The 1,153,433-nt window shown below is 43.0% G+C and overlaps 1 protein-coding gene and 2 pseudogenes across 1 annotated transcript; all 3 read right to left on the reverse strand.

Moving 5' to 3' along the window:
- Positions 1 to 70,252: 70,252 nt before the first annotated feature.
- On the reverse strand, positions 70,253 to 928,231 carry LOC126474337 (kazrin). Its single transcript, XM_050101804.1, has 21 exons — positions 928,205 to 928,231; positions 927,779 to 927,809; positions 429,844 to 429,983; positions 372,504 to 372,849; positions 308,708 to 308,907; positions 308,554 to 308,614; positions 294,857 to 294,984; positions 267,722 to 267,901; positions 240,985 to 241,007; positions 240,689 to 240,921; positions 216,092 to 216,181; positions 202,204 to 202,294; positions 190,471 to 190,634; positions 189,223 to 189,416; positions 169,800 to 169,988; positions 158,252 to 158,410; positions 148,839 to 148,962; positions 138,735 to 138,879; positions 127,427 to 127,628; positions 105,844 to 105,870; positions 70,253 to 71,903 (listed from the first exon to the last, which is right to left on the reverse strand). The coding sequence occupies exons 1-21, from the start codon at positions 928,229 to 928,231 to the stop codon at positions 71,604 to 71,606; spliced, it is 3,054 nt and encodes a 1,017-aa protein (XP_049957761.1). The 3' UTR covers positions 70,253 to 71,603.
- Positions 314,828 to 314,945, reverse strand: LOC126475888 (5S ribosomal RNA; annotated as a pseudogene).
- A 134,780-nt stretch (positions 928,232 to 1,063,011) lies between the features above and the next one.
- Positions 1,063,012 to 1,063,129, reverse strand: LOC126476127 (5S ribosomal RNA; annotated as a pseudogene).
- Between the last annotated feature and the right edge of the window lie 90,304 nt (positions 1,063,130 to 1,153,433).

Consider the following 1,153,433-nt stretch of genomic DNA (forward strand, 5'->3'; position numbering starts at 1 on the left):
ACTAATCTGTGATCATCTGTAGTTTGTCTCTCAATGATGCCTGCTTTGTGAAGTGAGGGTGCATATGGATTTGAAGTTATTGGCTGTATTCATTGTTGAGAAGGGGTGTGAGCTGAACGATATGTATTCCAATGGCTGGTGTTATATCGTTGTAGAGAGCCCATACTTGTTTTGATGTTGTGTTGAGGAGTGAAATGGGTTGCTCTCATCTATAGTTGTTGGCTTATGTTGAAAGGTCTCTGTTGGATTCCTTTCATGTTAATTTCTTAAATCTGTTGTCACCTACAGCAAAAATTCCTCTTCTAAATTTACTGTGGTGTTTCTGACTCTATCTGGGAGGAGACTGAGCAGTGGAACGCGTACTTTTACACATAAACAAGAACGATCTGTCACACTACTACATTTTAAAACACAGTTTATATGTAATTCATGTCACACAGTCTCATATGGAACCTACATGCGCTTTTTTATGTAGTGTATATGATAAGATACTGTCATCCCCCTTCCCTTCTGTGTGAAAGGATGAATGAGCAAATGTATTTCTAGTTGCATGCTTGATGGTAGCAGACAAGCCTGTCTGCTAGAGAACAGTAGGACCAACGTTGGAACAGGTAGCTACGCTTTCTAAAAGCAAAGAGGTTTCTATTCTTAGTATGGTCCTATCCGTCGCTTGTCATGTTGGTATAGGAAGCTGCCTCTCTGGTCACTTCCGTTTGTATCTGTGAAGCACCCTCGGTAGGGGCCCAGAGCAGTCTGTCCATGGCGAGCGCCTGAAGTGGTAAGATCTCTGGGTAAGCGCGTCTCTGCTAAGTCCGTAGGACAATGGATTTCTTAAGTTCAGCCTAACTGAAAATTTAATCACCTTTATTTCAGGTTTAGATCCAAAATGTCTTATGTGATCTTAAATTGCAATGCAGTGTAATTCGAGTGTGAAGTTCAGAATATCTTCCAGTAGTTGCTTTGTCACTACTTTGTGAGTAAAGTGGAACCACGTGTTGATGAGCTGTAACTCTAAGATCATCAGTCTTAAATGCGAATGTGCGTGAGATTGTAACGTCTTGTCTTCACAATATTTTTCAATATAGCAACTTTTATTTATGTTCAACCCATGTGGGGTGTACTTTGTGCTTATACAATTGTTTGACCCATCAGGTTAATAGTAAGACAATAGTAACCAGTTCGAGGTTTTTCTTTTGTAAATTGCGTTTCCATGTAATTTATTTTAATTATCAAAATTATCATGGAGTTACACTCTTTGTGTAAACCAAGTTGACCACGTGAAGCATGTGGTGTAATCATCAAAGTAGCCCTCAGCTATTCTTTTAGGGAAGATTTCACAGAGAGTTAGTTTGAATTTAGTAGACCAGTGTGTGGTAATTTCATGAGGGACAGGATTGCGCTATGAACGTAACTTCTTTGGGTGAAAATTGAATCGGTTGGTTGTGGTTAATTTCCTCTTGCATATGTTTCAACGTTCTTCGTGTGTTATTTTATGAATGCAGTGTTGTATGCAGTCTCCCAATCTTGGCTCCATATTTGATGTGTTCCATAAGATTACAAACTCACATTTTCACAATCCTAAATAAGGCACCAGTTTAATTATGAATCAAGTTAATATGCTGAAATTTTAACATAACAATGATCAATGTTAAAATAAATGTCCAAATATAAACTGATTTATTTCTTTTTATTTAAATTCTCTTTATATATAGATATATATCACCAGTTGTCGTAAGATGACTATTAAAAGATTATAATTAATGTTAGTCTGGTTGGGAATTTGGTAAGCTAGACTGGATACCTGGTGAAACAGTTGCACTGTAATGCAAGGTTAACTTCCCCAGATAGCTCACATCTTTTAACCTGCTTTTATGTCTTGAATATCAGCACCACTTTCAGAACAACTTAAAGCATCAACATTAAAATGTTCATTTCCTGGTGTGCACCACTTGATGTTGCCAAATATCCCTCATACCCAGGAAATTCCATATTTTCACTTAATTTGGACGAAAATCCTAGGTTGTGTATTTATCAAGAAATACCTTGTTTTTTCAGAATTTCCGCCATTAATTCTTTTAAATTAGGTGATGGTTGCTTTGATCCTCCTTGTCACTTTCTTTCCTTTGTTTTCCTTCCCCCTCCTATCGATGAATTTAGGCTCGACAAAATGACTTTTGTTTAGTGTTGTGTCAGTCCCATACATTTCAATGTGTGATGAGGTATTCTTCTTTTACTATCGCTCAATCGCTGCAGTTGTCCTCTGAGAGGACAATGTGTACCAGTTAGGCACTAAAATATTTTTAAAGAATTAAAGATGAGTGATGCTGTTGAATATAGCGAAGAAAAATATCACCAAGAAAGAATATAAAATCGTTATGTGTGTATTTCACTAATTGGGAGGCAATGTACTCGTGGATTCCACATGTAAAGAATAATCGTGATAAAGCACATTGTTCTTTCAGCAATAGGGATTTTAGTATTGCACATGGCGGCAACACAGGCTGTCTTCAACATTAGAAAACGTTCTTTAAGTAGTATGAATTATAGGCTTATCGTCATTATTTATTTTGTGTTATTCATTTTGCAATGCAGGAAATGCAGCACTGACATTAGCTGTTATTATGTCTTAGAAGGTCACAAGAGAGGGAAAGGAAAGTCAAGCAGACATACAAGACATCTAACGTCTTCAGCGGCGCATCACAAAAAAATTATGCAGCACGACTGCAGGAGAACTGGCATTTATGTATCACAATGTACAACCTAACATTGGGTATAATAGCATGGATTGCAACGTGAAATTAGCTAAGGAAGTGTACAGTAACTCGTGTATGTCAAAATATATGCAATGTGGTCGTCCAAAAGCTGAAAGTCCCGTGAAAAATGTTTTGACCTCCAAAAGTGTGTCCGAACTTATTGAAATTTTGAAAGACCAACCTAAGTAGAGCTTGTTTTCCTTTATTTGTACTTACATGACTAACCACAAAAACAGAAAAATGCTACCAGTAGTCTTACGCTACTTTGATCCAGATGTTGGAATACAACATAAACTTTTAGACTTTATAGAATAAAGTGATCAAAGGGCCATAGGCATTAACAACATGCTGAAAATTTCCTTGTGTCTCATTGCTTAGATGTTTCCAATTGTAATGTGGACTGCATGGATAATGCAAATGTAAACTTTGGAAAGCACAGTTCAGTTATGAAACTGATAAATGATGATAACAGAAATATTTTAAAGGCTCATTGTTCGAATCATGTTTTACATAACTGTGTAAAACATGCACGTGATACTTCAAACACTGATGTAGAAATTGTAGATTTAAAATTGTATGATCATTTTTGCATTTCTGCAAAGACAAGGGATTCTCCTAAATCATGTTTTTGAATATATAGAAATGGAATGGAGTGAAACACTCAGGCATGTTCCTACCAGCTGATACACTGACTCCTGTTGTTGGAAGAATAATTAAAAACTGTGATCCCATAAGAAGTTATTTTAAAAGTGTTGTCTTTATACTACAAAAATTTCAATCACTCTAATGATCCAGAAAAGGAAGTCATATTACAGTCATACCTATGGTTTTTTCCTTGTATTGGTCATGTAACAATGGAATACTCAAAGAAACTAGAATGTGCTGACATAAGTATAATTTAGTGTTTTGAAACAGTCAAATTGTAATTCGTAAAATCAATCAAAGAACAGCTGACAAATTTTCGTAGTGCTACAAACAAAAGTTAAATGAATTGTTTTGTTACAGGGCAGTTATTGAGACATGATTTAAAGATTTCTATTCCATTTTGCATGAATATCCAAATCAATTTCAAATTTGATGAAAATTTTTTAATAAAATCTTGGATACCATTTACTTTAGTGTATGAAGAAATTTAAGCACATTCAGAAACTTCTGGAATTTCTTCAGATCGAAGTTGATGAAGATGCTTTGTATGAGAAACTTGCCAATTCCTATGACATTTTAAAAATGTCATCTATCAGGAAGTAAGTATTTGTAAAAAATGGGTTTCCGTTTTCACTCCTTCAAAAACTAGAAATGACAGTTTGCTTAATATTTTGTAGGTATTTGGACTTGTTTTCAGTGTGCCCGGAACAAATGCAGATACAGAAAGAGTTTGTTCTGATAATGAATAGTAAAAGTAGTGACACACCAAACAAGAGTAGCGTAGTGCTAATAACAGCAGAAGTTCAGGTTAGTGTAAATTATGAATATAATTTAAACGAATTTCTCTCTTTTGTAGAGAGTGACACACTTTTAGAGAATGATGCATGATCTGTTGCAAAATACCAGAAAGCTGTCAATAATTAAAAGATAAGGTATTAAATCACTGTAAGTGTGATGTGTCAAGTATAGAACATCTGTTCTGGTGTGTTTTTTCCTTTCTTTTTTATATTTGCAGGAATGTGTGAAATTGGTGTTGTTAATGTAGTAATATAATTTTTTAATATACAATAATAATACAATATTGAGAGAGGACAAGTTACTCTCTCACCTATTTTTCATATTGGGAAAATTATTAAAGATTTTATTACAACCTGATGCACCTTGAGCGAGACTCTAGAAAGTTAATGGCCTCAGCAGACATTGATGGAGCCTGGTAGGGCGCTAACAGCATGAGGTATTTTTGTGGTCCTTAGCTCATAGAAACGGCATGTTAGGAGTTGGAAGCAATTGGCAGCTAGCCCATCTCTCAGTAAATCTTGCCAGACAGGCCCACAGCCGTACAGGGCAGACAGAGCAGCCTCTTGTCGAGACAGGTCTCCAGCAGAACAATGCCGCGATATGGGCATTGCAGCCAGCCAAAGCCTGGGCTAGGGGTGACAGACTGAAGGAAGGCATCTATACAGTGGAGTCGTAAACCAGGCATTGTGCGCAGAGCCACGCATAATAAAAATTCACAAGTTTTTGTGTTCATCGATACTGCAAATAGGCCTGTGACCCACTTCCACCGGCCGTCTTGGTTGTATAAGAAACTCAGCCATCTGAGAAACGTTTAGAGAAAGAATATTTATTACACCCCATAGCTGGGACTAACAAGCTCCAAGACACAGGCGATTTACACCTCATACCTAGAGAGAATATTTATTACACCTCATAGCTAGGACTAACAAGCTCCAAGACACAGGCGATTTATATAAAGATCTTTAAGATTGAATGTGTTCACTTGTTGCCATGGGAAGTGACGCGACTTCGGAGAAAATCATCTTCAACCACCACAAAAACTTAAAAAAGCCAATAACTGGCGGTTTCATTTTTTCTCAAGGGATGCAGGTTTCTTAACTCTTGCCCTGGTTCGACAGGAGTTTGTGCTGTTGTGTGGGAGGGGAGATTTAGCGCTTCTGGAGCCCTATGATTGGCTCAAGATGGCGTGAAGGCGATATCGTTCGTGCACTTTGTGGGAAAACGGATTTTTTTTTCTAAAGAAGTGCGAAGTAATCGGGCGCTGGACTTTGGTCTGGTAGGAGACTCCTAGTCGGTGCTCTGGCATGTGTGGTTGGGCTTGGTACCTGTCCTGAGACTGGATTTACTTGCAAGTAGTTTAGACTTGGGAGCCTGTGGCGAAGTTCAAACTGTACCAACAGTGTAACTTCAAATATCTTGGACTACTAGTTTGCCGAGGGCACACTTATTCGTTTTTGGTTTATCAGTCTTGATCCTCCCCCCCATGAACCATGGATCTTGCCATTGGTGGGGAGGCTTGCGTGCCTCAGCGATACAGATAGCTGTACCGTAGGTGCAACCACAATGGAGGGGTGTCTGTTGAGAGGCCAGACAAACGTGTGGTTCCTGAAGAGGGGCAGCAGCCTTTTCAGTATTTGCAAGGGCAACAGTCTGGATGATTGACTGATCTGGCCTTGTAACAATAACCAAAACGGCCTTGCTGTGCTGGTACTGCGAACGGCTGAAAGCAAGGGGAAACTACAGCCGTAATTTTTCCCCTGGGCATGCAACTTTACTGTATGATTAAATGATGATGGCGTCCTCTTGGGTAAAATATTCCAGAGGTAAAATAGTCCCCCATTCGGATCTCCGGGTGGGGACTACTCAAGAGGATGTCGTTATCAGGAGAAAGAAAACTGGCGTTCTACGGATCGGAGCGTGGAATGTCAGATCCCTTAATCAGGCAGGTAGGTTAGAAAATTTAAAAACGGAAATGGATAGGTTAAAGTTAGATATAGTGGGAATTAGTGAAGTTCGGTGGCAGGAGGAACAAGACTTCTGGTCAGGTGACTACAGGGTTATAAATACAAATCAAACAGGGGTAATGCAGGAGTAGGTTTAATAATGAATAGGAAAATAGGAATGCAGGTAAGCTACTACAGACAGCATAGTGAACGCATTATTGTGGTCAAGATAGATACAAAGCCCACACCTACTACAGTAGTACAAGTTTATATGCCAACTAGCTCTGCAGATGACGAAGAAATTGAAGAAATGTATGATGAAATAAAAGAAATTATTCAGATAGTGAAGGGAGATGAAAATTTAATAGTTATGGGTGACTGGAATTCGAGTGTAGGAAAAGGGAGAGAAGGAAACGTAGTAGCTGAATATGGATTGGGGCTAAGAAATGAAAGAGGAAGCCGCCTGGTAGAATTTTGCACAGAGCACAACATAATCATAGCTAACACTTGGTTTAAGAACCATGAAAGAAGGTTGTATACATGGAAGAACCCTGGAGATACTAAAAGGTATCAGATAGATTATATAATGGTAAGACAGAGATTTAGGAACCAGGTTTTAAATTGTAAGACATTTCCAGGGGCAGATGTGAACTCTGACCACAATCTATTGGTTATGACCTGTAGATTAAAACTGAAGAAACTGCAAAAGGGTGGGAATTTAAGGAGATGGGACCCGGATAAACTGAAAGAACCAGAGGTTGTACAGAGTTTCAGGGAGAGCGTAAGGGAACAATTGACAGGAATGGGGGAAAGAAATACAGTAGAAGAAGAATTTGTAGCTTTGAGGGATGAAGTAGTGAAGGCAACAGAGGATCAAGTAGATAAAAATACGAGGACTAGTAGAAATCCTTGGGTAACAGAAGAAATATTGAATTTAATTGATGGAAGGAGAAAATATAAAAAAGCAGTAAATGAAGCAGGCAAAAAGGAATACAAACGTCTCAAAAATGAGATCGACAGGAAGTGCAAAATGGCTAAGCAGGGATGGCTAAAGGACAAATGTAAGGATGTAGAGGCTTATCTCACTAGGGGTAAGATAGATACTGCCTACAGGAAAATTAAAGAGACCCTTGGATATAAGAGAACGACTTGTATGAATATCAAGAGCTCAGATGGAAATCCAGTTCTAAGCAAAGAAGGGAAAGCAGAAAGGTGGAAGGAGTATATAGAGGGTCTATACAAGGGCGATGTACTTGCGGACAATATTATGGAAATGGAAGAGGATGTAGATGAAGATGAAATGGGAGATACGATACTGCGTGAAGAGTTTGACAGAGCACTGAAAGACATGAGTCGAAACAAGGACCTGGGAGTAGACAACATTCCACTGGAACTACTGACGGCCTTGGGAGAGCCAGTCCTGACAAAACTCTACCATCTGGTGAGCAAGATGTATGAAACAGGCGAAATACCCTCAGACTTCAAGAAGAATATAATAATTCCAATCCCAAAGAAAGCAGGTGTTGACAGATGTGAAAATTACCGAACAATCAGTTTAATAAGCCACAGCTGCAAAATACTAACACGAATTCTTTACAGACGAATGGAAAAACTAGTAGAAGCCGACCTCGGGGAAGATCAGTTTGGATTCCGTAGAAACACTGGAACATGTGAGGCAATACTGACCTTACGACTTATCTTAGAAGAAAGATTAAGGAAAGGCAAACCTACGTTTCTAGCATTTGTAGACTTAGATAAAGCTTTTGACAATGTTGACTGGAATACTCTCTTTCAAACTCTAAAGGTGGCAGGGGTAAAATACAGGGAGCGGCAGGCTATTTACAATTTGTACAGAAACCAGATGGTAGTTATAAGAGTCGAGGGACATGAAAGGGAAGCTGTGGTTGGGAAGGGAGTAAGACAGGGTTGTAGCCTCTCCCCGATGTTATTCAATCTGTATATTGAGCAAGCAGTAAAGGAAACAAAAGAAAAATTCGGAGTAGGTATTAAAATCCATGGAGAAGAAATAAAAACTTTGAGGTTCGCCGATGACATTGTGATTCTGTTAGAGACAGCAAAGGACTTGGAAGAGCAGTTGAATGGAATGGACAGTGTCTTGAAAGGAGGATATAAGATGAACATCAACAAAAGCAAAACGAGGATAATGGAATGTAGTCGAATTAAGCTGGGTGATGCTGAGGGAATTAGATTAGGAAATGAGACACTTAAAGTAGTAAAGGAGTTTTGCTATTTGGGGAGCAAAATAACTGATGATGGTCGAAGTAGAGAGGATATAAAATGTAGACTGGAAATGGCAAGGAAATCGTTTCTGAAGAAGAGAAATTTGTTAACATCGAATATAGATTTAAGTGTCAGGAAGTCATTTCTGAAAGTATTTGTATGGAGTGTAGCTATGTATGGAAGTGAAACATGGACGATAAATAGTTTGGACAAGAAGAGAATAGAAGCTTCCGAAATGTGGTGCTACAGAAGAATGCTGAAGATTAGATGGGTAGACCACATAACTAATGAGGAAGTACTGAATAGGATTGGGGAGAAGAGAAGTTTGTGGCGCAACTTGACCAGAAGAAGGGATCGGTTGGTAGGACATGTTCTGAGGCATCAAGGAATCACCAATTTAGTATTGGAGGGCAGTGTGGAGGGTAAAAATCGTAGAGGGGGACCAAGAGATGAATACACTAAGCAGATTCAGAAGGATGTAGGTTGCAGTAGGTACTGGGAGATGAAGAGGCTTGCACAGGATAGAGTAGCATGGAGAGCTGCATCAAACCAGTCTCAGGACTGAAGACCACAACAACAACAACAGTCTTGATGGTAGTATCCTTGTGCGCTCTGTCATATAAGTGAGCCAAATTGGTCCTTGGTACAACCAGCAAACAGGTGTATCACACAATGAAATCTACCATGATTTCATGGCTCTGGTAGAGAGTAAATTGTGATCCGTCTGCCTGATTGCTAGACTATGAGATTTTTGTACTTCTTTCATGGCCGCGATTGATTCACAGGTGCTGCCTCACGTCTCACCTCCGCCGCACCCATCTCGCCAGCTCCAAGTTACATCGTTGCATGAAGCAAACAGGGTAATGTACTGCTGCTCTGGCATTGTCAGGGCGTACAGATCTCAATCGCCACTTGCTCTAAGCTGCACCTATGTAGTGAAAGCACACTAGATCTAATCAATCACAGTCTGCTCAGTGCAAATCAATTCAGATTGTGTTATCCACATTTTTAGGGCCAGAGTACTTGATTCACTTCTGCCATCCATGATCCTTGACCATTGTACGCTTAAACCAACTGTTTGTTATTTACAGTATTGAATCAGTAACTTGTTTAGCATAATTTAGATCGGTCTTTGTTTTGGAAAAATAAATGTAGTTGGTAAACTAAATTTTGCATACATTCTCAATCATTTCACATAACAGCCCCACAGGGTTAACTTTCATTGTGGCGTCTCATGCCAGGATTTCGGATTCGTGGCACCTTCTGTGAGTTCTGGAACAATGATCATACGGCCCCAAAGTACCGTTATCCAAGATGGCGGTGATGACGTCACCCCATATAGTGGCGATGATGCTATCTAATATGGAGGCAATGACGTCAATCAAGATGGCGGATTTTGGCGGGAAGTTTGAATTTTGGTGGGAAAGTGCCATGCCCCCCTCCCCCAGAAAAATGGCGCGACATTCAAATTCCAGCAGGATAAGGCACCACACCCCGGTTATCTCTACTAAGCAAAGAAAATGATGAGAGAAACGGGCTTGTCTTCATTATTTAACCAATTTCAAGAAGATGTGTTCGATACTGGGTCTGGACTCCAACTGGCTTAGTTCATATCAGTGCGACCAGAGGACACTCTCCTGATGTCAGATCATGACGCAAGTACCATTATACAAGATGGCGGCACCAAGTGTGCTCACCACAAGCTCCATAGAGCAACTGACTTAGTTGATATTGTGGCCACCAGAGGGTGCTACCATGACGTCGGGTGATGACACAAGATCGTTTGTTCTCTCTCTTGCGCGCGTTATAATCGGACACGCGCCACGTCAGCAGCCCGCGATCGAGTGGCCACTGACGCCACAGCCTCTAGCCTAGACCTTTATACTCACGCCAGACACAGTCTTCTCTAAATAATCTAACTAAAGTAACACCCACATCCCGCATCTAACGTATTAATTAGCTAAGTACTTAATTCTATTTCAATTTTAGTCATATTCAATAAGTGAATTTACAATTTCAATATTCAATGATCAAATGAGAAGTTCCACATCTTCCCACTATGAGCGCAGTGTTCATTCATGACCCATGACCTAGCACCCCCCCGCCCCCCAAATGCTGCACTCCTATTGGCTACTGCATTAGTCATGTGATTCGACTTCATAGCACCTAATCTTTGTTGATCCATTATGGACTGTTGGACAACTGCTGACATGCATTTCTTGATGCAATTATTTACCAAGAGCAATATGTATTGTAGAAGATTATTTTATGAACTTCGTATATGCTGCCAGTTTCGGCATTACATTGATGTCATCTTCAGGCCCCACACATCATAGTCCTAAAATCGCTATACACAGAAGGAGAAATATAACTGGATTCGTGAATCAAATGGCTGTGCAACAGCTCTTGGTGGCCAGGTGACACAGACTGTGCATTTATCCGCGACACAGGCGTGCATATACACAGACATACAGAAAACAAAGCAATCGCTCTCTGAATGTGGAAGTGGCTGGATACAGTCAAGTACAGTGCTATATTACACTTCCCGATCAGTGCATTTGGGCTGGGTGTTGTTCAGCTGTGCTATATTTACAATTAAATTTAGAACACAGAACGGGACGTTATGTCATTATCGCATGGATAGATCTGACCTAAAGTCGACAGAATTGCGAAAAATGACGAGGGAATAGGTATAAATTCACCTAATATACACCAAAATGCAGGGAAATTGAGGAAGTACTTTGCGTATGTTCTGATTCATGCTGAACAATTTGTAGATGGGATCAAGTATGCGGCAACGAGAGGAATCCGGGAAACGTTGACATCAAAAGGAAGGGAATCAGGGAGGGAGTCAATTTTTTCCTTTGAGGCAGTATTATACTGTATGTCTTTTGAGGTACCAGTGATACACGTGAGTTGACTACTCTATTTGGTGCTTTTAGGAGGCCAGAGAACTATTCACCTCTACACTTACTTGCATCCGCACTAAAGGATAACCAAGAGTGGATGGGTTGATCGATTGAGATACAGCTGTAACAGGGTACGATTTAATGGTTGACTGATTCATTAAAGAGAAGGAGATACTGCTGGAGGTCAACTTTTTTCCAGTTTTCTGTCTGGATGTATCGGTACGTGACATAGCCTGTGTTGTACTCGTATACAGCCACATGTTCCGTATGTGGTTTAAAGCATTGTCTACTTGCAATCGTTAACTTTAAACTTGTCGGTCATCAGAGGACTTCCATCTCATGTGTGATGAAACTTGACACAGTCCTCTAAACGAACTTTGATTTATGTGATCCCCCCTGTCGCATCTTGGGTGTAAAATCTTGACTTCAAGTTAGTGATAGGAGCTTGTGAGGCGCTGCAATCTCGTGTGCACAATTGCCAAACAGGTGTGGTGCTTACAAAGTTAGTGACGGAATGACTTGTAATTTTCACATGTAGGACACTGCAGCTATGCGTTTATCTGTTTCCATGTAGGATGTATCCCCCGCTGCTAACGATCATTTTATATAGACCTTATGGAGGAATGGTATAATTTCTGAAACATGGTCGGATGTGAACAGTGGGTGCTATACGTCTCTGCAAAGCTGTATTGAGCTCGTATAACGCAGAACGAGCGTTTTACGGAAGTAGTTTGTTTTTCGATTTACGATTCGATAAGACAGTTCATTGTAGAGAAACCAGGAAGAAGGATGTATGTCCGGCGCTTGAAATATCTTTCTCACAATGCAACATTAACAATGCTACAGTCCATACGACTGATAGGTCGGAAACGTAGGCGATCTAACATTATAGACCCGTTTTAAGTGAAGAACGTTGTTGCCTTAGGAGTGTGTGTGTTTATGTTCTCTCTCTTACCAGTACCTTCCAGGTACCGATCCTAGACTCTAGAACAATACTTTAGAGTTGATAGTTTGGATGATTTAGGTAAAAATGCGTCGAACTCCATCCGTCTGGAACTTCATTGCGTATAAAAATGAATACTTCCTTGTTCTTCTTAACTGTCTGCTATTTCATTACGGCACTTTGAAATCTGTTACTATACATCGATAAGGAGTGCAAGTGCGAGTACATGGTCCCATCTCGAGAAAACTGGTGCACTTGGACGGGTTAGGTTTCGGAAAGCTCGATTCATTCACGAGACGTGGAGTGTTGCGGTCTTCTTCTTCTGATCGGTTGCAGATTAATTCGGTAACGGTGCTGCATGGCAGCTTGGTCAATGACACTGTGAGGGTGATCTTTCACTCTCTAATTTGCCCTAAGACAGGAAGAATGCTATGTGACTTCCACGCACAGAGAGTTGGATCGTAAATTAAGTACTATGCTCGAGGTCTTAGAAATATGTAGAGCGCTGTCTGGTGTATATTGATTATTTATGTGTTCGAGAATTAACAGTGAATGGACGTACTTAGCAGTGATCTATCGATGTTCGCAATGATACTCGCAAAGTAGAGAAGGGATGGTTTCGCTATGATACTGAAATTAGGGAAGCATGCTGTCACATGATTGGCTGGTGTTGGAGTAAAACTGGTAAAATTGTTCGCCCTATCAACTTGTTGCTTAGTATTACACTACATAGGTGGTGTCTTTTCCATCCCATCCGCGCATTGGTGTGCTATTGGTTACGACATAATGATTGACTGACAAGTTTTATTTATTTATTGTTCCGTGGGCCCAAATTAAGGAGAAGTCTCCATGGTCATGGAACGAGTCAATGCATGAAATTATAACACGATAGTAGAAACAGATACAATGAATACAAGAAACGTATTCAGGCGACAATTCGTAAGTTTAAATAAAGAAAATCAACAAAGTGACACTGGAATTTGCTTAATTTTTCAGCTCTTCCAGGAGCTCCTCGACAGAATAGAAGGAGTGAGCCATGAGGAAACTCTACAGTTTAGACTTAAAAGCGTTTGGGCTACTGCTAAGATTTTTGAGTTCTTGTGTTAGCTTATTGAAATTGGATGCAGCAGAATAGTGCACTCCTTTCTGCACAAGAATCAAGGAAGTGCATTCCACATGCAGATTTGATTTCTGCCTAGTATTAACTGAGTGAAAGCTGCTAACTCTTGGGAATAAGCTAATATTGCTAACAACAAACGACATTAAAGAAAATATATACTGTGAGGGCAATGTCAGAATTCCCAGATTTTTGAACAGGGGACGACAAGAGGTTCTCGAACTTACACCACATATAGCTCGAACAGCTTTTTTGAGCCTAAAATACCCTTTTTGAATCAGAAGATTACCCCAAAAAATAATACCATATGACATAAGTGTATGAAAATATGCGAAGCAGACTACTTTTCGTGTTGAACTGTCACTTATTTCAGATACTGTTCTAATGGTAAATAAAGCAGCATTTAGTTTCTGAACAAGATCCTGAACATGGGCTTTCCACAACAGCTTACTACTTGTCCGAGCGCCTAGGAACTTGAACTGTTCCGTCTCGCTTATAATATGCCCATCTGTCTGATCAAAGTATCAGTTCTTGTTGAATTGAAAGTTAGAAACTGTAAAAACTGAGTCTTACTGTGATTTAGCATCAAATTATTTTCCACAAGCCACGAACGTATTTCATGAACTACTTTATTTGATAATGTTTCAATATTACACACAAGGTCCTTCACTACCAAGCTGGTGTCATCAGCAAACAGAAATATTTTTGAATCACCTGTAATACTAGAAGGCATATCATTTATATAAATATGAAAGAGCAGTGGCCCCAGCACCGATCCTTGGGGAACGCCCCACTTAACAGTGCCCCATTTGGGACTGAACATCACTACCACTCTCAATATTGCGGAGAATTACCTTCTGATTTCTGTTCTTAAAGTAAGAGGCGAACCAATTGGAAGCTACTCCCCTTACTCCATAATGGTCCAACTTCTGCAGTAATATCTTGTGGTCAACACAGTCAAAAGCCTTCGTTAAATCAAAGAAAACACCTAGCGTTCGCAACCTTTTATTTAATCCGTCCAAAACCTCACAGAGAAAAGAGAATATAGCATTTTCAGTTGTTAAACCAATTCTAAAACCAAACTGTACATTTGACAGCAAATTATGTGAATTTAAATGCTCCAGTAACTTTGTATAAACAACCTTCTCGATAACTGTAGCAAACACCGATGGCATAGAAACAGGACTATAATTGTCAACATTATCCCTGTCTCTCTTTTTATAAAGTGGCTTCACTACTGAGTACTTTAATTGGTCAGGAAACCGACCACTCCTAAAGGAAAAATTACAGATGTGGCTAAGTACTGGGCTAACATACATAGAACAATATTTCAGTATTCTGCTAGATACCCCGTCATATCCATGAGAGTTCTTGGTCTTTAGTGATTTAATTGGCTGGCTCTGAGCACTATGGGACTTAACATCTGTGGTCATCAGTCCCCTAGAACTTAGAACTACTTAAACCTAACTAACCTAAGGGCATCACACACATCCATGCCCGAGGCAGGATTCGAACCTTAGACCGTAGCGGTCACGCGGGTCCAGACTGAAGCGCCTTTAACCGCACGGCCACACCGGCCGGCGATTTAATTATTAACTCAATCTCCCTCTTGTCAGTATCATGGAGGAGCATTTCAGGTAACAGTCTCGGAACACTTTTTTTCTACGAGCACTGTATGATTCCCTGTTGGGACTAGGTTTCTATTTAGTTCACCTGCTATATTCAGAAAGTGATTATTAAATACAGTACATATATGCGACTTATCTGTAACACGGACGTTCCCACTACGCACTGATTCTTGTTTGAGCTGGGGAATGAGTTTTGTGGATGGGTGACAGCTTCTGGGGGTTGCTAGCAGTGAACCAGTGATCGTGTACATGAGTGTAAAATGAGGAATGCAGAGCCATAATCTATTCCATCATTGTGACAGATGAGTTTAAACGTAGATATCGTCAATAGCTTTCGGACATCAGTTTGGAAATTCCAAACAAAGCAGCCAAAGTTTTCTAGTTTCCTTATGTTTGTCTTTTATTTAAAATAATCCACCGTGTGTCACGTGCTATCGTAGTTACAGTAAGAAAATGATTTACACAGTGTCATGTCTAGTTTTCTGTGAGAGGCCGTCGATCAGAGCGTCTTAATGTCAGTTTAGAACCTGACACAGGCATCGAAGATGTGGAAGAAAAAATGAAATCTTTGTTGTTGTACAAAAGCGTGTTAGAAAACAGTGTTTGAAGCGACTAAATAGGACCAGAGGGGGCATCTCATACGATCATTGGTCTAGAGTATAGGTGAACAAACTTAAAAGTGGTCTCTGCAGTGCCAATATAATTAACAGGATCATGTCATAGGGACAACAGTAGTAGCAGTAGCAGTTTGATGCGAGGGTCTGGGTACACCGTTAGGAATGTTTGGATGACTGCATGCTACGCTATTATTGGGAAGTTTTGTGAAATGTCTTTCTCCGCACTGGAGGATCACCGCAGCTATACATCATTGCACGCTCATCGGTCCATAGGTGACTTGTAAATAGGATGAGCTTTTATAGTTCGTAATTTTTCTATGTTTGCTGGGTAGAGAATAATGATGATATGACGTTTGGCTGATTGATTTGAATGGACGCGGATCTGTAGTACTTGTATCTACACTCCTGGAAATTGAAATAAGAACACCGTGAATTCATTGTCCCAGGAAGGGGAAACTTTATTGACACATTCCTGGGGTCAGATACATCACACGATCACATTGACAGAACCACAGGCACATAGACACAGGCAACAGAGCATGCACAATGTCGGCACTACTACAGTGTATATCCACCTTTCGCAGCAATGCAGGCTGCTATTCTCCCATGGAGACGATCGTAGAGATGCTGGATGTAGTCCTGTGGAACGGCTTGCCATGCCATTTCCACCTGGCGCCTCAACTGGACCAGCGTTCGTGCTGGACGTGCAGACCGCGTGAGATGACGCTTCATCCAGTCCCAAACATGCTCAATGGGGGACAGATCCGGAGATCTTGCTGGCCAAGGTAGTTGACTTACACCTTCTAGAGCACGTTGGGTGGCACGGGATACATGCGGACATGCATTGTCCTGTTGGAACAGCAAGTTCCCTTGCCGGTCTAGGAATGGTAGAACGATGGGTTCGATGACGGTTTGGATGTACCATGCACTATTCAGTGTCCCCTCGACGATCACCAGTGGTGTACGGCCAGTGTAGGAGATCGCTCCCCACACCATGATGCCGGGTGTTGGCCCTGTGTGCCTCGGTCGTATGCAGTCCTGATTGTGGCGCTCACCTGCACGGTGCCAAACACGCATACGACCATCATTGGCACCAAGGCAGAAGCGACTCTCATCGCTGAAGACGACACGTCTCCATTCGTCCCTCCATTCACTCCTGTCGCGACACCACTGGAGGCGGGCTGCACGATGTTGGGGCGTGAGCGAAAGACGGCCTAACGGTGTGCGGGACCGTAGCCCAGCTTCATGGAGACGGTTGCGAATGGTCCTCGCCGATACCCCAGGAGCAACAGTGTCCCTAATTTGCTGGGAAGTGGCGGTGCGGTCCCCTACGGCACTGCGTAGGATCCTACGGTCTTGGCGTGCATCCGTGCGTCGCTGCGGTCCTGTCCCAGGTCGACGGGCACGTGCACCTTCCGCCGACCACTGGCGACAACATCGATGTACTGTGGAGACCTCACGCCCCACGTGTTGAGCAATTCGGCGGTACGTCCACCCGGCCTCCCGCATGCCCACTATACGCCCTCGCTCAAAGTCCGTCAACTGCACATACGGTTCACGTCCACGCTGTCGCGGCATGCTACCAGTGTTAAAGACTGCGATGGAGCTCCGTATGCCACGGCAAACTGGCTGACACTGACGGCGGCGGTGCACAAATGCTGCGCAGCTAGCGCCATTCGACGGCCAACACCGCGGTTCCTGGTGTGTCCGCTGTGCCGTGCGTGTGATCATTGCTTGTACAGCCCTCTCGCAGTGTCCGGAGCAAGTATGGTGGGTCTGACACACCGGTGTCAATGTGTTCTTTTTTCCATTTCCAGGAGTGTAGTTTGGGGACATAAGACATTGCGCGCATTTCCGTCGAATGGTCAAAACACGCTCCTGTTGCAGTAAATGTGGCCGTTCTATTCTTACATGGAGTGCTGAATGTGTTGTATATGTCTTTCTCCAACTTCTGCTCAGTTCCGACTTAAACTGGAGCGATCACATGCGCGAAGCTGTAGAAATGGGTGTGGCTGCAAGATGTGTATGGTGCGACTAAAAAGATCTTTTAATTTTACTGTAGCAGATAGGTTCCAGGAAAGTGACTCGTTTAGAGATATGAGAGTGCCTGAAATATGATTCATTTGTGGCTGTGTGCATATTGAAGTATGTGCTTGAATGGAAAGATCTTATTCGAAATGATGGACACAATTTCTAACATACAGCATAGCACTAGAGATCGGAGAAGCTAGTATACATGTTTCTTCTTACGACCTCAATCAGCACATCATCTACTACTACTGTTTGTATTGCTTCTCAATGAGTCATGGCCTATAACTTAGTGGATGTATCGTGGAACCTCTGATATGGTCTCGACTCAGAATGCGCTGCAAATAATAAAGAATTATCTAGTTGGGGTTGGTGTGAGGGAGTCGCAAATACCGCTTATATGCCACGTTCCTTAGCCGAATCACTTTCAAAGTTCATTGCTTTTATCCCGAGGTTGTAAAAAAATGGTTCAAATGGTTCTGAGCACTATGGGACTCAACTGCTGAGGTCATTAGTCCCCTAGAACTTAGAACTAGTTAAACCTAACTAACCTAATGACATCACAAACATCCATGCCCGAGGCAGGATTCGAACCTGCGACCGTAGCGGTCCCGCGGTTCCAGGCTGCAGCACCTTTAACCGCACGGCCATTTCGGCCGGCCCCGAGGTTGTACCGTGGGCTTACATTTTGCTGTGATCACGGTCACGGTATTTGTCCCGAAAAAAGAAAACTACCTCATTCAGAGGTAATGTCGTACGACCATTTGTAAAGTGGGTATAGCTTTTAACATGGATACTTGTGTGCACCTGTAGAACAAAGAGCGCTTGTGAGAGTAACATGCAGTAGTTGTTGGGATGGGATTTTTTCTTTAATATCTTGTCGATTACGTCTCTCTTTCTATGACACTGTGGTAGGACTCGCAAGAAGAACCTAAGGGACATGCATGCTGACTAGATTAGATTAGATTTACTTTCATTCCAATTGATCTGTAGTGAGGAGGTCCTCCAGGATGTGGAACATGTCAGAAAAACAACAATACATGACAAATATTTGCAACTAAAAACAAATAAGCTAATGTACCATTCCACAGGTCCCAAGTGGAATGATCGTCATTTTTAATGAAAACTATATGGGAGTCATTTTACAAATACTAATGCACTGAATTTAAAATAAAAAAGTTTTTTATTTATTTATAAGTTAATAAACATGTAACTGATCGTTGATTCTGGGTCAGTATTATTTTGTATCGTAGGCAATGATTTATTGACGAACTTTTATACTTAGTAGTAGCAGTGACTGCGTGATATGTACGTATTTGAGAATTAGGTTTAAAAAAGTATGTGTTTGTGGAAAGAAGATGACTATTCCCTCTATCAGGGAAGGCATGGATTTGACTTGGAGTACTGTGATAGCAAAGGGAATAGTATGTCCACTCGTAAGGCAGGTACAGATATTTCAATTTCCAGAGCCACCGCCTTCGGTAGTGTGTATTTACTTTGCCCATTGTCGAATGACGTTCATTTGAGATCGTGATTGTAAGATTGGCAACTTTCGTGATCAAGTGGAAATTTGAGAAGATTGTGTATGGAGTTGCGTTTGCGCTGGACCGTTATTCTCTTCCATGTAAATTGTTCGGTTGTGGTATGTGCATCTGGCATATGGAAGATACGTTTCCGTATTCTCTAGACACGGGAAAGACTTTAGTTGGCTTGTAAATTATATGGATGATTTGGAGTATGTTAGATCAGCGAGATCGATATTCACGGGCGGAAATATGATTTTTCATGTGTTTGTTTCTAGTTGGTCAGTGGTCTAGAGCACGCTCCACGTACCTGAAGTTTCGTGTTTATAGGGAAATGATTTCGAGTCTATACGTCGGGATTTATGTTGCGTTAGTGATCGGTAGGACGCCGCCTAGTGCTTGATATGGAGAAGTATAGCGAAAATGGTATAATATTATGTCGAAAATACGCGTGTTCTTGTAATCGCTGAGTCTGGAGACGTGCATACTCGTAGAAAAGCGAGCAGGCAAGGAAGCAGTGACAGTAACGCGTTTGTGTCGAGGGGAAACGATCGCGAATTTGTAGAACAGTTCTGAGAGCGACTTCGGCCCGCTGTTGTAAAAGGGGTGATTTTGTATGGTGGGGGATATGAACTGTATGTTTACTAGATCGACACGGTACTCGGTGATATATTGCTGCGATGGTGATCAGTTTCACGCTCCAATATTCTTGCAAGTCTGGTATGTATTTGATGATCTGTAGACAATTTTGAGAGGTTTAGTTGCTAGTGCGAAATGGTGATCAGTGTAAAGTAGTTTATTACCGCTGAATGTCGCGTTTGTAGAAAGAAAGAAAAGGCTGACGGTGCTTCCCTAGGACTGGGGAGCATCATAACATATAGCCGGTGTGAGTGTAGGCGTATGATAAATTTTTTGGGTGCTGTGCAGATATAAAAGATAATTACACTGTTTGTCTAAAATGTGTATATATTGTATTGTAAAGTTAGTGTGGCTTACATTGTGTAAAATATGTATATATTGCATTGTAAAGATAGTATGGTTTATGTTACGGCATGACTAGAGAGTATGACTGTGTGTCCTATCGTGAGGGACGTATAGATTGAGCAGACTGATAACGACGAGGGTATGAGATAGAGTTTTTAAGTGGAAAATTATATGTGCTATAGATACTGAACCACAGTCGTCAAGAGGAGAGATTACCAATGCATTGACTGGTGTCAGACTGTAGCAGCAATCATAATATTTAGTTGTAGTTACATGGTAAATATCCTACCGGCTTGCAATATTCTTGTGAGTCTGGTATGTATTTGATAATGTGGAGAGAATTTTGTGCGTTTAACTGTCAATGCAATTTAGCGATCTGTGTAAAATAACCGCTGGAAGCCCGAGAAGGAATATGTGGATGGCGCTTCGATACCCGCAGCATAAGTAATTCGCCGTGTAAATTCGATACGAGCCAAACAGAATGCTCAGTTCATTCACATCGTTTGTGCTTGGATATAGGACTCTCTACATAGTGGAGGGAATGTTTGCGTATGTTGAAATCTAGAAGGGTAAGACGTTAGGAGCGCTGGGAAGACTGCATTCGGCGTTATTTCTGTAAACAGGTTCTGTTAGGGTAAGAATTTCCGTGCATACACGCTGAGGCATGAAGAAAGCGAGCGTTAGCTATTTCTGGGACTGTATACAATTCCCGAGAGGTCGACTTGGCTCTTATTTTTTTACAGAGCGATGTGACGTAAGAATAACATTGGGATCGTTGTTAGATGAGTTTGTAATTATGGGCGTGCACTTGGCGGTGTTGCGTCAGTCACGTTAGGTAGTTAAATGGTTAAACGCGTGTGTCATGTCAAGCTAGGAGCAATGAGCTTAGTGCTATTCTGTTCAAATGGCTCTGAGCACTACGGGACATAACTGCTGAGGTCATCAGTCCCCTAGAACTTAGAACTACGCAAACCTAACCAACCTAAGGACATCACATACGTCCATGCCCGAGGCAGGATTCGAACCTGCGACCGTAGCGGTCGCGCGGCTCCAGGCTGAAGCGCCTTGAACCGCTCGGCCAATCCGACCGGCTGCTATTCTGTCATCAGCAGTAAAGACAAGTGGTGCATGGAAATGTCTCGCATATGAGACTGATGTGATCGCGCCTTGGACTACTGAGAAGTCGGTATAACGGAGACTGCGTAGAATCAACTTTCACATGCGTTTGGTTGCAGTGGCTCGCGGGTGCGACGGAGCGCGCATCTCTGGCTGGTAGCGCCAGGAGCTGTGTCTAGGTGAACATGTATTTGGATAGGATTTTCTCAGAAATGAAGTATGAAACGGATGTGGTCGCCTCATGCTTGCGGGACCCGAGCGGGGGTCTGTGCGTGGTTTGACTGCTGACGGCCGCGTCACTTCGCGCTCCTGTGGGCAGGGTGTGGCAGAGGGTGCTTGCACATATTGTTTGCATTATTTTGTAAGCAGGTCTGTAGGCTGTGATGTGCGTTATTTGGACAGTTTATTGTACTTAGCTTGTCTACACATCACTGTGCTGTATTATTTAGGAGCGGTTTGCATGTCTGTACTGAAATTATTTCGGAAAATTAGGAGTTGTTTGCGTGTCTACATACTGTGTATTGTGACGCCAAGCACCTTAGAGCGAGTCTTTTGTATGAGTGTGATAAATATAGCCAATAGCTAAATAAAATGTTTGAAAACAAGTAGAGTGCACTCCTTCCTTACTCTATGCAGCAGCCCAACGCAGCCTGAGTCATATTCACACCATTTTCCCCTCCAGACCACGATCTTGGATTACATCACACCAGGGATGACAGCACCATCTGGTGGTAGTAGTGTGTACTGGGTCAGCTGGAGTCTAGATCTCGTGGTGGAGACACTGGCTGCAAAATAAAGACTTGTGTTCAGATCTGTTTTCCCGCCATTTCACCCTACCATCTTGGATGACGTCATACGCTGTGCTCGTTAGTACACTCTAGTGCACGTTAGCCCACCAACATGGGTCGGTAAGGGGACGTGGTGCTGAGTTGAGAATCATGGTGGAGACTTTAACTATTTGATTCCATGTCCAGGTGGGTGTGGCATTAGCGCAAATTGATTTCAAGTCCTAGGTTCTATGACTTTCTTGATGCAATAATTTACCAACAGCTGTATGTATTGTAGAAATTTATTTTATGAACTTCTTATATGCTACCAGTTTCGGCATTACATTGATGCCATCTTCAGGCCGCACACGTCATAGTCGTAAAATCGCTATACACAGAAGGAGCCATATAACTGGATCCGTGATTCAAATCGCTATGCAACAGCTCTTGGCGACACAGCCTACATCATGCTGCCCAGTCGTCTGCTAGTGCAGGCGGCACAACTCAAGCCAGCTCAGACAGCGGGACGCCCCCATGTGCCGACAGCAACCCTCTAGCGGCCAACGACTCGCCAGGCCGCTAGTCAAGGGACAAGCAAGTTGCGTGGCACCACAGTTGAAACGCGTGCCGAGCCTAACTGACTCAGTAGAGTGTGCCAGCAGGCACGTTCCGATGTAGAGGTGAACAGCAAGAGCAGGGCCATTCCGTGTCCCGCTAACACTAAATGGATTTCTATACCAGGGGGCAGGATGCACGTCAAATGCAATGCTGTCACGCTAGTCGCTGACAGCTAACTGCTGTCTGACCAGGATGATGCCGAGGGTCTAGCTGCTGTCCAGAAGCTGCCAGAGATGCCAGTTGCTGCCCAGTTGCCAGATGCTGCCTTGAGACGAGAGGAAACGCCAGAGACGTCTGCCGCCACTTCTGCCACGACCCGCACTGAGTGAGAGGCCAGCCCACTCTGATGCAAATTGCTGTTCTTCAGTCCTACCAGTCACAGTTTGAGCGAGTCCATAAGTGCCATGTTTTCAATTCGTGTGACATTTTCAGTTGTAAAATTTGTCTCCCCAGGGACCCTTGTGGAAGGAGTGATAGGATTTTATATAGTCCCCCCAGCGTTACCTTTCAATATGATTATTTACTACTTGTTATTGTATATGAGTAGTCAACTTTAGGTCTGTTGTTTTTTGCATTTGTCCCTTATTTTCACTTCTGTTGTACACTATTATCCCTTATCTCCAATTTAAAGGATCGACAGCCCTAGTGCCACCAGTCCTTTGTAGTGCAGGAAATTCGTCAGCGTTATTTACCTGGCACTGCATATCAGGTATATTGTTCAGAAGAATATGTCCTACTGAACAGTATGCAGTAGTGGGTAGCTATATGAATTTAACTTCGTGTTTGCTTCATTATACGTTGTTGTAGGTAGCTACTTTTGTATTTGTTTCCTTCTGATGTATTCATAGCATCTGTGGCTAGGTGATTTTCTTGGCAATAAATACATACAATCGATGGAGATGTGCAAGTATGTGATGTCTGGTGTTCAGCGCATCTTTCGCACCTCGTTTTTCCTCTGCATTGATTGCTAATATGACCATAGCCTAGGGATTTGAAATATTGTCTCATAGTAGGAACATAGTGTTGTACAGAACATCTCGCCCCATGAATATATAAAAATTCTGGCAACGATTGAGCATCAGTTGTTAATACACAACTCACACATTTCTAGAGCACTTACATTTCATTTTGCATGACTCGTTTTGAAAATCTTCGAACCTTTGTAACTTTAAATTCACTAACAATAACATCCAGTATTTCCTCTTCTTATTGATAGGACATTGTACCCAATTACGTCTTGATTGTTCACTGAGTGAATGGGAATATACACATCCCAATTATTTTCTTTGAAAACCTTCTCCTGTTTTTAATTGGTTTGCTGTCTCACTTTCCGCAAGGTCTTTTTTGACAGCAAACAGCAGACACTTCCACGATATCAAATTTCATAATGGTTACTTTTGTATAAATTTGTTTACCCACAGCCATTTGATGGAGTTCGCAAATATTTTATCGTGACTTTCGATGTAAGCTATGTGTGGTCCCATATCTGTCTTCTGTATCTGTTCTGGGATGTTCGTTGTTCTGTAGAAATTAGTTGCGTTCTCTCCTGTGTGATCTCTTTGGTGTTTACTACCCAGCTGACGCTTGTTGTTGGTTGTACAGGTTTTCTTGTCTTCGTCTCTTCAAGAGTCTTTGCTGTAATTTTCACTTGCCATTCTTCCCTGTTCTTTTATTCATTGGCCTCTCATCATTAGCAGAGTCCATCTCAGATCTCCCTTCTAAAGTACTCATTATCGTAGAGGTTGTCTTACCCGAGCTGTGAGTAGTATCTGATGCTGTGTGTTTATCCACCTTCATCTTTTCCATCTCCACCTGCCTTTTTCTCGATGCTGCGGTCTTTCAGTACCCATCTAAAGGTCTTCCTGCATTGCCTGTACCACATGGCGGCAGTCGCCTAAGTTTCAAGATTTTCCGTCAAATCTCGATATTCGCCTACTCTATAACCCCCGCTAGCCATAGCGGTGTATCCACTACGGACCTTTGTAGGTTAAAAAATAATTTTTGCACTAACTTCTAAATATTATGTGTACTTAAAGTTTTCTGGTTGCTCCGGCGTGAGAGCTACCGGACATTGTACACTAGACAGGAACGAAATTTTTTATTCTTCGCTTAATAACAGGATGTGAATATTCCTATTCATTAATATTACTGCGCTGTACGTTAATAAAAGACAGTGCTATGTGCAAAAGCATATAACTGAATTTAATTTTTATCCTATAAATGTTGGCAGTAGAACTTGTTGCATTTTGTTTTTAAATGAGGTTCATGAAACGATCTGTAAATGTGCATAGTTTACTAATGTGAAGAGCTACAGGTGTTATACAAAATTTATTTTGTTACGTATTAAATGAGACTCCGTTTCTAAACTTTCTTCATGCCCACGTATACAACCGACTACTTTGATACTGTTAGTCCGCTATAAGTTGACGATTCAGAAAGCGACTGCCGGGAACAGCCTGGCCCCCCGCACTGCAGCTGCTGAGGAGCGAGGAGTTATGAGGAAAAAGCAGCATCGGCTGTTGGTACCCGTGCTGCCATCATTACCCGTGTTTTGTGCTTAATATGAAACAGAAGGCGGTACTCACGGAAATACTGTCCACTTAAATGACGCTTGCATCGGACTGAAAAACACCTAATTTGTTGACATATTCATACACCAGAGTTTAACCTACAACTTACGTATTACTTATCAAAAATAATAAAAAATGAAAGTAGACGACTGTAAAACTTACGACAGTATGAACCGAAAGTTAAAAACTGATTTTTGTAAATTGTGTCAGTTAGACCCTCAGTCAGAGAAGACCTGCGTTCCTGTTGCACGTGAAGGCGAGAGCATCGTTTGTTTGTGAATTATATTTAAGAGTACGGTGAGCTGACACACCTCATAAGAAGCGACTTATTTTAAATATCTTCAGTGTTCTTTAGCTTCAATTCATATATTTCGTGCGTGTTTATTTCTTTATCAGTCACAGTTCCGCCCTTTATTAACTCTGTAGTGCATAGAACCGCTGTTTGCATCGCACCAGGCATCTTTTTGTGCTTCAAAAGCCACTTTTGATAGTTATCCCCCAATGACAGCTCTCTTAGCAGCGGTGCATTAGAATTCTGTGAGTTGACGCAGCTTCTCATAAAAAGCGACTTACTTTACATTTCATCAGTATTTTTTAGCTCCAGCTGCTATATTTCGTGTATGTCTTTGTATTTATCAGGCCGTCTTTAGTATGGGTAGGTACTGTAAAAACTGTGTTCAGATGCTAGCTGAGTTGGTGACCCATCGCTCACAGCTCCAGGTGATGATGGCTTTGGTCACGAAGCTTGAGGATGTTGCCAGTAGGATTACTGTTGGGGGCCGGAGAGGACGTCCAGCATGACCCTTGTGTCCTCTGATCAATACACTACTGTGGTCGTTACGGGTACCACCCTCTCTGAGGTTGATTCCCCGCCTGTGGTGTAGTGGGAGGCCATTCCAAGGTGTGGCCGGCAGCAAAAGACATTCCGAAAGGCTAATGGGAGGACTTCCCAGTTCATCTGACGTAAAGGTTTCAGGTGCTATCTGTGGCTGACAAAGTCCCTGATCCAGATGAAGTTGCTCGACCTGTTCCAGAGGAATCCTCTCGGCCTGCAACGTCTGGACATTCACAGTGGGTGGAGTTACTGGTAATTTGGTGCTCCAACGTTAGTTGCATAATGGGTCCCCTTAGGGATATGGCTGATAAGGAGGGGAATAAATCCAATGTGCACTCTGTGTGCATATTGGGAGGAATCATTCCAGATGTGGAACAAGTGCTTTTGGATGCCATGAAAAGCACAGGATGACACCAATTGCAGGTGGTGGCTCGTGTGGGTGGCTTTCGATCAGAAGAGTTTTTCTCTGGTTGGGTGCGGCTAGCTGAAGTAGTGAAGACTGCTAGTCTTTCTTGCAAGATGAAGGCAGAGCTCACCGTCTGTCGTATCATTGACAGAACTGACTGTGGTCCTCTGATACAGAGCCAATTGGAGGGTCTGAATACGAGGCTCAGATGGTGCTGCGACTGTGTAAGTTGCAGATTCCTTAACTTGAGCCATAAGGTGATGGGTTTCTGGGTTCTGCTAATAGCACATTAAAACAAAGACGTTTTCCGCTGCAGCAGGACCTTCTCATGAAATTTCAATCGCCAACTTTCTACTCAGAGTGTGAAAATATTTTGTTAGCGTCCACCTACACAAGGGGAAATTATCATCATCATAAAACAAGAGAAATCAGAGTTCACAAGGACAGATTTAAGTGTTCGTTTTTCCCATCCATTGTCCGAGAGAGAAACGATAGAGAAATAACTTCAAGGTGGTTCAGTGAAACCTCTGTCAGGCACTTAACTGAGAACTGCAGAGTAATCATGTAGAAGTAGATGTTTACAAATTGCATTTATTAAGCAAAGCTCAGCAGTAAAATTTACTGAGTTTAATTGACTATACCTGAATGGCTTATTTGAGTGGTGTCGGATATGTCTGAAAGAACAGACACCACTCAAACACATGCATTTATGTAAGAGCGGGACTGCTCCTTGACGTTTGTTTCAGTGTAGATGCAATTGTATCTACATCACACTCCGCAAGCCACCTAATGGTGTCTGGCGGAGGGTATTTTTGTATCACTAACTGAGCCCTACAACCTTGTTCCACTTGCGTATAGGAAGAGTGATTGTCGGTAAGTCTGTTGTTTTTTTTTTTTGAGTCATCAGTCTTCTAACTGGTTTGATACGGCCTATGGCCTGCCATGAGTTTCTCTCCTGTGCCACCCTCTTCATCTCAGAGTAGCATTTGCAACCTACATCCTCAATTATCTTCTGGGTGTATTCCAATCCTCTACAGTTTTTGCCCTCTACAGCTCCCGCTAATACCATGGAAGTCATTCCCTGATGTCCTACCATCCTGCCCCTTCTCTTTGTCAGTGGTTTCCACATAATATTTTTCTCTCTGATTCTGCACAGAACCTCCTCATTCCTTACCTTATCAGTCCAACTAATTTTCAAAATTCGACCTTAACATCACATCTCAAATGCTTTGATTCCCTTCTGTTCTGGTTTTCCTGCAGTCCATGTTTCACTACCACACAATGCTGTGTTCCAAAAGTACATTATCAGAACTTTTCATCCTCAAATTAAGGGCTATATTTGATACTAGTAGACTTTTCTTTTCCTGGAATGACCCTTTTGCCAATGCTAGTCTGCTTTTGGCGTCCTCGATGCTCTGTCCATCGTTGGTTATTTTGCTGCCTAGGTAGCAGAATTCCTTACCTTCATCTAGTTTGTGACCATCAATCCTGATGTTAAGTTTTTCCCTGTTCTCATTTCTGCTTCTCTCGATTCTGCTTTTCGATCTACTCTCAGTCCATATTGTGTGCTCATTAGGCTGTTCATTCCATTCATGTAATTCTTCTTCACTTTCATTCAGGGTCGCAATATCATCAGCGAATCGTATCATTGATATCCTTTCACCTTCAATTTTAATGCCCCTCTTGAACCTTTCTTTTATTTCCATCATTGTTTCTTCAATGTACAGATTGAACAGTAGGGGCGAAAGAATACAGTAGTGGGACAAGGGGGGTGCCACCCCACACTCCATTTTGGCCAGATGTATCCAATATGGCGGCGATGACGTCATCCAAGATGGCGGCGATGACGTCATCCAATATGGCGGCATGTAGACTTGGCAACAGCGCATGACGTCATCCAAGATGGCGGATTTTGGTGGGAAGTTTGAATTTTGGTGGGGAGAAGGTCAATTGGGCTACCTCCATTAACCTAACCCTCCTAAAAACAATTGGCAGCAAATTCAAATTCCAGAAGGATAATGCGTCACACCACGAAAATGGCCAGAAGAACGTCAATTGTGCTACCTCCACTAACCTAACCCCCCACCCTGTGGAAAATAGCGGGAAGTTCAAATTCCAACCGAATAACACACGACATCTCTCTTATTTCTACTAAGCAAAGAAAATTGCAGGAAAATAGCTCACTTGGCCTATCTCCACTAACCTAAGTTACCCGACCACCACCTCTTCCTACGAACTGGCACCAACTTTTAATTTTTGCCGGAAACAAAATTCAATTTCCTTATGTCTACTAAGCTAACAAAAATGGCGCGAAACAAAATACACTTTACTAACCTCAGTCACCATACTGCCACCACCTTCTAAGGATTTGTGGGAAAAGGACTTGGACATAAGACTTTATTTAAACAATGCCATGCAGGTGTGTTCACCACAAGGTCAGTACTCCAACTGACTTAGTATACATCGTCCCCAACAGAGGGCGCTCTTATCTGTGACGTAATCCAAGATGGCGACACCCAGTGTATTCACCATGATGCCTGACTCCAACTGACTTAGTACGTATCGTCGCCACCAGACAGCGCCATCGTGACGTCATCTAAGATGGCGACCGTGACGTCAATCAAGATGGCTGCACCCAGTGTATCCACCATGTGGTGTAAGATTGTATACTTGGCCTACCTCCACTAACCTAACCCCATCCCCAAGAAAAATGGCGGGAAGTTCAAATTCCAGCACGATAATTGCGGAAAAACCGGACTTGTCTTTCTTATTATTTATACAATATCATGCAGGTTTCTTCGCCACGAGGTCTGAAGTCCAACTGGCTTAGTACACATAGCCACCAGCAGAGGACATCAGTCAAGATGTTGGATTTTGGCGCGAAGATAGGCCAATTGGGATACATCCACTAACCTAACCCTCCATAAAAAAAATTGGTCACAAGTTCGAATTCCAACAAAATAATCGGTCACACCTACAAAAAAATGGTCTGAAATAGGCCAATTGGGTCACACCCACTAACCTAAGTCCACTTTATCTTATGAATTCTCAGAAGTTTGAATTTTGGCCGTTAGTTATGTTTTAGCTGCTAAGCTATGAAAATCGCGTCAAATAAAGTATACTTGTTATGACCTAAGTCACCTCCTGTCGATTGGCGGGAAAGGACTGAAGTCTTCATTTCAAGCAGTACGGTCATCACTTATGCTCCAACAGACTTAGTACACATCTTTGAGATGGCAACACCCAGTGCACTCGCCACTAGGTCCAGACTCTAACTGACTTGGTTCAACTCGTCGCCGGCAGAGGAGGCTACCCCTGGCGCCACTGATCAGCGGTAGCCCGCTCGCGTGCCACTGGTCCAGCGACCGCTCACGTCACAGCCCTTGGTCGGACGGTGCCAAAGTTGTTTTGCTGGACAGTGGAATCTGCCCTGACGTCACACAACCGCCGGTCCGTCACGTGGCTTGCTCGACAAAGAACGCTATCGCTAAGTTAACTGATCACGAAGTCCCATTATTCAACCCAAATGGCCCGATTACCTAATCCAAGACCGTTGTGAACACACACACGCGGCGCATGTGTGAGCCGTCGCTCGCGCCAAATTATCTACCTCCGCAAGTCGATCTAACACAAAGTTCCCAACTCAAATCCCTATCTAGAAAAAAAAATAACAACTCATACAGGTAAGAAAACGTGTTCACTATACTTTCAACTATCTAGTTTCAACTACTTTTCAATGTTCAGACCGCCACCTCTTCCCAGGAACCGGCGCTGAGTTTGAATTCTGCCAGTAAAGAAAGGTCACTTGCGCTTTTGCTGCGAACCTAAGAAAATTGAGGCAAAGAAAGCACACTTGTACTAACCTCAGCCATCCGACCACCACCTCTTCCTAGAAACCGGCACCGAGTTTGAATTCTGCCAATAAAGAAAGGTCACTTGCGCTTCCGCCACCAACCTAAGAAAATTGTTGCAAACAAAGCTCACCATCACTAACCTAAGCCTCCAGGACGCAACCTCTTCCTAGGGATTTCTGGTAAAAGGACTCAGCCTATACTAGGCCCATGGATGGTGGAACGAATGTACTTTATTTAGGGATGGAGTATATGTATCACAGAACACACGCACTGACACGACCCACAGCATACAGACCTGCAAACCACTCCTACATAACTCATTTATAATGCTCTACACACACGCTTGCTAATTGTAAACCGTCGAAAATAACGCACTGCACAGCCTACAGACATGCGAACCGCTCGTAAATAATGCAAAACATTTACATCCATAAAGCCAAACAGTTCCTAATTTTCCCAAATAATTTCAGTGCAGACCTGCAAACTGCTCCTAAATAATACAGCACAATTATGTGTAGACACGCTAAGTACTCGTAAACTAGTCAAATAGCGCATATGAAGGCCTACAGACCCGCTCCTGAAATAATGCATCAACATATGCAAGCACAGTCCACAGCCCCCAAAAAATTTTCAAATGTGTGTGAAATCCTATGGGACTTAACTGCTAAGGTCATCAGTCCCTAAGCTTACACACTACTTAACCTAAATTATCCTAAGGACAAACACACACACCCATGCCCGAGGGAGGACTCGAACCTCCGCCGGGACCAGCCGCACAGTCCATGACTGCAGCGCCCTAGACCGCTCGACTAAACCCGCGCGGCCACAGCCCCCCCCCCCCCTCCCCCCTGCCCATTGAGTACACAGAAGGTAGCGATAAGTGATGCATACCTCAGATGTCAAACCGCGCACAGCCCCTGCTCGGCTTCCGCAAGCATGAGGTGGCGACACCTTCCATTCATATGTAACACCTGAGAAATTCCTATCCAAATACTTGTTCACCTACACACACGTGCCGATGTGATCGGGCGGGAGCGCAACCGCGAGCTGCAACCGAATGCATGCCAAAGTTGTATGTAGGCGCCGTTAATGACGCGGCGTTTGTTTACACAGCGCGCACTCCAAGTTCGTCGTTCCTCGCTACGCTCACTCTAACTGCGGTCCAGCAAAGACGCTGCAGAATTCCATTCCACAATAGCAGAACCTGCTTTCCTCCCTTAGCGATTCTAATGGACCACAAGTGTCGATTGACTGACGCTTTACTGCACGCGCCACAACCCCCGCGAAGTGAGGCAGCCACAGCTAGGGTCCCGCGCGTGTCGTCGAACACCGGTGAAAGTTGCATTCCAAGCATCGCTCACGCCAGTCTCATTTTCCAGTTATCTCCAGGAGCCACTTGTCTTTACCATTGAAGGCAGGGCGTGTTGACACACACACACACGTTTAACCATACTTAACTATCAAGCACGGCTCTCGCCTCGCCGCGAAACGTCTGCGTGACGACTCACCATCTAAAACGTTCTCAACATTATTCTTACCTCACTTTTTTTTGGTCAACAGTCTACTGACTGGTTTGGTGTGGCCCGCCACGAATTCCTTTCCTGTGCTAACCTCTTCATATCAGAGTAGCACTTGCAACCTATGTCCTCAATTATTTGCTTGACGTATTCCAATCTCTGTCTTCCTCTACAGTTTTTGCACTCTACCACTCCGTCTAGTACCATGGAAGTCATTCTCTCATGTCTTAGCAAATGTCCTATCATCCTGTCCCATCTCCTTATCAGTGTTTTCCACATATTCCTTTCCTCTCCGATTCTGCGTAGAACCTCCTCATTCCTTACCTTATCAGTCCACCTAATTTTCAACATTCGTCTATAGCACCACATCTCAAATGCTTCGATTATCTTCTGTTCCGATTTTCCCACAGTCCATGTTTCACTACCGTACAATGCTGTACTCTAGACGTACATCCTCAGAACTTTCTTCCTCAAATTAAGGCCGGTATTTGATATTAGTAGACTTCTCTTGGCCAGAAATGCCTTTTTTGCCATAGCGAGTCTGCTTTTGATGTCCTCCCTGCTCCGTCCGTCATTGGTTATTTTACTGCCTAGGTAGCAGAATTCCTTAACTTCATTGACTTCGTGACCATCAATCCTAATGTTAAGTTTCTCGCTGTTCTCATTTCTAATACTTCTCATTACTTTCGTCTTTCTCCGATTTACTCTCAAACCATACTGTGTACTCATTAGACTGTTCATTCCGTTCAGCAGATCATTTAATTCTTCTTCACTTTCACTCAGGACAGCAATGTCATCAGCGAATCGTATCATTGATATCCTTTCACCTTGTATTTTAATTCCACTCCTGAACCTTTCTTTTATTTCCATCATTGCTTCCTCGATGTACAGATTGAAGAGTAGGGGCGAAAGGCTACAGCCTTGTCTTACACCCTTCTTAATACGAGCACTTCGTTCTTGATCGTCCACTCTTATTATTCCCTCTTTGTTGTTGTACATGTTGTATATGACCCGTCTCTCCCTATAGCTTACCCCTACTTTTTTCAGAATCTCGAACAGCTTGCACCATTTTATATTGTCAAACGCTTTTTCCAGGTCGACAAATCCAATGAAAGTGTCTTGATTTTTCTTTAGCCTTATTTCCATTATTAGCCGCAACGTCAGAATTGCCTCTCTCGTCCCTTTACTTTTCCTAAAGCCAAACTGATCGTCACCTGGCGCATTCTCAATTTTCTTTTCCATTCTTTTGTATATTATTCTTGCAAGCAGCTTCGATGCATGAGCTGTTACACTGATTGTACGATAATTCTCGCACTTGTCAGCTCTTGCCGTCTTCGGAATTGCGTGGATGATGCTTTTCCGAAAGTCAGATGGTATATCGCCAGACTCATATATTCTACACACCAACGTGAATAGTCGTTTTGTTGCCACTTCCCCCAATGATTTTAGGAATTCTGATGGAATGTTATCTATCCCTTCTGCCTTATTTGACCGTAAGTCCTCCAAAGCTCTTTTAAATTCCGATTCTAATACTGGATCCACTATCTCTTCTAAATCGACTCCTGTTTCTTCTTCTATCACATCAGACAAATCTTCACCCTCATAGAGGCTTTCAATGTATTCTTTCCACCTATCTGCTCTTTCCTCTGCATTTAACAGTGGAATTCCCGTTTCACTCTTAATGTTACCACCATTGCTTTTAATGTCACCAAAGGTTGTTTTGACTTTCTCTTACATCACATCGCTCTTTAAAAAAATAACACCCAGGTCAACCTCTCGGAAATTGTATAATGCCCCATAAATAGTTAACGCTCACTTTCTAGATGTCTCAGGTTGTGTGCACGGAAATTCTTCCATAACAGAACCTGTTTACCAAAATATCGCCTAATCCAGTCTTCCTCCCGGACATAACGTGATAGCCTTCCTCCTCGCAACATACGCAAATGTTCTCATCGCTCCTATATCCCACCACAGTCAAAATGGCTCTGAGCACTATGCGACTTAACTTCTGAGGTCATCAGTCGCCTAGAACTTAGAACTAATTAAACCTAACTAACGTAAGGACATCACACACATCCATGCCCGAGGCAGGATTCGAACCTGCGGCAGTAGCGGTCGCTCGGCTCCAGACTGTAGCGCCACCACAATCAATCGAGCATTCTCATTAGCTCTTATCGAATTTATCAGTCGAATTACTAGCGCCGTCGCTATCGAAACACCATCCACCTTTTCCTTCTGGGGCTCTCTCTAGTTGATCTGCAAAGATTGCTAAATTACACGGACAGTTCCCTCAATCTATACACCGCCAACCTGTTCTTTATTTCTACAGACGCTACACTCAGAGGAAATAAACTATTTTCGTCTACATCTAAATCTACATTTATACTCCGCAAGCCACCCAACGGTGTGTGGCGGAGGGCACTTTACGTGCCACTGTCATTACCTCCCTTTCCTGTTCCAGTCGCGTATGGTTCGCGGGAAGAACGACTGTCTGAAAGCCTCCGTGCGCGCTCTAATCTCTCTAATTTTGCATTCGTGATCTCCTCGGGAGGTATAAGTTGTGGGAAGCAATATATTCGATACCTCATGCAGAAACGCACCCTCTCGAAACCTGGCTAGCAAGCTACACCGCGATGCAGAGCGCCTCTCTTGCAGAGTCTGCCACTTGAGTTTGTTAAACATCTCCGTAAAGCTATCACGGTTACCAAATAACCCTGCGACGAAACGCGCCGCTCTTCTTTGGATCTTCTCTACCTCATCCGTCAACCCGATCTGGTACGGATCTCACACTGATGAGCAACACTCAAGTATAGGTCGAACGAGTGTTTTGTAAGCTACCTCCTTTGTTGATGGACTACATTTTCTAAGAACTCTCCCAATGAATCTCAACCCGGTACCCGCCTTACCAACAATTAATTTTATATGATCATTCCACTTCAAATCATTCCGCGCGCATACTCCCAGATATTTTACAGAAGTAACTGCTACCAGTGTTTGTTCCGCTATCATATAATCATACAATAAAGGATCCTTCTTTCTATGTATTCGCAATACATTACATTTGTCTACGTTAAGGGTCAGTTGCCACTCCTTGCATCAAGTGCCTATCCGCTGCAGATCTTCCTGCATCTCGCTACAATTTTCTAATGCTGCAACTTCTCTGTACACTGCAGCATCATCCGCGAAAAGCCGCATGGAACTTCCGACACTCTCTACTAGGTCATTTATATATATTGTGAAAAGCAGTGGTCCCATAACACTCCCCTGTGGCACGCCAGAGGTTACTTTAACGTCTGTAGACATCTCTCCATTGATAACAACATGCTGTGTTCTGTTTGCTAAAAACTCTTCAATCCAGCCACACAGCTGGTCTGATATTCCGTAGACTCCTACTTTGTTTATCAGGCGACAGTGCGGAACTGTATCGAACGCCTTCTGGAAGTCAAGAAAAATAGCATCTACCTGGGAGCCTGTATCTAATATTTTCTGGGTCTCATGAACAAATAAAGCGAGTTGGGTCTCACACGATCGCTGTTTCCGGAGTCCATGTTGATTCCTACATAGTAGATTCTGGGTTTCCAAAAACGACATGATACTCGAGCAATAAACATGTTCTAAAATTCTACAACAGATCGACGTCAGAGATATAGGTCTATAGTTTTGCGCATCTGCGCGACGACCCTTCTTGAAGACTGGGACTACCTGTGCTCTTTTCCAATCATTTGGAACCTTCCGTTCCTCTAGAGACTTGCGGTACACGGCTGTTAGAAGGGGGGCAAGTTCTTTCGCGTACTCTGTGTAGAATCGAATTGGTATCCCGTCAGGTCCAGTGGACTTTCCTCTGTTGAGTGATTCCAGTTGCTTTTCTATTCCTTGGACACTTATTTCGATGTCAGCCATTTTTTCGTTTGTGCGAGGATTTAGAGAAGGAACTGCAGTGCGGTCTTCCTCTGTGAAACAGCTTTGGAAAAAGGTGTTTAGTATTTCAGCTTTACGCGTGTCATCCTCTGTTTCAATGCCATCATCATCCCGGAGTGTCTGGATATGCTGTTTCGAGCCACTTACTGATTTAACGTAAGACCAGAACTTCCTAAGATTTTCTGTCAAGTCGGTACATAGAATTTTACTTTCGAATTCACTGAACGCTTCACGCATAGCCCTCCTTACGCTAACTTTGAAATCGTTTAGCTTCTGTTTGTCTGAGAGGTTTTGGCTGCGTTTAAACTTTGAGTGCAGCTCTCTTTGCTTTCGCAGTAGTTTCCTAACTTTGTTGTTGTACCACGGTGGGTTTTTCCCGTCGCTCACAGTTTTACTCGGCACGTACCTGTCTAAAACGCATTTTACGATTGCCTTGAACTTTTTCCATAAACACTCAACATTGTCAGTGTCGGAACAGAAATTTTCGTTTTGATCTGTTAGGTAGTCTGAAATCTGCCTTCTATTACTCTTGCTAAACAGATAAACCTTCCTCCCTTTTTTTTATATTCCTATTAACTTCCATATTCAGGGATGCTGCAACGGCCTTATGATCACTGATTCCCTGTTCTGCACATACAGAGTCGAAAAGTTCGGGTCTGTTTGTTGTCAGTAGGTCCAAGATGTTATCTCCACGAGTCGGTTCTCTGTTTTGCACTGATCACCATTTTTCACAGACAACTAAACATCGCAAAGTTGTGTACAGGTCATCAAATACAAACGATACTCGCAAGAATATTGGACTGTCAAACCGATCTCCAACCAGGGAATATATCACCGAGTACCGTCAATTTTCACTGTACTTCTCGATATCACGAACACCGCGCTAGCCTCCTGATCGCTAACGTAAAATAATGCACAACATATACACTGTAAATTATTTCTCCACAAACACCCAACTTTAGCGATGTGCAGCGTGCTGTAAACCATTGACTAACTAGAAACAAGTAGAGTAAACTGATATTCGCACTCTCGAATACCGAAGTTGGTCATCTAATAGATTCGAGATGATAAATATTTTCTACAAACCATGGTCTTTCCCACGTCTAGAGAACAGGCAAACGTGTGTCCAACACACCACAATCGATCTTCCCTCAACTAAACAAAGACACCAAATGTCCAGAAGCAGTCGACCGAACAATTTACATGGGGAGGGGGAATAACGCTCCACTGCAAGCGCAACATCTTCTCAAAGTTACACTTGATCACGAAAGCTGCCCAGCACGTAATAAGTATTAGTTCGCTATTCATTCGTCTAGAAGATGGTAAAGTTAACTCTAATACATTCCTACACTCCAACAGGCCTCTGCATTCGGTAGACTGCCACCATTAACAGGGGAACACGAATCAATACCACCACAGACTTTGCATACACGGACACATTCCAGGCTGGCCGAGGTGGCCGAGCGGTTCTAGGCGCTACAGTCTGGAACCGCGCGACCGCTACGGTCGCTGGTTCGAATCCTGCCTCGGGCGTGGATGTGTGTGCTGTCCTTAGGTTAGTTAGGTTTAAGTAGTTCTAAGTTCTAGGGGACTGATGACCTCAGAAGTTAAGTCCCATAGTGCTCAGAGCCATTTGAACACATTCCAGAAAACCCCTCACACGTATCTTCTATCATTATACTTACAACTAAATCTTACGATCGCGGTCTCAACTGAAGTGTATTCAGCAATGATCAAAGTATTGGAAATACACCCTGCTGTCAGCAATGGCTCTGGAAATAGAAATATGACTACCATTCTTGTGACTTGACATATTCTTCCCTTCGCTATCACAGTACCCAAAGTCAAATCCATACCCTTCCTACAACAGCACATAGACATTATTGTTACATCCTCAATAACTGGATGCATATGACCCCAAATAATACTGACCGAAAACCAACGATGCGTGTGTATGTCTCTTACGTTCATCCTGCAAGTCATACCACCGTGTCATGGACGTAATCGAGCACATGTTAAACAAAAAATCTCGATCCCAACAACTACTGCATGTTACTCTCACAACCGCTCCTCGTTCTACAGATATCCACTAGTATAGATGTTAAAAGGTATACACTTGCTTTATAAATATAAGTACGACGTTACTTCTGAATGAGGTCATTTTTTGTCGAGACAAATACCGAGCCGGTAATCGTAGGAATGTGTATTATCAGACCAACACGTAGCCCACTATGCAATCTCGTGACAAAATCGGTGAATTTTGAAAGTCATTCGGCTAAGGAACGCGGTATGTGACCGGTATTTGCAACCCCCCTCACGCCGCTAGATATTTATCCAGAATGTGTAACGTATTCTGTCTCGATACCATGTCAGAGGTTCCGTTATATGTCCACTGAGTTAAAGGCGATGACTGATTGAGAAGGATCACAACGACAAGTGAATCATATCTCGAAACGAGTCAACTTTCTCGAACCTATTTGCTACAGTAAAAATCCAACATAGTTTTAGTTAGTCCCTACACATCTTGCAACTGCTTCCATTTCTACAGCTTTGCGCATGTGATCAACCATTTTAAGTCCGAACTGAGCAGAAGTCGGACAAAGCCATATCCACCACCTTCTGCAACCCGTCTAGAAACAGAGCGAACTGAATTACTGTGACAGGACCATGTTTTGACCATTCGGCGGAAATGCGCGCATTGTGATGCGTTCCCAAACTACATACAAGTATTACAGATCCACATACAATCAAATCTATAAGCCCAACATGCTATCGTCCTTATTCTCTACCCACCAGCAGAGAAAAATTGACAACTATAGAAGCTCAAATAACTTCATCCGATATAGAACTCACATAGACACCATAACTCGCGCGATGACGCAAAGCTGCGTTGGAGGTCCAGCGCGGAGAGAGAGAGAGAGAGAGACACAGGGAGAGAGAGAGAGAGAGAGAGAGAGAGAGAGAGGGAGGGAGGGAGGGAGAGGGAGATAGAGAGAGAGATTTCGCAATGCTTCCCAGAATCGCACAGCGTGCAGCCCTCCAAGCATTCCTAACGGCATACTTCGCCCCTCACTGAATTTACCCCTAAAACTGCTACTGCTCCCTGCCTCGAACAAACCTATTAAATACACACTTATTCATACACTACAGAGGGTAGTTTAAGTTTAATCACCTCTACTCTAGGAGAATGATCGTACCCCGCGTACTGTACTGTAAACCACAAGAAACGCCCACTGTGGCCCTGTTTAGTTGTTTGAAACACTGTTTTCTAACGCGGTATGTACACTGCTAAACATTTCTTTTTTCTGCCACGACTTCGACCTCTATGTCAGATTCTAAACTGGCATTAAGACGCTCTGATCCACGACCTCTCACAGAAAACTAGACATCACACTATATAAATCATATTCATACCGCGCATAGCACAACACTGAATCATTTTTAAATAAAACCCACTGACAACATAAGGTAACTAGATGAGTTTGGCAGCGTTGTGGAGAGTTTCCAAACTACCGTGTGAAAGTCTTTCATGACCTCTACATTTAAGTTCATATGTCGCCGTGACGGAACAGATGATGGCTCGGCGTTCCATTTCGAGTTATTCGTAATTTTGCACTCATGTACGCGATCGCTGTTTAGATGCCAGCAACCCACAGAAGATGTCTCCCACCCACAAAACTTCTCCCCCAACTCAAACAAGCTATTTCACTCAATCATTATGTGGTAACCGGTGCGCGCATGTGATGGAAAAGACACCTTTGATGTACTGTAATATTAAGAAACAGACGTGATAGTGCGAAGAATTTTACACTAAGTTCAGCACCGGCCATTGATGTGACATCATGGCCCCCAATTTCGGTATCACAGCTAAACCGCCCCTTTCACATCACTTTGCGTGTATGATTGAGAATGTGGGTAGATTACTGTGTAGTACGTGCATTCATTGTTAATTCTCGAACACATACATGATAAAAGTACATCAGACAACGCTCTACGTATTTGTAACACTTCGAGCATAGTGTTTAATTGAAGATCTATCTCTCAGCGTATGGGAATCACAGAGCATTCTCCCTGACTTAGGGTAAAAGACCAGCCTCACACAGTCGTTGATCAACACACCCTGCAGCACCGTTAGAGAATTAATCTCCAAGCGATCAGAAGAAGAGCGCTACACTCCACGTCTCGTGAATGAATATAGCTCTCCAAGTCCCAACCCGTACAAGTGCACGAGATTTCTCGAGATGTTACCATGTCGAGGAGCTTAGCACTCCTTATCGGTGTATAGTAACAGATTTCAAAGTGCCGTAATGTAATAGCATACAGTTAAGAAGAACAAGAAAAGACTTATTTTTATACGTGATGCAGTTCGAGACGAATTGAGTTGGACACATTGTTACCTAAATCAACGAAGCTATCAACTCTAAATTATTGTTCTAGAGTCTAGGATCTGTACTTGGAAGGTATTGGTAAGATAAAGAATAAACACACACTCTCCTAAGACTAAAACGTTCTGCACTTAAAAGCTAGCTATAATGTTAGATCGAAAACTCCCCCCCCCCCCCCCATCAGAGATACATCCTTCTTCACGGTTTCTCTATGTTGAACTATCTTATCGAATGGTAAAAATTTGCTTTGCATGATACAAACGCAATATAGCTTTGCGGAGACGTATAGTGTCCACTGTTAACATCCGATCACGGTTCAGAAATTATACCATGCCTGCATAAGGTCTACATAAAATGATACTCACTATCCGGGATACACCCTACAAGGAAACAGATAAACGCAAAGTAGCAGCGTACGAGATGTGAAAATTACAAGTAATTCTGTCACTAACTCTGTAAACAGCACGTCAGTCGGACAAATGCGTACACCGGGATTGCAGCGCATCACAAGCTCTTACCGCTAAGTTAGTTATGACCCTGAATTCCCGATTTTACACCAAAGATGCCACAGGGGTGATCGCATAAATGAAAGCTCCTTTAGAGGAGTGTGTCAAGTTTCTTCACACATGAGATGGAAGTCCTCTGATGACCGACAGGTTTACGGTTAACGATCGCAAGTAGACAGTGCTTTAAAATACATATAGAACACGTAGCAGCTCTATACGAGTAGAATGCAGGCTATGTCTCGTGACTGTTGCATCCGGAATCATTGGTACCTCAATAGACATACAGTATAATGCAGCCTCAATGGGAAAAAATTGACTGCCCCCCTTATTCCCTTTGTTTCAATGTCCACGTTTTCCAGGATTCCTCCTGTTGCAGCATACTTGGTCCGATATACAAATTTTCGGTGTGAAACAGAAGATAGAAAAGTACTTCCTCAAGTTCACCGCATTAAGGTTCTATATTCAGTCGATATATACCTATTTCCTGGTCACTTTTCGCAGTTCTATCGATTTGAGGTCAGATCTATATATGTGATCATGACATAACATCTCGTTCAGTGTTCTAAAATTGATTGTAAATGTAGCACAGATGGCAGCACCTAGCCCAAATGCATTGATCAGGTTGTGTAATATAGAACTGCAGTCTGCACTCGACTGTATCCAGTCACCTCCACATCCTGAGAGCGTTTGTTCTGCTTTCTGTATGTTCTTTTGACATTCCCTTATAATTGAAGGGATATCAGTACCTAAGGTTTGTTATTTGCATTCAGCTATTTGTTACTCATTGGATTGCATTAAAAAAATAGGAAGCGAATGCTCGTGGATGAATGCTTACTAACTGGTAATGGTACCCCTACATGTGTATCACTGACATCAATCAGAAGTACGAAAATGGCAGGCGAAATCCAGGTTGTTGTTTATGTTTTCCTTTATGCATCCTCAGAGCAGGTTCGGATATTTATGGTACCTCTCCACTTTCCTCTGTCTTCCATCGTTTGTCTACTAAAACTGTTTTGTTTCAGTCCGCATTCCTCCTCCTTATACTGGTCTCAATGTACTGACTCGATTACTTCCAGTGCAAGAAGAAGGTATGTCGACCAGAACAAAACAGTTGTAGTGGAAGAATATTGGAAATACAGGGGAAATTGCTGTAGTATCATAGAAGTGCAAACATGGACTGATCATGGGTAAAGGAAAACGAAGACGACTGGCTATTGTTATTAACCATCCTGGCATTCACCTCCACGATTTCCATACTTATGTTTCACTCCAGTGATTCACACGTTCCATACATAGACGTTTTAAAATTACATTGTATTTAATACAAATACAGTCCATGAACTGACTTTAGCATATTATGTGATTACTCTGTCATTTTCAAATAGTAAGATCATCTTTGGTAGCCTAATGCATATGAACTGATGCCTCATGCTTATTATTATTGTTATTAGTTAACAATGGCGCTGTTAAATAAAATTTACATAATAATGGTGATTACATTGTATACTTATTTCTTTCTATCTGTTTACTTCCACTTCAATGTTTGTTTTGCTATTGGAGCTTTAATGACAACTAGCAAATTTACTGGTACTCCCTCTACCATAATTTCCTACACAATAAATAGCTACACCAAAGCTGAACTTAGTCGCAACAGAATTAAAATATGAACACAAAATTCAATCCATAGACAGTAGTTAAATAAAAAAAGAGGTATTTGTAAGAGATCTGTACATAAAACTAAATTTATCAGGGACATGTGACAAGAGCAAAAACGTTACCATAAGATGATGGAAGTTATCTTTAAATAAATAAAATGTATCTGAAGTACTCTGTTTCTGGTTGTAAGAATGCACTGTGATAATAAATGAACTGTTGTAATGAAACTTGTACTGTCATAATGTGAAAGACAAGCTGCGCAATAATAACAATTAATTGTCATAATGAAATTGGATGTCTATCATATTGTAAAAGCTAGCAATCTGAGTGCAAAAATTTAGAACAGTATAAACTGCCTGAATAAGTAACTTGGACATGAAACCTCCACGTAATTGGCTTTGCAAAATTTGATCACAAAAACTGTCTCTGAGTAACGTAAGTTGGCCATGATAGAATAAATAAAACAATCAAAATATTTCCTCTTTACCTCTAATCTGCACAAATCTGGATAATGCATTGCAGTACTGCTCTGTCTTGCCTGCCGCTATGCTAAAGCTATGAATTAGTGTATTTACAGAGAACCTTGAGAGGTGCAATGAGTTCTCTGTTAATTGCAAATCCATCATACTTGTTTGGATCATCCATTAAAAAGATTGTAAGAGAAAGGTTGGTAAGAAAATGAAATATGCACTTAAATGACAACACTGTGTTTTTTTTGTACATTGAGAACAAGTGCTCAAGGCAGATTTTAAATTTAATGAACTTCTCAACATCCAAAAAATACACTTTCCTATCTCTCAAATACAACAGCTTTCAGTACAATAGCCAAGTTAGTTCGATAGCACAGCAATAGTGAAAACAATATCATTATTGTATTTACCTGACATTCCATTAGATTTCTTCCTTCACAAATCAGTTTCATGATCATGTTGCTTGCAGAAAAGATAAATTTTAATTTGCATCATAAAACTGCTATAGTTTCATCACTAACACTGCTTAAAATTATCAGCTTAATTCTAACACAGTTGAACTTCGATTCCACTCGCTACAACGAGTTAAAATTTCATAGAGTGGCTGAGATACTAGTTACAGCGCTCCTAGCAGCAACCAACGCTAACTCGGCCGCCATGTTCTCCTTAGTCAAAACATTAGGAAAGCGTTACTGTTGTTTGTGTTGGAAGCGTGTCAGCTGTTGTGATATTACTGCAATATTTAACTTTTCTAGTTGACTTTTTTGTTACAAAATATAAAGTCAACATGCCTGCAGTGTGTTCAGCGTTCAACTGCACAAATCGCAGCGATAAAACAACAAATATTTCATATTATAAGTAAGTATATTAGTACCGAAATACGACACACGTTTTTTAATGTTTATTAAAGAGTCATTTGCATTGGAACTGTAATTATGCTTAAGACAAATGCAGGAAGTAATTTATTTATCGTTGATTACAGATTTCCTTTAAAAGATAAGGAAATTACAAAAAGATGGGTTATAAATATGAAGCGAGAAAACTGGTTTCCTACTACAGCCAGTTACCTCTGTTCAGCTCATTTTGAAGAGAAATATATGTACCACACAAATGTCCAGAGGCGCCTTTTGTCAAAACCAGTACCTACTATCTTTAACTTTCCACCACATTTACAAAAGCAAGATAAAGTATTACGACCACAACCCAGAAAGCGATCTTTCGACAATTTGCAAGATTGTGCTATTACAGTGACATCATTAGCACAAAGTAAGTCAATAATTTAATTTTACTCTGTGTTCTTATTACTTTGAATTACATACTTTCTATTATAATCTTATGGTGTAACTCTGTTATAAACTTATGATGTAATTACATTCTTTCAGTGTCTGTCGGACCAACATCTGTTTCTGCTGACCACAATTACTGTCTACCAAGCCCTAAGAAGTTGAAAACACAATATAACAGAGTACAAGCAGAGAATGTGCGACTAAAGAAGCGGATAAAGCAAATGAAGCAACTTAGTGTACGACACAAAAGAAGAATAGTGCAGTTACAGACTTTTGTTGCTGGTTTGAGAAGAAGGCTATGTAGTTCAGTTTCTGATATGTTAAACAGTGAACATGTAGTTGGTTTGTTGAAGGAGCTATTGGAACTTCAGTGCAGTGCTAAAGTATGCCATTATTCTCAGCAAATAAGGAAATTTGCCCTGACCCTACACTTTTATTCTGCCAAGGCATACAGCTACTTACGAAAATTTGTGAAATTACCCCACCCAAGAACGCTTCGACTTTGTTATTGAATTACTATGCTTGTGTTAACTACTTGTAACACATATTTCAAATAAATTCTCTTTCACAGTGTACTGGTTTTTGAGGCTTTACTGTTTACTTTGAAATAGCGACAAAAATATCGCATTTCTGCGCCCGTTACTGTTTCTAATAGTTAACCACAGCATGTTTAGAAGTTTCGCCATAATATTCTGGTGGTACCTGCTCTAATTGCACTAATTTATCGGTAACAAGTAACGTTAAAGTGGATGGACAGACTTATTTGAGTTGTCTTGTAGTGTTATCTACATCGAAAAGTTTAGCCATATTTCGACGAAAACATCCCTTTTTGCTGTCAGTGTGCACTGAAATCACTGCTGTCTATTGCTTGTTTTAGAAAAAATAAAGCTAGTATGGGCTATTTCAAGTAAGTCAAACGCAGTTACAAGGGGGCGGGACACAGCAGACGAATGCCTTGACTAAAGAAAACATGGCGGCCAGAACTCCAATTTGCTTCAAACATGGCGGACCTATAGCCACTCTATGAAATTTTAACTCGTTGACTCGCTATCAGAGCTAAACGTTGTCTGCCCCCACTGCGCCCTCGTTCAGCTCAAAGATGTTAGCTTAACTCCTGTGATATGGCTTACAACATCGCTGCTCGCTCACAATCGATTCAGATACCAAAAATTCGCATATCAAAATTATACATGACACCTAGCAACAAACCTAATTATTGATAACTCCAATGATTACGACATTAAATCATTCTGTAGCTTATGTGGCACAATTAAAAGATTTTTTTGGAAAAAAATGTGACAGTCCCAGAAGTCCTTTATGATGCAGTGTGTTGGAAGAAAAACTAAGAATCCAGGAGCAGAAATGGGGTTTTTAACCTCCAGCATTTGAATACACAACAGATAACTGCAGCCACAATGAAGATACAATTCTCACATAGGGTGCAACTGCAATACTGAAATTGAACATCAGATAAATAAATTATACAGGAAGAGAGGGCAACAGCAGAAATAAAAAGCAGTGCATAGTGAAGCATTGTACACAAAGACTGCAGTAGGATGGAAATATTAATTTATACGTCCATGAAGGCAAAATAGCCTCAACTTCTTTTAGAGTATTTGCTGCACGGTGCAGCAGCGTCTTAGATAAATAAATACAAAAATAATACTAACCCTCAATGTTGCTTGTCATGATTGTTTATATCATTATCACATCATTTTGGCAATTTATACATATTGATTTCTCCAAAGCAAATGTGCATTTGTGCATTTGTTGGAAGATACCTAGTGGTGTTTACTGGATCCTCAGTCACGAAGAAATGGAAAATCTATTAACGCCAGCAAAAGCTCTTATTTCTCATGTTGCGATAATTCATTAATAATCAGTTGATGGTTCCACTTCCTTGGTATGGTGGTGTGGAAAACATCACCGAAACGGCATCTGGACAATCAGGTGAAGTTGATCACAAGTTTCCCAGGTATTAGTTCGACGTCCTGGCTCTTCACCATCATGTCTGGCGTCTTAGTTACGAATGAGGCATCCAACAATCATTCCTTTGCGTTAGAATTGAATGCCTTATCACAAAGAAACGAGCCTTAATTGCAAATTTGTCCTCTCCCACATGTTTACATCTGATCAAACCCAGCCAGGGGATAACAATATTGCAATTAAAGAGGAGAGTACATATTGGTTACGTTCATATAGTTATAATGCAGAGAAAAATCTTTTGGATTCTTTACTTGTAATAGCCACATGGTAGATCCTTGTTGCACTTGCTGCATGTCTTTGCTGGCTGCTCACCTGTCAAATGATACTCGCCTTCTGATGATCACAGTCACAGTAAATTTCTGCTTCAGATAATCGTTCGAATGAAGGAAAGTTGAATTCAAGAAAGAAAACAAAAAGTTATACATATGCTATGTTCTTCGACATGAAAGAGGTGAAACGTACCGCGTCCTTTCAGTTCCGTTCAATATACAAAAACTGCTGAATAAACATCGTGTCTTAAGAAACACCCAACCGAGCGAGGTGGCGCAGTGGTTAGCACACTGGACTCGCATTCGGAAGGACGATGGCTCAATCCCGTCTCCAGTCATCCTGATTTAGGTTTTCCGTGATTTCCCTAAATCGTTTCAGGCAAATGCCGGGATGGTTGAAAGGACATGTCCGATTTCCTTCCCCATCCTTCCCTAACCCGAGCTTGCGCTCCGTCTCTAATGATCTCGTTGTCGACGAGACGTTAAACACCACTAACGTAACCTTAAGAAACACTACTTACTTTGCATGTTTTTCACAATGAAAGTAAAACATTTCTATGACCCTACGTACAATACTATATGAAACTACAGAAAAAATAAAGCCATAAAACAGACAAAAAGTGTGTATTTGTTCACAGGGGGATTTTAAAAAACTGTGTATCAGTTCACAGTGAGATTATTTAAAACATGAGGGTAATTAAATACGATTTGTGATTTTGCATTTAGCAGGTAAACAAAATCTTGCTACCATCACAGCTGACCATATACTGATATCAAATTATGGTTATCTGAACAGAAGCCTATTAAAACTGGACAAATACTTCGACAAAAAGTAGAATCTATCAAACTAAACAAGATCTTCCTACCATCACAGCTGACCATATACTGATATCAAATTATGGTTATCTGAACAGAAGCCTATTAAAACTGGACAAATACTTCGACAAAAAGTAAAATCTATCAAACTAATTATCAGCTGAAATACACAATCAAATATTTCAGTAGTGTGTGGTTATTATCTAATGCAATTTAATGGTAAACTGTTTCCACATGATAATATTCTTATCGGGTGTGCAGCCAGATCATACCGTCGTCTAGACACAATATTTGAGCAGTCCACCTGGCCGCCATCTTCAGGTGAGAGTGCTGATACACGATCTCACCGGAACTGACTTCTCAGCGTTTTTTTTTTTCTTTATTGTCATTTTAATACCTTATAGAGGTAGGCCGGCAGCGGCAAAACTACGCCGCTCTTCAGCCACAGATATACATCTAGTACACATCAAGACATAGAAAAACAAAACAAAACGATGGATAAAAAACAGTAGACACACAAAGTAAAATACATGGAGCCATTCACAGGCGTAGTGAATTAAAAAACTTTCAGCACTGGTACACGAACATAGATGACAGAAATGACACACATGAATGATGGAGCACTGATGGTGAAACACTAAGGTACTAATACGATGGCACATAAAAAACAGATGGCGATGATATCCCGCGCCTGAATGTTCACTGTTCATGTACGAATCCAGGGACCTGCCAAAGGGGAAAAGGTAGGGGAGGAGGGAGAGGGGGAGGGTGTAGATGCCAGTTGCAGAGGAGTGGGGAGGGGTAGGAAAGAAGGTAGGGGGGTAAGGGAAGCCCAGGGGGGGAGAGGAGGGAGGTAGGAAGAGAGGAAGCGAGAGAGGGTGCCCTTGGGAAAAACACAGAGGGTGGAAGGAGAGGATCAAAGTTGGTACGAGGGGAAGATGGAGGGGATGAGGGCACCATCAGGGAGGAGGAGTTGACAGAAGCCACCTTGGGCAAGGGAATGAATAGTGGAGAGATGGAGAGCGGTTGGAATGTCGGAATACAGGCAAGGCAGCAGACGGGGGTGGGAAAGGATGGGAGAGGCAAGAGGGGGAAAGGGATCAAGTTTGTGGGAGGTGTAGACGATCTGTATCCATTCAAGGAAAAGGAGGAGGTGCAGGAATGGAATGAGGTCATACAGGATCCATGTGAGGGACAGAAGGCGGATGTGCTAGGCGAGGCGGAGTGCATGGCGTTCCAGGATTTGAAGGGATTTGTAAAAGATAGGAGGGGGCAGAGAACCAGGCGGGATGGGCATAGCAGAGGATAGGGTGGATGAGGGATTTATAGGTGTGGAGGATGGTGAAGGGGTCCTGACCTCATGTGTGGCCAGAAAGGAGCTTGAGGAGACGGAAATCGAGATATCGCTATCCTTGGCTTGGATTGTCCGGAGATGGGGGATCCAGGAGAAGTGATGGTCAAGAGTGACGCCAAGGTACTTGAGGGTGGGGGTGAGGTTGACAGGACGGCCATATATGATGATACAGAAGTCGAGGAGATGGAAGGAAGGGGTGGTTTTGCCAACAATGATTGTCTGGGTCTTTTAAGGATTGACCTTGAGCAACTTCTCAGCGCAAGTGGCGGCCCCTATATAGGTCCACAACGCGTGCGCGAGAAGGTGCCATAGCCGCCCTCTAGCGCAAGTAAACATACAGCTCCCCAGTGGTGGAACAGGCGAAATCGAGATGTTGTTGTTGTTGTTGTGGTCTTCAGTCCTGAGACTGGTTTGATGCAGCTCTCCATGCTACTCTATTCTGTGCAAGTTTCTTCATCTTCTAGTACCTACTGCAACCTACATCCTTCTGAATCTGCTTAGTGTATTCATCTCTTGGTCTCCCCCTACGATTTTTACCCTCCACGCTGCCCTCCAATACTAAATTGGTGATCCCTTGATGCCTCAGAACATGTCCTACCAACCGATCCCTTCTTCTGGTCAAGCTGTGCCACAAACTTCTCTTCTCCACAATCCTATTCATTACTTCCTCATTAGTCATGTGATCTACCCATCTAATCTTCAGCATTCTTCTGTAGCACCACATTTCGAAAGCTTCTATTCTCTTCTTGTCCAAACTATTTACCGTCCATGTTTCACTTCCATACGTGGCTACACTCCATACAAATACTTTCAGAAATGACTTCCTGACACTTAAATCTATACTCGATGTTAACAAATTTCTCTTCTTCAGAAACGCTTTCCTTGCCATTGCCAGTCTACATTTTATATCCTCTCTACTTCGACCATCATCAGTTATTTTGCTCCCCAAATAGCAAAACTCCTTTACTACTTTAAGTGTCTCATTTCCTAATCTAATACCCTCAACATCACCCGACTTAATTCGGCTACATTCCATTATTCTCGTTTTGCTTTTGTTGATGTTCATCTTATATCCTCCCTTCAAGACACCATCCATTCCGTTCAACTGCTCTTCCAGGTCCTTTGCTGTCTCTGACAGAATTACTATGTCATCGACGAACCTCAAAGTTTTTATTTCTTCTCCATGGATTTTAATACCTACTCCGAGTTTTTCTTTTGTTTCCTTTACTGCTTGCTCAATATACAGATTGAATAACATCGGGGAGAGGCTACAACCCTGTCTTACTCCCTTCCCAACCACTGCTTCCCTTTCATGTCCCTCGACTCTTATGACTGCCATCTGGTTTCTGTACAAATTGTAAATAGCCTTTCGCTCCCTGTATTTTACCCCTGCCACCTTTAGAATTTGAAAGAGAGTTTTCCAGTCAACATTGTCAAAAGCTTTCTCTAAGTCTACAAATGCTAGAAACGTAGGTTTGCCTTTCCTTAATCATTTTTCTAAGATAAGTTGTAAGGTCAGTATTGCTTCATGTGTTACAGTATTTCTACGAAATCCAAACTGATCTTCCCCGAGGTCGGCTTCTACTAGTTTCTCCATTTGTCTATAAAGAATTCGTGTTAATGTTTTGCAGCTGTGGCTTATTAAACTGATTGTTCGGTAATTTTCACATCTGTCAACACCTGATTTCTTTGGGATTGGAATTATTATATTCTTCTTGAAGTCTGAGGGTATTTCGCCTGTTTCATACACTTTGCTCAACAGATGGTAGAGTTTTCTTAGGCCTGGCTCTCCCAAAGCCGTCAGTAGTTCCAATGGAATGTTGTCTACTCCGAGGGCCTTGTTTCGACTCAGGTCTCTTCACACAGTATCGTATCTCCCATTTCATCTTCATCTACATCCTCTTCCATTTCCATAATATTGTCCTCAAGTACATCGCCCTTGTATAGACCCACTATATACTCCTTCCACCTTTCTCCTTTCCCTTCTTTGCTTAGAACTGGGTTTCCATCTGAGCTCTTGATGTTCATACAAGTGGTTCTCTTATCTCCATAGGTCTCTTTAATTTTCCTGTAGGCAGTATCTATCTTACCCCTAGTGAGATAAGCCTCTACATCCTTACATTTGTCCTCTAGCCATCCCTGCTTAGCCATTTTGCACTTCCTTTCGATCTCATTTTTGAGACGTTTGTATTCCTTTTTGCCTGCTTCACTTACTGCATTTTTATATTTTCTCCTTTCATCAGTTAAATTCAATATTTCTTCTGTTACCCAAGGATTTCTACTAGCCCTCGTCATTTTACCTACTTGATCGTCTGCTGCCTTCACTACTTCATCCCTCAAAGCTACCCATTCTTCTTCTACTGTATTTCTTTCCCCCATTCCTTTCAATTGTTCCCTTATGCTCTCCCTGAAACTCTGTACAACCTCTGGTTCTTTCAGTTTATCCAGGTCCCATCTCCTTAAATTCCCACCTTTTTGCAGTTTCTTCAGTTTTAATCTACAGGTCATAACCAATAGATTGTGGTCAGAGTCCACATCTGCCCCTGGAAATGTCTTACAATTTAAAACCTGGTTCCTAAATCTCTGTCTTACCATTATATAATCTATCTGATACCTTTTAGTATCTCCAGTATTCTTCTATAATGATTCTTAAACCAAGTGTTAGCTATGATTAAGTTGTGCTCTGTGCAAAATTCTACCAGGCGGCTTCCTCTTTCATTTCTTTGCCCCAATCCATATTCACCTACGTTTACTTCTCTCCCTTTTCCTACACTCGAATTCCAGTCACCCATGACTATTAAATTTTCGTTTCCCTTCACTATCTGAATAATTTCTTTTATTTCATCATACATTTCTTCAATTTCTTCGTCATCTGCAGAGCTAGTTGGCATATAAACTTGTACTACTGTAGTAGGTGTGGGCTTCGTATCTATCTTGGCCACAATAATGCGTTCACTATGCTGTTTGTAGTAGCTTACTCGCATTCCTATTTTCCTATTCATTATTCAACCTACTCCTGCATTACCCCTATTTGACTTTGTGTTTATAACCCTGTAGTCACCTGACCAGAAGTCTTGTTCCTCCTGCCACCGAACGTCACTAATTCCCACTATATCTAACTTTAACCTATCCATTTCCCTGTTTAAATTTTCTAACCTACCTGCCCGATTAAGGGATCTGACATTCCACTCTCCGATCCGTAGAACGCCAGTTTTCTTTCTCCTGATAATGACATCCTCTTGAGTAGACCCCGCCCGGAGATCCGAATGGGGGACTATTTTACCTCCGGAATATTTTAACCAAGAGGATGCCATCATCATTTAATCATACAGTAAAGCTGCATGCCCTCGGAAAAAATTACGGCCGTAGTTTCCCTTTGCTTTCAGCCGTTCGCAGTACCAGCACAGCAAGGCCGTTTTGATTATTGTTACAAGGCCAGATCAGTCAATCATCCAGACTGTTGCCCTTGCAACTACTGAAAAGGCTGCTGCCCGTCTTCAGGAACCACACGTTTGTCTGGCCTCTCAGCAGATACCCCTCCGTTGTGGTTGTACCTATGGTACGGCTATCTGTACCGCTGAGGCACGCAAGCCTCCCCACCAACGGCAAGGTCCATGGTTCAAGGGGGGGGGGGGGGGGAATCGAGATATTGCTATCAAAAATTAAAAATTATTCTGACGATCGAAAACACAGACCATTGTTTTTTAATGTCTGATAACACCGGGTTCCAAGTCTTACAAGATAATCAGATAATCGAATCTCTGCGGATTCTTTTGAAACACAGTCCCAATAGCAAGATGCAGGGGCAACCAATTGTGTCTCGTCATACTGCATTCTATGTTCCTTGGTGAGACAGTGCTCCGCCACTGCAGATTTCTCAGGCTGAAGCAACCGTGTGTGCCGCTGGTGCTCAACAAATCGGTCCTGAATGGTCCGGATTGTCTGACCAATATAAGCCTTCCCACAGTGGCAAGGGATCTTGTACACCCCAGCTTCCTCAAACCCAAGGCATCCTTATCTGCGCCAGGTACCCAGTGTTATCAGACATTAAAAAACAACGTTCTGTGTTTCTATCGTCGGAATAATTTTTAATTTTTGATAGCGATATCTCGATTTCGCCTGTTCTACCACTGGGGCGCTGTAGGTTTACGTGCGCTAGAGGGCAGTTACGGCACCTTCTTGCGCACGCATTGTGGGCCTTCTGCGGCCTAAATAGGGGCCGCGGCTTGCGCTGAGAAGTCAGTTCTGGCGAGATCGTGTACCAGCACTCTCACCTGAAGATGGCGGCCAGGTGGACCGCTGAAATATTGTCTCAAGATGACGTTATGATCCGGCTGCATACCTGAGAAGAATATTATCAATTATTACGCTGGAAAGCCTTTGTTTTCATATGAACAAAAGTTTGCAAAAAATATTATTTTGTTATCAGTTTGAACTTTACAACAGCTATTCTTCCAACAAAAATATAAGGTTGTTCCAAATTTCATGTTCAGTACAGGAGATCGACCTTAGTGGCCCCCATAAACAGATCAGCTGATACACAAAAAAAATCTTTGCATTTCACTGAATTAGCAGATCATTATGTCGTGCTGTTGAGGCTAATGTGCAGTACTTATAATCTGTGAAGCAAAATGCTACTTTCGTTCAAAGCACTTCTGAATCATAATAGTGACACGTTTGCTCTGAGGCAGAGGGAAGACCGAAGTAGCATGGGCGCTTGTTGTCAGGTGAATTTGCTTATCATTTTCGATATACGGAGCCAGCAGTAAGATGAATATTAGGTATCCACATTCGCTGAACATAATTCCATACGTATATGTTCCATGCACACACTTAAAATCACAATAAAACCACTTTTATTCAGCAAAACTAACACATCTACTTCCCTGACTACCACAAAAACCTTGTCGCTGCACACACAACCACAACTCCAAAGAGAACTGAGTACACATGTGCTGATTCGCCTAATGTCATATGTCCAAGACGTCAATCGGAAAGTAGTTACATTAACACGGCGGTTTGACTTTCGGAAAATATAGCAGGCATGTTGATATCCATAAATTAATAGCGATGTGTTTGCGTTGTTTATCATTTAGTGACATAAACTTCCACTAGATAGTTCAACCCAGTCCTGAGAGAATCGTTTGAACATTATGATAGTTGAAACATAAATGACAAAGAAGTTTTTTCGTAACTTTAAAGTATAAATTAACACTATTTGCATTTTGTCGTAAATATTGCTGCTCATCCTCGTCAAAAATGGTTCAAATGGCTCTGAGCATTATGGGACTTAACATCTGAGGTCATCAGTCCCCTATAACTTAGAACTACTTAAACCTAACTAACCTTGTATCATATCCATGTCTGAGGCAGGATTCCAACCTGCGAACGTAGCAGTCGTGCGGTTCCAGATTGCGGGCCAGAACCGCTCGACCACCGCGGCCGGCTCATCCTCGTCCCTTGCCAAATATTTCACTCCCCTGTCAAGTGGGAAGCGTCTACAATAGCCGATGAGTGAGTTAAGTGAGCTATCGATTACCAAAATATTTCATAGAAATCGCTGTAATTGCCGACTGCAATGAGTTAGAAGCTTCTATTTTGTACAAAACGTAGGGACAACATACCTTAATATGTGACATAAATTTTTCACTCGATAGCTCCACCCAGTCATAGAATTCGTGCTACGTAATGGTCGAACAATACGATGGTCGATATACAAACGAAAAAGACCCTTTTTTGTAACATTTTACTACAAAATTAACACTTTTGCGTTTTGTTGTAAATATTGCTATTAATTCTCGTCTCTCTCCAAATTTTACGCTCCTAGATTAAGAGGGAAACGCCTAAAATACCCGATAAGTGAGTTATGGATTACCAAAATGTGTAATAGAAATAGCTGTAATTGTCGATTGCAATGACTTAGAAGTTTCTATTTTGTTCACAACGGAGGGACCAGACACCTTAGTATGTGCCATAAATTTCCACTCGATAGTTCCACCCAGTCTTCACAGAATTCGTGCTATGTAACGGTCGAACTTTACGATAGTCGATATACAAATGACCAAGAAGCTCTTTCGTAACATTTTACTAGCTATTAATCCTCGTCTCCCTCCAAATATTGTGCTTCTTGAGTAAGTGAGAAGCACCTACAATCCCCGATAAGTGAGTTATCGATTACCAAAATATGTAATAGAAATCGCTGTAATTGTCAATTGCAATGACTTAGAAGCTTCTATTTTGTACACAACAAAGGGATCAGACACCTTAGTACGTGACAGAAACAAGTTTTCTGCTTGTAAAATCCAAACAAAGCAAGTTTTCTTCAAACAGTTGAAACTTACATTAGCCCGAGGTTCGACACACCGGTGGTCCGAATTTGAACTATCAGTATCGTACAAGTCATTGAGTTATTTAAGGCTGACTGTTTTTGCACTTAAAATCCGAATGATACACTTGCAAATGGTGCCATTAGCTGAGCATTAATTTCAGCCCAATTAAAATCTTATGCAAAAGTATTCATCGATTCGCACAATTTTCCTGAGCGTCAACTCCGGATCATAGTTGAAACCTTACTTAATATACTGTAACATAACTCCTGTAAGTGAGATGTTCGACTGACTTTACGAATGTCCGCTAGTCTGGGGTAAACCAAAAACTTTTTGTTCTTACCTCAAGTAAAAACTGAGCAGCAAGACGCCACAAATCAAGATTTTTGAGCGCAGCCTTTCCATACTTTCACGCTGTAACGATTGCAGATCGACCTTTTTCCAATCCATTGCAGTTTTTAGTTTACGACTGAATACCTCAGACAGTGCTGTGAAGCTCACTTATCCAGCATCCCTGCGAATGTATTCAGACCTGTTCTGTACTTGGCAAACAGGTATGTAATTCTAGGAATGTGCCGACTGTGCTGCAAGCATTACAAATTAGCTATCCTTTTATCTGTCCATGATGGCCTCTAGTTGATGACGATACGTAACTCAGAGTAGACAACCGACATATTGGCATCCTGAACAGTGTGTTGTTATCGTTTGAACAACCACCATAATACCTGTGTGTTTTTGTGAAATATGGCGACCGTGACAGGAGAACTACTTGCAGGGCCCCCTCTTCCCTACCTGTGACAGCTTGTGGCCTGTGTCTCACTATATATACAGTCGGGTGTTCCAGAATCCCTATGTGAGTAGTAGTAGTAGTAGTTGTTGTAATATCCCTACAATAAACGCAGTGTCCGTCAGGCAAGCGTAGGTGAGTCGTTATCCATGGCGCATGCTGCACCTCTGGGACCAGACCAGCCTGCGGGGGTCCCCAGCACATGCCGATCACGCACACGGCCCTTGCAGGTTAACGACCAGACAGGAGGCGGAGGCCAGGAGGCCCACAGTGTTTTTGCAGGGACGCCAGCTCCAAGGTTCGCGTCTTTAGCGTACGTGGCATTCAAAGTCCCCTTTTTTGCAGAATGGTGGGCACTATGAGGTACACCTGATCTCTACATCCCGCACCTGTTCCTGCATCCCCAAAACCTCAGAATGGTCACTGCGCGGGCGAAACTGACGCCGTGATACAAGGAGTCAGGAGTGACTATGTAATACGCTAATGAGAAAATTTCCTACACTTAAGGGGCCGGATCAGCATAGCGGTCATATATCGACATAACTTTGGGGGAAACGCCCAGAAGATCGCAGAGGTTGCCGTATGGAAGACGAGAAGCTAAAATATTTGTAATCCTATTGTGCATAGCAGCGATCAAAATGAACAGTAAGAGCATTTTTATTCGTAAGTGGTGACTGGTTTCGACCCGATGTGGATCATTTTCGGACAACACTCGAGTGATGACTTGTTGGGACGATGGCACGAAGGTTGAACTGTGGATACCATCCACTGATCGACCACAGCAGTAGGGACGGGAAAAATCAACCGGTTAAAATCAGTACCGGTGTTTTAGTGCTGAATTACCGAAATATTTCGAGATTTGTTTTGTCCCTGGTATAACAGGCGGTTTTTTATTTTTTGCTAAAACCGAGCTAAACAAACCATAATATCAATTAGCCATAGTAGCATGCTAAAATTTTTCGTTTTTGAGTAAACCTTTTTTTAGAAAAGAGTAATTTTTATTCATAAAATTTCCACTGGTTTGAAATATTGCGTTATTGTGCAAAATAAGTACTCAGTGCTATTTCAATAACAATGCCTACAGAAACGACCAACAAACACATAGCACAAGAACTGGTACAGCATTACTGAGGTAGTAATGTCCCTGCTGCCACGTGACGTGGTTTAAGGTGAAGTGTTGCGAGACTTGCCCCTACCTGGTCTTCGCGGTAGTTTCTCGCTGTCGCCGCCAGACTCATGTTGTATTGCAGAATAGCACCAACCCTACTCTGGAAATATTTTTACATTGTGACGTAGCTATGCAAGATTAAGACTTGTCTGTCACATCTACAAAATAATAAAAGAGGAAGAAAGTATGGTAATAGTAATGAATTTAAAACTTAATAACAATTCATTTGTAGTACACAATAAAAACAGAAAGTACTTGATATGTTGTGTGTGTCTACATAATATCCCTTTACTGCTTATTGACCGTGAAAACGGGCAAATTAACACGAAGAAAAGAGTTCGTCAACATCAGTTTTCACCCTTCAGCACTGATTATTCGTATTGCCCAAATAGTATAGTCCATAATTACGACTTGATTATTGAGCAGAGTTTCAAAAAATTAGAATCAATGGCAGAATACGTGTGATTTTTTTTTTGTAGTATTCAACCATTTTTCACTTTCCAAGAGAAGCAGCAAACGGTGGGTGGACTATCTTTTCTTTTATGTAGTTGTGTAATCTGATATTCTAATTCTCTGTATCTTGAAACAGAGCAAACATTTTTCCATTTTAGTTCAATTTCTACATTTACCGTACCGTGTGAGCTGCTAAAACTCAGAAACAAGTCCCAGTACGATCAGGGAAGTTGTATAGCGTAGTAGCCATCTACCCCCCCCCCCTTCCCCCTTTTCATGAAGAACGTTCCCGTTTATACCTGAAGGGAGTGCTTTTGAAGATACAAGGGCTGCGAACTTTCGCCTCTAGAAATTTATACAACATTGCAGAACATTCGACAGCATTCCATAACATTCCAGAATTTTCCGGAAAGTTCCACAATGACCCGGGATGTTCTGGAATGTTCGGAAATAGTCCACAATGATTCGAGATGTTCTGGAACGTTCGGGAATAGTCTGAAACATTCGGAAAGATTTCAGAATATTCGGGAACATCCCGCAGCATCCCAGATCATTGTCAAACATTCCCTAAAACTCTTGAATTTTGTGAAATGTTCAACGACATTCTGGACCATTCGAAGCCATTTTGGTATGTTCTGGGATTCGCCACTGGTGGTGCTACTCGTTGGATACATTAACTGAATACAAACCGAAAATAAAGTGTGAAAAGTCTGTAAAGTGTACTTAGGGTATTTGTTAGTAAAAAGTTGATTTGGTTTATATTTTAGTCAATGACCAAATGTAAATCAGGAGGAGATCTTTCCAGTTTTGAAGTTAAACGGCGAAAACAAAAAGAACAGCGAAAAAACGAAACAGACGAAGAATGTAGAGCATGTTTAAGTTCCCAACAGATGATTAGTGAGTAGCGTGAGATGCAGAGAAACCGAAGAACAACGAAATGAACAGGCTGAAGAATCAACAATTGCGACAGAGTCTTACAAATGACTGTGAACTCAAGCCGGCCATGAAAATATCACACTCGAGAAGCACAGACGAGAACAAGTAAACAGTACGACGTAACAAATAAAGCATTCCAGTACTACCCGACGAAAGAATATAACAAACACAAACACATCGTAACCGGAAAAATGGATAACCTCTGCCAATTTTGCAACGCGAAAAAATTCAGTAGAAAAACACTAGGATTCTATTGCATGAATGGAACATTTCGGTTACCGCCACTGGAAGCGTCTCCGCAGGAATATTTGCATAACTAGGCCTGGGAGAATCTAAACACTTTCCTCAAAATATAAAAGTGTACAACACCTGCCTCCAAATTACTTCTTTCGGTGTCACTTCGATCAGCACTAACATAGGTGAAATTGATTCTGTTTCCATCTAAGGATAAATTTATCACAACCACTACCCAACGAAGATCATAAATTTCTGCAAGTATGTTCAACGCCGTCCGAGATGTACAGAGGATCTTACACAAATACAATCAACTGATTCACATATTCAAAACAGCCCTAGACCGAATGATTTCTGGTGACTATAAACTTATAATTCCAGCCGACATAATACCATCTGGAGAAGAAGAAGATGATGATTTATTGTGGAAGGCGCTAAACAGCTAGGTCTTCAGCGCCTTGCATTAATGTTATACTGAAGAAGATTTTCATAATCTATGGAAGGAGATCAACAAACTGGAAAACTACGTTTGGTCCCACCACAGGAAACGTAAAGCAACACCAGGAAGGCGAGGTTCAGAAAAGCCCGTAATAAAACCCCAGCGAGACACAGCGGGATAACTAAACGAAATCATGGAGAAAATACCCGTAAAGATGCTGTTAAGAAAGGAACAAATAGGGGTGGCTGGCTGACGACTTAGAAATAATACGTTACCCAGCCACTCTGTGACACATTAAGATTGCAAACCAAGTACACTCCTGGAAATGGAAAAAAGAACACATTGACACCGGTGTGTCAGACCCACCATACTTGCTCCTGACACTGCGAGAGGGCTGTACAAGCAATGATCACACGCACGGCACAGCGGACACACCAGGAACCGCGGTGTTGGCCGTCGAATGGCGCTAGCTGCGCAGCATTTGTGCACCGCCGCCGTCAGTGTCAGCCAGTTTGCCGTGGCATACGGAGCTCCATCGCAGTCTTTAACACTGGTAGCATGCCGCGGCAGTGTGGACGTGAACCGTATGTGCAGTTGACGGACTTTGAGCGAGGGCGTATAGTGGGCATGCGGGAGGCCGGGTGGACGTACCGCCGAATTGCTCAACACGTGGGGCGTGAGATCTCCACAGTACATCGATGTTGTCGCCAGTGGTCGGCGGAAGGTGCACGTGCCCGTCGACCTGGGACCGGACCGCAGCGACGCACGGATGCACGCCAAGACCGTAGGATCCTACGCAGTGCCGTAGGGGATCACACCGCCACTTCCCAGCAAATTAGGGACACTGTTGCTCCTGGGGTATCGGCGAGGACCATTCGCAACCGTCTCCATGAAGCTGGGCTACGGTCCCGCACACCGTTAGGCCGTCTTCCGCTCACGCCCCAACATCGTGCAGCCCGCCTCCAGTGGTGTCGCGACAGGCGTGAATGGAGGGACGAATGGAGACGTGTCATCTTCAGCGATGAGAGTCGCTTCTGCCTTGGTGCCAATGGTGGTCGTATGTGTGTTTGGCGTCGTGCAGGTGAGCGCCACAATCAGGACTGCATACGACCGAGGCACACAGGGCCAACACCTGGCATCATGGTGTGGGGAGCGATCTCCTACACTGGCCGTACACCACTGGTGATCGTCGAGGGGACACTGAATAGTGCACGGTACATCCAAACCGTCATCGAACCCATCGTTCTACCATTCCTAGACCGGCAAGGGAACTTGCTGTTCCAACAGGACAATGCACGTCCGCATGTATCCCGTGCCACCCAACGTGCTCTAGAAGGTGTAAGTCAACTACCCTGGCCAGCAAGATCTCCGGATCTGTCCCCCATTGAGCATGTTTGGGACTGGATGAAGCGTCGTCTCACGCGGTCTGCACGTCCAGCACGAACGCTGGTCCAGTTGAGGCGCCAGGTGGAAATGGCATGGCAAGCCGTTCCACAGGACTACATCCAGCATCTCTACGATCGTCTCCATGGGAGAATAGCAGCCTGCATTGCTGCGAAAGGTGGATATACACTGTATTAGTGCCGACATTGTGCATGCTCTGTTGCCTGTGTCTATGTGCCTGTGGTTCTGTCAGTGTGATCATGTGATGTATCTGACCCCAGGAATGTGTCAATAAAGTTTCCCCTTCCTGGGACAATGAATTCACGGTGTTCTTATTTCAATTTCCAGGAGTGTATTTTGGGAAGAACTCCGGACACCGCACAACATTTTAAGACACGAACAACACTCGCCTCGTTATCAGCTAAAATAGAGGGAAGATTCTGTTGGAGACCCAGTTCAACCCTCAGGTCGTCATATAGAACACACTCGGTTAAAAGATGTCGTACTGACAGCTGTGTCCCGCATCTCTAACATACTGGGGGCTCCTCTCGATGTAAGAGGAAGCCTTGTGTCAGTGGGCAATGTCCCACTTTAAGCCAAGTAAGGGCAGGAGGAGGAAGGGAGCAAGTCTCCTTAGCAGCAGCATCAGCGAGTTCGTTTCCCTGGATGCCTATGTGCCCTGGAACCCAGCAAAAAATGATTTCCTTGTTTTGCCTGTGCAAGAGAAGGAGAGCGTCCTGCACTTGTTGCACCATCCGATCTGCTGGGTACATCTGTCCAACAACGAGAAGGGCACTTTGAGAATCAGAGCAGATGATAAATTTTTTGTCACGGCGCCGTCTCATCTGCTCCATTGCCCTCAGGATAGCAAACAATTCCGCGTAATAAACTGAAAACTGCTCTGGGAGCCCTATCCTGAGGACAGTATCGGGGAACACGACAGAAAAACCGAAAACATCTCCCTGCTTAGAACCATCCGTGTAGACGGTAATAAAATCTGGGTGGCTATGTAAAATTTCACTAAATTTAATTCTAAAACCATGGTCTGGGGTACAATGCTTCTTGTAAGCAGTCAGTTCTAAAAGCAATCTAGGCCTTGGTCGTAGCCAAGGGATACCCTACTCCATCCCTGGCTTTTGACCTTAATGCCCCCCCACCTGTAATAGTTCAAGGCTCTCCCTTGCACGGATCCCAAATGGCCATGTTGCTTGTGGTCGATGATCGAACTGCCGTTCCAGTGGCGGCTGAACAACGTAACTGGATGCTGGCGACGTAGGAACGGACGAAAACCTATTTTCTTGGAGTATCACGAGAAAAAGACATCGAATAGACAGCGGAGGCTCACCAGCCTCTGCACACAAACTAACAGCAGGGCTCGTGCGATAGCCCCCTGTTGACAGCCTAGTACCAGTTTAAGGTGTGAAGGCCTTGCTGACCCATAAATCTGGCATCTGTATTCAAGCCAGGGTCGCACGAAGGCCTTATAAAGTTGGAGCAGACGTGCTTTGTCGGCTCCCCTAGACCTGTGACTAACACATTTAAGGATGTTTAAGGCCTTGAGACATTTCAGTTTCAGTTCTTTAAGGTGTGGCAACCATGTTAACTTCTCATCAAAGATAAGACCCAGATACTTCACCTTTTCCTTAAAAGTGAGATTGGTGTCCCCCAGTTTTAAAACAGACAAATTAAACAATGTTAGCACTGAATAGGGGATCATGGAGGAATTTTATAAGGGGGGCTACAATGATGATTAAACAGAGAGTGGGAAGGATTGAAAGCAACACAAGCTGTTTTCTCTAATGAGAATTTAAAAACTGTGGTGCGAGACCATTCCTCCAACCGTTTGACCGTCAGTTGCAATTGCCGAGTAGCCGTGGCAAGGCTGGAGGATGCACAGAAGATGGAGAAGTCGTCTACAAATAAGGAACATAGTACTGGACGTCGCACTGTGGTTGAAATATTATTGATTGCGATGGCGAAAGCCGTGCCAATTAAAACGCTCCCCTGAGCGACACCATTCTCCTGCCAAATGGATCCATCAGCAAGACATTACTTTAGGTCGACGTCCCTATCTATTACGCGTGGAACTAGAAAAATCTTTTAATGACGAAAACAAGTGAATCATCCAGGAATCATGGACAATGGCGCACTAGGCAGTGTAAACGCCGCACATCCGAACATAAACTATACTGGAACAATAGTAATCTTATCCTCATCATACATAGGAAGTCCGAGACACATGCAAAAATACACTCAAGACGCCATGACTTACATAAGAAAATATGGATGACATGACCTCTCCATAACATTCAGAGGCGACTCGTTGTGGCAGAAATCAAAGAATAATTAAGATGCGAACAAGCCCCCAGGCATCGACAGGACATAATAGCCCGAGTCTTCTGGCAAAAACAAATGAGATTTGTTGAAGTCATCGAAAATATAATATCTTTGGAACCGTTAGATACTGAATGTACACTATCGAATGGTAAACACGAGAAATGCCTCGCTCACACAGTCTCATATGGCTACATGACAAAATTTGTCCCACGGATATGGGCAAAATCATCCAAGCTGAATTTCCCAATCCACAAGAAGATCCATAACCGTAAGATATAGCAGCGAAAAACATTATTCACGGACCATGCGAGCCATTAAATCCAAATTCTTCATCTATGAGTGATGGAAAATGTAAAAAATAAATAAAATAAAATAAAATGAAAAACCGAAACCATACTTGGACGACATACAAACTGGAGTTCATGGCTATCCCCAATACAGAAAACGATTATCCAAAAACGGTGGTTTCACAGCAAAAATACGAATACTAGACAGCGACGAACTGGAAATAGATAATCAGTGGGTAGTACCATATAACACACTACTTTCCAAAATGTTCCAAGAGCACAAACATATAATACAGCAGTTCCGTGAAATCCTTCAAATAAAAGTATGTTAATAAAGGCAGTGACTTGGCAGGATTTCAAATAGCCAAAGATAGCGAACAACAATACGAGATCCTCATGTACAAAATAGGAAGACACAACAGTAACGATGCAAGATGGCAGATTTTCGGTTCTTCCATACACGAAAGTGAACCAGCTGTGCAACATCTAGCAGTACATTTGGAGAATGGACAGAGAGTTTACTTCACGAAAGACACCTCCAGAAAAATTGAAGTAGCGCCAGCTTAGAACATAACATTAACAGCTTTTTACCAACAGTGCCAAACGGAGCCATCAGCAATACATTACTTTATGTCCACGTCCCTACCTATTATGTGTGGAACAAGAAAAATCTTTCAATGACGAAAATAATTAGAAGATCATCCAGGAATCATGGACACTGGCGCACTAGGCAATGTAAACGCCGCACATCCGAACAATGCCGAATGTTTCTTTCTCCGGATGTTGCTACACAAAATATGGGGGCGAACATGTTTCGCACATATGAAGACTCTTGACGGTTACGTGCATTCACTCACCCCAAAATGTAACCCATCGAATCCAAAGCAACTATGGGACTCCTTCAAAGAGAGTATGAGTGACAACCAGATCTTAGTACAAAGGGATGTAAGCACCACGAAAAGATGCCATTAGTGTGCTAAAGTTTGAAATTACAAAGGAAAAAAGCTACATCATCAACGAACTACTTCAACAAAATACTCATCAGTGACAATGAATGGGAAATTTACAACGTTATCATGGGCTGGATAGACAACAACACTGGCGGAATTATTTACTTTGACGCACCAGATGGCACCGAGAGGCGTTTCTGGTGAGATACGTGCTAAACAACACATCGCGCTTGCACTGGCATCATCCGGCACTGCATCCACGCTTATGGAAGGTGGACGAACTGCCCATTCCACCCTACAACTACCGTTGAATACAGCAAAAGAACAAATCCCGGTATGTAAAATCACAAGTGCACTTGGACGGAGTGAATTTCTAAAGCAGGCTGAAATTATCTTCTGCGACGATAAAAAATCACAGGCAGCCATGGACAGGACATTATGGGACTTGTGAGGAAACTTTGAAATGATGGGACCAGCTCTGTACATACTCTCAGGAGAGTTTCGACAAACACTTCCAGTTATGCCCAAGTCAACACCATCAGATGAAATGAATGCATGCTTACAAATTCACATATCTGGCCACACATACAAACATTGTGACTAACAAAAAATATGAGAGCTGAACTATTGAAAGACGAAACAACAGCACATTTTGTTCAACAACTTTTATAAATAGGCGAAGGCACATATCCCACTGACCACAGCAGATGAAATGAATGCATGCTTAAAAAATCACATATCTGGCCACACATACAAACTTTGTGACTAACAAAAAATATGAGAGTTGAACTATTGAAAGATGAAACAACAGCACATTTTGTTCAACAACTTTTACAAATAGGTGAAGGCACATATCCCACTGATCAGACGACCAACTTCATTAAACTCAACAGTGATTTCTGCAACATAGCCACTGCTGAAAACGAACTCTCGACCAAATTTATCCAAACATTGTTTGCAAAATTGCCAAAATTGCCTTTCCAAATAGCCAGTGTGAATTGTCACACTGGCTATTTGGAAAGGCAATTTTGGCAATTAAAAATAATATTGTTGACGATATCATCTTTAACATTCAAAAGAAAATTCCTGGGGAAGAGCGAATAGCTATACAAATCGATCGACGTGATGGTAAACGTTGAAGAAAGTGAGAACTGCCCTATGGAATTTCTAAACTCTTTGCAAGTACCAGAAAAGCCATTACACAGCGTTCGACTTAAAACTGGATCCCTGATCGTACTGCTCAGAACACGTAAATCACCAAAACTATGTAATGGAACATGGATGATAGTCAAACAGCTACTGAGTACATCATCGATACTGAACTTATGACTGTACAAAGGACACAAGTACAAAGTACACAAGTACAAAGGACACAAACTAATTATCCCCAGAATACCACTGATCTCTATTGAACTGCCATTCGAATTTAAGAGACTGCAATTTCCAATCAAATTAGCCTACAGTTTTACAACTAACAAAGCGCAAGGAAAAACTTTAAAAATTGTGACATCAACCTCAAAGACACCTGCTTCTCTCATGGTGAACTATACGTAGCTTTCTCTCGACTACGTAATTCGAAAAATTAGTACTTATATACCCCCAATAACAAAATGAAAAAATGTTGTTTATAGAAAAGTATAATAAAACTTTTTACCTCTTATACTTTAACATGTATTTTAAATAGTTAGAATATGTTTTTGATAAAATATTTTTACCTCCAATACTTTAAAGTTTATACTTTTATTTCAACTACCACAGAATATAACATCAACTCGCTGATCGAAGTCGGGTACCCCCCACAAGTACGAATAAAAAACCGAAAATTTTGAATGGTTTTGACAGTCAGATTAAACTGGCGTGGGAAGAAAACGATATAACCGAAAACCGGTATATTAAGGGATAACCGCCAGCCTGCCCAGCAGTTGACACGATTCGGTGGTATCCACAGTTTCTGCTATGGCCATCGTCTCCACACATCATCACTTGAGTGTGGTCCGAAGATGATCCAAGTCGGCTAGGAACTAACCAAGAGATTATTCTCATTGTGTAATTTTAAGCTCTATTTCTATACTTGCAAGAAATAATAACTTAAAATGGGTCCACCTTCTTGCAAGAAAGCAATTATTTTTTTCAGCCCCAAACATGTTTCACCACACTTGAGGCATCTTCAGTGAATTTTTTTTTGTATGTATGCATACAGATTTTATGACGTTAGAAATATGTTGACACCAGATTTTGTTATAAATTACATTCGTAGTTTACAGTTTTTTACGTTACGTGTACCCTGTGGCTACCAACAGAAATCAGCCAGAGGTCTAAATAAATGTAGCATGGCATCTGCAACACAGAGGTGTTAGGGCAACATCGAGCCACTGTACACTTATTTATGAAAATTTAGTTTAAAGTTAGTATTAAGTTCTTTCTTCCAGGGAACGATGCATCGACACGTCCTAAAGTGAAGAAAGATAAATACTTGCGGAGTGTTAGGTACCATATTAACATAAGAAAGAGCCGCACCGCAAGTAAATATAGTTGTAAGTTTATGATATGTATGAACGTGATAGTGTGAAAATATGTGTAGAAGAATACAGTTGCAGTACGTCGCATATCACGATGCTGAACTAGGGTGGAGCACCACCAAATAATCAGGGGATAGAAACCTAACTACTGTGAGCGTCGACTACTCATGAAAGCGTCAAACATCTGATTTACATTGGAATTTTTATACACGTTTGCTACTTATACAAAACCCTATTTTACGCTCATACATAACATATAGTATTGATCAATCAATCGATGTATACCTCAGAATATGAAATGGTTAACCTTTATACAATGAACATAACAAGTAAATATTGACGTGCACTTTAAACAGTGAATTAGTATTCGATACGAGTGGTATGGACAGGTTTACATTATGTTTGTAAACAACTATTTTTGTTCTGGGGATCACAATTAAGTCCAGTAAAGAGCCGTAACTGAGCACCTAAATGCCTTTCCGTGAAATTTTCTTAACACTGTAGTGTGTAGATCCTTCCTGGAGAAATCTAGAGAGGTGAGATCCCGCGTAGTTATTTAAACAGAGCGTAGACTATGTTGCATCGACTATTGTTTACTTCTTTAATTCTTTTAAATTGATAAATATGCTCCGACAAGAAGTCTCTGTGAATTAGAATGAAATGCGTGTCAATTTATGCCATAAAGGGAAAACAAATCTATTACCGGTATTGTATGAATGTTACGTAAGGCAAAAGGAGCACTCATATAATTGGAATTGAATTTCTCCGCTCAGGGACTGGGTGTTGCGTGGTCCTAATCTTCATCATTTCATCCCCATCGACGAGGAAGTCGCCGGAGTGGCGTCAAATCGAAAGACTTGCTCCAGGCGAACGGTCTTCCCGACGGGAGGCCTACGTCACACGACGTTTTTTATTGGAACTGAACAACGTAACGAAATTATAATTTGATACAATGTACTAAAACAAAATGATAATCAGACTGTAGTGTATGTAAGTAGCGAAAATGGCATATCAGCAGATGAATAGGATAAGTTTATTTTCGTAGTTATAATTTTTCTTTTTTTGTTATGTGTATATTACGTGGAAAGGACACTATAAAAGCTTTGTGTAATGCAATGGTATGAAAGACGCTCAAAAACAAAGCTCAAAAACATACGAAACCTGCCTGCAAAGTGTTAAGTGTGCGTGTGAGATATGTGGGTTTACGCGTTATGAATTAAAAAATGACAATACTTCGTGTAACATTAATTTTCTGTGCTTGACAACATTGTAAAAACATGAATTTTCTGTGCTCGACAACGTGATAGAAGCGGCAAGAAACTTACATTGTTGGCGGATGTTGGATGTACGGCTGCCATCCCCACAGTGCGAGCGACGGGTTGAAATACATTCCTCGGGCCGCTGATATGGAAACCAGTTGTCACCACCTCGAAGATTTCACAAAAGATCTTGCCGCTGAATACGGGCTTCACGAGTTTGTGCAGTAGGGATTATGTGGACGCACGATACGGGCATTCTGACTTTGTGTTAAACATGTCAAAGTGAGCAGAGACAGCAACGGAAGCCGAGCTGCGCGTGCATGCTTCGCAAGCTAAACAGTGGGCGGATACTGACTGACAGTAATGAGACTATGCACTTACAACAAGCACTTTGCTATGAAGGAAACTTATGTATGTATGTGTTGGAGGGAGTTGACATGCCTGTATAAATTGGTAATCATATAGGATAACTCCAATGGCAGAAAAATAAAGGCTATGCCCATACCGCCCAGGGTTATCAACGTATAAAAAAAGGTAGCATATTATTGTTATTTCCTTCTTTTCTTTTCTCCATCGTTCTTCTGGTATTGTTCAGAAGTGTGCATTCCAATTGTGCAATAGAAAATATTAAAGAAAGGTATCAAGATATCAAAGTTTATTCGTACATTCACGGCGATGATACCCATGTACCGGTATTCATCTCTCCGCGACGTGCCGAGAATCCTGTAGCAAGAGCATCAAAGCCGACAAGAATAATTTGCGTGAGCAGGAGAGGGGTGATCTGGAACCAGTATCGTCCTTCCAAGCTCTATGCACAATGGCTGTAACAAGGAAAAGAAGTACGCAAATTTAAATTTGAATAAATGTATTGAATATTGAAGGTCTGTTTATATTAGTGCCAGTTAAAGTTCACTCAGGAAACGTGTGTACCCTCCAATTTTTTTCAATCATTCTTTCAAAATTTTAGTTTTAATTATTTAAGCAACAAATTTATATTGAGCTTTCCAATATATATATTACATTTTATATTCACCCCACCCTCCCCCGCCCTTATTCAAGCAACAATATTGGGTTGAAATCTGAATCCAAAATTATTTTTAGATTTAGCGAAAGTACTTATTTTTGAGACTAGGATTTGTTTGTTACTCATGGTAGTTAATACTGGTGCGAAAGGGCACATTAAAAACTCTTGAGGATACGATTATTGAAATCAAACAGTATTGCTGCAAATTTATGAAATTACCTTACCTATGCATTGTTCGGAGGGTGCATTAGTAATGAGTGTGGAAGTAATTTTATGTCAGAAAATCTAGTTACTTCCACAGGGAAGAAAGTGGGATTGGTTGGGGAAGTTGAGGAGGGAGTGGCAAATCACAGACTTCTGGTTGAGAGAGAGCCACCTGTTGTGAGGATGAGGGGGAAGAAAATGAAATCAGACTAAGTGACTTGCCCCTCCTTCCTGGATACTGCAGGTTGGTATTAGCTAGCTGTTCTGTCTCCTTGTAATTTTAGGCATGCCATTTACTCATTAAATTGTGGTATGCTTTTATTGGTGTGCACACATATTAGACTGTCCTGTATACATTTCCTTCCAAAAACGAAATTTAAAGAATTGGGACAGAAGCAATTTCTTTGGGAAGATGATTTGTCAGCAAAGCTGATACCTTAATTGTAGACACATGTGGTCTTACCTCCTCCATCCCCCCTCTCCCCACTGAAAAAGGGGCAATCCAGAGAAACTTGAGAATAACGAGGGTCCTGCACTATGATAAACTTACAATGTGTTGCCCATGACGTAACCACTCTGTTATTCGGCATTCGTATTTTGCAGTTATCACTCATTTTGAAACATCTCTATGTTGATGTAATAGGGACTGAAATCTAACAATAAGATAAAGGGATTTTGTCATATATTTATTCATTTTAATACTTTAATATACACATTATAAATTACATAATCAGATACAGGTTAATAACACTTCAGTTTATTCACACAACTGGTTCTCAGCTACTCAGAACCACAGTCAGCAACATTCACTTGTCTCCCTCTTCATTCAATATAATTTTACTCAGCTTTTTCTGTGCTCTGTAAAGAAATATTGTTGATATTTCTTACTGAAAGCAAAACTTCATTATACATCACCATTGGTGCTCCTCTATCTGCTTCTCTGCTTTCAGAAGTTGTTATCAGATCTAAGTAATTTTCAGCTGCTATTACTCATAGCATCAACAATATATTTTGAAGCAATTTATGATAAGCTGTTTTTTGTTTTTTTTTAAATTTTTTTTACTGCATACCCATTTTTCAATATTTTTGTCTTGCAATATGTAAGAATATGATGTCTTATATTTATGATATGTGACACAGAGCAAATGCAAATACATTCCAGCATTGTTTGTTGCAAAATAAACTCTTTCACCCATACAAAATCGAGTACGTCCTATCTCCTTTATTAGAACACATCGGATATTAAAGTTGATAAATATCAGGAGCATGTGTAGTACATAATGCACTATTAATGTGAGATATATTGACTGGAGTATTTCTCTGCATTATTTTATTGTGATAGATCTGCTGTTTTATTTGAGTGAAACTATAAATGAACCCATTTTCTAAATGTTTTAAGGTCCTTGTACTATAAGAAATAAACAAACAAATTTTTGATTATGTGGACAAGTTGTTTGTGAGGAACCATTGAAATTAAAGGTGTGGATGTATCCAAAATGGGAATACATTTTTATTTTCATTGCAGCACTATTGCTTCAATATTAACGAGTGGTACCCGTCTTTTTTGTAGAGTCGGTCAGGTATAGCAAAAACTATGTTGTTTTCTTCTCTAACAGTTGATTAAAGCTGCACTCTCAATTCTGACGTCTGAATATTTGATATGCAAGACAGTATCATATATAAAGGAGAATGACATCACATACACTCTACAATAAAATAGCTGATATCACAGTTGGTATTTACACACTGAACCCCAATAGATACTTGAAATAGTCAGTATCCAGCAAGATTTATAACTGTATGCTTTTAATTATCAGTACAATGTGGGAAGAGTTTCCTTTGTGTTCCCTTTGGCACACAGTTGCCATGCTCATGTATAATTAAGAAAAAGGGAGGGAAAAAAACAACAGTTGGACATGTTTAATTCATCTGCCCACTGCATATGAACTAAAGGAGGTTGACACAGATGTTAATTATTCACATTTATGTTTTACATGAATTGAGGACCAATTCACTTTTTCTACTTTAACTTAGATTAATGTCTGATGACGCGAGTGTACCATCAGTAAAAAAATTATTCATTTCTGAAAAATGTGATTTATCTCATCTGAAAAATATACTGTTTAAGGGCTTCTCAGTATGGTCATTCATTCTTGTGGGTTGTCATTAATTGAGACCTGCCCCAAAAGAAATTGTGATGAGTATTAATTAACCTAAGGCTGACACATTATAAAGGAAAAATGGTGTTTTCTAGTAACATTCCAGTAAAGATATTTTATCCAGCAATTTTATAACAGAAGCAGAAGCAAATAATTAATTAAAAGAAATTGTCTCTATTTCATAGTTGTGTTCGTTGTTATAAATACACCCAAAAGATACAACTTTTAATGTATTTTGCCTGATGTACCTTCATGAGAATGTGTGCTAAGGGTTCCATAGGAAATTCTTACTACAGCATAGTTGTCAATGTTTTTTTAGGCAGCCTTCTACATTTTTAATAGAAAATTACCTGCTTAGTTAGATATATTTAATCTCATGGTGTTTACATTTTGCACATAGTTATTTAAACATTCAGGGACTTAACAGATTTGGTGAAAATTCCATTCTTGTAACAGTACTGACATTTAATACTTATACCTTGGTCCACTCATGTATCGGATATGCCTCATTTTTGTTTTGTTTGTCAACGAATAATTTTGTTCAATACGAAGACTCTGAGGCATCTGGAAAAAGATTTAAGAATATTGTTTCCGATATACAACAATTTTGCATCATATTCCACTTGATTGTCTTGGGAACATTTGAAATTAAAACAGATGACATACTCTGATCTTTAACTTCATACAGGTGTTACTGTTACTGTATCAATATCTCCTATGGACTTTACTCTACGGTGATGGTGGCGCTTTTTCAATGTGCCAGATGATGCTATTGCTGGTCTCTGTGGTGAAGCACTGTTATTGGCATCTGTCTGCTGTGGTGATGGCACTCTGCAGTTGAAACTGATAACTGAGGAGCTGTTCTCTGATGAGGATGATGGTGATGCTATCCCATTACTATTGCCTGTAAAGTCACGACTGTCTCTTTTGCTGCTGTTGTCCTGACGCATCTTCAGTCCCAAAGCACGACTTAAAGACCCCTGTGTTAGGAAGATAAAAGTTTTAAATTGTGAAAATTTACCTTTAAGCGAAGTGAGAGGACATTAATCATTACTAAAATACATTAAGCAAATTCTTAATTAAGATCATTAACAAATGGCAAGGAAAAAGCCTTCAATATTTTGAGCTCAATAATCGAACTATATTTGCTCCTAAAATAAGTATGTCATATTTCTGGAGTGGAATATCCATGATCTCAGACTCTAAGAATGAGAATGTTTTCTCTTCTTTGCTGCATTTGTGCCTGTTACTCTACATGAAACAACCTTATGCATAAATTTTCATACCTGCGAGCTCCTCCATGATGAAAACTATGAAGAAAATTGCAGGAAGAGGTTTAAAAGGCTGCTCTAATTTTTCTGTTTTTAAAATGTTGATTAAACTCATAAATATAATTTTTCATTGTACATTATGATCACTAACATTAAACAATGAACTACTGCAGTTAAAGAAAAAGTGTAGTTATAATATAAAGTAAAATTTTACAGTTTTTTTAAAACAGTGTATGTGTATTATGGGAAAAAATGATGTTTGATTCTTCATGACTTCATAACAAGTGTGTGACACCATTTGTCCTGGAACTTCCACAGTTTTTAAGACTGTGACAAAAAATAGAGCTGTTGAAGGGACAATTCTAGATTTATGTCTACATTTATAATCCACAAACAACATTGTGGTGTGTGGTAGTGGGTACTTTGTGTACTACTGTCACCCCCCCCCCCCCCCCTGTCCCCTCCACCTCCCACCCCCTTTCTTCTTTCAGTTGTGAATGGAGTGGGGAAGAATGTCTTTCATAGGCCTCTGTATGATCCTGAAAACTTTAATTTTACCTTCTTGGTCTTTTTGAGGGCGGAAGCAATATGTTGGTTGAGTCTTCTATGAATGTAAGCCTTTGGAATCTTTAACAGTAAATGGCTTCCTGATGCACAATCCACTTCTTTCTGTGTGTATCCATTATATTTTTGTGTTTACTAAACAAACCAGTGAAGAGTCATTAACTTCTAGTAGAGTTGGTGGTGGATAAGTTAACAAAGTGCAGCAGACTAATTCCCACCCTGAGCATAGAGGAACTTTATTTTAAGGGCAGCCATCTTAGTTTCCACTTGACTCTTGAGTAGTGCACTTTGAATATTGATATGACTATCTCCAACCTACATCAAGCTATGGGTGACAGCCTCAAAGCACTGTAGGTCTAGGGAAAGTACTTAAAAGTCTGGTATATCAGGCTGTGAGAAATATCATTAAAATTATTTTAGAAAAGGCTTCATTTGTTGAGTAACAATTACACTAATGTGCTGTTTCTCGTTGCAGGAGAACCACTGCCACTAATGCTGCCCATTTTTCTATTCTTGAATAAGGTCAGAATTTAACTTTAGTGACATAATGTTGGCAACCGCTACTTTTTGTGACTTGTGAAAAGTGTTTATTTGACAGTTGGCAGAATTCTCCCAGAGAAACTCAAATATTAGGGTATTAGATATCTTGTTTTTATCTGTATCCTCTCAAAATACAGTGTTTCACATTAAGAAATCTATGGAGTGTACACGGTGGAATAATTATTACATGTGTACCAGAGGAATTGATATTGCATCTGTTTTGTTTTATTATATAGGAGGGTGAGTCATGCAAGGGGTAACACTTCTTTTATTTCATGAACGGTTCCAGATATCGAAATGAGTTTTTTGGCAAATGATAGTATACTAAGGGGCACATGGTTTTGCTATGTAATAAAGATTCTCACTCTTGTATTGAGCAAGATATTGAAGCAGATATCATTTTTTAAATAGAATGATATACTTTTTGATATATTCTACACTCTTGTTAAACCAGCCATTCCTAGCACATATGGGTGCCGGATTAGCAGAAGTGCCAGATTGTTGAGAGTGTCTAAAATTTAGTATAAACACATAGGGATTGTACTTTATCAAATCAAAAGATACGTTCATTATTACTTAAAACTTAGTCCTTGGGTGTATACATGCATATTAGTATCACTCAATATTCGCTATTAAACATGTCCCAAAGTTTTAATTGTCACCATGATGATACACAATGGTAGTATGCTTTATGACACAACGGCTTTTCAAGCATTTCATAGGTCCTGCCATGTTTTTGATTGTTGCTTAATGTACTCCAGGAAGATGTCTCCAACTTCAGCACAAACAGTTTAAAATATCCTTGTTCTCTTCTCCTATGTCCTCTTCTTTATCAGTTTCATCAGAACTTTCCTGTGAGCTTATGATTACCTCTTTTCTGCTGAAGTTTGGTCATAGATAATTGCTCGTGCAACCTTGTTGCCAGCAACAGTGGTTTTCTGTGAAGAACCTCAGTTCAGTTTATATCTAATTTCGAGTTTCTGCTTGAGGTCTAGCAAAATGTGTTTCCCTTTAGAAACCATGATAATGATCAGCAATGAAAGCCACAATTTCAAGGTGTACCTGAATGTTGAACATTATAATTAACTAACAACATTGCTGCAGATGAAATTTCATTATTGTAGACATCATTTCAGGTTGAACAACTAGAAGCTGGAAGTGTGCTGGATTACTGAGAGGCTGGACTACTGAGGGCCGTATTAGCGAGAGTTTAGTGTACTTTTTTCAGTAGCATCCAAAATGCTTCAGATGACAAGTACAGTGGTCTATGCTTGTTAACTTTGAGGTAGCAACTGTTCAAAAAGGAATGTGAGAAATATCCTAAAATTGAGAGGCAATCGGCTGTTGCATGTAAATGCTCTCTTGCAGGGCTACTTCATTATATCAAGCCTTTCAACTGTTTATGAGGGTCTTTCAATAAGTAATGCCCCACATTTTTTTCTCAGAACATATTTATTGTTCAGAGTCAGAATTTGGTGACAACATACATCAACATGTCTTGGTCATGTCCTACTTTTCTACATATTCCCCATCTTGTTCTATGGCCATATGCCAATGTTGTGAAGAGCATGTATTCCCTGCTGGTAAAAGCTCTTGTCCTGTAGACGTAGCCATGTTTTCCTGGCATGACTGACACTCTTGGTATCTTCAAAGTATGTTCTCTGTAGAAAATCGTTAAAGTGTCCCAAAGAGATGGAAGTCCTAGGGTGCCAGGTCTGGACTGTAGGGTGGATGAGGCAATGATGTCCAACCCAATTTGGCCATGTGTTCCCTGTTCCTCAGACTTGTGTGTGGATGTGTATTATCATGTTGGAGCAAGATATCTGCAGGATTCTTGCCTGATCAAATAAGTCGGAAATGGTTCTTGAGTTTATTCAGAGTCTTCACGTATGCCTCTGAACTGGGGTTGACCCTCTTGGCATCACATTTATCAGAATCCCAGAAGACTGTCACTATGACTTTTATGACAGAGGGGGATGACTTGAATTTCTTCTTTTGTGGTGAATGAGGATGATGCCACACCATTTTTGTTTTCAGCACAAAGTGGTGCACCCAGCTTTCATCCCCCGTAATGATCCATGACAGAAAGGCCTCTCCATTGGTCTCAAAATGCTCCAACAATTCGGATGAAATGGCCATTCTTTGAATCTTGTTGTCTGCTGTGAGCATTCGTGGAACCCATCCAGGGCACCTCTTTGAATATCCCAGAGTCTTAATTGTTGCAGACTCACTTTCAATGCTGACCGACAACTGTAGAGCCCATTGTTAAGTTGTGATGCACTGGTCGGCATGAACAATGGCATCCACATGATTCAACACGTCTGGAGCAGTGGCTGTGACAGGACATCCCGAGCATGGCTAGCTATGGAGCTCTGTTTCTGCATTTCCTGAGGCTGTAACTTTCTTTACCCATCACTCAACTATACTCCTATCAACTTCATCATTGCCATACACTGCACACAAACATTTATGGATCTTCACCACAGTTTCTTTTTCTGCACACAAGAATTCAATTAAAGCACGCTGCCTGTAACATGAGTCATATGTAGATGCCATTTTCACACTGTACTACGTACTACGGCTCTGCCATCTGCCAGAATGGTTTGAAACTTTACCGGTGCACAGAACAAACATCAAATGTGAAGTACCAACAAGGATGTTTGTCTATTATATTAATGGTTTTTTAAGAAAATGTGGGGCATTACTTATTGAATGAACCTTGTACTTGTCTGCTCTGCTGAACTAGCAGGAACCATGTTGTTTATTGGCAGGTAATTTCTGCTTCAGCATTCCTCACTTGCAGGCTTGCACACCAATGAGGAGAAGTTAGACATACCACTTTTGTATGGTGAATGTCAAAGAAATAGTATCAAAATGGTACGGCAGTTGAGGAATGTCCATCCTGACAGTCACTGTCTGTTGTGGCAAGCTCCTGCAAGAATTATTGGGCCACTAGTGTGAACAGGTGGCAGCAACGTCAAACACAGGATGAGGATGATGCCTGCAACTGACAGAACACATGAAGACACTATTCTGACTAGGACACTTACCAGTTCAGAATTTGGCATGAGACAAATTGGCAAGGAATGTGGAATCAGCAAGACAAGTGTTGTTCGCATCCTCCAACTACAAAAGTCTATCCAATTCATGTCATTTATCAGGCACTCTGAGGACATAATTTCAAATTTCATGAAGAATTTTGACAGTTTGCTCTGCAACACCTGGGAGATGACACTATGCTTTTCAAACATGTGCTCTTTACTGACAAAGTAGTGTTTACAAATCACAGTAATGTAAATTTACTTAACAAGCACTATTAGGCACCTGGAAATCCACTCTGGCTTCATCAGGTACAACTTCATGCTAGTTGACCATAAATGTACTGTGCAGCATCATAGAAAATTCCATTGTGGGACCTTACATCATAGGGATGTAAAATGGAAATTCATAGGCACACTTTCATACGAAGAATCTACCTGTTCTTCTAGAAGAGATACGACTGAATAAGCAATTGCGTATGTGGTCCAACAAGATGGCTGCCCAGCTCAGTGTTCCTGTGTCAAAACACAAATACTGAATGAAAAGTGTCTGACTACTGGGTAGGATGGTATGTTGCAATACAGTGGCTGAATGCATTTTTTGTGAGCCTGTTTACTACCACTTATGACTGTTTGAATCTCCTCTACAGCGTGAAATCTTTTGCATTTTAGCTTGAGTTTCATTATTGGACATAAGGAACAACTGTCATTTTGTTTTTGCCAGAAACTCCTGGGTGATCAATGCAGTTTGTAATCTTGCATTGTCATGATGGAGGAACCAATTGCCTGTCCCACTTTCATTAAACGAAATTCTCTGCTGCACCCCACAAGACAGCACCATGACATAGCATACATCCCAGACCTTCTGCCTACGATCTTTCAGCACTGTATTCTGAAGAGCAGCAACATTTTCAGAATTAATACTGGTTGACAGCTGTTCTGAATAAGGATCATCATCAGATGATTCTCTATTATCCTGGAAATGTTCAAAACAGCTGTAAGATTGGTTGTAACCTAAGGTATCCTCACCAAATGCTTGCTTTCAACATGTCATGTTTGCCTAGTGGTTTTTCTGAGTCTGAAACAAAAGCTTATGCATAGACATTGTTCCCAAACACCCACCATATCAGTGTTGCAAGACACACAGCACACAAGAATGAGGAAATGTGTGTAAAAATTAAACACAACCACCTAGCTCAAAGTCGCTTGGGCTAACCCTCAAAGGTTGTGTGCAGTAGCACCTTGCGGCATTTCATTGTACTACCTAGACTTCTCTAGCTACAAATGAGTTCCAGAAACTTCTGGGTAGCACCTTGTGAAATGTGTGTTATGGCATGTGTGACTCTCCCTTTATAAATAATCTGCCATCACATATCTAAGAAGCTGAGATAGTTCTCTTTGGCTAATTATAAAATTATTATAATCAAGCCTATTGGAGAAACTTCAACACTTGAGAATGTGCAGCAAATTTTCTTGAACATTATTATCTGGTTCTATGTTAATGGACTGTCACTGAGCTTAGGTAAATACACAAACAAACAATTCTGATAAACTCACAGCCTGACCACACTATTAGAAACAATGAAATGAAGTAGAGAATGCTAAATTGTTGCATGTTGGTAAGAACCTGAAATGGAAATCACACCTAATAGATCTTTTTAAACATAAAGATTCTTCAACTTTTGCATCATGAATAATAATAGTCTTCGGAGATGGAAGTGTAAAAAAGAGTATTCCATTTGTAGAGTAACTGATATATTAAACATCATAATGGGAGATTACAATTAGAGTCCAATTAACATGCAAATAACTAACCAATATCATCACAGTTTTCATCTGGCTTGACGCTGTGCTCTTTTTTGTTAATGCTTATGCTCCACTTTTTGTCTCTACATATCAGTTGCATCCAATATACTGTGTACTATATATCCAGTTTTTATCATTCTTATCATTTATCTCTCTCTGCTGTTTCCTCCACTACCAGATTAACCACTACAGGATTTTACCATGCCAGCCTGATAGATTTATTTTATAGATTTTGTTCATTACCTATTTCATCCAACACATCTTCATTTTACATGTCATCTCTCCACATCATTTTTAATTTCTTTCAAAAACTTTCAATTTTTGGAACTGTAGACAAAGCAAAACTGTTTGCTCAAGCAGAACTCAAACTTGAAATCTTGCCTTTTGTGGGCAAGCCTCTTAATGACTGAGCTATTCAGGCATGACTCATATACAGTCTCAGTTCTATCATACATGTCTTCTACTTTCTAACACATAAGCTGTTCTGGATTTCTTGATGATGTAGCTCTCCTGGAAGGAAGGACACCATGGAGAAGTGGCTTAATCATAGACTAGGCCAATAGTTTTCAAACTTTATGGGTTCACAGCTCCCTTGACCTAAAAGTAAACATCCATGGCTCCCTGTGCACATGACATCTGACTCAAAATTGTGGGGTAAATAAATTTAAATTTTTTTTAAAAATGAAGAAGAGTAGTTATTTCATTATTAATTGTTGACATAATATATTTTATTCAACTTTTAATGTTGTTGCGTCTTACTCTTGCAATGAAATCAATGAGAAGGATGAGCCTGCTTCTCCATCATCATTTCTATCATTTCTCAGTCTTGGCAAAAGATTGGAAATTGTGATTCGCATCTCTTTCCCCACATTCATTTGTTATCTATATTTCATGTTGATGACTGTCTTTGCTGAAAACCCTACCTCACATAAGTAGGATATTACATAAAGTATCAGCATTTGTAGGGCTTTGTCACCTGCTTTCAGGTAATCCTGCTTCACAAAGCTCCAAAATTCAAGCAGTTATGAGGAAACAAACTTTGATTTCAATGTGGAGTCTGAAAAAAGATCAATAAATTGCTCTTGATCTTCTTAATGGAATCTGAGTATTGAAAGGGTCTTTTGTCCAGTTGTGTTGATCAGCTTGTTCTGGAAAGTATTTTAGAAAGTAATCACAGAGCTCAGTTGAATGATCTACAGACACAGACTCCACTTCTTTACTCAGCTGAAAGTTTTTTTGACAATTGCAGAGTTTTTAATAAATATCATAAAGATATGGCAGTTTCAAAACATTGTCACTGTCTACAGACTTCTGCGAACTCAAAATGTTTCTCTTGAACAAGGTACGAGTGTAGTTAATTCCTTAGTTCATACACGCTTTTCAAGACTTTCTCATCTGGAAGCCAGCAACATTGTATTGTAGTAAATTACAGAAATGTGTTCAGTCACCATATCAATGCATATTTGTTGAAAACATCTTGACTGAAGTGGCAGACTTTTAATGAAATTTATCACATTGTCCACTGATTCAAGGATAGGGCTCAACATTTTGGTGACAGTGCTTCTCAATAAATAAAATAGTGTGTCGAAGTAGCATGAGGAGCCTCTTTAAGGATCAAAGCTTGCAGTCTGGAATAAAAGCTAGCGATACTGTGATCTCCATCTGCACACACACTTGTACCATTTTCCCAATTAACGTTGTTTTCTTCCATAAAAGAGTGTAGTATTTCAAAAAGATCTGTTACTTTTGTTCCAAGAGTTACTTTCCTGCAGAAAAGATCTTAAAGAAATTTGTTGTCATGTATAAACCACACATAATAGATCAGATGTGCAGCAATGTGGTTGTCTGGAGCTTCATCCAATTGGGTAGCAAAATCACCACTACCTTTGAGTTTTTCAACCAATTGATAACTGATGTCATCAGGCATATCGACTATTCAGCAGCTAACAGTGTTGTCTGCCAAAGGTCCTACTGACCAGTTACTTGGCAGATGACTCACGTATCATAATAAATATCATGTCCAGAGCAGCTGGTAAAGTAAGCTGTGAGGTGTCTTGTTTTTAGCTACAGGAAGGCAACTTTGTAAGATGCAGGAGAAGCCTTTGTAGGAATCATAACTTGTTTAGTGAAAGTTTTTGTTGTCGTATCATTTCTTATAACTTGTGGGAAAAGAATTCTTATGGTTTGTTTACTAAACTACCATGATTTGTATCCAAATGTTATTTCATTTTATTATGAAGCATGCTTTCAGTAGCTAGGACTTTGAAACAAATGGCACACTGTAGTTGTTCTTCATTTCCAACAGTAGTACACAGAAACTGAAATTCAAGAAACTGTTGTCATGCTTCTGGCATTTTTGTCTATTTATATCTTTAGAACTGCATGATACATGTGAAATACTGCATTTTGCAATTACACTTAAAAATTTTACAATTCTGACAGAAAAACATAAATCACAAAAGACAAGATAATAATTAAAAAGATCTGCATTCAACAAAACTAATCACCTGACAAATAATTACTGAATAAAAATAAATGCATCACATAGAACAATTTGGCTACCATCTATAATGCTGTCATAGTAACAACACTTACTTGCCAGTCCTCTAGATATTTATTGTTAGCACAGATGTTGTTCCTTTATCCAGAAAAACATGTAAACAAAACTATTATTTTCACAAAACAAGTGTGACGCCCTTACTGTAATGCTGTGACACTCCTGGGACCCATGATGTCCAATTTGAAAAACTCCTGGTCTAGACTTTATTTCTAGAATGTATCTTTCACTTTGCAGAGTATCCACTGATATGGAAAACCGTGCCACACTAGGCACTAATTAAGGACCTGGGCCAAAGTCACATTCTAGCTCACAGTTTTAATCTGTCAGATTGTTTCATAACCACACACACTTTGCTGCAGAAAGAAAGAGTCACAGAGAAAGAAGCCATTCACTATGGCATTGTTGTATTACACTTTCTCAGACTTCTTGCCATGTCAGTTCAGGGTAAAACCTCAAGCTTTTGATGATTTCCACTATCATCTCCGTCAGGAGCAACTGACTGTCAAAATTGTTACTGTGGTGGCCTCATATAGCCCAAGAAGGCTTCTTCTGATTGGTGGGGCATTATGTCTTGCTGTCACAGATGATGCCAACATTTGCATTGCTGGCATCACCACTCCCTCCAGAACGTAAACATTGCAATGAATATCAATGGCTCTCCTCTGCATCAAGAGCTCAAGTCTATGCACTGATAAGATTATATCCATCATCACGGTTGAAGGTTTTCCCACACATTCTTATTTTTACAAGCTCTTTAATTATAGAGGCCCAGTAAGTGGGAGCCTGGGACAAACCTTTTGTTTTGTCAAACAGTTTTTTATGTTAGTTTGTGAGGCTGTGCCAAGCAACTGTAGATTTCTCCAGTTCTCAATTTTTAATATGCACTGATGTTCTGCACAAGCTAGGTACTAAAATGGGATCCATCTCTGTCATATAGCAGAAAAAAATGGTGGAGCTCCTGAAGAATTCTGGTCTATCAGAGGATGCATTAAAAATTCTAGAGCACTATCTCCTAGACCTCCCAGGCTGTACAGTTTACCTTAAGTCTATAAGGAAGATATTCAGTTGAGGCCAATTGTTAGCGCCATTGGTTGTCCTACCTACAGGGTGGCCAATATTTAAGTAAGCTGATGGCTTTGATAGTTGGTTGCAGTGAACATCACATCAAAAACTCCAAGATGTTCATTGAGAAAATTAAACAGATTATAGTTGGCCCAAATGATATTTTATTCAGCCTGAATGTGACCTCACTATTTACAAAAATTCCTGTGGAGGGCACATTGAAACTGTTGACAGAGCACTTTCCTCCTGAAATAATAAAGTTGTTCTGATGTGATGATGACTGCCTACTTCTTGTACAGTGGTAAATTTTATGAAATGATGGATGGAATGGCTATGGGTTCTCTGTTGTCTCCAGCAATGGCCAGCTTTTTTATGGACCATTTTGAGGAACATGCATTAAATTCAGCTCCCTTTCATCCATCTTCATTCTATTATTATGTGTAAGACACATTTATGATCTGGCCACATGGTGTTAAAGGGCTTGAGCACTTCCAGAAACATATGAGCAGCATCACCAAAACATCTAGTTCACTGTCAAGACAGAGAAAGAGGGAAGGGTGCCATTTTCAGATGTTCTGGAAGATGACACATACAGATTGGTATCTTAATGTCCAGAGTTTTCACCATCCAGTCCAGAAGGGAGCAACTTTAAATACACTGGTACACAGAAAAAAACTGTTTCTGATGAAGACCACTTGGATTCCAAAATTAATCATCTGAAATATATGTTCGGAAAGAGTGGCTGTGTGTCACATGATATCAAGTTACTATTTTCTGACTGCCTAAGAAGGTAAAGGAGTTTCTGTGTCCTGTTAAGGACAGTCTCGGCCTCAGATTCCTGAGATTTACATCCCATGTGAGTGTAGAAGCAATTACATTGGTCAGTTCATTTCTGACCACTGTGTAGAATATGAGCGGCATATTAAAAATCAAGAACATGAGAAATCTTGCAGTTGCTGAGCACAGTATCACAAGCAAACATAAAATACTGTTTGATAAAACAAAAGTTTTGTCTCAGGTGCCCACATACTGTGACTCAGAATGTATGAGAAAATCTTCAACTGTGATGTCAGATAAAATCTTAGCAGTGCATGGGAGTAAGCTCTCAATGCAGAGAAGAGCCATAGATACTCATCACAAAGTTTTCGCTGCGGCAGGAGAGGTGGCACCACCAGTGCAGATGATACTGACACCATCAGCGACAGCATGACATACCGTAACTACCAACCAATGAGAAGCCGTGTTTGGGCTATATAGGGTGAGTCACAAGGTTTTCCCCAGTTGCTGGAGGTTATTCCTTAGGTTATTTGGAACAAAAAATGTAGATACATTAATGTGATCAGCTCCATAATTAAGGAACTACAACAGAGTTCCAAAACATGACACAGTGTATGGAGCACTGCTCTTGTGTTCACAGGACTCACAATCAGTCTTAGGTAGACAAGTGCAACGAGTGGTACGTTTGCACAACATCCACATTGTTGATACTGCAGTTACTGTTTAATGTTACTGTCTCCTGTGTACAATACACTTTGCGATGCCATACAAGTTTTCATCGGAAGAGTATGGAGAGATGGTGTATATTTTCGGCTTCTGTTATGGTAATGCAAAAGTTGCTGTTGCCGAATATCACACTTGGTATCCTGATCATAGGATTCCCAGTGCCAAAACATTTAGTGGAACATATTGGACGTTGCTAGAATCTGGTACTCTTTCCAGGATTTGTATTCACTCTGAAAGACATTGTGACATTCAAGAAAAGGAAAACATTTTTAATTCAGTAGAGCACAGTCCCCATTCAAGTGCAGGACGCCTAGCTACCCGATTGAACGTTACACGATGTAAGGTATGTAGGATTCTTCTTGAGAATGGACTGTATCCTTTTCATGTGCAGAAGGTTCACCATTTAGAGCCACATGATTGTGCCAACTGTTTGCATTTTTGTAACTGGTTAAATGTAAATCGGCAACTCTATTGCTTCATAATGTTCAGTGAGGAGGCAACCTTCACAAGAGATGGCATTGACAACATGCATAACATGTATGTCTGGGCAGACAAAAATTCCTATGCCATGGTAGTATCTCAATTTCAAAGCAAATTCAGTGTCAATGTCTGGTGTGATGTTGTGTGTGACCAGTTACTGGGGCCATTTATTCTTCTGGGAAATTTAAATGGTCAGATGTATAGTAACTTTTTACGAGAAGACCTACTGTATCTTCTTGAAGATGTTCCTCTGGAATCATGATGCTACATGTACATCCAACTTGATAGGGCACCTGCACACTTCCACCATGTGGTAACAGCTTATCTTACTCTGCAATTCCCACTTCGATGGATAGGTCTTGGGGGCCTATCAACTGGCCTACCAGATCCCCTGATTTAACACCCCTAGATAGCTGCATCTTGGGGTGTATGAAAGACAGTGTATGAAGTTAAGGTGGAAACACGAGAAGAATTGATACAATGCATTTTCGATGCCGCAATGTCAATAAGGAATGAGCATGTGAAATTACGAAATGCTACTCGTGCGGTTCACTCCCATATGAAACCTCTCCCTTCAAATGCAGGGAGGAAATTTTGAACACTTCCCTTAAATCCACTGAGAATGCAAGAGACTGTTACAAAATTGTTTAAATTAATTATTATGTGCATTTTTGATAGTGAAATCATACAATAAAAGTTTTTTCTGCCATTTTCCTGAGTTTTTTTAGTTACTGTAGCTCCTTAATTATGGATCTGATCCCATTACTTTATTTTCATTTTTTGTTCCAAATAACCTAAGGAATACTCTGCAAAAACTGGGGGAAAACCTCATGACTCACCATGTATAAGGTCACCACAGCAGCAGTTTTTACAGTCAGTTGCTCCTGAAGAAGACAATAGTGGACATCATTGAAAGCTTGAGAGGTATTACCTTGAATTGATACAGCAAGAAGCCCGAGAATGTTTTATACAGCAAGGGTCATGACCAACCACAATTATCAGATTCAGCCCACATGTGAACTACAGAAAACTTTTCAGTGGAATGTACTGTTCATAAATTTTAATCTAGGAGAGAATGACGTACTGTCTTTGGAGACAAAGTGACCGAGTGACTATGTTCTATTATTTTTTATATTTTTTCTTAGTATGAAATTGCAGAATGTCCATGGAATTGTATGTGACTTGAGGAACATGTTTTCTGTAACTACTTGAAAACAATCATAACATCAGAACTTTTCTTCTGTCATTCTTTTCCCTAGCCAACAATCCATGAAGATTTTCTCATATTTATTCTCCTCTCTGCCTGCAATCAAACTGACTGATTGTGTGAATTACACAGAAGAACTCTCTGTCCTAGGAATCTGTAGTGTTCATACTTTACAGCATGATTTAAGGGATCACATATGTGCTAAACCACACAGACTATTTGGATCCTCCCATCCAGCACAGGTTCCCTGAATTCTTTAGATGTGAAGAGAGAATAGTAGGTCAAAATTTGTATTTTAGTTACAGAATGATAGAACTGAGTTAGTGTGAAACAAGGGTAATTTTCCTCTCCAACATGTACTCTCATCCTACCATCCTCTTGGACTTCACTTTTCGTATATAGAACTTGTTAGAATATTATTATTATTATTAACCAATTTATATTCAACTTCATTTACTGTTTCTCATTTTTTCTCTCCTTTTTTTCCCTGTCTGTAACCATTCTGGCACCTGTTATATATTGTTTTGTAAAAGTTTATGGAGTAATAACTACATTACCACCAAACCAGAAAACAGGTGCCGGAACTGTTAGAGATAGGATAATAGGGTACACATTATGTAGTAATAATAAATAATAACACGGTAACATACTCAACATCTCTCATATTTTCTTTCTTTTTTCATCTTATTTCTAGTCCTTAAATGTCACTCCAAATAATTCCTCACTAGATTAAAACTTTTAATTCTGATTGTGGAGGGTATGCCAGAATTTATACAAATGGTTAAGGATCTTAAAGTGAGTACTTTGGGTTACGGAACTAAAGATTGGTGGAAAGGCATCAGGACCAGATATGGCACCTGTGAGATTCTTCAAAGATTACGCAAAAGAAATTGCTCAGCTTCTAGCAGAAGTTCATCTTAGATCAATGGAACAAAGAAAGGTACCTAGTGAGTGGCAAAAAGTGCAGGTCATTTCCATTTTTCAGAAGGACCATAGGCCAGATGCAAGTAATTATAGGTCTATATTATTGACATCAATCTGTTGTAGAATTATGGAACATATCTTTCGGAAAATGAAAATCTCTTCTATAAAAAACAACATAGATTCCACAGAATCAAATTCAGCTCACTCTGTTCCTTCAAGAGATCCATACCATTGTAGAATACAGGGTCAGGTTGCTCCCATGTTCCTTGACCTCAGCAAGGCATTTGACATTGCCATTTAGTGACAAAAAATATGAGCTTACCATGTATCAGAACAGATTTGCAGCTGGAGTAAAGGCTTCCATGCAGACAGACCTCAACATGTCACTTTTAATGAACAAAATGGACAGATACAAATGCAATTTCCAGAGAACTCCATGAAAGTGTGATAACACTGGTACTGTTTATTAAATATTTAAATGTACAAGTAGGATGCATCAGAAGCTCTTTAAGACTGTTCCCAGATGATATGGTTGTCTATTAGGAAGTAGCAACATTGGAAGACAGTATCAATATGCAGAATGACCTGCAGAGGATTGATGAATGATGCAGGCTCTGGCAGTTGACCTTGAATGTAAAAAAAAAAGTATTGTGCATACATAGGAAAAGAAATCCACTACTACACAACTGCACTATTGATGACAGATTGCTGAAAACAGTATCTGCTGTAAATTATGTAGGAATAACTATTCAGAGTGACTCTAAGTAGAATGATCACGTAAAGCAAACAGTGGAAAAGTATATGCCAGGCTGAGATTCATAGGAAGAATCTTAAGAAAATGTAACTCATTCATGAAGGCCCTTGTTCAACTGATTCTTGAACACTATTCATCTGTCTGGAATCCTTAACAGAAAGGAGTGGCATTCTGACCAGAGATACTGGAGTTGGCACTCATGTGTGCATATATATGTATGACTGGTGTGTGTCTCTCTTTTACTGATGGAGGCTGTGGCCAAAAGCTTTATGTAAATGTCTTTTAATTGTACCTGTCTGCAACTTGATGTGTCTTCTTTACAGCAAAGTAGCAATCTGCCTTTTACTACATTGATGGACTGATAGAAGAGGTAGGGAAGGTCCAATGAAGACTGCTGTATTTCATCATGGGATCATTTAGTCAGCACAAGAGCATTGCAGAAATGTTCAGCAGATGTTACAAGAGAGGCATTGTGCATCATGGAGAGGTTTACTATTGAAATTTCAAGAGAGCACTTTCCAAGAAGAGTCAGACAACATATTACCTTCTGCCACATACATATTGCGAAATGATGAGAATAAGAAAATTTGATAAATTAGAGCTAATACAGAGGGTTACTGACAGTCTTCTTCCCATGCATCATTTGTGAGTGGAAAAGGGAAGGGGACACCAATTAGTGGTACCAGAAGTACCCTCCACCACACACCGTTAGGTGGCTTGCAGAATATGACATACATGTCTATGATGTGGCAGTCAGTTAAGATAATCAGTTAGAGACACCTGTCACTTGGGTTTGGAGGCCAACCTCAGTTTGTAATGGTAGCAGACACCTGTCACTTGGGTTTGGAGGCCAACCTCAGTTTGTAATGGTAGCCAGTGGCAGTAGTGAAGACTTCTAGCATCACTTGTGGGGTGCAAGTGTAGCTTGCAGTTTGCGGTATTGTACCCAGAAACCCAGAATTGATTGGGATCCCTTAGTCTGAAGCTGAGTGGGATGAGTCAGCTAGAGGCTCTGTTGATTCTGTTCCAGTCTTGACTACAAATTTCTGAACCTGCATTATGGGATGGAGAACTGTAGGACTCCCCTTGATAGGTCAGGGGTGCATTACACAGAGGCATCAGAGTTCTTACAAAGTACCCTTTTTTTGCGATAGTTTCAGGTTTTCTGATGAAGACTCCCAGCCAGTACACAGAAAGTGGAATCAGATTATATACACAATAAATACATTTTGAATGCCAAAATTGTAACATTAAATTGCTGAAGCAAAATCTCTGAATTTATCGCTGTCCAGGAAAGCTGTCTCACTCAAACTGGAATAGAGACTTGGATGAAACCTAAAGTATAAAGCTCTGAAATATTTAATGAGGCATGGAGTGTGTGTCAAAAAGATAGGTTAGACACCATAGGAAGGAGAGGGTTTATTGCAATTGATAAAAGTATTGGGTCTATTGAGGTTGAAGTTGAGTCTGACTGTGAAGTTATCTGGATCTGAATAATAACTGGCTTAGAACTGTCTTGAGCAGCTAGTCTGACAACCCACATGCAACTGAAATATTTTAGACCTTGTAGCTACTGATCTTATCAGTAATGTAAGTATAGAGCCTGGTATTAGTGACAATGATGTTATCATTGCAATAGTGTTTACCAAAGTTAATGAAAAAGTTAATAAATCCATCAAGAAGGCTGGAAGAGTTTTTATGCTAGGAAAGCATACACAATGAATGGAGTTAATTTGGTTCCAATATGATGATCATAGAGGAATGATGGGCAAAGTTGAAACTGATTATAAATTGCACTCTGGAGAAGTACGTGCCAAGTAAGTGTATGAAGGACAGGAAAGATCCACCTTATTGTAATAACAAAATTGGGAAAATGTTGAGGAAGCAAAGATTGTTGCACTGTTGGTTAAAAAGAGGACACAGGAATGTTGATGAGAGAAAGTTAGTAGAAATTTTTGTGTCCACAAAAACATCACAAAGTGGAAAGCAGGCAACAACTTCAACTGTCATACTGTAGTAAAGATCTTGCTGAGAACTTGAGAAAATTTGGGTCCTACATAACATCACTATGGGGGTCAAAGGCTTCTGTTCAGTGACTTGTTGAGCAGTTAGGCATGGCAAGAGAAGACAGTAAAAGGAATGCTGAAGTTTTAAATTTTATGCTTAAAAAATAATCCACACACAAGAATTGAACAGACATACCATTGTTTGACCATCGCACAGAGATCATAATAATAGGCATCTTTGGAATTCAGAAGCAAATGAAAGAATTGAAAACAAATAAGATGCCAGAGCCAGATGAAATTCCAATTCAGTTTTGCAGAGAATACTCTTCAGCATTGGTCCATTACTTAGCTGGCATTTATTGTGAATCTTTCACTCAGTGCAAAGTCTGAAGTGACTGGAAAAAGCACAGGTGACTCCTGTATATAAGAAGAGATGATTGCTGTATACAAGGAGGGTAACAAAAATGGACTCACAAAATTACAGACCAGTATCCATGACACTAGTCTGCTGTAGAATTTTTAAGCATATTCTAAGTTCAAATATAATAAATTTCCTTGAGACAGGGAAGCTTCTCTCCACAAATCAGTATGGCTTTAGAAAGAATTGCTCATGCGAAACTCAGCTTGCCCTTTTCTCACACAATTCCCTGCAAACTATGGATAAAGGACAACAGGCAGTTTCTTATTCCTTGATTTATGGAAAGAATTTGACACAGTGCAGACTGTTAGCAAAGGTCCAAGCACATGGGATAGGTACCCAGATGGGTGAGTGGCTTGAAGACTTCTTAAGTAATAGAACCCAGTTCATTGTTATGGACAGTGAGTGTTTATCAGAGACAAGGGTATGATCAGGAGTGTCCCGGGGATGTGTAATAGGACTATTCTTATTCTCTACATACATAAACGATCTGAGGGACAGGGTAAGCAGCAATCTGCAACTGTTTGCTGATGATACTATGGTGTTACAGTGCATTAATGCTTGTTCCACACACACACACACACACACACACACACACACACACACACACACACACACACACACACATACATTTTTTTCAGTGCTGGGCCATCAACAAGTGTCAGTTCGTGAAACAATCAACGAAACATCATCAATATGGGCTTTTGGAGCTGAAGGCTCACTCATGTACCCTGGATGACTGCATGACACAAAGCTTTACACCAGACCTGGTACCATCAGCACCGACATTGGACTGTTGAGGACCGGAAACATGTTGCCTGGTCGGATGAGTCTCGTTTCAAATTGTATCGAGCTGATGGCTGTGTATGGGTATGGGGACAACCTCATGAATCCATGGACCCTGCATGTCAGCAGGGGACAGTTCAAGCTGGTGGAGGCTCTGTAATGGTGTGTGTGTGTGTGTGTGTGTGGGGGGGGGGGGGGGTGCAATTGGAGTAGTATGGGACCTCTGATGTTCTGATGTGTCTAGATATGGCTGTGACAGATGATATGTATGTAAGCATCCTTTCTGATCATCTGCATCCATTCATGTTCATTGTGCATTTCGACGGACTTGGGCAATTACAGCAGGACAATGCGACATCCCGCACATTCATAATTGCTACAGAGTGGCTCCAGCAGCGCTCTTATGAGTTTAAACACTTTTGATGGCCACCAAACTCCCCAGACATGAACATTTTTGAGCATATCTGGGATGCCTTGCAATGTGCTGTTCAGAAGAGATCTCCACCCCCCTCGTATTCTTTCTGATTTATGGACAGTCCTGCAGGTTTCATGGTGTCCATTCCCTCCAGTACTACTTCAGACATCAGTCAAGTCCATGCTACATTGTGTTGCAGCATGTCTGCATGCTCACGGTGGGCCCTACACTGTATTAAGCATATTAAGCAGGTGTACCAGTTTCTTTGGCTCTTCAGTGTATGATGCTATAAGAAAGCAGTGAATGAAAGTAGGCATAGTAGGCTAGTTTACTGATATGTTTATCACCAAAATTTGCAATAACCCTAATAGCATAAGTAGCTGAATCTAACTGTTTCAGCATATCATCAATGTGTTTCTCCAAATTCAAATTCTCAACAATGTGCACTCCCAGAAATTGTGAATATTATGCCTTAGCAACAGACTTTCATTCAAAATCTATATTTATCAGTGGTGTACAGGAAGGTGTTGCACTGAGTGACAGTAGGAGGAGACAAGATGACCTAAACAATTTCTAGTTGATGTGATGAATAACAACTTGCTCTAAAGTAGAAAAATGTAAATTAATGTGAATGAGTAGGAGAAACAATCTTTTTATGTTCAAATACAGTATTTGTGGTGTGCTGCTTGACACAGTCATGTTGATTAAATATCTAGGTATAACATTGCAAAGCAATACGAAATGGAACAAACCTGCAAGGATTGTAGAGGTGAAGGCGAATAGTTGATGTTGGTTTATTGGGAGAATTTTAGGAAAGTGTAGCTGATGTATGATGAAGACCATATATGGGACATTACAGCAACCCTTTTTTGAGTACTGCTCGAGTGTGTCAGATCCCTGCCAGGTTAGATTAAAGAAGGGCATTTAGGAAAGTGTAGCTGATGTATGATGAAGACCATATATGGAACATTACAGCAACCCTTTTTTGAGTACTGCTCGAGTGTGTGAGATCCCTGCCAGGTTGGATTAAAGAAGGGCATTAAAGTAATTCTGAGCCATGCTGCTAGATTCATTACCACCAAGTATGGTTAATAAGCTAGCATTATGAAGATGCCGTGTGAACTGAAACAGGTATTCCTAGAAGGAAGACAAGTTCTTTCTGTGAAACAGTATTGTGAAAATTTAGAGAACTGACATTTGTGACTGACTACAGAACTATTATATTGCCACTAACAAACTTGTGTGTAAGGACTGGGGACAAAAGATATGAGAAATTAGGGTTTGCATGGAGGCATATCCATTTGTTTTTACCTTGCTCCATTTGCATGTGGAACAGGATACAGAATAGGTATTGTGAAGTTGGCATAAGACGATCTCTGACAACTAACAGTGCTGTTGCCAGCTATCTACTGTGAAGTGCGAATGGCTGCAAGCTGAAACAATAGCCATCTATAGAGCTATAACAACACTGAAGTGTTGCCATCGAGGCGTTTACAAAATCATGTTATGTGATTGGTTGAGGTAGGTGGGTGACGCTGCCTTGCCCAGTTCACTACAACTGCTGACTCTACTATAGTAGAGTAAAGTCTCTACTGTGCACCAAACGGTGGTTGCGCAGAATATGTGTGTAGATATAGATGTAGACATGACTCCAAGGAAAGAAACAGTTCTTCCATCAAGACTGGCATAGTCTTCACTTTAACCATCTAGACTGAGTGTCAGGTCATAAGTGAAACGTTCATATCACACACTACACACAAAACATGATCTGAAAATGCAATGAAAAACAATTTTTGACACAAATGTATTGTGAATTTTCTTAAATTAGGTTGATGTGCATCTCTTAGCCTGTGATCACATGTGTGAAAACTTGTGCTGTAATATGCAAAAATTAAAAATAACTCAAGAATTGCTCAGATAAAAATAAAAAAAAACTGAAGTGCTTTGCACCAAAATGGAGTTCAAGGAAGCTTGAATACTGAAATACTAACTAAAGTGTAAAGGAATGCATTTAAAATGTGTTTTTTGTCAAGTCATTCACAGTTACCATTATGGTCAATGACATATGGCTTTTGACAGGTAAACAGATTAAAAATGTCTAGAGAGACACAAGAGGAAATTTATTGGCTTGGATCTTGGATCTAAGAGAAAACAACACACAGTCAGTACATACATTTTATGAGGAACTAGTAAATTTGAAAGAAATGATGTATAGGTGAAGAACAATTTCTTAAAAATGATCTTCAATATAACTTCAGTAAGAAATTAGATGTTAAAAAAGTCAGGGGACAATCATGAATCCATGCGTACCATAGCTTCACTTACAAGCTAAAATATACAAAGAAAATAAAATGATCAGGCTATTTGTCAATAATGTTAACTGCTGTACAAACAAAATTAATCAATAATTTAATAAGAAGAGGATTTTATTTCTCATACTTCTTACAATACAAAAAATAGTGCTATTTTTGCCCATGAATAAAAGGGTATAAAAATTCTGCACATCTGTTTTCAGTTTATATCAAATATGTACTAGTATCCCTATTACAAAAGATGCCTATGTGTAGTAGTTCTAAGCTGCACATTGATCTGGAAATGGCTATTTAACGTGATTGAAACTTGTAATCCAAAAATGTAAACTTGACTGTCTCTAAATGTGAAGATTACTTTCACAAATATAGCTGTCATTGTTATCACCATTGGGATAAAAGGTCCTGCCTCCCAAAAGAAAACTTTGTCAAAAGTAGATTAATGGACACTACTAGATGAAATGAAGTGAAATGTTCGTAGGGAATATTTGTCAGGGAGCTCCTTTTCAGGGAGCTGGCCACCTGGTGGGTCTTTCTATTTGATGTCACTTCAGCGACTTGTGTGCTGATGGTAATGACATAATGATGAGGCCAACACAACACTCAGTCCCCAAGCAAAGAAAATCTTTGATCTGGCTGGGAATTGAACTGGGGTCCTTGCATGGCATTCAGCCACATTGACTGCTCAGCTGTGGAGCCAGACACTATTAGATGATAGGACAAAAAATGGAAGGCAGTACACTTGCAAAAGTCTCACTCACATTAAATGTGGTTAATAAGCTGATCCATTGTTGCTTATTTGAAACTGGGTTAAGTCAGTGTAGTGGTAATGAACTGGAATGATGTTTGATAAACAAAGTCCAAATTCTGTTCTGAGTATTTTGATTTAGATTTGTTTTACCTTTGTTATTTGATTTATGTGAATGAACAGCCTATGATAGCAGTATTAAAGCCAGTTTTTCTTGTCTCTTTGTCAAAACTGAGCCGATGTTCCACTCTCCATTTGAAACAACAATACTTCTAAAGTAAATTATAAGGAGAAAATAAATTTCTTATAAGGAAAATAGTAATATTTGACATATATTATCATAAGGAGGCACTCTTTTGCAAATGGACACAGCAAGTTAGTGTATGTTATCATAAGCTTTTGTGTTTGACACTATAGATCAAGTGCTGAGATGATCAAAAGTTTCTTACGATATTTGCTTTTCATCTAGATGCAACATAAGCAGCAGCAAATATCAAAATCATTGTGGTAAAGAATAGGTATAGTTGAGAGTCTAGGCTCTTGACACCAACAGATATATTAATCATAAAGCTAAGTTCTGCCTGCTTTGCACAGTGTGAATTGTAAAGAAGCTTTCACTCACTCCTATCCCTTGGCACAATCTTCTGGGAAAATGCAGTTAAAGTCAAAAAAGTATTTATTCTATTAAAATGTGCCATAGGGATATGATGTGAAGTTGATAACCTAATATTTTGCAGAAGTTCTGTCAGGAAACTTGCAGTTCTTACTCTTACATGCGAATGTACTTACTCCCAAATGAAAGGAGTAAATTTTGAATGAACTCTGCAGTTAGAGTACGATAAGTAAAGATAATTTATATGTAAATTATGTGCCACTGTCTACAGTTAAAATTTGTATAACAGTTCGCTGCTAGACTTCATGAAGAAAATTGAAAATCCTCAGACACACAAAAACAAAGTGAATGATTACTTACCTTACTAACTATTCCCTTTCTAACTTATCAGAATATTTGGACTCAGTGATCTAAATTTTCTGTTAACAATAATCTTCATATTACACATGTATTTAACTTTCCAAATGAATAGACATCCAATAGTGTTTGTGAAAACAGTAAAGGTACATAAATGATTAGTGTGAAGAAGTAGATAAAATCAGTGACCAAGTGGAGTAAGAGGCGGGGCAGTCGTTTCTTTTCCAAGGTGGTTACTTTTCTCCTTCAATTCACTGTTATTATTAAGCACAAATATCATTAGGAAGTAAATATATTGGTCTATAAGTGTAAGCACTTGTATTCCCCAGAGTCCCAGAAGCAGCTTCTGTAAGGTGTTTGGTTATCAACATGGCATAATATTCTTATGCAATACTTGTACAGAATGAATATTTTTGGACGTTATGTACATTTTCCCAGAAAATTATACTGAAGGATGGTTTTACGTGAAAGTACACTAGCAATCCTGTCTGCAGCTCAGCACAGTGCAGACAGAAATAAGCCTTTTCTTAAAGTATACACTTGTTGGTGTTGGTGCCTGGAAATACAACTAAATCTATTCAACAGTCTTGTTTTAGCATGCATCCAATTTAGACATTGTTAAAAGTATGACAGTCTATTTAACACTGCCTAACTCTGCCAGGAGCTGGAGCAGGATTGCTTCCCTACTTCCACAAACGAAGCAGTATGTGGGTTTTGCAAATGTGGTCTTAAACTGAAAATGTGGAAAATGGTCTTAAACTCCTTTACCTTTTCAGTATGAATATATACAAGTAATACCATAATTGTCCATGTAAGTAGATTAGCAGTAATCATAATTTGTTGTTAGTGGACATTACAGAAATTGCCTATTAATTTATAACTTGTCTCACCATCCTTGAAGGCCATCCTTCAAGATAACATTTATGAAGTGCAATGTGTGAATGAATAAATTGTACCATTAGTAGAACTATTCTTGAATGAGCAATGCCTGAAGTTCATGAAATAAGCCAAAGCTTCACCCGTTAATCAGGACTGACAAAATGCAGTGAAACAGTATGAGTAAATGTAAAAATAAGAAATGGGCTCTGTAATTTTCTTTTATGACAACAACATCTGGTACCAAAGACTTTGATATAGGTATGAGTTATTTATTAAAAGACTATTGGCATAATTTTCTTGAGAAAAATTTCAACATCAAAAAACTTTATGAAAAATTCTATGCTTAAGCTGTCCTCTTTAAGGCACTCTAATACAGGAGTTATGAATGGTTTTTGGCAAGACATATGTGATAGAGACTAATTAAAAAATATAGTGCACAAAATTGAGCTGTAACACAAAGGTATATAAGAATAAAATTCATCTAGCACATCTCATAAACATCACTGACAGAAGTACATACATAAACCAACCCCTCTCCAGCACACACTCCCGATAAGGGATATTTTTGTAACTGATGTTGGTACGCAACAGATGACAACAACAAATTTACATTAAGTGTCCATAAATATTTGAGCTCTGTTGTATTTCTTAAGAAAACCAAAAAAGAAAAGATATGGAACAACAAAAACTTTAAGTAATAAAACCTGTTTCATCTCTCTCTGTGAAGGTAGACTTCTGAAACCAAATCTATCTAAAACAGCTCCAGTTTAAAAATACATAAGCAATTTGATGTCTGGAATACAGCAGTTTCTATGGTAGAGGAGTCTTTGAAAGAAGTTTATGAATATGCTAAAGTTATCAGTGCCAGTACCGTAGTCTAAGTGCCAACACACCGTAATGGATCAATCACATGCCACATGCCATTTGTGTTAGTTATCAAACAAACTACACTTGCTCCCTTTGCGCTGCAGCTAGTTTCTACCGATGTAACAGTCACTACATTCAGTCATGAGGGAGTAGCAATCAAAATGCAGAGAAAATAAAATACTAATATATTACAAAGGATGTTTATAAGTATTTTGGCAAGTTTCTGTGTGAGATCATATTTTTCAAGATATGAATTCAATTTAAAAAGGAAAATGAGACACTGTTGCTTACAGTAACAACAAATTATACCAGGATCGAAAACATGAATAATTTTTTCTTTGTGATTGCTGTTACTCATAACAAACAATATACTGTGAAGTAAGTGCCAGATACTTCTGTTTATGCTGATCTCAATATTATTTGATATATTCTTACAATATGTGTATATTAATTTGTGTCATAATGAAAAAAATTACTTTGCTTTTTTCTAACCTGTAACCACTGAAAAATTATATTTTAGAATGATAAACTTTGGAATCTGTCGTGTGATTTTTTGCTGCTCTAATAAGATATATATATCCAGAAAAGGTATCAGTTCCATCTCTGTCATCATATTTTGACTCTGAAGTTTGTTCAACTTTCTTTAAGAGAATGTCTCTCATTTATAGTGGTGCTACAACAGAATGTTATAACATATGACAGAAAAGTGTGGAAATGAGGGTGCACTGATATTTTTAAATGGATATCGACCTAAGAATTCTAAATGTGGAACAATTTGAATTTGTGTTTATGCATTATTTTATTAGTTGTGTGAATATTTTGAATGAAATATTTTGTATGTCACTGAGGAACTATGACAAGATAAACAATTCAGAGAAAATTACCATCTTCATAGGGAGGGATCTGAAAAGGTAAATAAGGACATACAGGTTTTGAAGTGTTTCATTTTTTCTCGGTATGGGGAAAAACTGTAGGGAGGACACACATCTTGCTATGACTGTAGGTTGTATGAAGCTCCTGACAACTGAAAGCATATGTCAGTGGTGTAAAGTAGATCTCTGGAACATGGAAAATAAGAGACAGAACTGGGCAGAAAAAGAGCGTCTGAGGGATGAGACAAAAAAGAGAAACAAATACATAAAAAGTTTGAAAAAAGCTGGGGGACTGGGGGAGCATAATTTTTTGTCAATACAGAAAATGTGAAGAGAAATAAGAAGGAGAGAAAATGGTTACATGAAAGAAAATAAAGAAAAAATAAAGTAAGAAATATAAAGTGGCAGCAGTAAATGAGAAGTAAACACTATATTCAGTGAACTTCACTGTATATTAGTCAATGTATCTAACATTACCTATTTTTGTACCTCGTATTTGGGAAGCAGTGAGTAGGTCATATGGATGCCAGTTACTTGTACAGAGAAAGATAAAATTGATATTAATAAGCACCTGTCATAGCACATATCTTTGGATTATATTCCTCTGATCAGATTGAATCTTTGTCCTTTAATAATATATTATTAAGTATGGAATTCGCAATTTGCAAGAACTGATAAATGAGAAGGTATTAGGTTGGATTTAGTGTGCTGTTAACATTTAACATTTTCAGTTAACAATGAGGACTAATCTTGAGAAATTACTGGTAATCCTTCTGGATTTTAGTCACAGAACAGTCATGGCTCTGTTGTAATAGAATGTACCACACAACCTCTGGGTTATTGTTGTGATTTATGACAATAGTAGTGATACACCAAGGCCACTGTTTGTGGGGATGGCTTAAGAGCGAAGTCTACAAGCACAGAGTGGACACAAAGGACGAACTTCTCACTCATATTTTACAAGCAAGTCCTCAAGTGAAGGACCTTATGAATGAGCTGCTCAGATCAGCAACACAGCAGCTGTCTAAAAGAACTGCAAAATGGACTGCAGTTGACTGTGGGCTTTTTTAACTTCATTTGTGAGGAAATGTGTGAAAGTAAATAAAACGTTAGATCACAATGTTTCATTTACTAACACCTGCATTTGTTCTGTTTCATATTGTTTTCATTAGTTTTCTCAGAAACTGTTAAGAACAGGACATATGTTGATATGACATTCAGAATTGCTAATACTAACATCCCTCAAAGAATGTACCTTTCCTCCAACTCAACCTGTATATTTATTGGGTGATAAAATGAGAATTTTCTTGTTTTTCAACTTCACTTTATTTGACTGTCTGTACTTACATCTCTCTCATTTTTCTGATTCATCCCTCTCTAAATCTCTTATATATTCCCCATATCTGAATTCTTTTTCCCAAAAAAATGTAAATTTAAGGATAAGACAGGTTCTTGACTATTGTCATGTATGAAGGACAAAATTTTGCCATTATTCACAGTTGTCTATTGATAAAGCAATGTAACCAACAGTTTTGTTAAGCTACATGAAAAAATGAAATGTTGTCAAGGGCACATGGATTCAAGAGTACAAAAGGAAGAAAGTTTAACAGAAATGATACTCAGTGATAGGTGTACCAAATGAGTAACGTGAACTCTTTTCTGAGCTGAGGTATAATACATTGTTAGAAGTTTCGAGCCATGTACTAAATGTGAATACTTATTGCACAACAAACTAATACAATTTCTACTGATGGAAAAATGTGCCTTTAAAATATATCATTAATATTCTGCAACCATTATAATAACTTTTTTTTCCAAAAACCAAACAATGGAAACTCCAGGATGGAATAACACCACTGGGCACCTGCTCATCATTGTCGATCCCACCTTGCTCTATACTACTATTCCCAATATCCATGGCCTTGCAACTATTGAACACTACTGTTCCCAATTCCCAACTGACTCAAAATCTACAACCTCCTCACAGTCATCATGACCAACTACATCCTCATCCACAATTACATCTCCTTTGAAGACACCGCCCACATGGCACCATCCTATGCCAGCCTATTCATGGGCCATCTGGAAGACTCCTTCCTGATCACCCAGAATCCCAAACCCTTCACCTGGTCCAGATTACAGTCATGACATCATCATGATATGGACCAAGAGGGAGGACACCTTAACCACATTCCTCTGTAAACCTCAACATCTTCTCCCCCGATTATATTTATCTAGTTTTCGTTAACCTAACAACTACCATCCTTGATGTTGACATCCACCTCAAGGATGGCTACATCAGTACCTCTGACCACATCAGATCTACCAACCACCAACAATACCTCCACTTCAGACTTGCCACCCATTCCATACCAGAAGTCCCTTCCATACAGCCTTGCCACCTGTGGTTCTCCAATCTGTAGTGTTGAGCAGTCCCTCTCCAAATATTCCTATGCTCTCATGGAGGCCTTTACAGACTGAAATTACCTTGTTCAGAAAGAGATCTCCTATGCCTTGTCTATCCACTCACATCCCACCTCCCACACACCTACTGTCCAGCAACAAAGGTGCACCCCTCTCATTACTAAGTACTACCCAGGACTGGTTGAATCACATTCTCTGCCAGGGTTTTGACTCTTTCTCTTTGTAACCTGAAAGAAGGAATATCCTACTCACAATCCTCCTCATCCTCACACAGTAATGTTCTGCCACTCACCAAACCTATGTTGTATCCTTGTCCATCCTTGCCCCCAGCCCCTTACCTCATGGGTCACATCCCTGCAATAGATCTTGATGCAAGATCTGTCTCATACATCCTCCTACTACCATCTACACCAGTCCTGTCACAGGCCTCTCTTACCCCATCAGAGGCAGGGCTAACTGTGAAACCAGCCATGTGATCTGCAAACTAAGCTACAACCACTGTGCTTTTTTCTATGTGGGCAGACTACTAACAAACTGTCTGTCTGCATGAATGGCCACTGTTAAACTTTGTCCAAGAGATAGTTGTACCACCCATTTTATGCTAGATGGATTGTTCCTACTGACACTAACTTCGCTGAATTGTGCAAGTGGAAACTCGTGCTACAACGTATCCTTTGTTCCTGTAACTCCCTGGGCCTCAACCTGTGCTAGTCCATGCTTCCACCTACCTATCTATCCACTTCCCTGCTCCCACACCACCCCTGCACAGGCCTTCTATTCTGCCTATGCATTATAGTTTTATGCCCTTCTTTCTCTATCTCCTTTCCCCTCTATATTTCCTGACCCACCCCCTCCTCCCAGCACAGTTTCCCGACTCTGTACCTAGGTGCCCTATCTCATGTCCCCACCATATCCCTGTATGCTCTCCCATGCATCACGTATCTTCTCCCACTCCAGACTGCTGCTCACATCAGATGCAGCAACAGTCTACAGGCAGCCCACAGCAGCCAGAGACAGTGGCCATGTGTCTGTGAGTTGTGCTTATGTGAATTTATGTGTGTTTTATGTTTCCAAAGAAGGACATTTTTTGTCCAAAAGCTTACATATTTAACAGCCTTTTCACTGTGCCTGTCTGCAAGTCAGTGCCTCCTGTATATTGTTATTTTCCAAAAACACATTCAATAAAATTAAATAGATAAAAACAATGTATAATATCATAAATGTACAGGCAAACAAATGAACTAGTAAAATATCTGTCCATAACTGCATTCAGTATCAAAATAACTACATTATTTTTCAGATGTATATATCTATGGTCATACCACTATAATTATTAAAGAATGGCCTCTCACACTGTAATTTTGTCACTATTGTACCTGTTGTAACAATTTGTCCTTTTTCTCTCTAATTTTTGTATACAATATTTAAGGCTTCAAAATTAGTAAATCAAGTTGTTCATTGTGCAATATTTCTAATGTTGCTCTTTGTTTTACATCATGTTCAAATGAATTTACCAAAACATATTTTCTTCCAAATGAAGATTGATGACTACACCATAAATTCCATATGGAAATTACAGAAAATGTTAATAGATTATGAAACGCGAAGCAACATAGGACATTTATCAGTCTCAAATGTTCTTGCAACGAAAAATATTTACTAAAGAAAGAGTTTACAGGAGATGGAAAGCTTGGGAGTTGAGAATGTAAGTAAGGGTAGGAAAAGATAATTCTGAGGGAAAGTTGCAGTGTATTTGTGCTGGGAAGCAGTAGGGGGATTCTCACCTAATAGATTGTTTCATGAATACCTAAAAAGTTATGCTTTTGTTTATCTGTATTATGAAACAAAAGCATGTGTATCATTTTTTGAGATCTGTAGAATAAATTACTTTAAATGTTACAACACATTTTAGAGTGTAATATAACAGCACAGAGGCTCTTCTGTCAAGAAGCCACACGAATTTCATCAAAAGATATGAATGAAAACTGTCTTTTCCTCTATTTGTTTTTTCATAGATGCACAAAATACTAGGTAATTATAAAGTCCATGAACTATTTTAAAACATCAGTATAGGCAAATGGCTAAATATAATGCAACACATGGTACAGTATGTGCAACACAAACTTACAAAGCTTTTTTTAGAACATGCTACTGTCAGGTTAATTTGGAAAACTGCCAGCAAGGGTCCCATCAATCATAGTTGCTGCAAGTGACTTCTAACCAGACAGAGAAAGCATGTTGGGTGCTAGAATTTGCCTGTTGCCAGTAAGTAGTGAGTGTGCAAAGAGCTTTTTGTGGCAAATATCACAAGGCACCACCAGTTTACAACAGCATAGTGAAGTAGTACAAGAAATTGTTGTTTGTGTGATGCAAAATGTTCAGGTTGGTTGATGGTGCCAGAGCAGACGGTGCAGTATGTGATGTTGCAAACTCCACATGAAGTCTACTTAATGAGATATGCAGAACTGAACATCTCTCAGCTGACGGCATGGAAAATTCTTTGTAGGCCATTAAAGGTGAAGCCGTACAAAGTGCAGCTTGTGCAAGGCATAAGCCCTGATGACAGATTGCAGTGTCTCAGTTTCTTGAAAATGAAGTCTTTGCAAGCAAATTAATTTTCAATGAAAATATCACTTTACATCTTTTCTGAAAGTTCAACTTACATGACATGCACACAAACACACACACACACACACACACACACACACACACCCACAACCACACACATGCACACACATGGGCAACAGAAAATCCACATATAAATGTTGAACATTTCTGGGGTTCCAAGATAGTTAACGTGTTCTGTGCTGCATCCGATAAGACAGTCTGTGGATCTTTCTTCACTGAGAAACTGTCAATATATCACTTATATCACAAGCTGCAATATGGCTCATGCCATAACCTGAAACTGATAGCAGTGATTTCATCTTTCACAGTGACCCTCCATATTTGAGATTATCAAAATGAGATGTTGCCACATCACCGGATAGGCCACGGTGCATCTGCTGTCCTGACACTGCTCGAGTGAACACTACAGTTGCCAGACTTGATGCCTTTGGCATTTTTCTTGTGGGGTTACATCAAGGGTAGCATTTATGTTCCACCACACCACCAAACCATGAAAACTTGCAATACCACATTGCAGCAGCTGTTATTGTTTCTGTCACTGCTGATATGGTGTGTCAGATATTGGCACAATTGGTCTACCAATTAGATACATGCCATGAGATGAATGCTGCTTACACAGAACATTTGAGAAGATGATATGCAAAGATGAACATGTATGTCCAATAAATGCAGTTTTCCACAATCAACATAAAACTAATTTCAGGCATATATATCAACAGAAATAAGATATTGCAATGTAAATGCCTTTACTTTTGTTCCAAAAGACAGTTAATATCTGTAAATCAAATCTACAATGAAAAAATTACTTTCAAAAGTACATTTAAATATGGATGTGTTCTTATTTGCATGAACCATTTGGACATTTTTGGCTTTGAATGATTCTCAAAAGCAAATACTTTATTTTTGCAAAATAATTTACATCTCACTGTATAATGCTTGTGGTACTATATCATATTACAATTTAGTATTTGAAACCATCGAAAAAATTATAAATTGGCAGCTGAAACATTGATATTCAGTTTTTTAAAAGAAAGTTCTGATTTTATTGTTGCTTCACAATTATTTTAAATATTTTATATCACCATAACATACTATAGTGATGTAACACTGACGGTACCTATTACTAGAACTTTTCTTTGAGGTAGCTGTTACACTTAGGCATATAAACCAGAAGCACCTCGTAAGTAATCACAAGCAATTTCCTCCACCTCTTTGTTGAACAACATGGGTATATCATCAGTGAACAGTGTATGCAAACTTAGGTCATCTTGGTTTTGCTAGACTTCTCCAAAAGCAGTTTACAATAAACCCTTAACGACTTTTTTATTGTCATCTGTGTTTCATGTTTAAGAAAAGAGTTTCATAATGGCCCATTCACATTTCTGAAGAGACTTCTGCTCTTGTACATCACTTTGGGATCTGTACAATGCAGCTGCTTCCATATCAATCAGAGCATTTCCCATATTTTCATACTTCTACATTGATCAGCCAGAATATGATGACCAGCTACCTTGTAGCCAGTATGCCCACCTAAGGCATGGATAACAGAGGCGACGCATAGTGTTATGGAAGTAATGAGGTCTTGGGAGTTTTCTGGAGGGAGTTGGCACCATATCTGCACACTCACAAATCATCTATTTCCCGTAAATTCTAGGGGTGGGGGGTGGGGGTGGGGGGGGGGGGCCATGAGCACTGACACCATCTTCGGTCACATCCCAGATCTGTTCAATTGTGTTCAGATCTGGTGAGTGGGAGGGGGGCGGGGGGGGGGGGGGGGGGGGGATGGCAGCGCATCATCAATTGGAACTCGCCACTGTGTTCCTTGAACCACTCCATCACATTCCTGGCCTTGTATCATGGTGAATTATGTTGTTGAAAAATGCCACTGCCATTGGGAAACATGATAGTGATAAAGGGCTGCATGTGGTCTGCAATCAGTGTGCGATATTTCTTGACCATCATGGTGTTTTACACAATCTTCACTGGATCCATAGATGCCTACATGAATGTTCTCCAGAGCCTAATGGAGCCACTGTCAGCTTGTCTCTGACCCTCCATTCACGTGTCACGGAGCTGTTCCCCTGGAAGACAACAGATTCGCACCTTCCTGTAGGCATTATGAAAAAGGTATCAGGATTCATCAGATCATGCAACACTCTGCCACTGTGCCAAGTCCAGTGCTGATGGTCATGTGCCCATTTCAGTCATAGTTGCCAGTGTCATGGTGTTAACATTGGAACATGTGTGGGTCATCGGTTACAGAGGTCCACCTTTTGAGTGTTCGGTGCACTATGTACTCAAAACTTGTACTCTGCCCAGCACTGAAGTCTGATGTTAGTTCCACCACAGTTTGCTGCCTCTCCTGTTTTACCAGTCTGCTCAGCCCATCTGGCATGTGGCATGGCTGCCCAACCCCATAACGTCTGGACATGGTTTCACCATGTATTGAAGACACTCACCACAGCATTCCTCAGACACCTGATAAGTCATGCAGTTTCTGAAATGCTCATGCCAAGTCTCTGGGCCATCACAATCTGCCTTCAGTCAAAGTCAGATAAATCAGGCTTCTTCCCGATTCTATACATGGACAGCACACTCCCTGGTGCTACATGCACCATGCATGTGTGTGAGTAGCAGTCATTCCTTGCCAGGTGAAGCTACTATTGCCTGGATGGATTTATATCAATAGTAGGTCAATGGTTACAATGTTCTGGCTTATCAGTGTATATGGAAATTCATTATATTTCAGATGTGTGATCTAAATTTTATAGGCCTTTAGATAGGGATTTCATGTCTATCACTCTCCAATCTTCACAAAGTCTTCTTGCTTCACCCATGCTCTATGAAAAATGCAGTCAGCAGGTAAGTAACCGTGTCCTCATAATAATAATTATTATTGTTAGAACTGTGGGATATTGCTACGAGGGAGCACAGAAACACAAACTCATGCTAACAGTTGCTCTGTGTGGGAACATCTAGCCATGAATGGAATGAAAATTAAGTGATTGGAATCAGCATCTCCTTGTGGCCTTAATGGACTAGTTCTTCTCTGCACAACATGTACGTGTGGACGGTTCATGTTTGCTCTGGACCATCTGTTTTCATAGGCTTATATGTTGCCAGCTGTCTGATTCCACTTAAATTGTGTGATGTATTTAGATTCTGCTTATCCTGTATGTGCTGTTCCATTCCTTATCTCATTTTCTTAAAAATTGTGGACATGTTGGACATTGTGTGTCACATTCTCATTTACAAACATCATGACTGGAAACTTTGAGAGTTTGCACTTTCATATAATATCTTATTTGTCATGTTATTCTTGGCTGTTTATATGTACCAATTTTTTGAAATGTTTTATGAACTTTATAACTGCCCTGTACCTGTGGCAATAATGCAATAGGCAGTTAAACAGCAGTGCACTGAGAATTTCTTCATCCACAAATTAATGGCATCATCATTATGGGTATATTCTTTTTTAAATAATTTCCTTCTCATTCTTGGTAAAATAATGTGGATCTACCTTCTGTAACTAATTTAATGTCTTTGTGTGAAACTAAATATATTTTCAGTAATTTGTGTTTGACATCTTCAAAAAGCAGACATATTTGGTTTCAACAACTAAATAAATTCTGCCCTAAAAGATTCAGTTGAGAAAAATATGTACACCACAAGTGAGGGTACTGACACATATATAAACAGCATTACTTTACTTTCCTATTCTACACAGAATTAAGATTTTCTTTGCAGAAGACTGAAATGTTTATTCTGCCATGAAATGATCTGCAAGTGTGCAAATTAAACAGATCAGAAAATGTAGCAAAAATGTTTCATTAACTCTTATATGTTGCCTACAACCTACATTAAAATAAAAATGAAATTTAATGCCAACCTTTTTCAAATACAGGAGACTGTAGGTCTGATGTAAGTGTTCAGAATTTTGATCAGTATATTAAAATTCCAGTGGTTTGATGAACAAGTGGAAGGCAGCAAAAAATATAAAATAGTTATTAGATTCATAGACAGACGTTGTAAATTAGACACTAATTGTGAAAAGACAATGTACACATGTATGTCATGCACGGCATGTGTGTTAGTTACTGTAAAGTGCACACACTTGATGACATGCAACACACACACACACACACACACACACACACACACACACACACACACACTTGCATGATTTATAGGCATAAAACAATTCATAGTAGGTAACTGTAATAAAGAAGATTGTAGAAAATGGCAGCATTTCATGGCATCACAGTTAACTGCACAAATAAGTGTGAAGTTAGGAGAGCCAGTATGTGTATAAAAATCTAAAAAGCTAAGAACTGATGCTGCAGTAACACCAAACACTGATGACACTATATCAAAGGGTTTGCATAAAAGAGATATAGAACATATACTGCCAAGATACTTAGGTATTTGTGTGTTTTATTCATGCAGTAGGTGAAAAATAGGTTCATTTAACCACATTTTCTTCTGATTTCTTCAACTGCAAACCACTGTAAAGTACACAACTGAGGGTCCTTTCATTGCACCACTTATTAATGTCTAGTCCCATTCAATCTCTAGTTGAGTAGATTGACTATTTACTACCTCTGTGTGAGTTGGTATTTATTAAATTACTAGCTGACAAACCCAGCATTGCCCAGGTATTAATTTTATCAATTTTCTATTAGAAATGAAACCTTAAAAGTGCTCCTGCAGTAGACTCAGTGTGAGATCATCCTGTGATCCTGGACAGTTTCTGTATACTGGGCACAGCTGTTTTGAGTCTATAACAACTGTTTTGCATGTCTACAAATCAATTCTGTACACACCTCTGTAGATGGCTATTGTTTTTGCCTACATCAGTCTGTGCTTCACAGTTGAAAATTGTCAAAAGCACTGCCAGGTGTCAGGTATTTCCTTAAGTGGACTCAACTGTAGGAGTATTTTGTAGTAAAGAATATATCTATAAAAACTTCATGCATGATGTGGCATTTTTTCCACACTTCTCAGTGTTTATGATGTCATATCTCTTGAACTAAGTGTCATACAATGAGATGTTTGTGTTGGTACATTTAGCAGCATATGTGTATACTGTCTGCAAAATATGTTACAATTAGAGTTAGTAGCAAAGAAGTAATAAATTGAAATGTCATGTATGATTCGGCAGTTTTCTAAGTGTGTCAGTGTTTATGATATCATATATCCTAATCTATGCATGGTACCATGATATGATTTTGTAGGAGCAGTTTATGGCATATGTGGATACTGTCTGCAAAATTTATTATAAACAGAGTGATTAGTTAGAAGTACTAAATTTAAATGTCATGCATGATGCAGCAGTTTTCTATGCATCTCATTGTTTATGACATAATATCTCCCAAATTATAATAAGTAGGTAGTTCTTACAATCTCAGAAATTGTTTCCTGGCTGTAAGGGATAAGTGTACCAAGTTTGATTGAAAAGAGTCCAGCAGTTTAGGAGGAATGTGGACCGAACCCCCGCCCCCCCCCCCCCCCCCCCCCCCCCCCACACGCACACATCCATTATTATAATATGTATGGATATTCTGAGGTCACCATGAGAGCACATATGTATGTGCTGATGAGTGTTAATATATTACACCATGCAAACCATTCATTGAATTTTCTCAGCACTTTTTACAAAATACATAGAGTTTTTCTTCTGGTGATTGCCTACTTAGATTCTGCAACCTTTCTGTAACTCTCCTGTGAAGCAAATGAGATAATGGCTATCAACACCTCTTTATACAAGATCCAGTCACATTAGTCTGACCACTGTTTATGTTCAATGTCAACATGCTATGGCCACTCAGATGGCAGGTAGCTGAGGAGGGTATATAAAGCATGTTGGGGGACACAGAAAACAGTGCAGTTGTAGTCATAATGTGGAAATGGAGTGATTTATCGGACATCTAAAAGGGCATGATCATTGGCTTTAGTGCCAAGGGTGGTAGTGTTTGTTAAACAGCTGAGTTTATAAACTGTTCCCATGCTGCTGTGGTTAAAGTATACCATGCTTGACAAAATAGCAGTATCCAAAACTGGCGCAGAAGCAACTGTGGTGAACCACAGGCCAAAGATGGAAGGTGTGGATGATAGCTGTGGAGATGTACTTGGTGAATAGATGTGCAACTGTTGAGTAACTGACCACCCAGATTAACAAGGAGCTATGAACAGTGACTCCTCAATGACCATTCAGCAAATGTTGCTGCCTATGGGCCTTTGCAGCAGATGCCGGGTTGATCTACCCATGCTGATTACTATTCATCAGTGAAAAAGGCTGAAATTTGCGTGCCAGTACTGCAACGGGGTGTCCACTGAATGATGACAGGTGACCTTTTCACATGAATCCCATTTTATGCTCTGTAGAACAGATAGCCATTGATGCATGTGGCCCTGCAACAGTCATCATAATGGTCCAGGTAGGAAGACAAAGCATTATTGTTGGGAAATGTATCTTTTGCATTCCCTGGATGATCTCATCATTCTGTAAGACACAATGTATAAACACAAGTACACATCTATCTTTGGGACCATGTAGACCTCTATATACAATCTGTTTTTTCCTTGGCACAATGGCACCTACCAGCAGGACACTGCAACATGTCACACAGCTCATAATGTACATGCATGGTTTGAAGAGCACCAGTGTGAGTTTAATTTATTGCCCTGGCCACCAAACCCCTCAGATTTAAAGCTAATCAGAATTATGTGGAACCACCTAGAGAGAGCTGTTCACACTATGGCTCTTCAACCAAAAAAAATATAGCACTGCTCATCACAGCAATAGAGTCATCATGGCTGTACATCCCTGTCAGTACCATCTGTAGCCTCACTGACTTTCTTCCTGCAAGTCTGTGCTGCGAAAGGTGGGTATGAAGTTGCATTGATATGACTGGGCCATGTATATAATCATTGGCTCCCCTTAGTCTAACTTTATGTGGGTCCTTACAGTTAAACAGTATTCCTTTAGGTATCAAAAAGCAAAAATATTCTCAACGAGAAGGTTGGTTTGAACATCACTGTGTTTTGCTGGTCAGGTCCTCTTGGATATGGTACTATGCCGTCACCTTCATTTGACTTCTGAACTGTTTTTCCTAGACTAGTAAGGAGGGGTGGGGAGGGGGTCATAATTTGAGACAGGCTGCAAACCATGGTATAAGTTTGCCTTTTTCACATGCACATGAACTTAATTGACACATAAGTGACAGAAAACTCCTGGAACTGACTGATAGAATGTGAGCCCCGAATCTTTGGATTTGTAGGATCACACATAACCATTCAACTAGAAAATCATATTATACATGTATAATATTAATAATATTGTTCAATCAATTGCAGTTACCAGTATATTACAATAAAATGCTGTTTGCCACATCCAGGGACTTAGAACTGACTGACTATAAAGGATTCATTACGATGTAGTTGGATACTAATTTTGTGTTGTGCGCCATTTACGATTTCTCTACACTTATACCTATTTGTGTCAGGCTGTTAATTATCATGATGACTTTAATTCTTATACTGTGAAATGATGTCAGTACCAGTTCATACTGTGCATGAAGAAATGCACTAATGAGCCAAAACATTATGACTGCTCCCCACTACAAGACTGAATGCCACTCAGTGGTATTGCAGGCATATGATGCAGTAAGGAAAGTCATCAGTGGAGCAGAGGCAAATGGGGAATCATTTTAGTGATGATATGGGCCCCAAATAGGAAATGCCAGTTGCCTAAGTGTCTTTGACAAAGAGCAGATTGTTGTAGCATGGTGCCTGGGAATGAGCTTCTGGGAAAAAGTGAATCTGCTCAGCTGATTGCATACTATTGTTGACAAAATCTATGGTAAGTTGTTGAAGGGTGATGAAGTCAAGAGCAGGTGACATGGTATTGACATCAGTGCCTTATCAAATAACATGGAGATTATAGACTTGACTTCTCTGTAAAGCAGGAGGAGTACAGTGCTAAAGAAGGGACAAATATTTTTGAGCACACTGTTCAGTGCACATTGTTGAACATGGGACCATGCAGCAGGCAAACCGTACGTGCTCCAATGTGTGACCAATGTCATCGTCAGTTGCTACTGCAATGAACACATGATTGTTGAGATTGTAGTCTGGATCAATGGAAACATTTTGCCTGGTCAGCTAAATCATGTTTCTTGTTAACCAGGTTGATTGTTGTATCCAGATATGCCATCATCTGGCTGAAACACATACTGTGCCATGGACAGAGGCTGGTGGGGGCATTATTATGCTTTGGGGGACATTCACCTGGGTTTCCACAAGGCTTGTGGTTGTAATTAAAGGCTCCATGAGAGCTATGGACTATGTGATTGTTGACAACCTGTGTTTCTTTATGGTTGTTGTCTTCCTTGAGGACCATGTGATCTTCCAAGAGAAAACTGTCCAAGCCACAAAGCAAGAATCATGCTTCAGTGCTTTGAGGAGCATGATAGTCAACTCATGTTGCTGTCTTTGCTGACAGATTTGTCTGATCTGAACCTGATGGAAAACATCTGGTATGCTATCGAATGTCAGTTCCATGCCCACAAATCACTGGCCTCTAATTTATGGGCATTGCATGACCAGTATGTAAACATCTGGTGTTGCATACAACCAGAAAACTATGAAGGGCTTATTGAATACATGCCACACAGAATTGCTGCTGTATTGCACTCCACTGATGGAATGAGATGCTATTATTAAACAGGTGGTCATAATTTTTTGATTCATCATTGTATACAAATCTGCTACACATTACAGAAGTAAACCTTCACCCAGTTATCACAAGAAATGATGTCTAAGTTGAAAGAAACATTTGGATTCCTTTGAAAAATATGGTAAAAATAGAAAATGACACAAGAAACAAAGAAATGGATTGCTGTCAATTCAATTAACGCTGGGGCACAATGCTGGTGGTCATATCCGCATGGACTATACGATCTTCAACTGCTGTTCAAAAATGTAAAACTTAAATTAGTTGTATTCATAAGTGTATGCCACATGTAGCCCTGAACACACTACTGTACCATCTGTAATCAAAGTGTTTCTTTCAGATGTGTTGCTGCAGAAGAATTGAAAATTAGGTGGACTAATAAGATAAGGGATGAGGAGGTTCTCCACAGAATTGGTGAAGAAAGGAACATATATATCTTTTACTTATAGAAAAGAAAATTTCAAGGAAAACAAAATGTAATTTCTTAGAGAGGACTTCTTCTGCAGAAAACATTTAGGGCTGTTTATTTTCTTTCTGTATAATCTGTGTAAAATTGTATGCTATTAAGATAGCAGCATTTAAAATTTATTGTATACATCTATTGTCAAGTATTGAAGTCATAGTAATCTTCTACATTCAGAGAGCAAAGATAATACAATGGATTATGTTTTCTGTTGCATAGTATGTCATAAAAAGTGTGTGTGTGTGTGTGTGTGTGTGTGTGTGTGTGTGTGTGTGTGTGTAACACACTTGGAACGCCATTGACAGCCTTAGGAGTGTGGTTGGTGTGTGAAAGAGGTGAGATGAAAAATAATAAAAATTAGTTACATCGGTTTCAGAGCCACAGTTTTTGAGATTGGGGGTTGATTAGTGACACGTCCAATGATATTTAACCCATTTGGGAGCAGATGTGGCAGTAAGAAGGGCGAGATGTAAAGCATAACTGTGGAGCACATTGGGAAATATCAGCCAAACTTACACCACAAATGAGTTATTATCTACTGAAAAATACTGAGGAGGTAAGGTACCCTGAAAAAGAATTACAGGATCTGCTGAATAGAATGAACAGTCTAATGAGAACAGGATATGGATTGAGAGTAAACCAGGAAAAGACTAAAGTAATGAGAAGCAGCAGAAATGAGAATAGTAGGAAACTTAACATTGCAATTGATGACTATGAAGTAGATGAACTTAAGAAATTCTGTTACCTTGGAAGCAAAACAACCCATGATGGATGAAACAAGGAGGATACAAAAAGCAGACCAGCAGAAGCAAAGTGGGCATTACTGTCAAGAGATGTCTACTAATATCAAACACAGGCCTTAGGCTGAGAATATACATTTGGAGCACAGCGTTGTATGGCAGTGAATCATGGACAGTGGGGAAACCAGAACAGAAGAGAATCAAAGAGTTTCTTTCAGATGTGTTGCTACAGAAGAATGTTGAAAATTAGGTGGACTAATAAGATAAGGGATGAGGAGGTTCTCCACAGATTTGGTGAAGAAAGGAACATGTGGAAAACACTGATAAGAAGAAACAGAGTTATGTGACATGTTTTAAGACATCAGGGAATAGCCTTCACGATACTAGAGGGAGCTGTTGAAGGGCAAAAACTGTAGTGGAAGGGAAGACAGGGATTGTAATACGTCCAACAAACAATTGAGGATGTATGATGCTAGTGCTTCTCTGAGATGAAGAGGTTGGTACAGGAAAGGAATTCATGGGGGAGTTGCATCAAACCAGTGAGAAGACTGAAGATGAGGCATTTCACCATCATAATAACAGCATTACTTCTCCCAAAGATGTTCATAACATCAGTCATGGAATACTCTCAGCAACCCAATTTTTGGGGGATGAGGATGGAATGTGGTGATGTGTATGTATAACTCTCAGAGACTTAATGTCTGAAGAATACACTGAAGGGGTAAGGAACCATTAGGGTAGGAAGGAGAAGACAGGTAAGAATAATTGAAAAGGATTAATTTCACTGCAGAGCTACAGTTTTCAATGTTGTTAGGCTGAGAGATATTTCTAAAGATATTTCACACATAGCTGTTTGGTGGATGTGAGGAGGGAGTGACATGTAAAACGTAAGTGTGTAATGTTTGGAGTAATTTCAACCAAATTTGTTACACAATTCACCTTCCATACAGAAAAAAGCAATGATAGTATGACATGCCCAATATCTGTAGGTATGGAGAGGGGAAGGTGGTGACAGAAATAATTGAAAATGATATTACACTCCTGGAAATGGAAAAAAGAACACATTGACACCGGTGTGTCAGACCCACCATACTTGCTCTGGACACTGCGAGAGGGCTGTACAAGCAATGATCACACGCACAGCACAGCGGACACACCAGGAACCGCGGTGTTGGCCGTCGAATGGCGCTAGCTGCGCAGCATTTGTGCACCGCCGCCGTCAGTGTCAGCCAGTTTGCCGTGGCATACGGAGCTCCATCGCAGTCTTTAACACTGGTAGCATGCCGCGACAGCGTAGATGTGAACCATATGTGCAGTTGACGGACTTTGAGCAAGGGCGTATAGTGGGCATGCGGGAGGCCTGGTGGACGTACCGCCAAATTGCTCAACACGTGGGGCGTGAGGTCTCCACAGTACATCGATGTTGTCGCCAGTGGTCAGCGGAAGGTGCACGTGCCCGTCGACCTGGGACCGGACTGCAGCGACGCACGGATGCACGCCAAGACCGTAGGATCCTACGCAGTGCCGTAGGGGACTGCACCGCCACTTCCCAGCAAATTAGGGACACTGTTGCTCCTGGGGTATCGGCGAGGACCATTCGCAACCGTCTCCATGAAGCTGGGCTACGGTCCCGCACACCGTTAGGCCGTCTTCCGCTCACGCCCCAACATCGTGCAGCCCGCCTCCAGTGGTGTCGCGACAGGCATGAATGGAGGGACAAATGGAGACATGTCATCTTCAGCGATGAGAGTCGCTTCTGCCTTGGTGCCAATGATGGTCGTATGTGTGTTTGGTGCCGTGCAGGTGAGCGCCACAATCAGGACTGCATACGACCGAGGCACACAGGGCCAACACCCGGCATCATGGTGTGGGGAGCGATCTCCTACACTGGCCGTACACCACTGGTGATCATCGAGGGGACACTGAATAGTGCACGGTACATCCAAACCGTCATCGAACCCATCGTTCTACCATTCCTAGACCGGCAAGGGAACTTGCTGTTCCAACAGGACAATGCACGTCCGCATGTATCCCGTGCCACCCAACGTGCTCTAGAAGGTGTAAGTCAACCACCCTGGCCAGCAAGATCTCCGGATCTGTCCCCCATTGAGCATGTTTGGGACTGGATGAAGCGTCGTCTCACGCGGTCTGCACATTCAGCACGAACGCTGGTCCAACTGAGGCGCCAGGTGGAAATGGCATGGCAAGCCGTTCCACAGGACTACATCCAGCATCTCTACGATCGTCTCCATGGGAGAATAGCAGCCTGCATTGCTGCGGAAGGTGGATATACACTGTACTAGTGCCGACATTGTGCATGCTCTGTTGCCTGTGTCTATGTGCCTGTGGTTCTGTCAGTGTGATCATGTGATGTATCTGACCCCAGGAATGTGTCAATAAAGTTTCCCCTTCCTGGGACAATGAATTCACGGTGTTCTTATTTCAATTTCCAGGAGTGTAGTTTTATACCCAAAGGCCTTCAGGGTTGCTGGCTGATTGGTGACAATCATGATGACATTTCACCTCTAGTGGCAAAGTAGGGGTAGCAAATCAGGGACTTAAAGAGAAATAACTGGCCAACACTGAGCAATCAGCTAGTTTCAATATATTCTTATTCATTATTTGACACACATTTCAGATTTAATTCTGAATAAAATAACAAAAACTGAAAAATAAAAAAGTTTAAAAGATTCAGTTTAATTGGGATCTGAAACTTCTATATTTGTATTCACCACTTTTTTGTTATGCTACAGTTATATTTACCACTGTTGGTAAATTTTTGGCATGTGATAGGCAAGCTATAACTGTAAGCAGGAAATAAACAGCAGTAAGAAGAATACCACATTCTAATATCTTTCTTTTGATTTAAATCTTAAGCACAAAGTAAAGTTGATGTGTCTAGAACTTCTGGAGTTTCAGATCTTTTATTGCATAAATTTGCTTATGGTCAGATGGATACCAAGCTGAAATAGAATCATTACATGCATAAATTAATCAGGAAGCTCATTTTGGCATGTTTTATGCTGATAACCATTTCCCACTGCACTAGCTTATTTTGCATTGTTCTCTTACAGAATTATCTCCAGAATCAATATGGCTGAATAAATTATTTACTTTTCAAAAGTGAGTGGTAAAAAAAGTTGTGTAAAATAGGTAATTGCACACCATGCAGAGTTATCTTCAAATGTTTTGGAATTCTTACACTCATTTCCCAGTACATTTATCCAGTACCAGTCTAACTGCAGCTTATATTGAGTTCATACACACACACTCACACACACACACACACACACACACACACACACACACACACACACACACACATATACAGAGAGAGAGAGAGAGAGAACACTGTTAACTCTCCCAGCACTTAGGAATAACAGTGTAATGGAAGTGTGTATGTGGTGTGTGGTGGCAGTATTGGTGGTGGTGGTGGTGGTGTGTGTGTGAGTGTGTGTGTGTGTGTGAGAGAGAGAGAGAGAGAGCGAGAGAGAGAGAGAGAGAGAGAGAGAGAGTTTAGGATTGTGTACAAGAGCTAAGTAGTTTATCACATTTCTGTGTGTCTGTTCTCTGCTCATTGCTCCCATTTGACAAGAAGTAATACATCTTTGTACTGAAGGTGGGCTACTCCCCATCTTGTTTCTGAGTGATCAGCTCCTTTTTTCAACCTTTCCCAATTGATCCCTGTTTTCCCCATGAGAAAGGGACTATTGGTTACTAACACTAGATAATAATTTTTTGTTCCAAATGTAGCTTTTCAGTGACATATTTCATTGTTTGCTTCGGTTAGAGGAAAATGTCTCTTATTATAAAATGATATGTGCATAAACTAACTATTCTGCAGAAAGAGCACATCCCAATGAGACAATAAAAATTACTCAAGTGAATTTGTGTGTGTCAGTTATTATGCTTTTTTGTGAGTCCTTTTAAGATGTCAAACACAACTGTGCAATGGTTAAAACACTGGCTCACCTATATCTTTTACGTACTTAAAATAGCTATGTTTTCAAAAAGTATTACTGTAGCTTTTTTGTTGTTGATAATATGGTTTATTTTTTGAAAGTTCATTAGCAAAGTGTACTCAACACATATGTTCAGTCCTCAGTGTCACTATGTGCACTCTAATGAATGCACATTTCTGATCTGCACATCCAGTAATGTCTGTAGGCAATAAATTATGGTCATAGAGTGCCCAAAATGGAGCCTTGGTGTTAAGTTTTTGAGAAGCATTAAAAATTTGCTCATTGATATATTTTGAGGTTCCAGTCACAAATTTTAACTTTTAATCAGTTTTCTTACTTTTTTCCGTGTAACTTAAGAAAGGTATATTTTTCAAGTAAAATCAGTCTGTATTAAATTGATTTGAGAATACAGTCACAAATTTGAACTTTCAATCAGTTTTTTTACATTTTTACGTGTAACTTAAGAAAGGTTAATTTTTCAAATAACATCATTCTGTATTAAATCGAGTGAGGCTAAACACCCAAAAAAATTGCAAAGCAAACCTCTGCATTCTGGCCCAGATTGACTAATTACAACCAACTGAACTCTATGTCATCCTCAGCCGATGGTGTCATTTGGATGTGGTATGAGGCGTATGGGGTCAGCACATTGCCCTCCCAGTCACTGTCAGTTTTTTTGACCTGGGAGCCACTACTTATTAATCGTGTAGCCCCTCAATTGGCCTTGTGAGGCTGAGTGCACCCCATTCCAATCCTTCCTCCAAGGAAAAGTCCCTGGGAGTACAAGGAATTGAACCCAGGTCATGTGCATTGTTGTCAGGTATCCTGACCACTGTGCTATGGAGGTGGACCAAGAAAGTTGGACCCTAATAATTTTCTTTTCTTGCTGTTACCTTGTGTACTTTCCTTTTGAGTGTTTTCAGTCATTTCCTTCATTTCTATCTCAGCATTCATATCCTAAGCCCATTATTGGACCTGCAGGTGGAGTCCTGTTATTTGAATCTGCCTTCTTTCCCCCACCACCATAGCTTATGTGCCCTACATCACTTCTACATTGCCTTGTCATATTCTTTTGTTCAGTGCTTTTGTGAATTAGTTGTCTTGAAAACAAGATAATTATTTCAGATCAAACTATTCATCAGGTGACATTTGTGGGAAATGATGCAGGACTACCTGTGGTGAAGGTATGGGACCTTCATAATATTTATCCATCTTCAGAAGCCCTTATTCCTTCCATTTCTGATTTCTTGTGGCATAACAGTAAAAATAAAGACATATGGGTATTCCAGTATGGAATGTGTTAACAGCGGAAAGTACCAAAAAAATCCTCTATTAAATAATTTTCAGAGGTTATTAGCCATTCACAACTGTTCCTTCCAGTAGCTATGACTTCACCATCACAGCTTTGTTGTGTGCAGTGGGGAAGACTGAAAAACTGCGTAAAAAATGTGCATGGAAAATGACAGTATTATGAAAAGGGAAAGCAGAAAGGTGGAAGGAGTATATAGAGGGTCTATACAAGGGCGATGTTCTTGAGGACAATATTATAGAAATGGAAGAGAATGTAGGTGAAGATGAAATAGGAGATACGATACTGTGTGAAGAGTTTGACAGTGCACTGAAAGACCAAAGTCGAAACAAGGCCCCGGGAGTAGACAACATTCCATTAGAACTACTGACAGCCTTGAGAGAGCCAGACCTAACAAAACTCTACCATCTAGTGAGCAAGATGTGTGAGACAGGCGAAATACCCCCCTCAGACTTCAAGAAGAATATAATAAATTCCAATCCCAAAGAAAGCAGATGTTGACAGATGTGCAAATTACTGAACTATCAGGTTAATCAGCCACAGCTGCAAAATACTAACACAAATTCTTTACAAATGAATGTAAAAACTGGTAGAAGCCGACCTCAGGGAAGATCAGTTTGGATTCCATAGAAATGTTGGAACACGTGAGGCAATACTGACCCTATGATTTATTTTAGAAAATAGATAAAGGAAAGGCAAACCTACATTTCTATCATTTGTCGACATAGAGAAAGCTTTTGACAATGTTGATTGGAATACTCTCTTTGAAATTCTGAAGGTGTCAGGGTTCAAATACAGGGAGCGAAAGACTATTTACAATTTGTACAGAAACCAGATGGCAGTTATAAGAGTTGAGGGGCACGAAAGGGAAGCAGTGGTTGGGAAGGGAGTGAGACAGGATTGTAGCCTATCCCAGATGTTATTCAATCTGTATATTGAGCAAGCAGTAAAGGAAAGAAAAGAAAAATTCGGAGTAGGAATTAAAATCCATGGAGAAGAAATAAAAACTTTGAGGTTCACCGATGACATTGTAATTCTGTCAGAGACAGCAAAGGACCTGGAAGACCAGCTGAATGGAATGGACAGTGTCTTGAAAGGAGGATAAAGATGAACATTAACAAAAGCAAAATGAGGATAATGGAGTGTAGTTGAATTAAATCGGGTATTGCTGTGGGAATTAGATTAGGAAATGAGATGCTTAAAGTAGTAAATGAGTTTTTCTATTTGGGGAGCAAAATAACTGATGATGGTCGAAGTAAGGAGGATAGAAAATGTAGACTGGTAATGGCAAGGAAAGCATTTCTGAAGAAGCAAAATTTGTTAACATTGAGTATAGATTTAAGTGTCAGGAAGTCGTTTCTGAAAGTATTTGTATGGAGTGTAGCTATGTATGGAAGTGAAATGCGGATGACAAATAGTTTGGACAAGAAGAGAATAGAAGCTTTCAAAATGTGGTGCTACAGAAGAATATTGAAGATTGCATGGGTATTGAATAGAATTGGAGAGAAGAGAAATTTGTGGCACAACTTGACTAGAAGAAGGGATCGGTTGGTAGGGCATATTCTGAGGCATCAGGGGATCACCAATTTAGTATTGGATGGCAGTGTGGAGGGTAAAAATCGTAGAGGGAGACCAAGAGATGAATACACTAAACAGATTCAGTAGGATGTAGGCTGCAGTAGGTACTGGGAGATGAAGAACCTTGCAAACGATAGAATAGTATGGAGAGCTGCATGAAACCAGTCTCTGGACTGAAGACCACAACAACAACAACAATGACAACAATATGACAAGGATAGTTGCTACTCACTATACAGTGGAGAAGTTGAGTTGTAGACGGGCACAACAAGAAGACTGATAAACAAGTAAGCTTTCAGCCAGAATGCCTTCTTCTGAATTAGACAACATACATACACATTCATGCAAAAATAACTCACAAACACACACACACACACACACACACACACACACACACACACACACACACACACAACCACTGTCTCTGACAGCCAAGGCCAGGCCAGGTAGAGTGTAAGGCCGAGGCCAAATCTGGTGGCCTTGTAGCTGGAGACAGTGGTCATGCGTGTGAGTTGCATTGTATGAAGGCATGTGTGTGTATGTTGTCTAATTCAGAAGAAGGCATTTTGGCCAAAAGCTTATTTGTTGTGCCTGTCTGCAATTCAACATCTCCACTATATGGTGAGTAGCAACTTTTCACGTTACTGTGCGTGGTAAAATTTGATACACCATAGCATCGAAGGGTTGAAGGCAAGTCGACATTCTGACTGCCAATTTTCTAATGTTGTCATAAGACTTTTTGGATTCAATTTCCCAATGACTCATAAGAATAATAGGTTTTGTAAAAAAAGGGAGTTGCCTGAAGGAACTGCTGTGCACAGTTTATACATATATACAGGCAACCATGACACTTTTGAGGAAGAGATCCCCGAGCAGCTCAAACCTTCCAGAATAAAGACTACTTTGATAGAAATATTTAGCCCCTGAAGTTCTAGCCATCTACTGCTCATAACAAGTAATATTAATAACATTTTATATGCACACATTTCATTGAATACTTTATGTCTACAACTTTTCAAATTCTTCATTATCATTCAGCAGTTACTCAAAGAATTTTTAATAATTTTCAGAGAAACTAATGAACAGTCCTATTGACTTCATTGCATACATTAGAGAAGAAATGATAAATAAGTTCGACAGTGGAAAGCAGTGATTCATTGACATAAGCATTTGCTATAAAACTGCACAGTAGTCCGAAAAGTTATTATGATCAAAATTGCAGGGAATTTATTCTCATTTAATGATGTTACTAAAAAAATGCATTGTTTCTATGTTACATGCTAAAAAGGTAGAAAGATTTGTATCAGTACAAAAAAAGGAAAGGAAAAAAAAGGCAAGTTTTCAGTACTTCTCTAAAGCTTTCCGGGTTGTATCTCCATATTCCTGGATGACAAAGAGTATATGCACTTATTATTAACTGATACTGCTTGAATAATTATGACAAATCCCATTTCTGGAGATAACAGAATTGATGTACTTTTCATTTAGGACTAAAATGCTGACAGTTTTATCTCTATATCTATGTCCAGTAATGGAACTAAGAGACTTAATTTTTCTGGGACAACTAACAAACGCATGGTAAACATGAAACTTCCTGGCAAATTAAAACTATGTGCCATGCTGAGATTCGAACTTGAGGCCTTGCCTTTTGTGGGCAGTGCTGGTACCAACTGATATTTACAGACACAGCTCATGACATGCTCACACAGCTTCACTTCCAACAGTACATTTCTCCTACCTTACAAACTTCATGAAGTTCTCCAGCATGCCTTGTGACAGAAATTTGGCTACATGCCTTGTGAGACTAGCCCTTCTAGAAGGAAGGATAATACAGTGAACTGGATTAGCCACAAACTATGGTATTGTTTCCATAATGTATTTTTCACTCTTTAGTCTGTAGTGGAGTGTATGTTGTTTTGAAACTTCCTGATAGATGTTTACTGTGAGCCAGACCAGGAGAGGGAATGATTCATTACGGAAACAATCCCCTAGACTGTGGCTAAGCAATTTCTTCACAATATCCTTTCTTACAGGAGTACTAGTTCTGCAAGCTATGCAGGAGAACTGCTGTGGAGTTTGGAAGTAGACGAGAAATATTGGCTAAAGTAAAGTTGAGTGGGTGGGTTATGAGTTACGTCTGGATGTCTCAGTCATAAGAGTATTGTTCGCAAATGTTTAGTCTCAGCCTGGCAGCAGTTTCAATCTGCCAGGTTTCAAAACAGAGTACACTCTGCTTTAGAGTGGGAAGACATTCTGAAATACACTAAATATTTTAAAACAGCCTGTAAATTGCTTTTCTTACCACTGAAATCATTAATTACTTCCTGTACAAGTATTCTTCAGTAAAAATATAAATTGTCCTTTCAGTTATCTTATTTACAAAACTCACATTAAAGATGAAGCGATAAGGAATAAATATATACAGAAAAGGCAGTGAAGAGCGAAAAGCTTGATAACTTTTATGTTCCCACACAACAGAGATGTAGTTTACACTTCTTATCTTCCTGCCTCTTCTTTGAAATGAATAGTGGTCTGTCATGTCAGTAATTGTTTACAAGAATTTCCTTATTTTCAGATTAGTGAAAACGAATGTGTATTACATATTTGTGTTTCTACATGCATAAATTTTCTGCTCTGAAGTAGGTTGGAAACATGAAAACATTAATCATTGTTTTATACATTGATTTCTCCTCAAGGTGGGCAGTGACCTGTTCTCTCAGTGATTATTTACAGACTGAGATGATCTTCCCATTATTGTAATTACCTATTAAGCTCTCTAACACAATCATTGTGTAATCAGTTGTGTAATAAAACCCAAATAATTATTTTTAAATATATTTTTATATTCTCTTTGAATGACTCTTAATTACATACCAATATTTACAGAAAGTAGGTCACATTCTATATATTTAACAGTGGAAAATAATAAGTTAATGGTAGAATTCTTTTCTGTCCATCATTATATCTTTAAGACATATCCATAATTCCCACTGGAAGCAGGGTGCATAAACCAGTAATAATTTCTTCTCTGCTTTATATGATCAGACAAGTGGCACATCTTACTTGTGATTTTCGTATGTTACATATACACTGAACAAGACTTTCAGAAAATGTTGTATATATATCTGAATCTTCAGATTTGCCTATTTTAGGTGGGAATTAGGGATACACTATTCTAATGGTGACAAAACATGTAATCATTACAATGGGATGAGTTAGAAAGATTATCATAAAACGTGGTTCATGCCTCTCTGTTTTTGTGACAAATTATTTACAAAATATTTGTGTATTTATTGTTTATGAGTCCTGATGTTTGTCTGCTGGAAAATAAGAAACTGATAATATCACCTCAACTGTATGACACTGCAGGTATCAATAGCAGTACCCTGAGACAGATTTAATAAAACTGCTGGCAATGCACAGACACCTAACTACAGCAATAGAAGATTGAGAGAATCAAGAGGTAGGTCACCCAGTTCAGTACATTTAGAGTAAATCTGTCATTAAAGTGCTCTAGGTTTGTGTGGATTTAAAAAAAGTAATAGTTCATATAATTTTGTGTCTGTTACATTCAGTTATTTTTTCATAGTTTGCAGTTACATTTTTTGAAAACAGCATTTATCATTGAAACTATAAATCTTGTGAAATATTTGTATGTGAATGAACAGTTTTGTTGTACACATTGTTACTGTATGTTTGTGTGATTGTGGGAAAGTCTCGAAAAGCATCCACACAGTAGTGAATATTTCCCATGGGCATATATTTTAGGCAATTCATAGCACATTTCTCTTGTTACACAGTTTTATTTCTGTGAGGCACTTTGCAATAGCTTTTATTACTATCACTGGCTTGAAGACAATGTAAAAGGTAATGCTGTCTTGTACTTCATATTTAATACTGTCAGTAAAAGAAAAACCAAGGGAAGTTACAACCGTAAAACAAAAGAAACAGCAGTTAATATGTTTCACTGATTAATATGTTAACTCTGATGCCTTAAATACATATATTATATATTTCAAAGTTGAACTTTTTAGGTATGGTTGTTGGGACAACATCTGAATAATAAGCAATTTACTGAGTATGAACAAGTGCTTGATTGGGGTATTGGCCAAGTGAATTTGATATAATATGTGTAATCTCATCTGATGTGAAGTAAGAGAATATCAGACCAATACGTATGTAGAGAAGTTCCAGGTAACAAGAAAAATTTATATAAATTGTGGGTGAGAGATTAAAGGGAAGAGAAGGAAAAAAGTGATACGCTACATTTGAATAGAGGAACTTGAATTCAGTTGAGACCTGATGGATGAAATCCAATGAAGAAAAGACAAGGACTGGTAATTCTCATGTTAGGTTTCTCTATGTGCACGTGAATAAAATCAATTTATCATGCAATCATTAGTAGTCTGTAATAAGACCATTATTAGTCAGTAATATATACTGGTACTTATTTATATGTATACTATTTTGTTTTACACACTAGACACTATGATTTCAGATTAAGAAGTCCCAGTGGGAACTGTTTCTAACTGGAGAGGTTGTAAACACGTAAAACAAAATAATATAGATATAATATATGTATATTTTAGACCACTGATGACGCTTTTCAAAAATTAATGCAAAATATTTATAGAAAGATAAAACTGGTTTTATTCAGTTACACACAGATGGACCTAATGTGAAAATTTTCAGTATGATAGTATGTGTAACTGAGGACCAGAGATCAGTAAAAGATAAAAATATAAGAGAAGTCAGTAAGTGAAAATTAGTGAAGAAAGAAGACATGAGTAAGAACACTGACAAAGATATTTTACAGAAGTAATAGGCAGGCTCCTAGCTGAAATTGAAATCATGAGATACCAGATTCAAAATGGAGAATGAAATCTTCAAACTGATATTGACTGGTACCTAATGGGAAAGTAAATCTTTGATTTCTTATAGATCTGCCTCCAGCATCTTGGTTGTCCACAAGCATCCCTTAACCACATGACCAACATTATTGGTGTAGACTCATTTCTACATCAAGTTTGATAACACTAAAACTTTTCTGTACCAAACATAAAACTGATTCTGCTACATACACTGAGAATAAATAGACAGCAGGAGACTGATATGCTGCATTGATTGGGGAATAAATGTAATGAAGATATGACTTGGAAGTTGAAAATCCAGCAAAGAGAACAGTGAAGGTTGAGAATAATTCTGTTAATTAATGACGTGATTTTTCTGGGGTCATCTCTAATGTCAGCACTTATTGCATTCTTGATTTCGTTGAATGATACCTATCTATAGATGAGAATGGCAAGTATTGGTAGGCTTTTAGATGTGTCTGAGCTGAGTGAGTACTCAGTGAAATTGGCTTGTCATGACACACAGGTGAATCAATGGGCAACCAAATAACAAGGGCGACATTTTGGAAGACTAGAAGATATACTACGAGAAAAATAAAAAAAAAAAAAAAAACTTATCCAGAGAGACTTTTCCAAAATGCAGCTACAGATGAAAATGAAGTTATCCAAATAGTATAAAACTTATATAAGGCCTCTTTCCATTTGTGACAGCTGTTGCAAATCTGTTCTAGTGCAGGTTTAAATGTGCACATGCTTAAGCATGCGCATTCCCTCCCTCCCCCCCTCCCCCCGTCCCACACAACAACACTTACACACACACATTAATGCATGCACACACACAAACATGTATACTACACAGTTCTCAGTACTTCCTCAAACCACTGTATTCAATTACCTAACATATTTTATGTGTTACTCTGTTTTCATTCATGTTTTCTTTCTCCTATGGCCCTTCCCTATTAAAATATCTACTGTTCCTTGTTGTTTTTCACAATATTCCCTCCTTATCATCTTTGCTTTTAAAATTAGTACTATGTCGTTGTTATTCATGTTTGCTATATTGCTACTTTATTTTCCCAATTACAGGACCGTAACATGTTTTTCATAGCTCCCCTTTATGTAACAATCCTTCTTAAAGCCTGGTGTATGGGTAATACATTATCTTTCAAATCATTTTGAAGAAATAAATTATTGGATTATCTCCAGTCTCAATATGCTGCCCACAATATACATTTTGTTGAGTGTAGCCTTCCACCTACTTTTATATGTGAGAACAATCTCATCTCACTCAGAATAGTACTAATTTTAGACCATGGATGGTCCTTCAAAGGAAAGTGGTGTTGCTTTTCAAGCAAGCATATTTTGATAGAGACACATGACAAAATACTGTTGGACTACTGACAAGGTGATTTGTTCAAATACGAGCACAACATATGTTACTTATCAGCATGAATGTGAAACATAGTGAGATGTGCCAACCATGCAATAAATTAAGAAAGATGGTGAAAAACATTTGAATAAGAAAATGAGGCAATAATATTAACATATACCCACAAAATATGAAACTGAATAATGGATGTCAATGAACTGCAAGAGCCAATGAACTGGTATAAACAATTCAGAAGAATCTGATTATCTAATTACGTAATAAATAATAAAGTAAGTCACAAAAGAAAAAGTGCAGGTGAAAATATTCTCAGTAAGCTCATGGATAGTAACTTCAACATTACTTCAGATTTTAAAGTTGTTGATAGTCTCATGATGACAAAACCGACTCTTTTGATGTTGCTGAAAGAGGGACCTATAATCACTGTACTGTATTGTATTTCATGAAAAGGTTGTTTATGTGGGCTTTTCGAAAGCCTTGCAGAAAGAACTATCAATTTTCAAACCACCAGAAAGAAATACCAGTTTTCAAAACAGAAGCAGGAGTGATTTTTTTATCTCACAAAAGACATACCAGGTGTACAACATCTTTCATTGTTATTTTTAGAAGTTTTTTTGTGGGTAATATGTGTGCATTTGTTACAAGAGAAAGAAAGATGATAGTTGTGATGTTTTCAGCTCTTACAGCAAATAAATTATTTTATTACATATGTTGTACTCAGTAATGTGGAGCGAGCAATGTAAGAGCTGATATAACAGAAATGGGCCACAGCAATATATTTCTGTTTCATTTCCTAGGCCACAGGCAAGCAGCACACTCCTAATAAATGTACAATGAGAATGGTAAGAGCCAGACACCATAGCATCTGTGGCACATAGCTGTAAGTTTGTTTTACTGCTGCAGGACTTTATAATGTAGAGAAATAGCCTGCAGAAGGTTATGTGCTATGGACAAACACTGGTAGCACCACCCTCAATGTAGATATGCAGTTTCCCTAAATGCCTGTAGTGTGAAAACCTAATATGTCCCTCAACAAGCCCATTCCTGAGCCTCTCCCACTCTTTCCCAATTCAGGCTGATGATCTATTTCTAATGACTTTGACATTGATGAGATATTAAACTGTAACTATACTTCCTCACTTTGATTGATGACTTTGATGTTGAAGAGACATTAAACCAAAACTTTACTTCTTTTCATTTATTGGTGTAAAAGGAAGTCAAAAAGTTTTCCATCAAATCATAGTATGTGGTTGTCATTTTAAAGGATTTTGTGATAAGTCTTTTCACTTGGCAGTTTTTTTCAGCACCATATATTATATTTTATCAAAATTTTGTTTTCACTTGTCATTAAATGTTCAGGTAATAAAAAATATAGCTGTTACATACTCTAATTCCATGGATACATACTTTACAGCACACAGTTCATTATTTACACGTTTTAAATTGCCTAATTCTTGCATGCTCTTTTGGTGTAAATAACATTATTATTATTATTATTATTATTATTATTATTATTATTATTAATATTCTATTACTGTGCTTCTTCTGGCCTCTAGCTTTTGCTACATTTACATTGATCCTAACTATTGGAAGTACATCCACTTTTGTCACATCTCTTTACTGAAATAAGACTTAAAATGGCATAGCGGAACAGAACATGTACATAATTGTTGACATTATGATGCAAAATATTGACAACCAAATTTACGAAACAATTAACCAAAACAATGTCAAATAAGGAAGCAAGTAAGCCATGCATCACACAACAAAAGTAACAGCAGCATCTTGCAGAAATGAAGGAGTGTGAGGACCTTTCTTTTGTAATAACAGTAGTTGTCAGTGTGTGATTTTGTTCATTCCTAAAGTTTAATCCTATTCCAAGTCAGTAGTTTACTAAATGAGACTGTATTTTTACAAAGTCATGTGTTGATATGTGTTGATGAAATCTTCTGTGAATGGAAAATGTTATTATTGATATCAGGGGTTCCCAAAGAGTGAACAGCAGTTAACAACTGTCATTTTTAGAAATAACCTGTGTGAATCAAGTTAAAAATTATATAAACATAAAGGCAATTTACTTGTATTATTAAAATATGTTTTCTCAACCATTATTCTAAAATATATAACAATCCAAAAGGGATGTGTTTTGTAGAGTTTGCATTTTTTATCTTTCTTAAATATTAGGGTACGAACAACATACACTTTCTGAACCAAGTACAGCACCAGGTATTTATGTTATTTTTGTCATTCACACCACTGCTTTCATAGTTTTCCTCTGTAGAGAGCAGTATTTTGGGAAACCCTGATTTATTGGGGGTGAATGGAAAACATCAAGATGAGTGTGGGGCTGCACAACTTAAAACTTAAAAGACCAGCCATTTTTACATATCTGGTCTTATTTCAGTAGTTTAAAAGCAAGATGTGGGATATAGTTCTGTTTGAGGCTTACTCTGAGACTAGAACGCCTGCGTTCCTTCTCTTGCTCAGGTGCGGGCCCAGGACCAGGGCGTTCAGTAGCTGGGGATGAACGCTCTGCCAGCCCACCTGCGTAAGAGCGAGAGAAGCTCCGCCCCAGACTTCCCCCACCGACCAACTTCTCAGCACGCCTACGCTCCGACTTGCTTACGCGCACAAAGTGCTCAAAAGCAGCTCTGAGACATGGATAAACAGAAAAAATGGTTGTAAATTAACTAATACTTTTGTCATTTAAAAATTAATGAAGAGAACAGTAATACATATCTACCTAAACCCTGTTTATATGGGAATTGAAACTGATCTATCATTACGCCAAACAAATGTTTCACATTGGAAATAAAATGTTAGGTCTCATACAGTACCAAGTGTGGCCTGAGAATACTGTTAATAGTGTGTCAGGCCAGTGTTTCCTAATGTTTTACCATCAAGTCAGATTACATCAAAGAAGGTATTTCATGATACCTGATAATGTGTTTAGTGATTACATTAGACTGTAAGCATTGAAATTCATTCTGTGCAAGAAGTGAACATATGAATAGTTTCATGAAATATATGCAAGGTTATTATAACCCACAAAATTGCTATTATGCTGATAATAAATTTAACTTATGAATCTTTTTCTGTTTGTCCAGAGGATAGTTTCTTACATTTCTTCTATTTCTGAAATATGTGTGCATTAACACAGGAGGCTTTGTTTTCCATGTACATATGCAGCCACACTTGCTAACTATTCAAAAACAAAAAATAAAGCACCAGATAAGGATAATTTAAACTGAAATTTTGGAGAGAGTGGTAAAGAAGCTTGATTTACTGAAATAATAGGAAGTAGTGAAAGAATTCATAAATAATTCAAGATTTCAAAGCAGGGGTTGATTCTTCTGAGATTCCTTCTCCAGTTTCACAGCAATTAACATTACTCTAAAATTTTAGAGCTTTCATTGCTGCTTGTATATTTTCAGTGTATTCCTAATTATCTGTGTGCAGATTCTCCAATTTGTGGATTATGTGTGCATAAAAAAAGACATGCAATGTTTTTCTCTGGATAATAGCAATAAATGACACACCATGTGACAATAAGTGCCATTTCCATTATTTAAATGGCTGCCACATCACAACAGAATAACATTTCCATTGTTATTGGCCAGCCTAGCCTGCTCCATGTACATCGAAAACAAACTCAGTTTTTTGATGTCAATTGGCATGTTAAGTGTGAATGAAGCAAGTTAAAAGAAATTTGTAATGCAGAAGCAAACAACACATGTCAACGAATTATAATCAACTGAAAGATTAGAGAAGGGGGAAACTGCTGCAAAACTAAGTGCTGATTATGTTACTGGAATGCAGACTGTTCAGGACACTAAAAAGAATAAGCAGAAAATAAAGATTTTAACAGAAAGTGTGATTCTAGTACTGGACCACCTGCACAAAAAAGCATGAAGAGATCTACATTTGATGAATTATGCTGCTCTTTTACAATGGCGCAGCCAAAAATGAACAGAAGACATCATTGTTTCAGGTGCAATGTATGCCTAAAAAGTTCAATTTTTTCATGGAACTCTAGGGTTGGAGGGAGAATCTTGGTCTGAGATGCTAGAGTTGAGAGTTGTGTGTGCGTGACGTGTGCTTGCTTATGTGTGTATATTGTGTGTGTGTCTCTTTACTGACAAAGACTGTGGCCGAAAGCTACATGAGAGTGTCTTTTAATCTTGCCTGTCTGCAACCTGATCTGTCTTCTTTGCTATAAGTAGCAATCTATCTTTTCCTACATTGATGGTATTCCTACCTGGAGTTTCCATTGTTTAATCTAATTTCAGATGGTTTTCATCACCTATATGAAATATGAAGGTATGGTACATGGTATCAATTACACTTAAAGATTGAGAAAGCCTATCATTGAAACCATGAATTAGTGTACACAACTCAACCAAGCTAATATTGTGCAACTAAGTCCATTGTTCAAGCTAACATTATGCAACTAAGTACATTGTTCCTAAAAGGAGTACAGTCACTTTGTAGGAGGTGGTTACTGGGGTGACCAGACATTCACAGATGTTCAGTCTGTGACTAAAATAAACAAGACACACTAAGACTAACCTATAATCCAAGCATAATCACTTTGGTATTAGAGCTTTTAGACACTCCATTCATGTAAAGTTCAAAAAATGCATGGTGCCACAACATACATAAGTGGCATAGTGATTGACAGTTTTGACTACATGACACTGTTTACACCTTTCATTTAAACATTGTGTAGATTCTTTAGATTAGGTTCTTCTGGTGAATGCTGAAGGTAAGACAAATGCTGCATAATTAGTTCTTGAACCTGTGTTTCTGGGGGGGGGGGGGGGGGGGTCAGTTACAAGTACCTTATTAATTACATTTGTCCTTCAAAGAGCATTGTCTTTTCCTTATAGATTGAGAACAAGAGAGTAAATTTGATGGATGTGCATATAACAGCTGGAGGAGATGAATAGTGTTTAACTATTTGAATGACTTCTAAATGCCCAGCCAGATCATCACGAAACAACCCACAACAATATTTGCTGTATCCCAGTGCAAGAGCTATTTAATTCCCCATTGACTTTATACTTCTGGGGGAAAACTAAAATGGAAATTTTCAAAACCTTTTGCAAGAGCCCTCAGCTGTAGAATTGTATCAGTTGAGCATTACCAATAATTAGATGAAATGGCATTGTTATGATTGAACCCTGGAGAACAGAGTGTTGCTCTACATCAAACATTTTGAAGATGCCCTTAACACATGAGGATTAAAACTGTTGAATGCAGTGTTTCAGAAGAACCAGATATTGAATTTAGATTCTTTCAGGAGAGATCTCAGATCTTCAGTGAAATTCCTGGCTTGAACCCTACCAAAGAAACTTGTGGAACTATTTCAGACATCATCTTAAAAGGAACTATAGGCCTCCAATAAACTTCTGCTAGCAAAAGGAGAAGATGGTCACTGAATAACTTTAGGTTAGTCTGGACTACATTAAAACAGTTTTCAGGTACATGTCAGGTCAAACTGCTGACATAATAAACATGAGAAAATATGCCTGCTGTGAGGTACATTCTGCACACTGGACAGCAGAGACCTGGATATATGTGTAGCATTGATCTTGCTACAGAAAGAAATCAAATCTTTGTGTAGTAGAATAATTGGTAAAGAAGTGGTATAAAGGCTTCATAATGATGTTACCATCTGTAGGATGTTCCATCCTTCTCTTTCCCATGTACCATCCAACACATGCCCAATGTTCACCAAAGGTGTTTCATTATAGTGCTGCTATCTTACAAGAGATATTTCTCTAATAGGTAACTTATGAAAAAAGTGTAACACACTAGCAGACATGTAGTAGATCTAATGTTGTCATGAGGAAGTTTAGCTGCAAATAAATGCACGGAAAACAGCTATGTGTATTAAATTCATACTAAGGCACCAAAACATACAATATTGTGAGTGGACTTACAAAATAAATAACTGACAGATGGTATACTTTTACTGGTATGTAATTATCCTTTTGCATGAGAAAATATTCTTCCAATGTGGATATTCTAGGAATTATACACTTTAATGATTGAAAACCATGATTGTCCAGCACTAAAGGTAGCTCCTATTATTTGTTCATGGCTTTGTGTTAATGTTGCCTGAAAATACTGAGAGAATAATTTCACCTTTAAACAATTTGAGTTTTCTGTTTTCAGGTTACATTTATGGTGCATTCCTACATGGACAATCAATGACCATTGCACACCATCATACATGTAGCAGTCCCATCAACAACACATACATACAACTGGCAAAAAAACTTCTAGAGATTAGAAGTTGGAAAACTGCTAAAACTTATAAGAAAAAGAATGTTTCAGTACTTTTTGAATTAAGTTATTCTTTCTTAAACTGATGTTTCTATGTAATATTTGGATTTTATAAAGTCAAGGAAAAGATATGGACATCAGAAGTGTTAGTTCTCATTGTCAGTAAAGGACATAAAATACTTGTTTCCCAATGTTTGGTGTGAGCAGCCTTACACTGTGTTACATTATGTCACATTGGCAGAAAATTTTCCAGGATGTTGTTATAGAAAAAAAAAATGCTTTTTGTTCCTGCAGTAATACATTATTTTGAGCAATCCAGCTAATTTATGTATCACAAAAGAAATTATATCAACTGCAAATGTAATAGTAGTAGTTGCAGAACATGGAAACATTGTATCCTTTTTTGTTATTTTTTATTGTACATTGTTAGATAATTTTCAACCCAAATGTTAACAACCCATTATTATTTTTGGGAAACTATAATGCAAAAAGTTAACTAGTAAATAAACCTAAGCAAACTGTGTGCATGTGTTCTAAATCCTTATTTTAGGAGAGGTTTGTTTTGAATTAATGAAACCAGTTCATTGTATTTCTCAAGCTTATTATGTAAACGCAAGTTCTCAGGAAATGGATCTTGTGTCCTTTTATTATTTGGACACTATAGATACTGTAATTACATTTGATAGGGATTATGTCAACAATGAGTTGACAGAAAAATTTAAAATGTATGCAGACATTGGGTCAATAAATAACGTGTGGCTCCTAGTGTGTTAACAAGCCTTTCAATCTGGCTCCACTTTCTGACTGCATGTTAATTTTGCCACTTTTATCAAGCAGTTTATCATTTGGACTACATTTATTGAGTGTACTCCATTCTATATCTTCCCCCCACAGAAAAATTGGAGTTGGTCACTTCTAGTTAAATCCAGGCCCATCACATCAGTTAACTGGCATGCTAACTCCTAGGCTACAGAGGTGTCTGTGGACACAGGATTGAATACAGCTACTGTATTCAGCTTTGGCAGTGGTTGATTATATGCCTGGTATGTGATGCTGTACCATGTTGAATGATAAAGATAAATGATGAGCTGTATGAAACACATGATGTGTCAGCTGTAATGATCTTTAGTTGCTACTTACACTTGTCATTTATGTTTGGTTAAATTACAGATTTCATAAACAGAACATGTTAACTACATTAATGAGTCCATAGGCTACAAACTGTAAATCATTTAAATGAAAAAAAAAGAACCAAAGAAAAGAAGCATTAGCCACAATGACATTGCTGAATTAGTTGCTGCAGTGTGAGCTAATACAATTTTCCAAAGACGTATCAGTTTCATTATTTTAAATGAGTTTTTATGTAAAGTAAATTACGAACTTCAAGACTATTTTAACCATATTCTTTCTAAGTCATCCCACAGTACATTAAAATGTGATACATGTTGTGTCAATCCTAGTGAAAGAAAATAAGTCTTTCAGGCCTTAAAAAATGGTCATACATTACTATATATCTGCTCACAACCATGAATATGTTATTGGTCTCTACAGAGAACAGCATTTAATATGAGTCAAAATTAGAAATTGTTTTGAACACAGGTTGAAACATTTCCTGCAATTTTATTTTTACTTGATACTTAATTTTGTTCACTAAAATTCTTTTCTCCTTAGCTTTTCAGTGAGTACTGAATGAAAATCAGAACTGCATCTTCAAAGCATCTCTTCAGTTAAGTAATGAGAATGTTAAAATTTCACACACACAATTTCTGTATAGCATCCTCCAGAATATAATATAAACAATCTGTATAATGAAATTTTAAGGTTTCCTTCAATATTGATTCTCTACTCTCTTCCATAATAAATGAGAAAGAAAAATAGAACTCCCTAATGAAAATCAATTAACAGTGTGTTCAACAGCAAAAATATTTAGTACCTAATGATTCTCTGTGCAATCTTGCCAAAATTAGTGCTCCTGCTTACAACTATTAAAAAAATATATATTGGTGCATACTTCAGTTAAGCTGTGACTCTGATTTATTTTAATGAATGATTGTGATATAGCAGATATTTACAAATGACTTCATATTAACAATAAATCCATTTATATTAATAAATTTGGTATCTTAAAAGAGATTTCAGCAGTTAAGCACCACAATGTAGAGGATATATATTGATAATCTCTCATTTCCAGTTCCATTTCTTCAAGAATAAAATAACAGCTTATTTCTGATTTAACATACTTCCTTGATAGAGAATATCTGTAGGCAGGAATGCATAGGCAATGTTTGCTTGCCAGCATTTTTGAGTGGTTATAGCAAGAAGCTACTTACCATAGAAAACAATTTCACAGTACCAACAGTTCACAAATTCTTTTCTCTATGCATTTTACAGGTTTAGCCTGAACTTCCTTGTGGGACATATTCCGACTAACACAAGATAACAGATAGGATAGGAATTGTTTATATGTGTGTCCATTCAGATTATGGTGATAAAATGCAAAGAAGTGTATTTATATCTGCTAATTTACTAAATTTTAAATCTGAGTTTGAGTAAAATATTACTGGTTTGCTTCTTCTGTAACTTATAGTATAATAAAATTTCTGACAGTGACTGTATTTATGCCTGTGTGCTCATTTGAATATGTGATTTTTTTCTTGAAAATGAGGAATACTCAAAATTGAAGTCACAAAAATAGATTTCCATGACAGATGTAAGAGGTAACTATCATATTTAATAATTACATGAAGAGTATGGAGCCATCCCACATCTATGAGGGCTGTTACAAGAGCACCCAACCTCATATTTTATTCTTTAAGCCAACAGTGGTATTAGGGCATGTGCACTCTAAGTTTGTACACATACTTAGTGCGTGTGCCTGATTTTTTCATTGTATAGACACCAATCACTGGCTAGCTCTTGACAAGTGAACACATGTAAATTGAAGTAATCAGGTTTTATGTTGTGGATAAAATTACAGAAAAAGTGGACGAACATTATTACTTCAAATTTTGTTTTAAGCTTAACAGTTATCAGGTTAAAATAATCTGCAATATCTGACAAGTGATTGGGGACAAAGCAATGGGTACCACACAGATAAAGGACTGGTACAACTGCTTCAAAGATGACCACTCATCAGTAAAGAGTGAAGCACAATTAGGTATGCCCTCAATGACCACAAATGAGGTTATTGTTGATCACTTGAGGTCCCTGGTGAAGCAGGATAGACGAATCATAATCATAGAACTTGTAGACAAGGTTAAAATTGGTACTGGAGCCATTTGTTCAATTTTAATGAAAGATTTGGACCTCAGGAGTATCTCAGAAAAATTTGTGCCAAAATTAGTAACAACTCAGCAGAAGCAACTTCATTCAGAGATTGCACAGGATAAGCTGGATTCTGTGAACATCAATCCCAACTTTCTTAAACAATGATCACTGGTGATGAATTCTGGGTTTATGGGTATGGCCCAGAAACAAAGTTCCAGTCAACACAATGGGAGCATCCGTCATCTCTGAGACTCAAAAAGGCGAGGCAGGTTGGCAGCAACGTGAAAGTCATGCTGACTATCTATTCAAATCCAGTGATGTGGTCCATCATAAGTATGCCCCAGAAGGTACTAATGTCAATAAGGAGTACTGCCAAGAAGTTCTGAGTCACCTCCACGAGGCAGTGAAATGCAAATGGCTGCAGTTTGTACCTTCACCGCGATAATGCAGCTGCTCATCATTCTCAACTAATTCTTAGTTTATTGGCCAAACACAAAATGGGATCTGGTTTGTCAGCCTCCCTATTCCCCTGGCCTATCATTGAGTAACCTCTGGCTTTTCCATAAAGTGAAAAAGACACTGAAAGGGACCAGATTTCAGAACAGGGAAGGTATTGTGCAGAATCTGATGGAGAAGCAGTGTACCATACCAAAAGAGGCTTTCCAAAAGAGGCTTTGCAGCAATGCTATCAGCAGTGGCAGTAGCATTAGGAGAGGTGTACAGAAACTGAAGGGGGCTACTTTGAAGGTGACTAGAGTAAAACAATTGTATTTGAATAAAGATGATTTTATAAATAAAAGTTGGATACTTTTTGTATAGCCCTCTTAATTGCATTATTGTCTCAGCTGCTGTATAACAAAATGATATTTGTAACTAAAATGGCAGATATTAATTTTCCATTATGATAAGAAACTTTAATAAAGTTGTAATGTAGTTGTGATTGTAGAGAGGTTTGGCAGCAGGAAATTAATGACAATGTTCTTAGCAACAGCATGAATCAATATGTGTATCTCCTTCTTGGATTCAAACAGAAATCAGCAGTTTGTAGACCACTGTAAAAATATGATTTGGCTAATTGGTGAAACATTCAGTTGACAGTAAGGTATCAGAGTGGTGCAGACCCCATGAAGCAATGGGTTGCATTTGTCATCATGGTGCAGTAAGACTTGGTTGTTGTTCTATAATGATATGGACTGTATTGTTGTGGTGTATTTCCAGTTCTCCTAAAAACAGAACAGTTTTTATTGGAGAAAATGCTGAGTAATGCAGCTGGATGACTATGTACATCATTTCTGAACTTTGTTTAGTTATAACGAAAAATGTTAAATAATTACTATTCCAAAAGAGAAATGTAGGGAATTATTCTGCAAATAATTTTAAATATATAACTAAATTATGTGTAGTGATTAGTAGTTAGTGCAGAAATTGAGTCAGAGCCTAGATGATTGGGGCTTCTCATCATTCACTGCAAATTCATTATTGGTCGAAGAAAGCTGTCAGTTTTGGACAATAAAGTTCCAAGAGAAGTGTGTGAATTAATTATTAGAAAGAAATTAAAAAGCTTGTGCTGAAATTTTGAAGGCCACCTAAAGGTAATTATTAATTAATACAGCTTGTTATACTGTTTGGTAATAAAAGAAAGTCTGTGGCTTTCAACCCGCGAATGAGCTTCTGACCTCGTTGGAGTAGAGGGCAGCCTTTTGTCCACTGTGGCACTAGGAGAGGAAAGGTGGCGAGCCTATCAACCCAGCTTTCTTTTACCCTTGGGGATGCTCTACCTGCTACACCACCATTGCCAGGAGTATTTGGTACTCATACAAATGACACAAGGCAGGATGAAAGCATCATATTTTTTCTAAGCACATGATAGCTGGGGAATATCAATAGGTATGCAAAGAAGGAAAACAACAGAGGAAGTAACAAAAGTAATCCAGGAAATTAATGGACACACAGGATCTCCAGTTGCATGACACGGGGTGAATGCTTTCAGTTTCATGATTAAATGTGTGGATTTTTATTTGTGTGTAAGGCATCACAGGATGTTGCTCTGAGGTTTAATATAAATAAATTAAACAAAAGGAAAAAGTGGATGGAAAATGTTCCCAACAATTTAGTTCTAATTGAATTTGTGTACTTGTGGTAAAGTGAAAACACAGTTATTCTAGTTAAAAATCTTAAGTTATGACAACAACAAGTACATACATTAAACACCTTTCAACAGTTGTCAGAATCAGGTACTAACTGTAAGCATTAAGGAGAACAATTTTTATACACACATTTAAATTTTTACATAATTCTTTCAGACTATTCCACATGTTTAAAAATGTATAGCTACTTGTCTAGTTACAGATTTAAATTATTTTACTTAAACAGTTCATGCTATTTCAAGATAAACACCCACAAATTTGATCAATTAAAACAGATTACATATTCGTTGCTGCTACCTTAAAGCATTCTTTGATGCTCCATAGAACACAATGTTATTTGTTTTCTCATATTATGTTCTGTCACGGCCACATACAAATGATTAATAACATCTCTTTATCAAAAGCATCAGTTATTGATATTTTCAGCATTTCTCATTAGAATATATTAAACTGACTCTTTTGGTATATTGTATCAAGATCATAAATTATATTAACAGTTCATAATCAGAGCTAGATGCTGAAAAAATTAAATTGTTTGTTGTTGCAGCAATGTACTGTCTGGTAGCTATCAACTAGCATATCACTTTCCAAACTGTGACAGCAAAACTCTTGTTTGCATTGAAATTGTGATAAATACTGATGTAATTCTTGAGTTTTGTAACTTATGTGGTGAGGCCTTATATTTATAGATTGCACTTAAATTTTGACTTCTCTGCATGTGGTATATACATATTTTCTCACTATCACAGATAATCCATTGTTCTAAAGAAAATGCTTCTTTTTTTCTTCTCTCTTTCCATTTGCTTTTTAGTTTCTTCATTTTTTTATAGGATGATGCATGATCAAAGAAAGGAATGGAACATTTTTATGCAATATTTACAATAGATGCAACTGAAACTTTTTGTCACATGTTATGTTAATGTGATGTGGTTCAATAAATTTTAAGTTTGACTTAATAAACCATGCTGCAAAGATGAGGTTGGCTGTAAAATGATTTTATTATGATGTTTACTTAGGAATGTTGTATAAATTCCATTAACTAGAGCTAAAGAAAATTTGTAACGTTGTAATGCCAAACATGCTAGGTGGATATAAGCACTGTTTTATAGCATTAATGTAATATATTTTGTTTGTTTGTAGGACTGATGTTACAGCACCCAATAACATGAATTTTTAGGGAAACAATTACGTTCAAAAAACAAGTTACTGTAAAATATTGATTCTCATTAACCACGTTTCTGCACTGAATTAATCCAATGGTTGCTTCTAACTATAATTAGGACTGCAGTTACATTTTTGCCAAATGTAATTTTTGTGATGAACAATGAAAAGGTATGTCATGGTTGTTGATATTATCTGAAGTACAAATTTACAACATTTTGGTAGGATAATATATTGCAGTGAATTTTGTGCTGCTACTTGGAGAATGAATCCGCAATTCCAACTAAAGCTACATTGATCCTTGCTTATCTCTGGAAAAGTAAGAAATTCAAATTAAAACCTTAACATGCATAAGCACCATTAATTAGTATAAGGAAATTAATTAATGTAATGGTATTATGTATAACTGTCAGATGAAAGATTTTCTTCACAATGACAGTAACCTGTCTTAAAATGCACTTTTACTGTCAAAATGCAGTTAATTGCATCCTACAGAGTTCAACAGTAGTACTTTACATACAATAGTGAAACAATATTGAAATTGGTCACTAGAAACTAAAGCATGAATGTGAAAAAAACCTGAGTATGGAAAATCACATTTTATCATCATAATGGGTTGTCCCTGTTTTGCACTTATTACGACTATTGGCACATTTTTCACAACAAATAGCCATAGTTCTCTAACTGATGCAAATAATATGAAAAGTCTGAAATCAGAATAAGTATGCTAATAATGATTTATTTGTGAAACCTAAGAGACATTATTTGGTTGTTATGTGTGTCTGGTACTCTGATTATGCACAATCAGTTTATCTTGTGACCTGCTTGACATTGTTGACAGCTCTGGCCACTTCAGCCTGGTATTCTTCCATCTGGCAGAAGATGACATACCTGGCAGGCAGTACTAATGCCTCCAGCTCCGTGCTGAGGTGTCGCCGTATGATGTTCTTTGAAGGAGGTATGCCTAAGGCTGTTGCCATTGTGTCACCATTGAATGAAGGCTCAAGGACAACTAAGGCTCCATGGACACCACTATCTGCAAATTTCAGAAACTAAGATTACTCATTATGTACTTGATGATTATTGTTGTTATACAGTTAGTGATTCTCTCTTTGAATCAGTCACTTCAACAAAATTTAATTTGCTTATGAACACACATATCATAATTATGTGGTACATGGCAGTATTACATGAGCTACTTAAACATGGTACAAATTTAGATATAGTTAGATGTTATGACTCTGCATGTGAAACATGAAGGAATCTCTGACTACATAGACTTTCTGGCATAATAATAATATATAAGATTCTTCTCAGTGTTACTCTGGGAGGGCTTATAAAGGCCAGACCATTCAGGCAGATCGTGACTTGTGTGTGAACACCAAACTAGTTACAACCATCTGCATAAATCCACAATGGTGTAACATTGCTTGACTGGGGGATGTGGTATGAAATATGAGGAAAGACAAATAATTGCTGCCACATTCCATATTGTCATTGAGTACTTAGAGCAGCAACGTAAATCACGTTGATGGGTAATAATAATCTTATTAACAGTGACTAGGGTTCCATTATAAGCAAGATGCAAAACCCTCCATTAATCTGCTTCATAACACAATACTCTTGGGCATGCCTGCTAAAAGATTGCTGCAGCCATCTTTGGCAATGGTAAATCATTCCTGTCAGTGATTGCCATATGGTGGTATCACTGCCAACGTTTGACATAAGCACCAAGTATGTTGTACTACCTATGCAATGTTGCTGTCTGGCACTAACATCGTTATGGTAAACCTTATCGAGAGTGTTTCATGTGAATATGATGCCTAGTAGGCCACTTAAATGTTAAGTTGATTTTTATGTCAGGCAGCAAGACTGATAAATATACCATTGAAGAATCTGTTATTTAATTAAATATACAGTTGAAATTTTGCTTGTAGTATATATGCTAGCTACCCCTGGCCATAAATTAGAATATGATGCTTTGTACTTCTTTTTCAGTTGTTTGTGAAATATTTTTGGTTTCTGGTATACAAGCAAAGAAATTTGTAGTACCATAATTCATTCCTTCGATCCCAATGACAGGAAATTCTGTTGACCATCACCCTCCTTTACATAACTTATTATGAGCTATCTTAAAAAAGAACCTAAAATGTTATAATAGCTGAAATGCACAGCAAAAGGTGACTCCTGTATTTTTTTTATATCCTTACCATATGGAAAAGTAAAGGCACCCAAGAGACGGTATTTACAGAAACCCATTAAGCTCGGATTTGTACTGTTATGCCAACAGTAGTCAATAAGCTGTGTGGAGGTATCTTTGCATTACTTAATAAGTGACACTTGCAGTATCTGGATGTCACCACAATCCACTGTGCGGTTACATCAGATTAAGAGAGTCTAGTAGATGAAACTAGTAACTGAAAGACAACAGTCAAAATAAATTTGTGTGATAACCTGCAGATACAGAACACCCTTCAACAGATAGAACTTCTATGATCAAGGAATGAGGGAGGAAGGCACAAAGCAACAGTGTATCTTCTATATGCTGGACATGTTTGAAGGCTAAATGACAGAGTTCTGGGGTATTATGGCAGATGTGGCATCACAAACAATGGTGTCATGCAGAACTTGCGAACTCATTAAGTTAGTTGTGGGTGAGCCATACAGTGAAAGACAAAACTAACATGTCCATCGCCCTTCTTCTCCTAGGGCTGAATAGTTGCGGGAGTTATCAAAATCTGGCTGGATAACCCCATGGACAAAGAGAATGTATTATAAAATATTGAAGCTTGAGATCCTCTAGCAACATGTTAGGGTAATTTTTCATCTGAACAATGAGTCATATTTTATACTGATTTTTACATCTGTGAAATCATTATTTGCCTAGCAATGGATGGGCACATCAGTATGAAGACTTTAGAGTTATCTAACACAACACTGTGTGATGTGTTTAAAATTACTTAAGCTTATGAAGTTACAGTTTCAACATAAGTTTTGTCTGATGATTTTGTAAGTGTATAATATCTTTCAGATTGTCAACATTGTGTTTGTCAGGTAACTGATGACACTCAGTAAATGTCATCATTGATTAACAGAGCATCCAGCCATCCACTATTCTAGTGGTGCATGGTGCAGTAGTTGTATGGAATTGGGATTCACTCTTCTCGTCATTAGTAGATGTGCACAGAAAAAAAGATATTTAGGTACCTGTCATTTCATCCCAGAGCAACAACAGCCCAAGTAAATATTTTCGCCACATTGTTGCTTTCTCTCCCCCCCCCCCCCCCCCCCCCCCCTCCTGGAAAGCCAGGTCAAATAAATAGTATCCAGACTGTGATGCCAGGCGCCAATGACCATTCTGTGATGCCAGCTGTTTTGTCTGCAGTAAGCCCAGACACTAGGCGAGTGTTTGCTGCAAACAGAAATCAACAAAGTGGGCCATTGCGTCCCTGCATGCCACCTATTCAGTGCCTGTCACCACACAGGCCCCTGCTGCAACTCACAGTAATGCTCAACACCAGTGGAGCAGCAGTTGATTTCCAGATGCACACTGGAGCAGTTGTATCTGTAATAAATCTGGATCCATAACTGCAGAAAATTTCAGTTTGCAGTGGTGATATACAGCAACCATTTGACCCCACTGCAGGCTCATTAATGGCTTCAGTTAAGTATAAGAATGCTGCTAAACAAATTACATTTTTAGCAGTAAATTCCTATATGGCATCTGACTTTATTGGTCTGGATGCATTCACATTTTTTGGTTTCCAGACTGGAGGCCAAGCTAATTTAATCTCTAATGCAATCCCATTCATTGTATGCACACTTTTTCACTCTGTCTTAGGTGATGCTGTGAATTTTGAAGTGCACATTTTGTTAAGTCAATCAGTGAAATCCTGCCTCTTTTAAAGCAGTACTTATGTTCTGTAGAACATGTCCAGTACCCTTTGCTATGTGCGAACATGTTAGTGCAGAACAATACAGGCTGGAAAGTATAGGAGGTCATTTCATCTTTATCTTCAAGTAAATGGGCAGCGTCATTGGTAGGTGATAAGAGAACAAATAGGGCAGTTACACTACATGGTTATTTCAAAGTTGCAGTAAATTCTCAAATACCAGTAGATCTGTATCCAGTTCCTAGATCAAAGCAGTTGCTAGCAGTCATTTGTTTTCAAAAACTAATCTGACTTATGCCACTTGCCTGTTGACGAGGAAGCAAAACAGACTGTAATCATTAATACATCTTTTGGTATGTTGAAATACATCAGATTACTGTTCAGAGTAGCAACTGCTCCTGTGATTTATGATAGTTATGTCAAACACTTAATTCAAGGAATCCCTAATCATGCAAAATATTTGAATGAAATCAGGGGCAATGAAAAAGTTTTCATACAAAGGCTGTACAGTCCAGAATCAGTATGCTAATCAGGTAAAATCACCATGAGCATTAAGGCAGTCATCCCACCAGCACACCAGGTTGAAGATAACCCTTCAGTAAAACACTGTGACCTGCTGTGTGAAGAAGTCCATAACTCCATGATGCACATCGTAGTCTGCAGGAACTGTCAACCCTTCAAGGCCTTTTTTAGAAACCAAAGGCACGATAATCACAAGGGGAGAGATCAGGACTATAGGATAGGTGCTTGAGTGTGTACCACTTGAGTTGGCATAACTTATGCATTATGACATTTGTGATATGGAGTGTGTGTTCTCACTGTTTTCATTCCACAACATTGGTTGCCAACAGGCATTGTGCCCAATACAAATTCTTCATTCTCTGACATATGCCTACCACTATTTGTTGTTGAGCAACCAAGAAAAGAATGACAGCACATTGTTCAACGACAGCATATTGTTCCTGCTTGGACACATTTGGTAATAATGTTGCCATAGTTCACATATCTGCTTTTACCGTGTGCTCATTGGAAAGACATGAATGCCACACTCATCTTTTGCCTGCATGTTGATGCTTATATATCCACATCAGAGGCACTCTACGTTGCATATATGCTGTAGCAATGCCCTCAAACAGAAACCTTTTGACCACCCTCTATAAAATTTATATAAATACAAGTGAGCAGCATGTTCAACACTTGCAAGTTGTGAAACTCTTGGCAGATTAAAACTGTGTGTTGGATGAGGACTCAAACTGGGACCTTTGCCTTTCACAGGCAAGTGCTCTACCAACTGAGTTACTCAAGCACAACTCAAGACCCACCTCACAACTTTAATCCTGCCAGTACCTCATCTTCTACCTTACAAACTTTACAGAACTTCTTCCACATACCTTGTGAGACTAGCACTCCTGGAAGACAGGAGTGTTATTTGAGTGGCTGCAAATGCATGGACTGTGTTGCCAGCTCCACAAGTGTCAATGTTTTCTTCATGAATAATAAATTCCACTGCAGTTAATTTCCAAGTTCCTTTATTCATATGAAAGCATGTGCACTATCCAGATTTCTGGACACTAATACTATTTTCATGTGTAACAGTTATTGAAGTTTTGATAGGACACTAATCAAAATATATAAACAAAGAAGGGCTGTTAAGGTTATAAACCAACCATATGACATACCTCAAGTATGCATGACAAAACATACAAGTCATGTGGAAACATTAACAAATTTATCCAGTAGCAGGAGAGAGCATGTGCAGGTGAGGCATGAAAAATGTAGGATCAACCAGTGAGACTCGAGACAAATAGCCTGACCAACAAAACAGAACTAAATCCATAAATATACACTTACAGACAAAAATAACATAATTTGATGACCTACTACAAACGACCAGAGAAGTGGCATGTACTTAAGAAAGGGAACATAAAGGCAAAAATGCTGTTACAAGCAACCAAAATGCCAATTGCTGATATGCACAAAGGCACTTACCATATTAGAGCTCTGGCAGCTGCATCTCAAGTACACCCAGCATGACTCATATTACTGACAGACATGCAGAGCACAAAGTGCCCCAGTATACGCATGCCATTGAGTGGCCATGGCATGAACTAGAACCAAAAGAAAGGGAAGAATACTGAGGGAATTCAATTACTGATGTCCATACCTCATTCCAACACTATCTCACAAACCAATCCAGAACAGATACGTCTCTGGCCATTTGCAGTAGGTCAGGTTATATTATTTTTGGATATGAGAGCATATTTACAGATTTAGTCCCATTTTCTTGGACAGGCCTTGTTTGTCTTGAGTCTCACCAGCTGATTACGCCTTTTCCATGTCTCACCTGTGCAGGCTCTCACATACTACTGGATAGAATTGTTAATGTTCCCATGTGACTTGTATGTTTTGTCATACGGAATTAAGCTACGGCTCATGGTTAGTTTACAGCCTTAAAAGACTTTTTATGTTCATTTATTTCATTTAGTGTCCTGCCTAGGCTTTATTAATTGTTATAATAGCATCAAAATATAGGATTAGTGACATCAAAACTGGGTAGTGTAAATGACGTTATCCAATTAAAGGAAATTGGAAATTATGAATGCAGTGGATTTTATGCATCATGAACAATCCAATAAACAGTTGTGTATGTTGTGGATGTTCCACTAAGAATATATTACATAGATGTTTCTAACTGAGTATTAAGTACCTCAGTCATATCTTTAGCAAAAAGGTGCTTAAACCCACTGAGGATCATATAGGGATTATAGATAAGCTACCAACCCACAAACCTACAAGATTTGCTGTTGTTCTATGGTGAAGTAATTTATTACAAGTTCATTCCACAGACTGCCCTCATTTTGCACCTGTTCAACCAACTGCATAAAACGGCGATGAAATTTGTCTGACCAGAAGCATGGCATAAAGTGTTCTTTAGTTCAAGAAGTTTCTTTGAACGGCTCCCTGTATGACTACTTTTACTTCAGGTAAACGTCTTATTCTGATGAAGGATGCTTCAGATTTTGATATCAATGTCTTACTACTGTGTAAGTGTTGTCCCAGCATCAGCACTGCCTTTGAGTACACAATCTAGAAACTGTCATATCTGCACTGACAATCAGTTGCCCCACCACCTTGTGTTAATCCCTGGCCCTGTCCAGAGCACCCTTGGCAAAAAGTTCACATTGATCTCACTAGACCATTCCAGGGGACAGTGTGGCTGCTTGTTGTCTATGTCCTTTCTAATTTCCCATACATGAAATGGATGCCTAATCAAACAATGCTGGCTACTGTCTGTGCTCTGTCTATGATCTTTCCAGTCATTGCCATAGAGGCAGTGTCCAACAACATCTTCTCTGCCAATGGCCATCAGTTAATAGATTCTGCATTTCAGTTATTCTGTCAGTGCAACATTGTTGAGCATATTACCACTGCTCCATTCTAGCCAGTGTCAAATTCAGAAGAGAAGTGGCTGTTCAGAACATTCAAACCACAGAGGTGCAAAATAATGGTAATGGCCATTTCCATGGAAGCACTCACCAACTTTCTTCCCACATAGTGTCCTCACCCATCAAGAAAGACAGCCTGGCCAAAATACTGTACATGTGCAGGTCGCATACATTATCTGATTTGCTGTGCCTGCTCTTTCAGCAGCCAGAGCCCAAGCTGGACTGAAAGTGTCATTGTCAACTATAGGAGGAGACAGATATCTGAAATCAAGGCTGGGTATGAAAAGATAGTTCAGCATCAAAACCAAATCCTCTTGCAGCAGTCCACAATTCTCCCCCCCCCCTCCCTCCCCCTCCCTCCAAAAATCCCCAAACAGTCATAACTAGCCCCACTCTCTCATCCACCTCAAAGTATGACCTCTGCTCCTGCCCATGATTCTGGCAATGTAGTTGGGTCAAAGAAATTCGGCAGCAGGAGCTGTTGGGAGTGGAATCATTGTCATCCACCATCATTTCTTGCACCATTCACCATCACATGTGATCCCCTTCGTCAATCGGACACAGTAACAAAGATCAGTCTTCAAAGCAGTGAGCACTTCCACCCATAGAACACATTCCTCTTCAGGGAAGCACATGCAGCATAGTGGGTGTGTATGATCAGAAAATATCCCTGCTACTCATCCCAGAATGGACCAAGATGCAGCAGGTGCATTGGTAGGGGTCTCAGCACCTTTTTCTATGCTTCCTTGATGGACTAGGTACTAGCCTGGTCACTTTCAGCCTTACATGCTGATTCAAGAGATCTGAAGCTGACAGATTGCCTACAAAGCCACAACTGGCAGGTAGATACAGTACCTTGTGCAGACAGTGCAAACCATAAATACAATGTGTGCTCTCTCTGGAAGAGTTTGGTTCTTAAATGTGCAGACAAGATTACATACTGGCAATTGTTTATTAGCATTTGAAGCATTCAGGCTACACTATTTGCTACAGCGATCAATTATTGCTTGTGGTACATTTTCCCTTTTCTGGTGTCTGGTATTCACTCTGGAGTGATCTTGTACACTTGCTGTGTTTTGGAAACTGTTTTCTAACTGCCATACTATGTGAAATTAGTTATTATTGACCACTTGGAACCACCATTTGTTCCACGGGTCAGTGCTTGCCAAGTGATACAAAACTTTTACTACCTATGCGAGTAGGATAGTAAAGACCTTAAGCTTGTATCACTAAAAACATAATACAAAGTGAGGTTTCATCACAGCAACGTTAAGATGACATGTGCAGAGACAACCTATCACACCATCTATGTGGTTGTAACAGGGGTACCAACAAGACTATACGTTTGGAGTAGACAAAAGTTCTCAAAATGTCTCTTGTAAGTGGCAACAACTGTTATTGTAATATTTTGAGTAACCAAGGTCCTTAAATTGGTAAATATCCAAAAAGAATATGTGTGCTTCTAGCACAAAGTCATTAATGAAGTCATCAGTAGCTTTTAAGAGCACAAGATTTTACAGCCAGAATTCATTTTGAGGCTGCCTGAAACTGTTGTTGGAACATCAGTAGTTTTATCCATAATAGTGTGGCCACATACTCAGAAGAATTTTGTTGAAAAAAATAATCAGAAGTAATTTAGGACTGAAAGTTCTCTCCATTAATCAAAAACTTCATTGCTACCACATATTTTTTGATTGTTCTTGCAAGATTATCAAGGTGTGAAATAACTCAAAGGAAAGACATGAGTATTGCCTTCTTGCAGAAAATTAATAACAAGAGTACACAAAGTGAGAGACTGGGGAGGAACTTAAACAGTACCTCAGCACCCAGCTTGTTTTTAAAAAGTCATTTGATGCTGAATATTATTTAGTAAAATACACATGGAGACCTTAGTGATTTGCGGTTTATGGGCATTAGGCCAAGATTAGACACTTAGACTTTGACGAGCTCTTTAGAATTGGGAGACAAACCATTAATCCTAATGCCTATAAAACAAAAATCACCATGGTTTTAAATACCAGCCATGAAATCTTGAATTGTATAAACAGATAGAGACTGTCTCAAGATGTATCCCTTTATCTCCTTTAAGTTATGGTACCTAATATATTTGTTCTTGTTTTAATATAAATTGTGTATGGATTCTTCCAGGTAAAATTTCCTACATTTTCAATCACTGAGATAATGTTGGTCAAATCACAGACATGGCAGATTCATTAGTGTAGTGAAGTATAAGGGGCATTCAAATGAAACCCAGTCACTAGTGTAAAGTAACGGTAACGATTTTACTAACTGAAAAATGAAGTTATACACAGTACATATACTCAAAAATAGTCACCAAAACTGTTGGCAAATTTATCCTATTGTGACACTAGCTGGTCCATTCCATCCTTGAAAAACCTAGTAGGCTGCTGTCAGATTCAGACCTGGACCCAGTCACACCCTGCGTCATCCATTGCGAATTGATGTCTGTGAATAGCTTGTTTTAGAGATCCAAACACATGAAAGTCACACAGTGAAAGGTCAGGACTGTACAGTGGATGTTCCAGCATTTCCCACCAATACTGCTGCAACGTTGTCTTCATCGCATTGGTCGTGTGTGGGTAGGCATCATCATGCAGGAGGATAACGTCTTTGGACAACATGCCTCGGCGTTTCAACTTGATGGCTCATCTATGATCCTGTAAAGTGGCTTGATAATGCTGGGCATTGATGGTGGTTCCCCATTCCAGGAACTTGACAAGTAGTGGGCCCACGTGTTCAAAACAGAAGGACATCATGACCTTAGCAGAACTGATGTGCAGAGCCTTTGATTTCTTTGGAGGTAGTGAAGTCACATGTATCACAATGGTGACACTGTCTTTCATCTCTTATGACAATACAAGACAGAAAGCCATATTCCTCCTCATGATAATGCTGCAGATAACTCAAAGACACTGCCATTTGAGTATTGCACTGTTCGGCAGTCAATTGGTGGGGAACACACTGCACACAGATTTTTCGAAAGTTCAAGTGTTGATGCATTATGGTGTGGGCAGCGCCCACACTAATACCCAGTAACTAATGGATCTTGTCCATATTGATTCTGTGGTTGTCCAATACTAAAGCATTCACTTCTGAAACCATTTCCGGTGTGATGGCAAGATGAGCATGTCCAGGATGAGCATTGTCTTCCAGTGACTTACGCCCCTCAAGGAATTGTTTGTGCCTTTCCACAACACTTGACGGTACACAGCCTTCATCCATCAATGCATTTCATGGCCTCCAACTCCATCCGCAGCCAAAAATCGAATCACTCCTCGTTGCTCCTACTTACTTGCCTGCACATTTGGTAGTGGACGATAACTTGTGTGACCACCTTCTCTTTGGTGTGAAACCACACTGGTGCTATGCAACATCAGATGGTGCACATGCATCAGTCTCTCTATCAGTAGATGGCACAACCATACCCGCAGTTACATGGTGCCACCTTACATGTAATGCAAAGGAAAATGCACTGACCAGGTTTCATTTGAATGAACTTCATAATACTGCACTACCTGATGTTACTTCCATCTGGACCACATATTATTCTCAGAGTATTTACTTTCTCTCATATTTCTTAACTTTCCTTTAAAAAAATCTGCATTTTAAATTAGAAATGAATTTCAGTGTCTCACCCTTTAAGTTCTCTGCATATTCACTGAGATCAATATTTCTTGCCCATCTAATGAATCTTTGATTTGTCCAGACAAGAGGATCTGCATCAATTGTTTCACATTGATGTCTCCGGACTGCAAGTGCCTTTAACAATATGAAATAAAATGTAATGATGACTTATTCTAGAGAAGACAGCATGAGAGACATTAAGATGAATTTAAAAATAAAATACATGAATGAAATGGGTACAAAACCTTGTGTAACACCTAACAAATGTAAAAGAAACAATTTATTGAAAATAATGTGAGCACATATACATTACAAGAAAGTTCCTTTTAAAAATAAAATTCATGAATGAAATAGGTACACAACCTTGTGTAACGCCTAAAAATGTAAAAGAAACAATTTATTAAAAAGAACGTGAGCACTTATATATTACAAGAAAGTACCTGTAAACTTCTGATTGTTTAAGGGACCAAACTCCCATGTATAAAACAGTTTCAAGCTTATGATTATTTTACAAACGAGTTAATGTGTTAAATATTTGATGTGAAGCATGTCAAGTGGAAAAAAAAGTTTAAGAAAGTTGAAATTGCATTTAAATTTGGTTGTAAGTTGCTATGTGCTTCCATTATCAAATAGTGGATTAGTATATTCTGGGTAATTTGCATCCCATTTTAAGCAAAATCTAGTTTTTCATAAATCATCATGTCTCATGATTCATGTGTTGTTCAATGATATAATTTTGCAGGTACATTCACTGCTACATGTGGACACAGTTTGCAAAATTTGTTGGGAATACAATTAGTAGAAAAGGAGGAATAAATTAAAACATCAAGCATGGTGTGCAGTTTTGCTGCATAAACAGCGAAAATGTAGTAAGGGTTTAACTTTTCTCTTGCAAGCAGTAAAGGAAACAAAAGAAAAGTTCAGAGCGGGTATTAAAATCCATGGAGAAGAAATAAAAACTTTGAGGTTCGCCAATGACATTGTAATTCTGTCAGAGACAGCAAAGGACTTGGAAGAGCAGTTGAACAGAAGGGACAGTGTCTTGAAAGGAGGATATAAGATGAACATCAACAAAAGCAAAACGAGGTTAATGGAATGTAGTCGAATTAAGTCGGGTGATGCTGAGGGAATTAGATTAGGAAATGAGACACTTAAAGTAGTAAAGGAGTTTTGCTATTTGGGGAGCAAAATAACTGATGATGGTTGAAGTAGAGAGGATATAAAATGTAGACTGGCAATGGCAAGGAAAGCGTTTCTGAAGAAGAAAAATTTGTTAACATCGACTATAGATTTAAATGTCAGGAAGTCGTTTCTGAAAGTATTTGTATGGAGTGTAGCCATGTATGGAAGTGAAACGTGGACAATAAATAGTTTAGACAAGAAGAGAATAGAAGCTTTCAAAATGTGGTGCTACAGAAGAATGTTGAAGATTAGATGGGTAGATCACATAACTAATGAGGAGGTATTGAATAGAATTGGGGAGAAGAGGAGCTTGTGGCACAACTTGACTAGAAGAAGGGATCGGTTGGTAGGGCATGCTCTGAGACATCGAGGGATCGCCAATTTAGTATTGGAGGGCAGCGTGGAGGGTAAAAATCGAAGAGGGAGACCAGGAGACGAATACACTAAGCAGATTCAGAAGGATGTAGGCTGCAGTAGGTACTGGGAGATGAAGAAGCTTGCTCAGGATAGAGTAGCATGGAGAGCTGCATCAAACCAGTCTCAGGACTGAAGACCACAACATAACAACAATTTTGTGGGTGGTGTTAGTATGAAAAAGTTCTGTAAAAGTGTGAAATTATGTGTAAAGTTCGTTGTAAGTCAATAGGTGCTCTCATCCTCAAATACTGGATGAGTATAGTCTGGATATTTGCACACGGTGAGCATGCTGCCTCAAGACATACACACAAGTTATAACTCTAATGTGTCATATTGTGTTGAATTTTCCACTTAAGATTATACCATTTAATGAGCAGATTATGTCAACAAGTTAAATTTTTAAACTAGATTGCTATTTATCTGAAATACTGAAAATCAGTTTTTGTACCCATTAAAGGTGCAACTGGGTGTGGGTTCTATGGCTCGGCATAAGTCACTTGGTAATATAGATGAAATATTGATCATTAAAATTATGTACTAATTAATATCATTGTCAGATTTATCTGTAATATGCTTCAGTGGCCGTATACATTTCTGTTACACAGATTATACATACAATCATTTAATCACTCACTGTAACCAATATCCGTCTTTTACTGGAAAACTGTGCTGTCTCCTAGAATTAGGAATATAAATGCAAAATATAGACATAAAAACACATCACCTTAGTAAGAAACTTAACAATGGAGATAACTGATACTGAATAGTTTGCTTAGTTAAAATGGTAGCTTGAATCTTAAATTAAGAATGATAAAAATTAGTCATAATGTAACAGCCATTCAAAACATGATAGAAATATATTATTTCCAATGATAATAAATTGACCTGACATCTATTAAGATGTATGCATTGAAATTGGCATCAGTGACCAGGCAGCAGCTGCAGGAACAGTGATTACCAAAAAACATAGGGTGACTAAAACAAGCAGAAGGATTTACATGTGTTCAGTAAAATATATAAAGAAACATAGTACCATATCTTGAAGAAGAAGTCAAAACCTTTAGCTGTGGGCATGTGCAAGTAGAAGATCTGTTGCTTAAGTTTATAAAAATAGTCAACCAAGTACTGGATAGATATGTATATAGTGCAGGGACGACCACAACATGCCAAACTTCACCCATCCAACATGTGCAGGCCACAGCCTGGTATGTCACTCGGCTTTGCTTGGTTCTTCTCAGAAGTACCCAGAACAGTGTGACATTTCATTTAGCATTGCAGTGCAGCATTTTGCAGTTAGCACAACTCTCTCAGTTTGGCAGAATCATGGTGCCAGTGTTTGTTCATTGTGTGAAGGTGTTCACAGGTCCAGATGGATGTTTGCAAAAAGAGGTAGTCTAGTGACCTGTCACCACTGTTCTTTAAAATGAATGGGGTCACAGAAGAGATGGATGAGAATTCTCAGTTCACAAAAGTGATGGGTACCACTTATTTGCTATGAATTGACTTTATAGTACCATGCTGAAAGAATTTAAACTTTTGGATGACAATGAAAGAGCAAAAAATTACAAAGATCAACAGACAGAATTTGTTGTTCTGTACATCAAGTAGAACTCTGAGCTAAATATGCAGGCATGGAGCACTTGAAGAAATTGGTGGTATGAATAGTAAAATTTCTGTACTCATACCCATTGTTCCATTTTTATTTGCAACAGCTTTCAGTGGAAATGAACAAAGAATATAGAGACTTAATATGTTTCTACAAAGTACATTGGTAAGTCAAGCAATATGCTTGAAACAATTTTTCAATTTAAATCTCACTATTCTTGGATTTATGAAGGAAAAACGAGTGCAGCAATGAAGATTAGAACATCTGGAGTGAACTGCAGACTTCCACATTTTAAATTGACTTGACTGCACACTGCCCACAATAAGACACTGCAAGGTGATGATTTTCTTATTTGATGGTGATGCATTTAAAAAGAAACTCATGTTACAGATGGGACACATTCTAATAAACACAATCCAGTTCCCTAAGCTCACTGTCATTAAAGAAAAGTGCAAGTCTTTGAAGAATTATTGTGGCCTTGCAAGGGGGGTTGGGTTGTCTACATCTACATCAACATTTATACTCTGCAAGCCACCCAATGGTGAGTGGCGGAGGGCACTTTATGTGCCACTGTCATTACCTCCCTTTCCTGTTTCAGTCGCGTATGGTTCGTGGGAAGAACGACTGTCTGAAAGCCTCCGTGCGCACTCTAATCTCTCTAATTTTACATTCGTGATCTCCTCGGGAGGTATAAGTAGGGGGAAGCAATATATTCGATACCTCATCCAGAAATGCACCCTCTCGAAACCTGGACAGCAAGCTACACCGCGATGAAGAGCGCCTCTCTTGCAGAGTCTGCCACTTGAGTTTGTTAAACATCTCCGTAACGCTATCACGGTTGCCAAATAACCTTGTGACGAAACGTGCCACTCTTCTTTGGATCTTCTCTATCTCCTCCATCAACCCGATCTGGTACGGATCCCACACTGATGAGCAATACTCAAGTATAGGTCGAACGAGTGTTTTGCAAGCCACCTCCTTTGTTGATGGACTACATTTTCTAAGGACTCTCCCAATGTATCTCAACCTGGTACCCGCCTTACCAACAATTAATTTTATATGATCATTCCACTTCAAATCGTTCTGCACGCATAGTCCCAGATATTTTACAGAAGTAACTGCTACCAGTGTTTGTTCCGCTAGCATATAATCATACAATAAAGGATCCTTCTTTCTCTATATTCGCAATACATTACATTTGTCTATGTTAAGGGTCAGTTGCCACTCCCTGCACCAAGTGCCTATCTGCTGCAGATCTTCCTGCATTTCGCTACAATTTTCTAATGCTACAACTTCTCTGTATACTACAGCATCATCTGCGAAAAGCTGCATGGAACTTCCGACACTATCTACTAGGTCATTTATATATATTGTCATTTATATATTGTCATTTATATATATTGTTCGGAAGAAGAGACCAAACAGCGAGGTCATCGTTCTCATCGGATTAGGGAAGGACGGGGAAGGAAGTTGGCTGTGCCCTTTCAAAGGAACCATCCCGGAATTTGCGTGGAGCAATTTAGGGAAATCACGGAAAACCTAAATCAGGATGGCCGGATGCGGGATTGAACCGTCGTCCTCCCGAATACGAGTCCAGTGTGCTAACCACTGCGCCACCGCGCTCGGTGGGCCTTGCAAGAGTTACAATGATAGTTTTATAAAGATTTTGAGGACACTGTCAATCTTAGATCTGTTTTTGAGCTATTTTCAAGACCATTTACTGTTTCATTTGAAAGCATCCCTGTGCATGTGCAAATGTAAATGATTGACCAGCAAGGTAATTCCAGTTTTAATTACAAATAATTTTAAGTTAAAACTGTTGAGGATATCTACATTGCTTTTCCCAGGTCGATTTTTCGTCTCCATAATGAGGTTGTAAAACTGCTACAATATTTTGATCAACATATTTGTGTGAAAGAAATTTTTTTGATTATGAAACTAAATAAGTAATGATTACATCGCAGCTTGAGTGCAAATCTCTGTGAAATTGGATGTGTCTGTCTATGTGCCAACAGTTTGTACCAGATAAAAATTATATTATGTTTTCGGCAAACCAAAAATAATTAATTAATGCTGAAAACTTGTTTTGTTTGTGATCTATGTTGTTGAAAAATGTAACATATAAAACCAAGTTGCATGTAGTACAACTGTACTGCCATTTAAAAGTGGCGCTTTCACTGTTTTCCCACCTTAGACAGTGTGGCATGGTGGTGGGGAAAATGTTAATCTGGAATGAGTGCTTTGGCACTCAGCCCTGCACATGGCCTGCGAGCCAAGGTCTCGAACATCCCTGAATTAGAGATTGGATGGACACATTATACAATCACTGAAAAGAAACTTCTAAAGAAACAGCAACTATAGCACAAAAGGTGTAAAACAAAAAATAGAGCTATTGATAGAGAGATGCTAAACAAAACATGTTTAACTGTTAGAAGGACATTGCATGAAAGCTTACAGTGACTACACTGACAGAATGGTACTGAAAGCTTTCTCATACAACCTAAAGAAATTCCGGTCATGCGTAAAGACTGTGAGTGACATCACATTTTGTGTCCAGACACTCATGAGTAACACAGTAGCAGAAATGAGTATAGCAAAGCAGAAGAAAAAGTGCTAACTCCAGTTTCAAACATTTCTTTACAAAGGAAGATACAGGAGTTCATCCTCAGTTTAATTCTTGCACAACTGCTAAGATGAGTGATATACATATTAGTGTTGGCAGTGTTGAGAAACAGCTGAAATTACTAAAAATAAACAAGTTTTCAGGGCCCGGTGTAATACCTATTAGATTCTATACAGGTTCCAGGGCCCTGTGTAATCCTTATTAGATTCTATACAGAATTTGTGACTGAGTTAGCAGCTCTTTTTACCAATATATACCATAGCTCTAACAGACAAAAAATTGTGCCCAGTAACTACAAAAGGCACAGTCACACCTGTCTACCAGAGGACTAGCAGAGGTGATCCACAAAACTGTTTTCCAATCTGACTGATATCCAGCCATTGCTAAAGATTAGAACATATTCCTAGTCAGATGCAATGAAATGTCTCAAACACAAAGCCCTCTTCCACTCTAGCCAGCATGGATTCCAAGTACATCATTCATGTTTTGAATCACTTTTTCACTTGACATGCTGAAAGCCATGGAGCAAGGCAGTCATGCGGGTGCAGTATTTATTGGCTTCCAGTGTTTAAATCAGTACCACAGCAATGCATATGAATGAAAATACAATCATATATTTCATTTCAAATGAAATTTTAGATTGGATTGAAGATTTCTTGGTAGGGAGAATGCAGCATGTTAGCACTGACAAATGTAGAAGTAACTTCAGGCATGCCCAAAGAAAATGCATTGAGACCCTTGCTGTTCATAATGTATGAGATATTAGTGACCCATCAGACAGTGTTAATAGTACCATCAAACTTTTTTACAGATAATGCAGTCATTTATAATAAATGCTGTCTGAGAAGAAGCTGCACAAATGTGCAGGGAGATTTTGGTAATATTTCATAGTGGTGTATAGACTGGTGGCTTGCTTTAAATATTCAGAGATGAACAAGTGTGCATATCACAAAATGCAAAATTGCAATGCCATATAACCACAATATCAATGTGTTACAATTGGAATCAGCCAACTCATACAAGTACCTAAGTGTGACAGTATGTGAGAATATGAAATGAAATAACAGTGTAAGGTCAATAATAGGTAAAGCAGGTAGTAGACTTCAGTCTAGCACTTTGAAAATGGAGTCAGTCTGCAAAGGAGGACTGCTTACAAAACACTTGTCTGATCCATCTTTAAACATTGCTTATGTGGGTGGGAGCCATACCAAATAGTTTGTTACAGGAGATATTGAACATATACAAAGAGGGAAACACAAATGTTGACAGGAGTATTTGAAGCACATAAAAGTGTCACAGAACTGTCGAAAAACTTGAAAAGTCATACACTTAAAGATAGATGCAACTATCCCATAAAAGCCTACTTACAAAGGTTCAAGAACAAGTATTGAGGAATCTAAGAATGTACTCTGCATGCTGTGTATTGCTCCCACAGGTGCCTTGAAGACAAGAATAGACTAATTACAGCAAGCAGAGAGGCATTTAAGAATCAGTCATCTCATGCTCCACATGTGAATGGAGTGTGTACTATGGGAATCACTTTCTACCATACACTTCCCAGTGGTCTGGATGTAGATGTAGATCAACTCTGTGACATTAGTGTTAAAAATTCTTTAAATGAATGCAAAAGTCACACACTAACAGTCTTCTGAATGTTTGCTCTCAGCTTTTCCAGTGGCAAGGGATGTACCTCAGGAAGCACATGTTAAACATTTTCATTGCACTCTGCTTTTTTTCCTTTCTCTATGCACTCCACTAATAAAATTTTCAGTGGTTGTTCAGGAATGTCTTCTGAGTATTTTGTTACCAGAGGTCCATGGTCTCCAAAAGCTCATTGCACAATAATAAAGTACTTATATTTACTTGATTTCTAACCCCAGTTACCTCTGTTTCTGTGAAAATATCTTCACAACAGTGAATATGCCTGTAATATGCAAAAACTAGAACTTCCAAAACAAAACAAAAGTAATGCAAGACCCTTCAACAGATGCAGAAATACCATGATGTAGTTGCTGTCACTCTGCTAACAGCTCAGCCTTGTGTCATTTAGCTGCTCTTCCACTGCATTCAGTGAATCTGTAGATGAAGTGGATATTGTCTATCCCTTTATCAGTAAACCTATCCATACTGCATTGTGTCTCATTGTTAACACAGAACTAACACTGCTAGAAAAGCAAACCCATGTGAGAACTGAGCAGCACTGATTGCAAGATTGAGAACAAAGACTAAGCAGCAGGTATGAATGGAACAAGACATACAATGCACACTGTTCACATTTGCATTGTGGCTTGGAACCGTTGGGCCTTCATGGCCTGTCCGTGCGGAGTTCAGTTCAGATATTTTCAGTGAAATAGAGTACAAAGATAAATGTGAATAAGAAATCAAACAAAACACAGTTATTCTGTAATGAGCAACCAGAGATCAAGAGTCCCTTATAACAAAATACCCCAAACATGTTCCTGAAAAGCAAACGAAAATCTTCCAACAGGGTTTCGGTTCACCTTGTATATATGAAAACAGAAATAAAATACAAACTTTTCGAATATGTGCTCTAAAGAAAACAAAAGCCATCTATCCAAATGAAATGGATAAGAAATATGATATAAAAGTCTTTAGTGTGTAGTAATTCCTTGAAAATGTCTTGATCACTAAATACTGAATTTGTGATGCTTTCTGAGTAAGCATCATCAGATAAAATATGCTTAGGAAAGACTATACAAGTGAGCAGTACAAGAAAAATGTAGACTCTCATGCACTATTGCCATTAGGGAAAAAAGTTCTGGCAGAATGTAATAATTTAGGAGTAGAGGAGACAACTCATTTGACAGTACAAGTTTTGAATAACATCTCATTTTTCAAGCCACATCAGTTCGAATAGAGTTGTCAACTTTTGATGGCTATCTCCGCCACTGGTGTCAGGAGTAAAATCCAGTGACTGTCAGTGGTTTTTACTCCTGACAATGACGGTGGAGGTAGCCATCAAAAGCTTGAGTATTTTATTTGAATTGGCACAGCTCAAAAACAGCAGATTTTATCGGTCATGTCGTCACAAAAGACTCCAAGGACAGTAGACACGTTAAGTCATTGACAGGTGCACAAGAAAAATGAAAACTTTGTTAGCTATCAGATGAATCCTTTGGTGAGTTAGAGTAGACATGCGCATACATACCTGTGCTCACCTGCCCCCCCCCCCCCCTCCCCTGCACACACACACACACACACACACACATATACGCACACCAGTTACATTGTGCCACGTGTGTGTGTGTGTGTGTGTGTGTGTGTGTGGAAGGGGGGGGGGGGGGGGGTGTAGTGGTGTGCATGTGATGTGCGCAACCTCCTCATAATATTCGTCCAAAAGCTAACAAAGTTTTCAATCTTTTTTGTGTGTCTGTTGATGACTCAATTCTTCTTACTATTTGAGAGTGGTCTCCTTTCCTCCTAAGTTATTTATGAAATGTATAGTAGTAGCAGAATAGTGTTTCAGTTAGGAATATCTAAATTTCAGGTGCAATGAATGACAACCAGACATAAAATGCTGTTTTTATTTTTAATTATGTATTTGCAATTAGAATATTAACATATCATCATTTTACCTGTCTGTCATATTTCATCATTCTTAAAAGGTGAATTCCATGGACAATAGAGGCTTGGTGAAATTTCCTTGTTACACCAAGAAATTTCTCCAGCTCCTTCTTGCTGAGGTGATCCAGCATCCTTGCATCCACCATGTTTGTTGCAAAATTCTCTGAATACTGGTAAATAATACATAAAATGTGACTTGATATTTCACCTCACAAATATGTACTAATAATTTATAAGAATAATAATGAAATGAGAAATAAAAATATTTGTTTGCTTACTACATTAGAGAGATTAATATTAAAACTTAAGTTAAAAATTGATGGAAAATCAAGTTATAGTGGATAATAACAATGTCATAAGTAAATATATGAAGGAAAGTCTAATGTGAGTGCCTAAAAAATTTATATTTTAAAATATTTCAAAGACAGGCACTACTTGTAAGAAATAATTTTTTCCTAAAACATAAAGGAAAGGCAAGATACAGTTGTTATAGATATCTGCAAGTGAAGTTTCAATATCTACTATTGACCCTCCAATTTCTTTTATACACTCTCAAAGGAACAATTAAACAGAATAACGGACAAGAGGGAAAGAGTAAACAGGTTCTGTATTGAAACTTCCTGGCTGATTAAAACTGTGTGCCCGACCGAGACTCGAACTCGGGACCTTTGCCTTTCGCAGGCAAGTGCTCTACCAACTGAGCTACCGAAGCACGACTCACGCCCGGTACTCACAGCTTTACTTCTGCCAGTACCTCGTCTTCTACCTTCCAAACTTTACAGAAGCTCTCCTGCGAGGAGAGCTTCTGTTAAGTTTGGAAGGTAGAAGACGAGGTACTGGCAGAAGTAAAGCTGTGAGTACCGGGCGTGAGTCGTGCTTCGGTAGCTCAGTTGGTAGAGCACTTGCCCGCGAAAGGCAAAGGTCCCGAGTTCGAGTCTCGGTCGGGCACACAGTTTTAATCTGCCAGGAAGTTTCATATCAGCGCACACTCCGCTGCAGAGTGAAAATCTCATTCAGGTTCTGTATTGAGAGGAAAGGGAAAAATTCATTGTGTTTTGACTGTGCCAATTGCTGATGTAATATAATGACTGAATGGTAGTGTAAAAAAGATGCATGAAAATGAATTAATGTAAAAACTAACAAACAGGAAATTAGAAAAAGTGAAAAGAAAGTAAATGTGATAATCTAATAATGGAAGTAGTAATTCTGATGGAAACGTTTCTGTTGGCAGTAGTAGTGGCAACTTTGAGGACAACAATTGAAATATCTGAAATGTGTTTTTCAAGCATTCAAGATTTTCACTTTTCAAGTGTGATGGTAAGTGACTAATATTCCCTTTTTACCAGTTACAAAACTTCTGTTTATCTCTTAAAGAATGAAATGTTCTGCTGTCACCTTTATTAATTGACAGAGAATTTACTACTAGATGGTACACCAGTAACACTGTTCTCAACAGAGTTTGAATAGAATCTTGGCTCTGTGGAAATAACAGGACAGATGAGAGCATAAAGTCGCAGTGAAATGAGAGAAAATGCTTATAAAATTCCATAGATGAAAGAGGAAAACAAAGAAAATGATAGATGTGCCTTTCCTATTGCCGTAGCCAGTATTTAATTCAAGGGAGGGAAGTCATGTGAACCATCTATCTGTAAATCATGTGAACTTTGTTCTGAATATTATCATATTTTAACTGTTTGTGTATCATATTTTTTTTTTAGGTAGAGACAGGGAACCAGCCCAGCATTTGCCTAAACAAATGTGGAAAACTTGTTCCCAAACAAGACATTCATTGCATACTGTTGACATTTGCATTGTTGCTCAGATATTTTTAGTGAAATAGAGATGCAAAGATAAATGTAGGTAAGAAATCAAACAAAGCTCAGTTATTACATAATGAGAAATCGTAGATCAAGAGTCAGTTATACTGAAATACCCAGAAAATATCCCTGAACAACAAACAGAAATTTTACAGTGGGGTTTGAGTTCACTTAAAACCCACACTCAGTGTGGGTGGTGTACTAGACCAATGGTCATTAATCTATTGTGCAAATTCAGTTTGGTATTGTCTCACTTCCATACATTTAAAGCTAGCATTCTGTGCATTATGCTATATGAGTCGGTCAAAATGATAAATAAACTAATAACAACCAGGGTGGCAGTTCTTCTGGAAAACTGGAATTATCATGGAATTACATTTTACCTGGAAAAATCAGGGAAATCTCAAGGAATTTCATAAAATCGCAGGGAATACTGCATTTTTAACCTAGCATTCAACTTAAAATTTATTGAGTTTTATAAACCACAAATTTTAAAGTACTTAATGTTTCAAAGTGTGTTGATTATATGAGTATTATACCATTTAAATTATTGATGTTTAAAAACTGCAGTTAAACTACTGCTTAAGGCTGGTATTTAGCACAACTGAAAGGAAGGAAAAGTCATTATTGTGGTATGCTGCCCCCAACCCCTCCTGCTCATTGTTAATTTATCAGCTTCTTCTTGGCACCATCTTCCTCCTCACACTTGGAATTCTCAGAGATTTTTTTTTTCTGAGTTTGAGTAGCCCCCCTGGCACCTTTTGAGAACATAAAAATTCAAATGTGTACAGTGGAAAAGAGAGGAAAAGAAACAGGGAAATGAGGCAACAGAAAGAGACTGAAAGGGTTGGGGAGACTGGGGATTGAAATGTGAACTTGAAATAACAATACCTGAGAAAGACAGAATAAGAGATGGATTATAAACTAATGGCTGGTGTGAAAAAATCATTGAAAGAAGGGCCCTACCAAGAGAAGACCTCACTATATTCTGAGAACCTATTACTAATGCCATCATAACCATAAAATGAGGTGCTACTGTGTGATATACCCAATGTGGAAGACATGTGAGGGAGTGGAGGAATGGGGGAAAAGAAACAGGTCAGAAAATAGAAGATATAGAAAACAAAAAATTGAGTGGAGAAAATGAGTAGCTACTGAAAATAAAAGCTGGGTGAAAGAAGTTAACACAAAATAAGGACAGGTGGGTGGGGAGAACTAAGAGCATGTTGCAGTGCCAGTTTCCAGCTGCATAGTTCTGAGAAAATGTTGTCATTGGGGGGAGAATAGAGATGGCGTGTGTGATGAAATGGGCATCTAGGTCAGATCTGTCATGTTGTAGCCACACTGTGCAACAAGATGTTGTGTGTTGCCAGCATACATCCTCTATCTACGCCCATTCACTCTAACTAGTAACTTGATGGTAGTCATACCAATGTCATACCAATGTGGTAGGCTGAAAACTGTGTACATCAGGTACTTGACATGTGTCATTTCAGAGTTGGCTCTCCCGTTGATGGTATACATTTTATCAGTTATGGGACTGGTATAGGTGGTGGTAGGAGGGTACATACATCAAGTTTTCAGTGGTGCTGGTCAGAGGGATATGAGCCATAAGGTTGGAAATGGATGCAGAAGAAGCGTAGGGTCCGTAAAGATTTTTTTTTTTCTTTTTTTTTCTTTCTTTCTAGGTGTGGTGGGCAAAATGTCAGACACAATCGACCTCATTTCATGGCACGATTTTAGAAAGTAATAGCCTTGTTGAAGTAGCTGATTAATACAGTTAAGAGTGACTGAATGACAAGACTTGGACTCCTAAGTACTTTTTTGGAGAGATGAGCAGTACCAGGATTGGTTTGAAGGCCTCAGCAATCTATTTGTGGACTAGGCTGATGGAGTAATTATGTCCAGTGAAGGCTGATTTGATAATGGTGGTGTATTGCTGTAAAGTGTCTGCATGTGAACAGATATGTTTGTCTCAAACGCTAAGGCTGTATGGAAGGGAATGTTTGACATGGAAAGGGTGGCAGCTGTCAAAATGTAAGTACTGTTGCTTGTTAGTAGGTGTAATGTGAACACAAGTATACAGCTGACCTTTGGTGAGAATGAAGTCAACATCAAGGAAAGTGGCATGAGATTCAGAATAGGACCATGTGAAATTTAATTGCAAAAATGTATTTAGAGATTGCAAAAATTTTAACAGGTTATCCTCACTAAGAGTCCAAATGGCAAAGATGTCATCAGAGTATCTAAACCAAACCTTGGGCTGGGATACTGGAAAAGTCCTCTTCAAGTGACCCCATGAAAAGGTTGGCATAGGAAGGAGCTATCTTGCTTTCCATGACTGTGCCTCAGATCTGTTTGCTTTATCTACTCTTCAAAGGTAGAGTAATTGTTTCCAAGTATAAAGTTGATAAAGGCAAGCAGAAAGGACATCATAGGTTTTGGTGCTGGTTGATGTAATGTTCTACAACAGACAGACTATATCCATGGGGAATGTTGGTGTAGAATGAGGTGGTGTCAATAATGATAAGGAAGATATGTGATGGGAGTGAGATGGGCACAGATTTCAGACAAACTATGAAATGGTTGGTGTTTTTGATACAGGAGGTGAGTCTTTTTACCATAGTTCACAGGTAATGCAGATATATGTTCAGTGGGTGGTTTGAAACCAGCAACTATGGAATGGCCAGGTTGACTGGGTTTGTGGAGCTTAGGAAGAAGGTAAAAAAGGGGAAGTGCATGATTTGGGTGGAGTAAGAAGTTGAGTGGATTGAGATGCTAGTCCTTGTGAGGAGCTTGAGATTTTAAGGAGGTACTGTAGGTCAGTTTGTATCAGAGTATATTGATGCAGATGCTCTATGTGGAAGTATCAGAAAGCTGGCATAGTCTCTCACTTACATACTCCCATTGGTCAAGCATCACAGTGGTAGATCCCTTGTTTGCCGGGAGAATAATAATGGAGTCATCAGCTTTTAGGAAAGGAAGATTTTTGCTTGCAGTGTTGGCTCCATTACTGTTTATGAGTTTGCATGTAACTCTTTGTTTACGGTTCACCAGGCACTGCAGGGCCTTCTCCCAATCGTCTTTCACTGATTTATTTGCAAATTTGATAGTACTTTTTTTTCTTTCCTTCTTGCCACTTATCTTCCTTCTCAGTGATTCTTTCACATTTTTGTGTGTTTGTCTTTCACTAAACTCTGCTGATCAACTGTAAATTGCAACATCTTGCATTATTTTCTCACCCAAATGCAGTAGTTTCCATTTTCTCAAACAATTTTCTCTTTCTATTTGCTCTGTTTTTAAGCTTTTTTTCGGTGTACATGTCTTTTCCATTAACTTTCCCAATGATAATTTACTATTGTAATTCTTTTTCTATCATAACTTTTTCCTATCATATAGCCCACTTTTCTTGCAAGAAGTACCGCCCCCCCCCCTCCCCCCATAACCTCTTGTTAACCCTTGCCCTCAAAATTTTGGTGTGAATGTTTCTATATTGTTCTGATCTTTATCGATGCTTGTCTTCCTTTTTTCTCACATCCTCCCTCCTGCCTTCTTCTTCTTTTTTGCCACTCCCATCATCTCTAATACACCAAACTCTCCTCTGTTGCCTCAATGAACCCATCACATATCATATCCAGTCCTTTGAAAAATGTTTTTGCACTGCCCAGACTAAGATTCCACATTCTGGTTCTTGAAATTTGCACATCCCTGGGAGCTATCCCTAAAGGCCTTACATTGAAAGTCCTTATTTCTGGATGTAATCCCTCTCTGCACCAGCCCCTTTTACAGTTTCAAATACAGTCATCTCTTGCATGTACCAGCTAATCTGCAAGTTACATGCCTTATGTGCCTATTTCCAATCCAACAGACATATCTCCTTCTACAAAACCTGCAGTTATCTGCCCCTCATGATTCCTTGGATGGTATCATCCATCAAGCCAGCTTTGTACTGCAACAACAAGTGAGACTTCACTTCAAAAAGCTGTCCTACCTTCTCCTAAACTATCTCCTGTCTCTCTCCAACTCCCTACACAGTCACACCATTAATCACCATTCCTGTCCTACAAACCAGTCTTGGCCAACCTTCTTAACATTTCCTACTCTTTGCCGCTGCCTCCCACGGCAATGGTAACTCATGATTAGAAGAACCAGCCACAATAGTACAGTATTTTCAACTTCTAATCTAAGGCCCTTGAATTGTCTGTATTATTCAAGAGTTCCACTTGCAGCCATAAACCTGCATTTATTCATGCTGCATTGGTTAAGGACATACTTTCTTTCAGACATAATGTCACCTGGAAATATCACTTAAAACCCAATCTCAAAGCATTTTCAACAGCAAATCTGACATTGAACTCTGCCTTGACTGTTCTGACCATGATTCCAACTTGATGCACCACCATTACCTGCAAATCACCCCTTACAAGCATTCCAAGAATGCCTAAAATCCAGCATTGCCCCACAACCCTTTCTCAGGTCCCTACAACGCAATCAAAACCTGTCCTCTGCAAAACTATAGGCTCTTCATTCCATAAAAACTGATAACTCCATTATTATCCTCCTGTCAGGCAAGAGATCTACCACTGTGGTACATCAACAATGGGAGTATGTAAGAAAGGACCTACGCCAACTGTTTGACACATCTACATATAGCATCTGCCATCAAGGTACCATCCCTGTGATACAAACTGACTTACGGCACCTCCTTAAAACCATAGCCCCCCTCCCCCCAAGGACTAACAACTCGACCAACAGAACTTCTTACCCCAACCAGGTCATGCACTTCCACGTTTTACATTGTTCCTAAGCTCTACAAACCCAGTCTCCTAGCCATCCCTTAACTGCTGGCTTCAAAGCACCCACTGAATGTATTTCTACCTTAGTTGATCAACATCTATAACCTGTAGTACAAAGACTCCCCTCTACATTAAAAACACTAACCAGTTCCTAGTTAGTCTGAAATCTGTGCCTGTCTCACTCTCACCACATACACTGCTTGCAATTATTGATACCACCTCCCTCTGTACCAATATTCCCCATGTATATATCTGTCTGCTGTTAAAAATTACCTCAACCAGCATGCAACCCATGACATCCTTCCTGCTCACCTTTATCAACTTTATACTTATGAACCACTACTTTACCTTTGAGGAGCAGACATACAAACAAATCTGGGGCACAACCATGGAACATAAGATGGCTCCTTCCCATGGCAATCTTTTCCTGGGTCACATGGATGCCAGCCCAAGGTTTGGTTAAGATACATTAATGTCATGTTTGCCATATGGACTCATAGTGAGGCTAACCTGTTAAAATTTTAGCAGTCTCTAACTAAATTCTCTAAATTAAATTTCACATGGTCCTCTTCCAAATCCCATTTACTTCCCTTGATGTTGACATCATCCTCACCAAGTGTCAGCTACACACTTGTGTTCACATTAAATCTACCAACAAGCAACAGTACTTAAATTTTGACAGTTGCCATCCTTTTCATGTCAAACGTTTCCTCCACTGCAGCCTCGGCATTCAAGGCAAATGTATCTGTTCAGATGCAGACACTTTACAGCAGTACACCACCATTCTCAACTCAGCCATCATTGCACATAATTATTCCATCAGCTCAGTTCATAAGGGTAAAAAAACCACCCCTCTTGTCACTCAGTCACTCTTCTCTTAACTGTATTAATCAGGAACTTCGACAAGGCTATGAGCTCCTAAAAAGAGACCCATTCCGTCTGACATGTTACCCACCATACCTAGAATAGTTTTTTATGGAGGGGGGCCTCCACCCAATTTACACAATATTCTGTTCAGACCCTATGCTTCTTCTGCACCCATTTTCCTATCTTATGGCTCCTATCCCTGTGACCATCCCAGCTGCAAGACTTGCCGTGTATACCACCCTACCACCACCTAGACCAGCCCTGTAACCAACAAAACACATACTACCAAAGTGAGAGCCACCTGTGAGATGTTGTTATGTAAACAATGTTTGGCCTTTCACATTGGTATGACTACCACCAAGTTATCAGCTAGGACGAATGGGCTTAGACAGAGGAGGTATTCCGGCAACACACAAGATCTTGTAGCAGAGCATGCTCTATGAAAGACAGTCTTGACCTTGGTGCCCGTTTCCACACACATGTCATCTGGATTCCCCCCCCCCCCCCCCCCCCCCCCCCACCCTCTGCTGACAGCATTTCCTCAGAACTATGCAGGTGGAATTACAACAGTACTTGATTCTCACCACCCACCTGGTCTTAATTTACCTTAATTTCTTTGGTCTCAGCAATTATTTTCAATATCCATTCCTTTTCTTCCCTGACTTTTAGTTTTCTAGATCTTCTATTCAATGACCTGTCTATTTTCCCCCACTCCTTCCCTCCCTCACATGTCTACCACGTAAAATGCACTTAGTTTCCTGCTCTTATTAACTCTTGCACAATGTTTTGTCAGTAATCTCTACCTTGCTTTTAGCCTGTCTTCCACCTTTAAGCTCTCAGATTTTCAAATCTTTTCCAGTGCAGTTCCCAACAATCAGTCTTTTATTCCCATCCCATATGGTCTCCCATGACTTTTTTGTAACTCTTTCTACTTTCTAAACCTTGCCAGTCCTTTTCCTTGATCCCTCTTCTTCCCCCTTCAGCCCTTCTGATGGAGGAAGGAGCTACTGGCTTTGAAAGCTTGCACATTTCCTTAAGTTTTACATGTGTTTCCTCCTGTGACTGCTTGGTACGTAGATTTTTTATCCATCCAATTATATTATGTTTTCATGTACAGTATTTTTAAAACTTGATTGTTTTCATTGATATATTGTTATTGTTTATTATATTCTGAGCACAAGATGTCATAACTCTAGGTGAAGGCTGTCTTTCCTCCTTTTTTCTGTCAAGTTCCCACAGACAGGGGAAAAATTTGAAACAATTGAACAGGTAAAATTAACTAGGTTTTCATTTTCTACACTTCACTGACCTCATGTAATATCTGATCATTGTTATCACTGTAAATTAAGGCCATATGTTCTGAATTAACCTCTATTTGTGAATCTGATGTCCAGTATTTTTCTTCTACAACCTAACAGAGTACATCTTTTTGTCATGATTTGATAAAGCAAATATTGTTTGTATTACAATTACTGACTAAAAGCAGTTGGATCCAAAAGCAAGTTTTGAGTTGCTGTTACTTGATTATGATCTTTCCTGTGAAAATTTGACCACAGCTTCACCTCATCACATTTAGGTACTATTTGACAGAAAATAGACATATGAATCTACAAAAACCATAATGATTCTTTATTTAAATTTTTCATAACATTACAGACTGAAATTTACTCTAGTTATATTTTCAGTGGATTTGATATTTTACACACACACACCTTCTGTATCAAAATGCTCTCTCTGTCACACAGATTCTGCAGTCACATATCATTCTGCTGGTGGTGTTAAGTATGATCAACGATGAACATTTGTGACAAGTTAAAATTCTGTGCTGGACTGGGACTAGTCACTAGTTCATTTACATATTTTTTTAAAACTCCACAGAGGCACTTCCACATTACTGCAGGACTAGCATCTCTGGGAGAAAGGATGTATCGAAGAGTTTGAGTTGCAGGGAGAGGTCCCCAGAGGTGGGATTGACTTTTTGGATCCATAGCGGCTCATGGTCTTGTGGTAGAGTTCTTGCTTCCCACGCACGGGGTCCCAGGTTCGATTCCCGGCAGGGTCAGGGATTTTTCCTGCCTCGTGATGACTGGGTGTTGTTGTGTCGTCTTCATCATCATCATTCATCCACATTATGGTCGGAGGAAGGCAATGGCAAACCATCTCTGCTAGGACCTTGCCTAGTAGGGCAGTGTGGGTCTCGCACATCATCCCCTATGCTCCTCGGAGTATGGGATCTCATCATCATCATCATACACAGTTATGTGGGTTAAGATCCAAGGTATGATGCACTGCAGCCATTCACCCTGAAGGGGTTTCATTTCGGTGTAAATGGTGACAAAATTTTGCATGATGCTCAGTAGCATTAAAAAGGTTGTAATATCCAGAACTGTTGTGTGGTGTAATGGATATGGTAAGGATTTCACATGCAGGAGGTTGTGGGTTTTAATTTCATCATGAGCATTAATTTTTATTGAAATGACTTTGATCATAATTTTTATTCAATTAATTGATTTAAATGTAATTTTTTATTTCTATTCCTTTGTCACATCATTTTAATCATATCAGCTTCTTCATTTGCTCTCATTTTTCTTCCTATAACTCTTTTTCTACTTGAAATCTTTTTTCATGTGTTTTTGTTTAATTTTATGTATTAATTTTGGTATAATTTCTTTTGTTTTTATTATTGTATTTTTTTTGTCGAGATTATTACATTCATTATATCTATTCTTCATATTGCTTGAATTTTGTTTGATATATAAACCCATCCGTTGTTTAAATCTTCATCTGTGTTATTTTGTCCATAGTGCATTACGAATTTAGGCTACATTTTAAATGCTTCGATGATGATTACCATGAAAAAAATGCACATCTTGTAATAGAAAATGCATTTTTCGCCCCCCTTTATATTCAAAATAAATATATTATTTTGTTTTTGTTTTTTAACTGTTGGAGCAGAATGTTCAAATAATAGATTGTTATAACAGATAAATGTAATTAAATTCAGATTCACAAAAATTCTGAGTGGAGGAAGAATGATACAAAGAAAAAATGAAACACATTAAAAAGTTCATATGATGATTAAAATGATGTGACAAAGGAATATAAATAAAAAATTACATTTAAACCAAGTAACTGAATAACAATAATGATCAAAGTAATTTTGATAAAGATTTAAAAATAAAAAAATTCATGTACTTGACAAGGTTTGGAACCCACAACCTCTTGTATGTGAAGCTCTGACCCTACCCATTACACAACACAACCAGTCCACAGAGTACAACTTTTTAATGCTACTGAGCATCATGCAAAATTCTGAAATTTATTTTTGTCAATTACTCCAAACAAGGGCCCACCGGAGTGAATGGCTGCAGGGTGTGATGCTTGGGATCTTAACACACATCACCATATATTTGGTTTCAAAAAGTCAGTCTCACCACTGGGTACCTCTCTTTGTTGGTCACAGTGTTGAGCTGTTACTAAGAAGATCTGTTTTTGCTCTCTATCAGAGAATACACCATAGAGAACATCTATCTCAATTTAAAATAATGGACTGTGCCAGAACTCAAACCTGAATGCAATGTCCAGTGGAGAATATTCTCTACAAAGATGTAACAATACATCATTTGTAAAATTACAGTGAGACAGAATGGGCTTTCATTACTTATCTTCAGAACATAAAATTTGCTTCCTGAAGTAAGTAACTGTCAATCAATCTGTCTTCTTGATGTTTTACAGTTTTCTCAAATTAAAAATCTCCTCTTGATACAAAATAATTTCTTTTGTTCTAGTAATGACAAAATAATGATTCAGATAATGAGAAACAAATAATACTTTCAGTTTTGTCCCTCTCCTTTCTTTTCTTTTCTTTTTCTCTCTTTCTTTCCACTTTTTAATTAGGCACACAAGAGCGCTTCAACAGCTGTATGAGTAAATTTTTACTAACAATAAAATAAAACAATTTGAGTGAATCAATTTAATACATTACCCCACGAATCCTATTTACTTCCCATTACTCGTCTCTTGTTTCCTCTGTTTTACTTTAACTCTCATCTTCTCTCATGTAGGTATTTTATGCTTACCTGAGCAAGACCAAGGTCTGGTAGCCACTCACTGGACACCCATGTGTGTCCTAGCTGTGCTATACATGGGTATCGCACAAGTGCAGGGTGCCTATGCTCTTCAATAGCCAGGCGAAGCTTTTTTCGGTGCATAGGATGAGTTATTCCTAGCCCCAGTTCTAGCTCAACATCGCTAAGTTCAAGAAGCACCTGAAATTTGTGTTTTTTCATTAGATAATTTGGTTTTCATTAGAGTTAATTTAAAGTTTTATAAATTTTTGGATGTATCATAATACTAAACTCAAATGTATATAGCTAGCGAGAAGATACAGTATCAACGTTATGATAATGATTAAAATTTGTTCTACTGTATTCATTTATGTATTAATTCAACGATTTCCATGATGTGTTTCATAATCCCACCATGAAGGAGAATGAGTCTTAAGGGATGTGGAAGGAGTCAAGTTATACACTAACAGGTACAAGCAGATACTCAAGGCTATTTCTGTGAAAGATTTGGACTTTTTTCAATATACATCTATCATTAGCAAACATTACAGTTTTCTAAGGTGCTCTTTTTTGGTGAATGATTTGTGCAGGTAAGGAACTGGATTGGACCAAGTATTGAACCACACAGGATACCACATTCAAAGAGACTCTCCGTTTCCTGCTTTAGCGATATGACTCTATTCATGCAAGGCAAATATCTTTATACTACAGGGCTTCAGTTTCCCTGTTAAATTTTTATCTTCACACATTCAAATTCGTTGAAAAGCTCAAAGAAAATGTCATTTGGATAATTTTTCTTGTTTTTGATATTGTATGTTATGAGGGTCGGATGAAACGAAATGCCTCCACCTCTGAAACTTGGGTTTTGGTGAGAATATTTTAATAAACCAAATGCACAAATAATCCTTAGAATTTGCTCTTAAATTAATGATGTTCTTTTCCACATATGCACCAGACAATTGGATGCTCTCTGCCATTAACAAACAAGTTCTCTGAAGCTGTCAGGGAAATGTAGACACACAGCCTCCAGCAGTTCGCAAACTTTATCTAATATTCATAGTGATGTCCCCACAGATTGTTTTTCATTACTGGTAACAGATGGTAGACCAACAGCACCAAATCTAGACTGTATGGAGGATGCTATATGGCTGTGAACTTCATTTTGTGCTGTGGCACTATATGAAGTGTGTAGTCTGGTACAGTCATGCTGCTGGAAGATATTTCCCTTTTTCTTTCAGTTCCTTGTTATTCATCATATCAAAGTTTGAGATGTTGTGATGTAACACTGAACTGATTGGTGTTCCATGTTTTGCTTGTTCAGCTCAGTGGCCATGTCACATGACATCCAACTCTTCCTTTGTCATGCAAGTCAGACATTCCTGCACCATCAACTTTATTCTTACTGGACCAAAGATGGGCAGTGCTCTAGATCAACACAGTCACCATAAAGATAAATGGTTAGCATTATGTGATGAATTTCCTTCTGCTGCCAAAAATTTTTGACTGACCTTCCATTATTTTCTCTGTAATAACACAACTGTTCACTGCTAAAGCTTCCTGTCAATTGGAACTATAGAAGAGAATCTACAGAATAGTTCAGTGCCTCCTGCAAATCATTGATACCACCTTTTGATGAGTTACAAAAGTGGAGGCATTACTTTTCTTTCAATATGGTTTGTGCATGTAGTGTTCCAAAGCTTTCAAGTACTTGGAGAAAGGAAGACATGAATGTTAAGAAGATGCAATACGATTTTATTCTTCCAGAACTTCCTTGACTATCAATATGACTTTATTTATACACAGCTACTTATGATAATACTAGCTTATTTTGATTGACATAGTCAAGCAAGCAAACTAATATGACTTGATAGTATTTACTGGGGTGATAGTGTTCTCAAAAGTAGTTGTGAATGTAGAAAGTCATATTCTAGCTTCTTGGTAGTTATGTCTTCTTTTTTCAAGATCATATATTGCTTTCCATGTAGAGTAAACTTTTTGTTAGAAGCTATCTTCTCACAAATGTTGGAGAACATGGAGGAAAGGGGTGGGTTGCTTATTTCTACTTTCAGACAAGGATGTATTAATACTGCAGAGTTCAATTTCTCAGAAAATACATCCTGACTCATTGACTTATTTCTTAGGTAACTCAAAGAGGACACTATCAAGTCAGCACAAGATTTCAGCACTTTGAGTAGAATACCATTATAGTCAGACAAGGTACTGCTCATCAGCAAACTAATGATTTTTTTGGTCTTTTTAACTGGGGAGTTGGCAAAATTGATTCCTGCTGGTGTGTTATGAATCCATCCACCCACTCTGGTGCCCTATATCTGGCCAGTGCCAGGCCAGGACTGGTGTGATACTTCTCCAATTGTGTGGACAACCTTATCTGTATAGAAGCTATTATTATGCCTCCCAAATGCATAACAGAGCTACTGCCAGCTCCCCTCCCCAGGCAGGAATTTGTGTACACCCTCTGTCTGCATACAGTGTATGATTAAATTGCATGGTCGAAAGTGACATTGTTTTTCAATGTTTGAGCATTGTGTAACTGAGGCTGAGTCTGGGAACCAGTGCAGTATTTACCTAAGTGGATGTGGCAAACGAGCTAAAATCAAGGGCACAACTGGCCATCATACTGGTTCCCATTGTTAATTCATAAGGCAGATTCGATCTGGGGCCTCGCTGTGTCCTGCAAACAGGGCTTTTAATGTGCCTGGCTATCCGGACAGGTTGTAGTATGCAATGCCTGTCTAAGTAAGCCTAAAGAATCTGCTTTTGATTATCCATTTTTTTGGTCCTTGTGTTTGCAGCTACTGTCAGGAAGAATTCATTGACTTTAGGGGCAAATGATTAAACCTAACATCAAATGTCTCACAATAATGTCACCAAAGAGTTGATTATCATTTACCTTGTCAAGTGTATCTTTTTCATGCTTAATAAGGCTCCACTTTGCCTTTGCTTTTTCCCTTGTAATTTTGTAATTTTTGTGCTTGGTTCATTGTTTCTTTTTTTTCTTTTTTGGTGACATGGGGAATAATTTGTCATCACTGGTTTTAGTGCACCTTTAAATCTTGATTAGAGCTAGGTTTCTTCATTAAATAATTTTCTCTGTTTCTGGCAGAAGATACTTTGATTACATCTGGTAGTCACCCTTTTCCTCAGCTTCTACCATATTTGCCTGTGACTATTATAAAGAAAATTAGGTTTTTAGAGCTGTAGGTTAGTTTTAGAAAAGAATTAAACTTCTCAAATGCTGCAAATTTTGTTCTCATTGTTCATCCAGTAAATTCTTTCTGAACAGTGTGACTGCATTTGCAATTCTTTGAAACTAGTGAAGCCCTACTGAGAGGGATGCTTTATTGTTGTTATTTTATTGTTGTCTGAATAGAACTTGCATTATAGCCAATATGTTTTGATCAAGAAATTACTGATCCCTGAAAGAAATGAAAACAGGAAAGGCTTCTGGTTTTGATGGAATAATTCATAGTTTCTGCTTAACTGGGTGAAATATGCAGTAATGCAGCTCTAAAGGTGTATCACTGATATAATGCAATTGGCAAACATAACCCACATCCTAAGATAGCAAAAATAGTTATCGACTTAAATCAGGTAAATCCACTAACATATCCTACTGCCTGATCACCCTACTAAACAAACAAAACCGTACAGACCAGGTACGCTAGCACTTTGCATCTACAAAGAGCCTTCCGGAAGCATCTAAAGATAACTGCTATGTTTATTTTTTGACACTGTCTCAAGGCAGAGTTTATTTGGCAACTTTTTTTTGTATCATACCCTGCCAAAAAATAGATCACCTACTGAATAAGGTGCTTAGCAACAGACTGTTGGAAGTTGTCATAAGTAATAGAAGGAGCAAACAAATATACTTAATCAATGGGCTCCCACAAGGATCCACTCTGACATCACTTCTTTATATCTGCATATCACCAACATAACTGAGATAGAGTCTGTAAAATTTGGGTACTATGTCTGGGAAATAGCTACCCAACGTAAGTGCATGGAAACAGAAGAGGAAGTATTGTCGAAGGATTTAAGAACTCCTGCGTGATACTTTTGTGAATGAAGACTTTAACCTTGAACAACTAAAACAGAATCATATGTTTCTCCTTAAACAATGGCTTGCCCCATCACAGATTACAGCACATTTTGAGAACAACACTCTTCCTTACAGTTAAATTTCAATACTGCAGAATATAGAGCACCACTGTGGCTCAGTATTGCTCATCTAAAGAAGGCCAACATGGAATTGAACCATTCAGTGTGACTGATACCCGGAACAGTAAGGCATCATGGTCTTGGCTCCTTATGCTCTGCTGCATTTACTCGGTCCAAATATGGTGGAATCATGCTCTTGTCAGAAAATACTCTGCTTGGAAAAAGTGCAACATCCTCATGGCTTGTTTTCAGTGACACCTGGGTATAATACGTGTGTGCTGAGGGACTGTAGTGTGATTGATCATTTGTCACAGTCATTGGTGATCAAATGGCTCTCAGGAGCTCTGTTTATGCATCTTCTGTTTTGGCTTTGCAAATAGTAACTGTGCTGAGTTTAGAGGTGAACAGTATTTGCAACATTGATTCTAGGGTACAATTAAGTCCCACCGATGATTACAAACTCCTGTTGAATTGTTGAAAGACTTGAGCCATTTGAATGGGATCGCATTGTTGGTCTGTGGGAAGCTGGATGGATGTAATGGTGGATTCCGTGCATGTCAAGTACAAGGTATTGGTGATGTGTTGCTGCTTCCAACAGTGGTCTGTGGAACCTTCTCACACCTGTCAACCATGTAATGTTTGTATGCATAGAATGGATGCACACTATAATAAAACTGGTTATGGTGAGATGAATATCCTAACAGATCTTGGATCATATGAAATGACCAACTCATAGGCCGGCCAGAGTGGCCGAGCGGTTCTAGGCGCTACAGTCTGGAACCACGCGATCGCTACGGTCGCAGGTTCGAATCCTGCCTCGGGCATGGATGTGTGTGATATCCTTAGGTTAGTTTGGTTTAAGTAGTTCTAAGTTCTAGGGGACTGATGACCTGAGAAGTTAAGTCCCATAGTGCTCAGAGCCATTTGACCATTTTTGACCAACTCCTAAGTTGAAGATTCAAAACCCAGAAATTCACTACCATACAGATATATGAAAATGTATAAATGTGAACATATATAAACACTTAATGTAATTACAATGATGATTATGGACTTCTTAAAAAGAGAAGCAATGATAAACAATTACTTTTACTTTATTTTTTAAATGTATGTTTCAGAGTTGGTTTTGCACAAATAGATTGATATGTGATAGTATTTTCTTTGCTAAATGTTGTTAGAGGTAAATCTTTGTCTTTATGTAGTTAGTAGTATGAGTTTGAAGCATGAGGATGGAGTACAAGTTATGTGTGTTGTGTTAGCATCATGGATGATGTTGATTTGTATTGTAAAGTGAAATGACTGAAAATATATGTGTTCAACACCAGAAAGTCCACCAGTGTTCATGTTATTTAACAAAATAAAGCTGAGAATCCTCTAGAACAGTATAAAAAGTTATATTTCAGAATGTCTATGAGCCTACAACTTACAACAAAGAAGAAGAATAAAAGATCAGTATTACGAAAACTGTTTGTTCAGCTTCTACCATTGCTACCTCTCACTGCAGTGTGTCACTAACTCAGCATGCAAAGTGCTGTGGAAATGTGACCAGCTGCCTAAATTATTAACTTACTTCAAAATTAATAAGTCAACATTGGGCTACAACAGGGTGGTTATGGTTATAATGCCCAGATCAACACATTGTGCAAGCAGTGGTGACCGACAGAACATCATCCAGGGATGAAATCCAGGCACATGTTGCATCTGCTGTGTCGTCACATACCACTTGCAGCAGGATTTAGATCATGTGTGTCTCTGATCAGGCTACAATTGGCACCACAACACTGCCAAGCATGGCTACTCTGGTATTGCAAAAGAGTCGGGAGGAGAATAAAAAGAGACTCTGTTATTTTCAAAGATGAGAGTACGTTCTGTCTGTATGTGAGCAATGGATGTACATGGGTATGGCGCAGACCTTGTGAGCTGCCTATTCCGGAATGCATTCCCCCACAACACAAAGGCTGCATCCCATGCTTCATTGTGTGGGGGCCATCTGTTGCAACTCTTGGTCACATTTGGTGTCACTTGAAGTGTAAAGCAGCCAGTGCCTGATACACATTACATAGGCTGTTATACACATGCTATTTCAATACACTATGCTGATTCAGAAGGATGTAGGCTGCAGTAGGTACTGGGAGATGAAGAAGCTTGCACAGGATAAAGTAGCGTGGAGAGCTGCATCAAACCAGTCTCAGGACTGAAGACCACAACAACAACATTGCCATTTCTTTCACGGGAAGATGACGTGAATTTTCAGCAGAGCAAAGCACATCTACATAAGGCTGCTGTGATGCAACATTCTCTTTGTGGTGTACAACAACTGCCATGGCCAGCAAGATTATCAGATCTCTTGACAATGGAACACATCTAGAACATGGTGAAGCAAAAACTTACTTGTTCTTGGGACTGCCAGAATCATTTCCGAATTGCAATAAAAGGTGCAAGATGCTTTGGACAGTGCAGAATGTCATTTGGCATCTTTATGATCATTTGTATCTGAGAATACGTGACTGTTTTGCAGCCATATGGGGCTTCACTACATATTGATGAGATTGTTTGGGCAGTGATGTGTGTTTCATTTGATCAAAATTTGTTATCATATACTCCTACAGTGGTGAATTACTTATCATGTCACTTGTCAATAAACTGACCTTGCCCTTGAGTGTTTTGCATTTTTGTCAAGCAGTGTGTATTTAAATATAAAGTAAGCCTTTACTCCTAGTTCACCAGATATATAAAGATGTGGATGATATGAGCTGTGCGAACAGGAGCCATGTTGTCTAGGAACACAGCAGCACCACTAGGGGACAAGCATTGTACCATGTACAGATCTAATCAGTCAAAATAGTCACATAATCCTTTGTAGTAATGTGACCATGCAAAGTAACCAAGGGGCCCATGGAATACCACAGTATGGGTGTCCAAATCATCAACAAACAGCCGCCATGTTTCACTCTTTGAAAAAAGACTCATCTAACCAAATAACTTCCTTCTGTTGCTTCATAGTCTAGGTTTTATGACTTTGGCACCATGTTTCTCTGTTACAGGCATGTGCATCAATGATGAGTGGTTTTGGAATTCAAGTTTGCCCTACAGTTTCCAGATTATGGAGCTCCCTTCACATTGTCTTGATGTTGACGGGGTTTGTTCATGTGACATTCAGTCCTGCAGTGATTTTTGCAGCCATCATCCACATTTTTTTCCATCTCAATTCTGTTCAGAGACTGTTGTCACAATCACTCAATGCACACTTTTGTCCACATTGTAACTTAGTGGATGACATTTTTTCAGTTTCCAGTATGCAGTATAAATCTTCAATACTGTGCATCTTGAAATATAGAACACTTCAGCTACCATGGTTATGGAAGCCTCCACCATATATGCACCTTAGCTTTGCCCACATTCAAATTCACTTAACTCCAACTTCAACTACAGAGAACACTGTTCTGATCATGACTGACAATTTCAACATATTGAGGACATTGTACAGGTGCCATTAATGTCAGATACAATAGCACAACCTGTAGGCTTGGCTAGTATCTGCTTTCATGTTCACACAATCATTTCACATGGTGTTTCCATATTTTTGTCGAATCCCTGTTATCATGCATCTTCATTATTCAGGTGTTAATAGTCAGTATGCTGATTACAGGAGTATATATAGGTTTGCTTAAAACCATGTTGATGAAGAATAACTAATAACTGGAAACGTTGCTGTAGCTTTTAATAGTAGATTTTGACAACCTGGAAATATTAACATATCCGTTAGAAATCTATGACACCAGACTTTACAGCAACATGTTTCAATTTTCCTGAAAGTAATTAATGTGACAGATAATAAGTATTAAAGCCCAGGAAAATCCAAAACTAATTTTGCTTTTTATATCATTATACCTGTCTGATTCCCAGGTTTATGACAGTACTTTTGTTGCCCTAAATTTTCTGGACTGAATACCACCCTTCATTATCCAACTAAGCCATTAATTAAGCACTTGCATAATTTATCATCATTTCAAACTTGCTAACTATACTCATAATTAGGTAAGTCACAACACAGGCATACAAACTTTTTTTTTTCCTTCATTAAGTAACCATTTGTTAGGTAAACCAAGTCATTGTTGGAACACATACCTTATTTACTAGTGTTCATTTTAACATATCCATTTCATAAACCGATAGGTATCTCCTGAGATCATGAAATATTCATATGCAAGGTTATAGTACCTCTCCCCTCCCACGAATCCTGTCTGCCACCAGCATCTATAAGGCTAACCTTTCTGTGTTGGTTCTGTGATCATGTAGTAAAGTTGGTGTCTAGAAGGTAGTTCTTTAACAGTCTGATGCAAGTTTGTGCTTGTTTGGATCAGCTTGTATATTGAAGGATATAAAAGTCTGTCAGACGTAGTATTTGGGAACAATTAATATTGTTTCTCTCACTGACAACATGTCTGCGTGAAATAACTGTACAAACTTCGTTGTTTGTTGTGAGCAAAGACTGTGTTTAGCAGATTGCTCTTTGTAAATGTTTCTGTTCCATGCCACACTAAATGTTTATGGTGACTTTCATACAGTGCTCAACTTTCTTTCCCTACAAATTGTGAATTATGAGGTGAGTTTCACGATAAATGTAAACTGTGATCATCCAACAGATCAATTTAAAGTTAATAAACATGTGATAAAGTGAAACTGAAAAAACAGTGGCATTGTGTAAATTGTGTATAACATCATTCAGTATTCCAGAAGTTTTCAGTGTGGAGACTACAAACTTATGCACAACCAAGATGAATAAGAAGATGAGTCTTGAAAAAGTTTATTACTGTTTCAAGACAGATAAAAAATGAGAATGATGATTAGTTTCTCCACTAATAATTTCACCGTGAAAATCATTTATGCCTAACTTTTCCACGTTATAAAATTTTACTATTAAATTCATCAATATTTTGTAATATTATTTTTTTCATGAAGAAGATGACTCTACCACTCACACATGTTCCATAAATTCCTTCATAAAGGACAACCTTCAGGGATGTCGAATGAGTCAAGCTATACATTAACAGAAAGCTAAGGTACTATCGCTGATAATTATGGGCATTATGTCTAGATTATGAAAGAAGCCACTGTTCCTCTTCTTATATACTCATCTGCTCTTTGCAATTAATACTTCAAATGAAGAATTTATGTAACTTAGCACAGACCACTATCAGTTTGCAGAACTGGCCAAGTTAAGATCTGTTTAATACATACAGTAGAGTTATGTGGAATTTACACCAAGAGTCCAGATATTCTGATCAAGAACTGTGAAAAGATAAACATAATATTCTCCTCTGGGACAGCACACCAAGATGTACGAACAGTTTCCTGTATTCACACCTCAACTTCACAAGCTTGATGAGCATGTGTTCACTGCACTGAAAATAAGTAACATTTTATTTACAGGTAAGATTTTTCAGTTCAGTTTGACAACTACCTTAGAAAAGTCTTTATACATTCTTCACAAATAAAAAGGGAATTGACAAATACTGTTGTTTTACATCAAATTTTCAGTACAGAGTCTCATGCCAGTAGTGCATGTGATAACACATTGAATAAAAAGTATGTCACCTGATCAAATTGCTGACACATTGATTAAAACATTGAACTAATATTCAGGAGAAATTTGGTTCAGGTCTCCTCTTGTAAGTATCTTTCCTAAAGCACTTTAAATGAATTCTTGGATTATTCTTCCAGCCTTGCCCAAGTGCGCTAGTACCCTTATATCCAATGACCCAAGTAGCAACAGATCTGAGGAGTAACATGAAAATTGATCAAAAATGGAATAATATTTACAAAAATTGCATCATCAAGAAGTAAACTGATATGAATACTGTATCACAGATTAGGTTCATGACAATATAAAATTATTATGACAGACCTGCCTGTACGCAAACTCTGTTAATACAGTATGGAGAGAAGCCCCAATGTACTACACTCGGAGCGTCTTAACTTTGTGGCATGAATGTTTCTGGAGACTCTCTCTATGCATCGTTTGTATAGAAGTCCTGAGATCATTAAATGTTGTAACTGGGCAACCACAATGAATAATTACTGACCAACCATATTCAAAACATTTTTGATGAACAAGATGTATGGTGAGTTTGTCTGGCATTGCCTTGCTATAAAGTAAAGGCATGTTGACTGACTCACTGAAAGGGCAGTACTTAGGCTCTAAAATTTGACAGATAGGATGGTTGTAGCTTAGACTGCTCTCAGTATGCAGGAGTAAAACAATGAAAAAAAGGAAGGAAGATTAATGTTTAACATTCTGTTGACAATTAGGTCCTTAGAGATGGAGCACAAGCTTGTATTAGGGAAAGATGGGGAAGGAACCTGGGAACCTGGCTGTGCCCTTTCAGAGGAACTGTCCTGGCATTTGCATCACATGATTTGGGGAAATCTTGGAAAATTTAAATCAGGATGGCTGGATGCAGATTTGAACCATCATCTGCTTAAATGCAAGTCCAGTGTGCTAACCATTGCACCACCTCTCTCTGTCGTAGGAGTAGAGATTGTATGTTGTGTGTCATGCCACCTGAAAGCATCAGATTTCATATATGTCTAATGTACCGCTCAACATGGAGGTTACCAAATTTTGACTACAACAGTAGTGTAGCCATCACTATAGGATAAGCTGAAGAGGGACTCATTTGAAAATCCTTCACTTCAAAAAGCAGAGCATCAAAAACACTGTTCGTGTCCACTTTTCAGTCACAAATAATTTTAGTTTCTGGTGCGTGTAATGCATTGCAGTGGTGTGTGTACCACCAATCCATTCCACAACAAACACCATACAACTGTTGATAAAGACATGTCTGTACCTCTTGTCATGTTCCAGCATCAAGCCAACACTGTGGACGACACTTTGCCATCAGTTATTGCAATACAGAGAAGGTGCTGGTAACTATGTGCTATGGTCTCATTATGTGTACCAGTACCTATCTGCTGTTGCATATGATGCTTTATTTTTTCATTGGATCCATGTACAAATCACTGTATCTGTACCTAATCATTCATTACCTAATCACTCATTACATTTACATACTTAAAGGACAGCTGTTGTGTGATATAAAAATATACTTAAGCAGTGTTGTGTATATGAGGACTTGCCGTTTAGGGAGGACAAAACTAAAGCATTATGAAAAACAGACTATGCATTTAATATAACAAGCAGGGATGTATATAGGCTATATTAATTTCATTGTATTATTATTAACTTCATTTTGTATTATTTTGTTTTGTACTTTTTTACATATATATTGTTTGTGTCTCATTTCTTTGAAATGGCTTACATGTACCCTTGACAACATCAATACAATATTTATTGTCAACAGATGGATAAATAAAATAAATAAATAAATAATAAACTGTTGCAGTGCTAAGCTTCCCATAGGGCAAACTACTACAGAATTACAAATCCATTTCTCACTGACAGATTATTGTGTCCTGTTTGAATTTTCCCACTTGCTGATATGCCCTTTGAGTTCAGTAGTACATAATGTCACTTGCTTTTATGTTTCTGTATTACTTGATATCCATTCTTTATCTAAGCTTTGTATAACACAAACTTTTACAGTCATGTAAGATAATCTACTGTTGGGCATGTGTGTACAGCTTCTTGGAATTTAGTTACCTGTTTCCAGAATGTATCTTTCTCTTTGCAATGGAGTGTGCCCTATTTTGAAACTTCCTGGCAGTTTAAAAGTGTGTGTTGGAGGGGGGACTCAAACTCAGAAACTTGCTTTTGGGGTAATTTGCTTACTGGTTGCACCATCCAGGCACAGACAACTGCTGTTATGCTGTGCATATATCTTGCAAGTTGAATTCATTAGAGCCATTATTTTCGAGAATTGCAATTTACACAAATATTAGTATGCTAAGTTAGGCCATTCCAGGAAAACTGAAATATAGACTGAACAATTATTTTATTGTGCTTCAGTACTAGTATGTTGTTTTGTATGTGCTTGATACGTTAGTACACAATTTCTATGTCACTTCTTATTCGTTTCAGAGCTTACTCTTGTGAATATATGAGCTAGAATAATAAATTCTGATAAACACTTCTTTGTCAAGCATAGAGAAGCAGCAATATACCTTTAGAAAGATTCTACAATTGATTCCTAGTGCCAATGTGGCACCTACAAGTCATGTATTCTCACTAGCTGTAAGTACTGTGCATGATATAGGTGGAACAATTTGATGAATAAAATAATCACTCACAAGATAAATGAATCACTAAGCACTGGATTTCTATATCTACATCTTGCTCCACAAGCCACCTGATGGTATGTGGTGGAGGGTACTTGTCGTACTACTGTCTGATTCCCCTTTATCTGTTCCATTCCCAAATGGCATGTGGGAAGAATGATTGTTGGTAGCTCTCCACATTACCTCTAATTTCTTCAACTTTCTCTTTGTTGTCATTTTGTGAGACAAATCTGGAAGCAAGTTATACATTGTCCTACTCTTTCTGGAACATACTCTCTTGGAATTTCAGCAGCAAACCTCTATGAGGTGGACAAAGTCTCTCTTGTAGCATTTGCCATTGGAGTTTGTGTCCACAACACTCTTGTACTGACTAAATGATCCCGAGATGAAACGTATTGCTCTTTACTGGATCTTGTCTGTCTCCACTATCAGTATGATACAGTAAGGGTCCCAGACTAAGCAATACTTAAGTATTGGTTGAACGAGATTTTCTGTTAGCCCATCTTCCATGGATGAATTACATTTCTCTAAGATTCCAAATTTCATTAAGATTCTCCCTATGAATGTCAGTCTCACATCTGCTTTTCCTACAATTTGTATTATGTGGTCATCCCACTTAGATTCACTCCTAGTTACACTGAAGTGCCAAAGAAACTGGTATAGGCATGTATATTCAAATACAGAGATATGTAAACAGACAAATATAGCACTGCAGTTGGCATCTTGTATATAGGACAACAAGTGTCTGGCGCAATTGTTAGATCAGTTGCTCCTGCTACAATGGCAGGTTATCAAAATTTAAGTGAATCTGAATGTGGTGTTATAGTCAGTGCATGAGCAATGGGACACAGCATCTCCAAGATAGTGATGAAGTGGGGATTTTCCTATACAACCATTTTACGAGTATACTGTGAATATCAGGAATCCAGTAAAACATCAAATCAAACAGCTGGAAAAAGATCCTGCAAGAACGGGACCAATGATGACTGAAGAAAATCATCCAATGTGACAGAAGAGCAACCCTTCTGCAAGTTGCTGCAGATTTCAATGCTGGGCCATGAACAATTGTCAGTGTGCAAACCTTTCAATGAAACATCACTGATATGGGCTTTTGGACCTGTCAACACCAACATTGGTCTGTCGATGACTGGAAACATGTTGCCTGGTTGGACGAGTCTTGTTTCAAATTGTATTGAGTGGATGGACGTGTACGGGATGGAGACAACCTCATGAATCCATGGACCCTGCATGTCAGCAGGGGACTGTTCAAGCTGGCAGAGGCTCTGTATTGGTGTGGAGTGTGTGCAGTTGGAGGAGATATGAGATTCCGATATATCTAGATATGACTCTGACTGGTGACATGTAGGTAAGCTTCCTGTCTGATCACCTGCATCCATGGTGTTTTCTGATGGACTTCCAGCACTACTTCAGACATTGGTCGAGCCTGTGCCACTTTGTGTTGCGGCACTTCTGTGTACTCGAGAGGCCCCTACACGATATTAGGCAGGTGTGCCAGTTTCTTTGGCTCTTCATTGTATTTTGCGATAGTTCCTGTTTCCAGCAATTTGCCACTTATAGTGTGCAGTAGTGGATTTCTTTTTCTATGTTTGTGCAATGTGTCACTTATTTACATTCAAGGCCTACTGCAAGTCCAAGCACCATTCATGGGTCTTGTGCAGGTCCTCGTCCTATGGCCTTCTGACATTGCTGCCTTCTTATAGGCATCTGCACCATCTGCAAGCAGCCTTCCAATGTTATCTACTAGATCATTTATGTATATATTGTAAACAATAATGGTGCTATCACATTTCCTGTGTTTTCTTGGAATTACCTATAATCTGTTGATTGCGTAGCATTAAGAGTGATTTGCTGAGTTGGTCTGCAAGGAAGCCTTGAATCCTGTCACAAAAACATGGTCCGATGACCAGTAAGCTATATTTTTTCTCACTGAATGACAGTGTGATTGTATCAGATGCCATTCTGAAGTCAAGGAACATAGCATCAGTCTGAACACAGTTGTCTGGGCTGCTGTGAGTCTCGTGGAGGAACAGAGCAAGCTGAGTTTGACAAGATCTCTGTTTTCAGAATCCATATTGATTTCTATAGAGGGATTTTCATTCTGCAAAGATATCGTAATATGTGAGCATAAAATGTGCTAAATAATTCTGCGACAGATTGTCTCAGTGATACAGGCATAGAATTATGTGCATCTGCCCTATGATACTTTCTGAAAATGAGAATCACCTGTGTTTTTTTTCCGGTCACTATGAATCCTTCATTGTCCCAGCAACTTATGAAAAAACTGCTGCTGGAAGGAGAGCAAGTTCTTTTGCATAATCTCTGTAGAACCTTACAGGTATCTCATCTGGTCCAGATGGTTTTCCACTACTAAACAGTTTTAATTGCTTTTCTACTCCACAACAACTTATCTCAGTATCTGCAATTTCAGTGGTCATGATAAGTGAAGGGAGGGACTGTTATTACTGTCTTCTGTAGTGATCACATAAACAAACTGTCCACACCTGTCGCTTAGATATCAAGTTCACATCCATCATCTGTATGCACACATACTGCATGAGAATGCACATGAGTATGTATTTGTGTGCACACATATATGTATGCTCACACACACACACACACACACACACACACACACACACACACACATACACACACTCCTCTCTCTCTCTCACACACACACACACACACACATGTTCTTGTGTCCTAATACTGCACCTCAATGGGGATGTGTAATGTTTTCACATGGAGCAGGAAGGTAAGATGGAAACTGAAGAGTAGGACAAACAGAAACCATTAAAAAAGCACTGTGAAGGCAGGTGAAGTACTCAGATTAAAAGAAAAGATGCTAGGAAGATAGAGAGATATCCAAATTGGGTTTATAAAATAACTAATGTATGCAACAAGGAAAAGCATAAAGTTAGTGAGGGAACTGGGGGAATGGCTTGGGAATGTAGGCATGAGTAGGTACTGTGAAGGAATTTCAGTTTACTGAATAGCAGCAAGGGTTAGCGGAAATGAAGGCAGCGAGACTGTGTGACTGAAGGGAATAGGAAACACTTATGTGTAGCATGCTCTTCAGTCAGGTGATTAAGTTCACCTTTTGTAGTGGTGGCTTTTCATATCGGTGGAGAGTCTCCCTACCTTGTGACTTTGCTATTTAGGTCTATATATACTATCTGTGACCACTATTAGACCCAACTGGACTGCAGCACTGCGAGAGAGGATGACTGTATCTATACTGTATGAGTATGCTCTGATGGAATTCACAAGTTTACTAACTGAGTTAGTCATTGACCCTTGATTATGTGCTTATTTGCCACTTGATGCCTTTTCTACACCTAGACCTACACCTACTCTGCAAGCCAACTCGTCAAGTATTTGAAGGATGCTTCTCATACCACTATTATTTCCTCTCTTTCCCATTTCTTTTGTATGTGCAGGGAAGCAATATGTTGGTTATCTCTTTTTCGAATGTGTGATTTCAGAATAAACAGTAAACCCCTCTTACCATACACAATTTTGTAGCATTTGGAACTGGAGTTTGATGAGTATCTCCATAATGTTCCCATATTTACTAAACAAACCCATGACAAAATATGCCATTCTTATCAGTGTCTCCTTTATTACTAATCCTACCTGATAAAGGTCCCAGAATGATGAAGAATACTTAAGAATCAGTTGAATGAGTGTTTTATAAGTGACTTACATTTTGTAAGTGAATTACATTTTATATGGATTCTTCCAACGAATCTCAGCCTGGCATCAACTTTTCCTACAATAGTTTCAACACTTTGGGGATGAGTGAAGTAGCTCCTACATTGTGTGGATAATACTCCAGAAAGATAAGCAGCATAGGACCTACAGTGACCACTTCTCAGCTTTGTAAATATATTGTCTTGCATCTGTCATCAGTAAAAAGGTACTGTATGATGCTTGTACTACAAAAAAAAAAAAAAAAAACACACAGATAGCAGCACCTATTCCTCACATTGGCAGGAAAGGAATACAGACAACAGTGTGTGTTTTTTGCTTTGCGATGTTTACATTTCCCTTGTTGCCACACGTTACACCTCACAAGGTCACATGCAGTGACCAGCTAATGGATTACTATCCTTCTGAACAGAGACAAATGAAGTGACAGAAGAAAAATTTTTTCACATTTTTATGATGGTGTTTGTAAATTCATGTGTTTTTCTAAATACACTGTTTATGTCTAAATGCAAACATCTTGTTGAATTTGTTACTATTGGCAGCAGTTTTGGTGAACAAAGATGTCCTGGTTGTATCAACTTCCACTCAAAATAGTTCACTAGTAAAGAGACTCAGTGGAAGCTTTTTCCTAAATTTGTTGCAGCACAGAAATATCAAGATGGCTTCAGAGGAGATTTAAGGTTTGTGTAAAATGAGTCAAGACAAGATCTAGGAAAGTGGCAAGAAAAGATATTAGGTACTGTTGTGAAGAATGTGACTTTGCTGTTCCAAAATGTTGGGAAATTTTTCATATTAAGGCCAATATAACTATGTGATTTTCAGTAAAAAACTACATTTTGAAACTGTTTTATTTCCGTACCAACAGCTTATAACTGTATCTCAATTTAGGAAATGGAAAATGAAAAACACATTTTTTGTTATTGTGAAAGCAACACATTTTCAATATAAAACAATGGTCACTGTTTTAAGTCTATTTTTCTTTTCAGTAGTTCATAGAAAAAAAGCTGACAAGGTTCTTTATATTAGAATTTTCTACACAAAATTCAGAAAATCTATGAAAAAGCACAGTACTGATATCACCCAATTGAATTAACCCTAGCTGCCCAGTCCTTGAAGTGTTAAAGAGATTGTTTCTACTTTAAGTCAGTCCAGATGGTTGTTCCAGATTTTACACTTGTTACTAATTTCAGTGATTTATTGCCAATTGTGTAATTAAAGAGCAACAGGTATTTCTGCCTATTTATGTACAATGCATTACATTTATTTATGCTGAGAGTCAACAGCTGGTCCTTGTCCCAAACATAGACATTCTTCGTGTCTTTCTGTTATTTCACTACTGTTTTCTGCCAGAGCTATTCTTCTACGCATAACACCATCACCTATGAACAGTCTCACAGAGCTTCTGACATGTCCACAAGATTATTTACACAGATTGTAAATACTAATGGCCTTCCAGAAAGAATTTCCACACTGCAGCAGAGTGTACACTGGTTTGAAACTTCCTGGCAGACTAAAACTGTGTACTGGACAGAGGCTCAAATGTGAGACCTTTGCCTTTTGTGCGCAAGTGCTCTACTGACTGAGCTATCCAAGCACAACTCATGATGCACCCTCACAGCTTTACTTCTGCCAATACTCATCTCATACCTTCAAAACTTCACAGAAGTTCTCCTGTGTAACATGTGGGTTAACACTTCTGGAAGAAAGGATATTGTGGAGATGTGGCTTAGCCACAGCCTGTGAGATTGTTTCTAGAGTGAACACAGTTTAAATCTTCCAGAAAGTTTCAAATCAGCACACACTCCACTGAAGAGTGATTATTCATTCTGGAAAAAATTCCCTATGCTTTGTCTAATCCGTGTCTCCCACAAAATCCTTTCTTCCAGTTTTGTTAGTTGCACAATGTGTGCAGCAGAACTTTGGTGAAGTTTTGAGGGTAGCGATGAGCTACTGGCAGAAGTAAAACTGTGAGAGTGGGTCATGAATTGTGTTTGGACAGCTCAGTCTGTAAACACCCGTGAAAGACAGAAGTCCCTGGTTCAAGTCCCATTCACAGTCTGGCTCACCTCAAGGAGCAGCACTATTATTACCATTAACTGATGTCCTTGAAGGATAAAATAAACGGGAAACAATGGTGTGATGAATTTTCTTGGGTGATGTTGGGCATACACACTTCCCTGGGTGACACTGGGCATATGCATTTCCTTCAAAGAGGACTTGCAGGCATCTGTATCAGAAGTCTTGTATAGTGAACAATTGCATCTCACAGCAGAATTTGTTGACTGACCAAATGTGTCAGAGCTACTGAAATTAGTCAGCAGAGTATGAAAACACATCACACATCACTACCAAAACTAAAGAGGATAGATTGCCACGCGGGATTAGCTGAGCGGTCTAAGGCGCTGCAGTCATGGACTGTGCGGCTGGTCGCGGCGGAGGTTCGAGTCCTCCCTCGGGCATGGGTGTGTGTGTGTTTCTCCTTAGGACAATTTAGGTTCAGTAGTGTGTAAGCTTAGGGACTCATGACCTTAGCAGTTAAGTCTCATAAGATTTCACACACATTTGAACACATACAAGCATAACAAAAGTTCTCGTGAATAAGGCACTCACATTTTGTGACTATGTGATTTAAGAGATGACACTATATGACTGGTACCCACAAAAAGTTCTTCAAAGGGGAGACAACACAGTTGTCATTGTACTGCCTGATGAGCCTAGTCCTCAATGATGATCCACTCACACACATGCCAGACACTGTGGCAAATATGCCAGAGGAGCTTGAACCCTCTTCATTGCACCACATTGAACAACAGACTCTGCCTTCAGCTGTGTCTACACCCCCAAGCTTGGATGATGAACAACACCCCTGTTTTAGCTGCCCATGCAGTCAGTGAGGCACATACAGGATTGTATTTTGGACTGAGTGAAGGCAAAATGCTTCCCTCTCAATTGTACTCCATACTAAAGAGAGGGGGGGGGGGGGGGGGGGGGAAGGTTAGGGGGCAATAGTCTCTGTGGGGCCTGCAGACTGTGAAGCAATCAAAAAAATTACAAAGTACAACCTGTTCACTAGGTCACCTCTCTGACATTCATATGAGGAGGGTTAACACAGACATTCTTTGCTTCGAGCAGTCTGGCTCTGACTATTGAAGAGTAAATATGTGCTTTTAGTTTGTGCAGTGTTATTAGCAATAATGTGTCTTTTGTCAAGCAACATTTCAGGTTTGAATACTTCTATTAACTTTCCTGCAGTGACAACTACATATGTATCTGTGTGAAAACATACCTTGCCACTCTTAACATTCTCTGCACATCGAGGACCGTACTGTGGCATACCGAGAGCAATTTCAAGCCATGCTAATACTGTAGGTGCTCGCCACCTTTCCATTGGGATGGAGGCAGCTTCTCTCAACAATCTCAGTTTTTCTGCATACCCTTCCTCTGTTAATGGTGACCAACTGCGGTATGCATCTGATGCCTCTGTAGAATTAAAATGAAAAATGGAATGATTATCACAGTCATGAATTTTCAGTTTTATATCCATGCCTTAAAAAAACAATCATGATAAATGAAACTCCATGTTTCCAGCATATTTTTCTGTGGATAGCATCTGAAACAAACAAATCCTAATGAGTCACAGCATTTGGTCTCTGATCTCATTTATATATACCTATTTCTATTTTAAATGCTTCAGTTATTATTTAAGAAACATAGATCTTCTTTAAAATGCACAAAAAAGTTTTCAATGGATGTATATGTAATGGTACAACAAGAATTTATGAAATAGCATCATAAATTTCTTTTATGTGAATCTTTGTAATTCCTTGTTGTCTCTAACTAGAACTTACATGTTTAAGCTGTTTGGTAACATTGGTTTGTAGGGCAACTAAAAACAAGGCACAGTATTATTGTCTTCTATGTAAGTATATTTTATTTCACTTGCAACTTGTGCTACTGAAAATTTGTAGTGTGAGAAGCTGTCGCATGACGAAGTTTTTGTAAAATGAAAAATTTGTAATCTATGAAGACAATTCTTGTATTGTCTCTCAGTGTAAATCTGAATATAAAAGATTAAAACACAAGGATTTTGAGTGAGAAATGTTCAAAACGTATGTTGAAGATAAGCCTTCTACAGAAAAATTGCAGTTTGAAAATTCCATTTCAAAACCAAAATTGTTTCATTGACAAATATTTGGAGTTTTCTGCATTCCATTTTCTCCCTGATAAATCTAATTAAATTTTGTAACTACCATTTCAAGTTCAAATACATGAAACCATTAATGAGGATATTGATGAAACACACTGAAAGTCATTAGACATGGTATGTATGATGAGAATAGCTTCATGTTACATATTAGCTGACATATTTACTTATAAGCTACTCCAGTCTCTGATAAGGGCATCACACTGCAATAAGTAAATTATAAGTGAATCAAGAAACATTTTAAATAATTGTTTCATCTCATAATAATGGATTGGAAAACAACAAAACAGTGAAATTCATGTAAATCTGAGTGCGTACCCTGTCACTTACCCTCCTGACTTGGGCTGGCTGCCTTACGATGTCGACTTCGAGCAAAAACTCTGGATATGCTGCCCCATGTTCCACCTCTACTACCACCACTTCTACTCACAGGAGCCACATTTTTTGGTCTTCGAGGCTCCAATTCCATAGGATTGCTGAGCTGCTCAACTGACCTAAGAATCACAATAACAAGTTAGTATCATACAGTTCCTTTGAGAGTTGAAAGTAAACCAACACTTTGAGATCATTTGAAATACACAATGAATGGCAGAATTTCGGTAGCTGCAATAAACTATGAAAAATACAGTAATTTTATTAAAATGTGAAAGACAATAATTTTATTTTGTGGATTAAGTATTCAGGTTAATAGTTTCAGAAAAAATATAGTGTTCAGATATGAGAAAAAGTGGACTAGTCGCTCACATGCCATTGAAGTGAAACTTTCAAAGTCAAAAGAAAAAAGGAAATACCTATAGTTTAGGACAGACATAATAGTATTCCACTGAGAAAGTATAGTTAGTGAAGAAAGAGGTACGAAGTCATAGAAATAATTTTTTAGTGTATAGAAAATAAATATTTAACTAATAATATGATTTATTTTAATTAAGTTAATTGTAGATCCTTGGGGAAACATTATAATGATTGCTCTTGAAAGTGCAGATTTTCACCTGTGGTATATAAATTTTTTACTTCACATTACATAGGCGTCAGGTTGCAAAACAGTTTTCTTGCATTACTATTTTAAAGACGTTATTTATGTATTCTAGTGTACTGTGAAACAAAGAATCTACAACCACCAAAAAGATTACATGGTAACTGAAAATGCAGTGTCTTACAGTAAACATCAAAGAAATCAAATGGCATTGTGAGACATTGATGGGGTGGCTTTAACTTAAGATTGCAGATGTTATATATGATTTTACATTACAATATGTTGATATAAAATTAGTACATATGTAATAAACACATACACTGATGAGCTAAAACATTATAATCACCTGCTTAATAGCTTGTTTGTCCATCTTTGGAATGAAATACATCACTGATTCTGTGTATCAAGGATCCAACAGTTTGTTGGTAGGTTTGTGGAGGTATGTGGCATTAGATGTCTATGCACAGGTCCTGTAATTCACATAAATAATGGACCGCTGATTTGGGCATGCGATGTGGTGCCTGAGAGTGACCCAGATAGGTTCCATAGGATTTACATCAGGCGAATTTGGATGCCAAGACATTAACATTGGCTCCTCAGATCGCTGTAACACAGTTCTGGCTTGAGATACAGACATTTATACTGCTGAAAGATGACATCGCTGCTGTGAAAGACACCAAGCATGAAGGGATGCAGGTGGTGTCTGCTCCGCTTACATACTTTTGTTACCATGTCACTTGCCCACAACGCTACCAGGTGGCATCCAGTGTTGCAGTGGGCAGTGGTCATAATGTTTTTTTGGCTCATCAGTTTACATTGCTCATCATTGTTCCAAGACTGGTTTTATTCCTGGTGTATGAGCAATGCCAGCACAGTAACTGTGGTGGTAGCTTGAACTAACAATTGTAAACAACTAATGTGCATTTGACTAGTCAGCTTGAGCATGCTATATTAAGCAGTGGAATTGCCAAATAGTTTGTTGATGCAGTTGCAACACAAATCACAATGGAGCAACACCTCTCAATCAAAGACGTTCTCCAGCATGTTTTGAAGTAGAGAAAAGTGTGTGCAAAGTTTGTTCTGCATATGTGGACTCTCAAACAAAAACAACAACAAGTAGACACCTGCCATAACTTGACTGATGGGCAAGATGTGATCAATTCTTTATTAGAAAAAATTATCATAGGTAATGAGACTTGGTGTTATCAATACAAACCTACCATAAAACAACAAAATTGCAGAAATTCTCATGAAGAGATTGCACTAGTTGAACAACATCCCAAAAAAGGCCTTTCCAGACAGTCTCACAAGGTTGTATGTGTGTTCTACTCAAGTTGGGAATGGGGGGAGGGGGTGCTTACACCCAAGCTTTAAAACCTTCACCTTAATTTTTCTGTATTTTTGTTATTAATTCAGGTTTGGGACTTTTTGTTCTGAAACTACATACACTGAAGCAATAAAGAAACTGGTATAGGCATATGTATTCAAATACAGATACTTTAACAGGCAGAATATGGTGCTCTGGTCGGCAGTGCCTGTACAAGACAACAAGTGTCTGGTGCAGTTGTCAGATCAGTTACTGCTGCTACAATGGCAGGTTACCTAGATTTAAATGTGTTTGAACATGGTGTTGTAGTCAACACATTAGTGATGGGACACAGCATCTCCGAGGTAGCGATGAAGTTGGTATTTTCCTGTATGACTGTTTCACGAGTGTACTGTGAATATTGCAATCCGATAAAACATCAAATCTCCAACATTGCTCCCTACAAGAACAGGACCAATTGTGACTGAAGAGAATCACCCAATGTGACAGAAGTGCAACCCTTCTGCAAATTGCTGCAGATTTCAATGCTGGGCTATCGACAAGTGTCAGTGTGTGAATCATTCAATGAAACATCATTGATATGAGCTTTCAGAGCCAAAGGTCCACTTGTGTATCCTTGATGACTGCATGACACAAAGCCTGGGCCCATCAACATTGACTTAGGACTGTTGAGGACTGGAAATATGTTGCCTTGTCAGACGAGTCTCATTTCAAATTGTATCGAGTAGATGTACATGTACGGGTATGGGGACAAACTCATGAACCAATGGACCCTGCATTTCAGCAGGGTCTGCTCAAGCTGGTGGAGGCTCTGTATTGGTGTGGGGTGTATGCAGTTGGAGTGATATGGGAACCCTGATAGATCTAGATATGACTCTGACAGGTTACACATATATAAGCATCCTGTCTGATCACCTGCATCCGTTGTGTTTTTTCTGATGGGCTTGGGCAATTTCAGCACGACAATGTGACATCCCACACATCCAGAATTGCTACGGAGTTACTCCAGGAACAGTCTTCTGAATTTAAACACATCTGCTGGCCACCAAACACCCCAGACATGAACGTTGTTGAGCACGTCTGGGATACCTTGCAACATGCTGTTCAGAAGAGATTTTCACCCCGTTACACTCATACAGATTTATGGATAGCCCTGCAGGATTCATGGTTTCAGTTCCCTCCAGCACTACTTCAAACATTGGTCAAGTTCATGGCACATCATGTGACACTTCTACATGCTCAAGGGGGCACTACATGATATTAGGCAGGTGTATCAGTTTCTTTGTCTCTTCAGTTTATTTAATTGGTAATTTGAGTTAGATTTTATACATTCACTGTCTCTTTTTGTCATTTATTTTCTTTGTTATATATTGTAAGATCTGTATATATGTTCAGATACCATTTAATTTCTCTGTTTTGTCATATTTTCTTTATGCCTTAGTACACATAAAATGTGCACAACATCTTTCAAACACTACTACTAGAGTCCTAGGTCATGTTAAATAAGAAGTTGTGAAACATGTACCAAAAAGGGATATCTGCCACATAGTGTGTTGACTGCAGAAAATTATAAAGTTTTTACAGTACCCAAGAAATATTCCAGTAATGGTGCCAGATTTATATTTGCAACTGCATCTGCATCTATACTCTGCAAACCGCTAGGAAGTGCATGGAAAAGGCGGATCCAAGTGAACCAGTTATTAGGACTTTTTCTCATATCATTCACATATGGAACATGGTAAGAAAGGCTGTATGAATGCTTCTGTGTGCACTGCAATTACTCTAATCTTGTCATCACAATCCTCATGTAGTGATAATTAATCAGGGAGTTGTAGTATATTCATACAATCATCATTTGAACCCAGTTTTTGAAATTTTGTAAGTAGCCTTTTTCAGAATAGTTTACGTCTATATTCAACAGTCTGCCATTTCAGTCCCTTCGGCATCTCTGTGACACTTGCCCATAATTCAGACAAACTTGTGACCATTTTTGCTGCCCTTCTCTGTATATGTTAATATCCCCTGCTAGTCCTCTTTTGTACAGGTCCCACACAGTTGAGCAATATTCTACGATGGATTGCACAAGTCATTTGTAAGTCAATCTCATTTCTAGATTGATTGCATTTTCTTAGACTTCTGCCAATAAACTGAAGTCTACCACCTGCCTTACTCATGATTGAGCCTACATCATTATTCCACTTCATATCCCTACAAAATGTTGCACCCAGGTATTTATATGAGTTGACTGATTCCAGTAGCGATTCAGTGATATTATAATAATACGGTACTTCTTTTTTTTGTTTTGCGAAGTGCACAGTTTTACTGTTGTGACAGTGCCATGACATTTAACAGTGCTGCCATGACAGTACGCGCAAACGGCGATAGAGGCGCTCCGCAACTCGGCTGAGCGCGGGAGCGCCACCTAGCTACGAACGGCACCGGCCGCTTGTCACGGCACGGCAGTCGAATAAGAGATACTGAGTTGTTATCATGTAACCAGCTATTGTTTCTAAGTGAGTGTATTTGAATACCCATGCAATTATTGGTGATTAAAGGTTATAACACTTTTTGGCGACGAGGTCGGATATTTTCACTGCGTTGTGAATTTGTGTGTTTGCGACGGGGCAGACATGGAACAGCTTATGCAAGTGCTCATTGAACAACAAACACAGCTGACAGCTGCTATTCAGGCACAAAAAACACAGTTGACGGCTGCTATTCAGGCGTTGTCAACGTCGCTTACTCATTGTCTGTCTTCCTCTTCTCCGCCTCCATTCCCTCCCTACGACGAGGCCGCTGAAGACTGGGAGGATTATGAGAAGTGTTTGCGGCAACACTTCTCGGTTTTCGGCATTGTCGACACTCCTATGTGTAAGTCATTATTTCTATCTTGGATTTCCCCACGGATCTATCAGCTGCTATCTCAGTTAGCCCCTCTGCAGGAACCTGCCTCTCTGTCCTTCCAAGAAATGTGTGACTTATTGTCTAACTATTACCGAAAAAACACCCACGTCATTGTCACCCATGTGGCGTTCTACTGGTGTCCAGCCCCATCAGTCTTACCGGGCTTGGGCGGCGGAACTACACCGTCTGAGTAGGAAATGTCAGTTTGTCACGGACACTCATCATGAGTCTTATGCTGATTCAATAGTTAGGGATGCTATTCTATGGCTTGCTCCTGATAAAGAAGTTTGGCAATGTGCCCTACAAATGCCAAACCCGTCGTTGTCAGAAGTTCTAAGCATCGCTGAATCCTTTGAAGTGTCTCACGCTGCTGGCACACAAATAGACACGTGGTGTGATGTAGGTGCTGTACAGACAACTTTTGACACGGACAATTTGCCTGTTTCACAGGAGAATGAAGATGTGGCAGCAGTTCACTCGCATAAACAACGTCGCGTTGGGCCGCAACGCTCGCAGCGAAAACAGCAACCACAGAAGCAGGTTCGTTCCACACTTCCTTCTTGTCCATGTTGTTTCGTACAGCATGACAGGGCCGCATGTCCAAAATGTTGGGCCACATGTAATTCATGTAGGAAAAAAGGCCACATGGCTTCTGTGTGTCAGTCCCCTAAAGTTCCTGTCGACAAGAACGAGGCATCGAACATGGATGTTAACTGTGTGCTTTCTCAAACAAATAAGTTGTTTGTTACTGTTCGTGTTCTGGATAAAGACATTCGCATGCAAGTGGACACTGGCTCTGCAGTGACTCTCATTAATTCTTGCACATATTTGGAGTTGGGGTCCCCTCCCTTGTCTCCAGTTACGCGAAATCTGAGAACTTATAATAAACAGAAAATTCCTATCATTGGCCAGTTTGATGCTTCCACTGCCTACAAGTCTGTTGTTAGGCCCCTCACATTTTATGTGGTGGATCATGCGGGCACTGAAAACCTGTTCAGTTATAACATCTTGGATTGTCGGGTGTTCTGCCGGATATCAGCGTCGTACTTGCACGATATTTCGGTCACAAAGCTCGTGACCTTCATCAGGTGTGACCTGAGACTGCTCCTCGAGTGGACCTGGTCCAGTATTTATGCCTATGGCCTTCCCCCTCCACCAACGGCTGCAGGCGCTTCCTCTGTGGTCCGCGCCTATTCCTTGCGACCTGCTGGAGCATTGCGTTGTTCGGTTATGATGCTTTCCAGTTGTTCGGGTTCTCCATTGATGATGATGTGCACCTCATATCTGAGGATATTCCATATCAACAGCTGGATGGATTGTGTTCTGAATTTTCGTCCGTGTTCTCTGCTGGTCTGGGTCGTGCCAAGGATTTTGAAGCCCACATTACTCTTAAACCTACAGCTCACCCTAAGTTTTTCTGGGCACGCCCTATTCCGGTGGCATTGCGTGCACCTGTCAAGGCTGAGATAGACAGGTTAACAGCTTCAGGGATTCTCCTTCCTGTTACCTCCAGCGGATGGGCATTGCCAATCGTGGTGGTTTCTAAACCAAACGGGAGTCTGCGATTGTGTGGTGATTTTAAAGCCACTGTCAACGCTCAGAACCTCATTGACACTTATCCTCTTCCCCGTCCTGAGGAGTTATTTACCAAGCTCACTGGGGGCCAATTCTTTTCCAAACTTAACTTATCGGAGGCGTACCATCAGTTGCCATTGGATGCTTCTTCCAAGGAATTTCTCATCAACAACACTCCTTGTGGGTTGTATCAGTACCAGCGGTTACCATTGGCATCGCTAGCGCGTCGGCCATTTTTCAGCGGTTTTTGGAACAGCTCACGGCTTCCGTTCCCAGCTGCATAAACTATCTGGATGATATTGTTGTCACGGGGGCCTCCACTGAGGAGCACCTTCGCAATTTGCGTTTTCTGTTCCGGGTTTTGCATTCGGCTGGGTTGAGGTGCAATCTGGACAAGTCACAGTTCTTCCAACCCTCCATTGTGTATCTTGGTTTCCACTTGTCCCGTGAGGGTATACATCCTCTACGTCAGCACGTTGCGGCCATTAACGCTCTACCCCGGCCGTCTATGGTAAAAGAACTTCAGGCGTTTCTAGGCAAGATTGCTTATTATCACAAATTCATTCGATCCGCGGCGGCGGTAGCTCATCCTCTGCATCAGCTGTTACGTAAAAACGTCCCTTTCTGTTGGTCCGATGAGTGTGAGCAGGCTTTTGTCCGCCTGAAGGCTCATTTGCAGTTGGCGCCTTGTCTTGCCACATTCCGTCCGGGTCAGCACTTGGTTCTGGCGACTGACGCGTCACAGTATGGCCTAGGGGCTGTTCTCACCCATCGGTATGAGGATGGGTTGGAATGACCCATCGCCTATGCTTCCAAGACTCTCAACGATGCGCAACGGCATTACTCTCAAATCGAAAAAGAGACGCTCGCTATCATTTATTCTCTAAAAAAGATCAGCGTTTTTTTGTATGGTTCTAAGTTTCACCTCATCACCAACCACAAGCCACTGGTCTCTCTGTTCAGCCCATCGGCATCACTTCCGGATAAGGCAGCTCACCGCCTGCAGCGTTGGGCCTTATACTTGTCTCGTTTTCACTATGAGATTCACTATCGCCCCATGGCCCAGCACGTCAACGCTGACGCATTGTCGCGATTACCGATGGGCTCCGACCCGGTTTTCGATCGTGATTAACTACTCTGTTTCCACACTGATGAGGAAGAACATTGTGAGGTCGAGGGTTTTCCACTTACAGGTTCGCAGGTCATGTCGGCTACTGCGCAGGACCCGGTCCTGTGTCAGGTGATCAGTTTTGTTCAACGGGGTTGGCCGGACAGGACCAAGGGCCGGGCATCGGATCCCCTTCGCAACTACCATGCCTTGTGCCTTCGTCTGTCTGTTCGTGACGGTGTTGTTCTTCTGGCCACGGATGGTGCATCTCCAAGGGTCGTGGTGCCAGCCTCTCTTCACAAAGATGTTCTCAAACTGTTGCATGAAGGCCACTGGAGTATTTCTCGGACTAAGTCCCTGGCCCGCAGGCAGGGTTATTGGCCCGGTATTGATTCGGGCATCGCCCACATGGTTGCTGCGTGTGGTCAGTGTGCTCAACAACTGGCTGCACCTCGTACAATGCCCTCTCCGTGGCCTGATCCGGCGCAGCCATGGGAATGGGTACACGCTGACTTTGCCGACCCCTTCCTTGGTACTTATTGGCTACTGTTGATTGACGCCTTCTCGAAGTTTCTGTTTGTTGTTCGATATCCATCGCCCACCACTGCAGCGACGATGCTGACTTTGTCCAAAATCTTTGCGCTAGAAGGTCTTCCATCTACAATCGTCACGGACAATGGCCCTCAATTCTCTTCACAGGCCTTCCGTGATTTTTGTACTGGACAAGGGATTCATCATGTTACAGCACTGCCCTTCCATCCGCAATTGAACGGGGAGGTCGAGCGCCTTGTCCGCACTTTCAAAAGCCAGATGAAAAAATTCCTTAGTGATTTTTCCACAGATGATGCTCTGGTGCAATTTCTGAGTTCGTATCGCTTCACGCCTCTGGGTGATCGCAGCCCTGCTGAACCCTTGCATGGCCGCCAACTGCGCACTCTACTGCACCTGCTTCACCCTGTCAGGCCTTGTGCTGTGTCCCCTAGTGCGGGAAAATACTCGGTGGTCGCCGACGTGTGGGCACGAGGGTATGGATCTCGCCCTAAATGGATTCCAGGGGTGGTCAAGGCTCTTTGTGGCCGCCGGCTTTGTGAAATACGTATGGACGACGGCATGGTTGTTCGCCATTACGACCAGCTGCGCCCACGAGTGGTGGCCACGCCGGGGCCAGCGCCCCTTCCTTCGCCTCCACCAGCCTGAGAAGCCAGTCCTGTTGCTGCTGCCGATCTACCGTATGTGTTGATGCAGCCGACGTCGCTACCGCTTCCGAGTATGCCAGAACTGGCCCCAGTCGTGACGCCGCCTTCTCCGGGACCCATCTTGCTAGAGCACATCCCCAGGTCCACGACACCTATGGATGTTTTCCCCCATCATCTCGTCCAGGAGGCACGTTCCACGCGCAAGCTTCCGTCCTGGCCATTTTCGACCATACTCTCGTGTTTCTCCGCGGGATCTTCTCGGGGCTTCCCAAGAGGCCATGGATGTCTCCGCACTGTCCATGTCTCCAAGGAAGTGAGTGTTTTTTCTTCAAGGGGGGAAAAGTGTTGTGACAGTGCCACGACATTTAACAGTGCCGCCACGACAGTACGTGCAACGACGATAGAGGCGCTCCGCAACTCGGCTGAGAGCGGGGGTGCCACCTAGCTACGAACGGCGCTGGCCGCATGTCACGGCACGGCTGTCGAATAAGAGATACTGAGTTGTTATCATGTAACCAGCTATTGTTTCTAAGTGAGTGTGTTTGAATATCCACGCAATTACTGGTGATTAAAGGTTATAACATTTACATTTTTGAAAATTTAAAGCAAATTGCCAATATTTGCAGTACTTTTAAATTTCATCAAGATCTAACAGAATTTTTGTACAGCTTCTTTCAGACAATACTTCATTATAGATGACTGCACCATATGCAGAACATCTGAGGTTGCTGTTAATATTTGTCAACAATGTCATTAATAAACAACATGAACAGCAAGGGTCCCAGTGCTGATGACTCTCCATCAGAGATGACATACTGTGTACTGCCTACTAAGAAATCTTCAATCCTGTAAAAAATTTCACTTGATAACTACATGATCATAATTTTGATAGTAAGTGTAGATGTGGTACTGAGTCAAATGCTTTTTAGAAATTGAGAAATAGTGCATCTATCTGATTGCCTAGACCCATGGCTTTCAGTATGTCAAGTAAGATAAGTGTGAATTGGGTTTCATATGATCTTTGTTTTTGAAATCCGTGCTGACTGACTTGGAGAAGGTCATTTTATTGAAGGTATTTCATTATGTTTGAACTCAAAATATGTTCTAAAACAGTACAACAAATGGATGTATTACTTCTGCTACACTTCTTGCAGACAGATGTGACCTGTGCTTTCTTCTGACTACTATGGATATTTTTGTATGGGGGATCTATGACAGATGACTGAAGTGGGCAATTTTGAGTGAATCAGTCCCAGTATTGACTGATGAGAGGGTGATATAACAACTCTAATATCTCTAAACATGACCAAAATTTGGGAACTATTTTCCAGGAAACCTTGAGATATTTGCCTGTTGGTAGTAATGTGCCACACAGGGAGATGCAGGATGACAGCAGGCATGATTGTTATGAGAAAACTGGTAGCTTTTGTGGATGGTATGATGAGAGTTGGCAGAAATGAAGGATGAGAGGAAAATACTGCTGGTAAGGTTCTTAGTCAAAAATTTCGGTCAGTTAATATGATGATATGTGACCTTTTCTTTTAACTAGATGTGTAGAATCTGAAAGACTTGATTAATTATTATTGAATTTAATTTATTTTATTAAAATTATTGCTATTGTGGGATGGATTGTATCTCATTATATAGTTAATTTGAAATACAGTTTTCAAATTCAGTTTATGAAACTAACTCACATTTCCATCTAATATTTTCTCTGTCAGTTGTGTTAATATATTTAGGTGTTGTATTAACCTCCAGTGAATTCATGGTAATTACAGAAGTCTGTTTTTATTGAAAGCTTATTTGACTTATTATTGCAGTGGACATACCTATAAGATATGCTAGCTATATTGTATAGAAGTGCAAGATATAGACATACATGGAAAGCCAAAAACTTGTTTACATGCCATACCTATGCTATGATTATGATGTCATATGAGAAAATTGCAAGTTGGTTTTCATATGATCTATGTTTTTGAAATCCATGATAGTTGACTTGGAGGAGGTCATTCTTTTGAAGGTACCTCATTATGTTTGAACTCAAAATATGTTCTATGATTCTACAACAAACTGGAAAGATACTACTACCTGTTAACAGCCATACAAAGAGAGGCAGAAACTGTTTGCTTCAGTAATTATGGGACTTCCAACTCCAACAAATTCAATATAAAGATGCCTGCTATCTGCAAGATGATAATGCTTGAAAAGTAACATTCTGTAATCAGTAATCAGTTATAGGGGTGGTGCATTCAAAGTCACACTAGTTCCACATGTCTTAATTTTTGTGTAATTATGGTGTTGTTTCACTGTTATCATTGATTTTATATAGCAAGCAGTGTATACGAAGATTTTACAGTATGTTTTTTGTATTTGTTAATTTAGATTTTCCTTTCCTTGTAGATTTCATGAGAGGGGCAACAGCAACCAAAACCAATTATAATTTCAAATATAATTATGATTGGGACTGATTGACAAACATTATAATGAATTAGCTGTTAGCAACTCATGTGGTTCTGTTCATAATTTTTTAAGTGTTAAGTGCATACTGTTAGATGTTACTAGAAATGTAGAACATGCTCATATTTGGAGAAATGTTGGAAAGAATTAGCAGAGGCATTACTGTTGAATTGCTGTAGAGATTTGCAGAAAGCAATCAGTTTCAAAAAGCCTTAAAACTTGTGTTCATCTGCTTCTGCCAGCTCAGTCAGGTTGTGTTTTTCATTCCAGTCCTCCTGAAATCTCTCTCTCTCTCTCTTTCTCTCTGAGCCACCATGCAATTCTCAATTCTGTGTGTTTTTATTTTACATATGAAGTAGACTGTGAATACAGCATCTTAAATTAACACAGTAATAGAAACCACATAAACTGTTTTTTTTTTTAATCAGAATGCATTTATGAATGTAAGCTTTAGAGAAAAGCATAACATATGAAATTAGAAGCAGACCAATAATTTAGACAATATAAATAATGTTAAATTCACCTTGAGAGAACACTGTTGTCAATGGACTTCGAAAAGGCATTTGCGTTCAGTGGTGACAAGGAAGGACTGCAGTCCTTTGGTGTTGTAGCAGCTGGAAAATTTATTGAAAGCCCATAATTACTAATCATACATTTAATTGTAAGTAGAGACTAATATGTTAAGACTTACTCCAAAAGACATATTATAACATCAATGTTGTATGTTCATTAAATACATTTCTTTTGCTTTCCATGATGAGATCACAGTATTTCAAGGATATTGAAATTTTCAAAGGTTGATGTATCATTATGTTATGCATAGATAAATTATGAATTACTTCTTGTCCGTGAACCAGTCTAATGTTTTCAAAAAGTTGCCATTAAATGAGAATCACTTTAAACCTTTTGAGGGTGATTAGTCTCTGGTCTGTTGTCATATTTCCAAGATGGTCAAAAGACAGAAACATTGTATCAAACATATTGTTGCAGATTTCAGAAGTTAGCAGTTATTGGAAAGGTAGAAAAACTTGTAGTATCATAACAGATTGTTACATTGCGGGGTATTCAGCCAGCCAATCACAATCATGAATTTCAATGATTTAAAAGTAATTTGAGTGACTAACACAGTTACATGTGGATATATTCCTCCTTTCATTTACACAGTAAAATTAATTCAAAATGAAAGTTTTTTTTTTTTTAAAAAAACAGTACTGTAAAGTTGTAGATGTATGGGAGTTGCCAGAAGAACATCTGTGAATGCACAGTGAAATGCAGCATTATTCTGTGGTGAGGAGTGCATGGACAATCTGCTTTACTCTTTGATTTTTAGTAGTATTCTTTGTATTGACTTAGATTTTTCAGTTGATTGGTGTTCAAGCTTTAGGAAATAGAAAGTTATTGCCTGACTACTACACTGTATCTCTTTAACAGATGGAGATAAGCTGTAGTTGGCTAAAGATGGAATACAAAGACTGAAAGAAGTGAAGATATTCACTAAATTTGGCTGATTTGTTGAATGACAGACAGGTGCATAAACTTGACTGAAATTGTCATCAAGCTTTTAGACAATATCTGTTCTGAGAAGTAACAACTTGGGAAAAAATGGACTACTTTGCACCAAGACTGCAGCTCAACTAGTGTGAGGACAGAGTAGGTGAGACAAACAAAGGAAAGGGGTGGAGAAGAAAGGACTGGAGAGAAGAGAAGGAGAAGAGAAGATGATGTATGGGAGGGAAGGGAGACAATGGATGAGGATAAGAAGAACAAGGTAAGAGAAAAGGAATGCAGAACTAGATAACCTGTCCTGATGCGGGCAGGGAAGTTTTTGTAACAATCCAAGTGGTGGAATTGGTTAGAAAAGGGGGAGAAAGATAGCAAAGAGGAAAGGGGACTGCAGAGAGAACAGTGCAGGTGTACATTATTGAAGTGAAGATAAAGGCATGGAAAAAAGAGTTGAGGTGGCTATGGGAAGGGCTGGCAGAGATCATGGCCAGATAAGACATGGGATCAGAGGACATGCTGTAAGGGAAATTCCAATCCATGCGGAATTGAGAGGAGCTGATATTGGGAAGGTGGGTGGGGGGGTGTCCTGTTGGCATGAGTTACAAGGCAGTCACTGAAGTCAAGTGTGTTATGCTCAGTAGCATGCTCTGCCACAGGGGAATAAACTTTTCTCTTGGTCACAGTTTGGCAGTGGCCATTCATATTGGTGGATGATTAGTCAGTGTCATACCTGGATTAAAGTCTTTTCACACATTTATGTGGGCATGATCTCCAACCAGCTGTCCACTTAAATGTATGATTACTACCAAACTGTGTCCAAGAGCAAACCTGACCACTCAGTGATGGTGGCAGAGCATAGAACTGAGCACAACATACTTCACAAACAGTACCATGTGGATCCTCACACCACAGTCTATCCAAACAATCTCTTCTCTGAACTGCATACATGGGAATTATTATTACAAGACATCTTCTGATCCCACACTATCCTGGCCTCACTTCTACAGTTCCTGTCCATCAATGACCTTCACTCCTGTCTCTATGCCTCCCACATTTAACCATTAGTCTACAAAATACTACGTGATCTAACTCTTTCTCCAGTCTTATTAGAAACTGAAATACATCATACTGATGCACCTCAATAATATGTATTCTATAGTTCATGGTGAACTGGCTTTTTTCTTTTTGGACCATCCTCAGACATTTCTCCATGCTGTTCCCTAAGCCTTTTAATTCACTACACCACATTGTGTACCAAATTCAGCTTCCCTTCTCCACCATCCCTTTCCACCCCTCCAAACCTCTCTTTCCCTCTCTTCCTCCTTGTTCATCTCATCCACTCCACCCAGCACAGCCCTTCATGCCATTTGGGCTGCTATGATAAGCCAGTGTACCTGTTTGTGAATATGTGTGTGAGTTTTTTATTGGTCTGTTAACTCTGATGAAGGACACCACCAGAAAGTTCAGTGAAAATGTAAACCATGTTTATGTGTCTTTTGATTGCTCACCACCTCAAATACAGTATATTATCAAAAATAGAAAATGTTACACTATAATCGTCTTGATTGAATGCTACCAGTCTGACACTCCAATATTTCCACGACTGTTGTTTGAAATTTAATCTTTATACAACCTTATTCTCAGTTCAGGAAAGAGTTATTCCAACAGATGAAGAAAAGTATGGGCAATGGCTATTGGGTGCACCTGATGTTAATGGAAATTTTCAGAGGTAGATTGCAACACCATGCTCAGAGGGCATACATGTGCAATGTACTGCCATCTTTCAGACTTCAAGAAAGGCAGAATCTTTGGCATGAAGATTCAGGAGCATCATACTAACCGACTGCACACACTACTGGTTGTTGTTCAATGACTATAGAATGAGAGGTGACTAGATGGACCACAAGAGCAGTGTCCTTCCAGAAGGACTACACCACAAGAAGATTGTATGACTGTTCAACTGGCTCTGATGAATAGAGGACTGCCAACAGTTGAAATCCAGGCAGATATTAGGGACAGTGCTGTGATGAACTGCTGGGAACAGATTATAGAAGCTGGATTAGTATATGGAGCTGGCAAGTGTCATTTATTGCTGACACCTTACCACAGACAACAGAGATTTGCATGGTGTGGAGCCAGAATTAATTGGCACATTGAGTGGAATTCAGCAATGAATCATGCATCTGTTTGTAACAGTCAGATTGATGTCAATGCTGTGGTGAGACATCACAGGCAGTAATGATTCTAACCTTTTAAACAGATGCCTACAAGATATGTGACTATGAACACCACACATTATTCTAACTACTTTCTTTTGAGCAGTGAATACCTTTTGCCTAAGTGTTGAGTTGCCCCAGAATATTATTCCGTGTGACATCAGAGAGTGGAAGTATGCAAAGTATGTTAGCATACTAATTTCTACACTCTCAAAATTGGCAATTATTCTGATTGCAAAAGTTGCTGAACCTAGTTGCTTTAGGAGATCCAAAATATGAATTTTCCAATTAAGATTCTCATCTATATGTACACCCAAAAACTTAGTATGCTCTACCCTGGCTACTGATTTCTTTTGATGTGTTATGTTTATTGAAGGAATTATACTTTTTGCAGCAAAAAATTGGATGTACTGTGTTTTTTCAAAGTTCAGAGTAAGCTCAGTCACAGAAAACCAATTAATAATTTTTCCAAAGACCTTATTTGTATCATTTTCTATTGGACTTTCTTTTATTGGATTAATAATTATGCTTGTATTATCAGCAAACAGTGTCAGTTCAGCATCTTGTTTCACATAAGAAGGGAGGTCATTCACATATATCAAGAACAAGAGGGGACCCATGATCGAACCTTGTGGAACACCTAATGTCATTTCACCCCAGTTAGATGAAGTGGCAAACTCCTTTGAATCACTTGAAGCATATAAAGAGACTTTTTTCTTCCTGTTCTGTAGATATGACTTAAACCACTCATATGCTGTTCCATTTATACCATAGAATTGTAATTTCTCGAACATAATCTCATGGTTCACACAATCAAATGCTTTGTTAAGTCACAGAATATTCCTACTGGTGACATTTTACTATTTAAAGACTTTATTATGTGGACAGTGAAATTGTGTATTGCTGTCTCAGTAGAACAGCATTTCTGAAATCCGAACTGTGATTTACTAAGTATCCGATTACTGTTGAGATGGCTAACCGCTCTTGAGTACATTACTTTTTCAAAGATTTTTGAAAATGCTATAAGCAATCTTTGGTTTCCTCCTTTTTGTAGAGATGCCTGACAATGGCATATTTTAATCTGTCTGGAAAAATACCCGGAGTCAGTGATGCATTACATATGTGACTCAAAACATTTATTTTTCAAAGACTTAATAATTTTCCTTATTTCACAAGAGGATGTTAGATGAAACTTAATCTGACTAACGTTTTTCAAAACTGACTCTTCCATGTACTGCCTGGCCTTTTCTTCTGAACTATTCTCACCAATTTTTTCTCCTACACTTAAGAAGTGATTGTTAAATACATTGGCTACCTGTGTACAGTTGGTTAAGATGGTATCATTCTCTTTAACAGTAATACTACCTACCCCAGTGGTTACGTTTCCTGTCTCCCTTCTAACAACATTCCATATTGATTTGATTAAATCATGGGGGACTGGAATGCAGTTGTAGGGAGTGGAGTAGAAGAAAAGGTAACAAGAGAATATGGGCTTGGGGCAAGGAATGAGAGAGGAGAAAGACTACTTGAGTTCTGTAATAAATTTCAGCTAGTAATAGCAGATACTCTGGTCAAGAATCACAAGAGGAGGAGGTATACTTGGAAAAGGCCTGGTGATATGGGAAGATTTCAGTTAGAGAACATGATGGTCAGACAGAGATTCCGAATCAGTTACTAGATCGTAAGGCATACTCAGGAGTGGATATAGACTCAGATCACAATGTAGTAGTGATGAAGAGTAGGCTGAAATGTAAGAAGTCAGGAAGAATCAATATACAAAGAAGTGGGATATGGAAGTACTAAGGAAGACGAGATATGCTTGAAGTTCTCTAAGGCTATAGATACATCAATAAGGAATAGCTCAGTAGGCAGTGCAATTGAAGAGGAATGGACTTCCATATAAAGGGCAATTACAGAAGTTGGAAAGAAAAACATAAGTACAAAGAAGGTAACTGAAAAGAAACCATAGCTAAGAGAAGAAAAACTTCAGCTGATCGATGAAAGGAATAAGTACAAAACTGTTCCGGGAAACTCAGGAATACAAAAATACAAGTTGCTGAGGAATGAAATAAATAGGAAGTGCAGGGAAGCTAAGATGAAAAGGCTGCATGAAAAATGTGAAGCCATCAAAAAAGAAATGATTGTTGGAAGGACAGACTTAGCATATACGTTAGTCAAAACAACCTTTGGTGACATTAAAAGCAAGGGTGGTAACATTAAGAGTGCAATGGGAATTCCACTGCTAAATGCAGAGGAGAAAGTGGATAGGGGGAAAGAATACATCGAAAGACTCTGTGAGGGGAAGATTTGTCTGATGTGATAGAGGAGGGAACAAGAGTCAATTTAGAAGAGATAGGGGATCCAGTATTAGAATCAGAATTTAAAAGAGCTTTGGAGGACTTACGGTCAAATAAGGCAGAAGGGATAGACAACATTCCATCAGAATTTCTAAAATCATTGGTGGAAGTGGCAACAAAATGACTATTCACATTGGTGTGTAGAATGTATGAGTCTGGCAACATACCATCTGACTTTTGGAAAATATCATCCACACGACTCCAAAGAGTGAAAGAGAAGGCAAATGCGAGAATTATCGCACAATTGGCTTAACAGCTCATGCATCTAAGTTGATGACAAGAATGATATACAGAAGAATAGAAAAGAAAACTGAGGATGTACTAGATGATGATCAGTTTGGCCTCAGAAAATGTAAAGGCATGAGTGAGGCAATTCTGACGTTGTGGGTGATAATGGAAGCAAGACTGAAGAAAAATTAAGACCCATTCACAGGATCTGTCAATCTGGAAAAAGCATTTGACATTGTACAGTGGTGCAAGATGTTGGAAATTCTGAGAAAAATAGAGTTAAGCTATAGAGAGAGACGGATAATCTACAGTATGTACAAGAGCCAAGAGGGAATAATAACAGTGGACCACTAAGAATGATGTGCTCGGATTAAAAAGGGTGTAAGACAAGGATGTAGCCTTTTGCCCCTACGGTTCAATCTGTACATCAAAGAAGCAATGATGAAAATAAAAGAAAGGTTCAGGAGTGGAATTAAAAGGATATCAATGATTTGATTCACTGATGACATGCTGTCCTGTGTGAAAGTGAAGAAGAATTACATGATCTGCTGAATGGAATGAACAATCTAACGAGTACAGAATATGGATTGAGAGTAAATCTGAGAAGGACAAAAGTAATGAGAAATAGCAGAAATGAGAACAGTGAGAAGCTTAACATCAGCACTGATGTCACAAAATAGGTGAAGTTAAGGAATTCTGCAACCTAGGCAGTAAAATAACCAATGATGGAGAGAGCGAGGAGGACATCAAAAGCAGACTAGCAGTGGCAAAAAGGTCATTCCTGGCAAAGAGAAGTCTACTAGTGTCAAACATTTGAGGAAGAAATTTCTGAAAATTTATGTTTGGTGTACAGCATTGTATGGTAGTGAAACAATGACTGTGGGAAAACCAGAACAGAAGAAAATTGAAGCATTTAAGATGTGGTGCTACAGATGGATGTTGAAAATTAGGTGGACTGACAAGGTAAGGAATGAGGAGGTTCTGTGCAGAATCAGAGAGGAAAGGAATACATGGAAAACACTGATAAGGACGAGGGACATGATGACAGGACATCTGTTAAAACATGAGGGAATGACTTCAATGGTACTAGAGGGAGCTGTAGAGGGCAAAAATTGTAGAGGAAGACAGAGATTGGAATACATCCAGTAAGTTATTGAGGATGTAGGGTGCAAGTGGTACTCTGAGATGAAGAGGTTAGCACAGGAAAGGAATTTATGGTGGGCTGCATCAAACCAGTCAGAAGACTGATGACCCAAAACAACTCTCAGGCATGTCTAATATCTGGGCAGTTCCCCATGCAATGCATGTTTGCACATGACTGCTCGACTCCTTCTGCAATGTAGTGACCACATCTTTGACAGACATCAGATCATCTGCTTTCCTCTCTGCCACACCACACTTTAAAAGAACCTGTCTTTTCAAATTTTGTTAAATTTTCTCCAGATCCTTATTAGACATCAGACAAATGTCTTTTTTCTTATCCTTGAGTGACTAGAACTTCTGCAGGACTACTGGTGCACAGTCACTGTTCTGTAAAAGAGCTTAAGCAACAGTACACGATACTTCACGACTTCATTGAGACTGTCATGTTGGATCTCGGATGCAAATTGAGGACAGCTGTATAATGCAAAATTGTTGGAGTGCATTTTCTGATGATTACAGCACCATCTATTGGTCAAATTTTCATTAATTTTTTTTCTTTTTGAGTTCTATGATGTTTCCGTGACACTAATTGTTCCATAAAAACCTACTTATAGAGTTTAAAGGATCAGTACTAAATGAAGAGCATGGAAGTATTAGGTTGGTGCATAAGTTAGTAGTGTTTTTGTCTTGTATGTTAGTATTCTGGTTGCTATTGGTTTATTTATTGATTGTCACTTTTTATTTGTAGTTCACTGTTGCTATCTGAGTTTACATATTGTCATTTTATCATTTGGAGATTGTGAGTGGAGTTGTGGTTGCTAGGAAATGGAGTGCCAAGTGGAGAAGTCAGAATAATTCTAACATAGTCTTCTGTTTTGAGTTCAATAGAAGGGTGACAGCTGCAGAGGCAGCCAGAAATATTTATGCCATATATTGAGTTAATGCCACTGGACAGAGCAGGGAGGATTGTTGTGACATTAGTGACTCTCCATGTTCAGGAAGACATTTGGGGTTTCATGAAGATCATTTAAATGCATTAATCCACAATGATCCACATCTGCGTATGTGCATACTGATGGATGTGATGAACTGTTATCATTCCATGATTGTGCAACATTTGCTTGTAGTGGGGAAGGTTCAAAAATTGGGTGTATGGGTAACGTATGCTCTGGCCAAAATCACAAAAAGCAGTGGGTGGCCATTTGAGCATCTCTGCTAGCTCATCGTCAATTGTCTCATAAAAAACACCAACCATTCCTATCCTATGTCATCAATGTGACAAGAAATGATGTCTTTATTCTGACATAAGGAAAGAAAGGAACGGCTGAGCCCAAACAAAGCAGCAACTCCTTGTACAAAGACCTGCACATATCCACAAAAGATAATATTATGCATCTGATGGAACAACAACAGTGTGCTGTATTACGAATTGCTTCTCCAAGGTGTAACCATCACTGCTAACATTTATTGTCAACAGCTGAGATATATTGCAGATGCAATGCAAGAGTGACCAGGACTGTGTGAAGTGATGCTACTGCACAATAATGCCAGCCCACGTTCTGCTAGAGTGACAAAAAAAACACTATACCAGAGTTGGGTTTGGAAGCTATTCCTCGTGCACCTTATTCATCTGATCTTGCATCCTCAGATTTTCACCTTTTCTGCTCTGTATCAAACAGCCTTGAAGGAACTTCCTTTTTGGATACAAGTGCGCTCTGTACATGGCTTGAAGAGTTCTTCACCTCAAAACGACATGATTTCTGCAGTCATTGAATCAAAAAGTTACCCCATCCTTGGCAACTGTTGTAAATAGTGAAGGAGACTATATTATTCATGACAGAAGTCTCTGTTATGTTTATTACATTTACAGAAAAATGCTACAAACTTATGCATCAACCTAATATACTGCAGTCCATTGTATGTCACTTCCATAGGAGCTATTAAGACAATTTTAGACCAGTTTCATGACACACAGAGGAATTTAAACATTTGTTCTTTCTGCGCTCCGTAAGTGAATGGAACTGATAGAAACCCTAATATGAGGTACAATGGTAAGTCCCTTTACCATGTACATCGCAGCTGTTTGCAGTGTCCCTTATGCTATCCTACAGTGTACAGTATATGGTGTTTGATGGCAAACAACATGTACATCATATGTACACCGCAACTTACAACTGTGTTTTGATTTTTTTAACCCTCAGACAGGCATGCTGTTTTTCATAACATGAGTGGGTGCATGGTGTACTTTGTTTATGTTACCACAGTTAACAAGTAAGAGCAAAATCACAGTTTAATCTTAATTTTATTAAACAATGACTAAATAAATTTATATGAAATGAGCTAAATCACTGTTTAGTTACAATAACTAAACTTTCATAACAAAAAATAAAATAAACTTTCATTGTATCAATCTGTTGCTGCGGACAAGTGTTACCTGACAGCAATGACTCTCTCAAATCATTAAACTCCATTAAGCAGGGTAGTTGCATTGTATCCCAACCATCTGCTTATTTGATTATTAATTATTTTGTAGACAAAAGCTTCATTGTGGGATTGTGCTGCTAGCTCATAATCTGGATCATTTCCTTGCATGGATTGTCAATTTTTTTCTCACCCAACTCGCTGTTTATTTTATTTTACTGTTACTCACTTGGATGTATGACAACACAGTTTATCACCATGTTAGCGGAAGTAATAATGAAGGAATAGGTATGGGCTGATAGCTGTAAAACAACAATGGAGCAGTACAAGACAATGTTAATTGTTCTTCTGCTTGTGTTTCTACAAAAGTGCACCTACTTGAAAGTTAAATATGTGTATTATAAAATTACGAAATTTCATAGACTATGTCAGTTACACAGGTACATATAAAAATGCTTATAATGTTAAATGGCATGTGTGTAAATGGCTTGCCATAGTTAGTATCACTGTTTCATTTGGCCAAATGATGATAATACTATCAGAACTAGTCACTCGTTAAAATCACACTACAGCTTTCTAGCAGTCATTTTGTACTTCTTCAGTTAATATTACTATGATGAGTGAATGTAGGACGGTATTGCTACTTACAGTATTGTTTGATTGGATGGATGGTTCTTTATTGGACTCTTTTTTATCATACAGCACAAATCGTGTAATTGATGTTGGAGGATTGATAATGTTGGCAGTGACCATACACAACATAGTACCAGTTCAGAACTACATAGTCCAGATGCCAACATAAAGTAATGCTTAATATCTAGTGGTAAGACCTTTTTCATGTATGTAGTCCTCCTCCTACTAGCTATAATATGTGCTATCATACTGCTGCCGATATCATCTGGTTATCCAGTAAGCTTTTTCCAGTCTCCAAAGTGTTGAAGCTGCTGATGAGGTAAAGATAACAATCTGAAGAGTTCCAACATCTTTTAAATAATTTACTTATTTTGGCTTTGTTTTGCCATTAATTTAATTATCTGATATGTTACTATTAATATTGCTACGACAACTGCTACTCTTAACTGCTCTGATTACTTCTGGGTTTCTGGCAAATACTGTTGAAGTTTAACATTAATTACTTCCTTGCCATATCAGTGCAGAGAAGCAATAACAAAAAGATAGCCTAAATCATTTTCAACCATGTTGCAGCATGATTTCATGTATGAAAATTGTTCAATGAAACATTATCTTCATATGATCACATTGTTACGAACAGATGATAATGCAGTTAATATTATACAAAATGAGCTAAATGAAAATTAAATTTCGCAGAAAAAATTTTTGTGACCATAAATTTTGTACTCAGTGAGCTGATGAAAAAATATTGTAAATAATTTTAACATACTAACAGTAGACAAAAAGCAAGAGGCTTAGAATTTCTGCATATTCAAAACAAAATTTAAAATATATGATATTAGTCACTTCTAGAATTTATTTGACTGTCTAGATTCAAGAACTGTAAACTCCTGCATTAAAAAACACTAGTAAATGAATGACAACTACAGAAACACTGAGGAATCAGCAACTTTTTTCCCAAAGTAAAGACTTTCCTGCTAATTTTATTATGTTTTTTTTTTTTTTTTTTCACTGTGTATGACAGTTCAGTGATAGTTAATCGTTAATACAGGGTATTAAATTAGTTTCAGAAAGGTGCTAAGTTTTGAATTTTAACCTTGAATTGGTCCACACTCCAGAAGTACCTTTTTCAAAGTGTAATCTACAGAATATTACAAGAATAACTGGGCCATTGAATTAATATGTCTGGTGTTCCTACTTGTTGGCCTTTTTTGGAATTGTATGTAATTGTGATGTATCTTCTTCCTACTTAACATTTTTTTTTTGAAAAATTATTATGTTAACACTTATGCAACAGTAAATATAAAAGTTTTGAAAGTAAAAACTGTTCAACAGAAGCTTGTGAGCAATTAAGTTAATTCATTTTAGCAGCACTTAAAAAGCTTCATCTTGTAGGTGAAAGTCTACTAAAGATTGGGGGGCAAGGCTTTACCTAGTCTTTATCTGCCTGTGACAGTATTTCATGTTCAAAGATATTACTATAAACATTAGGGTAATCAAATCAAAACAATTTTTTTTTCAGAATTCTATTAAGCTAAACATGCATTTGTTACTGTACCAGCCAACCAAACTTATCATTCAAATGTTCTGAAGTTGGAAGATCTAGTAAAGAAGTGAGTAGCATTCAGTCTTGGATGCATCTAAGCAGATTATAAGCTTGCACTGCTTACTGCACATTATAGTTAAAGAAAATTTATTTTCACTCTCGTAGTAAAATTACGTGCTAGTTCCAGGGTATCTATTAAAAGAATTGGGTATAGTCTGAACTAAATTATTCTGAGAAAATGGTCAATTGTGCCAAAATTTAATGGATGGTTAATCAGTGCTAAAATTAGAATTCTGGATTTCTAGCTAGGAAGCAGCAATATCTTAATAATTACTATTTATAAAAAGGTGTGTGAATTAAAGATATGGGACTACAGATATGTGCAAGATACAGTGTAAATGATTACAAGCATTTTCTATCAGTTTTGGAAAACAAGTACAACACAAATGTTTCATGATGCATTGGCTTATTATTGACCAGTAACTTTAGCTCAATTTTTTGCATTTTTTTACTGCTATAAGCAAGTGTTGTATGACTGCATCATTTTCATGAAGCTAGTACATGGCTCAAGTACATGATACCAGATAAATGAGTAGGATTATGATGTATAATACTAACCACTATGGTTTATCAGTGTTTAGAAAACAAGTGGCTAAATTCATTGAGGGAGTTAGCAATCTATATCATCCTCAGACAGTAACTTAACTACATTAGTTTGCATTTGCAGCAGTGTCCATGCCCTTATGAGGAGTGATAACTGGGGCACAGAAAGACTTGTCATTTACTGCATAAATATCTGTTTAAGTCAGATCTCAATAATATTACAATAGATATGTGAGTGAAGGGATGCTGAGCTAGTGACATCTTGGAAGTACATTTGTGAGACAACCTTTACTAAGCTAATCAGGAACACAAATAACATAAAAGACAGCTCATAAAAATTTGTTATCAGTACTGCCAAAAGTGCAGGAATCTATGGATAAATATATTTCCATACCTAAGACATAAACTATGTCAGTGTTATGATACCAATGCACACAACAGATAGTTATGGCCAGCAATAACAACTAATAGTAAAACCAATACAAAATTCACGAATTTTAAAAGACGTATATAGTTCTTTTTCTGTTTTTGATATCTTCCCTCATAAGACTTATTTTAGAGGGAATACACATTTCTGAAATAATAAAACTATTAGATGGAGAAATCATTTAGTACCAAGACAAGTTATGGAACAATGTAGGTAGGAAAAGACTTTTCCACTCATGTGACAGAATGTTGATTATAAATATGTTCAGTGCAATACTTCATGCAAGTGAAATCTCGTAAGAGAAATAAAATGAGAAATCTTTTTGAAGTGTCAGCTGCTACAGCCATACAATTTTTGTATTGGTAGTGATGATATTGCCTGGAAACAAACATGACCTTTCATCGTCACTGAGTTAAATGTTGGGTTGACAACATGTATAAAATTCACAATTAGATACCACAGAAGTAAGCAGTTGTAAATCCTGTATGCAGAAAGAAGCACTGTACTCAAGAAAAGGAATGCATATCAAATTTTAGTTTAGTAACTTTAATACTTTTGGCATTATGTGAACAAAGTCATGAAGGTTGTTATGAATATCACACTGATGTTCTTAGCATGATTGTATTATAACTAGAATGCCTTCTTCTAACAGGCCTGTGCCATCTGGCACAACTCAGAAGTTCGAAACACGGTGCTTCTTTGCATCTGATTTTTATTTTTCTCACATACACTAAGCATTTTCAGAGGTGACAACTTCAGTAGGTATTAGATAAAAATCTTAAAGTGGATTAGGTACTGAAGGCCAAAATTTTGAATTTGTTTCTCAAACTTTTACCAATCCTACACGAATAACAATATATGGTGAATTACTAAGACTCTAAAATAATTTTGTTGTTGGAGTTTTCAAGGGTTTTTTTACTTAGTTTAATTTTGTTTGGTGGAGTACTCTTTGGTAACAAACAAAAGTTAATGTAAATAAAAGCATTAAAGAAAGAATGTCTACTCAAGGAATTAATTTCTTCTGATGACTGGTATTCAGTCACTTATTATGCATTTGCTTTTAATAGTGAATTTTATGTTGGTGTATATGAACTCATTAAGCAAGAGGCAAAAATGTTTAAAGAACCTCTGTTGTTACTTGGATGGAATGCATTAGATTTTTGAATGAATGTATGTTCATGATTTAGCATGTGTTGAGACATATTTTTGACCATGGTTCAGACGCAAATGGAACTGCGAACTTAGAAAATTAATAAAAGGTCTATTCAATGAAAAAAATAATTGTGTTTTTGATTGGGAAAAACATTTTGTATTGTGAAAATAACTCCACTTACATTGACAGGTATGTGGAGTAGCTATGTAGGATATTAAAGATACTGAGTCCGTATCAACATTGCTTCCTTCCACGGTGATTGTGGGTGTTCCTGGAACCAAAAACTCCTGTTCAACCAGTCCCAATAGTTAAAATGAATTGTATTGTTGTGTTGTAAAAACAGGAATATTCTGTTTGTGTGTTATGTTAATGAAAGTTTCAGTCAATAGAAAATTTCATATCTAAACCAGTGCTTGTTACTTAACATCAATCAGTCAACATTTTCAACAATTGTGTGTCCAGATAATCTATTGTTATTACTTTCAGTGTTTTTACTTTAACTGCTTCATGCATGTGTTTGAAAGAACATCAAGCACCTTTGTACTCTGTATGTTGTCCGTATACAGTCTACCTCTCAATTTTATCTTAATATAGTAAGAATATAATTTACTCTACGGACATTATAAATCAATAAAAAATTGTCACCAGGATCTGAAACCCCAGCCTCATAGTGCTTTTTAATTCTGTAGGAGAATTTCACTTAATACTGTAGGTCAATTGATTATAATACATTATTTTTATCATCTGCATGAAGCACTACTTATGTTTGACTGGAATTTTGGGTAGTTGTTATTTACAACATGTAATGACTCCAGAAGTTTTACTATTTGGCAAAACAACTGCAGATTAAATAAACTGTTTGGGACAAATAAGTATTCATGAGGCAATGATGCTTCTATGTCAGCTCTCCTAATCAGCTTCTGTCTCTAACAAATGGTAGGTCTCATGCATTAGACTAAAATTCAGCATCTAAAATTATAACTATTTTGTTTAGCTGATTAAGGATTGTGTCTGCATATAATTAATCCAAACAGAGCAGAAGAAGCATTTGTGCTAAGTGCATCCCATCATGCAATTAACTGAGTAGTGAAGATGAAGATTCTTACACAGGTGCCATTCATATGACAGAAAGGCTGTATGCAGCAAATATAGAATACTACCCACTGCAACTTGTTTCATGTAATGTTTGTATATGTTATAAAAATATGCATAATATGTTAGGGATAATATTCAGGGGATATACAGTAAGATGCTATTGTGTCACCATGGAAATTCATGGTTAAAATAGTGTTTCAACATATTTGTTTTCTATTTCCTGTGGTTGTGTAAGTTTAACACTCCAATATGAAAACACTAATTTCATGATTTTAACCATTCTACTCAAGGAATATATTCTAATTTGGTTAAAAATGACTATTAATATCACCTCAAAATTGTTACAAGTAACATTCTATATCAATTCCACACTATTGATGAAAGCTGTTACAAAACTGTCTTGTTGCATGCTCAATAACTTGTTCTTCATAATTTTCAAAATAATCTGAAATAATAATGATAATTATTAACTACAATTTGGAAAAAGTGAAACACTGAGACCAAGAGATGTCTTCACAATGAACTTTATTCCACCGATATGATTAGCATTACAGACCTGTACATGCACTTTGACTGTGGAAATTCAGTATGGAGAAGCACCGACAAATGATGAAGTCAGAGCCACTAGATGTCATGCATGGAATCAAAGAGCACCTGAATATGCTGTTGGAGAATTCTCTGCATGCAGCTAGTAGATGCATCCACAAAGCATAAACTGTAGTTTGCAGGAGGACCTGGACAAACAAGCAGCTGACTGACCACATCCCAGACATGTTATGGAAACAAGCAGGCCTGGGAAGCAGTGGTACCTGCCACTCTTCAAAGAAGCCTTGTACATTCCTTGCCAAATGTGGCTGGGCATTGTCCCGCTGAAATGTGGAATGTGGAATGGCCTGCAGGAAGGGCAGTGCCTCAGGCTGTAAAACGTCCCTATGTAGCAGTAGTTGTTCAGATTGCCCTGAAGATGTAGAAGGCAAGACTTTATGATACAGGCAAAGGTGACCCAAACCATCACACTTGGCATTTGTCCACTATGCTGCTCAGCAATACAGTCTGCTTGATTGAATTCACCAAGGTTATGTAGAATGCGTATGCAGCCATCACTGTAGGAGAAGTAGAAGTAGGCTCATCCAAAAATAGCACATTTTGCCACTCAGCACACAAATGTTGGCATTCACATGCCCATTGCATTTTGTGTTGTTGGTGGGTTCTGATCAATGGGAACCAAAGCAATGGCATGAATGCCACAATCCCAGCCGGTGTCAAACCATCAATGCAGACATGTCTGCACCTGGTGGAGTGCTCCAACATCACACCAACACTGTGGACAAAGCTGTTCTGTCTGTTGTAATCAAATGGACAAGATGGTGGTCATCTTGCACTGTGGTCACATTGTGTAATTCAGTACCCTATCAGTGATGTGTACGGTTCTCTTCTCTCCATTGGTTCCACATCTGCCTCACTATTGAAACAGCATGCTCTGTACAAGCTGCAAAGTCATGGAATGACAGACCCATGCCCGGAGATGAATTATTCTGCCCCATTCGAATGCACTCAGATGCCAACATTCCACCCTGTGATGCTGGTGAAACATAGTGGCACTTGGTTACATGTTTCCACTTTATAAGATGGCTCTGCACTTAATGAGTATTGTGTAACACTGACCTGTCTTGTCACATAAAAGAAGGTGCTGTCACACCTATATGCATGCCACCTCTCTGCCATTTAAATCACTTATTATGGTTCTGCTATTCTACGCTTCCTCTTATAGTGGCACGTTGCAGACCACTTATTTTAACTGTTTCACTTTTTACAAACAGTAGTATATTATTGCAGCCTTCTAAAAATGAATCAGTAGCACACAGAGAGAAAAAAAGCTTGCATATGAATATAAATATCAGTTAATTAGTACCGTGAAATTGCTCTTCAACATTTCTCTAGCACATAATGTATACACTACAAACATTGTGATCAATAAAAAAGAGAGCCATGTAGAGGTATGAATTATTTATAATGTGTACATGTGAACTCATAAAACTATATTTCACTGTTTATCTCTGGGCCTTGTCACAAGCTCTAATTAAAAGCTAAGTCCTCTTCTGCTGTTTGGTGCTTTAATTCAAAAGACAAGACTCTTAATTTTTTTCTAGAAATTATATATTATCATATGCAATGTAGTTCTGACAAAGACCAGTATTCATATTCTGAAAATCTGAGGCACTCTCATATTATGACAGCACATTGGGCTAGGAACTGTGTCATACCTGCAAATATGTAACTCTCAATTGTTACAGATCAATCTGATGAGTTTTAGTGACCATATGTACTTACAATATTCTGAAAGCTGATTTGTTAAATTTGTTTTATTCCAATTTCAAATTTAAGTCACTTTTAATCAGTGTATGTTAGCATGTTGGCACTAACAACTGAAAAATCCTTTTACTGTGAAAGCTGTGTTGGTTAAGCTGCCTCACCCCTCCCCTGAACACATTATTTGATTATGTCTGCATCTGAACTATTTATTGTGAGGAGTGTGGAGAATTTATCTCTCTCAAAGGAGCACAGTTTCCTGAGGTTTCCCTCCCTCTCTCTCTCCTCTTCAAAGATTCAATGTTTCCAATGAAACTGTCCAATCACAAGGGCAATAAGCAATGGAAGCGGTTGCTGTAATTTTATCTGTACCGAACTGAGAGTATTCTGGAAGCAAAACACTTGCTGCAAAGATGCAGGTGAGCTTTAATGTGTCTAGATAATTCAATGATAACAGCACAATTCTTTCATCATTCCAGGCTCAGGTGCCAAACTGATGCAGGTACTAAGAAGTAGTCTTCAGTGAGGCCATGCAAAAGACAAGACTATGTTGTAATCACATTATTACATTATTCTCTATTGATTAGAGCCAACACAGGCAAAGGATTTAATCTTATTTCAGTAAATTGTAGTTTATTATTGGGTAAGAAACTTAATACACATAGTCACTTCTTAATGAAACCAGAAATAAATAATACTAAAAATCAAGGACCTGAACTGTTAATATGGCTTAAACAACAACCATAGCAGAAAAAAATGACTTAAAAGAAAGGCATTGGTAGTGAACAACTTGATCAAGTCACATGAAGATTATATAAAACTACTGAACAATCAGAATATGAGGTTTACGAGAGACAAACAATGGCCGTGTATAGGTAAGCAGCTAAAGCTTGAGTAATGCTGAGAACTTGATGGAGTATGGAAATATTTTGTAGCCACTCAGGCATTTGCTGCCAGTTTAAGTACACAGGAGAAAAGGTTTATAAGCAGAAGATGTGGTTAGAAAATGAATGTTAGTCGAATGTTTCCAAGTTCTTTTCACTTGGAAAATGACATGGTTAATAGAGAAAAAGATATGAATGGAGAGATTAAATTCATGAGTAAATCAGAGTCATTTTCAGATTATCTATTCCGGAGTTAGTGGGGCAGGTAATTTGTATGTGATCTTTAAGTTAGTGATGCAGGAAATAGTGGAAGATATAAGCATGTAGTTGTGCCTGGGCTTGAAGTATTCATGCCACAGGCTAATAGTGGCAGTTGTATTGTTCAGCACTTATTTTTATTGGATAAATGTGAGCCTATATGCATCTAAAGAAATATTCATCTTAATTTCTGGTATGTGAGGGTTGGGTGTCCTGGTTCATTGATGGTATCTTCATGATCTGATCTCAGACCACATCCTTCAGAAGGGCTATGGTCATCTATCATCACATCCTGAAATGAGGGACATCCTACCCAAGGTCTTTCCCACCCCTCCTAAAGTTGTGTCACATTGCCCACCCAACCTCCACAATGTTCTAGTCCATCCTTATGCCACTCCCAGTCCCAGCCCCTTGCTACCGTATTTACTCGAATCTAAGCCGCACTTTTTTCCGGTTTTTGTAATCCAAAAAACCACCTGCAGCTTAGAATCGAGTGCAACGCGGAAGTTCTGAAAAATGTTGGTAGGTGCAGCCACAACTAACTTCAGTCGTCGAATATATGTAGCGCTTCGCAGGCACAAAGATAAATACTGGCACCAAAACCTCTGCGTCAGTAAATAAATTTAAAAAAAGGCGGAAGACGAGCTTTTTTTCTCCGCCCTGAGTTACGACCACTGCATTTTCATACATTATCCAACGAAGTAAATACAGATTCTGTATTGTTCATCTTCGAATGTAACAGCATTTCAATGCACTACGAAAATCCGACTGGCAAGACCAACGAGTTAAAATTTAACTCGTTGGGCAAGACTGTTTGGGATGTTTCCCAATATGGCCAACTCTGCGTTCTGAATTTTGCCTACCTGTGAGAAGAGATGGTTGCTAATAGGAACTTTTATGAATTGTGAATCACATGCAGTATTCTCTCCACCATAATTAAATAATACGAATATAAACATTTTGCCATGTATTCTTTCGTGTTTGCTGCTACCTCATTTAAATCCCGGCTGCCTAATAAACTACGAAACTAGAGTGAGACAACAGCAAACGCGGAAGAATATACATATCATGTCTTGTTTATATTCGTATTATTCTTATGCCGAATAGTGATACAGTCAGAAATGAAGCACGGCAATTGATTAGATTTTTAAATCTAAGATGACTAATTTCTGTACAGAATGTAATGTACTAAAGAGGCATCTGCAAAGATTTTCAAACGGAGAAAAATTTTCGCTAAACTCTCGTTCAGAACATCTTCTATCATACGCAGTCTATTATTTGGTTCTTGTTGATCATTATCAAAGAAAGCAGTCTCTTGCCATTGTTTCGCTAATGAGACGATTTCTCCCTTTTTTTTTAAATTGTAAGCGGCGGTAGCGCGCACAAAAGCAAGCCATGCCGCGAGCGGCGACAGGCCGTAAACACTCACTATCAGAATGCAACAAACAATGCATGACACAGTACAGTAATGCATTTTCAGCTTTGAGTAACGTAAACACCTATAACAAAGAGAACGGCACTTATCAGATCAAAGAAAAATAAGCAATCAATTCAAACCAGACGACGCACGTGAAAAAGGAAGGGTACCCGTATAAATACGGACGAAGCGCCTGACGCATAGCAACGGCTACCTGGTAAAGTTTAACTGCTAAGCTTACGACTCGAACCAAACTACTATAGCTGTATCGTCATTCATTCGACCTAAACTGTGTCTCATATTACAATGGACCAACTTTGTTTCGATTTAGAGGTGCGGCCTAAAACTTTTCTCTCCCCTTGAATTTCGAGTCTCAGATTTCAGGTGCGGCTTAGATTCGGGAAATTTTTTTTCCCTCGATTTCGAGTCTCATTTTTCAGGTGCGGCTTAGATTCGAGTGCGGCTTAAATTCGAGTAAATACGGTACAGGTATCCTTGTGGAACACCCAAGTGTGAGGCCTACCCAATCCACCCACCCAGCACTTCCTATTTCAATCCTGTCACAGGCCTATCCTACCTCATCAGAGGTAGGGCCACCTGTGAAGGCAGCCATGTCATATATCAGATCTGCTGAAACATTGCTCATCTGTTTGTATTGGTATGACTACCAACCAGCTGTCCACCAGGGTGAATGGCCTTTGCCAAACTGTGGCCAAAAGCAAAGTGGACCATCCTATAGCACAATATTCAGCAGAACATAGCACACTTGATTTCATTGGCTGCTTCATAACCCAAACCATCTGGAGCCTTCCCTCCATCATAATCTTTTCTGACCTGCTTGGATGGGAGTTATCTTTACAACACATTCTCCATGTCCAAAATCATCCAAGTCTCAACTTATGGTAACCTACTGTCCCCACACCCTTTACCCAACTTTTCCACCCCCTCTATACTGTTATTTCCCCCCAGTTTGCGTCCCCTCACCCTCATTGTGTGCTACCCTCTGCTGAAACACCCCTTTGGTCTTTCCCCCTTCTCTGATTGTCTCTTTTCCACTTCCTGTTTCCCACATATCCCCTCCCTCCCACACAGCCTCCTGAAGCTGTGCCTGTCAAGCTTGTCTGAACAACTTTTCCACCCCCTCTATACTGTTATTTCCCCCCAGTTTGCGTCCCCTCACCCTCATTGTGTGCTACCCTCTGCTGAAACACCCCTTTGGTCTTTCCCCCTTCTCTGATTGTCTCTTTTCCACTTCCTGTTTCCCACATATCCCCTCCCTCCCACACAGCCTCCTGAAGCTGTGCCTGTCAAGCTTGTCTGAACACCTCAAATCCCTGCAATCTCCACCAGGCAGTGCTGATTCCTGTTCCCCCACGCACTGTGTATTGTGTACGGTGTATTGAACTAGGGACCTAGAAATAACAGAGAGGCTTCATCCCACCATAGCCCTCAGTGGTTAACAACCCGGCAACAGGCCACAGCAGTCTACCTGCCACCCCACACCGAACCCAGGTTTATTGTGCAGTTCAGCCTTCAGTGGACCCCCTCCAGAACGTCTCATACCAGATGAGTGTACCCCAAATGTTTGTGTGGTAGAGTAATTATGGTGTATGCATATGTGGAGACAGTATCTGTTCAGCAATCACCGACAGTTTAACTGAGGCAGAATAAGGGAACCAGCCCACATTTGCCGAGGAAGATGGAAAACCACTTAAATGCCCATCCACAGGCTGGCTGGCACACCAGTCCTCGACACTAATCCGCCAGATTGATTTGTGCTGGGGACCAGCACACCTTCCCGCTCGAGAAGTAGTGCGTTAGACCACGCAGCTAGCTGGGTGGGCTCCCCCACCCATAATCTGCTATCCTTCCCCCTTCCTTTCCCCATTCTGGGTTGTTGCTCCCACTCAATAGCGTTCAGTTGCTGTCTGGCTGGAACAGCTGTAGATAGCAGTCATGTTTGTGTGAGATATACTTTTTTTATGTGAATCTGCGTGTGTTTTTCTTTTCTGAAAAAGGCTTTCATCAAAAGCTTATATGAACACTCTTTTATTGTACCTGCCTGCAACTCAACATGTTATCTTCACGATAAACATCAATCTGTTCGACTCATAATATTGTTCAGTTGTACATACTTTTAACTGTGTAGTGAGGTGTACTCTCCTACTTCAAGAGCTCATTCTCATAAGAGTGTCTACATGTTCATGTGAACATGTTTTTTGAGTGTACATTTATAACTTCCTTGTTTGGCATTGCCTTCCAAGTAAATGAACACTACTAGAGAATGACACAAGCTGTAACAAAGCTTCCATCGCTTTGTGCTCTTATAGCAATGGTTGTAAAGTATATGCTGCCCAACATTTCTTGGTAGACATGCTGACACTCGCCTTTCCTGCCAAGCTTTAAAATGTGACCCATCATGAAAATAAATAGCAGAAGCCTAGTTTTGATATTGTGGAAGAAAATGTACATCTCAGACTTTATCTTCTGTTTCACTGTGAACTGTACTGTATAATAAATTCCTTTACAAGTATGGCCAAATAAGAGTACAGGCTTTAGTCTTGATCTGGTGCTGACTTGTAATCTGACAGGAAGCTATGTTAGGGCTTAAACACCATGAATGAGTGAAATATTCAATCTGGAAGCTGGCTTTGGATTATAGCCAAACTTTTACCCACCATATTCCATAGGCTCAAAAAGATATGTGGAGTTCCAAAACTATGAGAGATTGACAGATTAAAGCTCACACATGCCTGCCTGAAAATGATTCAAACATTAGTCCACAAAGAGTGGACACTAACTACATGCAGATGATGTAATGGATTTGTATACATCCTCAGAAGGTGGAAAACTAATTTATGCAGGTAGTGCCACTGGCCCAGACACACCCCATGGGAAATTGTCACATGTGTTAGCTATGTAACCCAGTATTAATCTTGAACAATAGCCATTACCATGAATCAGCTGTTTGCTACTCTTCGGTTTGACTTCATTGGTTGTCTTCAAAGTGCTAGTGGGTTACTATGACTGGGTCTGCAAGGGACTTCTTTTATTGTAACCTGCTACAGACTGTCTGGCTTTCTACTTATGACAATAGTGAACTTATTTCATGAACTTGATTTGGAGAATTCTTTGTAACTATTGGTGGTTTGTTTATAAAAACCTTGTAGAACATCATTTCTGGGCCACACTTGTGCATTTGCCCTATCTCTGTTACCTACACTACAAGGCCATCATGTGGTAGCTGGGGGAAAGAGGTTTTTGTAGGCCTCAAGTTGATGAGCCAGTTTTTCACTAATTATCCTACATGGGTAATGACCTGTGTGTGTGTGTGTGTGTGAGGCCGGTACAAGGTTGAGGGTTTTACCCATGATGAATGACGTTTTCCAACACCTTTTGTAGAGAAAATTCAAGAATCCTTGATAGGAAGCAGTGCTCTACAGAAGTGCTACAAGCAGGTGCAGGAAATGACCAATAAAATGCCTCCATTCTGTTGCAGATTCTGATTGGCTGGAAGGCCTAAACATTAAATAATTTTATGGAACAATGTGGAGCTAATGAAATTGGAAGTCAGCAGACATCCCTCTTGGGAGTAGGTGACATTGTACTTGCTCTGAGATGGAGGTATTGTTCTAAAGTGTACGTCTAAAGTCAGTAGTTGGTAATTCTGAGTAGTCAACCAAGTTATTTTTTCACGATGGGAAGTCTACAAGCTTTTGAAAATGTGTTCCAGTGAGCCAATGAAATAGGCATTGTCTGTTTTTCTAGGCAAATGTTGCCATTTAGTGTGTGTGCAGATGCATGGTCGGCAGTGCCCTTACATCAGGTTGTTGAGCCAGTAGCTAACTGGGCAGTGATGTTTCCATGGATGAGACAGACTTGTCGAGTTTTAAGAGCAGCCACTAAATTCAATTGTTATATGCAAATTTAAGTGTGGTGTTTTTGTGTGACTTTTCTTATTGACTTTAAACAGTACTCCCATTTTGTTATCGTGAAGATTATTGGCAGAAGTTGCTCAGAGCCAGTTGAAGACAGTGTACATATTAAAGTCCAGTGATTTGATCCTGGAATCTTTCCAAAAGTGTTGGGATTACTACAGAGCTTTGACTATTGATACTGAAGTAGTGAGGAGTTCAACTATGTCTCACGGGTCAGAGCAAGAATGGCAACCCATATTTAGATCAATTTTATTTGGATAGCAGTGCAGAGTAATAATCCAGTTTCACAAATAAACATTTGTAATTAACCGTAGCACCACTAAACTTGGATCTGTCACATGGATGTCTAAAGGGGGGGGGGGGGGGGCGGCGGAGGCAAAAATTGCCCTCACATTCTTTGCACATTTTAACATTTTTTTGTTTGTTTGTTTGTTTTGTTTTGATTATTTAATGAACTAGGAATTTCTTTACTAGGTTGCAACACACTTTCCAAAGTTATCAGGAACATTATAACATATACAAATACAATAAATTAAGTAATTAATATGAGAAATACTATAATATTTTTGTCATGAAACTAACACTTTCATATACATCAGACTTACATTAAGAAATCATAAAAGAACATACAATAGCAAACCACAAATAAGAAAACAGAAAATCAAAGTCAGAAATTAGAACTGAGTTTTTCCTTCCTACTCACTTTCAATTTCACAACCTTTGCATATTATTATTTTTGCAGAATGAGTGGAACACACATAGACTACTTGGAACACCTGCAACAAACTTAGACACTTTTGTCATCTTGTCTTTTTCCTTTTTAGATTTTTTACTCTTCAAACAGATGTGATGTCTTCCTCCTGAATAAAACTCAACAGATTGAACAGTTGCAGAAATGCTGGGCAGCGTTTTCCTTAGAACACTTTCAATTGCAGAGATGACAGGCTTTTGTAAACCAATGATATTCTTTGCTCTCTCTTCCACATCTGGCCTAATGAGCTGTTGACCTAATTCTAGCAGATACAGCCTTCTTACATTATGCTTCTTCTTATTCCAGTTTGGGTTATTTATGATGAAAATTGTTCCAGCATTGAGACAGGCAATATCTATCAAGGTGAAAAAGAGAGATAATGACCACCTTCTCGTCCCTTGTTTTACTGAATGATGTCGTGTCATTTGATCAATCCTGTCCATGCCCCCTTTAGTCTCATTGTAGTAGAGATTGATGTTTGTCTGTTTTTTCTCTGTCGACTCAACCACCTTGTTATCATTGTGTTGTGCAGAAAGAAGTATGAGATTCTTAGTAGGCTTCAGTTTGGAGATGTATGAAACCAAGGTAACTGATGCATTGCCTGTTTTCGGATCTGTGAATAAGAACTTAGAGGAAACTAGCTCTTGACCCTATTTCTTCATTAGCTGTTCTGGTATGTGTTTTCTGTTACTCTTTGATTTTACCACCAAAGTTAACTTGTCATCATTGTAAAGCTCCTTGGCTAGGTCTAAGGATGTATAATAATGATCTGTTATTATATTTCTTCCACTTCCTGTCAGTGGATTCACTAGGCATCTAACAACTGGCTTTGTACTCTGTTCCTCGACAGGTTGTTCATCCTTCCCTTCATTTCTAGAACATACCGGGTGTGTGCATCTAATATCCTAATCAATATAATGGAAGGAAACATTCCACGTGGGAAAAATTATATATAAAAACAAAGATGAGGTGACTTACCGAACGAAAGCGCTGGCAGGTCGATAGACACACAAACAAACACAAACATACACACAAAATTCTAGCTTTCGCAACAAATGGTTGCTTCGTCAGGAAAGAGGGAAGGAGAGGGAAAGACGAAAGGAAGTGGGTTTTAAGGGAGAGGGTAAGGAGTCATTCCAATCCCGGGAGCGGAAAGACTTACCTTAGGGGGAAAAAAGGACAGGTATACACTCGCACACACGCACATATCCATCCACACATACAGACACAAGCAGACTGGGTCTTTAAATATGTCTGCTTGTGTCTGTATGTGTGGATGGATATGTGCGTGTGTGCGAGTGTATACCTGTCCTTTTTTCCCCCTAAGGTAAGTCTTTCCGCTCCCGGGATTGGAATGACTCCTTACCCTCTCCCTTAAAACCCACTTCCTTTCGTCTTTCCCTCTCCTTCCCTCTTTCCTGACGAAGCAACCATTTGTTGCGAAAGCTAGAATTTTGTGTGTATGTTTGTGTTTGTTTGTGTGTCTATCGACCTGCCAGCGCTTTTGTTCGGTAAGTCACCTCATCTTTGTTTTTATATATAATATCCTAATCAATATGCCATACTTCCCAGGATTGTCTTTCATAAAGACAAAGGGACATCTTCCTCAAAATAGGGAGAGCATTTCATCAATCTATAGATCTGCATTTGGTATGCAGTATTTCACAAACATTTCATCAATTTTGTCAAAAACTTCAGAAAGGGGGCAAAACTTATCCTGCTTTCATCTTTTGGTTCTTGTTTCTTTATCATCAAATCTAATCAGGGGCAGAAATTGTCCACATCGAATACAACTCATTGTAGCTATGTAGCTATTCTTTCCCAGTACGTCTGCAGCTCGTGGTCGTGCGGTAGCGTTCTCGCTTCCCACGCCCGGGTTCCCGGGTTCGATTCCCGGCAGCGTCAGGGATTTTCTTTGCCTCGTGATGACTGGGTGTTGTGTGCTGTCCTTAGGTTAGTTAGGTTTAAGTAGTTCTAAGTTCTAGGGGACTGATGACCATAGATGTTAAGTCCCATACTGCTCAGAGCCATTTGAACCATTTTTTTCCCCAGTACTTTCCCCCATAAGTCCTCAAGAGGCAGTCTAGTGTTTTATTTGTGCCCATGAGTATCAGAATACCAATGAAGGCATACATTTCTTCAATGGTTGTAAGTTTTAAGTTCTTATTATGAGCTTCTTGGTTTGTATAGTCCACGATAATCTTCATTATTTCAAGAGTTATAAACTTTTTGAAATATTTTAACACACTAGAGGTCAAGCCTTCACTATATTTTGTACTGACCTGCATACTTGGCTTGGAGGTGCAGTAATATATTCCCTACCACTTTTTGCTGTAACAGTAATGCTGGAAGCAGTTGCATGCTGTTCATCAGGGGATTAACTCTGTGAACTTGACTCATTTTCAATTGCTGTGTCACTATGGTATGTCACAACCGTATCATCTTCTTCTGGATCACTTTCATCACCTTCACTTGCTTCATTTATTATAGCTGACACCTCTTCATATGTGAGAAACCTCTGATGCTGATGAGACGTTTTATTAGAACTGCGAGTAATGTACAACTGCTCAAACAACAAAAGAGATTTATTTCAAAATAACAATGGCAACACGATACAGCAATACCAACAGTCCGAAACTGCATTTCTTTCTGACATATTGTGATATATTTTAATGAGAAAAGTTGTCTCACCAATGTCTAAGGGGGTGGGGGAGGGGGAAACTGCCCGCACTTAAATTAAATATAATAGGCAGGTTTAAATAGTTCACAAAATTATAAAACCATGAGAGCACATACTCTTAGATATTTTTTTACAACTACCTAAATTCTTACTTTTTCACTCCAACAAATAGATATATTACACAAATAAAACAAATACTGTGAGCAATTGGTGCTAGGGTTAAATCTGTAGAGCAGTACATTGCATAATTCATCTTTCATGCTGCACATCACCAAGAGAGCACGGATTCTAGTCACAGTCAAGGTTGTGGGACTTGGTGTGATCCAACGAAAGCTTCGAGACATGTTTCAATCTGGCTGCCACACCTACGTGTACCTAAACTGTGGTGAAATAAAGGCTGTCTCACAGTTTCTGGATAAAGTATGCTTGGATAATTCAGTTGGTGAGACTCTTTATTGCATAAAGCAAATGCCTGAGTGGCAGCCTATTCCAATAAATGATTTTAATTTATGAGGAAGTTTCAGTTCCAGGTCTTCCCCATAATTTACATGCATACAGGCACCACATGTTAGCTCCAAAGCCCCCATATAAAGAGGTTACCAAACCTTAAGGATCAAAATTATTCAGATGGTGGGGAATACTGTACTGTGTTCTTTGAGATACTGAGCTCATGGCTGAAAATGAATATTTAGTTTATTTATTGACATAAATGGGCTACAGCTTGTAACAACAACTTAAACTCATAACAACTGTTCAAAATAAGGACTATTGTTTGACTTCATTGGTTACACACACTGGTATTCCACCAATACTCACTACTATATCTTCATTGAAGTATGCATTTCACATAATTAATCTTCTCCAACATGATCCAACACCATATCCTCAAATAATACTGAAAGAGCAATTCTTTCTTGAGGTCTTTGGCCAACTCTGTGTGGTCTAAATGAAACGATCCACTGTAAGTCTTAATTCATAACAGAGTATTTCTTCCACTTTGGATGTCTCATGTTGTGAAACTTTTGTATGTAGATTACATCAGGCTTGCTATGCATTACACCCTATTGCATCATATAAATGGAAGTCAGCAAGTTCTGGTTATGAGTAATGATTCATATTTGACAAGCCATGTACTGCAAACACTTGTGGACACATTAGAGACAAGTGTGTGTTTCTTTAGGCAGTGCTACTGACATTGATGAGGAAGGTAGATTTTTGCTATGAAAAAAAAAAAAAAAACAATTTACAAATATGTGCCTCAAAATGCTTTTTAAGACATAAAGCTGCCTGAAATAAAGCTTTTCTTATCAAAAAATGCCACTCAGTTTCAGATCATTTACCCCAAGTATCATTTCCACGCTAAAGGTTTAGAACACACTTTAGAGTAGTTTTCATTGAACTATTCCAGTTGACATCAGTCTTGTTGGACAATGAGGTTTGTGGTGGATGCAAAAATGACTTTATATAATGGCTTTGTCTGAATAATGAAATAGTGCTATGCAGTGTATCAGTTGGCTCTCACACTTTGTAATAGCAGACTTTCATGCAGTCCATTAATGGTACATGTATCTTTGCTACTCCTTGGTGTAGAGGCAAAGAACATAATGCAATGTTCACCTTATAATAAATATGGTACCTCTTAGCCCAAAAACTGTAGATCATTCCCTACTGCATTCTGGGACATGTCTCTGTAGGTGAGGTAGCAAATATACTAGTATATGATGGCATTCAACTTTGACATACTTCGTTTGAATGTTGATTGTGGAAGAAATTTTCACTGTGATAATTTGGCTAGCAAGGGGTGAGAAGTGAGGATGTAAGGTTCCTGGTCTCCAAACTTCACGCCCATATCCTGGATTAAACTGTAAACCTCTCCACTGTATCTCTAGGAGTGAGGGCAGGGGATGATGATTTGTCTTTTAGACATGGGCTCCCCTCTTGGTACTGAACAATAACATTCTGCCACACTGGCTGGCCCTTTGACAGATTAAAATATCCCTTTATTTTGCGTTGATTACAGCACAGCCTTTAATTGTGAAGTTCAGCCAACCCCCTACGTTTTAACATTGTGTGATTTGATGAATGTTAGGAGTGTAACCTCATACAGCCATTTTGATGAGTTGAACTATGTGAACATTTGAAATTGGCTCCACAGTTGAAACTGTGTAGTAAAGGACACAACACAAAGGGAAGCTTTACTTTATCCAGTGACATCCACCATTGCAGAATGTTATTATTCAGACAGCACATAGTAGCTGTGGACCAAGTTACAGTTAAAGTATTCTTTGGTGTTATTTGACAGAAGTAGGCTTTATACTAGCCCTGGATATCATCTTCACCCTTTTCCGACCATCAATAACACATAATTACACCCTAAAAATAATTACACCATAAAGACACTGATTAACAGTTACCTCCCCATTAACCAGATGCACTTGTCAACTTTCACACGACATGAAGGAATGGTGCCATTGTGTGTAATGAAGAAAAAGTTTTCAGATCAAGCAGTTCAACAGTCTCAGAGGCAACAGTGCTATAGGTTCTTTCTCCTGCAACATGAATAAAGTGCTTTCTTTACCCATTATAAGTGAATGATTGGATATGGACAATTTGTCAAACACCTTACATACCAGTTTAACTTAATATACATTCCAAAAATTGAGGATGAGTTTGGCTTTAGAAAAAATAAAGGCATTGAACTGGCATTTCTCACAATGTGTGTGGTAGTGGAGGTAAGATTTATGAAAAATTATAACATTTTCATCAGATATGTTGACACAGAAAAATTGTTCAACAACGTAAAATGGTGCAAGATGTTTAAAATTCACCACTCTGCAAAACCGAAGGATGAAATAGATAATTATAAATATATAAGCAATTATTAGTATAAATAATTATAAATATAAGTAATAACAAATATATTAACTTCTTGGTGGAAATGAATGGAAGTGTGGGAGCATGTTGCCAGAGGTCTCCCATGCATGCATCATTGTGACTATAGCTCACAAATTGAGCTGGCCCTGCAGTCCGAGACAGTTAAAAGCATGGGAGAAGACACAGAGTATGTGTGTGTGTGTGTGTGTGTGTGTGTGCCAATCAGAGAACAGTTGTGCTGCACTGTGGTGGTGTTTGTCATTAGAACATGGTTGAGAGACAACACAAGGGGAATAATCATCGGGAAACTGTGAGGAGGGTGAAGTGTGATGAGTGTACCCCATGAATTTGGTATTACTAAGTATCATTGTTTCATGTGCATGGGGTGTGTTTTGAAACACAGGCACTGCTGCCTGAATGAGAGGAAGTGGTTGATCACAGTCAACTTCAGCAGAAGATGACTGCTACACTGTACAGTGGGCAAGAAGGGGCCCCACATGAAACAGCAGGTGCAATTGCAATCACATTTAACAGGACTGTGAAGCATACAATCTCACACTCTATAGTGACATGGCAATTGCATGGGGGTGGTCTCTCACCCAATGAATAGTATATTGTGTCCTGTTGAAAACCACATGTGGGTAGCATCATCTGTGATGGTGCCAAGAGCATAGGAACCGGACAAATGAGGAGTTGGGTCACATGCTTTTCTCACAGAAGAGCAAATTCAGCCTGAGTAGTGATTTTGGACATACTTCCATACATCAAGAGGTGGGAACATGTAATGCATCCAGGAATACTGTTGATGGTCTAGGTGTTATGGTGTTGGGAAGTGTAGTATTACATGGGTGCACTGACCTCTGAATCATTGAATGTGGTACACTCATTGTTAACATTATTGTGATACTGTACTCCTTCCCCAGGTGCATCTTTTCTAGTCTGATTTCGGCGTTTATTTCATTTTTGTGGATGAAAATGCACAAATGCATCAAACTGAATAGGGGGAGGAGCTCTTCGAACAGGAGGATATTTGGTGAATGGACTGGCCTGACGATTCCCCTGACTTGAATACCATCGAGCATTTGTGGATGTGGTGGGGAGATGTATTGCGGAACATCCACATGCACTGCTGACAATTGAGCAGTTGTCAATGGTGCTGGTGGAGGAATGGAACAGCCTACCACAAAAACTCCTTACCAACCTTGTGGCCACTGTGGGAGCACATTGCAAAGCATGCATTGCTGTCCGTGATGATCACACACCCTATTAAGAACCACGTCCCACACTTTGACTTCACTGCAACTATTGTCTTTGAATAAAAGTGTTTGTTTCTGATTGTTGCATTGTGCATTTCTTTCAGCTATCTTCTGTGCTATACTGTAGCAGTTCTTTCTATGTATGGTCCAAGTTTTTTTGGATATGTTACCTGGCAGTGGAATATCATGTCAAAGTCACTGTTTTCCTTATGTTTTGCACAACAGTGTATGTATAAGCTGTAGGGAAAAGATAGATAGTATACAGTATACAGTATACATAAGAACATACAAAGAACAGCAAGAATGGAAGATCAAGTTAGCTGTAGGCCAACTTGGATATATAAGACAAGGAGTCGGCCTTCATGCCTTACTGTTCAATCTTCACATTGAAGGAGCAGTGAAGGAAAATAAGGGTCAAGAGTGAGATTAAAATTCAGGGTGAAAGGATATCGATGATAAGTTTCTCTGGTGGCACTGCTGTCGTCTATGAAAGGGAAGAAGAATTACAGGACCTGTTTGATGGAATGTACAGTCTAATGAGCACAGAATATGGTTTTCAAGTAAACCAGAGAAAGAATGTATTGACGGGAAGAAGATGTGAGATTAGTGATAAATGTAATATCAGATTTGAGGAGCATGTAATAGACAAAGTAATGGAACTAGTTCAACTGCATTTTCTGACTACGTCTGCATTATGAAATTGGTCTGATATTCCACATGACTGCGTATTTTATTCGTGAATTTTTTGTTGCCTAACCAAACACTATTGGTGCAGCTTTAATAGGCTTGGTTTTAAAATGAACTTGGAAGTGTGCTGGGTTTAAAATATAAAATTAAATAGCATTCCTTTCTCTTTCTCTCACTGGCTGCTGGATTCATGCTTGTATCAATAACTGTGTTGTGTGCAATGTCCATGTTGGTATTCAGTGTTAGTTCACAGTGTACGTGTATACTGGGTTCAAGTTGTGCCAAGGTGAAGAATTTAAAAATTATTAGGCATGGAATTCTGTTTCTAAGATGTTTTAGTTTTTCTCGGACATATTCCATAAGTCAGCTAATTTCAAAGCATGTTTTTGCTCGTGCAAGTATACCTAACTTGGTAGTGTCAGGAACAGGAGCCTAACCTTGGGAACTGTTATGTTTCAGACTGATAAGAAACGAAGAAGTTCTCTGCAGAAGTGCTGAGGAAATGAATATGAGGGTTGGAACTCCAATAGTGGCAACTATTTGTTTACAGCTCATACAAAATAGATATATGTTTCAAAGTTTAACTGACCTTCAAAATAGTCACCAGCATTGTGTATAACCTGTTACCAGCGATGTGGAAGTCGTAGGATGCTCTTAGCAGTGCCAGTTGTGTTGACAGTTCAAGTGGTGTGGTCTATTGCCTGACGAATATGTAGCAGTTCAGAAGCAAATGCTGTGAAGTGTTTCCTTCAGTTTAGAAAGCGAGTTGAACTTACGAGGGCTTAAGTCAGGGGAGTGCAGTAGGTGGTATAGCACTTAGCAGCCCCATCAGTCAAACAGATCAGTAACAGCTTGCACTGTATGTTCTTGAGCATTGTCCTGCAAAATGATGGTCAGGTCCTGCAGAAAATGTCATCACTTCTGTCTCTATGCTGTTCATTTTTGAAACACAACCTACGACCAGCTTAGAGGCAGAATGTCAGTAAAACTTTGAAACACGTATCTATTTTGTACAAACTGTAATTAAATAGCTGCCACTATTAAAGTCCCAACCCTCGTATGTGGGAAACAAGTCACGAGAAAAGGGTATAGGACCATGGCACTTGTGTAATATTCATCAAGGAGTAATCTTCTGTGGTACTACAGAGACCCATAGAGGGCAAAAACAGTAGAAGCAGACAGAGATCATGATACATCCGACAAAGAACGGAGGACTTGGATTGAAAGTGCTACGCTGGCATGAGGAGACTGGCACAGAAGAGGATGTTGTGGTGCGGTAAACCAATGACACAAAAAAAATTATATAAAGACAAAGATGATGAGACTTACCAAACAAAAGCGCTGGCAGGTCGATAGACACAAAAACAAACACAAACATACACGCAAAATTCTCAACCAATGGTTGCTTCGTCAGAAAAGAATGCAGGTAAAATCTGCTTTCATCGCTGAAAACCACGGCGCACCATTCCGTCTCCCAAGTGATCCCCCAACAGCACAGTAAAACTATGCACGTCAATGCTGTGGCGTGATTGGAAGATGGACTAGAGGTGGGCGTGCCCATAGCCCTGCTGCTAACAACCAGTTCATGACAGTTCATGTTGACATATCTACTTGCAAGCTCTTTTATTTTTGCTGTGGTATTTGTAAGGTCTGAACCTGGCGAGTATCTGTGCTGCGCGGATGGCCACAGTCACGTCTACAGGGTGAGAATGTTCATGTCACCACCGTTACACAGCTTACACAGCACATCGAACTTGTGTGGCAGTTCTCCATCATCAGATCAAAATCGACGTCATCTTTCCAGGTGTACTACATATTTGCCTTTACAAATGTCTGCTTGTGTCTGTGTATGTGTGGATGGATATGTGTGTGTGTGTGTGTGTGTGTGTGTGTGTGTGTGTGTGTGTGTGTGCGAGTGTATACCCGTCCTTTTTTCCCCCTAAGGTAAGTCTTTCCGCTCCCAGGATTGGGATGACTCCTTACCCTCTCCCTTAAAACCCACATCCTTTCGTCTTTCCCTCTTTCCTGATGAAGCAACCGTTGGTTCCGAAAGCAGAATTTTGCGTGTATGTTTGTGTGTCTATCGACCTGCCAGCGCTTTTGTTTGGTAAGTCTCATCATCTTTGTTTTTAGATATATTTTTCCCACGTGGAATGTTTCCCTCTATTATATATATATATATATATATATATATATATATATATATATATATATATATATATATATATATATATATAGTACACCTGGAAAGATGACGTCGATTTTGATCTGATGATGCCATGTGCTACCTGGGGAACAGTAGATGCATTGATAACGGTTTCAGAATTGTCTGCCAGCTGATGGCGTAGAGGCATAGCTACCATGGCGCCATCTGTCTCTACCCTTTGGTAGGAAATGCTCATAGCCAGAATTCACAGAGTGGTGCAAATGCGTGAAGAAAGCAGGCAACCACGCCACAGAGACAATCACGTGCTTCCTACCAACTGAGCAGGCCTGAAAGGGGTCACATTCTGGACTTACGTGTGGCATGATGGTCATTTTGGAGAACTCCCACACAAGTTCGATGTGCTGCGTAAGCTGTGTAACGGTGGTGACATGAACATTCTCACCCTGTAGACGTGACTGTGGCCATCCGCGCAGCACAGATACTCGCCAGGTTCATAGTGTTGTAACTACAGGAGTTGCAGACCTTACAAATACCACAGCAAAAATAAAAGAGCTTGCAAGTAGATATGTCAACATGAACTGTCATGAACTGGTTGTTAGCAGCAGGGCTATGGGCACGCCCACTTCTAGTCCATCTTCCAATCACGCCACAGCATTGACGTGCATAGTTTTACTGTACTGTCGGGGGATCACTTGGGAGACGGAATGGTGCGCCGTGGTTTTCAGCGATGAAAGCAGATTTTACCTGCATGTGAGTGAATTCGTCCGAGACACAGTGGCCCCATCCCGTGCCTTACGGGTCGGAATGCAATGAGTTACAACTCTCGTTCACCTTTGGTGTTTCTGGAGGGGAGGCTAACCAGCACTCAGTACGTGCAGAATGTTGTTAGATCCATTCTTTTGCCATTGTTGCAACAGAAAGGCGGTGTGTTGTTCCAACAGGATAATGCTCGCCCACACACTCAACTTGTTCTACAATACATGCAGCAACTTCTTCGGGCAGCACAATCTCCGGAATTGTCTACAACTGAGCACGTCCGGGATAAGATGGGACGAGAAGTGAGTTATGCAACTCATCAACTGACAACTTTTACAGAACTACATGAATAGGTCCAACAGGTGTGGCATAAGGTATTCCAGGCAGTATTCGCCATTGTACAATTGACTAGATGCCACCTGTACACATACTAATACGGATGTGCAGCAACTTCTTCGGGCAGCCTAATCTCCGGAATTGTCTACAACTGAGTACGTCCGGGATAAGATGGGACGAGAAGTGATTTATGCAACTCATCAACCGACAACTTTTACAGAACCACATGAATAGGTCCAACATGTGTGGCATAAGGTATTCCAGGCAGTATTTGCCATTGTACAATTGACTAGATGCCACCCGTACACACACTAATATGGATGGTTCAGCATGGGTCAATCAATACCTGATACCTCAGAACGGCTTCTGCTATTGATCTGTAAATGTAATCATTTCATGTGCTCAGTATGCATCGTTGCAACAACAAATCTTGAGTGAATTGGAAAGCTCTAAGTGGGTGTACTATTTTTTTCTGGCAGTATAATAATATAATAATTACCAAACTATCAGTTTAATAAGTCATAGCTGCAAAATACCAACGCGAATTCTTTACAGACAAATGGAAAAACTGGTAGAAGCCGACCTCGGGGAAGATCAGTTTGGATTCCGTAGAAATGTCGGAACACGTGAGGCAATACTGACCCTACAAGTTATCTTGGAAGAAAGATTAAGGAAAGGCAAACCTACGTTTCTAGCATTTGTAGACTTAGAGAAAGCTTTTGACAATGTTGACTGGAATACTCTTTTTCAAATTCTGAAGGTGGCAGGGGTAAAATACAGGGAGCGAAAGGCTATTTACAATTTGTACAGAAAGCAGATGGCAGTTATAAGAGTTGAGGGACATGAAAGGTGTGGTGTCACTGCCAGACACCACACTTGCTAGGTGGTAGCCTTTCAATCGGCCGCGGTCCGTTAGTATACGTCGGACCCGGGTGTCGCCACTATCAGTGATTGTAGACCGAGCGCCGCCACACGGCGGGTCTAGAGACACTTCCTAGCACTCGCCACAGTTGTACAGCCGACTTTGCTAGCGATGGTTCACTGACAAATTACGCTCTCATTTGCGAGACGATAGCATAGCCTTCAGCTACGTCATTTGCTACGACCTAGCAAGGCGCCATTACCAGTTACTATTGATGCTGTAAAACATGTACCGTCAAGAGCGATGTTTACCAATTATGGATTAAAGTTAAGTATTCCAAAAGCTACGTACGTTTTTTACTAGCCTCATTTCCGTGTCCTGTTCCAGACCTCACGCCAGCCTGCGTGAGCTTAAACGCGTGCCTTTCGGCTTCCTCCTAGTGGATTGTCTGTCTTGCCAGTCCACAAGAAAAGGGAAGCAGTGGTTGGGAAGGGAGTGAGGCAGGGTTGTAGCCTCTCCCCGATGCTGTTCAATCTGTATATTGAGCAAGCAGTAAAGGAAACAAAAGAAAAGTTTGGAGTAGGTATTAAAAACCATGGAGAAGAAATAAAAGCTTTGAGGTTCGCCGATGACATTGTAATTCTGTCAGAGACGGGCAAAGGACTTGGAAGAGCAGTTGAACGGAATGGACAGTGTCTTGAAAGGAGGGTATAAGATGAACATCAACAAAAGCAAAACATGGATAATGGAATGTAGTCGAATTAAATCGGGTGATGCTGACAAGGGAACCTCCCCATCGCACCCCCCTCAGATTTAGTTATCAGTTGGCACAGTGGATAGGGCTTGAAAAACTGAACACAGACCAATCGAGAAAACAGGAAGAAGTTGTGTGGAACTATGAAAAAATAAGCAAAGTATACAAACTGAGTAGTCCATGCGTAAGATAGGCAACATCAAGGATAGTGCGAGCTCAGGACCGCCGTGGTCCTGTGGTTAGAGTCAGCAGTTGCCGAACGAGAAGTCCTGGGTTCAAGTCTTCCCTCGAGTGTAAAGTTTTTTTTTTTCAGACAATTATTATCTGTCCATCCATCCGATGCGATCACTTTTTTGGGAGTGATTATCACATCCACAAGAAAACCTAAATCGGGCAAGGTGGAAGAATCTTTTTACCCATTCGCCAAGTGTACAAGTTAGGTGGGTCGACAACATATTCCTGTGATGTGACGCACATGCTGTCACCAGTGTCGTATAGAATATATCAGACGTGTTTTCCTGTGGAGGAATCGGTTGACCTATGACCTTGCGATCAAATGTTTTCGGTTCCCATTGGAGAGGTACGTCCTTTCGTCTACTAATCGCACGGTTTTGCGGTGCGATCGCAAAACACAGACACTAAACTTATTGCAGTGAACAGAGACGACAATGAACGAATGGACAGATCATAACTTTGCGAAAATAAAAAAAATTAAACTTTCCACTCGAGGGAAGACTTGAACCAAGCACGTCTCGTTCCAAAGTTGCTCACGCTAACCACGGGACCACGGCGCTCCTGGGCTCACATTATCCTTGATGTTGCCTATCTTGCGCATGGACTACTCAGTTAGCATATTTTGCTTATTTTTATCATAGTTCCACACAACTTCTTTCTGTTTTCTCGATTGATCTGTGTTCAGTTTTTCAAGGCCTATCCACTGTGCCAACTTATAACTAAATCTGAGGGGGTGCGATGGGGAGGTTCCCTTGTGAGGGAATTAGATTAGGAAATGAGACACTGAAAGTAGTAAAGGAGTTTTGCTATTTGCGGAGCAAAATAACTGATGATGGTCGAAGTAGAGAGGATATAAAATGTAGACTGGTAATGGCAAAGAAAGCGTTTCGGAAGATGAGAAATTTGTTAACATCGAGTATAGATGTAAGTGTCAGGAAGTCGTTTCTGAAAGTATTTGTATGGAGTGTAGCCATGTATGGAAGTGAAACATGGACGATAAATAGTTTAGACAAGAAGAGAATAGAAGCTTTCGAAATGTGGTGCTACAGAAGAATGCTGAAGATTAGATGGGTAGATCGCATAACTAATGAGGAGGTATTGAATAGAATTGGGGAGAAGAGGAGTTTGTGGCAGAAGAGGAGTTTGACCAGAAGAGGGGATCGGTTGGTAGGACATGTTCTGAGGCATCAAGTGATCACCAATTTAGTGCTGGAGGGCAGCGTGGAGGGTAAAATCGTAGAGGGAGACCCAGAGATGAATACACTAAGCAGATTCAGAAGGATGTAGGCTGCAGTAGGTGCTGGGAGATGAAGAAGCTTGCGCAGGATAGAGTAGCACGGATAGCTGCATCAGACCAGTCTCAGGACTGAAGACCACAACAGTATAATAATAAAGGGACCACGCGGCCTACGTCAACTACGCATTGTAATCGTCTCAACTAGAAACTGGCTGTAACAGTGTGGCTGAACACTGGTCGTGTGATTCTGTGAGAGTGCGGGGAAATGCCATGCGTACTGACCGTCGGTGGTGGAGTCGGACAGGTTGCCGCCGCCCGAGGTGGCGCCGCCCGACTCGCGGTCGGAGCTGCCGCGCACGCCCGAGTCCGCGCTGCAGCTGCCGCGGTCTCCGGGCAGCAGGCCCAGCCCCGCGGTGGGCGTGGCCAGGCCGCCGTTGGCGCGCGACGCCGACAGCGACATGGAGGCCAGGCTCTCCTGGTCGGACAGGCAGCCGCCGCCGCCGCCGCTGCCCCCGCTGCCGCCCCCGCTGCCCGGCCCGCCGCCGCCGCCCGCCAGCACCACGGCGCCGCCGCCCTGCACGGCCGCCAGCTGCCGACGAGCCTGCGGTCGTCACACCAGTCCACTCATCGTGTTCCGTAGATCCAATCAGTGAAGTGAGTGCCTGCTCTGGATATACCGGGTGATCAAAAAGTCAGTATAAATTTGAAAATTTAACAAACCACGGAATAATGTAGATAGAGAGGTACAAATTGACACACATGCTTGGAATGACATGGGGTTTTATTAGAATCACCTCATATTGCTAGACGCGTGAAAGATCTCTTGCGCGCGTCGTTTGGTGATGATCGTGTGCTCAATCGCCACTTTCGCCATGCTTGGCCTCCCAGGTCTCCAGACCTCAGTCCGTGCGATTATTGGCTTTTGGGTTACCTGAAGTCGCAAGTGTATCGTGACCGACCGACATCTCTAGGGATGGAACTTCCTGGCAGATTAACACTGTGTGCCGGACCGAGACTCGAACTCGGGACCTTTGCCTTTCGCGGGAAAGTGCTCTACCAACTGAGCTACCCAAGCACGACTCACGCCCCGTCCTCACAGCCTTACTTCTCCCAGTATCTCGTCTCCCACCTTACAAACTTTACAGAAGCTCTCCTGCGGACCCTGCAGAACTAGCACTCCTGAAAGAAAGGATATTGCGGAGACGTGGCTTAGCCACAGCCTGGGGGATGTTTCCAGAATGGGATTTTCACTCTGCAGCAGAGTGTGCGTTGATATGAAACTTCCTGGCAGATTAAAACTGTGTGCCGGACCGAGACTCGAACGCGGGACCTTTGCCTTTCGCGGGCAAGTGCTCTACCATCTGAGATACCCAATCACGACTCACGCCCCGTCCTCACAGCTTTACATCCCTCAGGCTGTGGCTAAGCTATGTCACGCAATATCCTTTCTTTCAGGAGTGCTAGTTCTGCAGGGTTCGCAGGAGAGCTTCTGTAAAGTTCGGAAGGTGGGAGACGAGGTACTGGCAGAAGTAAAGCTGTGAGGACGGGGCGTGAGTCGTGATTGGGTTGCTTAGATCGTAGAGCACTTGCCCGCGAAAGGCAAAGGTCCCGAGTTCGAGTCTCGATCCGGCACATAGTTTAAATCTGCCAGGAAGTTTCATATCAGCGAACACTCCACTGCAGAGTGAAAATCTCATTCTGGATCTCTAGGGATGCTGAAAGACAACACCCGACGCCAATGCCTCACCATAACTCCGAACATGCTTTACAGTGCTGTTCACAACATTACTCCTCGACTACAGTTATTGTTGAGGAATGATGGTGGACATATTGAGCATTTCCTGTAAATAACATCATCTTTGCTTTGTCTTACTTTGTTATGCTAATTATTGCTATTCTGATCTGTGGGACATTTTTTGAACGTTTGTATTTTTTTGTTTCTAGATGATGTTCTTTGCAGGAAATGCTAAACATGTCCACCATCATTCCTCAACAATAACTGTAGTCGAGGAATAATGTTGTGAACAGCACTGTAAAGCATGTCCGGAGTTATGGTGAGGCATTGGCGTCGGGTGCTGTCTTTCAGCATCTCTAAAGATGTCGGTCGATCACGATACACTTGCGACTTCAGGTAACCACAAAGCCAATAATTGCACGGACTTCGGTCTGGGGACCTCGGAGGCCAAGCATGACGAAAGTGTCGGCTGAGCACACGATCATCACCAAACGACGCGCGCAAGAGATCTTTCACCCTTCTAGTAATATGGGGTGGAGCGCCATCCTGCATTTACATCGTACGTTCCAGCAGATGTTTATCAGCCAGGCTGGGGATGATTCGATTCTGTAACATATCGGCGTGCCTCTCACCCGTCACGGTAGCAGTTTTGCTGTCCTGCGCCATCTGTGGGACATTTTTTGAACGTTTGTATTTTTTTGTTTCTAATAAAACTCTTTGTCATTCCAAGCATGAGTGTCAATTTGTACCTCTCTATCTACATTATTCAGCGATTTATTCAGTTTTCAAATTTATACTGACTTTTTGATCATCCGGTGTAAAAAGTACGCTGTTGGCCACTACAATTGCTACACCAGAAGCGATAGCAAGTAACGAAATTTTACTTATTGTGAATTTGTAGTACAGTAGAAAGTACGTACGATTGTAAGTGATTTGGTGCGAACTTTAGCACACAGCTTCCACCTCTGGCACCAAGAACGCCTCGTAACCGGCTGGACATCAGCTTGAACTGAGCTCGGATGACAGGTATGAGGCGTGGCAATTGATAACAAAATCAAAACAATTTGGAATATTATTACAAGTGAGACAGGGCAACCAAGAGTACAGGATGACGGCATCACCATCAGAGTGAATGGAAACTTGATAAACAACAAGCTGGAAGTCGAAAACATTTTGAGTAATCATTTTTTAAATGTTGTAGAGAAAATAGGATCTAAATGTTCACTGCAAGAAGCAAGGCAGTTAACGGAAGAGGCCTTACCCACACCATTTGACACAATTGAAATTCCACCCACCTCTCCTTCTGAAATTAGGAAGATAATAAACTCTCTCAAGAATAAAAGCTCACATGGAATTGATGGCAATTCCAGCAGGATAATAAAAGCTTGTTCCCAAGAAATAAGTGGGATTCTTAGCCACATATGTAATAGCTCTCTGAAGCAGGGTATTTTCTCAGATAGACTGAAGTATGCCATTGTTAAACCACTGCATAAAAAAGGGGATACGTCTGATGTCAACAACTACCGCCCAATCTCTCTTGTGACTGCCTTATCCAAAATACCTGAAAAAGTAATGCATTGTAGAGTAGCTTCACACCTTAGTAAAAATAAAGTTTTAACGAAATGTCAGTTTGGTTTCCAGAATGGTTTTTCAACGGAAAATGCTATATATACTTTCACTAATGAAATATTAAATGCTCTGAGTAACCGGAAGTCACCCGTTGGGATTTTTTGTGATCTATCAAAGGCTTTTGATTGTGTAAATCATGGAATACTTCTAGATAAGCTCAAGTACTGTGGTATGAATGGGACAGTGCTCAAATGGTTTAAATCATACCTAACTGGAAGAGTGCAGAAAGTTGAAATAAGCAGTTCACATAATATGCAAAAAAAACTGGTGATTTCTCAAACTGGGGAACAATCAAGAATGGGGTGCCGCAAGGTTCGGTCTTGGGTCCTCTGCTGTTCTTAATATATATTAATGACTTGCCATTCTATATTCATGAAGATGCAAAGCTGGTACTTTTTGCCGATGTACGAGTATAGCTACCACACCCAACAGACAAGAATTAACTGATGAAATTGTAAACAATGTTTTTCAGAAAATCATTAAGCGGTTCTCTGCAAATGGGCTCTCATTAAACTTTGAAAAAACACAGTATTTACAGTTCCACACAGTAAATGGAATGACACCCTTAATAAATATAGACTTCGATCAGAAATCGGTAGCTAAGGTAGAATATTCAAAATTTCTAGGTGTATGCATTGATGAGTGGTTGAACTGGAAAAAACACACTGAGGATCTGCTGAAACGTTTGAGTTCAGCTACTTATGCTATTAGGGTCATTGCAAATTTTGGCGATATACATCTGAGTAAATTAGCTTACCACACCTATTTTCATTCTCTGCTTTCGTATGGCATCATAGTGTGGGGTAACTCATCATTGAGTAAAAGAGTGTTCATTGCACAAAAGCGTGTAATGAGAATAATTGCTGGAGCTCATCCAAGGTCATCCTGCAGACACTTATTTAAAGAGCTAGAGATCTTCACTGTAGCCTCAATATATATATATATATAATCACTTATGAAATTTGTTATTAACAATCCGAACGAATTCAAAAGTAATAGCAGTGTACATGGCTACAACACTAGAAGAAAGGATGATCTTCACTACTCAAGGTTAAATCTAACTTTGGCTCAGAAGGGGGTAAATTATGCTGCTACAAAAGTCTTTGATCACTTACCTAATAGCATCAAAAGTCTGACAGATAGCCATACAGCATTTAAAAGGATATTAAAAGAATTTCTTAATGGCAACTCCTTCTACTCATTAGATGAATTTTTGGATATAGTAAGTGAGTAATTTCCTCAAAATCACAAAAAATTAAAAATATTAAGTGTCATGTAATATTTTGTGTAATGTAATATCTTGTATAGACACCTTTTATTAACCTGACACGTTCCACATCATTACGAAGTGTCGTATTCATGATCTATGGAACAAGTACTAATCTAATTTAAATAAAGGGACTGATACTGTAACACAATAAGTACGCATGCATCGAAAATGAACGACCAATAGCTGTGAAGCGTGATGCCTTGTCAGTCGAATTCGGCTTCTGTAATATTCGTAGACAAATCAGTGTGGCCGTGGCCTTCATTTGTGTAAGTTCCTTTTTTTTTCTTTGCTGGTAAATTGGTAAGTGTAATAACAGAGCAACGAACTGTCTTGAAGTTTCACATGAAACTTGGAAAAACTGCTACTGAAACCTGTCTTTTCTAAAGGAAGTGTATGTTGAAGACTGTTTATCACATACGTCACTTTTTCAGTGGCTCTACACTACTGGCCATTAAAATTGCTACACCAAGAAGAAATGCAATGATAAACGGCTATTCATTGGACAAATATATTATACTAGAACTGACATGTGATTACATTTTCACGCAATTTGGGTGTATAGCTCCCGAGAAATCAATATCTAGAACAACCTCCTCTGGCCGTAATAACGGCCTTGATACGCCTGGGCATTGAGTCAAACAGAGCTTGGATGGCGTGTACAGGTACAGCTGCCCATGGAGCTTCAACACGATAGCACATTCATCAAGATTAGTGACTGGCGTATTGTGACGAGCCAGTTGCTCGGCCACCATTGACCAGACGTTTTCAATTGGTGAGAGATCTGGAGAATGTGCTGGCCAGGGCAGTAGTCGAACCAATGGCGCTCCATACCATCACGTCGGGTGATACGCCAGTATGGCGATGACGAGTACACGCTTCTAATGTGCGTTCACCGCGATGTCGCCAAACACGGATGTTACTATCATGATGCTGTAAACAGAACCTAGATTTATCCGGAAAAATGACGTTTTGCCATTCGTGCACTCAGGTTCGTCGTTGAGTACACCATCGCAGGCGCTCCTGTCTGTGATGCAGCCATGGTCTCCGAGCTGATAGTCCATGCTGCTGCAAACGTCGTCGAACTATTCGTGCAGATGGTTGTTGTCTTGCAAACGTCCCCATCTGTTGACTCAGGGATCGAGACGTGGCTGCACGAACCGTTACAGCCATGCGGATAAGATGCCTGTCATCTCGACTGCTAGTGATACGAGGCCGTTGGGATCCAGCACGGCGTTTCGTATTACCCTCCTGAACCCACCGATTCCATATTGTGCTAACAGTCATTGGATCTCGACCAACGCGAGCAGTAATGTCGCGATACGATAAACCGCAATCGCGATAGGCTATAATCCGACCTTTATCAAAGTCGGTAACGTGATGGTACGCATTTCTCCTTCTTACACGAGACATCACAGCAACGTTTCACCAGGCAACGCCGGTCAACTGCTGTTTGTATATGAGAAATCGGTTGGAAACTTTCCTCATGTCAGCACGTTGTAGGTATCGCCACCGGCGCCAACCTTGTGTGAATGCTCTGAAAAGCTAATCACTTGCATATCACAGCATCCTCTTCCTGTCAGTTAAATTTCGCGTCTGCAGCACGTCAGCTTCGTGGTGTAGCAATTTTAAAGGCCAGTAGTGTAGCATTACGTTTTCCAGATGGCCGAGAAGATGCTGAAGATGACTCACGCCCAGGAAGCCCTTTAACATCAAAAACGGATGAAAATATCGAAAATGTAGGTAATCTGATTCGATCTGATCGTCGGTTGAGTATTCGATCGCTGTAAGAACTGACGAAGAATTTGTAAGGAAAATTTTTCGTAAGCAGTTTAACATGAGAAAAGTGTGTGTGAAACTGGTGCCGAAAATTCTCACGATCGAACAGAAAGAAAATGTTTGTATTGGTTCTTTGAATACCATTGAAAATGATACTAATTTCTTGGAAATAGTGATAAAATGTGACAAATCTTGGGTTTTCACTTACGACAGGGAAATTAAGCACAAATCCAACTTTACCGAGAGCGAAAAAAAAAACTCGAATGAACAAATCAAGAGTCAAAGTTGTGCTGAGTGCTTTTTTTGATATTCAAGGAACTGCGTTTCTTCACTAGGTTCCTGAAGGTCAAACTATTAGCCATCACTGATACCTTGAGGTTCGTTGCTCAGCTCCGTGAGAAAACAACAAAAAGGAAAAAAAAAGTAAACACGACCCGAACTGTGGGAAAACGATTCATGGTCTCTGCATCAAGACAACGAACCGGCTCACATCGCATTGTCTTTTAAGAGGCTTTTAGCGAAGTACAGCATCCCAGTGTTAGAACACCCACCTTATTCCCCTGACCTAGCACTATATGAGTTTTATTTATTCCCTAATGTGAAATCTGCATTAAAAGGAAACAAATTACAGTCCGTTGAAGCAGTGGAAGGAAAAGGGGCACGCATCGTCAAGGAGCACGCAGATGAAGATTTTCAGCACTCTTTCTATCAATGGAAAATTCAAATGGAGCCTTGTAGGGACAGAGGCGGGGAATATATTGAGAGTGACAATCACTAAATGTGTATGTTTTTTTAAAATAAAATCCTTTACAGCCTAAGTCCCATTATTTTACAGCCACTTCCCATATGCTGCTTCAGTTCAATGCCAGAATTTATCAATCGAAGTGGCTGGCGAGTGGTGGCTAGGCTGTCTCTAGGCAATCCGTGTCCAGAGTTTTTAAGTGGGTGAGAGATCTGCAGAATGAGCTCAGCAAGGCAACAGTTACGACAGGACAGCACAGGCAATGTATGGACTTGGGTTATCTTGTTGAAAGACAACGTCATGAGGACTTAGAAGTTAAGGTACAGCCACTGGCCTTAGCATGTCAGTAGTGTAATAATGCCTGCTGTCCAATTTATGGAATATGTGAACCAAAGATGGTCGTGATGTGTACCCCATGGCACCCAGTACCATCATGCTAGGTGCTGGGGCTGTAAGACAATGACAAAAGTAACCTGGCTACGTTCATTCTTTTCGAATCCTCCACATGTCCATTGTGACTGAGTGCGTAGAGTTGGTGTTCGTCTGAAAAGACGACGTGTTGCCGAGTATTGGCGTTGGGAGCACCAATGTCTGCGCGCCTCTCTATGTTGCCACGTCAAGGGAAGTTGGCACAATAGGCCATGTTGACTGTCAGTGGTGCTCCAAACTTCGACGCAGTATCCATGTGAAATGATAATTAAATCAAGACCCTAAGCTGTCGACAGGCGTTAATATACATCAATGGGGACAGTCGAAAATGTGTGCCCCGACCCGGGTTGTCTTGCTTACTTGGCAGACGCTCTATCCATCTGAGCCGCCGAGGGTACTGAGGATAGTGCGACTGCAGGGATTTATCCCTTGCACGCTCCCCGTGTGACCCACATTCCAAACTTAATGACCACACACTACATTCTTAGTGCCCCTGCCCACTACACTCATTACTCGCGGAAGACAATCTTACCTAGTCCCGTAAGCGTTCGGGCAATGTGTGTGCATCCAGCACAGAAGAAGAAGGTCAATGGGCGGTTAGCCTTAACTATAGGAAGATGGTATCTGTTCTTTTGGGCTCTTATGGGACTCGGTAAGATTGTCTTCCGCGAATAATGAGTGTAGTGAGCAGGGGCACTACGAATGTAGTGTGTGGACATTAAGTTGGGAATGTGGGTCTCAGGGGGAGCGTGCAAGGGATAAATCCCTGCAGTCGCACTACCTTCTGTGCCCTCGGTGGCTCAGATGGATAGAGCGTCTGCCATGTAAGCAGGAGATCCCAGGTTCGAGTCCCGGTCGAGGCGCACATTTTCAACGGTCCCCATTGATATATCAACGCCTGTCCGAAAGAACAGATACCATCTTCACACAGTATCCATTGGTACAACTGTCTTGCTGTAAACTGGCCCATTTCAGTTTACGTGGCTGTACAATTCTGCATGGCTGAGCGAATAATATTTCTGTTCTCTAGGGCGCCAATAGCGACGGGCACTGAGGTCCTGTATGGCGTCCAGTAGGGCCCTCCTTAACTAATCGACTGCATTTTATCACGACTGTCGTGGGATACCCCCAAATGCGAGCAATGGCGCGAAACGATAAACCACAGTTTCGACAGCCCACGATCCTGTCACTGTCGAATTCCGACACATACTGCTTCTTACACAAGGCATCACACGATCTTCTCGCATAGCCAACATGTAAATGTGATTTCCGAATGAGAAATGCACTCCATTATCTTTCCTTTATACAAAATGTGGATGGCATTACACCTCGCTTCTTAGTTCGGCTGTTCTGAAACGCTAACCATTTGCATATCGAATCATATAATACATTCCATCCCAGTTTTACGTATGTTGCGTGCCACCTTCTTGGTGTTGCAATTTTAACGGCCAGCATTGTAGAATGAATAATTAAGAGAGATGCATGTGTTGCTCGACAAAGCGAACCGTAGACCCGGACGTAGGTGCAGTTCAAAGTATTATGCGGCAATAGATCAGAACTCTTAGAAGATGCAACAAATACGCTAAAGAAACTGCCTACACTACGCTTGTCTGTCCTCTTTTGAAGTATTGCTGCGCGGTGTGGGATGCGCATCAGATAGGACTGAAGGAGGACATCGAAAATGTTCAAAGAATGGAAGCTACTTTTGTATTATTGCGAAATAGGCGAGTGGGTGCAGCGGATATGATAGGCAAACTCGGGTGGCTATCATTAAAACAAAGGCGTTTTTCGTTGCGACAGGATCCTCTCCTCCGAATGCGAAAATATTTTGTTGGCGCCCACCTAAATAGCGAGCTGGGTGAGTGAGAATAATACAGAGATGGCACCAGAGTCGATGGCCTTTTTGCCTCATGCAATAAGCATTTCCAACAAGACTAGTCATGTTTGGCCGAAGCATGATGTGAAATGTGCTTTTCGACCACCATCTAAGATTAGGACTCTTTTAGGATCCGAAAAGGATGAACTTAGTTTGCGTAATGCGGGTGTTTTTCGTATTCCTTGCAGTTGTAGCATGTCATATATTGATCAGATCATCCAGGCAAATCTGCTATTGTAGAACACTGCCTTGGCACCAGTGATCCTATGGACTGTAATGTTTCAATGGTGAAGCCATGGTTGATGTGAGCGGACACAGTTACATGGTCGAGAAGCAATTAGACGCATGTATGTATGTGTGTGTGTGTGTGTGCGTGTGTGTGCGAAAACCGCTGGCCGCGGTAGCCGAGCGGTTCTAGGCGCCACAGTCCAGAACCGCGCGACTGCTACGGTCGCAGATTCGAATCCTGCCTCGGGCCTGGATGTGTGTGATGTCCTTAGGTTAGTTAGATTTAAGTAGTTCTAAGTTCTAGGGGACTGATGACCTCATATATTAAGTCCCATAGTGCTCAGAGCCATTTGAACCATTTTTGTGTGTGAACCTATTCCGAGATCACTCTGGCAAAGGCCTATCTCGTAAAGCAACCATGCTTGAATGGGAGAAACATGCTTTTGTTTCCGGCTGTTTCGAAGGCAGACGTAAGAAAACGCCAGAGGAAACGTATGCCGCTGTCGCTCAGATACTTGGCAGTCGCCAATGAAATCCATTCGTAGAAGAGCAGCTGAACGACAAGTACTACAGACAACAATGCACAAGAACATTAAAAAGATTTGAAAATGAAAGAACCGACGTTGGCGAATTAATTATCTGACAACGACGTGGAGGAGTGAGATGTCGCCGGCCATGCTTTATAGGCAGAACTTCCAAATACCGTTTCTCGCTCCTGAACCGTACCGAGGTAATCCTGGGGCCCTGGCAGACTGCCAAAGCTGCCCCTTCCTACTGCAAAATTGCCTTCCTGCAATTTTATCTACGTAGATTCAGCAACTTATATAATTTTTGTAAGTAGGCAGTTTACTCTACAGAATCTATGCAAGGAGTAAAGGAGACAAGGTATTTTGCAATCGCTCTCAGACTGTTGACGTGCTAAGGCCTCCGAAATGGGAGCTTAGGTAAACAAACCACCACAGACAAGCAGCAGAGTGCACACTGCGTGCTATCTGTGGCACTGCTTCCTTTGTTACATGACACACACAGCACTCCACAGTGAATGGTAGAGTGCAGTACTGTCTTGCATTCCGTTGTTCCATACTGTACGTAGCTATTAGTCTGTGTGGCTATCGTAAAACTGGAATGAACATTGGCATTCATGCAACTGCAGAGTACACTGAAATACTTCTTGTGTACGGGGAAGCCCAAGGGAATACAAGGAAGGCACGTCAGCCGTGTGAAGAACGTTACCCCAACAGGTGTCTCCATCCCACATAATGTTTGCAAGACTTGAGAGGCTTACGTCTTAACAGTCACCACACTGGACAACCACAGTTTGAGGAAGCTATATGTCAGCGTTCTGCTGAGCAGCCTTCTACGAGCGCCTGAGCAGCAGCACACGCCATGAGGGTGTATGGCATATTCTGCACGATGAGCACCTTCATCCATACAGACTCCAGAAGGCTCATGCAAAGCCTGAGGATGAGTTTCCTCGTCATGTCATCTTTTGCCAACGGCTGCTTTAACAAAGTAGGCAGGATCCTTTCTTCTTACAACGTATCCTGTTTTGTGATGAGTTCACATTTACCTGGGATGGCACGTTCAACATCAGAAAACAACCATCTTTGGACGGAAGAAAATCCTCACTCGCTGCATATCCGAGGCCACCAAATGTTCAATTGTGGTGGATTCCTAAGGGACCAAACTGCTCGGATCAGCTGTCCCTAGACTTACACACTACTTAAACTAACTTATGCTAAGAACAACACACACACCCATGCCCGAGGGAGTACCTCTGGCGGGAGGGGTCACTCAGTCCTTGACATGACCCGAGGCCACCAACATCACTTTGCTGTTAGTGTGTGGGCAGGTCTCATTGATGACACATTATACATTGGTGTCCAAAATTAGAACAACAAACGGAAATTTTACGAGGTTCCGTTTATTTTGCCACAAAACAGTGCAAATAGGTGATAGTAAAGTAGAAACAATGTAAAGAATACAGAACGTAAACAACTCCTACAAAAATTTTCTTCGTTTTTTTCTTATTTAACGGATTTGCACACGCATTCTGACAACTGGTTAATGTGCTCAGTATGGGATGTGACCACCCCTGGCAGCAATACAGGCTTGACAACGACTGGGCATGCTGTAAATGTCATCAGCCTCATGTTGAGGCACTAGCGCCCATTCTTCCTGCAGACTGCTTGCAGTCCTGGAGAGTGGTCGGTTGATGCAAGCCATCTCCCTAGTACATCACAGACATGCTCTATGGGATTCAAATCAGGAGTGCGAGCAGCCCACGTCATGCGTGCAATATCTTCCATGTTCAAGAAAACATCAACTAAACATGCTCTATGAGGTCGAGCATCATCGTCCATCAGTATGAAATCTGGGCCCACAGCACCTCGCAACAACCGCAGAAGATGTCCCAATCTTTCGTCAGATACCTGCCGATTCACTTGCACAATTTCATGAAGAGGAGTTCGAATGGCAAACATAACCTTGCTCATACCGTTAGGGATCCTCCTCGATATCGGTGTCTTTCCACAATGTTTGGGCCCAGAAATTGTGTTCCACGTTTTCTCCAGAAGCGAATCCATTGAGAATCACTCTCTAGACTAAATCGGGACTCACCTGTGAAAACAACATTGGCTCACTCTTCGACCGTCCAGGAGGCATGTTGATGACTCCTCTCTAGACGTTCCCTTCTGTGAAGGTGCCTCAGAGGTAGACATACAGCATGTCTCTGACAGTAAAGGCCCGTCTCTCAAAGCCTCCTTCACACCGTTTGTCTCGATACAATACGTCCAGTGGATGCTGCGAGTTCACATTCCAGTTGTTGTGCAGTACTAAGGCGGTACTGTCGTGTCCTTACAGCCAAATAACGGTCCTCTCTTCTGAAGTCACAAGTGGTTGGCCCTGCCCTGGTCGTTGGGATACAGTTTCAGTCTGTATAAACTGTCACCACTTCCGAGAAACAACAGAACGATTTACATTAAGCCATTGGGCCAAATCAGTTTGCGACTGTCCTGCTTCCTTTCTTTCTATGGCCCTCCACCACAGAGAGTGTGGCAGGTATCTTCTCTGTGCCATACTGCACCGTCTGTGACTGTGTACACAGTGATTGTGGATGTGGGGCTACCTGGCAAACACTACCTCATTTTCATAGGTGCCGTGACGTCATCATTGGCATGGTTGCCTGTTGACCAGAATGGCATCTTCCATGTTGAACACGATTGCACGGACATTTGGTTGACAGATGATATGATTATATCGCGAATTTGACACGGGGCAGGGAAATAGCGGTTTGTTGATTTAATTTTGGACACCAGTGTAGTTCCATAGCCTCAGCCCATGCATGCTGATTGTCCCACTTACCGTGTATGTTTGTGCGAGGTCTTACCCAGACTGTTGGTCGAGGTGCCTTTGGACATACATTGTCACATATGCTTCCAGCAAGATGGCGCTCCAGCACACTTCAACAATGTGGTACGCAGACACTTGAATGACAGCTTAGCAACAGATGGATTGGGTCAATAGCCTGGCCCTCCCGCTCACCATACCTGACACAACTGGATTTTAATTACTCAGGCTACACGAAAAATTTCTTGTACAAGATGCCCGCGAAGTCATCACAAAATCTTGAAGCACGAATACAAGTAGCACTGGAGTCATCTGTTACGTGTCTGGAATCTTTCCAAGGATTCGGCAAAACATCCTCAGTTGATACACAAAATGTATCAAAGCTGGTGGCAGCACCTTCTGCACATGAATTCAACTGGTGTTTGCTGACAGTAATGTACAGGGTGTTTGAAAAAGAACTCCCTAGTTTTAATGTGTCCTAGAATCTGTACAAAGTGACATACACTACTCTAGTTTGTGGTGCTTGATTCATAAACTCTCCAAGTTTGGCTCCCCTGCAGTTGGCAGGTCTGCTTGACCTTGAGACGGCACCAGTGCAGTGCAGAGCAAGTCAGCAACAATGTGTACTCCGCGTATCAATGGAACAGTTAATCGGCATAACTGCAGAATTTGGGGGACAGAGCATCCACATGAAGTTATTCAGCATTAACGTGGCTCTCCCAAAGTTAATGTCTGGTGCGGTTTGATGGAAGATCGAGGGATTGGTCTTTTCATTTCTGTAGAAAAAACAATACACGGGGACCTTTACTGTGACATGTTGACAGAGTACGTCTTTTCCAAAATGGACGATATTAAGGCGGAAAAGGGGCTTGTGTTTTTCCAACAAGATGGCGCCCCAGCTCATAACAGTAACCATGTACATGCGGCTCTTGACACTTGCTTTCCAGGAAGGTGGATAGGCAGGGCTGGCCCAATACCTTGGCCACCACGAAGCCCAGACTTAATCCTACTGGACTTTTTCTTTTGGGGCCACATAAAAAAATGTTGTGTACAGTGAAAAGATCAGAGACGTCAATCATTTACGGGAAAGAATCGTGGCGGCAGTTGGGACAGTTACACCCGAAATGTTGGTGAATACGTTATGGGAAGTGGAATATCGTGCAGGGCAACAAATGGATCTCACGTTGACGTCTACTAATATTAAACAAATCTTTCATGATATGTACTCATTGATGTAATTTTTCATTAATTATCCCATTAAATTTACACTTAAAACAAGGGAGTTGCCGGCCGAGCGGTTCTAGGCGCTCCAGTCTGGAACCGCGCGACCGCTACGGTCGCAGGTTCGAATCCTGCCTCGGACATGGGTGTGTGTGATGTCCTTAGATTAGTTAGGTTTAGGTAGTTCTAAGTTCTAGGGGACTGATGACCTCAGAAGTTAAGTCCCATAGTGCTCAGAGCCATTTGAACCATTTGAACAAGGGAGTTCTTTTTCAAACACTTGTCTCTTTTACTACTTGCCTAGCTTATGTGGTCCATACTGCTTACGTTCTTCTCCAAATTTCAGAGACACTAGCATGCAAACAAAGTGTTTCCGAAGATAAGCTGATTACCACAACACGCTCACATGGTATTCATCTGCCAATCACCTCGCCTTGTAACATACCTTTAGATGCACTCTGTATACGTTGGCCGTTACTAGGGTGACCAGATACAATTCTTTAAAAAGGAGGACAAGCAGCTTCAAAAAGGAGGACAAAGGAAGGAAAAAAGAGAATACATCAAACGGGTCAACTGCAGATGAGGATACCATCCGTCAGCTTTGGACAAGTCACGTGACTGCCGGGAATTATCGGTAAATCTAGTAGTTAATTGTTACTGATGGTCAGGTGGTGGTTAACTGAGAAATATAAAAAAATTTAAAAACATTGGTTATGGTGACAGTGTGGCGTCAATTGTTTTGTTATGTCAACAACACGGAATTGTTTACAAAGCGAAAAACCTAAGACCATTCACCTTCCTTTATTCGACGCACCACTTCCAACATCTACAATTCAAGCAGCAGCTGACAACATGTAAACTGCACTTTTATCTTCCGAATACAAATAAATTGAACGACTATGAAACAATGAAATAAAACCATGACAGTTAATCTGTTGAGTTATTTCTTACCTTCATTGGCCACTGAGACGTACGTTCCAGCTCCACATATCTTACACTCCGCTTCAAATTCATTTCTCCCTTGCTTAAAGCCGGATATTTGCAGGAAAGGACATCAGAAAATGTACACTTTCGTTTAGGCATACCCAAATATTTTACGTGACTGACTCGGTTAAAAATTACACTCACAAATGACACGTGCACTACATGTAGCCAAGCCAATACAAAGCGGAGATACGAAACGAAAATTTTAAATAATCGATATTTGCATTCGCTTATAGGTAGATCAACGGTAACATCGACGATCCTGGTGCCACCTATTAACACCGCCTTCGTGCGTGTTTATCATGAACGCTGTGCCAATAGTTAAAGTATTTAAGAAAAGAGCAATAGAACGGGACGATTGTAAATTTAACTGTATTCCGCTCAACTTTGCAAAAAAGCCGGACACTGTAAAAATCCGCCCGGACCCCGGACAAAGAGCTAAAAAGGGGGACGTGTCCGGATTAATCCGCACGTCTGGTCACCCTAGCCGTTACCCCCTCCACCACTCCGCTCCTTCCATGGTCCATGCAGTCGCTGCAGACTGTTGGATTATGCAGCTGTAGTATGGGGCAATTCAGCCACCACAAGCGTCGCTAGACTGCAGACAATGAAGAATGGGCCCTCCATCTCCCGCCAGACTTCGGCAACGCTGCGCTAGCCGTAGGGTAACCACGTGGTCTGCGGCGCCTTGCACGGTTCGCGCAGCTCCCCCTCCCCCCCCCCCCCTTCCTGTCGGGGCCTCGAGTCCACCCTCGGGCATGGGTGTGTGTGTTAGCGTACATTAGTTTAAGTTAGATTAAGTAGTATGTAAACCTATGAACCGGTGACCTCAGCAGTTTAGTCCCATAGGAACAGAGCACAAAAAAAAAAAGCGTTACGCTATACCGTTTTGCCAGAGTTCCGAAATTGCGGAAATACTTCAACAAAGCGGCCAACACTCTGTACTATAAGACGCGACAATCAGGAAGCGCAAAAACCTGAGCACCCGGCACCCGACATCACTGGCTGCCAACGAGAAACATGTCCTATATCTTGCTCGCGTAAAAAACCACAATCTGTACATTGAAAACATGTGTACGTCATATAAAATTACCATGCAACGGCCCATCATTATGAAGATGTATGTTTTTTATATATTCCGGTGAGTTTCGGGGGGGGGGGGGGAGATATATATTCATGATTAAGGGGCTTGCGAAAATATCATTGTATAAGTGCATTGAAAGCACTTCGATTTCCGGCTGATAGTATTCATGTTAAAGGAGTAAAAAAATTTTGTGGGGTCTTTTGGGGGGGGGGGGGGTATTTTATGTTCATGTCTTCATTGCAAGTGCATCCAAAGCACAACCAACTCCACTGGAAATCAGAGTCAGAACATATTTTTGTAGGTTTTGGGGGATATTGAGTTAATTTCACTGTGCTTTCATAAGTGGGAATAAAAAAACCGTATATGTACACTGCAGCGGCAAAGAAACTGGTATAGGCATGCGTATTCAAATTCAGAGATATGTAAATACACATGTCAAAAAAAGTTTTGCAACACCTCGGTTTCGAGAGTTCCGGAACCTGTACAGAAAATTGGAATAGAGATCAACATAAACATCATTTACGCCCTTTTTATTGCTCATGAAAACCACTCTTTGCATGTTGTACCGCTATACAGTGAGACCTTCAGAGGTAGTAGTCCAGATTGTTGTACACATCAGTACCTCTAATACCCAGTAGCACGTCCTCCTGCATTGATGTGTGCCTGTATTCGTTGTGGCATACTATCTGCAAGTTCATCAAGGCATTGTTGGTCCAGATTGTCACACTCCTGAACGACGATTCGGCGTAGATCTCTCAGAGTGGTTGGTGGGTCACATCGTACATAAACAGCCCTTTTCAATCTATCCCAGGCATGTTCGGAAGGGTTCATTTCTGGAGAACATGCTGGCCACACTAGTCGAGCGATGTCGTTGTCCTGAAGGAAGTCATTCACATGATGTGCACGATGGGGGCGTGAATTGTCGTCCATGAAGACGAATGCCTCGCCAATAAGCTGCTGATATGGTTGCACTATCGGTCGGAGGATGGCATACACGTATCATACTGTCGTTACGGCACCGTCTACGACCACCAGCGGCGTACGTCGGCCCCACATAATGCCACCCCAAAACATCAGGGAAATTCCACCTTGCTGCACTCGCTGGACTGTGTGTCTGAGGTGTACAGCCTGACCGAGTTGCCTCCAAAAACGCCTCCAACGATTGTCTGATTGAAGGCATATGTGACACTCAACGGTGAAGAGAACGTGATGCCAATCCTGAAAGGTCCATTCAGCATGTTGTTGGGCCCATCTGTACTGCGTTGCATGGTGACGCGGTAGCAAAGATGGACCACGCCATGGACGTCGGGAGTGAAGTGGCGCGTCATGCAGCATATTGCGCACAGTTTGAGTCGTAACACGACGCCCTGTGGCTGCACTTAAAGCATTGTTCAACGTGGTGGCGTTGCTGTCAGGGTTCCTCCGAGCCATAATCCATAGGTAGCGGTCATCCACTGCAGTAATAGTCCTTGGACGGTTTGAGCGAGGCATGTCATCGATAGTTCCTGTCTCTCTGTATCTCCTCCATGTTCGAACAACATCTCTTTCGTTCACTCCGAGATGCCCGGACACTTCCCTTGTTGAGAGCCCTTTTTGTCACAAAGTAACAATGCGGACGCGATCGAACCGCGGTATTGACCGTCTAGGCATGATTGAACTACAGACAACACGAGCCGTGTACCTCCTTCCTGGTGGAATGACTGGAACTGATCGGCTGTCGGACCCCCTCTGTCTAATAGGCGCTGCTCATGTATGGTAGTTTACATCTTTGACAGGTTTAGTTACATCTCTGAACAGTCAAAGGGACTGTGTCTGTGATACAAAATCCACAGTCGACGTCTATATTCAGGAGTTTTTGGAACCAGGGTGATGCAAAACTTTTTTTGATGTGTGTGGGTAGAATACGGCGCTGCGGTCGGCAACGCCTATAAAAAACAACACGTGTCTCGCACAGTTGTTAGATCGGTTACTGCTGCTGCAGTGGCAGGTTATCAAATTTAAGTGTGTCTGAACGTGGCGTTATAGTCGGTGCACGAGCGATGGGACACAACATCCCAGGTAGCGATGAAGTGGGGATTTTTTCGTACGACCATTTCACGAATGTACCCTGAATATTAGGAATCCTGTAAATCATCAAATCCCCGACATCACTGAGGCCGGAAAAAGATCCTGCAAGAACGGGACCAACGACGATTGAAGAGAATCGTTCAACGCGGCAGAATTGCAACAATTCCGCAAATTGCTGCAGATTTCAATGGTGGGCCATCACCAAGTGTCAGCGTGCGAACCATTCAGTGATACATCATAGGTATGGGCTTTTGGAGCCGAAGGCCCAGTCGTACACCCTTGATAACTGCACGACCCAAAGCCTAGGCCCGTCAACACCGACTTAGGACTGTTGATGGTTCAAATGGCTCTGAGCACTATGGGACTTAATTTCTGAGGTCATCAGTCCCTAGACTTAGAACTACTTAAACCTAACTAACCTAAGGACATCACACACATCCATGCCCGAGGCAGGATTCGAACCTGCGACCGTAGCGGTCGCGTGGTTCCAGACTTTAGCGCCTAGAACCGCTCGGCCACCTGGCCGGCTAGGACTGTTGATGACTGAAAACATGTTGCCTGGTCGGACGAGTCTCGTTTCAAATTGTATCGAGCGGATGGACGTGTACGGGTATGGAGACAACCTCATGAATCCGTAGACCCTGCAAGTCTGCAGGGGACTATTGAAGCTGGTGGAGGCTCTGTAACGGTGTGGGGCGTGTGCACTTGTAGTGATATGGAACTCCTGATACGTCTAGATACGACTCTGACAGGTGAGACGTACGTAAGCATCCTGTCTGATCAACTGCATCCATTCATGTCCATTGTGCATTGCGACGGACTTGGGCAATTCCAGCAGGATAGTGTGACACCCCACACGTCCAGAATTGCTACAGAATGGCTCCAGGAACACTCTTCTACCTTGCAACGTGCTGTTCAGAAGAGATCTTGACCCCCTCATACAGATTTATGCACAGCCCTGCGGGATTCATGGTTTCAATTCCCTCCAGCTCTGCTTCACACATTAGCCAAATCCACGCCATATCGTGCTGCGTCAGTTCTACGTGCTCGCGGGGGTTCTACACGGTATTAGGCAGGTGTACCAGTTTCTTCGGCTCTTCAGTGTATACACGTCACAGAATGTTATGTCATTGCGGACAAGTGACTAACCATAACGCCGAAGTTCGATGTTGTAATGGCGTCATCGATGTTCATAAATCGCTCATAGGGGAAACCTAAGACCCCCCCCCCCGCCCCCCCTCCCCCCCCCCGTACGCTGTCGATTTTTCTGTTTACGTTAACAGCAAAGAAGGCGACAACTAACAAGGAAGCAAGCAGTTTCATCAGGCTGGCCCCGAGTCACATCCCCAAGTGCCGAAAGCTCCACAAAGTTAGTCTACACGGTATTAGGTAGGTGTACCAGTTTCTTCGGCTCTTCAGTGTATATGTGTCACAGAATGTTATGTCACTGCCGAAGTTCGATGTTATAATGACGTCATCAGTATTCATAAATCGCTCATAGGGGAAACCTAACGCCCCCCCCCCCTCCCTCGGTGCGCTGTCGTATTTTTCAGTTTATGTCAACAGCAAAGAAGACGACAACTAACGAGGAAGCAAGTAGTTCACCAAGCGAGCCCAGAGTCACATCCCCAAGTGCTGAAAACTCCACAAAGTCAGGGTGTAAAAAGCCCAACAACTGTGCTGCAAGAGGGTGGTGGCGGAGGTGGAGATGGTGCTGGTGGAGATGAAGGCACTCGACCGCGAACTGTGGCCGCCAGTGTCGGCGCTGGTGCTGTTGAGTGTGGAGGGCGATAGCGCGGGCAGTGGGGAGGCACGGTTCTCAGCTGGGTGCTGCTACCGCCACCAGTCACCGAGCGTCCGACAGAGACGCGACTGGAGTGATGGATGGTGTAATGCCACTTCCTCAGACGAGAAACAAAAATCAAAAATTACCTCTCAATACCCCAAAGATTTCCCTTCAAGTCCAAAATTCCCAGAAAAGTGAATAAGCGAACGAAGTTCCATTTATCACTATTATTAGGACAATAACAAGTAATTAAATCAGGAATCTAAGACTTGACAATTTAAGAATCTACGAAAGAAAGATTAAATTTCAGTAAAATTAAAATCAAAATCATAATAAATCGCAAAATTAGCATAAATTAACATTCGCAAAGTAGAACCAACGATCCCAAAGAATACTCCGTGTGAGTACTCTTTGGGAATCGTGAGTAATGACTAAGTATAATTCAATGCATTGTCACTACGTTACGAGAGTTATCCGAAGCAGGTCATATATTTGAATGCTAGTTCATGTAGGCGCGCTTAGATTGTTTTTGAGATTGAATAATTGCGATCTATTATGACGCAGCAATACGATCTTCTGACTTCAAATATCACGGCATTAGAATTCGAACGGAGGACTTTTACCTACTAGAATAAAGAGAACTTTTAACTAGATAATTGAACTAAACATTACTTAGACAGTCATTTAGGCAACGAACACTGATAGACAGTTTTCATTCATAATAGCCAGTGGTTTATGGAACTTCAGTGATAGGTACGAATCATATAATTTAAATCCCCCCAACTCCTGGGAAAGTTTTCTTCTCAAGGCTCGGTTAGGAAGTGACTGATATTGTGCAATAAAACACCCTCTCGTGCCAAGTCGTGCATTTGTGATTTAAAATTCAAACAAATTATTGACATGAAACTCTCGAGTAATAATTACGCGCAGCGATAATATTTGACTGTAGCGCTCGGCGCTTGTGTAGAATCTTTGACTCAAATAACAAGCCCACTGTTACGATTTCTTAGATACTTGAAATTACGACCAGCTTGTAGGGAATTTGTTGTGGATGTGACTGTATTGGTTTTATAATTAATATTTCATCATTAATCAGTTAAACATCGATTACGAACGATTAATTACGATTTTTGGTGAAGTAAATATCTTATGGAAGCCTTTATATTTTATGAAGTAACAGCTTTTTCATGAGATGAGAAAACATTTTATTTTCCAAGCACAGATCAAAAGCTAACAAGAATAAACAACTCGTCACCAAGCCGACTACGGCAAAGATAAATATCTATCAGCTGCAGCTTTCACCCGCAGTGGATAAATGACGTCGCCACATCAGCCCCCCTCCTTTTGAAACCGGGTGCACCAGGTATGTGGGGAAACTTGCTCTTGATTTTTCTGCCAGCTCTCGTGAAAACATCTGGTGCAGGCAATGGCTGCTCCTGTTCTGCACTTGCTGCTTCGTTGTCCTCTTCTGAAACCGAGAGATCGGCGAGACTCTCTGCTGTTTCTTTGGCCTTCACGTTTGAAGTGATTTTGCAGACCGAGGAAGGAGTGTACCCTCTTCGGTGTAAGCAGGTTTAAGCCGCTCAATTGAGACTGTCTCTTCTTTACCATCCTTATCGATTTTGAAGCTGTGGCTTCCTCTTGTGATTACCCTGTATGGTCCGGAGTAAGGCGAAACAAGCGGCGGGCGCACCGTATCATCCCTAAGCCACACGTGGGACGTTGCTTGCAGGTCTTTATGTACAAACACTCTCTGGTCTCCATGTCTGACAGGGTTAGTGGGTTTGATGTTTCTCATTATAACGCTGAGTTGTCTCGCGAATTGCGTGCATAGCTCAGGGGCGAACGGCTGTGTAGATGCTGGAACGATAAATTCTCCAGGAACCCTCAATTGCTCGCCATAAACCAATTCTGCGGAAGAGCATTGTAAGTCCTCCTTCACGGCCGTTCTCAATCCGAGTAGGACCAGCGGTAGTGCTTCAGGCCATGATGTGGAATTACACATTAATGCAGCTTTGAGCGTGCGGTGTAGTCGTTCCACCATTCCATTACTAGATGGATGATAGCTTGTGGTGCGTAGGTGGTTGCACCCGCACAGTAGTAAAAGTTCACTGAAAAGTTGGCTTTCAAACTGCCTTCCGCGATCTGTTGTTATGTTTTGCGGAACGCCAAACCTGGAGAACCATGATTGCAACAGTGCTTTTGCAACCCACTCCGCAGAAATGTCTTATATTACAACTACTTCTAGCCACCTGGTAAAACGATCAATGATTGTGAGCAAATAGCGTTGTTCTGAAGAGCATGATAGCGGGCCTACAATGTCCACATGTATATGTGAAAATCTTGCAGATGGCGTCGGGAAGTCAGCAATAGGTGCAAAGACATGTCTGCTGATTTTATTACGCTGGCATGTTAGGCATGCACGCGCCCATGCACGACAATCTTTTTGTATTCCAGGCCACACTACTTTGGAGGAAACTAATTTGGCTGTAGCTCGTACTCCTGGATGTGATAGGTTATGTAGTGCACTATAAATCTCGCGACGATATTTTTCTGATGTGTAAGGTCGCTCCTTTCCTTTTGCTACATCACACCAAATTCCGTCTGGAACATTTGGGACAGACACACGTCTGAGCTGCAGCGCAGTTCTCTGTTCCTCTATTAGACGGCGCAAGAAAGGATCTTCTCGTTGTTTAGACGCTAACTCGGTCCAACGAATTGAATTTAAACTGGCACAATTCCTAGACAGGCAATCTGCGACCAGGTTGTCTTTTCCTGATATGTGACGCACGTCAGTTGTGAACTGTGCAATGTACTCGACTTGCCTGCACTGACGTGGTGTATTGAGCTCTGTGTCTCGTTGAAATATAGCTACTAACGGCTTGTGATCGGTAAAAATTGCAAAGTGCCTCCCTGCGACAGACGTGCGAAAATGCTTTATGGCTAAGTAAATAGCAAGCAACTCACGGTCAACAGAACTCCATTTTTGCTGCTGTCGAGTCAGGTTTTTAGAGAAAAATGCGAGCGGCTGTCATCTGTCATCAACTTCTTGCTGTAGCGCTGCACCCACTGCTGTTTGGCTCGCATCAACCATGAGCGCTAAAGGAGCACTCAATCTTGGATGTCCCAGTAGTGTTGCACGAGAAAGACATTTCTTTAAGTCATGGAAAGCTGCTTCAGCATCTGGACTCCACGGAATTTTATGATTTCCTGTTGTATTTTTAACTGCAAATAACGTTGTGAGTGGCTCTTGGGCAGCAGCTAATTTAGGTAAGTGACGTCTGTAATAGTTGGGCATGCCTAAAAATCTGCGCAGTCCTTTGTAAGTTGTGGGAAGGGGCATCTGTTGTACTGCTTCAACCCGCTCAGGCAAAGGTGACAGGCCTGCTGCTGAAACCAAATATCTCAGGAACTTAACCTGGCGTTTTCCAAACGTGCACTTTGTTTCGTTAATAATTATGTCATACTCTGTCAGACGGCGGAAAAGCTGCCGCAGATGTTCGACATGCTGATATACAGAACCAGAGAATACTAAAATGTCGTCCATATAACAAAATACGAATAGTAATTCTCGAAGCACCTCATGCATGAATCTTTGCCATGTTTGGGCGTTTCTGAGGCCAAATGGGATAAAATTGTACTCAAGCAAACCGAATAGTGTGATAACTGCTGTTTTTTTAATGTCAGATGGAGCCATGGGAATCTGGGAAAATGCTTTGGCGCAATCAATCACACTAAATACACTCCTGGAAATTGAAATAAGAACACCGTGAATTCATTGTCCCAGGAAGGGGAAACTTCATTGACACATTCCTGAGGTCAGATACATCACGTGATCACACTGACAGAACCACAGGCACATAGACACAGGCAACAGAGCATGCACAATGTCGGCACTAGTACAGTGTATATCCACCTTTCGCAGCAATGCAGGCTGCTATTCTCCCATGGAGACGATCGTAGAGATGCTGGATGTAGTCCTGTGGAACGACTTGCCATGCCATTTCCACCTGGCGCCTCAGTTGGACCAGCGTTCGTGCTGGACGTGCAGACTGCGTGAGACGACGCTTCATCCAGTCCCAAACATGCTCAATGGGGGACAGATCCGGAGATCTTGCTGGCCAGGGTAGTTGACTTACACCTTCTAGAGCACGTTGGGTGGCACGGGATACATGCGGACGTGCATTGTCCTGTTGGAACAGCAAGTTCCCTTGCCGGTCTAGGAATGGTAGAACGATGGGTTCGATGACGGTTTGGATGTACCGTGCACTATTCAGTGTCCCCTCGACGATCACCAGTGGTGTACGGCCAGTGTAGGAGATCGCTCCCCACACCATGATGCCGGGTGTTGGCCCTGTGTGCCTCGGTCGTATGCAGTCCTGATTGTGGCGCTCACCTGCACGGCGCCAAACATGCATGCGACCATTATTGGCACCAAGGCAGAAGCGACTCTCATCTCTGAAGACGACACGTCTCCATTCGTCCCTCCATTCACGCCTGTCGCGACACCACTGGAGGCGGGCTGCACGATGTTGGGGCGTGAGCGGAATACGGCCTAACGGTGTGCGGGACCGTAGCCCAGCTTCATGGAGACGGTTGCGAATGGTCCTCGCCGATACCCCAGGAGCAACAGTGTCCCTAATTTGCTGGGAAGTGGCGGTGCGGTCCCCTACGGCACTGCGTAGGATCCTACGGTCTTGGCGTGCATCCGTGCGTCGCTGCGGTCCGGTCCCAGGTCGACGGGCACGTGCACCTTCCGCCGACCACTGGCGACAACATCGATGTACTGTGGAGACCTCACGCCCCACGTGTTGAGCAATTCGGTGGTACGTCCACCCGGCCTCCCGCATGCCCACTATACGCCCTCGCTCAAAGTCCGTCAACTGCACATACGGTTCACGTCCACGCCGTCGCGGCATGCTACCAGTGTTAAAGACTGCGCTGGAGCTCCGTATGCCACGGCAAACTTGCTGACACTGACGGCGGCGGTGCACAAATGCTGCGCAGCTAGCGCCATTCGACGGCCAACACCGCGGTTCCTGGTGTGTCCGCTGTGCCGTGCGTGTGATCATTGCTTGTACAGCCCTCTCGCAGTGTCCGGAGCAAGAATGGTGGGTCTGACACATCGGTGTCAATGTGTTCTTTTTTCCATTTCCAGGAGTGTATTTTGGCATTGCTAATCGTACTGTTAAAATCAGTCACATTGGGTACTGGGTAGCGGTCGGGAATTGTGCGGGCATCGAGCGCCCTGTAGTCTCCACATACTCTCCATGAATTGTCTTTTTTACGGACCATGTGAATTGGAGATGCCCATGAACTATCAGACCTACTTACAATACCTGTTTTTAGAAGTCTGTTGAACTCAGCTCGCGCCGCGAACAGCTTCTCTGGAGGCAGACGCCGCAGGCGGAAGGCAACGGGTTGACCTTGTGTCGTGCTGATGTGGTGTTGAGTATTGTGTCTGCATTTCCTGGTTGCGTTGACGGGTTCGGTAAGTGCTGGAAAGTCTTGAAGCAGTTTACAGTGCTCTGATATTGCCTACAGTATACGAATCGTTACGACTGTCGGGTGTCTTCTTGCGTGACGCACACGTGTGCGCCCCGCTTAGTTGCGGGTACGAAATCGTATCACAATATCCCGAAGCGGATGACGCGGTAGAGGAGCCGCAAATCTTCGTGCGGAAAGACACGGGCACATCACACTGCACTTGAACCGACGCGGAAGACGCAGTAGGCAATATCAGATCACTGTCGGAGGAATCACTTTCTCGTAAACTGCTTCAAGACTTTCCAGCACTTACCGAACCCGTCAACGCAACCAGGAAATGCAGACACAATACTCAACACCACATCAGCTGTATGCATAGCCAGTTGCTGTATGGTAAGTTCGGTCGATGAGCACTGCTGTTGGGAAGTATTATTGCATGTTCCTGGCTCACTGACGTCAGATTCCGTCACACTACACGTTCTTGGGCCTCTGTCCTGGCTGTAGTTGAATTCGGAACACGCAGAAACTTCGGTTAAGGTGTTTGCGATGGTGTCTGCCTTTTTTGCTAAGACTTGCAATGATAAGTCTGTTTCTGCTGCAATGACGGCACGGATGTTGGCGGGAAGTTTACGAAGCCATATTAGACGTAAAGACTCTTCAGGTAGGAGTTCCGGGCCGGCTAATGTACGTAAGGCTTTGAGTACTTGTGACGGAGTCTTGTCGTCCAAATCTTCGTATGCGCAAATTTTTTGTAGTCGCAAATCTGGTGACAACGTATAATGCTGTATGAGAGCTTCCTTTAGCACAAAGTAATTTTGTTGCGACAAGGTTTCTTCTACTTGCTCTATCACTTCTAAATTTAGATGTGAAACCACTATATTAAATTTGTCAATGTTGTTAGACACCCCACGCTGCCGAAATATGCATTCAGTCTGCGTAAACCAAAGCTGGGGGCGCGTCGGCCAGAACGCGGAAAGCTTAACATTTCCGTGTCGCGCGTAGGTACTCCCATCTTTTGCGTTAACATCTGTCGTTCCGTTTTGTGGCGAATCAAAGGGCGTGGGCCGCGATCCTTGGTCGAACAGACTGTAGTCTTCAATCTTGATTCCACTGCCCCATGCTTTTGTCTCTGAATTCATTATTCTCGTCGGTATATATATTTTCTTTATGCTTCTGCTACGATTTTTCGGGGTTACCACTATGAGAGCCTTTATATTTTATGAAGTAACAGCTTTTTCATGAGATGAGAAAACATTTTATTTTCCAAGCACAGATAAAAAACTAACAAGAATAAACAACTCGTCACCAAGCCGACTACGGCAAAGATAAATATCTATCAGCTGCAGCTTTCACCCGCTGTTTTTGGCGCAGTGGATAAATGACGTCGCCACAATCTCACGCACGTCGACATTTCCGTTCAGCACTGTTATTTTGTGTAACGTCGTCTTCGTAACTTGATAACGATCTCAACACTCTACCGACTGTCGCCGAGTTTTAGCCGAGGCTAAGTACAAATCAAACCAAATCATCAAGAAGAAGAGGCGTTATAAGGGGTAACAGCCAACGCACGTAGGACGCAGACAAGAGCAGAGCAGATGTCACCAGAAAGTACGGATCTGCCAGCCGGAGTGTGGCGGTGCAGCGAGTACGTACCTCTAGCAGCTGGTCCTGCAGCTGCTGGATGTGCTGCTCCTTGGCGTCGAGCTGCGCGGCCAGGGCGAGGCTGCGCTCTGCCTCGTCGCGGGCGTGCCGCAGCAGGCTCCATCGCTCGCGCTCGCGCTCCTCGCGCTCCGTCGACAGCTGCTGCAGTGACGCCTCGCTCTCCCTCATCCGCTGCACACAAGAGGAGCACAGGGGTAGCCGGGCCGTGCCACGGGCACTGCGTCTACAGCAGCCTTCTCACTCGTCCACCCGCAGCTCCTCGCCCGAGACACTTTCCTACACGCTCGTGTCAAAATTACGAATCTTCCTTTGTGATATTTGCATATGTACCCTTAAGCCGTCAGCACACTGACAGTGCTGTCGAACGTTAAGCCGTCGGCACACGGACCGTGCATTCGAAAGTTGAGCGTTGAGCGCGCCGAGTTACTGACGTCATAGCGTGGAATAGCACCTTCGGGAGCCTTTCCGAACGTGCAGAGCAATATCTGGCATGTCAGATATTCTGACAAGGGAACCTCCCCATCGCACCCCCCTCAGATTTAGTTATAAGTTGGCACAGTGGATAGGCCTTGAAAAACTGAACACAGATCAATCGACAAAACAGGAAGAAGTTGTGTGGAACTATGAAAAAAATAAGCAAAATATACAAACTGAGTAGTCCATGTGCAACATAAGCAACATTATGGATGGGTTTTAGCGCATTTGCGCCGTGGTTACGTGGTTAGTGTGAGCGCCTTCGGAACGAGAGGTCCTTGGTTCAATTCTTCCCTCAACTAAAAATTTTAATTCTCTATTTTCGTAAAGTTATGATCTGTCCGTTCGTTCATTGACGTCTCTGTTCACTGTAACAAGTTCAGTGTCTGTGTTTTGCGACCGCACCGCAAAACCGTGCGATTAGTAGACGAAAGGACGTGCCTCTCCAATGGGAACCGAAAACATTCGATCGCAAGGTCATAGGTCAACCGATTCCTCCACAGGAAAACACGTCTGATATATTCTATACGACACTGGTGACGGCATGTGCTTCATATGACAGGAATATGTTGTCGACCCACGTAACTTGTACACTTGGCGAATGGGTAAAAAGATTCTTCTACCTTGCCCGATTTAGGTTTTCTTGTGGATGTGATAATCACTCCCAAAAAAGTGATAAAAACATAAGAGTTTGTCACATAAACTGCAACAAATGAATGCAACAGTTTCACAGTCGCAGTTTTCCCCGTGCTCTGTCAAAACATATGTTTTTAACGTTTTCAAATTTTTCCGTGTGTAGACCGTCAAATCCTGCATATGTGCAAGCAAATCTGAACATGTCCTGGAATTTTGGAGAGCGAAGTTGATTATGTGTGAGTGCCTGAACTTTGATAATTATCTGAAAACAAAAAATTAAACTTTTCGCTCGAGGGTAGACTTGAACCAAGGACCTCTCGTTCCGTAGGTGCTCACGCTAACCACTGGACCACGGCGCTCCTGAGCTCACATTATTCTTGATATTGCTATCTTGCGCATAGACTACTCAGTTTGTATATTTTGCTTTTTTTTCGTAGTTCCACACAACTTCTTCCTGTCTTCTCGATTGATCTGTGTTCAGTTTTTCGAGGCCTATCCACTGTGCGAACTTATAACTAAATCTGAGGGGGGTGCGATGGGGAGGTTCCCTTGTGAGCATGCGTCTGAGCGTTGACCAATGAGATGGCACAAAGCCACCTACGTCACATGCACGCCGTCTCCCTTCAGTACAGAGTTGTGAGACGCCATATTGGCATTCAAAATGGTTCAAATGTCTCTGAGCACTATGAGACTTAACTTCTGAGGTCATCAGTCGCCTAGAACTTAGAACTAATTAAACCTAACTAACCTAAGGACATCACACACATCCATGCCCGAGGCAGGATTCGAAGCTGCGACCGTAGCGGTCCCTCAGCTCCAGACTGTAGCGCCTAGAACGGCAAGGCCACTCTGGCCAGCTATTGGCATTCATTTCAAGCCTATATGTTTATATGGCATTTCTGAGCACCAGCAAACTGAGAATCACTGGAAAACCCGTTGTTAACTGTGTGATTCGTTCCAATAAAATAATGAGAAACATCATATTCGTGGCAAAAGAATAATTGTAACTTGCGTATTATGGGAGTAGGCTATTTGAAGGCAGCGACACACTGAAGATCCACTCAACACGCATTGTTATTGGTACAATTTGTGACAGTTAAATATCAATTAATAACATAATTATCTACGATTAACCTTTTTAGCAGGGGTTAACACAATATGTCTACACGTATAGCGCGCATAGTTGGATTGCCGGCATGGTAGCTCAGCGTGTTTGGTTAGAGGGTTAGTTGCCCTCTGTAAAAAAAAAAAAAAAAAAAAAAAAAAAAAAAAAACTGAATGAATGGATCAATAACGAACTTCAACGGCCGTCAGGGGACGGCCGCCACGAACAACTGCAACGAACTATAACAAAAAAAAAAAAAAAAAGGAGATTAGCGTAATGGGTAGCGTCACTGTTCACCAATTACTGCGTCATTGGCCGGTGATTCGCGTCCAAACACTACCAAATTCTTTTTTCCTAACTCTCGCGTTTTATTAGGTTCTGATACTTTATTATTAGTTTAATATAAGCATATACTATATTATTTGATGTTATGTAAATATAAGTTCACCTTTTTTTGAAGGCTGACTTTGTTGGATTGGCTTAATCTACAGGACAGCTTGCGCTACTTGTACAAAGATAGTTTGCTCCTCTTTCTTTTACGCCGCGTAATTCACATGTTGCAAAGATTCTGCTACTCTGTAGGAACAGTGATCAAGTAAGACTGACCTTGGGGTTTTACTAAAATGCGAGAATGATGAAATAATGTTTATCTTATGCGGAGAAGTATTTCAAATTTGTAATGCATTGTTTGTAATGGAACTTTTATATGCCTGTGTCCTTATTAGTTGGACATGGTACTTTCATTTTCGTGGACGATGGAGAAATGTGCGTTTTAATAGAATTTTACGCGCACTCGTTGAGTAAACAGTGTAATTTACGAACTAAAAACACCCCTCAACTGCCGTTGAAGTGCGTTGCGATCGCGTATACCACGTTGGGGCCCACGTACCGTATGCACAAGTCGCATCGTTCCTGAGCGTTCAGCAGCACGTTGAACTTGGCACGTACAACGTTAACGTTCGACAGCACGGTCCGTGTGCCGACGGCTTTAACGTTGAGCGTGCCAAGTTCAACGTGCTGCTGAACGCTCAGGAACGATGCGACTTGTGCATACGGTACGTGGGCCCCAACGTGGTATACGCGATCGCAACGCACTTCAACGGCAGTTGAGGGGTGTTTTTAGTTCGTAAATTACACTGTTTACTCAACGGGCGCGCGTAAAATTCCTACGTTAGCTCTATTAAAACGCACATTTCCTCCATCTTCCACTAAAAGGAAAGTACCATGTCCAATCAATAAGAACACAGGCTTATAAAAGTTCCATTCCAAACAGTGCGGTACACATTTGGAATACTTCTCCGCGTAAGATAAACATTGTTTCATCATTCCCACATTTTAGTAAAACCCCAAGGTTAGTCTTACTTGGTCACTGTTCCTACCCAGTAGCAGAATCTTTGCAACATGTGAATTACGAAGCGTAAAAGAAAAAGGAGCAAAATATCTTTATACAAGTAGCGCAAGCTGTCCTGTAAATTAAGCCAATCGAACGAAGTCACCCCTCAAAAAAGGTGAACTTATATTTACATAACATCAAATATTATAGCATGTACTTATATTAAACTAATAATGATGTATCAGAACCTAATAAAAACGCGAATGTTAGGAAAAAAAATTTGGTAGAGTTTGGACGCGAATCACCACCCAATGACGCAGTGATTGGTGAACAGCGACGCTACACATTACCCTAATCCAACTATGCGCGCCATACGTCTAGACATATTACATTAACCATTGCTAAAAAGGTTAATCGTAGATAATTATGTTATTAATTGAAATTTAGCTATCATAAATTGTACCAAGAACAATGCGTTTTGGGTGGATCTTCAATGTGTCGCTGCCTTCAAATTGCCTACTCTCATTATACGCAAGTTACAATAATTCTTTTGCCAAGAATATGATGTTTCTCATTATTTTATTGGAACGAATTACACAGTTAACAACGGGTTTTCCAGTGATTCTCAATTTGATGGTGCTCAGAAACGGCATATATACATATAGGCTTGAAATGAATGCCTCACAACTCTGTACTGAAGGGAGACGGCGTGGGTGTGACGTAAATGGCGTTGTGACATCTCATTGATCAACGCTCAGACGCACGCTCAGAATATCTGACATGCCAGATATTGCTCTGCACGTTCGGAAAGATTCCCGAACGTACTATTCCACGCTATGACGTCAGAAAGTCGGCACGCTCAACGCTCGACGTTCGGATGCACGGTCCGTGTGCCGACGGCTTTACGTGTTAGCAACCTGTGAGCATATTCATTACTACACTAAAATCTGTGAAGATTACAACACCAAAATAGCACATATGATTGACATTATCCTGTATACGATAATGTGCTACGAGTAGTCATTAAGTTTTAATCATCAGTTCAGAAAAATTAGACTACGTAATGAACTTTTTGTCTTTTTCCTGTTTCATATGTGCACCCCTCGTGCACGAGGATGGTCCGTAACTATACGTAATTCTCTGAAAGTTATTATTTCCGCTCTCCCACCGCCCACTTTCTTCCCAATTGCCAAAAAAACAGTCGCTGAAAAATTTCGTATCAATCTAACAATACAATGAAGGCTTTCACGACCGGATGTTTCAGCTGCTGAGAATTCTTCCGGGTTGTGTGGTGGTGGCCCATGGAACTCTTCAATCCCGGACGTTCCGTCCAATGCTACGTTGGACATCTTCGGAGGTGTTCCTGGTTGTGCTGAGATGCGATGGAAGAACACGGTTTCTCTACCCTTCATCAAAAAAGTGACGGATCAAATCGGCAACATTCTAAGGAAACATGACGTTCGGCCGATTTTCAGACCAACTAAGAAAATAGGCCAAGCACTTCGTTCCGTTGTTGGATAAACGTCCCCCTCTGTCTGCAAGTGGTGTATATAAGATTCCGTGTACGTGTGGCAAGGTCTACATTGGAACCATAAAGAGATGTGTGAATACACAGTTGAAGGAACATAAAAGTCTTTGCCGACTAGGGAAACCAGACAAATCAGCCGTGGCGGAAAATGCTCTTCAATCAAGTGATCACGTAGTGAAATTTTCGGAAACTGAAGTTTTATGTACTATGACGATCTATTATCCACGGCTATATAGAGAAGCCATCGAAATATATAAACATGGGGGTAATTTCAACAGTACAGAAGAAGCCATGAAACTCAGTGATATATGGACGATGGCGCTATAGAATCGATGAGAAGTTTTTATCTTTGATGTACTATGATCGATAGTTAAAAAAATATCTTTGACAGGGTTTATCTCTGCTATCACGTGAAATCCAGACCACGCCCACTTTGCACGGTATTTAGCCCGCTCTTCGACGTCCGACTCGCCAGTCAGTACGACTCAGCACAACCAGGAGCATTTCCGAAGATGTCCAACGTAGCCTTTGACGAAACGTCAGGGATTGAAGAGTTCCATGGACCACGGCCATACAACCCGGAAGAATTCTCAGCAGCTCAGTCTAACAAATTCTTGGTGACTCTCAAACGCCTCGAAGGTGAACGTAACATGTGCAACACCTATGTCCATTAAAACACATCGTATTCTTTCTTATCTCCACTGTATACTTGCTTTCGTGAGAGTAATGCGTGATACATTTAAGTAAACCCAACAATTGTTTAATACCATTTTTACTCATATTACTAAAAAGTTCATTCGAGGAATTCAAAACACAAAGTGAAAAAAAAAATTTTTTTTGTTGAACAGTTGAATAAACGATCAGTTTATTTCCCATAATGCCCACATTTTCAATTTGAGAAGCTATTTTAGTTACATTCCTCATTTTACAACATTCATTTTTGTAGAATCAAAAAATAACTTGATTGAATTGACACTGAATATTATTTATTGCGAAGAGAAGTTTTAGTAATAGCTGGGTGCCCGGCCGACTGGCCGTGCGGTTTAACGCACTGCTTCCCGATCGGGAAGGCGTACCGGTCCCCGGCACGAATCCGCCCGGCGGATCATGCACACTAGTACCGCGAATCATCCACAATAGCACTAAAAGGAATCCATGACATTTCGGTTACACGATAAATCACACGAATCTAAATGTTGCCACTTCAGCTAAATATCTAGAACATATTGCCGGCATACTGGCAGTGTAGCAGCGACGAATACAATACTGAAAAAGTTTGGCAAAAAATGGTTCAAATGGCTCTGAGCACTATGGGACTTAACTTCTATGGTTATCAGTCCCCTAGAACTTAGAACTACTTAAACCGAACTAACCTAAGGACATCACACACATCCATGCCCGAGGCAGACCGTAGCAGTCTCGCGGTTCCGGACTGAGCGCCTAGAACCGCGAGACAACCGCGGCCGGCGCGAAAAAGTTTGGTTTAGTCCATAGTCGCAGTTCATTTAGTCTGCCTAGCGGCTGAAGGTGTCGGTACACATTACCATGCTCAAGCCATACCCTACCACGCAGTTGTCACGTTCGCTTCGCAAACAGGTGACTCAAATACAAATATTTGACACACCTTCGCGGAAAGCGAACGTAACGACTGCGCGCCAGGGGATGGTCTGAGTGACCATGGTACTGTGTGACCGCCCGCTTAGCTGCGCGGTCTAACGTGCCGCTTCCCGAGGAGGAAGGTGTGCGGGTCCCCGGCACAAATCCGCCCGGCGGATTAGTGTCGAGGTCCGGTGTGCCGGCCAGCCTGTGGATGGTTTTTAAGGCGGTTTTTCATTTGCCTCGGCGAATACGGGCTGGTTGCCCTTACTCCGCCTCAGTTAAACTATGTCGGCGATTGCTGTGCAAACACTGTCTCCACGTACGTGTACACCATAATTACTCTACCACGCAAACATTGGGGTTACACTCGTCTAGTATGAGACGTTCCGGTGGCGTCCGCACAATAACCTTAGGTGGTTCGGTGTGGGGCGGCGGTGGGGTGAGCAGACTGCTGTCTCCTGCTGTGGGGTTGTGTACGACTGACGGCGGGGACGGAGCCTCTCCGTCGTTTCTACGTTCCCGGTTCAATATATACATAGATACAATAGCTGCTTAATTTCTACGATGTCCAGCAAAAATTTGCAAAACAAATCGATTCTCAGTCCTCCTGATAATTTATCAATTGACTCATGGGTAAGAAGCTGCCTTCTGAATAATTCATAGAATGTGCCCCCAACGCCGGCCGTTGCTGCCGAGCGGTTCTAGGCGCTTCAGTTCGGAACCGCGCTGCTGCTACGGTCGCAGGTTCGAATCCTGCCTCGGGCATGGATGTGTGTGATGTCCTTAGGTTAGTTAGGTTTAAGTAGTTCTAAGTATGATGACCACAGATGTTAAGTCCCATAGTGCTCAGAGCCATTTGAACGATTTTTTTGTGCCCGAAACGTTTAATTAAGGCTAAAATACATTAAGAATAAATTTTCTCTGTGTGAATATGTCTGTAAACTAGGGAGAAAAGGTCATGATTTAATATGAGGGATGCATTTTTTGCTGTTCCGATAAAGAAGTTTCCAGAGAAATGTCTATATATTGATCTGTAAAGCAAGTTGAAAGGCAGTCGCCGTAATTTGTTTTGGACTACATAAAAGCAGTAGCTGTGAGCTCTCTCTCTCTCTATCGTTTGTTTTCGATGGTTGTTTCACATAATGTTCAAATGGGTCAAATGGCTCTAAGCACTATGGGATTTAACATCTGAAGTCGTCAGTCTCCTAGACTTAGAACTACTTAAACCTAACTAACCTAAGACATCACACACAGCCTTGCCCGAGGCAGGATTCGAACCTGCGACTGTAGCAGCAGCTCGGTTCTGGACTGAAGCACCTAGAACCGCTTGGCCACAGTGACCGGCTTACAAAATGTAAGTGTCGCTCTCGTATCCATAACTTTTGGTTAAATAATTACGCTAATTTAATTTCAAGAGCCGTGTTTGAATTAAGAACCTACTTTCCTCTTCCATAATGTCACATCTAAATTTATTATCTTGCATTTTAGAACTTTTTCTCGCTGCAGCGAAGGAGAGTTGCTGATGAATTGTTTGGTGGCCACAGCCGAACCCTATTAGTGTTCCATTGGCATTTACTTTATCAAACTTTTATTTCAGCGTCCCTGAGATATCTGTTACCGATCTTTTCTGTCAGTATCCGGGCAAGGTAATGACGCAAACTGCATAATTTTGAGATCGGTCACTGGCCTTTAAACAATGTTGTCGGTCAACGTTCTCGTTGGTCTGATGGGAATCTGATGCTGGATGGTGGAATGCAATTACATGACAAACTAAAAAAAATGCTGTGCACCATTTTACCATTTTCAGAAGCTTTGCCACCAGCAAAAATGATAAATGTAATACTATTTTATTATTTTTTGAAATATTAGTAATATTATAATGTTAATGTGCCTTAACTACCTGAGACTGTTGCTGTGAGCCTGAATGAGTTTCAGACCTCTTTCTGCATCATTCACTACAACCATCTCCTCAAGTTTTTACGTTACACATTTTGTAATGAGAGTCATCTCTCCACTTTGAAGAGCGCGGGGAAAATTGTTAATTATCGGAAATTTTGCTTAGAAAGTTTTCGGAAGATCTGTTACAAATGATGAAAGGTCAACATTCCTATAAAAGAAAGACCATTTTTGTGTATAACGTACGTTTTACCTTGGTATTTTGTATACTCTTTTTCAACTTTTGTAATTTCGAGACAGCTTTAGCTATATTTGCCTTAACCTTTGTTGGAACATTGTCATCAAACGGAGTTTTCTCATTTTGAGATTACTGAAAGGGGATCTGTTTTAATTGTTAGAAACCATTCAACAGCCAAGATTGCACAAAATATTTCTTTATTTAAGACAACCGGTTTCACCAGACTTTGCTGTCTCTTCCCGTCTTACACTTTTTAGTGTAAAACATGTTAATATTTTGTTGTAAAACATGTTCATTTTTCGCTGAACCTCACGCACAAGAAGTCAAGTGGATAAAAACCAGTACACTATAAAAAAAAACGTGCTGGTTTTTATCCACTTGATGTCTTGTGAGTCTGGTTCAGCGTAAAATGAACATGTTTTGCAACAAAAAGTTTAAGAACTGAAGATGGCAGCAAAATCTATTGAAACCGGTTGTCTTAAATAAAGAAATATTCTATGCAATCTTGGCTGTTGATATGGTTTTTAACAATTATTATCAAACAAAAGTAAAAAAAAAGTAAAATCGTTGTTTCTGCAACCATGTACCAGAGGTGTCTGCAAATTCATTTTCAGCAGCTGTATCTACATCTACATGTACATCCATACTCTGCAAGCCACCTGACGGTGTGTGGCGGAGGGTACCTTGAGTACCTCTATCGGTTCTCCCTTCTATTCCAGTCTCATATTCTTCGTGGAAAGAAGGATTGTCGGTATGCCTCTGTGTGGGTTCCAATCTCTCTGATTTTATCCTCATGGTCTCTTCGCGAGATATATGTAGGAGGGAGCAATATACTGCTTGACTCCTCGGTGAAGGTATGTTCTCGAAACTTCAACAAAAGCCCGTACCGCTACTGAGCGTCTCTCCTGCAGAGTCTTCCACTGGAGTTTATCTGTCATCTCCGTAACGCTTTCGCGATTACTAAATGATCCTGTAACGAAGCGCGCTGCTCTCCGTTGGATCTTCTCTATCTCTTCTATCAACCCTACCTGGTACGGATCCCACACTGCTGAGCAGTATTCAAGCAGTGGACGAACAAGCGTACTGTAACCTACTTCCTTTGTTTTCGGGTTGCATTTCCTTAGGATTCTTCCAATGAATCTCAGTGTGGCATCTGCTTTACCGACGGTCAACTTTATATGATCATTCCATTTTAAATCACTCATAATGCGTACTCCCAGATAATTTATGGAATTAACTGCTTCCAGTTGCTGACCTGCTATATTGTAGCTAAATGATAAGCGATCTTTCTTTCTATGTATTCGAAGCACATTACACTTGTCTACATTGAGATTCAATTGCCATTCCCTGCACCATGCGTCAATTCGCTGCAGATCCTCCTGCATTTCAGTACAATTTTCCATTGCTACAACCTCACGGTATACCACAGCATCATCCGCAAAAAGCCTCAGTGAACTTCCGATGTCATCCGCAAGGTCATTTATGTATCTTGTGAATAGCAACGGTCCTACGACACTCCCCTGCGGCACATCTGAAATCACTCTTACTTCGGAAGACTTCTCTCCATTGATAATGACATGCTGCGTTCTGTCACCTAGGAACTCTTCAATCCAATCACACAATTGGTCTGGTAGTCCATATGCTCTTACTTTGTTCATTAAACGACTGTGGGGAACTGTATCGAACGCCTTGCGGAAGTCAAGAAACACAGCATCTACCTCGGAACCCGTGTCTATGGCCCTCTGAGTCTCGTGGACGAATAGCGCGAGCTGGGTTTCGCACTATCGTCTTTTTCGAAACCCATGCTGATTCCTACAGAGTAGATTTCTAGTCTCCAGAAAAGCCATTATACTCTAACTGATTACTGGATGAATATCCTAATAACTTATTAGTTGACTCATGAATAGGAAATCCTGGTAAGGTGCCCTAAGTGCTTCTGTTGACACGCGCGCAAGAAAAATACATTTTCTTGTTATTTAGTTGTATCAGATAAGTGAAATTGATTTTGAAACATGTATAACTCGCATGGGTATATGGACTTTGCCATCCACCTGGGACGTGAAAAGACATCTCATTCTTTGGAATGCCGCGAAGAAACGTTATCTCTATCTCCAGCAGTTTTCGAAAATCATCTCGCGTTTGTTTCTGTGCAGAAGGTTGGTTTTCAAGAAATCTGAGAGTAATATACCGTACATCATTCTACCGATCATTCACTGCTACCGGCCATGTAAGCGTTCTTGTCGAGTTTCAACTAAGTTACTCTAAATTTCTTGAAGAATTCCGTGTTGGGGGCAGAAGTTGCCGACATAAGTTAATTGAAATAGGTCGGCAACACCAATTCAAAAATGAGATGCCGGCAGTGGGGATATAACAGGTCAAGATTGAACAACTTTTCTAGATTGTTACAGTTGCCATTTACTCCACCTGTATCGCTCGCTGTCGTATCACAACAAAGTGCCCGAATTTTGTAAGCTATACCCCACTTCTCTAACGCCTGATGAATAGCCATGGCTTGATCTTCTCCAGAAGATTTTGGGATTTCTGGGACTCCCATCATTGTTCCTTGCCTTGAGATGTCACTAATACTCTCATATACATTTTCAGCACCTTTGAGCGCTGCGAGCAACTTTCCATCCGACTACAACACTAATTCTTGACAATCATTTATGTCAAACTTGTGCTCAAAATCTGCATGTTTCGCTTCTATAAATTTTTAATGAGACGTTGAAAAGAAGTTCGATTTACAGTTTCATGCCCGAATGCTTCCACAGAAGCTATTAATATGTAAACCCCATTTCTATCACAGATCTCGCATCTGTCAATACCTTCAGAGTGACAGGGATTAAAAAAATTGCAGTGAACCTCTAGTTTTTGTTACTGTTCAGTTTTTACTCTTAGTGATATTTGCTGAATGACAGAGAAATTTTCGCTGTCGACACTACTATCACTTCTTTGACTTCTTGATATTCAATGATATTTATTATATATGTGGAGTAAATATTATTATATATTAGGATTAAAGTCTTAAAATAGGGTTTTTAAAATAAGTAGACTTGTATTTATGCGTTATATGTGAGATTGTTTTGTTTTTCTATATAATTTATTTTGATTAAGGTTCATTAATACATTTGAAACAAAACGAGTTTAAATCACTACTTGTACCCACAGTCAATTCTACTCTTAAAGTTAAGTCGATCATCTCCGTTCCTTTAAGTACAAAATGATCATTATCGCGGCAGCGGGCCTTGTTTGTCTCGAAAGTTCGCGGCAGGGCAAAACAAACGATTTTTCTTTGTTCAACCTCGCTGGTCTTCTGATATTACGCCACTTGACTTCGAAGAGGACTACTGGCACATACCGAGTGGCTGTAATTAAAGTGCACCTACTCACAGCAGTGCAGAATGGGCTGTAATTATCGTATGGCAGCGAAACTTGGTAGATATGCTAACGCGTTAATGCGGAACCAATTTACGTTGGAAAAAAAAGTTCCAGTTTTGGCCACCAGTTCCGCACTGTCGCCTGATAAACAAAATAAGAGCCTACGGAATATCAGACCAGTTGTGTGGCTGGATTGAAGAGTTTTTAGCAAACAGAACACAGCATGTTGTTATCAATGGAGAGACTTCTACAAACGTTAAAGTAACCTCTGGCGTGCCACAGGGGAGTGTTATGGGACCATTGCTTTTCACAATATATATAAATGACCTAGTAGATAGTGTCGGAAGTTCCATGCGGCTTTTCGCGGATGATGCTGTAGTATACAGAGAAGTTGCAGCATTAGAAAATTGTAGCGAAATGCAGGAAGGTTTGCAACGGATAGGCACTTGGTGCAGGGAGTGGCAACTGACCCTTAACATAGACAAATGTAATGAATTGCGAATACATAGAAAGAAGGATCCTTTATTGTATGATTATATGATAGCGGAACAAACACTGGTAGCAGTTACTTCTGTAAAATATCTGGGAGTGTGCGTGCTGAACGATTTGAAGTGGAATGATCATATAAAATTAATTGTTGGTAAGGCGGGTACCAGGTTGTGATTCATTGGGAGAGTCCTTAGAAAATGTAGTCCATCAACAAAGGAGGTGGCTTACAAAACACTCGTTCGACCTATACTTGAGTATTGCTCATCAGTGTGGGATCCGTATCAGATCGGGTTGACGGAGGAGTTAGAGAAGATCCAAAGAAGAGCGGCGCGTTTCGTCACAGGGTTATTTGGTAAGCGTGATAGCGTTACGGAGATGTTTAGCAAACTCAAGTGGCAGACTCTTCAAGAGAGGCGCTCTGCATCGCGGTGTAGCTTGCTGTCCAGGTTTCGAGAGGGTGCGTTTCTGGATGAGGTATCGAATATATTGCTTCCCCCTACTTATACCTCCCGAGGAGATCACGAATGTAAAATTAGAGAGATTCGAGAGTGCACGGAGGCTTTCAGACAGTCGTTCTTCCCGCGAACCCTACGCGACTGGAACAGAAAACGGAGGTAATGACAGTGGCACTTAAAGTGCCCTCCGCCACACACCGTTGGGTGGCATGCGGAGTATAAATGTAGATGTAGATGTAGATGTAGAATCCGGCGCTGTGAATGCAAGAAAGGTTATAAAATCCCATATATGTGGAAATTAAATGTCGCAGTTTAAGTTACGTAACAAACGGTACTAAAAGCGCCACAAAGTTTCCCACTGTTACGGTGTCTTTAACCTCAACACAGTGTGCGCCCATGGTCACTCTGGTATTGGCTCAGTTTATAACATGAGTGATAGGGCGACGCCGCTCGTCACCATCCTCCAGTCGCTATGGATGACATCGCTTGCGGTCGGCAGCTACTGTACAAGCAGAACAAGTCAGTCCTCGACTTTACTCTGTGTACACGTAAACAGGTACACTTACTTGTACAGGACGTTTTCAGTTTTTTTCTAGTACGTATTGGTACAGAATTAATTTGAAAATGGTTCCCAGCCGTGGTTCTAATAAAAATTCTCGGGATGATTGGCTTGGTTATAAAGCAAATGAATGAACAGAAAATCCTCCATAAATACACTGACGGAAACAAATCGTAACATCAAAAAATAATTAATGTACAGTAATGAAATTTTGGGATTATATTTGTCTAGGTAACATATTTAAGTGATTAACATTGCAGGATCACAGGTTAATGTAAGCGCGAGGTAAGCTACTGCAAATCTGAAATGCTGGTACATTAATAACCGGTGTAACCGCCAGAATGTTGAACGCAAACATGAAAACGTGCATGTATTGTGTTACACAGGTGCCGGATGTCAGTTTGTGGGACGGACTTCCATGCCTGTTGTACTTGGTCGGTCAATGTAGGAACAGTTAATTTTGGTTGTGGATGACGTGGGAGTTATCGTCCAATGATGTCCCGTACGTGAGACAGATCTGTCGCTCGAGCAGGTCAAGACAACACGTCGACACTCTGTTGAGCATGTTGGATTGCAACAGCGGTATGTGGGCGAGCGTTGTCCTGTTGGAAAACATCCCCTGGTATGCTGTTCATGAATGGCAGCACAACAGGTCGAATCACCGGACTGGAGAACAATTCTGCAGCCAGGCTGCGTGGGATAACCACGATAGTGCTCCTACTGTCATACGAAATCGCACCCCAGACCATAACTCTAGACGTAGGTCCAGCGTGTCTAGCACGCAGACAGGATGGTTACAGGCCCTCAACTGGCCTCCAACTTTTCTACACACGGTCATCACTGGCGCCGAGCAGAACCAGCTTTCATCATAGAACACAACAGACTTCCATCCTGCTCTACACTGAGCTCTCGCTTGAGACCACAGAGTCGCAAATGGCGCTACCAACTCAGTTTTTCGTTAATGGTTGCAGACACAGAATCATTGTTACGGTAGTCTACGGAAACCAGTGTATAGATGTTGGCCGCTGACGGGATCGTGTATACTATTAGAGTTCACGTCCTCAGTGCCAGTTAAGTCGTGAAGATGGCCAACTGTATCACCGAAACTGGTAGCTATATAATAAATAACATCGAAAGGACGACTCCAGGTGTTCCATCTAATTATAATATCCGTTTATATCGCGCAACACCTTCTTGATCTTGCGATCTTTTCCCCGCCAGTGTATTTTCAACTGGGACTCCTCCTCTCGTAGTAGAATCTCTCCTGGTATTTGACTGCGAGGACCATAACAGTGGCTTAGAGCTCAAGAAGTTCACCCTACATTTAGGAACAGAAAATGAATTGTAAAACCCCGAAAGCCTAAGCCCTACCAAATCCTCAGAGCACTACTTAAGCCTTTTACTCCAAACTTCTACTTTACTGGTGCAGATTCTACAGTTTCGTACAGTGTTTCGTGTTTATCATAATGGGTACCATCAATATCACAGACTAGAAAGCTTTTTTTATCATCACCAACTTGCAATCGTTCTTTATAATAATTAAAAATATGTAAATACTTAAAACATTTTAGTATTTCAAATCTACCCTTGAATATTTTATAAATATATTTTTATAAATTTTTATAAATGCCAAAATCAGACATGCCCGCTCTGTCGTATGCGGCATATCAAAACCTGCTGCACTGTGGAAAAAGCTGCGCAGTTTCGGTATAGGGAAGCGAAGATCTGACGCTGTTTATCAAGCGTCTGCAGAAGAATTAAACGATTTCTTCTCAACAGCCGTAAACTGCCACGCAGCGAAAAATTACCAGCCCCAAGATATCAATCTATCGAGAGACAAGTTTTTCCTAAAACATGTCACTACCGGCACAGTACACAAGGCAATTATGAGAATCTCTTCCGAGGCAGTAGGAAATGATGGAGTGAGCATTGGCATGATTAAGACCGTCGTAAACACTATTACTCCAGTTATCACAGACATCTTCAACCTGTCTCTTGACAGTAGTACATATCCAACTGAGTGGAAGCAAAGCTTAATTCAACCTATACCCAAGACTGACAACCCTAAGTCGCCAGGTGACTACAGGCCGATCAGCATACTTCCTGCAATATCTAAAGCCCTAGAACACATCGTCCATGAACAGCTGACGGATTACCTCAAAACTCATAACATCCACGACAAATATCAGTCAGGCTTTCGAAAGCACCATAGTACAGCAACTGCATTAATCAAAGTAACTGATGACATTAAACATGCTATGGACAGACGTGAAGCTACCATCCTAACACTGCTTGACTTTAGCAAGGCTTTTGATACAGTTGACTTTGATATATTACTAATTAAAATGAAGCAGCTGAATTTCTCAAACAGCGCAATACACTGGTTCGACAGCTACCTCAAAAACAGAAGTCAACAAGTCATTTGTGGGTCGGAAAAGTCATCATGGAAAAACGTGCGCTCTGGAGTTCCCCAAGGCTCCGTCCTTGGTCCATTACTCTTCTCACTGTACATTAATGATATTTCTTCGGTGATTCACTCCTGCAACTACCATCTATATGCCGACGACATCCAACTGTACATAAGTGCAAGCCCCAAGAACATTGCTGACGCAGTAGCGAGTATGAACGCAGATCTTTGCTCTGTTTCTCGATGGGCACAGAACCTAGGTCTGAAACTAAACCCCAAGAAATCCCAGGTCATACTTATATCTCATCCAAAGTTAATCAGTCGGTACTTTCGCGAAACAGTCCCTCAAATACTCCTCAATGGTACCCAACTACCATACCAAAAAACAGTAAAAGACCTTGGAATAATCTTGGATGAACACCTAAACTGGGAAGAACAAACAGTCACAGCTTGCCGGAAATCGCTCTCCTCCCTACATGCAATTCAAAAATTTAGAAAAATATTTCCAACCCATGTTAAACAAAAATTAGTCCAAACACTATTCTTGCCTAACCTTTACTACTGTGATGTAGTTCAACATGGCACAAATAATGAAAATTCGAGATGCCTCGAGCTAGTGATGAATGCTTGTGTTAGATACGTATGCAACATACGGTTGTATGATCATATCAGTCCTTCATACTCCCAGCTTGGTTGGATACGCCCACATAAGGCACGCGATCTCCACACGGTGTGCTTACTTCATCGATTTCTTAGCCACTGGTGCCCCCAATACTTATCTTCTCACATTAAACACCTATCATCATTCCACAACCGCAATACCAGATCGGATACGTCTAGCATCTTGGCTGTACCTTTACATAACACAAAATCTTTCTCCGTGTCATTCTCCATCTCAGCCATACGACTATGGAACGCGCTCCCCTGTGATCTGCGTCTTATCCAAAACCACTCAACATTCAAGAGGGAACTTAAGACTTACATATTAGGGACGGTATAGCCACCATTGTTGTGCCCCCCCCTCATCTTTTTCTTTCTCCTCTCCATCATAGCTTCGAATTTTACCATTCTATTTCTCTTCCTCTAACCTATCTACCTCTTCTATATCTCTTTCACCCCATTCCATCGTCTTATGTCTCTGCTTGATGAGAATAACTCACAAGCTGCAAGAATATAACGAGAAAATTCCCAAGTAGCAATAGGACTGACACTCATAAAAGAAAAACATGTTTACTTTCATATACATAGTCATTATTATTATTATTATCATTATTATTATTATTTTTATTATTCTTGATTGTTATAATTATTTTTTGATTGTTATAATTATCATTGTACTACTTTTATAATCTCTATTTTTTTTTCTTTAACATTAATATTGTATAACATGTTATATGTCCTAATTTTCTGTAGACACTGAAATTTGTTGAATCTGAGTATGCCTGGTTAGGTGTAAGAGAGGGCCTGAAGGCCCTAATCTTGCCAGGTAAAATAAATGCATAAATAAATAAATAAATAAATGATCGTGGCAGAAAGCAGCAATTCATCACTGCCACACTGAAGACTAACGAAAAGAAAAATGTGAGTTCCAAGTTGAAGAAATATGATCTCTCACATTGTTACAATGGCCCTGAAATTTAGGTGGAACTTCAACTTTAGTCGGTCATGTAAGTTGCAAACTTTTAACGTCTCTAACGTGCTGCGAGCTTCTGTTATCACTACTCAGTCGACGTTATTCGTCGGTGTGTTAGCTATTTAAGAAAACACTTGCTAATGATCATATGCCAAAATCAGACGGTAGTGCGTGTCAAGAGGCCGATGAAATAAAGAAACATTGACCCTAAAATTCGAAACAAGGGTACTAAAATATTTTAAACCTTCAATAAATCTTAATATTACTACAGTACATCGGGCAACATAATAAATGTTCGACCGTATCTAAATGACAACAGATGTTAAAATGCATGCGTGCACATGCATATGGAGAGACATGTTATGAAATGCAATGTCGCACCAAACACTCTAATCTAAAGCATACAGGGTCTTACAAACTTGAGGGTGAAAATTATAGGAATTTCAGAGGATTTTTAACTGAGTATCTGGAGATAAGACAGTAATGGGCGGAAATGAATACTGGTATTTCCAGCGTTAAGAGGTCTTGAATGAGGCAACGCTACTTTGACAAACAGTACCCAGTCCTTCGTGATGTGAACACAGCGGAGTTTACCACTTCCTGAATGGTTCACCGGCGTTGCGTTTGATGGTGTTGCGTAAATCGTCCAATACTTCCACGAGACAGCTGCTCGTCATTTTCAGGTGATACTGACGAATTGCTATTTTGGTTCGCCAAAGTAAGTCGAGGTAAGAACATGCTTAAAAGGTTGTTAAGATGCCCCCTTCCAGCTTAGATACTGTGGGGTGTAGTGAATCCACAAGGGGCACTCGCGTGGACAAAGAGACCACTTCATAACTCATTAGTACGTCTGCTGGTTTGATTCGCAGGTTCTTCAGTTGCCTCATAAAATCTTCTGAATTCCGAATATGGTATTCACATTTCAGTACCAAGGGGCTCAAAATAGAAACTAGATGTTTTGTTCGGTGTTACACTGGGGCTCCTATAGTGCTCAAAATGGGGCACAACCGAACTCCTTCTTTGTGTATCTTTGGAAATCGTGGTGGAACTGGCATTTGTACTCTTTAAGTCAGGAAACTGGCTGGGTTTAAAGAGGAAAGATGTCTTCCTTTGTGGTGCATCCGTTGGATCCTTCTAGAGGTGACGATACGCTGAGTCTTGCAGTAAACCCATCAGCAGGTAAAATTACTATTACTGTGTCCTCTGTTAAGGATCGGATCGCTTTTCTTTCTTCATTGGTGACGTTCAGCTTGGACGCGGGTGTCGTAGATACGGTCCTGCATTTCTCTCACTTATTTTTCCAGCAGTCTCACTGGGTGGTTTCATCCTTCCCAACTGCACTGATAAAATCATTGGTGGACAAAGTCTTTGGAGTGACCGCAGAATATAGGGTGTCCCAGAGGGAACGGTCACTATTCTGGGATATGACAGGAAGGATTATTCACAGCAAAACAATCAAGTAAACATAGGCTGTAAAAAAAAAATGGCTCTGAGCACTATGGGACTAAACTGCTGTGGTCATAAGTCCCCTAGAACTTAGAACTACTTAAACCTAACTAACCTAAGGACATCACACACATCCATGCCCGAGGCAGGATTCGAACCTGCGACCGTAGCGGTAGTGCGGTTCCAGACTGTAGCGACTTTAACCGCTCGGCCACTCCATAGGCTGTAATATGCATACCTTAAGACCTATCAACTCTTCTTCATCTTAGAAACTGTGAAACACATGTCTTCGATTGAACAAGTGTTCATAGCTCTTAAGGTACCTATACATTTCAGGGTCCATGTTTACTAGACTTTCTTGCTTCGAATTGTCGTTCCTCTCATATCCCTGAATATTGACCATTCCTCCTGGGACACCCTATGTAGTCCCTTGTCCAACACTTACGTCGCAGCGTCACTCAGTGGTCTGGATGCGAAAATTAAACACAGTGCGTCTACGTAGTTAGGTTCTTGTGATGATCGACATGTAAAGCAATAGAACTTGGAAATTTGTCGTCAAGATGCCCGTGAAAATCACAATTCGTAGAATACAGAGCAGCATAGATCGTCCTATCGTAAAAATCACGTGCAAACAGTATTTAGCGCAGTACTGCAGTGCTTAGCCGCCTGAAGTTTGTATTGTTCACGGATGACGCCTCTTTCAACTGTGGTGGTGTTTTCAGATACTTCAACAGCTACACCGTGAGTGATGGAAATCATGCCTGTCTCAGATACCAGCAATGTTCCTGTATTAGTGTAAACAGGCTGTCTCAGAAATGTTGCGACAAGCTTCTAAATGTGGTAGTGGGTCTCTTGAGGAACAAGTTGAGGATAGGAACCCATGTCCTTAAACGTCAACCAACGACAGCGTAGTAGTTATAGGTGCCGGTGCCTGCCATTAGGCCCTTGGGCGGCAAACTTGACTTTTTACGCTGACGGATCGTAGGCGGAACGTCTCGCAATGTTGTTTATTATTCAGTGATCGCCGACGGAGAAGGTGGAGTTAGTTGCTGCGTAGACAGGCCTTGTTTCCTATGAATGCGATGCTCCATTGTCACTGTAGAAAACAAGTTGCGGAAATATGTTTCCACGTGTACTTTATTATCCTCCTTACATTGAAAATCATTGGAAATTTTAGACTGTTCCAGGAGAAAAATAAACTACAGAGGAACACTGTTTCTGAAACCGTCATCCACCAAGGCAACAGAGCAAACAGAGCATTGCTTTAATAGGAGACAACCCCTTTCTATGCAGCAGCTTCTTCACTGGCCGTTGCGGAAATCAGTCATGGTCACTGAATAACAAATAACATTGCGAGGCGCTCCGCTTACAGTGTTCAGCATACATAGTCACATTTGCTGCCATAGGGGTGGCTTAGTGGTAGGCGCAGGCGCCTATAACTTTGACACTCTGTAGGGTCATTGAATGAAGTTTTCCGACATGGGTCCTAGCCTCTATTTGATCTTCAAGACACCCTCTACAACCCCTCTAAGTTTTTTGTAACATTTCTGGGAGACTATGTATATTAGAATTTTACCAGATACTAATAGTGTCTTATTTGCTGCCACCATACATGAATAGTGTATGTTCATTCGAGATGTGCTGCCACTGCCTTCCTGCTTCGACAATAATGTCTGTGAACATCTGATCAACAGATATCCTCATTGTTGAACTGGGAACTGCTACTCCATGCCCAATGCAATCGCCAGATCTCACTGCGATGCATTTTTTCTAGCGGGGGTTCATGAATTCGTTTATATATGGAACCCCTGTAGAAACTAAAGAGAAACTCACTATTGCCGAAATACTCGTTCAGAGAGATTGCATTGAATTTAATCATCTTTGGACGATCTGTTGCACTGCTGCTCTATAGGTCTACAGATGATCAGATATAGCCCCAAGCTAGTCATTAACAATAATAAACGTGCGACTGAGGTGGTGAAATAAAGGATGCATTTGAATAGAAACTAGTTTGTAGGGTCCAAGTCAGCTGTCATTGCACAACAGAAAACAAGGATATTTGAGAGAATGCAGAAAAATTTTATCTGTCGTTGCAATTTATGCGTTGAGACTGGCGATCGTTACTTTGAGTCCAAAATGCTGTTTTAAGTTGGTAATTATTCTGGTAAATAACAATTGTAAATATTTATTTTCGTTACTTTCTTATTTCCAAGTGTGGGGATTAGAACGACATACCTTTGACTGTAGTGGCTAGGAACGTTCTGTGTCTTTCTGCTTCAGTCAGTCGAATGTTGCCAGTATGAAGATTGTTGCCTTAGAGCAATAGAGCAATGCATTAGTACCAATTTTTGTTACGAACTGAGAAAACTGTTGACAGAAACACATGAAATATTCCTGCGAGTGTGTGGAACAGAAGCCTCGAAACTAAAATGTGTTTACGACTGGTTCAAACGCTCTTGAAACGGCAACTATTGACGATGGGCCAGCCGGTGTGGCTGTGCGGTTCTAAGCGCTTCAGTTTGGAACCGCGTGACCGCTACGGTCGCAGGTTCGAATCCTGCCTCGGGCATGGATGTGTGTGATGTCCTTAGGTTAGTTAGGTTTAAGTAGTTCTAAGTTCTAGGGGACTGATGACCTGAGAAGTTAAGTCCCATAGTGCTCAGAGCCATTTTTTTTATTGACGATGTTTCTCGTTCGATCCGGTCGTTAGACATCACTGAAGTACAAGTGACGCAGTCGCAGAGACAGATGGAGACTAGCAAGGACAATGTGAATGCCAAGATTCAGAAAGATTTGCGTAAGTGAAAGACCCTGTTTTGTGCTGGGCAAGAGACAGAAACTGCTCAAGTATTTTTTTTTACTTTAAAATTTTTTGGCTTTTGGCACGTGTCCATACAACCATCTCAAATGGGAAAGAAGACACGACAATGTGTTTGGATGATTCAGATCATTCGTTAGGGTCAAGCCGTGCCTGGAACTAAGTTACATAGGCTCACACTTGTCATATGACGAAATGTAGGTAATTTTCGTATCAGTTATGACGGTACGAAGATGAGGAGAACACGACACCCAGTCCCGAGCGACCTGGTTGGGAATCGAGCCTGACCCCTTCAGTTAGCAGTCTGTCACGCACGTCCTGTAGCTGCTGAGGCGGACATTGCTCAACTTTTCACTGACACGTGTAACTCCCAAACACTTTTCCTGCAAACCGTCATAACAGCCCATGGGATTTGGTGCGAAGAGCAGAATTGGCATCGACAGTCGCTGTGCTCAGTTGAGTGTACCACATTTCGACGAACATCCAAAGTCGTTTGACATCATCTCTTCGATTGATTAATGTAGAGATGATCCATCACTGGTCGCATATGCTTGGCGTATAAGTGCAGACTCTAACGAGGATCGATAGCTACCTTTCTGAATCAAGGAGGATTATGACAGGATTTACCAGTGGCCTTTGCATTCAGATCGCTGAACCACGCCTAGAGAGGATACAATACGATTGAGCAATAGCTCCTAAGCCATAATGTGGACAGTGGAACAGTACCGACCTTATGTGTACGGAAGAAAATTTATAGGTGTACTGACTGCAGACCACTGAAATGTTTGGCGCTTATAAGTGATCTTCAAGATCAATGTTCAAATTTAAACTGGAAGAATACGACTTTGAGATTATATGCGAAGAGGGATTGCAAAATACAGCAGCAGATGGATTGTCATGCATGCCGGATCATCCAGCTGCAGTCATTAGGAATATGGAAGATGCTGACGAGGAAGAACAAGACGATCAGCAGCCAGTGATTATTAAAGAATAGAAACGGGCTATTCTGAAAATGTTTCGCTAATAGATGGACGCCAAGGAATCAGCACCACTTATGACTTTCTTATAAGGCGTAGACCATGGAGATGTGTGAATAAAGACAAAGAGCAAATAGTTGTGAAGAAGAACAAGATTTGCGTTTATCCATTATGCAGCTCAATGCAGCCCTACTGTGAATAAACTTGTTGTAGCTGGGATCCACAGCCATAATTTTTTTTTAAAGACATCATCTTTACGCCAGTGACTGTTTTAAGTTTTTATTACACTATTTCAGTTTCGGCCTTAGGCCATTATCAAGTGCTGAGATTATGGCTTTAAGCCATGTGAACGTAATGTAAGCTGACACATTTGTATGTCGTCGTCAATACTGTTAAATACACTCGTGACGTCACTAGTGTATTTAACAGTACTGACAACGACATACAAATGTGTCAGCTTACATCACGTTGACAGGGCTTGAAGCCATAATATCAGCACTTGATAATGGCCTAAGGCCGAAATTGCAATACGAGGTGCGGCTAGAAAAAAACCGGACTGATGCTGGAAAAAACATTTATTTACAATTATTTACAATTTCATGTTATCTCCTTCAATGTACTCTCCTCCTCGGTCTCTACACCGCTCCATACGAATTTTCCACTGTTCATAGCAATGCTGCAGATCATTTTCGGTAAGTCCATACATTACTTCCGTCGCTTTTTCTTTTACTGCTTCAACAGTCTCAAATCTAGTTCCTTTCAAAGCTGACTTGACTTTAGGGAAAAGAAAAAAGTCACAGGGGGCCAAATCAGGTGAGTAGGGTGGATGATCTAAGATGGGAATGTTGTGTTTTGCCAAAAACGTCTTCACTGACAACGCACTGTGAGCTGGGGCATTGTCTTGGTGAAGGATCCATGACTTTTTTCTCCACAAATCGTTCCGTTTTCTCCGTACTCGCTCACGTAGGGTAGCCAGGATGCTAATGTAGTAATGCTGATTCACTGTTTGTCCCTCTGGTACCCAATCAATGTGCACAATCCCTTTGATGTAAAAAAAAAAACAATCATCATTGCCTTGAATTTCGATTTTGACATTCGTGCTTTTTTTGTCGTGGAGAACCAGGAGTTTTCCAATGCATCGATTGGCGTTTAGTTTCGGGATCGTAAGTAAAAAACCACGATTCATCGCAAGTAATAACATTTTGTAAGAAGGTGGGATCACTTTCAATGTTTTCCAGGATGTCAGAACAAATCATTCTTCGGCGTTCCTTCTGTTCAATTGTGAGACACTTTGGAACCATTTTTGAACACACTTTGTTCATGTTGAAACTTTCATGAAAAGTCTGCCTAACACTTTCCTTGTCAACTCCTGTTAACTCAGACACTGCTCTGATTGTTAAACGGCGATCTTGTCGAACAAGTTTACCGATTTTTTCAATGTTTGCATCAGTTTTTGCTGACAATGGTCATCCAGTGCGAGTGTCATCACTGGTGTCTTCGCGGCCATCTTTAAATCGTTTAAACCACTCAAACACTTGTGTTCGCGATAAACAATCATCGCCGTACACTTGTTGTAACATTACAAACGTTTCACTTGCAGATTTTCCTAGTTTGAAACAAAATTTGATGTTAACACGCTGTTCTTTCTGTACACTCAACATTTTCCGACGCACAGACAAAAATTCAACTACTTAAAACAGACGCCACGGGCAGACTGAGTGCAGGAGGCAGATGAAACTCGAGCAGTAGGCGGAGCGAGAGTCACGTGACAGGCCACGCGACTTTCAGCCTTATTGCATTCGTTTTATTGCTTCACCAGTACTAGTCCGTTTTTTTTCTAGCCACACCTCGTAGTGTAATAAAATCTTATAACAGTCACTGGGGTAAAGATGATGTCCTTCAGCCCTACTGTGTTCGCTGCGGTTGCGTCTAACATGTACGCGGTCATCACCGTAGGACAAGCTGAACAGGACTCGTGTGGGGCGTTACTTGTTGGCACTCGGCACGCAAGTGGCGGCATTCAAGTGTATATTGCAGTCAGTGGTGTATGTGGTTTATGGTCAGTGGAAGCCGGTGCAATGGCATGCGTGCTACCAGTACAGCCCTCAACAGACGACGTCGAACCGTCGACGCATATCTTCCACACGTGTTGCAGTGTTTCAGCGTTGAACGAACAGTGTGGACCAAGTTGTTCTATCGGTTACAGCCACGTGGACGAGATGTCGGGCTTCTTGCTCTGCGTTCACATCTCGTAGTTCAGTACCCCCTCTTCTGGATCACTTGTTCCATACACGCATCACTGACGTTGCAGCTTCCTCTGTTTTTGCTGTATTGTCACAGCAGCAAAAACCCGTTTCCCGGAGACCAACCAATCTACCCGAGCTCAGTCACATGGTAATGATGCGTCCTTTGACGTCGTCGAAGATACTGGCACTTGCTTGAACGTTTCCATTTCATTTGGCGACTCCACACCAGCTGCGCCTAACATAACACTGATGTGTTTGGTCACACAGAAGAGGGCACTGCTTGTCTCAAGTATGTGGGATGATTCTGCACCCATAATCATTTGCTATGGTTTCACTATTCTGCATACCCTCCGATTTTGGAGTGATTCAGAACATTCCTTCTGGGTGTCGCTGCATACACAAATAGTAGCGTAGTTCCTCGAAATCAGTTACATTGCATTTGAAGCTATTTTGACTATTTTTCGACCGTGACTGACTCAAGAAATATGTAGAGGTGTTTTTTAAAATTACCGCTACCAGTCACAAACTTTGTCAACTATTGTATTACTTATTTATTTAACGACTTGTTTCGAGGGTTCTACCTCATCTTCAGGCTAAATGACATCACAAAAACAACTTTACAATAAGGTCATACAGATGTTACATAGTCTTTTCGTAAATGCCGTGGTCATCCTGTGGAAGAAGAGAAAACTTAGTAAGAGGCGATGTCACTTTGGAAGCTGGACCGATGTTTGCACGAAAATGTTTTGTAACGGTCACTCACTTTGTTCTTCTGCGGTGGCAGTCTCGTTGTGATGTGTTGCGGTGTTTCCATTTCCGTGGCTCTCTTTGTAACTGTTCACAAATTGTCACTAACATAGCAGTAACTTGGAAACACGATCACAAACAGTTGTCCACTGCACTACAAAACTGTTTATGATCGTGTTTCCAAGTTACTGCTATGTTAGTGACAATTTGTGAACAGCGACCAAGAGAGCCACGGAAACGGAAACACCGCAACGTATCACAACGAGACTGCCACTCCAGAAGAACAAAGCGAGTGACCTTTACAAAACATTTTCTTGCAAACATCAGTCCAGCTTCCAAAGTGACATCGCCTCTTACTAAGTTTTCTCTTCTTCCACAGGATGACCACGGCATTTACGAAAAGACTATGTAACATCAGTATGACCTTATGGTAAAGTTGTTTTTGTAATGTTATTTAGCCTGAAGATGAGGTATAACCCTCGAAATATGTCGCTAAATAAATAAGTAATACAATATTTGACAAAGTTTGTGACTGGTAGCGGTAATTTTTTTTAAAAAAGAAAACTTTTACATAGTTACATTGCGTGTTGCCTTTTTTATGAAAAACATCATATTCATTATTTGACCATACACGAATCGTCATGTTAATGCCGCTTGCTTGGTATGTCAGGATACAAAATGAAAGTATCATGTAGGTTACCAAGAATTGTATACAAAGTCAAACGGAAAAAGCTTTACCATTTAAACAGTCTTGATAAATGATTGTCATACGACGGACTCGATAGTTCGTTGCCTCATACAGTTACTCAAACTTTTAAAACTCATAGCCGAGTTCTAGTCTCCTTCATGAAATGGAACATTCGTGCAACACATAAGAACGTCATAACTGATATGGCAGTAGGACTAATGTAGTGTCATCGACCATCCGAAGACGTTGTACTGTCTGCAAAGCGATATCGCTCTCTACGTGATACGTGCCTGAGTCGGTCTAGTGAGGTGGGCGGTGCACAGAGCTGGTTTGTGAATACCAAGCGTGACGGAGCTAGAAGGGGACATTCGTACTGCGATGGCAGAGGGAGCGGGGGTGACCGAGAGTGCGGCGGGGCTGGCTGTGGTGCGGGGCACATGCCGACAGCGTGCTTCGCCACGCCCACCTTCTTACCTGTTCGTAATTCCTGATGAAATCGCGCAGCTCCTTCTCCTTGTCTTCCAACGTCCCGTACAGCTGCTTCATCTGGTTCAACAGGTCGAATTTCTCGGCTTTTAACCTCTTCCGGTCGGCCTTCAAAGCTGAAACATTCAAAGAAATCGCTCAGCCAGGTGACAAGCAATTGTACTATATTTAATTCTGAATCTACACAGATCACACGATGAGATTCGTGAAGGGCAGCGAAGGAAATTGGCCTTATGATTGCCTACAGTGATTTAGGGAAACCATGGGAGATATGGATTTGGATGGCTGGATGAGGATTTGATTCACTACAGCATGGAAAGCGAATCCAGCGTCTTGCCACTATGCGACCTCAAAGGCATAAGTCTGTCAAAATTTAAAGCCCAGCGCCACAGAACCGTACAGGAGCCTAACAAAACGGCGCAGCCCGTTTATAAAGTGGAGATAAAAGCCTGCGGCGATGTGAACATCCGGGGAGCCGACAATAATAACTACTTTCTGGTTAAACATAAAGAAAGGTGTCGATATACAGATTTTCGTGTGCTTTTGTACACTACTGGCCATTAAAATTGCTACACCAAGAAGAAATGCAGATGATAAGCGGCTATTCATTGGACAAATATATTATACTAAAACTGACATGTGATTACATTTTCACTCAATTTGTGTGCATAGATCCTGAGAAATCAGTACCCAGAACAACTACCTCTAGCCGTAATAACGGCCTTGATACGCCTGGGCATTGAGTCAAACAGAGCTTGGATGGCGTGTACAGGTACAGCTGCCCATGCAGCTTCAACACGATACCACAGTTCATCAAGAGTAGTGACTGGCGCATTGTGACGAGCCAGTTGCTCGGCCACCATTGATCAGACGTTTTAAATTGGTGAGAGATCTGGAGAATGTGCTGCCCGGGGCAGCAGTCGAACATTTTCTGTATCCAGAAAGGTCCGTAAAGGACCTGCAACATGTGGTCGTGCATTATCCTGCTGAAATGTAGGGTTTCACAGGGATCGAATGAAGGGTAGAGCCACGGGTCGTAACGCATCTGAAATGTAGCGTCCACTGTTCAAAGTGCCGTCAGTGCGACCAAGAGATGACCGAGACGTGTAACCAATGGCACACCATACCATCACGCCGGGTGATACGCCAGTATGGCGATGACGCCAGTATGGCGATGACGAATACACGCTTCCAATGTGCGACCACCATGATCCTGTAAACGGAACCTGGATTCATCCGAAAAAAATGACGATTTGCCATTCGTGCACCCAGTTTCGTCGTTGAGTGCACCATCGCAAGCGCTCCTGCCTGCGATGCAGCGTCAATGGTAACCGCATCCATGGTCTCCGAGCTGATAGTCCATGTTGCTGCAAACGTCGTCGAACTGTTCGTGCAGATGGTTGTTGTCTTGCAAACGTCCCCATCTGTTGACTCAGGGATCAAGACGTGGCTGCACGATCCGTTACAGCCATCCGGATAAGATGCCTGTCATCTCGACTGCTAGTCATACGAGGCTGTTGGGATCCAGCACGGCGTTCCGTATTACCCTCCTGAACCCACCGATTCCATATTCTACTAACATTGTATCTCGACCAACGCGAGCAGCAATGTCGCGATACGATAAACCGCAATCACGATGGGCTACAATCCGACCTTTATCGAAGTCATACGTGATGGAACGCATATCTCCTCCTTACACGAGGCATCACAACAACGTTTCACCATGCAAGGCCGGCCAACTGCTGTTTGTGTATGAGAAATCGGTTGGAAATTTTCCTCACGTCAGCACGTTGTAGGTGTCGCAACCGGCGCCACCTTGCTTGAAAAGATAGTCATTTGCATATCACAGCATCTTCTTCCTGTCAGTTAAATTTCGCGTCTGTAGCACATCATCTTCGCAGTGTAGCAATTTTAATGGCCAGTAGTGTATTACAAGCGACAAGCCGTGTGTCCTTCCGAAAGGGCCCCCGGGTCATTTTCTCTGATGTTTCGACACATATTTACAATTTTTGAAATGTGTAGCTGTCGTCAGCGCAGACAAACACTGCTGGTCACGTCTTTCATGCGAAGCCCAGTGTCCACATCAATTTTAAAGAGGATTTTACATGATCATTCGCTAGAGCGGTCCCAGATTAGCCTCGTGCGATATTTGTTTTATCGATATGTTTTAACAGGGACAGTAAAACACGAAGAATAACCAGTACCCCGGCCGGGGCTGTGCGGCAGTGCTGCATTCCAATACCAGGGCGGTGCTGTTGCTGCTACAGTATTGATTATTATTCGTGTTTTACTGTCCTTATTAGTACATTTTGATACAACGAATATTAATCAGGCTAATTTGGTATCGTTCTACCGAATTGGAAGGTAAAATTCCGCTTTAAAAATAATTTTGTTTGTCATTGGAAACAAACCAACATTTTCCGTCTACAACGTGCGTCCCTTGAAAGTCATGATGAGCAATATTTGTTTGCGATGACTTCAGCTACACATTGAAAAAACGAAATCGTAAATATTTGAGAAAACACCAGGGAAAATACGACTGACGTCTCTTAGGAAGGACGCCTTGTATAATGTTGTTGTTGTTGTGGTCTTCAGTCCTGAGACTGGTTTGATGCAGCTCTCCATGCTACTCTATCCTGTGCAAGCTTTTTCATCTCCCAGTACCTACTGCAACCTACATCCTTCTCAATCTGCTTAGTGTATTCATCTCTTGGTCTCCCTCTACGATTTTTACCCTCCACGCTGCCCTCCAATACTAAATTGGTGATCCCTTGATGCCTCAGAACATGTCCTACCAACCGATCCCTTCTTCTGGTCAAGTTGTGCCACAAACTCCTCTTCTCCCCAATCCTATTCAATACTTCCTCATTAGTTATGTGATCTACCCATCTAATCTACAGCATTCTTCTGTAGCACCACATTTCGAAAGCTTCTATTCTCTTCTTGTCCAAACTATTTATCGTCCATGTTTCACTTCCATACATGGCTACACTCCATACGAATACTTTCAGAAATGACTTCCTGACACTTAAATCTATACTGGATGTTGACAAATTTCTCTTCTTCAGAAACGCTTTCCTTGCCATTGCCAGCCTACATTTTATATCCTCTCTACTTCGACCATCATCAGTTATTTTGCTCCCCAAATAGCAAAACTCCTTTACTACTTTAAGTGCCTCATTTCCTAATCTAATTCCCTCAGCATCACCCGACTTAATTAGACTACATTCCATTATCCTTGTTTTGCTTTTGTTGATGTTCATCTTATATCCTCCTTTCAAGACACTGTCCATTCCATTCAACTGCTCTTCCAAGTCCTTTGCTGTCTCTGACAGAATTACAATGTCATCGGCGAACCTCAAAGTTTTTATTTCTTCTCCATGAATTTTAATACCTACTCCTAATTTTTCTTTTGTTTCATTTACTACTTGCTCAATATACAGATTGAACAACATCGGGGAGAGGCTACAACCCTGTCTTACTCCCTTCCCAACCACTGCTTCCCTTTCATGTCCCTCGACTCTTATAACTGCCATCTGGTTTCTGTACAAATTGTAAATAGCCTTTCGCTCCCTGTATTTTACCCCTGCCACCTTTAGAATTTGAAAGAGAGTATTCCAGTCAACATTGTCAAAAGCTTTCTCTAAGTCTACAAATGCTAGAAACGTAGGTTTGCCTTTCCTTAATCTTACTTCTAAGATAAGTCGTAAGGTCAGTATTGCCTCACGTGTTCCAGTGTTTCTACGGAATCCAAACTGATCTTCTCCGAGGTTGGCTTCTACTAGTTTTTCCATTCGTCTGTAAAGAATTCGTGTTAGTATTTTGCAGCTGTGACTTATTAAGCTGATAGTTCGGTAATTTTCACATCTGTCAACACCTGCTTTCTTTGGGATTGGAATTATTATATTCTTCTTAAAGTCTGAGGGTATTTCGCCTGTTTCATACATCTTGCTCACCAGATGGTAGAGTTTTGTCAGGACTGGCTCTCCCACGGCCGTCAGTAGTTCCAATGGAATATTGTCTACTCCGGGGGCCTTGTTTCGACTCAGGTCTTTCAGTGCTCTGTCAAACTCTTCACGCAGTATCATATCTCCCATTTCATCTTCATCTACATCCTCTTCCATTTCCATAATATTGTCCTCAAGTACATCGCCCTTGTATAGATCCTCTATATACTCCTTCCACCTTTCTGCTTTCCCTTCTTTGCTTAGAACTGGGTTTCCATCTGAGCTCTTGATATTCATACAAGTCGTTCTCTTATCTCCAAAGGTCTCTTTAATTTTCCTGTAGGCGGTATCTATCTTACCCCTAGTGAGATAGGCCTCTACATCCTTACATTTGTCCTCTAGCCATCCCTGCTTAGCCATTTTGCACTTCCTGTCGATCTCATTTTTGAGACGTTTGTATTCCTTTTTGCCTGTTTCACTTACTGCATTTTTATATTTTCTCCTTTCATCAATTAAATTCAATATTTCTTCTGTTACCCAAGGATTTCTACTAGCCCTCGTCTTTTTACCTACTTGATCCTCTGCTGCCTTCACTACTTCATCCCTCAAAGCTACCCATTCTTCTTCTACTGTATTTATTTCCCCCATTCCTGTCAATTGCTCCCTTATGCTCTCCCTGAATCTCTGTACAACCTCTGGTTCTTTTAGTTTATCCAGGTCCCATCTCCTTAAATTCCCACCTTTTTGCAGTTTCTTCAGTTTTAATCTACAGGTCATAACCAATAGATTGTGGTCAGAGTCCACATCTGCCCCTGGAAACGTCTTACAATTTAAAACCTGGTTCCTAAATCTCTGTCTTACCATTATATAATCTATCTGATACCTTTTAGTATCTCCAGGGTTCTTCCATGTATACAACCTTCTTTCATGATTCTTAAACCAAGTGTTAGTTATGATTATGTTGTGCTCTGTGCAAAATTCGACCAGGCGGCTTCCTCTTTCATTTCTGTCCCCCAATCCATATTCACCTACTATGTTTCCTTCTCTCCCTTTTCCTACACTCGAATTCCAGTCACCCATGACTATTAAATTTTCGTCTCCCTTCACAATCTGAATAATTTCTTTTATTTCATCATACATTTCTTCAATTTCTTCGTCATCTGCAGAGCTAGTTGGCATATAAACTTGTACTACTGTAGTAGGCGTGGGCTTCGTATCTATCTTGGCCACAATAATGCGTTCACTATGCTGTTTGTAGTAGCTTACCCGCATTCCTATTTTCCTATTCATTATTAAACCTACTCCTGCATTACCCCTATTTGATTTTGTGTTTATAACCCTGTAGTCACCTGACCAGAAGTCTTGTTCCTCCTGCCATCGAACTTCACTAATTCCCACTATATCTAACTTCAACCTATCCATTTCCCTTTTTAAATTTTCTAACCTACCTGCCCGATTAAGGGATCGGACATTCCACGCTCCGATCCGTAGAACGCCAGTTTTCTTTCTCCTGATAACGACATCCTCTTGAGTAGTCCCCGCCCGGAGATCCGAATGGGGGACTATTTTACCTCCGGAATATTTTACCCAAGAGGACGCCATCATCATGTAATCATACAGTAAAGCTGCATGCCCTCGGGAAAAATTACGGCTGTAGTTTCCCCTTGCTTTCAGCCGTTCGCAGTACCAGCACAGCAAGGCCGTTTTGGTTATTGTTACAAGGCCAGATCAGTCAATCATCCAGACTGTTGCCCTTGCAACTACTGAAAAGGCTGCTGCCCCTCTTCAGGAACCACACGTTTGTCTGGCCTCTCAACAGATACCCCTCCGTTGTGGTTGCACCTACGGTACGGCTATCTGTATCGCTGAGGCACGCAAGCCTCCCCACCAACGGCAAGGTCCATGGTTCATGGGGGGGGCCTTGTATAATAATGATTTTTATTGTTTGAGTTATTATTATTATTACCAAACCGAGGAGGAATACCGTTAAATATCGAAATATTTTTGTATAATTTTTTCTAAACAGTGGGAAGTCAAATGAAGTAGCATTACAAATTGTCGCCACATTATGCATTCTGTTAAATGTAGCCATGTTAGTTCAAAAATGGTTCAAATGGCTGTGAGCACTATGGGACTTAACATCTGAGCTCATCAGTCCCCTAGAACTTAGAACTACTTAAACCGAACTAACCTAAGGACATCACACATATCCATGCCCGAGGCAGGATTCGAACCTGCGGCCGTAGCAGCAACCCGGTTCCGGACTGAAGCGCCTAGAACCGTTCGGCCACAACGGCCGGCAGCCATGTTAGTTGTACGTTGATTCAGCATAGTGTTAAATCATATTATTGTGTTACAGCTCTCAGTGTAATAAGTGCTGTATTTCATATTTATAAGTATTTTTAAGAGAAACGTTGATGGCACCACTGATCCAATAGAGAACATCGTTGTATATCGTATGTGATACACCAACAGGAATGAGACCATGAAGCGAGCTTCCTTCGTAGCAGCTTTCAGCAATGACGAAAGTAGCCCCTTAATATAAACGAAACACGAGTGCCTCAGAAGCACGAGTAAGGCAGCTGCTGATACGATGGAAGCAGCATGCACGTGTAATTGTGCGAAAAATCAAGAAAGATCGCTATGTCACCATCTTTAACCCTTGCAGAAGTCAGTAACTCGTCTACTGTTTCTAGGATAGTCTGCATTCAAGTACTTTAGTGGTATTCCTTCCCGAAACGGTAATAGTAATAACTTACAAGAATAATAGTCATTATTATGGATCGCTTGTAATGCGAAAACAGTCGAAAATCTTGAAGTTGACACTGCAGTTTAACCAGAAGGTAGTAATTTTTTCCGGTATTCGCAGATCCATTGGCGGATATCGGCATCGCCACAGGTTTTATCCGCAAAGTAGAAATTACTGCGGATATTCATAAAGCACGAGTAACTATGGAGTGAGCATATAGCCAACACAAAACCAAAATAGCTACGTGACGCTGGTATAGTATAATTGATCTGTTTTCACGTATTTGTTTATTACTGATCGCAATGATGTTAAATTACTGTTGCTACAAACATAAATCGAAATTCATTAAAAGAGGAAACGGTAGTTTCGATACCTAAGTACCACAAAGGTATGACTATAACTATCAAACTATGAAGAAGCGTTTTATGTATTGATTAATATCGAGCTACAGCGCTAAAGGTAAAGTCTGTGGCGCAAGCCTGTGACCTGACTGTAGGAAGAGTGGAGCAGCCCTTCTATTCGCCACGGTGCCAGGAGGGGGAGGGGTAGCCCCCCTTCCCCCGGCAACCTTTTGACAGCAGGCTGAGTGGACCAGCCAGGGACTGGAACGAACAAAAGTACCTGCTGCAACCGGGATTAAACCCGGGACCATCGGGGCCAGAGTCGGGTGCTCTACCCGCTAGACCACCACAGCCGATACAATGAAATGAAGGTATAAAATCTTTTGAGATGATTTTTTTTGACTGTATCGCCATGTATCTATGAGATAAGCGCTAGATAAACTGATTAGTGCGGGAGTGTGCTGGTAGTCAGTCAGTTTAATGTACAGACATTTCGCGCAATGTTCACACACATAAATCATTTTTGTATGGCAGTCTGAGTAATTTCCTTTGTATTATTCAGTTATCGAAACCATTGTTTTTATTTTACGCTAGTAAAGTTCTGATAACGTGGTGAATGATTATGCGCCATCAATGTTTTAGTTTCCCTAACGCTCAAAAAGCTTAAAAAGATTATACCAAAAGGTGAAAAAGGAAGTATTTAGTTCCCAAAAATATTTTTAAGTGTGATAAATCACTAATTTGCTGCTTGTCATGGCTTCAAATTCTAAGTTTATCCCGTCGCTTTCAAATTGATGCGCAAGGAAACCATCGCACGACTGCAGCAGCATAATTAAAAGCGAGGTTCGGCTATCGATTCTTCTTTCGATACAAAAAAGCCGCCGCCCGGGATTAGCCGAGCGGTCCGACGCGCTGCACTCATGGACTGTGCGGCTGGTCCCGGTGGAGGTTCGAGTCCTCCCTCGGGCATGGATGTGTGTGTAAGCTTGGGGACTGACGACCTTAGCAGTTAAGTCCCATAAGATTTCACACAGATTTGAACATTTGAACAAAAAAGCCGTTATCTGAGCTGTGACACTTGTCGCAAACAAGCGAAATGCCCTTGCTTTAATGTCTTCAAAGCTTGAAGCCAAGTTCACTCCAGACGTTGGGTGTAAACGATTAAGTTGGTTACGGGGTGTGAATAGAAAATCCAAAATCCAGTGTGCACCATTTATGTAACGGCGTTCAAAATCTGCTCGGTGGTAACGGGCAACCCTTTCACCGTGCCATGGTGGCTTTAGTGATGGAGTCTGATTACCAGACTTGTCAAACACCTTTGTCAAGGCGAAGTGTGGACACACCCCATTTTGACGGGACAGTAATAGGTGTCCGCATACTTTTGATCAGACAGTGTATGTTGGCGACAGAAGTTCCGTTCTGCGCATCTGAATGCTCACTCCGTAAATATTCCTATATCTTGCGGTTATCCGCTTTCACGCAGTCCACTTTCTTCAGTCACAACAAAATATTAATGTGGTGTCACCGCCAGACACCACACTTGCTAGGTGGTAGCCTTTAAATCGGCCGCGGTCCATTAGTCTACGCCGGACCCGCGTGTCGCCACTGTCAGTAATTGCAGACCGAGCGCCACCACACGGCAGGTCTAGAGAGACGTACTGGCACTCGCCCCAGTGGTACAGCCGACGTTCATAGCAATGGTTCACTGACAAATACGCTCTCATTTGCCAAGACGATAGTTAGCATAGCCTTCAGCTACATTTGCTACGACCTAGCAAGGCGCCGTATTCAATTGATAATTAATATTATGAAGCATGTACCGTAACGAGCGATGTTCTACAATTGTGGATTAAAGTTAAGTATTATATCAACTACGTACTTTATTGCAATTCTCAAGATATTGTCCTGTTCCAGACCTCACGCCAGTCAGCGTGTAATTAAACGCGTGCATTTCGGCCTCCTCTAGAAACACAGTGTTGGCTCTTCTGCCAACACTACAATTAGTCCTTTCCCGACGGAAAACGGATGCACCTGATTGCCTCCGTACTGCGGGCGTCTATGAAATGACTTGTGGCTGCGGTAGAGTGTATATAGCTGAAACCCCGAAATGAGAAGGACTGTTAAGGAATGTATGAAGGAACACGAACGCCACAAGCGGCTAAAACCTAAGTATAAATTCGGCGATAGCGGAACATCACGAGAACTGAGGCCTTGACATCGATTTCAATAACGTACGTGAGCTGGATAGGGAAACCAACTTTGTACAAGAAAAACCCGAGAAGCGACTGAAATTTCTACGAACACATGTAACTTCAATAGAGAGGAAGGCTATACAGGCTTCCGGCATCGTGACTCCCCTCCATCACGAAAGTGAATACAAGGCCGCGACGTGCGAGCAATACAAACAACGACCTGTAAGCCACAATATTTTGGAGAAACGTTCCCCCTCTCTAGCTCTGCCCGTTTCGCTTCTAGCGGGAAAAATCCCTTTCTAACCAACGACATTGGTCCACCAATGATAGTCACAAGAGTTTTAGGCGATAGCCCCCTTTTTCGGCTTTATCGCGAAAATACTTCTACCCAAGAGTTGTAAATTCAACCAACATTGAATTCAGTCATACAGAAATGACACTACTAAATAAGGCAGTAAAATCTGATAAAGGTTCCACAGCAGTTATTATGTTTAAGAATGATTATATACACAAAACACTCGAATTCTTTGCAAACAACCACATACTGGAAGTCCAAGGTGACCCCACACCAAAGTTTCAAGCTAAAATAAGAAACTGCCTCAATAACAGTAACTTCCTTTTAACTAAGAATGAAGTACGAGACCTTATTCTGATGAACCCAACAGCCCCCAAACTCTGAGCACAACCAAAAGTCCATAAAACCAACACACCTATCAGGCCTATTGTGAACTCAATTAATAGCCCAGCCTATAAATTAATGAGAGAACTAAATGACATACTTTTAGAAAAATACACATTTGAAAAATCATATGCCATAAAGAACAGCTATGAACTTATTCACAGTTTGAAAGATTTGACGGTACCACCTCAAGCCAAGTTTCTATCCCTAGATATTGATAACCTTTACAGCAGTATACCTGTAGATGAAACAGTTGAGATAATAAGAATGAACCTATTGAGAAACAAGACAATGAGCAAACCAGAAATCATAGAACTTGTAGATGTACTCAATCTAGTGCTCTCACATAATTACTTCTCTTTTAACAATAAAATTTACAAGCAGGACCAAGGATTAGCAATGGGAAGCCCTCTCAGTGGCCTATTAGCTGAAATATTTATCAACCATATAGAAAATAAAATTCTAACACTAAATGAGAACATCACAAGCAATGTTAAATTCTATAAGAGATATGTAGATGATGAAAGGGTCCTGTAGCCACCTTTCATTAGTCCGGTAGCCCATTTTCATTACCATTTCTCTTTCTTTTCCTTGTTTCTCTATTCTCTTTACTCTCATAGTAGTGTGATTGAATGAATGTGGTTGTGTGTCACGTTGCTAGACGGTGGCGTAGTCTGCTGCAGAAAGTCTGCGATAGTCGTACAGATTCAGCAGCAGTTGCACAGAATAGCCAACTCTCGTAGTGGTCAAGTCGGCAAAGAGGTTTCCGCTACTTGTGAGAAATCCACCTGCGTTAGGTTGGTGGCGGAAATGGCATCTTGGGGTTTTCCGGTCCACGCGGAGCGTGGAAGAGGCTGGAGAAGCGGGAGGCAGTCTGCCGCCGGTACGGGAAGCGTCCACAGCTGTGCTCCAGTCGAAGAAGGGTGAGTTAGACTGACCGCGTGGCGCGTTGTTACTTGGCGAGGGGAGAGCTGTTAGCCTTTGGTCTCGCTTTTCAAATCTGGAAGATTGCTTTGCCTTGTCACAGCAAGGAATGCAAAACTTTGGCAGATTTTTCTTTTAGCAAATTTCTGTAGCAGACTTGGATCCGCCGGAAGAGCGCCACACAAAGGTGTCGATAAGAAGTGAGCACTCGCTTCTGTATGAATGTCTGTTTGCCTTCAGCTGTGCCTGTATAAGCTTTCACCTTTCTAAATATTTAGAGCCTTGCCTTCTCGTAAATTTTCCTTACTTTCCGTGTCTTTCGTCCTTGGGGAGCCAACCACGTGGTAGAACATTATAGTTGTTGGGCTACCGGCATCACTAACTGTCCGATCGCATGTTTGTTTTAGAAAATGTTAACATGATTGTATGATGTGATATTGTTGGAATTTGGCACTATACCTAGAAATTGTGCCTCCACAAACCACGTGTTATCAGGAATCGTGTACATGCCTCACATCCTTAGTTTAGGAATAAATGATTTTATCTACAATTTTCTCTTGTGTTCCGAGATTACGTTTTTGCGCCTAAGCCACTCACCTCGTAGCTTTCCCATTAGCACATCCAATGCGTTTCCTTATGCACAGGTCCAGTGATTAGTCTCCTCTTGTATTTTATAACAAATGCTTTAGATTAAGTCATATTTTCAGGCGTGTTGCTGGGAGCTGATCTTATGCAGTGTTCATGCATTTTCTATTTTATTTTAAATGTTTGATTGTCGTGAGCAGCGCACGGGCAATACTATTAATTACATCGTATCCGCTGTGAGCGACCTCACAACGTATGCATTTTTGTGAGTTTTTGGTCTGTGATCAAATTAATTTATTTTCCGACTCGACCAAATCTTTGATTAGTTGTATGGTTTGAGTCGGTGGCGACCCTATTCTTCTCACGTTGATTTCATAAGCAATAAGTATTTCCATTCCCAATAATAGGGAATAACCCGTAGTAACGTGGTTAGTTACAATGACACCCTCATTCTATTTGATGGCACAGAGGATGAAGTGACAAACCTTTTTAACAAATTCAATAGCCTACATAAAAATATTCAATTCACCCTTGAACAGGAAGAAGACAACACCATACCTTTTCTTGACATAAAAATATCAATACAGAACCAAAAGGTAACTTTCAATGTTTACAGAAAACCTACTGGCACTGACACCAGTATACCAAAGTCCTCAACACATCCCTCCTCCCACAAAAAAGCTGCTTATAGATCAATGCTGTACAGAGCACACAAATTTCCACTTCAACATACAGAACTCCAACCAGAAACAGAAACCATAACATATACTGCAATAAACAATGGATATGACCATTCTCTAATTAATAACATGTCACACCAGACAAAAAATAAACTGAACAAACAACATCAAACTACACTCACAACTGACAGTGCCCCAGCAGTAAAATATGTAAAAATGCCATATCTTGGAATAGTGTCTGACAAATTAGCAAGACTATTCAAAAACACAGAAGTAAAAAGTAGATTCAGCACCAACGACAACCTAAGTAGGAAGCTTATTCACAATATTAAACCACCAGATACAAGGCTTGATGCACCTTGCATTTACAAAATTACCTGCAGCCAATGTAATAAATATTATATCGTACAAACAGCAGAAACTTCAGAACCCGATTTAAAGAACATTTAGACTGCTACAGGCTTGATAAATGTAACAAATCAGCAGTAGCAACTCACATTAAAGGCACAGGCCACCCTTTGAAAATCGAAGACAACCTAGAAATTTTACACAAAATAGGAAAAAGTAAAAGAATGCATATCATGGAAGAAATGGAAATTTTCATACATAACACAAACCGTGGAGATAACATTCTTAATGAAATAACCGTATTCAAAAACGCAAAATTCTTCAACAGTCGTAAGCCAGTTCTAACTCAATAGATTCAAGAAATGTCAATGTAAATAATTGGCTAGAACCAAGAATATCTATACGAAACCTCGATAATCGATACAGACTCACATGCTACAGTCCGCCATCTTGTGTTGAGTGTATAACATCGAAGCAATTTGTGCAGTGACAATCAGTGACAAAATATAATGTGCAATAGTGTAACGTCAATCAACAGCTCCGCCATTACACCAGTGATGCAAGTGAAGCAGCAAGATGATGTAACTGTAAGTGATCAACTGTCATATAAAAGCCTTTCACACTATTTTAGTAACACATAACTGATGCAAATCTATCTGCATCCGATACAGGCTGTGATATACATAGTCAACAACAAAGAAGAAAACCAGCAGAAGACATCACTGATTTTGATTTCTAGCAATACACTGCCCCCCTCCTTCCCCCCAAATGCCACACCAGTAGCTACAGTAAAAAACAATGGACAAAGTGTTCTAGATTAATCTAGTTTAAGACTATTTTTAAGTAACATTTCTCTATGTATGTATGTATGTATAAACGCCGGAAGATGAACAGAACATGTTTGAAACGTGTTGCATTATGTTAGATTAAGCATAAAATAAAAAGTGACTGATAGCAGAAACTTGAAGCAAATAATTAATACTTCTTTTACTATCCAATGACGATGGCCTACCAACTGTAGCCGCAATTTCTTTTTTTTTTAATAATTTTTTTACCCAGTAATCCCACTTCTCTAGCACAAGCGCGAAAAAATTACTCTTTAAAAGGAGACACTGGTCTCTGACAGCACTCAGTCTAGAGTCACACAAGAGCCTGAAGAAGATCCCAGAAGAGGGGTGGAAACGTCGACCGTTTGAAGAAATGCGACGCTGCATAACAACACGGAAGATTTTAACAGTACCTGCGAGCGCCTCGCGAGCGTGCCGCAGCTCCATGTCGAGCGCCTGGACGCGCAGTGACTCCTCGGCTCCGGTGCCGCCGCCAGCTGGCGCGGCCGCCCCCGCCGCCCCCTCGGCGCCGGTCGCCGCCCCTGCAGCCGCCGCGCTGCTGGCCGCCCCCGCCCCCGCGCCCGCACCCGCGGCCGTCAGGTCCCTGGAGGCGACCAGCATGCGCAGCTCGGCCACCTCGCACTTGAGACGCTCGTTCTCGAGCCGCAGCCGCATGGCGGCTGCCGGGTTGTTGACGGCGTCGCGCTCCGAGCAGGCGCCAGACTTGCCCTTGGCCCGAGAGCCGCCTCCCGGCACTGCGTCCGCGTCTGCAAAGCGGGAGCGACCACTCTCTGTAAAGGGCCTGCAAACACGCTACGAGGCAAATCAAACTCACTGTCACTGCCAAATAGAGGGATATTCAAAAGGAAGCTCGTCGGTCTCAATTATATGTAACCAACCACAATCTTCAGATTCTACCTCGGCTGTTACAAGTATTTGCTTTATTGAAAACCCACAGTTGGCTAATTTCAGCCTTACACTTCATTTGCAAGTGCTATCTACTATGAAAGCAGCACAAAGATATACCAGGTTTATGACTGGCTTACCGACATAAAAAAATATATTCTACACTAAAGCGTCAAAGAAACTGGTATAGACATGCGTATTCAAATACAGAGATGTGTAAACAGGCAGAATATGACGCTGCTGTCGGCAACGCCTATGTAAGACAACAAGTGTCTGGAGGAGTTGTTAGATCGGTTACTACTGCTACGATGGCAGGTTATCAAGATTCGAGTTTGAACGTGGTGTTACAGTCGGTGCACGAGACATGGGACACACCATCTCCGAGGCAGTGATGAAGTAGCGATTTTCCCATACGACCATTTCACGGGTGTGCATTGAATATCAGGAACCCGGTAAACCATAAAATATCCGACGTCGCTGCGGCCGGAAAAAGATCGTGCAAGAACGGGAGCAACGACGACCGAAGAGAATCGTTCACTGAGACAGAAGTGCAACCCTTCTGCAAATTGCTGCAGATTTCAATGGTGAGCATCAACAAGTGTCACCGTGCGAACCAGTCAACGAACCATTATCGATATGGGCTTTCGGAAGTGTAGGCCCCTCTCGTGTACCATTGATGACTGCATGATACAAAGCTTAACGCTTCGCCTGGGTCCGTCAACATAGACATTAGACTGTTGATGCCTGGAAACATGCTGCCTGGTCGGACGAATCTCATCTCAAATTGTATCGAGCGGATGGACGTGTACGGGTATGGAAAAAACCTCATGAACCCATGGACCCTGTATGTCAGCAGGGGACTGTTCAAGCTGTTGGAGGTTCTGTAATGGTGTGGGGCATGTGCAGTTGGAGCGATCTGGGACCCCTGATGTGTCTAGATACGACTCTGATAGCACACTACTATCTGATCACCTGCATCCATTCATGTCCATTGTGCATTCCGACGGACTTGGGCAATTCCAGCAGGACAATGCAATACTCCACACGTCCAGAGTAACTACAGAGTAGCTCCAAGAACACTATTCTTTCTGAGTTTAAACATTTCCGCTGGCCACCAAACTCTCCAGACATGAATATTCTTTGGCATATCTGGGATCCCTTGCAACGTGCTGTTCAAAAGAGATGTTCAGCCCTTCATACTCTTACGGCGCGCGGGATTAGCCGAACGGTCTAAGGCGCAGCAGTCATGGTCTGTGCGGCTGATCCTGGCGGAGGTTCGAGTCCTCCCACGGGCATGGGTGTGTGTGTTTGTCCTTAGGATAATTTAGGTTAAGTAGTGTGTCAGCTTAGGGACTGATGACCTTAGCAGTTGAGTGCCATAAGATTTCACACACATTTTGCCGGCCGGGGTGGCCGAGTGGTTCTAGGTGCTACAGTCTGGAACCGAGCGACCGCTACGGTCGCAGGCTCGAATCCTGCCTCGGGCATGGATGTGTTTGATGTCCTTAGGTTAGTTAGGTTTAAGTAGTTCTAAATTCTAGGGGACTGATGACCTCAGAAGTTAAGTCCCATAGTGCTCAGAGCCCTTTTACGAATTTACGGACAGCGCTGCAGGATTCATGGTATCAATTCCCTCCAGCAATACTTCAGACAGTAGTCGAGTCTATGCCACGTCTTGTTGCGGCACTTCTGCGTGCTCGCGGAGGCGCTACACGATATTAGGCAGGTGCTCCAGTTTCTTCTCTTCAGTGTAAGAGGGAAAAAGTATGCAACACGAAGCAATTATCCAATTGAGTAGGAAATCTGTAGATGTGACGTACATGTACAGACAAACAAGTGATTAAAATTTCAGAAAAATTGAATGATTTGTTTAAGAAAGTTAAAGTAAATCCGTGTGGCATGAATGGCTGGGAGATACAATCTGTAGATGTGACGTACATGTACAGACAAACAAGTGATTAAAATTTCAGAAAAATTGAATGATTTGTTTAAGAAAGTTAAAGTAAAGCCGTGTGGCATGAATGGCTGGGAGATACCGAAGGGCAGGTTCAGCTTCCTAATTGGAAAGGTTTTCCCTATTCTTCGCGCCCGCATGCAAAGAGTTAGAACTGCGTGCTTTAGTGTACCTGTTATGTGTAGGTGACTGTAATGGGTGAGTGTGCGTAGTGCAGTGTCATGATCTTTTGAAGACGGTGAGAGAAGGAGAGAGTGAAACCTTGTCCCGGCACATAGCTTCCTCCTCTCGAAGAGCTCCAAGTGAGCCACCGAACCTAACGTCCCATCAACAGTTGCACATCCCCTCACTTCCTGAGACAGTGCGGTGGGGTTTGGAACTGAATCTAGAACATTGACGCCAAGACTGCTGATCAGAAGCTTTACGCCACCATCTCTTCTCCCCTTGCCGGCCAAACATCGACAATGAAAATTTTCTCCCCCACCCGGATTCGAACCGGCTTACCTGCGGGTCGAAAGCCACCGCACCGGCTTGTGGTAACGAACTCGGCCACAGAGGTTCATATTAATTCGACAGAAAGAACTTCACGAACTGAGCAAGTCAGTAACGTTTGGATCCACTAGTGGCCCTTATCGAAGCAGTTGTTCAGCCTGACATTGATTGATGGAATTGTTGTAAGTCATCTTGAGAGATATCGTGACAAATTATGTACAATGGGCGTTAGATCTGCAAAATTTCGAACTGCATGGAGGGCCCTGTTCATAATACTCCAAACGTTCTCTGCGGGGGAAAAATCCGGCGACGTTGCTGGCCAACGTAGATTCGGCAAGGATGAAGACAAGCAGTAGAAACTTGCGCCGCGTGTGAGCAGGCATTATCTCGCTGAAATATAAACCCAGAATAGCTTGCCATGAAGAGCAACAAAATGAAGCGTACAATATCGCCGACGTACCGCTGTGCTGTAAGGGTGCCACAGATGACAACCAAAGAGGTTCTGCTACGAAATGGAACGGCACCCCAGACCTTCACTATTGGTTTTCGGGCCGTGGAACTGGAGACAGTCAGGAAGGTATCCACCGCTGTCTGGGGCGCCTCCAGACACATCTACTCTGATCATCAGGGCTCATTTAACGAGACTCACTACTACAGACAATTCTGCTCCAGTAAATGAGATTCCAGATCGAAGACGTGTCTGGAGACGCCCCGGAGAGCTGACTGTCAGCCGCCATACGACCCAACAACCGAGAGTAATGGACTGGGGTGTCATTGTATTTCATAGTGAAGACTGGTGGTCAGAAACTTAGGCCACCATCTCTTCTCCTCTTGCTCTCTGATTGTCATCCGCAGCATCCTTACAATACAACGGTATGTCGACGATATTCTACGCCCCATTATCTTTTTGTCCTTCTTGGCAATGCATTCTGCGCTTGCCATTTTCCTCAAAAGAGGAAAGGCCGCTGGACCTGATGGGATACCAGTTACATTTTACACAGAGTACGCGAAGGAACTTGCCTCTCCCCTCCCCCCCCCCCCCCTTCTTGCAGCGGTGTACTGTAGGTCTCTAGAAGAGCGCTGCGTTCCAAAAGATTGGAAAAGGGTACAGGTCATCCCCGTTTTCAAGAAGGGACGTCGAACAGATGTGCAGAACTATAGACCTATATCTCTAACGTCGGTCAATTGTAGAATTTTGGAACACGTGTTATGTTCGAGTATAATGACTTTTCTGGAGACTAGAAATCTTCTCTGTACGAATCAGCATGGGTTTCGAAAAAGACGATCGTGTGAAATCCAGTTCGTGCTATTCGTCCACGAGACTCAGAGGGCCATAGACAAGGGTTCCCAGGTAGATGCCGTGTTTCCTGACTTCCGCAAGGCGTTTGATACAGTTCCCCACGGTTGTTTAATGGACAGTGTAAGAGCATACGGACTATCAGACCAATTGTGTGATTGGATTGAAGAGTTCCTAGACAACAGAACGCAGCATGTCATTCTCAAGGGAGAGAAGTCTTCCGAAGTAAGAGTGGTTTCACGTGTGCCGCAGGGGAGTGTCGTAGGACCGTTGCTATTCACAATATATATAAATGACCTTGTGGATAACATCGGAAGTTCATTGAGGGTTTTTGCGGACGATGCCGTAGTATATCGAGAGGTTGTAACAACGGAAAATTGTACTGAAATGCAGGAGGATCTGCAACGAATTGACGCATGGTGCAGGGAATGGCAACTGAATCTCAATGTAGACAAGTGTAATGTGGTGCGAATACATAGAAAGAAAGATCCTTTATCATTTAGCTGCAATATAGCAGGTCAGCAACTGGAAGTAGTTAATTCCATAAATTATCTGGGAGTAGGAATTAGGAGTGATTTAAAATGGAATGACCATATAATATTAATCGTTGGTAAAGCACATGCCAGACTGAGATTCATTGGAAGGATCCTAAAGAAATGCAGTCCGAATACAAAGGAAGTAGGTTACAGTACACTTGTTCGCCCACTGCTTGAATACTGCTCACTGGTGTGGGACCGTACCAGATAGGGTTGATAGAAGAGATAGAGAAGATCCGACGGAGAGCAACGCGCTTCGTTACAGGATCATTTAGTAATCGCGAAAGCGTTACGGAGATCATAGATAAGCTCCAGTGGAAGACTCTGCAAGAGAGACGCTCAGTAGCTCGGTATGGGATTTTGTTGAAGTTTCGAGAACATACCTTCACCGAGGAGTCAAGCAGTTTATTGCTCCCTCCTACGTAGATCTCGCGAAGAGACCATGAGGATAAAATCAGAGAGATTAGAGACCACACAGAGGCATACCGACAATCTTTCTTTCCACGAACAACACGAGACTGGAATAGAAGGGAGAACCGATAGAGGTACTCATGGTACCCTGCGGAGTATGGATGTAGATGTAGATGTAGATGTAGAAGGCAATGCCCGCCTGCACACGGCGATAGTTTCTACTGCTTGTCTTCGTGCTTACCAAAAGCTACCTTGGCTAGCAAAGTCACCGGATCTTTCCCCAATTGAGAACGTTTAGAGCATTACGGGCTGGACGTTCCAACCAGCTCCGCGATTTCGACAATGTAACGCGTCAGTTGGTTGGATATACCTCAGAAGGATATCCAATAACACTATCATTCAGTGCAAAGCCGAATAATTGCTTGCATAAGGGCCAGAGGTGGATCAGAGCGTCATTGACTTGCTCCATTTCTGAAGTTCTTTCTCTTGAATAAATCGTCCAAATTTCCTGAAACTTTTATCATTTGTTTGTCTCTACATGTACGTCACATCTACCGATTTCTGTCCCATTCGCAAAAGTCCTTTGTTGCGTGTGGTATTCTTTTTTTTTCCTTGTCTTGGAGTGTATTTTGGCCCGTAATAAATGGTGAATGGTCTTGGTCGCAAACTAATTAATTACGTGATTCAATACATCGTCATCAAACACAGCTGTTCATTGTATAGTGAAGGAACAGAATATAGAAAACGATGCATGCATTTTTTATGCTTCTTTATTATACAGTGTTTCCTTTTTTTTAGGACAGCTATGTCTGATGATGACGTATCGAAACACGTCAATAAATTAATTTGTGACCATCTTTCACCATTCACTGTGTGCTGATTGTGATTGGTCATCTGCCTTATAAAGCACTCCGTCTTCATGCCAGAAGTGGCCCACCGTGTCATCCTCAGATGAGGGTGCGGATAGGAAGGGCGTGTGGTCAGCACACCGCTCTCCCGGTCGTTATGATGGTTTTCTTTGGACGGAGCCACTACGATTCGGTCGAGTAGCTTCTCAATTGGCATCACGAGGCTGTGTGCACCTCGAACCGTGGCAACAGCGCATGGCGGCCCGGATGGTCACCCATCCAAGTGCCGGCCACGCCCGACAGCGTTTAACTTCGGTGATCTGACGGGAACCGGTGTATCCACTGTGGCAAGGCCGTTGCCCCATCTGTCTTATAGATGGAGGTATTTCATTGTCTAGTGAAGGAAAAAACAAAACGAAGGACAGCCTAAAATATGGACTGACAGATGCGATCGATGTTTTAGCCTGCTATACATCTTTTGGTCGATGCACCATCTCACATTTTTTGCCGGTAGTAGCACTTTTTTATGTATGTCGACCTTAGGTGTATGAAGCTAGATTTTAAACTGATTGTCATTTCATTGTATATTGCCTCGTTTTTACACATCGTCAACATTTGCTATAGCAAACGACTTTTATCACTTTTTAAATAAATACGCTTTCATATTTGTCGTTTGTTACGTTAATTTTATATTTATATATCATTTAGCTGGACCATGTATCACAATAACTGTTAAGACTTTGAACGCAAGCTATCTTCAGCCGCAAAATGTAGCTTTCCAGCTGTTGTAAATCTTATCTCATTTATTTGTTGTTATGTATGTATTTATAACCACTTTTTTATAATCTTATTCTTTTGTATTTTCTGGTACATATTTTTCAATTATTTTACGTCCAAAAGCAATGAAGAATTCCTATCTCATTTCCCTCAACCTTACTTGACTCTGCAGACGCAGTTGCTGCTTTGGCACACGGTTCAGACTAAGCTTATTTGTTACAAATTCGGGCACCTAATATGTCTATAGTTACAAAGACATTTGCGCATACTTCTCTGAGACACGTACGTCGATATCTGAACACACGGAGAGAACAACTGGCAGGTGGTTTTCAACAACGAAACCGAGCACATTCAGTTACTTATAAAGTGGCAATAGTTTCGAGGATAGCTATCATTGCATTCAGTTAACATTCTGCTTTTAAATTTGACGCTTGCACATTATGTGGTCGGTCTCAGAACTGCTGCGAAAGCTCGCGCCAGTATTCCGGTAGTAGCTCGCACGGCCAGGTGTTGCAATCAGTCTTACGCCTATAATGTATATGGATGAACCCAAGAAGTTCTGCCATACGCTACTAGGTGGCAAGGGCGTCGTTTCACTGCGGCAGGGGATTTTAATGTATCGTAGTTCAGCAAATTTGCACAAAATATTTATAAATTATACAAACAAACCTTCCTCGTGAATCAGTCTAGTAATAATGAAAGCCGTATCAAAATCCCTATAGTAGTTCCTGAGATTAGCCTGGGAATACAGATAGAAACTGGGGCAGGGTACTTTAATTTCTGTATCTACAGCCAGAAAGCAGAAGATTTGTAGATAGGTGATACATAAATAGAAGACAGATTCTGTGGTTTATAACGCTTGATCTACAAAAAGTGGTCCACAAAACTACCATCCAACCTCACTGACATTCATCTCTTATAGAATGATAGGACATATTCTGAGCTGAAGAGGTATTTTACTCTGTCCATCACTGATGATGTTTTCCCAAAAGTATGAAATTCCGTTGTATTTTATTGCCTGAAAGACAGACTTCCTCGGCTGTATTTTATTGATGTTGATTATTCATACAACAAAAGTATTCGATTTCAGAATACACATTTCATCGTCAGGAAGTAGAGGAAGTTCAGAATTTAACATGTTTTGACATGTTTCGACCTTACCAACAGATCAAAACAGATCAAAAGGAAAGAAATACGCGTCAACTTATTGTGAGCCTAAACACAAACTTTGTAGCGTAGAACTTGGCAACGCGATTAATAAATACCAAAATAAAATCTGAAAAACAGATACTCCTTATCACACTGGATTTATGTTACACTGGATCAACTTCCAGCCCAAGCGTCGTGACAACTGACTGAGGAGGCAGGCAAATGCGGATTGACGTACCAGTTGAATATTAAACTTAAAAGCTTCACTCATAAGATGAAACGACATAAAAATACATTTAATGATTTAAATGACTCCACAGTCCTATCCATACACATAATAATAATAATAATAATAATAATAATAATAATAAGCGACTTGTATGTCCTAATCTATCCACATATCCACCAGCAAATTGGGATCTACAGTTTAAAGCGGAATCCGAACCACGTGTCCATTTCTCACATTGTTGAGAGATGACGGTTAGATTGAACGCAGACTGGCGGTTTTCGTGGTCGGACCAGGATTCGATTCCTCAAACCCTCGGTTTCCAGACACGCGCTTTATCACTGGACCACCAGGCTCGACACTACGTAAATACCAAGTGTGAATACATTGCACTGATTCAGTACGGCCCTCTTTGCACAAATGTGAAACGTAAAATACAAAAATAAAAAAAAAAAAAAATTAACAGATACAATCAGACGATGAAAAGTTCAAAAGTGAGCGAAGGCAACCATGGTGATGTATCATTACGTAATCATACTTGTTGTTTGTATTATGTATAGGAAGAATGACTGTTCGAGTCTTTTAAATTACTTAACACGTTCTAATGTCGTTTTATCGTATTACTAAGGCTATTATGTTTAATTTTCAGCTGGTTTGTCAATCAGCATTTGACTGTAGTGTCACGTAGTGGTTATTTGTTATCAGTACCTCAGTGAGCCATCATGAGACTCAGTCTGACATTTGATTGCTGTAATGTACAGTTCAGTTGTTGACATGACATTGTTTCTGTGTTTCATATGATATTTTCAAAAGTATTAATCGTGATGAAATGTTCTATGCTGACCACTTTGTGTATCAGTTAAAATGAATTGCTCCTTGCATGTTTCCCTTTCCTGTATTTAGATGTTTAGATCACATCATCACAGCAACAACAACAACAAGGCCGATGACGACGACAATGGCTGTATCTATGGCCGAAATGCGTCATAAGGAACGATGAACACACTGAGATCGAAACGAATTCATCTACATCTACATCTCCCTTCCTTGAAAAACAATACAGAATATGTGATGTGCGCACGGTGGTTTAATATCGTTTGCAATGGGTGATTTTCTGTCGAAGATGGAGCATTACTCCTTGCAGCAACTTGCAGGCATACATTTAAAATGTGCTGTAGCATGATTTTTACGTGACGGAATTTGAAGAACCCGTATTCTAGATTGCAGTAGATCGCTCATGACACTATTAAACTTAAAATTTACTTTATAAATCGTATTAATATCAAAACAACTGGAACTGCAGAACAACATGTTTATGGAACAATAATTATCATCAATGTGACAGAAGAGAGGTTCAATGAGAACTTTAGGAGACGGCCACGACAGAATACTTAAAGTACTCAGCTTACATGCACTATATACGTAATTTTACTGCTAGAAATAGACGTTAATTAGGAATGATGTCTTGAACAGGGTAAAAGAGTAAGGTTTGGCTACGCAATTATTTCTCTCTCTCTTTTTTTTTTTTAACAAAATAGCTGACCTTAAGATCTCACCGTTAAAATTCTGGGCAACCTTCTAAGATTTGCAGATCGTTCAAAATGTTAAATGTTACGTAAATATTGTTTCCCCTGGAAGTATAGTACCGTCGTCACATGTGCCGGAATCGGTGTTGCAAGGTAAGCTGGTATAACTTCGAATTAAACGTTCGTATTTTACGCATGGTGTTGCAACGATTTCCGCAAAGCGCCTCGGTGGGTAGCGGTCAAATTCACTGACGCAGCAGTGCAGCCCGTCCAGGCGAACGGCAGAATCATCCTGCGTAAAATTGGAAATTAGACCAGTGTACTTTGTACCAGTGTTCCCAGAGTATTTGAGGTCTTCAGAAAGACGTTCAGGCGGAATCCAGTGTATATTTATCAGCCTTAACTCTGCAGACCGAAGACGCTTACAGACTGTTGGTGCTCCGGGAAAGCGTGAAAACTGGCATTAAATCCGTTGGTCGGCCAAGTGAAAAATGACACAGAGCGTCCAGGTTCTAGAACGCGATATTTTGTCTCCTGCTTGTGGAAATAAGATTTTTCTTCCATGTGGCCAAACCTGTATGGATATTACCAGGAGAAGCGTAGGTAATCGACTGAAGGAATATAAACTACGAAACTTGTCGGTGGGATAAAATTAATTAATTGTACTGGCGTACTGTCTTCACCAACGCACAGCATCTGATTCCATATTGCAGGGTACTACCATTCACTGACTGGTTTGTACAGTATCGTTATAAAAAGGGAGTCCTTTCTTTTGTTTCATAATGCAGAGTGTTAACAACACACATAAACTTCTATTTTCCGTTGGTTCATGGGCATTTAAGTACCAACTTGAAAATGCTGCATGGAAGGAGGGTATCTAGTTTCACGTCTGGGTTTCTCAAATAGCCTTGCGGAAGAAATCTTTTGGATATATAAAATTAAATAGATGAGAGATTAATGCGGTCCGTGGTAGAGTATTTTGAGACTTATCGTTTTCATTACAAAACCTGTTACAAAAACGTAAGCACGCCGCTCTCGGCAACCTCTCAGCTTCACCAGCTCTAGAAAAAGACAAATAACGTGTGCCTCTCACTTCTTTCATTTATTTTAAGACAGATGAAAATTAGGAGGTAGCAGAGGCACAATTGCTCAAGCGAGCGCCTACTCGATAGCAAAAACAGAACGAGAAGGCGCAGTTTTAAGCACACTGGACTCGCATTCGGGAGGACGACGATTCGAATCCACCTACATCATTATGTAAATGTTCCGTGATTTTCCTAAATCGCTCCAGACAAATGCAGGGATGGTTCTTCTGAAACAATGCGGCCGGTTTCCTTCCCCATTCTTGAAACAATATGAACTTGTGCTCCGCCACCGATAACCTCGATGTCGACGGGACGTCAAACCCTAATCTATATCTACATGACAGTTCTGTAATTCATACTTAAGTTCCTGTCCGAGGATTCTTCGAACCACCTTTAAGCTATTTCTGTACCTTTCCATTCTCCAACAGCGCACGGGAAAATGTACACTAAAATCATTCCATACTATTCTAATTCCTCTTATTTTATTATGATGATCATTTCTTCCTATACCGGTTGGCGACAATATTTTGCATTCAGAGGAGAAACCTGGTGCCCGAAATTTCGTGAAAAGATCTCGCCGTAACGAAAAACGCCTTTGTTCTAATGATTGCCACCCCAACTCGTTTATAATATTCGCGACACTCTCTCCCCTACTTCGACAGAATACAAAACGAGCTGCCATTCTTTGACTTTTTCGATGTCCTCCCTCAATTATATCTGATAAGGATCTCATCCTGCGCAACAGTATCCTAGCAGAAGACTGACAACGGTAGGCAGTAGATCTGTAAGCGTTCCTCCAATAAACGCAGTCTTCTCTTTGCCTATGTAAGCGTACTGACACGTTCCATGACCTTGGAGATTTGCTCCTCAATTTGGTTCTAAGAACCTGACGTGTAAATAAATAAATAAATAAATATTTTTGACTGTGTGCTACTGTTTTAGCAATAGTTTATCTTAGCATTTAAGACTCTTCGGATTGATGTAAGCAAATGATTGTGGAAGTATTAAGTTGTGATGTACTTGTTACTGTGCTCTGCGTGTTAGACGACGAAATTACCGACAATAACGTCAGTAAATGAACTAAGTACATGCTTATCACACAATGTAAATACTATAACATATTTATCTTCCCGAACAGGCGTCTTTTTCGACACATAACCTCACAGTCACACACAGCCATTGAACCTAATAAAACTTCATATTAATTACAAAGTAAAAAAAAACTGTAAATGTATCTGATGATTGCAGCATGCTGCTGACTTGCGCCCTGCGAGTAACAAACAAGTGACTGTTGCAGTATATATTATTATCTTAAAACCTTACAATTCAGACGCAGCCCTCAAATAACTTTCATATAACATTGATAAATTTAAGTTTATTTATTTTGCCTTGTGGCTACAGGTTTCGGTACACAGTGCCATTGACCGTGGGAGGTGCCGCCGTGGTTAGCACACTGGACTCGCATTCAGGAGGACGACGGTTCAATCCCGCGTCCGGCCATCCTGATTTAGGTTTTCCGTGATTTCCCTAAATCGCTCCAGGGAAATGCCGGGATGGTTCGTTCGAAAGGGCACGGTCGACTTCCTTCCCCGTCCTTCCCTAACCCGATGCGAGCAATGATCTCGCTCTTTGGTCTCCTCCCCGAAACAACCCCAACACAGTGCCATTGGGTATTGTGTATCGTGTATTAAACCGGGGAGTTAGAAACGACGGAGAGGATTCGTCCCGCCGTAGCCCTCAGTGGTTCACAACCCCACAACAGGCCACAGCAGTCCACCCACCCCACCACCGCCCCACACCGAACCCAGGGTCATAGTGCTGTTCGGCCCCCAGTAGACCACCCCCGGAAACGTCTCATACCAGACGAGTGTAACCCCAAATGTTTGCGTGAGAGAGGAATTGTGGTGTACGCGTACGTGAAGGCAGTGTTTGTGCAGCAACTGCCGACATAGTGTAACTGAGGCGGAATAAGGGGAAACAGCTTGCATTCGCCGAGGTAGATGGAAAACCGCTTGAAAAACCATCCACAGGCTGGCCGGCACACCGGACCTTCACACTATTCCGCCGGGCTGATTCGTGCCGGTGACCCGCACGCTTTCCTGCTCGGGAGGCAGCGCGATAGGCCGCGTGGCTAGCCGGGCGGTCACACAGTACCATGGTCACTCAGACCATCCCCTGGCGCGCAGTCGTTACGTTCGCTTTCCGCGAAGGTGTGGCAAATACTTGTATTTGAGTCACCTGTTTGCGAAGCGATCGTGACAACTGCGTGGCAGGGTATGGCTTGAGCATGGTACTGTGTACCGAAACATTCAGTCGCTAGGCAGAATAAATAAACTGCGACTATAGACTAAAACAAACTTTTTCAGTATTGTATTCGTCACTGCTACACTGACAGTATGCCGGCAATATGTTCTAGGTATTTAGCTGAAGTGGCAACCTTTAGATTCGTGTGATTTCAAATGGTTCAAATGGCTCTGAGCACTATGGGACTTAACTTCTGAGGTCATCAGTCCCCTAGAACTCAGAACTACTTAAACCTAACTAACCTAAGGACATCATACACATCCATTCCCGAGGAGGGATTCGAAGCTGTGACCGTAGCGGTCGCGCGGTTCCAGACTGTAGCGCCTAGAACAGCTCGGCCATCCCGGCCGGCTCGTGTGATTTATTGTGTAACCGAAATGTCATGGATTCCTTTTCGTACTAGTGTGGATGACTTCACACTTTTCTTTAATTAGAGTCAACAGATACTTTTCGAGCCATGCAGGTGTCTTACCTAAATCGTTTTGCAATTTGTTTATCTTCTGATGGCTTTACCAGATTGTAAACCATAGCATCATCTACAAACAATCTTGTATGACTCTACAGATTACCTCCCAAATCATTTATGTAAATCACCGACAGCAGAGGGGCTATAACAATTTCTTAGGGAACGCCAGTTAACACTTCAGTGTCACCCGATGACTTTCTGTTGATTATTACGTACTGATAAGAAGTCACGAGTACAATCACAAAACTGAAACTTTACTCCATACACTAGCAATTTGATTAGAAGTTTGTTGTGCAGAACGGTCTCAAACGCCTGGAAATTTAGAAATGTAGAATCAGTTTGAGATCTCCTGTTGATAACTCTTATTTCCTTTGTTGAGTAGTGACCTGTGCAACATCGCTAAAGACGTGGCAAGAAAAAAAATTTTTTTTTTTTTTGTTTCTATAACATCTAAGATCACAATTTTGAATAAAAATACAGCATCAAACCAGTGTAGAGAAGGCAGTATATATTGAGAAAGCTATAACGTTATTGTCCACAGCTAGTGGTCTCACGGTAGCGTTCTCGCTTCCCGAGCACGGGGTCCCGGCTTCGATTCCCGGCGGGGTCAGGGATTTTCACCTGCCTCGAGATGACTGGGTGTTGTTGTGTCGTCCTTATCATCATTATTCACCCTCATTACGGTCGGAGGAAGGCAATGGCAAACCACCTTCGCTAGGACCTAGTACGGCGGTCCGGGTCTCCCGCATCGTCACCTATGCTCTGTCAAGGAGTATGGGACCCCATCATCATCATAACGTTACTACACAACATCATCCGTAATCTCATCAATACCGGCCTGTGTGGCCGAGCGGTTCTGGGCGCTTCAGTCAGGAACCGAGCGACTGCTCCGGTCGCAGGTTCGAATCCTGCCTCGGGCATGAATGTGTGTGATGTCCTTAGGTTAGTTAGGTTTAAGTAGTTCTAAGTTCTAGGGGACTGATGACCTCAGATGTTAAGTCCCATAGTGCTCAGAGCCATTTGAAACATTTGGATCTCATCAATAAATGAGGTTGAAATCGCAATTTTCCAGGGTGTGCGGGAATGTTCCAAAAGCTGCACAAGACAATTTACAGATAGATATAATACTTCATCGCAATCAGCCACACAAGTCAGGGAAAACTTTAAATTTTGTTTTGAACAGAATCCTATGCAACGAATGTAAAATAAGCTGCTTAATAAATATATACTTAAAGTGTCAATTATTCTGACTTGATATTAAACAACTACTATAATTTTTATTTCTCTTGTCCCATTTTCAATGGCTCTGAGCACTATGGGACTTAACATCTATGGTCATCAGTCTCCTAGAACTTAGAACTACTTAAACCTAACTAACCTAAGGACAGCACACAACACCCAGCCATCACGAGGCAGAGAAAATCCCTGACCCCGCCGGGAATCGAACCCGGTAACCCGGGCGTGGGAAGCGAGAACGCTACCGCACGACCACGAGATGCGGGCCTCTCTTGTCCCACAAAACATAAAAACTTCAGACTTTGTAAGTTGAAACACAAACGGCAAACCGCGTCCAAAATATCAAACCAATTGACCGCGTCCGCATCACCGTGTGCTCACGTACGACAGGTCAACCGCTGGCGAGTGTTTGATATTTTCCCTTGGTCGCAGCAGTTCGCTGACGTGGGAAGCCACGGGGAACAAGAGATATGCGAGTCTTGCAACGAACTTGTGACGTCACGTTAGTTGCCTTGCCCGCCGACATATATCGCTAACGCTTGGCTCCTTCCAGCCCACGCGGAAAATTAATATCTCATTAAAAAAGTACCAACTAAAGGTCTTAGCTTTGTCATGTGCTATCGAGAGCTTGCTTATATTTAAACGCGCACCTAATAATTATTGAACTCGTCTGAAATGATAACTCGCTTCCCGCAGAGACGGCCGCTGGAAGTCGTTATGACCCGTAGTGTGCGTGCTGGACATAGTAGAAAAATTCATTTACAATCTTACGAAACGGTGTTCTTTTTACATTCTTTCCGTTGCTGATTAGTAATTCGACGTTGGAATGACAAGATTCAAAAAGGTGGATTCAATATGGCGGATCAAAAATTGTAAATTTAGCGTGTTCCAGTAAAACTTGGGTTATAAAGTATTGTGAGATCGATAATAACGAATTAGAAGTCGAAACTGGCATACTGAAATGTTTTATTCGATATTTTATATTTTTCAATCGAAATCATAGTCACAGTCATTATTGCTTTTCTAAGGGTCGCTGTCGGGTTGTCGGTTGTCCACTGGGATTTGCTTCGAAAATCAGATCTTTTACCTTAGGTGGAATCTTTTTTCTTCAATAGTCATTTTCTGGACTCTAGAGTTGAATGAATCCGAAGATGCCAGATGCCGATGGAAGGCGTCACTTTCTCTCGGGAATACTTGTGTGTAAAATCTTCTTGACTACCCTGGATATCCTTATTCCAATCTTCCTACGCATCTTCAGACAGCCGACCAATCGGGAACGGAGCAGCTTCGGTTATGGCATACGTGCATAAAAACTACATAGAGTAGTGTCGGCATTGGGCATTATTTCAGGATATTGTGTCCATTGATGTGTTTTAATTCTAGAGTTTTCTGTACAAAATTGGAATATTTCTGCAGCATTTCGCAAAAAAACGATATTACTAGTGAAAAATTTATTTTTGTAAAAAGGATTATTTGCCAATTTGCGAAAAAATAATGATCACAATTCCGAATAGGTCCTCAAGAATTCTACAGAGAACGAAATTGACATTTTTTTGTGCAGATGATAGTTTATAAGATAAATGCAGTAATGAGGGACCGAGTTTTACCGTGTTGTACTGCAGCACGGCACAAAAATGACCGCCCTTCAAAAACGTGCAGATGTGTGCACGCAAACACATTTGAACTCGTTAACTGTACTATTAAGGTAGTAGGAGAGCCATTTACAAAAGTGGAGCCACGCAGAGGAAATTTTTTAGCCAACAATTTCAGATAATATCAGTAGTAGCTTAACGTCATTACATGGGTTAAAAATATCAAAGATACGTTCTAGAGTGCTAACCATCTTATTGTATCCTGAAAATCAGGCAGCATTGCTGTCATATATTAAACAGGCCATACAAACAATGTGTCTTGTCCGATTTACTGTTTACCGTCAACTGTCACAACACGCGTCACGTCGACTTGAGACTGAAATGATACTGCCGTATTAGACAAGGACGCACCAGTCCAATCTACACGAGGTTTCGCTGGACCAATGTCGGAATGCGCACCTATTTTGTTAGCATTTTGTCCAGGTTTTCAAGCGAGTTGTCCCACTGAGCGCCAGTGTGATTTCGCGGGACGCTGCGGAAGCTCCAAGGCGCAGACGAAAGGAACGTTTCATTATTATTGTAGTTTATATGTTATCATTATTATTTTTATTTGCCCGCCCGGTTGGCCGTGCGGTTGGCCTTCCGGGCGGGAAGGAGCGCCTGGTCCCCGGCACGAATCCGCCAGGCGGATTTGTGTCGAGGTCCGGTGAACCGGCCAGTCTGTGGATAGTTTTTAGGCGGTTTTCCTTCTGCCTCGGCGAATGCGGGCTGATTCCCCATATTCCGCCTCAGTTACACTATGTCGGCGATTGCTGCGCAAACAAGTTCTCCACGTACGCGTGCACCACCATTACTTTACCACGCAAACATAGCGGTTACTCTCGTCTGGTGTGAGACGTTCCCTTGGGGGTCCACAGGGGGCCGAACCGCACTATGACCCTGGGTTCGGTGTGGGGCGGCGGAGGGGTGAAGTGGACTGCGGTGGTCGTCGTGGGGTTGTGGACCACTGCGGCTGCGGCTGCGGCGGGGACGGAGCCTCTCCGTCGTTTCTAGGTCCCCGGTTAACATACAATACAATACAATTATTTTTATTTAATTAAAATGTAATGCAGACAGATTTGTCCGCGGAATCTCCTGGTATGATGTAAGAGAGTCCTAATCTGACAGACTGAATAAATTAGTTATTTAAAAATGTCGCTGGCCACGGTAGCCCCCATAGAACTGCTCTTACCAAAGCTGTATGCACGGTTGTTGTAGCGATGAATGCGCATATCTTCTTGTGTATTCTTCCTTTCGGCGCGACAGTCACAAAGAAGCGTTTGTATCCGGCGGGAAAACGTCTGTCTCCAGTTGACAGGAGCTGGTGCGGTGACAGCCCTCAGCGCTGCAACTTGACCGGCGCTGCAGTCTCTCTGAGGAGTGCCACGTACCGGTGCTGGGACAGGTGAGTCGTACACAGCAGGGTGGTGGGCCGTCTCCGCAGAGAAAGGCCGCTGACAAAAGGCGGGCCGCAGAGGAGGAGAGGAGAGTAGAGAAGACGGATTGAAAACAAATTGCTCCGTGGGAGCTGCAGGAGGAGGAGGAGGAGGGGATAATGAAGAGGGGACAATGCGAGCCGCGTTAACCTGCCAGCTGCCGGAGCGCAAATGACGCTCGCCCGGGGCGCCGTCGTCCGCCCTTCCTTCAGTATTCCTCACCCCTCACCTCCTCTCCCTCCGATACCTCGTTTATGCATGAGCTCTTTCGTCTTATTCGTCGTCCCTGCTAGCTCTCTGTTGCCACAAACTCGCTATTCACCTGTTCCCTGAAATGAGAAGCTCGGTAACGAGATGTTTTAATTAAACGGGTTCCTCCAGCGTCTCAATTCGCAAGACACGGCGACTTTACCCGCAACTCACAGTTCTCGCCGTAAGGTGTTTTTACTTCTAGAAACGACCTAGCTCCTCGTGCCAGATACACATGTGCGGCTAGAGCTCTTACGGGGGCACCGAGCCGTGCTCCGGCTCGTGTTTGTGCCGTTGACAGGTTGGCGTCGTGTATTCGGATTGTGACCTCTCGTTTCCTTAGTCCGTTCACTGGCGCCACTACGTTTGCTCGCTTTGTCTGTCCGTGAGTGGCAGCAGCGAGTACTGTCGTACTATCTTTGGAGCGACCTCTAGTATTTCCGGGTCGTCATGTGTCAGAGTGTGTGTGTGGTGGGGGGGGGGGGGAGGGGGGGAGGCGGAGCAGCAGTGAGGTCAACCAACACCGACTCAAAGGAAGGCTTCGGCGCTTGTTCGTGACGTCACGTCAGCTAGGCACGGCGAACGCCAGGTCTGTTGCAGGCAGAAACGCCTGGGCGTGCTTATCACTATAAATTTCTTATTTTTGGACAAAATGTTTGGTATTGTTTTGGATTCTGCAGTTTTATTTAGATGAAAGATCTTCTTATTATCGTAAAGCTACAAATGAAGATCATAGTTCTGTACTACTGAATCCTGTCGAAACAAACGTAGATCAATATGAGAAGACGCTTTCCCCATTGCAAGCTTCGGAAATTTTACATTCAAGTAACTATATTCACTTGATCCATTTTGTTATCGAAACTTACCCCAACCCCCTTACAATAAACTCGTTTCTTTTATTTATTTATTTTCGTTTGACATCGTCACTGGAAATGTGAACTAATCTACACGTGTAAATGTCCAACTGTTGCCAGTCATTAGATGACAGTCGTTTTCAACGAAAGGAATTCTAAACAGGAAACAAAATAGCTTTATACATCGTAAATACTCCTGAGCTTAAACTTTTTTAAACATACACATTAGAAAAGATAAATATTCCCCTCTTTCAACTGAAAGGAGAAACTTTATAAGATAAAAAAATTTTATTTGATAAAACAAGTATCTCTCTTTTGTCTCTTCTTCTGTCCCCCACCCCCTCCCCCTCCACCAACGTGTACAATCGCAAGATATTTCATTAACATTCAGTGCTCCTCACCCCACAGTCAATCAAGATACCTAAAGAAGAGCACCAATATGTTCACAGTTTCTTGTAAAAGCAACCCAGTACAAACGTAACTTCCTCAGATTTACAAATAAGGTAAAGAAGCACGAATTCTGTTGCTGCTGGACCATGAAGTTGTTTTTGTATGTCAATCCTTAAAACAGGTGGAAATTTAAGTTCAGGAGTACACTATGTGTTAACAAGTAATGAATTGCACAATTAATTGATTGCAGAAATCTCTCAGAACAATGTGTGTTGGTCAACTACCGCCAATAGTTTCACATTTTCCTGTGTCAGGGAGGGAGACTCCACCATTATGAGTACGCCTGCAACAGACCTGGCGTTCTTCGTGCCTAGCTGACGTGACGTCACGAACAAACGCCGAGGCCTTCCTTTGAGTCGGTGTTGGGTCAACACAGCCAATACTTGCCCAACCGCTGGCAACGTACATGCGCTGCCAGACAGAAGGATGTGGTCGTGAGAGTGTACGACCACGCCAAGAACCGGATTCAGCGAGCTTAAGTTGAATGGAACGTTATATTCGAGTAGTGCAACTTTCACTTGCATGTGTGTCCGTCCGTCGAAGTGACCTCATGCCATAAAAAAAAAAAAAAAAATGGTTCAAATGTCTCTGAGCTCTATGGGACTTAACTTCTGAGGTCATCAGTCCCCTAGAACTTAGACCTAACTAACCTAAGGACATCACACCCACCCATGCCCGAGGCAGGTTTCAAACCTACGACTGTAGCGGTCGCGCGGTTCTAGACTGTACGCGCCTAGAACCGCTCGGCCACTCCGGCCGGCACCTCATGCCATCAAGCTGTCATTTGGCGGTTTTATACCCCGACGTTTCTCTTGCCTAACTTGATTGGCAACGATTGATGGTCGTTCGTCTCAGTGGACGACGTGTATCTGGTCTTTCGACCGTTTCTGTGTTCTTAGCGTTCATGTCTAAGTGCAATTCGTCTTGTTGCTGTACAGTGACTGTTTTAGCATTGTTTGAGTTGTTTGTGGAATTGTCTTTTGCGGTTCCATGTGCATCTAGTCAGATTTTGATTAGACAGTTTGGTCTTGACCCTGTCTACGTACTAGGATTTGATGGAGCCAACTTGTGTAATTAAATGCTTGTCATTTGACGATGTTAACTGTTATTCTATCGTGGTATTGGTTATCGCATCTTAAGTGGATTTTCCGAGGGTGCTGGTCGGCGTTTCAGCTGTCCCTAGTTTGAGTTGCCATCCTGTTAAGAGAGCTGCCTGTCTCACCGCTTATGCAGCTGTAGTGACTTTTCTCAGGTCGACACTTGGAGCACCGTCTGTAGATCACTCCTTTTTTTTATTTGGTCTGATTGTGTAAAGTATTTAAAAACAAAATTTTGTTTAAATTATTCCTATTGCTTGTGGCCTTCAGCCGACATATAATTTGAATTCTTCTTAATAAGGCCTTCAGTTTGTGTTACAGTCAATTTTTTCAAATGATTGTTTTAAAAAAAATATTTCCTTAAATAAAGTGTATGTGTTTACTGTGCAACCAACGGTAACTGATTAGGCCCCGTTCACACCTTTTCCTGCTTTCCGTAAGTCCCACGTTTCAGGCACATTATTGGTTTACGTGTCGGGTCAATCAGACACCTACTGTAAGCTTAAAATGTTCTCACCTATACATTTAAAGTTCGAATATAATTGCAAATTACTCAACTTTACTACAACTGCCTTCCACATATAGATTTTGTTGCTAGCGTGAAGGAAATGATTCATCAAGGAAGGTCACATACGTGAGAGATCTCACAACAGTCAAAAGGAACACGTTATGCCGCAGTATAGCCGAATATTCCGCGAGAAACCAGATTCTCCCAAATCAAGCTATCTAGACCTCATAGCAGTACTACAACGCGCATCCGGCTGCGCCACAGTTGTTACCCTTCAAATCTTTACAGGATGAAAGTTCGGACATCTCCATACTGCGAAGATCACCCAACTGAAATTGTAAACCTCAGCCTACGATGTTCAAGCTATGACAGACAACGCCGCAAGTTTCTTAAGGCCTTCATCAGAGCAGGAATTCCTCGACTTACATCTGTGACGGACCTGTTTCGACAGCTGACCTCAATGGACTATGTCAGTGTTGCCCAGTTTCTGTAAGTCAGTTATAAGTCGGACTCAAAGGTTCGAGCGTAAGAAGTTGTGATGTATGGACTGTGTTGTGTGCGTGAATGTACAAAAAATGGTTCAAATGGCTCTGAGCACTATGGGACTTAACATCCATGGTCATCAGTCCCCTAGAACTTAGAACTACTTAAACCTAAGGACATCACACAACACCCAGTCATCACGAGGCAGAGAAAATCCCTCGTGAATTTACAGACTGTACCATGGAGTTTACCTGGAATTAATGTAATTTCTAATGTGTATGCTGTATATGTGATATTGTTTACCAAAACTGTAGGTACTCACTTCTCTGGCTAAATGGATAATTCCAAAGACCAGTAAATTATAAATAAAAAGTACTCAAAAAAACGTATATTTCATTTATTTATGAGGTTCCGTGGAACCATGCGAGGCAAAATTGCTTGTTCATGGAACAAGTTTTCAGACCACTGATTAAAAAAAAACTGCAAACAAAATAAAGCAAAGAAATAAAAAAACACAAAAATTGAGGCAATGTATGAATAAACAGCACGTTTCAGAAAAAAATTTTGAACGACTAAGACAAACTTCTGTACAATGTAGACATAGTAGTATCCCGCCTGGAAATACTTCGAATTACGTTTGAACACTTCTGAGTTTACAACTCAGTTTTTTTCGGTCCTGCTGGAAACCTATTAAAAACGAAACCTGCTGAATACTGCACATCTTAATTTTCCCGTGCTTAGGAAATTGTTATACAGGTGCACATCGTTCTCCGGTAAGCGATCACTGAACAGATGTATTTTCTTCTGTGTGAGTCAATATTGTCAACAACAAAACCCATGATGGAATATACATTGTGATTCCGTGATGATGCTACAGAGTTTCAGGGATGGTGGAGGAAGGTAAATGTATCAATTTGAGGGAAAGGACCCTTGTCCAAAAACGACCGAGTTGCAAGTTATAAACGGAAATCGTTCTGATATCTCTGACAGTGGAATACATATATCGGTACTGTAAAATAATGAGCGTATGGCATTAGTGGCTGGGAGACCTCTCGCGGGGCGGTTCGGCCGCCGCTCCACAACTTCTTTAACGCCACTACTTCGACTTGCGAGTGAATGAGGATGAAATGATGATCAAAGACACACAACACCCAGTCATCTCGAGGCAGAGAAAATCCCTGACCCCCGCCGGGAATCGAACCCGGGACGCTACCGCAAGACCACGAGCAGCGTACATCGGTACTGTTATTGTTAAGATTGCAGGGAAGGTAACTTTTGCATGTGGTAATATGAACCAAAACAAGAAAAAAGTGTCTAGTAAACATAGGCACCAAATTGCATACCTTCAAAGCTACGAACACTCGTTCATCTTCCGTACTGCCAAACACATTTCTTATACTGCAAGCTTTCTGATTTCCATATTTTTGAAGGAGGTAGTATGGATCAAAATGAGACAAAAATGTGCAATAAATACAGGCTCCAAAATGCATACTTTAAGAGCTGTGGGCACACGTTCAGCAGAAGAGGTGTGTTTCACAGTAGCGAAGATAAACGAGTGCCCATAGTTCTTGAGGCATGGATTTTAGAGCCCGCGTTTGCTAGATTTTTTTTGCATGTTTTGGCCCCAAACGTTGCCTATCCTACAACCTTAGCAACGACAGTAACAGTACATTTATTCCATTGACAGAGGTATCAGAACGAACTTCGCTTATAACTCTCGACTCCGTCGTTATCCGACTGGGATCCCTTACCTCAAATCGATACATTTACTTTCCTCCATCATCACTGAAACTTTGTAACATCATCACGGAATCACCCAGTACATAGTTGCATGACAGAGTTCAGAGACACCTGAACTAACTCCCTACGCGAGCTTCGCGTGCTGACCCTAGAGTACAGCTGGACTGCCATTTACTGCCATACTGCAATGGTTTAGACATAAGCACAAGATATTTTTACTTGTCTCGTGCTGGACCTTACGAAATGTTCATTGTAGGCAGAACATTTGCAAAATTACACTACAGTCCCGGTTTCAAAATGGTTCAAACGGCTCTGAGCACTATGGGACTTAACATCTGTGGTCATAAGTCCCCTAGAACTTAGACCTAATCAAACTTAACTAACCTAAGGACATCACACACATTCATGCCCGAGGCAGGATTCGAACTTGCGACCGTAGTGGTCACGCGGTTCCAGACTGAAGCGCCTAGAACCGCACGGTCACACAAGCCGGCTGTCCCAGTTTCACCACAGTTGTTAAATGCTGCATATGTGAATTGGTGACTTCTCGTTCTGTTTTAAATTAATTCTTCAGATTTTTCACCAACTGCGACGTAGTATTACGTATATTAAGAGTTGACTGTAAATTCACCATAAAAGGTTCCGACCTATTCTCTTCATATATTTCCTTTTAATAATTTTATATGGCTAACTGTATTCGTCTTTTAATGTATCACAATTGGTTTCTATGACAGTTGTCAATATTTAAAAGTCTGCTACATGTATTTTACCTAATGTGTTTTTATCAGATTATGTTTTTGCCTTAATGATGACTACATCTAAGCCCACAGTAGCGACATTTGGGGAGGATGTAGGTAAACAGGTTTCTGGTAGCTACCGTACTTCAGTAGCCAGTTGCAATAATGACTGTGTGGACGATGTGGCCTATTGTACACCTTATTTTAGATCTATGTGACGATGCTGTGCTGATTATATTTGTATGTTTTGACGATGCCGTTATGGCCTTATCACCTTAGGACATAATGTAAAAAAGGTACGTTTTACCGTATTTTATCTGTACATTTCCCTGGTTGTATGATAGTATATTGTGATACGTATTGCTGTATTATGTTGAAAGACACACTGCTCACTAGGTGTATATATTTGTATATTGTAGTTCTGAGGATGGTCATTACGGACTGAAACCGGTCATCGTCTAAAGAATTAATATTGTGATCAAAGACTGGATTAAAAAACATTCCTCAGATTTTCCATGGTTTTTTATGTGTTTATTTGTTTTAGTCGCAAGATGTTAATTCTAACCACATAAGTCATCTTTACATAAGTCATCTTTAACACCAGATCCGAACTCTGGATTGCGTGATGGACAAATAGTGGACCTTGCGCCAGCTATACTAATGTCTTTGGACATTAGAGCTGATATAGCGGCAGACTGGAATATCTACGGCGGATGGCCGGCAGCGAGAGGCCAAGGCAGTTGGCGGAGAAGGGAAATTTCGTCTGCGCGGGCCAACTGAGGGCAGTTGGAGTTGGATCGGAGGCACTGTGCGAGTGTAAGCAGCTGAGGAGGCGCCCGACCGCGGGCGCAAGACCGTGACAGGCGGTGTTTATACAAGCGCCGATGTCGGCAGCCGAGACTGGGAAGTGCGTGGTCTGTTGTGGCTCTCAAGGCCTGTTGAGCGGACGCACCGTGGATTTGTTCACGACTGCACAATCTGGTGAATGACAGATCTGTGGATTTAGAAGGTCTCTACTGATTCAGCGTTCTGTTAACCACGTGTCATTATTGTGTACTGAGCCGTAGTAAATTTAGCTTTGAAAAGCGCACCGCAGCGCGTAGCGTGAAGCAGTCGCCCTCCGTTTTCTGGCGGTGGTGCCGTTGTCGCAATTGCAGGCCTCGGTGTCTCCCTCTAGCGGGGAAGGGGAGAAGTGGGCTGTTCGCGTGGGTTTAAGAAGTGGCTGTATGGTCTCTCGTGGAGAGTTGGCAGCCGGGGCATGAAAAGCGATTTCTCTGCCGGTGCTAGAGGGACAGCACGCAAACCGCGGCATCAACGTAAGCGACGCGAACAGCGGCTCCGTGGTATGGGGCATTAACTGCTCGTCGCGAAAGGAATCTTCCTGAGCGTGGGTCTGCGAGGGCCTAATCTGCAGTTCGGCCGTATGCTGTCGACCGGCGAGGAGGTTCTGAAAATCGGCGCGCCTTCCTGCGTCCGTTGAAACGGCTGGCAGCGGTCGGCTCGGCAGAGCATCTGGAGGTGATGCGTTGGTTCAGTCGTGGGAGTCGTAACGCACCAGAGTGTTGATTGTTATCAGATTTTATGAAGTTTAACTGAATTCAGTTTACGTATTCTTGTTAATTACACCAGCCGTATATTTTGGGGGTTTTCCGCCATTCATTCTCGTCTGCCCACCCGCGGGAAGGTGGTAATATTAGAAAGGGTGGTTCGTTTGTCCCCGTTTGAGGACGAAAGGGGGGGGGGGGGGAATTAGAGTAAATCTGTGGTTCGGAATGCTTCTTTCCCCTCCCAGCTTGCCTGTGGTTTTATTCGACTGTTAGCCTCTGCCATGTCTGTGAAAGTTTAAGGCACCAATGACTGTACTGTTTAAAATGCAAGGTACAAAGACCTGATCCATTCTCTCGCCTGCCGTAACTAGTATTACTAGACTCACGTGTAAAAGGTACTCTAAGAAAGAAGAAAAATTCCTTTTGCCTCGTGGTAACAACTAGTCAATTGCATAACGAATTCCTGCTCATCTGGAAGCTGTAACCTATGTAAATTTGTGTTTATGTATATTTGGCTATAATCAAGCAAGGTTAATATACGCCGCAGTGGATTTTTTTTATATTGTCTCTAGTCAGCAAAAACTGTTGTTTTTTCCAATTCAACACCTTTTAAGGCTTTTGCTCTGTAACACCACAGCTCTAATGCTGTACGCATTTATTTTGCTTTTGTTTCATTTAATATTACATCGTTAAGCTTCTGTAAATGTGTTTCATTGAATAGATAACACAAAATTGTATACTCCTTTCTTTGTAGAAACTTTGATGTCATGATTTGATTCTATGCAATGTAGTATATCTGTCATTTACATTTTTTGTACCATTTGGAGAGAACAAAACTTACTCTATATAATTGTAATTTCTGTGTGGATAAATTTTTGTAGAAATACTAATATGTGCAAATGTTCTGTTTTATTTAAAATGTTTGTTTGTTGTTCTGTAAACTGCTGATCCTCACTTAGGGTTCTTAGTTATTCTGTATGTAAAAGCTGTTGTGGTTCCCCTCGGGAATGGAACTGTGTAGCGCGCGCAAATTGTGATTGGCCTAGGTAGAAAAGGTGGAACAGGAGTCAGTCGGGGACGAGCTACGAGTCGGGGACGAGCTACCAAACTGGGCACTGCCATGTAAAAGTGGTATACTGTGCTGGTTCCGAGAGAGGCTTTTTCTGCCACTGCCCAATGCCTCGGATGGATGGATAAATAGCTGGAACGACTCTGGAATTGGTATTCATCATCACCACCAAGAAAGGCCAGAGTTCAGCAATTCTGCCTGCAAATCCGCCTGCCAACTTGCAGTTGCCACCACATTGCGCAATCACTGTAAAGGAGTACTATAATGATGTACAGTGAAGGATCAGCTTATTGAATGTGTTAGTGTGCACAAATATAAGGTAACTTATAACTGAGTTTATGTGCCTACCTTGATTTTTTTCCCTATCACAACACCTCTCAGGTTCCTCTCCACTTGAACTATGATTACCGAGTGTCCTATTTTGTGGAAAAAATGAGAGCCTCAAAGTTAGACAGTTAATTACATAATGTTGTTTGATCTTTGATGAGAAGGGAATATTCAGATTTACTGTGGATTTAGTGAAATTGTGGGTGGCAGTAAATGTAGTTTTGTGAAGTTTCAAAGTCACCTATTTAATCATTTACATGAAAGTAGAAGACTGTGACAATAAAGACAATTTGCTGTTTCTTTTACAAATTAAAGTTCTTAAAATTGAGGTTTATAAAGTTTTGCTTAGTTAATGATCATAGTGCTACCTGTAGTATATTTTAAAAGGTGAGTCAGTTTCTTGCAAATTTGTCAACATCGTGTTTCACTGCAGTAAAAGTGGAAAACTGCAATAGTAGAAAATTATATGTTCATGATTGCTAAGTGTTTGTCTCTCATGTGTATTGGAAGTGCATATTAATAGTATAACAGGATCCACAGTTCGTCTATTGCGCTAATGCTAGGTAACAAGTAACGGAAAGACCACTAATTATGAAAACCACAATTTCTTTATTCAAATGATAGTGAGAAGCAACCTGTTAGTGGATTCCAATTAACTTTCATTTTAAATAGTAAAGTATTTAACTGAGAGAGACTTGACCTATATTCAATTAATGATTCAGCAGTGAATAGTAATAATAACGTTATAAAGACCATTCAGTTTGTGTAACCCCTGAAAGTAATAGTGTGTTTCAGTATCTGTTATAATTTTGCAAATAGTTTGTGCTGCTCTAACTGTTAGTTTCAATCTTAACGTAAACATATGTATGTGTCAAAGTTCACTGCACTCGTGTGTGACAAAGTATAGGTTGTGTTTATCCATTAAAGTTACTAATAACTATTTTCTTGAACGAGAATGTTAATCATCCTCTTGCCGAGTTAGGCTGGCGACCGTTTTCTTTATCAGTTAAACAGTGCAGATAGGCAAAATTTTGTTTGTTACTGTTCAAATATTTACGTAATTTTGACTTTCATTTCCGATAAGCCACCTCCGTTAGGTACAACACGGTCAACATAACAAAATTCCTCTCAGAGGGTAACACTGCTCTGTTGCTTTATACCATAATTGCTTTAACAAGATAGTTTTATTTCACAACCTGCCTACTACTTTAAGGTTGTGGTACAGCAGTAGCAGACAGGAGTGTTATAACTCAACGTGCTTATGTTTTATACAGGTTATTAGTGTGTTTTCTTGCCATGCAAAAGTTTGCCATTTTATTACGGGTAGAAATTGTTGCCTTGAAAGGAGAATGTTGTAAAAGTTCGCAAGTCCTACCTTGCGAGCGTGTGTGTTTGCAGTAAGTTAACTGGCAGAAATTTGTAAAATTTGTTTTTTATATGTTTTGGAAATGTTAATGTTATTAACTTAAACTGGTAGTTGGCCGTTACTGTGAGTAAGGTGTTACGTGAGTCAAAATTACTTCTGATATTTCTCTGCTCCAGGTAACCAGTGTTGTGATCCTCGCTTCGTATTGTTCAGCTTAAATAGTGTAAATATATATAACTCACTGATTGATTGTTTACCTACTTATATTAAGGGGCGTTAGGCTGTTAGTGTAAGTGACTACTACGTACTGCTACCTGTCTATTGCAATGATTGCTTGAAGTGACATTCCCAGACCTTTTTAGATTTACATTACGTAAGTTAATTCAAGATTTGTCTTAACGATGGTTATTTGACCTGGAAGTTCTTTCATCCGGTTCTGAAACAGGCCGCTGGCCGTTATGACAGTTAACTGTTACTTGTGGGACTTATCCAGAAGTTGATTACCTATAACTGAATTACTTGAGGTATTTTACTTTATTACCGTGATGCTTTTGATGCGAGCCATGGGGCCGCGGCAGCAGCGATATAGCTGCGTTATGCCGATTGGTTTTTTTATACTAGCTTGTATATGAGCCGGCCGCGGTGGTCTCGCGGTTCTAGGCGCGCAGTCCGGAACCGTGCGACTGCTACGTCGCAGGCTCGAATCCTGCCTCGGGCATGGATGTGTGTGATGTCCTTAGGTTAGTTAGGTTTAAGTAGTTCTAAGTTCTAGGGGACTGATGACCACAGCAGTTGAGTCCCATAGTGCTCAGAGCCATTTGAACCATTTTTGTATATGAATATCATTAATTGTCATGGTATTGTATTTAAAACCTGTTGCATGTCGATCAACATAGAGACAGAGTTGTATGACAGTGAATGATGGAGAAAGATTGTTTCTTGAAACTGTCGTTAACACTGTAATTAACCTTTTGTCCAATGAGTTATATAATAATTGCTTCCAAGTTTTGAATGTTGATACAGGCTGTATAGTAACTGTTTTTATTTTCCGTCTTGATTAATTCTGTATTGTTTTGGGTCAAATGTACTTTAGTTGCCCCAGTTGTTGCTCAGATGTACTGGACAATTCCAGCAGCACAATGCGACACCCCACACGTCCAGAATTGCTACAGAGTAGCTCCAGGAACACTCTTCTCAGTTTAAACACTTGCGCCTGCCACCAAACTCTCCAGAGATGAACATTATTGAGCATATCTGGGAGGCCCTGCAACGTGCTGTTCAAAGAGATCTCCACCCCTCGTACTCTTACGGATTTATGAACAGCCCTGCAGGATTCATGGTGTCAGTTCCCTCCAGCACTACTTCAGACATTAGCTGAGTCCATGCCATATCGTGTTGCGGCACTTCTGCGTGCTCGTGATGGCCCTACACGATATTAGGGAGGTGTACCAGTTTCTTTCGCTCTTCAGTGTATATGAAATAAAATCGTCATAACTTCTCAATGATTTGCGTTAGGTCGTTCAAACTGCACGATTGACTACGGGTCATGATGGGAATTAATATGCGTCTGTATGGTTTGGTTTAGCAGCGAAGGCCACTTTCATTTGGGTGGGTTCTTCAATAAGCAAAATTGGCCCATTTGGTGGACTGAGAATCCTCATTTCGCGTTCGAGAGGTCTCTTCACTCTCAACAGGTCTGTCTGCGGTGATACGTCCAGTCATGGAATAATCGGTGTAATATTCCTTGATGGCTCGGTATCTACCGAACGATACGTGAAGGATTTGGAAGATGATTTCATCCCATTATCTAAAGTGACCCTGATTTCGACGAGATTCATGCAAGACGGAACTTGATCCCTTCGAAGCGGGAGAGGGTCTGATATCCTGGAGGAGCACTTTACTGACCGCGTTCTGGCTCTGGGGTACACAGAGATCAATGACACGGGCCTCAATTGGCCGCCATATTCTCCGGATCCGAACACATGCGACTCCTTCTTGTGGGGGCTATATTAAAGACAAGGTGTACAGCAATAACCCTAGAACCATTGCTGAGCTGAAAACACCCATTCAGGGGGTCATCGACAGCATCGATGTTCCGACACTTCAGCGGGTCATGCAGAATGTCGCTAATCGTCTGCGCCATATCATGATGGCAGGCATATCGAACATGTCGTAACCTAAATCCGAGTATCTATAGTGACGTTTACATATTGAATAAAGTGCGTGCACGCCGTAATTTGTAACTAATGTACGTTTTTTTCGTACAGTTCATTGTCACCCTGTATTTAGATGATCTAAAGAATTAAAATTTAGCGAAACTAGTCGTCTATAGACGTAATTATTGCGATCTGGGCAAATAAAACTTCTCTAATCAGAAGATTGTGTTTTTCCTTATTTCTGCCTTTTTAAAGTAATTTTCCATATTCACTTTGTAGTGCTTTGCGTTTTATTTTCTGTGCGCGATGGAAATTTTCTGCACGGAACTCAATGGAGTTCCCTTGCAATACCGTCTATGGGTGTTTTTTTTTTCTCCCTCTACAATATGAATGTGCAATCAATACTCGCTTAATGATCGCAGTCAAACTGACACCGATCGTCGAAAGCTATAGTCTTAATTTGATATGCAAGATGTTTTCTTCTCTTATGTCAGTTCTGAGTGCTACATGCTACGTCTACACTCTGCGAATCACTGAAGCTTGTTGCAGGATGCACCTTTTATTCTACCATATTTAATGGTTTCTTCCCGTTCCATTTAGGGTTGGGGTTAAAAAGGCAGGCATCCGCTCTTCAGCTGTTAGCTGGCCTGAAACTGTGCCTTGTTGGTAGACTCGAACTCGATTTGAGTAAAGGAGGTTGTCAGAGGTAAGCCGGTTATGTTATACTGAAGCCGTGCATGGACCACACACACACACACACACACACACACACACACACAGAGAGAGAGAGAGAGAGAGAGAGAGAGAGAGAGAGAGAGAGAGAGGGGAGGGGGGCGGAAGCGACGGCCTCCACTTGTGGATAATTAGGCACGAGCAGAACCCCGCGTCCAACTATGAGAACACCGCCTCCCCGCCCACCAAAAGTTCCCTCTCAGGGCTGACCCGGAAAAGGCTGTTTGTAAACTAATTAGGCCGTCTCTCCATTTGATGTGCGCTATAGTGGGTGCCCAGCGCTGGTACGTAAAGAAGCTGACAGCTTTGACCGAAAATTTTCCCATTTTCTGCCTTATCCGAACAAACCTAATGACTTTTCCTTTGATGGGCGTATATAAAAGCTATTGGCTCCCCCGTTTTGAATATTCTTCCATTAAAAAATATTCATCATATACATTAAAGCTCCAAGAAGGTAATTCCCTCTACTTTATTGAACTTGTTGTTATTAGGATAGGGACAGAATTAGTCTGAAGAAGCACACTGTGTTTTGTACAAGTGGGATGTGATGCGGACAGCATCATTAGCAACCTGGCCCGTATAGTCCTCTCGTTCTTCGTGTCAGTACTTTCTACAAGTGAAGAGGCGTGACCTCTAGAATAAGCTTCTTTGGCGCTACAGTTGTACTGGTTGTACTGGCTCTCAGCAGTTGTATCAAGTTAATCAGTTCGATTGACAAACTAATTTTCAAGAGAGAAAATCCGATGTATTCCGTAGAATTGACGGGGCCCCAGAAATCGATATCAAGCTAAAGCGGCCGATAATCAAGGGCAGCTATGTCTTTTTTTGTCTAGAATTAATGCACACTGAGTAGTATAATATAATAAATAATGGAATAGATGATAATAAAATGTTGAAATGCGTGGCTTTTTAAAATGTATTGAATTAATGAGATTAATTTTTCGGCATGAATGACAAGCACAATAAGCTGAGCTATGCTTGGAAATAAGTTCGTATTAGTTAATATCATTTTGGAGGGCGAAGTAGTTTCTTTCTCCGCTGTAGAATTGTGCTTACCGTTCTTTATAATGCTACGTTTGGTCGCCGTGTTCACCTTTGAAGTCTTGACCGTGTTCCCATGAAGCTTATCGGATCTTCGAAATTTTCCAAAGTACACAGGTGGGCTTCAGTTCTTGTAATTATAGTCTTATTTGAAATAACAACTCACACGACCTTTCTGTTAATAAAACAATACTGTATTTTTCTAAACGGTGCACATATGAAATACATACTCCTCACTTATTCATAGCGACCCCAAAATGGCGGTCTACAATTAATCGCTTAAAATGGCGTGCTTCTCACTCGTTCACTAGCTGAGCGCGAATCCTTCCTTCCTCCTCCTGGTACAAAAAAAACTCCTCTCTTTTTTAACAACTGAAAATTAAAAATACCTGACGGTAGGCATAGGTTCTATGATGGGCTACCGCTTCATCTTTCTAATTTGCCTTTAAAGAAGACGAAAACATAAAAGAAATGCAATAGGTTTATCACAGTAGTTATTATCTAAATCCATTTCTTTCTTTTTCTTTATTGCTGTAACGTATAATTGTGATTGTCTTGCTATACGTGTACGAGGGGATGTCAAAAAGTAAGTTACAAATGTCGCCTCAAGCTAAGACCGTTGTATAACAAGAGTGGCACATTATCAGAAGAGAGAGCATGTTCTGAGTTTGCTGCAGATATAGTTCTGTTGCGATATGGATTGCAGGTGTATCACCGTGTAAGACTGAAATGGTGGCACGGCAACTGAAAATGTACTACAGAGTTGAAGTACGAGGAACATTACGAGTCTTCGAGACAAAACGTCTACATTGCTCACAGATTCACCGCGAAATTCTGGTTGTATATGAATCAAATCCAACGTCCAGCTACAGTACATGGCGCCGACAATTTCACCAAGGCCGCACAGACCTCGGAGATACTGATCGGCAAGAAAGGCTATCGACACTGACGACAGACTACCTTGTCTTGACAGTCGAACTGATTCGCAGAAGTCGCAGATTTTCCGTCGATGAGGACGTTCACTCGGTGGTTCTCGAATAGCTCCGCGACTGAGGAGCGGATTTCTATCGTGGAGGAACTGAAAGACTAGTAGAGCGTTCCCACTGTTGTTTACAGAGACTTGGTGACAATGTCGAAAAATAGTGTCGCGAGTCGGTGTCACTTTGAAGCGTAGCGCAGGATTCAATAAACGTTACTTGGTCTCCCATAATAATGTGTAATTAACATTTAGAAGTCCCCTCGTATGTAATGGATGTACAGGAGTTGGACAAAGATATGTAAACTAAGTTTGTACTTGCGTTCCAAACACCGAACGAGATGGACTTTTATTAGGAAGGACGGCGGTTCGAATACTCGTCCGTCCACCCAGTTTGCCATAATTCCCGCACATCACTTAAAGCAAATGCTCGGACGATACCTTTAAACCGGGTTCCCGGGTTCGATTCCCGGCGGGGTCAGGGATTTTCTCTGCCTCGTGATGACTGGGTGTTGTGTCCTGTCCTTAGGTTAGTTAGGTTTAAGTAGTTCTAAGTTCTAGGGGACTGATGACCAGGGATGTTAAGTCCCATAGTGCTCAGAGCCATTTGAACCATTTGATACCTTTAAAAAGAGCACAACCGATTTTCCTTCCCAACATCATCCATTTCTGCATCGTCTCTGATGACTTCGTTATCGACGATACGTTTAGTCCTAATCTTCCTTTTTTCATTACAGACTGCTTTTATTTTCCTATCTAATATAATATTGGTATAAATGCGTAACCGGGCAGCGCCAGCAAAACAGGAATAAACGGTGGTAGAGTTTCACTAGCATGTCGACTGTTAAACGATCTAGCCAAATACACACTGAAGAGGCAAAGACGCTGGTACACCTGCCTAATATCGTGTAGGGCCCCCATGAGCACGCAGAAGTGCCGCAACACGACGTGGCGTGGACTCGACTAATGTCTGAAGTAGTGCTGGACGGAACTGACAAAATGAATCCTGCAGGGCTGTCCATAAATCCATAAGAGTACGAGAGGTTGGAGATCGTTTCTGAACAGGACGTTGCAAGGCATCCCATATGTGCTTAATAATGTTCATGTCTGTGGAACTTGGTGCCCAGCGCAAGTATTTACAATCAGAATAGTGGTCCTGAAGCCACTCTGTTACAATTCAGGATGTGTGGCGTGTCGCATTGTCCTGCTGTAATTGCCCAAGTCAGTCGGAATGCACAATGGACATGAATGGATGCAGGTGATCAGACTGGATGCTTATGTACGTGTCTCCTGTCAGAGTCGTATGTAGAGGTATCAGGGGTCCCACACCACTCCAATGCACATGCCCCACACCATGCCCCTCAGCCAGCTTGAACAGTCCTCTGCCGACATGCAAGGTCCGTGGATTCATGAGGTTGTCTCCATACCCGTACACGTCCATCCGCTCGATACAATGTGAAACGAGACTTGTTCGATCAGGCAACATGTTTCCAGACATCAACAGTCCAAAGTCGGTGTTGACAGACCCAGGAGAGACGTAAAGCTCTGTATTGTGCAGTCATCAACGGTATACGAGTGGGCCTTCGGCTCCGAAGGCCCATGTCGATGATGTTTTGTTGAATGATTCGCACGCTCACACTTGTTGCTGACCCAGCATTGAAATCTGCAGCAATCAGCGGAAGGGTTGCACTTCTGTCACGCTGAACGATTCTCTTCAGTCGTCGTTGGTCCCATTCTTGGAGGATCTTTTTCCGGCCTCAGCGATGTCGGAGATTTGATGTTTTACCGAATTCCTGATATTCGCGGTACACTCGTGAAGTGGACGTACGGGAAAAATCCCTACTTCATCGCTACCTGGAGTTACTGTGTCCCATCGCTCTTGCACTGGCTGTAACATCACGTTTAAACTCACTTAAATCTTGATAACCTGTCATTGTAGCAGCAGTAGCCTATCTAGCAACTGCGCCAGACAGTTGTTGTCTTATACAGGCAATGACGAGTCCAGCGAAGTATTATCCGTGTTTACATATCTCTGTATATGAATACGCATGCCTATACCAGCTTTTTTGGCGTTTCAGTGTAGAAGAACAATGTACGGATACTGACATTGCCCAGTGATTCCAGTGGTGTCTATAACTTATAAATAAAGTTCATGGCACAACCAACTAATATAAGCGTAGGCTTCCACACCCCTTCGTGTTCCCGGTGTGGACCTCGACATGATGTAATATGTCCCAATGCACCGACCAGAATTGCGTGTGGAACGCAATATACGCGCAAAGCAAGCGCATGCCAGCAGATTCATTAGCGGATGCACACCGAATAATTCCCGCGGCAGCTGCCGCACGACGGCTCGTAATATTTTCTCGGAATTGACCACATTTAAAATGCAATGCGGGTAAATTAATTTTCCTTTAATGAAAAAATGCACACCACGAAATGTTCATCTCCTGGGTTGACGCAAAAGGTTCTGCATTTTCGTTTCCGTTGCTAATAAATAACATGGTTATGGCTATAAAACTGCCTACGAGTGTGAGCCACAGTTGCTGGAAGAAGACAAGAAGGCCGAAACGATGGATCGGAAGATTCTACAAGGATGTCGAAATACAAGAATTTTTAAGTGATTCTTCAGTTTCTCCCGGCGTATTTGTTGCTCGAACAGTCCACGGGTATACCGCCGGTTCATAGGGTCCAACGGGCACAATATTTCGGCGATCAGACATGTCGCCATCGTCATCGCACCTGAATTTTTAAGATCGCATTTTCGAAGCTTCCCCTTGTCAGTTTTTTCTTAAAACTAGGCTGAATAATATCACCTACGAACCAGTTATAAGATTATTGGTTCCTGGAAACTGTTGGATAGTGACTTCTAATATTCTTTAACTACAAGGGCCAACTAAAAAAATTTTTATTACTCTTGTCAGAAAACAGTTTAATCACATGTTGTTTTGGGCACTCAATGTATGTCTGACAGGTTCTTTTGCTTTTTATGTTTTTTGTTTTCTTAATATCCGGGCCACTTATATCAGATTGTCAGTTCGCTACAAATTAAAAAATTGGGAAATCACGTGTAAACGAAATTAAAAGCACGGGAATTTAAGTTTTTAATATGAAAAATGGCTTTATTCTTGCTTCTCTTCTTCTTGAAGCACCTAAATAGCTTTTTCTCCTCTGAATTGCTTGTTGGACGTCTCGGTCAAGTGAGCAAGAGTGGTCTCCTGTCACACGGGTATTCCAGTCTGATACCGTCTCTACATCACCCTGATGTCTTGATGAAAGCGTTCGCCTTGTTTCTCATTGGCACCGCTCAAATTTCCATGGATAAATGCAACGCGAATGTTCAAAAAGTGAATCTCAGTTCCTGTTGGCTACTACAGAAATATAATGTGGCTTCCTTTTTGGTGTCTATGGACTTAGTACGACCTCAGTGAGTGATACCCTAGCGCCTCTCTCACTCAGACATTTTTATCTCAACGTTGGAATCGAACATCGTTTTTCGATGGTCAGGTCCCACAAACACGCCCTATTACACTTCCGACAAATAACGAAACGTCCCGCAGAGATACTCGAAAGAGTCTTCTTCTTTGGGTAAGACTGTCAGAAACTGTTTCATTAGGATCAACATAACGTGTAGAGGCGATAATACACACATCAAAAAAAGTTTTGCATCACCTCGGTTCCGAGAGTTCCGGAACCAGTACACAAAATTGAAATAGAGATCAACATAAATATCATTTCCGCCCTTTTTATTGCTCATGAAAACCACACATTGCATTTTGGACCGCTATACAGCGAGACCTTCGCAGGTGGTGGTCCAGACTGCTGTACACATCGATACTTCTAATAACCAGTAGTGCGTCCTCCTGCATTGATGCGTGGCTGTATTCATCATGGCAAACTATTCACAAGTTCATCAAGGCACTGTTGGTCCAGATTGTCCAACTCCTCAATCGCGATTCGGAGTAGATACCTAAGAGTGGTTGGTGGGTCACGTCGTCCATAAACAGCCCTTCTCAATCCATCCCAGGCATGTTCGATAGGGTTCATGTCTGGAGAGCATGCTGGCCACTCTAGCCGAGCTATGTCGCTGTCCTGAAGGATGTCATGCACAAGATGTGCACAATGGGGACGCGAATTATCATCCATGAACACGAGTGCTTCTCCAATATGCTGCCGACATGGTTGTACTATCGGTCGGAGGACGGCATACACGTATCGTACTCCGTTACGGCGCCTTCCATGACCACCAGCGGCGTACGTCGGCCCCAAATAATGTCACCCCAAAACATCAGGGAACCTCCACCTTGCTGCACTCGCTGGACAGTGTGTCTAAGGCGTTCCGCCTGACCTGTTGCCTCCAAATATGTCTCCGACGATTGTCTGGTTGAAGACATATGCGACACTCATCGGTGAAGAGAACGTGAAGCCAACCTGAGCGGTCCATTCGGCATGTTGTTGGGCCCATCTCTACGGCGCTACATGGTGACGTGGTTGCAAAGATGGACCTCGCCATGGACGTCGAGAGTGAAGTTGCTCATCATGCACCTTATTGTGCACAATTTGAGTCTTAACACTACATCCTGTGGCTGCACGAAAAGCATTATTCAACATGGTGGATTTGGTATCAGGGTTCTTCCCAGCTATAATCTGTAGGTAGCGGTCATCCACTACAGTAGTAGATCTCCTCCATGTTCGAACAACATCGCTTTGGTTCACTGCGAGACGCCTGGACACTTCCCTTGTTGAGAGCCCTTCCTAGCACAAAGTAACAATGCGGACGCGATCGAAACTAGGTACCGACCGTCTAGAAAAGCTTGAAGTACAGACAACACGAGCTGTGTACGTCCTTTCTGGTGGAATGACTGGAACTGATCGGCTGCCGGACCCACTTCGTCTAATAGGCGCTGCTTAAACATGGTTGTTTACATCTTTCGGCGGGTTTAGTGAGATCTCTGAAGAGTCAAAGGGACTGTGTCTGTGATACAATATTCACAGTCAACGTCTATCTTTAGGAGTTCGGGGAACCGGGGTAATGCAAACCTTTTTTTTTATGTGTAGATGTTTTTGCTGATCTATGATGATCTTGTGGAACAGGAGAAGAATGGCTAAAATCAAATGGCTCTCAGCACTATGGGACTTAACATCTGAGGTCATCAGTCCCTTAGAACTTAGAACTACTTAAACCCAACTAACATAAGGACATCACGCACATCCATGCCCGAGGCAGGATTCGAACCTGCAACCGTAGCAGTCGCGCGGTTCCGGACTGAAGCGCCTAGAACCGATCGGTCACCGCGGCCGGCGAACAGGAGAAGAGTGAAAGAGCTTATGATAATAGTTACCATAGATTCGAACCAGAACCACCTCAGCCATCGAAATTATTATTAATCGAAATACTGTATGAAATTACCCGTCCATTCAAACAAGTTTGGTGACTTGTTTTATTCCTGCCGTACAAGCGGCATCAGCGCAGTAACTACGGTGGCAGCTTGAACTAATAACTGTACGCAACAGATGTGCATTCGACCAGTCAGTTGTGAGGAGGCAGCGTTAAGTAGTGGACGTGCGACAGTAGTTTGTCAACTCTGTTGTTTCACGAATCGCAAATGAGCAACATCTCTAAATCAAGTGGTCAACACGTTCTCCAGATTAAATGGCTCTCAGCACTATGGGACTTAACATCTGAGGTCATCAGTCCCTTAGAACTACTTAAACCTAACGAACCTAAAGACATCACACACATCCATGCCCGAGACAGGATTCGAACCTGCGATCGTAGTGGTCGCGTGGTTCCAGTCTGAAGCGCCTAGAACCGCTCGGCCACTCCGGCCGGCGTTCTCCAGATTATTTTTAAGAAGAGAAGAGAGCGTGAAAAATTTGTCCCGCACACCATGACTCCAGACTTGATTGAAATGCAACCCGGACGATTGATTCGTGAAAAGAAAGTCATACGGATGACTATGTCGTCCATACGAACCTACCATAAAACGATAAAGTGCAGAAACTCACACGAAGGGCCAACGCCGTGACGACACAAGCGACATTCAGGCCAATGTGACGCACATGTTCGACAATATGCCAAAAAAGGACTTTTCTTACTGGTTCAAATGGCTATACGAACGTTCTATGCGTTATACTGAACTAGGGGAGACGTGAAGTGGTATCTCCTTTCGTTGTATGTTAAATCTTAGCTTTTCTTTTGTCAGGTGCTATAATGAAGTAAGTATCATTGTTTTTAGTACACCAGGAGAGTTCACTAAACAAAAGCACGGTGAGTCGTTGGGCGAGGCATCTGTCATCATTGAAACAAGGTCGCGCAAACCTTCCTCGTCCACCTTATGGCCCGGATCTCGCAATTTCCAATTTCCATCTGTTTGGTCTTATGAAGGATGCATTCTGCAGCAAGGATGATGGGAAGGTTATTGATACAGCGAGACGTTGGCTCCGACATCGACCAGTGGAGTCGTACCATGCGGACAAAGAGGACCTCCAGTAAGGTGCCGTAAGGCCGTCACATTGAACGGAGATTATGTTGAAAGTTAGGGTTCTGTAGCAAAAAGAGTGGAGAATAGTATTACGTATTGGAATATTGTCAAAACCAAATTGATTTCAGAAGAAAGTGTTGCATTATTATTGAAGTCCCCTCGTTCTTTTTCTAACGGCATTCGAAACTTGTTGATGTAACGCTTGGTAATTTTTGTGTACAAACTTTTCGCAAACGTATTTGAGCACCTGGCTAAAAAGTGAAGGGGGTCGGAATTGGTCACAGTGAACTGGTGGTTTTATGCGTGGCTCCGTCGCTGTACGAAACCTTTTCAGTGGATTACTTGTTTCCACGAAAACTTCTCTTAGATATGTGTATGTACAGACAATTGAAATAGTTTCGCAAAGTGTCACACATGAAAAGCATATGATTCCATTTACAAAAATCATATCTGGTCAATATGTACGTCTGTGAATTGGAGCCGAGAGATAATATGTTCTTAGTGCATATAACGACGGAGCCTGCCATGAGAGCCTCACTTCTAGATGTTGCCTCGTCTTGCCTTGCCTTTCAATTTGAGTACATTTCTCGTATGCTTTTGCGAAGAGTTTGGATGGTAAGGTTAACAAGCGTTGTATCACTATAACCGACTTTAAAAGACCTTTTGAATGTTTATAAAAAAGGTATATAGTTCTACACAAAAAAACATATTACTTCAGTACCTTGAAGGGAGGGACCGATGGCCTTTGTAGTCTGGTCCCTTCCATCCCGCCACAAACCAACCAACCAACCTTGACGGATGTAAGCGTTAACCATGCAATAAAATTAGATGTTTCGCCACGTGCTATCATTCCCCGAAAGCCTAAAAAAATGGTTCAAATGGCTCTAAGCAGTATGGGACTTAACATGTGAGGTCATCAGTCCCCTAGACTTAGAAACTAGGTAAACCTAACTAACCTAAGGACATCACACACATCCATGCCCGAGGCAGGATTCGAACCTGCGACCGTAGCAGGCGCGCGGTTCCAGACTGAAGCGCCTAGAACCGCCCGAAAGCCTCATGTTTATATTTTCAACTGTTTACGAAATAAATGGGGTATTGCGTTAACACGACTCACCGTGTGTATTCCTAAAATCTGGAAAGCATGCATATTAAAAAATATTGTTGATTGTAAACACAACGTAGGAGATAATTCATAGTCATTAAAACGTGTTTTTTTATCGTTGTGTATCGGCACGGGATTGCAAGAATGGCAACAAATAGATGTTTTTGGCGCTAACAACCTTGTCGATGAGCGCCCCTAAACCACAAACACACTAATGGTTAGGATGGACGATATTTTGAATACTCACGCTATGCCGCCGTGCAGGATTACTCATGGTATGCCACTGTGCGGTACATGTCGGATAAGAGTGCTTTACTTTTGGACGGAATTTACGATGGAGACACGTCAGCACGTAATGGAACAGACGTACCGCAGTGGCAGCCTGGTTAGTGCCCAGAGGGCTCCCCGTCCTCCTGAGACAGCTTCCCACCCTGCGCTGTGCCCTGGTCTCTTTGAGGAGGACGCGGCGCCTCTCCCTGGGGCTATTCGTAATTACTCAATTAGCGTCGGCAGTCTCCGTATCCCTCTCAGCACTGCTGCTGCTGCTGCTGCGTCAGCAAAAGCACTGCAGCGAGGGGCGCCGACTCTAGTCTGGCTGAGAACGTAATGCAGTTCCCTCTAATTCCCTCACAGACCCTCCAAAGAGAAAGGTCCGTGCTTGACACATCCTTGGACGCTCTCCTTCGTACCTACATTTACATCTGCACCTGTATTTTGCAAGCAACTGCACTGTGCGTACTTCAGGGTAAATAGTGCATGAACATCTCCCACGCTTCCACCGCTCGCAGATGGTACGCAGAAACAAAAACTCTGTCGCTAACACTCTGTATGGGCCAAATTCCTCTAATTGCAGCATCGTGACTCGGTCCGAAACATGAACTCGGCAGTGCGCCATCTCTTCCAACGTTGAGTTAAAAATGCCTGAGTGAGAGGGGCGTTAGGGCATCTCTCACTGAGGTCGTCACGAAGTCCTTAGACACCAAAAAGGGAGCCACATTATATGTATGTATTTCTGTATTAGCCAAAAAGAAGTCAGATTCACTTTTTTGAACATTGACGTTGCGTTTTTCCATGAAAATTTGAGCGTGATAATGAGAAACAAGGCGAACGCTTTCATCAAGACATAAGGGTGATGTAGAGACGGTATCAGGCTGCAACACCCGTATGACAGGAGATCACTCTTGCTCACTTGATCGAGATGTCCAACAAGCAACTCAGAGTAGAAAAAGTTATTTAGGTGCTTCACGAAGGAAATGTAAGCCAATGGACACGCAATTCCTATGCACTTAAGGAATCTTTCCATATGTATACTTCAATAAAGCAATTTTTCATATTGAAAAATTAAAGTCCCGTGCTTTTAATTTCGTTTACATGTGATTTCCCAATTTTTTAATTTGTGGCAAACTGACATTCTGACAAAAGTGGCCCAGATATTAAGAAAACAAAAAACGTAAAAAGCAAAAGAACCTGTCAGATATACATTGAGTGCCCAAAACAAAATGTGATTAAACTGTTTTCTAACAAAAGTAATAAAAGAATTTTTTTAGTTGGCCCTTGTAGTTAATAAATATTAGAAGTCATTAGCCTACTTCAGGAATCAATAACATTATAACCGGTTCGTAGGTGGCATTATTCAGCCTACTTTTAAGAAAAAACTGACAATGAGAAGTTTCGAAAATGCGATCTTAAAAATTCACTTATTTCGACATTCTTGTAGAATCTTCCGATCCATCGTTTCGGCCTTCTTCCAGCAACTGTGGCGCACTCTCGTAGGTTCGAAAATTGAAAGTCAGTGTTTCCCGCGGTTATCGCTATAGCTGTTGATGACTTACTATGGGCTAAACGGCGGAAAGGGGCTGGCGTGTTGTTTGCATTTATGTTTGCACGCACCTTTGGCGTCCTCGTAGTTTGGTGACCTGTGACAAAGCCGCCGACAACCTACAGCAATACTCAATATTAAAATTTTTGAGGCGTTTGGTTATCGCAACTGACTCTCTGACTACCCTTTTACACTGATACGATGCTATAAGGTGAATATCAGCAAAACCAGATCGTGGCCGCACGATTCAACAAGTTGAGCTACGACCGAATGGTTGGCTTGCTTGTAGGGCGTCACGGGCGGCAGCGAAAATGTTCGTTCTTATGTTTCGAAAATACGTTCGCAATTCAGGTTGTCCCTGTCCCTACCCTACCAGGGATCAAGGAGTCACAGTTCGTGTTACGCAGCAACCACACAAATATTGTACTATTGGCCCTGTCAAAGTTTATTACCTCCGTATTTCTTGTGTTTGAACAGAGACTGTCTAAAACCAAAATGACTGATCCTTCAGCTAAGAATTCAAAAACCTCGATGTTGAGCGCCCATAAGCCCCCCCCCCCCCCTCCCAAGAATTCAAAAAGCAACCAAACTGTTTCATCCATAGATTACATCACAATGCATCTACCCTAACTGATGAAACCTTGCACAAGCCAGGAGGAGCTACGTTCTTTAGGTTCACTTTTTTTCTTCTTCCAAGGAAAGCCGAACATTTGGAGAGGAGAGGGGTGGGGTGAAGGAGGACGGTATCTGTTGACTAGAAGCTGCTATGCAAAGGACAACAGAACTCAGTTTCCCTCATGCTCCCGATGAAACATTTATAATTTTGAAAGATACAACCGCCATTTGACCGTACAACAGATTTTATTCCACAATCTAGATTTCGGCCTTAGGCCATTAGCAAGTGTAAAAAGTATCAGAATTCATTATACTTGAGTAGAATGTTAAGTTATCTTCAAATTATGTATTTTCGGTTATATAAACCAACTGAGACAAAAATAAATGCGAGAACATTTGTGTAACAGGCTAATTTACAGGCAGTTAGCGTGACTTATTCCATCACACTGGACTCGCATTCGGGAGGACTACGGTTCAAACCGAAGTCCGGCCATCCTGATTTAGGTTTGTGTGATTTCCCTAAATCGTTTCAAGGAAATTCCGGGATGGTTCCTTTGAAAGGGCACCGCCGACTTCCTTCCCCATCCTTCCCTGATCCGAAGGGACCGATGACCTTGCTGTTTGGTCCCCTCCCCAAATCAACCAAACAAAAATGTTTCAAATGGCTCTGAGCACTATGGGACTTAACAGCTGCGGTCATCAGTCCCCTAGAACTTAGAACTACTTAAACCTAACTAACCTAAGGACATCACACACATCCATGCAAGAGGCAGGATTCGAACCTGCGACCGTAGGAGTCGCGCGGTTCCGGACTGAGCGCCTAGAACCGCGAGACCACCGCGGCCGGCTTAACCAAACATCTTATTCACTTGATATGATTATGGAATAAAATAGATGAACAAATCACCTACATTGAGTCTAAACAGCACTAAACAGCAGTGATACAAACAGTGTCTGTGGCTGTTGGACAGTCAAATTGCGGTTATATTTTTCAAAAAGTTTTATACGAGTGTTGCTCTCCACAACAAAGTGAAACTATCGTTCACATTGTGTTCTGTGAAGATTTTGGCTATCGGAAGTTCTCTGATTTGTGACTGACAACAGATTCCTCTTCGAAAATAAAGCCAATTACTTTCGGCGATTGCAGTGGTTTGCTTTTATAAGGCGAATAGGGAAGACAGTTCGTTATACGAGTGGACTTCAAAACGTAAGTTCTACATTATTACGGCAAGCTAGGCATCTTTTATTAACCACTACGCTACACTTCAAAGAGAGACAGATACATGACACGGATGGTCACTAAGTCGCTATAAACAACGGTCGGAACGTTCTAGCGAATTGCAGTTCCTTGATGGTAGAAATCCGCTAGTTGGGCACGGTGCCATTCGAGAACCGCTGTTAGAACGTTGTCATAGTTTGTAATCTAACCCCCCCCCTTCCCACACACACACACACACACACACATATTCCTCGGTTACCGGAACATTGTACTCTGTGGTCGATGTAGTGGGTTTCCTTCACAATCAGTATCATTCACATCTGAGTGGCCTTGGTCTAATTGTTGGCACCATTTCATTACGACTCGAGGTCGCGTTTGGTCCATATACTGCCATCATTTCAAGGTGAACCTCTGTGCAGTTTAGATGTTATGCCCACACGAATCGTACCGTCCCAAGCACATCAGCTTTGCTGTAAGTTTCCAATGCCACACCATTTCACTGGCACACTGTGATGCATCTTACCCGTAACTTGAGTCAGCAGGAAACCTGGAACATGTACCCTCTCTGCTGACAATGTGCCACTCTTGTTGAGCGATTTATTAGCTTGAAATCACATGTTTAACTCACTTTCTGAAGTAATGACGTAGTTAGTGGAAGCCATCTGCTTCAAGTCATTCCAAGTAATGTCATAAAGCTCTTTTTCGTATCAGTCCAGTAATTAATCCGCGCTGGTGGAACTTTGATAGACCTGCGATAAAATGATGTTGAAGGTATACTTCGGATTTATTCTGGATTTATAAAATCACTGGGGGAAGTGGCTACCAAAGTAGAATCTATGAGACCGGAAACATACCACCGAACTTCCGGAAAAATGTTATTTAAGGAATCCCGAAGATAGCAAGGGCAATTAAATGCGAGAACAATCGCGCAATCAGCTTAACAGTCTATGCTTCAAAATTACTGACAACAATAATATACAGAATAATGGGAAAGAAAATTGAGGATCTGTGAGATGACGATCGGTTTGGTCTTAGGAAAGGTAAAGTCTGCATAGAGGGTGTTCTGACGACTTAACAGATCCAGAGTTACTTACATAGGATTTGCAGACTAGGAAAAGTGTTTTAACAGATCCCAAGTTACTTAGAGAGGATTTGCAGACTAGGAAAAGTGTTCGACACTGCAAAAATGTTGCAAGATGTTTAATATTCTCAGAAAAACGGATATAAACTACAGACAAAGACGAGTAATGTGAAATGTGTTCAGGAACCAATAGGGAACAGAAGGAGTATAGGACGAGGAAAAAAGAATCGGGTGAAAGACAGAGATGCAGTCTTTATCCCCTACGCTCAACCTGTACATAGAAGAAACAGTAACAACAAAGAGGAGGCAGTAGTGGGATTAAAATTCATTGTGAAAGGATGTCAAAGATGAGATTAGCTGATGACATTGCAATCTTCAGCCGAAGTGCGGAAGGATTACTGAACATGTTGACCAAAATGGTCTAACAATTACAGAATGTGAAGAGTATCAGAAAAGAGATCAGCACAAAACTTAAAATCAAAACTGGGGACCACGAGGGAAAACACACTTGTCAGGTGAAGCAAGGAGGCTTTAACAGCAGACTCCCCAAAGCTAAGAGGTCGTTCCTCTCTAAAAGAAACTACTAGTATCAAACAAAGGAAAAAAATTATGGAAGTGAATCATGGCCAGTGGAAAACCAGAAAAGAAAATAATCCAGCGGTTGAGATGTCGTGTTGTAGAAAGATGATAAGAAATGAGGAAATTCTCTGCTGAATCGACGAGGAAATAATAGAAAACACCGACCAGAAGAAGGAAAAGGGTAATAGGTCATGTATCAAGATATCAGGAAATAACTTGGGAGTGTTGAAATCTTTTTCTTGTGCCTTTGGCGCAAGTTCGGCGATGGCGGATTTGGGATGGTTAGTTTAAGGGACAGCCGAATTTCCTTCCTGCCGTGTTCCCTGGGACGGAATATTTATACTCCAACTGTCTGCATGTAGTGTTATTCACGTGAAACTGTGCGAAAGTTCTCTAAATGTTTGTGAATCGTGTAACTGTACTGAGGCACGACTAAAGTATCAGCCCGGTATTCACCTAGTGGGATGCAGTAACTGCCCAAAAATTAGCACACCGACCTCGTCGTCAATGTGCTGGTCGGATTCTGCATCTTCATCTACATCTACGTGATTACTCTGCTATTCACAATAAAGTGCCTTCAAGCTGCCTCTACCGTTACACTCTCGAACGTGAAGTTCACATTAGTTACGGCCCGCCATCCATGTGGAACACGTGTTGGTCTCACCGCGGACTTCTAGGCTGAGCAACACACAACTGATTTCATCAGAGTGTACGGGCCTAAAGATGGCGTTGACGCAACGTCGAAACTAGTAGCGAAGTAAATATAAAATCTTAAGTACAGCTGGAAGAATTTCATTTTTAATAAAAATACTTTCGGAACGTCCCTGGGTAATTTGATTGCTACAGGGCTTTTAACCCTTTAACTGCTCTGGACGTGTTAACGCGCGCCTTTGTACCTGCCCCTGTGTGCTCTGGACGTATTTAAGCGCGCCACCGGTCCTTCTACCTCGTACAGGCCGGCCGTTGTGGACGAGCGATTCTAGGCGCTTCAGTCTCGAACTGCGCGACCGCTACGGTCGCAGGTTCGAATCCTGCCTCGGGCAGGATCCATTTTAGAGCCATTGCTTTTTCTTGTGTACATTAATGACCTCTCATCAGTTACACTGCCAGAACCAGAGTACGTTTTGTCTGCAGATGACACAAGTATTGCAATAAATAGTATGTCGAGTGTAGTTCTAGAAAGATCTGCTAATGATATTTTCATGGATATTAATAAATGATTTAAAGCCAACTCACTGACATTAAACTTCGAAAAGACTCACTATATGCAATTCAGAACCTGCAAGATGTTTGCACCCAGCATATGCATAAAGTATGAAGAAGAGGAGATAGAAGAGGTTGGCAGTCTTAAATTCCTGGGATTACAACTTGATAATAAATTCAGTTGGGAGGAGCACACCACAAAATTCAGAAACGCCTTAAAAATCTGTATTTGGAATTCGAGTGTTAGCAGACATAGGCGACATAAAAATGAAAAAGCTTGCATACTTTGCCTACTTTCATTCCATAATGTCATATGGTATAATATTTTGGGGTAACTCTCTCTTCAAGTCAAACAAAAGTTTTCAGAGTCGAAAAGATTGTAATACGCATTATTTGTGGAGTAAATTCACGGACGTCCTGTGGAAACCTCTTCAAAGAACTGGGTATACTAGCTACTGCCTCCCAGTATATTTACTCCTTAATGAAATTTGTCCTAAATAACATTTCTCTTTTTCCAACAAACAGCTCAGTTCATACATACAATACCAGGAACAAAAATGATCTGCACAAGGACTTAAAAGCACTTACTTTAGTTTAAAAAGGGGTCCACTACTCAGGAACACTCATCTTCAATAATTTGCCAGCAAACATAAAAAATTTAGTTACAAACAAAGATCAGTTTAAAAGGAGCCTGAAAGACTTACAAGTGGCCAACTCCTTCTACTCCATTGACGAATTTTTTTAATAGAAACAAATGATGTATTGTATATATTCATACTATTAGTATTGTTATTTCAGTTTTTTTTAAAAAAATTGACATGTTCCACATCCACGAGGATCTCCTCAGCACGGATCTATGGAACGAAAAACTAATCTAATCTGATCATGGATGTGTGTGATGTCCTTTGGTTAGTTAGGTTTAAGTAGTTCTGAGTTCTAGGGGACTGATGACCTCAGATGTTAAGTCCCATGGCGCTCAGAGCCATTTGAAACATTTGAACCATTTGAACCTCGTACTCTGAACGTGTTTACGCGCGCCGCTTTAGTGGCACCTGTGTGCTGCTGACCTGGGAAAACCCATTAGCGCAGGTACCAGGATTAGGCGGCCTCAAGGGCGCGCTCGACCCTGCTAGATGGATGCACGGCTGCAGCAGCCAGAGGATTAATTATCGTCTTAAGAGGTGTGCGATGCTCGCGCGTCAGAGCAAGGCTGACGGTTCTTTTCTTTACCCGTGTGGCATTGGGGAGAATTAATCGGGGTTCGCCACGAAACGTTTCCGATTAAGTCTGCGGAGCAGTACGTCACGTGCTGCGTCTCGCGCTCCGCACACAGCCACGAGGGCGCGCATTCAGACGTGGTGAGAGCGCCACGTGGTGCGGCGCTGCGGAAGCTTCTACGACGGCCGAAAGGAACATTTCAGAGTTTCAGTTCGTAGGCAGACGCCGTCATAAGAAGCTGCTCGGCGTGTTCCTAACAAAAAGGTCAGCTTCCGGCAAGGGCGCGACCGCGCTTGCAGCAGAGCAGGCCGGCGCCCAGGGCACGAAGGCGACCTGCAGGGCCGCGCTCGTGGCCGGCAGCGGCACACGCCGCTGTCGTCATCCGCTGAGGGAAATACGGCGGCGCGGGGGCGTTCGCCGGCCGGGATCGTGACGACGGCCTGCCCTAAATTTCCCGCTGCAGACGTTCCATCCTCCGCTGGGGGCCGTAAACTGACGACGGCGTCATAAATACGGCAGCCAGACGCCACGCAGAGCTGATTCGCTCGCGTGCGCCTCGGCAAGGGGGCAAACCGCGCTCGTAGTAGATACCTGCTCCAGTCTCACTGCCGGGTAGAGGTGGTTGACGCTGGACGCCAACGGAGCGGAACAGAAGATGACCTCAAATTACGGTGGGTTCACAGTAAACAGAAGACCGACATGGGGTCACTTGGCTTAGCCCGGGACCAAACGGTGAAAGTGAAGATATGAGATACCATCTGTGATAGAAGATTCGGCATGTACCAACAGAGCCGGCCGGAGTGGCCGAGGGGTTCTAGCCGCTACAGTCTGCAACGCGCGACCGCTACGGTCGCAGGCTCGAATCCTGCCTCGGGCATGCATGTGTGTGATGTCCTTAGGTTAGTTAGGTTTAAGTAGTTCTAAGTTCTAGGGGACTGATGACCTCAGAGCCATTTGAACCATTTAGCCATTTGTACCAACAGAGGCAAGAAACTAGCAGTGACAGATTTTATTAATGCCGAAGCAATGGTTATATCGTAAATTTCCACACAGCTGAGAATTGAAAGAATAGTAAGTGTCATCCGAATATATATATGGTGTCTTTCTTTCGGACATGCTCGGAAGAACAGACACCACAAACAAACACACATACACACGCACACACACACACACACACACACACAGACACACACACACACACACACACACACACACACATACATACGAGGGTTGACTGAAAAGTAATGCCTCCGCCTTCGTAGCTCTTCAACAGTTGGCAGCATTGGTACGCGGCAGGTACTGGCTTGTTCCGTAGCATCTTCTCTATAGATCCAGTTGTCGGGAAGCCTTAGCATTGAACGGTTGTATTGTTACAATGTAAAGTATGCAACCCTGCGTAGACGATCGGTCAATGTGATTTATGCAACGTGCAGTCATTGAATTCTTGACAGTAGAAGGTGTCACCCTAAAGGAGATTCATCAGAGAATGAAAGCAGTTTATGGTGATTGTGGTGATGTGAGTACGTCGTTGGGCGAGTAAAATTAAAGATGTCGAGGCGGGAACATCTGACCTGCATGACAAACAGAGAGATGGAAGTCCTGTGACAGCAACCACCGAGTTTCACAAATGCCCGGGACTATATATACACTCCTGGAAATTGAAATAAGAACACCGTGAATTCATTGTCCCAGGAAGGGGAAACTTTATTGACACATTCCTGGGGTCAGATACATCACATGATCACACTGACAGAACCACAGGCACATAGACACAGGCAACAGAGCATGCACAATGTCGGCACTAGTGCAGTGTATATCCACCTTTCGCAGCAATGCAGGCTGCTATTCTCCCATGGAGACGATCGTAGAGATGCTGGATGTAGTCCTGTGGAACGGCTTGCCATGCCATTTCCACCTGGCGCCTCAGTTGGACCAGCGTTCGTGCTGGACGTGCAGACCGCGTGAGACGACGCTTCATCCAGTCCCAAACATGCTCAATGGGGGACAGATCCGGAGATCTTGCTGGCCAGGGTAGTTGACTTACACCTTCTAGAGCACGTTGGGTGGCACGGGATACATGCGGACGTGCATTGTCCTGTTGGAACAGCAAGTTCCCTTGCCGGTCTAGGAATGGTAGAACGATGGGTTCGATGACGGTTTGGATGTACCGTGCACTATTCAGTGTCCCCTCGACGATCACCAGTGGTGTACGGCCAGTGTAGGAGATCGCTCCCCACACCATGATGCTGGGTGTTGGCCCTGTGTGCCTCGGTCGTATGCAGTCCTGATTGTGGCGCTCACCTGCACGGCGCCAAACACGCATACGACCATCATTGGCACCAAGGCAGAAGCGACTCTCATCGCTGAAGACGACACGTCTCCATTCGTCCCTCCATTCACGCCTGTCGCGACACCACTGGAGGCGGGCTGCACGATGTTGGGGCGTGAGCGGAAGACGGCCTAACGGTGTGCGGGACCGTAGCCCAGCTTCATGGAGACGGTTGCGAATGGTCCTCGCCGATACCCCAGGAGCAACAGTGTCCCTAATTTGCTGGGAAGTGGCAGTGCGGTCCCCTACGGCACTGCGTAGGATCCTACGGTCTTGGCGTGCATCCGTGCGTCGCTGCGGTCCGGTCCCAGGTCGACGGGCACGTGCACCTTCCGCCGACCACTGGCGACAACATCGATGTACTGTGGAGACCTCACGCCCCACGTGTTGAGCAATTCGGCGGTACGTCCACCCGGCCTCCCGCATGCCCACTATATGCCCTCGCTCAAAGTCCGTCAACTGCACATACGGTTCACGTCCACGCTGTCGCGGCATGCTACCAGTGTTAAAGACTGCGATGGAGCTCCGTATGCCACGGCAAACTGGCTGACACTGACGGCGGCGGTGCACAAATGCTGCGCAGCTAGCGCCATTCGACGGCCAACACGGCGGTTCCTGGTGTGTCCGCTGTGCCGTGCGTGTGATCATTGCTTGTACAGCCCTCTCGCAGTGCCCGGAGCAAGTATGGTGGGTCTGACACATCGGTGTCAATGTGTTCTTTTTTCCATTTCCAGGAGTGTATATAGGTGAGCACAAAGTCTTGTCCTGATTATAAAAATTTATAACAGAATACCCGTTTGACATAATAAGTTACATTTGATGCCGTTACATAGGTTAGCGTTACTAGTTTTTTTAAATACACTTACGTTAGTAAACCTCAACGTGTGCTCCCTTGGTAGCTCGGAGAATGTAGAGGCGGTATTGCAGTTCCCGCCAGGTGTTTAGTATTATGTGTTGTGTCACAGTACCCACAGCAGCTTGTATCCTATCCTTCAGTTCGTCGACGTCAGCAACTGGTGTGCCGAAGACTCTGTCCTTGATATAGCCTCAGAAAAAAATGTCAAGGGGCGTAATATCTGGAGAGCGGGGTGACCAAGGTGTTGGACCGTTCCTTCCAATCCACCGATCCGGACATTACTCCCCTCTCCTGACATTACGCCCCTTGACTTTTTTTTCTGGGGCTATATCAAGGACGAGTCTTCGTCACACCAGTTGCTGACGTCGACGAACTAAAGACTAGGATACAAGCTGCTGTGGGTACTGTGACAGAACACATGTTACGAAAAACCTGGCAGGAACTGGAATACCGCCTGGACAGGGAGCACACGTTGAGGTTTACTAACGTAAGTGGTCTTAAAAAAAAAACTAGTAGCACTAACCTATGTAACGGCATCAAATGTAAATTATTGTGTCAGATGGTTATTCTGTAATAAATTATTATAATCAGGGCAAGACTTTGTGCTCACCCATATATATATATATATATATATATATATATATATATATATATATATATATATATAAATATATAAGACGAGACGGCCAATGATCTCTTCAGTGCAGATGTAAACCAGGCTCGAACTAGTACGGGAATCGGCGAAATGCCGGGAATAATGAGGATAAAGGGCAAGAAGTGCTACATTAGAGATATGTGGGTAAATTGAGAATTTGGGTCTGACGGAAGGTGTGCTAGGGTAGTGACCTGATCACTGTGTCTGATGGCTCAGTGCTCAGAGCATCAGTCTAGTAAGCAGGAGACTCGTGTTCGAATCTAGGTACGGCACAAATTTTCGACTTTCCTCATTGATTTCAATCAGTGCCCGCTTGCAGCCAATGTCTGTAACGTGTTGGCAGATGCTTTCCCGGTGGACGTCTTGTAGAAATAGTTCTCGTGAGAGACATCGGACATCGTTGTGAAAACTCCACACTATTTCATCGGCGCAACCGACCACAGATGATCGCGCGTACCTGCGCGGTATAAGGGGGGGGGGGGGGGAGGGGGGGGCACTATATGTGAATGTGAGACATGTAGACAGATTGAGGAAAGTTCTAGCTGGTACCTGAGATGTCTTCGGATGACAGTTCAAACACTGCTTATGGACAGCAGGGATGGGGGTTTTGTCGGCGTGTAACACACAGCTGTGTATCTGTGAAAGTAAGTTTCGTAGTAGCGTCCAAACAGTTGTGCGGGAAACTCAGATCTCTATCATGTAGTGGCGACATGACATACAGCTTTGCAGGTTCCTGTTTCTTTCATGGCCTCAGGATTATAAAATGCTTGGAATGACAATACGCGTGACTGCACAGGTTGTTGTAACAACCCCTGTCTAAATGTGCCCATTTCATCCTGAGCGTCTTATTTATACGCGTATCTTATCCGACTTGAAGAGCTGGCCTCGTTCGAACGAGACAAATGACATAAGTTAATTAACATATCACACTGGCGTAACAAAATGATATGTGTAACAGAAAGCTCGAAGCGCAGTGGTGTACACATCGACAAACTGCCGATACCGTAAGGCAAGTCAGCGATCAATCGACAAAGCAGCACCACATCAAAAGCTCCGTTGTTCGACGTCGGTTGAGCTCGTCCTGCACTTATCAGTGACTAATAATTATTGTGCTGTAGTACATTTCATCACTGTTGTAGCAGCAGTGTTTGAAGGGCCGAGCAAATTGTCCTTCTATTTGCACATCCAAGACGAAGAGCTAAAAAATCCTTACGAACTTGAAGAAACAGGATTTCGTACGAGTGTGGAATTTCGAGCATTTGGAAGGGTTAAGGAGGTATAAGTGTATCCGCTACAATATCATCAGAGATTGAGGTCTATCTCAGGTGGATAAAAATCAGCCGCAGGAACCGTCCCGGAATTTACCTTATCTGAGGCGCCAACGAAACATGTATCCGGATGGTCGAGACGGGAAGTGAACCACTCTTCTGTGTCATAACCATTGTTTTGAAATAACTCTCCGTTTCCAATTGAAGTAAAATTAAAATTGCATTGTATTGTATGGAACTGGGGATCTAGAAACGACGGAGAGGCTTCGTCCCTGCCATAGCCCCCAGTGGTACACGACTCCACAACGGGCTACAGCAGTCCACTCACCCCACCGCCGCCCCACACCGAACCCAGGGTTATTGTGCGGTTCGGCCAGCAGTGGAACCCCCCGGGAACGTCTCACACCAGGTAAGTGTAACCCCAATGTTTGACTGGTAGAGTAAGTATGATGTAGTACGTGGGGACAGGGTTTGCGCAGCAATCGCCGACACAGTGTAACTGAGGTGGAATAAGGGGAACCAGCCCGCATTCGCTGAGGCAGGTGGAAAAACGCCTTAAAAAAGATTCACAGACTGGCCGGCATACCGGACCTCGACACTAATCCGCCGGGCGGATTCTTACCGGGGACCGGCACGCCAGCCGGCCGGGTTGGCCGAGCGGTTCTAGGCGCTGCAGTCTGGAACCGCGCGACCCCTACGGTCGCAAGTTCGAATCCTGCCTCGGGCATGGATGTGTGTCTTGTCTTTAGGTTAGTTAGGTTTAAGTAGTTGTAAGTTCTAGGGGCTGATGGCCTCAGAAGTTAAGTCCCATAGTGCTCAGAGCCATTTGAACCGGCACGCCTTCCCACGCGGAAAGCAGTGCGTTAGACCGCACGGCTAACTGGGCTGGCTCAAAAAAAAAGTCGTCAACAAACCTACTGAGCGGGAAGCATTCAGTCTCTGCTTTTTGTGATGCAGCGTGGATGCTCAACATTTCGTCGTCTGCTCGTGGTTTCGCCGTCGTTCAGTAACTTTTCATAGATGCTAACGACAGTAGCTTGCGAACGGAAGAATATCTTCACCGCTCCCGAGATGGTCGTTCCCAGGCGCCGGGCTATAACAATCTGCCCTTTGTCGAAGTCGCTTATGTCACTGAGTTTCTGCATTTGCGGCACGTGTAGTCGCTAGAATGATCCGTCATTCCCGCATCGCCATCATGTGGCATTCACTGTCGAGTGAGGCAGTGGTCATAATCTTCTGGTTCATTTAAACCATTTTCAGACATTTTTGTAAATGTAATGTAGCTCCCATCCCGCCAGTTACTGACCTGAGCTATTTGGGAGTCATGTTTAAGGAGAGTGTGCGCGGCCAAGTGTCGACGCTACTACCGATCGTACGTGTGATGGCACGCCAGAACCTGCTCCGGGCCTTCAACCAGCTGCCATGTGTGCAATACCTGAACAGCATGTTGTTCTCAATGCAGAGACATCTACAGACGTTAAAGTAACCTCTGGCGTGCCACAGGGGAGTGTTATGGGACCACTGCTTTTCACAATATATATAAATGACCTAGTAGATAGTGTCGGAAGTTCCATGCGGCTTTTCGCGGATGATGCTGTAGTACACAGAGAAGTTGCTGCATTAGAAAATTGCAGCGAAATGCAGGAAGATCTGCAGCGGATAGGCACTTGGTGCAGGGAGTGTCAACTGACCCTTAACATAGATAAATGTAGAGTATTGCGAATACATAGAAAGAAGGATCCTTTATTGTATGATTATATGATAGCGGAACAAACACTGGTAGCAGTTACTTCTGTCAAATATCTGGGAGTATGCGTACCGAACGATTTGAAATGGAGTGATCATATAAAATTAATTGTTGGTAACGCGGGTGTCAGGTTGAGATTCATTGGGAGAGTCCTCAGAAAATGTAGTACATCAACAAAGGAGGTGGCTTACAAAACACTCGTTCGACCTATACTTGAGTATTGCTCATCAGTGTGGGATCCGTAGCATGTCGGGTTGACGTAGGAGATAGAGAAGATCCAAATGAAACTGCGCGTTTCGTCACAGCGTTATTTGGCAAGCGTGGTAGCGTTACGGAGATGTTTAGCAAACTCAAAGGGCAGACTCTGCAAGAGAGGCGCTCTGCATCGCGGTGTAGCTTGCTGTCCAGGTTTCGAGAGGGTGCGTTTCTGGATGAGGTATCGAATATATTGCTTCCCCCTACTTATACCTCCCGAGGAGATCACGAATGTAAAATTAAAGAGATTCGAGCGCGCACGGAGGCTTTCCGGCAGTCGTTCTTCCCACGAACCATACGCGAGTGGAACAGGAAAGGGAGGTAATGACAGTGGCACATAAAGTGCCCTCCGCCACACACCGTTGGGTGGCTTGCGGAGTATAAATGTAACTGTAGATGTAGATGAAGCTCTACGTGGCGTCAGAATTCAAATCACGTGGCACATGTCCTCCTTCTATCGGCAGTGATACTTCGCAGACTTTAGGCGGCGTTCGGTTATTACCTGCTCAGAGGACACGTATTTCAAGTACGTTACGACAGTCTCACTCTCCCCCTGTGCCACGGAGGGCTCGGACCGATTAACGTACGGGCACGGGCAGCTGCCCTCTATTGAGCAGCTTGTGGAAACGATTATTGCAGTCACCATGCCTTCCTCTGTGGTCGTTTGTTGGACGTCCTGATGCCGGTCTCTCACGTCCCACCTGTATCGGTGACGATGTCGCGACACATCTCTCCCATGTAACGAAATTTATTCTCGAATGCGGCTGTCTTATGTCAGATCTCTCCGCAATACACCCGCCGAAAGACTTTTATACCACCCTTCCGTGGGCGGTTGTGCGTAAGGTGCTGGAATCAAAGCACCCATTGTTGACTGGTCCGCAGCTCATGGTCTTGCGGTAGCGTTCTCGCTTCCCGCGCACAGTGTTCCGGGTTCGATTCCCGGCGGGGTCAGGGATTTTCCGTACTTCGAGATGACTGGGTGTTGCTGTGTCGTGTTCATCATCGTCATTCATCCCCCTTACGGTCTGAGGAAGGCAATGGCAAACCACTTCCGCTAGGACCTTGCCTAGTAGGGCGGTACGGGTCTCCCGCATAGTCCCCTACGCTACTCGGAGTATGGGACCCCATCATTATTGTTCGTTGGCCGCGAGTGTGTAAAACGATACACCACCACTTTCTGCCAGCCACCGTGCACGCGACGTGGTATCGAGTTGCCAATAAAAAATATGCGACGAGGTACCGGCTCCACGCTATCGGATTAACAGACTAGACTCCCACCTTTGTCCTGACTGTCGCCTCCTGGACACCGATGAACATTTCTTCACGTGCCTGCCGTCATCCGGTGGCTGGCGACTGACGTAGAAGATCTTAGCTTATTACCTGCGTGTCACACTTGACGTGATTGGATCTTGCACGCTCCTGTGTCCGGATGACTCTTACTCTGTCCCCGCAAAATATCATGCGCTTACATGGATGAAGATTTGGAAATGAATAACGCGAGAAAATCTCTTAAGCTGAGGAAAGCTGCCGGTCTAGACAGAACATTCCCTGAATTCATCAGACACCTGGGCCCCTCTGCCCGTGCATGGCTTAGACAATTCTGCTGTGACATCATGAACACCAGCCGGGATCCCTATCAGTTCAAGATAGCCAAAATCCTCGCAATCTTAAAACCAAGAAAGCCAAAGGATGACCCAGCTAGCTATCGGCCAATAGCCCTATTGAGCGTTTGATACAAGCTATTAGAAAGACTGCTGTACAACAGAATATATGACTCCATAGTTAGACTAATTCCCGCAGACCAGGCAGGATTTAGGAACAAACGGAGCTACTGAGAACAAGTACTTGCCTTAACCTCATACATTGAATCAGGCTTTCAAAGGGCCCAAAAAAACCTGTGTGGCTTTTGTGGACCTCTCGGCCGCCTATGATACCATCTGACTCGACGGAGTTACACTCAAGCTGAAAAAAGCGATGCCTTGCCGCAACACAACTAAGCTTCCGGAAAACATGTTGAAAAATCGCTACTTCAGAGTGAACGTAGGTCAATCTACGAGTAAATCCTACGCAATAAACAATGGGCTCCCACAGGGATCAGTGTTGGCTCCCCTTCTCTTCAACCTATACACGAGTGACATGCCAGCAACTAAATGGCAAAAATTCTGCTATGCAGATGACATTGCAATAGCCTCTAAGAGCAAGACATTTGAAGAGGGGGAAGCTACTCTGTCAACGGACCTTCAACTTCTTAACCAGTAATAACGAAATGGAGGCTCTGCCCAAATCCAAATAAAACTGAGGTAAGTGTATTCCACCTGAACAATCATGAGGCAAGACGAGAGTTACAAGTAACATTCTGCAATGAGCGATTGACGCACAACAGCCATCCAAAATATCTAGGAATCACTCTTGACCGGTCACTAACCTATAAAAAACACCTAGAAATAACCAGTCAAAAGATAAAAAATCGAAATAACATATTAAGAAAGCTGACTGGAACCTCCTGGGGAGCTCAAGCTAGCACCCTACGCACCGCAGCACAATGTCTTGTTTACTCGGTGGCGGAATACTGCGCCCCAGTCTGGTACAAGAGCAGACACACGAAAAAAATTGATGTCCAGCTTAATACCACCATTAGGATTGTCTCAGGAGCTCTGCAATCAACTCCACTCCCCTGGCTTCATGCCCTTTGCAATATAGCTCCTCCCTCCCTCAGAAGGCAATAAGCAGCTATCCGAGAACAGAAAATTTACCTATCCGAAAAATATTAGACCATATACCAGCTACCCGCCTAAAATCCAGGAAACCTATATGGGAAGACGAAGTCCTCAAATTCCCAGAAAGGTACTACATAGCAAGGGAATGGAGGCAATACTGGTCGCTGAATAATCACCATCCTCTCATCACTGATTTTGATCCTTCGATACCGGTGGAAGGAATGCAAATGCCCAGAAGAACTTGGTGCAGACTTAATCGTGTGAGGGCTAACCACGGCAGGACTAACCACAAATGGAAACTCACTGATGACCCACGATGCGACTGTGGTGCAGAAGAACAAACAACCCCTCACCAGGTCTTCGAATGCCCTACGAGGAGGTATGAAGGAGAATGGAGGGATATCATGAATGCCACTCCACGTGCTGTTCAGTGGGTGACCTGCTTAGATGTGGACTTGTAATAGCTGCATATTGTTGTTTGCAATCAATCATTCAATAATATATTCTAAATTCGTTTATTACATTCATTAATAGTATGGGTGCGATTTTACTCTGTAGATGCCAAACACTAAATAAATAAATAAGTGAATGACCACCAACTACGTCTTCAGCAAAGGGGATGGTACCTGTAAAACGTTCACAACGCCTCGAACGTACACCGGCGTACCGTACACACTTCGCGAAGTACGACTTTCATGCAGGATGGCGCTCCATTCTGTATTGATACAGCTGTGAAAGACCTCTTGCGGACATCGTTTGGTGTGGATCGCTTGCTGAGCCACCACATCCATCATGTTCAGCCTCCCAGGTCCCCACGCCTCAATTCGTGTCTTTTTTGGCCGTAGTTTTACCTATCTACTGCGATGTCCGATCTTATTAAAATTGCTAAAAGACTACATAGGATGGTCGTTTCTCACCACACCTACCGATATGCTGCACACTGCTGTTCACATCATTGTGCCTTGGCTACAGGTAATTTTGATGAATTACGGCGGACATGTTGAGCATTTGTTACAAAAAATGGTTTTTGCTAAAAATCAGTTGTTATGCTAATTATTGCTTTCGTATCATATGAAGCGTCATTTGTTGGTCATTTTGTGCACTTTGTTTGGTTTCAATAAAACCCCATGTCATTGCAAATATGTCTGTCAATTTTTTCCTTTCTACCTACACTATTCCGTGAAGCACTGAATTTTCGAATGTTAACGGACTCTTGGGTCCCCCGTATATTAAATGCTCTCACGTCTTCAATGCACTAATACTTTCAATACAATGTCGGTCAAATTTCCTGTTCGTGTACATGATATCAGTAACTGCTCTATCAGTAATTCGTTAATGCTGGTATTCTATATGCAATAGCTGAAGTGCGTTTCTTCGTTACGATACACGCTTCGTTCTATTCATAAAATGGTTCAAATGGCTCTGAGCACTATGGGACTTAACAGCTGAGGTCATCAGTCCCCTAGAACTTAAAACTACTTAAACCTAATTAACCTAAGGACATCACACACATCTATGCCCGAGGCAGGATTCGAACCTGCGACCGTAGCTGTCGCGCGGTTCCAGACTGTAGCGCCTACAACAGTTCGGCCACTCCGCCCGACCGTTCTATTCAGTCGAAACATCGAAAATGGTAGGATTTCTTGCTATTAATGTAGAAATGATGTTTGTATTCACGTTTGATTTAAATTTTGCCCTCTGGCGATGAGTTAGTAAACAAAAAAATTAAAGAAACTGTTAGACAATAACAGACTACGAATGATACACAATGTAACCGTAGGTTTCTGCAGCCGTTGTCACCGACAATTCTTCAGGGTATGTTATCACATGGTCAATGTTTAAAATTCTCGAATGTTTCAGCCAGTACTGTAAATGGCTTTCCTCAGGACACTGTACTGACTGCACAACAAAACATCCTGACGAACCCCATTTGAAACAGTGTAGAAGTTTATACATTGACCATGCCGTCACGTACCCTGAAGAATAGTACTGACAATAGCATATAAGGCTGACAATAGTCTTTTGGTAAGGTTATATTTTCCCGTTGCCAGTAATATAGTTCACTGAAATATGCGGAACATAAGGGACGAAGAGCCAGGGCTGTTTCCCATCTCCCTGCCTCACCCTTCGCAGGTACTGTCCTCATCTGCCTACATCCTTTCTACTCCGATACGGGTGTGTAAGCAGCGACGTGTGGAGTTCGTGTCTTTCGACGTGCGTGGAGTAAATGGGGAAACATGAACCATGGTGACGTTTTCAACAAATGCATTCAAACGTGACCAATGTGCAGTTATTCTTTTCATAATTTTTTCATAATGCGGGGCCACAGTCATAGTATATTTCTTTACAGTCAATACCGCCATTAGACTGTTGTTTATTTATAGTGTTACATTTGCACTTACACAATCATGATTTCGGCTTCAAAGTTCCATTATCAAGTGTTTTAAGTGTTATAAATTGACTAAGATGGCATACTGTCGTATTGTGCCATCAAGTGTTTTAAGTGGTATAAATTGCCTAATATGGCATACTGTCGTATTGTATTTTAATACGACAGTACGCCATCTTAGGCAATTTATAACACCTAAAACACTTGATAATGGCACTTTGAAGCCGAAATCATGATTGTGTAAGTGTAAATGTAACACTATAAATAAACAGTCTAATGGCGGTACTGACTTTAAAGAGGTGTTATTCTTTTCTCGGTTGGCGAAGGACAAACACCGGTAGACAACTATCGGAGAGTAGAGAATGTCTATGGGTCAGGATTCCTATCGAAAACCACTGTTGTCGAATTGTGCGCCAGGGAGTGCTGCTTCTTCATGATATCTCACGAAATTTCATCACATTTTCACTTACTGTTGGCTGCATTTGTTGCTATCGGTACATTTTTCTTCACAAGTAAGAGAGATTCTTTGATGAATTTTGCACAGCATACAAACCATACTTACAGGTGTATGAAACTCAAGCGTTTTCCAAATCTGCTAAAACTGTGGTAAAAATTGAGTTAATTAACTACAAAATTTGATTTTTTTCTAAACATAAAGTTTAAAACGTAACATTCATTTTTTCATAAATTAAATATATTATAGAGTTTCAGACACCTGTAAGTATGGTTTGCATGCTGTGCAAAATTCATCGAACAGTCTCTCCTACTTATGAAGAAGAGTGTACCTATAGCAACAAATGCAGCCAATAGTAAGAGAAAAAATGATGAAATTTCACATGTAAAAAAAATTATTTTGTTATGTTTTTGAACTTCCGCTGCTACGAGTGTGAATCCTGAATCCTTCCTGGTCATGCTGACAAAGTTTTATGAATTTACTTGTAAAAGTATAGACAGTGGAAATTAAAATGTCCTGTGGTGCCTCTCCTGCTCCAAGTCGGCCCGTTTGACGTCCTACCCCCCTTAAAAATTTTGAGGGATTTCTAGAAGAATGTGTCTTAATTGAAACCGTTTTGTAAAATTGCAGTACAATTCAGCCTTAGTGGCGTATATCAGTTTTGATGGGGAAATAAATGAGTTATTATTGATCAAACTGTCTATAACCTTTTAAAGTTGTTTGGTAATATCCCGCCCGGGAGGGGCGGTTTCAATCTATGTGGAAATAGTAATTTATTCCCTGGTTATTTGATGTAAAGTTAATTTGAAATGATTTACTTGGCCCGAGTGGCGGTTTTTTTAAATGTTTGCAAAGAGATTAATTCGCTTGTGGTTTCATATAACAAGCAGTTTGTAAAATTGGTGTGAGTGGCGGGTTTTTAAGTGTTTTTAAAGAGATTAAATCATTTGTGGTTTTATATGACAAGCAGTTTGTAAAGTTTGCCTGAATGGCGTTTCTTAAAGAAATTATTATCTGATTTGTGATTGTAATTCTCTTAATGATTTATCTACACTACTGGCCATTAGAATTGTTACACCAAGAAGAAATGCCGATGATAAACGGGTATTCATTGGACAAATATATTATACTAGAACTGACATGTGATTACATTTTCACGCAATTTGGGTGCATAGATCCTGAGAAATTAGTACCCAGAACAACCACCTCTGGCTGTAATAACGGCCTTGATACGCCTGGGCATTGATTCAAACAAAGCTTGGATGCCGTGTACAGGCACAGCTGCCCATGCGGCTTCAACACGATACCACAGTTCGTCAAGAATAGTGACGGGCGTATTGTGACGAGCCAGTTGTTCGGCCACCATTGACCAGACGTTTTCAATTGGTGAGAGATATGGAGAATGTGCTGGCCAGGGCAGCAGTCGAACATTTTCTGTATCCATAATGGCCCGTACAGGGCCTCCAACATACGGTCGTGCAGTATCCTGCTGAAATGTAGGGTTTGGCAGGGATCGAATGAATGGTAGAGCCACGGGTCGTAACACATCTGAAATGTAACGTCCACTGTTCAAAGTACCGTCAATGCGAACAATAGGTGACCGAGACGAGTAACCAATGGCAGCCCATACCATCACGCAGGGTGATACGCCAGTATGGCGATGACGAATACACGCTTCCAATGTGCGTTCACCGCGATGTCGCCAAACACGCATGCGACCATCAGAAACTGGATTCATCCAAAAAAAAAAAGACGTTTTACCATTCGTGCACCCAGGTTCGTCGTTGAGTACACCATCGCAGGCGCTCCTGTCGGTTCTGCAACGTCAAGGGTAACTGCAGCCATGGTCTCCGAGCTGATAGTCGATGCTGCTGCAAACGTCGTCGAACTGTTCGTGTAGATGGTTGTTATCTTACAAACGTCCCCATCTGTTGATTCAGGGATCGAGACGTGGCTGCACGATCCGCTACAGCCATGCAGATAAGATGCCTGCCATCTCGACTGCTAGTGATATGAGACCATTGGGATCCACCACTGCGTTCCGTATTACCCTTCTGAACCCACCGATTCCATATTCTGCTAACAGTCATTGGATCTCGACCAACGCGAGCAATAATGTCGCGATACGATAAACCGCAATCGCGATAGGCTACAATCCGACCTTTATCAAAGTCGGAAACGTGATGGTACGCATTTCTCCTCCTTACACGAGGCATCACAACAACGTTTCACCAGGCAACGCCGGTCAACTACTGTTTGTGCATGAGAAATCGGTTGGAAACTTTCCTCATGTCAGGACGTTATAGGTGTCGCCAACGGCGCTAACCTTGTGTGAATGCTCTGAAAAGCTAATCATTTGCATATCAGGGCATCTTCTTCCTGTCGGTTAAATTTCGCGTCTGCAGCACGTCATCTTCGCGGTGTAGCAATTTTAATGGCCAGTAGTGTATGATGCAAATAAATATGTTGAAATGAAATGGTCACTGTATGGGTCAAGTCCATCCACTGCCTTTATATTAGAGATTAAGGAAATTGCGGTTCAAAACAGAAATAACGGTCCATTTTTACTACTTTTCGGCTTCCTGCTTGCCACTCTGCAACTATGTGCCTATGTGCAGGAAGCTACGTCTAGTTATTGTTCGAGCAACGCTCGGTACTCTATGGAGCTCTGCGGTATACCAGGTAATCTCGAAGTCGTTCGAATGCGAGTATCGTTGGGCGAGACGTAACTGCAAGTATGCTGGTAAGCGGCCGTACCTGACGCGGCGGTGGCGGCAGCAGAAGTCACGGCTGTAGAGGCGGACACCGCCCCGACGCCGACGCCGCCAGTCGCGGAGGCGTCTCCGGCGGCGGAGGCGGCTCCGGCGATGGGCGAGGGCGGCCGGATGCCGGCGGGCTCTTCGGCCGTTGTCGGCTTGTCCTCGGCGGCGCTCGGGTCGGCGCCGGCGCCCACGGCCACCTTGGCCAGGTGCTCGTCCAGGCGTCGCGACGCGTCGTGCAGCTCGCCGCGCACCGCAGCCACCTCCTCGTGGGCCACCGCCAGGTCGCCGTCGATGCGCGCCGCCAGCTGCTTGTTCTCCTCCACCATCCTGCGGAACTTTGCCTGCGAAAACACGCAGACCGATCCCTCGTCATTCTTCTGTAGCGTACGGCGCAACACTACATTATACGTGGTATCTCAAACCTTTTGGATCAAACTGAAACAGGTAATAGTGGATCCCGTAATATTTCTGACCTACTCAGCCATCATATTAGGCTCCAAGAAATTGTTCCCAGAGCAGTGGAGATGCAAGACGTACCAGGTGATCAAAAAGTCAGTATAAATTTGAAAACTGAATAAATCACGGAATAATGTAGATAGAGAGGTACAAATTGACACACATGCTTGGAATTACATGGGGTTTTATAAGAACCAAAATATACAAAAGTTCAAAACATGTTCGACAGATGGCGCTTCATGTGATCAGAATAGCAATAATTATCATAACAAAGTAAGACAAAACAGAGATGATGTTCTCTACAGGAAATGCTCCATATGTCCACCATCATTCCTCAACAATAGCTGGAGTCGAGGAATAATGTTGTGAACAGCACTGTGAAGCATGTCCGGAGTTATGGTGAGGCATTGGCTTCGGATGTTTTCTTTCAGCATCCCTAGACATCCAGAATGAGATTTTCACTCTGCAGCGGAGTGTACGCTGATATAAAACTTCCTGGCAGATTAAAACTGTGTGCCGGACCGAGACTCGAACTCGGGACCTTTGCCTTTCGCGGCCAAGTACTCTACTATCTAATCTACCCAATCACGACTCACGCCCCGTCCTCACAGCTTTACTTCTGCCAGTACCTCGTCTCCCACCTTCCAAACTTTACAGAAGCTCTCCTGCGAACCCTGCAGAACTAGCACTCCTGAAAGAAAGGCTATTGCGGTAACATGGCTTAGCCACAGCCTGAGGGATGTAAAGCTGTGAGGACAGGGCGTGAGTCGTGATTGGGTAGCTCAGATGGTACAGCACTTGCCCGCGAAAGGCAAAGGTCGCGAGCTCGAGTCTCGGTCCGGCACACAGTTTTAATCTGCCAGGAAGTTTCATATCAGCGCACACTCCGATGCAGAGTGAAAATCTCATTCTGGAAACATCCCCCAGGCTGTGGCTAAGCCATGTCTCCGCAATATCCTTTCTTACAGGAGTGCTAGTTCTGTAGGGTTCGCAGGAGAGCTTCTGTAAAGTTTGGAAGGTGGGAGACGAGATACTGGCAGAAGTAAGGCTGTGAGGACGGGGCGTGAGTCGTGCTTGGGTAGCTCAGTTGGTAGAGCACTTGCCCGCGAAAGGCAAAGGTCCCGAGCTTGAATCTCGGTCCGGCACACAGTTTTAATCTGCCAGGAAGTTTCATCCCTAGAGATGTCGGTCGATCACGATACACTTGCGACTTCAGGTAGCCCAAAAGCCAATAGTCGCACGGACTGAGGTCTGGAGACCTGGGAGGCCAAGCATGACGAAAGTGGCGGCTGAGCACACGATCATCACCAAACGACGCGCGCAAGAGATCTTTCACGCGTCTAGCAATATGAGGTGGTTCTAATAAAACCCCATGTCATTCCAAGCATGTGTGTCAATTTTTACCTCTCTATCTACATTATTCCGTGGTTTATTAAATTTTCAAATTTATACTGACTTTTTGATCACCCGGTAAATAGACGACGAAATGTGGTGGGAGGTACCTGTGGCAGATGTCAGATTCGGTACCATTCGCGTGAAAAAGACCGCCTGCACAATGCTAGTGCTCTGTGATTGGCTGAAGCTACTCATTGGAATGACTTCACTTTTTAATACAAATCTCTCTTAACAGCTCACTATCAATCAGTCATTTTAGAATTATTAAAAGCAATTTAAATCAAAAACAAAAAACTGACGAAATAGCAGACGAAGCACTTCGGAAGCTTTCGGGTCACGCCTTTTCTGGTATGGCTCGCGAAGTGTTTCGGGCTGTTCGTCACTCTGGATTAGGCAGTCGAGATGTACAGTCATGTTGTCTGTGGCAGGATGTGTTTGCCAGTATTCAGTATTAAACGATTCACTCCGGTAGTCATGAGGCACAGACACGTGCCACAAATAGTGTAAAGATATATTTTCGTAAACATTGTGTTTGATCATGTACTTTGCTGTATCAGAAGGTATCGTATTAAGATCATGTAGTCTTCTCGTGTGGCTATATTAAAATACGCGTGTGGCATCCCAAAGAAGTGATACATTATTTCAGAACAGAACCTCACTAAAAGTCAGTTTTAGCCTCAAGATGCAGAACCTGTGTGCTGTTTTCTGCGCTGGGGACATCAACCTGAAGACTGCAGGTTAGTGAACTATAACAGAACCTTCGTATTCCACACAGTGCAGTGGAAACAACTAGACACCTCACGTGTACTGTATGCACAGTACAAATGTGCTCAGTGGCACGTCATCTGCAGTAATGCAGAGGAGGTAAAGGAGGATGATCGTTCTTAACACCAACAATCATTCATTCTTCCTTTCTTGCCGTAATCCGCCACTGATTATATTGACATAGGGAACCAGTAGCCGGAAATGCATATTTATTGTGTTATGGACATACACAGGTACACGTCATAACACGAAGGTAGCTCATTGTATTTATTTACAGCTACGACCGCCAGTCTCATTGTACGTATTGCAACGACACTTGTTGTTCTGCCACATTCTGTTAAAGATCCCAGGTGGTTCAAAATGGCTCTGAGCACTATGGGACTTAACATCTGAGGTCATCAGTCTACATCTACATCTACATTTATACTCCGCAAGCCACCCAACGGTGTGTGGCGGAGGGCACTTTACGTGCCACTGTCATTACCTGCCTTTCCTGTTCCAGTCGCGTATGGTTCGCGGGAAGAACGACTGTCTGAAAGCCTCCGTGCGCGCTCTAATCTCTCTAATTTTACATTCGTGATCTCCTCGGGAGGTATAAGTAGGGGGAAGCAATATATTCGATACCTCATCCAGAAATGCACCCTCTCGAAACCTGGCGAACAAGCTACACCGCGATGCAGAGCGCCTCTCTTGAAGAGTCTGCCACTTGAGTTTATTAAACATCTCCGTAACGCTATCACGGTTACCAAATAACCCTGAGACGAAACGCGCCACTCTTCTTTGGATCTTCTCTATCTCCTCCGTCGACCCGATCTGGTACGGATCCCACACTGATGAGCAATACTCAAGTATAGGTCGAACGAGAGTTTTGTAAGCCACCTCCTTTGTTGATGGACTACATTTTCTAAGGACTCTCCCAATGAATCTCAACCTGGTACCCGCCTTACCAACAATTAACTTTATATGATCATTCCACTTCAAATCGTTCCGCACGCATACTCCCAGATATTTTACAGAAGTAACTGCTACCAGTGTTTGTTCCGCTATCATATAATCATACAATAAAGGATCCTTCTTTCTATGTATTCGCAATACATTACATTTGTCTATGTTAAGGGTCAGTTGCCACTCCCTGCACCAAGTGCCTATCCGCTGCAGATCTTCCTGCATTTCGCTACAATTTTCTAATGCTGCAACTTCTCTGTATACTACAGCATCATCCGCGAAAAGCCGCATGGAACTTCCGACACTATCTACTAGGTCATTTATATATATTGTGAAAAGCAATGGTCCCATAACACTCCCCTGTGGCACGCCAGAGGTTACTTTAACGTCTGTAGACGTCTCTCCATTGATAACAACATGCTGTGTTCTGTTTGCTAAAAACTCTTCAATCCAGCCACACAGCTGGTCTGATATTCCGTAGGCTCTTACTTTGTTTATCAGGCGACAGTGCGGAACTGTATCGAACGCCTTCCGGAAGTCAAGAAAAATAGCATCTACCTGGGAGCCTGTATCTAATATTTTCTGGGTCTCATGAACAAATAAGGCGAGTTGGGTCTCACACGATCGCTGTTTCCGGAATCCATGTTGATTCCTACATAGTAGATTCTGGGTTTCCAGAAATGACATGATACGCGAGCAAAAAACATGTTCTAAAATTCTACAAGAGATCGACGTAAGAGATATAGGTCTATAGTTTTGCGCATCTGCTCGACGACCCTTCTTGAAGACTGGGACTATCTGTGCTCTTTTCCAATCATTTGGAACCCTCCGTTCCTCTAGAGACTTGCGGTACACGGCTGTTAGAAGGGGGGCAAGTTCTTTCGCGTACTCTGTGTAGAATCGAATTGGTATCCCGTCAGGTCCAGTGGACTTTCCTCTATTGAGTGATTCCAGTTGCTTTTCTATTCCTTGGACACTTATTTCGATGTCAGCCATTTTTTCGTTTGTGCGAGGATTTAGAGAAGGAACTGCAGTGCGGTCTTCCTCTGTGAAACAGCTTTGGAAAAAGGTGTTTAGTATTTCAGCTTTACGCGTGTCATCCTCTGTTTCAATGCCATCATCATCCCGTAGTGTCTGGATATGCTGTTTCGAGCCACTTACTGATTTAACGTAAGACCAGAACTTCCTAGGATTTTCTGTCAAGTCGGTACATAGAATTTCACTTTCGAATTCAATGAACGCTTCACGCATAGCCCTCCTTACGCTAACTTTGACATCGTTTAGCTTCTGTTTGTCTGAGAGGTTTTGGCTGCGTTTAAACTTGGAGTGGAGCTCTCTTTGCTTTCGCAGTAGTTTCCTAACTTTGTTGTTGTACCACGGTGGGTTTTTCCCGTCCCTCACAGTTTTACTCGGCACGTACCTGTCTAAAATGCATTTTACGATTGCCTTGAATTTTTTCCATAAACACTCAACATTGTCAGTGTCGGAACAGAAATTTTCGTTTTGATCTGTTAGGTAGTCTGAAATCTGCCTTCTATTACTCTTGCTAAACAGATAAACCTTCCTCCTGCGTGAGCTTAAACGCGTGCCTTTCGGCTTCCTCTCATAGTGACTTGGCTGTCTTGCCAAGTCACAACAAAAAGAGCTTTGGATGACTTACCGTCAAATAAGGCAGAAGGGATAGATAACATTGCATCAGAATTTCTAAAATCATTGGGGGAAGTGGCAACAAAACGACTATTCACGTTGGTGTGTAGAATATATGAGTCTGGCGATATACCATCTGACTTTCGGAAAAGCATCATCCACACAATTCCGAAGACGGCAACAGCTGACAAGTGCGAAAATTATCGCACAATCAGCTTAACAGCTCATGCATCGAAGCTGCTTACAAGAATAATATACAGAAGAATGGAAAAGAAAATTGAGAATGCGCTAGGTGACGATCAGTTTGCCTTTAGGAAAAGTAAAGGGACGAGAGAGGCAATTCTGACGTTACGGCTAGTAATGGAAGCAAGGCTAAAGAAAAATCAAGACACTTTCATAGGATTTGTCGACCAGGAAAAAGCGTTCGACAATATAAAGTGGTGCACGCTGTTCGAGATTCTGAAAAAAGTAGGGGTAAGCTATAGGGAGAGACGGGTCATATACAATATGTACAACAACCAAGAGGGAATAATAAGAGTGGACGATCAAGGACGAAGTGCTCGTATTAAGAAGGGTGTAAGACAAGGCTGTAGCCTTTCGCCCCTACTCTTCAACCTGTACATCGAGGAAGCAATGATGGAAATAAAAGAAAGGTCCAGGAGTGGAATTAAAATACAAGGTGAAAGGTTATCAATGATACGATTCGCTGATGACATTGCTATCCTGAGTGAAAGTGAAGAAGAATTAAATGATCTGCTGAACGGAATGAACAGTCTAATGAGTACACAGTATGGTATGAGAGTAAATCGGAGAAAGACGAAGGTAATGAGAAGTAGTAGAAATGAGAACAGCGAGAAACTTAACATCAGGATTGATGGTCACGAAGTCAAAGAAGTTAAGGAATTCTGCTACCTAGACAGTAAAATAACCAATGACGGACGGAGCAAGGAGGACATCAAAAGCAGACTCGCTGTGGCAAAAAAGGCATTTCTGGCCAAGAGAAGTCTACTAATATCAAATACCGGCCTTAATTTGAGGAAGAAATTTCTGAGGATGTACGCCTGGAGTACAGCATTGTATGGTAGTGAAACATGGACTGTCGGAAAACCGGAACAGAAGAGAATCGAAGCATTTGAGATGTGGTGCTATAGACGAATGTTGAAAATTAGGTGGAGTGATAAGGTAAGGAATGAGGAGGTTCTACGCAGAATCGGAGAGGAAAGGAATATGTGGAAAACACTGATAAGGAGAAGGGACAGGATGATAGGACATCTGCTAAGACATGAGGGAATGACTTCATGGTACTAGAGGGAGCTGTAGAGGGCAAAAACTGTAGAGGAAGACAGAGATTGGAATACGTCAAGCAAATAATTGAGGACGTAGGTTGCAAGTGCTATTCTGAGATGAAGAGGTTAGCACAGGAAAGGAATTCGTGGCGGACCGCATCAAACCAGTCAGTAGACTGATGACAAAAAAAAAACAAAAACAAAAAAAGGGATAATCGTGATGCTGATAGTGCGTTAAAACGATAATGCTCTTGATGTAGTTGGTATGATGGGCACGACTATGAGGTCTTGCGTGACACCAAGTAGCGACTAAAAGTCGTTGAGAGAGGAGGAGGAAAGAGAAAGGATGATGTGAGAGCTGGGAAGAGCGGTATATCTCAAGACGGATTTCACCTTCAGGTTGTGGGAGTTTGTTGAAATTCTAGGAGACGAGGCGTGAACTTGCATGGAAAGTGGGTTATCGATTTAGTGCCACAGCAGGATAGCTGGATTGGGGATTACTAGGTAGGATGTTGGGTGCCGCCGCAGGGTTTGATGGTTAATGTTGTTGTGACCCCGAGTCGCAACCCCTGTCACGTAGACTAGCCTTCAGCCAAGGCAGGTGACCGGTACTACATATACGCCAGGCGAAACTATTACGTTAGTTTTCGATTCGATGGCTTGGCTGGAAGTGTGTGTAATTCAGCGGGGAGTCCGACAGCGCTATCCAACAGCCGCGGATGTTCCTCAGCAGTAGCCACGACAGCTCCAGCCCCACCGTTCATCTGACCGAAGAAGAACAACGCTCTTCAACAGTGTTTACAACAGGATATCGACTGTACTGTATTGTGTAATTGGACTTAGCCATTGACTTTACTGTTACCGATCTTGAAGTTGAGTATTAGCGTTTTTTTTAATAAAAGTGCGTCTTTGGAACCGTGAACTGTAATAATTGTTTCAGTGGTTGTATTTTTTAGAGTGCGTGCATGGTGTGATGTTGGGAGTAGATCCCCAGTTACACTGACATCAGTGACACCTCAGTGGCTGTCCGGATACATAGCAGAAACTGACGACGAGAATATCAGACCTCTACGGGCAAGCCCAGCCCTAAGTTTTGGTGATTATGAGATTCAGACTTGGTCCAATTAAAACAACTTGTAGTGACAACTTAGTGGTTTTGGACGCGATGGCTGAACAATTTTCATGTGTTGTCTTTCCTTTGAATCTTCTCTCTAACCTGTCACAAAGTACACTGTCTAATCTCTTGTTTCCAGTAATCCTAGATAAGAAATAATCTGTGTGCAATACAGCTTCAAATGACGCAAATAGCTGACCTTATGGTACAAATATTGCACCTTTTCTCAGTCTATTTGTCACTTGCAGGCAAAGCGGCTGCAAAGACAGAACAAGAGGTTCCACCGGCAAGAGAAAGACATGTGGACACCGCCGGTGCTCCATCCGTTTGATTGGATGAAGAAAAAATGAGCAAATTACATCGCCTGGATGGAGGAACGCTTCACGGGGCACAGAACAACAGGTAATGTCATGCAGAGAACCTTTTTGCTATCTAAAGTTGGAGCTAGCGTTTATGGTTTATTTAATTTTTGCAAATCCTCCATACTGATGTGGATGCAGGACTGTGGCTTATTGTCGTGCATTTAAACTGCACACATCGATTAAGTAGAATCAACGGTATCCAGTTCAATTACAGTACCTATTCTATATGCGCCATTGTTTGGTTCTCTCCAATCGTTTTTCACACAGGCGGCCTGAATGTGAGGCTAATGAAGCTTCGAAACTGGTTACTTAAATAATAATTTTTTTTAGGAAGAATTACAGCTTCTTGTATCCTTTTTCTAAGATTTATGGTTTAGAGATGTAGTTGTTTCCAGACAAGGATCCAAGTGCATTAGGTTATACGCAGCTTATAGACAAATTGTCTGAATATTCTGAAAGTCAAACTATCGTTGCAACAGCACGATACAAGTTCTACAGACCTTATAAAGAAACCCGATTAGACTTTCACGGTGACGGTCAGCATGTTTCAAGGTGCAAGCAGAGACTGTAAATTCGAATGTCAATATCGTGAACGTAATCTTTCATATGCTTATACAGTAGTAAGGGGCATGCTCATAGTCCATGCTCCTGACGCAAGCTTACTGAAGAACCTCATTAGATTAAACAACCTCACTCTCTAAGAACTTTCATCCGTCATTCAGGTATTTGAGCAGAAGAAACAGAATGGACTCTCGATCAGTTTCCAGTAAACTCCAGTGGCAGAACTACAAAACCAAACCACCGCTATGAAAAGTTGGTAAGCTCATTTAATAAATTTCAGGGTGTGCTAACAAGCTACAATGATCAACCGATCCTAATAAACGGCCGTCGTATACTAACTGCTTAGTATAAGCACAAAGTGGTGCAAGCAACGCTGCTTAAGACAAAGTTTCCACTTACTGCCAATATGATGGGACGATCATTTTGACCAGTTAGAGTTCACCGTCCAGGACGCAGGCAATCAAATACACATAAATGGAGTGTACACAACTCTTTTAAAGAGTACAGTCAAGCTTTTTGTGGCGCTTCATGAAGCTCTAAAGATTATCAGGTGCATATCAGCTCCAAATCTCATACAATTCCAAAATTTTGCAAGGCTAGACCCGTCCCTTACGAGTTGTGTGCAAGGTCAAGCAAGAATTGGATACCAGAATGAGATTTTCACTCTGCAGCGGAGTGTGCGCTGATATGAAACTTCCTGGCAGATCAAAACTGCGTGCCGGACCGAGACTCGAACTTGGGACCTTTGCCTTTCGCGGGCAAGTGCTCTACATCTGAGCTACCCAAGCACGACTCACGCCCCGTCCTCACAGCATTACATCTGCCAGTACCTCGTCTCCTACCTTCCAAACTTAAAAGAAGCTCTCCTGCGAACCTTTCAGAACTAGCACTCCTGAAAGAAAGGATATTGCGGAGACATGGCTTAGCCACAGCCTGGGGGATGTTTCCAGAATGAGATTTTCACTCTGCAGCGGAGTGTGCGCTGATGTGAAACATTCTATATAGCAAGTTCTTCTACAAAACTGAAGCCAAACATTTAAAAATTTCAAACACTGAAATTTAAAAACTATCAGTTATCGAAGTTCCAAGCTGGAACATAACGAAACACACTCTTCTGCAAAATACCCGAACACTTATTAGCTACCCTTATATGATTATTGTACACAAATGTTTATTCATTGCAGTGCAGAAATTAATCCCTCCCTTGTGCAGCTGCCTCACTCTCAATTCTCTGAATGGTACCCGCTAAAAGTTCACATTGAAGATGTCTTTCTCTGCAAATTTTGTTTACTGGTGGAGCTTCGTTACAACCTATGGGCAAATCAATCATCATAACATGCAGAAGTGATCACCTGAAACGCCACGCCGATTAGAGAAGTGGATAAACAGCGACTTTGGTCTATACAACGTGTGCTGCGGGCTTTTTAAGAAGCGCCTCATTGGTCCACATTTTATTGATGGGACTCTAAATGATCACAGGTATCTACAAGTCTTAAGACATATGCTGCCTCTTTTACTGGAAAACATCCCACTGGCTATCCTTCTGGTACCAACATGACGGATGTCGGCTCCCGTTTCGCGCAAATAATTACAGACCATCTGAACAGAACGGAGATCGTTGATTTGGCTGTTTGCGAAACACAAAATGGCCGACACGCTCAATGTATTTCACACCTTTGGGCTTTTATCTGTGGGGAGAATTAAAGGAGAATTTAAATAAGCAGCCTACAAGGAAACACCGACGATTCCAGAGGACATGAAGTGCTGTATAACTGGTATCTGTGGTGCAATAACTCAGCGTGAAATTCAACACGCAGCACTGTCTGTCAGGAATCGCTTTACGCTCGAGATAAAGATTTTAGATCCTTGATATGAGTTTGCTCACATTTGGTACTGTAGGAACGTCGTTTGTGTGACCTCTTCTGCTAATGGCGGGAATGTAATTGGCGGCGCTGATCTTGTTGTTGCTTGATCAAGTTCCGCACATATTGAGTTGTTAACGTCCTCTTCGTATGTCCTTTCCAACGACACAGACTAAGTATATAGTTCCTTTAAGAAAAAACGCGGTGTCATAGTTCAGCAGCTATAAACCATAAAAATTACTTGCGTACGTCAGAAAATTCTCCACAATGTTGGCTTTAAATCAGCGAAAACTTACCTCTGTGTACTATCTTGTTGTAATTAAAGTGCAGATAGTCATAGAAGCCCAGTGTGGGAGTTATCATATGGTAGCAAAACTTGGTAGATATTCTAATGCGTTAATGCGGAACCGATTTACGCCGAAAAAAATTATTTCCAATGTTGGCCACCGGGTACAAATCTGGCGTTGTGAATGCAAGAAAATCGTATAAAAATGTTTCCACATGTAACGGATTAAGTACGGGATCAAACAAGTGAGAAAGGCATAACGTCGATATTATTATTAACCGTCGATTACACAATTTGTTCTGTATGAACACTGGAGACGTCGGCGGGATGTTGCATCCGTAAAACGACGTGATCAACAACTGCTAGCACCAGTTCCGGTGGAATCCGAGAACCGAGTTCTTGTATGCTGGCCTTCAAATCAGCTACAAACCGAACGTGTAAGTGGTGAATGCATTCTTATAGATATCCCCAGAGCCAAAATTCACATGGATCTTGCCGGCCATGCTTCTGAAAAACCTCTAGAGATAACTCGTTCGGTCAAGGTTGCATTAAGTACAATACTGGCCATTAAAATTGCTACACCAAGAAGAAATGCAGATGATCAACTGGTATTCATTGTACAAATATATTATACTAGAACTGACATGTGACTACATTTTCACGCAATTTGGGTGCATAGATCCTGAGAAATCAGTACCCAGAACAACCACCTCTGCCCGTAATAACGGCCTAGATACGCCTGGGCATTGAGTTAAATAGAGCTTGGATGGCGTGTACAGGTACAGCTGCCTACAGTTCATCAAGAGTAGTGACTGGCGTATTGTGACGAGCCAGTTGCTCGGCCACCATTGACCAGACGTTTTCAATTGGTGAGGGATCTGGAGAATGTGCTGGCCAGGGCACAAGTCGAACATTTTCTGTATCCAGAAAGGCCCGTACAGGAGCTGCAACATGCACTAGTGCATTATCTTGCTGAAATGCAGAGTTTCTCAGGGATCGAATGAAGGGTAGAGCCACGGGTCGTAACACATCTGAAATGTAACGTCCACTGTTCAAAGTGCCGTCAATGCGAACAAGAGGTGACCGAGACGTGTAACCAATGGCATACCATACCATCACGCAGGGTGATACGCCAGTATGGCGATGACGAATACACGCTACCAATGTGCGTTCACCGCGATGTCGCCAAACACGGATGCGACCATCATGATGCTGTACACAAAACCTGGATTCATCCGAAAAAATGACGTTTTTCCATTCGTGCACCCAGGTTCGACGTTGAGTACACCATCGCAGGCCCTCCTGTCTGTGATGCAGCGTCAAGGGTAACCGCAGCCATGGTTTCCGAGCCGATAGTCCATGCTGCTGCAAACGTCGTCGAACTGTTTGTGCAGGTGGTTGTTGTCTTGCAAACGTCCCCATCTGTTGACTCAGGTATCGAGACGTGGCTGCACGAACCGTTACAGCCATGTGGATAAGATGCCTGTCATCTCGACTGCTAGTGATACGAGGCCGTTTGGATCCAGCACGGCGTTCCGTAATACCCTCCTGAACCCACCGATTCCATATTCTGCTAACAGTCATTGGATCTCGACCAACGCGAACAGCAATGTCGCGATACGATAAACCGCAATCGCGATAGGCTACAATGCGACCTTTATCAAAGTCGGAAACGTGATTGTACGCATTTCTCCTCCTTACACGAGGCATCACAACAACGTTTCACCAGGCAACGCCGGTGAAGTGCTATTTGTGTATGTGAAATTGGTTGCAAACTTTCCTCATGTCAGCACGTTGTAGGTGTCGCCACCGGCGCCAACCTTGTGTGAATGCTCTCAAAAGCTAATCATTTGCATATCAGGGCATCTTCTTCCTGTCGGTTAAATTTCGGTCTGCAGCATGTCATCTTCGCGGTGTAGCAATTTTAATGGCCAGTAGTGTGTATCTCTCACGAGGTGAGCTACATGAGGTGTTGCTCTATCTTGCATGAAATCAATGGTTTCCATACAGTTGCGCTCTTCCAAACCAGGAATCTCATGTTGTACAAGGAGGTCTCGATAATGTGCAGACGTGTCGGTACACCTGACAGGCACTACGGGTGTATTCTCTTCAAAGAGGAACGGACCGAGAATAAAGGTGCTTGTGAATCCACATCACACACTCACATACTGCGAGTGAAATGGCTCTTTGTGCACAATACGCGGTTTAACAATATCCAAAATCCGGCAGTGCTGTGTATTCACTGTACTGTGTAGTGCAAAATGTGCCACATCAGTTGCCTGCCCACTTGTCATTAATTTCGATTCGTGCCAGAAATCGAAGAGAAAATTCAGAACGTTCCTGCGGATCATGAGATTTGAGTTGCTGCACCGATCGGCGGGTACCAGTGTAAAATAGACCGAAATACTTTCCATAGTGTTGATCATGGAACGGACAGTTTTCGTGACACTGCTTTAGCACGACCCGGGGCACGTGTAACATGGTCAGTTAGGGCAACAGCAACCTCATCAATAACTACCACCGGTATAGGGCGCCTTCCTCTTCGAGATGCCACTCCAAACTCTGCCGCGTTTTCTAATTTCATTATTATCTATTTAAACCGTTTAATGGCATCGGGCCTCTAATGAAACCTTTCAGTCGGCGATACATACCGTGCACAGTACCAGATTTGCAACTGGTGGCAAAATTGAATCTATATTTTTTCGAAAGTATATCGGTTCCACATTAAAGCATTAGCAAGTTTCGCTGCTGTAAGATAATTACAGCGCATACTGGACCTCCTTGAGTAGCTGGACTTTCTTTATCACCACCCGGTATTTACTGCCTATGGATATATTCTGCTTGGTATTAGTTATACTCCACTCAAAAACACACAAGTTTCTAAGAGTGCTTCTACTGCCATAGAAGCCATCATCTTCCGAAAATCCTCACTCCACTGCCACATTCTACACTGGGTGACTTCCCATCATCCCTTCACTGACGTACCAGTAAGGTCGGGTACAATAAGAACAGTGTTATGAAATACAGTACAATCAAAACATCTTTGCAAAGAAATTTTGACTTCAAGCGTGCTTACTTCAGCCAGTGCACACAGATAGCCGATAACATGTGATAACTAAATGTGAACTTTAAGCGAACCTGCTGGCATTATACGATACAACGCTCCGGTAAATGCAAACGACTCGGAACCAAATATTTGCACTAACTTCTTCAGGTTCGGCCACACAGGACCGATAATTTTAGAGAATGACATCGTTTCACAAACCTTTCATTCCAAATGAGTACTTTAGTCGGCACTATTGCATGGTTTCGAGCGTGTGGTCACTCTCAATCCTAACCATTTGCACATCCAAGAACCTCGTTCACTTCGTACTAGTCTGTCATTTGCTGAATGCGGTCTTCATGGCGTTGTAATTTTAATGAACAGCAGTGTATACCTAACTGTATGCAGTTCCACAGCACGTATACACATGCGGTACAATTCCGAACACGTGTGTATGTATGGTTCGTGGATACGTATTCCGAGGTCGTGTCCATTGACGTCCGTGCGATGTGTTATTGTGCATGGCATGCAATTTATGCCTTATACTGCTTACAAGGATTATGTATCAAAATCTGCTGTATACTTTAGAATAAGAGCGCCCTCGTAGGGATCTGATGGTGCTGAACAAAATTCAGTTTTAAAATAAATCCCGGTGGAAACGATGTAATTTTTACAAAATTTATAATTACGATAATAATTCGTGGCGTTAGACCTGAAGATGATCGGCACCGCAGACTGAAACTCGTAGTCGGTAGTAAAAGTTGTGATCCAGACAGTGTCTGTTTATTTATGATAACAAAAGAGAATTCGGTTCCTACACATGGTGACAATTATGAGAAACGTTGTTTGGTTAAGACAAACTAAGATTTTCACAAGATGAACTTGTAACTGAGGAAGACTAGCTGCAAATATTAAGGAGATTGTAAATGTATTTGAAATTTAAAAAAAGTATGTTGATGGATCACAATCAATGGTAATACCTTACAAAATAAAAATATTTTACTTGTTTCCTCCATGCTAAGGTCCACAGTCCTCAAACCCTGAAAATGGCGATGTGGTTGAAATTGGGAAACAGCGGAGAATAAAATACAGTGCATAAACATAGTCTCTACCGAACAGTAACTTCTCGTAAAACTATTTTATTATTCTAATAGCATTTAATTGGAATTTGCAAGCAAACGCTGAAATTTTTGGTATTCTTCAAAACTGTAATGTTGACTGTTTACTGTGTAAAAGGAGGCCTACATAATTTCGCTCTGTATGACGCTTGGAAGTATTTTATTTTTGTTTTTACTACATTAATCGCTTATCTGTCAAGCTACCTGATTTTGGAGAGGCATCTCTTTGTACGAGGTGCACTCAAGTTCTAAGGCCTCCGATTTTTTTTCTAATTAACTACTCACCCAAAATCGATGAAACTGGCGTTACTTCTCGACGTAATCGCCCTGCAGACGTACACATTTTTCACAACGCTGACGCCATGATTCCATGGCAGCGGCGAAGGCTTCTTTAGGAGTCTGTTTTGCCCACTGGAAAATCGCTGAGGCAATAGCAGCACGGCTGGTGAATGTGCGGCCACAGAGAGTGTCTTTCATTGTTGGAAAAAGCCAGAAGACACTAGGAGCCAGGTCAGGTGAGTAGGGAGCATGAGGAATCACTTCAAAGTTGTTATCACAAAGAAACTGTTGCGTAACGTTAGCTCGATGTGCGGGTGCATTGTCTTGGTGAAACAGCCCACGCGCAGCACTTCCCGGACGTTTTTGTTGCAGTGCAGGAAGGAATTTGTTCTTCAAAACATTTTCGTAGGATGCACCTGTTACCGTAGTGCCCTTTGGAACGCAATGGGTAAGGATTACGCCCTCGCTGTCCCAGAACATGGACATCATCATTTTTTCAGCACTGGCGGTTACCCGAAATTTTTTTGGTGGCGGTGAATCTGTGTGAATCTGTGTGCTTCCATTGAGCTGACTGGCGCTTTGTTTCTGGATTGAAAAATGGCATCCACGTCTCATCCATTGTCACAACCGACGAAAAGAAAGTCCCATTCGTGCTGTCATTGCGCGTCAACATTGCTTGGCAACATGCCACACGGGCAGCCGTGTGGTCATCAGTCAGCATTCGTGGCACCACCTGGATGACACTTTTCGCATTTTCATGTCGTCATGCAGGATTGTGTGCACAGAACCCACAGAAATGCCAATTCTGGAGGCGATCTGTTCAACAGTCATTCGGCGATCCCCCAAAACAACTCTCTCCACTTTCTCGATCATGTCGTCAGACCGGCTTGTGCGAGCCCGAGGTTGTTTCGGTTTGTTGTCACACAATGTTCTGCCTTCATTAAATTGTCGCACCCATGAACGCACTTTCGACACATCCATAACTCCATCACCACATGTCTCCTTACTGTCGATGAATTTCAGTTGGTTTCACACCACGCAAATTCAGAAAACGAATGATTGCACGCTGTTCAAGTAAGGAAAACGTCGCCATTTTAAGCATTTAAAACAGTTCTCATTCTCGCCGCTGGCAGTAAAATTCCATCTGCCATATGGTGTTGCCATCTCTGGGACGTATTGACAATGAACGCGGCCTCATTTTAAAACAATGCGCATGTTTCTATCTCTTTCCAGTCCGGAGAAAAAAATTCGGAGGCCTTAGAACTTGAATGCACCTCGTATATGGATACCTCTGAAACTGCTCCAATAGAAAGCAGCTGTTTTTTAAATATCGACCGGAGATACGCAGCGCTTAGTGTTGGTTACCTTGCTGTTTACAATGTGTCTGTCGCTTAGCTTTGTTTCGTACGAAAATATGTGACTTTCGTGTGGAATAGTGTCTTTCTAAGGGCTTTGGTTCAGTTTGACAGACTATAAGCATGCCTAGAAGAGCAAGACTCTTTTAAGAAACGTAAGTTTGTATAGAAAAAAATAAGTTTTACAGGGCCAGTCCATTTCGTCGACTGTTCACATTAGACAAAAATTGTTGTGTCCAGTTAACCCTGTAAAATTTTGTCTACAGAAATGATTTGAAGATGGCTATTTAATTTCGCTGAAAATGGTAATCATTGTGTATTTTTTACGATCTGGGCGAACAATCTTCTGTAATAAGGACAACTGTATTTAGCTTCTGAGATAGCCTCCAATACAGCAGACAATGTCAGTTAATCATCATGAACGGAAGTTTAGTGGTAACCAGAATTCTAGAAACGTTAAATCATGTGGTTCTCATGAGAAAGATGCATTTGCAGGGTAGAAAGGAATGATCAGAATGAGACATAAGACAACAAGAGAGACACGCCTCCTACTAGGACACGTAAAACAAAATTAAGTCAACAGTTTAAAGAAATCACTGGAGAACACACTGGCAAATAGTACTTCACGTGTAGGCCGTGTCTGTGTTGGTATGAGCATTATCTACACTCAGAATCCCAATGAATAATTCAGGACTATTATTCGGACACGGGAGAGGTTAAATACTCTGAAATGGGGAGTCAGTGATTCTGTGTTATTACTTAATGCTGCAAACGTGGGAAGAACGAGTGCTAAGACATATGAACATCAATGCTGGCTAACATACTGTAGAGAGATTGCAACTTTTTCACACATTAAGACTTGGCAAGTCACAGTGTTCAGCCGAGTTCAACACGAAAGAAGCAAGGTCAGCACGAAGGAAGATGCTTTTAGAGAAAGAGGGGACAACGAAGAAGATTCTGATTATGCTGCTGGGTGCTTTTGAGCCTTCTTTTAGAAATATGAGTAAATATTTGTCATTTTCAGCTTTTAACTAGGTTATTTCAAAATGGTCTTTTTTACAATTAACGTTCCTGTATCTGCAAAATTATGCGTGCTAGTCGCCTGCAATTTTGTGAGCCGCTTTATTATCCTTTCTTCCAGGAGTGCTAGTCCTACAAGTTCCACAGGAGAACCTCTGTGAATTTTTGAAGGTAGGAGACAAGGAAGGTACTGGCGGAAGTAAAGCTGTGAGGAGGGGTCGTGAATTGTGCTTGGTTAGCTCAGTCGGTAGAGTACTTGTCCGTGAAAAGCAAAGGTCCGGAGTCTGGGTCCGGCACACAGTGTTAATCTGTCAGGAAATTTTGTTGCTTTATTATAATTTATTATGCCTATGAAGCTGAATTATGGCAGTGGTTTGAATGGGTATGAAGTTATGTGTTTGCATGTACAACCATTTAATGTAAACTGTTGCATATTTTAATAAATTAATGTCGTTGGTTCATTGAATTTCTTTAAGTCTGCTTCAGTCAAAGTAAATAACACGGATGTATGTGAAATGTGTGTGAAATCTTATGGGACTTAACTGCTAAGATCATCAGTCCCTAAGCTTACACACTACTTAACCTAAATTATCCTGAGGACAAACACACACACCCATGACCGAGGGAGGACTCGAGCCTCCGTCAGGACCACGACTTCAGGGCCTTGGACCACTCGGCTAATCCCGCGCGGCTCACACGGATGTATTAGCTGTAAAAATGTTAGCGCGTTTTCCTCATTGGTTCCAAAGACAAAGATACATACAGCTAGCTTATTTAACACTGGAAGCATAAACCTTGCAAATTCCCCTTAAAAGCGTTTGTATAGCGAATGACTCGAAACAGAGCGTCGGTTGTGAGGCATCCTGTGTAAGCACAAAAATATTCTTTCTTTGCGGAGTGTGTCTTAGTTTAGTTGTCGACATTTAGCTTTCCGAAGTCTTTTCACTGACGCAGAAAGCACCTTTGAGAAGCGCACAAACTTTCCGGGAACAACCCGTTTGTTTTAGAAATTACGGCGGAATGAGTGCACGCGCGATTTATTCCCTCATTTATTCCCCCCGCGCCCCACAAACGCTAGCTCTGGAATCTGTCCCGCGTTCCTGTGTCGAGGGCGACGGAAGAGAGCGGAAAGGATGGAACAAGGTGGATGGTGGAGGGAAGAGGAAGCGGCAGTCAGAGAGAAAGGGGGAGTTGGGAGGGGCGATCGGCGCTCTCGCTCATTATCCCCGCCCAGCCCAGGATGGGCGGCCGTCCCATTGTGGGCGCCAGCGCTTTGTTCGGCTCGCCGCTGGCGAGCGTTCTCTCCGCAGATGTGGAACAGGACAGCCCCCTGCCGCCGCCGCCGCAGCAGCAGCAGCAAAATTAGCAATTTTTAATTTGGCTAATGGCCGCGCGACCAGCAAAGGCGGCAGCCCAGCCGGCCCTTGCAGGGAGGCAGGTAGAGAGGAAGAGGGGCCCTTTTGCGCCTCAGAGTGGTCCTCGTGCAGCGGCAGGGCTGACACCTGATGCGCCGGCAGACGCGCGGACACGCTAATTAGAGGCGAACCACGTAAACGGCACACTGCCGCCATCAATAGGACAACCGCTGCCACTCTTAAGTTTGCGGGCGCGATGCTAAAAATACCACACAATAAACTCCCGAGAGCTCCAGCGAATGCAGCAATAAGTGACTGGGCACAATAATTGCCCGAGTTCTGTTTATTCCCATCTTCTATTAGTCCATCTTCACCACCCCCTCTCTCTCTGCTCGTCTCCCCCATCCCTCACTCTCTGCCCATCTCATCTACATCTACATTTATACTCCGCAAGCCACCCAACGGTGTGTGGCGGAGGGCACTTTACGTGCCACTGTCATTACCTCCCTTTCCTGTTCCACTCGCGCATGGTTCGCGGGAAGAACGACTGCCGGAAAGCCTCTCTAATTTTACATTCGTGATCTCCTCGGGAGGTATAAGTAGGGGGAGGCAATATATTCCATACCTCATCCAGAAACGCACCCTCTCGAAACCTGCACAGCAAGCTACACCGCGATGCACAGCGCCTCTCTTGAAGAGTCTGCCACTTGAGTTTGCTAAACATCTCCGTAACGCTATTTCGCTTACCAAATAACCCTGTGACGAAACGCGCCGCTCTTCTTTAGATCTTCTCTATCTCCTCTGTCGACCCGATCTGGTACGGATCCCACACTGATGAGCAATACTCAAGTATAGGCCGAACGAGTGTTTTGTAAGCCACCTCCTTTGTTGATGGACTACATTTTCTAAGGACTCTCCCAATGAATCTCAACCTGACTCCCGCCTTACCAACAACTAATTTTATACGATTATTCCACTTCAAATCGTTCGGTACGCATACTCCCAGATATTTGACAGAAGTAACTGCTACCAGTGTTTGTTCCGCTATCATATAATCATACAATAAAGGAACCTTCTTTCTATGTATTCGCAATACTCTACATTTATCTATGTTAAGGGTCAGTTGCCACTTCCTGCACCAAGTACCTATCCGCTGCAGATCTTCCTGCATTTCGCTGCAATTTTCTTATGCTGCAACTTCTCTGTATACTACAGCATCATCCGCGAAAAGCCGCATAGAACTTCTGACACTTTCTACTAAGTCATTTATGTATATGGTGAAAAGCAATGCTCCCATAACACTCCCCTGTGGTACGCCAGAGGTTACTTTAACGTCTGTAGACGGTACTCTCCATTGAGAACAACATGCTGTGTTCTGTTTGTTAGAAACTCTTCAATCCAGCCACACAACTGGTCTGGTATTCCGTAGGCTCTTACTTTGTTTATCAGGCGACAGTGCGGAACTGCATCGAACGCCTTCCGGAAGTCAAGGAAAATGGCATCTACCTGAGAGCCTTTATCTAATATTTTCTGAGTCTCATGAACAAATAAAGCGAGTGGGGGCTCACACGATCGCTGTTTCCGGAATCCATGTTGATTCCTACTGAGTATATTCTGGGTTTTCAGAAATGACATGATACGCAAGCAAAAAACATGTTCTAAAATTCTACAACAGATCGATGTCAGACCCTCTTCCTGTTCATCTCCTTCCCTTTCTTCTCTGTGTCCATCTCCTCCTCCTCCAACTCACTGCCTATCTATTCCTCCTCTTTTCTCTGTCCACCTCCTCCTCTTTCTTTTCTTTGCCCGTCTCTTCTCTCACCTTTCTCTGTCTATTTCCCACTCCCCACTCTGTCCATATTCTCCTATCTGTGCCTACCTCCTTCTCACCCTCGCTGTCTATCTCCTCATCCTCTCTTCCCTCTCCACATTATACGCTCATCTCGGTAGGAGGCTGGTGGTTCTTACCTACACACTATTTCTTGTCGTATTGTATGTAATGTGTGTACAGAACTTGATAAAAATCTTTCCAGTGGTTTAGGATGGGCTATTTACCTGTGATTTTGCCCACATACACACAAGTCAAATATATGTCACACACATTTAACAAATCTCGCGCGTATTTGTACACAATTTTCACCTGTATGTCCAGCGAATTTTACCCAGATATTTCATTTTCACACAGCCCAGTGTTTATGACGTCGTGTCTGTTGAACGATTTCCTGTAGTCACAGAATTTTGTATATTTGCTTACTGTCTAAGAACTCCGTAGAGTGCTGCGTGCACAACGACCATGCACGTGAAATTAGAGTTATTGCGATCGTTTCTTAGCTTTGGTTACTGATACCAGTGTCTGAATCAGTGTCTATGAGTTTAATTTGTGCACTGCAGCACTGAAGATGATCACTATGTGATTGAAAATCGATTTTGCTGTCGCCGGCCATGATGGCCTATCGGTTCTAGGCACTTCAGTCTGGAACCGCACGACCACTACGGTCACAGGTTCGAATCCTGCCTCGGGCATGGATGTGTGTGATGTCCTTAGGTTGGTTAGGTTTAAGTAGTTCTAAGTTCTAGGGGACTGATGAGCTCAGATGTTAAGTCCCATAGTGCTCAGAGCCATTTGAACCATTCGATTTTGCTGTCAATAAACCATTAAAATTACGGCCAACGCTGACCTTCCTTCTAAATTAGTAGTGTTCGAATAGTCTTTCAATAATAATAGAGTGAGTTGTCATCTATAAACATAAATGTGACTTCTTGTTCCACGCCACGCAAACATCACCGAAATTCAGAATCCAGGCCTAATCTCGGTTCGCTTCGTAAGCCTGGAGTCAGACGCTAGATGCAAAGTGCCACGGAGTACTATGGATCCCAACTAAATGCATGAATGCTGTCAGATTCATTAATACTTCTGCTTGCGATCCGTCCGCATAAAAACTCACGTTTTCTACCGTACGGATGGCTTAGGGACCGGCGCTGGTTCCTGTACTTGGACGATTCGTAGCGCCTTTGGATGACATTTACAGACACGGGTTTTTATCCTCAGTTTGTTTGTCAAAGACACACTCTAAAACCACTCTAAGTCTCTCGCCATCGATTTCATACACCCCGTGTATAGGAGACGTCACTTTTACAAGTGCAATTTAAACTACAACAATACAGAATTTATAAACTCTCTTTACGACTTTTTGTGCAGCTATCGCACTGTCGGTTCTTGTCGACGTAAATCTTCATAAATTTGTCCGTAATAAGGAGGTAGTGCTTTGTTTCAAAGCCGCCTTCGAAAGCAGAGACCGTTAATTGCACAACGGGAAAGTTAATTTAATTAAGCGCTCGCAGAGAGGTATTATGTGATGACGTTAAACGTGAAGTACAGAGCTGGCAAATTAATTCAGAGCCGACGTCGTATGCGGAAAGGCACAGCTGCTTCCGAGGCCAGCCAGCTTACTGCGTTACCGCTGCTTTTCTCTGAGTTTATTGCCGTTTCTTCGGCGGTGTCATAAATTCATAATCCGTGCCTTGCGTAGCCAGTTGCACAGCACCGTGAAAAGCATTTTCGAATATTGTCGGTGCTCCCCTGCTGGTGCTAAATTGTGAAAGAAGTGGATGAGTAATATCCAGTTTCTGAAATTCATTATCGTTTGCAGTAAAGCAGTTGTTCATCAATTTAACACAAAATATGGGAAGTCTTTAATATTAATTTATTATTTCACAGTTGTTACTACTGCCCCAGATATAGCTAGTGCCTCAGTTTGTGATTGTTTTTACGGTAGCTGTTGTCTGCAACAACTAAAAATCAGGGGAGATTTTGTGTCCCCTCTTAAGCAAGTTCGTTCCGCAAATGTTCTTACAATTTTGTTTTTCGAGTTTATAGAAAGCTTTTAGACCTTCTATATTAATTTCAACACCGCAGCTTTCTTCAGATATAATTTCTGAACACACATAAAAATTACAATTTCATATCAGTTGTATTTGCTGACATAAATAAACACGTAAGTTGGCCAAATGGTGAATGAAGCTATATATTGTGTGTAAAGATACGAAGTGCTACTGGATGTAGAATCTAGTAAAAGCTTGTTAATTGTAAATTAGACGTTAGTGTTCAACTAGGAAAACTTGATGGCTATAGATTTTTTTCCTCCAAAGGACACCTCACGCATTAAACTTGCAGTCAATATTGTCGTATTACGATGAATACATACTTGAAAGTAAAAAAAAAAAGAATGAACAGTGGGGGTTGAACCAAGTGAATGAATGCGGCTGTTCTTGGATGGTCAACTCGCTGAGCTTGAAGTATTCCAAAGTGTTTGGTCGACGATGTGTAGCAGCTGTATATAAAGTCCATGGAAATTAGGAAAGTCTTACATTCGTTCTGGTAATTCGTTAGACACCATGAAAAGAGAAAGGAAAAAAAATTGCTAACTGCAGACTTAACCTGCTGCTTCGGTGTTAGTGGACTATGGAAACGTGTAGGAGAGGAAACCTACACTTAAATAATCAATAGCGCCTTGTGAGATGACGGACGCCGCAGTGCGGAGCGACTCTGGGCACATGTGGACATGCTAGCGTATGGATGTGTCAAACTGTAACACATGACGGATGAGCCTCCGCTATTGGCGGAACTACCTATTAGGACATAATCGGCAGCTGTCAGAAAGACGGCAGGTAAAGTGAATGGTTACTGCGTCTTGTTTTCCACGGGCGCATGACCGTTGCAAGGCCGCGTGCAGAGTGACGGCGTTGCCACAATACAAAAACCCAAAGAACACAAATAATTTCACAGCCGGCCCATGAGCAACACGTCTTAGAGATCAGAAGAAATACCTACAGAACTTGAATAGCACTATCGAAAGCAAGTACAAATTTTTTTGTTTATAAACGCCGCATAATTTGAATAATGAACCTGGAATGTTGATTCCGATGATTCAAAACGCATTTAAGTAGAAAATAATTTGGAAAACGGTACGTACAGAGGCAGTACATCTACGTCTAGGTCACACTCAGCAAACCACCTAATGGTGTGTGGCGGAGAGTGCTTTCGGTACCACCATCTGATCGGGCTCTTTATTGGCTCTAATTCCTCGAATTTTCTCCTCGTGATCAATATGCGAGATGTATGTGGGGGGAAGTAATATGTTGTCCGACTCCTCCTTAAAAGTGCCGTCCCGAAATTTCAATAGCAAATCTCTCCGTGAAGCACAACGTCTATCTTGTAACGTCTGCCAGTGGAGTTTGTTCAGGATCTCCGTACCGCGCTCTCGCCAGCTAAACGATCCCGTGACGAAACGCGCCGCTCTTCGTTGTATCTTCTCTATCTCCTCTATCAGCCCTACCTGATAGGTATCCCAGATAAATGAACAATGCTCAAGAATCGGGCGAAGAAGCACCTTATAAGACAATTCTTTCGTGGATGAGTTACATTTCCGATGAATCTGAGTCTGGTGTCTGCTTTTCTCTCTATCTGTTTCATATGGTCGTTCCACTTAAGGTCGCTCTGGATAGTTATGGCTAGATATTTTATGGCAGACTCTGTCTCCAGCTGTTTGTCATCAATAGTGTAGCTGTACCGTAGCGAATTTCTTTTCCTATGTATACGCAATATGTTACATTTATTTACGTTCAGGCTCAACTGCCAGAGTCTGCACGTCGTTCTACAAATTCTTACTATCTTCTGGCGTTGCTACTTTGGTATAGACAACTACCTCATCTGCGAATAGCCTTTAAAAACATCTGACACTTTCTACTAGATCATTTAGACATATTGTGAACAGCAGCGGTCCTATCACACTTCCCTGTGGTACTCCGGATATTACCTTTACATCTGTCGATTTAGTTCCGTTACGAGCGACGTGTTGAGTTCTGTCTACAAGAAAGTATTGAATCCAGTCGCAGGTCTGCTCCGATACTCCGTAAGCTCGTACTTTTTTCATTAAACGGCAATGCGAGCCTTACTGAAATCAAGGAGCACGGCATCAGCCTGAACGCCGTTGTCCACTGCGCTGTGAATCTCATGGAGGAACAGAGCGAGCTGAGTATGCGTTAATAACTCAGAAAAATTGTATGTATAAGTATGGATCTTCTTAGGTACAAGTAGTTAATCGTGAATAATGCTTAATTTTGACTACTCCATAATGGGATGCTAACAATTCACAACCCAAGTACCATGCAGAACAATCAATGCTACCATATAAACACTGGTGGAATTGTGGTAGCGCTAACTTTAATATAGTTATTATTCACTGAAAAGTCCGCGCTAACTCACGAGAGACGCCGTAGCTTAGCGGTTCCAGGTGCTTCAGTCCGGAACCGCGCTGCTGCTACGATCGCAGGTTCGAATCCTGCCTCGGGCATGGACGTGAGTGATGTCCTTAGTTTAGTTAGGTTTACGTAGTCTAGGGGACTGATGACCTCAGACGTTAAGTCCCATAGTGCTTAGAGCCATTTGAATTTTTCAAGAGAGACATTATTCAAGATGCCCCATAAAAAGCAAGCCACCTGGTATATTTAACCAAGCACATAAGCACGAGTAGTGTGGAATATTTGTATATATAGAGTTAGGAATAATTCATACCAGTATAATAAATACGTCTAAAACAATGAACCGATTTCGATGAAATTTGGTGTGGAGATAGCTTGAACCCTGAGGAAGAATGTAGGCTACTTTAGAAAATAAAATAAAAAATAAATAAAAAAGCGTTGTGCCTTAAGAGGGTGAAGTAGGGAATGGAACTTCTTCTTTTACAGTGAACATAAACCATGTCAAAATATTATTAAATTCGGTGCAAAATGCACATGTTGCTTAATGTATAGCTACATCAACGGCACATTGCATAGATGTGTGTTCCTCACCAGCACCACTACGAATGCCGCCACATCATGCATTTGGGCAGTTTGGGGGAAGGAGGAGAAGGGGGCGGGACACACATCATGAGCTTTGCTTACCGGAACAGTCAGACGCATGAGGGCAGCTGACGTTACTGCGCGTACAACAGCTTGCTAGTTCACCATTACTCATCATAAGAAAAATACGGACATGCAAGTGCAGCCGCAACTAGTGTGTATATCAGTACATTTTTGTAAGTATAGCATCGACGTATGTACGAGGTAAGACTATGGGGATTTAAGGATGGAGACAGTATTGGCCTGGGCCGGCCGAAGTGGCCGTGCGGTTAAAGGCGCTGCAGTCTGGAACCGCAAGACCGCTACGGTCGCAGGTTCGAATCCTGCCTCGGGCATGGTTGTTTGTGATGTCCTTAGGTTAGTTAGGTTTAACTAGTTCTAAGTTCTAGGGGACTGATGACCTCAGCAGTTGAGTCCCATAGGGCTCAGAGCCATTTGAACCATTTTTGAGTATTGGCCTGGGCGAGTTGATCGTACAAGCTCGTCGAGAGAAGACCTGTACGGATGTGTGACATGCCAGTCACCATCAAGCGCTTGACATTCATCGTGCAAGATGTCTATGAACATGTAAAATATGCGCACGATATGGTGGATGTAGGAATGCTGTCCACAATATTTTTTCGGACTTTGAATAGCGGCGTAGTGTTCAGGACTTGCTGAATTCTTGATCGAGTTCGTGGATCAATTTTTTGTTGCATTCGCAGCAGATAAGCACGTGTAAAAAAAAAAAAAAATTCTTTACCAGGCAGTAACCAAATTTTGTTAAGGACATTTTTACTTCGCCAATCATACCCTGCCTGCAAATTAATCAATTATCAAGACGTTGGTCGAGCAGTAATGCAGTAATGTGGCATGTTTGTACACTACTGGCCATTAAAATTGCTATACCTACCAAGATATTCAGATGATAAACGGATATTCATAGGACACATATATTATCCTAGAACTGACATGTGATTACATTTTCACGCAATTTGGGTGGATAGATCCTGAGAAATCAGTACCCAGTACAATCACCTCTGGCCGTAATAATGGCCTTGATACGCCTGGGCATTGAGTCAAACAGAGCTTGGATGGCGTGTACATGTACAGCTGCCCATGCAGCTTCAACACGATACCACAGTTCATCAAGAGTAGTGACTGGCGTATTGTGACGAGCCAGTTGCTAGGCCACCATTGACCAGACTTTTCAGTTGGTGAGAGATCTGGAGAATGTGCTGGCCAGGGCAGCAGTCGCACATTTTCTGTATCCAGAAAGGCCCGTACAGGACCTGCAACATGCGGTCGTGCATTATCCTGCTGAAATGTAGGGTTTCACCGTGATCGAATGAAGGGTACAGCCACGGGTCGTAACACATCTGAAATGTAACGTCCATTGTTCAAAGTGCCGTCAATGCGAACAAGAGGTGACCGAGACGTGTAACCAATGGCACCCATACCATCACGCCGGGTGATACGCCAGTATGGGGATAACGAATGCACGCTTCCAATGTGCGTTCACCGCGATGTCACCAAACACGGATGCGACCATCATTATGCTATAAACAGAACCTGGATTCACCCGAAAAAATGACGTTTTTCCATTCGTGCACACAGGTTTGTCGTTGAGTACACCATCGCAAGCGCTCCTGTCTGTGATTCAGCGTCAAGGGTATCCGCAGCCATGGTCTCCGAGCTGATAGTCCATGCTGCTGCAAACGTCGTCGAACTGTTCGTGAAGATGGTTGTTGTCTCGCAAACGTCCCCATCTGTTGACTCAGGGATCGAGACGTGGCTGCACGATCCGTAACAGCCATGCGGATAAGATGCCTGTCATCTCGACTGCTAGTGATACGAGGCCGTTGGGACCCAGCACGGCGTTCCGTATTACCCTCCTGAACCCACCGATTCCATATTCTGCTAATAGTCATTGGATCTCGACCAACGCGAGCAGCAATGTCGCGATTCGATAAACCGCAATCGTGATAGGCTACAATCTAAGTTGGAAACGTGATGGTACGCATTTCTCCTCCTTACACGAGGCAGCACAACAACGTTTCACCAGGCAACGCCGGTCAACTGCTGTTTGTGTATGAGAAATCGGTTGGAAACTTTCCTCATGTCAGCACGTTCTAGGTGTCGCCACCGGCACCAGCGTTGTGTAAATGCTCTGAAATGCTAATTATTTGCATATCGCAGCAACTTCTTCCTGTCGGTTAAATTTCGCGTCGGTAGCACCTCATCTTCGTGGTGTAGCAACTTTAATGGCCAGTAGTGTAGTATGTCCCTACACGCTTTATGTAGCATTTTTACTGAATTGTGTGTACATGGTGAAGAATGAGTTACCACCATTCTGTTTATTCGTGTAGTACATCCAGTTCTTTCGCGCCTGTGCTTCGCATGATTACGCTACCATCTGTACTGACTTTCTGAATGTCAGTTTATTGTGCTGTCTGTGCAATAAGATATGTTTAGATACTTTTAGGCTTTTACAGTGCCCTGGTCGCTGCTGTTCTCCAAAGCTAACTTCCGGATGGAACAAGGGCACCGTGCTTCTGCCAAGATCAGTTGCTTTTTGACTGCAGAACGAATTGCTGCAAACCAGAATCCTCAATGGCGGCTTCCCGCTTACGACAGTTTTCATTTTTTCCTAACTGATCATATGTGACAAGATACAATTTTTTATGAACCCACCAGGACACTCCTAACGCATCCACTCAAATCTTCGATGTGCTACTGTCTCCTGTTCAGTTCTCCCAAGTTCCGCGTTATCGTGTTACGAACTATCTGGAGTTTTGTTTTCTGAAATGAAAGAAACATATGGTGTGTTCAAATGGTCAAATGTGTGTGAATTCCTAAGCGACCAAACTACTGAGGTCATCGGTCCCTAGACTTACACACTACTTAAACAAACTTATGCTAAAAACAACCACACACCCATGCCCGAGGGATGACTCGAACCTCCAGCAGGAATGTTCGCGCCGTCCGTGACATTGCGCCTCAAACCGAGTTGCCAATCCGCCCAGTTCATATGGTGTGGTTTTAATGTCTTCAAAATCAACGGGAAAATCGGTGTAAAAACTTTTACTTTAAAGAAATGGGATGGTTTTTTATTTGTTATGAGAGTGGCATAATACCCAAAAATTACAACGTAAATTAGCGGTTTCAACCAGACTACCTTCACTACGATGACAATATGGTTTCGTCACCATATTGCCTGAATGATTTGTTACTTTCACTGTATTCACTTAATACGGACAGTGGTGTCTGGAACTTGCAATGCTAGCGAACAAACAAATCATTCTCTGATACGACAGAAATGTCATTTTCCTAAAAGCGGGTATAAGGTCGGATCTTTTTATCTGAGTGGATTACTCAGAGAACGGAATAACTCCCGCCTGGAATAAAAGATAAATGAATTAAAAGAAATAGTTACACATAATTTAATCAAAGCAGCTTCGTTTTCGTATTCATATTCTTCGGATAAAGCTCAAATTATATCAGAATATAAGGTTCTGGATAAATGAGGGCCATGGAAACTAAAGAAATGATGAGGGGTTGCAGTTTCAAACAGCTGACGACTAAGCGCAGTTTATTCCTGGCTTATCTGGCAGTGCAGTATAACTTAAGTCTAAAAAATAATTTTGCTAAGCGGATTAAATATCTGCGAAGAAATATTTTATTCATAAAATTTACGTAATTTAATTTGACTTGTAGAAAAAAAAAACTATGAATCACTGATGAAGGGCTGGGGCAGCTGCTTCAATGTCTGGCGGCTGTCTGACTACAGAGAATTCATTAATTTTGCGTGTGCCAGAGAGCCAGAGGGAACGCTTTGATTTGTTCGGATTGACTTTGCTGGAAGCAACAGTGCTGCAGTCACTTTACCTAGCACAGAAAAATATTTGGAGGACCGCGTAAACATTGGTCGATCATTTCCGCCTGGGTGAAACTGTGCCGATTAGCAAGATCAAAATGAAACATCTTTAGTTACAATTTCCATTTACTATTTCATCAGATGACAATATTATAATTTGTTCTGTTTAATAGAAGAAACAACAGGCTCATCATAAAATATAACCTTTCATAACTGAAAAGTTTAGTAATTAATGATAATGTTATTAATAATAACTAATATAATAGTACAAACCTAAATTCACTTGGAGTTAGACTTTAAATTGTTGTAACAGTGTACAGGTAGAGCTGATCTCACTTCTATCATAAAACAGAGATTTATGTGAAGATGAGATAAACAAAAATTTAGAAGATGTAGAGTCAACTCACGGAAACCTCTTTTAAGATTAGTGCTCATGCCATCTTTTTCGACGTATACTGACAAATCTAAACGTTATGACCACCTGCTTAATAGCTTGTTGCTCCTCCTTTGTAAAGCATTACAGCACCGCTTCAACGTATCATCGATTCTATAGGTCGTTGGTAGATTTGTGAAGATATCTGGCTCCAGATACCACCCTGAGTTAAAAGAACAGTTGGCCGGAAAGCGATTCAGCTCCGACGACGAGGTGAAAGAAGAGGTTCATAACTTTTTGAACAGCATGGCGGCGAGCTGGTATGACATGGGCATACAAAAACTGCCACACCGTCTACAAAAATGCATCGACAGAAATAGTGATTATTTCGAAAAATAGCTAAATGTTCAAGCTGTAAACTGATGTAAACCATTGTAGAAATAAACAGGTCTGTGTACTTATAAAAAAAATAGGAGACCTTAATTTTGGGATTACCCTCGTAATTAGTGCTATCCAAGATGAACATAATGACTATGAAACTAGCAGTTAGGCAAAAGTCATTACACCAAAGAAGACTGCAACGTCCCTCGCAGGACGAAGGAAATTTTATGGTAATATAAAGGCCCTTAAGCAACCCTAACCCGTGTCGTCAGCTTCGCCTTCAAACCCGTTACTGAAACATGTGCGCTTTTGACCACATTTACTATTAACATGAAGCAAGACTCATAGAAGAAATATGCTCGCTATAAAGCCCGTTTCAATGCTACATAAATCTACAACAAGCTGGACCAATGTGCCCAAAGTATGTTTTTGAATGTGATTTAATAGAAACTTTACACAAGTGACGGAAAAGCAGCCTGTTTATCAACGTTATTTTCATGTTTAAACCACGCAATGTGTAGCACGAAGTACTGGTCAGCGGTCTAGTCTGTGTTATTGTAATCAGCGTAAATTACATCCATGACACTGGTTAACTAAATATCGAGTCCGTAAAGGCCAAAAGAGACAATGAAATATTCTGATGTAGTATCAACCTCAACATAAACATGTAGGTACGTAGTAAGTGCACTACCTATGTACTAGATGTTTAGTTTGACTCTGATACTACATCAGAATATTTTATGATCTGAAGATAGCAGTAGACGAAACCGATAACAGTGAAGTGTAAAAGTTCGTGTTAACAAGACGGACCTATAAAATAAAGTGCCAAAATACGATCGCAGACTCATTTTCAGACTTTATGCCTTCAGTTATAAAACTATAACAAGATTTTTAATCTGCTGTCTGATGTGCATTTGACCATATTTTGCCGGCCGGGGTGGCCGAGCGGTTCTACACCAGTCTGGAACCGCGCGACCGCTACGGTCGAAGGTTCGAATCCTGCCTCGGGCATGGGTGTGTCTGATGTCCTTAGATTAGTTAGGTTTACGTAGTTCTAAGTTTTAGGGGACTGATGACCTCAGAAGTTAAGTCCCAAAGTGCTCAGAGCCATTTGAACCATTTTTTTGATAATATTTTAGATAACACTCTGCTAACTGAAGCGAGAGTCGAAATTTGTTTTCCGATCAGAAACATAGCTTTACGAAACTCTGATAGCTACTGCAGAAACATCATAAAGCTCTCTCAGAGTGTGTCGACTTGCACTAAGTGAATTTTTTATACTTGTCTACATATTATGTTCCTTCGTCGTTCATATATTACATTACTGTGACCCGATTAATTTAAGAAAATCTGAAAATTGTCGATACTATTTTAATAAGTAGCTGTCTTGTTCAGTATTCTGGAGTTTTTGAACTTTCCATGAGATGAAAAATGGAAATAGAAGGAATTCCGCCGTCAATTTTATACGCATCTTCATATTTCAAGTTAAAGAGAGGTTACATCAAAGATAAAAACCCAACTGGCGCGGTATATAATTCTCTTGCAAGAAGGGAAGAGAAAAAGAAGAAAATTAAAAATCTTGTTTCCGAACTCGAAATTAAACTTCACAAACAGTTGTGTTAATTAGAACCCGTCGTGTTATCAGGAGCACTGAGGTGGAAGTAATTTTCCCGTCAGTGGAAGGTAACTCACAAAGATACACGGACTTCAAAGGAAACGAGAGCCAATATGATACCGAAAAACACATTAGCTGACGTATGTGGCACCAATTTTGTTCCTGTTATGTTCAGGGGGAAATAATACAGGTAAAGAGTTCCTCCCAGCGGAGCTTGTTATTATCGGAGGATTTCAAGAAACAGTATCACTGAGTTAACCCACGTGTTCAATATTTACTTTATGTTTCATGTATTTTGTCCGTCCTCTTCGAGAGGAGTAAAACTGAATTTTGCCTCCTTAAATACACAGTGGGCCCAATGCAATTGGCCAGTGACAATCATGTCATGAAGGGGTGAGATTATCATGGGCTAAATCCTGCACATAACTGTGGAGGACTAGGAGTGTATTGTATACAAGTCTCTTCGTCTCTGCAAAACCAATGCAACCAACATCCACTTCAAACTGCTTACTGCGGTCAAGTGTTGGTCTCTTTCTCTCTCTCCCTCCCTCTCTCTCTCTCCTCTTACCTCTACTGGCAAATTAACTATTCGACGATGCCTCAAGTTGTATCCTACCAAACTATCTTTTAATCAAGTTGTTCCACAAAAATTTTTTCACCCAGATTCGATTCACGTTTTCTTTACTTATACGATCTCATACATTTTTTCTCCCAGATCCGTTTCACAACGTTTTCTTTGCTTTTCTTTCTTAAGTTTTTTTCTCTACCACTATATTTAAAAAGCTCCTGTTATCTTCTTCTCTATAAAGAGTGAATACAAAAGGACTTTAAAACTTTGGAATGATATAGAAACGTATTAACTTTCCTCAAGTTTCACATAAAAGTGTCAAGTGTCATTTTGGTTCGATTCGACTACCGTATGTGATGCTGCAAACGCCCCACCGGAATCATTTTCTTCCTACAGCCGTTGCAAAAAATCGGACTTAACTTGTGCAACGACAGCGTTGATTCGATTTTTCAGGTCGGTTATATTGCTTGGTAAGGTAGGAACATACACACGGTCTTTATTGAAACCGCAGAGAAATAAATCCAGTGGTATCAAAGTCTGGGGATCGAGATGGCCATGCGCCCCACCGACCTGCGAAGAGATTATCGAGCAAACTTGGAAGCTGCGTGATGAAATGAGGTGCTGCACCGTCTTGCTAGTAATCACCCATCCCATCTCGGTCAGCTTCATCGATACGTGTAATCAAAAACTTTTCAATCTTGTCCAGATACACAACACCAGGGATAGTTCTGTCCATGAAGAAGAAAGGCCGTATACTTTCAGTTTTCTAAGAGAATAAAACACAACAACTTTGGTCTCTGTATGTCCATCTTTTGAGCGATGGTCGCGGGACTCGGCTGTTCGACTGAGAATGTCAAATTAAACACCTTTCAGCAGTCAATTTTCAACCTTATTTTATTAGGCAACCAATTTCGGCACTTTATTACGCCATATTCAGACCCCTGACCGACGTGTTGGAATAATCTACCTCACTTGTGGTCGAAGCAGGAACCAGCAATACTGGTATAGGAGGTATCTACTTGCTGCAGTGACACGTCGGTCAGGGACTCAATTCGAATCGGGAGTTATCACTGAAGACAACCCCGCGCCATCCAGTGAGATTCCAAGCCGAAGACGAGTCTGGAGACGTCCCAGACAGCGGTGGGATAACAAACTGGGTATCGTCCAATATACCGCCCGACAACCAGGAGCGATGGTTTGGGGTGCCGCTTCTTTTCATAGCAGGACACTGTTGGTTGTCATCCGCGGCAGCAAGATAATACCAGCCCCAACCCGGCGAGAGTTTCTACTGCTTGTTTTCGTCCTTACCAAAGCCTACCTTGACCAGCAAGGTCGCCAGATCTCTCCTCAATTGGGAGATTTTTGTGCATTATGGGCAACGCCTTCTGACTGACTCGGAATTTTGAAGATCTAACGCACCAAATGGACAGACTTTGGTCCGATATCCGATGCTAAACCAAATAACTGGTTGCATTAGGGCCAGAGTTGGGGCAGAGCATCGTTGACATGCTGAATTTGTGAAGCTCTTTATGTTTAGTGAATCAGTGAATTTCTCTGAAACGTAATCATTTGTTTGTCTGTATATGAACATACATCACATCTACCGATTTCTTCATCAACTGTCGATAATTCCTTCGTCGTGCGTCTTTTTTTGGCTTAGAGTCTATTACCTAGGACCTATAAACGTTTCTCACTGTTTTGTGTCATAACTCAGTTAAGCCTTCTTGTGTTAAACTAATTCGAAAGAAATAAGTCTTCCGAATGCATTAGCCTTTGAGGCAACGTGTGCCTTTGCTATCGATGCCACATTTACCCATTTTAATACTCCGCTGTGTTCGGTTTTTTACCCGTATTGCTTGGATCTCCTCTGCTCTTGTGGTTCATATATTTTGCAACCAATTTCCAATTCCCAGTGACTGCATCAGTGAACTGCTCGAATTCTTACAGGAAATTTAAGAGTTTTTAACATTATGCGGCCCTGTCAGCAACTGTGATAATTGAACATGTAACACGTCAGCCTCAGTTGCCAATAGAAACCAATCTTTACTCAGGTTCCAGCCAAAATAATTTGGCCTTCTTCAGAAGCTAGTGACACTTGGCATGCAATAGTTCAGTATCACTGGCTTATGAAGGAGGCTAAATTATTTTGGCTGAAAACTGGGTAAAGATTGGCTTCTATTGGCAACTGAGGGTGACGAGTTACATGTTCTTACAGGAAATTACGCTGGGATGGTGAAAACGATAGATCTAGAATATGAAAGGAATGTACTATTATCAGGCAGTATACACAGTGTTCAGAAACTGTCTGAAAAGCTTTTAAGGGTGTTACAGGGTAGGCTGTGCTGAGAAATATTTGTTAAAAAAATTCGGTGCATTTGACCGTTTCCGAGTCAATTAGCATTGAAGTTAGCCAATTACACTGTAGAGCGCGTAGATTCACGCAGCCCGCTAGGGACGTTATCACCAAACGAGTTCTTCCATTGGTTTACTAAACTCGAACAAGAGTGCGATACAAAAATTGGACATGGAACGATTGGAAGGATCGAAACCGAACGAAAGGCTGAGCAGTCTCGTGCGCTGTCATCTACGCTGTAAGAACAACTGACACAAATTGTAGCTGGGCGGTCACTAGAATTTGCGCCCGCAATGGATTCTTTGGCAAACTTCAGTGTTAACTGACGCGGAAACGGCGCAAAGTATCGAATTCTTTTCTTAACAAATATTTCTCAGCACACCCTACCCTGCAACATTCTCGTAAGCTTTTAGGACCGTTTCTGACCACCCTGTATTGGCAATTTATAACACGGAAGCCAGTAGCAACAGTTGGTGACGACGCGAATGCATGGTAACACTTCATTCATATCAATGACGTGCCCTCCCGTTAGCTGGCAGACCGTTCATCGCGTCTTCACTTCGTTTACGAACCTAGGCTGGGACTTCGCCAGTACACAGTCTCTTATTAGACGCGACATTCTGCACACTCTGTCCAACATAATTTTTAATCTTGTTCCAAATTCCTATGGCGGAATTCAGTACAGATCTAGTCTCTTCTTTTTAAATCCGAAGCTTACTCACAACTCTGCTTCCCACGTTTTAAATACAGCCCCTATAAAACCTCCATAACAGCTACCTTTATAGCCTTCCCGAGAGTTCCACATCAGGGTCCCATCAAATTCTCCTTCAACTTCTCTACTTTCTACCAGGAGTGACTAATTCTCAAGATGGCAAATTTCCATGCCTTGCTGCCTATACTTCAGCTAATGACCTGCATCAGCGGCCTGCCTCACAACAACGTAAAGTAAAAATAAAAGAAAAGCTCTAACTACTGTGGTGTGGGCTCATTGAGGCGTAGACGTAGACCTAATTGTTCTGCATAGACTTTTCGTATGAAGTTATCTGTGCGCTGCAGACACGAATTAAGACAGCGTTCAGCTCTCAAACCTCGCTCTCCGTCTCGTGGAACTTCCAGTGGCGTCAGGTCAAACGCTTGGCAAAATCGCTAAGACGTTTGTCAGAATGGTTACTGAAACTTGGGCAGTTCGACATGAGTTCTATTTTATGGAAAGCGGATATCTTTCTTACTTCATTTCATCCAAAGAAGAACCCATTAAAATGTTTTTCTTCCTGTCGCCAGTTCTCTCTAAGACGGAGAAAACAACTTTCGGATACCTTCATTCTTTAATGTAACCTTACAAGGTTTCTTAAGATTACAGCGTCTGACATAATTTACTGACTTGTGATGCCGTAGCAGCGTCACACCAGAGCGGTTTTAACAGGCAATTAAAACGTCAAATAAACGCGGAGTTTTAAAGAAGTACATATTTTATAATACAATGCAGGCTTTCGTGGTCGGTATTTTCTTATGTTGTGATTTTTTTCTTTTATGGGCGTTTGGCCTTGATCCAAGGCATATCTCTCTGCTTAACGTTCGTCTTGCAAAGCTACAGCACAGACTTTCACGGCCGATATTTGCCTGTTTGGTGATGTTTCTTTTCTGGCATTTGGCCGTGGTCCGAGGTATATTTCTCTGCATAACGTTCACCTTCCAAATCTGGAGACATCATAAGTCGCTTTAACGACTCATAGAGCATATACAGTCTCCTGAAAGCTGAACTGTTTATACATGTCCACACACTACACAAAGGAAGCGGATACTCGGGTAGCATTGTGGAGAGCACATGGTTCTCTGTTCACCAGGCTACACACAGAGAGCGATTTCAGACCGTGTAAAAATAAGACACACCGACTGTCAAAATTTAGCAGTAAATTTTCGAAGTATTCCTAACAAAGTTCCTGAATGTACTGCCCTCCAGGAAAGATGTCACGCTCAAACTATTACCGGAACCGAGATGTGGCTGAAAGCTCTGAAATATTTAGCGAGGTATGGAACGTTTATCGAAAAGACAGATTAGACGTTATAGGAGGGGGAGAGTCCATCGCCGTCAGCAAAAATGTTGTGGGCATAGAGGTCGAAATTCAATTTAACTGTGAAGTTATCTGGAGGCGAGTAACAGGCCTACGTAAACTCAAGTTAATCATCAGATTCCGCTGTAACAGTTGCAGAATCATGCTCAGTATCGCGGAAATACTCCAGATCATGCAATATTAGTTGCAGACAACTTTAAACTACCGAATACACACTGGGACGTCGATGGATTCATTGCGGGTGGTACAGACGAGTGGTAGTATGAGAGGGTTTTGAGCACTTTTTCCGAAAAATGTCTCGAGCAGCTAGTTCGTAAACCCACACTCAACGGTAGTGTTTTAGACCTTGTAGCCTTAAAAAGGCTCGATCTGATTGACAGTGGGAGAGTAGAGACGGGCTTTAGTGATAAACATGCCATCATAACGATCACAAAGCTAATAATTGGAGCCTATTTTTGCTAGAAAGAGTAGATAGTAAATTGTTAGCATCCCATTTAGACAATGAATAGACATCATTTAGCTCCATTATGATGGATGTAGAGGAATTGTGGACAAAATTTAAACTAATTGTAAATCGCGCTCTTGAGAAGTATATATCGAGTAAGTTGCTTAATGAAGGAAAATACAAATCTTGGTTTAATAAAATTCGTAAAATTTCGTGGATACAGAGATTGTAGCACTCTTACTTTAAAAAAGATCGCACAAATGTCGATAGGTAAAAATTACTACAAGTTCGTACGTCTATGAAAATATCGATGCGTGGAATATACAACAACTTCCGTCGTCATACCTTAGCGAAGGATACAGCCGAGGACTCGAAAAAATTCTGATCCTACGTAAAATTACTCAGTGGTTCGTAGGTACCTGTTCAGCTACTCGTCGGTACTCGGCAATAGAAGACACCAGAAAGAAAGCCGATGTTTTAAATTTCGGGTTTAAGAAATCATTCACGCAGGAGGATTGTACAGACATAGTATAGAATTGATCGTCGCACAAGATTCCCGTATGGCGGACGTGGAAAGAGGCATCCCTGGTGTAGACAATTAGATGGAGGAGCTAAAGACAAGTAAGTCGCGAGGTCCGACTGGAATCCCGTTTCGGTTTTACAACGAGTTCTCCACGGCACTTGCCCCTTACGTAGCTTGTGTTCATCGCTAATCTCTCGCCTAGCGCGAAGGAAAAACGCAGGTGACAGCTGTTTGTAAGAAAGGTAAAAGAACGAACCCGCAAAATTACAGACCAAAGACCTTAACACGCTCTGAGTTCGAACATAATAAATTTCCTTGAGACGGATAAGGTTGTGTCCACTAGTTAGCACTGATCTGGGAAACATCCCGAAACTCAGCTTGGCCTTTTCTCACGTGATATCCTGCAAATCATGGATGAAGGATAACAGGCAGGTTCCATATTCCTAAATTTCCTGTAAGCGCTCGACACTGTGTCCCAATAAAGGCTATCACGAAGGCCCGAGCATACGTATTAGGTTCTTAGATATGCGAGTGATCTAGTGCTCTAAGACAAGTAATAAAACCCAGTACCTTATCCTCGACAGCGACTGTTCATCAGAGACAAGAGTACCGTCAGGGGTGCTGCAGGGAAGTATGTTAAGAGAGCTGTTATTTCCTATACAAAAAAATGATCTGGTGGACAGGATAAGCAACAGTATGTGGCTGTTTGCTGATGATGCATTGTGTACGGGAAGGTGTCGAAGTTGATTGACTGTAAGAAGATACAAGATGATTTCGACAGAATTTCTAGTTGGCTTGATGAATGGTGGTTTGTCCAAAATGAAGAAAATGATGACGTTTGGTTTGTGGGGCGCTCAAATGCGCGATCATCAGCGCCCGTAGAAAGTCCCAATTTTTCACAGTCCAATTTTGCCACTGTCACGAATGATGATGATGAAATGATGAGGACAACACAAAAACCCAGTCCCCGGGCAGAGAAAATCCCCAACCCGGCCGGGAATCGAACCCGGTACCCCGTGTTTCAGGGGCAGCAACGCTAGCCACTAGACCACGGACTGCGTATATGAAGGAAATATGTAAGTTAATGCAGATGAGTAGAAAAAAACAATCGTGTTATGTCCGAGTAGTGTGGTGTCTGACGCAGTCACGTCGATTAAATATCTTTGCGTAACGTTGCAAAGCAGTATGAAAATGAACAAGCGTGTAAGGTCGGTAGTAGGGAAGGCGATTGGCAGACTTCGCTTTATTGGGAGGATTTTAGAAAAGTTTAGCTCATCCATGAAGGAGACCGCGTAAAGACCGAGTACTGCTCGAGTGTTTGGGATCGACACAGGTCGGATTAAATTAAGACATTGAAGCAATGTAGAAGGATGTTGCTAGATTTGTTACCGGTGGGTTCGATCAACACGAAAGTATTACGAAGATGCTTCGTGAACTCAGATGGGCATTCCTGGCGCGAGGACAATGTTCTTCTCGAGATACAATACTGACAAGGGAACCTCCCCATCGCACCCCCCTCAGATTTAGTTATAAGTTGGCTCAGTGGATAGGCCTTGAAAAACTGAACACAGATCAATCGAGCAAATAGGAAGAAGTTGTGTGGAACTATGAAAAAAATAAGCAAAATATACAAACTGAGTAGTCCATGCGCAAGATAGGCAACATCAAGGACGGTGTGAGCTTAGGAGCGCCGTGGTCACATGGTTAGCGTGAGCGGCTGCGGAGCGAAAGGTCCTTGGTTCAAGTCTTCCCTGGAGTGAAAAGTTTACTTTCTTTATTTTCGCAAAATTATGATCTGTCCGTTCGTTCATTGACGTCTGTTCACTGTAATACGTTTAGTGTGCGTGTTTTGCGACCACACCGCAAAACCGTGCGATTAGTAGACGAAAGAACGTGCCTCTCCAATGGGAACCGAAAACATTTGATCGCAAGGTCATAAGTCAACCGATTCCTCCACAGGAAAACACGTCTGATATATTCTATACGACACTGGTGACGGCATGTGCGTCACATGACAGGTGTATGTTGTCGACCCACCTAACTTGTACCCTTGGCGAATGGGTAAAAAAATTCTTCTACCTTGTCCGATTTAGGTTTTCTTGTGGATGTGATAATCACTCCCAAAAAAAGTGATGAAAACATGAGTTTGTCACATAAACTGCAACAAATGAATGCAACAGTTTCACAGTCACACAGTTTTCCCTGTGCTCTGGCAAAACATATGTTTTTAACGTTTTCAAATTTTTCCGTGTATAGACCGTCAAATCCTGCATACGTCCAAGCAAATCTGAACATGTCCTGGAATTTTGGAGAGCGAAGTTGATTATGTGTGAGTGCCTGAACTTTGATAATTGACACACGATCAGGTAAACAATACTGCTCTGTGTACCTGTGCAGCTTCGCAAAATAATTGTCTGAAAATAAAAAGTTAAAATTTTCATGCGAGGGAAGACTTGAACGAAGGACCTCTCGTTTCGCAGCTGCTCACGCTAACCACGGGACCACGGCGCTCCGGAGCTCACATTCTCCTTGATGTTGCCTATATTTTTTTTCATACTTCCACACAACTTCCTCCTGTTTTCTCGAGTGATCTGTGTTCAGTTTTTCAAGGTCTATCCACTGTGCCAACTTATAACTAAATCTGAGGGGGATGCGATGGGGAGGTTCCCTTGTGAGAAAATTTGGAGAATTGGCGTCGGATCTTGATTGTAGGAGGATTCACCTGCCTCCAACGTACACTTTTCTAAGAACCAAGAAGATAAGAGAAATTAGGACTCGTTCAGAGGAACATAGTCTAAGGTACCCTCCGCCATGCACCATACCGTAGCTTGCGAACTATGTATGTACGAGGGCGTGCTGAAAAGTTATGCTGCCGAGTTTTTTATGTGAAAACTCCTAAAGCTTTTTAAATAAAACAAATTTTATTAAGATTCTACATCATTATTCTTCAAATCTACATATTTATTTCTCAACATAGCCATCCTGGCGACGAACACATGTCTCCGAGCGAGATGTCAGTTTGTTGATACCGTCTCTGTAGAATTTCTGTTGATAAAGTCACAACCACATCTCTGCTTGCACCACTTCATCGTTATCAAAGTGAAGTTCTCGAAGGTGTTCTCTCAGTTTTGCAAACAGATGAAACTCGTGTGGGACCAAGTCGGGACTATATGGAGGATGATCGATAACAGTGAAACCAAGGCGTCGGATTGTTGGAGATGTCGCAGCGCGAAGGAGATGGAGTTTCATGTGTGGATGAAATCCTCGATTTCGAAACACGATTACAGCACCCTGTTTCTCGTGTGCCGACGTAGTTAGGTTGCACACCGCGTTACACGCTACAATTCGGAGCCCTGTAGGGCAGAAGTTGCAGCTTGCGACAGCGAAGCAGGAAACTTCACTGAGTAATATGGATGACACGTAAAACCTATATCAATATTGAAAACAGAATAAAAAAATTCGAAGGCGTTACTTTTCAGCACCCCTCGAAGATGTAGAACGATCGGTTCGTGACGTTATCAGACCGCTACCTAATATCGCTGTGTCGTACGGACATGGAGCTTGTAGTGGGGAAGAGTTGGCTCTGTATGCGTTATTCAGCACAAAGGCCCATAACTTGTATAATTTCAGTTCTACACCATTTCTGTTAACGTTGTTTTTGTGCTTTTATATTTCTATGGCCCCTCTGTACATCCTAGCGTAGTAATAATGGGATGTTCATAAAACCATAGTATCGAAGAAACGTTTTTGATGATTCCCTGAGCCCAGCGCATGATCTGTTACTGCCAATTTATCACTGTCCCACAGACGACAATTATTGTTCTTGTGTACCTTAAAGCGTGTCTTAATGTCTTTTTTATAGTTCCTATGTACACTTGATTACATGTGCAAGGGTACAAAGTCAACAGAAAGTCCACTCACACGGATAGATATCTCCAAAAATATTCCAATTACCATGTGAAGCAGAAAAGAAGATTGATAAAAACATTGGCAAACCGCGATAAAAGAGTCTGTTAGCACATTACTTGGAGGACGAGTTCGAATATTTACGAACTGCTTTCAGAAAGAAAAGTCTACTCTGACAAAGATATAAAAGGGAGACTAGATCCTAAATGTCTTGGGTCTCTAGTGAAAAGAAACCAACCGAAAGAAAAGTTTTCCTACTGTTCGTAAAAACAATCACCGATCAACCATATAAGCAGAGTACGCAGAAGATGCGGCATTGGCACAGCTTCTAACACCTTCACGCCGGCGTTGAGAATTGTGTTTGCCTCTGTGGAATGGCCCGCTTATTCATGCTTTTCTTCATTTGGCGGCGCTGCTTTTCTGTTTCTCGCCATGGGGCGGTGGTCGTAGTGAAACGACTAGGCTACTGCTTTAATGTACGAGCTTTTTATTTTAGAAGACCATACTTTTAAAACAAGAACATACTTTTAAAAACAACGAGAGATCACATAAAATAATACAGTAAATAAATAATTAATAATAAAATATTACAATAATTAATCACAAATTTTGTGAGATCTCATTTGCTCAGAAGGCTCTGTCATTAAAAAGGAGGGGGGGGGGGGGGGGGAGGGAATTGTATTCAAAGCTGTTCGTTGCGCCTGGCTGATAGGTAACACATCATACGTTATTGTTGTGCTGGTAGCGTAACTGGTAGGGTCGAGCGTGAGCTACCGGCAGTACACACACAGTCCAATCGGAGGACCTAGTGAGAGCCACCGGTGATGGTACACGCCCGCGTGCACGCGGTAACAACTAAATCAAGAAGAAAGGTGCGCGAATACTTGAACACTGCAAACTACGGGTTGTGGACCTTTTTGGGAAATAAAACAAACGGCGTCAACTCTTCCCCACTACGAACTCCATAATGTACGAGTACGTCGGCGTGACTCTGCGATCCTAGGCTGTATAATGGCGTCAGATACCGGTCGTTGCATGGATACTTATAAACAGTTCGGTTTTCTGAGTCGTTATAGGCTCTGACGACGTCTGGACCCTTAGAAGACGAACGTTAGGCAGAGAACTATGTCTTCGACCAAGGCATAATGCCCGCAAAATAAAAATCAGTGAATGCAAATTTATTTTTTAAAAAAATTGTTGTACTACCAATTGAGAGCACGACAAAATTTTTTAACATCCCTATTACAGCATTATGGTGGCTGTACTTGTCATTGAAGGGCATAATATGGAACTGTCGTGGCCACCGTGTCAGTCATTTTAGGTGAATAACAGTAGCGTAACAACAAAGTAAAGCTATCACTGTAATAAGAATTTTTGTACTTGTCTGTGTAATCTATCGTTGTGGACCACCGTGAAATACAAACTAATCACTATAAAAAGAATATGGAATTTAAAAGCAGAAATGAAATAAATTGTTCAATTTTCAATTGTATCATCAATTCAACAATTATATAGTAAAACTGTACAGAAATAAATGAAACTTTGAATCCTTCATTATAAGTTTTTAATTTGTAAATGATTTTGTTGTGGATTAATTAACATAAACTTTCTTCTGGTGGGGACCGAACCGCAGGTTCAGCCTAAGGATCTTGTGTTCTTGTGGTCATCACTCTGATGAATGTTTCGATGCCTCTCTCCACGCTGGTCTGTATTGCATACCCATTGCAGCCCACGCGGTTCTAGGCGCTCAGTCCGGAACCGCGCGACTGCTACGGTCGTAGGTTCGAATCCTCCCTCGGGCATGGATGTGTGTGATGTCCTTAGGTTAGTTAGGTTTAAGTAGTTCTAAGTTCTAGGGGACTGATGACCACAGATGTTAAGTCCCATAGTGCTCAGAGCCATTTTTGCAGCCCACGTTCATTTCAACCAGTTTACTATAAGACGCTCTAGGTCTCCACTTTTGGAATTTTCTCCCCAAATACTTCCATCCACTAACAAATTTTCAAGTCCATGATGTCTCAGGATGTGTTATGAACCGATGACACTTTTAGTTAATTGGTGCCATAAATTTATTTCCTCCACAATTTCTTAGAGTACTTCCTCGTTAGCTGTGCGATCTACCCATCTAATTTTCAGCATTCTTTTATAGCATAGCATTTCAAATGCTGCAATGCTATTTTTTTCTGAACTGTTTCTGGACCATATTTCGCTTCCGTACAAGTTTATATTTTAGACAAATATCTTCAGAAAAGATTTCCTGACGCATTTATATTTATATTAACAAAGTTCGTTTTCCCAGAAGCGATTTTCTTGCTACTGCAAGTCTTCATTTTAAATCCTCTTTACTTCGGCCATAGTCAGTTATTTTGCTGTCTAAATAGCAAAACCCATCTATTAGCTTTAGTGTCTTATTTCCTTATCTAATTCCAAAAGCAACGCCTGATTTAATTCAAATACATTTAATTACACTCGTTTTCCATCTGTTGATGTTCATCTTATAGCCTGTTTTCAAGATACAGCCCATTCCAATCAACTGCTCTTTCAAGTCTTTTGCAGTCTATGACATAATTACAATGTTATTTGCAAACTTCAAAATGTTTATTTCTTCTCCTTGAACTTTACTTCGCTTTCCAAATTTATCTATTTCTCCTTTATCGATTTCTCAGCGGACAGAGAAATAAGATCAGTGAGAGGCAACAACACTGCCTCACTCCATTGTCAGCCGCCTCCTGCTTTATTTATTTATTTATTGTTCTGTGGGACCAAATTAAGGAGAAGTCTCCATGGTCATGGAACGAGTCAATACATGAAATTATAACACGATAGTAGAAACAGATAAAATGAAACATAAAAAAAACATATTCAGCCGTCAAGTCGTAAGTTTAAATAAAGAAAATCAACAATGTAACACTGGAATTTGCTTAATTTTTTAGCTCCTCCAGGAGCTCCTCGACAGAATAGAAGGATTGAGCCATGAGGAAACTCTTCAGTTTAGACTTAAAAGAGTTTGGGCTACTGCTAAGATTTTTGAGTTCTTATGGTAGCTTATTGAAAATGGATGCAGCAGAATACTGCACTCCTTTCTGCACAAGAGTCAAGGAAGTGAATTCCACATGCAGATTGGATTTCTGCCTAGTACGAGGGCAGTTCAATAAGTAATGAAACACATTTTTTTTCTCGGCCAATTTTGGCTGAAAAAACCGGAAATCTCTTGTGGAATATTTTCAAACATTCCCGCTTCGTCCCGTATAGTTTCATTGACTTCCGACAGGTGGCAGCGCTGTACGAAGCTGTTAAAATGGCGTCTGTAACGGATGTGCGTTGCAAACAACGGGCAGTGATCGAGTTTCTTTTGGCGGAAAACCAGGGCATCTCAGATATTCATAGGCGCTTGGAGAATGTCTACGGTGATCTGGCAGTGGACAAAAGCACGGTTGTCGTTGGGCAAAGCGTGTGTCATCATCGCCGCAAGGTCAAGCAAGACTGTCTGATCTCCCAAGTGCGGGCCGGCCGTGCACAGCTGAGACTCCTGCAATGGCGGAGCGTGCGAACACACTCGTTCGAGATGATCGACGGATCACCATCAAACAAGTCAGTGCTCAACTTGACATCTCTGTTGGTAGTGCTGTCACAATTGTTCACCAGTTGGGATATTCAAAGGTTTGTTCCCACTGGGTCCCTCGTTGTCTAACCGAACACCATAAAGAGCAAAGGAGAACCATCTGTGCGGAACTGCTTGCTCGTCATGTGGCTGAGGGTGACAATTTCTTGTCAAAGATTGTTACAGGCGATGAAACATGGGTTCATCACTTCAAACCCGAAACAAAACGGCGATCAATGGAGTGGCGCCACACCCACTCCCCTACCAAGAAAAAGTTTAAAGGCATACCCTCAGCCGGTAAGGTCATGGTTACAGTCTTCTGGGACGCTGAAGGGGTTATTCTGTTCGATGTCCTTCCCCATGGTCAAACGATCAACTCTGAAGTGTATCGTGCTACTCTTCAGAAATTGAAGAAACGATTTCAGCGTGTTCGTAGGCACAAAAATCTGAACGAAGTTCTCCTTCTTCATGACAACGCAAGACCTCACACAAGTCTTCGCACCCGAGAGGAGCTCACAAAACTTCAGTGGACTGTTCTTCCTCATGCACCCTACAGCCCCGATCTCGCACCGTCGGATTTCCATATGTTTGGCCCAATGAAGGACGCAATCCGTGGGGGGCACTACGCGGATGATGAAGAAGTTATTGATGCCGTACGACGTTGGCTCTGACATCGACCAGTGGAATGGTACCGTGCAGGCATACAGGCCCTCATTTCAAGGTGGCGTAAGGCCGTAGCATTGAATGGAGATTACGTTGAAAAATAGTGTTGTGTAGCTAAAAGATTGGGGAATAACCTGGTGTATTTCAATGCTGAATAAAACAACCCCTGTTTCAGAAAAAAATGGGTTGCATTACTTATTGAACTGCCCTCGTATTAACTGAGCGAAAGCTGCTAATTCTTGGGAATAGGCTAATATTGCTAACAACAAACGGCATTAAAGAAAATATATACTGTGAGGGCAATGTCAGAATTCCCAGACTATTGAATAGGCGTCGACAAGAGGTTCTCGAACTTACACTACATATAGCTCGAACAGCCCGTTTTTGAGCCAAAAATACCCTTTTTGAATCAGAAGAATTGCCCCAAAAAATAATACCATACGACATATATGCGAAGTTGACTACTTTTCGTGTGGAAGTGTCACTTGTTTCAGATACTGTTCTAATGGTAAATAAAGCAGCATTTAGTTTCTGAACAAGATCCTGGACATGGGCTTTCCACAACAGCTTATTACCTATCCGAACGCCTAGGAACTTGAACTGTTCCGTCCCGCTTCTAATATGCCCATTATGTCTGATCAAAATATAGGTTCTTGTTGAATTGTGAGTTAGAAACTGTAAAAACTGAGTCTTTTTGTGATTTAGCATCAAATTATTTTCCACAACCCACGAACTTATTTCATGAACTACATTATTTGATACTGTTTCAATATTACACAAAAGATCCTTCACTACCAAGCTGGTGTCATCAGCAAACAGAAATATTTTTGAATCACCTGTAGTACTAGAAGGCATATCATTTATATAAATAAGAAACAGCAGTGGCCCCAGTACCGACCCTTGGGGAATGCCCCACTTAACAGTGCCCCATTGGGACTGCACATCACTACCACTCTCAATATTACGGAGAATTACCTTCTGCTTTCTGTTCTTAAAGTAAGAGGCGAACCAGTTGTAAGCAACTCCCCTTACTCCATAATGGTCCAACCTCTGCAGTAATATTTTGTGGTCAACACAGTCAAAAGCCTTCGTTAAATCAAAGAAAACACCTAACGTTCGCAACCTTTTACTTAATCCGTCCAAAACCTCACAGAGAAAAGATAATATAACATATTCAGTTGTTAAACCATTTCTAAAACCAAACTGAACATTTGACAGCAAATTATGTGAATTTAAATGCTCCAGTAACCTTGTATATACAACCTTCTCGATAACGTTAGCAAACACCGATGGCATAGAAATAGGTCTAAAATTGTCGACATTATCCCTGTCTCCCTTTTTATAAAGTGGCTTCACTACCGAGTACTTGAATCGGTCAGGAAACCCACCACTCCTAAAGGAAAAGTTACAGATATGGCTAAGTACTGGGCTAACACACATAGAACAATACTTTAGTATTCTGCTAGATACCCCGTCATATCCATGAGAGTTCTTGGTCTTTAGTGATTTAATTATTAACTCAATCTCCCTCTTGTCAGTATCATGGAGGAGCATTTCAGGTAACAGTCTCGGAACACTTTTTTCTAAGAGCGCTATATGATTCCCTGTTGGGACTAGGTTTCTATTTAGTTCACCTGCTATATTCAGAAAGTGATTATTAAATACTGTACAAATATGCGACTTATCAGTAACACGGACATTCACACTACGCGCTGATTCTATAACCTCGACCTGTCTCTGCAGACCAGCCACTTCCTTTACGACTGACCATATGGTTTTAATTTTATCTTGAGACTTAGCTATTCTATCTGCATACCACATACTTTTTGCCTTCCTAATAACATTTTTAAGCACCTTGCAATACTGTTTGTAATGGGCTGCTGCATTTAGATTTTGACTGTTTCTAACGTTTTGATATAATTGACACTTTGTTCTACAAGATATTCTTATCCCTCTAGTCAGCCACCCAGGCTGCCTGTTTGTGCTAGTACTCTGTTTTGAACGTTCTAACGGAAAGCAACTTTCAAAGAGCACGAGAAAAGTCTTTATATTTGTCGTCTACTGTATCAGCGCTATAAACATCTTGCCACTCTTGTTCCTTGATAAGGTTTACAAAGGTCTCTACAGCAACTGGATCAGCTTTACTAAACAGCTGATGACTATATTTAACACGTGTTGCAGCACAAAAATCTTTTAGAGTTAAAATTTGTGCATCATGATCTGAAAGGCCATTCACCTTTTTGCTAACAGAATGCCCTTCTAATAATGAGGAATGAACAAAAATGTTGTCTATGGTTGTTCTACTGTTCCCTTGCACTCTCGTTGGAAAGAATACGGTTTGCATAAGATTATATGAATTAAGGAGGTCTACCAGCATCCTCTTCCTTGCACAATCACTTATACAATTAATATTGAAGTCACCACATATAACTAACTTTTTGTAATTCCTATAAAGTGAACCAAGAACCTCCTCTGGTTTTAGCAAAAATGTTGTGAAATCGGAGTCTGGGGATCTATAAATAACAACAGTTAGAAGTTAAGCTCCATAAAATTAACCACACCTGCACAACATTCAAACACCTTTTCAGTGCAGTACTTTGAAACATCAATTGACTCAAATGGGATACCGTTTTTCACATACATGGCTACTCCCCCACACCGCAAAGAGCTCCTAGAAAAGCTGCCGGCCAACCTGTATCCTGGTAAAGGAAGCCTCTGAATTACCTCCTTATTTAAGAAGATTTCAGATATACCAATAATTTCAGAGTCAACATCTATAAGCAGTTCACTAACTTTATCTCTAATACCTTGTATATTTTGATTAAATACACTCCTGGAAATTGAAATAAGAACACCGTGAATTCATTGTCCCAGGAAGGGGAAACTTTATTGACACATTCCTGGGGTCAGATACATCACATGTTCACACTGACAGAACCACAGGCACATAGACACAGGCAACAGAGCATGCACAATGTCAGCACTAGTACAGTGTACATCCACCTTTCGCAGCAATGCAGGCTGCTATTCTCCCATGGAGACGATCGTAGAGATGCTGGATGTAGTCCTGTGGAACGGCTTGCCATGCCATTTCCACCTGGCGCCTCAGTTGGACCAGCGTTCGTGCTGGACGTGCAGACCGCGTGAGACGACGCTTCATCCAGTCCCAAACATGCTCAATGGGGGACAGATCCGGAGATCTTGCTGGCCAGAGTAGTTGACTTACACCTTCTAGAGCACGTTGGGTGGCACGGGATACATGCGGACGTGCATTGTCCTGTTGGAACAGCAAGTTCCCTTGTCGGTCTAGGAATGGTAGAACGATGGGTTCGATGACGGTTTGGATGTACCGTGCACTATTCAGTGTCCCCTCGACGATCACCAGTGGTGTATGGCCAGTGTAGGAGATCACTCCCCACACCATGATGCCGGGTGTTGGCCCTGTGTGCCTCGGTCGTATGCAGTCCTGATTGTGGCGCTCACCTGCACGGCGCCAAACACGCATACGACCATCATTGGCACCAAGGCAGAAGCGACTCTCATCGCTGAAGACGACACGTCTCCATACGTCCCTCCATTCACGCCTGTCGCGACACCACTGGAGGCGGGCTGCACGATGTTGGGGCGTGAGCGGAAGACGGCCTAACGGTGTGCGGGACCGTAGCCCAGCTTCATGGAGACGGTTGCGAATGGTCCTCACCGATACCCCAGGAGCAACAGTGTCCCTAATTTGCTGGGAAGTGGCGGTGCGGTCCCCTACGGCACTGCGTAGGATCCTACGGTCTTGGCGTGCATCCGTGCGTCGCTGCGGTCCGGTCCCAGGTCGACGGGCACGTGCACCTTCCGCCGACCACTGGCGACAACATCGATGTACTGTGGAGACCTCACGCCCCACGTGTTGAGCAATTTGGCGGTACGTCCACCCGGCCTCCCGCATGCCCACTATACGCCCTCGCTCAAAGTCCGTCAACTGCACATACGGTTCACGTCCACGCTGTCGCGGCATGCTACCAGTGTTAAAGACTGCGATGGAGCTCCGTATGCCACGGCAAACTGGCTGACACTGACAGCGGCGGTGCACAAATGCTGCGCAGCTAGCGCCATTCGACGGCCAACACCGCGGTTCCTGGTGTGTCCGCTGTGCCGTGCGTGTGATCATTGCTTGTACAGCCCTCTCGCAGTGTCCGGAGCAAGTATGGTGGGTCTGACACACCGGTGTCAATGTGTTCTTTTTTCCATTTCCAGGAGTGTATACTAATTCCCTCATTACTCGGATACCTAAGCTTTGTCAAAAGTGGTTCCTTTGTTAGAGAGAATTCCCTTAAGCAGGAATACCTATCAGCTGAATTCAATCTAAAAAAGGTGCAGCTCTAACACCCACTACTGCAGGAATTTTCCCATGAGTGATCCCACCAACCCCACCTATGCTGTCACCTATAAGCTTTGCCCATACCTGTTGAGGTGCTTTTAATGTCCTTAACTCTTAACGGTAGTTTGGTTGCTGTGCAAGCTGCAGAACTTTTGCCCCCTGTGTTTTATCCCTGTTGTCTTCAGAAAGTGTGTATTCCAGTCGACAATGGTTTCTTTAAATCTAAAAATACTGTAAATGTAGGTTTGCCTTGCTTTAACCTATCTTCTAACATACGTATTAGGTTCAGTACCGCATCGCGAATTTCTACGTATCTCCGAAACTTGTCTTTCCGAAGTTGTCTTCAACTAGTTTTTCCACTCATCTGTCAATAAGCAATATTTTGCAACTATGAATTAAACTGGTGGTTCAGTAACATTCAAACCTGTCAGCATTCGCCTGTTTTGAAACTGGAATTTTTATATTCTTCTTGATGACTACAGGTACTTCGCCCGCCCGGCTAGGCGTGCGGTCTAACGCACTGCTTCCCGAGCGGGAAGGCGTGCCTTTCACCGGCACAAATCCGCCCGGCGGATTAGCGTCGACGTCCGGTGTGCCGGCCAGTCTGTGGATGGTTTTTAAGGCGGTTTTCCATCTGCCTAGGCGAATGCAGGCTGGTTCCCCTTATTCCGCCTCAGTTACACTATGTCGGCGATTACTGCGCAAACACTGTCTCCACGTACGCGTGCACCATAATTACTCTACCATGCGAAGATTGGGGTGACACTCGTCTGGGGTGAGACGTTCCCAAAGACTGCACAATAACCCTGGGTTTGGTGTGGGGCGGTGGTGGGGTGAGTGGACTGCTGTAGCCTGTTGTGTAATTGTATACCACTGAGGGCTACGGCGAGGATGAAGCCTCTCCGTCGTTTCTAGGTCCCCAGCTCAATACATACGTACATACATAGGTACTTCGCCTGTCTCATGCTCCATGCATATCAGGTACAATAGTTTTGTACTGACTGGCTCTTCCAAAGACTCAATAATTCTAGGAGAATATCTTCTTCTCCAGTGCCCTCGTTTGCACTTTTAGGCATTTTAGTGTCCTGTCAAATTCTTCTCACAGTATCATATCTCCCATCGCATCTTCATCTGCTACCTGTCCTGTCCCCGTAACATTGTCCTCTAGTTTGTTTTCCTGAAAATAATTAGGTAAATTTTGAAAAATATAGTGTAGAGTTAATAGATCCACAACACCGCTGGCAAGATGCTCCCAGTAATAAAATGAAAAAAGCTAAAAAAATCGGTTCACTTATGATGAGAGTAACTGATAACACAAGGAAATGTTTTTCATTTATTTTATCTATTTCACCCACAGAAACAACAGTGTAATTTTTGCATAAAATAATTTTGGGTATTGGGCCGCGCCAGTGTAACTACTACGACAGCTAAGTTGCCGAAGTTTCGGCCGACATGCAGCAGTCCCCTTCAGGGCTGTTAATTTTTGACTATACTTGCTGCAATCACATCGATGTTTATGTTAGAAGCGCTGCTGTTATTGTTGTCCACTCCACTCATTTGCTAGGAGTGAGAAGCAAGTGGTTCAGTTGCGATTGACTGTCATCTCCTTCCCCGCCCCTCTCCCCCTCCGCCGCTTCACACACCCAACACAAGACATGCCGCAGGCGTTTCGCACCTGGCGTCGCGGGACAATAGGAACACCATAACGGGAAATAGCCGGCGGCAGGCTTCGCCACTTGCCAGCTGCTAGCGAACCAGACAATGGCTGATTCCTAATGACTGCACCTACACGGTTAAACGATCGTCGCCGGGCGCAGCGGCCCATTCAGTGGAGACAAACCGAAGAAAACCTAGCGAAAAGTTAAACGAATCGTTGCGATGAAACTAGCCGCGCCACAGGTCTACGACCTGCGTAAAGAAGGCACTAAGTCTCATGCAACCATAAGTGTGGTATAACTTTCCAAATGTAGCTCTGGTGCAATATGAACGGTAAATGGAAAAGTCAGCAGGGTGAGAGGGGAGTGTGAAGGTGTTTAGGATTGATCGTAGGCTTTTTATCCGTTGATTAGAAAGCTTTGTGACAGACGTTTTGGCGAGTCGAGTGGCAGGGGACAGGCGTCACCCAACCACAGTTCCTCCCACATCTCTAAGTGCTGGATGTGTTGCCTGTTTTGTGGATAAGCGTATGACTTTATCAGGGTCTAAGCTAGTCTACTGCAAATAAGTTTACAGCCTATCTCGCTGGCTTCTGTTGGAACACGATCTGAATGATGTTACTTGCTTTCCGAGGCTACAACTGAGTAAAGCTGAAGTTATCTTCAAGATATTAAAATCTAAAAACTTGCGAAATTGAGGACTGAATAAAAATCTAAAAACTTGCGAAATTGAGGACTGACTGGTAAAAATGATAGTTGACTGTAGATCTTCATAAATATATAGTAGTACAAATATGTAAGTTGAAGACTCAGAAATAAAGAAATGTTATGGTTATGAGCATAACGATACTAGATCCTTAGATGTTACACAATAGCAATAGAACAGGAAGCTAACATTTGATCAAAACTTTATTACAACACATTAAATGTATTTCTTGGAGCCCACAGAGAAGAGTGTCTAGAATATGAAAATAATTCAAGGACATTTGTTTCATTTAAACTCAGTATTACAAATGACTTAAGAAGATGAAACATGATAGTATTACACGGCTAATATTTGTTATATTACAACCTAATAAAATTTATCTGATCATAATTTTCAACGGATTTGCAGAATTACTGTACAGAACGCTTTGAAATTCAGTTTTAAGCCCCACCACAATATGTCTTGGCTGGTTGTTGAATTCATGTGTACTCTTGTATGCTGTCCTTTCTTTAGTATTGTTGACCCACTGAAGGCTTTGTGGAAGTAGTTCCTCGTTGTAATATTTTACTAGGTGCTTCAACTACCACTGCCTTTGGGTCTTACGAAACCCGCAACGCCTCCAAATACCACGTGCCAGATTTTCATATTCTCTCGCTTTTAACACACATACTATTAGTCCTATAGAAAAAATAAAGAGGTCCTTTTTGTAGTAAATTTAATGTCGTTAAATTCGTTACTGGAATACGTTTTCGCTGGAGGCCGTAGTTTCCGAATTATTCAAGAAAAACGTACGGAAATGACCTCCAAATGCGTTTTTTTTAAATAACTCGACAGCGAATCGTATCCCAGTACAGAGTTTAACTACATTACATTTCCTACAAAAAGATCCAGCTCAGTTTTTCTGTAGGACCAATAGCATGTACATTGTGAGTGAGGGGATATGACAATCTCGCGCTTGGTTTCTAAAGACTTTGCGAGTTGCAGCTGAGCCACCCTATACACATATTTTGCACTAATCGGGAAGGATTGGTAACAATAAAGAATAATACTGAATTTGAGTATTGTGAAACAGTTTGTTGCCAAAATACGAAGTTTCTTTGAAGATTGTCTAGAGGTGTTCTAGAACAAACACCAGACATTGTTGTCATACCAAGCATCTGTCTTCCGAAAACATGATTGCTGTTAGCTGGGTTTACACAAAAAAAATTTTCCATAACTCATTAGATATTCTAAACAGGCAGAGTGAACTAGTTCCTTTTTAATTTTTAAGTCACCAATAACAATAACCACGATTATTGCAAATGTAGCTGAACTAAGGATCCTCGTTACGTCTATGGTGTGGGTGTTCCAATTCAGGTTGTGATCCAGCTGTAGCCCCAAAAATTGAAACCATCTACTTCTCGTGTTTCATTAACTGAGTCGACCTGTAGATTCTATGAGAAGCGCTGAATTCTACATACTGACTCTAATCGTAATTTAATAACAATGGATTTGCCTTGAATCATATTCAGTTGCTGCCTTTCCAGGAAGAGGATTGTTGCTATGTTTTATATCTCTGTTTATGTCGTCTGCAAGAACTGTGGGTGATAACGTACTACCGCAGTGGCTATCATCGCATGGACAAAGTATGGATTTATTTTCCTTTGATTACTGCTCATTTTCGGCTATGAAGATATTTTCAAATTTATGAACAGTATAACCTGTCGCAAAGGATACACACAGGTTAAATCTCAAGATCTGAGAGCTGGCCCTGTAGCTTCACGACCAGTATCCTATCCGTTGAGCCACGATGGTGAACCAAACCCAGGTAGAATTCGCGCGGCAGATTAATAACTGTGGCGTGGTGCACGGGACAGCTTGAGTGTGGTTTTTAGGAGATTCCCCACGCTCATTTTGGCAAATGCTGGTCTTGTCTCCAAAATGCTCTTCAGCGAATATGATACACAAACAGATAAAAATGCAGCATCACTCAAACCACACAAGATTCGCAGGCAGATGGAACTAAACGACCTCTGTCCCATAGGTTAGATTTACGGCTGTGGCATCGGGAAGGGCATGTAGCGAGAGCTGCAAGGGCCGGCCCGATCCGCCTGTGGTGTGCGAGGAAAGAGGTGAAAAAACTTCGCACAGCTTGGTGGAAGTTGCCGAAGATCGCCGACGCTATCTCGGCTAGTGACACAGCCGCTTGCGCGGAAATGACGCGGATTCGCGTAGCTGCGATGTCGCAGTGTGGGTACGCCTCCTGGTACTTTGTCTCTTAGTTAACCGCCATGTTTTCTTAGCCGCGTGGAAGTGAACCACCCTCCCACCACGCTTCTGTTAGCTCGGACTCGCTGAGTGCTCGCTGGTCTGAAAGCGGGTGAGACCGAACCGCGTGCATAGCGAGTGGTAGAGAACACGTGTTCGCCACGTGGGTGCAGTGTTCCATATCCGGCAACATAGTGAAATAATGAAAAATAAAATTCGCCAAGTCCAGAAAAACGGATCCAACACCAGACGGGTTAAAAGCTAGGGAAATGAGGGAGATTTCAAGAATTCAACAAATGACAAACTGGTGACCTGTACATTCACACACTTCTAAGGGGTGTTTTAGATCGGTGGTGTAAAGATACACTTGATGTTATTTAACTGATAATTTTGGCTTCTAGTCAACCCTCTTCATTTTCATCACAGTATGTTTTGATGAATTCTGTGGTTCTAAATGACGTATGACCGTTATTAGAGTTCCGTCCCTCAATCGGTAAAGATGAAACCCTTACAGGATCACTGTTGTTGGCTGTCATTCAGTCTGTCCGAGTGTCTTCCGATTGTTCAAAACCATTTTTCTCAGGAACTGGTATCCGTATAAAGTTGAAATTTTATGTCCCTCGCCGATGTAAAAAAGTGAAGCAAACAAAAGATACGGCCATTTTGTCACATATTGTGATACTCGAAAACTCACTCATAAAAACCTATAGGGTACTTCCCATTGGTCCACAATCGTGAAATTTGGCAAGAAGAAAGGTTTCTCTGTACAAATAAAGGGAAAAACTGAAAATGTTAATTTGTAATTATACCACAGAAAAATTTCTTGACATTTGCTATCCGACTGTCTGTCTTTTCCCCCGTCTGTTAACATCCTTCTTGAATGAGATTTTCACTCTGCAGCGGAGTGTGCGCTGATATGAAACTTCCTGGCATATTAAAACTGTGTGCCGGACCGAGACTCGACCTCGGGACCTTTGCCTTTCGCGGGCAAGTGCTCTACCAACTGATCTACCCAAGCACGACTCAGGCCCCGTCGTCACAGTTTTACTTCTTGCCAGTACGTCGTCTCCTACCTTCCAAACTTTACAGAAGCTCTCCTGCGAACCTTACAGAACTAGGACTCCTGAAAGAAAGGATATTAAGGAGACATGGCTTAGCCATAGCCAGGGGGATGTTTCCAGAATGAGATTTTCACTCTGCAGAGGAGTGTGGGCTGATATGAAACTTCCTGGCATATTAGAACTGTGTGCCGGACCGAGACTCGAACTCGGGACCTTTGCCTTTCGCGGGCAAGTGCTCTACCAAACTTAGCTACCCAAGCAGGAGAGCTTCTGTACAGTTTGGAAGGTAGGAGACGAGATACTGGCAGAAGTAAAGCTGTGAGGACGGGGCGAGAGTCGTGCTTGGGTAGCTTAGTTGGTAGAGCACTTGCCCGTGAAAGGCAAAAGTCCCGAGTTCGAGTCTCGGTCCGGTACACAGTTTTAATCTGCCAGGAAGATTTTTAAGTTACTTGTTTTGCGTAATATCCCACTGCGCAACTGTTTTTGCAACAAGTGAGACGCAGCAGCACATTAATACGCGCAGAGGCACCGTGCCAGCACTTAATCCGACGCCGTCGCATTCCCCGCTGCTCGATTTTGGCGAAGACTGCGTACGCTGTCGTAAATGTGGAGCCAAGTGCTCTACCAACCTCTTTCTCAGGAATAGGTAGACGTATAAAGTTGACATTTATGTCACATACTGAGGTCTATAAGCCTTTTCTGGTGTGGAAGTGTTAAGCTTCTAAATGTCAGTGTAATCAAAAGACTTCAAACTTGAAATTAAAATATCCTCGAAAGTCTTGGAATCCATGGGACCAATATCTTGCCGGTATCATTGTCGATGACAGCTAAAATCATCGAGATCCTGAAATGGACGTACTGTCTGTATATATGATTAAGTTTGTAAGGAACCCTCAGTGCCCGAATCCAGCTCACAGATGGTCAATTTTTTGTTAGATTATTCAAAAATTTGAAAATACGAGTAGCTCCACGGGCGACTCTGAGCAGTAATGAAAGCACAATAACGCAATATTTAAATCAATGTCAATGCGGTGGAGTCTGTTGCAATAATATCTGGAAAAAAGATATTGACAATGCAAACAGTTGTGAATCGGAAACAAAAGAGGATACAAAATAGATCCCTTTGGTACATCACGCCTGTAGTGCGTATTGCTATGAGACAGACAGTAGAGAGCGGTGGTGTGCTGACCTGAGCGTCAACCAGGAGGCGCCGCATTACAGCCATGGAGGAGTGGAGGCCGTGCGGCTCGCCATGGTGCGTCGCGGGCAGGAGGTCCGGGCCGAACGAGATGGCCAACTGCCGCTGCAGCGAGTCCAGCGCCTGGATAGCTGCAACACGCCCAACACGCCTTTCTGTCAACACCTCACAGAGCCGAGGACACTATTTCACAGTTGTCCATTCTAAAGCACTCGTTACTAAAACATCTGAAAAACACAAAAGATGGCTCTGATAGAGAATACTTAAATTAAATTTTGTGTGTGGTCTGCATTTCACTATCACACCAACACTTTTTAGCTGGGATTGGTGGTGGTGGTGGTGGTTAGTGTTTAACGTCCCGTCGACAACGAGGTCATTAGAGACGGAGCGCAAGCTCGGGTTAGGGAACGATTGGGAAGGAAATCGGCCGTGCCCTTTCAAAGGAACCATCCCGGCGTTTGCCTGAAACGATTTAGGAAAATCACGGAAAACCTAAATCAGGATGGACGGAGAGGGGATTAAACCGTCGTCCTCCCTAATGCGAGTCCAGTGTGCTAACCACTGCGCCACCTCGCTCGGTAACTGGGATTGGAAGCAGCTGCAAAAACACCAAGTTTGTCTGAAGAATCTCTGCAGGATGCTCTAGAACAAACATTAGATGTTGATGTCGTACCAAGCATGTGTCTCCTGAAAACATAATTCCTATAAGATAACTCATAAATGAATCCAAATGCTGGCCGGAGTGGCCGAGCGGTTCTAGGCGCTACAGTCTGGAACCGCGCTACCATTACGGTCGCAGGTTCGAATCCTGCCTCGGGCATGGACATGTGTGATGTCCTTTGGTTAGTTAGGTTTAAGTAGTTCTAAGTTCTAGGGGACGACCTCAGATGTTAAGTCCCTTAGGGCTCAGAGGCATTTGAACAATTTTTTGAATCCAAATACAAGAATCGAATTAAATTTTGGATTTTATACGGCTATTGTCATAGAATACTATGTTTTGCGTTTCGTGAAATGCAACATTTTGCATTTCTGCACATTTAAAGCATACTGACGATCTTTGCATCATTTTCAAATCCTATTAAAACCTGGCAAAAGGTATCTGTAGAATTTTTCCGCTAGTACATCACTGCAGACAAGTGCATCACCAAAACCTTTTAGGTAGCTAATAATATTATCTATTAGGTCATTACTACGCAAAGGACACAGTACACCTCCCTGGGTCCCGCATGAGCTAACTTTCACACCCGTGATGACCCTCCATCTCAGATTACGTGCTGCCTCCTCCATATCCACAAATCCCCGACTCAGTCAAATGGTTCAAATGGCTCTGATCACTATGGGGCTTAACATCTGAGGTCATCAGTCACCTAGAACTTAGAACTACTTAAACCTAACTAACCTCAGGACATCATACACATCCATGCCCAAGGCAGGATTCGAACCTGCGACCGTAGCGGTCGCGCGGTTCCAGACTGAAGCGCCTAGAACCGCTCGGCCACACCGGCCGGCCCCGACCCAGTCACAAATTTCATTCGATACCAGACATGATCACACTTTCGTCAATAATTTTCGGTTTTTTGAACTCAGCCTTCTGCAAAATACAATGTATTTCTTTTTCTATTTAAACAAACATGTTTCGACACCTGTGTGTTATCCTCTGTGGGTCTCGATTTATTTCTGGAACCACATTACTTGTGGAAGTGGATTTCTGCAGGTCGGCTTGTTTTTATACCTGTTATATTTAGACAGCAAGTCATATTTTTCGTCCAATTGTGCATATTTAGTATGTCTTCTTCTTATATGGTACTTATAAACACTGTTGTCCACATCTTTTCATACTTCACTGCTACCTGTGTTCACATGATTTTTACACAAAAACGAGATCTGAGGAAAAAATAATATGTCACCATACTCAAAGAGAAACGCTCATGTAGCCTCAGGTCTCCGTTTTGTCTAAAATCGTGTGGAAACAGATGGGAGTGAAGTATAAAAAGGAATGGACAACAGTGTTTGTAAATACAATAGAAGAAGAGTATGCACCAACGATGTACAACTTTACGAAAACATGACTTGCAGTACAACAATAAAAGACATAAAAATCCACTTACATAAATAGCGTAATTTCACTAATAAATCGAGACCCATAGGAGAAGAGACATAGGTATCGAAATAGTTAGTAAGTGGAAAAAGAAATACATTGCCATTTTCGGAAGGCGAATTTCAAACAACCGAACCTACAAACGAAAGTTCAAGCATATCGAAGATAATTTGTGCCTGGGCGGCCGGGCTGCTGTGAAGGGGCTGTAGTTATTGAGCGAATGCAAATTGCTTAAACCAGTAAACTCTGGCTTGTAAAAGCTCGTCTATTGCGGGGAAAATCCGACTAATTAGCGAAATTGAAGTAAATGCAAAAGTCATTCCGAACAATCCCCGAAGATTTAACGAAGTTAGCAAAACTGAATAAACAGAACGTAATTGCCAGCACAAAGTGAAACTGCAGAGTGTGAGCAGCGAATACGGAGATTAGCAATGGGGTTGTGATGTCGAGTGGCAAATAATTCTGTTATGTCTGCTCTCAGGAGAGGCGAATGACAAAGGACGTTTTCCAACGAACCATTTCGTATCAGAATCCTTCATGGTTTTACAGTAGCGCCGAATAAAAGCTCACAGGGCACAGGAGCACACTTGCCACTTTGGAGTGTTGTAGATGCGGAGAATTGGTACCGGTCGGCCACGTCACACCCCACCTCTGACGTCTGCTTATTTTAAATTTATCAGTCATCAAGTGCTGAGTTCCCTTCTCCATCTTCATGACGAGCGTGCTGTACACATTCCCACCTTCCAACGATTGCAGCCTTTGTAACGGAACAGCATTATATTTACATTTCCACAGCTTTTTGTCAGTATTTAATGTAACTTCTTAATGATTATTTCAATGTGAATATGGGGGGAGAGATATTCTAAGATGATTGTTAAAGTGTGATCAGCGAGTGAATACTTTATTTCGGTGTTATATACTCATGTATTTAAAAAAAGTCATTTTTGTGAAGTCGGGTCTCTTCCTGAGAAAACAATAATTCATTATAATACGTAAAAATGGCTTAGTACCAAGAGAAAATACACTTTAAAATGGGAATCATTTCCCGACACGCGTCATGTAAAATATGCGTACAAGAAAATCGTAACTTGTAGAACAAAAGTTATTTATGTATTATTTTATGCTTGTGGGCCAAAGTGGTGAGTGAAAATTTGTACAAAGGCCGGGAATCGAACCCGGGTCGCCTACTTAGTGTGCAGATGCGTTAGGCACTAAGTCCCCTTGGCACAGCGGTTCACAAAACAGTACGGATTACCTTCGAAAGACTTCCTCCACAACCCAAATCCTCACACAGTCAGCTTTAAATTCCCCCTGACACACAAACAGAACTGCCGAGCTTCTCCATGTTCTGGAATAGTACCTCCGCATCGAACGTAAATGGGGGAACAAGCCTGAAACACAAGTGAAAATTTTCGACCGCCGTTTCAGTCTGTATAACTGAAATCATATCTGTATGAGACTAGTAAAGTCTCTGAAATTGTGTCATTTCAGTTGTATCACTACTTGCACTTGGGTTTCATGGTGGATACCCCATTTACGTTCGATGCTGAGTGCTATTCCAGAATATGGATAGCTTCGGCAATTGGGTTCGTATGTAAGGGGGAATTTAAAGTAGGCTGGGGGTGACAATGAGAAACTGGATCGAGAAGGGAGACGTGCCAGCGTAATCTGTACAGTTGTGTGAAAACGCTGTGACAAGGTGGCTTAGTGGCTTAGTGGCTAACGTACTTGCCTAATTAGCAGGAGACTTGGGTTCAATTCCCGTGCTTGAAACAGGTTTTCACTCCCTGTTTCAGTCTATATACATAAAATCCTATCTATATGAGACCAGTAAAATCCACTAAAAATGTGTCATTTTATCTACAAACCCATTGTTTTCACTATCGGAGGCTTTCAAAAAACCATTTGTAATGGACTAAATCAGAGTGGTATTTAGTTAATGAGACGGAGAACTGTGAACTGCCAAGACTTTACCCTTGCCCTTTTCCTTTGTGGGATACCTTCCCAACAGCAGAAATGCGCTGTAGAGCGGCCCAGACACAACGACGATACAGCGTTAGCAGGTAGCGTGGTAGTTACCGTTTCGGGGATGCCCTTTCTTTTTTTGGAAGGACGAGTATGACAGGCCGACTGAAGTGGGAGAAGCAGCCAGCTAGTAGTGGTTGAGAGAGGCAATCTATGGGTGCGCTGATCTTTAATATTTTGTGCTAACATCGGTGCAGAGGAAGGCGGTAAACGGCACTTCTGCATTAATTTCGGATTAATACAATAATAGTTAATTCTCAGAAGTGTTACCTTCTTATTTCAAAAACCTTATATTTTGTTTGCTATAACCTATTTTAAAATTATTATGTGTTAAGTGCAAAAGTAATCGCATTTAATGCTATGTTTGTGTGGTTCATTTACGTAAGAAAGTGGAGATACGCATCTTTGATGGTACGGATTGTAACGCTACTTGATGAAATTCATTTGTTTGGTGTCTCAAAACTAAATGAAATTCAATCTGGCATGAAAAACCAGTTTCATTATACTCGAAAAATTTCGCTAAGTTATTGTTGAAGAAAGAAGTAAAAAATCTCGTGAGTTTCAAAAAATGGTTCAAATGGTTCTGAGCACTATGGGACTTAACATCTGAGGTCATCAGTCCGCTAGAACTTAGAACTAATTAAAATCTAACCAACCCAACCTAAGGACATCACAAACATCCATGGCCGAGGCAGGATTCGAACCTGCGACCGTAGCAGTCGCGCGGTTGCGGACTGAAGCGCCGAGAACCGCTCTTCCACAGCGGCCGGCTCGTGAGTTTCATTCTGGTATTAAAAGCTGCAATTACATTCATTCAAAGATAAATTCACTGACTGTTTCAAGTTTGATGACAGAGTTATTTTGAAAATTCATTCCTTCAGGAACAGTGACTGGTATTAGGCAGCAAAATTACAAGAGATTTCTTTTTTTTTTTCGTCTTTTTCAGGCTCCGATCGGTCGCGAAATTAAAAGTACAGTGAAAATTCGAGGGAGCTTTGCGCAGATGTGATGTGCAGTGTCTCTACTATGCCCATCGATAGCATCGCGTTACACTTTTCAGTTTTGAAGGCACGGAGAGCGCGTAAAGATGCCTACAACAGTAGTATCTCCCGGCAAGTGTGAAGTGTGAGGTGTCATTCGATTATTTCACGCAGAAGGGTTCCGCCGGATTTCATGCAGCCTACGTGGAAAATTTTGAAAATTTGTAACAATTTCCTATGGGACCAAAGTGCTGAGGTCATCGGTCCCTGGGCTTAAACATTTCTTAATCTAATTTACGCTAAGGACAACACACACCCATGCCCGAGGGAGGACTCGAACCGTGGCAAGACGCTCAAGACCGCGCGGCCCACCCCACCTGAAGTATCTGTTATGCATGACAGCAAAGTGCAGCAGTGGTGCAGAAACTTTCATGCAGAACGTATTGACGTTCATAAAGCAGGCAGCCAAGGAAAGAACAGAGTGTCAATCGATGATATTGCTCAGCGAGTGGATCAGGCCATTTGAGAAAACTGTCCGTTCACAATTTCAATTTTTCTCTGCCTCGTGATGACTGGGTGTTGTGTGATGTCCTTAGGTTAGTTAGGTTTAAGTAGTTCTAAGTTCTAGGGGACTGATGACCATAGATGTTAAGTCCCATAGTGCTCAGAGCCATTTGAACCATTTGAACCACAATTTCAATGTTGAGTGATTCGTTTCCCGAGCATTTTTTCACAGACAACGAACTGCAAACCAGTGTAGATAATTGGCCGAAAGCAAAAGTGGTTGCTTTGCTTTCTATGACGGACGTGTTGGAAAGTTAGTACCATGCTATTACAAATGTATAAATAATTCAAAAGCCCAGATGGCTTGAATACTGTTTACTGGAGTTAACAGTATTCAAGCGTTCTTGGCTTCTGAATTATTTCTACAACAGTGTTATCGCCCCACAACGCACTATGTGTTCACTGAAAAGAAATGTTTAAGTCGGAGCGGCGACAATGAAGAGAAGTAACTGGAAGGTGTAGCTCAATGTTGTGGATAAAACATTCTTGATTTTCATTGTGGTTTCCATTTCGCGACTGATCGGATCTCGGGGAAAAAAAACAGCCCTAGTAGTTATTTTAAGAAGGAAAGTTCTCAAGGTGAGTTTGTTCTGGCTCAATTGTAAATATTGGCACTATGTTTGTAATATTAATACGTGAGCATCGAAAATTAAAGCACCGATTTGTAAATTGAATCATATAAGGAAGGCAATGAAACTTATATAATTCGAAAGGTAGTTTACCGTAGATTACACAAAAGGAGGTCAAGTGTGGACGTAGCTACTACGAGAAGTAAATGGAACTAGGCACACATACAAACATGAGAAAAAGTTTTCTTTGTCTCTCACACTGCTGCCAGCTTCTACCCCACGTAAGAATCAGGTGCAGTGGTAGAAATGACTCACGAAAGCAGCAACGTTTCCTGAAATCGTATTCTAGGGTCGTTCATGTTTAAATGTTGCAGATTGTTCACTTGCAGTAACACACACATATCGGGCAGCTACAATCCCACAACTGCTAGGTCGCTGATGTTGTCAGCAATGGAAAACAAAACGTCATAATAAGGAAGCGTTCGGGGGCAACACAGATTGTACAAAACGATGTTTATTGGCGTCGTGTTCGCTTACTTTTGATAAGGGTACACGGAACTAATTTGTATTCACTTGCCGTCTTTACCAAAAACCTGAAATAAGTTTCTAATTTTAAATTTCTTCATTTTAAATAGTTAGGATTTCCCTTATTGTACGGAAACTACGCCTCGAAGAAGAACGCTAACGGGTTGGACTGAGAGACACAATATCTGCGAAGGAAAAGTAATGAGAGTATGTTGACATTGGCAATCAGGATTCTATTGTTACGTTAAGAGATATATTGAAATGTGCACTGAACGTAACTACAAAAAATTTTGTGCGTTATTACAGCGCTTGATGAATAGAGGGGAGATTTTTTATTGCAAAAATTTCACATTAGATGTTACTTTACGTGTTACAACGGCATTCGCAATGTGTTGTCATAAGGGAAAAGTTAATTAGCTGCCGTCAATATAAATTTTATTTTTCAACGCACTGTACCAAGGACTCGCTTCAAATGATAGAACAATCAAAGAAGTATCTGAATAATACTTGAAGCTACAATTCAGCATACACACAATTGGTCGAATTTCGACCACAGGCAATACGACAAACAATAATCACAAAAAAAATGACTCTGAGCACTATGGGACTTAACTTCTGAGGTCATCAGTCCCCTAGAACTTAGAACTACTTAAACCTAACTAACCTACGAACATCACACACATCCATGCCCGAGGCAGGATTCGAACCTGCGACCGTAGCGTTCGCGCGATTCCAGACTGAAGCGCATAGAACCGCTCGGCCACTCCGGCCGGCACATTAATTATGAAAACGATAGTTGAAGGTAAGGTGTGAAGTCAAGTGTTGAATATTGTTTCTGGATAGAACGACCACCTAGATTTTTATTAATGGCTTCAGAATAAGTACGATAGTGTAAGCAGTTCTCAAAGTGTACATTTCATTATTCTTTCCGACACCGTCCTTAGATGTTAAGAAAGCCATTCAAGGTTGCAGCAAGGTCAAGCCCTTATGAGGAACGACCAGCCACACGAAATAAAAGATGGTAAAAATAGTCTATAGTTTGGAATAGAGCAAAATCATGTAGGGGCGTTATACCATGATCACACAGCTATGCGCATGCTTTCCTGGTTTGACTAACACTCAGGCGCTCTGTCGAAACTCAATTGGCCCTCTAAATCACTTGATATGAATGGCTAGAAAGTATTTGGTACAATGTCGAACAGTGTGTGGAACGTAGCATTGACGCTATTTGGCGGCTTTATGTGATCTGATCATCAATATGTAGCTTCAGCAGGATATGGTATATCTAAAAAAAAACTCGTGGATTGTATTCCTTGCCGAATTGGGGTCATTATCTGGTGCATAGGCGGTATTAGTGCAGTGTCTGTTACCGGTCACCAATTCTTTATCCGGTTGCTTACATATCAGCCCCAACAGCCGTTCAGCAGTGTTTTCATTGATTTAGAAGCATCACGGTACTCGCACAACAGCAACCAGTAAAGCTATTCCGCCGAGACAAACTGGCAGGCCGGGACACGACAGTTCCCCGAGGACTTGTTGGCTCAGCGATGCTCCCAGGGGAGGGGCGGGGGTAGGGGTAGGGGCAGGGGTAGGTGGAGGAGGAGGGGTCGCATCTTGCTTCTGGCTTCTCGCTGGACTTCCCGCAGGCATAGGCGGTCCAGCGATCGACAATTAACGCTCGAGTACTAACGGAAAGATTTTACATGTTTCAGAAAATAAATGTCAACGTTCTTCATATGAATAATAATTTATTCGTGCGCAAGCCCATACTATCGTGCCAATGTTTGAGCGTTACACAGACTCTCAAACTAGCGTGCTGCCAGCAACAGTATTGAAAAACTAGTAAGGCCGCTTAAAGTGAAGAAGCATCAAACCTTTAGGACAGTGGTCGTCAAACGTTTTTGCTCAATTTCCAGTACCGTCAATGTGGCGTGGCACCTCGGGTCGCACATGTACCAATCTTATTATTAATTAGTTGATTCTGGTCACGCGTTGCTTGTGGCTCACTTTGGTGAAATGGAAATGAAAAAAAAGAGGGAGCACACATTTTAATGCGTAGCCTATGGGAATCTGATAAACGTCCGAAACTTCTTCTCCCCCCTGTCACTGTCCATCACCTCCTTGCCCTCTCTATCTTCTCCTCCCCCTTTCTCTCCATCTCCTCCTGTCCCCTCTCCCCGTCTATCTCTTCCTTTCCACTTTCTACTTCATTTTGGCCCCACCCTTCTGTCGATCTCCTCTTGCCCTCCTCTCTCTGACCCTGAGCTTTGTTTATTCTTATTGCAAATTGAGATGCCGTAGTAGTGTTCTAATCATAAAGTGATAAGTCATAAATTCGACTTTTCTGTTTGCTAACCACTTTTCACTATTATATATTTTATAAATGTGTTATACAGTCTTAATTACGTTAACATCATAGTATTTGCCGCCCACAACCACCCACTTCCACCCTCCGCGACTGAAGCACCATAGTGCACAATGCGAGACTTTAGGCTTCCATGTATAGACGCCATTGGTCTGCAGTGAATTGTTTCGGCTAGAAAGTGAAATATATGGGCGCGATTGTATGCATGTTGGTGTGTACGTGGCAGCTGAGGCAAATGTGTCGACACTGTTCTCAAATTTACGCGAGCAGTTTTTCCTTCCTTATTTTTTCCTGCGGTTATTATAAACAATATTGAGACGGGATGGGCAGACATCACACCACGCAATTTTTGTCGGCAATGACGTTAGCATTAAATTTTTTACCACCCAAAACCACCGACTGCCACCCACCGCGCCAAAACACCATAGTCCACAATGCGAGATTTAAGATTACTCTCATGAATGAACACAAAGGTCTGCAGTGAATAGTCTTGGCTACAAAGTAAAGTATACGGACACACGTCCCACATAACTTAGTATTTATGAGCCTCCAGTAGCCTACTCATGGTGAACGCGCGATACCTTGGCCGCCGATCCCCAGATCGTTATAAGTCGGCACCATTCGGAACACTCGAGTCGAGTGTTTTCGTTTTCAGACTGCGACCATCTGCAGTGACCCCACAGTTGACACGATCAGCACCTGATGAAGGGATAATGTTCATGTAAACAGAGGATTTGTTGGTTGATAACAGTAACTGTTCTTATATTTAAACATATTATGCTGTATAACAGCCGGCCGGTATGGCCGAGCGGCTATAGGCCCTGCAGCCTGGAACTGCACGACCGCTACGGTCGCAGGTTCGAATCCTGCCTCGGGCATGGCTGTGTGTGATGTCCTTAGGTTAGTTAGGTGAAAAGGTTTCCGACAGTATTATGAGCGCGCGGTGGGTATTAACAGACTTTGAACGCGGAATCGTAGCTGGAACTAGACGCATGGAACATTCCGTTCCGGAAATCTTTAGGGAATCCAATATTCCAAGATCTACAGTGTCAAGAGGGTGACGAGAATACCAAATTTCAGGCATTACCTCTCACTGTGGAAAACGCAGAGACTTATGGCCTCTATTTGACAATCGTGAGCAGCGGCGTTTGAGCAAAGTTATCGAAGCTGACAATCATCACTGCGTGAAATAACCACAGATAGCGGACGTACGACGAACGTATCAGTTATGACGATGCAACGAAATTTGGCGTCAATGGACTACGGCAGCAGAAGACCAAACATGGTCCAAATGGATCTGAGCACTATGGGACTTAACATCTGAGGTCATCAGTCCCCTAGAACTACTTAAACGTAACTAACCTAAGGACATCACACGCATCCATGCCCGAGGCAAGATTTGAACCTGCGACCGTAGCAGTCGCACGGTTCCGGACTGAAGCGCCGAGAACCGCTAGGCCACAGCGGCCGGTAGCAGAAGACCGAGGCGAGTGTCTATGCCAACAGCACGACCATATCAGTTGGATCTTAGACGACTGGGAAACCCAGATCTGGTCAGATGAGTCATGATTTCAGTTGGTAAGAGCTGTCGGTGGTGTTCGAGTGTGACACAGACCCCACTAAGCCATTGACCTAAGATGCCAACAGGGCACTGTGCAAGCTGTTTACAGCCATTCTTGTTCATCATGGCCGGCCAGTGTGGCCAAGCGGTTCTAGGCGCTCCAGTCTGGAACCGCGCGACCGCTACGGTCGCAGGTTCGAATCCTGCCTCGGGTATGGATGTGTGTGATGTCCTTAGGTTAGTTAGGTTTAAGTAGTTGTAAGTTCTAGGGGACTGATGACCTCAGATGTTAAGTCCCATAGTGCTCAGAGCCATTTGAACCATTTTTGTTCATCATGTTCCCAAACAATGATGAAATTTTTATGGATGACAATGGATCATGTTACCGGGTAACAGTAGCTCGCGAGTAGTTCGAAGAACATTCTGGAAAATTCGAGCTCATCATTTGGCCACTCAGATCGCATGACATGAATCCTATCCAATAGTTATGGGATATAATCAAGAGGTCAGTGCGTGCACAAAATCCTGAACCAGCAATCCTTTCACTATTATGGAAGGCTGTAGAGGCAGCAGGTTCAAAAGTGGTTCAAATGCCTCTGAGCACTATGGGACTTAATATCTCAGGTCATCAGTCCCCTAGAACTTAGAACTACTTAAACCTAACTAACCTAATGACATCACAAACATCCATGCCCGAGGCAGGATTCGAAGCTGCGACCCCAGAGGTCGCGCGGTTCCAGACTGAAGCGCCTAGAACCGCTCGGCCACACCGGCCGGCAGAGGCAGCAGGACTGAGTATTTCTGCAGGGGAGATCCAACGACTTGTTGAGTTCACGCACGCCACGTCGAGTTTCTGCGCTATGGCGGGAAAAACGAGGTCCTACACGATATTAGGAGGCATCCCACGTGTTTTGTCACCTCAGTGCGTATCTCGCGTACAGATCATCAGGAGTGGATTATAGAGGTTAGGAAGCTTACTGACATGAACAGAGTCTTGGAAAAATTTATGTAGATGTAGCCGTTCGAATGAGAGGGCTGTATGATTTTACTTTTATTATTTTTTTTACGGAATGAGTAACTGGAGTGTGCTTTATAGCGAGAGTCATGAGACAGCAATTCCGCACTGCTTGGTGGCAAACGGAGGCAGTGAGTGAGTGTGCGAGGACGATCGGAGAGCACGTGGGAGCGCCGCCGCCTATCGACCTGTGGCGGCAGAAACGGGGCAGCCAGCCAGCCGGCCTTATCTCCCTTTTGTGTTGCCGCAGCCGCTGCCGCTGCTGCTGTTGTTTGTCGTCGGTAGTTTGTCGCGACGCGCGCCGCAGCGCTTTATCAGGACAGGTAGCGCGGGCGGCTGCTCTGCGGTTGCAGGCGCGGAGCTTTGTCAGAGGCGGGCGGCTTTTGCTGTCGGGTCTCACCTGTAATTTTGGCGAGCGTTCTGTGTGTGCCAATTACGTCGCGTCTCTTCGTCCTTTCTATCCACAGAAACGTACAGATATCGTAGCTGCTTTGCTAATGCATTCTGCATATGCTCATGTAGGCCGTTACGTTACCAGGCTGACATTTTATCGTAACACAACTAAATGCTACGTTCGTATTAGTAATACTGGAGTGTATCTCATCGATTGTCGCGCAGTGTTAAGGGACATTCCACCTAATTCATCCTAATTTCAGCGGAATCTTTTCAGTTTTTACAATTTTTTTCTTTTTTTTTAAGTTTTGCCTTACTCCGGGATAAATTAAGTGTTACATGACAAATATGGGGACTATTCAGAAAGTAACTTACGTATTAGAACAAAAAAAGAAAAGATTCCTAAAAAGCACAGTGTTCAGGTATTTTCCAACATAATCACTGTATGTAAAAGGCAATGTCCCGACTGACTGATTTTTCGATATTCCGTCCCTAAGGGCGTGAAATAAGAGAGGAAAGATTTTTTGTAAAATGTCGCTTTTAAGGCAATTTTGAAGCTAGATTTACCAAAATTGATATTTGATTTCTCGGTCAGAATCAAAGAAACACGTTTCACATTCTTAGAAATCTAACCCCTATGAGGGTGAAATAGTGGGTGAAGGTTTATTTAAAAAATAAATCATTATTAAAGAACTTCCGAAGTATTTTTAAAGCTACGTCTATGAAAATTGCCATTTGACTTTTCAACTACAAATAAAAAATACAGGTTTCAGTGTTTTTTGGAAATTCAACCCCTAACCCCCGGTCAAATAGGAGATGAAATTTTTATGAAATATTTTATAATAAATATTTTTGGATGTGTGAAAATTTGAATTTGGCTTCTCTGTTACAAATAAGAAAACACGTATTTCATTGTTTTTGGAAATTCCACCCCTAAGGCAGTGAAATAGGGGGTGAAATATGTTATGAAAATATTACATTGCGAAAGAATTTTTAAATCTAAAACTGTCAAACGTGATATTTGACTTTTCAGTTGGAAATGAGAAAATACTTGCTTCACTGTTTTTGGAAATTAAACTCGCAACGGGGTGTAATAGGGTCAGTCTGATTTACGGACTCAGCATCGTCCAAACCGCTATTGATAGAAACTTGAAATTTGGAAAGGGTGTGGATCTTAGACTGTAGGCATAGTTTAACAACGGACTGTTCGAAATTCCACTCCTAAGGAGGTGAAATAAGGGATGAAAAGCTTTTTTAAAATATGTTGCTATTAAGGTAATTTTGAAGCTAAAACTACGAAAATTAGTATTTGGTTTCTCAGTTAGAAACAATAAAGCACCCCTATGGGGTGAAATAGTGGCTGAAATTTTATTGTGAAAATAAATAATTATTAAAGAACTACTACAGCATGTTTGAAGTTACATCTATGAAAACTGGTATTTGACTTCTCTGTTAGGAAAAAATACGTGTTTCAGTGTTTTTTGAAATTCAAGCGTGTGTGTGTGTGTGTGTGTGTGTGTGTGTGTGTGTGTGTGTGTGTGTGTGTGTGTGTGTGTGTTTGGAGCTCGCGGGCGCTCCGCGCCGCTTGGAAATTCAACCTCCTAAGAGGGTGAAATAGGGGATGAAAAATGTTACGAAGTTATTTCATTATGAAAGCATTTTCAAAGCTAAAGCTATGAAAATTTGTAATTGGCTTCTCTGTTAGAAATAAAACAAAAGCACTTGTTGAGAGGCTTTTGGAAACTGAACCCCTAAGGGAGTTGACATAAGAGCTGAAAATTATTAAGAAAATATTTGGTTATGTTAAAAAAAAGTTTAAAACGAAATCTTTGAAAACTGGTATTTCAGTTCTCGGTTAGATGTAAAGAAATATGTGTTAGGGAATGAAAGTTTCTTTAGAAATATACCACAAGAACGCAAAAGGCGTTTGACACCTGCTAGCAGTGACGCCTTTTGGTCAGAAGTACATTCGGGAAAGACCATGCTTCTAAGGCCTTAATTGGAAGTTTTTGAAGGTGTTGCACTTTGTGAACAAATCAAAGGTTCAGCTAAAGGAAACAAAAGATCTGTGCAGACCATACAATCTAAGCGAGCGAAGCAGCCGGCGCTAAGCTAGTCTCCGTGTAAATTACGGCATTTATCACAACGCTCTACCAGCCTGTTAATTTCATCGTCATGAAATATTGCCGCTTGAGACTTCAACTGTGGACGGACGCTGTCTTGCGGACCGAGTCTTCGCACGTGACAGAAAGTGGAAACCGCTCGGAACAAGGTCTGGATACCACGGTGGATGACCAAAATACCCCCAAGCGGCATGGACCTTAGTGCCAGCTGCTTATCGCACGGTCAGCTTTACGTGACTTTCCAGTTTTAGTGTAGCAAACCAGCTCCTCGTTCATGTCCCCGATCATCTACATCTATGTCTACATGGATACTCTGCAAATCACATTTAAGTGCCTGGCAGGGGGTTCATCGAACCACCTTCACAATTCTCTATTATTTCAATCTCGTATACCGCGCGGAAAGAATGATCACCTACATCTTTCCTAAAGAGCTCTGATTTCCCTTATTTTATCCCTCCCCTATGTAGGTCGGTGCCAACAAAATATTTTCGCATTCGGAGGAGAAAGTTGGTGATTGGCATTTCGTGAGAAGATTCCGTCGGAACGAAACACGCCTTTCTTTTAATGATTTCCAGCCCAAGGCCTGTATCATCTCTGTGACACTCCCATATTTCGCGACAATAAAAACGTGCTGCCTTTCTTTGAACTTTTTCGATGTACTCCGTCAGTCCTATCTGGTAAGGATTCCACACCGTGCAGCAGTATTCTAAAAGAGGACGGACAAGCGTAGTGTACGCAGTCTCCTTAGTAGGTCTGTTAATTTTCTAAGTGTCCTGCCAATAAGACGCAGCCTTTGGTTAGCCTTCCCCACAACATTTTCTATGAGTTCTCTCCGGTTTAAGTTGTTCCTGATTGTAATACCTAGGTATTTAGGTGAATTTACAGCTTTTGGATTAGACTGATTTATCGTGTAACTGAAGTTTCACGAGTTCCTTTTAGCACTCATGTAGATGACTTCACACTTTTCGTTATTTAGGGTCAACTGCCACTTTTCGCACCATTCAGATATCTTTTCTAAATCGTCTTGCAATTTGTTTTGATCTTCTGATGACTTTATTAGTTGATAAACGACAGCGTCATCTGCAAAAAACCGAAGACGGCTGCTCAGATTGTCTCACAAATCGTTTATATAGATAAGGAACAGCAAAGGGCCTATAACACTACCTTGGGGAACGCCTGAAATCACTTCTGTTTTACTCGATGACTTTCCGTCAATTACTACGAACTGGGACATCTATGACAGGAAATCGCAAATCCAGTCACATAACTGAGACCATATTCCATGAGCATGCAATTTAACTAGGAGCAGCTTGTGTGGTACAGTGTCAAAAGCCTTCCGGAAATCCAGAAACACTGAATCGATCTAAAATCCATTGTCAATAGCACTCAGCACTTCAAGCGAATAAAGAGATAGTTGTGTTATACAGGAACGATGTTTTCTAAACCCATGTTGACTGTGTGTCAGTAGGCCGTTTCCTTTGAGGTAATTCATAATGTTCGAACACATCATACTACTAAAAATGATGCAACGGCTTTATAAGTCAAAAATAAATTCCATGCGTACAAAGTGTCAGGCACAGCTATAAATAAATTCCGGGGGAACGCTAGGTATCTCGGTTAGTGATAAATAAAATCTCAAGTGGTGCGATTTAGGCAACTCTCCTCTAATGCAATGAGAGGCGGACGTAAGAGAAAAGGTATCGACTGGACTGCGCTCTGCTCTGTTGTGGTCGTGGTCCTGGAATTGAGAGTGGCCCCATCTGGTCTGCGTCCAATATCGGCGCACGGTCACCATTGAAACGAAATTAAACTAATGCTCCGTGGTCTCTGTGGCGCCCCCGATTCCCCTTATTAACGCAGCCTGCAGCCAGCGCTTAACCGCATGCCTCATCGCAGTTGCCACGTATTGCTAAAGCGACGGGCGGCTATCATCTTTTCTTTTTCACCGCCCTCATTCTGTGCACGTTATTACGTTGTCGAAGGGAATTTGCGCGCTGACTGCTGCAGAGTGCTCGTGGGAATTTTATATTCAGCAATGGCGGTGGAGAGTCGTCGACTATGAATACCTGCGAGATGTAGTATCCATTTCGACGTCCTTAATTTAATCTATTGAAATTTCATAGCGAATTTATATCTCTATAATTAATATCGTGAGTCATGATGACAAATATGTTATATCGGTAGTACGAATCCATGTCCCAGCGCTTGTTTTAAATTCATTATTCGGAGAGTCGTTTGGACGAACTGGAGAGAGTGGTGCTAATTCTGCATACTACTTCTGGAATTACTATTTCACTGAATCGAAGACTGTCAGATGTTGGATCGTTGACTCAATACTCGAGATTTTAAAAACATAAAAATCACACCGTCAAGTTACGACAGTAAAGCAAAAGTAAAAAAATTAATCCTTATGTTTTCAATGTTCAATTAATTCATCTCTATTGAAGCTAAAATCCTCCAGATTGTAAGGCCACGTCATGTTCAATTTCTTCTAACAAGGGGACCATGCGGACTTTCCCTCACCTATTTGATACATACTGACATAGTGTGTAGGGCAGGAGTGCCATTTCAGTATATATAACCAGTAAGAGGCTATTCTCAACCGTTTTCAAGAAAACCGAGTTTGAAAATTTTAGGCATGGTCACACTCTTTGTATGGTCGCTAATATTTACAGAGTCCACAGTCGAAGCGCTTAGTTTCATAAGCACGTGGTCTCCGGTGCCGCTAACGTTTTTCATTGCTACGTAATTCTAACAAGACCTTTATTATGACTGTGTAAATTAGCAATATTCAAAGAGACACAATTTTTACCCGGGAAAAAGGAGAACAATTTTTTCCTAATGAAATTAGAAATAAAAAAGAATACACGAAAACTTTCAATCAAATAAGTACAATCATTTAATTTATATTAATGTGTGTACATTTGTGACAAGCATAACGGGAACCCTATGTAAAATTGCGCAAATCAAGATCATACTGATCGCAGAAATACAGAAAACAATAATTCTTGCCACATGCACCATATGCAATGAACATCATAAGCTGTTATAATAGGCACCAACTTCTAAAACTTCACTGAAATATCCGATTTTCCCGGGGTAAAGATTAAGAAAATAATGAATGATTCATTAGATATTGATAATCTGCACAGTGTAAAGATTAAGAAAACAATAAATGATTCATTAGATGTTGATAATCTGCACAGTTGTAATAAACCTGCTTATAGAATTGTCAATAAAAAAGTACCAGCAGCGAGATTCGATTCAGAGATATCCCACGTAAGCAACTAAGCACTTAATCGGTCGGCTGCGGAGTGCCTAAATACTAGCAACAGTACAAAGTATATAAGAATGCCTAAAATTTTCAAACACTATTTTCTCGAAAACGTTTGAGAATTGCGGCTTCTTGTTTGTATACAGGGAGTGACGGATATAAGTGCAAATATTTTTGTATATGGTTTCTTAATAGGTGGAGACATCAGTGTGTTTGTTGTTTCTTCTCTGTGTCGAACAGTCTTTCCACAAACACGTCACAAGCTTTACTACCTGATGTTTTCTGAATGGTCTTAACTGCATCGTTAAGAGGACTATACCCTTCAGAATAGACTTGTACCCATTACACCATGTATATTGAAGTCCAGGTCGTGCCATACACAGCTTGTCAATATGAATCAAATCTATGAGGAGAAGTTCGTACAGTCTCCTCGAAAGCGATAGACGTTTCGACCGCTCGGAAATGTCACATTCACTTATAAAAGGGACCTCCCGCACTGATTCTGAAGAAGTGGGATTAGTGGGTAAAATTATTGCAGCTATTATTGGTGAGCCATTGTCACTGTACAGAAGGGGAAACAGATAGAGCAAGGCGGGGCGGGGAGGGTGAGAATTTTTTTGAAAGTAACACAGGGAGATTTTGGCATCACGAGTGCAGAATTAGGACGTTCTGCTTCAATTCTATTAAGTATCACTTCACCTTATCAAGTTCTCACAGGTGAACCATTAGTATTTTAACCCATGACAACTTTTCAGAATAAATGTCACTTGGTTTTATGGTAAGGTAGCGACTTCGGCCTTAACGGCATAAATGGTTGATGATAGCAGCATGTGGTATACGCACTCCCACTGTAAATGGTTCTAAATTGAAATATAATATGGTTGTCAACATTATAAGATGACACATAACATGTGTAAGTTAAAAAGTATGATTGTATCAGTGTTTGCCCATAACTATGAGTAATCGTAATTTTATGTACAGTTCAACATGAACATAGTACCCCTAGTGTGATCTCATGACCAGTAGAGGTCTGATGACTTGTAAAACAGTCCGTGAGTAATGCTGTTGTTTTGTGTATGTAATTTTTAAAAATGATTTTAATGTGAGTGCAACCGAATATGGGGATGGTAGTCCCGAAACTGATAATGCATTAAAGAGATTGAAAGCAACGGCTGCAGCTAGAGGCTAACATGTTTATAATTTTAACTCAACACACTACAGCGTTCCCGCTCTCCGTAACCATGGAAAGCTTAAATATTTATCAAAATATTATTGTCGTAGCTCAGAGGTGGCTTACTGGTCGTTGTTTGTATTCCCCGCTCACGGTGCCTGCGTGTTTACATCCTTGATGGAGGGAAGCAACGAAGCTGGAAGTCTATAGTCGTCTTCTCTGTTGAAGTTACATTCGTTCTTGGAAATCCCAAACCGCTTCTCGTAATTTCCTGCTATGCATGTTTATTTCCTTGGCCAGCATACATACAATGCTGAAGGCAATGTTTTGGCCGCGGTTATCTTAACGTTCTGTTATTGCGGATTTTAAGCTTCGTTATAACCGCGTACGGGCTTCGTGCTCGCTAAAAGTTCTTTTACTGGCCTTTCCCGGTCCCCTATGTACACTACCAAAATCACATTTCACCTCATAGACTCCCACAGTGTGGAGGTAATGAGGTGCTTCCGTTTTGCGTCGGAAAAATTTTATTTTGTTCGGGCTGAAAAAAAAAAGACCGAACAACATGCGTTAAGTAATGCACCACTAAAACCTTATTTGAAAAGGTTTAGAGCCACTTACGGATGTGAGAACCTATTCCGAATGCTTGAAACTTTGTTAATAGTCTTCGTCGGCCGGTGTGGCCGAGCGGTTTTCGGCGCTACAGTCTGGAAGCGCGCGACCGCTCCGGTCGCAGGTTCGAATCCTGCCTAGGGCATGGATGTGTGTGATGTCCTTAGGTTAGTTAGGTTGAAGTAGTTCTAGGTTCTAGGGGACTGATGACCTCAGATGTTAAGTCCCATAGTGCTCAGAGCCATTTGAACCATTTAATAGTCTTCAGTGTGGCACTGCGTCTAACGCATTCCGGATATCTAAGAATGTTGAATCCGCCTGTTGCATTTCATCCATAGTTCGCGAGAAAAGGATGAGCGGAGTTTCGCGATGCTTTATAAACTCGTACTGATTTTTGGACAGAAGTTTTTATCTCTCAAGGAAGTTTACTGTATTCGAACACAGAATATGTTCAAGAATCATGCAGCAAACCGACGTTAAGGACATTACTTTGCATTTTTCCGGGTCCGTCCTTTTATCCCTTTTATATACGGAAGTCACTTTTTTTTCTAGTCGCTTGGGTTTTCTCACCGGGCGATAAGTTAGCGATAAATGCAAGATAAGTATGGGGCCAATGCCGAAGACTGTTCTCTGTAAAACTGATTTGGATTCCATCAGGACCTGGCGACTTAATTATTTTCCACTCTTCCAACGCCAGGGACGCCTACTTCTATGTTCTCCGGACGGGAGTTTGCGCTGCAGTCAAACGGTGGTATGTCGTACGATCCTCCTAGGTGAATGACTTTTTTAAACTTTAGCTTTCCTTTTGCTATATTCTACTGCCACATCACCCTGGTTTGCGACTGACTGACTGGAAGCCTTCGATCCGCTTAGCGATTTTATGTAGAATCCGAATTTTCTAGGATTCTCGGCGGGAGCTTCGCGAACATGTCCAAAAGGTTTCGCGATTGCGATAATAAAACACACAGAACAGTTAAGACACTGTTTTTCATGCTTCAGGTGTTCCCTCTTCATTACAACACACAGAACGTTCACACAACCATGTGAAACCATCAGAAAAATCCTTCTTTGGGATGTTGTCCGACTCGTGCGTCACATTGGCTTGACTGTCCCTTATGTCGTCAAAATGCTGACCCTTAATGCTAATTTCTGCACTTTGTCATTTTGTGGTAGATTCGTATTGATAACATCAGTTCTCGTCACTCATGACGATCGTTACCAGAAAAGAATTGTCCGCGTTTTGCATTTCAGTCAAGTCGCGGGAGACATCCGCGCTTCGTTGTCTCTGTTCGGGAGTGGATGTCTACGTTACAAACTTGGCACAACGTCTAAAACATTTAGAGATGTTGCTCCATTACAATTTGTGACCCGACATTGCTGACACACTAAGGCCGTACGTCCACTACTTCACACTGCCCATTCACAACTGATTGGTCGAATGCGCTTATAACCCAGCAATAAAAATCAGTCTCGTCACTTTGTGGACGGACGGTTGTATGACAGCGGAACTAGTTGTATGCTTCGCACATCGATCTTTTTACAGTCGCGAGAATTTCTGTAACTTTTTTCATTTTGACATTTCGTCGATATTATTTGAACCGAGATAGCAACTCTATCTGTTTTCTCAGTATTTTCAGAATTTTGGTACTAGACTGCGGCGAGTCCTTTCGGGCCTTAATCCTTTTACTCGGCACATAGTTCAGAGGACGAAATACACTCGGTTCAGACTTTGCCGTTAGTTTCTGTACGAGCATCATGCAAGCACTACAAGACATATACTAAGTACGATGCTAACACATCTGCTTTTTGCAGCATGCACGTTATAACTTGGAAATGAAACGCGTGAAACTGAAATAACAGTGAGTAGTATTTTTTCCATTGGGAACCACAAAACCATCATTCAGATTACAGAAAAAGGAAGTAATTTCCAAGGTACGCTTATGGAAGAGCATGATATAATTAAAAAATACTGAAATTGGAGTGCATTGCAGATTAAATGTGACTTTACAGATGCATTGGTATAATTTAGTTTCTACACACGTAACCACATAGTAACCATGTTATACAAATTTATTCATCGTTGAGCCGTGCGCGGCTCGTGTTCATCCCGTTTACTGTTCGTCATCGTGTCTTACGGTACTGCCGCCTCGTTTCCTTATTCCATTTACTGGCGTCACTAACTTCCTGCCTTACCTGCCCGTGAGTGGCAGCAGCAGCGCTTATTGATAAGTGCACTCTCGTACCATCTCTGTAGCGGCCGATAGTATTTCCGAGTCGTGGTGTGTCGGGAGGTGATAGAAGCAAGCACCATTTCAGTCGGGACGCAGCAGCAGTGAAGTCGGGGACGGAGCGCCGGTGAAGCGCGGACAGCCAGTAGACGCACGACCGCTGGCGTCACACATGCATTGTCTGACGGAAGGAGATTTGAGCGGGGACGACCTTTCGTTGGTTGTTCGGTCGGTCGTCTCATCGGGCGACGTGTAAGCAGTTCTCTGACCGCTTCTGGGCCCCTTCAATTGGTCATCCAGACCGACCGACAACCTCTTAATCGGAAGGCAACCCAACCAAAGGCCGGCCGACAAACCAACCAACCAAATCAGTTCTGCTCCAACCGACGAGCGAAACGACAAGATGTCAATAGCTCAACGTGGGCCGGTTCCTTGCCTGTGCAGAGATGGCTGAGTGTTCCCTCTGCATGTTTGGGTCCTCGCCAGTGTCCCAGGTCGTCGTGTGTCCGAGTTGCGGACGGACCAGCAGGGCAGTCGGTCTGTTGGCGCAGAGCTGCAAGGAGGTCCCCGTCGCGCGACGCCAGGCCGGAGCCGCTGGAGGCGTGCACGAGCGGTAGCGGTTGTGAGGCGATTCTTGCGAGGGTTACGAAGTTCGTCGCCCACCGATCTTGGACTCTAAAGTTGAGTGCGCACTTAGCCTGCTATCAAGCCTCAACTGATATCATTTCTCTTCGTTTGATCCTGGTGGTTGCTTTTACGAGATTCCCATGAACAACAACGTGTGTGCATTCAAGTCGGCTAGAACTGTAAAATGTATGTGAAATCTTATGGGACTTAACTGCTAAGGTCATCAGACCCTAAGCTTACACACAACCTAAATTATCCTAAGGACAAACGCACATACCCATGACCGAGGGAGGACTCGAACCTCCGCCGGGACGAGCCGCACAGTCCATGACTGCAGCGCTTTAGACCGCTCGGCTAATCCCGCGCGGCCAGCTACAACTGCCGCCGTTTTCTTGGATGGGGTTTAACTTAACTGAATTCACTCCTTCATTAGTGCAGTGCACCATGGGATCTTCACCTTGTGACCGTTAACGTTCCGGTTACCTGCCCTGGGTGTTGACGTAGTTTTTGGCACTGTACTCGTATTTTCCTCGTCGTGTTGTTGCTGTCCAGCACGGCGTGTAGTTCGACAGCTGAGGTGTGTTAGTAGTTTTCGGCGTTTTTTCTGACTTGGCTGGATTGGGCACCAGTATCCAGAACGTTGAGCTGGCGTTTATTCTGATTCGGCTGGATTGGGCACCAGGATCCAGAACGTTGAACTATTGACATCTTGTTGTCGTTTTGCTCGTCGGTTGGACCAGAACTGATTTGGTTGGTTGGTTTGTCGGCTGGCCTTCGGTTGGGTTGCCTACCGATTAAGAGGTTGTCTGTCTGGCTGCCTGTCTCACCTAAACGTGCGTTAGTGTTATTTCCCAGGCCGACCCTTGGAACATTCTGAGCGCCGCTCCTTGTGTTTTACATAGTGATTGCCTTTCAGTCTTAAGTACTCCGTGTGGCCTTCCGCCGACTTTTAGCTTATTAAAATTTTAAGTTTTTTTTCTTTTTAGGCTTTAAGTTGTGAAACTGTTTTCTCCACTGTGTGTGGCCTTCAGCCGAGTTTTAAACTCTCTTAAACTGAAAATTTAAAATCTTGCTCTTTCCATTAAGTCAAAACACTGTAATTTTTTTCTAATTATGAGGTCTTCAGCTGAGTTTGCATGAAATGTTTCAAGCTATGGCCCTCAGCCTTTTCAAATTGAAAGCTCTTTGTTCCTAGGACTTAAGCTGTGAAATTGTTTGACATGGTGTGTTGCTTTCAGCTGGGTATTAATCTCTTTTAAATTAAAATTTCAAAATTTTGGTCTTGCCCTTCGGTCATAAGATTGGCATTCTTTAGTATGTGGCCTTCATCAGAGTATGCATAAAATGTTTTAAGCTAAGGCCCTCAGCCTGTTAAATTGAAAGCCCTTCTTCCTAGGCTTTAAGTTGTTAAATTATTTGGTTGACATGTGGCCTTCAGCCAGGTTTCAACCTGTTTAGAGTTAACATTGCAAATGTTTGTTTTGGCCTTAAGCAGTAACACTGCTCTTGCTTAATGTGTGGCCTTCAGCCTATTTTTACTGAACTAAAAAAAGTTTTTTTGAAAGAAATGAAACTTCCAGAAGAACTCCTGGCCCTCAATTCCTTGCTTAGACCTTGGGCCCTGGATTTTCTTGTGTGGCTTTCAGCCGATTTAAATTAAATCAGCAAAGCTTTTTCGTTAAAACCTTGAGTTTTTAATTCTTGCTTATGTTATGGTGTGTTTTAACTAATAATATTTATATGTTGAGTGTAACTAACAGCAATTTATTTTGGCCCCTTTCCACAAATTTAAGCTCACCTGTTCTGTCCTACTAGTCCAGGGATTTCAATCGTAGTTCAGTGTGTAAAATTACCAGAGGGAATGACCGAGTGAAATCAAACAAGCGACTGATCAGTTCTCATAAGACATAAATGTGTGACAGAGGTGATGTTAAACAACAGGACTGCATGTGAGTCGGAGTGCAAGTGAAGCGACATATCTACAAAAGCTCCCCTGTTTTCTGCGAGAGTGCTCATTGCCTCACAGTTAGAAAAAGCGTGCTGTCCGCAACGCCCACGACATTTGTATGTGTTCCGGTAATTAAGAGAGTTTTCAACAATATACACAAAATATCTTATGCAGGGAATTATTTATTGTTATTATATTTTATTAATTAGAATTAACGCACAGCAGAAAAGCGAATATTATGAAATTCTATTTGACGAGATTTAAAAAGAATAAATGTTAATTTTATTGGGTACATTTAAAAATAGATATGTATATATCTTTTATTAATGAACTACTTTTTTTATTAGTAGTCCAAACATTCGTGCAGATGATTATGGTCATAAGCAGGTGGATGCTACAAACAGTGCACATGTGCAGTGGACATTTAAAATTCATGCCCTGAAATTGTGCTTACGAGGAACGTTACAGTCTCTACGCCACCGTAGTGCATTACACCGATCCTGTTTATTTGCACGTCACGCCTAACGTTTTCATCTTGCATTACTTTAAGAGCTGACAACTGCCACAAATAATCCTTCCCCGTCAATAAATAAGACCTGAAATTGTTGCACAGTTCTTATTTCAACGTGATGAGCCGGTGTTTCTAAGGAAAGAAAGAAAGAGGGAGAGGAGTTGCGTATGGCACTGTCGACTGAGAACTCCTGATTGCCTGACTGGCAAGAAATCAATAAACCACAAGTTCTTTAAAGAATGGAACTTCCATATACAGGGCTATTACAAATGATTGAAGCGTTTTCATAAATTCACTGTAGCTCCATTCATTGACATATGGTCGCGACACACTACAGATACGTAGTTTTGTTCGGCTGAAGCCGCACTTCAGGTTTCTGCCGCCAGAGCGCTAGAGCGCAGTGAGACAAAATGGCTACTGGAGCCGAGAAAGAGTATGTCGTACTTGAAATGCACTAACATCAGTCAGTCATAACAGTGCAACGACACTTCAGGACGAAGTTCAACAAAGATCCACCAACTGCTAACTCCATTCGGCGATGGTATGCGCAGTTTAAAGCTTCTGGATACCTCTGTAAGGGGAAATCAACGGGTCGGCCTGCAGTGAGCGAAGAAACGGTTGAACACGTGCGGGCAAGTTTCACGCGTAGCCCGCGGAAGTCGACGAATAAAGCAAGCAAGGAACTAAACGTACCACAGCCGATGGTTTGGAAAATCTTACGGAAAAGGCTAAAGCAGAAGCCTTACCGTTTACAATTGCTACAAGCCCTGACACCCGATGACAAAGTAAAACGTTTTTAATTTTCGGCGCGGTTGCAACAGCTCATGGAAGAGGATGCGTTGAGTGCGAAACTTGTTTTCAGTGATGAAGCAACATTTTTTCTTAATGGTGAAGTGAACAGACACAATGTGCGAATCTGGGCGGTAGAGAATCCTCACGCATTCGTGCAGAAAATTCGCAATTCACCAAAAGTTAACGTGTTTTGTGCAATCTGACGGTTTAAAGTTTACAGCCCCTTTTTCTTCTGCGAAAAAAACGTTACAGGACACGTGTATCTGGACATGCTGGAAAATTGGCTCATGCCACAACTGGAGACCGACAGCGCCGACTTCATCTTTCAACAGGATGGTGCTCCACCGCACTTCCATCATGATGTTTGGCATTTCTTAAACAGGAGATTGGAAAACCGATGGATCGGTCGTGGTGGAGATCATGATCAGCAATTCATGTCATGGCGTCCATGCTCTCCCGACTTAACCCCATGCGATTTCTTTCTGTGGGGTTATGTGAAAGATTCAGAGTTTAAACCTCCTCTACCAACGTGCCAGAACTGCGAGCTCGCATCAACGATGCTTTCGAACTCATTGATGGGGACATGCTGCGCTGAGTGTGGGAGGAACTTGATTATCGGCTTGATGTCTGCCGAATCACTAGAGGAGCACATATCAAACATTTGTGAATGCCTAAAAAAACTTTTTGAGTTTTTGTATGTGTGTGCAAAGCATTGTGAAAATATCTCAAATAATAAAGCTATTGTAGAGCTGTAAAATCGCTTCAGTCATTTGTAATAACCCTGTATAATACAGCTTCAAGCGTCTGATTGCTTTGAAAATGAGTTAATGTGTTAAATATTTGATCTTAAGCGTGTAAGTGAGAAACAGTGTAGAAAAGATTTGAAATTGTGCTTAGAGATTGTTGGAGATCCTTAAGTGCTCTGATTATGAAACTAATGTTGCTAATTAGCGCTCCATTTTAAGCAAAATGTAGTTTCCACGTATCTCAATGTTTACTTCGTCATATCTCCTGAAGTATGTGACGCACAATGACATAATTTTGCAGGCACTTTTAGTGCGAATAGATTCGGTAGTAAAGAAGCAATAAATCAGAACGTCATGCCTGACGATGGAGTTTTACTGTACGAACAGCGAAAATTTAGTAACGATGAACTTTTTCCTTTCATCATTTGGTGGTGGGAGGGTGGTGGTGTCAGCGAGAAAGTTTCGTAAAGATTTAAAATTTTATGTAAAGTGTGATAGAAGTCTCCAAGTGCTGTCATTCTCAAATACTGGATGAATAGAGCCTGGGTATTCGCGCGCCGTCAGTTGCGCTGTCTCAAGACTGACACACAGTTTCTAACTGCAGCTCTTGTCTTATTGTGTTAAACTTGTAACAGAAGGTTCATCATCATCTTCGTTTCCCCTCTATCCAACATCTGGTCGGGTTGGGGAATCAATGGTACTTCGCCACTTTACTCGGTCTTTCCACCATTATTCTTCCTCAATCTGGTTCCATATCAGGTTTCTCCTCCTTAAACTCATCTTTCTTGTATCAATCCAACTCGTTCTCGGTCTTCGTCTTGGCCTCTTGCCCTCAAAATAACTCCATCGTTCTTATTGGCATTCTTCCCTCTTCCATCCTCTTCACATGCCCAAACCATTTTAATCTATTCTTTTCAATTTTCTCAGTCAACTTCGCCACTCCAATTTCTTTCCTAACGCATTCATTTTTCTCTCTGTCTCTCCACGTCTTCCCTAGCATACTTCTCAGAAACCTCATTTCATTGGATTGTATCCTACTCTCCTCTCTTGCAGTCACTGTCCAAGTCTCTGAGCCGGCCGCGGTGGTCTAGCGGTTTTAGGCGCTCAGTCCGGAACCGCGGGACTGCTACGGTCGCAGGTTCAAATCTTGCCTCGGGCATGGATGTGTGTGATGTCCTTAGGTTAGTTAGGTTTAAGTAGTTCTAAGTTCTAGGGGACTGATTACCACAGACCATAGTGCTCAGAGCCATTTGAACCAAGTCTCTGAGCCGTAAATTAGTATGGGTGTAAAGTAAGTCTTGTATAGCACCAGCTTGCACCTCATTGGCACTTCCCTTCCCCACACCAAGCGTCTCAAACACTGGTAAAATGTACTAATCTGTTGTATTCTTTTGCTAATTTCTGTCTCCAAACGAGCATTTCCCATTAATACACTACCCAAATATTTAAAGTTGTCCAATATTTAAATATCCCGTCCCTTAATATGAATTTGTCCCTTGACCTCTCTATCCCCTCTGGTTACCACCATGGTCTTGCTTTTCTCCACACTAAATTTCATTCCATATTTCTCGACATTATCCCAGTGTGAGTATGTAGCTTAATGTCCGCATCCCCTCACTCCGTCAGCCACGACTGGGAGCGTTAGTGATTCATACCACAATAATGGTGGATAGCGTAAGTCTTAAGAACTGTAAGCACTACATCCCATCCCATCTTCTTGCTGGTTCGATTCCGGTGGCGGGACTTCCATCTACTTCCGCAACGAGTGCCATTATACTAGCACGTGTTACTGACGTCGACCTCGAAGACGGGAACGTATTCAGTAATTTTCTGTAAGGATATTTAGAGTATTTTCTGTAGTATGAGTCTTTTTATTTTTTTAAAAGAACCTCGTGTTATCTGGAAACTGGAAGGCAAGAATCGTGACTTTTGGTGCTCCACTTTCGTGTTGTGTTTTATTATATCTGTTACTCTGAGCTGAGGAGGTGGGCTCTTCTTGAGACTTTGACGCAGGTGAGGAAGTTGTCGCAGGGTGCATCAAACCAGTCAGAGGGCTGACGGAAAAGAATCCGGATAAGTGCGAGTAGGATTTACGCACCGATTGTTCCGTACAGACTTACAGGGTGTTTCAAAAATGAGCGGTATATTTGAAACGGCAATACAAACTAAACGAGCAGCGATAGAAATACACCGTTTGTTGCAATATGCTTGGGACAACAGTACATTTTCAGGCAGACAAACTTTCGAAATTACAGTAGTTACAATTTTCAACAACAGATGGCGCTGCGGTCTGGCAAACTCTATAGTACGATATTTTCCACATATCCACCATGCGTAGCAATAATATGGCGTAGTCTCTGAATGAAATCACCCGAAACCTTTGACAACGTGCCTGGCGGAATGGCTTCACATGCAGATGAGAGGTACTGCTTCAGCTGTTCAATTGTTTCTGGATTCTGGCGGTACACCTGGTATTTCAAGTGTCCCCACAGAAATTAGTCACAGGGGTTCATGCCTGGCGAATAGGGAGGCCAATCCACGCCGCCTCCTGTATGTTTCGGATAGCCCAAAGCAATCACACGATCATCGAAATATTCATTCAGGAAATTAAAGACGTCGGCCGTGCGATGTGGCCGGGCACCATCTTGCATAAACCACGAGGTGTTCGCAGTGTCGTCTAAGGCAGTTTGTACCGCCACAAATTCACGAAGAATGTCCAGATAGCGTGATGCAGTAATCGTTTCGGATCTGAAAAATGGGCCAATGATTCCTTTGGAAGAAATGGCGGCCCAGACCAGTACTTTTTGAGGATGCAGGGACGATGGGACTGCAACATGGGGCTTTTCGGTTCCCCATATGCGCCAGTTCTGTTTATTGACGAAGCCGTCCAGGTAAAAATAAGCTTCGTCAGTAAACCAAATGCTGCCCACATGCATATCGCCGTCATCAATCCTGTGCACTATATCGTTAGCGAATGTCTCTCGTGCAGCAATGGTAGCGGCGCTGAGTGGTTGCCGCGTTTGAATTTTGTATGGATAGAGGTGTAAACTCTGGCGCATGAGACGATACGTAGACATTGGCGTCATTTGGACCGCAGCAACACGGCGAACGGAAACCTGAGGCCGCTGTTGGATCACCTGCTGCACTAGCTGCGCATTGTCCTCTGTGGTTGCCGTACGCGGTCGCCCTACCTTTCCAGCACGTTCATCCGTCACGTTCCCAGTCCGTTGAAATTTTTCAAACAGACCCTTTATTGTATCGCTTTTCGGTCCTTTGGTTACATTAAACCTCCGTTGAAAACTTCGTCTTGTTGCAACAACACTGTGTTCTAGGCGGTGGAATTCCAACACCAGAAAAATCCTCTGTTTTAAGGAATAAACCATGTTGTCCACAGCACACTTGCACGTTGTGAACAGCACATGCTTACAGCAGAAAGACGATGTACAGAATGGCGCACCCACAGACTGCGTTGTCTTCTATATCTTTCACATCACTTGCAGCGCAATCTGTTGTTGAAAATTGTAACTACTGTAATTTCGAAAGTTTGTCCGCTTGAAAATGTACTGTTGTCCCAAGCATATTGCAACAAACGGTGTATTTCTATCGCTGCTCGTTTAGTTTTTATTGCCGTTTCAAATATACCAGTCATTTTTGAAACACCCTATATATATATATATATATATATATATATATATATATATATATATATATATATATATACTAGCTGTTATCCGCTGCTTCGCTCGCATATCAGTAGTTTTGTTGTGATGAGCGATGGTAAGTAGCTAGTAATTTTACGACATATCTGTGTGTACAGTGGTGTGTATAAAAAATATATGCAGTGCCGATATGAGAGTACATAATGATGGTGTTTCTGTTATTTTGATTTAAGTCGAATCAGAAAGCATGTATAATATTTTCTAATTACGTTTTAAAATGCCTCGATTCATTATCGGCTCACCTAGTGCTGGTTGTGAGATTTTGCCACCATAGTGACACGTACCAACCGTTTCTCCGTTTCTATTTTAATGCGTTATGCTGCCTACATTTTTATCCGTCCCCCTACATGCCTAATTTATGATTAACATAGTCAATTAATAGATGATAATCAAGCTCAGCCCCACAAAAAGCCTAGCACGTTCTACATGTAAAGCTACGGTTCTCTCGTTGCCGTGCAGCCTTTAAATGACGGCGTTGATGTGAATCTTCAAGTTTCTTGAAAGCTGTAAGAGACACGTGACGTTCAGCGTCTAAAATGCGACGGGCTTGTGACTGTTCTAATGGCCCTGCATCTCTTAGGGCTGCTTGATGTTCTGCATCCAAGTTCCGGTGGACATGAGACTGCTATGGGGCTTGTTGGATTCGAGTAACTTTCGCAGCTTGAGTTATCGTGGGAAACAAACAAACACTGTCCGAAGAGTCCTTGAAGGCCCAAAGGTACTGACCGACCGCCGTGTCATCCTTACCCCTTTGGCGTCACCAGATGCTGATACGGAGAGTCACGAGGTGAGCACACCGCTCTTCCGGCCATTGTCAGTTTTCGTGGCCGATGCCGCTACTTCTGAATCAAGTAGCTCCTCGGAATCATAGGAGCTGAGTGCAACCTGCTTACCAACAGCACTCCGCAGATCCGGACAGTGCGATCCATCCTAGTGGTAGCAAAGCCCGACAGGGCTTAACTTCGGTGATCTGACGGGAACCGGAGTTACCACTGTGGTGAGGCCGTTGGTACGAGTTCTCTTGGAATTGTACCCTAAACAGACTTGCGTTTGCGAGGTTTTTAGTAGTAATGAGAAGAGTGCTCCACCTACCATCTTCGAAGGATGTCATGGGTCTGATGATGGTCATGTGATATGACCGAAACCGGTCACCTATGTCCATGTAGCATACGTGGTGCGATCAAGACTGAATTTTAAAAAGAAAAATTTTTTAAAAATTTTTTGATCGCTGGTCCAAAAATGTTTATCAAAATTTTTAATATGGTTCTCCGGCTTCCCGTCCGTTTTTGTCGTTGTATCCCCATCAGAACTCTGCGGCTATGCCAGGTGGTGTAGAAACTCCTTATCGTAAACACCGCGAACAATAACATTGGATTCGCCCTGTCACGGAATGATCTGAAGACACTAAGAGTTGCCGACTATCGTGCCAGTGTCGTCTGCATGCTAGTCGCGTATGCCACACTTGATAATGTTAATAATATTCAAAAAGATAAAACTTCTTAAAGTAGCCTATGGTCTTCCTCAGGCTTCAAGCTATTTGCAGCCCAAATACCATCGAAATCAGTTCAGTATTAGAGTTGTGAAAACGTAACAGAGTGAGTTACTTTCGCAATTAAGATTCAGAAGGATGTAGGTTGCAGTAGGTACTTGGAGATGAAAAAGCTTGCACAGGATAGAGTAGCATGGAGAGCTGCATCAAACCAGTCTCAGGACTGAAGACCACAACAACAACAACAACAACAATACTGTTATTAGAATGGAAGTATGGATTAAACATGTCGAAAGTTGAATAAACATTGTATTGATTACGTTGAATCGTATTACATAGGACACATCAACAAATAAAAGCATTTTCACAAATATGATGAAGTTCAAAAGTCAAAGAGTAAGTAGCTTTTTCAAAGAGTAATTATTTTTTCTTATTTCGGGTTATATTCTTCAAATTAATAACGATGTTGCACTACAGACTTTCTAGAGTAGCCTCAGTGTTCAGTCTGTCTACATACTAAATTTTATCAAAATCGGTTCAGCGATTTAGTCGTGAAAGCGTAACAGTCAGAATTGCTTCCGCATTTATAATGTTAGTGTGGAAATATGGTTAATTCATCCATCCACAGACTTTGAATTTCGAAGATTTTTGCCTGTTATAGGTATCGATACTGGATATGTGACATAAATGACCGTATCTTTTAACTACATTGACTTAGATGCTTCAGTTTTTTACACTGTCAAGGGACCGTAGAGTTTAGCAAGTGCACACGTTTCAATTTTATACATCTACCCCAGAGAATAAGGGGTCTTAACAGAAGGACGGACATACAGACACAGTCGGATAACAAACGAAAAAATTTTTTTTGTCGAGTGATATAATTACAAAGTAACAGTTTCCGGTTTTTTCCGCTGATTGTGCTGTGATACCTTGCTTCTTGCCATACTGCATGTATTTGACATAAATTTCAATACGATACACCTACACGTTCCTGAGAAACAGGTTTTTTGACAGTCGGACAGACAGGCAAGAAAGTGATCTACAAGGATTCTGTTTATACCTTTTGAGGTATGGAACCCTAAAAATGGCTACATGCGCCACCCGATTGGAACAAACGTCTTTGTTTGTTAATATCGATAATGAGCTTATTTAGTACAAATGTGCCAGATACCTTGCAAAAACTGAACTTAAAGCTAGCCAGAAAGAAGATCCACGAGTTGCTTATGCAGAAGTTAGGCGCATGACTCATGCACTATTACAGTTGATTTCAGAAAGTTAAATTACAGAATCATGTGGAACATCTCCCAAGTGGAATGTTCCGAAAAGGAACTGAAGTTAAGAAAAAAAAAGGTTTAAGACCTCATGTCATTCTTAAATTTTTGTGCTACTGTACAAATAAATAATATAGAAATTACACTGCGAGTCGTGTGTCGGACAACAGGCCACCTATTCCTTTGATTTATTACACAATTAAACAGAAAAGCTTAATTATCAAGTAGTATCCAGGCAAAAGAAAGCAAGGAAAGTATACGATTTGTGAAGAAGTGACCACACATTTTATGTAAGTCCTCCCATTTCCGCATAGCAGGACCGGTTTTGAGAGCAACTAGCACTGTGTAGCCAGTTCAGAACACACACAGAAAAATGAACTGTGTACAAGCACGTGAAACGGTTAGAAGATTGTTACGATCTGAAAAAGACTAGTAGATTATCAGCGCCTAGCGCAAGAACTGACAAATGAGCCATATCGTTAATATAATGTAATGTAAAACGTGAAACTAGCCGAAAATATTGAACATCTGTTGGCTACATGACCATCAATCGGCCATTGATTTCAGTCAAAATCATGAAGAGTCCTTAGAACCCTGTGTGGATCAATTTGACGTGGAAGAACACGGATATCAGATACCAGACTGAGATTTAAGGGATGAATACTAAGAAAATTTCATTCGGCCATAAGCTGTCTTAAGCCCTTACGAACTGACCCTCTAACAATTTCTGTGTGTTGTTTGGCATAGTGAAAACACAACGAAGGCGGGGTGGAGAAGAAGTGATGGGGATTCGAATAAGAGCTGATCCATTTGTGACGGAGATTATTAGCCGTCAAGAGATCTTAAAAATTCTTAATAATGTACAATGAGAAACACAAAACGAAGGACTCGTATTACGTGGTAGACATTCTCTCATGTCCCTATACACATCAACTGCTACTATAAACAATTCACATAATGACTAAGATAGTAAAATTGGAGCTATACGTTTTGCACAGATGGATGCTAAGTATCATTCTTCTCGTGAGCAATAGCGAATGGAACAGGAGCGGGAAAATGCACTGTGTATCCTCTACTAGACGCAGTACGGTACCACTCACAGCAGTGACGCATGTGTAGATATGACAAATGTAAACAATATATAGTTCAAGAAACTAAAAAGAGCTATTTCAAGTTCAAAATGTTTTTTATTATAATGAAACTAGGAATGCGGGAATAGAGTTGCGTGTGGTGTGTACAGTTATTTTTTGTTGCACTACGCTAGAAAGTTTTTGTGCCCGCCAACCTTATTTGTTTTCCATTTTCGCAATTTTCCTTTTAGTACATTTCTTTCTTCCTCTAAAAAATTAAGATGCCATGATATAAAAAATGTAATCTGTAATGGAAAAACTTAAAAGAAACATATTGTGGAATCCGCACTGAAGTGATCTTCCTTCTGACAGTTATCTTCCTGCTTAAAAAAAAAAAAAAACTGTTTCAGAGCGGGGGAGAAACAAGCTCGGCTTACGTGATATCGCGTTTTGGACAGAAGGGAATGCGCACGAAGGAAACGCAATTGCTATTAGCACCTTAAAGTAACAACGAAGATAATAAGACAAATGCGGTTTATTTACAGAAAGGAAAGATATAAATGTATTTCATGTGAGAACCTGAAGGTAAGTATTAATCTAGAAGCTTAGATTAAGACGTAGAAGCCTGTTCCGCGATACTTCTTTTTGGTTCAATAAATGGTTCAAATGGCTCTGAGCACTATGCGGCTTAATTTCTGAGGTCATCAGTCGCCTAGAACTTAGAAGTAATTAAACCTAACTAACCTAAGGACATCACACACATCCATGCCCGAGGCAGGATTCGAACCTGCGACAGTAGCGGTCGCTCGGCTCCAGACTGTAGCTCCTAGAACCGCACGGCCACTCCGGCCGGCTTCTTTTTGGCAGCCAACAGCTATGTCATCACAATTAATGCCGCTTAAAATCTCATATTCAATTTGAAATACAGATAATATGTTCCTTACATTGCAGTAAATAGGATATAATTTTTAATTCGTTTTAAATCAGAAAACGACCTCCCCGGCGAATAATTATACTGCCGGTGATAGATGCATTCTGAGCCCAGCCGTAATGTTTTCATATAATTTGATCGGTTATTTTTCTTGCCCGAAAAGCAAAAGTTTTTCTGTCGAGGTTCTATTTCATCTTTGCTCATAGCATGTTCCAAGTGGAGTGCAAGGGTTGTACATTCGCTTTCTCTGTACATTTCCTGGGTAACCTGAACCTTTTTAGTTGTTGTCTACGTTCATCCACATCAAACTTTGTAAGCTTAGCCAATTTGCATACTCCAAAACTTTTAGGGTTGGCAATATCTTCCCTTTCACATTCAGCAATTCGTGTCCTATTTTGCGCAACACTTATCTACCTAACGCTGCTCATCGAGCTGGATCGACTACGTTAAAAAAAAAGCATTATCTAACAAGGGCAGAGATGGCAACAGACAACCAAGGCATGATAAACTTGTACGCGAGTCAATGAGAAATAATTACACACTGGTTTTAGAAGGTTATGTAGAAGGGAAAAGTAAGCGAGGAAGGAAGAGATTCCAGATACTGGATGACATGATGGACGGTACAACATACAGCAGCCTTAAGAAGGAAGCAATGGATCGCAGAAAATGGAGAGGCAAAGGACCTGCTAATATAGCAGATAACTGATGATGATGATGATGAGTGTGATAAATGCGATTGCAGGTTTTCTCGGCGTATTACAGCCAAGGATGATGGGTACGAAACTCACCGAAACGTTGCGACAAGACGACGCCACCCCTCGGCCGATCACCCGATAAAAAGAGTTCATCAACTATACAGCAGTTGCAACAAGCAACATAAATAATCGCCCTCCCAAATGCAACTATAGCGACTGTACTTATGACTGCTGGTTTGCTTTCCACGTTTCCAAATTACATACAGGTTTTGTTGTGATGGCATCTACAGAAAACACGCCTCTCAAGGTCTCTAGGCGGCCCCTTTCCGCTCGGCGCCCTAAATCCGGTCAGGTCTATTTTCCCTAATCGAAAATGCTGCAATGATCACAATTCTACATATGTAAGTCTGCAGGCTTTCGTGGCCGTTGTCACTGAAGTTAAAATCCTCTGGGTTATTAGGCCACGTTATGTTTCTTCTAAAATGTTTGACACACAATTTTAGAAGAAACATGACGCGGCCTAATAACCCAGAAGATTTTAACTTTAGTCACAATTCTACATAATCGCATAGTTCTCCAGCCCTTACACTTTTGAAGAAACACAAGATTTCTGAGGTGTCTTTTGGTGCTTGTTACTTTTGGAAAGAAACAAGAAATTTCGGTGGGAATCCGCTTGCTGTAGAGCAGTGTGCTACGCCGTGTTGCCTCGCCACAGGCGCGAGGCAGTGAGCGGGTTTATCCCAGGTACAGGCACGCCTGACGCGGAGACCGCAGCTGCGTTTGCGACACGCATTACCAATTGAGCCGGCCGCGGGCTTAACTGCGCCATTTGTCTGCCGGCCGCTTCCATCACCGCCCGCGCGATATGATCCCCACGGCCCCCCTTTCTGCTCGTCCGCTGACAACCGCGTTTCCACCGACTGCACGTTGTACGTCACACAACGGCCGCGAGTAGACACGGCGCATAAACGTAACACGCTTCTGGCAATTCACCGGCTTTGTATTCTTCGGTAGATTTCTGTCACAATGAAAAGTGTGTTTTCCAGGTTGTCGTGTTGCTGTTTGAGTTCAGAACTGAGCCAGCCGCAGGCTAGTTTAATAAAATACCCGCAACAGGTTTTTCTCTGCGACAAAGAGAAATTTATTTCGAAGCTGGAACAGTCTTTAAATGACGCCAACCGTAACAGTTGAATAAGTTTCTGGTAACCTACAAAAAGAGGCTGTCCTCTGTCAACAAAAATGGAACAGATTTTAATCAGACTGGGGCACTATAAACTGAGGATGTACCACAGGGTTCCTCTCTGGGGCCACTGCTTTTGTCAATGTATATCTATAATTTTCCTCTAAAGGTGGCAGATGACTCAACATTTTTGTTTCCATATGACAACTCGTGTCAAAAATGTGGAATGACTGAGGAAATGAGATTTTAACTCGTACCTTACAGAAAAATTATTTCAACTTGAATTAATAAATAAATGATTACTAGAAAAATGTATTTTTAATGTACCGCGTTTTTATCTAGGACTAAGAAGTATAGTATCTCCTAGCGCCCTACGTGCTCCTAACGCCACACAGATAATCCCGAAAATATGTGCTTGTGAATTTTTAATAGCTATGCAAATACTTGCAAGAAAAACCGTGGCACATGCAATACATAATTGATGTATCAATAGTTAATCTCCTTACTATTTCACTCTTACTAACTGATGCAAGAATAGTTCGTCCCCATACTATTTTCCATTGAATGCTCACCACTTTTTTCGTTTTAAGTGTTACAAGTATTTTCATAGCTATTAAAAATTCGCAACTGCCTGTATGGAGTTGGGAGTCTGTATGGAGTTAGTAGAAATTGTAATATACTTGTCAGTCCGATTTAAAAACGTGATGTATTAAAAATTCATTTCTATTTAAAAAATTATTTTCTGCTTTTTAGTTTTCTATTTGTGAAATTTTTCGATCGCTTTCAAACAACCTGATGAGAATACAACGAAGAGGTGTGGTAAATTTTAGATTTATTTAAGTTTTTCTTTGTATGACTCAACCAATATATTGCTTCCTCTCACGTATATCTCGCGAAAAGATCTTGAAGGTAAAAATGAGACACATTTGAGCTCACGCGGAGGCTTACGAGGAATAGTTCTTCCGGCGAACTATTCGCAACTGAAACAGGAAAGGGGTCAAATGGCAGTGGCACGCAAATTACACTCCCCCACAAGACTTGAAAGTGAGTTAAAACCGCATTGTCATCCAGTGTCATGTTTAAAGTATAGGGTGTCTGGCATATCGGGAAGCTGGTTTAATATCATTTACAAAATTCGTACCGTGCAGACAGTGACTTAATAAAAACGTGGTAAACAAGCGAAAGCGAACTTTTTACAAGTAGGTTGGAAATTAAATAGTGGCAACACTGCTGTGGAGACACTGTGCCATGGAATCTACTATTGTCGCTGATAGAACACGTTGTTGACATACCTACCCTACCTCCGAGCAAATGGACTCGGCCGTCCCACGTCACCGGCGTGCGCATAATCGAGGGAAACACAGTCACTTGTGAGCGAGCAGTCTAACGTAACGGTGTCACTATGTTTTCGAAACAGGAACAACAGAGTTGGATCAAGATCGAACGTGCCAGAGGTCGTTCAGCACGACAGTGTCATTAAGGTCTTCAAGAGCTTTGCGAAGGAAGCGGCGACACTTTCTGCGCAACCCACTCATCATTTTGCACGACAATGAGAGGGCGCATACAGCGAAAGCTGTGGCTGCTCTGTTCCGTCGATGGGACTGAGAAGTACTGTAACGTACACCATACTCCTCGGACTTAAGTCCTTGTGACATTGATTTGATTCTGAAGATGAAGGAACCACTTCGTGGCATTCGCTTCAGAACTGTTCCAGAGATTCGACAGACAGTAGACAGCTCCATTCGCACCATCAAGAGGACAGGCTCTGCTGACGGTATACTACGCCTTCCACATCGCTGGCAACGAGTTCTACAAAACGCTGGGTACTACTTTGAAGGACAGTAACACTTGCAAACATGTAACTCTTTTGTATTGGTTGCGAATAAATAGTTGCCACTATTTAAGTTCCAACCCTCGTATTATTAGGAATGAAGATAGATGAAAACCTCTCTTGGAAGTACGACATTCAAAGTCTTGTGAGAAACAAAATGCTGCTACCTTGACTATATGAATAATCTCCATTGTCTCTGATACTGGAACCGAAAAGCTTGATTATGTTGAATGGTTTAACATACATTTTGGGGCAGCTCTGTACATTCACAAGTAATGTTCTCACGTCAGTCCAGAAAAGGACAGTGGGAACAATTTGCGGCGTCAGTGCGTAAACTAAAAGCGTTTCGGAATTCTAACTCTGCCGTCTCTGTATATATGTTCCGTCATCGCATTTGTAATGAATAATATGCCTTCGTTCAATAGCAACCTGTCACATTCTCTCAGTGAACACAGGGTCCTAAACGATTTGCACTCGGGTATCACTTCTTTAATAACACTACAGAATGCTGTGCACTATTTTGTAAGTCTCATTTTCAACAGAATTTCAGCAGAACCGAAAAATCTAGAGCGTAATCCTTAAATGTTGAACTCTTACGTTAAAAGATTTATTTGCAGAACAGTCAATGCATTCTGTGGCTGATTCCCTCGGAATAGAGTTTTTCTTCACAACACGTTATTTATTTTTGAATTTTTGTAGTCTCCTTTAACGGCCGGCCGGAGTGGCCGAGCGGTTCTAGGCGCTACAGTCTGGAACCGCACGACCGCTACGGTCGCAGGTTCGAGTCCTGCCTCGGGCATGGATGTTTGTGATGTCCTTAGGTTAGTTAGGTTTAAGTAGTTCTAATTTCTAGGGGACTGATGACCACAGCAATTAAGTCCCACAGTGCTCAGAGCCATTTGAACCATTCCTGTAACGGTTTTTATTTTCTTACTACGTATCTGTGAATTACGTAGTAACTCTTATCATGCACAAAAATCTTTGCCTCAAATGATGCCACTAGCCCTGAAGATAAAACACATTATACTGATGAAACCGAAGTATCCAGAATGAAATTTGTGCTCTGCGTCACAACGGACTATATAATTAAACATCCTGTTAATTTTAACTGTCTCGAATACGCATTTAGTTTATATGGCACGGACAGTTTTACTATGCGAGAAAGATTCGTGTTAAGGTTTTTGTGCCTTGCAATGCTCTAGCTTTTACACTGATATACGTTGAGTAACGTATTTAATTAGTTAATTAATTAAAATGTGCACTGCTACACAGAAACTACAACTAAAATTACAAAAATGAAGTTACGTGCGCCAACTACCTGGAGTGGAACTGCACACGTATCAGGACCACTTCTTTTTTTTTTTTTTTTTTTACATTAGACGCAGCTGGGAAAGCGTGAATGTCATATTTTGTTTCAGCCGACAGATTTAATTGAAAAGCTTCTATTTTATTTTGATGCGCCGGACGTGAGTTTTCTTTTCTGAAGCTCTTTCTCTCAGAGCATCAGTTACACCAAGTGCCACAAAATTATTGGTTGTGTACACGATATTCCAGTCTCTATGTAACGCCGGAAATGCATATCCTCCTATTTCCATCTACTGTACTATAAATTTTTTCCTTATTTTGTTAGCTGAAGATATGACGTTTCTGTGTCTTTGTATATTGTAATTGTTTTACTATTTGTATATATATATATATATATATATATATATATATATATATATATATATATATGCATTTATGTCGATGTATAATTGGTTTGTTTTGTAAATATTATTTGTATTTTTACGCTGGGTCTGGCCTAGGGAAAACTAAGCTATCGAACGATTACATCGATAGGTCGTGTGGAGGACCAAAGTGTTTAGGATCTTTGGTAGGGTTATCTCTGCCGCGCGGAGCGCGGGCAGAACAGAGTCTGGCTGGGGTAGGGCGGTGGAGCAGGTGTGTTGTGTGACGCGCTTTCGGGGTTTGGCAGCATGTAATTGCGCTCGACTTGCTATGATAGTTTCTGACACGGTGTCGCGGAGGGGAAGCATTGGCTGGCGCACATCAAGAGCCCGTTTCGCCTGGTGACAGTGTCGAGAAGAAGGCGCGCGAAATCCAGCTTGTGCAACAGCGACAGCCGACAATGAGTGACTGTCGCCACCTCCTCGACCGACGACTTCAAACCTTCAATCAACCAACAAGGAAGACTGGAAGCACGTAAAGTTTTATAACTGTATGGCAGACCTCAGCTTTTCAAACTGTTTCAAAATTACAGCAACGTAGCATGAACCTTTGTTGCTCATTGTCCCAATTGCATTACCAAGCAGCGTCCCTTCCTTTTCCGGAATGAACCCGAGTGTCGTTGAAATTCAAACGCCAGCATTAAAGTATTATCATTCTATTTCACTGCTTTAATTTGAAAGTTCAGTTAAAGTATTCATAGCTGGCTACAATATTTAGATTACACAAGCTCAAATTAAGAGTGCGAGTTTTGTTACCATATTTTAGCTTACCTGTGACTGCAGCTCAGCTTGGTACGTACTAAATTTTACTATTGTTGATTGTTCAAATCATTTAATTCAAGTTCAAAGTTAAATCTCTTATTTCTAAATTGCGTAGATTCAAGTAGCTTTTGAAATGATTGTTGAGGTAGCCCAAGACTAACCTTATTTTATTGAATTTCGTAGTGCTTCAGAAACAAAGTTCAATATTAATTTCAGTCACTAAATTAACTTTCAATTTTCCGGTTTTATTAATTCTTTTGCTAAATTAAGTCAGAGTGTAGCGAAATTTATTGCTTCTGACAAACATTCAGTTTTCACACAACACATGTCAACCTTCAGCTTTTAGTACTAATTACATGTGCACTGACCTTTCTTTTTCAGTTATTATAGTAGTTGTCCATGGGACTGGCGACCGTAATTCTCCCCAAATCTCAAATATCTAATCAACGCCAATTAATTGTTAACGTAACGACCGCACATTTACTTTCTTTATTAACTTCACCCCTTTTCAAAATTAATTTCCACCAATTTCATTTGCATTTTTCCTTTCATTTAGATGTAACCCTTTCCTCCCTCTTTACCGACAGATTAACTTCGGTGACAATTGCTTTTCCCAAATTTCCATTAGGTGCACGCGGTTTAATTTTTCACTGTCATTAAGGTCGATAAGTGAGGGGCAGGTTACATCTATTATGCCCCACAGTTTTTTCTCTCTGCTGCTGTCTCTGGTATCATGAAAGTTATTCGCTGACGACCTGTCACATTTCCCTCTTTCAGGGTTTCCCGTACATTGCTTTCCTCGCTCATTCTGTGGAGGACCACCAACTTTATTTATCTTATCAGTCCATTTAAATTTCAGTATGTCTTCATTACAGTTCAAATGCTTCAATTCTCTTCTTTTCCTTCCGTCTCACAGTCCGTGTTTCAATAATGTCGTCCCGGCATGCGTTCTCAAAAATGTCTTTCTCAGTTCGCAACAACTTAATTTTTGATTAATAATCAGCACTGGCGGCGAAAGACTTCCGGCATAAGAAGTCACCGTCATTCTGCCAACGGCCTTGTCAAAAGATGGGGGAGGAGCGAACAGCACTTCAGGCCATTCAATCGTCCCTGGGGTGGGGAACTGCCACTAAAAGGGGAAGAATCAGCAATGATCAGCGACATGAGGATGCAGAAGACAATGGAAGCCACTACGTTAAAAACACATAAGTAAATGGTGGCCTATAATTGAAAAAGTTTGATGATGATCACTCCACTGGTAAAAGACACCGGAATAGTCCCCATTCCGATCTCCGGGAGGGAACTGCCAAGAGGGAGGTGACCATGAGAAAAAGACTGAATAATCAACTATAACCAAGGATAAGTTCTACGAGTAGGGGCGTGCAATATCAGAAGCTTGAACGTGGTAAGAAAGCTAGAAAATAAATAAAAAAGTAAAAAATACTACCTACTTCGTAGGATGTTTGGTTAGTTATTTAGCTAGCCAGATGATTTGTTTGGTAACTAAAAGTTGTCTGGTCTCATGACCACGAAACAAACAAAACTTATCCAAATCTGCAGAAAAAAATTAATATTTTGGTCAACATTTGTAAAACTCTAATTCCTCTCTCTCAAACCCCACCGTATGGGGAGAGAGGGAGAGTTTTAGTATTAGCGAATCAAAATTTACGAAGCAAATAAGTATTTTTTATTTATCCGTAACCATTTTCCACGCAAAAATAAGAACATAGATTTTCTTGAATTACAGCGTCAACTACCAAGAATCAAAACAGATGTTTAAGACAAAATGTGTGTAGTTTTTTATGTAGAAACTGATTCCGCAATAAGGATGGGGGTTACCATTTGAAATTTTAAAGTTGCCTCCCGCCCCACCGCAAGGGGGCTTTGGTGGCGGGCTAATTTTAGCACCAGCAGATGTCCCCCCTCGAAAATAATCAACTTTGGATTCTACACATTTTTTCGTGTAAAGCTTACTTTTCGAGTTATTCTGGTTTGTCAACTTAAAATTTACACGCTGTATAAGGACTCTAAACGCTGGAAATATTTTCTGCAACTCGTCATACTAGCGTCTTGTATGAGTTGCTTTGAAGATAGACTGCACTGTTCCAGAACGCTCCCAGCAAATCTAAGACTTCCATTCGCCGTTCTCCTACAGATTGTTGCGTTTGTCCCATTTCACATCGCATCATAAGATTAGACCTAAATATTGTAACTCTGTGACGAGCTCCAATCGTTGACAACTAATGTCGTAATTGGTTTAAATGGTTCAAATGGCTCTGAGCACTATGGGACTTAACATCTATGGTCATCAGTCCCCTAGAACTTAGAACTACTTAAACCTAAGTAACCTAAAGACAGCACACAACACCCAGTCATCACGAGGCAGAGAAAATCCCTTACCCCGACGGGAATCGAACCCGGGAACCCGGGCGCGGGAAGCGAGAACGCTACCGCACGACCACGAGCTGCGGACTGTCGCAATTGGATTCTACCAGGCTCTCCCTCTTTATTATGAGCATTACCTTATATTTACCCACGATTAGCTGTCATTCTTTTCGCCAAGTGGAAATATCACAAAACTACTTCTGCATTTGCTTCCAACTACGATAATTTTCCTGATAAATTATTGGTCAGTCCCTTGAAATCGGACAGGTGCCTTGTAGCGCTGTACACAGTGTATTACGGCTGTCGAGGTTTCAAATGGTCGTTCACCGTTAACCTAAGTCACAGAAGCGGCGTCACGGTATCAGCGCAGTAATATGGGTCGGCGTGGACACGAGGCGCCGCACGGGATTAGCCGAGCGGTCTTAGGGCGCTGCAGTCACGGACTGTGTGGCTGGTCCCGGCAGAGGTTCGAATCCTCCCTCGGGCATGGGTGTGTGTGTTTGTCCTTAGGATAATTTAGGTTAAGTAGTGTGTAAGCTTAGGGACTGATGACCTTAGCAGTTAAGCCCCGTAAGATTTCACACACATGAGCATTTTTGGAGGCGAGGCAGAATGGCAGAAATGAGCTATTGTGTTTGAACTTGTCCATTACCACACCGGTTTGTTGGTATATCAAAACGGGCTGCCCAACGTGTCTGCAAGGAGCGGTGGACCACTCGTAGCCTTGTAAGACGGTGTGAGACCAGTGGTCGTAAAAAGTTCCTAACCAATTGCGACCGGAGGCTAGCATCACGGCTTGTCAGTGGCGGTTGGTTTCAAGCCCGATAGGAATTGCGTCCATGTTTGCAGGTCTGAACTTTGCAAAACTTCAAGCAGCCAAGATCACTAATAAAATATTGATTTAGATGACAAGTTTTGGTAAAACTATGTTACCATCATCGTACCTCAAGGTCAGCATCAACCATTACTCCAACGGAGTACACCCTTCATTGGGCCAAAAAAATGGAAGTCGGAAGGCGCGACATCCGGACTGTCGGATGAATTAGGAAGAACTGTCCAAAGAAGCTTTGAGAGTTCCTCTCAGGTGTGCAGATTCGTGTGAGGCCTTGCGTTGTCACGGAAGAGGAGGACTTGGTTTGCATTTGTGTGACGAGAACACGCTGAAATCGTTTCTTCAATTTCCTGAGGGTAGCAAAATACATTTCAGAGTTGATCGTTTCAACCATTAAGGAGGACATCAAACAGAAGAATCCCTTTAGAGTTCCGGAAGACGACCACCATGACTTCACCGGCTGAGAGTGCAGCTTTCAACTTACTCTTCGAAGGAGAGATGGTGTGGAGCCACTCCTTGGATTGGTCGAAGTGATGAAACTATGTTTCTGCGCCTGTGACGCTATTCGATAAAAATTGTCACTATCAGCCTCATAACGTGCAAGCAATTACGCACAGATGGTCCTTCGTTGGTCTTTATGGTCTTCTGTTAGGCCTCGAGGAACTCAGCGGGCATACAACTCTGAGTACTCCAACTGGTGGACAAGTGTGTCAGCGCTACCAACAGAGATGTCCAACTGAACAGCGAGGTGTTTGATTGTGATTTGCCGGTCACCTCGAAGGAGAGTGACCGCACGTTCCAGCATTGCAGGAGTCGTAACTGTGGGCAGCCGGCCTGCACACGGGAGATGGGCAGGTTTGTACGACTATGCTGAGATGATGACAGAAGCCTCGCCAACGACTCGCCGTGCTTATGTTTACTGCCATGTCTCCGTACACATTCTGCAAGCGACTATAAATATCTGCGATGTTCTGGTTATCCGACAAAAGAAACTCAATTACAGCTGTCTGCCTGGAAACGCAATTTTGAAGCCTACCTATAGAGCCGCCACTTATCGGAGCGTCATGAAACTATGAGGGGTGAAGCGGGAATATTCCACGATGTCCCACAACAAATTCCGCGGTTTTTAAACCGCAGCTGGCCGAGAAGAAAAAATTTTTTGCATTACTTACTGAACGCCTTTCGTATGATGTTCTGGGGGTGTTCTTCGTAGCATGAATTGTGCCAACGCATCCACCAGCATGTTTATTATAACATTATCTTTGGCCAAGTGTTGTCCTTTCTCATTAAAGGTTTGCTGTGGGCTCTCCCGTCTTCCAAGATGACTGCTTCGTGTTCACGGGCTGCTTGCAAATGTTAGGGATACGGTAAACGTTCAGGCAGCTTACCGCACTTCGACCGGCCCGCTAAATCCTCCTATCGTAATACCACAGAAAATGTGTGGATGTATTTTAACCCTAGCAATCAAAATTCGCGTTACACGGTAGCTCAATAGCATGTACTGGTTTCCCGCACAATCTTAATCAGCCTCTCGGCCGATCGTCTGTAGGAGATCCATATCGCGTCCTCTACTGATCGCTACGCTGAGCCCGTATATTGGTGCGGCTTGTGCAGGCTATAGGAGGTGAGTCGAGTGGGTACCGGCAGTGGCGAGTACGGCAGAGCAGTCGTGTCTTGTGAAGTGGAGGCAGCTGTTTTGGAAGCCACTAGACAGTGTGGTTGGACGCTGGGGCTTTAAGCAGTTTTGTCGATGTGACGAATTGTGCGCAGGAATGCTTAAGAATGTACAGTTCAGTTGTGGCAGTTGCTGAACAAATCTGGTGAACGTTGTGTGTTCAGCAGCAGTGAGCTATAAGGTACTCTATTATTGTGATAGCACTCTGCTTTCTCTTGGTATGAACTGCAATGGAATTTGAACTAACTAAGACGATGTTGACTGAAGTTATATTCTTTCCTAGGTTAATGATCGTCTTATTGTATCGGTCTGCACTGCAAACTATATTTTGGCGTTTACTTCAACACCTCCACTTCAATATGCCATAAAAGTGAGTCCGGTATCGTGGTTATACTGTATCGTATCTTCAAAGTGAGCAGCAAGTATGTCATTTGACTTTAGCTACTGTTTGCCTTCCTTGAACTAAGTCTAACAAGAACCTGTAATTGACTGGATGTAAGCTATCGGGTTATTTGGCACCCAAGGAAGGCTTACTTTACTAGAAAGTTTTAGCGTAGTTGCTGTATGTTTGATTTAAGAAATTATCAGCTTAAGTTGGTTTACTTGGCAAGTCATTAATACGTTTAGTCACGTAAGCCACATTTTTCACTAGTTGCTTCCTGTGACGGTTAACACGATTGTCGTGTGTGATTAACAAGAGTTCTTATGCAGGTTCCATCTAATGTTAATCTGCCTTGTCTTGTTAAGACGCAGACTAAGTGACTGACGGCCTGGGCGTTGTTCTGAATCTGTTTAAACTGAATAATGTGGAGCCCACGTTTGAGATGCGAAGACGTGTCAGGCTCTACCCTAGTTCTAAAGGATTTTGGGACCTTTCGGATTCAGTAAAAATACTTTTTAATAATTTTCATTTTTTCTTAGAGACAAAAATAATAATTTCCAGTGAAATTACTTTTGTTGCCAGTCGGCCAAGCTGTTGTGTTTATACTGATATTGTATCCAAAATAACTTTTGGCTTCACTGAAGAATTCTTAATGCATGTGAGTGTAGAAAATACAAATTAAGATTTTGTTATGTTATTGGAAAATAAACATATTGTTTCGAGGGTGGGTTAGCTTTGTGCAGGGGTAACAGGGACCTTGATGACAACGAGGAACATACGCTACGTTTATCATACCTGAAGAAGCCTGTAAACTCTGTTCCTCGTCGAACTGAGCTCATTGTCAAGTCTGGGCCGCGCGGGATTAGCCGAGCAGTCTAGGGCGCTGCAGTCATGGACTGTGCGGCTGGTCCTGGCGCAGGTTCGAGTCCTCCCTCGGGCATGGGTGTGTGTGTTTGTCCTTAGGATAATTTAGGTTAAGAAGTGCGTAAGCTTAGGGACTGATGACCTTAGCAGTTAAGTCCCATAAGATTTCAAAAACATTTGAACATTTTATTGTCAAGTCTGTGGGCGGTGGTGTTGCACGATTTTAGCACGATGTCTCCTAGAGCGGGGGAAGGGGGAGGAGGGCGTGTAATTAACCCGTCAGCTTATTTTCTGTAGTCAATTTCCTTCCCTTTGCATCTATGCGTGCTAGATAATTCGCTAGATAAGAGAATTTCCGGACATATGGATGCAGGGCATTCATTTTTTGTCGGGTATTCTTCCATTTAGGCAACGTCTGATTCGTATCGTTCATACTCACTGATAAATCACTTTATTGTGTGATACACCTGGCACTTGGCATTCTGGAAGCTGTGATTCTAGTTGTTATTCGGGTATTATTATTTATATTACTAAGTGACTAACCCCGAACCCGCCGCCAGTTGCAGGTAGCCCATCAACAGCTTTCTGGGGCAACAAAAATTTGAATTTCAATGTTTCGCGTGATTATTTCCCGAATTTGAAATTTAAAAAAAAATGCCGGTATCTACTTATTAAGTGTTATACTTGTTTGTTAAAAGTTTAACACAAGAAGACAAGTATTACTATTACTGTTAGATATATATATATGTTTATTGGTTGGGTGGGTTGTTTGGGGGAGGAGACCAGACAGCGAGGTCATCAGTCTCATCGGATTAGGGAAGGACGGGAAAGGAAGTCGACCGTGCCCTTTCAAAGGAACCATCCCGGCATTTGCCTGGAGCGATTTAGGGAAATCACGGAAAACCTAAATCAGGATGGCCAGACGCGGGATTGAACCGTCGTCCTCCCGAATGCGAACCCAGTGCTATGTGTTTGTCTTGAAGGAAGGAAGGAAGATTGGGTTTAACGTCCAGTCGACGTCGAAGTCATTAGAGACGGAGCACAAGCTAGTATGGTATCAAGGACGGGGAAGGAAATCGGCCGAGCCCTTGCAAAGAAACCATCCCAGCATTTTCCTGGACCTATTTAAGGACATCAGGGAAAACCTAAATCTGGATGGTCGGACACAGGTTTGAACCGTCGTCCTCCCGAATGCGAGTCCAGTGTTTGTCTTGAGGTAGTGTAACCGACGGCGCGCAAATAGTCGGGTTTTACTCTGATCAGCCAGAACATTACGACCACCTACCTAGCGGTCGGTGTGTCCACTTTTGGCGCGGATAACAACGGCGACGCGTCGTGGCATCGAAGCAATGAGCCCTTGTTAGGTCGCTAGAGGGAGCTGAAACCACATTTGCAAACACGAGTCACATAATTCCCATAAATTTCAAAGAGGGGGAGTTGTGAGCTCTGAGGCCATGTTCAGTCACATCCCAGATGTGTTCGATCGAATTCAGATCTGGCGAGTTGAGAGGGGTAGGGGGAGGGGGAGGAGGCAGCACATCAATTGGACCTCGCCAATGTGTTCCTCGACACACTAGACCACATTCCAGGCCTTGTGACATGACGCACTATCTTGCTAAAAAATGCCACTGCCGTCAGGAAACATCATCGCCATAAAGTGGTGTACGTGGTCTGCAACCAGTATACGATACTCCTTGGCCACCAAGGTGCCTTTCATGAGCTCCACTGGATCCATGGTGGACATATTCTCCAGAGTATAATAGAACCATTGTCTCCACCATGCAGTACAGGTGCCAAGGAGCTCTTTCCCTGGAAGACGACGTATTCGCGCTCTCCCTTCGCCATGATGAAGAAGGTATCGGGATTCATCAGACTACGCAACGCTCTGTCACTGCTCCAACGTCCAGTGCCGATGGTCACGTGCCAATTCCAGTCATAGTTGCCGATGTCATGGTGTTAACATTGGCACATGCATGGGTCGTCGGCTGCAGGGGCCCATCGTTGGCAGTGTCCGGTGCAGACATTCTTGTACTCTGCCCAGCATTAAAGTCTGATTTTAGTTCCACCACAATTGGCCGCCTGTCCTGTTTTACCAGTCTGCCCTGCCTATGATGCCCGTCTCTAATGAGTGGTGGCCCCCAATTCCACGAAATCTGGACGTGGTTTCACCTTGGTTTCGCCATGTGTTGAAGACACTCACCATAGTGCTCCTCCAACACTCGATAAGTCTTGCAGTTTCCGGAATGCTCTTGCCGAGCCTCCGGGCCATCACAATCTGCCTTCGGTGAAACTAAGATAGATCCCGAGCTCTCCCCAATCTACACACAGACAGCACGCTAACTGATACTACATGCACCGTGCGTGTGTCTGACTAGCAGTCATTCCTCGCCAGGTGACACTGCTGTCAGCTGGACGTGCTTATATCGATACTACGAGTAGCTCTGTGGTCGTGATCTTCTGGGTGGTCAGTGTATTATACGCTATTTGAGACTAGGAGCACACAACGACTTTCAGAAACTTTTACACATGATTTAAAACCTTTGTGTAAGCGTCTCGAATGAAAAACATCCCACAGTTGCACTAAATTATGTTTATTTTAAACCTTGACCATGGTTTTTGCTATAATAATACAGCCCTCTTCAGAAGTCCTAAAAATGATCAAAATAACATCAAGACCATTGATACAATCTACACATAAACTTCAAAATAACGTATTTGATAACATATTATTTACATACACACTAATAAATGAAAATGGCCGTGCGGTTCTAGGCGCTGCAGTCTGGCACCGCGAGACCGCTACGGTCGCAGGTTCGAATCCTGCCTCGGGCATGGATGTGTGTGATGTTCTTAGGTTAGTTAGGATTAACTAGTTCTAAGTTCTAGGGGACTAATGACCTCAGAAGTTGAGTCCCATAGTACTCAGAGCCATTTGAACCATTTGAATAAATGAAAATGTCTTAGCCCAGCGGCTGCGTCAAGACGAATAAAAAACTTCAAAAGACATAAGTCTGTTTTATTGGTCTTGACGGAGCCGCTGGGCTAAGACGTTTTAATTTATTAGTGTGTATGTAAGTAATATGTTATCGCTTACGTAATTTTGAAGTTTATGTGTAGATTGTATCACTGGTCTAGATGTTATTTTGATCATTTTTTAGGACTTCTGAAGAAGGCTATATTATTATAGCATAAACCATGGTCAAGGTTTAAAATAAACTTCATTTAATGCTACTGTGGGCTGTTTTTCATTCGAGACAATTTGGTAACGGTTGCTGTTGTCGCTGCCATGATGAAAATAATGAGTTTGTGAAAGCTTCACTCACTGACAACCCTTCACAAAATTATGAAAGACAAAAAAAAAAAAAAAAAAAAATTAATAAATAAATAAATTATTACTTACTAGATTTTTGCTGTTCATATTGTAAAACTTCAGCTTCAGATATGACGTCTCAATTTATTTTTTCTTAACTAAAGAGTGTATTTGGAACAGAGTTTGCAGACAACATGCACATGTACCACTGAATGTACTCGAAAAATTATGTCATTGTAATGCACATACTTCAGGAGATATGACGTCATAACACTGAGATGCGAGTAAAACTAGCTTTTGGTTAAAATGGAGCGAAAATTAGCCAGACAATATGCATCCAGTGTCTCACACAACTGACTTAAGTATCAAATTTTAAACATTGTTTCAAACTTCTTCTAAACTTTTTCTCGCCTACTTGCTGCATGTCAAACACACTAACGGAAAAAATTCACAACGCCGAAAAACAATTAGAGTAACGACATTTCGGGAATACGTTTGTCTAGGTAACATATTTAACTGATTAACACTGCAAGATCACAGGTTAATATAAGCGCGAGATAAGCCATTCTCGTGACCACCGCTGCCAGCAGCCATGTAAAGTTCTCGTATTCCTGCCAAATCTTTCTGCGAATATAGCAGAAAGATTTGCCAGCTTCTCTTTCAAACTCAGTGGGGTGCTGGCAGCGGCATCTTTGTCGCCTTACAGGCATTCTTGACTAACATCAGCTCACAGCGTCCAGTTTCAAAGATGAGAAACGCTCACGTCTGTTACAGCGTGTATTTAAAGCAAACCTGATTTGCATCCTCATAGAGGCGCTACTAACTCCACTCTTATGCGACTGGCGTGAAATATGAGTAGACATCATCTTTCAGAAGTAGAAGCACAGCTACCAACGTTCGTTTATGTCGCACAAGTCCTTCATGGTGTTGCAAATTTTTTCCCGTCAATGTATCTAACACGTGAACCTTTTTCTAAACTAAGCAAACGTTTGAAACAGTTTATACGTGCGAGTTAGATTCCTTAAGGAATCGGGGGTTTGCTACACTACTGGCCATTAAAATTGCTACACCAAGAAGAAATGCAGATTATTAACGGGTATTCATTGGAAAAATATATTATACTAGAACTGACATGTGATTACGTTTTCACGCAATTTGGGTGCATAGATCCTGAGAAATCAGTACCCAGAACAACCACCCTTGATACACCTGGGCATTGAGTCAAACACAGCTTGGATGGCGTGTACAGGTACAGCTGCCCACAGTTCATCAAGAGTAGTGACTGGCGTATTGTGACGAGCAAGTTGCTCGGCACCATTGACCAGACGTTTTCAATTGGTGAGAGATCTGGAGAATGTGCTGGCCAAGGCAGCAGTCGAACATTTTCTGTATCCAGAAAGGTCCGTACAGGACCTACAACATGCGGTCGTGCATTATCCTTCTGAAATGTAGGGTTTCGCAGGGATCGAATGAAGGGTAGAGCCACGTGTCGTAACACATCTGAAATGTAACGTCCACTGTTCAAAGTGCCGTCAATGCGAACAAGAGGTGACCGAGACGTGTAACCAGTGGCACCGCACACCGTCACACCAGGTGATACGCCAGTATGGCGATGACGAATACACGCTTCCAATGTGCGTTCACTGCGATGTCGCCAAACACTGACGCGACCATCATGATGCTGTAAACAGAACCTAGATTCATCCGAAAAAAGGCGTTTTGCCGTTCGTGCACCCAGGTTTGTCGTTGAGTACACCATCGCAGGCGCTCCTGTCTGTGATGCAGCGTCAAGGGTAACCGCAGCCATGGTCTCCGAGCTGATAGTCCATGCTGCTGCAAACGTCGTCGAACTGTTCGTGCTGATGGTTGTTGTCGTGCAAACATCCCCATCTGTTGACTCAGGGATCGAGACGTCGCTGCACGATCCGTTACAGCCATGCGGATAAGATGCCTGTTATCTCGACTGCTAGTGATACAAGGCCGTTGGTTTCCAGCACGGCGTTCCGTATTACCCTCCTGAACCCACCGATTCCATATTCTGCTAACAGTCATTGGATCTCGACCAACGCGAGCAGCAATGTCGCGATACGATAAACCGCAATCGCGATAGGCTACTACCCGACCTTTATCAAAGTCGGAAACGTGATGGTACGCATTACTCCTCCTTACACGAGGCATCACAACAACGTTTCACCAGGCAACGCCGGTCAACTGCTGTTTGTGTGTGAGAAATCGGTTGGAAAATTTCCTCATGTCAGCACGTTGTAGGTGTCACCACCGGCGCCAACCTTGTGTGAATGCTCTGAAAAGCTAATCATCTGTCGGTTAAATTTCGCGTCTGTAGCACGTCATCTTCGTGGTGTAGCAATTTTAATGGCCAGTAGTGTAGTTATTGCTGTTTAGTTTCTGTGCTGGCATGACGACCAGTGGTAATCAGTAACATGCCTCCTAACAACCGAAAACGCAATTTCTCTGCAACTCTAGCCATTTGGCATGCTTGTTGTGTCAGAGAAAGACAGCGGCCCTACAGTTTTCCCAAATCGGAGCGAAACATTGCCCGCGGTGCATCACGGAGGCAGGGGACGCGTTTATTATTCTGTTTTCCAGGCGGGCCGCTCGTGTGAGGGGCTGAATACCTGTCCAGCAGCTGTCAGCGCCGTCCGCTGCAGATTGCTCGGCAGCGGCAAACGGACTGCGTAATGAGCGAGCCGACACGTCGCGCCGCTCCGCTAACAGCGACTCACTGTAAACCACGCAGAAGCCCGCCGCCGCCCACGAATGACACTTTGGGCTAAAGGATCAGCTGGCCCAGATGTAGCGTAACTCTCTTTCGCAAGCGGCCCATCTGCTTCTCTCTCATTCACTGTAGTGCAGGAGGACTTACTTGGTTGAACAAACACACCCACCCACCCACACCCACCCACCCACACACACACACACACACACACACACACACACACACATATATATATATATATATACATACATACATATATATATATATATATATATATATATATATATATATATATATATATATATATATATATATATATATATACTACTGGCCATTAAAATTGCTACATCACGAAGATGAGGTGCTACCGACGCGAAATTTGACCGACAGGACGAAGATGCTGTGATATGCAAAAAATTAGCTTTTCAGAGCATTCACACAAGGTTGGCGCCAGTGGCGACACCTACAACGTGCTGACATGAGGAAAGTTTCCAACCGATTTCTCATACACAAACAGCAGTTGACCGCCGTTGCCTGGTGAAACGTTATTGTGATGCGTCGTGTAAGGAGGAGAAATGCGTACCATCATGTTTCCGACTTTGATAAAGGTCGGATTGTAGCCTATCGCGATTGCGGTTTATGGTATCGCGACATTGCTGCTCGCGTTGGTCGAGATCCAATAACTGTTAGCGGAATATGGAATCGGTGGGTTCAGGAGGGTAATACGGAACGCCCTGCTGGATCCCAACGGCCTCGCATCACTAGCAGTCGAGATGACAGGCATCTTATCCGCATGGCTGTAAGGGATCGTGCAGCCACGTCTCGATTCCTGAGTCAACAGATGGAGACGTTTGCAAGACAACAACCATTTGCACGAACAGTTCGACGACGTTCGCAGCAGCATGGACTATCAGCTCGGACACCATGGTTACGGTTACCCTTGACGGTGCATCACAGACAGGAGCGCCTGTGATGGTGTACTAAACGACGAACCTGAATGCACGAATGATAAAACGTCATTTTTTCGGATGAATCTAGGTTCTGTTTACAGCATCATGATGGTTGCATCCATGTTTGGCGACATCGCGGTGAACGCAGACTGGACGCGTGTATTCGTCATCGCCATAGTGGCGTATCACCCGGCGTGATGGTATGGGGGTGCCATTGGTTACACGTCTCGGTCACCTCTTGTTCGCTTTGACGGCACTTTGAACAGTGGACGTTACATTTCAGATGTGTTACGACCCGTGGCTCTCCCTTCATTCGATCCCTGCGAAAACCTACCTTTTAGCAGGATAATGCACGACCGCATGTTGCAGGTCCTGTACGGGGCTTTCTGGATACAGAAAATGTTCGACTGCTGCCCTGGCCAGCACATTCTCCGGATCTCTCACCAATTGGAAATGTCTGGTCAATGGTGGCCGAGCAACTGGCTCGTCACAATACGCCAGTCACTACTGTTGATGAACTGTGGTATCGTGTTGAAGCTGCATGGGGAGCTGTACCTGTACATGCCATCCAAGCTCTGTTTGACTCAATGCCCAGGCATATCAAGGCCGTTATTACGGCGAGTGGTGGTTGTTCTGGGGGCTGATTTCTCAGGATCTATGCAGCCGAATTGCGTTAAAATGTAATCACATGTCAGTTCTAGTATAATATATTTGTCCAATGGATACCCGTTCATCATCTGCATTTCTCTTGTTGTTGCAAATTTAATGGCCCCGTTGTCGGCTTCTAAAGTGGATCACAGAGAACACCAGAACGAGGAAACTAAACTAACAAAACGTTCCTGAAAAAGCCTCTCTCTCTCTCTCTAATACAGAATGACTCCGGAAAACAGTTTTTTTTTTTTTTGTACTTCCATATTTAAACTGGATGAAGGGGGGACACAGCTGGTATACTATTTTTTATTAAAAACGAAATTCTTCCAGCTGTACTTAAGATTTTTTATTTACTTCGCTACTAGTTTCGACGTTGCGTCACTACAATTTTCAAGCCCGTACACTACGACGAAATCAGTTGTGTGTGGCTCAGACTAGAAGTCCGCGGTGAGACCGACACGTGCTCCACATGGATGACGGGCAGTAACTAGTGTCAAACACTAGTTACACACAACTGATTTCATCAAAGTGTACGAGCCTGAAGATGGCGTTGACGCAACGTCGAAACTAGTAGCGGAGTAAATAAAAAATTTTAAATACAGCTGGAGGAATTTCATTTTTAAATAAAAAAAGATATTATTTGATTGGCTGCACTCTGTACTGCGAGAGAAGAGCTTAGACGGTTAAGGTGGCCTTGGCACAAGTGCTATCGCGTCCACGATATCAGATCATGAGATTTTATTTACGTTCCGTGCCAACACCTCAATGTTGCTGCAGTTCTGGGCGACCCCTGCTTTCCGGCAGTGGTTCCGCGTTCTTCATTCAGGTTTGTATGTGTAAGTGTGCATTCCATTAATTCTGTGAGTTTCTTGCCGTTGTGTGGGAAATGGCTCTGTGCAGTGCAGAGAAGAGGACTTTTGTAAAATCAGCCACACTGAAATCTCAAGCATGCAAATTTATATAACTTATACACAGATTACGTGTCCACTTTGGAAGGGGAAAGGACATTGGTGGGCCTTTGAAACAAGTGAGTGAAGTGACTGACAGGGTGGCAGAAGCATTGAACATCTCTACAACGAAAATGATGAGAGCTAGAGATGATAAAGAGGATGATAATTCAGCTGGGAGCCTTGTGACTGTGACGTCTGGGAAGTCAAGGAAGAGATCGTGTCGTATGGCTAAAACAGACAACTTTGACGAAAGTGCTATCAGGCAACGCATATACGCGTACCAGCAGGAATGAGTACCCGATACTTAAAAAGTTAAATGTAAATGTCGTGTGACTAGGGCCTCCCGTCGCATAGACCGTTCGCCGGGTGAAAGTCTTTCGATCTGACTCCACTTCGGCGACTTGCGCATCGATGGGGATGAAATGATGATGATCAGGACAACACAACACCCAGTCCCTGAGCGGAGAAAATCTCCGACTCAGGCGGGAATGGAGCCCGGGGCCTTAGGATTTACACTCTGTCGCTCTGACCACTCAGCTAACGGGGGCGGGTCTTACAAAGTTGATGGCGCCACTGTCGAACTGCGGTGTGTTCACAAGCAGAAAGACAAGTCTCTCCATTTTTCTTTTAAGAGGTTCTGGTGGAAAAAGTTTTCAGGAAGAAGTTACTAACGGTACGGCAAGACATTGTGGCATGGAGATGTTTCCTTTAGGGGTCGCTATCAGTGAATCCTGAGAATGTAATACGGGTTGACGATACATGGATCAGCGTGCGTCATGCACGATCCATCGCGTGGACAGACGACACGCGCCATAGAACTATGATCGTGCCAATTGGTAAGGGAGAGCGACTAATTATTGTTCGTGCCGGCTCTATCAACGATTTTGTGCCAGGATGATATTTCAGTAAAAAAAGGACTGTCGATTACCACCAGGAAATGAAAGCAGATACATTTAAAGACTGATCCGTTATTCGTTTCCTACAAAATGTCAGTTGTGGTAGTGTTTTTGTTATAGACAACGCGCCGTACCATTCTGCACGATTAAATAAGTCATCATCGGCTGCTGCAGGGAGAGATGAAATAGTCAGCTGACAGAAAGATAATAAAATAGGCTTTGAACAGAATATGCGAAAAGAGGAGGTTCCGGAATTACTGAAACGATATAAGCCACAGGTGACGCAGTATATAACTGCAGCGTTAGAAACGACCCACTGCCATAAAGTTATACGACTTCCGTCGTACCACTGGTATTACAACGCCATCGAAATTGTATGGGCTCAAATAAAAGCGGGTGTTGCTGAGCAAAATAAAATCTTTAAAGTTGGGAGACACAGAGAGGCTGGTAAATGAGACTGTCGCACGAATAACGCCAGAAAATTGGAAGAACGTTGTGAACCGTGTATGGGAAGAGACTAGAAGGTCGAACGTAGAAGAAGGCATAAGGGAAGAATCCACACAAAATACTTTAATTCTTTTATGTGACTATGAGGACAGCAGCAGCGAAGATACCCAGGGCTGTGTGGTTGTGACAAAAGATGACCAATCAGATGACGATGGTGTTGGACTTTACGTTCTTCCGGAAGAAAAATAAAGGCAACGTCTTCTTTCGATATTTTACATGTAACATTTCTGTATTTTGTTGTACCCTGTTCACGTCGAAAATATACACTACTGGCGATTAAAATTGCTACACCACGAAGATGACGTGCTACAGACGCGAAATTTAACAGACAGGAAGAAGATGCTGTGATAGGCAAAAGATTAGCTTTTCAGAGCATTCACACAAGGTTGGCGCCGGTTTCCAACCGATTTCTCATACACAAACAGCAGTTGACCGCCGTTTCCTGGTGAAACGTTATTGTGATGCCTCGTGTAAGGAGGAGAAATGCGTACCATCACGTTTCCGACTTAGATAAAAGTCGGATTGTAGCCTATCGCGATTGCGGTTTATCGTATCGAGACATTGCTGCTCGCGTTGGTCGAGATCCAATGACTGTTAGCAGAATATGGAATCGGTGGGCTCAGGAGGGTAACACGGGCCGCCGTGCTGGATCCCAACGGCCTCGTATCACTAGCAGTCGACATGACAGGCATCTTATCCGCATGGCTGTAACGAATCGTGCAGCCACGTCTCGATCCCTTAGTCAACAGATGGGGACGTTTGCAAGACAACGACTATCTGCACGAACAGTTCGACGACGTTTGCAGCAGCATGGACTATCAGCTCCGACACCATGGCTGCGGTTACCCTTGACGCTGCATCACAGACAGGAGCGCCTGCGATGGTGTACTCAACGAAGAACCTGGGTGCACGAACGGCAAAACGCCATTTTTTCGGATGAATCTAGGTTCTGTTTACAGCATCATGATGGTCGCGTCAGTGTTTGGCGACATAGCGGTGAACGCGCATTGGAAGCGTATATTCGTCATCGCCATACTGACGTATCATCCGGCGTGATGGCATTGGGTGCCATTGGTTACACGTCTCGTTCACCTCTTGTTCGCATTGACGACACTTTGAACAGTGGACGTTACATTTCAGATGTGTTACGACCCGTGGCTCTACCTTCATTCGATCCCTGCGAAACCCTACATTTCAGCAGGATAATGCACGACCGCATGTTGCAGGTCCTGTACGGGCCATTCTGGATACAGAAAATGTTCGACTGCTGCCCTGGCACAGCACATTCTCTAGATCTCTCACCAATTGAAAATGTCTGTTCAATGGTGGCCGAGCAACTGCCTTGTTACAATACGCCAGTCACTACTGTTGATGAACTGTGGTATCGTATTGAAGCTGCATGGGCAGCTGTACCTGTACACGCCATCCAGGCTCTGTTTGACTCAATGCCCAGGCGTATCAAGGCCGTTACTACGGCGAGAGGTGGTTGTTCTGGGTATTGATTTCTCAGGATCTATGCACCCAAATTGCGTGAAAATGTAATCACATGTCAGTTCTAGTATAATATATTTTTCCAATGAATACCCGTTTATCACCGGCATTTCTTCTTGGTGTAACAATTTTAATGGCCAGTAGTGTATTTATATGAGTTTGTGTAGGAGGCAAGCACTGTTAGCGCACGAGAAAAAAAAAAAAAAAACATCGCTCAGTAGAATGTTGCCAACAAGATTGCTGCAATGAATCGTGCGGTATTGTTAGGCTCCGTAGCCCCTGTCTCCCGCGGGGTCGAAGGGTGAAGGGGGAAGGTCTGTCAGCCTTCTCGCGACCCCGCCGGTCGCTGCCCCACTGCACTTCAATACTGCAAATGCGCTGCCGGCTCTTCTCTATCCGAACGAGTTTAGTACATCACTGTCAGTGGTACGTAGAGTTGTAAAAGTAGCGACTAAATTTTATATGTGTGTGTTCGGTATTGTCGAGAGTCGTACTCGCTCCAAAATGTGCGTTACTCGTTACTTTCGCTACTTAATGTAATTACTTATAAAACCTGTAAAACATGACTAAACCACTGAGCAACGATCGTGCTGCTGTTTGTTGACAAACAGGCCCGGATGTACGGTGACTGCGGAGGAGGTGGGGGGTGTGGAGCAAACCGGGGCATCTGCCCCGGGCGGCAATTTCAGGGAGCGCCAATTTCATATTATGGAAGAAAGAAAAGCTTGTTTCACAAATCGCCAAGCATCCTGCGTACGTTGCTCTATCGAGTATACAGGGTTATTACAAATGATTGAAGCGATTTCACAGCTCTACAATAACTTTATTATTTGAGATATTTTCACAATGCTTTGCACACACATACAAAAACTCAAAAAGTTTTTTTAGGCATTCACAAATGTTCGATATGTGCCCCTTTAGTGATTCGGCAGACATCAAGCCTATAATCAAGTTCCTCCCACACTCGGCGCAGCATGTCCCCATCAATGAGTTCGAAAGCATCGTTGATGCGAGCTCGCAGTTCTGGCACGTTTCTTGGTAGAGGAGGTTTAAACACTGAATCTTTCACATAACCCCACAGAAAGAAATCGCATGGGGTTAAGACGGGAGAGCGTGGAGGCCATGACATGAATTGCTGATCATGATCTCCACCACGACCGATCCATCGGTTTTCCAATCTCCTGTTTAAGAAATGCCGAACATCATGATGGAAGTGCGGTGGAGCACCATTCTGTTGAAAGATGAAGTCGGCACTGTCGGTCTCCAGTTGTGGCATGAGCCAATTTTCCAGCATGTCCAGATACACGTGTCCTGTAACGTTTTTTTCGCAGAAGAAAAAGGGGCCATAAACTGTAAACCGTGAGATTGCACAAAACACGTTAACTTTTGGTGAATTGCGAATTTGCTGCACGAATGCGTGAGGATTCTCTACCGCCCAGATTCGCACATTGTGTCTGTTCACTTCGCCATTAAGAAATAAATCTTGCTTCATCACTGAAAACAAGTTTCGTAGTGAACGCATCCTCTTCCATGAGCTGTTGCAACCGCGCCGAAAATTCAAAGCGTTTGACTTTGTCATCGGGTGTCAGGGCTTGTAGCAATTGTAAACGGTAAGGCTTCTGCTTTAGCCTTTTCCGTAAGATTTTCCAAACCGTCGGCTGTGGTACGTTTAGCTCCCTGCTTGCTTTATTCGTCGACTTCCGCGGGCTACGCGTGAAACTTGCCCGCACGCGTTCGACCGTTTCTTCGCTCACTGCAGGCCGACCCGTTGATTTCCCCTTACAGAGGCATCCAGAAGCTTTAAACTGCGCATACCATCGCCGAATGGAGTTAGCAGTTGGTGGATCTTTGTTGAACTTCGTCCTGAAGTGTCATTGCACTGTTATGACTGACTGATGTGAGTGCATTTCAAGCACGACATGCGCTTTCTCGGCTCCTGTCGCCATTTTGTCTCACTGCGCTCTCGAGCGCTCTGGCGGCAGAAACCTGAAGTGCGGCTTCATCCGAACAAAACTTTATGAGTTTTTCTACGTATCTGTAGTGTGTCGTGACCATATGTCAATGAATGGAGCTACAGTGAATTTATGAAATCGCTTCAATCATTTGTAATAGCCCTGTACTTATGATTCTGAAACGTATCGCAGTTGGTTTCTGAACATGTTCTAAGTTGATTTCTCAACGAAGCAGAAGTTGATTTTTGAATGTGTGCATAATGTGCGTAATGTCTCTGTCAGTGCAATTCTCGTCGCATCTACAAATTAAAAAAAAAAAAAAAACTTTCCCACCGACAAAAGAAGACGGGGCTATATTGTAAGTAGGCTGTTTAGGTTTTTATGTTGCTAACGTCACGTAGCGCTCTGTATGAAAATCACTGACTGTGCTGTGTGCAGTCTGTGGATGGTTTGCATTGTTGGAATGTTTACCATTGTAGTGTTGGGCAGTTGGATGTGAACAGCGCGTAGCGCTGCGGAGTTGGAGGTGAGCCGCCAGCAGTGGTGGATATGGGGGGGAGAAATGGAAGAATTTTGAGAGCGGACGATCTGGACGTGTGTGCATCAGAAAGAGAGTAAATTTGTAATATTGGATATCATGAACTGATATATATATATATATATATATATATATATATATATATATATATATATATACACTCCTGGAAATTGAAATAAGAACACCGTGAATTCATTGTCCCAGGAAGGGGAAACTTTATTGACACATTCCTGGGGTCAGATAAATCACATGATCACACTGACAGAACCACAGGCACATAGACACAGGCAACAGAGCATGCACAATGTCGGCACTAGTACAGTGTATATCCACCTTTCGCAGCAATGCAGGCTGCTATTCTCCCATGGAGACGATCGTAGAGATGCTGGATGTACTCCTGTGGAACGGCTTGCCATGCCATTTCCACCTGGCGCCTCAGTTGGACCAACGTTCGTGCTGGACGTGCAGACCGCGTGAGACGACGCTTCATCCAGTCCCAAACATGCTCAATGGGGGACAGATCCGGAGATCTTGCTGGCCAAGGTAGTTGACTTACACCTTCTAGCGCACGTTGGGTGGCACGGGATACATGCGGACGTGCATTGTCCTGTTGGAACAGCAAGTTCCCTTGCCGGTCTAGGAATGGTAGAACGATGGGTTCGATGACGGTTTGGATGTACCGTGCACTATTCAGTGTCCCCTCGACGATCACCAGAGGTGTACGGCCAGTGTAGGAGATCGCTCCCCACACCATGATGCCGGGTGTTGGCCCTGTGTGCCTCGGTCGTATGCAGTCCTGATTGTGGCGCTCACCTGCACGGCGCCAAACACGCATACGACCATCATTGGCACCAAGGCAGAAGCGACTCTCATCGCTGAAGACGACACGTCTCCATTCGTCCCTCCATTCACGCCTGTCGCGACACCACTGGAGGCGGGCTGCACGATGTTGGGGCGTGAGCGGAAGACGGCCTAACGGTGTGCGGGACCGTAGCCCAGATTCATGGAGACGGTTGCGAATGGTCCTCGCCGATACCCCAGGAGCAACAGTGTCCCTAATTTGCTGGGAAGTGGCGGTGCGGTCCCCTACGGCACTGTATAGGATCCTACGGTCTTGGCGTGCATCCGTGCGTCGCTGCGGTCCGGTCCCAGGTCGACGGGCACGTGCACCTTCCGCCGACCACTGGCGACAACATCGATGTACTGTGGAGACCTCACGCCCCACGTGTTGAGCAATTCGGCGGTACGTCCACCCGGCCTCCCGCATGCCCACTATACGCCCTCGCTCAAAGTCCGTCAACTGCACATACGGTTCACGTCCACGCTGTCGCGGCATGCTACCAGTGTTAAAGACTGCGATGGAGCTCCGTATGCCACGGCAAACTGGCTGACACTGACGGCGGCGGTGCACAAATGCTGCGCAGCTAGCGCCATTCGACGGCCAACACCGCGGTTCCTGGTGTGTCCTCTGTGCCGTGCGTGTGATCATTGCTTGTACAGCCCTCTCGCAGTGTCCGGAGCAAGTATGGTGGGTCTGACACACCGGTGTCAATGTGTTCTTTTTTCCATTTCCAGGAGTATATATATATATATATATATATATATATATATATATATATATATATGATGACTTTGGAACATTATTAAAGTAAATACATTGTTTGTTCTCTATCAAAATCTTTCATTTGCTGACTATGCCTCTCAGTAGTTAGTCCCTTCAGTAGTTAGAATCTTTTATTTAGCTGGCAGTAGTGGCGCTCGCTGTATTGCAGTAGTTCGAGTAACGAAGATTTTTGTGAGGTAAGTGATTCATGAAAGGTATAGGTTATCGTTAGTCAGGGCCATTCTTTTGTAGAGATTTTTGAAAGTCAGATTGCGTTGCGCTAAAAATATTGTTTGTCAGTTTAGTGTTGATCAGAATAGGTAAAGAGCGAAATGTCTGAGTACGTTCAGTTCTGCTCAGCTGTTTGAAAATCAAATAAAGCAAGAGGTTTATCAGCACAGTCATTCATAAATTTTTCTAAGGGGACGTTTCAATATGAGCTGAGCCTAACGGGTGAATGCCAATCGCTGTTCGTTTATGTGGTTGACTGGGTGTACGAATGATCAGCATTGTTATAATTATTAGCGAAATCCATAGATTCAGATTACTAGAGTGGAAATAAACGACTAACAGGAATAACAGGTAAGGAAGATGATATATTACTTCTCGGCATATCCAAGAAGACATAAATTTATTGCCAGATCGCTACACTAACAGTAGTACAGTGCCCATTTAGGAGCCGCTTCAAGTTCTACTCTCGGAGTAGCGCGGAAAACGTAATAGCGATCAGCCGGAGAATAAACTTGAGATGACTGTATCTGTGATCCTGGCTGGGTTAGTGAAGTTAATTAGAGTATAAGTTTTGACAATGGCCGGAATAGTTACAGAATTAGTGATGACAAATTTGTTTGTTAGAACTAGGAACGAGAAGAAACAGGGACATCATACAAAGTATATGGAAGAATATGATGATTCCGAATTTATACAAAAATTTCGTAGTGATACTTTTCGATCTCATGCTTGAGAAATTGGAGCATATGAATGAAATGTGAAACTATGTCCTAACATAAGACTTTCTGCCTGTAGTGGGCATAATAGGCGTATGATATTGGTACTTTTTAAATTATGTTCTGTCGTGTAGTTTATTTAAATGGGGTACATAAAACTGACCATTCGAGCCAAAACAGTCTCGCTTATTTGGCGCGTGTTACAATTCGTGCAATATTAGGAAGGCCTGTTTCGTCTTATCTAGCAGACAGTGACAGAACGGACGTAATCAAATCGAGAAACCCCACCAGTCTTGGGTACTATCCGTATTAACAGCTTTCTCGGTATTGGACAACAACATTTTGATTTTTCATGTAGCAAAATTTTTGACGAACTTTGATGAGATTTAGAGTCTATCGCAGAAAGGAAAGCCGCAGCAAGATAGAGAAAAAACATTCTGAGACCTAAGGACTGAAGAAATGTGTACTGTCTTACTTTTCTCTTGCCTTTACTGGTTTTATGTTTCCTATAATGGAATAAAGTCGAATTAAGTCGGGTGATGCTGCAGGCATTAGATTAGGAAATGAGACGCTTAAAGTAGTAAATGAGTTTTGCTATTTGGGGAGCAAAATAACTTGTGACTGTAGAGAGGATATAAAACGTTGACTGGCAATGGCAAGGAAAGCTTTTCTGAAAAAGAGAAATTTTTTTAACATCGAGAATTGACTTAAGTGTCGGGAAGTCGTTTCTGAAAGTATTTGTATGGAGTGTAGCCATGTATGGAGGTGAAACATGAACGATAAATAGTTTAGACAAGAAGAGAATAGAAGGGTTCGAAATGTGGTGCTACAGAAGAATGCGGAAGATTAGATGGGTAGATCACATCAGGAGCTATTGAATAGAATTGGGGAGAAGAGGAGTTTGTGGCACAACTTGACTAGAAGAAGGAATCGGTTGGTAGGGCATATTCTGAGGCATCAAGCGATCATCAATTTAGTATTGGAGGGCAGCGTGGAGGGTAAATATCGCAGAGGGAGACCAAGAGATGAATACACTAAACAGATTCAGAAGGATGTAGGTTGCAGTAGGTACTGGGAGATGAAGAACCTTGCACAGGATAGAGTAGCATTGACAGCTGCATCAAATCAGTGTCTGGACTGAAGACCACAACAACAACAATATATTTAATTTTATGTCATACAAGAGAGAAAATTATTAGCTAATAGGCAATAATAGTGCAAATTTTTAGAATAGTTCTTATTCTGTCTGTTACAAATAATCCCACCCAGTATTAATTGTGAGTTTTTTTTTTTTAAAGGGGGAGTATTACGTCAGACCGGCCGACTGGGAGCTGGAGAGGCACTACAGGACATTTTGCTTTCCACTGTCCTGAATATAGGTTTGATGGCTTCCATTACAAAACATACACATGTGAATCCCGCAAAGCGAAATACAGTGACGTGCGATGGAAGAATGCTGTGTGAAGAGGCGTAGCAATGCACTTCGGCACACTACGTACATAGGTCAACTGAAGTATGGGATACAAACTTTACAAGCGTTGCTTATTTCGTCTCCGCTACTACTAGCATCCTATTCTTCAGTTTATACTAAGACCGAATACCATGTCTTATATTTCGTCGAACATATATGTTCTATATATCACACTCTTCACAAAGATGTGCTTTATAAAATGAACATATTTTTGAAAAAACGGTTTTTTCGTTGTATCGAAAACGCTCGAGTGGGGGAGGGGCGGGGGGTTTGCGCCACTATCAAGCTTTTGCCCCGGTTCGGAAATATCATAGACCTGGAGATGTTGACAAATGAATGGCGCGACAGAAGACGGAGTGGGAATAGCAGATATCGGCCAAAGGGTTATTTTGAGGTATCAGATAGCACGGTTGAAATTGGCTTTCGATGTCAGAATTGATTTCATAGTTCTGGAGGTAAAGTGCCGTACGGAGTGGCTCTGTATTATAGCTTGTGGGCGATGGAAAGAGTGCTCTTTCTATTCATAGTGCACGAACCTGCCATAGATGTTGCAGCTCTAATGGAAATAAACTGTCATAGATAGATTAGTGTTTCGTTAGGATATGCGTTTTTCAAATCTGTTGAGGTCTCTTCTGTAACTGAATGTGACTGTCGTCAGAAATCACACTTTGGTTTGTTTCTTGGCTCTTCTGTGGAAAAATTTTACATTGATTTCATCCGTTCCAAGATGATTAAGCTACACAATTAGAAAATATATCAAATTACCGTTGAGGTCAACTCGTACGAGGCGTAAAATGGAACCTATCTCTCCACTCACCTCTGATTTCAGTCCAGTCATCGAAATGATCACTTTGTAAAAACCGTGGGTAGGACGAACTATGCGATGTTGGAGACCTACAGCTCCCGTACAAGTCAGTCACGGCATGTATTGCACGCGTGAAACATTTCTGGGAGTAAGGAATTGGTAGCTTACGAATACAGCCAGCTATGCGCAAGTACGACGCCAAATGCATGCGGAAAAATACCTTGGCGACCGACAAAATGTATTCGTTACACTGTACCACCGACGACTTACTCCTCCGAGAATAAGAAATTGAAGGAATCTGGAAACCAACGAATCGTCACGAAGCGTGTGGAGAAGAAGACAGGCCAAAAATGGAGCATTTCTGTTACTCTACTTATCATAACGAATTCGAGGAATACGAAAACTACCGACTCTGTCCGAGTCGGGCACGAGGTGCGTGCCGGGAAGAAAACATGTGAGTGACGAACTGTTTCGGTCAGTAATGAATCGGTACTTCGAGTCCCGTGGAATATTCGTTACTCTGTAATTAATAAGCACGAAATGCATCTGACCTACGGGTGGTACGTAAGCGGCGCATATGGTCATTCAGTTTGGGGTTCTTAACCATTTCAGTAGCAATGCAACAGTGCGTCACAGAGCATCGCCTGTTCGTCTACGATACCTTTGCTATAAATGTTGACTCTGTCGTTAACACGGGGCGGATATCTCGTCGGTATTTTAATCACACAACTCCAAGTCCCGGTACGATCCTACGATGGGTTAGTCTTCAGAACAACAGGAAATCTTGTTAAGACGAAGCCGCCAGATCGTGATATAATAAGCGGGGACACATGAAAACACAGAAAATGTACGAAAGGCACTCATTAGGTGCGTACGACGATCGGCACATCAAAATACACACTGTCTATATGAGCCTCGGGTATACGAGAAAAATGTTTCGCATACCCGCCAACTTTCGGTACGAATGACCAAAACCACGGCTCAAGATCTCGAGACAAGTCGTATGACTCTTTCCCGTGACTTTGCAAAGCTGTAAGAACGGAGATGAAGTCGCAAGAGCTACCCAAAACGTTCAATCGTAGAACCAGGGGAAGGCAACCACTCGCCTGTAGCGGACTGGTGCGTGATCGACAGAAACACGTGAAAGAAAGCAGTTAATCTGCCATTTATTTCCGTTATAACACTTCGAGCGTAAATTTTCATCATCTTATGTTCAACTTCAACTTGTAAAGTCTCGCCGCGCGAATAAATACCGTACCAAAATTCCCTGTTCTCGGGCGGCATTTAAATTCCAGTAATTTTTACATTTTCTCCACTTTTCTGTTTCCCCATGCTTTTAAACAATGATTTTGCCACCTTGCATTACATAAATGTCGCATCGGCAAATAGTACAACATACAAACGACGGACTTTTCGACGCTCGATAATGTATGGAAACTTCCGTTTATAGTTTCAAGAAACCAGCGAACAAAAAACCGAATAAAGGTGCTACGAATATGACGAATAAGATGCACGTGAAATAATCGCTTACACAAAAATGAAGCCTTTCAGGGATTCAGATAACAAAATAACACTCATCAACTCTAGATAATTATACCGATTACTAAAGCGTTGAATAATAAGCGACTTCATTTAAGCACAATGAAAACACAAAAACACAAGTTCTAACTGAGTACAATACTGAGCAACTGAGCAATACGATTATATATCTACAAAATCCACGGGAATGAGGCGAATAACAATGTATATGCAGGTCACATACAACTTGCTGAGTTCTATAAACCTCCATACTTACATCAATTAAAACGACTAATGAGCGAAGGACTTCTGACCATTGGCCAAACAAACTGAAGTGGTGCGTTTTCTAAACAAATGTATTATGATGGACGATTATTAGCTAAAAATCTGGGGAAATAATGGAATAATTGGGAAGCGGAAGATAAGGGTGGAAAATCGGGAATCTCTCGCCTAAATCGGGAGAGTTGGAATGCGTGGTTACGTTTGGATTTAAAATTCCATCCTCGTAACACATCGTTGATTCGGCAGATCAAAGACAGGGACATCGAAGGACAAGAAGACTTCGCTCTGAGTGTACAAGCGATCTTGGAAGATCCAAGTTAGATATCGTTTATGATTGATAAGGCACAGTGTCACTTAAATGGGCCAGTTAACGAACATAGCTATCGTTTTTTGGCCCCTGAAAAGCCTTGCGCAGTTTATGAAAGGCTTTTTCAGTTCCCACGTTCAGTGTATGGTGTGGAGTAGCTACTGTTCGTGGAACCGAGTCTTAACGTTTTGAGGATGACGCAGTAACATTGACCACAGTGACCTCCGAAGGTTACGTACATTTGCTGAACATGTTATTTGTGCCACAACTGCGGAGACTATGGACAAACATAAAGAGTATTTTCTACAGAATTCTGCAAATTCGCACACTGCAAACGCATCCATGGCAGATGCGGGGAATGCTTTCCCTGGACGCTCATTTCTCGTTTCGGTGAGATGCCGTGGCTACCACGGTCACGAGATATCCGCTTGTAAATTTTTTGTATTTGAAAGAGCGTGTCTATACTAAAAAAAAATTAGCGTAGATGAAAGCTTCCACGGATTGATCAACGCCTTCTGCCAGAGTTGAAAATTGTATTCGAGAGAATATTTGCCACCTGCATTCCGTGATTATTCGTAAGTGTCCATGTAAATCAAATAGCTGATGTTAACCTTTGATTTTGTATAAAAAAATTTATTATTCTTAAAAATTTAGATGCTATTGTTCATCTGAAAGCCGTCTTTTTCCCGTAGGTCTCCCTGTATAAAAGCATGCTATGACTGGTTGATAGTGTTATTTCTTCTTGTGTGAAGTGTCTTATGACAAGTTTCGAGTGGACGCTCTCAGTGGACGCTCTCCGCTTTCTTGTGTCCTATGTTTATTCCTTAATCTGCTGCTATCTTCGTTCATTTTTGTCATCCAGCATTCCAACTCCTCTTCTTCATCTCCTTCTTCCCTGCAATCTTTCTTTCAGTGAGTTTTCGTTTCAGGCAATTTCTTCGCGTTATACCTCCGAGCCAAGATTTTTTCTTTCGTCTCTATTTTTCGTAATGTCCAGTTTTAGCATTTTTCCCCACAACAACATTTTAAAACTATCCAAGTATACTTGGACAATTTGAAAAAACTATCAATATATTTTTCCTATTTCTTTTTGACTGTTCACTATTCACAGTCTTACAATAATACATTCCACACAAAACATTTGGCGAATCTTACTCCTAATAATGTCAGAATTCTTTTGGCTCTCACGAGCCAGTTCACTTGTTCAAAAACTCTTTCATCCATGAGTATTCAACTTTATTCCCTCTACACAGCCTCCATTTTTCGTCACCGAACTGCCTAAATACCGTACTTAAAACATTTTATTTCTACAAAGGTTGTTCCTTCCAACGATGTTTTGACGGAAGTTTGCTGGTTCTCACCACGCTGGGCTTACCTGTATTCATCTTCATACCATCCTCTTTTTCCCACTTTAACCTTTCCAACATAAATTGTACTTCTACCCTCGTTTTCCCCAACAGTACTTGACCATAAACATACTTAGTTGTCTTAACCCTTTCTTCTCCTACTATTGGTCCCCTTACTTCTCCTAGTGTTTTGTTAGTTTATAAGCACAAACATTGAAAAGTGTTGACGACAAACAACATTTTCTAACACCTGTTCAGATAACTCTCTCATCTTGTTTCCTCATCGCCAATCCTTACTACCACCTTCTACTATTGTGTTAGAGTTCCTTTATAAATCTTCTGCCTTGCAGGCTACATCAGCATCTTTTAAGGTATTCAGGAGAATACTCTAGTCCACTTTGTCAAGCATCTTTTCCCAAACAAAAAGTTAGAACATAATCCTGCTAGCTTCCAGCATTCTTTGTCCTATCTTCCGCAAATACTCAGTAGCACCTCGTATTCCTTGTCCGACCCTGAATCAAAACTCATCCTCCCTCACGTTTTACTCAATTTTTGTTCCCAATTTTTCCGAGTAAATCGGTATACGCGATCTTTTAAATGTGAGATATTAGAATCCCAATGAACGAATCGGACATACATAGTAGTATTATGAAAGATAAACACTATATTTAGTCCCAGATTAAATAACAATTGCAACGGCAGGTTAGAGACAACAGCATTATTCAGTGGAGATATCGGTGAATAGAAGTGTAGTGCAGTCTTTCTCTCTTTGCCAGTATTGGAACCCCCTCTTCATGCGGCTTTACGGCCATTGACCCCCCCCCCCCCCGCGCTATCCATTTACGGCTCTATTGGCAGCCGCGTCTGTCGCAACGGATTGTCAGTAATCCAACTGTCTGGCTCGCACGCCCAGAACAGGTGTTCAGCCGTCCTGCGGGCGTACTTACGCTCATTGCTTGCACGACAGTGAATGATGGCCGTCTCGCTAATCTGGGAGCGATAGGCGACGCGTGCAGCGCACAAACACTGTCTGCTCGATCTCTGCTATATATGTTTTGTATTCCGAAAGGTAATAAAGGATACCTAAGGCAGACTTGTTTCCATTTTAATTTTAAAGAAATTGAGACATATTCTATGCTTGTGCGATAAAGTTATACAATTTATCATTTCAGGATCAATAGTATTTACTCTACCTCAAGAACAAGTTCTTTATCAAAGAGACCTGCCATTAAAAATTCTACAGACACGGCGCTGTTTTTGTCATGTCAGCAGTGTCTGTATTCTTGTTTGGCTCTTTATGTTTTGTTTTCTAAGTCTTCAGCGTTTCAACTGGTTTGACTCTGTCCTTCACCTTTTCCTGCCTTGTGCAACATCCTCTATAATCTGTTTTGCATTTTGTAGCCTTTACCTGAAGCTACAAATTTTCATTCTCTGCTGCTCTTTCCATCACCAATCCTGGATGCTGTAGTATGTTTTCTTATAAGACGCTCTCACGTTCTTTCCTGGTCTATTTTTTTAGAACTAGTTCTATTTTATATTTTGTGCCAACTCAATGTTTAAGTTCGTTCGATATCACCACACTTGAAATGTTACCAATTGCGTATTTTTCTGATTTCCTATGTGCCGGCGGCCGTTGGTGACCGAGCGGTTCTAGGCGCTCCAGTCCGGAACCGCGCGACTGCTACGGTCGCAGGTTCGAATCCTGCCTCGGGCATGGATGTGTGTGATGTCCTTAGGTCAGTTAGGTTTAAGTAGTTCTAAGTTATAGGGGACTGATGACCTCAGATGTTAAGTCCCATAGTGCTCAGAGCCATTTGAACCAGCCTATGTGCCACTTTTCGCCTCTACACAATGCTGTAATAATCCACACGTACTATTTCAGGAAATTCTTTCTCATTTTCGTAGGAATATCTGACACCAGAGGAGCCGTTGAATTAAAAAAAATCTTTGTGCCGATTTACTTTCATCTAATATTTATCTTGCTTCAGCCGTCCTACGTACTGTTGGTTCCTAGATACGAGAACTCTTTCAGTTGTTTTACCTTGCCTCTTCATATGTTTGATGTGAGGTAAGTCGCTGCTCTCTTTTGTGTTACGCGGTGAAAAAAAGTCTTGGTTACAGAATTAGATTTATTGTTTTATTTGTTCATGACGCGCTTTTCACCTAATACACGTCATCTTCAGATTGACCAGTACATTGTTTTTAAGCGGGTTTTTGGATGCCACGGTTAGGGTTCGGCAAAAATAGACTGCCCTCGTCGTATATAGCAAAATAAATCGAAGCAAATATGTGCTTAGCTAAAAGCGTAATACAAGATAACCTTGCAGGTCTGCGTAGCATAGACCAGAGGATGCATGGTGGGATTAGACATGTACATAGTCCGTCATATGGTAAATACGCTAGACGCACAGTTTTTCGTTCTCCGGTCTTATAAAAAAATGGTTCAAATGGCTCTGAGCACTATGGGCCTTAACTTCTGAGGTCATCAGTCCCCTAGAACTTAGAACTACTTAAACCTAACTAACCTAAGGACATCACGCACATCCATGACAGAGGCAGGATTCGAACCTGCGACCGTAGCGGTCACGCGGCTCCAGACTGTAGCGCCTAGAGCCGCTCGGCCACTCCGGCTGGCTCCGGTCTTATACACTGACCTGCAATGTTATCAGGTGTTATGCTTCCACCATATGACACGAGCACTTACTTACTTCGATTTATTTTGCTATATATGCCGAGGGCACTCTATGTTTGCCGATTCCGTAATCGTGGCACCAAAAAACCCACTTACCAGCACAATTATGAAGGTGTCTTGTATTAGGTGAAACGCGCCTCATGAATAAATAAAGCAATAAAATCAATTAAGCAACCAAGACTGTTGTTTTCACCACATTCTGCGTACTGGTTGCTGTACCTCACCACATCCTTTACCATTTTACTACTCTTCATCAGCATCGTATCTGAACAGAATCATGTTTACAGTATTGCAGTGCCTGTGTTATTCTGAATACAACGCATGCATGAATGTCCTAAAGAACAGGCACAGCGGAGACTATAGTCATTATGAAATACATTAAATGTATTCGGCATTGCGAATATGGACAACCAACAGCTGTAGAATGGGACGACGACAATGAAAATTTGTGCCGGACCGAGTACAAGCTGCAGACGCATAGTTGAGGACGTATGGCAGTTTGGGTCTGACTATGAGTCGGCACAGATAACCTAATGGTAAGGTGACCGCTTGCAATAAGCTGGAAATCCGGTTTCGAGTCCGACTCTGGCACATTCACTGTCGTCATTCCATCCCGCAACTGATGGTTGTCCATATTCGCAATTGCGAATACGTTTAGTGTAGAATCATATTTAAGTACCACTAAGAGCACCCTCCCGGCTAGCCGCGCGGTCTAAACGCGCTGTTTCCCGAGCAGCAAGGCGTGCCGGTTCCCGACACGAATCCTTCCGGTCGATTAGTGTCGAGGTCCAGTGTGCCGGCCATCCCATGGATGATTTTTTTAAGGCGGTTTTCCATCTACCTCGGCGAATGCGGGCTGGTTCCCCTTATTCCGCCTCAGTTACACTATGTGGGCGATTGCTGCGCAAACACTGTCTCCATGTACGCGTACACCATAATTACCCTACTACCCAAACATTCGGAGTTACACTCGTCTGGTATGAGACGTTCCCCGGGTGTGTGTGTGGGGGGGGGGGGGGGAGGGGGGGGGGGAAGGGGGGGAAGGCGGGGGGGGCGGGTGGCGATGGAGGGCGGGGGCGGTGTCCACTGGGGGCCGAACCGCACGATAACCCTGGGTTCGGTGTGGGGGCGGCCGTGGGGTGGGTGGACTGCTATGGCCTGTTGTGGGGTTGTTAACCACTGAGGTCTACGGCGGGACGAAGCTCTTCGTCGTTTCTAGGTCCCCGGTTTCAATACACAATACCACTAAGAGCTACTGAAAAAATTAAATGTAATTTTCGACGCTTCCTGAGTCCCAGCAGGTAGAGCGTGGCACCAGCCTTTCTCAGCTGTTGGAAGGAGACTTATTTTTTGGGTTCGGATAGTGAATGAAGACGGTCTTCAGTCAGGCCTGTCACTCAAAAACACCCCAGGACGTGGTCGCCTCAGCGCCATTCTCTCTGTTCGGACATCACCGATTGCACTTTCGGAAAACTCCAACGGTTACCGTATTCAACTCCAGTGATTTGCCGTCTGGGGTCTCGTTATTGTTTTCTATTCATTACTTTGGACAAAGACACGTAATGATGCTCGTGATTAGCGCCACAGTTTTAACGCTGCGCAGACAACTCTTTCGGGCAAGAGCGTTGTAGCAGCCTGCTTAATGCCATGAGCCAACTTCATCTTTGATATCGTCATGTGGTGAGAAGAGATCGCAGCCATCCCCCTTTGTCGCCTCAGCCGCACTCCCGTGGATGCAGTGATATCTCTGATCTCTCGTTTACTTCGAAAGCTTCCCACAGGCAACAGGGAAAAGTGCCCATATTACGGGTGGCTGTCTAATGGCCGGTAGCTGAAAATCTCTCTTGCTTGATGCTGCACTCCGTAGCTCGTTCCGACAGCCGGTAGCGGAGTCATTCTGATACGTCATTGTTAGTGGCGGTGTAGTTAACGTTTCGTTGCCCACATCTATTTTTGCATTGTGGTCAAGATAAACATTTTCTACTGAGTTCAGTTGGAAGTCCCTCCTCAAGATAGGTAAGACGTACTTTAAAAGTATTTAATATAGGACAGTAAGCACGCTCTTTTTTATCTGCCGTGACGTCCACAATTCACTTAAAGGTCAGGTTGTGCCTAAATAGAAGTAAGGGGCGGTCCCTAATAGTGGATAGTAATAAGTCGCACTATTTTGGGTACCGGAAATTTGGCGTCAGGTTATACAAACAGATATTCCTAACGTTATTCCAGATACCACCTTTCTGATGTTTGAGAGACAAGACAATGGGCCGTTGATGGATTGGGCGTACTACAGAGCCGCAACAATGGAGGTGACTGCAAATGGTTTCAGAAAACGTGGGACCTGTACTTGTCATCTCCTAGTTACTTCATCTATGGGTTTCTCTCCTCAGCAATCTGCAACAAATGTGGATAAGGCATCAGAACCTACAGCAAGGCCATTGCGGAATGCAGTTAATGGAATGCAAGTAATAGTGGTTTCTACTTTTGAAATCAGCCCACCTTCTGTACTTTCAAGACCAAACCCAAGACCAAGAGCAAGTAAAGCATTAATGTTGACGTTATCTCCTTTTAAAAAGGCCATGTAGTAACCCCTGGCTAAAGGGAAACGGAAAGCCAGTACCAACACTACAGGGAAGACACCGCCTTCAACAAAACCAGCTCCAGAAGCTTCAGTCGATGCATCTCATAGACCTTCAACAGATGAGTCTAAAAAAAGAAGCTCTTCAAAATAAACAACCAGAATCATGAAACAGCAGGATCATGGAGAGGAAGCCTGATTCAAGCGTTGATGAATCCATGTTGGAAGACTCATCATACGAATATGAAGAGGATGAGGAGTGCATTTCCTCCGACCAACTGTGGTCAACTGATACCTCTAAAGAGACCAGGATTAAGTGCGTCGATTGCTTTGGTTGGTGTTATGAGCTTTGCGCAGTTGTCGGCGATGATACTTGGAACGTTTTTAAGTGTGACTTCTATATCAAAAAACACAAAAGTGAATATTTTTTTGTAATGGCGAAACGTCTGCAGAGAAACCGTTACGCGACACTCTCCACTTTTCAAACAAACATTCTGTACGAATAAAGGATAGTCACTAACTGATTAAATTTTAGTGTTTATTTACAGCCCGTAATTAGGAAACTCGAATATCCGAACTTTTAATTCTTTGTACTGCTATTATGGAAAGAAAATATGCTGAAGATTTTTTTCCCAAGGATAGTATTTATATGCTGTATTCTCCAATACTTTAGAGACTCCTAATTTACTGATAATTTTAAATTTAAAAACATTACCCGATAATAAAGAACTTTCCCCTGCGTGGAGTGTAGAGGATAAATTTAACATCTAGAGTAATGGTACGTGTCCACCACTATGTAAGCGCTACTTGTTTCATAATTTACTAACAACGCTTGTTTCCCTTCAACTGTCAGTGTTTTGCTAATTTTTGTCTGCAGTAAAACATTGGCTGCAACCTTACGGGAGAGTTTTGAACCAGGAAGATAGTGTAACTAGAAACACACGATATTTTCTAGTCAGTGGTTCAGTCTAGTGACTGACTTTAGAATCAATTGTGGGAATGCGCACTATAAACCACCATAAGTAGTTTCAGGTGTTTAATACGGTCTTTGTTGTTGTGAACCACGAAGTTGTTTTTTTGTGCAGCGTCTGTAAATAGAGTATTGCGTGATCTACAAATTTAAAAGATGTATAATATATTAGCTCTACAACTTTATTTCCACTGTTTCTTTTTTCGAAGTTCGAGGCTTTATTGTGGGAAAACTATAAAAAAGTTTACTGTAAGTACTGGCCATCGCTTGCCACTACTTTCTCCCATCTTTTGGGCAGCATACGAATCCCGCGGCGGAAGAACTGGGCCTCTTTTGAGGAAATTCATGAATCGATCCAATTTTGCACTTGTTCATACGAACGGAAATGATGGTCATCCAGTCCGTGTCATTGATCGAAAAAGATGGTAGTCACAGGGATCAGTGTCTGGAGTACAAGGGGGGTGGTGTAAGACTTTCCGTTCCAACGTTTCCAAGTATGTTTCGACGGGTTTTGCAACATGGGGCTGCAAAACCACCTTTTCACGTCTGCCGCTATATTGTGGCCGTTTGTCTTTCAGTGCCAGGCTCAAAAACATCAATTGTTTTCGATAATGATCTCCTGTGATTGTTTCCGTCCGTTTCAGCAACTTCAAAAACCTTCTCTCTTCCACCGCCATGCCGATGTTCTACGCCAAAATCATTGTTATTGAAGAGCTAAAACCATTCTCTGCACGTTATTTCACTATTACCTACCTTGATTTCCATTTTGGGATCGACTAAAATAGTTACTTCAAGGTTTTTTTGTATTTTACATTCATTTTCCCAGTCTTTATGTCAATCAGGTAACCCAGAAATAAATGTAAGTAGAAGAAAAATATTTTGGTTTCTGTATCAATCAGGTAACCCAAAAATAATCGTAGGCTGAAGAAAAATAATTCGGCAGGTAATGGGTCAATAGTCGTCTCACAATATGTCTTAGCCAATATTTTATGGATCTCAATCGCAGATTTTTTAACGTTAAAGGAGAAAATTAAAACTTCTCGCATATGACGAGAGTAGGGCTCGTAAGCTGAAATATTCAATCGAGAATAACTTTATGATGTAATCACAAATTGACAAACACTTTGAAGGGATTATGTTACAAATGCCTAAGCTTATTGTATGACACTTAAGACCTTCACCAGCACCACCACTTGCTGCTACTGCCATCTATTGCAAAACGGTGGAAGTAAAGTTGTGCTAAAGCTATTTGGAGGATATTGCTAATTTTCAGTTACAGAGTTTTATGATGAGTAAAATAACGTATTTTTTTAAAAAAACTAGTTATGTAACGTGTGGACAGTTAAGTCATATTACGGTCGTGCAACATCTTGTACCTTGAAGTATAAGAAAATCTTATGAGTTACGTTTCTCTAACGTCTTAACAATTTGCCCCTTCTTAAAAATGGAAATTTGCGTTAGTTGCCGATAGCTTGTATTTCAATATGTATGATATGTCACTTGTAACCGGTTTTTGATAAATGTATCTTCTTATTCTGATATCACTTAGGTATTATTGGTTAGTAATAAATAATGTAACATATAGACTACTACATACAGCGTTGCCAAGATTTTCTCCAGTGCAACACTGTTAAATTTGAAAAGAATATTTGTACCTCTGCACATAAGCATGTTATACCCTGGAACATTTATTTACATTTGGATAAACCTTACTTGCCGCGCGGGATTAGCCGAGCGGTCTAAGGCGCTGCACTCATGGACTGTGCGGCTGGTCCCGGCGGAGGTTGAAGTCCTCCCTCGGGCATGGGTGTGTGTGTGTTTGTCCTTAGGATAATTTAGGTTAAGTAGTGTGTAAGCTTAGATTCAAATGGTTCAAATGGCTCTGAGCACTATGGGACTTAACACCTGAGGTCATCAGTCCGCTAGGACTTAGAACTACTTAAACCTAACTAACCTAAAGACATCACACACATCCATACCCGAGGCAGGATTCGAACCTGCGACCGTAGCAGTAACGCGGTTCCCGACTGAAGCGCCTAGAACCGCTCGTCCACGGCGGCCGGCTGGAAGCTTAGGGACTGATGACCTTAGCAGTTGTCCCATAAGATTTCACATACATTTGAACATTTTTTAAACCTATGTAGCTGACGAATGATTTTTATTTTGGTTGAAAGAATACGCACCACAGTTGCTGAACAACAGCTATGAACAAAAGCTTAATTAATCAGTTCAGAAGCGCTTGTAAATAAAGCTGAAACCGATTGTCTTACGCGGTCAAGATGGGGATCCCTCATTTTGTACAAGATGGCAGCCAGTCAAGGAATATTTAGGGAATTGGTTTACAAAAATTATTTCAAAGCCCTCAGTCAAGTCTTTACAAGTTTACTCCCACAGTAACTGGGCTGTGCCTACGTCGCCGAAGGTGCCTATCTTTCAGACCCAAGGAAGTTCCGTCCGGTTAAAGCTGCTGCCAAGAGGCGCATTAGCGCTCTGTTGAAGTTGCTTGCGGACTCACGCCATCGTTTCACCCAGTAGCGTGCATGGGAGGCAGGTCACGTGTTAGCCGTTGGAGGATTTTGCAGGGCAGAACACAAGTTCCTTCTCTCTCTTGGGATCGAGACCTCGAGTAGAATAGACGTGTTTTTTGGGAGGCAGAGCGTCTGGTTCTTCGCCCCGCTATCGGCCACAACATGAACCGCCACCTCTCCCATTGCCCACTTTCTTAACTGTTCGACCTCCTAGACTGGCCAATTCATGTCAATTTATTACCGTAGGCGCGCCCCGTGTATCCCGTACACTGAAGTATATTCTGTTTATTTGACTAATTTCCTATTCTATCATTTAACGTCCGCCCTGGATACACACATGCTAAGTTCTGGCCACTCGACCACCTGTACACTGGCGTCAGAAGCGGGATGCAACAACTTTTGTCTTCTCGTACCTATATAGTTTAAATGGAGTGGCAATCTATCAAAATGGCTCTGAGCACTATGGGACTTAACATCTGAGGTCATCAGTCCCCTATATTAGAACTACTTAAACCTAACTAACCTAAGGACATCACACACATTGATGCCCGAGGCAGGATTTGAACCTGCGACCGTAGCGGTCGTGCGGTTCCAGACTGAAGCGCCTAGAACCGCTAGGCCACTGCGTCCGGCTCGGCAATCTATCATGCGAAAAGCTATCAAACAGTTGTACTTTTTCACTCAGTGTCTCTGGAAGGAAAATTAGCACAAACCTTTCCTTTCAGTAAATAAGTTTTATTTATTTTTGTTGTATGACATGTGCTACAACCTTGATAGCATTGTCGCTGTGAATGTATGGAGCTAAATGTTAATCTAACCTAGGCTGTGTAAGTCAATTGACAGGTCGGGAATGGTCAAGGCGTGGCACCTCCAAGAGGACCTGTCCAGTAAAGCACTACGATTATCGAGTCACCCTTCGGTTGATGACTGCTTTACGGAAAGAATGTATCCTGGAAGTGTGAACGTACCTTTTTGTTACACTCTGTATAAATATCAAAGTTTAAAGTTTTCGGTTAGGTGTCTGACTTGAGACCGCATGACGTCGACATCATGCCACTGGTGACTGCTGTTGCATTCCGGTGACTTTATATCAAAAATTTGCGCGGAGGCGCAAGGAACAGTGCGATGGCACTCTGTCTAGTTTAGCGCCTGCGTTAAATATTGCTCCACAGGAGGCGTGTACGCACTTGCGTAACTGCAATGTTGCATGCACACCCTCTGTCGAATTGTGGGTTCTTGTAAAAATACTGGACATCTCATTAGGCATAAATTTTTTTCTTTCTTAACGTATTGAAGAATTTCCAGTTTTTCGCATTGTAGTGGATAGTTTCTTCTGTATCATTTAAATGGGAAAAGGCCAGTAAGAATTCGGATTGCTCGCAGTGTAATAGTGCACTTGTGTTGGACGGGCCCAGGCTGGTGGGAGCTCGTTTGCGGCGCAGTTCTAGGCGCCCTCACACCCGGTGAGGAGCTCGTCCGGCAGGAACTGCCGCCGTGCAGTGCTGCCAACCACAGGAGATCGATGGAGGCCGGCCGGACGTGGGACGTGAGACACCGCCGCTGCGGCTGCCCTGATTAATGGCCAGAGACAGCGGCTATGGGTTCACGGGAGTGGGGTTGGGGGTAGGGGGATGGGGTAGCAAGGGCTCGTCACCGCAGGTGGGTGGGCGTCGGCCGCTGCTGTGGTGTGCTAAGACGCCGCCAACGGGCTGCTAATGCTTGAACGTGACTCCAGACTGCCCCCGTAACAGACACAGTGACCTAACTGCCACAATCTTACGATGAAGTTTCTTAAACGATTTATACAGGGTGTCCACAATGAGACGCCAACATTTTAATATCCTATATCTTTCTCATTTCAGGTGGTGGACCTGTGAATCCTGAAGGGGCAGACACAGCAACTCAACAAGTTTGTGGTGTGCAAATTTGATACACCAAGTGACCGTAGCGGAGCTGCAATCAATTTTTTTAGCAAAATGGAGGATATGAAGGAGCGTGCTCAAGTGGTCTGGTGGTAGGCAGAGACAAAATCGGCGACCCAAGTGCAAAGAAACTTTCGTCGAGTTTACAACAAAGCGCCCCCGTCGTTCAAGAAGTGGAGTGATCAGTTTTTGGCTACTGGGAGTGTTGCGGAAGGGCATGGTGGTGGTAAACCTGGGATCAGCGAACATCATGTGGAACAAGTGCAGCGGTCATTCGAACAAAGTCCACAGAAGTCAGTGCGACAGGCAGCACGAGTTCGTATGAAAGTTCAACAGTGCACAAAGTGCTTCATCAGCGATTACGTTTGTACGCATATAAAGTGCAGGTTGTGCAAGAAAAGAAGCCTGATGATCGACCAAAGCGAGAAGAATTTGCATGTGTCATGTTAGATCGCATTGCCGCGGACGAGACATTTTTATCACGCGTGATGTTTACTGACGAGGCAACCTTTCACGTGTCAGGAGCTGTCAATCGTCACAATGTGCGCATCTAGGGGTCCGAAAATCCACGTGCACCTAGGGAACACATGCGCGACAGTCCGAAAGTTAATGTGTTGTGTGGTTTGATGATAAATCGCATTGTTGGGCCGTTTTTCTTTCAGGAGCCGACTGTGAATGGAGCCATCTACCTGGACATGTTGGAACAATTTGCCGTGCCATAGATAACAGACCTGCAGCCAAATGTGATGTTTCAACAGGACTGTGCACCACCCAATTGAAGCCATGATGTCCGAAAAATTTTATATGACACATTCCCGCAACAATGGATTGGCCGTGGAGGTCCAATTCCTTGGCCGCCACTTTCGCCCGACATAACACTCCTCGATTTTTTCTTGTGGGGTTATGTGAAAGACCGGGTCTACGCTACACCAGTAAAGTACCTGCAAGACTTGAAACAGCGCACAACAATTGTCATCAACTCTGTCACAGAACAGATGCTCCGCAACACATGGCACAAAATCGATTATAGACTTGATATTCTTCGCGCTACCCGTGGCGCCCATGTTCCAGTGTACTGAACCGTCCACCTGTGTATGAAAACTTGATGAGCTGATGTATGATTTCCATGTATTTGTTCGTCAATAAATTGTGTTTCCTCTCAGATTTTATGAGTTGAAATGCTGGAGTCTCATTGTGGACACCCTGTATTTCTTTAACGTCATCAGTTCTGGTATTCGTTTGATGCTGAATTACACAGTAGAAGACAGGAAAAGGACGCACGACGACGGGGTTATCCGAATGGGACGGAAATCAGTAGATGTTATGTACATGAACAGATAAACAAATGATTACGATTTCAGAAAAAATGGATGATTTATTCGAGAGAAAATGCTTCACACACTGAGAAAGTCAATAAAGCTGTGGTGTACCTCAGGCCCTTATGCAAGCAGTTATTACGCTTGTCATTTGTTGACGGAGTTGTTAGGAATCCTGGTTGGAGGCCTCTGCCCATAACGCTCCAAACGTTCTCAATTGGGGAGAGATCCGGCGGCACTGGTGACCGAGGTGGGATCTGAGAAGCATGAAGAAAAACGAAAAACACTCGTCGTGAGAGGACGGGGATCATCACCATTACAGTTCAGCAATATGTCGACGACATTCTACGTCCAGTTTGGTTGCCCTTCATGGCAAGCCATCCTGGGCTTACATTTCAGCAAATGCATGGCCGCGGACTGCGATAGTTACTGCTGTTTGTCTTCGTGCTTGCGAAACACAGCCTTGGCCACCAAGGTTGCCGGATCTCTTCCCACTTGACAATGTACGGGGCGTTATGGGCAAAGCCCTTGGACCAGCTCGCTATTTGGACAACCTAAGCGCCCCGTTGGACCGTATTTGGCACGATATCCCTCAGGAGGGCATCCAACAACTCTATCAATCAGTTCCAGGCCAAATAACTGCTTGCATAAGGGCCAGAGGTGAATGAACGTGTTATTGTTGTGCTCAATTTGTGCCGGCCGGTGTGGCCGCGCGGTTCTAGGCGCTTCAGTCTGGAACCGCGCGACCGCTACGGTCGCAGGTACGAATCCTGCCTCGGGCGTGGATGTGTGTGATGTCCTTAGGTTAGTTAGGTTTAAGTAGTTCTAGGTCTAGGGGACTGATGACCTCAGATGTTAAGTCTCATAGTGCTCAGAACCATTTGAAATTTTTTTTGCTCTATTTGTGAAGCTCTTTTTCTTGAATGGATCATCTAATTATTCTGAAATTGTAATCATTTGTTTGCCTGTACATGTACATCACAACTACCGATTTCCGTCCCATTCGGTTAATTGATTCGTGGTGCTTCCTTAGAGTGTATCTTCTCTGTTTAGGACCCGCGTCATTTCGAGTAAGATTCTCGAGGTTTCGGCAACTACTACGATGCCAGTCATCAAGTTTTACTCATCACTAAAGAATCGGGCTGGGACTACGAACCTTGATGAAGGTGTAGGTGCTAGTCCTGCTATACATATTCACCCTTGAGAGCGACACATTTTTCCCACCGAGCGAGGTGGCGTAGTGGTTAGCCCACTGGACTCGCATTCGGGAGTACGACGGTTCAAATCCGCGTCTGGCCATCATGGTTTAAGTTATCCATGATTTCCCTAAATCTGAAGTGCGTGTCAAACTTCACTCCCCATGGTATCTATCACATACTAGTTTCTGTACGTTCCATTCACGCATGAAGCGCAGAAATGTCTAAATGCCCCCGTGCGCGCTGCAGTAGGAACCTTGTCTTTTCTGTCCCTATAAGAACGATCCGTAGGGAGTTGTACTATATTCCTGTAATCTTAATTAAAAAATAATTCTTGAAACTTCGGAAGGAGGCTTACACGGATTGGTTGACTATGTTAAATCGTCTACCTCTTCAAATCTTTCAGCATTTCCCCAAATTTCTCCTCCGGGTCAAGCAAACCTGTGACCATTCCTGCCACCCTTCTTCGCATACGATCCAAAAATCTTTGTGTTATCGGCCCACAAACTAAAGTAATATTCTAGAATGGATCGCAGTAGATCGTTGTGATGAGTTTGTTTTGTGTTCCCAGTATACTACCAATGAAATGAAGTCTGCGACCTGAATTACTTGCAACTGAGTATTTTATTTCGCATCCCTACATATTGCTACCCCCAGGTGTTTGTATGAATTAACTGATTATAATTACTGTTTTATATTGTAGTCGTGAGGCACCATTTTTCTGCCTTTGTAAAGTTCACAATTTCATGTTTCTGAACACTTAAAGCCAAATTCAAATGGCTCCAGGTACTATGGGACCTAACATCTGAAGTCATCGGTCCCCTAGACCTAAAACTACTTAAACCTAACTAACCTAAGGATATCACACACATCCATGCTCGAGGCAGGATTCGAAACTGCGACCGTAGCAGCAGCGCGGTTCCGGACTGAAGCGCCTAGAACCGCTCGGCCACAGCGGCCGGCCTAAAGCCAAATTACAATATTTACGTCTAACTCTTATCAAGATCTGACAAGATATTTTTGTAGCTTCTGTCAGAGGGTACTTCATTATAGATAAGTGTATCGTCTGTAAGAAAACTAATGTTCTGTTAATATTGCCTGCAAGGTCACAGCATATGGGATTAGTTACAGCATAAGACTTCTAATCTGTATCAATTTTTTCAACAGATGATGTCACTACTTTGGTTAATTAGTCTACTGAGGATGGCTTCCTCTGGCGAGTGTATTACAATAGTGATGATGCATGCATTTTCCTCACATTCGATAAGAAAGTATTAAATCTGGTTTAGAAATAAAACGGCGCTTTCAGAAAAATGCCATACACAAGTGCTATATACTGTACAACAAAGCATTAAATGAGAATAAAATGGCTCACTTTAAGGGAATATTGTACTACTGTGATTTAAAATTACAATATTTGTTAAATTACTTTATTTTATGTTGTTAGAACAAATGTGTGGGAATGGCGCTTATTCTGAATTTCTGTATGAAGATTATATCTCACGTGGCAGCTTTCCATAGTGTGCTACTCCCTCTGCTGGAGCACTGCTTGTTACTTACAGCGCTTGAAACATCGTGAGGAGGGATACTCACCTGCAACGAAAGAAAATATTTCAGTTTTATTGTACAGATCTTTGATAACACAATAAAACCAATATAATACATTATTTGTCAGTACACTTCTTACATCTTTAAGATATTCTGATCGCGCTGGGTACAGATATATCATTTAGATAATAAAACAACGGGTTGTTTTGAACGCAAAAGAGCCCTACTAGACACGCTCATGTTGGAGTAGGTGCGCCACCGCCTGCCGCCGACCTCTGAACTGACTCACCCAGCCAGTTATAGGGGAGCTACAGTTAGATGTCGACTCCGAATCATGGTTCAGCTTAACATTTTCCACACACACAAAATTTCTCCAGAGGTGTAAGAATCGGTAAGTGAGAGGAACAGTTCTATTCCTACCGAGGATTGACACCCAGCTCTTAGGATCTGTAGAGGGACATTTACCCATTCAGACACCGAGCCACAAAGATTATAGAACTAGACTACAAACAACTAGTACTAGAAATTACACACAGTTATTATAAAACTTTTCAATTCCGTGGATGAACGCCTCCAGATTTTAATACTGAGGCAGCCATACACGGCAACGAAGTTGACGCGTTACACTTTAACTAGGTGTTAAGGTAGAGTTCCTTCTTCTTGTGCATAAGTTTGTAGCGTTTTTGTTTTGCATATTGGTTTTCCGGTTGTTATTCATTTATTTATTGACTGTCTTTTTTTATTTATAGTTCACTGCTGCTATTTGAGTTTACATACTGTAATATTAAATGAAAGAGGCCTTTGGAGAAAAGAGCTCAGATGGAAATCCAGTTCTAAGCAAAGAAGGGAAAACAAAAAGGTGGAAGGAATATGTAGAGGGTCTATACAAGGGCGATGTTCTTGAGGACAATATTATGGAAATGGAAGAGGATATAGATGAAGAAGAAATGGGAGATATGATACTGCGTGAAGAGCTTGACAGAGCACTGAAAGACCTAAGTCGAAACAAGGCCCCGGGAGTAGACAACATTCCATTAGAACTACTGACAGATTTGGGAGAGCCAGGCCTAACAATCTCTACCATCTAGTGAGCAAGATGTATGAGACAGGCGAAATACCCTCAGACTTCAAGAAGAATGTAATAATTTCAATCCGAAAGAAAGCAGGTGTTGACAGATGTGATAATTACTGAACTATTAATTTATTTGCCACGGCTGCAAAATACTAACACGAATTCTTTACAGACGAATGGAAAAACTGGTAGAAGCCGACCTCGAGGAAGATCAGTTTGGATTCCATAGAAATGTTGTAACACGTGAGGCGATGTTGACCCTACGACTTATCTTAGAAAAAGGAAAGGCAAACCTACTTTTCTAGCATTTGTAGACTTAGAGAAAGCTGTGGACAATATTGACTGGAATACTCTCTTTCAAAAGCTGAAGGTGGCAGCGGTAAAATACAGGGAGGTAAAGGCTATTTACAATTTGTACAGAAACCAGATGGCAGTTATAAGAGTCGAGGGGCGTGAAAGGGAAGCAGTGGTTGGGAAGGGAGTGAGACAGGGTTGTAGCCTATCCCCGGTGTTAATCCATCTGTATATTGAGTAAGCGGTAAAGGAAACAAAAGAAAAATTTGGAGTAGGAATTAAAATCCATGGAGAAAACTTTGAGGTTCACCGATCGTAATTCTGTCAGAGACAGTTAAGGAATTGGAAGTGCAGTTGAACGGAATGAACAGTGTCTTGAAAGGAGGATATGAGATTAACATCAACAAAAGCAAAACGAGGATAATGGAATGTAGTCGACTTAAGTCTGGTGATGCTGAGGGGATTAGATTAGGAAATGAGACGCTTAAAGTAGTAAATGAGTTTTGCTATTTGGGAGGCAAAATAACTGATGATGGTCGAAGTAGAGAGGATATAAAATGTAGACTGGGAATGGCAAGGGAAGCGTTTCTGAAGAAGAGGAATTTGTTAACATCGAGTATAGATTTAAATGTCAGGAAGTCGTTTCTGAAAGTATTTTTATGGAGTGTAGCCATGTATGGAAGTGAAACGTGGACGATAAATACTTTGGATAAGAAGGGAATAGAAGCTTTCGAAATGTAGATATAACTAATGAGGAGGTATTGAATAGAATTGGAGAGAACAGAAATTTCTGGCACAGCTTGACTAGAAGAAGGGATCGGTTGGTAGGGCATATTCTGAGGAATCAAGGGATCACCAATTTAGTACTGGAGGGCAGTGTGGAGGGTAGAAATCGTAGAGGGAGACCAAGAGATGAATACACTAAGCAGATTCAGAAGGATCTAGGTTGCAGTAAGTACTGGGAGATGAAGAAGCTTGCACAGGATAGAGTAGCATGGAGAGATGCATCAAATCAGTCTCAGGACTGAAGACCACAACAACAACAACATTGTCATTTAGTGAGTGAAGCTGTGGACGCTAGGAAATGGAGGGCCAAGTGGAGAAATCGAAACATTTCCGACGTATTCTTCTGTTTCAGTTCAATAGAGGGGTGGCAGCATCGGAGGCAGCCAGAAAAATTTGCGGCGTGTATGAGGATAATCCCAAGCAAGTAAATGGTTTTCTTGTTTTAAGGAGGATCGTTTTGACGTTAGTGACTCCACGTTCAGGAAGACCTTCAGGGTTTGACGAAGATCGTTTAAGCGAATTAATCCACAATGATTCACATCAGTGTACCCAATAATTGGCAGATGTGATGAATTGCGATCATTCCACCATCGTGCGACGTTTGCATACAATGGGGAGGGTTCAAAAATCAGGTGTGTGGGTACCACATGCTCTGAGCCATAAAAACACAAAAATCCACCGCTGGCCGTATGTGCATCACTGATTCATCATCGTCGGTTGGCTCGTGAACAGCACCGACCATTCCTATGCCGTTTTGTTACTGGTGGCGAGAAATGATATCTTTATACTAACATAAGGAAAAGAACAGCAGCAACTCCCGTACAGAGGCCTGTGCGCATTCACAAGAGAGATTGTTATGCATCTGGTGGTACAGTTGTAAGTCGGCTGTTTAGGTTTTTATGATGGTAAAGCCACGTAGCGCTCTGTATGAAAATCACTGACTGTGCTGTGTGAAGTCTGTGGCTGGTTGGCATTGTTGGAATAGTCGCTATTGTAGTGTTGGGCAGTTGGATGTGAACAGCGCGTAGCGTTGCGAGTTGGAGGTGAGCCCCCAGCAGTGGTGGATGTGGGGAGAGAAATGGCGGAGTTTTGAGAGCGGATGATCTGGACGTGTGTCCATCAGAGACAGTAAATTTGTAAGACTGGATGTCATGAACTGATATATATATATATATATATTATGACTTTTGAACACTATTAAGGTAAATACATTGTTTGTTCCTTATCAAAATCTTTCATTTGCTAACTACGCCTATCAGTAGTTAGTCCCTTCAGTAGTTAGAATCTTTTATTTAACTGGCAGTAATGGCGCTCGCTGTATTGCAGTAGTTCGAGTAACGAAGATTTTTGTGAGGTAAGTGGTTCATGAAAGGTATAGGTTATTATCAGGGCCACTCTTTTGTAGGGATTATTGAAAGTCAGATTGCGTTGCGCTAAAAGTATTGTGTGTCAGTTTAGTGTTTATCAGAATAAGTAAAGAGAGGAATGACTGAGTACGTTCAGTTCTGCTCAGCTGTTTGAAAATCAAATAATGTAAGGGATTTATCAGCACAGTAATTCATTAATTTTTAAAAGGGGACGTTTTACAGTGACAGTGTGGTGTTCTACGAATTGCTTCCCCGAGGTGTAATCCTTACTGCCGGCGTTCAACAACTGAGACGTCATGAAGACACAGTCCAAGAACAATGACCAGGAAGACTAGTGAAGTGTAGGGGAGTTGTGTTGGAAAGTCATTCCGCACTCACATTTGTCACCTGGTCTTACGCCCTCAGATTTTCACCTTTCTCGCTCTCTATCGAACAATCTTCAAGGAACTTCCTTTCCATATTGAGAAACGCTCTTAACAAGGTTTGACGAGTTATTCGCCACAAAATCGTGTGATTTCTACAGCCGCGCAACCGAGAAGTTGCCCAGCGTTCGCAGACAGTTGTAAATAGTGAAGGAGAATATATTACTGATGACTACAGTCTCTTTTATGTGTATCTGTTGTGTTTATTAATATTATGGGAGAACGCTACAAACTTTAGCACCAACCTAATATTTTTCATTTTTGTTCCACGTTTTTGCAATTCTGAAGATGGCAGATAACGACCGATACAGGAAATCGCCCATATAAAATTGTGAAAGTATTAACCTTATTTGTGGATGCTTTTACAGTTTCTCTTGTAAGAGCATTTTCTGGAAACGCATCGTATGATTTGTGATGTTATCACAAATTTTATATGGTTGAGCCTAGTATTATTATTTTACGAGGATAGCCTTTGTCGCCGGCTGGTAGTCCTTCGTTCATAAGAGGTGCTCGCAAGTTGCTTTTTTTTGTTAGTCTGTCTTTTCAGCTTTATTTCCACTCTGATACTTTCGTTTCTTACTTCATGTCTAACATGTATTCCACCTGTTATTCTTGGGAACTTCATTTTCTCCGTATTAATAGCTTTCTTCGCCTTTCTGTTAGGAATTCAATTATCACAATCATACGAAAGCGTAGGCACTGTCATCTCTTTATCAATTTTCATTTATGTGTTATTTCCTGTTTCCTTTTTTGAATAGATAGTGCCACACATTCATTGAAAAACTGTAGTTCAGTCTCCTGTCCTGCAACTAAGACCTGATCATTAGTAAATAAAATTGTATTTAATACTCAGTTGAAAAGTGTTTCACATTGATTACTTTTTTTGCAGATACTTTAAAGTAGAAGTTAAAGACAGAGTATTTAATATCCAGCTGCTGCCGCACATCTTTTCTTGTACCACAACCGGCTTCAGATCTGCTTTGTCATGTGGTGTCTGAAGAATATGCACTAGCGAAATGTAGTCCAGCCATCTAAAAAATATACTATCTATGTCCTTGGCGTAAAATAAAATAGTAACGTAACACATGCAATGTGGAATAAGCCAATTGAAACAGATAAGTGCATTAATTACTTTTTTATTAAACCTTCAGGAACCGTTTTGATGGTTTTCACCGTCATACTCAAGTGAATAATGTGTTACACTGAAAACCACAGAAACGCTTCGTGGAGGATTAATAAAGGAGTGACACATATGTCGGTTTTAATTTGCTTGTTTCATAGACAGTCGGAGATTCCATCAAACAACACTACATAGAGAAAATAATGCCATACCCAATACTATTTAAGAACGCCATCAGCATACTTGGTTTAAAATAAAAATATTCGTTTTCAGATACCGTTTCATGATGCAATGTAAAATTTATTTACCTTCCAGACGTGTTTAGATTTTTTAATGAAACAATCTTCACTGGATTTTTTTTTGGAATAACAGTTCTATTTTTACACGTGATACACATAGATTCGAAATCTGCGATTCCTTACAACTGGTCATAGGTTAGAAGGTGCAGTTACCTGTTTAAAAAATCGGCTCATATTTACGTAGAAATATTTTTTTCGTGCTTTATAAAAGGCTAAACACATCTAAAATGCAAATAAATTTAATATTAGTGTAAGAATTTGAATTTAAAAAACAAATATTTATGTACTTGCTGCGAAAAGTTGTCACAGAAATAAATGTGTTACGGAGACATAACATGCAATGACAAAAACCAGTCTCCTGTCTTTCAATGTGTCTCCTGGCACACAAAAATTAGTCAGCAAACATTATGTTGCATTTCAGTATAGTACACTCACCGCGCTATTTTAAACCTTAAACTCTTTTATGAGAAACAAACTAGTAAAACCGAAAAATCATTAATGCCAAATGCACTGTAGGCGGTTGGAAATGCGAAATGTATAAGAAATTATGCATACATTTTTAAGCAATGGTTACAATTAACGTAGTGTAAGCTTACCTTATTTCTACTACATTTCGCTCATTTATTTTCTTCGAACACGACTTGAAAATGAACTCACATGTCCGAAACCGGCTGTGGTACAATATAACATACACAGCAATGGCGCAAATTCACATTCTGTACTTAAATCAGCGACGGCCGTTATCAAGAAATGACCGAAATTTTGGACATATTAAAGAGGCTCGGTGAAAACGGACAACCTTGTCTCACTCTCGTGTTTACTGACTCCATCCAGGAATGTCTTCTTTCCGCGGTAGTGTACATATAAGCGGGGTAGAGAAATACAACCTGATGGTAAGATCATAGCAGGGTATGGAAAAATCGAGTCGAGCAAATGTTTCCACATATTCATAGGTCGGAAATGGAACTAAGGCCACAAAACTACCAATCAGACATGGTTGCGCGGAAATTTGTAGAGAAAGCAAACGTGTCTGTATTAGAGACCAGAAACGGAGCGAGTACGAGTCTGATGTTCGGGATGCATATTTCACAAATCAAGGCGCCACAGTTACAACAGTGTCAGGGCTTTCTTCTTTCCTATAAGTATGACGGTTGTGAGAACTGTGGGCTGCGGTCGCTTCATACTCGTTGGCTCATTCTCTCCTACTTAAGCATGGAGGAGTGTAAGGCTATTCGTGACCTATTGTTACTATATTGTGTGGTGGTCGTGCTCCGATGTACTTGTTGCCGTTTCGTGTACCTCATCGGAGTCACCATGGAGGAATCTCTAGCAATTGATGTGAAAAAGAAGTGATTTGAGAAAAAAGAGGTTTTAAAAGTAATTTATGTTTTACTCTTGTCTTTGTTTGCACTCATTGATCTACTATATCTGTAGAAACAAAGTTCATTCATGCTCTTCGCACATTTTCCAAAATTAAAACCTGTGACACTACCACTTCTAGTATCTTACTACAGTACTGTTTCTGTTATATAGCCCAATAATTAGACAGGTCAATGGTATTACGGTAATTTTAGCGTAGTTGGTTTGACAGGTAAGCTTTACCCAAGAAACATCGCAGTAAATTCGCGTCTTAACGAAACCAACCACGGTTAGGAATTTTAAGTTTACCTAGCTGTGACTGTTCAGCTGTGTCCACTGTATTCAACTTCCTTTCACTTGTGCCTTTATCCCGCTGTTTTGCAGGGTTGGCGTTGTTAGGAACAGATTTGGCAAGGTTAATGTTAAAGGGTGGCCAGATGCCCTTCCTGCCGCCACCCTGAACCCCCCCCCCCCAGGGCCGGAATTAATGTATCCCAGCTGCCTGCGTCTAGTGTGATCCATGGAATAGTGTAAACGTGTTCAGATGTCTGCAAGTCGTGTAACTGAGGCGAGAAGTGGGAACCAGGCTGGTATTCACCTATACAGATGTGGAAAACCGCCTAAAAACCACATCCAGGCTGGCAGGCACACTGGCCCTCGTCGTTAAGCCGCTGGGAGGATTCGATCAGGGGCCAGCGAGCCTACCCGAGTCCAAGAAGCACCGCATTATCGCTCTCGGCTAACCTGGCGGGTTGTTCACTATATTCAGACAATGTATTCAATCAGAAATTGTGCTCCTTAGCATAACAAAGATTAGCTGGGGCGAGTTAGTTTAAAAGTACACACTTCTGGTCGCTCGTCCCTGATTGGCTAACGTTTTATGGCAGTAGCTCCACAACTGGGTGTTTTCGACCTGTTGTCATTTGGAAAATTTTTCTCGATTCGAAATCCGCTAACCCGCTATGAGTGAGCCGTGAGTGCGTGAGAATCATCACCTACCGCTCATTAAACTTTTCTGTATTTCGTATCATAGTACCGGGTTCGCCAGCGTTCTACAAGAGTCAGCGTAGCCGCGGCGCTGAACGGATATTACATCACGCGCTGTCCTCCGGCCCTCAACGTTCTCTTGCTGGTGCACGTGGTAACTGGGGTTAGTCGCTGAACATGCAGGTCTGGTGCGCCGTGTTGTCAATGTGTGATAGTTCATTGTCAAGTTTGAAGATTACTGCTTCCCTTTGCCTTCGTGGTCGCGGGTTCGTGCCTTCAGAGTCAGTAAGTTTCTTGTTTCTACTGCTGTGGTTTGTGGATACTGAGCTACCAGCATTTACTATACAACCAAGGCCGGAATAATAAGAAAAAGGTGAGCAACTTCTGTAACATGTAACTAAAGTAATGGTTGTGATTCGCGAAAACCCCTGTAAGTTGAATGAGGCTTTGTGATATTTAATTTGGATTCTCAAACGCTGGCTGGCTTTGATTAGTGACCGTCGTATTGGTCTTAGTCCTCAATATGGATCAACAGTCCGAGTTGCCACAATATGCTCTAGTTATTTTTAGGCCTACTTGCAAAAAACAGTACCTTGCCAAGCTGAAGTTTTTTCAGTTTGTGCCATCACGGCTGGCCATTGCAACCACTCGCCCATTTGGTTGGATAATGAGTATCAGATAGCTTTCGTTCATTCCTTCTTCAAACAAACGTTTCGGAAACGTATTGGAATGATATTTCATTAAAAAGTATTTTAAAGGAAAAGGATGGTAACTAAGAGTAAAGATACTATAAGAAAATAAAGCTCAAAGTCGTAGCTTCTTTATGTTATAAGTCCGAAACATTCATTATACTCTCTCTCTGTGTCCAGATCTGTTCTTTAAGAACTAATCCCTTCGATGTGATGTGGAATTGTGAATTGGAAGATGAAACAATACATGATTATTAGTAAAAGTGTGTTTTACCCGATTTATTCCAAAAAGTACGAGCGGGTGGAGATCTCTTCTGAACAGCACACTGCAAGGCATCCCAGATATGCTCAATTATGCTCTTATCTGGGGAGTTTGGTGGGCAGCGGAAGTGTTTAAATTCAGAAGGCTGTTCCTGCAGCCACTCTGTAGCAATTATGGCAATTATGGACGTGTGCGGTATCGCATTTTCCTGCTGGAATTGCCCGTCAGAATACGCAATGGATATGAATCGATGCAGGTGATCAGACAGGACGCTTACGTACGTGTCAGCTGTCAGAGTCTCATATCCAGACATGTCAGGGGTCTCATATCATTCCAACTGCACACGCCCCACACCATCACAGAGCCTCCACCAGCTTTAACAGTCCCCTGCTGACATGCAGGGTCCATGGATTCATGAGGTTGTCTCCATACCCGTACATGTGCATCCGCTCGATAAAATGTGAAACGAGACTCGTCCGAACAGGCAACGTGTTTCCTGTCATCAACAGTCCAATGTCGCTGTTGACGGGCCCAGGCGAGGCGTAAAGCTTCGTATCGTGCACTCATTAAGGGTACACGAGTGGACCTTCGCTTCGAAAACCCATATGGATGATGTTTCTTTGAATGGTTCGCTAGCTGACAGTTTTTGATGGCCCAGCATTGAAATCTGCAACAATTTGCGGAAAGGTTGCACTTCTGTCACGTTGAACGATTCTCTTCAGTCGTCGTTGGTCCCGTTCTTGTAGGATCTTTTTCCGGTCGCAGCTATGTCAGGGGATTTGATGTTTTACCGGATTCCTGATATTCACGTACACTCGTGAAATGGTCGGACGGGAAAATCCCCACTTCACCGCTGCCTCGGAGGTGCTGCGTCCCATCGCTCGTGCGCCGACTGTAACACCACGTTTAAATTTACTTAACTCTTGATAATCAGCCATTGCAGCTGCAGTAACCGATCTAACAACTGTGCCAGACACTTGTCGTGTTATATAGGCGTTGCCGATTGCAACGCCGTATTCTGCCTATTTACACATCTCTGTATTTGAACACGCATGCCTGTACCAGTTTCTTTGGCTATTCAATGTACTCGATATTTGCTCTGTGAAATTTTAACGTAGCGAACAATACGCTAACCGGTAGTCAATTGTTTGAGTGATTTTAGAAGGGAATAACAGTTAGAATCTCTGGTTTCTCCGCCAATCAAACTGGGACAAACATTATTACATTTCACACGATCGTTAATTTGCCTTCGATGGATATGCGAGGGAGATATTCAATCCAGAACCTTATTGATCCAGCTCGAAATAAAGCGCTCAGTTTTAGTGTAAGCTTGGATAATCGTCGATACAGCTTGTTGTGTAGCGCTGTACATCGTGAATTTTTGCACGATTCGCACGCACTTTAAAGAATCTTTTTTTTTACGCTACACCCAAAGTGAAAAGTGACGACAAAGTAGGCTGTCTACTTGTATCGGGTTTTTCCACCAAGTATACAGAGATCAGTGCGTCCACAAATACTATAGCAAACTCGCCATCTTCAGCAAGGAAGCAAGAACTTCATACTGAAATTTCACCACCATACTACTATAACGGCAAGAAAAAGCAGAATCCGGAAGACTATTAAATTTTTTAAAAATTTTGGTTCTTCTTTTAAAGCTCACGCATAAAACAATTATGAAAAGTTAATCTCTTAAGGTGTTTTGTTCTCTTTAAGTATTCATCTGTTAAACTGACACAATTATTTCTCCTGCGTCGAAATATTAAAACTTGTACTGTTTACAATTAAAGACTGAAAGGGCCGCATGTGATCTTTTGGCGTGTGGTTTGTAATGTACGAGGGCTATCCACTAAGTACATTACGTTTTGGAATTAAAAATAAATAAAGTATTGGAATTTTTTTTATTATATACAGATGAAAGCCACACTTAAATACTACTTTTCTAAATAGTTGCCATTTAAATTAAGGCACTTATCGTAGCGATGGACGAGCTTGGAAATTCCTTCGTCGTAAAATTCGGCCGCCTGCGCCTTCAACCACGTGGTTAATCAGTAACCCGGTAGAAATACGATTTTTGTGGATTTCCTGGAAAGAGGCACTACAATAAACTCTCAAAGGTATTGCCAAACTCTGCACAACCTCAGAAGAGCGCAGGGGAAAGTTGGGCTCAAAGACCTTGCTGATTCACGACAACGCCCGGGCCCACACGGCAAATGCCACTCGCGAAGTTCTCCAATCTTTTAAGTGGGAGTTGTTTCCTTATCCGCCGTACAGCCCCGACCTGGCACCGAGCGACTTCCACTTATTCCCAGCAATGAAGAAGTGGTTGGCTATGCAGCGTTTTGATGACGACGCACAGCTTCAAGAAGAGGTAACCACGTCGTTGAAGTCACAGGCGGCCGAATTTTACGACGAAGGAATTTCCAAGCTCGTCCATCGCTACGATAAGTGCCTTAATTTAAATGGCAACTATGTAGAAAAGTAGTATTGAAGTGTGGCTTTCATCTGTATATAATAAAAAAATTTTCTAATACTTTATTTATTTTTAATTCCAAAACGTAATGTACACTCCTGGAAATTGAAATAAGAACACCGTGAATTCATTGTCCCAGGAAGGGGAAACTTTATTGACACATTCCTGGGGTCAGATACATCACATGATCACACTGACAGAACCACAGGCACATAGACACAGGCAACAGAGCATGCACAATGTCGGCACAAGTACAGTGTATATCCACCTTTCGCAGCAATGCAGGCTGCTATTCTCCCATGGAGACGATCGTAGAGATGCTGGATGTAGTCCTGTGGAACGGCTTGCCATGCCATTTCCACCTGGCGCCTCAGTTGGACCAGCGTTCGTGCTGGACGTGCAGACCGCGTGAGACGACGCTTCATCCAGTCCCAAACATGCTCAATGGGGGACAGATCCGGAGATCTTGCTGGCCAGGGTAGTTGACTTACACCTTCTAGAGCACGTTGGGTGGCACGGGATACATGCGGACGCCCATTGTCCTGTTGGAACAGCAAGTTCCCTTGCCGGTCTAGGAATGGTAGAACGATGGGTTCGATGACGGTTTGGATGTACCGTGCACTATTCAGTGTCCCCTCGACGATCACCAGTGGTGTACGGCCAGTGTAGGAGATCGCTCCCCACACCATGATGCCGGGTGTTGGCCCTGTGTGCCTCGGTCGTATGCAGTCCTGATTGTGGCGCTCACCTGCACGGCGCCAAACACGCATACGACCATCATTGGCACCAAGGCAGAAGCGACTCTCATCGCTGAAGACGACACGTCTCCATTCGTCCCTCCATTCACGCCTGTCGTGACACCACTGGAGGCGGGCTGCACGATGTTGGGGCGTGAGCGGAAGACGGCCTAACGGTGTGCGGGACCGTAGCCCAGCTTCATGGAGACGGTTGCGAATGGTCCTCGCCGATACCCCAGGAGCAACAGTGTCCCTAATTTGCTGGGAAGTGGCGGTGCGGTCCCCTACGGCACTGCGTAGGATCCTACGGTCTTGGCGTGCATCCGTGCGTCGCGGCGGTCCGGTCCCAGGTCGACGGGCACGTGCACCTTCCGCCGACCACTGGCGACAACATCGATGTACTGTGGAGACCTCACACCCCACGTGTTGAGCAATTCGGCGGTACGTCCACCCGGCCTCCCGCATGCCCACTATACGCCCTCGCTCAAAGTCCGTCAACTGCACATACGGTTCACGTCCACGCTGTCGCGGCATGCTACCAGTGTTAAAGACTGCGATGGAGCTCCGTATGCCACGGCAAACTGGCTGACACTGACGGCGGCGGTGCACAAATGCTGCGCAGCTAGCGCCATTCGACGGCCAACACCGCGGTTCCTGGTGTGTCCGCTGTGCCGTGCGTGTGATCATTGCTTGTACAGCCCTCTCGCAGTGTCCGGAGCAAGTATGGTGGGTCTGACACACCGGTGTCAATGTGTTCTTTTTTCCATTTCCAGGAGTGTACTTTGTGGATAGCCCTCGTATTTCCGTTGTTGCCGATTTGTGGCTATGTGGTTTTAAATTTTACCTTGTTTGTGTTGCTGAATACCTACTCTCTGGTGAATGAAGGCTGCGAGCTATGTCTGGGCTAAGCACAAGCTGGTCAACGCCTAATTACTAATGAAATGAATTTGTTTACAACCGCTACGGTCGCAGGTTCGAATCCTGCCTCGGGCATGGATGTGTGTGTTGTCCTTAGGTTAGCTAGGTTTAAGTAGTTCTAAGTTCTAGGGGACTGATGACCTCAGCAGTTTAAGTCTCAGAGTGCTCAGAGCCATTTGAACCAATTTGTTTACAGCCCGTTGAATTGTGCTTTAAAACTGTTATTGTTTGCATTGTATAATTGTGTCAATATTCAGCCACTGTTTATGCTCAAAAGTATAAAATTTTCTTTAAATATTTAGCGGAATTACTTGAAGGGTCACTTTTCTTGTTTGATTCATTCTGTGGTGACTGCAAAACGCCTGATATGGATTCTTCATTTTAAGTTAACATTGCTTAAATGCCCCTGAGGCGAAAAAAAGTTGTGCAAAAATCTTTTTTCTTTATGGGTGTGTTTGGTCCAGCATCTTACTATGCTATGTGCATTTCACTGAGCTTATTATGAGGTGGTAGCCACGCGGTCTAAGGGCGCCTTGCTACGGTTCGCGCGGCTGCCCCCGTCGGTGGTTCGTGTCCTCCCGCTGGCGTGGGTGCGTGTTTTCCTTACCGTAAGCTGGTTTAAGTTAGATTAAGTAGTGAGTAAGCCTAGATGACTGCAGCAGTTTGGTCCCATAGGAACATACCACAAAAAAAAAGTAATGAGGTTGTTGTTCTCCGACCTGTAAGTTCCTTATGACATGTATGTGCTACGTGTGTAGCGAATTGCCTCGATTGGACGAAGTAACGTCCCGTCGCATTCAAAATGAAGCTCATGCTAGTCGGACAAGTGCGGATATTTTTGACTGGCGGTTATAGTAATTGCGACACACACATACATACACACACACACACACACCGAGTACCCGTAGTCAGTCGGAGTTTCAGGGAACGCCCGGATTTTCCGGAGAGGGAGTGAGGACGAATGGCGGGCAGTGAAAGGCGCGCGCACCCGGAACACTCCCTGCATTTCCCCGGGGAGCCAGCTACTCATTTCTCTCCGCGCCCGTTATCCCAAAGTTCTCCTCCTCGCGAAATGAAGCCGCTGACGCAATATCTCTGAGCAAGCGTGCAGAGTGAATTTATAAAACAAACACTGTGTGGTCCCGTATCCCGAGAACCACAGCGTCTGTTACGGACCTCCGAAGCGAGAGCAGTTGCACCCAATCCAGCCCTCCCCACGCGGCCCCGCCGCCACGCTGCTTATCCCTCTCTACTCTTTTTCTCTCTTTACTTTCCGTTCCCTGCCTTTCGTTTCCCCTATCTTCCGAACCTGCTCTCTCTCTCTCTCGTTCTCTCTCTCTCCTGCTCACCCATCGGCCGTACTCTACCTGATGCAGCCGGGAAAAGAGATTGCCTGTCGTTCGACGAGAACGGTGGCCACCTGCCTCCGCCAGCCGTGCCTCGAGCGCCCCTGGATTCGCATTAAGAGGATCACAAATCCCCGTCGCCCTACCCTCTGTTCCGGTAATCGCGTCAGTTTCTGGGCGTCCCATCCATCGACAGGGAAGCAACTTCCACTGTACATCGAGATCCCCCAACTCGTACTGGCGGCGGCATTTGAGATGTGGCAGTTTCTTTGTGGAGGAGCAAAGATTTTTCATAAGGGGTCGAGGAAAGCGGGCGCTTGGGTGGGTTCTTTCTCAGCATCCCTTAAATAAACTCCCCGTCGGCGCCTGCTTCGAGATAGATGAAATAAGTCACTGCCGACGTGTAAAGGGGGTGGGGGGTCAGAGGAGTGAGGAAGGTGTTCGCGACACGTATAAAGGCAGCACCGGAGCGCAGCTGGCGGCTGTTGCCCAGCGATTATTATCTGCCGGAGGGGGTCGAAATTAATGTGGCAACAACTGCGCGACAGTAATTCATTGCCGAGTGGCTGCTGACAAGTGTTTCCTTGGCGGTACAGGGACTTATTCGGGAGGGAGGGGAGAGGAAGAGGAAGCACATCTGTACAGCGGAATAAGACGGAGTGAAACTGTCTTACGAAAAGGCGTGTTCTCCAACAAATAAGCTCTCCTGATTAAGCGACATTCGTATGTATAACAGCGACCAGAGAGTCCTCCAACGCTAACGAAATTTCGGAGGTTATTGTCGGATATTTTCTTAGCATTTTGGCACAAAAGACCCACGGAATTCGGCGTCAAGGTGCAGACTAGTAATACACTACTGGCGATTAAAATTGCTACACCACGAAGATGACGTGCTACAGACGCGAAATTTAACCGGCAGGAAGAAGATGCTGTGATATGCAAATGCATAGCTTTTCAGAGCATTCACACAAGGCTGGCGCGGGTGGCGACACCTACAACGTGCTGACATGAGGAAAGTTTCCAACCGATTTCTCATACACAAACAGCAGTCGACCGGCGTTGCCTGGTGAAACGTTGTTGTGATGCCTCGTGTAAGGAGGACAAATGCATACCATCAGATTGTAGCCTATAGCGATTGCGGTTTATCGTATCGCGACATTGCTGCTCGCGTTGGTCGAGATCCAATTACTGTTAGCAGAATATGGAAACGGTGGGTTCAGAAGGGTAATACGGAACGCCATGCTGCACCCCAACGGCCTCGTATCACTAGCAGTCGAGATGACAGGCATCTTGTCCGCATGGCTGTAACGGAACGTGCAGCCACGTCTCGATCCCTGAGTTAACAGAGGGGGACGTTTGGAAGACAACAACCATCTGCACGAGCAGTTCGACGACGTTTGCAGCAGCATGGACCATCAGCTCGGAGACCATGGCTGCGGTTACCCTTGACGCTGCATCACAGACAGGAGCCCCTGCGATGGTCTACTCAACAACGAACCTGGGTGCACGAATGGCCAAACGTCTTTTTTTCCGATGAATCCAGGTTCTGTTTACAGCATCATCATGGTCGCATTCGCGTTTGGCGACATCGCGGTGAACGCACATTGGAAGCATGTATTCGTCATCGCCATACTGGCGTATCACTCGGCGTGATTGTATGGCGGTGTCATTGGTTACTCGTCTCGGTCATCTCTTGTTCGCACTGACTGCACTTTGAACAGTGGACGTTACATTTCAGATGTGTTACGACCCGTGGCTCTATCCTTCATTCGATCCTTGCGAAAACCTACATTTCAGCAGGATAATGCACGACCGCATGTTGCAGGTCCTGTACGGGCCTTTCTGGATACAGAAAATGTTCGACTGCTGCCCTGGCCAGCACATTCTCCAGATCTCTCACCAATTGAAAACGTCTGGTCAATGGTGGCTGAGCAGCTGGCTCGTCACAATACGCCAGTCACTACTGTTGATGAACTGTGGTATCGTGTTGAAGCTGCATGGGCAGCTGTACCTGTACACGCCATCCAGGCTCTGTTTGACTCAATGCCCAGGCGTATCAAGGCCGTTATTACCGCCAGAGGTGGTTGTTCAGGGTACTGATTTCTCAGGATCTATGCACCCAAATTGTGGGAAAATGTAATACCCGTTTATCATGTGCATTTCTTCTTGGTGTAGCAATTTTAATGGCCAGTAGTGTACAATCATGATTTATGCGATTTGTTTCCCCAGTCACCTATGTTTCACAAGAGTGAAAAAGCCTGTCATAATAGGTACTTATTACCAGATGCGAAAGATCTGTGATGTGGTTGCCGCCGCTACCGGAGCAGCTCAGTATAGCATCGTTGTCCCGTTCTTACACTGCATTCGGGAGGACGACGGTTCAATCTCGTCTCCAGCCATCCTGATTTAGGTTTTCTGTGATTTCCCTAAATCGTTTCAGGCAAATGCCGGGATGGTTCCTTTGAAAGGGCACGACCGATTTCCTTCCCAATCCTTCCCTAACCCGAGCTTGCGCTCCGTCTCTAATGATCTCGTTGTCGACGGGACGTTAAACACTAAGCTAACCCTAATCTTACACTGCACTCAGTGAACTCGTGCACGAAGGAAACATCGCCAACTCTTCAGCAATAAAACGCGTTGTGCTCGAAATAAAGGAAAATGCTGACTGTCAGTAGCAAAATTTAATTTACAAAAAAAACAAAACCATTATTTTTGCAGCCCCGGGCTTTCACTAGCCGTTTCTAATGGAACACGTTTGCTTTGAAACACGGTGCTCACTGTATACCGATGACATCAGCATTGTTGTGCAGATATTCCCAGTGCAATATGGATAAAAATATTCGTGGATGTAAGAAATCAAAAGAACAGCAGTTACTCAGTAACCACAGGAGACCATGGATCCCTCATAGTAAAATTCTGAGAAAATATCCCTGGACAACTTCCGGAATTTTGTCCGTGAAGTTCAGGTTTACCCGTCTAAGAGAATAATTACTTAAACCAAAACATTTTTAGATACTACGTTTTTAAATCGAACTAAAAGTATAAAATAATTTGCCCCAGAATCCATAGAGATTCCTAACCCCATACAGATAAATCTGAATTTCTAATAGCCCTGAAAATACTTTTAAGATTTAAAACGAAAAAGGGGCGCGGGCAACACATAATAGTAAGGAATCGATTCATTCGTGTATCACTTATGTTCTACATGCGCCCCATTTTCACGTTTTAAATCATACAAGTATTTCCATAGCTATTAGAAATTCACAGTCATAAATTTTCAGCGTCATCTGTGTGGGTTTAGGATTCTGTACGAGGCTAGGAGAAAGCATTTTAGACTTTGTAGTCCGTTTTAAAAACGTGGTATATTAAAAATTCATTATTGTTAAATAAGTACTTTCTGCCTTTTAGCCTTGTCTGTGTGAAATTTTTCAGTAGATTTAAAATGCTTTGATAAGATTTCACCAGTGACATATGGTAAGTTTAACGTTTATTTCAGTTTCTCTTCGCCTGACTCGTCCAATATATTGCTCCCTCCTACGTATGCATTGCGAAAAGACCGTGAAACTAAAAATTAAAGAGAGATTGGAGCTCACACGGAGGCTTACCGGCGATCATTGTTCCTGCGAAGCATTTGCGACTGGAACAGGAACGCGGGGAAATGGTGGTGGCTCACAAAATACTCTCCACCACGCACCAAGCAACATGCCGAGTTCATATTGCAGTGTCATCCCGTTCTGAGCTACTTTTAAAATCTGAAGTCTCTAGCTCATCGGGAAGTTAGTTTAAATTCTATTGCGAGATTTGTACCGAACAGACAGGCAAGAAAGCGACCTAATAAAAACGTGGTAAAAATGCTAATGTATATGACATATTTTAGAAAAACCAATGATGGAATCAACACTCATATGCAAAGCAAAGTTGTCAGTGTGTTAATTTTAGTTAGCGACCGTTGATTTCAAATTGGCAGCGAAGCTTTTTGTGACGTGACAGCAATATGGGATGCACAAGAAATACTTCCCGACACACTGAAGAAGCTATTCTGCTAGAAATTTGTAGGTAATCATGTAGAACTTACTAGTATATTTTCTAATATGGAATTAGAGTGACCTCTGGCAAGAGCACAGTCCATCCAGTTTCGCAGAATCTGTGCAACTTTTATTATGATTATGCATGTAATGGCCCCGGCTGGTTGCTCCAGCTCCCTGTCCATCACGCACTCTGCAGCGTTCAACTGACACACGCTTGACTTCCCATCGTAATACGGTGGCAACACAGCCATGTAATGATTTGTTATTGTAAATAAATCTGCCTCTGGATCAGTATTTCGCCATCGCCCACGCCTCGGTACGCCGGCACAATCACTCGATGGGTGACCTGCAATCTTACTGAAAACCAGGGCTTCTGCAGTGTTGCGTCAACGGGACTCTTTGACACCTGGGTCGTCTGCTCGGCATTCTTTGCACCACTTTGAAGCCTTATCAAGATCTGACTGAATATATGTGCAGCTTTTTTGAAGATAGTGCTTTATTGTAGACTAAGATAGTGCTTTATTATAGGCTAGCTAAGCGGCCACTGCTTCGCTCGCATCATTATGCACAGATTTTTTCTTTTTTGTTTTCCCTTAATCGAATTTTGATGTTGTTCACAAATTGCAACATCTTCTAAGCTTTGCACGCTAATTAAGGCCATGAAGCACGGTCTTTACTGGATTCACTTTGGACCACAAAACGATTCTGGCAGCTAGAGCTGGAGGTCTTTCTTAACCCTGCCTTTTGAGTTCTTGTGCAGATATTTCTATAGAAACTTTCATCCCCTGTTTTACCCCATTAGGAGGTGAATTTTCAAAGTCACTAAAACACGTATTTTATATATCCAAACGAGACGTCAAATACCAGTTTTCATAGTTGTAGGTCTAAAAATGCTTTAGTTATTCTTTAATAGTGATTTGTTTTCAAAACAACTTTCACCACCCATTTCACTCCCATAGGTGTTAAATTTTCAACAATACTGAATCACGTATTTCTCTATTTCTGACCAAGAAACTAAATACCAATTTTCGTCGTCCTGGTTTAAAATTTCCATATTTTCAGAAATCCTGGAATTTCGAAGAATCCCTTATTAAACGATGCCTACAGCGTAAGTTCAACATCCTCTCCAAATTTCAAGCTTCTGTCCCTAGCGGTCTGGACTGAGCAGTGATGAGTTTGCCAATTAGGCCATTGCCTTTTATTTACAGGGAAAACGTCTGTTATTACTAATTTTGTCTCCCGGGAAAATAGTGTACAATATGAACAACAAAGGTCCTTGATACACAGCATTCAGGACGTCGTATGAGAAATCGCGTGTCGGGTTTCACGTTACCAAAGTTTTCTGAAACCATGTTGGCTGGCTGGTACTTCGGTTGTATTACAGCGGATAGGGGGAGGACGATGAATGTTAAAGTTACGAGGGGCATTCAATAAGTAAGAAAACTAATTTTTTTCTGAAAGCAGGTTGGTTTTATTCAGGATTCCAGTACATCATGTTATTTCCAACTCTTTTGGCTACAAAACCGTGTTTTTTCAACATAATCTCCGCTCAATGCAAGGGCCTTAGACTACCTTATTGGAGTGGCCTGTATGCCCCCATGGTGCCAACGTCTTGCTGCGTCAAAAAGCTGCCTGTTATTCACGTACTACGAGGGTCACTCCAAAAGAAATGAACACTATTTTTTTTTAAATCCATCTTTTATTCTACATGTTTGAAAGTTGTACAGTCTGTAGATACATGCTTTAGGAACAATATTTTCATTTCTCCACATAATTTCCAACCTTCTCAACTGCCTTACGCCACCTTGGAACCAGTGCCTGTATACCCGCACGGTAAAATTCTGGGCCAACCTGCTGGAGCCACTGTTCGGCAGCGTGCACAAGGGAGTCATCATCTTCAAATCTTGTTCCACAAAGAGAGTCTTTCAGTTTCCCAAAGAAATGATAGTCACATGGAGCCAGGTCAGGACGGTATGGCGGGTGTTTCAGTGTTGTCCATTCGAGTTTTGTGATCGCTTCCATGGTTTTTTGACTGACATGTGGCCGTGCATCGTCGTGCAACAGAAAAACATCCTGCTTTTGCCGATGTGGTGGAACACGACTCAGTCGAGCTTGAAGTTTGTTCAGTGTCGTCATATGTGCGTCAGAATTTATGGTTCCACTTGGCATGATGTCAACAAGCAAGAGTACTTCGGAATCGAAAAACACCGTAGCCATAACTTTCCAGCAGAAGGTGTGGTTTTGAATTTTTTTTCTCCGGTGAATTTGCATGATGCCACTCCATTGATTGCCCTTTCGTCTCTGGTGAAAAATGTCGAGCCATATTTCATCACCTGTCACAATTCTCCCAAGAAATTCATCTCCATCATTCTCGTACTGTTCCAAAAGTTCGCTACATACCGTTTTTCTTGTTTCTTTGTGAGCCACTGTCAACATCCTGGGAACCCACCTGGCACAAACCTTTTTTAACGCCAACACTTTCAGTATTCTGCTAACACTTCCTTCCCCTATCCCAACGTAGCGTGACAATTGGTTCACTGTGATGCATCTGTCAGCAGTCACCAATTCGTTAACTCTCTGCACATTGTCTGGAGTGTGTGCAGTACGAGGTCTGCCGGTGCGAGGACAATCCTCAATATTGCCATTCCCGCTTTCATCACGTAACCTGCTTGCCCACCGACTAACTATACTGCGATGGACAGCAGCATCTCCATACACCTTTTTCAACCTCTTGTGGATATTTCCCACTGTCTCGTTTTCAGAGCACAGGACTTCTATGACAGGACGTTGCTTCTGACGTACGTCAAGTGTAACAGCCATCTTAAAGACATGATGTGACAGCGCCACTCACGGGAACAGGTTGAACTAAGGATGTATCTACACACTGTAAAACTTTCACAATGAAAACTGTATTTTTACAAAAATAGTGTGCATTTCTTTTGGAGTGACCCTCGTATTTCTCGAGGAATTCATATTTCGTTGGGCTTAACAGATGGAAGTCGGAAGGTGCGACATCCGTGCTGTTGAGTTGGTGAAGAAGAACAGTCCAATGCAGCTTTGTGAGGTCCTGTATGGTGCTCAGACTTGGGTGAGGCCTTGTGGTGCCATGGAGAAGAATTTCGTTTGCATTATGGTAGTGACGAACACGCTGATGCAGTTTCTTAATTTTTTGAGGATAGCACAATACACTTCAGACTTGGTCGTTGCATCACAGGCCGGAGGTGGTGGGGAGGGGGGGGGGTGGGGGGCGGGGACACATCAAACAGAAAACCCCTTCACAGTCTCAGAAGACCGTCCTATGCCCTTACCACAACTGAGTGTTTGGATATAAATTTTTTCTTTGTAGGAGAGGTGATGTGACGCCGTTTTGTTTCCGATTCGAGGGGATGTGACGATGTTCGACAAAAAATTGTCACGATTAGCCTCGTAACGTTCAAAAGATTCCGCACAGATGGTCCTACATTGCTCTTCATGTTCTTCTGTTAGACGGTGATGAACCCAGCAGGCACATACCTTTGAGTAGCTGGAGGCAGGAACCACTCTATGATAATTACCGGACAATATGTGCGATACTATGACCAGCGCAAGTAGCTCGCGAGTAGCCCAGGGCTTGACGGAAGAGAGTCCAGTAGGACTGCGATTGATGTCTCTGCTGTAGAGGGACTTGGCCTCAGGAGGGCGGGAGGGGAGTGGTTGGTCTGCCGCGGGCTGCGAGTTGTTACAGACCCGCATTTGCATGCAAAGTGGTCCAGCGGAGGTCCTCGCCTGAAGCGGCGCACAGTGTCTCAGTAAGACGCGATCCCGGCGGCGCCGGGAAATTCCATTAGCGTCGCATGCAATATTCATGGCGGCGTGCCACGTGTACACACATTAGCGTCCACTCGTCACCCGCGGTCGGCGCGACGCGTAAACTGACGTACCGCATCGTGCCGTAGCGTGCCGCGTGTGTGTGTGTATGTGTGTGTGTGTGTGTGTGTGTGTGTGTCAACCTCCGCTGTCCGCTCTGGGGTAGTCCCCATATCACACGTTGTTTGGGGAGGCAGCGGCTCCCAACGCTATCGGTCGGCACACTCGCTCGTGACTCCCTCAGCTGCCAGACGAGAAAACCAGCATATTTCGATCGCCTGCAGACGTGTGCATATGTTCCACATGCAAGGTGTTCCCGTGATGACGAGAAAAACTCAGGGATGATGGAAAAGAAAAGAAGATTAAAAGCTCAATCGTTGATGTGTTCATTTTCGACGGAGCACAAGGTCAGATCGGGTAAGGATGGGGAAAGAAAGCAGCTCTATCCTTTAAACCTTCTGTGATTTCAAGACGTAACTACTGTGTGCTCACAATGTGCCTTACCCTGTTTGGTTTGTTTGCGCACATGCTGCCAACGTAACGAAGTATACGCTGAAGACCAACGTCTATTAATTTCTGTAATATTAAATCTGTGTGTGTGTGTGTGTGTGTGTGTGTGTGTGTGTGTGTGTGTGTATGTATGAGAGAGAGAGAGAGAGAGTATATAAGCATGTTTTTTTTTTGTGCAGTGGGGGTGTTGGTGATTATTCTGTGCAGGTTGTAGAATTCTTGAATGTGAATGTAATAGCTGTTAGAGAATGGCTGAAAACGCTAAGAACTGTAAGCAATCACTTATTTACACAAAAAAAACGAGACTTGAACTGTTTTCAACGAGTAGCACCAACGGCAGCAGCTCAGCATCGTCGTCGGCTACACTCTTCGTCGTCGTCACAGCTACAAAATCCTAAGACCCTTAACTGACAAAGTATAACTAATATTGTACAGGCATTTCTCAGTGGCACCTCTTACACAAACTTAAATGACTAACGTTTTTGAATAATAACCTGTAGTAGTTAAAACTTGTATTGCACCTGTATTGTTACTGTCCTCAGACATTATCACCAAGCAAGGTCCTTTTTCTTTTCCGTGGAATCACCGAGTCTCGTAAAAATATGAAAATTGATTAACAATTTATTGCGTTTTGTTTGTTTACTAATGACCAGTTTCAGCCTAAATTTTGCAGCCTCAGTAACTGTTCATCCTTATATTACATAACAGAGGCTTAACTAATTTGCAATTTTGATTGTTAACTTCACTCATTTAAAGTAGCGTAAAATTCATTGGCAAAACTAATAACCAAAGATACAGCACAAATTAAGAGGCTGGAATTTCATTTATTCTGTATAAAACTTAGCGAGTGACTTCTACTGGCTTGGTATGTATTTTATTGTTCGCATGTTAAAAGTAAATCAGTTGCTCATTTACTTAATGAATCACTTCAATCTTTCACCAATTAAAAGTAAATTGTTTGCCTTTTTCCAAATTTTGCATTACGTCATGCTCAGGTTACTGAAAGACGTTTCTTACGTAACAAAGTTCAGTTACAGTCAGTCGTTTGTTTAACCAGCAACTTCATTTAACTTTACATTCAAACTTTAGTATTTCAGATTAAGTAATTGCAAACTCAGTGCTTTCTGATTCATTTATTTTCTCATGAACTGTCGTGTTGTGGAAAAGCGTGATAACTTTCTCTTGCCATGCCAGTGATTATTTGCTTAATTTCCTTTGCCATTATCTTTCTCAGGATTCTAGACATTCATTACCCTAGTGGGCTGGCTCCCTTCTAATTATCCTTTTCTTCCAATCAGTATTTTTTGTATTAAATATTACGTACCCTTTTCCCCCTGTGTGGTTCGTTAGTGATTGCACTATATTCCGCCCATCTCAAAATTATCAGTGTTTGGATTAGGTTTAGAACAGATTATTCCTTCAGAAAGGTATGTTGTACACTTTCCTCCCACTAACCGGAATTATTTTCCTTTGGTAGCGATAGCCGTAGTCATCGTAAAATTTCGTTAGGCACACGTGATCACGGTCGTATATATCACAGTCCAATAGGCCGATTAGGAAAGAGGAGGTTACAAACTATTAATCGTGTGTGACTGACAGTGGTCAAATGACCCTAGAATGGAGGCTCACAGCGAAACTTTTTCTGCATAAACTACTCCTCGACGACAATCCACAGACTGACGAACCTAAATACAAGCAGTTACTAGCACAGCTGGAAACACAATACATGACGGACACCGTTGTTCACCATTTCGCACTAGAGGTAGTTGCTTCACACATTAAGAGGCTAAAGAGAAGGAAGAATCCCGGTCCTGATGGAATTTATTCAGAAGTGCTACAGCAGGTCGCTCCAAAAATCACCCCATACCTGACGACACGTCTTAACGACATGCTCTCGCTGGGACAAGTGACTGCAGCCTGGAAAGTGGCAAACACAGTTATCATTAAAAAATCCCTGGCCCAAATCTCATCGACCGATCTGATTTTTAAGTTTTCAGGTACACAGGGCGCTCAGGGGCATTAGTCCATATCTATTTGGATTTAAATACAATCGATAGATGGCGCGTTTCATCAGACTATTCGAATAGTGAACAGAACAGAAACGAAATAAGCAATAACAGTACTAACAGTTATGGTAGGGGCATGTTTACATGCCTTCCAAATCTGCAGCTCCTGGTGGCTCTTCTTCACTATTGTAAGAACAGGGTCGTCAAGTGCCGAGCGGGGAATCACAATCTGATAAAAAAATATTACTACTAAGCGATATCCGCAGGGGTCGATTAGCGAACCCATTTTGTCGAACACTCCATCTGAACCCCTCCTCACAGTAATGGAAGGGGATGAACGCACAGAAGAAGTGTTACAAATGCTGACTGCCTCCTCGTTGTTATAGCGGCCAACTCGAGAGAGCAACTTGCACCAGTATTTCAAACCACGAACAATAGCTGTACCACAAATAAACTCACCACTGCGAATAATAAAACCCTCTACATTATGCTGAAAGGAGTGATGTGGGTAACTGAAGTCACATTGGAACCAAAGTTCACCACAATTATGACCAACGCCACTGTGGACGGGTCATGCGAAGGCTAGGTTGTCACACACCATCTTACCCATATTTCATCTCTTCTTTTGGCGTCTCAGCGATGGAGGTCAGAAATACGACGCCCAGAGTTGAAAACACGCGGTTTTCTTATGGGTGGCCGTGGAAAATATTTCGAACGCACTGCCGCTCGGAATCGATACGAAATGGCCTTAGGTGGTGGCCTAATGGGCGACAATGAAACCACCCCTTCCCTTGGGGCGTTGTTTTCCATATATTTCGCGGTCGAAAACAACAATTCGCAGTGCGATGAACAACAGGACAACTCTGTTAAGAAAGTTCGACACTCCTGACACCCCTCGGACGATTCAAGCCTTTCCTGAAGACATCGTGGACCAAGAGCCACATTGAACGTGATCGCACACCTATTAGGGCAGAGCCACTAGGGACAGTTAAAAACCATTCGACGAAATTTGAACGCGATCCGAAACAGGAAATTGCGTTTATAATTTTACGGCCTTCCTGTTTCGCGGCATCCTGCGGGGTGATCACAGAGGGGTGCGACACTGACGCATGCGTGAATAAAATGACAAAGTGTCTCCCATAAACCACTCAGTTCAGCACCATACTTGGTGCCATCTCTCACTTTTGTTGAGCACCTTAAAAAATCTACCTGTCCAGACAGAACCTATGACGAGAGTCCTAGGCGCCTGCAGGCAGGCTGTGCAAGCTGTCCATGAGCCGGCTAGGAAGCCATCTGGAAGCGGATGGGTGTCGAAGAGGTTGCCAGTCTGCAGGTGCCTATCACTTCGTCTCAGGTTGTCTCTATCTTCAGGTACATTTTAAACTACTCAACAAAGGCGAGAATGACACCAAAGGTCTTCCAAACTGTATGTTCGTGTGGGAAGGGGTGGGGGGGGGGGGAGGGGGACACTTTGTCATTTTATTCACGTGTCAATGTCACAGCCCTCTGTGACCACGCCAAAGGAGGGGGCGTGACATGTCCACAGCGGTGTTGAACTGGGAGAAATCTGGTGCCGCTCTTAAGTTGTTAACCCTCACATGAGTTTTTGAGCTCTAGCCTTTCTTTTGAAAGTGTCAACACCTTACTGAAATTTCACCGAGCCCACAGGGAGCCATGCTTTTGTACCATTACAGAAGTAGGTTGTAGGGACCTTTGAACTAAATGTCAAACCTGTGCGTTGCAATTAAAGACAATTAGGGAGCAGTCAGATGGAAAAAGCCCAAAGCGAAACGTGGTTACGAGATACTTGGGTATATTCCTAGATCAGAAATTAAACTTTAATCAACACATCGAAACAGCTACAGAAAGAACTTGCAAGTTACTGCACAAGCTTGTGAGGATCAACACAGTGAACTACAGACTACCCACGACTACACTACTGGCCATTAAAATTCATACACCACGAAGTTGACGTTCTACAGACGCGAAATTTAACCGACAGGAAGAAGATGCTGTGATATGGAAATGATTAGCTTTTCAGGGCATTCACACAAGATTAGCGCCGGTGGTGACACCTACAACGTGCTGACATGAGGAAAGTTTCCAACCGATTTCTCATACACAAACAGCAGTTGTCCGGCGTTGCCTGGTGAAACGCAAGGAGGAGGAATGTGTACCATCACGTTTCCGACTTTGATAGAGGGCGGATTTTAGCCTATCGCGATTGCGATTTATCGTATCGCGACATTGCTGCTCGCGTTGGTCGAGATCCAATTACTGTTAGCAGAATATGGAATCGGTGGGTTCAGGAGGGAAATACGGAACGCCGTGCTGGATCCCAACGGCCTCGTATCACTAGCAGTCGAGATGACAGGCATCTAATCCGCATGGCTGTAACGGATCGTACAGCCACGTCTCGATCCCTGGGTCGACAGATAGGGACGTTTGCAAGGCAACAACCATCTGCACGAACAGTTCGACAACGTTTGCAGCAGCATGGACTATCAGCTCGGAGACCATGGCTGCGGTTACCCTTGACGCTGCATCACAGACAGGAGCGCCTGCGATGGTGTACTCAACGACGAACCTGGGTGCGCTAATGGCAAAACGTCATTTTTTCGGGTGAATCCAGGTTCTGTTTACAGCATCATGATGGTCGCAACCGTGTTTGACGACAGCGCGGTGAACGCACATTGGAAGCGTGTATTCGCCATCGCCATACTAGCATATCACCCGGCGTGATTGTATGGGGTGCCATTGGTTACACCTGTCGGTCACCTCTTGTTCGCATTGACGACACTTTGAACAGTGGACGTTACATTTCAGATGTGTTACGACCCGTGGCTCTACCCTTCATTCGATCCCTGCGAAACCCTACATTTCAGCAGGATAGCGCACTACCGCATGTTGCAAGTCCTGTACGTACCTTTCTGGATATAGAAAATGTTCGACTGCTGTCCTGGCCAGCACATTCTCCAGATCTCTCACCAATTCAAAACATCTGGTCAATGGTGGTCGAGCAACTGGCTCGTCACAATACGCCAGTCACTACTGTTGATGACCTGTGGTATCGCTTCGAAGCTGCATGGGCAGCTGTACCTGTACACGCCATTCAAGCTCTGTTTTACTCAATGCCCAGGCGTATCAAGGCCGTTATTACCGCCAGAGGTGGTTGTTCTGGGTACTGATTTCTCAGGATCTGTGCACCCAAATTGCGTGAAAATGTAATCACATGTCAGTTCTAGGATATCCGTTTATCATCTGTATTTCTTCTTGCTGTAGCAGTTTTAAATTTACAGTAGTATATAATACGAATATACCACTGCACTCCCTTAGAGTCAACAATATGTTATCCTGCCAGCGTGCGGTTGCCTCGGCTCTGCATCGCAGCTGAGGTCATGGTGGTAGGGCGCGGACAGAAGAGTGGGCTCTTGCGATTATCGGGGCCTTTCGGCATGACGTTCGTGGAGTCACTATGCGCGGTTCTCAGGATGTACCCGATAAGCAGAACTATTAAGCATCGCACAGCAACATACTGGCTGAAAACTGGCAGGTCAGACGAAGTCAGAGACCTCTTAGTGGAGGAAACACAGACCTTGAGAGAGCTCAAAACCTAGACAGTGAGTTCATAGCAAATGGAGTGGGACATCTGTGAAAAGGTCCGTAGGATAAATGCGGACTTCCCCACATCAGGAAACGTGTGGGTGCATTGTTCATTGCTTAACCAGTCATGGACCCTACTCCACTAATTTGCTGCCTCTAAATCGCGGTCAGGAAGTTGTAAGCCAGTCTTTACGCTGAGTGGTTGAGAGATTTGGGATTTTCAATACAAGCCGTCACATTAAAAAAAAACACCTTCACCCGCCTATGTTTCAAATTTTATTTTACGCGACCAGTTTCGCCGTTTCACTATGCTATCTTCAGGCCGCCTTACCGACGTGTAGCAAGAATCCAGCTTCATTTGCATACGAAATAGAGGCCAGCAATCACTAACTGGTATCTGCAGAGAAATGTTTTAACAATGCGATCCCTTCGGTCATCAACTGCAGGTGCACTGCAGTTGCCTCGGCGCCGGTTTGGGATAGCGCCATTTTGCCATGCACAGTGTACTTTAACCACATGATCCGCCAGGGTAGCCGAGAGCGCTAACGCGCTGCATCCTGGACTCGGGTAGGCGCGCCGGTCCCGGGTCGAATCCGCCCGGCGGTTTAACAACGAAGGGCCGGTGTGCCAGCCAGACTGGATGTGGTTTTTAGGCGGTTTTCTACATCCCTCTAGATGAATACCGGGCTGGTCCCGATGTTCCGCCTCAGTTACACGACTCGCAGACATGTGCAGCACATTCGCCCTATTCCATGGCTTACATTAGAGGCAGACAGCTGGGGTACAATAATTCCTTCCCGGGTGGTACGGGGTGGCGGCAGGAAGGGCATCCGGTCACCCCTTAAACTTAACATGCCACATCCAATTAACCATGGCCGACCCTGCGTAACTGCGGGACAAGGATCAGATAAGGAAAGAAGAAAGAAATAAAGTGTACTTTAACCACATCGGCACGCGAACAGTTTGAAAACTTAATAGTTTCAGAAATTCTTCAACCGTCAGTCCGAAAGACAAAGATCATGGCCTTTTGGACGTCAAATAATCAGTCAGTTTCCGCATTACGACATCGAGTGCACTGTTTTTTTTCCCCCCCGTCCCTCTTACACACTTTTTAACCCTCTGTCTGCACTTAGTCATCAGTCTTCTGACTGGTTAAATGCGGCCTGCCACGAATCCCTGTAGCTCTTGAAACCTATCTCCTCAATTATTCTCTGAATGTATTCCAATTTCTGTCTTCTTCTGCAGTTTTTACCCCCTACAGCTCCCTCTAATACCCTGGAAGTCATTCCCTGTTGTCTTAAAAGATGTCTTACGATCCTGTCCCTTCTTCTTGTCAGTGTTTTCCATATATTCCTTCCCTCACCTATTCTATTGAGAATCTCCTCATTCCTTACCATATCAGTGCACCCAATTTTCAACATTCTTCTGTAACACCATATCTCAACTGCTCCGATTGTCTTCTTTTCTGGACTTCCCGTAAACCAAGTTTCCTACCATACAGTGCTGTGTTCCAAACGTACATTCACAGAAATTTTTCCCTCAAATTAAGACCTACGTTTGATGCTAGTGGATTTCTCTTGGCAAGGAATGATCTTTTTGTCAGTGCTAGTCTGCTTTTTATGTCCTTCCTGCTCCGTCCGTCATGGGCTATTTTTGTGCCTAGGTAGCAGAATTCCATAACTTCATCTACTTCGTGATCACCAATCTTGATGTTAAGTTTCTTGCTGCTCTCATTCCTGCTAATTCTCATCTCCTTTCGTCTTTCTTCGATTTGATCTCAATTTATAATCTGTACTCATTAGACTGTTTATTCCATTCACCTTCACTGAGGACAGAAATGACATCAGGCAATCTTGTCACTGATATCCTTTCACCTAAAATTTTAATTCCCCTTTTGGACCTTTCTTTTATTGCCTTCATTGCTTCTTCGATGTCTAGATTGAACAGTAGGGGCGAAAGACTACATCAATATCTTAAATCATTTTTATTCTGAGCATTTCGGCCGGCCGCTGTGGTCGAGCGGTTCTAGGCGCTTCAGTCCGGAACCGCGCTGCTGCTACTGTCGCAGGTTCGAATCCTACCTCGGGCATGGATGTGTGTGATGTCCTTAGGTTAGTTAGGTTTAAGTAGTTCTAAGTTATAGGGGACTGATGACCTCGGATGTTCCATAGTGCTCAGAGCCATTTGAACCATTTGATCTGATCATTTCGTTCTTAGTCTTCCAGTCATTATAATTCCCTCTCCTTGTTCGTACTGTATACTACCATTTTGCACCATTTTACACTGTCGAATACTTTTCACAGGTCGACAAAGCCTATGAACGTTTATTGATTTTTGTTCGCTCATGTTTCCATTATAAACCACAACGTCAGAATTGCCCCTCTGGTGTCTTTACCTTTCCTAAAGCCAAACTGATCGTCATCTAACATACATCAATTTTCTATTCCATTCATCTGTATATTATTTTAGTCAATAACGTAGACACATGAGCTGTTAAGCTGATTGCGCGGTAATTCTCGAATTCGTCGGCTCTTGCAATCTTCGGAATTGTGTAGATGAAGTTATTCCGAAAGTCAGATGGTATACCGCCAGACTCACACATTCTACACACCAATGTGAAATTCACTTCGTTGCCACTTCACCCAAAGAGTTTAGAAACTTTGATGGAACGTTATCGCCTGCTTTATTCGATCTTAAGTCTTCCATAGCTCCTTTAAACTCTGATTCTAATACTGGATCCTCTGTCTCTTCTGTATCGACTACTGTTTTTTCTCCTGTCACGTCATCAGGTAGATCCCCCCGTCATCACAGAAGTCTGCAAGTACTCTTTTTCACCTTCTCGCTCTCTTCTCTGCGTTTAACAGTGGACTTATCATTGCACCCTTAATGCTACCACCTTTGGTTTTAATTTCACCGACGGTTGTTTTGACTTTCCTATACGCTGAATCATTCCTTCCGACAACCATTTCTTTTTCGATTTCTTCACATTTTTCCTGCAGCCTTCTCTCTTTAGCTTACCCGTACTTCCTATTTATTTCATTCCTCAGTGACTTCTATGCCTGTATTCCTGAATTTCAAAGAACATTTTTGTAGGCTATGTTCAGACTTCAAGAAGAATATAATAATTCCAATCGCAAAGAAAGCAGATGTTGACAGATGTGAAAATTACCGAACTATCAGTTTAATAAGTCACGGCTGCAAAATACTAACGCGAATTCTTTACAGACGAATGGAAAAACTAGTAGAAGCCGACCTCGGGGAAGACCAGTTTGGATTACGTAGAAATATTGGAACACGTGAGGCAATACTGACCCTACGACTTATCTTAGAAGCTAGATTAAGGAAAGGCAAACCTACGTTTCTGGCGTTTGTAGACTTAGAGAAAGCTTTTGACAATGTTGACTGGAATACTCTCTTTCAAATTCTGAAGGTGTGGCAGGGGTAAAATATAGGGAGCGAAAGGCTATTTACAATTTGTACAGAAACCAGATGGCAGTTACAAGAGTCTAGAGACATGAAAGGGAAGCAGTGGTTGGGAAGGGAGCGAGACAGGGTTGTAGCCTATCCCCGGTGTTAATCCATCAGTATATTGAGTAAGCGGTAAAGGAAACAAAAGAAAAATTCGGAGTAGGTATTAAAATCCATGGAGAAGAAATAAAAACTTTGAGGTTCGCCGATGACATTGTAATTCTGTGCCGGCCGCGGTGGCCGTGCGGTTCTAGGCGCTTCAGTCCGGAACAGCGCGACTGCTACGGTCGCAGGTTCGAATCCTGCCTCGGGCATGGATGTGTGTGATGTCCTTAGGTTAGTTAGGTTTAAGTAGTTCTAAGTTCTAGGGGACTGATGACCTCGGATGTTCCATAGTGCTCAGAGCCATTTGAATCATTTTTGTAATTCTGTCAGACAGCAAAGGACTTGGAAGAGCAGTTGAACGGAATGGACAGTGTCTTGAAAGGAGGATATAAGATGAACATCAACAAAAGCAAAACGAGGACAATGGAATGTAGTTGAATTAAGTCGGGTGATGCTGAGGGAATTAGATTAGGAAATGAGCCACTTAAAGTAGTAAAGGAGTTTTGCTATTTGGGGAGCAAAATAACTGATGATGGTCGAAGTAGGAAGGATATAAATGTAGACTGGCAATGGCAAGAAAAGCGTTTCTGAAGAAGAGAAATTTGTCAACATCGAATATAGATTTAAACGTCAGGAAGTCGTTTCTGAAAGTATCATCAATTTTCTATTCCGTTGCTCGCGCTATTCGTTCACGAGACACAGAGGGCCATAGACACGGGTTCACAGGTAGATGCCGTGTTCCTTGACTTCCGCAAGGCGTTCGATACAGTTCCCCACAGTCGTTTAATGAACAAAGTAAGAGCATTTGGACTATCAGACCAATTGTGTGGTTGGATTGAAGAGTTCCTGGATAACATAACGCAGCATGTCATTCTCAATGGAGAGAAGTTTTCCGATTTAAGAGTGATTTCAGGTGTGCCGCAGGGGAGTGTCGTAGGACCGTTGCTATTCGCATTATATATAAATGACCTTGTGGATAACATCGGAAGTTCACTGAGGCTTTTTGCGAATGATGCTGTGGTAAATCGAGAGGTTGTAACAATGGTAAATTGTACTGAAATGCAGGAGGATCTGCAGCGAATTGGCGCATGGTGCAGGGAATGGCAATTGAATCTCAATGTAGACAAGTGTAATGTACTGCGAATTCATAGAAAGATAGATCCCTTAGCATTTAGCTACAAAATAGCAGGTCAGCAACTGGAAGCAGTTAATTCCATAAATTATCTGGGAGTACGTATTAGGAGTGATTTAAAATGGAATGATCATATAAAGTTGATCGTTGGTAAAGCAGATGCCAGACTGAGAAATGCAATCCGAAAACAAAGGAAGTAGGTTACAGTACGCTTGTTCGCCCACTGCTTGAATACTGCTCAGCAGTGTGGGATCCGTACCAGATAGGTTTGATAGAAGAGATAGAGAAGATCCAACGGAGAGCAGCGCGCTTCGTTACAGGATCATTTAGTAAACGCGAAAGCGTTACGGAGATGATAGAAAAACTCCAGTGGAAGACTCTGCAGGAGAGACACTCAGTAGCTCGGTACGGGCTTTTGTTAAAGTTTCGAGAACATACCTTCACCGAGGAGTCAAGCAGTATATCGCTCCCTTCTACGTATATCTCGCGAATAGACCGTGAGGATAAAATCAGAGAGATTAGAGCCCAGACAGAAGCATACCGATAATCTTTGTTTCCACGAACAATACGAGACTGGAATAGAAGGGAGAACCGATAGAGGTACTCAAGGTACCCTGCGCCACACACCGTCAGGTGGCTTGCGGAGTATGGATGTAGAGGTAGATGTAAATGTATTTGTATGGAGTGTAGCCATGTATGGAAGTGAAACATGGACGATAGATAGTTTGGGCAAGAAGAGAATAGAAGCTTTCGAAATGTGGTGCTACAGAAGAATGCTGAAGATTAGATGGGTAGATCACATAACTAACGAGGAGGTATTGAATAGAATTGGGGAGAAGAAGAGTTTGTGGCACAACTTGACTAGAAGAAGGGATCGGTTGGTAGGACACGTTCTGAAGCATCAAGGGATCACCAATTTAGTACTGAAGGGCAGCGTGGAGGGTAAAAATCGTAGAGGGAGACCAAGAGATGAAAACACTAAGCAGATTCAGAAGGATGTAGGCTGCAGTAGGTACTGGGAGATGAAGAAGCTTGCACAGGATAGAGTAGCATGGAGAGCTGCATCAAACCAGTCTCAGGACTGAAGACCACAACGTGCTCAAATTAACTGGAGCGTGTAGCTTGGCGACATTGATAGCGTCTCCGTTCCGGGATGAGACCTGTTAGGACGCCGCTCGTTATAAGGAAGCAGGTGGTAGCGCATTAACACGAGAAGGCTGCTAGCCGAGGGCGGGACTTAATACGCCTGCGCCCTCCGAGGCAGGCAGCGCACGTAGCGCCGGCCACAGCCGCGAGCGCCCCGTGCTTAGCACGCAGGGGCAGGCACGAGCAGAGGCACCGGCGGGCCGGCTAATTAACGTTGCCCCGCCGTGAGCGCGAGCCGGGTTTTAATCAAGTCCCGCCAGCTAACGGGCTTGTCACCGGAGCCGCGCGCCGCGCGCCGCGCGCCGCAATCAAACCCGCCGTGTGGGAGTCCGGCGCAGCGCTGTGCGACGCTGAGGTACACGCATGAGACGTAACGTTAGTGACAGCCCCGGACGGTGCACAAGTCCCGCCCAATCACCACCCTCCACACCAATCCATACCCTAAGCTCCGCGCATGGTCTGCCGCATGTTCCAACATCAAAGTTGTTAGTATCACAGATATGCCAGTCAGAACGAGGGAGAAAATCAGTAGTTAGTACGAAATACAGTTTTTCCGGTACCATTGTGAAAAGAATTGGAAATATGTTCATTGAATATGTGAGAGCACAACACTGCTAGTATGAACAACCGTGGTAAAACAAAAAACGACGAACAAAAACACGACAGCGACGTGGACTACCAAAGATCATATTGATGCGCACTTGGTGTGGTGGGGGGGTAGGTGTGGAAGGGGGTAAATGGGCGGGGCTTGTGCAAAAGTCCGGGGCTGTCGCTAATGTTTCCTACGCAACGTAACGTTAGCGACAGCCCCGGACGGTGCACAAGTCCCACCCAATCACCCCCCTCCACACCAATCCATACCCTAAGCTCCGCGCATGGTCTGCCGCATGTTCCAACATCAAAGTTGTTCGTATCATACATATGCCAGTCAGAACAAGGGAGAAAATCAGTAGTTAGTACGAAATACAGTTTTTCCGGTACCATTGTGAAAAGAATTGGAAATATGTTCATTGAATATGCGAGTTGAAAAATCATCAATAAGAATGAAAAATAAAAATGGCATCCACACTGTCTTTTTTATTTCATGAGCTTTCACCTGCACTATAACAAAAAATCTGATATTTGTTAACTGCAGTGAGCGCAAATTTCCGTCACCTCGCGTACTGGAAGAAATTCTGTTGGGAAATATGAATTGATAGTATCGCCAAGGATGCTGTGCATTATCTCGATTGTCTAAAGTCAATCTTGTGCAGAAACAAGGCAAACTCGATGTCTTGGTTTGTTTCTGATTACCTCATTAAGACTAAAGAATATAAGAGTGGGATAATGTAGAAATGCGTAATGCAAGCAGTCAGATATTTATACAGTGACATGCTTCATTAATATTTGCCTGTGTAATGGATGAGTTTTTACTTGTGAACTCTTATGACTGCTTGCTTATAGCAGACACGAGATTACTTTGAGTTCTTCTTCAGTGTTTCAGAGCTTTAGAGCTGCCTATTGTTAAACATATGTACATAATTTCGTCAGTGTCATTCCAACACATCTTATCGTACTTTAATGTCTGTTAGATATCATATCTATGTTTCATTTTGACAGTATTACACAAACTGCTAAGAAGTACTAAGAGCACAACACTGCTAGTATGAACAACCGCGGTAAAACAAAAAACGACGAACAAAAACACGACAGCGACGTGGACTACCAAAGATCATACTGATGCGCTCTTGGTTGGTGTGGAGGGGGGTAGGTGTGTGTGTGGGGGGGGGGGGGGTAAATGGGCGGCGCTTGTGCAAATGTCCGGGGCTGTCGCTAACGTTTCCTACGCATGAGCCGGGGGAGGGGGGGGGGGGGGGGGGAGCTGCGGAGCACGCGACGAGTGCGTAGCCTTTGAAGCCCTACCGCAGGCGCGGGGTTCGCTGTTTCTACAGCGTCGTTCCCCTAGTCTGCGTCCAAATTTCCTTCCTTGCACCCTCATCCAAAAATACTACTCACGCATTTCATATGTTCATAATATGAAGCAGTATGTAATCTACACACAAACTCCGCAAGCCACCGTAAGCTGCGTGGCAGAGGGTACCCTGTACCACAACTTGTAGTTTCCCCTCCTGTTCCACTCGCAAATAGAGCGAGGGAAAAACGACTGTCTGTATGCCTCCCTCTGAGCCCTAATTTCTCGTGTCGTATCTTCGTCGTCCTTACACGCGATGTATTGTAAGTAGGCTGTTTAGGTTCTTATATTGGTAACGCCACCGCCACGTAGCGCTCTGTATGAAAATCACTGGCTGTGCTGCATGCAGTCTGTGGCTGGTTTGCATTGTTGTTGGCTATTGTAGTGTTGGGCAGTTGGCTGTTAACAGCGCGTAGCGTTGCACAGTTGGAGGTGAGCCGCCAGCAGTGGTGGATGTGGGGAGAGAGATGGCGGGATTTTGAGAGCGGATGATCTGGACGTGTGTCCATCAGAAATAGTACATTTGTGAGAATGGATGCCATGAACTGCTATATATACACTCCTGGAAATGGAAAAAAGAACACATTGACACCGGTGTGTCAGACCCACCATACTTGCTCCGGACACTGCGAGAGGGCTGTACAAGCAATGATCACACGCACGGCACAGCGGACACACCAGGAACCGCGGTGTTGGCCGTCGAATGGCGCTAGCTGCGCAGCATTTGTGCACCGCCGCCGTCAGTGTCGGCCAGTTTGCCGTGGCATACGGAGCTCCATCGCAGTCTTTAACACTGGTAGCATGCCGCGACAGCGTGGACGTGAACCGTATGTGCAGTTGACGGACTTTGAGCGAGGGCGTATAGTGGGCATGCGGGAGGCCGGGTGGACGTACCGCCGAATTGCTCAACACGTGGGGCGTGAGGTCTCCACAGTACATCGATGTTGTCGCCAGTGGTCGGCGGAAGGTGCACGTGCCCGTCGACCTGGGATCGGACCGCAGCGACGCGCGGATGCACGCCAAGACCGTAGGATCCTACGCAGTGCCGTAGGGGACCGCACCGCCACTTCCCAGCAAATTAGGGACACTGTTGCTCCTGGGGTATCGGCGAGGACCATTCGCAACCGTCTCCATGAAGCTGGGCTACGGTCCCGCACACCGTTAGGCCGTCTTCCGCTCACGCCCCAACATCGTGCAGCCCGCCTCCAGTGGTGTCGCGACAGGCGTGAATGGAGGGACGAATGGAGACGTGTCGTCTTTAGCGATGAGAGGCGCTTCTGCCTTGGTGCCAATGATGGTCGTATGCGTGTTTGGCGCCGTGCAGGTGAGCGCCACAATCAGGACTGCATACGACCGAGGCACACAGGGCCAACACCCGGCATCATGGTGTGGGGAGCGATCTCCTACACTGGCCGTACACCACTGGTGATCGTCGAGGGGACACTGAATAGTGCACGGTACATCCAAACCGTCATCGAACCCATCGTTCTACCATTCCTAGACCGGCAAGGGAACTTGCTGTTCCAACACGACAATGCACGTCCGCATGTATCCCGTGCCACCCAACGTGCTCTAGAAGGGGTAAGTCAACTACCCTGGCCAGCAAGATCTCCGGATCTGTCCCCCATTGAGCATGTTTGGGACTGGATGAAGCGTCGTCTCACGCGGTCTGCACGTCCAGCACGAACGCTGGTCCAACTGAGGCGCCAGGTGGAAATGGCATGGCAAACCGTTCCACAGGACTACATCGAGCATCTCTACGATCGTCTCCATGGGAGAATAGCAGCCTGCATTGCTGCGAAAGGTGGATATACACTGTACTAGTGCCGACATTGTGCATGCTCTGTTGCCTGTGTCTATGTGCCTGTGGTTCTGTCAGTGTGATCATGTGATGTATCTGACCCCAGGAATGTGTCAATAAAGTTTCCCCTTCCTGGGACAATGAATTCACGGTGTTCTTATTTAAATTTCCAGGAGTGTATTATGACTTTTGAACACTATTAAGGTATATATACATTGTTTGTTCTCCATCAAAATCTTTCATTTGCTAACTATGCCTATCAGTAGTTAGTGCCTTCAGTAGTTTGAATCTTTTATTTAGCTGGCGGTATTGGCGCTCGCTGTATTGCAGTAGTTCGAGTAACGAAGAGTTTTGTGAGGTAAGTGATTCATGAAAGGTATAGGTTATTGTTAGTCAGAGCCATTCTTTTGTAGGGATAATTGAAAGTCAGATTACGTTGCGCTAAAAAGTATTGTGTGTCAGTTTAGTGTTGATCAGAATAGGTAAAGAGCGAAATGTCTGAGTACGTTCAGTTTTGCTCAGCTGTTTGAAAATTAACTAATGTAAGAGATTCATCAGTACAGTAATTCAATAATTTTTCTAAGGGGACGTTTCAGTGTGTTGGCGGCAGCAGAATCGTCTGGCAGTCAGCTTCAAATGCCGGTTCTCTAAATTTTCTAAATAATGTTTCTCGAAAAGAATGTCGCCTTCCTTCCAGGAATTTCTCCCACTGACCTGTATGACCTCCTCAGTGTCATGGGCTGTTAGACCATCACGATTTAATACGCTGTATGACTCTTGAGTATCTGATCAAACTATGCAGACACCTATAAGTGGGCATTAAAATGGGGTGTTTTTGTACTTTCAACATTGCAGCCCAGCCAGCAATCGTGATAATTTAATATAAAGGGTGTTACAAAAAGGTAAGACCTCACACACTAATGAAGAAAAGATGTTATGTGGACATGTGTCCGGAAACGCTTAATTTCCATGTTAGAGCTCATTTTAGTTTCGTCAGTATGTACTGTAGTTCCTCGATTCACCGCCAGTTGTCCCAATTGAAGGACGCAATTGTGCAATCACGTCATCAACACAGATTTTCTGTGAACGTTTGGGCAGGCATTGTTGGTGACGTCTTGATTGGGCTCCATGTTCTTCCACCTACGCTCAATGGAGCACGTTACCATGATTTCATACGGGATACTCTACCTGTGCTGCTAGAACATGTGCCTTTACAATTACGACACAACATGTGGCTCATGCACGATGGAGCTCCTGCACATTTCAGTCGAAGTGTTCGTACGCTTCTCAACAATAGATTCGGTGACCGATGGATTGGTAGAGGCGCACCATTTCCATCTCCTCGACGCTCTCCTGACCTCAACCCTCTTGACTTTCATTTATGGGGGCATTTGAAAGCTCTTGTCTACGCAACCCCGGTACGACATGTAGAGACTCTTCGTGCTCGTATTGTGGACGGCTGTGATACAATACGCTATTCTCCAGGGCTGCATCAGCGCATCAGGGATTCCATGCCACGGAGCGTGGATGCATGTATCCTCGCTAAAAGAGGACATTTTTAACATTTCCTGTAACAAAGTGTTTGAAGTCACGCTGGTACGTTCTGTTGCTGTGTGTTTCCATTCCATGATTAATGTGAGTTGAAGAGAAGTAATAAAATGAGCTCTAACATGGAAAGTAAGCGTTTCCGGACACATGTCCACATAACATATTTTATTTCTTTGTGTGTGAGGAATGTTTCCTGAAAGTTTGGCCGTAACTTTTTGTAACACCCTGTATAAGAAACTATAAGCCGCTATTGCGGTAATGAAACCAACCTTTACCTAGGTTTCAAACCAAATAACCCACCTTTCTTCAGAAGATATACCTGAATCTGTAAATTGGCTAAGAGGGCATGGTCTAGAAATAAAACTAAAACAGTCTGAATACGCGTAGTCACATTTTAAAAATGCGGTAAATAAGTACTTAGTCAACACCAATACTTAATTACAATGAAATTAAAAATCTTAGCTGCTTACAGGCGTTGACATACTTCAACGGGGCCAGATGAAAACGAGTGCCCCGACCGGGACTCGAACCCGGGATCTCCTGCCTACATGGCAGACGCTCTATCCATCTTTTTTTATCATCATCATTTTATTCGGTATTGTACGTTGCGTTTGGTCTGGGCGGATGTCACAACACATCCGTTCAAGGTGATCGGGGATTCCTTTACGCAGGTTTTTATTGCAGAGGGCGAGCAGCCCTCTCACCGTACACGCTGAGCTACCGTGCCGGCTTCATTTCGTTCGCTGTATCTGCTCGGGGCGGACATCGCAAGACACACGTTTCAGTTTGTCGTTGATCCATTAACTCAGTTTATTTATTACAGAGGGCAGCTAACCCCCTGACCGAACACGCTGAGTTACCGTGCCGGCGTCCTTCTGACCCACCGAGGACACAGAGCATAGCGCGACCGCAGGCATTCATCTCTGGCACGGCTCCCGCGAAACCCACTTTCTCGACGTATTGTCTCGCACTACGTTCGTAGTGCCACCGCCCATTGTACTCATTACTCGCGGCGCGTTGCCGATTCCTGTAAGAGTTCGGGCACTGTTTGTGCATTCGCACAGAAGAAGGAGATGGTCAAGTGGCCGGTGAACCTTAACTATATATCTACTAAGATGGTATCTGTTCTTTCGGACATGTCAGAAAGAACAGATACCATCTTAGTATATATATCAAGACTTAAGCTCTGGCGTGCGCCTCGTCTCCATGGACGCCGTGCGGTGGGTCCCGGGAGTTCACGTCCATGGAGACGAGGCGCACGTCAGAGCTTAAAGCCGTCGGCACACAGACCGTGCTGTCGATCGTTTGAGCGTGAAAAGTAAAACGTACTGCTTAACGCTCAGGAACGATGCGACTTGTGCATACGGTACGTGGGCCCCAACGTGGTATACGCGATCACAACGCACTCCAACGGCAGTTGAGGGATGTTTTTAGTTCGTAAAACGTCTGCTACGGAGGCCCATAATCAGCAACGGTCGGAGACGTTGTTGACAGCCCCGCGGTTCATATGAGCGGTCAGTTATTCAACAATTGCACTTCTCTTCGCGCGTACACATCTCGGCAGCTATCGTTTACCCCTGTCTTATACGAACGGTGGTGGAGCACAGTTGCCTCGCTGTCCGTTATGGATAGCGCCGTTTTGCCCTTTACGGTCTTCTTTAACCACAGCCGCACGCGAACAAGTCACAGACTTAGCCGTTTCGGAATTCCTTTTCCCATTGGCCCCAAAGCCAATCAATGATCATGCCCTTTTGGACGTCAGTTAAATCACTCCTTTTCCGCATTATGACAACGACTTCAGTGTATTCCGAGTCCCCCTGGCACGCTTTATATACCCTCCATTGTTAGTGCTGCCAACTGTCGTCTATGACTAGTTATTGCACGTTGATGTCGAACGTAGGCGGTGGTCGGATTAATGCGACTGAACCTTGTATCTCGGGTACGCAGCCATGCAGATTTCATCTCTTCCGCTTATACTTCGTCCGTATATCTTCCGTGTATCGTCAATGTGAGCCAAAAGAGCCACAGCTAACTCTGAAGATAGCCAGAATATATACTGCCGAAACATCAGCAAAAGATAGAATCTATAAAATGCACACCCGAAATTACATCACTGGCCATCAAAATGCTACACCAATAAGAAATGCAGATTATAAACGGGTATTCATTGGACAGATATATTATACTAGAACTGACATGTGATTATATTTTCACGTAATTTGGGTGCATAGATCCTGAGAAATCAGTACCCAGAACAACCGCCTCTGGCCGTAATAACGGACCTGATACGCCTGGGCATTGAGTCAAACAGAGCTTGGATGGCGTGTACAGGTACAGCTGCCCATGCAGCTTCGATACGGTACCACAGTTCGTCAAGAGTAGTGACTGCCGTATTGTGACGAGCCAGTTGCTCGGTCACCATTGACCAGACGTTTTCAACTGATGAGAGATTTGGAGAATGGCCAGGGCAGCAGTCAAGCATTTTCTCTATCCAGAAAGGCCCGTACAGGACCTGCAACATGCGGTCGTGCAGTGGAGCTGAGCAATAGTTTGTTGTGGAGGCCCAGAGCTCACTGAGGTAGTATGGTAAAGATAATAAAGAAGATAGGCGGCTGGGATTTTTTTCTTTGATCTCATTTCCTTTCCTCAGTGTAATGAACCCGTTGAGGACGAATGTAGTAGCGTTATCCCACAGCTATTCATCACTACTGTTCGAAACTTTAAGATTACTAAGATGCAAGTGATGTTATCAAACATTCTGTTACTGATGTGGTGATATTGGTTAGAAATGTGAACCTCGTGGGGTTGATGTGCTGTGTGATGGTGTTGGTGGTTCTGTGGGTTCGTTAGAAGACGGTTTCTAGAATCTTTATGATCAGCTTCAGGTATACAGGTAAATGTATTGTTATTAGTGAGTATGAGGAGGAGAGTGGAAATTGGATATATGTGGGAAGCTGGTTTTCCGGGTGGTGTACGCTGGAGAATGGAAGCCAGTTGCTCGGTCACCATTGACCAGACGTTTTCAACTGATGAGAGATTTGGAGAATGGCCAGGGCAGCAGTCAAGCATTTTCTCTATCCAGAAAGGCCCGTACAGGACCTGCAACATGCGGTCGTGCAGTATCCTGCTGAAATATAGGGTCTCGCAGGGACCGAATGAAGGGTAGAGCCACGGGTCGTAACACATCTGAAATGTAACGTCCACTGTTCAAAGTGCCATCAATGCGAACAAGAGGTGACCGAGTCGCGTAACCAATGGCACCCCATACCATCACGCCGGGTGATACGCCAGTATGGCGATGACGAATAGACGCTTCCAATGCGCGTTCACCGCTATGTCGCCAAACACGGATGCGACCATCATGATGCCGTAAACAGAACCTGGATTCATCCAAAAAAATAGCGTTTTGCCATTCGTGGACCAAGGTTCGGCGCTGAGTACACCATCGCAGGCGCTCCTGTCTGTGATGCAGCGTCAAGGGTAACCGCAGCCATGGTCTCCGATCTGATAGTCCATGCTGCTGCAAACGTCGTCGAATTGCTCGTGCAGATGGTTGTTGTCTTGCAAACGTCCCCATCTGTCGACTCAGGGATCGAGACGCGGCTGCACGATGCGTTACAGCCATGCGGATAAGATGCCTGTCATCTCGACTGCTAGTGATATGAGGCCGTTGGGATCCAGCAGGGCGTTCCGTATTACCCTCCTGAACCCACCGATTCCATATTCTGCTAACAGTCAATGTATGTCGACCAAAGCGAGCAGCAATGTCGCGATACGATAAAACGCGAACGCGATAGGCTACAATCCGACCTTTATCAAAGTCGGAAACGTGATGGTACGCATTTCTCCTCCTTAGACGAGGCATCACAACAACGTCTCACCAGGCAGAGCCGGTCATCTGCTGTTTGTGCATGAGAAATCGGTTGGAAACTTTCCTCATGTCAGCACGTTGTATGTGTCACCACCGGCGCCAACATTGTGTGAATGCTCTGAAAAGCTAATCATTTGCATATCACAGCATCTTCTTCCTGTCGGTTAACTGTCGCGTCTGTAGCACGTCATCTTCGTGGTGTAGCAATTTTAATGACCAGTAGTGTAAATGGATGAATGACGCTTGACCAGCCTGCAAGAGAGATCGCAATGTTTTGCTAAGCGTTACGTAAACTGGTGAGGGGTTTCAAAATGATGACTTTGACACTCGCTCTGTGCACTAAATGTAGGACAGCTGTTTGTGCTGACTTACACGGAGACGCTCTGTTTGTTGTTAAGCTAGAGTAGGAAGACAGTAACACAATGACTAAGGAATGCTGGCAGAGTCCTTTGCCGAAGCAGGAACGGCGTCCCTCAGGACGGGGGAGGGCAGCACTCTTTGGTAAATGTGCTGTCCTCGGCAGTTGCCGTCCTCTGCGAGACGTTGTAGCCCTCGGGCGGGCAGCTGTAACTTGAGCATGTTTTGCTCCCAGCGGGGACGAAAAGTTCTCCCCTTCTGCTTCGCTGGTCGATGTCGCTACGCCGACGACACACACTCGCCCATCTGACGACTCGACTTGAGTACCGTCACGGGAGCAGCCACCTCAAATTGCCACCACTAGCTTCGGAAAACTGTCCAAAAGGAACATGAGGAAAAAAATTACAACTGCTCCTTAAGCACAGAGGGCAAAATCTACTTTAATATCACATAGTTATCCGCCATTCAGTCCAACTGATGGAAGATTACACGAACAAAGTTAGAAAAATACATTATCTCTAAATACGAATGTTTTTCGATCTTCTTATATCCCCTAGCGTTCACTTCGTCAAGTGCAGGGTCTACCTGTTCAAAATTCGGCAAATTATTATTTGTATCATTTAACTTGTGCCCGGTTGCCTTTCGTGTCGCTATGCGCTCGTGTGAACAGTGATGCGTGTGTTACCGTATTTTAACTATTTCGGTGAGGCGGAATATGGGTGGCAGCCCAGAATTTAAGTAAACGAGTATGGGAAACCACCTAAAAACGACACTGAGAGTGGCCGGGGTACCAGCCCACGGTCGTCACTACCACCCCCCCCCCCTCCCCCACGCAGATTCAGCCCAAGTCACTTGCTCGGTACGCTATACGAGCAAATTTATTATCATTAAATACCAATAGTATTAATGAAATCGTATACCGTTACCAGGAGGGAGGTGTTGAGCGTCGGATGCATGTTTCTACACTCCTGGAAATGGAAAAAAGAACACATTGACACCGGTGTGTCAGACCCACCATACTTGCTCCGGACACTGCGAGAGGGCTGTACAAGCAATGATCACACGCACGGCACATCGGACACACCAGGAACCGCGGTGTTGGCCGTCGAATGGCGCTAGCTGCGCAGCATTTGTGCACCGCCGCCGTCAGTGTCAGCCAGTTTGCCGTGGCATACGGAGCTCCATCGCAGTCTTTAACACTGGTAGCATGCCGCGACAGCGTGGACGTGAACCGTATGTGCAGTTGACGGACTTTGAGCGAGGGCGTATAGTGGGCATGCGGGAGGCGGGTGCACGTACCGCCGAATTGCTCAACACGTGGGGCGTGAGGTCTCCACAGTACATCGATGTTGTCGCCAGTGGTCGGCGGAAGGTGCACGTGCCCGTCGACCTGGGACCGGACCGCAGCGACGCACAGATGCACGCCAAGACCGTAGGATCCTACGCAGTGCCGTAGGGGACCGCACCGCCACTTCCCAGCAAATTAGGGACACTGTTGCTCCTGGGGTATCGGCGAGGACCATTCGCAACCGTCTCCATGAAGCTGGGCTACGGTCCCGCACACCGTTAGGCCGTCTTCCGCTCACGCCCCAACATCGTGCAGCCCGCCTCCAGTGGTGTCGCGACAGGCGTGAATGGAGGGACGAATGGAGACGTGTCGTCTTCAGCGATGAGAGTCGCTTCTGCCTTGGTGCAATGATGGTCGTATGCGTGTTTGGCGCCGTGCAGGTGAGCGCCACAATCAGGACTGCATACGACCGAGGCACACAGGGCCAACACCCGGCATCATGGTGTGGGGAGCGATCTCCTACACTGGCCGTACACCACTGGTGATCGTCGAGGGGACACTGAATAGTGCACGGTACATCCAAACCGTCATCGAACCCATCGTTCTACCATTCCTAGACCGGCAAGGGAACTTGCTGTTCCAACAGGACAATGCACGTCCGCATGTATCCCGTGCCACCCAACATGCTCTAGAAGGTGTAAGTCAACTACCCTGGCCAGCAAGATCTCCGGATCTGTCCCCCATTGAGCATGTTTGGGACTGGATGAAGCGTCGTCTCACGCGGTCTGCACGTCCAGCACGAACGCTGGCCCAACTGAGGCGCCAGGTGGAAATTGCATGGCAAGCCGTTCCACAGGACTACATCCAGCATCTCTACGATCGTCTCCATGGGAGAATAGCAGCCTGCATTGCTGCGAAAGGTGGATATACACTGTACTAGTGCCGACATTGTGCATGCTCTGTTGCCTGTGTCTATGTGCCTGTGGGTCTGTCAGTGTGATCATGTGATGTATCTGACCCCAGGAATGTGTCAATAAAGTTTCCCCTTCCTGGGACAATGAATTCACGGTGTTCTTATTTCAATTTCCAGGAATGTATTTGAAGCCATTTCGGCGACTTGCGTGTCTTTGTGATGGAGATGAGATGAAATGATTTGGACAATAGAAACGTCCAGTTTCCGAGAAGAGAAAATTTCCGATGATAGGAATATGCAGGAACTTAATGTAACGCATGATGAAAAATATTTTTTTGAATAAGAAGCTTCTCATTTTGCATATATCCAGTTTCATTTCTATTTGTGGAGATATTAAGGAATGAGCCCCTGAAGTTATCGATTAGGTTTGCTATTTACGCTGTATGGTAATTAATGACGTCCAACAGAAAGAGGGTGTGAACAGCATGCCGACAATACAAATAAAAATATTTAAAAAAGAGGTATTTGCTAACTGGAAAAGTAACTTACGTGATAAGAAAGTTTTTTCTGAGCGAGTTTGCACGGAAACGTGGATGATAACCAGTTAGGGCAAGAAGCGAATGGAGGCTTTTGAAATATGGTGATACAGAAGAATACGTAACATGAGATATTTTCAATCCAATAGGGAAGAAAATAGATTTACGGCACAATTTGACTTCAAATGGGATCAACTGGGAGAATATATCCTGAACCACGAAGAAATCGTCAAGTTGGTAATGAAGGGGGAAGGGTAAAAATTGTACACTTATACCAACAGATGAATACCGTAAGATAATTCAAATAGATTTAGACTGCAGAAGTTACGTAGTGATGAAGTGGCTTGCGTAGAATATACTAGAGTTGCTTCAAACCAGCCTCTGGAATGAAGACCACAACAACAGAACCTTCTCAAAATCGATAACTCTGAGACTTCGTCAACGACGCGAGTTATCTACTCTTAAAGAAATTTGTCATACAGGTAGCTGGTAACAAGTGATACGTTTGATATACTGACAAGCGTCAAAGGCATTAAAGCTTTTATAGGGCTAAAGATTCAGAGTCCAGGAAAATCACACCTACCATATCTTTAACAGTGAATAATTATATTTTCCGATTAGTCACCATCCATAACAAAATTATGCTTTCCAGAGGTCCATAAGCAATTATGTATCGTGTTGCACAAAGTGGTACACATTACATTGACAACAATCACACTGACTGATTTCTTATTCTTCCACCGACAGTCAGTAACAGTTACTGTTCTTCCACTGCTGTAAGGTGCTACATGCAACAATAGCTTTCTTCACAATAAATGTATAATATACAGCTGAGATAGTTTTCATAATTCATTAACAAACATCAAGTGTGTACTCGTTAATGATAAGTATAGCTTCAATCTTACCATCGGCTAACTGCATTAATATTTTCTTCTAGTTTAACGGCTTTAGATGTATGAATTGTTTGAACAACTTACGGACAGTTGTAATTACAAAATTAAAGCGTCTTGGTTGGCCACAAATTGTGTGTCTTTTAAACAATGAAGATACTATTTATTATTTAAAAAATGGTTCAAATGGCTCTGAGCACTATGGGACTCAACATCTGAGGTCATCAGTCCCCTAGAACTTAGAACTACTTAAACCTAACTAACCTAAGGACATCACACACATCCATGCCCGAGGCATTTATTATTTACTTGCACTAAGACCCCATTTCTCACTTCTGTCTTTTTCTAAATGTCACACCGTCATCATAATACTATCAACCGAAATAAAAATAATAAATTAGAAGTAATGTGTTTACTTATTACAGTTTGCGTGAAGACAGTCTAGTGGAAGTCGTAAAGTAACATATGGCTCACTCGGTTGACATCCACTGTCTGAACAATATAATTTTGTATGTGTTCATATTTGTCATCATATAAATCGGCTTGTAAAAGCAACTAGGAAATACTGACACGTAAAAGTCAGTTAAGTAATAAAATATTTTTTACATCACATCAACCGAAAACCGGAACGAAGGCAATATTTCCCACAGATCAACCACTTGGCGTGCAACAGTATAATATGGGTTTCCTGTTGTACTATTTTTCTTTAGCATTCCTTCCCAAAAAAATTCCGTTGGTGGTAATAAACGGAACTTTGTGAATACATCAGCGGGGAGCATTTGGTGCGTTATAATCAGCTTTTCTGCGGCTTGCTTCGCCGACGTTAATCAGATTTTCCGGGAGCTTATTTGAATAGCGATAATCAGCTTTAATAGTGCTAATGAAAGACCGCGGGAGGCGGTACGCACGAAAAAGTCTTGAAATACAGTATGGGAGCAGCTCGCGTACTGGCAGCGGAGTAGCGTCCTGCATTACGCAATGGATGCACGCAACTTTTTAACTTCTCCTTCCGCGCTTTTAAGGGCTGGTGCTGCTTCTCTACAACAGCAAAAGTTGCTGGTGACACGAAGGAGAATTTTCTATGTAGAAAGTGCCTCGTGATTATGTTTATTCCTCTTATAGCACCGTCGTCGTGTATTGTTAAAGGAAGAGGCGTTTTTATTTTTTTATTTTAATTTTTAAATAGATGATGTACATAATAATGAAGTAAGGATGGGGCCGCCTTTTTGCAAGTACACAAGTGTCGTTTTTCTGAAATACTCAAACACGTTTCACTGCAGTTGTAGCATACTCAGTCGACTTCTTATTTTCCTTACATTTTACATTGTGTATGCTCTGTTGCTGCAACAGAAATCAGCTACAGTCTAACTTAATGCACCATGTTATCGTTGCCGCAGTTCGCTTGTCATGAGCTGTGGCTGGTTTTTATGTGTGTGCCAAACGTGTTTACGTGCTGTTGGACTCACGTTTCCTCGTGTTCATTTGCGAATTCTGCGTCTTGTTATATTGCTGCGGCTTTGGCACACGTTTCACTGCACAATTTACGTTTATGAGCCAAAGACAATCTACGCATAACACTTCAGCAGTCGATATATGCCCACAAGGCATTATTTGGTGCGTTTTGGGCGCTCGAAATAAATGGGCATTATTTTTTCGAAGACATATAAATGTAGTGATGATGAACAGTGTACGTTATCACAGCATAATGTGAGTTTTGTTGGCCCCAGTTGGAGCGATTAGACCTCCAAAACCAGCAGTTCCTCTCATACTGCACGTCGATCACGCGCATTGTTGTAGGAGAAGTTTCTGTATCTTGTAATTTCGAGCAGTGGACCTATAAATTTGTAACCAATGATTAAATAATGCCGTGTGACTATTTATTGTAGGGTTACCTGCGGAACACGTTTATGCGATCTAACCCAGCATGATTCCTGAGTTCTTGGACTAAACTGGGCGCGTTACTGCGGAAATCGATCCATAAATGTGAGAAAATATCGCCAAATTTTGTAAAGAAACGGTAAGAGTTTATCAACAAAGTTTTTCACATTGTCTACTGATGAGTTTGCACCAAAAATATTGTCGTTACTAGTACCTACAGAGTTTTATTCAAAAACTGAATAGCGCATTTTTATTGGGACACGTTTTAGTTAACGAGAAACACTGAAGACCAAATGTACTCCCCCCCCCCTTTTTTTATTCCCCAACCAGTTTTAGCCGTTAGAATTTGTCATCAATAATTCTGGCTATTGTGACATGTCTTTTGAGCCTTTGGTATACGAGGAAATATGTTCAGTTACTCACATGTGTGCCACAACACAATATTTCCATCTCTGCGAAGACAAAACAATGGACAGCAACATTTTTTGGAATGACTGGTGTCGAGTATTAATTAACGGAGCCTAAAGAATACTGATTCCCTTCGCTACAACTTCGACTATTTGAACAATGAAAGCAAACACAAGGAAGTAAATAAATTTGGAACACTATTAACAACGCGCGTTGGCTGATATCAAACTGGATATAAGGATTTCCATGTATCGGCAACAGAGGTGGCCAATAAACACAAACAGACATCGACAAAAAGATAACACATAACATGTTCCATAAGGTGGGCATGTCATTTTGTTTTTGTAAGTTATCGATGTGCACCTCAAAGAGAGAGCAGGTTATGTTACTGTTAAACAATCTCCGGTCTTGTTGCGGCAGAGTCTTTTGATACATTGCTAGCAGAAGTGTGGTAGGTGATGAACGTATTCACTAGTGCTGTGCTAACTTGTGATTGTATCTGTTAGATAAGGAAAACTTATGGTACAGGACAATATTTACTGAAAAGCGAAAAGAATAGAAATTTTGAATATGTCACTTTTTCCAAGAAAAAGAAAGACCACTCCACATCCCTGAGTCTTGCATTAACATATAAACTGATTAAGCTGTTTGGTTTTTATAGAAATTCTCTATTAACATCTATCTATCCATCTTTATCCGTATCCTGATCCAGCTATTGCCGGGTCTGGGTGCTGACGAGTCCTCTCGATTTGGCTCTTCCTCCACTTGCTGCCAGGTCACACCTCTCCTTTCCACAGATATTCTCACTCCAGTTTTCCACCATGTTCTTGGGCGCCCTCTAAGTATTTTTCCATCCCTCTTTAGTTCTCCTATAATTTTGGGGACTATCTGCCCCGCATCCTCTTAACATGCCCGTTCCATCTTAATCTCTTTTTTTCGGTTTCTTCTTCCATACTTTCTTCTTTAAGGTCCTTTATAATACCTACTTTCCTTACTCTGTCCATTCTTCTTTTTCCCTTAACTGCTCTGAGAAATTTCATTTCCCCTGCTTGCAGTCTGCTCCAGCCCCTTTCTGTCATTGTCCATGTTTCTGCTCCATAGGTGACGATAGGGAAGTAATAACTCTTATACATAAGGAGTTTTGCTTTTTCTGAAACTTCCTTATTCCAAATCAGGTGTTTTATTGTTTGGTAGAAATTGCCTCCTTTCTGTAACCTCCTATTAATTTCGTTGGTTATTCTTCGATCACTAGATATTTCGCTCCCTCAATAAGTGAAACTGTCTACCACTTTGAGGGGTTCTCGATTCAAAATAATATTACCACTGATCCCTTTGTTTCTTCCAAATACCATTACTTCACTCTTATTTTTATTTATTTTTAATCCATACCTTTTCAGTATTTCCTTCCACGTATCAAGTTGTAACTGTACAACTACCTCTTTATCGTCCCGTGTTACTATATCATCTGCAAAAATCGTCTTTCTGTCTTTTTCTTTTACTACATCTTTAACTGCCCTATTCATTCCCTCCATCACAACATTAAAAAGTGCAGGAGATAGAATAATTCCTTGTTTAAGTTCTTATCTTATTTCGAAGTATTCAGAGTTCTCCAATGGCGTTCTAATTCTACAATTGCGTCCTATGTACATTGTATTTATTAGATTAATGTATTTATCTTCAATACCTATCTTCTTCATTTCTTCCCAGAGTATTTCCCTGTTAACTGAGTCATATACCTTTTCTATGTCTATAAAAACCATTATCACCTTTTGTTATACTCCCAACTTTTTTCCATAAGTTGACGGATAGAAAATATCAGGTCGATCGTCCTTCTTCCTTACCTAAACCTATGCTGTTCTTCACTCAGCTCCTTTTCTGTCTTCTCACTTATTCGATTTTTTTTGTTGTTGTTGGATTATTTGGGGGGGGGGGGGGGGGGGGAAGAGACCAAACAGCGAGGTCATTGGTCTCAGCGGGTTAGGGAAGGATGGGGGAAGGACGGCGGCCGTGCCCTTTCAAAGGAACCATCCCAGCATTTGCCTGGAGCGATTTAGGGAAATCACGGAAAACCTAAATCAGGATGGCCGGATGCGGGATTGAACCGTCGTCCTCCCGAATGCAAGTCCAGTGTGCTACCACTGTGCCACCTCGCTCGGTTTATTCGATTTAGTAAAATTATTTAAAAAATCTTGGCTGTATGGCTCATAAGGGTTATTCCTCTGTAGCTTTTACAAAGTCTTTTACTGTACGTTTTGAAGATGGGAACAATGTCTCCTCTTCTCCAATCGTCAGGTACTGTACTATTTCTCCACACACTTGAGAGTACTCTATACAGCCACAGCATTCCCACTGGACCTGCTGCTCTTATCATGTCCACTGATACTTCATCAGGTCCTGGGGCTTTCCACCCATTCATCTTCTTCACAGCTATTTCCATTTCTTCCCGTGTAATTTGTCCTAATTCTGCTTCCAACTTCTCTCAATTTCCTCGTGTACAAGCTTCTCAGCGTTTAACAGTTTCTTAAAATGTTCTCTCCAGAGATCTTTTATATTCCCTGTAACTTGAATCACAATACCATACTCTGTTTCCATCTTTACTGGTACTTCAGGAGCCTTCCTTATATTTTTCTTCATTTTATAGAACATTTTCTTACTGCTCTTCACATCTTCTTTAAGTTTTTTTGTAAACTCTTCCTAAACATTTTTCTTTGCTGTTTCCACTATTTCTTTGCACTTCTTCTTTTCCTCTCTATATATTTTATGGTCCTCGTCATTTTTAGTTTTCACCACTTTCTCCATGCTCCATCTTTTCTTCTAACTGCTTGGACTGTGGTATCATCCCACCAACTTGTCTCTCTTACTTTTTCCTTTCCAGATGTTCTACCACATTCTTTCTGTGCATCTTCGACTTAAGAGTTTTTGAATAAACTTCATTCTTTTTCCACATCGCAGAAAACTTCTTTTGCAAATTATTGTGTGATTAATTCTTTATACTTCTCAGCACTTTCACTCTCCTTCAGTTTCCAGTCCCGTATCCTCATCACTTTCTTCTGTTTTCTATTTTTCACACACTGATTCATTTTCCATTGTTCCACCAGTAATCTATGGTCTTCATCTGCACTCACACTTGGAATTACCTTCACATTTGTTACTTTCTCACCGCATTCCCTATCTACTAGAATATAATCAATTACCTTCATCGTTCTTCCATCCCAACTGTATCTGGCGATAACATGACATTCTCTCATCATAAACCAGGTGTTTGCTATTTTCATTCCATACTTCTGGCACAAATCCAGCAGTCTTTCCCCTACTTTATTTCCGCCTCCATATACAAAACATCCCAATACTTGCTCAAATCCGTTTCTGTCTTTGCCTATCTGTGTATTAAAATCTCCCATCACTATATTAGTACTCTCTATACGGTTCTATAACTCTTTTTCAAAGTCCATCATCTCTTCTTCGCTACATCCCACTTGAGGCGCATGAATCTGGATAATTTTTAGTGTTTCTTTTTGGAATCTCAGGTTTAAGATTATGATTCTGTCTGATATATATCTCACACTTTCAATACAGCTTTGTACATTCTTATTCACCATCACTGCCACACCATTTCTTCCAAACCTGTTATTCCCACTCCAGTACAGTTTCCATCCTTCTCTCAAATTCTTCTCGCCTTTTCCCTTCCACTTCGTTTCGCTTTGTCCCAAAATATCTTTCTCTCTGTTAGTGCATCCGTAATTTCTTCCATTTTTCCATTCTATTAACATTATACCCTTTTAAAATCATTGTTCATTTTTTTAAGCGTAGTACTGTTCAGGCCAATGTTACGTGTGAAGATCAAGCGAGGTTTTACTCAACCTTTTTGAATACATACTTCATTCTAAAATCGTTGTCTTGGAGTATCATTTCATAGGAATAGTTACTCTCCCCATTCCACTGTTTAAATAAGGTTTATCTTTACACATTGCAACATTGTACTATGTGGTATGCAGCAGTTTGTATATGGTTTGAAAATTTTATTTAAAACTAGGAATCTACCTTAGCCGCTGCCTGTTTGCTGTTTACCGTTGTGCTTTCGACAAATCTGCAGCAATGTTGTCAAATCGCGAGGTAAGTTAAAATTTTGATTAGGTCCAGATAATTGTTTTACGTCAGCTGCGCATTTAATGTAAAGACAAGTTGTTACAGTTCAATTCAAATTAGATTCTGTTTAGGCAAAGGTTAGCATACAAGTTAACATTGGATAACAGTTGGTGGGTACATAGTTGCAGTAATACGTACACCTTTTACAGAGTGAGAGGTAAATCTGAGCTAAATTTCATACAGAAGCACATAGTATAGAACTTACGAGTTCATTTAAAATATGTACACTTAATAATTGAGACATACTTTGAAGTGCTGTAGGTCCTTGTGTGGTGTTGAATTATATAGAATAAGATTGAGTTTCTTGAGAGAAACAGTGCTAATACACTCACTCTCTGAATGTTAGTAATGCTTAGTAGCGTCATGCTACGTCGATGTAATGTCCCTCCCTACTTTCTTCCTTACTAGTGTTGATGGAATGTGAAAGTTCACTGAATCTGAGCGGAAGGTCTGAGTGTGGCTGCTCAAAAAGATGCGCTGGCTAATCAGAGTGCAGGCAGTGAGGTCATGAGAATTCAGCGTCCGCTGGTACTGTGAATGCGTGCCCCCCCCCCCCCCCCCCACCTTACCACCTTCCTCCACCCGCCCTTCACGCCAATGGGAGCGCGCTGTGGGGAGATTTAAATGTCCCATCTTCCGCGAAGCTGCGAGCGGTGCGCGGTACAATGAGCGCGGACGCCGAAGATACTGCCGATACCGCAGAAACAGTCAGCACCCTCCATCTCTCATTACTAGTTATTTCCCGGTTTAGTAAAGAAAACCTATGTAACAAGTGAGTTCTGTTTGTTTGAACGATAACTAAAGTTGAAAACTTCTCTCAATTTTGTAACAACGTGCACCAGCTGACGCTGGTGGTAGGAACCGTCCACATTATTCAACGGAAACTGCAAATTAGAGTTTAGGTCTACAACTTTGCTTCCGCCGTTTTTTCTCGAAGTTCAGGCTTTATTGTGAAAAACTTACAAAAAATTATTATTCATAGTACTGCCCATCGCTGGCCCCTACATTCTTCCATCTTTCGGATATCATACGTATCCCTTGGCGGAAGAACTGGGAGTATTTTGTGGGGATCCATGAATCGATTCAATTTTGCACTTGTCCATACGATCGGAAGTGTTGGTCAGCCAGACTGTGTGCCACTGATAGAAAAAGATGGTAGTCAGAGAGAGGAATGCATGGAGAATACGGCGTGAGGGATAGGACTTCTCATTTCAACGTTTCCATGTGTATTATGACGGGTTTTGCGACATGGGATCGAGCACTGACCTGCTGCAAAATTACCTTTACGTATCTATTGCTGTATTGTGACCGTTTGTGTTTCAGTGTTGGACTCGGACGCGTCAATTGCTTTCGATAATGATGTCCCGTGACTCTCCTTTTTTATTATTTTTAATTTTTATTTTTTTTGAAGACAAAATCCAGTTGAAAGGTGTCGACGTCATTTTCCGGTACTTTCAGATCACCAAATGTCCATTCCTGTATTTCAAAGGCCGTTGGCCGTCTCGCTACTCTGTCGAATATGCATTGAATACTGTTCGACCGGTTCGACATATTAACCGCAAAAATATCAACGCTGGAAAAACCAAGAACAAACGACCACGAAACGCGACTCGCTACAGTGCACAACGGACCGCTCCGACCGCGGGGTGCTTCTATAGCCAAAAGGCCGAGAAGCGATAAGGGAAAAACCGCAGTGGAAGGGCGTAAATGCTTGCGGAGTGTGCGCTCCACATGTGGGAGTGACACACGGTGGTTCGGGCCGATATGGCAACGGGCGACCGTCGAAAACATCGCAAAAGCAAGTGCCAGAAGGAACGACAATTCACGAGAGCATTCGTCAACAGCCCAGTACTACCCTCCATGTCGAAGAGTAAACTGCGACTCCCATTTGAACGCCGCTAGCTGCCAGGGCAGTGGAGAAGAAATCGTGGTGTGTAAGCAGCTAACTACTGGGCACATCGACAACTACGACAAGTTTTGCTACCAGCGGAATATCTGATCACTGCAGAATATCAACCCATTTCAGGCTGTTTTAATTAATTTTAGGTGGGCCGATCCCGGCGGTACTGCCCTCCACTTTCTTCCACTAATAGTTCCCTCGCCATTGGTCTTACCCAGCATTTTAAGAGCCACGGCCGCAGATTTCTTCATCTTAAAGCACAAAATTAAAACTTCCCGCAAGTGGTGAGAAATGGGAACGTAAGTTGACGTACTTAATCGAGAATAACCTTATGATCCATTCACAAATCGATTAATATTTTTATGGCATTATGTTTAGATGCCTATGACCTATGACCAACCACCTGAACCCCACTTGCCGCTACTACCGCCTATTGCAAAACGGCGGAAGCAAAGTTGTAGACCTAATACATAAAAAAATCGGGTCTAGTATCTTTTGTTCTTAAAGAAAAACTGACTAAATATAATTAGGGCGTGCGCAAAAGTAATGCCTTCGAATTTTTATGCAAAAACTCATAAAGTAGTTTAAATAAAACAAACGTTATTAACATTCTACATCTTTATCCTTAATGTTTAAATGTTTGCAACCCTTTGGCGCTAGAGGGCTCTGAACTGTAACGCGCAACATGGCAGTGTGTAACGGACTTCGACCATAGATACTGGTAGACTGGCCTTGCTGTGCAGAAGCTATAGGTCTGGTGTGGCTACAACCACGTGACTGTTGGCAAAACGTGGCGGGATTTCAAATCAGCGGTCTGCCATCCTATGTTTGTATCGTATTTCCCCACATTTCTCAACTGACTGCCAAACGCTTGCAACAAAAATTACTTTTTTATTTGAAATTATGCCAGAACTACATTTGACCTTGAAAGGTGGCTACACTGTGCCACTGCGCCAGAGACTGCGCCAAAGAGTACTATTAAGCCGCCTCCACAGTGCTTGTTGAGAGTTCGTAGCAGTCAGTGCGTGTTAAGAGCTCATGGCAGTCAGTGCTTGTGAAGAGATCGTAGCAGTCAGTGCTAGTAGAGAGCTCGTAGGTTGTAGTAAAGAGTGTTGTTCCATGTCTTATGCAGTTATTTGATGGGAGAGATAGCAGATGTTATTGTAATAAGTGCATTTCGTCAATATATATGAAGGTAAAACTTACAATGTTCTTTTATTGGTTGTGTATCTGAAATAATGTGTCACTACAGGTTCAGTCAACAAAGCATCTGGCTTGTGTTCTTGGATTAGAGTGTAATTGTGATTTTCTTGAGTGATTATAGTTTTTCTAAATTTCTTTTGTCACGTCAGTATAGTTGGTATTTAAAAATTCTTGTCTTGTTGGAAAAGAACCGTGCCAGATGTGGGCGTTGAGTCACACTCCCACATACAGAACAGTTACTCTTGTGCTTGGATTTTGTAGGTTTTATAGTTGCTGGGGACTTAATTAATTAATTGTGTTTACGAAAATCTATTTACATTGTTTGTTGCAGTCAGATAGCGTAATAATACTAGTCAGGGCCAACCGTTTACGAGACACTGCGTAATCGGACAGACATACTAAAATTAAAAGTATTTTCAAATTATTTAATTAAGCCCCCATGCACGTGGCGACCGCTGCTTCGGATCGTCCCTTGGATTCTTCGGATTGTGAAAATTGTAGACTGTAGTATTGTTGTAGTGATTTGTAGTTTATTAATTGTAGTCTATTTTGCATGTGTAGATTTGGTAATTGGCATTCTTCTAATGGTATTTTTCAAAATTTAATTTTTATTGCCTTGTACACGCGTTTGACAAATTAGTGCAATTATTTCAATTGTTCGATTGATCGTGTCTGAGGGAGACATTTCATGTGAATAGTATTGTTGGAGATAAGGAGGCATTGTGTGTAATTTTCGAACAGTGACGAATTTTTCATATTTTGTAAATGATTACGCGGTCAATGAAACAGGCAAAAATGATGAATAGTCAGAATAACGAAATTGTTAACATGGCGAACTCGCCAACAGAGGAAAACAGTGTCATGAGTAATGTAGTGGAAAACAATTTAATAAGCAAGGAAAATAGTCCGGTAACAGTTCAAAATGTTTCTCAATCAGAAAATTCACAGATTACGAGATTAACGACAGAAGAGATAAAGCAGTTGATGAGTGTAATATTAAATTGTCAATCTGAATTAAAAACAGAGATAGGAACAATTATAACCGAGTTGAAAGCAGTGAGATCACAGTTAGGATCTGAATTAAAAACAGAGATAGGGACAATTAAAACACAGATGGGAACAATGGAAACTCGGTTAGGCTCTGAAATTAGAACTGAGATGGAAGCAATGACAACACGGTTATGCTCACGAATAGGGACATGTTTCAAAAATACGAATGACGAATCAAATAATGAAATTAGAGAAGAAGTACAACCGATTTTGAAGGCTCACAATAATAGTTTAATTTCAACAGAAATCAGACAAGAGGAACAGGACAGAGAACGGGAAGAAAAAGATCGCGTGATAGTACAGAATTTTTCAGAGTTAAATTTACAACGTGCAAACGATAAGGAAGAAATAATTGAAGGAACCGAGGAATCCGTACCAAATGACAGAATAAATAACTTAACGCAACAGTGTGAACAGTTAACTACTAAATGTGACAACACCGAAACCCGAGTCGCCGTACCAAATGACAGAATAAATAACTTAACGCAACAGTGTGAACAGTTAACTACTAAATGTGACAACACCGAAACCCGAGTCGCGACATTTACAGAAGACATAAATAGACAGAAAGAACAATTAAGTGACTCATCGGAAAGAGTTGAGATGATCTCAGATAAATTGACAAGTGTTAGTTTAGCAGTAGGGTATGAAGAAAATAATTTGTTTCATTTACGGGATGCAACAAGAGAGCGCCAGACGCGCGAACTTTACAGTAATCGACATTCGGACCGGGACAGACGCGGTAGGTCTTTGTCGCCACGAGGCGAAAACTTTGATTATAAACACTTTTTGACTGTTCGGAAATTTAAGATATTTCGCAATTCGAAGAACGACATACATCCATGTGGATGGTTAGATCAAATTATGTACGCACTTCCGCCAGATGTGCCACAAAGTCACAAACTGGAAATTATGTGCAGCTATTAAAGTCCTCAGGGGATTCACTACTCTAAGTGAATATGTGCCGTAGCGAGCATAGGGCCCCGAGCTGTAGTGGTGCTATTTCCCTTTTAGTTTTCTGTACCGCTGCCTACTCTTTTACTATTCTTTGCATCTGTCAAACCAGCTCTTCGACTATCAATCTATCTAGTGAGTAAGTAAACAATAACCGGATTTGACTAATTTACCCAAAAGTGATTTCGGAAATTACCGTTTGGACTTACTGTATCTTCTGCAGCATTCATTCGTAGCTTAAACGAAATTTTACCGGTTTATCTTCGTGACAATATTACTTCATATGTTGACGACATTCTTATTGCTAAACGTTCTTGGAGTGAGCACAACAAAATTTTGGATTCATTATTACGTATTTTTGCACAAGTTGGCATGACAGTGAACTTGGAAAAATCTGAATTTGGTCGTTCTCAGGTGAAATTTCTCGGTCACATTATTTCTACAGAAGGTATTCTCCCTGATCCAGAAAAATTAGACGCTATTCGTAATTATGCTGTTCCTACCACAAAACGTGAGGTTCGTAGTTTTCAAAATTTTTGTGGAATGATATACTTTTAAAAAATTTTTGTGGAATGACATACTTTGGAGAACTAACAGCTAGATGTAAACATGCGGAGAGTACAAGGATACCGCGCTGTGTTTTGGCGGCGGCACATACTCAAAGCAACAGTCAAGTCTGCGCGCCGCACAAGGCCGTCGTTGACCGCGAACAATAGCTTCCTACGTCACGCGCCTACAGCTGATCGAGCGCTCAGTGCGAATGCACTGACAGACGTAAACAAATACTCAGTCTAATTCCTCCGACTAAATTCAGTATAAAGCTATAGTGACTTGATGAATTGTGTTATTAACATTCAGTATTTTTCAGGATACGGTTGTATAAAATATTTAAGAACTACAGGTAAATTCTGTGTGTCTCCGACGTTAAGACGACTTGCTATCGAGAAAATTTCAGAAAGAATGTAATTTCCAAGAAGAAACTAATAAACTGAAAAGGTAACTATTAATTGAGTTCATTTTTCAGGTAACATATTTCCACTTAGGTACGTACTTTAGACGTAATTTGCTGCTCGCGATTACGTGATTCATACTTTGTGCTAATTTTATGTTCTATGGATTTACTTGTGAAGCGACGTGCTTGTATACATTTACTGATTTTGACAATTATTGATTAATGAACTGGGTTGTAACTTGTATATATTATGCATCGCTTGGCTGCTATGCTTTTTCACTGATGTCATATTTTTTTTTTAATTATGTGCCTGCTGTGCTTATTTATTTAAATTATAATTGTAACCTGATTTATTGCGCTGACTGTGATTATGTATGTAAGTTATACTTTGTGATTTATCTGCTTGCGCCTCCATGTTTACTTATTAAGATTACATATGAACATTTATTTGCTTATGCTGATATGATGCTAATGACCTGTTTATTATGTTAGATGACATATGTTTGCTGCTATGCGCGTGGATTGCATATTTACACGTTTCTGTTTTGTTGCCATAACTGCTCTTTAATTTGGTGTATAGAAATGCTGATATACTGTGTACGAACATAGAGTTTAGGTCACACTACTGTATTAATTATAGATTGTTCGCTTGGCAGAGCCTCGTTGTAGGAATTGTGCTGCATCCACTTGTTGACATTCTGTTCTCTACTGGTATATTTACTCGCTATTGCTTGTTTTGCTTACGCTCAGTGCCTTATATTTTTAAGATAAGAAAATGAACTGCTATAATTCGACGAACGACATTAGTACAATAAAACTTCATAGAAGTCACATGAGCTGAGGTTTTATGGAAGCTGTATACATTTATGCTAATAGGAAGGAGGCTAACGACATGACATACCAAAAATAAGTTTAGACCATTAACAATTATTACACTGTATTTTTCGTGAGCAATTGAAATAGGAAGTGACACTTGACACAAAAAATACTCCACATGTTTGCTTCTGCTATGATTCTTGAAGTGGTGTACACACTGTGAAATATTATGATCATTCACACTCCGTAATCGTACTTAATTACTGAGAGTTATTCGAACTAAGTCTGTTAGAGGTCATGTATGCATTTCTTTGTTTATAATTCATAATGAGTAGAAAATTTGGGTCAGATGGATTACACAGAGGTTGTGTGTGGACACTGTGTCTTCGGATTGTATGGGATGCTGAATTGAAGTTGCATTAGGATTTATCTGTACTTGTTCGAGGAGACTGACTAGAGGAAAGAGTTGTTATGAAAGTGAAATGATATTGGTGCTGAGGTTTATATTTATCGACGTATTATTGAGGTATAGAGATTATATGAAGTTGATGATTATTGGAGTTTTTGTGGACAAGAGGTAAGGTAAATGATATTGATGATAAGAGTTATATGTATCGACGTATTGAAGAAGTATTAGTGACGTATTGAGATTATGTGAAGCTGATGATTATTGGAGTTTTGGTGTATAAGAGGTAAAGTAAGTGAGGAGCATATTTTTTTTGTTGGTCTTATGGAACAAGGAGGATGAAGATAGCAGTCTAGAACACTAAAATAGAAGGAAGATAGTCTATACACACACTTTGTTAAATCACTAAGCAGTATATACTTTTTTTTTGGAGAGAGGAAGTAATTTGCATATCTTGGCTCACTGACAGTTGTTCAACAACAGTACATTTTGATCTGGCTTGGCAAACATTGGTCTTGACATGATGACTATGACGTTGACTAACTATTATTGACTGTTATACATTGCTGCCAGTACTACTTGATACACATGATGAACATTAAATTTTGACAGAATTGCATTTACACAATTAACACTATTCAATTACACAGTAGTACTTAATGTGGATGAAAGATGAATGAGTGTGTTTTGTGTGTTTTCCTTTCCTAATCCTACCCACCTATCTCCTAAATATTATTTTATTTGTTGGTAGTGGCTTGCACTGACACCCATAAATATTATAGGTTTACTGGTATTTGTGTATTGTAATAGTTAATAGGACAATTATCTGATATCATTTGTGTGTTTGTTATGATTTGTATGTTACTGTAAAAGCATTTGTATGTGCATTCAAACTATTGTTCATGCCTGAACTGTCTGATTAGTGAAGATAAATATTCTGAACTGTTACCTGCACTTTTCAACATGATGTGTGACATTTGGTCGTGTTTAATTTCTGCTGATGAACTGTGTGATCAGTGATTGTAAAAAAAAAAAAAAAAATTATGGACTGTTACCTGTACCTTTTCTACATGATTGGTGCCACTAGGACATGTTTAATTTCTGCTCATAAACTCTGATAAACAGTGTGATCAGTGCTAGTGAATTTTTTGGAACTGCTTCTGCTGAGAGATGTGACTTTTTGCTGTCGGCACCTACTCAACGTTGCTGGGTGCCACTGATGGACTGCTTCTACTGAAAAGATGTCCCCTGTTGCTGTGTGCACCTGATCAACATTGCTGATGCCACTAATGGACTGTTTCTACTGAAATGGTGTCACTTGTTGGTGTTTGCACCTGCTCAACATTGCTGGGTGCAACTGATGAACTGTTTCTACTGAAATGAAGTCACTTGTTGCTGTCTGCACCTGCTCAACATTGCTGGGTGCAACTGCTGGACTGCTCCTACTGAAATGATGTCACTTGTTGGTGTCTGCACCTGCTCTCAACATTGCTGGGTGCAACTGATGAACTGTTTCTACTGAAATGAAGTCACTTGTTGCTGTCTGCACCTGCTCAACATTGCTGGGTGCAACTGCTGGACTGCTTCTACTGAAATGATGTCACTTGTTGGTGTCTGTACCTGCTCTCAACATTGCTGGGTGCAACTGATGGACTGCTCCTACTGAAATGATATCACTTGTTGGTGTCTGCACCTGCTTAACATTGCTGGGTGCAACTGATGGATTGCTTCTACTGAACTAATGTGACTTGTTGCTGGGTGTACCTGCTAAACTTTACTGGGTGCAACTAATGGACTGCTTCTACTGAAAAGATGTCACCTGTTGGTTTCTTCTTTTTGTATAAACTAATCATTGAAAGCATTTTATGTGAACATTTGTATAAACTGATTTTTTGTATATTGTGTAAACTATTATGTAAAGTCACATGTATGAAAAGAAGTTGTATTGCTTACTGTATTTCATATGTTAGGTTAGTAAAAGGTCAGTGCAAAGCCAAAATTTTTAACTAATTATGTGATATTTAGGTATTAATATTATCTTTTATTTTTGTCTGTATTTTTGTGGACGAATTTGGTGGTATTTTCACCACCAATGCTGGCAAAAATACCATCAAATTCTGGCCTGTGGAGGAGGGGCATATGAAAGGTGGCTACACTGTGCCACTGCGCCAGAGACTGCGCCAAAGAGTACTATTAAGCCGCCTCCACAGTGCTTGTTGAGAGTTCGTAGCAGTCAGTGCTTGTGAAGAGATCGTAGCAGTCAGTGCTAGTAGAGAGCTCGTAGGTTGTAGTAAAGAGTGTTGTTCCATGTCTTATGCAGTTATTTGATGGGAGAGATAGCAGATGTTATTGTAATGAGTGCATTTCGTCAATATATATGAAGGTAAAACTTACAATGTTCTTTTATTGGTTGTGTATCTGAAATAATGTGTCACTACAGGTTCAGTCAACAAAGCATCTGGCTTGTGTTCTTGGATTAGAGTGTAATTGTGATTTTCTTGAGTGATTATAGTTTTTCTAAATTTCTTTTGTCACGTCAGTATAGTTGGTATTTAAAAATTCTTGTCTTGTTGGAAAAGAACCGTGCCAGATGTGGGCGTTGAGTCACACTCCCACATACAGAACAGTTACTCTTGTGCTTGGATTTTGTAGGTTTTATAGTTGCTGGGGACTTAATTAATTAATTGTGTTTACGAAAATCTACTTACATTGTTTGTTGCAGTCAGATAGCGTAATAATACTAGTCAGGGCCAACCGTTTACGAGACACTGCGTAATCGGACAGACATACTAAAATTAAAAGTATTTTCAAATTATTTAATTAAGCCCCCATGCAACCTGTATTTGTTCATACTACCATTTATATAACCTAACAACTACATCGAACGCCACTCTGGTGGACAGCGGGACGAAATTACTATAAACTATCAATTAAAGTAAAACGTCGTTAAAATTCTTTTAAACAGTAAGAGTGGGCTCGTGTCAAAACTTTAAACATTGGATTCGCCGCGTTTTGAGCTCTAGTGACTTATAAAAGAAAATGGGACATGGGAATTATGTCAACTATAGGTGCCAAAATTGTCGACTTTAGGAACAGGTCCATTTTAGAGTATCAATTTTAGGTGCACTTCAAGGATTCAGTTCCCACTATTTTTGCAAAAATTTAAACTATCAGTTTAAAATAAAACGTAACGTGCTACAGTTCTATTCTAATACAATATTTTACTAACTCGCAGTTATCACACACATTCTAACAACATTCAGACTTACAGGCATTGGAAGCACAGATTTCAGAAGACGAGGCATCATCTAACGAACGCTTTCTACTGTGTGATTTACGGAGCTTAGACCTCTTCGATTTCATATTCTCCGGGAAATCAAAAAGTGTCGGGATAGCATCACTACTTAGCCAATTCCCTCCAGTCTTAGTCCTATAAAAACATCAGGATTAAAATTGACAGACACTGTAAATATAAATTATAAATATACATTGTAAATAATAACTAACCTATCAAAATACTTCTCCTCGAAGTGCTTTGAGCAAAGGCGCGTATGTGCAGATGGCTTAAAGTTGTTCCGTTTCAGGGCCTGTATCCAAAGCTGCCTGCGGTTTTCATCCTAAGGGAAACTATGAGTAGGAACGAGAAACAGTTATACTTACTTCTGTAACCGAATTATCAGAGATACTTTCCAAAATCTAATATGAATCTGACTTTACAGGCATCACTTTCAACACTTTAAGTTACATGGTACTCTATTTCAAGTGTAAAAAACATATAAAAGTCACTTCAGCAGATTTCAATAAACGCATCTGCATTATCATAGAAACACTTACATGTGAAATGTAATGCCATTACCCCCGACAAAACGCTGAGTACAGCCATAAGCGCAACACGAAACAACCATGTTTTGCCAACATTCACGTGACTTCAGCCCAGAGATGTTGGAGCCACGAAAATGACGTCAGGGCCAGTCTATTATATTTATGGTCGAAGGTAACGAAACTATGTCGGTACGTGGGAAACAGAGTGCTGCTATAGAGTTCCGAATTAGAAGAATTCTTCCACACATGGTACACCCTTTGCTTCAGCACGAAAATGCCAGACCATACACGAGCGTTGCCACATCTCTAACAATGAGCCACCTTCGGTTCACTGTCGTCGATCATTCTACCTACAGTTCCGACTTGGCCCCATACGATTTTCATCTGTTTACAGTAATTAAAGAATATCTTTGACGACTTTACTGTGGCAATGGTGAAGCGATGCAAGGAGAGGTTAGGTTGTGGATCCGTCAACAAAGTCAATCTTTGTACGGTGAGAGTATCAACAAACTGGTCTCTCATTGGGAGAAGTGTGTTGATGGCCAGAGTGATTATACTGAGAAATATAAATATGAAGACATGAAGAATAAAGATGGGGAATGTTAACAACGCTAGTTTTATTTAAACACTTTAAAGAATTATCACATAAAAAGTTCGGAGGGATTACTATTCAATAACTGTTCGTCATCATGATTAATAATTTCACAAATCTTGGGAGTCGTTAAGGTACAGAGAATGACATATGAAACGAGACGTCCAAACTTCATAAATGCTATGGTTTTCAATAGGATTTTACACAATCCTCGCAAAATGATTTCTTGCAATATGCTTCGTAAGCGAAGCAGCTAACTACTGGCAATTTTATGTAGTGCTACACTGTATTTGTGCGGGAACATCTTTGATTACTATTTCCTAGTACCCTCACAGATAGCAGTGCGCGTCAAGGCGCCGCTTCCAGGACGGAGAGGCGGACCGATGCTGGTTATGATCCGCGCGGCGGACTAACGATAGGGTGCGGTGCGTCGCCCAGACTGGATGTGGTTTCCCACATATCATTAGGTGCATAGCGAGCTAGTAACCACGCCCTGTCTCAGACACAAGCTATGCATTTTGAAGGCTTTTTAACTCTTATTCGTAAAAAAAAAAAAAGGTTCAAATGGCTCTAAGCACTATGGGACTTAACAACTGAGGTAATCAGTCCCCTACACTTAGAACTACTTAAACCTAACTAACCTAAGGACATCACACAAATCCATGCCCGAGGCAGGATTCGAACCTGCGACCGTAGCAGCAGCGCGGTTCCGGAATGAAGCGCCTAGAACCGCTCGGTCACAGAGGCCAGCTTTGTTCGTACAATTACTTTAGGCCCAAACGTATAGGATACCGTAAACTGATTTCGTCCTTTGGAGGGGAGGATGAAAGTTGGGCAGGGGATTGAAACTGATGACCTCAGAATTTTGCTCTTCTTAAACCCATAATGAGTAGCATTATTTCTTCATACAAAAAAATTTACATGTTTTCATTGCCAGTCATGACGGTAAAGATGAAGACACAAGTTGTCTTTCTGGTTCCCATTCGATGTAGAAACGTTTTGGCACGACACTCGAAACTGAAGTTGTCTTTTAATCAACTATTTCGCTGGCCGACGCTGGATGAAAAATTAACCTTTTTGTAATGGCATCTACGAACTTTCTGACGCCCACTGCGCACCATTTGCATTTATATTGTTCCTCAGATGTGAGGTTTTAAAATGAATAGCTACGCACTAATTTCGCGAATGAGCGGACGATAGGTGTGTCGTGTATGCACGTGGATGAAATATCAGAATGTCAGTACTCGAAGCAAAATCGAACGACGCTACAAAATGGGAATTTTTATTTTTAAAGAAAATGAGACTCGCCATAACAGCAGAGACAGTACAGAGGGTAGTTAAGATGCCTGGAATTTCATTATTCACACATTCTTTCATTTAAGAGTTCATATTCGTCTTCTTCCTATATTTCCTACTAAAAGTTTAGTCTTTTGAGGATAAGGGAAAAGAGCTAGATAGTGAATAAACTTGTTGTAGCTGGGATTCACAGTCATAAAAAATTTTTTGAAGGACATCACTTTCCGCCAGTGACTGTTATAAGTTTTTATTACACTATTGCAATTTCGGCCTTAGGCCATTATCAAGTGTTGATATTATAGCTTTAAGCCTTGTCAATTTAATGTAAGCTGACACATTTGTATGTCTTTTTTTTTTCTTTATGGAATTTCGATTCCCCCCGAAGGGGGCAGTCTGGCAGCAGCTTAGTACGCCGCTCTTCAGCCTACAGACTTTGTTTTAAAAAGATGAAGATAATAAATAGTAAAAACAGGCGATAAAATCGGAGACATAATGGTAACATGGTAAAAAAATTGTCGAACTTAAAACATAGAACAAAGGGATGATGATGCTAATAAAATCCATATGAAGCAGACAGGTATAATAATAGACAGACAATTAAAAAACACGGCGACAGTCTGGTTTCTGTTCGCAAAAGACATAAAATTCACACCCAGCGACAACATGGATTCTGTTTGCAACACTTTGGAAAGACGAAACAACACTGAACATTCACTTGGACACTGCACTATAAAGTTGGCAAATATGACATACCACAGCCGAGAGCAGGTGGTGGGAAACTGGACAGATGATGGGAAAATAAAAGCGGGGGAAGAAGAGGAAAAACGAAGGGGGGAGGGGGGAAAGAAGCTGATGGAGGATGAGGACCCATAAGAGGGGTAGGGAGTGCTGGGCAGATGCGACAGGGAGTGGGGAACGCAGAGGAGGAGAATACAAAAGGACTCGGGGGGAAGGGGTGGTAGGGAGAGGTTAGGCGAGAAGAAAAACAGGATGGAAGGGTGGGGGAGGGAAGAGGGAGGCCAGGGAAAAGGACGGAGGAAAGGAGGGGGTGAGGATCAGAGCTGATAGGAGGGATAAATGTAGGGAGAGAGGGCATCATCTGGGAGGGGGAGTTGATGGAAGACACCTTGGGAAGGGAGATGAAGGGTGTAGAGATGGAGGGTAAGGGGGACACAACAGTGAAGGCGTGGCAGGGGGTGGGGATGGGAGAGGAGCAACTAGGGGGTGAGGGGTTTGTATGTCTTTTTTTTCCTTTATGGTAATTTTGCACCTTATACAAGGTGGGCTGGCAGCAGCAATTTTACGTCACTCTTCAGCCTCAGACAGTACAAATGGAGATGAACAATGAAGATACATAAGTAACAAAACATAATGTTGGTCAAAATTACAGTAGACACAGGAATTAAGAAACATGAAGCCATTCAAATGTGAAGAAAACAAAAGACCATCAGCACTGTGCACGAACACTGATGATGGTGAAGATACACGTGAACGAAGGAGCGTGGGCGGCGAAAAACACTAAAGCGCAAACACGACGGCACACACAAAAAACTGATGGCGACGATCTCTGGCGTGCTAATGTTCACGAGGTGTGTGTGAGTCCGGAGACCTGCCGAAAGAGGAGAAGAGGCTGGGGGAGAAGGGAGATGAGATAGTTTAGATGCTAGGGGCAGAGGAGATGGGGGTGGAAAGAAGGTATGGGGGGGAGGGGAAGCCCAAGGGGAGGAGGGGGGAGGAATGGAGGAGGGAGAGAAGGGAGGGAGGGTGCCCTGAGGAAAAAACACAGGAAGTAGAAGAGGAGGATCTAAGTTGATAGGAGGGGTAGATGGCATCATCAGGCAGGGGGAGCTGGTGGAAGCCACCTTGGGAGAGGGTAAGGAGTGTGGAGAGATGGAGAGCAGGTGGGATGTGGGCATACAGGCGCGGCAGCGGACAGGGGTGGGAGAGGATTTGTATGTTATTATCAAGACTGTTAAATACACTCGTGACGTTGTTACACAGTGCAACCACACGTATTCAAACATCGTAAAAGAACATAATCTGTAAGTGCACATGTTCGTTAAACCATACCAGCACTTGAAAATGGCCTAAGGCCGAAATTGCAATAGTTTAATAAAAACTTATAACAGTCAATGGCGGAAAGATGATGTCCCTCAAAGAGCTAGATGGTTTTAATAATCCAGCATGTCTTCGCTACTTGGTGTTTGTGCTCATGAATTTGTGCTCTTCTGATATTGTATCCCACCTACATATTTTGTATCGCATCTGTTCTCGCAGTTTCTGCCCTCGCAACCGAGTCAACATCACTCAGTCTTGACTCATTTTGTAAATCTTGGGTAGAAAGAAAAATTTTTATGGCACCGTTGTCTATCGGTTGATGCGTTCAAAACATTTCAGACCAAATTAAGTGATGCAGAATACTACGTCTACGTCTACGTCTACGTGATTACTCTGCTATTCACAACAAAATGCCTGGCAGAGGGTTCAATGAACCACCTTCAAGCTGTCTGTCCACTCTCGAACGGCACGCAGGAAAAACGAGCTCTTAAATTATTCTGTGCGAGCCCTGATTTCTCTTATTTTATCATGATGATCATTTCTTCCTATGCAGGTGGGTGGCAACAGAATGTTTTCGCAATCGGAGGAGAAAAATGGTGATTGAAATTTCATGAGAAGATCCCGTCGCAACGAAAAACGCCTTTGTTTTAATGATTGCCACTCCAATTCACGTATCACGTCTGTGACACTATCTCCCCTATTTCGCGATAATACAAAACGAGCTGCCCTTCTTTATACTTTCCCGATGTCATTCGTCAATCCCACCTGATGTGGATCCCACACGGTACAGCAATACTCCAGAATATGGCGGACAAGCGTGGTGTAAGCAGTCTCTTTAGTAGACCTGTTGCACCTTCTAAGTATTCTGCCAATGAATCGCAGTCTTTGGTTTGCTCTACCAAAAATATTATCTATGTGATCGTTCCAATTTAGGTTATTTGTAATTGTAATCCCTAAGTATTTAGTTGAATTTACAACCTTCAGATTTGTGTGACTTATGGCGTAATCGAAATTTAGCTGATTTCTTTTAGTACTCAAGTGAATAACTTCACATTTTTCCTTATTCAGGGTCAATTGCCACTTTTCGCACCATACAGATATCTTATCTAAATCATTTTGCAAGTCGTTTTGATCATCTGATGACTTAACAACACGGTAAATGACAGCATCATTTGCAAAGGTCTAAGACGGCTACTCAGATTGTCACCTAGACTAGCACTAGTAATCGATCATTTTCAATACAGCACACGCTGTTTTAACTAGACCAATCGCGAACTCGACCGCCAGTAATACACTGTCGGAAAAAATAATACACGTGGAAGGACGACATTGATTTTGATCCGATGACTGCATATTCCACCAGAAGGCTCAGAGTGGTGCAAACGTGTGAAGCAAGCAGGCAACCACGCCACGGAGATGCACTCGTGCTTCCTACAGCTAACTGAGCGACTTTGAAAGGGGTCAAATTGTGGCCTTCCGAGTGGCGGGATGGTTCTTTGGGAGAATTGCCACACGAGCTGGAGGTTCTGCGTCAGTTCTAGAACGATGCAGTGGAATTATGGGTACGCATACCTCTAGCCCGCCTTTCACTCACGCCACAGCATCGACGTGCACAGTTCGGCTGGTGCCATCAGAGGTCACTTGGAAGATGGATGGCGCGCCATGGTGTTCAGTGATGAAAGCGGGTTCTCCCTGCATGCGAGTGACGGTTGTTTGCCCTTACCACATAGAACTGGTGAGCACTGTCTCGTACAGTGCATTTTTCCAAGACGCACTGGCCCCTTCCAAGGCCTTAGGGTCTTGGTGCGATAAGCTACAATGCTTGTCCACCTTTGGTGTTTCTTCTTTGTTGATCCAATATGGACTGTGTAACAACGGCTGGCATGTATTTCTTGATGCAATAGTTTACCATCAGCCGTATGTATTGTAGAAAATTATTTTATGAACTTCTTATATGCTACCAGTTTTAGCATTACATTGATGCCATCTTCAGGCCCCTGTACAATGAGTAGAACAAATGTGCCATTATAAAAATATAGAGCATACGTTAACAGTTGACAGGTATCATGTTAACTATGTAAGTGGCTCAAAAGGACATATTTTATATCATTAGAACTATATGTAACCTTAGGGCAATATGCTTCTGCCTATGTCATACTGTTGTTAATAGTTTCACTGTTTTACTCGATTATAGCATAATAGACGAACATATGTATACGTTATTATTCATAAATCCGTACCAAACAATTGTAGTAGGCCATGCATCACAACAATCAAATGTACTGCATATAATCATATCTCCAGTTCAAGAGCTTGGATGGCGTGTACATATACAGCTGCCCATGCAGTTTCAACATGATACCACAGTTGATCAAGAGTAGTGACTGGCGTATTGTGACGAGCCAGTTGCTCTGCCACCATTGACCAGACTTTTTCAATTGGTGAGAGATCTAGAGAATGTGCTGGCCAGGGCACCAGTCCAACATTTTCTGTATCCAGAAAGGCCCGTACAGGACCTGCAACATGCGGTCGTGCATTATCCTGCTGAAATGTAGGGTTTCGCAGGGATCGAATGAAGGGTAGTGCCACGTGTCGTAACACATCTGAAATGTAACGTTCATGTTCAAAGTGCGGTCAATGCGAACTAGAGGTGACCGAGACGTATAACCAATTGCACCCCATCACTCCGGGTAATACGCCAGTATGGCGATGACGAATACACGTTTCCAATGTGTGTTCATCGCGATGTCGCCAAACACGGATGTGCCATCATGATGCTGCAAACAGAACCTGGATTCATCCGAAAAAAATGTTTTGCCATTCGTGCACCCAGGTTCGCCGTTCAGTACACCATCGCAGGCGCTCCTGTCTGTGATACAGCGTCAAGGGTAACCGCAGCCATGGTCTCCGAACTGATAGTCCATGCTGCTACAAACGTCGTCGAACTGTTCGTGCACATGGTTGTTGTCTTGCAAACGTCCCCATCTGTTGACTCAGGGATCGAGACGTGGCTGCACGATCCGTTACAGCCATGCGGATAAGATGCCTGTCATCTCGACTGCAAGTGATAGGAGGTCGTTGGGATCCAGCACGGCGTTCCGTATTACCCTCCTCAACCCACCGATTCCATATTCTGTTAACAGTTATTGGATCTCGACCAACGCGAGCAGCAATGTCGCGATACGATAACCGCAATCGCGATAGGCTACAATCCGACCTTTATCAAAGTCGGAAACGTGATGGTACGCATTTCTCCTCCTTACACGACGCATCACAATAACGTTTCACCAGGCAACGCCGGTCAACTGCTGTTTGTGTATGAGAAATCGGTTGGAAACTTTCCTCCTGTCAGCACGTTGTAGGTATTGCCACCGGCGCCACCCTTCTGTGAATGCTCTGAAAAGCTAATTATTTGCGTATCACAGCATCTTCTTCCTGTCGGTTAAATTTCGCGTCTATAGCACGTCATCTTCGTGGTGTAGCAATTTTAATGGCCAGTAGTGTGGTTTCATAATCTTCTGTTTCCCACCAGGAGCTAAAATATTGTTACCTCATCATAATGGGTAACAACACCCGTACCAAACTCCGCAATATACTTGCTCATATCTACCATAGTTATTATGTTCATTCGGGTGTGAGATCCTTTTTACACTACTGGCCATTAGAACTTGAGCATCAGGAAGCAGAGGCAGTAACGAAATATTCCTTGTTGTGCGAATACAATACAGAGCAGGAAGAACATCTGATTAGATTTGTAGGTGATCTCTGAGTAAAGAGGGTGTAAAGTTTGCTACACAGACCTGCCACCTCTGGCAACAACAATGGTTCTAACGCGGCTATAGTCGAGGCAGGTCAGAACATGACGGGAACCTTATGGTGTTGCATTCGTAAATCCATCACAACAATATCACAGGAGCCGGTCGAACTGTTGTAGTAATATATACCACCACCCGTTTTTTGAACACTTTATTTAGGCTGCTACGGGGTGTTCAAAAAGTCTCTCCGCAGTGCCGTATGATTGTCAGCCGCGAGTGCCGTATGCTGCAGTGAATATACCGAAATGAAAGTGGAATACAAGTTATTAATTTATTGAATATTCATTTTACTTATAAATTTTACATTAAATGTTGAAAGTGTCCTCCCCTGTTGTTGAATACACAATTCAATCCGTCTTATCATATTTCCAAAGTCAAGCTTTAACATTACTTCTGTAACAGAAGCAGTGAAAGTGGATATTGCAGTTTTCAATTCATCGATGGATTTTGGACAATTTTTATAGTCAGTTCCCTAGAAGAAAAAGTCAGGTGGCGTTAGGTCAGGCGATCGTCGAGGGTAAAGTCCCTGTGAAATTATGCGATTACCGAAAACATTAGCAAGCAGTGACATTGAAACACGATTTGTATGCGCGGTTGCACCGTCTTGTAGAAAATAACCGTTCAGTATTTCACTTAACGCAAGTTCTCCTGTGAATGGGTACAGAATATCACTGCAGTATCATTGTGCGTTTATTGTTTCATTGAAAAACCCAGGCAGGCGAACAATCATACGGCTCGCGCGGCTAACAATCACACGGCACTGCGGACAGACTTTTTGAACACCCCATAGTTTCAATGCCAGCAGAAGACACTACAGAGGCATCGGAACTCGTAGCCTAATGAAAGTGTTCTAAAATAACGGTTGATGTTGTATATTTCTACAATGTGCATTCTCTTGTTGAAAGGTAATGTCAGGAAAAACTGGATAGAGCACAGACACTAGCCTTAAGACGTCAGAAACATGGCACCTATCATCGAAATTACTGGTATGTGAACTACAGCTGACGGTCTTGTGTATCTTGTGGCAACTCATACCACAACGAGAGGCTCAGGGTTCGTCTATGATGGCGTGGGGCCAATATTGTGTCCAGTGTTGTACTAGGGTGCGTTACTGTCCGTACATCCCTCTGCTGACACGCAAGAGAAGTCAGAACAATTGTTGCCATGCTTACAGACGTCATCGACTTTCCGAGTGAATACTTGTCGGACTGCAAACAAGCACATTTCCTGACTCAAGGCAAATGACAGTGCTGTGCGATCCTGCACGGCCTAAAGAGCAATGTCCTCTCGGGCGCTAGTCGTGTAGGGCCATGGAGATCCTGCATGACATTATGGCCCTCGTAAACCTATCGAATCCAGACCTGCAGGACAGTCGTGGACCCAACCAACCGAGCCCCGTGCGGTCCTGCACGGCCTAAAGAGCAATGTCCTCTCGAGCGCTAGTCGTGTAGGGCCATGGAGATCCTGCGTGACATTATGGCCCTCCTAAACATTTCGAATCCAAACCTGCAGGACAGTCGTGGATCCGACCAACCGAGCCCCGACAAATTTCGACTCTTGTTGGTATACACTGAGGTGAACAAAGTCATGGGATTCCTCGTAATATCGTGTCGGATTTGCTTTCGCCTGGCGTAGTGGAGCAGTTCGACGGGGCATGGACCCAACAAGTCGTTGGAAAGTCCCCTGTAGAAACATACAGCCATGCTGCTTCTATAACCCCCCACAATTGCGAACGTGTTTCCAGTGGAGGATTTTGTGCACGAAGTGACCTCTCGATTATGTCCCATACATGTTTGATGAGATATACATCGGGCGATGTAGGTGGCCAAATCATTTGAGCGAACTGTCCAGAATGTTCTTAGAACAAATCGCGAACAATTGTGGCCCAGTGACATGCCGCATTGTAATCCAAAAAAAAATTCCATCGTTATTTGAGAACTTGAATGGCAGCAAATAATCTCCAAGTCACCGAACGTAACCATTTCCAATCAATGATAGAGGTTCAGTTGGACCGAGGACCCAGTTCATGTCATGTAAACATAGCCCACCATCATGGAGCCACCATCAGCTTGCACAGTGCTTTGGTGACAACTTTGGTCCGTGACTTCGCGGGACCTGTGCCACATTCGAACTCTACCATCAGCTCTCACCTACTGAACTCTACATCTACATCTACATTTACATCTACATATATACTCCACTAGCCACCAAGCGGTGTGTGGCGCGTGCACAATTTGCGCCAAATTCATATTTCACCCCCCCCTGTTCCACTCGCGGATTGCGCGAGGAAAAACGACTGCCTGAACGCCTCAGTACGGGCTCTAATTTCACTTATCTTTGAGTGGTGATCATTAAGCGATTTGAAAGTTGGTGGTAATAATATCTGCTCTACATCCTCGGCGAAGATCTGATTTCGAAATTTCGTGATCAGCCCCTTCCGTTTAGTGTGTCGTCTATCTGAAAGTGTGTCCCACTTCAAACTTTCTATGAGATTTGTAACGCTCTCGTGATGTTTAAATGTACCAGTCACGAATCTTGCCGTTCTTCTTTGGACTTTCTCAGTCTCTTGAATCAGACCCAAATGGTAAGGGTCCCGTACAAACCAACAATACTCTAAGACTGGACGAACTAACGTATTGTAAGTAATTTCCTTTGTTGAATGACTGCATCGCTTCAGGATTCTACCAATAAACCGCAATCTAGAGTTCGCCTTGCCCGTTACTTGTGTAATCTGATCATTCCATTTCAGATCATTACGAATAGTCACACCCAGATACTTGACAGATGTAACCGCTTCCAAAGACTGGGCATTTATTTTGTACCCGTACGTTAATGGCGATTTTCACCTTATTATACGCAGTAGGTTACACTTACTAGTACTGAGAGATAGCTGCCAGTCATTACAACATGCATTTATTTTCCGCAAATCCCGTTGATATGTTCACAACTTTCGTGTGATACTACTTTCCTGGAGACTACAGCATCATCGGCAAACAGTCTAATGCCGCTGTCAGTACTATCAGCAGATCGTTTATGTAAATCGTAAAAAGCCGCGGACCTATTACGCTGCCCTGGAGCACGCCTGAAGTTACGCTTGTTTCTGTTGAAGTCACCCCATTCAGGACGACATACTGCTCTCCGTCTGTTAGAAAACTTTCTGTCCAACCGCATTTGTTATCGGATAGACCGCAAGCGCGCACTTTTTGGATCAAGCGACAGTGCGTATCTGACTCGAACGCCTTTCGAAAGTCGAGAAATATGGCATCAACCTGGGAGAGGGTATCTAGAGCCTGTTGTATAATATGCACAAAGAGGGCCGGCTGTGTCTCTCATGACCGCTGTTTCCTGAAACTGTGCTGGTTTCTGCAGATGAGCTTCTCAGAGTCTAAAAATGGCTCTGAGCACTATGGGACTTAACATCTGTGGTCATCAGTCCCCTAGAACTTAGAACTACTTAAACCTAACTAACCTAAGGACATCACACACATCCATGCCCGAGGCAGGATTCGAACCTGCGACCGTAGCGGTCACGCGGTTCCAGACTAAAGCGCCTAGAACCGCACGGCCACACCGGCCGGCTCTCAGAGTCTAGAAAGGTCATTATGTCTGAACGCAAAATATGTTCGACAATTCTACAATAAATCGATGTCAGTGAAATTGGTCGGTAATTATGTGCATCCGATTTTCTCCCCTTTTTATAGATTGCTACGATCTGGGCCTTCTTCCAGTCCCGTAGAACTTCCAGCTGTTCCAATGGTCTCTGATATATGATGTATAAGAATGGTGCTATACTTGTAGCATAGTCAACAATCTTACAGGGATACCGTCTGGGCCAGATGCCTTCCTGGCGTCTGAGGATCTTAACTGTTTTACGATCCCAGATACACTAAACACTCGAGACTCATCTGGCCAGGCCACGGTTTTCCAGTAGTCTAGGGTCCAACCGATACGGTCACGAGCCCATGAGAGACGATATGGGCGATGTCGTTCTGTTAGCAAAGACAATCGCATCGGTCTTCTGCTGCTATAGCCCATTAAAGCCACATTTCACCGCACTGTCCTAATGGATACGTTCGTCATACGTCCCACAATATTACTACGCTTATCTCACGCAGTGTCGCTTGTCTGTTAACACTGACAACCCTAAGCAAACGCCCTGCTCTCGGTTGGAGAGTGAATGGCGTCTGCCACTGCTCTGAACACGGTGTGAGGTGATGCCTGAAATTTTATATTCTTGGCACATTCTTCCTAAGGATTTCCAAAATAGAATGTCCCATGCGTCTAGCTGCAACTACCATTCCGCGTTCAGAGTCTGTTATTCCCTTCATGCGGCCATAATCACGTTGGAAACCTTTCCACATGAATCACCTGAGAACAAACGACATCTCCGCCAATCCCTGCCCTTTTGTAACTGGCGAACGAGATACTACCGCCATCTGCATATGTGAATATTGCTGTCCCATTACTTTAGTCATCTCAGTTTGTTTCTCCTTTTTAGACGAGATATGACACGATCTTCTCACCAGAAATAGTATTCAAATGAGATTTTAGAGTGAGAAACCTGCTACGTAGTCTTCCTTAGGTATTCAGAACGTAGATGGCGTTAGTCATCCTTCCTTTGTGCGGTTGCTATGCTATGCTAATAATTTGCAGATAATTCCAATATGGCAGTATCTTGAAAGGAGGGTATAAGATGAACATCAACAAAAGCAAAACAAGGATAATGGAATGTACTCGAATTAAGTCGGGTGATGCTGAGGGAATTAGATTAGGAAATGAGACACTTAAAGTAGTAAAGGAGTTTTGCTGTTGGGGTGCAAAATAACTGATGATGGTTCAAGTAGAGAGGATATAAAATGTAGACTGGCAATGGCAAGGAAAGCGTTCCTGAAGAGAGAAATTTGTTAACATCGAGTGTTGATTTAAGTGTCGGGAAGTCGTTTCTGAAAGTATTTGTATGGAGTGTAGCCATGTATGGAAGTGAAACATGGACGATAAATAGTTCGGACAAGAAGAGAATAGAAGCTTTCGAAATGTGGTGCCACAGAAGATGGGTAGATCACATAACTAATGAGGAGGTATTGAATAGAAATGGGGAGAAGAGGAGTTTGTGGCACAACTTGACTAGAAGAAGGGATCGGTTGGTAGGGCATGTTCTGAGGCATCAGGGGATCACCAATTTAGTACTGGAGGGCAGCGTGGAGGTTAAAATTCGTAGCGGGAGACCAAGAGATGAATACACTAAGCAGTTTCAGAAGGATGTAGGCTGCAGTAGGTACTGGGAGATGAAAAAGCTTGCACATGATAGAGTGGAGAGCTGCATCAGACCAGTCTCAGGACTGAAGACCACAACAACAACAACACCAATATGGCTTTTGTTGCATGTCGTGTTTATGATCGTGCAATTTTAAAGACCAGTAGTGCGTTAAGCCGGTGCAATAGGGCCAGCAAGCAGCCTGCCTCGAGTAGTGTCGGACTTTTACGACTTCAGGCGGCCCGCTGCCATATTTTGCGCGGCTGCTTCCGCTGTGTCGCCCGGCTGACTTTCTTATCGCGAAGTGTCGCGACAGCCACACACCGACTCGGCGCCTTCAGGCACTTCAGAACTTCGCCCGGCCTCTCGCTGATGTCTTATTCAGGCCGCCGTCCCATGGAAGAGTTCGCCAAGGGAAGTTACATGGCGTAGTTCACGCTGACGAATGGTTTTACTTTAGAAAACTAGAAATTTTCTCATGGGAGAAACATTTGAAATTAGGAAACTGCAGACGTTCACTGTCGGTAATTGTATACTTGTTAGTCTTTGTTTCGTGGGCATTAGGCTGTTGTCCAAAACAATTTTACGGCCTCTCTGTAGATCCAAATCATTCACTGTACACAAACAACTATAAAAAAAGGACTGTGATTAGAAAAGTTTTACGTCTTATTGCTAAATAAAGCAAATAGCTCCATCTCCTCCAATCTACAATCACCATAATACCCGTCGTCATGACACCACAGTTTTTAGGAACTCGTCTGATGACGTCACGACTCGACCGTTGCACGGCTTCGTGTAAACAGACCGTCTTTCGGACCTTGTTGTGGTCTGAAACTACTATCTGAGTCTTTACAGCCTCTAATGATGTCTCCAGGGTTGGTAGACGAAACGCCACACAAATAAACATGTCCCACATCACGGCCTAGTCCCCGTGTAGTAAAAATCAACAAGGACAGGAAACAACTGTCTCTTTCTCATATGGGAGTGGTTGAGTTGTGCAGGAGCAATTGTTGCATAACTATTTAAGACAACGATCCAGTTGCCAGTGGTGTTGTTTTATTCGCACGTTTCTATTCATTTTTGTCTAGTGCTAGTCTTCTTTTGATGTCCTCCTTGCTTCATCCGTCACTTTCAAATGTACTAAAGGGTTTCAATCGAAGACCTCATGGTCGCTTAATAAAATGTGTTAGTTCGGATAAATGCATTGTTGTTAGCTAGCGGCGATATAATTAAGTACAAACTAGTTTCTACTGTGCGCTCGGTCATATTTTCGCAGATATGTTGGAGGAAATCTTGTTTTGTCTAGGCGACAAATAATAAGCGCTATGAAGCTGCGTGGAGGTGCACTTGAGAGCAAACGACACACGTACGTTACTTGACAACTTGAGTGTTCCATACCAACCATCGGCTTTGAGCCGTGACATCATTCGTTACAAAGCTGAAGTTTTTAAGTGTCCATAGATATCTCTGGATGCCCTAATAAGGAACAAAAATTGTGATTGCAACTTACGTAAACTCTGAATTTTTTTTTTTTTTGAGTCATTAATCTTCTGACTGGGTTGATGTTGCCCGCCGCTACTTTCCCCTGTGCCAACCTCTTCACTTCAGAGTAGCACTTGCAACCTAAGTCCTCAATTATTTCCTGGACGTACTTCAGTTTGTGTCCTCCTCTACAGTTTCCACTCTCCACAGCTCCCTCGAGCACCAGATAGCGAGATAGCTTTATCCATTTCCAATCGTCCTGTCTCTTCTTCGTCAGTATTTTGCATACGCTGCATTCTTCGCCAATTCTTTGTAGAATCTCTTCTCTACTTACCTTATCAGTTCACCTATTTTTCAACATTCTTCTGTTGCACCACATCTCAAATGCTTCGACCTTCTTCTTTTCCGGTTTTCCCACAGTTGATGTTACACTATCATACAGTGCTGTGCTCCAAACGTACGTTTTCAGGAACTTCTTCCTCAAATTAAGGCCTACGTTTGATATTAGCAAATTTCACTTGGCGAAGAATGGCATTGTCATATCTGTTGTTGGCAAGGGGAAAAGCCGCTATTCTGTCTTCCATGCTCATCTTGATTTATTCTGGTGGAAGAGTGTTCCCCAGGGTAATTGTATATTCCAGGGGCTTATGGAGGTTATAGGGAAAACGTGTAGGCCGCTAGTGGTAAGTTAAACGGAAGTGGGTATTCTCTTTTTTTCTTTTTGGAGGGAAAGGGGGAGATTTGTCTTTTATTTATTTCATTCCACCGTACATCATTTTTTAAATTTGAATTTATGTTTTTATTATTACTGTATTTTAAAATAGTTGTTAAATTTCGATATTTTATTATGTTTGACCGTTTTTTCTATGTCCTTCGGTTTTATTAATGTTCGTGATCCTCGATTTATCTTTTATAGCAACTTTTGTGTCTGGTAACTTTGTTTCTTTGTTTTTGTTGCTTAAGTTTTTGGTTTTCTTTATTGGTATCGGTCCTTTAAGTTCACGTATACAGCTGAACCGATGCTTCGGATACCAGTCACAACTGCTTTGCTATGTCTATGTTTTGAATGTTTGAAACTATTTCTACCGTGTTTTTATCGTTGTTCCATTTTGTATATTTTACTACGTGATTTTGAGGATGTTATTTCAGATCTTAGTTTGCCTCGCAAAAAAACGCCATTTTCTCGAAGCAGTCACATTAGCTTCAATATTTATTGTTAAGAATTTGTTCGATTCCGTATTTTATGTTTATATTTTTGCGCCATGGAAACGTGTAATGTTGTTGCTCGCCGTTTTGAAATAATGTTTGTGTAGCATCTTGTGGGTTCATGTGAAGTCATTGGTCAAAGTCGACAGGTGGTGTCGACGCTCTTGTTTATCACATTCTAAAATAATTGCAGCATTTGTACCTGTTGCTCGAAAGCTAATTTTTATGATATCTGATACTTTTAGTAATATTTCATACCATCTCTACCAATGAAAGCAACATGAAATCTATTCTGTTGACGTCACATATGTTGTTGTGGCAAACAAATAAGCAAGTTTAATGAAGAAGTACCTATTATATTTATCATTATTACGTAGCACTTTATGTATGGATGGAAGGTTACAATTTAAGCCGTCACATCTTTCCATAATCAACGATTCGTTATGCACACATCTAGAAACACAATGCAATTCCATCACAGAATGCCACTGGAAATTAATATTAAAGGCTTTAAAAATAACTATGTATACAGATTTGTAGGATTATTGTTTTGGTTCGTGACGCAGATGTCAAAGGCGCACCGCTTCCTCACTAGGGGTCCTTGAAGGGTTTAACGCTTGACCGCTCTTATGCCAACTTTCACGGTTGTTTTGACTGCTTCGTACACAACAGATTGACGTTGGAATCTGATTTGCGACACAACTACATTTTTCTCACGGTGAAGGAAAATTCACATTACTGCTAGCAGAGTCCAAGTTCCTGCATTATCATTGTTTGTTTGTTGTGTTTACATGAAAGTTTCTACTGATGTTTACAGGTTCTTAATGGATGATTACAATCTAACATCTAATCAATGAGGACGTGCAATCTAAGAGTCGAGCAGGAAGTGACTGGACGATTTAAGGAAGGAGATTACCGAATCATGTCACATTTCAGAATTGATGGCTGCCTTAGTGAAACAGAATGCCTTCATCAGAACAACGGGAAACTGGTAGCTATCACAGACTGCGAACTGCTGTTTGAGAACGCTGTGTTGCAGCGAATTGAAGATAATCTCAAGACCAGCCAACGGACCAAATCTACATCTACATCTACATCTATACTCCGCGAGCCACCTTACGGTGTGTGGCGGAGGGTACTTATTGTACCACTATCTGATCCCCCCTTCCCTGTTCCATTCACGAATTGTGCGTGGAAAGAACGACTGCTTGTAAGTCTCCGTATTTGCTCTAATTTCTCGGATCTTTTCGTTGTGATCATTACGCGAGATATATGTGGGCGGTAGTAATATGTTGCCCATCTCTTCCCGGAATGTGCTCTCTCGTAATTTCGATAATAAACCTCTCCGTATTGCGTAACGCCTTTCTTGAAGTGTCCGCCACTGGAGCTTGTTCAGCATCTCCGTAACGCTCTCGCGCTGACTAAATGTCCCCATGACGAATCGCGCTGCTTTTCGCTGGATCATGTCTATCTCTTCAGTCTCTTCAACGTCAGTGATTGGAAGTCTTGAACGACAGTAGCATGCACCCGTTCAAGTATCAGACTGTACAAGACAACAGCTGATGACATTCCGCAGCGCATGGAATTCTGCCAAAAGTACATCAAATTGCAAACATCATTCTCAAACACGTGTTTTATTTACTGACGAGGCTGCCTTCACGAGGGAGGAAATATTCAACAGCCACTGCAGCCACGTTTAGGAGTTGGAAAGACCTAAACAGCTCGTTTATTCCACCATTAACAGAGATGTGGGGCTGGTATTGTTCATGACCATCTCAATGGGCCGCATCTTCTGCCTAAAACGTTCGTTCGAGTAAACTACCGTATCCTATTCTCTGTGAAGAAACCAGGTATGTTAGAAACGGTCAGGCAACGATTATGGTTCAGCATGACTGGGCCCCGTTGGTGTTAGCGGACATTTAATCAATGTTTTCTCAAATTTGTTCGAGTTGGCCGGGCGGGCCAATACTGTCGCCACCATGTTTTCCTGACCTCACTCCTATGAATTTCTTTTTGTGGTGGGAGCTGAAGTTTTTGGTACATGAGACACCGATAGATTCTCCAGAAGAATTGGTTACTTGTTTGGCTGAAGCTGCAGCTATTATTCTTGATTCTCCTGGTTGTTTTGAGCGTGTTAGGTAATCATTAATGTAAACTGGCAACATTTTCAGCATCTATCTCGAACACAATATTCATCATAAGCCAATGTGAGCACTTTCTCTGATCATAGTTAGCGTCAAATCATTTTTAGACCCGATCAGTGGCTCACCTTACTGCCGCAACAGTTAAGAAAAAGACTACCCGACAAACTTTATAAACTAATTATACATACAAAAAAATTGTAAAGTAATATTATTTCACATTTCGCTAAGTTCTAAGATAGGAATAATATGTGTTTTATCATTTTTCAAATAATCTGTTATACATTGGCTTTGTTTCGAAATTTGTTTCTTTAATTTTATTTCCATTTGAAGTAACCAACATTAAAAACGGTTACTTATAAACTTTCAAAATCAGTTCAAGAAAAGATAGCCGGCCGCTGCAGCCGACTGATTCTAGGAGCTTCAGTCAGGAACCGCGCTGCTGCTGCGGTCGCAGGGTCGAATCCTGCCTCCGGCATGGATGTGTGTGATATCCTTAGGTTAGTTAGGTTTAAATAGTTCTAAGTCCAGGGGACTGATGACCTCAAATGTTAAGTCCCATAGTGCTTAGAGTCATTTGAATCAAGAAAAGATAATAGGTAAGTAATTCATTTGTTACGTAAAGTACTTTTTTTGTTGTATATACAATCTTTATCCTTGTTAGTTTGTAGTTCGAAGTCGTATGACGTTGGTAAAAGTGAGATGTAGTTGTTGGCGCATAGTGCCATATCGTGCAGTTCAAATTTCATTTTATATTTGGAAGTTAATTCAAATGATTACGTGAGTTAAAATTTCTGAGAGTAATTACGCATTGATGCTTTGTTTCATTTATGTCAACCTGTTTTGAAAAGGTGGCATACTTTTTTAATTTGCAAAACTATTGTGACTAACTATAAAGAAGAAATTGTAAATTAGAAGATAATATGCAAACATAGAAATTACTATATGTGAAGTGAAGGTAATGAATCAACAGGTAAAGGCATTTTAATGACATGATGTTCTTATACGGTAGTCAAAATCTGGGTCTAGTACTTAAACGTAAATTATTCTTTCAGCGTACCGCATTTTCGTACCTTCTTTCTCACTCGTTGTGGCTGCACTATACTAGCGTTGTCATTGCTAGAAAAAGTGCACATGACTTCAATAATAATCAAAGACGTTTCTCAAATTGGAACATTTAATTGTTTCGTGCATTGATAGAGGGGAGGGTCGTAACATGCACCAGTGGCATTTTTGTCACGTAAGAGCGTTTTTATCTCCTTAACACTCAGTAATATTATATACGTAGTTTTTTACATCTTATAAACATCTCAAATTATTGCGGAAATTCCGAGTAGGAAGCTAAGTGATACAAAAAGTAACTAGCAAAACTATTTAACAAATTCATTCACAAACGAAATGTTTGCCCTTATGTTTATTTCACAAGGCAGGAGAATGACAGCACAGACTCTTATGAAAGGCATCAATAGGCCTAAATTACAGCTTTGCGTAGGGGTCGCACATTTTGAGAAAGGTAATGACTCAGCGTAAAACCAACAGTCGTCGACAACCAGGGCACTGATTTAGCTTGAGCAGAACATGCACATCGCTGCTACGGCTTCTATTGGACTTTTCCGCAAGATAGAAATTCAAGGCTAAAGAGGAGTCACACAAGGAGATTAGACATCACGAAAACTGTTCTCAGCACTCCTAGAACAAGTTTTCAGAGCCTTAAACAAATCGAAGAAGGAATATGTGTTAGTCAACAATTAATGAACAGTCTGGTTCCAGTTGCTGGCATGTTCTTTATTCCATTATTGGTTTCAGCTTTAGCGCCCGCTGCTTCTTTCTCATAGATTGTTTGTCTATACAGATTTTTTTTGTTTTTCTTTAATCGAATTTTTATGTTGTTCGCAAATTGCTACACTTTCTAATCTATTCACGCAAATTACGGCCGTATGAGTATCATTATTCCGAACGTACTTCGACCAAAAAACGATTGTGATAGCTGAAGTCCAAGTATTTTGTTAATAATGCATTTTGCGATCTTGTGGTGATATTTCCATAGAAACTTTTATTTCGTAACCCATTTCTGTATATCTTACGAGAAGTGAAATACCAATTTCATATATTTAGCTTCACAAACTTTTTAATATAATGAAAGATTTTCTTAAACATTTTCATGGCCGCCCGGTGTAGCGGAGCTGTTCTAGGCGCTTAAGTCTGGACCGCTACGGTCGCAGGTTCGAATCCTGCCTAGGGCGTGGCTGTATTTGATGTCCTTAGGTTAGTTAGGTATAAGTAGTTCTAAATTCTAGGGGACTGATAACCTCAGATGTTAAGTCCCATAGTGCTCATAGCCATTTGAATCATTTTTTAAAAACATTTTCATCCCCTATTTCACTCCCTTAGGGGTTAGAATTTCAAAAAGTTTGAAACACGTGTTTTCTTGTTTCCAACTGAGAAGTCAATACCTAGTTTCATATATGTAGCTTTAAATTGCTTTAGTAGTAATTTAATAATGATGTATTTTCACTCACTGTTTTATCCTCTTAGTGGCTGAATTTTCAAAGAAGCTGAAATACATCGTTCTTTATTTATGACCGAGAAACCAAATACCAACTTTCGTAGTTATAACTTCATTACCACCTTAATAGTGACATATTTTCAAAAACCTTTCATCTCCCGTTTCAGCTCTTAGAGATTTCGAAAAATCCCTTCTTAAACGACGTCTAAGTCCTCTTCAAATTTCAAGTTTCTATCCTTAGCAGTTTAGACTGGGCGATGATGAGTCACACTGCCAGGGCATTGCATTCGTCACTTCCGTCTCCAGATACACGTCGTATATGTTTGACGCTTGAAAATTTCTCTAGAACCATTCAGTTTCAGTTTATATTTAAGATATTTTCGAATGGATTTGAAAGTACGAAAGCCGAAACCGGCCGTGTAATAAAGGACATGTTAGCAGTTGGAGCTACTGTTCATTAATTTGGTACATCATTCCCGCGCAACAGCACTCTCGAAAGATAGAGAAACAAATTAATGGATTACATGTCTGTTCATTAATTTGGTACACCGTTCCCGCGCAACAGCACTGTCGAAAGATAAACAAATTAATAGATTACATGTAAACTACCTCTATTTGTTGATGATATGCGTTGTTACCCTATGCTGCAACAAGAAATTAAAGAACTTAATAGAGCAAATTTGAATGTATGTTTTATAACAATTAAAATTAGACTGCAATATTTTACAATAAACTTATCGAGAGTAAAATTGTTCCCGTTAACAATGAAGTCATAGAACCAGCTACAAGTTGCGATTTTTTGGGAAGATGAAGACAGTGACTTGATGTACAGCAAAAGACGGAAGCAATGGAGTAGAAGTGGCCTAGAGTAGGTCTGATAAACTAAATAACGTTTTCGAAATAAAGCTTCATAATGTCAACATGGAGATTATTATGCACAAATTGTCCATATGCGTGAAATATCTTTAATTTAAAAAGGCAACTTTCGGGAAGTTATCCCATTATGAAATTCTAAAAACAATGACGACATGAATCGCAATTTAGCATTATTTCACATACCAACGTACATATAATGGACATCTATTCCTGTTGCCCATGGTGCAAACCGGCTCAGTTAAAAAGGTACAAGTTGGAAAAATGCATTATCAGATGAATAAAAAATTCCCCATTTTACATGTAACATGGTATAACGATCTTAATAACTGGTGGCGCTTAAGTCTGATACATGCGTATTTACTGATCGATGACTAAAGACTGTAACACAAGAAGTAAAGCTTCGTAACTGAAAAGAAAAGACACATGGGAATCAAGATTTGTAATTTTAATACTAATGTTAATAACTGCTGGCAGCTCAGTCAGCATTGAGGCATAATAGGAATTACTAGGAGATAAGGGAAAAAGAATGTAGTCTAATTAAGTCGGGTGATGCTGAGGGAATTAGATTAGGAAATGAGGCACTTAAAGTAGTAAAGGAGTTTTGCTATTTGGGGAGCAAAATAACTGATGATGGTCGAAGCAGAGAGGATATAAAATGTAGGCTGGCAATGGCAAGGAAAGCGTTTCTGAAGAAGAGAAATTTGTTAACATCCAGTATTGATTTAAGTGTCAGAAAGTCATTTCTGAAAGTATTCGTATGGAGTGTAGCCATGTATGGAAGTGAAACATGGACGATAAATAGTTTGGACAAGAAGAGAATAGAAGCTTTCGAAATGTGGTGCTACAGAAGAATGCTGAAGATTAGATGGGTAGATCACATAACTAATGAGGAAGTATTGAATAGGATTGGGGAGAAGAGAAGTTTGTGGCACAACTTGACCAGAAGAAGGGATCGGTTGGTAGGACATGTTCTGAGGCATCAAGGGATCACCAATTTAGTATTGGAGGGCAGCGTGGAGGGTAAAAATCGTAGAGGGAGACCAAGAGATGAATACACTAAGCAGATTCAGAAGGATGTAGGTTGCAGTAGGTACTGGGAGATGAAAAAGCTTGCACAGGATAGAGTAGCATGGAGAGCTGCATCAAACCAGTCTCAGGACTGAAGACCACAACAACAACAAGGGAAAAAGGAACCTTGAAACACACTGAAGTGGAGAAGGCAATGATGTGACGCCAAGCAAAATGCAATGGAGATGGACGGGACATGCAGCGAGGCTAATGGAAGTTCTTCTCTCGATGCGGAGACTAAGAAAACGGAGATGATGATCTAACGAAGATGGACTGATACATAAGAAAACATGCAAGAGCTGTATGGCTGTGTGTAGGTAAAGAACGTAGTGCTTGGAAAAGTGTTCATCTTCCAGCCGTGGAATGTAAATTGATTGGTGATTAGGGATTTATGTGAAAATTTTAGTAACTTCTGCTACTACATTTTTCAGCAGAAGCTGTTGAATGCCTCTGCGCATTTGTGTAACTGCTTGATTGGAAAGATATCGCAAGCGACTAAGATTACCTTTTTGACTGGTTACAATAACGATAGTTAGGGTTCGGTATATCTTTGACAAATTTCGAAGTAAAATGCAAATAATATGAAACGCTCCTTCAACATGTCAGAAAATGTGCATTGATTTCAGGCGGTCCTACAACTTCCTTTAATAGTATTCGTACGTATGCTGTCTTTACGACTGCTACTTTCGTGATCGCAAGACACATTCGGAGAGTTTATATAAAATCTTTCAATTCGATTTCAAAATAAATTACTGCTTACATGGCAAAGAATGTGCGCAAGAATACGCCTGAAATGAATTTTACCGAGGGCGGCAGAGCTTTTTTTAAATTTATTTAACTTCTCATATTCTGGCGTTGTGGAGCTCAGCTCTTTCCAGCTAAATCCGAGCGAAATGGGAGTGGGGCAGCCGTGTTCTCAATTGGAAATATTTGCGAGGGGATCACCGGTTCCAGCGCTTGCCTTACAATCAAGGCAAACATCCCGAAAACCTCTGTCAGAACAGCGGGGAATGGAGCAAGTTTTAATTTCTCTCTGGGACAATATGTCCTTGAAAAATTCTATTACTTGCCCCACATGTACAGTTTGCCTGCAGTCCTTGTATAATTTAATACTTTTCATTCGTTGTCTACAAGACTAATGACACACTAGGCGATTTCTTCCGTTCGATGTAATTCGCGCGGTAATAGTTGGCGAAGGTTGTCACACCTGAAACGATTACAATGGTGACATCGTGGCAGATGAATTCGCTTCAGAATGAAAACTGCACGTCACACTGGCGAAAAAGTCTATTGCTTTAGCAATTGTGTTGAAACCAGTTTATTACATATCTTGCAAGTTGATTCTCATCGTGACCCTCAAATATTCAGCAAATACACATAAAACATATCGCGTCAACAGCTGCACCATCCGTTACAGTGATAAATGCAATATTGGCTCTGTGAGTCTAAGTATCTGATGTGTACACACAAATTTGTGTTTTCCTCTCTGCATAAAAGTTGAACAACTTGTTTGGTTCCCGATGTATTCCAAGAAGTTCAGTCATTTAATCATCTGTCTGTCTCAATCCACTGAGTCGATAGATCATGTGCATGTGTGAAACCAGACATGCGTCTACATTTTCAGTTTGGTTGTTCAATCATATACACGTTACTTAGTTGTTTGCATTGTGAGCTTGCAAGTTTTGAAATTACATATTGCATCTTTCTTTGATTTACTGTGGTGTAAGCTACTAAGCTGATGTAATGCGGCATGGCTGCTGAAAGCAAAGAACGGTAAGTGAGGCATTCTCGGGAAAATTTTAGAACTTCAAATTTCATTTGAAACACCACAAAATTAAAGAGGAAGAGTAACCAAATCAAGTGAGCCGCATATCTGCAAACTACTGGCCAACAGTACACTCACACAAGACACTGATTCTGTTCCAACCCCTACCATGCCTCTATTATCAGCAAAACAGTAAAAACTTTAACTTGTGGTGGTTCAACAACAGCTCTTCCACGTAAATGCATCGCGTGGCCGTGCATCAAGTGCCATTGATATTCAGCCGTCCACTCAACAGTCATTCGGAGAAATCAAAATGCTAGTCGTGCCAGAGTGTACCGAAACAAACTTTTTAGGACTCACTACAACAGATTAATACTGTAGCTGACTTTTATAAATTTTATTCTATCGCCGTGAGAGGGTGGATCACTCAATGAAAGACCACATAACAGTTTCTTCATTTCATTCGTAAACAAAGTGTGGCAAACGTGCAGTTTTTTAAAGAGTGAACCTATTCTTGAACTGATGATTATTTTTAATATATAAATTGATATCACTGTAAATATTTCTTAGGGACAACATTAAACTAAGCTACTAAGTAAAGCTTTAAAAATATGATTATTTTCCGATTTTGAATTTAGAACTATTTTGTCCAATACCTGCTTTAACATATGCCGAGAGTAATTTACCAGCTCTATAAATTCTCTTTAATTTAAAAGCAATTAAAATGCTTAAAATTTATAAGCATGAAACAATTTACAAACACCAGCTTTCAATAATAGCAAACCTAACGGCATTTTTCAAATAGAATGTTCCTTTCTGATATATCGTAAACTTGATATGCAGTATCTAAAACATCGATATTTTACCTCTAATATTTTGCAGGATCTATATCACTCACATAGTTTATCGAAATTTTGAGATAAGTTTGTCATTCTTACCCGAAACTAGAATCTTGTTTAGTTGTTCGATGAGCTTGATGATGGATAGTATTTCATATTCTGTCCCCAAATTCGTCGGAGGTCTTCGTTATCGCACACACATTTGTGAAAAGTCACGGAGAGCCTGATATCTTAAGGAATTTTGTGAGGTGTGTGTACACAGTATACTACTTTCTTCCTGAAAAAAAAACCATTCCACTGTTTTTGACCCAGAAGAAGACCATGAACTGTTGGCTGAGTGGTTATTATGTTGTGGTTTTATCACTTTTTAAAAATTTATACAATTTTCAGTGATCAGTGCGAGAATATTTTGATGAAAAGCGTCCTATGACTACGTTGAAGTTACTATGACGCTCGCAAAGCCACGCAGAAAATTTTTGTCTTTGCTGTACAACAAGAAATGAAACTTCCTAGATCAAGTATGTCTCATACTATGCAATTTCACCATATATGTCGCTCGCTGTTTAGCACAACATGTCTGTCTTACGGTTTTTGTTATTTGTAGTGTTTGTAGTACGGAACTGTTAGGATAGAATATGCGATTAGTTTTCGCTTCTGCTGTGTCTTGCATCGACATTTTTCTACCTCTCCTTGATTTCCTGCATGTGTAGAACTGCAGAAAAATTAGATTTAAGTTGAAGCCATTTAAATTTATACCATAATAGCGAACCCGGCAATCCTTCGCAAATGCTAAATATTTATTGGAATTGGGTATGTCCTAATCTGAGTTATCCCTGGGAATTGTGTCAGGACGCAAATTTAGGCTCCTCGTTGCGACTTTGTCCACTTTGAAAGCATGGAACTCGAAATTACAGTAAGTCATACAGAATATGAGTGAAAAAACCCTTTGTTTTCATTTTCGATTTGTATTGTCTTGCAGATTTTTAAAATTTTTTGTACACTTACAAAGCTTCAGAATATAAAACATTTTTCATTTTTTGCATACAGTGCTAAGTGTATGAACAGGTTTTCTGAACTACCTGTTAGTGAAATGGCAACATGAAACCGACCATGCGAAAAACTTGCCTAATAAATTGTTTAAATACCCTGCTATCGTAGTTAAACCCGACTGTTCGGAAGAAAACAAAACAGCATCTTTTCATAGCTCATGTGTATACTAGTCTTGTTTAAACATATATAGTCTATATTTTGATAGTACATAGTACAGTTTTAGTTTTTGTGATACTGTGTGGTAAGACTTGGTGAAAGGGCACATACAATCGATCACGGTAAAGACACTATTATCATAAATGAATTAAAAAGTGTTTGAATGTCGGGCTTTGAGCCTTTTTTATTGTTTTGCAAACGAAACCTTGATTTGCTTGAAGTGAAAGTGACTATTGTTATACGGTGTATGAGAGAGACCTCTCCAGCTATTGTATCTGTGTGAGTAGTAGCTACAATGACATTATTTTTCTCAGTTTTAATATAAGCTTCAAGCACTTGTTCAATAGAGAAGATATGTTTCACAGCAGCGGAGATGAACATAGCTCCTCAGCTATGCATTTTAGAGGTCATGTTTGCTGGACTTTTTTCTTCGTTTTGGGCCATACTATAACCTCTGAAAGTTGCATACACTACATTCTTAGCAACAACAATAGCGGTAGATGTATTCCACTGTCAGAGGTATCGGAACAATATTCGCTGCAACTTTCGACTCGTTCGTTTCCGAATCAGGGGTCGTTACCTCATATTGATACATTTATCCATCTCTATCTCCCTAGAATGTTTGTAACATCATCACGGAATTATTCCGTGTATACATACATTTACAGACGCCGGCGCCTATAACGTCGGATAACGTTTCCGAACACACGTTCCCATTCAAAGTATTATGTACTTACTCCCCTCTACAAGTCCTAGAAGTTTGTAACTAGAATTTCCGGAGACCCCACCCTGTATAACTTACGTCTGTCCGAATGTTTATTAGAGTTTAGTGTAAAACTTTGAAGTAAATCGGTGACGAACTTTTTGAGATTTGTGGAAACAACATTTACCCTTTATACGTATATATTAATGTAGATCTATTGTGTGGTTTGCTTTCTATGTCTACCTCGTTCTGCTCGTCAGACTCACAGAACCTGTTGTACTTGTTAGAGCCAACTTCGTGAAATTTTTTAAATTTTTTCTTTTTCATGGACTGCATAAATTTAAAGTACTGCTGGGCCAGACTTTTGGTTCTTTGGTCGCGAAAATGCGTGGTCAGATATAAACTAAATGATATTATAGTTTACTGAGATGGCCGGCATACCAGATACGACTAACAGATGACACACCCTAGAACAGTGGCAGTAAACCTGGTCCCTACCGTCCACTAGTGGGCGTTCCAGCTTTTGTGGTGGGTGGTAGTACGTAGGCTTTTTAAAAACATTTTAATTGGGTTTTTATAAAATTTTGATATAACGTGTTTGTAATTAATTATTGTTTTATGGTTTTACTCGCTGTAACATTGCGTTATGAATTTTATAAAGTAAAATTACTTCTCCACCTTATCAGTTACCATTACTGTGCAACCGGTGGGCGGTTAGAAAACGTTATTACTAACAGAAACGAAAGTGGACGGTAGAGAAAAAAGATTGACAATCCCAGTCCTAGAACATTTCGGGAAAAATAAATATGTTACTTGTGGTTGGGCCATTGACATCTGTTTACGCAGTAAGTCTTATCACAAAGCATGCTATACCTGTTCATTGGGAAGGCTCCAATACCCACAAAATTTCCAGATTCAACGTCTACGGTGTCTCTTAGAAGATGCAGCGAGAGCAGCTGGCAGCCAAAACTTACCTGAAACAAAAGAAAATTCGTCAAATTCAAGTATGATCCAGTAGTATACAAATAACGCTTCACTTTCAATCAGTAAAGGAATTGTAGCTAGCAGAGCTACCTCGAAAGTTAGAAAAAAACTGGTCGTTGATACATGACAAGCGGTCCTGAGGAAGCTATGTATTAGCCTACTTCAACGTATGTCTGTTGGTGAGGTTATAACGAAGTATACCCAAGAAAACAGGATTTTTTTTTATTTTTGGTCTGATAGACGTAGTGATAAATATCAACCTGTTCGAAAAATCCTTCCCTATCCACATTTGCTATGCGTAAAACTTACGTCTGTGGCGGAGAGTACCTTGAGTACCTCTATCGGTTCTCCCTTCAAGTATGATGCCGATAGAACGTGTGGGACCGGCTATAGCATCAGCTCCGTATCAGTGGTACTCTACAAGATATCATGGACGAGTTACAAATGTGGACCAGCTTGTCTCAGTAGAATACGCAACGGCTTTAAAACACCCTTCCCAACATGCAGGCAAGAGAGGGTGCTACGTCTTACTGAGAAGTGGGCTCATACAGCCAAGTTCTTTGTAAACTTGACTCAATGCTGTAATCACTGAAATAATATCACATACTCTCACAACCCGCGAAGCTTCATTTCGTTTCTTTTCCGCTTCTGAGTGCTTCTCCTCTTTTGTGCGGCAGTGTACGCTAAATGCACATCTACAAATTCTTGTAACGAATCATGTTCCCCCTTCGACATCCAGACATGAACCATAACCATTGACAAACTGCCCCATGGCCGACCGGAGTGGCCGAGCGGTTCTAGGCGCTACAGTCTGGAACGGGGCGACGGCTACCGTCGTAGGTTCGAATCCTACCTCGGGAATCGATGTGTGTGTTGTCCTTAGGTTAGTTAGGTTTAAGCAGTTCTAAATTCTATGGGACTGATGACCTCAGAAGTTAAGTCCCACAGTGCTCAGAGCCATTTGAACCATTTGAAACTGCCCCATGTACACATCACAAACCATTGTGTATTGTTTTTTAAAGTAGCGCTGCTACATTTGAGAAAACTACTCGTGGATTATTTTCCGTCCACCACACAACACACGATGGCTCGTAGAATACTGATTCAGGTGTAAAACAAAACGGAAGTCTTAGTGAGCAAATGCGAAATCACTGTATTACTTCAGGACTCAGCAGAAAAAAAGAGGCTAGCCGCATTATACAACAAAACTTAAAACTTGGTCTGAAAAAAAGTTAGATTTGTGTCTGAACGAGATATCTTAAATTGATTTCGGGCTGTCACAGTAATCGGATTTCGAAACTTGAGCGCAACCATTGACTTAGTTAGATGACATCTTCTAAACGACGACGAAGCTGCAGACAGACATGTACTGCCATATAAAATGTGTAAAAGTAAGTGGTGTAATCAGCCTGCTAGAGTGATCTTTATACGCAAGGGAGTAAAAGATTAATGGTTGTCTCCTACCAAGTTCCTTTTTATAATATTAAATTGACGGATAAAAGCGCCTAACAGTTTCAGGACTCTTTAGCAACTGATTATCTTCAGAGTACTGGCGTCAAAGTAGCATGCTAAAACATCTTGTTTCTTTAGCAGGAACGGACTGATAATGAACCTAGAGCTCGATCGGATAGGCATACGAATTACTACATGCTGAATCTGTATATAGTATTATAGATCCCAAGAAAGACAGGAAAATCACACATTCTGATGGGGACGAATCGTTATCCATTCTCTCCATGAACTGCCATCAGTACTGCTTAAAAATCACAGTTCGGTTTAACTGCGTGCCATGTTGATTTCTCAAATGTGTGACTTCTCGATATTTTGATTTTCTGGTTTACTAAATAACGAGTTTTGTGAAAAACAATAAAGTCACAATAAAGTCACAAGTGCGAAAGACTTGCCAGACTTCTTCATTGCGTTGACACGGAAGTGATATACAAGGTGTCCATATTGACTCATAGATGAGGTGTTTTTGGCGACACTTCAGTCGCTCCTGTAAGTTATGTTGCTACGTGCTTTTAAACTTGTATGGATAACAATATACGCTGTATTTACAATGTCACACTTTTTAATCAACCAGGGGATAGAAGAAAGAAATTGAGCAGGTAGTGCAATCACTGTTACGTCGTTGCCACTGCGTCACTGAAGTTAACAAGCAAGCATGAGGGCTCAGGGAGAGGATTCTCTGCAGCTGTTGAGAAGGGTGTGGAGTGGGAGTGCCACGACGGGGTGGGGGGGGGGGGGCAGGAAGAGGGGAGGCAGGAGAGGGGGACCGGCCAGCGTGCTGTTCCTTTTGCATGGGGTCGATAGTTGCGGCCACGAACCAAGGACGCTCGGCTCGAGAGGACTCCTTGCGTGAGCAGGCGGCTCGCGCTAACCGCGGAGAGGATCGATGCTGGGATTGCGCCGTACTGTAATAAACGAATTTTCTGAGTGGGAAGTTAAGACAACTACATCACAATCACGGGTACATATTCGCTTAGCATTTCTAAACATTTTCTCTAATTTCACTTAATTGTATCTTCACTGATCCAGTCTGTCAGAAGATTTTGTCCAGGGTTGTTGAAATGACAAGTGGCTTAACAGTATGTTGCTTTTATCTATTTCTTCATTCATTTATATTTTCTTGACACACATTGACAACACTTTTTATGTATACATTGTGCATTTTTCTTGAGCTAGACAAAGAAAATAATGGAACAGAGAACATTATGTACCAAACTCAACCGCTTCTAGAGCCACTTTTACACTAACTTATCCAACTCTGAAACAACTCTGATGAACTTGGTGCCTGAAGAACATTACAAATTACGAGTCCAGTTTCAAGTACATTCTGCAATAACATATAATCCCATCTGGCATTAATATGGCTGTCTCAGTTGAAATTGTTTTCAAAATCAATTTATATAATGTTTTCTTTAAATAATTATTAACGTAAAAATGGTTATAAACAATGATTCCAAATTTAGATAATATGAAAAATAGTAGCAGGTTGTTATTTTATGCGATAGATTTCACTATCGATAGTAAAATTAGGAAATAATATAAATGAAGACAAAAATTTTGTTTTCAGGAAAACTGAAGCATAACAATATTAAACTTCCCGGCAGATTAAAACTGTGTGCCCGACCGAGACTCGAACTCGGGACGTTTGCCTTTCGCGGGCAAGTGCTCTACCATCTGAGCTACCGAAGCACGACTCACGCCCGGTCCTCACAGCTTTACTTCTGCCAGTATCTCGTCTCCTACCTTCCAAACTTTACAGAAGCTCTCCTGCGAACCTTGCAGAACCTTTGGAAGGTAGGAGACGAGATACTGGCAGAAGTAAAGCTGTGAGGAGCGGGCGTGAGTCGTGCTTCGGTAGCTCAGATGGTAGAGCACTTGCCCGTGAAAGGCAAAGGTCCCGGGTTCGAGTCTCGGTCGGGCACACAGTTTTAATCTGCCAGGAAGTTTCATATCAGCGCACACTCCGCTGCAGAGTGAAAATCTCATTCTGCATAACAATATTATTTTTACTGTAGATGCGTTTCTAGATCATTTACGTTGAAAATTGTGCTTACTAATTTTCATGGTACAAAACTTATATTACGAAATGAATGGATATGAATAATAAGAATATGTTAACAGAAAAACTGTTTTTTGGGAATCAGCTATTTCAGAGATATCTACAGATAAGGAATATATAATTTAAGTAACAAAACTGAACGAAGCAGGGGCACAACTTGTGCGAAATGGAATATTTCGGTTAATCTGCTAAAGTTCCAGTGAGGCAAGGTTCATTAAAATTTACACCCATTTTGGTAGTGTGAGCCACGGTTTCCGAGTGACTGCATTCCTGCAGTCGTGCTGCTACCACATACCCGGTGAGAGAAACTGCTGTGGAAGTGTTCGGAAATCATAAGTAGGAACATCAGTGACAATGAATATTTGAGTAAGGCATGAAGCCAGGCTCCTTACCTCACACTGTCAGATTATATCTGAATGGTTTACACTGATCAATCGATGCCACTGCATGTTCATTGAACTCAGCCCAAGTGCAAGGTAAGACGAACACAAGTATATCCTGTAGCGGCGACAACAGTCTGCTGTGGAATTTTGTAACACGTTGCTGTCTTGCGTATTATGACCGTCCTAGAGACGAAAAACATCCTTTGTAGCAATCAACATTGATTCCGGAAGCAGCGATCGCTTGAAAACCAGCTCGCTCTGTTCGTCAACGAGACAAAAAGGGTTGCAAATAAAAGCTCTAATTTCATACCATCCTTGCCTTCCGGAAAGGTTTCGATACTTCACAATATCGCCTAACGATCAAAACAGATGGGTATTGAAGATTTGATCAGCTGTGTCACTGGACTGGAACGTTCCTTCCAAATAGAAGACAGTATGTCGTTCTTAACGGAGAGGAATCTTCAGAGGTGAGAGTAACTTTATGCATATCCCAAGGAAGTGTTATATGACCATTATTGTTCACGATTTATACAGAGTGTAACAAGTAAAGTGCAGACATTTTGATAGGTGGTAGCTTAATACGACCACACATTAGTGTGTTGGTTGTTTTTTCTGTGCATCTAACATTCTTCCCGCAAACACGTCACATAATTTGCTACCTGAAGTTTTCCGAACTGTCGTAACTTCACCACTAAGTGGAATACGACTGTCAGCACAGACTACCCGTTTTGCGCCCACGCGTCCACACTTCAACAGCTCACCTGGTGCGCAGGGGAATATAAATTGTAATAGGGTGGTGGTAAGTTCTTATGGGACCAAACTGCTGAGGTCATTGGTCCCTAGGCTTACACATTACGTAATATAACTTAAACTAACTTACGCTAAGGACAACACACACACACACACACACCCATGTTTGAGGGATGTCTCAGACCTCCGATGCCTGTAATAGGGAAAAAATGAACTGTAATAGCTAGCCCTTGCCACATATACTTGGAGGTGCTAACCAACCGAAAAGCATACGATTTGTAATAGCTACAATTGTTAGTTTGCAAATGACGTAAATTCTGATGTAATATTGTTCTGTGCATCGTCCTCAGTAACCAATAAAATTATCTGCACTTCTACCCCTAACACGCTTTATATGTGACCTAGTAGATGCTGTTCGTAGATGATGCTATTTTGTGTATGCAAATGTGAACGCTAGAAAATTGTAGCGAAATGTAAGAAGACCTGCAAAGGTTCGAAGCTCGATGAAACGATTGGTGTTTTACCCTCGAAATAAATAAAAATTGCGCACTGCACATAAATAGGTGAAAATATCCGATAATCCACGATTGCCGAATGGTCAGTGGAAGCAGTCACATCTATTACAAATTTGGGAGTATGCGTACGGAGCGATTTAAATTTGAATGGCCACATAAAACAGATTGTAGGTAAGGCAGCCATTCATTGGAAGAACCCTCAGGAAGTTTAGTTCGCTCACGGAAGAGGTAGCTTAGGGAACCTTAAGTTAGCCTGTTACTCAAGTATCGGTCGCCAGTCTGGGATCCCTAGCATAATGAACTGATCGAGTACATTCAAAGAAGATCGGCTCGTTTCGTTACGGTTTCATTCAGTTTCAATGGCAGACGCTTCCGGAGAGGCGTTTGCATCACGATGTGGTTCACTATTAAAATTCCGTCATTCGCTGCTGCTACGTATATCTCGCGCAAAGACCATGAACGTCAAAGTAGAAGAGATTCGAGTTCGTTAGACGGTTTACCAACGATGTTTCTTCCCACGGACCCTTGACGGCTGGAACAGGAAACTGAGGGAGTGAGAACAGTACATGATGTATCGTCCACCACACACCATAAGGTGAATTGCATTGTAGATGTAGTTGTAGTGCAGGACGTAAAACTGTGACGACGGATCACGAATCGTTCCTGCAAGTTTTCTGGTTCTATTCCCGGGCCAACAAACAGAGTTAATCTGCCGGAGACCAATGTGAATGGTTCATCCTGGCGTTTTTGAGCTACAATCGACCTTCGGTGTAAATAGGTGTCGCAGATCGGAAAGCCTCTGTGACGAAGTGAAAAATACTCCGTTTTAGAAGTGATGTCGCTATGAGGGGCGTGCTGACCGCGGAACGTCGAGGTGTGTGCGCTCACGTGTCAGCGCCTGACCTGCGCCAGCTCCGAGCCTCAGCGGCGCGGCGCGGAGCGTAGCACGGCCTCAATAATGCAGGAGGGGTGCGTTTTCATTAGGGGCGGGCGCCCCCTCGTGTTTAATTCAGGGGCCGCCGCATTCCGCCCTGCAGCCCGCCAAGCCCAAGCCCCGAGGGCTGAGGAACATTCGCGTCTCCAGGTACCGGTCGTCGCCGCTTCACCATGGAACAAATTTCTGACAAAGACACGTAATTTCTGAACACAACCAGACCTGCGGTGCCGCCATATCAACAGCAGAGTGTAACTATTTTCAAGTTCTTGAAGTTTCTTTAACTCCCCAAGTGTTTTGACTGGGCTGGAATCTTTCGGCCTAAGCACATGGCTGTTTTTTTTTTTTTATATGGTCAGCAAGATCTCTTCCCTCCATCCCCAAGATGTGGGATACTCTTCTTCAGGCCCCTCTGTTAGGAAGGAGATTGAGGACCTGTTGCCGGCCGGTGTGGCCAAGCGGTTCTAGGCGCTTCAGTCTGGAACCGCGCGACCGCTACGGTCGCAGGTTCGAATCCAGTCTCGGGCATGGGTGTGTGTGATGTCCTTAGGTTAGTTAGGTTTAATTAGTTCTAAGTTCTAGGGGACTGATGACCTCCGATGTTAAGTCCCATAGTGCTCAGAGCCAGAAATTACTGGACGATGACAGATTTTTTGCACGCGTTTTATTTTGCGACGAAGCCTCATTCACCAACAGCGGTAACGTAAAGCGGCATAATATGCACTATTGGGAAATGGAAAATCCACGATGGCTGCGACAAGTGGAACATCAGTGACCTTGTCGGGTTAATGTATGGTGCGGCATTATGGGAGGAAGGAGAATTGGCCCCCATTTTATCGACGGCAATCTAAATGGAGCAATGTATGCTGATTTCCCACGTAATGTTCTACCTATGTAACTACAAGATGTTTCACTGCATGACGGAAGGCGATGTACTTCCAACATGATGGATGTCCGGTACATAGCTCGCGTGCGGCTGAAGCGGTATTGAATAGCGTATTTCATGACAGGTAGATTGGTCGTCGAAGCCCCATACCATGACCTGCACGTTCACCGGATCTGACGTTCCCGGATTTCTTTCTGTGGGGAAAGTTGAAGGATATTTGCTATCGGGATCCACCGACAACGCCTGACAACATGCGTCAGCGTATTGTCAATGCATGTGCGAACATTACGGAAGGTGAACTACTCGCTGTTGAGAGGAATGTCGTTACACGTATTGCCAAATGCATTGAAGTTGACGGACATAATTTTGAGCATTTATTGCAGTAATATGGCATTTACAGGTAATCACGCTGTAACAGCATGCGTTCTCAGAAATGATATGTTCACAAAGGTACATGTATCACATTGGAACAACCGAAATAAAATGCTCAAACGTACCTACGTTCTGTATTTTAATTTAAAAAACCTACCTGTTACCAACTGTTCGTCTAAAATTGTGAGCCATATGTTTGTGACTATTACAGCGCCATCTATCACAAAGCGAAAAATGTGGTCCAACTAAAATATTCATATTTCTTTACGTACTACACGAATATGTAATAAAAATGGTGGTTCCTATTTTAAAAAACGCAGTTTATATCCATTTGACCTATAGCAGCGCCATCTAGCGGGCCAAACATAGCGCCATCTGGTTTCCCCCTTCAAGCTAGACAAGTTTCGCCCTTTGTAGTTTTTTTTTCGTTTGACACTTATTTCTTGAGATATTTGGCCCGGTCACGATCAACGGACCACCCTGTATAATTTGTCGACCTAGAAAAAGCGATCGAGAGTGTGAAAAGGTACAAAATGATCGAAATTCTTTGAAAAATAGGAGATTGCTATAGGGAAAGACGATACAATATGTACAACAAGCAAGAGGGCACAATAAGATTAGAAGACCGAGAACTGTGGTATCATATATCGATATCACCCTACCGGCGTCTCAAAGTTGGCAACAGAATTATAGGTTTCCGTCAGGCGCCGATAGCGGTGGTGCAGCATCCGGCATACCCAAGGCGCACGCTCGCTGATCAACGCCTCCAGCGGCTCCTTACCACGAGCGCCTTCTGCCGCTTCGATATAGGACGACTGGCGGCAGCCTCACGGCCCCCTCACACTTGGAACCACTTGGCTACGTAACGCTATGCAGACTCCATCTACACTCATGCTCATAAATTAAGGATAATGCTGATACATGGTGAAACAACGCTCTGGTGGGTGGTTTGCAGGTTTAAATCACCTCGGGGTATGACCATGCAATGCGTTTGACCTGCGGTCGTCGCACGGTGGCGCTGGCAGCAGTCCACATACGCAGAGGTGTGATGGTGCATGTCAGAGTATGGCGGAGCGAGTAAGTGTGCAGACTTTTCAGACGTGGTAATGGTGACTGTGTGTTGAAAATGGCTCAAAGAACACATATTGATGACGTTATGAGGGGTAGAATACTAGAGCGACTGGAGGCTGGTCAAACACAGCAAGTCGTAGCACGGGCCCTCCGTGTGCCACAAAGTGTGATCTCAAGATTATGGCAACGATTCCAGCAGCCAGGAAACGTGTCCAGGCGCTACAGTACGGGCCGTCCACAGTGTACAACACCACAAGAAGACCGATATCTCACCATCAGTGCCCGCAGACGGTCACGGAGTACTGCAGGTATCCTTGCTCGGGACATTACCACAGCCACTGGAACAGTTGTCTCCAGACACACAGTCTACAGACGACTGAACAGACATGGTTTATTCGCCAGGAGACCTGTAAGGTGCATTCCACTGACCCATGGTCACAGGAGAGCCCGTAAAGCCTGGGGTCAAGAACACAGTACATGGTCATTGAAACAATGGTCCCAGGTTATGTTCACGGACGAGTCCAAGTACAGTCTGAACAGCGATTCTCACCGGCTTTTCATCTGGCGTGAACCAGGAACCAGATACCAACCCCTTAATATCCTTGAAAGGGACCTGTATGGAGGTCGCGGTTTGATGGTGTGGGGTGGGATTATGACTGGTGCACGTACACCCCTGCATGTCTATGCAGAGGAACTGTAACAGGTCAGGTGAATCGGGACGTCATTTTGCACCAGTATGTCCACCTTTTCAGGGGTGCAGTACGTCCCACCGTCCTCCTGATGGGTGATGACGCACGGCCCCATCTAGCTGCCATCGTAGAGAAGTACCTTGAAACAGAAGGTATCAGACGAATGGAGTGGCCTGCCTGTTCTCCAGATCTAAACCCCATCAAGCACGTGTGGGACGCTCTCGGTCGACGTATCACTGCATGTCTTCACACCCCTAGGACACTTCAGGAGCTCCGACAGGCACTGGTCTAAGAATGGGAGACTGTACCCCAGCAGCTGCTCGACCACCTGATCCAGAGTATGGCAACCCGTTGTGCGGCCTGTGTACGTGTGCGTACTGATCATATCCAATATTGATATCGGAGTACATGCGCAGGAAACAGTGGCGTTTTGTAGCACAAGTGTTCCGGGACGGTTTTCTCAACTTATCACCAATACCGTGGACTTGCAGATCTGTGTCGTGTGTGTTCTCTATGTGCCTATGCTATTAACGCCAGTTTTGTCTAGTGCCACGTTGTGTGGCACCACATTCTGCAATTATCTTTAATTTATGAGCATGAGTGTAGTTGCGGCTCCATCGTCCGTGCCTTATCACACAGAGCCTCATCCTTGTTGTTGCTGTATTAGCTGGAATTTATTTCATGCTGCATTATCTATAATTAGTCTTCGTATGCCTGGTGAACTACAAGTTAGGTAAACCTCCTGTTTTCTGTGTTAATTTGTTTGCTAATCATTTCTGTACCTGACCATCTTTCCTACGACGACACTTGGCGCACAGATCTGTAGGCCACCTCTAATTACCATTGTCTACCACGTCGTACAGAACAAGAATGAAGTGCTCGTATTTAAAAGGAGGGTTAGACAGAGATGTCATTTTTCGCTCATACTGTTCAATCTATAAATAAAAGAACCATTAACGGAAATAAAGAAAGTTTTAGGAGTGCGATTGAAACATAAGGTGAAAGTATATCAATGACAACATTCGCTGATGACATTACTGTCCTCAGTGAAGGTGAAGAATTACAGAACCTGTTGAGTGGAATGAACAGCCTAATGACTAGAGAATACGAACTGAGAGTAAATCGAAGAGAGACTAAAGTAGAAAGAAGTAGCAGAAATGAGAATTGGCAGATACCTAACATCAAAATCGGTAATCACGAACTAGACGACGTTACGGAATTATACCACCTTGGATGCAAAATAATTCACGACAAATAAACGAAGGAAGACATAAAAAAAAGCAGTCTAGCACTGGAAAAGTGGGCTTCCCTGGGGAAAGAAGCCTACTGTTATCAACCATAGGACTTAATTCGAGGAAGAAATTTCTGAAAATGTACGTTTGGAGCACAGTATTGTTTGGCAGTGAATTACGGACTGTGAGAAAACCGCAACAGAAGAGAATCGAAACGTCGGCGTTGTGGTGCTACAGACGAATGTTAAAAATTAGATGGACTGATAACGAATGAAGAAGTTCTCCGCAGGATCGGCGAAAACGTGTGAAAACTACTGACAGGAAGAATGGACAGGATGATAGGAATGTTTTAAGACAGCAGGGAATAACCTCCATGGTTTTAGAGGAAGCTGTAGAGGATATAAAGTGTAGGGGAGGGTCCGGATGAGAATACGTCCAGCAAATAATGGATATGTAGGTTGCAAGTGCTACTCCCAGATGCAGAGACTGGCACAGCAGAGGAATTAGTGGCGAAGACGCATCAATCCAGTCACAAGACTGATGACGCAAAAAAGGCTGCGGGCTGTAACTACAAGAAATAGCGTCGAGCTGCAAAGTACCTTTAGGTCTGTGACTTCGTAATCTGCTTGGAGCGTGTGAAGCCAATACATCAATTACGCAAAACGTACCTTTTTTCCTTCGGTCTGTTGGCTACACAACGATCTCTAAGTGTTCCATGGGCTCCATAGGTTTTCACACGGTAAGGCTACATTTATTTCAAACCTTATTATTGATTTTGAAATAAATATGTTGTCCTTGATGTAGGAAGACAGCTGAATTAGTGGGCGACGATTGATAATATTTGATTAACAGTTGTACACATTGCGTTTGGTGGGTTGCATATAGCTAACAAGCAAACAAACTGTGATTTATGTATTCTGTTATTACTCTGTCACATACAGAGTAAGGATTACTTTGTTCGTATGTTAGTTAGGGATAACTGGGAAGTGACTTTGGGTAGAATTTCTATTTGGTGTGATGAATGGCCGGCCGGAGTGGCCGTGCGGTTCTGGGCGCTACAATCTGGAGCCGACCGACCGCTACGTTCGCAGGTTCGAATCCTGCCTCGGGCATGGATGTGTATGATGTCCTTAGGTTGGTTAGGTTTAATTAGTTCTGAGTTCTAGGCGACTGATGACCTCAGCAGTTAAGTCGCATAGTGCTCAGAGCCATTTGAACCATTTTGTGATAAATGATTGCATGTTTTTAATGTGGAAAAACGTAAGTTAATGCAGATGAGTAGCAAAAGCGATTATGTAATGTTCGAATACACTATTAATGGTGTGCTGCTTCACACAGTCACGTCAATTGCTCAGAAAGTGTAGCTAGAATGAAATTATCACTCTGCAACGGAGTGAGCGCTGATGTGAAACTTACTGCCAGATTAAAACTGTGTGCGGGACCGAGACTCGAACTCTGGACCTTTGCCTTTCACAGGAAATGCTCTACCCAACCACTACTGACGATCCGTATTCATAGCTTTACTTCCACCAGTATATCATCTCCTACCTTCCAAACTTCACAGAAGCTCTCCTCCAAAACTTGCGAGACTACTACTCCTGGGCGAAAGGATATTGTGAAGACATGGCTTAGGCACAACCTGGGAAATGTTTCCAGAACACTGTGCAGCTGAGTGTGTGCTGACCATGGAAGTCATTCCCTCATGTCTTAGCAGATGTTCTATCATCCTGTCCCTTCTCCTTATCAGTGTTTTCCACATATTCCTTTCCTCTCCGATTCTGCGTAGAACCTCCTCATTCCTTACCTTATCAGTCCACCTAATTTTCAACATTCGTCTATAGCACCACATCTCAAATGCTTCGATTCTCTTCTGTTCCGGTTTTCCCACAGTCCATGTTTCACTACCATACAATGCTGTACTCCAGACGTACATCCTCAGAAATTTCTTTCTCAAATTAAGGCCAGTATTTGATATTAGTAGACTTCTCTTGGCCAGAAATGCCTTTTTTGCCATAGCGAGTCTGCTTTTGATGTCCTCCTTGCTCCGTCCGTCATTGGTTATTTTACTGCCTAGGTAGCAGAATTCCTTAACTTCATTGACTTCGTGACCATCAATCCTGATGTTAAGTTTCTCGCTGTTCTCATTTCTACTACTTCTCATTACCTTCGTCTTTCTCCGATTTACTCTCAAACCATACTTTGTACTCATTAGACTGTTCATTCCGTTCAGCAGATCATTTAATTCTTCTTCACTTTCACTCAGGATAGCAATGTCATCAGCGAATCGTATCATTGATATCATTTCACCTTGTATTTTAATTCCACTCCTGAACCTTTCTTTGATTTCCATCATCGCTTCCTCGATGTACAGATTGAAGAGTAGGGGCGAAAGGCTACAGCCTTGTCTTACACCCATCTTAATACGAGCACTTCGTTCTTGATCGTCCACTCTTATTACTCCCTCTTGGTTGTTGTACATGTTGTATATGACCCGTCTCTCCCTATAGCTTACCCCTACTTCTTTTCAGAATCTCGACAGCTTGCACCATTTTATATTGTCGAACGCTTTTTCCAGGTCGACAAATACTATGAAAGTGTCTTGATTTTTCTTTAGCCTTGCTTCCATTATTAGCCGTAACGTGACAATTGACTCTCTCGTCCCTTTACTTTTCCTAAAGGCAAACTGATCGTCACCTAGCGCATTCTCAATTTTCTTTTCCATTCTTCTGTATATTATTCTTGTAAGCAGCTTCGATGCATGAGCTGTTAAGCTGATTGTGCGATAATTCTCGCACTTGTCAGCTCTTGCCGTCTTCGGAATTGTGTGGATGATGGTTATCCGAAAGTCAGATGGTATATCGCCAGACTCATATGTGCTACACACGAACGTGAATAGTCGTTTTGTAGCCACTTCACCCAATGATTTTAGAAATTCAGATGGAATGTTATCCATCCCTTCTGCCTTATTTGACGGTAAGTCCTCCAAAGCTCTTTTAAATTCCGATTCTAATACTGGATCCCCTATCTCTTCTAAATCGACTCCTGTTTCTTCTTCTATCACATCAGACAAATCTTCACCCTCATAGAGGCTTTCAATATATTGTTTCGGCCTATCTGCTCTCTCCTCTGCGTTTAACAGTGGAATTCCCGTTGCACTCTTAATGTTACCACCGTTGCTTTTAACGTCACCAAAGGTTGTTTTGTCTTTCCTGTATGCTGAGTCTGTTCTTCCGACAATCATATCTTTTTCGATGTCTTCACATTTTTCCTGCAGCCATTTCGTCTTAGCTTCCCTGCACTTCCTATTTATTTCATTCCTCAGCGACTTGTATTTCTGTATTCCTGATTTTCCCGGAACATGCTTGTACTTCCTCCTTTCATCAATCAACTGAAGTATTTCTTCTGTTACCCATGGTTTCTTCGCGGCTACCTTCTTTGTACCTATGTTTTCCTTCCCAACTTCTGTGATGGCCCTTTTTAGAGATGTCCATTCCTCTTCAACTGTACTGCCTACTGCGCTATTCCTTACTGTTGTATCTATAGCGTTAGAGAACTTCAAACGTATCTCGTCATTCCTTAGTACTTCCGTATCCCACTTCTTTGCGTATTGATTCTTCCTGACTAATGTCTTGAACTTCAACGTACTCTTCATCACTACTATATTGTGATCTGAGTCTATATCTGCTCCTGAGTACGCCTTACAATCCAGTATCTGATTTTGGAATCTCTGTCTGACCATGATGTAAACTAATTGAAATCTTCCCGTATCTCCCGGCCTTTTCCAAGTATACCTCCTCCTCTTGTGATTCTTGAACAGGGTATTCGCTATTACTAGCTGAAACTTGTTACATAACTCAATTAGTCTTTCTCCTCTTTCATTCCTTGTCCCAAGCCCATTTTCTCCTGTAACCTTTTCTTCTATTCCTTCCCCTACAACTGCATTCCAGTCGCCCATGACTATTAGATTTTCGTCCCCCTTTACATACTGCATTACCCTTTCAATATCCTCATACACTTTCTCTATCTGTTCATCTTCAGCTTGCAATGTCGGCATGTATACCTGAACTATCGTTGTCGGTGTTGGTCTGCTGTCGATTCTGATTAGAACCACCCGGTCACTGAACTGTTCACAGTAACACACCCTCTGCCCTACCTTCATATTCATAACGAATCCTATTCCTGTTATACCATTTTCTGCTGCTGTTGATATTACCCGATACTCATATGACCAGAAATCCTTGTCTTCCTTCCACTTCACTTCACTGACCCCTACTATATCTAGAGTGAGATTTTCTAGTTTCCCTACCACGTTCAAGCTTCTGACATTCCACGCCCCGACTCGTAGAACGTTATCCTTTCGTAGATTATTCAATCTTTTTCTCATGGTAACCTCCCCCTTGGCAGTCGCCTCCCGGAGATCCGAATGGGGGACTATTCCGGAATCTTTTGCCAATGGAGAGATCATCATGACACTTCTTCAATTACAGGCCACATGTCCTGTGGATACACGTTACGTGTCTTTAATGCAATGGTTTCCATTGCCTTCTGCATCCTCATGTCGTTGATCATTGCTGATTCTTCCGCCTTTAGTGGCAATTTCCCACCCCTAGGACAAGAGAGTGCCCTGAACCTCTATCCTCTCCTCCGCCCTCTTTGACAAGGCCGTTGGCAGAATGAGGCTGACTTCTTATGCTGGAAGTCTTCGGCCGCCAATGCTGATTATTTATCAAATTTAGGCAGTGGCGGGGATCGAACCCGGGACCGAAGACGTTTTGATTATGAATCAAAGACGCTACCCCTACACCATGGGTACTGTGTACAGAATACTTATTCCAGCCAATTCGAGTACTGCTCGGGCGTTTAGGATTCCCACTTGGTCGATCGAAGTAATTCAGAGGCAGTATTGCTAAATTTATTACCGGTGAGTTCGATCAGCACGCGATTAATACGGAAATGCTACGTTATCTCAAATGGGAGCTCCTGGAGGAAAGATGGCATTCTTCTCGAGAAGCACCATTGAAAAATACACACATCAAAAAAGTTTTGCATCACCCCGGTTCCCAGAACTACTGAAGATAGACTTTGACAGTGCATATTGTATCACAGACACAGTCCCTTCGACTGTTCAGAGATGTCACTATACTCGCCCAAAAGTGTAAACAACCATGTATGAGCAGCGCCTATTAGACGTAGGGGGTCCCACAGCCGATCAGTTCCAGCCATTCGACCAGGAACGAGGTAGACGGCTCGTGTTGTTTGTAGTCCAGCTACGCCTAGACGGTCAATACCGGGTTTCGATAGCGTCGATATTGTTACTTTGTGCCAGGAAGGGCTCTAAACAAGGGAAATGTCCAGGCGTCTCGGAGTGAACCAAAGCGATGTTGTTCGGACATGGAGGAGATACAGAGAGACAGGAACTGCCTCGCTCAGGCCGCCCAAGGGCTACTACTGCACTGGATGACCGCTACCTACGGATTATGGCTCGGAGGGAACCTGACAGCAACGCCACCATTTTGAATAAAGCTTTACGTGCAGCCACAGGACGTCGTGTTACGACTCAAACTGTGCGCAATAGGCTGCATGACGCACAACTTCACTCCCGACGTCCATGGCGAGGTTTATCTTTGCAACCACAACACCATGCAGCGCGGTACAGATGGGCCCAACAACATGGCGAATGGACCGCTCAGGATTGGCATCACGTTCTCTTCAGAGATGAGTGTTGCTTATGCCTTCAGCCAGACAATCGTCGGAGTCGTGTTTGGAGGCGATCCGCTCAGGCTGAACGCCTTAGACACACTGTCCAGCGAGTGAAGCAAGGTGAGAGTTCCCTGGTGTTTTGGGTTGGCATTATGTGGGGCCGACGTACGCCGCTGGTGGTCATGGAAGGCGCCGTAACGGCTGTACGATACGTGAATGCCATCCTCCGACCGGTAGTGCAAACATATCGGCAGCATATTGGCGAGGTATTCATCTTCATGGACGACAATTCGCGCCCTCATCGTGCACATCTTATGGATGACTTCCTTCAGAATGACGACATCGCTCGACTAGAGTGGCCAGTATGTTCTGTACCTGGGATAAATTTAAAAGAGCTGTTTATGGACGATGTGACCCACCAACGACGCTGAGAGATCTACACCGAATCGCCGTTGAGGAGTGGGACAATCTGGACCAACAGCGCCTTGATGAACTTGCGGATAGTATGACACGACGAATACAGACATGCATCAATAAAATACGACGTGCCACTGGGTATTAGAGGTATCGGTGTGTACAGCAATCTGGACTACCACGTCCGAAGGTCTATGGTTGTACAGCATGCAATGTGTGGTTTCCATGAGCAATAAAAAAGGCGGAAATGATGTTTATGTTGATCTCCATTCCAATTTTCTGTACAGGTTCGGGAACTCTCGGAACTGAGGTGATGCAAAACTTTTTTTTGATGTGTGTGTTAACAGTTAATGAAAAGCACCTGTAAAGGGTGAAGAAAAATTCGCGCACTCGGACTTCGCAACGCGATTCCTCACATATTAGCAATGGAAAAATGTCTCTCACAAAATGTTGTGCTGCGCATATTTCCGGCAGTAAATGGACGTTAAAAACTGGCAGCCTGGCAACACTACTGTTGTGGACTGGCAAGACAGCCAATCCACAGTGACGGGTAACCGAAAGGCCCGCGCTTATACTCACGCAGGCTGGCGTGAGGTCTGAAACAGGATACGTAATGAATGCTATAAAGAAAAGTACGTAGCTGCTGGAATACTTAACTTTAATCCACAATTGGTGAACATTGGTCTTGTTGATACAGTATATGCGTCATTAGATACATAGCAAAGGATAATTGGCGCCTTGCTAGGTCGTAGCAATTAACTTAGCTGAAGGCTATGCTAACTATCGTCTCGGCAATTGAGAGCGTAATTCTCAGTGAACCATGGCTAGCAACGTCGGCTGTACAACTGGGGCGAGTGCTAGTAAGTCTCTCTAGACCTGCCGTGTGGCGGCGCTCGGTCTGCAATCACTGATAGTGGCGACACGCGGGTCCGACGTATACTAGCGGACCGCGGCCGATTTAAAAGCTACCACCTAGCAAGTGTGGTGTCTGGCGGTGACACCACAACTACAATCACATGTACTGTAACTACCTCTTTTAGCATTTAGCAGCAGTTCTGTGTAGTTCGTGCAGTGGACAGCGTTTTGCGTTAGGATGCAGGAGATCGATAGTTCGATTCTCGGCCGAGGTGTGTGTGTTTTTATTTGCTGGATGTAGTCTGCGCGGCATTTGGCATCTTAATCGTCAAAAAGCTATTTGCAGTGGGTCTTCTAAAAAAACATTTGCCCTTTCGTACTACGAATGCAGAAATGGAAGTTCAATCGTTTTCATTGGTCAGCTTTTAGAGAAGTCTTTTGCACGTCGTGGACGCGAATTGTATCACATCACTGCAGCTACTAGATTCCAAACCTATTTTCTTTGTGTGCCGGCCGGGGTGGCCGAGCGGTTTTAGGCGCTACAGTCTGCAACCGCGTGACCGCTACGGTCGCAGGTTCGAATCCTGCCTCGGGCATGGATGTATGTGCTGTCCTTAGGTTAGTTAGGTTTAAGTAGTTCTAAGTTGTAAGGGACTGATGACCTCAGAAGTTAAGTCCCATAGTGCTCAGAGCCAGAGCCTTTTTCTGTGTACCATCCTTCAATGGTCCCATCGATTAGTACCAGTTATTGTGCTTGCCACGTTCAGGTCCATTACATTTCGTCAAGGCCTTACGTCACCAGTAGGGCTAGCAACATGCTTTGCAAATAATTTCTAAGCTAGGTTACCATTTGTATGTATTATCACCATGGAACGATTAATTATGCCTTTCAACATTGAATCTGATCAGCGCATAGTGATTAGTATCTGCTTGTGTTACTATGATATTTTGTTTTTTGTTACTATGATATTTTGTTTTTTAACCCAGTTAAAAAAACCAAATTGTGTTTTGCTAAAGCCGGACCCTCTCCAAAAACATACGCATTGTTAAAGCAAACATGGAAGAAAAGAGCTTCAACCCCAAGATGATCATTATGTGATTACAGTGTTGCCAGACTGACAATCTTTAACGTCTATTTACTGCCGGAAATATGCGCAGGACGAAATTTTGTGACAGACATTTTTGTTGTGGTAGTCTGTGAGGAATCGCACTGCAAAGTCAGTGTGCGCGAATTTTTATTCACTCTGTGTATACTCTATATTGTGCAATACAGGCATCTCGCTTAATAGTATTGACAGCGTATGGTGGCTTCTAGGAAATGGTTTCACCATTCAGAAGTATTTTATTCGGTTTAATTGTATGGAACGAGGCCTTTCAGGATGGGCTGGGCTGCTGCATTTCTCCGTAATATTCCCCTTTCCTTCGTTTTGATTTGTGATGTCGCTTTTCGCATTGCCTTGTTGCTCGTCTATTTAACGTAGTACACTCCTGGAAATTGAAATAAGAACACCGTGAATTCATTGTCCCAGGAAGGGGAAACTTTATTGACACATTCCTGGGGTCAGATACATCACATGATCACACTGACAGAACCACAGGCACATAGACACAGGCAACAGAGCATGCACAATGTCGGCACTAGTACAGTGTATATCCACCTTTCGCAGCAATGCAGGCTGCTATTCTCCCATGGAGACGATCGTAGAGATGCTGGATGTAGTCCTGTGGAACGGCTTGCCATGCCATTTCCACCTGGCGCCTCAGTTGGACCAGCGTTCGTGCTGGACGTGCAGACCGCGTGAGACGACGCTTCATCCAGTCCCAAACATGCTCAATGGGGGACAGATCCGGAGATCTTGCTGGCCAGGGTAGTTGACTTACTCCTTCTAGAGCACGTTGGGTGGCACGGGATACATGCGGACGTGCATTGTCCTGTTGGAACAGCAAGTTCCCTTGCCGATCTAGGAATGGTAGAACGATGGGTTCGATGACGGTTTGGATGTACCGTGCACTATTCAGTGTCCCCTCGACGATCACCAGTGGTGTACGGCCAGTGTAGGAGATCGCTCCCCACACCATGATGCCGGGTGTTGGCCCTGTGTGCCTCGGTCGTATGCAGTCCTGATTGTGGCGCTCACCTGCACGGCGCCAGACACGCATACGACCATCATTGGCACCAAGGCAGAAGCGACTCTCATCGCTGAAGACGACACGTCTCCATTCGTCCCTCCGTTCACGCCTGTCGCGACACCACTGGAGGCGGGCTGCACGATGTTGGGGCGTGAGCGGAATACTGCCTAACGGTGTGCGGGACCGTAGCCCAGCTTCATGGAGACGGTTGTGAATGGTCCTCGCCGATACCCCAGGAGCAACAGTGTCCCTAATTTGCTGGGAAGTGGCGGTGCGGTCCCCTACGGCACTGCGTAGGATCCTACGGTCTTGGCGTGCATCCGTGCGTCGCTGCGGTCCGGTCCCAGGTCGACGGGCACGTGCACCTTCCGCCGACCACTGGCGACAACATCGATGTACTGTGGAGACCTCAAGCCCCACGTGTTGAGCAATTCGGCGGTACGTCCACCCGGCCTCCCGCATGCCCACTATACGCCCTCGCTCAAAGTCCGTCAACTGCACATACGGTTCACGTCCACGCTGTCGCGGCATGCGATGGAGCTCCGTATGCCACGGCAAACTGGCTGACACTGACGGCGGCGGTGCACAAATGCTGCGCAGCTAGCGCCATTCGACGGCCAACACCGCGGTTCCTGGTGTGTCCGCTGTGCCGTGCGTGTGATCATTGCTTGTACAGCCCTCTCGCAGTGTCCGGAGCAAGTATGGTGGGTCTGACACACCGGTGTCAATGTGTTCTTTTTTCCATTTCCAGGAGTGTATTTATGTGTGATGGTTTAACTGTTTTCAAGAGTGCTAGATTGTATGATTAGTTTCGCCAAATCAAGGCGTTGAACATTTCTGCAGTTTCCTCCAAGCATACTCTCTTTGGAGTGGATAGCATAAATTCCAGGCTAGTCACGATACAACTAAACTGTATTTTCTTCCCCGTAGTAATCAACGATATGTTGTGCAGACGAATGGTATCTTCATCCTGGATGAAGCTCCGGAAATCACAGCACTTAGCGTTGTTGGAGCTGCAGAGACATCGTATGTTGAAGCTGCAGGTGTGGCCCGCGACCACACTCGTATGTCCGCCGCTGTTGACACGTTGCGTGCAGCGGCGGTGCGGCTGCGCCCACGCGCAGGTCTCGGCAGGCCGGCTCCTTTGCTGTGCAAAAGACTCTCGCTGGCGGGCAGTCGCGCACTGAATCAACTTCGCCTTCTGCTGGCGGCCGCCGGGCTACACACAAGCCGGCCGGTGTGGTCGTGCGGTTCTAGGCGCTTCAGTCTGCAACCGCGTGACCGCTACGGTCGCAGGTTCGAATCCTGCCTCGGGCATGGATGTGTGTGTTGTCCTTAGGTTAGTTAGGTTGAAGTAGTTCTAAGTTATAGGGGACTGATGACCACAGATGTTAAGTCCCATAGTCCTCAGAGCCATTTGAACGATTGTGAGCTACACACACACACACACTCCCTACCTTCTAAGAACCCCTCTTCCCCTCCCCCCCCCCTCCCCCCTTCCCGGCTATGTGAAGCTTACCGCTCGCTCCATTAATTCCCCATCGAACATAACGTCTAGCACTGAACTGGGCGTCGAAGAGTTGTTTCGTTAAGAAGATTTTCTTACCATGTAGTCCTCACGCCACGGCACGAATACTGACGAGTGGATAATACTAGCCTTCGTACTATTCCATCCATCGTGATTGTTACCGTAAATTAGTAAAAAAAGTAAAGTATTTTGAAAATCACCGCATGGACATGCCCAGCGAAGGGACAAGAACGTGTGTGAATAATTTAGATACCAAGATAAATTACTGTTTCAAATGTGATAATGAAATAAGAGTAAGTAAATGTATGTAAAAAAGTTTGTAAGTTGCCACCAGAGAGAGAGAGACAGAAGTGCTATGACAAAAATGTTTGCGTCAAGACAGTAGTTTGTTAGTATACAGGGTGGTCCATCGATAATGACCGGGCCAAATATCTCACGAAATAAGCAACAAATAAAAAACTGCAAAGAACGAAACTAGTCTAGCTTAAAGGGGGAAACCAGATGGCGCTATGGTTGGCCCGCTAGATGGCGCTGCCATTGGTTCAAATGTGTGTGAAATCTTATGGGACTTAACTGCTAAGGTCATCAGTCCCTAAGCTTACACACTACTTAACCTAAATTATACTAAGGACAAACACACACACCCATGCCAGAGGGAGGACTTAACCTCCGCCGGGACCAGCCGCACACTCCATGACTACAGCGCCTAAGACCGCTCGGCTAATCCCGCGCGGCTGCCATAGGTCAAACGGATATCAACTGCGATTTTTTTAAAATAGGAAGCCACATTTTTTATTACATATTCCTGTATTGCGTAAAGAAATATGAATGTTTTAGTTGAACTACTTTTTTCGCTTTGTTATAGGTGGTGCTGTAATGGTCACATACGTGTAACTACGTGGCACTACGTAACACTCCGCCAGTGAGGACGCTATTTGCTTCGTGATACAATACCTGTGTTAAAATGGACCGTTTACCAATTGCGGAAAAGGTCGATATCGTGTTGATGTATGGCTATTGTGATCAAAATGGCCAACGGGCGTGTGCTATGTATGCTGCTCGGTATCCTGGCAGACATCATCCAAGTGTCCGGACCGTTCGCCGGATAGTTACGTTATTTAGGGGAACAGGAAGTGTTCAGCCGCGTGTGAAACGTCAACCACGACTTGCAACAAATGATGATGCTCAAGTAGGTGTTTTAGCTGTTGTCGCGGCTAATCCGCACATCAGTAGCAGGCAAATTGCGTGAGAATCGGGAATCTCAAAAACGTTGGTGTTGAGAATGCTAGATCAACATCGATTGCACCCGTACCATATTTCTAAGCACCACGAATTGCATGGCGACGACTTTGAACGTCGTGTACAGTTCTGTCACTGGGCACAAGAGAAATTACGTGACGGTAACAGATTTCTAGCACGCGTTCTATTTAGCGACGATGCGTCATTCACCGATAGCGGTACCGTAAACCGGCATAATATGCACTATTGGTCAACGGAAAATCCACGATGTCTGCAACAAGTGGAACATCAGCGACCTTGGCGGGTTAGTGCATGGTGCGGCATTATGGGAGGAAGGATAATTGGCCCCTATTTTATCGATGGCAATCTAAATGGTGCAATGTATGCTCATTTCCTACGTAATCTTCTACCGATGTTACTACAAGATGTTTCACTGCATGACAGAATGGCGATGTACTTCCAACATGATGGATGTCCGGTACATAGCTCGCGTGCGGTTGAAGCGGTATTGAATAGCATATTTCATGACAGGTGGATTGGTCGTCGAAGCACCATACCATGGCCCGCACTTTCACCGGATCTGACGTCCCCGGATTTCTACTGTGGGGAAAGTTGAAGGGTATTTGCTATCGTGATCCGCCGACAACGCCTGACAACATACGTCAGCGTATTGTCAATGCATGTGCGAATATTACGGAAGGCGAACTACTCGCTGTTTTGAGGAATGTCTTACACGTATTGCCAAATGCATTGAAGTTGACGGACATAATTTTGAGCATTTACTGCATTAATGTGGTATTTACAGGTAATCACGCTGTAACAGCATGCGTTCTCAGAAATGATAAGTTCACAAAGGTACATGTATCACACTGGAAGAATGGAAATAAAATGTTCAAACTGTACCTACGTTCTGTTTTTTAATTTAAAAAACCTACCTGTTACCAACTGTCTGTCTAAAATTGTGAGCCATATGTTTGTGACTATTACAGCGCCATCTGTCACAAAGCGAAAAACATGGTCCAACTAAAACATTCATATTTCTTTACGTACTACACGAATATGTAATAAAAAATGGGGGTTCCTATTTAAAAAAAAACGCAGTTGATACACGTTTGACCTGTGGCAGCGCCATCTAGCGGACCAACCACAGCGCCATCTGGTTTCCCCCTACAAGCTACACGAGATTCGTTCTTTGTAGTTTTTTCGTTTGATGCTTATTTCGTGAGCTAATTTGCCCGGTCACGATCAATGGATCACGCTGTATAGTAAGGAGATGTGATACGTTTATTTTTAATTACTTTCTTTGCTTCATTTGCTTTCCTTGCTGTGCTGCCTTGCTGTTCGACCTGTTTACAGATCAATGTTCAGATTTTTAGTAATAGCGAATTTTAATAGTGATTACCTTGCTGATGCTATGGCGCTGGAAAGCAAAATCCCACAGCTGTTTGTTATTTATGAATGATGAGCCAGCCGATGAACAAAAATTATCAAAGGTGTGTAACTTGTGATGGATGAAAATATATGTTTAACTGTTTTACCTACTTTCACTTCAGTAGCGAATAGAAAAAACTTTCACAGTGATCGATAGAAACTGACTTCCATAACTAACGGCCAAAAATTTTAGATGAGAGGCAATCAGTTATTTATTAATAATAACGGAATGGACTTAACTATTTTTCAAAGTAATTCGAAGTGCTAAATTATTTTGTTATTGTTTATATGAAGGACTAAATTTCAAAGTGAGATAGCGTAGTAATCAGCGTTAATGTTCAGACTGTTGTTGAATCAAAGTTGGAGTTCTTACTGTGGTGCTCTTGAAGAAACTCTGTTGTCTGATTCGAAGGAGGTAACGAAACATTTTCTACGTGTAAAGGTTAACGGAATCTCGTTATATCTAGGGTTATTGAATGAGTAACTATTTTACCATTCCATCATCGTAATTGTTACCAGAAGCAGCAATAATTTTCCCTTTCGTAGTACTGATTTATAGGCAAATACGAAACCCAAACGCAGGCTACGTCGTCTTAATATTCATAAGATTGAGGGAGACGGCGAAGTGGCCACAAAACTTTTACTTAGTTGTGCATCTATTGTGAATCGTTAATGTCGAGATGACACTCTGCCCAGCCTAGGGAAATTACTTAGCCCGGCACAGTCTGTCTGAGACGAACCTTTCTTTGTGTCGTGAGGCAATAGATATGAGTATTACGAGGAGCCGAACACATCAATTACTGCGCCAGAAGACCAGTACCGGCATTTCTGATCTGAACGCTAACCAACGGCGAATAAAACAGTGCAGCGACGAAGCCGCGCTATTTCAATATTCGCTGGACAAACAAGCCCCTTTTTTTTCTTTTGCCCTGTGGCGTGGGAACTGGCGCACGCGGAGCAGTGCTCCCGTGTTTGCTTAAACACGGGCCCGAACGATCTGAATTCTGCAATAGGGAGCGCGAGAGGGTGCGGGAAAAAGAACGGCTGCCTCTGCGAGAGAGTAAACAGTTGTTACGAAACGCTCGCCTGATTGTGAGCGACAATCAAACTAGTTAATAAGCAACAGACATGTTACTCACAGGCGCTCGAATTTCTGAACGCATATTGTTTTTTTAAAATTGTCTCACTGTAACAGCCGTCCACACTCTTTTTTGTGCGTATTTATGTATGCAGTGACGTTTACGCAAGTTCCTCATTTATCGATATGTGTGTTGCCAGAAAGTGAAACTTTGAAAGGGTCCTGTAGCCATCTTTCATTAGTCCGGTAGCCCATTTTCACTAGCGTTTCTCTTCTTTTTCCTTGTTTCTCTTTTCTCGTAACTCTCGTAGTGGTGTGATTGAATGAATGTGGTTGTGTGTCACGTTGCTAGAAGGTGGCGTAGACTGATGCAGAAAGTCTGCGATAGTCGTACAGATTCAGCAGCAGTTGTACAGAATAGCCAACTCTCGTAGTGGTCAAGTAGGCAAAGAGGTTTTGCGCTACTTGTGAGAAATCCACCTGCGTTAGGTTGGTGGCGGAAATGGCATCTTTGGGATTTGCGAGCCACGCGGAGCGTGGAAGAGGCTGGAGAAGAAAGAGGGAGGCAGTCTACCGCCGGTACGGGAAGCGCCCACAACTGTGCTTCAGTCGAAGAAGGGTGAGTTAGACTGACCGCGTGGCGCGTTGTTACTTGGCGAGAGGAGAGCTGTTAGCTTTTGGTCTCGCTTTTCAAATCTAAAAGTTTGCTTTGCCTTGTCGCAGCAAGGAATGCAAAACTTTGGCAGATTTTTCTTTTAGTCAATTTCTATAGCAGCCTTGCATCCGCCGGAAGAGCGCCACACAAAGGTGTCGATAACAAGTGAGCATTCGCTTCTGTATGAATGTCTGTTTGCCTTCAGCTGTACCTGTATAAGCTTTTATTTTTCTAAATAATAATATACTTTGCTTTCTCGTAAATTTTCCTTGCTTTATGTATCTTTCGTCCTTGGGGAGCCAACCAAGTGGTTGAACATTAGAGTTTGTTGGGCTACCGGCATCACTAACTGTCCGATCTCACGTTTCTTTTAAAGAATGTTAACTGTTCATGATTGTGTGATGTGATATTGTTGCAACTTGGCCACGATACCTAGAAATTGTGTCTCCACAAACCACGTGGGCACGCGGGTGTACTGCGAAACAGCAGTTGTATGAATGATTCACACCAATGATTTTAGGTGTAGATTATAACGGTGAATATATCGATGCTTTTGTTTAATGTTTTAGGAATTAATGTTATCAGGAATTGTGTACATGCCTCACATCCATATCTTAGGAATAAATGATTTTATCCACAATTTTCTCTTGTATTCCGAGGTTACGTTTTAGCACCTAATCCACTCACCTCGTAGCTTTCCCGTTAGCAAATCCAACGCGTTTCCTTACGCACAGGTCCAGTGACTAATTTCCCCTTTTATTTTAAAACAAATGCTTTAGATTAAGTCTTATTTTCAGGTGTGTTGCTGGGAGCTGATCTTATGCAGCGTTCATGCATTTTCTACTTTATTTTAAAGGTTTGATTCGCGTCAACTGTGCACGGGCAATAGTATTAATTACATCACATTCCCTATGAGCGACATCACAACGTATGCATTTTTATGACTTTTTGGTCTGTGATCAAATTAATTTATTTTCCGACTCGGCCAAATCTTTGATTAGTTGTGTGGTTAGAGTCGGTGGCGACCCTAATCTTAACGTAATAACCCGTAGAAACAGGTCATTTACAACTTTCTCCCTACACTTAAAGTGAGTCTTACGCACAACGTATCTAAATGCAGTTGAGCGCGGGAGTTTGTGTCTTAGTAGGAGTCGTGGGCGGACGTTAAGGTATTTGTGCCAAAATTATTTGCTGTTACGGGTAAAAGATTTAATTTCATGTTTTACGCCAAGGTTTGTGTGGTGGGCGTACTGTAAGACCTTCAGTACACACACCATCAGATTATTTGACTTGTCGCTCTAACGAAGTAGGCGAGTGTCAGCAATATGTCTCGTGGTCTTATCGTGGCGTGTTTATCTTCTGCCGTTAGGTCAGGCGATAGAAATGCCACTTGCTCGCTTAGAGTAGCAGATTGACGGTGACCAACTTTAAACAGAACTTGATTAATTTTCACACACATTTATTAAAATAATAACAAGCATAAAAATTACTTAACTTGGTTCTGGACGCTATTTACAATTAACAATCTGAAGTTCTTTTGGTATTGGTACGTTAATCTTATTCTCACATATACCTCTGATACTTGACAAAAGTGTCTATACATTTATCTTCATGGCTATATACAGGAATATGTTAATCGTATTAGGCGCAGTCTGAAACTTGACTATAGACTGGTACAGACATAGGTAGAACTCGTACAGACTGGTACAGACTAATGCAGACTGGTGCAGACAAATGCAGACTGACTAATCGGAGGTCTGTACACTCGTTATAATACCTCGCGCGTTCATGTATCACTGCGCGAGTGTGATCCGCGAGGAGAAAAGGTTCTATGTTAGCAGCAATCTCATTGGCTGCGTTACATATTAATACACAGATGGGCGGAAGCAGAATTTGGTCCGTCTCTATGGCAGCGCCATCTCGTAGTGCGGAGACGGACGAGCTCTGCGCCTGCGCTGTTGTGCTAAGCGGGGCGCGCTCTAGTGGGGAAGTTGTGTACGCGCTGACTACACACAACTATGTACACAACAGTTTGTAAACTTGTTCTCCAAGATGGAAGAGGACGATTGTAATAGATAGTTTAACGCATACAGAAATAAGCATCTTCTTAATTAGTAAAGAAGAGCATTGCCCATGTATATTGTGGAGTCAACCACTGAATATCACACGAGGCAGGCCCACCAGTGTTAAGGGGAGTGTGCAGTAACAGCAGAATAAGGCATTCAGAAGAGCGCAGTAGTTTCGAACGTGGACTAATTGTTGGATGCCCCCTAAAATTCGAAGGGACAACCCCAGCTAACCCAAGACCGAGCAGACCTCATGTACAATGGACAGGACCGTCGAGCAATGTGAAGGATGGTTGTACAAATCGAATGAAAGCAGTGGAAGGAATCACCAATGGGTTCCAAAGTGTCGCCAGCAGTCCAGCTAGTACAATGGTGTTAAGAAAATTGGGGTACATGGATCGAGTGGCTCCTCAAGTCGACCGCGGTGGCCGAGCGGTTCTTGGCGCTCCAGTCCGGAACCGCGCGACTGCAACGGTCGCTGGTTCGAATCCTGCCTCGGGCATGGATGTGTGTGATGTCTTTAGGTTAGTTAGGTTTAATTAGTTCTCAGTTCTAGGGGACTGATCACCTCAGATGTTGAGTCCCATAGTGCTCAGAGCCATTTGAACCATCTGATTTGAGCTCCTCACAAACCATGCTAGGCAACGCTTGTGGTGATGTAGAGAGCGACGCCATTGGACAGTGGATGAATGGAAAGTGATTTAGATTGATGGCACAGTCCGATATGAGCCGTGACTTCCTGCGATGCTCTTAGAAGGATAGTTTCTCTGTTGAAGTTACGCGCTTTGCGGCGTCCTGGTTGGCTAGCGCCATATATTTAGGACGGCCGCGGCTCCTGAGGATAGACTCTGTGGGAGGCAGTGAGGGAGACTCGATCGGGGCAGTGACGAACACTCGGTCGGCGGCAGTGACAGAGGGAAGACAGCGCACGGAGCATCGCGAGTAGTCAGTCGGCGCTTGGTGTACTGCAAAGACGCACGGCGTTGACATTCCGGCGCCTGGGTCTGGCGGCGAGCGTAACTGGGTTGCGGAAGCAGTCACCGGTCAACAAAGGCCCTGTTTAAGAGTCCTTTTTATATCGAATCCTGATGATGAGGATGATGTTTGGTTTATGGGGCGCTCAACTGCGAGCTTATCAGCGTCCGTACAAAGTCCTAACCTTTGCTAAGTCCAAACTCGCCAATTTCATGAATGATGATGAGATGATAAGGACGACAGCAATACCCAGTCATCTCGAGGCAGGTGAAAATCCCTGACCCCACCGGGAACCGAATCCTGAGGAGAGCGTGGGAGCTTACCCTGGCGTGCATGTTAACGGCGAGCTCCTGGACTAACTTTAAATGGTGAGCCATTTTGTGGTGGAACTTTCTAATGTGATTGCTCCCTGTGGCCACTTGGATTTCCGCTAATCATTCCTTAAACCACTTGGACGTGGGTCCCGAACACTTGGTATTGCAAGTCCATGTAACTGCGCTGTGGTCATTGCCCTTGAATTACAAGTGTGGCCAATATTCGGCGATTCCTTTTCTTATTATTATTGTTAATATGTTAAGTGGTTAGTTCTATAAATCAAGGTTTATTCCCCGTATAAAACTTCAGTCGCATATTTAAATTTGAATTGCAAACTTCTTTGTTGTGAACTATCATAGTAACAATTTTGCGCCGTCAAACGGTGCTTTGGTATTTAAGGTTGTGTGCGGATTGTCATTATCACCTTCAGCTGGTTGTGGTTTATAAATTTATCAAGTGAAATTTCACTTCATCCTAAATCGTTTAATGAACTATTGCTTCAATAAATAACTGTGGTTGTCACACTACAACGTGTAACATTTCTTCCTGTATTAGGTGCTACCCAGTGCTTGGTTGTTGGTTTTAGTATTTTAGTGAACTGTGTATTAATACTGGGTTTATGAGTTCTAGAAGCCGTTATTGGGGTGCGCAGGCCCTCCTGCCTGTTGTTGTCACTTCAGCTCTCGAACACGGAATTCTGACGCTCGGCCGATGTGAACGCCAAACCCCCAGAATGTGGTGATTGCTGTGTAGATCTTTCAGGCTATCATAACATCATATTGCCGAATGTTTTCCGTAATAGTTAATTCACGTAATTATGGGATTTTGCTATTTGAGTATTTTTTGAAACCTGATAGCTTTTACAAATTGTTATTTTTCATATTCACAAGGCCTGATAACTAACTTAATTTCACAACTAATGAGCTCAGATCTGCAGTTATGTTAAAGTTATATTTGTGTAAAGTAATTTTTATTAATTTAAAGCCGCGCGGGACTAGCCGAGCGGTCTTAGGCGCTGCGGTCGTGGACTGTACGGCTGGTCCCGGCGGAGGTTCGAGTCCTCCCTCGGGCATGGGTGTGGTGTTTGTCCTTAGGATAATTTAGGTTAAGTAGTGTGCAAGCTTAGGGACTGATGGCCTTCGCAGTTAAGTCCAATAAGATTTCACACACACACACGCATTAATTTAAAGTTGAGACCGTAATTTTTGAATTATTCTCATTGCTTTCATACAACTGAATAATCGGTGTAGATCATCGCAATTTGCAAATGCTATTAAACATTGTGTTGTTACCAGTGCTCTGTTTTAATTATCGTGGTGAAAATAAATTTTAGTATCCTCAAATGGGGTCAGCATTCCACTCCAGCAGCCCATGTGCCCTGTTTACCAACCCTATACCTTACCACGATCGAAGGGTTCAAGTTTGGCAAATAGCTCGGTAAAGTCACCTGCCTTCATGTGTAGCACCAGCAGTGAAGTAGCTGATGTTACGGTATAGGGGTGTTTTTCGTGATTATGGTATGATCCCCTATTTGCTCTTAAAAAACGCTTCATGCGGAAATACGAGGATTAGAACTTAAATAGTGGCAACTATTTATTCACAACCGATACAAAAGAGTTATATGTCTTTCAAAGTAGTCACCAGCGTTGTGCAGAACCCGTTGCCAGCGATGTGGAAGGCGTAGTATACCGTTAGCAGAGTCTGTTCAGTTGGTGGTGCGAATGGAGCGGTCTACTGCCTGTCGAATCTCTGGAACAGATCTCAAGCGAGTGCCACGAAGTGGTTCCTTCATCTCCGGAATCAAATGAAAGTAACAAGGACTTAAGTCGTATTACTGTTCGTTTTTGTAGCATCACCTGCGACCAGCTTTGCGAAAGAAGAGGCGGTACTTTCTGCTCAACCCACCCATTATTTCGCTCGACAATGCGTGGGCGCATACAGCGCAAGCTGTGGCTGCTCTGTTCCGTCGATGGGACTGAGAAGTACTGTAACATACACCATACTCCTCGGACTTAAGTCCTTGTTTCGTCTTACGAAGGTGCAGGCCGAAGAAGTAAGAAGACAAGATGTGTCGAGAGTTCTTTTTTTTTGGTCATCAGTCTACTGACTGGTTTGATGCGGCCCGCCACAAATTCCTTTCCTGTGCTAACCTCTTCATCTCAGAGTAGCACTTGCAACCTACGTCCTCAATTATTTGCTTGACGTATTCCAATCTCTGTCTTCCTCTACAGTTTTTGCCCTCTACAGCTCCCTCTAGTACCATGGAAGTCATTCCCTCATGTCTTAGCAGATGTCCTATCATCCTGTCCCTTCTCCTTATCAGTGATTTCCTCATATTCCTTTCCTCTCCGATTCTGTGTAGAACCTCCTCATTCCTTACCTTATCAGTCCACCTAATTTTCAAAATTCGTCTATAGCACCACATCTCAAATGCTTCGATTCTCTTCTGTTCCGGTTTTCCCACAGTCCATGTTTCACTACCATACAATGCTGTACTCCAGACGTACATCCTCACAAATTTCTTCCTCAAATTAAGGCCGATATTTGGTATTAGTAGACTTCTCTTGACCAGAAATGCCTTTTTTGCCATAGCGAGTCTGCTTTTGATGTCCTCCTTGCTCCGTCATTGGTTATTTTACTGCCTAGGTAGCAGAATTCTTTAACTTCATTGACTTCGTGACCATCAATCCTGATGTTAAGTTTCTCGCTGTTCTCATTTCTACTACTTCTCATTACCTTCGTCTTTCTCCGATTTACTCTCAAACATACTGTGTACTCATTAGACTGTTCATTCCGTTCAGCAGATCATTTAATTCTTCTTCACTTTCACTCAGGATAGCAATGTCATCAGCGAATCGTATCATTGATATCCTTTCAAATTGTATTTTAATTCCACTCCCGAACCTTTCTTTTATTTCCATCATTGCTTCCTCGATGTACAGATTGAAGAGTAGGGGCGTAAGGCTACAGCCTTGTCTCACACCCTTCTTAATACGACCACTTCGTTCTTGATCGTCCACTCTTATTATTCCCTCTTGGTTGTTGCACATATTGTATATGACCCGTCTCTCCCTATAGCTTACCCCTACTTTTTTCAGAATCTCGAACAGCTTGCACCATTTTTATTGTCGAACGCTTTTTCCAGAACGACAAATCCTATGAAAGTGTCTTGATTTTTCTTTAGCCTTGCTTCCATTACTAGCCGTAACGTCAGAATTGCCTCTCTCGTCCCTTTACTTTTCCTAAAGCCAAAATGATCGTCACCTAGCGCATTCTCAATTTTCTTTTCCATTCTTCTGTATATTATTCTTGTAAGCAGCTTCGATGCATGAGCTGTTAAGCTGATTGTGCGATAATTCTCGCACTTGTCAGCTCTTGCCGTCTTCGGAATTGTGTGGATGATGTTTTTCCGAAAGTCAGATGGTATATCGCTAGACTCATATATTCTACACACCAACGTGAATAGTCGGTTTGTTGCCACTTCCCCCAATGATTTTAGAAATTCAGATGGAATGTTATCTATCCCTTCTGCCTTATTTGACGGTAAGTCCTCCAAAGCTCTTTTAAATTCCGATTCTAATATTGGATTCCCTATCTCTTCTACATCGACTCCTGTTTCTTCTTCTATCACATCAGACAAATCTTCAATCTCATAGAGGCTTTCAATGTATTATTTCCACCTATCTGCTCTCTCCTCTGCATTTAACAGTGGAATTCCCGGTGCACTCTTAATGTTACCACCGTTGCTTTTAATGTCACCAAAGGTTGTTTTGACTTTCCTGTATGCTGTGTCTGTCCTTCCGACAATCATATCTTTTTCGATGTCTTCACATTTTTCCTGCAGCTATTTCGTCTTAGCTTCCCTGCACTTCCTATTTATTTCATTCCTCAGCGACTTGTATTTCTGTATTCCTGATTTTCCCGGAACATGTTTGTACTTCCTCCTTTCATCAATAAACTGAAGTATTTCTTCTGTTACCCATGCTTTCTTCGCAGCTACCTTCTTTGTACCTATGTTTCCCTTCCCAACTTCTGTGATGGCCCTTTTTAGAGATGTCCATTCCTCTTCAACTGTACTGCCTACTGCGCTATTCCTTATTGCTGTATCTATAGCGTTAGAGAACTTCAAACGTATCTCGTCATTCCTTAGTACTTCCATATCCCACTTCTTTGCGTATTGATTCTTCCTGACTAATGTCTTAAACTTCAACCTACTCTTCATCACTACTATATTGTGATCTGAGTCTATATCTGCTCCTGGGTACGCCTTACAATCCAGTATCTGATTTCGGAATCTCTGTCTGACCATGATGTAATCTAATTGAAATCTTCCCGTATCTCCCGGCCTTTTCCAAGTATACCTTATCCTCTTGTGATTCTTGAACAGGGTATTCGCTATTACTAGCTGAAACTTGTTACAGAACTCAATTAGTCTTTCTCCTCTTTCATTCCTTGTCCCAAGCCCATATTCTCCTGTAACCTTTTCTTCTACTCCTTTCCCTACAACTGCATTCCAGTTGCCCATGACTATTAGATTTTCGTCCCCCTTTACATACTGCATTATCCCTTCAATATCCTCATACACTTTCTCTATCTGTTCATCTTCATCTTGCGACGTCGGCATGTATACCTGAACTATCGTTACGGTGTTGGTATGCTGTCGATTCTGATTAGAACAACCCGGTCACTGAACTGTTCACAGTAACACACCCTCTGCCCTACCTTCATATTCATAACGAATCCTACACCTGTTATACCATTTTCTGCTGCTGTTGATATTACCCGATACTCATCTGACCTTCCCGGGTTCGATTCCCGGCGGGGTCGGGGATTTTCTCTGCCTCGTGATGGCTGGGTGTTGTGTGCTGTCCTTAGGTTAGTTAGGTTTAAGTAGTTTTAAGTTCTAGGGGACTGATGACCATAGATGTTAAGTCCCATAGTGCTGAGAGCCATTTGAACCATTTGAACTCATCTGACCAGAAATACTTGTCTTCCTTCCACTTCACTTCACTGACCCCTACTATATCTAGATTGAGATTTTCTAGTTTCCCTACCACGTTCAAGCTTCTGACATTCCACGCCCCGACTTGTAGAACGTTATCCCTTCGTAGATTATTCAATCTTTTTCTCATGGCAACCTCCCCCTTGGCAGTCCCCTCCCGGAGATTCGAATGGGGGACTATTCCGGAGTCTTTTGCCAATGGAGAGATCATCATGACACTTCTTCAATTACAGGCCACATGTCCTGTGGATACACGTTACGTGTCTTTAATGCAATGGTTTCCATTGCCTTCTGCATCCTCATGTCGTTGATCATTGCTGATTCTTCCGCCTTTAGGGGCAATTTCCCACCCCTAGGACAAGAGAGTGCCCTGAACCTCTATCCGCTCCTCCGCTCTCTTTGACAAGGCCGTTGGCAGAGTGAGGCTGACTTCTTATGCCGGAAGTCTTCGGCCGCCAATGCTGATTATTTATCAAAATTTAGGCAATGGCGAAGATCGAACCCGGGACCGAAGACGTTATGATTATGAATCGAAGACGCTACCCCTTTTTTTTTTTTTTTTTTTTTTTGCGCTGACCACTTTTTTTTTTTTTTTTTTATAGTTTAGACGCTACCCCCTTTTTGGACCACTTTTTTCCCTTAAAAAGCCCCTTAGGAAAATGGAACTAAAAAATAAATATTTAAAAAATAAAAAATAAAAAAACTAAGTGCCACCGCCACTTGTCATCCTATAACAAAAAAAATCTGATCCACTTCAGGCGTTGGCTCCTGAGTAAACCCACCCCAGAGAGCTGCCTATATACCAGGGGAAGTATGGGAATCAAGGTTAGGGCTATTCGTTGCCACTTTTTCTTTTTTCTTATATATGATTACATTTAGGGAGCGTGTACAAATGAGAATTCTAGTAACTAAGTGTTACAAGTAAGTGTTACAACAACAAAGGTGGCATAAAAGAGTAATCAAAAAAATAAAAATATAAACCACCGATGGAATTCTAACTAAAAGGTTCTTCAATAATGTAACTGGTTCCACTTGGAGCCTTGCCATCGTTATCTGAAATCTCCAATAGCGCCTTTGAAGGGCATCTGCAACGGAGGCATTCTGCTTCGCTAGTGCCGCAAGGAAAACAGTATCCTTGCAGCAGCTTGTCTCTTCCTTTGGTCATGGCTGACAAGACAGAACGTTGAGCCGTTAGTGTGATGCGGCACAGCACATTAACCACAGCCTGGCACTCCCCAGCTGAGTGGGGGGTTAACGAAAGCGCTGCGTAAATAATTTGCGAAGAGCGTACGGTATTTCGGTGTGCGTTCGAGGGCATTGTGAGCATTTTGTAGGAACCACCAGTAATCAAGCTGCTCTTTCTCTCCGTCGCTAAAGATGTAGGCGACGGTAAGTCCTTTGAACCATGTAAGCGCATGATATTTTGCAGCCGGAAAGTAAGTTTCATCGGGACAGAGTAGGGTCTGCGGGTCAATCATATCAGGTGGGACCCGGAGGTAACAAGCCAGTATCTTCTGTGTTAGTCGCCAAACTCCGGACGATGATGCGCAAGTAAAACGATGTTCATCGGTATCCAAAAGGTGACAATCTGGACAATAAGGGGAGTCTGCCAGTCCAATAGTGTGAAGTCGCTGGCGTGTGGCATATTTTTTGTTGGCGATCTGATACCACTTCGAACGCACCGTGGATGACAGAAAGTGGTGGTGTATCGTTTTCCACACTCTTGGCCAGTGAACCGTAGGGTACTTGTTTTCCACCACGTTATGGTGAACAGCCCGCAGAAGGTTGGTATAAAAATCTTTCGCCTTCGGTGGACGTGTGGCGGAGAGATTCAAGCTGACATAGCTGTAATCAAGAATGAAGGTCGACACATGGGAGAGCTGTGGTGCGACGTGCGCAACCGACACCGGCGGGACGTTGGAGGCTGGCATCAGAACCTGTAGTAAACGACCCGTGAGAGAGGCATATTGACTTTTCCATCGTTTCCTCATGTTGCTCATGTAAAGGGCAGCTGCTCTCGCCCTAACGTTGACCAGTCCCAGACCTCCTTTGTGCACTGGGAGGGTAAGAGTGTCGTATCGTACTTTAAAGATATGACCTGCGGAAACGTAGTAACTGAAGGCCGCCTGAAGCCGGCGACCTATCTGCAGCGGTAGTGGGAGGACCTGTGCCACGTGGTTGAGTTTGGAGGCTACGTGGAGGTTCAAGTATTCAACACGTTGTAGCTGATTCAAGTCCCGGAGCAGGTTCTGTCGCACCATTGCGCGTATGATCTGTAATAACCGTCGGTAGTTTGCTGCAGCTGTTTTACGTACATCTTTCTTGAACGTGATGCCCAAATATCGCAGATCAGAAACTGGTGGGAGGGGAGCGAGGGCTTCCGGTCCGAGACCACGCCCAATGTCCAACGCCGCTGACTTGTTGATGTTCAGAAGACTGCCTGCGGCCTGTCCGTATCGCTCAATCCAGGTTAGTACACTTTGAACTTCGTCATTGGAACGAACCAGCAGTAGCAGGTCGTCAGCGTATGTCCTATAGCGAAAGGTGACGTCCCGCAGCGTGATACCAGATAGGCGGTGGTTAAGGCCCCCTAGGAGTGGCTCGAGTGCGATTGCATAAAGGTAGGTAGAAAGGGGACAACCCTGTCGTAGAGACCTCTTAATGGGTACTGGTCCTACCGTCCTTCCATTGACCTGGACGTGTGAGCTGGCTGCGGTCCAAAGACGCCGTAGGGTGTCGATGAGGCCCGGGGGGAATCCCATACAGTCCATCACTCGTAGGAGGAAGTTTTGGTGCACTCTATCAAAGGCGCGGTTGAAATCGACGGAGACGATCGCCGCTCTCAGACGGCACGCAGAAGCGATCGCTATTAAGTCCCTGCAGTCACCGGTGGCCATGTGTATGTTGGCTTCTCCCCCCTGCGACGTCTGTTCTGGAGCGAGGATCATCGGCAAAGTCGTCTTAATACGGCTCGCCATAATCCTGGTGAAAATCTTGTAATCGGCGTTCAACATTGTAAGCGGCCGATAGTCGTTAATCGATAGCCCTCCACCTGGCTTGTGTATTGGTATGAGGAGACCTTCTACAAACGCTGGCGGCACAACACAGTCTGGAGACATAAGTTCGCGGAACATTATAACCCAGCGAGGCATCATGATGTCACGGAAAGTCCGGTAGAATTCGATGGGCAATCCATCAGGTCCAGGAGATTTATTGGCCGCACCTTTGTCCACGGCGTCTTCGACTTCTTCGAGTGAGATTTCCTCTGTTAGTGCATTCACGGTAGCCTCGTCGATAGTACGTGTTATCTGCTGTAACACTTCAGTAGTGGCCTCGTCAATGACGGTTCTTTCCTTGTAAAGATGACGAAAATGATCCTCCACCGCCTTTACTATGGTTGCTTGGGTCGTACATAAGCGACCGTCGTGTGTCCTGAGTTGTGTGATTAAATGTTGACGTTGTCGGCGCTTATCCGCCACAACGTGGTGCATAGTGGGTTCCTCTGCAACCGTTCGGTCGTGCCGTCGCGAGCGGACTACTGCACCTTCTAGTCGACGCTTCGTCAATGATAGTATGTGAGCCTTGATTCTGCTTTGGTCATGTTGTCTCTCCGGGGAAGGGGGTAAGGCGTCGAGGTCCCTGAGTGCCGCGTAGTAAAAATCGAGGGTCCGTCGATGCCACGCAGTCACGTCCTTGCCATAACGCATAAGTGTCCTACGGATTGCTGGTTTGGCACAGAGGAGCCACCACTCCAGGGTCGAGGTGTATCGTGGGTGGCGGCGTTCACAGTCAGTCCACGTTGCTGCAACTTGCCGACGGCAATCCTGGTCCTGGAGATGAGTTATGTTGAGCTTCCAAAATCCATTGCTGCGCCAGACTTGTTGGGGGCGCAGGTGTATAGTGCAGATATAGGCACTGTGATCGGAATAGGCTTGAGGCCATAATTCGGCGTCCACCACACCTTGTGTGAGATCTTGTGACACATATATGCGGTCAAGTCGGCTGGCCGAATGACTGGTAAGATGAGTGTGGCCAGAGCGGTTACCGTGGACTTTTTCCCACGTGTCGCACAAGTGAAGTTCTTGGGTCATCGCACCCAGTTCCGGACAAGGCATGTAATGTGGGATTTGGTCCTTGGGGTGAAGTACGCAATTAAAATCGCCGGCGCAGACGCTGTGGTCGTATCGTCCAAGGAAAAGGGGAGCGACATCTGTGGAGTAGAATCTGGCGCGGTCGTGACGTCTTGTGGTCCCCGACGGCGCGTAAACATTAATGAATCGGGTGTTGAGTGCCGTAAATGCTATTCCTCGCGCGGAGGGAAGAAACGTGACGTCGGTAACTTCAATACCTTCACGCACTAATATTGCCACTCCGGTGTCTGCAGGGCTACCGGGCGTCACATGTGTGGCGTAACCGTAAAAGTGCGGGAGTGCAGTCGTTTTCACTTCTTGTAGGAAAGCAAAGTCAACTCCCATGGCTCGTATGGTTTCTTTCAAAAGTTGGATCTTGACAGGAGAACAGATCATGTTGATATTCATTGTCGCCAGGCGGTAAGCCTGGCAACGCGTCGTTTGGGCGAGGTTATCCATGTTGAAGTTGGAGAGAAGCGAACATCGGAAGTGACGTCACCCCCCGCCAAACGCGGTCCTCCTTGCGCTGCTTATGCTGCATGATCCGGCGGCGCCTCAGCTGGCCGCGGGTCGGGATCTTGTGTCTCGACGTCCTCGGCCCACGAAGCGGGCGCGGATGTCTGTTCATGTTCCATAGCCTCGGAATGGTTGGTAGTAAGGGACCGGGCGACTTCGCCGCCTCCACTGGTACCTTCCCGCTGCGCACTGTTTCTGTCAATGGTCTGATGTTCGAAAGCTGCATGTTTTTCTGTCTGTTCTGCAAGGTTGGAGTCAGTGGAAACAGCCTCAGCTTCGCGGCTGGCTTCTTGAGGGGTCAGTTGTTCTTCCCCGGCCGAATGCGAACCGCTGTGTTCCGACACGGTCCGACGACGGCGCTTTCGGCGTTTCGGTGATCGCTGTTTCCGTACATGGCCTTCGTTGTCAGAAGACGGCACTGACTCACGCTCCGCCGGAACAAACGCTTCGGTCGGTACAATAAGGGAGTCAATTGCCATCTTGCCGGCGTCAATGTCTGTCGCGTTCGGTAGCTCCAGAGTCGTAGTACTATTTTCCACCACTGGCCAGGTCGGCGGATCATCCAGGTTTTTGTCCGTGGAAAGTGATTCTTGTACCGCTGAAGCGGTCGTCCGTGTCTGTTGTGTGGAGAACGTCGTGAGCGCCGCCGCGTAAGTCACGGGTAGAACAGTCTTCGCCGCTGGTGGTGCAACGTCCTTCGGTGGTAGTTGTGTGATCCGACGCTGGAGGCACTCGGAACGAAGGTGTCCTTCTTTGCCGCATCCGGAACACGTCTTCGGCTGGCCGTCATAAATAACTATGGCCCGGCATCCTCCTATCTGTAGATAGGATGGCACGTGTCGTTGGAGATCTATGCGCACTTGGCGTACTCCATTGAGTACTGGATACGTCTTAAACTGGGTCCATTTTTCAGCCACGTGTTCGTGTACCGTGCCGTAGGGGCGGAGCGCCGCGACAACTTCTGCCGCCGGGAGTTCAAATGGAAGTTCGAATATGCGGATAGTCCGCAGTCCCATTGCAGCATGGCCGACCTCGACGTTGCCAACATAGCCATCTGCGTGGCAGAAGCGGAGTTCTTGTTTCATCTCACGAAGCACCTTGTCGCATGTAGTTTCGTTTATGAGCTTTACATAGACCGTGCTACTGACGATCGAAAAGTGAATGCCGACAATGTCGGCAGCCGGGATCTTGGCTTCCTCTTTTAAAAAGCGTTCGACTTCGAGCGCCTTTGGTCGGGTAAAGTCGTTCCGAAATGTGAATTTCAAGGTGGATCTTCTGTATTGGTTTGCCATGGTCTTGTAGCGCTACGGCGTCACGTTAGTGTCGGCCGAAGAAGGTAAACAAGGCGCGCGGGCTCGCTCTGACAGCGGAGAGCACACACCGCACGTCTGCTTCGCTCGGCTGCGAGAGCCGCACTTTTACCTTATCAGTCCACCTAATTTTCAAAATTCGTCTATAGCACCACATCTCAAATGCTTCGATTCTCTTCTATTCCGGTTTTCCCACAGTCCATGTTTCACTACCATACAATGCTGTACTCCAGACGTACATCCTCACAAATTTCTTCCTCAAATTAAGGCCGATATTTGGTATTAGTAGACTTCTCTTGGCCAGAAATGCCTTTTTTGCCATAGCGAGTCTGCTTTTGATGTCCTCCTTGCTCCGTCATTGGTTATTTTACTGCCTAGGTAGCAGAATTCTTTAACTTCATTGACTTCGTGACCATCAATCCTGATGTTAAGTTTCTCGCTGTTCTCATTTCTACTACTTCTCATTACCTTCGTCTTTCTCCGATTTACTCTCAAACATACTGTGTACTCATTAGACTGTTCATTCCGTTCAGCAGATCATTTAATTCTTCTTCACTTTCACTCAGGATAGCAATGTCATCAGCGAATCGTATCATTGATATCCTTTCAAATTGTATTTTAATTCCACTCCCGAACCTTTCTTTTATTTCCATCATTGCTTCCTCGATGTACAGATTGAAGAGTAGGGGCGTAAGGCTACAGCCTTGTCTCACACCCTTCTTAATACGACCACTTCGTTCTTGATCGTCCACTCTTATTATTCCCTCTTGGTTGTTGCACATATTGTATATGACCCGTCTCTCCCTATAGCTTACCCCTACTTTTTTCAGAATCTCGAACAGCTTGCACCATTTTTATTGTCGAACGCTTTTTCCAGAACGACAAATCCTATGAAAGTGTCTTGATTTTTCTTTAGCCTTGCTTCCATTATTAGCCGTAACGTCAGAATTGCCTCTCTCGTCCCTTTACTTTTCCTAAAGCCAAAATGATCGTCACCTAGCGCATTCTCAATTTTCTTTTCCATTCTTCTGTATATTATTCTTGTAAGCAGCTTCGATGCATGAGCTGTTAAGCTGATTGTGCGATAATTCTCGCACTTGTCAGCTCTTGCCGTCTTCGGAATTGTGTGGATGATGTTTTTCCGAAAGTCAGATGGTATATCGCTAGACTCATATATTCTACACACCAACGTGAATAGTCGGTTTGTTGCCACTTCCCCCAATGATTTTAGAAATTCAGATGGAATGTTATCTATCCCTTCTGCCTTATTTGACGGTAAGTCCTCCAAAGCTCTTTTAAATTCCGATTCTAATATTGGATTCCCTATCTCTTCTACATCGACTCCTGTTTCTTCTTCTATCACATCAGACAAATCTTCAATCTCATAGAGGCTTTCAATGTATTATTTCCACCTATCTGCTCTCTCCTCTGCATTTAACAGTGGAATTCCCGGTGCACTCTTAATGTTACCACCGTTGCTTTTAATGTCACCAAAGGTTGTTTTGACTTTCCTGTATGCTGTGTCTGTCCTTCCGACAATCATATCTTTTTCGATGTCTTCACATTTTTCCTGCAGCTATTTCGTCTTAGCTTCCCTGCACTTCCTATTTATTTCATTCCTCAGCGACTTGTATTTCTGTATTCCTGATTTTCCCGGAACATGTTTGTACTTCCTCCTTTCATCAATAAACTGAAGTATTTCTTCTGTTACCCATGCTTTCTTCGCAGCTACCTTCTTTGTACCTATGTTTCCCTTCCCAACTTCTGTGATGGCCCTTTTTAGAGATGTCCATTCCTCTTCAACTGTACTGCCTACTGCGCTATTCCTTATTGCTGTATCTATAGCGTTAGAGAACTTCAAACGTATCTCGTCATTCCTTAGTACTTCCATATCCCACTTCTTTGCGTATTGATTCTTCCTGACTAATGTCTTAAACTTCAACCTACTCTTCATCACTACTATATTGTGATCTGAGTCTATATCTGCTCCTGGGTACGCCTTACAATCCAGTATCTGATTTCGGAATCTCTGTCTGACCATGATGTAATCTAATTGAAATCTTCCCGTATCTCCCGGCCTTTTCCAAGTATACCTTATCCTCTTGTGATTCTTGAACAGGGTATTCGCTATTACTAGCTGAAACTTGTTACAGAACTCAATTAGTCTTTCTCCTCTTTCATTCCTTGTCCCAAGCCCATATTCTCCTGTAACCTTTTCTTCTACTCCTTTCCCTACAACTGCATTCCAGTTGCCCATGACTATTAGATTTTCGTCCCCCTTTACATACTGCATTATCCCTTCAATATCCTCATACACTTTCTCTATCTGTTCATCTTCATCTTGCGACGTCGGCATGTATACCTGAACTATCGTTACGGTGTTGGTATGCTGTCGATTCTGATTAGAACAACCCGGTCACTGAACTGTTCACAGTAACACACCCTCTGCCCTACCTTCATATTCATAACGAATCCTACACCTGTTATACCATTTTCTGCTGCTGTTGATATTACCCGATACTCATCTGACCTTCCCGGGTTCGATTCCCGGCGGGGTCGGGGATTTTCTCTGCCTCGTGATGGCTGGGTGTTGTGTGCTGTCCTTAGGTTAGTTAGGTTTAAGTAGTTCTAAGTTCTAGGGGACTGATGACCATAGATGTTAAGTCCCATAGTGCTGAGAGCCATTTGAACCATTTGAACTCATCTGACCAGAAATACTTGTCTTCCTTCCACATCACTTCACTGACCCCTACTATATCTAGATTGAGATTTTCTAGTTTCCCTACCACGTTCAAGCTTCTGACATTCCACGCCCCGACTTGTAGAACTTTATCCCTTCGTAGATTATTCAATCTTTTTCTCATGGCAACCTCCCCCTTGGCAGTCCCCTCCCGGAGATTCGAATGGGGGACTATTCCGGAGTCTTTTGCCAATGGAGAGATCATCATGACACTTCTTCAATTACAGGCCACATGTCCTGTGGATACACGTTACGTGTCTTTAATGCAATGGTTTCCATTGCCTTCTGCATCCTCATGTCGTTGATCATTGCTGATTCTTCCGCCTTTAGGGGCAATTTCCCACCCCTAGGACAAGAGAGTGCCCTGAACCTCTATCCGCTCCTCCGCTCTCTTTGACAAGGCCGTTGGCAGAGTGAGGCTGACTTCTTATGCCGGAAGTCTTCGGCCGCCAATGCTGATTATTTATCAAAATTTAGGCAATGGCGAAGATCGAACCCGGGACCGAAGACGTTATGATTATGAATCGAAGACGCTACCCCTAGACCACGGGAAATCGAAATCGAATCCTCCGAAAAGCAACATATCGACGCAGGAAAAGAAATCTCTTATTCACCTAATAAGAATGACGAGGAACCGCCTTCTCATTCCTTCAGGTTACCGTTCGTTTCTGGTGTCACTGACTGCATAAGCAGAATTTTAAAGAAAAATGGTATTCAGACAGCTTTCCTTAGTCAAAACAAAATAAAAGACATTTTACGACGGAAAACGGATGCACTCTATTACCTCCACAATGCAGGCGTCTATAAAGTGTCATGTGGCTGCGGCAAAGTGTATACAGGCGAAACGGGAAGAAGTGTTAAAGAACGCATTAAGGAACACGAATGGCACATGCGGCTAAGACAAAGTACAAAATCGGCAGTAGCGGAACATCACAAGAACTGTGGCTCTGACATCGATTTTAATAACGTACCTGTACTGGCTAAAGAAACAAACATTTATAGAAGAAAGGTCCGAGAAGCGGTTGAAATTTCTAAGAATGCATCTAATTTCAATAGAGAGGACGGCTATAGGCTTCGGCATCGTGGCTCCCCGCCATCAAGGAAGTAAATACGCGGCCGCGCTGTGGTTCAAAAATGGTTCAAATGGCACTGAGCACTATGTGACTTAACTTCTGAGGTCATCAGTCCCCTAGAACTTAGACCTACTTAAACCTAACTAACATAAGGACATCACACACATCCATGCCCGAGGCAGGATTCGAACCTGCGACCGCGGTGTGGTAGCGGCATAAACAACGCGCTGCAGGTCACCTCGGCGGACAATAATATTTTGGGTAAACATTCCCACCCTTTGTTCTGTCCGTTTCGAATCTAACCACTGATGACGACCAGTCAATAGCGGTAGCAGGCATTTCAACCAATAACCCTTCTCCAGCATAGTGTGGAATAGTGCCCTATAAACCAATGACGATGACCGCCAATGGTATCCACAGGAGATGAGCTGCCAACGCCCCTTGTTCTATATTAGCCTATAACTATGGCCCACCAATGGTAGCAATATGAATTTTAACCAATACTATCACTTCTCCAGCACGAACGCCAGAAAATCCCCCCTTTATAAGTGGACGCGAAATTCGTCTCTGACAGTGTTCTAGCAGTAGTGGACACCAAAAGATCCTGGGGAAGATCCCAGCAGAGGGGTCGAAACGTCGAACATTTTAGAAGAAACATGACGTGGCTTGATAACCCAGAAGATTTTAACTTCAGCTACAATGATGTTTTGTTGTGAACCTAATTTTTGAAAGGTAAGTGTGTAGTTGGGTAACATATCCAGTCCTAGTTACTGCTCAGTGGTGTATGGCAGACGCCCAAAGTGATGTTCCCCTAATGCTTTTGGGCAGTGCTTATGATTATAAATGCAATCTACCTACTGCTGACTGAAGACATTATTAGCGGGTCAGTACCGCTTCGGCATCCTGTATCAGAACACTGCACGGGAGGACTGGAACCGATATAGCTCCGTGTGGAGCACAAGGCCGCCGCGGTCGATTCTTATCTGCTCGCAGGCAGCCGTCGCAGCGACGGATAGGGAGAGACGCTATCTGCGCCTGCATCGTGGCTGCGGCCCAGTTCGAATTTTGCGCCAAGGTAAAGGCGTGGCTGAGGAAGGAACCGTTTTGCGAGCTGCGTTCGCTGTTGCAAACCAGATACTCTGGCGCGCGTCCAAACTTTTATCGATGTCGTTGATCACCAACACCGCGTGCGTGCGTTTCGTTTTCACTGTTCAGCCAGACTGGTCAAAGCACCGACGTTAGGGAACTGTTAAAATTAATTATACGGTGCACAAACTGTATATCGAATAAGCGTCGTCATCGTCATTGTCTTACATACTAGGGTTAGGCATATGCCTGTTCCTTCTTCACCTACATTTGCATGACTATTCACATTTAAGTTTACTTAAATTTATCCATGTTATGGGATGTTAATTGAGGGCTGGCACACACAGAAAAGGCAACTAACCTCACTTCATATCAATTACAATGGAAAAGTAATTGTAAATGCAACTGATGATGGCAGAATGCTGCCGAAACTCGTCGTGCTAATAAAATATTAGTAGGAAATGACTGCTGCAGTATTTACTATTTCATAAAAATCATAAGTGACTGGCAGAGGATTGTTCGAACTATCTTCGACTATTTCTCTATCGTGCATGGGAAAAATGAACACTTAAGTGGAGATTATATGCCCTACACTGGAAAGTTTTTAAGACACCAACTTCAAATTTTCCACAATAATTTACTTTCGTAAATATACTAGACTACGATTATTGCAAAAATTGTGTTATTCGGCATGGTTTGGTATTTTTCTCAAACATTAATTTTTTGTGGAAGATTTTTATAAACAAATGAACATAAAAACTAAACAATATAGGCTATTTTTATTATTCTAGTTCCATATCTCTTGAATCTTATTCTTGGCATGGTGTGAAAATTTATTTTTTTAGCATCAGTACTTTTTGAAAAAAAAGGGTTATTTTTAGCAAACCCCACAAAAAGGGTTTTTTTTTACTTTATTTTCGCCGTCATCAGCGGACCAAAGTCAGGTAGAGGATTCCAAGACGGCTATGTACACAAAATGGCTGACATTTTTACGATATATTACTGTGATCCCAATCCCGAATAGCCTAGGCCAGTGGTTCCCAACAGGTGGTCCGCGGACCACCAGGGGTCCGCAAGATTCTAACAGAACACAAAATATATTCGTATGATAACAGATTTTTTTGTTTTGGCGGCTTCCTGCATGAGCAGAGCTTCAGCGAACGCTAACTTCCACGTATAGCGTCTTCCTAGAGCCAAACCAAAAACAGAAAACGTATAAAAAGACTGCTAGTTTGGCTTTTTTTAGGTACTTGATACTGTGATATGACAAGGTACCAATCATGCTCGATGAGGGGGTCCTCCAGAAAATTTTGGGGTCTAGTGAAGCAGGGGATACAACACGGCGGCTTTGACCAATGACGTCATACATTAGTCATAGATAGTAATGTCTTTACTTCGAGGCATAGATGATAAAACAGTTCTGGGTTCCGAATAAGCGCTATCATTGCACATTAAAGTTATTCACAATGATATTGAGGTAATTTGGAGTATTAGTTTGTTATTGAAGAACAATTTTGAGTGTCTTCTTTTCGTTTATAGGAATGGATTTGTCTGTTTGTGGGTATGTAATTTTCGTTACTGTCTGTCTAGAGGAGCTTCGCTTATTCCTCGATATTTCCGTGTGGTAAGTTCACTTTTCCATTTTCTTCTTTCACTGTATTTCACTATTTTGCCATATTTCACTGTTTTATTCCACAAATATGTGTATTTTCGTGTTGTGAAGAACGTAACAGAAATTTGTCAGCTGTCGATCTTGTTTCGTTTCCCAGCTCCAGTATCAGTACGACATTTTCGAATGTATACTTTCGAAAATCCCGAGGCAACTAAAATTTGTATCCCGTCCTTCACTTCGCCTTCACACTGAGACTACATATGTCAGTTGGAGAGCAAGATACAAATGTTGCGTACAGCTATATAGCTAATGTATCGAATGGGATACTATTTGCGTCCAAGGCAACAAGAAAACTTTACCCCATAGTGACGTACGGGCTACAAATTGTACATGTGTGGTCTTCTTGTCTCCGTGTAGTTCAATTGAGGTAAAGGTTGCAAATGTAACGTACGTCTATTTCCACCTTTTTGTTACCAGTGTGCCTATACAGAGCTCAGCGGAAGTCTGGTATACATATATTACAGACGTAGGTCCTTCTGTCATCAGTAGTTGGTTGGTTGGTTGTTTTTTGGGGAAGGAGACCAGACAGCGTGGTCATCGGTCTCATCGGATTAGGGAAGGATGGCGAAGGAAGTCGGCCGTGCCCTTTCAGAGGAACCATCCCGGCATTTGCCTGGAGTGATTTAGGGAAATCACGGAAAACCTAAATCAGGATGGCCGGACGCGGGATTGAACCGTCGTCCTCCCAAATGCGAGTCCAGTGTCTAACCACTGCGCCACCTCGCTCGGTGTCATCAGTAGTACTGATATGTACGTAAGAAATGACTGTTAGTAATAGTGGAGAGGAAATAAAAAAAACACGTCTACAATTTGAATCCCGTGTTCCATTTAAGGTTTTTTGAAGCGGAGGATACATCGTTCAAATGAAAAACACGACAGTAATGCTGGTGAAAACGAAGAAATCGACTTACGACACACTCGTATTCCGTACTGCACTTAGGCATTTGATTTGTATCGGGTGTTTCATTTACGGTTTAGTGAAACAGGCGATACATAGTTCAAGTGAACAACAGGACAGCAATGATAGTTAAAACTAAGAAATCGACGTACGCTAAACTTGTATCCCGAACTGCACTTAAGCAATGTAGTTCGAAAGAGTTTCGAGATACAACTGACATACATGTAGCGTGATGTATTCTTTGCTACTAATATATTTCATTCATTTCTTTCCACTGTATTTTGCGGAGAAATACTAAGATACAAACACCCGATATCGTTAACGTGAAAATACTACTGGCTCTTGAATGAGATTTTCACTCTGCAGCGGAGTGTGTGCTGATATGAAACTTCCTGGCAGATTAAAACCGTGTGCCCGACCGAGACTCGAACTCGGGACCTCTGCCTTTCGCGGGCAAGTGCTCTACCAACTGAGCTACCGAAGCACGACTCACGCCCGGCACTCACAGCTTTACTTCTGCCAGTACCTCGTCTCCTACCTTCCAAACTTTACAGAAGCTCTCCTGCGAACCTTGCAGAACTAGCACTCCTGAAAGAAAGGATATTGCGGAGACATGGCTTAGCCACAGCCCGGGGGATGTTTCCAGAATGAGAAGTTTCATATCAGCGCACACTCCGCTGCAGAGTGGAAATTCTCATTCTGGAAACATCCCCCAGGCTGTGGCTAAGCCATGTCTCCGCAATATCCTTTCTTTCAGGAGTGCTAGTTCTGCAAGGTTCGCAGGAGAGCTTCTGTAAAGTTTGGAAGGTAGGAGACGAGGTACTGGCAGAAGTAAAGCTGTGAGTGCCGGGCGTAAGTCGTGCTTCGGTAGCTCAGTTGGTAGAGCACTTGCCCCCGAAAGGCAAATGTCCCGAGTTCGAGTCTCGGTCGCGCACAGTTTTAATCTGCCAGGAAGTTTCATATCAGCGCACACTCCGCTGCAGAGTGAAAATCTCATTCTGGAAACATCCCCCAGGCTGTGGCTAAGCCATGTCTCCGCAATATCCTTTCTTTCAGGAGTGCTAGTTCTGCAAGTTTCGCAGGAGAGCACACAGTTTTAATCTGCCAGGAAGTTTCACTACTGGCTCTTATTTATGTGAAGTACAGTTTTTCTCCCTCGCATTCGTTTGTTTCTGAATATTCTTCACAGCTCTTTCACTTTTGTAATATATGCTCTCTGGCCAATCTGACGGCATTGGTCAAAGCCGACGGGTTGTATCCCCTGCTAAACTAGACCCCTGTATAACAAGACCGTTAATCTGCCTTTTTTAGGTACTTGATACTGTGATATGACATGGTACTAATCATGCTCGATGAGTGGGTCTTCCAGAAAATTTTGTTCGGAATCCCTGGCCTAGACAGTTTTCCTGATATCTTTATCCGCTTCCACGATACAAAGGTTCAAATTTACCCTACTTGTACGTGTAAAAATCGCACGTAAAATCCGATGTGAGGCAAAAACGTAGTTTATAAAGTGCCAGAGCTCAGAGGAAAATGCTCTAGAGTGTCTCCGTTATCATCTGGGAGCTCCATGCTGTAGTACTGAAGCACGTGTAAATTGTTTTCGCACGTAATATCTGTTCTCAGATGTAAAATCAGTATTGCAATTTTCAGTTTCACCTAAGTAAACTATGCAAATTTTACTGAACAGTACGTTTCTTTTCATTTGAGTTACAGTCCATGTTTCAGAAGACAGTAAATGATATAAGTTGCCGCGCGGTTATAGGTGCCATGTTACTGATTGCGCGGCCCCTCCCGGTGTAGGTTCGAGTCCTCCCTCGGGCATGGGTGTGTGTGTTGTTCTTAGCATAAGTTAGTTTAAGTAGCGTTTAAGTCTAGGGACCGATGACCTCAGCAGTTTGGTCCCCTAGGAATTCACACACATTTTTTGATATGTGTTACAAGTTCGTTATAAATCGGGCCAGAGGTTTAGGAGGAGATTTGGAACGTACGTACACACATAAGTACACTCATTTTCGTAATTTGTATGAATATAGCGGCGAAACCATGTATTCGCACATATCTGTTCTTGTTCTGATTGCTTGTTATGCGCCAACCACATTATCAGCTACAATGTTGCTTCCCTTCTCCACTCCGGTGTCCGGTGCAAACGATTGCAGCGGTTTCCACTGCGATGCTGCTAGCAGAGTTCGTCTGACGCCTACCGCCACAGGCAACCCTACACCGGCGCGTCAGAGTGGAACACTGTAACATCCCCAAGGGCGCCCTGCCGCTCCTACAGTGTTGAATGACTCACCTTTCAAGGCGCGGAACCCAACCTTGCAGCACTCAGAGTAAACAAAGAAAAAAAGCCACGTCCTTTCCGACGCACGGCAAGTGCAACTTTATTCTCTGCACAACGCGATCAAAACGGTACTACGAGGCTGGTGTATAAGGCATTAAAGTGAAGAGGTTGAAAAGTTCGACAGAGGAAACATTGCAACGAAATGACAGTTGATGTTTAACTTAGAGTCCGTGAAGTGTTCTCGCTTTGAAGATCAACCACTTTCGGCGTCCAGAACAAAACCTTTCGCTTTTCAGAGGTGTGTGCGGTAATTTGAATATTAGTGCCATATTAAAACTGTGTGCAGGACTGGGATTCGAACCCGAAACCATTCCGCATTTCTAGGACAAAAATTAATTTCAGCCAAGGGAATTCTCGCGGGAAGTTGCGGAAGGTGGTGTTCGGTTTAGCGATGCCATACTCAAATTTCATCCAACCGCTCTTTTCCCCTAGCTTATTTAATGGAGCCAAGCTCATACCAACGATCATATCCCGTGGAGAATACGTGTTTATTGGAACAGTAGTTCGGCTTGTATTTGTTAATGTTAACCTAGGTCATTCGAGAAACAGTAACCTGAAAGCAACAGTAACGTTAAAGCTACAGTATTCTGAAAGCCACAGCAGCGTGAAAAGCCGAAGTTCCCTGAAAGCCACGGCTAAAAACTACTAAAACGTTGCCAACGTTCGCATCTGACACCACGGAACCGGGTGTTTAGCTTGGTTTTACCTTGGGTTGTGTCCCTATAACCGAGATCGCTAATACCTGATAGCGGATGGCGCGCCTTGCAAGGTAATCGATTAGAAATCTAAAGAAAAAACAAATTTTGAGCAGGCTTTGACCGGCATGGTGCTAGGCGATGGCGAACGTCTGCTGATGCCAGACCTTACGATCTAACGTAGAACGTTGGCGCAGACGTCCTCTGCCTCGTGGACTAATGAAGGTGTGTGAAACTGGTGCTGATAGCCCCTTGCGATGTTTACTTTACGTAAACTAACTCCTAGGTATTATTAAATAGCACCAGGCTTCTCTCAAAGTCTTAACTATGAGTAAGGCCCTCATGTTAGTTTTCATTATGGTGGATAAAATATAGCACTTCATACAAATGTTTGTTAGAAATAAACATTTGCAGTTACAAAGCACCTTGTGCGGACGGGTATGTCCTTATAGAAAGCACTTAAGAATTAAGAAATGTCTATGAGGACTACATACACTGAGACGGCGACGGGCACAAGGTGCTTTTTAACTGTAAATGTTTTATCTGTAACAAACACTCGTATGAAGTGCTGTATTTTAGCCACCATAATGACAATATGGCATGAGGCTCTAATTCAGAATGAACACGTTTAGTAACAAAAAATTTTCGAATTCCGGAAGATGACAGTTACATCTGTCGAGAAAGATTATCAAAATAAAGATGAATTTATACTATCTTGGCTGAAAGTTTTTTACCAGGTAAAACAGATCGCTCCTTCTAATTCTCAACATGAGGAAATTCAATCACGACATATGAAGTGTGTGATAAGAAAGGCGAAATCGTGTTCCTACATCGAGGAAGCAATGATGGAAATCAAAGAAAGGTTCAGGAGTGGAATTTAAATACAAGGTGGAAGGATATCAATGATACGATTCGCTGATGACATTGCTATCCTGAGTGAAAGTGAAGAAGAATTAAATGATCTGCTGAACGCAATGAACAGTCTAATGCGTACACAGTATGGTTTGAAAGTAAATCGGAGAAAGACGAAGGTAATGAGAAGTAGTAGAAATGAGAACAGCGAGAAACTTAACATCAGGATTGATGGTCACGAAGTCAATGAAGTTAAGGAATTCTGCTACCTAGGCAGTAAAATAACCAATGACGGAGCAACGAGGACATCAAAAGCAGACTCGCTATGGCAGAAAAGGCATTTTTGGCCAAGAGAAGTCTACTAATATCAAATACCGGCCTTAATTTGCGGAAGAAATTTCTGAAGATGTACGTCTGGATTACAGCATTGTATGGTAATGAAACATGGACTGTGGGAAAACCGGAACAGAAGAGAATCGAAGCATTTGAGATGTGGTGCTATAGACGAATGTTGAAAATTAGGTGGACTGATAAGGTAAGGAATGAGGAGGTTCTACGCAGAATCGGAGAGGAAAGGAATATGTGGAAAACACTGATAAGGAGAAGGGACAGGATGATAGGACATCTGCTAAGACATGAGGGAATGACTTCCATGGTACTCGAGGGAGCTGTAGAGGGCAAAAACTGAAGAGGAAGACAGAGATTGGAATACGTCAAGCAAATAATTGAGGACGTAGGTTGCAAGTGCTACTCTGAGATGAAGAGGTTAGCACAGGAAAGGAATTTGTGGCGGGGCCGCATCAATCCAGTCAGTAGACAGATGAAAAAAAAAAAAAAAAAAAAAAAAAAAAAAAAAAAAAAAAATTGATTAATACGTGTTCTTACGTCACAGCTTTCGAAAAAATGCGGCTTACCTCTGCGTTATTTAAGTCGTTGACGTTCTTTGTAGAAGAATCACAATAATTCCGGTACTTGCTAGGATAATGTATTGGTGAAGAGGAAGATGGACACGGAATATAGCATTGAGTACACTCTCTTAAAAGAAATGTTTCTAAATTGTGGGGTTTCACCATGAAACCAGTAATTCCGCGGAGTTGCTTTTGCAGTATCGGTGGACGCACTGCGGAGGTCTGTGAACTGCGGGGGGAAGAAAGCAGGAGCGTTCTTCACGCAGTAGTGAGAAGTGCGTGGCCAAGTTGTACGCCGTTAAGTTAGCAGCCGCCTGTAAAACCCCGCAACTGTAACAAGAACATGAAAGAAATCACTGTGCAACGCGTCTCGAGCACTACTCTCACATACATACCTCTTGGTAGGTGCCCATGACCTGTTCATATCGTGCGCTTTCCATAACTACGGTTCGGTAATTCTGGTACACTATACAAGTGACGTAGTAAATCGTAGGATTCCTGATAGTATTGATAACATTGGTAGGGAAAGAAAGATAAATGAATGTACAAGGGAGAAACTGAGAGTCGGGGAGTCGTCTTTGTTTTTTTGTTTGTTTGACTGTTTGTTTTGCACATAATTAGAACAATACGCCATTCGGTGTTAGCCCATTGTGTATTTTATACCCTTACAGAACATAAAATGCATTTTATAAGTGATAAAAACTTCTGCGCTTTTATCTAACCAAAGAATTACTTTTGATGCAAGTAACGTTTATAGGCAGAAATATAAAAAATACAATGATGAGCCAAAACATTATGACCACCTGCTTAATGCCTGCTTTTATCCGCCTTTGGAACGAAATAAATCACCGATTCTGCGTATCAGGGATCCGACAGGTTGTGGTAGGTTTGTGGAGATATGTGGCATTAGATGTCTACGTACAGGTCATGTAATTCGCGTAAATAACTGGCCGTTGATTTGCGCACACGGTGATTGCGCCAGTTAGCGACCAAGACGGGTTCCATAGGATTTTCAGGCGAATTTTGTTGCCGAGATATCAACCTGAGTTCACTATAATGCCCCTCAAACCACTGTAGCATGGTTCTGGCTCAGAGAAAAGGACATCCAACGGCACTATCGATCAATACCAAGCCGAGTAACTGCTTGCATTAGGGCCAGATGTGGACCAAAACATTACTGACTTGCTCAATTTATCAAGATCTTTCTCTTGAATAAATCAACCAATTTTTCTAAAATTGTAATCACTTGTTTCTTTGCACATATACATCTATTGACTTCCGTGCCATTTGGATAATTTCTTCGTGGAGCGTCATTTTTTTATGTGATAGTGCACTTACCCGTAACTGTCCGGAGCAATCTGAAGTGAAATGACCACATGAAAGTAATTGTAGGAGGGTTGGATTCGATCGAAAAATCATAAGGAAATGTAATTTATCCACTTGTTCGACTGGTTCTTCAGTGTTGGTCAACAGTCGGGTTGCATTACAAGACATGTGCAAGATCCAAGGAAGAGAGGCGCGTCTCGCCTTAGAAACACGACAGTATTTCGGAGATGAGCAACAAATTCCAGTACCGGACGTTACAAGAGAGATTTCGTGCACAGCAGAGAGGTTTACTGTAGAAATTCCGGGAGCAGACGTTCCCAGAAAAGATCGGCGACATATTACTCCCTCCCTCATAGTCTCGCGAATTCACAACGTTAGAGAAGTTAGAGTCCATACGGAATTTTATAGAAAGTCGTTCTTCATACGCAGCATTCGAGAAGTACCTGCGAAGGACTTGGAGAAACGGTATACGGGTATTTGGTGGCTGAGCGTCTGAGAATGACGTCGCAGCGTCGTCCGATGTACACGTTCGTCGTCAGCAGTGCCTGCTGCAAGTGCATGGATTCCGCTGAAACTGATGATTGATGCCTAGATATTGGATAATTCAAGCACACGCAAGTCGAAGGTCGCCTGTACTGCAACTGAAAACAGCGTACCAGAAGCTTTTCGGGCCACGGTATTAGTTAGTGTTGCAGGTCATCTGCACGTCTTGTACATACGCACCCCCTATTTTTTGTCTCGTCTACCTTCCCAGTTTCGATCGCAGCTTTCAACTGTTAATTTTTACAACGGAAACGAGTTATCTGGTCAGCTGAACAGTGCTTCCTGCAGAACAACATGAATGACCACGTCGAGATATGTCGTAGAATTTCATCCGATCAAGACCAAAGGAAGAAAGGCACGATGATGATTAGAGTTTATGCCGCTCGACAACGAGATCATTAAAGACAGTGCACAAGCTTCTATAAAGCAATGGTGTGAAAAGAAATCTATGCCCTTTTCAAAGGAAATATCGTATCTTACACCATAACCGATTTAGGTAAATGACAGAAAAAAACATGATACCCAGACGCGGATTTGAACCCTGGTCCTCCAGAATGAATGGCCTGAGTAACAACCACGCTGCTAGCTCTTCATGTTTCTCCTCATACGTCCTGGACGGTACACAACCCTGTGCCAACATTTTTCTTGCTGCAGGGGTTTTACCGTTGTTACGAGGGCAGTTCAATAAGTAATGCAACACATTTTTTTCTCGGCCAATTTTGGTTGAAAAAACCGGAAATTTCTTGTGGAATATTTTCAAACTTCCCGCTTCGTCTCGTATAGTTTCATTGAGTTCCGACAGGTGGCAGCGCTGTACGGAGCTGTTAAAATGGCGTCTGTAACGGATGTGCGTTGCAAACAACGGGCAGTGATCGTGTTTCTTTTGCCGGAAAACCAGGGCGTCTCAAATATTCATAGGCGCTTGCAGAATGTCTACGGTGATCTGGCAATGGACAAAAGCACGGTGAGTCGTTGGGCAAAGCGTGTGTCATCATCGCCGCAAGGTCAAGCAAGACTGTCTGATCTCCCGCGTGCGGGCCGGCCGTGCACAGGTGTGACTCCTGCAATGGCGGAGCGTGCGAACACACTCGTTCGAGATGATCGACGGATCACCATCAAACAACTCAGTGCTCAACTTGACATCTCTGTTGGTAGTGCTGTCACAATTGTTCACCAGTTGGATATTCAAAGGTTTGTTCCCGCTGGGTCCCTCGTTGTCTAACCGAACACCATAAAGAGCAAGTAGAACCATCTGTGCGGAATTGCTTGCTCGTCATGTGGCTGAGGGTGACAATTTCTTGTCAAAGATTGTTACAGGCGATGAAACATGGGTTCATCACTTCGAACCTGATACAAAACGGCAATCAATGGAGTGGTGCCACACCCACTACCCTACCAAGAAAAAGTTTAAAGCCATACCCTCAGCCGGTAAAGTCATGGTTACAGTCTTCTGGGACGCTGAAGGGGTTATTCTGTTCGATGTCCTTCCCCATGGTCAAACGATCAACTCTGAAGTGTATTGTGCTACTCTTCAGAAATTGAAGAAACGACTTCAGCGTGTTCGTAGGCACAAAAATCTGAACGAACTTCTCCTTCTTCATGACAACGCAAGACCTCACACAAGTCTTTGCACCCGAGAGGAGCTCACAAAACTTCAGTGGACTGTTCTTCCTCATGCACCCTACAGCCCCGATCTCGCACCGTCGGATTTCCATATGTTTGGCCCAATGAAGGACGCAATCCGTGGGAGGCACTACGTGGATGATGAAGAAGTTATTGATGCAGTACGACGTTGGCTCCGACATCGACCAGTGGAATGGTACCGTGCAGGCATACAGGCCCTCATTTCAAGGTGGCGTAAGGCCGTAGCATTGAATGGAGATTACGTTGAAAAATAGTGTTGTGTAGCTAAAAGATTGGGGAATAACCTGGTGTATTTCAATGCTGAATAAAACAACCCCTGTTTCAGAAAAAAATGGGTTGCATTACTTATTGAACTGCCCTCGTACATAACCGAGGAACCTCAGTTGGCTGAAACGCCTGCAACCCATGCACAGTGTCAGATACATCGTGACAGATGACATGCCTCGACGATATGATGATGAAAAACATCGGAACTAGTAACGTGTGAAGTACATAAAAAATTACTTGCCGTCTGAACTCATTAATATTGACATTAACATTATTGCTGACAACGTCGGATACTGCACTGTAAGACTACAGATTTTTGGAACAATGTGTGCTCCAAAGTGTGTGGAAGTGAGTGTAATGTGGTGCTGTGGAGTTACAGACAGCAGCAAGAAAGGCAGCTGCCGCGTTCAAATGACCATAAATATTTACGACATTTGAAGATGGGACAGAGCTAAATACGCATCTAGTCAAACATAGATTTTAAAATCGGTAGTTGCTGTATAGTCTGAATTGACATTCTATAATTATACTTCCAAGTACGCTGCTAAATTGGATTGCTTTTATTTTTACTATAGGCCCATTTCGGCTGAGTTGCCATCATCAAGTTACTGTAAGTAAATGGTAGACAATTTTGGTACTTTATTTCTAGTTTTATAGGTAATTATTAAATGGATTTCCTTAGTATTCATTTCTACATACGTCTGATGGTTTTGTCATCTATGCGATATCGTCACTGTCTATCTGCTTGTTAGTTACGTTCCTTTGGTGTTTTTGGAGAAATGATGGTTGATTATCACCTTACCTGACTTATTGCTTCATGTCTTTATCAGATTATTCTCTATATTAGTATTTTCGCGACAGTTACTGCGACTATTTAAAATACACTGAAATGTTATAATAAAGTATTTGCTTCACTGTTACCATCATACCGTTGTGATTTCTTATTTAATCTCTTTCTGTTAATTTCCAGTTCATCCACGAAACTACTGAATACAAGCGCCTCTCGCATTCCGGACGGCCCATCGTCGCTAAGAGCTGATGTCGGTTGGTCATCAGTAACGAACGCATCGATCCAGGGCGTAGCCCGTTCTCGGACCACGTAGTTAACTGAAGAGTTATACTCCGGCCATTACAGGCGCGGCGATCCTCAGACCACCACTTCTTGATAGCAGCTGACTTACTTGGCCACCAGGTAACGAAAAGATAGTGGAAGACCGCACATTCTCTCCATTGCATAAACTGCTGTATAAGATGAGTGATGTATCCTAGCCAGGTAGCATAAGGAACGAAACGTAACAAGATACTACGAAACAGAACAACAGCAGAAACATTTGAATTAAGCATTAGCACAGACGTATACAATCACGTAGCAAAAAACGAAGACGAAATCAGGAAAAAAAAGTCTGTTGTTCTACAGACAGACCTAAAGAATAAGTCCCAGCAGAATGACAAAAAATTAATATCATTTTGAAAAATTAAAATATAAACCAAAGTGGATGGGGAAGATGCATTATAAGCTAGAATTGGCATAAATCAGCAAGAAATTACAGATAGAACAAAATATAGAAACAAAATTAAGATGTGGGAAAGTCTCCAAGACAAAATAATTACAAAAAAGACTGGGAAGGAACTGGATAGCAGAATAGAGGTTAGAAATAAATCGAACAGTTGAAGAAGTGCAAGACAAAACATAAAGCCAGATTAGTTGTGAAAACGCGGTTCTTAGCAGGCCTGTAAAGAAAGATGATGGTAATGACGAAGAAGAAGAAATGTAGAGGAAATAAAAGTGATTACCGTCAATGAAGAAACATTTTTATTTGTGTTAATAGCTACTCAAACTCAAGTGAACAAATGTGCACATCCTTCGAAGAATCAGAACATAACAAAAAATTTCCTGTTACCAAAAATTTCACAGTACTTTTATTTATACAGCAATTTTCTGTAACTCTTAAAATAATCTAGGAACCTTATTTTTCCGTATATGTACGTTTTTCGTATTAGGTGCATTGTGTAGCCACCTACTGCCAAGTATTCTATATCAGCGACCTCAGTAGTCATTAGACATCGTGAGAGAGCAGAATGGGGCGCACCGCGGAACTCACAGACTTCGAACGTGGTCAGGTGATTGGGTGTCACTTGTGTCACACGTCTGTACGCGAGATTTTCACACTCCTAAACATCCCTAGTTCCACTATTACCGATGTGCCAGTGAAGTGGAAGCGTGAAGGGAGATGTACAGCACAAAGGCGTACAGGCGGACCTCGTCTGTGGACTGACAGAGACAGCCGACAGTTGAAGAGGGTCGTAATCTGTAATAGGCAGACATCTATCCAGACCATCACACAGGAATTCCAAACTGCATCAAGATGCACTCCAAGTATGACACATAGGCAGGAGGTGAGAAAACTTGCATTTCATGGAAGAGTGGCTGCTCGTAAGCCACACATCAGCCGGTGAGTGCCAAATGACGTCTCGCTTGGTGTAAGGAGCTTAAACAGTGGACGAATGAACAGTGGAAAGACGTTGTGTCGGGTGACGAATCACGGTACACAATGTGGCGATCCGATATCAGGGCGTGGGTATAGCGAATGCCCGGTGAACGTCATCTGCCAGCATGTGTAGAGCCAACAGTAAAATTCGGAGGTGGTGGTGTTATGGTGTGGTCGTGTTTTTCATGGAGGGGGCTTGCACTCCTTGTTGTTTTGCGTGACACTAACACAGGACAGGCCTACATTGATGTTTTAAGCACCTTCTTGCTTCCCACTGTTGAAGATCAATTCGAGGATGGCGATTGCATTTTTCAACACGATCGAGCACCTGTCCATAATGCACGGCCTGTGCCGAAGTCTTACACGACAATAACATCCCTGTAATGGACTGGCCTGCACAGAATCCTGACCTGAATCCTATAGAACACCTATGGAATGTTTTGGAACGTCAACTTCGTGCCAGCCCTCACCGACCGACATCCATACCTCTCCTCAGTGCAGCACTCCGTGAAGAATGGGCTGCCATTCCCCAAGAAACCTTCCAGCACCAGATTGAAAATATGCCTGCGAGAGTGGAAGCTGTCATCAAGGCTAAGGGTGGGCCAACACCGTACTGAATTCTAGCATTACCGTTGGAGGGCGGCACGAACTTGTAAGTCATTTGAAGCCAAGTGTCCGGATACTTTTGAACACGTAGTGTAAGTTTCCTTTAACGTGTTAGTTGATTTTCCATATATGCAAGCAGTGTTTCCTCTGAAACTTTTAAAGTTCCTTGATCTGAGTATTGTGTTTCATAAAGAGAAAGTTGGAAATTAGCTCACGAGTCCCCTACAGTGAGCATGGAATATCGTCAGGGGATCTCGCTGGAGTCGTCCAGCACATCTGTGTAAGAACACATGACTCACCAAGTGAGATAAACTCCAGTGGCGCAAACAACAAGAGAGGCGTTGTGCGCTACGGAGAGGTCTCCTATCGAAATTCTGAGAACATACGCTCCAGGTAGAGTCGGGCATCACAGTACTTACTGCCATAACCATGGCAGGAAATTGAGAAAAATTAGAGCTGATGCAAGGTCCTAATGACTGTCGTTCATTCGCGGAGATAAAGGAAAGGGAGGGGAATTAATAGTGGAACCGAAGGTACCTTCTGTCGCACACTGTAGACATCTTGCGGAATATGGACATACGTGTGATTGTAACTGCCAGTCACAGTGTCAGACAATGTTGTGATTACTGGCAATCAAGAGACACAATGAAAATAGGTAGAAACTGGATTCTACGCTAGAATCTACCGGTTGATCAAAAAGTCAGTATAAATTTGAAAATTGAATAAATCACGGAATGATGTAGATAGAGAGGTACAAATTGACACACATGCTTGGAATGACATGGGGTTTTATTAGAACCAAAAAAATACAAAAATTCAAAAAATGTCCGCCAGATGGCGCTTCATCTGATCAGAATAGCAATAATTAGCATAACAAAGTAAGACAAAGCAAAGATGATGTTCTATACAGGAAATGCTCAATATGTCCACCATCATTCCTCAACAATAGCTGTGTAGTCGAGGAATAATGTTGTGAACAGCACTGTAAAGTGTAAAGCATGTCCGGATTTATGGTGAGGCATTGGCGTCGGATGTTGTCTTTCAGCATCCCTAGAGATGTCGGGCGATCACGATACACTTGCGACTTCAGGTAACCCCAAAGCCAATAATCGCACGGACTGAGGCCTGGGGACCTGGGAGGGCAAGCATGACGAAAGTGGCGGCTGAGCACACTATCATCACCAAACGACGCGCGCAAGAGATCTTTCACGCATCTAGCAATGTGAGGTGGAGCGCCATCCTGCATAAACATCGTATGTTCGAGCAGGTGTTTATCAGCCAGGCTGGGGATGATGCGATTCTGTAACATATCAGCGTATCTCTCACCTGTCACGGTAGCAGTTACAAAACCAGAATCACGCATTTCCTCGAAGAAGAAAGGTCAATAACGGTAGATGTAGTAAATCCAACCCCTACCATGACTTTCTCGTCGTGCAATGGAGTTTCCACGACAGTTCTAGGATTTTAGGTAGCCCAGATTCTGCATTTGTAGGCGTTGACAGACCCTCGGAGCGTGAAATGAGCTTCGTCGGTCCACAACACGTTACTCAACCAATCGTCATCTTCCGCCATCTTTTGAAACGCCCGCACTGCAAATGCCCTCCGCTTCACTAAATCGCCAGGTAACAGTTCATGATGCCGATGGATTTTGTACGGATAGCATCGGAGGGTACGCCTAAGTGCCAACCAAACAGTAGTGTATGGAATGCCGGTGCGACGTGCGACTGCACTAGCGCTGACTTCCCCGTGCATATACGAACCCGCTACAGTCTCCATTTCTTCCTGAACTTGTGCTCGGTCGGCCACTACGGGGTCTATTGTCTAAACAACCCGTGGCTTCGAACTTCGAAATCAATCTCGCCACAGTTGCATTTGTCGACGGACCTTTATCCGTTCGAATCCCCTTCCTATGGCGATAGGATCGTAACGCTGAACTAGCACATTCCCCATTCTGATAATAGAGCTTCACTAAAAGCGCCTTTTCAGGTAACGTCAACATACTGCGGGTTCGATTCCCGGCGGGGTCAGGGATTTTCTCTGCCTCGTGATGACTGGGTGTTGTGTGATGTCCTTAGGTTAGTTAGGTTTAAGTAGTTCTAAGTTCTAGGGGACTGATGACCATAGATGTTAAGTCCCATAGTGCTCAGAGCTATTTGAACCATTTTTGAACATACTGCGACTGCTGGCGCATCTGATTCTCTCTCTCTCATTACAGCTCCTTTTATACATGATTGTCATGCGCAGTCAGTGACGTTTTGCTGTCCAGCGCCATCCGTCGGACATTTTGTGAACTTTGTTTTTTTTTGTTCTAATAAAACCCCATGTCATTCCAAGCATGTGTGTCAATTTTTACCTCTCTATCTATATTATTTCGTGGTTTATGAAGTTTCAATAAATTATACTGACTTTTTGATCACCCGGTACTTCTCCACTCCGCAGCACCTTATGGTGTACGGCGGGAGGTACTTTGTATGCTACGTCGCTGTCCCTTGCCATGTGATTAAACGAAGAAGATGAAAAGAAGAAGAAATGGATGACGTCGAGAAGAACAAGACAGCGATCTTGATCAGAAGACGACTGCAGAGAGCATGGTGATGTATAAGAATGATGATGTTCAAGGAGTACGAGAAATAGCAGAAGAGGATAAAGTAAAGGAGTAAGATAATGTATAGAATAACTGAAAACAAACGCAAATCTGTTTATCGGTGATGGCAACAGAAATCCTCCAATCACACACGAATTCACTCACCACATTCGCTCTGATGCACTGAAATATGAAGTATAAAAATAATAAGTGATGAGAGCTAGCAAATTGTACAGAAAATATCAGAAGTAATGACAAAGCGAAGCACGATCTTCTTTGGACACTCCTCACACAATCGAAATTAACAGACACAATCTTTTTTAGAATAAAATTCTAAATCTGGAAGGTTTTCAAGCCAGAAAGAATAAAAATCAGGAACAACATTGACAGAGGAGAGGAGAGGAGAGGAGAAGACGACGTGGGTACAAGATGAAGCAATACAGGCAAAAGAGGAAACATCAAAGAAAGAAGTTCTCATCTGATTCCAGTTGGTCACCACGTAACTAGAAAAATCTACATCTATCTACATACTGAGCAAGCCATTGTATGGGGCATGGTGGCGGGTACTGTGGCTCACAATGTATTGCAAGCTTTTCATCTTAACTGTAAGTGTGTAGTGCAAGGGGCTCCAATGAGTGCGCCGGCCGTTGTGGCCGTGCGGTTAGAGGCGCTTCAGTCTGGAACCGCGTGACCGCTACGGTCGCAGGTTCGAATCCTGCCTCGGGCATGGATGTGTGTGATGTCCTTAGGTTAGTTAGGTTTAATTAGTTCTAAGTTCTAGGCGACTGATGACCTCGGAAGTTAAGTCGCATAGTGCTCAGAGCCATTTTTTTGCAATGAGTGCGTGTATAGACGAATTTGTCGTTTTGATGACAGTGAGAGTAAAGGACCAGTGACTAAGAATGAAACGTGGTGGCAATTACCGTTAAATGGAACAGAGGGAGATACAAAATTTGAAGTCCTCATCAGAAAAAGATAAGAACATCAACTTTATCACATTGCCTCATCCATATGACGAAAAACGGGTGCACTGTCTAGTAACAAGAAACTGTAGTCTCACCGCCTCTCCTCACCATCCTGGAGAAATACTAGCTATGAACATTTCTCTCGCCATCTCGTTTAGGATCAGTTACCAGCATATTAGCATACGAAGGCACCTTCTGGCGTTCAAGGGAATCAAGAAAATAATTTCAGAAACGAGAAATATCATTTACCTCCTTACCAATCTGTGGAAGCATGTGCGAACTCCCACGTAATTACTTTGCCCGTATCATTTTAAAATTGTGCAGATATAAAAAACTAGATATCTGGTCAGTACAAGGTAATTCTTAGGCTTGCTGTTAATTTCCCATTGCGTTATAACGATAAAAATTTACGGTGAAGGTCTTCTTTTATCATATTCTTTCAGCTAAAAATTGTTTCATATAATTTGCTGTGCAAAACATTTAAAAGTTAGTAAACACTTTCTGCCCGTGTCATATACTATTTTTTCCGATCTCAAATTTCATGCTTTTGTAGAAACTCTGTAGTACCATGAAGCTGACGCTTCTCCACTCAAACCATAATATTTATTAAACCCTTTATTTATTCACTGAACTAATTTGGAATTCATTGCGATTTTCAAGTGTTTCACGTTCTAGTGTCAATATGGGCGACAAACATCAAGAGTGACAGTTATGCTTGACAGCTATAGTACATATTATGCAACACCACTCTCAAGCCTGTTCTCTCATCCATTTATTTGCGGATTCTAAAATTTCCACTTCAAACACATCGTGAGCTCGGTTGTGAGAATTCAGCGCTGTACGGCATTGTCATTCTTCTGTTTGTTTCTTTTGTTACCAAACCAATAATAGTTCTCAGTTGCTCTAAATACAAAAAGGCGTCAACTGATTCCATGATTTCTTTATTAATTTGTGCTGTTTCTTTGACTCAAAAAGTGTTCACTGTTCCTTAGGTCAGTCTAACTTATTTGATTTTCTGGCATACTTTTTCTTTCAAGTTTATTCATTTCAAATTACTGAATTTTATATGCAGTAGGGACAAAAAGTGTAATATAATAAACCAAACCAAGATGGTTTATGTTGTGGGTTGGCAAGACAGCCAACCCACTATGAGAGGAAGCCGAAAGGCACGCGTTTTAGCTCACGCAGGCTGGCGAGAGGTCTGGAACATGTCTAGGAAATGAGATTAGCATAAAACGTACGTAGCTGATGGAATACTTAACTTTAATCCATAATTGGTGAACATCGCTCTTGACGGTACATGTTTTACAGCATCAATAGTAACTGGTAATGGCGCCTTGCTAGGTCGTAGCAAATGACGTAGCTGAAGGCTATGCTATCGTCTCGGCAAATGAGAGCGTATTTTGTCAGTGAGCCATCGCTAGCAAAGTCGGCTGTACAACTGGGGCGAGTGCTAGGAAGTCTCTCTAGATCTGCCGTGTGGCGGCGCTCGGTCTGCAATCACTGATAGTGGCGACACGCGGGTCCGACGTATACTAACGGACCGCGGCAGATTTAAAGGCTACTACCTAGCAAGTGTGGTGTCTGGCGGTGACACCACAGTTTATAAATCTGCCAGTGAGATGTATTCATTCTTTTTCTCAGCTTATGGATTTTAAGCATTTTCTACTGCTACTGGCAATGATGAGAAGTGAAATGGTCACCTTGAAGATAATAGGGATGTAAAATTCGATAATACATAAAAACCAAAACAGACTATGATGGCACACTGGCAATGTGCTAACGACGCTCCTACATTACGGACCATGAGTGTTTACTACAGTTTTATCATGCTTTTGTACCATCTGAAGGTGACAGTCATGCCTACAAATTTTGTATCCCTCTTCTGCTAGATTCAAGAAGACAGAAAAATTTCATGATTACCGGTAATTTCGAAACCGGTTACTGAGTAAAAGAAATACTTGCGATCATACATTGCTTTGGTTTTTATATGTTATATGGTGAGTATGGTTTGGGCGATATGGAGTCCCTAACCTTGTTCCATTTTCAGTTTTCAATTTTCCCGTTTTTGTAATGTCTAATGGAAGCTATAGCATTGCTAAACGTACTTTTCAGTGTATCTTGACTCAGTGCCTTGTTTACCAATGGTAATTACTCTAGAGTTTGTTGAAACTGAGTCAAAAGATTTTACAAAATCTTTAAATCACATACTCACACAGTGACTTCGATTACGAATTCCAAATGGCCAATTCTGGTATAACGATTTCTGAAGGCAACTTGTTCCTTAGGTTAATTAAAATCCTGTGGTGTCTTCCCTACGCGGTTAGTAACGATTCTATCAAACTTTTGTACAGGCTAGTAGTATACAGGATTTGTTAGAAATGCTCCATCTGTCTCTTTTCTTGTAATGTTGAACTGTTATAGCGAACTGCTTTCGGAAACGGCATTCTATCACACAAACATTCTGTAATTAATTTTGCAAGTTTCTTTTGTATTGTTTTACCTGTACATTTAATAAATGCTATTTTGTCTGAAACTGACATGGTGGGATCCTGGCTGTGTACAATTAATGTAGGTTAATTCTTACAAAGAAGAAAACAGCAACCAGCCACTATTAATATTGCTATTTATTTAGGTAAATAGCGCCGTTACCAGTCTCGAACTGGCAAGTTCATCATCAGACGGCTGTTCACATGATTTTCAAGATGCAGTTTACATTATTGTCCGTTTCCGATTTTTATTATTCCACAACACACCAAAAATACTTCGCTACAGTGGACTAATAAAAATCGGAAACGGACGATAATGTAAAGTGTATCTTGAAAATCATGTGAACAGCCGTCTGATGATGAACTTGCCAGTTCGAAACCGGTAACGGCGCTATTTACCTAAATAAATAGCAGTATTAATAGTGGCTGGTTGCTGTTTTCTTCTTTGTAAGAATTAACTTACATTTAATAAATGTTACTGTAACACCTTCACCACATACGTATATACACAGTGTATCGTAATTAGTAACGGAAACTGACACTAGTGAAAGTACACGGTAATACAATCGAAGATGTCTGAGTAAACATGGGATCTTACGTGAGGCGTTTGCGAGACAGTTGCAAATGTGTGGTTACAAGCCGCCATTGACTTAGATATGAAATGTCGTCACACTTAATGCCAAGACATTCCATCGTAAAAAAATTAGTACACCTGAAGACGTCGATTTTGATCCGATGACGGCATATGGCACCTGAGGAATAGTAGATGTACTGATAATGGTCTTCCGCCAACAGATAACGTAGTGGCATAATTACCAGAGCGCCATCCGTGTCTACCCTTTAATAGAGAGTGCTCACAGCCAAAAGGCTCAGTATGGTGCAAACGTGTGAAGCAAGCAGGCAACTATGCCACGGAGATGTAAACGTGCTTCATACAGCCAACTAAGCGAGGTTGAAAGGGGCAAAATTTTGGTCTTCCCAACGGCAGGATGGTGCTTTCGGAGAACTGCCTCGAAAGTTGGAAGTGCTGCGTCAGTTGTGCAGCGATGCTGGTATCAGTGGTCACGTCTACATCTTCATCTACATCTACATTTATACTCCGCAAGCCACCCAACGGTGTGTGGCGGAGGGCACTTTACGTGCCACTGTCATTACCTCCCTTTCCTGTTCCAGTCGCGTATGGTTCGCGGGAAGAACGACTGTCTGAAAGCCTCCGTGCGCGCTCTAATCTCTCTAATTTTACATTCGTGATCTCCTCGGGAGGTATAAGTAGGGGGAAGCAATATATTCGATACCTCATCCAGAAACGCACCCTCTCGAAACCTGGCGAGCAAGCTACACCGCGATGCAGAGCGCCTCTCTTGCAGAATCTGCCACTTGAGTTTATTAAACATCTCCGTAATGCTATCACGGTTACCAAATAACCCTGTGACGAAACGCGCCGCTCTTCTTTGGATCTTCTCTATCTCCTCCGTCAGACCGATCTGGTACGGATCCCACACTGATGGGCAATACTCAAGTATAGGTCGAACGAGTGTTTTGTAAGCCACCTCCTTTGTTGATGGACTACATTTTCTAAGCACTCTCCCAATGAATCTCAACCTGGTACCCGCCTTACCAACAATTAATTTTATATGATCATTCCACTTCAAATCGTTCCGCACGCATACTCCCAGATATTTTACACAAGTAACTGCTACCAGTGTTTGTTCCGCTATCATATAATCATACAATAAAGGATCCTTCTTTCTATGTATTCGCAATACATTACATTTGCCTACGTTAAGGGTCAGTTGCCACTCCCTGCACCAAGTGCCTATCCGCTGCAGATCTTCCTGCATTTCGCTACAATTTTCTAATGTTGCAACTTCTCTGTATACTACAGCATCATCCGCGAAAAGCCGCATGGAACTTCCGACACTATCTACTAGGTCATTTATATATATTGTGAAAAGCAATGGTCCCATAACACTCCCCTGTGGCACGCCAGAGGTTACTTTAACGTCTGTAGACGTCTCTCCATTGATAACAACATGCTGTGTGTTGTTTGCTAAAAACACGTGAACATTTTCACATCCATAGTTGAGAGTCTGGACGCTACGCAGCACAGGCGCCCGCCAGAATCGGCGTATTGTATGGGCAGCAGTGGCAGATCTTGCAGCTACCACAGCACATACGAAAGGTCTCGTGAGCCCAGACGTGTCAACACGAACTGTTGCGAATCGTTTATTACAAGTAGGGCTGTGGGTACGGCGTCCTCTAGCCCGTCTTCCGCTTGTAACGCCGGAAATGCATTTCCTCCTGTTTCCATCTATTGTACTATAAATTTTTTTCCTTATTTTGTTACCTGAAGATATGACATTTCTGTGTCTTTATTTACTGTAATTGTTCTATGTATAATGCATTTATGTCGATGTATAATTGGTATGTTTTGTAAATATTATTTGTATTTTTACGCTGAGTCTGGCCTAGGGAAAACTATGCTATCGAACGATTACATCGATAGGTCATGTGGAGAACCAAAGTGTTTAGGATCTTTGGTAGTGTGAACTCTGCCGCATGGAGCGCGGGCAGGGGGAGTCTGGCTGGAGTAGGGCGGTGGAGCGGGTGTGTTGTGTGACGCTCCCGGGAGTTTCCGCGCTTTCGGGGTTCGTCAGCGTGTAATTGCGCTCGACTTGCTATGATAGTTTCTGACACGGTGACGCGGACGGGAAACATTAGCTGGCACACATCGAGAGCCCGTTTCGCCTGGTAACCGTGTCGAGAAGAAGGAGAGCCAACATCCAGCTTCTGCAACAGCGATGGCCGAAAATGAGTGACTGTCGCCACCTCCCCGATCGACGACTGCAAACCTTCAATCAACCAACAAGGAAGACTGGAAGCACGTAAAGGTTTAGAACTGTATGGCAGACCTCAGCTTTTCAAACTGTTGCATCACAAAAATACAGCAACTTAGCATGAACCTTTGTTGCTCATTATCCCAACTGCATTACCAAGCAGGGTCCCTTCCTTTTCTGGAATGAACCCGAGTGTCGTTGAAATTCATATGCCAGCATTAAAGTAATATCATTCCATTTCACTGCTTTAATTTCAAAGTTCAATTAAAGTATTCATAGCTGGCTACAATATTTAGATTACACAAGCAGAAATTAAGAGTGCGAGTTTTGTTACCATATTTTAGCTTACCTGTGACTGCAGCTCAGCTTAGTACGTACTAAATTTTACTATTGTTAATTGTTCAGAATCATTTAATTCAAGTTCAAAGTTAAATCTCTTATTTCTAAATTGCGTAGATTCAAGTAGCTTTTGAAATGATTGTTGAGGTAGCCCAAGACTGACCTTATTTTATTGAATTTCGTGGTGCTTCAGAAACAAAGTTCACTATTAAATCCAGTCACTAAATTAACTTTCAATTTTCCGGTTTTATTAATTCTTTTGCTAAATTAAGTCAGAGTGTAGCGAAATGTATTACTTCTGACAAACATTCAGTTTTCACACAACACGTGTCAACCTTCAGTTGCCACGCTCTTAGTGCTAATTATATGTGCATTAGTTTTTCATTTTCAGTTATTATAGTAGTTGTCCATAGGACTGGCGACCGTAATTTTCCCCAAATCTCAAATATCCAATTAACGCCAATTGTTAACGTAACTACTGCACATTTACTTTCTTTATTAATTTTACCCTTTTCTCAAAATTAATTTTCACCAATTTCATTTGCATTTTTCCTTTCATTCAGATGTAACCCTTTCCTCCCTATTTACCGAAAAATTAATTCGGTGACGATTGGTTTTCCCAAATTTCCATTAGGTGCACGTGGTTTAATTTTTCACTATCACTAAGGTTGATAAGTGAGCGGGAGGTTACACGCTCATGCCAAAGCACTGATGTGTTGAGCTCGGTTGGTGCCGTCAGAGTATCACTTAGAAGATGGAATGCCACGCCGTGGGCTTCAGAAGCCGATTCTGCCTGCACGCAAGTAATGGTCGTTGGCACGTACCACCTAGAGTTGGTGAACGCTGGTTCGTAGAGTTCATTCGTCCAACAAACACTGGCCCCATCCCAGCCCCTGTGGTCTGGGTGCGACAAGCTACAGCTCTCCTTCACCTATGGTCTTTCTGGAGGGGACACTAACCAGCGCTTGGTATGTGCAAAATGTCAGATCCGTCATTTTGCCGTTCCGCAACAGGAAGGTGATGTATTGCTCCAACAGGATAATGCTTGACCACACACTGCCCGTGAAACTCAACGTGCTCTGCAAGATGTGCAGCAATTTCCTGGCCGGCACAATCTCCGGACTTGTCTCTCATTGAGCTTGTGAGGGATATGATGGGACGAGAAGTGATTCGTGCGACTCGTCAGCCAACAACTCTTACAGAACTACGATAACAGGTCGAGCAGACGTGGAGTAACGTATCCCAGGACGGTATTCCTCATCGGTGCGATCGACTGGATGACAGTCAACGTCTGCATTGCCGCCCGTGGAGACTGCACCACGTACTAATATAGGTGTTCCAGCAAGTGTCGAACCTGGTACCTCATAACCGCTTGTGCTACTGATCTGTAAATGTAATCATTTCATGTGCTCCATATGCACTGTTGCAACAATAAATCTTGAGTGAATTGGAAATCTCTAAAATGGTTATTAATTTTTTTCCAGCAGTGTAATTGAAATGTAAAATTTTCGATTGAGTCTTCATCTTCGATACTGCGGTGCGGGAATTTCAGTGTGTACCAGACAGGAACGAGGAACCAAATAAAAAATTAAAAACGTAACTTTATTTTTTAGAGACGATGATAAAAAATTTTCTGCCTAACTCTCGTAAGCTTCTACATTTAGTATTATATTAGGCGGAGAGTACAGCAACGTCTACATCTACATTCTACGAATTGCAACAAAATATGTTCAAAAATTCAAATGGCTCTGAGCACTATGGGACTTAACATCTCTGGTCATCAGTCCCCTAGAACTTAGAACTACTTAAACCTAACTAACCTAAGGATATCACACACATCCATGCCCGAGGCAGGATTCGAACCTGCGACCGGAGCGGTCGCGTGGCTCCAGACTGTAGCGCCTAGAACCGCTCGGCCACTCCAGCCGGCCGTAATGAAAGATGCGTCGCTTTGAATGTAGTCAACTGGAAGGAAATAGCAACAGACAGAAGGTGGCGAAGATAGACTGATGACGTTACACACCGTCTATAGATCCGATGATCGTTGCATAAGTAAGATAAGTACTTGAGTGAGTAAGTTCCTGCCTTGAAAGACGATTTGTGGAATTTCCGGAGCCTGAAGTTGTTAGACGTACGGCATCTTTTTTCGACTATCTGCCAACTAAGATTTTTCACATACCATGTTACATCGCCTCACCAGTTGTTAGCTGAAACATGTACTATGAAATATAATGATATTTAAGTAATCTTTATGACAAGCTGTGGTGAACTCATGTCAAGAATCGACGATCCACCACCATCACGCCATACGTCACCAATACAAATGTTTCCAATATTTCAAACTGTGAATAGTTTGTAGCTTCGAAGTTATAGGGATGTACAGGATTAAGAAATACCTGTACTAATTAGTACTAAATTAATACGTTGTCAGCTTAAATTAAACGATCTTGCATATACATCATCACTGAACTTTACTTTTAATACAAAAAATTATCTTTTTGAAAGTACTTCATCCATTATGGTTATGAGTAATTAGTTGTTGTGCAATACATTCCTAACACATATATAAACGGACATATAGATCACATGACAAACATTTCGGGGTAGAATGCTAATTTGGATGTTTAATTAGTTTTCACTCTCTCTCCCCTATCCCCGCTTTGTCTTGTCAAAGTAATCTACTCATCCACTGTGTTGACAATTCATCGCATAAATTACGTGGTATGTTGTTCGATCTGTTCACATATTTTAATAACAAACATTAACAGTAGCAACAGGCTGAATAACTGTGTGTGTGTGTGTGTCTGTGTGTGTGTGTGTGTGTGTGTGTGTGTGTGTGTGCTTGTCCGCTGCGGCACTGAAGCTACACTCAATTTTCAACACAATGAAATAACGCGAACTAACCAGTATGGAACATGCTGAGTGTAAGAAATCAGTCTGGTGACCGAGGGCTGGTTCCTGCGTTAGCCTGAATCATTCAGCTGTAAATCTTACAAAAAAATGAAAATAAAATAGCATAACAAGCTGAGGCTTTTATTTGCATGGAGGCACTACTCTTACTCGCAATAAATCGGTATGTTTTATTTTTCTTGGTTCTCCTACTGACTTACATTTGAAAATAACGGAGGATGAAAATAAATATATGTGACGCACTGTGACACTAGCGCTCACAAACTTAAATCCGAGGAAATTCGATTTGCGGTGAATCCAACGAAGACGGAAGGAAGATCAGGACTTAAAGTCTCGTTGATCCCGAGGTCTTCAGAGACGGAGCGGAAGCTCGGATTGTGGAAGGCAGGGGAAGAGAATCAGCATCCCTTTTAAAGGATCAAGTGGGGCATTTGCCTTAGGCGGTTTAGGGAGGCAACGGAAAACCTCAATCTGAATGTTTCCGACGGAGTAAACCCTAAGCTTCTCCGATGTCTTCCGGATTGCCGGACGAGGATTTGAACAGCCGTATTCAAGAATGAGAATGTCACCTCAGTCAGTGCTAATCTTTGGACTAGTTACAAACCTGTCTCAAACCGAGAGTTGCTGCTGGTGAGATACAGCACATAAAAAAAGGAAGCAATTTCCTCATCGTAAATAGTATAGTTAAAGCTGGATCATCACACCAGACACGCTTAAGCATCACGTCTCCCATTACGAGACATACGAGTGTTAAAAACACTGCTTATAATTAATACGCTACACATTTTCAGAGCGTAACCTAGGTTTCTGTGTACACTTGAAATCGGTACAAACATACAACCACCACCACGACCATAAAGTTCTTGTTACATCAACTACTGCTTGCAGACCTTAGATTTCTATAGGAAAAGCTTTCTAGTATGGCGGCGAGTTGAATTCGTCGTGCGCACCTGATCATGAGTTTCGGCACTTTTTGAGGCCACGCATAACATTGTTTTTACCATAGCAACAACAAAAGAGGAGTTACTAGAAACGGCAAGCCACAGTTATCGAGAAATAGACTGCCTGAAAAAAAAAACGGTTCAAATGGCACTATGTAACTTAACATCTGAGGTCATCAGTCCCCTAGACTTAGATCGACGTAAACCTAACTAACCTAAGGACATCACACACATCCATGCTCGAGACAGGATTGGAACCTGCGACCGTCGTGTGGTTCCGGACTGAAGCGCCTAGAAGCGCTCGGCCACAGAGGCCGGCAGACAGCCTGCGATGTAGCACTATAAAGCCCACCGATATATTACACACTCACACACACACACACACACACACACACACACACAAACACAAACACACACGACGCATATGAAACGTTTTATGAAAAGATTCATCTGATTTTAAAAATGTATCTTCTACTTTAACGAAGATACAAGTATTGACGCATGGATCGATACTTAAAGCATACTTTGGCACCACTCGCAAATTTCCGTTAATATATTTTCTGCTAGGGCCTCCATATTGCCGATATACGACTTGTATGGTCAATCATCAGTGTATGGAACTTGTCAAGCTAAGGCAGACGGAATGTGCTAATGTGCATTTTAATATATATTGCGAGTTTTAAGATTTAACAATCATCTGTGAGCGCTGCATATACGGACATAGTCATGTGCACTGTGTGCTTTGTGATTGTAAATGTTTAATTTCTGACTAGCTTTTGTAGAGGGTGCTACATTTTATTCACTAGTATGAAAACTTGGCATGAGGTTCAAACTCACGGCAAACACGTTTTGTAACAAAAAATTTTTGTTGACCAGAAGACACCAAAGTCTGTCGATACCGATTGTAGAAAAGAAAGTATTCATGCGATCTCCGCTACAGAAAGTTTTTTACCAGATAAACAATGACTTGTGCAGTTTTGTGAATTCATTCTTAGCCTGGGGATCGAAGATAACAATTTCCTTCTTTCACATTTGATGATCAGTGATGAGGCTACGTTATATTTAAACAGAAATGGAAGCTTTCCGAGTCCCAAACATCCAGTGAATTCAGGTTCGCTGAACGGGAAGGTCAAGCTGCAAGACCTCATTGACCAATACACTGTCCATGAAACGTTGTGGTTAGGTGCTCTCGCCCGATTTGTAGGAAACAGGATTGCCTTTTTGCAAGGGTAACGTTGTCCAGTTAGTCTATCGCAGACAGTACCTGCACATGCATTGATACTGAAGTGATCCTGCTCGAGGATTTGCGTCAACTCACACATGCGTATTGTAGTAATTTACTGTGTTATCTCTTGTGACGGGCCAGGCCACTGGATGCCACACATTTTTCGTATGAGTTTTTTTCCCTTTATTGTTATTATTATACCCAAACAATCAGGTAGGCTGTCAGCGGCATGCTACGCCGCTCTTTAGCCATAGTGTTGACAATAACAGAACACAGAATGGAGAATCAGAATGAACATAGTGACGAGCAAAAAATAGTGGTCACAGATACACAAAAAACACGGAGCCGTTCACACTCGACGATAACAACACTGAAAACACGTTGACACGGCGCACATAACACTGATGAATCCGACGGCACAAGTGAACGTAGAAGTGTAACGGCTGACATTATAAACACAAAACGACGTCACACACACGTGAAACTGATGGCTATGATATCCGGCGCGCGAAAGTCCACAGATCGTGTACGAGTCTGGGGAACTGCCAAGGGGGAGGGAGAGGGGTGAGCAAGAATGCCAATGGCGGAGGAGACGGAGGAAAAAACGGAGGAAGGGCTGGAGGGGAAGCCTGGGGAAGGAGTGGGGAGGAATGGAGGAAGGGAAGAGGGAGAGAAGGGAGGGAGGGTGCCCAAAGGAGCAAACACAGGAAGAGGGAGGAAGGATCAAAGTTGGTAGGAGGGGTAGATGGAGGGGAGGAGGGCATCATCAGGGAGAGGGAACTGGCGGAAGCCACCTTGGGAGAGGGTAAGGAGGGTGGAGAGATGGAGACTGGGTGGGACGTGAGAATACAGGCACGGCAGCAGGGGGGGGGGGGGGGGAGGCGGGAGAGGATGGGCGAGACAAGCGGGTGAGGTGGATCGAGTTTGCGGGAGGTGTACAGAATCTGTATCCTTTCAAGGAAAAGGAGGAGGTTGGGGAACTGAATGAGATCGTACAGGATCCGCGTGGGGGAGGGGAGACGGATGTGACAGGCGAGGCGAAGAGCATGGCGTTCAAGGATTTGAAGGGATTTATGAAAGGTAGGAGGGGCGGAGATCCAGGCCAGATGGGCATAACAAAGGATAGGGCGGATGAGGGATTTATAGGTGTGGAGGATGGTGGAGGGGTCCAGACCCCACGTACGGCCGGAAAGGAGCTTGAGGAGACGGAGTCGGGAGCGTGCTTTGGCTTGGATTTTCCAGAGAGTCGACGGTCGAGGGTGACGCCAAGGTACTTAAGGGTGGAGGTGAGGGCGATAGGACAGCCATAGATGGTGAGATAGAAATCAACGAGGTGGAAGGACAGGGTGGTGTTGCCTACAATGATCGCCTGGGTTTTGGAGGGATTGACCTTGAGCAACCACTGGTTGCACCAAGTGGTGAACCGGTCAAGATGGGATTGGAGAAGGTGTTGGGAGCGCTGCAGGGTGGGGGCAAGGGCAAGGAAGGTGGTGTCTTCGGCAAACTGGAGAAGGTGGCCGGGGGGTGACGGCGGCGGCATGTCCACCGTGTATAAAAGGTACAGAAGGGGAGAGAGGACGGAGCCTTGTGGCACACCGGCGGAGGGAAAAAAAGGTGTAAGAATCCGTGTTATGGATGGTGACGTAGGAAGGACGGTGGGAGAGAAAGGAGCCGATCAGACGGATGTAGTTAATGGGAAGGGCGAAGGTTTGGAGCTTGAAGAGGAGACCGGAATGCCATACGCGGTCATAAGCACGTTCGAGGTCCAGGGAGAGGAAGATTGCGGAGCGACGGGAATTAAGCTGTTCGGAAAGGAGATGAGTGAGGTGAAGGAGAAGGTCGTCGGAAGAGAAGGACGGCCGAAAGCCTCACTGGGTAACGGGAAGGAGGCGGTGCTGGCGGAGATGCTGGTGGATGCGTCGGGTGAGGATGGATTCAAGGACCTTGCTGAAGACCGAGGTAAGGCTGATGGGACGGTAGGAGGAGACGGTGGACGGCGGTTTACCAGGTTTAAGGAACGTCAGGATACGGGAGGTTTTCCACAGCTTCATACGAATAAAACGACCCATATTTGAACAGGTATTGCTTTCGGGGCATGTAATCGTAGGTACTTTTTCTATTTTTGATCATCACCACTCCCAGTCGTAATATGTCGTTTTTAGTTACTTAAACACATACCCTATAAACAATCTACATGCAGGGTATTTCTGTCTTTGCATCGTCTAGGGGTGGCAAATCACACCACGGAGAAGAGTTTTTGTTAGAAACAAAATATTCACAGAATATTCTCGCAGAATGTAGGCGTGCGTGACAGTTACTTTTGCCTCTAATAGATGGCAGCACGAACGCATCCTGCAGCGTTGGTATGCTATGTGTGTTGTCTATAATCCAGTCATCTGCTCCGCGATAAAGAGGATAGGTTGAGCTTTTAAAGAATCTTCCTCCGCACCGAGATACTCAATTCTTAAGGTTTTCTTGTTGGAAATCACTCTCAGTTTGCAAGACACTCGTTGACAGACTCTGCTAGTTCGGTGAAATCTGGCTGTCGGGGCCCGTGAATTAATAAAAAGATGGTTAGCGCCGCCGGGAAGCATCAGCAAACATTTTGTCTCTCACAAAAGCTGTTCACCATGACGTGACCTATCACTTCTGGCGTTTGATGCAAAGACTTAGAAACAACCTGTATATAATCGTAGTGTGTGTATGTGCACGCTCTTTTTTCTTTTTTCAAAAATATATATTTTACTTAACAAAAAAAAAAAAAAAATCGGCACAATCGATAGGCGAACTTCAATGCAAATCCGCATGTCCGGCCCATACTGAGTTCACCACTTGCCCTTGGTACTGGATCACAATGTGGCTGTAGCAATAGAACTAAAACAACACTGAAAAATTCTACGCTGATATTATCAACCTCAATCTTTTGCCAAATACAAGATGATTCCAACTTTCTGTTTTCGGCGATGAACATCAGTACAAAATTTCATCACTGCCCATGATCTACAACTATCAGTCTTCCCGTGTGGGTATCAGAAATGCTAAGCCACAAACTGACCCATGAACCGTGCCAGATTGTACACTACTGGCCATTAAAATTGCTGCACCACGAAGTTGAAATGCTACAGACGCGATATTTAACCGACAGAAAGAAGATGCTGTGATATGAAAATCATTAGCTATTCAGAGCATTCACACAAGGTTGGCGCCGATGGCGACACCTACAACGTGCTGACATGAGGAACGTTTCCAACCGATTTTTCATACACAGACAGCAGTTGACCGGCGTTGCCTGGTGAAACGTTGTTGTGATGCCTCGTGTAAGGAGCAGAAATGCGTACCATCACATTTCCGACTTTGATAAAGGTCGGATTGTAGCCTATCGCGATTGTGGTTTATCGTATTGCGACATTGCTGCTCGCGTTGGTCGAGATCCAATGTTAGCAGAATATGGAATCGGTGGGTTCAGGAGGGTAATACGGAACGCCGTGCTGGCTCCCAACGGCCTCGTATCACTAGCAGTCGAGATGACAGGCATCTTATCTGCATGGCTGTAACGGATCGTGCAGCCACGTCTCGATCCCTGAGTCAACAGATGGGAACGTTTGCCAGACAACAACCATATGCACGAACAGTTCGACGACTTTTGCAGCAGCATGGACTATCAGCTCGGAGACCACGGCTGCGGTTACCCTTGACGCTGCATCACAGACAGGAGCGCCTGCGATGGTGGACTCAACGACGAACCTGGGTGCGCGAATAGGAAAACGTCATTTTTTCTGATGAATCCAGGTTCTGTTTATAGCATCAAGATGGTCGCATCCGTGTTTGGCGACATTGCGGTGAACGCAGATGGGAAACGTGTATTCGTCATCGCCATACCCAGCGTGATGGTATGGGGTGCCATTAGTTACACGTCTCGGTCACCTCTTGTTCGCATTGACGGCACTTTGAAAACTGGACGTTACATTTCAGATGTGTTACGACCCGTGGTTCTACCCTTCTTTCGATCCCTGCGAAACCATTCATTTGAGCAGGATAATGCACGACTGCATGTTGCAGGTCCTGTACGAGCCTTTCTGGATACAGAAAATGTTCGACTGCTGCCCTAGCCAGCACATTCTCCAGATCTCTCACCAATTGAAAACGTCTGGTCAATGGTGGCCGAGCAACTGGCTCGTCACAATACGCCAGTCCCTACTCCTGATGAAGTGTGGTATCGTGTTGAAGCTGCATGGGCAGCTGTACCTGTACACGCCGTCCAAGCTGTTTGACTCAATGCCCAGGCGTATCAAGGCCGTTATTACGGCCAGAGGTGGTTGTTCTGGGTACTGATTTCTCAGGATCTATGCACCCAAATTGTGTGAAAATGTAATCACATGTCAGTTATAGTATAATATATTTGTCCAATGAATACCCGTTTGTCATCTGCATTTCTTCTTGGTGTGTTTCGTCATAGGTCTTAATAAAGATATTCACTTACATAAACAATAAACTTCATTCAGCATCGCCGTTTTGAAGCAAACTTCTAGGACCCTGACGATTTACTGTTTTGTTACTCATTCTTATTTCAGGGTGATGTAAGGGTACCGTTGTCGACACTCTTACTAAATAATCGATTATAACCACTTACTTCCGGTGGATACTATATCGCTGGCCTTCTGGAAGTTTCTAGGAAGGCACAGTTTGCACCAATAGGCGGCAATCCCCGCGTTAGATCGCCCACACTCAGGCGGATGCTGGAGAAGCAGCCGATGATAGCGGTCATAGTGCGGCCCCAGTATTGGGACAGTTTATGCTAACTGAAAGAAAATCTAGATGATTAAGACTTTGAGGAGTTCAGTGAAACGAGGAAGTAATTCTATAATTGCGGAAGAAGTAGGGTCAATATATTTGCAATGGATCGCAAGTTATGAGTGGAACTGAGATCACTGAATATTAATGCCACGCCGGCCGTGGTGGCCGGGCGGTTCTAGGCGCTACAGTCTGGAACCGCGCGACCACTTTGGTCGCAGGTTCGAATCCTGCCTCGGGCATGGATGTGTGTGATGTCCTTAGGTTAGTTAGGTTTAAGTAGTTCTAAGTTGTAGGGGACTGATGACCTCAGAAGTTAAGTTCCATAGTGCTCAGAGCCACTTTTTTTTATTAATGCCACGTGGGTGTTTCAACATTAATAAGGAAGCGGTGGATATTATCGGACATCGGAAGAAATTCTACTTTGCGCCATTGAGTCTGTTTAACTCTTCAGAACGTGTTCCCCAAGTTAAATTTTATGTAGTGGCTCTGCGAACTGAGTACTGCGAATCTTTGTACGAGACGGATTAGCGACCATTTTCTTGTCTCAGAAATCAATATACTTTTCTTCTATATAATAACTTTTATCATTCCTAAATAGTCTTTTAATATATATCCTGTGTGCTGCGTAGGTTGGTTTTAGGCGCATGGTAGGTTCCAACAACCGCCTACGTATCTGAACGTAATCACCAACCCTCTTCTCTCACTTTCCCGATAGCCGAAAGAACTATTAAATAAAAAAGAGGATGGTTGCAGAGAGCAAAAATGTTTTGATGTGGTTATTCATCTATTTACTTCCCATAAGAGGCATCAAGTGCACAGTTAATTTATTTCTTGTGGGCCCTTGTGTAGTTTTAGCCTCGTAACGTAAGTAGTCAATTCTTACGAGTGTACAAAGGGACCACCGAGCTCTGGAAGAGGGGGGAACAGCGCTTTGGCACCCTCTGCCACTGTAATGGCGGCGGGTGGGGACTGCGTTGCTAGGAGACATCAACCACGCAGCGGGAGAGAAAGACAGAACACTTGTGCTGTCTTGTTTCTCAGCTACTGGGGCATCTTCTATTATTTGCAGCCAGCTCTGTCACTTTGAAACGTGCACGTGACATCATGGACTCGGAGACAACACAAAGATACTACAAGTTGTTGATTACGCGTTAGAAGAAAATGGAATTTGGACGAAGAGGAGGGCATCTGACCTTAACACGCTAATACGGAAGTTTACTAACACCGCGCGCATCGGACTCTTAAAAGCAAGTGGAAACATTTACAGAGTGGACAGTAACAGAGTCACCAAAGGACTGCTCAACATTATTTATCCACAGTAAGGTAGAAGTAAATTAGAAGAATCTTGGGAAAATTTACAAGACAGATCACGCAAAAAAAAAGAATAAAGTCTCAAACCTTCGAAACGCAAGTACAGAAACATACGAAACTGGTATAGGCATGCTTATTCAAATACAGATAGATGTAAACATACAGAATACGGCGCTGACGTCGGCAACGGCTATGTAAGACAAATGTCTGGCGCAGTTGTTAGATCGGTTACTGACGCTACAACTGCAGAGTATCAAGATTTAAGTGAGTTTGAATGTGGTGTTACAGTCGGCGCACGAGCGTTGGGACACAGCATCTCCGAGGTAGCGAGGAAATTGGTTTTCCTGTACTACCATTTCACGAGTGTACCGTGAATACCAAGAATCCGGTAAAACATCAAATCTCCGACATCGCTGCAGCCGGATAAAGATCCTGTAAGAAGTGCACAGAAGTGCAGCCCTTCCGCAAATTGCTGCAGATTTCAATGCTGGGCCATCAACAAGTGTCAGCGTGCCAATCATTCAACGAAACATCATCGATATGGGCTTTCGGAGCCGAAGGCCCTCTAGTGTAATCGTCATAACTGTACTACACAAAGGTTTACGCCTCGCCTGGGCCCTCAGCACCGACAATGGGCTGTTAATGACTGGAAACATGTTGCCTGGGCGGACGAGTTTCCTTTCAAATTGTATCGAGCGGATGGATGTGTACGGGTCTTGGAGACAACCTCATGAATCCATGGACCCTGCATATCAGCAGGAGACTGTTCAAGCTGGTAGGGGACTCTGTAATGGTGTAGGGCGTGTCCAATTGGAGTGATGTGGGACACTTGATACGTCTAGATACGACTCTGAAGGTAATCATCCTGTCTGATCAGCTGCAACCATTTATGTCAATTGTGCATTCCGACGAACTAGTGCAATTGCAGCAGGACAATCCGACACCCCAAACGTCCAGAATTGATATTAAGTGGCTGCAGATACACTCTTATGAGCTTAAAAACTTCCGCTGGCCACTAAACTCTCCACACATTAACATTATTTAGCATATCTGGGATGCCCTGCAACGTGCTGTTCACAAGAGGTCCTCACTCCCTCGTACTCTTATAGATTTACGGACAGTCCTGCAGGATTCATGGAGTCAATTTCCTCCAGCACTACTTCAGACATTAGTCGAGTCCATGCCACATCGTGTTGCGGCAGTTCTGCGTTCTCGCGGGGGCTCTACACAATATTAAGCAGGTGTACCAGTTTCTTTGGCTCTTCATTGTAGAGCCACTTAGAGAAGACCGGAAGGTAAATGTCAGAAGAAAGAAACAAAGAATATAGTGAATTAAGTAAGAGATTCTGTGAGAAGATAAAAGAATTCATGGTCACCAGCAGGAAACACTTCCTGAAGAGTGTACTGCAGCTTCTGCGACATCTCTTACTATTCCTATTGTTCTTTCTTTTTTCCTTCGGTTCATTGAGGCAATACATGATGGAACCTATGAACGCTTGCACTGCATCCATGGAGACCGCTTTGAACATAGTTGTAGCAAGGAAGAAATTAATATCATGTAATATGTAATGCTATGTGTCAGAACTAATACACTACTGACCATTAAAATTGCTACACCACGAAGATGACATGCAACAGACGTGAAATTTAACCGACAGGAAGAGGATGTTGTGATATGCAAATGATTAGTTTTTCAGAGCATTCACACAAGGTTGGCGCCGGTGGCGACACCTACAACGTGCTGACATGAGGAAAGTTTCCAACCGATTTCTCATACACAAACAGCAGTTGGTCGGCGTCGCCTGGTGAAACGTTGTTGTGATGCTTCGTGTAAGGAGGAGAAATGCGTACCATCACGTTTCCGACTTTGATAAAGGTCGGACTGTAGCCTATCGCGATTGCGGTTTATCGTATTGCGACATTGCTGCTAGCGTTGGTCGAGATCCAATGACTGTATGGAATCGGTGAGTTCAAGAGGATAATACGGATGCCGTGCTGGATCCCAACGGCCTCGTATCACTAGCAGTCGAGATGATAGGCATCTTATCAGCATGGCTATAACGGATCGTGCAGCCCTGAGTCAACAGATGGGGACGTTTGCAAGACAACAACCATCTTCACGAACAGTTCGACGATGTTTGCAGCAGCATGGACTATCAGCTCGGAGACCACGGCTGCGGTTACCCTTTGACGCTGCATCACAGACAGGAGCGCCTGCGATGGTGTACTCAACGACGAACCTGGGTGCACAAATGGCAAAACGTCATCTTTTCGGATGAATCCAGGTTCTGTTTACAGCATCATGATGGTTGCATCCGTGTTTGGCGACATCGCGGTGAACGCACATTGGAAGCGTGTAATCATCATCGCCATACTGGTGTATCACCCGGTGTGATGGTATTGGGTGCCACTGGTTACACATCTCGGTCACCTCTTGTTCGCACTGACGACTCTTGGAACAGTGGACGTTACATTTCAGATGTGTTACGATCCGTGGTTCTACCTTTCATTCGATCCCTGGGAAACCCTACATTTCAGCAGGATAATGCACGACCGCATATTTTAGGTCCTGTACGGGCCTTTCTGAATACAGAAAATGTTCGATTGCTGCCCTGGCCAGCACATTCTCCAAATCTCTCACCAACTGAAAACGTCTGGTCAATGGTGGCCGAGCAACTGGCTCGTCACAATATGCCAGTCACTACTCTTGATGAACTGTGGTATCGTGTTGAAGCTGCATGGGCAGTTGTACATGTACACGCCATCCAAGCTCTGTTTGACTCAATGTCCAGTCGTATCAACAGTGGTTGTTCTGGGTACTGATTTCTCAGGATCTATGCACCCAAATTGCGTGAAAATGTAATTTAAAAAAAAATGGTTCAAATGGCTCTGAGCACTATGGGACTTAACATCTATTGTCATCAGTCCCCTAGAACATAGAACTACTTAAACCTAACTAACCTAAAGACATCACACAACACCCAGCCATCACGAGGCAGAGAAAATCCCTGACCCCGCCGGGAATCGAACCCGGGATCCCGAGCGTGGGAAGCGAGAACGCTACCGCACGACCACGAGCTGCGGGCGAAAATGTAATCACATGTCAGTTCTAGTATAATATAATTTTCTAATGAATACCTGTTTATCATGTGCATTTCTTCTTGGTGTAGCAGTTTTAATGGCCTGTAGTGTAGCTTTATTAAACACTCAGCGTCCATCTCCGATCGTGATGTGAACTTTTTTGTTCCATTTCCTGTCAGAAATGAGGAGCTGGAGTTTACCCCTTATTTAAGGTTGACCATGTGTATATCGTGGGATATAACAGCCCCAGTACGCTTTCCTGAGCTACGCCTGATGATATCTTCTAAAGATCCCCATCCCTGCGAAAACCAGTGAAGCGAATCGAGGATACATTCTAATGCTGTGGCACGTGGTACGTAAACTGATCCACACTCGTTTCCACTGCATGTGTATCGAGCGAGTGGTCGGAACTGGTGCACTACCGACGTAGAGACTGTTGTGGAGAGGGGACTGAGTATGTGGGTGGCGCGAGGAATGCGTATCGGATAGACGGCATCGGAAATTGGACGTGCCTTCACACAGCGCACCCCTTTCTCTGTCTGGCACGCGCGCCACGTAACCCATAACTCTTCTCTGTGCAGACCTCTAACATTGCGAGCGTTCGGCATGGGCAGCGCACACTGCGAGCAGATGCTAGAGAAGCTTTCACTGCACTTTTACTGCTTCACCCTTGATCCACGTTCATCACTCTGAAAAGACTTCTTTACAACGTAACGTAATTTTCAAGTGGTTCCTCCCTTCTCTTTCTCTGAAATAGTGGCAATTTTCAGAGAGGCGGTTCAATCGAATTAATTAAATGGAATGACATGTATCTAACAGATGCTGACAACAGTCGCCACAAGTGGACAACGCTTCACTTGATGGAAGTTAGTGATTCTGTCACCGCACATAGTTCGTGCTCCGAAAAGAAAGTAAATATGTTCAGCGCAGAGTGCTGTAAGAGAATAATAGACCTTTTCTCTGCCACCATCGATTAAAATAGTACAGCGGGGCCTGGATTTGACTGGCACTGAAGATCGACAACGTCACTGTATGGAGACCAATGACTGAATCTTTCTCAACATAACTTTTACAAAAATTACTAAGAGATATTATAATGACCGGTAATCTATCTCAGGCAGCTTTGTATTTTGTTCAAAGACAAATTAATGATTGAACAAGGTTTGTGTTCTGTCGTTATGTCTCCTAACAATTCGTTGCCGACTTCGCTGTTCCAGCCGTCGAATAGTGTAAAAAAATGAATAAATATGTTTACATTATGAAATTCGGGGAAAGGAAAGTATTCTTTAAATAATAGCAATGGTATAGGCTACATACACAAGTTTAATCTTATTTTAATGCCAGCGAAATGTACGTATTCGGCCAGACACTTACAGAATAACTCAACTCTGCGTCACAGAAGCCAGAAGACAAGATAGAAGTGAGCCAGGGCTCATAAAACAGTAGAAGTATATTTACATTCTATTGTTTTTGCAAACGAATGCCGCATGTCTCAGAGTGTCTAGAAAGTTATGATTTGAAATACAGATCACTGGTATCTTTCTTACGATATCTGCGTTTTACAGTATCGATTTAAACGAAATTTGTGTATACGTAATTAAAGGAGGAAAGATGCACATACGCAGCGTTAGAGCTAAGCACTAACCTTAATACCAATAAGAAAAACATGTTTTTTTTTTATGAAGAAACATCTCAATTTCCAATAGCTTTTCAAACCAACTGAAGACGGTCAATAACCAGCAGCATACCGTTAACTTCGGTCTTGGGTCCTTTGTTGTTCTTAATGTATATTAATGACTTGCCATTCTATATTCATGAAGAGGCAAAGTTAGTTCTCTTTGCTGATGATACAAGTATAGTAATCACACCTGACAAACAAGAATTAACTGATGAAATTGTCAATAATGTCTTTCAGATAATTACTAAGTGGTTCCTTGTAAACGGACTCTCACTGAATTTTGATAAGACACAGTACATACAGTTCCGTACAGTAAATGGTATGACGCCATTAATAAATATAGACCTTAATCAGAAGCATATAGCTAAGGTAGAATATTCAAAATTTTTAGGTGTGTCCGTTGATGAGAGATTAAATTGGAAGAAACACATTGATGATCTGCTGAAACGTTTGAGTTCAGATACTTATGCATTAAGGGTCATTGCAAATTTTGGTGATAAACATCTTAGTAAGTTAGCTTACTACGCCTATTTTCACTCATTGCTTGCATATGGCATCATATTTTGGGGTAATTCATCACTGAGCAATAAAGTATTTATTGCACAAAAGCGTGTAATCAGAATAATAGCTGGCGTCCGCCCAAGATCATCCTGCAGACATTTATTTAAGGATCTAGGGATATTCACAGTAGCTTCTCAGTATATATACTCTCTTATGAAATTTGTTATTAACAACCAAACCAAATTCAAAAGTAACAGCAGTGTGCATAACTACAATAGTAGGAGAAAGGATGATCTTCACTATTCAAGATTAAATCTCACTTTGGCACAGAAAGGGGTGAATTATACTGCCACTAAAGTTTTTGGTCACTTACCAAGTAGTATCAAAAGTCTGAAAGATAACCAAGTATTTAAGAAGAAATTAAAAGAATTTCTGAATGACAACTCCTTCTACTCCACAGAGGAATTTTTAGATATAAATTAAGAAAAAAACTTAATTATGTTGTTAAATTAACTTAATTATGTCATGTATTGGAAAATTTGACTCGTTCCACATCATTACGAAATATCGTATTCGTGATCCATGAAACTAGTATTAATCTAATTTAATCTAATCTGAAGGTTTTGGTCTTGTCACACCCCTTGAAACCTTTTCAGACGGATATGCGGTCGATTTAATTGTAATTCTGCTACTGTAACTTGATTCAATGAGTGAAATTTAAGGAATAGTATTCACGAAGAAATATCCCTAATAACTTAAGGCGGATGTCTAGGAAGGGTTGGGAATGGAAGAGACTGTAGGACGTAGGCCATAGGCCATTTAACGTATTTTAAAGACATATTCCTAAATACCCGTGCCATAAACAGCATTTTTGCTGGCGAGATTTAGTACAGAAAGACGGTGCTGTCTGTGAGCATATGCTCTAATCAGCTTTTCTCAGCCTTTCAATAATTGCGAACCAGTTTTCTATCATAATTTTCATCAAACACCCACGCCCTCCATCCTTCCATGTATGATAACTGCAGACCTTACATATTACCGAGAGTACGTAAATTTATTGTTATTTCGCAACAGCGATCTTCTACATTGATAAAACTAGAATCGACGGCTGCCTATTTCTGTCTTACAGACAGCGCGCGAAAAGTTGATGGATTAAATCAGGTGTGCCGGGGTCTGAGGACGTGGGAAGGGGGATATTTTCTCGCTTTCCTTCCAGTGTTGATAACTCACAGCCGTGCGAGCCACGTACCGATCATCTGCAATTTGTAAATGTATGTGTACTGCACATTCAGCGTTACTGTTTTATTGCGAGGCAAGATGATTATCACGTGGGAAATTTTTGTAGAAGAGGAAAACCGACCGGAAGCCGTGAAGTTTCGAGATGGTTTATTTATAATGAAATTGGGCTACTTACATGGGAACCTCCCCGTCGCAACCCCCTCAGATTTAGTTATAAGGCCTTGAAAAACTGAACACAGATCAATCGAGAAAACAGGAAGAAGTTGTGTGCAACTATGAAAAAAATAAGCAAAATATACAAACTGAGTAGTCCATGCGCAACATAAGCAACATCAAGGAGAGTGTGAGCTTAGGAGCGCTGTGGTCCCGTGGTTAGCGTGAGCAGCTGCGGAACGAGATGTCCTTGGTTCAAGTCTTTCCTCGAGTGGAAAGTTTACTTTCTTTATTTTCGCAAAGATATGATCTGCCCGTTCGTTCATTGACGTCTCTGTTCACTGTAATAAGTTTAGTGTCTGTGTTTTGCGACCGCACCGCAAAACCGTGCGATTAGTAGACGAAAGGACGTGCCTCTCCAATGGGAACCGAAAACTTTTGATCGCAAATAGGTCAACCGATTCCTCCACAGGAAAGCACGTCTGATATATTCTATACGACACTGGTAACGGCATGTGCGTCACATCACAGGAGTATGTTGTCGACCCACCTAACTTGTACACTTGGCGAATGGGTAAAAAGATTCTTCTGCCTTGCCCGATTTAGGTTTTCTTGTGGATGTGATAATCACTCCCAAAAAAGTGATGGAAACATAAGAATTTGTCACATAAACTGCAAAAAATGAATGCAACAGTTTCACAGTCTCACAGTCTCACAGTTTTCCCTGTGCTCTGTCAAAACATATGTTTTTAACGTTTTCAAATTTTTCCGTGTGTAGACCGTCAAATCCTGCGGATGTCCAAGCAAATCTGAACATGTCCTGGAATTTTGGAGAGCGAAGTTGATTATGTGTGAGTGCCTGAACTTTGATAATTGCTACACGATCACGTAAACAATACTGCTCTGTGTGTGTACCTGTGTAGCTTCGCAAAATAATTGTCTGAAAATAAAAAATTAAACTTTCCACTCGAGGGAAGACTTGAACCAAGGACCTCTTGTTCTGCTGCCGCTCGCACTATCCACGGGACCACGGCGCTCCTGAGCTCGCACTATCCTTGATGTTGCCTATCTTGCACATGAACTGCTCAGTTTGTATATCTTGCTTTTTTTTTTTCATAGTTCCACACAACTTCTTCCTGTTTTCTCGAGTGATCCATTTTCTGTTTTTCAAGCCCTATCCACTGTGCCAACTTATAACTAAATCTGAGGGGGGTGCGATGGGGAGGTTCCCTTGTTAGTTGGCATATTCGAGAAATTAGACACCTTGGATACCTTGAATACAAGCAGCAAATACACAGTGTTAGAAACGAGTTAATGAGTTAATGCGTTTTAAACAAAGTTAGAATTGTGGAGCAGAAATTTAAAGCAAAACATCCTAGAAAGATTTGCAAATGTGGATGAATGTGTTAACATGTACAAGCCTTAAGAAAAACATTAAAAACTGTTTTTTTAACCACTGAAAATCATTTAACCACTCTGGAAAAGAATTTTAAAAAGCATTTTCTTGCTGATGAAAACTTGGGCTCGTTATCACGTTACGCGTGCTTCAGAGATCCATTTCAAAATACTCCTGAAAATCTCTCAACTCCCGTATAAGAAATCTTCATAGACATCACAGAAAATTATGAAAAAAAAAATTATAAATCGCTCTTTGAATTTTGGGCAGTGGTGGCTGATGAGTTTTCTGCACTGAAAACAAGAAAACTTCGTATACTACTACCATTTTCAGCATCCCACGTTTCTGAGACCGGACTTTCTGCGTTGGCTGCTTTGAAGACAAAATATAGGGTGAGACAAAAAGGACTTACAACTTTGGAATGATATAGAAATTTACTAAGATTGAAATTGATGCCGAACACTTGTTGTGGAGTTCATTTAATGAAACCAAAACTCACAGCAAGCACGCTCCGCACCAGTGAGAGTAGCCATTTTAACTGCGCACTACGGTGGCGCAATGGAGTACTGATGTACTATGTAAATCAAACCTGAGGTTGTTTGGTGAAAAATGACACATCTGCCGATTCTATACGTCATCTCAATAAATTTCTATATCTTTCCAAAGTTGTAAAGTCCTTTTTGACTCACCCAGTATTGATCTTAGCTAAACATAGAAAAAGAAATAACATTAAACCTTTCTTTGAGAAACTGTGTTCTGTAAGAAATTCATTGTACGGTATTGATACAGTATATCGCTGTAAAAGTGAATTTAATATTTTATTAAGTCAGAAAGTATTTTGCTTTGCTTGCTTTGCAGTAAATTAATCAGGTTTTGAATTCATGTAATTTTCTTTTCAATAAGCTTGCGTCTCCCATTTTGTGGTATCACGCTCACAACGGATTGAGAAATAGCTGCTCAAGACGATATGCGACGTATGCGTTTACGTTCAGTGTGAATGAGTCAACAACAGATGACTGCCAATGATGTTTCGTAAGTTACTGTGAAGCACACCGTAACGATTATTTTGGCTAAGACGGTTTTGGATGATATGGTTTTACAGACTTATGAGTACTGATTTTCAATCACTCGACTTTCTGTTGTTTTCCTTAGAGATCGTCGATATTCTGTTCTGTGAACTGTGAAGCACACCGTAACGATTATTTTGGCTAAGACGGTTTTGGATGATATGGTTTTACAGACTTATGAGTACTGATTTTCAATCACTCGACTTTCTGTTGTTTTCCTTAGAGATCGTCGATATTCTGTTCTTCTTCAAACTGTTAGCAGTTGCATAATCATATTGCATTACTGGCCGGGAGACCAGTGTTGGGGTTGGTCGGTCGCCTGGTGTAAGTCTTTCTATTTGAAACCACTTCTGCGACTTGTGCGACTGCGTGATGAAGATGAGATGAAATGAGAAGAGCGAGACAAACTTCCGGTGCCAGAGCGAAGAAAATCTCTGACCCGGCCGAGCACTAGAGGTACCAACGCTAACCACAGGTACACATGTTGCAGTCGGATGGTACGGTAATGTACATTATTGCAACACAGATATACCTCGGAAACGGTAGTAGGTATTTCACTGAAGATACTGCCCACGTCGAAGTCGGTAGCGAAAAGTTATGGCGGGAGGGGCACTGGGAAGTGTTATTAGTGGAAGCAGGAAATGACGACTGAAAATGCCTGCACTCTACTCTTGAGGTTCATTGCGTCAAATACCTGAATGTTAAAAATAGTTTCATGGAGTTCCCGAACGCGGGAAGTCAGTTGGCAGCTCTGCTAGGTGTAGGAGTGTTGGGATCTCTGGAGTCAAGATGCTGATTTCGGCCGGCCGGAGTGGCCGTGCGGTTCTAGGCGCTACAGTCTGGAACCGAGCGACAGCTACGGTCGCAGGTTAGAATCCTGCCTCTGGCATGGATGTGTGTGATGTACTTAGGCTGTTGTTGTTGTGGTCTTCAGTCCTGAGACTGGTTTGATGCAGCTCTCCATGCTACTCTATCCTGTGCAAGCTTCTTCATCTCCCTTAGGTTAGTTAGGTTTAATTAGTTCTAAGTTCTAGGCGACTGATGACCTCAGAAGTTAAGTCGCATAGTGCTCAGAGCCATTTGAACCTTTTTTTTTTTTTGCTTGTTTTCGGATGTTACTGAGCTAACGCAACACATAGAGTATATTGTTCATACTGGGCGGATGTTTAGAACTAGATTTATCGAGCATTTGTTAACCAAATAAAAGTCAAGTAAAGCAGCACTCTGCATTTGCTGAACACCTGAAGACTACAGGGCACCAGCCACCCACGCTCGATGATCTTTGCATTTTACATTCTGCTACGTAGGACAAAAAGCTTGATTTGTTGGAAGAGTTGGAAATCCTTAAACAGAGGTGTACAGTCGACGAGCAATTGCTGGACGATAAGCTCACTAGTAGGAACCAAAGCTATTATGATTCAAGGATGTCAGTTTTTAAAATTCTTTCATAATTTTGGTTATGTTCGTCTCATGGGTTTCCACTTCAGTATTATTTATTCCCCCCCCCCCCCCCCCCCCCTCACCAATTGATTCATTTTTAGACATTATACTTTCCAAGTTGACTGGGGGCTTACTGTTTTAAGAATTTGTTTTATCCCCGGTTATCCAGATGACGCCCTTCTTTGGTGGTCGTCTTTCGGTATTTAATTTACTTGCTGCTGGTGTCATTATTTTATGTATTTGGAGAAATTTAAAGTTTCCCTTTATGTGCGACTACGTTTTGGCTAATGAAACCTCTTAATTCCATTACAGTGACTCAACCATTTTTAAATGTCTTTTCTAAGCACTAAATGTTCTGTCATTGAACTACTCTGAGCGACACCTATGTGTGTCTTCTGCAGTCATTGTATGCAAGCCTCATTCCATTGCTCGCCTGTGTGCCCCCCGTGAAGTAGCGGACGCATCTCCGTGCATTCTGTTTAGGTGTGTATACTTGTTTGTGAGTGTGGCCTTACTATTGCACCGTACTGGTACGACTTTATTAAGGTATGTTTCGTTCAATTTATTACTTATTTAACATTCTGCTCCGCCGTTACACGATATTACGTCAGTTCTTTTTGAGTCGTCCTCTGTGGGTTTATCTGATTTGACGTGTGCTTCGTTCTAGCACAGAGCCGCTTCGTGGTTTTTAAAATGTTTTAGAAGGAAAATTTGAAGGTAAGTAACGATTCCTTCTTCACATCTAGAATCGTGCATGCTAGGACCATACATCAATTTTTGCTTATTTTGTTATCCCTATGAATAATCTGATGACGTTCCACGAAGGCGAAACGCGTTGTTAACCAAAAGCCTTTCTAATTCAAACACAAATTATTTCTTCCAGAACGGAAGATTTACAAGAATTTGCAAGTGCATTTCTCGTTTCTGGATATCGAGTGCTGAGGATTTTTTCCAGTTTTGTAGGCAAGTGAGCGGCTTACTCTGTACTCGCGTGTTTCGTAAGAAGAGACCTATAGCAGGTAGTACAGTCATTAGCTCGCTGGAGGTGGTATTTTATGGAACGGGAGGAGATGGCGAGATCTGACTGAAGCAGATAAACTGAGTCTGTGTCTATGGATTCTAACTGTTGCCCTGTTATTATCTTTGTTGAAATTGGCTGCGGTAGTATGAAGGAGCAAGTGGGGGGCACTGTATCGATAGTTAGCGTCGAGTCTATGAATCTTTATGAACGAGGTTAGGTTGGTACAAGGCATTTATTATTTAGGTTGGAGTAATGACAACTTCAGTCTTGTTTCCCAGGTCAAAGCGAAGCGGCTGACCCTTATTAAAACTGTTCTCTGGAGTCTAGCAGTGCAGAGAATTAATCCGTATCCACGGACAGCCGCTTCCTAGTAAATTAACGGAGTTATTCGTCGTGTAATTTGTTTCACGCGCTGCAGAACATAGTGCACGTCGATTCTGGCAGTGGAAGGGTGTTGGGGATTCGAAAGACGCCACGGAGCTCCGAGTACAAGAGGAAGGGACGTATATAATTTACGTACTGATGCGTGCTGCTGAGCGGAGAGGCACATTAGTTAGCGTGGCTTTGTGCATGGCGTATGTTCCACTGCTGCGAATACACTACGGGTGTGTACGTTACACGTATTTTTCCCCTGCGTATCATTTACATATCTCGCAGTATCAGGGTGATGTAATGATATAAGACAAACCTGTTGTAGGCAACATGTTCTATTCCCTCATAATGCGCTAAGCCACAACACCAGAGGCATAGAAAAATTATTTAAACGCAACTGATTAGTAATTATTTGGAAGTGAGATGTCATTTATGAAATTAATGTATGGCATGTGGCGCCATGCTTCCAGAAGCTTATATTTGACTGTGTAGGGGCAATATTAGGAGACGGTGTTGTTATGGCCTCCCTCCGCAATTTTGAACTCCCCACACTTCCCTCTATTACTAAACTAATGTTCCGTTGGTACACTTGCCGTTGTGACCGAGCGGTTCTAAGGGCTTCAGTGACACAAGTGACACCCAATCACCTTACCACGTTCGAAGTCCGTGAGTTCCGCGGAGCGGCCGATTCTGCTCTCTCACGATGTCTACTGACTACTGAGGTAGCAGGTTCCAATCCGGCCTCGGAAATGGATGTGTCTGATGTCCTTGGGTTAGTTAGGTTTAAGTAGTTCTAAGTCTAGGGGACTGATGACCTCAGATGTTAAGTCCCATACTTCTAAGAGCCATTTGAACCATCTGATTCTATTGGTACCTCAGGAAGTGTCCCATCAACGGATCCCTTTTTCTGTCAGGCTGTGCTACAAATTTATAAATTCTTTTTTCCTTAATTTCACTTAGAACTCCCCGTTAATTTTGCGATCTTTCCATGTAATGTACAAAATTCCCCTGGAACACCTTATTTCAAAAGGATATCAAAGTAACCACCTTTCAGCCCTCTAGTTCCAACCTTATTTTATTTGGCAACCAGCTTCAGCGTTTTACTACGCTATCTTCAGGCCGCTGACCGACATGTAAGAAGGTTCCACCTCGGTTGTGATCAAGACGGTGCCCAGCAATAGTGCAATTATTAGATTTTTGCTATAGCATTCACTTCAACCATCATCTGCAGACAAACGCTGAAACTGGTTGCCAAATAAAATAAGGTTGGCAACTAGACGGCTGAAAGGTGGTTAATTTGACATACTCTATCCAACAGCTGAGTCCCGAAGCCATCTCTAAGGACATACAGAGACTTGTTTCAAAAGCTTCCACTCTCTTCTTCTCTAAACTGTTAAGCGACTACGTTTCACTTCTGTACAAAACTACACTCCATACACCCCAAGAAAAAATGTATTATCATTTATGTTTATATTCTATGTCAGCAAATGTCTCTTTTAACAGTGCTTTTTTCCTATTATCCGACTGGATTTTTTATCATCTCTACTTCGGCTGTCGACAGCTAAACCAATCTATCACTCTTAGTGTGTCGTTTCAGAACCTAAATCACACAGTATCGCCTGATTTAATTTCACTACAGTTCCTATCCTTGTTTTACTTTTGTTAACGTTAATAATTTAACTTTTTCTCAGAACATTATTCATTATTTTCAAATGCTCTTACAGGTCCTCTGCCATCTCTGACAGAATTATAATGTCATTGCCGAACATCGAAGTTTGCATTTTTTCTCCTTGGCCCAAACTTCCCTTTCCAAACTTCTCATTGGTTTTCATCACAGCTTCTTCCATGTTCAGACTCAACAAAATAGGGAACAGGTTACGACAATCCCTCTCCCCCATCCCTGTTCTTTGCTAGCCCTTAAAGCCCTTCGAAATGAAATAAGCGTTTTATTGTTTCTTCCAAATAGGAAGCTTGTTCTAACAGTCAAAACCTATATTTTAACGACTTCCGTTTTCTTCCTTCTTAAGTAGCCCAGACAGCACCAAGAACGAACTGCTGATCATCTCTTGTCAGCTCTTCACAAGGAGTCCTCTGTTCCTACATCTACATCTACATCTACATCCGTACTCCGCAAGCCACCTGACGGTGTGTGGCGGAGGGTACCTTGAGTACCTCTATCGGTTCTCCCTTCTGTTCCAGTTCGTGGAAAAAAGGATTGTCGGTATGCCTCTGTGTGGGCTCTAATCTCTCTGATTTTATCCTCATGGTCTCTTCGCGAGATATACGTAGGAGGGAGCAATATACTGCTTGACTCCTCAGTGAAGGTATGTTCTCGAAACTTCAACAAAAGCCCGTACCGAGCTACTGAGCGTCTCTCCTGAAGAATCTTCCACTGGAGTTTATCTATCATCTCCGTAACGCTTTCGAGATTACTAAATGATCCTGTAACGAAGCGCGCTGTTCTCCGTTGGATCTTCTCTATCTCTTCTATCAACCCTATCTGGTACGGATCCCACAGTGCTGAGCAGTATTCAAGCAGTGGGCGAACAAGCGTACTGTAACCTACTTCCTTTGTTTTCGGATTGCATTTCCTTAGGATTCTTCCAATGAATCTCAATCTGGCATCTGCTTTACCACCGATCAACTTTATATGATCATTCCATTTTAAATCACTCCTAATGCATACTACCAGATAATTTATGGAAATAACTGCTTCCAGTTGCTGACCTGCTATATGGTAGCTAAATGATAAGGGATCTTTCTTTCTATGTATTCGCAACACATTACACTTGTCTATATTGAGATTCAATTGCCATTCTCTGCACCATGCGTCAACTCGCTGCAGATCCTCCTGCATTTCAGTAAAATTTTCGATTGCTACAACCTCTCGATATACCACAGCATCATCCGCAAAAAGCCTCAGTGAACTTCCGATGTCATCCACAAGGTCACTTATGTATACTGTGAATAGCAACGGTCCTACGAAACTCCCCTGCGGCACATCTAAAATCACTCTTATTTCGGAAGAATTCTCTCTATTGAGAATGACATACTGCTTTCTGTTAGCTAGGAACTCTTCAATCCAATCACACAATTGATCTGATAGTCCATATGCTCTTACTTTGTTCATTAAACGACAGTGGGAAACTGTATAGAACGCCTTGCGGAAGTCAAGAAACACGGCATCTACCTGGGAACCCGTGTTTATGGCCCTCTGAGTCTCGTGGACGAATAGCGCGAGCTGGGTTTCACAGGATCGTCTTTTTCGAAACCCATGCTGATTCCTACAGAGTAGATTTCTAGTCTCCAGAAAAGTCATTATACTCGAACATAATATGTGTTCCTACCTGATACAATCTTCGATTGTCTGGGACGGTACCGGCGAGATGTGTTCGAAGCCAATTTCTCTTTAAATCACCTGCTGACATCCCTGTATTTGACATTGTGTGCTTCCTTCACTGTTACCTTACCGACCACAAGCGGAGCACAGTAGCAGCGGGATTGGACATCAGTGTGAGAGTGTGAAGGGGGGGGGTGGGGAGGAGGGGGGGAGGGAACGTGGATAGTTCGAGGAGGGGGGCTGGGGGAGGGAGGGGGCATTCCAGCAGCGCGTAATTACCGACTTTGCTCTCCAGGCTGATCCGCGTCCGGCCGGCTGGCAGCCATAAAGTTAATCGATTCCAGTTTAACTCGATTACCTTGCGCCGGAGCAGAAGGCTAATATTTAACGAGTAACGCGAGACGCTAACAGCCCTTGAAAGCGCGCGGCGTACGCCCACCACCGCTGCTGCGTGTACTGTGGTCTCGGTGAACCCCAGGCACTGCAAACGTTCTCACAAACAGCGACACAGATGAGGGGTGGCTCAAGTCTTGCCTCTCGACCGCATTCTCTGCAACTTTTCGGGAGGGAAATATATTTCGAACCTGTTAACAGCTTCCTCCGTGAGGCTTTCTGATGAAGAGGAAAATAAGGTTGGAATTTAACTTCTCAAGATGTTGTGAGGTCTGTTATAGCGTGACGTAATAGGAGGGGTGTTCAATAATTGTTGAGCTCCGCAACTCATTTGCCACACCAAGAGCCACATAGCGCCATTTTTCAAAGTGGACAGATCAGTTTGTCCAGTGTATTCTGCCCCCCTGTCTGGAAATATTGTAACTTTGTACCTGCGGAATCAACTTCCCAGGTTCTTTGTTCGTGCAGGTACTACCAACCATGGTTGAGACCAGATGCCTCAAGTAGCCTCGAAACACTGCAGTGAGCAGACGTATGTCTCGACCAGTCAAGGGCAGCAGCTCGCGAGAAACTTGTAATGTACTACTGAATAACACTTTCTGAACTTGAAAGGTAATACGGAATAAAATATTTTCATGTAAAGACTGTGGTCCGTCTCATCATTGTGGTGTGGAAAGTAGGGTAGGCCAGTGAATCCTCTCGCACCAATACTCCAAACTTAAATGCACCAGTGCAAGTGAATTGCGTACAAAGTAATGCAACACATATTTTTACTCGGCCAACTGCCGTTGAAAAAATGCGGAATTTGTTGTGGGACGTGTTGGAAAATTCTCATTTCAGCCACTCTAGTTTCGTAATGTTCCGATAGGTGGCAGCGCTATACACAGCTTTCAAAACGAGGTCTGTAACGGAGCTGCGTTCCAAGCGGAGAGCTGTCACTGAGTTTCTATTCGTGGAAAACCAGAGGATCACAGATATTCATAGGCGCTTGCAGAATGTCTACGGGGACTGCCACTGAACAAAAGTGCGGTGAATCGTTGGATGATGCGTCCTGTCCGATCTCTCGCGTGCTGATTGATCGCACATAGCTGTAATTTCTGCTCAAATGGTTCAAATGGCTCTAAGCACTCTGGGACTTAAAAGATGAGGTCATCAGTCCCCTAAAATTAGAACTACTTAAACCTAATTAACCGAAGGACATCACACACATCCATGCCCGAGGCAGGATTCGAACTTGCGACCGTAGCAGCAGCGAGGTTCCGGACTGAAGCGCCTAGAACCTCTCTGCCTTGTTGGAAGGTGAGGACACACTCATTCGAGATGATACACGGATCACAGTCAAGGACCTCGTTGCACAAATGGACGTCTCTGACGGTAGTGCTGACTCACTCGTCCACCAGTTGGGGTACTCGCTGGTTTCCTTGCCGCCTAACAAAAGACCATGATGATGATGATGTCGTGTGACGAGGGCCTCCCGTAGGGTAGACCGCTCGCCTGGTGCAAGTCTTTCGATTTGACGCCACTTCGGCGACTTGCGCGTCGATGGGGATGAAATGATGATGATTAGGACAACACAACACCCAGTCCCTGAGCGGAGAAAATCTCCGACCCAGCCGGGAATCGAACCCGGGCCCTTAGGATTGACAGTCTGTCGCGCTGACCACTCAGCTACCGGGGGCGGACACAAAAGACCATAAAGAGCAACGAATAAACATTTGTGTGGAATAGCTTGAGAGCTACGAGACTGATCGTGACAATTTTTGTCGAGCATCGTCACAGGTGATGAGACATGGGTTCATGACCTCGAACCGGGAACAAAACTACAATCCATGGAGCGACGCCACACCCTCTGTCTTCCGAAGTAAAAGTTCAAAGCCGCACCCTGAACCAGTAAAGTCATGGCGACGGTCTTTTTGCAACGATCAACTGTGAAGTGAATTGTGCAACCCTCACCAAATTGAAGAAACGACTTCAGCGCCTTCGTCGCAACAAAAATACAAACGTGACAACGCAAGACCTCACCCAAGTTTGCGCACCCGGGAGAAGCGCACAAAACTTCATTGGATTCTTCTTCCTCATCCACCCTTCCATCTGTTTGGCCCAATGAATGCTGCACTCCGTCGGAAGCAGTATGCGGATGATGGGGAGCTTATTGATGCAAGTGGTTGGCTTCGACGTCGAGCGGCATCATGGGGGCATACAAGCCCTCCCACTAAGGTTGAAACGTCCCCTTAGAAAAATTTATGAATGATTGTGCTGATAAACCCCTTACGTTATTTGACTTTCAAACAACTGAGCAGAACTGAACGTAGTCAGACATTTCGCTGCTTGGTTATTCTGATCATCACAAAACTGACACACAATATTTTTAGAGCAACGCAATCTGACTTTCAATAATGCCTACAAAAGAATGGCCCTGACTAACAATAACCTATACCTTTAATGAATCACTTACCTCTTCGTTACTCGAACTGCTGCAATACAGCGAGCGCCAACACTGCCAGCTAAATAAAAGATTCTAACTACTTAAGACACTAACTACTGATAGGCATACCTAGAAGATGAAAGATTCTGATAGAGATCAATGTATTTACCTTAATAGTGTTCAAAAGTCATAATATATATATATATATATATATATATATATATATATATATATATATATCAGTTCATGACATCCAGTCTTACAAATTTACTCTTTCTGGTGGACACACGTCCAGATCGTAAATTCTACCATCTCTCTCCCCACATCCACCGCTGCTGGCGGCTCTCCTCCAACTGCGCAACGCTACGCGCTGTTAACATCCAACTGCCCAACACTACAATAGCGACTATTGCAACAATGCCAACCAGCCACAGACTGCACACAGCACATCCAGTGATTTTCATACAGAGCGCTACGTGGCGTTACCAATATAAAAACCTGAACAACCTACTTACCAGGTGCCGTAGGGCCGTCCCACTGAAATGAGATTATGTTGAAATACATGGTTTTGTAGCCAAAAGAGTGGGAAATACTATCGTGTATTGTAATCCTAAATGAAACCTACTTACACAGCACCTCGTAATATGCAGTGTAGTAGCTGCTGCGTTTTGTGTTGTTTAAGCCCCACAGTAGTAGCTGCTGAGCTTGCTTTCGCCTAGCCGGCCGAAGTGGCCGAGCGGTTCTACGCGCTCCAATCTGGAACCGCGCGACCGCTACGGTCGCAGGTTCGAATCCTGCCTCGGGCATCGATGTGTGTGATTTCCTTAGGTTAGTTCGGTTTAAGTAGTTCTAAGTTCTAGGGGACTGATGACCTCAGATGTTAAGTCCCATAGTGCTCAGAGCCATTTGAACCATTTTTTTGCTTTCGCCTAGGATGTATGCGAGCCTGTACGCTCGATGTATGAAATCAAAGAGGCCACAATTATAATGATGTATTTTAGCAAATGTTAGAATGTGAGTAGTGTCCTATTAAGTACTACGAATTAATGAACCAGCATATTTGGGACTTAACATGTTTATCGGTATCAGTGAAAACCGTACCTGATTGTGAGTGGTACTCACCATCTAACCTGACGACAAGGTTCAATATGACCTAGAACATATCGACTAAATTGAAAGAGTTTATTTACTGCGAACGTGAAGATAGAAGAAAAGTGTATGGTCGGTACCTTACGAAGTCGGTTGTTGTGAACTCGAGCAAATGTTCGTTTGTGACACCACATAATGTGAAAATTACTAATGATATCTCCTCATTCTGGAAACTGACAAATGACATCAATAGGTAAATGGAATCAAACACAGAAGTTTATGAGGTTAAGGGGTTGATGTATGAGTGGAACAGATTGCTTAGATGATTAAAACGTGAAAGAAATATATTTATTTCAGTACCGTTTACACAAAACAAACAAAATTACAAATCTGAGGGCCGATTTGGCTGGGATTGGACACGACAAGTATAAGGGGAGGGGGGAGGAATCACCTCACTTTTCACGTCATCATTTTCTCGCGTCGTGGTGACGGCGGCAGGCGTTGGGTATTCACGGCGCGAGTCGGCTGCCCAACCTGGTGTTTCGCGGCAGCGCAGCCAGGACCCTGATATGAAATCCGCGTTGTCTGCCCGTTGCGGGTTGTGTGGCCAAAGCTGCTATATGGCGGTGTAGGAAGGCGGATGTTGGCGATTGATGGAAGAGGCCTCGTATCCTCCTGCTTCCGCGCTGTCTCACCGACTCCCCTCTCCATTCCTCATCCATCTCTCAGCTCACCTACACTCGAGAATTTTCTTCCTTTCGGCGTTGTCATTGGCGGACCAAATTTTCAATGCCGGCCAATGACTGCTCGCCGTTTCGTGACCACGCCGCCCAGTGCAGGTAGGCAATTCTTTATCTTGCGTGACCTTGTGTGTGACTCGGAAATTGGCGACTTTCTCACGATTTCACATTCCTTCGATATTCTTCTGCATTCCGAAATTGTTGTAAGAGCTGCCACGCAACACTTCTTTTAACCGCTTTCTCTGCCTGAGGTTTCGTCTCAAAGTCCGTTGGCGTCCATAATTTATAAGGAATGTCCTTACTGACCAGAAAAGTCTTTTTAAGAAGGGTGACATCTTTCACACGCCTCCCTTTGCGAATTCTTCGCACTTTATGTGCGCTTTTCCCAGGGACTGTGGGGTGCTGGAATTGTCGACACGTTCTTGCTTTCTAAGGCGGGTAAGACGGCTATTACCAGGCCAGAAAAATTCGCATGCTTTCACGTGTACATTCTAGACGTTTCGTCCTAATGGCTGCAGGCGTACAATAGTTTCCAGCACGCTTCTCATTGTCCGCCAGGCTCTTCGCAGCGCGCGCATTCTCAGGCGAGGCGAGGCCGTCCGCTAGTTACGACGTGAGTGGTTGCAGAATGGCTCCAGTGTCCACTCCGCGCACACCGCTTGGCGTCCAGCTTCCTCCTCCTCCTCGACCACTGGCACTGTGAACTGGCATAAGTGGCACTGAGCAGAGGTATCACACGGTATATCTAGGAAGTGAGAACAAATCCAACGAAATGTGAGCCTGCCAATCATAAAATTTTAATTAACATTTCCCACTGAAAGGGCGGCCTTGTAGCAGCCATGTTGCTTCTCTTCAGTAGCTCATTAAAGCAGTTATACAGTTTTTAAAGAATGATAGCTTAATATTAGTATTGCTGAGATTGTGTGATGTGGTACCTTGAGACTTATAAGGATGGTGGTAAAGTTTGTTCTTGCTGACATTTCCTGGATGAGGGATTTGGATGCAGACCGTGATGCCACCGAACACTGCATTAGAGTGCTTTAAATGAATGGGAGCCTGTTGAAGGAAACACAAAACACAAAATGTTGGTGCCGTGGTGTCCTAGACATCAGGCGCCGACGGCACCATGCACAACTTATTCGTCATGCGGGTTTGCAGCGAACTCAGCCCCTACAGTACGTAGAACTTCACAGTCCCATGGCCAAATCAGTAGAGGGCAACAATAGCGTTCCGGCCAGGTCACCAGGCGGTGTACAAGGCAACGGTTGAGATCTTCATGCGTCTGATAGGTCACATGCCAAAAATATGCCAGCATGTATCAGTCCGCGAGACGGCTATTTAGGCTGGCACACGATCTCTGGAGAGCAATTCCGTCACAACTAGCACCCTGGAGATCTCGACTACGCCGTGCCAAAGATTGGACCCTCGACCTCTGGACAGCATGCCGCCTCTTTAGCTGGGACTAAGTGATCAGCAATATGCTCAATGAGATTTGGTATAATTGCACTGTTTCTCTTCTAGCCGACATGACAGTGTTAGTCTGGAAGTTTTTATTCCTGATGCACTCAGATTTTAGTTGCTGTTGGCTCTCAATATTTCTTCGCCATGAAGCTGCGAAGTCTTTTCTTATTGACCGGTGACTGGTTTTAAACCTGAAGTGAGAAACTTATTTTTCCATCTCTGTTGGTTTATTGAGGCCAGGGGACGTCGGCCGGCAGATACTTTTCAATTCAATAAACTTTACCAACAGCTGTACACTTTAAGATATTTTATTTTGAAAGCCACCAGTTTCGGCAATTCATTTTCCCGTTCTTACCTAAAGTTATTCGGAATTTGAGGCGCTGCTCATTAAAGAGAATGTGACTACAGAAACTAAATTCCCTGTTTTCAACGTGAAGCTGTTAAGACTAAGATTGTTTTCACTAAAGGGTGTGAAACTCTTTCAAGTATCACGAAACTTGTTTACATACTCTGTAATTCTGGAAGTCTAAAGGGCTTCATTATTTACGAGCCATCATTTATTTTGTTTCAATTACTGAAGGCCTTGCACCCAATTTGTTTCACTTATTAAAAAACTATCCTTCCTTTGTTTCACTGTTGAGAAATATTTTTTTTTTTTTTTTTACAAATTGTGCTCAATAAATTTTTGTTTATTCCCTGTATTTTGGCTCTTTACGTGCGCCCACCAGCAGTGGACACATCAGTTGGAATAATAAGCCGCTTCACCACCCACAACTAGATGCAGTAGAGTATGTTTATTTGTTAGGAAGACCTATAAATTTAGGCAGGTAAAACTGAAATAGGCGAAATGAATGAAAAAAATTTGAGTACTGAATTTGTTAACTAACAGAAAAGGGACTGTGTGTGTACACAGATCACCGACAGGTAATTTTCCTTTGTTCTTAGAAAATGGAAGTCCTTTAATTAAAGTTCAAATTCAGACAAAACGCACAGAATGTTAGCTGACTGGTATGTAACCTAAAGGCGATCCACTCTCGTACGACCTGTCACCAAAACTACAAGACACCACCAAATATGGTCAGCGATGAGAAACAACAGTGATCAGATGTTTACTGACAAGTAGATAAATGATTATACCACTGAGGTGACAACATTCGTTTGTCAGGTCACAAGACAATTAAATTTCCTATTAAAATGTGCTTAGTGATAAATCCATAATAAATGATAGCTGCGTTACAGGAAGTCATGAATGAAAACAACTGAATGCGACAAAAGTAACTGGAAAACGGTGACCCAAGATTATTTCAACAAATTGTCTGACTTATTTTTCCGTAATTACGAACATGTTTTGATTTGCACTCTCACAAGGGGAGGCCACCAATTGTGAAATTCAGATTCGATTCATACTGCGCATAATAAAAGCTCATGGCCAGAGGTGTAATGTGGCAAAGCACCAAGATGCACTTCTCAGCCGTTGTCGAGAAAATCGACAGTTAAAAGACACCGTTGCGGTGAAATACTCTCTACGATTAATAATTTTATACAGCGTCGTGGCACAGCGGTAAGCGCTCGGGTTCGTAATCCGAAGGTCGCTGAATCGAATCTCGAGCGATGCAACCTTTTTTTTTTAGTATTTGTTTTTTTGTAATTCAAATGTGTATACACACACACACATTATATATATATATATATATATATATATATATATATATAAAAACAGCAAACAAAGTTGTATTTCACAAATGTTATTAATTGTCTTCATAATGTTAACCACGTATAGTTAACGGAAGACGTAGAAACGATATTCCGAAACGGATACGTGTAGTGTAAGTCAAACGTTCGAATTGGAATAGAGACCCCACGAACACAAATTTGCTGTGGCAGGTATGAAATATAAACTCCGTTACTCGCTCGTTACAGTTGAAGGACAGATGTTGAATGGGCCGAAACGAGCCGCCGCATAACAGCGTAGTTGCCTGATAACTTCGAAAGAAGGTAGATGCGGTCCCTAGCGCAACTTGTAACATCGTCGAAAATCAGTGCGGACGTGAGAGCTTTGGTACACCCTGTTAAACAAACGGAAAAATGGAGGCGGTACAATTGGAGAGCGATCCGCCTTCACCAACATGCATAAGCAATTAATTAATAGTTGGTTTATATATATATATATATATATATATATATATATATATATATCGATCCGGCGACCTTCGGATTAGGAACCCGAGCGCTTACCGCTGCGCCACGACGCTGTAGAAAATTACTCATCGTAGAGAGTATTTCACCGCAACGGTTTCTTTTAACTGTCGATTTTTTCGACAACGGCTGAGAAGTGCATCTTGGTGCTTTGCTACATTACACCTCTGGCCATGAGCTTTTATTATGCGCAGTATGAATCGAATCTGAATTTCACAATTGGTGACCTCCCCTTGTCAGCGAAAAATATTAAAGTTATGCAGAGAATGAAAAATAAAATCGTATTGTATAAATGGCTGGGGGGGTGGGGGCTAGAACTGGAAAGTTATTCCCTATCTCTCGCGCCCGGAGGCGCCTTTCCTTCGCGAACTATGTGTGTGGAAGTGTTATCTGTTAAAGTGTAGGTGACTGTAATGGGTGTGTGAGTAGTGTAATGTCAGGTTCGCGTTGGAGATAATGAGAGAAGGGAGAAGGCGAAACGACCCCATCCGACGGACGGGTCTTAGTCATCACACACGCATGCTCTCGCTTCACAGTGCAGTGAGATCTGGAACTTGTAATGGTACTTTAATTACGTAACCATTACGGCACCTCAACTCAACCTCTCGATACCAGCGATATTCTACTGTGTTTATGACAACTACTTAACATATTTCTGAGACAACATTCATATTTGATTTCATGTGTGATACATCGATATGTTTATATTGCAATGATATTATTCTTATGTGTATTCTTTCTTTTGTCACTATGATCTTTGACGTACTTATAACTCCGATTTTTGGGCGCGTAAGCGATTATTAGTTAGTTGTTGGAGAGTCGGACCTTGAGAAAGTCAAGTCTTGGACGTCAATATGAAATATACTGTAGTCAGCTTATAAAATGTGAACTTTAACACTGACTGTGAGGAAGATGTTTTCAAGTATGTTTTGTATTGTGAAGTGATATTGCAACATGATATTGCAACAAAAGCAATAAAAAGGAAGTATAACTTAAATTTCCGAGTGCTGATTATTATTTTACATCACCATTGTGCTAACATTGAAAGGTTTAATCTTCAAGAATGGTTTCTGAAGCGAATCTACAAAACTTTTGAATATGGCAGAATAAAACCTAGGCCTCTTTGCATCTGAGCTTGGAATCATCACCACCTAGATTTTCAACGATTGAGCCATAATTTTACAACGAGACCAGCGTAGGAAACACGAAAAGATGAGTGCCTAGTTTATTCATTATTACATGAAATGACTTTAATAACTGTGCTCTAATGACACCTGCCACATAATAACTATGTTGTTGCCCGAAAATGCAGTATTTAGCAGCGTGAGCAACACCACAATCATTAAATTTTGATCTTTGTTGTGATAGGGTTGTTAGAAACTGAATCCATGACATTTGTGCAAAAGGCTGATGACCAGGGACTTTTACTCCGCCACCCTCCTCTCCCGTCTACCGTAAAATGAAATGGAAAACTGCCAACAGCGCGTGGCATACCCGGAATGTATAGGCCACGCCCGATGGCGCTAAACGTCGGTGATCTGGCGGAAACTGATGTATCCATCTCGACTCGGCCGTTAACACGTCAAATTCACAAATAACACAGAGCCTAAAGAATACATTTCGAAACCGAATTTTAAATTGCAAATCATTTCTAGGAGCAGATATGATCTCTAAACATAATTTATTGATTATGATACGTAGGTGAAGAGGACATCAGAGACACAGTAATGTGAGAACGATTTGACAGAGCACTGAAACAGCAAAGTCAAAACAAGAAACCTGGAGCAGCCGAAATTGCTTGAGAACTATTGAGGTCCTTGGGAAAACATGACAAAACCATTCCGCGTGGTATGCGAGATATATGAGGCAAACTACATGTCCCCAGACTTCCAGAAGAATATAATAATTCGATTTGAATCTATACAAGGCAAACCACGCTGTGTGGCGGCGAGTACTTGAGATTTTAGGAAAACTCTCCTCCCTCCCACCTTCCCTTATGTTGTTCCAAAGAGCCCGTAGGAGCTCGAATTCTTCTGGCTTTGCCGTCATATTCATCTCACGAGATATATGTGAGAGGAAGTAGTATGATACTCGTCCCCTTCTTGGAACGTTCCCTATCGAAATCATAACAGAAAATCTCCTCGTTATGTACAGTGCGTTTCCTGTTGCGTCTGCCAATGAAGTTAGAAGAGCATTTCGCTAACGCTCTTCAGCTTACTAAAAGAACGTGTGACAAAACACGCCGCCCTTCTTTTTGATATTCTCTGTCTCCATATCGTTCCCTAACTATGGAGCAATATTTAAGAATCGGTAGAACAAAGGTTTTATAAACTCCGTTTCTCGTGATGAGCTACATTTCTTCGAATGAATCTCCGTCTGGGATCCAATTTACCTCAACTACTCTGGGTGACAAAAAATTGAAGCACCCAAAAGACATGGTCGGATGTGAATGGATCTTCGTACACGTACACAAAATCGCTGGCATGCACATGATAAAAGTTGCAATCCTCTGTAACAGGTAGAACAGCCACTAAAGTGCATTAGTGTTATTCGTGTTAAGTTTCATCAGGCGTGTGAGCAATGGGAGATATTGAGTGGTCACTGTGAAGGACATGTCGATGCCGTGTACCAGAGTGATACAGCATTATCAACACCAGACAGTTGGAAAGAAGTCTCATTCTGGGACTCCATTTGGTCACATTGTAGGCGTACGCGGTGTCAAGGTTCCAGTCGACCATGTCTGACCACCACAATGGATCGCCGAATTGTGCGCCAAGAAAATTATAACGTCTCCACATATACATCTGGCAACTGAGAACAATTAAAAACATCCTGTGTCATCCTGCACCATCGGTCCGAGACTAACGGACTAGTGAATTACCATTCCACGTGTAGGCTGCCGTTAGCACTGTAACGCAAACGGTTGCGTTTAGAGTGGTGTGTAAATGGGTGAGTATATACTGCTGATGAATGGCGTCGCAGTGTGTTCAGCAATACTTCGGATGACCATCATTCCCAGTATGGTGGTAACCTGGGACGGTCCGATTCTTCAAATGCTTTGGAGAGCACAGCGGTGTCAGAAGCCATCGGGTATGACTTCAAGTCACGTCTGTTAGTGACAGAGGGACATCGGAAGGCAAAACTGTACGTTACGAGTATCCTGTGTTCTCATGTGTTACCTCTATACAACAGGATCGAGATCCCATTTTCCGACAAGACAAAGCTCGTCTGCACATGACACGTATCTCAGTGAATTATCAGCTTGATACTAAGATGTTCCCGTGGCTAACAAGATTACCAGATCTGTTACCGGTAGAATATGTGTGGGATAGCCCTGATGTCAACTTCGTCCCACTGCCAGTACCCAGAATATAAAGGATCAGTTACAACAGCTGTGAACCAGCTTGCCTCAAGAGAGGACACAACGGCTTCAGGACTCCCTTCCGAACCGAATCATGGCGTGGATCCAAGCCAGAGCGGTGCAAAGCCATTCTGAGACAAGTAGACTCATGCTACCACTTTCTTTGTAAATTTGACTCGATATTGCTTTCACCGAATCCGTGACGTCTCAGACCGTTTCCTTTTCTCCTTCTGAATGGTTCACTTTCTTCGCCATGCAGTTTTGCCTATTTTTTGTTCAAATAGACATGGCAGCAAATACTGAGCATCCTGAAGAAAATCACTCTTCATTGACGTTTCATGCTGTAAGTTTTCTATGTAATTTATCTATATATGTCACACTGAATAATCTTTTTTCAAAAACTTTTACTTCGTGTAACGTGTGCTTTAGATATCGTATTGAACTGCTGCTAAAAACTGACTGTTAGTTGCCCCTGTATTGCGCACGTGAAACAAAACTTAAATGTTAATGAAACGCTGAATTTGAAATAATAAAATGAAACTAATTAAATGGTAAAAGAAACTAATTATGTCCTCAGTGAAAGCTACGAGGGCTATTCGGAAAGTAAGGAACGATAGGTCACGAAATGGAAACCACAGTGAAAATCAAAACTGTTTTATTTGAAACAGCTACAACTTCCAGCTACTTATCTCCATAGTCAGCGATCCGACTTAGACGTTTGTCTTAGCGTTGTACCAACTTTTCAATACCCTCGTTATAGAATGCAGCCACCAGTGCTTTTACAGTCTGGAACCGCGCTGCTGCTACGGTCGCAGGTTCGAATCCTGCTTCGGGCATGGATGTGTGTGATGTCCTTAGGTTAGTTAGGTTTAAGTAGTTCTAAGTTCTAGGGGACTGATGACCTTTGAAGTCAAGTCTCATAGTGCTCAGAGCAATTTGAACCATTTTTGAACCAGTGCTTTCCGCCAATTCTCTACGCTGGCCTACAGCTCGTTGTCTGTGCCAAAATGTTGTCTTCATAACCAGTGGTGCATGTGAGCAGAGATGAAACTGAGAGGGAGACAAATGCGGGCTGTATTGTGGGTAATCAAACATTTCCAACTGAAAACGATGCAGGAGCATCTTCATTGCCACTGCAGAATGCGGCTGAGAATTGTCTTGAAGAAGAAAACGCACGACAGTTACGTAATGTTGGCTGCATAGCTACAGGCGAAATTTTTCACTAGGCCCTCGTACTTGGCGTGAGACATTATTGTTCTAGGTATATTTACGTGCTCACTGTGTGCTCAGAACTAAAAAGAACGACGTAACGCGATCGACGGGCATACTAGAGATACTGCCCAACACACTTGTGCACAACTTCGTCAGATTTTCATTGTGGTTTCCATTTCGCGACCGATCGTTCCTTACTCTCCGAATAACTCACGTACTTAACTGACTGTGTTATGAAAGTTAAGTAACATTAAGTTCAATATCTGACCGGAAATATTCACGAAATGAAATACTGCTCAACACGGGAGAAAATAGCTGTTTAATTTCCCTTCAGTAGTCACTATAAATTAATCTGTTTACTTAGTAGAACATCTAGACATTCCGACGATGTACTATTTGCTCGCGAGAATGCAAAGTGAGACCTCCCTCGAAAGAAAAGTAACTTACTACCTCTTGTTCGTCATGCTATTATATGCCTGGTGTACTGATGTTCTCGAAAAAAAAATTAAACTCAGCCATCGCAGCGGCTAAAGAAAAATAATCTGCTCTAAATTTTTCTTTGCTTGTCAGAAACAATCTGTGTCTGAGTGTGGCGTAAGATACAATGCACACACGACAAAATATTTTAGAGTTTACTAAGAATGAAGGGTGAGGGTCTTACTTGGAAGAAAATTGTTCTTGAAAAATTATTGTAAGAAAACATTGTACACCATGTGAGGTAACGGGCGAGTTGTGGCGCCCTGGAAATAATCTCAAGTTGGGAGTTGGCGTGGTCGCATGGGCCGCTCGGCTAGCCGGGGCCCGGCAGCAACCACGTGGTTCCGAACATTAGCTGAGCATGAGGCGTAGCCCCACGTGGCTGGGAATTCCGTGGTGTCGCTGTGCCGGTGAAAGAGACTTGTATGGCGTGAGTGCCAAAGATGCCGGACTTTGTGAAACCATCATGGCAGACATTTCACATTTTGTATAGAAATCAATAGTAGCCAGATGAATCATGATACCTACGATTCTGATGGTGTAATCAGATTTTCAATATCTTTATTAGTTTAAAGTTTAGTATCTGACAGCAAATTACACAAGTGATCCCCAGCAACGAATTTCCAAAATGTAAACGCTTCGACCAATATCGTCGATCGACGTGTCTTCAGAAAGCTGTTAATGTAAATCTAAATTGGTATAAATGACAGGCATGTAACTCGAATAGTACGTGAGTTATTGGAGGTCAAAGTGGCCGATTACTATCGATCGCGTCAGACCATAAGTACTCCACAGTTACACGAAAAAACGGTAGCAGCATGCGCCTACCTTTTCTTTTATTCCTTTGATATATGTTTATTTAAGTTGATTATGTATCTAATAATGTGTGTTAGAGCGTATTTATGGTCCATCTGTATGAATATTTATTTAATTTCAAGTTATTTAAATGTAAATCCCGTATTTCGAATGTGTTTCATTATGTTTGTGTGGGTGCATTGGCTTGAAGACATGGTGCGAGCGCTCTAGCCAATCACAGCGCTTGTGAATGGGGAAACTGGATGGAAGCGGGAGAAGAGTACGAGGGAGTTCTGAGCAGTGCGTCAGAGGAGTACGGCACAGGACACGGGAGGTGCTGGACGGAACGTCTGGGACAGTATGGCGACGGACGCACGGTGATAGGAAAGACTTGGAGTGGAGCAGTTTGCGTGTGGTCGCAAGAGATAGAAACATTTCGTAGTGCCGACTTGTGTACTTGTGAGATTTCCGTGGCTTCTGCAGTGAAGACGTAGTACGCGTTTGGAAGTGAATATCTCACGAGCTATGTTGTTGTTCATAACTAATTACGTGAAGTAGGAATTTATTGTTTCCCTGTTATTCAACTTATATTTTATTTAATTGCCGACACCAACAAGTGTTTTGCAGAAATATACCGCATTCTCATAACTACTTCTACTATCGTACTCATCATTTAAAATCGTTAAAATAACCCCTGCAGATTTTATTTAATTGCAATCTTTCATTTATAAATTTATATGTTACATTCATAATTCTCAATTGCCGAGTGATAGGAACCTTCGACCATTCAATTCATGTGTGTATTCATATTTTATACTGTAGACTCAGCAGTATTTGGCCTGTACTGCGGCAACTACGTATCCCAGCCCCTAGACAACGAAACCAGCCAAAACTTTTAATATTTCAACTCGAGTCGGAGGGTACGTAGCTGAGGGCCACCACCACACCATCATCATTTCATTATAATCTGAAAGCCCGCAATCATAAGAAGACTCTAAAAATTACGAAATTCTCTCATTACACAAATTATATATTTCAACCCATTATGTAATTTGTGAGACAATGAAAACAAAGAGACCAAACTAATACATCATGAATGTTACTAGTTATCTAAGAGGCAAAGGTTTTCTTCAAATGATAATTCTGACAATCGAACATTTCATTCTTGCCCATGAATGGGTGACCTTGTAACATTCCTATAGAACTATTCTCCGTCAATATAATCAATAAAATAGCTTAATGAACAAGTTTTCGTCTCTATAGTACAATATTCCAGATAATTTCTCCCAGATTCTTAAATATCTCATTCCCTTCTCTGAAACTGAACTGCTCGCTTTTAAGCCTTTAATAAGAATGCCCCAGCACTGCGCAACTGACTGGCGACGAAGCGCGCCACATATTATATTAAACACAGAATCAAGGAACTTAGCCACTACTCTTGCAGCGCCCTTTGTCCTAATACAGTAAAGATGAAACTGAGCTACCCAAGCACGACTCATGCCCCATACTCACAGCTTTACTTCTGCCAGTACATCGTCTCCTACCTTCCAAACTTTACAGAAGCTCTCAGTTGGTAGAGCACTTGCCCCCGAAAGGCAAAGGTCCCGAGTTCGAGTCTCGGTCCAGCACACACTTTTAATCTACCAGGAAGTTTCATATAAGCGCACACTCCGCTGCAGAGTGAAAATCTCATTCTAGTAAAGATGAGTATTTACAGTTGCAGAAGACGTATGAAAGCCGCACAGTGTCATTGAATTTCATTTAACTATTCGTCATAGACTGCACGTAACTAATATATTCGCGACTTATAGACATGTAACTCATTAGCCACCAGCGAGACGCCCTACAGCCTGGGAGGTGTCGACTTTAACTGAGCTTATTCGGAGTGTGTGGAGCAGGCGGTGGCGGGGACCCAATTTGGGTAAGTGGCTGCCCGTGTAAGGCGGATGGCGGCCGTCGCCGACCCGTCATACTCGTCCGTCGCTGCCTCCAGCCGTGATGGATTGTCCCCCGCGCCGTCATCGACACAGATAGAGGCGTCTGCTGCCGAGCGCCACGCCGTCCATCCGTCTCACTCGCCCAACAGAGTACAGCTGTGCCGAGCGGCCGATGAACTTCACAACTGGAGGTTTTGTGAAGTCTTCTGCACCTTGACAAACACATTTTCCATTCTCTATCGTCATCACCACCTCCACTACCATCACCAGCACCACCACCACCACCACCACCACCAACAACAACAACAACAACATAAAGACCTTCTCCATCCAATGTCTATACATCTCTACTCCGCAACAGCAACGTACAGGGTAGCTACGGTAAGTGGAACCCAGCGCCAACTTCTTTACTCCCCCATCGCTTTTCGCCGTCATCCACCAATTTTTCGATTAATCTTCATCGCTGCTTCGACTGATTATTCCTTTAATCAGATGAACACGACTTTACAGTGAAGTAAAAGGTATACATTTCAATAAATACTTTTGTTTGAGATAATTCAAAATATGGATCACAAAAGGTTCATTGCTTGCTACAGTGTCGTGATTCGTATTGCCTTGTTTCATGGTCGATTAATGCAAAGCTGTACAAAACAAAAACGAAGAATGAAAAATATATTGAAACTTCCTGGCAGATTAAAACTGTGTGCCAGACCGAGACTCGAACTCGGGACCTTTGCCTTTCGCGGGCAAGTGCTCTACCAACTGATTTATCCAAGCACGACTCACGCCCTGCCCTCACAGCTTTACTTCTGCCAGTACTTCGTCTCCTACCTTCCAAACTTTACAGAAGCTCTCCTGCGAACCTTGCAGAACTAGCACTCCTGAAAGAAAGGATATTGCGGAGACATGGCTTAGCCACAGCCTGGGGGATGTTTCCAGAATGAGATTTTCACTCTGCAGCGGAGTGTGCGCTGTGAGGACGGGGCGTGAGTCGTGCTCGGGTAGCTCCGTTGGTAGAGCACTTGCTCGCGAAAGGCAAAGGTCCCGAGTTCGAGTCTCGGTCCGGCACACAGTTTTAATCTTCCAGGAAGTTTCATATCAGCGCACACTCCGCTGCAGAGTGAAAATCTCATTGTGGAAAAATATATTGTTAATGCTTTCAGAAATATAGTTTACGAAATGCCCTCCTGGGCACTGTTATTGTTATGTTTCTCTCTCTCGCTGTACATCCAGTCGATGTCTTCCGTTGCTTGAAATACAAAAACTCATCAACCGGACCTGTGTCTCCACTTTTGATTTGTACAATATTCTTTTCTGATTATTAACTACTTTAATCCTCTTATAATTTGTCCGCAGCTCGTGGTCTCGCAGTAGCGTTCTCGCTACCCGAGCACGGGGCCCCGGGTTCGATTCGCGGCGGGGTCAGGGATTTTCACCTGCCCCGAGATGATTGGGTGTTGTTGTGTCGTCTTCATCATCATCATTCATCCCCATTACTGTCGGAGGGTCGGAGGAAGGCAACGGCAAATCACCTCCTCTAGGACCTTGTCTAGTACGGCGTTGCGGGTCTTCCACATCGTCCCCTACGCTCTGTTATGGAGTATGGGACTTCATCATCATCTTATAACTTATTCCACGTCACATTTCAAATTTATTTAACTCCTCTATTAGGGGCTGCAGTTTATCTGTACTAGAGGCAAACAGTACAACGTGAACGAATAAAATGAAGGTGCGCCGGGTTTGTTCCCGTTTTTCTATTTTGAGGATCTGAAAACGTTGCTCTAGATCTGCCGAGAATAGTTTCAGTGATACGAAAATCTTCTCTCCGCTAAATTTCTGAATTTTTTGCTAGCATGATGAAGTCAGCTGCTTTCGAACGACATTATATCTATACCTTCGGTACTGCACAGCGTTCCTAAGTGACCAAAGCGTGACACAGGAACTATTCGGCTGATCATCTTTGGAATTACATCAGATCATTCGCCGTTAACTGAAACCACTAGAAAGACAGCGACGATATATACACTCCTGGAAATGGAAAAAAGAACACATTGACACCGGTGTGTCAGACCCACCATACTTGCTCCGGACACTGTGAGAGGGCTGTACAAGCAATGATCACACGCACGGCACAGCGGACACACCAGGAACCGCGGTGTTGGCCGTCGAATGGCGCTAGCTGCGCAGCATTTGTGCACCGCCGCCGTCAGTGTCAGCCAGTTTGCCGTGGCATACGGAGCTCCATCGCAGTCTTTAACACTGGTAACATGCCGCGACAGCATGTACGTGAACCGTATGTGCAGTTGACGGACTTTGGGCGAGGGCGTATAGTGGGCATGCGGGAGGCCGGGTGGACGTACCGCCGAATTGCTCAACACGTGGGGCGTGAGGTCTCCACAGTACATCGATGTTGTCGCCAGTGGTCGGCGGAAGGTGCACGTGCCCGTCGACCTGGGACTGGACCGCAGCGACGCACGGATGCACGCCAAGACCGTAGGATCCTACGCAGTGCCTTAGGGGACCGCACCGCCCCTTCCCAGCAAATTAGGGACACTGTTGCTCCTGGGGTATCGGCGAGGACCATTCGCAACCGTCTCCATGAAGCTGGGCTACGGTCCCGCACACCGTTAGGCCGTCTTCCGCTCACGCCCCAACATCGTGCAGCCCGCCTCCAGTGGTGTCGCGACAGGCGTGAATGGAGGGACGAATGGAGACGTGTCGTCTTCAGCGATGAGAGTCGCTTCTGCCTTGGTGCCAATGATGGTCGTATGCGTGTTTGGCGCCGTGCATGTGAGCGCCACAATCAGGACTGCATACGACCGAGGCACACAGAGCCAACACCCGGTATCATGGTGTGGGGAGCGATCTCCTACACTGGCCGTACACCACTGGTGATCGTCGAGGGGACACTGAATAGTGCATGGTACATCCAAACCGTCATCGAACCCATCGTTCTACCATTCCTAGACCGGCAAGGGAACTTGCTGTTCCAACAGGACAATGCACGTCTGCATGTATCCCGTGCCACCCAACGTGCTCTAGAAGGTGTAAGTCAACTACCCTGGCCAGCAAGATCTCCGGATATGTCCCCCATTGAGCATGTTTGGCACTGGATGAAGCGTCGTCTCACGCGGTCTGCACGTCCAGCACGAACGCTGGTCCAACTGAGGCGCCAGGTGGAAATGGCATGGCAAGCCGTTCCACAGGACTACATCCAGCATCTCTACGATCGTCTCCATGGGAGAATAGCAGCCTGCATTGCTGCGAAAGGTGGATATACACTGTACTAGTGCCGACATTGTGCATGCTCTGTTGCCTGTGTCTATGTGCCTGTGGTTCTGTCAGTGTGATCATGTGATGTATCTGACCCCAGGAATGTGTCAATAAAGTTTCCCCTTCCTGGGACAATGAATTCACGGTGTTCTTATTTCAATTTCCAGGAGTGTATTTTCTGCAAGTAGCGTACTATGTTTTATATTAAATTATGAAATTAGTGTTGACTGCTCTACACTATTGCACAATGCTCTTATGTATTCAAACTATTGACAGGTTAACACAGTGTGCGATTGCCTTTCTCCGAGCAATGCTCTTAGCGACTGATCTGTAGAGGCACGACTTATAAATCCCCCCCAGTCTCTACCAGCGGCTTTACTTCTGTAGTACCTCGCTCTGACTTTCCAAACTTCGAAGAAGCTTTCTTGCATAGCTGGCGGAAGTAGCACTTCTGGAAAAAAGGATGTTTGGAAAATGGTTCACCCACATCCTAAGAGCCGAGACAAAATTTTAATCTGATAGGAAATGAGAACAGAGGGATACTTAACGGTCGGAATCGGGGATCACGAAAAAGATGAATTCTACTACCTAGACCCAACGATGGATGGAGCAAGCAGCACATAAAAAGCAGACTAGCACTTGTGAAAAGAGCTCCTGGCCAAAAGTCTACTAGCATCAAAAGTGGGCCTTAATTTCTGAGAATCTGTGTATGGTTGTGAGTCCCGGACTGTTTGAAAGCCGGGACAGAAGTGAACCGAAGCCTTTGAGACGTGGTGCTTCAGAAAAATGTTGAAAATTAAGTGGACTGATAAGATAAGCAATGAGAAGATTGACAAAAAGAAGGGTCAGGCTGATAGGACATCTGTTAAGACAGAATGGAGTAACTACCGTGGTAGCAGAGGGTGCTGTACAGGGCAAAACTGAGGATGTAGGTTGCAATTCAATTGCTACTCAGATGAGAAGGTTGGAGCAGGGGAGGAATTCCTGGCGTTGCACATCATCAAAACCAGTCAGAAGAGCGATGACTTGAAAAAGGGGAGTTACCGCGCACCCTGGAGCAAAGGGAAAGAGTGATTCCAGAAACAATACCCAGAACCAGGACCATTGATCATCATTTATCGGGACTACCCTTTCTTCGACGAATGTTGGTCTAGTAATTTATGCAGGAGAACTTTAGAGACGTTTGGAAAATTGGAGAGAGATACTGATAGAAAAGCCTTGCAGGTGATGTTCTCCATCTGCCTGCGTCCAGAGTAAATCATATGTTTACATGTGAGAACATGTAAGTTTTTGGAAGACGTGGGTACTAACCCGGTATGTACGTAGATGGATTTGGGAAAATTCTTAAAAGAAAACAAAAAAAAAAAAAACAAAAAAAAACCACATCCACGCTAGCCGGCGCAACAGCTAGCATCGTTAAACCACGAGGTGGAATCGACACGATTTCGGTTCACCACCCCAAATCCCGGAAGCGGCGCGTTAACACGCTCGGATATCTGGGCAGAGCAAGTGGGCCTATTAAAGTCACGTGAAAAAGATGGCAGATTTACTTCGAATTTTGCCCTAAATTCGAGTTTGTGCTCCACCGGTAATGACTTCGTTGTTGACGTCACGTTAAACCCTAATTGCCTTACTCCCTTCGAGAGCAGTACATTTTGTGGAGGTACAGGGTTTCACCCTGCCCCAGTGTCAACATCAACAAAACAAAAACGATGCTATACTAAAGACACACCACAGTCACCCACCCAGCACCCAAGACACCTGCATGCCAGTCGCTCAACTACCGTAACTGGAAAGTACCTTCCAACAGGCCCTGAGCGTCACGAGTTCACTGCAGTGAGACCATTTAATGCGGCAAGAATCCAGCTTTCACACTTTTCTACTTTCCTACAGGAAATTTCCCTTGACTTAGAACTGCAGACGGGAGCGGTCTTTTCGTACGTGCTGTGTAGCAGACCAGTTGGACGCTCGTCATAGGGACTGTCCTCACGAGCCAAAATATTACGATCCCCGTCCACCGCGAGACTGAATACTGCCTAGTGGCGTTATGACACGTGACACACTGCGGAAGGTATGAGAGGCGTTCCATAAGTAGTGCAACACTTTTTTCTGGGCCAATTTCGATTGAAAAAAACGCAGAATTTGTTGTGGATCATCATAAGGTATTCCCGCTTCAGTTCCTAAAGTTTCGTGAGGCTCTGATAAGTGACGGCGCTATACGTAGCTTTCAAAATGGGGTCTGTAGCGGACGTGCGGTCCAAGCGATGAGCCGTAACTGAGTTTCTTTTGGCAGAAAACCGGAGCATCTCAGATATTCGGAAATTTTTGGAGAATGTCTATGGAGACGCGGCAATGAACAAAAACACGATGAGTCCTTGGGCAAGGCGTCTGTCATAATCGCAACAAGATAGCGCAAACCTGTTGGATCTCACGCGTACCGGCCGGCCGCCCACAGCTGTGACTCCTGCAATATTGGAACGTGCGCGGTGGTTGACGGATCACGGTCAAACTATAGCTGTTCGTCGCCACAAAAATTCAAATCTCCACGACAACGCAAGTCTGCGCACCCGAGAGGAGCTCACAAAATTCCATTGGACTGTTCTTACTCAGCCACCTTACAGCCGGGATCTCGCACCTTCCGACTTCCATCTGAGTGGCCCAATGAAGACTGCACTCCGCGGGAAGCAGTACGTGATGATGGGCTGGTTATTGATGCAGGGAGACGCTGGATCCGACGTTGATTAGTAGAGTGGTATCCTCTCACCATGACTGCGAAAGGCCGTCAATTCAACGGAGATTATGTTGAAAAATAGAGTCTTTTTACACAAAAGAATGGGTAATAAAATTGTGAACTGGGATTATGAATAAAACCAACCTACTTTTAGAAAAAAAATGTTTTGTTACATGGTGAACGATCCCTCGTATATAGCGGAGCAGAGACAAATGAGGAATTATTCTAGCGATGATACAGGCCCCATGTAGGGAGTCCAGTAACAAAAGTAACTTAAACGAAAGACAGACTGTTATGACCCGGCGCCTGGGAAAAGGCTTCTCAGAAATGGATACTTGGTCGGCTATTCCCATGCTACTGTTGTGAGCGGCTAATGAAAGTGCTAACCACGGGTAGCCAACAAGGTGTTGGTCGTTCACACCTCATCATACAAAGTTGAGCTCAGAGGTTTTCCCGATCTGAAAACAGGGCAGGCAGCGATCTGCGGCTGATCTGAGAACAGGGGGCAATGCTGGTACGGGCACTGCTGAGCCGGAGCACACATCGTTGAACATAAAGCCCCGCAGCAGACACCCTCTAATGTTCCCATTTTGACCTAACGACGTCGTCAATGTCTATTGCAGTATTCATGGCCTTTGAGTCGTGGATAAATGGAAACGTGCCGCCTGGTCAGACGAATCAGGTTTTTTTATCTGTCAGGTCGACAGTCGTGTCTCGGTACACCGTCTTCCTGGAGAACAGCTGCTCCAAACATGTACTGCTACACGGATGGAGACGGGTAGGAGTAAAGTTTTGTGATTCCACAGGCTTTCCCGGTGTAATAACTGATATTATTCTTCTCGGGTCTGTAGCTGCAACATGAAGTCATCTTGACACGATATTTCCGCAGTCCACTCGGCCGCCGTCTTCAAGTGAGTATGCTGTTGCAAGAAATCGCTGGAACTATGTTCAGACTACCAGCGGGGGCTGCTTTATACGCCGCGGAAGGCCAACAGTGCGTGCGCAAAAAATCATCGTGATTGCCCCCTAGCGCAAGGGAACATTTAGCGCACCAGTGACGGAAGCTGTTTAAATCGACAAACCGCAATCAGAAACTATTCTGGTGGCTGAATCGAAGACCGTTGTTTTTTAATGTCTGATGCAACAGGATCCCAAATATTTCTGAAAGGGTAACCCTTGTCAGAGAGCTGAATTTCAACGGATTCGTTTAAAACACATGGGAGAGACGCTCTTAACCGTTTCCTGGATCATTTTAATTGCCTTCATCCTATTATCAAGATCACAATGTGGGTTAAAAGGGAGGAAAGTTTTCGTTTCTAGCTGTCTTGGTTTACAGAAAGGATGATGGGACACTGGGACACAGGGTTTATCGAAAGCCCAGGAACACGGTCCGTTGCCAGCATGCATCGAGCTTTCATCCATCATTCCAACGCACGAAGGTCTTGCGGACTGCGGCAAGAGGAGCTTTTGCCATTTTAGACGCAGAATGCTAGAAATAAGTGCTGGATCATCTTAAAGTTGTGTCCAAGCAGAGTGGCTATACAGACAAACAGATCCACCAAACTTTCCAGTTTGGACCTACGCGGGAACCATTAGAAGAGTAATGTAAATCGGTGGCTTTTCTATCTTTTTCTGCCGGCAAGGTGTCCGAGCGGTTCTAGGCGCGTCAGTCTGGAACCGCGTGGCCGCTACGGTCGCAGGTTCGAATCCTGCTTCTGGCATGGATGTGTGTGATGTCCTTAGGTTAGTTAGGTTTAAGTAGTTCTAAGTTCTAGGGGACTGATGACCTCAGAAGTTAAGTCCCATAGTGCTCAGAGCCATTTGAACCATCTATCTTTTTCTGGGAGCATATCTTGGAACATAGGAAGAATTTTAAAAATATATGAAATCAAAAGTGTTTTTTGTCCACTAGCGAAGATTAGTGCGCTCTTTGGTTCAGTAAAGGATGACTTTGGATTGAGGAAGCCCGGCCCGGTGTGTACAAAATCTCCTCCCGTTGGGGGAAAGCTTACATTGGTCAATCAGTTTTTACGATGCATGACCGATATGTTGAGCACCAGCGTCACACACGTTTGTTTCAGCCTGAAAAATCTGCGGTGGCAGAACACCGTCTTACCGAGGGACGTAAAACGTTGTATGAAGAGAGACAAATGGATACCCCTGCGTCTCGTTGATGGGGGTGTGTCTTAAAAGAATCCATTGAAATTTGACTATCTGATGATCTTATAAATAGAGACAAGAGTTACCCTTTAAGTAAGATTTGGCACTCTGTTTTGTCAGACATTAAAAAACGACGGTCTTCAATTCAGCCATCAGAACAATTTTCTGTAGCGATTTGTCGATTTAGCCAGCTTCCACCATTGGGGCGCTGTACGTTCACTTGCGCTAGAAGGCAGTTACTACGATTTCTTATGCAGCAAGCTTTTGGTCTATCGCGGCGTATAAAGGAGCCGCCGCTCTCAGTCTGAATTAAGTTCCGGCGAGTTCGTGCAAAAGCTTGCTTATCTGAAGATGGCGGACTGGAGGATCGCGTAAGTATTGTGTCAAGACGACTGCATAACCCCACTGCACCCCAGGGAGCTTATTACAGACGCAGTATTTTGCTGTTAGGAACATTCACATGGACTTTCATGGGTCCTGTGGCAGTAATCGAAGGACTACGTAAATTATTTGAACATTATAGATAGCCACATGCATCCCTTCATGCTTGATGTCTTCCACGATGGCAAGGCATCTTCCAGCCCGATCTGAAAACTATGGAACATATCCAGTACACAATCGGGTGCCGTAATTTACGGAAATTTCATGAGCTGAGGGTAGGTAGCTGCTGCTACATACCTTTGAAAACCTACTAGAGGCTTGTCGAATTCATGCCAGCCACACAGAATCGCCGCTGCGTTGTGTTCCAAAGGTGGAAAAATGGTTCAAAGGGCTCTGAGCACTATGGAACTTAACATCTGAGGTCATCAGTCCCCTAGAACTTAGAACTACTTAAACCCAACCTAAGGACATCACACACATCCATGCCCGAGGCAGAATTCGAACCTGCGACCGTAGCGGTCTCTCGGTTTGAAGCGAATAGAACCGCCTGGCCACGGCGACCGGCTCCGAAGGTTGACTAACATGTTATTTAGAAGGCGGTCGTAATGTTTCGGCTAATCAGAACTAGTTGCCCAGCCACCAGCAACGTGGCAGGTAATAATAAACCACTTAGTTGGCTGGCTCTCCCGCTCCTAAGGCCCATCCCTTCAATTAAGTAAAAGAGAGGGAGGGCGCGGGAGAAGGGGGGGGGGGGAGAAAAGTACGGCGGCGCGGGCGCAGAATTTTAGATGAACTTGGCCGAAGGCGAAGGCATTGGCGAGGAGAGGCGCATGTTTATCGATACTGGCAACAGGGCGCCCCATCCCCAGCCAGGCAGCAAAGTGCTTTTAGGGCGGGCGTCGCATTAGCCAGCTCCGCGTATTCATGAGACAGCCTGGCGCTCCGGGGGCGGAGCCGCAATATTGCGTGCTGTCCAGAATACGTACCGCGGTAGCTGGAAGGCACCTTGCGCGAGAGCCGCCGAGATTATATTAGAAGGAGCAGTATGGCGTCATTTAATAATTAATTTATTTTCTTCAGGAAGCGGTGTGTATGTGCTGATTAGAGAAAAGCGTTCGCTTGCTTCTTCTACGTACAGGTCGAACAGCAGGAGTATTAACCTGCAACGCCGCACTACATCCTTCTCAACACGAACTAGTGATCAAATAAGGCAGGAGGCATAGTTAACGTGTCTTCACAGTTCCTAAACTCATTCCTGGAGGAGGAAATCAACGACATTTCAAGTTGGTTTGCAGAAACCATGAGTCTGGAAATATACCATCATACTTTTGGAAAGACAACACCGAATCAAGAAGATAGGGCAGATAAGACCTAGAACTATCGCACAGTCATATAATTTGCTGACAAGAATAATGTACAAAGCAATGGAAACAAAATTGAGGATCTGTTAAATGACGATCAGTTTGGCTTCCGGGAAGTAAAGGGACCGTTGCGCTTGATAATAGAAGCAAGATTTAACAAAAATCAGGACATATTCATAGTATTTGTCGGCTTAGAAAAACGTTCGACAACATAAAATGATGTAAGATGTTCGAAATTCTGAGCAAAATAGGAATAAAGTACAGAGAAAGACGAGTATTATAGAATAAGTGGAAGAGCGAAAAGGTAACAATGTGATTAGACTAATAAGAACGAAGTGCTCGGATTTGAAAGGGTTTAAGACAGGGGTATAATCTTCCTATTCTACAGTTCACTCTGCACACCGAAGAAATGAAGCGACAGAAATAACAGAAACAGTGAAGAGTGGAATTAAAATCCAGAATGAAAGAATATCAGTGATAAAAATTTGTTGATGACATTGCTATCCTCTGTGAAAGTGACGAAGAACTGCAGGAGTAGTATAATGAGCAGGCCCTATGGATTGGGAGTGAAGCGAAGAGGGACGAAAGTCATAGAGAATAGGAAAAATGAGATTAGCGATAAAGTCGACGTCACACTTGGGGAACAGAAAGTAGACAATGTGAAGGAATACAGCTATACTGGAAGCAAAACATGACAGACGAAACAAGAAGGAAATATAAAGTATTCTAGCGCAGACAGAGAGGATATTCTTGGCTGAAAGAGCGGTTCTAGGCGCTTCAGTCCGGAACCGCGAGACCGCTACGGTCGCAGTTTCGAATCCTGCCTCGGGCATAGATGTGTGTGATGTCCTTAGGTTAGTTAGGTTTAAGTAGCTCTAAGTTCTAGGGGACTGATGACCTCAGATGTTAAGACCCATAGTGCTCAGAGCCATTTTCTTGGCTGAAATAATTGTACTAATGTTTCAAACGTCGCACTTAATCTCAGGAAGATGTTTTTGAGGGAGTTCGTTTGGAGCACAGCATTGTGTTGGAGTGAAACATGGACTGTGGGTAATCCGGAAAAGAAGAGAACGAAGCGTATGAGATTTGGTGCTTTACAAGGTGATAGCGGGTCTACAATCGATTATATTGAGATGGGGAACCAACGAGTGGAAAAGCATATGTATTTTTTTATGGACACACACACACAGCATACATCAGATAACAACAACGTAGCTCACAGTAATTGCTCAAAGTGAGGACCGCCAGTCTCATGGGAAAGGAACATGAAGTTTTGCCGCACTACTTCAAAGATCCCTGGTGTACTGGAAGAGAGGCAGCTTGGACCTTAGCAAGCTGGCGTACATCAGTTTCCGTGGGTGTTTCATACATCAACGTCTTGAAGTAACCCAGAAGAAAAAGTTAAGAGGTGTGAAATCCGGCGATTGTGCTGACTGTGGAACAGGACCTGCCCTTCCAATCCAATGATGAGGATACATGTTGTTCAGGTGCTAGCAAACATTAAAACCGAAGTGGGCTAGTGCACCATCGTGTTGAAACCGCATGCTTTCGCGGACAACAAGGGGTAGAGTGTCCAAGAACGGGCAGCACATCTCGAAGGAACACCATGTACTGTGGACCAGTCAAACGGGGAGCCACTTTGAACAATTTCTATGAGCTACGTTGTTGTTAAGCGGTGTCCAATGTTTATGTCCAAAACACAATAAATATGCATTTCGTACCATTGGTTACCTATCTCAATATAATCGCTTGTTGACCCACTATCACCTGTTTTAGTTTGATGCAAAAGGTTTGAGACACCCTGGATAAGGATGTTGAAAATTAGGTGGACCTAAGAAATGAGGTTCTCCATTGAATCGCTGTGGAGAGGAAGATGGGGAAAACATTGACAAGAAGATGGACAGAATAATAGGGAATAATTGCCATGGTACGTGAGGGACCTGTAGATAGTAAAAATCTTAGAACACAGAGATTGGAATACATCCAGCAAATAATTGTGGACGTAGGATGCAAGTGGCACTCCGAATTATGAATCGTGGATGACCGCATCAGACCAGTCTTGAGAATGAGTTCAGAACTGCCCCTGAAAAAAAACTTTAACTTCTCTTTCTTAAGCTCCCATTTTTACATTTTTACTATTCAGTTTCGGTGATGGTGTTCATATTTCGTCTGTCTTCGACCATCGTGCAATTCAGCTGTTGACTCAAGATAAGATTTTTGAAATTTTGAAAGCATAGTCAGCGATCTTAAATGTAGTTGAAATGAAAATTTAAAACAGTCTTGATCGCAATCTTGTTAAAATATTTTTATATTGGAGTGAATGAGCGGTTTCGACTCTATGAAAGAGTCCACTTCAGACTGCAGAGCGGTGGATGGACACTGGTAGTTACACGAGCGTCCAGGGTCGACGGAACTCATATAGCAGTGTCCATTCACTGCTCTGGAGTCTGAAGATGACTCTTTCATAGAGTCGAAACCGGTCACTCACTCCAATAAAAAAAATGTTAACAAGATTGCGATCAAGACTGTTTTAAATTTTAATTTTATCAAGTCTACCCGATACAATCCTCCCCTTACTCAGCACTTGAAATGGGTCCAGCTATCACGCGCGTTTCCAAATAACGCTGTCCAGTATCCACACGCGGTGTCTGACAGTCACTGCCCAATGTTGTATGAAACCATTCGTCGTGCGCCATTCAGTGCCTTGGAACTGATCCCGCTTTGTTTCACTGGATACTCTACGTTTTGCTGACGCCTACTTGTGCTTCGCACTGGTTTCCAACCACCGTCTTGTTGCCTTTCTCTATTCAACACTTTGTCCTCGCAATTCCTCAGCCGTTGAAATCTCGCTGGTAGTGACACTGCCTTTGTTTGCGGTTCTGCCGCTGCCTCCAGCGGTCTGCCCGCCTACACCCACGCCGCCGCCCTTTCTAAACACATCCGTGTGATAGTATCTTGTCAAGAGAGTACTTCATCTCCAGTCTTATAGGGCTTGTTAACATCTTATTCCACCCTACCTGTTTAAAAGTTTTCTCTGGCCCACAAAAACTAGGAATGTAAAAACTGTTAGCGTTTCAGGTTCTGTATATAACGAGATCGTTACAGAAGGAATGCAATCTCCTATTTAGGATGAAAAGAAAGAAGTGAGTCTTGCACGCTCAAAGGAACATTCGCCTTACGTAATAATGAGAAATCACGGGAATTTATACATAAATATAGCAAATGCCGGAGACATAAGTCCGTAGTTGCTATGTAAAATAAATGTGGCGCACGAAATGACATTTGTTTTGGCGTTAACTTTTTAGGTTATCCCTTGTTATTGTGTGTTATGTTGGCAGAAGTGAAAGTAGCTCATGGAGATTAGATTCTGTCATCCCGAGTGCACTGTTTGTTTTTTGATCCAAGATGGCTGACAAACGAAGACTGACTGTTGAATAGTGCGTTAGAACTGTGTTATTTTTTCATAAAACGAAAAGTGTGTTCCTTTCACAGAGACGGTTTCGTGCACGGTTTTAAAACTCGATTGGTGCCCTTATTTAAAACATATGTAGACTTTACGGGAGGATTAGCAGTAATGGTTCAGTGCTTCTCCACAGAATGTCGAAACTGTCAGACCTGCCTTACAGAAGAGCCCAGGTACATCACAACGAAAATAGCAGCTCCGATTAGGATTTCTAGACGACATGTGCAACCAATTTTAAAAACTGATTTGAGTTTGTATCCGTACAAAATAACAGTGTTGCCCAAAATTAACGACGGACAATTAACATCTAAGAATGGCATTCTCTGAACGGGCTGTTAATCAGAGCATATTGTTGAACAATGTTTGGTTTTCAGGTAAGCCACGTTTCCACCTTGATGGCGTTGCTAATAAACAAAATGTGCACTTTTGCGATTCCGAGAATCCATGAAAAGGTTTACCACGTTCCAAGAATTAATGTGTGATCCGCTCTCTTAAAATGGTTCAAATGGCTCTGAGCACTATGGAACTTAACATTTGAGATCATTAGTCCCCTAGAACTTCGAACTACTTAAACCTAACTAACCTAAGGACATCACACACATCAATGCCCGAGGCAGGATTCGAAGCGCCTAGAACCGCTCGGCCACTCCGGCCGGCCGCTGTCTTACGTCAAGTGCTAATAGGGCCATTCTTTTTTGAAAACACAGTGAACAGTGTACGTTATCTACACATGCTGTATAGTAATTTTGCACTTCAGCTTCTCGCAAAAGGGTTTCAATTAGAAAGCCAATGGTTCATGGAGGGTGGAGCCAAACCATAAAAGCTAATGTTGTCTTAGAATCCCTGCATGAAACTTTCAAGTCAAGTATCATTTCAGACAGGTTTACTAATCGTTTTGCGTGTGGTCAGACGTGGCCTCTGAACAGTCCTGATCTGAATCAATGCAATTTTTTTTTCTTTGGAGATTTCTAAAGAAAAAGACTTTCGCTAAACATCCTCGTATACTGATGCAACTGCGAGTGCTGTTAATTGAGGCATGCAACAAGATATGTGTTGCAGCGTAATTCAAAACGTAGGACTTGGTGTTGAAGAAGTTGGTAGACGAGTCACAAGGAGAAATAATGTGACCCTTCAAGCTTTCCCCGCGAATATGTTGTAAATAGTCTTCACTGGTTTGCTGCCGGATCACTTTGTATAAATTCCACAATATTTCCTCGGAGCAACTGTCCGATATCTCCAGGTGGTTCAACCTTGCTGGTGGCTTAGTAGGAGAAATAATCTTCAGGTACACTGTTAACAAGTTGTATTTTACATTTATGTAGTTCGAATGAAATAAATGTTTTTTACAGAAAAATATTTTCGATCATTTTGTGTTCCATCCTCTACATCGTAACATCGCGTGGTTATAAATGATGGAAAATTTTAATCTGGGTGGCTGGGAGTGGAATTCAAGCGCAGTCCTTTTGAATACGGGTCAAATGTCTCGTGTGGTGACATCTCTAAAAACGTGGTGCAATATGTGTTACAGAATTCAGAAAAATATTTTTTCATATTTCTTGTGAATGGCTGTCGCAGGGCAATATTCTACTGTGTTTCTGTAAAGTAGTTAACACATTTCTGAGGCAACATATAGATTTGATTTTATTAATGTAAAAGTACTTTGATACATCGATATGTTTATATTGCAATGATATTATTCTTATGTGTATTCTTTTGTCACTATGATCTTTGTCGTACTTTTAACTCTGATTTTTGGGCGCGTAAGCGGTTATTAGAAAGTCAAGTCTTGGTCGTCATGTTGCAAAGACGCAAATTGTAGTCAGTTTATAAAATGTGAACTTTAACAGTGAGGAAGATGTTTTCAAATATGTTTTGTATTGTGATGTGATGTTATGGAATGACTAGCGTGATATTGCAACAAAAGTAATAAAAAAGAAGTGTAACTTAAATTCGGAGTGCTGATTACTTTTTTACATCACCATTGTGCTAATTTTCAAACGTTTAAGCTTCAAGAATGGTTTGTGAAACACATCTATAAAACTTTTGAATTTCGCAGAATAACACCTAGGCCTCTTTGCATCCGAGCTTGGAATCATCACCACCTAGATTTTAGACGATTGAGCCATGAGATCACGAGACCAGCGTGGGAAACACGAAAATGTGAGTGCCTAGTTTACCCATTATTTCATGAAATGACTTTATTAACTGTGCTCTAATGACACCTGCCACATAATATAACTTTGTTGTTGCCCGAAAATGCAATATTTAGCAGCGTGAGCAACACCACAATCATAATCAATTTTTTACCTTTGTTGTGGTAGGTTTGTTAGAACCTGAAGGCATGACGTATGCTAGTAGCCAGCTGGATCGATTCTGCTGCACCGGGCAACACCGTCAACCAGCAATACGGGCGTGACTGGCGGGGTGCCGTACTTCTGTCCCCTCCGGCGACATTACCTCGGCAAGATGACCTGTAAATATTACGGCCGGTTGCGACACACTGCTTTGTTTTTGATTGGGAAGTCCAGTATCTGTCGACCACAATATTATTTCATCGGGGAACGTGGGCGCTTCGGTCGGCTTATAATGAGTTTTTGTCGTGATATTTCTCGAAAACACGCCGAATCACTTGATAGTGCGAGTATATGCACAGCTGTCTAGAAATCATTCACAATGAAATGCGTCTTTCTCAGTTACCACTGTACTTGTTTACTGTTACCTCACAGTGCGTCTCTGATAACGGCCTAGCGAGGTTAAATACAATAATTACCGGCCTCTGACAATAAAGTTCAATGAATAGTCCTGTAACATTAACTACAGTTACCTTACTGTTCTTCTCAATAGTCACCTGAACTCTGAGACACATGTCCTGGAAACTTTGCACAAAGTCTTCCTTTGGGATGGTGTTCAAAAGCTGCGTCACGTTTCGTTGGATGTCAGGAATATCGTCAAATCTCTTTCCTCTTAAAGCGAGTGTGAGTCGAGGGAATAGGAAGAAGCCTGGAGGAATAAGGTCCGGCGAGTAATGTGGATGTTCAAGTTGTACCACGCCCTTTTTTTGCCAGGAACTGTTTGACGATATTGGCTGTGCGTTGGCGAGCGTTGTCGTCAACAAAAAACTAGAAACCTTGTTGTACGTGCTGTGGTTGTACCCTGCGTAGACGTTGCAAGAAACGGGTCAAAATTTCAACGTAATAGGTGATGAGCACCATTTTGATGCGTGATTTGTCGGCTCTGACCTTTTTCCGACGAAGTGATGTCGGAGAACGCCATTCCATCCTTTGCCGTTTCGTTTCAGGGTCGTAGCGTAGACACCAGATCAGTGACAATACGGTGCAAGAAATTGGGTGTCGCATCCACCGTTTCGACAAAATCCTGTGAAGCCTCTAAACGTGCCTGCTTCTGATTCAGTCAAGTGTTGTGGTACAAGACGATAACACGTTTTCCACCTCCCTAACTCCTTGGTAAGGATTTGTCGCACGGATTCCCGGTTCATCCGCACAGTTAATCGAAGGTAGTTCGTAATTAATGTCCTCACTCAAACGCATTCTCTGAAAATTATTTCGAGCAGTTAGTTCATGAGCCCACTCAAATAGTGAACGGTTGTAAATACACACTTGACCTGTTAGCCACAAATAATCCTGAGTTAATAACGAGCATCAAAACCGATTCAGGGATTATTAACACAGAGTTGTCGTAGTGAGATTGAACATTGCAATCCCTCAATCCTCGAAAAATAAGCGAAAATATACCTATTCAAAAGAGCAGATAAAAATTTACTTGACGCCTTTCTAAGAGACAACCTACACTCATTTCAAATTAATAATACAAGTGTAGACCAGATGTGGCCTGAATTCAAAGAAATAGTATCGGCAGCAATTGAAAAGTTTATACCAAATAAATTAACAAACGACGGAGCTGATCCTCGTTGGTACACAAAACGGGTTAGAACACTGTTGCAGAAACAACGAAATAAACACGCCAAATTTAAACAGACACAAAATCCCCAACGTTGGCGATTTTTTACAGAAGCTCGAAATTTAGCACGGAATTCAATGCGAGATGCCTATAACAGTTTCCACAACGAAACTTTGTCTCGAAACCTGGCAGAAAATCCAAAGAGATTCTGGTCGTATGTGAAGTATGTTAGCGGCAAGAAACTATCAATGCTTCTCTGCGCGATAGCAATGGAGATACTATCGAACACAGTGCTACCAAAGCAGAGTTACTAAACACAGCCTTCCGAAATGCCTTCACAAAAGAAGTCGAAGTAAATATTCCAGAACTCGAATCGAGAATAGCTGCCACCATGAGTAACATAGAAGTAAATATCCTCGGAGCAGTGAAGCAACTTAAATCACTTAATAAAAGCAAGTCCTCTGGTACAGACTGTATACCAATTAGGTATGCTGATGGAGTAGTTCCATACTTAATCATATACAATCGTTCGCTCGACGAAAGATCTGCACCCAAAGACTGGAAAGCTGCACAGGTCACACGAATACTGGGTAAAGGTAGTAGGAGTAATCCAATTAATTACAGGCCAATATCGTTAACGTCTATATGCAGCAGGATTTTAGAACTTATATTGTGTGCGAACATTATGAAGTACCTCGAAGAAAACGGTCTATTGACATACAGTCAATACGGGTTTAGGAAACATCGTTCCTGTGAAAAGCAACTAGCTCTTTACTCGCACAAAGTGTTGAGTGTTGTTGACAAGCGATTTCAGATCGATTCCGTATTTCTGGATTTTCGGAAGGCTTTTGACACTGTACCACACAAGCGGCTCGTAGTGAAATTGCCTGCTTATGGAGTATCGCCTCAGTTATGTGACTGGATTTGTGATTTCCCGTCAGGGAGGACACAGTTCGTAGTAATTGACGGAAAGTCGTCGAGTAAAACAGGAGTGATGTCTGGCGTTCCCCAAGGTAGTGTTACAGGCCACCTTGCTGTTCCTTATCTACATAAACGATTTGGGAGACAATCTGAGCAGCCGTCTTAGGTTGTTTGCAGATGACGCTGTCGTTTATCGACTAATAAAGTCATCAGAAGACCAAAACAAACTGCAAAACGATTTAGGAAAGATATCTGGTGCGAAAAGTGACAATTGACCCAAAATAACGAAAAGTGTGAGGTCATCCACACGAGTGCAAAAAGGAATTCGTTAATCTTCAGTTCACGATAAATCAGTCTAATCTAAAAGCCGTAAATTCAACTAAATACCTAAGTACTACAATTACGAACAACTTAAATTGGAAGGAAAACATAGAAAATGTTGTGGGGAAGGCTAACCAAAGACTGTCTTTTATTGGCATTGTAACAGACCTACTAAGGAGACTGCTTACACTACGCTTGTCCGTCCTCTTTTAGAATACTGCTGCGCGGTGTGGGATCCTTACCAGATAGAACTGACGGACTACATCGAAAAAGTTCAAAGAAAGTCAGCACGTTTTGTATTATCGCGAAATATGGGAGAGAGCGTCACAGAAATGATACAGGATTTGGGTTGGAAATCATTAAAAGAAAGTTTTTTTTCGTTGCTACGGAAACCTCTCACGAAATTCCAAACTTCTCCTCCGAATGCGAAAATATTTTGTTGATACCGACCTACATAGGGCGGAACGATCACCACGATAAAATAAGGGAAATCAGAGCTAGTACGGATAGATATAGGTGTTCATTCTTTCCGTGCGCTATACGAGATCGGAATAATAGAGAATTGTGAAGGTGGTTCGATGAACCCTCTGCCAAGCACTTAAATGTGATTTGCATAGTATGCATATATATGTAGATGTAGATCTACATTTATTTTACAATCGTGCGAAAGAAGGGCAAAAATCGGCGACTAGTTGGATGTGCTCTTCCCTGACCACAAAGAACTGGGCGGGACAAATTAATGCCTCTGTTTTGAATCGAATGCTGGCAATCCCGACGTGAACCGAGACACCTTAGCTGCTGCCGGCTGCTGGAAAATCAGGGGACAAGTGCTGACGTTGCGGGGGCTTTCATAAGTGCAGCTGCTCGGGATGAGACGTTATCGGGCGGCAGCTGCTCTGTTGAGAGTGGGGGTGACGGACGGACGTGTTTTGTCCGTCGCTTTTCTGGCCGCAAGTGCAGACAGACTGCTTGTCTCTCTCTGTCCTCCCCTCACGTCTCCGGCCGCCGTGTTTTGGTGGAGGCTACTGCACTGCGCCCGCGAGAGCCGCGACAAAATGCCCCGTCACGTCCACCACCCGCTCTGCACTGTGAGGCGGCGCGAGAACTCCTCTGCCGGATTACTGTAGTGGGACGCCACGTCGCGGCCAATCTGATGGCCATCTGTCAGCTGCTTGCTGCCCGCCTCACGTATTCTCCGCTCCGCCCTCTCTACCTGCTCTGCTCGCAATCGCCCGCGGCCATCCAGTCACAAAAACGTACCTTACAGCCGATATTAAACGGAGAAGGAGCTACTCGCAAAAATATATTTCGCTCTTGCAGACTTGCTCATCGTCTTCAACTTGTTCCGAAGATGAATTTTATTTGTGGGTCCTCTAACAACCCTACCACAACAAAGGTCAGCATTTAATAACGATTGTGGTGTTGCTCACGCTGCTAAATACTGCATTTTCGGGCAACAACAGCCATATTATGTGGCAGGTGTCATTACAGCACAGTTAATAAAGTCATTTCATGTAATAATAAAAAAACTAGGCACTCATCTTTTTGTGTTTCCCACGCTGGTCTCGTCGTAAAATCAAGGCTCAATCGTTGAAAATCTAGGTGGTTATGATTCCAAGCTCGGATGTAAAAAGGCCTAGGTTTTATTCTGCTATATTCAAAAGTTTTGTAGATGTGCTTCACAGATCATTCTTGAAGATTACACTTTTGCAGGACAATGGTGATGTAAAAAAAGCAATCAGCACTCCGAATTTAAGTTACACTTGCTTTTAATTGCAATATCACGTAAACACAAAACATCACTTCACAATACAAAACATACTTGAAAACACCTTGCTCACAGTCACTGTTAAAGTTCACATTTTATAAGCTGACGACAATATTCGTCTTTCCAACATGACGTCCACGACTTGACTTTCTCAAGGTCCGACTCTCTAACAAGTCAACAACTAACTAATAATCGCTTACGCGCCCAAAAATCAGAGTTACAAGTACGTCAAAGATCATAGTGACAAAAGAAAGAATACACATAAGAATAATATCATTGCAATATAAACATATCGATGTATCAAAAGTGAAATCAAATCTGAATGTTTTCTCAGAAATATGTTAAGTAGTTAACAGAAACACAGTAGAATATTACTGGTATCGAGAGGTTCAGGTGAGGTGCTATAATGGTTACGTAATTCAAGTACCGTTACAGTCCGTAGCTGAGAAGTTTCATAGCTAGACTTCATCGTTCTCATTTCATTTACAGCAAACACACAGCGGATTCGAAGCTGCACGAGCAACCGATAAAACACGGAAGTGGTATAGGCCCTCTGCTGTTCCTAATCTATGCAACTGATTTACGTCACAATGTGAGTAGCTCTCTTTAGATTGTTCGTAGACAGTGCTCTCATTTACATCCAGTAAAGTCATCAGAAGATCAAAATCAATTGCAAAATGATTTAGACAAATACATGTATTGTGCGAAAAGTGGATGGCTCAAATGGTTCTAAGCACTACGGGACTTAACATCTGAGGTCACCAGTCCCCTACAACTTAGAACTACTTAAACCTAACTAACCGAAGTACATCACACACATTCATGCCCGAGGCAGGATTCAAACCTGCGATCGTAGCGGTCGCGCGGTTCCAGACTGAAGAGCCTAGAACCTCTCGGCCACACAGGCCGGCTCGAAAACTGGAAACTGACCCTGAATAATGGTGAGGTCATTCAAGGGAATCCGTTGCATTTCGGTTACACCATAAACGATGCAAAGCTAAAGGTTATCAGTTCAATTAAGTAACTAGTAATGACAATTACGAACAGCTTACAATGGAAATATCGCATTGATGATATTATGGGGAAGACGAACTAAAGACTGCATTTTATTGGCAGAACACCTAAAGTTAGAAGATGCATCAAATCCAGTAAAGAGACTGCATACACTACGCTTGTCCGTCCTCTGCTACGGTACTGCTATTCCGTTTGGGATCCTTACCAGACAGTATTGACAGAGGGCATCGAAAAACTTCCAGGAAAGGCAGCAGGTTTAGTATTATCGCAAAATAGGAGAGACAGTATCATGGATATGATACGCGATTTCAGATGGGAACCATTAAAACGAAGGCGAGATCGTTTCAAGAAATTTCAATCACCAGCATTCTCCACGAAGTTTCGAGATTGCAGCCGGATGACATCGACTTCTTCACACGATATTTCGGCTGAAAACCACTCAGTCATCTTCTGCTGAGTGCTTTACCGAAAAAATTTCAAGAATCACACCAACTTTCTCCTCTGAATCCGAAAATATTTTAACGATTTCCCCCTGCCTGCAAAGGCAGAAATGATCATCGCAATAAATTAAGAAAAATCGGAGCTCGAACTGATAGATTGAAGTGTTCATTTTTCTCGCGAGCATGTCGAGAGCGGAACGGTTGAGAATTAATGACAAGTGAGCCGATGAACGCTCTGCTATGCACTTAACTGAATTGCAGATTGGTCGTGTAGATGTAGACAATTAAAAATTCCCTTGTTTTTAGCGGGAACTTCTATTTACTGTATTTACAAAACATGCCACATATCACATTTGAAAGCCCACTGCATTACTTACGCATTACTCACCTGAAAGAATGTGTTGGAAACTATAGATCTTTAAGTCCTACGGAAGGGATAGACTGGACATCAGCATGTGTTGGTAATGCAATGTACTTTGCAATGCTTGCATTGCAGGCACTGCAATATCGTATTTTTCCGCCGATACCAAACATCGACTTTCAATTAAAATGTCCTCCCCCCGTGAGGGAATTACGCAATGTATACGAGTGCAAGTTGTTGCGCATAAACGGTGATATACGGAAGTTCGCCCCCCATGAACCATGGACCTTGCCGTTGGTGGGGAGGCTTGCGTGCCTCAGCGATACAGATGGCCGTACCGTAGGTGCAACCACAACGGAGGGGTATCTGTTGAGAGGCCAGACAAACATGTGGGTCCTGAAGAGGGGCAGCAGCCTTTTCAGTAGTTGCAGGGGCAACAGTCTGGATAATTGACTGATCTGGCCTTGTAACATTAACCAAAACGGCCTTGCTGTGCTGGTACTGCGAACGGCTGAAAGCAAGGGGAAACTACAGCCGTAATTTTTCCCGAGGACATGCAGCTTTACTGTATGATTAAATGATGATGGCGTCCTCTTGGGTAAAATATTCCGGATGTAAAATAGTCCCCCATTCGGATCTCCGGGCGGGGACTACTCAAGAGGACGTCGTTATCAGGGGAAAGAAAATTGGCATTCTACGGATCGGAGCGTGGAATGTCAGATCCCTTAATCGGGCAGGTAGGTTAGAAAATTTAAAAAGGGAAATGGATAGGTTAAAGTTAGATATAGTGGGAATTAGTGAAGTTCGGTGGCAGGAGGAACAAGACTTTTGGTCAGGTGAATACAGGGTTATAAATACAAAATCAAATAGGGGTAATGCAGGAGTAGGTTTAATAATGAATAAAAAAATAGGAGTGCGGGTTAGCTACTACAAACAGCATAGTGAACGCATTATTGTGGCCAAGATAGACACAAAGCCCATGCCTACTACAGTAGTACAAGTTTATATGCCAACTAGCTCTGCAGATGATGAAGAAATTGATGAAATGTATGACGAGATAAAAGAAATTATTCAGGTAGTGAAGGGAGAGGAAAATTTAATAGTCATGGGTGACTGGAATTCGTCAGTAGGAAAAGGGAGAGAAGGAAACATAGTAGGTGAATATGGGTTGGGGGGAAGAAATGAAAGAGGAAGCCGCCTTGTAGAATTTTGCACAGAGCATAACTTAATCATAGCTAACACTTGGTTCAAGAATAATGAAAGAAGGTTGTATACCTGGAAGAATCCTGGAGATACTAAAAGGTATCAGATAGATTACATAATGGTAAGACAGAGATTTAGGAACCAGGTTTTAAATTGTAAGACAGTTCCAGGGGCAGATGTGGATTCTGACCACAATCTATTGGTTATGAACTGCAGATTGAAACTGAAGAAACTGCAAAAAGGCGGGAATTTAAGGAGATGGGACCTGGATAAACTGGAAGAACCAGAGGTTGTACAGAGTTTCAGGGAGAGCATAAGGGAACAATTGACAGGAATGGGAGAAAGAAATACAGTAGAAGAAGAATGGGTAGCTTTGAGGGATGAAGTAGTGAAGGCAGCAGAGGATCAAGTAGGTAAAAAGACGAGGGCTAATAGAAATCCTTGGGTAACAGAAGAAATATTGAATTTAATTGACGAAAGGAGAAAATATAAAAATGCAGTAAATGAAGCAGGCAAAAAGGAATACAAACGTCTCAAAAATGAGATCGACAGGAAGTGCAAAATGGCTAAGCAGGGATGGCTAGAGGACAAGTGTAAGGATGTAGAGGCTTATCTCACTAGGGGTAAGATAGATACTGCCTACAGGAAAATTAAAGAGACCTTTGGAGAGAAGAGAACCACTTGTATGACTATCAAGAGCTCAGATGGCAAACCAGTTCTAAGCTAAGAAGGGAAGGCAGAAAGGTGGAAGGAGTATATAGAGGGTTTATACAAGGGCGATGTACTTGAGGACAATATTACGGAAATGGAAGAGGATGTAGATGAAGAAGAAATGGGAGATAAGATACTGTGTGAAGAGTTTGACAGAGCACTGAAAGACCTGAGTCGAAACAAGGCCCCGGGAGTAGACAACATTCCATTAGAACTACTGATGGCCTTGGGAGAGCCAGTCATGACAAAACTCTACCATCTGGTGAGCAAGATGTATGAGACAGGCGAAATACCCACAGACTTCAAGAAGAATATAATAATTCCAATCCCAAAGAAAGCAGGTGTTGACAGATGTGAAAATTACCGAACTATCAGTTTAATAAGTCACAGCTGCAAAGTACTAACGCGAATTCTTTACAGACGAATGGAAAAACTGGTAGAAGCGGATCTCGGGGAAGATCAGTTTGGATTCCGTAGAAATGTTGGAACACGTGAGGCAATACTAACCTTACGACTTATCTTAGAAGAAAGATTAAGAAAAGGCAAACCTACGTTTCTAGCATTTGTAGACTTAGAGAAAGCTTTTGACAACGTTAACTGGAATACTCTCTTTCAAATTCTGAAGGTGGCAGGGGTAAAATACAGGGAGCAAAAGGCTATTTACAATTTGTACAGAAACCAGATGGCAGTTATAAGAGTCGAGGGGCATGAAAGGGAAGCAGTGGTTGGGAAAGGAGTGAGACAGGGTTGTAGCCCGTCCCCGATGTTATTCAATCTGTATATTGAGCAAGCAATAAAGGAAACAAAAGAAAAATTCGGAGTAGGTATTAAAATTCATGGAGAAGAAGTAAAAACTTTGAGGTTCGCCGATGACATTGTAATTCTGTCAGAGGCAGCAAAGGACTTGGAAGAGCAGTTGAACGGAATGGACAGTGTCTTGAAAGGAGGATATAAGATGAACATCAACAAAAGCAAAACGAGGATAATGGAATGTAGTCAAATTAAATCGGGTGATGCTGAGGGTATTCGATTAGGAAATGAGACACTTAAAGTAGTAAAGGAGTTTTGCTATTTAGGGAGTAAAATAACTGATGATGGTTGAAGTAGAGAGGATATAAAATGTAGACTGGCAATGGCAAGGAAATCGTTTCTGAAGAAGAGAAATTTGTTAACATCGAGTATAGATTTAAGTGTCAGGAAGTCGTTTCTGAAAGTATTTGTATGGAGTGTAGCCATGTATGTAAGTCAAACATGGACGATAACCAGTTTGGACAAGAAGAGAATAGAAGTTTTCGAAATGTGGTGCTACAGAAGAATGCTGAAGATAAGGTGGGTAGATCACGTAACTAATGAGGAGGTATTGAATAGGATTGGGGAGAAGAGAAGTTTGTGGCACAACTTGACTAGAAGAAGGGATCGGTTGGTAGGACATGTTTTGAGGCATCAAGGGATCACAAATTTAGCATTGGAGGGCAGCGTGGAGGGTAAAAATCGTAGAGGGAGACCAAGAGATGAATACACTAAGCAGATTCAGAAGGATGTAGGTTGCAGTAGGTACTGGGAGATGAAGAAGCTTGCACAGGATAGAGTAGCATGGAGAGCTGCATCAAACCAGTCTCAGGACTGAAGACCACAACAACAACAACGGAAGTTCGGGTCGGGCCGTGAGTCGTGTAGGGATAGCCGAAGCAGTTCATGCGACCGCTCGCATAAAGCACGAAATCCGGGTTCGAGTCCCAGTTCGGCACAAATTATCATGGTCCTCATTCCGTTATATAGCTGCGAATACATTTCATATATTTCACGATGGCTGTAGCCGCAGCACTGCCTGTTCCTTTGGACATGCGTACTTCAAATGGTTCAACTGGCGCTGAGTACTGTCGGACTTAACATCTGAGGTCATCAGTCCCCTAGACTTAGAACTACTTAAACCTAATTAACCTGGGACATCAGACACAGTGATGCCGAGGCAGGATTCGAATCTGCGACCGTAGCGGTCGCGCGGTTCCAGACTGAAGAGCGGCCACACCGGTTGGCGGACATGCATATTCGGCACAGTGCTTGTTACTTCGGACATGAATGCATACCCTAAGGAGCACTGCACGGTCCTTCGTAACAACACAGGCGGTGCGATATCATAATGTAAAGAATTTTGCTCTGTGTAGATATTGGCGGTTGAAGCTATTACTGGTAGGTAAACAGCAAAGCCAGAAAATTGCTGTGAAATGTAGAAAGACTTGAACAAAATCGTTTAGTACAGGGACTGGCAGTAGACCATGAAAGTGAACAGGATGTGTCTCAATGATTATAAAGTCGATGACAGATCATAAAAAGAGTACCAATCTTAAAATATTTGAAATCTAACATCTAGAAGAGAAAAATGTATATACAGGGAGAAACCGAGCTCCACAGACAAAATGTCGAAGACTGTACACGTATATTTTCTATTTTCTGGGTGTTTTGGTATCATGGACCCATAGTCTCCGGTGGTCTGTTGCAGAGTTATTGCATTTCACTTTATTCCTTACCCTACTTTTTGTGTCTGCTCTACCCTGACAATATATGCACAATGTGGCAAATGTCGTCGATATTCAGTGTGTTTCCCGTTTGGAAACAAACTTGTTCCATTCACTGACTGAACTTTCTGGTGGCAGCCGTAATTTTCATTTTACACTGATGTGACAAGTCATGGGATAGCGATACTCACATGTACAGATGGCGATAGTATCGCGTACGCAAGGTGTAAAAGGGCAGTGCAGTGGAAGAGCTGTCATTTGTACTCAGATGATGAAAAGATGTCCGACGTGATTGTGACATCACGACGGGGATTAACAGTCACTGAATGCGTAATGGTAGTTGGAGCTAGATGCATAGGATACACCGTTTAGGAAATCGTTAGGGAATTCAGTATTCCGAGATCCACAGTATCGAAAGTGTGCCGAGAATACCAGATTTCAGGCTTTACCTCTTACCATGGACAACGCAGTGGTCGAGGGCTTCACTAATCGACCGAGAGCAGCAGCGTTTGTGTAGAGTTCAGTGCTAACAGACAAGCAACACTGTGTGAAGTAATCGCAGAAATCAGTGTGTGACGCACCACGAACGTATCCGTTAGGAGAGTGCGGTGAAATTTGGCGTTAATGGACTATGGCAGCAGACGACAGCACGACATCGCCTGCAGCGCCGCTCCGGTAGTCGTGACCATACCGGTTGGACCTTACACAACTGAAAAACCGTTGCCAGGTCAGATGAGTTCCGATTTCAGTTGGGAAAAAACTGGTGGTATGGTTCGAGTATGGCGCAGACTCCATGAAGCCATGGACCCAAGTTCTTAACAAGCTACTGTGCAAGCTGATGATGGCTTCATAATAGTGTGACCTGTAGAATGAAATTTTCACTCTGCAGCGGAGTGTGCGCTGATCTGAAACTTCCTGGCAGATTAAAACTGTGTGCCGGACCGAGACTCGAACTCGGGACCTTTACCTTTCGCGGGCAAGTGCTCTACCAACTGAGCTACCCAATCACGACTCACGCCCCGTCCTCACAGCTTTAATTCCGCCAATACCTCGTCTCCTACCTTCCAAACTTCACAGAAGCCCTCCTGCGAAGTTTTAGCGTGACCTGTGTTAAATGGAATAGACTAGGTCCTCTAGCCTTAATGAACCGTTCATTGATTGGGAATGGTGTTCGGCTACTTGGAGACCATTTGCAGCCACTTATGGACGGAATTTTTATGAATGACCAAGCACCATGTCACAGGGCACCAATTGTTCACAGTCGGTTTGTAGAACATCATGGACAATTCGAAGGAATTATTTGGCCATCCAGATCGCGGGACGTGAATCCCATCGAACATCTATTGGAGGTAATCGAGAGGTCTTCGTGCAGAAAATCCTGCACCGGCAAGACTTCTGCCATTTTGTAGAACTATGGAGGCAGAATGGTTCATTGTTTCTGCACGGGATTTCCAATGACTTGTTGAGTTCGTGCCACGTCGACTTGCTTTACTATGCTGGGCAAAAGGAGGCCCGACTCGATATTATGAGGTATCAAATTACTTCTGTCATCTCAGTGTAGACTGTAACGACCCACCGGAGACCACGGGTTCAACACGGAAAATATCCGTGAACAAAATTTTATCAGTGGATTGAAATACATTTCGTTGAGTTCCAGCTGATTCGAGCTTACGAACTGCCACAAGCCCGATACGGTATACCTCTAGTTTGTATCAAATGTTTTTATCGATTGTTGACAAACTACGAAAACCTAAATCTGATTCCTGCTTCTTTAAATAGTTTCATTAACACGGAGTAAATGATGTAATCAAGGAAAACATTCCAAAATAAGGGAAAAAATTCACAACTGACTCGGTATGGAAGCTACCAGACTATTGGGATGTGTTCTTGAGGGAAATAACAGCAAGCAGACAAGAATGACTTGATCCTGGTGCGAGAAACAATGTTCGTGATCAAGAATCTGCTATTTTACAGCTGGACCACCATATAATGTCACAGATAACCTATTACACTGATTATAAATTCTTTACACATGTCTGAGTCGATCACTGCCGACATTTAACTCCATTCAAATTAATGTTTTTCAGCTGAATAGCCTGCAGTCAGCTGACGCTGCACGAAATCACAAATCTCCATGACATTTTGCTCTTACCACACGACGAATATATTATACGACACGATAAGATCGAACAACAAGTGTGAACTGGTTCTTGACCTTGCGACCAGTTTCCATCGGAGCAGCCTTGAAACACGCATTGATTATCAGCGGACCTAGTTTTCTTCGAATTCTGAAGTCGACAATCCGGCCAAGGAGTCTTCATGGACAAGCAGCGCTATTCGGCGACGTACTGTGGACACGGTATTTCTGTACGAGGATACTTACTGCGCTGAATTCCGAGACTGCTAATTGCTGAGAATACTGATCTAATATTCGGGAGGTGCAGGATTTTAAACTCGCAAGGTTATCGTCATATGCGATACCTATTTTTCCCCAAAGCTGCCTAACTTAAATGCCGGGAGGATTGTTTTAGTTTGTTCAAGGCCGAATTTATTGCCGCTTATAGTCGAAATACGTTCTTAACATGTTGGATTCTTTAGATGATCCTCTACTCTTCCTACCCTGTAGTGGGAGTTACTTTGTACGTAGAGTTACGTTTCTCGAAACATCCTGGCAGGCAGCCCAGGACTCGAACTTGGGAGCTTTGATTTTTTCTCTACAAACTGAGCTATTTAGAGTCGATTCACGACTCGCCATCACAGCTTCACTATTACCAGTAACACTCTGCTTTGTAAGGTAATATCGTAAATAAAGCTGAGGGCGGGTCGCGAGTCGACCCTAGATAGCTCAGTTTGTAGAGAAGAAGGCAAAGGTTCCGCGTTCGAGTCCCAACCAGGACCAGGATTTCCCTCTTATCGAGAGCGATCGCCTTATCATTAACCTGTCCAAGCACTGTTCACGGCCAGACACAAACTTCCATATGTCGAAATAATGTGCTACAGTCTGCATTCGTACACTCATTATGTGTATTTCCGTAGAGGGGAGACATACATCTATGTCCGAAGTAACACTGAATGCTACTTCTGAACAACAGAAGTACTGCAGTACCGTACAGATGTAATCTGTCAGGAAGTTGCAGATCAGCGCATACTCCCCTGCAGAGTTAAAATTTTTGTGTTTTATAACTAAATTTATCTTTCAACTTTTATTCTATGTCCTGTTGTACAAGATGGTCTGTGTGAATTTTCGACCCTTAACAGAGCCCAGTATTTCCCTGACATATCACAGCGAAATGGGATTGGGGCATGAGGATCTCAAGCGGAAAATTTGAAATGGGACTACCGAGGAAAATTCACGCAAAACCTAGTTTAGTAAAGTGCCAAAACATTTATTTTTATTTTCTGGAAAAATTCGTCCTGGGCAAAGGTTAAACACCTGGTGTATAACTGAATGATATGGCCACACGTGCAGGGCGCATATCTCATACACAAAAAAGGAATAAAACCTGTCCGGAAACCCTTAAATTCCGTGTAAAAATCAAGTTTCTACAACTCTTCATAATACATTAATTGTGGGAAACATGCATGAGCATAGAGTACCAATGTATCATATAAAACCGTTTCGTACGAGAAATGATAAAAATGAGGTTCGTCTAGTTATACTGAAATTCTTAGATAGGTCAGATTCTGTGAGTGATGGGCAGAAATTGGTGGACCAATTCCCTAGACTCCGGCTTCCCTTGACCTAAACATATTAGACTTTTAATACTGAATAGGAAACACTACGTATTGTTCTACACTTTGTTAGCACACTTCATGTTATTAACTGAATTTTCCGTCTGTGCTTCGCAGAATATTAGCAAGTGTTTCCTGTTTAATATTGTTATCATGTTCTGCCAAGAAGCTACGGAAGACTTAATTATTAATTATGGGAGTACTGAAAAGCTCTTGTGTACATAACCCTAGTGCAAGATGCAGGAAGTCTTCGCGCTTCTTTATTATGAAAGATTGCGAAACCAAAACCAGCACTCTAAGGATGGTCCTATATCAGCACATCAAGAATTCCATACGAATACTCGTTCATGCGTATTTAAAAAAAAAAAAAAAAAAAAACGAAAGCAGTCATTCCCAGACTACACACCTACCAGCTGCAGAGAGCGAATGTCTCTCTACCTTCACAGGATAAATCGCTGTGATAAATCTTCTTCTAGCAGCAGTCACCGTGTGATGTTTGTTTTCTGCTTATTAGATGTGCTAAAACGATACCTGGTGACGCGAAGGAATCTTATAGGTTGCCTGACCCACATTATTCTCCTCAATACCTACTGTCACATCAGCATCTAAATAAGTGCATCCAACTTCATATTATCAACGATGTAGGATGATCAACTGTTTCTCTTCAATTACTCTCAGATATTACAAACTGACAAATTATGTACAGTTTTCATTTTTCCGTCTTTTGAGTCATCAGGTGTCTGACTGCTTTGATGCGGCCCGCAAAAATTCCTCTATTGTGCGAGCATCATCGTCTCAGAGTGGCAATAAAACCCTACGGCCTCCATTACTTATTGGATCCAGTCTCTCTTTCTCCCCACAGATTTTGTCCTCTACAGCTGTCTCTAGCAACACAGAACTTCATGCCTGATTTCTTAACACATGTCGCTTCTACTTTTCTGTGCTTCTTAAATCTTCCTTTTTTTGACAATTCTTGAGAGAACCTCATGATTCTTTATCTTCCAGTCCATCTAATTTTCAACATCCTTCTGTAGCACTACATCTCAAACGTTTCGGTTCTCTTTTTGTTTCCCACTTACTTCCTCTCATGGAGAGTGTGCTAGCAGCTGACACAGACCGATTCCTCAAGTTCACTCCGAAACTGTGACCGACATTTCACAACATGCACACTAAAACTTCACATACCTGCTGTTTTTGGGACAGTATCTCCGAGTTGTCCGGCATCTCTTGGATGGATGATGCTCGCGGAGATTAATACAGGTCGCTAGCGTGAGACCTCTCGCGGCGCTTCTCTCGCCACATCCCTGGTAGCTGTAGGAATTCGTGACTTTTGGATTATCAAACGATTCAGAGAAGGCACGGAGATCAAAGACTCCATATCAAAGATATGCGTTGAACTAACAAGCTTTATCCGTTGCCTATCTTTAGGGGTCCATATACACACATCAAAAAAAGTTTTGCATCACCTCGGTTCAGAGAGTTCCGGACCCTGCACAGAAAATTGGACTAGAGACCAATGTAAATATCATTTCCGCCCTTTTTATTGTTCATGAAAACCACACTTTGCATGTTGTTCCACCATACAGCGAGACCTTCAGAGGTGGTGCTTCAGTTTGCTGTACACACTGGTACCTCTAATACCCAGTAGCACGTCCTCTTGCATTGATGCGTGCATGTATTCGTCGTGACATACTATCCACAAGTTCATCAAGGCACTGTTGGTCCAGATTGTCCCAATCCTCAAAGGCGATTCGGCGCAGATCCCTCAGAGTGGTTGGTGGGTCCAGTCGTCCATAAACAGCCCTTTTCAGTCTATCCTGGGCATGTTCGATAGGGTTCATGTCTGGAGAACATGGCCACTCTAGTCGGGCGATGCCGTTATCCCGAAGGAAGTAATTCACAAGATGTGCGCGATGGGGGCGCGAATTGTCGTCCATGAAGCGAATGCCTCGCCAATATGCCGCCGATATGGTTGCACTATCGGCTAGAGGATGGCATTCACGTATCTGACAGCCGTTACGGCGCCTTCCATGACCACCAGCGGCGTAGGCCGGCCCCACATAATGCCACCACAAAACAGCAGGGAACCTCCACTTTGCTGCACTCGCTCGACAGTGTACCTGAGGCGTTCAGCCTGACCTGGTTGCCTCTGGTTGAAGGCATATGTGACACTCATCGGTGAAGACAACGTGATACCAAACCCGAGCGGTCCATTCGGCATGTTGTTGGGCCCATGTGTACCACGTTGCATGGTGTCGTTGTTGCAAAGATGGACCTCGCCATCGACGTCGCGAGTGAAGTTGGGTAGCGTGCAGCCTATTGCGCACCGTCTGAGTCGTAACACGACGTCCTGTGGCTGCACATAAGGCATTAGTCAACATGGTGGCGTTGCTGTCAGGGTTCCTCCGAGCCATAATCCGTTGGTAGCGGTCATCCACTGCAGTATTAGCACTCTGGCCACATAAGCGAGGCATGCCCCATATGGGCAGGGGAGGGCTGTCAGCAGCACAATCCGCCGCTCTTCAGCCGAGTGACATGATAACAAAAAACAAGAATAAATTAATACATACATAAGGAGATAAAAAAGGGGAACATAAAACAGAGTAAGGGGAGAAAATGGAGGTAAAAATACACTGTCATGTAGAAGCTCATTGGGAACAGTTAAAAAAGTCACCAGAAAGTTAAAAAACACAGTTGGCGATTCTTAAAACACGGAGAAGACACTGGATGCGCATGCACAGGTTAAAAGTTGGCCGCAGTATGAAAAACACTCCGAAACAACACACTTAAAACCCACTTGGAGCACACTTGCTCTACCAACTGAGCTACCGAGCACTTGCCCGCGAAAGGCAAAGGTCCCGAGTTCGAGTCTCGGTCGGGCACACAGTTTTAATCTGCCAGGAAGTTTCATATCAGCGCACACTCCGCTGCAGAGTGAAAATCTCATTCTGGAAACATCCCCCAGGCTGTGGCTAAGCCATGTCTCCGCAATATCTTTTCTTTCAGGAGTGCTAGTTCTGCAAGGTTCGCAGGAGAGCTTCTGTAAAGTTTGGAAGGTAGGAGACGAGGTACTGGCAGAAGTAAAGCTGTGAGTACCGGGCGTGAGTCGTGCTTCGGTAGCTAATTTGGTAGAGCACTTGCCCGCGAAAGGCAAAGGTCCCGAGTTTGAGTCTCAGTCGGGCACACAGTTTTAATCTGCCAGGAAGTTTCGGTGGAAGTTGTGTTGGGAAAGGAGATGGAGGGTGTGGAGATGGAGTTAGGGAGGGACACAATGGTAAAGGTGCGGCAACTGGGTGGGAGTGGAGAGGAAGGGAGACACCCGGGGGGTGAGGGGGATCAAGGTGGCGGACAATATATAGTGTGCAGATGTGTTCAAGGAAAAGGAGAAGGTGGGGGAAGGGGATGAGGTCATAGAGGATGCGCGTGGGGGATGAAAGGCGGATGCGGAAGGCGAGGCGGAGTGCATGGCGTTCGAGGATTTGGAGGGCTTGATAGAACTGGGGAGGGGCGGAAATCCAAGCGATGCTGGCATAACAAAGGATGGGGCGGATCATGGATTTGTAGGTGTGAAGGATGGTGGAAGGATGCAGACTCCACATCCGGCCGGACAGGAGTTTCAGGAGGCGAGGTGGTTGTGAGCTTTGTTTTCGATGGTAAGGAGATGGGGAGTCCAGGTGAGGTGGCGGTCGAGTGTGAGGCCAAGGTAGTTGAGGGTAGGAGTGAGGTGGATAGGACGGCCATAAATGGTGAGGTAGAAATCATGGAGGCGGAAGGAGCGGGTGGTGCTGCCTATGATGATCGCCTGGGTCTTGGAGGGATTAACACGGAGGAACCACCGGTTGCACCAAGCGGTGAATTGGTCAAGGTGGGTTTGGAGGGTACGTTGGGACCGTTGAAGAGTAGGATAAAGGGCTAGGAAGACGGTGTCATCAGCGAACTGGAGAAGATGAACAGGAGTGGGAGGTTTGGGCATATCAGCAGTGTACAGAAGATAGAGGAGAGGGGAAAGGACAGAACCTTGGGGCACGCCGGCAGAGGGGTAGAAAGTACGGGAGTTGGAATTGTGGATAGTCACATAGGAGGGACGATGGGAGAGGAAGGAAGCAACGAGACGGACGAAGTTGATGGGGAGAGCATAGGTCTGGAGTTTGAAAAGGAGCCTGGGATGCCAGACACGGTCATAGGCGTTCTGGAGATCAAGGGAAACAAAGATAGCAGAGCGACAGGAGTTACGGTGGAGGGAAAGAAGATGGGTAAGGTTAAGGAGCTGATCGTCAGCAGAGAAGGAAGGCCGGAAGCCACATTGGGTAAGAGGAAGGAGGCGGTGCTGGTTAAGGTGGCGGTGGATACGGCGAGAGAGGATGGCCTCAAAGACCTTACTGAACACGGAGGTGAGGCAGATGGGACGATAGGAAGAGGTAGCAGAGGGGGGTTTGTGAGGCTTAGGGAACAGCAGGACACGGGAAGTCTTCCACAGGTCAGGGTAAAATCCAGTGGAGAGGAGGACATTGTACAGGGTAGCAAGGACAGACAGGAAGGATGGAGGGGATTCCTTGAGGTGACCGTAGGTGATGCCACCATGACCAGGGGCGGTGTTTCGTTTGGAGCGGAGGACGAGTGTGATTTCTTGCATGGTGATGGGAGTGTTGATGTCGGAGGGGGGTAGCCGATCCAAGTACTGGAAGCTAGGGGCGAGTGGGGGGACAGAGGTGTCAGTGCGGTCAAGGGAGTAATCAAAATGGGGATCGTCAGGAATGGAGAAGACCTCGGACAGGTGGGAAGCAAAATGGTTAGCCTTACTGAGGTTGTCAGGAAAGGGTCGATCGTCATGGAGGATGGGGTAATGCGGGGTGGGATGGCTACCAGTAAGGCGGTGGAAGGCTGACCAGTACTTGGAGGAGTTGACAGGGAGGGTGGAGTTGAGGCGTGTGCATGCCCGACGCCAGTCCCGGCGTTTCTTTGCCGTAAGGAGGTTCCGGATATGTCGCTGTAATTGCCGGTGGCGAGTGAGAGTATCCCGGTCATGAGTGCGGAGGAAGGAGCGGTAGAGCCTGCGGGATTCACGCAGAAGAAGGACGGCCTGTGGAGGAAGCGTAGGGCGGTGATGGTGGATGAGTTTGGTAGGTACATGAGCCTCCACAGCGTCAGTGATGGTCTTCTGAAGGAAGGAAGAGGCATGGGTGATGTCATCAGGGTGGTGGAAAGTGAGGGGGTGGCTTTCGACCTGTAAGGCAATGGGTTCCCGGTAGGCATCCCAATTGGCACGGTGGTAGTCATGGACAGATTTTGGAGGGGCAGCTCCCATGTCCAAACAACATCGCTTTGGTTCACTCCGAGACACTTCTCTTGTTGAGAGCCCTTCGTGGCACAAAGTAACAATACGGACGCGATCGAACCGCGATATTGACCGTCTAGGCGTGGTTGAACTACAGACAACGTGTATCTCCTTCCCGGTGGAATGACTGGAACTGATCGGCTCTCGGATCCCCTCCATCTGAAAGACGCTGCTCATGCATGGTTGTTTACGTCTTTGGGCGGGTTTAGTGACATCTATGAACAGTCAAAGAGACTGTGTCTGTGATAAAATATCCACAGTCAACGTCTATCTTCGGGAGTTGTGGGAACTGGGGTGATGCAATACTTTTTTTGATGTGTGTATTAATAAAGCAACCCCGTCATATTGGAAAAGTACTCTTCAGAGTTAATGGATACATGAAAACATTAAACGTCAAGACAAACGACTCACACCACAAGGATAAGACACTCGCAGTAAGTGGAAGTTTACTTCTCTATATGATACAAGGTATACCACGTAGTGTGTGTCACATGTAATGTCAGGAAATCGGCGGACGATGTCAGGAGGATTAATTGTCACGAGGATTAATTTGCATATTTCTATGATTATTACTGAGTCTTTAAGTTGTTGTATTACACTAGGCTTTTTAAGCGACGAAACTAGTAATCATAGGGCATCGACAACTACTGTATTTCTGGATTGTTTGTGCACTCAGTTTTAAAACGAAAACTAGGAAGAATATTAGGAAATAAGTTCGCATGTTGCGAACATGCATAGTCGTCAGTTGTTTGCAACACGTGGAAATTTGTGCCAGACTAGGAGACGAACTCAGATTTCCAGCTTGTGGCGAGCGGTCGCCTTAACCATTGGGCTACCCGATCACGCCTCCAGGACCGACACAAACTTCCACATATCACAACCGTTATACTCGCATAATTTGTGATTCCCACAACATGATTGATGCTTACAATGTCTGTGTTTATACATTGTCTGCATCTTCATATTTGCAATAAGTGGACTTATTTCGTACGGTTTACCACAGCTGTACTCACCAATGACTGTGCCTGTTCCTTCTGACATTCATGCATGCATGCATGGAGGACGTTGTATTGTAAGACTGCAGAAACTGTATCAACACCGACACAGCGACCATCAATAAGAAAATGTGTTTAGATTCAACAAATTAACCAAAATAATGTTCAGTATAACAAACATAACTTTATTACTGGGTTGTACACTTTGGAACAGGGTTAGCAATAATCACAATCATTGTGCATCCATGCTGCATATCAGTGCCTGCCATTTCAGCGGCATAAAAACAAAATATGTGTAAGCAGTAGACTTTGCGGGACGAAATAAAACCGATTTACATGTGAATAATTTGTTATTCGGAAGGAAAAACTAATTTTTCGCTTGTTTTTGCACGTTGTTTACCAGTGCTTGCTATTTATAACAGATCTGCTGGTTTTGTGGACACCTAGTTTCATCGATGGCGTAGACGTGTCGGTAAATCTAGTAGTACGTCGGTAAATCGACGCCATTTCGTAAGCTGCTTACATACAATTAATTTTGTGTAATCTCGTTTTATCCTTCAGTAGGATAAAGCTCAATCAATTCACTGAACGGTCCACAGACGGCTGCGTGGCTGTGTTTTACGCTTGCGGAAAATATGAAAACACATATTGACTAGTTAGCTCGGCTACGTAACAATTTATTTAGCAGTTACGAGTCTGCCGGCTGATGTGGCCGCGCGGTTCTAGGCGCTTCAGTTTGGAACCGCGCGACCGCTACGGTCGCAGCTTCGAATCCTGCCTCGGGCATGATGTGTGTGATGTCCTTAGGTTAGTTAGATTGAAGTAGTTCTAAGTTCTAGGGGACTGATGACCTCAGATGTTAAGTCCCATAGTGCTCAGAGCCATCTGAACCATTTGAAGTTACGAGTATGACGCAAAGTCTCTCCGCCCTATAGTCTTTCCTTGATGGTACTAGTCTTGCATGGCTAGTAAGGGAACATGTATGGAGTTTGCAATGACCAGCGTGAGGAAGAGGTGGCTGAAGCGAAGTTGTTCCGTTAGGCATGAACAGAGCGTTCCACTAGAAGCCCACAGGCCGCTAAAAGCAGAAGTCAATGGTCGTATTCCAGTCATTGATGGAAGACATTGAGTAATTTGCTAGACAAATGTGTTTCGTCCATAGCAGATGCGCTACGCTGTAAGTCTAAAACATGAGTGCACGAACTGATTACATTAACTCAATGACTCGTAATTATTCAGCTGTAAGAGGAGAGCAACCTAAAATGTACTAAGACCCCTCGTAACAGGTCAGACATGTCCCACGCAGATTAAATGGTTCAAATGGCTCTGAGCACTATGGGACATAACATCTGAGGTCATCAGTCCCCTAGAACTAAGTAGTTCTAAGTTCTAACTAACCTAAGGGCATCAAACACATCCATGCCCGAGGCAGGATTCGAACCTGCGACCGTAGCGGTCGCGCGATTCCAGACTGAAGCGCCTAGAACCGCTCGGTCACGCGCTCCTCACTACACGTGGAGCTCTTGGGAGGGTTCCTAACACGTTGTGTAACGCTACGTAACATCACTAAAAACTCGAAACTTTGGCTGAACGAAATTCGAAACGATTTCAAAAACGCAAATATAGGACCAACCGACATTTTAGAAAGAGAGACCTCCAGCCACAAAGTAGAAAAATTTAAAGTTACACCAGACTAACATAAACAAAAACAGTACAGACCAAAAGTGGTCGGGAAAAGGTAAACAACCTTTCTCGGAAAGAATGAAAGTGTACTGTAACAACAACAAGAACCTAAAGAAAAGTTGACTGAGTTATTTGCTTAACGTCTTCTATTTATTCCGCAGGACAGGACAGGTAGTGTAAGTTGTGGAAAGGAGCCAAAATAAGTGGCTGCCAGTTACAGTCGAACATACAACCTTTTATTTGATCAAACAACATTAATTTTAAAAAAGCCAAAGGCTTTACGTAAGACAGTTCTTAAATTAGGCTGAAGGCCCAAACCATGTGACGCCTTAAGGGCAAAACAACTTTAATCTAAAAATCGGCTGGAAGCCATTCAAGTACAAACAATAAGAACAAACAAGAAAAGGCAGGACAGCCAAGGAAGTTCCGAGGGTTAGCCTGGAATTCAAACACTAACTCTCGCTTAGGTGAGACAGGCAGTCGGCCCAACCATTGTCGATCCGACGACGACCCAACCGACTTGTAAGGGGTCCGTAGGCCATTAGTATAAGTTTTGCGACAGCACAGGTCGACAGGACAAACAATCGATAGTGTGCGTCGGGTGGCGAGAGCGAGAGCGAGTGTTGAGATGGTAGTAGTGTGGTACGCGCTTGGGCCGAGCCGGGTGGAGGTCTGTTGCTGAAATGCAAGACCATACCGACAAAGGGAGTGGCCATCGCCGTGGTTTAGCCCCTTTGTGTTAGAAATATACGGAAAAGTGAAAAAGTATAGTTACTAGTGTGATTCAGTGATTTTTTGTGCCGATATTTGTAATCACGCGACTACCGCGCCGGCATTATTTGGATTGCAGTGTTGGATTGCAGTGTTGGATTGCAGTGTTGGATTACAGTGATTGAAATTGCGTGTGACGATAATGAATAACGAAAGGGCCTGTGCTGATATTAGCTGTTATTAATTCTGTACGACGAAGGCAGTGGCTGTCTCCTTTGACCTGTGTTTTTGTGATGAATATAGGTTGTTGATTAATGAAGCTGTGTTGTCGTTCTTCTTGGCACCAGACATTTCATTATTACAGCATTCGAGGAGGACAAAATAGAATGTAACAACTCCGTAGCAGTCCAATCCGATTGCCAGCCCCATTAGGTACATGGTCACATTAATTAATATCTATTTGGGCTGCTATCACATCCCGATCGAGCGGGATAAGTCAGTAAAATAAACCAGAGTGTTACACCCTTGGCTTACCGTGAAAGGACAAGTGCAATTTTCGGACGAATCATAAAGAACAATAGGTAGTATTATCTTATTTAATGTGAAAAAAATTTTTTTTCCAATGTTGGATCGAGACAGAGCATAAACTTTCAAATCGCGACAAGAATCAGTGCATTTTTGAACAATACGAAGTAATAATATCTTACGATTGTGACTAAACTTTTTCTTGCCATTTTAGATGAGAATAATAGTGTCAATAAACTGTGTTATAATGTGCAAATGCGTAAATCCGCACGAAAAACTGTGAAAAGGGAACACCAAAGAAAGACGTGTGAACATTATTACGACCAAAACGAGCCAAGAATTCGTCACGAAAGTTTTAAAGAAGTGTTTAGTGATAATATTTTGACTGGAATTGCTTTTTAAATAGTGAAAATCGGACAGTTTCTTGTGGACCCATAAACTGTTATGTGGACGACAATTCGTGTGGCGACGCAATTGTTGAGTGACGTCACACAGACCCATGTAGCAGTTGTGCCAAAGAGTTTTGATCTGCGAGGTGATTTCACACGTCATCCCAGTTACCGGTGCAAAGAGTAGGTCAAGCATAGATGCACTACACCGAGCGCCGACCGCGACATCTAGCAGCCGAACTACAAACTACGCCCACCTGCAGCGCCACGGAGCGACAGGCTGAGAACTTGAGAACTACGACGTCCCGCCACAGCGAACAGCGAAACCTTCACGCGTTCCGGCAGCAGTACAGCGCCACGCCCACTTCAAACGTCAAAACATCGCGACTCGTGGTAACGTCGGTTGGTGAGTGGAGACGACTGGTTGACATAACATTAAATTGCAATGTGCAGTTTTCGCGTTAAATAAACGTTTGTAAACTGAATTGCGTGTAGGAAAAGTGCCCAGTTGCAGTAATTTCCGAAAAGTTTGCGAAAAATACTCTGAAACTGAGCATACTTATTTATGCATACTGCGCTGTCTAAATGATAATTATACAGATATGCTTATTGTTTTTGGGGGATTTTATATGTATAGATTTTATGAATAGTATGATTTATCTTATTTAAAACATTTTACATAAGATATTTGAAATGATTAGGTTTTGAGAGTTGTTATGTTCGATGCTCTTGCATATTGTATCAATTTAGGGATTAATGGAATAATACTTCAGGTACTGTTTGATTAGTTTCATGGTAATTAGGAGTGTTTTGGGTTACTAGAGGTTATTCTATATTACTTTCCTGTGTGTTAAAAATAACCAAACATGTCTACTGAGGATAAGCAGGTTTGTGAGGCAATAGTTGAAAGGAAAGGGATAGGACAGGAAGACAGGGAAGATTCGGGAATCAGTGATTATGGAGTATCATTAGATAGCCCATTAGCACACTCAACTAGTTATCCCAAAACACTGGAACAAACGATGAGAAATAAGTCAGTTTCAGAGGATGCAGATAAGTGGTCGATGTTGGTAGACTTGATAAAGGAGAATAGCGCATCACAAAAGGGTTTACAAGAAACTAACGCATCATTAGAGAAAGGTTTACAAGGAACTAACGCATCATTAGAGGAAGGTTTACAAGAAACAAGAGAATCACTAAAGGAAGATTTACGAGGATCATTAGAGAAAGGTTTACAAGAAACAAGAGAATCACTAAAGTGTTTACAAGAAGATAACGCATCACTAAAGCAAGATTTACGAGAATCATTAGAGAAGGGTTTACAAGAAACTAGAGAAGAGGGGAAAATATCCCAAGAATTATTAGAGAAAGGTTTACAAGAAGCTAGAGAAAGGGAAGAAATATTCCGCAAATCATTAAGGGAAGATTTACAAGAAACTATAGCACAAGAGATCAAAACATCGCAGATGAAGATGGAATGTAATCTGAAGAAGGAAATGCAGGAGTTGCAAGAACGACTGAAGATGGACATCGACGAGAGAGAGAGGAAGCTAGAGAAGAGCATAGACCAAGTCCAGGGAGACGTGGAGAAGATGGAAGAAAAGTTGACAAAAAAGATAGAAGACGATGTTGAAGAAACTAAAGCCGAGTTGGGAGAAAGGATCGCCGAGGTGACGCAGATGCAGAAACAATGCAATGATGCAGTTAAGGGGATAGGAGATAGGCAAAACCAACTGGCTGTCAATCTGAGAAATGCTATAGCCGTGCAACGGGAAGAGGATAACAAGAGGGTTGCAATGGAGGTCAGGCAATTACAACAGGGAGTGCAGCAATTGGAGAGCAAGACATAAATTGATAAACGAATTAGCAATGCCACTTTAACCGTTGGAGAAGGTAAAGTCGTTACCTTGATGAGCAGTGATAATCGGTACATCCAAAATCATACAGGGCAGAAATTTAGACCGAAAGGAGGGTTGCACCCAATGATATTTATGAAGTGGTTAAAAGGAGTTTTCCCAGCACATCTTAAAGACTCAGACAAGATTCAATTTGCAATAGATAGAATGGAAGGTGAGGCCTTCACTTGGGGAGTCAGGAAGAAGGAAGGGACCACTAGGTATGATCAGTTTGAAGAGGAATTCTTGAAGAAATACTGGTCCAAAAGTCATCAGTGTCCAGCAATTGAGGACCTACTCCACCGCAAGTCACTTAATACATGGAGAGGAACGTTGAGAAAGTTTGCCGAACATTTGTGGGAATTGAACGAGGCCTTGGAACAACCCCTGAGTGATGACGTAATGATATCAGCAATAAAAAGAAGAATGAGCCGGAGAATGCAGGAAACTGTATCCGGGAGCCTAATTAAAGATAGGGAGGCCTTGATGGAAATACTGGAACAGTTGGAATCTATTCGATCACAGGAACACAATCAGGCTAATGATCAAAAACGAGGGGGAAGTAATGACCCAAGGAATCATTTTGGTAATTCATCAAATTATAGAGGAAGAGGTGGTGGCCATAGGTACAGGAACCAGGGTGGTGAACGGCAATGGAGAAATGATTGGAGAAGGAATGAAGAACCAAGAGAACATGAGAGAGGATGGGATAGGTGAATGAATGACACAGTGCATATAGAAGAGGCGGAAGGACCGGAAATCTGAATGACACTCCAGATGAGGTCCGGTCAGGAGTGAGAGCGACAAGGACCAGAGTAAACCTACTAAGACACGACAATGGTGGAGATCTGAGAGAAGATCTACTGGAAGAAGGAAGTAGGATTCCCAAAGAACCCATGCTACCCATGATAGGAATAAAGCTATGTGGACTGAATATCGAGGCATTAGTCGATACAGGAAGTGAAGCATGTGCAGTATCCAAGAGGTTATATGAACAGATACTAAAAGCAAACATTAGCTTGCCTAGTTTCCCGGTGAGTGGAGTGAGGATTGTGAATGCATTGGGTGCAAAGAGTAAACCTATTAAAGAACAAGTGTTTATTACCTTCGAGATAGAGGGAGAAGAATACGAAGCAACATTCTTGGTGGTGGCCGGATTGAACACATCAATTATTTTAGGGATAGATTGGTTGAACGAAGTTGATGCAGTAGTGAATTTTGATGAAGGTACTATCAAAGTTAAAGGAAGAAAGGGAGAAGAGAAGAGATTAAGGTTTGCTGAGGGGAGTGCAATCGAAGAAGAGGAGGAATTCAGAAGGATAAATTTGTGTCATGAAGAGGAACCCACCACGGGATGCGGGGAAGAGGAACTAGAAAAAGAAGTGTTAATGTACCTTGAGGGATTAGCACGAGAGAATAGACATGAAGAGGATAAGATCAATAAAAAGTTGGAAGAGATGACACACCTAGATGAGGGGACTAAGAGGGAATTAGCCACAGTATTATACAGGCGTTGTAAGGTATTTTCTCAACGGCCAGGTATCATGAAAGGGGTGGAGTGTAAGCTAAAGATAAAGAACCGTAAACCGTTCAATATAAAACAGTATTCCATTCCCCAGGCGAAACGAAGAGCAGTAGATGAAGAGATACAAAGGATGATGGATCTTGGTGTTATAGAAAGGGCCAACAGTCAGTATAACAACCCCCTATTTGTTGTTGATAAGAAAGATGGAAAGGTGAGGATAGTTTTGGATGCACGAACAGTGAACAAAATCATCGAGCCAGAGCGGGACAAACCTGAGACTATAGAAGAACTCATCCAAAAATTCCGAGGAGCAAAGGTGCTTAGTAGTATCGACTTAACTGCTGGTTACTGGCAAATACCATTGGCCACAGAGTCCCGCCAGTATACAGCATTTACTTATGGAGGGAGGTGCTATCAATTTAGAGAGTTGCCGTTTGGGCTTAATGTGTCAGTGTCTGAATTCATATGAGTGATGGATAAGATACTAGGCGAGGAGTTACTTAAAAAGGTCACCGTCTATGTGGATGACCTCTTGATAGCAAGCGAATCATGGGAAGAACATTTGAGTAGATTGGATGCAATCTTGGCAGCTTTTGAAACCGCAGGGGTAACTGTAAACCTCGACAAGTCGGAATTTGGCAAATCACAGATAAAATTTCTGGGCCATATAATATCCGAGGAGGGTATCTATCCTGATCTTAGTAAAATGGAGGCTATTAGAAATTTTCCGACCGCCCATAGTAAGAAGCAGTTGCGAGCATTCTTTGGGGTCTGTGAGTTTTATAGAAAATTTGTCAAGGGATCGGTACTTAATGCCCCGAGTATGAGGGAATTGACCATGGCGAGGATGCCGTGGCATTGGAGTGCAGAGTGCCAAACCGAGTTTGAGAATATCAAGGAAGCACTATATAGTGCAGACATATTGTACCACCCGGATTTTTCCAAGGATTTTTATTTAGGAGCAGACAGCTCTGACTAAGGACTAGGAATACATTTGTACCAAATGGAGAAGAGCGGAAATGGTGAGAGGGTAAGAACAATAGCGTTCGGTAGCAGAAGTTTAAATGCTTGGGAGAGGAAATATTCGATTACTGAAAGGGAGGCATTGGCAAATGTGTGGGGGTTTAAGCGTTTCCGGTATTATTTGGCCGGGAGGCATGTGAAAGTCGTGACTGACCATAAGGCCCTTACATTTCTGACCACAAGCAAGTTGAGGCATAGCAGACTAACGCGATGGGCCCTGGCATTACAAGACTATGACTTCGAGATAATTTATGAACCAGGAGCAACACACATAATACCGGATGCTTTGTCAAGATTACCAGCTGACTCGAGAGGAATGTTGGTAGACAGGCCAGAAGGAGAAGGAGTTAGAATTAACCTGATGAAGGGAGTACAATATGAAGAATTCATAAGGAAATTCCTGAAGAATGTGCGCAGGGAACAGAACGAGGACGAGAAATTAAAGACAATTAAAAACAAATACAGGTGTGCAGGAGAGGAAAGGATTTGCACATTTTATTATATTCATAATGGGATACTTTATAAAAGAAACAAGGAGAGTGAGGAGAACTGGAAACTCTGTGTGCCTGAGCATGTGGTAGAAAAATTAATTTGGTATACGCACTATAGTAATGCGCATTATGGACCGAAGAAGTGTCTGGAAAAGTAGAAGTTAGATTGTGCATTCAACAACATGGGAAGGCGTATACGTAAGATACTGAGTACATGTGACACCTGTCAAAAATCCAAAACGACTACAGTACAGCACAAAGGATATATGCATACGATTATACCAACAGCAATTAAGGACATAGTTGCAGTGGATCTCTTTGGGCCACTTCCTGCTTCACGAGGGAATTACACACAAATCTTAGTAGTGGAAGAACTGGTTTCCAAGTACATAAAATTTTACCCGTTGAAGAAAGCTACTAGTAGAGCCATTATTAACCATTTTGAGAAAGACTATTTTCAAAAGGTGTATATTCCTAAGCGAATTTTGAGTGATAATGGGTCACAATTTAGGTCAAAGGAGTGGACAGAGATGCTAAATGAGCACGGAATAGAGCAAATTGCCATTTCTAGGTATAGGCCAGCTTTGAACCCAGCAGAACGAACAATGAAGGAATTGAACCGTTTATGCCGAACATACTGTCATAGGAAGCATGGTTCGTGGAAAGAATATCTGGAAGAATTTGAGCGGGTCAGAAATCACCTCCCACATGATTCTACAGGGTTTGCACCATGTGAAGTATTGCTCAATCAAGAACCCGACAGTATTTTTCGTGAGTTGCTAGTCTACCCACCAAGAAGTTCATTGGCTTGGGAAAGGAAATTGGAGCTAGTGGAATTAAGTATGAAGGAGAAGGCTAGGAAGAGACAGGAAAGACACGACAAGCTAGTGAAACCGATAACTTACCGAGTGGGAGACTTGGTACTAGTAAAGGTTCATGCAAAATCAAAGAAAATAAACTCTGAAATAAATAAATTCAACCACGTTTATAAGGGACCATACAGGATTATAAAAATTGGTCATCCTAACATTGTGGAGTTGGAGTATGCACGGACAAAGAGAGTGCATGGTAAGGAACATGTGGAAAACATAAAAAGGTACTACTCACACGAGAACAGGGATAACCCAGATGAGGAAGAGGTACGAATTGAAGAAAGAGAGGTGTAGGGAGCTAGCAACTCTTTTGCTGGTATACCAAGTGGCGACTGGTACACTCCCAGCTGGGTGAGACTTTATTCCTAATTTCAAGTGTCACTCCTCTACCATCTTTCTCTATCCTTAGGTTAAGAAAATTAGTGTAGTAGTTAGGATTGGTAGTGGTCATCCAAGTAATTCAGTCAGGAACCATGTAGTAAATTTGTAGTAGTTGCTGTTGATGTAGAGTGTGAGATGTCAGAGAATCAATAACTTAAAAAAGCTCAGTTTAGTGTGAGTAAATAACCAAAATTAATAATGCCAGAAGGAATAAAATGAGAACCATATCAGAAAGCGAATGTTTACATAATGTCGTGGTAAGCTAATTGGTTAAACAAGAATTTGGGTAATCTTATAGAGTTGTTTTATGAGGCATGAAAAGGTCAAACTGTTGTAAGAAAATTGAAGTAATGTATCAGCTTGTAAGTAGATGAACATATAAAGAAACAAATACACAAGGAGATAGTTGTTCGAATAAATGATGTGAAATATGATGAATGGAGAGGCTAAGGAGCCTGAAGTAGTATTTTTATGTGGTTATTGCAGCGAATATGGAGAGTTGATGTAGGTTGAAGATATATATGCAGTTGAAGTTGCTGTTAAGTTGAGGGAGTTATGTCGTAATGATGTGTATAGAGTATGAGATATTTGAAGTATTGAATTATATGGAGAATGGATGTAGGTTGAAGATATATATTTATTTGCAGTCTAAGTTGATGTTAAGTTATGTGTAATGAAGGATGTGGAGTAGGAGATGTTTGAAGTATTGAAGTATGTCATTTAGCACATGAGCAACATCTGTTTGCAAGTTATTTATAGGTATACATGTTTATCTGAAGTACGCTGATAAAACAAAGTGTAACTAATGAATAATTAGTAATTCATGTATCCAATTAGATATCAGAGTCAATTATGGTTATACGTAGGTCAAGCTTTAGAAGCAGAATTCTGGCACTGAGTAATGAATGACAAATATCCATACAGTGGATTTAAATTAGTGTGAATATAACAGGAGATATTGTACCTCTCATTTAAGCTTTCTTGATAACAATTCACATATGGAAGTGATGTTTGGCAAAATGAAATGATCAGTAGTTTAAAATTTTTCATTGGGTGACCACATTAGTTGTAGTGTTGCAAATAATTATGTAAGACATGCTTAGCGGTACAATGTAGCATTTAAATTTATGGAATCTGTAATGAACAAATTGTGAATTTCTTCCTTAACTTTTATAAGTGTTGGCCAAGTGAGTTATAAATTAGAGTGATAGTAGTATGGACGGCACAAATCCCGCTGAAAGGACGGCATACCAAAGGGGTAGCTGGCATTCAACTAGTTTCTTTTCTTGTCTTTGCTATAGCAAGTTATAACAGATACGTAGTTAATGACTCGTACAAACCTTTGAAAGTGAAGAGTTTTTTTGGTAAGATAAGTTTATAAAAAAATATTTACCATGCTATGTTAAGTAAGTAGGATTGATGTTGTGTGTTATTTGGACAATGCCATATTTTTGAGATGTAATAACTTTTTGTAGAATATTATTGTAGAGGCAGCCCACTACCGGAGTCAAGGATTTTCTTGGTGATTGTAAATTCATTACTTATTTGCACTGTGTGTTTTGTTCATATGTAGTGATGTCTAATTCCCTAGCCGATTCTTTTACGCCCGTGGCTTCAAAGAAGTTTTCGAGGACGGGGATGTAAGGGGTCCGTAGGCCTTTACTATAAGTTTTGCGACAGCACAGGTCGACAGGACAAACAATCGATAGTGTGCGTCGGGTGGCGAGAGCGAGAGCGAGTGTTGAGATAGTAGTAGTGTGGTACGCGCTGTGGGCCGAGCCGGGTGGAGGTCTGTTGCTGGAATGCAAGACCATACCGACAAAGGTAGTGGCCATCGCCGTGGTTTAACCCCTTTGTGTTAGAAATATACGGGAAAGTGAAAAAGTATAGTTACTAGTGTGATTCAGTGATTTTTTGTGCCGATATTTGTAATTACGCGACTACCGCGCCGGCATTATTTGGATTGCAGTGTTGGATTGCAGTGTTGGATTGAAGTGTTGGATTACAGTGATTGAAATTGCGTGTGACGATAATGAATAACGAAAGGGCCTGTGCTGATATTAGCCGTTATTAATTCTGTACGACGAAGGCAGTGGCTGTCTCCTTTGACCTGTGTTTTTGTGATGAATATAGGTTGTTGATTAATGAAGCTTTGTTGTCGTTCTTCTTGGCACCAGACATTTCATTATTACAGCATTCGAGGAGGACAAAATGGAATGTAACAACTCCGTAGCAGTCCAATCCGATTGCCAGCCCCATTAGGTACACGGTCACATTAATTAATATCTATTTGGGCTGCTATCAGATCCCGATCGAGCGGGATAAGTCAGTAAAATAAACCGGAGTGTTACACCCTGACAAGATAACCTCCACTTCACCTGACCAGCACACATCAGGGAGTTCAATAGAACAACGTAGGAGGTATTGGCGCTCACAACGGAGTATACATTGAACTGTCAAACTACACACCATGGTGGACAGCGACAACACGATGAGGAAAATACACTGCCTGAATTTACGCCAACGGCCAGGGCAGGTAACCGGAACGTTAACGGCCACCAGGCAGAAGATTCCGCTGGTGCACTTCAATTCAAATAACCAAGTACAGCTAAACTCCACTATAGGGTGGCTAAAATATGGCAACTTGAAAAGACACATTGTTTGTGGGAATATCCCAACAGCCAACAACGAACTCCAAAAGACGCTATGTGAACAGTCGTGTCTTGCTGGCGGATTAAGTCAACTCAACTTTCATGTCCAGGATCGGTGAGCCACCAACCTCGTTAGCAATGGGAACAGCACCACACACTCCAACACTGCATAGAGGCCGCCAGCGGACCCAGCCAAACCACGCGCCGAGGTGATTTCCTCGCTGCTCCACGCCAACCGACCAACTGCCCGCACACAGCCCAGCCGGAAACTATAAGCGCCGGACCAAAGACAGTCCAAGGTGCGATTATCGATACACACTGCTGCTGCTGTTGTGTTGGCAGAAGAGCCAACACCGTGTTACTAGAGGAGGCCGAAATGCACGCGTTTTAGCTCACGTAGGCTGGCGTGAGGAGGGAAGAACTATACTGACGTGAGGTCTGGAACATGACAAGGAATTAGAATTCAGAAGGCGGACGTAATTAGTGTGATACTTAACTTAAATCCATTAATGATGAACGTCGCTCTTGACAGTACATGATTCACAATATTATCTGTTCAGATTATAGTAACTGTATATGGCGTCTTGCTAGGTCGTAGCAAATGACGTAGCTGAAGGCTATGCTAAACGGTCGTCTCTGCAAATGAGAGCGTCTGTAGTCATTGAACCATCGCTAGCAAAGTCGGCTGTCCAACTGGGGCGAGTGCTAGGGAGTCTTTAGACTAGACCTGCCGTGTGGCGGCACTCGGTCTGCAATCACTGATAGTGGCGACACGCGAGTCCGACGTATACTAACGGACCGCGGCCGATTTAAAGGCTACCACCTAGCAAGTGTGGTGTCTGGCGGTGACACCACAGCTGACACCCGTGAAAAGAGAGGATAACAGAATAATCGTGATAACTGCAGGAGACTAAACACAGAATAGCAACCAAGGTTTAATCCAATGCATAGCATGAGCCAGCCACAGCACAGGAAGAATTCGCTAACAATAATAATAAGTAAAAGGGGTCCTTATAGCACCAGAAATATCGTCAGCCAGACGCTGTAAGGTGAGAAGTTGTCAAACCTATTTGTTTGCTGCAGCCTTCCAGTCCTATCTCGGGCCAGGCACTATCACTATCATAGCAGCACAACCGCCGCATCCCACATAATCGACGATCTGCCTTATGTTCTTATATCTAGCCCTGCTGTGCGACTGTTTCGCCGGCCGGAGTGGCCGTGCGGTTCTAGGCGCCCCAGTCTGGAACCGCGTGACCGCTACCGTCGCAGGTTCGAATCCTGCATCGGGCATGGATGTGTGTGATGTCAAAAAAAAAAAAAAAAAAAATGGTTCAAATGGCTCTGAGCACTATGGGACTCAACTGCTGAGGTCATTAGTCTCCTAGAACTTAGAACTAGTTAAACCTAACTAACCTAAGGACATCACAAACATCCATGCCCGAGGCAGGATTCGAACCTGCGATCGTAGCGGTCTTGCGGTTCCAGACTGCAGCGCCTTTAACCGCACGGCCACTTCGGCCGGCTGTGTGTGATGTCCTTAGGTTAGTTAGGTTTAAGTAGTTCTAAGTTCTAGGGTACTGATGACCACAGCAGTTAAGTCCCATGGTGCTCAGAGCCATTTTTTTGCGACTGTTTCCTCTTACGATCCCTTCAAAACTGTAATTTACAGCAACCACTCCCGTCGCAATATGCGCCCAACCGTTCTGTCTCATGGTTTCGTGAAGTTCTGTAGCTCCTGCGGAGTGTATGGATGTAGATGAGCCATGACGGGCGTCACGCAACGCTGGAAGAAACGCGTTTGGCCTAACTGCTGGAGTAATCTGCCCCTCCAGCCGAGCTGTGACGCTGAGCACCCCGCGCGGCCGCTGCCGGTTTTACTGTCGCCGTAAAACGCGGACGAGCCCTCGCAGTGGCCCGCTTTTACGCCCGGAGCCGGGCGTGGACAGGAACTGTGGCGGCAGTGCTGCTTGCGGTGGCCAGCCGCCCGCTCCCAGTTGCAAATCCCCATTAGGGCGAGCCCGTCCACGACCGTAATGCGTGCTACAGCGACCTCTGTGGGCCACGTAATGACTCAGACCAACGGCTCTCCTTGCGTTTCTGCCTAGTTGCGTCCATTACAAATTTACGGCTACGACTCTATGCGGTGCTAGTAACTGCACTGTGCAGGATACATTCTTTTTTTTTCTCCTGAAATAGTACTTTCTAACTTTGCAGCAAAGACGTAGGAAAAGACGAAAGGTAACGGTTAGCGCCACTCTGTAACGTAGCAGATGATTTCGAGTTGTTATTCCTTGCAGTGAAGTACGTGATCTTAACCCTTTCGTGGGCAAAATTATTCAGCAGTTTTTTTTATGAATGGAGAGCAGATAGTAGTTAACAGATAGGTATATTTATCATACAGAATATCAAATTTGCTCCAACTGTGAAAGTGAGGCCACACAACAAGGTGGGAAGTATTCTTCCCAATGCCCTTCCTTGGAGTTAAATAACAAAAACAACTTTTTCAATATATGTCATATTTATTTGATAAATTAACTTCTCTTGTTACAATGATTGTTCACAATTACTTGCCATGAAATTTTCTGAAACATGGGTCTATGCAAAGTGGTATTTGACAATATGTACAAACACAGCGAGTGCTCTTTTCCGCAGCTTTGGTACTACAATGACGGCACGTCCAGTACGTTTCTCCTAAAATGGGTTGACGCTCCCCTACAGCCACATGACGAAAATCTTCAGGTACTTTACCCATTTTTGCCAGAAAGACAGGTTTTTATCCAAGCCTTTTTTGGGACGAGAAGCCAACGATCAATTGTCTGGCTAGATGGATCCTGTATGTGAGCTGATCGCGCTGTCCACTTTCTCTTTTATTTATCTTCCACAGGATAAAACTGTTCACTGCAGTAACGTCCACCAGGAAATAAAATATTCTGTGCCACCATTTTACAAAACGTCTGCCAATAGCATACCTTTCTGTAATTGATCAAACTTATCGACACCACACATTATTTTGCTGTATTCTGCCACAACTTCAGGACAAGAAATCTCTGCACTAGTACCATCCTTGTTTTTCCTTTTCACTGTGGCTGTTTCTCATTGGTCATGAATTGAGGACAGGAAAGTGACTGGACGGTTATCCATCCATTTTACTGCAGAAATGGCTCCTTTTGTATCAAACTGGAATTCTCCTCGCTCCAATTTTACGTTTTCCTTCATAAATTTGGGTAAATCAAAAGTATTTCCCTTTACTATAGCTTTGAGGAAAAAATCACAAAATGTCACGCAATGAAAAGGTCCTCTACAGAGCAACACCCAGCTATACAGTGCCTCTGCGCGAAGGTACAGCAAAAACGGCGGGAACTTCCAATTGGAAGTAGTACCCTATACTGTTCGCTAGGTGGTAGCACCGTACAGAGTTGGGAACTGTGAATCCCACGGGACTAGGAGCGAGTTCATTGTAGTGGGAAACATGTTTCGGTTAAAGTAGTGTGCCTTGTTCTGTGGTCGGTACGGAGAGGCTTCTTCCCCCCCCCCCCCCCCCCCCCCCCATGCATCTACAGAGCGCTTGAGCAGCGACCGACATGGCGTATAATCGAAACTTATATTCACATTCCCTATGAATCTGAAAGAAGTATTATTAATTTTTATTCGATTTTCTTCGTACCACATACACAGCCTTGTGTTGTTGCCACATCTTGAGATTGTAGCATGTATGCATAGTCCTGACAACTATGGATCTGATGGTGAACCAGCTATATCTGCACACATGCTCATAAATTAAGGATAATGCTGGTACATTGTGAAACAACGCTCTGGTGGGCGGTTTGCGGGTTTAAATCACCTCGGGGTATGACCATGCGATGCACAGTTTTAATCTGCCAGGAACTTTCAACACAAACTTCGTCTGACTTAAAAGACTTATTGAGAGCATTCAGGGCTCTCGATGATTGTGAAACATGGACAGTGGAAGAAAAAGTGAAACATTTCGAAGCATCTGGACTCTCCTATTCACGACTGTTGAAGAACAGATGACGTCAGGCAATGAGTCAGCGAAAAATAGTGACAAACAAAGACTGTAACGTGTGGAATAGGCAGAACTGGATCGTTTTACGAAGCTATGTCGTTGCTAAAAAATTGGGCAGACCTTTGACGTCGAGGGAAATGGCAGGTGTGCTGAGACGAAGAGGACTGCGGCAAGTGACAGAGTAGGAGCACCTTAGAACCGACAACTCACACAACACCAGAGGCGGAGCGCTAGCTCAGATGGGGATAGCAGATAGTGAACAGAACGTTTTTAATACTATTGCAGGTACAAGCGGGATCGATAAATTGTCGCCATATGTTAAATGATTTATTCTGAATTTTGATTGGCTAGAACCAAGAATCGGGGCACTTGGGAACTTGGAGAATCTCACAATGCAGCTAGTAACTGAGCAGCGCTCGGGTAGCACGTTTGCTAATGCACTTGCCCGCGGAAGTCAAAGGTCCGACAAATAGTTTTAATCTGTCAGTATGTTTCATCTCAGCGCACACTTCGCTGCAGAGTGAAAATTTCGTTCAGTAACTCTACAGTCACCCAAACTGGTGATTAGAAAGGAAAAAAGAAGAAAAAAACCAAAGAAACCTGTGCATGTGAGACTGTGTACCACATTAACATACCAGATTAGCATCTCATACACCTCACATTGTAGGATTATGAAAATAGTTTTCCAAACAGAAATTTGCCCTATTCTGACATAGCACATGATAAGCGGCGTGTGCTCGGGTCTAAAGAAAGAAGAAATAAGATTTTGTGAGTCGACGCATTATACAATGTGACAACCCAGAAGAGTACACCACCTAGGCGTCCTGGTCTGAACACTGCTGGCAAACGACACCTCTGAACACATCTCACTGCCCTCTCACACGCGCAGAAGCCAGCGGACGCTGCAGGCCTTACGTTAAACCTCAACAAAAGTCACAAATAAGTCAACTTGTAATATTAAAATTGCATTTCTCAGAGTCTGAGAGAATGTGAAGTTCAGTATAAACGCAATTTCAAATCCGAAATTACCTCTCAAATTCTGTGTTCTTGTTATCCTTGTTTACTGGTACATCTGGTAGCTATAATAAAAAATTGAAATTTATATAGTCGCAGCCCAAAGAGACAAAAAAACCTCCCAATAATCGTTGTAGTGCCTCGCTACAGAGCTCACAACAAACTGTTCCACAGTAGGATTTTAACTCTATGTACTCTCCTACCTGGCATCTGTATAACACGCACTGGGCGTTACGTTCTTCATTTTTCAAAAATTTCATATGTGTGTGAAATCTTATCGGACTTCACTGCTAAGGTCATCAGTCCCTAAGCTTAAGCACTATTTAACCTAAATTATCCTAAGGGCAAACACACACACTCATGCCCGAGGGAGGACTCGAACCTCCGCCGGGACCAGCCGCACAGTCCAAGACTGCAGCGCCTTAGAGCGCTCGGCTAATCCCACGCGGCTCTTCATTTTTCAAGTCAAATGATTGGTTTAGCAATTTTCATTATATTTGTGAAACGCTAAAAAGAAACACACACTTGCCAGAGATGTTCCTTGTAAGGGCATTTATGAGTAACGCTTAGTTTGCTTCTATCTGCAAACTTGATCCATTGAGTCTTTTTGTCCTCAGGTTTGTGCCTGCCAACAAGGCTTGTATCCTCCGATCCGCACCTACAACAGTACTCTCGACGAGTGTGGCAAATGTACGATCTCACATTTCTCCTGCATTGTATTGTATTGTATGTTAACCGGGGACCTAGAAACGACGGAGAGGCTCCGTCCCCGCCGCAGCCGCAGTGGTCCACAACCCCACGACGACCACCGCAGTCCACTTCACCCCTCCGCCGCCCCACATCAAACCCAGGGTTATTGTGCGGTTCGGCCCCAGGTGGACCCCCAGGGAATGTCTCACACCAGACGAGTGTAACCCCTACGTTTGCGTGGTAGAGTAATGGTGGTGTACGTGTACGTGGAGAACTTGTTTGCGCAAAAATCGCCGACATAGTGTAGCTGAGGCGGAATAAGTGGAACCAGCCAGCATTCGCCGAGGCAGATGGAAAACCGCCTAAAAACCATCCGGAGACTGGCCGGCTCATCGGAATTCGGCACAAGTCCGCCGGGCGGATTCGTGCCGGGGACCAGGCGCTCCTTCCCGCCCGGAAAGCCGTGTGTTAGACCGCATGGCCAACCGGGCGGGCTTTTCTCCTACATACTTTCTATACTGTCACACAGCAATATTTTTTTGCTGCCACACTCGACTGCGTACGTTTCGCTACATTTAAAAATGTCATTCACCACAAGAACTGACCGCAAACCACTCAGCGCAACCACGTTGGTTTCGCGTTGCTGAGTGCCGGCAGTGTCGTCTGCTGTAGACAGTTAAGCGTGGAAGGTATGGCGCTGAGCGCCGTGCTGTTTGAGTTGGGCAGGGCAGGGCAGGTACTGCAGAGTTGTGTGGGACCGCAACCCGCTCTCCTCTGCTGTGGCTAGGTCGTCAGCGGCTGCGCATACCCGCAGTGGACTGCCCGCGCTCATTAAAAACTTCCGGGGCAGCGCCCGGCTTCCGCCGCTGCATGTGGCAGGCGGTATAACTCCGTACGTGCCTGCGGTTGCGAGGTGCAGGGTGACCTTAAACGTCGCCACACGAGCAGTGCCAGCCAGCCACGTGACTTAAACCCCGTGTAACGCCTTCTTTTGTCACTTTAACAACGTCGCGTCGTCGAGGTTGGCTTTTGTGCGCGCTCTGGAACTCTGAAAGCGAGCTTTAATTGCACGCTTCTTCGTCTACATCTATATCTCTTCACGGTATTATGCTTGGCGGAGGCGAAATAATGTACCACCTTGCATGGGGGCTTATTTATTAAATTTGAAAATCATTTTTATTTTCGGTAGCTGTATGTCCGATTACGCTGTGTCTCGTAAACGGTTGGCCCTGACTAGTATTATTACGCAATCTGACTGTATAGAACAACAACAAAGAATGAAATGAAAATTTCCTGTTAACACAATTAATTAATGAAGTCCCCAGCAACTATAAAACCTACGAAACCAAAGCACAAGTGTAATTGTTCTGTGTGTGGAAGTATGACTCAACGTACACATCTGGCACGGTTCTTCTCCAATAAGACAAGAAATTTTAAATATCATTTATACTGACGTGATAAAAAAATAGAAATACTATAATTGCGTAAGGAAAGCAGAATTACACTCTAATACAAGAACACAAGCCAGATGCTTTGTTGACTGAACCTGTAATGACACATTATTCAGAACATTTAAATAATGAAAAAAAAAAGAAAAGTAGTTTGTTACCTTAATTTATAATGATGAAAAGCACTCTAAACATTACAATCTCTCCACACCGACTCGCTACTACCACATCTCAACCAGAACTCTCCAATATCACATCTCAGCAAGCACTGCCTACTAGCACATCTCAACAAACACTCTCTGCTACGAGTTCTTAACAAGCACTGACTACCACGAGTCCTCGACAGGCACTGACTACTACGAGCTCTCCCCAAGCACTGTGTAGGCGGCTTAATAATACTCTTTGGCGCAATCTCTGGCGCAGTGGCTCAACTACGAGCTCTCCCCAAGCACTGTGTAGGCGGCTTAATAATACTCTTTGGCGCAATCTCTGGCGCAGTGGCTCAGTGTAGCCACCTTTCAACCTTCATTTTCCCCCTTCCTGTTCCCCTCGCTGGTGATACAAGAAAGATTGTGTGTAGACCCCCTATTGTTTTGTTCGTATGTTACAAGATCACGTGATATCTTGCGAACCATGGATGAAGGGTACCAGACGGATGCCATATTCCTTGACTTCCGGAAAGCGTTTGACTCGGTGTCCCAATGCAGACTCCTAACTAAGGTACGAGCGTATGGGATTGGTTCCCAAGTATGTGAGTGGCTCGAGGACTTCTTAAGTAATAGAACCCAGTACGTTGTCCTCGACGGTGAGTGTTCATCGGAGGTGAGGGTATCATCTGGAGTGCCCCAGGGTAGTGTGGTAGGTCCGCTGTTATTTTCTATCTACATAAATGATCTTTTGGATAGGGTGGATAGCAATGTGCGGCTGATTGCTGATGATGCTGTGGTGTACGGGAAGGTGTCGTCGTTGAGTGACTGTAGGAGGATACAATATGACTTGGACAGGATTTGTGATTGCTGTAAAGAACGGCAGCTAATTCTAAATATAGATAAATGTAAATTAATGCAGATGAATAGGAAAAAGAATTCTGTAATGTCTGAATACTCCATTAGTAGTGTAGCGCTTGACACAGTCGATTAAATATTTGGGCGTAACATTGCAGAGCGATATGAAGTGGGAGAAGCATGTAATGGCAGTTGTACGGAAGGCGGATAGTCGTCTTCGGTTAATTGGTAGAATTTTGGGAAGATGTGGTTCATCTGTAAAGGAGACTGCTTATAAACCACTAATACGACCTATTCTTGAGTACTGTTCGAGCGTTTGGGATCCCTATCATGTCGGATTGAGGGAGGACACAGAAGCAATTCCGAGGCGGGCTGCTGGATTTGTTACTGGTAGGTTTGATCATCACGCGAGTGTTACGGAAATGCTTCAGGAACTCGGGTGGGAGTCTCTAGAGGAAAGGAGGCGTTCTTTCCGTGAATCGCTACTGAGGAAATTTAGAGAACTAGCATTTGAGGCTGACTGCAGTACAATTTTGCTGCCGCCAACTTATATTTCGCGGAAAGACCACAAACGTAAGATAAGAGAGATTAGGGCTCGTACAGGGGCATATAGGCAGTCATTTTTCCCTCGTTCTGTTTGGGAGTGGAACAGGGAGAGAAGTTGCTAGTTGTGGTACGAGGTACCCTCCGCCAAACACTGTATGGTGGATTGCGGAGTATGTATGTAGATGTAGATGTAGATCTGTAGTCCTTTCCTAATTGAAATTCACGTTGTGGTGGTTAGCTAACAATAGACAAAAAATAATGTTCCCCTCTGCTTTTGCTAAAAGCTGATGTGCAATGGCTTGTATATGGTTTTAATGCTCGTTATTTTACTTGAAATTCTCTGTTAGTGAATATTCATATTCATAGCTAGGTTCATCATCAGTTTTGTATCGACTCGTTTTTGAAACTGCGTACACACGTGACTAGATAATGACAAACTGTGGAAATGAACTTAATCCTAGAAGCAATCTGACTTCTTTTGCATAATTCCACAGGTTCTATTTCAGAAATACTAAAAATAACTGAAAACAGAACGAAATGGCTCTCACCAATAATTCTGTTAAAACTCCGAATAGATCCTGCTTATGAAAGACGGTCACATTTATACTTATTCAAGAGCATTAGTACACTCACGGGGAGCGTAACTTTAACTCGGTAACACGACACACATTTAAACCAACTTGTTTATAATGTTAATCACTGACTGAAAGGACGGCACCCAAGACAATAGAAGAGTCCAGTGAGCTTCATGGAGTCAGACAGAGCTCAACATTAACGTAAGATAAAAACAAAGATCACTTGTCGTGGTCTACTTACATGTACTATGCTTTTCTGTCATCTGGCCGGCCGTTGTGGCCGAGCAGTTCTAGGCGCTTCAGCCCGGAACCGCTCTGCTGCTACGGTCGCAGGTTCGAATCCTGCCTCGGGCATCAATGTGTGTGATGTCCTTAGGTTACTTAGATTTAAATAGTTCTAAGTCTAGGGGACTGATGACCTCAGATGTTAGGTCCCATAGTTCTTAGAGCCATTTGAACCATTTGATTTTTCTGTCATCTCTTTGGGTGTATTACTTTAATTACTGTCGTATGATATTTAAAGTGCTGTTGTGGTCTTCGGTACGAAAACTGGTTTGATGCAGTTCTTCTCGCTACTTTATCCCACGCGAAACTCTCCTTGTCTGTATAGCTACTGCTGCTTACATCCATCTGAAACTGAAACTTCCTGGCAGATTAAAACTGTGTGCCGGACCGAGACTCGAACTCGGGACCTTTGGTAGAGAATTTGCCGCGATAGGTCCCGAGTTCGAGTCTCTGTCCGGCACACTTTTAATCTGCCAGTAAGTTTCATATCAGCGCACACTCCGCTGCAGAGTGAAAATCTCATTTTGGATCCATCTGAACCTGTTTACTGCACTCAGTCTACGGTCTCTTTCTATTATTTTTCTGTCCATACATCCCTCCATTGCCAAACTGACGTTTCCTTGATGATTCTGGATGTATGATACTGTGAAAAGCCAACCGAGCCTGAACGCATTACTTTGGAAAAGCTACTGCATCTGCATCAGGTGGGCTATTGAGACGCAGATCGCTTCCCAATGACCTCAGGTACTAAATTAATAATTGTCGCGCAACGGACTTATGTTGTACTTCATAAAATCACTAAGTATACTGCATGAAAAAGGGATGCACTAAGTATTAAATTGAAACCTTGTCCAAAGTGAAGCCAAAGTTTATTCCAATCATATTCAGTGTGCATATGTTAGTCAGTGACATAACATGAGGTTTAATTCGGCACACAGTAAAAGAAACCTCTAATAAACACAAGTTATTGAGATACGCTGGCTTTAATTAACTTGGTAAAGTTTTTTGAAAATGGGAAACTGGGAACTAGAGTAATCACCTTCCTAGAATATTAACAGTATGAAACACAGTCACAGCAGGCACGGAGTGATTTTAAGATCGAACCAAAAAATGAAGTGAAAATAATATGCAACTACACCTGCTTCCTCGTTCTTGGATGAGTCTCCATAAATTTAGCTCACACTCAAACCTCCAGATGCCATAGAGTCAGAGCGGTACGGAACGTCGTATATCGACAGAGTATCAACCAAAACTCCGATGTAGTTCGTACTCTATGCTGTCATCCACGAGAACGTGCGTAAACGGTAAGTAATAAGTAACACCTGACCTACGGAGTACAGGAAAAGGGAAACTGTGGGCAACTGTAGCGCAGCGCTCACGTGTCATGGTCGGGGCACACATTAGTCGGCACGGTAGCTCAGCGTGTTCGGTCAGAGGGTTAGCTGCCCTCTGTAATTTAAAAAAAAAAAAAAAAAAGACTGAGTTAATCGATCAACAACGAACGTCAACGGAGGTGGTACGACGTCCGCCCCGAGCAGATGCAACGAACAAAAGCGAACAAAATAGGGTAAAAAAAAAATTGGAGTAGTCGGTAGAGCGTTAGTTTGTCATACCAAGGGTCCTGGGTTCGAGTCCCACTCATGTCAGTTTTTATACTCTAGTATGTGGGAAGCTGTTATACGGTACAACATGTGCTTGACATAAGTATTGTTTGGGTTTTATAGCAATGTTCGATTGGCAGTCCGTTTTCGCTTCGTTTATCTGAAAGTAGCAAACCTATAAAGTACATAAGCAGTTTCACGGAATAAACAAAGTGGAAGAGAAGTATTAAAAGTAATAATAAGTATTCTTATTCTTGTTATTACTAATACTTCCGCACGTGTGATGAAACTGTTTCTTTATTTCTTCTGCTCCGATTGTTTATATTTATGCGGAAATCTGGTCTAAATCTGCAATTGAAGTGTAAACCGGAGAAAGAAGTAATATCTAGAAACCGGTTATCCTGTCCCTGTTCTGCACATCACTGGCCAGTGGGATATTCACTGCTGTCATTCTCCCACCAAATAAGTATGTAAAAACTGTTCCCGAATCAGCCGGCTTTCCACATACGCTGTTTCGAGAACAATCTGCACCACGAACCCATGTCACAGATTCTTTTTAGCCCAGCAACCCGCGGTCTTCCTGCGTTTAGCTTTCAGACAGACGTCTCCATACCTCTCGCTCTCAACGGTATTTTTGCGAGTTCCCATTAAGCTCCTTTTTGGTACGTTGGTGGAACAGTCCCTCACCCAACCAGGGCTTGGTGCTCTCACATAATGGCGAAGAAGCTCAGAAAACAAAGCTGAATGGCTTGGCTTTCTTTGCGTCTGGCAGGGAGATGGCAATCTTGTTCAGACAGTTCCCTCACCCCACGTGCATTCCGAGAAGTCACCAGACTACTGAAAACGCTCTCATCCAGACTGTCCACATTGCCAGCTGCAGAGATGTCTGACGGACCTGGGGCTGGTTGCAAAAGTGGCCATTTATTTTCTACGGGCTGGTCTTCACGGTTTATCATTTAATGTTTTTATTTGGACCCGTGCATTAAGCATTGCGTTCCTCCAGATCGAAGAAAAAGTTTGTAGTGACCGCCAGACGGACACCGAGCAGAACAATAAGAGTCAGTAACTTAGCTGGACCGCATGGCTAAAACTGATAACTTTCCCTTTTTGGCAGGGACTCAAAAGACTGCCTGCATCCCTTGGGAGTCTCGCCGTGGGATTCTCGTCCCGTCGTCTTTGCTGTGACAAACTGCTGGCTTTTCATAACTCAGCTCGCAAATAAAATCTAACGTATGAGTTTAAAAATTTTCCCGGTGAACTGAATTTTCAAACAAGTTTCGGGCTTGCAGCCGGTCGTCGTTTAATTCATCGCATCATCTTTCAACTCAGCTGATAGAACAGAGTCATGGTTCGCCTGAAGATGTCTGACAGGTGATCAGTCGAAATATCGTGTGATGAGCCGGCCGCTGTGACCGAGCATTTCTAGGCGCTTCAGTCTGGAACCGTGCGAGTGTATACAATACAGTAAAAAGTAGCCTCTGACACACATTTCAAACTCGCAGAGAGTAGATGATCAGGAAATGGGCTTTCCTGCGATATATCCACACGGACATCTAGAGCGCCACAGACTGTCAGCATGGCGGCCATTCTTGTGGCTTCCCTTAATGTGAGGGGTGTGTGTACAGTGCAGAGCCCAGCGACAGGGCTGATGCAAGAGTGCCACTGTGATCCTTCTCAGCCGAGCGAACATGTCTGTCCGCTCTGGCGCTATTCGCGTGGGCGCTATGAGATCCTGCACGACTTCATGGCCTTCCTAAAGCCATCACTTCCATATTCGCCTGATAGTTGCACGATCGACCTGATATTTTCTATCCGCCAACTGATGGAAAAAAGGGTGATAATGGTTTTTATAGACATAGAAAAGGCATATGACTCAGTTGATAGAGAAAGACTCTGGGAAGAAATGAAGAAGATAGATATAGAGGATGGATACATTAATGTTATAAAGACAATGTACAGAGGACACAATTGTAGAATTAGAACACTATTGGGGAACTCTGAATACTTCGAAATAAGACAAGGACTTAAGCAAGGAAGTATTCTATCTCCTGTACTTTTTAATGTTGTGATGGAGGGAGTGAATAAGGCAGTTAAAGATATAGTAAAAGAAAAAGACAAAAAGATGATTTTTGCAGATGATATGGTAATGTGGGGTGATAAAGAGGTAGATGTACAGTTACAGCTTGATGCGTGGAAGGAAATAATGAAAAGGTATGGATTAAAAATAAATAAAGATAAGAGTGAAGTAATGATGTTTGGAAGAGAGAAAGGAATCAACGGAAATATTACCTTGAATGGAGAACCCCTCAAAGTGGTAGAAAGTTTCACTTATTTAGGGAGTGAAATATCTAGGGATGGAAGAATAACTAACGAAATTAATAGGTTCCAGAAGGGAGGCAATTTCTACCCAACAATAAAACACCTGATTTGGAATAATGAAGTTTCAGAAAGAGCAAAACTCCGTATGTATAAGAATTATTACATCCCTATTGTCACCTATGGTGGAGAAACATGGACAATGACAGAAAGGGACTGGAGCAGACCGCAAGCAGAGGAAATGAAATTTCTCAGAGCAGTTAAGTGAAAAACAAGAATGGACAGAGTAAGGAATGTAGAGATTAGAAAGGACCTTAAACAAGAAAGTATGAGAGAAGAAATTGAAAGAAAGAGATTAAGATGATATGGGCATATTAAGAGGATGCGTGGGCAGAGACTCCCCAAAATTATGGAAGAACTAAAGATGGATGGCAAAAGACCTAGAGGGCGCCCAAGAACACGGTGGAAAATGGGAGTGAGAATATCTGTAGAAAGGAGAGGTGTGACCTGGCAGCAAGCGGAGGAAGAAAAGTGGTGGGAGGACCGAGCCAAATGGAGAGGACTCGTCAGCACCCAGACCCGGCAGTAGCTGGAGCGGGATTCGGATATAGATAGATACGAGGTGTGCCTAAAAAAAAACCGGACTAGTACTGGTGAAACAAAACGAATGCAATAAGGCTGAAAGTCGCGTGGCCTGTCAGGTGACTCTCGCTCCGCCTACTGCTCGAGTTTCATCTGCCTCCTGCACTCAGTCTGCCCGTGGTCTCTGTTTTAAGTAGTTGACGTTTTGTCTGTGCGTCGGAAAATGTTGAGTGTACAGAAAGAACAGCGTGTTAACATCAAATTTTGTTTCAAACGAGGAAAATCTGCAAGTGAAACGTTTGTAATGTTACAACAAGTGTACGGCGATGATTGTTTATCGCGAACACAAGTGTTTGAGTGGTTTAAACGATTTAAAGATGGCCGCGAAGACATCAGTGATGACACTCGCACTGGCAGACCATTGTCAGCAAAAACTGATGCAAACATTGAAAAAATCGGTAAACTTGTTCGACAAGATCGCCGTTTAACAATCAGAGCAGTGTCTGAGTTAACAGGAGTTGACAAGGAAAGTGTTAGGCAGATTCTTCATGAAAGTTTCAACATGAACAAAGTGTGTTCAAAAATGGTTCCAAAGTGTCTCACAATTGAACAGGAGGAACGCCGAAGAATGATTTGTTCTGACATCCTGGAAAACATTGAAAGTGATCCCACCTTCTTACAAAATGTTATTACTTGCGATGAATCGTGGTTTTTTACTTACGAACCCGAAACTAAACGCCAACCGATGCATTGGAAAACTCCTGGTTCTCCACGACAAGAAAAAGCACGAATGTCAAAATCGAAATTCAAGGCAATGATGATTGTTTTTTTTTTGACATCAAAGGGATTGTACACATTGATTGGGTACCAGAAGGACAAACAGTGAATCAGCATTACTACATTAGCGTCCTGGCTACCCTACGTGAACGAGTACGGAGAAAACGGAACGATTTGTGGAGAAAAAAGTCATGGGTCCTTCACCAAGACAATGCCCCAGCTCACAGTGCGTTGTCAGTGAAGACGTTTTTGGCAAAACACAACATTCCCATCTTAGATCATCCACCCTACTCACCTGATTTGGCCCCCTGTGACTTTTTTCTTTTCCCTAAAGTCAAGTCAGCTTTGAAAGGAACTAGATTTGAGACTGTTGAAGCAGTAAAAGAAAAAGCGACGGAAGTAATGCATGGACTTACCGAAAATGATCTGCAGCATTGCTATGAACAGTGGAAAATTCGTATGGAGCGGTGTAGAGACCGAGGAGGAGAGTACATTGAAGGAGATAACATGAAATTGTAAATAATTGTAAATAAATGTTTTTTCCAGCATCAGTCCGGTTTTTTTCCAGCCGCACCTCGTAGATACATAGTTGTGTGATGCAGACCGATTCAAGCAACGATATCGTGGATCAATGGACCACAGTTCCGATGGGCCACAATCCTGAAGCTAGCGAATGCAAATATGATTACGTATTGGTAGATGTTTAACCTTGTTACAGCAGGTGTGTAACAAGTGTTGCAATTTTAATGACCAGCACTGTATTTTCTCAGGTCTATTTCCCGCCGTCTATACACACACATTGACACACAGTGTAGGGCCATGCATAATAAAGCAATGCAGCACCTTGAACTGAGGGTAGTTGTACACTTAGCTTAGATACAAAGAAGGAAGCAAACGAATCTTAAACCCTTAACGTTCGTTTTCTGCAACACCACTGGTGCAAGAGGACATTGTATGTTATGAATGCTGCTGTAGGATAATATGTGGATGTGCTTTGTACTTATTCGACGGCACGGCTCGTATGTCCGCAGAACATTCCCAACAGCAAGCCTACAGTGCATGTACTTACTCTTGGTAGACAGTATTAGCAGCCCTCATCCAAAACTTACCTGAAACAGAGGAATATTGTAAGATTCTTGTATAATTAACTAGTATACAAATAAAGGTTCAATTTTCATAACCAAGATTATTACCTGGTTTCGTTATTAACACTGTTACATTACAAAAGATGCACTATTGGTTCTGTAGAAACATAGCTATGAGATCCACAAGAATGTGAAACATGTGAGAAAAACAAAAATAGATAATACATATTTACACAATAATTAATATTCCACAGATTATAATTGAGATATTTTTCAAGTATGTGTACGAGTTAAACTAATTTATACGCTTTTATTATTTATACGTTAATTAAAAAGCTGACCACAAATACACTCCTTGAGTGAATCACTCAGCAGGAGCGGAGGACACGAAATGGAACCTCACGGGTTCAGAGGCAAGTTTTACAGAGAATCGAAGTCAGATTATTTATATACCATGGTATGTAGTTCACAAATTCACATTGACACCTGACCATGTCTTCTGGGTTTTCTAGTCTGCATTTCTGTAGCAATGTTTTCTATGTATTGTAAAATTTCTATACTCCTCAGTCTAATAGTATACTGTGTGTAACAGATACAAGGGTAAATATTTGTATATGTTGTACGTTAATACAAAGATAAAAAAGTTATGCATCACCCCGGTTCCCAGAACTCCTGAAGATAGACGTTGACTGAGGATATTGTAACACAGACACAGTTCCTTTGACTGTACAGAGACGTCACTAAACCCGCCCAAAGATGTGAACAACCATACATGAGCAGCGGCTATTAGACGGAGGGGGTCCGATAGCCGATCAGTTCCAATCATTCCACCAGGAAGGAGGTACACGGCTCATGTTGTTTGTAGTTCAACCACGCCTAGACGGTCAATACCGCGGTTCGATCATGTCCGCATTGTTACTTTGTGACAGGAAGTGCTCTCAACAAGGGAAGTGTCCAGGCGTCTCGGAGTGAACCAAAGCGATGTTGCTCGGACACGGAGGAGATACAGAGAGACAGGAACTGTCGATGATATGCCTCACTCAGGCCGCCCAAGGGCTACTACTGCACTGGATGACCGCTAACTACGGATTATGGCCCGGAGGAACCCTGACAGCAACGCCACCATGTTGAATAATGCTTTTAGTGAAGCCACAGGACGTCGTGTTACGACTCAAACTGTGTGCAATAGGCTGCATGATGGGCAACTTCGCTCCCGACGTCCATGGCGAGGTCCATCTTTGCAACCACGACACCATGCAGCGCGGTAGATATGGGCCCAACAACATGCCAAATGGAGAGCATCACGTTCTTTTCACCCATGAGTGTCGCATAAGCCGTCAACCAGACAACCGTTGGAGACGTGTTTGGAGGCAACAAGGTCAGGCTGAACGGCTTAGACACAATGCCCAGCGAGTGCAGTAAGGTGGAGATTCCCTGATGTTTTCGGGTCGTATTATAAGGGGACGACGTACGCCGCTGGTGGTCATGGAAGGCGCTTTAACGCCTGTACGATAAGTGAATGCCACCCTCCGACCGATAGTGCAACCATATCGTCAGCATATTTTCGAGGCATTGGTCTTCATGGACGACAATTCGCACTCCCATCGCGCACATCTTGTGAATGGCTTCCTTCAGGATAACGACATGTCTCGACTAGAGTGACCAACATGTTCTCCGGACATGAACCCTATCGAACATGCCCGTGATAGGCTAAAAAGGGCTGTTTATGGATGACGTGACCTACCAACCACTCTGAGGCATCGACGCCGAATTGCTGGTGAGGAGTGGGGCAATCTGGACCAACAGAGCCTTGATGAACTTGTGGATAGTATGCCACGACGAATACAGGCATGCGTCGCTGCAAGAGGATGTACTACTGGCTGTTAGAGGTACCGGTGTGTACAGCAATCTGGACCACTACCTCTGAAGGTCTCGCTTTATGGTGCTATAACATGCAATGTGTGGTTTTCATGAGCAGTAAAAAGGGCAGAAATGATGTTTATGTTGCTGCGCGGGATTAGCCGAGCGGTCTCAGGCGCTGCAGTCATGGACTGTGCGGCTGGTCCCGGCGGAGGTTCGAGTCCTCCCTCGGGCATGGGTGTGTGTGTTTGTCCTTAGGATAATTTAGGTTAAGTAGTGTGTAAGCTTAGGGACAGGTGACCTTAGCAGTTAAGCCCCATAAGATTTCACACACTCCTGAACTTCAACTTGATGTTTACGTTGACCTCTATTCCAATTTTCTGTACAGGTTCCGGAACACTCGGAACCGAGGTGCTGCAAAACTTTTTTTTTATGTATGTATGTACACTCAGTGTGTTGGTTGTTTTTTCTCTGAGTCTATCTTTCCACAAATAAGACACATGGTCGTAATTGCACCACTAAGTGAACTATGTTGTCGGTGCAGACGAACCGTTCTACACCTACGCATCACTTTTCAACAACTGACCTGCTGCTCAGGAGAAATTAAACATTAATGGCCTGCTCTTACCACGTGCACTTGGGGGCAGTAACCAACCTAATAGTTATAATGTTTATATTCTTAATAGTTGTAATGTTTAATCTGCAAACGACGGTGTCTTAATTTAATAAAATTAATATTTATTACGTTTGATAGCGATATAATTATTATTTTGATCGTAAATACCGATGGAATGTTGTTCAGTACACAGTCCTCAATCACAAATAGAAAAATCCACATTTGCATCCATTACACCCTGTATTTGCTTAATACTTGAATACATGTCTGCTGTTAAGAGTGCACAGCACACTTGGAGCTGTAAACGTATTACATATTCCGCACCCGAACTTCTTACACAGAGGAACGGCATTGCATTCGGCGGGCCGCGCCTATCAGCTGCTACTGAAGGAACGCTTACGTTCCACTGCGAATTATGTGATGCAAAGGCGGGCCTATTAGAAGAGTCACAACTATCACACGGCGAGAGTACGATAGGACGTTGCTAATGGAGACGCTGCATGCGCATGACTAACACCCTGATCACACCGATATATCTGTGAGTAGTAAACTGCGAGATGGAACACTGATTCTGCCTATTACAGTGACAAGGCACGAATGATATTGATTTGCATAAAACTACTGAAATTTCAACAATAACAAGAAAAACACTGCAACAGAAACTGGTTTTCTCATTTAGTCAAAAAAGAATTGAATAAGATGTAGCATGGAACGTATTATATTCTTAATATTCATGCGTACGTATGTATAGTGTTACCTTAATAGTTATTGTTATAATGGATCATGTTGCGAGCGCGTACTCTGCACAGTTTTTATCGCTGCTGGTGTACGAGCACAAATTCAAAGGCATATGCACGGGAGTTCAAGGTTCCGTTTGCTATTCTTTTCGTCTCACTAGAATAGTGAATGAAAGAAATGAAACGGCATTTAGATATCAAAAAACTTTATCTCTACTTGTCACGCAAGCAACTGCGTATGAAAAGATACTGTGACTATATCATGTACCTATGAATAAATGGCGTTGAGATGAACTTAATTGTGTCAGCGTATATAATTTCATGTAACCCGGTCATAAAGATCAAAGATTAATAATTAATTACTGATTTGCAGCAACTGGAAGAAGTCACATAGGGATCATACTAGAAGAACACAGCAAATGTCTAACCCGATCTCCCAGAAACTTCGCTCAGTGGAAGAGTACCCAAAATAAGGGAACATGTGTCTCGGCTTATCCGCAGACTCTTTCGTGTCTGGGAAAACGACGGTCTAAGTTTCCGAGGTAACCTGTGCCTTTCAGCGCATGTTATATTCGATCGAAACGGTGGCACAGTTGCTAGCTTCACAGTCTTGCGCTCTGTTTTCGAAACCCGATTATTGTTTTTATTTTTGTTTTTGTTTTTATGTATCCATGTCTATAAAAGATTACTAACGAATGTTTTCCAGTGTTTGTTGAAATGACGTTGTCCTTATTCGTCTACTAATTGTCTGTCTGGTGAATGAATAAAAAAAAAATTAGAAAATAATTTGAAATTATTATCGGTGAAATTCCTGTAGCGTATCTTTATTCTCAATTGCAAGCACCAGTTTTCGGAAAAAAAGATCCGTTATGCAGGGTTTGCTGCGAAGTTATTGCAGCACGTGAAATCTTCAGCAATGTAAACGATCCGTATAATCCAACGGAATGCACCTGAAGAATGAACTTAACAATAAAACGTAAGAATTAATACAAGAACTGACATAACAATGAAATATAAGATTTTGAGAATTTAAAAAGATTGTGACTCCTGAAAATACAATACACACTTATATATTATATAATAAATGTATGACACTTGTTGTGAAACCCTGTTGTAATTTTAGTTAATATAACACCCTTGAATTTCCTACTTTCATATAAAACATTTCTGTAGTAACCTTCCACGAACATGGGTAGGTAAATGAAATGAAACAAAACTAAATTAATAAGAATCGGGTTTTGAACACGGAGCGCGAACGTGCGAAACCGCGACGCTACCGTCTGTGCCACAGCTTCAGTGCAACTTGCTCCCTCCTAAAAGGCATATAAAGTACGGCGAAATCTTTGACCGCCCTTTCCTAAAAAATGATCGAGTATCTACTGATAAGCCGAGTCACGTGTTCGCTTATTTTGACTTCTCATCCACAGAGCGAAGTTACTGGGAAATTGAGTGATGGCCCTTATAGCGTGTGACGCATTATAATCTATTTGCTAGGTTCGATTATTAAATCACTATACAAGCATTAATTTTCTTTCGCGACGCTGAACCTGCACTTCAGAATGGATTTTTCTTTCCAAGCCGACCGTTGTGGCCGAGCGGTTCTTGGCGCTTCAGTCGGGAACCGTGCTGCTGCTACGGTCGCAGGTTCGAATCCTGCCTCGGGCGTGGATGTGTGTGAATCCTTAGTTAGGTTTAAGTAGTCCTAAGTCTATGGGACTGATGACCTCAGATGTTAAGTCCCACAGTGCTCAGAGCCATTTGACCCATTTTTCTTTCCAAAGATCAACTTCGTTTTTCGATTACTATCAGGTGAAATTTATTTATAAATGTTATCATCCGCCGGCCGCGGTGACCGAGCGGTTCAAGGAGCTGCAGTCGGGAACCGCGCTGCTGCTACGGTCGCAAGTTCGAATCCTGTCTCGGGCATGGATGCGTGTGATGTCCTTAGGTTAGTTAGGTTTAAGTAGTTCTAAGTCTAGGGGACTGATGAACTCAGATGTTAAGTCCCATATTGCTTAGAGTCGTTTTTTGTTACCATCCGACAAATACCATGTGAACGAACGTGATACACTCCTGGAAATGGAAAAAAGAACACATTGACACAGGTGTGTCAGACCCACCATACTTGCTCCGGACACTGCGAGAGGGCTGTACAAGCAATGATTACACGCACGGCACAGCGGACACACCAGGAACCGCGGTGTTGGCCGTCGAATGGCGCTAGCTGCGCAGCATTTGTGCACCGCCGCCGTCAGTGTCAGCCAGTTTGCCGTGGCATACGGAGCTCCATCGCAGTCTTTAACACTGGTAGCATGCCGCGACAGCGTGTACGTGAACCGTATGTGCAGTTGACGAGGGCGTATAGTGGGCATGCGGGAGGCCGGGTGGACGTACCGCCGAATTGCTCAACACGTGGGGCGTGAGGTCTCCACAGTACATCGATGTTGTCGCCAGTGGTCGGCGGAAGGTGCACGTGCCCGTCGACCTGGGACCGGACCGCAGCGACGCACGGATGCACGCCAAGACCGTAGGATCCTACGCAGTGCCGTAGGGGACCGCACCGCCACTTCCCAGCGAATTAGGGACACTGTTGCTCCTGGGGAATCGGCGAGGACCATTCGCAACCGTCTCCATGAAGCTGGGCTACAGTCCCGCACACCGTTAGGCCGTCTTCCGCTCACGCCCCAACATCGTGCAGCCCGCCTCCAGTGGTGTCGCGACAGGCGTGAATGGAGGGACGAATGGAGACGTGTCGTCTTCAGCGATGAGAGTCGCTTCTGCCTTGGTGCCAATGATGGTCGTATGCGTGTTTGGCGCCGTGCTGGTGAGCGCCACAATCAGGACTGCATACGACCGAGGCACACAGGGCCAACACCCGGCATCATGGTGTGGGGAGCGATCTCCTACACTGGCCGTACACCACTGGTGATCGTCGAGGGGACACTGAATAGTGCACGGTACATCCAAACCGTCATCGAACCCATCGTTCTACCATTCCTAGACCGGCAAGGGAACTTGCTGTTCCAACAGGACAATGCACGTCCGCATGTATCCCGTGCCACCCAACGTGCTCTGGAAGGTGTAAGTCAACTACCCTGGCCAGCAAGATCTCCGGATCTGTCCCCCAATGAGCATGTTTGGGACTGGATGAAGTGTCGTCTCACGCGGTCTGCTCGTCCAGCACGAACGCTGGTCCAACTGAGGCGCCAGGTGGAAATGGCATGGCAAGCCGTTCCACAGGACTACATCCAGCATCTCTACGATCGTCTCCATGGGAGAATAGCAGCCTGCATTGCTGCGAAAGGTGGATATACACTGTACTAGTGCCGACATTGTGCATGCTCTGTTGCCTGTGTCTATGTGCCTGTGGTTCTGTCAGTGTGATCATGTGATGTATCTGACCCCAGGAATGTGTCAATAAAGTTTCCCCTTCCTGGGACAATGAATTCACGGTGTTCTTATTTCAATTTCCAGGAGTGTATTCTGCTTGGTTAATGCATGACACATTATGAAGTTAAATACAGCCCATCCCTACGGTAACACTGTAGAAGCCTGTGGGCAAAGTCATAGGCACACAGGATGAGGCAGCTAACTTCGACGTGCACGCAGGTGGGATATCCAGCGCCACGAGACACAGCGCTGACGGCACGCGGGACAAGCTCGTTAACGTGATTTTGCGCTTTCAGCGCTTTCCAGTGGCAGTTGTCGGCAGTATCTGGCTGGAACACTAAACCCTTTGTTCACGACAATGGACGCACGTAGAATTCCTACATTAGCTTCATTAAAATGCACAGTTCCTTTCTTCTCCATATGCCAGTCATGTTGTTCTGCCTGTGATGTATAGAGATAAAGGTGAATGTTATAACAATACCTCCACTAACAGTTAATTAGTTCAAAAATTATCACGTCGAGCACTCAAAGTATGATCTTTTTATTGCACAACTAAAAGGTCTTTAATGTGGCAGGTATTGCTACATCAGTTGATTACAGTCTCTGAAGAAAATTAACAATAATATCACTTATCTTGTATTTGCAATCCTGCGACGATCTCGCTCTGGCTTTGGCTCGTAATTAAAAGTGTTGTCTAGGTAGCATGACTATCGCTGTTGGTGCGAAAGGCACTCGGATGTTAATTGCGTCGACTTGAAGAACTTACGAAGACAATCTTTCAGGATTAATTTGATGATTTATGTTTTTCATTGCAATGTGCTTCATACTTTTTTAAACAATGGTCACTTGAAGATAATTCTTGACTCTCAAACATTTTTCATTGTCCACAACTCAGACTCATCTTTTTATTTTAAACACAAAGTCAAAACTGTTCATATTCAACACAAAAACTTGACTAATCTATACGCTTCCGCACTAATTGTCACAAGCCAGCATCAAAGATAACAATAAGTACAAAGATATTCACATTAGATATTATATCGATTTCAACATCTCAAAATATCGACGTACATGCATATAAAAATAAAACCAAATTTGAATAGAGTGAAAAATATGAGACATTACGCAGAAAAATATTCATTAATCTACGGTATCGAAAAATAGGGTTGGCAGGTGGTGATGGTTTCGCAAATAAAGAACCATTAAAATGTTCAATGAGACAAAAATGAAAGATATGTGTTCACTCAATACGGAACACATATCATAAAAGTTCATTAAATCGATCAAACGTACTCCTGACAGGAAACGCACTTATATTTACATAACATAATATTTATTTCTGTTTGTTTCACAGGAAAGTCCGACAACCTTTCACAAAATGCACAGGTGGAAAGAAAAACCAGACACGGCGGGACGCCTAATCGCTATGTTCTGCCCACTAGTCCCGTAACATGGCGCCTCATACAAATATCCAATGGTCATCTCAGATTCTATTGACCTGGTGTTTTATGTTACAATCGTCTAAAGGTTATTAACTGACTTTTAATTATAACAAATACTAACATGAACGACACGTTTTCGTGAATCTTCAATGGAACATTGCCTGAAAACTGCCGCTGTTGTAAGACGAGACATGTAATTCGAAAATAACTAAACACGGAAATTCTTTAATCACCAGTATGACGTTTCGCATCACTTTATTACATCAAATCGTAATAGTATCGATTCTTTCCCGATACATTCCATATGATCTTGCTTGTTGTTGTAGTTGTGGTCTTCAGTCCAGAGACTGGTTTGATGCAGCTCTCCATGCTACTCTATCCTGTGCAAGCTTCTTCATCTCCCAGTACCTACTGCAACCTACATCCTTCTGAATCTGTTTAGTGTATCCATGTCTTGGTCTACCTCTGCAATTTTTACCCTCCACGCTGCCCTCCAATACTAAATTGGTGGTCCCTTGATGCCTCAGAACATGTCCTACCAACCGATTCCTTCTTCTAGTCAAGTTGTGCCACAAATTTCTCTTCTCCCCAATTCTATTCAATACCTCCTCATTAGTTATGTGATCTACCCATCTAATCTTCAGTATTCTTCTGTAGCACTACATTTCGAAAGCTTCTATTCTCTTCTTGTCCAAACTATTTATCGTTCATGTTTCACTTCCATACATGGCTACACTCCATATAAATACTTTCAGAAATGACTTCCTGACACTTAAAACTATACTCAATGTTAACAAATTTCTCTTCTTCAGGAACGCTTTCCTTGCCATTGCCAGTCTACATTTTATATCCTCTCTACTTCGACCATCATTGGTTATTCTGCTCCCCAAATAGCAAAACTCATTTACTACTTTAAGTGTCTCATTTCCTAATTTTGCTTACAAACAGTATGTTCATAGGGTGCAACGTATGACACAAAAACCACCCAATATGGGCTTCTAGTGAACACGAAAAATACAGTATGGCCTCTTGCTTTCTGCTTGTGAAGTAGGTAGCGTTCTTGTTTCCTGCTGGTTCTACTTTGCGTCGCATGTTGTCTAAATATCGCAGAACTTATTTTGTGCGTCAAGGGACGAAACAACTCATTAACGTGAAATAGTTGGAAATGACGTTGCAAAATTCGTAGAGCGCCTACGTCAACGTTAGCTAACTCGTCTCTTGTGTGCCGACGGCGTAAGTAGCGCCTACGGCTGCGTGCCTTTGTCTCGTACACGGGCTCAGCACGGAGGGAGCCGCTAGGTGAGCAGTGCCAGCCCTTTCTGCCGGCTCCAGTAGCAGTGCGTCCTGAGCTACCTGTTTAGCCAGTGTTGTGCGCACTACTGTTCTGGAGTCTTTCTTATGTGAAGGCTGTCAGAGCCTTGTTATTCCAAGTGGCGTATTATTCCGGGGAAAGAAAGGCCGGCCGCAATCTCAGGAAGCGTTCCTTGTTTCTCTCAGGCGCCGACCCCGACAAAAGCCGCCGCAGCCGTTGTCGAGGAGACGGGCCGCGGAGGCGCTCAAAAGCCGGCGAAAGTGCCGCTGCACAATGAATTAATAAACCCAACCAGCTAGGCGAGCTAGCAGCCGTCTCGAGAGCTGCCGTCCTCCAGTTTTTCTTTTTCACTATGTCGCCTCGCGAGCCGTCAAAGACTCGGCATTAAATATTCACAGCGTCCGACGGTCGATAAAAATGGCGCGAAGTGCATCAAGTATTCAGCAGGCATCCAGACCGGGTTGCGCCACGCGCTAATAATTAAACCCGCGCCACCGGCGGGCTATGGGTGTGGCGGGGGAGGGGGTGGCGTAGGAAAGAGGCGTGACTGCTATCCCGACGTCTTCTTCTATGTACGCAATGAAAATCATCCGGAAAATGAGTCCGTCGATCAGCTGTCCTGACTCGGGGCGCAGCATTCGATTAATGGTATAGGCGCGTTGATTTTTACGTATTAATTTGCTTCCACAGCATAATAATGTCGTCCGCATACACTGAGGTGAAAAAGGTACGGGATACCTCCTAATAACGTGTCGTACCTCAGCAAAGGACTTGGAAGAGCAGTTGAACGGAATGGACAGTGTCTTGAAAGGAGGATATAAGATGAACATCAACAAAAGCAAAACGAGGATAATTGAATGTAGTCGAATTAAGTCGGGTTATACTGAGGGAGCTAGATTAGGAAATGAGACAATTAAAGTAGTAAATGAGTTTTGCTATTTGGGGAGCAAAATAACTGATGGTGGTCGAAGTAGAGAAGATATAAAATGTAGACTGGCAATAGCAAGGAAAGCGTTTCTGAAGAAGAGAAATTTGTTAACATCGAGTATAGATTTAAGTGTCAGGAAGTCGTTTCTGAAAGTATTTTTATGGAGTGTAGCCATGTGTGGAACTGAAACATGGACAATAAATAGTTTGGACAAGAAGAGAATTGAAGCTTTCGAAATGTAGTGCTACAGAAGAATGCTGAAGATTAGATGGGTAGATCACATAACTAATGAGGAGGTACTGAATAGAATTGGGAAGAAGAGGGGTTTGTGGCAGAACTTGACAAGAAGAAGGGACCAGTTGGTAAGACATGTTCTGAGACATCAAGGGATCACAAATGTAGCATTGGAGGGCAGCGTGGAGGGTAAAAATCGTAGAGGGAGACCAAGAGATGAATACACTAAGCAGATTCTGAAGGATGCTGGTTTCAGTAAACACTGGGAGATGAAGAAGCTTGCACAGGATAGGGTAAAATGGAGAGCTGCATCAAACCCGACTGAAGACCACAACAACAACCTCCTTTCGCCTGCCATAATGCACCGACTGGACATGGCAGGACTCAACAAGTTATTGGAAGTCCCCTGCAGAAATAGTGAGCCATGGTACTTCTATAGCTGTCTACAATTGCGAAAATGTTTCCGGTGCAGGATTTTGTGCACGAATTCATCTCTCGCTTATGTCTCATAAATGTACAATGGGGTCATGTCAGGCGATGTGGGTGGCTGTATCATTCGTTTGAATTGTCCAGAAGGTGCTTGAAACCAGTTGCGAATAACTGTGGCCCAGTCACGTGGCGCATTGTCATTCACAAAAATTCCATCGTTGTTTTGGGGACATGAAGTCCATGAATGCAAGCAAATGGTCTCCAAGTAGCTGAACATAACTTTTTTAAATCAGTGATTGGTTCAGCTGGACCAGAAGACCCAGCCCCTTATTAGTAAACATAACCCAAACCATTATGGAGCCCCACTGGACTGCACAGTACCTTGTCGGCAGCTTAGGTCCACGGCTTCGTGGGATCTGCACCCCACTCGAACAGTTAGTATCAGTTCTTCCCAACGTAAATCGGGAGTCTCCTGATCAGGCCATAGTTTTCTGGTCGTCTACGATCCTATCAACATGGTCACGCGCCCAGGAGACGTGCTGCAGACGATGTCGTGCTGTTATCAAAGGCACTCGCGTCCGTTGCCTGCTGCCACAGCCCATTAACGCCACATTTCGCCCCACTGTCCTAACGGATACGTTCGTCGTACGTCCCAAACATTAATTTCTTCGGTTATTTCATACAGTTGCTTGTCTGTTAGCACCGAAAAAACGCAAACGTCACTGCTCTCGGTCGTTAAGTGAAAGCCGTCGGCCACTGTGTTGTCCATGGTGAGAGGTAATGCCTGAAATTTGGTATTCTTGGGACAATCTGGACACTGGAGATTTGGAGTATTGAATTCCCTAACGATTTCCGAAATGTGCGTCTAGCTCCAACAACTGTTCCGCGTTCAGTGTCTGCTAATACCCGTTGTGCGGCCATAATCACGTCGGAAACCTTTTCCCATGAATCGTCTGAGTATAAATGACAGCTCCACCAATTCACTGGCCTTTGATCCCTTGTGTACGCGATACTACCGCCATCTGTATACGTGCACATTGCTATCCACATACTTTTGTCATCTCGGTGTAGTTCTTCCATACATACGTCTCCTACAGCTAAAGTGCTGCTACATGATTTCATTTCAAGCGAGCAGTGGTCGCTTGCTGATGTACACAGCGTTTCAAAAATCAATACATTTTTCTATTTCACAAGACCAGACCTTACACAGGACTGAAAATTTGGGAAGAATTTTTTAGTTGGCATATTGGCTTGATGCTATGCCAACCTCTTCATCCCAGAGTATCGCTTGCAAACTACGTCCTGAACTGTTTGTTCAGTGTATTCCTATCTCTGAAACTTCCTGGACAATTAAAACTGTGTGCCGGACCAAGAATCGACTTCGGGACCTTTGACTTTCGCGGGCAAGTGCTCTACCATTTGCCTACGAAAGGCAAAAGTCCCAAGTTCGAGTCTCGGTCCAGCAAAAAGTTTTAATCTGCCAGGAAGTTTCATATCAGCGCACACTCCGCTGCAGAATGACAATCTCATTCTATTCCTATCTCTATTTTCCCCTATACTTTTCACTCTCTTCAACGGACTTTGTTTGGTCAGAAATGACTTTTTTACCAGTGATAGTCTGCTTTTTACGTCCTTGCTTCGTCCATCACGGATTGTGTTTGCTTAATTTCGTCATGACCGATTTTGATTTTAAGCTTCTCGCTATTTTCATTTGCATCTTATTACTTTTGTCTGTTTTCGGTTTACTCTCGGTCCATATTCTGCACTCATTAGATTGTTCATTACACTCAAAAGATTTTGTAATTCTTCACCATCACTGTGAACAGCAATGTCATCAGCGAATCTTATCACTGATATCCTCTCACCCTTGATTTCAGTCCCTCTCCTGAGTTTTTCTTTTAAGTCCGTTATTACTTCTTGTATATATAGATTGAAAAGTAGGAGTGAAAGTCTGTATTCCTGTCCACCCCCTCCTCTCTTTTAATCCGAGCCCTTGCCGTTCTTGGTATTCCAATCTTATTACCCCCTCTTGGTTCTTGTGCGTATTGTATCACTAAGAATCAAAAATTTATCTTGGCTCCAGTTATAAGTCATCGGCAGCACCATCCCTGGTGCAGCTACCTAGCTCGTCCACTCGTTCGTTACGCACTGTACGTCGAGTCGATGTGGTGGTAACACGTCAGCAACAACTCTTTTCGTGTTCTAAATTTCAACAGATGCAGTTCACTTACAGTGTGTTAACTGTAAGACGGTAGAGTTGTGAGGGGAGTGCGGGGAGAGGAGGAAGCAAGCATTGGCTGGTGATGGCAGATGAGCCGTTGGGGGGGGGGGGGGGGGGACAAGGCACGCCTACCTGTTGCAGTGCTGGCACTACAAATTGCGCGTCATGCTTACACGAAAGCAGACGAAAGGCTTGGAAGTAAAACTCGCTTTAAATGTTGTTCGTAAACGAAACTGAAATCGTCATGTACATTAAAATCTATATATATAAAAATGAATGTATGTATGTTTTTTCTGCTCCCTTTCCCTTTCGCAGCATTCAATCACACGCAATATAATTTGCGAGCATCGCTACGTAATACTGGTTTCCTTCTAACCGTAGGCCTACCTGTAAGGGTTGTTGGCGACTCCCGAGATGGGCCAGCAACTGCCTCTTCACTCATTTTAATAATGTTTAGCACAACTGCACTATAAAAACACGCAGAACAGTACAGCGCAAAACAATAACGAAGCAGACGACAATGGCTACCTTGTACAACACGGTCAGCTACGTAATGTTGGTAGCAGTTGAAACTGCGTGCCTACCGAGGCCTCCCGATGTTTACCGACTTCTACCGATTCAGGACTAGGGAGAGGTCTGCCATCTAAAAGTTTACACACTGTACAGCTGTCCGCCTCCGTAGCGCAGCGGTAACGTTACCACCTACCACGCAAGGGGACCCGGGTTTGATTCCCGGCTGGGCGATATGTGTTCTTCATCATCATTTTCATCATCATTGACACGCAAGGTGCCGAAGTGGCGTCAACTAAAAAGACTTGCAATGCGGCGGCCGAACCCCGAAGGGGATAACCCGGTCAATAAACGCCATACGATCATTTCATTTCATTTACAACTGTGCTTCGCGATTTCCGTTGAGAGTACGGCACTGCATCCGCAGTAGCGTAAGGGGCATGCGGTTACTACATTAAAACAACGTCCTCCATGGCAACCTGGTCTCGTTTTTGGTTGTGGTGGTGACAGGGGAGGGGGGAAGAGGGGTTCTAAAAGACTTGGCCTCTGTTCCTCCCTTCAAACAACACTGCGACGCCGCATAACAACAGCGGAGAATGCAATGACTCTATACAGGTCCGCAAAAGTATGGGTTGATTCTCAGTACCGTTTGGATGCTTTTCATACGTCCCAAGGAAGGCACATTGGATTGGGAAAGGAAAAACAAAACTTTGGTCCTCAAGCTAATTGTTAAAAGTATGCCAAGATTGTATGAGCACACTTGTAAAAGACATACCCTTGCAAAGTCGGGTAGTTCTTTTGAAAATAAAAACTCTTGTTGCCCAACGCAGAAGTTCACATTCACCCAAGTCTGTAACTTCATTCATGTGGAAGGTATAGTCTTCCAGTCCGATAAACCTTTTCCAGAAATCTAATATTAGATCTGCCCATTTATAGTGACAATGGTATGTGTAGAACTCAGATTTTGAGTTAGTTAAACGTGAAATCATTTTCATCATGTTGAGCTTCACAGCTGATTGACACTAATATTAATGATTAGTGAAAACCACCAGAGCCGTATTACTGCACATTTATTATGTGATGACCGGTTTCCTTCTTGTAGAACACAGCTCGCCGTAATGCGTAATACCCGACCACTATATTATTGCACTTGGCCTCTCGTGGCCGTTACAGTAAACAATTACATTGGTGTCTAAGGAAAACGCTTCGCACTGTGAATGCTTTCCGGAAAGTTGTGGATGTGCTATCAAGTGTTTCAGTGAGTCCTCGTAAAATATTACGATCAAAACTCACGATAAGGCGATCGGAGCGTCATCGCTTCCATGTGCAACAATATTGTGGTCGTCTAATACACACATTGCTCGCTATGCTTCCGGCAGGCTTTCGGCAAAATTTCTATGTCAGCGGTGTCCAATTTATCAGCTTACGTGGGCCACCAGAATAGAAGAAGACGAGTATTTTTGGATCGCACATAATGTACTTCACTCTAACAATAGCCGCTGAGAAAAAATCAGAATTAACCAATGAGCGAATAGCATCATGTGGCGGGAGTTTCAGACTGAAGATTTGCAATTTATATCAAAACTTTACGTAACTGATATTTTTCTTTTTATCGATCATGTGATAGTTGCTCACTTCTTGGGCAGCATTGATACTTGCTTCGGGCAGCATGCGACCCGCGGGTTGGACATCCCTGGTTTATGTGATCATCGTTTCCAGATATTGTCTCTAACGCTATATACGGCAAACCAGGCTTTTAGAGCCCGATACTGACTCAACTTGGCAACCCGAAGATGTAATAAAAAGAACGAAACTGGACGTGAAACAGCAAGCGTGTATTAATACGTTTTTATTGTTCTTCTTATATCTTCATTATGCCCAGTTAATGAACTAGTTTGAACTTCTTGGCTTAGTCTGACGGCTTCCTTATCAACTTCTCTGCCAAAAATCTCTTCGTGAATTAGCTGCGTTGTTTCTTACTTATCTCTCTCCACTGTTTTCCAGTGGGCTTTTTAGCCTTATCTTCGAAATTATGATTTGCATTAATCATTAGTATAAATATTAAATCGCTTTTAGCAGCTCTACATTTACAATATTTGTATATGCCTTCGTCTTCTTGTTGTGGTCTTCCCTTTGAAGACTGGTTTTATGCAGCTTTTCACGCTAGTCCATCGTGTGTAAACTTCTTATTTCTCCGTAACTAATTCTGCTTTCTAGCATGTGAGCCTGCTTACTGTAGCCAAGCCTTGAACTCCCTCTATAATTTGTACGATCGAAACTTTCGCCATTAATAAACTCACGATTTTTTTATGTCTCGGGGTGCATCCTGTCAACTGTGTTTTAGTCACGTTGTCCCATAAATTTCTTTTCTCCCTAATCCGACTAAGCACCTTTTCATTAGCTATCCAGTCTAATCATTTAAACTTCAGCATTATTCTCTAGTTCCATGTTTCAAAAGTGTCTACTCTCATCTAATCTGAACGATTTATCGTCCAAATTTCAAATTTCACTTTCGTACAACGCTACACTATAGTTAAAGTCATTCAGAAATAATTCCTATAATCTGAATTTATATTTAATTTTTGCGAATTTATATTTTCCGCTAACGCTCTTCATGAAATTGCCAGTCTGCTTTTTACTGGTGTATATCCTCTACATAGGCCATCGTGGCATATTTTACTGTACAAGTAACAAACCTCAGCTACTATGTTTAGTGTCTCATTTCCTAATCTAATTCACTTAACAATACTTGTTTAATTCTCCCATATACCATTACCCTCGTTTTACTTTTGCTAATATTTGTGCCTTACCAAAAATTTTAGTTTAAGTGACTATTAGTCTTCCTGGGTGGGTCTAAGGAATCAATGTTATGTGCAACGGCTAAAACGCTATGGTATTATTGGAATAAAATTATTCGTGATCCGTCTCTCAGAGTAGCACTTGCAACCTACGTCCTCAATTATTTGCTTGACGTATTCCAATCTCTGTCTTCCTCTACAGTTTGTGCCCTCTACAGCTCCCTCTAGTACCATGGAAGTCATTCCCTCATGTCTTAGCAGATGTCCTATCATCCTGTCCCTTCTCCTTATCAGTGTTTTCCACATATTCCTTTCCTCTCCGATTCTGCGTAGAACCTCCTCATTCCTTACCTTATCAGTCCACCTAATTTTCAACATTCGTCTATAGCACCACATCTCAAATGCTTCGATTCTCTCCTGTTCCGGTTTTCCCACAGTCCATGTTTCACTACCATACAATGCTGTACTCCAGACGTACATCCTCAGAAATTTCTTCCTCAAATTAAGGCCGGTATTTGATATTAGTAGACTTCTCTTGGCGAGAAATGCCTTTTTTGCTATAGCGAGTCTGTTTTTGATGTCCTCCTTGCTCCGTCCGTCACTGGTGATTTTACTGCCTAGGTAGCAGAATTCCTTACCTTCTTTGACTTCGTGACCATCAATCCTGATGTTAAGTTTCTCGCTGTTCTCATTTCTACTACTTCTCATTACTTTCGTCTTTCTCCGATTTACTCTCAAACCATACTGTGTACTCATTAGACTGTTCATTCCGTTCAGCAGATCATTTAATTCTTCTTCACTTTCACTCAGGATAGCAATGTCATCAGCGAATCGTATCATTGATATCCTTTCACCTTGTATTTTAATTTCACTCCTGAACCTTTCTTTTATTTCCATCATTGCTTCCTCGATGTACAGATTGAAGAGTAGGGGCGAAAGGCTACAGCCTTGTCTCACACCCTTCTTAATACGAGCACTTCGTTCTTGATCGTCCACTCTTATTATTCCCTCTTGGTTGTTGTACATATTGTATATGAACCGTCTCTCCGTATAGCTTACCCCTAAATTTTTCAGAATCTCGAACAGCTTCCACCATTTTATATCGTCGAACGCTTTTTCCAGGTTGACAAATCCTATGAAAGTGACTTGATTTTTCTTTAGCCTTGCTTCCATTATTAGCCGTAACGTCAGAATTGCCTCTCTCGTCCCTTTACTTTTCCTAAAGCCAAACTGATCGTCACCTAGCACATTCTCAATTTTCTTTTCGATTCTTCTGTATATTATTCTTGTAAGCAGCTTCGATGCATTTCAGTTAATGCTTAGAAATAGTAATTTTCGTGTGTATACTCCCGTGCACAAGAATGGCCGATTAAGGTACCATTTAGCAGGGTTTTATATTGCACTGCAGTGGCTGACATAAAGAAATCAGTCAATAATTTCATACGACTTTGTAATTTAGGGTTAGTTAAGCTTCAGAGCCGTATAGTACGAAAAGCATACGGTGCGAAGTCATGATCTTCTTGCTGAAGCATGCTCAAAGGACGTAGCATACCAACTACTGTTTCGTAGTATATTTATCATTGAGCGAGTTTTTTCATAAATAATATACGAGGGACGTACAATAAGTAATACAGCACGTTTATTTCTCGGCCAACTTCGGTTGAAAAAATGCAGAATTTGTTGTGTGACAACGTGGAATATTCCCGCTTCAGCCTCTATAGTTTCATGAAGTTCCGATAGGTGGCGGCGCTGTACGTAACATTCAAAACAGCGTCTAGAACTATCATTGTGGTTCTTTTGGCCGATAACCAGAGCATCGCAGATATTCATATGCGCTTTTAGGGTATCTTCGGAAAACTGGCAGTGAACAAAATCACGATGAGTCGCTGGGCGAGGCATTTGTCTTCAGCGCAACAAGGTCGCGCAAACCTGTCCGATATCCTGCGTGGCGGCCAGTCGCACTCGGCTGTGAGTCCTGTGATGTTGGAAGGTACGGACACTCGTCCGAGGTGATCGATGAATCACAAACACCTCGACGCACAACTGGACATCTCTACATCTACTTCTACATCCATACTCCGCAAGCCACCTGGCGGTGTGTGGCGGAGGGTACTTTGAGTACCTCTATTCGTTCTCCCTTGTATTCCAGTCTCGTATTGTTCGTGGAAAGAAAGATTGTCGGTATGCCTCTGTGTGGGCTCTAAACTCTCCGATTTTATCCTCATGGTCCCTTCGCGAGATATACGTAGGAGGGAGCAATATACTGCTTGACTCCTCGGCGAAGGTATGTTCTCAAAACTTCAACAAAAGCCTGTACCGAGCTACTGAGCGTCTCTCCTGCAGAGTCTTCCACTGGAGTTTATCTATCATCTCCGTAACGCTTTCGCGATTACTAAATGATCCTGTAACGAAGCGCGCTGCTCTCCGTTGGATCTTCTCTGTCTATCAACCCTATCTGGTACAGATCCCACAGCGGTGAGCAGTATTCAAGCAGTGGGCGAACAAGTGTACTGTAACCTACTTCCTTTGTTTTCGGATTGCATTTCCTTAGGATTCTTCCAATGAATCTCAGTCTGGCATCTGCTTTATCGACGATCAACTTTACATGATCATTCCAATTTAAATCACTCCTAACGCCTACCGCCACATAATTTATGGAATTAACTGCTTCCAGTAGCTGACCTGCTATATTGTAGCTAAATGATCTTTCTTTCTGTGTATTCGCAGCACATTACACTTGTCTACATTGAGAAACAATTGCCATTCCCTGCACCATGCGTCAATTCGTTGCAGATCCTCCTGCATTTCAGTACAATTTTCCGTTGTTAACAACCTCTTGATATACGAGGTGCATTCCAGTTCTAAGGCCTCCGATTTTTTTTCTCCGGACTGGAAAGAGATAGCAACATACACATTGTTTTAAAATGGGGCCGCATTCATTGTCAATACGTCCCGGAGATGGCAGCACCGTACGGCAGATGGAATTTTGCCGCCAGCGGCGAGAATGAGAACTGTTTTAAATACTTAAAATGGCGACGTTTTCCTTACTTGAACAGCGTGCAATCATTCGTTTTCTGAATTTGCGTGGTGTGAAACCAATTGAAATTCATCGACAGTTGAAGGAGACACGTGGTGATGGAGTTATGGATGTGTCGAAAGTGCGTTCGTGGGTGCGACAGTTTAATGAAGGCAGAACATCGTGTGACAACAATCCGAAACAACCTCGGGCTCGCACAAGCCGGTCTGACGACATGATCGAGAAAGTGGAGAGAATTGTCTTGGGGGATCGCCGAATGACTGTTGAACAGATCGCCTCCAGAGTTGGCATTTCTGTGGGTTCTGTGCACACAATCCTGCATGACGACCTGAAAATGCGAAAAGTGTCATCCAGGTGGGTGCCACGAATGCTGACAGACGACCAAATGGCTGCCCGTGTGGCATGTTGCCAAGCAATGTTGACGCGCAATGACAGCATGAATGGGACTTTCTTTTCGTCGGTTGTGACAATGGATGAGATGTGGATGCCATTTTTCAATCCAGAAACAAAGCGCTAGTCAGCTCAATGGAAGCACACAGAAACACCACCACCAAAAAAATTTCGGGTAACCGCCAGTGCTGAAAAAATGATGATGTCCATGTTCTGGGACAGCGAGGGCGTAATCTTTACCCATTGCGTTCCAAAGGGCACTACGGTAACAGGTGCATTATACGAAAATGTTTTGAAGAACAAATTCCATCCTGCACTGCAACAAAAACGTCTGGGAAGGGCTGCGCGTGTGCTGTTTCACCAAGACAATGCACCCGCACGACGAGCTAATGTTACGCAACAGTTTCTTCGTGATAACAACTTTGAAGTGATTCCTCATGCTCCCTACTCACCTGACCTGGCTCCTAGTGAGTTTTGGCTTTTTACAACAATGAAAGACACTCTCCGTGGCCGCACATTCAGCAGCCGTCCTGCTATTGCCTCAGCGATTTCCCAGTGGTCAAAACAGACTCCTAAAGAAGCCTCCGCCGCTGCCATGGAATCATGGCGTCAGCGTTGTGAAAAATGTGTACGTCTGCAGGGCGATTACGTCGAGAAGTAACGCCAGTTTCATCGATTTCGGGTGAGTAGTTAATTAGGAAAAAAATCGGAGGCCTTAGAACTTGAATGCACCTTGTACTACAGCATCAACCGCAAAAAGCCTCAGTGAACTTTCGATGTTATCCACAAACTCATTTATATGTATTGTGAATAGCAACGGTCCTACGACACTCCTCTGCGTCACACCTGAAATCACTCGTACTTCGGAAGACTTCTCTCCATTGAGAATGACATGCTGCGTTCCGTTATCTAGGAACTCTTCAATCCAATCACACAATTGGTCTGATAGTCCATATGCTCTTACTTCGTTCATTAAACGACTGTGGGGAACCGTATCAAACGCCTTGCGGAAGTCAAGAAACACGGCATCTACCTAGGACCTCTGTTGCTAGTGCTGACAAACTCGTCCACCAACTGGGCACTGAAAGGTATGTACCGGCTGGGTTCCTCGCCGCCTAACAGAAGACTATAAAGAGCAATGAAGGATTCACTCTGTGGGAAGCAGTACGTGGATGGTGGGGAAGTTATTGATGCAGAAAGCCGTTGGTCCGACGACGATCAGTAGTACGGTGCGACGAGGGCGTACAGGTCCTCCCACCGAGATAGCTTAAGGCCGTCGCATTGAACGGTGATTATCTTGAAAAATATGGTTTTATAGCCAAATGAGTGAGGAATAATATGATGTACTGTAATCCTTAATAAAAACAACCTCTTTTGAGAAAAAAATGTAATGTATTGTGTATTCAACGCTCCTCGTATCTTTCAAGCCGACAGCTCGCTTCACCGACAATAATCTTAACAAAGACTTAACATTACTGATCTTGGTCAGAAAGGATGTCAATTATTCAAGAATACCCATTTCGAAACTACTAATAAAGTGCTGTGCAAGAATAACGTATACGATTTATTGGCAGTCAATTCCACTCACTTCAGTGACGAATTTCCTACCAAACTCAATAGATGTACTTGTTATTAATTGTATTACATAACGTACGACACACACTTCACTTTGCATCGGCCTCTGTGCAATAATGCAGTCGGTGTAAACAAGTCATGCAAAAATTTTATGACGATGCTTTGCTACAGAAACCAAAGCATTACCTTCGTGTTGTCGTAGTCTTCAGTCAGAAGACTGGTTTCATGCAGCTCTCCATGGAAATCCATCCCGAGCAATCCTCTTCACCTCTGTGTAGCTACTGCGTCATAAGTCCACTAGATCCTGCTTGCTGTAGACAAGTCTTCTTCTTCCTCCACAATATTTACCCTTCACATTTTCCTTCATCACCAAATTAACTATTCCCTGACGTTTAATGTCATTTCCTATCAACCGACCCATTATTTTGCTCACTTGTATCGTAAATTACTTTTCTCTCCGATTCGATTCAGTATCCCCTCATTCCTTTATCCGACCTATCCATCCAATCCTCAAAATGCATCTGTAGCACCAAATTTCAAGAATAATGATCTTCTGTTCTTGTCTGTGATCAAAGAACGTAGCATACTAACTACTGTTTCTCAATATATCTATCACTCAACGAATTTTTTTCGTAAGTAATATAGGAGAGGCGTTGCACTGTTTATCGTTGATGTTTTGCGTCCATAGAGGTTTACTTTCGAGAAACTTTCAGAAATGGCTTCTTAAGATTGCAGCCTGTGTCCGATATTAAAATATCTCTCTTTTAAGGAGTGCTTCTCTTGCTGTTACCAGTACGCATTTTGTAGCTGCTCTACTTCGGCCAATTTCTGTTGTTTCCTCTCAAAATAACAAAATTGATCTATTTTTTAAATGCAATTCTTTCGGCACCGACTGATTTAAATCGATTACTTCTCGTTACCTTTGTTTTACTTTTCTAGACATTTACATCACAACCTCATTTCAAGACATTATCCATTACGTTCAAGGACTCTTCCAAGCCGCCTGGACTCTTTTATACAATTACAATGTCATCGACAAACCGCAACGTTTTTGTTACTTCCCCATGAATTTTGACTCTCATTCTCAATTTCTCTTTAATTTCGTTTACTGCTTGGTCAATGTACAGACTGGATAACATGATGTATAGGCTACAATTCTCACTCATTCCTCAACCACTGGCTCCAGTTAAATTCCTTCGACGCTTGCAGCTATGAGTGTTACCTTATTTAGTTAATTATGTATATTGTTTGTAGAGAGCTTTACATTAATTAGTACAAATGAAAAACATGTCGACTTTTTTCCTTATCCATATGTATCATTTCGTTTATACATTGCGGAATATCATTGGCGTATGAAGTCTTTTGACATTATTTATTACGAATTTTTTTCTGACATATCCTAGAGAACCTCCTCATTATTGTTCTAGGGAACGTACAGTGTATCTGATCTACAGTGAATTGCAAGAAAGCACGAATACGTTGTCTGTGGAGGCAGGTATCGGTGAAAGATATATGGGTGTTGTGGGATTTGCGAGGTGCTCGAGTTCAGTCTTCCGTCTTATACAGACTTCAGACGCGACAGAAATAGCCTTACATTCAATTTCTTATCCAGCCCGAGAAAACGGCTGCAGGCACGGAAAAGGTCCGCTGTGAATACTCTTTTCGTGGAAAGGCCGCGTATTCACTCGCCAGCGTGTGTGAGGGTCTCCGTATTCACAGAAAGCCCAGAAGCCATAGCGGAGGTTCCGTATGGCCTGTGCGCAAACTCCGAAGCGTGAAAGGCTTTCTGCGATATAACGGTCGAGGCGGAAAAAAGGGCGCGTGAAAACTTAGGACGTAGACCTGCAGGCACGAACACTCCTACATCGCCTGGAAGATTCTCCATCACGAAATGCATGTTAAGCCACCGACTACACCTCTCGTTGTAGACCGAGCCTACAATAGAGGAGAATTTTAACATCAAATTTACGTGGAGTTCGTAACGTGCCTTTTCCATGCCGACAGGAATCTGTTGTCGCAAAGCAATTATTCGATTTTTGTTTCAGTTTGGAGAGTAATTTTTCGTGCTTTAACAGGGATGTGGCAGACAGCCTTTGATGTAATTGACTTGCTATACTATCTGTTTTATTTTAAATTGGTGAAGCTGACCCTGCTTTGTGTTCGGCCGAATCGATAGCTCGGTAATTGCAATATTTTGAAGTAGTACGTCTTCACAAACGAAGATCTCTGGAATGTTCTGACATGAATATTATACAAGACAAAGCGAATGCCTCAGTGCTAATTTTGGTATATGAAATGTATCCAACTCACTTTTCTGATTCGAAAGACACACTGCACTTGGCATTTCAAGGTGAAAACGTTTGATACAAATATTACCAAATAACTACATTTTTCACAAGTTAAGCAAGTTAAGAGCTACTGACATGCACTGAAGAAGCAGACTACGTGCTGATCTTGGTAAAATAGTGGGTTTAAACGGGAATGCATCCAGAGTTCAACTATTATTCGCACTTCTGAAGGTGGACATTATTGGCCGCTGGGCAACATTATTGAGAATTATTATCTGTTAGATTGCCTTTCAGTTAATCAAAGGGAAGAACGAGTTTAGTTCAATAAAATGTAAACGAAATAAATAAACTAACTTACTTTTCGTGCAGCATTTTACTATTTGAATATTTCGTAAATATGGCGCATATTTTGAAGACACGTGTTGGCAACTTCGCCCTCAGTAAATACATGTTGCAAGAACGTTTTATTCAAATTTTCTTGGATCTACACCGACAACTACGGTTTATTTATTGTAATACAGATTGTTTATCTATTGGTTCAAAAAATGGTTCAAATGGCTCTGAGCACTATGGGACTTAACTTCTGAGGTCATCAGTCCCCTAGAACTTAGAAGTACTTAAACCTAACTAACCTAACGACATCACACACATCCATGTCCGAGTCAGGATTCGAACCTGCGACTGGTCGCGTGGTTCCAGACTGTAGCGCCTAGAACCGGTCGGCCACTCCGGCCGGCTACCTATTGGTGTCTTCTAAGTCCCATTACGGACCAAACAAAATATATGACCCGTGAGTATGCGTAAGGGCTCAACAAAAAGTTTCAGTTTTATGGCCGAGCTGCAGCGTATATGTAACGCAAAGCGAGTCCGATGCGGGTATATAAGCACCAACATGTACACAAGGCAACAGTGTTGCATTGGTGTCTTTCCGATGTGCGTGCGGTAAATGCGGGGACGTGAACTAGGCCGATGTTATTACAAAATGTTCCAAACAGGCCAAATGCGCTGTCATTTTTTTTCTTGGCTGCCGAAGGACAAACACCGCTAGACAGCCATCGGAGAATGAAGAATGTGTAATTGAGGCGAAACGTCCGGGAAATCTGCGACAAGGGGTGCTGCTGCTTCATGATGACGCACGTTCGCATACTGCAAATATTATAAAGCAGAAGTTAGGCCAACTCAAGTGGGAGGCACTCGAGCGCCCCCCCCCCCCCCCCCCCCCTTGTAGTCCTGATCTCTCGCCATGCAATAATCACGCCTTTGGTTCCTTAAAAAGGGGTCGAAAGGTCGACGATTTCTGTCGGACGACGATGTGCAGCAGGTACTTACACACTTCTTCACGCAGCAGGACATGTTTTACTAAACGGGTATATTCAACAAGGTGCGTCGGCGGGATGGTTGCCTCAACGCGACGACGAGGCGTACTGGTACCGGACTGTGCGGCCTTCGAACGGAAACATTTTGATCACTCTTTACATCTTCCCGTCAGTAGTCTCAGCTGCCATTATTACTACAGTGTACACTAGTGGTTGTTTGAAGCGAAATGTGTAAAGGATCTGAAATTTCCTCGCAGTTTGCGTACCGGACCGGGATTCTAACCGGGGACCTTTGCCTTTTCGGGCAAATGCTCCTCCGACTGAGCTATCCAAGCACGACTAACGACCCGCCCTCACAGCTCTACCTCCGACAGTACCTCATCCATCAAGTTCCAGACTTCACGCTTCTCCTGCAAGCCTAGCGGGACTAGCGCTCCTGGATGAAAGTATGTTACGGAGACATGGCAAAACTCCCATGTCCGAGTCTCGGTCTGGCACACAGTTTTAATCTGCTGCCAAGTTTCAGATCTGTGCACACTACGGTGAGAATTCATTCTGTACGTAAAATATGATAACGTTAACAAGAAATTTGCAAAAATAACATGATCATGCCGTGTATATAAATGAGATATTTTTTTTTAATTTCGACATCTGGTCAAGCGCCGTTTCGCAGTACTCCATTTGGTAATGACCACACTGCCGAAACTGTAATACTAATTGATAAATAAATAATTTTACAGTCAAAGGCAGCAATGAAATCTTTTAAATTAAACAATAAGTGTGTATTACTGTTCGAAAAGTTGACCATCTGTTAAAGATAAACCTAACATCAGAATGTTGGTCTAACTGCAATATAACGCATTTACTTACGAAATGTGTCACAAAAATTTTGATCGGGAATTTAAGTATCGTTTTTTGTGCAACAACTACGCAAACCGATTGAAGAATCACCAGAAAATACACAATGTCGAAAAATATGGGGGGGGGGGGGGGGGGGGGTAAATTGTAACCTGTGTGGACTGTGTATTAGTACACTACTGGCCATTAAAATTGCTACACCACGAAGATGATTTGCTACAGACGACAAATTTAACCGACAGGAAGGAGGTTTTGTGATACGCAAATGACAAGCTTTTCAGAGCATTCACACAAGGTTGGCGCCGGTGGCGACAACTACAACGTGCTGATATGAGGAAAGTTTCCAACCGATATCTCATATACAAACAGCAGTTGACCGGCGTTGCCTGGTGAAACGTTGTTGTGATGCCTCGTGTATGGATGAGAAATGCGTACCATCACGTTTCCAACTTGGATAAAGGTCGGATTGTAGGCTATCGCGATTGCGGTTTATCGTATCGCGACATTGCTACTCGCGTTGGTCGAGATCCAATGACTGTTAGCAGATTATGGAATCGGTGGTTTAAGGAGGGTAATACAGAACGTCGTGCTGGATTCCAACCGCCTCGTATCACTAACAGTCGAGATGACAGGCATCTTATCCGCATGGCTGTAACGGATGGTGCAGCCACGTCTCGATCCCAGATGGGGACCTTTCCAGGACAACAACCATCCGCACGAACAGTTTGACGACGTTTGCAGCAGCACATACTATCAGCTCGGAGACCATGGCTGCGGTTAGCCTTGACGCTGCGTCACAGACAGGAGCGCCTGCGATGGTATACTCAGCGACGAACCTGGGTGCACGAATGGCAAAACAGTGGACGTTACATTTCAGATGTATTACGACCCGCGGCGCTACCCTTCATTCGCTACCTGCGAAACCCTACATTTCAGCAGGATAATGCACGACCGCATGTTGCAGGTCCTGTACGGGCCTTTCTGGGTACAAAAAATGTTCCACTGCTGCCCTGTCCAGCACATTCTCCAGATCTCTCACCAACTGAAAACGTGTGGTTAATGGTGGCCGAGCAACTGGCTCGTCACGATACGCCAGTCACTACTATTGATGAACTGTGGTATTGTGTTGAAGCTGCATGGGCAGCTGTACCTGAGCACGCCATCCAAGCTCTATTTGACTCAATGCCCAGGCGTATCAAGGCCGTTATTACGGCCAGAGGTGGTGGTTCTGTGTGCTGATTTCTCAGGATCTATGCCCCCAAATTGCGTGAAAATGTAATCACATGTCAGTTCTAGTATAATATATTTGTCCAAGAAATACTCGTTTATCATCTGCATTTCTTCTTGGTGTAGGAATTTTAATGGCCAGTAGTGTAACTGAAAGGGAGGTCGTGCTATGAAGTTACTGATCACAGGAGTTTGTGCCAGTATGTGAATTACCTTTCCAAGCTCTTCGCAGTGTCTCATGAAGCGAGGCCATGCGACATCCCTGATATAATCCGTCTGTCAGATGGGAACAATGAGCCCATGGGTGCTTGATACCATCCGAGAAGTTTCCTCCATATTCCAACATGGGATTCTACGTCTCCCGTCTATCAGTCGTTCAACAGACATTGCTCCAAAATTTGTTTTCACAGAACTTATTTACTAGTAAAATTCAGAATTTCGTCACAATATCCATCAATATTCCTTTTATATGTGTTATTTCTCTACATGGTTCATGTGCAACATGCGGTCCTGTTCGATCAAAAATCATAGTGGGGCATGTTTAGTTAGCAACACGCATACGTCTGAAATTCTTGTCATATTCTCATCAAAGTCGAAATACAGTCCTAAGGTCTGGCCACATGGCATTTACAAACACGCAACCGACGAAAGAGCCAAAACAAAATACACTTGTACACTGAAAGATGATGTCGACAAAAATTCGCTCCATTCGCATAAGAGTGGCGCTAGCTGCACCGTTGCGGGGATGCAAATCATGTTTCTTTTGAACACACGCTGTAACGATCATGAGCATTAGTTACCTACGAGACTGGACCTGTGAGTTGATGTTAATCAAGAATGACTTTAAGGCGAAAAAGACGCCATTACCTCTATCTCATTGACTTTGAACGAAGTCGTGTAACAGGGATACGAGAGACTTGATGTTCCTCCTGTGATATTGCAGAAAGGCTTGGCATGAATGTAGCCACTGTACATGATAGCTGGCAGTGGTAGTAACGGTATGTACGGTCACAAGAATACCTGGCTCCGGACTGTCACGTGGCACTACCGAGAGGGAAGACCATCGTGTTCGGCGTATCGCTTTGGCGCATCTGTAGCAGTTGGCACCGCAGTGACCCAACGAACTGCTACAAATCGGTTAATTCAAAGACAGCTCCGAGCCAGACGCCCTATAGCGTGCATTCCAGTGAAGTAGAAGTGGATAGTTCCTGTGAATTATTATGGGTGGAGGTTACACTCAACAATCGAGCTAGGTTAATAATTGGTTCCTTTTTCCGACCTCCCGACTCAGCAGCATTAGTGGCAGAACAACTTAGAGATAATCTGGAATACATTTCACATAAATTTTCCCAGCATGTTATAGTCTTAGGTGGAGATTTCAATTTACCAGATATAGACTGGGACACTCAGATGTTTAGGACGGGTGGTAGGGACAGAGCATCGAGTGACATTATACTTAGTGCACTATCCGAAAATTATCTCGAGTGATTAAACAGAGAACCGACTCGTGGTGATAACATCTTGGACCTACTAATAACAAACAGACCCGAACTTCTCGACTCTGTAAGCGCAGAACAGGGAATCAGTGATCATAAGGCCGTTGCAGCATCCCTGAATATACTGTTCAGCAAGAGTAGAAGGCAGATTTCAGACTAGCTAACAGATCAAAACGAAAATTTCTGTTCCGACACTGACAATGTTGAGTGTTTATGGAAAAAGTTCAAGGCAATCGTAAAATGCGTTTTAGACAGGTACGTGCCGAGTAAAACTGTGAGGGACGGGAAAAACCCACCGTGGTACAACAACAAAGTTAGGAAACTACAGCGAAAGCAAAGAGAGCTTCACTGCAAATTTAAACGCGGCCAAAACCTCTCACACAAACAGAAGCTAAACGATGTCAAAGTTAGCGTAAGGAGGGCTATGCGTGAAGCGTTCAGTGAATTCGAAAGTAAAATTCTATGTACCGACTTGACAGAAAATCCTAGGAAGTTCTGGTGTTACGTTGAATCAGTAAGTGGCTTGAAACAGCATATCCAGACACTCTGGGATGATGATGGCATTGAAACAGAGGATGACACGCGTAAAGCCGAAATACTAAACACCTTTCCCAAAGCTGTTTCACAGAGGAAGACAGCACTGCAGTTCCTTCTCTAAATCCTCGCACAAACAGAAAAATAGCTGTCATTGAAGTAAGTGTCCAAGGAATATAAAAGCAACTGAAATCACTCAACAGAGGAAAGTCCACTGGACCTGACGGGATACAAATTCGATTCTACACAGAGTACGCAAAAGAACTTGCCCCCCTTCTAACAGCCGTGTACCGCAAGTCTCTAGAGGAACGGAAGGTTCCAAATGATTGGAAAATCGCACAGGTAGTTCCAGTTTTCAAGAAGGGCCGTCGAGCAGATGCGCAAAACTATAGACCTGTATCTCTGACATCGATCTGTTGTAGAATTTTAGAACACGTTTTTTGCTCGCGTCGTATCATGTCATTTCTGGAAACCCAGAATCTACTCTGTAGGAATCAACATGGATTCCGGAAACAGAGATCGTGTGAGACCCAACTCGCTCTATTTGTTCATGAGACCCAGAAAATATTAGATACAGGCTCCCAGGTAGATGCCATTTTCCTTGACTTACGGAAGGTGTTCGATACAGTACCGCACTGTCACCTGATAAACGAAGTAAGAGCCTACGGAATATCAGACCAGCTGTGTGGCTGGATTAAATAGTTTTTAGCAAACAGAACACAGTATGTTTTCCTCAATGGAGAGACGTCTACAGACGTTAAAGTAACGTCTGGCGTGCCACAGGGGAGTGTTGTGGGACCATTGCTTTTCACAATATATATAAATGACCTAGTAGATAGTGTCGGAAGTTCCATGCGGCTTTTCGCGAATGATGCTGTAGTATACAGAGAAGTTCCAGCATTAGAAAATTGCAGCGAAATGCAGGAAGATCTGCAGCGGGTAGGCACTTGGTGCAGGGAGTGGCAACTGACCCTTAACATAGACAAATGTGATGTATTGCGAATACATAGAAAGAAGGATCCTTTATTGTATGATTATATGACAGCGGTACAAACACTGGTAGCAGTTACTTCTATAAAATATCTGGGAGTATGCGTGCGGAACGATTTGAAGTGGAATGATCATATAAAATTAACTGTTGGTAAGGCGGGTGCCAGGTTGAGATTCATTGGGAGAGTCCTTAGAAAATGTAGTCCAACAACAAAGGCGGTGGCTTACAAAACACTTGTTCGACCTATACTTGAGTATTGCCCATCAGTGTGGGATCCATACCATGTCGGGTTGACAGAGGAGATAGAGAAGATCCAAAGAAGAGCGGCGCGTTTCGTCACAGGGTTATTTGGTAAGCGTGATAGCGTTACGGAGATGTTTAGCAAACTCAAGTGGCAGAGTCTGCAAGAGAGGCGCTCTGCATCGCGGTGTAGCTTGCTGTCCAGGTTTCTAGAGGGTGCGTTTCTGGATGAGGTATCGAATATATTGCTTCCCCCTACTTATACCTCCCGAGGAGATAACGAATGTAAAATTAGAGAGATTCGAGCGCGCACGGAGGTTTTCCGGCAGTCGTTCTTCCTGCGAACCATACGCGACTGGAACAGGAAAGGGAGGTAATGACAGTGGCACGTAAAGTGCCCTCCACCACACACCGTTGGGTGGCTTGTGGAGTATAAATGTAGATGTAGACTCCAAATCCTGTCATTCGCGACTTCATTGCTTTGAAGCGAGAGCTTATTGGAGGGCAGAGTGGAGGTCTATTTGTTTGCTAATGAAAGCTGGTTCTACCTCGGTGCCAGTGATGGCCGTGTGTTGCTTAGAAGGAGGCGTGCTAGACACACTGGAGCTACATCTGGAATTGTAGCTTGGGGTGCGATTTCGTATGACTGCAGGAACACTGTCGTGTTATTCCACGCACCCTGACTGCAAATTTGTCCGTCAATCTCGTGATTCGACATGTTCTGCCGCCAGTCAGGAAAAACATTCCAGGGAATGTTTCCCAACAGGTTAACGCTCGCCCACATACCGCTGTTGTAACCCAAGATATTCTACAGAGTGAAACATGTTGCCTTGGCCTACTCGGTCACCAGATCTGTCTCCAAATCGAGTACATACGGAAGTTCATCGGACGACAGTTCCAACGTCATCCACAAACAGCTTTAACCGTCCCTGTATTGACCGACCAAGTGCAACAGGCATGGAATTCAATCCCACAAAGTGTCATCTCGCACCTGTACAAACCACGCACTTCTGCATGCTTGCAATCACCACTCTGGCTGTTAAGCGGTTAATAATGCACTTCTGGTTTGCAGTGGCTTATCTCGCTCGTACGTTAACCTGTGATCTTGCAGTGATGGCTCTGAGCACTGTGGGACTTAACTTCTGAGGTCATCAGTCCCCTAGAACCTAGAACTACTTAAACCTAACTAACCTAAGGACATCACACACATCCATGCCCGAGACAAGATTCGAACCTGGTACCGTAGCGGTCTTGTGGTTCCAGACTGAAGCGCCTAGAACGGCTAGGCCACTGCGGCCGGCTTTTATTCAACAATTCTTTATTGAACATAGTGACAATTATACACAGGAAAGAATCGTGTTTTATCTACATACCCTGTTTTTCCACGTAATCTCAATCCCGTTCTATGGCCTTCCTTCAGCGCGAGACAAGGGCGTGTATGCCCTGTCGGTAACAATCCTTGTCCTGGTGGCGGAGCCAGTGCTTCACTGTGTGAATCACCTCCTCATCTTCCTGAAAATGTCTTCCACGGATGGTATCCTTTAATGGCCCAAAATTGTCCGAGGGTGCTAGGTCAGGGCTATAGGCTGGATGGGTAACACCGTCCAACCCTGTTTTGCGATGTGTTCAGCGTCTTCACACTTGTGTGGGGCCGAGCGCTGTCATGTTGCAGCAAAACATCTCCTGGGTTGCTGTGACACTGAAGTCGCCGAAAGCGCGTCTTGAATTTTGTTAATGTTTTGACATATGCTTCTGAATTAATGGTACCGCCTCTTGGCACCACATCAATGAGAATCACACCTTCACAGTTCTAGAACACGATGATCATGACTATTGAAGTTTTTTCTTCTTTAGGGAGTGGGAATGGCGCCATCCAATCGACTGTCGTTTTGTTTGGGCTCAAATGGTGGACCCAGTGAACGTTGCAACAGATCAAGACTAATGTTTTTTCTGTGCGATTTGTGATCCACCAATCCACACCGCGGGAACCATCTTGCAAGCATTTTAGAATATCGAAGAGTGCGGATAACTGCATCCACACTTCCTTTGTTGATTGACAGATGCAGCGCCAACTGCCGTGTGAGTCGTAATGCGTCTGTCCTCGGGAATGACAACATCAGCTCGCTGCAACATGTCGGGTATGACAGCTGTGGATTGTCTCCGCGACAGCCAGCTGCCTTCTGATGACTTCACCCTCTCACCCTCCGTGCCCAGCGACTAACTGTACTTCTGTCGACAGCAGGTGCTCCATAGACTTTGCAAAAGCGTTTGTGGATATTCCCCACAATTTCTTTCTCTGCAGTGAGAAATTCAACGACGACACGTCGCTTGTAACTTACAGACTCCATTTTGAAACTGTCCTGGAGGTACGCTATCTGTCGGAAGTGACGGAAACTTGGCGCGCTCACTCAAGAGACTTCAGATAATACCAGGTGATCAAAAAGTCAGTATAAATTTGAAAACTGAATAAATCAAGGAATAATGTAGACAGAGAGGTGCAAATTGACACACATGCTTGGAATGACATGGAGTTTTATTAGAACCAAATAAAATACAAAAGTTCAAAAAATGTCCGACAGATGGCGCTTCATCTGATCAGAATAGCAATAATTAGCATAACAAAGTAAGACGAAGCAAAGATGATGTTCTTTACAGGAAATGCTCAATATGTCCACCATCATTCCTCAACAATAGCTGTAGTCGAGGAATAATGTTGTGAACAGCACTGTAAAGCATGTCCGGAGTTATGGTGAGGCATTGGCGTCGGATGTTGACTTCCAGCATCCCTAGAGATGTCGGTCGTTCACGATACACTTGCGACTTCAGGTAACCCCAAAGCCAATAATCGCACGGACTGAGGTCTGAGAACATGGGAGGCCATGCATGACGAAAGTGGCGGCAGAGCACACGATCATCAAACGACGCGCGCAAGAGATCTGTCGGACATTTTGTGAACTTCGTTTTTTTGTTTTTTTGTTCTAATAAAACCCCTTGTCATTCCAAGCATGTGTGTCAATTTTTACCTATCTATCTATATTATTCTGTGGTTTATTAAGTTTTCAATATTATACTGAGTTTTTGGTCACCCGGTACATACTTTCGCAATCGTAGCATTGTCCCTTACTTTCTGGACAACCCTCGTATGTTACCAAGAGAAATGTGTTTCCGAGCCGTACACTCCAACAAATGTCCACTCATGCACATAAGTAAAGGATAATTGCAGAATGTGGTGCCACACAACGTGACACTACACAAAACTGGAGCTAATAGCATAGGCACATAGGGAACACACACGACACATATCTGTAAGTCCACGGTATTGGTGATAAGTTGAGAAAACCGTCCCGAAACGTATGTGCTACAAAACGCCACTGTTTCCTGCGCATGTACCCTGGCATTAATATGGGATATGACCACCATGCACACGTACACAGACCGCACAACGGGTTGGCATGCTCTGGATCAGGTGATCAAGCAGCTGATAGGGTATAGCCTCCCATTCTTGCACCAGAGCCTGTCAGAGCTCATGAAGTGTCATAGGGGTTTGAAGACGTGCAGCGATAGGTCGACCGAGAGCATCCCAGACGTGCTCGATGGGGTTTAGGTCTGGAGAACAGGCAGACCACTCCATTGGCCTATCTTCTGTTGCAAGGTACTCCTCCACGATGGCAGCTCGGTAGGGCCGTGCATTATCATACATCAGGAGGAAGGTGGGACCCACTGTACCACGGAAAAGGCGGACATACTGGTGCAAAATGACGTCCCGATACACCTGACCTGTTACAGTTCGTCTGTCAAAGACATGCAGGGGTGTAGTGCACCAATCATAAGCTCACCCCACACCGTCAAACCAAGACCTCCATACAGGTCCCTTTCAAGGAAAGTAAGGGGTTGGTATCTGGTTCCTGGTTCACGCCAGATGAAAACCCAGCTAGGATCACTGTTCAGACTATACCTGGACTCGTCCGGGAACATAACCTGGGACCACTATTCCAATGGCCATGTACTGTATTCTTGACACCAGGCTTTACGGGCTCTCATGTGACCAGGGATCAGTGGAATGCACCTTGCAGGTCGCCGGGCGAATAAAGCAAGTCTGCTCAGTCGTCTGTAGACTGTGTCTGGAGGCAACTGTTCCAGTGGCTGCGGTAAGGTCCCGGGCAAGGCTACCTGCAGTACTCGTCGGCTGTCTGCGGGCACTGATGGTGAGATATCGGTCTTCTTGTGGTGTTGTACACGGTGCACGTCCCGTATTGTAGCGCATGAACACGTTTTCTGTCTGCTGGAATCGTTGCCATAATCTTGAGATCACACTTTGTGGCACACGGAGGGCCGTGCTATGACCTGCTGTGTTTGACCAGCCTCCAGTCGCCCTAGTATTCTGCCCCTCATAACGTGATTTATATGTGTTCTTTGAGCCATTTTCAACACACAGTCACCATTTGAAAACGTCTGCACATTTACCATACTCTGACATTCACCAAGACACCTCTGCGTATGTCGACTCCTGCCAGCGCTACCGTGATACGACCGCAGGTCAAATGCTTCGCATGGTCATACCCTGAGGTGATTTAAACCCGCAAACCGCCCACCAGAGCGTTGTTTCACTATACAGGGTGAGTCACCTAACGTTACCACTGGATATATTTCGTAAACCACATCAAATACTGACGAACCGATTCCACAGACCGAACGTGAGGAGAGGGGCTAGTGTAATAGTTTAATACAAACTATACAAAAACGCACGGAAGTATGTTTTTTAACACAAACTTACGTTTTTTTTTTAAATGGAACCACGTTAGTTTCGTTAGCACATCTGAACATATAAACAAATACGTAATCAGTGTCGTTTGTTGCATTGTAAAATGTTAATTACGTCCGGAGATATCGTAACCTAAAGTTGACGCTTGAAACCTCCGACGTTCAGTTGCGTGTTGTAACAAACACGAGCCACGGTCGGCGAGCAGCATCTGCAGGGACATGTTTACGATGACGACCGTGTTTACGAGTGTGACTGTAGTGCACTGTTGTGGTTTGGTCTAGCTGTCGCAGTGTCCGCATGTAGCGCTTGCTGCTATTGTTATTCTACATTCGTCTTCGCACACAGACCAACTGTAGTACCAGACGTCTGTGATAGTGTAGTGTTGTAGGAACTGTGACCATGGTGTATTCGAACTCTGAAAAGGCGGAGATGATACTCATCTATGGCGAGTGTCGACGAAATGCAGCTGAAGCCTGCAGGATGTATGCAGAACGGTACCCGGACAGAGAGCATCCAACGTGCCGCACGTTGCAAAACATCTACCGCCAACTATATGCAACAGGTATGGTCGTAGCACGCAAACGGGTCAGTACAGGCCCGTCACAGGAGAAGCGGGTGCAGTTGGTGTGTTACCTGCGGTTGCCATGAACCCACACATGAGTACACGGGACATTGCGAGAGCCGGTGGACTGAGTCAAAGTAGTGTCATGCGCATACTGCATCGTCACCGCTTTCACCCGTTTCATGTGTCGCTACATCAGCAATTACATGGTGATGACTTTCATCATCGAGTGCAATTCTGTCAGTGGGCATTAACAGAGAATGCGTTGCAGTTCTACCTGTTTACCGATGAAGCGGGTTTCACAAACCACTGGTCCGTGGACAATCCTCGCTGGCTCAGAGAGGTAGAGTGACAGCGACCGTGGACTGTAAATGTATGGTGCGGAATCATTGGCGACCACCTCATTGTTCCTCACTTCATTGCAGGGGCCCAAACAGCTGCAACATACATCGCGTTTCTACAGAATGATCTGCCAACGTTGCTCGAAAATGTCCCACTGGAAACGCGTCGACGTATGTGGTATCAGTATGATGGTGCACCTGCACATTCCGCAATTAACACTAGGCTGACCCTTGACAGGATGTTCGACGGGCGTTTCAAAGGACGTGGAGGACGCATAAATTGGCCAACCCGTTCTCCTGATCTTACACCTCTGGACTTCTTTCTGTGGGGTACGCTAAAGGAGAATGTGTACCGTGATGTACAACCCCAGAGGATATGAAACAACGTATTTTAGCAGCCTACGGCGACATTACACCAAATGTACTGCGGCGTGTACGACATTCATTACGCCAGAGATTGCAATTGTGTGCAGCAAATGATGGCCACCACATTGAACATCTATTGGCCTGACATGTCGGGACACACTCTATTCCACTCCGTAATTGAAAACGGAAACCACGTGTGTACGTGTACCTCACCCCTCATGGTAATGTACATGTGCGTCAGTGAAAAAGACGAATAAAAAGGTGTTAGCATGTAGACGTAATGTGCTGTTCCAGTCTCTTCTGTACCTATGGTCCATCACAGTTCCCTTTGGATCCCTACGTAATTCGGTGTTCTCCGATACACACGATCGAACAGCGGAGGAGTGGTACTCAAGCGTCAACTTTAGGTTACAACATCTCCGGATGTAATTAACATTTTACAATGCAACAAACGGCACTAATTACGTATTTGTTTATATGTTCAGATGTGCTAACAAAACTAACGGGGTTCCATTTTAAAAAAACGTAGGTTTCTGTTCAAAAACATACTTCCGTGCATTTTTTTATGGTTTGTATTAACCAATTACACTAGCCCCTTTCCTCACGTTCGGTCTGTGGGATCGATTCATCAGTGTTTGATGTGGTTTACGAAATATATCCAGCGGTATTGTTAGGTGACTCACCCTGCATATCAGCATTATCCTTAATTTATGAGCATGAGTGTATTTTCGACATTTAATTTATCCAGAGTAAATGTTTTTTGATGTTACGATTTTTTCCGTTAGCGGAAGTTAGAGCCACGTAATTTTAGCACTTTACTTACTATTACGGCCGTAAAAACGTAGCAGTTTAGAAACAGCAGCACTTGGATATCGGCTTTTCTTCTTGTTCTTACGTTACACAATACGGCGAACGGAAACAATCTACGAGAACATACGCCATTATTTCGAATAAACAGGAAGTAAAGTGCGCCAGTAAATAGGTAAGGACTGTGTCTAAAACTGTGGTCGTGAGAGTGTTCCCTAAACTGGTGGATGCGAACCGATGCTTTTGAAAGTTGATATTTCCAAAAAATGGCCGAAAAACGAACCTTTCCGTGTACGTTGCGCTCTTTTCAACCAAAATATAATATACAAATGTGAAATGAAAAGATATGTCCACAGGTCCGGAGAGGTGCAAAGTGTTGATAATCGTCGTGCGATGGACTGGGAGGACGAGGAAGCCAGTCATCGTGAAATGTACAGGGGTGGTCAGGATCATTTCTTCCACCAGAAGGGTTAGAATAGACACCTCACTAAAGTACATAAGTAACCTTACAATGGAGATATCTAGAGAGACAACCGCAGTTAGTTAATTCGCAGAAGAAGAAGCAGGAATTGGTGGAAACAGATTGCAATGTAAAACGCTGGATGTATAGTACAGATACAGTAACATAGCACGAATCACGTGCGTGAAGACATGAAGAACCTTGAGCAGTGTCGACAAAAGATTTCAAGAATCCAGCCAATCTGACTACAGACCTAAGGCTGTGAGGATTTGTGTCCAGAAACTTAACCTAACCACATAGACTAGTGCGTCAACACGCGGCCAACCACAAGATCTTACGTAACAAAAGCTATCGTCTGAGAATTTGTGGCCTGTTGCGTGATATTTGATCAGTGTTCAAGAACGGAAAGCGAGAATATATTCAGTGCTGGTGGAATTGCGAAGGCTCACAGGTATGCGAAACAATATCAACACAGGTTAACAAGACATTGCGTTTTATTTCCAAAACATCGAAGTATGCTGCTTATTTTACGCTGTTTAGCTGTGTGTGTGTGTGTGTGTGTGTGTGTGTGTGTGTGTGTGTGTGCGCGCTTGTGTTCGTGTGTGTGCGTGTGTCATGGGAATCATAAGCGAGTGTACCTTTAAAACAAAAGGGTTTTTAATTGTGGGGAAATTTTTTCACAAAATTTCGCTATGAAATTGCAAAATGTTTTGTTACTTTCGACTTACATGCGACGAACTACTATCACGATAAAATACGAGTAAGAGAAATCTAGCTACCAGAAAAAGATTTATGTGTTAGTTTTCCATACTCTTTTTAGAAATCACGGAGGCTCAAATAATAAAACTGCGTTTGGTACACGTATAAAGCGTGTGAAGCATAAAGGTCAAAATGTAGAACAGCATGTGAACGTAATGTACACAAAAAAATGTTCAAGTGTGCGTGAAATCGTATGGGACTTAACTGCTATGGTCATCAGTCCCTAAGCTTACACACTACTTAACCTAAATTATCCTAAGGACAAACACACACACCCATGCCCGAGGGAGGACTCGAACCTCCGCTGGGACCAGCCGCACAGTCCGTGACTGCAGCGCACCAGATCGCGCGGCTAATGTATATAGTCCCTAAGAGTTGTTTCCTTGGTACACTGGAGGAACTTTAAATTTTCACACGCTGCTTGGAAGCAGATAAACTGTTCATTGACTGAAACGGTTTTTTCTGGTCTTTATATAGAAACATCGCCACATTGACGCTGAAACAGTGACACAGCTACGATGTTTATACCGGTCTATGGGACCAGCCCGTTGACGACAACACCAAACCAACAGCCGTGCCTACATGATTATTCCCTCATGAAGTATTTTGTAAATAATCCACTACAGTTCAAAAGGAACAATGAGGTACATAGTTACAATAGTAGAAGAAATAGTGATATTTATTACTCAACATTAAGCTTGTCTTTAGTACAGAAAGGGGTGCACAACGCTGCAACAAAAATTTGTGTCCACTTATCCAGTGATATAAAATGTCTAACAGACAGCAAGTAAAATTTGAAAATAAAGTGAAAAAGTTTCTCCTTGACAACTCCTTCTATTCTGTAGAAGAATTTCTACGTTCGTAATGTGTAAAAGGTGGTGGGTAGGAATTGTTAACTCGGTCTGTATATCTTGTTTTCATTTCGGGAAAAAATAATTATATGGTGATGTTTAGAGTACAAATAGATGTACAAATAGATTTGCAATATGAATGTAAAATGACTCGTTCCACGACGATTTATCGTGCAAAATGATCCATGGAACATGAAAGTAACCAGGTAACTAACTAACTAACTCCACGCTGTACGTGTTCCCGGCTCGGCAGCTGCGGGGTCAGCATGGCAGATCACTGATGAAAGTGGCGCGGGTTCGATTCTCGGTCGGTGTGGATATTGGCATCCGCTAGGAGACTGAGTGTTGTGCTGTCCTTACATTCGTATCGTAATTACTGACACGAAAGTCGCTGCAAACACGCCTTTCCGTTATTAAGATGTCTGAATGGGAAACTACAGGCAAAAAATTGAATTAAAAAATGTTACAAAATGGCGTACTCGCAAGCACACTAAGGATGCAAGACTGATGGAGTGGAGTTCTTCCAGGCTAAGTTTAGCTTTAAATATTGACCAACACTTTATATTTCTGTTTTGTTTATACACTCTGACTTTTATATCTCGATGCACCACATGTTGACAGCGACACTTACCAGTATGGTTGCCCACATTCCTTTATAATTGCTGACGTACTAATTTATGTACATCCATGGTTTATGGAGGTAGCACACGTGACATAAAACTGATGGGTTACTCTGCAACTGCAATAGCTATCGCATATTGTTCTATTTTATTTATTTAACCTGATCTGATTAGAGACAACAGGCCCTCTCTGACATTGGACCAGGGTTTCACATATACATCACCTTTTTTTACATCTTAGTTACATAAGAAATTTTGATAAATCAAATAGTATTGAAATTATCTGAAGGTCTGTAGCGACAATGTCAGTAAGTAATACTGAATATGAACTAACAAAATTAATACTGGCAGTACCTCTAGTTTTGCTGCTGTTGATATTACTAACAATGATAAAAGTAATACTAATAATATAATAATGACAATAATATAATGATAGTGCAGATATAAAATGAATTTATACGTGTATAAAATAGATGTTTTCTGATACAGTGAGTTTTTGGGAAAGGAAATTTAAGGAGACTGCACCAACTATAATTATATTTATCGTTTGTGTGTTTCCGATCATTTACGTAACATCACACTTACGGATATTAAGATTACAATAGGAACTGAACCAGTCACCATTGTAACACCTATTGGGACAATATACTGAAATGAAAATGTGAGAATAATAACTAAGTTGCTACGGATTTAGCTCGATTTGACATCACGCGAAGCCTTATTAATAGTTTTGTAAACTGTTTAGTTTTCATAAACATCTATACGGATATGCTACTTTTAAAAACAGTACAAAGCCTCTATTATTTGTCCACCAGTGACTACCGATGTTAAAGCGTTGCTCGCCACTGGAGCTATACATTTAAAGTGTTCCACAGGCCGGAAATCAAATGGATGTACGCAGGAAAGTTTCACAAACTGGAAGACATTGATCACTGTGGCTAGCAGTTAACGAGGCGCTAAGGCTTTTAAAGCCACAGGAAGCTTACCTAGGTTCTGGAAAAAGTATTGTTCGTACAATACAATTTGAAGTGATGGTGTTCCATTGCGTGGGACGAGATCATCAATAAGTACTTATCAATTTATCTGTAATTTTTATACTTCGAAGAATACAGTAAGGAAGGTAGTGGAGGAGTGCAATAAACAACGTGAGCAAACAGTGGGGTTAAATGTGAATTGAGAAACCGTGATGGTATTTTTAGCTTGAACAATAACCATTTGTGTAGTAACGAATATCCATAAGGTCCGCTCGTCTAATATCAGTAACGATGGTTCATAAATTTGTACGCGAGAACTGTGCAACTGATAGGACCTTACTTACAGCCAAGTCACTTACCTGGTTTTCACTCGGCAGTGACTGTTACAATTGTTGGAAACTGTAGCTCTTCTTGGCCGCGAGGTGATGTGGTTGCAGCACGTCTGTCCAATACCTCGCTTGTATATTAATGACCGCTACAAGCTAACAAAAGAATCCTTGTAGTTTGGTTGAAAGAGGAGGTGCTGTCCAACGTCTAGTGCGATCGGCAGATGTCACTCCTATAGGCCTTTTATCTAAACTTCTTCCAACTAAATAATATTTCTTCTGAGTCAGAATTACCTAAAACTTTTTAAAATACATCTACTTCTACATCTACATGTACATGGATACTCTGCAAATCACATTTAACCGCCTGGCACAGGGTTCATCGAACCACCTTCACAATTCTCTATTATTCCAATCTCGTATAACGCGCGGAAAGAGCGAACACCTATATCTTTCCGTTCGAGCTCTGATTTCCCTTACTTTATCGTGGTGATCGTTTTTCCTTATGTAGGTCGGTGTCAACAGAATATTTTCGCATTCAGAGGAGCAAATTGGTGATTGGAATTTCGTGAGAAGATTCCGTCGCATCGAAAAACTCCTTTCTTTTAATGATGTCCAGCCCAAATCCTGTATAATTTCTGTGACACTCTCTCCCATATTTCGCGATAATACAAAACGTGCTGCCTTTCTTTGAACTTTTTCGATGTACTCCGTCAGTCCTATCTGGTAAGGATCCCACACCGCGCAGCAGTATTCTAAAAGAGGACGGACAAGCGTAGTGTACGCAGTCTCCTTAGTAGATCTGTTACACTTTCTAAGTGTCCTGCCAATGCAACGCAGTATTTGGTTAGCCTCCGCACAACATTTTCTATGTTTTCCTGCCAATTTAAGTTATTCGTAATTGTAATACTTAGGTATTTAGTTGAATTTACGGCTTTTACATTTGACTGATTTATCTTGAACCGACGTTTAACGAATTCCTTTTAGCATCGCCGACTTCGAGAGTTAACTTTACAGGTTAATTTTACAGTTTATTTATATTATCGATTATTGGTATTTTTGCATTAACAGTTTTCAAATAGCACACAGCGAAAACTTCGTGCTTCAGCACATGTCAAATTTTAAAAATTTCGGTTATATCTTTATCATACCCATAAACAAAATAAATAACGTGGGATGCGATTATGACGCACCGGTATATATGTGTGTGATACGTTTAAAACTGTGACATTTGCTGAAATACGAAATTTTTAGCTCTTTTTCACTTGAAAGTGGCTGATTTCCGAAACTGCAATAATGTATTTTTTATAAATAAATAATTTAATCAGTCAGTGGTGACAATGACGTATTTTAAAAAGTTTCATGAAAAGAAACTGGTTGATTGATTACTAGAAGCTTGTCTCATTGTACAAAGTCAAGGATATTTGAGTGCAGCGTAGGTTTTCGCAGCGTTGTGGTACATACGCCGAGAATGACAATATTCAATGAATAGTTGCTTTGACCTTAAGCTGTTGCTATAAGTTGCAAGCTGTGTATAGAAAAAAAACTGATTTCCGGCCATTACGTCATATACTATTTTGACTCTAAATGTTTGAAACGTTGTGTATATAGCAGCGCATCCTTGGTTATTCCTCGTTTCATTCTATTTGTAGGATTTATGCGTTTTCTTTTGTGTGAATATCTTTTTAAAATCTGCAAACAATATGAATATTTCTTCGTTTCCGGGTATCATCGTAACTATTCTTAATTTATCCCTATTTTTATGCATACTGATAGGGCGACATGTAGATAACACCAGATATAATTTTTATCACACCGCATCATCATTCAAATTCTGGCGAACGCTTTGGGTAATAAATTCAGCTGGAAGTTCTTATCCCTAATAGCGGGCACAGAACATACTCCAGACATATTAATTATATACGTGTGTCCCTTATTCCTGGTCCGGCAAGAATTTTCAATTTTCGCCATTGTATTGTTTCAGTACCCAGTTGCGGCTGACGTTAGTGCCTGCTTCGAAATACCAGACGTGATTGTTCCAAGTTGTTTCTTTTCACACGCATTCCGAGAAAGAACGTTCCACCTCATAGGCGTCTTCGTTTAGTCCATTACCTTCCCTCAATGACGGCATTCCACATGCAGGAATAGTTTCTTCTAGACAGCTTGCGGGGTTTAGCAGAGTGAACTAGCCCTTTTGTCGTGCTTGATGTTGGGAATGAAGAGAGCCTCATTGTCACGCCTTTTCATAGACTGTCACGGCAGTCTTAAAGTTGCCTTGTGTTCGATATCGGCAGCCATGCGAAAGGTGAATATTCTCCTCCCATTGGGCCCTTAATTCCTCTAACCACTCAGGGGACGACAAAGAATTTTAACAACTTTCTTCTTAGCTTCAAGTGCGGCCGTTTGACCGGTAGTGGTCCTTCATCAGCAAAGTCGATACGATTGTGACTTTGTTAAGATTTCTTAAAGCCTCATTCATGGGTCTAGCGTGCAAGCACTAACTGCACATGCCTGATTAGAAATTATTCTTGGTATATTGCAATCGTTGCGCTCTCTCGAACAACTGTTAAGGTAAATTAACGGCTTGGATAGGGTGAAAAAATGTGGACAAAATTGATGAACAGCGGCAGAAAGGCCATACAGCAGAGCTGTTTAACACGCAACATAAAAACGAACGGAGGAGTCGTGATAGACTGCATTATCGTTCTAAATTTCCCATACACCCCAATTACTAGTATGTGTAAATGATGCTGAAAATGCAAAATACTGCGAGTCTAGCATTGTTTCACGTGTAACTAACAGACGAGGTAATAATATTGTTGTTAATAGTCATTCTAATAGTTCAGTGGAGTGCGGAGTGTCTACAGGGAGCTTGTGATTAAACTTTCGCTACTTGGGTGAGCCCCCATGAAAAACGAATGAGGACATGCAGACGAGGAATAACGAATAAACCATTGAAGAAAAAACACATTTTAATTTCCACTTGAGAGGGCAACATTCGTTAACGTTCCACGTTACGAACGTTGTTCAATGTGACGAAAAACTGCATCCAATACAGCCTGGAACCGAACTAGAGATTGCTCTCCTGCTGGCCGAAACATCTCAGGTGGGATGTTGGCCACCTCTCTCTCTCTCTCCCTCTCTCTCTCTCTCTCTCTCTCTATCTCAATGCTCAATCTCGATCGTGTGTCAGTGTCCTGTTGATAAACCCTGACTTTCCCGTGACCCTACAGCCAGAAAGTACGCGGGTTCGAATCTAGTGATCTTGGTGGCCAAGCATTTTGGAACGATCGGTCAGTGATTCGGTCTTATCCAGATGTATTACGGAGTGACTGACTGACCTAACAAGCAATGTATCATTGCATGCTGACCTTTAGTGAGGCGCCATAGATAGCTCCGTGGCGTACCAGCTTGGTGGAGGGTTTCGGTTCTCGGCTCTCTACAGACTGATTGCAAACCAGCTTCTCCACAGGCATCCACCGCACAGCGTGGACGACACTGCTTATGGCACAGACGGCATCGGTGATAGCCTTTGCTGCCCTCAAGACAATTCCGGGCAGCCGTCCTATAATATAGTCAACGGTGTATGTAAAGTTATACGTGTATCTAACTTTCCGATTCTAGTGGAAGCAGGGCATCGAATCCAAAGACCATCAATGCTTACCGATAGAATGTAGGTAGCTACAACCTGATCGCTATCGCACTAGTGTTTGTTACTACGTACTAACAGCGGTCAAACGTAAAAAATGGTAATAAATTAAAATCTCACTGTAATTAGTGTTAATTCTGAATGGCAGAATTCAGGTTAAATAAATTTATATTACAGAATAAGATGGTCGCCAGCTCCAAAACGAGCAAAAATTTAAATCCAGTAACTGACTGTAATGTCTCTCAAATCGCGCGGATATCGTATGGCAGACAGAGCAGCAGCTGGACAAAATGCAGACGCGCTGACTTACAAGTAAAACACACGCGTGATATGAACACAAAAGACGTTGATTTGCCGGCCAGTGTGGCCGAGCGGTTCTAGGCACTTCAGTCCGGAACCGCGATATTCCTAGGAATATTTTATAATGTACAAATATATTTTTATCTTTAACGTGAGCACTGTTGATCTAAACCATTTCATAACTATTTACTCTATGTAATGTAAAAATTTTTTACTTCTGATGAAGGCTGCCATTTTTATCTGTGCAACCGAAGAGCTGTATTTTCAAGTAATAATATAAGCTTCTAAGATTTGTTAACAGAGCTATATGTAATTTGATTATATGCATTTATGTTGGATTAATGAAGTTACGTAATACTTGCTGTTTAAATCTCATTGTTTGCGAATCAATTGTGAGTAATGTAACTTCAATGTCACATGTTTTTGAAAAGACAAACTTAACTTGCAATATAATTTTGCTAAAAGACTGAGTGCTAGTGATTCACCATAATCAGTAGCGCCTCCCTGTTCAGGTCATATTTTTAAAGAAGCTGGGTTTTCTTAAATGTTCTAGTTTATCAGCCAAATGATTTTTCATGTGCATTTCAAGTATTATGACCAGCATTGCACACTCTTGTGCCTGTAGCTAGCATATTTATATTTTTTTTATGAGAGACCAGAATATATCGCGTTCCTCCGTTGCTGCTCTAGACGTAAAACAATTTAATTTGTTATGTGCACAGGGAACAAAGTTATCAGTTTTGAACAGGGCCAGATGATTCAGTGCATAAAGGGCTGAATGTACTTTGCAGTGACTGTATTTCTTTATTGGTATTGGGAGTTGCATTGCCCAATCAATTCGGGTAAAGTTTTGTTAACAATAATACAGAGTAAGCACGCCACTTGCACTTACAACATGCCACACGATAACACGAGTTTTGTATCCATTCCACAGTTCAGACATTCATTCAACGTAATGGTAAAGTTTATTATTTCATTTTTTTAAAGAACGTTATAACTTATTATACTGCAACTGATTACTTTTTCAGATAGATGCAGTTATAACTTCTATCCATTGCAACAACTATCTTTCAGTAGTAATGTCACGTAGACGAATGAACATAATATGATTTATAAAATACAACATAATATTCAAAAGCTATTTTGACTAGTCAGCAAGCTTCTGTCATGGAATATGAATTTCATTTTAAATCACTTTCAATTTGAACTGATTATCTGCAGTAGTTGGGCAATACTGTATGAGTAATTAGAGTTACTACTGCCTTTTATTACAGTAATCATTCGCTTGAAAATGAACTGCAAATTTAATCAGATTTGTGTTCTTTTGAATATTTCTTTCATTTGTGACTTTCTCGGAATTTATGATGACAGGATAGGATTCTGCCGGCGGTTAACGTCTCGGGTCAATGACGTTTCTCTCGACAAATTTGTTCTTTCAGTAAACACACTATAACGTTCCAAAAAGATCAGTAAGACTCTTGCATGCCTATTACATAGCTACAAAATACTGGCTGGATCTTACTTTGCAATGTGTTGCGAAAAAGTGTTTATTATGAGATCCATTACTGGAAACAGGCCCTTCTTGATTAGCGAGCGGCTTGAATAAATTTGGGCCACACAATATTCTTTATTGTGCCGGCCGCGGTGGCCGTGCGGTTCTAGGCACTGCAGTCTGGAACCGCGGGACTGCTACGGTCGCATGTTCGAATCCTGCCTCGGGCATGGATGTGTGTGATGTCCTTAAGTTAGTCAGGTTTAAGTAGTTCTAAGTTCTAGGGGACTGATGACCTAAGATGTTAAGTCCCATAGTGCTCAGAGCCATTTGAACCAAGCCAATATTCTTTATTACTTCCATAATCTTCTAGCAACCATGTACTGTGACCACATACTCGCCCACTCTGCCTGGCCAGATATTACAAAAATATTATCCATGCAAAACACTCTGGCATTTGTGCGCCAACTCATACGTGTGTTTTACACCACAGTTGCTTCGTAGCTTCTTCTATGCCTTCACCTCTGCGACTGCGCGCACTCATGATAACGATATTGTTTTTACACGAACGATATTCTCTGTACTTTATACATTAAAAATTTCGCTGACGTGTGACCCTCGAAATTTTGCTTGGGTAGGGAGTATTCCTTGAAGTACCGGCATTGCAGCCTGATAACGCCGACTTCTTGCCACGATATGTCGGCTGACAACCATTCAGCCGTCTTCTGTTGAGTGCAGGACATTCACTTGAAGATCGTGACAAGAAATCGACGTTATGATGCTCCAACCCCGAAACTACACGGAATTTCCTGACATGGCCAGCGTGCATGTTTACTACAGGTATCTGACATAAATAATTCTTATTTGGTCAACATACATTGTTATTGTTGTGGTCTTCAGTCCTGAGACTGTTTTGATGCAGCTTCCATGCTATGAATCCTGTGCAAGCTTCTTCATCTCCCAGTACCTACTGCAACCTACATCCTTTTTAATCTGCTTAGTGTATTCATCTCTTGGTCTCCCTCTACGATTTTTACCCTCCACACTGCCCTCCAATACTAAATTGGTGATCCCTTCATGCCTCACAACTTGTCCTACCAACCGGTCCCTTCTTCTTGTCAAGTTGTGCCACAAACTCCTCTTCTCCCCAATTCTGTTCAATACCTCCTCATTAGTTACGTGATCTACCCATCTAATCTTCAGCATTCTTCTACAGCACCACGTTTCGAAAGCTTCTATACTCTTCTTGTCCAAACTATTTATCGTCCATGTTTCACTTCCATACATGGCTGCACTCCATACATTTACTTTCAGAAACGACTTCCTGACACTTAAATCTATACTCGATGTTAACAAATTTCTCTTCTTCAGAAACGCTTTCCTTGCCATTGCCAGTCTACATTTTATATCCTCTCTACTTCGACCATCATCAGTTATTTTGCTCCCCAAATAGCAAAACTCCTTTGCTACTTTAAGTGTCTCATTTCCTAATCTAATTCCCTCAGCATCACCCGACTTAATTCGACTACATTCCATTATCCTCGTTTTGCTTTTGTTGATGTTCGTCTTATATCCTCCTTTCAAGACACTGTCCATTCCGTTCAACTGCTCTTCCAAGTCCTTCGCCGTCTCTGACAGAATCACAATGTCATCGGCGAACCTCAAAGTTTTTATTTCTTCTCCATGGATTTTAATACCTACCCCGAATTTTTCTTTTGTTTCCTTCACTGCTTGGTCGATATACAGATTGAAAACATCGGGGAGAGGCTACAACCCTGTTTCACTCCCTTCCCAACCACTGCTTCCCTTTCATGCCCCTCAACTCTTATAACTGCCATCTGGTTTCTGTACAAACTGTAAATAGACTTTCGCTCCCTGTATTTTACCCCTGCCACCTTCAGAATTTGAAAGAGAGTATTCCAGTCAACATTGTCAAAAGCTTTCTCTAAGTCTACAAATGCTAGAAACGTAGCTTTGCCTTTCCTTAATCTTTCTTCTAAGATAAGTCGTAGGGTCAGTATTGCCTCACGTGTTCCAATATTTCTACGGAATCCAAACTGATATTCCCCGAGGTTGGCTTCTACCAGTTTTTCCGTTCGTCTGTAAAGAATTCGCGTTAGTATTTTGCAGCTGTGACTTATTAAACTGATAGTTCGGTAATTTTCGCATCTGTCAACACCTGCTTTCTTTGGGATTGGAATTATTATATTCTTCTTGAAATCTAAGGGTATTTCGCCTGACTCATACATCTTGTTTACCAGATGGAAGAGTTTTGTCAGGACTGGCTCTCCCAAGGCTGTCAGTAATTCTAATGGAATGTTGTCTACTCCCGGGGCCTTGTTTCGACTCAGGTCTTTCAGTGCTCTGTCAAACTCTTCACGCAGTATCATATCTCCCATCTCATTTCCATAACATGCATTACATTTTCATAAACGCTAATTACTGACTAAATTCATTAAATATATATTCACGAAAATGGCTATAAACACGAGAAATCAAGTAGCTGAAAAAAACGTGAGGCATTCGGTTGTAGTATTACTGTCCCTTGGTGCAACCAGAATGAAGTCCACCGTGCGCTGCCGTTCGCTGTCCACGGCCCAGTTGCTGTGTCCAGCTCGTCCACTGGTCAACCCCTGGCTCTGTCTTAAATGCTGGACAGCCCACGACTTTCTGCTCACCATCGTGGCTCGGAGAAGCGCCACAAACGCTGCCCAGCGCCCTCGTACGGCGCTAATGTGGCCGGGTGGGCGTGGCAGGAGACAAGACGTGCCGCGAATTACAAATTCACGACACAAATTACAAATGATGCACTTAAAAGGAATTTTTATAGTTAACTATCTGAATTCGCGGCGTTGCCCATGAATGGACTTACTTCAGTCTTCTAATAATCCATCTCATTCTCTCTCTTTTCTCTATCAATCTGCTCCTTGCCCCTCTGTCCAACTCCTCCTCCCCGTACTAACTCCATCTCCTCCCTTTCTTTTTGTCAGTCTCTTCCTTTCACTCTCACTGTCATTCTCCTCTTCTTCCTTCTCTCTGTCGCTCTCCTCCTCTTTACTTTCTCTGTCCATTACCTCCTCCCCCTCTGTCTGTTCATCTCCTCCTCTCCCATCTCTGCCTCTATCATCCTCCAATTGTCTCTGTGCATCTCCTCCCCTTTCCTTTCTCTGTTCACCTCCTCCTCTCCCCTCTCTCTGTCCATTTCCCCTTGCACTATCTCTGTGCGTCTCCTCCTGCTCCTATCTGTGCATGTATCCTCTTTCCTCATCGTTGTTTTTCCATGTCGTTCAAATGGTTCAAATGGCTCTGAGCACTATGGGACTTAACATCTGAGGTAATCGGTCCCCTAGAACTTAGAACTACTTAAACCTAACTAACATTAGGACATCACATACATCCATGCCCAAGGCAGGTTTCGAACCTGCGACCTTAGTGGTCGCGAGGTTACAGACTGTAGTGCCTAGAAACGCTCGGCCACTCCGGCCGGCCCATGTTCTTCCCTTCTCTCTCCATGTTATGACCCTTACCCTAATAAGAGGCTGGTGGTTCTTATTCCTACAGTATTTCTTTCCAGACTATAACCAATAGGTGTACCAAGTTAGATAGAAATCGTTCCAGGGTTTACAATGAGCTTTTTACCTGTGTCTTTGCTCACATACACACATATCAAACATATTTCACATATGTTTAACTTTTCCACACGTCTTTGTTCACGTATTTCACCTGTACGTCCAGCTAATTTCGCCCTGCAGTTTCGTTTTCACGCAGCTCAATGTTTATGGCGTCGTGTCTCCTTAGCTATGTCCTGTACAAGATATAATTTTGCAGGTACATCCAGTGGTATATTTGCCTACTGTTTGCGAAGTGTAAACAGAGTTATTAGTAAGAAAGTAAGAAATTTTAACGTCATGCATTCTGCAAAATGTGTACACAGTTGGTACTAAAGAAGTAAGAAATTTAAACCTCATGCATGATGCTGCAGTTTCTCACACATCTCACTGTTTATGACATCACATCTCCTGAACTATTGGTCATACAGTGATATATTTTTGTATGTACGTTCAGCGGGAGATGTATACACTGTCTGCGAAAAGTGTTGCGAATAGTGTTAGTAGCAACGACGTAACAAATTTAAGCTTCTTGCATGATGAGGTAGTTTTTCACGCATTTCAGTGTTTATGAAGTCATACCTCCTGAACTAATTGTCGTACAAAGATGTAATATTTCTGGTACGTCCAGTGGTATGCGTGAGTAGCGTCTGCACAGTGTGGCACGAATACAGTTAACAGTGCGGAAGTAATAAACTGAAACGTCATGCTTCATGTAGCAGTTTTACTGCATGAACACATAAAATGTAGTAATCGATAAACTTTTTTCCATTCAACTTTTGAAATTGTGTGTAAAGTTTGTTGAGGATCTCCAAGTGACCTCATTCTCAAATACTGGAAGACTAAAGTATGGGTATTCTCGCGTCATGGGATATTCTGCTTTTCCACCTCCACCCCTCTGATAGGTCCGTGGTTGTAACCCCCACAATGATTCTTCCCAGACAGGAAATGATTTGTGTACCAAGTTTAGCTGAAATCAGTCCAGCTACTTACGAGGAGATGTCGATCATACACTGAAGCGCCAAAGAAACTGGTATAGGCAGCGTATTTAAATACAGAGACATGTAAAAAGGTAGAATACGGAGCTGCGTTCGGCAACGCCTATATGAGACAACAAGTGTCTGGCGCAGTTGTTAAAGGGGTTACCGCTCCTACAATGATAGGTTATCAAGATTTACGTGAGTTTGAACGTGATGTTATAGTCGGCGCACGAGCAATGGGACACAGCATCTCCGAGGCAGCGATGAATTGAGGATTTGCCCGTACGACCATTTCAAGAGTGTACCGTGAATATCAGGAAGTCGGTAAAACATCATACCTCCGGCGCCACTGCGGCCGGAAAAAGATCCTGTAAGGACGAGACCAACGACTACTGAAGAGCAGAAGTGCAACCCATCCGCAAATTTCTGCAAATTTCAATGCTGGACCATCAACAAGTGTCAGCATACGAACCATTCAACGAAAGATCATCGATATGGCCTTTCGGAGCCGAAAGCCCACTCATGTTCCCTTGATGATGCACGACACAAAGCTTTACACCTCGCCAGGGCTCCTCATTACCGACATTAGACTGTTGATGACTGGAAACACATTGCCTGATCGGACAAGTCTCGTTTCAAATTGTATCGAGTAGATGGATGTGTACGGATATGGAGACAACCTCATGAATCCACGGCCCTGCATGTCGGCAGGGGACTGTTCAGGCTGGTGAAGGCTCTGTAATGGTGTGGGGCGTGTGCATTGGAGCGGTATGGGACCCCTGATACTTCTAGAAACGACTCAGACAGGAGACACGCACGTAAGCAACCTGTCTGATGACCTGCATCCATTCATGACCATTGTGCATTCCGACGGGCTTGGGCAATTCCAGCAGGACAATGCGACACGCCCTGAATTGCAACACAGTAGCTTCAGGACCATCTTTCTGAGAGTAAATACTTCCGCTGGCCACCAAGCTCCACAGACATGAACATTATTGAGCACATCTGGGATGTCTTGCAACATGCTGTTCAGAAGGGATCTCCACCCTCTCGTACTCTTACGGATTTATGGACAGCCCTGCAGGATTCATGGTGTCAGTTCCGTCCAGCTCTATTTCAGACATTAGTCGAGTCCACGCCACGTCGTGATGCGGCACTTCTGCGTGCTCGCGGGGGCCCCACACGATATTAGGCAAGTGTACCAGTTTCTGTGGCTCTTCATTGTACAGGGTGGTCCATTGATAGTGACTGGGACAAATATCTCACGAAATAAGCGTCAGACGAAAAAACTACAAAGAACGAAAGTTGCCTAGCTTGAAGGAGGAAGCCAGATAGCGCTATGGTTGGCCCGTTAGATGGCGCTGCCATAGGTCAAACGGATATCAACTGCTTTTTTTTAAAAAAATAGGAACCCCATTTTTATTACATATTCGTGTAGTACGTAAAGAAATATGAATGTTTTAGTTAGACCGCTTTTTTCGCTTTGTGATAGATGGCGCTGTAACATTCACAAACGTATGGTTCACAATTTTAAACGAACGGTTGGTAACAGGTAGGTTTTTTTAAAGTGAAATACAGAACGTAGGTACGTTTAAACATTTTTTTTCGGTTGTTCCAATGTGATACATGTACCTTTGTTAACTCATCATTTCTGAGAACGCATGCTGTTACAGTGTGATCACCTGTAATTACCACATTAATGCAATAAATGCTCAAAATGGTGTCCGTCAACCTCAATGCATTTGGCAATACGTGTAACGACATTCCTCTCACGAGCGAGTACTTCGCCTTTCGTAATGTTTGCACATGCATTCACAATGCGCTGGCGCATGTTGTCAGGCGTTGTCGGTGGATCACGATAGCAAATATCCTTCGAATTTCCCCACAGAAATAAATCCGGGGACGTCAACTCCGGTGAACGTGCGGGCCATGGTATGGTGCTTCGACGACCAATCCAACTGTCATGAAATATGCTATTCAATACCGCTTCAACCGCACGCGAGCTATGTACCGGACATCCATCAAGTTGGAAGTACATCGCCATTCTGTCGTGCAGTGAAACATCCTGTAGTAACATCGGTAGAACATTACGTAGGAAATCAGCATACATTGCTCCATTTAGATTGCCATCGATAAAATGGGGGCCAATTATCCTTCCTCCCGTAATGCCGCACCATACATTAACCCGCCAAGGTCGCTGATGTTCCACTTGCCGCAGCCATCGTGGATTTTCCGTTTCCCAATAGTGCATATTATGCCGGTTTACGTTACCGCTGTTGGTGAATGACGCTTCGTCGCTAAATAGAACGCGTGCAAAAAATCTGCCATCGACCCCTAATTTCTCTTGTGCCCAGTGACAGAATTGTACACGACGCTCAAAGTCGTCGCCATGCAATTCCTGGTGCATAGAAATATGGTACGGGTGCAATCGATGTTGATGTAGCATTCTCAACATCGACGTTTTTGAGATTCCCGATTCTCGCGCAATTTGTCTGTTACCGGTGTGCGGATCAGCCGCGACAGCTGCCAGAACACCTACTTGGGCATCATCATTTGTTGCAGGACTTGGTTGACGTTTCACATTTGGCTGAACACTTCCTGTTTCCTTAAATGACATAACTATCGGGCAAACTGTCCGGACACTTGGATGTTGTCGTCCAAAATACCGAGTAGCATACATAGCACACGCCCGTTGGGCATTTTGATCACAATAGCCATACATCAACACGATATCGACCTTTTCCGCAATTGGTAAACGGTCCATTTTAACGCGGGTAATGTATCACGAAGCAAATACCGTCCGAACTGGCGGAATGTTACATGGTACCACGTACTTACACATGTGTGACTATTACAGCGCCATCTATCACAAAGCGAAAAAAGTGATCCAAGTAAAACATTCATATTTCTTTACGTACTACACGAATATATAATAAAAGATGGGGGTTCGTATTTTAAAAAATGCAGTTGATATCCGTTTGACCTATGGCAGCGCCATCTAGCGGGCCGAACATAATGTGATCTGGCTTGCCCCTTCAAGCTAGACGAGTTTCGTTCTTTGTAGTTTTTTCGTTTGATGCCTATTTCGTGAGATATTTGGCCCGGTCGCGATCAATGGACCACCCTGTACATACAGCGGTTTTTATAATTTTATGGATGTTACTGATACAAACGAACTTCCCAAGCTGGATAGCATGACAGATCTATTATCACTAACTTCACAATGTGGTGCTTCACAAATCGCTCTCAGAATCTAAGAGGGGGAAAATTGACTGAAGGGTTTGCAGAAGGCCACCTACAGTGTCATGCGATGCGCGGCTGTTCCACCTGCGAACTGCGACGCCGCTTGAGCGGGCCCTATGGATTATGGAGATATCGCTGGCCAGCCTGCCGTGCTCATCCGAGTGCGGCGGGCTGTGTGGTGTGGTGTGGTGTGCCGTGCTGGGCCCAGAGATAAGCCACGTCAGCGACCAGCGGCCTGTTCGCCCTCTGCCAACTGCCCGCACGACGCGACCGCTAATTTAATTTCAGCAACGCTTAGCGACGCATCCGGGGTCACTGGCAGACAACGCGAATTAACTCTGCTCCCATTGTGTCTGCGACTCGGCCTACAGCCACACAGACATTTTTTGAATCGTGCTCAGTAGTGCACAACAGTATCTTCTCTTTTTGGTCGTAGATATTTATAACGGCGATGCTCTCAACATTTTATTTTTCCAAGTCCGTCGCGTTTCGGAGCTACAACCCATTTTATAGGACTACAATGAAGTGCAGTATATAATCTCGTAGCAAATTAATGACACATTTGTTACTGTTATGAGAAAAGCGCCACAGACGCGATCAAGGAACACCTGTTAGTTCATTTAGCCACAAAATGTTCGCCGTTTCCATCTGTGAAAAACTTTCAAATTTGTACTTACGTCTGAAGTGATTTAACATGTTTATGACTCAAATTACACTTTTTATCCGTGATTCACGAATGATGAAAGTAGAAAAGTCACTAATTAGATTAAAATAAACATGGTAAAATAAACGTTTACAGAAAGCGGCGATCAAAAATTTAAACAAGTAGTAATATAATTTTACTTTAGTTCATGCCAACAAATGAATTGAAATGAAATAACCTATTGCGAAGAAATAACAGTACGCAATGGGAGGGGGACGGAATGTGTACACAGGATAGATCTAAGATTTGATGGGGGACAATGAGTGGAATTAATGCAAGAGACAAGTGAGAGGATCTATTTGTGTTTGATAATGTGTGTGTGAATTCCTAAGCGACCAAACTACTGAGGTCAGCGGTCGCTAGACCTACACTCTACTCACACTAACTTATGCAAAGAACAACACACACTCTTATGCCCGAGGGAGGACTCAAGCCTTCGGCGGGAGGGGCTGCGCAATCTGTGACCTGGCGCTTCTAACCACGCGGCCTCTCCGAGCGGCTGTTATGTTTGAGAAAGGAAGGAATTCTGTCACCCAAACACCTAAAAATGTCAAATCTGCTGTCAAAAACGATACTATAGATCCGACATATGGTGGATTTAAATAGAAAAATAAAATATTTTGACTAAAGACGGTGTATTCCTACTTTACAATGTCCCTAAGCTAGAAGCTAGAGTGACAACGCCGATGTCCATTAATAAAATGTGGTACCTGCACTTTTGTAGTAGTCGTCCGCAGGCAACGTCATTCTTCAGTTGCATCAAAGGATACAGCATTTTATTTGGCTTTTGTCGTTTGAAAGTGTATTACTACCGCAAGGTGTGGTAGGTTACTCAATTAGGGAGAGCAAATCTCCAATAATGGCTGACAATCCAAGTAAAAATATTTACTTTTCACGATAAGTAATGCCAGCTGAATATATTCTTAGACAGGAAGCTAATATGGCCATAAGAATCGCTCAATCGAAAAAAAGTAACTGCTGTAATGTTCTCCTTTGCACTTTTCCTGAAGAAATGTTGTGAGCTGTACTTTGATTAAAAGGGAATAGTAGTAAATTGTGGACTTCACACCGCTTCTGCTTGAATCGTGCATGCTGTTTGTTTCTTTGGGTAAGGAAGGCGATGAATAATAAATGACTCTGAGCACTATGGGACTTAACATCTGAGGTCATCAGTCCCCTAGACTTAGAACTACTTAAACCTAACTAACCTAAGGACATCACACTCAACTATGCCCGAGGCAGGATTCGTACCTGCGATGAATAACAACCATCTGGCACATGGAAATATGTGACGTGATTCCAGAAACCATATCACAGACTGTTATATCCATGTGGACAAGATCTCGTCGATTCACATCACCTCTTCTGCTCCTAAACCTCGGCTCAGACATCGACAAAAGTGATGGAAGTTTTCAACAAGACATTTCGGTGAAGGTGTCACGCCAACAAGGCCAATTTGCTGAGGCGAGGGTGGTTGACAACAGCTGGACACTTCTGCGCCACATGTCAAATTCTCAGCACAACCTCAAGTATACAGCGAAAAAGTTGTACCACGTTCATTTTTTAAAATCTTTGTTACTGCTATCCGTTTCGATTGTTACCAACCATCATCACGTGCAGAAAGTTTATCAGTCACAAAGTCTGAAACTTCCTGGCAGATTAAAACTGTGTTCCGAACCGAGACTCGAACTCGGGACCTTTGCCTTTCGCTGGCAAGTGCTCTACCAACTGAGCTACCCAAGCACGACTCACACCGCGTCCTCACAGCTTTACTTCTGCCAATACCTCGTCTCCTACTTTCCAAACTTTACAGAAGCTCTCCTGCGAACCTTGCAGAACTAGCACTCCTGAAAGAAAGGTTATAAGGCTGTGACGACTGGGCGTGAGTCGTGCTTGGGTAGCTCAGTTGGTAGAGCACTTGCCCGCGAAAAGCAAAGGTCCCGAGTTCGAGCCTCGGTGCGGCGCACAGTTTTAATCTGCCAGGAAGTTTCACATCAGCGCACACTCCGCCTCAGAGTGAAAACCTAATTCCAGCCCAAAGTCTGTGTAGCCCCATAAATGCATGACGTTCTATTTCACTTTACATAACGTAAAAACCATCAACAAAAGCAAAACGAGGATAATGGAATGTAGTCGAATTAAATTGGGTGATGCAGAGGGAATTAGATTAGGAAATGAGACGCTTTAAGTAGTAAATGAGTTTTGCTATTTGGGGAACAAAATAAGTGATGATGGTCGAAGTACAGAGGATATCAAATGTAGACTGCCAGTGGCAAGGAAAGTGTTTCTGAAGAAAAGAAATTTGTTAACATCGAGTATAGATTTAAGTGTCAGAAAGTCGTTTCTGAAAGTATTTGTATGGAGAGTAGGCATGTATGGAAGTGAAACGTGGACGATAAATAGTTTAGACAAGAAGAGAATAGAAGCTTTTGAAATGTGGTGCTATAGTAGAATGCTGAAGATTAGATGGGTAGATAACACAACCAATGAGGAGGTAATGAATAGAATTGGGGAGAAACGAAATTTGTGACACAACCTGGCTAGAAGAAGGGATAACTTGGTAGGACACATTCTGAGACATCAAGGTATCACCAATTTATTATTGGAGGGCAGCGTGGAGGGTAAAAATCGTAGAGGGAGACCAAGAGATGAATACAATAAACATATTTAGAAGGATGTAGGTTGCAGTAGGTACTGGGAGATGAAGAAGCTTGCACAGGATAGAGTAACATGGAGAGCTGCATCAAAACAGTCTCTGGACTGAAGACCACAACGACAACAACGTAAAAAACATGAAGTGGACGCCACAACTGAATACATAGCATTAAAAAATAGTTTTTGCACCTCAGTCAGTCATTAATACAGTAGGTCGCTCCATCAAATCTATGGGACCTTTTAAATTATCGAACTACCGTCACTGTTAGATGTATGAACCGAGACTGAGAGCACATAAATAGCCGTCTATGCCGGAAGTCGAAATCGCTGGGTTTAACAGTTTGATGTCTACTTGCTAGTACCCAGTACAGTAATAAATTTCCTCGTGAAAATGCAGGCAGTGAATGGTTTGCCGTGATATAATCTGAAATAAATATGAATAACTGATTTCATACCTCAAATACGGTGGCGCCCTATAAATTTTTTGGATATCGATGTTATATCTTGCAAGGTGCCGGGGCTAGCAGTTTATTTAACACTAAATTCTTCTAGAATCTACATATGTAAATGATGCTCTAAGCCCCCCCTCCCCCTATTCTAACTCCGACTTTTGCTGTTGCACAAGGATTAAAAAAAATACGCGAACTGACTCTAATCAACCCTGCCAGTGGAGTAGAAGAGAGTTTGGCACCTGCAATAATTTAATTTGATAAATAAATTAAATAAACGAAGGTTTCATTAACATAGTGAGGAATGATAGGGTTGCTCTACCGATTAACAGAATGAAAGTTCTGTCCAAAATAACAATATGATTTATTAAGACTAAACACAAAATAATAAACAAAAACACACGAAACATTTACAAGACATGAAATTGGCTCAAATTGGATACTCAAACAAACGCTGTGAATGTGAAGTTGTCCCTAAACTAGATTGTGAGGATTATGACGAAGTGGAATGTGGAGCCAATTCCTTGCAACTCAAATCTTAAGAGAAAACACATAGCCAACCCAACATTAATTGCTGCTACCCAAGACAGAACAAAGTTAGAAAAAGACGAACAGGCGTGCTCTGCTGAGCTCTGATTATCACCTAGGAAAATCCCTGTCTGCCGGTGCTGTGGACATACATTACCAATCTGTCTTCTTAACTGCAAGAACACGATTTGGCGTACCGGAGGCGATGGCTGGCTGCTTCGACGTCCTCGACCGAAAGGCGAGAGCCGACCACACACAAGAGCACCCGTACAGGCTGACCACACAACATTCCCGCCCCCACGACAGTGGCCGTGGTTAAACGTTCCAATCAGCAACTCGAAAACCGGCGGAAAATTCCACTCCATTGCCGAAACATTACCATTCCACCAATGGAGATTCTTGGCGCCAATTTCTGCGCTGATTTTGCTACATCACGGAGCTATGCCCTGAGCAAGCCAATCACAGTTACAATTTTGCAGAAAGCGCGGGAATTTTCCCGCCACAACTGCCTGGGTACACAAGTCATTCCCACACCTCGCTGGTAGCCCACCAGAAAGTTTCTGCGAAGTAACAGAACCTCTAGCCCAGCCGCTACTTCAGACCCCTCCGGGCGTGTCTTTTGAAAATGTCGGTGTCCGCAAAGCATTCACTCGACTTCCTCACACCCGTCGGCTTAACCCTTTCCAGATCAACAGAGCCCGCCTGTCACCGGACCACCCAGGTGACGAAAGACGCTGCGTGGGAAGTCCGCGTGTGAAGGAATAGCGACTTTTCACTGCATGCAATTAGAGAGGAAAATCGTGAGATAGAAATATGAGAGGGGGCTCATGCCACCTCTCATAGCCCCTACGCCATTTTAGATTGTAATTGGTGAGCGGTTGGCTCACTTAGGAGCAAGGTAGTGAGTCAATCGCCCAAGAACAATCTCGCGAACTGGCTGCACATACCGCACTCTATAAAGAAAATCACTGCAACTGAAAAATGCAGCTCATAGAGGGAGGATTATTTATGATGTAGCCAACTTCACCTTCTTAATATGGAACACTAACACTCACATCACACATCCATACCCAGGGAGCCCCTTCCAAACACCGATTCACACAGACATTCACTCTCTAAATATGGCCCGGGCATGTGAGCCAAATATGGAGCAATTTATTCTTTACAATCAGAGTTGGAGTGCTCCGCAATTAAATGCCCAAGATGTTACAACAATTTTAATCATTAAACTAACCTGAACTCACTCACACATGATACTATTTAAGTTAACAATCTCTTTGTGAGCTTTCAGAATCTAATTACAGCCTCCGATTCATTCTCCCTGCAGCAAGAATAACCTTTACAAAATGTTCCCTGAACTGATGGTCCATTCACAATGACAGTGGTGGTATCTGCTTCTGTTTATGGGGACTTCAGGCACACTGTTTGCATACACACAACAATAAATACAAAATACAAAAAAAAACATGGTGTGGAGAACAATACAGTAATTTGTAATAAGAATTACAGTGTAAAACACAAACACATACAAGGTATAACATACATTACAAAAACAACACTAGAGAAAGAAATTTAAGAAAAAAGACAAGGTTCATGGGGCATCAAGTTGTGCGTGCACGTTGCACAAAGTTCACGACTGTGCTGAGAATGAGGCACTAAATCACATTGTTAGAAATATTCGAAGCACTTCACAAATTCCACAGTACTGACATCACATAGGGCTAAACGTCAGGTGTTGTTGCTACGTTGTTGCAACTGCAATAGGGTGTGCTGGAGCATCTGCAGTACTCTGTTGGGATTGCACCAAGACCCACGCATATGATCACGGCAGCACCGTAGGAAGACACAGTGATAGGCTCTCCTCACGTCGATTAATTGTCTCTGAGGTCTACTTGTTGGGATACATCACTAGTCTAGGTCTCTTCTCTCGCTGGACAGTAGTTTACGTTTCCCAATATTGCAGTTCGACGAGGGATGATGGCACGTGGAGTGATTCCACAAGTGTGTGAGGTCATCCATACAGGATCGAACTAGGAGCGACGATTGCTAAAACTGCTCTCTAATAGAGAGGAGAAGTTAGAAATGAGACCATACATTTGTTAGTGTGGCACGATACTGCTTTGTGTATGCAGATTGGCCAATGCTAGTGAGTTGTAAAAACCCAAACAGGTGAGTATATAGCGTCCCTTTCTGTCCTGAGGCACATGAGGCGCAGGTTCTGACACGATATGTGATCTTCTTCGTGTACTCACGACAACGTGGTCTGCCGCAGGGAATCCCTCCAAATGGCTGCCGCGTCCGGAGAGCTAGCAGGCTGTCTCATGTGGGTCGCGTGTCAGTGTCAATGGCCAGACTCACTTTCGCTTGTGGTCCGGCGAGGATCCTGCCTAATCCCTCAGGTATACGGCCCGGTGACTGTCAGCTTGCAGGACCGGACGCTTGCCTTCTTGCAGGTAGCCGAAGACCTCTTGTTTTTGCGCTGGCTGGCCTCTGCATTGCCACGATACCCGTCATCTGCACAGTTCTGACGAAAATCTTATGCCTAACCTTTTCCCATGACCTTCTATGTTATAATAAATTTACATAATGACACATTGATGGTCTGTCATTTCAGACACTCTTATTTTACTTTTATAGTTATTAATCTATGGCTATCAGTATAACAAAATCTTGGTGTATCAAATTTAGACATGGAAATAATTTATCTTGATATTTGTGTAGAGACCGGTCTCACTACTGTACATGGTGTGTGACGCAACACTGGATGAACAGCTAAATGTGCGGGCCCGCACTAATATTACTATTAATTATATAGATCGACAGTAGACATTCTCAAGAATTAACTACCATTTGCCAACGATCTACATTCTATGTCTTTTGAATAAATTATGTTATTATGCAGGTCGAAGTTTTACTGAGCTTATAAAGAACAAGCAACTATTCTACGTTCGCTCGCCGGTCGTCCCTCCATCTTGGGTCTGTGATTTGATGACCTGAAAAATAACATCCCAACAGGCGCGCGCCATACACTTGTGGTAGAAAACTCCCACAATATTAATCTAGTTATTGTTAAATCCTACAGTTTAACTTATCCTAGTATATCGTACCTTTCTCTTTTTTTTTTTTTTGTTTGTTTGTTTACCTTATACAATACTCTTACATAATTCCTGTTACGTTGAGATGTCTCGCTGCTCGCCGCTATTGACGACAGTGATGTGCGCGCCGTACGACATGACGTCCGAGTTTTCATTACGCCTCACTGAAACTCCAGAGACTGGGTTAGCCATGGCTATACACGACAATAAATTTATAGTTGCAACTTCCTTCTCTATGTGATGCGGTTTTCGCGATCAAAGCACACCTTTCCAGAGGCAATGTAATATGACCACGCCAGGACTGGTTCCTGTTGCGGATTCAGTCGCCCAACACACGCCAGCTACACAGTATGTCACGAATATCCAAGTATAAGTCCCTGGTTATTCATCTGTGACAGTCACGAGCAGCACGCTAAATCCCCAACCAGCACATTGGCATGGTGGGCTTTATGCCCACATTTCTATCGTCTAGGGCACCATTGGAGTCAAACGCTCACAGGTTCACCCCGACTTGCAAGACAACGATGCTGGCGCAGCTCTGCAAAAACTATACTGCCCATATTCATCCTCGAAATCACGCAATATACCACGATCTTGCAGTGCACTGACGCGTGCCTGCAAGCATTGGTATGAACGTCTCACGAACTGGTTGTGGCCGCTATGGAGCGTATCACGACTTCTCAGAACGCTTCTAAGAGCACGTTCTTGTATGCGCCCGTTTGTGCGACATCTCGTCACTTATCTTTATCCCTTAACATGGACACCAGATAGGAAAGGACAAAAACATTGCTCATGGAAAGGTAGTGCCTCTTATCGCAACGACAGAGGAGATCGCGAACATAGACAAAAAAAAATTAACAGCAGTAAATTCTTATGCGAGAAAACGCAGCGTGCTAATACTTTACAATCTTAATCTATTAATGCAACGATTATTGTTCCCCGAAGAAAGGTTCATATATTTGCCTATTCTACTATGTACACCACTTAAACTACTATTATTCCACGAACTTCTTTGTGTGAGAGAAGTGGTGGAGTCCTATGGACTAGCATCAATCCCTTCTTAGACTCCCCCTCCTCTGACGTGCATTAGGATTTGGAGGTCTAATTTCAATCTCCTGGTTCTCCTGTTGTCCTTGATTTCGCTCTCTCCAATTACGGTCACTTTGCCGTTCGTCATTCCTCCTGCCCCAGATTGCTTGTCTAGATTGACCCTGTTACCTGACGTTCTGGTTTCCGTGTCTCTGGTTTCCATAACCTTGAATAGCGTAACCTTGATTTCCGTAACCCTGGTTTCCTAACTGACCAGTGCGATTATGCGATCTGTTGTCGTTTTCCCTTGCTGGCCCGTGGTATTTGTTATTTTGCGCCTTCTTCCTGTCCTTTGCGTCTTGTTTATCGAAGACTACTTCGAGTTCGCGCAGTAGACTCTTGAATGCATCTATGTCAGATCCACACTTCCCGACAAGTGTCTGTTGATACCTAACTGGCAATTTGGAAAAGCAAAATTTAATGATTTCTCCGTTGCTATAAGGACTATCTAAAAACTGATTCTTCTTGAGTAAATCATCAAAAAATTGGGTTGCGCTCCTATGCCCGGACACTTCCAGTTCAGGACAAAATATTATTTCCTCTTTAATCCTATCTTTCGTTTCCTTTGACCAGTAGGTCCGCAGGAATGCACCAACAAATTCCTGATAAGTCCGACACGTCGCTGCCACGCCCCGCATCTTTTCCGCGGCTTGGCCTTCGATGTGTCCACACATGAATTCTAATTTGGCCTGGGTTGGCCATGACGACGGTAATGAATTTGTAAATTGCGTCACCCAGCTCTTCGGATGCATCGACCCCCCATTATCTTTGAATTTCTGGAGTTGTAGTATCGACAGGAAGTGATTGTGATCAAAATTCTGTCCGATCCTCGCACTGGTGTTGTCACTCGTTTCCGATACTTGCACGTCTGCTGAGTGTCCTGATCTATCTTGCTGATAACTGTGATGTGCTACGTCTGTATCACAGTGGAAGTGGCATTCAGCATTCACTCTTCTAAGTGGGCTGCAATTATTGGAGCTATTACTCGCTGTTTCTGCGTGTGCATTGTTCGTTCCGCACGCTGTTACTGGGCTAGAGCACGGCGGGCTTTTCCTCGGAGACACAATCCTGTGTACTCCATCATTGGTATCCGAACGCGCAGTGCTCGTGTTCCCGTTTCGCTCTAGTTTTGCTATCCGACTCTCTACTTCTTTCATTCGTTTCGTGATGTTCGTAACCGCAATATTACCTTGAGTCTTTAAGGCCGCTAGGGATTTGGAGTGGACTTGTGTCGCACGTCGCAAGCGCCCTGCGAGTTGAGAAGTTACTCTTGCGATTTTCATTGCCCCTGTTGCTGCAGTTTTGGCTAGGCCTGCTACTTTTTATGCTACCATTGACATTTGTTTCGCTTCTCCACATTCTTCCTTTATTGTTAGTAATTCCCCATGAATTTCCCCCATATGCGAAATTATTGCCTCCGTGTCCTTCTTACGCTGATCGTCAACTTCTTCTTTCTCCTTCTTATGTTGTTTCTCAGCTTCTTCCTTCTCCTTCTTACGTTGTTTCTCATCTTCTTCCTTCTCCTTCTTACGTTGTTTCTCATCTTCTTCCTTCTCCTTCTTACGTTGTTCATCAGCTTCTTCTTTCATTGATCGTAGGAAGCTCAGTATTGGGTTTACGTCATCTTTTTGATCCTCTTCAAACATGGGCGATGTAACTCTGGACACCTGGGCGCTAGAGCTCTGACGTGACCGAGCTGGCCTCTGTCTGCACTCGTTCGTTTGACTATAAACTTCTGCTACCGTCTCGACCTGTGTGCCTGTCTCTGTTCCATCCTCCAATTCACTATCATAATCACGGTCGCGACGTTGCTCTAAAATCGCGTCCAAATCACCTTCCTCATCAATGACCCTGTCGTCCTGTGCTGCTAAAAATGTGCCCATCTCATCTCCAAACCTATCCTCGTCAGTAACCTGCCACTTATCCATTATGCTATCCTCTTTTGTTTTAGTTTCGCTCGATAATAGTCGTGCCTTACTTCTCGTGATCATTCATGAAAAAACAAATTTATCTAAAATTCACAATAAAAATCATCTACTATCAATATTTTTCCACATAGACATAAAATTTCAACAACGCCATTCCAACGCTGTAACTACAAGCACGATTTGTTGTGGTACAGAAACTGCACACAAACCCGACAAAGTGTGATGAGGTACGGACACCACATCAAAGAAACACAAAAGAAACAATGAACACACAAAAAATATATACACTGAAAACAAAAACTGTAATCATGCGCCGCTAATAAAAACTAATCGCGGAACTACAAGAAAAAGAACTTGGGTACGAATCATAAAAATAGTAAAGAAAAAAAATTTGAATTTTCCTACTAAGAATACTGTTTGTTAATCAGTGATTCACAGGAAAGATCCAAGGCTAAAGGTCGCCATTTTGTGCGAGGTGCCGGGGCTAGCAGTGTATTTAACAATAAATTCTTCTAGAATTTACATATGTAAATGATGCTCTAAGCACCCCCTATTCTAACTCTGACTTTTGCTGTTGCACAAGGATTAAAAAAAATACGCGAACTGACTCTAATCAACCCTGCCAGTGGAGTAGAAGAGAGTTTGGCACCTGCAATAATTTAATTTGATAAATAAGTTAAATAAACGAAGGTTTCATTAACACAGTGAGAAATGATAGGGTTGCTCTACTGATTAACAGAATGAAAGTTCTGTCCAAAATAGCAATATGATTTATTAAGACTAAACACAAAATAATAAACAAAAACACATGAAACATTTACAAGACATGAAATTGGCTCAAATTGGATACTCAAACAAATGCTGTGAAAGTGAAGTTGTCCCTAAACTACACTCCTGGAAATTGAAATAAGAATACCGTGAATTCATTGTCCCAGGAAGGGGAAACTTTATTGACACATTAGTGGGGTCAGATATATCACATGATCACACTGACAGAACCACAGGCACATAGACACAGGCAACAGAGCATGCACAATGTCGGCACTAGTACAGTGGATATCCACCTTTCGCAGCAATGCAGGCTGCTATTCTCCCATGGAGACGATCGTAGAGATGCTGGATGTAGTCCTGTGGAACGGCTTGCCATGCCATTTCCACCTGGCGCCTCAGTTGGACCAGCGTTCGTGCTGGACGTGCAGACCGCGTGAGACGACGCTTCATCCAGTCCCAAACATGCTCAATGGGGGACAGATCCGGAGATCTTGCTGGCCAGGGTAGTTGACTTACATCTTCTAGAGCACGTTGGGTGGCACGGGATACATGCGGACGTGCATTGTCCTGTTGGAACAGCAAGTTCCCTTTCCGGTCTAGGAATGGTAGAACGATGGGTTCGATGACGGTTTGGATGTACCGTGCACTATTCAGTGTCCCCTCGACGATCACCAGTGGTGTACGGCCAGTGTAGGAGATCGCTCCCCACACCATGATGCCGGGTGTTGGCCCTGTGTGCCTCGGTCGTATGCAGTCCTGATTGTGGCGCTCACCTGCACGGCGCCAAACACGCATACGACCATCATTGGCACCAAGGCAGAAGCGACTCTCATCGCTGAAGACGACACGTCTCCATTCGTCCCTCCATTCACGCCTGTCGCGACACCACTGGAGGCGGGCTGCACGATGTTGGGGCGTGAGCGGAAGACGGCCTAACGGTGTGCGGGACCGTAGCCCAGCTTCATGGAGACGGTTGCGAATGGTCCTCGCCGATACCTCAGGAGCAACAGTGTCCCTAATTTGCTGGGAAGTGGCAGTGCGGTCCCCTACGGCACTGCGTAGGATCCTACGGTCTTGGCGTGCATCCGTGCGTCCCTGTGGTCCGGTCCCAGGTCGACGGGCACGTGCACCTTCCGCCGACCACTGGCGACAACATCGATGTACTGTGGAGACCTCACGCCCCACGTGTTCAGCAATTCGGCGGTACGTCCACCCGGCCTCCCGCATGCCCACTATACGCCCTCGCTCAAAGTCCGTCGACTGCACATACGGTTCACGTCCACGCTGTCGCGGCATGCTACCAGTGTTAAAGACTGCGATGGAGCTCCGTATGCCACGGCAAACTGGCTGACACTGACGGCGGCGGTGCACAAATGCTGCGCAGCTAGCGCCATTCGACGGCCAACACCGCGGTTCCTGGTGTGTCCGCTGTGCCGTGCGTGTGATCATTGCTTGTACAGCCCTCTCGCAGTGTCCGGAGCAAGTATGGTGGGTCTGACACACCGGTGTCAATGTGTTCTTTTTTCCATTTCCAGGAGTGTAGATTGTGAGGATTATGACGAAGTGGTATGTGGAGCCAATTCCTTGCAACTCAAATCTTAAGAGAAAACACATAGCCAACCCAACATTAATTGCTGCTACCCAAGACAGAACTAAGTTAGAAAAAGACGAACAGGCGCGCTCTGCTGAGCTCTGATTATCACCTAGGAAAATCCCTGTCTGCCGGTGCTGCGGACATACATTACCAATCTGTCTTCTTAACTGCAAGAACACGATTTGGCGTACCGGAGGCGATGGCTGGTTGCTTCAACGTCCTCGACCGAAAGGCGAGAGCCGACCACACACAAGAGCACCCGTACAGGCCGAACACACAACATTCCCGCCCCCACGACAGTGGCCGTGGTTAAACGTTCCAATCAGCAACTCGAAAACCGGCGGAAAATTCCACTCCATTGCCGGAACACTACCATTCCACCAATGGAGATGCTTGGCGCCAATTTCTGCGCTGATTTTGCTACGTCACGGAGCTATGCCCTGAGCAAGCCAATCACAGTTACAATTTTGCAGAAAGCGCGGGAATTTTCCCGCCACAACTGCCTGGGTACACAAGCCATTCCCACGCCTCGCTGGTAGCCCACCAGAAAGTGTTTTCGCTGAGTTTCTGCGAAGTAACGGAACCTCTAGCCCAGCCGCTACTTCAGACCCCTCCGGGCGTGTCTTTTGACAATGTCGGCGTCTGCAAAGCATTCACTCGACTTCCTCACACCCGTCGGCTTAACCCTTTCCAGATCAGTAGAGCCCGCCTGTCACCGGACCACCCGGGTGACGAGAGACGATGCATGGGAAGTCCGCGTGTGAAGGAATAGCGACTTTTCACTGCATGCAATTAGAGAGGAAAATCGTAAGATAGAAATATGAGAGGGGGCTCATGCCACCTCTCAATCTGTAACCAAACGGGAGAAGTGACGTTTTCCCAAGTGTAAGATGTTATTTTCGGAGCTAAACCAGCCTCCGTAGCCGAAATCCCAGATGCTCGCCTATGCAGTGCCGCTCAACTCAGCGCAGGCGGTTCGAACAATAGTGGTGAAAAAAGTTTTGCGGTTCGAACAATAGTGGTAAAAGAAGTTTTCATTACTGGTCTTTGGTCGACAAGGGGGCGTGGCACCGCATACGTTCTGTTCGATGGACTCTGCACCAGTGCCATGGATTACAGTGCGATTAAAATTAGTTGCAACTTTTGATGTCTGGCTCACCAGAGGAGACGAAACGCCGTTGCCCGACCAATGACGAGCCGGCTTTCCCTACCACGCCCCCCAGCAGTTCCGTCGGCAAAGTGTAAGTAGGCTGTTTAGGTTTTTATATTGGTAATGCCACGTAGTGGTCTGTACGAAAATCACTGGCTGTACTGTGAGCAGTCTGTGGCTGGTTGGCATTGTTGTAATACTCGCTATTGTAGTGTTGGGCAGTTTGATGTGAACAGCGCGTACCGTTGCGCAGTTGGAGGTGAGCCGCCAGCAGTGGTGGATGTGGGGAGAGAGATGGCGGAGTTTTGATAGCGGATGCTCTGGACGTCTGTCCACCAGAGACAGTAAATTTGTAAGACTGGATGTCATGAACTGATATATATATATATATATATATATATATATATATATATATATATATGCTTAAAAGAGAAGCCATTGCAAATGTTACACCACAGCACTGGTCTCGGGTTGTCAGCCGTACTAAGAAGGTAATTAAGGAGACCTGGATTCATGAAGGACTATTACGAGTTTTGAGTAATACGTAACTTCTCTTGTTCCCATATATATATATATATATATATATATATATATATATATATATATATATATATATATATAATGACTTTTGAACACTATTAAGGTAAATACATTGTTTGTTCTCTATCAAAATCTTTCATTTGCTAACTAAGCCCATCAGTAGTTAGTGCCTTCAGTAGTTAGAATCTTTTATTTAGCTGGCAGTAGTGGCGCTCTTTGTACTGCAGTAGTTCGAGTACCGAAGATTTTTGTGAGGTAAGTGATTCATGAAAAGTATAGGTTATTGTTAGTCAGGGTCATTCTTTTGCAGGGATTATTCAAAGTCAGATTGCGTTGTGCTAAAAATATTGTGTGTCAGTTTATTGATGATCTGAATAAGTAAAGAGAGAAATGTCTGTGCACATTCAGTATTGCTCAGCTGTCTGAAAATCAAATAACGTAAGGGGTTTATCAGCACAATCATTCATAAATTTTTCCAAGGTGAGGTTTCAAAAGCACCCGTGTTGCCACGCCGTAGATAAATAGGACTATGCAGCGTAGCGCGTTAGATGCATCTACGTTCATTAGCTCTCGTAATAAAGTGGTATTTTCTGGCGTTGACGTGTTCTCCAGTCATCAGGTATTGTGAACAACTATTTTGTGATGACGTTGCGTTAATAATAACGGTGCAGGACGTCCGAACACGAAATTCGCAGTAAAAGTAGTCGTTCAAGAACAGGTTCACCGGCTGGGTAGATAACGTTCTGCTGCAAAATGTCCTTCCGAATCCTTCAATGCTAATGGATAATCTGCCATACCACACCGTTATGATGGATAAAACTCCAGTAATGCAGGGTATTTTGTCGTGGATTCAAAGAAATGTTCCATTTTATAAAGCTGAACCTGACATGTATAAGGGGCAGTTAATGGAACATGTAATTCTGCACAAGCCAAAAACTACACACTGCCAGGTCGACTAACTGGCTAACACTAAAGAGTATAGTTAAATCAGGATTCTTCCGTATCATGCAAGAAGAAAATTACTTTCAGTGATGATGAAATGCTTAAAAGAGAAGCCATTGCAAATGTTACACCACAGCACTGGTCTCGGGTTGTCAGCCGTACTAAGAAGGTAGTTAAGGAGACCTGGATTCATGAAGGACTATTACGAGTTTTGAGTAATACGTAACTTCTCTTGTTCCCATATTAAGTCTGCTTCTTTTAGCAAACCACTGCAGAATTTACAAATATCGCCTCACTAACAGCCTAATGTAGTTGCAATTGTGACAGTATCGTGAACCAGGAGACTATTAAACTTGCAACTGAGGGCAAGACAGGTCAATAGTTACGATAAAGTCCATTTTCAGTATAAAAATAAACGTGTAACTTCTTATTTTATACACTCCTGGAAATTGAAATAAGAACACCGTGAATTCATTGTCCCAGGAAGGGGAAACTTTATTGACACATTCCTGGGGTCAGATACATCACATGATCACACTGACAGAACCACAGGCACATAGACACAGGCAACAGAGCATGCACAATGTCGGCACTAGTACAGTGTATATCCACCTTTCGCAGCAATGCAGGCTGCTATTCTCCCATGGAGACGATCGTAGAGATGCTGGATGTAGTCCTGTGGAACGGCTTGCCATGCCATTTCCACCTGGCGCCTCAGTTGGACCAGCGTTCGTGCTGGACGTGCAGACCGCGTGAGACGACGCTTCATCCAGTCCCAAACATGCTCAATGGGGGACAGATCCGGAGATCTTGCTGGCCAGGGTAGTTGACTTACACCTTCTAGAGCACGTTGGGTGGCACGGGATACATGCGGACGTGCATTGTCCTGTTGGAATAGCAAGTTCCCTTGCCGGTCTAGGAATGGTAGAACGATGGGTTCGATGACGGTTTGGATGTACCGTGCACTATTCAGTGTCCCCTCGACGATCACCAGTGGTGTACGGCCAGTGTAGGAGATCGCTCCCCACACCATGATGCCGGGTGTTGGCCCTGTGTGCCTCGGTCGTATGCAGTCCTGATTGTGGCGCTCACCTGCACGGCGCCAAACACGCATACGACCATCATTGGCACCAAGGCAGAAGCGACTCTCATCGCTGAAGACGACACGTCTCCATTCGTCCCTCCATTCACGCCTGTCGCGACACCACTGGAGGCGGGCTGCACGATGTTGGGGCGTGAGCGGAAGACGGCCTAACGGTGTGCGGGACCGTAGCCCAGCTTCATGGAGACGGTTGCGAATGGTCCTCGCCGATACCCCAGGAGCAACAGTGTCCCTAATTTGCTGGGAAGTGGCGGTGCGGTCCCCTACGGCACTGCGTAGGATCCTACGGTCTTGGCGTGCATCCGTGCGTCGCTGCAGTCCGGTCCCAGGTCGACGGGCACGTGCACCTTCCGCCGACCACTGGCGACAACATCGATGTACTGTGGAGACCTCACGCCCCACGTGTTGAGCAATTCGGCGGTACGTCCACCCGGCCTCCCGCATGCCCACTATACGCCCTCGCTCAAAGTCCGTCAACTGCACATACGGTTCACGTCCACGCTGTCGCGGCATGCTACCAGTGTTAAAGACTGCGATGGAGCTCCGTATGCCACGGCAAACTGGCTGACACTGACGGCGGCGGTGCACAAATGCTGCGCAGCTAGCGCCATTCGACGGCCAACACCGCGGTTCCTGGTGTGTCCGCTGTGCCGTGCGTGTGATCATTGCTTGTACAGCCCTCTCGCAGTGTCCGGAGCAAGTATGGTGGGTCTGACACACCGGTGTCAATGTGTTCTTTTTTCCATTTCCAGGAGTGTATTGGTGCAAAACCCATGGCTATTCTTATTTCTGCCGGCCGCTGTGGTCGAGCGGTTCTAGGGGCTTCAGTCCGGAACCACGCAGCTGCTACGGTCGCAGGTTCGAATCCTACCTCGGGCATGGATATGTGTAAGGTCCTTAGGTTAGTTAGGTTTAAGTCCCGCTATGTCTAGCGGGACCCATTTAAGTGTGAATTCTCATTTCACCAGCTTTTGATTAAGTGATAATTAAATCAAGACCCTAAGCTGTCGACAGGCGTTAATACACATCAACGGGGACAGTCGAAAATGTGTGCCCCGACCGGGACTCGAACCCGGGATCTCCTGCTTACATGGAAGACGCTCTATCCATCCTTTTTTTTATCTCATTTTGTTCTATACTGCTCGTTGAATTCGTTCGGGGTGGACGTCCGGTGACACCCGTTCAGGCTCTTCGTTGATCCGTTCACTCAGTTTTTTTTTGTTTTTTTTTTTTAATTGCAGAGGGCAGCTAACCCTCTGACCGAACAAGCTGAGCTACCGTGCCGGCATCCATCTGAGCCACCGAGGCACAGAGGACAGTGCGACTGCAGGGATTTATCCCTTGCACGCTCCCCGTGAGACCCACATTCCCAACTTAATGTCCACACACTACATTCGTAGTGCCCCTACCCATTACACTCATTACTGGCGGCAGACAATCTTACCGAGTCCCGCAAAAGTTCTGGCAATGCATGTGCATCCAGCACATAACAAGGTCATTGGCCGGTTAGCCTTAACTATATGATGATAGTATCTGTTCTTTCGGAGTTCGAGAATGACTTCAATGGGTGCCACTCTCTAACAGCATTACAGAAGAAGGTTGTAGGCACCTTTGATCCAAATTAACAGATGGGGAAAATGACGAGGTTTCAAACTAGCGACCCTTTAATTAGATATTTTGAAAATGCCTGCACCACAGCAACGGTTATAGAACGGCAGGTACAAAAGATAGCCGACCAGTTGCAATAAGTGGTGATTTTCAAATAACCTTGACCATGGTTTAGACGGATTTAAACCCGCCTTCTTCAGAAGGACCAACAAACTCCACATTAGCAATTCATTCAGTGAGAGCGGTCTCCAGATGGCATGTATTGGCAAACGGTCTATATGCCCGTATGTAAAAATTAAGGCCCCTAGAATCGCATCAGTAAAACCAATCACTTAAAATAACAGACCATGTTAGTAGCTATATGTCGACATGTGGCTACTAATATGATCTATTATTTTAAGTGATTGGTTTTCCGATGTGACAAGCTCTTGATTCTAGGGTCTTAATTTTTTCATATGGACATACAGACCGTTGCCAATACATGCCATGTGGCGACCGCTTTTACTGAATGAATTGCTAATGTAAAGTTTGTTTGCCTTTTTTGACGGTACGTCACACAAATATTGACATTTTTATCGATTGTAAGCAGTGAACAATATTGTGAAGTGTTAAGGGTGAACTAAAAATTATTTGTAAACACTTAATGTATTTTATGAACATAATTAGTATAAAGGATACAGTTAATGTTCTTGAGAAAAACTGATATGCAGCGATAATTTAAAAGTAGCATCTTTATTTAAAACATGTGTATGAAAATAAAAAAGGATCGCTAAGAGATTCAATTGTACGACCGACGATAAAGGACGTGCTTTATGGTACACACACTGTTTTGTTTCGTGATACGGAAGGCAGCCATTGAACGGCTACACATATTTTATGTATGTTATTCTGTATTACGCTAAAATAAACTAATTATTGTTATCATAAAATGAATTTCTTTGTAATAGTTGGCACCTCAAATGGTCGCAGCAGCTAATTATTTTTAACAAGCATTTTTTTTCAGTAATTTGCGCTGCGGGAAGCTGATCTTCCGATGCAGCCTCTGGTCGGCGGTTACGCGCCGAAGTATTAATTTATTTTTCAAAGTGTTAACAGTAACTGTAAATGCGAGAGATTTCGTTGTAAGAACCTAAATTGCAACATATAATTAATTTAACGTTAAAGTTCATTTTTTAAATTATACAGATTCCATGAGTTCAGTAAGTTTTATCTTGGCCGCTCCACGGCAACAATCGAAATTCTCTCGAGGCATGCTTTGCAATCACTAAATATAAATTAACAAAATTACATTCAATTCAGTTAACGGCAACTATATTTTAGTCATCACGTTCAAAATCTAAAGTTGATACATGAATAACAGCGGCCCTTCAAGAACCCGTTTCATATTTACTTATGCACGTAAGTAAAAGTGATATGAAAAGATAATATCCCTGACAGAAAGAATCGTGCTCTAACAAAGAAAAAAAAAAATCGCCTGATAAATTAAAAACACTTTCTCAAGAAGACGGGTTTAAATGCGTCGAAACTACTGACAAGATTATTTGAAAACAGCCATTTATTGCATTGGCTCTCTGTCTTTTGTACCTGCTACTCTTTAATTCTCTTGCACCGCGTAATTCGACGCAGAACGGTCATTTCTGTCACGAATATACGCATAGGTAACGCTGAGGTGATGGGTCCTGTGTCTGCGGATGGCCATTTGAGATTCAAGCTGGTTGGTAAATAAAGTGATTGAAACTCAATTAGCAGCTTTCTGTGTATTCGACACGACTTTAGTTGCAGCGTGTAAACGCCTGCGAGTCGCAGTCTGAGTCTTCGGGCCGTCCGTTCCCGGCACACGTGCCCGCCTGCCTCCGTCTTTCCCTTGGAGAGCTGCCGTCCCGCCCGCGGCTCTGGCAGGTCCCCGACGCCCGGGCGCTGCGTGCGGCACGCGAACCTCTCCCTCAGCCAGCCACCTGCTGCTCGGCCCTCATTACTCTCGCCGCCAGATTGCACTGTATTCTCACAGAACCCAGTTCGCAAGGTGTTCCATCAACGTGCGGGAACCACCTCCTCGAAATCGTTCATACTTTTCTCGAATACGGATATTTCTGTGTGCAGCTCCAGAGGAAGAACAGTGTTTAAATTCCATTAGACGTTCTCGTTGTTAGAGTCCATATCTGTTGGATAAAGAGGTGGAAAGCAGGAAAGCTTCCCCTTGTGTGCGTGTGGGTGCAATTCTGTCATTCTGCGCAACGGATTAATCTGAGATGTACCCTTTACCCTGTGGCTCCCGCAAGATCCAATTTCCATTCCCACACTACTACAGAAGTCAGACAGACGATCCTAACGTTCTAAAGAGAAATGCCTTAAAAACTTTAGCAATAAATATCTTCTGGAGTCGTCCACTGTAAGGAGATAGAGAAGATCCAAAGAAGAGCGGCGCGTTTCGTCACCGGGTTATTTGGTAACCGTGATAGCGTTACGGAGATGTTAAATAAACTCAAGTGGCAGACTCTGCAAGAGAGGCGCTCTGCATCGCGGTGTAGCTTGCTCGCCAGGTTTCGAGAGGGTGCGTTTCTGGATGAGGTATCGAATATATTGCTTCCCCCTACTTATACTTCCCGAGGAGATCACGAATGTAAAATTAGAGAGATTAGAGCGCGCACGGAGGCTTTCAGGCAGTCGTTCTTCCCGCGAACCATACGCGACTGGAACAGGAAAGGGAGGTAATGACAGTGGCACGTAAAGTGCCCTCCGCCACACACCGTTGGGTGGCTTGCGGAGTATCAATGTAGATGTAGATGTAGAAATGACACAAAAATTCTCCAAATTTCTTACGTAACTAGTGGGATACTTGGGTACTGGAGTAGTGCTAGTTAGTGTAAGAAAAACATGAAACTAACGAAAATTATTATTTATTTTGCAAAAATTCTGAGAAATCACAATGGCACTTTTAGTTATGAACTGAACAAGTTACTTCCGGGTTCTTTTCGGAATGTGAAGTTACTTCTTAAGGATAGGATTCGCTAATGAAATTTCTATGCAAAGTTTAAGATTGTTATTGACTTGGCAGAATGGCTGAGACCCACGCCTACTCAACTTGAATGATTATCAGTTAGAATGTTGCTAGGTACGGTCGAGGCTGTCGTGTGTGAAATGCAGTGAAGTGTACTGTACTGTACTGTACAGCAAGAGCTGTAGCGCACAATACCGTAGGCTGCAATGATTGCTGTCTGCGCCGCTCGCTGCTGACAAATAAGATAACTCTCGTTCTATCTGGATTGACCTTCGCCAATCAAACTCTCCCTACGCCTTGATGAAGTCAAGGACTCCTATTCGCCCCTAGTCTATTGGCGTGCTACACCGGTCAGATAACCAGTCCACCGCGATCACACTCAAAAACTCGCTTGCATGCGTTTAACTATAACTCTGTCCGTTCACATTACACAATAAGTGTGGCGGCCAACACCTCGCAAGGACTCAATATAGAATCGCACTCCGATTCACTCTCGACAGTAGTGCTCCCCCAGTGAAGTACTGAGGAGAGACTTGTTCCTCGCTCTCGTTACGTGTTCTCGCTCCAAGAGCGACAACGGAACGGTCTCTCTCCACGCCAGACGGGAAGGGGTATATCTTTAGGTCTCTTCCATTACTCCTTCAGCTCAAGGCGTCAGAAATATCGTCTGACAATCAGCATTGCTCTTCTAAAACGGGAGAATGACGTTTCGTTTAAGACGACCAATCCGGAAATCTGTAGCATCAGCGTTTGGCGTTTGCTGTCTCCCAGTCAAAATCTCTGAAACTGCGTGCTATGTTGTAAAGAATGTGTAGGCTGGGCGCTCCCACACAATGTAGCGGAATTTGATTTTAAGCCGAACACGAGATCGTTCTTCCTTTCACTCGGGCAAACGCTGTCTGTTCTATGGGCGGTCACCGGCCGACATCGATAGGCTGGGTCGTCCATTAAAGGGACCGGCCCCCTGGCATGCGGTTTGCCTCTCCTGAACTAAAAGCCCGTGCGACCGTCTTGTCTGGAATGTATGTGTGTACGCCAGCCTCGAGTATTTCAATCTCGGTGCGCATTTGTTATTGGCATATAGTTTACATGAATTCATACAACTCTGACTTTATCTTATCGAGTTTGGGTTTGAATGAAGTGTCTTGATGTGCAGAATATAATTGTGAGGGCGGAATACGTAAGCAATGAAGGTCAGGAGACCACAACGTCTTACACCCTTGTGAAAGAACCATCGAGAAATTCACCAGGAACGTTTTGCAAAACTCAGTTCTTCTTAGTTTAGTTTTCTTATTCAAACGTGATTCAGCACACTTGCACCATCATTACCGAGATCTAATTTATTCAAGATCAGAAAATACAATTTTTTGAAAAAAATTTCCATTTTGATGTATAAAAGCCGACTGAAGCGACGACGAAAATTTGCACCAAGGCCAGTACTCGAATCTGTGTCTACCGCTCTGTAGGCATATGCGCTAACCACCGCACCATTCCTGGTACAGTAGCTTTGCACAGCTGAACGGATTATCATAGCAACCATCCTGCCTCAATCCTAAAACCCATTCACACCTACAGTTTAGGGCGAATCCAGAATGAGATGAGGTGTGAATGGAACTTTGGATTGAGGAGGTAGGTGTGCTAGGATTTCCATGCAGTTTTGCAGAGCCACTGTGCTAGGGTAGTGTAGGTTATCTACTTACTTAGGAGCAGACACGGGTTCGAATCCCAGTCGTGGAATAAATTTTCATTCGTCACTTCAGTTGCATATACAGGGTGGTCCATTGTTAGTGACCGGGCCAAATATCTCACGAAATAAGCGTCAAACGAAAAAACTACAAAAAACGAAACTTGTATAGCTTGAAGGGGGAAACCAGATGGCGCTATGGTTGGCCCGCTACATAGCGCTACCATAGGTCAAATGGATATCAACTGCGTTTTTTTAAAGTAGGAACCCCCATTTTTCATTACATATTCGTCTAGTACGTTAAGAAATATGAATGTTTTAGTTGCAACACTTTTTTCGCTTTGTGACAGATGGTGCTGTAATAGCCACAAACGTATAACTACGTGGTATCATGTAACATTCCGCCAGTGCGGACGGTATTTGCTTCGTGATATATTACCCGTGTTAAAATGGACCGTTTACCAATTGCGGAAAAGGTCGACATCGTGTTGATGTATGGCTATTGTGATCAAAATGCCCAACGGGCGTGTGCTATGTATGCTGCTCGGTATCCTGGACTACATCACCCAAGTGTCCGGACCGTTCGCCGGATAGTTACGTTATTTAACGAAACGGGAAGTGTTCAGCCACATGTGAAACGTCAGCCACGACCTGCAACAAATGATGATGCCCAAGTAGGTGTTCTAGCTGCTCTCGCGGCTAATCCGCGCATCGGTAGCAGACAAATTGCGCGAGAATCGGGAATCTCAAAAACGTCGGTGTTCAGAATGCTACATCAACATCGATTGCACCCGTACCATATTTCTATGCACCAGGAATTGCATGGCGACGACTTTGAACGTAGTGTACAATTCTGCCATTAGGCACAAGAGAAATTACGCGACGATGACAGATTTTTTGCACGCGTTCTATTTAGCGGCGAAGTGTCATTCACCAACAGCGGTAACGTAAACCGGCATAATATGCACTATTGGTCAACGGAAAATCCACGATGGTTGCGACAAGTGGAACATCAGCGACCTTGGCGGGTTAATGTATGGTGCGGTATTATGGGAAGAAGGATAATTGGCCCCATTTTATCGATGGCAATCTAAATGGAGCAATGTATGCTGATTTCCTACGTATTGTTCTACCGATGTAACTACAAGATGTTTCACTGCATAACAGTATGGCGATGTACTTACAACATGATGGATGTCCGGCACATAGCTCGCGTGCGGTTGAAGTGGTATTGAATATCATATATCGTGACAGGTGGATTGGTCGCCGATGCAACATACAATGGCCCGCACGTCCACCGGATCTGACGTCCCAGGATTTATTTCTGTGGGGAAAGTTGAAGGATATTTGCTATCGTGATCCACCGACAACGCGTGAAAATATGCGTCAGCGCATTGTCAATGCATGTGCAAACATTACAGAAGGGGAATTACTCGTTGTTGAGAGGAATGTCGTTACATGTAGTGCCATTTCATGAGAAGAATCCGCCGCAAAGAAAAACACCTTTGTTTTAATGATGTCCACCCCACATCCTGTATCATGTCGGTGACACTCTCTCCTCTATTTCTTGATAATATAAAAAGGGCTGCTCTTCTTTGAAGTTTCTCGATATACTTTGTTAACCTTGTCCGGTAAGGATACCACATCGCGCAGCAGAATTCCAAAAAAGGACGAACAAGCTTAGTGTAGGCAGTCTCCTTAATAGATCTGTTACATTTTCTAAGTATTCTACCAATAAATCGCAGTCTATGGTTCGCCTTTCCCACAACATTCTCTATGTGTTCTTTCCAATTTAAGTCGTTCGTAATTGTAATATCTAGCTATTTAGTTGAATTTAAGGCATTTAGATTTGACTGATTTATTGTGTAATCGAAATTTAATGGATTCCTTTTAGCACTCATGTGGATGAACACACACTTTTCATTATTTAGGATCAAATGACAATTTTCGTACTACACAGATATCTTTTCTAAATCGTTTTGCAATTTGGTTTGATCTTGTGATGACTTTACTGGAGATAAACGACAGCGTCATCTACAAACAACGTAAGACGGCTGCTCATAAATCATTTATATAGATAAGGAATAGCAGAGAGTCTATAACACTACCTGAAATCACTTCTGACTTACTCGATGATTTTCCGTCCGTTACTACGAACTGTGACCTCTCTTAAAGGAAATCGCGAATACAGTGGCATAAATGAGACGATATTCCATAAGCACGCAATTTGACTACAAGCTGCTTTTGAGGTGCAAAGCCAAAAGCCTTCTGGAAATCTAGAAATACTGAATCAATTTGTCATCCCCTGTCAAAAGCACTCAACACTTCGTGTGAGAAAAGGGCTAGTTGTGTTTGACAAGAACAATGTTTTGTAAATGTTTTCGAGGTAATTCATAATGTCCGAACACAAATGGTTCAAATGGCTCTGAGCACTATGCGACTTAGCTTCTGAGGTCATCAGTCGCCTAGAACTCAGAACTAATTAAACCTAACTAACCTAAGGACATCACACACATCCATGCCCGAGGCAGGATTCGATCTTGCGACCGTAGCGGTCGCTCGGCTCCAGACTGTAGCGCCTAGAACCGCACGGCCACTCCGGCCGGCTTTTCGTACACAAAATATGTCACAAAATTTGGCTGCATATCTACGATAATGATATGGGCTTGTAATTTAGTGGATTACTCTTGAATATTGGTGTGACATTTGCAATTTTCAGTCTTTGGGTACGAATCTATTGTCGAGCGAGCGGTTGTATATGATATAAGTATGGGGCTATTACATCAGCATACTCTAAAACGGACCTAATTTGTATACAGTGTGGACCAAAAGTGTTGCTTTTATTTAATATACAGGGTGAAAAGTATTAATACCGACAAACTCTGGGATGTTGTAGGGGACATCAAAACAAATATTTTTCCCCAATGTCATTTTTTCCTACGAGGAATATTAAACCGGTAGAGCAAGATTTCTCTGGCCGCAAATTAATTAAACCAAGAAACACGTTTCCATTTTTTTATGACCAAGAGACAACACATTAACACAACCCAATTTCAGTTACATTAGACTTTCAAAAATGCCTCCATTGACACGTAAACAAAGGTTACATCGTGAGATCATGTTCTGTCTGACACGAGCAAAAACCCCAGGAGTGTCATGAATTGTTCCTGCTGCTGCTACTATGCGGGTTACAAGATCCTCTTCTGACGCAACAGAAGTTGCGGAAACTGCGCATCTAGCACCACACAAAAAAGTCCAGAGGGGACATATCTGGGGATCGAGCAGGCCATGGTACAGGACCACATCTGCCAATCCACGTTTCTGGGAACCGTCGGTCCAGGAATCGACGTACACGACGATCGAAATGTGCCGGCGCCCTGTCATGTTGGAACCACATGCGTTGTCTTGTAGGGAGTGGGACGTCTTCCAGCAATTCTGACAATGCTCTGGAGAGAAAATTGTAATAGTGCCTGCCATTTAATGGCCTAGGTAGCAGATACGGCGCAATTAAACAGTCCCCAACAACAACGACCCCCACATTAACGAAGAACCGCACTGATTGAAGGATCCTGCTCCACATGCTGCAAGACAGGTTCCTCAAATTGCAGCGTTCACACCGTGCGACGGCGTCCCTGTCCAGGTAATCTGCTAAATGACCCGTCTCTCGCAGACGTTGGTACACAGCAGCAAAGGTCGCGTGATGCGGGATACGGCGATTAGGATATTGTTGTTGATAAACCCGCTATGCAGCTCGTACATTGTGGTTCGCTACGTAGTACGCACCAACCATATCAGTGTACTCACTCCAGGGGTATCGCTCCATTGGTAAACGGAGAGAATGCACTACTGCACTGGTGGACAGCAGTTGCCTACAACTGAATAGCGTAAAACTCCCTCTAACAACTGAAGGTCGTAATATGGCCTCTAACAACTGACGAGAATAATACGGCCTCCTCCTGTTTAAATAATCCCCATAGGAAAAAATGACATTAGGGAAAAATATTTATTTTGATGTCCCCTACAACCTCCCAGAGTTTGTCGGTTTAAATACTTTTCACCCTGTATAACATAATTTGGAACTTATCAAATCATTTAGCAGGATCGAGAGGCTTAGCCACCTCAGCAGTTGTTTTACAGTGTCTCTCCAATCTCGCGACCTGAGCTCTGGGGGACAGTTGCATCTGTACAAGACATCAGGTTAGTGAAGTGTAACAGGATCTCTCTGTTAGACCTCGAAGCTGCAGAACACGACTAGGCATCTCGCATGTCCTGCAGTTCCATTATAAATGGAGACAGTCACATGTCGTTCGTGGTAACACGAACGATGGTAAGACAAGTAAGTTCAAACGGCTCTGTGCACTATGGAACTTAACATCTGAGGTCATCAGTCCCCTAGACTTAGAACTACTTAAACCTAACTAACCTAAGGACATCACACACACCCATGCCCGAGACAGGATTCGAACCTGCGACCGTAGCAGCAGCGCAGTTCCGGACTGAAGTGCCTGGAACCGCACGGCCACAACGGCCGCCAAGAGAAGTAAGAATTAATGAGGGAAATGTGTGAATTGGAAAGAGACCATTATCGTCCTATTCGATGCTTAGCTCAGTTAACATTAATATTGAAGAGAAATCTATAAAACCGTCCGGTGAACATTCATTTTCATTTTCGCAATCTCCCACTTTTTCTTCTTTTTTCGTGCCGCCATAAACTACACTACTGGCCATTAAAATTGCTACGACAAGAAAAAAACGCAGATGATAAACGGGTATTCATTGGAAAAATATATTATTTTAACTGACATGTGCTTACATTTTCACGCAATTTGGATGCATAGATCCGCGCCTGGGCATTGAGTCAAACAGAGCTTGGATGGCGTGTACAAATACAGTACATATACAGCTGCCCATGCAGCTTCAACACGATACCACAGTTCATCAAGAATAGTAACTGGCGTATTGTGACGAGCCAGTTGCTTCGCCACCATTGACCAGACGTTTTCAATTGGTGAGAGATCTGGCGAATGTGCTGGCCGGACAGCAGTCGAACATTTTTTGTATCCATAAAGGCCCGTACAGGACCTGCAACATGCGGTCTTGCATTATCCTGCAGAAATGTAGGGTTTCGCAGGGATCGATTGAACGATGGAGCCACGGGTCGTAACACATCTGAAATGTAACGTCCACTGTTCAAAGTGCCGTCAGAGCGAACAAGAGGTGACCGAGACGTGTGACCAATGGCACCCTATACCATCACGCCGGGTGATACGCCAGTATGGCGATGACGAATACACGCTTCCAATGTGCGTTCACCGCGATGTTGCCAAACACGGATGTGACCATCCGTGACAGAACCTGGATTCATCCGAAAAAATGACGTTTTGCCATTCGTGCACCCAGGTTTGTCGTTGAGTACACCATCGCAGGCGCTCCTGTCTGTGATGCAGCGTCAAGGGTAACCGCAGCCATGGTCTCCGAGCTGATAATCCATGCTGCTGCAAACGTCGTCGAACTGTTCGTGCAGATGGTTGTTGTTGCAAACGTCCCCATCTGTTGACCCAGGGATCGAGACGTGGCTGCACGATCCGTTACAGCCATGCGGGTAAGATGGCTGTCGTCTCGACTGCTAGTGATACGAGGCCGTTGGGATCCAGCACGGCGTTCCGTATTACCCTCCTGAACCCACCGTTTCCATATTCTGCTAGCAGTCATTGGATCTCGACCAACGCGAGCAGCAATGTCGTGATACGACAAACCACAATCGCAATAGGCTACAATCAGACCTTTATCAAAGTCGGAAACGTGATGGTACGCATTTCTCCTCCTTACACGAGGCATCACAACAACGTTTCACCAGGCAAAGCCGGTCAACTGCTGTTTGTGTATGAGAAATCGGTCGGAAACTTTCCCTATGTCAGCACGTTGTAGGTGTCACCCTCGGCGCCAACCTTGTGTGAATGCTCTGAAAAGCTAATCATTTACATATCACAGCATCTTCTTCCTGTTGGTTAAATTTCGCCTCTGCAGCCTGTCATCTTCGTGGTGTAGCAATTTTAATGGCTAGTAGTGTACACATCATTCATCTGTGTACTCGTTCCTTTCCTCCCTGTCCACCTGTTCAAGTCCCTCCCCCATCCTTCCCCAGAATTTTTCAGGTGTCAGTCGTCACCGCGGTGCTACACCTCAGGAAGCGATGCAGTACATCCCTTTGTGATGGCAGTGCCACCACCACAATGCACTTGAAACACTGCACTCTTGCACCGCGCGGAATATAAACGAAGCCGGGGGTGCGCGCGCGCTATTGGGGCTCTAGCTGTGTGACACCCCAGCCTCTGGAGGGCCGGCCACCCCTCATTCCGTATTCCGGGCGCGGCGGCCTGCGTCTGGAAACAGACCTCTCCTCTCTGCATAAGTAACGCCGCGATATGTAAATCCCTCCCTCTCGGCCGTCCGCGGTGTCCCTGTTGTACTCGGGAGTGGCAGCGATTACGAAGCGCCAGCAGGCGGGAGACCAGCCTAGCCGGCACGCGTCCAAATCACCATGCAACCATCTCCCCTCCCCTCCCTTCCCTTCTGGCAGCTCCTAAGGCGGGTCGCACCTCCGTATTCTTATGTCCTCGGCACACGAGCCAGCAGTCGTTTTCGGCAATCTGCGATCACTCACGCGCAGCAACTACCGTTTGGTTCTCAGTTGAGCTCTTGATGGTATAAAGGTATCAGAACTTCTACGATGTTTTCCAAACCATTAGGTCACAATTATAGAGACGCCAGAGAGTCAAAGGAAAAACGATGGTGATAGCTAATGTAATTCTTCAGGGTTTCCTGGTGAGATCTTGATATGTGGAATAATCGGGTCTACTGCCGGATGTTTGTGTCGCTCTGGCACAATATTTCGGCCACGTAACTCGTTGCCTTCTTCAGGTGCGACCTGAGACTATTGGAGGATCTTGTCCAGTATTTATGCCCAGAGGGCGCTGGGTGCTCTCTCTGCCGTCCGCGTCCGCCTGGTGCTGCCTGTAACGTGTTGCCTCTTTCCCGGTGCTCCCTCGGACGTCCGCGCCCGACTTGGTCGCCGTCTGTGGCAACTGTCTGAGGCCCGTCCTGTGTCGGGCGTTCCGTTCGCGATCCGCGCCCGCCTGGTGTTGCTCCTGAGGTTTTGGCCCTTCCCTGGTGCTCCCACGGACGTCCGCGCCCGGCTAGTCCACCATCTGTGGTCGTGGCAGCTGTCTGGAGCCGGACTCGTGTTTGTTGGGAATCTCTTGTGGAGCGAATGCTCCCTTACGACGTCTGGAAACGAGCGCATGTCATTTCTGTTATAAGAGAAAGGGTAACAGGTGGGATGCACGTAGTTATAGAGCAATGTTGCTGACATACATCTACTTCTGGATCCCTGAGCATGTTCTAGTCTCACGCATTATCACTTTCCTGGAGGGGAACATGCTTTTATGATAGAATTAGCAAGGATCCAAGAAAAGCCATTCATTGGAAACACCGCTTGCCTTAGCCATACATGATACCTTTCAAACCATAAATGGATGTGGCTTATGGTTGAAATAGATCAAATGGCTCTGAGCACTATTGGACTTAACATCTGAGGTCATCAGTCACCTAGAACTACTTAAACCTAACCAACCTAAAGACATCACACGCATCCATGCCCGAGACAAGATTCGAACCTGCTACCGTAACGGTCTTGTGGTTCCAGACTGAAGCGCCTAGAACCTCTTAGCCACAGCGGCCGGCGATTTGGCTTATGTCTTCCTAGATCCTAGAAAGGCGGGTTTATGTCGTCCTAGATTTTCGAAAAGCGTTCGACGCTGTACCAAGTCGTTATTCGCTAACGAAGATACGTTCATAGGGACTTTCATAGCAAATATGGGAACCGGTCGATTAGTATTAGACTGACACGAAGCAGTTCGTTACCTGGACAGCGAATGTTCTACAAAAACGAAAGTAACATCGTCGTATCCCAGGAAATCACAATAGGAGGGTCTCAGTATAAATCAGATATGGTCTGTCGCAATGTCCTAAGGAAATGCAGAAATACTTGGACAAAATTTCCACATGGTGTAATGAATAGCAGTTCTCTTTAAGTGTGGATAAACGTACGATAATGCCTATTACAAAGAGAAAGGGCACCATAATATGTGGCAATAAAATTAGTGGTGAACATCTTGATTGTATACATCTTCATTACATATCAACGTGTAAGTATTTAGGTGTGATACTAAGAAGATATTTCAAAGGGACGATAACGTAAACTCAGCATTAGGAAACAGCAGTGGAAGACTTTAAGACTTGGAGCGGTTCTAGAAAAATGCAGTGCGTCTACAGAGGAAATTACATACAAGGCGCAAGTGTGGCATATCATAGTAATTCCTGTGCTTTATAGGGTCCTCATCAAGTAGATATGACAACTGTAGTCGAAGGAATTCAAAGACGTGCTTGTAGGGTCCTGACAGTTCGGTATAGCCCCTTAAGAAGGCGTAACAAAACTGATCGAGAAACTTTAATGAGAATCCTTGCAAGACCGACGACACACTTCTCGAGAAACTGCATTGCCAAAATTTAGAGAACCTGTACTCAAGGAAAACTGTGCGACCACATTACTGCTACCATCATGTAATAGCAATCATGGCACCAGCGGACGCATCAGACAAAAAAATGGCTCTAAGCACTATGGCTCTTAACATCTGTGGACATCAGTCCCCTAGAACTTAGAACTACTTAAACCTAACTAACATAAGGACATCACACACATACATGCCCGACGCAGGATTCGAACCTGCGACCGTAGCAGCAGCACGGTTCCGGACTGAAGCGCCTAGAACCCGTCGGCCACAGAGGCCGGGGCATCAGAAAATCTTTCCTCTCGCTCAATACGCGGGAGCAATACAAAGGAAACACGATAGTTCTGGTTCTATGTACCTCCGCTATACACTGTACAGTGGCTTACAGAATACATACAGGGGTCGGATAAAAGTATCGCATGTTCGAACGTACAGGTTGAAAATTATTGAACTATATGAAAAAAAGTAAGTTAGTTATAAATTATGGGTTAGTTACAAACTACGGCCTGCAGACACTTTATTCAACATCTGAACGTCACTACAGATATTCAGATTTTGGTCATGCCGTTTTCGATATGGCTGCCATCATTGGCGATGAGGTGGCGCAGACGAATAGTGAAATTCCGCCTGATCCGCTGAAGTGTCGGAACATCGATGCTGTCGATGACCTCCTGAGTGGCTGTTTTCAGCTCAGCAATGGTTTTGAGGTTATTGTCTTTAACATAGTCCCACAAAACGGGGTCGCATGTTTTCAGATGCGGAGAATATGGCGGCCCAAGCCAGTGGCCTCTGGGTACCCCAGAACCAGATTGGGGTTCCTAAAGGGCTCCTCCGGGACATCAAACACTCTCCTGGTCTGACGGTGTCGAGCTCCGTCTTGCATGAACCTCATCTTGTCGAAATCAGAGTAACTTTGCATATTGGCGATGAAATCATCCAAAACCTTTACGTACCGTTCGTTAGTCAACGTACTATCAAGGAAAATCGCACTAATTACTGCGTGACTGGACATTTCACACCACACAGTCACCCGTTGATGGTGAAGAGACTTCTCGATTTCGAATGCCGGCTCTTAGTCCCCCAAATGCGCCAAGTTTGCTTACTCACGAACCCATACAAATGAAAGTGGGCTTCGTCACTTAACCAAACCATGTAGCGCATACTAATTCCCATCATGCCCCGCAGCCAACCGTGCATATTGAACATCCTATCGCAAACCGTTCAGAAGTTATGACGATTTTTTTTCGTATAGTTCAATAACTGTGATCCTGAACATGCAGATGTTTGCCAACCCTGCAAGTTGCGTTGTTGTATTTGACCACAAACGGCACCCGTGTGATGTTCTCAATACTTTGCAAGTGTCAGTCGTCATCAGAACATTGTTCTGTGCATTTCTGAGAGCGTTATGTCGGATGTAAGTGACTTCGAACGTGAGCTGTTGGCGCTCATTTGTAAGCTGGGTACCCGAAGTGTTCCGTGTTTCAAAAGGCATCGTATCGAAGATTTATACCGCATACAGGGAAAGTAGAAAAACATCATGTGCTAAGTCACAATGCGGCCGAAAGCGCGTGTCGAGTGATCGTGATAGACGATCATTGAAGAGGATTGTGACGGAAAATAAGAGGAACAGATGCAAACGCCACTGCAGAAATGTCGCACCCGTGAACACCGTCAGCACCAAAGCAACACGTAGGAAGCTCGATAAGCAGGAATTTCCAGGGCGAGCCGGAATTCTGAAACCACTCGTCACCGACGCAAATGTCCGCAACAGAAAAACGTGGTGGCGAGGCCATAGAACCCGGACACTGGAACAATAGACGAAATTCATTTGGTCGGATTTGTTTTCAAGCGGTTTCCAACTTCCGGCCGAGTTTCCGTACAAAGAGTGAAATATGGCGGGGTTTGGGTGATGATTTGGGTAGCCATATCATCGTATCAAACGGTTACTCTGCAAGGTAACATTATTGCCGGGAATTAGGTGACCATTTTATCTGATCAGGTCTCTCCTATTGTTCTAACGGCGACCGGAACGGTCGCGGGGTTGAAGTGACTGAAATCGCGGCGAGACCCGCGGAGCGGCCCGCAAACAACACAACGGAAGAGGACGGACACGACCAACGAAGTACAGAACGAACAACAACGAGATCGAAACAACAGTCACAAGAAAACCTAACAATCACGTCCACTTGTACCCAAAACAAGAAAGTAAAGTGTCCAGAGACGTACGCAAGGTTAGACTGGCTGGCTGAGCTTTTTTTTTTCTTTATTGTGATTTCATTCCCCTCCCCATATGCGCAGGGGAGGGCTGTCAGCGGCACAATCCGCCGCTCTTCACCCGAGTGACATGAACTTAAAATAAGAGTAAAATGGTACATACATAAGGCGATAAAGGGGAACTTAAAACAGTATAATGGGAGAAAATGGAGGTAAAAAATATAGACTAACATGGAGACATTCATAGAGGACAGTTAAAAAAAGTCACCAGAAAGTTAAAAAACACAGTTGGCGATTCTTCAAAACTCAGAGAAGACACTGAATGGATGAACATGTTAAAAGTCGGCCACAGTAGTAAAAACACTCAGGAAAAACACACTTAAAACCCACTTGGAGCACACACGACGAAGAATAAAACTGCCAGGCGGGCCCTGCCGAGGGAAAGGGCAGAGAGGATGGAAAAGGAGGGGAGAGCAAGGGGCAGCAGGGGAAGCGGCAGGATGAAGAGAGGAGAGGCATCAGTGGGTACACGAAGAGGCAGGAGACACATGGGGTGGGAGACAAAGAGGGAAGACAGGGCAGGAGGGAGTGCAGAGACACTGAATGGAGGCACAAGAGATGGAGGGGGAGTAGGAGGGGGAATCCGCTCAGGAGGGGGGAGAGGGAGGAGAGGGAACCCTGAGGAGGAGGCAGGAAGATGGGGTTAGAGTTGGTAGGAAGGGTAGATGTCAGGGTAAAGCTCATCATCTGGGAGGGGTAGACGGTGGAAGTTGCGTTGGGAAAGGAGATGAAGGATGTGGAGATGGAGAGAGGGTGGGACACAACAGTAAAGACGCGGCAACTGGTTGGGTGTGGAGAGGAAGGGATACACCAGGGGGTGAGGGGGATCAAGGCGGTGGACAATATATAGTGTGCGGATGCGATCAAGGAAAAGTTGGGGGAAGGGGATGAGGTTGTAGAGTATGCGTGTGGGGGACGGAAGGCGGATGCGGAAGGCGAGGTGGAGCACATGGCGTTCGAGGATTTGGAGGGCTTTATAGAACCGGGGAGTGGCGGAAATCCAAGCTATGCTGGCATAACAGAGGATGGGGTGGATCAAGGATTTGTAGGTGTGAAGGATGGTGGAAGGATGCAGACCCCACATCCGGCTGGACACTTTCAGGAGGCAGAGGCGGTTGTGAGCTTTGTTTTGGATGGTAAGGAGATGAGGAGTCCAGGTGAAGTGGCGGTCGAGTGTGAGGCCAAGGTATATGAGGGTAGGAGTGAGGTGGATAGGACGGCCATAAATGGTGAGGTAGAAATCATGGAGGCGGAAGGAGCGGGTGGTGCGGCCTATGATGATCGCCTGGGTCTTGGAGGGATTAACACGGAGCAACCACTGGTTGCACCAAGCGTGAATTGGTCAATGTGGGTTTGGAGGGTACGTTGGGACCGTTGAAGGGTAGGATAAAGGGCTAGGAAGGCGGTGTCATCAGCGAACTGGAGAAGATGAACAGGAGGGGGAGGTTTGGGTATATCAGCAGTATACAGGAGATAGAGGAGAGGGGAAAGGACAGAACCTTGGGGCACGCCGGGAGAGGGATAGAAAGTACGGGAGTTGTAATTGTGGATAGTCTCATAGGAGGGACGATGGGAGAGGAAGGAAGCAACAAGCGGACGAAGTTGATGGGGAGAGCATAGGTCTGGAGTTTGAAGAGGAGCCCGGGATGCCAGACACGGTCATAGGCGTTCTGGAGATCAAGGGAAACAAAGATAGCGGAGCGACGGGAGTTAAGTTGGAGGAAAGAAGATTGGTAAGGTTAAGGAGCTGGTCGTCAGTGGAGAAGGAAGGCCGGAAGCCACATTGGGGAATAGGAAGGAGGCACTGCTGGTTCAGGTGGCGGTGAATAGACTGGCTGAGCGAGAGGCAGGCGCTTAAATACTCTATCGGGGGCGCCGCTATTGGCCGCTGGAACGACGTGTTCCTCCGTGGCGCCCTCACACTAAATGCGGGCCAGGCGGCGCGCGCCGCCACAGCTTACGGCGCGATGGTGCAGAGTTCTATAGGGGTCTTCGACGTCCATGACGTCTGGCGGGGATTCAAATTCCGCGGCGCGCGGTACCAGACCTATGGTACAATGTTTGTTTCCCATGGGTGACACTTTATTCCAAGACGTCAGCGGACCTATTCACACAGCTCACATCGTCCAATATTGGTTTTGTGAGCACGAGGATGAAGTGTCGAATCTCCCCTGTCCACCAAAATCGACAGATCTCAATTTTGTTGAGTCTTTATGATCTACTTTGTAGAGAAGGGTGTTTGATCGCTATCCACCTCCATTGTCACTACCTGAACTTGCCACTGTTTGGCAAGGTTCAACTGAAAACCATACAAGACCTTTATTTATCTGTTCCCAGACGACTGGAAGCTGTTTTGAATGCCAACGGTTGTCCTACACCGTACTGGCCATGGTAATGTGTTGTGTTTTAAGTGTTTCCATATTTTTCTCCTCCGCCTGTATGTAGATTTCAATATATATGTCGATCTAAAGAATGTTGAGTGGCACCCTACCTAGAAAAGTATCACCGCCTTAATCAGCGCGTACTGCATATTAGAATATGAGGTGTCTGAGTATCGTTTGCCTGAAGTGATTGAAGGGAAATTACAGAAAAGCTAAAAAAATATACTCCATAACTAAAAAAAAGGTAGTTTGATCAGTGAGAAGACGCAGTAAGCATCTTAATTGTGGTTTTAAGAAAATTTTGTTAGACGTAGGGCTGCAACATTTCGGAAGCCCGTATGAACTTCTGCTTATACAATTCTGTGACGCTGTAGCAGAGCGGTTCTATGCGCTTCAGTCCGGAACCGCGCTGCTACGGTCGCAGGTTCGAATCCTGCCTCGGGCATGGATGTGTGTGATGTCCTTAGGTTAGTTAGGCTTAAGTAGTTCTAAGTTCTAGGGGACTGATGACCTCAGATGTTAAGTTCCATAGTGCTTAGGGGCAATTCTGTGAGGTACGTGTGACACAAAGCATATTAAGATGTAGTGGACTGAAAGAAGTGGAAGGAACGGGTCCTTACCCTGTTACCCATGAATTTACCTCATTTGCAAGGAATTGCCACTGGAAAAAAAGTAGCATTGGGTGCGGTTTAGATTGAACTCAATAAATCGAAAACTAATTTTCGCACTGGTACGAAGTCGTCTGTTTTGACGGAATCCTGAACAGGGGTCTATACGCGAAGTAGCCTGATCGAATCCTGGGCTTTGCAAGAAATTTCAAGAATTTTCCCGTTAGGGGAGTAGAAGTGCTGATTACTACACTCTGTGTTAATGTCCTGCGTTATAATCTGAACTCTCTATTTTACGTCACGCAGTGTAGGAACGTAACACTGTCGATGTTCAAGCACCAGGAGGATGTTGTTAAGCTTGGTTTCCCGCTGGTGCAGTTTGAGAGGGGTAGGCCATCAGCCAGTACTCCGTTTCAGCGTCATCCGTTTTTGATCAGCGTACAATATCTCAAACACGGCAGTTCGCTATACATACTGGTTTCGGCTCCTGCACGAGTCAGTAGTATACTTACGACGTCCCACCTTGAGCCGGTTTCAATATTAAAAACAAAAAAAAAGAGACGCTCTTTCAGGCACTGAGCCATGCAAGTTGGTGTGTTCATTACTGTGACCTACTTTTAGAGGATATTTGATAGATATCAACGAGACAGAAAGTTTGGCTACGCTAAGGATAAACCGAGACTTCCATAGAATTGAAAGCTTATTAAATTTGAAGAGTATAGTAGGATATAGGGAAAAGTATCGTCACTAGAAGGGGGAAGTTATTGCGCTGTAGAATCGCGCTGTGGAATCGTCAAAGTTAACTCTAGATGAGCTGAAAGAATTAACTGAGTGGGACAGGCCAGGGGAACGAGTCGATAAGGGAGACAATCGTCGTTGTAGTACAATGAAGGAAATTATCTACGTAGAACCTACTGAAGGTACAGTGAGAGGAAGAAAAAATGTCACTAGCGAAGGAAAGGCTTCCGAAAATGAAGCGGAAACACCACATTGAGAACAGTATCAAACACTTTTTTGAACATTTGAAGCACTTGGGATTTCATTAACACCTTACGAAAAAGGACTTCAGGACCTTAATCTACAACGTAAACTTTAACCAAGCTGGAGAAAAGAAAGAAACATCAGTGTTTAACGTGCCGTCGACGACGAGGTCATTAGTGACAGTGCGCAAGCTTAGATTGGGGACGAATGGAGAAGATCGGCCGCACCCTTCCAAAGGAACCATCCCGACATTTGTCTCAACCGATTCAGGGATAAATTGAATTATGATGGGAGTTTAACCGCCGTTATACTGAATACGAGACTCGTGCCTTACCACTGCGCCTTCTTGTTCGGTAAACCCAGACGGGAGTTGGTAGCCACCATGATTACAAATTCAGGTGATACACTGTACGTTTGATGAGGAAGACTCACAGTTACTTTTAGATGAAATAAGTCAAGTATTTGCCTGAATCAGAAAATGTAGAGGAATAATAAGGTGGTGCTTATCTGCATATAAATTTTATTATAAGGCACAGGAGAAACGAAATGAGAATTTTTGCATTCCACGGTGGAGAGAATAAGAAGAGAGGGGTGCCACTTTAAACAAATCCCACGCTTAGCCTAAGCCGTGGTGGGAGACACATTCCTTAGCAGAAAAGCGACAGCCAACTCGCGCTTACTGTAGCCTCTGAAATAACACCAAGTTATTGCGTAACCGAGCGGCCGAATTTTAAAAACTGGTATGTAGGCCCTCTGATCTCGCCGAAATTGATAAAGTTAAATTCTGTGTTTACTGTGAGGCTGAACTCGGCCGCCTGCATCAGTTACACCGAGAAGCCCTTTAGGTAAACACGCAGGGGGAGACATGTCAGCGGGCACGTAGAGGGGCTCAGCTGAGGGCTTCCATCCCTTCGTACGCGTTTCGTACTGTGAGCGGCCAAAGGTGACTGCCGTGCAATTTATGCTCACATAAAAACGTAACATTTAACAACTACAACACAATATTGATTAAAATAACGTGATGAGTGGGTGTTGTGTGATGTCCCTAGGTTAGTTAGGTTTAAGTAGTTCTAGGTTCTAGGGGACTGATGACCGTAGATGTTAAGTCCCATAGTGCTCAGAGCCATTTAGAACCATTTGATTAAAATAAATTAAATGCACTGAAGTGAAATGAGTGAACCGGTGAGATGAAATAACTCAAAACGAAATCACTCGAATCCGGTTTCCTGATTATCGAGGGCATGCGCTTCAACCACTGAGCTCTCTGAGCACGATTCCGTGATTCAAAATTTCATTGACAGTGGTTTTTCCAACTATTTTTTCCGAACAGTACTACCAGAAATTCTGACGCGGAATATGTGGGAACCGCACCACCTCCACCAAATTCGTTACACCAGTGATGTTACTCAAAAATCGTAGGTGGAAACATCAGTGATAACGAAAGCCTCAGTGATGTGAGAAGGCGTGCTCAGAAAGTCGAATGATGATTGTGTTCACCAAGTAATGCCACCCGCTAGAAATAAATTTATAATTTTTAATAAATTATGATTTTTCGTAAAATCTTTAGTAGAACAGAACGTGTATACGAAAACAGATAACTAGTTTCAACAGTGTCCGTTCATCTTCAGAACAGAATATAAAAAGCTGTGTCCAACGTAAGTGGACACTTTGTCAATCCGCTGTTATAAACGTAAGTGAATGTTAGTTTCGAACTCGTTCGTGTAAAGTGAGTACACAGTAGGTACTGTATCTACACTGAAGAGCCAAAGAAACTGTTACACCTGCTTAATATCGCGTAGGGGCCCCGCGAGCACGCAGAAGTGCCGCACACGACGTGACATGGACTCGACTAATGTTTGAAGTAGTGCTGGAGGGAACTGAAACCATGAATCCTGCAGGTCTGCCCATAAATCCGTAAGAGTACGAGGGGTGGAGAGCTCTTCTGCAACTCCACGTTGCAAGGCACCCAAGATATGCTAAATAATGTTCACTTCTGGGGAGTTTGGTGGCCAGCGGAAGTGTTTCAACTAAGAAGAGTGTTCCTGGAGCCACTCTGTAGCAATTCTGGACGTCTGATGTGTCGCACTGTCCTGATGGAATTGCCCAAGTCCGTCGGAATGCACAACGGACATTAAGAGATACAGGTGATCAGACAGGATGCTTACGTACGTGTAATCCGTCAGAGTCGTATCTAGACGTATCAGGGGTCCCATATCACTCCAACTGCACACGCCTCACACCATTACAAAACCTCTAACAGCTTGAACAGTACCCTGATGACATGCAGGGTCCGTGGATTCATGAAGTTGTCTCTACACACGTACACGTCCATCCTCTCGATAGAATTTGAAACGAGACCCGTCCGACTAGGCAACAGGTATCCAGTCATCAACAGTCCAATGCCGATATTGACGGGCCCAAGCGACGCGTAAAGCTTCGTGTCGTGCAGTCATCAATGATATACGAGCTAGCCTTTGTCCCCGAAAGCCCATAGCGTGGTTGTTTCGTTGAATGGTTCGACACTTGTTGATGACGCAACACTGAAATCTGCACCAATCTGCAGAAGGGTTTCAGTTCTGTCACGTCGAACGGTTCTGCTTAGTCGTCGTTGGTCCCGTTCTTGATGGATCTTTTTCCAGCCGCAGCGATGTCAGATTCCTGATATTCACGGTACACTCGTGAAATGGTCTTACTGGGAAATCCCCATTTCATCGCTACATCGGAGATGATGCGTCCCATCGCTCGTGCGCGACTACAACTCTACGTTCAAACTCACATCTTGATAACCTGCCACCGTAGCAGCAGTAACCGATCTAACAACTGAGCCAGACACTTGCTGTGTTATATACACTCCTGGAAATGGAAAAAAGAACACATTGACACCGGTGTGTCAGACCCACCTTACTTGCTCCGGACACTGCGAGAGGGCTGTACAAGCAATGATCACACGCACGGCGCAGCGGACACACCAGGAACCGCGGTGTTGGCCGTCGAATGGCGCTAGCTGCGCAGCATTTGTGCACCGCCGCCGTCAGTGTCAGCCAGTTTGCCGTGGCTACGGAGCTCAAAAAATGGCTCTGAGCACTATGGGACTTAACATCTATGGTCATCAGTCCCCTAGAACTTAGAACTACTTAAACCTAACTAACCTAAGGACAGCACACAACACCCAGCCATCACGAGGCAGAGAAAATCCCTGACCCCGCCGGGAATCGAACCCGGGAACCCGGGCGTGGGAAGCGAGAACGCTACCGCACGACCACGAGATGCGGGCACATACGGAGCTCCATCGCAGTCTTTAACACTGGTAGCATGCCGCGACAGCGTGGACGTGAACCGTATGTGCAGTTGACGGACTTTGAGCGAGGGCGTATAGTGGGCATGCGGGAGGCCGGGTGGACGTACTGCCGAATTGCTCAACACGTGGGGCGTAAGGTCTCCACAGTACATCGATGTTGTCGCCAGTGGTCGGCGGAAGGTGCACGTGCCCGTCGACCTGGGACCGGACCGCAGCGACGCACGGATGCACGCCAAGACCGTAGGATCCTACGCAGTGGCGTAGGGGACCGCACCGCCACTTCCCAGCAAATTAGGGACACTGTTGCTCCTGGGGTATCGGCGAGGACCATTCGCAACCGTCTCCATGAAGCTGGGCTACGGTCCCGCACACCGTTAGGCCGTCTTCCGCTCACGCCCCAACATCGTGCAGCCTGCCTCCAGTGGTGTCGCGACAGGCGTGAATGGAGGGACGAATGGAGACGTGTCGTCTTCAGCGATGAGAGTCGCTTCTGCCTTGGTGCCAATGATGGTCGTATGCGTGTTTGGCGCCGTGCAGGTGAGCGCCACAATCAGGACTGCATACGACCGAGGCACACAGGGCCAACACCCGGCATCATGGTGTGGGGAGCGATCTCCTACACTGGCCGTACACCACTGGTGATCGTCGAGGGGACACTGAATAGTGCACGGTACATCCAAACCGTCATCGAACCCATCGTTCTACCATTCCTAGACCGGCTAGGGAACTTGCTGTTCCAACAGGACAATGCACGTCCGCATGTATCCCGTGCCACCCAACGTGCTCTAGAAGGTGTAAGTCAACTACCCTGGCCAGCAAGATCTCCGGATCTGTCCCCCATTGAGCATGTTTGGGACTGGATGAAGCGTCGTCTCACGCGGTCTGCACGTCCAGCACGAACGCTGGTCCAACTGAGGCGCCAGGTGGAAATGGCATGGCAAGCCGTTCCACGGGACTACATCAAGCATCTCTACGATCGTCTCCATGGGAGAATAGCAGCCTGCATTGCTGCGAAAGGTGGATATACACTGTACTAGTGCCGACATTGTGCATGCTCTGTTGCCTGTGTCTATGTGCCTGTGGTTCTGTCAGTGTGATCATGTGATGTATCTGACCCCAGGAATGTGTCAATAAAGTTTCCCCTTCCTGGGACAATGAGTTCACGGTGTTCTTATTTCAATTTCCAGGAGTGTATATCTCAGTATTTGAACACACATGCCTACACCAGATTCTTTGGGGCTTCAGTTTACATGAGAGCAGTGTTGTCGTGCTTTTAGACATAGAAAATATTTTAGGAACAAACAAACAAACACACACACACACACACACACACACACACACACACACACACACACAACCCGTTAAATTCGATGTGGAATATTGTACTTGCGTCGAGTGACTGAATTACATGTCATTGGTCGATGCGTACCTTAGAAATTGTGCAAATACATTACAAAAGCGTGGTTTTATTTTATTTCCTCTCATTTCGTCTCTATTGTCTCAGGCGCGAAACGACGCAGGTGATCATGACCATACTGGTTCGCTACAACGGATGGTGCCACATTGGTCACCGTGGAAGACTGCTATACCTTTTTTTCCCAAACGTCGATTCAGCCACTCACATCGAAGTACATTACACGTTGTAACCAAGCAATAGAGACCTGAAAATCGTTTCGAAGGGTTGAAACCGGTCTTGATAAGCTGAATCATTTCACAGATGTGATTTAAATAAACAGTTTTAAATTATATATGGAGCGAGAGGGCGAGCGACAGTTGGGTTTAACGTCCCGTCGACGTCGAGGTCAGTAGAGGAGAGCGGCGAAATGAGGTTCAATTTAGCGATGATAAAAGCAGTGTTGAGGGAGGACGCCTAGAAGATAGACAGTCTGCCAGCCACACCTCATACGACGTTACATGATGCGTTTTTCTTTCAAATTACTCTGCGACTCAAAACAATAAATAAGTGTTTATCTATAAGTACTCTTGTGCAAATAAGTACAAAATGATGCTGATATTATTAATACATTAGGGAAAAAGGTTATCAATAGTTATTCCTTGAAATATGCTACATAAACTACTTAAACCTAACTAACCTAAGGACAGCACACATATCTGAGGCAGGATTCGAACCTGCCACCGTAGCGGTCACGCGGTTCCAGACTGTAGCGCCTAGAACCGCACGGCCACGACGGCCGGCACTGAAAGTAAGTATATGATACGATTTATATGAATAGTATACTGTTTGGTCGCGCGGGATTAGCCGAACGGTCTACGGTGCTGCAGTCATGGACTGTGAGGCCGTTTCCGGCGGAGGTTCTAGTCCTCCCTCGGACATGGGTGTGTGTGTTTGTCCTTAGGATAATTTAGGTTAAGTAGTGTGTAAGCTTAGGGACTGATGACCTTAGCAGTTAAGTCCCATAAGATTTCACATACATTTGAACATTTTGAGTATACTGTTTGTACGTACAATTTTCTCCAATAACGATCCCGTAATATATTTTTCCTTGCATCATCCATAAACGTCGTAAAACCTAAACGCAACGATGTGGGACGTTCCTCGCGAGGAACATTCTTCCCTATAAAATTATGTGATAGTTACAGCCAGGAAACTGAATGAGTTTGGCCTTAAAGGTGCGGAAGAGGCACTTCTGATGTAGCGCTTGATGATGAGACAAGATCTACGATTTATCGACTTAAAACAGTATTCGATAACGTAAAATCATTTAAGATGTTTGAAATTCTCGGAGAAATACGTATAATGTGTAAAGAATAGGCAGGTGTTATACAATAGGAACCAATAAGAACTACTAAGAACGAGTAACCAAGATTAAAAGGTCAGTAGCAGAAATTTTTGAAGATGTTTTGGCGTGCTTCTGCCACATCTTTCATTAAAAGTTGGAGGCTGGTTTTAGCTTTTATGAAAGATTGGTCAAAGATATTTGACAGTGTAGTACAGATTTGAAGCAGAGATGCAGTCTTTATGCCCTACCGTTCAATCTGTATATCGGAAATACAAAGGCAGAAACAAAAAAAGGATTAGGTGTGGGATTAGATCCTAGGCGCAGTGCCTGACAAAACAAAGAGGTTGATAGAAGAAGCGGACTACATTTCTTGCTGAAAGCAGTGTGCTGTTATCAAACATAAATTTCTAAGAATATGCGTCTATATGATGATGTTCTCTACAGAGTCGGCAAGAGGAGGAGTATGTGGAAAACATTGGCTACAAGAAGGGTGGTAGCACAAGAGTGATTGACTTCAGGGGTTCTAGAGGGAGTCGTAAGTGCTAAATGTGTAGACGAAGACAGAGATAGGAAAATATCGAACAAATAATTCACGTCCCAGGACGTGAGTGCTACGATTACTTGAAGAAGTTGGCACAGGGCAAGAAGTCGTGAGGTATCGCAAAAAAAACAATCATAAGACGAAATAAAATTTTTTAAAAATGCCAGAAAGGAATGCTGAATTACATGACTAAGACTGTACATCTAGAATAACAAAAACTATGTGAAAACTAGCTAGCGATGAAACGTACTTGGCAGCACACAAAAGCTTAGGTGAATGATTACGAATAGAAATTACTTATCTTCTGTTATCGTAATGCATTGATATATATTTCTGATTCACTATTTATCTCATTGTACGTAATTTTTTCATAAGAATAAAAAGTATACAGTGATTCCAGAATGAGATTTTCACTCTGCAGCGGAGTGTGCGCTGATATGAAACTTCCTGGCAGATTAAAACTGTGTGCCCGACCGAGACTCGAACTCGGGACCTTTGCCTTTCGCGGGCAAGTGCTCTACCAACTGAGCTACCGAAGCACGACTCACGCCCGGTACTCACAGCTTTACTTCTGCAAGGTTCGCAGGAGAGCTTCTGTAAAGTTTGGAAGGTAGGAGACGAGGTACTGGCAGAAGTAAAGCTGTGAGTACCGGGCGTGAGTCGTGCTTCGGTAGCTCAGTTGGTAGAGCACTTGCCCGCGAAAGGCAAAGGTCCCGAGTTCGAGTCTCGGTCGGGCACACAGTTTTAATCTGCCAGGAAGTTTCATATCAGTGCACACTCCGCTGCAGAGTGAAAATCTCATTCTGGAAACATCCCCCAGGCTGTGGCTAAGCCATGTCTCCGCAATATCCTTTCTTTCAGGAGTGCTAGTTCTGCAAGGTTCGCAGGAGAGCTTCTGTAAAGTTTGGAAGGTAGGAGACGAGGTACTGGCAGAAGTAAAGCTGTGAGTACCGGGCGTGAGTCGTGCTTCGGTAGCTCAGTTGGTAGAGCACTTGCCCGCGAAAGGCAAAGGTCCCGAGTTCGAGTCTCGGTCGGGCACACAGTTTTAATCTGCCAGGAAGTTTCATATACAGTGATTATTTAATGTTGTTATGATTTTATCCTCAGAGGGTGTCGTTGCCCAAGCACTGTTCTTTTGCATATTCGTTAATAAGTCGTTTTCTACGTTTCCTTAGGCAGTATGGAAACGTATGCACTTCGGATATTACTGGGTTGTTTATGCTACATCATTTGATATGATACCTAATTTAATGTATTTGTTACCGTTTTGTTCGTTGTTTTTACTTAGTTTCGATTTTGTTGTTCATGTTTGAAGAATGCTTACAGTCAAAATAGGTCACTGTGTTACTAGACAATTATTTTCGTCTGGATGAAGTGAAGTTAGTTAGTTGGCTAGTTACATGTTTCATAGATAATTCGAAATATTTTTTTATCAAAATGCTGTGGAATGAATAGTTTACAGGATATAAATACATGACTGGTTTTGACATTGATGAACATATTTTTCAATATCACTCATACAATTACGTTTAAAAATTACGTGTTTTCCTTTTTTCCTACAGGCTGCTATTTTGTAAATAAAAATTCATCTGCAGAATAGAAATGAGTTTAGTTTAGATCTTAAACCTGGTTTAGTATCTGTCAGACATTTTATGCTAGTTAGCAAATCATCAAAGATTTTTGTTGATGCATACTGAACTCTTTTTCTGAGCCACTGGTAGCTTTAATACCTGGTAATAAACGTCATATTTTCTTTTATTGTTGTAGTTATGGACATCGCCAATTCTGATGAATTACGTATGACGAATTTCACTAGCGAACATATGTATTGTGAAGATGCAGTGAAAACGTTGAGGCCATTCGAAGAGATACGTAGAGGATGATTGCTGACGAACACCACACAGTTTATTCTCACTGCTTGCTTTCGTGCAAGTAATACTTGTTAAGTGATGGATTCTCCTAGAAAATTATTCCATAAAACGTTATTGAGTGCAAATAAGCAAAATATGTTAGGAAGTTGATTCGTTTGTTTCCAAGACTGGCAATTGTACTAAGAGGAAAAGTATCTGAACTTAGTTGTTTGCGCAGCGCAGTAAACCTTCCAGTTAAAATTTTCAACACTACATACAATCAGAATCTGAAGCATTTTACGTTGTTTATCGATCCTACGTCATATTGTTGGTGTACCTCTTTGTTCAGAGAACTGAATAGTGTGTTTTCTGAAAATTTTGAGAGCGTTTTTTTTTTTGTGAGGTGGGGGGGGGGGAGGGAGGGTTGGGGGCGGGGAGGGGGGAGGCATCGTTAACAATTTCTTCTGTTGCTTCCGCTTTTATTATGTTGTAACACCTAAATAGTTATTGTTAAGTGGAAGGTCATTTACATACATAGGAAATAGGTTAGAAGTGGACCAAACATTCAATCTTGTAGGACGTCCTTCGTGATTTCTCCGCAGTCATTAAAATCACCTCTCCTAATATTTTTTGAATTCACAGCAACAAACAGAATGCAAAATTTTAAGTAGGTTTCAGACTAGTTACTCATAAAAAGCATTAATTCCATAAAACTGAAGTTTTCTGAGGGAGTCTCACAATCAAACGGCTTGGAAATATAAAAAAATATCAGATGGTGGTAAATGAATGAAGAGCTGTTATATAAATCACGGCATTCTTCGAAATAACAATTACGTCATATTTTAGTCACAGGTCTTCGGAGAGAAATTGTAAGTGTGAAACATATCTGAGAATGCAACTGGCAGAGGGAAGGTAAAGAAGGGTTATTAAGTCGGCGACGTGATCATTAGGGACGTGACCATTTCTGGCTGGAGAAGGAAATCGGTAACATTCCGTTCAAAGAAAACAGTCTCACGTTTAATTAAACAGAATTATAGAAACCACATGAAACCTAAATCAGGACGGGAAATTGAACTCTGCTACACACGAATGTAAGACCGGTCGCCTAACTGCTACGTCATGTCACCTGGTCTGTGCGATGGTTTGTGTTCAGACACCTCAGCGCTCTATTCAGAACGCACCTTACCCGTACAGCTGAGACTCTTCAGAGAATTCATTTTTCTCCTGTAGGCAGCTGTAAGTCGAGACAAGCCGAAGGATGATACCAGACATCTGTGACAGCCTGCAAATCTCTCTCTCAAATTCACACTAGCGTGTCAGCGGTAGGAAGTGGCCGGAGTTAAGGTGAGCCTGTTCTTAGGCAAGAAATTCCTCCTTTCTATGCACAGGTCCCCACATCGATCTCTGAAGCCTGTCGGAACGTAAGCTAAGGCGAACCGGAGCAAAACCTTCGACAGCAAGATTAATGCGCCTCTGTGACTGATGGCTGAACTACGTTCGCAAGAAGGGCTCTCAGACACAATGAGCCACCTCCAGCGTCAATTTACAGGAAATTTGCTTCTGAAACAACGTTACAGAAACATGGTGCTCTCGGAATGAATGTGGAATATTCTAAAAGATTAAATCCTCTTGTGCCAGTGTTAGAGCTAACAACTAACTTTTGCGAAGAAGTCTTTTACACCAACGACCGAAAATTCACTTTTGAACGAAACTAGGGCAGAGTGCTTTACGCACGCAACAGTTTTCAGATTATAAAAGCGTGAACGTTTTCCGCTTTAAAAGTTGTGGTTATTACAAACAAATGCTATAATTAATGCAAAAATAGAGTAACTTGTTTCCTTAAGGCAAGAAGTAAAATTTCAAGACAACCTGCATTCTACATTCACTTCATGCTTATTAGAATTCCATTTACTGCGATGAAAGGACACAATTACATTCCTTAAATTACTTTTCTAGACACTGACTTACTTGCTTTATCAGAATGGGCACAGAACGTAGGTTTGAAAATTGTCTGAAAACCTAGCAATTTTAGTAGCTCACAACAAAGCCTTAGTACCCGGCAGTTCGGGGAATCACTAACACACGTAATCCTAATCGCCACATAAATAATCTTTTCTTCCTCAGCAAATAGCTTCCGGGTGATATTACTCGATCATTGAATAAGCTGGACTGAACACACAACTCCAGTCTGTTATTAAGCTCTCACCATGCATTGCTGGTAAGTCTTTTCTCTTGAGCTTAAAAAGAATCTCGTAGAATCACTAATATCCAATTCTTCATTATGGCGATGCTATTTTACAAGAGCTTTCATAGCAGAGCTCACCCGGATATAACTGACGATCAAACCTTGTGTGGAATACATTTGTGGTGTTAGTTTTTTGGCTGTTTCACTAATTCCTAGGGACAAGTACCACGAATACGTGTAGATACCGATAGAGACACTTAGACACCCTCTCCTTGCTCTACCGTCTGCTCTGTCATTACTCTGCCTCATACTATTCTCAGTTCTATTCTGCTGTTATTATTATTATTATCATTATATATTGCTTGAGTCATTTTTAGACGCATAACAAGTTGCTGTCCAAGAACTGGATGAACTATTCTGCAAATGTTCAGAACAAATGGCTTCTGCAATTGTCAACAGACGGCATGAGGATGAAGAATGCAAAGGAAACAACTGCGTTAAAGACACATAATGTTTATCCACAGGATTTTTGGCCTGTAATTGAAAAGTGTCATAATGACCTATCTAGTTGCCAAATATTCCGGATTAGTCCCGCATTCGGATCTCCGGGAGAGGACTGCCAACGAAAGGGTAACATACTGCGAGTCGGAGTATGGGACATCAGAAGCTGGGGAAGATAGAATATGTAAAAAGGTAAATGCAAAGACTCAGTCTTTCTGTAGTGGTGGTCGGTGTAGTGCAATGGAAAAAAGATAAAGATCTCCGGTTAGATGAAAACGGGCAACATAAAATGGTTCAACGGGAGTAGGATTTGTTGTGAATAGGAAGATAGGACAGAGGGTGAGTTACTGCAAACAGTTCATCGATGGAGTTGCTCTCATCAGAATCGACATCAAAACACCGTCAACAACAACAGTTCATGTACATATACACAAGCTGAAGATGAAGTGATAAAGCATATGAGAATACTGAGCGGTTAATTCAGTATGGAAAAGGAGATTATACTACGTTAATCATGATGGACTGGAATGCGAGTAATAGCCAATAAGCTGTCAAAACTCACAAGAGGAAAAGTATACCTGGAAATTCCTCGGTGACATGGGAAGCTTTTAGCTGGATTACGTCATAGACATAGATTCGAAATCAGATATTGAGCTGTAAGGCCCACCCAGGAGCATATACAGATTCACATCACAAATCTAGTAACGATGAAACGAAGACTGCAACTCGAGAGAATTGTCTGGAAGAATCATTGTGGAATACTGAAGCGCTGATGAATGAAGAGATGCATTCGATATACTCTTGAGGCTGTAGATACTGCGGTAATAAATATCACAATAGACAGTTCAGTTACAAAGGACTGGAAATCTCTGAAAGCGGCAATTGGACAGATAAATGTAGATATAAGGGTAAGGGCACAGGTGACGACACAGTTCTTACGTTACGACTCATCTCTGCCGGACGGGAGTCAACAGGTGGTGCATCGATGTCCCATCATCCGATTATGGGAAGAGGTTTCGGCGCCTGCAGACTTGGCTTTCGGTAGCTGATCTAAAGGAATCTGCAGCGTGATACACGAAGTCTGGTCAAGCTGCCACCAGCATTTCGAGAAATATTTATTTTTTCATAATTCCTGATACAGTTCTACAGTTCTCTGTACAAAATTTGAATAGTTCTGCAGAATTTTGCGAAGAAAACAATAACATTCGGGAAAATTTTAATATTGTAAAAAAATCATTTGAAAATTTGCGGAAACAATTATGATCACGAATACGAATATCTCGCCAAGAGTCCTACAGAAAACGCTGATGACATTTTTTCTGCAGATAATAGTTTATAGATAACTGCAATACTGAGGGACCGTCAAGCGAGCTCTGTGCGCACAGTCGCACATCGCAGTGCGGCTAGTACATCTACATCTACATCTACATATATACTGCGCTAGCCACCAACCGGTGTGTGGCGGAGGGCACAATTCGCGCCAAAGTCATATTTCTCCCCCTGTGTTCCACTCGCGGATCGCGCGAGGGAAAAACTACTGTCTGAACGCCTCAGTACGAGCTCTTATTTCCCTTATCCTTGAATCGTGATCATTGCGCGATTTGAAATTTGGTGGTAATAATATATGCTCTACATCCTCGGTGAAGATCGGATTTCGGACTTTAGTGAGCAGCCCCTTCTGTTTTACGTGCCGTCTATCTGCAAGTGAGTCCCACTTCAAACTTTCTATGAGATTTGTAACGCTCTCGGTATGGCTAAATATACCAGTCACGAATCTTGCCGCTCTTCTTTGGACCTTCTCAATCTCTTGAATCAGACCCAACTGGTAAGGGTCCCATACAGACGAACAATACTCCAAGACTGGACGAACTAAAGTATTGTAAGCTATTTCCTTTGTTGAAGGACTGCATCGCTTCAGGATTCTACCAATAAACCGCAATCTAGAGTTCGCCTTACCCGTTACTTGCGTAATCTGATCATTCCATCTGAGATCATTTGGACTAGTCACACCCACATACTTGACTGATGTTACCGCTTCCAAAGGCTGATCATTTATTTTATACTCATACATTAATGGGAATTTTCGCCTTGTTATACGCAGTAGATTACACTTACTAATATTGAGAGATAACTGCCAGTCATTACACCACGCATTTATTTTCTGCAAATCCTCATTGATTTGTTCGCAACTTTCGGGTGATACTACTTTCCTGCAGACTACAGCATCATCGGCAAACAGTCTAATGCCGCTGTCAATACCACCAACCAGATCGATAATGTAAATCCTAAAAATCAGAGGACCTATTACGCTGCCCTGGGGCACACCTGAAGTTACGGTTGTTTCTGTTGAAGTCACCCCGTTCAGGACGATATATTGCTCCCTGTCTGTTAAAAAACTTTCTACCAACCGCATATATCATCGGATAGACCGTAAGCGCGTACTTTTTGTAGCAAGCGACAGTGCGGAACTGAGTCGAACGCCTTTCGAAAGTCGAGAAGTATGGCATCAACCTGGGAGCCGGTATCTAGAGCCTGTTGTATATCATGCACAAGGAGGGCCAACTGTGTCTCGCATGGCCGCTGTTTCTTAAAACCGTGCTGGTTTCTGCAGATGAGCTTCTGAGAGTCTAGAAAGGTCATTATGTAACCGCGAACGTTAGTAACTGTGGATTCTCGTTAGTTTTGTGTGAGACAACATATAACATTTGACGGCAGCCGGATTGAATTAGAAAAACAATGGCTAACTCGGGTGACGATGTGTAACTGTGTGAATGCTAATGTGCTGTGAATGAATTTTTAGACACCGTACATGCGCTTTCTATGAACTTGCAAATTAAAATAAATAAAAGGTCTCCTAAAAACTTCTAATTTCAAGACACATTTTTCGCCATTTTTATGTGCTACTGAGCCATGTATGTGGAGTAATGAGAGCAGTAGTTTCAAAAAATGGCTCTGAGCACTATGGGACTCAATTTCTGAGGTCATTAGTCCCCTAGAACTTAGAACTAGTTAAATCGAACTAACCTAAGGACATCACACACATCCATGCCCGAGGCAGGATTCGAACCTGCGACCGTAGCGGGCTCGCGGTTCCCGACTGCAGCGCCTAGAACCGCACGGCCACTTCGGCCGGCAGAGCAGTAGTTTGATAGGGCACGTGTCACTTATGCGCGCGATTAAGATCTTTTATTATCACTGTTCGTGTACCTAGTAAGTACCCGGTAATACACTCAAGGTCAAGAGTCCGATGTCAAACCTACACTACAGTCAAGAACCAACCTTAATCTACGGCGCGAGCCTTTACCGAAGGGAGTAGAAAAATGTTCAGAGAAAGACACGAATACAGCAGATAAGTCACTTAGAAATCAAATAAGTAATAAGTGCAAGGGACTGAAGGCCAAATGTCTGCAGGAAAATGTGAAGAAATCGAAAAAGACCTAATCGTCGGTAAGACTGATTAGGCACACGGAAATGTCAAAACATCCTTTGGCGAAATAAAATGAAAATTAAGAGTGAAATGGGAATTGCAGTTTGTACTCGGGAAAGAGAGCGGCTAGCTGGAAAGAGTACCTTGAAGACCGCTACAAGCAGAAGGACTTGTTTGCTGACATTACAGAGGAAGAAATGACAGTCAATATGGAAGATGTAGGGGATGCGATGTCAGAGTAAGTATCTAATAGAGCTTTGGAAGATTTGTGGCCAACGAAACCAGAAAGCATAGATAACATTTCTTTGTAATTTCTAAAATCGTTTGGGGATCTGGGAACCAAACGACTGTCGAAGTTGGTGTGTAGAATATATGGTAATGGACACATGTCTTTAGACTTTTGGAAAAACATCATCCTTACAATCCCGACGATAGCAGGAGCTGTAAAGCACGAGAACCAACGCACAATCACCTTAACGTCTCATGCATCCAACTGGCTGGCAAGAATAATACGAGTACACAAAAGAATGGAAAACAAAATTGAGGATTTTCTAGATGACGATCAGTTTGCACCTATAATACCGCAGAAATCTCTATCATGAAGTACTGTTTGAGAAAATACTGCACAACGATTGTCAGATCTTGATAAAGATCTGAAAGTGATACAAAGATTGGAAACTTGTCTTAACTTCTGAGAAATATAAAATGGTATACTTCACAGAACAAAAACACGTAGGGCCGTAAGACTGCTGAGAAGGTTTGAGGATATGCACTGGAACGATGTCATCAGCTCAGTTCTAGGCAAAGCAGATGGGAAGCTTGTGTTCATTGGTTCGACATCGGTAAAATGCTGCAAGTCCACAAAGAAAATTGCCTAAAATCCACACTTACGATCCATCCTGGAATATTGTTAAGTTCGTCTGAACCATACGAAATATGACAAGCACGGGACATTGAACATGCACGAAGGAGGGCAGTACGAATATTCTCTGCTTTGTTCGAACTACGGGAGAGCGAGGCGGAAGTGCTGGAGAAACTTAACTGGTAGACGCTTGGCGACTGACGTCATCTATCTCACGAAGAGGCACGTAGGCACGAACCAAATTCCAAGACACAGTCTGAAGTGAAGAATGTAGGAATATACTACAGCTCCCTATGTGTCGCTCTCATAAGCATCGCGAAGACGGGGTCAGATTACAGCACACACGGACGCATTTGAAACAAACATTCTTCCACCGCTCCTTACACGAATTGGACGCGAAGAAGCCATAACAGGTGTAAAATGGTAAATGCCCTCTGTCATGAACATACAAGTGTTTCGTAAAATACGGGTGTAGCTGTACATGTGGATATAGTAAAAAAACTTAGCAAGTTCTGAGCTGGCTAGTTTGCAAATTTCCCCGAAGCTTCCTTCGCAGGAGACAATAGTTTTAGTGTGGCTATCAAGTATTATCAGCTATTAGCACAGGCGTTTCTGTTGGTAGCTTGAAGAATAGACCAGGCCCATTAGCCTCATAAAAGAATTAATCTCCCGCAGAGACGCTCGATTTTGTGAAGCAGTCTGTAAACAGGGTTTACCGTGATGTTTATGAGGTCCATCTCTGAGAGGCGATTTATAGGAGCGGCTGGGGGATCAACAACGTAGAGCCGCGTGATTTATTAAGACGGTGTCGGCTCTCCTCTCGCTCCCTGGACCCCGTCTAAGCAAACTGCTGAGGCTGCTGGGGCGCCATCAGATGACTATCTCGGCCGGATAAGAGGGATAAACGACGACACACCTTAAACCGATTACCAGCGGAGCAGCATCGTGAGGTGTACAGTGGTGCTCGTCCCCCTGAAAGCAGGTGATACGGCGACCACACCGAACAAGCTGCACACAGTAATAAAAACTTCCTTTTCGTCGTAAGCTAAATGTAGCTGTCTGACGCTCTAAGGCGATTAATATTATCCACTTGCTACAGTTGCATCTGCATCTTTACAGTTGAAGCCAACTAGTGGTATATATTGGAGGGTTCTTTATGTACCGCTGTCGTATCTGCCGCCCCCTCCACCCCCTCCTTTTTCTGTGTCAGTCGCCAATAGAATGCGAGAAGGAGTCCACGTGAGATTAAATCTCTTAAATTTCACGTTAATCTTATTTTTGCGGTATGTACATTCCAGGAAGCAATATGTTGATCGACACTTCAAGGAAAGTACGTTCACAGAATGTCAACAATAAACAACGGACATCGTGATGCACACTGGCCGCACGGTTCGAGGCACGATGTCATGGATTGCGCGGCCCCTTCCTCCGGAGGTTCGAGTCTTCCCTCGGGCATGCGTAGGTGCATTATTCTTACCATAAGTTAGTTTAAGTTGATTCAAGTAGTGTGTAAGTCCAGGAAACGACGATCTTAGCAGTTTGGTCCCTTAGGAATTCTCACACATTTAAACATTTTATGAACACTACGTGTCTTACAGCGCCTGATGCTGAACTTGTATATAACACTGTCGCGGCTACTGAACGAACCCGAAACGAAACGCGCCATCCTTTATGGTAAGGGTACCAAACTGTCGGGAAATACTCAAGCAGTAATCGAGCGAGGGATTTGTAAGCTATCAGATTCGTTAGTAGACCATACGTCCTCAGGATTCTTCTGTCCTTCCTACAATTATTGTTATGTGGTAGTTCCACTTTAAATCGTTCCGCATGCATACTCTCACATATTTATAGAATGTGAATGATTCCAGAAATTTTTGGGCAGTCGTGTGATCATATAGCAGCAGGTCTTTCCTCCCTTTAATGCGCAGTACGTTATATGTGGTTTTACGTTCAGGACCAACTGCCAGTCCCTGATTATTTAGCCAACACATTAGATGTCCGACAGACAGCAAAGTTAAACTTAAAACTAAGCTACAAGTGTTCCTTCTGGGCAATTCCTACTCAACAGAAGAATTTTTAATCAGGTACTTGTACCTGATTTGCCTCAAAAGTGCTAAATATTTACTTGTTTGCATAGTGTATGTTAACGAATAACATTTCATAGTTTCAACGTGGAAACCACAAAACATGCGTATGACAAACTGCGCCGAAATGTTAGATGAGTTCAAATCACAGACGGCTCCGTAAATGACAGTAGGTGGTATTGAGAAAAATAAAGCATATCCACTGATGACGGTTAAACTTCATTGAAACGTGTGTGGATGAAAAACTAGAAAATTGTGTTTGATCAAGGCAGTATCCTTCTCCTGGTAAATATTAAGCTAAGTACTGTCTGCTATTACGTAAAAACCTCTGTAAATGGTCACCGCGCAGCGGTATTTGAACCGATGAAGTTAACATTCTGTAACTGGAATTCTTGCACGAATTAGCTGATAAACTAAGAAACGCTGGAAGCTCATTGAATGTCACAGACTGAATGTCACAAACTTTTTATATGCTGTAAATAATTTCGATAGAGTAGGCCACCAAAGCTAAAGAAGAGAAATTTCGTAAAAATGGAAGAAGTACGACCATTTTGATGCAACACGCTGTTTTTGAATATAGTCTATTTTTCTCCATTCACTAACAACGTGTTTACTTGTGCAAAAGGCAACACATGGCAGGAAACAAGAAAAGCAAATATTAAATAAACTGCGTTTCCTTTTTCCCCTTGCTTCTTTTTTAAGTCTTTCTCCTTGTTTCACCACCACGCTCTCTTTTTCTCTTTGGAGGCCGTTCATGGCACATCCATGGATGGATGGGAGGACGGCGAACCGGAATGTGAATCTCATTCCCGCGGCTCAGTTTGCACCTGAAGTGCAACGACGGACCGTAAAAATAGAAAGCGCACAGTTGCGCCCCAGCGGTCGGCCATTCTAATGCATTTAAATGCGACAAAATCGCAGCCCGTCCTTTTGCGCTTCCGCGACACGGCTTCGCCACTGCGTTCACCTGTGCGAATAACAAATCTGCAGAGCTCGTCAGCGCGTATTTAAGAGAGCGCCCCCACATATGCACGTAAATGGGTTGTTTGTTTTATTTTTAAAAAAAAAGTATCTGTGCGGAATTTTACTCTTTTCGCTTCTTTTTCCTTGCAACCGAATATTTAACAGTGAATGAGGGAGAGAAAATAGCGCAGCGTGCGGAAGCAATTTCGGAATAGTGAAGCGCAGAATTACGCCTCTTCTCTGGCCGGTGGCTCGTTAAGGACTATTTCTGCGGTCACAGTCGCGAAATTTTTTTCACGTTCCGGCTGTTCCGATTGTGGATCCTTCAGCTCTCCCAAATGTCATTTCCTGGCGGCCGCAATACGTTCAGAATTTCACAACTTGATCTTCCTTGCGTCCTGTTCGTGGTGTTTGCTTCCCGAGTGTAAGGTGTCGCCAGAAAGTTGTATAAAATCTTGATCATTATCCGGTGCAAATGTTGATGGTTGATCGTAAACATAAATACCAAAATTGTGACAGATCAAGCACACAGATTACAGCTAACTATAGCTGACGTCGTCTGCTGCTGGATCCTGCAGCATATTCTATGCTCAAACATTACGACATTATGGTGCATCGCAGTTTCTCCGAGGTCCCTTCATAGCGTTGCGTATTGATTGCGGTTCCACCCTCGAGGAAGACCAACAGAGAGGGTCCCTGCAGTAAAAGAAGGAAAGAAGGAGCTCATCTTGACATTACCATTTGGATTTCTTTGGTGAGGGTTGTGGAATGTTGCCACTGTCGGCTTCGCCATTTGCCCTCGGGCTCAAAATGGTGGCACCACTTAAGGTCGTGATGATAAATACTCGATTGCAGGGGCCGTCTGCTCCTCGATTTCCTCGAGCGTGGAACCATAATCGATGCGCTGTGCTATAAAAACACTTTCTAAAAACTGCGGCACTCCATGAAGACAAAACTTTCAGGAATGCTGTCGGACGGAACAATCCTCTTGGACGACATCGTTCGTTCTCCACACTACCAATCGGACGAAGGCTACGCTTCAGCGACTTGTTTGGGAAACACTGCAACATCGTCCGTACAGCCCGGATCGTTCACTGTGTGATTTTCACACCTTTGACAGGCGTGGACATCGGATTCGGTCAGAGTCCGACAAGTGCGGGGAAGTGCGAGAGTAGGTGCGGTTGTGAATCCGCCAGCGGCCGCGTTCTACGAAACAGGAGTTGATCGTCTAGTCCCGCAGTCGCCCAGCGGGATAAACGTCAGTTAGTTAATTATTTAGTTACGCGTTCCATGGAACATTTTGCACGATAGATCGTATTGTTGTGGAGTGAACCATTTTACATTCACATGGTAATTTAATCTTCTGTACATATGGTCACTTCCGTCCACTGAGTGATTTTATTTGCTGTACTAGTCTGCGAACATTTATCTGAATACCTTTCTTTTCGGCGTTCGGGAGATGGCTTCAGAAGATCGAATTTGGTAATTTCCCTTTCTGTCAACATACATTCCAGTGCTAGTATTGTCTCTCAGCAACTGGACAGATGACACATGTTTCTCCTGACGAACAACCACAACTGTTATTCATCAGCAATGATAAAATCCGCTACAGTTGAAAAAATTATTTATTTCTAAAAAGGAAAGCATTAGCCGGTTTCAGGACCTGTGTCCTATCTTCAGGTGCATCTGCAAAATTTAAAATGAATAGTAGCACCTTCCACGTTATTAACAACAGAAAGCTAAACAGAATCAACAGGAATTCATTAGAAAAACCGTCTATACGTTCGCTTAAATGTGAGTCCATAAATGACACATAACTACTGTTAAAATACACTCCTGGAAACTGAAATAAGAACACCGTGAATTCATTGTCCCAGGAAGGGGAAACTTTATTGACACATTCCTGGGGTCAGATACATCACATGATCACACTGACAGAACCACAGGCACATAGACACAGGCAACAGAGCATGCACAATGTCGGCACTAGTACAGTGTATATCCACCATTCGCTGCAATGCAGGCTGCTATTCTCCCATGGAGACGATCGTAGAGATGCTGGATGTAGTCCTGTGGAACGGCTTGCCATGCCATTTGCACCTGGCGCCTCAGTTGGACCAGCGTTCGTGCTGGACGTGCAGACCGCGTGAGACGACGCTTCATCCAGTCCCAAACATGCTCAATGGGGGACAGATCCGGAGATCTTGCTGGCCAGGGTAGCTGAGTTACACCTTCTAGAGCACGTTGGGTGGCACGGGATACATGCGGACGTGCATTGTCCTGTTGGAACAGCAAGTTCCCTTGCCGGTCTAGGAATGGTAGAACGATGGGTTCGATGACGGTTTGGATGCACCGTGCACTATTCAGTGTCCCCTCGACGATCACCAGTGTACGACCAGTGTAGGAGATCGCTCCCCACCCTGTGTGCCTCGGTCGTATGCAGTCCTGATTGTGGCGCTCACCTGCACGGCGCCAAACACGTATACGACCATCATTGGCACCAAGGCAGAAGCGACTCTCATCGCTGAAGACGACACGTCTCCATTCGTCCCTCCATTCACGCCTGTCGCGACACCACTGGAGGCGGGCTGCACGATGTTGAGGCGTGAGCGGAAGACGGCCTAACGGTGTGCGGGACCGTAGCCCAGCTTCATGGAGACGGTTGCGAATGGTCCTCGCCGATGCCCCAGGAGCAACAGTGTCCCTAATTTGCTGGGAAGTGGCGGTGCGGTCTCCTACGGCACTGCGTAGGATCCTACGGTCTTGGCGTGCATCCGTGCATCGCTGCGGTCCGGTCCCAGGTCGACGGGCACGTGCACCTTCCGCCGACCACTGGCGACAACATCGATGTACTGTGGAGACCTCACGCCCCACGTGTTGAGCAATTCGGCGGTACGTCCACCCGGCCTCCCGCATGCCCACTATACGCCCTCGCTCAAAGTCCGTCAACTGCACATACGGTTCACGTCCACGCTGTCGCGGCATGCTACCAGTGTTAAAGACTGCGATGGAGCTCCGTATGCCACGGCAAACTGGCTGACGCTGACGGCGGCGGTGCACAAATGCTGCGCAGCTAGCGCCATTCGACGGCCAACACCGCGGTTCCTGGTGTGTCCGCTGTGCCGTGCGTGTGATCATTGCTTGTACAGCCCTCTCGCAGTGTCCGGAGCAAGTATGGTGGGTCTGACACACCGGTGTCAATGTGTTCTTTTTTCCATTTCTAGGAGTGTATGATAAAATAGTACATCCCTGGACATGTCATAACATCTTCGATTCTACACCTGGCAGTAAGGATCTCGCAGAAGACGGCCTACATAAAACCACAAATTTCTCCAATTAAAAGAGCGGAAACCACCGCTGAGGCAAATATGAAACAATAACGGCCTATGAAATATTAACGGCCCGACATCCTAAATCCCCATTACAAAACTTATTGCGGTCCGGACTTCATTGCGTGCCACGTATGTATTGGCATGAAGATAGGCAGTTTTTCGAACACTGTGAAAGGGTACAGTACCGCCCGGCATTGAAAATAGGTACAACATTCTTCGTTATTCTTGTCAGAACAACACATTTTTTGTAATAATAACTCAATTTCACTTAATACACCGAAGCCGGGTACCAGTCTAGGAAAGAATGACAATTTATTTATTTAATTGATCACATGTGCACTCCCACATAATAAATCCCTACATCCAGTTTGGTGAGATCTGTGAAATGAATGAATGTATGGTCGTCTGCTAACTGCAGATAGTGAATGTGCAATACATGATCAGGTTTGAGACGGTCCTTTGGTCACCTTTGGTGGAACCAAAGAGATGAAATTTACCTGAACCTTGAGCGCCTGAAATGTGGCTGACCAATACGGTAGCAAGGTGCTCCCCTACGTCGACGGAGGTGCGAGCTGACCTGCAGAACGGCCATGTTTCAGCACTCTGGCGCTGGACCTTGTGTTGGTAAGACTGTCTTAGGTGTGCTCCGTAAAGACAAATGAGTGGAGAAATGGTATGCATGTGAAATACTTAAGAGTAGTTTGGAATAATTATTTCTCTATTTCAGGAACTTTTGTTGGGAGAATTAAATGACAGGCAGGTAATATTAAGGGGATTGTAGTAATATACGGAAGTGAGCAACGGTCACAATGAAACCACGTGTAGCACTAAGTTGAAATACTTCCGAGTGCTAAAGTTAAGCTGAATTACTGGCGTGTGTACTGTAAGTTGGAAATATTTAAGAAATGGCGTGTGCAGGACTTTAAATTAGAGACGAGCGCTTCCACGTGGTGAGTACTGTGTGAGTCTCAATCTGTGTATGAGACAAAGGATAAAGAGAGGTGCTCGTCCTAGGTATCAGTTGAGGACTCGCGTGTGTGACGAATATGATCCTAGTATTACTTTACGTGTTATGTTTCCGTGTGACGCTTGATTCAAACTCTAATACTCTGAGAAAGAAGCAAGGTGAGTCAGCCGTCTATCTAGCAACGCCACTTGGCTTGCATTGCACAGGACCCGGGTTCCCGGGTTCGATTCCCGGCGGAGTCAGGGATTTTCTCTGCCTCGTGATGACTGGGTGTTGTGTGATGTCCTTAGGTTAGTTAGGTTTAAGTAGTTCTAAGTTCTAGGGGACTGATGACCATAGCTGTTAAGTCCCATAGTGCTCAGAGCCATTTGAGCCATTGCACAGGAAGACGTGCCTATATCCTCCAGAATTCGTAGTAGGAAAGAAAAGTTACGAAGTGGGACAGTGTCGTGTGAAACTGGGATGAATACTAATTGAAGTGGGAAAGCTGAAAGTGAAGTGATTCTAACGTCGTGACTATTATTTGTGATGTATTATATGTTGCCAGTGTGATGTATTTCATGTAATTTAAGTATGTGTGGTTTGCATGGGAGAGTAGCAAGATAGGTTCAGAGGCAGTGGATTATGCATGTTCCTTTTTGTACCGCTCGGTCTGGAGTAAATTTTCGTGATGATGGGTGTGAGAGTCGAAGTGTGAGATATAGCAAAAGATCCACCATCCTATCCAGAAAGTGCACTGTAGCGTTAGATAATTACGAGACCATAAGATAATCACCAATGTAAAGCCATGTCCACTGGGCGGAGTTTCTCATGTGTAACTGTTGTATAAAATGTAATGGTGTGTTTAGTTTATCTTTGAATCATAATAGAATTTATCGGAATAAAAAAAATAGTGAAAAGAAAAAGATTGATGGCCTTGTTTTTCGAATAGTGTGTAGTCATGATATCCAGAATTTATAATGTGTGCGCCATTCATATTCAGTGCGATGGCCACGTATTGACCAAAGAAAGAAAATGTGGTATTGCCAGTGCGTGTGTAAATTTCTAAGTCATTCATGCGTTATCCGTTTCCGTTGAGTAATATTCAAACAGGAGAATAATTTGTAGCGTAATTGTGGGTACTAGAGCTCATAATCAGTCATTGAGAAATAAGAATAAATCCCTCGCTTGGCAGACCATTCATCTTGCAGGCCTGACTGCTTGATGCCACAGTATGAGCAAGGCATGTGGGTGCCTCTCAACTGAAACGACCAAGGAAGGAGTTGTGTAGAAAAGGAATGAAGATTGGGTTTAACGTCCCGTCGACATCGAGGTCATTAGAGACAGAGCGCCAGCCGGTGTGGGCGAGCGGTTCTAGGCGCTTCATGCCTCCGGCATGGATGTTTGTGATGTCCTTAGGTTAATTAGGTTTAAGTAGTTCTAAGTTATAGGGGACTGATGACCACAGTAGTTAAGTCTCATAGTGCTCAGAGCCATTTGAACCGTGTGAACCACTTCTGGACACGAATACACTGCAAACCATTCAATAGAATCCAACCAAAGTAGACTGACATAATTCCTGTAACGCCACTCAAGAATTCATTTAGCACGCTTAGAGAGCTTAGTCCAAAACTGTCATTAAATGTCCCTCTCTCAGGTGTCGGGGTCAGACGGTAGAATCAGGGCAGAACAGTATAGCTTCCAACGTAAACTATCCGTAACTAGAAATGAGAATAAAACTTTTACGTAGGATGTTTTATTATGTGACGTGGCCTTTTTGGTGTTAAAATTGTATGACGAGAGATGTTATGCTCAACTTTTTACGTATGTAATATAAATTCTGGTGAAGACTCCCTTAGTTTAGGAGTCGAAACCATGGTCAATTCGACTATAAAATCCATTGCAACCAGTGGGCTGTCTTTACTATAAAAAATATTTTCACGGTTGCTGCACACAGCTATGTTTAAAGTTGTGCTATCCGCAGAGCTGCAACGCCTTCGTCTGGCGGAACATGGTACCAGAAATTTCAGTGCGTCTAGTGCTACTGCAGCGGTCTTCTTATATACTGAAAGGGCCTATGATAAAGTATGGAGGAATCAACTAATTCAGAAAATGGATAAACTGATGTCGATAACCAGTTTTTATGTGAAACTTATAGCTAGTTTTTAGGCAGACAGAAAGATCATTGTTACAGTAGAGGGCCAATCGTCTGACACCCGACTGGTGCAGGTGGGGCTGCCTCATCCCCACTACTATTTAATCTCTACGGCAGTGACATGTCAACTGTCACAAAGGTAAAAATTGCGCGATTTGCCGATGATACAGCTTTTGCCAACAGTGGCAGACATATTAACGTCAACATTCGATGCCTTCAATGTAAACTAGATGACACAGGCGCTAGGTGTAAGACCAATAAAGTGCAACTACATCCCACCAAGACAACAGCCACCTATTTCAGCAAGAAACACCCCTCGATGCCTACCACCTTGAGACTGCATGGACAGCATGTCCCCTGGGGGGAGGTTGGGGGGGGGGGTCAAAGATGACTTAGCTTTTTTTGAGGAACAAAACTTTTCGTATGGCCAAGGAACTCTCCCTTTTCAAGAGTACTGACTTCAGTACCACAACAAAGCTTCGACTGCATAAGGCGACGGTGCTCTCTAAGATACTGTATGGCAGCTCGGTCTGGGGTCTTGCCAGTCCAACACATACTGGTCGTCTACAAGGTTTACAAAATATGGTATTCAGGTAGATACTACGCGCCAACAATGTTGACTTACACGTTGCCCCCCGTATGGATGCAGTACTAGAAGCAGTTCGCAAACGGACGACGACCTTGCACAACAAAGTAGACACTGCGTAACTCAGTCTACCACCTAAGAACTCTGGGCAGGACAATACCCCTCCCATGTCATCGGTATACGGTACCACGCTCCTTGGTACTGTCACATCCTAACCCATTCCACCAACTGGCGGTATCTTACAGACCGATATATACGCCCTAAGAAGTTGGCCCGAAACGTATATTCGTAATAAAGTAAACCCAAGCTCCTAATTACCTTCCACCATGAAGTGTGGATCGTCCTCTCGAAAGTGTCGCAGGATCCACGGCTGAAGTTCGAGAAAGCTGCAGTGGCGCCACGGCAGTGTGTTGTTTTACTGCGCGGCGTGGGCGGCCTCCTTCCCGAAAGAGCCACCGCCTCCGCCCCCGCCTCCGCCACTCCGCGACACATTCCCTCGCAGCAGCCGGGCTGCGCGGAATTCGCATCCGTCACGCGCCACCTAATAGCCGTCCACCGGCGGCTCTCACCCATTCCACCTTCCCCCCGGTTGTCGCTTCCCTCCCGTTCCGCCTCAGCTGTTTCTCCCACCCAGTTCTTCCCGAGAAATCCCTCGCTTTCTTCCTCTCTTTTCGCCGAGTTTTACCTCCCACCTCCCCATCTCTGCGGTGACGCAGCGTCCCGTGAGCTGTCTTTCTCAGTCCCGGTGCTTACTTAGCTGCGCCTTTCTTGCGCCCTCCGTCCCTCTCTCAGGTGTCACTCTGCTAGTAGAACGTGCGCTGGGTTCTCCAGAGGAATAAAGCAAATAAACCTAGAAATGAAATGATAATTAAATGGACACCCTAGCTGCAAACAGGCGTTGATGTACTTCATTGGGGACATGTTGAAAATGTGTGCCCCGACCGGGACTCGAACCCGGATCTCCTGCTTACATGGCAGCCGCTCTATCCATATTAGCCACCGCGGGCACGGAGGATAGTGCGTCTGCAGGGACTTATCCCTTGCACGCTTCCCGTGAGATCCACATTCCCAACATGTCCACACCACTACATTCGTAGTGCGCCTAATAGATGTTTGCCCATCATACTCATTACTCGTGGCAGATTAATATACGGGACTTCGTAGATGGGCAAACATCTATTAGGCGCACTACGAATGTAGTGGTGTGGACATGTTGTGAATGTGGATCTCACGGGAAGCGTGCAAGGTATAAGTCCCTGCAGACGCACTATCCTTTGTGCCCGCGGTGGCTCAGATGGATAGAACGTCTGCCATGTAAGCAGGAGAGCCCGGGTTCGAGTCCCGGTCGGGGCACACATTTTCAACATGTCCCCAATGAAGTACATCAACGCCTGTTTGCAGCTAGGGTATCCATTTACTTATCATTTCATTTCCAGCAAAGATGCATGGTCGTCCACGGTAACTGTTCTTTCGGGAACAGATACTACCGTCATATATAAATAAACCTAGATAAGAGTCTCTCAGTTATTGCTGTCTCTTTCAATGCAACCATGCGCAGACCATTCTCTTCGCTTTCGTTTAGGGGTTAATACGCCCTGTGGCCTCACGGGTGTTCCGGGACATCCCGGTCATGCTTATCGATGGATGCAAGGTGTATCAAAAAGAATCAACCGATTTGGCACGTCTATATTTCTGAAACTAATAAACATATGCAATGATTTTTTTTTTTATGAACGGGAAACTCAATAAGTTTGCTTTTATACCTTTTCATAGGTGTTCAATATGCCAAGCTTGACATGCACTGTATATACACTACTAGTCATTAAAATTGCTACACCACGAAGATGACGTGCTTCAGACGCGAAATTTAACCGACAGGAAGAAGATGCTGTGATATGCAAATGATTAGCTTTTCAGAGCATTCTCACAAGGTTGGCGCCGGTGGCGACACCTACGACGTGCTGACATGAGGAAAGTTTCCAACCGATTTCTCATACACAAACAGCAGTTGACCGGCGTTGCCTGGTGAAACGTTGTTGTGGTGCCTCGTGTATGGAGGAGAAATGCGTACCATCACGTTTCAGACTTTGATGAAGGGGGGATAGTAGCCTATCGCGATTGCGGTTTATCGTATCGCGACAATGCTGCTCGCGTTGGACGAGATCCAATGACTGTTAGCAGAATATGGAATCGGTGGGTTCAGGAGGGTAATACGGATCGCCGTGCTGGATCCCAACGGCCTCGTATCACTAGCAGTCGAGATGGCAACATCTTATCCGCATGGCTGTAACGGATCGTGCAGCCACGTCTCGATCCCTGAGTCGACAGATGGCGATGTTAGCAAGACAACAACCATCTGCACGAACAGTTCGACGACGTTTGCAGCAGCATGGACTATCAGCTTGGAGACCGTGGCTGCGGTTACCCTTGACGCTGCATCACAGACAGGAGCGCCTGCGATGGTCTACTCAACGACGAACCTGGGTGCACGAACGGCAAAACGTCATTTTTTCGGATGAATCCAGGTTCTGTTTACAGCATCATGATGGTCGCATCCGTGTTTGGCGACATCGCGGTGAACGCACATTGGAAGCGTGTATTCGTCATCGCCATACTGGCGTTTCACCTGGCGTGATGGTATGGGTTGCCATTGGTTACACGTCTCGGTCACCTCATGTTCGCACTGACGGCACTTTGGACAGTGGACGTTACATTTGAGATGTGTTACGACCCGTGGCTCTACCTTTCATTCGATCCCTGCGAAACCCTACATTTCAGCAGGATAATGCACGACCGCATGTTGCAGGTCCTGTACGCGCCTTTCTGGATACAGAAAATGTTCGACTGCTGCCCTCGCCAGCACATTCTCCGGATCTCTCATCAACTGAAAACGTGTGGTCAATGGTGGCCGAGCAACTGGCTCGTCACAATACGCCAGTCACTACTCTTGATGAACTGTGGTATCGTGTTGAAGCTGCATGGGCAGCTGTACCTGAACAAGCCATCCAAGCTCTGTTTGATTCAATGCCCAGGCGTATCAAGTCCGTTATTACGGCCAGAGGTGGTTGTTCTTGTTGTGGGTTGGCAGGAGAGCCAACACCGGGTATGAGAGGAAGCCGAAAGGCACGCGTTTTAGCTCACGCAGGCTGGCGTGAGGTCTGCAACAGGACAAGGAAATTAGAATTTAGAAAAACGGACGTAGCTGGTGGAATACTTAACTTTAATCCATTAATGATGACCGTCGCTCTTGACTGTACATGATTCAGTATCAATAGTAACTAGTACTGGCGCCTTGCTATGTCGTAGCAAATGACGTAGCTGAAGGCTATGCTAACTATCGTCTCGGCAAATGAGAGCGTATTTTGTCAGTGAACCATCGCTAGCAAAGTCGGTTGTACAACTGGGGCGAGTGCTAGGAAGTCTCTCTAGACCTGCCGTGTGGCGGCGCTCGGTCTGCAATCACTGATAGTGGCGACACGCGGGTCCGACGTATACTAACGGACCGCGGCCGATTTAAAGGCTACCACCTAGCAAGTGTGGTGCCTGGCGGTGACACCACAGTTCTGGTTACTGATTTCTCAGGATCTATGCGCCAAAATTGCGTGAAAATGTAATCACATGTCAGTTCAGGTATAATATATTTGTCCAATGAATACCCGCTTATCATCTGCATATCTTCTTGGTGTAACAATTTTAATGGCCAGTAGTGTATCAATGCAGCATTCAAATTGTTCCCACACGGCACCGAGCATATTATGTGTTACACCTTCCACATCTGCTGTTATGCGTTGTCTCAGTTCATTCATTGTTGTTGGTAACGGAGACACATAAACTGAGTCTTTTATAAATTCGCAAAAGAAATAATCACATACAGTCAGGTCCGGCGACCTTTGAGGCCAGTCAGTGTGGCGGTACCCCATCCCGTTGGTAAATGAAGTCATTTGGATAAGTCTCCAACCGTGGGAAAAGAAAGTTCTCAAGTCTATAAAGATATGTACTTCCTGTAACAATGTCCTCGGGAAAGAAAAACGGACTATACACCTTCTCCCGTGACACGACACAGAGTACATTAAATTTTGGAGAGGGCCCCTCATGTTGCACAACTTCATGTGGTCGTTCCGCACCCCATATTCTCACATTATGACGGTTCATCTTTCCATTTAAATGAAATTTTGCCTCATCAATAGAAGGTAAGCGTGGAAGAAAACTGTCGTCCTCCATCTTGCCAAGAACGAAATTACAGAACTCCATGCGTTGTTGTTTGTCACCTTTACGAAGAGCTTGCAGTAGATAAATTTTTTATGGTTTCATGTGTACACGTCGACGTAACACACACCAGACGGACATCGGGGGTATGTTGAGATGTCGATCTGCACGGTGATCGGATTTCTGCGGACACCTCGTGAAACTTTGGCGGATGCGTTCGACGTCTGGGTCAGACACTCGGGGACGGTCCGACGATTTAGCTTTACACAAACAATGTGTTCCTCGGATTTGTTCATGCTGTCGTCTAATGCTCTGTGCTGTGCGAGGATCCACATCATACCTAGTACGAAGTCGCTGACCAGTTATTATTCGCCCGCACTGCGCAAAATATAGAACACAAAACGCTTTCTGTTGTCCCGAAACATTTTTACTAGAACTAAAGTGGGCGCACACTGCTGCTGTCTAGCGGGAACCAAGTAAAACTCGAGAGTTTTCTCTTTCCAACAGTACGCTGTTCACGCACGTATCTCAACTAATAGTTATGATTTTTTTTTAATCTGTTGATTCTTTTTGATACATCGTGCGTAATGGATAGAAATTTACCCTTATGGTCTTTGGCACCTTCCTCGGAAATAGTATGCCAACTTTTATTAAAAATGTAATCTGTAATGGGAGCCCGTATTCCAAGAAATACGCAACAATAATCCTTGGGGTGTTATCAATACCCCGCGCGGCTTCCTTTTCCCTGTCTGAATGATTGTCGTAGTATGTTGAGAGATGAGGAATTTCGGTGTTCGTAGTGGTGCCCGAAATTACGCATTCAACAAGCGCCACACGGGATACGGTTGGTTTGACGAGGAACGTCAGTTTACCCTATTTTGTGCGAACCTTTGTCCTCTTTGCTCTTATAAATACTCAACTTTGCCGAAAATTGTGTCGTTTCCCAGTTATAAGTGAAAACACCCAAAAAGTTCCATTTTTTCGTGTTTTCTTCTCCATTTTCGGGCCGAAATTTTGGTAGGAGTGTGAAAATTCGGATTCAGCACCTTCCAAAATATCTAAAGAACTTGTCAAACAATTCTTCAAAACTTCCCGCTGTTCGGCGGTTTTGAGTACCATTTGACTAGATTGCTGTAACTGTAACGACTTCACCCGACAGTTTGATTTTCAGTAGATCAATCTTTAAGACGTCATATCTCCTGAACAATGTGTCGTACAATGATATAATTTTGCAGCTACATTCACTGGTATATGTGAATATTGTCTGCAAAATGTATTGCGGGTAGAGTTAATAGTAAAATAATAAATTAAAATGTCACGCTTTACGAATCAGTTTTACTACAAGAATAGCGAAAACGTATTAAGTGATAGACTTTTTACCTTTCATCATAATGTTGTGTGGCTAGGGCCTCCCGTCGGGTAGACCGTTGTTGGGTTGTCAGCGGGAAAAGGTTTCGTGAAGGTTTGAAATTATGCATAAAGTTTGTTGGAAGTTACTAAGAGCTCACATTCTCAAATACTTGATGAATAAAGCATGGGAATTTGCGTGTCGTGGGCAACATTCCTTTTTCACTCCCACCCTATCCCTTTGATACGTAGGTGCTCCTTACCAACAGATTTTTTCCAGACAGCAAGTGATTTGCGCACTCACTTTGCTTGAAATCGTTCCTGTGGTTTAGAAGGAAATGTGCAATGTACATATACACATACGCATATTTTTATAATATGTGTGAATATCTGGATGCAGTCATGTAAGGTGTGGTAGAGTTTTATTTAATTAATATATTTATTTATTGTTACGTAAGAAATAAAAACTTTGAGGTTCGCCGATGACATTGTAATTCTGTCAGAGACAGCAAAGGACTTGGAAGAGAAGTTGAACGGAATGGATGGTGTCTTGAAGGGAGGATATAAGATGAACATCAACAAAAGCAAAACGAGGATAATGGAATGTGGTCGAATTAAGTCGGGGGATGTTGAGGGTATTATATTAGGAAATGAGACACTTAAAGTAGTAAAGGAGTTTTGCTATTTGGGGAGAAAAATAACTGATGATGGTCGAAGTAGAGAGGATACAAAATGTAGACCGGCAATGGCAAGGAAAGCGTTTCTGAAGAAGAGAAATTTGTTAACATCGAGTATAGATTTGAGTGTCAGGAAGTCATTTCTGAAATTATTTGTATGGAGTGTAGCCATGTATGGAAGTGAAACATGGACGGTAAATAGTTTGGACAAGAAGAGAATAGAAGCTTTCGAAATGTGGTGCTACAGAAGAATGCTGAAGATTAGATGGGTAGATCACATAACTAATGAGGAGGTACTGAATAGGATTGGGGAGAAGAGAAGTTTGTGGCACAACTTGACCAGAAGAAGGGATCGGTTGGTAAGACATGTTCTGAGGCATCAAGGGATCACCAATTTAGTATTGGAGGGCAGCGTCGAGGGTAAAAATCGTAGGGGGAGACCAAGAGATGAATACACTAGGCAGATTCAGAAGGATGTAGGTTGCAGTAGGTACTGGGAGATGAAGAAGCTTGCACAGGATAGAGTAGCATGGAGAGCTGCATCAAACCAGTCTCAGGACTGAAGACCACAACAACAACAATTGTTACGTGGGACCAAATTAAGGAGAAGTCTCCATGGTCATGGAACGAGTCAATACACGAAATTATAACACGATATTGGAAACAGATAAAATGAAATATAAAAAAAAAACATATTCTGGTGACAAGTCGTAAGTTTAAATGAAGAAAATCAACAATGTAACACTGGAATTTGCTTAATTTTTTAGCTCTTCCAGGAGCTCCTCGACAGAATAGAAGGAGTGAGCCATGAGGAAACTCTTCAGTTTAGACTTAAAAGAGTTTGGACTACTGCTAAGATTTTTGAGTTCTTGTGGTAGCTTATTGAAAATGGATGCAGCAGAATACTGCACTCCTTTCTGCACAAGAGTCAAGGAAGTGCATTCTACATGCAGATTTGATTTCTGCCTAGTATTAACTGAGTGAAAGCTGTTAACTCTTGGGAGTAGGCTAATATTGCTAACAACAAACGACATTAAAGATAATATATACTGTGAGGGCAATGTCAGAATACCCAGATTTTTGAATAAGGGTCGACAAGAGGTTCTCGAACTTACACCACATATAGCTCGAACAGCCCGTTTTTGAGCCAAAAATACCCTTTTTGAATCAGAAGAATTACCCCAAAAAATAATACCATACGTCATAAGCGTATGAAAATATGCGAAGTAGACTACTTTTCGTGTTGAAGTGTCACTTATTTCAGATACTGTTCTAATGGTAAATAAAGCAGCATTTAGCTTCTGAACACGATCCTGGACAAGGGCTTTCCACAACAGCTTACTATCTATCCGAACGCCTAGGAACTTGAACTGTTCTGTCTCGCTTATAATATGCCTATTCTGTCTGATCAAAATATCGGTTCTTGTTGAATTGTGAGTTAGAAACTGTAAAAACTGAGTCTTACTGTGATTTAGCATCAAATTATTTTCCACAAGCCACGAACTTATTTCATGAACTACATTATTTATTACTGTTTCAGTATTACACACAAGATCCTTCACTATCAAGCTGGTGTCATCAGCAAACAGAAATATTTTGGAATCACCTGTAATACAAGAAGGCATATCATTTATATAAATAAGAAACAGCAGTGGCCCCAGCACCGACCCTTGGGGAAGTAATTTATTCAGTCAACATATTTATATTACTTACTTGCAGCACAACTATGTTATTGCAGCCGCTGTTGTTTCGGTTGTCAGGAACACTACGCGTGACTAGAAACATTACGAAAACATGCTCGATAACGTAAGGATTAATGTCTATAATATTCACAGTCGTCCCAGATTTTTTCTTCATGTGGCTAGACAGCGAAAAAGAAGGAATTAAGTGATGATGAATTATACTCGAACCATCTTTATTTTGCTGGTGACATTACACTGAATTAACTGTCATATCTGGAGGACTGTGCACTATTTGAAACAGCTAAGTATATTTAAAACTGTATGCCGGACCGGACTGTAATCCGAAAGCTTCCTTTCGCAGTCAAAGCTCTTAAGAGGTGAGCTATCCAGGCAGGATTCACGACCAGCCATCACAACTTCAATTATGCAAGTAAGTCCTCTCTCCTAGTTTACAAACACCATACAAGCTCAGCCGTATACCTTGCTGGTGTCGCTCACCTGGAGTAAAGAATGTTATGCATAAATGGCTTCACGACTGCAAGTGCATTGACCGTGAATGTCAAGGTGCCTGGTTCGATAATGGTAATAGTGATGATTGTAAATACAGTGAAAACCCAAAGAAACGGGTACACCTGCTCGATATCGTGTAGGGGCCCCGCGAGCACTCAGAAGTACCGCAGAATGTCATGTCATGGACGCGACTAATGGTTGAACCATGAATTCTTCAGGGCTCTCCATAAATACGTGGAAGTACGAGGGGCTGGAGATCTCTTCTGAACTGCGCGTTGCAAGGCACTCAAGATATGCTCAATAATGTTCACGCCTGAGGAGTTTGTGGTCAGAGGAGGTGTTTAAACTCAGAAGAGTGTTCCTGGAGCCACTCTGTTGCAATTCTGAACGTGTGGGGTGTCGCATTGTCCTGCTGGAATTGCCCAAGTCCGTCGGAATGCATAGTGGACATGAATGGATGCAGGTGATTAGACAGGACGCTTACGTACCTGCCAGAGCCGTATCTAGGCGTATCACGAGCCGCATATCACTCCAAATGCACACGCCCCACACCATTACGGAGCCCTCACCAGCTTGAACAGTCCCCTGCTGACATGCAGGCTCCATGGATTCATGATGTTGTCTCCATACCCGTACACGTCCATCCACTCGATACAATTTGAAACGAGACTCGTCCCACCAGGCAACATGTTCCAGTCATTAACAGTCCAATGTCGGTGCTGACGGGCCCAGGTGAGGCGTAAAACTCTGTGCCGTGCGGTCATCAAGGGCACACGAATGGGCCGTCGGCTCCGAAAACCCTTATCGACGATGTTTCGTTGAATTGTTTACACGCTGACACTTGTTGGCGGACGAACATTGAAATCTGCAGCAAATATCTGGTCTCTTTCTTGCAGGATCTTTTTCCGGCCGAGCGACGTCGGAGAGTTTGTGTTTTACCGGATACCTGATATTCACGGTATACTCTTGAAATGGTCGTACGCTAACATCCCCACTTCATCACTATCTCGGAGATGCTGTGTCCCATCGCTCGTGCGCCGATTATAACATCTCATTCAAATTCACTTACATCTTGATAACCTGCCATTGTAGCAACAGTAACCGATCTAACAGCTGCGCCAGACACGTTTTGTCCTACAGAGGTGTTGCCGACCGCAGCGCCGTATTTTGTTTATTTACATATCTCTGTATTTGAATACGCATGCCGATATTTGGCGCGTCAGTGTATAAAGGGACACAACTACTTAGTTATTACATCCTCGATCCTCTCTTGGCGTCCGAAGATGCGGGTACGAATCTTTTGTCCCTCTCTTTGTTTAACAGTAGTAAAATTATCATATATTTTGTACTACGTACATGAATTTATAACCAGCCTGCTAAATTTTAAATGGCAAAAATAAAACTAAGACCACTGTGTACAAGTTAAATAGAAAATCCAATATATGTACTAAGTATTTATCATCACAGATAGAATTAGAGTTATTTTGTCGTCCATCGCAGGTTGAGGTGCGAAGAATGGACTGGCCGGCGCCTCCAGGCGGCGAGAGACTCACCCTCCTACCTCCGCCCCCTAAGCTGACATATAAAGTTCTGGGATTTACATCTTGTTATATCCCGCTGCATAGTATGAAGTGTAGCACACGGCTTATAGCTGTTTCATCATCCACTAGAATCTCTAATAGGTGACGCCCTAGGTGAATTTGACATAGCAGATCTTCTGTAGCAGTGCAGTATTAGAGCATGTGGCGAACCATTAATGTTTCTCCACAGACACACCATCATGATTCTTCTTGTCGTTGTACAAATTAATGAGTTATTTGTATGTCCAATTTTGAGACGCCATAAGGCAACAGTTCAAGTTCTTGAACTTCGAAACGAAGTCTACTAGACCTTGGTGGCGTGTCTGATAGCCCGTAGTTTGCTGGAATGTACACTATCTTGCAGTTTGTCTTCCCATTCCTTCCGGATGTAGCGTGAAATGTCTGTCCTTGAGTCAACACTTTGAATATCTAACTTGAGTATTTCCATCCCAGTTGCTTCTTTGGCAAGTTTGTTAGCCATCTCATATGTGACAGTATCCAGAGAAAAACATTGGATAGCCCCGTAATGCACAGAACATACAGTTTATCATGGATAGCAGAGACCAATGATTGTTACCGACAGCACTTGTCTCTCGTTTCCGATGCCCCCAAGGAATTTTTGCATATAATGAAGTACTGTCGAGGGAGATATACTAGCCGGCCGGACATCATAAGTCAAACACAAAAAACAAAAAAAGTTTAAATTGGGCAGCAAATAAAACTGATTGCAGCAGAACCACCACATCCTTCTATGACGAAGAGTAATGAACGCTTACAACAGTGACACTCCCGCATCAGGACCAAGTCAAATAATGCTTATAATACTAGCAATAACTGAAAAACAACTCAACAAGAGATACATGGAAAACAACAGCCGTCAGCCGTTGTTGTAGAATATAGATGAAGACTGAGGATCTGGCTAGTTTATTACATAAAATGTGCTTCTATCTTCTTCCGGAAGCTAAAAAAGTCAAATCGCAGTGCATACCTTGCATCATCCAAGTGGTATGCATTTTGGCCCATCTTAACAAACTTTTATAATAAGGAAGTTTCTAACCAGTCAATAAGAAGACTATGCAGATGGATCATGCAAAGAAGGCACTTTCAGGGACAGATCGGAGCAGCTGAAGGAAGCTCTGTTCACTGTAAATAAAGCAGTGTGAAGCACAGCCAAACAATTCAGGAAGATGTTATAGAATTTTTCGTTCGAAAGACAAAATGGGAAATGTGAAACAAGCTGAAATGAATTAATTTCAAATATCGTGCAACAAAGGAACGTAACAAATCGTTGCATAAAGTGAGAAACGAAGAGGTATTGAGGTGTCTGGCGACAAAGGAAGTGTACGTTATACGAATTAAAGGGGAAGTTAGTGCGATAGACCGATTATTAAGGGTTCAGTTAAAAGAACAACAAGAATAATTTGAATGTCAACTAAGTAGACGAATAGCAGTCGGATATTAGATTGAACCGTTGTAGACGTATAACAATTTCGGGAATAACTTTCCAGGCCTGAGTGGCTATAGCGAGCACCGCAAAACGTTTAAGCCGAGGACGACGAACTAAACGACCATCATCTCGTGGAGTGCCCTCCTAACAAATCACCATCCACAGCCCACGCCCAACTGGCTTTTCAGGCTAACGACATAATGACCCAGCATTAGCGTATATTGAGACAAACGGAAAAATCCCTGTGTAGTCGTTGATATGAAGTCTGATTGAAATCACCGAGAGGCACGACACCATATAACTCATGATATCTTCGAGAAAAAAATTACTTTTTTACTTTCTCAGCACACAGAAATTACTGTACAAAGCAACAGGTAATGTTAAGTCTGTGTTTGCGGACAAACGAAAATTATAAATCAGCTAGAGGAGTATGCCCCGTACAGATGTTACAAAAGCTTCAAACTGAAACGACTCCTGCCTCTGATGGCAGTGGATACTATGAGAACATGTGTTGTTTACTAATGGAACTTCAGTTAATCACTTCTTGCAGTTGGTTTTGCTCAAAGAGATGGACTGCCACAGAGAGACTGCGACCAGAATGAAGCAAACTGAACACGCCTCCGTCATGTTTTCGGTAGTCAAAGAGAAGGGGCGTGGTACGTACTAGTGCTTAAGGAAAATACGAAACTGCGACAATATTACCTCTGAGAATAGGGTACTAACACTTTATATTATACCGTCTCTTGAAGTGTCAGTAGCTTTAATTTAAATACTCTAACCCCAGATGGTTACTAGCAGAGCATTTGCAATCAAAAGGTACGGTCTGTAAAGTTTAGTTTAGGATTCTTCCTCGTGTGCTTAGAATATCCTTTACTACAGAAAACTTTCGAAGAATAACAGTCATTTCAGAGAAGAACGTTATTCAGAAAGGTTACTTCTACATAAGTGGAACGTATCGTCTATATTATATTCAAAACAAAAAGTGTGTTGTACTAAGCAGGGAGACATCACTTTACACAGCACGTATATTACGATCTAAGCCACATAGGCAATCGGACATGCAATCAAATATTGCACTTTAGTCTCATGATTACTTTTCTACATTTCCATCTCTAAGATGCAGTAGCAGATTAATTTACACTTTGCACGTTATACCTTACCTCCGCGATTGTCGGAAGCTGTAATTTACAATAGGTAGATCCAAACTGTATTCATAGCAAGATTGATTCACAGAGTAATTTGTACCTTATGCTTTTCATATGAAGGGCTCATGCTATAATTTGAAGTTATAAGTTAAAACAAATAACTAACTGTTCGCTAGGAGTTACATACTTTTTCCTCTTTAATTCATGCTTTCTAATGTGAAATCATACGTCATTTAGTTCCCAGAAAGCAACTAAACAGTTACCTCCTACGACTGCCAAACACTGAATCATACAAAAACGACGTAATCGACCAAACCTTCCAACCAGCAACTAAATTTTCAGTCCAATTAATTCTTACGATCTTATGCGTCTGACATTTCGGAAATGTTAAAAGTGTGATGCAGGCCTTTGTTAGCTTCTCCGACTTCACAAAATACTCAGCATATCATATGCTTAGAAGAACTTCGACTAAATGGGCTTTATTACACAAGTAAACCAATACATCACTGTACACGAAACACAGTACAGTTACGGAACACAATACGTAAAAATATTTACACCAGTCTTCAATGTTTTTTCAATTTATATGTGCGTTCATTTGTACTCTGAGCACACAGCAGGCACAATTACGAAAAGAAACATAGCAACTGTGTAGCTTACAAAACCATGCACAACTCTCTAATTTTGAAAACAACCTCAGAATGACTTCCCGAAAAAATGGCAACTATTAGTACGGGATGACACCGTAGCGAGAGCTGAATAACGTGCCATAGCCTCCCTTTGTATTCTCTATCTCTTTGGTATTGCTCGACCAATATTTCATTTGTCAAAATGTTTGGTTTTCCTTCCGAAGACTGGAGACATGTCTAAAACAGACATGTCTCTATATCAACGATTGGATGTTTTTTTATTTTATTTTATTCACATCCGGAACGCCAGAACATGGGTTAATGTTTTAACCTAACTTTTATAATAGGCTCACTTTAAAGTCGACGCTAGACTACGTGGGTCTTGAAGGAGCAACAGGCACACAGGTTTTCAGGGGAAGGATTTCCAACAGTTGTTCTCTTCTGGAACTAGTAGATAACTCTGGTTTTCCGGAATGTTTTTCTTGTATATCAAGAAGAGTTCGTGCTGCTACAAACGTATATATGATGAAGTGCATTGGTGCAAGATACTCGAAATTCAGAGAAAAATAAATGAGAGACGGCTAATATACAACGTGTGCAACAACCGAGAACAATAAGAATGGATGATCGTGAGCGAAGTGTTTGGATTAAAAAGGAGGTAGGACAGGGATGTTGCCTTTCGCCTCTACTGTCCAATCTATACGCCGAAGTAGCACGGATGGAAATAAAGGAAAGATTCGACAGTGAGATTAAAATTCAAGGTAAAGAATATCAATGAACAGATTTGCTAGTATTGCTGTCCTCGGTGAATGCGCAAAGGAATTACGAGACGTTTTGTGTGGAATGAACCGTCTAATGAGCATAGAATGTGTATTGAGAATAAATCGAAGAAAGACGAAAGAAATGAGAAGCAGCAGAAATGATATGGTGATCACAAAATAGGCAAAATTAAGGAATTCTGCTACACTGGAAGCAAAATAACACTTGTTAAGCGAAGCAAAGAGGACCCAAAAAGTAGTCTAGCTCAGGCACGAAGGGCATTCCTGGCCAAGAGAAGTCAGATAGTTTCAAACATTGACCTTAATTTGAGGAAGAAATTTCTGAGACTGTATTTTTGGAACACACCATTGTCTGGTAGCGAAACGTCGACTGTGGCAAAACCGGAAAAGAAGAGAATTGAAGCCTTTGAGATATGGCGCTACACAAAGATGTCGAAAATTAGGTGGACTGATAAGATAATGAATGTGAAGGTTCTCCGCAGAATCGGTAAAGAAAGGAACAAATAGAAAACACCTGATACAGAGAAAGGACAGAGTGAGGCATGTGTTAAAACACCAGGGAGTAACCTTCACGGTAGTAGGGGGAGTTCAGAGGATAAAAACTGCAGGGGAAATCACAGATTGTAATATGTCCAACAAATAAGTGAGGATGTAGGATGTAAGTGCTGCTCTGAGGAATTTACTTTTCTGAAACTATGGATACAATTCGACGATAGTTTGAGATTACTCGTATCAAAAACTTATTTTTTATTTTATTTTAGTGCCCTGCAAGTGAGGGTCACGGAAGACCACTGTTGTTGTGAACTTCAGTCCGAATATACAGCTCTCAACTAATCTATTCAGTGCAAGTCCCTTCATTTCTGTGTAACTATCACAACCTGTATCCATTCGAATCTGCTTCCTGAGTCAAGTCTTGGTCTCCCTATACAATTTTTACCCTCCACGCATCCCTCCATTACCAAATTCCTTGATGCTCCAGAGTGTATCCTATCAAACACGTCCCTGCTTTAAATCATCTTCAGCCATAAATTTATTTTCTACTCAGTTATATTCAGCATCTCTTTATTAGTTTTCCGATCTACCCATCTAATCGTCAGCATTCTTCTGTTGCAGCATGTTTCGAAAGTTTGTGTTGTCTTACTGTCCGAAATATTTATCGTCCACGCCTCACTTCCTTATAAAACCACACTCCAGACCAACATCTTCAGAAAATATTTTTTAACAATTAAATTTACATAAGATGTTAACGTATTTCTCTTTTGCTAAAACTCTGTTCTTGCTACTGTCACCGAGCGAGGTGGCGCAGTGGTTAGACACTGGACTCGCATTCGGGAGGACGACGGTTCAGTCCCGCGTCCGGCCATCCTGATTTAGGTTTTCCGTGATTTCCCTAAATCGCTCCAGGCAAATGCCGGGATGGTTCCTTTCAAAGGGCACGGCCGACTTCCTTCCCCGTCCTTCCCTAATCCGATGAGACCGATGACCTCGCTGTCTGGTCTCCTTCCCCAAAACCAACCAACTTGCTACTGTCAGCCGTTTTATATCCTCTCTACTTTAGGCTATCATAAGTTATTAGTGTGCCCAAACATCAGGCTCACCCATTACTGTTGGTGGCTCACATCGTGACTTAATTTCCTCAGCATCGCATGGATAAATCGATACTGTTACATTCCCATTGTTTTCGTTTTTTGATATTCGTATCATATGACTTTCTGTTTTCGAAGACACAGTTAACAGTAATCATTTATCTGAAAGTAGCTGTAGCATCAGCCATACACAGCTGAAATCGCGGTCCCCTGAGTATTACAGGGCAAACACTTGCTACTGCTGCCTGGTCGACGTGAGGGCCGTGGTGTTAATCCGGAACTACGCTGGGACCTGTTCCATCCAGTCAGGCAGTCTACACAGCAGCCGTGATCAATCAGTAACCGCGCTGCCGCTGTTAATGGAAGAGGTCTGATCGTTCTGGCTGCTTTACGTTCCTTTACGTTTTCTCATAACAGCTATTTACGGGGAAGCCGCTTTATCGAAGTTCATCACCACTCTACTTTGGCGTCCTTGTCTCTACGACACATACGGCAGCCACGTGTACTACACGGTCTCGTTTGTAACGGTTTTATTTTGCAACAGCCCGTAAAACTATCATTAAGGAGTAGAAAAGGGAGATCTTTCACTTCCATGAAAGAATCAGACGAGAAGGACAACCTTGCGCAAACCACACGTCCTACACGCAGGTTGCTTTACTGCTGTCAGCTTTTATTGCGCTCCCGTCTCATGATTTATAAGAGCAGTATCCAAATGTAGTGAGGCGGTATCATTTCCCACTATACTTTGTATGTCTGTAAACTTCTGCCAACATCAGGTCTTACTCTGAATGTCAAGCAGCACACTTGGTGTTCATAAATGAGAGATGTTGATTCACCACTTTCGCATGCAGCATTTAGGAAGATAAAACGTTAATAAGCAGGAGCGTGGAGGACAGAACTGAAAGTGTTCATGGATTTGTAAATAGATAATTGTGTCTGAAAATGTAAACATATATTTCATTTCCTAAAACGAAATGTGGGATAAACCATTTCCGAGTAAATTTTATAACGAAGTCTTTCATGTCTTTCTCTTTCCCATAGAGCAGAAGTGAATTACTTGACTGAAGTTACAGCTACTGCACGGTCAGGTGAGATCAGACCACTCTCAGTTTTGTCGCGATTGATATTGTTGGTTAGATGCAGTTTTGGCTGACGGATAATCATGCAGATGGATGCATTTGAATTTGTAATTCGTGTAATGAATGATAAGTTAATTCAAATGTGAGTAAAGACAGAGTAATTCAAGAAAGAGAAAGAATGATACAGTATCTGATTGCAAGATTAGTGGCAAACTTCTGGTGTTCTTCGCATATCTTGTACAGGGTGGAACTAAATTGGCTATATAGATGTTGAGAAACGGTAGCGGGGACCAAGATGGTTGAATCTAAAATAAGAACTCACGCCCGAAAACGTGGAAGTTTTTTGCTACACGTAACATGCCACAACACACGGTCAAATCTCCCACACTTTCCGTACCACTGGCCAGGTTATTGCATACGTATTTCACGGATCACCTGATGATCCATGTCCACTTCAGCTTCGCTTACAAGCGATTCAGTTTAGTTTCTTATCGACAGAGAAAGGTTTTCACGGGCTGTTCGAGACCAACTGGAACCAAATATCTGAGCAACAGTGGGTAGGTCGTGGCAGCCTGATTGCTTGGCCTGCACACTCTCCTTACTCGCTATTACTACCTGTGAGTCATGTTGTTGTTGTTGTGGTCTTCAGTCCTGAGACTGGTTTGATGCAGCTCTCCATGCTACTCTATCCTGTGCAAGCTTTTTCATCTCCCAGTACCTACTGCAACCTACATCCTTCTGAATCTGCTTAGTGTATTCATCTCTTGGTCTCCCTCTACGATTTTTACCCTCCACGCTGCCCTCCAATACTAAATTGGTGATCCCTTGATGCCTCAGAACATGTCCTACCAACCGATCCCTTCTTCTGGTCAAGTTGTGCCACAAACTTCTCTTCTCCCCAATCCTATTCAATACTTCCTCATTAGTTATGTGATCTACCCATCTAATCTTCAGCATTCTTCTGTAGCACCACATTTCGAAAGCTTCTATTCTCTTCTTGTCCAAACTATTTATCGTCCATGTTTCACTTCCATACATGGCTACACTCCATACGAATACTTTCAGAAATGACTTCCTGACACTTAAATCAATACTGGATGTTAACAAATTTCTCTTCTTCAGAAACGCTTTCCTTGCCATTGCCAGCCTACATTTTATATCCTCTCTACTTCGACCATCATCAGTTATTTTGCTCCCCAAATAGCAAAACTCCTTTACTACTTTAAGTGCCTCATTTCCTAATCTAATTCCCTCAGCATCACCGGACTTAATTAGACTACATTCCATTATCCTTGTTTTGCTTTTGTTGATGTTCATCTTATATCCTCCTTTCAAGACACTGTCCATTCCATTCAACTGCTCTTCCAAGTCGTTTGCTGTCTCTGACAGAATTACAATGTCATCGGCGAACCTCAAAGTTTTTATTTCTTCTCCATGAATATTAATACCTACCCCGAATTTTTCTTTTGTTTCCTTTACTGCTTGCTCAATATACAGATTGAACAACATCGGGGAGAGGCTACAACCCTGTCTTACTCCCTTCCCAACCACTGCTTCCCTTTCATGTCCCTCGACTCTTATAACTGCCATCTGGTTTCTGTACAAATTGTAAATAGCCTTTCGCTCCCTGTATTTTACCCCTGCCACCTTTAGAATTTGAAAGAGAGTATTCCAGTCAACATTGTCAAAAGCTTTCTCTAAGTCTACAAATGCTAGAAACGTAGGTTTGCCTTTCCTTAATCTTTCTTCTAAGATAAGTCGTAAGGTCAGTATTGCCTCACGTGTTCCAGTGTTTCTACGGAATCCAAACTGATCTTCCCCGAGGTTGGCTTCTACTAGTTTTTCCATTCGTCTGTAAAGAATTCGTGTTAGTATTTTGCAGCTGTGACTTATTAAGCTGATAGTTCGGTAATTTTCACATCTGTCAACACCTGCTTTCTTCGGGATTGGAATTATTATATTCTTCTTGAAGTCTGAGGGTATTTCGCCTGTTTCATACATCTTGCTCACCAGATGGTAGAGTTTTGTCAGGACTGGCTCTCCCACGGCCGTCAGTAGTTCCAATGGAATATTGTCTACTCCGGGGGCCTTGTTTCGACTCAGGTCTTTCAGTGCTCTGTCAAACTCTTCACGCAGTATCGTATCTCCCATTTCATCTTCATCTACATCCTCTTCCATTTCCATAATATTGTCCTCAAGTACATCGCCCTTGTATAGACCCTCTATATACTCCTTCCACCTTTCTGCTTTCCCTTCTTTGCTTAGAACTGGGTTTCCATCTGAGCTCTTGATATTCATACAAGTCGTTCTCTGATCTCCAAAGGTCTCTTTAATTTTCCTGTAGGCGGTATCTATCTTACTCCTAGTGAGATAGGCCTCTACATCCTTACATTTGTCCTCTAGCCATCCCTGCTTAGCCATTTTGCACTTCCTGGCGATCTCATTTTTGAGACGTTTGTATTCCTTTTTGCCTGTTTCACTTACTGCATTTTTATATTTTCTCCTTTCATCAATTAAATTCAATATTTCTTCTGTTACCCAAGGATTTCTACTAGCCCTCGTCTTTTTACCTACTTGATCCTCTGCTGCCTTCACTACTTCATCCCTCAAAGCTACCCATTCTTCTTCTACTGTATTTATTTCCCCCATTCCTGTCAATTGCTCCCTTATGCTCTCCCTGAATCTCTGTACAACCTCTGGTTCTTTCAGTTTATCCAGGTCCCATCTCCTTAAATTCCCACCTTTTTGCAGTTTCTTCAGTTTTAATCTACAGGTCATAACCAATAGATTGTGGTCAGAGTCCACATCTGCCCCTGGAAATGTCTTACAATTTAAAACCTGGTTCCTAAATCTCTGTCTTACCATTATATAATCTATCTGATACCTTTTAGTATCTCCAGGGTTCTTCCATGTATACAACCTTCTTTCATGATTCTTAAACCAAGTGTTAGTTATGATTAAGTTATGCTCTGTGCAAAATTCTACCAGGCGGCTTCCTCTTTCATTTCTGTCCCCCAATCCATATTCACCTACTATGTTTCCTTCTCTCCCTTTTCCTACACTCGAATTCCAGTCACCCATGACTATTAAATTTTCGTCTCCCTTCACAATCTGAATAATTTCTTTTATTTCATCATACATTCCTTCAATTTCTTCGTCATCTGAAGAGCTAGTTGGCATATAAACTTGTACTACTGTAGTAGGTGTGGGCTTCGTATCTATCTTGGTCACAATAATGCGTTCACTATGCTGTTTGTAGTAGCTTACCCGCATTCCTATTTTCCTATTCATTCCTGTGAGTCATACGAAATCTTATTTACGAGGCTCCTGTGGCATCCGAGGAAGACCTAGTGGCGCAGGTTTTAGTTGCAGCGTATGCTGGAGGACTAGGGACTGGTGATCGTGTGTACTGAAACATGGTACAAAGGTAGCGTATCTCGGTCGAAGTCGGTGGTCGTTGCATCGAACCCTGTTTGTAAGCGGGCCCAGACGACAAGCAGCAGGAATCAAGTAGCATCGTGAGTTGTAATATTCTCAGAGTAGCACGAAAACGCTATGTTTAGAGGACTTGGGTTCCTATCCTACACTTAACAGGCTTAGTCCCCACTACAGATGCTCAAAGCACTCTCTGTATGTGGGGATGATATGAAATGAGAACAGCTGGAGTAATATCAACCAAGTTTGGTACGACTATCACACAGAATCAAAAAAAAAAAAAGACATTGGGAGTGCGACATGCCTAGGATCCCTAAGGGATTGAGAACGTGGTGGTATGAATGAAAGAGCGAGAATGACTGATATTAGCTTCGCATTCATAGTGTTCCTGTTCATTGTCTTAATATTGTCCTGGCGGCATTTCAGAGCCAGTGTCGAAGTCAGGTGGGCAGGGAGTAACAAGTAACATGTAAAAGTAATAGAAATCGACTGAAGTTACTAATGCTGAATAAAATACGTCGAACCCATAGTATTCGAGGTAGCTGGATCTCTGCTAACTACCATAAATTGTAATTTTGAATGAGACTTGTGTTCTCGATCGCAATCGTCATTTTCTCCCACAGGTAGTTTGGCCACAAGTGGATTCACTCAGTAGTTAATTTATTCTTACATCTCTTGGGGAAAACCAAAAATATTGTATAAAATTAATTTTTGGGTAAAGTTAATTATATGAAGAATTTATAAAAATTTTACGTCATAATTTTTACATTATAAGGAAGTGTTGCTTTATAATATATTGTAAGGGTTCTTTACACTGGACTAAGTTTTCTAAAGGAAAAGTGAGAGGCTGCAAAATATTGATACATCCACTCAGTGACGGACTGCACTAACTCAGTTTCTAACTCAGAGAAAAATTCAACACATTGTTGTCCTTATGGGCGGGACTATTTTGTTATATTTCTTCTTTTGCCTTGAAATCCTTGAAGAAAAAATGGTTTTCACGAAGAAACATTTGTATTGGAACAATAGGTACACGTTTTGATATGTTGTTTCATATGTATGAACCATTTACCTGTTTCTATTATTTTTTGACATCTTAGTCTATCTCTTTAATCTCGAACATACATGGTACGATGAGATACAACACCTTACCCGTTGAGGATAAAATTTCGTCTAGTTGTATACATCTAGTAAATCATTAGATCGCTACATAATGCTCACCACGTGTATTTCTGTTTGACATAAGTCACCTTTCCAGGGAAACAGCCAGCGTCAACGTTGACTGTCAGGAATTACCCTATTCACAAAGTCAGGGGTTTGTTTAATCTGATACTGTCGCTGATACCTCAGGACAAGGATACCGAACTACTCTTTGTGTGTTATATGACACTTTCTTAATCGAACCATTCAGTGAAAGAACGAAAGAGCATCGTGTACGTGTGATAGTGATTTTTTTCTGGGGGTAGGGGTGGGTGGGGGGGTGGGTGGGGGAGAGCAAGGGAGGGAGAGGAAAGTGTCCAACTCAAATTTGTTTTGCTTTCAGTTACGAAATAGGTGTGTGATTTCACGTCAAACGTATTGTGTTACGTTTGCTACTAGTCCTGCAGTCATGTATCTTCCTTTAGATCGATGCTGAATTGGAACGTCTGTTTGGTCGGTCAGGAAGAGTGTTTTGTTTGTTACTGGCGCGGGGGTGGAAGCATCTAACAGGTTTTCAAATACGTTTCGGCGCACAGCCATTTTTTCGCTGAGAGACTTCTTCTATGATGGTGTTGAGGCTATGCCAGCAGATTGCACCTTGCTCCATGCGTGTTTATTTTCCCTTTTTCCCACATTTAATTTTTTCTGCATACCGAGGCATCTCCAGTTCTTGATATTTCGGCTAGTGTCTCATATCTCCTATGAGAGTAGTTACACTCTGTTGGCTGGATATTTCCGTTAACAGCTGCAGCATGTAATGGCTCTTTATTTACGTGACCATTACGGCACTCCAACCCCAGTTCTCGATACCAGTAATATCGTACGACTTTTCTGGGAAGTAACAGACATATTTTTGTGACAATATTAACATTTGGTTTTATTAATGTATAGGTACTCCGATGTATCGATACATTACACTGATATGTGTGTATTCATTTCTGTGAGACTGTCATAATCTTTGACTTACTTGTAACCGTTTTGGCGCGAATGCGCACAGAGTAGTCTTTGTTTCACTTTGCAGAAGTTAGGTTGTTTTTTCGTTTTGTACAAGAACAGTCAAGCCTTGTGTTTGGTTAAAGTGGAAATTAAATACATGAAGACTGATACAAAACTGTTTTCTTGATGATGTGACAATTAAGAAGAAGTATTGTGAATTTACAGGAAGTTTAATAAAAATGTGGATCGTGAAAACCAAGTCAAAAATTATTTCTACCATACCATTGTTCTGATCTGGGATTGTTTGATCATTAAGAATTTCCTAAAAAAACGCATTTGCTAGGTCTTCAAATATTGCTAAAATACAGATCTGGACCTTCTAGCAGTCAAAGTAGAATCACCCTAGAATCAACAACATGAGCCATAACAACTTCGACGAAATCTACGTGGGAATCCATTCAAGATAAGTGCCAAAATTAATGACTTTTTTACAGTGACTTCATTATTTACGTTCTGACGATACCATCCACAGTCAATAACTTTGTTGTTGCCCGAGAGAAGCGAACACATGCTGCGTGAGTAACATTATTAATTTGACAAGCTGCGACATCGTCGCGAAAAAACACAGTGACCCGTATATGTAATAAGTTTCCTTTAATTTACGTCTATGGTCACAATCTTTTCTGTTTAACAGATTACCGGTTTCGGTCTTTAATGACCATCATCAGATCTGTCTCATAAGAACGAAGTCCTAATGCACTGCAGCCATAGTGGCATAGTCAAATGTTAAATGCGGAATCAGCACCAGCATCGTCAAATATATAAAAATCACATCACATGCACGAGTCATGTTGTCAGTAAACAGTTACTGACAACATGACTCGTGCATGTGATGTGATTTATATATATTTGACTATGCCACTATGGCTGCAGTGCATTAGGACTTTGTTTTTATGAGACAGATCTGATGATGGTCATTAAAGACCGAAACCTGTAATCTGTTAAACAGAAAAGACCTTGGACGTAAATTAAAGGAAACTTATTATTAATTTGATTTCTAACCTACTTTGCAAGTGGTGGTATTGTTAGAATCAGACAATGTGTTTCAGAGGTCAACAACAGTTGAGGACAACGCTTCAGCAAAACGCTAGGAAACAACGACAAATGCGACCAGCAGGTGGACAGGCAGCCGCTAGATGGCAGGCCACGTCAGACGAGCTGTGGGCGCCACTGTTTGGCTCATAGATGTGGCTCGACACTGGAAAAACGAATGAACTGACCAAGCGCTTTAAGGTAACCCGTTCAGCAATGACGTAACACTGTCTTCGGGCACTCTGCATATTTTTAAAAACTTGTAAATATGGTAAGTTTGTTTCTACACCACAGACAGATTTAATTCGTCTTACAAGATTGGGGTGAATGTGTAATGGAGTAGTCAGCTAGAAATAATGATAGGGAATGCTTCGAAGAGTCGAGAAACAAAGCAGGTCTGCCACCTTTTGGTTCGGACAGGCTGCAAGTTCATTTCCTGGCAGCATGGACTGTGCCTGGAGAAGCCATAGCCGTGGGGAGAGCGCCGATCCACAAATTTCCTGGTAGTGCGTGACTCAGGGACCGCGAGGGATAGGGGAAGGGTCGCGGGCGAAGGGCGGAGAGCGCGAAGTTGCTCACCCTCTGGACGCGGCGCGCCCCCTGTGTGTGTGTGTGTGCGTACGTGGCCCCCTCAGCGTCGTGCGTTTTTGGGCAGACGAGGGAGGCGACCCTGCAGAGTTCTGTTGTAAATCAGGAAATCCGGACTGGGCGCAACTCAAGGCACGGTGGAGGGCAGAGCAAATACGTGCGCGCCGTTTTGTTTACTCCTCTGCTGGGATTACGCAAAGCGCGTAAACATCACGATCCAGGGGTTGTAAATGGATCTCTCCTGCTCATGTTGTACGGGGTGCGTAAAATAAGACTGGTCCGGAAAATATTTACGGGGCTGGCTCCAAACTGACCGTTGTTGATGAACGGGAAAACTGCCCATCACAGAAAGTACTGTAAACCGTGATTTCGATGCACCAGTCGGCTGCTGTTAAATGTCTGCTCATGCTGTCCCGAGTATTTCGGTGTGTCATTACGTTTGAATGAGTGAGACGAGCAGATGTTGTAAGCAGACTGTTTAGGTTTTTCTCTTGGTAACGCCACGTAGCGCTCTATATGAAAATCACTGGCTGTGCTGTGTGCAGTCTGTGGCTGGTTTGCATTGTTGGAATATTCGCTATTGTAGTGTTGGGCAGCTGTATGTGAACAGCGCGTAGCGTTGCGCAGTTGCAGGTGAGCCGCCAGCAGTGGTGGATGTGGGGAGAGAGATGTCAGAATTTTGAGAGCGGACGATCTGGACGTGTGTCCATCAGAAAGAGTAAATTTGTAATACTGGATATCGTGAACTGATATATTTATATGATGACTTTTGAATATTATTAAGGTAAATACATTGTTTGTTCTCCATCAAAATCTTTCATTTGCTAACTATGCCTATCAGTAGTTAGTGCCTTCAGTAGTTAGAATCTTTCATTCAGCTGGCAGTATTGGCGCACGCTGTATTCCAGTAGTTCGAGTAACGAAGATTTTTGTGAGGTAAGTGATTCATGAAAGGTATAGGTTATTGTAGTTAGTGCCTTCAGTAGTTAGAATCTTTCATTCAGCTGGCAGTATTGGCGCACGCTGTATTCCAGTAGTTCGAGTAACGAAGATTTTTGTGAGGTAAGTGATTCATGAAAGGTATAGGTAGTCAGTGCCATTCTTTTCTAGAGACTATTGAAAGTCAGATTGCGTTGCGCTAAAAATATTGTGTCTCAGTTTAGGGTTGATCAGAACAAGTAAAGAGAGTAATATATGAGTACGTTCAGTTTTGCTCAGCTGTTTGAAAATCAAATAACGTAGAGGTTTATCAGCACAGTAATTCACAAATTTTTCTAAGGGGACGTTTCAATGTGTTAAGAGACCAGTTGAATGCAGTACACAATATGCTGAGCGGGTGTTCATTGTCGAGTGTTACGCGAAGCACAGTTCGTGGAAAACGTATGCGAAACAGTTTTCGCCAAGACTGCTAGTGTTTCGACAAAAACTCCGTCAAAGTCTGCAATCACCAAAACTTAGGGGTAAAATGGCGCGAAATGGACTCAGTAGCGAACTAAAACCGTAAGTACTGGAAAAGTGTTCGAGCACCAGAAAACATCATTGTAAACATTTTTCGGGAAAGTTTCATTTTGTACACACTGTACATTTAGCACTTAACGGATAATTGCTACCGATGATTCCCTGATGATGCAGTTATGTTATGAGGAAAATCTGTCCGTTGGGACTGAAGTAATACACAGTTAGATCCCCGCAAAAATACCAACCTTGTGAAAAATACCTGCACTGGCTCTTCAAATACAGCAATGAAAAGATGTACTCTTCACTAAACGCAAAAGCGTGGTACATTGGTATGACTAAGAGTACAGGATTCATGAGTCACTGTGGCACGCTTGGTTTAATGTTTAATGTTCACCTGCTCGCGCTTGTTAACGCGGGCGCCTCAGTCTGTAGTTACATTTGGTTTTATAGATTTGGGCAGCCCCCAGTAGCTCGCTTTTCATGTATTCTTTTTAAAAAATTTGTGTCTAAAGCCTTTCTGGCTTGATATTTATTTTATACGTGACATGTAAATACTGCCTCTGTTTTGTACTGTTAGTCAGTACTTACACTTTCATATAAAAAAGTTTTTCCCATAAATTTATACTTATGTTATAGGCCACTTTAAATATTTAATTTCTGATGAAGGCACTCATAGAAGTGTTGAAACGTGGTCAGAAAGACTAAAAATTGTGACCGAGGGCTTATTTAGTTCAACTTTAATACATACGTCAAATGATCAAATTAATTCATGAAGTTGCTTTGTCTAAACGAAGCACATCGCTTACAACATGTTTCAGTAGTTAACCAAGCAAAAGAACCTTAACTTCGGAAGCACCGTACTTACTATAGACTGGACTGGAAATGCTAATTAGCGAAATCAGCGGAGTGAATGTGGCCTAATTTGCCCTATAAGAAATCGCCGCGTATTGTTCGCACGAACCATGTGGTCATCCGGCGGCTGCTGTTCTGTCCTCTGTGCACCCGCACCGCTGCGAGTTCCGGTCACAGGTCATTTGCAAAGGTAAGTGACAAAACCGGTAACGAAAAAAATAAATAAATAAATAGAAGAGCGATTTTCGTTTGCAAATTATCTGTACAAACTGAAAGGTCACCGTGTATTGATAAGGAGTACGTTAATGGTCCCGTAACACTCCCTTGGGATAGAACCATAATATTCGTAAGTCTGACTAATTCGTCCCATTAAGAACGACGAGTAGAGTTCTGACTGCTAGGAAGCTGGTCCGATATTCCATAAACTCATATCTTGTTAATTTGTTGACGGTGCAGAACTGTTTCAAATACCTTCCAGAGGTCAAGCAACACTTCAGTTGGAGACCCATTATTTGCTCCGTGGTAGATCTCGTGGAGGCACAAGGGGAGCTGATCAGAATTCATGATACCGAGCGAGGTGGCGCAGCTGCTGACAGACTCGCATTCGGGAGGGCGGCAGTTCACACCCACGTCCGTCCATCCAGATTTAGATTTTCCGTGATTTTCCTAAATCACCCCAGGTAAATGCCGGGATGGTTCCTTCGAAAGTGCACGGCCGATTACCTTACCCATCCTTGACACAATCCGAGCAATGACCTCGATGTCGACAGCACGTTATATCTAATCTTCCTCTTTTCATTCAGAATCGTAAAACTGTATTCAAAGTACCTAACGCTAAACTACTTTTCGCGACTTTTGCACGATGGATGCTACAACGCGAAGACGCTTTTATGACCTCATCCACAGAATTACTCTTGTGTCTATTCGTTGATAATGAAACTGGCAGGTGGGAGGACTTTTTGAAGATACTCTCCCGCAGGATTACTCATTAAAGCAGATGACATGGGACGCAAACATCCCGCCACACGTTCTTACGCTCTTAACGTAGCATCGCTGTGCTAATTTAGAGCGAGGCTGCAGACCGCGACCATCAGCTTTGTCGTTCTCTCCACCCCCACACACCCCCTTACTATTCTGGTGTTTGCGTGTCGCTCTGCACGCACCGCGCCAAGTACGGACGACATTTGCATCCCTTTCCTCTCTTCCTGCAGGAGAAAATGAGTTTACAGTGGGCTCATTATTTATTTTTCTTTCTCTCATTTCGCTGTCTCTTGCGAGAGATGCGGTGCTATTTTTGTGTTTACGAGAGCGCCGGCCGGTTCTTGCACAGATCAAATGCCTCTGTACTTGCGGTGAGCTCCCCAGGATGAAATGACAGTCGTTTCTAGAGAACAACAGCTGTGTGATGCTATTTACGCCATATTTGCTGACTTACGATTCGCACCACCTGTTTTTCTGAAAACAAGTTCTCGTGTAGACATCCTGTAGCGAGATGGTCTTCCTAATGACTGTTGTAATTTACTGTACTATTACCTTACTATATGAAATATTTACTATGCTTGTCTGGGTTGGTGTAATTTACTGTTCTGTTACAGTACTGTATGCCTCAGATATTTACTGTGCTTGTCTGTTTTTTTTCACTTATTTACTTACTATAATTCCAACGATAGAATTGCTGCTCTTCAACAGGGATCATTTATAAAAAATATACAAGCATAGTTTTAAGAGATTAAAAAGTTGATGTTAGTCTTCATAGCAAGAACGAATAACAGCGCTAAACTGTAAGTCAGCATCAAAGAAAGTAAAATGTGTGATGACGCTGCAGCACACTTCATCGGTGAAGGAAAGTCACAAATAGCGTAACCCTTCCAAAGATGTATTTTATTTTCTAATCGAGATTTTTCCACTTTAATCAAAACTTTAAGCTGTCATTACAGAAGAAACAGAGACTTTTAAGCAATAGGACAGAAGGGTGAATTTAATTTATTGTCAGTTTTGAACATTCATTCGTTCGCCAACATTCTTGACAGCTGAACGTCGTACTGGCAGACCCCTACACATACTACAGACACGTCAGCTATACGCGAATGGATTCCATTGTTACTGGGGCATAATCATCTTTGTCCAAAATAGTACAAATCATGCTTCGAACTTTCTTTCTGACCGCATCGGTCTTCAAAACACGCCATTGGCGAAAGGTTCACTCCTATATACTGATGTAGAGCAGCGCTGCCCAACGTCCACAATTGTTTTCGAACAAAAATTCAAAACAGTATATCTACAGCGTATCTACTTACTCTTAGAATACTCAGGGCAGCCGAAACTTACCTGCAACAAAGGAAAATATGTTAAACTTCATGTATTGCCAATTAGTACACAAATAAAGTTACAATTTATTTTACTAAGAAAATTTGCAGCTTGTAGAATTACAATTTCGAAGAATAAAAAAGACTGGATTTCAAAATTTCTGAAAAGATCATGCGTTCAACCCAGTTTGAAGTATGACTAATCTAAAAATTCTGTTGGAGGGTACTAGCACAAAAATTACAAAAATTTATCCATTACACGTAACAGCTACTATATGAAAGTAAACTGATACGAAAGCTCTACTTCGGGAGGCTTCCGTGATCGTTGTCATCGATGGTAATATTTTCTTGACTGACGATTGTAGAGAAGAAATTGAAGAGGGATTTGATGCGGCCTAACAACCTAGAAGATTTTACCTTCGGGTGTGAAAGATATCGAGCCATTTGAAACAGCTTAGTATCAAAAACAGCATATTCATTACATAATTATCGCTCACTTTCAACTTGATGATCTGTGAAAACAATACAGAACGAACACTCAGTGATAAAATCAATGTGTAGTTGATTTGTAATGCTGATGCTGACAAACAACTAAAGAAATTTTACAATTATAAGGACAAAAGTAACAGAAATGACGAAATATGTAATGTCGTAAACTGTATATGTTTGTTATTAAAATTCGGAGGCATTCTTCCTCAGTTGCTGTGCCAATATGCATCAGATTAACTATCTCCTGAAGTCTGCAACTTAATTTCATTTTTGTTTGCAACTAAAGACTTTTGACATACTGGTATTAGGCATATTCAGTGATCTCCAAAGGAAATATTTTCTATAACATTAATTTGCTTGGTTATAAATATCTTGTTTAAATTCAGACATGCAGAATTCCGTTAACAGCACTGTGGGTTAGTTGAGAATTCAGAACAAACTATTTATGCTTAAGCATATAATAATTATGGTAATCAAGTTCTTAGTAAAGCACTGAACGTGTCTAAAAAAGCACGAATTTTTCTCTCTGCAGCGGAGTGTGAGTTGTTTTCGAACCTCGTAACAGATTTAAACTGGGTGCCGAATTGAGATTCGAATCCCCGCGCGGATTGGCCGCGCGGCTAGAGGCGCCATGTCACTGGTAGAGGGAGACCACCTGAGGTTCGAGTCCTCCCTCGAGCATGGGTGTGTGTGTTGTTCTTAGCGTAAGTTAGTTTAAGTAGCATGTAAGTATAGGGATCGATAACCTAAGCAGTTTAGTTCCTCAGAAATTCACACACATTTGAACATTTGAGATTCGAATAGACAACCCTGTCTATCGTAGGTATTGCTATTACCGACTGAGTTTCACTTTTGTTAGTACCTCTCTTCTACTTTCCAAATTACTCGGAAGTTCTCTTGGATACCTTGCGGGATTAGGATACCTTGCAGGATTAGCAATTTTGGAAAAACGGAGGTAGTGGAGAAGTCGCTGAGCCACAGGTCTAGCAATTCTTTGCAGAATAAATTTCTCTTCGCAGACGTCATGTCATATGGTAAGTCGTTCTATAAAATGAAGTCAAAACATTAAAAACAAACATTTTCAAGCGCTGAAATTTGAAACTTTTATAAGCTGAACGAGGTTTTAAGTTGGTGTATAATAATACGTATATACATTATTTCAGACTGTTTGGGCACGACTTGTCATATGTGAACACAGTCGAGCGGGTTTGTGACGTCTCTGGTGGGCACGGCAGCGGGCGAAGGCGGCGTGGAGGGCCGGAGCAGCGAGCCTAGGGCCCAGCATGTGCTATTGTATGATCTGAACGCTCCGCATATGACGGCGGTGCCACCCTGAGGTAGGCACAAAGGGTAAATTTATATTACAGAATGAAATTTTCACTCTGCAGCAGAGGGTGCGATGATAAGAAGCTTCCTTGCAGTTTAAAACTGTGTGTACTGGCAGAAGTAAAGCGCTGAGGAGGGGTCGAGAGTCTTACTTGGATAGCACAGTTGGTAGATCATTTGCCCGCGAAATGCAAAAGGTACTGAGTTAGAGTCTCGGTCCGGCACACAATCAGCGAAATCTGCCAGGAAGTTTTAGAAAGATATTGTTCACGTTCACCAACGTTCAGTATAAATTACACTACTGGTCATTAAAATTGCTACACCATGAAGATGACGTGCTACAGACACAAAATTTAACCGACAGGAAGAAGATGCTGTGATATGTCAATCATTAGCTTTTCAGAGCATTCACACAAGGTTGGCGCCGGTAGCGACACCTACAACGTGCTGACATAAGGAAAGTTTCCAACCGATTTCTCATACACAAACAGCAGTTGACCGCCGTTGCCTGGTGAAACGCTGTTGTGATGCTTCGTGTAAGCAGGAGAAATGAGAACCATCACGTTTTCGACTTTGATAAAGGTCGGATTGTAGCCGATCGCGATTACGGTTTATCGTATCGCGACATTGCTGCTCGCGTTGGTCGAGATCCAATGACTGTTAGCAGAATATGGAATCTGTGGGTTCAGGAGGGTAATACGGAACGCCGTGCTGGATACAAACGGCCTCGTATCACTAGCAGTCGAGATGACAGGCATCTTATCCGCATGGCTGTAACGGATCGTGCAGCCACGTCTTGATTCCTGAGTCAACAAATGGGGACGTTTGCAAGACGACAACCATCTGCACGAACAGTTTGACGACGTTTGCAGCAGCACGGACTATCAGCTCGGAGACAATCGCTGCGGTTACCCTTGACGGTGCATTACAGACAGGAGCGCCTGCGATGGTGTACTCAACGACGAACCTGGGGGCACGAATGGCAAAACGTCAATTTTTCGGATGAATCCGCGTTCTGTTTACAGCATCATGATGGTCGCATCGGTGTTTGGCGACATCGCGGTGAACCCACATTGGAAGCGTGTATTCGTCATCGCCATACTGGCATATCACCCGGCTTGATGCTATGCGGTGCCATTGGTTACACGTCTCGGTCAACTCTTATTGGCATTGACGGCACTTTGGACAGTAGACGTTACATTTCAGATGTGTTACGACCCGTGGCTTCGCTGTGAAACCCTACATTTCAGCAAGATAATGCACGACCGCATGTTGGTTGGTTGGTTGGTTGGTTTGGGGAAGGAGACCAGACAGCGTGGTCATCGGTCTCATCGGATTAGGGAAGGATGGGGAAGGAAGTCGGCCGTGCCCTTTCAGAGGAACCATCCCTGCATTTGCCTGGAGTGATTTAGGGAAATCACGGAAAACCTAAATCAGGATGGCCGGACGCGGGATTGAACCGTCGTCCTTCCGAATGCGAGTCCAGTGTCTAACCACTGCGCCACCTCGCTCGGTACGACCGCATGTTGCAGGTCCTGCACGTTCCTTTCTGGATACAGAAAATGTTCGACTGCTGCCCTGGCCAGCACATTTTCCAGATCTCTCACCAATTGAAAACGTCTGGTCAATGGTGGCTGAGCAACTGACTCGTCACAATACGCCAGTCACTACTCTTGATGAAGTGTGGTATCGTGTTGAAGCTGCATGGGCAGCTGTACCTTTACACGCCATCCAAACTCTGTTTGACTCAATGCCCAGGCGTATCAAGGCCGTAATTACGGCCAGAGGTGGTTGTTCTGAGTGCTGATTTCTCAGGATCTATGCACCCAAATTGCGTGAAAATGTAATCACATGTCAGTTCTAGTATAATATATTTGTCCATTGAATACCCGTTTATCATCTGGATTTCTTCTTGGTGTACCAATTTAAATGGCCAGTAGTGTATTATACAGGGTGTCCATAATTAAAGACCCATTTTCAAAGCGCTGTAGAAAGAGAACCATTGCTCAGAAAGATGTGAAAGTTGAACAACATATTAAACTCGTCATGAAAAAAAAAGAAAGATTTGACCAATAGATGGCGCTGTAAGTATCAGAATACGCACACCAACAGACGCGCGGCACTCGGCTGTTCCTCAGTTTGCGTCCGAGACTCCCAACGTGACTGTCTCCATGAGTATAGCGCGCTGCCGGTAAAGTTCTTTTACAAGAAGAATGACCGGGGGGCAGTAACTCTATAGAAGTTCCCGACACTCAAGAATATTAAAAAAGGCACTGGTCCGATATCTGCCAATGATCTGAAGAAAATGATTACAAAGTTCGAAGAGATAGCTTCTTTTGGAGTGCATTGTAGCAGAGGGAGGAAAGCAGTTGATCCGACGTCTGTTGAAGGTGTGGCTACAGCACTGCAGAGGGGGAGAGTGGTGGTATGCAACCCATGCAATGCACGTGGAACTGCTCGAACGTTGGACATGCCTGCGAGCACGGTGCATAAAATCCGACGAAAGTCCTGCGCTGCTATTCATACGAATCACCCATGTTCAGCAGTTGCTTCTTGCTGACCTGCCAGCGAGAGGAACGTTCGCTCTGAAATGCTAGCATGAAAGGGACAATGAATGGCCGTTGAACATTCTGTGGACAGACGAAACCCATTTCCATCTCCAAGGACATGTCAATACGCAGAATTGCAGAATATGGGCAACGAAAATACGCAAGCACATCAACCAGTACCCCATAATTCTGCAAAGATGATAGCACAGCCGAGCCCCTGCAACACAGCACTACTGGTAACCCCAGATGCTCGACCCGCCGAAAGACAGGCAATCGCAGGGAAGCCGTACTGTACACAACACGCAAACCAGCCACACACAACCCCTACACTGTGAGCTGATCTACGACCGATCGCCCACTAATGTATGACGACCTCTGACTGTTACAGGGACGCAGCAGCTGCAGCAGGCCCAGTAGAATTTTCAGGAGCCAGCTGCAGTGCCCGAACTGAATCATCTACAACGAGCACCCGCAACGGCAAAGGTAACGATGCACGATACCTCGCACTAACATAACCATACCTTGCATGCACTGTCGCAGCTAGCAAGCCTACTGTCGCAGAGGTTCTTTTTTCCCTTGGCGTTTGCCTTGACACTTTTTTCCCTCTGCCCTTACAAACCGCTACCCTTCGACCGCTTTCGTCCACTTTCTATCTCCTGATGGACCATGTCAGTGAGTAATACCACCCAGACGCATGGACAAGATCACAGCCCGCATCCTGTGACTCCTGATTCGAAAACTAACATGTTATACGACGGTGACAGTAGAACTTTTGGTTTGGTCACCACGTCGGTGTGGTCGTGGAGGGGCCCCATCCTTAAGAAAAAGGCAAGAAAAGCGTTTCTGAAGAAGAGAAACCTGTTAACATCAGATACAGATTTAAGTGTTAGGAATTCTTTCCTGAAAGTGTTTGTACGGAATGTAACATGTATGGAGGCAAACCATTGACGATAAACAGTTTAGACAAGAAAAGACGTGCTACAGAAGAATGCTGAAGACTGGTTGGGTAGATCATGTAACTTATAAGGAGATATTGAATAGAACTGGCAAGAAAATAAATTTGTGACACAATCCGACTAGAAGAAAGAATCGGTTGGTAGGGCAGGCAAGGGGTCACCAATTTAGTATTGGACGGATGTGAGGTGGAGGGGGGGAGGAGAGAGGATAAGAATCGTAGAGGGAGACCAAGGGATGAACACAGTAAGCAGATTCAGAAGGATGTAAGTTGCCGTAGTCATTCTGGAATGAAGAGGCTTGCAAAGGATAGAGTAGCATGGAGACCGGTATCATACCAGTCTTTTGCAATATTCGGGATGAACCGGTACAGACAAGACCTGTTCTATGCTGGCTAGTGATCTGACCGCATGTTTTTAGGTGACAGAAATCGTCACGTCGTCAGTTGTGACACCCTGAAATTTTTGGCGGCAGTTTAGTAGGACTGTTTCATTTCTGCTGGTTGTTAAGTAGAACTTATATTTTTGGTGCTGAAGCCACTTTGTACTCCGACATCTCTGCACTGAGCCTGATTGTAACTCATTTTGCGAGTACCGACTTTGATGATTTTCGTCACTAATTGGCACTTAAAGTGTCAACCAGCCTACCATTTTTTGTGGAGTTCGACTTCGTGTGTCCGTCGACCACTATTTGGGGGTTCAAGCAAATGTGAATTCATTTAATTACACAGAGTTTACCACCAGCCTACGAAATTTTGTGTGATATTAAGAATAACAAACTTTATGAAAAAACTTAACGGCCTGTAGTTGGACTATATTATTTAGATTCACCGCATCTACGAACAACATAACATTATTTTAAATCTAATTAGTGCATCAGTCACAATCTCTTATTTTACTTTTATTTAAAGCAGCAAGGATTGGTATCACATAATCATCCCTGAGACGAAGTATTACGAGCTATCACTTCCAACTGTCGCAGTTTGTAACATTTATGCCGTTACATTTCACCAAATATTCGGCTAAAATTCAGTAAAAACATGGTGCTATGTAATCCTTTTTTCGTTCAACATACTGTCCCGTCCTCTTTTAGCATTTGTGTTTATTTCAATTTTCTCGGGTGTATCCGTAACCCCATCTTTTGTATGTAATGTTTGTAGTTTTTTCTGGCCTTTGAAATAATTTGGTGGTATCTTTAAAATATGTTGCCACTGTGGAATTATTATTCACTCAAAGTTGAATGCTGTTTAAATCTAGTGTTGACAGTACATCCCGTCTGATCTACGTGAAATTTCTGGCGTCCGTAACGGCTGATTTTATGGATCCCAGACCTTGACAAGAGGTCGACTTAGTTGTTTGTATGGCACTTCACCTTACCAAATGTTTGCTCAGTACATTTGTGTATGCCCACAAATGGTCACAAATATAAATTTGAGGGTACAGAAGACCACACTTCAACATGGAAAACAGCCGAAATCAGCAATGATAAATATTTTGAAACACCCAAGACGAAAAACGGATCTACACTATGAGATCAAAAGTATCAGGACACCCCCAAAAACGTTTATCATATTAGGTGCATTGTGCTGCCACCTACTACCAGGTTGTCCATATCAGAGAACTCAGTAGTCATCAGACATCGTGAGAGAGCAGAATGGGGCGCTTTGCGGTACTCACAGACTTCGAATGTGGTCAGATATTGGGTGTCGCTTGTGTCATACGTCTGTACGCGAGATATCCACGCTCCTAAACATCCCTACGCCCATTTTTCCGATGTGATAGTAAAATGGAGAAGTGAAGGGACACGTACAGCACAAAAACGTACAGGCCGACTACGTCTGTTGACTGACAGAGACCGCCGAAAGTTGAAGAGGGTCGTAATGTGTAATAGGCAAATATCTATTCAAAATGGTTCAAATGGCTCTACGCACTATGGGACTTAACATCTGAGGTCACCAGTCCCCTAGACTTAGAACTACTTAAACCTAACTAACCTAAGGACATCACACACATCCAAGTCCGAGGCAGGATTCGAACCTGCGACCGTAGCAACAGCGCGGCTCCAGACTGAAGCGCCTAGAACCGCTTGGCAAACATCAGTTTAGACCGTCACAAAGGAATTCCAAACTGCATCAGGATCCACTGCAAGTACAATGACTGTTAGGGGGGAGGTGAGAAAACTTGGATTTCATGGTTGAGCTGCTGCTCATAAGCCACACATCACGCCGGTAAACGCCAAACGACGCCTCGCTTGGTGCAATGAGCGTAAACGTTGGACGATTGAACCGTGGAAAATCGTTGTGTGGAGTGGCGAATCACGTTACGTAATGTGGCGATCCATTGGCAGGGTGTGGGTATGGCGAATGCCCGGTGAACATCATCTGCCATCGTGTGTAGTGGCAACAGTAAAATTCTCAGGCGTTGGTGTTATGGTGTGATCGTGTTTTTCATGGAGGGGTTTGCAACCCTCGTTGTTTTGCATGTCACTGTCACAGCACAGGCCTACATTGATGTTTTAAGCACCGCTTTGCTTCCCACTGTTGAAGAACAAATCGGACAACATTTGCAGCTTTCAACACGATCGAGCACCTGATCATAATGCACGGTCTGTGGCGTAGTGGTTACACGACGATAACAATCCTGTAATGGACTGGCCTGCACAGAGTCCCGACCTGAATCCTATAGAACACCTCTGGGATGTTTCGGTACGTCGACGCCGTGCCAGACCTCACCGACCGACATCGATACCTCTCCCCAGTGCAGCACTCCGTGAAGAATGGGCTGCCATTCACCAAGAAACTTTCCATTACCTGACTGAACGTATGCTTGCGAGAGTGGAAGCTGTCATCAAGGCTGAGGGTAGGCCAACACCATATTTAATTTCAGCATTACCGATGGAGGGCGTCACAAAGTTTTAAGTCATTTTCAGCCAGATGTCCGGATTCTTTTGATAACATAGTGTATCTTTGCATAAATTCGTGGCTGTGGCCCCAAAACGGACAAAAATTATTTGCACTGATCTGGTTTGGTTAAGTACAAAATAACTTTAAATCAAGAAACAGGCTTTGATAAGCCTATTTTAATTTGCGTTTTATGTTAACATATTTCGCGAAGATCGTGATACGTTTTGGGATGCCTTTAATTGACAGGCGCCTTGAATTTATATAACAAAAAGTGTCCACAATACAACATTCAGGAAGGGTGTTGTGCGTTTTGCGCAGAAGACCATTATTTTGGCGCGGTGTCGAGAAGTCAAAAGGCCACCTGCTGATTGACGTGTTTTCTGCAGCACATAGGATTAAAGCGTGATTGTGAGTGCTTCGTTTACGCACAGCCATTACAGTTTAATCACGGTGACTGCATTATTTGCATCGGCAATCGATGGTTTTATTCGCATGTCAGCAGCGGTGTTCACTTTGAGGCATCTGCGCTTGCCAACCTGCGGGTTTTATGCTTGCCTAGCCCGCATTGCTGCGACATGTACATACACCAATATACCTACCTGAACATCTGTCCCAAGCCACTAATTATCGTTATCTCCCTGCATTTGATTTTCAAATAGATAGAGGCGATTTATTGTCTGCCTTTTGGACACCAGGAACAGAAAAGAATGTGGAAGTTGTAATGATTGGCAACCCTGTAATTACTAATAGAATGTTACAGAGCTTGTTGGAAAGGGAGTACGAAACACGTGAGGCTCAAAGTTTCTCAGTGTGAATACTGGTTAAAACAGGAATTGGAAAACTCATAGCATGGAACTTAGAAAGCGCTATCCATTACTTTCTTTCATTCTATGTACACAAGTTCACATGCTTGATAGGCGTGCCCGTAGCTGTTATGGTTGTATCTAATTCTTCTTAGCGACTCCATTACCTTTGGATCATGAGGAGGTATGACCATAATTTTCGTGTAGTCTAAATAATGCCCAAGGAAGTGAAAGCAGCTTAACACTAATAATAAAATAAAGGGTTTATTTCAAATAAAAATTCAGCCTCAAGTAGCAAAAGTAATCTCCCAAGAAATTTATAGAGGCTGTCCATTTATGCTCGAAAAACTATTGATAAAATTGCGTTGGGAAAAAACATGGTGTGTATGGAGATATAGAGGAAACGGGACTTGTTGATAGGACCGCGGTAGATGTCGTGGTTCGTAAGGACGATCCATACTGTCGTGTATGCTGGCAAAATTCGATTTTGTGGGGGACAGAGGACAGCCGATGTTATTCGAAGGGTTCAACGAGATGTGAGAAGTCACTGAGTTGGTACAAGATAGAAGAAAAGTGCCAGATTCATTCTACATGGCAAAAAAACTGAAGAATCCACTAGGGAGAAGGAGGGAGTAAGGTTGATAGCGTTTGTGATGTTATTTAAGTGCTTATAAAATCGAGTGAAATTTACGAAATTGGCAATACTAGCCCATTTATTAGTAAGACGTTGCAACCGCTCTGCCTGGATCCATTGTCTGATTCGCTTGGGAAATGTGTCAAAGTCGTTGCATCCTCTCCTGGGCCAAGTTTCCGAACAATTGGTGTATCTGGTCCTTGATATACTGGATACCACTGGGAAGGCGGTTCTAGGCGCTACATTCTGGAACCGCGCGACCGCTACGGTCGCAGGTTCGAATCCTGCCTCGGGCATGGATGTGTGTGATGTCCTTACGTTAGTTAGGTTTAAGTAGTTCTAAGTTCTAGGGGACTGATGACCTCGGCGGTTAAGTCCCATAGTGCTCAGAGCCATTTTGCACTGGGAGGAGTTAACGTCCGAGCTGGTTCCATACGTCCTATCGGGGATCTGGAAATCTTGCTGGCCACGGGGATATTTCAACATGACAGTTCACAGTGACACGTGACGTGTGTGAACGAGCACTGTCATGTTGAACAGATAGCACTAACATACAGTCGCACGAGAGCTAACACCCCACTTCCATCTGATAGGATATGTCAGAATTGTCGAATATGGGCAATGGAAAATCCACACGCAATTCAACCAGTACCACTTCATCATGTAAAGATCACTGTGTGGTGCTGGTTTACGGCATCATTTATCACAGGGCCACATTTTTTCGAAGAGACAGGCGCTTCCGGTCCTATTACCTGTACCGTCACTGGTATGCGCTGTAAGTGTCTTTTGCGCAGCCACGTCATTCCAGCTCTCCAACAGCGTAGATGGGATCATTTTTATGCAAGATGGCCCACCTCCGCACATTGCAAATCCAGTTATGCAGCTGCTGAGGCGCCATTTAGGAAACGGTTAGAATAGTTAGCCGCCACTTCCCTCAGCTTGGCCGTCCCGATCACCTGATATTAATCCGTGTGACTTCTGGCTGTGAGGTTATCTCAAAGGTGTGTTCAGCGTTCCGACTGCAAACTTAGCTGCATTGAAGGCATGCATTGTGCAAAACATTCTGAACATGACCCCGGAAACACAGGATCAGTTGTGGAACATGCTGTTTCCCGATTTCAACTTGTTCAAATGGTTCATATGGCTCTGAGCACTATGGGACTTAACATCTGAGGTCATCAGTCCCCTAGAACGTAGAACTACTTAAACCTAACTAACCTATGGACATAACACACATCCATGCCCGCGGCAGGATTCGAACCTGCGACCGTAGCAGCAGTGCGGTTCCGGACTGAAGCGCCTAGAACCGCTCGGCCACCGCGGCCGGCTTCAACTTGTTGTAGAAAACGGTGAACAGCATATTAAATATGTTTTGCACCAGTCACACGGAAATTAATATTTCGATTTGATTTTGATTTATGCTTTTTGTACGGGTTTTGGCCTCAGGACAATTAAAAACCGATGTGAGTGATGCTTTTTATGCGGTTTTTGGGTTCAGCACAATTAAAAACCAATTTTTCCCGTCCGATGTGATACGACTTTGCCGTGGTGGATGGACTTTCGTAACTAACAGTATCACACTTGTACACGCATGCATACTGAGTAGTACGGTTTGTTTAACGTCAGACGTACACCTTAGGCATTGTTGTATGATTCACTTGCCATTTGTAATCTACCACTATTCAATTATGATACTTACAGGACCATCTATTGCTACCTTTTGTAACTATTTATTTTTCTTCTGCCATACGTTAGCCCCCTCCTCCGATAATATTCTGTTGCAATTTGACGTCATTCTGACCTGTGATGTTATTTCTATAGCGGTTTTAAAGTTTAATTATAATCACCCACCATATCAATCAGTTCCAAACCGAATAACTGCTTGAATAAGAACCAGAGGTGGACCAACGCATTATCGACCCGTTCAGATTACGAAGCTCCTTCTCTTGAATAAATCCTCTATTTTTTTCTGAAATTGGAACCATTAGAGTGTAATACTGTCAGCAGGGTCAGATGAACGTGGGTTGTTGTAGTTATGCAGAGATGAAGAGGCTTGCACAGTAATACTGTCGTTGAGTTACATCAAACCAGTCTTACGACAACACAGGATACTGGTCTTTTTCCATTGGAAACAGATCGATTTGTGGAGACCTAGCATATGGAGTATCAGACCAATTGTGTGATTGGATTGAAGAGTTCCGAGATAACAGAACGCAGCATGTCATTCTCAATGGAGAAAAGTCTTCCGAAGGTGTGCCGCAGGGGAGTGTCGTAGGATCGTTGCTATTCACAATACACATAAATGACCTTGTGGATGACATCGGAAGTTCACTGAGGCTTTTTGCGGATGATTCTGTGGTATATCGAGAGGTTGTAACAATGGAAAATTGTACTGAAATGCAGGAGGATCTGCAGCGAATTGACGCATGGTGCAGGGAATGGCAATTGAATCTCAATGTAGACAAGTGTAATGTGCTGCGAATACATAGAAAGAAAGATCTCTTATCATTTACCTACAATGTAGCAGGTCAGCAACTGGAAGCAGTTATTTCCATAAATTATCTGGGCGTACGCATTAGGAGTGATTTAAATTGGAATGATCATGTAAAGTTGATCGTCGATAAAGCAGATGCCAGACTGAGATTCATTGGAAGAACCCTAAGGAAATGCAATCCGAAAACAAAGGAAGTAGGTTACAGTACACTTGTTCGCCCACTGCTTGAATACTGCTCTCCGATGTGGGATCCGTACCAGATAGGGTTGATAGATAGAGAAGATCCAACGGAGAGCAGCGCGCTTCGTTACAGGATCTTTTAGTAATCTCGAAAGCGTTACGGAGATGATAGATAAACTCCAGTGGAAGACTCTGCAAGAGAGACGGTCAGTAGCTCGGTACGGGCTTTTCTTGAAGTTTCGAGAACATACCTTCACCGAGGAGTCAAGCAGTATATTGCTCCCTCCTACGTATATCTCGCGAAGAGACCATGAGGATAAAATCGGAGAGATTAGAGCCCACGCAGAGGCATACCGACAATCCTTCTTTCCACGAACAATATGAGAGTGGAATAGAAGGGAGAATCGATAGAGGTACTCAAGGTACCCTCCGCCACACACCGTCAGGTGGCTTGCGGAGTATGGATGTAGATGTAGATGTAGACCTTCGGCCTTTGAACAACTGAGCATAGCTGTTAACATATGTGTGAAATGTGTCGCAGAGGGTGAAAGTTTTAGCTGCGAGCTGATGGCCAAATGCAATGAAAATAAATAGGGAAGTAAATATTGTGGAGGACAGTAAACTCAATGGTGGCGCGTTCTCGCAGGGACTGCCACGGGAGCCGGCGTTAACCTGGTCTCGCCCTGGAGCAGAGTGTGGCGTTTGCTGGGCTCCGCAGAAAGGCTTCCCGTGTTGCCTCCCGGATCCCTTGGCCGTCCCCTTCACTGTGCTGGATACCTACCACCCCTTTTGCGACCGAAACCGCCGCGTGGCACCGCGGGTCGATATTGCAGATTCGCTTTCCGCGGCGAGCACCGCCCTTTAATGGAACTGTCATCGCCAGACACGATGGCGCACATTCTCGGGTGCTCCCGCTTACCCAACTCCGACATCTAAGGTACGTTACCTTCGAGAATGATGAAGTAGTAGTTTCAAGCAAATTACATTACTTCACAGCGAACGTTTCATTTAAATGCAATAGTATGAAATGACGTATCAAACCAAACTCCGCAGAAAGAAGGTCATTCTCTTCCAAATATATTCATTTAATCATATTAATGGATTCTTTCGCCTCTTTATAATCACACTGTAATGCTATATACAGAAGAAGGAAACAGACGCATAAAGATTTGTATATATACGCAAATAGCTGTCACCATCATTCGTAGACGACGAATATTCTCAGAACTTTAGCTCACAGAGCACACATCACTGCCGACAAAAGCAGTCTGCAGCACGAGCTCCGACCCTTTAAGAGAGTTTTTGAAGCCAACGGGTATTCTCCACACAGATGCAGAAGGCGCTAAAAATGTGTAACGTCCCCTTTGAAAAATTATAAGCGACTGTGCTGATAAACCTCTTACGTTATTTGATTTTCAAAAAGCTGAGCAAAACTGAACGTACTCGGACATTTCTCTCTTTACTTATCCTGATCATTACTAAACTGACACTCAATATATATATATATATATATATATATATATATATATATATATATATATATAGCGCAACGCAGTCTGACTTTCAATAATCCCTACTAAAGAATGGCCCTGACTAACAATAACCTATACCTTTCATGAATCACTTACCCCACAAAAATCTACTGCAATACAACGAGCGCCAATACTGCCAGCTAAATGAAAGATTCTAACTACTGAAGGCACTAACTACTGATAGACATACTTAGCAAATGAAAGATTTTGATACAGAACAAACAATGTATTTACCTTAATAATATTCAAAAGTCATTATATATATATATATATATATATATATATATATATATTTTACAAATTCACTCTTTCTGTTGGACGCACGTCCAGATCGTCCACTCTCAAAATTCTGCCATCTCTCTTCCCACATCCACCACTGCTGGCGGCTCACCTCCAACTGCGCAACGCTACGCGCTGTTCACATCCAACTGCCCAACACTACAACAGTGAATTTTCGAATAATGCCAACCAACCACAGACTTCACACAGCACAGTCGGTGATTTTCATATAGAGCGCTACGTGGCTTTACCATCATAAAAACCTAAACAGCCAACTTACAACTGTACCACCAGATGCATAATAATATCTTTTGTGAATGAGCAATGGAAACCACTGCATTAAAAACACGTAACGTGTATCCACAGGACATGTGGCCTGTAATTGAAGAAGTGTCATGATGATCTCTCCATTGGCAAAAAATTCCGGAATAGTCCCCCATTCGGATCTCCGGGAGGGGACTGCCAAGGGGGAGGTTACCATGAGAAAAAGATTGAATAATCTACGAAAGGATAACGTTTTACGAGTCGGGGCGTGGAATGTCAGAAGCTTGAAAGTGGTAGGGAAACTAGAAAATCTGAAAATGGAAATGCAAAGGCTCAATCTAGATATAGTAGGGGTCAGTGAAGTGAAGTGGAAGGAAGACAAGGATTTCTGGTCAGATGAGCATCAGGTAATATCAACAGCAGCAGAAAATGGTATAACAGGTGTAGGACTCGTTATGAATAGGAAGGTAGGGCAGAGGGTGTGTTACTGTGAACAGTTCAGTGACCGGGTTGTTCTAATCAGAATCGACAGCAGACCAACACCGACAACGATAGTTTAGGTATACATGCCGACGTCGCAAGCTGAAGATGAACAGATAGAGAAAGTGTATGAGGATATTGAAAGGGTAATGCAGTATGTAAAGGGGGACGAAAATCTAATAGTCATGGGCGACTGGAATGCAGTTGCAGGGGAAGGAGTAGACGAAAAGGTTACAGGAGAATATGGGCTTGGGACAAGGAATGAAAGAGGAGAAAGACTAATTGAGTTCTGTAACAGGTTTCAGCTAGTAATAGCGAATACCCTGTTCAAGAATCACAAGAGGAGGAGGTATACTTGGAAAAGGCCGGGAGATACGGGAAGATTTCAATTAGATTACATAATGGTCAGACAGAGATTCCGAAATCAGATACTGGATTGTAAATCATACCCAGGAGCAGATATAGACTCAGATCACAATATAGTAGTGATGAAGAGTAGGCTGAAGTTCAAGACATTAGTCAGGAAGAATCAATACGCAAAGAAGTGGGATACGGAAGTACTAAGGAAGGACGAGATACGTTTGAAGTTCTCTAACGCTATAGATACAGCAATAAGGAATAGCGCAGTAGGCAGTACAGTTGAAGAGGCATTGACATCTCTAAAAAAGACCATCACAGAAGTTGGGAAGGAAAACATAGGTACAAAGAAGGTAGCTGGGAAGAAACCATGGGTAACAGAAGAAATACTTCAGTTGATTCATGAAGGGAGTAAGTACAAACATGTTCCGGGAAAATCAGGAATACAGAAATACAAGTCGCTGAGGAATTAAATAAATAGGAAGTGCAGGGAAGCTAAGACGAAATGGCTGCAGGAAAAATGTGAAGACATCGAAAAAGATATGATTGTCGGAAGGACAGACTCAGCATACAGGAAAGTCAAACCAACTTTTGGTGACATTAAAAGCAACGGTGGTAACATTACGAGTGCAACGGGAATTCCACTGTTAAATGCAGAGGAGAGAGCAGATAGGTGGGAAGAATACATTGAAAGCCTCTATGAGGGTGAAGATTTGTCTGATGTGATAGAAGAAGAAACAGGAGTCGATTTAGAAGAGGTAGGGGATCCAGTATTAGAATCGGAATTTAAAAGAGCTTTGGAGGAGTTACGGTCAAATAAGGCAGAAGGGATAGATAACATTCCATCAGAATTTCTAAAATCATTGGGGGAAGTGGCAACAAAACGACTATTCACGTTGGTGTGTAGAATATATGAGTCTGGCGATATACCATCTGACTTTCGGAAAACCATCATCCACACAATTCCGAAGACGGCAAGAGCTGACAAGTGCGAGAATTATCGCACAATCGGCTTAACATCTCATGCATCGAAGCTGCTTACAAGAATAATATACAGAAGAATGGAAAAGAAAATTGAGAATGCGCTAGGTGACGATCAGTTTGGCTTTAGGAAAAGTAAAGGGACGAGAGAGGCAATTCTGACGTTACGGCTAATAATGGAAGCAAGGCTAAAGAAAAATCAAGGCACTTTCATAGGATTTGTCGACCTGGAAAAAGCGTTCGACAATATAAAATGGTGCAAGCTGTTCGAGATTCTGAAAAAAGTAGGGGTAAGCTATAGGGAGAGACGGGTCATATACAATATGTACAACAACCAAGAGGGAATAATAAGAGTGGACGATCAAGAACGAAGTGCTCGTATTAAGAAGGGTGTAAGACAAGGCTGTAGCCTTTCGCCCCTACTCTTCAATCTGTACATCGAGGAAGTAATGATGGAAATAAAAGAAAGGAGTGGAATTAAATTACAAGGTGAAAGGATATCAATGATACGATTCGCTGATGACATTGCTGTCCTGAGTGAAAGTGATGAAGAGTTAAATGATCTGCTGAACGGAATGAACAGTCTAATGAGTACACAGTATGGTTTAAGAGTAAATCGGAGAAAGACGAAGGTAATGAGAAGTAGTAGAAATGAGAACAGCGAGAAACTTAACATCAGGATTGATGGTCACGAAGTCAATGAAGTTAAGGAATTCTGCTACCTAGGCAGACGGAGCAAGGAGGACATCAAAAGCACACTCGCTATGGCAAAAAAGGCATTTCTGGCCAAGAGAAGTCTACTAATATCAAATACCGGCCTTAATTTGAGGAAGAAATTTCTGAGGATGTACGTCTGGAGTACAGCATTGTATGGTAGTGAAACATGGACTGTGGGAAAACCGGAACAGAAGAGAATCGAAGCATTTGAGATGTGGTGCTATAGACGAATGTTGAAAATTAGGTGGACTGATAAGGTAAGGAATGAGGAGGTTCTACGCAGAATCGGAGAGGAAAGGAATATATGGAAAACACTGATAAGGAGAAGGGACAGGATGATAGGACATCTGCTAAGACATGAGGGAATGACTTCCATGGTACTAGAGGGAGCTGTAGAGGGCAAAAACTGTAGAGGAAGACAGAGATTGGAATACGTCAAGCAAATAACTGAGGACGTAGGTTGCAAGTGCTACTCTGAGATGAAGAGGTTAGCACAGGAAGGGAATTTGTGGCGGGCCGCATCAAACCAGTCAGTAGACTGATGACCAAAAGAAAAAAAAAATATGCACGACTGCCTGTTGCAGATCCCGTACGTGCCTTTCTGGATACAGAAAATGTTTGACTGCTGTCCTATCCAGCACATTCTCCAGATCTCTCACCAACTGAAAACGGCTGGTCAATGGTGGCCGAGCAAGGTAAGGCTCGTCACAATACGCCAGTCACTACTCTTGTAGTGACTGGCAGGATAATGCACGACCGCATGTTGAAGGTCCTCTACGGGCCTTTCTGGATACAGATCTCTCACCAACTGAAAACGGCTGGTCAATGGTGGCCGAGCAACTGGCTCGTCACAATACGCCAGTCACTACTCTTGTTGAACTGTGGTATCGTGTTGAAGCTGCATGGGCAGCTGTACAATGTAATCACATGTCAGTTCTAGTATAATATATTGTCCAATGAATACCCGTTTATCATCTGCATTTCTTCTTGGTGTAGCAATTTTAATGGCCAGTAGTGTGGCTTCAATTTCAACAACTGCAGTCTTCTGTTACGTCCACACTCTATGTCCCAGGAATTTCTCCCGCTGGCATGGTTGAACCACCCGTGCTGTGTACCCTCAAATCATATACAGTTTTGATCATGTGATCTTTTAAGTACGCTACGCACACGCAATAAGCTTTCTTTTTCTTTTTCTTCTTCTTCTTCCTTGGGTTGCACTGTTGTAGTATTGCTTGAAATAGGACTGCTTCAGTACTGCACTCCCCTTGCGGTAAATACTGCGAAGTTTTCCTGTACGATGAGGAATGCCGCTTAACGGTGCCGTTTTACAGCTTATTACGCACGCCTGAGTGACGGTACCGCAGCGTTTCTTTCTCTAGGTACGAGGATGCGCGCAGTCGCTGGTGTTGCCTGCGCGCGCCCACCGCGGTGGCGTTGATTAATTTCAACAAAGGAAGCGCTAAGGCCGCGAACAAAACGAGGATTTGTTTACGAGACGGCGGCACAATACGTCCGCGCACAATGCAATTAATGCGGCGGCACCGAAGGCTGGGAGGAGACACACGGCGTGAGGTACAACGGTGTTGGCGTTGGCATCTCGATTACGCGAGCAGCTCGGAGAAAACAGAACAAATTACGCCCACTGCCTACACGCTGTGTGCTCTGACCGAATAAGGCAGGGGGCAGAAACACGAGCGCAGACACGAAAGGTAGATTTCCGCGCTTCTGGCTCTCTGAGCAGCGTCGGTGCTCGAAGCGAGCTACCCGACGCCGGCGTTACCCGCACGCCATTTGAGACTGGAACAGGAAAGGAGGGAACTGATAAACATAGTCGAAGTACGCCGAATTATCGCTCTGCAGCGGAGTGTGTGCTGATTTGAAACTTCCGGGCCGATTAAAACTGTGTGCCAGACCCGAGACTGTAACGGGCCAGAGCAACATCATACACTACTGGCCATTGAAATTGATACACCAAGAAAAAATGCAGATGATAAACGGGTATTCATTGGACAAATATATTATACATTTTCACGTAAATTAGGTGAATAGATCCTGAGAAATCAGTACCCAGAACAACCACCTCTGGCCGTCATAACGGCCTTGATACGCCTGGGCATTGAGTCAAACAGAGCTTGCATGGCGTGTACAGCTACAGCTGCCCATGCAGCTTCAACACGATACCACACTTCATCAAGAGTAGTGACTGGCGTATTGTGACGAGCCAGTTGCTCAGCCACCATTGACCAGACGTTTTCAATTGGTGAAAGATCTGGAGAATGTGCTGGCCAGGGCAGCAGTTGAACATTTTCTGTATCCAGAAAGGCCCTTAGAGGACCTTCAACATGCGGTCGTGCATTATCCTGCTGAAATGTTTCAGAGAGATAGAATGAAGGGTAGAGCCACGGGTCGTAACACATCTGAAATGTAACGTCAATGCGAACAAGAGGTAACCGAGACGTGTAACCAATGGCACCCCATACCATCATGCCGGGTGAAACGCCAGTATGGCGATGACGAATATACGCTTCCAATGTGCGTTCACCGCGATTTCGCCAAACACGGATGTGACCATCATGATCCTGTAAACAGAACCTGGATTCATCAGAAAAAATGACATTTTGCCATTCGTGCACCCAGGTTGGTCGCTGAGTACACCATCGCAGGCGCTCCTGTCTGTGATGCAGCGCCAAGGGTAACCGCAGCCATGGTCTCCAAACTCATAGTCCATGCTGCTGCAAACCTTTCGAACTGTTCGTGCAGATGGTTGTTGTCTTGCAAATGTCCCCATCTGTTGACTCAGGGATCGAGACGTGGTTGCACGATACTGCAGCCACGCGGATAAGGTGCCTGTCACCTCGACTGCTAGTGATACGCGGCCGTTCGGATCCAACACGCCGTTCCGTATTACTTTACTGAACCCACCGATTCCATATTCTGCTAGTAGTCATTGGATCTCGACCAACGGGAGCAGCAATGTCGCGATACGATAATCCGCAATCGCGATAGGCTACAATCCGACCTTTATCAAAGTCGGAAACGGGATGGTACGCATATCTCCGTCTTACACGAGGCATCACAACAACGATTCACTAGGCAACGCCGGTCAACTGCTGTTTGTGTAAGAGAAATCGGTTGAAAACTTTCCTCATGTCAACACGTTGTAGGTGACGCCACCGGCGCCAACCTTGTGTCAATGCTCTGAAAAGCTAATCATTTGCATATCACAGCATCTTCTTCGTGTGGGTTAAATTTCGCGTCTGAAACACGTCATCTTCGTGGTGTAGCAATTTTAATGGCCAGTAGCGTACAACGAGTGTATGATTACACGGAACAGTGGAGTTCTCGACTGGAGGCAAATATTGAAAAATCAATTGAAACCTTATTTTTAAGAGTAAGGATCACAATTCGAATGTGGAACCTTGCACTTCGAGGTCAAATGCTCTACCGACTGAGCTGTGCCTGGACAACTCATTCAGTAGAGCATTTACCTGTGGCCTGCAAAGAATTTCCACAAACATTCTTTTCTTTTTTTTTTTAAAGAAGTAAGCCTGCCACGGAGGAAGTGGATGCCAATATTTCGTTCGCCTTCCAATGTGTCTTTGACCATTCGATCTACATGATAAAACTTCGTTTGGTATCCTTCCTTCTTCTTTGCAGGTATGAGAGCCGTATTCCTGGTATTGTGGGTATTAATTTCACACCGTATCCTAAATTCACTATTATTATTAATCACAATTGATTTCACAACCGTGACATGGTAGCAAGTAGAACAGTGATCCAGAAAATACTGATCGAAACCTGTAGTCTGAGCACCTAACAAGTTTGTGGTCATAGATGGAAATAAAGAAATTTATTCTAAACCACAAATGACATTAGTCGGTTCATGAAGAGGCAGCTGCAAGATGGTTGGTTATCAGTTGCCTGCCCGCATTTGTAGAAGAATTTTTTTTGCGTTACCTGAATTTCTCCACAAGATTATTCCATAGAACAAGTTTAATTGAAGTGAATGTATGTGACATACGATAGCAATCTTGTCCACAGGTCAACAAAATGAAAAAAAATGAAATTGAAGTACAAAGCAGAACTGAGCTTTCGGGCAAGGTACCCATGTGTTGATGCCATCCCGGTTTATTATTCTTTGGGATGACAAGAAATTTCGCATACAGTTTTTGTCCACCGCCAGAAATCTCTTTATGTTACCTGTTAAGTCATCTTTATTTGTTTATAACTGTAAATAAGTAAAACTTTCCTCTGTGAAACAGTTGGAAGCGTTCCATTATTATATGTGGTGGACTCTTGATTGACTTGAATCACTCTTGATGGATACAGTGCACAGCGTAAATATGAAAAGTTCCCTTAAAAATTATGTGAAGGATTTATCAAGTAAAATGAATAGCGTTTCCCTCTTTGACGCTGACGACGTCTACAGCAAATTTTCATAGCTGAAATTCGGAAGGCTCAACACAATCCACGTGATACAGACAACCAAAAACATTCAACTAAGAAATTCGCGAATAATCCTCTATGTAAGGGGCGCTGGTTTAATACCTAAAGGTAGCAGTATTATGAAGCGCCGTAAGTGAAACAACTGTAAAATGATATAAGGTGGGTGAACGGATGACTCTGTTCTGAGAATTTTTGGGAATGGGTAATATATACAGGAAGAACAATCTGAAGATACATTTTTGCAAATAAAGGCGTCCAGTTCTCACATATACTTTTATTTATTATGTTTCATCTACTGCCATCATCAGGTCAAAACTTAGAACTCGGAGGTTTTTGTGGAGCGTTAGGAGGGAGTGCCATGAACAACGTAAGAGATATCCTGATCGTTGGGGCTGAGTGTAGGGATGGGAGTGCGTCCAACATAAGAGATATCCTGATCGTTGGGGCTGAGTGTAGGGATGGGAGTGCGTCCAACATAAGAGATATCCTGATCGTTGGGGCTGAGCGTAGGGATGGGAGTGCGTCCAACATAAGAGATATCCTGATCGTTGGGGCTGAGTGTAGGGACGGGAGTGCGTCCAACATAAGAGATATCCTGATCGTTGGGGCTGAGTGTAGGGATGGGAGTGCGTCTGTACGTCACCTTTGTTCGTTTTTCTTGAATAACTCGGGAACTACGGCTTTCAGCAAAAACGTGTCCGAGTACGAAATTTAACCGTGAGGATAATCGCAAAAGTAAGGTCTCCTATTTTTTTATAAGTACATTGACCCGTTTATTTCTACAATGGTTTATATCAATTTCCAGCTTGAACATTTAGCTATTTTTCGACATAATCACCATTTTTGTCGATGCATTTTTGTAGAGGCTGCGGCAGATTTTGTATGACCATGTCATACCAGCTCGCCGCCATGCTGTTCAGAAAGTTATGAACCTCTTTTTTCATCTCGTCGTCGGAGCTGAATCGCTTTCCGCCCAAACGTTCTTTTAACCTAGGAACTGGGCGCCAAGTCAGGACTATAGGGTGGGTGGGTGATTATGTTCCACGGAAATTGCTGCAGGAGAGCAACGGTTTGCCGAGCGATGTGTGCGCGAGCGTCATGGAGAATGTGTACGCCCATGCTCAGCATTCCTCTTCTCCGGTTCTGAATTGCCCGTTTGAGTTTTTTCAGAGACTCGCTGTGGTGTCACCGCCAGACACCACACTTGCTAGGTGGTAGCCTTTAAATCGGCCGCGGTCCGTTAGTATACGTCGGACTCGCGTGTCGCCACTATCAGTGATTGCAGACCGAGCACCGCCACACGACAGGTCTAGTCTAGAGAGACTTCCTAGCACTCGCCCCAGTTGTACAGCCGACTTTGCTAGCGATGGTTCACTGACAAATTACGCTCTCATTTGCCGAGACGATAGTTAGCATAGCCTTCAGCTACGTCATTTGCTACGACTTAGCAAGGCGCCATTACCAGTTACTATTGATGCTGTAAAACATGTACCGTCAAGAGCGATGTTCACCAATTATGGATTAAAGTTAAGTATTCCAGCAGCTACGTACGTTTTTTGCTAGTCTAATTTACTTGACCTATTCCAGACCTCACGCCAGCCTGCGTGAGCTAAAACGCGTGCCTTTCGGCTTCCTCTCGTAGTGGGTTGGCGCTCTTGCCAATCCACAACATTCGCAGCACCTGTAAGTTCAGCTCCGACGACGAGGTGAAAGAAGAGGTTCATAACCTTCTGAACAGCATGGCGGCGAGCTGGTATGGCATGGGCATACAGAAACTGTCACAACGTCTACAAAAATGCATCGATAGAAATGGTGATTATGTTGAAAAATAGCTAAATGTTCAAGCTGTAAACTGATGTAAATCATTGTAGAAATAAACGGGTCTATATACTTATAAAAAAAATTAGAAACCTTACTTTTGGGTTTACCCTCGTACATTAAATTTCCTACGAAGAAGGTCCTATTCACTTTTTTCTGTAGGACTAATAATTTGCGCGTGGTGAGGTGGAGTATATGAAAATCTTGCACGTGGTTTTCGAAGCCCAGATATAACATGGCGGGTTGAATTAAACGACATCGATAGGGGCAGCTCAGTTCACTCTGTATTATTTTCTTTTATCTGTGTTGGGCTGCGTACATTAACTTAAAACTATCGTATTAATGTGTACAATTCGGATATATTTTACGTTATGGTCTTTTAAATCTTATTAATGATATGCTTTATGTACATCGTTTGTAGCTTAATAGTTGGCTGGACGAGGGAAAATAAATAAATCAATAAAAATGAGAAGGGAACCCTAGGATAGCACAATGATGAGCTAACTTCGCAGTTCAGTAAAAGACGTGTACTATTGACGACTGTATTTACTTCAAAGGTGTTTATTCACGCTCGGAAACACAGCAGAGTAAGTAACGTAATCGTTGCAAAAGAAACGGGCGCACATACCTCAGCCCGCTTCTTAATTGGGCCCGAACTCTGCGTAAAAGCGGCACGAGTTCAGGCTCTCTTATATTCAGGAACCAAAACACGATTTAACTTTTTTCCCCTGCTTGCTTCAGTCAACTTTTTGCTCCACTTTGTTTTGTTTCTGGCGAGCGCCTCGCATGCCAACGGGTAATTGGAGGGAAGCACCCCCTGCCACATTCCCCGGCTGCTCCCTGTGACGTCAACAAACTCGTAAACTGCTGCCGCAGCGGCCTGCCCGCCTGGAGGAACTCCGCGTCTGCAGAGAAAATGTAATTCCGCCGAGAGCGGTCGGGGCGATCCATTTAAAGAATTACCGGGGGAGCGGGGGAGGGGGGGGGCAGCAGGGTGGGCTATTCCTTCTCCTCCAGTCCGAGCGGCCGTTTCCCGGGGACTTCGTTTTCCACAATAAGGGTAAGATCTGGTCCAGGCGAAATGTTACTGGTTCATTTCTCTCGGTAGATCGTCGCGGAGGTAGGTTCGCGGAGCTCTCTCATGTCGGTTTTCTATAGCGGTGGCGATGTCCTCAAAAAGCAATAAATCTGGACCAGCAGGAAAATGTAAAGCTGCAGAAACATAAAAAAGTCGTGGGCGTGATCTATCACATCGCTCTCACGTTAAATGAGTACATGTAACATCAAACTCTTTGCGATACACAATATAAATTTTGTACCGGATTTGGTGTTATTTTATTACTGCAGGCTCATGATGCAGTGATATCCTTATGTTCATCCACCCTTAACATGAAATAACCGCCTCTCGGCGAATCGTGTAAATTTTAGCAAATGTGGGCATCGCCTGTAGGTGCCCCAGCGTCTGTTAAATATTTAAGTGCAAATAAACTGCTACAGGCGACGTATCGGCATCAGGCGCGAGCACCTTCATGTTCTTATTGTGCTGATCGCAATACGTTAAAAGCAGCTCGCAAGTCTTGCCCTGGTACGTGTGCCATAGCACTCAGCCTAACTGCACACTTCCGCTCGCCCTTTGAGCATGGGAAGGGGAAAACTGCGAAGGTGCTGCATTTAAATGGCAATGCAGTAGCACTGTATACGACTTGGTTTTATATTTCACATTTCTAAAGAACGTGGACTGGAGACAATACAAATTTTAGTATTATTTACTTATTTTTGGCGCAGGGAATACATAGTGTCCAAGATGCTACCCCAGGCGGGTGTAAAAATAAATGTGCGTAACGGAAATTCATAAACACTAAAACGAAGATTTGGCCCTGTCTGACTACCCCCTGAAGCAGATCTTAGGATCTCTTAATGGACTTTGACATATACATTACAACCTCAACATAAGTGAATGATTAAGACGGCAGAAGTTGGTACTCTGACTAATATACTCTAATACTGTGTTCTCCTCTCTGTGTTCTACAGACGAGAAACGCGAACTCCCAGCCACAAGGACGGAGTTCAGATAATGTCTCAACGTAAGTACAGGCAGAGGAAGTGCTGCGTATTCAACGACGACTTCCAACCCGGAGGCGATGTCCAGAATCGTATAGGTTCGCAACAGTACAGTGTCTAACTGTTCTAACTATAAACTCTCCTGCGAACAAAGACAGCAAGTCCGTCTGTACTAACAAAGCTGATATCGAGCGACCGTCACACACGGGCGCTCACAACGGAAGACCTCGTCTCTCCACTGATAGCCTCCCAGCAAGGCTCGGCTCCCCACACTCGTGATTCCGAAAACGAATCATATTCCCGAAACCACGGAATATTCTCCCTCTCTACAGATTCTTCCGAACGCCGACCAACCATATTTTAGTCTTTTTTCGTCCAGCAAGGAAAAACCTATACTCGTTCAATAGTACGCTTCTGAGTAAAAATCCTTAGAAATAACCCAGACTGCGTGGTTTCCGAGGTGATGCTTCCTCGTTCCTCTCAGCTGCATCCAAGATTTTCGTAGTTTCCGAAGTATAATCCTTCCCGTCTGGCTACAAAACGGCCGGTCGCGACTCTATTGTGCCCCAGAGCTCAGATGTCCCGATGTCCGTCTTGCTACTTCCCGTGTTTAAGCAGGACCAACACACCTGTGTGGGCCTTCCACCCAGGGCTTGAGTTCCGCCTGCCGTTTCATCTCCACTGTCGTTCCAGCCTCTACTAGCATGATAATAAAGACGCTCCATCACCTTTCATGCGATAAGCGTTAACAACTACAAGGCGTAGGTGACAATATCAGTCTCCTTTATATATTCATATACAGGGTGAGGTTCGCCGATGACATTGTAATTCTGTCAGAGACAGCAAAGGACTAGGAAGAGCAGTTGAATGGAATGGACAGTGTCTTGAAAGGAGGATATAAGATGAACATCAACAAAAGCAAAACAAGGATAATGGAATGTAGTCTAATTAAGTCGGGTGATGCTGAGGGAATTAGATTAGGAAATGAGGCACTTAAAGTAGTAAAGGAGTTTTGCTATTTGGGGAGCAAAATAACTGATGATGGTCGAAGTAGAGAGGATATAAAATATAGGCTGGCAATGGCAAGGAAAGCGTTTCTGAAGAAGAGAAATTTGTTAACATCCAGTATTGATTTAAGTGTCAGGAAGTCATTTCTGAAAGTATTCGTATGGAGTGTAGCCATGTATGGAAGTGAAACATGGACGATAAATAGTTTGGACAAGAAGAGAATAGAAGCTTTCGAAATGTGGTGCTACAGAAGAATGCTGAAGATTAGATGGGTAGATCACATAACTAATGAGGAGGTATTGACTAGGATTGGGGAGGAGAGAAGTTTGTGGCACAACTTGACCAGAAGAAGGGATCGGTTGGTAGGACATGTTCTGAGGCATCAAGGGATCACCAATTTAGTATTGGAGGGCAGCGTGGAGGGTAAAAATCGTAGAGGGAGACCAAGAGATGAATACACTAAGCAGATTCAGAAGGATGTAGGTTGCAGTAGGTACTGGGAGATGAAAAAGCTTGCACAGGATAGAGTAGCATGGAGAGCTGCAACAAACCAGTCTCAGGGCTGAAGACCACAACAACAACAACATACAGGGTGTTACAAAAAGGTACGGCCAAACTTTCAGAAAACATTCCTCACACACACAGAAAGAAAATATGTTATGTGGACATGTGTCCGGAAACGCTTACATTCCATGTTAGAGCTCATTTTATTACTTCTCTTCAAATCACATTAATCATGGACTGGAAACACACAGCAACAGAACGTACCAGCGTGACTTCAAACACTTTGTTACAGGAAATGTTCAAAATGTCCTCCGTTAGCGAGGATACATGCATCCACGCTCCGTCGCATGGAATCCCTGATGCGCTGATGCAGCCCTGGAGAATGGCGTGTTGTATCACAGCCGCCCACAATACGAGCACGAAGAGTCTCTACATTCGGTACCGGGGTTGCGTAGACAATAGCTTTCAAATGCCCCCATAAATGAAAGTCAAGAGGGTTGAGGTCAGGAGAGCGTGGAGGCCATGGAATTGGTCCGCCTCTACCAATGCATCGGTCACCGAATCTGTTGTTGAGAAGGGTACGAACACTTCGACTGAAATGTCCAGGAGCTCCATCGTGCATGAACCACATGCTGTGTCGTACTTGTAAAGGCACATGTTGTAGCAGCACAGGTAGAGTATCCCGTATGAAATCATGATAACGTGCTCCATTGAGCGTAGGTGGAAGAACATGGGGCCCAATCAAGAAATCACCAACAATGCCTGCCCAAACGTTCACAGAAAATCTGTGTTGACGACGTGATTCCACAATTGCGTGCGGATTCTCGTCAGCCCACACACGTTGATTGTGAAAATTTACAATTTGATCACCTTGGAATGAAGCCTCATCCTTAAGAGAACATTTGCACTGAAATGAGGACTGACACATTGTCGGATGAACCATTCGCAGAAGTGTACCCGTGGAGGCCAATCAGCTGCTGATAGTGCCTGCACACGCTGTACATGGTACGGAAACAACTGGTCCTCCCGTCGCACTCTCCATACAGTGACGTAGTCAACGTTACCTTGTACAGCAGCAACTTCTAAGACGCTGACATTAGGGTTATCGTCAACTGCACGAAGAATTGCCTCGTCCATTGCAGGTGTCCTCGTCGTTCTAGGTCATCCCCAGTCGCGAGTCATAGGCTGGAATGTTCCTTGCTCCGTAAGACGCCGATCAATTGCTTCGAACGTCTTCCTGTCGGGACACCTTCGTTCTGGAAATCTGTGTCGATACAAAAGAACCGCGCCACGGCTATTGCCCCGTCTTAATCCATACATCTAATGGGCATCTGCCAACTCCGCATTTGTAAACATTGCTCTGACTGCAAAACCACGTTCGTGATGAACCCTAACCTGTTGATGCTACTGACTGATGTGCTTGATGCTAGTACTGTAGAGCAATGAGTCGCATGTCAACACAAGCACTGAAGTCAACATTACCTTCCTTCAATAGGGCCAACTGGCGGTGAATCGAGGAAGTACAGTACATACTGACGAAACTAAAATGAGCTCAAACATGGAAATTAAGCGTTTCCGGACACGTGTCCAATTAACATCTTTTCTATATTTGTGTGTGAGGAATGTTTCCTGAAAGTTTGCACGTACCTTTTTGTAACACCATTTATACGATGTAGAACCTATCACATGATACCTAATTGTGTTTGTAGATCATGGCAAAGTATGTGGATGGGTGCTTGTAAGGTGCGTAGTTATAGCCACCTTGTTGTTGATCTTGTGGTCTTCAGTCCTGAGACTGGTTTGATGCAGCTCTCCATGCTACTCTATCCTCTGCAAGGTTCTTCATCTCCCAGTACCTACTGGAACCTACATCCTTCTGAATCTGCTTAGTGTATTCATCTCTTGGTCTCCCTCTACGATTTTTACCCTCCACGCTGCCCTCCAATACGAAATTGGTGATCCTTTGATGCCTCAGAACATGTCCTACCAACCGATCCCTTCTTCTGGTCAAGTTGTGCCACATACTTCTCTTCTCCCCAATCCTATTCAATACTTCCTCATTAGTTATGTGATCTACCCATCTAATCTTCAGCATTCTTCTGTAGCACCACATTTCGAAAGCTTCTATTCTCTTCTTGTCCAAACTATTTATCGTCCATGTTTCACTTCCATACATGGCTACACTCCATACACATACTTTCAGAAATAGCCACCTTACAAATGTAATGTTAATCTGATACAAAAAGTCTGCATGCGAACAGATGCGGTTAATTTCACAGATTCTCGTTCTCAGGTTGCCACGTAATCACGATTTATTTAGTTTATTTAGTTTCATAATTGAAAAACGGGCTTTCACACACATAAGTTGATCGAAATATTGCAGTTCTTCCAACCTCATTATAGAGATGTGGAAAATCTACCTGCGAAAAACAATGTGAACGTCCTGGGCAATTTTAACGTTAAACGGGAATTACACCTCTGATCAATCAATTACATCTGCACATGTATCGGGGCGCTTTCAACTCAAAAGGCGAAATGTCTCGAAAACAGATGAAGGATTGTCAGTGACCTCAATACGTTTAGAAAGCTATCCTTGTAATTGTTTTAAGGCCACAACGTATTCTTCAAACCTCAAGTTTTCTTTAACGAAAGCTAGTTAGGGTACTGGAATGTCTCAGAATTTGTCGCTCCTGGACTGCGATTTTCTTCTTAAATGCATTCCCATCAAATCAGAAACAGGTTGTTTCACACCTTGTAAGGTCTTACTGTGGGCAGTGTGAAGTCATATCCACTTAAAATGCGAGGTCTGAATCCATTTTGCATGTCCTAATTTTGACCCCTGCAATCCTTTTTCTTTCATAAATTTAACAATAACGGGTTTTAAGTCGTAAAATCGTTCGAGATGTGTCTAGTCTTAACCAACATGGTTTACAAACTATATAAAGTCTGCTTATTCTTCCTTCATTTCCACTGAAAACTGTTGCAACTAACAGTGGTATAACACGTGCGACTTCTGAGCTTTTACTATCCGTACCACGAATATATTTACTTGCTCCATGCCTGCAAAAATAGCACGAAGTGCTTCTTGATGGGCAGAACAATGAATCCCGTCTATCGATCGTTGTAATTTTTTGGTATTTCGTTGTCAACCAAACCTTTAAAGTCTTTCCGCATGGTATCGTAATATTGTTTCATAGAAAATTTGTTGTACACGACGGTAATGCGACTGCATAATAAATATTCAGAATTCCATCCCTCTCTTCTGTTATTCCCATTCATTTTTGAAGGCTTGTGACAACAGATCGCTACACAGCCTCTGTTTGTGCGAAGGTCATTCATACCACAAAGAAATAGTGAAAAGTAAACAGCGTTGATACCATGATTCTGCCGAACTGAGGAGAGTTGTACTGAGCGATAAATGCCACACTGCAGTACTAATTGAAATGGCCGTGCGGTTAAAGGCGCTGCAGTCTCGAACCGCAAGACCGCTACGGTCGCAGGTTCGAATCCTGCCTCGGGTATGGATGTTTGTGGTATCCTTAGGTTAGTTAGGTTTAACTAGTTCTAAGTTCTAGGGGACTAATGACCGCAGCAGTTGAGTCCCATAGTGCTCAGAGTCATTAGAACCATTTTGAACTAAATGAAATGCTTCTGAAAAGGACCTAGCAAATCCGAGACAGATCTCCTCGGCCAAGGCCCGCACGTCCGCCACACACTTGGAATGAATATAATTTTTAATATACGACATACGGTCGTTTATCTCTACATTAACTAGTATGAAAATTTTCTTTAGTGACTTTTCGTGGGTGTCATGTTTTCACGTTACTAATGTGAGTGCAGGAGACTAGCCTTATATTGTGAGGGAAATGAAAGAAGTCACCTAAAAACTATAAAATACTATTACACTGCACTATACTGTACTGTTGGCTGGTATGGAAAATCAGTGGTATTGGGATCTAATCGAGTGTTTCTCTAACCTCTCAGTCTTATGACACTTAACAGTAAACTGAGAAATGTGGGGCATTACTGTCCATAAATAGTAGTTATCAGTGACGTGACTTGGAAGGGAAACACTGAATTTGTTACTTTCACGGTTCTCAACTGTACAATAACAGTCGAATAAATAGAAAACGAACGAGAATTTGTTAGTCGGAGTCAAAAAAAAATGGTTCAAATGGCTCTGAGCACTATGGGACTTAACTTCCAAGGTCATCAGTCCCCTAGAACTTAGAACTACTTAAACCTAACTAACCTAAGGACATCACACTCATCCATGCCCGAGGCAGGATTCGAACCTGCGACCGTAGCAGTCGCGCGGTTCCAGACTGTAGCGCCTAGAACCGCTCGGACACACCGGCCGGCCTAGTCGGAGTCATTCCGAGCTCCCACTGTAATCGATGGAGTGGGGACAAAAAGAAGTAACTGATGGAAAAAGAAAGAGACAAGAGAGATAGATAGATAGACGGAGAGAGAGAGAGAGAGAGAGAGAGAGAGAGAGAGAGAGAGAGAGACAATAACATTAAGGGTGTACTTATAACCTCACTGGGCAAGAAAATTAGTCATCTTAGTGGTCACATACAGATGAATCGTTAAGTCTTCACAAATGGCGCAGCGGTCGAGTCACGTACTCAACCGCGCTCGCACTGCCTCTATCTGAGCATAAGGCATTAGCAATCAGTAAGACATTTATTTTTCAAGCGGATATTGTATATAAATGTTGTTAAATGTAAGGTCGTGAGTGGGTGGTAAAAAGTGGCAATCGTTATGGCCTTGCACATGCCATACGGTGTGTGAAGTTCCTGGAGTTGTTGGTGTTCCGTGGCGGACTGTTCAACGTGCGTACAAATAGTATTGTAAAGACTCGTGACCACGAAACGCTACGTCAGAACTGTGGTTGTAAAAGATCCTGACTGAGAGGAACCGGAGACTCGTTTCCCGGCATGTGAATTACTATCGCTTCCAAACCCGGCAAGAACTGCTACAGACATTGAATGAAGTCCATCCCATCTGATAGCGAGAGAAGATTTGAACGGGAACTACACGCAATCAACATTTGGAGCCGATCATCTTACAAGAGGCCACTGCTCACACTTGCATATAAAGGCGCCAACAGCAAGGATATGTGACTGATTTTCTGAACACTCCTCGCACCCTATTACATTTCGACTGGCCTAAAAAATCACCTGACTTGAATCGCATAAAAATCTGTTGCACAGGTGGGAACAGCCGGTAAAACGCCGACGTCTGCATCCGTGCAGCTTCGTGGAATTACTCGATCAGATCATCAGCAAGTGGCGTAACACACGGACGCGATGTATCTGCACAAGCTTGTGCACTCACCCTTTCCAAATCGAGGCGATTGTCAAGCCCAGGTCGGAATTACACGGTATTAAATGATGCTTATAATGAGTTCTCTCGGAGCGACTAATTTTTTTGCGGTGAGCTTATCAATGTCAGTGCTAGAGTTGTATTTCGTTGAAGTGACAGAAAGAGTTCTCAACAGGAATGAAGGCGAAGCATATACCGACACCTGACTTACAATTCGCAGACAACAGTGTAATTTTAGTTATGAGGAATGTTGCACGGTATGGAAAAATTCTGGTTAAGTTTAACCAATTCCAAGCTAGTCATGAGGGTTAGATGAAGGTGCTTGGAAAGCACCAGGAGATCAAAACCTGACAGTTTAAATCGACGGAAACTACCGTCTAGCATGCAAAATTAGACAAGATGGATGTAGCAAAGAAAAGATAAGTAACAACATGCTGCAAGAGAAGGACCAGTTTCAACAAATGAGATGTACTGGATCCGAACTCTAACCTGGAACTGACGATTGGGGTGGGGCTCCTAAAACCTTCTGTTTCTTCCTCCGTTATATGTGTGAAAAGAGGAGAGCTCAGAAGGTATTAAAAGTAGGCCAATTTAATTTAATGTATTAGAGAATCATAGGCAGCTAAATTAAGAATTGAAGGACAAAATAAAGAAGTTCATCGAAAAAAAATCTTACAAAGAAGAGGCGTTATATAGTATTCAGGTTGTTTAATCTGCAGTTCCAATTATAACGTACTGCAGAACTACTGAGCCTGAAGGGGCTACGTTGAGATCGAATTGTACACGTATTTAGTTTATGCTTAACGTTTAGAAAATTATTCTTTCTTTTAATATCCTTAAAGTAAAAATCCTGATCCGGTTTGGAGGTGGGGGAGGCGGTTCTGCGCATAGAGAGAGAGAGAGAGAGAGAGAGAGAGAGAGAGAGTTTTGGGGAGGGGGGTTTAAGGTCAATTTTGTATGTTCTTCTTCAATAACTTCCTCTCGATAGTAACAAAACCGCGGCATCTAGGGAAAACTTATAAGATTGAAAAGTTAATTTGCATTTTTTTTTTGAAAAAAGGTCCTATTCGGTTTTTTTTTGGGAACCAATAGGTTACGCTCTGAGGTCGAGAGAATACTGCAAATATCGCGCACCAGGCATACGCCTTAGCTTAGGTGGTTTCCAAACGCCACTTTTTGGTAGTCTCCCGACCTGATGGACCACAGGCGTCCTATATCAAATCGTTCGTCTCCACAACTCCACAGTGGTACGTTGTAAACAGTTATCGTTTATACCACGTATATTGACTTTCTAGCTTGTTTCTCAGTGGTTGTTTGGAACACATTAGTTTGAAATCTCAATATTTCTGAACGCCAGGCGAAGTGGTGACTTGTGTGGCCAGTTGTGATCAAATGACTTCAAAATGATCTATCTATTTCTAAGGGCAGCTTCGCCCTTTTGCCTGCATTAAATCTATTAGTTTCTAATGTTTAGATAGTAATTTCAGTTAATATTTTAAACATTACGGAAAGGAGATTTTTGGGTTTACACTTCTGTTGTATCTTGAATGTCCCGTTTCTTGTGACGGATGAGCGTTGATACAGTATGGGGGAATTTCTTTTTAGGAAAAAGAGTAATTTCTAACTAATCTTCAACGTGTTTTTGCACAATGTTAGCTCTAATTTTGATCATTTTTTTGTGAAGCACCATGATCTCGATGTCCTTCTGCTTTCTTTACACATAAAACTTCTATAACACATACAATATGACGTTACTTATTTTCATTATAACTGTGTTCCTAAAGTGAGCCATCTCTTACATTATACGAATATATAAAGATGCATTGGGGTGCTTGTTCAGTTTCCTCTGTTGTTAGTTAATGAGATATGTCAATTGCTGAAATGTGGTGTGTGCTAGAGATATATGATACGTAGCTCGACTATTAACGTACTACTGTTCCTTAAGAGTACCTATTAATGAAATAACGTGTTCCACTCTGACTCTTAAATTTTTAGTAGTGTAGGAATCACCAGCAGAATAACTTCACGTTATTCACCTCGGTTTTGGAGACTCATTAAAGCTAATCGTTTTTTATTACAATGGTTTCCACCTTGCTGTTAAAATTTATATACTAATACTAATTGTACTTTGTCACTACAGTAGGCAGTCTCAGAGTACCGTGTGTGTTGCAGGCACAGGTAGCTTCGTGCCGTCACTCTGAGACTGAGATAGCAGGCGCGCAGTTATTTGTAATCAATTTCGTGCTTTTGAATGTGATTCCGTATTTATTGAAGAGAACACGAATACATTTTTTAAAATCTTAAATGAGTCCAAATTATTTCCCAAAGCATACAAAAGACTTAGCACATGTTAATACAATAATGCAAACTATTTCGCTGCGCCGGTCCCTGTGACCGAGCAGTTCTAAGCGCTTCAGTCCGGAAACGCGCAGCTGCTAAGGTCGCAGGTTCGAATCCTGCCTCGGGCATGGATGTGTGTGATGTCCTTAGGTTAGTTAGGTTTTAGTAATTCTAAGTCAAGGGGATAGATGTTAAGTCCCATAGTGCTTAGAGCCATTTATTTCGCTGCTTACAGTGTACTTCACGTTCAACTATTAAATAATTATTAAGTTTTTCTGGAACTATGTAACATATTATTTGTAATTATTTATTTAATCGTATGGCTAGGGCCCCCCTTCGGGCAGATCGTTCGCCGGGTGCCGGTCTTTCAAACTGACGCCACTTCGGCGACCTGCAGTCGATGATGATGATGATGATGATGATGAGTGCAGCACGACAACCATTCCTTGGAAAGAGAAAATTCCCCGACCCAGCCGGGAATCGAACCCGGGCCCAGAGGACTGACAATCGGTCACGCTGGCCATTCAGCTACCGGGGGCGGACTACTTGTAATAAAGAGTTTACAATGGAACCTCCCCATCGCACCCCCTTCATATTTAGTTATAAGTTGGCACAGTGGATAGGCCTTGAAAAACTGAACAAAGATCAATCGAGAAAACAGGAAGTTGTGTGGAACTATGAAAAAAATAAGCAAAATATACAAACTGAGTAGTCCATGTGCAAGATATGCAACATCAAGGAGAGCTTGGACTCAAGAGTGCCGTGGTCCCGTGGTAGCGTGAGCAGCTGCGAAACAAGAGGTCCTTGGTTCAACTCTTCCCTCGAGTGAAGAGCTTAATTTTTTTTTCAGACAATTATCAAAGTTCAGACACTCACACATAATCAACTTCGCTCTCCAAAATTCCAGAACATGATCAGATTTGCTTGGACATATGCAGGATTTGACGGTCTACACACGGAAAAATTTGAGAACGTTAAAAACATATGTTTTGACAGAGCACAGGGAAAACTGTGAGACTGTGAAACTGTTGCATTCATTTGTTGCAGTTTATGTGACAAACTCTTATGTTTCCATCACTTTTTTGGGAATGATTATCACATCCACAAGAAAACTTAAATCGGGCAAGGTACAAGAATCTTTTTACCCATTCGCCAAGTGTACAAGTTAGGTGGGTCGACAATATATTCCTGTCATGTGACGCACACGCCGTCACCAGTGTCGTAATGAATATATCAGACGTGTTTTCCTGTGGAGGAATCGGTTGACCTATGACCTTGCGATCAAATATTTTCGGTTGGTTCAAATGGCTCTGAGCACTATGGGACTCAACTGCTGAGGTCATTAGTCCCCTAGAACTTAGAACTAGTTAAACCTAACTAACCTAAGGACATCACAAACATCCATGCCCGAGGCAGGATTCGAACCTGCGACCGTAGCGGTCTTGCGGTTCCAGACTGCAGCGCCTTTAACCGCACGGCCACTTCGGCCGGCCAAATATTTTCGGTTCCCATTCGAGAGGCACGTCCTTTCGTCTACTAATCGCACGGTTTTGCGGTGCTGTCGCAAAACACAGACACTAAACTTATTACAGTGAACAGAGACGTCAATGAACGAACGGACAGATCATAACGTTGCGAAAATAAAGAAAGTAAACTTTTCATTCGAGGGAATGACTTGGACCAAGGACCTCTCGTTCCGCAGCCGGTAACGGTACCACGTGTTTTTTTTTTTTTTTTTTTTTTTTTTTTTTTTTTTTTTTTTTTTTTTGCTCGCTGTTGTTCGTTGCATCTGCTCGGGGCGGACGACGTCGTAAGACATCCGTTTAAGTTCGTTGTTGATACATGAACTCAGTTTTTTTATTACAGAGGGCAGCTAACCCTCTCACCCAACACGCTGAGCTACCGTGCCGGCCCACAGGACCACAGCGCTCCTGAGCTCACACTGTACTTGATGTTGCCTATCTTGCTCATGGACTACTCAGTTAATATATTTTGCTTATTTTTTTCATAGTTCCACACAACTTCTGCCTATTTTGTCGATTGATCTGTGTTCAGTTTTTCAAGGCCTATCCACTGTGACAACTTATAACTAAATCTGAGGGGTGTGCGATGGGGTGGTTCCCTTGTTAGATCAATCCCAGTGTTGATCTAACAAAAGTTTTCGTTTCCTTCATACTTTTATCGTTTTTGATAATTATCACGGCATTTTTCTCGCATCCTTTTATTATATCAGTCATGTAAGGAACAGTATTTCGAGCTACTGTAATGGAAAACAGCGTTGACATATGCCGGAGTTCCTACACGCGCCTCGTTTTTCCTCGCCTTTGACGTGTGCTAGGCGCCTGGGGCACTCGCCGCCCACACACGTGGAGGGCCGGTCTGGGTTTTCGGTGCGGCGGAGTTTACAAACACGGCTGCTGCGGGCGCAGCCACGTGCGCCGTAAACACGGGGCGCCACCTGGAGACACAGTAGCTGCGGCACCGCTAGCCGGGTACCTGCCTGCTGCCTGCCGGCACCTGCGTCAACAAGCACGCAAGCACGCACGCACCAGCGACACGCGCCCCGCGGCCGTCCTCGCGCGTCGCCTGCCCTAGCACAGCCGTGTCACAGCCCTGCACACAAACTGACAGTGGCGAACGGACCGCAGAATGTACAAACACTTTCTTCGTGGAGTATTTCTTCGTTTATATTGGGAGTGGCGAGTTGGATCTGGCATCAGAAACTGATTGCCAGTTTAGAGCAACTGGAGTTACTTAGCTGCATGTTCTACAGAGCGTTTTTACGAGTCTTTTATCGAAAAGACGTGGAATGAGTCACTTCACAGGAGATGTATACGTGATTAGTGTTACCATTAATGAACATATTAATTGATAGTACTATTCCTGCAACTATACCAAAAACTATTCGTCCATGGAATAGAAATGTATGCTGATAAAATAGCCCCATATTTAACAATTATACAGGGTGTTACAAATAGGTACAGCCAAACTTTCAGGAAACATTCCTCACACACAAATAAAGAAAAGATGTTATGTGGACATGTGTCCGGAAACGCTTAATTTCCATGTTTGAGCTCATTTTAGTTTCGTCAGTATGTACTGTACTTCCTCGATTCACCGCCAGTTGGCTCAATTGAAGGAAGGTAATCTTGACTTCGGTGCTTGTGTTGACATGCGACACGTTGCTCTACAGTACTAGCATCAAACACATCTGTACGTAGCATCAACAGGTTAGTGTTCATAACGAACGTGGTTTTGCAGTCAGTGCAATGTTTACAAATGCGGAGTTGGCAGATGCCCATTTGATGCATGGATTAGCACGGAGCAATAGCCGTGGCGCGGTTCGTTTGTATCGAGACAGATTTCCAGAACGAAGGTGTCCCGACAAGAAGACGTTCGAAGCAATTGATCGGCGTCTTAGGGAGCACGGATCATTCCAGCCTATGACTCGCGACTGGGGATGACCTAGAACGACGAGGACACCTGCAATGGACGAGGCAATTCTTCGTGCAGTTGACGATAACCCTAATGTCAGCGTCAGAGAAATTGCTGCTGTACAAGGTAACGTTGACCACGTCACTGTGTGGAGAGTGCTACGGGAGAAACAGTTGTTTCCGTACCGTGTACAGCGTGTACAGGCACTATCAGCAGCTGATTGGCCTCCACGGGTACACTTCTGCGAATGGTTCATCCGACAATGTGTCAGTCCTCATTTCAGTTCAAATTTTCTCTTAATGATGAGGCTTCATTCCAACTTGATCAAATTGTGAATTTTCACAATCAACATGTGTGGGCTGACGAGAATCCGCACGCAATTGTGGAATAACGTCGTCAACACAGATTTTCTGCTAACGTTTGGGCAGGCATTGTTGGTGATGTCTTGATTGGGCCCCATGTTCTTCCACCTACGCCCAATGGGGCACGTTATCATGATTTCATACGGAACACTCTACCTGTGCTGCTAGAACATGTGCCTTTACAAGTACGCAACATGTGGTTCATGCACGATGGAGCTCCTGCACATTTCAGTCGAAGTGTTCGTACGCTTCTCAACAACAGATTCGGTGACCGATGGATTGGTCATTGACTTTCATTTATGGGGGCATTTGAAAGCTCTTGTCTACGCAACCCCGGTACCAAATGTAGAGACTCTTCGTGTCGTATTGTGGACGGCTGTGATACAATACGCCATTCTCCAGGGCTGCATCAGCGCATCAGGGATTCCATGCGACGGAGGGTGGATGCATGTATCCTCGCTAACGGAGGACATTTTGAACATTTCCTGTAACAAAGTGTTTGAAGTCACGCTGGTACGTTCTGTTGCTGTGTGTTTCCATTCCATGATTAATGTGATTTGAAGGAAGTAATAAAATGAGCTCTAACATGGAAAGTAAGCGTTTCCGGTCACATGTCCACATAACACATTTTCTTTCTTGGTGTGTGAGGAATGTTTCCTGAAAGTTTGGCCGTACCTTTTTGTAACACCCTGTATACAACCACTCGCTCACAGAAAGATACGTACCTAAAGACTGGAAAATTGCTCATGTCACACGAATACCCAAAAAGGGAAGTAGGAATAATCCGCTGAATTACAGGCCTATATCACTAACGTCGATTTGCAGTAGGGTTTTAGAACATATACTGGATTCGAACATTATGAAATACCTCGAAGGAAACGATTTATTGACATATAGTCAGCACGGATTCAGAAAATATCGTTCTTGTGAAACACAACTAGCTCTTTATACTCTTGAAGTAATAAGTGCTATCGACAGGGGATCTCAAATGGATTCCGTATTTTTAGATTTCCAGAAGGCTTTCGACACCGTTCCTCAAAAGCGTCTTCTAATCAAACTACGTGCCTACGGAGTATCGCCTCAGATGTGAGACTGGATTCGTGATTTCCTGTCAGAAAGATCACAGTTTATAGTAATAGACGGATAGTCATCGAGTAAAACAGAAGTAATATCCGGCGATCCCGAAGGAAGTGTTATAGGCCCTCTATTGTTCCTGATCTATATTAACGACATAGGCGACAGTCTGAGTAGCCGTCTTAGATTGTTTGCAGATGATGCTGTCATTTACCGTCTTGTAAAGTCATCAGATGATCAAAATGACTTGCAAAGTGACTTAGATAAGATATGTGAACTGAGATGAGTATTAAAAGAAATCCGCTAAATTTCGATTACGCGATAAGTCACACAAATCTGAGGGCTGTAAATTCAACTAAATATTTAGGGATTACAATTACAAATAACGTAAATTGGATTGATTACATAGATAATATTGTGGGTAGAGCAAACCAAAGGCTGCGATTCATTGGCAGAACACTTAGAAGGTGCAACAGGTCTACCAAAGAGACTGCTTACACTACGCTTGTCCGCCCTATTCTGAAGTACTGCGGTGCGGTGTGGGATCCGCATCAGGTGGGACTGGCGGATGACATCGAAAAAGTACAAAGAAGGGCAGCTCGTTCTGTATTATCGCGAAATAGGGGAGATAGAGTCACAGACATGATACGTGAATTGGAGTGGCAATCATTAAAACAAAGGCGTTTTTCGTTGCGACGGTATCTTCTCATGAAATTTCTAACACCAGTTGTCTCCTCCGATTGCGAAAACATTCTGTTGGCACCCACCTATATAGAGAGAACTGATCATCACGATAAAATAAGAGATATCAGGGCTCGCACGGAAAAATGTAAGTGCTCGTTCTTCCCGCGTACCGTTAGAGAGTGGAACGGTAGAGAGACAGCATGAAGGTGGTTCATTGAACTCTCTGCCAGGCACTTTATTGTGAATAGCAGAGTAATCACGTAGATGTGATGTAGAAATAGGAGGAGCTGTAGGCCAACTTTCTTAGGACATTCTTTGAAGACTTTTTTCTCTTTGATTGCCGTGATTTCACAACCTAGGATTTTTGAGTCGTCAGTCTTCTGACTGGTTTGATGCGGCCCGCCACGAATTCTTCTCCTGTGCCACCCTCTTCATCTCAGAGTAGCGCTTGCAACCTACGTCCTCAATTATTTGCTTGACGTATATCAACCACTGTCTTCCTCTACAGTTTTCACTCTCTACAGCTCACTCTAGTGCGATAGAAGTTATTTCCTGATGTCCTAACACATGTCCTACCATCCTGCCACTTCTTCTTGTCTCTAAGGCGCTGCAGTCATTGACTGTGCGGCTGGTCCCGGCGGAGGTTCGAGTCCTCCCTGGGGCATGGGTGTGTGTGTTCTCCTTAGGATAATTTAGGTTAAGTAGTGTGTAAGCTTAGGGACTGATTACCTTAGCAGTTAATTCCCATAAGATTTCACACACACAATCCACAATTCTTCTTGTCAGTGTTTCCCATGTATCCGCTCCTCGCCGATTGTCCTGAGAACCACACCATTCCTTTCCTTATCAGTTCACCTTATTTGCACCACGTCTCAAATGATTCGATTCTCTTCATTTCCGGTCTTCCCGCAGTCCATCATTCCACTACAGTACAAGGCTATGTTCCAAAAGTACATTCTGAGCAACATCTTTCTCAAATTATGACGTATGTTTCATACTAGCAGACTTCTCTTTGCCAGTGCTAGTCTGTCTCTTATGTAATTCTGGCTCTGCCCGTCACGCGTTATTTTGCTGCCTAGGTAGCAGAATTCCATAACTTCATCTACTTCGTGATTACCGGCCCTGATGTTAAGTTTCTTGCTGTTCTCAATTCTATTACTTCATGATTTTCGTCTTTCTTCGATTTGCTCTCAACCCATATCCTATACTCATTAGACTGTTCATTCCAATCAATATATCCTGAAATTCTTTTTCACTTTCACTGAGGATAACAACGTCATCATCGAATCTCATCACTGATATCCTTTCCCCTCGAATTTTAATTCCATTCGTGAACCTTCCTTTTATTTCCGTCATTGCTTCTTCGACATGTAGACTGAACAGTGGGACTGAGACTGTACAGTGGGGGCCACAGATTACGTCCCTGTCTTACACCCTTTTTAATCCGAGCACTTCGTTCTTGGTCTCCCACTGTTACTGCTGCCTCTTGGTTCTCGTACATATCGTATGTTACCCGTCTTTCCCTATACCTTACCCCATTTTTCTTGGATCATTTGTTGCATTATTTGACACTGTCGAACGACTTCTCCAGATCTACAAGTCCTATGAACGTGTCTTGAGTTTTTAGTGTTGCTTCCATTATCAACCACCTCTCTCCTGCCTTTACGTTTCCTAAAACCAAACTGATCGTCATCTGACGGATCCTCAATTCTTTTTCATTCTTCTGTATGTTATTCTTCTCAGCAACTAGGATGCATGGGCATTAAAGCTGATGGTTGATAATTCTCACACATGTCGGCTCTTACAATTTTCGCAAACGTTTGTATGATGTTTTTCCGAAAGTCTGATGGTGTATGGGCAGTTTCATACATTCTGCACACCAACGTGAACAATCGTTTTGTTGTCACTTTCACCAACAATTTTAGAAATTCTTATGGAATGTTGTCTATCCCTTCGGCCTTGTTTGATTGTAAGTCCTCGAATGCTCTTTTAAATTCTGGCTCTAACACTGGACCCTTATCTCTTCGCTATCGGCTCTTGTTTCTTCTTCTATCACATCATCTGATAATTCCTCCTCCTTATAGAGGCCAACAATGTACATTTCCATCTATCTGCTCTCTCCTCTGCATTTAACACTGGAATTCCCATTGCACTCTCAATGTTACCGCTTTTGCTTCTGACATCCCCGGAGGTTGTTCTGACGTTTCTATATGCTGAGTCAATCCTTCCGACAATCGTCTCTTTTTCGATTTCTTCACACTTTTCATGCTGTTATTGGGCCTTAGCTTCCCTGCACTTCCTATTTATTTGATTCCAAAGTGACTTCTATTTCTGGATCCCTGAATTTTCCTTAACATTTCTGTACTTTCTTCTCTCATCGATCAGCTGAAGTATTTCTTCTATTATTCTTTGTTTGCTTGCAGTCACCTTCTTTATAACTATGTTTTTCTTTCCAACTTCTGTGATTGCCCTTTTTAGAGATGTACATTCCTCTTCATCTGAGGAAGCTCCAAGCGTATCTCTTTATTTCTTAATACATCCGTCTTCCACGCATTGCTTCTTCCTGACCAGTCTCTTAAACTTCAACCTACTCTTCATCACTACCCAATTGTGATCTACGTCTATATCTGCCCCGGATACGAATTACAAGCCAGTATCTGATTTCGGGATCTCTGCCTGATCATAATGTAATCTAGCTGAAATGCTACCGTATATCTCTTTCCAAGTGTACCCCCTCCTCTTATGATTGTTACAGAATATTCGCTATTACTAGCTGACACTCATTGCAGAGCTCAGTTAGTCCCTCATTGTTAGTACCAAGCCCATATTCTCCCGTAACCCTTTCTTTAACTCCTTCCCTTACAACCGGATTCTAATCCCCCATGAGTATTAGATTTTCATTTCCCTTTACGTGCTGAATTACCTGTTCAGTATCCTCATATACTATTTCTGTCTCTTCATATTCGGCTTGCGACGTTGGCATGTATAACTAAGCTATCGTTGTAGATGTTGGTTAGCTGACGACTCTTATGAGAACCACTCTGTCACTGAACTGTTCTCTGCCCCACTTTTGTAACTAATCCTACTCCCGTTATACCATTTTCTGCCGGTCGTGGTGGCCGAGCGGTTCTAGGCGCTTCAGTCCGGAACCGTGCGACTGCTACGGTCGTAGGTTCGAATCCTGCCTCGGGCATGGATGTGTGTGATGTCCTTAGGTTAGTTAGGTTTAAATATTTCTAAGTTCTAGGGGACTGATGACCTCAGATGTTAAGTCCCATAGTGCTCAGAGCCATTTGAACCATTTTCTGTTGCTATTGCTATTACCCTTTACTTATCTGACCAGAAATCCTTGACTTCTTTCCATTTCATTTCACTGACGTCCACTATATCTAGAATAAGCAGAAACATTTCTCTTCTCAGATTTTCTAGCTTATCTACCAAGTTCAAACTTTTGACGTTCCTCGCCTTGACTAATAGCGTTGTCATTTCGTTCGTTATTCTGTGTTTTTCTAATGGTCACTTGCCCCTTGGCAGTCCTCTCCCGGAGATCCGAATGGGTGACAAGTCCGGAATCTTCTGCTAAGGGAGAGATCATCAAGACACTTATACAGTTGCACGCCACATGTCATGTGGCTAAACTTTGTGTGTCTTTAATGCACTAGTTTCCATTGCCTTCTGCATCCTCATGCCGTTAATCATTGCTGATTCGTCCACCTTTTAGGGGAAGTGTCCCACCCCAAGGGCAAGAGTGTGCTCTGAACCTCTGTCTCCTCTTTGACGAGGCGTTTGGCAGAATGAGAGCAACTTCTTATGACTGAAGCCTTCAGTCGCTGTTGCTGACGATTTTTATTCAAAATTTAAATTGTGGTGGGATTTGAACCCTGGACCGAGGACAGTGTGATTACTAATTAAAGACGCTACCCCCCCTCCCCCCAGACCACAGATACATGATCACTACCTGCTAGCATCGCTAAATTGCCTGCGAAGGCTTAGCACGCGATCATATTCTCCCCTTTCCACCCAGTTTTAATGACTGGGTATAAAACACGAAAGAAATAACACGGCGTCCATTTTTGGGTGCAATACTATTCCTTATATAATTTATGCGAATTACCTTCCACTTGAAACCCCACAAGCAGAACTGACACCTTTTGGAGATGGTACAGTTGTTTTAAAAAATCCCACTAGAGAGAAGAAAACAGATCTTAGGTTAGATTTAAAGCTTGCTCCGCCACCTGTCAGACACTGACGTTATTGGTCAAATAATCAAAAAATATTGCTACTGTATACCGTACTCCTTTCTGAGTCACTAGGTCTTAATATTGGGTAATAAAGAGAGTTTATCCATCTAGTTTTGTAGATATGCACATCACTGATCTAGAATTGTGATGGATTATTTATGATGAATTTCATTAGCGAATATACGTAGTGCGACGGCGCAGTTATAGAGCCTAGCTGTTTGAAGAGGTACCTACATGACGTTCGTGAGTGACACCACATTTCATTCTTACTGTTCACTTTTGTGTAACAAATACTTTATTTGTAAGTGGTGAAGTACCTCAGAAAATTATTCTGTAAGCACATTATAAAGTGGAAATATGCAGAATACATCATTATATTAATTTTTTGTTACCATTCTAGCAATTACACGAATAGCAAAAGTGACTGAATTTAATTGTTTGGGAGGCTCAGTAGCATGCTTCTTTTAATTCAAGTTTCCAATAGTATGTACACCGAAAAATTTGTAGCATTATACCCTATTTACTGCCTCCTGTTCATATGCTACATCAGTTTTTCATATCACTATTTACTGCATATAGCGAATATAGTGTGTGTGTGGTTTTCTGTCTTTCAAAATTTATGAAGAGTCCATTTTAATAGAACCACTTAATAATCCTTTGGAAAACATCATTAACAATTTCTTCTGTTGCTTTCTCTCCCCTGGGATTTGTTATAACACTGGTATCATATGCGAAAGGTACAAATTTTGCTTGTTGAGTGTTAAGTGGACGGTCATTTACATAAATTATATAAGAAATACGAGTGGGTCCAAAATGTAACCCTTTGGGACTCACTTTGTGATTTCTCCCCAGTCATTACACGTAGATGGAATGAAGGAGACATTAAGATCGCGTCGCAGACAATTTAGCGATACTAGCGGACAGTGAAATCACTGTAATCAAACAGGAAAAAGCTGGAGTACAAATTTCTTTTGGAAAAACAGAGTTCGTTTGTATTAAATTTAATAATAAATTAGACACGAAGTACGAAAAAATCAAGAGAGTCACTTACGTATCTCGGCGAGATACTTGAAGTTGGGGTTGGAAAAGGAAGCGCTAAGGTTCAAATGGCTCTGAGCACTATGGGACTCAACGCTGAGGTCATTAGTCCCCTAGAACTTAGAACTAGTTAAACCTAACTAACCTAAGGACATCACAAACATCCATGCCCGAGGCAGGATTCGAACTTGCGACCGTAGCGGTCTTGCGGTTCCAGACTGCAGCGCCTTTAACCGCACGGCCACTTCGGCCGGCGAAGCGCTAAGGATTTGATTACAGGAACTTGAGAGGGCGTAACAGGAGAAAGCGTGATATATAAAACAAGAAGTGCATATCCACACATACTGAAAGACACGGTGGGCAAATCTGAAGTCTGCACGCAAACCGGACTTCAATTCTTCGTAGAAAAGGCGATCTGGAAGAGGAACCTAGAATTTTGAGCAGTATTCTTGACCCAGGAAAAACGGAGATTGGACAGAAAACCCCGTAAAGCAGCAGAAAATTTACAAACCTGGCAGGAGAATTTAGGAAACAAAGACTGAAATTTTAATGGATGTTTTCGAAAACTCCCCCAGTGAGGCTTACACACAAAATTGTAACGTAGGAAAATTAAGGAACACATCATGGATCCATCAAGACAACTAGTTGTCAGAAGGGTAAACTGTTGGTATTACATCCAAAAAATGTGAATTTTTTCGAATCCAAATGCGCTGATCCAATTGGGCCTACACGCAAATAATAATAACGTAATAATAAAATTGTGCACTCATAACATACGTGTAACTGTAAACAGACAGATAGTAACAAAAAGGAACGGTCAAACTTCAAACACATTCTTCACACGTACAAGAAGAAGAAGAAGAAGAAGACGAAGGAGGAGGAGGACATTATGATGATGATGATAATGATTTGTGATACTGACATAAGCCATAAAAGCCTTATGTCCATCTAGTTAATCCTTTTCTACAACTCGTTACACTATTAACACTGAGAACACACACAGGAACAGAACGTATGTGCATACCACGCGAAATTTACTTCCGATATGGAATGTACAAAACGCCCTCTACATTGCTGTCGATTTGAAGAGCACAGGTGCAGAATATTAGAGCCGAGCAACAGAGCTTTGGAAGGCTTGCGACCAAATAACACGAGAGACATAAATAACATTCCTTTGGAATTTCTAAAACATTTGAAGAAAATGGGAAACAAAAGATTATTTCCGTTCGTGTGAATGTACAAGACATACCATCAGACTTTCTTGGATTTTCGACTTTGTTATGTTTGTTTAAACCGATGTGTTCTGTATCTTTGGTGTATGCTTAAGAATTTGGTAACAAATGTATTATGCTTGAATGTACATTTGGTTTTCTGCCCTGTAGGTTGATTTGAAAACGCGTCTCGTCGCGAAACTAGCTATCGAATGAAAAATAAATATTTCCAACTTGGACTGGTTTTGCGTTTTATTGATTAACAGAAGTGCTGACCCAAATTACTCGAGCATACTGGAAGTTCGTACCTACCGATTTATTTGAAGAGGACTTATAAAAAAAAACAAATTTCCACTGCTGGACTTGCGTCCTGTTTACTTACTGGTATATATTCGCCAATTCATAATTTCTCCTCTGTCGCCTTTAAGTTTGCTTTGTTCATTTTTCTGCCCCCAAATTTTTGACAAATGGGCTGCAGTGAAACTGTCTATGTAAACATATATCTGGCTAGTCGCGTTGGACTGATAGCGCAGAAGGCTGAACAAGTCCCGTGCAGCTTGCCAGACTGGCGGAAACACAAGCTGGCCTGCTTTAACCACTGCGCTTCGGTACACATGTACTCTTGCGTCTTACGTTGCGGCAGGTTGAGGTGCTTTAATGGTTGCGGCGGAGATAAGGGCAGACAGGCTGGAAAGAGAATTTGTACGCCTCTTTTACTTGTTTGTTGTTGTGGTCTTCAGTCCAGAGACTGCTTTGATGCAGCTCTCCATGCTACTCTATCCTGTGCAAGCTGCTTCATCTCCCAGTACCTACTGCAACTTACATCCTTCTAAATCTGTTTAGTATATTTGTCTCTTGGTCTCCCTCTACGATTTTTACCCTCGACGTTGCCCTCCAATACTAAATTGGTGATCCCTTGATGCCTCAGAACATGTCCTACCAACAGATCCCTTCTTCTAGTCAAGTCGTGCCACAGATTTCTCGTCTCCCCAATTCTATTCAATTCCTCCTCATTAGTTATGTGATCTACCCATCTAAACTTTAGCATTCTTCTGTAGCACCACATTTCGAAAGATTCTATTCTCTTCTTGTCCAAGCTATTTATCGTCTATGTTTCACTTCCATACATGGCTACACTCCATACAAATACTTTCAGAAACGACTTCCTGGCACTTAAATCAATAGTCGATGTTAACAAATTTCTCTTCCTCAGAAACGCTTTCCTTGCCATTGCCAGTCTACATTTTATATCCTCTCTACTTTGACCATCATCACTTACTGAGCTCCCCAAATAGCAAAACTCATTTACTACTTTAAGCGTCTCATTTGCTAATCTAATTCCCGCAGCATCACCCGATTTAATTCGATTACATTCCATTATCCTCGTTTTGCTTTTGTTGATGTTCATCTTATATCCTCCTTTCAAGACACTGTCCATTCCGTTCAGCTGCTCTTCCAGCTCCTTTGCTGTCTCTGACAGAATTACAATGTCATCGGCGAACCTCAAAGTTTTTATTTCTTCTCCATGGATTTTAATACCTACTCCGAAGTTTTCTTTTGTTTCCTTCACTGCTTGCTCAATATACAGATTGAATAACATCGGGGATAGGCTACAACCCTGTCTCACTCCCTACCCAACCACTGCTTCCCTTACATGCCCCAGGACTTTTGTAACTGCCATCTGGCTTCTGTACAAATTGTAAATAGCCTTTCGCTCCCTGTATTTTACCCCTGTCACCTTCAGAATTTGAAAGAGAGTATTCCAGTCAACATTGTCAAAAGCTTTCTGTAACTCTACAAATGCTAGAAACGTAGGATTACCTTTCCTTAATCTATTTTCTGAGATACGTCGTAGGGTCAGTATTGCCTCACGTGTTTCAACATTTCCACGGAGACTAAACTGATCTTCCCCGATGTCGGCTTCTACCAGTTTTTCCATCCGTCTGTAAGGAATTCGTGTTAGTATTTTGCAGCCGTGGCTTATTAAACTGATAATTCGATAATTTTCACATCTGACAACACCTGCTTTCTTTGGGATTGGAATTACTATATTCTTCATGAAGTCTAAGGGTAATTCGCTTGTCTCATACATCTTGCTCACCAGATGGTAGAGTTTTGTTAGGCATGGCTCTGCCAAGGGTGTCAGTAGTTCTAATGGAACTACTGACTAAATTAGTAAAACTAATGTTTTACTTATAGAGACGACCAGAAGTCAAACTGTCAGGACAAATACATCACACATAGAAGAAGATACCTCTGGAAACTTTATTTCCATATCAGAACTCATTTTCTACAATTCTTCGTACTGCATTAATCATGGAAAACAGGAAAAGTATTTCTGCTTCTTGGATATATAAACGCTCAGGAGCAAGACCAGACCTAATATCGACCTACGTCGTACACCTGTAGTGGGTATTCCCTGTGATGATGCGAACATCGCCATCGACGGAAGTGAGCGACTGGCCAAAGACGACCGCCAAGCGCTTGCTCCGGACCTCCGCCGTGTGGCGACGCGAGTGCCACCTGGCTAGCTGGGTTTGAATCGGCCGTTCCGTTGGCGGCAGCTTTCGCGGTCGGTTAGGTGACACCGGGGCCGCCTCTGCGCTGCCCCATGCTGTGGTGTAGTGTGCAGCCACTGGGGCGTGGTCTCGCAGCGCAGTCGGGTGTCCGTAAGGCGACACGGGCAGGGACCAAAAGCGGTCGCAGCACGCGACTTTCGCCCCTATGCTCACGAGACGTCTCAAAAGTACTGCCGCAGACCCAATGACCACCATCGAGGATGTTTGTAATGAAGCAATGAAATCTTTTGCCTTATGATCATGTGATTAGCACAATCATCTCCTGGTCATTAACGTTTCATTTTTTTCTTTATTTACCATTGATTTAGCAATCAAACAATCATGGCAGATACAAGGTGGTCCATTGACAGTGACCGGGACAATATCTCACGAAATAAGCATCAAACGAAGAAACTACAAAGAACGTAACTCGTCTAGCTTGAAGGGGGAAACCAGATGGCGCTATGGTTAGCCCGCTAGATGGCGTTGCCATAGGTCAAACGGATATCAACTGCGTTTTTTTTTTATAGGAACCCCCACTTTTTTATTACATATTTGTGTAGTACGTAAAGAAATATGAATGTTTTAGTTGGACCACTTTTTTCGCTTTGTGATAGATGGCGCTGTAATAGTCACAAACGTATGAGCGCGTGGTAGCACGTAACATTCCGCCAGTGCGGATGGTATTTGCTTCGTGATACATTACCCGTGTTAAAATGGACCGTTTACCAATTGCGGAAATGGTCGATATCGTGTTGATGTATGGTTATTGTGATCAAAATGCCCAACGGGCGTGTGCTATGTATGCTGCTTGGTAACCTGGATGACATCATCCAAGTGTCCGGACCATTCGCCGGATAGTTACATTATTTAAGGAAACAGGAAGTGTTCAGCCACATGTGAAACGTCAACAACGACCTGCAACAAATGTTGATGCCCAGGTAGGTGTTTTAGCTGTTGTCGCGGCTAATCCGCACGTTAGTAGCACGTTCACCGGATCTGACGTCCTCGGATTCCTTTCTGTGGGGAAAGTTGAAGGATATTTGCCATCATGATCCATCGACAACGCCTAACAACATGCGTCAGCGCATTGTCAATGCATGTGCGAACATTACGGAAGGCGAACTACTCGCTGTTGAGAGGAGTGTGGTTACACGTATTGCCAATTGCGTTGACGTTGACGGACATCATTTTGAGCATTTATTGCATTAATATGTTATTTACAGGTAATCACGCTGTAACAGCATGCGTTTTCAGAAATGATAAGTTCACAAAGGTACATGTATAACATTGGAACATCCGAAATAAAATGTTCAAACGTACTTGCGTTCTGAGGTTTAATTTAAAAAACCTACCTGTTACCAACTGTTCGTCTAAAATTGTGAGCCATGTGTTTGTGACTGTTACAGCGCCATCTATCACAAAGCGAAAAAAGTGGTCCAACTAAAACATTCATATTTCTTTAGGTACTACACGAATATGTAATAAAAATGGGGGTTCCTATTTAAAAAAAACGCAGTTGATATCCGTTTGACCTTTGGCAGCGCCATCTAGTGGGACAACCATAGCGCCATCTGGTTTCTCTCTACAAGCTAGATAAGTTTCGTTCTTTGCAGTTTCGTTTCACGCTCATTTCGTGAGATATTAGGCCCGGTCACGATTAATGGGCCACCCTGTATGTAAGAGGCCGTCGGATGAAAATGAGACAGACGGAGAAAAATTAAGTAAAACGTTTATTATTTCAAGAGTAATCTCCATAACTGTTAAAGCATTTACCCCACTATGAGACAAGATGATCAATGCCAACATGGAATAATGTTTGCGGTTACATACGAAATCATGATTGAACCCAAGTACGCACCTCTGCGTCCGAAGTAAATCGACGCCACGAATATCTTTCTTCGCGGCTCTAAAAATTTGGAAACAGCATGAGGAAAGATCGGGACTGAATGGAGGATGTGTAAGGACTTCCCAGCGTACTCGAAACAAGCTTGGACAACATGTGGGTGGGTATTATCCCGCAACAGAACGACGCTGTGCGTCAAGGTTCCTGGGCGTTTCGACGTTATGGCGCGCTTCGACTTTTGCAAAGTGCGCCATCAAGTCCAAATATCAAAAAACCTTGACGAACAACATCGTTCTATTCCGGGATAATGGCTACCCACATGTTGCTCAAGCTTGTTTCGAGTCTGCTGCAGAAGTTTCTCTGGGAATCCCTTACGCATCCCCCATACAGTCCTGATCCCTTCTCATGAGATTCCCGTATTTTTGGAGCCTTGAAGAAAGATGTTCGTACCGACGATTTTTTTCTGACGAAGAGGTGAACAGTTGGGTACAATCATGATCTCGTATGCAACCGCAAACATTTTTCCATGTTGGCATTGATCATCTTGTCTCATGTTGTTGTTGTTGTTGTTGTTGTTGTTGTGGTCTTCAGTCCTGAGAGTCGTTTGATGCAGCTCTCCATGCTACTCTATCCTGTGCAAGCTTCTTCATCTCCCAGTAGCTACTGCAGCCTACATCTTTCTGAATCTGCTTAGTGTATTCATCTCTTGGTCTCCCTCTACGATTTTTACCCTCCACGCTGCCCTCCAATACTAAATTGGTGTTCCCTTGATGCCTCAGAACATGTCCTACCAACCGATCCCTTCTTCTAGTCAAGTTGTGCCACAAACTCCTCTTCTCCCCAATTCTATTCAATACCTTCCCATTAGTTATGTGATCTACCCATCTAATCTTTAGCATTGTCTCATAGTGGGATAAATGCTTTGGCGGTTGTGGAGATCACTCTTGAAATAATAAACCATTTACTTACTTTACGTCCGGAGCCGCGCTGCTGCTGCGGTCGCAGGTTCGAATCTTGCCTCGGGCATGGTGTGTGTGATGCCCTTAGGTTACTTAGGTTGAAGTAGTTCTAAGTCTGGGGTATTGATGACCTCAGATGTTAAGTCCCATAGTGCTTAGAGCCGTTTGAACCATCTGAACACATTACTCTATCTGTCTCGTTTTCATTTAACTACTCCTACTGAAAATGGTCGCCCTGCACTTGCGTGCTTTCTTTGTGCTCATGATACCGCACTATGTGCGGAACACAAGCACCCATTTATTTAATACTCTGACGCACTCATATTTTCTCAAGTTAGTCTATTGCTTTAGGGTTACTTTTGTGAGCTTTTCCTTTTAAATGACAAATAGGCCGTCGAAAGAGGCAATCACAAACGTTTTCTTAATCGATGTTCTTCTGTGAGGGCTTCTTGAATATGACACCTGACTGCGAGATGTAAGGCACGAAGCCCCGTGTAGTTGGAAAAAGTGGTATTGCCTTTCAGGTTACTTTGTCTCGACAGCGGTTTCAAACGAAATCAAATAGATAAGTCGCACTCCAAACTTAAATAAATCGAGGTGCTGTCTTCGCTAGGTTGTAGCTAACAAAGTGACGATTTTTCCGTCCTACGCAAGTAGATTATAAAGTTTATAGATGCCAAATTATGGCGCTGAGGTTTTTTCAAAAAATGGTTCAAATGGCTCTGAGCACTATGGGACTTAACATCTATGGTCATCAGTCCCCTAGAACTTAGAACTACCTAAACCTAACTAACCTAAGGACAGCACACAACACCCAGCCATCACGAGGCAGAGAAAATCCCTGACCCCACCGGGAATCGAACCCGGGATGAGGTTTTTTCACCGGAACTATATGCTTCATATAGTATCACTGAAACCTACGAAGATGACTTGAAGAACGTAGCATGTCTCAAACGTGATGAAATAGTAAGAAACTAACAGCGCCGCGGACCACTTCCTACCGTTAGCTCAAGAGGTACCACAGAATTCTGCCCCATGGTACCAAACGTAAGCAAGCGCGTAACTCACAAGGGAACCTCCCCATCGCACCCCCCTCAGATTTAGTTATAAGTTGGCACAGTGGATAGGCCTTGAAAAACTGAACACAAATAAGCAAAATATACAAACTGAGTAGTCCATGCGCAATATAGGCAACATATAGGATAATGTGAGCTCTGGAGCGCCGTGGTCATGTGGTTAGCGTGAGCAACTGCGGAACGAGAGGTACTTGGTTCAAGTCTTTCCTCGAGCGAAAAGTTTACTTTCTTTATTTTCGCAACGTTATGATCTGTCCGTTCGTTCATTGACGTCTCTGTTCACTGTAATAAGTTTAGTGTCTGTGTTTTGCGACCGCACCGCAAAACCGTGCGATTAGTAGACGAAAGGACGTGCCTCTCCAATGAGAACCGAAAACATTTGATCGCAAGGTCATAGGTCAACCGATTCCTCCACAGGAAAACACGTCTGGTATATTCTATACGACACTGGTGACGGCATGTGCGTCACATGACACGAATATGTTGTCTATCCACCTAACTTGTACACTTGGCGAATGGGTAAAAAGATTCTTGTACCTTTCCCGATTTAAGTTTTCTTGTGGATGTGATAATCATTCCCAAAAAAGTGATGAAAACATAAGTTTGTCACATAAACTGCAACAAATGAATGCAACAGTTTCACAGTCGGCGCAGTTACCTCGCATCGGACGGACGGATAATAATTGTCTGAAAACAAAAAATTAAACTTTTCACTCGTGGGAACACTTGAACCAAGGACCTCTCATTCCGCAGCTGCTCACACTAACCACGGGACCACGGCGCTCCTGAGCGCACACTATCCTTGACATTGCTATCTTGCACATGGATTACTCAGTTTGTATATTTTGCTTTTTTTTTCATAGTTACATACAACTTCTTCCTGTTATCTCGATTGATCTGTGTTCAGTTTTTCAAGGCCTATCCACTGTGCCAACTTATAACTAAATCTGAGGTGGGTGCGATGGGGAGGTTCCCTTGTCAGCTACGGTTCGTGTGTTTACCAATGCGCTTAAATCCCATCAGCCTGAGCTGTGCTGTTGCAGCGATCGGAAAGCAATCTCGTGGAGCTGTTCAAGCTTTCAAAATGTGTACGGTAGCTGAAAAAGCGCATATGGTTTCCGTCTACGGCGAATGTCGCCATAAAGGCAGAACAGCGTTGCGGTTGTACACTGAAAGTTAGCCTCAACGTGCCGAGCCCTCACTATCTGCCCTCGGTCATAAATACTCGTAATTTTCAAGAAACTGAACGGATGCAGAACTGCTGGAAACTTTCTTCTTCTTTCACGCCTCTCTCACATGTCTTCGCGGTGTCCGCATGTTAAATACGGTATTGGATGTAGCAATGTTGTTGGTGGCGGGTGGCCGGATGCCTTTCCTGTCGCGCCTACTCACTGTGTCGGAATTTGTGTACCCCAGCTGTGTGCGTTTACTTTTATCCCATGAGAAAGTATGCGAACGCTTGCGAATCATGTAACTGGGGCTGACGTGGTTACCAGCCAGGCATTTTCCTTGTCGTATATGGGAAACCACCTAAAAACCACATCCTGGCTGGCCACCAGACGGGGCCTCGTCGTTAAACCACCGGATATACCCGGTTCTGGGGCCGGCGTGCCTCCCCATGTGCCGGAGCCGGTGTGCTAGTGCGCACGGCGTTCCGAGAGGATCTGCCACTGTTAGAAATGCAACTAACATTATCAGCGGCAGCACACAATACATGTCACTGCGAAGCACCCTGAATGTACGAGTGAGACCAACCAGATTGGAATGTTGTGAATACTGCATTCCAATGAAATCCACCCTTTCCATTATTTAAGCGAAATACAGACCTCAGCCGTAACTGGGCGTTAAAGTCAATAGCGACAAGTGAAAATTTGTGTCGGACTGGGATTCAACCGGCCGCGCTTCCCATCCAAACCAAATTCTTAACTTGTCACACTCATGTAGCGTCCACCGCTCATTATGCTGCTCCGATTCCAGCAAGATTTCGAACATAGTGTACATCCACACTGAAGTTATTAATCTTCGAGGTGCATATACACTGAAGAGCCAAAGAACCTTGTACACCTACCTAATATCGTGCAGGGCCCCCGCGAGCATGCAGAAGTGCCGCAACATAATGTGGCATGGCCTCGACTAATGTTTGAAGTAGTGCTAGACTCTAGCAGTTAGAGGGAACTGAAACCATGAATCCTGCAGGGCTGTCTATAAATCCGGAAGAGAAGGGGGGCATTGAGATCTCTTATGAACAGCACGTTGCAAAGCATACCAGACATGTTCAATAATGTTCATGTTTGGGGAGTTTGGTGGCCAGCGGAAGTGTTTAAACCCAGAAGAGTGTTCCTGGAGCCCCTCTGGTGCAATTATGGAAGTGTGGCGTGTCGCACTGTCCTGCTGGAATTCCCCAATTCCGTCGGAATGCACAATGACATGAGTGGACGCAGATGATAAGACAGGATGCTTACGTTCAGCCGGCCGGAGTGGCCGAGCGGTTCTAGGCGCTACAGTCTGGAGCTGCGCGACCGCTACGGTCGCAGGTTCGAATCCTGCCTCGGGCATGGATGTGTGTGATGTCCTTAGGTTAGTTAGGTTTGAGTAGTTCTAGGGGACTGATGACCTCAGAAGTTAAGTCCCATAGTGCTCAGAGCCATTTGAACCATTTGCTTACGTTCATGTCACCTGTCAGAGTAGTATCTAGAAGTATCATGAGTCCCATACTGCTCCAATACATACGCCCCACACCATTACAGAGCCTCCAACAGCTTGAATAGTCCCCTGCTGACATGCAGTGTCAATAGATTCAAGATGTTGTCTCCACACCCATATACGTCCATCTGCTCGATACAATTTGAAACGAGACTCGTCCGACCAGGCAACATGTTTCCTGTCATCAACTGTCCAGTTTCGGTGCTGAAGGACCCTGGCGACGCGTAAAGCTTTGTGTCGTGCAGTCATCAAAGGTTTCACAAGTGGGCCTTTGGCTCCGAAAGCCCATATCGATGATGTTTCGTTGAATGGGTCGGACACTGACACTTGTAGATCGACCAACACTGAAATCTGCAGCAATTTGCGGAAGGGTTGCACTTCTGTCACTTTGAAGAATTCTCTTCAGTCGTCGTTGGTCGCGTTATTGCAGGAACTTTCTCCGGCCGCAGCGATGTCGGAGCTTTGATGTTTTATCAATTCCTGATATTCGCGGTACACTAGTGAAGTGGTCGTACAGGAAAATCCCTACCTCATCGCTACGTCGGAGATGCTGTGTCCCATCGCTCTTGCGCCGACTATAACACCACGTTCAAACTCACTTAAATCTTGATAAACTGACACTGTAAGCGATCTAATAACTGCGCCAGACACTTTTGTCTTATATACAGCAGCGTCGTGTTGTGCCTGTTTACATATCTGTGTATTTGAATAACCAGTTTGTTTCGCGCTTCAATGTATATTATTATGTGTGTGGTGTGTATTCTGTGGGACATACCCTACAGAGCAGACACCACACAAATAATAATCATCCTTTCCACATTTCGACCCATTAACACCTGCATGCTAATGGTTTTCAGAATCAATTACAGTTCTCCGAATGATGTCTAGCTAAAACTAAAAAGTGATTCGATGTCTCTATGCGAGATTTTGTTTACGCATGAAACGTCGCTTATAAAACGTGGCCAAATCAATGTTCGTAATACGCACTACCCGTTCGTAGAAAGCTAGGCAGGTTGAGGAAAGTGGACAAAGACCTTGGCCTGTCAGAGTGCATTTCGGACTCTTCAAAAATCACTTTATTGGTCCCTGATGGGTGGGACTGTAAATAGCCACAACATATCTACAGTTCATAATAGATATGCTGTTGTAGCTATTGGAAGGCATCGCAATAGATGTAGGACACACCATGTAGTACACTCACAGCGGATGCCTTCCCATTCAGCACGGATAGTTACGGACGTCCTAAAGAACATCATTTGGATACCATTCGGTCGTTTAGGAAACACAAAATGAGGCGCACGCTCAGCTGACCTCTGGACTTTTCTTTTGGGTAAAATTAAAAGACTCCAAAGACAAGAAATTCCTTACAGAATGTGTCAATATTTTGAGCAGCCGGTAATAATAAGTACATGGACCGTGCCTGCGTTACGAGTATTCAGGAAAGGATCAAGGGATGGAAGAGTGGCCCATCAAGTTATTGGAGTGAGCCCTGAGGTTAGAAAAGCTCTCGTGAAGGGACGAAAAGTATATCTCGGGTTTCGTTCGATTTCAGTGAAAGACTCTTTAGTAGGGAGGCTGTGCGTTCAACGGCAAGGCCTCGGCCACTTGGCAAAACATTGTGATAAACAAGTAGTAATTTGTGGACCTAGTGGAAGGAGGCCATATCAGAAAAGACTGCAATAAAATCAAACAAGCGGCAGTGCGTGTCATGCAAATATAGAAGTAAAGAGTGTAGAGGGAGCAGAGATGAATGTCACAAGTATCAAGGTTCATAACAAGGCATATTTTAAGGACAGATTATGAGAAGGCGTCTCATAACACTAGAAAGCAATTAGGACTCTAATTGACACTATGAAATGCCGTCTATGTGAGAAAATAAATCAACATCGAGAGGGAGGAGGGACGCCGTAAGAGCGAGGAATTACTGGTAAAAAAAGATCAGTAAGTACCATAGCAAAGAGCATGTGACACAGACCTAAATAGAGCATCATGCACGTGCGAAAAACCTGAAAGGAAAGTTTTGGCGAAAATTCAAAACCATATGGTATAACAGAGAAGCCAGATCAGAGGCGGTTGTAGGAGTGACATATGATACAGGCAATCAGGATTTGGTGACACAAAGTGGGCAGTAGTACGTAGAATGAGACAGCATACATCCTGAGGAATACACTGCGCTGCCTACAGAAGTAAAAGAAGATTCGCCAATGGTGGACGTGAATCTGCAACAAAAGCAGTACGAGACTCAGAGCCAGTTCCTACAGGAAAAAAACGCCTACTACAAAGATGTAAACAATAAAACACAGACACGAACAGATCCGCGACATATTTATGAAAGAATAGAGAACGTTATGCAACGCACTAGACTGGAAGAGCCGATGACGCTTACAGCAGTGTCAACACGTCTAGTGAGGTATAAGCATCCAGAAGGCGAGTGTATTACTTCCCCTGTACCTGATTTCGTAGATGGAATCCATCTAAGAGTGAACAATCTGCCAACAAAAGTTGGAAAACTGGAGAAGTTACTGAAGCAGGTTTCTACCAGAAGAAATATATCATCCTTCTTAGATATGTTGTACAAGCACTTTGTGATGACGCGTGGTCGTTTAGCATGGGATTACAGGCGAGTGGGGCGAAACTGTCGTATATTACCCATCATCCCTAATCCCTAATGGAGAAAGAGATAGGTCAGCTCAATGCCATGAGAAGTGTTAGCGTACTGCATGAGACTAGAAGAGTGGGAGAAGAATCGCAGTTAAATGTATTGTGACTCCTAGAGCCATATACGAAGGCAAGATAGATCCACAGTATACCAATACCTTCCCAGTTAGTCACACAATGACGACGTCCTATGGCAGCAATAATAGTATTTAACAAGGTCACAACAGTGACAAAAATATCACAGTACTTTTCAGAACATGTCATTTGTGTGAAAATGGTAACCGGAAGAGAGAGTTGCATCCCGGTTTTCATGTATTTTCAGTTTAATGATGACATCGACAAGCATCTGCTAAGACTAAAGGATATTAGTTATCTAGGACGGACTGAGCTTCTTGTGTACTCCAGTGATGCAAATACAAAGTCAGTATTGTAGCATAATAGCCTGAGTGATGACCGTGGGAGACAACTAGAAGAAGCCATTATGGAACTCGACCTACAGGTACGAGGGCAGTTCAATAAGTAATGCAACACATATTTTTTCTGAAACAGGGGTTGTTTAATTCAGCATTGAAATACACCAGGTTATTCCCCAATCTTTTAGCTACACAACACTATTTTTCAACGTAATCTCCATTCAATGCTACGGCCTTACGCCACCTTGAAATGAGGGCCTGTATGCCTGCACAGTACCATTCCACTGGTCGATGTCGGAGCCAACGTCGTACTGCATCAATAACTTCTTTATCATCCGCGTAGTGCCTCCCACGGATTGCGTCCTTCATTGGGCCAAACATATGGAAATCCGACGGTGCGAGATCGGGGCTGTAGGGTGCATGAGGAAGAACAGTCCACTGAAGTTTTGTGATCTCCTCTCGGGTGCGAAGACTTGTGTGAGGTCTTGCGTTGTCATGAAGAAGGAGAAGTTCGTTCAGATTTTTGTGCCTACGAACACGCTGAAGTCGTTTCTTCAATTTCTGAAGAGTAGCACAATACACTTCAAAGTTGATCGTTTGACCATGGGGAAGGACATCGAACAGAATAACCCCTAACCCCTTCAGCGTCCCAGAAGACTGTAACCATGACTTTACCGGCTGAGGGTATGGCTTTAAACTTTTTCTTGGTAGGGGAATGGGTGTGGCGCCACTCCATTGATTGCCGTTTTGTTTCAGGTTCGAAGTGATGAACCCATGTTTCATCGCCTGTAACAATATTTGACAAGAAATTGTCACCCTCAGCCACATGACGAGCAAGCAATTCCGCACAGATGGTTCTCCTTTGCTCTTTATGGTGTTCGGTTAGACAACGAGGGACCCAGCGGGAACAAACCTTTGAATATCCCAACTGGTGAACAATTGTGACAGCACTACCAACAGAGATGTCAAGTTGAGCACTGAGTTGTTTGATGGTGATCCGTCGGCGGCGATGATGACACACGCTTTGCCCAACGACTCACCGTGCTTTTGTCCACTGCCAGATCACCGTAGACATTCTGCAAGCGCCTATGAATATCTGAGATGCCCTGGTTTTCCGCCAAAAGAAACTCGATCACTGTCCGTTGTTTGCAACGCACATCCGTTACAGACGCCATTTTAACAGCTCCGTACAGCGCTGCCACCTGTCGGAAGTCAATGAAACTATACGAGACGAAGCGGGAATGTTTGAAAATATTCCACAAGAAATTTTCGGTTTTTTCAACCAAAATTGGCCGAGAAAAAAATGTGTTGCATTACTTATTGAACTGCCCTCGTATTGATTGCACCTCAAAATGCGCCAACCTACAAAGGGAGCGTCGGAGCAACGTCAAATATTGACGTCACTTTAGCGAATATGGCAACGGCACGCTGCGTGAAAGGTTGGAAGGTTGAGAGAGGAATGACATCAAGTGACCACAATATCATACACTGTACCATCACTGGAAGGGAAATCCAAGACACGACAGAAAGGGTGAGTATAAGGTTCAAATATCACCTCAAGAATGCTAACTGGGAAGAACTAAGAGGGTGCTTCTGTGTCCGGGAAGTCCATCGCTGGGTGATACTGTAGATGTAGAACTGACAGTGGTTATACGTAGACCAATAGAGGCATCGATACCTGTCAGCAGAGGTCATTCTAAAAGAGTGCGTGTTATCTGGACCGAGGCGCTGTAAAAATTAAGATACGAAAGAAGGAGAGCCAGGAAGCTATGCCAGAGCAGCATGACCCAAGAAGAAAGTGACCGAAGGCTGCGTAGATACAGGTATGTTAAACAACGCTTTAAGGAAGAGTTATGGCAAACAAAAATGGAACGATGGAAGAAATTCCTGGAGGCTAACTTAAAACCCGATTCCTGGGGTGTACCACATAAAATAGTCTGCGAGAAAATGCAATCACCAACAACCTTATCCACGTTCAGAAGGAATGATGGGACAATAACAGAAAGCTGGGAACAGTCAGCTGCCCTGCTAGTGGAAACCCTCCTTCCCGACGATGGAGAAGAGAAGACTACAAAAATACTAAACTTGTGTTCCCCTTCACACAAAGAGAAATTAGGCAAATATTTTTAAGATTGAAAAATAAAAAATCTCCAAGACCGGACGGGATCCCTGCCGAAGTATACAAGCCCTATGTGACAAATTAGTTACTTGTGAGAACTGTACAACGAGTGGCTCTTGCAAGAAAAGTTCCCTGAGCCGTGGAAGAACGCTGAAGTGGTAATAATTAGTAAAGGGCAAGGTAAGGATCCAATGACATCCAAATCCTACGGACAAATTTGTCTTTGAACGTTCTCGGCAAGATATCTGAAAAACCATTATGCAGAAGATTACAAGATCGCAGACTTCTAGACGGGATGAGCCCTCATCAGTACGGGTTTAGAAGAGGCAAGTCAACTGAAGAAGTAACTAATAAGGCGATTTTGCCGGCCGCGGTGGCCGTGCGGTTCTAAGCGCTCCCGTCCGGAGCCGCGCTGTTGCTACGGTCGCAGGTTCGAATCCTGCCTCAGGCATGGGTGTATGTGATGTCCTTAGGTTAGTTAGGTTTAAGTAGTTCTAAGTTCTAGGGGACTGATGACCACAGCAGTTGAGTCCCATAGTGCTCAGAGCCATTTGAACCATTTGAATAAGGCGATTTTTCTAGCAGAAAATACTCAACCTACATGCGGTCTAACGATGACGATTGTTATTGGTGGCGCTTTCGATGACCTCGGGTGGCCGTCTTTCTTTGGCCGCCTTAGAGATTTGGAGTCCAGGAGCGCTGAACAATGTAGGTCTCACGAGGAGCGTGCAAGGGGCGTCCCTGCAGTCGCACTATCCTCTGTGTCCTCGGTGGCTCAGATGGATAGAGCGTCTGCCATGTAAGCAGGAGATCCCGGGTTCGGGTCCCGGTCGGGACCCACAGTTTGAAATGTCTCCGTTTATATCAACGCCTGTTGGCAGCGTAAGATCTTGATTTAATTATCATTTCATTCTTAGTGTGTGGCCAGCGACCTGGACACGTGTCTTTGGAGACGGACGTGGGGCGGAGACAGCCTTGTGGAGCAGCGACGAGGTGCATGTCATCAGCGGTGCTGGGAGCCGCTTGGATTTTGTTTCTTGGGTCAGTGGTACCGTTTTAGGAAGAAGCATTAAGACTGCTCTTGACGTCGGACGAGGCAACCAATGAAGGCTTGAGGCCTTTGGGGAGGCAGCCAACGACTGTCGAGTTAAAACCGACGTGTGGCGGTCATGTGAGCCAGTGTGAGCTGCGAGTAGTTGTGTCTCAAGACTGTTGATATTTTGTTTATGTGTGGCAGCAGTTGGCCCCACATCGGTCCTCGACAGGAACAGTAACTGGATCTGAAGCCGGAACTGTGGTTGTGTTGGGATTAAAAATTCGGGCTGGTTCATAGCAACAAAAGTTACGCTACCAATACCGATACGCACCTTGTGCCTTCAATTAACTGACTGTGATTGAAGCTGGAGCTTTGCCATCAGCTGTTTTTCTAAAAATTGGTACTTAATTTTTCATCAACAATTTTGTGTGGGCACTTCAGTGCCAGTTTGAGGATAATTGATCAAAGTGTGTTTTTAATTGAATCTGCAAATGTTCTGTTTTTAAGCAACTGAAAATTTACGTGGTAATTTTGAGTAGAAACCATCAGCGCCGGTGTGATATTAGTCAAAGCTGGAGCTTGAAAATAGGCTTATTTTGAATTGAATCTGCTATGTTCTTTTTTTGAATAACCGTGGATTTACGTAAGAATTCTGGGTTGGCAGCTGGCTTCATGTTAAATGAAACTGGGGCTGACCAGCGGTTGTTTTAGACTGACTTGTATTTGTGCCTCGATATTTTCTTATTAATAGTGTTGCTACTGTTTGAGCAAGATGGTAGATATATTATGCGTATTTATGAGTGGGACTGCACCTCCCCGTCTCGAAATGGATTTTTTTTTCTTTCGATGGCCTGTTGAAAAATAAAGATTTTTCGAAAATGTATGTACGCTTTTCAACCCAGCGTCATTGCTCCATAAAGACCAATTCCGCTACATTTATGTCCGACGTAAATCCAAAAACAAAATTGCAATGTAAAAGCATTTCACAAAGTTGTCGCAACCCAACCTGGTTCCATAACCATTAACGTTCGCGCTGCAGTTACCTAGAACTCTGAATACGGTTTACAGTACCAGCACTAACTGATGTTTACCGTGTGCTGTATCCGTGGGCAATAACGTGGGAATGTGTCCTCATTTGTTTACTGCAGTCTGTAGGTCGCTCGTAATTGCAAAGAGCCTGCAGCAGAAGTGTCCCACAGCACTGAAAATGAACAAGTGCCCATAGCTATTAAGCTATGCATTTTAGAGCCCATGGTTACTGGACACTTTTGTCTTGTTTTGGTCCACACTACCACCTCTCAAAACACGGAACACGTGTAATTTTTTTAACAGCCAGTATACGAGCTGTTTTCCCGCAGCGTCACGACAGTGGAGGCGTATGACAGCCCCTGCCACCCACGTATGTGGCCGGCGTCGTGGATCTGCTGCCATGCGTCATCCATCCGGCCTGCAGACCCACGCAGATCATCATCGCAATTGGGGGCGTCCGCACGGGGCGCTGGATGTGTAGCATTGCGTAACGCGACCTGCCCCAGGGCTGCGAACCGCGGAACGCCACAAGCGCTTCTCCACAACAATCTGAGTCTTGACGCTAAGACGTGACTACCTGGTGCCTAGTACGCCGAAACCAATACGTTACGGCCGACGCATCTCGTGATTTACGTACTGGGTTGGTTCAAATGGCTCTGAGCACTATGGGACTTAGCTTCTGAGGTCATCAATCCCCTAGAACTTAGAACTACATAAAGCTATCTAACCTAAGGACATCACACACATCCATGCCCGAGGCAGGATTCGAACCAGCGACCGTAGCGGTCGCGCGGTTCCAGACTGTAGCGCCTAGAACCGCTCGGCCTCCGTACTGGGGCAGGCTGCGAATCTTACCAGTCAGGTCAAATTCTCGAGTGCCGGGAACTCCTGCCTACTTTTTGCCCCCTTCAGTTAGCTAAACATCGAAACTTTCTAGAAGATTAAAACTGTGTGCCGGACCGAGTCTTGAACTCGGGACCTTTGCCTTTCGCCGGCAAGTGCTCTACCAACTGAGCTACCCAAGCACGACTCACGCCCCGTCCTCACAGCTTTACTTCTGCCTGTACCTCGTCTGCTACCTTCCAGACTTTACAGAAGCTCTCCTGCGAACCTCGCAGAACTAGCACTCCTGAGAGAAAGGATACTGCGGAGACATGGCTCAGCCACGGCCTGGGGGGATGTTTCCAGAATGAGATTTTCACTCTGCAGCGGAGTGTGCGCTGATATGAAACTTCCTGGCAGATTAAAACTGTGTGCCGGACCGAGACTCGAACTCGGGACCTTTGCCTTTCGCGGGCAAGTGCTCTACTAACTGAGCTACTGAAGCACGACTCACGCCCCGTCCTCACAGCTTTACTTCTACCAGTACCTCGTCTCCTACCTTCCAAACTATACAGAAGCTCTCAGTTGGTAGAGTACTTGCCCGCGAAAGGCAAAGGTCCCGAGTTCGAGTCTGGATCCGGCACACAGTTTTAATCTGCCAGGAAGTTTCATATCAGCGTACACTCCGCTGCAGAGTGAAAATCTCATTCTAGCTAAACATTAGTTTGGTGCGTAAGTTCGTAGCGTTTTCGTTATGCCTGTTGGGATTCTGGTTGCTGCAGGTTGATTTGTCGATTGACATTCTTTATTTGTAGTTAGCTGTTGCTATGTGATTTTACATAATGTCGTTTTATCATTTGGAGGTAGTGAGTGGATCTGTGGACGCTAGAAAACGAAGCACAGAGTGGAGAAATTGAAACGTTTCTGACGTATTCTTCTGTTTTAGTTCGGCAGAGGTGTGATAGCAGTGTAGGCAGCCAGAAACATTTGCGCCACGGGACAGACACGGCAAGAAAATTGTTCTCTCGTTCTAAGAAGTATCGTTTTGACATTAGTGACTCTCCACGTTAGGGAAGATCTTCGGGGTTTGATGAAGATCATTTAAACGCATTAATTCACAATGATCCACATTAGCGAATTCAGAACTGGCAAATGTGGTGAACTATGATCTTTCCACCATCGTGCGACATTTACATGCAATGGGGAAGATTCAAAGGTCGGGTGTATGGGTGCCGCATGCTCTAAGCCAAAGTCACCAAAATCAGCTGGTGGCTACATGTGCATCTCCACTTGCACGTCATCAATTGGCTCGTGAACAACACCGACCATTCCTTTCCTGTATTGTTCCTGGTGATGAGAAGTGTCTCTATGCTAACATAAAGAAAAGAAAGAAATGGTTAAGCCCAAACAAAGCAGCAACCCCCGGTTCAAAGACCTGCGCACACGTAATGTTATGCACCTGGTGGAACAGACACGGTGTTGTGTACTACGATTTGCTTCCCCGAGGTGTAATCATTACTGCAACATTTATTGTCAGCAACTGAGACGTCTTGCAGGCGCAATCCAAAAAATGGATCAAATGGCTCTGAGCACTATGGGACTCAACTGCTGAGGTCATTAGTCCCCTAGAACTTAGAACTAGTTAAACCTAACTAACCTAAGGACATCACAAACATCCATGCCCGAGGCAGGAGTCGAACCTGCGACCGTAGCGGTCTTGCGGTTCCAGACTGCAGCGCCTTTAACCGCACGGCCACACCGGCCGGCTCGCAATCTAAGAACAACGACCAGGAAATGATGCTGCTATACGATAACACCTGCCCGTATTCTGCTAGACTGACAGAAAACACTATTCAGGAGTTCGGTTGTGAAGTCATTTCGCACACCCACCTCAGATTTTCACTTTGTCCGCCCTCCGTAATGTGGAGGAGGCCCTTCCGGCAGCTATTGAACGCACTGGGTGTGACCGGCTGCAGATAGTAGCACATGTCGGAACGAATGACGCCTGCCGCTTGGGTTCTGAGGCCATCCTTGGTTCCTTCCGGCGGCTGGCTGATTTGGTGAAGACAACCAGCATCGCACGCGGAGTGCAAGCTGAGCTTAATATCTGCAGCATAGTGCCCAGAGTCGATCGCGATCCTCTGGTTTGGAGCCGTGTGGAGGGTCTAAACCAGAGGCTCAGACGACTCTGCGACTATAATGGTTGCAAATTCATCGACCTCCGTTATTGGGTGGAGAACTGTAGGGCCCCCCTAGACAGGTCAGGCGTGCACTACACACCGGAAGCAGCTACTAGGGTAGCAGAGTACGTGTGGCGTGCACACGGGGGTTTTTTAGGTTAGAGGGACCCCCCCTTGGGCGAAACGATAAAATACCTGACGGCTTACCAGAGAGGACATTATCATCGTTGATAAAGAATGTCCGTCCTCAGAGACCAAAAACAGGAAAAGTTAACGTAATATTGGTAAACTGCAGGAGTATCCAGGGCAAGGTTCCTGAATTAGTATCTCTTATTGAAGGAAATAGTGCGCATATAGTATTAGGAACGGAAAGTTGGTTAAAACCGGAAGTGAACAGTAACGAAATCCTAGACACAGAATGGAATATATACCGCAAGGATAGGATAAACGCCAATGGTGGAGGAGTATTTATAGCAGTAAAGAATTCAATAATATCCAGTGAAGTTATTAGCGAATGCGAATGTGAAATAATCTGGGTTAAGTTAAGTATCAAAGGTGGGTCAGATATGATAGTCGGATGCTTCTATACACCACCTGCATCAGCAACCGTAGTAGTTGAGCGCCTCAGAGAGAACCTGCAGAACGTCGTGAAGAAGTTTCGTGATCATACTATTGTAATAGGGGAAGACTTCAATCTACCAGGTATAGAATGGGATAGTCACACAATCAGAACTGGAGCCAGGGACAGAGACTCTTGTGACATTATCCTGACTGCCTTGTCCGAGAATTACTTCGAGCAGATAGTTAGAGAACCAACTCGTGAAGCTAACGTTTTAGACCTCACAGCAACAAATAGACCGGAACTTTTCGACTCCGTGAATGTAGAAGCGGGTATCAGTGATCATAAGTCAGTGGTTGCATCAATGACTACAAGTGTAATAAGAAATGCCAAGGAAGGAAGGAAAATATATTTGCTTAACAAGAGTGATAGGGCACAAATCGCAGAATATCTGAGTGACCACCATCAAACGTTCATTTCTGAGGAAGAGGATGTGGAACAAAAACGGAAAAAATTCAGAAACATCGTCCAGTACGCCTTAGATAAGTTCGTACCGACTAAGGTCCAAAGCGAGGGGAAAGATCCACCGTGGTATAACAATCATGTACGAAAGGTACTACGGAAACAAAGAAAGCTTCATCATAGGTTTAAGAGTAGTCGAATCATAGCTGATAAGGAAAAGCTGAACGAAGCGAAAAAGAGCGTAAAGAGAGCAATGAGAGAAGCATTCAACGAATTCGAACATAAAACACTGGCAAACAATCTAAACAAGAACCCTAAAAAGTTTTGGTCATATGTAAAATCGGTAAGCGGATCTAAATCCCCTATTCAGTCACTCGTTGACCACGATGGCACCGAAACAGAGGACGACCGAAGAAAGGCAGAAATACTGAATTCAGTGTTCCGAAACTGTTTCACTGCGGAAAATCGTAACACGGTCCCTGACTTCAGCCGTCACACGGACGCCAAAATGGAAAATATTGAAATAAACGATATCGGAATTGAAAAACAACTGCTATCACTTAGTAGCGGAAAAGCATCCGGACCAGACGAGATACCCTTAAGATTCTACAGTGATTATGCTAAAGAACTTGCCCCCTTTCTATCAGCAATTTATCGTAGATCGCTGGAAGAACGTAAAGTACCTAGCGACTGGAAGAAAGCGCAGGTCGTTCCCATTTTCAAGAAGGGTCATAAATCAGATGCGAATAATTATAGGCCTATTTCGCTTACGTCAATCTGTTGTAGAATAATGGAACATGTTTTGTGTTCTCGTATTATGACGTTCTTAGATAATACAAATCTCCTTCATCATAACCAACATGGATTCCGCAAACAGAGATCATGTGAAACTCAGCTCGCCCTATTTGCCCAAGAAATTCACAGTGCCGTAGACACTGGCGAGCAGATTGATGCCGTATTCCTGGACTTCAGGAAGGCATTTGATACGGTTCCGCACTTACGTTTAGTGAAAAAAAATACGAGCTTACGGAATATCGGACCAGGTTTGTGATTGGATTCAGGATTTCCTAGAAGAAAGAACACAACATGTCATTCTTAACGGTTCAAAATCTGCAGATGTAGAGGTAATTTCGGGAGTACCGCAGGGAAGCGTGATAGGACCTTTATTGTTTACAATATACATAAATGACTTAGTTGACAACATCGGTAGCTCCGTGAGGCTATTTGCAGATGATACGGTTGTCTACAAGAAAGTAGCAACATCAGAAGACTCGTACGTACTCCAGGAGGACCTGCAGAGGATTAATGCATGGTGCGACAGCTGGCAGCTTTCCCTAAACGTAGATAAATGTAATATAATGCGCATACATAGGGGCAGAAATCCATTCCAGTACGATTATGCCATAGGTGGTAAATCATTGGAAGCGGTAACGACCGTAAAATACTTAGGAGTTACTATCCGGAGCGATCTGAAGTGGAATGATCACATAAAACAAATAGTGGGAAAAGCAGGCGCCAGGTTGAGATTCATAGGAAGAATTCTAAGAAAATGTGACTCATCGACGAAAGAAGTAGCTTACAAAACGCTTGTTCGTCCGATTCTTGAGTATTGCTCATCAGTATGGGACCCTTACCAGGTTGGATTAATAGAAGAGATAGACATGATCCAGCGAAAAGCAGCGCGATTCGTCATGGGGACATTTAGTCAGCGCGAGAGCGTTACGGAGATGCTGAACAAGCTCCAGTGGCGGACACTTCAAGAAAGGCGTTACGCAATACGGAGAGGTTTATTATCGAAATTACGAGAGAGCACATTCCGGGAAGAGATGGGCAACATATTACTACCGCCCACATATATCTCGCGTAATGATCACAACGAAAAGATCCGAGAAATTAGAGCAAATACGGAGACTTACAAGCAGTCGTTCTTCCCACACACAATTCGTGAATGGAACAGGGAAGGGGGGATCAGATAGTGGTACAATAAGTACCCTCCGCCACACACCGTAAGGTGGCTCGCGGAGTATAGATGTAGATGTAGATGTACCGAACAAGCTTCAAGGAACTTCCTTTCCGGATGAAAATGCGCTCCGAACATGCCTCAACGGGTTCTTAGTCGCAAAACTACGTGATTTCTACAGTCACGAAATGGAAAACTCACACCAGCGTTGGCAGACTGTTGTAAACAGTGAAGGAGAATATATTATTGATGACTAAAGTCTGTATCATCCGCATCCGTTGTATTGATTACACTTGTGGAAAAACGCTACGAACTTATGCACCAACAAAATACGTATTTTTGGCAGCTGTATCTAAGGCACATCATCAATATGCATCTCGCATATAAACAACAACAACACTTAACCGGACTGGAACCGGCGGCTTTCACAGAGCTTACCATCACTGGGCCACCGTTGAATGGTATTAAAAAATCTTTTGATCTGTTCAACACTGAGGAATACATCATTTATTACTAATAATAATACGTTAATAATAATGTTGTCAAACAAATTTCTTATGTCAAATTGATAATACACTCCTGGAAATGGAAAAAAGAACACATTGACACCGGTGTTTCAGACCCACCATACTTGCTCCGGACACTGCGAGAGGGCTGTACAAGCAATGATCACACGCAAGGCACAGCGGACACACCAGGAACCGCGGTGTTGGCCGTCGAATGGCGCTAGCTGCGCAGCATTTGTGCACCGCCGCCGTCAGCGTCAGCCAGTTTGCCGTGGCATACGGAGCTCCATCGCAGTCTTTAACACTGGTAGCATGCCGCGACAGCGTGGACGTGAACCGTATGTGCAGTTGACGGACTTTGAGCGAGGGCGTATAGTGGGCATGCGGGACGCCGGGTGGACGTACCGCCGAATTGCTCAACACGTGGGGCGTGAGGTCTCCACAGTACATCGATGTTGTCGCCAGTGGTCGGCGGAAGGTGCACGTGCCCGTCGACCTGGGACCGGACCGCAGCGACGCACGGATGCACGCCAAGTCCGTAGGATCCTACGCAGGGCCGTAGGGGACCGCACCGCCACTTCCCAACAAATTAGGGACACTGTTGCTCCTGGGGTATGGGCGAGGACCATTCGCAACCGTCTCCATGAAGCTGGGCTACGATCCCGCACACCGTTAGGCCGTCTTCCGCTCACGCCCCAACATCGTGCAGCCCGCCTCCAGTGGTGTCGCGACAGGCGTGAATGGAGGGACGAATGGAGACGTGTCGTCTTCAGCGATGAGAGTCGCTTCTTCCTTGGTGCCAATGATGGTCGTATGCGTGTTTGGCGCCGTGCAGGTGAGCGCCACAATCAGGACTGCATTCGACCGAGGCACACAGGGCCAACACCCGGCATCATGGTGTGGGGAGCGATCTCCTACACTGGCCGTACACCACTGGTGATCGTCGAGGGGACACTGAATAGTGCACGGTACATCCAAACCGTCATCGAACCCATCGTTCTACCATTCCTAGACCGGCAAGGGAACTTGCTGTTCCAACAGGACAATGCACGTCCGCATGTATCCCGTGCCACCCAACGTGCTCTAGAAGGTGTAAGTCAACTACCCTGGCCAGCAAGATCTCCGGATCTGTCCCCCATTGAGCATGTTTGGGACTGGATGAAGCGTCGTCTCACGCAGTCTGCATGTCCAGCACGAACGCTGGTCCAATTGAGGTGCCAGGTGGAAATGGCATGGCAAGCCGTTCCACAGGATTACATCCAGCATCTCTACGATCGTCTCCATGGGAGAATAGCAGCCTGCATTGCTGCGAAAGGTGGATATACACTGTACTAGTGCCGACATTGTGCATGCTCTGTTGCCTGTGTCTATGTGCCTGTGGTTCTGTCAGTGTGATCATGTGATGTATCTGACCCCAGGAATGTGTCAATAAAGTTTCCCCTTCCTGGGACAATGAATTCACGGTGTTCTTATTTAAATTTCCAGGAGTGTACAATACGTGCAGTGGCTTGTAGGATACGTGCGAATATCTTGTCTACCTAAGTCACTGTTCCTTCTTATGCATGAGTTTTTCCCTTTTCTGTGGGTAACATCACGATGAATGTCAACTGTTTGAGCAAGAAAAACTCCCCAGCTTAACTGAAAACAGCCCTCACGTATATAAACTGCTCCGAATAGGTTACCCCATCAGGCCTGCGGTCCTCTCCTCTGCTGAAGGATTCTATTTGGATATTCAATTTCCACGATTACTTGTTGCTGTATCCGTCATTTCAGCATCTGCACACTGATAGAAGGGAGAAACCTTAGCACCTTATTCTGCAGGGAATCATTCCTCAACATAGAATTCGTAACTTTCGTCCAGCATAATTAAAAACAGTGCTTTGTGTGTTCGTTCCTGCAACGCAAACGTTTTCGGAAATAGGTTTCTATTCAAATGGACGATATGAAATGGATCTATCACGTAAAATTAATACTGGGGAAAGCGAAGGGAAGACTTAGATTATTTGACATGATTCTGGGGAAGTGCCGTATACGCGTAAAGGAATTCTCACACACGACGGTATTGCGAAAAGTTCTAGAGAAGTATTGCAGTGTTCAAAGTTCCTATCGAGTAGGAATGACAGCATATATCGAAGTCAAAGACGCACTTCTAGGTTCTTAACATGATGGCATAGCCCAAATGAAAGAGAAACAAAAATTTTCTGTGAACTTCAACGGAAGTCCGTGGAAGCTAGACGCAGCAGTTCCCGTGAAAGACTGTTGGGTAAATTTACGTTTCCTGTATCCGAGGAAGGCCTTGCTATAATGATTCTGAAATCATGGCATCTGTCGGTGAACACGAGAAAAAGATGAAAAAGTTTGGGTGCCTACCTCTTGGCCTTTCTTCCCTCGTTCAATACGATAATTGAATAGAACAGAAAATCTGTAATATTGGTACGAAGTACGCTCCGGCATGCGCTACTCATAACTTGCGGAGTATTAAGGTAGATGTAGATGCGCGATGGTCTATGCATGCCTAGTTTACAGGGGGAATTCGAGAATATCGGAGTTAGCCCACCGTAATAAAGTTACCACCTGGTAGGACACTTGGCCACAGCGCAGTTTTAGGCTGGATAATGAGTATGTATTCGTCCCTGTTAAGCAGAACCCACGTAGCTCTATTAGACATATATATATCTCCCATCGCTGGTTTACACAGAATTTCAGTACTTTCTTTGTTTAAGTGGTAACGAGGTTGATGCTGTAATCTTTATCTAGGAATGAAATTATTCCCGCTTACCACAGTTGTGGTACGTTTTATTTGTACGCTGACATTCCGGAACATTTCACCAGTTAGTACACACAGGTGGTTTAATACCCGACGTCCAACAGTACAAAGGCTCCCTTGTGCAGAGTCTGAAGAGAGCGTAGTGTCTGTGAATTGAGGTGCAAAGTGGAGTGCCCTTGGAGAGCCGAGGGTTTAGCGTCTTCGTTGCTCGTCCAAACTTTCAGAATCCCACCTGCCGACAGAAAGCCCAAGGCGGTACCGGAGCCAGTGCGTCAAGGCAGCGTAGATCTGTTCACAGTGGTCTCCAAACATTCTCACTTCAAGCCATTAGGAGACCGACCAGTGGACTGAAATCGACTGCAAAACATCGTGTGGTGCGTCGTCCACAATCTCGATCGGTTTGAGCGTTTACCAAGATGTACTTAGTGCTTATCATGCTTCACGACGGAGCTGTCGGTTACCAGCAGTAGCAAATGAAATAAAGATCAATTAGGGCCACAGGTTATATATACCATTTATTATGAAATTTCGCTATTTTTATAATGTAGGCTTATAGCTTCCTTGTTAAGGTCATTAGTCTTATGACAGGTTTGTTGTGGCCCACCACAATTACCTCTCCTCTGTGACAGGTAGAACGTCCACCAGAGGGCATTAGTGATGTTCGCGTATAGTACTGTCACGAGGCCTGGTAGAATACATAACGGTTGTGAACGGCGTCAGACACTGAGTGATCACTGCCAAGGACGCGGAGATGCCGCGTACTCGCCTGAGGCAGCATCTGACAGACTGTGAGAGGTCTGAACTGTTACACGTCCATATTTCACTTTCGTACAAATTTACACTCCTTATACCGTCAGTAAAGACTTCCTCAAATTTATATTCGATGTTAACATATTTCTCTTCTTCAAAAACGCTGTTCTTACCATTGGCAGTCTCCAATCTACATTTTACATCCTCTCTATTTCTGCCGCCGTTAATTATTTTCCTGCCCGCTGAAGAAATTAGATTAGGAAATGAGACACTTAAAGTAGTAAAGGAGTTTTGCTGTTTGGGGAGCAAAATAACTGATGATGGTCGAAGTAGAGAGGATATAAAATGTAGACTGGCAATGGCAAGGAAAGCGTTTCTGAAGAAGAGGAATTTTTTAACGTCGAGTGTAGATTAAAGTGTCAGGAAGTCGTTTCTGAAAGTATTTGTATGGAGTGGAGCCATGTATCGAAGTGAAACATGGACGATAAATAGTTTGAACAAGAAGAGAATAGAAGCTTTTGAAATGTGGTGCTGCAGAAGATTAGATGGGTAGATCACATAATTAATGAGGAGGTATTGAATAGAATTGGGGAGGAGTTAGTGGCATAGCTTGACTAGAAGAAGGGATCGGTTGGTAGGACATGTTCTGAGGCATCAAAAGATCACCAATTTATTATTGGAGGGCAGCGTAGAGGGTAAAAATCGCAGAGGGAGACCAAGAGATGAATACACTAAGCAGATTCAGAAGGATGTAGGCTGCAGTACGTACTGGGAGATGAAGCAGCTTGCGCAGGATAGAGTAGCATGCAGAGCTGCATCAAGCCAGTCTCAGGACTGAAGACCACAACAACAGCATCGATTTTCATTGCTGTTTGTTCGATGTGTATGTTTTTATGTCAATACGGGAGTTCATAAAAGTAACCAGTGTTATTTAAGTTAGTCGTGGAAACTCTATGTAAGATTTCATATGTGTAATGATGCATCTGACGGTGATGCACTGAGAGTGTGAGTAAACAAGGGTCTTTACCGTGTATTGTAGCTGAATGATTGAAAAATCAAAACGAAAGCGAATTTCATACTATCTGGAAGACACCATCCTGCTGAATACCTGTGAGCTGTTCAAGATCAAAAATAAAAGTCAACGAAATATAAGCTTTCGAGATGTGGAATTAGCGCATACTATCCCAGCGATATCGTGGAAAGCGAGAAAGTAAAAGAAGTCTAAAGCGTGTTAGCAGAGACTGAGAATTGTCCAGTAAAATTAAGAAGAGAAAGATGGCGTAAATAGAAAATATTCGAAAGGAAAAGCATCGACTCTTGGAGCACACAACTGGAGCGGAAAGAGAACATTTTGAGTGGGAAACATTAGGTAACGGAGGGAACTACATGACAATCAGTCACTGATTCATGCTGCAGAATGCCAAGAGGCTATTGGAAAGATGTGACTGCAAACATCAATTACTTGATTTGCATTGGGAGAAGAAGGAGGACGAAGTTCCAACTTAAGACTACGTGAAATAGACTAGTTTCCCTGGTCCATCTTAACCGATTATTGACTGGAAATGGTTGTGTTTGGAGACCATTTTTGGCCATTCATGGACGTCATGTCCCCAAACAACGTAGGAATTTTTGTGGATGACAGCCGGCCGCGGTAGCCGAGTGGTTCTAGACGCTTCGGTCCGGAACCGCGCGACTGCTACGGTCGCAGGTTCGAATCCTGCCTCGGGCATGGATGTGTGTGATGTCCTTAGGTTAGTTAGGTTTAAGTAGTTCTAGGGGACTCATGACCTCATATGTTAAGTCCCATAGTGCACAGAGCCATTTCAACCATTTTGTGTATGACAATGCATCATGTTATCGGGCCACAAACGTTCGCGAATGGTTTGAAGAACTTTCTGAACAATTTGAGCGAATGATCAGGTCATCCACATCACCGAACACGAATCTCATAGAATATTTACGAGGTATAATCGAGAGGTCAGTTGATACACAAAGTCCTGTACCTGCAACACTCTTCGCAATTATGGACAGCTATAGATGCAGCATGGTTCAGTGTTTCTTTCTTCAGGGGACTTCCAGCGACTTGTTAAGTCCATGACACGTAGAGTTGATGCACTGCGGTCCAATACAACATTAGGAGGTATCCCGTGACTTTTGTCAACTCCGTGTGCACGAAAAACAGCCAAAATAATTTTAATCTCTGTTGGTCCATTACGGCCAGTGGACGTTGGCTGGTAAGTACTCTTCAGTTCATTAAACTTTATCAACCGCCGTACACTTTAAGATATTTTATTTTATGGGGCCTGAAGATGGCAAACGGAATTGCCGAAACGGGTTGCTTTCAGTATGCAGTAAAATATCTTAAAGTGTACGGTTGTTGGTAAAGTTTACTGAATTGAAAAATAATTTTATGTTGTACCCAGAACGGCCTTACGCTGTAAAAACTTCCTCTCTGAGGATGAAAAAATTTGATACAATAGTAATTAAAATACTATATATAATGAGGAAGTTTCTCAATACGTTCGCCTATTACTGTGCATTAAGTTCCTCAGGACAACAGAAAAGGACTGCAGAACAGACAGGAGCGCCTGGCAGTTGAATCTGTTATTGCTGCTCTGAAGTTCTACACATTCGGCTGCAAAGAGGAATCCATAAAGACAACACGAAGCGGGATATTAATTTCTAGCGGAAGCGGGGGTGGGAGACGGGGAAGTCTAAAGACGAAGACAGCGAAGAGGGCGTTTATATAACGGTTTGCCAAGTTTAATCCATTCCAGCGGTGCGTGTCCGCTACTTCCAGGAAGTTCTTCGCCGGCGTTAGTCCCCCTGTGGAAGCGTGATATGATTTATTGTCGGGCTGTGCGGGAGAGGTTTTAATCCCGGCGGAGCAAGTTGGCCGAGTCCAATTAGGCCGGCCGCTCCGCAGAATACTGCGCCCGGATTTAGTGTCGCGAGCCGTGGCTGCTGTTGGCGTTAAGCCTGCGGCAATGGAAGAGTAGCGCTCAAAGGCTGTATTTCATTCTCGCTGGCTTACACTCGCATGGAGTATCGACGTCGTTTGTGGATTGTGGATCTGTAAGATCGTATGAACACGTGAACTTGATTATGACAATTGGCCAGCTTCCGTAGGGTTATTGGGTTATTTTGGGTGGAAGAGACCAACCAGCGAGGTCATCGGTCTCATCGGATTAGGGAAGGACGGGGAAGGAAGTCGGCCGTGCCCTTTCAAAGGAACCATCCCGGTTTCCGTAGGGGCGCGGAAAGTTCTGCTCGCCGCTGCTCTCAGAATCCAAACTCTCTTAAGCCGAATTTACGTGGGATTTGTGTCTCGTCGCAAAACACGCCAAACGCGGTTGGAGCACCCACAGAAACGACGATATAACAGCGTTCTCCAGCGGCAGTTGTCAGCTGTATCTGCCGCGAGTTAACGTATTTTCGTCAGCGCTTTTGGCGACCGTCAAAGATTAGAGGAGAAAACCATAAAAGATATTATGAACATGTCAGTTGATTGAACAAGGAATTAATACTCATAACTGTAAATTTCTTAACTCGGTATAACACATTTTACCTTGAAACCTTCCCGTCTCCTCTATATCTCTTTTGTTACGCAACCTTCCCTTCTACAATGACCTGTGAAACCTTCCCTTAGGATTTCTATCTCTTGCTTGATAATAACAAATGAAATCTTCCCTTTGAAATTAATTCTCTTTCTCAATAATAATAAGTGCAATCATCGCACACAAATTTAAATGTTGCTTATTAAAAGTGATTTGCTGATTCTTTCGACGAAACATAGAAGAACGTGTCGTCGTCGTGGCCCTCAGTCGTTACCTGCAATAACCCAAAAGTGTTACTTCCCTTGTTTACTGTTACTGGATCGCCATCTGACTGCTACATCGAACTGCGACGTGGATATACTTACTCTGTTTTACTATACTCTAATAGCTGCTGGTGGGCTGTCATAAGTGGCTGTATTTATTACCAAAGCTGAAGTTATTCTTTAATCAATTCGACTGAAGTTACATAATTCACAGTTAAACTTTTTCTTGACAACAATAAAATTTTGCAAAGTTTTACGTTGATGGTTTTTGGGATGGATTATAATCAGTAATGCCATATTGCTGGCAAAAATTAATTATATTCTGAAAGCGATTCTTCAAATATTTCCTCTCAACCTCTCGCTTCAGACCTGCTACCGACTCGATTCACATCTCGCTTACTACTAACTTCCTACGAACGCTAAAGTGCGGTCTCTACCACCAACAACGCTTTCTGGTGCAGACAATCCCTGCTACCATTACAAAATGTATCAATGCGCGGTCTTGCCCGCTCTTTTCTTAAAATGTATCCATACACGGTGTCTCCCGCCCTTTTTAAAATTATATCAATGTGTGGTCTCTCCCGCCAACAATACTTTGGTGCAGATATTCCCTGCTACCATAATTATTTCCAAAATGACAAATATTAATTATTCCTTCTTAATCCTATTAATAAAATATAAACATCTTTCCATATATTGTGGTTAGACAATAGGGAATAGAGATATACACGTCTCACAACCTTTTCCAAGTATTCGAATAACCGCCTCGGTTCGGCAATGTTTACTGTGGTAATTGTTACGTTTAACAGTATACGAGCGAAGCTTCTCTTTCACTTCTCCTTTGTCCACATGTTATTGAAAGTTGTTCTGTTCGTAGTTCGACTGGTTTGACTTGCAACGTATCAGCCGGTGACATAGTCAGCCGTTGGGCAATATATTGGACGACTTTCTCTGGCACGTTCACAAAACCGAAGATACTCAGTCGATTCAAATAACTGCTCACGACTTAGTTCAGTACGGCGTCTGATAAGTTCTGTTTGTGGCGCAATCTTGCCTTTTAGTGGCCGTTTCTTCTCCAGGAGGCAAAATTCTGACGTGTTTCATTCTGCCTCTCAAGCTTGGAAATGCTCCGCAGGGTGAAATTCAACGTTGTGACATCACAAAACCGTACCAGTTTCACATCCACGTCAGCTTTCGCAGCCCGTGTTAAAGGACGGCCTTGTGATGTGCGGCGCGCGAGACAAATTACTCGACATACGGCTCCGCAGGTTTACTCGGGAGCGCTCCACTGAAACATAATAACATGACCTAAGAGAAATGCAGACCTCAGCCTCAACCTGGGATTCAAGTAAATCCAATGGTGATAAATGGAACTCGAACCAGAATTTCCTGCTTTGCATACCATGGTCGCCGTATCCGCTTTGCTGTCCGAGCACGCTTTCTTTACAACCTAATTACTCAACTCGTCACACACTACACAGGTAGCGTCTAATGGTGTCTGTCCATGGGACAGCTCATTTTTTCATTGCTCTGAAGTGGATTCATCTTACGTCGCATTTACCGCGTGCAAGTTAAATAGGCCTACTTGCTTTGTGTTGCAACTCTGCTACGATCAGTTCGTTACGTATTAGTCTAACTGGAGTAATTATGGTACTTGCAAATTCTGAAATTTTCTGCCGTTGTATACTCAGATTTATTCTACTTGTAATTTAGATGCTGCCTTTCGGTTTTGATACGGACATACGCCATCTCAAGCGTGGTGTTTACATTAGGCGAGCCTTGAAGTTCCTCGGTCAATTAATAACTACATTCAAGCTGTTCCATCGTTGACTTCAGCACCCACTGGAACCTACGCACCTCATAAACCTTTGAAGTCAAATAAACACGCTGCTCATTATTTGTTGCTTCAGTTCAATAATTGATATTCACTTCCTGTCGGAAAGTTAACTTCCGCTTTCTCTTTTTCGTTTCCGCTGTAGTTTCTTCTGCATACGTCATAACAGAACGCACCATTCTTTCTTAAATTTTTGTTTTCCCCTCAATTGTCAAAAATTTGTTACTCCATATAGTATTTTGCAGGCATCCGGCTATCCTATAGTGCCTTTGTCACTTTTCACCCTCATATTTAAGCCTAATAACTGATGATGACAGGCTCTAGATAATTAAAGCTCATCACTTGTTCATCTGGCACACCGTATATTTTTCATTTATGTGATGCAGATGTTTTTGATGTTAGAATACTTCTTAATTTTGTGGACGAGATTTCCATCTTACATTGCTTAGCCGTTTTATTGTAGTGGTGAAATATTCTTTATAAATTAGCCTCATTATCAGCTAACAGTAAAGCATCATCAGTATAATATTTGACATTTACTACTATATTCCACTGTATATCATGGCTTCTTTCTCACGGGTTCAATGACACAGTCGATTGTTAAGTTGAACACTAGTGGTCTTAATGAAACTCTTTGTCTAACTCCTTCATCGGTTATACTGTCAATTATTCGTGTGTTTTAATTCTCGATCTATTACCTGTATACAGAAAGCTAGGTGTGTAAGTGTAGATACTGTGATCACTGTTATCTTAATGTGTACCCACTTGAGTACGTTAGTTGTCTTTTCTCTGCGTCTAACAATCTTACTACAGATACATCATATAATTTACTACCTGATGTTTTTTGGACGGTCGTAACTGTAGCAGTGGGCAACGCCTGTATAGACTGACCATTTTGCGTCCACGTGCCGACACTTCAGCACCTGACCTGTTGTCTAGAGCTAATTAAGCATGGTCTTGCCAAATGTACCAACCTAAAATATACTACTCCTAATAGCTATAATTGTTTCTCAGCAGCCGGCCGCAGTGGCCGAGCGGTTCTAGGCGCTACAGTCTGGAACCGCGCGACCGCTACGGTCGCAGGTTCGAATCCTGCCTCGGGCATGGATGTGTGTGATGTCCATAGGTTAGTTAGGTTTAAGTAGTTCTAAGTTCTAGGGGACTGATGACCTCAGAAGTTAAGTCCCATAGTGCTCAGAGCAATTTGAACCATTTGTTACTCTACAAATTAAGTAAATACTGATGTAATGCTGTTCCGTCCGCCGTCCCCAGTCACGAATAAAAATATCCTCACCTACAACCCTAACACCCGTAAGTACCTTCTACGATTTTTACTATACCTGCTGGAACTCCTGGTGATAAAGGTTTGAATCATATCTATCAAAGGATTTAGGTAGTCTACAAGTTTATGGATACTGAAAACATTAATTAATTGTCCTATCGAAGTACTTTGATGCCCAATCATTACCTCATTTCTCCTGAACACTGATTTCCCACTGTTGCTGTTTTACATTACATAAACATTCAACAATTTAAAGACATCTGCTAAAATACTGTGGAATGCCTTCGTTAATAACAATGTGGACCAGTGATCAACGCGATTTGGAAATCTAGGGAAATGGAGTCCGCTTTTTTGTCTACCAGCATCTACTTTCTGCGATACATTGTGCTTGGAATACAGTAATCTGAGTTTCAGACGAGCGGTTTTTCCCTTAATCTGTGATAATTCTTCTTCTTTTTATCGAGGAACAACATAATTTTTGAGCATAGAATATGCTCTACGATCCTTCAACACACAAAAGTTAGAGATATAGGTGAGTAAGTGTGGAAATCCGATCTTCCACTCATTTTCATGCGGGTAGGTGCGACAATATAGTAATGAGACTGATTTTCTTTGCAAGATGTGGCAACCCTGCAGGCTTGCGTAGGCACAATGTCTTTGACCTTGTTCAATAAGCTGCTTCTAGTCCAAGCGGCACATCGATGCAACTGCTCAGTCGTGAGTTGTGCTGTGATAAGTTAACACGTGTTTGTGTCTCTCGTCATGGAAATGGCACCACATAATATTGCGCAATAGTATGCCATTTATTTTTGCGTTAAATTGGGTGAAAACGCGACGACGACGACGACGACAGAAGGTTTTTGGAGACGAGGTTATGTCAAGTTTTTCGTTAGCATAAAATGTTTAGTGAAGGCAGAACGGATGTTGAAGATGAAGACCGCAGTGGACGAACATGCATGCTTGTGTGATTCTTTGATTCCAAGGGAATTGTTCACAAAGAGTGGGTGCCTCTTGGACAAACAGTTAACCAATATTACTACAAAGAAAATTTAGAAAGACTTCATAAAAGAGTTCTTCGTGTCCGTGACAAAATTGCTGATAATTTGGATTGTTGTTGTGGTCTTCAGTCCTGAGACTGGTTTGATGCAGCTCTCCATGCTACTCTATCCTGTGCAAGCTTCTTCATCTCCCAGTACCTACTGCAACCTACATCCTTCTTAATCTGCTTAGTGTATTCATCTCTTGGTCTCCCTCTACGATTTTTACCCTCCACGGTGCCCTCCAATGCTAAATTTGTGATCCCTTGATGCCTCAAAACATGTCCTACCAACCGATCCCTTCTTCTAGTCAAGTTGTGCCACAAACTTCTCTTCTCCCCAATCCTATTCAATACCTCCTCATTAGTTATGTGATCTACCCACCTTATCTTCAGCATTCTTCGGTAGCACCACATTTCGAAAGCTTCTATTCTCTTCTTGTCCAAACTAGTTATCGTCCATGTTTCACTTCCATACATGGCTACACTCCATACAAATACTTTCAGAAACGACTTCCTGACACTTAAATCTATACTTGATGTTAACAAATTTCTCTTCTTGAGAAACGCTTTCCTTGCCATTGCCAGTCTACATTTTATATCCTCTCTACTTCGACCATCATCAGTTATTTTACTCCCTAAATAGCAAAACTCCTTTACTACTTTAAGTGTCTCATTTCCTAATCTAATTCCCTCAGCATCACCCGACTTAATTCGGCTACATTCCATTATCCTCGTTTTGCTTTTGTTGATGTTCATCTTATATCCTCCTTTCAAGACACTGTCCATTCCGTTCAACTGCTCTTCCAAGTCCTTTGCTGTTTCTGACAGAATTACGTGATCGGCGAACCTCAAAGTTTTTACTTCTTCTCCATGAATTTTAATACCTACTCCAAATTTTTCTTTCCTTTACTGCTTGCTCAATATACAGATTGAATAACATCGGGGAGAGACTACAACCCTGTCTCACTCCTTTCCCAACCACTGCTTCCCTTTCATGCCCCTCGACTCTTATAACTGCCATCTGGTTTCTGTACAAATTGTAAATAGCCTTTCGCTCCCTGTATTTTACCCCTGCCACCTTCAGAATTTGAAAGAGAGTATTCCAGTTAACATTGTCAAAAGCTTTCTCTAAGTCTACAAATGCTAGAAACGTAGGTTTGCCTTTCCTTAATCTTTCTTCTAAGATAAGTCGTAAGGTCAGTATTGCCTCACGTGTTCCAACATTTCTACGGAATCCAAACTGACCTTCCCCAAGGTCGGCTTCTACCAGTTTTTCCATTCGTCTGTAAAGAATTCGCGTTAGTATTTTGCAGCTGTGACTTATTAAACTGATAGTTCGGTAATTTTCACATCTGTCAACGCCTGCTTTCTTTGGGATTGGAATTATTATATTCTTCTTGAAGTCTGAGGGTATTTCGCCTGTCTCATACATCGTGCTCACCAGATGGTAGAGTTTTGTCAGGGCTGGCTCTCCCGAGGCCATCAGTAGTTCTAATGGAATTTTGTCTACTCCCGGGGCCTTGTTTCGACTCAGGTCTTTCAGTGCTCTGTCAAACTCTTCACGCAGTATCTTATCTCCCATTTCGTCTTCATCTACATCCTCTTCCATTTCCATAATATTGTCCTCAAGTACATCGCCCTTGTATAAACCTTCTATATACTCCTTCCACCTTTCTGCCTTCCCTTCTTTGCTTAGAACTGGGTTGCCATCTGAGCTCTTGATATTCATTCAAGTGGTTCTCTTCTCTCCAAAGGTCTCTTTAATTTTCCTGTAGGCAGTATCTATCTTACCCCTAGTGAGTCAAGCCTCTACATCCTTACATTTGTCCTCTAGCCATCCCTGCTTAGCCATTTTGCAGTTCCTGTCGATGTCATTTTTGAGACGTTTGTATTCCTTTTTGCCTGCTTCATTTACTGCATTTTTATATTTTCTCCTTTCATCAATTAAATTCAATATTTCTTCTGTTACCCAAGGATTTCTATTAGCCCTCTTCTTTTTACCTACTTGATTGTCTGCTGCCTTGACTACTTCATCCCTCAGAGCTAGCCATTCTTCTTCTACTGTATTTCTTTCCCCCATTCCTGTCAATTGTTCCCTTATGCTCTCCCTGAAACTCTCTACAACCTCTGGTTCTTTCAGTTTATCCAGGTCCCATCTCCTTAAATTCCCACCTTTTTGCAGTTTCTTCAGTTTCAATCTGCAGTTCATAACCAATAGATTGTGGTCAGAATCCACATCTGCCCCAGGAAATGTTTTACAATTTAAAACCTGGTTTCTAAATCTCTGTCTTACCATTATATAATCTATCTGATACCCTTTAGTATCTCCAGGATTCTTCCAGGTATACAACCTGCTTTTATGATTCTTGAACCAAGTGTTAGCTATGATTAAGTTATGCTCTGTGCAAAATTCTACAAGGCGGCTTCCTCTTTCATTTCTTTCCCCCAATCCATATTCACCTACTATGTTTCCTTCTCTCCCTTTTCCTACTGACGAATTCCAGTCACCCATGACTATTAAATTTTCGTCTCCCTTCACTACCTGAATAATTTCTTTTATCTCGTCATACATTTCATCTATTTCTTCATCACCTGCAGAGCTAGTTGGCATATAAACTTGTACTACTGTAGTAGGCATGCGCTTTGTGTCTATCTTGGCCACAATAATGCGTTCACTATGCTGTTTGTAGTAGCTAACCCGCACTCCTATTTTTTTATTCATTATTAAACTTACTCCTGCATTACCCCTATTTGATTTTGTATTTATAACCCTGTAATCACCTGACCAAAAGTCTTGTTCCTCCTGCCACCGAACTTCACTAATTCCCACTATATCTAACTTTAACCTATCCATTTCCCTTTTTAAATTTTCTAACCTACCTGCCCGATTAAGGGATCTGACATTCCACGCTCCGATCCGTAGAACTCGAGTTTTCGTTCTCCTCATAACGACGTCCTCCTGATAGTCCCCGCCCGGAGATCCGAATGGGGGACTATTTTACCTCCGGAATATTTTACCCAAGAGGACGTCATCATCATTTAATCATACAGTAAAGCTGCAAGTCCTCGGGAAAAATTTCGGCTGTAGTTTCCCCTTGCTTTCAGCCGTTCGCAGTACCAGCACAGCAAAGCCGTTTTGGTTAATGTTACAAGGCCAGATCAGTCAATCATCCAGACCGTTGCCCCTGCAACTACTGAAAAGGCTGCTGCCCCTCTTCAGGAACCACATGTTTGTCTGGCCTCTCAACAGATACCCCTCCGTTGTGGTTGCACCTACGGTACGGCCATCTGTATCACTGAGGCACGCAAGCCTCCCCACCAACGGCAAGGTCCATGGTTCATGGGGGGGATTGGATTATGCAACACTATAACGCGCCATCTCATACTGCTCTGTCAGTACAGCAATTTTTAACCTCAAAACAAATTTCAGTACTACCACAGCCACCTTACTTACCAGATATAGCTCCGTGCGACTTTTTTCTGTTTCCAAGAGTCAAAACGGCGGCCAAGGGACTCCATTTTCTAACAACACAAGATGTCCAAAAAGCTGTGACGAGGGTCTTGGAGGATATTACAGAAGATGAGTTCCAGAAATGTTACTATCAATGGCAGAAGCGCTGGAAGAAGTGTGTGCAATCAGAAGGGAACTACTTTGAAGGAGACAACATTAAACTTGACTAAAACGGTAAGCAACTTGTTTTTTTACATCAGTCTCATTACTTCAGTTTCGCACCTTGTATGTGTGTTTGAAGTTGTTTACCCTTCTGAGCGGTTTCTGTTGTGGCTTGTGACTTGGATTCTGTTATATCCTGGTAGTTCCTCCCGAGATAAAGAAAGCTACAATAAACTAACTTCTGTCGGCGTGTTGACCTGAAAGCTCTTTATTATTGCTCACAATTGGTGGCAATAGCTTCTCTGCGTTTTAGTGCATTGGCGAGTTCTCCGCTAATGTATGAGAGGCACTTGGACCGAATTCGTGTGTATTCCCCAACTCACGCAGAAGGCCCTTGGGCAGATAATTACGTAGGGCGTGGCTAGACAGCTGCAGCGCTACCGGCTCTCCTCCGACTTTCACCGTTAATGGCCTGGTCTCTAGCGACACAGCGGTAGTCGGCCTGACGGCCACATGATGCGAGGTGCACGCCACGCCACCACACGATACGATACGATACGATAAGTGGCGCGGCACCGTTACTCGGTGGTTTGCGCTGCTCCCTGACGACAACGAGAAGCAATATTTCGGGCTCGGCTGCATCGATATGCAAGTGGGTCGATTGTTCCGTCACGTCCTCAAGCGGTGCACTAACTGTGCCTGCAGCAGCGTAATTACGCGTCGTCAAGACAAGCACCTGTCTACTGCCTGTGAAGCGGAGCTTCAAAGGACAATGGCTGTCCCATTTCCCTCTTAAGGAGAGGGTACGAGAGAAACGCGGTCCCTGTAAATTAATACGCTCGGATAGACATAAGGGTGGGGGGGGGGGAGGAGGAGGGGGGGAAATGTTTGAAGACGGGATATAAGTAATGGTGTGCTTCGTCGCAGACATTGCCCTACCTCTTCTCTTAACTAATAGAAAAGGAACATCAAATAACGATCAGAATCCATTCGTAACGCTTGCCCTTCCCGACACGTTTTAACTTCGGACAATATCTGGCAAACGACACATTTCGACTCGAACATTTATGAAAATACTTATCTGTTGTACAGCAGCACTATCGAGGTATACATGTCCTCGGGTTCACGGTTTATAGACTTACTCGTTTATTGGTTGTTGTGTCCATAACGTAAAGGAGCATTGTCTGTGTCTTAGAATGATTTTTATTTTTCGATGCAATCATTTTTCAAATAATGCTTTTAGACCGTATCAACTGACCATCCTCAGGACATGGGCAGCCCTGTGCAGAACCTAGATCTGAGAAAGGCGGTTTCAGACGGTCGAAACCAGCTACCTGAAAAATCCTTATGAGTGTGTCGGTAAGTAAAAATCATTATAATAACTATGGTAATCATGGCCGACTCCAGATGAGTCAGACATATACACTCCTGGAAATTGAAATAAGAACACCGTGAATTCATTGTCCCAGGAAGGGGAAACTTTATTGACGCATTCCTGGGGTCAGATACATCACATGATCACACTGACAGAACCACAGGCACATAGACACAGGCAACAGAGCATGCACAATGTCGGCACTAGTACAGTGTATATCCACCTTTCGCAGAAATGCAGGCTGCTATTCTCCCATGCAGACGATCGTAGAGATGCTGGATGTAGTCCTGTGGAACGGCTTGCCAAGGCATTTCCACCTGGCGCCTCAGTTGGACCAGCGTTCGTGCTGGACGTGCAGACCGCGTGAGACGACGCTTCATCCAGTCCCAAACATGCTCAATGGGGGACAGATCCGGAGATCTTGCTGGCCAGGGTAGTTGACTTACACCTTCTAGAGCAAGTTGGGTGGCACGGGATACATGCGGACGTGCATTGTCCTGTTGGAACAGCAAGTTCCCTTGCCGGTCTAGGAATGGTAGAACGATGGGTTCGATGACGGTTTGGATGTACCGTGCACTATTCAGTGTCCCCTCGACGATCACCAGTGGTGTACGGCCAGTGTAGGAGATCGCTCCCCACACCATGATGCCGGGTGTTGGCCCTGTGTGCCTCGGTCGTATGCAGTCCTGATTGTGGCGCTCACCTGCACGGCGCCAAACACGCATACGACCATCATTGGCACCAAGGCAGAAGCGACTCTCATCGCTGAAGACGACACGTCTCCATTCGTCCCTCCATTCACGCCTGTCGCGACACCACTGGAGGCGGGCTGCACGATGTTGGGGCGTGAGCGGAAGACGGCCTAACGGTGTGCGGGACCGTAGCCCAGCTTCATGGAGACGGTTGCGAATGGTCCTCGCCGATACCCCAGGAACAACAGTGTCCCTAATTTGCTGGGAAGTGGCGGTGCGGTCCCCTACGGCACTGCGTAGGATCCTACGGTCTTGGCGTGCATCCGTGCGTCGCTGCGGTCCGGTCCCAGGTCGACGGGCACGTGCACCTTCCGCCGACCACTGGCGACAACATCGATGTACTGTGGAGACCTCACGCCCCACGTATTGAGCAATTCGCGGTACGTCCACCCGGCCTCCCGCATGCCCACTATACGCCCTCGCTCAAAGTCCGTCAACTGCACATACGGTTCACGTCCACGCTGTCGCGGCATGCTACCAGTGTTAAAGACTGCGATGGAGCTCCGTATGCCACGGCAAACTGGCTGACACTGACGGCGGCGGTGCACAAATGCTGCGCAGCTAGCGCCATTCGACGGCCAACACCGCGGTTCCTGGTGTGTCCGCTGTGCCGTGCGTGTGATGATTGCTTGTACAGCCCTCTCGCAGTGTCAGGAGCAAGTATGGTGGGTCTGACACACCGGTGTCAATGTGTTCTTTTTTCCATTTCCAGGAGTGTATTTTTATTTCACAAAAAAAAAAGAAAACAAATGCCCTTGAACCACAAGCCAACATGTTACCAATATAGATTTCCTAATCCCGAAAATTTGTGCTTGTGAATTTGTAACAGCTATGAAAATACTTGTAAGATTTAAAACCTAAAAGATAGGGCGCATGCAGTAGATAATAGTAACGGGGTGAATATTCATGCATCAATTACTTACTGTATGCGCGCCCACATCCGTCGTTTTAAATCTTACGCGTATTTTAACCGCTATTAAAAATTCACAATCACATATTTTTCAGGGCAGGAATCTCTATGGAGCTAGGAGACATTATTTTATACTCTTTGCCGGCCGCTGTGGCTGAGCGGTTCTAGGCGCTTCAATCCGGAACCGCGCTGCTGCTGCGGTCGCAGGTTCGACTCCTGCCTCGGGCATGGTTGTGTGTGATGTCCTTAGGTTATTTAGGTTTAAGTAGTTCTAAGTCTAGGGGACTGATGACCTCAGATGTTAAATCCCATAGCACTTAGAGCCATTTGGACCGTTTACACTCTTTAGTCCGGTGTCCGATTTAAAAGCATGGTATATTAAAAACTCATTTTTATTTAAATAATTTTTTTCTTTTTAGCCTCGTGTAAGTGAAACTTTTCACTCGATTTGAAATATTTTGGTGAGATTACGTCAGAGACGTTGGTAATTTTAGTTTATTTCAGTTTATCTTCATCTGCCTCCTCCAACGAATATTTTACGGAAAGATCGTCAAGGTAAAAGTTATAGAGACATTCGAGCTTACACCGAGATCTACCAGCAAACTTTCTTTCTTCCTGCGAAACATTTGCGACTGGAACGGGAGAAGGGGGAAATGGCAGTGGTACAAGAAGTGCCTTCCATTATACACTAGACAACAAATTGAGTTAACACTGTGTTGTCATCCAGTTCTGAGATATGTTTAAAATTCCAAGTGTCCAGCTCATCGGGAATTTAATTCAAATAAATTGCAAAATTTGTACCGGACGGACAGACAGACAAGAAAGCGACCTAATGGAAACATGACAAAATAGTACTTACAGACGATGACTAAATACACAAGCCTGGCTACTACGAGAGCTCAGCAACACTTGCCTACTGAAAGAGGTGGCCAATGCCGTGGTGAGGCACTGGACTCGTTTCCGGGTGGACGGCGGTTCAACTCCCCATCCGACCAGCCAGGTTTGGTTTCCTACGGTGCCCCTAAATTGCCCAAACCGATTGCCAGTGTGATCCTTACTCTTATCCGAGATTGTGCTCTAACGATATTCCACGATCAATTATCGCTCTGCAGCTGAGTGTATGCTGATCTGAAACTACCTGGCAGCTTAAAACTGTGTGCCGGACCAGTACTCGGAAGGTGCCAGGTTCGAGTCCCACATAGTTTCCATCTGCCAGGAAGTTTCAAATCTAATGGTATCTTCTAATTCAAGATTTAGTCACCTCATAGTGCTAACGTGTGTAGTGTAGCTCATGAGAGATGTGCACTTACCGTTTGTTAGAAGGTGACAGTGAGACAGAATTTGTCAGCATCATAGCCTGGAAACAAGCGATATCCATGCTCCAAGACTCCCCTACCCCCCCCCCCCCCCCCACTCTTAAGCCCTTCTTTAAACCCGACCATTTTGGGATTCATAAACAATTCGTCACATGTCGTATTGGAGAATAATGGTAAAGTATACAAGTAAGAATATTAGTCTACTTAGTTGACATAAAAAACTAATATATGTTGCAAACTAGCTCGTAAAATTATAAAGTGTCTCTACATGCCAAGTAACGATCAAGAAGTTATGAAGCATCCTTACTGTATGTAGCTGCAAACTGCAGTCAACCTGTACTATTAAGCGGGTATCCCGGAAACCAATATCAGTTACAGGTTGCCTTCGTAACGGCTTGCATGAGAACAAAAATTTGATTTTCAGTATTTCGCATAGTTACTGATCGAATTTAAAAATTTTAAATTCTATTATAATCTGCTCATTAATCTTATGTAAAAAGTATGGACAATAAAGTGTTACGGGGATAGTTGTTACTCACCATATGATGGAGAAGCTGAGTCGTTGATATGCCCAATAAAAAGACTGTTAAACGAAGCTTTTGGCCAAACAGGCATTCATCAGAATGAAACAACAAAGATACACACACACACACACACACAAAAGCAACTCACACATCCATGACCACAGTCTCTGTCTGCCAAAGACAGTGCGTTTGCGTGAATGAGTATGTGTGTGTGTGTGTGTGTGTGTTTGTGTGTGTGTGTGTGTGTGTGTGTGTGTGTGTGTGTGTGTGTGCGTGTGTATGTGTGTTTTTTGTCTGATCCTGATGAAGGCCCGTTCGGCCAAAGGCTTTGTTTGGCCGTCTATTTGTTGCGCCTGTTTCTGACTCAGCATCTCGCTATAGGATGAGTAGCACTATCCTTTACATAATATTGTCATTTTGGATTTTCCATTGCTAGATAAGTGTTACAGATATAAGCAGTGTGTTTGTCTTGAGTCAGCATAACTGGCAGCGCGCAAATACCCGGACTTTATTCATCCAGTGTTTGAGAATGCCAACACTTAACGCCTTCCAACAAACTGAGCACACACTATCAAATGTTTACGAACGTTTTTCTCGTTAATCCCCCGCCCCCACAAAATAATGAAATGAAAAAAAAAAAATGTTATCGCTTGCTACATTTTCGCTGTTCATGCAGTAGAACTTCAGCAGTCAGACTTGACGTTTTAATTTGTTACTTCTTTATCACCAATCCTATTCGCAACACAATTTTCAGGCAGTATTCACTTATATTACTTCTACTACCTGCAGAATTACATCATTGTGTGACGCAGTTCAGGAGTTACGACGCCATAAACATTGAGGTGGGTGAAAAACTGGCTTTTCGTGAAATGGAGCATAAATTATCCAGAGTATTTTCGTCCAGTTTTCCATAATGAGAGCACTTAGCGACTTCCAACAAGCTTTAAACATAATTCCAAAGTTTTTCTAAACTTTTTCTCCCTTACTTGCTTAATATGAAAACATAATCACTCATTTGTAAAGTACCCAGACGTTTGAAGCTGTTTTAAACACGCATCCCGATTCTGTACAGAATCGGGGGTTTATTGGTTGTAGTAAAAAAACAGGAATAGGAAGGCGGGAAAGGAATTCCTCTATGCAGAGCACTATATTTCATGTTTGCGTAAGGTTACGCCATAGTAAGAGTGATGTCATACACAGGATAGGGCCGCTAAAGCGTATCACTCCAAATGTATGCAGAAAGAGTACACAAATCGTGCTGCACGTTTGCCCAATTTATAGCAGACAATGTGGCGATTTTTTATGACATTGAACACCCTTTTTTTGAATCTGTTATTGTGCGGCATTTGAAAGAGACTTCGAAGACGACTCCAGTGTTATCCGTGGAACTTGATTAAACAGCAGTATGATACAGCGCCGAAAACCACTATTCCCCCGTCATTAGACGAGGTACCATAAACGTCTATCCTCTACCAAAAGTAAACAAACATATGACTCAGAGACGGCTCGTGTGTTTACCTGTGCGTCTGAAGCCCGCCAGGCTGTGCTCTAATGTTGTAAGGATCAAATAAATTGTTCGGAAAGTTATTCAAAATTTCACATTGTATACGACAGTCCAAAATGTGGATATGATTTTGTATATGGCAAATACCGCCCAACTGTATGAGGAGCAGGAAGGTATTCTGGTCATGTCAGACTTCACGATCTCTCTTTTCAACAATCTTCATAAAATAATTTCAAGAAACTGGACTGTGTGAAGAAAAAAATACGTTAACGCAAAAAGAACTGAAACTGGTGAGAGAAACTCAAATACCATAGTCGCAGCGTTAATACACTGCCCAATCCTTCACTACGCGGCAGTTTGAATGTGTGAATAGTAGCAGCTGAAAGTGTGTTTTGCGAATATTACTTTCCAAAGTATTTCATTCTTTAGACAATTCGCTTCATCAAAGGCTCATGTCAAGTCAATTTTCGCAACGTGCACTATTGGAGAGTTGAAAATGGATGCTGGTTGGGAGAAGCGTATAAGCAACGACCTTCGTCTGTCAGCGTGCGGTGCATCACTGCTCAGTGTTCTAATCATTGGACGTCAAAAAAGTGTGAAATATGTATTGCTTGTTACAGGTATGCTGCCGCAATTACTGAAAGGCATCCCTCCGGGTGTAATGCTAATCATGTGCTGCAAACATGTACGGAGGTTGTTAGATCGATCGTTCCTGAAACAGAAAATGCTCACCAGGCTCTGCACGTCTGGAATTTTACCAGAGGAGAAAAGAAAAACAATAGGTCTGGAAGGAAACGCCGAAAACTCCCTAAGATATTGAATGGTTCAAATGGCTCTGAGCACTATGGGACTTAACATCTGAGGTCATCAGTCCCCTAGAACTTAGAACTACTTAAACCTAACTAACCTAAGGACATCACACACATCCATGCCCGAGGCAGGATTCGAACCTGCGACCGTAGCAGTCACACGGTTCCGGACTGAAATGCCTAGAACCGCACGGCCACCGCGGCCGGCTCTAAGATATTGAAAAGTGGCAATATATCACGAGAAACGGCAGTTTGTTTGAAATGTTTGCCACTATGAGCGTCTTTCTATGCCTGAACACGTAAGTAATACGTACTCTTTGGCTGACGGAGGTTGTATTATTAGTAGAGCACCAGCGAGTCAGAGAGTCAGCTGCAGACAGAGAGAATGTTGGGTCGCTGCTGAGCGAGGAGCTTTGTTGGCGTACGTACCGTACAGAGAATGCATTTCATTTCAGTAGCTCCCTGCTGTGACGGAATATAGGAGAGGGATATTTTTGAGATGACTTCATAGAGAGACACCACTGTTGGCGAAAGATATTATACATTGAGTTTTATTTGCTGCAAATGCTAGCCGAGAATGCTCGTAGAGTAAAAAATTACATTGAGTTTACTAATATCTACGTTTTGGTATTCAGGGTGAATTTTCAACCATGTGTTCAGAATATTTATTATTATTCCTTACCCTCCACCTTCAGTTAAAAGTACTGTATTAAAAAAGGCAAAGAGTAAATTTTACGTAATTTAAAAATTATTTATATGGTTAAATTTTATGGTGTAACATGCTAAAAAAAAAATCGTAGGTCATGTTAGTACAAGTCCCGACTGTGTTATTAAAATGTCTTTAATATAATTTCAAAACATCTTTCTATCCGTTTTCAAATATTTCGGTGAAGCTTATCCCCGATGTTTGAATGAAACGTATAACTTTGCTGCACTGTCAGGCCTTGCATATTGTCTGTTCATCCAGCTGCATTTTTTGGAGATAACAAAATCCTCATTTGGCAAAGTAGCCTAAAGTAAGATAAAGCAAGTAGCATATACGGTGATTTATTTCAGGGTCACGCATTTGAGTGCTTCATATTACTGCAGTATGCAGACAGAGCAGAGTTGAGTTATCTGTTGCGAAGTAGGGCCAAACGCACTTTCTCAGATGGTGTTAGGGGCTGCGTTCATTTGAAAAATTTAATATAATTCCGTAGATGCGTTTTTTCTAACATGGCAAAATTTTCACATGCAGCAGTTAGCTATCTGTGCTTGTTTAATGAGGATGCCACTCTGTGTTACTGATAATCATTCATTGCATTCAATTTCATTTACAGATAGATTCAGCTTAGAGTAATTGGCATCACACACATCGAAAGCAATTTACGCAGTTAATGCTCACATTCAGAAGTAGGGTAACTACTGTAGGTAGCGCTGTTCTAGATCAAAGTATGTGGACGACACTGTAATCGGGATTTAAAAGTACTTTCAAATTACTAGCGAGAGATTTCGGGACGCACAATTTCCATTGGCTAAGCTTAAGTTTCAAAGTTTCGATACGAAATGCCGTATAACACGAGCCTCTGCTGGGAAAGTACTGATGAAATTCAACAGGCAGTATTCTCTGTCCAGAAACGTTTTGCAGCATGTATCAATGCTCAATGTCGACATTCTGAGCATTTGACATGTCAGTCGTAATAATAATAACAACAATAATAACAATTATTATTATTATCACAATTATAATTATAGAGATCACATGAACCGTACGTGAGTTATGTGTTACTTCACATTTGGTACAGAAGGGCAGAGCTTTGTGGGGCCTGTTCTTTTCATGACCGCTGTTATGTTCTTACTATTTGATAAAGTTCCAGAAACGTTATGCCGTTGAAAGTCCTCTTCGAAGGCTCTTTCAAATGCCACAGATAAAAGTATGTAGTTTCATTAAAAAAGTCGCAGCTGGTAGTTTGATGTAACCTTTTAGGCCGTTGCTAAAGAACTGTCTCTTTAAGCCCCGCCGGGCGGGGGGGGGGGGGGGGGGGAGTCTGGCGCTCTCTGTCACGCTGACTTAACGGCGGAGTGTCTGAGCTCATAGTCAGTCGCTGACCATCGCTAGCTGGAGGATGGCCATCCAACAGCAACTTCTGGCAGCTGTGTGGGACTTGAGACGTTATAAGCAACTGCCGAATTGCACCTTGAACGAGAGATTGTGTTGCTAAACTGTTAGTTTACATGCCAGAGAAACATGTCGCTCAGACTTGGTGGAAGACGGCCTTGCTGTTGCATCTGTTGTTGGGTATCTACAGGAATCATGGGCACAATGGAATGGCTGAGGCCACAGTCAGGAACCGCGTGACCGCTACGGTCGCAGGTTCGAATCCTGCCTCGGGCATGGATGTGTGTGATGTCCTTAGGTTAGTAAGGTTTAAGTAGTTCTAAGTTCTTGGGGACTGATGACCACAGCAGTTAAGTCCCATAGTGCTCAGAGCCATTTTTGATTGGCTGAGACTTGTTTACTGATCTCCTTATGTACAGGCTATACCAACTGCTATTAGGAGTTCCCCACTGTTTTTTATAGTGTGTGTTTTATGTTTGAGTGAACTGTGGTGTTATTTAAAAGGAGCTTATCTGCTGCACTTACTTACATTTCTATATAAAAACTCTAAACTCCACTCAAACAGGTCATGAAGGCCCAACGGTATCGACCGGCCGCCGTGTCATCCTCAGCCCACAGGCGCACTGGATGCGGATACGGAGGGGAGTGTGGTCAGCACACCGCTCTCCCGGCCGTACGTCAGTTTACGAGACCGGAGGCGCTACTTCACAGTCAAGTAGCTCCTGAGTTTGCCTCAGAAGGGCTGAGTGCACCCTTCTTGCCAACAGCACTCGGCAGACCGGAGGGCCACCCATCCAAGTGCTAGCCCAGTCCGACAGCGCTTAACTTCTGTAATCTGTCGGGAACCTGTGTTACCACTGCTGCAAGGCCGCTGGCTATATTTCTGTATAGAGATGTGTGAAATCCTGTACGAGTTCGTCAAACGAACTCCCTGTGCTGCTTGTCTAAAGCTGTTGGTGATTAGAATGCCAGGGAAGACCAAAGCACAGTTAACTGACAATGCTCCCACGTGCTACGCAGCAGCATGTGGGGCACTCAGCCTACAAATGCACGTAATTGTGTAACTGCTATATGTATGCCTCTGAATACTAGTGTAAATAAACGTATAGCTGTATTACCTAAATATGGTCTTGTGTACTGTTCTCATGTTGTCTCTAACGGTACTTTCAGACCTGCACAGATATTCACTTCTCTATCCGCAGCTTTTGAAACAATTCTTAATTTCGATATACAGTCATTACATGTGGATTGAATCAGAAGTATCCGAAATGTGTATCAACGGCAATTTATCATTTTTTACTGTCTTATCAGTAGAAGTTTTGTAGCATATCTGTAGCACCTCTGTGTATTCTGTTTTACATTTTCGCCTTGTTTACTCGTTTCAGTGTACTGTGGATGTAAAATTTGTTTTATGTCGGAACCTGCACCTTGTTAAGACTATGTAACTTCGTACCAGGATACAAATTAAACTAACGTATTCTATGAGTTTTCAAAACCAACTGTTGTCTAACATTTCCAGCGTTGAAACGGACGTATTGGCATATTACTAAAGCCAATAAATTAAAAAACTTATATTTGTACAAATATTTATGTCATTGTTATTTATGTCCTTCGTGTTTGAGCCCTGCCGATGATTTACGAATATTATGCAAGTTGCTTCGTGATCTAATGTGTACTCAGCATAAGTGCCAGTTAGATTTTCCTATTTTAGTTGAAGGCATGTGGTCGTTCTGAGTCAAATATTGTTTATACACTCTTTTGTGAAACAAACCGCTGCAATCTCAGTTTAAAATCAAGCTACATACATTGCTAAAGATTTTTGTCTGTCCATGTTACGGATACTCTCTCGGACCGAGAGCCTGGTTTGTAGTTTAAAAGCATTATTTTTGCTGGCCTTGGTACTCAGGATTAGCTTTACCCCTTAATGCTGAAGCCATCTGGACGTTGTTCTTAAAAATTTTATTTATACGTCTTGTATTTTTGCCCATATGTTTCTCACCTTACATGGATTTATTATTGGTGAACATTCGTTAACTGAAATGTTAATTCTCACTATCGCAGTTCTTGCTGTTCCATATTTAATCTACGTTGAAACTAGACCACCAGAGTGGGGTGGAAATCAACAGTCTGATATCACCAGTTAAATTATTCAACTTCTTATTCGTTTGTTTCTCTGTGTTAAAGAAACACATAATAACACATGTTAAAGAAACACACAATAACTATTTGGAGTACCCTTTTAGCCGGCCGTTGTGGCCGAGCGGTTCTAGGAGCTTCAGTCCGGAACCGCGCTGCTGCTACGGTCGCAGGTTCGAATCCTGCCTCGGGCATGGATGTGTGTGATGTTCTTAGGTTGGTTAGGTTTAAGTAGTTCTAAGTCTAGGGGACTGATGACGTCAGATGTTAAGTTCCATAGTGTTCAGAGCCATTTGAACCATTTGAGTACCCTTTTAAAAATAACTGCCTTTTCTGGTTCACCTCTTGCGTTTTTGTGGTCTGGCACTTTACCATTCCCAGCTCTTCGCTTGCTATAGCATTTCACTTTTGGTAGAGGATGACTCAATGAGTGTTGTGAGGGGTGATAGTGCTAGTGATTCTGAACAAAAACTTCATATGGACACATGCCCTATTCCGTATGGTTTCCGATAAAGAGCACCTTTAATACCACTTTTCTATGTTTTTCTTGAACATGTCGATAACTTGCCCTAGTACAAATGTAAACTATATCAAATTTCCTACAAAAATGGTTCTCGCTATACTATTTTTTCTTGATGAATAACATCGTGCGCGAAGAGAGCATGGGAAACATGAAAATCTCGCATGACGCGCGTGCATTATGGCTTCGGTAGTTTATGTAGGCTAGTTTGAGGTAGTTTCCCTACTTCATAGACCACAAGTGTTCGGCCTCAAATTGTTCGTCTCATCTACTGTGGTATCGTGTAAACAATGACAATGTTTGAATGATACAGAAAATAAATAACAATGTTTGAATAAAACAGAACGTACATAACAATGTACATTAAATGTATTCTATGTCGGAAGCCATTCTGTTTAAGGCGTATGTCCATACGGGTCTTTTTTGTTCAGGATCGCTAGTATTATCACTCTTCAAAGCATGTAACATTCCTCCTGACTCACCCTGACTTTCGATTGACTTCTCTTACCTGTATCATCCTATGGAGCTGTAGAATGGAGGGAGGAGATAAAATTATTGTGGAGTGCTATCGATTCTCCACCAAACAGCGTGTCATATCGTAGCGAGTGCAGTTGTGTAAAGGGGCACCAAATTGAAACCGAACACACACACACCACAACGGGACCATGGAGTCATTCCATTTAAAAGGAATCAACACACGTGTTAAGACAGTTACCCCACTGGGAGGCGAAATTCCTGTGTCGTAGAACGCGGTCGGCAGCTGACGGATCCACACCGCTCCCACTCTTCCACTTCGTCGTTAGACTGTAACTGACGCCCAAGAACGTCTTTCGTCAAGTCACAACAGATGTGAAAACTACACGGTGAAAAATCTGGACTGTACGGAAGATGTTGCAGTGTTTCCCGCACCAGATCGCTGTATGTAGGGTGTTGCAGTGTTTCTACACCAAATCGCTGAGGCGTAGAGTTCGTCAGATTGGCAGTGTGGGACAGGACGTTACTGTGCAACAGGCTTATTCCGTCCGAGAACATTCCTGACCGTTTTTACTATATAGCGCATCGCATTTTCTGCGAAGTTTCTTCATAGCGCTGCGCACTGATTGAAGTTACACGCTCGAGAAGCTCAACGAGCAGAGGGCATCAGCAATCGAAGAAGGAGGTCATCATGAGCTTACCGGAACTTTTGTGAACAGCTACGAGTTTCATTGGTAGGGCAGATGTGGATTATTTCGTCTGTTGGTTTTGGCGTTTGCCGTCGCGCTGTCGAAATGCTGTCGGACGTAACTATCCTATTGCACGGTAACACCCACCCGCACACTGCCAATCGGACGAACGCTACGCCTTAGCGATTTGGTGGAGAAACACGCAACGTCCTACGTAGAGCCTGGATCTTTCACTGTGCGATTTGATCATCTTTGGTGACCTGAAGAAAGCACGTGCGTAGCCATCGGTTTCAGTCGGACGAGGAAGTGTGGGCACCTGCAACTGTAGATCCCTCAGCGGCCGACTGTTTTCTCCGAAACATGAGTTGATTGTCTCTTCTCCCAGTAGATAAAGTATCCTAACGCGTGTGGTTGTTACTTTTGAATGTGACCTTTCCATGGTCCCGTTACAGGAGTGTCCAGTTTTCATTTGAGTGCACCTAGTACTCTGAAGAGCCAAAGAAACTGTTACACCTGCCTAACACGACGTGGCATGGACTCGACTAATGTCTGAAGTAGTGCTGGAGGGAACTGACACCATGAATCCTGGAGGACTGTGCATAAATCCGTAAGAGTACCAGGGTGGAGATCTCTTCTGAGCAGCACGTTCCAAGGCATTCCAGATATGCTGAACAATGTTCATCTCTGGGGTTTGGTGGACAGGGGAAGAGTTTAAATTCAGAAGAGCGGTCCCGGAGCCACTCTGTATCAATTCTGAACGTGTGGGGTGTTGCATTGTCCTGCTGGAATTGCCCAAGTCCGTCGAAATGCACAGTGGACATGAATGGATGCATGTGATCAGACAGGATGCTTACATACGTGTCACCTGTCGAGTCGTATCCAGACGCATCCCATATCACTCCAATCGCACACACCTCACACCATTAAAGAGCGTCCACCAGCTAGAAAAAAATGGCTTTGAGAACTATGGGACTTGTGAGGTCACCATCCCCTAGAACTTAGAACTACTTAAACCGAACTAACCTAAGGACATTACACACATCCGTGCCCGAGGTAGGATTCGAACCTGCGACCGTAGAGGTCGCGCGGTTCCAGACTGTAGCCCCACCAGCTTGAACAGTCCCCTACAGACATTCAGGGTCCATGGATCCATGACGTTGTCTCCACACCCGTACACGTCCATCCGTTCGATGCAATTCGAAACGCGACTTATCCAACCAAACAACATATTTCGTCATCGACAATCCAATGTCGGTGTTGACAGGCGTAGGCGAGGCGTAAAGTTTTGTGTCGTGCAATCATCAAGGGTACACAAGGGTACACGAGTAGGCCTTCGGCTCCGAAAGCCCATATCGATGATGTTTCGTTGAATGGTTGGGACGCTGACACTTGCTGATGGCCCAGCATTGTAATCTGTAGCAATTGGCAGAAGGGCTGCACTTCTGTCACGTTGAACCATTCTCTTCAGTCGTCATTAGTCCCGTTATTGAATGATTTTTTTCCGGCCGCAGCATGTGGGAGATTTGATGTTTTGCCGGATCCCTAATATTCACGGTACACTTGTCCACATCCCCATTTCATTGCTACCTCGGAAATGCTCACTCGTGCACCGACTATTACATCACGTTCAAATCTTGATAACCTGCCATTGTAACCGCGGTAACCATCCGAAAAACTGTGCCAGACAGTTGTTGTCTTATACAGGCCGTATTCCGGCTGTTTACATACCTCTGTATTTGAATACGCATGCCTATACCAGTTTCTTTGGCGCTTCATTGTAGATGCAGCTGTGAGTGGACAGCCTGTCGCAACGTTTAACGTAATTTCTTTAAAGTAGGATCACGCGAGAAGTAGGTGAGTATCCGTATCACGGATCCCGTGCGTGGCGAAGCCCCACGGCGCGGGAAGCCAGTACTCTCCCTGTGGAACGGCGCGGCCCAGCTTCTGCCTTGCTGCCTGCAGCGCTTCCGGCGTCGCCCTGCCTCAGTCCACGACTCACGGCTCACGGCCCACGGCTCAGCACGGGCCGGATGGGCGGAGCGCACGCGGCTGATTGTTCCCGCACTTGGCCGTCTTCCCGGCGGCGCGGACGAAACTCAACTCCTGGGAACACGTCCGCGCTACTCGGGCGCTACTCGCAACTAAGATTTCCCCGAGGGCCAGCATGACTCGTGCGAACATCCGAACACAGCACCAGCGCTGTTACACTTGCCTGGCACTAAGCTGGGCGTCGGCACAGAGAAAGCTGCGCCCATTATACATGTGGGACTCTTATTATACGCCACAATTAAAACAAGAATGGCCAGAATGTCAAAGTAACGCCGGCCGGTGTGGCCGAGCGGTTCTAGCGCTTCAGTCTGGAACCGCGCGACCGCTACGGTCACAGGTTCGAATCCTGCCTCGGGCATGGATGTGTGTGATGTCCTTAGGTTAGTTAGGTTTAAGTAGTTCTAAGTTCTAGGTGACTGATGACCTCAGATGTTAAGTCCCATAGTGCTCAGAGCCATTTGAACCATTTGTCAAAGTAAATGTACACTGTCTAGCCACATTAATGTAACCACCATGTATGCTCGAATTCAACATAACCTCTCGCTGACGGCAGATGGCAGCACTAGCAGTGGAGGGTTTATAAAGTGTGTCGAGGGACGCAAAAATGCAGGGGTGGTTGCTATGCCAAACCTAGGCAACGACATCAGGCTCCCACAGAATTACAGGCCGATCAGCCTTTTACTGGCAATCTCTAAGATATTCGAGCGCCTGTACTCTAAAAGGCTAATGCTGCATGTAAACGCGGAGGAGCTGATCCCACCGGAACAATTCGGCTTCCGACGCGGACACAGCACCGAGCAACAGCTACTACGTCTGGCAGAGGACGCGATGAGTGCCCTGGAGAATAGGCAGTACGCAGGGGCCGTGCTGTTTGATGTCTCTAGGGCTTTCGACTGTGTATGGCACCAGGGCCTCCTATACAGATTGTTCACACTGGGGGTACCGACTCCACACGTCCATCTTATCGAGTCCTACCTTAGTGAACGAACGTTCAATGTCCGCGCGGGAACGGGCATATCCACAGCTAGGCCCATACAGATGGGAGTACCGCAGGGTTCTGTTCTGGGACCCCTGCTGTACTCCCTGTACACTTCGGACACTCAAAAGGTCAACAGAGTCTCGCTCGCATTATACGCAGATGACACCGCGCTGTATACCATAAGCGCGAATGCGAACCTCATGTGCGGCCGCCTGCAGACGGCATGTGACGCTCTAGGCACATGGGTCACAAAGTGGCGCCTTAAATACAATGACGGGAAAAGTCAGGCAATCATATTCACGAGGAATTGACCTACAGCCGGTGCGGATCGTGGGAGGCCCCCATCCCATGGTCCCGCACTGCAAAGCACCTCGGGGTGACCCTCGCAGACGCCTCACGTTAGGGCCACACATAAGGAATATTAAGGGGAAAGCCTATAGAAGATTGAGAACACTTTACCCGATCTTGAACCCGAAGTCAACCCTACCCGCACGCTGCGGTATTACTCTTTCTCGCCCTTATAAGGCCGGTAATGGAGTATGCGGCAGTCGTCTCGGACAATGCGGCAGATTGCCACATCCGAAGATTGCAGGGCCTCCAGGGTAGAATCTTTAGGATGATCATGAAACTCCCGCGTGAATTCCCAACTAGGAAGCTACATAATATCACAGGAGTACAGACAATCAAGGATAGAATTAGACAGACGGCTCGACTATTCTACGAAAAGTCACAGCAGTCCGAAAATAGGCTTGTCTAGAATTTCGGGAACAAACCCCACAGGCAGTGAAAAACTGTCACGGAGAAGAATATTAACCACCACAAAATGCCCAACACACAATAGGACCAACTCAAACAATAGGACCACTTAAAATAAACATTAGGAAGTGCACGAATAGTGCAAAGCACTTAACTTGCGTAACCTAGAGATAGTCAGGCACTATCCAATTAGGTAAAGAGTGCAGTCGTTGTCGTTATGTGGAAATGGAGCGATTTACCTGACGTTCAAAAGGGCGTAACATTGGCTTTCGGGTCAAGGGTGGAAGCAGTTTCGAAACGGCTTAGTTTTTACGAGGTGTATTCGGAAAGTAAGGTCCAATTTGGCGCGAAATAGAAAGCGCTGTGAAAATCCGATGTGTTGAGCAGTGTCTTTCGGGTGCCTGTCGATCGCTTCACGTCGCTCTTTTCAGTTCAGAGCGCAAAGTGATTACGTAGAAATTCATAAATCAACAGTGTCTCCCGCCAAGTATGTGGATCTGGTGATAGATTTCGCCTGAAGCTATGCAGCCCACATAACATTAATGCGATGCGTTTCTTTCTCAAAAAAATTCTCAGCCGCATTCCGCAGGAGCAATGAAGACGCTCCTGTAGTGATTTCGGTGGGATGTGTTTGATCACCCACAATACAACCTTTAATTGGCTCCCTCCGATGTTCATCTCTGCTCACATGAACCGCTGGCTACGTAGACAACATTTTGGCACAAACAACGAAAGGCAGACCAATGTAGAGAATTGACAGATAGCACAGGCGCCGGCTTTCTGTGACGAGGGTACTGAAAGTTTGTACGAGGTAACGACAAACGTCTGAATCGAAGCGGTGACTATCTAGAGAGGTAGCTAGAAGGTGTGGCTAACTGTTGCGAATAAAAAATTTTTGATTTCCACTGTGGCCCCCATATCGAGACCGATCGAACCTTACTTTCCGAACAGCCCTCGTATCTGTGGGCGTGCCGTCGTGGTTAAAGTATACCGTGCATGGCAAAATGGGGCTATCCAAAATCGGCGCAGAGAAAACTGTGGTGCACCACACGCCGTAGATGATAGGGACGAATGACGGCTGCGGAGATGAGTACGGAAGAATAGACGTGAGACTGCTGACCAACCGACAGCTCAAATGAACCAAGGGGCTACCAAATGTGTCTCCTCAACAACCGTGCAGGGAACATTGCTGCCTATGGACCTCCATAGCAGGCGCCTGGTTCACGCACCAACGATAGCTGCTGTTTATCGGTGACGAAGACTTAATTTACACTCTAATATCGCAACTCAACGTTCACAGGTTAGTGACAGGTAGCCTATTCAGATGAATTACGTTTTAGGCTCACTTGCCGTTCGCGTGTACGATGTGAACGTCTGAAAGGCAGAAGAAGGGAGCTTTATATTCTAGGGAATACTTTTGTGCCATCCCTTGGTCATCCCGTCATTCTGAAAGGCACAAATCATCAAAACTAATTTGCATCTATCCATGGGGACCACGTCCATACCTAAACGCAGTTTGCTTTTCCTCGGTACGATGGCATATAACAACGAGCGACGTGTCACACAGCTCGCAGTGTGTGTGCCCGGTTCGAAGAGCAACTGGATGAGTTTATCGTACTCCCGTGGCCATCAAACCCGCCGGATTTAAACCCAGTTGACTATCTATGGGATCACCTCTATCGGGCTGTTCTCGTTCTGGATCCTCAACCGCGAAAGCTAGCGCACCTGTCCACGGCGCTGGATTCGGCATGGTTCCATATCCCTGTCGGTATCTTCCAGAACATCTCTGACTCTCTTCCTGCGCGTCCCGCAGTGGTCCCATCTCCAAAATGTGGTTATTCAGGCTTTTGACGCATGAATGTGTCTAGACAGTGCAGGTGTACTGCTTTATGGCAGCATTACTATAATGTTAAGAATAATTTGATGCCACTCTCCAGGGGTCTTCCTGTATAAGTATCCTCGTCTCTGCAGCGCTACAACGAACATCCGTTTGCAGTACTCAAGTCATGCTCCCACTCTGTCATCTTAACACACCACACTTTATCCCATTCTGCCAAAACCTTACACTAGTTTCTCTTCACAGGTGAAGGCGTTACCTAGGCGCGCAGTCCGGAACCGAGCGACTGCTGCGGTCACAGGTTCGAATCCTGCCTCGGACATTGATGTGTGTGATGTCCTCAGGTTAGTTAGGTTTAAGTAGTTCTAAGTTCTAGGGGACTGATGACCACAGCAGTTGAGTCCCATAGTGCTCAGAGCCATTTGAACCATTTTTTTTTTTTTTTTAAGGCGTTACAGCTGTCAACAACCCTCTTTTACCACGATTCCACAGACTGTCTACGCTACTCCACCACACGCAAATGATTCTAATCGGCGCATAGACGTGGCATTAGTTTTACTGAGCTTACGTCAAATTGAGTTCACTATACGTGTCTTTTAGATCTTAGCCGTCCTTCCCGACTTGTTGTTCAACGCTACGCGGAGAGAGATGGTATAAATAATTTGAGATACTGACTTGTGAATAAGACGAATGCCCTATACCTATTCATGAGGGGATTGTGCACAAGGGCGTTACCGTTGTGCAGTGATGGAGCAGAACCATTGGAAAAGTGCTGCCTCATCCATTGCAATAGGTGACAGATGACCTGCCTCTCTCTCCCTCCATTCGTCCGGCCGGCACTTTCTGCCTCCCTTCCTCTGGCTCTCTCTCCCCTCCGACACCTTGCTTACGACAAGTTACAGATTCTCTTCTGGACATTACATTAATGATGGCGATAATTATGATTTTGATGCAGGATGTAGTGAAGGCGTGCTACTTGACTTTAGCATAAAGGTGGTCCCCGAGTTCAAACGGCAGTATGGAGAGCTTCTTGAAATGGGCTCGGTTACGTGAAGAAATGGCGGAGTTTCCATACTGTCGTTACTTTTGAATCGACGCTAGCTGCTGATATTACGTGTCTCAGTTAAGAGTTCACAAAATATGGTAAATACCTGTATAGCATCAGAATAACAATGTTAGATTTACTCCTAAGGAGAAGTTTAGAAGGAAGAACCAGTTTCGTACCGCACGCGACGTCATTCAGAAAGGTTCTGCAATCCAACTGAAATCTCGTCAACCAGACTGGTGAATCACTACAACCTGTTAGCGAGGGCTTTCAGTCCTGAAGCTGCCTGGAAATCGAGGTTTCTCGCGAGTCGAAAACCCAGCTAAAAGTCTCCTAGACTTGATCTCCGTCATGTCATACAGCATAAATTAAATCGAATCAGTTAGGGGGCAGGGGGCCATAAGAAACAGCACCTGTCGTAGGCTCTACAGCCGTGCATGGCGAGTAAAGTCGTTAAACAATCGTAGGCTACCGTAGACTATTATAAGTAAGAGTAGGCTACTGTATTTTTGTTAGCTTTGGTCAGTTAAGGTCATACCCACGTTACCTGTATATTAGACGTGTTGTATAACTATTGGGCGTTATCTCATAGCGACCACTTCTCTTACAAAAGCCATCAGTGTCTTACTAGACTCCTGTAAAAACCAGAAGCAATAAACCATCTACAATACATATATAGAGGGCGGCGTAACCTACAGAACAATTTTCTTCTACATACTTATCGTCCTCTCTGTTACTTAAAAAGAAACAGTATTTATTCCACAAATGAACTTGTCGATGTTTGATTCAACGTAATTTCCTCAACAAAAGGATAAAAAAACACTGCAAACCAAATATATATCAAACATCGCTTCAATACTTCGTCCAACTTACATAAAACATGTTTCCGTTATTCATAAACAACTGTCACATTTATCAGTAATAACAGGAACTCTTCCCTTTAATTATGATGAAGAACGTGCGATTGAATACAAAATGACAACCATAATTATGTATATTTTTATGTTTGCGCATGAAAACTGTACTTGCATCAAAAGTAATTGCATTGCTTACATAAAAGCGCAGCAGTTACGCGATCAGCTATTCTTCATTACTTATGAAACGCAATTTGTATTCTGTAAGGATATAAAATACACAACGTGCTAATGACGAATGACGTGCAGTTCTAATTACGTGACGAAAACAACAAAACAAACCAAAAAACAAAGAGAAATCGTCGCCTCCCAGTTTCTCTCTTGCTCGTGCACTTGTGTTCCTTTTCCTACCAATGCTACCAATACTAATGGTAATCCTACCATTTTCTACGTCATTTACGTAGTGTAACAAAATTTCCGAACAGCAGTTTTGGCAACACGAATGGCGAGACTCTCACCAGTGTCTCTTACGTGATTTGCTGAATTCCTGAAAGAACTAAATCAAGCTAAATCTAATGCAGTTGAGCGGCGGGAGAGCGCGGACACTGAACTTAGGCTTTTTTTTCTTTTTTCTTTGTTGCTATCAACGTGCCGGGATCTGTGAAAGTCCAAGAGCATCAGACGCTAGTTAAATTAATATGTTACTGAGGATAAAATACTGAAATTATGCAACATCATATAACTGTGTTATCTTTAAGATTAGCTTCGTGGTTATGCTGAAAATGAAGATTTTTGACTTCCATGTTGTGGAAAAATGTATTTCACTGTCACCTCGCCCACATGGCATCAACTAGGTGCAGTGTCCGCGATTGTACTACGCCACACAACCGTCACAGTCGACAATGAATACCGCTTACTAACGGATCAGGTTCAACCTTCTTCGTGTGGATCGCCAGATACTCTGTGACCTGTATCACAGAGTAAGTTAATCTCTGCTGCCGTTCCACTGAATGGAGCCTTGTTGCTATCTAAATGCGCCCCTAAAACATTTTCACCCTCTGAAATGTGTCTGATTTGCAACGTGAAATATTCATATATTGCTAGTGGTAAAGTAGCATAGTTCTTGGTTGCGTCTCTGTTCCTTTGTCGCCCCTTCCACAATTACAGCTTGTAACACTAAGAACATAGAGCCATACGTACACTGTACTTGTCTGAAAATTTTTTCAGTACCTTTTACGGCTAAAATTTGCAAATTACTTTGTACATTAAAATTTGTAATGACTACCGAATGTCACCCGTCTCCGTGCCCGAAGTCACTAACGCACGCCTGTACGGTGGCGCTCGATTCCAGAGTAAGCATTCGAATCCTGGTAGTGGGGCCACGCGGGATTAGCCGAGCGGTCAAAGGCGCTGCAGTCATGGACTGTGTGGCTGCTCCCGGCGGAGGTTCGAGTCCTCCCTCGGGCATGGGTGTGTGTGTTTGTCCTTACGATAATTTACTTAAGTAGTGTGTAAGCTTAGGGACTGATGACCTTAGCAGTTAAGTCCCATAAGATTTCACAAACATTTGAACTTTTTTTTTTTTTTTTTTGCAGTGGGAAAAATTTTTACTGCTGGTATGGCGAGGAGAGGTGGTGGCGTGAAGTTCCTGATCACCAGACTTTGCGCCAATTTCCTGGTTTAAATACCAAACCACTCGACTGTCTCTTGTAGCGAGGGCATGTGACACTTGATGATGCTGATGTGTCCGTCGGATGGAAACGTTAAGCTTGGCGGTCCCCTATGTGCTATTTTCGAGGAATAGGCTATTTGACAACACCGGGTTTCACCCTCTCCCTTCGCCCATCAGCATCATCAAACGACACAAACGTTACTCTCTCTCCACACACACACACAAACACACACACACACAAAATGCATTCTTGTAGTATTACAAATATTATAATGGAGCATGTTGGAAATAAATAACAAAAGTTATTAACGTCAGGTTGGGATATTGCGGATTTATTGTAGTGAGAAAAAGTAAAATGAGCGATCCTTATTCAGAGGCAAACGATAGTAAAGATGATGTAACGACAGGTAAGGAAAAGGAGGTGGAAAGTTCCTCTGTGGTAGGGGGGCTCAAAGGCGACAGACGAAAAGACCTGCGAAAGCGAACAGTAGCCACAGAGTGCTTGACACACCGGCTGAGAGAGGCATAAATGATGCATGCAAAATGCTGGAATAGCTTTGCTTCCGACATGCATTGTTCTTCGTGGCGTGGTGTAAGATGGTGTACCGGGATGAAGAGCTAAAACCCGGTTCCAGGTGCTACGTGTGAGCAACACATCTGAAGAGACTGCGTGAATTACGTCAGCAACGACATCCAACTCGGTGCCTCGCCTCAGGATCTTCCAAACGGCTTTTAATTGCGGTGAATACAGTGTTTGTAATAACAGAGTAAATATACACATTTATGTGTTCATTCAGATATGCGTATAAACAGCGATTGTCTTATTTCACATTACCAGGAACAGAGTCCTTCTCCATATCCTCAAGTTTGGGCATTAGTGCCAAATTACTGGCAATATACTAGAAAACTCTGCTGAAAATGTTTATCAGACCTGCAATTTAATTATTGCATGTGAGAATTCCTAAAACACGTTTAAGTGTGGTACAAAACTACGATTAGCTTTGCGTTCCTTACGCTTTCAAGGTGTAAAGGAAATTCCTATTTTTTAGTTGAACTTGCGACGCTAGTTTATAAAGTAATAGGTTTTGATTCTGAAAGGGTACGGCATTCCAATGTTGTATGTGTGAATTTGATCGGTATGCTATTCGTGTGTGATATCAGTAGCACTGCATCAGCGTTGTTATTGTTGCATTACTATTTCGTGTCTAGAGTTATGTTAGAAACTCTACCACAAAAGACTTGATCGTTTTAAGAATAACACGTTCTCATGAGTACGTGGTTTCATTACTGGGTATCAAAAAAAATGGTTCAAATGGCTCTGAGCACACTGCTGTGGTCATCAGTCCCCTAGAACTTAGAACTACTTAAACCTAACTAACCTAAGGACATCACACACATCCATGCCCGAGGCAGGATTCGTACCTGCGACCGTAGCGGTTCCAGACTGTAGCGCCTAAAACCGCTCGGCCACCCCGGCCGGCACTGGTTTGCATCCCTGTTCGGAATTTACCAGAGCTTTCTCAGTGAAGTAAGGCATTGTTCTTCTCCGACTGTTTACATTTATCGTCACTTGAAAAAAGTTTTTGAAAGCACTTACTTGCAGTGCATGTTCTCTTCGGTCTGATGACCGACTGTTACATCTGGTACAATTTACGTCAGTGCGATTGTATTACCGGACTGTATCGCAATGTATTTGCACACCTCTGTGTTTGTAACGGAACTGATCTTTAAATTTCTTTTATTCGACTCTGAGAATTGAGGCCATCCTGTTGGTTTAATCTGTACTAAATTAAGTTCGATAACGTATGCAAAACTCAGATAACACTTCAAAATTACTGCAGTGTCAGTGAAATCGCACCATTATAATAATGCTCACATCTCTCGGGCAGAATGTTTCACTAGCAATACTCCGAGCGCCAACATTACAACTCCCTCGTCACATTTAAATCTTAACTTCCTCGGTCTCCCTAAAACCACCTATCACCTTCAGAATCAGCAGTGCTGGAACGCTGCCAGCCCTTCTCACCCCCGTCATGGTCCCAACCCCTATCACGGTCGACAGGACGCCAACTCCGTAAAAATTAAATCCCCTGCTCCAGTACTGGAAACCTGGTGAGGTCCAAAAATGACGTAACATTCAGCTTTTCATCCAATCAGCAACCCATAGAACGACCTAGTAACGAATAAGTAACCTTCCGCGTCCCCTCGCCAACCTCTGGTTCTTTAAACAATCGAACTTTCGTGCAGCCCAATGTTTATGGCGTCATAACTCCTGAGTGGTGAGTCGTACAATGATACAATTTTGCTGATACGTTCAGTGGAATATACGGTTTTACTGCTTTAGTTTTGCTGCATGTACAGCGAAAATGCAGTAGGCACTAAACTTTTTTCCTTTCGTTATTTCATGGCGGGTATCAGCAAGAAACATTTCTTAGGGGTTTGTAAATATGTATAAAGTTTGTTGCAAGTCACCAAGTGCTCTTCTTCTCAAATACTGGATGAATATAGTCGTGGTATTTGAGCGCAATGCGTTATGCTGCCCCATGACAAACACACAGCTTATCGGTATTCTTGGGACAGCATGCGCTACCTAATATGTTCCATAAAGCTGTACACAAAAACGGGATTCTGCAGGGGCCCACACATCGGCTTCTATTCGCGATAGAAAGCTAAAACCGACTCGCGGTTTCCAAGACGGCTGTAAACAGCAAATGGCTGTAATTTTTACTATGTATTCCTCAGATCTTGATCTCGAATAGCCTTGAAAAACTCCTTGATATCTTTATCTGTTTCCGAGATACAGACGTGCAGTGTTAAACTACTTGCACACCTAAAGTACGCACGTAAACTCCGGTGTGAGGCAGAAACGTAGTTTATAAAATGACATACCACGGAGAGACATGCGCTTATAATCAGAAGGGTTCTGGGAACCCCACGTTGATGTAGTACTGAAGCACGTGGAAATTTTTTGTGCACGTAAAATCCGTTTGAGGTGCCAAATTATACAGTGATCAGTCAGAACATTACGACCACCGATTTACTACCGATATAAACCCGTTCAGGCGATAGCAGCATCACCTGGCGAGGAATGACTGCTAATCAGACACACGCACGGTGCATATAGTTAGTATCAGTGAACTTGTTGTTCATGTGTAGAATGAGAAAGGCTCGGGGATCTATCTGGTTCTGACCGAGGGCAGACTGCGATGGCCCGGATGCTGGGCACGAGCATTTCGGAAACTGCACGACATGTCGGGTGTTCGAGGAGTGCTGTGGTGAGTGGTTTCAACACCTTGCGAAACCAAGGTGAAACCATTTCCAGACGTCGTGAGTTGGAAGGCCACCACTCATTAAAGATGTTGACTTCGTAGGCTGGTCAGATTGATAAAACAGGACAGGCGGCGAACTGTGGCACAACTAACAACAGACTTTAATGATGGGAAGAGTACAAGTGTGTCTGAACATGTAGTGCACCGAAAATTCCTAACGATAGGCCTCCGCAGCCGACGACTCATGCATGCATGTACCAATGTTAACAACACGACACGAAACTTCCTGGCAGATTAAAACTGTGTGCCGGACCGAGACTCGAACTCGGGACCTTTGCCTTTCGCGGGCAAGTGCTCTACCAACTGAGCTACCCAAGCACGACTTACGCCTCGTCCTCACAGCTTTACTTCTGCCAGTACCTTCGTCTCCTACCTTCCAAACTTTACAGAAGCTCTTCTGCGAACCTTGCAGAACTGGCACTCCTGAAAGAAAGGATATTGCGGAGACATGGCTTAGCCACAGCCTGGGGGATGTTTCCAGAATGATATTTTCACTCTGCAGCGGAGTGTGCGCTGATATGAAACTTCCTGGCAGATTAAAACTGTGTGCCGGACCGAGACTCGAACTCGGGACCTATGCCTTTCGCGTGCAAGTGCTCTGCACCATTGCCCGCGAAAGGCAAAGGTCCCGAGTTCGCGACTCGGTCCGGCACACAGTTTTAATCTGCCAGGAAGTTTCATATCAGCGCACACTCCGCTGCACAGTGAAAATATCCTTCTGTTAACAACACGACATCGGCGACTACGACTGAAACAGGACTGTGACTATCGGTACTGGACGTTGGCGCAGTGGCAGAGCGTTGCATCGTCCGATGAATCCCGATACCTTCTGTATCATGCTGATGGGAGGGCGCAAATCCGTTGTCTTCCAGGGAAACAGCTCCTTGACACCTGTGCTGCGGGAGGGAGACAAGCTGGCGGCGGCGTCATTATGATTAGGGGAATATTCACGTGAGCATCCACTGGTTCAGTGGATCTCGTGCAAGGCACCATGACGGCCAAGGAGTATCGGACACTGGTTGCAGACCACGTACACTCTTTCATGACGATCATGTTACCCAACGAAAATGGCATTATTCAACAAGATAACGCTCCGTGTCACAAGGCCAGGAGTGTATGGAGTGGTACGAGGAACGCAGTGGCGAGTTCCAATTGATGTGGCCCCCCAACTCACCAGATATGAACTCGATCAAACACATCTTGGATGTCAATTAATGTGGTATCATAGCTCATCGCCGCTCTCCCGGGAATTTACGGGAATTAGGTGACTTGTGAGTGCAGATGTGGTGTAAGTTCCCTCCAGCGACCTACCAGGCCTCCACTGCCTCCATGCCACGATGCGTCGGCGCTGGTCGTGATGTTCTGGCTGATCAGTGTATAGTTTGGCGTTACTTCAATTTCAAATAAGTAAGCTCTCAAAATTTTACCAACCCGTACAACTCTTTTCATTTGAGTGATATGCCCTACTGTAGCAGGGAAAAGACGTTAACCAGCAGGAAAATGGTACTATAGGAGCACATAAAAGAATCTGACTAAAAACTGGAAACGTAGCTCCCTACTTCTACATTCTACAGCACCTTTAAGAAAATTTTAAAGAATTTTGGCATGAGAAAGTACTGGCGCTTTTTTATGCTGAGAGAGGCGGAGGCAATGGCAGTGGGGAAGAGACGGAATAGTTTTAAATACTGGAAGATAGCAGAAGTGGTTGCGGTATAGAAAGAGCGAAGGAGACAATGGCTATGTGGGGGAAAAAGAGGGACACATTGGCAGTGGAATATAGTTGAGTGACAGAACAGTGCTAGGCAAAGAGTGAAGGAGAAAGTGCCGGTGGGAGGAGAATAAAGGTAAGGAGAAAGTGGAAGTGGGTGACAGCCAGTGATAATGAGACCGTCTATGACAGTGAGAATGAGGAAGAGGGAGATAATGTGAGAAGAGACAGCAACAATGGGAAGGAATGAATGAGAGTAGAAGTAAGAGAGAGAGTAAGAGGGAAACAGTAACAGCGAGAGTGAAAGGAAACACTGCTAACAGGACAGAAAGAAAGATTCTGTGCCTGTGAGACAGGGACTAGTGACAGCTGGAGAAACGCAAAGAGACAATGACAATCAGCTGGGCTGAGTGAGTGAGTGAGAGTGGGAAAATAGGAGTGGAACAATATGAGCGACTTACAGCGATGACCTAGTGGGTGTGAGCGAGTTACAGTTAGGGGAGCTTTTGGATGTGAGAGATGAGTTGCATGTTAAGAAGAGCGCGGTAACGTTTGCATACTAAACTTTTTGGGAAAAGGAAGGTACAATGAGGCAGCTGGTACCCACTTTTCAGTTGGAGTCTTTTAATAAACAGGAGCATGTTCGCCTTTTTTGTTTCCAGATTGGAGCATTTTTCCGCTGGTAACTATAATACTGGCATTACCGTGTTGAAACTTTGACATACGATTAATGAGTAGATTATGCCAGTATTTCAAAATTGTTAAATTCTGTCACTATTTATATGAAACATTGAAAGTAATATTTTCATTTCCCGTGGAAGCCGTTAAGTAGGCAACCTGCAACTGAGTCTAGGTTCTGTGGCATGGGATAGTTGTTTAGTGATATACAGTTATGTAGTGTGACTTTAGAGAGTATATCTAAATATTTCAGAATTAGTTTTAAAACTGATGTAGTGCTCAGGTGAAGGAGGGTTGCTATGGTAGTTGGTAACGGTTGATGAGATCCGATTAAACATTGTACGAAATCGATTTGCATGTATGCACACAGTTTACATTCGAAAATAATCCATGATTGATGTCCCTTATTGCTACTCCATCACATTTGCTTAGAAATACTGAACTTTCCTCATTGTTACTGCCTTCACGTAAAACCTTTTATTGCCATCATTCCCATAGTAATGTGCTAAAACATTTCCAGTGACGTCATGGAAAACTGACTGACCACTGAGCTCCAGCGGTAGCATTTCGCAGACAGCGGAACTGTTTTCAAAGTCAACCGCTCTTACCTTAGGCTAATCCAATCGATCTAGAATGGAAATTGCGGTTTTTAGATTTTCTGGAAGATTAAAAGATATTGAAAGAAGGGAAGCTGCGAGAAGTGTCATCAGTCGTGGTTCTATAGATCACTCGGAAAAAAAAATTGTAGGGAAAGACAAGGTTACGGGTTAGAATCTTTATCCTGCATACAGCTCTAATCTTACGGGAAGACTTAATCCAGACTTTTTTATAACGACGAACTAGAAATGTGCTAATACCTGAAGTGAGCAGAAAAAAGTGTAAAAGGGCACCCTGCCTGCAACAGCAGTTACTCGGTTCCATCCCAGCTTAGGTAGGCTCATAGCAAACACATGATGTAACTAAGCACATTACAGCACATTAACAGCAAAATATTTGACCAGGTGAACGTCTGCAAATGAGAAACGTACTAACAGAAAGAATCGGATTTTTATTCTATTAACTAATTAATACCCTCTACCGACAAGTAACTACTAAAGGAAGTACAAAATATGTATAACTGTCTTCAGTTCGAAGGCTAGTTTAAACACCATATGGATTTAAAAGGCATAGTACAATTTTCCCTGCGTTTCTCCCACCTTTGAAGTGTCTTACCCAAACGGACCAAGGGGGGCCTATTAGTAATGAAGAATTATGTACAGACTCTCTCAAAACTTTTGGGTTAAACTGAAACAGTTGATAGTGGGTCCATAACCGATTATATTGAGATATGGAACCAATGGTCGGAATTGCATATTTATTGTTTTATAGACATAAACGGCATATATCGTGTAACAACAACGTAGCTCATAGTAACTGTTGTATTGACGACCGACAGTATCAATGCATGCATGGCAACGTTGCATGAAGCTCTGTCGCATTCTCTCAAAGATCCCTAGTGTTTGGCGTACCAGAGACAGACAGCTTGGACGGTAGCTAGCACTTCTTCACCTCTTTCTACGGGCGTTTCGTACACCGACGTCTCGACGCAACACCAGAGGAAAAATTCCATAGGTGTGAGATCTGGCGATCGTGCTGGTCGTGGGATAGGTACCTCCCCTCTCAATGCAATGATGGGGGTACGCGTTGTTCATGTGCTAGCAGACATTAATATCGACATCGTCTGGTGTACGGGCGTCTTGAAACCACATCGTTTAGCGGACTGTGGTAGCACATCTCTCAGGAGCACCAAGTAACGAGCACTAGGTAACGTAGATCAGTCAAACCTGGATGGCAGTAGGTCTGTTTGGTGGTCAGGAGTGTACGCTATTCCAGTGTACAAAAGACACCCGGGATTTTTCAGAGAGTGCTGCAGAAATCCATGTGCCGTTGCAGTACATGCACCGAGACTGGCGGTCGTCGATTTAAGCAATTACTATGAGCTATGGTGTTGTCATGTGGCGTACGGTATGCATGTCCATAACACAGTAAACATGCATTTTCGACCATTGGTTCCCTATCTCAATATTATCAGTTGTAGACTCACTGTAACCTGTTTCAGTTTAACCCGAAAGGTTTGAGATACCCTTTCGAACAGTTTTGATGGCATAAGATCACTTTTGTTCATCTTCGGACCACTATAATTTTGAGTACGACAGAATGGAGGTAAATATGTAATACAGTGAACATCAAGTCAAACATAAATTATATGGCGTTATACCCAGTGATGACGTGTGGAGATGATGCACTGCGCAGGAACTGTGAGTACCATCCACTGATGCCGACAGCTGACTATGTGGCCCTTGGCTGTCGCCCTACGTCATCTTCAACCAATGGGATACAACGTAAACATTGTGTCATAAAGCATGAATAAAAACCTCAATACTATGAAGGTATTGTCGTAAGTTACATCTAAGTAACAATTCATATGGTATGCAGCTAAAATGTTACATAATATAACAAGAAAAAGTATAATTGACTAGCAAATGGCATCAGTTAACACGTTGGTGTATTGCCTCTGCGGGGCCTTGTGTACATCAAAAATGGGCTGCAGGACGCCGCTGGTTACCTAGTGACGTGGACGCCTTGTCGATAACGATCGAAGATGCTGTACTGTTTCCAAACTGATTTCGATTCCACCGCATATCATCTTCGTACCTGCGTTAGTTGCAAGTCGTCCTCCATATTGTATGAAGTGACATGCACTGCAGGATTCTCCAGCCTCACCAGCAATACAGCCACTCCAACAACAAGTGCAGAATAATATGTAGCAATGAATACATGGTGTTTTATGCAGTGCATGGCGCTGCATACTATATTGGCAGTCGACGTTGAAGAACGACTTGCAACCAGCGCAGATAAGATCATACGCGGCCGAACCAAAAGCAGTACGGCAACAGCAGTAAAATAAACACTTCAGTAAGTTTTCGTAGTAACAAACGAAGTAAAGAAGAATTACTGTCTGAAAAGAACTGAAGATGTAGGTCCAGCATTAGTTGTGGGTTCGATCAGCGGCATCTCACAACGTCCCAAATTGTCGGTAGGGGAGTAACGGTCGTGCCGCGGTGACCCAAACTTGGGTCATTGAGGCCAACACGGCGGCGCCAAACTTGCGCAAATTTTCCCTCGAGGAGTGCTTCAGGGAGGAGCGTTTGAGATAGCCCATTAAAAATTAACGTCCGAGAGGTTGTGTTCAAAAAATTACGACCTCGGTGACAGAGTTTAATGCTAGCGGGAGGTCCTCCGGTTAAAGAGGCAATTTCCCGGCTCCTCTTATCGGCTGCTCGGTGGTGGCTTGACTTATTATTTGGGAGGAAAGGAGAGGAGTGAGCGTGCCGGGTGCGGAATTTGCGACACTATGGAAGGGCCCTAAGAACAGAAGTGTCATTCGCTGATCATAACTCACCGGTGAGGCCAAGTACTGGCGCTGGCGGGGTACGCTACCTAAAACTGTCTAAAAGCCGTTCTTCCATTCGTCCGTCTTCGAAACTTTCACACCATTGCGCGAAGTCACATCCGTGGCCGTTGCCACAATCTAAGCACTTTCAGTGATTTGCGGCGCGCAAGAAAAATTGTACGACGTACGGCACCGCTGATTTATTCGAAAGAACTTATTCACGGCCCAAGAATAATTCCCTGTACTACTGCACCTATATATTCCACCCACACATATCATAAAAATGGATGCAGTTATATGTGTATGTATGTTTGTAGGTGTGTATGTATTTATGTAAGTAGGACATTTCCTCCTAAACCACTTGACCCAATTCAACCAAACTTGATATACAAAAATGTTCAAATGAGTGTGAATTCCTAAGGGACCAAACTGCTCCACACACACACACACACACACACACACACACACACACACACACACACACACACATTCCCGAGGGAGGACTCGAAACTCCCACGGGAGGGGCCATGCAATCCGTGACATGGCGCCTCTAACAGCGCGGCCACTCCACGCGTCCTTGGTATACATACGAGGATTTATAGAAACTAAGTTCCGAAACCAGAAACCGAAACCAGTTCAGAAACCAGATGGCAATTATAAGAGTCGAGGGGCATGAAAGGGAAGCAGTGGTTGGGAAGGGAGTGAGACAGGGTTGGCCGGCCGAAGTGGCCGTGCGGTTAAAGGCGCTGCAGTCTGGAACCGCAAGACCGCTACGGTCGCAGGTTCGAATCCTGCCTCGGGCATGGATATTTGTAATGTCCTTAGGTTAGTTAGGTTTAAGTAGTTCTAAGTTCTAGGGGACTAATGACCTCAGCAGTTGAGTCCCATAGTGCTCAGAGCCATTTGAACCATTTTAGACAGGGTTGTAGCCTCTCCCCGATGTTATTTAATCTGTATATCGAGCAAGCAGTAAAGGAAACAAAAGAAAAATTCGGAGTAGGTATTAAAATCCATGGAGAAGAAATAAAAACTTTGAGGTTCGCCGATGACATTGTAATTCTGTCAGAGACAGCAAAGGATCTGGAAGAGCAGTTGAACGGAATGGACAGTATCTTGAAAGGAGGATATAAGATGAACATCAACAAAAGCAAAACGACAACAATGGAATGTAGTCGAATTAAGTCGGGTGATGCTGAGGGAATTAGATTAGGAAATGAGACACTTAAAGTAGTAAAGGAGTTTTGCTATTTGGGGAGCAAAATAACTGATGATGGTCGAAGTAGAGAGGATATAAAATGTCGGCTGGCAATGACAAGGAAAGTGTTTCTGAAGAAGAGAAATTTGTTAACATCGAGTATAGATTTAAGTGTTAGGAAGTCGTTTCTGAAAGTATTTGTATGGAGTGTAGCCATGTATGGAAGTGAAACATGAACGATAAATAGTTTGGACAAGAAGAGAATAGAAGCTTTCGAAATGTGGTGCTACAGAAGAATGTTGAAGATTAGGTGGGTAGATCACGTAACTAATGAGGAGGTATTGAATAGGATTGGGGAGAAGACAAGTTTGTGGCACAACTTGACTAGAAGAAGGGATCGGTTGGTAGGACATGTTTTGAGGCATCAAGGGATCACAAATTTAGCATTGGAGGGCAGCGTGGAGGGTAAAAATCGTAGAGGGAGACGAAGAGATGAATACACTGAACAGATTCAGAAGGATGTAGGTTGCAGTAGGTACTGGGAGATGAAGGAGCTTGCAGAGGATAGAGTAGCATGGAGAGCTGCATCAAACCAGTCACAGGACTGAAGACCACAACAACAACAACAATTCCGATCGGTTGCGAAATAGAAACCATTGGGAAAATCCGGTAAAGCTTTGCTCAGATGTGTTGGGCAGTGTCTCTAGTATGCCCGCCGATCGTGTAGCTTCACTATTTTCAGTTTTGAGTGAACAGTGAACACGTAAAGATGCGTAGGGAATAGCGTCTCCCGCCAAGTATGAGGGCGTGGTTGGAGATTTCGCCTGTGTCATGCAGCCCACATAACACAACTGTCGAGCGGTTTCTTTTTCATGCCAATTCTCGGCCGCACACTGCAGGGGCAATGAAGACGCTCCTGCAGCGTTTCTGATGAGAAGTGTTTGATCACCCACAATACAGTCCGTAATTGGCTCTCCCTGTGTCTCATCTCTGCTCACAAGTACCGCTGGCTATGAAGACAAAATATTTTCACAGACAACGAACCACAGACCAGTGCAGATAACTGGCTGAAAGCACAGGCGGCTAATTTCTATGACGAAGATATTGGAAAGTTGATACAACACTACTACAAAACTCTATGTTGGAGCGGCGTCTATGTAGAGAAGTAGGTGGAAGGTGTACCTAACTGTTGCAAATAAAACGTTTCTCATTTTCTCTGAGGTTTCCACTTCGCGACCGATCGGAACTTACTTTCTGAACAACCCTTGTATTGTTGCCTGTCTGGCATCATCAAGAACTACCTATCAGAGGGGTACAGGTGGGGGTAAAAAAGCACTGTCGTCAACGACACGCAAATACCCATACTTTAGTCATCCAATATTAGAGAATCAGAACTCTTGGAGACTTCCAACGAATTTTACGCATCTTTTTCCCGCTGAAGACCCCCACAAAATGATGAAGGGAAAGAAGTTTATCGTTTACTACATTTTCGCTGTTCACCCTGTAAAACCGCTGCATAAAGCAATACGTATAACTTTATTACCTCTTTACTACTAACTGTATTCGCGACACATTTCTCAAACAGTATTCATTCACATCTAGCATTCAATGTACCAGAAAAGTTGTATCATAGTATAACACAAAGTTCGCGAAATATGACGTCATAAACACTGAGATGCGTGACAAACTGCCGCATCACGCCAGACATTTAAATTTATTACTCGTTGGTACTAACTCTATTCGCAATACTTTTCGCAGACTGTACACACATCTGCCGCTGAATGTACCTACAACAGTACATCATTGTACGACACACAGTTCAGGAGATATGACGTGAAGAAGAGAGATGCGTGAAAACTCGCCGCATCGTTCAACAACACATTTCGCAGACAGTAGCTACATATACCACTGGATGTTCCTGCACAGTTATTTCACAGTCCATAGTTCTGGAGATACAATCTCTTAAACATGGTGCTGCATGAAAATGAAATTGCAGGGCGAAATTCGCAAGAGATTTTCGTTAAAAAGTCAAATATTTCAACCAAATGTGGTACACATATTAGTTATAATCTGGGAAGAAATACTTTTGGTGTGAAAATCACCAGCCTTTTACTGGGATGAGGTGATATCGTGGAGAGAAAAGTAGGAGTAGGCTATGAACACACAGAGGGGAAGAAGGAAATGGACGGAGAAAGGGAAGAACAGGAGGTAGACGGGTATAAGTGGTGGGGGAGATTGACTGGGAGGGGTGAAGGAGGAGATGGACTGGGAGAGTGTGAAAGGGGAGATGGATTAAGAGAAGAATAAATATATACCCGGGGGAACACCTAGTACTCAGCTAGTCAGCTTACATAATTGTCACCAACACGAGACAGGTTTAAAATTTCTCCCCACTCCAAAGTCAATAATTAAAAGGTTCTTTAACTAACTGCCCCCAGGAAGATTTAGAGGTCCAGTCATTGTAACGAAACAGTTCAAACACCGCCTCCAATTGGCACCTAGCAATTTCGCTCATAAATTAAACAGCAAAGTCGGGACAGAGTTCAACTTAAATTGGTCAAAATATAAATAAAAACACCATACTCTTATTTTAGAGCATTATAATTTATTTTCTTCAGTTAAACCCGATTAAACCTTACCAATTTCGCTTCACTCAGTGAACATTGCCTCCAGCTAGCTAATGGAACCACGTTCTGGTATAGGATGCTCCTTCTTGTCGAACACCCGCTCGCTCACTAGAAGGCAACAGTCGGCTAGGAAACTGGTACAGGATAAAGCAGAAACCGCTCCTGGCCACAGGAACGTAGTTTAGGTTTTGTAGTCTTCCCGTATTTGAAATGTAACTTTGCTAATCACCAAAGATCGTAAGCTCCTGATGTCAGTTGCTTTAAAACACCAGCTCCGATCTGCACGGCCCACGACTTATCACCTCAACCCGGATAGCTCCAAAGTACTTCGCGAATCCAGAACAATACCGAGAAATTCTTTGACATTCAAGCCTTGCAGCCTATGCAGGCAATTTCATTGGCCATTTATCTCTCACGTTAATCACTCCACTCCAACACATGGTTGCGACACCTGCCATTCTGGCAAAGACAGTCGCCCTGGAGGGGCGTCGTAGGCAATAACATAACCCATTTAGTAGGATTAGAGAAAGTGGAGCCCATCACCTCCGGACTAGAGAACACCATTAACCATCCCCCCTCTCCCACACTGGATCCGGCGTTAGGAAATACGATATCGACAGGTAAGCGCTAACGCTGCGGCAACGAAACGACGTAAACGAGGATTGCGAGAAAGATCATCTTACGAGGAGAACAAGACAAGTGCCACAACCCAATTTCCCAGAAACTTCACTCAGTGGAAGAGGGGTTAAAATAAGCGAACACTTGTCTCGGCTTATCCGTAAATATTCGACAGTGTCTGAGAAAACGACCGTCGAAGTTTCCGACAAAATTTAGATGCCTTCTAGCTCGCGACAAGTTCAGACCAACTTGTGGTCTAGTGGCTAGCACCACGACCTCTCTCTTGCGTCCCTTATTCTAAACCCGATTATTGTTACTATTTATTTTGTCTTATTCTTTCCATGTATGTACGCATGTCCGTAGAAGGTTACTACACTACTGTTTACTACACTAAGTAACTTAGGGGATACCAGGGCGTTATATTAACTGTAAAATTATAACTGGGTTTCAACATAAATGTCATACATTTATTATATAATGTACTTGTTTATGGTATTTTCAGGAGATACAATCTTTTTAAATTCTCATTTTCTTATAATTCATTCTTATATCAACTCTTAATTCTCATATTTTATTTTTCTGTTTATTCTCCGGCAAGGTTTCGTGCATTCCCTTCGATGACGTCGATCATAGAAACGTTCCAGACATACAAGTTCAGAACACAATGACCATCGAGTGAAGGCCTATCTGTCAGTGACATTTCTTCGTATGGATCTTACACAGAAAAGAAATGTCGTTGATACTGCTGAAGATTTTACACATTGGCAATGATTTCGTGGCAAACCACGCATAACGGATCACTTTTCAGAAAACTGGCGCTTGCAGTTGATTGTGAGCCAAGGTACACTACAGGAATTTCACCGGAAACAATTTCAAATAATTTATCCATTCATTTTATTCTTATTTATTTTTTAATTCATTCACCAGACATCCAATTAGTAGACAAGTAAGGACAACGTTATGTCAACATACATTGGACATGAAATGATCGTATGTCATTATTGGCCGGGATACCTCAGCTGGGGTTGTTCTGCCGCCTAGCGTAAGTCTTTTTATTCGACGGTACTTCGGTGACTTGCAAAACATCCATGTAGTATTCTTCCAGGAGATGGATAGGTAAATGAAAAACAAAAATAAAAATAATAATCGGGTTTCGAGCAAGGATCCCAAAAGTGTGAAGCCATGACGGTATCCACTGTGCCACCATTACGGTAGAAGTGTTTACTCGCTAAAAGGCACATAAATGCTTCGAAAACTTTGACCGTCGTTTTCTCAGAAACGATTGAATATCTGTGGATAAATCGTTTATTTTGACGCCTCTTCCACTGAGTGAAGTTTCTGGGAAACAGCGTTATAGCACATGCCATGTTCCACTCGTTAGCAAATAATACACCAGCACAGGAATATGGAGTCACTAACGAAAGATTGTGTCACATCCGCTTTCGAACCTTATTTTCCATTTTCAGGATATTTGTCCTGAATGTAAATGCATAGTGCTGTGAACAGTCACTTACGGAATTTTTATTTATTTCTGTAAACTGGTCTTCGAGCCGTTTTAGGCTCATCTTCAGTAGACATGCAGAAGGTACAAATTTACGTTTGTGGCGTGATGCTGGGTAATATTTTATGGCAATAAATATTTCATAAGTGATGGATCGCAGTTACTTGTATTTACATTCAGTTAATTTAGAGTCTCACTGTTCTACAATACGCATTATGGACAAGCTTTATGTCAGACTTAATCTCGCTTACATAATTTCATGCCATTGCATCTTCATTGACTTCCTCTCAATCATCCATTCGTTTCAGTGACTCTGACTGAACTCATATCAGTTGGTAATTTATTTTTCACTTTTAGAAGTTTGGGCAGAGAAATTTTTCCTTTCGAATAACATTTTGGTCATTATGAATAACAATATAGGAGGGGGTACGAAAAGCTTTCCGGAACAGCGCTGCCCTGAGCGAAGCTTGTGTATTACGCATTTTTCTTGCAAGCGGTGCCTCGTGCAACTCCTTAAGAGTTCATAACTTCCTCTGGCGCCGCCAGTGAAGTTTTTATCTTCCCGTAGTGAATTTTTTCGCTGCAGCTGTCTCGATTTTTATGTTGGAGATTGTTAGTGAATAAGGCGCTGCTGTAGAATTTTGCTTCCTGCCCGGGGTAGGGAAATCTGTAGAAACTGTTATGATAAAATGTTTACAAATACAGTGCTACGGGAGAAGTAAGCAGTGTGTTGGGAGATGACAAACCTCTTTCCGGACGTCTATCAGCTTCATGACCAAATGAAACTGTCGATAAAATTTGTGAACTTGAAGGCGGCCGACTGGATTCTCTTGTGATCGGTTCAGCGAATTTTAACCGAAGATTTGGGGATGAGACTGGTCGTCGGGTTCTGGCTGACCTACAAACCGAGCACCCAGTAGATGCATGCCCTGGTTTGAAAGCAGTGCTCCAGATTTTTCCCCCAGATTATTACTGGTAATGAGCGATGGCGCTATGAACTGTGACAGAAAAAGAAAATGATTCCATGACGTACAAGGGGTCAAGAAAGTGGAAAAAGATGTGAATTTACCGATTGGACAATTGTATTATGTATAATACAGAATACGTTGGAGTTAATGAGATTGTTTTGTAAAATAAAAAAGAAATTCTTTACTTTAATAAAATTCTTTTCTACCTTCTTGTATAACTTACAAGGGGAGGCCGCCAATTGTGAAATTCAGATTCGATTCATACTGCGCATAATAAAAGCTCATGGCCAGAGTTGTAATGTGGCAAAGCACCAAGATGCACTTCTCAGCCGTTGTCGAGAAAATCGACAGTTAAAATAAACCGTTTCGGTGAAATACTCTCTACGATTAATAATTTTCTACAGCGTCGTGGCGCAGCGGTAAGCGCTCGGGTTCGTAATCTGAAGGTAAACTATTAATGAATTGCTTATGCATGTTGGTGAAGGCGGATCGCTCTCCAATTGTACCGCCTCCATTTTTCCGTGTGTTTAACAGGGTGTACCAAAGCTCTCACGTCCGCACTGATTTTCGACGATGTTATAACTTGCGCTAGGGACCGCATCTACCTTCTTTCGAAGTTAGCAGGCAACTACGCTGTTATGCGGCGGCTCGTTTCGGCCCATTCAACATCTGTCCTTCAAGTGTAACGAGCGAGTAACGGAGTTTATATTTCATACCTGCCACAGCAAATTTGTGTTCGTGGGGCTTCTATTCTAATTCGAACGTTTGACTTACGCTATACGTATTCGTTTCGGAATATCGTTTCTACGTCTTCCGTTAACTATACGTGGTTAACATTATGAAGACAATTAATAACATTTGTGAAACACAACTTTGTTTGCGGAAAACATTATGATATATATATATATATATATATATATATATATATATATATATATGTGTGTGTGTGTGTGTGTGTGTGTGTGTGTGTGTGTATGTATACACACATTTGAATTACAAAAAACAAATACAAAAAAAATACATGGCGGGAGATTCGATCCGGTGACCTTCGAATTACGAACCCGAGCGCTTACCGCTGCCCCACGACGCTGTAGAGAATTGTCAATCGTAGAGAGTATTTCACCGCAACGGTTTCTTTTAACTGTCGATTTTCTCGACAACGGCTGAGAAGTGCATCTTGGTGCTTTGCCACATTACACCTCTGGCCATGACCATTTATTATGCGCAGTATGAATCGAATCTGAATTTCACAATTGGCGGCCTCCCCTTGTTAGTGGATAATTTTTGTATTAGATGTCATGTAGATTCCTCTGTATGATGACACTTTTGCCATCCAATTGATCTGTTCTTTCCATTTGGGCACAACTGTGATCTCGTCTCTATTTTCTGTTATAAGAATGGATCCCTTGAAAACGGCTACAGAGCCTAAATTGCTACAGCGCCCAAATTGAAGTAAAGGAATATGCAAATGCCGAAAGAGTTATCACTTAGACGATAAAACCATTCGGTTTGTGTTGACAGCCAATTCACAATATACTCCACAAACGAATGTGTTCCACAATTCGCCGTTCAGACAACGTAGTTTCTGTATTACATCCGTAGCAGCGGGGAAAGTGATTCTTCGAATTTTATTGTGACAAATTCTATTAACGTTCTAAACAGATAAATGGCATGTTTTTCGTGGTACACCATTTAGTCTCCTGCCACATACTTCAACCATCAATAAAGAACGAAATAAGGAAGGATAACGTACCATTTTGTTAGACGTCAAGGATTTCAAAATGGTTCAAATGGCTCTGAGCACTATGGGACTCAACTGCTGAGGTCATTAGTCCCCTAGAACTTAGAACTAGTTAAACCTAACTAACCTAAGGACATCACACACATCCATGCCCGAGGTAGGATTCGAACCTGCGACCGTAGCGGTCCCGCGGTTCCAGACTGCAGCGCCAGAGCCGCGCGGCCACTTCGGCCGGCTCAAGGATTTCACTAGAAGCGCTAATCATAATGTGTTTTATAACTTACATACATTCATGAGCTGGGGAACATACCTGCCAAACAATTTTATTTTTACTTTCGTAAACAATTTTCATAGCCTTCACCGGTTTTGGCTCGTTCATCGTCAGAAGAGTAGACATTGACACTTATGGAGCCTTAAAAGTTGTCTGATATTATGATTTAGAACCTACCATAATATGGCTAACTCAAGCTAAGAAACAGATTCCCATAAGCGGGAAGAGGCCTCTTTCTTCCTGACAGGTCGTGACATGGACCCTACTAGGTTCTGAAGCATTGGGGAGCACCATGACGGCCGAATCGTCTCCCATGATTCACTAGAGACTTGGGGCTGGGCACCTGTCGCAAACATTCACTCTGTGAAGTTCCAGATGTGCTCAGTATGAGAATACGTGACCCGTTGTAGCCAAATGATACTCTCACAATTCTGCAGCGATGAAGTGGTGCATTGTCTTCTTCAAATTACAGGACACTAGGATAACGCACACGATAGGACAGTAGACCCCAGTTTCGTTCGCTGGTGACTGACAATGACACATCATGTGGCCATTTCATTTCAAGTACACTAATATAAAAGTACATGCACCAACTGCTGGCTAGCTCGATGCATTGTCTCAGGCCTTTTCAACTTTCTCATACCTCACGCTTTTCAACTTTCTCATACAGAGGCGCGTATCAAACTTCTTCCCAGAAAAGGAAGCTAACGATCAACAGTGAGGGTAGAAGCTTGTTATAAAACATGCTTCCCCTGCAATACTCCTCTCCATTGCGGTTCTTGCTTGACTTGCACACTGCAACCCCATTTAAAATGAACCAGATTAAAATGTGTGCACTATACTTACTGTTAGTAAATCACTTTTGCCCTGCACACCTTACTTCTGAACTGACAGAAATTGGACGACTTCAGACTGTTAATGCTTTGTGCCTAACGAATAATAAAAACAACCATAATAATAAAAACTGTGTACAGCACTATAGCAGCCCTTATATAGTTACAGTTGTGTCGTGCTGTCAATTAATTCATTTGTTTCGAAGCGAGTAATGAAGCAATTTCTGGACTACTACACACATCAAAAAAGTCTTGCCTCACTGTGGTTCCCAAAACGCCTGAAGATAGACTTTGACTGTGGATATTGTATCACAGACACACTCCCTAGGACTGTTCAGAGATGTCCCTAAACCAACCAAAAATATGTAAACAACCATGCATGAGGAGCGCCTATTAGACGGAGAGGGTCCGACAGCCGATCAGTTCCAGTCATTTCACCAGGAAGGAGATACACGGCTCGTATTTTCTGTAGTTCAACCATATCCAGACGGTCAATACCGCTTTTCGATCACGTCCGCATTGTTACTTTGTACCAGGAAGGGCTCTCAACAAGGGAAGTGTCCAGGCGTCTCAGAGTGAACCACAGCTATGTTGTTCGGACATGGAGGAGATACAGAGAAACAGGAACTGTCGATGACATGCCTCGCTCAGGCTGCCCAAGGGCTACTACTGCAGTGGATGACCGCTACCTACAGATTATGGCTGGGAAGAACCCTGACAGTAACGCCACTATGTTCAATAATGCTTTTCGTGCAGACACAGGACGTCGTGTTACGACTCAAACTGTGAGCAATAGGCTGCATGATGCGCAACTTCACTCCCGACGTCCATGGCGAGGTCTATCTTTGCAACCACGACACCATGCAGCACGGTACAGATGGACACAACAACATGCCGAATGGACAGCAAAGGATTGGCATCACATTCTCTTCACCGATGAGTGTCGCATATGCCTTCAACCAGACAATCGTCGGAGACGTGTTTGGAGGCAACCGGGTCAGGCTGAACGCCTTAGACACACTGTCCAGCGAGTACAGCAAGGTGGAGGTTCCCAGCTGTTTCGATGCCATTATGTGGGACCGCTGGTGGTCATGGAAGGCGCCGTAACGGAGTACGATACGTGTATTCCATCCTCCGACCGATAGTGTAACCATATCGGCAGCATATTGGCGAGCCATTCGTCTGCATGGACGACAATTTGCGCCCCCATCGTTTCAGGATAACGACATCGCTCGACTAGAGTGGTCGCATATACTCCAGACATGAACCCTATCGGACATGCCTGGGATGGATTTAAAAGGGCTCTTTATGGTCGACGTGACCTGTCAACCACTCTGAGGGTTCTAACTCGAATCGCTGTTGATGAGTGGGACAATCTGGGCCAACAGTTCCTTGATGAACTTGTGAATAGTATGCCACGACGAATACAGGCATGCATCAATGCAAGAGGATGTGCTACTAGGTATTAGAGGTACCGGTATGTACAGCAATCTGGACCATCACCTCTGAAGACCATGTTGTGTGGTGGCACAACATGCAACGTGTGGTTTTAATGAGCAATAAAAAGGGGAAAAATGTTTATGTTAATCTCTATACCAATTTTCTGTACAGGTTCCGGAACCCTTTGTGCCGGCCGCTGTGGCAGAGCGGTTCTAGGCGCTTCAGTCCGGAACTGCGCTGCTGCTACGGTCGCAGGTTCGAATCCTGCCTCGGGACTGGATGTGTGTGAAGTCCTTAGGTTAGTTAGGATTAAGTAGTACTAAGTCTAGGGGACATATGACCTCAGATGTTAAGTCCCATAGTGCTTAGAGCCATTTGAACCATTTGAACTCTCGGAATCGAGGTGATGCAAAACTTTTTTTGATGTGTGTATATACAACTTGGAGAAGACATTTTCTTGAGATATTTAGGATTTGTTACGTATATGTCTCAATCTTATCATCAGCGATGAACTGGACAGAGCACAAAATATGTGTGTAAAGGGCGGACTACGTGAGGGACCTCTGAACTCCACCGCATTAATGCTACTATCTGAGAAAAAATAATTATTGACAACTTATGTAATCAGTACACGAGTCTTACAAAATTATGATAACAGTAATGATCTTTTCAAAACAATTTAGTTTAGTGACAGAAACAGAATCGAATAGTTTAGTTTTTACCCCTCAAAAAATTTCATATTACCCCTCAGGGCGTAATTACCCCAGGTTGGGAACCACAGATACAAGGAGATCTGGCAGTGAACAAAAGCACGGTGAGTCGTTGGGCGAGGCGTCTGTAACCATCGCAACAAAGACGCGCAAACCTCTCCGAGACTGATCTCCCGCGTGCCTGTCGGCCTCAAGCAGCTGTGACTCCTGCAATGATGGAACGTGCAGACACTCTCATTCGAGACAATCGACTGATCACAATAAAAACACTTCAAAGCTCAACTGGACATCTCTGTTGGTTGCGCTGACACATTCGTCCACCAGTGGGGTACTCAGAGGTGTGTGCCCGCTAGATTCCTCGCCGCCTAACAATAGGCCATAAAGAGCAACGGAGAAACATCTCTGACGAATTGCTTGCACTTTACGAGGCTGTTCGAGAAAATTTTTTATTGACGGTCGTCACTGGCGACTAAACGTGGGTTCTCCACCTCGAACGGAAGCAAAACGACAGTCCATGGAGTGGCGCCACACCACCTCCCCTCCGAAGAAAAAGTTCAAAGCCGCAGCCTCAGTCGGTAAAGCCATGGCGACGGTCTTCTAGGATTCTGAAACGTTATTCTGTTTGTTGTCCTCCCCCATGGCGTAACGATCAACTCTGAAGTCTATTGCACTACCCTCAGGAAACTGAGAAAACAAATTCAAATGGCTCTAAGTACTATGGACTTAACATCTGAGGTCATCAGTCCCCTAGACATGTTGTTTTTGTGGTCTTCAGTCCTGAGACTGGTTTGATGCAGTTCTCCATGCTACTCTAACCTGTGCAAGCTTCTTCATCTCCCAGTACTTATTACAACCTACATCCTTCTGAATCTGCTTAGTGTATTCATCTCTTGGTCTCCCCCTGCAATTTTTCCCTCCACGCTGCCTTCCAATGCTTAATTTGTGATCCTCTCATGCCTCAGAACATGTCCTAAAAACCGGCCCCTTCTTCTTGTCAAGTTGTGCCACAAACTCCTCTTCTCCTCAATTCTATTCAATACCTCCTCATTAGTTATGTGATCTACCCATCTAATCTTCAGCATTCTTCTACAGCACCACGTTTCGAAAGCTTCTATTCTCTTTGTGGCTACACTCCATACAAATACTTTCAGAAACGAATTCCTGACACTTAAATCTATACTCGATGTTAACAAATTTATCTTCTTCAGTAACGCTTTCCTTGCCATAGCCAGTCTACATTTTAAATCCTCTCTATTTCGACCATCATCAGTTATTTTGCTCCCCAAATAGCAAAACTCCTTTACTACTTTAAGTGTCTCATTTCCTAATCTAATTTCCTCAGCATCACCCGACTTAATTCGACTACATTCCATTATCGTCGTTTTGCTTTTGATGATCTTCATCTTATATCCTCCTTTCGAGATACTGTCCATTCCGTTCAACTGCTCTTCCAGATCCTTTGCTGTCTCTGACAGAATTACAATGTCATCGGCGAACCTCAAAGTTTTTATTTCTTCTCCATGGATTTTAATACCTACTCCGTAGTTTTCTTTTGTTTCCTTTACTGCTTACTCAATATACAGATTGAATAGCATTGGGGATAGGCTACAACACTGTCTCACTCCCTTCCCAACCACTGCTTCCCTTTCGTGCCCATCGACTCTTATAACTGCCATCTGGTTTCTGTACAAATTGTAAATAGCCTTTCGCTCCCTGTATTTTACCCCTGCCACCTTTAGAATTTGAAAGAGAGTATTCCAGTCAACATTGTCAAAAGCTTCCTCTAAGTCTACAAATGCTAGAAACGTTGGTGTGCCTTTCCTTAATCTTTCTTCTAAGATACGTCGTAGGGTCAGTATTGTCTCACGTGTTCCAACATTTTTACGGAATCCAAACTGATTTACCCCAAGGTAAGCTTCTATCAGTTTCTGCATTCGTCTCTAAAGAATTCGTGTTAGAAGTTTGCAGCTGTGACTTATTAAACTGATAGTTCAGTAATTTTCACATACCTGCTCTCTTTAGGATTGGAATTATTATATTCTTGAAGTCTGACAAGGGAACCTCCCCATCGCACCCCTCTCAGATTTAGTTGTAAGTTGGCACAGTGGATAGGCCTTGAAAAACTGAACATAGATCAATCGAGAAAACAGGAAGAAGTTGTGTGGAACTATGAAAAAAATAATCAAAATATACAAACTGAGTAGTCCATGCGCAAGATAGGCAAAATCAAGGAGAGTGTGCGTACACGAGCGCCGTGGTCCCGTGCTTAGCGTAAGCAGATGCGGAACGTGGGGTCCTTGGTTCAAGTCCTCCCTTGAGTAAAAATTTTATTTTCGCAAAGTTATGATCCGTCCGTTCGTTCATTGACGTCTCTGTTCACTGTAATAAGTTTAGTGTCTGTGGTTTGCGACCGCACCGCAAAACCGTGCGATTAGTAGACGAAAGGACGTGCCTCTCCTATGGGAACCGAAAACATTTGATCGCAAGGTCATAGGTCAACCGATTCCTCCACAGGAAAACACGTCTGATATATTCTATACGACACTGGTGACGGCATGTGCGTCACATGACAGGAATATGTTGTCGACCCACCCAACTTGTACCCTTGGCGAATGGGTAAAAAGATTCTTCTACCTTGCCAGATTTAGTTTTTCTTGTGGATGTGATAATCACTCCCAAAAAAGTGATGAAAACGTAAGACTTTGTCACATAAACTGAAAATAAAAAATTAAAATTTTCAGTCCAGGGTAGACTTGAACCAAGAACCTGTTCTTCCGCAGCTGCGCACGCTAACCCTGAGACCATGGCGCTCCTTCATTTTTTCTCCTTTATGTTGCCTATTTTACGCTTGGACTATTCAGTTTGTATATTTTGCTTATTTTTTTCGTAGTTCCATACAATTTCTTCCTGTTTTCTAGATTGATCTGTGTTCAGTTTTTCAAGGCCTATTCACTGTGCCACCTTATAACTAAATCTGAGGGGGGTGCGATGGGGAGGTTCCCTTGTGAGGATATTTCGCCTGTCTCATACATCTTGCTCACCAGATGGTAGAGTTTTGTCAGGACTGGCTCTCCCAAGGCCGTCAATAGTTCTAATGGACCCCTAGACATAGAACTACTTAAAGCTAACTAACCTAAGGACATCACACACATCCATGCCCGAGGCAGGATTCGAACCTGCGACCGTAGCAGCTGCGCTGTTCCAGGCTGAAGCGCCTAGAACCGCTCGGCCACAGCAATAAAAATACAAATGATCTTTTCCTTCTCCATGTCAGTGCAAGACCTTACACAAGTCTGCGCACCCAGAGGAGCTCACAAAACTGTATTGGACTGTTCTTCCTCATCCACGATAGAACCTGGATCTCACATCTTGGGAGTTCCATCTGTTTGGCCCAATGAAGGATGCACTCCGAGGGAAGCAGGACTTCGATGATGGGGAGATTATTCAAGCAGCAAGACGTTGGCTCCGACATCCACCAGTACAGTAGTACCATGCGGGCACACAGGCACTCCGAGTAAGATGACGTAATGCCGTCGCATTGGAGATTACGATGAAAACTAGCGTTTTGTAGCCAGAAGAATAAGGAATAATATGGAGTATGGCGAATTCTGAATAAATCCAACCTGATTTCAGAAAAAAATATGTTTCATTACTTACTGAACGCCCCTCGTATTGGCGTGAGTCCCACACGCTTCGGAAATGTTCAGAGTCTTTTGTACGCGGTCGCCTTTGTAGGCGCCCTCTTTCATAGTTCTTGGAGCATTCTGGTCTGGAAGTAATTACTTTCCTTTTCAATTTGGGTCTTCAATTTTTTCGGAGATTGCACTGCCTAATGTCAAGGTCTCTGCCGACATAGTAATCCTTTGTTAGGAGCAATTTTACTGAGTGTTCCTCTCACCGGTTCTGCATCAGCAGACAGGGCAAAAGTCAGTTCTCAAGCATTGAAAGAATCGTGACTCTTCAAATCAAGTGCATTATGAAGACATTTATGACAAGCGACGGCGTGGTGGAAAACGTGCAGTTTCATGGAAGCATTTTATTTGCGAAGCACATGTTTCAAAACTTGCGAAACTGTTTCAGCACATCGCTACGAAATCGATTTGAATCTTACCATTACAAATGGCACTGAGCACTATGCGACTTAACTTCTGAGGTCATCAGTCACCTGGAACTTACAACTAATTAAACCTAACTAACCTAAGGACATCATACACATCCATGCCCGAGGCAGGATTCGAACCTGCGACCGTAGTGGTCGCTCGGTTCCAGACTGTAGCGCCTAGAACCGCACGGCCACTGCGGCCGGCAATCTTACCATTACGAAGGGCCACAGTACTATGGGCGAACGCTAGTGATAGCAGAAACATCTATCGGTTTGTGATTCACTAGGCTCTCTTTCTTACGATGTTGTGAAGATTAGCCAATCAACACTCCATGTGCACAGCATAATCACATTAATGTGACGACCGTCTATGTTTGACGTCAGAGTGCAATAACCACTCACAGACGGCAGGCGGCAGCACTAGCAGTGGAGGGCATATAAAGCGTGTAGGGGGAGCGGAGGTGCGGAAAACGGTGCTGTCTTTGGTTTTGCATTGCGGAAACGGAGAGATTTATCTGGTCAAAGGGTCAGAAGGTCATGGACATTGGCTTTTGGGCCAACGATGGAAGTAATTCCGGAACGGCGTAGTTTGTAATTTGTTCACGTGCGGCCATGGTCAAAATATGCTGTGGATGGCTAAATGGTGCTATCCAAAACCGACGCGGAGGCAACTGTTGTGAACCACGGGCCGTTGAGGACAGGGGTGAAAGACGGCTGCGAAGATGTGTACGGGCGAACTCTTGAGCAAATGACCGCCCAAAAAAGCCAGGGGACTAACAACGGTGAGTCCTTAACAACCACTCAGCGAACGTTACTGCATATGGGCCTCTTGCTGGAGACGCCTGGTTCACGCACCACGCCGACTGCTGCTCATCGGTGACGAAGACTGGAATTTGCACACCAGTACCAAACTGGACGTCCGCTGAGTGGCGACAGGTGGGAGTTTTCAATTGAATAATGTTTTTTGCTCCGTCGGACAAATGGTCCTTGGCACGTACGGCGTGCAACGTCTGAAAGCAAACATCCTGCAATAATCGTCGAAAGGTTCCAAGCCAGAAGAAAGAGCATTATGGTCTGAGAATTGTTTCGCGGCATACCCTGGGTGATCTCGTCATTCTGGAAGGTAGATTCGATCGATAAAAGTATGCATCTATCCTCGGAGCTTTTGACAATGTTGACTGGAATACTCTCGTTCAAATTCTAAAGGTGGCGGAGGTAAAATACAGGGAGCGAAAGGCTATTTACAATTTGTACAGAAACCAGATGTCAGTTATAAGAGCCGAGCGGCATGAAAGGGAAGCAGTGGTTGGGATGGGAGTGAGACAGGGTTGTAGCCTCTCCCCGATGTTATTCAATCTGTATATCGAGCAAGCAGTAAAGGAAACAAAAGAAAAATTCGGAGTAGGTATTAAAATCCATGGAGAAGAAATAAAAACTTTGAGGTTCGCTGATGACATTGTAATTCTATCAGAGACAGCAAAGGACTTGGAAGAGCAGTTGAACGGAATGGACACTGTCTTGAAACGAGGATATAAGATGAACATCAACAAAAGCAAAACGAGGATAATGGAATGTAGTCGAATTAAGTCGGGTGATGCTGAGGGAATTAGATTAGGAAATGAGGCACTTAAAGTAGTAAAGGAGTTTTGCTATTTGGGGAGCAAAATAACTGATGATGGTCGAAGTAGAGAGGATATAAAATGTAGATCAGCAATGGCAAGGAAAGCGTTTCTGAAGAAGATAAATTTGTTAACATCGAGTATAGATTTAAGTGTCAGGAAGTCGTTTCTGAAAGTATTTGTATGGAGTGTAGGCATGTATGGAAGTGAAACGTGGACGATAAATAGTTTGGACAAGAAGAGAATAGAAGCTTTCGAAATGTGGTGCTACAGAAGAATGCTGAAGATTAGATGGGTAGACCACATAACTAATGATGATGTATTGAATAGAATTGAGGAGAAGAGGAGTTTGTGACACAACTTGACTAGAAGAAGGGATCGGTTGGTAGGACATGTTCTGAGGCATCAAGGGATCACCAATTTCGTATTGGAGGGCAGCGTGGAAGGTAAAAATCGTAGAGGGAGACCAAGAGATGAATACACTAAGCAGATTCAGAAGGATGTAGGTTGCAGTAAGTACTGGGAGATGAAGAATCTTGCACAGGATAGAGTAGCATGGAGAGCTGCATCAAACCAGTCTCAGGACTGAAGACCACAACAACAACAAAATTCTCGGAGACCACGGCCACCCCTGCATGCTGTTTCAATTTTCTCGGGACGATGGCCTCTACCTGAAGGACAAAGCAAAGTGACACACAACTCGCAGTGGACGTGCGTTGTTCAAAGACCAAGATCAGTTTACCGTTCTCCCCTAGCCTCCAAACTCCCTTGATGTAATTCAATCGAGAATCTGTGGGACCACCTCGATCGGGCTGTTCGCGCCATGGAATCCTCGACCGAGAAACCTAGCGCAGCTGGCCACTGCACTGGAGTCGACATGGCGCCACATCCCTGGTGGTACCTCCCGAAATCTCACTGACTCAGTTCCTGCACGTTTCGCAGCGGTCTGCCCGGAAAAAGTTGGTTATTCGCACTTTTCACAAAAACACTCCGTCCACAGGCCGCAAGCGACCCATCGGGACATCCGACCGCTGTGTCATCCTCCGAGGAAGATGCGGATAGGAGGTGTGGTGTCACCGCCAGACACCACACTTGCTAGGTGGTAGCCTTTAAATTGGCCGCGGTCCGTTAGTATACGTCGGACCCGCGTGTCGCCACTATCAGTGACTCCAGACCGAGCGCCGCCACACGGCAGGTCTATTCTAGAGAGACTCCCTAGCACTCGTCCCAGTTGTACAGCCGACTTTGCTAGCTATGGTTCACTGACTATATACGCTCTCATTTGCCGAGACGACAGTTTAGCTTAGCCTTCAGCTACGTCATTTGCTACGACCGAGCAAGGCGCCATATTCAGTTACTATGTCTTCTGAACAGATAATATTGTGACTCATGTACCGTCAAGGGATTAAAGTTAAGTATCAACCTAAATTCGTCCGCTTACTGAATTCTAATTCCTTGTCACGTTCCAGATCTCACGTCAGTATAGTTCTTCCCTCCTCACGTCAGCCTGCGTGAGCTAAAACGCGTGCATTTCGGCCTCCTCTCGTAACACGTGTTGGCTCTTCTGCCAACACAACAGGAGGGACATGGAGTCACCACACCGCTCTCCCGGTCGTTATGATGGTATTCTTGACCGAAGCCGCTACTATTCGGTCGAGTAGCTCCCCGAATGGCAACAGCGCATGGCGGCCTGGATGGTCACCCATCCAAGTGCCGACCACGCCCGACAGCGCTTAACTTCGGTGATCTCACGGGAACCGGTGTATCCACTGCGGCAAGGTCGTTGCCCGCGCTTTTCACAGGTAGTCACATTAATATGACGACTGAGGTTGGTGGAAGGACTTCCACACTGGAACGTCTGTTTTTTTTTTTATACAGCTGGACTGCACGGAAGGGGGTCTGTACAGAGAGGCAAGACCCACGACCTGTGAGACAGCGCCTTCAGTTGCTCGTCTCTCTGGATGCGGATTCCTTCTAACGAGAGCAGAGCGGGCGCCGCCACCCGACTGTTCCAGAGTGGCCACTGGCTGGACTTATCGGTTCGTTTCGAGTCCAATCGAAAGCCAATTTCCGCACGCCGCCCGCGCGGTTTAATTCTTCTTCACAATAGTCGGCTGTGGATTGCACTCGCTCGCAGCCTCCCTCCACGCCCTATCCTGATGAACTGCCCCCGCAAGGCCATTGCTGAAACTGCCTGGAGATAGCCGTCCTTTCCGAATGTGTAAATACAGTACTGCCATACAGCTCGGTAACTTTTCAAAGTGCTGGAGTGCTATGACACACTCTGTCGAGTAACAGAACACAAGGACGCCGTCGTTACGCACGCGACACCTTGCGCTGCGTAATATTTTCAATAACGCCGTGCATAAAAATGGGATTTTTCCGGGACTCGTGCCTCGGGTTCTAATTGTGGCAGAAAGGCAGTTTTGTGTTAGCAGAAGAGCCAACACAGTGATACGAGTGGAGGCCGAAGTGCACGCGTTTTAGCTCACGCAGAAAGCGGACTTAATTAGTTTGATACTTAACATTAATCCCTTAATGATGAACGTCGCTCTTGACGGTACATGATTCACAATATTATCTGTTCAGGATACATTCTTGATGTAATTATAGTAACTGAATATGGCGCCTTGCTAGGTCGTAGAAAACGACGTAGCTGAAGGCTATGCTAAACTGTCGTCTCTGCAAATGAGAGCCTATGTAGACAGTGAACCATCGCTAGCAAAGTCGGCTGTACAACTGGGGCGAGTGCTAGGGAGTCTGTCTAGACTCGACCTGCCGTGTGGCGGCGCTCGATCTGCAATCACTGATTGTGGCGACACACGGGTCCGACGTATACTAACGGACCGCGGCCGATTTAAAGGCTACCACCTAGCAGGTGTGGTGTCTGGCGGTGACACCACAGGCAGGGCCACGTGTTTTGGACAGCTCTTGGACTACGTACCATTTGTATACTAAACAGAAGGTCGTCTTAGTGTCAGTATCCTGAAGTGCAGGCTCGATGTTTGAATATTACACTCTGCCTCCAGCTTAGGCAAATGGAACAAATCGGCTGGTTCTTTTTGCACGAGATGTGGTCCGCGGTGGGTCCTAAAGGTCTTACGAGGGCACCATTTAGTTCATGGGCGGTTTCTGATAAAAGCAGAAAAAATTGGTTTTTGGGCGCCAAAATCATGCTGCGGATTCCAAGACCGCTATTCCTAGCAAATGGCTGAAATTTTTACGATGTAATCCTAAGACTCTGACCTCTAACAATCTTGAAAATATTCTTGATATCTTTATCAAATTTCAAGACACAGAGGTTCAAATTTACACAACCTGGACGGGTAAAATTCTTCTTCTTCTTGGTTGGCTCTACAATCCTTGGAGAACTTTGGCCTCCTGTATCACCTGCCTCCATTTTTCTCTGTCCATCGCCTTCCTTCTCCAATTTCTTATTCCCATCGCCTTTAGATCTTCTTCCATATCGTCCAGCCACCTTTTCCTGGGTCTACCTCTTCTCCTTCTCCCATCATATTTTTCCACGAGAATTTTCTTGACACTCCGAGTTTCTGGCATTCTCTGTACATGTCCTCCCCATCTTATTCTTCCCTGCTTAATTTTAAAAACAACATTCATCTGCCCTAAAAGTGTTTGTAGTTCTACATTTGTCTTTACTCTCCAGCCTTCTTCCTCTCTCACTGCTACAAAAATCCTTCTCAGTATCTTTCTTTCCCATCTCAATAACCAGTTCTACTCCTTTAATGTCAATACCCATCCTTCTGATCCATATATTACTATAGGTCTTAATATGGTCGTGTATATTTTGATTTTTGTATTCCTATTAACATTCCTGCAATTAAATACATTCTGCAAGGCAAAATAGCAACGATTTCCGCTCGCTATACTTCCTTGAATTTCTACTGTTACTTTATTGTTCTCCGTTATTACAGAATCTAAATATTTAAATATTTTCACTCTTTCATATTCTTTCCCATTCATTACTATTGAAGTCTTTTGTCCGTTTATATTGGCTCCCCCATCACTATATACTTTGTTTTGTTTATGTTTACTTCAAAACCTACTTCTCTCGCTGCTTCCTCTAACGCATCGTAGTTCCCCTTTAGTGCCCTTACATTCCTTGCCATTAATACTACGTCATCCGCATACACTGCCACTTAAAGTTGCCGATTAGGTATTGTTCCTCCTGGTGCAATACGCACGCAAAATCCGGCGTGAAGCGAAAACGTAGTTCATAAAGCGACTTAACGCGGAGATCTATGCTGTAACCAGAAGGTTCTAGGAACCCACTGTTGCAGTACTGAAGCATATGCAAAAATTTTATACACATACAGCTCGGTCTGAGGTGTGAAATGATACAGATTTGCGTTACTTCAATTTCACATAAGCAAACCAACGAAATTTTACTGTCGCATGAAATTGTTTTCAAATGAGTGATATGCCCTGATGTAGCACGGAAAAGAGGAGAATCGGCGGAAAAACGCTCTATCGGAGCACAAAAAATGTGAATATGCTCCTATTGAAAAGATTCTTACTTAAAAATTGAGTACTAGCTGCTTCGTTCTACATTCCTCAAAACCTTCAAATATTTTCCCGAAACTTTTAGAATACTAAAATACTAGTGCTTTTTCATACTGAGAGAGGAGACAATGGCAGTGAGAAAGAGATGGAAAAATAATAATTGCTGGAAGATAGTATGCGGTAGTTGTGGTGTAGAAAGAGCGTAGGAGGCAATGGCAGTGTGAGAGAAAGAGAGGCGCACAGTGACAGTGGAACTTAGTTAACAGTGAAGAACAATCTAGGAAAAGAGTGAAGGAGACAGTGCCAGTGGGCGAGAAATAAAGCGAAGGAGAAAGTGGAGAGGGTGAGAGTCAGAGATAATGAGAGACAATCCATAAGTATCACAACGAAAGAGAGACAGCAGCAGTGGGAAGGAATGAATAATACAGTAGCAGTAAGACAGAGTGAGAGGGAGAGAGTGACAGTGAGGGTCGGTAGTAGTAGTAGTAGTTGTAATAGGACAGAACGAAGGAGACTGTGGATGTAATACATGGGTCAATGACAGAGAGACTCAAAGAGAAAACGACAATGAGTTGGGCTGAATGAATGTGTGAGTGAGTGGATGGGTATGAGGAATTACAGCGATGGACCAGTGGGTATGAGCGAGTTATAGTTGGGGTAGCGTGCAGAAGTGAGATGTGAGTTGCATGTTAAAAAGAACATGAATGTGGTTGCTTGCTAAAAATTTTGGGAAAATTTTTAAAGTTGCTGAGGAAGGTAGAATGAGGTAGCTGGTACCCCACATTTCAGCCAGAGTCTTTTAAAACCGGGGCGTATTAGCCAATGGACGCTCACCTCGTTCGTGTAGCCCTTATGTTTCTGAATTGTTAAGGCCGGTGGCTGTATCCTTTCTTCGAGTTTTCATGATGTTATCTCGCAGCAAAATGACGCCAGACCGCATGTTACCCATGCTGTCTTGCCCTAGCGTAAAACAGAGGGTGTTTGACTGTTGCCTGGGCTAGAGCACTATCGACTGTGGTAGGCTTAAAACATCGCGTCTTGAATTGCAGAGAGACTGACACATCATCACTCTCCGGCCATTACGACTGATGAACTCATTTACAGAGATGATATAGTGTGGAACCACCGGAAAAATGTTGTAGTATTGATGGCGTGTCAGTCTCTCGACAATTCATGACGAGATGTTTTCAGTCTGGCCCGGGTAACAGTCAAACACGCTCTGTATTATGCTAGAGCAAGACAGCACGGGTAACATGCGGTCTTGTGTTATCTTGTTGAAACATAACGTAACACAGAAGATAGGGCACAGCCACCAACCTTAAAACATCATAAACATAGGGGCTATGCAAATCAGAAGTGAGAGTCTTGTGAAATCGGTGGCACACCATACAATGACGCTAGTCGCAGGGCCCCTAGCCGATAACGAATGCAGACTGCCTAAGGTCATTCTCCTCGGAGCTCCAAAATATTTTAAGATGTATGCAGGATCAGGGCTCGTTTGAAAAGACGAAGTGGTGGTAGTCCTGTCCTCAGTGTTGTTGCCACCTCTCTGCTCTGCAGGAATGGTAGGCGTCTGGTGCAAACGTCATCGCATTGTCTCTGTGGACAGCTGCCTTGGTGAAAACGATCTCATTTCCTGAGTCTGTTTTCGTGTCATCAAACACAGCAGAGCAGACAATGACTCTCCTCTCAGGCGCTAGACGCGTGGGACTGTAGAGATGCTGAACGGCGTAGAGTATGGCCATCCTGAACCTGTCGATTGCTATAGTAGTCGTCATATTCCGAAAAAAGTGAGCAGCAACGTTTAGGAACGATAAACCACAGTATCTACAGGCAACGATCCTGCCGCTATCGAATCCCGAAACTGCTCATAGATGTTTCTCCTTCTTATACAAGGTATGCCACCGTCTTTTTTCAAATTTGTCGTTCAAATTTCGTATCTGATTGAGAAACTTCCAGCTGGATCTTTGCTTGTGTATAAAATGTAGATGGCGTTATCCTACTGAATTTGTGCGGTTGTGCTGAAAAGTTGATTATTTTTCATACTGGAGTTTTGAGCTGAGTTACTGTGCTTGCAGAAAATAATAATGAGTTAAGAATGGGTCTGCCTTTTGCGAGTACACTAGTTATTATTTTGTTTTAACATCTAAATATGTTTCACCGCGGTTGTGGCATTCTCAGGGCTTTTTTTCTTTTATTTTCCTTAAATACATACATACAGATTACTTTAAAGTGTCCAAGCCGCAGCATTATAGCAAGACGCAGTGTTCACAAACGAGCGGGAGAAAAGGTGAAGGAACACGTTCAAAATACGAAACATAATTCATGAATAACAAACTACACCAAATACCTCGCCACATATAAGCTTTACAAAACTTCTTGTGGTGTCACCGCCAGACACCACACTTGCTAGGTGGTAGCTTAAATCGGCCGCGGTCCATTTAGTACATGTCGGACCCGCGTGTCGCCACTGTGTAATCGCAGACCTAGCGCCACCACCAAGGCAGGTCTTGTGATACGAGAGAGCACTCGCCCCAGTTGTACGAGAACCTAGCTACCGCCCAGTTGTACGGACAACATAGCTAGCGATTGCACGTGCTAAGCCTTGCTCTCATTTGCCGAGAGATAGACAGTGGAATAGCCCTCTGCTAAGTTAAATAGCGACCACCTAGCAAGGCGCCATTTGTATCAGTGCCTATAGCTTACGAGTATTCAAGAGAGATGTATTCCAAGGACTAATTAAAAGATAAGTAATAAGCATCTACATACTTTTCTTCTTATTCATTTATAAGTTCTCATGTTCCAGACTTCACGCCCGTCTGCGTTAGCCTTGCGTGCCCTATCGGCTACAGCATTGTGTCTAGGCTGTATAGTCTAAACACAACAACATTGGCGACGAGGGAAAAGAGTTCTTTCTGATTTCTTACATTTAATTGTCATGGCTTCGCCACATTCTCCAGATGTACTGTCCGAATTTTATCGCTTGCAGAATCAGCAGACGCAGGCGTTATTGGATGCCCTTGGACAGCTCGTCCAGGGTCAACGTGCGCTGCACACCGATGCGGCCGCTGCCGCTTCTTCGCTACCGCTGCCAGTAAACGCTGTTGCACCTCCCTTTCGACCATACGTGGCAGCCGATGAGACCTGGCACGAGTGGTCTCGCCAGTTCAACTTTCATCTAGCAGCCTACAGAATTCAAGGTAATGAGCGGCAGCCGTTTTTGCTTTCTTGTGTCGGTGTGTCCACATACCGTGTGATAGTGAAATTGTTTCCCCGACGCGACGTAGCAGCTCTGTCCTACGAGGAAATTTTGTCTGCATTAGATGCCTATTTCAAAGAAACAGTTAATGTGGTTGCAAAACGGTATACGTTCTTTCGTACAAAACGTACGGCCGGTCAAACTAATAGGGAGTGGGTAGCAACATTGCAAGGACTTACTAGGGACTGTGCCTTTGAATGTGACTGTGGTCTTTCTTATTCAGATACAATGGTGCGTGATGCAATTGCACAGAACGTTTCTGATGTTCGCATACGGGAGCAAATTTTGAAACTAGTTAATCCCTCCCTTCAACAAGTGATAGACATATTGGATAGACAGGACACACTTGACTGTGCTCAGGAATCTTTTGAAACTTCGCCAGCCGTGTGTAACATTAACCGGCCCGCTGGACGCGCTGCGCGGCCCGGTAACCGGGCCTCGCGCACGTCCGCACAGCTGCCGCCGCGCGCTAAGCCACGTGTGCCGCGCCAGCCCACAAATGTAGTGAAATCGTGCCCGCGGTGTGCTACTAGACATTCGCGTGAACATTGCCCGTCACGCCAAGCTATTTGCTTTTTCTGCAATAAGAAAGGACATGTTCAAAGTGTTTGCCAGAAAAAGCTCAGATCAGACAATCACAATCATTCCAGGCCCTTTGCTTCGCGCCGGAATCGAACCAAGGACACTCAGGCTCGTGGACCTTCGCCTATGGACATTCATGTCGTTAATTCCGCTTCGTCCAGTGACGCTTTCTCTAATGGTAACTGTGTTCGTCCCACAAAAACTGTGCGTCGACGTCGCCGGAAATCACGTCAATTAGCAAGTGATTCTGTACAAGTGTCTGTTCCAATTGCACAAAACAGTCGCTCTTGTCGTCAGCAGAACAATAAACTTTTTGTGGACTTAGACTTTGAAGGCAAAGTGATACCATTCCAGCTCGATACCGGAGCTGCAGTTTCATTGCTCAATCATGACACGTACAAACAACTGGGCAAACCTCCGTTGCGTTCCGCAAATGTTAAGCTAACTACATATTCCGGACAGAAAATTCCTGTGTTAGGACAGTGCAGCCTTCTTGCAACATACAAGGGACAAACAAAACTTGTGTCATTTTACGTTCTTCGTTCTTCTTCTGCAGCGAACTTGTTTGGTCTAGATTTATTTCAGTTGTTTAACATGTCTATTGTAAATCAGGTCCTATCAGTGAATCAGACTGTGCCTACAGACAGTGTTTCTCGGCTGTGTGACGAATTTGCAGACATTTTTGCACCGGGCTTAGGTTGCGCTAAAAACTATGAAGCACATTTAGAACTGAAGGTAAACGCGCAACCGAAATTTTTCAGAGCGCGCAATGTTCCCCACGCATTGCGTCAGGAGGTCGCAAGAACATTACACAATGTAGAATCACAAGGTGTGAGTGAATGTGCGCAATGCCTCTTTCATTTCAGCTCCGCTTCATCGCTTACGCCGTAAAGGTGTTCCATTCGTCTGGACGACGGAATGTGAACGCGCCTTTCGCCAGTTGAAATCGGCGTTGCTTTCTAATACTTGCCTTACGCCATTCGATCCCCGGAAACCCCTTTTGTTGATGGTAGATGCATCGGATTTCGGGATCGGTGCTGTGCTTGCGCACAAAGTTGGCTCCCATGATCGCCCTATTGCCTTTGCGTCCAAATTGCTCTCGTCTGCGCAAAGAAATTATTCACAGATAGAGAAAGAAGCTTTGGCTCTCGTGTTTGGTGTTACTAAGTTCCATGATTTCTTGTATGGTCGTCACTTTACCATCATCACAGACCACAAACCTTTGACATCGCTTTTTCATCCGACCAAGCCTGTACCTCCACGTACAGCGCAGAAATTCATTCGCTGGTCTATTTTCCTCTCGCAGTACCGCTGCGATATCTTGTATCGGTCCACTGCTAAGCACGGAAACGCCGATGCGTTGTCCCGTTTGCCTGTTGCTGAGGATAAAGCATTCGATTCTTCCGAACTTGCTTGCATGTTCATTGATTCGGAAACCGATGAAGTGGTCGAATCGTTTCCGATTGATTTTCGTCGTGTCGCTACAGCCACAGCTGCTGACCCTGTCCTTGCTACTGTTTTACGTTTTGTTGCTACACAATGGCCTTTGTCCAAGTCTCGGATCGAGGATCCGTTGGTTCGCCGATTTTTTGCTCACAAGGAGAGACTTTTTGTTCGACGTGGTGTTTTGTTGTTGCGTTCTGATAATGATCAGTCCAGAGTCGTGGTCCCACGTTCGTTACAGTCCTCTGTTTTACGGCTTCTTCACCAAGGACATTGGGGTATAGTGCGAACGAAACAACTTGCTCGTCAGCACTGTACTTGGTTCGGAATCGATGCTGCGATTACGAATATGTGTTCTTCGTGCCCGGCGTGTGCCGAACAACAGTCCGCACCGCCGCGGAAAGTCTTTGCGTGGCCAAAAGCCACTTCCCCTTGGCAACGCTTGCACATTGATTTTGCTGGTCCATTCTGGAATGCTCGATGGTTGGTTCTGGTCGACGCCTTCAGTAATTTTCCTTTTGTTGTCCGGATGTCTTCCACGACGTCCTCCGCCACCATCCAAGCGTTGTCTGCTATCTTTTGCATTGAAGGTCTTCCGCAGACTATTGTTTCCGACAATGGCCCACAATTCATGTCCGCAGAATTTCAGTCATTCTGCCAGGCCAATGGTGTTCAACATCTGACATCCGCGCCGTTTTCGCCTCAGTCCAACGGTGCCGCTGAACGATTGGTCCGGACTTTCAAGTCACAGATGTTGAAATTGAAAGAGTCGCATTCTCGGGAGGACGCATTGTTGCTCTTTTTGTCTTCGTATCGCTCTCAGCCCCAAGATGGTCGCTCGCCGGCTGAGTTGCTCCACGGTCGTCCTCATCGTACCTTGATGTCTTTGCTGCTTCCGCCGCATCAGGTTCCTGTGCAGCGGCAGACTCCTGCTTTTGCTCCAGGCGACGTTGTATTTTATCGCAACTATCGAGGTTCACGGCGTTGGCTCGCAGGGCGCATTCTTCGCTGCCTCGGCCGCGCGATGTATTTGGTTTTGGGGGCCTCTGGTGAGGTGCGTCGGCATCTCAATCAGCTGCGCCTCTGTCGTCGCTCGGGTTCTGCCGCTCCCCGTCTGCTTTCAGCGACGGTGCCGTCCGGTCAGCGCCCTGGGGACCCATCTACTGGCTCGCCTCATCCCCAGGTGTTACCGACGATGCCTTCCATTTTGCCCCATGGCGACGCGCCGCCGCCGCCGCAGCAGCAGCAGCCGCCGCCGCCGCCGCCGCCGCCACTTGTTCTCCCGCCGGCGCCGCCCGCATTCGACGCTTCGTTGCAGCCGCCAAGCGCCTCCCAGGGTCACGCGCCGCCGATCGCTTCCCGTGACCAGCTGTCCTCCGCCATGGAACTCCCGCCCGTTCCGGACCACATGACGTCATCGCGCGTCGGCTACCCCGACGCAATGGAGGTTGATCCTTCGGTCCCTCCTGTCTCTTTACGGGCGCATACACCGCATGTTGACGTGCACCCTGGACTAGTTTTTCAGGCGTTTCCTAGCTCCCCTCGGACCGAATGGCCGGGTGCGGGTGGCACAGCCTCGCCTGTTGTTAGGCTCCCCACCTCATCGCATACGTCAACATGTGGTCCTCCCCACGGCGGGCGGAAGCCTTATCACACGACCGTTCGCCGATTTGCGGGGGAGGAATGTGGTGTCACCGCCAGACACCACACTTGCTAGGTGGTAGCTTAAATCGGCCGCGGTCCATTTAGTACATGTCGGACCCGCGTGTCGCCACTGTGTAATCGCAGACCTAGCGCCACCACCAAGGCAGGTCTTGTGATACGAGAGAGCACTCGCCCCAGTTGTACGAGAACCTAGCTACCGCCCAGTTGTACGGACAACATAGCTAGCGATTGCACGTGCTAAGCCTTGCTCTCATTTGCCGAGAGATAGACAGTGGAATAGCCCTCTGCTAAGTTAAATAGCGACCACCTAGCAAGGCGCCATTTGTATCAGTGCCTATAGCTTACGAGTATTCAAGAGAGATGTATTCCAAGGACTAATTAAAAGATAAGTAATAAGCATCTACATACTTTTCTTCTTATTCATTTATAAGTTCTCATGTTCCAGACTTCACGCCCGTCTGCGTTAGCCTTGCGTGCCCTATCGGCTACAGCATTGTGTCTAGGCTGTATAGTCTAAACACAACACTTCTACTTATATCCACACTTTTAGCCCAACTACAAATAAACAAGCTTGGCACACAAATACAAACTTGTCACAAGTCAGGACTAGCCAAATACTACAATAGTAAGGCCCAAAACGGGCATATGCCAAGAGTTTTACCTGAAAATACATTTTAAAAATTGGATTATAAACAAAAATTCAATGCAGACGATTTTCGAAAATCCCTTATGTTTTCTGATGACATCGTGCACTAATTTGGACCTGTGGTTGACTACGGTAAGCAACCACAGGACACACACAATATAAAATAAAAGGTAAAACGAATGTATCATTTAAATAACGATAACAACTAAGTTAACATATTTTCTAATATAAATATGTACGTATGAATGTATATCAGAAATACATTAGGTCTAAAACTTTGCTTCCTCCGTTTTGCAATAGACGGCAGTGGTTGGTCATGGGTGTAATACAATAACCTTAGGCATCTGTAAACATAATGCCATAAAAACATTAGTCGATTTGTGATTGCAACATAAAGTTATTCTCGATTAAGTACGTCAACTTACGTACCAATATCTCGCCATTTGCGGGAAGTTTTAATTTTCTGCTCTAACATGAAGAAACCCCCGACTGTGGATTTTAAAATGCTGAGTAAGACCAATGGTGAGAGAACTAGTAATGGAAGAACGTGCAGAGAATGTTTTCAACGCCTTAAGAACGGTGATTTTGATATCGAAGACCGGCATGGCGGCAGAAGACAGAACGTTTTCGTAGCTACTGAAACAGACGAAGACAGTCACAGGACATCATTATCGAAAGCGATTGATGCCTTAGAGCCCAGCACTGAAACACAAACGGCCACAATATAGCGATAGACACGTAAAGGTACTTTTGCAGCAGGTCAGTGCTCGACCCCATGTCGCAAAACCCGTCAAAATACACATAGAAACGTTAAAATGAGAAGTCCAACCTCGGGCATGGATGTGTGTGATGTCAGGTTAGTTAGGTTTAAGTAGTTCTAAGTCCTAGGGGACTGATGACCTCAGATGTTGAGTCCCACAGTGCTCAGAGGCATTTTTGAGAAGTCCTATCCCTCCCGCCGTATTCTCCATACGTTGCTCTCTCTGACTACCACATTTTTCGATCAGTGGCATACAGACTGGCTGACCAGCACTTCCTATCATATGAACAAGTGCAAAATTGAATCGATTCATGGCTCCCCACAAAAGACGCCCAGTTCTTCCACTACGGAATTCATAAACTATCCGAAAAATGGGAGAATGTAGTGGCCAGCGACGGGCAGTGCTATGAATCATAATTTTTCTGTAAGTTTTCCACAATAAAATCCCGAACTTCGAGAAAAAACGGCGTAAGCGAAGTTGTAGACCTAGTAAAAGAAAAAAAAATCGCTGAAGATGCCACAACTGTGGTGAAACATGATTGTGTGTTAAAACAATTTGTGTACTTGCAAAAAGACGGACTGGTCCGTAATTAATTAGGCTACTTATTTGCATATCCATGAATGGAGCACATTTGATGTCAATTTGACGATTCTTGTATGACGTCTTCATGATGTTGCAATTTTAATGGTCATCAATTCATGTCCTTATTTTAGCAAATTACATTCTCTTCTGGCAACTCCATCGCTAATGCACCTTAACAAAAGCAACTCGCCTGTAGAGGAGCCGCCTGCGAGAACTTGACGTATGGTCTGTACAATGTTGACAATGATCATATAATGTTGATCGTCGGTAAAGCAGATGCCAGACTGAGATTCATTGGAAGAATCCTAAGGAAATGCAATCCGAAAACAAAGGAAGCAGGTTACAGTACGCTTGTTCGCCCACTGCTTGAATACTGCTCAGCAGTGTGGGATCCGTACCAGATAGGGTTGATAGACGATATAGAGAAGATCCAACGGAGAGCAGCGCGCTTCGATACAGGATCATTTAGTAATCACGAAAGCGTTACGGAGATGATAGATAAACTCCAGTGGAAGACTCTGCAGGAGAGACGCTCAGTAGCTCGGTACGGGCTTTTGTCAAAGTTTCGAGAACATACCTTCACCGAAGAGTCAAGCAGTATATTGCTCCCTCCTACGTATATCTCGCGAAGAGACCATGAGGATAAAATCAGAGTGATTAGAGCCCACACAGAGGCATACCGACAATCCTTCTTTCCACGAACAATACGAGACTAGAATAGAAGGGAGAACCGTTAGAGGTACTCAAGGTACCCTCCGCCACACACCGTCAGGTGGCTTGCGGAGTATGGATGTAGATGTAGATGTAGATGTAGATGCAAGTGGAAAAGCCGAGAAGAAAGCGAACCTACCCAACACCGACTCAAATGAAGGCCTCGACGCTTGTTGGTGACGTCACGTCAGCTAGGCATGGCGAACGCCAGGTCTGTTGCAGGCGGAAACGCCTGGGCGTGCTTATCACTATAAATCTCTTATTTTTGGACAGAATGTTTGGTATTGTTTTGGATTCTGCAGTTTTATTTAGATGAAAGATTTTCTTACTATCGTAAAGCTACAACTGAAGATCATACACTCCTGGAAATTGAAATAAGAACACCGTGAATTCATTGTCCCAGGAAGGGGAAACTTTATTGACACATTCCTGGGGTCAGATACATCACATGATCACACTGACAGAACCACAGGCACATAGACACAGGCAACAGAGCATGCACAATGTAGGCATTAGTACAGTGTATATCCACCTTTCGCAGCAATGCAGGCTGCTATTCTCCCATGGAGACGATCGTAGAGATGCTGGATGTAGTCCTGTGGAACGGCTTGCCATGCCATTTCCACCTGGCGCTTCAGTTGGACCAGCGTTCGTGCTGGACGTGCAGACCGCGTGAGACGACGCTTCATCCAGTCCCAAACATGCTCAATGGGGGACAGATCCGGAGATCTTGCTGGCCAGGGTAGTTGACTGACACTTTCTAGAGCACGTTGGGTGGCACGGGATACATGCGGACGTGCATTGTCCTGTTGGAACAGCAAGTTCCCTTGCCGGTCTAGGAATGGTAGAACGATGGGTTCGATGACGGTTTGGATGTACCGTGCACTATTCAGTGTCCCCTCGACGATCACCAGTGGTGTACGGCCAGTGTAGGAGATCGCTCCCCACACCATGATGCCGGGTGTTGGCCCTGTGTGCCTCGGTCGTATGCAGTCCTGATTGTGGCGCTCACCTGCACGGCGCCAAACACGCATACGACCATCATTGGCACCAAGGCAGAAGCGACTCTCATCGCTGAAGACGACACGTCTCCATTCGTCCCTCCATTCACGCCTGTCGCGACACCACTGGAGGCGGGCTGCACGATGTTGGGCGTGAGCGGAAGACGGTCTAACGGTGTGCGGGACCGTAGCCCAGCTTCATGGAGACGGTTGCGAATGGTCCTCGCCGATACCCCAGGAGCAACAGTGTCCCTAATTTGCTGGGAAGTGGCGGTGCGGTCCCCTACGGCACTGCGTAGGATCCTACGGTCTTGGCGTGCATCCGTGCGTCGCTGCGGTCCGGTCCCAGGTCGACGGGCACGTCACCTTCCGCCGACCACTGGCGACAACATCGATGTACTGTGGAGACCTCACGCCCCACGTGTTGAGCAATTCGGCGGTACTCCACCCGGCCTCCCGCATGCCCACTATACGCCCTCGCTCAAAGTCCGTCAACTGCACATACGGTTCACGTCCACGCTGTCGCGGCATGCTACCAGTGTTAAAGACTGCGATGGAGCTCCGTATGCCACGGCAAACTGGTGGACACTGACGGCGGCGGTGCACAAATGCTGCGCAGGTAGCGCCATTCGACGGCCAACACCGCGGTTCCTGGTGTGTCCGCTGTGCCGTGCGTGTGATCATTGCTTGTACAGCCCTCTCGCAGTGTCCGGAGCAAGTATGGTGGGTCTGACACACCGGTGTCAATGTGTTCTTTTTTCCATTTCCAGGAGTGTAGTTCTGTATTACTGAATCCTGTCGAAACAAACGTAGATCAATATGAGAAGACGCTTTGCCCCATTGCAAGCTTCGGAAATTTTACATTCAAGTAACTATATTTACTTGAGCCATTTTGCTATCGAAACTTACCCGAACCCCCTTACAATGAACTCGTTTCTTTTATTTGTTTATTTTTTTTCGTTTGACATCATCACTGGAAATGTGGACTAATTTACATGTGTAAATGTCCAGCTGTTGCCAGTCATTAGATTACAGTCGTTTTCAAAGAAAGGAATTCTAAACAGGAAACAAAATAGCTTAATACATCGAAAAAATACTGCTGGGCTTAAACTTTTTTAAACATGCACATTAGAAAAGACAAATATTCCCCTCTTGCAACTGAAAGGAGAAACTTTATAAGATAAAAAATTTTTATTTGATAAAACAAGTATCTCTCTTTTGCCCCCTCCCCCTTCCCCAACGTGTACAATCGAACGATATTTCATTAACATTTAGTGCTCCTCAACCCATAGTCAACCAAGATACCTAAAGAAGAGCACCAATATGTTCATAGTTTCTTGTAAAAGCAACCCAGTACAAACGTAACTTCCTCAGATTTACAAATAAGATAAAGAAGCACGAATTCTGTTGCTGCTGGACAATGAAGTTGTTTTTGTATGTCAGTCCTTAAAACAGGTGGAAATTTAAGTTCAGGAGTACACTATTTGTTAAGATGTGTAATGAACTGCACAATTGATTGATTGCAGAAATCTCTCAGAACAATGTGTGTTGGTCAACTACCGCCAATAGTTTCACATTTTCCTGTGTCGGGGAGGGAGACACCACCATTATGAGTACGCCTGCAACAGACCTGGCGTTCGCCGTGCCTAGCTGACTTGATGTCACGAACACGCGGCGAGGCCTACCTTTGAGTCGGTGTTGACCTACCTCGATGGTTCACCGAAAGACCTAAAATAGCGGGACACAACACTTAGGAATTCGAAACGAACACGACCCAGTGTTCGCTTGTGTTCGCTCCTGTGTTAACCAGTGTTTACTACTGTGTGCGACTTTGGTGTGCCGGTGGCGTGTTTGCAGCGCGGCTGATGGAGCGTGACGTGACACGACACGTGCCCAGGGCGGGGGAGGGGGGGGGGGGGGTGAGGAGCGAAGGGGCGGTCGCCCGTGCTGCACCGGAAGGGCGACGCCGGAAATTGCGCGGATGGAGCGACGCGCGCGGCGAGCTGCAGCCGCCCACGCATCCACCCACCCACCCGTCCATCCATCTCCACCGACAGACACCTGCCAACCCGGCATGACACCGCCTGTAGCGCCTCTGACGGGCTCTTCGCCTAAACTCTGCACCGTCTCACCCTAGCGACACTGCGCCACTGTTGTGACACTGCAAAACGGCGAGTGTAGCGTCGTTCTACCACGTTCACAGGCAAATAACAAAGCTCAATCTGGACGCGGTGGTATGTTCGGGTGTTATTCTTTGTCTGCCGCTTTTAATGCACAACCCGTTTCTACGAGCGGTGTTCAGTAAGGAATGCAACACTTTTTTTCTGAAGGCATGTTGGTTTTACTCTGGATTTCGAAACTCCATATTATTCCCCTCTCTTTTGGCTACAAAGCCGTAGTTATCAATATAATCTCCGTTCAATGCGACGGCCTTACAGCACCTTACCGGAAGGGCCCGTATGGATTTCAGGCTACCTATCGACAGGGGATCTCAGGTTGATTCCGTATTTCTGGATTTCCGGAAAGCTTTTGACACCGTTCCTCACAAGCGACTTCTAATCAAGCTGCGGGCCTGTGGGGTATCGTCTCAGTTGTGCGACTGGATTCGTGATTTCCTGTCAGGAAGGTCGCAGTTCGTAGTAATAGACGGCAAATCATCGAGTAAAACTGAAGTGATATCAGGTGTTCCCCAGGGAAGCGTCCTGGGACCTCTGCTGTTCCTGATCTATATAAATAACCTGGGTGACAATCTGAGCAGTTCTCTTAGGTTGTTCGCAGATGATGCTGTAATTTACCGTCTAGTAAGGTCATCCTAAGACCAGTATCAGTTACAAAGCGATTTAGAAAAGATTGCTGTATGCTGTGGCAGGTGGCAGTTGACGCTAAATAACGAAAAGTGTGAGGTGATCCACATGAGTTCCAAAAGAAATCCGTTGGAATTCGATTATTTGATAAATAGTACAATTCTCAAGGCTGTCAATTCAACTAACTACCTGGGTGTTAAAATCACGAACAACTTCAGTTGGAAAGACCACATAGATAATATTGTGGGGAAGGCGAGCCAAAGGTTGCGTTTCATTGGCAGGACACTTAGAAGATGCAACAAGTCCACTAAAGAGACAGATTACACTACACTCGTTCGTCCTATGTTAGAATATTGCTGCGCGGTGTGGGATCCTTGACAGGTGGGATTGACGGAGGACATCGAAAGGGTGCAAAAAAGGGCAGCTGGTTTTGTATTATCACGTAATAGGGGAGAGAGTGTGGCAGATATGATACGCGAGTTAGGATGGAAGTCATTAAAGCAAAGACTTTATTCGTCGCGGCGAGATCTGTTTACGAAATTTCAGTAACCAACTTTCTCTTCCGAATGCGAAAATATTTTGTTGAGCCCATCCTACATAGGTAGGAATGATCATCAAAATAAAATAAGAGAAATCAGAGCTCGAACAGAAAGGTTTAGGTGTTCGCTTTTCCCGCGGGCTGTTCGGGAGTGGAATGGTAGAGAGATAGTATGATTGTGGTTCGATGAACCCTCTGCCAAGCAATTAAATGTGAATTGCAGAGTAGTCATGTAGATGTAGATGTAGAACAGATCAAAACGAAAATTTCTGTTCCTACACTGATAATCTTGAGTGTTTGTGGAAAAAGTTCATGGCAGTCGTAAAGTGCGTTTTAGACAGGTACGTGCCGAGTAAAACTGTGAGGGACGGGAAAAACCCACAGTCGTTCAACAACAAAGTTAGGAAACTACTTCCGAAGCAAAGAGAGGTTCACTGCAAATTTAAACGCAGCCAAAACCTCTCAGACAAACAGAAGGTAAACGATGTCAAAGTTAGCGTAATGAGGCCTATGGGTGAAGCGTTCAGTGAATTCGAAAGTAAAATCCTACGTACCGACTTGACAGAAAATCCTAAGAAGTTCTGGTCTTACATTAAATCAGTAAGTGGGTCGAAACAGCATATCCAGACACTCTGCAATGACAATGGCATTGAAACACAGGATGACACGCGTAAAGCTCAAATACTAAACACCTTTTTCCAAAGCTGTTTCACAGAGGAAGACCGCACTGTAGTTCCTTCTCTAAATACTCGCACGAACGAAAAAATTGCTGACATCGAAATAAGTGTCCAAGGAATAGAAAAGCAACTGAAATCACTCAACAGAGGAAAGTCCACTGGACCTGAAGGGATACCAATTCGGTTCTACACAGAGTACGCGAAAGAACTTGCCCCCCTTCTAACAGCCGTGTACGGCATGTCTCTAGAGGAACGGAAGGTTCCAAATGATTGGAAAAGAGCACAGGTAGTTCCAGTTTTCAAGGAGGGTCGTCGAGCAGATGCGCAAAACTATAGGCCTATATCTCTGACATCGATCTGTTGTAGAATTTTAGAACATGTTTTTTGCTCGCGTGTCATGTCAATCTACTCTGTAGGAATCAACATGGATTACGGAAACAGCAATCGTGTGAGACCCAACTCGCTTTATTTGTTCATGAGACCCAGAAAATATTAGATACAGGCTCCCAGGTAGACGCCATTTTCCTTGACTTCCGGAAGGCGTTCGATACAGTTCCGCACTGTCGCCTGATAAACAAAGTAAGAGCTTACGGAATATCAAACCAGCTGTGTGGCTGGATTGAAGAGTTTTTAGCAAACAGAACACAGCATGTTGTTCTCAATGGAGAGATGTCTACAGACGTTAAAATAACCTCTGGCGTGCCACAGGGGAGTGTTATGGGACCATTACTTTTCACAATATATATAAATGACCTAGTAGATAGTGTCGGAGGTTCCATGCGGCTTTTCGCGGATGATGCTGAAGTATACAGAGAAGTTGCAGCATTAGAAAACTGCAGCGAAATGCAGGAAGATCTGCAGCGGATAGGCACTTGGTGCAGGGAGTCGCAACTGACCCTTAACATAGACAAATGTAATGTACTACGAATACATAGAAAGAAGGATCCTTTATTTTATGATTTTATGATAGCGGAACAAACACTGGTAGCAGTTACTTCTGTAAAATATGTGGGAGTATGCGTACGGAACGATTCAAAGTGGAATGATGATATAAAATTAATTGTTGGTAAGGCGGGTGCCAGGTTGAATTTCATTTGGAGAGTCCTTGGAAAATGTAGTCCATCAACAAAGGAGCTGGCTTACAAAACACTCGTTCTACCTGTATTTGAGTATTGCTCATCATTGTGGGATCCGTACCAGGTCGGGTTGACGGAGGAGATACAGAAGATCCAAAGAAGAGCGGCGCGTTTCGTCACAGGGTTATTTGGTAAGTGTGATAGCGTTACGGAGATGTTTAGCAAACTCAAGTGGCAGACTCTGCAAGAGAGGCGCTCTGCATCGCGGTGTAGCTTGCTCGCCAGGTTTCGAGAGGGTGCGTTTCTGGATGAGGAATCGAATATATTGCTTCGCCCTACTTATACCTCCCGAGGAGATCACGAATGTAAAATTAGAGAGATTCGAGCGCGCACGGAGGCTTTCAGGCAGTCGTTCTTCCCGCGAACCATACGCGACTGGAACAGAAAAGGGAGGTAATGACAGTGGCACGTAAAGTGCCCTCCGCCACACACCGTTGGGTGGCTTGCGGAGTATAAATGTAGATGCAGGTGTAGATGGAGCAAACACAGTGAGGCTGATGACGTCGCTCCATGGAGGTCCAGAGTCGCGGCGGCGGGATACTCCGAGGCGGTTGTTGGACTTCGCAGGAAAAAAAAAAAACGAAGAATGTATAATGAGGAACTTTGTGTGTAACAGCGAAAGTAGGAAGAAGCAATTTAACAGCCGGTAACGCAGTAGGCGGTACCTCAAGAGCCGACTGTACATAGGTATCAGAAATAAATCGCTGTAACTATTGTAAAAAAGGAGTTCTGAATAAGAGTTATTACGAGAAGCAGTCAGACAGCGTCAGTTACTGGTGAATGATCCCCTCTTTCACTCGACGAATTTAGTCAACATTGAGACAGAGCCGAACTACGCAAATAATAAAACTCATCTGTGGGGCGGGGACAGTTCTACCTCGAAGCCAACGTCTTGCTGCATCAATAACCTCTGCATTATCCCGGTACTGCAACCCGCGGAGTGCATCCTTCATTGGAACAGACAGATGGAAGTCGGAAGGTGCGAGATAAGGACTTTAGAATGGATGATGGAGAACAGTCCAATGTGAGCTCGTCTGCGGTGCGCAGACTTGTTGAGGCCTTGCGTTGTCCTGGAGAAGGAGAAGGAGAGATTCGTTTGCATCTTTGTCGTTTCTTCAATTTCAGAGCTGTGTGTGGCCAACTGGCACTAGAGACGTGAGACATCTTTGCTCGACCTTACTGCGATGTGGACAGGCGCCTCGCCCAACGACACGCAAAAGTTTTGTTCACTAGCATGTCTCTGTAGACACTCTGCAAGCGCATATGAATATCTGCGTTGCTCTGGTTTTCCACAGAAAGAAACTCAATTACAGCTCTCTGCCTGGAACGCACCTCTGTTGCAAACGCCACTTTGAGCGTTACGTGTAGTGCCATCACCTAATGGGATTTTTATGAAACTATAGGCACGTTCCACAATGTCTGTAACATTACACCATATAGTTGGGCGATTTGGCCGCCTAGTGTTGGTAGGAGGTAAGGTGATTTTGCTTGTGCGATTGAGGACAAGCTGTGCAGCTCCAAGGCGGAGGCCGTGCCTCGTTTGGTTCTGGGCAGCTACGCGTAAAGAGGAGCAGCCATGGCCTGATATGGACAGAACCAAAGCTGGGAATTTCGATGACGGTTGTCTCACTCAGCAGAATGCAGAATGAACAGCAGTGACCGGCTTCTAGACAAACTGAAAGAAGGCTTCTTGCAGCTCTTTGAGAACCTGTAATACTTTACCGCAAGTACTCAAAAAATGTTCAAATGTGTGTGAAATCTTATGGGACTTAACTGCTAAGGTCATCAGTCCCTAAGCTTACACACTACTTAACCTAAATTATCCTAAGGACAAACACACACACCCATGCCCGAAGGAGAACTCGAACCTCCGCCGGGACCAGCCACACAGTCCATGACTGCAGCACCCCTGACCGCTCGGCTAATCCCGCGCGGAGACCAAGTACTAAAGCAAATTTGAATATACTTGCGATCTCAGAGAAATGAGGTGCATCCAGTGACACAACAATACTTTTAAAGTCTTTAAAAGTACAGAAGTTAATTTTTCACGCGGAATTAACGTTTTCGCAAGAAACATCTGAATTAACAACTTGTAAACGCTTCATGCAATTTCAACATACGATATCCCAGGTAAGAGCATTGCACTACAGATATCATCTTTGAAAGCCACATATCTGTATCTACTTTATTTCTTGATTTCTTACGTTTTTTATTTCTTTTCATTATTTATTTTATTTAATCGTTTGGTTAGTGGCCCCCGCCGGGCAGACCGTTCACCGGGTGCCGGTCTTTCAATTTGACGCCACTTCGGCGACCTGCAGTCGATGAGGACGATAAGATGATGAGGAGAGCACAACACCCAGTCCCTGGCGGAGAGAATTCCCCGACCCAATCGGGAATCGAACCCGGGCCCAGAGGATTGACAATCCGTTACGCTAACCATTCAGCTACCGGGGGCGGACTTCTCTTAATTATGCAAATGTTTATCAGACCATCGAATCTACCACCGTTACACAGCAAGTGAATACCTAATGAATATTTCATATTTTGTCATACTTATGTATTTTATTTAACCATCAGTTTACTATTTGCAAGTAACTTTAATTACAACTGATAACACAAAATCATGGCAATTTAAGAAGTGGTCAATCATATGCATTAGCTAACACCACCTTTGTAAAACAATGTCAAAAGACACTTCCAAAAATGGTTCAAATGTCTCTGAGCACTATGGGACTTAACTACTGAGGTCATCAGTCCCATAGAACTTAGAACTACTTAAACCTAACTAACCTAAGGACATCACACACATCCATGCCCGAGGTAGGATTCGAACCTGCGACCGTAGCGGCCGCGCGGTTCCAGAGTGTAGTGCCTAGAACCGCTCGTCCACCCCGGCCGGCTAAAGACACTTCTCATAAACAGGCCTAAGTAATTGTTTAAACAATATTAATGACAATCTATCTTCATTTATCATGAACACACTTGTGCAAGCATACTGGATTATATATTTATACACAAACCTTTATTTATATTTGTCATGAATAATTTCAGTGTGATTAAATGTTTATAAAATTTCATTATGTAAATAATGTTGTGATGTATTAGTTTAGACTGGGATGCGGTCAAGATGAGTCAGATGATGTCTGTAGAGCTTAAGAACGATATACTTTTAGTGGTGACGGCCATCAGCCAATGGAAAAGCAGACAGTAGCTGAACGCTATGGGAGTCAATTGGAGACTGAGAGTTTTATGAATGAAGAGCTCAAGGGAGCGTTTCTGACCAGTTTTGCATTTGTGTTTGAAAGAGGCAGATCTGCCTGTGGTATCGACTGGTATTCGAATTGTTTAAGTGATTAATTCTTGGTTGTAAACAGCCGCTACCATACTTCTGAAAGGACTTTAAATTTCGAGAGGTCTGATGTGCTCCGGTATAGGACTCCAACTTTCTCCGGTTGTATTACAGAACTGATGATAGGTAGAGTATGATTTACTATTCTATGTATCGCACATGTCAGTTCTCGTAATGCTCTCAACGTTGTTGTGGTCTTCAGTCCAGAGACTAGTTTGATGCAGCTCTCCATGCTACTCTATCCTGTGCAAGCTTCTCCATCTGCCAGTACTCAACGTAAATTTACTATATTTGATAAGGGTATTATCTGTCTGTATTTAAAATTAATATTGTAGGACCACTTCCAATTTTATTTGAGAAATAATTTGAATACATTTGAATAAACATCATTCAACACAATTCTCTGTCATTAACATCATCTACAGACATTAGAAGCCTTGTTGTTAAATTATTGTTTTAACTTTTGTTTAGTATTTCGGTGTGTTTTATTAACTTACGATTCTAGCCAATGCGTAGTTCTGCTTGACTGAAGGATCACAGCTCCAGATTATTATTTGCAATCAAGTAGGTGCGGGGAATGGAACCAGATGTGCATGGCTCCACCCTATGACGATATCGAGCTATTCTTTTTCAAACAGAGCCGCGCATAGCCCAAGAACCTAAAGTACAAGTAACCACAAGTAAAGACGCAACTAATTCACTGGTATGGGATGCTGTTTGTAAAAGCAACTACACTAGTAGTGAGCATTAGGTACCATCGCATGTCCCAAAACAAATTCCACATTTCTTCAACCGAAACTGGCCGAGAATGAAAATGTGTTGCATCACTTATTCTCGGGATTTCAGTAGAGTAAGTGACGTCTCCTGGCAAGACATTTGCAAAATCGGTGTAATGTATGAAAAAAGAAACATTTATCTGTATTATTATTATTATCTGTATTATTATTCCTGTATGAACGCTTGTCTATTATCTAGAGTCAGTAAAAAAGGAAATAATCATATTTCATTTTTGTGTTTGTGCAATATTTATGTATCTATATTTTGCAAATAACATCTGTGGTCGGCGAGAGTGGAAATCGAAGCAGACAATGATAATTGAAAAAAATTAACAAAGATATTTACTAGCGTATTGAAGTGATTATAAATAGTGGATGGTTAACTGTTACTCTCTCTGTCTTCTTGTAGCCGTAAAAGTTGTAAGAGCTTGTGACACTCTCTTGAATGCTTGGTTAGCTTTCTTTTGTTCTTTGTTCGAGAAAGACGCCATTGGAGGCTGATGTATAAAAAAGGTGTGTACTTTGAATTTTATGTCGATTTTTGAATACAGAAATTGATAAAATTACTTGAAATAATTTATTACGAGCTTGCCCATATTTCATTCCACATTTTTAGCCGTTTTCAGCATATTTAGAATTTTTCATGAAGCAGATCTGCGCCGCGATCGCGGGAGCCGCTGCAAATTCAAATTATAATTGAATGAAAGCAGTTTTCCCGTAATTAAGGGGGCAGGTAATGGTACATTAAAATTATTTCTTTCAGCCTACCGGACACCTCAGAGGAGAATTGTGGATTTTACTATGTCATTTTCAGGTGGACATGGGCAACTGCTACTACAATCTCAGTGACGTAAATAATTTACATAAACTAGAGTGGTAAAACTTTACTTGTGTGATATCAAAGACTGCTGCGCTGAAACCTGATCTGATTAATAATAATAATAATAATAATAATAATAATATCAAATTTAATTTTTTTGTTTCATGCTCTCGTCTTAGTCGTGGCAATCAATAGTGTGTATACGTTAAAAAATCCGCTGCAGCTTTTATGTTTAGCGAACATAGCATACTTCTGTGCATTTAAATAAGGGTAATTTTCAGTGCATTTCAGAGATGAAAGTAGAGGAGCACATGTTTAATTTCATAATTAGTTACAGTAATGATACCGTGTTCCATTTCTAACAGGCCAGATCAGGGTCATATGAAAATAGTTTGCAAATTAAAGAGCACACGTTCATTCTTCTGTACTTTTAAAGAAGAGTAATTTTCAGTGCATTTCAGAGATGAAAATAGAGGAGGACATCAGAATGAGATTTTCACTCTGCAGCGGAGTGTGCGCTGATATGAAACTTCCTGGCAGATTAAAACTGTGTGCCCGACCGAGACTCGAACTCGGGACCTTTGCCTTTCGCGGGCAAGTGCTCTACCAACTGAGGTACCGAAGCTGCTTCGGTAGCTCAGTTGGTAGAGCACTTGCCCGCGAATGGCAAAGGTCCCGAGTTCGAGTCTCGGTCGGGCACACAGTTTTAATCTGCCAGGAAGTTTCAGAGGAGGACATGTTCAATTTCATAATTAGTTACAGTAATGATACCGTGTTCCATTTCTAACAGGCCAGATCAGGGTTATATGAAAATAGTTTGCAAATTAAAGATCACACGTTCACAGCAGGAAATCTTTCAGTGTTGTTCATATCCCCACATAATAGGTCGAGGTGCTCAAAGGTAAAGTTTTTCAACTACAGAAGCTAATAGTGAGAATCGCACGTTATCTTTTGTGCTCGCAACAATAAGCAATATACAGTTAATTAAAATGTTATGCAACGTAAACTGCATATAAAATCAAAAAGTGCGTGTTGGGGAGACGCGACAAGTATTTGTCGGGGAGTTTCATGTACTTAATGAACGCGTCCTTATCTATCTGTCCTGATGTTTGTGATGTCACTGTTACTCAGCCCACCCTTCGATAACCTGATCCAACGCTGTACAACAGGGTGCGTCACGGCGTGCCGAACTTCACGCGGGTGGGAGTGCGGGCCAGAGCCCGGCCTCTGTCGGCTTCGCCCGTTCCTTCCCGGAAGAACTCGCTACACTACGATATTTAATTGAGTATTGCGGTCTGGCACCTTGCAATTGGCACAACTCTACTCAGTTCGACAGAATCGTTCTGTCAACGCTTTTTACCCTTCGCTATTTGTTCGTTGTGCGAAGGGCGTTGCAGAGGATGTTTGCACAAAAAGAGGCAGCTAGCGATCTATTGTCACTAGCCTTTAAAAATGAGTGCGAATGACCGAAGAGAGGGATGAGAAATCTCCATAGCTACTACGCAATCGCATAAGCGACGGGTACCACAAATTTGTTACAAAACGATATTACAATATCATGTAGAAGGAACTTAAAGATTTAGGCGACAATGCATTCATTTTTCAGTTCATTAAGAAGCGCTTTGTGCTACATTTGCACGGATGCAATGCTTGAAGAAATCGGTGGTATGAATAGCAAAATTTCTCAAGCTGCACGTGTTATTCCACTGTCACTTGCAACAGTTTTCGGTGGAACTGAACGACGAGTGCCGGCCGGAGTGGCCGAGTGGTTCTAGGCGCCACAGTCTGGAACCGCGCGACCGCTACGGTCACAGGTTAGAATCCTGCCTCGGGCATGGATGTGTGTGATGTCCTTAGGTTAGTTAGGTACAAGTAGTTCTAAGTTCTCGGGGACTGATGACCTCAGAAGTTAAGTCCCATAATGCTCAGAGCCATTTTTTGAACAAAGAGTATCGAAACTTCTTATGTTACTGTGAAGTACGTTGGTTAAGCCAAGGAACAGTTTTTAGTTTAAAACTAGCTATTGTTGATTTTATGAACAGAATAGGAGTGCAGGAGCGAAAATTAAAACAGCCGAAATGGATTGCAGACCCCGCATTTTAAGTAGACGTGACTGCGCTTTTGCTCACTGTAAGATATTGCAAAGTAAGTAACAATTTCCTTATGATTTGGTGCGGATGCATTTAAAAAGAAAATCGCCTTAAGAAAGTGACACATTCGGACCCAAACATAGTCCAGTTCCCTAAGCTCACCGCCGATAAAGAAAATGTGAGGTTTGAAAAATTCATTCTGGACTTGAAACAATTACAAGGACAATTTCCTGAGAATTTTTAGGACACTGCCAGCCTTACACCTGTTTCCGATCTGTTTACAAAACAGTTTGCCATTTCAGCTGAAAGCACCCCTGTGCAGGTGCAGATGTAACTTACTGGCCTGCAAAGCAATTTCCTTTTTAATGTCAAACAGTTTTCCATTAAAACTGTCAGAGACGTCTAAATTGTTTCTCTCTCTCTCTTTTCTTTTCCAAATCCTCGTCGCCAGCTTGTAAAGGCCTCGTCGATACTGCTATGGAGGCCAGGTTGCCACTGTTGTTACGGTAAGCCGAGAGTTTGTGAGCTCGTGAATCGGCTTCTGGTGCAGTACACCGCTAAGGTAATTTCTTTCTGCCATTTTTACATAGCTGTTCCCCAGGGTCAGGTAACAGGATAGGAGAACCAAGGTTCTACAACACTCCAACAAATTATTAGCAAGGCCACGTAAATGACTTAAAAAGGCTCGTTTATGATTGTGACTTTCTGAACAATGAAGTCTGCAACATTGCATGTAACGTAACACAAAAAAGGCCCTCATTGGTTAAGCGCAAATAATCGTAGGTAAAATTCACAGTATATAGCAAATACAATTTACAAAAACTGTCTGTTCATTTCTAAGAGTTCACTAAACGACGTTCCCTGTCTAAGTCAGCCCTGGACGATAATCTATAACTAAGTGGGCGAGAGTTGCTCTTCTATCTTCCGAGTAGGCTTCTGTTCGTTGTCGTCCGGTCATTGGTGGATTGTACTCGACCGGCAATTGGCCGAGGCGAAGTCGATATCTTCATCCTCAGCGCCGCCCATGGCGCTGGTGGAACTCGCACAGGTGGCCAGTAAATAAAAATTTCAGCCGCTATTGTGTCCTATTTCAAAATCCGTTTGTCTGTCGTGAAAGAGGGGCCATCAAATGGAATTTGGTATCCCCTTTCTATTGAGTGCCACAGTGCACCGGATGTACCAGCAGTGACGTTCACATGGTGTCTCACACAGGGTACAACAGGGCAAATTAACGGTCTAAAATCAAACAGTATCGACGAAAGCCTGCATCAGAGCGAGCTGGAGAGCGTGTCTCCGTCATTTTCATTGCCTAGGTGGTGTGCTACCACTAGTAAAATATAGTTCCCACAGCCAACCTTACAGGTAAAGCTGCGCTGACCTTTCCTACTACTTCTTACGCGGCGAGGCGAGGGCCATCTTCTAGGCTGTTACGCTGTCCATTCTGTAGTGGTGCTACACGAGCACACTTAGATAAAGGGTCTTCCTCTCCGTCACTATTACCACGAAGTCAATTTGAATCTTCGACCATTTCCTGCGGTCTACGCCATTTTGGGACTTTTTTTAATAATATGTTCCGTATTCTCACTTACCTTCTGATGGTCTTATCCTTCAGTAACACGTCATTTTATGGTTCTACAGTGTGTTACAAAAAGGTACGGCCAAACTTTCAGGAAACATTCCTAACGCACAAAGAAAGAAAATATGTTATGTGGGCATGTGTCCGGAAACGCTTACTTTCCATTTTAGGGCTCATTTTATTACTTCTCTTCAAATCACATTAATCATGGAATGGAAACACACAGCAACAGAACGTACCAGCGTGACTTCAAACACTTTGTTACAGGAAATGTTCAAAATGTCCTCCGTTAGCGAGGATACATGCATCCACGCTCCGTCGCATGGAATCCCTGATGCGCTGATGCAGCCCTGGAGAATGGCGTATTGTATCACAGCCGTCCACAATACGAGCACGAAGAGTCTCTACATTTGGTACCGGGGTTGCGTAGACAAGAGCTTTCAAATGCACCAGAAATGAAAGTCAAGAGGGTTGAGGTCAGGAGAGCGTGGAGGCCATGGAATTGGTCCGCCTCTACCAATCCATCGGTCACCGAATCTGTTGTTGAGAAGCGTACGAACACTTCGACTGAAATGTGCAGGAGCTCCATCCTGCATGAACCACATGTTGTGTCGTACTTGTAAAGGCACATGTTCTAGCGGCACAGGTAGAGTATCCCGTATGAAATCATCATAACGTGCTCCATTGAGCGTAGGTGGAAGAACATGGGGCCCAATCAAGACATCACCAACAATGCCTGCCCAAACGTTCACAGAAAATCTGTGTTGATGACGTGATTGCACAATTGCGTGCGGATTCTCGTCAGCCCACACATGTTGATAGTGAAAATTTACAATTTGATCACGTTGGAATGAAGCCTCATCCGTAAAGAGAACATTTGCACTGAAATGAGAATTGACACATTGTTGGATGAACCATTCGCAGAAGTGTACCCGTGGAGGCCAATCAGCTGCTGATAGTGCCTGCACACGCTGTACATGGTACGGAAACAACTGGTTCTCGCGTAGCACTCTCCGTACAGTGACGTGGTCAACGTTACCTCGTACAGGAGCAACTTCTCTGACGCTGACATTAGGGTTATGATCAACTGCACGAGGAATTGCCTCGTCCATTGCAGGTGTCCTCGTCGTTCTAGGTCATCCCCAGTCGCGAGTCATAGGCTGGAATGTTCCGTGCTCCCTAAGATGCCGATCAATTGCTTCTAACGTCTTCCTGTCGGGACACCTTCGTTATGGAAATCTGTCTCGATACAAACGTACCGCGCCACGGCTATTGCCCCGCGCTAATCCATACATCAGATGGGCATCTGCCAACTCCGCATTTGTAAACATTGCACTGACTGCAAAACCACGTTCGTGATGAACACTAACCTGTTGATGCTACGTACTGATGTGCTTGATGATAGTACTGTAGAGCAATGAGTGGGATGTCAAGCACCGAAGTCAAGATTACCTTCCTTCAATTGGGCCAACTGGCGGTGAATCGAGGAAGTACAGTACATACTGACGAATCTAAAATGAGCTCTAACATGGAAATTAAGCGTTTCCGGACACATGTCCACATAACATCTTTTCTTTATTTGAGTGTGAGGAATGTTTCCTGAAAGTTTGGCCGTACCTTTTTGTAACACCCTGTATATTAACACATCAGTGGGTCCCGAATGCAAGCAAAATTGATTTTGTAGGAGAAACTTGTTTACTAATTTTACCAAGTCATTTCATATGCACGCAATCAACTCATAATTGTGGTAATTGAATTTTTAATGTTCCCTTGAAACATCTAGGAAAAGCCTCATGTTTCTACAGTAGTGACAGACTTATGGAGAGTATCTTGCACGTAGAAATCCATGTCTGAGAGTGTAATCCAAGGACGCTAAAGTTGACACCCGCCACAATCGCCTCAACGCACTGGTTAAGCGACACTTTGGTCAGCCGTCGCGCTGGAAGGCTTGCATCATTTGAAAACAAGCAATATCGTGACTCGTCGCAACACACTACACCCCTCCAGTCTGTTACTATCCAGGTTCGTTGTTGTTTAGTCCACTGAAGTTTTATGTGCCGCTGTGGGGAACGGGCTTTTATAAAGAACCCGGCTCCAATGGAGCACGCAGTTTCTGTCGCAACGTTCGTTCGGGAGCTGGTGGAGACGAACTTTCATCCACTGACAGCAGGCATTCCTGACGGTTTTAAAACCACTTTTTATTGGAAACGTTTGACCTTCATCTCTGGTCCCTAGCGTTTAGGATACTACTTGGCTGCGAGTGGTACAGTCTCAACTGTCAGTTTTTCGGGGAACTTCATTATGGAGTGACCATGGGCACGTTCATACATCATAGCTACTTCATTGCCATTCTGTGCTATCCAGTTTCTGTGTTGTTTGGTCCACTGAGGCTTTGTGTGCCGGCCGGTGTGACCGAGAGGTTCTAGGCGCTTCAATCTGGAACCGCGCGACGCTACGGTCGCAGGTTCGAATCCTGCCTCGGGCATGGATGTGTATGATGTCCTTAGGTTAGTTAGGTTTAAGTAGTTCTAAGTCTAGGGGACTGAGGACCTCAGATGTTAAGTCCCATAGTGCTCAGAGCCATTTGAACCATTTTTTGAGGCTTTGTGTGCCGCTGAGTGGAATGGGCTTTTCCAGAGTACCCAACTCCAGTGGAGCAGGTGCTTCCTTTCGCAATGTTTGCTGGGAGCTGGCGGAGGTGGACCTTCATTCACTGACAACAGGCTTTCCTGTCTGGTTTGAAACCGATTGTTATTGGCAAGGCTTGTCTCTCGTTCCGGTCCCTGCGTTTAGGATATTACATTGCTGCGAGTGTAATGTTTCAACTGTCTGCTTTTTGGAAAACTGCATCACGGTGCAACGATGGGTACGTTCATACATGATAGCTATTTTGTTGCCATTCTGTTCTATCGAGCTTCTGTGAAGTTTGGTCCAGTGACTCTTTATTTGCTGCTCTGGGGAATGATCTTTTCCAAAGTATCCAACTCCAATGGAGTTCATGGTTTCTTTCGCAATGTTCGCTAGGAAACTGGTGGACCTTCATTCACTGACAAAAGGCGTTCTTGTCGGGTTTTAAAACCGACTGTTATTGGCACGGCTTGACTCTTGTTCCGGTCCCTGGCGCTTAGGATGTTACACGGCTATGAGTGGTACAGTTTCGACTGTCTGCTTTTCGGGAAACTTCATCACGGTGCGATCATCGCCACGTTCATACATGATAGTTGTTTTATTGGAACTCTGTCACTTCTCCAAGTCGACCTATCTTGCTGCATTAGTTCTCTACAAACGACTACCGCATAAACACGATTCCAGTCGCAAGAGTTGCGTCAGCTGTGGATGGTCACACGACTGCCTAGTACCTAAGCGCTCCAAAACTACGACTGTGCTCCGTTAAGCAAGTGACTAAAGCTTTGTCTGATGAGCTTCTGCTACAAAGAAACCGGACAAGTGCGAATAGGATTCGCGTTCTGAGGTTTCCGTAAAAACTTAATTATGTGTATAGGTAATAATAATCATCGTCATCTCTTGTGGCTAAAATGCCTGGTGCAAGTCTTTCCATTGGACGCCTAACCTATCCCACGGGACCTACGCTTTAAAGTGGAATCCGAACCACACTGTTTCTGACGACACCTCACATTTGAGAAGTGAAGGGTAGAACGAAAAAGAAAAATCTTTGATCCGACAGAGAGTCTACACCGCGACCACTCTGTTTGCAGGCACGCGCTTTACTGGTAGACCACCAGACACAAAATATAGGTAGACTGTTTTGGTGAGTTTCCGAGTATCATATGTGACGTAAATAGCCATATCTCTTATTTTACATTTCCTTGATCTTAAATTTTTCGCACAGACAAGGAACCGCAGACGTTAAAATGCGACATAAATTTCAAGCTAATACCTCTACCCCTTCCTGAGGAAAGGTGGTCTTGACAGTTGAATGAGCGGTCGGACGGATGGACGGACAGACAGACAGTCACTGTATAAGAGTCCCGTTTGTACTGGAAACCCAATATAGACCTTTCAGTCTGACAGTCTCAGGACTCTTGATCATTTCCTGCCCGTCTACTAGCAGTCCTTCGGATGATGTTATTCACTGCAAGATCTTGTTGCAACTTTATAAGCAGTTTAAATGCGGTTGGAGAGAAGCTGGCGCCATGGAGAAGTCTCTAGGCCTGAAGCCTGCCTAGTACGGTCCGAACACAACACTCATCACGCTTTGTTTATCTCACGTATTGCACGCTTTACGCATATTAGCGAAAGACCAGCCCCTCGTCTGCAGAGCAGCAGACAAAGTCAACACCTGACGGCGACTACAGGTTCGCTAACAGACTAGAGGAGTTCCACAAGCTGTAGCTATCGCAATCAGAACCAAAAGGGAACCAAATCCTTGCCGAAATTCGAATTCAAATCTGATAGATATTGCTCCAAGCCCTTGCCTCATCAAGCTGTTTGCCGCATCACTCAGCAGAGAAATGGCAAAAAAAGAGACAGGCATATGACTGTCGTATCACTTGTCGCGTACGTCACCAAGATTGATTTTATGCGTGTTGGGGAGGCGTGGAGCCTGTTGCTAGGAGGTGAGTCTTTAGCCGGGAGGCTCTTCCGCCTCTGCCCCTGGTGAGTCAGCGCGCGGGACGTGTGGCTGGGGCGGCCACCCCAGCAGCGGTGACGTAGCGGTGACGTGCCCCCAGGCTGTCAGACTGTGGCGTGGAGTGGCGCGGCACGACGTCGCCCTCTTCCTCGCTCCAGCTGCGGGCCAATAGACAGCCACCCGCAAGAGATAATTTACGTGACGCGCCGCACGCCGAAAGTACAAGCCAACAGAGTATCTGGCACTGGGCCACAGCGTGCTTCAACCTGCTTTTCTTGCACGAAAAAAAAAAAAAAAACAAAAACAAAAAAAAAAAAAATAAAGGTTCAAATGGCTCTGAGCACTATGCGCCTAGAACTTAGAACTAATTAAACCTAACTAACCTAAGGACATCACACACATCCATGCCCGAGGCTTTTCTTGCACGATTGACAGCGCTGCTCTGTATCTATCGTCTTAAAAGACTAGTTTGATGCATCCCTTATCGCCGATCCATCTCGTCCGAGTCTCGTTTCTGTCCAACTACTGCAACCTACATTTTTTAAAATTCCTTCCTGCATTAAGGCTTTAAACTCCTCGGACAATTTTTGTTGCCCCCACAATTCCTTCATTAAAAAAAACTTCTGTGTTCTGACTGGTTTGATGGTGCCTGCAACGAATTCGTCTCCTGTGCCAACCTTTATATTTAAGAGTAGCATTTCACACCAACGTTCCCAATTGTTTGCTGTCTTCCTCCAGCGCTTTTACCCCCTGCAGCTCCCTCTAGTGACATGGAAGTTATTCCGTGATGTCTTAACAGATGTACTACCATCCTCTCCCTTCTTCTTGTCAGCGTTTCCCAGATATTCCTTTCTATACCTGCCTCTGGGTATGCCTTATGAAACGTCGCCTTAGAAAAATTATACATGACTGTGCTTAAACTGACACACAATATTTTTAGCGCAACGCAATCTGACTTTCAAAAATCCCTACAAAAAAATGGCCCTGACTAACATTAACCTATACGATTCACAAATCGCTTACCTCACAAAAATCTTGGATACTCGAACTACTGCAATACAGCGAGCGCCACTACTGCCAGCTAAATAAAAGATTCAAACTACGGAAGGCACCAACTACTGATAGGGATAGTTAGCAAATGAAAGATTTTAATAGAGAACAAACAATGTATTTACCTTAATGGTGTTGAAAACTCATAATATACATAGCAGTTCATGACATCCAGTCTTACAAATTTCAAAACTCCGCCATTTCTTTCCCCACATCCACCACTGCTGGCGGCTCACCTCCAACTGCGCAACGCTACGCGCTGTTAACATCCAGCTGCCCAACACTACAATGGCAGATATTCCAACAACAATGCAAACCAGCCACAGACTGCACACAGCACATACAGAGCGCTACGTGGCGTTACCAATATAAAAACTTAAACAGCCTACTTACATAGCCCCCAAACAGCCTACTTACAGCCTTAAAATCCAATATCTGATTTCGGAATCTCTGTTCGACCACGACATAACCTAAATGAATCTTTCCGTATCTTCCACCCTTTATCTCCTCCTCTTGTGGTTCTTGAACAGAGTATTCACTATTAATAGCTGAAATTCTCCCGTAACCCTCTCTTCTACTTCTTCCCCTGCCACGAGTCTCCCATGACTATTATATTTTCATCTCCGTTTACGTACTGAACTAACCTTCCATTAAAAAGGTAAACATTCATTTACGCCTCAGAATGTCTCCAGTCAAGTTATTTACCACTTCTTTATGTCAGTGTGCCATATAGCTCTTTTCTCCTACATTCGATTCAGTACCTCTCCTTTGGATATCCAATCTACTCAGTCTTCACTGTGCTTCTGTAGCGCCACATTAGCTTCTAGCTTGCAGTGTTTCACTTCTGTAAGATGGTATACACCAAGACTGCAACAGGTGGATTGCGTCATCGTACAGATGATCTTCATTATGCTGTAGAAATTGCAAGTTATTGAATTCACCTCTCTATCCACAAATTTTACGAGGGTCATTCAATAATTAAAGAGACAAATTGGTCTGGAGGAAAAAGCATTTATTTTTAGAAAAAAATACTTTTTATACTTTTCAACAGAATCCCCTTGAACGTTTATGCACTTGTTCCTACGGGCTACAAGCTTTTTTTATTCCAGCTGTAAAGAAATCATTATCTTGATGTTTGAACCAATTTCTTACAAACTTTTTCACGTCCTCGTTGTCCTGGAACCTCTTCCCACGTACTGCCTCCTTCAGTGCACCAAACAAATGGAAATCACTAGGTGCTAAACCTGGACTGTAAAGGGGATGAGGCAGTACTAGAGATTTCTATGACGAAGGAGCCACGACAGCAAAACATTTGAAGCTATTGATCGTCGTCTTAGGGAACATGGTGCGTTTGAGCCCGATACTCGCTACCAGGGGGGCCTAGAAGTACGAGGATACCGCAACAGGAGGCGGAAATTTTCATTCAGTTGATGACGACCCTCGTGTCAGTACAAGACGTAGCTGCAACACTGAAAATTGACCAAATGTCTAGCTGGCAAGTGCTACACGAAGACCAGCTGCATACATACCATGCTCAGCGTGTGCAGGCACTATCAGCAACTGCTTGTTCCTCACGGTTCACTTCTGTGAATGGTTTATTCAACGAAATGTCAACCCAGATTTTAGTGCAACGGTGTTGTCCACAGATGAGGCGTCGTTTCAGTGAGATCAGATGGTAAATTTTCACCATCAACATGTATGAACAGACATCAGTCCTCACTTAACTGCTGAAAAACGTCAATAACAAAAAAATTCTGTCAAAGTTTGGGCCGGCATTGTTGGTGACTGTTTGGTAGGGCCTCATGTTCTTCCACCCATGCTCAACTGACAAAGGTATCATAATTTTGTAGATAATGTTCTACCATATCCGTTATCAGATGTGCCTTTAGCTGTACGACAAAACATGTACTTCATGCAGGATGGAGTATGTCCCTAATTTTAGTATTAATGTCCTTCGGCTTAAAATTGTTCAAATGGCTCTGAGCACTATGGGACTAAACATCTGAGGTCATCAGTCCCCTAGAACCTAGAACTACTTAAACCTAACTATCCTAAGGACATCACACACATCCATGGCCGAGGCAGGATTCGAACCTGCGACCGTAGCAGTCGCGCGGTTCCAGACTGAAACGCCTAGAAGCGCACGGCTACACCGGCCGGCCCTTCGGCTTCTAAATAACAGATTCGGAGACAGATGGATAAGTAGTGATGAACCAATTGCCTGGCCTTCACGCTCTCCGGACCTAAACCCACTGGACTTTTGTTTCTGGAGGCTTTTGAAAGCTCTTGTCTGTGGAACTCCAGTGCAAGGTGTTCAGAGTCTACGTGCCTGTGTTATGGAAGGTATAGAGATACTTTTTCAATATTTCTTGATAGACCAAAAAGTAAAATATTTCTTTAAAGTCAGTACCGTCATTAGACTGTTTTTTATTTGCAGTGTTACATTTACACGATCATGATTTCGGCTTAAAATGCCATTATCAAGTGTTGTAAGGTTATACAGTGCCTAAGATGGCATACTGTCGTATTTAAAATACGCTTGTTTAAGGCACTGCATAGCATTAAAACACTTGATAATGGCATTTTAAGCAGAAATCATGATCGTGTAAATGTAACACTGCAAATAAAAAACAGTCTAATGGCGGTACTGACTTTAAAGAAATGTACTATGACTGTGGACCCACATTATGAAAAAATTGTAAAGTATTTGCCAGATATCGATCGGGTAATCAAAGATAAGTAAGAGCACTGATGGACTCTGAGAGAAAACGACGTAATTACGCTCTTCAATTATTAGCTTTAGTAATAGTCTTTTGTTCTGTTCTTGTTCGTCCTAAAGTGTAGACAAATATGTGAAACCTGGTACTATATTTATGAAACTTTATTTGAATAATCACCAGTTTAGGTCAAAACGAAATCTCCGCGTTTATCATTATTTAAGGAAGCCTAATAACAAATTCTCCTGGACCAATATTGTTATTACTTATACGAGATGGATGCCGTTAGCAGCGACGATCTTCGCGACGGCGCAGTACAGAAATGGAGGTAGGTGAACATGCCATTTTCTTCCTTTGTGTCCACCATTTTCATTTTTTTTATTTGCTCATTTGCCGCGACACTAATACCTGCAATCTTCATCATTTCTCTTTTTCTAACGAAGTCCGACTCCTTTTGTTATAATTTTTATCTGATTCTTATTTCCACCATTTCTTTGCATCCAGGCCACACGGAAACGTACATCTACTTATACATGGATACTCTGCAAATCACATTTAAGTGCCTGGCAGAGGGTTCATCGAACCACCTTCACAATTCTCTATTATTCCAATCTCGTATAGGCGCGCGGAAAGAATGAACACCTATATCTTTCCGTACGAGCTCTGATTTCCCTTATTTTATCGTGGTGATCTTTCCTCCCTATGTAACTCAGTGTCAACAAAATATTTTCGCATTCGGAGGAGAAAGCTGGTGATTGGAATTTCGTGAGAAGATTCCGAATTCTGCCTCGGGCATGGATGTGTGTGATGTCCTTAGGTTCGTTAGGTTTAATTAGTTCTAAGTTCTAGGCGACTGATGACCTCAGAAGTTAAGTCGCATAGTGCTCAGAGCCATTTGAACCATTTAGAAGATTCCGTCGCAACGAAAAGCGCCTTTCTTTTAATGATATCCAGCCCAAATCCAGTATCATTTCTGTGACACTCTCTCCCATATTTCGCGATAATACAAAACGTGCTGCATTTCTTTGAACTTTTTCGATATACTCCGTCAGTCCTACCTGGTAAGAATCCCACACCGCGCAGCAGTATTCTAAAAGAAGACGGACAAGCGTAGTGTAGGCAGTCTCCTTAGTAGGTCTGTTACATTTTCTAAGTGTCCTGCCAATAAAACGCAGCCTTTGATTAGCCCTCCCCACAACATTTTGTGTGTGTTCTTTCCAATTTAAGTTTTATTTGAATTTACGGCTTTTAGATTAGACTGATTTATCATGTAACCGAAGTTTAACGAGTTCCTTTTCGCACTCATGTGGATGACCTTACACTTTTCGTTATTTAGGGTCAACTGCCACTTTTCGCACCATTCAGATATTTTTTCTAAATCGTTTTGCAGTTTGTTTTGATCTTCTGATGACTTTATTAGTCGATAAACGACAGCGTCATCTGCAAACAACAGAAGACAGCTGCTCAGAATGTCTCCCAAATCGTTTATATAGATAAGGGAACAGCAATGGGCCTATAACACTACCTTGGCGAACGCCTGAAATCACTTCTCTTTTACTCGATGATTTTCCGTCAATTACTACGAACTGTGACCTCTCTGAGAGGAAATCGCAAATCCAGTCACGTAACTGAGACCATATTCCATAAGCACGGAATTTTACTACGAGCCGCTTGTGTGGTACAGTGTCAAAAGCCTTCCGGAAATTCAGGAATACGGAATCGATCTGAAATCCCTTGTCAATAGCACTCGGCACTTTTGTGAATGTAGTTGTGTATCACAGGAGCGATGTTTTCTAAACCCATGTTGACTGTGTGTCAATAGACCGTTTCCTTCGAGTTAATTCATAATGTTCGAACACAATATATGTTCTAAAATCCTGCTGAATATCGACGTTAACGATATGGGCCTGTAATTTAGTGGATTACCCCTACTACCTTTCTTGAATATTGGTGTGATCTGTGCAACTTTCCAGTCTTTGGGTACGGGTCTTTCGTCGAGCAAATGGTTGTATAAGGTACCGGGTGATCAAAATGTCAGTATAAATTTGAAAACTTAATAAACCACGGAATAATGTAGATAGAGAGGTAAAAATTGGCACAGATACTTAGAATGACATGGGGTTTTATTAGAACCACCACATATAGCTAGACGCGTGAAAGATCTCTTGCACGCGTCGTTTGGTGATGATCGTGTGGGTCAGGGATTTTCTCTGCCTCGTGATGACTGGGTGTTGTGTGATGTCCTTAGATTAGTTAGGTTTAAGTAGTTTTAAGTTCTAGGGGACTGATGACCATAGATGTTAAGTCCCAGAGTGCTCAGAGCCATTTGAACCATTTTTGATGATCGTGTGCTCAGCCTCCCAGGTCCCCAGACCTCAGTCCGTGCGATTATTGGCTTTGGGGTCACCTGAAGTCGCAAGTGTATCGTGATCGACCGACATCTGTTGGGATGCTGAAAGACAACATCCGATGCCAATGCCTCACCATAACTCCGGACATGCTTTACAGTTCACATTATTCCTGGACTACAGTTTTAGTTGAGGAATGATGGTGAACATATTGAGCATTTCCTGTAAAGAACATCATCTTTGCTTTGTCTTACTTTGTTATGCTAATTATTGCTATTCTGATCAGATGAAATGCCATCTGTCGGACATTTTTTGACCTTTTCTTTGTTCTAATAAATCCCCATGTCATTCCAAGCATGTGTGTCAATTTGTACCTCTCTATCTACATTATTCCGTGATTTATTCAGTTTTCAAATTTATACTGACTTTTTGATCACCCGGTATATCTAAGAAAATACATGCGTCTACGCCTCCCGTATATTCGTCATATGTGAGTTACTTTTACAATAATTACAATTTCTTTCCATCATTCCCAAATGCAGTAGTTATTAGAGCCCCCACTCACTCGCGAATGCATGCGCCTTTTATCGTTATTGCAGACAGTCTAGTGTTAAATATTACTTACATTTTATTAATATTCTGTGGCACAGTTTCCACTTGTGTGCACTGCCATTGTCGCAACGCTGCTTCGCAGCGAGATTTATTCAAATGGCTCTGAGCACTATGGGACTTAACATCTGAGGTCATCAGTGGCCTAGAACTTAGAACTACTTAAACCTAACTAATCTAAGGACATCACGCACATCCATGCCCGAGGCAGGATTCGAACCTGCGACCGCAGCGGTCGCGCAGTTCCAGACTGAAGCACCTAGTACCGCACGGCCACACTGGCCGGCGGCGAGAATTATTATGCCAGTTTATAATCAAACGCGTTTTCCAGATCACTGCACTGGCTGGCGAAATAATAACATAGATTAAAAAACAACGGAGAAGGCCAATTACAAAGGCTGCGAAACCATACGTATTACTCCAGGGATACATCGGCGCATCTAAGATTCGCTACGACGGTGGGTTGAAGTACATACCAACACGCACAGGAGGGCGTGTTGAACATCTCCTGTGAGAAAGAGCTCCACGTGGCATGCTGGTGCGTTCTGTTCGTGTGTGTTTCCCGTGATGAATGAGTTGGAGAAAATGAGTTGTGACATGGAAACAAAGCGTTTCCAGAGACATGTACATCTAACATAATTTCTTCGTCTGCATGTGAGGAATGCGTCCTGCAAACTGTGACGTACATTTTTGTTACACCCTGTGCAGAGAAAAGACGTAGCAGAAGCTATGCTTGCCATCCACCTTGAACATTCACGGTGGCTTTCAAGAAGGAGCGACCATTTATGAAGTATTTGTGGCGTGCACATGGTAGGCAGTAGTGCGAGGTGTCCTGACGGACACTCACCAGTAGACGTGCAGGCAGGGGACACGCTCAGTATAAAGACACTTCAGCTATCAAGATATTAGCAGTAAATTTTCAGAGTGTTCGGAATTAAGTTCCTGAATTTACTGCCCTCCAGGAAGCGTGTGGCGCGCAAATTATTCTCGGGACTGAGACCTGGCTGAACCCTGAGATAGGAAGTTCTGAAATATTTAGTGAGGGTTGGAACGTGTATCGGAAAGACAGGTTAGACACCGTAGGAGGTGGTGTCTTCATTGCAGTTGACAAAAATATTGTATCTACTGATGTCGAAGTAGAGTGTGATTGTGAAGTTATCTGGACACGTTTAACATGGCTAGGGGAAATAAAGTTAATTGTGGGGTGTTATTATCGGCCACAAGGTTCCACCATGACAGTTCTAGAATCATTCAAAGGGAGTCTACATTCCGTATCGCAGAAGTACCCGGATCATGCTATATTAGTCGGAGGCGACTTCAACCTACCTAGTATAAACTGGGATGTCTATGGATTCATTACAGGTGGTACAGACAAGCCGTCGTGTGAATTACTTTTGAACACATTATCCGAAAACTGTCTTGAGCAGCTAAATCGACAGCCAACGCGCAATGGAAATATTTTAGATCTGGTAGCCACGAACAGACCAGACCTCATCGACGGTGTCAGTGTTGAGACAGGGATTAGTGATCTTGGTGTTGTCATTACGACTATAGTTACGAAAGTTAAAAAGTCGGTCAAGAAGGCTAGGAGAGTATTCTTACTAGAAAGAGCAGATAAGCAGTTGTTAGCATCCCACTTACTGTAGTAAATGAATCGACTTCATTTACTTCCGGTACGATGGACGCGGAAGAATTATGGGCAAATTTTAAACACATTTTAAATCACGCATTGGACAAGTATCTGCCGAAAACGTGGGTTACGGACGGAAAAGACCCAGCGTGGTTTAACAGCGCAATTCGGAGAATGCTCAAGAAGCAAAGGCAGTTGCACTCGCGGTACAAGAAAGATCAGCAGAATGAGGACAGGCAAAAGTTAGTAGAGATTCCAGCTGCTGTAAAAAGAGCTATGCGCGAAGCATTCAACCACTACCACCGTCATACCTTAGCAAAAGATCTTGCTGAAAATCCAAGGAAATTCTGGTCTTACGTAAAATCGGTAAGCGGGTCGAAGGCTTCCATCCAGTCACTCACTGATCAGTCTGGTCTGGCAACGGAAGACAGCAAAACGAAAGCTGAAATTTTAAATTTAGCATTTGAGAAATCTTTCACGCAGAAGTATCGTACAAACACACCGCCGTACAGTTTCCCGTATGGAGGACATACTGATAGATATCCCTGGGGTTGTGAAGCAGCTGAATGGGTTGAAAATAAGTAAACCGCCAGGTCCTGATGGGATTCCAGTTCGGTTTTACAGAAAGTACTCTACTGCATTGGCTCCTTACTTAGCTTGCATTTATCTCGAATCTCTTGCCCAACGTAAAGACCCGAGCGACTGGAAAAAAGCGCAGGTGACGCCTGTGTATAAGAAGGGTAGAAGGACGGATCCTCAAAATTACAGACCAATATCCTTAACATCGATTTGTTGCAGGGTTCTTGAACATATTCTCAGTTCGAATATAATGAATTATCTTGAGACAAATGGCTCTGAGCACTATGGGACTCAACTTCTGAGGTCATGAGTCCCCTAGAACTTAGAACTAGTTAAACGTAACTAACCTAAGGACATCACACACATCAATGCCCGAGGCAGGATTCGAACCTGCGACCGTGGCGGTCTCGCGGTTCCAGACTGCAGCGCCTAGAACCGCACGGCCACTTCGGCCGGCCTTGAGACAGAGAAGTTGCTGTCCATGCACCAGCACGGCTTTAGAAAGCATGGCTCCTGCGAAACGCAACTCGCTCTTTTTTCACATGATATCTTGCGAACCATGGATGCGATATTCATTGACTTCCGGAAAGGGTTTGACTCGGTGCCCCACTGCAGACTCCTAACTAAGGTACGAGCATATGGGATTGGTTCCCAAGTATGTGAGTGGCTCGAAGATTTCAAAGTAATAGAACCCAGTACGTTGTCCTCGATGGTGAGTGTTCAACGGAGGTGAGGGTATCATCTGGAGTGCCCCAGGGAAGTGTGGTAGGTCCGCTGTTGTTTTCTTTCTACATAAATGATGTTTTGGATAGGGTGGATAGCAATGTGCGGCTGTTTTCTAATGATGCTGTGGTGTACGGGAAGGTGTCGTCGCTGAGTGAGTGTAGGAGGATACAAGATGACTTGGACAGGATTTGTGATTTGTGTAAAGAATGGCAGCTAACTCTAAATATGGATAAATGTAAATTAATGCAGATGAATAGGAAAAAGAATCTCGTAATGTCTGAATACTCCATTAGTAGTGTAGAGCTTGACACAGTCATGCCGATTAAATATTTGGGCGTAACATTGCAGAGCGATATGAAGTGGGACAAGCTTGTAATGGCAGTTGTGGGGATGGCGGATACTCGTCTTCGGTAGCATCTGGGAAGATGTGGTTCATCTGTAAAGGAGACCGCTTATAAAACACTAATACGAACTATTCTTGAGTACTGCTCGAGCGTTTGGGATCCCTATCAGGTCGGATTGAGGGAGGACATAGAAGCAATTCAGACGCGGGCTGCTAGATTTGTTACTGGCATGTTTGATCATCACGCGAGTGTTACGGAAATGCCTCAGGAACTCGGGTGGGAGTCTCTAGAGGAAAGGAGGCGTTCTTTCCGTGAATCGCTACTGAGGAAATTTAGAGAACTAGCATTTGAGGCTGACTGCAGTAAAATTTTACTGCCGCCAACTTACATTTCGCGGAAAGACCACAAAGATAAGAGAGATTAGGGCTCGTACAGAGGCATATAGGCAGTCATTTTTCCCTCGTTCTGTTTGGGAGTGGAACAGGGAGAGAAGATGCTAGTTGTGGTACGGTGTACCCTCCGCCACGCACCGTATGGTGGATTGCGGAGTATGTATGTAGATGTAGATGTAGATGTATCGGTGCGTACCTACGCCATCTGCTGAGTGCTCCGACGCCTAGGTGCATTCGCCCGCTTCCAGTCAGCGGCGGCAGGTGGCTGCGCGGGTGCAGGCCTGGAGCTGGACTCGTAGCTGGAGTGCGTCCAGTGCGGCGTTTAATTAGTCAAACACGGCGGGCCCCGCGCGGACAATGGAGCGAGCAAACCGGTTCCGGGGCGCAGAGCGCCGAGCCGGACCGGCCCAGGCTGCGCTGGGCGGGGGCCGCCTGGGAACGTTCGGAGAGACGCCACGCTGCCCTGCGGCAGTCGGCGGCGCCGGCTCCACAGCTGCGCACGCAACCGCAGGCCGGCAACCTACCCAGCCAGCAGCTCCAGGGACTGGGCCGTTCGTCACTCTGGCCGCCAGATTACACGCAGGGTGCTCACTGTCGAATCCGGAGACGAAAACAACTGGAGGGAAGTAATCGAAATGTGGCGCTGTTGCAGATTGTTGATAATTAACTGCCCTTTCATTTCTTGTCCTCCAATGTGGCCTGTGGCCTTGCAGTGGCCATTGATAATGTCAGAGACGATTTCTGGTATCTAAGGAATCAGGCTTTCTCCATCGTGGAGAGACTGGGCAGTCTTTACCTTGTCGGCCAAAAAAGTGGCGCACACCAAAAAGCAATGGACGTGTGACAAACGGCACCGTCCTACTGCAGCCAGCAATAATAATTCACGGTTACCTGACATGATTAGTCAGTGCAAGAGGCGATCTACGAGGCTTGTTCAATAAGTAACGCCCCACAATTTTTTTCTCAGTACACTACTGGCCATTAAAATTGCTACACCACGAAAATGACGTGCTACAGACACGAAATTTAACAGACAGGAAGAAGATGCTGTCATACACAAATGATTAGCTTTTCAGAGCATTCACACAAGGTTGGCGCCGGTGACGACACCTACAACGTGCTGACATGAGGAAAGTTTCCAACCAATTTCACATACACAAACAGCACTTCACCGGCGTTGCCTGGTGAAACGTTGTTGTGATGCCTCGTGTAAGGAGGAGAAATGCGTACCATCACGTTTACGACTTTAATAAAGGTCGGATTGTAGCCTATCGCGATTGCGGTTTATCGTATCGCGACATTGCTGTTCGCGTTGGTCGAGATCCAATGACTGTTGGCAGAATATGGAATCGGTGGGTTCAGGAGGGTAATACGGAACGCCGTGCTGGATCCAAACGGCCTCGTATCACTAGCAGTCGAGATGACAGGCATCTTATCCACATGGCTGTAACGGATCGTGCAGCCACGTCTCGATACCTGAGTCAACAGATGGAGACGTTTGCAAGACAACAATCACCTGCTCAAACAGTTCGACGACGTTTGCAGCAGCATGGACTATCGGCTCGGAAACCATGGCTGCGGTTACCCTTGACGCTGCATCACAGACAGGAGCGCCTGCGATGGTGTACTCAACGACGAACCTGGGTGCACGAATGGCAAAGCGTCATTTTTTCGGATGAATCCAGGTTCTGTTTATAGCATCGTGATGGTAGCATCCGATTTTGTCGAGATCGCGGTGAACGCACATTGGAAGCGTGTATTCGTCATCGCCATACTAGCGTATCACCCGGCGTGATGGCATTGCGTGCCATTGGTTACACGTCTCGGTCACCTCTTTTTCACATTGACGGCACCTTCAACAATGTACGTTACATTTCAGATGTGTTACGACCCGTGGATCTACCTTTCATTAGATCCCTGCGAAACCCTACATTTCAGCAGGATAATGCACGACCGCATGTTACAGGCCCTGTACGGGCCTTCCTGGATACAGAAAATGTTCGACTGCTGCCCTGGCCAGCACATTCTCAAGATCTCTGACCAACTGAAAACGTCTGGTCAATGGGTCAATGGTGGCCAAGCAACTGGTTCGTCACAATACGCTAGTCACTACTCTTGATGAACTATGGTATCTTGTTGAAGCTGCATGAGCAGCTGTACCTGTACATGCCATCCAAGCTCTGTTTGACTCAATGCCCAGGCGTATCAAGGCGTATTACGGCCAGAGGTGGTTGTGCTGGGTACTGATTTTTGTCCATGTCCTATTTTTCTACGTAGTCTCCATCACGTTCTATGGCCGTACGCCAACGTTGTGGCAGAGCGTGTATTCCCCGCTGGTCAAAGCTTTGTCTATAGGTGTAGACATGTTTTCACTGACTGACTGACACTCTCGTCATCTTCAAATGTGTTCCATTTTGAGAATCTTTAAGCGGCCCAAAGAGATGAAGTCTGAGGGTGCCAGGCCTGGACTGTAGGGTGGATGAGGCAGTGACGTCCAACCCAATTTGGTGACGTGTTCCCGTGTTCTCAGACTTCTCTGTGGGTGTGCATTATCGTGTTGGAGCAAGATTTGTGCTGGAATCCTGTCCGATCAAACACTTCGGAAACGGTTCTTGAGTTTATTCAGAGTCTCCACCTATGCCTCTGAATTGACGGTTGACCCTCTTCTCACCACATCCACAAGAATGTCGCCATCACAATCTCAGAAAACCGTCACCGTGACTTTTCCGGCAGTGGGGGATGCCTTGAATTTCTTCTTTTGTGGTGAATGAGGACGATGCCACTCCATGGACTGCCTTTCTGTTTTCGGTGCAAAGCGGTGCGCCCAGCTTTCGTCCCCCGTAACGATCCGTGACAGAAAGGCCTCTCCGTCGGTCTCAAAACGCTCCGTCTATTCAGGTGAAAAGGCCATTCTTTGAATCTTGTCGTCCGCTGTGAGCATTTGTGGAACCCATCCTGGGAACCTTTTTAAATATCCGCCAGTTTCGATCTTTGCAGACGCACTTCCAATGGTGACCGACAACTGTAGAGCCAATTGTCGAGTTGTGATGCTCCGATCGACACGAATAATGGCATCCGCACGATTCAGCATGTCTGGAGCAGTGACTGTGACAGGACGTCCCGAGCTTGGCTGATCTCTGTCTCTGCATTTCATGGGGTTGCATCTTTCTTTATGCATCGACCAAATACTATCATCTTCAGCATCGCCATACACTGCACACAAACGTTTATGGATCTTCACCACGGCTTCTTTTTCTGCACACAAGAATTCAATTACAGGACGCTGCTTGTAACGTGAGTCATATGCAGACGCCATTTTCGCACTGTACTACAGCTCTGCCACCTGCCGAACGGTTCGAAACTTCACCGGCGCACAAAACATGGCTACGCCTACAGGAGAAGAGTTTTTACCAGCAGGGAATACATGCTCTTCCTTAACGTTGGCGTACGGCCGTTGAACGTGATGGAGACTACGTAGAAAAATAAGACATGGACAAGACATGTTGATGTATATTGTCACCAAATTATAAGTCTTAACAATAAATATGTTCTACAAAAAAAAGTGGAGCATTTCTTATTGAACGACCCTCGTATAATTCTGCTGCAGTCTTCTTTTGAAAATCAGTTTACTTGCCAAGATCGCTATGTAAACACAATTACTGGATTACTTGGTTCGACAATATGTACTGCCGTCCTCAGATACATGAAACGGGGCAATGTTAGCCATGTCATACTATGCTCACACCACCCAGTCACATGAGGACTATACAATATCCATAAAAGAGCAGAAGCATTACAGTGACATGCCAGGTGTTCTATCATAAAGTATTTATAAAGTAAGTACATGTTGCAAATTATGAAATGAGACACTTAAAGTAGTAAATGAGTTTTGCTATTTGGGGAGCAAAATAACCAAAGATGGTCGAAGTAGAGAGGATATAAAATGTGGACTGGCAATGGCAAGGAAAGTGTTTCTGAAGAAGAGAAATTTGTTAACATCGAGTATAGATATAAGTGTCAGGAAGTTTTTTCTGAAAGTATTTGTATGGAGTGTCGCTATGTATGGAAGTGAAACATGGACGATAAATAATTTGGACAAGAAGAGAATAGAAGCTTTCGAAATGTGGTGCTACAGAAGAATGCTGAAGATTAGATGGGTAGATCACATAACTAATGAGGAGGTATTCAATAGAATTGGGGAGAAGAAAAATTTGTGGCACAACTTGACTAGAAGAAGGGATCGGTTGGTAGGACATGTTCTGAGGCATCAAGGGATCACAAATTTCGTATTGGAGAGCACCGTGGAGGGTAAAAAGTGTAGAGGTAGACCAAGAGATGAATACACTAGTTAGATTCAGAAGGATGTAGGTTTCAGTAGGTACTGGGAGATGAAGAAGCTTGCAGAGGATGGAGTAGCATGGAGAGCTGCATCAAACCAGTCTCTGGACTGAGGACCACAACAACAACAACATGTTGCAACGTGGATTTATACCACCATGCCTCAAAATGTGAGATGTATCTGTCTTGTCCGTGTTCAAAGTTGCACATACTATACGAAGAGCAGCTGGCATGTCATTGTAATGCTTCGACTCTTTTTGCGTATTGTATAGTCCTCATGTGACACAGTGGTGTAAGCATTGTATGCTGTAGCTACTACTGCATGCTTTTATGGATCCAAGGCGGGCAATGCATGTTACCGAAACCAATAATTGAGCAACATGGCCACATAAATTGGTCTTCAAAAGAAGACTGCTATACAATAATGTTTCATCTGTCTGAAGAAGCAAAGTCAAGTTTATGATGATGTCTTGCTACACAACACTTTTCACTGAAGTTTGAAAGAAAATAGGGCAACTATATTAAATTTTCTGACAACGCAACTTGTTTTTATGGAAGACTTGTGGGTTTTCGGTTAGCATAATTCTTGTTCTTCGACAATTCACTTATGCGTCCGTCAAAATGACTGGTGTACCGGTTCTCTACTGAACGTTACCTACGTTGAGAACAGGCATTTGCTGAAGCTACCGGGCGCGGCAGTCCTTCATCTTGCGGATATCAAAACATGAGTTTCTCCATTAAGGCCCTGTGTGAAACTGACGCTCTTTACATAAAGCCACTGAGCTGACAGTCACATTTCAGTATATTCTTACATATAGCGTACTTTCCTGGAGAAATACTCATAATCAGACAGATAAAAACTAAATTTGTTGATGCGAAATTTTATTCATAAAATACGGGATACAAAGCAACCAAACAGCCGATCGTTTTAATTTAAGTTTATATATTAGCTGTATTAATTTTTACTACAAGACTCTTCCGGTGATTTCACTACCAAAATAAACTATTTTTATATTGTCAGCGCTAGTGTGTCTGTCTCTTTCACACATTTTCCCCCTTCTAAAAACGTTTATGTCGTTCTATACACTACCATGAGTGATTTGAATGATTTGTTGCCTAATCACAACATCCAAAAGCTGGTTTCTGTCAAATATAAACACTGAAATAAAATATACAATTCATGGAGAGCTTCTGTGGCATCACTTGCCAACAGCAAAGGACAATAATTTGAACGTCATATTCTGTTAAGTAAATAGTTGTAATACACTGAAACATTACAGCCATTAGCACAACTTACATTCTGCGCGTGATAAAAACTGCTAGACACAGCATCGGCTGTGATGTGAACGCTTGACGTTCGCATTTCGATCCTTGTCAACTTTGCGGAAACACTGAGAACATACTGTGCTCTATTTTGTTTGTTACCCGTCTTTTAGATACAATGGCTTGATCCGGATCTTTTCTTTGCGCTGTCCTTCATGAAGTTACAAATTACAAACATAAAAGTTTGACGCCAGTGACTGTAAACAACTAAAAGAACTGGTCATATTTAAAATAAAGGTATAAGATTCGCTAAAATATTATCTGCGGAATGTAACACCTAACTTTCCGCTTCTGTTTGTGCATCTGTAGAAAACACAAGTGACTATTTTTTCACAAATTTACGTAATTATTTCGACGAATAATATAGCAATACACTTATGCTACTCGCAATGTTTTGATATCACCCAATACGACGGAGGACATAAGTCGTCGTTCAAACCTCCTTGGTTGTCTGCAATACCTGTGGTGCTATTTAGGGGAAGCTGATCTAACAAATGCAATGCAACTCCTATTTAGAGACACATTTATTTTCATGTGCGTGACTTCTCGGTCACACTGTATGATGTGGGGGAGCTGACTCAAGTGCGAGTGAGTTTCCCCAGGATAGAAAGTGTTCCCCAGCACCTGTCTGAAATAAACTCTTTAAGAAATGTCGCAGGAAGCAACATTTCTCAGCGGTTATTATCATCAATGGAAACTTCTTAGATGCGGCTAGTAAGTCTGATTGACTGAGAGGCAGGGGTGTCGAAACAATTTCGTGGAACGGTTTGGAACTAGCCACATTGAGAAGTTGAAAATCCTCACGAAATTCAGTAGCATGAACGAGGTTAGTATTTCTGTGCTATGTTACAGGCGAAGCTGTATGGCCCGGATTACTTCTGTGAGAAGGCTATGACGTACACCTCTTACCTCGATGCACTGCAGTTGTGGTTGTTTCCACAACTGACAGCTGAAGCTGAGACTTTCGTCTTCGAACAAGATGAGGCACCCGCTCATTGGATGTTGGTTGCTACCTAAACGACGAACTCCGACATCGAAGGACTGGGCTCAGTGCTGAAGATGAAGCGGCTCTGTTCCATTTATAAGTAGGCTGTTTAGGTTTCTATATTGGTAACGCCACGTAGTGCTCTGTATGAAAACCGCTGACTGCGCTGTGTGCAGTCTGTGGCTGGTTGGATCATTGTTGGAATATTCGCTTGTGTAGTGTTGGGCAGTTGGATGTGAACAGCGCTTAGCGTTGTGCAGTTGGAGGTGAGCCGCCAGCCGTGGTGGATGTGGGGAGAGACATGCCAGAGTTTCGAGCGGACGATCTGGACATGCGTCCGTCAGAGAGAGGAAATTTATTTAATTAGATGTCACAAAATTATATATATGACTTTTGAACGCTATTAAGGTAAATACATGGTTTGTTCTCTATCAAAATCTTTTATTTGCTAACTGTGCCTATCAGTAGTTAGTGCCTTCAAAAATTAGAATCTTTTATTTAGCTGACTGTTTTGGCGCCGCAGTATTGCAGTATTTCGAGCAACGAAGATTTTTGTGAGGTAAGTGATTCATGCAGGGTATATGTTACAGCTGTGACCATTGAAAGGATGTTGCTGCAAAAGGTATGGAACGAACTTTACTCCCGCCTGGGGGTGTGTCGTAAGACCAGAAAGGCACTCGCAAAGCATGTGTAGAGTGCAAAACGCAAACTTGGTGAGTTTACGGCTCTATTCAAGCAACAGACATATTTGCACATGTAATACTTTGAAAAATATAGAGCTTTGAAAACGAGTGAATCATTTATAGCAATCCCGTACATTTCTTTACATAAGAACGCAGACTTTGACTGCCACGTCGATAAACTTTCTGTGTGTCCCTCCCAGGCGAATTTTCTGATGTTTCGGTAGATATCTGCAATTTAATTTTTTCAGCGTGTTGCTCGAGTCAGCCCAAACACGTACTGCTCATCAGGTCCTTCATACGACGCTATGTGTCGTCGGATAGCGTCGGTTTGTTTCCCGTTACAAGCAAACTGAATTTTAGGGCTGTATTTTACGTGCGCTGTATTTTACGTGACCTTTCGATGGAGTGGTCCCATATTACTCTAGTGCAATATTTATTTTATCGGTATGTATTAATAGGGACAGTAAAACAGGAAGAATAACGACTACTTCAGCAGCGCTTCCGCATTGCGGTAGCAGTCAACGTGCGCCAGGACCGTGCCGTCGCTTCGTGGCTTACGTCCTTGTTAATACATACCGATAAAATAAATATTGTGCTTCACTAAATTGGGACCAATCTATCGAATGGACACGTAAAATTCCGCTTTAAAAATAATTTTGCTTGCAACGGGAAATAGCGACACTTTCGTACGACATTGTGTATCGCATGAAAGACGCGATGAGCAATATTTGTTTGCGGTGACTCCAGCTAAACATTACAAAAACGAGACTGCAAATAGCAGATGGTCAGAAATAGTCTGAAAAGCTTGTAAAGGTGTTGCAGGGTAGGTTGTGCTGAGCAATAATTGCCAGGAAAAAGATTTCTATACGTTGCGCCGTTTACGATTTATTAAGAATTAAAGTTAGCCAGACAGATCGCCGCGCGCGCAAATTCAATTAGTGTCAGGGGTTCGCATAGCGTAGATGATATCGCAGGTGAATACTCAGCCATTAGCTAGGGTTCGACCCTTGCTACTGTCCTACGTCCAATTTTTGCATGGCTCTCTTGTTCGATTTTAAGAAAACAAAGAACAAGTTTGACAACATCGCCGGTAAAGCACGAAGAGTCTCTACGTTTGGTACCGGGGTTGCGTAGACAAGAGCTTTCAAATGCTCCCATAAATGAAAGTCAAGAGGGTTGAGGTCAGGAGAGCGTGGAGGCCATGGAATTGGTCCGCCTCTATCAATCCATCGGTCACCGAATCCGTTGTTGAGAAGCGTACGAACACTTCGACTGAAATGTGCAGGAGCTCCATCGTGCATGAACCACATGTTGTGTCGTACTTGTAAAGGCACATGTTCCAGCAGCACAGGTAGAGTATCCCGTATGAAATCATGATAACGTGCTCCACTGAGCGTAGGTGGACGAAACTGAAATGAGCTCTAACATGGAAATTAAGCGTTTCCGGACACATGTCCACATAACATCTTTTCTTTATTTGTGTGTGAGGAATGTTTCCTGAAAGTTTGGCCGTACCTTTTTGTAACACCCCGTATATACACACACATGAAAAAAAGTTTTGCATTAGCCCGGTTTCCAGAACTCCTGAAGGTAGACGTTGACTGTGGATATTGTATCACAGACACACTCCCTTTAACTGTTCAGAGATGTCTCTAAACCCGCCCAGAGATGTAAACAACCATGCTTGATCAGTGAGTATTAGACGGAGGGGGTTCGCAGCCGATCAGTTCCAGTCATTCCACCAGGAAGGAGGTACACGGCTCGTGTTGTCTGTAGTTCAACCATGCCTAGACGGTCATTACCGCGGTTCGATCGCGTTCGCATTGTTACTTTGTGCCAGGAAAGGCTCTCAACAAGCTAAGTGTCCAGTCGTCTCGGAGTGAACCAAATCGATGTTGTTCAGACATGGAGGAGATATAGAGAGACAGGAACTGTCGATGACATGCCTCGCTCGGGCCGCCCAAGGGCTAGTACTGCAGTGGATGACCACTACCAACGGATTATGGGTGGTACGAACCCTGGCAGCAACGCCATCATGTTGAATAATGCTTTTCGTGCAGACACAGGACGTCGTCTTACGACTCAAACTGTGCGCAATAGGCTGCACGATGCGCAACTTCACTCCCGACGTCCGTGGCAAGTTCCATCTTTCCAATCACGACACCATCATGTTCTCTTCACCGATGTCGCATATGCTTTCAACCAGACAATCGTCGGAGACGTGTTTGGAGGCAATCCGGTCAGGCTGAACGCCTTAGACACACTGTCCAGCGAGTGCAGCAAGGTGGAGGTTATCAGCTGTTTTGGGGTGGCATTATGTGGGGACGAGGTACGCCGCTAGTGGTTATGGAAGGCGCCGTAACGGCTGGACGATACGTGAATGCCATCCTCCGACTGATAGTGCAACCTAATCGGCAGCATATTGGCGACGCATTCGTCTTTCATGAACGACAATTCGTGCCCTCATCGTGCACATTTTCTGAATGACATCTTTCAGGATGACGACATTGCTCGATTGGAGTGGCCAGCATGTTCTCCAGACATGAACCCTATCGAACATGCCTGGGATAGATTGAAAAGGGCTGTTTATGGACGACGTGACCCACCAACTACTCTGAGAGGTCTACGCCGAATCGTCGTTGAGGAGTGGGACAATCTGGAACAACAGTGCCTTGATGAACTTGTGAATAGTATGCCACGACGAATACAGGCATGCATCAATGGAAGAGCACGTGCTACTGGGTGTTAGAGGTACCAGTGACCACCACGTGCACCACCACCTCTGAAGGTCTCGCTGTATGGAGGTACAACATGCAATGTGTGGTTTTCATGAACAATAGAAAGGGAGAAAGGGCGGAAATGATGTTTATGCTGGTCTCTATTCCAATATTCTGTACAGGTGTCAGAACTCTCGGAACGGAGGTAATGCAAAACTTTTTATGATATATATATATATATATATATATATATATATATATATATATATATATATGTCTATCAAGCCAGAAAATAACCTCAAATTTATCTTCGAACGGCACGTAAGCTGTAGCGCATGAGCTACGTGCGAGATTTTTATCCCCTAGCTCTTTTACGCTAGGGGCTTAGTCGGCTATTTAGTGGAACATTACTAATTCAAACTTTCCCTTGAGGTCAATGAAAGAACCAAAATATGTGTTTAAAGGTATGGTGTCTGTTCTTTCGGACATGTCCGAAAGAACACCCAAGGGGGTTAAGGCAACTGTTGTGGAGAAGCAGAGCATCCGAGTTCGACTCCCTGTGCGGTACAAATTTTCACGCGCCACCGTTGCGTTTAATGCAATACACGTACGCAGCTAAGATCTAAAAATTTCTCTCCCAGGAACTAACCAAAGCTCAAGCACATTAATTTTGTGGTAAGAAGGATAGACAAGAAATTTTGTGCTATTATAAATTCACAATATTTTGAGGCAAAATGTAAATTTTATAAGTGCAAAAACGAGGGGATTTTAATATTCAAGGATGATTTAGCCAACTTTGAGCGCGACCCGCATGCGCTAGTTAGTTTAGGTGGCTTTTGTAGCCCAATATGAGTCTATTTCCTGGCTTAATAGGCTGCAATGTGTCTAGTATCAAACTATACGACTCGATTTCACCTATACCATTGTGGTACGTTGTAAACAGTTATCGTTTACGATTCCGTACATAAAATAGTATCTTGGCTCTAGTAGTTCTACTTTGTACCATGATGAACACTGAGTATTATTTACGTAGCTTAAGCAATGCATTGCCTAGAAGTTGTTTAGAACGGGACACTTGAGGGTTATAAAAATAGTCGCAATATTGTTACGTCTACTGCGCAGATGTTCAGTCCCTTTGCACCTTAAAGAGCAAGCCTTGTGCGAGATCCGTGTTCCTTCAGTAACGCAGTCTATAGCTATCATTACCCGACTCCGAAAGCCAATAGTGCAGACAGAACGGGCCCCGGGGTTTGACTGGTGAGACTGTTGAAATGAATGTCGGGGGAGAGTGGGTGGGGGGTAGGGGGGGGGAGGACGGGGAGAGGGGGGGGGGGCGATGATAACATTTCTGGTGATGCAGCGAGGGGGCTGCCCGCTGGCACAGAGGGGCGCTCTGCTTGTTAACAGCCACTACCGATGATTACGTCATAGCGTGACAATGGCGGGCGAGGGAAACCCCTATATGACGCGGGCAGACGACTGGGGGTGATTTGTGCCCCCGTTTAAGAACGGAGAGATATTTACGAGCAGTTCGTGTTCTGGAGACCCAAGTCGAATCTCGAAGTCTCTGAAAAACGCATCCAACCCGCTGGGGAAATAGCGTAGCAATCACAAACGTGTCAACCTTTCTCTCCTGAAAATTTCTGACTCTTACTTGTGTTTTTGTTTTTATATCATCTCCGATGTTTTCCTGACTTACTTTAATTTTTTCGTATTTGTGTAATTACTACGGCATACGGTACACATACCTAACATACTCCGTAGTTATTTTGCATATGCTAATCTTTGTGTGGCTCTACTATTTTGCCTTTCTATTATTCCATCCCCTGCTAGATTTATTCTTGGCTATCGTAGCTAAGATCACTCTAACCCCTAAACACCACCCATAAAGGAATTTCACCAGATACTATTCTTAGCATTTCTTCAATTCACACTTTATCTGTTTACTTGATTTTTAACGTTCTTCGACAGCATCACAATCCAAATGCTCCTAATTTCGTCTACTCCAAATGACTGATAAATAAGTTCAGATAGCTCGTAACACGAGAAAAATTTTCAACAGATCACTCTGGAGATATAAATGAGTCACGGGGGAGTTCTCTCACATTAACAATGGCATCCAAGGTAATTTGCAGCCCGCTGGAAGTTAAGACAGTAGAGTACGTTTGGAAAAGGAACTGGGTTTAGAACATCTAAAACTACGCTGAAGGGATAACACAGCAGGATGAACTGCGAATATAATACAGATTCTTACAGATGTAGTAAGTATTCCTCGCTATAGTCTCAAAAAATCAAATGTCTTACGTCCTGATAAGGTGCTTCTTTTACTGTCCTGTGAGCTAGCTTTCAGTTCGTCTCAGTGAAAAGAAAATTACGCCTTCTTAGAACAGCAATTTTTTATGTTGTTCTTGACAACAGTCCACTTTTCAGGATTAAGTGTTTTATCAAAGATGAAAGCTCTATGGTCGAAGTAGTTCCCTGCATTTTTCGTTGTCTTGTGGAGTTACTGAGGAATGCCGAAGATTACGAAACATCTGTATCAAATAACGAATAAAGATGTACTCCATGGATACGGGGAGAAAAGAGCTTTACGTTACAACTATACTAAAAGAAGAAATAGGTAGACAGGAAACATCATGAGGCATCAAGGAGTAGTTGATAAGATAGGGAAGTCTGATAGTGGTTACAAGTTTTAGAAAAGTAATCAGCTTCAGAGAGGAGCAGTTCGCAGCAGTTGCGGAGAGATAACAACAACAACAATGTTGTGTCACGTCCATTGAGATCTAATATGAAGTGGAGCCAGGCTAAGAAAATGTTTTGGTAGTACTCGAACGGTTCTCTCCATATGGGCACGCAAGAAACATAGACGGTTCCTCTGTGTATCCGAAGACAACGTCCCTAATGCTGGTAGGTATTCCTGACGAGACCGATCACAATCGTGGGGTTTTAAAAGAAAATATATATAGCAGAAATCTATGTTCAGGTTAATAATACAATGTTTATGCAGGAATTGTAAGAAGACGTAAACAGCTATGGAAAAACTCGCCGTGTTATTTATTTGCTATGGAATGTAGGTAAATGCTTCTTGACGTTCTGTCTGTGTCTTTGATTAGTTAATCAATGCTCTTTGTGTTGAAGGCACCGCCGATCTATTTCTATACAATCTCTGGTCTATTTTTGTTTTTACACGCATTCATTGCTAAAATGTGTGTATGAACTCTGTAGTATCCAGCTTAGTAGAAACACTTGGAGTAATTTTCTTATTGTTTACAAAAAATATTCAGTACCATATCCAGAATAACTAACGATATGTAATAACATATAAGAAAATAGAAAGTTTTGCTATTGGCTGCATGATGCAGCAAATAAGGGTACAAACTCTCGAAACGCCTCACGGGTATTGAAGAAAAATAACTCATGTATGTGACTGTTTTAATTTGCATTTTCCGCAAACAGTCGCAGTTAAAAAAAGGAAAAAAAATAGTCCGAATGGGCGAACCCATTGTGAATGCGTTCCCATCCCGATCCACTCGACTGCCTCTGAATCATTTCCAATCGTCCCCGGAGTGTGTTTGTGTGTTGTGTGTGTGTGGGGGGGAGAGGGGGGGGGAGGGAGGAGGGGTTGTTTCTCTCCGGAGTCAGGTGACTCAGTCTCGTATTCGATTGCACCGGCTCCTCCCTCTTTTCTCCCCTGACAGTTCCGGCGTCCATATACGGTAATTGCGTCACTTGGGAATTAATTTACCTTTACCTGGCTCGCTGCGGGGTTCACGAGGGAAGCCATAGAACTGATCACGATTTCATATCACTTGCGTATGGTGAATGGTGAAGGATACTTTGTACCACTGCTGGTCATTCTGTTTCGTGTTCCACTCGCAAACCGAGCAAAGGAAAAATAATTATCGTATGCTGCCGTACGATCCCTGATTAGTCTTAGCCATGCGAATGTTGGTAGCAATACGATCTTTCTGCATTCTGTCTCAAATTCAGATTCTCTTAACTTTCTCCTTAGTGTTGCGCGAAAAGAACACCATCTTCCAGCCATGCATTCCCACTTGAGTTCAGGGAGCATTTCCGTATCACATCGTATCGCATGTTGATCGAACCTACCGGTAACACGCGTAGCAGCACGCCTCCAAATTGCTCCTTCCGATCTGGTGGGTATTCCGAACATTCGTCTACATCTACGTATACACTCCGCTAGGCACCAAGAGGTGTCTGGCGGAGGGCACAATTCGCGCCAAAGTCATATTCCCCCCCTCCCCCCCCCCCCCCCCCCCTTTGTTCCACTCCGGATCGTGAGAGGGAAAAACGATTGAACGCCTCAGTACGAGCACTAATTTCACTTACCTTTGAATGGTGATCATTGCGCGGTTTGAAAGTTGGTGGTAATAATATATGCTGTACATCCTCGGCGAAGGTTTGATTTTGAAATTTAGTGAGCAGCCCCTTCCGTTTAGCGCGTCGTCTCTCTGCAAGTGCGTCCCACTTCAAACTTTCAATGAGATTTGTAACGCTCTCGCGATGGCTAAATGTACTGGTCACGAATGGTCGCTCTTCTTTGGAGTTTCTCCTTCTCTTGAATCAGACCTAACTGGTAAGGGTCCCATACTCTAAGACTGGACGAACTAACGTATTGTAAGCAATTTCCTTTGTTGAAAGACTGTATCGCTTCAGGATTCTACCAATAAACAGCCATCTAGAGTTCACCATGCCCGTTACTTGTGTAATCTGATCATTCCATTTGAGATCATTTCGAATAGTCACACCCAGATACTTGACAGATGTTACTGCTTCCAAAGACTGGGCATTTATTTTGTACTCGTACATTAATGAGGATTGTGAGCAGTAGGTTACACTTACTGATATTGAGAGATAACTGCCAGTCATTACACCACGCTTTTATTTTCTATAAATCCTCACTGATTCGCTCACAGCTTTCGTGTGATATTACTTTCCAGTAGACTACAGCATCATCGGCAAACAGTCTAATGCCGCTGTCAGTACCATCTACCAGATCGTTTATGTAAATCGTAAAAAGCAGAGGACCTATTACGCTGCCTGGGGTGCACCTGAAGTTACGCTTGTTTCTGTTAAGTCACCCCATTCAGGACGACACACTGCTCTCTGTCTGTTGGAAAACTTTCTATCCAACCGCATATGTCATCGGACAGAGGTAAGCCCGCACTTCTTGGAGCAAGAGACAGTGCGGAACTGAGTAGAACACCTTTCGAAAGTCGAGAAATATGGCATCAGCCTGGGAGCCGGTATCTAGAGCCTGTTGTATATCATGCACAAAGAGGGCCAGCTGTGTCTCGCATGACCGCTGTTTCCTAAAACCGTGCAGGTTTCTGCAGATGAGCTTCTCAGAGCCTAGAAAGGTCATTATGTCTGAACACAAAATATGTTCCATGATTCTACAACAAATCGATGTCGGTGATATTGGCCGGTAATTATGTGCATCCGATTTTCTACCCTTTTTATAAATTGCTATGACCTGGGCCTTCTTCCAGTCCCGTGGAACTTTCCGCTGTTCCAATGATCTCTTATAGATTATATATAGGAATGGCGCTACATTTGTAGCATAGTCAGCATATAATCTTACGGGGATACGGTCTGGGCCAGATGCCTTCCTGGCGTCTAAGGATCTTAACTCTTTTACAATCCCAGATACACTAAACACTATGTCCGCCATCCTTGCGTTTGTTCGATAGGTGAAAGGGGGAATGGTGCTGCAGTCTTCTACCGTAAAAGTGTTTTTGAAAGCTAGCTTTAGAATTTCGACCTTCTGTTTATCATCATCCGTTACATTACCCGTACTGTCAGCAAGAGAAGGTATTGAATTATTTGTTGCGTTCATAGAATTTACGTACGACCAAAATTTTTTGGGGTTATTTTTAGAATCTGCAGATAAAATATTTTTTTCACTCACTCACAGCACTCAAGAAAAGTCGCGCAAGTTATTCCTCCTTTATACAGGCGTAGAGAAAAAAATATTTAAAATAGTTAAAACGCTTTACCATGCCTATTACTCTGTCGCAGAAGTGCTGACATTCAAAGCAGCTTTCCCTTTGTTCGGAATGGGTTAAAATAGGCCTTGTAGGGTCTTCAAGGGAATGTTATACCATTCTTCCTGCAAAATGGTGGCGAGTCGGGAGAACGATGGTGGAGGTGGATAGCGATCGTACACCATTCTCTCCAAAGTAGACCACAAATGCTGAATAGCATTGAGTTCTGCTGACTGTGGTGACCAGGGGAGATGCGAAAGTTAATTCTCGTGCTCACAAAACCAGTCCTGGGCGATGCGGGCAGTGTGAGGAGGAGCTCTGTAGTCTTGGAAAACAGCGTCACCATTGCGGAACTAACACGGTACCGTGGGATGGACCGAATCAGTCAAGATACTTCAATAAAATTCTTCAGGGTATCAGACCGCATCGTCATAATTTTAAAATGCGCCAACGTTTCGGCCAGCGTTGCAGCTAGCCTTCATCAGGGCCTTACGTTAACTGCTAAATGAACACACTTGGTTCCTTAAATAGCTGCACGAGGAAACCGTGTCGTTACTTGATTGGCTGTAAAAGGAGGAGGAGGAGGGGTGAAAGGTATACTTTATTGGTGTTTCCTTTATTATCTGTCATTGGCTGAAATAGCTGTTTTCTATTGGTCTTTATATTAATCCACCCCATTGGAGGAGACGGACGAATAGCGAACAGGTGATGGCTGTGACGTCACACTGTTTCCATGCTGTCCAGAAGCCGGCTGCGGCGTGCCATTGCTTTGTGTACTCGCGGCCACTACTGCGGCTCTCCGCGTGTCTGCATGGGCCGCCACGGCTCTGCCGCCGCTCCGTAGCCCTGCTATTGCAAGCAGCCAAGACCTCGGAAACTTTCGCCAGGACGCGTGTGGATTAGTCTACATAGGTGAGACGGGACGTCCGATTAGCACAAGGCTCTCGGAACATGAAAGATATATCCGCCTGAAACAACACACTAAGTCAGCAGTGGCGGAACACCAAGACGAGTGCGGGAAACCAATATTTTTTCAAGAAGCCCGCGTCCTGGCGAAACAGCCTCTCACTTTCAAAAGAAAGATTAGAGAGGCGATAGAAATAGCCAAAAGACCCGCCAACATGAATAGAGAGGATGGGTACAAGCTTCCGAGGTCTTGGCTGCCTGCAATAGCAGGGCTACGGAGCGGCGGAAGAGCCGTGGCGGCCCATGCAGACACGCGGAGAGCCGCAGTAGTGGTCGCGAGTACACAATGCAATGGCACGCCGCAGCCGGCTTCTGGACAGCATGGAAACAGTGTGACGTCACAGCCATCACCTGTTCGCTATTCGTCCGTCTCCTCCAATGGGGTGGATTAATATAAAGACCAATAGAAAACAGCTATTTCAGCCAATGACAGATAATAAAGGAAACACCAATAAAGTATACCTTTCACCCCTCCTCCTCCTCCTTTTACAGCCAATCAAGTAACGACACGGTTTTCTCGTGCAGCTATTTAAGGAACCAAGTGTGTTCATTTAGCAGTTAACGTAAGGCCCTGATGAAGGTTAGCTGCAACGCTGGCCGAAACGTTGGCGCATTTTAAAATTATGACGATGCGGTCTGATACCCTGAAGAATTTTATTGAAGAAGACAACGGCCGCGGAAGCCTACGCTTACATCAGTCAAGATAGTCACCTGAGCCTCGGCCGTAATGCGAACTTGCAGCGTACTCTTTAAGTCCATGGAATATAGCGATATGGCTGCCCAAATCATCACCGAACCTGCGTGTTGTTTCATTCTTGGGACATTAACTGGGCCAGAAGTTGAAAACAACGTGAAGAAGACTCATTCGATCAAATGACATTTTCCATTGCTCCGTAGTCCAGGCTACATGCCTTCGGCTGTTATGATGACGACGAACGAATCGTCGCCAATGTGAATGACTGGTGGCCAATGCTAAATAGAAACATACAAATCTCTTCTTTGCATATACAGCAGGTTTGTCAGTGAAGTCGATAAGGAGCTGTCTGCGTAGTCTGGGTCTACAACGACTAAAATAATTAGAAGTCACTGGTAAACAATAATATATTGTACTTAACTGGTGGTACAGGAGTCTTCATAGTCATGAGGAATATAATTACAAACAGAGAGCTATAGAGGCATCACATGGGCCATACTTTAACTAAGCGCCTTGTTAGAGGTTGCTTCGTATCAACTGAAAGCTATACTACTTTCCTACTTGACATCGCGAGCAAAAGTGACCGAGCGCACGCTAGAGATTTGTTGCAAGCCGCGGAGCGGCGCTAGTCTCGACTCGCGGGTCCAGCGATACTAGTACAGACCGCGGTCGATAACTGCAACCCCTAACAAATGTGGCATCGAACGCTGATACCACAACGGCACCAGGTTTTTCTGTTACGGGCATTTCCATCACTAATGAGCGGTTTTCGAATTCCAGCTCACCCTGGAAATTCCCTTCTTCTGGAGTTCTCTGTTACTCTGGTACTGACAAAGTTCGCCGGTGTGACACTCAGCTCTGCTGTGACTTTTGTAGCTGAGGTCCATTTTTTGCGACAGCCTTCTTCAGTGGCTGCCATTCACGATCACTCAACACTCTTTTGTCCGTGTTACGACTTCTTAAGTAATAGAACCCAGTACGTTGTCCTCGATGGCGAGTGTTCATCGGAGGTGGAGTGCCCCAGGGAAGTGTGGTAGATCCGCTGTTATTTTCTATCTACATAAATGATCTTTTGGATAGGGTGGATAGCAATGTGCGGCTGATTGCTGATGATGCTGTGGTGTACGGGAAGGTGTCGTCGTTGAGTCAGTGTAGGAGGATACAAGATGACTTGGACAGGATTTGTGATTGGTGTAAAGAATGGCAGCTAACTCTAAATATAGATAAATGTAAATTAATGCAGATGAATAGGAAAGAGAATCCCGTAATGTTTGAATACTCCATTAGAAGTGTAGCGCTTGACACAGTCACGTCGCTTAAATATTTGGGCGTAACATTGCAGAGCGATATGAAGTGGGACGAGCATGTAATGGCAGTTTTGGGGAAGGCGGATAGTCGTCTTCGGTTCATTGGTAGAATTTTGGGAAGATGTGGTTCATCTGTAAAGGAGACCGCTCATAAAACACTAATACGACCTGTTCTTGAGTAGTGCTCGAGCGTTTGGGATCCCTACCAGGTCGGATTGCGGGAGGACATAGAAACAATTCAGAGGCGGGCTGCTAGATTTGTTACTGGTAGGTTTGATCATCACGCGAGTGTTACGGAAATGCTTCAAGAACTCGGGTGGGAGTCTCTAGAGGAAAGGAGGCGTTCTTTTCGTGAATCGCTACTGAGCAAATTTAGAGAACCAGCATTTGAGGCTGACTGCAGTAGAATTTTAATGCCGCCAACTTACATTTCGCAGAAAGACCACAAAGATAAGATAAGAGAGATTAGGGCTCGTACAGAGGCAAATAGGCAGTCATTTCTGTCGTTCTGTTTGGGAGTGGAACAGGGAGAGAAGATGCTAGTTGTGGTACGAGGTACCCTCCGCCACGCACCGTATGGTGGATTTGCGGAGTATGTATGTAGATGTAGATGTAACTGATGATGTTTTTCCCCTTTCTCTGTATGCGGTACAAATCTTCAATGCGGTGATTCTTGAAACACCGCACAATTCGGCTACCTTGGTTAATGGATTACCCACCACAACAGCACCAGGTATTTGCCCACATTCGAATTTATTTAACTTCATCATCATCCACTGACAGAATATTCATTTATGTTTAAGCATGCATTTCTCGCGCTTTTACATATTTTTGTCTAACCCCTGTATATGAGTTGCACGTTGGAAGAATTCTCGATATCAACCGAAGTTGAACAATCGCCTCCCCTGCTGCAGACTGTGGGTCCTCGATCCATTTCATGTCGCTTTGCAATGAATGCCTAGTTGTTTAATCGACGTGAGTGTATTTTGAATCATGTATGAAAGTCGGAACTGTATTTCAATTAGTGCTGCAGCTAATGGTTTTTTCTCCAACTTATGAGCGAAACATTAATGGGCGCGCTGTTAAATGGAGTCACGGTCGCATTCGCGATGCGGCAGATACATGTACACATATTATCTGAGGTGTGTGTGTGTGTGTGTGTGTGTGTGTGTGTGTTTGTGTGTGTGTGCGCGCGCGCGCGCGAGTGCGCTATAGGGTTTTCTATCCGCTCTATGTTTTCCGTCAGTACTAATAATTTCAAAGATGGTGTCGTTGCGGAGAACGATGAGCTATTTGTTGTTTTTATTGTGATATACGCTTCACACAAGAGATTTAAGTATTTTTTTTTAATCGCTGTCGATTTTGAGGCTCTCAAGGTTTCATTATCATGATACACACGTAACAGATACGGAGATACTTTGCGTCTCGAATGTATATGATTTCATAATGATTGATTGGTACAAAAAATGGTTTCATGCTAACTCCACGAGAGGATATTAGCTGACCTCCGCAGCTGCCTCCAGCAAGATGGAAGGCTTAATACTAAGGTGTAGGGATATGTCGTTCAGACTATTGCACGTGCTTTATTTATGAGTTATATTTTGATTATCCGCTGTTTATTGGTTCAAATGGCTCTGAGTACTATGGGACTTAACATCAGAGGTCATCAGTCCCCTAGAACTTAGAACTACTTAAACGTAACTAACCTAAGGACATCACACACATCCATGCCCGAGGCAGAATTTGAACCTGCGACCGTAGCGGTCGCGCAGTTCCAGATTGAAGCGCCTAGAACCGCTCTGCCGCACCGGCCGGCCGCTGTTTATTTGTCAGCAGTTTAATATATGGTAAATACAACTGTGCAATGAAACACTTAGCTCCTCTACAGTGTAGCCCGACTCCCACCGAGGAACTTTCGGTGATCCTTTGGGAACGTTTTCTGAGTATTTAGATGTAAGGGATACTTGGTCTCGGGTAGCTAGTTACGGAGTAAAAGTTTTTCGTTTTATTTCTGATCTCCATTGCACTGAGTATACCTGCACAACAATGTGTCAGTTATACCTTACAGTGAAGCACAGCAGAGTGGATGGTTTACGAAACCGGTCGAGCTCACGTGGCCTGCATGCTAACAAGGGAACCTCCTCATCGCACCCCTCTCAGATTTAGTTATAAGTTGGCACAGTGGATAGGCCTTGAAAAACTGAAAACAGATCAATTGAGAAAACAGGAAGAAGTTGTGTGGAGCTGTGAAAAAATAAGCAAAATATACAAACTGAGTAGTTCATGGGAAGATATGCAACTTCAAGGACACTAAGAACGCAGGAGCGCCATGGTCTCGTGGTAACGTGAGCGGCTGCGGAACGAAAGGTCCTTGGTTCAAATCTTCCATCGCGTGAAAAGTTTAATTTTTTATTTTCGGTTTATGTGACAAACTCTTATGTTTTCATCACTTTTTTTGGAGTGATCATCACATCCACAAGAAAACCCTAAATCGGGCAAGGTAGAAGAATCTTTTTACCCCTTCGCCAAGTGTACAAGTTAGGTGGGTCGACAACATATTCCTGTCATGTGACGCACATGCCGTCACCAGTGTCGTATAGAATATATCAGATGTGTTTTGCTGTGGAGGAATCGGTTGACCTATGACTTTGCGATCAAATGTTTTCGGTTCCAATTGGAGAGGCACGTCCTTTCGTCTACTGATCGCACGGTTTTGCCATGCGGTCACAAAACACAGATACTAAACTTATTACAGTGAACAAAGACGTCAATGAACGAACGGACAGACAATAACTATGCAAAAATAAAGAAAATAAAATTTTCACTTGAGGGAAGCTTTGAACCAAGGACCTCTCGTTTAGCACCTGCTCACGCTAACATGGGACCACGACGCTCCTGCTACCACTTTGTCCATGATGTTGCCTATGCGACCCGTGGACTACTCAGTTTGTATATTTTGCTTATTTTTTCACAGTTCCACACAACTTCTTCCTGTTTTCTCAATTGATCTGTGTTCAGTTTATGAAGGCCTATCCACTGTGCCAACTTATAACTAAATCTGAGGGGGGTGCGATGGGGAGGTTCCCTTGTAACATTATACCAGTGGCGGAAGTAGTACGTCAGACTTCTTGGAGCATGTAAGGCAGTCGACGGTGTGTTGCTGTACACCAGTAGTTGCCAATCTGGGGGTAATTACCCCCTAAGGGGGAAAATGAAAATTTGTAAGGGTTAAAAACAGAAGTGTTAAACTGATTTTCGTTCACGAAACTAAATAATCTTTAAAAACCATTTCTGCTATCGCTAATTCGTGAGACTGTAATACTGATTACATAAGTTACCAAAAATATATTTTTTAACTTCTAGTATTAGCGTGTGCCACAATGTGGTGGAGATTACAGGTTTTGAAACGAAATTATGAACAAAATTTTCCTCACGTAGTCCATCCACTACATAGCCTACATACTTCATACTACGCATCTACGACAGTAAAATGGGACTTACACATCACATATACTTGATTATCTCCTTAAAATGCCTTTTCTAAGCTGTAGATAGTTCCAGCAATAGACCAGAAATTGCTTTATTATTCACTTCGCAAGAGTAATTACGTAATGGCTACTCCACTACTGTAGGACTTACACTGTATTATTATTATTAGCGGTAGTCTTCAAACGAAAAGCACTCACAGCTTGAAGTTGTCCAATTTATGTCAATTCAGGAGTCCAGCAGTCAACTGATTTTCTAGCAATAAGTTTAGTGCACGTGTGCAATTTGCTTGATTTTAAATAGGGGTGCACGGTGTGGGTGAAGCAAGTGTCGCTAGGAAGACAAGAAATGCACGGTAAGCATGTTTTATAACAAGTGTCTACTCTCAACGTGGATAGTTAACTTTCTTTTCCGAGATGGAGTTGTAGGTAGCAATCGCGATGCACTGAAAATTGCTGCGTCGTTCTAGAAAAAAGCGTTATTAGGCCTAGGATGCACCTGTTGTCTCATTGACTCATTAGTATTAGTCCATGGTTTAATGAAGCAGCTACAAACACAAAGTATCATTTATCTTTCGTCATTTAGAAACGGAATTGTTCAAAGGAAGACTAGTTAGGCGCTTATGTTGACTGTTGAAAGTGGTTCAAAAATGGATCTGAGCACTATGGGACTCAACTGCTGAGGTAATTAGTCCCCTAGAACTTAGAACTAGTTAAACCTAACAAACCTAAGGACATCACAAACATCCATGCCCGAGGCAGGACTCGAACCTGCGACCGTAGCGGTCTTGCGGTTCCAGACTGCAGCGCCTTTAACCGCACGGCCACTTCGGCCGGCGTTGAAAGTGGTGAATGTATGGTGGGCAGAAGGGGGGGGGGGAGGGAGAGGGGTGTACTAACTAGTATCTGATTGCACTAAGGGGTAATGGTCTCAGAAAGTTTGCGAACCACAGCTGTACACTCGGCTGTCATCTTGGTGGTAGACATTTTCAACAACACTTGTAAAGGAATAGTTCTTCACTATCTTGGATTGTACGGACTGAACACACTGTGATGACGCAAGCGTGTTTCACCTGAGGGTGGTTTAATTAGTGTTGCGTATTGTACGTTACGGTCTTTGCATATTAAAGTCCTTTCCGCCGTTGTGAAGGTATTTTCACAGAAACATTGGTAACTTGGACTAACAAACCGAATAAATCAAATTAAATTACCTGTACAATTACTAAATTAAAGTCCGCCGCCACGTGTTTTGGCTCTAGGTGCATAATAGTTTCTGGAATTAATGTAGGGATTTTGATGCGGTTTTTGCTAGTAGATAAGACTAATTGTGTTTGTAATTTACGACCGCTAGGCCAGACAAGTCGGCCGGCTGTAGACACTTAGTGCTAACCGTGTGAAATCGGGACTGTTGCAAATTGTAAAAAGCCACTGGGAACCACGGCTCCTTTATACCAAAATGCTCTGGATACAAGCCTGTACAATTGGGAAAGTTTGCAGGCGAAGTCTGGGTTCACCTTGCATAGCAGGCGTGAACAACCTTTGGTGACGCGCGGGCCTGACCACATAATTATGCTCGCGGGCCAGCTCGTCACGTGAAGTCGAACTATTGCGTCCGTGACGTTAATATTTGTGAGGTAATGCACCGATAGGAATGGCACCCCTTTCTGGTTCTTGAATGTACATTCATTGTATGTTCGCCCCACATCCAAAAGTTTACGTTTATTTACTCTTCGAACTTCTTCCGCGGGCCGGATTGAAATTAATCGCGGGACGGAATCGGCACACGGACCACCGGTTGCTCACCCGGGATAGGTACTGCACTAATCCTGAATCCAGGAAAGTGGTCTCCATGCCCGTATAAGATCGTATTTTGTTCAGTAAACGACAGTGTGGAACTGTACGGAATGCCTTTCAGATGTCAAGGAACACATCACGAACTCGTTGAACAGAGCGAGCTGAGTTCCACAAGATTTTTTTTTTCTTTTAAATGCTTTTTTATTCCAGTCTCTGATCACAAATGAATTCTTTAGACGATGACCGGTTTCAGTCTGTTATGACCATCTTCAGATGTAAAATATATAAATATATACATCTAGTGAACAGTGTGTCTTTTAACATAAAACAGCAATATGCATCACAATATACTGTCATACACCAGGGAAATGTACAGATAAAAAATGATATAACGTACCTTTTTTAAACCATGTCCTAAAGTGATACGGCCATAATGGCATCGTCAAAACATATAAATATAATCAGGATAGCATCGTCACAAAGATCTAATATATGGCCACATCGTCCACATAGTGATTATTGCCAACTAGCTACTGAGGTACAGTAGCATCCAGAAACCTGTTTGCCTACACCCTCCCTAGATGTCGCAACTGTGGGCTTGCTTATATTAGTCATCCGATAAAAGCACATTAGATAAAATGAATGTAGCAGACTTACACTCCTGGAAATGGAAAAAAGAACACATTGACACCGGTGTGTCAGACCCACCATACTTGCTCCGGACACTGCGAGAGGGCTGTACAAGCAATGATCACACGCACGGCACAGCGGACACACCAGGAACCGCGGTGTTGGCCGTCGAACGGCGCTAGCTGCGCAGCATTTGTGCACCGCCGCCGTCAGTGTCAGCCAGTTTGCCGTGGCATACGGAGCTCCATCGCAGTCTTTAACACTGGTAGCATGCCGCGACAGCGTGGACGTGAACCGTATGTGCAGTTGACGGACTTTGAGCGAGGGCGTATAGTGGGCATGCGGGAGGCCGGGTGGACGTACCGCCGAATTGCTCAACAAGTGGGGCGTGAGGTCTCCACAGTACATCGATGTTGTCGCCAGTGGTCGGCGGAAGGTGCACGTGCCCGTCGACCTGGGACCGGACCGCAGCGACGCACGGATGCACGCCAAGACCGTAGGATCCTACGCAGTGCCGTAGGGGACCGCACCGCCACTTTCCAGCAAATTAGGGACACTGTTGCTCCTGGGGTATCGGCGAGGACCATTCGCAACCGTCTCCATGACGCTGGGCTACGGTCCCGCACACCGTTAGGCCGTCTTCCGCTCACGCCCCAACATCGTGCAGCCCGCCTCCAGTGGTGTCGCGACAGGCGTGAATGGAGGGACGAATGGAGACGTGTCGTCTTCAGCGATGAGTGTCGCTTCTGCCTTGGTGCCAATGATGGTCGTATGCGTGTTTGGCGCCGTGCAGGTGAGCGCCACAATCAGGACTGCATACGACCGAGGCACACAGGGCCAACACCCGGCATCATGGTGTGGGGAGCGATCTCCTACACTGGCCGTACACCACTGGTGATCGTCGAGGGGACACTGAATAGTGCACGGTACATCCAAACCGTCATCGAACCCATCGTTCTACCATTCCTAGACCGGCAAGGGAACTTGCTGTTCCAACAGGACAATGCACGTCCGCATGCATCCCGTGCCACCCAACGTGCTCTAGAAGGTGTAAGTCAACTACCCTGGCCAGCAAGATCTCCGGATCTGTCCCCCATTGAGCATGTTTGGGACTGGATGAAGCGTCGTCTCACGCAGTCTGCACGTCCAGCACGAACGCTGGTCCAACTGAGGCGCCAGGTGGAAATGGCATGGCAAGCCGTTCCACAGGACTACATCCAGCATCTCTACGATCGTCTCCATGGGAGAATAGCAGCCTGCATTGCTGCGAAAGGTGGATATACACTGTACTAGTGCCGACATTGTGCATGCTCTGTTGCCTGTGTCTATGTGCCTGTGGTTCTGTCAGTGTGATCATGTGATGTATCTGACCCCAGGAATGTGTCAATAAAGTTTCCCCTTCCTGGGACAATGAATTCACGGTGTTCTTATTTCAATTTCCAGGAGTGTATTAAAATTAATGACTGTCATAGGAACCAATTGTGATACATTAAAAGATGAATGCAGTTACCCATGTAAAATTATTAAAAGAAAATATATGAAGAGTATAGGTCCGACCCTTTTTTTATGGTGAATTTACGGTCAACAATTAGTATAGTGTAATACATTGCCTGTGGCAACCTATAAATTGCTTATGAAAGATAAAATGTGGATATAACAGCTGAAAAAGAGACAGTTCAATGAACAGCGCCCTCTGTTGGGTCGGCCGCTAGGATCTTATGTAGGCGCGCACCGATGGTAGGAACTTAACCAATAGAGGGCTTTACGTACATCGTGACATGTCTCCCACAGAAAACGTTTAAACACCATACAAGCATTCAATAAATAAAATTTGAAACGTCCCCTTAGAAAAATTAGTGAATTACTGTGCTGGTAAACCCCTTATGTTATTTAATTTTCAAACAGCTGAGCAAAACTGAACGTACTCAGACATTTCTCTCTTTACTTATTCTGATCATCACTAAACTGACGCACAATATTTTTTAGCGCAACGCAATCTGACTTTTAATAATCCCTACAAAAGAATTGCCCTGACTAACAATAACCTATACCTTTCATGAATCACTTACCCCACAAAAATCTTCATTACTCGAACTACTGCAATACAGCGAGCGCCAATACTGCCAGCTAAATAAAAGATTCTAACTACTGAAGTCACTAAGTACTGATTGGCATAGTTAGCAAATGAAAGATTTTGATAAAGAACAAACAATGTATTTACCTTAACAGTGTTCAAAAGTCATTATATATATATATATATATATATATATATATATATATATATATATCAGTTCATGACATCCAGTCTTACAAATTTACTGTCTCTGATGGACATACGTCCAGATCATCCGTTCTCAAGACTCCACCATCTCTCTCCCCACATCCACCACTGCTGGCGGCTCACTTCCAACTGCGTAACGCCACGCGCTGTTCACATCCAACTGCCCAACACTACAATAGCGAATATTACAACAAAGCTAACCAGCCACAGACTGCACACAGCACAGCCAGTGATTTTCATACAGAGTGCTACGTGGCGTTACCAATATAAAAACCTATACAGCCTACTTACAAATTATATAGTTTGGCTATACATTTCATGAGTAGGTAGGAGATAATCAGTTAGAGCGACTACCATGCGGAAGTAAGGGAAATACCTTCTGTTCTCAACATAGCTCATCAAGTAAGGTTAAGTATAAATACGCGAGCCATTATTTGGTTATCGTAGTATGTTATCAAATAAAGCAAAGTAGGCATTGGGTGCAAAATTGCTTGGTCCTTTTATTTATTCATTTATTTTTTTACGCCACCGTTATTCGTCTTTATGGGAACTACTCCCGGTGTCCAATAAGGGCAATACCCACGGGCTAAGCAAAAGCATGTTTCCGTAGTATGCTTTCAGAGATGGCTGTATAAGTCCATTACGAAGCGCGTCACCTCCCCCCCCCCCCCCCCCCCCCCACACACACGCACGCACCGGGCAGGGTGTTATCCACAGCTGGAGGGCGGCCTAATGTGCAGATCTGGTGTGGTGTGCCTTTTGACGGCTGGCTGCCGTTCAGGCGGCGTGTGACAGGAACTGCGGCGCGTAACGGCGCCCTTTGACGCCTTTTGAAGGGCGCTGCTGCTGACGTGGGCCGTGGGAGGGCTGTGAGTGGCCGCCGCCGCTCATGGGAATCACAGTGGCGTACCGTGCTCGGCTGGCCGACTACACGTGTTTACGTGCGCAGTGACGTCGCCTCTTCCGTTCTTTCTGCTATACGAAGCACAGTAAAAGTTGGCAGAATGGTCCGGAAGAACGCCGATGCCGAGGAAGAGAGTCACTCCCCAAGGGACATCACGCTAATCCGGGCCACCTCTAGCGTTGATAATCCTCCCAAATCGGCAAGGAAAAGTTGCATCACGTATACCACATCCAGCTAAAGCCACTCGACGCTTAAAACTACCAATTTGCGGGGCAGTTACGTTTACCCGTTGGATCTAAATCAGTGGTTCTCTACCATTCTGAGACTGTTGCCCCCGAGCGCAATGCGATACTACCTACAATTCCTCTCTCCATCATCATAAGCTCTACGGCGCAAGTAAACTTTAGAATGGAAAATAATTTCCTTTGAACAGTTTACTTCCCCTGGTTACGTCTACTTCTCTCAAAACGTACACCCAATTTAAAATCAGCCAAGTTAAAATGTGTATGTGCTATACTTACTGTTAGTTCAAATTCAAATGGCTCCGAGCACTATGGAACTTAACATCTGATGTCATCAGTCCCCTGGAACTTAGAACTACTTGAACCTAACTAACCTAAGGACATCACACACAACCATTCCCGAGGCAGGATTCGAACCTACGACCGTAGCAGTCGCGCGGTTCCAAACTCAAGCGCCTAGAACCGCTCGGCCACTGCGGCCGGCTGTTCGTCAGTCACTTAATTGCTGGACTCTTTGCTTTAAAACTGGTAGGAATTGGAAGGTTTCAGGATCTCTGTGGCTTGTGTATAACCATTGCCACTAGCAATAATAATAATAACAATAATACTCACAGAAGACGTATTCATTAGATATACGCTGAGATGATTAGTCATGGGATGGGAATGCGCACATATAAAGATGGCGGTAGTATCACGCACACAGGGTATAAGAGGGCAGTATATTGGCGGAGCTGTCATTTGTACTCAGGTAATTCATGTGGAAAGGTCTGCGACATGATTATAGACGCACGACGGGAATTACCAGGCTCTGAATGCGGAATAGTAGTTGGAGCTAGACACATGGGAGATCGCATTTCTGAAATCGTTGGAGAATTCAGTATTCCACGATCTTCAGTGTCAAGTGCGTACCGAGAATACCACATTTCAGGCATTACTTTTCAACATGGACAATGCAGTGGCGGAAGGCATTCACTTAACGACCGAGAGCAGCGGCCCTATCATGGAGCTGTTGGTACTAACAGACAAGCTACACTGCGTGAAATAACAGGAGAAATCAATGCGGGACGTACGAAGAACTTATCCATTAGGGCAATGCGGCGAAATTTGGCGTTAATAGCCTATGGCAGCAGACGACCGAGGCGAATATCTTTGGTGACAGCACGACATGCTTTTCTGCGTGTCTCCTGGACACCCGAATATATCGGTTGGACCCTAGACGACTGGAAAACGGTGGCCCGGCCAGAAGAGGCCCGATTTCAGTTGATAAGAGCTGATGGTAGGGTTCGAATGTGGTGCAGACACCACGACACCATGGGACCAAGTTGTCAAAAAGGGATTGTGCAAGCTTGTGGTGGCTCCATAATGTTGTGGGCTGTGTTTACATGGAATGGACTTGGTCTTCGGTTATGTTCGGCTTCTTGGAGACCATTTGTAGCCATTCATGGACTTCATGTTCCCAAACAACGACGGAATTTTTATGGATGACAATACTGCTTGTCACCGTGCCACAGTTGTTCGCGATTGGTTTGAGAACATTCTGGACACTTCGAGCAAATGATTCGATCACCCAGGTCGCCCGACATGAATCCTATCGAACATTTACGGGACATAATCGAGAGGCCAGCTCGTACACAAAATCCTGCACCGGCAACACTTTCGCAATTATGGACGGCTATAGAGGCAGCATGGCTCAGTATTTCGGCAGGGCACTTCCGACGACGTTTTGAGTCCATGTCACGGCGAATTGCTGCACTATGCCGGGCAAAAGGAGCCGCGACACGATGTTAGCAGGCTGTTGTTGCTGTGGTCTTCAGTCCAGAGACTGGTTTGATGCAGCTCTCCATGCTACTCTATCCTGTGCAAGCTTCTTCATCTCCCAGTACCTACTGCAACCTACATCCTTCTAAATCTGTTTAGTGTATTCATCTCTTGGTCCCCCTCTATGATTTTTACCCTCCACGCTGCCCTCCAATGCTAAATTTGATGTCTCAGAACATGTCCTACCAACCGGTCCCTTCTTCTTGTCAAATTGTGCCACAAAGTCCTCTTCTCCCCATTCCTATTCAATACTGCCTCGGGCATAGATGTATGTGATTTCCTTAGCTTAGTTACGTTTAAGTAGTTCTAAGTTCTAGGAGGCTGATGACCTCAGATGTTATGTCCCATAGTGTTCAGAGCCATTTGAACCAACCAAATACAGAGATATGTAAACAGGCAGAATACGGCGCATCGGTCGGCAATGTCTAAATAAGACAAGTGTCTGTTGCATTTGTAAGATCAGTTACTGGTGCTACAATGACAGGTTATCAAAATTTAAGTGAGTTTGAACGTAGTTTTACAGTCGACGCACGAACGATGGGGTCAGCATCTTCGAGGTAGCGATGAAATGGAGATTTTCCCGAACGACCATTTCACGAGTGTACCGTTAACGTCAGGAATCCCGTAAAACATCAAATATCCGACATCGCTACGGCCGGGAAAAGATCCTGCAAGAACGGGACCTACGATAACTGAAAGGAATTGCTCAACGTCACAGAAGTGCAAGCCTCCCGCAAACTGTTGCAGATTTCAATGCGGGGCCATCAAGTGTCAGCGTCCGAACCATTCAAAGAAAGATAATTGATATGGGCTTTCGGAGCCGAAGGCCCACTTGTGTACCCTTGATGACTGCACGACACAGAGCTTTACCCCTCGTCTGGGTCCGTCAACAACGACATTCGACTGTTGATGACTGGAAGCATGTTGCCTGGTCGGAAGAGTCTCGTTTCAATTTCTGTCGATCGGATGGACGTGTACGGGCATGGAGGGGGACTGTTCAAGCTGGTGGAGGCTCTGTAATGGTGTGGGGCGTGTGCAGTTGGAGTGATATGGGACCCTTGAAACGTCTAGAAACGACTCTGACAGGTCACACGTACGTAAGCATCCTGTCTGATCACCTGAAACCATTCATGTCCATTGTACATTCCGACGGACTTGGGGAATTCTAGCAGGACAACGCGATACCCCACACGTCCAGAATTTCTACAGGGCGGCTCCAGGAACACTCGTATAAGTTTAAACACTTCCGCAGGCCACCAAACTCCCCATAATTGAACATTATTGAGAATGTCTGGGACGCCTTGCAACGTGCTGTTCAGAAGAGATCTACACCCTGTCGTACACCTACGGATTTATGGACAGCCCTGCAGGATTGATGGTGTCAGTTCCCTCCAGTGCTACTTCAGACATTAGTCGAGTCCATGCCACGTCGTGTTACGGCACTGCCGGCCGGTGTGGCCGTGCGGTTCTAGGCGCTTCAGTCTGGAACCGCGTGACCGCTACGGTCGCAGGTTCGAATCCTGCCTCGGGCATGGATGTGTGTGATGTCCTTAGATTAGTTAGGTTTAAGTAGTTCTAAGTTCTAGGGGACTGATGACCACAGCTGTAAAGTCCCATAGTGCTCAGAGCCATTTGAACCATTTCTTACGGCACTTCTGCATGCTCGCGGGGGTCCTACACGACATTAGGCAGCTTACCAGTTTCTTTGCCTCTTCAGTGTGTTTAATCAAAGTTCAGACACAAAAACACAGTAATCAGGCCTGAAATACTGTGTGCAAGTAAGACACTAACACTACATAAGAAAAGCGACATGGAAGGCATACTGAAGGAAGAACGCAAAATCATGAGAAAAATTCTCGGCCCAAAGCTGGCAGAAGAGGGTTAACAGATTACACTCTCGGGTAACCGCAGAGAAGATGCCAAACCCAGCAATAAATGTCAGAAAAAGAAGGTTAAAGTTCACATCAGCAGGCTACCATCAACAAGACTCACCAACAGAATTCTGACATGCATTGAAGGGGTCAAGTCAACAGCGGTCTAAGGCGCTGCAGTCATGGACTGTGCGGCTGGTCCCGGCGGAGGTTCGAGTCCTCCCTCGGGCATGTGTGTGTGTGTTTGTCCTTAGGATAACTTACGTTAAGTAGTGTGTAAGCTTAGGGACTGATGACCTTAGCAGTTAAGTCCCGTAAGATTTCACACACATTTGAACATTTTTTGGTCAAGTCAACAATACCATGGATCACACAAGTCAAACTTGACTAGAAAGAGCACAAATCGATGCAATAGAAATTGAAGACATATACAGATACAAGATATATAAGTGGAATGTTAGGACAGAGATCAAAGCCCCAAAGAAAACCGGGACAAAGTGGATTGAAGAGAGAAAAACTCCATGGACAAAAAAATTAGAGAATTGTGGAAGATGGAAAAAATGCTCAAATGAGTTAGAATGCTTTGCGTTATCCTACAGGGTCTCGATGCAAATAATACTAATAGCAGTAATACTACTACTACTACTAATAATAATACTAATAATGATAATAATAATAAAGTCTATTGTTGAAAGGCTGTTCTGAAAGTATTAGTATGTAGTGTAACCTTATGCGGGAGTGAAATGTGCACTACAAACATATCGACAAGAGGATTTTCAAATGTGGTGCTACAGATGAAAGCTGAATATTAGAGCGATAGATCGGACAGATAACACAGGAACTCAATCTAACTGGGAACGTCATAAATTTGAGATACAAATGGATTAAAGTGAGAGATCGGTTGACGACACATCCCGAGGCAAGGAAGCTTCGGATCGGCAATTAGGGGACACGTCGGTGTATAAATTATAGAGGAAGACCAGAGCTTGACTACAGTATGCAGGTTCAAATGGATGTAACATAATTCTGCAAAGATAAATACGCTGAACAGGCTATTCAAGCGAGGAGCGCCGCAAAAGGCTTCGGACTGAAAACCACAGCGGCAACAAAGGATGGAGCTTGGTGCACGTTGAGACAGGAAATCGCTGTAGTAACTGGCAGGGAAAGGTTTGTAAGGACCTCATATATTTTCTGCTATTGAAAATAATTCACCTGTACTGTTCTGGGACAAAGATGAATGAGCGCACTCCACGAGCAGTGAATAGAATCCTTGAATCTGTGGTTGACTTACTAGCCAGTCAGTTGTGCGGTGTTGGACACACTTATTTGAGGCGTAGTAGCATGCAGTTGAGTTTTGCAAAGAATGATACCTGTTTTCTGTGAATCTGGGAGGAGCTATCTAGAATACATCATTATGGAGATGAAAATTGACATATAATGCTTTCTTGTTCATGTGATTGACACAGAAGATTTTAGAGGAATGTCTATAATTCCTTTGTAATGAGAGAATTTTGTAGGAGTCTTCTTCTGTTGTTCAGTCCATTTGTCAATAATCAGAGTTTGATTTCTCACAAAAGCAAATCCAACCACCATGATTCATAGTAAAGTTCAGGACTTTTGTCGCGTGTGCATTGCACCTTACGCCACACGAAGCAAGAGATTGTTGTAGTGTAGATTATTTATCGTTAGCTGCTACATCTGCTGATTGGTATTTGTTTTCGAGAACATCAGTACTCCAGACACAAAAACAGCATGCTGAGCAAGAGGTAAGTCACTTTCATTTCAGGGTAGATCTCACATGCATTCTTGTGCAAATAGGGTGCAGTCAGGATTGTGAGATATCGTGTTAGCAAGTACATTAACCTTCGGTGAACAGTGTTGGTAATTTCAAACAGTTATTTACTTCTGCGTAGAGCAATTGTTCATTTTGCGTGAATATTTGTAGTCTAACATTGCACTTCATATCACGCATGTAACGTGCTTCGGTACTGAGTTTCCTTTATATGGTTTTCATTGAGCACACGATTAGGTTCCTTTGGCATTTAAGTGGATTCATTTTCTTTATTTCAAATTTTGCATTTCATTAAGTTAAAAGTTTTATTTCATGACATTGTTCACATACGCAACATAGGGCCAACCAAAAGTCAGTTTTGCTCAGCAATTAAATAGGTTACCTAAAGCACATATTACGTGAGGAGAGAGTTTTCAGAATCAATTTATTCAGTTTTCTCACATTCAGACAATTTTTTTATAGAAAGCTCATAGGTTGATAGGGGCTAATGGTACTGATTCAAAACCGTTGATTGCTGGAAAGAACCACTACTTTCAAAAATAATATTTACCTTACTTTTAATAGTATGGAACATCCCTCCCTCACCTTCTATTTTCGCTTTTGAGTAAATAAATGTTTTGTAGCAATGCATCTTGTAGTGACTAAATGTCGAAACTGAAGTGAATTTATTTGTGTTAAGTTCACGTATTCGTTTTGTTGTTGACAAGTTGTTCAGTCACACTGTCTGGTTCACTGCCTCCTGTATTTTGTTTTCAGTAATGCAGTTTTCAATTTACAGTTTGTAATGAATTTACATTTTGTGGATTTAGCTGTATCTAGTTCGGAATGGGAGGATACAGAATTTAAATAACGCCCAAGATAATTATGCAATTCATCAATTAACGCTCAGCGTGTGCCTGTAAACGAGACTGATTAGACAGCCTGTCGTTCTAAAGTGAATGCCAGCAAAATGAAGGTTTGCGAATTAATTAAAATGTGCAAATTAAACAAAAATTTTTGTTTAGTTACAAGAACAGTTTAAAATCTAAGGAGTGTAGCAGCACAGTCGACGCTGTTTGAAATGTGTTTAGACTTGACTTTGAAACGATCCGCCCCTCGACTCCCATGATATGGTTTACGCGAGCCCGCTGCCTTAAACTACGCCCTACTACTGATGCGTGGTGCGCGACTCGACTTTGAGTCGTAATTACTTTTTGATTATCAGCTGATTTGCTGTTGTCCACCACCTTTTCCTATCTTGATCTCAGCTACCCATGTCAAGGTAATCCCTATACTCAACATGCTCTATAATCAGTATTCCGCATTCTAATCCTTGTCTGACCCTAATATTTTTCCTCTCTACTGCTACTTCCAGCACCCAGTGAATTAATCCTTGGTAGTGCAGTATATGTCCCACTAATCTTTCCTGTCGTCTGTTAGGGGCCTTCCATGGGCTTCTTGCTTCACAAGTTCTTTTTAGTACCAATTCTTTCGGCGCTTTACCCGTCCACTTAATTTTTTTTTTTTTTACATTCTTCAGTAACACACTCATATTTCACGCGCTTCCAGTCTCGTTCCATGGATTTATGATAGTCCACGTTCCACAACATATTACATCAATGAACACATTCCACAACGTATTACATCAATGAATAGGAAAGGAAACAATTAGTTGGAAAACTCGTATCAATCCTCGGCCCTGGAAACTTTGAATGGACCGATACGATCCGTCTGCTTCGACTCATGACATCATCTGAATGTACGTAACCCATCCACTGAAACGTAATATGCGTGCAACAATGGTTCAAATGGCTCTGAGCACAATGGGACTCAACTGCTGCGGTCATCAGTACCCTAGAACTTAGAACTACTTAAACCTAACTACCCTAAGGACATCACACACATCCATGCCCGAGGCAGGATTCGAACCTGCGAGCGTAGCAGTCGCACGGTTCCGGACTGCGCGCCTAGAACCGCGAGACCACCGCGGCCGGCTGCGTGCAACAGGAGCCATAACAAGACTTACAGCTATTCTCATTTACATCACTCTCGTTAGTACTACCTCAAAACCAAAGTATCACCTCCCGACGTACGTCATTAAAACTCGGCCAGCCACCCCGACGTACAATCCAAAAACGTCGTAGGAGCGAACTAAATATCTACAGTGCTTTATTCTGTTTGTGTTTTTGAACGTATGCCGTCACATGTACTGGACCAAAACCAATGTCCGGTATTTACATTATTATTATTATTGTTATTATTATTTGTGAACAGGCCCATTAGCACTATATAAAGTACTTAGAAGTGAGCATTTTCCGTTCTCTGTGCCCACATTTCTTTCATTCTATTCCTGTTGGCTTCCTTTCTCTCTTCTGACCATGCTGTTTCAGTCTTCTTCTTTTGTTTTTTCTCTTGGTCAACTTGCTATTTATGTACTATGGACCTGACGATTTCACGGTCTTGGGCATGTTCCGGAGTAATTCTTGCCAGTTTCAGATCTGTTTTGAGCTCACCAACCCATTTCATAGCGTCCGTTTTGGCTTTGTTCCTACTGTAAAAAAAAAAAAAAAAAAAAAAAAAAAAAAAAAAAAAAAAAAAAAAAGTAAGGACTATTTGTTTCGTAAGTCTATCTTTCTTTAATGATGAAAGAGATATACCACTGTGAGCCGCAGGACGCAGGAGGGCATTGAAATATTTCAGTGTCGACAAGTGATAATTTGTGCGGAGCTGGGACTAGAACCCGCATTTCCCGGTTTACACGAGCGGCCGCCTTAGCCGCCTGGCTATGGGAGCACACCTCTGGCACACTTCAAATTCCCAACTTGCCGCACACTACTTAAGTAGCACTCGCGCTGTCCAACTGTCCTCATGGCTCGCAGCATGCGGCATGAGTCCCGCCAAAGGTCATACCCAGGGTGAATCTACACTGAAGACATCGTGAAATGCCATCAAGGCATACGTATTAGTATGATACAGGGTGTAACAGGTGTAAGTGCAGATATTTCTATTGGTAACTAAGGACGGTGAACTGAAAAACCTTACATCAGTACTTGCGTCATTTGCACACAAATAATTATTGGTTTACAGGTATCAAGTTTTTACAGACAATTTTAAAACTGGGCAACCATCTCAGTACCCGGACGGCAGCCACAGGACACGCTTCGATGACGACACATGGCACGCTCGTAGCATATGTTGCCAACTGCTATGTTGGTACAGATACAAATGAATGTGTCGGCTTTTGTCACTACTGGACCTAGTACCTCAATGAATAACACCTCTGAGGTGCGTTTCGTTGTTTGACATAGCCCGACAAGAGCATATTGTAATGGGAAAGTTTACAGTTCGAGACTTAACGCAGACATGAAATTCACCATTGACGATGGTCTTTTTATCAATTGACGATGGTTTTTTATCAGTTGAGGAGGGTTGAAAACTTTACATAGCCACGCCAACTGTTACTCTGCGGAACTCTGTAACTTACGATATACCATTTATATTTACAGCGGAAGATCGAACTTGAAAGTTGCGAAACCCATAGTGTGGGCTTATAAGTGACATGAACAAATACAGGTACAGCAGACCATTGGGCATTTCATTCAGTTTCAATTTAATAGCTTTAGCACCTCTGTTAAAAAAGGAAAGAAAAGAAACTGTTCGCTCTACGAATTGTCAAGTAATCACGAATCATGCTTTTAGGGTGAGTAGTAACTCCAGGTAGATGTGACAAGAGCAAGACATTAATGCTTATTGTTCCCTGGGCAGCAGATCAGATGTTGAAGTGTGGATGCATGGATGCCAAACAGTTAGTCTATACTGACAAGTTAATGCACTAGGTAGTGCATTACAGCCATGCAGGAAATACCACGCCGTAAAGTTTGTGATGTATTGTGGAGAGACTGTTCACTGCGGAAAAAGAAAGTCACTGCACTGATGTGTGTACATGTTAAGGTCGCCCGTATAAAAATATCTGCACTTCTACCTGTTACACCCTTGTGTGTGGTTTCTGTTCTTTTAGACTATGCTTATTTGGTTTCAGACACCATAAGGCTCGCAAACAACTGTATGCTTTATACACTACTGGCCATTAAAATTGCTACGCCAAGAAGAAATGCAGATAATAAAAGGGTATTCATTGGACAAATATATTATACCAGAACTGACATGTGATTACATTTTCACGCAATTTGGGTGCATAGATCCTGAGAAATCAGTACCCTGAACAACCACCTTTCCCAGTAAAAACAGCCTTGATACGTCTGGGCATTGAGTCAAACAGAGTTTGATGACGTGTACAGGTACAGCTGCCCATACAGCTTCAACACGATACCACAGTTCATCAAGAGTAGTGACTGGCGTACTGTGACGAGTCAGTTCCTCGGCCGCCATTGACCAGACGTTTTCAATTGGGGAGAGGTCTGTAGAATGTAATGGCTAGGGCAGCAATCCAACATTTTCTGCCGGCCGCGGTGGCCGTGCGGTTCTAGGCGCTTCAGTCCGGAACCGCGTGATAGATACGGTCGCAGGTTCGAATCCTGCCTCGGGCATGGATGTGTGTGACGCGCTTAGGTTAGTTAGGTTTAAGTAGTTCTAAGTTCTAGGGGACTGATGACCTCTGATGTTAAGTCCCATACTGCTCAGAGCCATTTGAACCATTTGAACATTTTCTGTATCCAGAAAGGACCTGCAACACGCGGTCGTGCATTATCATGCTGAAGTGTAGGGTTTCGCGGGGATCGAATGAAGAGGACAGCCACTGTCCAAAGTGCCGTCAACGCGAACAAGAGTTGATCGAGATGTGTAACCAATGGCACCCCATACCATCACGCCGGGTGATACACCAGAATGGCGATGACGAATACACGCTTCCAATGTGCGTTCACCGCGATGTCGCCAAACACGGATGCGACCATCGTGATGCTGTAAACAGAACCTGGATTCATCCGAAAAAATGACGTTTTGCCACTCGTGCACCCACGTTCGTCGTTGAGTACACCATCGCAGGCGCTCCTGTCTGTGATGAAGCGTCAAGGGTAACCGCAGCCATGGTCTCCGAGCTGATAGTCCATGCTGCTGCAAACGTTGTCGAACTGTTCGTGCAGATGGTTGTTGTCTTGCAAACGTCCCCATCTGTTGACTCAGGGATCGAGACGTGGCTGCACGATCCGTTACAGCCATGCGGATATGATGCCTGTCATCTCGACTGCTAGTGATACGACGCCGTTGGGATCCAGCACGGCGTTCCGTATTACCCTCATGAAGCCACCGATTCCATATTCTACTAACAGTCATTGGATCTCGACCAACGCGAGTAGAAATGTCGCGATACGATAAACCGCAATCGCGATAGGCTACAATCCGACCTTTATCAAAGTCGGAAACGTGATGGTACGCATTACTCCTCCTTACACGAGGCATCACAACAACGTTTCACCAGACAACGCCGGTCAAGTGCTGTTTGTGTATGTGAAATCGGTTGGAAACTTTCCTCGTGTCAGCACGTTCTAGGTGTCGCCACCGCTGGCAACCTTGTGTGAATGCTCTGAAAAGCTAATCATTTAGGTATCACAGCATCTTCTTCCTGTCGGTTAAATTTCGCGTCTGTAGCACTTCATCTTCGTGGTGTAGAAATGTTAATGGCCAGTAGTGTATAATTCTAAAATAAACGTAGATTCCGCTGCTTTCGAAGCTGTTTCCACAATTCGGTCTCCATAACGCAACAAATCGCGCAAAGTCAACAGTTTGGCATACGGAGCTGAGCTGACAAATGTATGGTGTTATCTAGAGACTATAAAGGCTTATCAGCACCCACCTAGATAGAAAAGGGCGTTAATGCACCACTTCTGGGACACAGGATGGGTAGCCTGCCCTAGACATAGGACCCACATTGCGGATTAACGACGAGGGCTGGCGCGCCGGACATCCTCGATGTAGTTTTCAGACGGTTTCTCACAACCAACTAGTGAATACCGGGCCTCAGATGCAAACTACACGACTATTTAGAAAACGTTCTCAATCTTGAACAGACTTTCTGTGGATACAGATAGATGGCGTGCAGAGATACCGTGTGGAGGGGAGTGATGGTGAAGGGCCCCTAACATTGCCTCAACTCATACAATGAAGACCCTGCAGTGGAAATGGGAAAAACAAAAAGAAGAAGAACATACGGTCTAACGAGTTAGTGTAATGAAAATCTAATTTTAGTAGAGCCATCAGTAAAACGTAGCCAGTTCTAAGCAAAGAAGCGGAAAGGTGGAAGGAGTATATAGAGGGTCTATACAAGGGCGATGTACTTGAGGACAATATTATGGAAATGGAAGAGAATGTAGATAAAGATGAAATGGGAGATACGATACTGCGTCAAGAGTTTGACAGAGCACTGAAAGATCTGAGTCGAAACAAGGCCCCGGGAGTAGACAACATTCCATTAGAACTACAGACGGCCTTGGGAGAGCCAGTCCTGACAAAACTCTACCATCTGGTGAGCAAGATCTATGAGACAGGCGAAATACCCTCAGACTTCAATAAGAATATAATAATTCCAATCCCAAAGAAAGCAGGTGTTGCCAGATGTGAAAATTACCGAACTATCAGTTTAATAAGTCACTGCTGCAAAATACTAACACGAATTTCTTAGAGACGAATGGAAAAACTGGTAGAAGCCGACCTCGGGGAAGATCAGTTTGGATTCCGTAGAAATGTTGGAACACGTGAGGCAATACTGACCCTACGACGTACCTTAGAAGAAATATTAAGGAAAGGCAAACCTACGTTTCTAGCATTTGTAGACTTAGAGAAAGCTTTTGACAATGTTGGCTGGAATACACTCTTTCAAATTCTAAAGGTGGCAGGGGTAAAATACAGGGAGCGAAAGGCTATTTACAATTTGTACAGAAACCAGATGGCAGTTATAAGAGTCGAGGGGCATGAAAGGAAAGCAATGGTTGGGAGGGGAGTGAGAGAGGGTTGTAGTCTCTCCCCAATGTTGTTCAATCTGTATATTGAACAAGGAGTAAAGGAAACAAAAGAAAAATTCGGAGTAGGTATTAAAATCCATGGAGAAGAAATAAAAACTTTGAGGTTCGCCGATGACATTGTAATTCTGTCAGAGACAGCAAAGGACTTGGAAGAACAGTTGAACGGAATGGGTAGTGTCTTGAAATGAAGGTATAAGATGAACATCAACAAAAGCAAAACGAGGATAATGGAATGTAGTCGAATTATGTCGGGTGATGCTGAGGGAATTAGATTAGGAAATGAGACACTTAAAGTAGTAAAGGAGTTTTGTTATTTGGGGAGCAAAATAACTGATGATGGTCGACGTAGAGAGGATATAAAATGTAGACTGGCAATGAGAAGGAAAGTGTTTCTGAAGAAGAGAAATTTGTTAACATCGAGTATAGATTTAAGTGTCAGGAATTCGTTTCTGAAAGTATTTGTATGGAGTGTAGCCATGTATGGAAGTGAAACATGGACGATAAATAGTTTAGAGAAGAAGAGGATAGAAGCTTTCGAAATGTGGTGCTACAGAAGAATGCTGAAGATTAGATGGGTAGATCACGTAACTAATGAGGAAGTATTGAATGGAACCGGCGAGAAGAGGAGTTTGTGGCACAACCTGACGAGAAGAAGGGACCGGTTGGTAGGACATGTTCTGAGGCATCAAGGGATCACAAATTTAGCATTGGAGGGCAGCGTGGAGGGTAAAAATCGTAGAGGGAGACCAAGAGATGAATGCACTAAGCAGATACAGAAGGATGTAGGTTGCAGTAGGTACTGGGAGATGAAGAAACTTGCACAGGATAGAGTAGCATGGAGAGCTGCATCAAACCAGTCTCAGGACTGAAGACCACAACAACATCAGTAAAATGATAAACTGAACAGTGTTTTGCGCATAATATAGTCGATCGGCCTCGAAAGGTGGCCCAGCGCTACCAACTTAGAGGTCGGCGTGCGACGTAGCTACACGTCTGAGGCACACGCAGTTGCCGAGAGTGGTCCCGAGCCGGCAGGGTCTGAGGGCAGATCGCACGCCGCCATGTCCTTTTGTGTGACTGCGAGAATGTTGCGGGGCGAGGGATAAAGGGCCCGCCAGGTGCGCGGGGGCGGCCGGGCGGCCAGCAGGCACCTGGCGGCCGCTGCCGCTGCACAGGAATGCCAACCTGCCCGCCGCAACTGACGCGCCGCGGGCGCCCCGATCCTCACCGGCGCGCAGGACCGGTTGCGTAATGGCCGGCATTCCCGCCGGACGAGGCATCGCCGCGATGATTTACCTACTCGATCTCTGTATCGCTCACCCCCACCACTAGCAGAGTTCTACGATACAGTCCCTGCTTCTAACGTGATTCGCTACCCAGAACACCACCGACTGTTTCCTAACGGCCAAACAGTCAGTCTCAATACAAATTTGATTTAATTTTATCCATTGTTTTTCAGTGTTTCGTCCGCGACTGTTTTACCTTCGTAAAATGAAGAACAAACCGCCTTCAGTCACAAGTTGCGTTTATTTACTGCACTATGCATTTCGTGCCCTGGAGGCTCATCTTCAGGTGCTTTTTAGTGATTTACATCAGGTTTTTTAGTTGTTTGCCTGTTGATATTACATTTTTGTTTTACAACATGGTATATTGTAGATATAGGCGTTAATAATATGAAACTAACTTACAGTTTGATATTGTATGATGTCTGCTTCTGTTGTGCAGTTGGTATACACAATACACATCTTTAATTTTGCAGTCTTTATCGAAAATCGTAACTAAGATTCAAATCTAGAAAGGACAGAAAAGAAAAATTCCTCCTCCTAAACTGTTTCTAATAAAGAAAATACACCTAATGTAAAAGTTATCAAAGATACACTCACGAGCAAAACAGTATAACTAAAGGTCTGCGCGGATAAGAAAAGTGCAATCCGCATCAGCAAGGTCCTAATCCGCAACTGCATCCGCATTCGCAGCAATTAATGCGCATCCGCAAGTCCCTTATCCGCATCCGCATATATTTATGTTTTGAATGAGTAATTAATAGTAATAGACAGTAGTACTTAGAATTATGGTATATAATTACATAGTTATTGTTAGGGTGACAACGTAACTAATTTTGACTTCTTAAATCACAGGAAATGCTCTATACCTACTCTAAAGCAGACCATTCCAAACAGGAAAACATTGGCGCTCCGGAGCACACACAGTAGCAGCTCGGATCTCGTGAGATTGGAAACGATATTTAAAAAAATAAAATTCAATGTAATAGTATTAAATGATGAAAATACGTGTATATAAACAATTATATTTCGCTGTTCTTGTGCCAAGGCAGCTGAAAATGACGATGGTTTTAAACTGTTACCAGCACATTGCATCATTTACCGACAGTTTTTTTGTACTCACTGCTTGGATGAGTCAGATTTTGAAGCCATTCATGTCAGCTGATGATTATATTATAGCTTATGCGTTCAGTCCTCGTCATTTCCAGGTGAAAATATTTATAGTATTAGGCCTACACTGCAAAACGCTGGCGCACCTGTGAAAAAGTTAAACTGCCAGCAATAATTGACGTTGTCTGGAAGAACGGATTAGGCGCAGGTCTCTTGGGTACAGCTACGTCGGTCGTAGCCAGGGGCTGAGGACAACAGACATCCGCTCTACCCGGGCCCTACAAGATTCCAAGAATGTCAACAGACTTGATGTTTTCAACTAACATTGCAACATACGTACTGGGGAGATGCCTTGCTCATTATCCGCAGATGACCCGCAGATATCCGCGCGGGTCGCGATTTTATCCGCCAAGTAACAAATACCGCGAATATCCACGGATATATCCGCTGATTTCCGCATCCGCGCAGACCTCTAAGTATAACCATCTAATAGCCTGTTTGTCGATCTTTCAAACGAAATACATCACCGATTCTGCGTATCAGGGATCCGACAGTGCGCTGGTAGGTTTGTGGAGCTATGTGGCATTAGATGACTACGCATAGGTCATGCAATTCGCGTAAATAACGGGCCACTGACATGCGTACGCAGTTCGCTGTAATGTTCCTCAAACCACTGTAGCACGGTTCTGACTCCGAGATATTGACAGTTATGATGCTGAATGATGACATCGTCATCGGGGATATCAAGCGTGAAGGGAAGCAGGCGGTTCGCAGCTGTCAGCGTGTCTTAGATTACCACCACAGGTTCCATGCAATCGCAGGAGAAAGTCTCCCATAGCATAACACTGCTCCCACCACCCTGCGCCCGTGGCGCGCTGCACTTTTCCACCCGCCATACACCTCGATGGCGGGGTTTGTGGGGACGACCATCGACCTTGTGTATAAAAAATTTCATTTATCCGAAGAGCCGACACGTTTCCATTGATCAACAGTCGAACAGCAGATGGTTTCGTGCCGACTGCAATCGTAATTGATGATGTCGTTGGGTCAACATGTGAACACGCAGGGGTGGTCCGCTGCGGAGCTCTATGTTCAACAATGTACGATGAACGATGTACTCAGAAACACTTGCGCGTGCACCAGCATTGTGCTCTTTCGGCAGATATGCTACAGATCACCATCTGTCCTACTTCACAGAGAAGGCAAGCTTCCGAACCCCATGTTCCGCGAAGAGTCGTGGATGTCCAACCATTTAGCGCCTAGTGGTAGCTTCAATGTCTTTCTACCTCTTTCCGTAGATGCTCACGACAGTAACAATTCAATATTCGACCAGATTAGCCGTTTTCGAGATATTCGTTCACAGGCTCTGCGTAAAAATAATCTGCCTTTTGTCGAAGTCACTTGCCTCAAAAGATTTCTCCATTTTCAGCCCATATATTCGCTATGTTGGTCCCCTGCTCGTTTACATACTTTTGTTACCGCGTCACGTTCCCGCAACAGCACTACGCGGCATCCAACGTCGAATTGCGCAATAGTCATATTGTTCCGACGGATCAGTGTACAATTACGGAAAAAAGTTTCAGCTACACATAATTAATGTAGAGTCATGAAATTTTGGGAATAGATTTGTCTATTATGACGTATTTAAGTAATTAACTTCCCAAGATCATAGGTTAACGTGAGTGCTAAATAAGTCACTACAAATGTGAAATGCTGGTAACCACTGGAATGCTGAATGCAAGTATGCAAATGTGCATACACTGTGTTGTACAGGTGCCCATTGTCAGTTTTAGTGTTGATGGTCATCCATACTACACTTTGTCGGTCAATACAAGAACGATTAATGTTGGTTATGGATGACGTTGGAGTTGTCCTCCAATGATGTCCCATATGTCCTCGATTGGAGATGGATCTGGTGATAGAGCAGGCCAAGATACCACGTTGACATTCTGTAGAACGTGTAGGGTTACACCAGCAGCTACGTGGGCGAGCATTATCTTGCTGGAAAACAATGCCTGGAATGCTGTTCATGAATGGCAGCACATCAGTCGAATCATCAGATTGACGTACAAATTCGCAGTCAGGGTGCGCGAGATCACCACGAGAATTCTCCTCCTAACATATAACTTCAGGTGTAGGCCCGGTACGTCTACCACGCAGACAGGTTGGTTGCTAGCCCTCAACCTCTCTGCCTCTAACCAACATATGTCCGTCACTGGCACAGAGACAGAACCAGCTTAGCTCAGAAAACACAAAAGACCTCCACCCAGTTCTCCAATGATCTCTCTTGATAGCACTTAAGTCGGAAAATGGCGGTGGTCTGGGGTCAATGGAATGCACGCTACATGGCGTTTGGCTCGGAGCTGTCCTTAAAGTAATCGATTTGTAACAGTTCGTTGTGTCACTGTGGTGCCAACTGCTGCACAAATTGCTGCAGATGCAATATAATCGGTCAGAGCCCTACGCCGAACACACCTCGAGGCCGTCCGAAGCACGGTCTCCTTGCGACGAAAAGTCTCGCGATGACCGCTGTGAGCATCAGGTTCAATGGCTACGTCCCTGCCAAGTCTTTCTGCAACATTTCTCATAGCTCTATTACACGATCTCGTTGAAACTCAGTGAAAAGTTGAAAAGCACGCCTTTGTTGCCTTATAAAGGCATTCTTGACTAACATCTTCTCACCACGTCCAGTCTGGTAGGTAGCTAACGCTCACAAGCTTTACAGCGTGTGTTTAAAGTGAACCTGATTTGCATCCTCATAGTGGCGCTGCTAGCACCACTCTTGTACGACCTGGGAGAAATTTTAATAGACATCATCTTTCAGGTGTAGAAACACGCCTAACAACTTTCTTGAGGGTATTTTCGTTCTCGTCGTTGTAGTTGCGACGACAGAACGAAAATAACCTCAACAATCGTAAAGCAACTACGGACAATATGGCGACAAATGAAAAATCAGACAACTTTTGCTTATGTCGGACAGTTCCTTCTTGGCCCTGCGATTTTTTTCCCATCCATCAGTGTATTTGAAATTCTTCATTGCTACTACACTACTAAAAATTCTATATTGTCAAAATTAGGCATATTCAGAACCGTGGCTGCAGCATGTCTATATGATATGTGGCTGTAGCTTAGTATACGAGCTACAATTTAAAACAAACCGTTACCGGTTTCGGATTTATTACACGTCCACCTTCAGATGGCTCTTGCAGGTTTCCTTACTTTTCCGCTGAAGCCTCATTTTGTACTCGATACTGGCTTTTTGCGCAAAGGTAAATACAGTTTTTTTGTTCAAAATTCGAAAAACTTATGTTGTTTCTTATTTGACTTTCAAGGAAACTTTCATCAATGGTTTTAATGTTAGTAAAAAACGCAATGCGGCGACTACTCACGTATGGTATACTTCCGTGCGAAGAATTCCTCGTGTATTTGTGTTATGTAAAAATTTGTGTCAACTTTAAAATGCATAGCATGGTCTTTTAATAAATTAGAATCCGACGATGGTTTGTTGTCAAAAAACTTTTGTAAGACATACCTGTGGCAGGCTGAAGTTTAAACTATAAATACATAATATCAAAAATGCACATTTATTTTACCACTTGAGTTTGATTTATTTATTTAAAACATCAGTGCTCCGGAATGAAACAACTTTCTCAATTTTGGTTTGCTTCTAGGTGATATAGATTTTACTCATGGCATTTTTGTCTGATTTCCACTTGCATTTGGAAGTCTCGTCTGCTTGTGCACTTTCTAGTCTTTCCTGCGTTTTGTCACTGATGTTTTCGCCCTAATTTCTAATTGGCTTGCAGCACTACGCGTTTCTTCACGCTAGACACGACAAAATATTGCGCCACTGTCGTTTATTTCTATCAGTTCAGTTTTTTCATGATTTCCGTGACACTCTTCCAGGAGTCAAATAAAACCGTGACCATCCGTACTCCGCTCCTTGTACACGTTCAGTATACGCAATTACTCCGATTTTGAATGAGCCTCGCATAATCGCGCAATATTCTAGGATGGGCCGCACGAGTCTATTGTATGGGATCTCCCTTGTAAACTGATCACATTTTCTCAATATTGTACCAGTGAACAGAGATCTGCCATTTGCTTTATCTACGGGTTATAGTGTGCGATCATTCCATTTCATGTCTCAACGAATTGTTATATTAAGGTATTTCTATGTAGGGACTGATTCTTATTCATATTGTAGACATACAGTGATACTAAGCTCCCGCATTTTGTGCTTGAAACATTGTACAGACATGCAATATCACTGAAAGTGCAGTGCAATCCTCTACGCTATCTTTAAAAGAAGGCACCACCCATATACAAGCTAGCTGTTATGTGACTGAAATAACTGTACAATTATGCAAGGGTCACAAGAAGAGAAAGATAAAAATCTAAATGAAGGTGACGAAAGGCATCAAAATCTACACAATTCTTCTATTTCGCACATTACTATACAATTGTTTTCAACACGTAACTGTACTACCCTTCGTGCACTCTAGTAGACAGGTGATTGCAGTCCTTTGAAGGTAGCAGAGGTATGCACTAATAATTGTAGAACAATCGAAAACGGCTAAGACGAATTATAATTGGGGTCAGGAAAAATAAAATTTATGCTGATAGTTCAGCTCGCGTGCTCCAAAAATTGCCCAAGTCAAAAAAGTTGATAATGTTTACAGTAACGTCGTTTCGGATGCGTGGAAACACGATGAAAACCGATTAAAAAACATAGAAAGAAATCGTTTTCCCCATCACACAGAAATTTCATGCAATGGATCAAATGGAACTTACTCTTGTGCATCACAAAAAGGAGCATCAATTATAAATAACTAGCATAACAACGAATGCATCAGTTTTTTGCAAATATTTATCTTGCATTTAATAACTAGCAAATTCATCAAATTTTATTATTTTTTATCTAAATATTTCTCACATATTTAACATCTACAGTCACAGAGGAGATAGCGTGTGTAAGG

Source organism: Schistocerca serialis, chromosome 4 (genome assembly GCF_023864345.2).
Source record: "Schistocerca serialis cubense isolate TAMUIC-IGC-003099 chromosome 4, iqSchSeri2.2, whole genome shotgun sequence".
In the NCBI taxonomy this organism is placed as follows: domain Eukaryota; kingdom Metazoa; phylum Arthropoda; class Insecta; order Orthoptera; family Acrididae; genus Schistocerca; species Schistocerca serialis.

Bases quoted from the DNA above. Each gene is read 5' to 3' on its own strand.
- LOC126474337 (XM_050101804.1), bottom strand. From the start codon at position 928,231: ATGGCTCGATATCTTTCACACCCGAAG. The intron at 372,850-429,843 runs GTCAGCACACCA...GTGTTTTCGCAG, and splicing joins GCCTCCTGGTTGACGCTCAG to GCAAAGTTCCGCAGGATGGT. The intron at 308,615-308,707 runs GCGGCCAGCAGC...ACCGGAGCCGAG, and splicing joins GTGCGGGCGCGGGGGCGGGG to GAGTCACTGCGCGTCCAGGC.